This window comes from Heterodontus francisci, chromosome 3, assembly GCF_036365525.1.
Source record: "Heterodontus francisci isolate sHetFra1 chromosome 3, sHetFra1.hap1, whole genome shotgun sequence".
NCBI classification, from domain to species: Eukaryota; Metazoa; Chordata; class Chondrichthyes; order Heterodontiformes; family Heterodontidae; genus Heterodontus; species Heterodontus francisci.
Window position 1 is genome coordinate 149,806,460 of NC_090373.1, and position 1,153,433 is coordinate 150,959,892.

Here is a 1,153,433-nt window from a genome sequence, read left to right on the forward strand (position 1 = left end):
TGAATTCGTTCCTAGGCAAGGAATGCAGTAGGAGTTTGATTCCTGCAGTTCTGTGGCTCGCCTTCCTGTCTCATCCATCTGTTCTAAAAGTCTATCCAAATATTGTATGCGTTGTACAGAGATGGCAATTCTTGCAGCTTTTGCGGTTAGTATTTTGGAGCAAGTTCAAAAAGGGAGTAGATGATATACATTTATTCAGCTGAATACAATTAATAAGGATTGTGATTCTTACGGTTTACATTCTGAATTGTATAATTCCCAAATATTTGATGAGGGTGCAGCTGCAGAGTAAAGCTACCCCACTATACTACTTCAACGATATGACTTAACCACCAAATGGGGAAAGTGCCTCGCAGCTGACATTTTGATTTACTCACATCAGGCACCCTTATGGTTTGAGTGAGCCTGCCAGTTTACTGCTGAGCTACAGGTCCTTAGTGCTGTACTCTTGCCAGTCCACAATAACATGAGAGTGTCCACACTCAGTTCACTTGATCTTTATGAGATCAAGTTGACCTTCAACTCTTTCATTTAGGCTGATTTCAAACCCAGGCTCCAGTGCTGTAACTTTTGGAATCTATCACAACGTGGCAGAGATTGTAAAAACATTTTTTAAAAATGCATGAAGCTTCGGATAGGGGGCTGTAAAAATTATAACACTGAGGCTCTCCTACAAATTGCTGCTGCTTTCAGTTTTCATCCATGTAAATGAGATATTACAGCTGTTTTCAGGCTCAATTACAGACACAAACTGTACTGGTAGGTCCCTTCATGCTTCACTAGCACAAAGGAAGGAAAATTACAGTTCTGTAACTGCAGATCAGCATGACATGGGAATGTGGACTATTAAGAGACTACTAAAATGATTATGGTACAAGGCTGCTGAGATGTTGGGCTGGGGAAATTACTACCAAATGTGGACAAGGCACTAATCTGTGGCACTAAATGATTTACAGATCGGGAAGCCCAAAAGTAAATATATTTCTAAAAGTAAGAGGGGCATGAAATGTTGTCATTCTGGAAAATTACAGTCCATTGGTTTTGATTTTTCAGTCCAGGTGGGGAAATTTTATGGGCCCTGCAAGTGTGGCTTTGATGGCATGCAGGGTGATTTAATTCGGCATGATTTGTTTTTCGGATTTTCGATGGGGTTTTTATCACAATTAAGTCAGTGGTGTATTTGCAGCGATCCAGGATTCCCCCCGCACAATGCTGGATTGCAGTTTTGCATTAATTTCCATGCCATGAATACTCATTACCCGACACGTAGTTCAAATTAAGCCCTACCTGCCACATTAAGTTAGCAGCAAGCGGTATTCCCATGCCACCCGGTTCACACTCGTCTAAATTTGGCATCCACCAGTCCGCTTTGTGCAGTTGTGTCTGAGGTCAGTGGTTTCAAGTCTTGAACTCATTGGCACAAAGAAGGCCAAGATTGGAATGAATATTTGGCTCCAAGCTCGGCACCAGCAAGGGCGATTCTTCTCAGGCGATAGCAGGGAAGGCATGAGGGGTGTGGGGTGCATGGAGGAGCAGAGGAGGGAGAAGGCAGGACAGGGCAGGGTGATTGGCTACATGGAGGAGCAGAGGAGGGAGGAGGGCAGCATCCAGGGTGTGTAGTGGCTGTTTTTGACGATGAGGCTGGCTGTGTGCGGTTGCAGGTGTGGTGGGTTGATATGTTCCTGTCAGTAAACTGATGGTCATGAGGAACCTAAAAGGAGGGAGGATCGCTGTCTATACTGGAGTCCTATGTGTCCACATCAGGGTACTGGTTGGCAGAAGATATGGTCATAGTCAGGGAGGGGTAGAATGAGATGTAGGGCTGGGTATTCGAGGTCATCATAGCGAGGGGATTGGGAATCTGTAACTATATCAAGGTGCATTGTAGGAGGATCAAGGGTGAAAGTCGGCAACTGGTTGGTGGTGGGAGTAGGGACAGTGGGGGGAGGGATGGCATGTATAAATTGATGATGGTCTGGGGCAGGGTAGTGGGGGTAGGTTTTATGATAACAGAGGGGACATTGAAGGTTACATTGGGTGGGTCAAGGATGAAGGGTGCAGGCTGGAAGGTGGCAGGAGGAGGTTGGAAGGTGGGCAAACTTGCCTGGTATCGCACACGCAACATTTTCTTGAAGGATAATGGAAATCATTTGTCCACTCAAGGTTTGCCAGTCGATTAGGAAGAGATCAATGATAGTGGGATTTCCTGCTGCAACCAAATGTAAGGCACATAACATGTACTGGTAGTAGGGGATAGTATAGTGAGGGGGATTGATACTGTTCTGTGCAGGCGAGAGTGTGAGTCCAAAACGCTGTGTTGCCTACCCTGGTGCCAGGGTTTGGAACATCTGCTCAGGGCTGGACAAAAACTTGGAGTGGGAGGGGGAAGATCCAGCTGTGGTCCATGTAGGTACCAACGACATAGGTAGGACTAGGAAAGAGGTTCTGCTTCGACAGTATGAGGAGTTCGGCAACAAATTGAAGAGCAGAACCTCAAGAGTAATAATCTCTGGATTATTACCTGAGCCACGTGCCAATTGGCAAAGGGCACATAAAATTAATGAAATGAATATTTGGCTCAAACACTGGTGTGGGAGAAGTGGGTTTCAGTTTGTGAGTCACTGGCACCAGTACTGGGGAAAATGGGAGCTGTACCGTTGGGACGGTCTGCACCTGAACTGTGCTGGGACCAGTCTTCTAGCAAACCATATAACTAGGGAAGTAGAAAGGGCTTTAAACTAAACAAGTGGGGAGAGGGATCAAGCTTGGGTAGATGTAAAAAATCAAGGGGTAGAGTCAAGGCAGGAGAGCAGAATAGTAATATGGGAAATGAAGGTCAGAGAATGGCAGGAAGGGACAGAGAAAAAAACCTAAGAACACACCAACAGTTAAGGCTAGATGTCACAAAGATAACAAAAAGACAAAGCTAAAGACTCTGTATCTGAACGCACATTGCATTCAGAAGAAAGTTGACGAACTGGTTGCACACATTGAAATAAATAAATACAATCTGATAGCCATTAGGGAGACATAGTTGCAGGATGACAAGGATTGGGTCCTCAAGAAGAATAGGAAGCTAGGTAAAGATGGAGGGGTAGCACTGTTAATCAAGGATGGCATTGGTGCAATAGTGAGAGGTGACCTTGTTTCAGGAGATCAGGATGTAGAATCGATTTGGGTGGAGATGAGGAATAGTGGGGAAAGAAGTCACGAGTGGGAGTGGTCTACAGGCCCCCTAACAGTAACCACAATGTAGGACAAAATATCCAAGAAGAAATATTGTGTGCTTGTGATAAAGGGACAGCAATAATCATGGGTGATTTTAATCTACATATAAACTGGAAAAATCAGATTGGCAATAGTAGCCTGGATGAGGAGTTGATCGAATGCTTTCAAGATAGTTTCTTAGAGCAGCACATTCTGGAACCAACCAGAGAGCAGGTTATATTGGACTAGGCTAAGAGATAGAGAAGCAGTGACAGACATTTAAAAGGATATTTCAGAATACTCAGAATAAGTATATTCCTGCTATAAAGAAAAATTCTAAGGGAACAACCCACCATCCGTGGTTAACTAAAGAAGTTAAGGGAAAAGCATCAAACTTAAGGAAAAAGCATATAATTGCGCAAAGATCTGTGGCAGGTCAGATGATTGGTCAGAATATAAAGAACCGCAGAGAATGACTAAAAGGTTAGTCAGAAGAAAGAAATTAAGAGTATGAGAGGAAGCTAGGTAGAAATGTAAAAATAGATAGCAAGAGTTTCTACAGTTATTTAAAAAGGAAAAGAGTAAGTAAAGTGAGTGTTGGTCCTCTAGAGAGTGAGACTGGGGAGTTAATAGTAGATAATAAGGAAATGGTGGATGAAATAAAGAAATATTTTGCTTCTGTCTTCACTATGGAGGATACAAATAACATAGAAACATAGAAAATAGGAGCAGGAGTAGGTCATTCGGCCCTTCGAGCCTGCTCCGCCATTCATTATGATCATGGCTGATCATCCAACTCAGTAACCTGTTCCCGCTTTCCCCCCGTATCCTTTGATCCATTTAAACCCAAGAGCTATATCTAACTCCTTCTTGAAAACATACAATGTTTTGGCCTCAACTGCGTTCTGTGGTAACGAATTCCACAGGTTCACCACTCTCTGGGTGAAGAAATTTATCCACATCTCAGTCCTGAATGGTTTACCCCGTATCCTTAGACTATGACCCCTGGTTCTGGATTCCCCCACCATCGGGAACATCCTTCCTGCATCTACTCTGTCAAGTCCTGCTAGAATTTTATAAGTTTCTATGAGATCCCCCCTCACTCTTCTGAACTCCAGCGAATATAATCCTAACCGATTCAATCTCTCCTCATACATCAGTCCTGCCATCCCAGCCATCAGTAACAGCTGTAAATCAGGAGGTGGAAGGAAGAGAGGAACTTGGTGAAATTACAATCATCGGGGAAGTGGTACTGACCAAATAGATGGAGCTGCGGGCTAACATGTCCCCGGGTCTTGATGGGCTTCATCCTAGGGTCTTAAAGAAGGTGGCTAATGAGGTAGTAGATGTGTTGGTGTTAATTTTTCAAAATTCACTAGATTCTGGAAAGGTTCCATCAAACTGGAAAGTAGCAAATATAAACCCCTCTATTCAAGAAGTGGGGGAGGCAGAAAACAGATAACTATAGGCCAGTTAGTTTGACGCCTGTCATGGGGAAGGTGTTAGAATCGATCATTAAGGAGGCTATAGCTGGGCACTTAGAAAAACTCAAGGTAATCAGGAATAGTCAGCATGGTTTTGTGAAATGGAAATCATGTTTAATTAATTTATTGCAGTTCTTTGAAGGAGTAACATGCGCCATGGATAAAGGGGAGCCCATTGATTTCCAGAAGGCATTTGAACAGGTGCCACATATAAAATTATTTCACAAAGTAGGAGCTCATGTGTAGAGGGTAACATATTAGCATGGATAGAAGATTGGCTCGCTGGCAGAATACAGAGGGTATGCATAAATGGGTCCTTTTCTGATTGGCAGGATATGACAAGTGGAGTCCCGCAGGGGTCTGTGCTGGGGCCTCAACTTTTTACAATTTATATCAATGACTTAGATGAGGGGAGTGATGGCATGGCAGCTAAATTTGCAGATGACACAAAGATAGGTAGGAAAGTATGTTGTGAAGAGTATGTAAGGGGGTTGCAGAAAGGTTGAGTGAGTGGGCAAAAATCTGGCAGATGGAGTATAATGTGGGAAAATCTGAAGTTGTTCACATTGGCAGGAAGAATAAAAAAGCAGAGTGTTCCTTAAACGGGGAATGACTTCAGAATTCCGAGGTACAGAGGAATCGAGGTGTTCTAGTGCATGAGTCACAAAAGGTTATTATGCAGGTACAGCAAGTCATATAGAAAGCTAATGGAATGCTATCCTTTATTACGAGAAGAATTGAAAATAAAAGTAAGGATGTTATGCTTCAGTTATACAGGGCATTGGTGACACGACATCTCAAATACTGTGTGCAGTTTTGGTCTCCTTATTTAAGGAAGAATGTGAATGCGTTGGAGGCAGTTCAGAGGAGGTTTACTGGATTGATACCTGGAATGAGCGAATTGTCTTATGAGGAAAGACTGGGCTTGTTTTCATTGGAGCTTACAAGAGTGAGGGGAGACTTGATTGAAGTGTATAAGATCCTGAACGATCTTGACAAGGTGGATGTGGAAAGGAAGTTTCCTCTTGTGGGTGAGTCCAGAACTTGGGGGGCACTGTTTGAAAATTAGGGGCCACCCTTTTAGGACAGAGACAAGGAGAAATTTTTTCTTTCAGAGGTTGTGCGACTTTGCAATTCTCTGCTTCAGGAAGTGGTGGAGGCCAGGTCATTGAATATTTTTAACGGAGGTAGATAGATTCTTGTTAGGCAAGGGAATCAAAGATTATCAGGGGTAGATGGGAGTGTGGAATTCGAGACAGTAACAGATCAGCCATGATCTTATTAAATGGCGGAGCAGGCTCGACGGGCTGAATGGCCTACTTCTGCTCCTAATTCATATGGTCATATGGTATGGTATAACAGCGATCTGCTCATGACTTCCATGGTTCAGCAGAAGGCTTTTTTGGAATGCTCTGCTCATTTCAATATTTGGAAAGCTTCAAAGAAATGCGTCTCATAAACCCAATTTTTCTCCTAACACAGAAAGAAGAGCAGAGGGAGCGACTGAGGATGGCTCTTTTCCGTGAATGAATGATGCGTGAACGCCACCAGCAGGCAGGACAAGAAAGTGAGGGTGTTCTGAATGTTGCCAATCAGAAAAGGCATTATTGAAAATGTGCACTTGCGTGTCGTCACTTCCTCAGTGCAAGGTCACCTCACCTTCAGATGTCAGAGATGCAATGCCACAGACACCTAAGGATGTCACATTAAATTTTCACTTACATTTGTAGGATCCTGCAGCCTGACCTGCAACCACGTATGTCTGGTGGGAACTCCATGCCAGTTGCCCTCAAGGGTACTGCTGCACTCAATTTCTTTGCTAGCGCTGCCTTCCAAGGATCAATAGGAGACATATGTGGCATCTCACAGTCTGTGACCCACAGGTGCATCAAAGAGGTGACCAATGCCCTGTTCCATCATGCCAATAATTTCATCTGCTTCCCTGCAGACAAGGACAGCCAGACAGCACGCTCAGCGCCCTTCAGCTCCATCACTAGTTTCCCTTCAGTTCAAGGGGTAATCGAGTGCACTCATGTGGCCATTAGAGCTCCGTGCCAACAGCCTACAGCATTTTGCATTGGCAAAGGCTTCAATTGTTTGAACGTACAATTGCTTTGCGACAACAGGAGAAGAACCATCCATGCTTGCGCATGATCCCCAGGATGGGGTCACGCCTCATACATTTTGCACAATTCACAGCTGAGAGAAAATTTTTGATAAACCAGCAGAATTTGGCAGCTGCACCTGGGTGACAAGGGCTTCCCTCTTTAGACATGGTTAATGAACCAGTGTGGCATCCTCAAAGCGCAGCTGAGGATCAATACAATGCAGCCCACTCATTCACCAGAGCCATCATCAAGCAGACCATTGGCATGTTCAAAATGCAATTCCGGTACCTTGAGCAGCTTGGAGGGGCTCTTGAGTATACGTCACAGAGGGTCTCACGATTAATGTCTCTCTGCTGTGCTTTATATAACCTGTCAATTAGACGCAGTCACAATTTGCATGCAGCAGAACAGGAGGCACAGCAGTCATCCTCAGATGAAGATGATTGTGCAGTCTGAGGAGGAGAACAACAATGCAAATGATGTCGTTACAGATATAACGACCATGGAGAGGTGTACAAAAGACATCAGAGAGAACCTCATATTTTAACGTTTCAGCCAACATTGAGTCACTTGATGAAGTTTATGTGGATGATAGGAAAACACTCTACTTCACGTACACCTGTGTGGTGATTCATAGCTGCAATGTAAAAGGAAGGCTCTTATGACACCATCAAGTTAACCTGCATCGGAGATGTACCTAACGGCCTGTCTGCTATCACCTTTATTGAAAGGGACATGTGTCTCCATGGAAGTGGTGTCCTGCATCGAGGCTGAAATCCCCACACGGAGGAGGCTGCAACTTTGCAGCACTTGATGTGAGAGGCATATGTAATCATTTATGGGCAGCAAGGGACCCGCAACAGCACCTATGTAACTAATGTAAGGTGGTGACCACAGAACTGAACATAGAAGGCACATTGGTTAGGAATCGAGCAACAAATGGTGAAGCAAAAAATAGCCATCGTGCAGACCGAAGTCTCCAATGTCAAGGATTAAATCACATTAAATCCTTTGCAAACATCAATGGGTGCCAGACACAGGCCTGCAAAAAAAATTACCTTCTCATCTACAACTAATGGAATGATTTAGGAAAGTGCATGAAACATTAAAGCAAATAAATATATTTGTAGCATTCCTTCCATTGTGTACAATATTTACATCACCTATTTCACCTTAATGCTCATAATTGCTTCCTCTTTCTCTTCCTACCGCTACATCCAGTTGCAACCCCAACATTAGCAGCTGAGGTGGAGGCAGTCTGCTCAGTGTGCTGCCCCGTTTCTCTGGATGACAGTGGCAGCATCCTCTGGAGGTACAAGACCTTGATGGCTCCATCCTACTGGGGGTCTGCAGTACTGGTGTTTGAGTATCCAGCGTGTGGTCACCTGCTGGCAGTAAGGGGTCAGTCTCAGGGGGGTGTAGGAGGAGACGACACTTAATCTGGCGGTGTGCTGAATGGAAGATGCCAGGGCAGCTGGCACGCGCTCCTCCTCCATCTGCGTACAGGATGTCATATGCCTGTCTCCCTGAGGATAAGGGGCACCCAGAGGGAGGTTTAGGTTTCTCGTCCCTCTCTCGCTTAGGCTCGACTGCATAAAGCCCATGGAAAAAGTGATGGAGTGCAGTTCAGAACGGATATGGCTCGAGTGCTCAACCAGACTCACCAGTGAGCTCACCAGACTCTCTATTGAGGAAGCCATATGTTCAAATGCCTGGTACATGGCAGGTATCATGGCCTGTATGGACTCCTCCATGGCACGCGCAAAGCCATGCATGACCTCAGGCATCTCCGACATGTGTTCCACAGGGCTTTGCTGCACGTCCAGCAGACTTCTCGTAGCAACAAACAGAGGATCATCATGAGTATGGGGCTGAGCGAGCACCTGATCCCCAGCAGTCCTCCAATTGTCAGGGGACCCAGCTGGCACATTGCTCCTTCAGCTGCTGGGCCGTGTCTGTGCAGTGCTCAGCAAACTGTAACCCTGCTTCTAACCTTGAAACCCCCTGTGGACCTTGTGGATATATCGGCACTGGTGGAGGTGGAAGAAGAGGCAGGTGATGGTGCACCCTCTCGGACATCGGCATCTTACATCCCAGAGGCAGATTGCGAGCCCTCATGGTGTTCTGTCGGTTGAGTGCAGGCACCTGCAGCGAAGACAAAGCAGAGGAACATTCAACATCAGTTCTACATGAAGGCAACATTTTCACTCATATTCCTGTGACGTTCACACATGGCTGCTCAAGAACGGTGGATACTTCATCCTTACACCGTGAGGACCCAGCCTCGCCATCAGCAACAGATCTCACTCCCTCCTCTCTCGCTATCTGTGCTGCCTCCCCCACAGCTGCAAAAAGGGCGACAATACGAGGAACACCTCCAATTGCCTTTGCCCGCTCCCATGGTTATGAGTGCATTTATCCTGCAGGAGACAGTGCAGATTTAATCACATTTCAAAAGATGCATCACACCCATTGTATACAGGCATCAACGTCACTCATTCTCTCGAGTGGCTTTCACACTATACATCCAAATACATGCAAAACCAAGACATCAGGATTCTGCAAGATCATTTGCTGTCTGTCACTAAGGTTGATCAAGCATCTTAATGCATGCCTTGTCTGCCCACTGGCAAACACACATGGAGCCAATGTGACATAATTAATAGCAGCTTCGGGAAAAGCTGTTACCCTCGCCGATCTGAGCAGGTCGTTTGCACGTTTCCAAGGCTGAATCCAGGTTCGCCGCATCACCCCACATTTCGAGACATTGTCTGCCACCTCCATCCAGGTCGCCCTGATCTGGAGGGAGGGTCTTCTAATGTCGTCTGCAGTGAAGAGGACCTCCTGCCTTTCCCTGACAGTCTGGAGGAGAGCCTGCAGGGAGGCATCACTAAACAGTGGGGACGGACGCCTAGTGCCTGACATAATGTGGTATATGAATCCCAAAAGAATTAGGCAGGGTGTGGTGCTGGGGTGAAACCTGAAAATTAAGGAGAAACAAGTTCAAAAAACTTTAAGGATTTTCTGTGGCTGCGATCAACAGATAATTGCAGGGGCTGCTGATCCTTGAGGCTTGCAACACAGGAAGATTTATAGACGTGTGGCTCATGGTGCTTCTGGTAGTGACGGCGGGTCCCACCAATGAAATCCATCCCCACTGCATGGTTACTCGTGTCTCCCATGCCCATTGCTGCACCTTTAATTTGCATGTAGAATTGTGTGAGAAACAGCAAAAAAGGCAGAAACGGAAATGCCGCCAACTTCCGGTTCCGCTGTCAGAAATGCCATAGTACTCATGAAATCCTGACTCAGATGTCCAGGTTTTAGTTACAGATCAAGTAAACAAAATTGTCGACATTCAACATTTTTAAAAAACTTTTAAATGTTGTAGAATATATCCCTTAGCTTTCGCCTAGCAGGATTCCTCCTCTGTAATCAAACAACTTTGAATTCCTTCTAATACATTCATTACGTAAAAGAGGTCCTAGAACCAGCAATATGTTTATTCCAACATTAAACAGTTTTTTTCCCTTATGAACTTATATTCACATAGAATTAGACAGTACAGAATGAGGCCATTCGGCCCATCATGCCTGTGCCAGCTCTTTAGAAAAGCTACCAATTTGCCCGACTGTCCTATTCTTTCCCCATAGCCCTGCAATTTTTTCCTTTTTTAAGTAGAGAATTTCCATTTGAAAGTTACTGTTAAATCTGCTTGCACCATTCTTTCAGTCTGAGTGTAGAATTATCATTAAACAGTTCTCTTTGGCCTCCTTATCTCGAGAGACAATGGATACGCGCCTGGAGGTGGTCAGTGGTTTGTGGAGCAGCGCCTGGAGTGGCTATAAAGGGCAATTCTAGAGTGACAGGCTCTTCCACAGGTGCTGCAGAGAAATTTGTTTGTCGGGGCTGTTGCACAGTTGGCTCTCCCCTTGCGCCTCTGTCTTTTTTCCTGCCAACTGCTCAGTCTCTTCGACTCGCCACACTTTAGCCCTGCCTTTATGGCTGTCCGCCAGCCATTAAACAGTAAGACCAACATTAAATGACATTCTCCTTCATATCATGTAAACTATTTATATTTTATATTGAAATCATGAGGAGTGAAATTGCAAAGCAATAATGCAGTATGATTGTGAACTCATTTATATGGAAGTTCTTTGTCTACTATTTTAAGGAAGGGGTTAACTCATTTATTTAATAAATGCCCTTTTAAAGTAACAATAAAGGAATTTATTATGAACATGTTTAATAGTCATATTCTAATGTTGGACAGCACACTTTCATTACAATATATCTTAGGTATATTACAAAAAGAGGAACCATATTTTTAAAGGGCATTAATTTTAAATGGAAATCTGTTGTTGTTATTAAAAGATGCTTGCACACAAGATGTACCAATTTGAAAATGAGTAAATTACCAGGAATAACAGGAAGTTAATTCAGTCAGATACAACACACCTAAAATTCATTAACTCAAGAGTCTGCAGTAATTAATTCCTAGCTGGCACAGATGTATTTTAATGGCACAATTGGACAGGTTTAAAAGTAATAGAAAAAGGAGGCATAATATAAAAGCAAAATACTGCGGATGCTGGAAATCTGAAACAAAAACAAGAAATGCTGGATTCACTCAGCAGGTCTGGCAGCATCTGTGGAAAGAGAAGCAGAGTTAACGTTTCGGGTCAGTGACCCTTCCTCGGAACACCGAAGAAGGGTCACTGACCCGAAACGTTAACTCTGCTTCTCTTTCCACAGAAAAAGGAGGCATATGACTGATGGTAAATAATACAAGTGAGAACCAGGCTGAATATAGAAAATTCAGAGGGGAAGTGAAAAAGGAAAAAAAAGAGCAAAGAGAGTATAAGAAGAGACTAGCAATGAACATAAAAGGGAATCTAAAAGTCTTCTATAAAATAACAAAAGGGCAGTAAGAGAAGGGTGGAGCTGATTAGAGACCAAAAACGGGATTTACAAACAGAGGCAGAGGGAATGGCTGAGGCACTAAATGAGTATTTTGCATTTGTCTTTACTAAGGAAGAAGATGTTGCTAAAGTCAGAGTGAAGGACGATGTAGCTGAGACACTGGATGAGCTAAAATTGATGAAGAGGATGTATTAGAAAGTCTGGCAGTACTTAAAGTTGATAGGTTACCAGGTCCGAATGGGATGCATCCGAGGATATTGAGGGAAGTAAGGAGGTACTGGCCATAATTTTTCAATCCTCCTGGTGCCAGAGGACTGGAGAATTGCAAATGTTACACACTTGTTCAAAAAGGGTATAAGGATAAACCCAGCAACTAAAGGCCAGTCGGTTTAACCTCAGTGGCGGGAAAGTTTTTAGAAATGATAATCTGGGACAAAATTAACAATCATTTGGGCAAGTGTAGATTAATTAAGGAATGCCAACATGAATTTGTTAAAGGTAAATCGTGTTTAACTAATTTGATTGAGTTTTTTAATGAGGTAACAAAGAGATTTGATGAGGGTAATGCGTTTGATGTGATGTATACGGACTTCCAAAAGTGCTACTTAACAGGATTGCTAACAAAGTTGAAGCCCATGGAATAAAAGAGACAGTGATAGCATGGATACGAAGTTGGCTGAGTGAAAGGAAACAGAGAGTAGTGGTGAATGATTGTTTTTCGGACTGGAGGAAGGTATATAGTGGGTTCCCCAGGAGTTGGTACTAGGACCACTGTTTTTCCTGATATATGTTAATGACTTAGACTTGGGTGTACAGGGCACAATTTTAAAATTTGAAAATGACACAAACTTTAGAGTACTGTGAGGAAGATGGTGAGAGACTTCAAAAGGACAGAGACAGACTGGTGGAATGGGCAGTCACGTGGCAGATAAATTTAATGCAGAGAAGTGTGAAGTGATATGTTTTGGTAGGAAGGAGAGGCAATATAAACTAAAGAATGCAATTCTAAAGAGGATGCAGGAACAGAGAGACCTGGGGGTATCTGTGCACAAATTGTTGAAGGTGGCAGGGCAGGTTGAGAAAATGGTTAATAAGGCATACGCAATCCTGGGCTTTAAAAACATTAGCATAGAGTACAAAAACAAGGAAGTTATGACGAACCTTTATAAAACACTAGTTCAACCTTTACTGGCCAATTGTGTGCAATTCTGGGCAATGCTCTTTAGGAAAGATGTGAAGGTTTTAGAGAGGGTGCAGAAAGGATTTACGAGAATGGTTCCAGGGATGAGGGACTTCAGTTATGTGCGTAGATTGGAGAAGGTGAGGTTATTCTCCTTAGAGAAGGTTGAGAGGAGATGTTTTAGAGGTGCTCAAAATCATGAGGGGTCTGGACAGAGTAAATAGAGAGAAACTGTTCCCATTGGCGGAAGGGTGGAGAACCAAAGGACACAGATTTAAGGTGATTGGCAAAAGAATCAAAGGTAACATGAGGAAAAATGTTTTTATGCAGCAAGTGGTTACAATCTGGAATGCCCTGCCTGAGAGTGTATTGGAGGTAGATTCAATCATCGCTTTCAATAGGGAATTGGACAATTACCTGAAGAGAAAAGATTTGCAGGGCTACAGGGAAAGGATGTGGGAGCGGGATTAATCAACTTGCTCTTGATGAGAGTTGGCAAGGACTTGATGGACCAAATGGTCTCCTTCTGTGTTGTAATCATTCTATGATTCTATGATTCTTCATCCTTGTTATATTTATAATTTAGCTTTGCCATAAATACATCCAGTGCATTATGGACATTTAATTGGAAACAGCAAAGTATTGAAGTGTAAAGAGGAGACAATTTGCTCTGAAATTTTTTTCCTATGTGGGCAACACATTTCAGAAAAGAACTGAAGTAATTCATTGATCTAGCAAATTATATGGTGAAACATGCAGCATGGAATCAGTCACCAACCACACATATCCAGAAATCAATAAAAAGGTCAATACTTCCAGTTTGACTTAAAGAAAAAGATAGCAACATTTGGAGATGAAAACTAAAATGAAAAAAAATCTTTATTTTGGAAAAAGAGATAGAATTTTCATAACTTTACTGAATGAGCAGTTGCTGCCCTGCTGTTAAGTGCCTTTTTTAACCAAAGTGCTCATTCCTTTAAGAATTTCTATTCCAGATCTTTTTGTTCTTCAATAAATCTGGATGAGAATTCCAAGCAGCAAAGTGAAGATATGCTACGATTTTTTTTGCTTCGATTGCAAGAAGTAAATTACCACAAATTGGGAAAAAGCATTAAATAAACATTAAGTTTACTTAACCAGTAGGATCTGAAGGATTCAAGGATTGATTGGTGTAGCCTAAAACCGCAGAGTTGAAGAGAGTGAGAATAAAATGCAACTATCCCTTCTCCCCCTCCCCCAGGAACTTTTCTTTTTTTGTGGGTAACAGAGATAACTCTCTTGAAAGATATTTAATAAAAAGAAAGACTTACATTTATATAACGCCTTTCATGATCTCAGGGTGTCCCAAACCACTTTACAGCCAATGAAGTACTTTTGAAGTGTAGACACTGTTGTAATGTAGGAAATGTGGCAGCCAATTTGCTCACAGCAAGCTCTCACAAACAGCAATGTGATAATGACCAGATAATCTGCTTTTGTGATGTTGTTTGAGTGATGAATATTGGCCAGCACACCAGGGATAACTCCCCTGCTTTTGTTTGAAATAGTGCCATGGGATGTTTTATGTTACCTGAGAGGGCAGATGCAGCCTCGGTTTAACATCTCATCCGAAAGACAGCACCACCAACCGGGGATCGGCAACATGTCCGTTCACGGACACCAGTGTCAGTGGTAAAAATGTTGAGGTCCGTGGTAATTTTAAATGTCTTGCTCCAAGCCTTTAGACTTGTGTTTTAAAATTATCAGGAGTGAAAGTGCTTACAAAGGATCGGGTCATCAGGGCATTGGGCTAGTTCCTACAGTCAGCCAAAGTTTTGTATCCAGCCCGCCAATCAAAAGCACGAATGGTTTGCATGCGCACAGACCTCCATCGAATCGGAGAACAGGAGAGGCAGGACTTGCTGGGAAGACTGGAGCTGTCAATCAGGGGGCGTTGACTAATGGGAACGGGGCAGCGGGCAGTGCTCACGCAGCCCAGGGGAGGGGGGGACTCATTAGGAAGACTGGAGCCATCTATCAGCTGCTTCTGGCCCGTGTCTGACCTGTGGAATCAGCCCTGGAGAGTGTTGGTGTGAGTAGAACAGATAAGATAGCACAATGGAAAGCAATGTTAGAACTGGAAAGGGAAGACCTCTTTGAGGCAAAGCAAGCTTTTTTATAATAGGAAGACAGGCTACTTTCTCAGCTCTCTAAATGTTCTGGTTTCTGTCAGAGTGCGGGTCCGGCACTGAACGGCAATGTGTTTCTGCTCCTGGTGTATGGTGGGGGAGTGGGGGTGGTGGTGGGGAAAACAGGGAGAGAGAGGGGGAAGAGGGAGAGAGGGGAGAGAGTGAGGGAGAGAAAGAGGGGAAGAGATGGGGAGGGGGAGAGGGATGGTGGATGGGGAATGGAGAGGGAGAGAGGGGGGCAGGGAGGGGGAGGGGGCAGAGGGAGAGAGGGGAGAGACACAGAGCGGAGAGGGATGGACACAACGAGGAGAGAGGGAGAAGGGAGAGGGTTGGCGAGAGAGAGAGAAAGAGATCAATAGCACTCCTGACAGATGGATATCTATCTGAATTCTCTGCATCGCTTATCAAGTATATCAGCAGACATTGATTACTTGTGCAAACAAAAAACCATGCCAGGTATCTCTTAAAGTGCATACAGGATAGCTTTTTGAGCCAGCACGTAGAAAGTCCAACAAGAGAAGGGGCGGTGCTGAACCTAATTCTAGGGAATGAAGTGGCAGAAGTGTCAGTGGGGGAACATTTCGGCGATAGTGACCATAACGCTGTATGATTTAAAGTAGTTATGGAAAAGCTCAAAGATGGACCAGAAATAAAGGTACTGAATTGGGGGAAAGCCGATTTCAATATGATAAAACAGGATCTGGCCAAAGTGGACTGGGAGCAGCTACTTGTAGGAAAGTCTACATCAGACCAGTGAGAGTCATTCAAAAAGGAAAAAGTGAGAGTTCAGGGCCAACATGATCCCATAAAGGTGAAGGGTAGGACCAACAAGTCCAGGGAACCCTGGATGTCAAGGGATATAGAGGGATTGGATAAGGTAAAAAAAGGAGGCTTAATGCAGATTCAGAGGTTTGAAAACAGCAGAGGCTCTAGAGGAGTAGAGAAAGTGTAGGGGAGTACTAAAAAAAGTAATTAGGAGAGCGAAGAGGGGTCATGAAAAAGCACTGGCGGGCAAGATAAAGGAAAATTCCGAGGCATTTTATAAGTATTAAGGGCAAGAGGATAACCAGGGAAAGAGTGGGGCCATTAAGGACCAAAGTGGCAATCTGTGTGTGGAGCCAGAGGACATAGGTGGGGTTTTAAATGATTACATTTCATCTGTGTTCACTATGGAGAAAGACATTGTAGGTGTAGAGATCAGGGAGTGGGATTGTGATATACTCAAACAAATTCGCTTTGAAAGGGAGGAGGTATTAGCTGTTTTAGCGAACTTAAAAGTGGATAAATCCCCAGGCCTAGATGAGATGTATCCAAGAATGTTATGTGAGGCAAGGGAGGAGATAGCAGGGGCTCTGAAACAAATTTTTAAATCCTCTCTGGCCACAGGAGAGGTGCCAGAGGACTGAAGGACAGCGAATGTATACCATTATTCAAGAAGGACAGCAGGGATAAACCAGAAAATTACAGGCCAGTGAGTCTAACATCAGTGGTAGGGAAACTATTAGAAAAATTTCTGAGGGACAGAATTAATCTCCATTTGGAGAGGCAGGGATTAATCAGGGATAGTCAGCATGGCTTTGTCAGGGGGAGATCATGTCTAACAAACTTGATTGAATTTTTTGAGGAGGTGACTAGATGTGTAGATGAGGGTAAAGTAGTTGATGTCGTCTACATGGACTTCAATAAGACTTTTGATAAGGTCCCACATGGGAGATTGGTTAAGAAGGTAAGAGCCCATGGGATCCAAGGTAATTTGGCAAAGTGGATCCAAAATTGGCTTAGTGGCAGGAGGCAGAGTGACGGTCAATGGTTGTTTTTGCAATTGGAAGCCTGTGACCAGTGGTGTATCGCAGAGATCGGTGCTGGCACCCTTGCTGTTTGTAGTGTACATTAATAATTTAGACGTGAATATAGGAGGTATGATCAGTAAGTTTGCAGATGACACGAAAATTGGTGGTGTCGTAAATAGTGAGGAGGAAAGCCTTAGATTACAGAACGATATAGATGGGCTGGTAAGATGGGCAGAGCAGTGGCAAATGGAATTTAATCATGAGAATTGTGAGGTGATGCATTTTGGGAGGACTAACAAGACAAGGGAATGTACAAAGGATGGTAGGACCCAGGAAGTACAGAGGGTCAGAGGGACCGTGGTGTACTTGTCCATAGATCACTGAAAGCAGCAGCACAGGTAGATAAGGTGATTAGGAAGGCACATGTCTTTATTAGCTGAGGCATAGAATATAAGAGCAGGGAGGTTATGATGGAACTGTATAAAATGCTAGTTAGGCCACAGCTGGAGTACTGTGTACAGTTCTGGTCGCCACACTATAGGAAGGATGTGATTGCACTGAAGAGGGTGCAGCGGAGATTCACCAGGATGTTGCCTGGGCTGGAGCATTTCAGCTATGAAGAGAGACTGGATGGGCTTGGGTTGTTTTCCTTAGAGCAGAGAATGCTGAGAGGCGACCTGATTGAGGTATGCAAAATTATGAGGGGTATAGATGGAGTAGATAGGAAGAAAATTTTCCCCTTGGCGGAGGTGTCAATAACCAGGGAGCATAGATTTAAGGTAAGGGGCAGGAGGATTAGAGGGGATTTGAGGAAAGAAATTTCACCCAGAGAGTGGTTGGAATCTGGAACTCACTGCCTGAAGATGTGGTAAAGGCAGGAACCATCACAACATTTAAGAAGTATTTAGATGAGCACTTGAAATGCCATAGCATACAAGGCTACGGGCCAAGTGCTGGAAAATGGGATTAGAATAGAGAGGTGCTTGATGGCCAGCACAGACACGATGGGCCGAAGGGCCTATTTCTGTGCTGTATAACTCTATGACTCTAATTGTATAGAACCTTGGTTAAACGGCACCTGGAGTATTGTGTGCAGTTTTGGTCACCTTACCGTAGGAAGGATATTATTGCCATAGAGGGAGTGCAATGAAGGTTCACGAGACTTGTTCCCGGGATGGTGAGGATATCCTATGATGAGAGATTGGGGAAACTGGACCTGTATTCTCTAAAGTTTCGAAGAATGAGAGGTGATTTCATTGAAACCTACAAAATACTTAAAGGGATAGACAGGGTAGATGCAGCTAAGATGTTTCCCCTGTTTGCAGAGTCTAGAACCAGGGGACACAATTTCAAAATAAAGGGGATGCCACTTAGGACAAAGTTAAGGAAAAATTTCTTTACTCAGAGGATTATGAATGTTTGGAATTCTCTACCCCAGAGGACTGTGGAAGCTCAGTCATTGAGTATGTTTAAAGCAGAAATTGGCAGATTTCTAAATACCAATGACATAAAGGGATAAGAGGATAGTGTGGGCAAACGGCATTGAAGTGGATGATCAGCCATGATCTTATTGAATGGCGGGGAAGGCTCGATGGGCTGAATAGCCTACTCCTGCTCCTATGTTCCTGAGTTCCTATTGTCATGGACTTGTATTATTTTTTTCTCCCCGTTTTAAAAACTGTGTGTGTGCCTTTAAGATGCTGGTAAAAACAGTGCACCTTTAAGGGAGAGAAGATTCTAGAAATCTGGAGACACGGTGTACCACAGCTGCAGTTTTGGTTACCCTGAGCAACAGCAGTAGAGAGAGAGAGGTCACATGGTATGATGTGTCCATTTGACCGTGTGTGGAGCTGGCAGAAACCAGTCTGAAGCAATTAGTTCTAAGAGACTTTTCCAGCCAGGCGATCTGAAGAAAGGAGCTGTTTTATTCTCTCTCAAGTAAAAATCTACAAAGCTACAAGCAAACTTAATTCCCTGAGTAAGGAAGAAAAGCTTTTCTTTCTCAACATATTATTTGTATTGCTGTGCCCATCATTGAAAGAACTGTTTAATGCTACTGTAGCCGAACTGTTTGAATGCCTATCAAGAACAGAGTATTTTCATCAAATCCGGATGAAGACTTCAAGTGAACTTTGATTATCTTCACATCAGAAGATCTCATTCACCAGAAACATAAAACACAAAAAACTTACTTATTTATTTTATTCTTAAGAGACAGATAATTTTTTAAAACTCTACCTTTAAAACCAGACCACTGTTATTTTTGAAGGTATGTGCGTGAATGCGGGAGTTCGGTTAAATTAAGAAGTTATAAGGTCTTTAGACATAGGTTTATCTTAATAGTGTTGAGGATTTAGTTTTTTTAATAAATAGTTAATTTGTTATTGTCTAAAGATACTTAGTTTAGTCTGCTTCATTCTGGAGTTACTAAAGTGTTTAATTTGGCTGTTTTTTTCCGATTTGGTATGAAAGCTTAATAATATACTGCGACCTGTGGAGTGACAGGACTGAATTAACAGTGCGTTGTTCCCGCTGTGGTCGTAACACTCTGTTCCTATGTTCCTATGACTTACAAGCTGCAGATGGTGTAAACGTGCACCCTTTACTTACCCTGCAATCCCCTTAGCACAATCCTACTCTTGTGCCTTGCCCCTTATAGATACCTGAGCAGTGCAACCTGGCAAGGCAGTGGAGGAACAGCAAGAAGAGAGTGATGATAAAGACACACTGATAATGGATTTTACCTTTGCAGTCACCACTTCAGATTCTGACACTGTGTATAGCTTAGAGGATAGATTAAAGGCAGGATGTGCATGTGTTGAGACACCGGGCACAAGTGCAATGCAGTCAGGCTGAGGAGTGCAAGGATAGAGCCAGCTCACCAGAGGGTGAGGTCACATACAAGTTCGACTGCAGAGGACTTTGATGGGTCACGCTACAAAATAGGGCTGATTGGTGTCTTTGTTATTTGTTCATGCGATGTGAGCTTCGCTGGCAAGGCCAGCGTTTATTGCCCATCCCTAAGTGCCCTTGAGAAGATGGTGGTGAACCAGTTTCTTGAACCGCTGCAGTCCATGAGGTGAAGGTACACCCACAGCAGTGTATGATGGCAAATGTCTCAGCTTCCTTTGTAGCACAAGTAGCTTCCACCAAAAGTCTGAGTCATGCAGTGGAAGCTCAGACTGAAGTTATTGAAGCTCAGATTTCTGCCACCATGGCTGTGGACTGTAGTGTGCAAAGGGGTTTGCAAGGTGCAACAGCAGTCCAGCAATCTGTCCTCCAACAGATTACTAGGATTATTTAGTCACCACCCCAGAGGAATAGCAGTGGCCCCATGGAGCACAAACCTGATGTCCTCTCTCAGGAAAAGGCATTCGTCCTCCCAGCCTGCCATTCCACCAGTGCCCTTGTTGTTGCCTATCAGCTAACCAACCCAGACTGCTGCCACCCCTGCTGAGATGGTGCAGTCCGCTGCCAAACCTTTTAGGCCTAGATCTGCTCGAGTTTGTCCTCCGATGCCATCTGCAGTCTGCTTCACTGAAAGTCAGCAGCCACACTGCGGCCACTGGGGCAGCACTACATGGGAGCACAAGGACAGGTAAAGGCACATGGAGGACAGGCTCCAATGGAATGCAAAAGGGTAGTTTGTTGACTTTTGTATGCAATATTGCATGATTTTATTGATGAATTTGGTTTGGAATGTTTATTTTGTGTTGGCTTTTATTTTAGCATTTTGGCCAAGAGGACAATGTCAGTGATAGTCAGTGACTGAGGGAAGCTGAGTAGTGTGAGACTGTTAGTGAATGAAGAATTGGGGCTGAGGTTACTGGTATCACATTTGAATTAGTTCTTCACTCACAGCCCAGCAGTAATGGTTTGAGTAGATTGCCGCCTCCCTTCCTCTTCCTCCTCTTCCATCTCCTCCTCTGCCACATTCTCCTCTGCCACATTCTCCTCTCCTTTCTCCTCCTTTCTCTCACTTGATAGCTAGTTGCAAAGGCTGTCCCTCCATGACACCAAGGTTGTGCAGCATGTAGCACACCACCTTAATCTTGACATCTGCTTAACCAAGTAGTGCACCCATTTCAGATAGCAACTGGGTTGTGCAGCAGGCTTGAAGTCAGCAAAAAGTACTTCAGCACCTGCCGCACCACTCCCATTAGGCTTTTAACATTTGTAGCAACTATGTAAAGTACAAAAAATGTGTAGAATCAAAGCAACAACCAGAGGAATCAACCAGCAACTGGCCTGTAATTAGCTGATGATCCCTTTAAAACGCACTGGTGGAGGGTCCTTCCCGCTGCTAATGCATGTACAGCCATAAACTCTGTTCCATACCCATCAACTCAATCCCATTTCCCTGATCACTGTCTGAGGCTGAACCAGACTGTTCGCAACATTGGTGTCCTACTTGACTCTGAGCTGAGCCTCCGACTGCATATCCTCTCCATCAAAAGACCACTTTTTATTACTTCCCTAACATTTTCTGTCTCTGCCACACCTCAGCTCATCTGCTGCCGAAGGCCTCATCCGTCTTTGTTACCGTGAGGCTCGACTATTCCAATGCTCTCCTTGCTGGCTTCCCACCTTTTACCCTCCGTAAACTGAAGTTCATGCGACCCTCTGCTGCCCATATTCTAATGCGCATCCAAGTCCCGCTCACCCATCACCACTATGCTTACTGACTTAGCTTGGCTTCCAGTCTGACAACACCTCGATTTAAAAGAATCATCCTTGTTGTCAAATCGCTCCTTCGCTTCGCCTGTTCCTATCTCTGTCACCTGCTATAGCCCTGCAATACTCCGATATCACGGCACTTCTCCAATCTTGGCCCCTTCCGCATCCCTGATTTGTATCACTACACCATTAGCAGCTATGCCTTCAGCTGCTACAACCCTTGCCCTAGAATTCCCTCACTCACCCTCTCCATTTCTATATCTCTTTCTCCTCCTTTAATACACTCCTTAAAACTCTTTGACCAAGCTTTTGGTCACCTGTTTTAATATCTCCTTATATGCCTTGGAACATGTTAAAGGTGTCATATAAATGCAAGCTGTTGTTGCATACAACAACCTGCATAACCTAGTGATAAAGGATAAATTATTCACTCTGAGGCACATTACATCCAATTCACTCTACTTACATTTAGCACAGGAAGGGGGATGCTTATAGAAGCTCACTTTTACTGTTAAGTGTGAGTACAGAGCATTGGGAGATGGCACAAGTCATAACATTTCATATTTCAGCAATCAGTTAATTGTTCTAAGGATTAAGGTTTGTCACGACATTACCAACCTGCATGGAAATATGAACTGAAGTCTGAAAATCCAGAATCCTCCTGCCTGGCACAGTGTCACAAGCTAGTTATGATTCATAGCAGGGCAGGTTTTCTGGTTGTATCATTCTCCTTTTGATGTAATGAGCCTATATTTATAATTTTGCAAATTGAATTAAACACAGCTCTTATTGCACAATGATTAAATACCAATTAAGGAGAGGACCTGATTAAAATAAGCCAAGCTGTCATTTACCACTCTTTCTATGAACTAAATAAATTCACTATAACTCACATTTGAAGTAGGGTTTAATACCTCCCATGCTATTAGACTAATGCTTGGTGTAAATCTTGCATATACAATTCTACTGCATATGAAACTGCTGTAATTTATAGGACTATAAAAATTTGTCAACAGATTATGATGCATTGGCTAGGAATTTTTGGACTTGAAAAAATACATCATATTTAAAAATTGCATTCAGTGATTATATTATCAAGCTGATTTAAAGGTACTGAATCAAAATACATAGCAAATAGAGCTTGCTGTGTTGAATTATATTAATGACTTCAGCATGAATACAGCAAAGACAGGAGGAACCAAACAAAACAGTGCCAACAATGCAGCAAATAGAGCTGGGATACTAAACTAATGAAAAATAAGTTTTAAACAAATCTTCAATAAAAAAATGAATGCATTTTGATTGTTTTTAAGAAACAAGAGGGGAGAAACTGGTTCATGTTACACCCGTTCTTCTGATGAAAAACAGACCAGTTTTGAAGAACTACTTCCCACACCTGAATGATAATAACCTCAGACGACATTCTGTCATCCTGGTTGTCTCTCATAGACAGGCATTAGGCCCCATACAGGGGGAAAAATTGGTCCTCATTGCACCTGTTTTACAGGTGTAAAATAGGAGCAAAAAGAGACTATTTTGTGGAGCTGCGCCCTGTGAACACCTGGACAATATTCAGGCAGATATAAACACGCAAATAAAAACAAAATACTGCGGATGCTGGAAATCTGAAATAAAAACAAGAAATGCTGGAATCACTCAGCAGGTCTGGCAGCATCTGTGGAAAGAGAAGCAGAGTTAACGTTTCGGGCCAGTGACCCTTCATCGGAACTGACAAATATTAGAAAAGTCACAGGTTATAAGCAAGTGAGGCGGGGGTGGGGCAAGAGATAACAAAGGAGGTCTCGATTGGACCAGGCCACATAGCTGACCAAAAGGTTACGGAGCAAAGGCGAGCAATATGTTAATGATGTGTTGAAAGACAAAGCATTAGTACAGATTAGCTGTTAATACACTGAATATTGAACAGCAGCAAGTGCAAACCTGAAAAAAACCAGTGGGTAAGCAAACTGAACAGACTAAGATGAAATGAAAAAAATGCCAAAAAAAAGATTGTAAAAAATGTAAAAAAGAATGTAAAAAAAAAGAGAAAGAAAAAAATAACTAAAAATGAAAGTAAAATGGGGGGCTGTCATGCTCTGAAATTATTGAACTCAATGTTCAGTCCGGCAGGCTGTAGTGTGCCTAATCGGTAGATGAGATGCTGTTCCTCGAGCTTGCGTTGATGTTCACTGGAACACTGCAGCAATCCCAGGACAGCAGGGGGGAGTGTTGAAATGGCAAGCAACCGGAAGCTCAGGGTCCTGCTTGCGGACTGAGCGGAGATGTTCCGCATTAGGCACCCTGTGCATGTTATTGAGCTAACTCTGGAGGTGTGATGGTCGCCAGCAGGCCATCGTGATTATTACAGTGAGGACCGAAGACCAATTTCTCATGATCCTCCAGCCGATGTTTTTGGGCAAAGGTATCATTCCCTATGCCCAATTGGTGGACGAAAACCAGCCAAAATTAATTTCTGATCGTGCATTTAAACTATTTGTTTACTTCACTTCTGATTTATTTGTGCAAAGCACCTGTCCTAATGCTATCAGAAGGACAATGCAAATTCCAGTTCCTGTCAGCCACAGAATTGGCCATTAACACACAGAAGGCCAATCTCGGCAAGTAGCTGTATGATCTACTCAGTTGAATGAAAAATTTTGTCAAGAGTGGGACTCTTCAGCGATTCTCCTCTCTACTCTCAGATATATATATATATATATATATAGAAGCAAGATTTTTTAAAGTATAAAACACTTTCTTTGTGACAGATGTGGAAAAGAGTTCACAAGTGCATACTCCTTAAAACTGCATCATTTCAAGCATAAAGGCAAATTACGTTTCTGATGCCAGATGCAACTTTTACTTCATTTGGGAAATACAAGCACCATGTGCATGTTTTGAAGGAAATAATCTGAAAGCCAAGAATCTATGATTGCAGAACAAGTGCTGCCATGTTTACTAATTCTGGAAGCTTAATTGTACACATGGGGAACCTGAACCATGAAGCATCTGAACTCGTGCCCTACTTCCAGACCACATGAGGTATAACAGTTGTAAGATTGTGCTTAAAAAAGAGAAGTATGGTTGTAATGGGTTAATGTTTCAGGTCATCAGAAGGTTTTTGAACTGAAACTGAGGGCTGGATTTCCTTCCACGGGCTGAAGACAGAGTCAGTACTGCTACCGGGTCCCGAACCCATACTCGGGGGAAAACAGTCACTTGCCTGGGATCTTCACAGGGATGCTCCAAGAATTGGAATGGAGACAGGTTCTCCATCCAATTAAGCATGGTGGGCGGGCTCTGAATCTTAGAGAGCCAATCCGAGGCCTTCCAGCTTGAGAGAAGCAGCAGTCTGTATCGGATGGTCGGTAACAGAGAGGGTGCTTCAACATGGAGGCATTTTCTCTCCAACTCATTTAAATCTTTAAGTAAATAAAAATCAGCCAGGCCACCACTGTGGGTGGGTGGGAATAACTCTACAGGGTGGCCTGTGGCTATTCTCGCACCCAGGCAGGCATTAAAGGCCTCTAGACCTGCCTGGAGTGCTGCTCCCCACCCCCCACACCCTGCCTCTGGCCTGTTGTCGGGTGCCCACCTCCAGCCACCTAAACTGGCCCCTGGCAGTGCCCGTAACTAGAAAATCCCAGTTGGCCTCCTTTAATTGGCCTTAATGAGGCCCTTAACGAGCCTAACTGGATTCCCACTGTGTGGGGGCGAGTAGCCCTGCTGTCCCCAGCACCGCCTCCACAAAAATGGCCGGCGGCGAGAATAGCATCAGGAAACCGGCACGCCAGATGGCAGCCAATGTTTTCAGGCCCCACCTGCCTCGTTCCCGCCCCCAGCGGGGCCCAGAAATTCAGTCCATTAACTCTGTTTCTCTTTCTATAGATGCTGCCAGACCTGCTGAGTATTTCCAACATCCGCAGTTTTATGTTTTTATGTTATAATGGATTAGTATTGGTTAAAACAACAGTAATGCTTATTAATTGTAAGACATCTTTAAGATTATAAAATGCAGTAGATGTTGAGAAAATGTTTCCACTTGTTGGGAAGACCAGAACTAGGGGCCATAAATAAAAGATAGTCACTAATAAATACAATAAGAAATTTAGGAGAAATGTCGTTACTCGGGGATTGGTTCATATGTGGAGCTCATTACCACAAGAAGTTGAAGCGAATAGTATAAATGCATCTAGGTACACAAGGAAGAAAGAAGTAGAAGGGTATGTTGACAGAGGGTTGGGAAGAGGGTCGTGTGAAACAAAAAGGCTGGCATGGAGCAGTGAGGCCAAATGGTGTGTTTCTGTGCCATACATTCTATGTAAATCTACTTAAGAAATGTAATTATACCAACATACAAATTAGGAGCAGGAGTAGGCCGCTCAGCCTGTTGAGCCTGCTCCGCCATTCAATAAGTTCATGGCTGAACTGATTTCTCCACATTACCACCTACCCCCGATAATCTTCCACCCCCTTGCTTATCAAGAATCTATCTACCTCTGCCTTAAGCATATTCAAAGACTCTGCTTCCACCGCCTTTTGAGGAAGAGAGTTCCAAAGACTCACGACCCCCTGAAAGAAAATTTTTTTCCTCATCTCTGTCTCAAATGGGGGACCCCTTATTTTTAAACAGTGACCCCTTGTTCTAGATTCTCCCACAAGGGGAAACATCCTTTCCACATCCACCTTGGCAAGACCCCTTAAGATCTTATATGTTTCAATCAAGTCACCTCTTACTCTTCTAAATTCCAGCGGATACAAGCCTAGCCTGTCCAATCTTTCCTTATAGGATAGCCTGCCCATTCCACATATCAGTCCAGTAAACCTTCTTTGAACTGCTTCCAACGCATTTGCATCCTTCCTTAAATAAGGATACCAATACTGTACACAGTACTCCAGATGTGGTCTCACCAATACCCTGTATAACTGAAGTATAGCCTGCCTTTTGTATTCAATACCCCTCACGATAAACGATAACATTCTATTAGCTTTCCGAATTACATGCTGTACCTGCATGCTAACCTTTTGTGATTCATGCATTAGGACACCCAGACCCCTCTGCATCTCAGAGCTCTGCAATCTCTCACCATTTAGATAATATGCTTCTTCGTTATTCTTCCTCCCAAAATGGACAATTTCGTATTTTCCCACATTATAATCCATCTGCCGTATTTCTGCCCACTCACTTAACCTATCTATCTCCCTTTGTAGCCTCCTTATGTCCTCTTCACAACCTACTTTCTTGCCTATCTTTGTGTCATCAGCAAATTTAGCAACCATACCTTCAGTCCCTTCATCCAAGTCATTTATATAAATTGTAAAAAGTTGAGGCCCCAGCACAGATCCCTGTGGCTCACCACTCATTACATCTTGCCAACCAGAAATGACCCATTTATGCCTACTCTCCATTTCCTATTAGCTAGTCAATCTTCTATCCATGCCAATATATTATCCCCTACACCATCAGCTTTTATTTTCAGCAATAACTTTTTATGTGGCACCTTATTAAATACCTTATGGAAATCTAAGTACAATACATCCACCGATTCCCCTTCATCCACAGCACATGTAATTCCCTCAAAGAACTCCAATGTATTGGTTAAACATGTTTTCCCTTTCACAAAACCATGTTGACTCTGCCTGATTACCTTCATTTTTTCTAAGTGCCCTGCTATAACACCTTTAATAATAGCTTCTAACATTTTCCCTAAGACAGATATTAAGCTAACTGGCCTGTAGTTTCCTGCTTTCTGTCTCCCTCCCTTTTTGAATAAAGGAGTTACATTCACGATTTTCCAGTCTAGCAGAACCTTCCCTGAATCTAGGGAATTTTAGAAAATTAAAACTAACGCATCAACCATCTCACTAGCCACTTCTTTTAAGACCCTAGGATGAAGTCCATCAGGACTCGGTGACTTGTCAGCCTGCAGCTCCAACAATTTGTTCAGTACCACTTCCCTGGTGATTGTAATTTTCTTGCGTTTCTCCGTCCCTTCCATTTCCTGACTTACAGCTAATTCTGGGATGTTACTTGTATCCTCTATAGTGAAAACCAATGCAAAATACCTGTTCAATTCATCTGCCATCTACTTATTATCCATTATTAAGTCCCCAGACTCACTTTCTATAGGACCAACGTTCACTTTGTTAACTCTTTTCTAAATATCTATAGAAACTCTTACTATCTGTCTTTATATTTCTAGCTAGCTTTCTCTCGTACTCTAATTTTACCTTCCTTATCAATCTTTCAGTCAATCTTTGCTGTTTTTTATATTCTGTCCAATCTTCTGACCTGCCCCCAATCTTTGTGCGATTATATGCTTTTTCTTTAAGTTTGATACTATCTTTCACTGTTTTAGTTAAACACGAATGGTAGGTGCCCCCCCCCCCCCACCCTTGGAATTTTTCTGTATCTATTCTGTGTATTCTGAAATATCCCCTTAAATGTCTGCCACTGCCTCTCTATTCTCCTATCCCTTAAACTAATTTGCCAGTTCACTTTAGTTAGCTCTTCTTTCATGCCCTCATAATTGCCCTTATTTAAGTTTAAAATACTGGTCTTGGACCCACTCTTCTCTCCCTCAAACTGAATGTAAATTTCAATCATATTATGATCGCTGCTACCTAGGGGTGCCTTAACTATGAGGTAATTAATTAATCCTATCTCATTACACAATATCAGGTCTAGTATAGCCTGCTCTCCGGCTGGTTCCAGAACATACTGTTCCAGGAAATTATCCCAAAAACATTTTTTGTACTCCTCATCTAGGCTACCTCTGCCCATCTGATTTTTCCAATCTATACGTAGGTTAAAATCCCCCATGATTATCGCCATACCTTTCTGACAGGCTACCATTATTTCTTCCTTTATACCCCATCCTACAGTGTGGTTAACGTTAGGTGGCCTGTACACCACTCCCACAAGTGATTTCTTGCCTTTATAATTTCTCATCTCTACCCAAACTGCTTCTACATCTTGGTTTCCTGAACTTAGGTCATCCCTCTCTATTGCGCTAATACCATCATTAATTAATAGAGCCACCCTCCAACTTTTCCTAGCTTCCTGTCCTTCCTAAATGCCATGTACCTGTCAATATTCAGGTCCTAATCCATGTCATCCTACAGCCATGTCTCTGTAATGGCTATCAGATCGTACTTAATTATTTCTATTTGCCCTCTCAGTTCTTCTGTTTTGTTTCGAATGCTACATGCATTCAGATACAAAGCCTTTAGTTTTGTCCTTTTATTCTTTTTGTAACCTCTAGCCTTATCTGTTGATTTACTCTTAGATTTGTAGATTCTATCCCTTCCTGTCATAGTCTGTTTGTCATTTCCCATATTAATAGCTTCCTCTCTTGCCTGGTCTCTACTCCTTGATTTACCATATCTTCCCAAATTTAATCCCTTGCCCCCACTATTCAGTTTAAAACTCTCTCCACTTCACTAGAATATCAGCCCGAGCATGATTCAGGTGTAGACCATCCCAACAGTAGAGCCACCACTTTCCCCAGTACTGGTGCCAGTGCCCCACGAACCAGAACCCACTTCTACCATACCAGTCTTTGAGTCACATATTAATTTCTCTAATCTTATTTGTCCTATGCCAATTTGCACAGATTATTACCTGAGTCACGTGCAAATTGGCATAATCCAGAGATTATTACCTTTGAGGTTCTGTTTCTTAATTTAGTGCCTAATTCCTCATACTGACTATGCAGAACCTCTTTCCTCATCCTGCCTATGTCATTGGTACCTACATGGACCATGATGACTGGATCCTCCCCCTCCCACTGGTTCCTCTCCAGCCCTGAGCAGATGTCCCGAACCCTGGTACCGGGCAGGCAACACAGCCATCTGGATTCTCACTCTTTGCTGCAGAGAACAGTGTCAATCCCCCGAACTATACTGTCGCCTACTACCACTACATTCCATTTTTCTCCCTCCACTTGAATGACTTCCTGGACCATGCTGCCATGGTCAGGTTGCTCGTCCACCCTGCAGCCCTCACTCTCATCCAAACAAGCTGAAAGAACCTCAAACCTGTTGGACAATCACAAAGGCTGAGACTCCTGCACTCTTGCCCTCTGGGTCCCCTTACCTGCCTCAGCTGCAGCCACACTCTCCTGTACCTGACCACTGACCAAAACAGAAGACCCTGGGAATAAGGGGTGTGACCGCCTCCTGGTACAAAGTGTCCAGGTAACTTTCCCCCTCCCTGATATGTCGCAGTGTCTGCAGCTTGGCCTCCAGGTCAAAGACTCTGAGCTGAAGCTCTTTGAGCCACAAGCACTTACTACAGATGTGTTTGCTCTGGGTCACGCCGGCAATTATGAATGCACAAAATGGTTTTGCAATAATAGATATGCTTGTACTGCTTCAGAGTTGTCACTATGGGATGTCCTGTTTTCACTGAAGTTTGAATTGTCCATTTATCTTAATGTCATAGCAGCCAATAAGGAAAGCTGCTCTTCCTGAAAGTCATGATGATATGTACAACCGATCGATTTCATTACACTTATTCCTTATATTTTTATTAATAAACCAGCTTGTATATTTATAATTATGGTTAAACATATTAATTGTCAACCTGGCAGTGGAAATTTGAATTGTTCCCCATTGTGTCTCTGTGGTTCCAGCACTCAAACTGCACTGGGTCCCAGCCATAACATAAAGGTGAAATATTGCAGAGGACAATACAAAGTAGCTGAATGCAATGGTCATGTGCAGGTGATCAGTTTGTGGAGGAAGTGATACATTACTTGCATGGCAAGCAATTTGTGATTATGAAAAGTGATTGCAACAGATAGATGATCATTCTATTCAGGTTTTTGTGGAACATTGAACGTTCATAGGAATGGCAATGGCATCAAAACTGTCCTGGATCCTTGAAGACTGGGAGTTAGAGGACTCTAATGAAGTCTCGCTGGCAGTGTGCTTGAGCCACAGAATTTTCTTTATAGCCAACAGGTTGGGAACAGGTTATCAGTCTAGGCTGGATGAAACCCAAGAGATGAAAGATTAGTGTTTAACCTATTGCACCACCCAGTCCCCTTTACCTTATTACCAGGAGGAGCAAGAACTCAGCAAAATGGGAGCGGATAGAAAGAGCGGCAGCAGAGCAGGCCCAAGACCAGGAGGGGCAGGAAATCAGCGAGATGGGAGTGGATAGAAAGAGCTCTGCCCTGAGTGGACAGACCGTGTTTGAAAAAATATTTAAGTGTGACATTAGAAGAAAGCAGATAAGTGATTGGTTGGGGAGTATTTCTCCTTTTTTCCTCTCTAAACTAGGGCATTAGTCTAAACCAGGAGCCAGGAAGCTAAAAATTTCAATTTGGGTAATAATAATAGTAAGTGAAGGAATAATGAGAGTATAGCACAGAGCAGGTTTAGAGGCATTAATTAAAATTAATAGTTTAAACAAGGTAATAATTAGATTCAAAAAGAGGGAGTAAAGTTTTTTTTCTTTTTTTAGATTATGGATAGGCAGCTGAGACCTGCTGCTTGCAATTCCCGTGCCATGTGGGAATTTCAGAACACTTCATTTGTCTTGGGGAACCACCTGTGTCGGAAGTGTCTCCATCTGCTTGAAATCAAGCTTAGGGTTTCCAAGCTTGAGGGTCAGCTGAAGTCACTGCACAGCATGAGGGAGAATGGGTTTTCTGTATCGTACATTCCAGGAGGTGATCATCCACAGGCAATAAGAGATCAAGCTAGTAGTTGGGTGGCCATCTGGAAGGGTAGGAAGAGGCAGGAGGTGTGGGAGTCTTCGGGCTATGTGCCACACTCAAGCAAGTACTCAGCTCTGGAGACTGCTGAGAGCGATGACACCTTGCAGGAGTACAGTCCAGACCTTGGCACCAATGGGAAAGGGACTGCACAGGAGGGAATAGCAAAGAGTAGAAATGCAGTAGTTATGGAAGATTCCATAGTAAGGGGGCCAGGCAGACATTTCTGTAACCGTTATCGTGAGTCAATTGCACAAGAAATAGCAGCAGGAGTTGACCATATGGCCCATCAAGCTTTCTCCGCCATTCAATACAATCATGGCTGATCTTAGGCTTCAACTTCACTTTCCCGCCCACTTACCGTATTCTTTTATTCCCTGAGAGACCATAAATCTGTCTATCCTAGCCTTAAATGTATTCAACGAGGGAGCATCCACAATCCTCTGGGGCAGAGAATTCCAAAGATTCACAATGCTTTCAGTGAAGTAATTTCTCCTCATCTCAATCCTATATGATCAGCCCCTTATACTGAGACTGTGCCCCCATGTTTTAGATTCCTCAACCAGCAGAAACAATCTCTCAGTGTCTACCCTATCCAGCCGTTTCTGGATCTTGTATGTTTCAATGCTATCACCTCTCATTCTTCTAAACTCCAGAGAATATAGGCCCAAATTACACAGCCTCTCATCATAGGACCATCCCCTCATCCCAGGGACCAATTTAGCAAACCTTCGCTCTACATCACAGAGAGGGTGCAGGATATTCTGCAGGGGGAAGGGAGTGAGCCAGAAGCTGTGGTGCGCGCCTCTACCAACGACAGAGCAAGGGCAGGTATTAAGGTCCTACCGTCAAACTTTCATGAAGTAGGGAGGAAGTTAAAAAGTTGGACCATAAAGGTACTAATCCCTGGATTACTCCCAGTTCCATGCGCCATCAAAGTAGAAATAGGAAGATAGGGAGAATCAATGTGTGGCTTGAGGAATGATGCAGGAGGAAGGGCTTCAGATTCTTGGTGTATTAGGACTCTTTCTGGGGCAGGATGCACCGATTGAAAAGATACGGATTGTACCTCAACAGTACTAGAACTAATGTCCTCATGGGGAGGTTCACTAGTGTGGCTGGGGACGGGTTAAACTAACTTGGCAAAGGAGTGGGAACCAGCATATAGAAGTAGAAAAAAGGAATAAGGTGTATAAAGGAATGAGAATGTTGGACTGTACTAGAGAAGGAAGTGGTACCATATTATATAGGAGCAGACTAAGAAGGACGGGCGGCACAGTGGCGCAGTGGTTATCACCGCAGCCTCACAGCTCCAGCGACCTGGGTTCAATTCTGGGTACTGCTTGTGTGGAGTTTGCAAGTTCTCCCTGTGTTTGCATGGGTTTCCTCTGGGTGCTCCGGTTTCCTCCCACATGCCAAAGACTTGCAGATTGATAGGTAAATTGACCATTAGCAATTGCCCCTAGTATAAGTAGGTGGTAGGGAAATATAGGGACAGGTGGGGATGTGGTAGGAATATGGAATTAGTGTAAGATTAGTATAAATGGGTGGTTGATGGTCAGCACAGACTCGGTGGGCCGAAGGGCTTGTTTCAGTGCTGTATCTCAAAAACTAAAAAACAAGACTATGAGGGGGCAAGGACAGAATTCATTTGGTTGGACTTGAGAAGCAAAAAGGGAGTATTTTATAGGCCTCAAATAGTGAGAGAAAGATAGTGGAGCAAATCTGCAGGGAAATCACAGAGATGTGCAAGAACTATAGAACGGTGACAGTGGGGGAGTTTAACTACCCGAATATCAATTGGGGTAACGTTAGTGTAAAGGGAAAGGAGGGGGAGAATTTTTGAAATATGTTCAGAACAACTTCCTTGACCAGTATGTTCTCAGTCCAACTAGGAAGGAGGCATTTCTGGAGCTGGTGAATGAGGTGGGCCAAGTAGATGATGAGTCTATGGGGGAAAATTTGTGTAAGAGTGATCATCGTATCATAAGGTTTATTTTAGTAACTTAGCAGAGAAAGGAACGATCTAAAGTAGAACTTCTACATTGGAAGAGGGCTAATGTCAATGCTACAGACTGCGGCATACATTCCGTGCATGTCACCGCACTGTTCCTGCATCATCCACTCTGAGTGATGATGCTTATGGCTCTCCATGGGGTTGGCCACTCTCTCAATGGAGGAGCTCATGCACTAAAAACCCTGAGACATTGTGGAGCACATGAAATGAATGGACCCCTCCATTTTCATCCCATGACTCCGCAGTTGCTCAGGAAACTCGACATCAGGGCATACATCTCATGTTGGTTCTCCAGGTAGAGCCACCTGTTTCATGACTCCTGAGGCTCTGCATCTCCACCCTGCTGAGTAGGGCTGCACCTGTCCTCCATCCTCCGAGGGGAACTGTCCACATCTGACTCTGCATCTCCTGTATCCTCCTGCTCTGATGTGCTGTGCATTTCACCCTGTCCCACCATCTCTAATAATGCGCGAGGACCCACCACCTTGCAAATGTCTGAACTGGTGGAGGGCGCACAGGAAAGTTGTAACAGTGCAGGCTCCGAGGTGTTGTCCTCCTTTAACTGCTCAGGAACTTGTTTTCTTTGCATGCACTCCTGCCCCTCTGCAGCTGGCCCTGGAGACATAAAAGAAGATGGTGATGAGAGAACGGGACAGTTCAACAGATGCTCATGCTGCTAAAAATAATCAAATGACAATTCATGCTTTTACAGCTCGTTGCATAGGGAGCATTGCCATGCATCTCTTGAACCTGAAGACGTTCAGATGCTTTCACCCTGTCTACAACTGGCCCCTGTTTCTCCTTTCCCAGCCTCCCTTTGGCTTGACACTCTGGCCACATCAAGGGCCAACTCCTCAAAGTGCATTAGCAATGCTCTCTGGTTCCCCACCATCCAGGAGTGCTGTCTCAATCTCCTGGACTTCAAATCCCGTTTGGCCTGCAAGGTGAAGAAAGTTGCAGTTAGGACAAAGCCTCTCTCCCTCACCACTCGTAGCTTTTCATTCGCACAAGATGTTGCAGTCTGCACTCCAGCCTCCTGTCCAACATCATTAGGCTTCTGACCTATGCTTATGGATCATCAAGGCTGCTGAGCACACATCTCTTCCATGGTCAAGAGAACTCTATGTGCCCTCAGGATGCCCCTCTCTTACGCACTCTTGTGACTGGTGACCAGGAGGCATGCCATCTGGGTCTATCTTTGGACTCACCTTTCCAGACCTAAGCAGACCCATGAAAACATTTCCTGCACTGCACCCTGTTCTTCCACAGCACTCCTCTGCTGCTGATCTAGTCACCTCCAGCCATGCTCTCTTGGTGAGCCTTGCAAGCTTTCTGTTGCCAATGCCAGGGAACAGGATGTTTCTGCACTCAGGCACCACCTCCAGCAGCACCTCCAGTGAGGCATCAGAAAAATGATGGGAGTTGCCCTGGCACGGAGTAGGGTGGGGGGGGGGGAGGAGTCGGGGGAGTTCCTCCCTTCTGACTTCCCTCTACTCTGTTCCTTCCTCGGTCCCTTAGGTGAACCACTGCCTATGTTCCAAGTCAGCTGCTGCTAATTGGGCAACGAATGTGACTCCAGGCCAATTAGCTTATTTCCATATCGAAATTGCAACGCCTGCATCGAAAGTGATCGCAACATCAAGATCCCAACCCCAGAATGGAAATCCCACCTTTGAGAGAGTAATTAGCAAAACATATGAGATCTTGGGCTTCATTAATAGAGGTATTGAGTTCAAAAGTGGAAAGTTATGCTGGGCCTATTCTGGTCACCACATTTTAGGAAGGATGAAAGGGTCCATGAGAGGGTGCAGAGGAGCCAGAATGGTTCCAGGGATGAGGGATTTTAGTCACACTGTTTGGTTAGAACATAGAACATAGAAAAATACAGCACAGAACAGGCCCTTCGGCCCACGATGTTGTGCCGATCCTTTGTCCTCTGTCAAGGACAATTTAATCTATACCCCATCATTCTCCTTTATCCATATACCTATCTAAAAGCCGTTTGAAAGTCCCTAAAGTTTCTGACTCAACAACTTCCCCAGGCAAGGCATTCCATGCCCCGACCACTCTCTGGGTAAAGAACCTTCCCCTGACATCCCCCTTATATCTCCCACCCTTCACCTTAAATTTATGACTCCTTGTAACGCTTTGCTCCACCCGGGGAAAAAGTTTCTGACTGTCTACCCTATCTATTCCCCTGATCATCTTATAAACCTCTATCATGTCACCCCTCATCCTTCTCCGTTCTAATGAGAAGAGGCCTAGAATGTTCAGCCTTTCCTCGTAAGACTTATTCTCCATTCCAGGCAACATCCTGGTAAATCTCCTCTGCACCCTCTCCAAGGCTTCCACATCCTTCCTAAAATGAGGCGACCAGAACTGCACACAGTACTCCAAATGAGGCCTTACCAAGGTCCTGTACAGCTGCATCATCACCTCACGGCTCTTAAATTCAATCCCTCTGCTAATGAACGCTAACACCCCATATGCCTTCTTCACAGCCCTATCCACTTGAGTTGCAACTTTCAACGATCTATGCACATAGACCCCAAGGTCTCTCTGCTCCTCCACATGCCCAAGAACCCTACCGTTAACCCAGTATTTTGCATTCGTGTTTGTCCTTCCAAAATGGACGACCTCACACTTTTCAGGGTTAAACTCCATCTGCCACTTTTCAGCCCAGCACTGCAACCTATCCAAGTCCCTTTGCAGACGACAATAGCCCTCCTCGGTATCCACAACTCCACCAACCTTTGTATCATCTGCAAATTTACTGACCCACCCTTCGACTTCCTCATCCAAGTCGTTAATAAAAATCACAAACAGGAGAGGACCCAGAACTGATCCCTGCGGCACGCCACTGGTAACTGGGCTCCAGGCTGAGTATTTACCATCTAAGACCACTCTCTGCCTTCTATCAGTTAGCCAATTCTTAATCCAACTGGCCACATTCCCCACTATCCCATGCCTCCTGACTTTCTCCATAAGTCTACCATGGGGGACCTTATCAAATGCCTTACTAAAATCCATGTACACCACATCCACTGGTTTACCCTCATCCACTTGCTTGGTCACCTGCTCAAAGAATTCAATCAGGCTTGTGAGGCAAGACCTACCCCTCACAAAACCGTGCTGACTGTCCCGAATCAAGCAGTGTCTTTCCAGATGCTCAGAAATCCTATCCCTCAGCACCTTTTCCATCAACTTGCCTACCACCGAAGTAAGACTAACTGGCCTGTAATTCCCAGGGTTGTTCCTATTCCCTTTCTTGAACAGGGGAACAACATTTGCCACCCTCCAATCACCTGGTACCACCCCCGTCAGCAGAGAAGATGAAAAGATCATTGCCAGCGGCTCTGCAATTTCATCCCTTGCTTCCCATAACATCCTTGGATATACCCCGTCAGGCCCGGGAGACTTGTCTATCTTCAAGTTATTCAAAAACCCCAACACATCTTCCCTCCTAACGAGCACTTCCTCGAGCTTACCAGTCTGTTTCACACCGTCCTCTTCAGTAATACACCCCTTCTCATTCGTAAATACCGAAGAGAAGTACTCATTCAAAACCTCACTTATCTCTTCCGGCTCAACACACAGTCTCCCGCTATTGTCCTTGACCGGACCTATGGTCCCCCTAGTCATCCTCATATTTCTGACATACGCGTAAAAGGCCTTGGGGTTTTCTTTTATCCTACCCGCCAAGCATTTTTCATGCCCTCTCTTAGCTCTCCTAATCCCTTTCTTCAGATCCTTCCTGGCCATCTTGTATCCCTCCAGAGCTATGCCTGTGCCCTTTTTCCTCAACTTTATATACGCATCCTTCTTCTTCCTAACAAGACTCTCAACCTCTCTTGTCAACCACGGTTCCCTCACATGACCATCCCTTCCCTGTCTGACAGGGACATGCTTATCAATGGCCCCTACTATCTGCTCCTTGAAAAAGTTCCACATTTCGACCGTGCCCTTCCCTGCCAGCATATGCTCCCAACTTATGCTCCTCAGTTCCTGCCTGACAGCATCATATCTACCCTTCCCCCAATTGTAAACCTTGCCCTGTTGCACATACCTATCCCTCTCCATTACCACAGTGAATGCTACAGAATTGTGATCACTATCTCCAAAGTGCTCGCCCACCAACAGCTCTATCACTTGCCCTGGTTCATTACCTAGTACCAAATCCAATATTGCCTCCCCTCTGGTCGGGCAGTCTACATACTGAGTCAGAAAAGCTTCCTGGACATACTGCACAAACACTACCCCATCCAAACTATTTGATCTAAAGAGTTGCCAATCAATATTTGGGAAGTTGAAATCCCCCATAATTACTACCCTGTGACTTCTGCTCCTTTCCAAAATCTGTTTCCCAATCTGCTCTTCCACCTCCCTGCTGCTATTGGGGGGCCTATAGAAAACTCCCATCAAGGTGACTGCTCCTTTCCTGTTCCTGACCTCAACCCACAGTGCCTCAGTCGGCAGATCCTCCTCGAAAATTCTTTCAGCAGTTGTTACACTATTTCTAACTAACAATGCCACCCCCCCACCTCTTTTACCACCATTCCTAATCTTATGAAAACATCTATAACCAGGTACCTCCAAAAACCATTCCTCCCCCTCACCTATCCACGTTTCAGTGATGGCCACAACATCGTAGTCCCAAGTGCCCATCCACGCCTTCAATTCACTCACCTTATTCCTGATGCTTCTTGCGTTGAAGTATACGCACTTTAACCCTTCTCCGTGCCCATCTGTCCTCTGCGACAGTGCTACCTTCCCCAATACCTCACTACACTCTTTGTCTTTCTGAGTGGACCCACTGGTCCCTGGATTACAAGTCCGGTTCCCATCCCCCTCCCAAACTAGTTTAAACCCTCCCGAACAGTACTAGCAAACCTCCCTCCCAGGATATTGGTGCCCCTCTGGTTCAGATGCAGCCCGTCCTGTTTGAACAGGTCCCATCTTCCCCAGAATGCAGTCCAATTATCCAAGAACTGGAAGCCCTCCCTCCTACACCATTCCTGCAGCCACGTGTTCAGCTGTGCTCTCTCCCTATTCCTAGCCTCACTATCACGTGGCGCCGGCAACAAACCAGAGATAACAACTCTGTCCGTCCGAGCTTTCAGCTTCCAGCCTAACTCCCTAAACTCACTTCTAACATCTGTGCCACCCTTCCTTCCTACGTCGTTGGTGCCAATGTGCACCACGACCTCTGGCTGCTCCCCCTCCCCTTTAAGGATCCTGAAGACGCGATCACAAACATCACGGACCCTGGCACCAGGGAGGCAACAAACCATCCGTGCGTCTCGCCTGCGCCCACAGAACCGCCTGTCCGTACTCCTCACCATCGAGTCCCCGATGACTAGTGCTCTCCCATTCTCCCTCCTTCCCTTCTGAGCCACAGTGCAGGACCCCGTGCCAGAGGCCCGGTCACTGCAGCCTGCCCCCGATAGGCCGTCCCCCCCAACAGTATCTAAAACTGTATACTTGTTGTTGAGGGGAACGACCACAGGAGATCCCTGCACTGACCTCTTCCCACCTCTAACTGTTACCCAGCTGCCTTTGTTTTGTGGAGTAACGACATCCCTGTAGCTTCTATCTATCAACCCCTCAGCTTCCCGAATGATCCTCAGTTCATCCAGCTCCAGCTCCAATTCCCTAACACGGTCTGATAGGAGCTGGAGACGGATGCACTTCCAGCAGGTGAAGTCGGCAGGGTCACCGGAGGTTTCCCTCACCTCGAACATTCTGCAGGAGGAGCAATACACTACACTGGCTGCCATTTCTTTTATTCAATTACCCCTTAGTTAAGTACAACTATAGATATTAACAAAAACAGTAAATAGCTTACCTGCTCAGTCCTTTTTGGTTAGAGGAGGAGGGTAAAAAGGGTCTTATTATTAGGTTAGAGGAGGAGGATGGGTGGGAGACACTACATGTGTAGTGGCTCGGGTTTACTCAGCTCCGCACCTTTAAGGAAAATACCTACCCAGGAGTCCTCGCTGCCGACCAGCTTCCGGTTCCTCCGGCGCCAAAAGAAACTCAAAGACAAGGAAAACAGTAAGTAAAACAGTAAGTACTTACTTTCAAAACACAGCTCCTGATGCCTTCACTCACCCACCGAAGAGTCGCTACCTTCTCCTGCTGCTCCGCCGGGAAATGAGGCCGAGTCCACGGAGCTCCGCACCTTTAAGGAAAATACCTACCCAGGAGTCCTCGCTACCGACCAGCTTCCGGTTCCTCCGGCGCCAAAAGAAACTCAAAGACAAGGAAAACAGTAAGTAAAACAGTAAGTACTTACTTTCAAAACACAGCTCCTGATGCCTTCACTCACCCACCGAAGAGTCGCTACCTTCTCCTGCTGCTCCGCCGGGAAATGAGGCCGAGTCCACGGAGCTCCGCACCTTTAAGGAAAATACCTACCCAGGAGTCCTCGCTGCCGACCAGCTTCCGGTTCCTCCGGCGCCAAAAGAAACTCAAAGACAAGGAAAACAGTAAGTAAAACAGTAAGTACTTACTTTCAAAACACAGCTCCTGATGCCTTCACTCACCCACCGAAGAGTCGCTACCTTCTCCTGCTGCTCCGCCGGGAAATGAGGCCGAGTCCACGGAGCTCCGCACCTTTAAGGAAAATACCTACCCAGGAGTCCTCGCTGCCGACCAGCTTCCGGTTCCTCCGGCGCCAAAAGAAACTCAAAGACAAGGAAAACAGTAAGTAAAACAGTAAGTACTTACTTTCAAAACACAGCTCCTGATGCCTTCACTCACCCACCGAAGAGTCGCTACCTTCTCCTGCTGCTCCGCCGGGAAATGAGGCCGAGTCCACGGAGCTCCGCACCTTTAAGGAAAATACCTACCCAGGAGTCCTCGCTGCCGACCAGCTTCCGGTTCCTCCGGCGCCAAAAGAAACTCAAAGACAAGGAAAACAGTAAGTAAAACAGTAAGTACTTACTTTCAAAACACAGCTCCTGATGCCTTCACTCACCCACCGAAGAGTCGCTACCTTCTCCTGCTGCTCCGCCGGGAAATGAGGCCGAGTCCACGGAGCTCCGCACCTTTAAGGAAAATACCTACCCAGGAGTCCTCGCTGCCGACCAGCTTCCGGTTCCTCCGGCGCCAAAAGAAACTCAAAGACAAGGAAAACAGTAAGTAAAACAGTAAGTACTTACTTTCAAAACACAGCTCCTGATGCCTTCACTCACCCACCGAAGAGTCGCTACCTTCTCCTGCTGCTCCGCCGGGAAATGAGGCCGAGTCCACGGAGCTCCGCACCTTTAAGGAAAATACCTACCCAGGAGTCCTCGCTGCCGACCAGCTTCCGGTTCCTCCGGCGCCAAAAGAAACTCAAAGACAAGGAAAACAGTAAGTTGGAGAAGTTGGGGTTGTTCTCCTTGGAGTAAAGGAGGATGAACAGAGATTATGAGAGGTTTAGATAAGGTAGACAAAGAAAAGCTGTTCCCATTAGCTGATGATACAAGGACTAGGGGACACAGAGTCATAGAGTTATACAGCACAGAAACAGGCCCTTCGGCCCATTGTGTCCATGCCAGCCATCAAGCGCCTATCTATTCTAATCCCATTTTCCAGCATTTGGCCCATGACCTTGTATGCTATGGCGTTTCAAGTGCTCGTCTAAATACTTCTTAAATGTTGTGAGGGTTCCTGCCTCTACAACCCCTTCAGGCAATGCGTTCCAGATTCCAACCACCCTCTGAGTGAAAAGATTTTTCCTCAAATTCCCTCTAAACCTCCTGCCCCTTACCTTAAATCTATTCCCCCTGGTTATTTTCCCCACTAGGGGAATACGTTTCTTCCTATCTACCCTATCAACGCCCCTCATAATTTTGTATACCTCGATCAGGTCTCCTCTCAGCCTTCTCTGCTCTAAGGAAAACAACCCTTGCCTATCCAGTCTCTCTTCATAGCTGAAATGCTCCAGCCCAGGCAACATCCTGGTGAATCTCCTCTACACCCTCTCCAGTGCAATCACATCCTTCCTATAGTGTGACAACCAGAACTGTACACAGTACTCCAGCTGTGGCCTAACTAGTGTTTTATACAGCTCCATCATAACCTCCCTGCTCTTATATTCTATGCCTCGGCTAATAAAGGCAAGTATCCCATATGCCTTCCTAACCACCTTATCTACCTGTGCTGCTGCCTTCAGTACACTTAAGGTTTTGTGCAAGAATTGCAGAGGAGATGTGAGGAAGAACTTTTTTTATGCAGCGAGTGCTAAGGACCTGAAACTTGTTGCCTACAAGGGTGGTGGAAGCAGAGACCATGAATGATTTCAAAAGGAAATTGGATAGGCGCTTGAGGGAAATAAGCTTGCAGGGCCACGGGGATAGAGCGGTGGAATAGGACGGACTGGATTGTTGTGCAGAGAGCTCTATGGACTGGATGGGCCAAATGGCCTCCTTCAGTGTCATAATGACTCAGTGGCCAGAATTCTACCAGGCAAGGGATTGGGAGGCAGGAAGGCTGGCAAAATGGCGTGGGAAGGCACCGGGGAGTGGGGGTTTGGAGAGGTGGTGCCAGACGCCTTCCTGCCGCCATGCCATTTTTCTAGCTGTGGCAAAGATGGCAGATCGGCCTCCTGTCAGAAGCACTGAGCCACTTAAGTGGCCAATTAAGGCCCACTTCCTGGCTCTGTGGGCATTCTGCCCTGTTGGGGTGCTCAGTGAAACATGGAGGCCTCCCAGCGCAGTTGGGGTGGGGGTGGGGCCTCCTTTAGGGGCATTCCATGGCCTATGGAGGGGTCCCAGTGGCAACGGCCGCACCTGTGGCGATGGCACTGCCTGCCCTCAGCGATCTCTCCCGGCAGTGGTCACTTAATTAGCCACTGCGGCATTATGACTCCCTGGGTCCCGCTATCCATCTAAGCAGCCCTGGTGATAGGACTTCAGCTGTTCCTGTAAAATTCCAGCTCATATTTTCTATAATTGATGCCATTTTGTGCTGTTAGATGGAATCAATTGCATCAACTGAATTGTTAAGCTTCAATAAACTATTGATTACATATGCATACTGAAAAGGAATATATCTTCATGCAAACTTTATTAAGATCTTTTATTTTGTTTCAGATAAAAGAAATGTCATGCATACTTTTCATCATAATATATCTAGGTGATGCATTTTCCATCAGGTATTTGTAAACACATAAAATTTAACAAATATTTTTTCATGAAGATAGTGCCCATCTAAATAAATGGACTTTTCTGTGTTTTGGATGATTTCATAGTGGGAACTTACACATTTTATTACAGTACTGATTCTTGAAAGACTGTTGAAAAATCAAAAGATTAGTCAGGTAATAAAGCATTTAGCATTGTGAGAGGTCAGTCTTTGTAAGTGGCCAACGTGCTTATTACAGTCCATTCTTGTGGAAAGTGTGAGTGTTTTATTTTAAATTGGCTAGCCAGGTAAATTGAATATACTTCTCACAGACATTGGATGAGTGGAAGGGGAGGGGAGCTGATGGAGTTGACGTTCACTGCTGTCCTACCATTGTCCCTAGGAAGATCTCCTTAAACCACCACAGTGCTTGAAGTCACAGACTAATGAACTCCACCAACACCCCTCTGCAGCAACATTCCCACAGACCTATCAGAAAAACTGGGGATTCTCTGCTCTTCTGCAGGCCTGACAGATTTTCTACAATCTTAAAAATGATCTTCTTTCCCTTTACAGAAATGGTGCTAACAATGTTTAAGCTTCTGTAGGTCTTTAAATCTCACTAGAGCTTGCCATTTCCTACACCTACAGGGATGTGCACCTCATTTAGAGGCATTTATGACCCCAGGAGCTCACTCAAAAAATTCTAAAGAGGCTGAAAATTACTGCCAGGTCAGGAACTTTAACGCCCAAACATGAATTGTTTGTTGTCTTACTTCTAGGCAGGCTCACACCTGATCAGAAAAAGCAGGCAAGTGTGCCTCAATTGTTCACTGACTATTCTTTTCTGTAGATTACTACTTTGTTCAATGTTCAAGAAAGAAAGAAAATAAATTTATATCACGCCTTTGTCAACCTCAAAACATCTCAAAGCACTTCACAGCCAATGAAATACTTTTTGAAGTGTGCTCCCAGTTGTATTTTGGGGAAACATGGCAGCTAATTTGCAGACAGCAGGATCTCACAAACAACAATGAGATACATGCCCAAATATTCTGGTTTTAGTGATACTAGTTAAAGGATAAATGTTGGGCTGGACGTTGATGGAACTCCCTAGATCTTCTTCAAATCATGTCATGGGATCTTTTATGTTTACCAGACTCAACCTCAGTTCAATGTCTTATCTGCAAGACAGAGCCTCTAGCAGTTCAGCAGTTCCTCAGTACTACATGGAAGTGTTAACCAATATTGTATGCTTAAGTTTCTGGAGTGGAGCTTGAACTCATGACATTCTAGCTGAGAGGTCAGTCTGCTACCAATGAACCAAGGCTAATGATAGAAATCAGGCTTCAAGTTGCTTACAACTCCCAGTTAGTTATCCATACATTGTTTTGATGATGTACTTTATCTTCCTTAACTTTGAGAAGGCCACATCATTTCTGCTCTTTCTCCATAATGCACCATCCAGAGGATTCTTAGACCAAGCTAATCAACTATTAAATATTATCTCTTTTTCTAAGAATAATGTTACAGTGAGTAATTTGGCCAAAATCTGAAATTTTACCCATTCTAGTCAATGCTTTTTGGTTTCAATCCACCTATAGTTTGTTGGTTGAGTGTTGGAAAGATCCAAATTGATAAATTTTCTGGCACTTGCATTTAGGAAGTCTAGAGTGGTCTCTTGCTGTTCAATGCATGATTTTGCATTCCTATTTCAGCTTTGATTGATTGACAATTGCAAATCAGTATTACCCTTTTCACTGTGTGACTAGCTGATCCATAATCTCAGCCCTTTGGCATGAGGTGTCAGCTTTTGCCATGTTGATTTGTGCTGCAGTGCTAGATGTCAGTCAGACTTCTCTTGAATTCCAGCCCAGTCTATTGTCTTGGAATTATTTACATTCCTTTGTGAGGTCAAGGCAACAAAATCTGTCATTGAGAAAAACACCCCAAAGAGGTATGAATAAAAACTCTACCTTCGTGAGATCTGGAACAATAAAAAGGGAGGCTAGAGAAGCTATGCAGGAATTGCATTCAATTTGAACCAAAATCACCCAGGCCATTCAGCCCCTCGAGCCCATTCTGCTATTCAATTAGGCCATAGCAGATATAATTGCATGGTGAAATCATAGAATCATAGAAAGTTCATGGCGCAGAAAAAGGCCACTTGGCCCATCGTGTCTGTGCCGGCCAAGCCTAATCCCACCTTCTGACATTTTGTCCATAGCCCTGCAGGTTACAGAACTTGGGGTACATATCTGCATATCCATAGTCCATGGAACTAGCTATAGTAGCCAATTATTTGTTCTTCATTAGCAAGGAATTCTATTGCTATTGCAAATGCTTTATGAGGAAAACACCACTGCTCACGTACAGTAAGTGCTTTGTCAAAGTTCAATGCATTTTGATTGCATCAATGACTCTACCAGATCTGAAGCCATATTTAATGCACACTGATCTTACACTTGTAAGCTGCTTTCTCTACTTCATTCCCTAAAGGAAACCTCACTATATCCCAGCCGGATTGCTTTTCCATTTTCTATTCACTCTTACTACTGTCAACAAAATGTAACATTGCCAGTTTGCTTGAAGAAATCTTCCAAGGAAGTATCAGGCAAGCCACAGGGCTTCATGAGCACAGCTGTTAAGCCAAAGCATCGTTTACCACAAGCTAGAAACATACGATAAATATTCTGCTTGGTGTAACAAACCTGGCACTCTGAGATCAGCAGTTTTCCATTTCCCACAATATTATTCACTTCTTGTTCAGGGCCTCTCTGTCAATCTCCTGACTTCAGCTGGCATGCTACGTGTTGATTGAGGCCCATGGTTGAGCAAAGCTCCAAAAGCTCACAGATGTTGCGGTGGGCAGAGTTGGATAGTAATATGGAAACCACTCCCATAGCATGTTATCAAGTGTATTACTTATGAAACAATTACCAGAAAGAACCCAACGCTGCAAATAACTAGAAAGTTCTTAACTGCACCAATTTTTTTCCCAAATTGCTAACAGAAGTTTCAAAAATATTATAAAATGTCATCAGTCTAAATTTTTCTTCTCAAAGATCCCGTGATGTGGAACTCTGTTGGATTTAGGAAAGCATTAGGATTATTTTAGCTGTTGGCCCACTGCTTGGTTTTATTTTGCTGTGACTCAGTGGGCAGGAGTCTTGACTCTGAGTCAGATTGCCATAGCTTCAAGTACCATTCCAGAGAAATCTAGACTGTCCTCCGGTGCAGTACTGAGGGAGTGCTGCACTGTAGGAGGTGCCATCTTTCAGAGCAGACGTTAAACCAAGGTCTCATCTGCCCTGTCAGGGGGACGGAAAAGACTCCATGGCAGTATTTGGAAAAAGAGCAAGGGAGTTACCCCAGTGTCATGGCCAATAGTTATCCTTCAACTGACATCACAAAAACCACACCAAAGGTGGGCTGCCAATTTACATAATTAAGGCCCAAATTGGGGTGATTTTACAAGCATGTCAGCATTCTGCCAGTAGCAGAGTTGTTCATTGTGTATCTATTGTTTAATTATATGCAGGTGGAGGGTGTTAATTGGGGTCTTACTTGAGCACTTATAAGGAGACTCTTACTGAGATTGGTGGTGGGTTTCAGTGAGGAGCTACATGTTTGTAATCGCCTTCCTCTGAGCAATAAATGTGAAACTGAGTTAAGATAGACTCCAGCATCATCCTTCCACAACAAGCTTTCTGGAATTTAACAGAGTGGCCCCCAGCTGTGTCCAGAGGCCACCAGCTCAATGGAGGCAGCCTCCCTGCATCAGTCAAGAGGGGGTACCATCAGAGCCAAAGGCTCCATCTCCCAAAGAGGGGGCTGATGGCATAAAAGGCTGCCCTCGTAGCCACAGCGAGCCATCCAGAAGTGTTTCCCCTCTGACTGGAGCAGTCTACCAGCATCCGCACCCCCCCCCCCCCCTCCAACCCCAAATTAATATATTTAATTTTACCCCTCCAAGGGTGCCTCCATTTTGAGGTGCACGCGAGGTCTCCTACTTGCGTCACAGCGCCCACCTCTCCCGATGAGGCTGCCGAGGCTTCAAGCTGCATGCCCTCTGTTTGGGCCGGTAGCATCGGGAGCCCTCCCACCCTCTTTAATAGGATGGCGAGCTAGGAGGCGGCCACTGAGGAGGCCACCTCTGGGAATATCGCTGTGTCGGTCTCACTCCTCGCAAGTGCGGATTAGGGACCCCTATTTAGTCCCAATGTTGGAATCCCAAAGCCTGAGAAATTCCTGCCATTTGTACCTTTATGATAAGAAGTTCTATTTTTAATCTTGCAAGAATCACAAAATAACTGAGCTGCCTTTACCTAAATATTCATTTACCATTCCCCCCATAACTACAGTAAATACATCTTAGAACAAAGTTACTTACACTGTCGGGAATGTCTGGCTGACTACAGCACAAACAAACCATTCAGAATCTGACAGCATTAATAATTTCAACAGCATCTTATAATTGCACGCTTAACCTTTGTCTTGCACTGGAACCTCCCATAAAAATACACCTTTTGGTTTATTATCATTCCAGTAATCAGTGTGCTTGTGGGACATTGGACAAGCTCACAACGATCTTTCGCATTCGTCTTCCAGACTGTTCAGCACGAGCTGAGGGCTGTAGTAAAACAGCCAGGAAGGATTGAAAAGATTGATCACCGGAAGAGTAGTTTGTCATTTTCAAGGCTTATTTATTAGTATCAGCTGGCTTCCAAGGCCCTATCGCAGACTGATAATCACTTCAATCAACCTGCCTTTTTCACACACACACAGGCATTTCTTCTCGTCAGTGGTGGATGCAATGAATGCTCAAGTCTTAATATTTAAGAGAAAGGAATTTCTAAAGAAACACCTTGCTAGAATTTCCTTTGTGTGCACGTAAGATAAAATAGTTCTTCTTTTGAAAGAATTAGCTTTCTTGATAATTCAATTGGAATATGCAGCTTTGATTTATCAGGTCTAATCAAAGTGGGAGGTCAGCCACTCAAACTGTTCAGCTGCAAAACACCATGTTGTAATCATTACACATAATACCCGCCCCTTCCCTCCTCCACCCGATCCCTCCCCCCTACCCCATCGCCAACCTAGACTTTCTGCATTGCAGCATTTTAGCACATTCTTTATACAGCACCAATACCTGTAAATAATTATATTCCAAACAGAAGTAACATGTGTTAGCCAGAACTGAGGCACTGTGTTATTCTCCTTTGGAAATGTGCTCAGAATTCAACAGTTTAACCTCTGAAGGTCAGCTGCTCTTGTTTTTTTCTGTGTGTGTGTGTATGAGGAAGGAAAATGTTAGACTGGTGAAACAGGTGTAGGAAAGTTAATTAAAGAGAAACACAATGAAGAAACTGGAAATTAGAAAAGTAGTAATAGGAACTGGACCAAAGAAATAATTGTCTAAAATTAATTAGTTATCACATACATCAATATTTATTTCAAAAATGCATAATGTAGTGCTCTAATTATGATTTGGCTAATATGTTCCATTTTTAATGAATAATTTTAAAACGCATAATGGCCCTCCACCGTCGGGAATGGCGGTGAGGGGGCAATGAAGATCGGTACGGCGGACGCCCACCACCGACCCCGACAGCGACAGGCCCCCATGCCGATCTTGGCAGCAACGGCGAGGTCTCATGGCCTCAGCCCTGCCGCTTGGCGACGGAACCCCCATTTCAATATGTAAACTAATTTACATACCTGACTTAATGAAGGTCCCGTCGCCCGCTTAATCGCCGCAACGATCTTCATTTGGGCAGCCGACAATGCCACGCCTTCGAACCCCCATTTGGGGAAACGTGGCATGACACCTGTGGGGAGGGGGGAGGAGGATTGTTTCCCTGTGCAGGAGAGGGCAGAATGGGTGACAACACTGCAGTTTGGGCAGGGGGAGTGATAAGAAGGGGTAAAGGGCAAAGGTGCCGAACTTTGGGGGGTAAAAGTCAAATTCTCAATATACAAATTCCAGGGGGGAAAAGGGCAGAAATGTTTTGAAAGCCATTGGGGTGGGGGTGGGGGTGGGGGGGGGGGAATGCTTGGAAAAGTAATGGAATTGTGTTTTGTGAGATGTTCACTTACCTGGCCCTTTAAATTTTAAACGTCCATTGAGTGCTGTAAGCCATTTAAAAATGGAGCTGGCACCTGCACACTGGCACCGGATGCCTTTGCCAGCAATGACTTGCCCACCCCCTCCATGTCAACGCTGGGGGCGGGCACCAGCACCATCCAAATGAGTGGTCGCGTTCGAAATTGCGGCAGCTCCGTGACGTGGTGCCCATGCGTGCGGGCCGCATTTGTTTACATCCGCCACCTACCTCAGCGGCGGACTCTTAAAATGCAGCCCATAAAATCAGGAATCATTCCTATTTTAACTATTTTTGTTGAAAGCTCTTTTTAAGAACGTAAGAACATAAGAATGAGGAGCAGGAGTAGACCATACACCCTCTCAAGCCTGCTGCACCACTTAATAGGATCATGGCTGATCCTTCACCTCAACTCCTCTTTCCTGCCCAATCCTTGTATCCCTTGATATCCTTATTATCCAAAAATCTATCAAACAAAGATTCACAACCTTCTGAATGAAGAATTTCTCCTCATTTCAAATGGCCAACCCCTTACCCTGAGACTATGACCCCTAGTTCTAAAGGGTCCTTATCTCTTACTAGACCATATACAGGACAGATTTGTGAATAGATTCCATATCATAAAGGTGTACTTAGCATTTGGGGCACAGGAGGTTGACCCTGTTGTGGGATCACTTTAAGAGACTGTAAATGAAGATTCACTGGAGGAAGTGATGTCGCATGACCAGGGAGTTGTGGATGGTAGCCTGACAGAAGTAAGATGTGTGTGCTCCTGTAGTAGCTGTGTGTATATATGTTCCAGTTTAAATTACAATAAAAAACCCATATTCTTTGGATATTATTTGTATTCATGTGAATCTTACAGTAGTTCACACACCAAAGGATCAAGTAATACTACTGATCCTGCCAGTCCTGCATCTTGTGATGACATGGAGGGAAGTTCTTGTAAGAAGTATCTCTACCAACTTCCAACAGTCTGAAATTGAAATAAAATTTAAATATTTAATAAAATTTATTTTAATTAATGAGAAATTCCTCATAGAACCTCGTACTGATATTCAGAATATTGTTAATTCATTATAAAATAGGAGAACTTGTTGAAGTTAATTAATTTGCTTATCGCAACTATTTTAATGACTTCCTCTGAATCTGTGACTGGAACTTTTAAGCTTTTTTGGCAGGAGATTGAAGGAATGGTGTAAATGAATAAAAATGGCTGTTTGGAGCATTTTTCCAGAGATTCCACCGATCTGCTACCAACATTATAACAGGAGATTGGGAGAACCCTGCAGAAATTCAAGGTCCTAATCTTCATCAAAAACCCTGCAGCTGAAACCCTCATTCCTGCCTTTGTTACCTCCAGACTTAATTATTACAACGCATTCCCAGCTGGTCTCCTACATTCTATCCTGCGTAAACTTACCTTCAGGAGTGGAGAGCAGTCGGACCTGTGTGGAAACAACCAGAACCGGGAGCGGATAAATCCAGCGCGAGGCTCGGGGCCTTCAGGAGCGGAGAGCAGTTGGACCTGTGTGGAAACAACCAGAACTGGGAGCAGATAAATCCAGCACGAGGCTCGGGGCCTTCACTTACCTTTAGGAGCAGAGAGCAGTCGGACCTGTGTGGAAACAACCCGAACTGGGAGCGGATAAATCCAGCGCGAGGCTCGGGGCCTTCACTTACCTTCAGGAGCGGAGAGCAGTTGGACCTGTGTGGAAACAACCAGAACTGGGAGCAGATAAATCCAGCACGAGGCTCGGGGCCTTCACTTACCTTTAGGAGCAGAGAGCAGTCGGACCTGTGTGGAAACAACCCGAACTGGGAGCGGATAAATCCAGCGCGAGGCTCGGGGCCTTCACTTACCTTCAGGAGCGGAGAGCAGTTGGACCTGTGTGGAAACAACCAGAACTGGGAGCAGATAAATCTAGCACGAGGCTCGGGGCCTTCACTTACCTTTAGGAGCGGAGAGCAGTTGGACCTGTGTGGAAACAACCAGGAGCAGGTAAATCCAGCACGAGGCTTGGGGCCTTCACTTACCTTCAGGAGCGGAGAGCAGTTGGACCTGTGTGGAAACAACCAGAACTGGGAGCAGATAAATCCAGCTCGGGGCCTTCACTTACCTTCAGGAGCGGAGAGCAGTCCGACCTGTGTGGAAACAACCAGAACCAGGAGCGGATAAATCCAGCGCAAGGCTCGGAGCCTTCACTTACCTTCAGGAGCGGAGAGCAGTCCGACCTCTTCCAGCGTGCCGGAGTTTTGAAAAAAAGAAAAAAAAAAGCCAACCGTGATGTCACAGGAAAGCTGCAAGGTGATTGGTTGGTGAGTCACTGCTGTTAGGGACTAGCTCTAAATAGCTGGGTAAGTATCTAAGGTAAGAAAGGTTTACAGTTTTCATATATAGTAAGTAGTTTTTTTTAGGGAGTTCTGTAGTAACGAGAACCAGGGAAGAAGGGCCCTAGAGTAATTGATATTATTTGACATTAAGATCTTCCAAAAGGTTAAAGGAGAGCTCAAAGCCGTGGTGTGCTCCTCGTGCTCCACGTCGGAAGCCGGGAACATTTCCAGTGCCCGGGACCGGCATGTGTGCAGAAAGTGTCTCCAGCTGCAGCTCCTGGAAGCTCGGGTTTCAGAGCTGGAGCAGCTGGGGACACTGTGGAGCATCCACGAGGCAGAGAGTATCGTGGATAGCACGTCTAGAGGGGTGGTAACACCGCAGGTTCAGACCCCACAGGCAGGAATGGAATGGGTGACCTACAGGCAGAGTAAGAGGACTAGGCAGGCAGTGCAGGAATCTCCTGTGGCTATTCCCCTGCAAAACAGGTATACTGCTTTGGATACAGTTGGGGGGAATGGCCTCTCAGGGGAAAGCAGCAACAGCCCAATTCATTGCACCACGGCTGGTTCTGCTGCACAGGGGAAGAGTAAAAAGTGTGGGAGTGCAATAGTTATAGGGGATTCAATTATAAGGGGAATAGATTCGGCGTTTCTGTGGCCGCAAAAGAGACTCCAGGATGGTATGTTGCCTCCCTGGTGCTAGGGTCAAGAATGTCTCAGAGCGGTTACAGGACATTCTGAAGGGGGGAGGGTGAACAACCAGTGGTCGTGGTACACATTGGTACAAACGACGTAGGTAAAAAAAAGGATGAGGTTCTAAAAGCAGAATATAGGGAGTTAGGAAGTAAGTTGAAAAGTAGGACCTCAAAGGTAGTGATCTCAGGATTACTACCAGTGCCACATGCTAGTCAGAGTAGAAATAGCAGGATATATCGGATGAATACGTGGCTGAAGAGATGGTGTGAGGGGGGAGGGTTTTAGATTCCTGAGACATTGGGACCTGTTCTGGGGGAGGTGGGACCAGTACAAACTGGACACGTTACACCTGGGCAGGGCCGGAACTGATGTCCTAGGCGGAGTATTTGCTAGAGTGGTTGGGGAGGGTTTAAACTAAAATGGTAGGGGCATGGGAACCTTTGCAAGGAGTCAGAGGAGGGGAGATCAAAGACAAGAACAAAAGACAGTAAAGGGGAATAAGAAAAGTGATAGGCAGAGAAATCAAGGGCCAGAATCAAACAGGGCCACAGTGAAAAATAGTGGGAAAGGGAAAAGTAATGTTAAAAAGACAAGCCTTAAGGCTTTGTGCCTTAACGCGCAGAGCATTCGCAATAAAGTGGATGAATTAATCGCACAAATAGATGTAAATGGGTATGATATAGTCGGGATTGCGGAAACATGGCTGCAAGGTGACAAGGGATGGGAAATGAACATCGGGGGTATTTAGTATTTAGGAAGGACAGACAAAAAGCAAAAGGTGGTGGATTTGCATTCCTGGTTAAAGAGGAAATTAATGCAATAGTAAGGAAAGATATTAGTTCTGATGATGTGGAATCTGTATGGGTAGAGCTGAGAAATACTAAGGGGCAAAAAACATTAGTGGGGGTCGTATATAGACCCCCAAACTGTAGTGGTGATGTTGGAAATGGCATTAAACAGGAAATTAGAGACGCATTTGATAAAGGAACATCTGTAATTATGGGTGACTTCAATCTGCATATAGATTGGGCAAATCAAATTCGTCACAATACCGTAGAGGAGGAATTCTTGAAGTGTATACGGGATAGTTTTCTGGACCAATACGTTGAGGAACCAACTAGAGAACAGGCCATCCTAGACTGGGTATTGCGTAATGAGAAAGGAATAATTGACAATCTAGTTGTGCGAGACCCCTTGGGGATGAGTGACCATAATATGATAGAATTCTTCATCAAGGTGGAGAGTGACGTAGTTGATTCTGAGGCAAGGCTCCTGAACCTTAGTAAAGGAAACTATGAAGGTGTGAGGTGTGAGTTGGTTATGACGGATGGGAAACGTTACTTAAATGGATGACGTTGGATAGGCAATGACCTAGAGATAGCATTAGATCCAAGGAAGAGGCATACAAATTCGCCAGAAAAAACAACAGACCTGAGGATTGGGAGCAGTTCAGAATTCAGCAAAGGAGGGCCAAGGGATTGATTAAGAAGAGGAAAATAGTGTACGGGAGCAAGCTTGCAGGGAACATAAAAACTGACTGTAAAAGTTTCTATAGGTATGTGAAGAGAAAAAGATTAGTGAAGACAAATGTAGGTCACTTACAGTCAGAAACAGGGGAATTTATTATGGGGAACAAAGAAATAGCTGACCAACTAAATGGTTGGTTCTGTCTTCACAAAGGAGGACACAAATATCATACCAGAAATGTTGGGGAACACAGGGCTTAGTGAGGGAGAGGAACTGAAGGAAATCAGTATTTGTAGTGAAATGGTGTTGGGGAAATTGATGGGATTGAAGGCCAATAAATTCCCAGGGCCTGATGGTCTGCATCCCAGAGTACTTAAGGAAGTGGCCCTAGAAATAGTGCATGCATTGGTGGTCATCTTCCAAGATTCTATAGACTCTGGAACAGTTCCTACAGATTGGAGGGTAGCTAATGTAACCCCACTATTTAAAAGGGGAGGTAGAGAGAAAACAGGTATATATAGACCAGTCAGCCTGACGTCAGTGTTGGGGAAAATTCTAGAGTCCATTATCAAAGATTTTATAGCAGAGCACTTAGAGAACAGTGGTAGAATCAGGCAGAGTGAGCATGGATTTATGAAAGGGAAATCATGCTTGACAAACCTACTAGAATTCTTCGAGGATGTAACCAGTAGAGTTGATGAGGGGGAGCCAGTGGATGTGGTTTATTTGGACTTTCAGAAGGCTTTCGACAAAGTCCCACATAAGAGATTAGCGTGTAAAACTAAAGCGCATGGGATTGGGGGTAATGTATTGCGATGGATAGAAAATTGGTTGACAGACAGGAAACAAAGAGTAGGGATAAATGGGTCTTTTTCCGAATGGCAGGCAATGACTGGTGGGGTACCGCAGCAATTGGTGCTAGGACCCCAGCTATTCACAATATATATTAATGATTTAAATGAGGGAACTAAATGTAATATCTCCAAATTTTCAGATGACACAAAACTGGGTGGGAGGGTGAGTTATGAGGAGGATGCAAAAAGGCTTCAGGATGATTTGGACAAGTTGAGTGAGTGGGCAAATGCATGGCAGATGCAGTATAATGTGGATAAATGTGAGTTTATCCACTTTGGAAGAAAAAACAGGAAGGCAGATTATTATCTGAATGGCTATAAACTGAAAGGGGGAATATGCAGCGAGACCCAGGTGTTCTCGTACACCAGTCGCTGAAGGTAAGCATGCAGGTCCAACAGGCGGTTAAAAAGGCAAATGGTATGTTGGCCTTCATAGCGAGAGGATTCGAGTACAGGAGCTGGGATGTCTTGCTGCAATTATACAGGACCTTTGTGAGGCCACACCTGGAATATTATGTGCAGTTTTGGTCTCCTTATCTGAGGGAGTGCAGCGAAGGTTTACTAGATTGATTCCTGGGATGGCAGGACTGACGTATGAGGAGAGATTGAGTCGGTTAGGATTATATTCGCTGGAGTTCAGAAGAGTGAGGGGGGATCTCATAGAAACCAATAAAATTCTAACAGGACTTGACAGGATAGATGCAGGAAGGATGTTCCCAATGGTGGGGGAGTCCAGAACCAGGGGTCATAGTCTAAGGATATGGGGTAAACCTTTCAGGACTGAGATGAGGAGAAATTTCTTCACCCAGAGTGGTGAGCCTGTGGAATTCGCTACCACAGAAAGTAGTTGAGGCCAAAACATTGTATGTTTTCAAGAGGAGTTAGATATAGCTTTTGGGTCTTAAGGGATCAAAGGGTATGGGGAGAAAGCGAAAACAGGTTACTGAGTTAGATGATCAGCCATGATCATAATGAATGGCGGAGCAGGCTCGAAGGGCCGAATGGCCTACTCCTGCTCCTATTTTGTATGTTTCTGTTTCTAACTTGAGGTCATGCAACATACTTCTGCCTTTGGCCTTATTTGGATGAAGTCTCGTTCACCGATCATGCTGTGCCGGCTGACCTACAGTGGCTCCCAGTCAAGCAAAGCGTTGATTTTAAAAGTTTTATTCTTGTTTTCCAATTCCTCACTGCTCCCTATCTCTATAATCTCCTCCATCTCCACAACCCTCTGAGATATTCTGTGCTCCTCTAATTCTGGCCTCTTAAACATCTCCGATTTTATTTGCTCTCATATTGGAAGCCATGCCTTCAGCTGCATAGGCCTAAGCTCTCTAAATTTCTCTACCTCTCTTCCTTTAAGACACGCCTTAAAACCTACCTCTTTGACCAAGCTTTTAGCCATCTGCCCTAATATCGCCTTATGTAGCTTGGTGTCTAATTTTGCTTTATAAAACTCCTGTGAAGCGCCTTTGGTATGTTTTCGACAGTTTCTGAGTAAAGCATGCAGTGAAACAGTGTCGTGTCCGAGATTCCACTCTGTTTGGCATCTTCTTCTCTATGTTCCTGACCTTCACTTTCCCTGCAGATATGGAAGGAGTCTACTCGCACACTAGGTCAGACGGAAAGCTCTACAATCTATCAAGACTGAAAGCGAAGACAAAAACACATCCCATTCTGATCAGATAATTCCTCCGCACTGATGATGCTGCGCTAGTTGCTCACACAGAAAATCAGCTACAAAGACTCATGGACTGTCTCTCCTGTGCCTGTAACTTGTCTCCTTGACTACAAGTGTCAAGAAAACCGTGGTCATGGGACAAGATGTTGCATATCTGTCCCTGATCACACTAAATAACACCCCACTGGAAGTGGTTAGCAAATTTTGTTATCTTGGGTCCATGGTGACCGCACAATCTGTCTCTTGATGCAGAGCTCGATGCACGCATCGGGAAAGCAGCTATTCCCTTTGGCCGACTCGCAAAACGTGCCTGGATAACACCAAGCTGACCCTTAGAACTAAGCTGATGGTTTATAAGGCCTGTGTTCTCAGCACCTTGCTGTATGGCTGTGAAACATAGGCGACTTGCAGCTGCTAGGAAAAGAAGCTCAATAATTTCCATATCCATTCTCTGCAGCACATTATGGATATATCCTGGCAGGACAAAAGCACAAATGTGACAGTCCTCTCAAAGGCAGTCCTCCCAAGTGTGTTGTCACTAATCAAACAGAGGTGGCTTCGGTGGATCGGACACATCTGCAGGATGGAAGACGGTCGCATACCCAAGGACCTTCTGTATGGTGAGGTAGCTAACGCCAGACAACCAGTGGGGCACCCAACGCTCTGCTTCAAGGATGCCTGCAAGCGTGACATGAAGGCCCTAAATGTCGACTACCACACCTGGGAGTCACTAGATGGCGAAAGAGGGAAATGGCAACACATCCTGTGGGCTGGTGTGCACTATCACAGTTGCTACAGCAGCTTGGCAACAGGTGCCAACTTCAAAAACAACAACTCACAGCATCACTTGGCAGCTTCACGTGCAGCACTTGTGGCAGAACCTCCCTCTCAAGACTGGCCGTCACAGCCATCAGCAAAGGTGCACCAAGAGAAGACACCTCCACCTCAATAGATTGTTTGCTGCATGTCCATCATCTTTCATAGATGGAAGGATGCCAACCAGCTAACTTTGCTTTATAATGCTCCTGTGAAGCACCTTGGGATGTTTTATTATGTTAAAGGTGCAATATAAATTGTTGTTGCTGTTGACAACAAATATAGCTGCTTGAGCCTTTCTTCATAATGTAATCCCTAAGACATGAAATTATCCTGGTCCATAATATATCTCTTATTTTTTGAGATAGAGTAACCGCTGCTTGCAGAATGTCGACTTAGTCCAACGTGCGATCCAATAGGTCCCATTACCTGATTTGTTTTATTGATAACTGCTTCACATTGACGAGGTGCTTTCAAATGATTGATGATCATTCTCAAACCCTTTTTTCAGTAGAGACCTTCTCTGTTACACACATCTCTGCTGTTCCCATATGCATTACACCTCATTTATCCATATTAAAATCCATCTGTTTTATTACCTTTCATCCACATAATTGGTCCAAATCTTGCTGAAGATAATCACCTTTTTATTCAGTTACCGCTCACTCATCTTGTGTATTTTAATCACTCCACCTTTGGCACCCATGCTTTTAGCTGCCCAGACCCTAAGCTCTGGTATTCCCTCCTGACCTTTCTACCTCTCCCTCCTCCTTTAAGATGCTTCTTAAAACTTACCTCTTTGATCAAGCATCTGATCATCTGTCCTAATATCACCTTTTTTGGCTCAGTGCCAAGTTTTTATTGTTTATGCACTTGTGAAGTGCCTTGGAACATTTTTGATGTTAAAAGTGCCATATAAACACAAGTTGTTGCTATACATCAATTTAATGATTGCAGATAGCTGGTTCTCTATAATGGACAAATATTGTGAAAGCAGGTCCTGATTTACCAATTAGGCACGCTACAGTCTGCCAGACTGAACATTGAGTTCAATAATTTCGGAGCATGACGGGCCCCCCTATTTTATTTTTAGTTATTTTTTCTTTTTTATTTGTTTATTTTGTTTTTGTTTGTTTACTTTGTTTCTACTGTGCCTACCCACTTTTTTTTCATGTTTGTGCTTGGCTGTTCATTTTACTATCAATTGACACCCTCTCTGTACTAACACTTTGTCTTTCACCACACCATTAACACACCGTTTGCGTTTGTTCCATGACCTTCTCTGTGACCTTGTCCTTTGAACACCTCTTTTGTTATCTCTTGCCCCACCCCCGCTTTACTTGCTTAAAACCTTTTACATTTCTAATATTTGTCAGTTCTGATGAAGGGTCACTGATCTGAAACGTTAACTCTGCTTCTCTCCCCACAGATGCTGCCAGTATTTCCAGCATTTCTTGTTTTTATTATATATTATTATAAGGACTGATCTCTGTTTTTCACTTACCAAGCATTTTTTTAAAATTTATCACCATCTCTTGTCTTCTATTGCTAAACCAATTCTCATTCCATCAATAATTCCTTAAGCTTTAAACATCTCGACTAGTCTAATTAGTGTGACTTTGCCAAATGCCTTTTGAAAATCCTTGCAAATTATATCTACTGGATTCCCTCCTTCACTAACTGCGAAGAGTTCATATTGCTGCCATTGTGGCTCTGAACACCAGCATCATTTCAGCCTTGCAACACCTGAAGATGTGTATGGACAGGAGCTTCCGGAGGATCACCACACTCCTTCAGTCTTCTCACATGCAGGGCAGAGGGAGTATAGAGGCGTAGCGCCATGACAGTGGCGTTGGCTTATGCTGTCCTTTCTCAGGATAACAGCACCCTGCTCTCCTGCCAGCCTCTGGCCCAAAGAGGGCAAATTTCAACTAACTCACTGGATGGCAAACCAATAGGAACAGGTGGTACTCTTCACCTATTGGACAGTAAAATCGGGCAGGATGTTAAACCAGCACTGCACCTGATCCTGTCAATTTCCCAATGAATGGGGTAGTTTAAAATCGCTCCCAGTAACTTAGTTAGTTTTAGACAACCAGCTGGCCCAGACTACCCCAACTGATGTCATGACACAGCAATTTGCAGCTGGGCCCTCAATTGTCAGAACTCCTCAAGGTTTCCCACCACAGCCATCTCAAACACCCTCAGTGGATGATCAGCAGCTTTTGACCTGTCAGAGTCCTGAAACGGAGGAACCATCTCATAGAAAGACTAGAATAGATGAAGAAGCACCGAGGCCAGATATTGGCCTGAAATTTATAGTGCCGCCGCTGATCTCGGCAGTGGGCAAAGACAATGGCAGTCCACCCACGCGGGCCACACGTCACAGCCGGGATGGACCGCCCACCCTGATGACATGGAGGGGGTGGGCTATCCGTCCCTGGCAATGGCGTCAGCTGCCATTGCGCCATTTTTAAAGGGCTTCGAGCCCTCCATTTCAATGTAAGTATTTAAAGATAGGTTGATTTTTTAAAATTAAATAAATTGATCCTGACCCTCTCCCACCCCCAAATAACCATAAATTTAATTACCTGCCCTCTCACCCCCAAAACACTTACCTTGTGTACCTGACTTTCGCCCCCAAAAGTGCATCAACTTAACACTTTCCCCTTCCCACCATCCCATACACCAATGAGATGACTGTGACCCTGCTCCACCACACCGCACCCCCCCCCCCCACCCCAGCACAGAGAAAATTACCTGATCCCCTCTCCCCACCAGTGTTCCACCTCGTATCCACGGATGGGGATCCGAAGGCACGGGAGTGCCAGCCATCGGCACCAATATTGCTCCCGGACAGACAGCGGGAGCAAGAAGGTATTTAATTTTTTTATTTACATGAATTTAAATATTTAAATTGGGCTCCTGTCACCAAGTGGAGGGGGGGGTGCGGAGAGCTGCCATGAGGCCTCTCTGCCACCTGCAATATAGGGCTGTGCCTTGCCAGTGTTGAGGTCCATGGTGGGCCTCTCCAGAAGGCATTTTCCGGCCCTCCCCTGCCATGACCCCCAATGTTGGGGGCTCTGTAAAATTCAGCCCATTATTTCAATATTAAGAGAAGGAAAAGTTGTTAAATCCACAATGAGCAAGATGTTAAGTCGTTATTTTTGCATTGATGTTGTGTTTCATATTCTTAGTTTTGTAAGGGAAGGACCAGTGATATATCAATCTTGAAGGATATTCAGAAGCTGGGTAGAAGGAATGGGTCAAATGGAGGGACATTTGATGTCCTGAAGGGAGGATTTACTTAGGAGAATCTCTCCTCAATCATTGATAGCCTTACAGCTCTGGCAGTCAGAAGCTCCACTCGCCCTTGGTCTTCCTCATTATCCTCTTCCTTCTCATCCCCTTTCCCATCTCCCTCCTTCCCTTCTATCTCTTGTGCGACTGCAAAGCTTGGCCCTTCTGAATGGTATAATTGTGTAGCTTGCTACAAATTTCTACCCATCTGGAGACTCACACATGGCTACACTGCACGACTGCACTGGGCTGGTGCTGGCACCAGAATCTTTACTTTACCTTGCCTATGGTTGCTGAATGAGAGCTCTGGATTGAGTGTGGCTCTCGATGTATAGACACCCAGCCTTGTGTCCATGATCCTGACAGGAGTCATGATCCAGGGATAGAGGAGATACCCATTGTCTCTAAGGAGTCAACCTAACACCCTCTAGTTTGGGCCAAAGAAAGGCCAGGTGGGGATTGGGGGGGAGGGTGGTGTGCAAGGAAACGATTGAGGTTTGGTACAGCATCAAGACATCTTGACTGCCCCTAGGAATATGGGAACTGACCTGTATTATTCACTGCCTGTGTGCCTCAGACCCATTGAACATTCAGGGAGTAGAATCCCTTTTTGTTATAAAGCATGGCTTAAGTCATGAACTCCCAGAAGTGCATCCAATTGGTTTGTTGATACCAGTTGTTTCAATAACCTTCTGTGGTATTGTATTCCATGACTCTATTAGCCCTAAGATTTCAAAAACCCTTTGGTTGAAAATCCACAATTCTAGGACAATTTATAGTTTGAGATACGACATACACAAAATCACAACATTGTCAGTAATGGTAAAAAGTTAAAATTAAATTGCTATTGAAGATTATTCTCACTGTTTTAAAAAATGGTCATGTGATCTTTGACACAAGGAGGATAATTTTCCCCTTTACAAAAATGTTCCATTCCCCAGCAGTATGCTTAGTCACCTCAACAAATGTAAGAAGACAGCTGAGAATTTAATATGTTGTTTTAAATGAACAGTAGAGTCATAGAGTTATACAGCACAGAAACAGGCCCTTTGGCCCCTCGTGTCTGTGCCGGCCATCAAGCACCTAACTATTCTAATCCCATTTTCCAGCATTTGGCCCGTAGCCTTGTATGCGATGGCATTTCAAGTGCTCAGCTGAATACTTCTTAAATGTTGTGATGGTTCCTGCCTCTACCACCTCTTCAGGCAGTGTGTTCCAGATTCCAACCACCTTCTGGGTGAATAGATTTTGCCTCAAATCCCCTCGAAACCTCCTGCCCCTTACCTTAAATCTATGCCCCCTGGTTATTGACCCCTCTGCTAAGGGAAAACGTTTCCTCCTATCTAACCAATCAATGCCCCTCATAATTTTGTATACCTCAATCATGTGCCCCCTCAACCTTCTCTGCTCTAAGGAAAACAATCCTAGCCTTTTCAGTCTCTTCATAGCTGAAATGCTCCAGCCCAGGCAGGATCCTGGTGAATCTCCTCTGCACCCTCTCCAGTGCAATCACATCCTTCCTGTAGTGTGGTGCCCAGAACTGTACACAATACTCCATCTGTGGCCTAACTAGCAATATATACAGCTCCATCATAACCTTCCTGCTCTTAGATTATTTGCCTTGGCTGATAAAGGCAAGTATCCTATATGTCTTCCCAACCACCTTATCTACCTGTGCTGCTGCCTTCAGTGATCTATGGACAAGTACACCAAGATCCCTCTGACCTTCTGTACTTCCTAGGGTCCTACCGTCCATTGTATATTCCCTTGCCTTGTTAGTCCTCCCAAAATGCATCACCTCACACTTCTCAGGATTAAATTCCATTTGCCTCTGCTCTGCCCATCTTAACAGCCCATCAATATCATCCTGTAATCTAAGGCTTTCCTCCTCACCATTTACGACACCACCAATTTTCGTGTCATATGCAAACTTACTTATAATACCTCCTATATTCATGCCTAAATCATTAATGTACACTACAAACAGCAAGAGTCCCAGCACCGATCCCTGTGGTGCACCACTGGTCACAGGCTCCCACTCGCAAAAACAACCCTCTACCATCACCCTCTGCCTCCTGCCACTAAGCCAATTTTGGATCCAATTTGCCAAATTTCCCTGGATCCATGGGCTCTTACCTTCTTAACCAATCTCGCACGCGGGACCTTATCAAAAGCCTTATGAAGTCCATGTAGACTACATCAACTGCTTTACCCTCGTCTGCAAATCTAGTCACCGCCTCGAAAAATTCAATCAAGTTAGTTAGACACAAATTCCCCCCGACAAAACCATGCTGACTATCCCTGATTAATCCCTGCCTCTCCAAGTGGAGATTAATCCTGTCCCTCAGAATTTTTTCCAATATTTTCCCAACCACTGATGTTAGACTCACCGGCATGTAATTACCTGGTTTATCCCTGCTACCCTTCTTGAATAATGGCACCACATTCACTGTCCTCCAGTCCTCTGGTAGCGCTCCTGTGATACATCTCATCTGTGCCTGGGGATTTACCTACTTTTAAGCCCGCTAAAACAGCTAATACATCCTCCCTTTCAATGCTAATATGTTCAAGTATATCACAATCTCCCTCCCTGATCTCTACACCTACATCGCCCTTCTCCATAGTGAGCACAGATGCAAAGTAATCATTTAAAACCTCATCTATGTCCTCCAGCTCCACACACAGATTGCCACTTTGGTCCCTAATGGGCCCCACTCTTTCCCTGGTTATCCTCTTAACCTTTATATACTTATAAAATGCCTTAGGATTTTCCTTTATCTTGCCCGCCTGTGTTTTTTCATGTCCCCTCTTCGCTCTCCTAATTACTTTTTTTAATACCCCCCTACACTTTCTATACTCCTCTAGGGCCTCCGCTGTTTTCAGCACTCTGAATCTGCCATAAGCCTCCTTTTTTTTTTCCTGATCCAATCAACAGCCATTGTCACCTCCTGCTGATTTGATGTGAAATGAAATAAAAATCCGAATGAAAGTTATTAGCTTTGAATTTTTGGTGGTGAATTAGTGTTTGCTGGTAGCACAAAACAGTCAATAGTGAATCAGCAGCCCATGTTACACATGGCCCAATTTTGTTTTCAGGGTGTAAAGCATACGATTGATCATTTTGTGTCATCACCGCAGACCAACTTTACTGTCCCATTGTGATCATCAAGGTGAAGGTTGATAGTGCTGGGAGATGGAACAGTCCCCGTTTCATGCATTAAATACATCCAGGTGCATAGAACAATCCCCTTTACTCTGACCCAACCTCAGAAAAGCACACCCTACTGTATCATTTTGACATTCCTCTATTTCTCACATCAGCCATCTTATGGCCACTCTGTGTAAACTTGGCATAATTTTGCAAATTGTATTCACATCAACAAACTACAAGACTACCATCAACTGTACATTGTTAAGTGGAGGGTGCAGGCAGAATTTAATCAGAACAGTAACACTTAATACCAAACTAGAGACAGTTGTCTACTTTGTGCTGATACATCCTAGGAACTGAATTGAAACTGCTCAAGCTCACTTCATATAGGACCGATAGAGACAGCAGAGGTGACTGTCATCCCATCAATCTGGACTGCATTTGAGCTCGTGTCCACCAAGAGGAAAGATCACTGAGCACCCAGTTCCCCATCATTCTTTACCATGTGCCTTAAGCACATAAACTACAATACAAAACTTCCCATAACTTGATACTAATTTGGCAATCCAGCTCCCACATGCAATGTGAAGTGGATTATGCAGCAAAGGATCCTCTTCTTAAGTTAGGGCCAAAGCATTCCATTGGAGCACAGTAAAAGGACCTTTGTTCATTGTATATCAATTGAGTTTAATTATATACAGATGGAGGGTGTTAATTAGGGTCTTACTTGAGCACACATAAGGAGACACTGCAACTGAGTTGAGATTTGAATGAGGAGTTATAGGTTTGTAATCTGTTTATGCTGTAAAATAAATGTAAAACTGAGTAATGATTGGCTCCAGTATCATTCTTTGACAACAGCTTTTAGGAGTATGTTATAAAAGTACCTTTTTTTTGAATATTTTTACTTTGAGAAGTCATATTTTAGAATTATGCATATTGATTTATTTGGGAAAATGGAAAAGACACCATGGATTTTTTTACAAGGATCGCTGAGAGGTCCTGTTTAAAAACAAACCTTTACTGGCTGTCACATGCCTCAAGCTCAATAAACAACAGAAACCTTGGTGACTTGGGGGAGATGTTTACAGAGAATGACATGTCATGATTTATGATGGTCAGGAGGTCGCTTTTGGGATATTGTTTTGACTTTCTGGTTAGGGTGTGGACTGTGTTGAAAAGCAAAGAACAAAGAACAGTACAGCACAGGAACAGGCCATTCGGTCCTCCAAGCCTGCGCCGATCTTGATGCCTGCCTAAACTAAAACCTTCTACACTTCTGGGGACCATATCCCTCCATTCCCATCCTATTCATGTATTTGTCAAGATGCCTCTTAAACGTCGCTATTGTACCTCCCACGGCAGCAAGTTCCAGGCACTCACCACCCTCTGTGTAAAGAACTTGCCTCGCACATCCCCTCTAAACTTTGCCCCTCTCACCTTAAACCTATGTCCCCTAGTAACTGACTCTTGCACCCTGGGAAAAAGCTTCTGACTATCCACTCTGTCCATGCCGCTCATAACTTTGTAAACCTCGATCATGTCGCCCCTCCACCTCCGTCGTTCCAGTGAAAACAATCCGAGTTTATCCTATCTCTCCTCATAGCTAATGCCCTCCAGACCAGGAAACATCCTGGTAAACCTCTTCTGTACCCTCTCCAAAGCCTCCACGTCCTTCTGGTAGTGTGGCGACCAGAATCGCACGCAATATTCTAAGTGTGGTCTAACTAAAGTTCTGTACAGCTGCAGCATGACTTGCCAATTTTTATACTCTATGCCCTGACCGATGAAGGCAAGCGTGCCGTATGCCTTCTTGACTACCTTATCCACCTGTGTTGCCACTTTCAGTGACCTGTGGACCTGTACGCCCAGATCTCTCTGTCTGTCAATACTCCTAAGGGTTCTGCCATTTACTGTATACTTCCCACCTGCATTAGACCTTCCAAAATGCATTACCTCACATTTGTCCGGATTAAACTCCATCTGCCATTTCTCCGCCCAAGTCTCCAACCGATCTATTTCCTGCTGTATCCTCTGACAATCCTCATCACTATCCGCAACTCCACCAACCTTTGTGTTGTCCGCAAACTTACTAATCAGACCAGCTACATTTTCCTCCAAATCATTTATATATACTACAAACAGCAAAGGTCCCAGCACTGATCCCTGCGGAACACTACTAGTCACATCCCTCCATTCAGAAAAGCACCCTTCCACTGCTACCCTCTGTCTTCTATGACTGAGCCAGTTCTGTATCCATCTTGCCAGCTCACCTCTGATCCCATGTGACTTCATCTTTTGTACCAGTCTGCCACGAGGGACCTTGTCAAAGGCTTTACGTGAAGCAGTTGGAGATCAACCTGTCAAGGGAGAAACACGCAGCTCATTTTTCCTGCACCTCTCTAAGAGACCCAGAGAAATCCGGTGTGTCAGCTCCTCTTTCTCTACCTCTTCGAAAAACCTGTGAATCCAGAGTGGGCTAACTGAAATCCCTGATACCACATTTCTCCTAGAAAGCCTACCAGACAACTTCTCAACAAATCCAGAATGAACTGCTCCTCCTGGGGAGGCAATGGCATAGTGGTAATGTAACTGGGTTAGTAATCCAGAACGCAGGCTAATGGTCTGGGGACATGGGTTTGAATCCCACCACAGTAGATAGTGAAATTTGAGATCAATTAATAAATCTGGAATTAAAAGCTAGGCCAATGGTGACCATTGTCAATTGTTGTAAAAACCCATCTGTTTCACTGATGTCTTTTTGGGAAGGAAATCTGCTGACCTTACCTGGTCTGCCCTACATGTGACTCCAGACCCACAGCAATGTGGTTGACTCTTAAATGCAATCTGAAATGGTCTGGCAAGCCACTCAGTTCAAGGGCAAATAGGGATGGGCAATAAATGCTGGCCTAGTCAGTGATGCCCACATGCCACAAACAGATAAAAAAAAGATCCCAGTGATCCGTTTCCTTATACCAAGACACCAGACCAAAAGGGGCAACTGACATCCTTCCATATCTTCTCTTTTTCTTCAAGAATTAACAAGTATTTGGCCAAAGTATTCCTTTTTTTCATTTTTCTTTGTAAACGAGGTCTGCAGAGAAAATCTACTTATTTTTCAGCTAAGCAGTGTGTGTATTTGGGGGTGGGGGCGAGTGGTATTTAAAAAGGGAATTTTTATATTTCAATCTGTTGATGCTTTGCTTCGTGACTGGATAAGATATCAGTTTGTAATAAACTGATAGTTTTGTTGTTTATTGAAGAAACCTGATTGGTATATTTTATTTGGGGATAGAGTAGAGTATATGATTGACCATATCGGTAACTGTGTAAACATTTAAATATATGTTGTGACCTGTGGAGAAGTAGAACTAGAAGAGATAGTGCGCTCCTTCCACCTCGGTCATAACATATCATTGGCGGCCCTGTATGGGATAACCCAAAATTGACGACATGCAATTGTAAGTGGGGTAATAATAATTGAAAAGAGGAAAAGGAAAAACCAGGTTTCTTGTGCATTAGAGTAAAGTTTAATTGCCAGAATGGTTTTGTCAGTTGCTACAAGCTTTCTGGCTATCCAGATGGTTGTTCAATTGAATTAGCTAGGATACTGTTGCCATTGGAAACGAAAAAACTTGAGCTTGAACAAAGGGAGCAAGCAGAGTGGCAGGAAAAAGAAAGAAAAAAAGAAAGAGAAAGAGAAGGAAGGGAATTCAAATTTTAAAAGCTGGAACTAAGACAAAAGAGTGGCCTTGACTCCAGGGAAAATTTTGGTAATGAAAGATCTGACTCCAGCCCAGGACCCAGTGCGATTTGTGCAAGCCCTCCCAAAGTTTAAAGAAAGGGACGTAGAGGCATTTTTCATTTCTTTTGAAAAAATAGCCAGACAGATGAAGTGACCGAAGGTTGCAAAGCAGGTTGATGGGCAGAGCTCATGAAGTTGATGCTATGCTTTCTGAGGAGGCTTCTGCAGATTATGAGATGGCTAAAAAGGCTATTCTCACAGATTATGAGTTAGTCCCTGAAGTTTACCAGCAGAAATTTTAGAACCTCCAGAGACAATTGGGCAGACTTATATAGAATTTGAGAGAGTAAAGCAAATTAATTTTGATCGTTGAATGCGGGCACTAAGGTTAGGGGCCATGTATGAGAAACTTAGGGAAGTAGTTCTCCTGGAAGAATTTAAAAATTCACTCCCTCCATTAGTAAGAACCCATGTAGAGAACCAGAAGTTTTCAACAGCCAGACAGGCAGCTGAGATTGCTGATGATTACAAGCTTTTTTACAAGCTCAAGATCTTTGTCCATCATCCCCACAAATGCGAGAAGGAGAGAAAGTGGGAGGGTTCAAGGAAGGCAAGTAGCTGGGGACAAGAAGGGACAGCTGGTAACACCCTGGGACCTCCTCCTCAGGCCAGAAAGGAAGATGCTGAGGGTGGCAGTGAGGTCCAGAAGCCTAAGTGTTACCATTGCCACTGAATGCTGGAAGTTGCTGGGAGTTGCTGGGTAAACCCAGGGGACTTATTAGGGTACACAAGGGCAATGTAGAGAAAGGAGCCCTGACCAAGAGTATGGCAGATCAGGCTGTAGCTTTGACTGCAGCTGTAAGGCCAAGTACAAAAACCGCTGAGTGCGGGGGACGTGAACAAGATACCTGAGAGTTATAGGGAATTCTTGAATTCTTGTCAAAAGAAAAAGTAACTCTTTATCCCTCAATTGAGGCAGGTAAACCTATAGTTATGCTTAGGGATATAGGAGCTAGCCAAACTCTTTTTTAGTTTTAGTTTTAGTTTTTAGTTTTAGAGATACAGCACTGAAACAGGCCCTTCGGCCCACCGAGTCTGTGCCGGCCATCAACCACCCATTTATACTAATCCTACACTAATTCCATATTCCTACCACATCCCCACCTGTCCCTATATTTCCCTACCACCTACCTATACTAGGGGCAATTGCTAATGGCCAATTTACCTATCAACCTGCAAGTCTTTGGCTTGTGGGAGGAAACCGGAGCACCCTGTTCCTGTTTCCTCTCTGCTCCTGTTTACACTGAACTCCTGTTTCCTGTGTACCCTTGTTTTCACTGTGCTGCTGTTTCCTCTCTGCTCCTCTATCCTTTCTGCCCCTGATTCCACTGTGCTCCTGTTTCCTCTGTGCTCCTGTTTCCTCTGTGCTCCTGTTTCCTCTTTGCTCCTGTTTCCACTGTGCTCCTGTTTCCTCTGTGCTCCTGTTTCCTCTGTGCTCCTTTTTCCTCTTTGCTCCTGATTTCACGGTACTCCTGTTTCCTCTATGCCCCTGTTTACACTGTATTCCTGCTTCCTCTGTACTCCTGTTTCCTCTGTGCCCGTTTCCACTGTGCTCCTGTTTACTCCCTGCCCGTTTCCACTGTGCTCCTGTTTCCTTGCTGCTCCTGTTTCCACTGTACCCGTGTCCTCTGTACTCCTGTTTCCGCTGTTCTCCTGTTTTAACTGTACTCCTGTTTCGATGGTGCTCCTGTTTCCTCTGTACTCCTGTTTCAACTGTACGGCAGTATCCTCTGTACCCCTGTTTCCTCTTGCTGGGGAAAGGCATAACTTTTCCACCAGAGAGTGCACTGAATGCCAAGGTTTTCGTGAATGGTATCGGCATGGAGTATATACCCGTACCTTTGTATCCGGTGAACCTGGAGTGTGACCTAATGTCTGGAATGGTAACTGTAGGACTTGTCCATAGTTTGCCTGTAGACGGAGTTGGCCTACTCCTGGGAATGATTTGGCCGGAGCAAAGATAGTAGCTTGTCCAGTAGTCACGGAAAGACCAAGTGAAGTCAAAAAGACAGAACAGTTGCAGGAAAAGGTTCCAGGAGTTTTTCCTTCATGTGTAGGTTACCCGAGCAATAGCTAAACAAGTTCCAGTGTCGGTCGGAGGTAAAATTGGCACCGCAGACTGACAGCCAAATATCTGAAACTTTCTTTGGGGATTTGGATAATCTGAAGGAAATGTTTAATTAGTCTTCTCTGATCAAGGCTCAGTAAGCTGATCCAGAGTTACATAAAGTGGCACAATTGGCTCTAACTGATGCTGAGGCAAAGGGAGTTCTGGATGGCTACTATATTAAAAATGGGATTCTGATGAAGAATTGGAGACCTTCTCACAGACCTGTGGACAAAGAATGGGCTGTTGTTCACCAGATAGTGGTAGCACCCAAGTATCATCGGGAAATATTAAGGATAGCTCATGAAATTCCTATGGCAGGACATGTGGGGATCTGGAAAACCCACTCACGTATAGGTCAACATTTTTACTGGCCAGGTCTTTCCAAGGACATGGTGCAGTTTTGTAAAACGTGCCATACTTACCAGATTGTGGGAAAGCCACAACCTGCCATAAAACCTGCACCTCTAATCCCCATAACAGTTTTTGGAGAACCATTTAGGAGGGTGTTGGTAGACTGTGTGGGACCTTTACCAAAAACAAAAGCGGGACACCAATATATACTCACTATCATGGATATTGCTACTCGGTTCCCAGAGGCGATTCCCTTGTGAACAATTTCTGCTGAAGTAGTGTGTTACAACCCAGTGAGAAAGGTGTCTAGGGGTCCCTCTCAGCCTTTACCTGGTCTTACCATAACAGGGTTTAATTTTTAAAACACAGTGTTTTTCGCTCCCCTTTGGTGAATCCTTGTTCACCACTTTCCAATTATAAGACAAAGAAACCAGCACAAGCAGGTTTTCTTAGATTTAAAGAAGAAAAGTTGAAATTTATTAATCTTAAACTTAAACTCTAATTCGGTTGACGCCTACAGATACAAGATGTGGCCATGCTAGCATGCATACGCGATACACATATGCAAATAGAGACAGAAAAGAGCAGAAGAAAAATAAAGTTGGAAAGTTTGAGGCAATATCTGAAGAGTTTTTGTTATGGTTCTTCGAGCTCACTATAGAGTCCTTGATTGTACACATTCTTGCTTTTCGTTGGGGCCCAGTATTTTTATTAAACCTTGTTCGCAGTAGAAGACTTTTCTCTCTTGGGGTTCATGTGCTTGAGTGGATTCCGAGGCTTGTGAGGAAGAGATGGGAGCAGACAGGAGGGAGCTTCTCAGTCAAGGCACAAACAGTCTTTCTGCGTTCAAACTCTGTGGCTAGTTCAAAAGACCGATTGTAACAGCCAGTTAGTCATGCAACCAGCTGGTCCAACCAGTCCTGGCCCCTGTGGATTGCATCACCCCATCAGGCCCTAGAATGCGCTTCCCCACCCCCTCACAGTCTGGTGATCAACATCCATTGTGGGTTGAATGTGTCAGGGAATGGTCCTTTGTCTTCACAAGCACCATGTGTTAATGTGCAAATACATTTTCCAGACATGGCTGATCTGTTTAACAAGTCATTTCCTTGCTCCAGTAACCTGATGGTTCAAATAGATTCTGCATAGACTAAGGAAAGGTTAATGCAGTAATCAAGGGAGACTCCAACCCAATTCCTCACTTGGAAGACTATATTGACAAAGGGGGCAGTGCCACATTTCTTACCATAATGGACTAGTTGAAGGGATACTGGCAGACTCCTTTAACACCCCGAGCTAAAGAAATATCACCCTTTGTCCCACAAGACAGTCTTTTCCAATGCCGAGTGATGCCATTTGGCCTAAAAAATGCCCCAGTCACTTTTCAGAGACGAATTAATCAAGTAAATGAATCTTCCTAACTGTGTGGTTTACCTTGATGATGTGCTAGTATACAGTGTGTTATGATCCTGTAGTTTTTTTGCCAGGAAGAATGCGCTATGCCTTTAAGGTTGGAAAAGGAGCAGTACTGCTTTAAGGCAACAAGCTCCAGAGACTGAGTCAAAGAATGCATTCTCGTTGCCCCGGGATACAGCCACTCAGAGACTAAGGATCAAGAGATACATTGTTGCTGATTGACGTTTGAAACTAGTTGAAAAACTGGCTTTTGAGACACAGTTAACAGAGAGAGACACGGACAGCTGGCCCAGCATACACTGAAGGAAAAGAGAGCTCCTTCTTGGTTTATTTAAACCCTATTTATTATACTCTCAGAATTCTGATATCAAGCCAGATTAATTTCTTTAAAAAAATAACTAATTCCTTTAACTACTGAACTGTAATTGTTGAAATTCATTGCTGGAAAAGAAGAGCATCAATTCAACTGCTGAACTAGACTACGGACTGTTCTACTGTCGAAGAACCTTTTATTCCCATATTGGACAGCTGTGAGGACTTCAAGCAACGTTGGACTATTCCACATGGGAAGATTTCACTTTGGCAGGAGTGTAAATATGCAGGGACACTAATTTATATCTATTTTAAATGTTTATATCTTAGTAGTGTTTAAGAATTTAGTTTTTCTAATTAAACAGTTCATTTTGATCGAAAGACACCGGGTTTGGTTAGCTTCATTTGGGGGTTAATAGATGGTACAATTTGGCTGGGTCTTTCTTTAATTTGGAAAGTTTAGAAATGATATGTTAGGCGATCTGTGGAGGACAGGACTGAATCTCCCACCACAATCAGAATCGTATATTTTGATTGGGGGCTTTGACTTGAGCAGTTGGTCATAACAAGTGACACTTGGAAGAACCACTTGGAACAACTAGAAGCTCTGTTTAGAAAACTACAGTCGGCAGATTTTGTGGTGAACCTTGCCAAAAGTGAATTTGCAAAAGTGAGGGTAACCTACCTAGGGCATATATTAGAGCAAGGATAAGTGTTGCCAAGAACAGTGAAAGTACAAGCATTGGTGGAGTCCCCTACCCCTAAGACAAAGCAAGAAATCATGAAGTTTTTGGCGATGTGTGATTTCTGCATTTGTACCAAATTTTAATACTATATCCACTAACAGATTTGCTACAAAAAGAAAACCAAGGTTGTGTTGTCAGGAGAATGCCAAAAATCTTTTGAGAGGCTGAAAGCCATTTTGATTAATGAACCAGTATTGGCTGCCCCAAATTTCACTAAGCCTTCAAGGTAGCAATTGATGCTAGTGACCTGGTGGTCGGTGCAGTCCTGTTATAAGATGATGAATTGGGCATAGAAAGCAGTGGGACACTTTTCCAAAAAGCTAAATAGACACCAAAAGAAATACTTAATAGTGGAAAAAGAAACCCTGGGCTTATTACTAGCTGTTAAGCATTTTAAAGTCTATGTCCACCACGAATAAAGAGAGACACTGGTTTGTACTAATCATAACTCCCTAGCCTTTGTGGAAAAATTCAAAAACCAGAATGCCAGGCTATTCCGGTGGAGTTTACTGTTGAAACCTTATCACTTAAAGATTGTCCACATTGCAGGGCAACATAATGTAATTGTGTATAAGAGCAAAATGCAGCTGATGCTGGAAATCTGAAATAAAAACAGGAAACACTGGAAATACTCAGCAGGTCTGGCAGCATCTGTGGAGAGAGAAGCAGACTTAATGTTTCAGGTCGGTGACCCTTCTTCAGAGCGTAATTGTGGATGCTTTGTCTAGGATTTATCTTTGCTTTGTGTTATCTGAGTGTAAAGATGGTACAAAGCAGAATTGTATTAGCTACAGGTAAAAAATGAATGAGAATGAGTCTGTGCATGTGTTTTAATACTTTTTCATTTTCTGTTTTTCCAAAGTTTGGAATGAAGCACATTTAAAAATGGCATTTCATTCCTCCAAGGAATGGTGGTGGTGTTATGAAAGAACACTTTTGAAAGAAAGTGCTTTTTAAAATATTTTTACTTTGAGAACTCATATTTTGGAATTTTGGATATTGGTTTATTTGGGAAAATGGAAAAGACTCCATGGTTTTTTTTACAATGATCACTGAGAGATCTCGTTTGATCAGAGACCTTTACTGGCCGTCACATACCTCAAGCTCAATAAACAACAGAAACCTTGGTGAATTGGGGGTGACTTGTCACGATTTATGATGGTCAGGAGGTCACTTTTGGGATATTGTTCTAACTTTCTGGTTGGGGTATGGACTGTGTTGAAAAACAGTTGGAGATCAACCTGCCAAGGGAGAAACATCCAGCTCATCTTTCCTGCACCTCTCTGAGACCTGGAGAAATCCAATGTGTCAGCTCCTCTTTCTCTACCTCTTTGAAAAACCTGTGAATCCAGAGTGGGCTAACTGGAACCCCTGATGCCACATTTATCCTAGAAAGCCTAACAGACTACTTGTCGACACTTCCAGAGCTGCTCCAGAAAAGATCCTAGTGATCCATCTCCATATAACCAGACGCCAGACCAAAAGGGGCAACTGACATCCTTCCGTTTCTTCTCATTTTTCTTCACGAATTAACAAGTATTTGGCGAAAGTATTCACTTTTTTTTTGTTTTTTCTTTGTAAAAGAGCTCTGCAGAGAAAATCTCTTTATTTTTCAGTTTTTTCAGTGTGCGTCTATGTGTGTGTATATGTGTGTGTGCTGGGGGTGGGGGTGGGGGGGGTAAGATGATATTTAAAAAGGGAATTTTCATTTTTCAATCTGTGTGTTAACGCTTTGCTTCATTACTGAATAAGTTCTTGTTTTATAATAAACTGATAGTTTTGTTGTTTATTGAAGAAACCTGGTCGGTATATTTTATTTGGGGATAGAGTAGAGTATATGATTGAGCGTATCGGTAATTGGGTAAACATTTAATTATATGTTGTGACCTGTAGAGAAGTAGAACTAGAAAAAACAGTGCACTTCGCCCACCTTGGTCGTAACAAGTATAACAGTCTACAGCTAATCCATGTGGTTCCTGACCTTGAGAGCATTTTAATACAGGTTGATGAACGTGAAAATAGCATCTCATTCCCCTACACTGACAACCTTCATATTGATGAGCACAAAATTTACCCTTCCAAGAACAAGTTTCAGTCCTTCACAGAAAACTGTCAAGTTTCTACATTGTTAATTCCTGCCCACCCCCATTAATGTATCACCCACAATGCTGCCATCGTCCAGAATAGAATCGTAGAAACAAAAAACCTGTTTAATTGTAACTATATTTCAAAACCCCAAACATTCTTTCTTCACATAATAAATACATTTTATGCACATATACTTCAAATGTTAGAACTATTTACAATATAAATAAATCTAACAGGAAACACTTTACAGAGTCTTAGGGATTAACTATACAAATCATAGTCTGCTATATGAATACACAAAAGGAACTTGGCACCATTTTACAAATTGTATTCACATCAACATGTACTACAAGGCTACCATCAACTGTACATTGTTAAGTGGAGGGTGCAGGCAGAATTTAATCAGAACAGTAACATTTCCAACAGAATATCATCAGTTTTTTTTTAAGTCAGGACATCAAGACAGAGAAAGCAAGGCAGACCCCTATCTATCCAGGTTCACGCACCCCAGCCTCCTGAATAAACAGAAACTCTATCTGGTTCAGAATATCAAATGCCATGACTGGTACTTTAAGGGCTGTTACATGGTCCTTGTCATGTGATTTCTGGTCGTCCTTTGTGTAGTAGTTTGTGACCTGCTGTGGTGTAGGGTTGATAAAGTACATCTTTGTTTAGCTACTGAAGCTAGAAAGAAATTAATTGTGCGCGAAAATTAACTCTCGGTAGGACAATAATTTAATCGCATGCATCTCGTTCTAGTTTCAGTTCAGAGTTCCAGTTTTTTTTGTTATTATTGGCAAGTCAATAAGTCAAGTTTTCTGGGCTTTGACAATAGCTGTAATCTCAAGTCATGCACTCAATTATTTACAGTTTCATCTATTAAAACAATGATGGAACAAATCAGCAACTGTACAGTTTAAAGGCAGAACACCTGCCAAGGCATAGAGGTAGCTGATCAGTGGAAACTGGAAAAAAAATGAAGATGGTCAATAGAATCTTATTTAACTGAAAGGATCATATTCTCAAGTATATTGTTCAAAAGAATATTGGTGGGATGGTCCAACTCATGTGCTTCATAATAGTAACTCGGTATAGCTTCTGCCAGGGACAGAGAAAGAGCTGTTAAGGCAAGGTGTTAAAACTAATCAAAAATACTCCAAAACACTCCTGACTTTTAAGCATAAATGGCTTCATAGTTTATAAAGCCGCTTTTCCTTAAAAATCAGAATACTGTTCCGAAGCATACTGGCCTATTTTAGCCATTTGTTTAAATTCGTTGACTTGTTCCTTTTCAGCCCATTCTTACTTGCTGTTATGTCAAACTGAGTGGAGAGTTATGAAGTAGAGGACTTGATTCCCAAATACAAGCTAATGAGTTCTGTTACCAGCCAGCAGGCAGGCTTGTCAATCAGGCAGTCTGCTCTTACTGGAAGAGTTTTGCAAATTCACCACAAGATTGTTCAAATGCAAGGCAAACAATTTTTTTAATGTTACAAACTGGATTTCTGATACACAGCCAGGTGCAGATCAGAAAACCTGGCAGAAGATTAAGTTTGTGAGTAAACTCCTTTTTCTTTGAAAGGCTAGAAATTCCCTTTTAAACTAACAATTTTATAAATTGCTTGTATACTAGTGGAAAGTAGATAGTTATGGACAGGCACTTGTAATAGGAACAAAAAAGAATAGGATACATTGGTGTAGGTGTTTCAATATCTTGAGTACAACAAACAATACTAACAGAAAAGTTCTTTTTAAAAAAGATATGTAACCTGTTCTTACATGTTTATCTGACGCTTTCCTCTGTTAATTGCTGGAACTTGCTGTGAGAGCAGTCCAGCAAAAGAAAGCATGTTAAATGCCTTGTTAAAAGTCTGCTGTGTGCCATGCATTTTGATTCAATTTGGTTTGCTTAGCTGGTTTACTGCATCTGTATCTCCAATTTGAATCGGGAAGTTTGTTATAAATAAGCATTCTGGTACAGTTGAAAAGTGAAAGGAGGCTATGTATGAATGTCAAACCCAAGCAGCAATCAGTCTTCACTACTAACACAGGCTTTGAAAGCAGCGTTCCAGCTGCTCTTTGATACATTGAAGTTTTCATAAATCTTTTCCCTTCCATGTTAACATGTGGCTGAAACAACATAATTTAGCCTTCTAAGTTCAGCTATGTGACTTATGTGAATTCATTTATTGATACTAGGCATCAACAACCAGCCGGCTATCCGTTGTGATATTGCCTGTAGGCTAGTCAGCTAAATGTAATGCCCACTCTACCAGTTTACCACAAGCAATGTTTTTTTTTGGTCAGGAATTACTCAACTTAAATCTATGCAGCTTAGAAGGTTAAATTGTTCACCCCATTCTTCACATTGCTGCCAGAATTCTTCATGCAAACTGTTCATTAAACAGGCTGAAATACAAACAAAAATAGACACTATATCCTGGTTTATATTTAACTGCTGTAACTGACGAGTCACTTAATGTGGATTATACCATGGGAGTGGGGCGGGGGAGGGAGGGGGAAAACTTGCTTTGTGTGCTACGTGTAGCAAAATTGTAAACAGCTTAACAAAGAACACATTTATGATTTTGCAACAACTAGCAAAGAGGAAAGCTTTCCAACCCACCTAGCCCCATATTGATTAACCTTAAATACTCTGCAGTGCACTCTGTGCATCAGTGTGTACTGCATACACTTTCAAACATGGCAGATTGGTAAACCCAGTTCAGTGCCTATATGTGCAAGCTGGCACTGGGAATACAAGTGCAGCTTCAATGTTTCCTTTAGTTTCAAACTTCTGTGCTCCTTCTGCTTGCTATCTTTCACCAGAACTTCTATTACAATGAACCATCAGCTTCCATTGGTAATTATAACCGAAGTGCCCTTGTGTGCATGGGTTGGGTCCTGTTGCATTCGGAAGTGAGAGGACACATCAATGTGAGTGCCATTGCAGCCCAAAGAGTAGTTTTTAATGGCTTCAGTATCATACAGGTGCTCAAAAGCATAGCCAGTCAGTGCATATGCATGTTTATCAAAGTACTGCCGGTGATGGGTGGAGTAATAGTTGGGAGATGATGCACAGTTTCCCCCTGTTTGATGAGGAGACATGTCAGAAGCTAGGTAGTCCTTACCTAAGGCTACATTTGTCTTTGAAATTCGGTCAGAACTAGGGCTACTTATTCTAGAGAGTGAAACGGGGCTGCCATTGTATTCATTTTCATGAGGGCTCATGATCTTTCCATCTCTTTGTTGAAGGTGATCACAGCGCGAAGTGTTAGTCATTGGTGGAGCACGGCACACAACACTGGTCATTTGTTGTTGCTGGTAGCTCACATTAAAGCACGAGGCATGGAGCTTGCCTATACCGTTCATCGGTTGCAACTGCTCCGAGGTAGTTTTTCTCATTTGCAGCCTGCTCTCCTCTTCTTTGATCATTTGCTGCGTTGCTCTTATCAGAGTCTCAATTTTACTTGGCTCGTGCGGACTGCTCTGGTACCTCTCATTTTGGTACCTGTCCCCTGACTCACTGGCAGAACAAGGGTCTGGTGAACTAACAACACTGTCTTCATCCCAGTGTCCTCTTGCTGCATTGAAAGACAAAAAGAGCAAAATAAATAATTTCTCCAGAATAAACCCAGAAACCATTGTTGGAAATATTAGCAGCAAATGTTTAATGCCATCCGAACATATGGCTTTCCCGTGTGCAGTAATTTAACTGAGACACTGAATTGTTTATTTTAAAACAGTGGATAGAGATAATGGCATAAGAGCACATTTAACGTTTGTCCACTAACATCACCAGCAGCAGTACTCGGTTATATTTTAATGCATTTATTCCAAATGTGGAGCTAATAATCTGTATCATTTCACTTGAAAGATACAACTTAATAAATTAAAGGACTGGACTTCCCTCCTTTATTTGACAATATTGGGCAGCCAGCATGCTGCCAGAGCATGACTCAAGGGGGGAAATCTATGACCCAGAATTTGCTAAAGTGGGAAATTTCCTGGCATGCCCTTTTAGTTAAACTCTTTCCTGCAGTCTTCAGCTCCAAAATTTTTTGCCCACAAAGTTTTTGGAAGTATGGTTGATAACAGCGCAGCAAGGGCAACAGGCCTCGGGGACCTTGGTGAACGACCAACAGTAATCTCCTTAACCATTGAGATTTGAGGGTTGAGAACGAAATAGAGGACTGAGCAGGAGGATGAAATAAAGTGGGCCAACTCAATGTCAAATCAGGCATGGAAAGAAAAATTGAAATAAGAAAAAGAGACAATAAAGAGACAGAAAAGAAAATAAAAAGATTAAATTTAAATGTAAATCTCCTAAAACAATTTACGATCTGAAGGAATGAAACTCTACAGTTTAAATTCTTCACTCTCTAGCAAGAGAGGTTGATTGACAGTCGTTAAAAATTATCACAGTGTTAGAAGGGTACTTAGACTGTTAATTACTAGACTTAAATTTCTGAGCTGGGTTTAATGGACAATTAATGTACAAATGCAGCAACTTCCTGAAAATCACAAGGAGGTTGAGGCCAAGATGTTGCTAAAAGCAGAGTGGCACAAATCAGCCAGCAACTTGTGGCAATTCACAATTCTTAGGGTATCTCTTCCTAGCAGATTTGCATGCGTCCTTCAGACATCGCTATTTTTGGTAGCACTACTGGAGAGTGAGATAATTACATTTTCTTACTCAGCAACACTAAGCTGCTGCCTTCCAACTCCAATAAACGAGTCTGTACTGTTACATAAAAATGACACATCTCACATCATGTAAATTATGTTGATTATCATATTCACGATAGCCGTATCTCATGACAAAATACACTCTAATTGTCTAGTGACTCATTAATTCAACCCATCAACCTCTGAACTGTCTTCTGTATCATTCACTGAAGAAATAGTTCAGAGGCTGATAGGTTCAATTTGCTTTAATGATTCCCCCATAGATCAAGATTTCAAATTGTGGTACATGAAACAAAGAAACTGATAAATAACGGCAGTCACCTCCTGCATAACTGAGTGCATTGCAATGTGGGTGGTGAATGCAAAGAAAGGAGTTGTATGCAAAACTCATTATCATCACTGAAAATGCAAACTTGCCGAAGCAAATTGGAAAATATCTTTAACTATATCTGGTTTCAGCAGCAGGTTTTAAAAAATATTTTTAAGCTCTTTTCAAGACTAAATACAACTTGCTGTTTAATTCCTTTTAGGTATACAAGAGTACAACTGCCTAGATTCCAATCTGTGACCATGTACACTGATACTTAACCTCCCAGTTGTTTAAACAGGCGAACATCTCTGTTAAGGTAGCACAAAGGAATTTTATCTAAATGTATTAAGCATTGCTAAGTGAATATTCACACACCTTAATTTCAGCCCGCAATTAAATGAATAAACAATAAAGACCATTTTTACATTTATTGCTATGGAGAGTCTGTGAGTAAAGTTGGGCTTTGACCATAGCTGTGAACTTATAAATCATGCACTCAATTATTTACAGTTTCACCTATTGAAACAATGAAGGAACAAGCCAGCAACTTTACAGTTTAAAAGCAGAATACCTGCCAAGTCATGGGCTGAGCTAGCATCATAGTTTAGAAGCAACAGCTTACTTTTTTGTACTACCTTCCACATTATGAAACATTTTATGTTGCTTTACAGAGGTGACAGAAGGACAAGAGACAGAAGTTGAGGACAAGGCCAAAGATACTATCAAAGACATGGGTTTTTAGGAGGAGTTTTAAAGTATGGAGAGACATCGCAAAATAAAAGGGTTCAGGAAAATAATTCTATGATGCAAGGTGAGTTACAAAGAATTACATACAATTACAGCACAGAAACAGGGCATTCAGCCCAACCAAATCTGTGTTAGTGTTTATACTCCACATAAGTCTGTTCTCAGTCTAGCTACCTCATTTCAGCCTTTCCACATAGCTTTGTATACATTTTACTCTCATATTTGTTTAGTTTTCCTTTGAAAGCATCTAAGATATTTGCCTCAACCACTTCCGTGACAGTGAATTCCACATTCTACCACTCTCTGAGTAAAGGAATTTCTCCTTATTTCCCTATTGGATTTATTAGTAACTATCTTGTATTTATGGCCCTAGTTTCGGATTCTCCCACATGTGGAAACATTCTAAACAGATCTACCCTCTCCAACAAACTCATGATTTTAAAGACGTCTATCAGGTCACCTCCAAGTCTTTTTTCTAAAAAGAGGAAAAACCCAACCTGTTCAATCTTTTGTGATAGCTGTAATCTCTCAGTTGCAGAGTGTAAATATTTTATGTCCTATCTATAGTTGGAGACCAGAACTATGCACAGTATGCCAAATGTGGCCTGATCAGAATCATAATCAGGAATATTACTTCACTACTTTGGAATTCTATATCCTTAGAAATAAATCCCAGTGTTTTGTTAACACGTTAATTGCTTTGCTGGCCTGCAATGTTGCATTTAATGATTATTTGCCTGTATCCCAAGATCTCTTTGCTCTTCTACCCCATTCAGTTTCTTATTTTATAAGATGTAGGTAATGTTTCTATTTTTCCTACCAAAGTTCATCACCTCACATTTATCTATGCTAAAGTTCATTTTCTACTTAACTGCTCAGTCTGCAAGTTTTCTAATGCCATTCTTCCTCAGTGTTGGCTACACCACTGCACCCCCACCCATTTGGGTATTATCTGCAAATTTCAATGTTGAATTCCTTGTTCCTAAATCAAAATCATTAATGTAAACTATGAATAACAGTTGTCCCAGTACTGATTCTTGTGCAGCACCACTATCTACCTTCCTTCAATCAGAATAACCCTTACACAAAAGCATTATACTGTGAATGCCGCAAGTCTCAAATAAAAACAGAAAGTGCTGGAAATACTCAGCAGGTGTGGCAGCAGGCAGCATCTGTGGAGAAAGAAACAGAGTTAACATGTCAAGTCGATCATCGTCAGAACTAGAAAAAGTTAGAAATATAACAGGTTTTAAGCAAGTACAAAGGCGGGGGGACGGGGTTGGTGGGGAGAAGAACAAAAGGGAAGGTCTGTGATAAGGTGAAAGGCAGGAGAGATTAAAAGACAAAAGGGAGAATGGTGTAAATTTTGCCTTGTATCATCTTCCCTTTTGTCATTTATGATAAAGGGTCATTGACCTGAAACGTTAACTCTGTTTCTCTTTCCACAGATGCTGCCAGACCAGCTGAATATTTCCAGCATTTTCTGTTTTTATTCCAAGTGCCCTAATCTTTGTCATGAGCCTACCGTATGGTACCTTATTGAAGGCCTTTTGAAAATCCAAGTATATGGCATCTACTGCATTACCCTTGTCTACTCTTTTGTTCTATCAGGTTAGTTAAGCATGACTTAGCCTTTTGGAATCCATGCTGAATATTTTTGTTATATTCTCTGTCTCTAGATGCTTTTCTATCACTTTTATTGTAGATTCCAATATCTTTCCTACCAATGACATTAAGCTGATTTGTCTAGAGTTCCCAAATTTTATTCTATCTCCCAATTTGTATATTGGAACAACATTAGCTGTCTGCCAGTCCTCTGGCATTATTCTCTCTTCTGTGGAGCCTCTGCTATCTCCTCCCTAGTTTCCTTGAGTATATGTGGGCACATCCTGACCTGGGGTATTAATCTCTTTCAGTATTGCTAATTTGTCAATTATTTTCTCCCTTTCTATCCCAACTGTATAAATATTCTTTTTAAGCTCATCCTCTAGAGAAGTATCTATTTCACTAGTTTCCTTAGTAAAAACTGAAGTGAAGTAGTTGTTCAATACTTATGCCATTTCTCTGTCATTATCTGTGAGTTTATCTTGCTCATTCTTTCCGTTCCTATCCCTACATTAACTTTTCTTTTGCTGTTTATGTGTCTGTAGGACACTATTTTACTTTTCATATTCATCGATAATTTGTTTTTGTAATTTCTCTTCCCTTTTTTAAAAATTTCTTTCTTAAGTTCTTTGTATTCCCTTTCTTCCTTTTGTTATTTCTTCCTGCCAGTTTATTTGGAGCTAGTTGAAATCTCCCAAACTTATTATTCTATGCCTGCTACTCGCCTTGTAGATTTATCTACATATTTCTTTCTCCAGTTTCTTCCACGATTTGATAGTCTGTAGTATATCTCTATTAGGTTGATGAATCCCTTCTTAGCTTTTAACTCAATCCATATGGATTCTGTATCTATCTTACTGCTAGTTACATCCTTTTTTTTTACTGCCATCATGTTATCTTTAACTAGTACACTTACTCCACCACCACACATTCCTTCCCTTTCTTCCTAAATGTGTTATATCCTGCAATATTTAGTTGCCAATCTGCTCTCTATGTAGCTGTCTTTCAGTAATCCTTACTACATCCCATCCTCACTACAAGTTATTGCGTCCAGTTCATCTATTTTGTTTTGAATACTAAATACATTGCTGTACCAACAGTGTAATTGTTTTTTTTTATTATTCCTCTTTCCTTGTTTTAAGTAGTTATATTAATTTTATGCCCTATGACTTTATCTGATCTCTGGCCATTCATGTTATGCTTATTCCTTTCTTTAGTTTGTCATTAATTGTCTTTTTCTCATTCTTTTACTATTAGGTTTCTGTAATTTCTAGGTGCTCCCTCCCCAAGTTATTAGTTTAAAGTTTTATTTACAGGCCGAGTTATCCTTTCCTCTAGGACCTTCGTCCCAGTCCACTTCAGGTGCAGCCCATCCCAATGATGCAGCTCCTTCCTGTCCCAGTATTGGTGTTGGTGTCCCATGAAAATGGAACCCTCCTTTCCACACCAACTCTTTAGCCACGTGTTGAATTTTGTAATCTGTTTCTCCCTTTGCCAATTTGCAATTGGCTTGGGTAATAATCTTGAGATTCTGTTTTTCAACTTGACTTCTAACTCCTCAAACTACCTTAGCCAGATCTCTTCCCTAATCTTCCTATGTTGTTGGTTCTGAAATGAACCACAGAAACTGGATCATTCTCCTCCCTTCCCACATTCTTTCCCGGCTGTTTTAAGATATCCATTACCCTCATACTGGATAGTCAGCACACCCTTTGGGACTCTTGATCCTGACTGCAAAGAATACTACCAATTCCTCTAATTTTAGAATCCCCTGTAACCAAAACCTTTCTACTCTTGGACAGTCTCATGCTCCATGGGACCTTGTTCAGCATTCTGGCTGTCCTTCCCAGTCTTTCTTCTTATCTTCCTGGGGTTTTTATTTTCTCTTTCATGGTTGCCCATCCCGAATTGTCCTTGACAACTGAATGAGTTGCTAGGCCATTTCAGATGGCAGTTAAAAGTCAACCACATTGTTGTGGTTCTGGAGTCACATGTAGGCCAGACCAGGTAAGAACAGCAGATTTCCTCCCCTAAAGGACATTAGTGAACCAGATGGGTTTTTGTGACAATCAGTGATAGTTTCATGGCACCATTACTGAGACTAGGGCTGGGATTTTACCGTTGGCGGAAGGGAGCCATCCACCGACTGAAAAGTTGGTGGCGAACCCGCTTCCGCCTGGCCTGGGGATCTGACCTGCAGTTTTCGGCTCCCCGGCCTTTAATTGTTCTGAGGCGGGACTTCTACCCGCTTGAGGCAAAAAGTCCCACCAAATAGAGCTGTCAGCCAATCAGCGGGCTAGCAGCTCTTAGTCCCAGCAGCGCCACTGGGAGTGATGGCCACTGCTGGGACTGCAGCCCAGCTTCAAGACGAAGATGTCGGGGAGCCCAGAACCAAGGTAGGTTTTTGTTGCCTCACCGGACGTGATCAATTGGGCCCTAGCGAGGCAAGGATGGTAGATTGGGGGGGACAGAGGGGTGTGTTGGGTGTTGGGGGTAGTTGGGGCAGCGGGGGCGGCCCTCCGTCAGGCACAAAGGTGCCCAATCATGAGGGTCCCCCCTCCAGACCATCAGAAAGCCGCCTGCTTTTGTCAGGCGGTTCCTCTCGGGGCGGGGACACCTGCCTGCCAATGGCAAAATCCCCATGGCAGTGGGTGGAGGCCCTCCAGATTTTTCATTAATCAACTGAATTTGTTACTTGATTGAATTTAAATTTCACCAGCTGCCTTGTTGGAATTTGAACCCATGTTCCTAGGGCATTAGCCTGGGCCTCTGGATTACTAGTTCAGTAACAATACTACTACGCCATTGTCTCCCCAACATATTGAGTACTGTTGGATGTATTTCACTATCTCCCCTACATTCTCCTTATCTGGCTGGCTGAAAATCACACTCTCTCCTTCCTGCACCTGTGCTTTCCTCTAGTCTGTGACTGTACTCTGGAGTGAATTATCTAGTAATTTCTCCTCCTTATGAGTCGGAGTGTCTGTAGCTCAGACTCCAGCTCAGCAACTTTGAGTTGGCAGAAGGCTCTGCCATTGATGGTGAGGCAAAAGAAGGGAGACTACACAACAGCCTAGGGTCAGAAGAATGGACGCTGCGTGCTGCAGAAGATGGAGATTGGAGAAGATATCAAAAATGAGACCCTGAAGACATTTGAAAACAAGGACAATAATTTTAAAGCTGATGGGCAGAATGTAAGAGGTGGATGGAGATTGAAAAGCACAGGGTGACAGAGTGTAGTATTTAGTGTGGGAGAGGTGCAAGTAGCAACATTTGAATGAATTACATTTTATATGAGGTAGGGCTTGGCAGACCGACAAGGAAAGCATTGCAGGGATGTAAGCAAGTCAGAGGCCGGGGTATTCTGCAATGAATTGCCTCCTGACTCCTCATAGCCTTTCCACCATCTACAAGGCACAAGTCAGGAGTGTGATGGAATACTCTCTACTTTCCTGGATGAGTGCAGCTCCAACAACACACAAGCAGCTCAACACCAGGACAAAGCACCCACTTGACGGACACCCCATCCACCACCTTAAACATTCACTCCCTCCACCACTGGCGCACATTGGCAGCAGTGTGTAATATCAACAAGATGCATTGCAGCAGCTCACCAAGGCTTCTTCAACAGCATCTCCCAAACCCACGACCTCTACCACCTGGAAGAGCAATGGCAGCAAGTGCATAGCAGCACAACCACATCCATGTTCCCCTCCAAGTCACATTATCCTGACTTGGAACTATATCACCGTTCCTTCACTGTCACTGGGTCAAAACCTGGAAGTCCATCCCTAACAGCACAGTGGGTATACCCACACCAGATGGACTGCAGCGGTTCAAGAAGGCAGCTCACCAACACCATCTCAAGGGCAGTTAAGGACAGACAACAAATGCTGGCCTTGCCAGCGACGCTCACATCCCATGAATAAGTAAAATAAGTGATGTACTGAAGGTGATCTAGATAATGAACTAGATACAAAGTCTGAGCTCAATTCAGGATCAATCAGGACATTGAGACTGCCTACTGTCATACAGGAGTGGAGGCTGGAATCCAGGAAAATAGTGGGGAGCTGCGTCGAGACGTCTCCCCGACACATTCCCGCTGCCAGGGAGGTTTCCTGGGGTCGTGCAGGCATGTGTGTCCGTTGCCTGCTGCAAGGCCATCTGCATATTTAAGGCCCACACCCAGGGGGGGTTTTTAGAGCGCTCACCGGCATTTTGCCGACACCAAAGCGATCTTCCTCCACCATATGCAGAGGCCACCAGCTTAATGGAGGCAGCCTCCCTGCTGCTGTCTGGTAGGGGGCCATTGGAGCTGGAGGCTCCATTCCCCAAAGAAAGGGTCACTGGCAGCAAATGCCACACCTGCGGTGAAAACGCAGCTGCCAGAGGGGTTTCCCCTCCAATCGGAGGGGCCTACCTTCTTGGCCCCTCTAAAAAAAATTTCAATTATCACACCTGTGAAGGTGCCTCCATTTTGAGGTGCCCTCATGTTCTCCTCGCTGCCGCAGCAGCACCCACCTCTCTCAATGGGGCTGCCAAGGCTCTTGAGCTGCAGGCCCACTCAGAGGGCCAGCAGCCTCAGAATCCTGCCCGCTGTGCTTAATCGTACAGCGAGCTCAGAAGCAGCCAATGTGGGGGCCGCCTCCGAGAAATTAGCTCCCCCGGTCTGGCTGCCGGTAAGTGCAGGCTCACCCATTTGCTCCCAACACTGGGGTCCTGAAGTCCGCAGGAAAATCCTGCTGAATAACCTGAAGAACTCGTACTGCAATATCAGGCCTAGCCACCATTTAGATGAAAATATGAACTCAAGTAAATGACAGGAAAAGATATTAATCATGAATTGTCAAACTCAGATTGATGTTTATGAAAACATCTCATTTCTAATGTCTTGGAAATATCCTCGAGGCCACAGCAACACAGATCTGGAAGAGATCCAGCCTTATTATTAATTAAATAGAAATGAACCAGAAAGTGTTCATTATGTTAGATGGCATCAAACAGGAATAAGTCACATCCAGCTGGTGTGAAAGTCAGCCAAATATTGTGCCAGTTTCAAGGAGCTAGTGCAGATCTGGTACAAATGTATTCCTTGAACTGGACCAGCTTTCTTTTATTGGTCCAAAGACAACAAAAGAAAGATTAGCATTCTCTATTTTCTTTAGGAGGGGCTGTAAACAAAGGCCTGCTCCACTTGTTTTGTAAATTTTATACCCAGTGTTTAATCTAATATCAACATTACACATTTGACAAGTACTACCATGGTTTTTAAAAAGTTGAAATGAAGAAGTTTTGAAGTAATTAAGAATAAAACTGCATTTATGTCGCACTTCTCAAATTCTCAGAAGACCTCAAAGCACTTTGCAGCCACTTCTGAATTGTAGTCCCTTGTGCTTTGTAGGCAAGTGCAGCAGCCACTTTGCAGCCAGTAAGCTTTCTCAGACAGCAATGAGATGAACATAAGAACGAACATAAGAACATAAGAGATAAAAGCAGGAGTAGGCCATTTGGCCCTTCGAACCTGCTCCATCATTCAATAAAATCTTGGCTGATCTTTGACCTCAACTCTACATTCCTGATCCCCATATCCCTTAATTCCCCTCGAACTCAAAAATCTATCGACTTCTGTCTTGAATATACTCAACAACTGAGCATCCACAGCCATCTGGGAAAGAGAATTCCAAAGATTCACAGCCCTTTGAATGAAGAAATTTCTCCTAATCTCAGTCCTAAATGGCCAACCCTTTATTCTGAGACTGTAATCCAGTAGTTCTAGATGCCCCAGCCAGGGGAAATGTCCTCCCAGTATCTAACCTGTCGAGCCCCTTCAGAAATTTATATGTTTCAATGTGATCACCTCTTATTCTTTTAAATTCTAAGGAATATAGGCCTAAGCTACTCAATCTCTCCTCATGGGATAATCCTCTTATTCCAGGAATCAGTCTAGTGAACCTTCCAAGGTAAGCATATCCTTCCAAGGAGATCCAAGGAGACCAAAACTACACAGTACTCCAGATGTGGTCACACCAAGACCCTATATAATTGTAGTCAGACTTCTTTACTCTTTTATTTGAATCACTTTGGAACAAAAGCTAACATGTCATTTGCCTTCCTAGGTGCTTGCTATATCTACATGCTAACTTTCTGTGATTCATGTACAAGGACACCCAGGTCCCTTTGAATACTAACATATCTCAGGTTCTCACCATTTAAAAATATTCTGCTTTTCTATTTTTCCTCTCAAAATGGATAACTTCACACTTCCTCACATTATATTCCAACTGCCATGTTCTTTTCCACTCATTGGGCCAAATTTCATAAGCCGAATTTCATAAGAGGCAACGGGCGAAAAAAATGACGGCCCGCCCATGCAGGCCACATGCCAAAAACCTGCTGCCATTCTAAGCACAGTGGCTCATTTAAATAGCTAGGGTGGGCCGCACCCCCCAATCACGTGAAGAGGGCGGGCTGTCTATTCCCGGCAATGGTGTCAGCTGCCTTTGTGCAGGCACTGATGCCGTTTTTAAAGGGCTGTCAGCCCTACCGGGACATTTAAATATTTAAAGTGAAATTGAAGGAAAATAAATAAATACATTTCTTTCGCCCTCTCCCATTCCCCAATATCAATTAAAGACATTATTTGGCTTCCCGTCCAACACCTTCACTATCTGACCTTCCTCCCGCAAACAGCACAGACTTTAAACTATAACCCTACCCACCATCCCCGACACCCATGATGTTTATTTGACCCCATCCCCCCTCTCGCAATGCGAAACTTACCTCCTCCCTTCCCCCCGCCCACCAGTTTTGTGCCTCATTTCCCCGGACGGGGATCCGAAGGTATGGCAGTGCCAGACGCCAGGATGAAGATCATGACGGGACTTCAGGAGGCGACGGAAGACTCATTAATTCAGGTAATTTAATTTATTTAAATATTTAAATTGTGGTCCCATCGCCGAGCAGCAGGGGGCCGCCATGAGGCCTCGCTGCCACCAGCAATATTGGGCCTGGTCCTGCTGGCGTCAAGGACCGTGGCGGGCCTCATCCAGGGCCATTTTCATATCCCCCCACCCCCACCACGGATCCCGACATTGAGACCTCTATAGAACTCAGCCCATTCAACCTTTCTATGTCCTTTTGTAACCTCTTTGCATTCTCCTCACTGCTTACTTTCCCACCTAGCTTTGTATCCTCAACAAACTTGGATGCATTACAAACACAGAAAGTGCTGGAAATACTCAGCAGGTCAGGCGGCATCTGTGGATCTGCTTTTATTTTGGATGTATCACACTTGGTCAACACATTTAAGTCATTGATATAGATTGTAAATAGCTGAGGCCCAAGTACTGATCCTTGCTGTACGCCACTACTTACAGCTTGCAAACCCAAAAATGTCCCTTTTATTTCTACTCTGTTTTCTGTCCATTAACCAATCCTCAATCCTTGGTAATCTGTTACCCCCACCACCCCCCATCCCATAAGCCCTAATTTTATGTAGTAACCTCTTGTGTGGCAAAATATGAATGCCCAGTTAATCTGATTTTGCGATGCTGGTTGAGGAATGAATCTTGGCCGAAACACCATTTCAATGGAATGAAAAGTAAGCAGGTTTTACAATGGATGGATGACCTGCTCCACTAGATTACTATACAGGCAGTAAAGGCCAGAATTTTCAAACAAGAGAAGCATCTGTTAAGCAATTATCTTTCTTTCCAATGCAGAGAAGCAGCTACTGTTAATTGTAGTGAAGCTCAGATTACTAAGTGTGATTCTTACATGTAATGGAGTTTGCTTTAATTTTCAGAAAAGTATTGTATTGTGGAAGGGCCTGATTTTAACTCACTCAAAACCCATTCGCTTACACAGAGTTAAAATCGGGCCCCTTCAACATTTCTCTACTTAACAGCATGTGGTTTAAAAGCAATTTAGCCCCATGTATCAGGTCTCAGATTACTTAGTTACAGCAAAAAGGCAAATTGCTGATTGAACAATTCATGAAATAAACCTATTTCTTTATCTTGTCAAATTGAATTCAGTCTTCCATAGAATTGATTCCTACATTGCAAATGTTCTAATTACTGGTGTTCCGTCCTTACAATTGTCTTACCGTGAATATTGGGAATAGAAGCTATATGTGGCATGCTGTTTTCATATCCCTCTCTGCTTTCCAGGGATGACTTAGTCAGAGATAGCGTCATACGGGAAGAGCTCCACCAATTCTCTCTTCCAGATTGTGAGCCGCCGAGAAAGTATCTGCCTGCCTCACACCTTCCTCCCTCACATGGCGAGGTGTGTAAGTGGGATTGCCTTTCCTCTGCCGATCTGGAGTGCTCGAGGGCAAAGCCATAGCACAGAGAGTTTCTGTCGGAAAACTGTCCATAGGCACAGGATATAATGTCATGCTGGGAATGTGGCTGCGACCCTTCTGTATGATCCAGCAGTTGTGGGGAAGCATTGTCTGTTAGTGGACTTCCTCCCCACTGGCTCTCATGATCCGATTCGGATCTTTCCGTGTGGAATCCAGAATACTGTAAGAGTGGGGAGGATAAGAGAAGGAGAAAGTTACAGAAAAGGTCACAAATCTGCATTTTGGTTTCATTTAAATTAATCATAAATAAAAAATCATTTTCATTCGTTCTTGGTCCTGCTCAGCTCCAAATACACCATTCTTGACAATCTTCATTCTTCCTGCATTTTCAAGATAATAAAATCAGCCCTAATCACTTGGTTTCACTCTTTCCCAATATCTCAGAGCTGTTACCTATCTAACAATCTAAAGGCTTCTAAACCATGGTGTCACCGAAGCATTATTTCACAACATGTGTCATCTTCCCTCCTCTTTTCTCCAATCTTGCTGGGATTCTACAATATGGGACTTGGTCAAGGCTTCTCAATAGAAAAACACATGTATAATGTTCGCGCCATATACTAATTATAGGCAGTTGTCATTAAGGCAGTGGAATCAACTATACAACCAAATTTGAGCACCTCAGGGCAGGCATGTAAAGCATGGCAAAGAATGTCAGTAGTGTGCATCATGGCACATAATGTAAGTTACTAGTCTCTAAATGTCTTTTAGAGGAGGGAAGATTTGAGCAGATTAATTTTGTAGAAGGAGAAAAGCAATGAGGCAAATCAGAATGCCTGCAAGTTAAATAAGTAACTGAAATAATTTCCATGTGTTCATATGTGCACAAGACAACTATTTGAAATTTTAATGGCTATCCTTATTAGTTCAAAAAGCAGGGTCTTTGTATAAAGACCCAGATTTTTTTGCAATAATAAGGATTGTCTTTATAATTCACTCATAATGTTCTTACTCCAGCACAGGTCAATGCTTTGTGGCTAATGGTCTCACAGTTCATACTGAATCCTGGCGGGGATCTTAAATTACATTTTAGAAGCTATTGCCAATTGCTAAGAGATCATCTGCAAGTGTTAGTTACTGTTGCTAACTGTTCTTCTAGGGAAATATCATCAAGATAGTGGAATCAACTATACAACCAAATTTGAACACCTCAGAGCAGGCATGTAAGGCATGGCAAAGAATGTCAGTAGTGTGCATCATGGCACATAATGGCACAGCAAGACCAGTGGTGACCTGAGAACACAGTGGGCATAAAAGGAGGAGCAGCAACCCAACAACACCGCGAGAATAACAGCAAACCGACAACACCGCGAGAATAACAGCAAACCGACAACACAGCGAGAACAGCAGCAAACCGACAACACAGCGAGAACAGCAGCAAACCGACAACACAGCGAAAATAACAGCAAACCGATAACACAGCGAGAACAGCAGCAAACCGACAACACCGCGAGTATAACAGCAAACCGACAACACAGCGAAAATAACAGCAAACCGATAACACAGCGAGAATAACAGCAAACCGACAACACAGCGAGAACAGCAGCAAACCGACAACACAGCGAGAATAACAGCAAACCGATAACACAGCGAGAACAGCAGCAAACCGATAACACAGCGAGAACAGCAGAAAACCGACAACACAGTGAGAATAACAGCAAACCGACAACACAGCGAGAACAGCAGAAAACCGACAACACAGCGAGAATAGCAGCAAACCAACAACACAGCGAGAATAACAGCAAACCGACAACACAGCGAGAACAGCAGCAAACCGACAGCACCGCGAGAATAACAGCAAACCGATAACACAGCGAGAACAGCAGAAAACCGATAACACAGCGAGAACAGCAGCAAACCGATAACACAGCGAGAACAGCAGAAAACCGACAACACAGCGAGAATAACAGCAAACCGAAAACACAGCGAGAACAGCAGAAAACCGACAACACAGCGAGAATAGCAGCAAACCAACAACACAGCGAGAATAACAGCAAACCGACAACACAGCGAGAACAGCAGCAAACCGACAACACAGCGAGAATAACAGCAAACCGATAACACAGCGAGAACAGCAGAAAACCGATAACACAGCGAGAACAGCAGAAAACCGACAACACAGCGAGAACAGCAGCAAACCGACAACACAGCGAGAATAACAGCAAACCGATAACACAGCGAGAATAACAGCAAACCGATAATACAGCGAGAACAGCAGCAAACCGACAACACAGCGAGAACAGCAGAAAACCGACAACACAGCGAGAAGAGCAGCAAACCGATAACACAGCGAGAACAGCAGAAAACCGACAACACAGCGAGAATAACAGCAAACCGAAAACACAGCGAGAACAGCAGCAAACCGACAACACAGCGAGAACAGCAGAAAACCGACAACACAGTGAGAATAGCAGCAAACCAACAACACAGCGAGAATAACAGCAAACCGACAACACAGCGAGAACAGCAGAAAACCGACAACACCGCGAGAATAACAGCAAACCGACAACACAGCGAGAACAGCAGCAAACCGACAACACCGCGAGAATAACAGCAAACCGACAACACAGCGAAAACAGCAGCAAACCGACAACACAGCGAGAACAACAGCAAACCAACACAGCGAGAACAGCAGCAAACCGACAACACAGCGAGAACAGCAGCAAACCGACAACACAGCGAGAATAGCAGCAAACCGACAACACAGCGAGAACAGCAGCAAACCGAAAACACAGCGAAAATAACAGCAAACCGACAACAAAGCGAGAACAGCAGCAAACCGACAACACAGCGAGAACAGCAGCAAACCGATAACACAGCGAGAATAGCAGCAGCCCGAGAAAACAGCGGGAACAGCAGCAGCCTGAGAACATAGCGGAGAACAATGGTGACCCGAGAACACGGCAAGGATCAAAGGAACAGCAGCAGACCGAGAACGCAGTGGGAATAAAAGGAGCAGTGCTGACCCAAGAGCGCAGCAGGGATAAAAGGAGCAGCAGTATTTACAGTACAGAAAGAAAATGTTGTTGAGGAGAATACTGAGATACAGACTACTAGGCTAGATGGGATTGAGGTTCACAAGGAGGAGGTGTTATCAATTTTGGAAAGTGTGAAAATAGATAAGTCCCCTGGGCCAGATGGGATTTATCCTAGGATTCTCTGGGAAGCTAGGGAGGAGATTGCAGAGCCTTTGTTCTTGATCTTTATGTCGTCATTGTCGACAGGAATAGTGCCGGAAGACTGGAGGATAGCAAATGTTGTCCCCTTGTTCAAGAAGGGGAGTAGAGACAGCCCTGGTAATTATAGACCTGTGAGCCTTACTTCGGTTGTGGGTAAAATGTTGGAAAAGGTTATAAGAGGCAGGATGTATAATCATCTTGAAAAGAATAAGTTCATTAGAGATAGTCAGCACGGTTTTGTGAAGGGTAGATCGTGCCTCACAAACCTTATTGAGTTTTTCAAGAAGGTGACCAAACAGGTGGATGAGGGTAAAGCAGTGGATGTGGTGTATATGGATTTCAGTAAGGCGTTTGATAAGGTTCCCCATGGTAGGCTATTGCAAAAAATACGGAAGTATGGGGTTGAAGGTGATTTAGAGCTTTGGATCAGAAATTGGCTAGCTGAAAGAAGACAGAGGGTGGTGGTTGATGGCAAATGTTCATCCTGGAGTTTAGTTACTAGTGGTGTACCGCAAGGATCTGTTTTGGGGCCACTGCTGTTTGTCATTTTTATAAATGACCTGGAAGAGGGTGTAGAAGGGTGGGTTAGTAAATTTGCGGATGACACTAAGGTCGGTGGAGTTGTGGATAGTGCCGAAGGATGTTGTAGGGTACAGAGGGACATAGATAGGCTGCAGAGCTGGGCTGAGAGATGGCAAATGGAGTTTAATGCGGAAAAGTGCGAGGTGATTCACTTTGGAAGGAGTAACAGGAATGCAGAGTACTGGGCTAATGGGAAGATTCTTGGTAGTGTAGATGAACAGAGTGATCTTGGTGTCCAGGTGCATAAATCCCTGAAGGTTGCTACCCAGGTTAATAGGGCTGTTAAGAAGGCATATGGTGTGTTAGCTTTTATTAGTAGGGGGATCGAGTTTCGGAGCCACGATGTCATGCTGCAGCTGTACAAAACTCTGGTGAGATCGCACCTGGAGTATTGCGTGCAGTTCTGGTCACCGCATTATAGGAAGGATGTGGAAGCTATGGAAAGGGTGCAGAGGAGATTTACTAGGATGTTGCCTGGTATGGAGGGAAGGTCTTACGAGGAAAGGCTGAGGGACTTGAGGTTGTTTTCATTGGAGAGAAGGAGGAGGAGAGGTGACTTAATAGAGACATATAAGATAATCAGAGGGTTAGATAGGGTGGATAGTGAGAGTCTTTTTCCTCGGATGGTGATGGCAAACACGAGGGGACATAGCTTTAAGTTGAGGGGTGATAGATATAGGACAGATGTCAGAGGTAGTTTCTTTACTCAGAGAGTAGTAGGGGCGTGGAACGCCCTGCCTGCAACAGTAGTAGACTCGCCAACTTTAAGGGCATTTAAGTGGTCATTGGATAGACATATGGATGAAAATGGAATAGTGTAGGTCAGATGGTTTCACAGGTCGGCGCAACATCGAGGGCCGAAGGGCCTGTACTGCGCTGTAATGTTCTAATTCTAAAAAAGCAGTGACCGGAGAGCACAGTGGGGACAATAGGAGCAGCAGTGACCTGAGAGCACAGTGGGGACAATAGGAGCAGCAGTGACCTGAGAGCACAGTGGGGACAATAGGAGCAGCAGTGACCTAAGAACACAGTGGGGACAATAGGAGCAGCAGTGACCTGAGAACACAGTGGGGACAATAGGATCAGCTGTGACCTGAGAACACAGTGGGGACAATAGGAGCAGCAGTGACCTGAGAGCACAGTGGGGACAATAGGAGCAGCAGTGACCTGAGAGCACAGTGGGGACAATAGGAGCAGTGCTGACCTGAGAGCACAGTGGGGACAATAGGAGCAGCAGTGACCTGAGAGCACTATGGGGACAATAGGAGCAGCAGTGACCTGAGAGCACAGTGGGGACAATAGGAGCAGCAGTGACCTGAGAGCACTGTGGGGACAATAGGAGCAGCAGTGACCTGAGAGCACAGTGGGGACAATAGGAGCAGCAGTGACCTGAGAGCACTGTGGGGACAATAGGATCAGCGGTGACCTGAGAGCACAGTGGGGACAATAGGAGCAGCAGCAGCCGAGAACACAGTGGGGATAAATTGCAAAGTGACATCACAGCACAAGGAGTCACATGGGATGAGTATACTGCTAAACTTTTAATTTAAATTAATCAACTATAAAGTAAGACTGGATTAATTAATTAGTATAAAAACATCCTAATTTTTCATTTATTATATAATTACAATCAGTTTTCAATTAATTAATCAATCAAGTTTAGGGGCTAAAGTTTAAATTAAATAACAAGGAATAGTAACACTAAAGGGTTCTGATTTTTTAAATAAAATAAAATTCGAGATGTATAGATAACAGGTTAAGTAAAAACATTTGTTAAAAGGAATGGAATGAGGCCTAAGTTAGGTTTACTATGCATTGGTGCGCTGCATGCACAGATAGACAATAGGGAATATGATGTTGTAGCAATAATGGAGACATAAGAAACAGGAGCAGGAATAGACCATACAGCCCATCAAGCCTGCTCTGCCATTCAATAGGATCACAGCTGATCTTGGGCTTCAAGTCCACTTTCCTGCCCACTCCTCATAACCTTTGATTCCCTGAGATCTGTCTATCTCAGCCTTAAATATATTCAACGATGAAGCATCCACAACCCTCTGGGGTAGAGAATTCCAAAGATTCACAACCCTTTGAGTGAAGAAATTTCTGTTCATCTTAGTCCTAAATGATTGTCCCCTTATCCTGAAACTGTGCTCCCTTGTTCTAGATTCCCCAGCCAGGGAAAACAATATCTCAGCATCCACCCTGAGAAGCCTCTTCAGAATCATGTTTCAATGAGATCACCTCTCATTTTTGTAAACTCCAGAGAATATAGACCCAATTTATTCAGCCTCTCATCGTAGGACAACCCTCTAAACCCAGGGACCTAGTGAACCTTTGCTGTACAGCCTCCAATTCAAGTATATCCTTTCTTAAATATGGAGACCAAGATTGCACATAGCATTCCAGGTGTGGTCTCACCAAAACCTTGTACATTTGTACCAAGACTTCTTTATTCTTGTACTTCAATCTGCTTGCAATAAAGGCTAACATACCATTTCCTTTCCTAATTGCTTGCAGTACCTGCATGCTAACCTTCTGTGTTCCTTGTACGAGTACACCCAGGTCTCTCTGAACATCAATATTTACAAGTTTCATGACTTTTAAAAAGTATTCTGCTTTTCTATTCTCACGACCAAAGTGAATAACCTCACACTTTCCCACATTATGCTACATTTTGTGCCCACTTACTTAACCTGTCTATATCTCTTTGCAGCCTCTTTGTGTCCTCCTCACAGCTTGCATTCCCACCTAGCAATATATCATCAGCAAACTTAGATACATTAGTTTCTGTCTCTTCATCTAAGTCATTAATATAGATCGCAAATGGCTGGTCCAGTTAAGTTTCTGATCAGTGGTTACCCCCAGGATGTGAATGGTGGGAGACTCAGCAAAGGTAATGCCATTGAATGTCAAGGGGAGATGATTAGACTCATCCCTTGTTGGAGATGGTCATTGCCTGGCGCTTGTGCGGCACAAATGTTACTTGCCACATATCAGCCCAAGCCTCAATGTTGTCCAGGTCTTGTGCATGTGGGCACAGACTGCTTCATTATCTGAGGAGTTGCAAAAGGTACTGAACACTGTGCAAGCATCAGCGAACATCTCCACTTCTGAGCGTATGATGAAGGGAAGGTCATTGATGAAGCAGCGAAAGATGGTTGGGCCTTAGGACACTACCCTTGAGGAACTCCTTCAGTAATGTCCTGGGGCTGAGATAATTGGCCTCCAACAACCACAACCATCTTCATTTGTGCTGGGTATGACTCCAACCAGTGGAGAGTTTACCCCCTGATTCCTATTGACTTCAATTTTGCTAGGGCTCCTTGAGCCGCATTCAGTCAAATGCTGCCTTGATGTCAAGGGCAGTCACTCACACTTCACCTCTTGAATTCAGCTCTTTTGTCCATGTTTGGACCAAGGCTGTAATGAGGTGTGGAGCTGAAGCAGGTTTCCTGTCAGATTGATAATACAGTGAGCACCAAGCTGAATATAGAAAGCTCAGAGGGAAAGTGGGGAAAAAAATGGAAGCAACGACAGAGTATGAGAAGAGACTGGCAGCAGATACAAAAGGAAATCCAAAAGTCTAGGCACAGTAAAAGGTTAGTAAAAGGAGGGGTGGGGCTAATTAGGGACCAAAAGGGGATTTCCACATGGAGACAGAGGACATGGCTGAGGTACCAAATGAATAGTTTGCATCTGTCTTTACCCAGGAAGAAGATGCTATCAAAGTCCCAGAGAAAGAGGGGGTAGTTGAGACAATGGATGGGCTGAAAAATGATAAAGAGGAGGTATTAGAAAGGCTGCCTGTACTTAAGGTTGATAAGTCACCAGGGCCGAAAGAGATACAACTGAGGATACTGAGGAAAGTAAGGATGAAAATTGCAGAGGCATTGGCCATAGTCTTCCAATCCTCCTTAGATACAGGGGTGGTGACAGAGGACTGGAGAACTGAAAATGTTACAACCTTGTTCAAAAAAGGATGTAAGGATAATCCCAGCAAATACAGGCCGGTCAGTTTAACCTCAGTGATGAGAAAGCTTTTAAAAAGGATAATTTGAGAGAAAATTATCAAGTTCACTTGGACAAATATAAGCTAATTAAAGAAGTCAGCATGATTTTTTTTTAAAGGCAAATTTGAGTTAAATTAACTTGAATTAATTTTTTAAATGAGGTAACAGAGCGGGTTGATGAGGGTCATGCGGTTGATGTGGACTTCCAAACATGGACTTCCAAAAGGTGTTTAATAAAGTGCCACAGAACAGGCTTGTCAGCACAGTCAAAGCCCATGGAATAAAAGGAACAGAGACAGCATGGATATGATGTTGGTTGAGTGACAGGAGGAAGGTGTACAGTCGGGTTCCCCAGGGATCAGTACTAGGACCACTGCTTTTCTTGATCTGTATAGAAGAGCTAAACTTGGGTGTGCAGGACACAATTTCAAAATTTGCTGATGACACAAAATTTGGATGTATTGTGAACTGTGATGAAGGTAAAAGACTTAACAGGAGATAGACAGGCTGGTGGAATGAGCGGACACGTGGCAGAAATTTAATGCATAGAATTGTGAAGTGATACATTTTGGTAGGAAGAACGAGGAGAGGTAATATAAAATAAAGGGTACAATTCTGATTGGGCGCAGGAGTAAAGCGACCTAGGGGTGTATGTGTACAAAACATTGGCAGGGCAGGTTAAGAAAGTGGTTAATAAGGCATACGGGATCCTGAGCTTTATAAATAGAGGCATAGAGTACAAAAGCAAGGAGGTTATGATGAACCTTTATAAAACACTGATTCGGCCTCAACTGGACTATTGTGTCTAATTCTGTACACAGCACTTGAGAAAAGGTGTGAAGGCATTGGAGAGTGTGCAGAAAAGCTTTACGAGAATGGTTCCAGGGATGAGGAACTTCAGTTACATGCAGAGACTGGAGAAGCTGAGGCTGTTCTCCTTAGAGAAGGTTGACAGTAGATTTAGTAAAAGTTGTTCAAAATCTTGACGGGTCTGGACAGAGTATATAGAGAGAATAAAAGCAAAATACTGCAGATGCTGGAAATCTGAAATAAAAGCAAAAAGTGCTGGAAATACTCAGCAGGTCTGGCAGCATCTGTGGAGAGAGAAGCAGAGTTAACATTTCAGGTCAGAACCTTTCATCAGTGATCTTTCATCATTAGATAGTGAGAAACTGTTCCCATTGGTGGAAGGATGGAGAACCAGAGGACACTGATTTAAGGTGATTGGCAAAAGAATGAAAGGCAACATGAGGAAAAACATTTTTTATGCAGTGAGTGGTTAGGATCTGAAATGCGCTGCCTGAGTGTGTGGTGGAGGCAGATTTAGTGGCGGCTTTCAAAAGGGAATTGGATAAGCACCTGAAGAGAAAAAAAAAAGTGCAGGACTATGAGGATAGGGTGGGGGTGTGGGACTAGCTGAGTTGCTGTTGCAGTGAGCTGAAACGGACATGAAGGACCAAATGGCCTCCTTCTCTGCTGTTACCATTCAATGATCCTATGATTCGACTGGAAAAACTTGAATCACAATTTACAGAAGCAAAATAATGGGGTTGATGGAAATCTGAAATAAAAACAGAAAATGCCGACGAAAAGTAATCTACCTGAAACATTAACTCTGTTTCTTTCTCCACAGATGTTGCTGAGTATTTCCAGCATTTTCTGTTTTTTGTCAAAATTTGCAGCTTTCTTTGTGCCATTGGTGTGGCCGATAGGTAAACTTTATTTATTTATTTAGAGATACAGCACTGAAACAGGCCCTTTGGCCCACCAAGTCTGTGCTGACCATCAACCACCCATTTATACTAATCCTACATTAATCCCATATTCCTACCACATCCCCACCTTCTCTCAATTCCCCTACCTATACTAGGGGAAATTTACAATGGCCAATTTACCTATCAAGCTGCAAGTCTTTGGCTGTGGGAGGAAACCAGAGCACCCGGCGAAAACCCACACAGTCACAGGGAGAACTTGCAAAGTCCACACAGGCAGTACCCAGAACTGAACCCGGGTCGCTGGAGCTGCAAGGCTGCAGTGCTAACCACTGTGCCACCCAATGTTTGGGCTAGTGTTACCCTCTGAGGGAGCACACAGCTGAAACTGTGGGAAATAGTATCAGTGTCATAATTGCTTACAGCACCCACTAACTTGAATCTGGTACTGTTTTCAATGTCTTCCAAGAGGGCAGCACAGAGGCATACTGCTTACTTGCACCACTTTCTAGTTAGGCAAGTAACTGTTCACACATACTTAAATGCACACTTATCACTGCTCTCTAAATGCAGGGGAATTTACAAATATTAGGAATATCCTGCTCATTTCTGACATTAGAAACTTAGAGGTGATCTATTTCAAATGTCTGCATCTTAAAACTTCAGTTTTACATTGTTTTTTAAATGAGCTTCACACATTCTTTGCCATAACATCTCAAAATGGAACCACCATCACTCCATTTCCTGTTATTGCTACTTTGGAAATCTGCTATGGCTCTCACACCTCAAAATGAAACAATTTTTAAACCGCTGATCACAGACAAAAATTGGTCAGCTCGAAAGCAGCTCAAATATTTGCCGATCTTGATTAAAATTGATTTGAGTATTTCGCTGCCTAATGCAGTTTTTATTGAACTCAATGCATTTACCAACATCAGTTTGTCTGTCAAAAAGATAAGAGGACTTAAAGTTATGCCACGTGCTTATGCTACACGGTGGGCCCAATAATACAGTAGCTGGACTGTCCACATATTGGCTGCCAGCAGCCGTATCAGTGGAACCGCAAACTGACCTATCTCCATTTTGTGAGATCAGCTAATTTAACCATTTGCAGACTCAGTGCATAGCTATTGATGTCCTGGGACAGCGTGGCGGTCATGTGGACAGCCAACAACTGTTAACAGGCTTCTGGCTATCCAAAAGGTGGGTAAAACAATTGCTTCCACAAGAAATACCTATTGCACTGATTGGGCATTCTGGTTCTTGGGACAAGTCCTGCAGTGATGGGTGGTCTTTTGTGAAGGAGAGGACTAACAGTAGGGCAGAAGAGATTCTTTAAAGGCCTCCATTGAAGTGTCCATTACAAACAGGCACCTGCCATTTGGAATGTTGTTCAGTCACTGTTAGTGTATCTAATTTACATATAAATTGGCAGCGTTAATGATCTTTACTCACTCTATGAGCAGTGCCAGTAGCACATAGGGACCCTTAGTTTGTGTGTTCAGTAAACTTCTATGGCCAATTATGGAAGATGCCTGCACCCAATACATTGCAGTGCTTTGGGGATTGTGTGACAAAATTATGCTTTTACCATTTTGACCCATAATCTTTTACACAAGCTCTCTCAAAGCAGAAAAAGGCTATAAGGAATACTTGATGCATTATTTTATTCACTGACTGAACATCCATAATATGGAGAAAAATGCAGAACTGATTTTCAATCAACATTTTTAAACTAGAAATCCACTTACAAGGAGGGTCACTCAGGGCACCTTATAGTCTTTCTGGCGGAAGGGATGATGTGGTACTCCCCGCCCCAGAACTGGCAAGCTGTGCTGCAATTTTCTGTTTCTTCAGTGGGTGAATGCCCCAGATGCACCTTAAGCAATTCTTCTGTAAAGGGAGAGACCTCTCTCTGACACATTGTGGGGTTGGCTCTGGAAGTTCTGGGCAAATGCATCCTGTCACATCACTAGGAATGTGGACCCCCACCCTCATGGATTGTCAGCATGAATGTATTTTACTGTTAACCAATTTGTCTCAAAACAGCAAGTAGTTAACGCATTATCAAAGAAATTGCTTTGGTGGCATTACTGAGCCTAACAATGTGAGGGAATTAAATTAACATGCACAGTTAAAGCTGAACATTTCTATCTCTATTGCTATTGTAATCAAAAGTGTGAATTCACTATACAAGCATAAGCACAAACCTGGGTCCCAGTCACGTGTCATGAAGTGTTTAGACAGCTGTAATGTGACACACCACTGTGCCCACACTGTTTTCTTAACCTATTTAAAAATAATGGCAATTGGGGTAGTTCACCTGAGGATAAGGTGATGCTCTTGGTTTAGATTTTGTTCGGCTAAGACGGGACTTGCTTGTCTTCCTGGAGTCAGTGATGGTTGGGGTTGAGTTTGCATACGAAAAGGATGGTTTTGTTGCTGTTACTTGATCTAGCGACAGTTGCAATCCCTTGTACTCAGCATCCCTAAAAGCAGTCAAATCATAAATCCTATTAGATTCTGTGCATAAATATCACACATGCAGGTGTATATATATATATATATATATATATATAAACACCTCTAATAACACTCTGCTACATCATGCTTGTAGTCATATTCATTCGCCTCTTAGGACCCTAACCAGTTGACTATAGGTGACCACCTCCCTGCCACTTGTCTCCAACTTTAGTCTGAAAAGAATACAATCAGGAAAGAGTGGAATGAGGCCATCCCATTCATCAAGCTGCGCCTTCAACAGACCATGTCCAATCTACCCGATCATAAAATAAAAACAGAAAATGCAGGTTTGCCAGCATTTGTGAACAGACAAACAGAGTTAACGGGCTGGATTTGTAGTCCCACCACCGGGAGTGGTAGCAGGCGCGGAACATGGCTGCCGTCTCCCACGGGACCCGCGCCGGGCAGCCACTTTATATATTGACGGCAGCCTCCCCACCCCCCCAATCACGTGGTAGGGGTGGCCTCGGCGACGCCATTCACGGCGTCACCTGTTAAAGGAACAGGTGCGGGCGCCATTTTTAAAAGGCTGCCAGCCTTGCAAACAGCACACCACAATACGGAGTTCACGTCTTCTCCCCTTCCCACCCCCATACCCATCAGAGTGCAGAATTCACTCCTTCCCACCCCCATACCCATCAGAGTGCAGAATTCACTCCTTCCCACCCCCATACCCATCAGAGTGCAGAGTTGATCCCTTCCCCACCTTGGTGGCGCCAGCTTTCCTTGGACGAGAAAGTGAAGGGGCGTGAGTGCCACACGTCGCAATGACGATCCGGACCTGAAGGTTTCAAGATCAGCCGTGATCGTATTGAGTGGCAGAGCAGACTCGATCAGTCATATGATCTACTTCTGCTCCTATTTCTTGTGTTCTTGTTTAAGATCGCTGCAGTTTGTAATTTAATTTGTGCAAATATGTAACTTAAATATGCTAACTCAGGTTCTGTCGCAGAGTGGTGGAGGGGCCACCATGGAGCTTCCCCGCTGCTGGGAAGGTCGGGCCCAGCAATCCCAGCGTCAGGTTTCACGGCGACCGCTGTTGCTGTGATTTTCCTGCCCTCCCCCCAACCCCCACCCCACCTCACCACAGAATCCCACGTCAGGCTGGGAACAAAGTCCATCCCAACATTTCTGGTCTGTGACCTTTCATCACAGGGTTCTGACGAAAGGTCACAAACCTGAAAGGTTAACTCTGTTTCTCTCTTCACAGATGCTGCCAGACCTGCCAAGTGTTGCCAGCATTTTCTGTTTTTATTTCAGATTTCCAGCATCCACAGTATTTTGCTTTTATACCCTATCATGAGCTCCATCCCATTTCTAATTTCCTGAGGGAAAGCTCTGCATGATTGTTCCCTGATGCTGTAAGGCTACCGAGAAAAACTGTAGAATTACATACAATTCACAGAACAGGAACAGTCCATTTGGCCCAACTGGTCTATACCGATGTTTATGCTCCTCTCCCACCCTACCACATCAAACTGTATCTGCATACCCTTCTATTCATTACTCTGCCATGTACTTACCTAGCTTCCCCTTAAATGGCACCTATGCTATTCGCCTCAACTATTCCGTGTGGTAGCAAGTCCCACATTCTAACCACTCTCTGGGTAAATATTCATCCATTCTCTCTTTTCCTGATAAAATACACAGACATTACACCAAATTCCTACCCCCAGGCACCACAGAAGTGCAGGAAACATTGAATTTTGTGAATTATATTACCATCCAGAACCATGCTTACATCCTTTAACTTCCAATCCCATTCTCAGCCAGATACTTAGCTGGCTTCTCTCTGAAAAAGTTCATTGAGCCAGTCTCAATTGCCAGCTCATAGAAAAGTCTTAACAGGGCAAAATAGAGTTCTAATAAGTTAAATTAAGTTACAATTCACTGCCATTGGGTAGAGGGGGAGATGGTGGCATCGTGGTACTGTAACTGGATTAGTAATCCAGAGGTCCAGGCTTATGTCATGGGAATACAGGTTCACATCCTACCACAGCAGCTCATGAAGTTTAAATTCAATTAATTAATTAAGTTCTGGAATTGAAAGATAGTCTCAGTAATGGTGTCATGAAATTATCATCAATTGTCATTGAAACCCATCTGGCTCACTGATGTCCTTTAGGGAAGGAAATCTGTCATCCTTACCTGGTCTGGCCTACATGTGACTCCAGCCCCACAACAATGTGGTTGACTCTTAACTGCCCTTTGACATGGCTTCACAAGCCACTCTGATGTCAAGGGCAATTAGGGATGGTCAACAAATGCTGGCTTTGCCAACAACACCTGCATCCCATGACAGAATTAAAAAATGCATAAGCTGCACATAGCATTGAAGTACAATATCACATGCACAAATAAAATATTTGTCATTTTTCTATGTGCAGCTTTATCCATTAAAAAAATCATTAACACTGTTGTGTAAAATATTCATTATTTGTAGATTTTTTTTTAATTGCTGGGATTTGAGTGTCGCTGGCAAGGCCAGCATTTGTTGCCCATCCCTAATTGTCCCTGAGAAGGTGGTGGTGAGCCACCTTCTTGAACTGCTGCAGTCCATCTGGTGTAGGTACACCCACAATGCTGTTAGGAAGGGAATTCCTACTGAAGCAATGAATGATTACATGAACTGTGATACAAAGATTTGCAAATTGCTTATCTTTTATTTCCAACTTGCACAAATCTGTACTTGTGCAGCATCTCTTGTTAAGCTAGGTGTGCATTTATATGATTCAAACAGACTAGGTTGAGTAATAAGTAGCAGAGAGATTTTAATCATTTTAATACCAGACTCATGCAGCTGCCACAGTTACAAAGTCTCAAAGCAGATTAGTGTAGGTTTAACTAGCCCAAGGATCAATGATCCAATAAGCTTGTCTCACTAGTAACCACAAATTTGAGGGACGCTAAAGTAAATATTATGATTCCTTTATGGTTTATAACACTCTGCATTATCATTATTGCATTGCCCAGTGAAAAGATGTGACCATAAATACCTTCATTAAAACAATATTTATATATATACTAGTTGATCTCCCGTGGCCTTGTACATAGCAGTTGGGTGAGCTTGTCATCAGGTGGAACAGGCTTAAAAAGGAGAGCTAGACTGAGGTTTGCACACATAATTCAGTTGCCATTTTATCATCAATCTGTCTTCATTTTTATATTACTTTGATTTTATATGATGATTTGCAGTTAAATAGTGAACCATATTTCAATATGGAAAAAAGAAAAAGATAGACTTGCATTTACATGGCGCTTTTCACAATCACCAACGTCTCAAAGCGCTGAACAGCCAATGAAGTTCTTTTGCAGTCAATGTTGTCTTGTAGGAAACGGGGCAGCAAATTTACACACAGCAAAGTTCCCACAAAGAACAATGTTGTAATGAGTGAGAGATGAATATTGACCAAGACTGCAGGGAGAACTCACCTGCTGTTTTTCCAATAGTGCCATGGAATCTTTTATATCAACCCGAGAGGCCAGACAGAGCCTTAGTTTAACATCTTATCCAAAAGGCAGCACCTCCAACAGTGCAGTATTCCCTCGGTGTGTCAGCCTTGATTTTTGTGTCCAAGTTCTGGAGTGGGATCTGAAGCTAGAATCTCATGCTACCAACTGAGTCATGACTGGCACACATAATGCACCAAAATAAGATGGGAAATTACTCGGATCTGCTCCCACTCCACTGGTGTTTCCTTACTGGAAGTGTGAGCAGAAATGCCTTTAACACACATAAATGGTGTTTCTGCCCCACTTCAGTGAAGTAACTCCAGTGAGACGGGAGCAACCAAAAGAATTTTTTTCTGACAATAGAGTTGGAATATCAGAGCTTCTCTGTAGTGTAGGTTGAGGAGCTGGGAGAGGTGCAGAGTTTGAATCTACTTGAAATAGGTTTAATAAAAGCACACTATGGAACATCAAATAGTAAATATGACATTTGGTTAGAATTGTTGTGGACCTGACTAAGGGGGATGAAAAGGCATCAAGGCAGGACATCTAGTAGTTGTTTACACTGCAGGTCACCCCTTCACAAATCTCTAAGGCAGGGTCATTTAAATATTTGGGAAAATTTCTTGTGCCTATGGAGGTGCAACAGAGGGACACACTTTGCCTGGAAATTCAGCGGGGCAATGCACCATTCGGAAAGGGGGCACCCAAGACACAATCAGGCTGAAGACAATGTTCCAATAAATTTTAAACACTCCAGTCAAGAGATGAAGAGATTGATTGTCACATGCCTTCTTCACTTTAGGCCTCACTTAAACCCCAATGGCATGCTGTAGTAGCATGTACAGCCCCGAACTACAACCAGGAAGGACTCAGGAGTGTAAGCAGAAGAAGCATTCCCTCCCCATCAGTCAGGATTTCAATCTTACCTAAAATGAGGTAGAAACCTGGCATGTCAGAGTTCTACATCAAATTAAGACCTGTTGCATCACAGCAACACTATCCCCATTACAGGGAAACACCCAATCAGAGGAAGATTGATGGAAACCCCATTTACATGTCTAAACAAGATAACCATCGAACCAGCAGAGGCCAATTGGATGAACTCAATGATGTTCATCTCCTTTAACTTCTCCAGTTCATCCTACAAAGCATGTGCTGTTTTGTACAATTTAAGGGGAATTTTAACTCCTGGATGGGAATCTGGCAGGTTTTTTTCTCCAGAAGCCAAATTGCAACAGGTCTTGTGAGTGGGATGGGTGAGATCAGGGTGGCCAGGGCAGCAGAGGTCCAAATTTTCTTTGCAGGGCCCAGAAAAGCATTCCTCATCCTCCTGGTCCCACAATGACAAGTATAAAACTCATCTTTTAGGGTCTTCAGTTTTTAATGAGTGAGGTGCCAATCATGGGTGCTGCACTCAGTATATGGTTACAATATCTTCAGGCTCCTATGTACATCATAGGACCCTTCTGCCATTAACATAAATGAATGTGTTGAGCGGTCGGCTCAGCTTCTTGCGTAAACAGCAGTGTTAAAGCTGCTGCAGGGCACGAATGGTGCGACCAATATAGGGGTACAATTTCAGCTCCCAACTAAGAGGGTTTCTGCCAGGCCAAGGGAGTTAAAATTCCCCCTTCGGTTTTTAAACTGGAAAGTATAGGGAAAAAATGTGAATATCCTTTCAGTTATGCAATTAAATGTTTGAGATTCAGGGGTACGAGACTCCTACTTCAAGTAATGCAGGAATGACTTACTCCTGATGATTTCAGTCCATCTACTCTGGCTTTTATGTGGTAATATATTCATACCTAATGCAAAAAAAGTGTCAGAACTAAAAAGCAATACTCTTAAAAAACAATATACGATACTATTAGTTAAATAAGGTATAAAATATAGCATTGGATCTTTCAAGTAGTTATGGTAGGTCAACTCTGATGCATCAGTGAAAGTAACAACATTGACTTTGGTTACCAGAGAAAGACACACTATTTCATTCGTACTATTTGCTTGAGCTGTCAAGTGTTTTATTCTGTTTCCTACAACAGTGACTACATTTCAAAGGTACTTCATTGTTTGTAAAAAAAACATCCTGAGGTCATGAAAGGTGCTGTTCAATACAGGTCTTTCTTTATTAGGTAATAACATACCAAATTCTGCTGCAAGTACTGTTTGAGCAATGCTGATGCCAAAAGCGCACTGATATATACAAAAGGAAAGGCCGACCCTCAGCACAAGTGAGGAATATGATTCTCTCATAACCAGCACTCATATTTGCTCCCTGTGCCGTATGAGAGGTAACAGACAGGCTGAGATACTTTGTTTACGTGTAATCATTCCCAACGCCAGAGTACTATTGGAAAATAGATAAACATTCTACAGAGCTGTGATTAAATCACAAAAGCAGCTGAGTCAATGAATTTGCTAAACTGAATTAGCCTATAGCCAAAAGAAATGAAACTGGGAGCAGCAGCCTGTGTTTGAGTCTTTCAGACTGTGTGTGTGCACGGTTAATAATTAACAGTTCCCTTACAGCTTCTGTGTAGTTCATTTGTTTTTCTTGGACATCCCATTTCTGTGGCATGCACATTATATGTGTTTATTTTTCCTTAATCTGTTTAAGCTACTATTACACCAGTGCTTGACTAAACATGCATTTTCATCTCTATGATTTCCAGTTCTTGACTGATTGAGTATTTAACCCCATTCTTTTAAGACAGTCTGACTTGTACAAGATACTGCAGTAAAATGTATTCTGCCAGTAACGCAATGCATCACTGCCAGGAAAAGCCTGAACCTTAACCAGCTCCCCTGGCAATGAGTATGTGCGGATCTGGTCAAACAACAAAACAATTTAATTTTAATTTATGATTTTTTTTCAGTGAACATGGTGTTCAAGATGAAGGATGTTTGTGCTGTGGATGGAATATGCTCCATTTCAGGCACTGCCTCAAGCTCAGAAGAACATCCAAGACTGCAGATTAGTTACACTGTGGTTTCTGAGTGAGATTGACAATTTAATGTCAATTGCACCTGAAGTGAGGTTAGTTCTAGTTCTAGCTGCTCTAAAATAAGTTGCATTTTTATAGCTCCTTTCGTAACCTTTGGATGTCTGAAAAGCACTTTACAGCTATGAATTACTTTTTTGATATACAGTCTGTGTTGTGCTATGAACAATTGAGATGATAGGGATGGATCCCCCTTTTCCATCTCTCAACTGACCGCAGACAGTTTTTTTTTAAAGAGTGTGTTTTTTAACCCCTGAATGCTTTAATTATCAAGAACAGACTAATTACAGTTTTTCTCGTAGGTTTAAAAGATCAATGTTTATTATACAACACCTGAAATATATACAGCACCCACTCTCACACTCATGCAGATGCACACACACTCAAGAAAAGATAGAGATTATAAAGATAACATGCGTTAGGTCTGGTGATTTTAAAGAGATCTCTGTTGAACTTGCTTTTCCCCCGCATGAAGACTATCTTTTCCCTTGTTCACTGCAGAAACACTTGGGGTGGAGGGGGTTGTCAGGGGATGGGGGGGTGGGTGCTCAGAAAGATGGATGTGCTGTAGCAGACTGCTCTTGTTATATTCCAGCCAAAGGTCAACAGCAAAATCCTGGTACGATTTCTCAGGTAGGGATTGCTAGGCCAAACTCCATTCGCTGCCTACATGTAGTTCAAAGCTGGTAATCTTAGGCAGGGTCCTTTCTCTTTGATGGCATAGATGGATCTCCTTTATCTGCCCAGAATATATCTTTATTAAAGCTCCTTATCAGAAATCTAGTTTCTGTCATGGAACCTTTGTTTCTCTTTCCGTGGCCCTCATAAATGGTTTCTGATGGTTCAGCCATTATTAGACAGTGGAGTCCAGGTGTCATTCATCCTCATCTCGTCTTGATAAAGTAGAGTTTTTCACACCCATTCTTTGGAATTTGAGTTTGGAGTCAAAAAGTCAGCAACATCATTGTTAACCCGATCATTTGGAGAAAAGCAGCCATTACCACAGAAAGGGTTGTTTGTTTAGTTTAGTTTAGTTTAGAGATACAGCACTGAAACAGGCCCTTCGGCCCACCGAGTCTGTGCCGACCATCAACCACCCATTTATACTAATCCTACACTAATCCCATATTCCTACCACATCCCCACCTGTCCCTATATTTCCCTACCACCTACCTATACTAGGGACAATTTTATAATGACCAATTTACCTACCAACCTGCAAGTCGTTTGGCTTGTGGGAGGAAACCGGAGCACCCGGAGGAAACCCACGCAGACACAGGGAGAACTTGCAAACTCCACACAGGCAGTACCCAAAATTGAACCCGGGTCGCTGGAGCTGTGAGGCTGCAGTGCTAACCACTGTGCCACTGTGCCTTTGCATTTTAATGATTTCTCATTGATGTGTCCAGAAAGGTCATTTGTATTTTAATGACTTCTCCAAGATAAGTCTAGACATGAAAATTAGCTCAGGGTTCTTGTAATTCTACATGCATTAGCAGGAGAGGGAAGGTCGCCTGACCTCTTAGTCCATTTTGTTTTATAAGAAAAGCGTCCATTTCGGGTTTATTTCATAAGTTCATTTTATAGTTTATAAGTTCAGATTGCATGGGCATGACAACTTCCCGCAAAAAGGCAAAAAAAATAAAATTCCTTGAAATTTCATTTTTTTCATAGAAAGAAAGAAAAGTAAAATACACAATAGTAAACATTCACATGCATTCCTTAGTCACTGTCACTCGGCTTTCCACAGCTTGCTGGTGACATGTTGTCTGTTTAAATTCTGGACAGAACATCCACAATGAGATTTTTTTTTCCTGCAATGTGTGTGATTTTTAAGTTAAATGGCTGAAGGAGTAAACTCCATCTGAACAGCCTGGGATTGTTGACTTTGAATTTCGCTAGGAAAGTTAGTGGATTGTGGTCAATGCATATTAATACTTCCCTGTGTCCTTTATTGATATAAACTTCAAAATGTTGAAAGGCTAACTGAAGACCCAAAGCCTCCTATTCAATGGTGGAATATTTCCACTGATGTTTGTTTATTTTTTTGGAAAAAGAGCCAATTGGTCTCTCAATACTGGAGTCATCTTCCTGGAGTAAGACAGTTCCTACTCCCACATCATTCACGTCATTAGCCATCTTGAATGATTTATTAAAGTGTGGGCCTGTTAACACAGGTTCATTTGTTAGAACAGCCTTCAATTTCTCGAAAGCCATCTGGCACATTTCTGACCACACTATCTTAACATATTTCTTTAATAAATCGATCAATAGTGCAGCTAGGATGCTGAAATTAGGGACACATTTTCTATAGAATCTGTACATCCCCAAGAGTCGTATCATCTCTCTCTTGGTCTGGGGAACAGGGAAATCTATCAGGGCTTGTAATTTTTCTGCCTTTGGCAACACCCAACTTTGACCTACAAAATGTCCCAAGTAGGTCACTGGCCTTAGCAAACCCACTTTTGGCTAAATTTTCCATTAGGTTAGCGATTTGTAGACCTTCGAATAACATTTTTAAATGATTTAGGTGGTCTTCCCAGGTGTCGCTATAGACCATCAGGTCATCAAGGTATATGACACAATTGCTTAAGCCAGCCACCACTTGATTCATCAATCTTTGAAAGGTTGCTGAGGCGTTCTTTAAACCGAATGGCATGGCTTTGCATTGGAATAGGCAATCTGGTGTTACAAAAGCCGAGATTTCTTTAACTTGGGTGGTCATGGGGACTTGCCAGTACCCTTTTAATAAATACATTTTCCTGGTATAAGCAGAGTTGCCCACCCAGTCAATACAGTCTTCGACGCAAGGAATCGGTAACAAATCGTTTCGAGTCACTGCATTAACTTTCCAATAGTCAATGCAGAGTCTCTTAGAACCATCTGGTTTAGGAATAAATACTATAGGAGAACTGCAGCTGCTCTAAGTAGCCTTCATTAGGTCATTGTCTAGCATGCACTGAATCTCCTGTCGGACTTGAGCCAATTTATCGGGGCCCAGTCGGTATGGGTTCTGTTTAATACTGGGGTCTCCCCTACATCCACATCATGTGTGACCAAAGAAATGCGACCGGTTTGTCCCTACAAACTTCCCCAAACTCTCTCAGCAGTGTTGCTATGCCTTTCCTCTGTCCGTTATTTAAATAATCAAGTACTGTGTATAGCCTCTCGAAGACTTCTGTGCTAGCTAGTTTCACAGTAGGAGGTTCAATCTGGGAATGTTCCAGGTTCTCTTCCCCTAGCTCCTGCTCATTATTGTTTCCACCCTGAACTGTCCTCACTAACTGGCAGACATTCAGCAGTTTGTCTGGTTCCCTATTATAATATTTAACCTATTTATGTGGCTCAGCCATTGTTTCTTTCTCCAGTCGGGGGTGCTGATCAGGTAATTGACCTCACTGATCTTTCTCCTCATGCAGTATTTACTACTGAACCTAACTTCCAGGGGTTCGCCCAGTAACAGCAACACCACCAGGACCTGATCCCCTCGTTTGAATGTCCAAGCCTCACTATGTATGTCTGTCTGCCTTTTCATGATCTGCTGGGAGGCGTTAGGGTGTTCCTTAGCCACAGCACGGGCTTTAAAGAGTCACTCACTTAAGGCTGATACATAATTCAGCAATGAGATTTCCTCCATTTGATCTAGAAATGTTTCCTTGGTCAGCATCAAGGGGGCCTCTTAGCTCATGTCCATAGACCAATTTGAACGGACTAACGCCCATCGATTCACTGGGTGAATCCCTAGTGGCAAGCAGCAGAAAAGCTAACCCCTTGTCCTAATCATGGGGGTACTCACATCAGGAGGCTCTGATCATGGTTTTCAGGGTTTGGTGATACCGTTCCAGAGCCCCCTGTGACTGTGGGTGGTATGCCAGGGATTTTAGCTGTTCGATGCTGAGGTTATGCATAACCTCTTGGAATACCCAGGACATAAAACTAGATCCTTGATCTGATGGGATCTCTTTAGGCAGTCCATAGGGGTGAGAAACTGGGTAAGCCCCTCAACCACGCCTTTTGCTGTGATTTTTCTTAAGGGTATGGCCTCTGGGAATCGGGTGGTCAGGTCCATAATAGTTAAGATATTTGGAAAATACATCCCAGTTCTAGGTAAGGGTCCCACACAATTTACCAGAACTCTGCTAAAGGGTTCGTCAAAAGCAGGTATAGGTATTAGTGGAGCAGGCCTAACTGCAGCTTGTGGTTTACTAACAACCTGGCAGGTTCTACAGAACTTAACCACATCTTAGTGGAGGTGGGGTTTATCCATGCCTGGGTCTTTCAGATACCCTCATGCCCAGCCATTAGGAATTCACTGGCAATCCTCAAAATTTCCCTACGATAGTTTGGAGGAACTAAAATTTGATGGACCACTGTCCAATCCTCCTCTGCAGGTCGTTGAGCAGGTCTCCACTTTCTCATCATGCCCCGTTTTTTAAGTAATAGCATTCGGGAACTCCTTCTGCCTCTGCCTCTGCCTCAGGACAGGCAATCTGTGCTATTCTTTTCAAGTCTGAGTCTGCCTGCTGAGCCTCAATCAAGGAGGAACTGGTGAGCACCTTCTCATCTCCTAAATTGCTGTAAAAGGTTTCAGCCAGCCAGACCTCTGGGTCATCTGTCCAAATTACTGGCTCAGCTCTCTCTAGCAGAGCTTGCTTAGCCATGGAGCCGGTCACTACACAGTCAGGGAATATTCCAGGGACTTCCTCCTGTAACTGCTACGTCTCCCTGCCCTCATACGTACATACGAGCAGGAGTAGGCCACTCAACCCCGCAAGCCTGCTCCGCCATTCAATAAGTTCATGGCTGAACTGATTACTCCACATTACCACCTACCCCCGATAACCCCCTTGCTTATCAAGAATCTATCTACCTCTGCCTTAAAAATGTTCAAAGACTCTGCTTCCACTGCCTTTTGAGGAAGAGAATACCAAAGACTCACAACCCTCAGAGAGAAAGAAAATCTCCTCATCTCTGTTTTAAATGGGCGACCCCTTATTTTTAAACAGTGACCCCTCGTTCGAGATTCTCCCACAAGGGGAAACATCCTTTCCGCATCCACCCTGTCAAGACCCCTCAGGATCTTAAATGTTTCAATCAAGTTGCCTCTTACTCTTCTAAGTTCCAGCGGATACATGCCTAGCCTGTCCAATCCTTCCTCATAAGACAGTCCACCCATTCCAGGTATTAGTCTAGTAAACCTTCTCTGTACTGCCTCCAATACATTTACATCCTTCCTTAAATAAGGAGACCAGTACTATACACAGCAGTCCAGATGTGGTCTCAACAATGCCCTGTATAGTTGAAGCATACTTTTGTATTCAATTCCCCTCGCAATAAACAATAACATTCTATTAGCTTTCCTAATTATGTGCTGTACCTGCATACTAACCTTTTGCGATTCATGCACTAGGACACCCAGATCCCTCATTTGGTTTGTCTAAGACTACCGGGGAGACTATCACTTTACCCCCCAGCCAAATCATTACCCAACAGCAAATCTACTCCAGCCACAGGCAGGCTAGGGTACAATCCCATCATAACTGGTCCAGAGGTCGCACTGCAAGTGGACCTGATATAGGGGTACGGGCATGTACCTGCCTTCAATGCCATTTACCAGAACCACTGCATTCATCGAGCTCTCTGGTGGGAAGGACATGCCTTTACTCAGCAATAGTGATTTGGTAGCCCCTGTATCCCTGAGCAGGACAATAGACTTGCTTGCCTCATTAGAGGGGTACGGTGACACCTTTCTCTTGAAGAAAATATCCTGGCAACCCTTGGAGATTTTGTCTGTTTCTACCACACCCATGGCAGTATCCCTAGAGAGGTCACTCATTGTGGTTAGGGCCATGGTCTTGTCTGCTGTGCTACCTGTTAAGGCACCCTTTCCTGGACTGGCCTTTTGAAACCCAACGAAACCCACTGGCTTCCCCTTCCATTTCTGGCAGTCAGCTTTTACGTGTCCTGCTTTGCTACAGTGGGAACATACGGGTCTTTGGGAATTATTCCTATCCTCTGTACCTTCCTTTCTGACCTGTGGAGGGCCCCCCGTGTTCTTAGTTCTATTTTCCCTTTTACTACCACCCCATTGCCTGTCGTTCTCCCATGTTCTGTTCTTCCCGGACCTCTGGGGATTACTTGGAAAGGGTTTTCATAATCATCCACAATTACAGCAGCGTGCCTCACCTTTTGGGCCCTTTGTTCCTCAATATGGGTCTTGATATTAATTGGGATACTAATTTTAAATTCCCTAATAGAATCACTTCTCATAAATTCTCATATGAATGTTCTATCTTCAAAGATCTCATCCTGCAATCAACAGGCCATGAGTTTAACTCGTCCAAATTCAATGAAGGTTTGGGCAGGCCTGTTCTGAGTATTCCAAAATTTTTGTCTGTATGCTTTAGGGACTACCTCATAAGTGTTTAAAATAGCAGCCAGTTTTTATTGAAAAAGCACAATGGGTTTCAATCACATGGCACTGCCGCTGCCATTGTTTTCAAAAGCTACATGGGGACAATAATGGACACGAGAGGATCACCAGTACATCTAACAATCCTGCTGATCTGGAAGGAAGCAACAGGGTTAGAAGGGTCAACTTCATTCATTTGCACTTCTAGTGCAGAACTTTGTGCATTGGCAGCATGTATTTGAAATTGAGGTAAGTCAGTGACCCAGTGAGATGTTTTGTCCACAGCGAAGGGAAAGGATGGAAGGAAAGAAAGTAAGAAAATAAGAAAGGCAGAAAAAAGGAAGTAAATTTCAATTATACTTGAAAGGGCTAATGGGAAAAAGCAGCAGAATGGGGCTAACTGGATGGCCCTTTCAAAGAGCCAACACAAGCAGGATGGGCCAAATGGCCTCCTTCTGTGCTGTATCATCTATGGTTCTACCTGTTAGTAGCAGCTGCAATTATAAGGAATTACAACTAAAAGCACACGATAGTAATCAAAGTATCTTTTTAAAAATTGCTTTCTTAACATGAAGCCGAGTAACTGTTTTGCTTAACCTAAGTCTGCTATTTGGGCTTGATCTTGGGGGTTTGGTAGAAGTAGCTCGCCTAGTCCTAATTCATGGTGGAGCCTGTGAGGTGAGCTTCAAAGATGATCAACTCACTGCTATGGCTGGCATTGTTCCTTACATCAGCTATGGGTGTACCATGGTTGAGAGTGCAGCATCTTCAGAACTTTTGTTTCCACTTAAAAATATATACAAAAAGTCATTGAGTCACTCCACTCTATCAGAAAAATTCCCTTTTGCACTTTCCTCTCACTGCCAACCCCCTCAGTCCGCACTTGTTTATAAACTGTTAAACCTCTAACTTCCAGTCCCAATGAATACCTGTGGGTAGGTTGCATCATGGTTATGTTACTGGATTAATAATCCAGAGATCTGGGCTAATACTCCAGGGACATGAGTACAAATTCCACCCTGGCAGCTGTAAAATCAAGTAATTAAATAAATCTGGAATTAAAAAGCTAGTATCAGTAAAGGTGACTGTGAAGTTACAGGATTGTTGTAAAAACATAATAATATCCTTTAGGAAAGGAAAACTGCATTTCTTACCCAATCTATATGTGACTCCAGACCCACAGCAATGTGGTTGACTCTTAACTGCCTACTGAAATGTACTAACAAACCACTCAGTTATCTTCAAGAGGTGGCTGACCAATGTCTTCTTAAGGGCAATTAGGGGTGAGCAATAAATGCTGGCCTTGCCAGTGATAATGCATCCAATGAATGAATTAAAATAAAGACTAAAACATTAACTCTGTTTCTCTCTCCACATAGACTGACGTTGTGACTAAATGGGGACCCGAGCCTGTACTTGACAGCAGCGAGGACAGCATTACAATCTTCTAGGAGGCAGACTCCCAATTGGCCACCTCCAAGCTTGCCATCCTATTAAGGCTCTTGATGCTGCCCGCCCAGTCAGAGGGCTGGCATCTCTGGAGCCGCGGCAGCCCCACTGGGAGAGGTGGGCGCTGCTAAGGCAGGTCAGGGACCACAAGGACACCGCAAAACAGAGACACCCTTTCTGGCCTACACATCAACACTTAAATATTCGGAATATGTATTGGTCGGTGATTCGGGATGGAGGGGAAAACCCTCCGTTGGATCGGCTTTGGCCATGATCACAGCCTTTTGTTAATTCAGCCCTTCTTTGTGGCATGAAGCCTTCGGCAGCATTTTGATTTTATATTATGTTACAAAATGGCTCCGTCAGTTAGAAAAAATATAAGCATTAAAAAAATTAAAAGATTTAATAAATAATTCATACCTGCTCCTAGGTGCAGACACAGTGCAGCCTGATTGTGCCTTCAGACAACACTAATTATGTCATGCAAGACTTGCTTTCAGAAACTCAATGATTAAAAGTAAACTCCATACCTTAAAACTGTGAGAAAATGGTAAGATATTTAAAATTTACCATGATAACTTTAGTACAAGTTCTAGCTATGTAAACTCTCTGCGTTACCTAAGAATGGATTTATGTGATGCAAATGGACTATTCGCGCTCAATAAAAAGTGGAAAAAAGGAATTCTCACTCCACTCCATTTCATTATAACACATGCCATTGGAAGCCTAGTACTGTAGGTATTATGATAGGGTCTATCCTGTCGTAATGGTAGTGAGCCAAGATCCAGTAACCTTTTCAAAGATTTCAACTTGCGGCTTGGATATAAAAATGGCATTGTGGATTGTCTGCAAAATTAATGGAAAGGTCAACTGCACAGGCTCTGTGATGGTGCCAATGCACAACAGTTTTACATTTGTGCCCAGATTCCCAGACCCATCGCTGCAGTATTTTTTAAGAACGGAAACTAAGTCAATGTAACTCAAGCATCCCTGTAATAAAATGTTTTATTTTTATTTCCTTTTTTGGCCATTATACTAAATTGCTTTAAAATAGATTTTAGTCATAGAGATACAGCACTGAAACAGGCCCTTCAGCCCACCGAGTCTGTGCTGACCAACAACCACCCATTTATACTAATCCTACATTCCTTACCACATCCCCACCATTCTCCTACCACCTACCTACACGAGGGGCAATTTACAATGGCCAATTTACCTATCAACCTGCAAGTCTTTGGCTGTGGGAGGAAACCAGAGCACCCGGCGGAAACCCATGCATCCACAGGGAGAACTTGCAAACTCCACACAGGCAGTACCCAGAACCGAACCCAGGTCGCTGGAGCTGTGATGCTAACCACTGCACCACCGTGCCACTATTCTGTTGTCTTCTTTAATTGTTCTGAAATCTAAGACTCTGATTATTCAATTGCAACATTCATGTAGAACCAGCTGCCGATGTGCTAATGTCCATTTTGCGCTCTTCCCAAGACAAATTTCACCCCACCCCACCTCGATCTATCTCAAATACAAATAGGCCAATAATGCAGTAAGCACCATGCTACATGTGCCTGCATACAAAAGGAAAGACTTCTCTGGATAAAACAATATCAGATCATTTGCATAATTTACTGTCACTATCATGATACGCCAGGAATGCCAGGGACACAACGTTGGAGCACCAACAGCCAGGGAAAGACCAACTGTTGCAAGCTGGGCATGATGTGGGGTTTACAAGAGATACCGGGACATGAGACAAAGAAGAGAATGATGTCTGAATTTACCTTTTTTTAAATGCAACGCAATCCTCCCCCTTCAACACCTATTCCAAAATGTGTGCTGGACAGCTGGATCACTGAACTAATGAGCAGTGCACACAGAGGGCTGAATTTTGTCAGGCAGCAGGGGCCCCAATGACAGACCTGAAAGCCGGAGGCAATACAGCCTTGGCCACTTCCAGGATCACCAGACTCATTTTGGGCCTATCCAGCAACTAATTATTTGCTGGCGGGAAGGAGCAGGCACTTGCCTCCAGGAACTGCCAGTCAGTCGGAGGGCTGGCAGCTCTTCAGTCTCAGCAGTGCTGGTAAAATGTCAAAGGAGGTGGGAAGAAGCCCTTGTTGACCCTGCAAAGTCCTCCTTACTAATGTCTGGGGGCTTGTGCCAAGGTTGGGAGAGCTGAGCCACAGACTAGTCAAGAAACAGCCTGACATAGTCATTTTCACCAAATTATACCTTACAGACAATGTCCCAGACACTGCCATCACCATCCACCAGCAGAGGTGGCAGCACAGTGGTATACAGTTGGGAGGGAGTTGCACGGGGTGTCTTCAACATTGACTCTGGACCCCATGAAGTCTAATGGCATCAGGTCAAACATGGGCAAGGAAGCTTCCTACTGATTATCATCTACCACTCACCTCCCCCACCTCCCCCCCACCCCCCACCCCCCCCCCCCACCCCCCTCAGCTGATGAATCAGTGCTTCTCCATGTTGAACACCACTTGGAGAAGGGCTGAGCACACAGAATGTACTCTGGGTGGGGAACTTCATTGTCCATCACTAAGAGTGGTTCAGTAGCACAACTACTGACTGGGCCAGCCAAGTCCTAAAGGACACAGCTGCTAGACTTGGTCTGCAGCAGTGGTCAGGGAACCAACAACAGGGAAAAACATACTTGACTTCACCCTCACCAATCTGCCTGCCGCAGATGCATCTGTCCATGACAGTACTGGTAGGAGTGACCACCACACAGTCCTTATGGAGACGAAGTCCCATCTTCACACTGAAGATACCCTCCATCGTGTTGTGTGGCACTACCACCGTGCTGCGTAGGATAGATTTTGAATACATCTATCAATGCAAAATTGGGCATCCATAAGGCACTGTGGGCCATCAGTAGCAACAGAATTGTACTCAACCACAATCTGTAACCTCATAGCACGGCATATCCCTCACTTTACCATTACCATTAACATCAAGCCAGCGTATCAACCCTGATTCAATTAAGAGTACAGGAGGGCATGCCTGGAGCAGCACGAGGCATATCTCAAAATGAGGGGTCAATCTGGTGAAACTACAACAGAGGATTACTTGTGTGCCAAACAGCATAAACAGCATGTGATAGACAGAGCTAAGTGATCCCACAACCAACAGATCAGATCTAAGCTCTGCAGTCCTGTCATATCAGTCATGAATGATGGTGAACAATTAAACAACTAACTGGAGGAAGTGGCTCTACAACTATCCCCATCCTCAATGCAAATCCATCAGTGCAAAAGATAAGGCTGAAGCATTTGCAACAATCTTCAGCCAAAAGTGCCGAGTGGATGATCCATCTCGGCCTCCTCTTGAAGTCCCCAGTATCACAGATGCCAGACTTCAGCCAATTCAATTCACTCTAGGTGATATCAAGAAACGGCTGAAGGCACTGGATACTGCAAAAGCTATGGGCCCTGACAATATTCCGGCAATAGTACTGAAGACCTGTGCTCCAGAACTTGCCGCGCCCCTAGCCAAGCTATTCCAGTACAGCTACAACACTGGCATCTACCCGGCAATATCGAAAATTGCCCAGGTATGTTCTGTATACAAAAAGCAGGAGAAGTCCAATTACTGCCTCCCCCCCCCACCCCCCCACATCAGTCTACTCTCGACCATCAGTAAAGTCATGGAAGGTGTCGTCAACAGTGCTATCAAGCGGCACTTGCTTAGCAATAACTTGCTCGGTGACGCTCAGTTTGGGTTCTGCCAGGGCCACTCAGCTCCTGACCTTATTACAGCCTTGGTTCAAACATGGCATCAAGACAGCATTTGACCAAGTATGGCATCAAGAAACCCTAGCAAAACTGGAGTTAATGAGGATCAGGGGGAAAACTCTCCGCTGGTTAGAGTCGTACCTGGCACAAAGGAAGATGGTTGTAGTTGTTGGAGGTCAATCATCTCAGCTCCAGGACATCAATGCAGGAGTTCCTCAGGGTAGTGTCCTAGGCCCAACCATCTTCAGCTGCTTTATCAATGACCTACCTTCCTTCAATCATAAGGTCAGAAGTGGAGATGTTTGCTGATGATTGCACAACATTCAGCACCATTTATAACTTCTCAGATACTTAAGTGGTCCATGTCGAAATGCAGCAAAACCTGAACAATATCCAGGCTTGGGCTGATAAGTAGCAGGTAACATTTGCGCTGCACAAGTGCCAGACAATGACCATCTCCAACAAGAGAGGATATAACCATCTCCCATTGACATACAATGGCATTAGGATCACTGAATTCCCACGATCAACATCCTGGGGGTTACCATTGACCAGAATGGAACTGGAGTAGCCACATAAATACCGTGACTACCAGAGCAGGTCAGAGGCTAGCAAACCTGCGGTGAGTAACTCACCTCCTGACTCCCCAAAACCTGTCCACCATCTACAAGGCACAAGTCAGGAGTGTGATGGAATACTCTCCACTTGCCTGGATGGGTGAAGCTCCAACAACATTCAAGAAGCTTGACACCATCCAGGATAAAGCAGCCCGCTTGATTGGCACCCCATCTACAAACATTCACTCCCTCCACCACCGACACACAGTGGCAGCAGTGTGTACCATCTACAAGATGCACTGCAACAACGCACCAAGGCTCCTTAGACAGCACCTTCCAAATCTGCGATCTCTACCACCTAGAAGGACAAGGGCAGCAGATGCATGGGAACATCACCACCTGCAAGTTCCCCTCCAAGTCACAAACCATCCTGACTTGGAACTATATTACCTTTCCTTCACTGTCGCTGAGTTAAAATCCTGGAACTCCCTTCGTAACAGCACTGTGGGTGTACCTACCCCACATGCAATGCAGCAGTTCAAGAAGGCAGCTCACCATCACCTTCTCAAGGGCAATTAGGGATGGGCAATAAATGCTGGCCTAGCCAGTGATGCCCACACCACATGAACAAGTAAATAAAATTTGTCTACTTTCCGTTTGCAAGCATCTATCAGTTGTTACTGTTGCTTCCACAAAACAGTAAAATATGCATGTATAGAAAAACAGAGGCCCCCTACCTGGACATCTTAATATGAATAAAACAACATCAATGATTTCAACATGCAATTAGTGGAACTGGCAAACACTCACTGTAAAGTCTTTCTCCTAAATACTGTATCATTTCAATATCATATTACCCTGGGACACTGTTTATTATCGATGTATGTCTAGATCACTGATGGAGATGTTCATATAGTCAACAATTGTTTAGTTGCTTCACTGCTGCATCCTTAATTTGTGTCCTGCTGAGAACAAGTTTAGTTCAATCTGCTGAAAGTGAGTTATGCTTGTTGAGGCAACCAGATAGAGCAGATTAACCATGCAACAAGTGGCATCACACTGGCAGTGTGAACCAAGTGAGAGTTGCCATAGGGTCACTGGACTTAAATTATAGAGAATAGACAATGCTACCAGCTGAAAAAAAATATTATTTGAGGACAAAATGGATTTGACACCATGAGAGATAATAACACTGAGATGGAAGGAATGAAAAATATTTTTTTTTAATTGAAAAAATACAGGTTAACATTCAAAGCATGCTTGGAAAATTAGAAGCATCAATAACTATGAGTATTAGATAAAGTCATAAGATATAAACTATTGTGGCAAACAGAAATTGAAGATTAGAAAGGCTAAAAGAGCTTGCAGTTAACATAAAAATAAATAGCATGGCTTTTATAGGCATGTAAAAATAAAGAAATAATTGAATAGATGCTAGGATAATTCAGGGATGAAGCAAACAGTCTACTTGTGGAAGGTGAGGTATGGCAGAGATATTAAATAAATATTTTGCTTTTTTTCTTTGCAAGCACTGATAGAAGTGAAAATCTAGGAGTGCTAGAGAAGGATATGGAAACATTGTGAGGGATAATTGTAGAAAAGGAATTGATGGTGTACACTGTGTGCTGTTGATAGAAGTCATAGAGTCATAGATAGAGTTATACAGCACAGAAACAGGCCCTTTGGCCCATCGTGTCCGTGCCAGCCATCAAGCACCTATCTATTCTAATCCCATTTTCCAGCACTTGGCCTGTAGCCTTATCAGAGAGGAGATGGCAGAGGTACTGCCTACAATCTTTCAATCCTCCTTAAATATGAAAATTGTGAACTGGGAATGGAAGATTGCTGATGTAACACCTACATTCAATTAGGGAAGAGTAGGAAAAATGGTATAACTATAGACCAGTTGGCCTAACATCAGTTATGGGTAAACTCTTAGAATCCATTTCTGAGATAAAATTAGTGAGTATTTGGAATATCATTCACTAATCAAGGACAGCCAGCACAGGTTAAAGACAAAATCTGTTTAATCGCGTTTTTTTGAAGAGGTGACTGAATGGAAAGAAAGAACCATGTATTTACATAGTGCCTTTCACAACCTCAGGACATCCTAAAGTCGATAATATGCTTTTACAGTGTAGTCACTGTTATAACGTAGGAAAATGTGGTAGCCCTCTGTTATGGAAAAGTCTTCGCTGAACTTTTTCAGACTTCTGCAAGATTACTTATCTTTCTTTTCAAAGATCTGCACAAACATCAATACAAATACGTGAAATGCCTTTTGACAATAAACTCAGTGTATTATATGCATCAAGGTACCTTTGGCAGCATCACCCTGGGCTGCCTTGCTGGGGTTGCACTCAATTCACAACAGTGCAAGAAAGTTGCTGCAGTCTTAAAGTAGACATGAAATTCATCAACAGTCCAAAAATTTGGGCTTTCATTTGATCTGAAGTTATTAATGTACCACAGTAGTGTTTACAGGCAGCAAAACTGAAAAATATAATTTGCTACATCACACTACAGGCCAAAAAGGGAATCATTTTCACAAAGGTAAAAGTTTTAAAGCTTCAACATCCACAACTTGCATTTATGCAGTGGCTTTAATGCTGTAAAATGTCCCAAGGCACTTCATAGGAACCATATCAGGTAAAATTTTATATTGAGCCACATGAAGAGATATTAGGACAGGTGACCAAAAGCTCAGTTAAAGAGGTAGGTTTAAAGAAACGCATTAAAGGAGGAGAGAGAGGTAGATGGGGAACAGTTCTAGGGAGAAGGATGCAGTTAGTGGCTAGGGAACAGATTTTGTGGTGGGGGTTGAAGACAATGGCTTCAATCTTCTCACTATTTTGTTGAAAAAAAATTCTGCTCATTCAGTACTGAATGTCAGACCAGCAGTCTGACAAATCAGAGACAGAGGTGAGATCAAGAGTTGGGTATTGTCAGCATATGGTGGCACAGTGGCACTAATGGTTAGCACTGCAGCCTCACAGCTCCAGTGACCTGGGTTCAGTACTGCCTGTGCAAAGTTTGCAAGTTCTCCCTGTGACCGTGTGGGTTTCCACCAGGTGTTCTGGTTTCCTCCCACAGCCAAAGACTTGCAGGTTGATAGGTAAATTGGCCACTGTAAATTGCCCCTAGTGTAAGTAGGTGGTAGGAGAATGGTGGGGATGTAGTAGGGAATATGGGATTAATGTAGGATTAGTATAAATGGGTGGTTGTTGGTCAGCACAGACTTGGTGGGCCAAAGGGCCTGTTTCAGTACTGTATCTCTAAACAAAATAAACAATATGTGGAACCCCACCTTGTGTTTTCAGATGAAATCACCAAAGGACAGCATGTGGATAAGAAATTAGAGGAGGTCAATAATAAATCATTGAGGGACACCAGAGGTAATGGTGAGGGAGTGGGAAGAGAAGCCATTGCAGGTGATTCACTGGCTGTAACTGGATAGATAAGAATGTGGCCAGATGAGAGCAATCCCACAAGCAGTGGGCTAGGGGAAGGGTGGTAAGTGCAGAGGCAGCTGAATGGTTGATCTCAATTTTAGTGGCGAAGAATTCCTGAGCTCTTCATATTTTTGTTGGAGGTGAAGGTAGAGGATACAGATGAGAAATGGTTTGTAGCAGAGAAAAAAAGCCTGAGTTTATCTTTACATTCCAGGATGATCCTGGAATAGTGAGCAATTTTGGGAAAGTAATGTAGGACCCAATAGTGCTTTATGTGGTCCAGCCAGATCTGACAATGAGTTGTCAAATCAGTTGTCCATTATAAACATTCAAGTCTGCATCTCTTGGACTTAAAGGAGCAGAGGTGAGGGCCTTGCCAGGGGAATGACCAGAATGGGAGAGAATAATGGTTTTAATGAGGACAAGGGATTTAAGGTGGAGTTGAGGGTGTGGCTGAGCAAGTCAATGGCTGCAGAAATGTTGTGGCGAATGGAGGGCCAGAGGCTAGACAGTTGGGAATTTGAAACGTGTAGTTGCAATTGACTTGGGGGAGGTTTTTTCAGGAATGGATACAGAAGGGAGTAGAGTTGGGAAGGGGAAGGGGGTTCAGAGTAGAAAGCGATACGAGGAAGTGATCAGAGATGGCCTTATTTGTGATTGACACCCTGGGAGTAAGAAAGGCCACCTGAGATGGCAAGGCCAAGGGGGTGGCAACGAATATCGGCTGGGGAGTTTATATGGATGCACAGTATAAGCAAGGATCGGAGGGCAGTGAGCTCAGAGTGAGCACAATGAGATGATATGGAGGCTGAAATCACTGAGGATAAGAAACTGCTCAGTGCAGAGCCTGAGGGAGGAAAGTAGTGAAGATAACTCAGTGAGCTATTTGACATGGTACTTGCATGGGCGGTAAAGAATGAGAATTTCAAATGAAAGGCAAGAGGGGTGTATAAGGGAAGATGCTCAAACTTCCTTGCGCCAAAAAGTGATAGACCATTGCCTCACACCACCCAGCACCTTACGCAATGACAATACCATGACAATACCAATTTGCCAGAAAAAAGTTCTTTTTTTTTAATTGAAGATAGTTGCGCTTCCTAATAATTCAATGGGTAAATGCATGTTCACTATGGAACTTAGCCTGAAGACCACTAAGATTCTTGGTTTGTTTTCTGCTCTGTGTTGAGAATGTTGATTTTAACTACTGTAGCAGTAGGGGCACTTTAATTGGCCTCAGTACCTGTGGGCTCTGGAGAAGGAAGAAAATCAGCCACTATTCCCCACTCCTGATCACTTTCTAGAGGACCCCATTTAAAAGTGCTAATGTGTGGATGTCAGTTGTGGACAGAATCAGGCTCAACACTGAGGGCACCCATGGTAAGATAGCCTGCTGATACTCACACTCGAGGCTCACGCCTTATGAATGGCCACTTGAGCAAGGTACTGGAGGGCAGTTATTGAATGGCATTGCAGGATAAACCAGGTCTTGAAGCATGCAGGGGAGAAAATTGTGGGGGTGGGGGGGGGGGGGGGGGCGGGGGGGGGCGGCAGCGAGTAGGTGGAGGAAGAACAATTGCATGCACATCTCCTGCCACTTGCCACAAAGTGACCTCAGGTCATGGCATCGTGTCCCTGATTTGTTACACAGTGAGTTTCCAATTCAAATGTATCATCAGAACAGAATAGCGGTACGGTGTTCTCTGGAGGGAGGGAAAAACAAAAGGCAGTTACCTCAGACTATTTTCACACACATCCTGATGATCAGATTAAGAAAGTCACTGCTATGTCTACCATTTGTCTTTTCAACCATTGTGTGATGAGAGGTTTAAAATGGAGAAAATAGCCGTCCAATGCCAAAAGAAAACCTAAGTATATAAACAAACTGCTAATCATACAAATGAGGTCAAATTACATCTGAAAATTAAACCCATTGCCAACTCATTTTATGAAATAATAACTATGAAATTTGAGGGTCAGGCATTATTTTCTGTTGTTAATCATCCTTAATGCTGCCTTTGCAAAAAGTAACTTGAGATCTGCAGCATTTTTAAATACTTTTCTGGGACGACAGGACCTTTTGGCAGTGCAGATTTCTAATCATCATTAAAAGCACTTGTGTTGCATTAACTAGGCACTCAGCATTGATCACTCTCTTCACTGGACGTGGCCAAATACATTCTCCAGGGCACTGATCTTCAAACTTTTTTAAGAGAGACCACTTGTAAATACACTTCTGGAAACTAACCTCCAAAAGACAGTGTCTGCCGATCAGAGGGAAATAGTGCAGAAATCATGCTTTGTTAGTATCTAGCAGCACAAATAATATACTGTACTGGTAAGACAACAAATACAGAAAAGTACAGAAATATGATGGCAGTTGGAAAGGGATTTGATGGCCTCTGAGACCCCTGGGATCCTATTTCAGACCCATCAGGGTCAAAGACCCCACTTTGAACACCCACAACATAGCTTATGTGCATTAAGGATGCTTTTGCAACACTTCCTCTGCAGGATCAGCCTGCAGCATTTTTTTTTCATTTTGACGCAAGGCCACAGCGCATGGCAGAAAGCACCAGCTACATTGAAATGAGTAGGAGAGATGGGATAAATCGTGGAAGTAATGCTTAGGTGATGTCAAGCTTCTGTTTTATAAGTGTGCGCACCTCGGGCTGAATGTAATGAACCTGCTGCGGGTCCCATCGGCGGGCTCAGAAATGGGCACCACTCCTGTTTGTTACGTGGTGGCAGCTCTACCGCGATCAGGCAGCGGGCGGTCATTTTGCATAATGGAGGTGTGGGGCCCAGCCAATCCTGCAGCAAGGGAAGGAGGCAAGACGCCAAATATGGTGCCAAATGACTCTGGAGCAGGTCCTGGCGCCATATTTAAAGCCATGCCAGCCCTTCTTGCAATGCTGTCTTGCACTCATTTGCTGCTAGCTGCTCAAAGCTCTGACCCAATTTGCATTGACTCCTGGACGCCCCAACTCTCTCGAGGTGGACTCCGCAGGATGGCAGAGCCAAGGCACAGGCTGGCCCCACAGTTTAGTGCAAGGGAATGGCGGGTGGTTCTCTTTCCTAGTGATGGCAAGAAGAGATCCTCCCGCCTGAGCAAGCAAGCCTATATGGAGATAGCTGAGGAGGTCAGCAGCTGTGGGGTCACCCCCGCAACTGAGTAGAGTGCTGCAAGAGGGTCAATGACCTCCTGCATCTGCCAAGGTCACTGCTCCATACTTCTCTCCTTTTTAGTGATTGCAAGTGGATAACCAGGAGGAAGCAGGACATGGGGAGGGAGGCACTACAATGGCGATGGGAGGTGGGGGGGAGGTGTAAGGAATCACCTCATCCTGACAACTGCACAGCTGCATCTCAGCCAGAGGCCACCTTCTTTCACAACTCATCCCCATTAGCTCCCCTGAGAGAGGGCGGCAGCATGAGCTATATCGGATACCCCAGTAGGGGACGAGGGGCTGACACTAGAGAACTGTCATGTTGATCTCTCTGTGAAGTATGACTATCTCCCTCTTTCCACTTGCAGGACAAGCGGCCCCACAACAGAATGGAGACAGCCCAAATAGGCGAAGGAACACCAGATCTTTGGCCTCTCATCACAGCCAAGGAGGCGGTGTTAGAATTGGCAGGGATCCAGGCCGGCCATGCCATATCCAATGGAGAAACTGGAGTCCCACACAAGAGTGAGGATTGCCTTCCATCGACATATAGTTCCCTTCTGGAGACCGGCATCACATATGATTGGCATGACAAGATCTGCACAGCCTAACCCACACATGTTTTTGTTCTCTCATGCAGGTCGGCTTGTGCAGGAGACAGAAGCTACAGGGTGACAGCCGTCCACCTCTGAGGAGGAGCATCACTCAGAGGTTGCACCGTCCTATCACTCTCCTGCACCTTTCACCAACACAGACACTTTCACCTCAGTGGGTTTCCACTCAGCTATAGAATCAGGGTGACAAGCTGGTGAGAGCACCGCACAAATGCCCGAGCAGCTGGATGAGGCTGAGACAGCCGAGGCGTCCAACAGTCGGAGGACTGTGGGTGGCCAGTTCCATGCTGAGCCCCAGGCTGATGACGAGCCTCTGGTGTTGACAACACAGGGCATGCTGGAGAAGCAGATAGAGGTAAGGCAACATCTGGTGGCGATGCCAGAGGCAAAGTGCAGCCATGAGCAGACAATGGAGGAATCCATCCATGCCATGAGTGCTGCCATGTTTCAGGCATGGTTTCTTCCATAGAGAGGTTGATGACCCTTATGGAGAGCCAAGTCCCACAGATGCACACAGACCTGCACACCATCACCTTGGCCATGAACTTGATGCAGCAGTGGCAAGGCGACAGAAGGAGAAGGCTCTTGGGGTGCTCTCCAGCTCCTCATCCTTCTCTGGTGACCAGGAAGGTTCAAGTGAGCCTTGAAAAGGAGGAGGAGAGGCTGACCTCCACAGCTGGGAGCTCCCCTCAGGGAGCTCTGAATGTGAACACTGGCTCCTCAGCCACTCTGCCAGTGAGCCCAGCTCCAGCAACTGACACCTGAGGAGAGTCCTGCACCAGTGCAGGAAACCCTCAGGCAGCCAGAGGACGGCCGCCGAATTCATCACAAGCCAAGGGGCATCCTGATCAGCAGCCTGCCTCCAGAACAGTTGCTAGCACAGGAGTCACACCTCATAGAAGCACTCGTAAGCATAGAAAGAAAAGCACCTAGAGACACTTGGGGATTCACAGGTGTTTGATATGTGACATGTGATGCTTCATATAAAGTTCTTTTGTTCAAACCATTTACGTTCGTTGTGTAAAAGTGAGTATTCTATCATGCCTTAATTGTGAGCTGCTGACTTCACCCTTCCCCGTTAGCTGAATGCCAATGTAAGCACAGCCCTCATTTAAATATGATCTCCCATGGACACTGGCGTGTGTTTCAGCTGGGTGCTAGGCATGGAACATGAATGGAAAAGAGGCGACAGACAACATGCATTGAGGTCAGTCTTTATTGGTGTCTCTGTGAGTGAACATATCAGGGTGGCTGGAAGCAGGTGATTATGAGATTGTCTCTTGCCTCCTTGGCACGTCGTTCAATCTGCATGGCCTCCGGTGCAAGGGCATCAAAATCCAGTGCTGCTTGCTCATCTCCCTCCTCCGCATCCTCCCCGTCAGTGGAGGAGTGTCACTGAGACATCTTATTGTCATTTAAGGCCTCTTCCTTCTGCAGTGCTGGATTGTACAGACCACCACGATAAACGCGACCCTCATTGGGGCATACTGCCAGGCTCCACTGGATCAATTCAGGCACCAGAAACTCATCTTTAGCAGCCCGATGGCCTGCTCAATGGTTGCTCAAGGGGAGCTGCGGCAATTGTTTTAACTCTCCTCCACTGCAGTGCGAGGGTTCCTCAGAGGCATCAGTAACCATGTCTTCAATGGGTAGCCCTTGTGTCCAAGAATCCACCCCTGAAGATGAACAAGAGGCCTGAAACACTGTGCCACCTGGGACTGTCGAAATATGTAGGCATTGAGGCTGCTTCCCGGGAAGTGGGCACACTCCTGTAGGAAACGATTTCGGTGGGCGCAGACCAGTTGCACATTGATTGAATGGAAGCCCTTCCTGTTGATGAAGGTTGCTGGCTGGTCTGTTGGAGCCTTGATAACCACATGAGTGTAACGTTGCACCTGGTGAAATCCAGCGATGGCCCTCAATCCGATGGCCCTCTCGGCCTGACTGTCAGGGTCGGTCTGGTAGTGCACATTGTTGCCAGCCCTCTTGAACGGGGCATTGGTCACCTCCTTGATGCAGCAATGGGCTGCTGCCTGGGGGACAGATGTCCCCAGTGGATTCTTGGAATAATCCAGATGCATAAAGGTTTAGTGCCACTGTGGTCTTCAGGGCCACTGGCATAGGGTGACTCCCATAGGTCGCAACATGTCCTACAGCACAGCACATAAGTTAGTGACAACTTTCCTGGAAAGGTGCAAATTTCACTGACAATGCCACTCGTACATTTGGAGGTAGCTGATCTGACTTCGGCACACTCTCTGGTGCAGGTGGGCCCTTCTTGGCATGACCGGCTGCTGTTGCTCTTGTTGTGGAGATTCATGGGTAGACACAGCTGCCTCTTGGCCCTTCCTCCATCAGAGGCATCGCATCATGCAACTGAGGTCCAAAAAGACAGGGTGTATGAGACCTATGCAAGATGACCAGTGGGCCTATAGAGTGCTATCGATACAGAGATGATCCTGCCCTGGCAACTGAGCTTTTGCTACTTCTCCCAGCAGAATCCCTGATGGCCCTCAATGCCCACCCTTGCTGATGGCCAACACTCTCCAGCACGATGGACAACTCATCTGATCTCATCCAACTGTTTCTTCACCAAATGCAGCCACCCAAATCCAAGCCCCACCCTCTTGCAGAGCTCCCGAGACCCCGCCCCGCCTTGCAGACCCCCGAGACCCCAAACCCACCTTGCAGAGCCCCCGAGACCCCGATCCCCACCCATAGCAGAGCACACAGCAACACAGTCCGAAAATGGCCTTCCTCTCTTCCCCTATGAAGTGCTGGACATGGCTGCCTACCCATCGCGGCACCGAAGCCTCACCTCATTGCCGCCAGCTTTTAATGGCCATGAGCCTGAAGGCATGTGAGTGCCACCCGCCATCCACTTAATCCCAAAGCACCCATTGAATTGCAAGGAATTAGATGCAAATGCATTGAAATTAACTGCTCAGCAATTTAAAATACATTCCCATTGCGTCAAGACGGCGATTCTGCCTTGATGCTTTCTCGCTGCAGACTAAATCAGGAACCAATGTCATGACGCAGGATTTCCGGGTTGATGGTTCCGATACGATTCTTTGTTACTCCCCAACCCCCTCGCCTCAAGATATCCTTTTTCAAAATTATTAAAATGAAGATACTGTGATATACTTGTCATGATTTCCCATACTTTTCAAGACAACTGCAGCGATTGCATTGTAATTGTGAGTCGCATCAATGACAGAGCACACTCACCAGCTCTGCTGACAGGTGATGTATGCACAATAACACAACAAAAACAGAATCAGACCATCCATTCCTCATAGATTTCATGGTGCATATCCATTCAAATATGTATAAAAGTTCTGAGTTCATCACACTTCAAAGTGTCACTCTTTGTCACATATGCAAAGCAGTCTTTACAAAAGAAAGCCTATCATCTTCTGGGGCTGCCAGTCGACAGGGAAATGGCCACAATCTAACTTATCTCAGGATTGTGTCTTAGAGAAATCACTTCAAAGTAACTGTCTATTTACAGCATTTAGGCATTGTGACCTTAAAGGGACAGGTTAAGTTAAACCCAGATGCACTTTATCAGCAGAAGAATGCATTGTACATTACATGGTATAATGCTCCTGTCATTATAAAACACAGTAATGCTTTGGTTGATATGCTAATTATTTCAAAATAACAGATAAACCAACAGTAATTTCAAGGCAGTCCTAGATACTCTCCAACCTATAAGGATATTTATAGCTCCAATCAGCCCAACATATATTCTATCATATTTTTGTTTGTTTGGGGAATGTAGCTTAACAATACACAAGATTTAAATATGATCATCCTGCCAACATCCTGTAGCATAGGTCCAAATTAGGTCCTTTTTAAGGTACATTTTGTTCTGGTGATGTAGCTTGCTTCATTGCCAGGGCACCTGTGTTTAAATAAATAATGAGGAGGTAAATGGTTACTCACGTGAGGACATAGTTGACACTAACGATGCAGTGCGGCCTGGAGGACCTGCTATTGTGGACTATTGTTGCGTAGCTCTGAACCCACACCCAGCCGCCATGCTTTGCAAGGAAGCGGTAATATTTTGTGGTTACCTGTCCTTTGACAAGCACTGCGTACAGAAAGGAAAGCTAATCAATATTTCATCTGATAATTCCTCCTTTTTCTCTATTCACTATTTATAAAAATAAGAAGCTTGCAATGTTGGAACACAAGGCACCTCTTGTTCTAGTGTTAAAATGTTACACCAAAAATTGCAAGCGTAACCTGTAATATATTTATAATTCTTCCAAGTTACACTCGAACAATCAAGATCCTGGTTTGATTCATGAAGGAAAGAACTTTGGCATCTTGGCCAGACGACTCAGGCCCAATTTGTTTATTCTACCCTGAGGCTGATTTTCTTTTAGCTTCCAAAGGACTGACCCTTTTTGGCACCGATCATTGCCAGCAAATTAGCAGAACATATTTTTGCCTTTGCAATATGCAAAACTGCTGCAACCTCAGATACCCAATTGCTTTGCTAAAAGAAAAAAAATGAATTTAAATTTCTCAGGTATGACCAAACAAGGCAATCCTTGTGCTCACATATTAATCAGTAATAACTTAATACTCTCACACATGAATAAGTACTTACACAAATGATGAGCACAGCGCAAGTGAAATGTATCACACCCATGGACATGGTGATAAAGAGTTTTTTCTATTAAATCCTGAGGTTCATAACCTGTCAGTTCAGCTACCCTGTATGAGAAAAACAGAAGACATGCACCAGCAGATATAAATGAACATGCTAAATCATTGTTAAACGCTTATCCCCTTGTATATATTTTACTGCATCACAAAATTAACTCCAACAACAATGGAAAATAAAGAATAAAGGAAGGTAAATAAATGAAGATAAAGTGCCTTTCACTTTGAACTCATCCATTCAAGTCTTGACTTTTGCAATATAACTCTTCATGATTTGGTGCACTGTTGGCCTACTCGGCAGTAAATATTGATAAATTGCACAAACTCATTTCTAATTCATAATTCCGAGAGTCCTACTTTAAAAAGGTCTACCCAGTATAAATATCATCTGCTGCCAAGAAGGATATGTTCTTGAGATTAGAGGTTCAAGCTGCTGGATGTTCCTAAGTATTTTCTGGTGATCTGCACAAATGCTAACCTACAATCAGTGGTGCATGAGATACCATTCACAAGTGGTCAGGACACATACTGATTTTCAAGATGTTACTGCAGCTAACTCGGCTGTGTTTGGGAGCTTCTACATAACTAAGAGCACTGTGCCCTTTGTAACCCAACTACAGCACTAATTCAGGTAATTTTGTACTTGCAATGGATAAAAAGTGAGTGAAAATCCATTGTTGACTCTCAGTTAAACCAAAAGGTTACTTGACAATATCATGATCTTACCTGGAGTCAAGAAATATAAGTTTCATATCAAGGCTGGCTCGAAACATAAACATATTGCTGTGCAGTTTGATTTCTGTCACAGCACTTGGGGGCAGTGAATGGCCAACTGCCACCAATCCAACATTCTGGTAACAACCATCAAAAGGAGACATGTCTAGGCTGTACTGGCGAATCTTTAGATAGCCACTGCAGTGGATAACCTGCAAGAGACAGATGGACTGTATTTTTATAGTGCGACTCACTGACACAATGGTAAAACACGAGTTGCCCCACCCTTGAGTTCTTGGCTAACTGTTTGTTAAATCAATGACTTTAGTCTGTGAGCCACAGTATGGGGAATTCTAAGTCTCATGTCTGCCTTCTTGGTTGCAAGTATCTCACAATGACCTCCTGAGGCTGTTTCAGTGTGGGAGCCACTCTGACTGTTGACTGCCCATCTAGCTTCATGGACCAGTTTAGTTTTAGGATTACTGAGGAAGCTAACATCCCAAGATAGTACAGCAGAAAGGAATTTAGTGGTATATTGTTGCCCCCTTCATTAATGCCTCCTCTAATTCTTTCACAACTGATCAGCCATCTTTTTCCGGACAGGACAGCTATTCTTTAAGCTTCTCTGTGGGTTCTAACATGTATGCAGTTTGGAGGTGCGAGATATACTTTCATCAAGAAAATAAACATTGTGTCATTTGTTCCCAGTGAGACACCAATACTTGTCAATCTGACTAAGATTTGACAAAACCACCAGAAATATTGCTCAGTGGATCAGAGTTCTGGACACCACTGAGTTTCTCATGTATGACACAAAGGTATAAAGCATATGCTTTCACTGCTATGGAGCTACATTTTATTACCAAGGCAGCTGACTAATCCACAATCAGCTTTGTTGTGGGCTCTTTTAGATACGCAGTGTACTTGTTAGATGACTTCGATATAAATTTCTTTCTGGATTTTACAGTGCGGAAAATATCAATTTATGTGAAATCCTCCAACGTATAACTTGAAGTGACTGAATACATGGGGTATGGTTGTGTAGCAGTTAAGGACTAGCAACCAAGAGATTGCAAATTCAAATCCTACCGTGTTATGTTGTTAAATAACTGTTGTAGCGCAAGAAAAAGTATCATGAAAGTTGCGACATTGTCATTAAAATCCCAACAGGTTTATGAATGTCCTTCAAGGAAGGGAACCTGCCAACCCCACTTGGTCCAGCCTACACATGGCTCCAGTCCCACACTACATTGGTTAACTCAATGCCCTAGGGCAACTAGTAATAGGTGATAAATGCTGTCTTGCCAGTATTACCCACATCCCAAACACAATTAAAGAAATTATTTCCCCAAATAAGTAAAACAAAACCAGCCATTTCACATTAATTCTTTGCTAGGATCGAAGTCCCATGTATGAAAATACAACTTTCTATTTTGTTGGCCTTTTGGGATCAAACAATTACTTTAAAAATTTCTCTATATTAAAGTAGTGCACATAAGTCCAGCCACAGCAATGTTTCCCAGGTGTGATGTATAATCCTTTTGCCGTATACACTCATGACTCTGAATAGCATTACAATATTGGGCATAATAAAAGATTATTTTCAAAATAATGTTCAATGTGTCTTTTTTTTAATTGTTAAAATTACTACCTATATAAAACAGGAAAAGAAAAACAGACACAGTCTTGATGTGATCACGCATTAAATGAGCAGAACTCACCTTGTAGCCACCACAGGTTAAGCCTGCATTCCTCTTTGCCAAGACACATTTCATCCTCACGAAAAAGGACCGTTCAATTTCATATTCTGTTAAAACACACCATAACAGTTTACAGTAGTATGGAGGTGGCAGGGTGGTGGGATTTGGGTGGGGGAGTATTGGTGATAGGGAACAAAAGCCGCCAAAAATGAGAAAGATAAGCATAAGTCAGAATGTAGTAGAATAAATTCGGTGTACCTTGAACAAAGTGAGAGTGATAGGGCTGATGAGCTGTTAGAACTGCAGTCATCTCATCATGGTCAGCTGGGTGGATGTACTCATAAATACTGTTTCCAGTCAGTTCTACCTGTTAACATCATGAACACTTTTAAACTTTGCATGAAAACAGTTCTCTAATGAAATAGATGCGTGTATTCACTCATGCACAATCATTTTGGGAAACTTAACAAGGAGAAATGGAAACCATTTACTTTTACACTACATCTGATAACTTTGAGTAATTTTAAAGAAGTCACTGTAAGTGTGCTGATTTTTTTATTCTTATTTATGATTGCTTGTATAGCCATGAATATTAATTGGCTTGGGGAAAAGAGGGAGACTTTGAAAGATATAGGAGTGGTGCAGTGATTAGCACTGCAGCCTCACAGCTCCAGCGACCTGGGTTCAGTTCTGGGTGGTTTGCAAGTTCTCCCTGTGACTGAGTGGGTTTCCGCCAGGTGCTCCGGTTTCTTCCCACAGCCAAAGACTTGCAGGTTGATAGGTAAATTGCCCCTCGTGTGGGGATGTGGTAGGGAGTATCGAATTAATGTAGGATTAGTATGAATGGGTGGTTGTTGGTCAGCACAGACTCAGTGGGCCGAAGGGCCTGTTTCAGTGCTGTATCTCTCTATGACTCTATATAGATTAACATTTTATTTCACAATGCTTTGTCAAGCTTTTAATAAACAAAAATGAAAAAAGAATCAGTAGAGAAACTTCAAAAATGTTTTAAAAAACGAAGTAAAAATTGAGTGTGTTTGTATATTGGTATGTTCTCCTTGCAATCTCACACAAATTTGCACATTTCATTTGTTTGTTATAATAGTCAAAAATTGCTAGTATTTTTTAGAGCTCACGTTTTGTAATCAACACAGTAAAGGTATTTTCCATATATTTTGACATTTATTCTTCCAGGCATAAAGGCATCCCCATTATAAAACTCTATGATATAAGCCCCTGGTATCCACAAGCAATGTATTACCCACTTGTCACATTAATACAACATTGTTGCCTTGTTCATGATTTTCAGGAACATTATCTGAACGATGATGTGGGCACAATTAATGAGGTCACTACTGAGAGATAGCTCCAGCTTTCTTAAAGTTGTGGTAGTTTTTTAAAAAAAGACTCTAATGATAAATAAGAATTATAATTGCTCAGCAAAAACAATGCACTTATCCTTCCTATCCCACAGTTAGGTGTTTTGATTTGATGTTGACTACCTATTTAGGCTTCATGTAAGCTAAAACATTATAGCAGTTGTGTTTGCGTGTTACTGCTTCAATCTCATCATTGCAATAAGACTATTATTAAGTGAATATTAAAGTGTAAAACAATTGTCCAATTATCTTATGATCTATGAATATTTTATTCGCAGCCTCTGCATATTCTTCCAGAGAGAAAGTTTCATCCATTTTGCAATGTATTTACTGCTTTGCAATAATTAAACAGCACTGAATCTTAAGACTTAAATTGGCATTGATTTTTGAAAACTGGCATATAATTATGTTGAAGTAATATACTGTGCTTTTGACTTACCAAAAATATGATGTATTTTAAGATTAAACTGCACATTTCTGTAGCAGATTTTAAACATATCACAATTTTACAAAACATGGCTAGATCACAGAACCACTGTCAATGCTCTGTTATAGATTAATGTGCATTACTTCACACATAATCCGGAGGAGGAATATTTAAGCCTGACTTGCTCAGATTTACCCCTAAAAACAAACAAGCAAAACATTATTTTGGCAAGCAAACTGTTACAATGGACCTTGTCTGCTTCACAGCAATGCTTTAGTCTTGGGTATATTTTAATGAGATTTTTGACAGTCTTGCCTGTCATTTTATTTTTATGAACTTTTGATTTTGATCGCAAAGAAAAGCAAGGAAGCATCAAAATTGGATATGTTTGAGCTCAGAACACATAACAGCGATCTAGGCCAGTCCTCACTGAATCAAATTTAAGCAGCATGCAATCTGTGGAAATGATTTCGAATGATGTGAGCACCCAATAGAAATACAATTAATATGTTTCATCTGAGAGATCAATCATGACTCCAGAATAGATAGGAGTCAGTGATCGAATGCATCAGTCAATTTCGGTCTTCATTATGTTCAGGCAGACATATTAAATACCTACATGTAAATAATATTGTTAAAAAGCCTACTTAATTTGCACGAGTTCATAGATGTTATTAAATAATCAAATGCAAATGATAAATGGCTGGATACTTTACAAATGCATACGTACACATTACAGGTACATACAGAGAAAAGGGGCAGGAGAGATTCCGTGTCCTACCTGTGACAGGCCCAAATGAACTGACGCTGTTTCAGAGATGTACATAATTTTCCCATCCGGAGCCACCACGAAGATGAAACCATCCAGGGTCTGGATGTTCAGAAACAACAACAACAAAAAATACATCACTGGCTGAACGCGTCGGCTCTGTCGAATACTCTATTTGCTTTGATTTCTACAATAAATATTTGCATCTTTCTTCATTCTTTGTCTATGGTTTTGCCTGTGTTTTATCTAGACAGCGGTGGAAAGTTCTCCGGAGAAACGCGCCCCGTCCCCGCATTATAATTAATTGCAGGGGGGAAAAGCATGAGTTTTACCAAGTCGTAGAACTAATCTGTCTGATTTACTGGGGGATTGTTTACGAAGATTGTTCGAACTTTTCGCCAGATTTTTAACCTCAACAAAGAACACGGGGCAGTGCACAAACCCGTCTTGAAATCTGCATCACTTGTTTCCTAATGGAGCTCATTATCTTGTTCACAGTGTTAAAACAAACAATGGTACTTTTCCTATTCACAATAAATTTATAGTGTTGTATATTTTGCACAAAGAATAATACACAATTGGGGACAGCTAATAGTGATTCGTGCATCTGGCATTGATTTTTTTTAATTGTTACAGTATCGAAGTATTGGAATGCTCACCTGGTTTATAGATGCCATTAGACTGCAAATAGTGAGGGAAACTATTATATTCTGTAGATAATGTGCCCTTGCGGTTCACTATCAGAAGGCCTCACACCCACCTTTTAACACCAGTGTACGTGGTAGTGTTTATATCACATTATTGGAAGTGGGAATCAGATCAGGAAAAAAATCGAAAAGTAATTCATTTAGATTTATTACCGGCTGAGGTTACTATGACTGAAATAGAAATTGTGTTTATTTTAAAGCACTCTTGGAATATAGTATTTAGTCTTCTTCTCGTTTGCGGGCCACAAAGAAAGATAACCAATCACTAACATTCTCTTAAAATCAAACTTGCATGAAATATATTCTAATAATAATAATGCTCGCAGTAGTATTTTTCCTCACTTGAGATATTTATTTTTTAAATCTTAAAGAGTAGCAATAAGCTAGCTTGTCTTTTAAGACAATACCAAGCGGTGTCGCGGGTTTTTCTCCCGCAGCCTGGCTGAAAACCGCGCCCGGTGCGGAGGCTGAAGAGTCCGCTTTCCAACAGAAAACGAACAAAAATTGTCATTGACCATCCGGGAGCAGGGGGCTGGGACATGAAGGCACAATAATGTCGCTAATCTGCGGCTTTTGCCGACATTACGGTGTGACGTCTGGTTTTAGCCTTACACCTGTTATACCTGTAAGGTATAAGTAGAAGGAGGTAGAGTCCCACCTTCCACATTTTTCCAACAATGTTTGTTTTTAGTACGAAGCATCTACAAAAAAAAGTTGCTTGTCGCAGACATGTACGCTTGAAGAGATGAGCAATTGATAAAGTGTGATGAACAATGAATGTTCCTGTGGATTTACCTGTAAAAGGTGAGATCCCAATTCTCGGCTGACATTATCCAAGTGACCAGTGCGACTGGGCTGGCCCCAGGCTTCTCCTAGTCCTAAAATATACGAAAATAGTAAGAAACTGTACAAGGGTTGAGGCAAAGTGGACGCCCCACAAGTTCCGCGCTTACCAGAGTGGGCCCGCAAGAGGCGAGAATCACGCATTACACAACCGCTAAAACTGAGCTAACGTATGAGCAGCTCAGGAGCAGGATTTATCTTGATATAATTCCTTCCATTTTATTTCCAGCAGTATTTTTGTGGGAGTGGGGAACCTCTGAGCTGGAATGTTTTATTGCACATTTGGCAATAATCAGTTAGTTTGAATTAATACGTTGAATGAATGTGGATCAATGGTAAAATGTTTAAACAAAAACTGAACTAGACCAATATTTCAATATAATATGGCGTAAGTATTCAAAATTATAAACAGCAAACCATAACTGTATTTAATATTTAACGTAACTATGTAAAATAGGGATTAGGGGACATCTTCAATGTATGTCTAGAGCTCAGAGTGGTATTTGAATAAATATTTGCTGTATTGTATTGACAGCGATTCCTTTTATTATATTTCATTCATGTTTGATGTGGGTTATCGAGGTCGAATGTGAAGATGTCTGATCAATGAGAAACATCGGCGTGCAATGTACAGATCTTCCCCTTCAGAAGGATCAGGCCTCACAAATACATAGCCACCGTCATTTATCAAGAAATACTCAAAATACTGTGCTGACGAATGAAAAAGCTTGGCATTTCTTACAAACGCGCACTTTAACGTTGGTTTGTGCACCCGTCATTTCTATGTAATAAACTGTCTTCCACACACAATGGTGTAAATAACCACTGGGAAGGTGGGAGAGGAAGTCAATTTTACATACTCTACGCCTTTAACAGATACTCAAATTAAATCAGGCCGTCATACAACGCACGGGCAGAAGAGCAAATTAGCGACTAGTAGCGCAGAGAGTGTCAGTCTGTGAACAGGTGTTGCTTTTCCGTAGACGTACTGCTTCGGGGTTTCTGGATGCTTCGATGCATTAAAATAGATCACGTTGTGATTGGGGCGCGCCCATAGTTAGCAGAGAAGGATTTCATTCGGAATCTGTATTGCAAAAAGAAAATTAGGTGCGAGTCGAAGGACGTCGCCAGGGCGCCTTGTAAATCTAGTTACTCCTGTGCAACTCTGATAAATAGAAGCACCGTGAATCAGTTGATGTGCTTTGTATTAAAGTCCCGTTTATTACCTCAACCGTCATTTTATCAGGCGAAGCTCCAAAAATATGAACAAACTGGAGACATTTCTTTATCGGCCTATTAATCCACGGTCAAGAAAATTCAAACTATTGAACAAAAAGCATGTAGAATCGAAAGACGCTGCAAAACTTGATTATATATATATGATTGGAATTAAACAGCGAACTCTTTATTTTCTCAGTCTTTGAACATTATTGTAGTTTTCACATTTATTCGAAGTAGTTTTCATTTTGTGAATTGAAATCTCGTTTTCAGGGATTAATTTTAGAACAATAAGGTTATATATATATAACTGTTAATACAGCATTCGCCTGTAATTATTTAATGAGAAAGCAGTGAACCAAACAACTGCTTCATCACCGGACTCACCAAACTCGTTTTGTTGCGGATGCGAAGTTCTCAGTTTCGATGTCATCTCTTCGCCATTTGACAAGACTGTCATCGAGGTTATTGCACGAACCTACCATGATTATTGTCTACTCCTCTCCACTGAAATCTTAAATCTGACCGATACTGCATATTGCTTTGCTTCCAACAAAGCATGGGGCAATCGATGTGTGTATTTCCTCGCTGTAATAAATATATTTTCCCTTCCTATCAGCCGAAGTTATTACGCTTTCTCGTGGAAAAGTATATAAGTGGCTTGGTCCCCAATGCGCTATCTCAGGAGACGCGATGCATCAAAACCTCTTTTGTGTGGACGATTCTCCACCCTGCTACCCGTTTATTCTTCAGATCTTCTGCGGGTTTTTTTTTTGCGAGGAAACTTGGCGATAAAGTAATTTTGTGTCCATGAGCTGGTTGTTAGTTGTTAGTTTGAAGATTCAGACCATGCACAAACAAAATGGAGATCTCGAAGTTACTGATCGGATTTTATTTTGAGTATAAACTTAACAGTCGGTGGTTGGAAGGCAAGGTTCAGCATTTCCAACCAGATTGTTTGACTGATGTGATGCAAATTGGACAAAAAAAAAATTCCAGTAAGCACTTGTGCTGCCAAACCCACACGGAGACTGAATTATAGACCCTTGTCTACAAAAGCGCACCCACACACCCATTTGTGAGAGACTGTTTCAGCCACAAAGCGACCATTATGAGTATTGTGCCTGTTCCCAGCGCATTATTTTGCTCGGAGGGTTAAACAAAGTCTATTCTGACTTTAGTAGATCCTGTTGTCCTTGTTTGGGATTATAACGAGATGAATGGGAGAGTTTACTTGCGCGGGTCGGTCAATAATTTCCACTAAAGTGTGAGAAAACCAAGAAACGGCGGTTGTCTTTCATGTGTATGAAATCTCCTTGCTCGCCGAGTGTTCCGGAGAGGGACGTGGTCACTTGTCGAAAACAAATGCTTTTAAAGACATGTGCGCCCCCGCCCCCCCCCCCCCCCCAAACAAAAAAAAGGTTTTCAAATAAATGCCCTTTGTTGTTGGAAAGTTCGTCCCCCCCCCCCCCCCCACCACCCCCCTCTACCTCCCCCCGCCCCCCACCTTCTCCCCCAAATTGCCTCAGAAAGTACAGCAGGTTTTCAAGGGTAAAGTAACTAGTATGATGAAATCAAATTGCGGGCGCATTTTAAAATATTGGTAATTGCCGATAATGGAATCCAAGCGCGCAAAAGGTGTTTTGCAAAACAAATCGTGTTTAAATAATCATTAATGTGAGCCCCATTTGTTTATTGTAGCTCTTTAATGCACTTGCCATTAGACACTATAAATAAAATATGCTTGGCATATTTTCCCAGCTGTGTCCATGGCTATTTGCAGGAGGGTGAGTCAAATTTCAGTTCTTGTCCAGATCAACTTTAAAAAGTGATTCTGCCTTTTTCGATGAGAATGGTGGTTGGCAGTGGGGCAGTGGGGCCCACTACATGAAAAGCCCACCTCCCGTTCATGCACTCACATTATTTTCTCTTTTGACAACCACCACAAAAAGCAAATGCCGTGTAATAAGTTCCCTTGTCCAAGAACATTGAAAAGCGACTCTAAGGAGTTGTTCTGAACAAGTAATCCAATGTAAATCATTTCCTAAACAGAACGAAATCCATTGAAATCACTGGAGGAATTAGTCTTGAGACTGGAGACTAAAGTTGTGATTTTTGCACTTGACCTACCGCCGAGAAGCGGCACGACCATCAGAACTGAGAGATCTTGCTTTTTTGTGAAGCGTTAGAATGGAAACAAGGGGAGGTGGGGGGGGGGGGGGGGGGGCGATGAAGATACTCTTGTAAGGTGAAGAGGCCTGAGATGAAACAAGCTTTTGTGCGTTGAAATATATAGCTGAAGCTTTCGGGAGGCGATTTTCCCAGCGAGAAGAGGCTATCAGCCATGCAGAGATATATAATCTACTTTGGAAGGATTCCTCGACCTCCTTCAAATTAGCCTTTCGGTGCTAAAAGACTTGATTTAATAAAAAATGTTTTAAAGTTATTGTATAGGTGAAAGTGACATTAAGCTATGGGGAACTGGTGGCTAAAATGGCTCCGATTTCAAGTGAAGACTCAGCACACACACGGGAGAGAAGGAAAAAAAAGTTTCTAAGAAACAATTCGCCGGCGGTATTGATGCAATGATGGGACCATTTCCATTTAAATACATCCTGACCCGGATTACCTCAATGGACTGGACGCTTGTGTTTTGTAATTTCCTGAAAATGAGATTTCGATTTATAAAACAAGAAACCAATTAGTAACCAAATGAAGCGAAGTAGATCCAGTAAAATTGACCAAATCCCAGAGGTGCCATTTAAGGCAGTTCTTGGCGAGTTAAAGCAATGGTTTCTAATCAGCCCTCCGCTCGGCTCGTTCTCCAGCGGCGCTTTCTGCTAGCCAAAAATGAAAACAATCGATCCAAGTTTCCCAGAATGAATCTCAAATTCCACATTATTAAAAAAATATATATTAACGTATAATTTAAAGCAGGTCTGAGAAGAATTTAGCAATCACCCATAATTCTAACTATTGTGCATATAATGTGCCTGTGTTTCTGAGGAGAATTAAAATCCATGCAATTGCACTTTCAGTAGTAGGCTTTCAGAATTTGGATGGGACTATTAATATATAGTACGTGCAACTGGTTTTAAAAGTATATGTGTGGTAATTGATATTAAAAGTGTGCATCGCTGCATCCATTTGTTTTTTGTTTCAAGTTAGTCTGGTAGTGATTATCATTAGACATAAGAGGACTATTAAGATCAGATTTCCTAAAGCAATTTCATTTTGTCATTGCTCTTTGTAAAGTTCCCGTCTCTGAACTGTTGGGATATAATTTTTAAAAAATCAATTGATTGTTACTTTTGCTCGCCACTTGATGTAAACTGAACATTCGAGACACCGCCGTTAAGAATAGAACCTGATTTACGGGATCCTGACCACGCTATTTATTGAAGCCTGTTTTGTTTCTGGAGAGCTTTAATTATATATTATTCAGAGACGGATACCCCTGTAGTGCATCACTCCTGTCAGTATAGTTTTAGAACAATACGCATTTTGTAGAAGAAGCTGATCAATTGAGCGTTTTGGATTACAATTTTTCCTTGTCCACTTTTATTGGAGAAAACAGAAAAGGAAGGACGGTGCATCCAACACAGTTTGAGACCAGGAATAGCGTGACTGAGATCAGCTAGCAGCAAAGATCCTCCGATCGCTACCTGGCCTATACCTGGGGACAGATCAATTGATTGGAACAATTCGCATCCGTATAGTTCTTGTGAACAATATTGAAAAAAACACACACGCGCGCTTAAATGTCAGTGATTTCATCGGGGTATAAAATAAAAATTCTAAACTCCTTTATAGAGAATGCGTTTAGGACTTCGCCACATCAATGCACAGAGGAAATCTTGTCCCGTTTTGTTCTTGCGCCTTCTTTGGTGAGATAAAAGCGAGCAGTTAGCACCTGCGTGTCACGGGGTTGGCAGGGGCATGGACAGGGCGAGGAAAGGTGCAGAACCCAATAATTTACTGAGTGCAACCTGCCACAGGTGAATTCTGTTCCTCAGCCCACCAACCCTGTGGTTCTTTGCTACACGCATCAGTCCGCAAATCAGCGAAGGTAAATCCAACTTGAACCTAGCCCCAAACATCAGCATCATGAAGAACAGGACATACCTCACAGACATGAAAATAATTTATTTATTACAAATCACAAAAATGTCATTATATTGAGGATCCCGTTCTCATTTATAAACAGGCAGGATAAAACCTTGTTAAGTGAGACTCTAGCAACCCGCTTCCCCTCCACGTGCACACACATCGATTAGATCAAATGCTTAACGTTAAGAAAATAAGTTAAAAACGAGCAACTGTGTTTGTCATATAGTGTGCATTGAATTGGAACCAGCATATTTTAATTACTTTAGTGTTGAATATCGCTGGTCGAGGTCTCCATTTCATTATATGTTTGTGTGCCTGTGTGAGTTTGTAAGGGGTGGGGGACCTCAGTCTGAGTTTCTCTGACTGTGATATTCAGCAGGTCTGGCAGTATCTGTGTAGAGAGAAACAGAGTTAACGTTTCAGGTCTGTGACCTTTCATCAGAACTGACTCTTGGGTTCTGCGTCTGTCTGTATGAGACCTAAATCTGTGCGGTATATATGGGAGCTGTGCGTGTTTGTGTATGTGGATGGGATCTGATTCGGTGTCTGAGTCTATGTGTACGGGATTTCACTGTCTGAGGCCTATTATGTATATATGGGTTTCCAGCCTGTCGGCCTAGATGCTCGGGGCGTCTGAAGGTCTTTAGGCTTGGAATGGAATCTGATAAAAGTTCCGCTGAAAGGGCATGTTATTTTGTCTCACTCTTCCTGTTTCTTTTTCTCTCATCAACAGAAAGGTTTTACCTTCTGAAGAACCATTCTCTATAGATTCTCCAGAATAACTGGAATCAGTATCCCCGGCTACAGTTTCCATATAGCAATTGCAAAGGTGCTGTTTCCACCTGGCTCTATCATTGGGACACTAATAAACGCCAGGAACGTTGGCATATTAAAAAAAAGTCACTAAGAATTTGAACAGCGTAAAATGTTGCCAGATGGAGATCTGTAAACTAGGTCCTGACAGTCAGTCCCTTTGCAAAAAAGATTCTAACCGCCAAGCTTCGTATTGTGTTTCACTCTAAAGTAATAAAGTTCTAAGGAAAGGTGGTACCGCGCGTTTAGCCTGTCCTCTATATTAATACTCTTTATAAATCACGATGGCATCTGTGGGCCCCACAATCAGCAGTAAACGTCAATTAAATTGTGGATTGATAAACACAATGATCTCTGAAGTCTTAAAGCAGTCGGTGACCCTTTAGCTCTCAGAAGAACGAAGTGTTAAATCAAAGAAAACACACCGGCTGAACGGGGGAGGGTTTCTCATTAATGACAAATGAAAACGGCAACATTTAACTTCGCGAGGGAGTGTGAGATCGGTCTCCCAGAAAGGGGCTGCACCTATCCTCCCACCAGCACCCGCCGCACTGAAAATCTAATGTTATCTTATTTTTCAATTGTTGCTAATGTGCGGTTTATCACTTTTGAAGGTTTAGCACATTCCACTTAGTAATTAGATAATAGAAAATATTGTCCATTTCTCGACTTTTAATCGCAGCAAACTAGGGAACAACACAATCACAGACGCTGTGACTGATTTGTTAGATGTAACAGTGTGACTTGTAAGAGGAGCTACAAGTACTGGCCTGAAACATTCAGGGCTGTCCACACACGACGATGCAAGAATCTTTATGTCATAGCAATGCTAATAGAGAATCGGACATGGTCATTTCAAAATCATTGACACCTTACACCATTTTATTAGGCAGGATTGCTACCAGCTATTGTCTGCTTGCTTTGTGTGTGTGGGAATTCTATCCTTGGCTGTTGGGATCAAGTTTACATTTCAAGCAAAGTGCAACAGCTATTTTGATATAGATTGTCATTCTTCTTAAGCAACATTTCCCGAGGTGCGTTTTGTGTTGAGTAAATCTGACGTAAATCGAAAATTATTCCTAAACATAATCTCCAGCTCCCATGGATTTTCCTGCTTTCACCCAAACTGTCCTTCTCGGTGCTGTCCAGGCTCAAATATGCATCTTTAATTCAATGCGCTTCAGCGAAAAGATCGCTGCTGCCACTTTGATTGACCTTACAAGAGCCTGTACACTGAGCTTATGCGAACTAACAAAACCTTGTTTCAAAAATGTATTTGTTTCACACAAAATATGTTCTGTCTCTGTCTTTATCTCGGTGAAATCATTACGTTTGTTTTCTAACAACTCTTGCACATTCACAATACTGCATTTTACTGATTCAGAACTGAATTATAGTGCAGAAAATAGTGACAGAGATTTCAAAACGGTCAAAGTGCATTTGAAGTACTTTGAAATTTAAATAGGCATATTCCTTCTCTCTGATATGTTAAATCAATGCTCTCTTCGAGCACAAGTTGTAACAGCAGCCTTCAGTTTGAAACTGTTTACAGAGGAACCGAGGTGCTGAGAGTATCTAGATAGCAAACCAATCACAGTCGTCTAATGCAGCACTTCAGGTAACTGCCTTCCAAACCTCAAAGGCTCTCTTTGATTGCTTGGTTACTGAATGCTCCTGTTCTTCAATGAGTCGTAAGGAAATTATATCTCCTACCGTTTTTCGAATATCTTAAACATGCGTTTCAAAATCGTGCAATAGTGCATCAAAAATCTAAAACATGCTTTAAAACGGTGGCGACCATGCCACCGCTTTTCAAAAGTGCTGGGAACATTTAAATCTCGTAGTCATGGCGTTTTGGTTTAAACAGTTTCAGTTGCAAAACTCTTGGCATTTTAACGACATCGAGCGCGATTCACAGTATTTAAATATGAATTAATGCACATAGATCCATTGAAGTGCAAAGATTTATATTTAAATAACACAAGAAACAACCTCATCCAGAATTATTGGTCGAGCACTGTCTTTAATATGTACACACAATGTTATGATTTGTTGCTGTTGTCAGTAATATTGGGCAATATTGATAATAATAGCACTACCCCCCTGTGCTTTTAGATATCAGCTTGGAGATTTGGTATGTACCACCTATCAGTGTACTTTTTTTCAGTTGTATTGGTGAGAAACACACCGCGATAAATCACACCTGGTCACAACGGCGACTCTTGAGTTCAGTGCACCCTCTTGTAGTATGTGACACGAAATTTTACTCGGCGATTAGTGATTCGTTTCTTAAATCGGATTTGGCAGACTCACAAGGACATAATTAAAACGGGGGACGTGACTTATTTTTCAAGAGACATCTGAAAACATCGCAGTAATGATCAGCCCCTTTTCTCGTTGTTTGAGTCGATTATGAAATTTGAGGTGTGGACTAAAATTCTAATTGTTACTTGACACAAGAATGTGTGACATGTACCGAAAAAGGTCAGAAGACATGGATTATGTGTGCATGTGTGTAAAAATCGCAAGAATTATACACACACGCACACACACAATTATATCTACATTTACGCTGTTTCCTAATGGTTAACATGCTCGTTGGCGAACAGTTGTTGCTGTAGTGAACTTTGCTCCAGCTTCCCTGGGGTTTAAAAACAATTTTTTTCAGAGAGAGTTGCTGATGAGTAGATCCGCTCCCTCTCTCTGAAACCCTATAGATTAGTCATCACCTTACAAGCAGTGCCATATACTTCGTTTGATCAAACAACTCGTCAGATATGCAAAAACATAATTGACAAGTCTCTCCTAAAAGCACGCGGAAAAGTAGCCCATTGGGGCTGGTAAATCACCGCACAGAATGGGGCGGGGAGGAGGAATCATGAACATTTTGGCTTTGAAATGTAGAATACTGGGGATGTAAATAAACCGAATGATTAGACAGCGCATGGTGCAACCAAACGAGCTCGGTATACACAAATCATAAGGAACTGTAATCAAAGTAAATGTACGACCGGCCAGTATACTTCCCTTTTCGAACACACTTACACAAAGCGGCGCCCTCAATCTTTAATTGAGCACTCAATGTCAACACTTTGAAAGCTCACTATTTACAGGATTATCCCAATTGTGAACAGCAATGAACACAATCACAAAACGAAGTAAGCAGTAATTGTGTGGAGACACTGTCATGTCTGAACCACAACAGCGGGCTTCAGTCCATAAATCATTCTGTGGTAGAAATGTACTTTTAAATGCAATGCTTGTGCGGCATTAGCTTCACATTTCTGTGATCTATCTACAACAAAATGAAATGTCTTGTAATAGGGCTTTACCACACGAAGTACCTTAGTCCCGTTTGCAGTAGCTTTATACTTGTCCAGAAGCACAGTTTTGTCATGTGTTGTTATACATTACGCCAGTAGTGTTCTTATAAGTATTCTGAATCACGCAGTTATTGTCTTGTAGATTAGCTTAAACTATCCAGTTCACATTGCTTATCTTTTGCCAGTGATCAAATGGAATTGCTTTGTAAAGTGCAGCATAAAACTGTTGGCTTGTCTTTAATAACAACCTGTTCGCTTTCATTGTGTGATAATGATTGAACGGCAGTAGGAACAATTACTGCCTGCCACTATAACCTTTATAAAACAAATTACTCTCTTTCAACAGGCACTTACACGTCGTTTTCAACAGTTTCTTATACGGTCTTTAAATAAAAATTACATTTAAATCGTCATATCAATAAATCAGGACAGTGCGGCACTAAATATAAATGAATAATTCCCATTAAAAAATCTAATGATCGTTATATTTACAGAAATTGTTACAAATCTGTCTGAATAACACTATATTTGGTTTAATCATGCAACATCTAAAATATAAAGTGCTGATTGTAAATATAATTAAATTTGGCCTCAAAGAAAATGAATTATTTGCCAGACTAAACTTATGTATAATTTTCCTTACTGCTGCAATGACCATACATTTATAGTGATATTACTCTATTTTTATATTTTATTTTCCTCCTTATTTGTATTTGATCATATGAATGAGCATCTACCACTCACAATTTTAGTGGATGATCAATTTCAGAACTCTGAAAGCCCAATATAGTCCCAAACCACACTTTGTACAATGTGTACACTGTACTCACTGTGTATATTGACAACTGTCCTAATCGGTGCATTCCATTTAAAAAGTGCATTTCCTACCACACCGGAATTTGTTCTATGTAGGATCTAATTGTGATCTTCATTTCTCCATACAACAGTGTTTTTTATTTCCGACCTTTAACAATTTAGAAAAATTGAATAATGTCACCTACCTTCAGGGAAAACCACTCTCATTTTTAAATAGCTGGTTGTCAGTCTTATGATAGAGGCTTTGTCAAGTTGGGAGGTTATTGCAGATGGCAGTGGCAATAATTTGGCCAGTTCATAAAATTCACTATTTTCCTTCTCCCGTCTAGTCCGGGCAGCATTTTTGGATTTTTCCTTCATTTCGTTTTCCTTTCCCTTTTCTTACAGCGCGGCCGCCATAGGTTCATTCCCCCAAGAAAAGAAACGGTTGTGGTTTTAACACCACGTGTGAAACCAACATATATGTGAAATTAATAGTCTTTTTGCAGGGGGTGGAGAGTAACTCCCCCTCCCTTTCAATTAAACTAAATATGGCAATATTAAATAAGAAAACGTAAACGTCGGTAAATTCAAGAGCATCCAGACTTGTATTAAAATCAGTGGCAAGTGAAAGCCGTGGTGCAATCAGTGTTTTTTATGTATGAAATGTGAGATTTTGAAAGCAATCCAATACAGATCAGAACTCTTGCAGACGGCTTGGCATTACTGTGCTGGTGGCTGCACCGTGCCAAGGGCTCTGTGCTGTGTTTTTATACCTGGAGGGGAACTGCTTTCGCAGCGAATGAGCCATAATCCAGCCAGTCTCAGTCCCAAAGTTCCCTTTCTTATTTCAGCTGCAATCTCCAAAGTGCTTCAGTTTTCATACCCGCAAGTGGCAAGTAGCTGGAGGAAGGCAGAAAGAAACAGGTATTAGAAAAAGAACAGACACCATGTTTCAACTCAGAATCAGAGCAGAAAACGAAAGGTTGACTGTGCCTGGATGACTAAAACTGAGTCAGGTAGTTAACGTTGTTAGAATTAGAATGGCAACTTAATTACATAACAGACTTAATAAAATGTTAATGCAAAATAGGATGAAGATGTTGTTTGCAAGTGTGACTCTTTATGGAGGCCTCTAACATAGCAGCAATTTTACTAGTATTATTTTTCTTCATTTTTTTGGATTAAATTGAACTTTCAATGATTACTATTTACTTGACTTTTATCAAGGCATTTACTGTGATCATATTATTTTGCCCACATTGGTCCTGTTGCTCACCTGAGATTACTCATTAAAAGCCAAGTTTCATTTTCTGGGGTACTTGAGCAATCTTCAGCAAACACTCGGAAAGTGGCCAAGGGCAATAACAGTCCTCAGAGTGTCGAGTTTTATTTTTTTCTCTCTCTCCTCCCCCTCCCCACCCACTTCTTGTTCTCGGTTGTTATGACTGTGGCGGGCCGGCACCGCCGCCGCTGTTGTTGCTGCGATGCGGACCTGTTCACTGCGCTGAACTTTGGCAGCCTGGCGAGCAGTGTGAAGCGCAACTTTCCGCCGCCAGCCTTTTCCCAGTCCAGCTCCAGTGGCGCTCAAGCGCCGCTCCCGCCCAGCTGTCAATCACACGCTTCCAGCCCGACTCTGATTGGCCAGTCCACCGCGAGCAGGTCACGCGCCCGCCGCTGCCGTCTGCGCGAGGCGAAGAGAGGTGGACGCTGATTTTGACCTCTGACCCCCCCAGCATTGAAAAGCATTGCTGCTGTTAGACGCCACTCAGCGCACATCCTCACGTTGGAAACTCTTAAATTTGTTCAAACGATGCATATGGCTAGAAATGTATAGTTCAGATTGCATAGATAAATATATATCACAAAGTATTTTAAATGTGATGATTTGTCGGCAAATATGTGGAGTTAATTTACTATATGCATTGTAGAAGTCACGGAGACCGAGATATTAAACATATTTAATACAACGCACAGAGGGTGGTGACCACGTGTCTTTATTGCAAATTGGTTACGCAGAAAGATCATTAAATAAAGTGCACTTATTAGCGTCATAGCATTATAACTTTTAAAATTGTACTGGCATTACGACCTAAACTTACCATTTTCATAAAGCAATAACTGAGGATAGACAGAAACTGAATTGTCGTATTTAGAAGCTGAGCTGTGTATTTACTGAAAGTTACAGCTGAGAAACGAACCTTAAAGTGCTACTTCGGTACATGTACAGAATGGTAACACAGTTAAACTAAACTTGTTGCTGGTATCTTTATACCGTGCTGCTATAAAATTTATCATATCTAGTCTTCTACGTAGTACATGTGTAACTGTAGGTTTCATAAGCGTCGTAAATACAAGACAGCACATAAAAACGCAATTACAATTTGTCACATTAAGCACAGAATATAACCTGGGTTCTAGTAATAACATTTACAATATTGTGGCAAAAGACCTACCACGCAATTCATAGTCAGTAAAATAGTTAGCTCATGACTCTAATTTGATAATTATTGACAGTGCTTTCGATATGGAAAGATACAAAGATGTGCATATTCTGAAGAATATAGATTTTCATTGTGTACAGTCAGTAGACTCACATAATTCCTGAACCTTAAATTATTCAAAACAGAGATGGAATAATGAAGCCCAGAATCCGTTATTACTCAATTAATTAGATTGCAGAGAGAAAGTATTTCAATTTCCATTGCACAACATGTTCTTAAACATCGCTTCGGTGTTTCAGTGAATGTGAAAATAAACTCCACAGACTGATGCAAAGAAGACTATTTCCGCCCGAGTCGTTGCACAAATAGATTAGAGATTAGATTAGAGATACAGCACTGAAACAGGCCCTTCGGCCCACCGAGTCTGTGCCGACCATCAACCACCCATTTATACTAATCCTACACTAATCCCATATTCCTACCAAACATCCCCACCTGTCCCTATATTTCCCTACCACCTACCACCTACCTATACTAGTGACAATTTATAATGGCCAATTTACCTACCAACCTGCAAGTCTTTTGGCTTGTGGGAGGAAACCAGAGCACCCGGAGAAAACCCACGCAGACACAGGGAGAACTTGCAAACTCCACACAGGCAGTACCCGGAATTGAACCCGTATCACTGCAGCTGTGAGGCTGCGGTGCTAACCACTGCGCCACTGTGCCGCCCTAAAGTTGTTAATATTTTTTTTCTATATTTCACAATCGCCTGTGCCTTAGTTTCACGCATAAAATTTCGTTTTATTTGAATTTCGAATAACAGACAAATGTTATTGGCACAATGTAGCTTGAAGTTGATGCTGAATATGTCTTTAATGCGACCTCATCTAATGAATATTAATCACGCCCTAGCGGTTTTTAATGCGTTTCACGATTAGACAAAAGTTCAGGCATGTTCTATTCATTGATGAAGCCTGTAATAACATGATGTGTAAAATTATTTCTAAAAGCTGAATCCATATAGTAGTCCAAGCAACAAAATTATATGTCCCAGCCCCACTATCCGATTGATTCTATTTTGAATTGATACCCAGAATCTAATTGAAATACAATGAACACATAGCTCGCCATTTTTTTTCACGAACTCATAGTTTTTGCAACATGCGTATAATTGAATTTGTTTTTAAATCCCTTATAAACCTATTTCCTTAACTCATTTTAATGGGATATCTTGATCACCATATAGCTAAGCGTTAATTCTTGCATTAGTGGGATCTCTTGCAGATTTAATTATAATGTTTTTCCCCTCATTGTTGTACAAAACACCAAGGCTGGCAAAAGTGTCTCCCTGCACAAACACTACTGATTGCACAAAATAAAGTTACACCCTTACCACTGTGAAACTTGACATTACCTTCCACCATTACATTGAGAGCACGAGGGACGCACGCTGAGGATGTGCTCGCAATAATATTAACGATTAACATGAATAATTGTCAAGACAGCGCAGAAACACACTTCAAAGCCGGTGTCGATTGAAATGATTATGCAAATAAAATAATTGGAATGGCAAAACTTTCGCGCTGTTTTCTTCAAAAGGATACATAGGCCTTCCGAATTTCTAAACTTTACTCCTCTTGAATTCCCTGTCATTCCTGTGTAAGGATAAACACTGGGTCCAATGGAAAAATTCTAATTCTACTTTCCTTAAAAAATACTTGAATCGAAGAACCCTCAATCTGGTGCCACTGATTCTATCATAATCATAATCGAAGTTAGTTTAAAATATAAATATGTAGGCGGACGAGTCACTTAAAATATTGGATGTGAAATTTTTAAATGCACCCCATAAACTGGCACATGTTTCAACAGGCAACAACTTTTATCAATCACTGCAGCAGTACTATTTCAGAGCTACGGTTGATCATTACTTCTCCACACACATAGTGTCGTGAAGCGTGGGGAAGCAGGTCTTTTTGGTAGTTTTTCAACATCAGGAGTTTTTGAAATGACTTGTGAAATGAAAAATACAAGTGACATCTGTTGGGTAGTTTTCGACAACGCTTGCACATAACACCGAGTAAAACCTTAAAGTTGATGTCAGAAGAGAGGTTCTATTAAAGTGAATGAATGGACTTTTTTCGGGTGAAGTGTCATGCACAATTGTGGAGCCAGGAAACGTCTTCACAGCTATCGATATGCAATACCACTGCTGCTTGTCATAAAATACCAGTATATTTTCTGTATTTCTATAATAAGTGAAATATACATGAATTTATTTACTATATACGCGCCATTTGCTTTTCCAAGCGCTGCAACATTGCTTTTTCATGACTTTTTTAAAACAAGAAGTAATACTTTATGGATGAAATTAGCTTGGCGAGCGAATGGGTGTGAAACGGATTTCCCGTGCGTTCTGTCGTGCAGTCGATCTGAAGTTTTCTAGCTGGCCTTTTACATTTTCATTTTGAGACACCTTTAAAACGGCGGGATGTTGAGAATATCGCTATGCTTTGTACAATGTTGATACAATTCTCCCCACCGCGCTTTAGTAATGCACCTCCCACTTACAATTGTAGCTGATGCTGTAAAAAAATCTTTTAAGCGATAAAGATATTCAAAAAATGTCATTTGTCCATAAATATTAACCGCCCTATGAATCCAAATCTTTCTGCAGCCATTCGAGCGATCTAGCTGAGCGGCCGGTGAGGAAGAGTCACGCCGAGGGATTACAATCATCAGGCAAATATACAATGAAGTGCTAATTTGTGGGAGGGTTTTTGGATTAGGGTAAAACAGATAATGCCTCAAACAGAAACGGATCCCTGAACCAACAGGTTTCTCATCAAAATTAACTATTATCTTCCATAAATTAAGCAGGAACCTGCTGACGTGTAATGGGGAGGGTGTGGAGTTTATATTAAGCTGCCATTCTTTAAGTAGAGTAATGATCGTTGTGACTGTGCTCGGCACATCCACAATTCATTGTCAGTCAGCTCCGTCCCAAGAGCAGTGTTACTCGGCAGTCAGACAAGCGCCACTGCGCCTGCACTATCTCCCAGTGCCTCGTATTTGAAGATTTCTTTAAATCCTTGTACTGCGTGTGGACTCGGCTTCCAAAATATTCTGTGATATAAAATGCCATGAAAAATAGGCGAGTTAAAATACAATCTCAGTATTTCTGTAAAATTTATAGGCAACTGAATTTCGTTATCGTTATTCGACATGTCAGGATGGAGCTAAACCAGAGCCCTGTCTTTGCTCGATCTTGTCGTATTCTTGTTTCATGTTTGCATCCTAATCCGAATACAAAGTGGTTCAATTAATTACAATGTAATCGTTAAGACTAAATGCAGCAGAATAGGAAATGGTTCAAATGAGCCTTGTTTTATGTATGTGAACGCTATATTCCATTTTCCAACTCCGATAATGGCTTCCATATCTCGAGAAAAACACATTTAAAAATGTTTATCATTGCCATAATTCGAAGGAGGAGCAAATAGTTCCAGGGCATCGACGTGAAATCTACAACTACGTTCTATAGGTCCGTACAGCTGACGATTGAATTAGTGTACAAACCCCTCATCGCCGTCCTTAGGCAGCAAGCCCATTACACCAGTCATTCATTACAGACTGATCCTCTTCAATGTATATAAAAGCTGTCTTGGTTAGTCAGGCATTTGCAAATCGAGGAACAATTTAACGTTATATTTCAGAATAACAAATATGAAAGATTTATTTTTGAATGATTCACCACATGGCATAACTTCATTCTTGTTGATTGAACTTTAAGGTTTGAGTGGACGGCAGAACAAATCTGAATTACTGCATTTTAAACAAACTTTACTTAAAAGTAAAATAAAATAAGATCCAGCCGCAACTCTTTTTGCTACTTGGAAGAAGGCATCGTTTGTCGCGTTACGTTTCAAGCGCTCTTTGGAGATAGGACTCGCTGATGGAGATTATCCATATGAAATCAATCTCGCCTTTGTGCAGAAAATGTTTTGCAATTCAGGGGAAAAGTGAAATTTTTTTTCTGTACTTCTTGTGGCTGGGTTCTCTCACACATTTCCACAGAATTGTTTAAACTGAATGATTTAGATTTAGTTAGTGGAGTTTCTTGCACGAAGTCTTACACTCCAATTTAACCTTGAACAATAATTAACCGCTAGCCTACAGCGCTAAAACGGCAAAATATACATTGCATGAATTTGGAAAATCATTATTTATTTGGTTATTTTGACTGACAGGTGAACTGTACTACAAAGCCTCTTGCGGATCCTATGCGTGTATTAATTAAGCGGAATTGTTCTGAAGCACTTGCTAATTTTTTGAGTTGGCTATCATTTTCCGATAACGTAGTTAACCATTAAAATTGTTACATATTAAACGTATACGTATCTATATCAATGTTAGACAGTGTTTTGTTTTGTGTTAAACTATCCCTTTTACTTTCTTTTCTGTTAATAAATGTACAAGCTTCATATCTGCATAAAGAGATGTCTGTCGTAACGATTCAGTGGTTAAATGTATGGTGTGGTACTGAACAATATACATCAATCAGATTCCGGGTTGCGTCTCTGCTCTGCGCTATGTTAACTGAACATATTTGTGAATGTTACAATTAGTATCAGTGTCTCTTGACCAGGGAAGCCAGCGTTCCTGCAGATGTTGCTCGGTGGGTATGCACTATCTGAGGTGACAATGAACCACACGGAGTGGGAAAGTTGCAGGTTGGATTTCTGGCCTTGCCGAGTTGGTTGATCTCAACCGGAGGAGTTGTAAGGGTACTAAAATTAGCTAAAATAGGCTAAAGAAACAATTATCAGCTGGGATTTCAACTCCCCATTTCTATCCAATCAGCTCTGTTGAAAATGTGCATGTGTTGTTCCTCAGGTGTGGACAAGATTGGGTTCACTTATGATGGTTCTTCATTGTCAAACAGCTCGCCCACAATCACTGCCTGAGCTCGTCCGCAAACGCTGCTCAGGATCACACGTGGACAGTGCCTACTTGGGCGAGTTACTAGCTAGCTGTACTGCTGTGGCCCAGAGACTTGGCGCACTCACTCAGTACCTCCATCAAATAGGCATTTTTAATGTATAAGCCAAAACAGTAAAGACATCATGCATTTAAATGGACATAAATTGATGGCTGGAGGAACATTTCATGGAGAGAAGTCCAGCTGTATGGACGCGCGTGAATAGCATCAAGGGTGGCTTTATGTGAGCTCCAGCTACCTGCTCAGGCTCACAGTCTTGGCTCCCCCAGGAAGATTAAACACCTGAATACAACTGCTTATAGAAACATATACTGTGGTAATGGGCGGGGGGGGGGGGGGGGGGGGGGGCGTAGAGGAAATGGAAAAAGTATAAATTATGCATTGGACCATTTAAAATCAATTTTTAAGTTTTCCGTAGAGACATCTTAAAGTGACTGGCAAAAGAAGCAATGGTGACATGAGGAAAAACTTGTTTTCGCAGTGAGTGGTTAGGATCTGGAATGCAGTGCTCGAGAGTGTGGTGGAGGCAGGTTCAATCGAGGCATTCAAAAGAGAACTGGATAATTAAGTGGAGAAAAAAAATTGCAGAGCTACAGGAAAAGGCAGGGGAATGGAACTAGGTGAGCTGCTCTTGCAGACAGCCACCAAAGCAACGACGGGCCGATTGGCCTCTTTCTGTGCTGTAACCATTCTATGATTCTATAACTGAGCAATCAATATTTAAACTATTTATCTAGCTATATTCAAAACATTGCATTTGCACACACTATCAACTTTTTCATTATAAATTTGAGAAAGGAAAATAATCATGGAAGCAGCCTACGTAAATCTGCGATGATGCAATTACACCTTGTCCCCAGTAGAGACATTGGAGTGGCACCACCAGGCAAGAGGGGGTAATTGCAGGGTGACAAGTTTACATGTGGAGTGCCATTGTAAATGTCGACATAGCAATTTATAATAGAAATAAAACATGAAAATAAAAAGTGAATTATGCCTGCGTGCCCTGGTCTAATCATCGCTACCCTCGAACCCAGCACCCCATGAAAACTGAGTTAGCCTGTCATTGCTCCCCATAAACAACGCCACAGATCGACTAGTAAATCAGACCCACGTATTTCCCCTTAGTCCTTGAAGGATAACTCCACACTTATCATTATCAGCATGCAGCATATGGGAGGAGGGGGAGCTTCACAAATATTGGCATAAATGGGGAACATCGTTCCAACCTTTTGCATTTTACCCATTCTCCTAATGCTGCAATTGGTTGACATTTCCCAAATCTATTTCTTTTCTAGAATTGCAGGCTTCACTTTCTGAGGAAACGCTTGTCAACAGTGGCGCGTTTCAGTCCCATAAAACCAAAGTGACAAATCAAATACAAAGGTTGGAGTGGAATGTTCTAACCGAGCTTTCCCCCTTCCCTCGAGCCATCTATTATATTTAATAATTGTGAATAAAGTATATAGGAAAAACAACGCAGTCCCGGTTCATGCTTTAATAGGCATTTAGTAATATTTTCTCAAGGTATGAGTGAACCCACGAAGGAAGTCACATGAGCACATTCCCTCCTCGCCCGCATCATTCTGAGCTGGGATTCGAACCCTATTTCTAGCATCATAGAATGACGCAGCTCAGAAGCAGACCCTTCGGCCCATCGTGCCTGTGCCGACTCGTTGGTAGAGCAATACAATTAATACCACACCCCTGCTCTTTTCCCAGCGCCTTGCACAATTTTCCCTTCAAATGTTTGCAGGCAATTTCTTTTTTGTTCCCTAACTGCCATAAAACACAAAACACTAAACCCGCTCAAGTCAAGAATGAACGGAAAGTAACAAACACTTCTGCAAGGGTTGTTTATTTGCAAAACATACAAAACTTTCCATTCTGTCATTAGCATTGGACCTTTTCTAATATTTCTGGCGATAGAGACAGGATTGGGGAGAGCTATAATGGGGTAAAACTATTCATCCTATCCCAATAGCTGTATACCGTGTTTAATGTCTCTGCCATTCTGCAGTTGCTGCACTCAGACCCCAGCTGAGAACCGGCACAGGCTGGGTGGGGGGAGCAGGGTCTATGAGGATATTAACAGTTGGACTAAGTGCTATACCTTGGTACTTGAGTGAAGGCTTGACATGCATAAGCACCAGATCGTTTCAATCTTTCATTCAGGCAATCCATCTACAATTCTATGGTAAATATTTGATGTAGGCAATTTTTCTCTCAACAAATGTAATCAATTCTCATTGATGACAAGTGCATTCTTCCACACACTTTCTGTTTGTTACAGAATGCTAAAGTGCGGGAACCTGAAATGGACCTGAATAGGAATGCCAGCAGTATCGGGCCGGAGCCTGAAATCTTCCTTTGGGGAAAATCTAATCTTGTTAAAACCAGAAGACCAACAGAGGCAAAACATTTCAATGAAATATGCTCTTTTTTGTCGCTTGAAGTATTCATCGCCAATTTGGAAAACGCCGCTTATTCATCTGTTCTGTTTTGAAAAATAGGTTCGAATGTTTTAGTTTGGAAGGTTCTTGTAATTGATATTATAGGGATATCTAGGTAAAATGAGCAAAACATTTTGGTTTGTTATAGATTCGGCTGCGTTGTTTCATGTGACCTGCTGTGCGGCACACGTATGTATCTGTGAGCTACCAGAACTCCTGCCCCCACCATCCCGCCGCAACCCCCACCTCCCCCACCTCGTCAAGAGCATTTATTCAGCCAAGCGCTGATGGCCTGAGACTGTAATTACCGTAATCCCAAATTACTGTTAATTATGTTGCTCTGATCTTTGTAACAATGATACTATCATTAATAATACGGAAATTAGAACATTCTTAAAATAAAATGCATTTTGCAGGGAGAGCTAGACTGTGACGACCCCACCCACCTGCAGCTTGACACGCTTTTCAGTCACGACATTGTACAACGATGACCCAATGCATCCATTATCCCACTCAGCACTCCAGTTTAATCAGGAGAGGGACACGTTTATTCAGAATAATTGGGTCAATAAACAATAATTAAAAAGAAAGATATCTACATTTTTCTCTGGTACACTATCTTCCACAACCTTTGCCAGCTTCTCAGCAGTGACATTATATTTTCATTTGGAAAATTATACCTGGCATTCCATTGTTTTGAAGCCTCTGGCGCAATCTCTTAATCTCAATATCTTCATGAATATGACACCAGGTTATTCCCCAGAATAAATACCCCATCTTGTGGCTTGGTCAGGAACTAAACATTAAATTTACTGCTTTTGGTACGTGCGTCTAATTGTCATATCTTAATCGCAAGTCAAAGCAATGACCTTAGCAAAGTGAAACAACTAGTCTTTTTTTTGGGAAATTCACTAATATTCTGATATATTCCATTTTTTTTGCTTGCGGGGTTCTGATCTCCTGTCAGTCTTCCACCAAATTGCTCCTGTATAGCGTTAGTCATGAACATTTAAAAGATCAAAAGCTAAACATAGCCTAAAACGCACGGAAACAATTAGGATCATAGGAATAGGAGGAGTAGGCCATTCAGCCCATCGAGCCTGCTCCCCATTCAAACAGATCATGGCTGATTATCTACATCTACACCATTTTTCCCCACTATCCCCATATACCTTGATGTCATTAGTATTCAGAAATCTATCGATTTCTGTCTTAAACATGCTCAATGATTGAGCTTCCACAGCCCTCTGGGGTAGAGAATTCCACCTTCTGAGTAAAGAAATTCCTCATCTCAGTCTTAAATGGTCTTCCCCCTATTGTGAGACTGTGTCCCCTAGTTCTAGATTCACTAGCTGGAGGAAATATCCTATCCACAGCTACCCTGTCAGGCCCTGCAAGAATTTTGTAAGTTTCAATGAGATTACCTCTCATTCTTTGACACTCTAGAGAATACAGGCCCAGTTTCTGCAATCTCTCCTCATAAAACAATCCCGCCATCCCAGGGATTAGTCTGGTGAACCTCTGTTGCACTCCTTCTATGGCAAGTATATCCTTCCTTAGATAAGGAGACCAAAACTGTACACAATACTCCAGAAGTGGTCTCACCAAGGCTTTACACAACTGGTGCAAGACATCTTTACTCCTGTACTCAAATCCCCTTGCGATAAAGGCCAACATACCATTTGCCTTCCTAATTGCTTGCTGCACCTGCATACTAGCTTTCAGTGACTCATGAACAAGGACACCCAGGTCCTTTTGGACATCAACACTTCCCAATCTCTTACCATTTAAGAAATACTCTGCCTTTCTGCTTTTTTCTACCAAAGTGAAACACTTCACTCTTATTCACATTGTTACAACCAGGTGCAAAAGGTGTCTAGGGGTCTCTTTTAGTCTTCACCTGGTCTTATTGTAACAGGGTTCAATTTTAAACACACTGTGCTGTGAGCTCCCCCTTGGTGAATCCTTGTGTACCACTTTCCAATTATAAGGCAAAGAAATGAGCACAAACAGGCTTCCTGAGGTTTAAAGAAGAAAAGAGAAATTTATTAAAACTTAAACTCTAATTCGATTCACTCCTACAGAGACACACCGTGCCCCACGCTAGCATGCATATGCGATATGCACATGCAAATAGAGACAGAAAAGAGAAGAAAAATAAAGTAGAGAGGTTTGAGGCAATATCAGAAGAGTTTCTTGTTACTGTGCTTCAAACTCACTGTACTCCTTTTGTAGGTGGGCTTGCTTTTGGTTGCGTTCCGATGAAGGGTCACTGACCCGAAACGTTAACTCTGCTTCTCTTTTCACAGATGCTGCCAGACCTGCTGAGTGGTTCCAGCATTTCTTGTTTTTATTATATAAAGGATTTGCGTGTCCACAAGTATATCATTCCTTTTGCCATTATAGTTGGTAACATTTAAATATATATTTATACAAAATGTCTGATTACACAAAGTTAAAGCTCATCACGATTCTTTGCAATTTTACTGTGTGGATGCAAACTGAAATTCTATATTTAAATTAAAATTGCGATTTACATAATGTAATTATCAGCTATGTGTTGGACTTGTAAATCAGTCGGAGTTTTTTAAGTGGAGTGAACGCATTATTTTGGCAAACCCGGTGTTTGTGGTTAAAGCTTGGCCGGTAATCTCCTTGTCAACAGCGTTAATAGAGGATAATAGATATTACTCACTAAATCCGAAAACAGCAATCCAATTAAAAGTTTCAGATAGTGACCGCAGCCCAAGTATAATCAGTATCTAATTTTAAGGCTCCCATACTATGTTAGATAGTACGTTAATATTGATTAACGTATTATAATAGTTAACGTTAACTATAACGCCAAATGTTTAAATTCATTCCGATTATCGGATTCCCAAGTAAAAATCTGTCCGAGTGCAAAACGTCGGAATATAAAAAATACGCGGGAGAAGGTCGAGAAGAGAGCAACCAGAATTATACTTGGTCACAGGGGGTCTTAGCTGTGAGGATACAGCCAGGAAACTTCCTTTCTCAAATTGGAGATGTGTAGATTTCGAGGAAATCTGATTGAAGTTTTTAAAATGATAATGAATTAAAAAACAGAGCCAAAGCTAGTACTTTGCAGCTGACACGCATCACTAAACGGCGCAGATTAACCCTTTGAGTACTGAATACCTTTTGGAACTTGCACGTTTGTTAACTCCTTGAAACGATATTTCTTTTATATGAATACATTTCGCTCAGGTTATTTGAACTAGGTAGGAATGGGGAAACTAAGGGCATGAGTTTAAAATACAAAAGCAAAGAGCGGCTTAGAAGCCATTTCTTTTCAGGGAGAATCGTCGACCTCTGGAGCAAATTATCAAAACATATGGTAAGTATAAAAACACTATACCCCCTTGAAAAGAAGCAGGATGCGGTCAAGAGTGGAGGGTCTCCCAAGTTATAAAAGGCGGACAGGGGTAGTGATGTTTATTGATCTGAATTACTGCAGTCACCTGGAGCTTGTTTAAATTAATCAAGGGGGTCACAAAGGATATTTGCCATAGTTTTCCCCCCCTAAATTATCCTATGGTTTTATGTTTTTGTTAAGGTTCACTACCTCTGCCAGGACATTGGTGGGTTGATGGTGTACAGAGGCTGCACTGTGTCCGGATTAAGACAGGTTTGACAGACCACTTGCTGTTATCCTGTCCTTTTAGTATGTTTGTAAATGCTTTCATTGTGAGAGTTGTGCATCTGGGACCTGAAAAACTGAATTTAGGAGCTCACCTCCTTTCCAGTGGCTGTGTGCTTTCTACACATCCTGACCTGGCTACCTACCAGTGGTACCATCCCTTGCATACAATATGAGAACTTTATTTTGAATTCTAATCTGATCTGATCTGCTGTAGCTGAAGGGACTGCAAAAATAAAAAATATAGGTAAGCGCAGAAGCCAAAAAGAAAAGAGATTGCATTCAATTTAGCTGGTCCTGAAAATTAATACCTCTCATCCGCCTGTTCCCTCAAATATCTATCCAATTATCCTGTAAAATGTTCCATAGTGTCTGCTTTCACTGGTCAGTCCAATCGACAAGTTCACCACTCTTTGTGTATGGTAGTTAAATCGAAAGAGCTAGAAACTGGACCTTGTTGCACTCAATTTATGAGCATAAAATGGGTGGAGGGGATAATTTCAGGGAGAAACCCAGTCAACAGAAGAGGTATAGGTACCAGTATATCGGCATAGTTAGCTATGAAACCACTATGGTGTCTGCCTGATACAGGCATTAAGCCCCCGAGTGTATCTCAGTGATAAACCTCTCAGAAATTTTTTGTTCTTTTTGTAGGTCTGCCACCTCTCTCCCAGAAATTCAACTGTGCTGGGAAGGCTACCCATAGACTTCTAATGGAAAATAAGAATTCAATTATCCCTTGATCACTTGATATTACTGAATTCTTACAATCCCCATGCATTACAAATGGGTGCTAAAGGTTGACCACCACATGGCTGCCAGAAGATGAATCCTTAAAGCCGAATTTCTTATTTCTATTTGCTACCATTCCGTTGCAAGCAATGAAGATTGCTTTCAGTGCTCCCCTTCATGCAGGAGAACTACTTTTGTAAGCTCACATTCTGCAGAAAGACTGCTACAGAGCAGTGCTATCTCCTTCAAAGAAACCACAAAGAGGATGGCACTGCCAATGGCAGTTAAGATAGCTTGGAAAGAGCTTCAGTAAGAACTCTATAGTATCAGCCAATTTTATGTTCACAGATGCATTGAATAGGAGAATAATGGATTAGCCATCAGGATCAACATATTCACCTCCTGTCCCTAGCAACAACAGCAGGAGATTGCACTGCATTGCTTGTCAAAGTACAAGACGTTGTTGATAGAGTGAACAGAAAAGCTAATGTTTTGTTGATGGTCACTTCTTTTTCCCCCTCAGTCAAATACAGTACTGGACAGGTTTTTGTTATTCGTTTGTGGGATGTGGGCGGTGCTGGCTAGGCCAGCATTTATTGACCATCCCTTATTGCCCTTGAGAAGGTGGTGGTGAGCAGCCTTTTTGAACCGCTGCAGTCCATGGGGTGTAGGTACACCCACAGTGCTGTTAGGAAGTTCCAGGATTTTTACTCAGTGACAGTGAAGGAACGGTGATATTGTTCCAAGTCAGAATGGTGTGGGACTTGGAGGTGGTGATGTTCCTATGCATCTGCTGCCCTTGTCCTTCTAAGTGGTAAAGGTCACGGGTTTGGAAGGTGCTTTCGAAGGAGCCTTGGTGAGTAGCTGCAGTACATCTTGTAGATGGTATACACTGCTACCACTGTGCGTCGGTGGTGAAGGCAGTGAATGAAGGTGGTGGATGGGGTGCCAACCATGCGCGCTGCTTTGTGCTGGATGGTGTAGAGTTTCTTCAATGTTATTTGAACTGCACCGATCCAGGCAAGTGGAGAATATTCCATCACGCTCCTGACTTGTGCCTTGTAGATGGTGGACCAGCACTGGGGAGTCAGGTAGTGAGTTATTCAGTGTAGAATTCCCAGCCAATGACCTGCTCTTGTAGCCACAGTATTTATGTAGCTGGTACAGCTCAGTTTCTGGTCTATGGTAACCCCCAGGATGTTGATAGTGGGGGATTTAGCGATGGTAATGTCATTGAACGTAAAGGGGAGATGGTTAGACTTTCTCTTGTTTGAGATGGTCATTGCCCGGCGCTTGTGTGGTGTGAATGTTATTATCCACTTATCAGCCCAAGCCTGGATGTTGTCCAGGTCTTGCTGCATCTGGACATGGGCTGCTTCATTATCTGAGGAGTTGCAAATGGTACTGAACATCGTGCGATCATCAACAAACATCCCCACTTCTGACCTTATGATGGAGGGAAGGTCATTAATGAAGCAAATGAAGATGGTTGGGCCTAGGACACTACCTTGAGGAACTCCTGCAGCAATGCCCTGGGGCTCCACAGTGCATCACCCCCTGATCTCTGATTAGAGTAGTCCTGCACTAAGCATGCCTTAGATCTCAGGCTACCCATGTGCAACATGATAGAAGGTCAGATAGTAATGATAATTTTCTTTGTTTTACCTTGCAATGTACTTCTAATGCTATTTTATCTTAGTGCATATTGATCACATCAATGAAGGCAATAGCTAAGATAAGTTATATACAGAGAGAGAGAGACACATTCAATAATATTCAGGAAAACCAAATACTAGAAAAAAGGTAAGCTGGTATAAAATGAATGAACAAAAGTAACATGTGGTAATCTTAAATCAAGCTGAATCACTGGCTAGTACCTACTGCATCCCCAAAGTCAAAACTGGGGCCTAAATGAAACACAATTCATGGTAAAATAAGAGTGTGATAAAGTATGTAGATAGTATGCAGGAAACTCATAAAACAATCACCAATATCTCAACAGGCACTTTACCTCTTTTAAGCCTGGCTAAAAATAATGCTTTTCTCAGAATAAGCCAAAACCAATGGGAGATTTAACTGCATTTAGATTGCTGCTGCTACTGACAGGCTTTCACAAGCAATGGGAATAGTGAATAGAAGGGGAAAGCAGTTCTGCAGGGAAAATTGTGTATTGAGAAGCAAAGCAAAATTTGTAGCTACTGCAACCTATCAGGTGCTGAAAAATGCAATATTTCAGTGTCAAAAAGCACACTGGAACCAACAGATAATTTGCATCACCGTGTAAATTTGAATGATTAAGTTCTGCTTTGTTCTCTTTCTTTACTTCAAATCTCTTGAGCACAATTTTTCTTTAATAGGTTGATGAAGTGGACCTTATAACACAGCCACTCAGAATTTCTATCATACAGCCAACAGTCATTTTGAAAGTCAGGCATATTTAGTAGTTTGTTTCCCATAAGGAACAAACCTTATAAATATGGTTTTACAATTTGAGCTCGTTCCAGATATTTTTTTCTCATATCCAATGCAAAAAAACTTGCACCCACAAGCTAACCTTTATTCCCCGTGAATGAAAATATGACGTTCTCCTTGAAGTAATCTGGAACACTTTCATCATTGGCATGTACACAAGAACCAAAATGGATCTCTCCTCCATAACTCTTGACTGATCCAAAATTGGTGGCCTATGCCTTTCCTAGATACCAGAGGGTTTACACTATGAACTTGATCGAGTTCCTTGATGAAGTAATGGTCTGGTTTGATGAGGTTGTGCAGTTGATGCCGTTGTGTCTGAACTTTCAAAAGGCGTTTGATAACGTACCACATAATAGACATGCTAACAAAATTGATTAAAGCGGATTAAAAGGGCTGTGGCAGTGTGGATTTGAAATTGGCTAAGGGACAGTTGTTTTTCAAACTGGAGAGAAGTGTACAGTGGTATCCCCTAGCCATCAGAATTAGGACCACTGCTGTTTGTGATATGTGGAATCATTTCAAAGTTTGCAGATGACATGAAACTTAGAAATGTTGTAAAAAGTAAGGAGAATAGTAAGACAGGGGGGTTTGGACAGACTGCAGAAATGAGCAGAAAAATGGCAGATGAAATTTAATGCAGAGAAAGTTGCACTTTCAGAGATCTCTGTGTTCCTTCAATTCTGGCCCCTTCTGCATCTCTGACTTTCTTCGTGCAGCTGTGCCTTCAGATGCCTAGGCCTTAAACTCTGAAATTCCCTCCCTAAACATCTCTGCCTCTCTGTCTCTCCTTTAAAATGCTTTTGAAAATCTACCTCTTTGGTCATCTGTGGCTCATTGTCAAACTCGATTTGTTAACACTCCTGTGAAGCAACTTGAGATGTTTTACTACATTAAAGGTGATATATAAATGTAAGTTGTTGCTGTTGAGGCAATATAAACCAAATGCTCCAATTTTAAAGGGAATGCAGGAACATACTGACCTGAGGGTGTACTCACAGAAATATTTTAAGATGGCAGGACAAGTTGAGAAGGCTTTTAGAAAAGCATGCACATTCTTTGGCTTTATAAATAGAGGTATAGTTTACAAAAACATGGAAGTTATGCTAAACCTTTATAAATCACTGGTTATTCCTCAGCTGGAGTATTGCATCTAATTTTGGGGACCATAATTTAGAAAGGATTTTAAGACCTCAGAGAGGGTGCAGAGGAAATTTGCTGGAATGGTACCAGGGATGAGGGACTTCAGTTACGTGGAAAAACTAGAGAAGTTTGGATTGTTCTCCTTAGAGAAGAGAGGTTAAGGGAAGATCTAAGAGGTGTTCAAAATTATGAGGGCTTTTGATGGAGTAAATAAGAAGAAAGTGTTTCCACTGGCAGAAGGGTTGATAACCCGAGGATACAGATTTAAGGTGATTGACGAAAGAGTTAGAGGTTAGATGCGGCAGTGTAGTAGTTATGGTACTGGACTAGCAACAAGCAAATCCCATTTTGAAATTAATCTGGTTTAAAACCTGCTTAACCTACTGTGAAGCACTGGGGGAAAAAGTACTGCAGAAAATCCTGGAAACATTCATTAGAACGCATCACCTGCCTCAGCTAATCTGTTGCTTTGTGACCTCCAGAATTGACTATTTCAATGTTCTCCTAGCAAGCCTCCCATTCTCCACCCTCCATAGACTTCCGCTCATTCAAAACTTTGTTGCCAATTTCCTTTTTTGCTCATCCAGGACCCGCTACTTTTCATTGGCTCTTGGTGCTCCATTACCACAAGTATAAAATTCTCACCCTTGTGTTTAAAACATTTCATAGTCTCACCCCTGCCAATGTCTGTAATCTTCTCTGGCCTTACAATCCCCCGAGATCTCTGCATTTCTCCAACTTTTTTGAATCCCCACTCCCTTCGCCTATCATATAGTGCTTATGCTTTCTACTGTCTGACATGTACGCCTTGGAATTTGCTCCTTAAATCTCTCGGCCTCTCCACTTCCCTTCTCCTTATTTAAGTCTCTCTTTGATTACGCCTTGTCATCCTTGTTAATATTGCCTTCTTTGGTTTCTTTGTCTAATTACGCTTCTGTGAAGTGCTTTGGGACCTTGTCTACCTTAACGGCGCTACAAAAATGCAAGTTGTTTTATTTTTGATTATTTCTACTGTTGGTTGACTTGTCACCTTGTGAATCAATTCACATAAATAGAGTTCAGAATACTCCCTTTGAAATGGATAATATAGTTTTCTCTATTTCTTACCTTCCCTATAAGGAGACAGATGTCCTAGAAGTTACAGACGGCACTTTAAAAATGATAAAACACCCGCTACAATATGAAAATATATATCTAACTAGTCAATGTTTACACACAGGGAGTCTTCAGGTGAAACACAGTTAAAGGACCAGGGATAATTGGAGCAGGGCATGCAGAGGTAATTCGGTCGTGATTTTAAAGTCATATATTCTATCTTTATTTATGGTTAAATAAATCTTTACAGAAATTTGAGAAACTGGATGTAAAGGTACAGTTGGAGTACAGGGCAAGGAATTTTATTGGAATTGCTCCTGTTCTGCCACTCCAACTACACTGGAAGTGGGGCAGAAACCCCATTTATGCATGAAAATGGGCTTTCTGCTGCACTTTTCTTTGGCAAACCTGCCGCACCAGAACTGGAATACCTGAAAGGAAATCTTAGCCCAAGGTTTTCTCTGCAGTACAGGAGGTGCTAGAACAGGGTTGTCCAACTTTTTGTGTTGGTGGTGGGGGGTGGGGGGGGGCACATTACAACTTCTGTCTTACATAGGGGGCCCGTGAGACAATTTCACAAAGATAAAGGCATTAAAAATTTATCTTACAATTAATCAAAACAACAAATGAGAATTTTTGTGAAGCTTTAAATGAGAAGATTCATTTATTTACTTACTTTCTCATCACTATGTTGGGCACTTAATTAGTGAGATACCTGGCATTCTTTTGCTTGCACAAGTAGTCAACGTCTGCCTGCATACTTGTAGCGAGGCGGATAGATGCCCATCTGTCAGGAGTGATCTTGATCACTCTCTCTCTCTGTGTTCCCTCCATCGCTGTGTTGTTTCCCCCCTTTCTGTTCCTATCCCTCTTTCGCTCTCTGCCCACCCCCTCTCTCTCTGTCCCTCACTCTTCCTCTCTCTGAACCCCTTCTCTCTCTTCCTCTCTGAACTCCCCCCACCATTCCCCTCTTGTCCTCTCTCTCTCTGACCCCCCTCTTTCTATCTCTCTGTCTCCCCCCTCTCTCTGCACCCCCCCCCCCCCACCCTCAGTCTCTTTTCCCCCCTCTTGCTGGAACTGCTTATTTTAAATGTTAATGCATATTGCTGAGCCATTAAAGGAAATGCTTGGAGGAAGCAAACACATACAGGCTTGATACCTTACCTCACAATGTATAAAGTCTCTAAAATCAGTGTATTTACATCTAGAAAATGGTGATAAACATGAAAATCAGTCCATGGCATAAATCACAGTTCTGATTCAGCAAGGGGAATATGAATTCAATGGATGAAGTGGGATTTGCATGATACATTCCATGAAACAAATATAGAACTTGTCAGATGCTGAGTAGTAGGTTCAAAAAAAGGGTATGGTAATTCCTTGTGGAATTATTATAGTTTTATTGCTTTTACATACTGCATTGTTCAGTATTTTGTTGTGATTTAGTCTTGATTATTCAACTGAAAAAAAATCGACCAAGTAAATGTTATCCTACATATATTGGCCTATCTGAATGGTAGTGAAGTCTTGCTTCAATTGAATAGAACCTTGGTTAGACCGCACCTGGAGTACTGTGTGCAGTTTTGGTCCCCTTACCTTAGGAAGGATATTATTGCCATAGAAGGAGTGCAACGAAGGTTCACCAGACTTGATCCCGGGATGGTGGGACTGTCCTATGAAGAGAGATTGGGAAAATTAGACCTGTATTCTCTTGAGTTTCGAAGAAGGTAAGATGTTTCTCCTGGTTGGGGAATCTAGAACCGGGTACACAATTTCAAACTAAGGGGAAAGCCACTTAGGACAGAGATGAGGAGAAATTTCTTGACTGAGAGGGTTGTGAATCTTTGGAATTCTCTGAGGTGATTTCTTAAATGCTGTGATTCTGTACCCCAATCCTCTTGCTCTTTCACAACACCAAGAAGCTTACTTCCATTCATAGTATAATAACTTTTTTTTTTAAAAAGCCACACGATTAATCTTACATTTACTGACACTGAATTTGATATTGAGACAGCACAATATGACCAGCCAGGAATCTGCAACCAAATGGAATGAACTGCAATTGCATCCCAGTTTCTGAATTTACCATTTGATGCAAGATTTTTGCAAACACACAATTCCAATCTATATAGACTGGCCTGCCATCGACATTAAGTCAAGATTAGGTAAAAGAGGTGCCCATTCTGCATTGTTCAATTTCAAAATGATAGTTGTAGACATTTTCAAGTAGTTGCCTCCCAGTGTGGACTGAAAGGGCAAGTAACATAAATTTTGGATAATATTTGGATGACAATTTTTATTTATTCTCAATGTTGGTGAGACAAACATTACTGCCCATCCCTAATTGCCCTGAGAAGATGGTGATGAACTTCCTCTTGAACTGTTACAGTCCTTGAAGCCTTGGCATGCCCACAATTATGTTAGTTAGGGAGTTCCAGGTTCCAGGATATTGACTGTGATGACAAGGAAATGGTGATATATGTCCAAGTCAGAATGATGTGTGAGTCTGAGGTGTTGGTGATCCCATGGCATTGCTGCTCTTCCTTCTCAGTGGTACAGGTCACAGGAAAGGGATGATGCAGGGAAGGTCATTATTCATGCTGTTGAAATTGGTTAGGCCAAGACAGTTCCGAGGACCTCACGTAGCAATATCCTGGGGCTGTGATGATTAGCTTCTGATAACCGCAGCCATCTTCCTTTGTGAGGTATGACTCCAGCCACTAGAAGGGGTTCCCTTTAAGCCTTATTCACTTCAGTTTTGCTCAGTATCTTGGGTCAAGTGCTCACTTGATGTCAAGGCAACTACTCCGCTCTGTTTTTGTTCGGTTTCATCTGTGTTTTCTTTTTCCATTCAGTGTTGAAGTGAAGTTATTTCAGAACATTCCTGAAGGTACCACCTGAAGAAAAATTCAATGCGCAAAGAAAGCTTACTCTAGGTACATGGTGAAATATAGACAAATCATTGACATCATCTACAGTGGTCGACATTTATACAAAAAAACTTGCTAAGATCATAAAAATAGAAGAAACAGAATTTGAATCAAACGCCTTCTACATCTTTAGGACCTCCTAATGTGCTTCACAGCCAATGAATTATTTTTTGACGTGTAGTCACCAATCTTATGAAGACAAACAGCAGTCTATTGGCATATAGCCAGATTCCACAAGGGAGGAATGAATGTTGATCAGGACACCAGGAAAACTCACTCATTTTCTTCAAATAGTGCTACGGGATCTTTCATGAACACGTGAACAGGCATACAGAACTTGATTTAGAATCACACCCAAGAGATGGCATCTCTGACAATGCAGCACTCTCTGAGTCTTACATTTAACTGTTGGACTTACAGTAAGTGCTTAAGTTCTAGAATGGAGCTCGATTCAGCCACTACATTAGCATCCCATTTTCGGGTATCCCGACCAGAAAGGAAGGGGGTGCGGGGGGGGGGGGGGGGGGGGTGGGTGGAGGGGGTGTGATGTGCCGAATCTGTCAAAGGATTTCTGATTAAATGGATAGAGGCATGGATCAGAATGTCTGAACTACATATGGATTCCTCTGGGCTCCAGAAATACGAGAAGACCTGTGAAGGCTGCCCCCCTGGATCCCTCACTCTTACCTGGAGGTCCTGCTGTGGAATCTGAGGAACTGGAATGAGCTTATCTTTTCCAAAAATGGGAGAAAGAGGCCAGTCTCTCCAACTAAGCAGGTATGGATAGAAGTGGCCGAGAAAGTCAGCAGCAAGTATGTAGACCCTCCAACCTGGAGACAGTACACCAAGAGGATCCAGGACCTCAGGAGGGTGGGAAAGGTGAGTGGCATGACCCTTTCAGGTGCCAAGCCCATACTGTGACTTTTCCAGCATTCCCCTGCACAATACTCCTCAGGACAACAAACCTTGCAGCTGCACTCATTCCTCTCGCTAGGTACCTCCTCACATCCTCATCTGGACAACCAACACTCACTCACCCTCACCTTTGTGCCATCTCACACCCATGCCTCAAAGTGACCTTCCATGAATATTGTCCTTCCATCCTATCCACACAATCCATTTCGAACACTCAGAACTCTCTCCTTGCTGGAGAAGACATTGCAGACCTCCAGCCACAGGCAGACGGGTGATCGTCCAGTGGTAGCCATTGGCAATGCAAGCCCACCTGGTCCACTGGGAAGGAGGTCTTATTCCAGGAGGCTGCAGATGTCAGCCATGGTCTGGTATAAAAATCTGAGCCTTCTGAGGCAGTGGTGCACACACATAACAGAGAGCTGATCCTCTGCTATAGGCCGTCTTTGGCGGTCTTGCCTCCTAGGTGCTGAATCTCTGTGTCCATCCCCACTGCCCTGTGGAGCGGCATGTGGTTGAGGAGAAGGCAGCTGGCAGTGCTGTTGGTGGTTCTCCTCGTTCCTCATCAGAGGTGCTAGGTAGAGCTGCATAAGCTGCTCCTGGTGCACTGATGGTTGACAGCAGAGAAGTGCAGATCAAGGTGAGTGAAGTCCAAGATAGGTGAAATTACTTCTAAGGGGTTAGAAATCCACTGCCAAGCAGTAAAAGCTCTCTCATCTAGGCAGGGCTGGAGCTCTTCAGTTTCACTGTTCAAAGGCTTCCCAGCCTGTCAGTTTTATTGAAGAAGAACTCCCTATGCTCTCACCTGGTTGACCCTAGTGAGTTGCAGATAGCTCGGGAAATATGTACACTAGCTGTTAAAAGCCAGAATGTTGGGTTAAAAGATGAGTTAATTACCTATTTGCATATGACAATTACTTAGCCACAGATCCAAGGGGGGTTCCCCAATCAGTTGCAAACCTCTGAGGTCAAACCCAGTAGTGGGTGGGATGATGTCGGGGTCCTGACCCAACATAATTTTTAGGGGAGTTAAAACCCTGCATGCACCTGAACCAACCCATCACCACCTCACCATCCTTGCACCATCAGCAGACTCAATGTGGACATTGCAGCACTTCAGGAGACACGCCTCCCTGTGAGCGGATCACTAAGGGAACAAGACTACACCTTCTACTGGCAGGGTAGGGATCCAGAAGAACCAAGACAGCATGGAGTGGGCTTTGCCATCAGAAACTCTTTGCTCAGCATGATAGAGCCACTTACAAATGGCTCGGAATGCATACTGTCCATCCGACTGCTCACCGCCTCTGGTCCAGTACACCTACTCAGCATCTATGCTCCAACACTGCTCCCCACCTGAAGTTAAAGATCAGTTCTACGAGGAACTCCATAATATCATGAGTAGCATTCTTAGTACCGAGCATTTGTTCCTTCTGGGGGACTTTAATGCCAGGGTTGGGGCTGACCATGACTCATGGCCCTCCTGCCTCAGGCGCTATGGCGTTGGAAGGATGAATGAGAATGGACAGAGACTGCTGGAGTTGTGTACCTACCACAACCTCTGCATCACCAACTCGTTCTTTCAAACTAAACCCTGTCACCAGGTTTCATTGGGACACCCAAGATCACGTCGTTGGCACCAGCTGGACCTCATTGTCACAAGGCGAGCCTCTAAAAACAGTGTACAAATCACACGCAGCTTCCACAGTGCGGACTGCAACACCGACCACTCCCTGGTGTGCAGCAAAGTTAGACTCAAACCAAAGAAGTTACATCACTCAAAGCAGAATGGCTGCCCGCGCATCGACACTACCAGAATTTCTTACCCACAGCTGTCACAAAAGTTTCTTAATTCACTTGAAAAAGCCCTTCAAAACACTCCTGCAGGGGATGCAGAGACCAAGTGGGCCCGCATCAGAGACGCCATCTATGACTCAGCAATGACCACCTTTGGCAAAGGTGAGAAGCAGAATGCAGACTGATTTCAATCTCACTTTGAAGAGATGGAACCAGTCATAGCCGCCAAGCATACTGCACTGTTGAACTACAAGAAAGCCCACAGCGAGTTAACATCCATAGCACTTAAAGTCACCAGAAGCACCGCGCAAGGAACAGCCAGGTGCTGTGCAAACGACTACTGGCAACACCTATGCAGTCGAATTCAGTTGGCCTCCGACACCGGAAACATCAGAGGAACGTATGACGGCATTGAGAGCTTTTAGGCCAACCATCAGGAAGATCGGCCCCCCCATGTCTAAATCAGGGGAAATGATTATTGACCCAAGCAAGCAAATGGACCGCTGGATGGAGCACTACCTAGAACTGTACTCCAGGGAAAATGTCGTCACTGATACTGCCCTCAATGCAGCCCAGTCTCTGCCAGTCATGGATGAGCTGGACGAACAGCCAACAAAATTGGAACTCAGTAACGTCATCGATTTTCTAGCCAGCGGAAAAGCCCCTGGAAAGGACAGCATTACCCCTGAAATAATCAAGTGTGCCAAGCCTGCTATACTCTCAGCACTCCATGAACTGCTTTGCCTGTGCTGTGATGAGGGAGCAGTACCACAGGACATGCGCAATGCCAATATCATCACCCTCTATAAGAACAAGGGTGACCAAGGTGACTACAACTACTACCGTGGAATCTCCCTGCTCAGCACAGTAAGGAAAGTCTTCGCTCGAGTTGTTTTAAACAGACTCCAGAAGCTGGCTGAGCATGTTTACCCTGAGGCACAGTGCGGCTTTCGAGCAGAGAGATTCACTTTTGATATGCTGTTCTCCCTTCGCCGGCTACAGGAGAAATGCCGCGAACAACAGATGCCTCTCTACGTTGCTTTCATTGATCTCACCAAAGCCTTTGACCTCATCAGCAGACGTGGTCTCTTCAGACTACTAGCAAAGATCAAATGTCCACCAAAGCTACTAAGTATCATCACCTCGTTCCATGACAATATGAAAGGCACAATTCAGCATAACGGTGCCTCATCAGACCCCTTTCCTATCCTGAGTGGTGTGAAACAGGGCTGTGTTCTTGCACCCACACTGTTTGGGATCTTCTTCTCACTGCTGCTCTCTCATGCATTTAAGTCTTCAGAAGGAGGAATTTTCCTCTACACAAGATCAGATGGCAGGTTGTTCAACCTTGCCTGTCTTAGAGTGAAGACCAAAGTACGGAAAGTCCTCATCAGGGAATTCCACTTTGCTGACGATGCTGCATTAACATCCCACACGGAAGAGTGCCTGCAGAGACTCATCGACAGGCTAGCGGCTGCCTGCAATGAATTTGGCCTAACCATCAGTTTCAAGAAAAGGATCATCATGGGACAGGATGTCAGAAATGCTCCATCCATCAATATTGGTGACCACACTCTGGAAGTGCTTCAAGAGTTCACCTACCTGGACTCAACCATTACCAGTAACCTGTCTCTTGATGCAGAAATGAACAAGCGCATGGGAAAGGCGTCTGCTGCTATGCCCAGACTGGCCAAGAGGGTGCATGAAAAAGGCACACTGACACGGAACACAAAAGTCCAAGTGTTTCAAGCCTGTGTACTCAATACCTTGCACTACGGCAGCGAGGCCTGGACAATGTATGTCAGCCAAGAGCGACGTAAGTATAAACTGAATGGTGGTGGACAATTAAACAACTAACAGGAGGAGGTGGCTCCACAAATATCCCCATCCTCAATGATGGGGCAGCCCAACACATTAGTGCAAAAGACAAGGCTGAGACATTTGCAACCATCTTCAGCCAGAAGTGCCGAGTGGATGATCCATCTTGGCCTCCTCCTGAAGTCCCCAGCATCACAGATGCTAATCTTCAGCCAATTCGATTCACTCCGCATGATATCAAGAAATGACCGAAGGCATTGGATACTGCAAAGGCTATGGCCCTGACAACATTCCGTCAATAGTACTGATGACTTGTGCTCCAGAACTTGCTGCACCCCTAGTCAAGCAGGAAAACTGCCCAGGTATGCCCTGTACACAAAAAGCAGTACAAATCCAACCCGGCCAATTACTGCCCCATCAGTCTACTCTCGGTCATCAGTAAGTGATGGAAGGTGTCATTGACAGTGCTATCATCAGCTCTTGCTTATCAATAATCTGCTCAGTGATGCTCAGTTTGGGTTCCGCCACATAAATACTGTGGCTCAAAGAACAGGTCAGAAGTTGGGAATTCTGAGGTGAGTAATTCACTTCCAGTCTCCCCAAAGCCTGTTCACCATCTACTAGGCACAAGTCAGGAGTGTAATGGAATACTCTCCACTTACCTGAATGGGTGCAACTCCAACAACACTCAAGAAGCTTGACACCATCCAGGACAAAGCAGCTTGCTTGATTGGCAGCCCATTCACAAACATACACTCCCTCCACCACTGACGGGCAGTGGCAGCAGTACCATCTAAAAGATGCACTGCAGCAACTCACCATGGCTCCTTTGACAGTACCTTCCAAATCCACAGCCTCTACCACCTAGAAGGACAAGGGCAGCAGATGCATGGGAACACCACCACCTGAAAGTTCCCCTCCAAGCAACACACCATCCTGACTTGGAACTATATTGCCGTTCTTTCACTGTCACTGGGTCAAAATCCTGGAACTCCCTTCCTAACTGCACTGTGGGCATACCTACACCCCAAGGAGTGCAGCTGTTCAAGGCGGCGGCTCACCACCACCTTCTGAAAGGCAATTAGGGATGGTCAATAAATGCTGGCCTAGCCAGCAACTCCACATCCCATGAATGAATTTAAAAAAACACTAATGGACAATGAGAGCATAGATGGGCTTAATGGTCTTGTCTCACTCACACTTCTTTTCAAAACCTCACCTGAAACATTCCGAATTAGCATCTCTAGTTTCACTGTCATATTCAAGTATATATCTAGATTTTTCAGTGGGAACAGTACATTACATGTTTGAAAGTGCACACAAATGCACAACTACTGCAAACGCTAATTTATTATGCAAGTAAATTAAACATCCTTCAATGTACAAATATATTTTAAAATGAGATGGTCATTGGTAGAAACAGAAAATGGGTTTCTGGTTTTTTTTTTTTTAAGTCTTCTGTTCAGAATGCAGCAAATGATGAGAACAGTGCCAGAAACAGGGAAACAGCTTTCTGTAATGTGAGATCTCAAGTATAAGAGAAAGTACGATTGTGTAGCAAGAATGAATTCTATCTTTTAACTTTTCTAAATCTGGGACTTTTCAGTGTACTAATAGGGTGAATGACATTATCCTTTTGCTTTCCGGATAAAGAATAAGGAATGAAACCTTAACTTCGATTTCAATTTCAAATTTAATTTGTACTACCGACTGTTGGGTCACTCAATGTAATGGAATTAATCAATGTTGTTGAACTGAATGTTACATAAATAATTTCTAGAACTTTGGAATTATCTCCATTTTATGTCTATTACTTTCTGTTAGCTATATAGCTGAATCGTACTAAAGGAAACAGAGGAAAGTCAATCCTACACAGTTTATTCGTAACTCTCACTGATGTACGTAATGAAGTTTAAAGGCATAATTTTGAGCACAAGTGCATCAAATCTCCAAAGAAACTGGCATTTCTTGCTATTTGAGTTTTGCTATAGCTGATGAAGGGCTTGAAATTGTGTACTTTACTAAGATTTTCCATGACTGCTCATTGAGAGTCAGAGATTTTATAAAAACGGGTGTTACACTAACTTCATTATCAGGGACACTTACTTTCGCACTGAGAGTGCCTCTGAGACACGGCACTGAATTTTACGCCGCCCCGACGGGTCGGATGGTGGCATGGGGGTGGTGTAAAATTGAGCGGGAGGCTCCGGGAGGCCTCCCCCTGCTCCTGCCAACTTTACGGCGGTCAAGTGGTGGGGGAATGGCCCAGCCGCCCGAGGCCAATCATTTGGGTATTTTGCCCGTGGAAAGTGGGCATGCTGGGGATGTGAAAGGTCTCCCAGCGATAGCTGCCGGCCTTTCCACGCATTGGGTAGGGGGGTGGGGTGCCATGGCAGTCGAGGACAGGGTGCCAATTGAGGGCCACCCCTGCCTCCCAACCCACCCCCGGGACCCAAGACGCACCCCCCCAAACAACTACCCTTGCCTCACCACCACAACCGATCACCCACCCCCCCCACCCCCGCACCCCCAGCGAGGCAAGCCCAATTTACCTGGTCTCCTGCCTGCATGTCCTTGGTTGGGCTGAAGCCCCAGCAGTGTCCACCACTCCTGGTGGCGCTGCTGGGACTAAGAGCTGCAGGCCCGATGATGCCGGCAGCTCACTGAGGCAGGACCTCCTCCCTCAAGCAGGTGGAAGTCCCGCCTTGGACGATTAAAGCCTGGGGACCCTTAAAATGTGGGTTGGATCCCTGGGCTAGGTGGAAGTGGGCTCGCCACCGACGTAAAAGTTGGTGGCGAAGTCCCGACCGCCTATGGTAAAATCCAGCCCATGGGAACACTGGAAAAAAGAGCTTGGGATCTGGCAGTACTGGGATAAGGTCTCAAGGTTTAGCAAATATTTTGAGGGAGCTCTATGGGGCTGTAAGAAATAAGGGAAATTCAGGAGGAAAGTTGGCTTTGTGAATGCTGGGACTGTTTGTGCTTTCTGCCATCACTGGGAAACAGATTCTGGGGCTTGGGAGAAATGAGGAGAGAGGTCTTGGTTTGCAAACATTGGTTGTGGTTCTGAGACTAAGGAACAATGGAAATATTGTCTTGGGGGGGAGGATTCCAAGAACTTGGGAAGGGAGTCTGACGAAGGGGCTGTTTAGTACAGCATGCATAGGAAAAAGGGATTTGAAGTATTGGGAGGGCAAAGGCTACCACTATTGGAGCTTATTGGATCTGGTAGCATGGGGAGGGGAGACCTTCACCTCTTTAGAACATTAGCCTTCTTTGTGACCTACACACACATTCCTTTTGCACTCTCAGATTCTTCCCCGACACCACTTTCCCTACTATAAGGAGTGTAGAAGTAAAACATTTACCCATTAGTGGATTACAAGCAAGTTTAACATTTTTTCCACAAATTTCCATAAACAAATGTCAAACATTCATTATTTATAGTTTTCAAGATTTATATAAAACATTTCCTTAAACCTGATAGCTCAGATGAGACATTTTTAAACTGAATTTTCTAAAGAAATAAACAGGTGTGTTTGTTATTTTTTAACCAGCAACAAATAAAGTACAATCATTGGTGCTGTTTCTGTGAATAATTCAGAACAGAAAATCATAACTGCATAATCAACAAAAATCAGTCATTTGCTTGAAATAAAACTTTATGAATTCAATCTCCATTTTGATAGAAAGTCATTTTGATTTTAAAAAACCTCTCAAATCCTCACAGAATTAAAGGAGCTCAATTCATACTGATCCATAAATCGTGCGTTGGGAAATTCTGTGCATGCTGAAAATCTACGTGTGTGTTGAGGTAAAGACAACAAGTTAAAGTCCAGTTGTTTGAGATAGGCCGAGATCGTGAGGTAAAAAAGTTAAGGCATTAAAAAGCAGAAAAGATGATTCAATGTGCAAATGTAATATTATTGTGAAATATGCAATATATTTATTTCTTAATTTTGCTTGAAACCTCATTTAGGACTTAAGAAATTTCCGTTACCAAGGGAAAAATGATTGATGAATTCTTTTTTTCAAAATGCATAGTGATTAATACATTTCTATTCTAAACATTCACATATGGATTTTGAGAAAAGTATGACTCCAAATTGGGTCAGAACAGGTATGGTTTGTGGGCAGGAAGCAATTGCCGTATGCAAGATTTTGTGTGTCTGAATACACACATATGTGGAAATTTTCTTCTATGCATTTGAAAGATACTTCAATCTATTTAAAAATGCAGTATTACATGCATTGTCCTAATCCCGAATGAAGTTGGTTAATATGCAAATATAAGGGCCAGAATATGTAAAAACATACAATTCACACATTTGCATTGGAGACTCAGCAGTATTTTCAGTATGTTTTCTGATTTGGATTATTCCAGAGATATTGTGGAATTTATGTTACAGCAACACTTCTACCCAAGTTTTAATGAAACCTTCCAGAGCCAACATTTCATTACACCACTGAAAATCAGTCAGATAATTCGCACAGACTCTGTAGGCTTCATTTTACATAATTGGAGGAATGTACTACCACAATATGACACACAACTATAATTATAGCATTAGCCTCACCTTGTTAGAAGTATGCCGCAGGGGGAGTATCCTGCAGGCCTGTGCCAGGTATGCCTGTGGGTGTGATTGCAATGTGACAATGCACTTCGTTGCGGGTTAACAACAGGCACGATATCTTGTGACTGTGATTAGTGCCAGTTTTATTTAACCTTATCCCTTCTGGGCACAATGGATTTTACATTAAAAGATTTTAGTTTGCTGAAGTAGTACAATCTTAACTCAATCAGTTCCACTCACCTCCAGCTCAGCCAAAGCAACAGACAAGATAGTGAGCCATTGCTTCTGTCACTGGTCTGTACACTGCTTTGAAAATGGAATCACAAAGGAACATATAAACACACTTGCCCCAGCTTGCTTCTGCATTAAGTCTTCTTGTAGCCGCAGTGTTACCACTCTCTTAACTGATATTTGATACTTCAAAAAGATATATTTAATGAATTTTCAATGTTAGATCCATCAGCAATAATTCCAAATTAAAGCACTTCACTCCTTTAGCTTTTCCATCCTGACAGAATCCCTTCTCCGACAATCTGTACTAAGTTGTACTTTACCATGCTTCATCTCGTGAGTTCATGAGCAAATGAAAGGCAGATACTGGGCAAATAACATTTAAAAAAAATACAGAAATAGCAGAATCAGTTCAATGAAAAGTGGTTTGCTTGAATGATTATATTATTCAATTGTTCAATTATTGATAAAAGTAAAATCAGGAAATCAATGTAGCTCTTTTCTATGGCAATGAGTGATACATGATTTAAAACAAAAGATAAATGAAATACCTCTTTCATCAGCAAAAATACAAAACAAAACAAGGATAACTAAAAAGTTTAAAAAGGATAATTTGTTTCATTATACAATACTTCAATTGACAAAAACGACACAAAAGACATGTGTATTGCAATGAAGTTTAATGATTTTGTACATTTGCAAACAGCATTGCAAACTCATATTAAATGCAGGTTTCCCTTTTTGCAATAACTATCAAATTTTTCTTGTGCTATGCAAGTATTTTTGGCACAACTTAATTTTCACAGATATAACTAAATTGATATTGACAAATGAAGTGTTGCAGCACTCACTGCAGAGAAAGGTTACTTGGTTTAACCTGACCCCATGGTTATGAATGTGTCAAGTTTAGCCTCCATGTTACCATGGAAATGAATACCCTCTGCACCCAGTCGATAGGGGAATGAATTTTCAATCACAACTTGCTTTTAAATTACCTTATTTACTTTCCCATCATACTGATAGATTTTTTAAAAAATATACTTTAAATTCAGAACAAAAAATTGTGCTGATTGCAAAGGCATCCATTTTACTCTGCTGATATTACTGCTATGTTCAAAATAATTTACACTTTACAGAATAAGCTTTTAAATACACCAGTTCAAATTACAGGACCTAAATAAAAGTCTTTGCTTTATTAATTATGAAGAAGTAGGTTAATTTCTTTGTCACCTAGGTAATCATATTGACTGACAGCAGTAGAGATAACTTTGTATTCATTGAATGAATGCCATTTTGATTAAAAGTAAAATTCACTAAAAAAAAAGCGTCCAATGACTTTTCTACAACAAATGCATAACCTGTATAAAGTAATATAGAAGGAAGTTATGATTCTTAATGGATAACTTGTAGCTCTTCGCCTGGTGCCCTGATGGACCATATAAAGAGTCTCAAATTATCTGGGTGCAGCTTTAATCTAAAATGCAAATTTACATAAGGCCACCAAGCTGTGCAGATGAGTCGTGTTAGAGGTCACCTCAGCTGTTATTTGTAATTTCCTTTGAGTCTGAGGTTAGAAGTTGCATCTACTAAGGCAAATATCAAGTAATTTTAGTGCACCCCGGCACACAATCTGTACTGTAAGATCACTGCTCCCAGGTTGTTCAGCACTAAGTCTATCATGTCATGCCGCTGCCAGATCACTCTTGGCATCAGAGACCTCGGTGTTAACTATGCTTGCTGGTATCACGTCCGAATAAATGTCATACTGCTGGTCCATCCCCAGATAGCTATCATTCATCAGATAGAGAGTGTAGATATACCTTAAAACATAAGAAAAAAACATTTCTTTTCTTTAAAGCTTTCCCTTTACTCCGAGTGTTTCAAACACTGAATACGCTGATGTACAGAAATACTCTTACTAGAACAAAGAACTTTGAATATAAAGAATTTTTAAACTATCACAATATATCACTGATGTATGGTACAGTTATCTGAAATGGCATTTATAGGATAACATATTTTCTTGCAATGACAACTTCTGTGAAATACATTAAAATACATACCACTGATCAAAGTGCTTTCATTTCTGAGATTAATTCTGTGTCCTTTCTTTAAAGTCATCAAAGTTGTTTCTTTTCTTTTGAAAAACAACTAAGATTCTGTTTGATTACAAATCACTTCCCATTCCAGAATTCAAAAGCATAGATTACCTTAATTCAATTCCAATTTTACCAAGATACTGATTTATTTTTGAATTTTTCCTCAGGTTTTCATGGAAGTATAGAGCAGCTTGTCTTTACAGACAGCTCCGAGGACCAGTGCAAAGAGTAAAGAATTAATGATGAATTCGTACAAGGTGTATGTTAGGCCATAAGATACTGTGTGCAGCTTTGGGTGCCATCTTACAGGTAGGGTATTAAAGCCATACAGAGGGTAGATCATTGATCACCATGAATGACACCAGGGATCCACTGGATGAGAGAATACTGGGAGGAGATTTTATAAATGTTTTTAAAACTATGAAGCATTTTTGAGAGGTTGAATAGGAAAATACTATTTCCTCTGTTGGGAAGTTACGTTATCAGTTTAAACGATCGCTAAGATGAGGGGAGGCATTAGAAGAAATGTCTATTTAAAGGGTTTCTGGAACGTAAAGAACGAATGCCATTTTGATTAAAAGTAAAATTCACTAAAAAAAAAAGCATCCAATGACTTTTCAACCTTGCATTTTTTAAAGGAATTTTTAAAAAATTCATTCTCGGAGGGCTGGAATTTATTGCCTACCCACTAGTAGCCCTCGGGAAGGTGGTGGTGGTCCTTCTGGAACCGCAAGCAGTTTGGCACAACTGAGTGGCTTGCTGGGCCACATCAAAGGGCAGTCAACCACATTAATGTGGAATTGGAGTTACGTGAAGACCAGACCCGACATGTGGACGGCAAGTTTCCTTCCATAACAAAAACTTTAGTGAAACAATTGGGGTTTTACAACAATCTGACAACTCTATGGTCACTTCCATTGATACTAGTTTTTTATTTGAAGATCTTTTAAACTGAATTCAAATTGGCACATTTTCATGGTGGGATCTGAACTCACAACTGGTTTACTCCTTTCCTAACAGCACTGTGGGTGTACCTACCCCACATAGACTGCAGCGGTTCAAGAAGGCAGCTCACCAGCACTTTCTCAAGGGCAATTAGGGATGGGCAATAAATGCTGGCCTAGCCAGCAACACCCACATCCCATGAACGAATAACAAAAAAGTACCACACTACCTACTTGTGATCAAAAAAATTAGATAATTGATTGAAGAGGACAATGCATGGATTTGGGGTAGAGTACAGGGCTCTGGGATAGCTTTGGATTCGCTCTAGCTAAGGTCTCACACAGAAATGATGGGCTGAATAGCCTCCTGTGCTGTAAACTTAGATGGGTTGGTAGATAAGGTGGTTAGGAAGACATATGGAATACTTGCCTTTATTAGCCGAGGCACAGAATATAAGAGCAGGGAGATTATGATGGAGCTGTATAAAATGCTAGTTCGGCCACATCTGGAGTATTGTATCTGTTCTGGTCACACCTTATAGGAAGGATGTGATTGCACTGGAGAGGGTGCAGAGGAGATTCACCAGGATGTTGCCTGGGCTGGAGTATTTCAGCTATGAAAAGACTGGACAGGTTCGGGTTGTTTTCGTTAGAGCAGAGAAGGCTGAGGGGGGACCTGATTGAGGTATACAAAATTATGAGGGGCATTGATAGGATAGATAAAAATAAACTTTTTCCCTTAGTGGAGGGTGAATAACTAGGGGGCATAGATTTAAGGTAAGGGACAGGAGGTTTAGAGGGGATTTGAGGAAAACATTTTTCACCCAGAGGGTGGTTGGAATCTGGAACACACTGCCTGAAGGGGTGGTAGAGGCAGGAACCCTCACAATATTTAAGAAGTATTTAGGTGAGCACTTGAAACGCCATAGCATACAAGGCTACGGGCCAAGTGCTGGAAAATGGGATTTGAATAGATAGGTGCTTGATGGCCGGCACAGTCACGATGGGCCAAAGGCCTGTTTCTGTGCTGTATAGCTCTATGACTCTATGATATGTTATTGGGGCAAAAGCTATGGGGTATTGAAGTGCTTTAATTATTTTGACGGTAATATTTCCATTGGATGGCAAATATATGCAAAGACTCACCTCTTCAGTTGTATTAGGGCTTTGTAATAATAAGCTGTGTATAATACTGTATACAGCAGTGCACAGTGACATAGCACTAGCTTATATCTGCTCGGGCCTGTTAAAACCTTTAATACACAATACTACAAAATGGATATAGATTCATTCCTTCAATTCTTCACAACTGGTCGTAGTGGAGAGGAAGCATTGAAGAGTGAATCACTCCATGATGCACCCTCACATCTCCAAATGGCTGCTTATGAGGCAGCTCTGGGAGCCACAGCCAATTAAAAAAAAAAGTAAAAGCAAAATACTGCGGATGCTGGAAATCTGAAACAAAAACAAGAAATGCTGGAATCACTCAGCAGATCTGGCAACATCTGTGGAAAGAGAAGCAGAGTTAACGTTTCGGGTCAGTGATCCTTCTTCGGAACTGAACTTCAGTTCCGAAGAAGGGTCACTGACCCGAAACGTTAACTCTGCTTCTCTTTCCACAAATGCTGCCAGACCTGCTGAGTGGTTCCAGCATTTCTTGTTTGTGTAAAAAAAAAAGTAATTTGGAGGGAGCCTCGGGCTATTTTCTTCAGCAAAAGTTTGAACACTAGAGCTTTAAATAAATGAAGCCTGCCATGACTGTCATACTGGGGCAGGACATGCAGCATTTCTGCCTTTGGCAAAACCAGATTACAGTGAATTGCATTTTGTACTTTAAAAACATGTCAGTATTTTACTTTATTTAAAAACTGTCCTCTGTGTATCATAAAGGCATACACACCTATTTGCCGAAACTAATAGTTACATCAACTTTGAAATGGGTATTAACCGTTGAGCACCACAGTGACATTACTGCTTGAGGATGGACGGTCAAGTTGAATTAATTCATGTTCATAGTCCCCGCAGAAGTCAATGTTACAGCGATTGACTTTGCCACATCATTATTTTCTTGCTGATAAGATAATGCAATTTACATAAAATACACCATAGCAGATTGCTGAGAATGCCATAATCAATGGTAAGATTATCCAAAACTCAGTACCCTTTCCTGTACCACATCCTGCTCACCCATTACTCCTGTTCTTGCTGAGCTACATTGGCTCTCAGTTGCTCAAATTTAAAATTCTCATCCTTGCATTTAAATCCTTCCACAGTCTCCTTGCGCCTCTCTCTCTCTCTAATCTCTTGCGTACATCCCTCTGAACTCTCTGTTCCTCTGATTCTGTCCTCTTGTGCACCCCCTTGCCCCACCACTGGTGGCTGTGCTTTCAGCAGCTGAGGCTTCGTGATCTAAAATTTCCCCTGAAATTCTCCAGCTCTGCACTTCCCTCGTCTCCTTTAAGACCCTCCTTAAAATCCACCTCTTCGACCAAGCTTTTGGTTACATAGGAACACAGGAGCAGGATTAGGCCGTTCAGCCCTTTGGACCTGCTCCACCATTCTAGATCATGGCTGATTGTCTACCTCAACACCATATTCCCACACTATCCCCATATCCCTTGGCGTCATTAGCAACTCGAAATCTATCGATCTCTGTCTTGAACTTACTCAGTGACTGAAGTTCCACCACCCTCAGGGCAGTGAATTCCAAAGATTCACTACCTTCTGAGTGAAGAAGTTCCTCCTCCTTAATCCTAAATGCTCTTTATTCTGAGATTGTGTCTCCTGGTCCTAGACCCCACAGCCAGGGAAAATATCCTTTCTGCATCTACCCTGTCTATCCCTTTAAGAATTTTGTAAGTTTCTATGAGATTGCCTCTCATTCTTCTGAACTCCAGAGAATATAGGCCCAGTCTCTTCAATCTCTCCTCATAGGACAATCTCATTGTCCCAGGAATCAGTCTGGTGAACCTCCGCTGCACTCCCTCTATAGCAAGTATACCCTTCCTCAGGCAAGAGGACCAGAACTGCACACAATATTCCAGGTGCATCCTCACCAATGCTCTATACAATTGAAGCAAGACTTCTTTGCTCCTGTACTCAAATCCTCTTGCGATAAAGGCCAACATACCATTTGCCTTCCTAACTGCTTGCTGCACCTGCATGTTAGCTTTCAGTGACTTATGAACAAGGACACCGAGGTCCCTAGTATCACCTCCTCTGGTTCATACCCATTTATTTTGTGAAGCACCTAGGGATATTTTCCCATGTTAAAGGTGCTATATAAATACAAGTGGTAGTAAAGGGTATCAGGATCTTACCTTCCAATGGTCTCAGGGGTATAGAAAGCTAGAGAGACTGTGCTTCGATTTCGAATGTATCCCACTCGTTTCAAAGCCACTAATTCCTTCTTGTCCACTTCCCCTAGGATGACAAACCAGCCCTCGTCTTTGGCCTTTGGGAAACGTGGCGTGATGGCTTTGCTGTCATACTTTCCCTAACGATCAATATAATACAACAGATCAGAGCAGGTTTTCTGTTTATTAAGATTAATTATAAAGAGTAATGCTGGCATTTATTCAGTGCAATTCTTTTTATCACATTGAAACAACTTGAATCACTTCACACAAAAAATTACTTTGAGTGTGGTAATCTTGCTTATTTAGAAAAACATGGGAGTCATTCTGCACCAGCATTGTTCTACAAGCAGTGTAGAGATGAATAACTAATTAATCGGACTTTTGGTGTTTTGCTTGTGGGAGGAATGTTGCTTAAGACTTCAGGAAAATGCCCTGCTCTTCTCTGAAAATTGCCACATTCGAATCTTTAAGATCCACCTGTACAACCATGAAACGTGGCAGCCATTTCGCACACATCAATAATTTAAGTAGTCACTTAATCTGTTTTTTGTGGCGTTAGCAGAGGGAGGTTGAAGAGCTCTTTCGACAACACAGCACTCCTTCACCAATGCAATGAAGTGTCTGTCTAGATTATTAGCTTGAACCCACAGCCTTCTGACCCAGAGGCAAGAGTACTACCAAGCTGACACGAGCTGATCTTTACTGGTTAAAAGGTCTGTTAGCTATTACTGGGAAAGGAAGTAAAAGTTAACATGTTGCCAAAAATCCACAATTGGTGCAGCGCTGACTTTTTGCTTCAACAAGTTTATAATGATTTAATATAATGCAGCAGCAGTAAAGCAATGTGCTTCCATCTCTGGCAGCTGGTTTGAATGCAGTGCAGCTGGATAAGACTGCCTGTTCATCTCAGAGGGTAATAAGTGAAATGAACCTTAGAAAATAGGGAAGTCAAATTTGAACATAGCCCAACCAAATATAAGCATCCTTCTTTAGTACACAATTAAACCAATAACTCATAACTGTCACAGTTTTTTAAATAAACAAAAATGTAGTATTTTTCAAATGTCTGACAGAGTATTGATTCTTTGCCAGCCTACCAGTTACAATTAAATACAGCACAAGGAAAATTGTTTTAAAAAGCTACGCAATAACCTTAGAATGTATTGGCCTCCAGCAAAAAAATGTTCCATGACGATCCTTAGAAATGTTAACAGTGAAGTTCATTTATATGCAAATCTGATAAATGGAAAAACCAATTTTTTTACTTTTGTTTAATAAAAAAGCAGCACGTCAGCATGAAAAAACTGGCAAACCTTGTTTAGGGAGGGAGAAAATCTGTTTGATGTTATTGTGACTTTATTTTTCATAAATTCCACAATAATCTGCTTGGATGGAATTTACATTGATGCAATGGTTTGTGAACAAAATTATGTTTCTTTCCCAACCTTTAATTCCTAATTTTCTGTTTAACTTTAATAGTGTCAGCACGGACTTCCAAAATGCAGCTTGTGTTTGGCCAACCGTAGAATTTTTTGAAGAAATAAAAGATAGGAAAAGGAAATACAGTGGGCGTTGCATAATCTGGAATAATAAATGTCAATCCTGATCCAGTCACTACAAAGTTTCAGTTACTGATATTAAATCATGATTTTCTATTTTACAGCTATGATTCTACATCATTATTGCTGAAATGCCATGTATTTTTATATATGCATCTGAGATTTACTTTTTATCGCTTTCCCACATTTAGGGCTGCATTTAGTATTCCCACCACTGGGAGCAGCAGCGGGCGTAGAACATGGCGGCTGCCCCCATGCAACCCGCACTGCTGCAATTATGCGCAGGCAGACACTTAAAATATTGACGGAGGTCACTACCCCCCCACCCCCCCAAATCACATGGCAGGGCAGCCTCCGCGACGCTGTTCACGGCATCATCTGTTGAAGGAACAGGTGTGGGCGCCAATTTTAAAAGGCTGCCAGCTAGCCGATAGCCAGTGTGCCAAGTTCACCCCTCCCCCCCCACCTACCAGAGTACAGAGTTCACCCCTTCCCCCACCAAACTCATCAGAGTGCAGAGTTTGCCTTTTCTCCACCCCCCCCATACCCAGAATGCAGAGTTCACCCCTTCCCCCAGATACCCAGAGTGCAGAGTTCACCCCTTCCCCTCCCCCATCCATCAGAGAGCAGAGATCACCCCTTCCCCTCCCCCCACCCATCAGAAAGCAGAGTTCATCCCTTCCCCCACCAAACTCATCAGAGTGCAGAGTTCGCCTCTTCTCCCCCCAATACCCAGAATGCAGAGTTCACCCCTTCCCCAGATACCCAGAGTGCAGAGTTCACCCCTTACCCCCCACCCATTACAGTAGAGTTCACACCTTCCCCCCATACCCATCAGAGAGCAGAGTTCACCCCTTCCCCTCCCCATCTATCAGAATGCAGAGTTCACCCCTTCCCCTCCCCCATCCATCAGAGAGCAGAGTTCACCCCTTCCCCTCCCCTGAGTGCAGAGTTCACCCCTTACCCCCCCCACCCATTAGAGTTCACCCCTTCCCCCCGATACCCATCAGAATGCAGAGTTCACCTCTTCCCCTCCCCCATCAGAGTGCAGAGTTTACCCCTTCCCCCTCCCATAACAACCAAATAAGTGAAACGCAGTTTCTAAGCTTTCGACCTATTAAAATTAATTTCATGTTCTTGTTCTGAGAGAACAGGATCCATTAATAGAATTGCTTTGTGTACGTACATATTTAGACGTTAGCACGTGTGTCCATCAGAGTTCCCCTCCCCCCACCCATCAGAGTGCAGAGTTCATCCCTTCCCCACCTCGGTGGCACCAGCTTTCCCTGGATGGGAAAGTGAAGGTGCGTGAGTGCCCCATGTCATGCTGAACATGGAGAACTAAAGATAAGATCGCTGTGGTTTACATTTTAATTCATGCAAATATGTAATTTAAGTATGCAAGTCGGGTCCAGTCACAGAGCGACAGAGGGGCAGCCACGGAGCTTCCCTGCCGCTGGGGAGATCGGGCTCAGTAATCCTGGCGCGGGTTCTGTGGCGGCCGCTGCTGTTCCGATTCTCTGGCTCTCACCACCACCACACACCCATCCTCCCCCCCCACCTTCACCATGGGACCTGACGTTGGGCTGGGAACAAAATACAGCCCTTAGAGTCATATATGGCACAGAAGGAGGCCATGCGGCCCATCGAGTCCATTCCAGACTTTTAATATTTTGTGCCTTTTGACCTGTCTACTCTTTACTACCTATACACCTAGAGCTTAATTTCCCTTCCAAGTTGCCTATTCTCTTACTTTTGCGACCCTGTCAAATTAGTTTAAACCCAACTCCACAGATCTAGTAAATTGTGCTGCAAGGATTCTGATACAACTCACATTTGGCCAGAATTGGCCAAGGAATTTGAACTCTTTCTTCCTACACCAAGTCTCTACCACCCTAATGTGAGGCACTGGTAGTAATTGAGATTACTGTCTTTGGGGTCCTACTTTCTGAGCTACTCACTAACTCCTGGAACTTTTTTTTTACAGGCTATGAATCCTCTCATTTCGTATAATTGGCTGTGACTTGGACCACAACTTCTGGCGGATTCCCCTCCTTCTCCACGAGCTTCTGCCCCTGCTTTACGGCCCATATCATAGAACCAGAGAGAAAATACCATTCCGGTCTCATGTTCATAGTTACTAAAGCAACTGCCTACTCCTCTAACAGCTGAATTTCCCAATACCACTACATTCTTGCACTCTTCACTTCTCGCTCTACCTGGGCAATGTAGAATTGTCCAGGCCGCCTCCAAATAATCATCCCTGGAACAAGGAAACTTACTTGCCAAAGCACTTCTCTCAGGGACCTCACCTCTTTCTCCTGATCTTGATGGATTGTCACTCACTTCCAGTCATCATCATCTATTCCTCTGTCTACTTGTGCGGATACCACCTGTTACAATGTGTGATCCAGAAACCCTTCTATTTCCTGTAAGTACTAAGTGCTGTGTTCTCACACCTACACTGTTTGGGATTTTCTTCTCCTTGCTGCTCTCACATGCGTTCAAGTCTTCAGAAGAAGGAATTTTCCTCCACACAAGATCAGATGGCAGGTTGTTCAACTTTGCCCGTCTTAGAGTGAAGACCAAAGTACGGAAAGTTCTCATCAGGGAACTTCTCTTTGCTGACGATGCTGCATTAACATCTCACACTGAAGAGTGTCTGCAGAATCTCATCGACAGGATTGCGGCTGCCTGCAACGAATTTGACCTAACCATCAGCCTCAAGAAAACGAACATCATGGGACAGGACGTCAGAAATGCTCCATCCATCAATATTGGCGACCACGCTCTGGAAGTGGTTCAAGAGTTCACCTACCTAGGCTCAACTATCACCAGTAACCTGTCTTTTGATGCAGAAATCAACAAGCGCATGGGAAAGGCTTCCACTGCTATGTTCAGACTGGCCAAGAGAGTGTGGGAAAATGGCGCACTGACACGCAACACAAAGGTCCGTGTGCATCAAGCCTGTGTCCTCAGTACCTTGCTCTATGGCAGCGAGGCCTGGACAACGTATGTCATCCAAGAGCGACGTCTCAATTCATTCCATCTTCACTGCCTCCGGAGAATCCTTGGCATCAGGTGGCAGGACCGTATCTCCAACACAGAAGTCCTCGAGGCGACCAACATCCCCAGCTTATACACCTTACTGAGTCAGCGGCGCTTGAGATGGCTTGGCCATGTGAGCCGCATGGAAGATGGCAGGATCCCCAAGGACACATTGTACAGCGAGCTCGTCACTGGTATCAGACCCACCGGTCGTCCATGTCTCCGCTTTAAAGACGTCTGCAAATGCGACATGAAATCCTGTGACATTGATCACAAGTCGTGGGAGTCAGTTGCCAGCGATCGCCAGAGCTGGCGGGCAGCCACAAAGGCAGGGCTAAAGTGTGGCGAGTCGAAGGGACTTAGCTGTTTGCAGGAAAAAAGACAGAAGCGCAAGGGGAGAGCCAACTGTGTTACAGCCCCGACAACCAATTTTATTTGCAGCACCTGTGGAAGAGTCTGTCACTCTAGTATTGGCCTTTATAGCCACTCCAGGCGCTGCTCCACAAACCACTGACCACCTCCAGGCGCTTACCCATTGTCTCCCGAGACAAGGAGGCCAAAGAAGAGAAGAAGAAGAAGTCTAAGTGTCTCCCACTGTTTCTCAAGCTAAGTAACATTGTGCTTCAGTGAACGTGGCTGGAAATCCTTCCTGTAAGTGTGTTTGCTCTGGATGCTCATCTATCCAGGAACTGCCACATCCAGTGAAATTTGCACAACACAGGATCTAGCTGTCCTGTTACTGTAACCCTTTTTAACTTGACCCATTTATAGGATTAAACTTGTAACATATGGTGTCAAAGTCCAAGCAATGAGTCATATATGTCATGGCTTATACCCCAATTAAAAGTAAAGGCTGAATGCAATGTCTCCTCTGCTATCATTGGTTCACTGCAATTTTGTACACTCACAGGGACGGATCTTGTCAGTGCAGAAAATGGTGGCCAACCACATGGGACTTGTGCCGCTGCGATTCTGCAGCGGGTGGCCAACTTAACATTCTGACGGCGGCCGCCCCTCCCCCAATCATGTAGTAGGGACGGCATCAGCAACGCTGTGAACCTTATCACGTGATGTGAGAGTAGGTGCTGGCGCCATTTATTAAAGGCTGCCAGCCCTGCAAACAAAATGTAGAGTTGCCCTGTCCCTCCCCATCTACAAAATAATGCAGAGTTGACCCCTCCCCCATCTTTACACAGAATGCAGAGTTGACCCCTTCCCCCCCATACACAGAATGCAGAGCTAACCCCTTCCCCCTCCCCATCTATACACAGAATGCAGAGTTGACCCCTTCCCCCTCCCCATTTATATACAGAATGCAGAGTTGACCCCTTCCACCCCCACCCCTCCCCATCTATACACAATGCAGTGTTGACTCCTTTCCCCTCCTTGGTGGTGCCAGCTTCTTGTGGACGGGAACGTCTTGCTCAAGATCGGGAACAGATGGGAAGATCGTGGTGGAGGACATTAAATTTTATGCAGAGAGGTATTTTAAATATTTAAACTAGGGACCCGGCGCAGAGCTGCCGCCATGGAGCTTCCCCGCCCCCGGGGAGATCGGGCCTAGCAATCTTGGAGTTGGGTTCTATGGTGGCAGCTGCTGCTCTGATTCTCCGGCTGCCACCCCCCACCTCCGCCATGGAGCCTGATGTCGGGCCGAGCATAAGATACAGTCCTCAGACAGCACAGTTTATATATACAGATAGCACCCACACATACACAAAATACATCAAGTACTAATCATAAATATCCTGGGGTCCATCCAGTTGCCAATTTGATGAAAGCAAGGTGGAAGAGTTGGAAATTAGACTGGGACCCAGATACATCAGGGCCTAGCCTTATCTGCTGGACCTTACTTGGGATAGAAAATCTATTTGCACCTCCCCCATCCCTCCATCACAGAGTGGGCAGAATACTGATGGCTGAGATTTTTTAAAATTTGTTCATGGGATGTGAGCATCTCTGGCTAGGCCAGCATTTATTGCCCATCCCTAATTGCCCTTGAACTGAGTGGCTTGCCAGGCCATTTCAGAGTCAACCACATTGCTGTGGGTCTGGAGTCACATGTAGGCCAGACCAGGTAAGGACAGCAGATTTCCTTCCCTATAGGACATTAAGTGAACCAGATGGCTTTTTACAACAATTGGCAATGGTTTCATGGCCATCATTAGACTAGCTTTTTAATTTCAGATTTATTAATTGAATTCAAATTTCACATCTGCCATGGTGGGATTCAAACCCATGTCTCCAGAGCATTAGCCTGGGCTCTGGATTACTAGTCCAGTGACATTACCACTGTGCCACCACCTCCTCTCCTCTGTGGTCACCAGGATTATATAATCACTCCTCATATAGTGCTCCACTGCAGCCAAGATGTTCAGGTCTCTGCCAATGTTAGTCAGCTGCCTGCCCTTCCCTGCAGTGAGATATCCTTTTTCAGTTGGGCACCTCCTCATAATGTCTTGGCTGAGATTAGGAGCTCATTGATACACTATATTATAATTGAGCTTGAGGAGCATGGACTGCTGGTGTAGGCAGTCCCTGCCCCTGGTGAACAGAGGTTATGCCCCTTACATGGCAAACAGAAAATTCTCATATTCTAGCCAAAGGTTTTGAGAGATATAGAGCCAAGGCAGGAAAACGGGGTTAGGATGCAGATTAGCCATGATCTTGTTGAATATTGGAACAGGCTTGAGGGGCTGAATGGCATACACCTGTTCCGACATACCTAAATGGCAGACACCCCTCACAACTGGGTCGCTGCTGTTTTCCTGGAAGGTTTGCTGATCTCCTGCATTCAGCAGGTGGATTGATAGCTAAAGTGGTCGGATAGCATGACTACCTCTCTCAGATGGTCTCGAATCAGAGGGAGTCATTTTAACCATACTGGCCTGGGGAGGGTGGAGTCGGGTGTGGGGAAACTAATAGTATGGAATTGGTCGCTAGACTTATGCTTCCCTGATTTTACCTTTCATTGACGTCAAGACTCCTACCTTGCTGCGCACCAGGCTAATCCTGCGTAGATTGATCTGGAGTACGTATTCCTGATCCGCATGCAGCTGTGTCCAGTTCTTCCCATCTCGGAAGCCAGCGCTCACGTTAGGCAGAGCTCTCTCATTTTCCCCCTTTGTAGCATTTTCCCACCAGCCTTTGATTCTCAGATTAACTTCGATGACTGGTAGGTGGGACAGGAAGTTCCAAGCCTAAGATGATGACAAACAACTTTCAATTCAGTTACATGAAGGATTTAGAGATTCAGAATTAAAATGCATACTGTAAAAGGCAAAGACTTGTCAACACAATCTAAATTTGGACAACACTGAATAGAACACAAGGTTAATGAAATCAGCCTTTAGTCTAGTTTCTCTCCATTTCCCTTCATGCCTTTCTCACCCATGAGATCTCCCTCCCAATCCCTTTAGATTCATAATCACCTAATTTCCCATCCTGCTCCTCCAAACTACGGGATAGTGCAATTGGTTCTCTCTCCAGGCATTTTCCTCCTCCCTTTCAAAACTGCCATCATCATCCTATCCCCTCTGCAAAAACCCACCTTGACTCCTCTGTCCTCACCAATTACAGTTCCATCTCAAACTCCCCTTTCCTCTCCAAGGCCTCTAAACATGTTTCTGTCTTCCAGATTTTTGCCATTTCTTCCACAATTCACTGTTTGATTTCCTCCAATCAGAAGTGCCTCCTATTGCACTGCAGTAGTCCTAACTAATGTCGTGAACAATATCCTCCATGACCATGTATTATCCCTCCTTATCCTTTGTGAGCTCTATGTAGTTTTCAACAAGTTCAACCACATGATCCTCCTGCAACATCTCTCCTCCACTGTCCAATACGTGTAACCATCTGTGCTTAGTTTCATTCTTACCTGACTGTCCGTAAGTAGAGTATCTCGAGATGGCTTTTCTTACCAACTCCTTACATAACCGTGTGAGCCCCAGAAGGATCCATCCTTGGCCTCTCCTCTTACTCAACTACATGCTGTTCTTTAGTGACATCATCCACGGACATAGGGCAGCTGATAAATAAAAAGGTAAGCAGCAGGCAAACATGTGTGCAGGAGGGTTTAAGTTCAAGGCAGACTATGAAAGAAGCAGAAAGGAAGGATAACTCAGGAGTTATTATTAGAGATGTTGGGAATCATGAAGGTAAGAAAGCTAGCATAAAGGCACTTTACCTGAATGCTCGTAGCATTCGTAACAAGGTTGATGAGTTAATGGCACAAATCATCGCGAATAAATATGATTTGGTAGCCATTACGGAGACATGGTTACAGGTTGGTCACGACTGGGAGTTAAATATCCAGGGGTACCAGACTATTCGGAAGGACAGACAGGAAGGTAAGGGAGGTGGTGTAGCTCTGATACTCAAGGACGACATCAGGGCGGTGCTGAGAGATGATATAGGTTCTATGGAGAATGAGGTTGAATCCATTTGGGTGGAAATTAGAAACTCTAAGAAGAAAAAGTCATTGATAGGCGTAGTCTATAGGCCACCAAATAATAACATCACATTGGGGCGGGCAATAAACAAAGAAATAACTAATGCCTGTAAAAATGGTACGGCAATTATCATGGGGGATTTTAATCTACATGTAGATTGGTCGAACCAGCTCAGTCAGGGTAGCCTTGAGGAGGAATTCGTTGAGTGTATCTGTGATAGTTTTCTTGAACAGTATGTAATTGAACCAACGAGGGAGCAAGCTATCCGAGATCTAGTCCTGTGTAATGAGACAGGAATAATTAATGACCTCATAGTTAGGGATCCTCTTGGAAGGAGTGATCACAGTATGGTTGAATTTAGAATACAGATGGAGAGTGTGAAGATAAAATCCAATACCAGGGTCCTGTGCTTGAACAAGGGGGACTACAATAGAATGAGGGAGGAATTGGCTAAAGTAGACTGGAAACAAAGATTTTACGGTGGGACAGTTGACGAGCAGTGGAGGACTTTCAAAGCAATTTTTCAAAGTGCTCAGCAAAAGTATATTCCAGTGAAAAGGAAGGACTGGAAGAAAAGGGGTAATCTGCCATGGGTTTCTAAGGAAATAAGGGAGGCTATCAAATTGAAAGAGAAGGCATACAAAGTGGCCAAAAGCAGCATGAAACTAGAAGATTGGGAAAACTTTAAAGGTCAACAGAAAGCTACAAAAAGAGCTATAAAGAAAAGTAAGATAGAACATGAGAAAAAACTAGCACAGAATATAAAGACAGATAGCAAAAGTTTCTATAAATATATAAAACAAAAAAGAGTGGCGAAAGTAAACGTTGGTCCTTTAGAGGATGAGAAGGGGAATTTAGTTATGGGATATGATGAAATGGCCGAGGCATTGAACAGGTATTTTGTATCGGTCTTCACAGTGGAGGACATTAATAACATGCCAGTAATTGACAAAGAGACGAACGTAGGTGAGGACCTGGAAACAATCATTATTACGGAAGAGGTAGTGTTGGGCAAGCTAATGGAGCTAGGGATTGATAAGTCTCCTGGCCCTGATGGAATGCATCCCAGGGTACTAAAAGAGATGGCGGGAGAAATAGCAGGTGCACTGACGGTAATTTTCCAAAATTCGCTGGACCCTAGGGTAGTCCCAGCAGATTGGAAAACAGCAGATGTGACGCCACTATTTAAAAAGGGAGGTAGACAAAAGATGGGGAATTATAGACCGGTTAGTTTAACCTCTGTAGTGGGGAAGATGCTTGAGTCTATTATCAAGGAAGAAATAGCAGGGCATCTCGATAGAAATTGTCCCGTTGGGCAGATGCAGCAGGGGTTCATGAAGGGCAGGTCATGCTTGACAAATATTTTGGAATTCTATGATGACATTACGAGCAAGGTGGACAATGGGGACCCAGTGGATGTGGTGTACCTAGATTTCCAAAAGGCCTTCGACAAGGTGCCGCACAAGAGGCTGCTGCATAAGATAAGGATGCATGGCGTTAGGGGTAAAGTATTAGCATGGATAGAGGATTGGTTGACTAACAGGAAGCAGAGAGTGGGGATAAATGAGTGCTATTCTGGGTGGCAATCAGTCACTAGTGGTGTGCCTCAGGGATCGGTGTTGGGACCACAATTATTTACAATTTATATAGATGATTTGGAGTTGGGGACCACGTGTAGGGTGTCAAAGTTTGCAGGTGACACTAAGATGAGTGGCAGAGCAAAGTGTGCAGATGACTGTGAAACTTTGCAGAGGAACATAGATACATTGAGTGAGTGGGCAAAGGTCTGGCAGATGGAATACAATGTTAATAAATGTGAAGTCATTCATTTCGGTAGGAGTAACAGTAAAAAGGATTATTACTTGAATGGTAAAAAGTTGCAGCATGCTGCTATGCAGAGGGACCTGGGTGTCCTTGTGCATGAATCGCAGAAGGTTGGTCTGCAGGTAGAGCAAGTAATTAGGAAGGCAAATGGAATTTTGTCCTTCATTGCGAAAGGGATTGAGTTTAAAAGCAGAGAGGTTATGTTGCAGCTGTATAAGGTACTGGTGAGGCCGCACCTGGAGTACTGTGTGCAGTTTTGGTCTCCTTACTTGAGAAAGGATATACTGGCACTGGAGAGGGTGCAGAGGAGGTTCATAGGTTGATTCCGGAGTTGAGGGGGTTGGCTTATGAGGAGAGACTGAGTAGATTGGGATTATATTCATTGGAGTTCAGAAGAATGAGGGGGGATCTTATATAAACATATAAAATCATGAAGGGAATAGATAATATACAAGTAGAGAGGATGTTTTCACTGGCACGTGAAGCTAGGACAAGAGGGCATAGCCTCAAGATTAGAGGGAGCAGATTTAGGACTGAATTAAGAAGGAACTTCTTCACCCAGAGGGTTGTTAATCTATGGAATTCCTTGCCCAGTGAAGTAGTTGACGCTTCTTCAGTAAACGTCTTTAAAGCTAAGGTAGATATCTTTTTGAACAATAAAGGAATTAAGGGATACGGTGGGAGCGCGGGTAAGTGGATCTGAGTCCACGAAAAGATCTTATTGAATGGCGGAGCAGGCTCGAGGGGCCGGACGGCCTACTCCTGCTCCTAGTTCTTATGATCTTATTTCACACATATGCTGATAACATTCAGCTCTATCTCTCTCAATATCTCAAGTACCTCTGTGCTCTTAGACTGCTTTTCTGATCCAGTCTCTAAACCATAATTACTTCCAGTGAAATATCACAAAGACTAAAGCCATTGCCTTTGCCCCCCAACATTGCTATACCTTTGCCACTGACTGCATCAAACCCCACCTCCCACAGCCACTATTTCAGGCGAAACCAGTCTTTTTGCAACCCCAGCATTCCATTCAACCCACGTTGGGTTTATGAGCCTATATATCCTCTCCATCACAAAAATGTCTATTTTCACCTCTGTAACATTGCCCACCGCCCTCCACATCACAGTCCATTGACTGCTGAAATCCTCATTCACGCTTTTGTGACCTCCAGATTTGATTATTTCAATGCTTTCTTGGCAGCCTCCCACCCACTACCCTCCGTACACTTCAGCTCATCCAAAACTCTGCTGCTTGCATCCTATCCCACTTGACAATCATGCCCCCATCCTTCATTGGTTACTGGGCCCCAAAGCCTCAAATTTAAAATTCTCATCCATGTGTTTAAATCCTTCTATCTTCGTGACCTCCTCCAGCCCTACAATTTCCCCTGCCCCCAGCTCTCCATTCTTGACTCCAGCCTGTTGTGCATTCAACCTCTCCTTTTTCTGCATTATAAGTGCCCCCTGCCTACGGTCCAGCTCTGGAATTCCACCCTCCCTCCTCCTAAGCCCCTCTACCTTTCCACTTCCATCTCCTTCTTTAAGGCCTTCCTTTGACCAAGTCTTTGGATACCTATTCTAATCCTTTTTCGTTTGGCTTGACATCCAATAATCCTTACATCGCTAATACACTCTGTTTTTCTATGTTAAATGCATATGTAAATGCAAGCTGTTATTGAAACTGTTGGTGACTATTAGTCTCAAATCTGGTTGTAAGCTTTTCATTTTATTTTACATTGGAAGTGAATAATGATGGCAGTTTTAGCAATATTTAACCTGCATCAAAATTGCAGGAAAACCCAACATACAATTCTCAATTTGAACTTGGATGCGACAATGTGATTTTCTTGAATAATACAAGAATAATTGCTCAATCCTGCATGCTTAAGACATGTCCTACCAGGGTCTTATTCTAACTAATTTTGATGTTTTTGACTTTGGTATGATGAGGATTTCAAGTTTGACTATTTCAATAAAACACCCTTTTTTGTAACATACTCCTTGCTATAAGATGATCCTCAATACTAATGCACATTTTGCAGAGATGAACCAATATACTGATAAAATTGTTAATATTTTAATATATTTGTGAAGTAAGATACGTTACAATAATTTAAACATTTATTCCTTAAATTCCTCTTTTTTTCTTAAAGACAGAAGTTCTTCTTGCCTCCTCAGCGTAGAATAGGGCAGCTGCTTCACCCCACAGTGTAGAAGAAAGCAGCTTCTCCCTGCCCCACCTCTTAGAGAGGAAGACAATTGCTGTCTATGCCCCCTCCTCAATGAAGAGCTGGCAACCCTCCTTAACCTTTCAGCACAGAAGATGGCAGTGTTTGTTGCCAAATTTTACAAAAAAACTTTGATGCAAATACTTCAATACGAAAGAAAACCCTCAACAAACTAAAATCATCTAAACAATATTTTCTTTTCTAAAAAAGAAGCGGTTAAAAAATCCAGGATATGGCAATCACTGTCAATGGCAATTGGGGAGATCAGTTTATAAGTATAGGGGCTTTAAAAAAAAAATCAAATTCACTGCCAAAACATGTGTCTTTCTGGAAGACTCTTAGCTGCCTGTAATACTGAGGCACAACTGGTGTTATTTGTCTGGAGGACAGTCAAGATAACACCTCATTGTTTACCAGTGTGTGTAAGCGTTATTGTCCTAATGCAACTACAGAAGATAATTTATTGCTTAAATATACCATAAAGCTCTTAGATCGTAGCTGCCTTTTGATTAAAAATAAAATCTAGGCTATTGCAGCCGAGGCTGCTAAAACATTTCAATACGGGCAAAACATATTTATCTGAGGATTAATCTTCATCATTTGAATCAGATGAGAACACCTCCCTGCATGCAATTATTTAATTAGCTGCCAAATCTTCTGCCGGTCGCCAGCCGTTCAGAGTATACTGATGGCAGAACAGATGCAAATCTCACAGTGATGACTGCCTTTTCTCATTACGACTGCAATTAGCACTTAAATTGATGCTTTAAACCCACTAATTTCCAGAATTTTTTTTAATATTTTAGCTGTGATTGCCATGCCAAACTGGCAGAGGCAGATTGTAGAATAAATTTCAGATCCAAATAACTTTCATGACGAACAGGCTATAACAGCAATTTTTAAAAAAAAAGAAAACAATCAATCATTTTTTGAAATGAGTACAATCTTTTTCCAAGCAAAATTTATTTTTTCCTGGTTCTGCTTACAGCAAAACATATCATTGTGCTTGGGGATCTTATCTGTGCAGCATATTATTAGATAATTATTTCTGGCACATAATTTTCCCACAACAGAATTGTCCTCGCCTTGCCTGCCATGTGGTGGTGGACCAGCCAAAGGGAGGCTTGAAGCTCTTGTGTGCTGCCTGTTTGGGTAATGAGGTGTTACTTTGTTTTTGAACATTAGTTAATTTAGTTGATGAAAGCCTTACCTGTAAACATTTTACCAACCAGTAATTAGTAATATCTTAAATGCTTACTTTTCAACATTTTTATGACTCCTATAATTATGTTTAGCGCTAAAGTCTGTGATTAGTACTGTGTGCACAAATTTTATTTAAACAGATCTTAAACAAATATGAATGCTTTCTCCAAAATAGAAATTCAATACAGCAGAACATTTTTTTAAATTGATATTTTCTAATAGTCCAATTCATGTGTTATGTTAATTCAACTGACAGTGATTTGTCTTTTTTAGTTCCTCTCATTCCTCCCCAAGCCATATATTTCACATATGATAGTGGTCTAATGTGGACTTCAAATCTGCCAGATTTCGACCTCATGTTACTTATACTGAACACTCACACCAACACAGAATTCACAAAGTTCCATGCACAGGTGCTCACTGCTTTGTCACACACACACAGTGATGCCAAATGTGCTATGTTTATTCTGATGAACTTTGCACTTATAAACTTCAGGCATTTCACAACAATAAAATAGCTGATATTTGAACGCTTGGTGTGTTTTTCCTCATCATAGTGGTCTTACCAAAGACTTAAAAAAAAAAATAAAAGTAGTGCTTGGGGGACTGGGTGATGCAGTAGGTTCCCACTGTCATTTCATCTCAGGGTCCCAAGTTTGAATCCAGTTGAGGCAGATGAACTGGAGTCTCCTCTCACTGACACAAGTGCAAAAAATCTCAGCAGTCTCAAGTCAGCTTCTACAGCATATGACTACCTACACTGAGTAATCCCATTTGGAGTGGGTCAAGGATGGCTGGTGTGGGAACTGAAATGGGATGTACTTCTCAAGTTGATGTTAAGGTATAATGCTGGGACAGAACAGGGAAACTTTACTTTTTTCATCCTATTTTATGGAAAAAGAAAACCACATTCAAACCCTGTCTTCTGCCTTTTTGTATCCACTGTCACTCAGGACTTGGGAGCAGCTTTAAAAAAATAGATTTTGTTTGGCTAGAAACTGCAACAAAGCTGTTTTCCTGAAGCCAATTCCAAGCAGGAGGAGCGAGGATGCCTAATGTATTTTTACAGATCAGAACAGCTGTGAGAGATAATCACATTGGTCAATGGCCCTTAAAAACTAGTGAAAATGTTTGCTTGGAGCTTAACTAAAAAGAAATGAATGAACTAACAAAAGAGAAAAAAAGAGGTGGTTGAAAGTGCCAGTTACCTGGGAAATCTGCACAGGCTGGAGTTCATCAGCAACGATGGAATGAAATATGTCCTCCCTCCATTCACATGCAGCTATCAATTCAGGAAGACATTCAACAGGACCCTTATAACCTTTCGAGCTGCTTCCCCTTCTGCCTGCATTCCATTTCCTAACAAAAGAAATTGCCACATATACTTAATATTAAAAAAAACACACACACACAACTTGGGACTTCTGGTTCAGAAACTACTTTTTCAAGCTTGAAGATCTGGTTAAAATTTAAATAGCAAGAACAAATGGCTAAAACAAAGGAACAGAAGTAGGCCCATTCAGTCCCTCGAGCCTGTTCTGCCATTCATTGAGAGCATGGCTGATCAGTATCCTAACACCATCCACCCAGCTTGGTTCCATATCCCTTTATAACCTCGCCAGCAAAAATCTATTGATTTCAAGATTTAAAATTATTTAGGGTAAGAGTTCCACACTTCTATCATTCTTTGAGTGAAGAAGTATCTCCGAACTTCTCTCCTGAATGACTTGGCTTTGATTTTAAGGATAAGACCCCTTGTCCTAAACTCCTCCACTAGAGCAAGTTGTTTCTATCAAATCTATCAATTCATTTCAAAATCTTAAAAACCTCAATCAAATCACTTCTTAATCTTCAATGTTCCAGGGAATACAGAATCGAATGCTTGGAGCCCTGGAAACATTCTGGTAAATCGGCATTGCACTCCTTCCAAGGCCAATATATCTTTTACATTTGCCTGAAACAAATACAATGTCTCTGAACGGACAGGGGGCATTCTGAAGGGGGAGAGTGAACAGCCAGAGGTTGTGGTACACATCGGTACCAATGACATAGGCAGGAAGAGTGATGAGGTCCTGCAGGGGGAGTTTAGGGAGTTAAGCAGTAAGTTAAAAAACAGGACCTCTAGGATTGTAATCTAGGGATTACTCCCTGTGCCACGTGCCAGTGAGGCTAGAAATAGGAAGATAGTGCAGCTAAACACGTGGCTGAACAGCTGGTGTAGAAGGGAGGGTTTCAGATATCTGGACCATTGGGATCTCTTCAGGGACAGATGGGACCTGTACAAGAAGGACGGGTTGCATCTAAACTGGAGGGGCACTAACATCCTTTTTGATCAGCGATAGTGCGAGCCAGGGGGCAGCTGGGAAGGTAAATTTCAGTATAAAGTACTTACCTCAAGATTCGGCAGACACGGGGACTGCTGGGTAAGTAAACTAAAATATTCGGGCAGTGGCTAAGCCCGAAACACTACACGTGTAGTGTCTCCCACCCATCCTCCTCCTCTAACCAAAAAAAAAGGACTCTTGTGTGGAGGGTTTGGTAAAGTAAGGTTTTTCTTTTTTTTTTTAAATCTCTGTTGTCAATTTAGTGCGGAGGGGATGGAAGCTAGGGCAGTTGCATGCTCCTCTTGCAGGATGTGGGAGGTAAGGGTCACCACTTGTGTCACCGCTGACTTCACCTGCGAGAAGTGCACCCAACTCCAGCTCCTCACAGACCGCGTTAGGGAACTGAAGCTGGAGCTGGATGAACTTCGGATCATTCAGGAGGCTGAGGGGGTGATAGAGAGCAGTTATAGGGAAGTAGTGACACCTAAGTTACAGGATAAAGGTAGCTGGGTGACCGTCAGGGGAGGGAAAGGGAATAGGCGCACAGTGCAGGGATCCCCTGTGACTGTTCCCCTCAATAATAAGTATACCGTTTAGGATATGGTTGGGGGGGACGACCTACCAGGGGAAAGCCACAGCGGCCAGGTCTCTGGCACTGAGCCTGGCTCTGTGGCTCAGAAGGGAATGGGGGAAAATAGAAGAGCGATAGTGATAGGAGATTCATGGTTAGAGGAACAGACAGGAGATTCTGTGGTCGCGAACGAGACTCCCGGATGGTATGTTGCCTCCTGGGTGCCAGGGTCAGGGATGTCTTGGATCGAGTCTACAGGATTCTTAAGGGGGACGGGGAGCAGCCAGAGATCGTGGTACACATCGGTACCAATGACATAGCTTGGAAAAGGGATGAGGACCTGAAAAGCGAATATAGGGAGTTAGGTTGGAAGCTAAAAGGCAGACGAGCAGAGTAGTAATCTCAGGAGTGATACCGGTGCCACGTGATAGTGAGGCAAGAAACAGTGAGCGAGTGCAGCTGAACACGTGGCTACAGAGCTGGTGTTGGAGGGAGGGCTTCAGATATGTGGATCATTGGGATACCTTCTGGGGAAGGTGGGACCTGTACAAGAAGGATGGGTTACATCTGAACTGGAGGGGCACCAATATCCTGGGCGGGAGGTTTGCTAGAGCTCTTCGGGAGGGTTTAAATTAGTTTGGCAGGGGGATGGGAACCAGAGCTACGGATCAGTGGATGGGGTAGCTGTTGAACAGGCAGATACAGAGTGCAGAGAGTCTGAGAGGAAGGTTAGACAGTTGACAGGGAAAAGTTGCAGCCAGTATGATGGGTTGAAGTGTGTCTATTTTAACGCAAGAAGTGTCAGGAATAAGGGTGATGAACTTAGAGCATGGATCAGTACTTGGAGTTACGATGTTGTGGCCATTACGGAGACATGGATATCACAGGGGCAGGAATGGATGTTGGATGTTCCGGGGTTTAGATGTTTCAAAAGGAATAGGGAAAGAGGTAAAAGAGGTGGGGGAGTGGCATTACTAGTCAGGGATAGTATCACAGCTGCAGAAAGGGAGGTCGTCGAGGAGGGTTTGTCTACTGAGTCATTATGGGTGAAAGGAGCAGTCACTTTATTGGGAGTTTTCTATAGACCCCCCAATAGCAACAGAGACACGGAGGAACAGATTGGGAGGCAGATTTTGGAAAGGTGCAGAAGTAACAGGGTTGTCGTCATGGGTGACTTCAACTTCCCTAATATTGATTGGAACCTCCTTAGTGCAAATAGTTTGGATGGAGCAGTTTTTGTTAGGTGTGTCCAGGAAGGTTTCCTGACTCAACATGTAGATAGGCCGACTAGAGGGGAGGCTCTGTTGGACTTGGTGCTTGGCAACGAACCAGGCCAGGTGGCAGATCTCTCGGTGGGAGAGCATTTCGGTGATAGTGATCACAACTCCCTGACCTTTTCTATAGTCTTGGAGAGGAACAGGAGCAGACGGGATGGGAAAATATTTAATTGGGGGAGGGGGAATTACAATGCTATTAGGCAGGAACTGGGGAGCATAAATTGGGAACAGATGTTCTCAGGGAAATGCACGACAGAAATGTGGAGGTTGTTTAGGGAGCACTTGCTGCGACTGCTGGATAGGTTTGTCCCGATGAGGCAAGGAAGGGATGGTAGGGTGAAGGAACCTTGGATGACAAGAGATGTGGAACAGCTGGTCAAGAGGAAGAAGGAAGCTTACTTAAGGTTGAGGAAGCAAGGATCAGACAGGGCTCTAGAGGGTTACAAGGTAGCCAGGAAGGAACTGAAAAATGGACTTAGGTGAGCTAAAAGGGGACATGAAAAAGTCTTGGCGGGTAGGATTAAGGAAAATCCCAAGGCGTTCTACACTTGTGAGGAACAAGAGGATGGCCAGAGTGAGGGTAGGGCCAATCAGGGATAGTGGAGGGAACTTGTGCCTGGAGTCGGAGGAGGTAGGGGAGGTCCTAAATGAATACTTTGCTACAGTATTCACTAGTGAGAGGGACCTGGTCGTTTGTGAGGACAGCGTGGAACAGGCTGATATGCTCGAACAGGTTGAGGTTAAGAGGGAGGATGTGCTGGAAATTTTGAATGATATGAGGACAGATAAGTCCCCGGGGCCAGACGGGATATACCCAAGGATATTACGGGAAGCGAGGGAAGAGATTGCCACGCCTTTGGCGATGATCTTTGTGTCCTCACTGTCCACTGGAGTAGGACCAGATGATTGGAGGGTGGCAAATGTTATTCCCTTGTTCAAGAAAGGGAATAGGGATAACCCTGGGAATTATAGACCAGTCAGTCTTACGTCGGTAGTGGGCAAATTATTGGAGAGGATTCTGAGAGACAGGATTTATGATTTTTTGGAAAAGTTTGATTAGAGACAGTCAGCATGGCTTTGTGAGGGGCAGATCATGCTTCACAAGCCTTATTGAATTCTTTGAAGATGTTACAAAACAAATTGATGAAAGAAGAGCAGTGGATGTGGTGTATATGGATTTTAGCAAGGCGTTTGATAAGGTTCCCCACGGTAGGCTCATTCAGAAAGTAAGGAGGCATGGGATACAGGGAAAGTTGGCTGCCTGGATACAAAACTGGCAGGCCCACAGAAGACAGAGGGTGGTAGTAGATGGAAAGTATTTAGCCTGGAGCTCGGTGACCAGTGGTGTTCCACAAGGATCTGTTCTGGGACCTCTGCTCTTTGTGATTTTTATAAATGACTTGGATGAGGAAGTGGAAGGCTGGGTTCGCAAGTTTGCCGATGACACGAAGGTTGCTGGAGTTGTGGATAGTGTGGAAGGCTGTTGTAGGTTGCAACGGGACATTGACAGGATGCAGAGCTGGGCTGAGAAGTGGCAGATGGAGTTCAACCTGGAAAAGTGTGAAGTGATTCATTTTGGAAGGTCGAATTTGAATGCAGAATACAGGCTTAAAGACAGGATTCTTGGTAGTGTGGAGGAACAGAGGGATCTTGGGGTCCATGTCCATAGATTGCTCAAAGTTGCCACCCAAGTTGATAGGGTTGTTGAGAAGGCGTATGGGGTGTTGGCTTTCATTAACAGGGGGATTGAGTTTAAGAGCCGTGAGGTTATGCTGCAGCTCTATAAGGCCCTGGTTCGACCACACTTGGAATATTGTGTTCAGTTCTGGTCGCCTCATTATAGGAAGGATGTGGAAGCTTTAGAGAGGGTGCAGAGGAGATTTACCAGGATGCTGCCTGGACTGGAGGGCATGTCTTACGAAGAAAGGTTGAGGGAGCTAGGGCTTTTCTCATTGGAGCGAAGAAGGATGAGAGGTGACTTGATAGAGGGGTACAAGATGATGAGAGGCATAGATAGAGTGGATAGCCAGAGACTTTTTCCCAGGGCGGAAAGGGCTATCACCAGGGGGCATAATTTTAAGGTAATTGGAGGAAGGTTTAGGGGAGATGTCAGAGGTAGGTTCTTTACACAGAGAGTGGTGGGTGCATGGAATGCACTGCCAGCGGTGGTAGTAGAAGCAGATACATTAGGGGCATTTAAGCGACTCTTGGATAGGTACATGGATGATAGTAGAATGAAGGGTATGTCGGTAGTTTGATCTTAGAGTAGATTAAAGGTTCGGCACAACATCGTGGGCCGAAGGGCCTGTACTGTGCTGTACTGTTCTATGTTCTGTCCTGGCTGCAAGGTTTGCTAGCGTCAGTCGGGAGGGTTTAAACTAGTGTGGCGGGGGGTGGGAACCAGAGCAGTAGGACAGCTAGTGAAATAAATGAGGAGGACATAGTAAATAAGGCCAGTAGGACTAAGAGGAAGAGCAGGCAGGGAGGTGTTGCTGAGCACAGCTGGTCTGAAGTGCATTTGTTTCAATGCGAGAAGTATAGCAGGTAAGGCAGATGAACTTGGAGCTTGGATTAGTACTTGGAAATATGATGTTGTTGCTATTACAGAGACTTGGTTGAGGGAAGGGCAGGATTGGCAGCTAAATGTTCCAGGCTTTAGAAGCTTCAGGCGGGATAGATGGGGATGTAAAAGGGGTGGGGGAGTTGCATTACTGGTTAGGGAGAATATCACAGCTGTACTGCGGGAGGACACCTCAGAGGGGTCATGCAGCGAGGCAATATGGGTGGAGCTCAGGAATAGGAAGGGTGCAGTCACGATGTTGGGGGTTACTACAGGCCTCCCAACAGCCAGCGGAAGGTAGAGGAGCAGATATGTAGACAGATTTTGGAAAGATGTAAAGGTAACAGGGTTGTAGTGGTGGGTGATTTTAACTTCCCCTATATTGACTGGGACTCACTTAGTGCTAGGGGCTTGGATGGGGCAGAATTTGTGAGGAGCATCCAGGAGGGCTTCTTGAAACAGTATGTAGATAGTCCAACTAGGGATGGGGCCGTACTGGACCTGGTATTGGGGAATGAGCCCGGCCAGGTGGTCGAAGTTTCAGTGGGGGAGCATTTCGGGAGCAGTGACCAGAATTCCATAAGTTTTAAGGTACTTGTGGATAAGGATAAGAGTAGTCCTCGGGTGAAGGTGCTAAATTGAGGGAAGGCTAATTATAACAATATTAGGCAGGAACTGAAGAATTTAGATTGGGGGCGGCTGTTTGAGGGTAAATCAACATCTGACATGTGGGAGTCTTTCAAACGTCAACTGATTAGAATCCAGGACCAGCATGTTCCTGCGAGGAAGAAAGACAAGTTCGGCAAGTTTCGGGAAGCTTGGATAACGCGGGATATTGTGAGCCTAGTCAAAAAGAAAAAGGAAGCATTTGTAAGGGCTGGAAGGCTGGGAACAGACGAAGCACTTGAGGAATATAAAGACAGTAGGAAGGAACTTAAGCAAGGAGTTAGGAGGGCCAAAAGGGGTCATGAAAAGTCATTGGCAAACAGGATTAAGGAAAATCCCAAGGCTTTTTATACATATATAAAGAGCAAGAGGGTAACCAGGGAAAGGGTTGGCCCACTCAAGGGCAGAGATGGGAATCTATGTGTGGAGCCAGAGGAAATGGGCGAGAACAAAGAAGAACAGTACAGCACAGGAACAGGCCATTCGGCCCTCCAAGCCTGTGCCGATCTTGATGCCTGCCTAAACTAACTAAATGGACAGAGTGGATAGTCAGAAGCTTTTTCCCAGGGTGGAAGAGTCAGTTACTAAGGGACATAGGTTTAAGGTGCGAGGGGCAAAGTTTAGAGGGGATGTGCGAGGCAAGTTTTTTTACACAGAGGGTGGTGAGTGCCTGGAACTTGCTGCCTGGGAAGGTGGTGGAAGCAGATACGATAGCGACGTTTAAGAGACATCTTGACAAATAAATGAATAGGAAGGGAATAGAGGGATGTGGGCCCCGGAAGTGCAGAAGGTGTTAGTTTAGGCAGGCATCAAGTTCGGCGCAGGCTTGGAGGGCCGAATGGCCTGTCCCTGTGCTGTTCTTTGTTCTTTGACTACCATGGGCAAATTTCCAGTTAAAATGTAAAATATTCTTGTAAGTATAAACTTTCGGGAGAATAGCTTGACAGGCAGCTTGTAAGGTTTAACAGGCCCAAAGCTTAGCAGAGCCTCCCTAAGAGGCTGACACAATGCGACAATTGATGCACTAAGTCACTACACCCAATTCAATTTAGCTTTATACCTCAGCCTTGTGTTGCTGAAGCCAAAAAGTGCAATGTTGAGCTTTTCTCACCCACTCACCTACATATGAGGCACATTGGAAAAGGAGTAGGCCATTTAACCCTTGAGCCTGTTCCACCACATAATGAGATCATAACTGTTGTGGGACCTAATTCCATATACCCACCGTTGCCCCATATCCCTTAATAACTTTGGTTCACAAAAATCTATCAATCTTAGATTTTAAATTATTAATTAAGCTAGCATCTACTGCTGTTTGCAAAAGTGTTCCAAACTTTTACCACCATTTGCATGTACAAGTGTTTCATAACTTCACTCCTGAAAGACCCGGCTTTAATTTTTAAGCTATGCCTCCTGGTCCTAGATTCCCCCGAGTGGAACTAGGGTAGATGGAGAGAAACAATCTGTTTTGCTTAATATTGATACCCATCACATGTATATATAGAATTTTTGTAAATTCGTTTTTTGCTCCTTTTAAATTGAACCAGTGCACTGTAATTCACCATCGGTGATATTCCATCAACTTGGGAAATTGGAAAAGTTAGTTACCGACTCTGCAATAGTATCAACACAATGGGTAGGATTTTCCCTGCAGGCTTCTGAACCTTGCTGTCAGGCTAAAATGTGGGCTAGAACCCCACACTATGCGGGTAACAGTCACTCTTTGTGATTTTCCTTGGGATGCCCATTTAATAGCCAGAGAGTGGCTTGTTTACCAATTAGTTACAGTGGGTGGGCTCTCAAAGCTGAAGGGCATTCCAGTTAAAAGGGAGAAGCAGCCTGCAATGGATGGTAAGTAAGGAAGAGTGGGCTTTAAAATGGAGGGACCCTCTCTTCAATTTTTAAAAATTTAACTTAAAAAAATGGCTCTTGCAGCCAGGTTGCCACTGTGGTAGTGGTGGTGGGGAGCCCTTCTACAGGGTGGCTTGTGGTTGCTGCAGAACCCATGCAGGCACGAAGGGTCTCTAGGCCTGCCTAGACCAATGTCCCCCCCCAACCCCAATCATCGCTGGAAGGCTGCCTCCAGGCACCTAACTTGGCCCCGCTACCTGTGGGAACCGTGGCCCTTAACGAGCTGTGTTGGCTGTGGCTGTTGCACAACCTCCCCCCACCCAAAACAAATCCCGCCTCCGCAAAAATGACCTGGAGTTGGGATGGAGCCAGGGAATCGGCATGCTGGCTGGCAAGGGTATTTTTAGCTTCCAACTACTTCCATTCCCGGGCCCAACAGGGGTTCAAAATCCTGCTCAATGTATTGCCTGGCAGATTTGATGGTAAAATTGGGATTCCTGAATGAACAGGGATAGATGCAGTATTAAGAAAGTTGAAAATAATCACAATAATAAAATAAACGAGAAAGGCTGAATGACCATATCTCATTCTTTCCTTTTGTCTTAGGACGAGGCAGAGAGGGATCCACCCTAGAACACCACATTTCTAATATATCGCACTATGGAGAGGGAAATAGCAGGTTTTCCTCTGTACTTATTCACATAACGCACTTTCTGATCTCAGCCCTGGGCATAAAGAGCTGGAGCCAAAGGGAGGAAGGGAAGGGAATCATTAAGCAACTCACTCTAGTATCCTACTGAATCACTCTCAACCCTGGCTCCAAGAACAGTATTTGCAAAAACAGGTGAGCAGGTCATCTGTCTGCTCTTGTGATGCATTGGCAGGCCGGAGGTGTAAAGAATTGGAGAGGAGGAGGGGCAGTGATGTACAAGGTATGCAATTCTTCCAAAGACTGGACATGGCTGAACATCTGAATAAGTTATGCATGGCCTAGATGTAAAAAGCATCAATGAGAACAGAAACAGCCCACTCACATCCTCAAGTCTGTTCTGCTGCCATTCAGTTAGACTATGGTTGATCTGTACCTCAATTCCATTGACCTGCCTTTGTTCCAAACCCCTCAATACCTATACTGAATTTTTAAAATAAAATCGCAGCATCCATGAACTTTGGTGGGTGGGGGGAGTTTCAGATTTCTACTACCCTCTGCGTCCTGATTTAACTCCTAAATGGCCGAGTTCTAATTTTAGGATTATACCCCCTTGTTCTGGATTCCCCCACCAGAGGAAATACTTGCTCTGTATCTTCCCTATCAAATCCTTCTATCATTTTAAACACACCAATTAGATTATTCCTCAACCTTCTAAATTTAAAAGAATACGAGACAAGTTTGTGCAATCTGTCCTTATAATTTAACTCTCTAAGCAGCGACATAATTCTGATAATTTGTGCTCTACTCCTTCCAAGGCCAATATATTTTTCCTGAGATAGGATTTAATCCCAAGACTGAATGCAGTACTCCAGATAGGGTCGAACCAGCACTCTGTAGAACTGAAGCATCACTTCCTCACTTCTGAATTCCAACCTCCTTGAGATAAAGGCCAGCATTCCACTGGCCTTTTCAATTACCTGTTGCACCTGTGCACGCGCCGTGAGTGATTTGTATGCATGGACACTTAAATCCCTTTGTTCCTCCACAGCTCCTAGTCCCTCACTGTTAATAAAATACTCTGATTTGTCTTTCTCGGATCCAAAGTAGATGACCTCACACTTGTCCTACATTGAACCCCATCTGCCATAGTTTTGCTCACTCAGATAGCCTCTATACCCCTTTGTAACACTTGTGGGATTTATTATGTAACTTGCATCATTAATAACATTAAAGCAAGTTCATCAAAGAATAGAATTTAGGAATAATGTGTGATCTTCCGCAACATGTTAACGGACAACAGCATGTGAATACGAGACATCACAGTTAAAATCTCTTTTTAAATAACTTTCTCACTACCTATAGTTTTTGCACAGCAGAAGAGGCAATCTGTTTACTTTGCCTGCAATCTGTATCAGTTTTAAATAGCCAGGACAAGACATACACATATGGCTGTGAGAGGTATAAGTGTTTTATACAAATCACAGTTAATCTCTTCAAATCTTGATCCCCAGAGAATTTCTAATAGGATTTCTTAAAAAGTTTTCATTATTAGTGATCACCAGGAATACAGTCACTTAAGAGTCGAAGATACAAATTATATTCCAAGAATCCTTTTAAATTGTCAGCATTTCATTTGTGAGTGGGAACAGTACTTGCTTTCTTATACCTTTATTATACAAAAGCAGATGAGTTAAAAGGCATGGTTATGTTAACCTTGTTGCTTTTAGTTTTTCTGTCATATGCCTCTCCTGCATATACTGCTCTGTCTCCTTTAGTTAGAACACTTACATACAAAAAAAATTGGAAACAGCTACAGGCTTCTTGGCATATTCATGAACCCTATCGCATTCTTAATGCAGATGTCTAATTAATAAAAAGATCAATGGTGCTTTTTATGAGAAGTCTTGTCCCAGATTGTAAGAGTTAAAAGTCCACAATAAGTAGCTGTAGTGATACCTGAAGAGGTAGAGGTGTTGTTGTTCAATGTTTGGCAGGGTAAGCAGACAGCAATCATGTACCCATCTGCCTTGAATCACCATTTGAATCAGGTTGATTACGTTCAGTGCTGTAACGAGCCAGCCATTGTTCGCTGCCACATCCAGCATAGCCTAAATAAAGGTGATAGAGAAGACAGAAAGGAATCAATTAAGTAACAATATGTGATCTCGAACACATTATGCTGGATTTGAGGATAACAAGAGATTGATAACAAGCCAATGGGTGACCTTTTGATTCCATGATTTCTATTAAAGCTGAGCTATTACCTCGAAACACTTAATTTAATAAATAACAGCAAATTTCAGTAGTGAATGGTATCTGAATTTGTTCCACAAATTTTGTTGGTGTTTTGGATTATTTGCCCCTTGGTTGTTGCCTGAATTGTTCCAATGACATCAGCTCTGATACATATATTATGACTTAACCTTTACCATTATGACTGTGGCACTTCCACTGCTCCCACCCCACAACCCCTTCCCTCCAAGTGCCTGAACCTACAGTTCAGAGATAATTTCACACTTATTGGGCTGAATTTCATAAGCCCAAAGTCGGGGTTATGGCGGGGGGGGGCCCAGAAAATACTTTCGGGGGAGGCCCAGCATGGGCCTCAACGTTGGAAGGTTCCGCCCCATTTTACAGGTGGTGGTGAGGCCTCGGGGCGGACCCCCTGCCGCTCGGTGGCAGAGCCTTAATCTAAATATTTAAATAAATGCTAATGCACGCATAAACACTTACTTTGCCTCAACGGCCATCCCATGTGGAAATCCGAAGCTTTTTCCCAGGGTGGAAGTGTCAGTTACTAGGGGACATAGGTTTAAGATGCGAGGCGCAAAGTTTAGAGGGGATGTGCGAGGCAAGTTTTTTTTTTTACAGAGAGGGTAGTGAGTGCCTGGAACTTGCTGCCAGGGGAGGTGGTGGAAGCAGATACGATAGCGACGTTTAAGAGACATCTTGACAAATATATGAATAGGAAGGGAATAGAGGGCTATGGGCCCCGGAAGTGAGGAGGTGTTAGTTTTGGCAGGCATCAAGATCGGCGCAGGCTTAGATGGCCGAATGGCCTGTTCCTGTGCTGTACAGTTCTTTGTTCTTTGTGACACTCGTGGGTGTGGAGGAGTGCATTTTTCAGGATGGGGGCTGGGGAAGCAGGGAAAACTGTTCTTATTGAATGCAGGGATGGTGGGAAGGGGTTGAGGGTCAAAGGTAAAGAAGTTTATTTTTTGGGGGGGGGGGGGGGGGGGGGGAGGGGGAAGGTCCTGATTGAGAACTTACCTTTTTGGCAGGGGGCAGGGGGGTTGCAGGGAGAGAGATAAGACAAATAATGAACGGTTTATTCATTGGGCAGGGGGGGGGGGGGTGCGGCTTGGAGAGGAGATTGGAAGTGTTAATAAAATTTTATTTTGGTCTTTTAATAAACCTATACCTTCAAACAAATAAATGGCCCTGAAGGGCTTGAAGCCCTTTAAAAATGGCGGTGGCACCAGATGCTGTTGCCAGGGATGGTGTGCCCGCCCCCTCTATGTCATCGTGGACGGACAGCCCACCCCCTCGATGCTAATTAGCCACTGCGCAAAATATCATGGCAGCTCTGCAGTGCACGCCTCACCTGTGCGCCGCGCACTTTTTGAAGCTTGCCGCCATAAAATTCAGCTCATTATCTCCATTGGTGGAAGTGATTCTCCATCACTTCTCATGTTTGGTAGCATGCAAATTTCTCCACAATTTAAAAAAATTCTTAGAAGCCAGCACTTTTAATGTGGTAATGTAAGAAAATCACAGGTTATAATAACTTCTTCTACGAGTAAAGGTCTACTTCACATACCATAGATATCTTACCAACAATGAACAAAAGTCAGTCTAAAACATACATTTTCAATTTCAGAGATTGTGTCTTAGTTATTAAGACAAGTTCAGGTAGATTTTATGATTTGTCATTTCTGATTAACGGGTGTGAAGTGGATCCAATCGATTGGAAAATGTCTGCCCAGTTTGTGCTGGGATAATAGTGTGCAAGTCATCTGCCCACCCACATAAAATAGGTGTCCAGGGTTGATAGGGTGAGCTATTTACGATGGTAGATTTAAAGTCCCCTATATTGAGATCTATGACTGCACTCTGAGGCTATTTTAAAAAAAAAATAACTTTTTTGTTTCTTTCTAATTTGGTGAGAAGGTTTTGTGTCAAGTATTTTGGCAGCAATATTTCTTATGTCCAGGACATAATTATGACAGGTTGGGGTCAGTACATTTAATGATTGGGTAATTACCCCAACTAATTGGAGGCCTGATCAGAATGTTTATGTCACAGTTTTCTTCCTGTCACTTATTTAATTGTCTTCCTCCATTACTCGCAGTTTCCATACTTAAATGCAACTCCAAGTCATGGAGTTATAGAATCATTATGGCACAGAAGGAGGCAATTCTGCCCATCATGTCCATGCAGTTCTGTGTAGACCAGTCAGTTGCATTCCCCGACTCTATCCCTGTAGCCCTGCATATTTTTTTCCCTCATGTCCTTTCAATTTCCTTTTGAAATCATTCATCGTCTCTGCTTCCACCACCCTCATAGGCAGCAAGTTCCAGGTCAAAATCATTCACTGCGTAAAAAAGTTCTGCCTCACACCCGCCCTGCATCTCTTTCCCACAAACTTAAATCTGTTTCCCCTAGTACTTGCACCATCAGTTAATGGGACAAGCTTTTTTTTTTCTGCCTTATCTAAACCTGTCATAATCTTGTACACCTCTATCAATTCTCCCCTCAGTCTCCTTTGCTCCAAGGAGAACAACCCCAGCTTCTCCAACCAAACCTTGTAGCTAAAATCCCTGGAACCATTCTGGTAAATCTCCTCTGTATACTCTCAAGGACCTTCACATCCTTCCTAAAGTGTGACCAGAATTGGACACAATACTCTAGTTGTGGCCTCACCAGCGCTTTATAACGGTTCAGCATAACTTCCCTGCTTTTGTACTCAACACTTCTATTTATAAAGCCAAGATCCCACATGCTTTGCTAACTACTCTCTTGATACGTCCTGCCAACTTCAAAGACCTATGCACATCAACCCCTAGAACTGCACATTTTTTATAACTGTGCCATTAAGTCTATGTTGTCTTTCCCTATCCCTTCTACCAAAATGCATCACCTCACACTTCTTTGTATTAAATTCCATCTGCCATTTATCTGCCCATTCTGCTATCCTCTCTATGTCCTGTTGCAGTTGATTGTTATCATCTTCATGGTCGGCTGCACCTCCAAGCTTGGAATCATCAACAAATTTTGAAATTTACTCTGTATTCCAATATCCAATTCATATATATCATAAAGACTGTGGTCCTAGTGATTAAATAGACTGTATAGTTAGGCTTTAGACAGTTTTTGACCTAAAAAGCAAACATATTTATTTGCTGGTGAAAGAAATGTGTAGTAAAAATTTGACCATGACAACTTTTATCACCTCTTCTTGATGCTCCTAAGCTTTTCGCCAATTTCCTTCGAGTCATGTAATCAGATGAAAACAGGATGATTATCTTAGTTTATCAGAACTATTAAACTATTACTATTACTAATAAATGGCATGAATATATGTAACTGAATAAACTGCATGCTGCATTATAAAGACAGAAACATTGATGCTTAATGCTTCTAAAGCTTATAAACAAAACTAAGCTGACCTCACCCTTCAGAGTTATTCATCAGACCAAATACATCATCAGCAACACAGTATTCTTCAATGCATTTGGAAGTGAGCCTTTATGAAGTTTAGTTTGTGGCAAGTGAAGCTTTATTCCAAAGGCAAAATGCAATGTTGCAGGTATTGCAAACAAGCAATGACTGATATGCCCTCTGAATGCATATTTGAATATATTCAACTATGGTTAAGCATCATGACAAATGATGAAAGGTCACAGATCTGAAATGTTAATACTGCGTCTTCTCTCCACAGATGCTGCCAGACCTGCTGAGTATTTCCAGCACTTTCCATTTTTATTTCATATTTTCAGCATTCGCAGTATTTTGCTTTTATTATATTGCATTAGACAGCAGCTTAACAGGAGCTGTTACAGAAAGTGTGTGATTGTGTATAGCAGGCACTATCTGTTTAACACATTATCAGTAAATCACCATCGGCATCACAGTACATTAGAGGATGAGCTATTTTATCAGACTAGCAATATTACACTATGCAAAATAGAATGTAAGGCTAGAATATGCAACTGCTGTACATTCTTGAACTGAATGGTGGGTAGCAGGTAGCAGACAAAAACATTCAGTTTGTTTAATTGATCGTCAATTAACTAGTTTGAGCAAGTGTAGAATTGGTATAATAAAAGCAAAATACTGTGGATGCTGGAAATCTGAAATAAAAACAGAAAGTGCTGGAAATACTCAGCAGGTCTGGCAGCATCTGTGGAGAGAAAAGCAGTAAATGTTTCAGGTCTGTGACCTGGAGCTGAAGCATGCAGCATTTTTATTTGAGGAATGCTTTGCATGCATCAAACAGAAGTTGAAAGTTCAACTTATTAATTGGAACAACCATTGCAAAAAATGTGAAACTTTCTATCTTTATGGTAGGTTTACTCAATTTTTTTTGTTAGTTCCAACTTATTTGTCTGTAGTCTGGTACAATTCTCAAGAATGTGGAAGTCACTCAGTGGGAAGACTGACCTAATCAGATGCGGTAGAATAAACTTGCCTAGTAAACTTGCATAAGAATAAATTTGTTTATGATTCAGAAGTTGGCGTGCACTATATTATCTTTGAGAACTGTGACGTGAAAGACTTCAAGAGGACATTTACAGGTTAGGACAGACAGGTGGCAAGTGCAAAATAATGTGGTCGACTCACCAAACTGTGAAGGAGCAATGTTTTTGAGGAAAAATGGTTGGAAGTGTACACACAAATGGAAGCATGTTGAAGGATATAGATGACCAAGGAGACCCAGGGACTCAAGTAGATAATTACCCTGAAGGTACAAGTGTAGGTAGACCATATCTTAAAAACGTCAATGGCATTTTCAGGTTTATAAATAAGGGCAAGGAGTGCTAGGGTAAAGAAGTAATGATAAATTTGTACACTGGAGTACTGTGTACAGTTTTGGGCTCCCCATTATAAAAAGGATATTAAAGCCATAGACAGCATACACTGTAGATTTGCCAAGAAGACATTAGTTACATAATTTCAATATATTTACAAAATATTAAAAATCTTGTTATTCCTCGACATAAATCGACCTCTACTGTAATTTTTTTTCCACATGCACCAGAAAAAAATTTATGACCAGGCCGAAACCAAGCAACTTTAAACGCTACTCAATGCAATTTCTCTTTTCAATGGAAACAGAAAATAGCAAAGCTGCCTCTTAGAGCAAAGGGGACAGTCCTGAAAATCGTATGTAACTTCAGTTACTAGGGCTATTTAGATTGGAGACGGGAAATTATGTGGACATTTAATAAAATATTTTTTTTTTGAGATGACGGGCTTTTATAGGGTGAATAGCGAAAGCTTTTCCTTCAGTTGAGAAATCAGTGATGAGGGATCATGAAGTTCAAGTTGTCACTCAGAAACTGATGAGCGGGTTCATGCACAAAATCTCTTTATGCAGAGGGTTGTCAGAGCGCAGAATGCTTTACGATGGGGACTGGATGAAGCAGACAGTATTACACATTTTAAGGGAAAAACGCATAAATATTTGAAGGAGTGGAAGATTCGCGGGTATTGAGGGGGCAGGGGAAGAGTAGGGCAGTGGATTTAGTTTTACATTATTCTAGTAAATTGCTGGCATAAATATGATGTGCATAATGGATTCTGTACTGTAAACCTCTATGGTCCTATTACTAGATTTCCCATGATAAATCCGATGCTAAGTTTATAAGCAAAGGAGTGTTTATTATGTAATGCACAATATATTAATCTGCTGCCACAAAATCTAATTGTTATAAGTAAATAGAGTTTTGGGTCATAGTTTAATTGGCTGTTTGCTGCAGAACTGAGCAAGGTGAGGTAAATTAGAGCTTAACTGCTGTTTAGATTTACAGAAAAAATAAAATTGTCAGCTTCACTGGTCCCATAATGTGTCTGTGTGAAATAAACTCATGGCAAAGATGTTCTGATTTAAACACTGATTGAAAAAGGGTTAATGGTTACACTTACAATGGAAGCAGCATTCTTAATATCTACTGAACAGCTTAAGAGATTTTTCTTGTCCTCACAGATTTCTACAATGATGACATGCTTTAGGATAGATCAGAATGGCTCCTCCACCAAACAGTTCTTGAAAATTGTGATCTGGTCAGAATCACGCCACTTATCACTATAAATATTGACTTGAGATGGACTCTAGGTCCTTCTACTGGAGACAGGTTGGGGGAGCCAGTTGACTAACCTGCTGTCGGAGGCTGGTCCTTCATTTAAATATTTTAATGAGGCGGTGTGCTTCGAAGTTTAGCAATTTTACTTTTAATGTTGTGAAAGGTGAGAACAGCTGGATCGATCAGGGTAAGTCCCTTGCAGCACTGTTTGTGGGCTAGGAACAGCAGAAGTGCTTCTCTTTGACCCCCTAGATAACTAAACTTCCTTTCCCGTGATTGGCTGCACTGCCACCCCCCCACTGTGATCTGATCGTCCCCAAAACCTCACAACCTTCAATCTCCACGTCCCACCCCGTCGACCTCCCCAAGGTCTCTAATCTCTGTCTAATCTCATTGATCTCCCTCCTCCCCAGCCTTTCCGATCTCCTCCTCCCTACTCCCTGGCTGAAGCCTGATGTTGCAGGTCTTCCCACATGGCAGCCAGCCAGCCTCTCGATTTTAGGTCCTTCCATTAAATTTGTCAGGTTCTCCAGGTCACCCCTATTTCTGGGTTTCCAGCAGGTATAAACTATACCACCACCCACCCCCCAACCCCTGCAAACATTGGGGCCATAGGGTCTACAGCATGGAAACAGAACTATCATTTGTTCTATGATGGCATTTATTCTCCACGTAAGCCTCCTCCCATCCCTCTTCTAACCCAATCAGCATTTCCTTTCTCTATTAATTGTTGAATTATGTTCAGGTCGTTATTAACTGGGGATTCAGTTGTGCTTCTTACTATAAATGTTGGAGCCGACTAAAACTGGTTGTTGGGTTTTGGAGGAGCATGTGTGCAATGTGTATCTCTTTAAATAAAAGCTAGTAAAGTATGTAAAGATTAAGTTCCAGTTCTATCCTTCACCACCTGGCTTTCTGAATTAGAATAGTGTATTCCTTTCTACCCTCATGTGCTTACCTAGCTTCCCCTTAAATCCTTCCATTATGAGCCATTTTACCAAAAAGTGGATAGACACTCGTACTCATAATGGCCAAATGGCATTTAATGAAAAAATGCTGAGCTCCAGTTACAGAGCTGACTAATTGTAAATCATACTTAGAGCTCACACAATGATCCCATACGGCATGCAGAAAATCAGTCACATTTAGGCTACCATCAGAACAAAGGTCAACCCGCAAACCAAGTTTACAATTTTCACAATGGCTTACCCTCTCCTGGGGTGGCTGTACAAAAAACAGACACTGGTATTTATAGTTCCATGATAAACATGGGCATATGAATACCATATTTGGGAATGGTTGAATTATGGCTAGCTGTAATTGAAACACTTGCATTGAAAGTCATCTTATTACTACTCAAGATTGATAAAGTGGAGAAATTATGCCATTATGTAATCTCCTTCAGCATTCTGTTGTCTGTATCATGTGCACCTTATTTGAAATAAATGTGAAATAAGAATACTGATTACTACAGCATGCAAGAATATAGCTAATATTTAATTTTAAAGAAAATATCACACTTGTCACCAGCTATCAGGAATTGAGGTAGAAACTTCTGGAAGAAAAAAGAAAAAAAAATCTGATCTTGTAGATGGTACACAGTCAGTTAATAAAGTTTTTGTGCTTTTTTTTTTACTTGAGGTGATGGGAAGGAAGTGGCAATGGGGTGGGGGGGGGTGGTGGGTGGAAGAGAAGAGAGAGAGTGATGCAGCCAACTCCCTGATTGGTTGGAGGGCATGACAGAAATCCTCAATGGTGGCAACAGTCTATATTTAAGCTCCATGCCAATAGAGGTTGAGGGGCAGCTTCCTTGGTGGAAGGCCCCATGTTTGAGTTCAACTTCATGATAATAGCGAGAGTGGAGATAAGAACATAGGAGCAGGAGTAGGCTATTCAGCACATCGAAACTGCTCCGACACTCAGTACAATCATAGCTGATCATCCACTTCAATGCCTTTTTTCCATTGGAACATTAAAGTACTCACATACAAAGACTTGGTGATAAATTTATTACATTTGTTTCAAATTTAATATATATTCTTTATATCTAGATAATGCAACCTAAAAGAAATTGTATGTTTTGTGTTAACTGGTGTCTTTATGAAAGCCTGTACCATGCCACCCTCAATACTCTCAATTTCCAATCCCCCTACCTCTAATCTTCAAACCACACACATTTCTGGCCATTCAACTAAAAATGCTGCAATACATTGAATATTCTCCTGCAGCACCTTACTTATCAGTGACTTCAACACAACTTTGTGTTGCACTTTGGTATGTTCACAAACTGGGCAAAGGGGAATTAACGTGTTTCTCGGAAATGACAGCTGGCTGTTGGCATGTGCAGATCAGCGGCATGCAAAGAGCACATTTGAGACACTGCAAGCTCCACTCATTGCTGTGCATATTAACAATTCAGTAGCCCAAGCTATTTAATCAGATCCTGGAGCTTTTGTTAAAGGACCTGTCTGCTAGAAGAGTACCTATTTTAAATTTTAATGAAATACTCAGCTGTCCCCTATAAGCCTTTTATTCTGCACCACCCTGTTTATTTGCAAGACCCAGCTTATAGGTGTAAAGGGTCAGTGATTAGATGAAAGAAGCTATTTTTTTCTCTGCCTAGTGCACCCAGAAAAATTGCCTATGTTTATAAACAGCAGCTCATTCAAAAGACATACAAGGGCTGGTTCAATGTACATTAGTTTATATTAGACTGTATATGTAATCACAACCTGGAGATACATGAGAGTTGCATTTACTTAAGGCAAACAAGCCACCAAAACCCTTTTTAAACAGAGGTATTGTTTACACGTGCCAGAGACATTTCAATTAAATTTAGCTGTTTTTTCCTTTAAAGATACTGGAATGACACCCAACACACACTAGTCATTCCTTGCTCATTGTATGTGTGTTCTGTTACTGGTAACTTAATGCCCTATTTATACTGCAGAACTATTTCAAATGGAAGCAGTTCCACAATATAGTGTGGCTGTCTGTGCTCGGAGTTCACTTGGCTTATTCTACAAGTGGATTTATAGCATCTGCCCTAATACTCGAACAACTCCTATGTTTTATGTATGACTTTACATCCCTGTCTGAGGAGCTTCGTGGATGTTCAGGGAAGGTCCTAAAGACAATCACAAAATGATGTGATGGGAATTCCTCAATGTGTCAATTCGCACCCCCTTTCCATTCTTGGGTAGCCTTCCCCACCATTTTCTCCATCAGTGCTTCTCTTTGTCCTGCCTTAAAGCATGCTTTATCTGATTGTTAAAATTAATGGATGGAAGTACAGGTGCACAGGGCCCAATTTTGAAATTTGCAGATGACACAAAACTTGGAAGTGTAGCAAACAATGAGGAAGATAGTAAAAGACTTCAAGAGGACACAGACTGGTGGAATTGCCAGACACATGGCAGATGAAATTCAAAGCAAAGAGAGGGAGGTGATACATTTTAGTAAGAGGAATGAAGAGAGACAATACAAGTTAAGTGGTACAATTTTAAACAAGGCACAAGAATAGAGAGATCTGGGGGTGTCGTGCACAAATCTTTGAAGGTGGCAGGACAGCTTAATAAAGCAGTTAATAAAGCATATGAAATCTTTATCTTTATAAATACAGGCATAGAATACAAAAGCCAGACCGATATGCCCAGCTGGAATATTGTCCCCAATTATTTTTTTTTTAGGAAGTATGTGAAAGGTTTGGGGATACAGAAGAGATTTACTAGAATGGTTCCAGGGATGAGGACTTACAGTTACGTGGACAGACCGGAGAAGCTGTGGTTGTTCTCTTTAGAGCAGGAAAGGTTAATTAAGAGGGGATTTGATAGAGGTGTTTAAAATCATGAAGGGTTTTGATAGATTAAATAAGGAGAAATTGTTTCTAAGTGGTGGAAGGGTCAGTAACCAAACAATGCAGATTTATGGTGATTAGCAAAACAGCCAGAGGTGACATGAGAAACAAAAAATTTATGCAATAAGTGGTAAGGAATGCAGTGCCGGATACAGAGTCAAGGGATATGGGGACAGTGCAGAAAGGCGGAGTTGAGGTAGAAGATCGGCCATGATCTAATTGAATGGTGGAGCAGGCTTGAGGGCCATTTGGCCTATTCCTGCTCCAATTTCTTCGCTTCTTATAACTCCATTGATGCACAGACTGCATAACGAGAATTTTGTAAACTGCACATGCTCAAAATGCACAGCTGTGGCTGAAAGGTATTTCCAACTGATGTGAGGTAAAAATATTCAACCAAAGTCCAGGCTGCTGAGAGATTAAGGTCTTGATGACAATTCAGTGGAGCAATGTAATCAATTTGTTATGAAGAGTATTTTATTTCAATTTTCTTTTATCCTTAATTCAAACATTAAATATTTCAGGTACTGAGGGAAAAAAAGGCAGATAAAAAGTTTGCAAAAAACATTCTGAGTGATTTATTTAGTTCATCTACAAACTGTGACAGAGAACAAGGTTGTGCAGAGTTTTGGTGGGACCACATCTGGAATACTGTGTGCGGTTTTGGTTTCCATATTTAAGGAAGGATATACTTGCTTTGGAGGTGGTACAGCAAAGGTTCATTAAATTGGTCTCTAGGATGACGGGGTTGTCCAATGATGAGAGGCTGAGTAAATTGGGCATATATTCTCTGGAGTTCAGAAACAGAAAATAGGAGCAGGAGTAGGCCATTCGGCCCTTCGAGCCTGCTCCGCCATTCATTATGATCATGGCTGATCATCCAACTCAGTAGCCTGTTCTGGCTTTCGCCCCATTCCCTTTGATCCCTTCAGACCCAAGAGCTATTTATTTATTTATTGATACAGCACTGAAACAGGCCCTTCGGCCCGAGTCTGTGCCGACCAACAACCACCCATTTATACTAACCCTGCAGTAATCCCATAATCCCTACCACCTACCTACACTAGGGGCAATTTAAAATGGCCAATTTACCTATCAACCTGCAAGTCTTTGGCTGTGGGAGGAAACCGGAGCACCCGGCGAAAGCCCATGCGGTCGCAGAGAGAACTTGCAAACTCCGCACAAGCAGTACCCAGAATCAAACCCGGGTCCCTGGAGCTGTGAGGCTGTGGTGCTAACCATTGCACCACTGTGCCGCCCTATATCTAACTCCTTCTAGAAAACATATAATGTTTTGGCCTCAACTGCTTTCTGTGGTAGCAAATTCCACAGGCTCACCACTCTCCGGGTGAAGAAATTTCTCATCTCAGTCCTGAAAGGTTTACCCCGTATCCATAGACTATGACCCCTGGTTCTGGATTTCCCCACCACCGGGAGCATCCTTCCTGCATCTCCCTGTCAAGTCCTGTTAGAATTTTATAGGTTTCTATGAGATCCCCCCCTCACTCTTCTGAACTCCAGTGAATATAATCCTAACCGACTCAATCTCTCCTCATACGTCAGTCCCGCCATCCCAGGAATCAGTCTGGTAAACCTTCGCTGCACTCCCTCTATAGCAAGAGCATTCTTCCTCAGATAAGGAGACCAAAACTGTACACAATATTCCAGATGTGGCCTCACCAAGGCCCTGTATAATTGCAGCAAGACATCCCTGCTCCTGTACTCGAATCCTCTCGCTATGAAGGCCAACACACCATTTGCCTTTTTTACCGCCTGTTGCACCTGCATGCTTACCTTCAGCGAATGGTGTACGAGAACGCCCAGGTCTCGCTGCATATTCCCCCTCTCAGTTTATAGCCGTTCAGATAATAATCTGCTTTTCTGTTTTTGCTACCAAAGTGGATAACCTCACATTTATCCACATTATACTGCATCTGCCATGCATTAGCCCACACACTCAACTTGTCCAAATCACCCTGAAGCCTCCCTGCATCCTCCTCATAACTCACCCTCCCACCCAGTTTTATGTCATCTGAAAATTTGGAGATATTACATTTAGTTCCCTCATCTAAATCATTTATATATATTGTGAATAGCTGGGGTCCTAGCACCGATCCCTGCGGTACCCCACTAGTCACTGCCTGCCATTCGGAAAAAGACCCATTTATCCTACTCTTTGTTTCCTGTCCACCAACCAATTATCTATCCATCACAATACACTACCCCCAATCCCATGCGCTTTAATTTCACATGCTAATCTCTTATGTGGGACTTTGTCGAAAGCCTTATTAAAGTCCAAATAAACCACATCCACTGGCTCCCCCTCATCAACTCTACTAGTTACATCCTCAAAGAATTCTAGTAGATTTGTCAAACATAATTTCCCTTTCGTAAATCCATGCTGACTCTGCCCAATTCTCCCACTGTTCTCCAAGTGCTCTGCTATAAAATCTTTGATAATGGACTCTAGAATTTTCCCCACTACCGACGACAGGCTGACTGGTCTATAATTCCCTGCTTTCTCTCTACCTCCCTTTTTAAATAGTGGGGTTACATTAGTACCCTCCAATCTGAAGGAACTGTTCCAGAGTCTATAGAATCTTGGAAGATGACCACCAATGCATCCACTATTTTTAGGGCCACTTCCTTAAGTACTCTGGGATGCATACCATCAGGCCCTGGGGATTTATCGGCCTTCAATCCCATCAATTTCCACAAACTATTTCTCTACTAATACTGATTTCTTTCAGTTCCTCTCTCTCACTAAGTCCTGTGTTCCCCAACATTTGATTTAGATTTGATTTAGAGATACAGCACTGAAACAGGCCCTTCGGCTCACCGAGTCTGTGCCGACCATTAACCACCCATTTATACTAATCCTACACTAATCCCATATTCCTACCACATCCTCACCTGTCCCTATATTCCCCTACCACCTACCTATACTAGGGGCAATTTATAATGGCCAATTTACCTATCAACCTGCAAGTCTTTTGGCTGTGGGAGGAAACCGGAGCACCCGGAGAAAACCTGGTATGATATTTATGTCCTCCTTTGTGAAGACAGAACCAAAGTATGCATTTAGTTGGTCAGCCATTTCTTTATTCCCCATAATAAATTCCCGTTTCTACATTTGTAGGGACCTACATTTGTCTTCACCAATCTTTTTCTCTTCACATACCTATAGAAACTTTTACAGTCAGTTTTTATGTTCCCCGCAAGCTTGCTCTCGTACTCTCTCTTCCCCTTCTTAATCAATCCCTTGGTCCTCCTTTGCTGAATTCTAAACTGCTTCAAATCCTCAGGTCTGTTGTTTTTCCTGGCAAATTTATATGCCTCTTCCTTGGATCTAATGCTATCTGTAATTTCCCTTGTAAGCCGTGGCTTGGCTACCTTTCCTGTTTTACTTTTGCGCTAGACAGGGATAAACAATTGTTGCAGTTCATCCATGCGCTCTTTAAATGTTTGCCATTGCCTATCCACCGTCATCCCTTTAAGTAACATTTCCCAATCTGTCATGGCCAACTCGCACCTCATACCTTCGTAGTTTCCTTTACTGAGATTCAGGACCCTAGTCTCAGAATCAACTACGTCACTCTCCATCTTGATCAAGAATTTTATCATATTATGGTCGCTTGTCCCCAAGGGGTGTTGCACCACTAGACTGTCAATTATTCCTCTCATATTACACAATACCCAGTCTAGAATGGCCTATTCTCTAGTTGGCTCCTCAAAGAATTGGTCCAGAAAACCATCCCGTATACACTCCACGAATTTCTCCTCCACGATATTGTGACTAATTTGATTGGCCCAATCTATATGCGGATTAAAGTCACCCATAATTACAGATGTTCCTTTATCGCATGCATCTCTAATTTCCTGTTTAATGCCATTCCCAACATCACCTATATACAACCCCCACTAACGTTTTTGCCCCTTAGTGTTTCTCAGCTCTACCCATACAGATTTCACAGAGTCAGAGCTAATATCTTTCCTCACTATTGTGTTAATTTCCTCTTTAACCAGCAATGTAACTCCACTGCCTTTTGCTTTTTGTCTGTCCTTCCTAAATAATGAATATCCCTGGATGTTCATTTCCCACCCCTTGTCACCTTGCAGCCATGTCTCCGTAATCCCGGCTATATCATACCCGTTTACATCGATTTGCGCGATTAATTCATCCACTTTATAGCAAATGCTCCGCGCGTTAAGACACAAAGCCTTAAGGCTGGTCTTTTTAACATTACTTGTCCTCTTCCCACTATTTTTCACTGTGGCCCTGTTTGATTCTGGTCCTTGATTTCTCTGCTTATCACTTTTCTTATTCCCCTTACTGTCTTTTGTTCTTGTCTTTGATCCCCCCTCCTCTGACTCCTTGCAAAGGTTCCCATCCCCCTGCCATTTTAGTTTAAAAGAATGATAGGTGATCGCATTGAAATATATACGATTCTAAAGGAGCGGATAGGGTATAGAGAGAGAGATTGTTTCTGCTGGTAGAGGAATCTAAAATATGGGGCAAGTCTCAGGGTCAGGGGCCGATCATTTAGGACGGAGATGCGGAGAAATTACTTCACTCAAAGGGTTGTGAATCTTTAGAATTCTCTATCCTAGAGGGTTGTGGATGCTCCATCGTTGGAAGACATTTAAGGCTGGGATAGACAGACTTTTGGTCTCTCAGGGAATCGAGGGTATGGCGAGCGGGCAGGAAAATGGAGTTGAATCCTAAGATCAGCCATAATCGTTTTGAATGGTGGAGCAGGACTATACGGTCTACTCCTGCTCCTATTATTTGTGTTGCTTTTGAGGAGGATATGTTTACATTTTTAGATAGAATTTTCCTATTATAAAGATTTATGCAGTGATTTGCAATGCTAAATTTTGATGTTAAACATGTGACATAAATACTGGAGGTTCATATTCAACCAAGGACAATCACACTTGATTCGGAATAACTTCATAAGAAGTTCTAACAATTTTGTTGGGATGTCAGCAACAAGTTTTATGTTACAATCTTGACCATGGACAAGCATTTTTTGAATAAGGTAAAGAATGGAAAGTGGTTTGAATAGCTACTGAAATTGTAACTACACAGTGATTATGAATATCTAACCTGTATTTGAAGCTGCCAATGCTGTTGGCTTCATTGGAGGAATCTAGCATTGAAAGAGTTTCAGAGTCTGACTGTGTATGTGAGGGAGCTGCATCACCATGAATGCAATATTTGTTGAACTGCAGTTCTGAGCAATTTTATAAGTCAGCTCTGCTCGTGCTGCAATATCCAAGCTATGGCCTCCAGGTTAAATATCCTGCTCAGCTGGCCCATGAAGCCACAGCAACTTGGTTTCTAATTGCACTTACTTCTTTCTCCTTCAAAGCCACAAATATCATCTGAAAGTGCAGGCTTGGAGCACTTTATCATCATCACCTCAATACAAAGATTTGTCAACATCTGCAGCTTGGAGATATATACAGATTAATAGAAACATTAATTTAAATTTTAGATCTGGCCCACATGGATCCATGGCACATTCCTAAGTATTCCACAAAGACAAAAAGTTTGCATACTCCTGTCCTGTTTTAAGAATAAGTACTATGTTACCACTAGTCAACTAGTAGGTGAAAGGCCTGCAACTGAGCAGGTCCTATATAGAGGGAACCTAAATAGGCTGAATGGCTTTTTCTATGTCATATTTCCTCAGGTTAATAATGCCTCTTTGTAATTATTTGATTTTTTAAAACGGTCCTGATGATGACATTTGCACTTTTACAAAAAAATGCAGTGGGCAGTGTACTCTCATTTAACAGTGTTGTCAGAGGATATGCAGTAATTAATAAATGATTAAAAAGCCTTTGGTTGTTGTAACTTGTGCAATTGTCTGTTGTTACTTTATGAATCTACATCCTGAAAGGTTACCAATCAGGAAGCTCAGCTGCTGTCTAACAAACTTAATTAATCAAAAAGTCATTTCCTTGCCGTAACTATGACTAAAAAGCGCTTTAAGTATGCCAGCAAACCTACAAGTTAATCAAAATGCTAATGCTGTACAAATTAAAGTTGTGATTAACATTTCACAGTAGCTGCTTGAGCAAATTGATCACACAAATGGGTTACGCATTACTCATTTCCTCCCAGACTGAAATGGGAAAAGGTTCGTCATGTGCTGAAGATGGATTGCTTGCAAGCATTGTATTGTCATTAAATTGTCACAAGGCTCAGAGAGCATTTTAGACACTGTTAGAGATTCCACTACATTTTTACTCGGTCTCAACAGCTGTTAAGTTTTGATTCTCACAGTAAACAGATCTGTATTCAGCTCTTAATTATGAAAAGCACATTATGATGCTAAGAATCCTTTGGGTTCTTGATCACCATTGTGATCAAATATGCATCCCAGCGCTGGATTTACAAGGACTGCAATCTGCAATTATGTTCAACAAAATGATGATGCCTTTATTAAGCAGTATGCTGAAGTCCTGAACAAAATTATTGCTTAAACCCAGAGATTATTCGAAACAGTGGGACTATTAGCTGAGTGTCAGCAAGTTAAATTGGTAGAAAGAGGAAAGAAAAGCAAATGGCACAATAGATTGGTACTGGAATACAAAATACTGCAGTGTGGTAGGACACGGGTTCACCTCTCCTACTAATCTCCACATGACAAGTCGAAGGCTCACCTCAGGGAGGGAGTGGCCTGTTAAAGAGTAGCATCAGCTCAAGCCTGGGAATGGGTCACCAGTCTGCCCTCTCTATCTGAGGATGGCGTGGGAAGATCCAAGCAGGGAAGGAAACAATACATTAAAAAAAAAAATTTGTCGCTTTTCAATGAAAGAGAAAAACAGGCAACCAGCAAACATAAGAAATATTATAGCAGCTTTCATGAAAAAGAGAGTAAGCATAAACTATTTAACTTTGGTGGTCAGCTATCATCCCAATTATTTCTCCTACATAATAAATATCAATTTTCACTCAATGGCAGCACTCTAGCTACTGAATCAGCAAGTTGTGGATTCAATATGCGTTCCAGAACTTCAACACATAATCTGGACTGATACTTCAAGAGTGACGGAGTCCTGAAAGGTTGTCGACGCTGTCTTTCAGATGAGAGGTTTAACCGAAGGCCCCGAATAGACTGAAAAAGCACATTTGAAGAAGGGAGGCTAACATGCATTTCTCAAATATCACTACCAACACACATATTAATCTCATTTGCTGTCTGTGGAACTTCAAAAGCGATTAATTGGTTATGAAGTGTTTTGGAACAAAATTCAAAAAGCCACTCTACTCCAAACGTAATTTGTTGTATGTGAAGTGCTTTAAGACTTCATATCAACGTAAGAATTACAATTTTTAAAAAATGAGTATTTTAAATTTCTCAATCTACTTTCCTCTGCTCCCTTCACTCTTGTTTCTGCTATGAAACAGTTCAAAACTAGGTTTATTGGTATCTAAACAGAAAGTGCTGGAAATACTCAGCAGGTCTGGCAACATCTGCGGACAGAGAAGCAGAGTTAACGTTTCAGGTCCATTACCTTTCATCAGAACTGTTCTGATGAAAGGTAATGGACCTGAAACATTAACTCTGCTTCTCTCTCCGCAGATGCTGCCAGACCTGCTGAGTATTTCCAGCACTTTCTGTTTTTATTTCAGATTTCCAGCATCTGCAGTATCTTGCTTTTATTTTAGGTTTACTGGTAACTCTATAACTATACAGGGCTTTCTTTCTCAATGGAAATGTATTTTTTGCAACTGAGTTGAAACATATTAGGACTTTGGGGTAGAGTATCACAGTGGTATTCACTGGCCCGTTCTCTTATGCAGTTAAAAATATGACCATTATTGTTGGTGGCATTCAGTCAGCTATATGATCGTGCAGGCTGTAAATGGATGAACTTGGCTGAGGAAAACAACAATTATACAGGTAAATTTAGTGATCCCACACTGCATGCTCTTAAAGTATGCGCCGTTTTGCAGCCTTTTCCTTTCAAATGTGGATCCTATTGAAAGAACAGAATTGCTAAAGTTACTCCACAGCTTCGCTCTTCACTTTAGTAACCAGGATATACGTGGGGAACACAGTGACAACAGTCACCACTAATTGTGTGTCATTAATGGGGGCGGGAATCAACACTTCTGTCAAAATGTTATTAAAATAAAAATGTTCTCAAGATGAACTAGATTACGTGTAGAACAGATTAAAGTACAGCAGCGGGAGTGTTTTGTAACACTCATGTCGACAGAAACGTATGAATTAAAAACTATATTTGATTGAGGTTGATGCCATCTGATAGTTGGAGATGATCTTCCGAAATTCATGTTAGTGGATATTGTTGAGGCAGAGTACAGAGAGCTTTATTCAGCATCTAACTGGGTCATACTGATCTGAGAATGAATAATGTTGGTACTGAATGCAAAAAGTTGCAACATACACTTGCACCAACTTTCTGAAGCTTTACTTGGTTAAAAAAAAGAACTTACAATTATATACATTGTATTGCAAGAAGATGGCCTATTATGCCAATTTTCTGGATGCACGTTGCAACTTTTTGCATTCAGGACCAATATTATTCATTCTCCGATCAGCTATGACCCAGTTAGATGCTGAGTAAAGCTCCCCGTACTCTGCCTCAACAGTATCCACTAACAAATTGTATTGCAAGAAGATGGTCTATTATGCCAATTTTCTGGCTGCAACATCCAGTTAGAAAACTAAATGATCTTAACTCAGAGATGCTTAATGGTCTTATTTTGAAGCAGCTCCCAATTCGAGATTGCAATGGCCTGTTACACAGATATGCAAAAATCACTCTCAAATTGAGTGTGCCTAAGAAAGAAATGTCCTTTACCTTCCACAGCCCATACCCTTTATCCAGTGGCAGCTTCTCTTCCTACAGAGCAGTATTTCCCACTCAATTTATTTTGGCCACTTTGCAGAGATCAGAGGTAGAAATCAGAAGTTTTGAAAATAATACTCAATTATAAAGTCATTTATGGCATAGAAGGAAGCCATTCAGCCCATTGGTCCCTGCCTGCTCTCTATGGAGCAATCCAGTGACTCCGATTCCCCCGCTTGATCCCCATAGCCCTGAAAGTTTATTTTCTTTAAATGCCCATCCCATTTCCTTTTAAAATCATTGATTGTCGCTGCTTCCACCACCCTCGTGGACAGTGAGTTTCAGGTCATTACCACTCACTCTATAAAAAAAGTTCTTCCTCACATTCCCCCTGCATATCTTGCCCAAGTTTTTCAATCCGTGTCCCTTAATCATTGCACCATCAGTTAATGAGAACAGTTTTTCCAGGTCTAACTTATCTAAAGCCGTCACAATTTTGTATATCTCGATCAAATCTCTCCTTAATCTCTTTTGCACCAGGGAGAACATCCCCAGCTTTTCCAATCTAACCTTGTAAATAAAATCCCAATCCCTGGAACCATTTTCCTAGCTGACTGCAGCACAGCAGCCAGACTTAGATAAGAGAAAAACTACAGGTCCGACAGCTAAAATCCCACTGTCCAAAAACCAGCCGTTTTTGAAAATATTAAGTTGCAACAAAAGATTAGTGTCGATTGATCATAATTACTTGAATTAAACTTGAAAAGACTGAAGAGACAACTTTTTACAGTAACCTCCTTAAAGAGTAATGTTAAGTTAATGCTTCTTGAGTTTAATTTTCTCTTTCAGTCCATTTCTATCTGACTTGTTATAAAATTTTGAAATGTCGGTAGCGACTGGCGGATCCTCCCCCGCAACATCCCCGCTCCCTGTCCCAGGGCCGGGTTCGAATAGACTGGGGATGGTACTTGGGTGTGGCTATCCTCAGGCTCTGGCTTACCTGGAGGGCGGCCACCAGCTCCATGGGGTAGTAGCCGCCATGTTAATTAGACAATGTTACACCGCAGGTGGTGATAATTTGGCCCATTGTTCTTGTCCTGGCTCTTTGAAAGAGATTTTCAATAGTCCCACTCCCTGGCTCTTTGAAAGAGATTTTCAATAGTCCCACTCCCTGGCTCTTTGAAAGAGATTTTCAATAGTCCCACTCCCTGGCTCTTTGAAAGAGATTTTCAATAGTCCCACTCCCTGGCTCTTTGAAAGAGATTTTCAATAGTCCCACTCCCTGGCTCTTTGAAAGAGATTTTCAATAGTCCCACTCCCTGGCTCTTTGAAAGAGATTTTCAATAGTCCCACTCCCTGGCTCTTTCTGCACACACTGCAATGTTCTCCCCTTTAAATATTTATCCAATTCCCTCTTGAAAGTTACTACTGAATCTGCTTCCACCACCCTCTCAGGCAGTGCTTTCTAGATCATAACAACTTGCTTTGTTAATGTTTATTCTTTGCGTTTAAAAAATACATACCTACTTGCTCTGAAAACCATCCATAATATAAACCATGCAACGACCAGAATCAGGAGACATTAAAGTGCAACATTCAAAAATGAACTTGAAACTATTTTATTACTAAATAAAATTTAGTCAGCTTAGCTCAATTAATAGCATGATCACCCCAGTTAGAACACTGTGCTTCAATCCCCATCCAAGGACAAAATCTGAGCTGATATTGCAGTTTAACCCTGAAGGAATGCTGCATTACCAGACATATTTTGGACTGAAGCACCATCTACTTGTTTAGGGGGTTCAGATGGCGAGCAAAGATTTCTTGGCACTATTTAAAGATGAGCCGGGGCTTTTTTCCCCAAGTTCTGGCAACATTCTTGCATCCATCTAAAGCTGTTTTTACTGGACTTTCTCCTGCAGGAGATGGCTGCCACATTTGCTTACATAACAATAGTAACTGCAATTCAACTGCAGTGCCTTATACTTGAAGGGTTGTGGATGTTTCTGAGATACATGATGAGACACTGTGTAAATGGAAACATTTTCTTTTTAAAAAAAAGAATGGGTATCTAGTGTATACATATATGGTAGTCATGCTCATGACACAGCATAGTGCAGACTTGCCTGGCTCAGGTATTAGGTTATCAACATTACAAGAGGGTTGACTTATTCCATAACTCAATAACCACATTTGTCATCTTGGAGCCAACTTGATCCTAAAGAGGCCTTGTTGACCAATGCTTTCTTCTGAAGAAGGGCCACATGTGCTCCTGATAGTGAGCATCAACACCTTTCAACAGCTAGTTCCAATCAAGATATTAAAGAAACGATTATGCTTTTTTGTGGCTTGATTAAAATATTTCAAACTTTTAAACTTTTGTAGATTTAGGTAAGAGGCAATGTCAATCAATGCAAGAAGTTAACACAATCATTGTATTCCTATAGAAGAAGTCCAATAGAAATTTTAACCTTTCATCCTGAAAAAAGAAAAATCAATACTGGGGGATTTAAAGAGACATTGGGCTAGATTTTCCACCATTGACTAAGAATGAGTGATTATTGTAGCCCACCTTATTCAGTCAGCACATCAGTTTGTTGGGAAATAAAATAGACAACATTCCTGGTACATAATAATAAACAAGTATTTTTCAGGTGGCATGGGAATATTTTTCCATTATCCATTTTTAAAAGAGAGGTTCAACGTAACTCTGCAGTGCTCAAGAGGATGTGTGGCTGAATCACCAACTTCACCTCTGTATGGTTTCTGATAAAGAGGTTTGAAATGATCAGAATGTCGAGCCATGTGAAAAAGACAAACAAGATCTTAGGGGATGCACATTCAAAAAGGGAGAGGGATAAACTTGGTAACTATAGGCCAACCAGTCTAACTTCAGTGATGGGAAAGCTACTAAAGAGCATTGCTAAGACAAAATTAATTCTCATTTCAAAAAGCATGGGTTAATAAGGGACAGGCAGCATGAATTTGTTAAAGACAAATTGTGTCTGACGAACTGGATGGAGTTCTTTGATGAAGTAACAAAGAGAGTTGATGAAGGTAGTGTACTAGATGCACATTTGGGCTTATGAAAGGTATTTGATAAAGTATCACTGCACCGCAGCCTCACAGCTCCAGTGACCCGGGTTCAATTCTGGGTACTGCCTGTGTGGAGTTTGCAAGTTCTCCCTGTGTCTGCGTGGGTTTCCTCCGGGTGCTCGGGTTTCCTCCCACATGCCAAAGACTTGCAGGTTGATAGGTAAATTGGCCATTATAAATTGCCCCTAGTATAGGTAGGTGGTAGGGAAATATAGGGACAGGTGGGGATGTGGTAGGAATATGGAATTAGTGTAGGATTAGTATAAATGGGTGGTTGATGGTCGGCACAGACTCGGTGGGCCGAAGGGCCTGTTTCAGTGCTGTATCTCTAAACTAAACTAAAAAACACTTCTTTGGAAAATAAAAACGCATGACATTGAAGGGACAGTTACAACTTGGATACATAACTGATTAAGGAAAGGAGGCAGAGTAGTGGTAAACAAAAACAGAAAATGCTGGAAATACTCAGCAGGCCCTGCAGCATCTGTGGAGAGAAAAACAGAGTTAACCTTTCAGTTCTGTATGACCTTTCATCAGAACTGGCAGTAGTTAAAAATGTAATTGGTTTGAGCAAGTGAAAGGGGGGAGGGGAAACAAAAGGGAAGGCCTGTGATAGGGTGGAGGGCAGGAAAGATTAAATGACAAAAGGTTACATGGTACAGAGCCAAAGCGGGTAGAGATGGGACAATTGAAAAAAACAAAAGCTGTGTCTGGATGAGGTGTAAATAACAGGATAGCAGCTGTTTGAACACAAAGGTTATGATCAAAAATTACTGAACCCAATGCTGAGTCTGGAAGGCTGTAAAGTGCACAGCCGAAAGATGGGGTGCTGTTCCTCGAGCTTGCACAACCTCTGCCCCCATTTTTCTTCTTTTTTCGTGGTTTTTTGCTGGTTCATTTTCTTGCCCCACCTTGTTTCTTTCTTAACTCCTTTACTTTGTGTTCGGACAGCTGCTATCCTGTCAGGAAGACGGTGGCATAGTGGTAATGTCACTGTACTAGTAATCCAGAGGCCCAGGCTCATCAATTGTCGCTAAAACCCCATCTGGTTCACTAATGTCCTTTAGTGAAGGAAATCTGATGTCCTGGTCTGACTCCAGACCCACAGCAATGGGGCTGACACTTAACTGTCCTCTGAAATTGCCAAGCCAGCCACTCAGTTGTTAAGGAAAATTAGGGATGGGTAACAAATTTGACCTTGCCAGCGACACCCACATCCCATGAAAGAAGAAAAAAAATTACACCTCACCCAGACACAGCTTTTGTTTCTTCACTTGTCCCATCACTATCCGCTTTGGCTTTGTACCATGAAACCTTTGTCATTTAATCTCTCCTGCCCTCCACCCTATCACAGACCTTCTCTTTTGTTCTTCTCCCCCCCTTCACTTGTTCAAAACCAGGTACATTCATTTCTAACTTTTGCCAATTCTGATGAAAAGTTACACAGACCAGAAATATTAATTCTTTTTTCCTCTCCACTGATGCTGCCTGACCTGCTGAATATTTCCAGCATTTCTGTTTTTGTTTCAGATTTCCAGCATCTGCAGTATTTTGTCTTTGTAATGGTAAGTGGATGTTTTTCTGATTGGAGGGAAGTAAGCAGTGAGGTCCCCAAGGCCATTGCTTTTTTCTTATATTTAAATAATCCCAACTTGGGTTAGGAGTACAATCTCGAAGTTTGCAAATAATACGAAACTTGGCAACATCAAACACTACAAAAGATAATAGCAGATGTCAGGAGGACAGACAGGCTGGTGCAATGGATGGACATATGGCAGATGAAATTTAATGCAGAGAAGTGTAAAGTGATGTATTTTGGTAGGAAAAATGAGGAGAGGCAATATAAAATAAAGGGTATAATTCTAAAAGGGTGCAGGAACAGATATACCTGGGGGTATATGTGCACATATCATTGAAGGCGGCGGGGCAGGTTGAGAAAGTGGTTAAAACGGCTTACGGGATCCTGGGCTTTTTAAATAGAGGCCTAGAGCAAGGATATTATAGTGAATCTTTACAAAACACTGACTTGACCTCAACTGGAGTATTGTGTCCAATTCTGGGCACTGCACTTTTAAGAAGGATGTGAATGCTTTAGAGCGGGTGCAGAAAAGATTCACAAGAATGGTTTCAGGGATGAGGGACTTAGGTGGATCGATAGGACAAGATGGGGATGGTCTCCTTAGAGAAGGTTGAGAGGAGATATGACAGAGGTGTTCAAAATCATGAGGGGTCTGGACAGAGTAGATGGAGAGAAACTGTTCCCATTGGCGGAAGGGTTAAGAACCAGAAAACACAGACATAAGGTGATTGGCAAAAGAACCAAAGGTGACATGAGTAAAAACATTTTTTACGCAGCGAGTGGAATGGATCTGGAATACACTGCTTGAGTGTGCTGGAGGCATATTCAATTGTGGCATTCAAAAGGGAATTGGATTAGCATTTAAAGGAAAAAAAAATGATAGTGCTATGGGGAAAAGGCAGGGGAGTGGGACTAGCTAAATTGCTCTTAGAGAGGTCTTGATGGGCCAAATGGCCTCCTTCTGGGAATAGTTAAGTTGGATCCCAGAAAGATATTCAATGCTAACCAAGCTTCACATCTATGATTCTATGCAGGATTTCAGTTATGTGGAGGGATTGAAGAAGTTGGATTGCTCTCCTTAGACCAGAGAAGGTTAGGAGGAGGCCTAGTAGTGGTTTTCAAAATTATAAGCAGTTTTGATAGAGCAAGTAGGAAGAAACTGTTTCCTCTGGCAAGCGGGTCGATAACTGGAGGTCATAGATTTGAAATAATTGGCAAAAGAACTAGTGGGAAAATGAGAAATTTCTTCATACAGAGGGTTGTTAAAATCTGGAATACATTGCATAAAAGGATGGTAGAACCACATTTTACAGGAACTTTCAAAGGCAATTGGATATAGACTTGAAGATGAATACTTTGCAGGGCTGCAGAGGGCTGGGAATAAATTGGACAGCTCTTTCAAAGTACAGGCACAGGTATAATGGGTCAAATGGCCTTCTTCTGTGCGGTATGATTCCAGCTTATGGAGCACAAGTCTCAGGAAGTGATAATTAGAATCTTTTCCCCCCAGAAACACTGATCTGCCTCCACCTTGAATATTGGGTACAGTTCTGGGCATTCTGAGCATGATGCCAACACTGCAGAAAAACACAACTACAGCCACATGGATTAATGGCACTGGGCACCTGTGCTATGCTGGGAATAGGGATGTTTACATTTGAAAATTGGCAGTTTAGGAGTGTTACTATTGAGGTGTAAGATCTTAAAGGGAATAGTTAAGCTGGATCCCAGAAAGATATTCAATGCTAACGCAAGCTTTACATCTGATGAATTTATTTTGAAGTGCAGTCACTTGTGTTATGTACAAAAATATTTTCACACAGCAAGGTCCAATAAATGTTAAATGAGATGAATGAGTAGCTACTCGGTTTTGATAGCATGGCTTGAGAGAAGATTTCTGGCTACAAGCCAGGAGACATCCCTAATCATCTCTGGGCTAGAAAGTTTTTGATGGCCTGTTTGGGCTGTGTAACTGATGGAGCTTTACCAGCATGCATCTGATGCAGGCACCTTGAAGCTTAATAGAATCGGGTCAAACATGGCTAAGAGAACCTCCTGCTGATTACTACTTACCACACTCCCTCAGCTGATGAATCAGTACTCCTCCATGTTGAACATCACTTGGAAGAAGCATTGAGGGTGGCAAGGGTGCAGAATGTACTCTGGGTGGGGGACTTCAATGTCCATCACCAAGAGTGGCTCGGCAGCACCATTAACTGATCGAGCTGGTTGCATTCTGACGGACACATCTGCCAGATTGGGCCTGCCACAGGTTGTGAAAGAACCAATAAGAGGGAAAAACCTACTTGACCTCGCCCTCACCAATCACCTGTCGCAGATGCATCTGTCCATGACAGTATTGGCAGGAGTGACCACTGCATAGTCCTTGTGGAGACAAAGTCCCATCTTCACATCAAGGATACCCTCCATCGTGTTGTGAGGCCCCACGACTGTGCTAAATGGGACAGATTCAAAACAGATTTAGCAGCTCAAAACTAGGCATCCATGAGCAGCAGAATTGTATTCAACCACAACCTGTAACCTCATGACCCAGCATATCCCCCACTCTACCATTACCATCAAGCCAGGGGATCAACCCTGGTTCAATGTGGAATGCAGGAGTAGCACCAGGCGTACCTAAAAATGAGGAGCCAACTTGCTGAAGCTACAACATAGGACTACATGCAAGCTAAATAGCGGAAGCAGCATGTGATAGACAAAGTAAAATGGATCTGATCAAACCTCTGCAGTCCTGCCATGTATGGTGGTGGACAATTAAACAACTACCTGGAGGAGGAGTCTCCAAAAACATCCCCATCCTCAATGATGGGGGAGCCCAGCAAGGCAGTACAAAAGACAAAGCTGAAGCAGTTGCAACCATCTTTGGCCAAGGTGCTGAGTGGATGATCCATCTTGCCCTCCGCCTCAGGTTCCCAGCATCACAGATGCAAGTCTTCAGCCAATTCGATTCATTCCACACGATATCAAGAAACGGCTGAAGGCACATGATACAGAAAGAAAGGCTTGCATTTATATAGTGCCTTTTATGACCACTGGACATCTCAAAGCGCTTTACAGCCACTTAAGTACTTCTGAAGTGTTGTAATGCACATAGCAAACTCCCACAAATATCAATGTAATAATGACCAGATAATCTGTTTTTGTGATGTTGATTGTGGGATAAATATTGCCCAGGACATTGGGGATAACTGCCCTTCTTCAAAATAGCGCCATGGGATCTTTTACATCCACTCAAGCAGATGGGGCTTCGGTTTAACGTCTCATCCGAAAGATGTCAGCTCAGATAGTGCAGCGCTCCCTCAGTACTGCACTGGAATGTCAGCCTTGGTTTTTTTGCTGAAGCCCTGGAGTGGGACTTGAACCTGGAACTTAGTGATTCAGAGGCAAGAGCGCTTGCCTCTCAACTGAACCACAGCTGACATTACAGCAAAGGCTATGAGCCCGAACAACATCCCAGCTGTCGTACTGAAAACTTGTGCTGCAGAACTAGCTGCACCCCTAGCCAAGCTGTTCCAGTACAGCTACAAAGACTGGCATCTACCTGACAATGTGGAAAATTGTCCAGTATGTTCTGTACACAAAAGGTAGGACAACTCTAATCTGGCCAATTATCACCCTATCAGGCTATTCTCGATCATCAGCAAAGTGATGGAAGGTGTTGTTGACAGTGCTATCAAGTGGCACTTACTCACCAATAACCTGCTCACCAGTGCTCAATTTGGGTTCCACTTGGGCCACTCAGCTCCAGACCTCACTACAGCCTTGGTTCAAACATAGACAAAAGAGCTGAATTCAAGAGGTAAGACAAGTGACTGCCCTTGACATCAAGGCAGCATTTGACCGAATGTGGCATAAAGGAGCCCTAGCAAAACTGAAGTCAATGGGGATCGGGGGAAGTCTCTCCACTGGTTGGAGTCACACTGAGTACAAAGGAAGATGGTTGTGGTTGTTGGAGGTTAATCTTCTCAGCTCCAGGACATCACTGCAGGAGGTCCTCAGGGTAGTGTCCTGGTCCAACCATCTTCAGCTACTTCATCAATGAAATGAAGGAACCAATGGCTCTTACCTCAATGTGGAGGAGCCAGGAGGAGCACTGCTGCTCAAACCAGCTTATGCTTGGGTCCACTTCGAATGCCTCCTTTCCCCACTGGTGTTGCAACCACCCCCCACCCCCCAACACCGTTGTCAGAATTGGGAGTACGTAGAGATATAATAGCTTTTAAGCAAGGCAGGGAAAGAAGGGGGAGGTGAAGGGCAGGAAAGAAAGGTCAGATGGGAGTGGTACTGAGAATTAAAATGACAGGTGACTGAAAGTGTGTCCCTCGGCCTCCTAGACTGTTTCAATGAAGCTCAATGTAAGCGTGAGGACCAGCATCTCATCTTTCGACTAGGCACTTTACAACCTTCTGGACTTGACATTAAGTTTCACAATTTCAGATCATAACCTCTGCCCTCAATTTCTTTGTTTTTTTCTGTTTTTGGACAACATTTGTTGGTGCTGATTCTACTTTTCCTGCTTACACCTTGTCACGCTCAGGCAAGGAAAAATTACGAACTATAGAATGAACTTAGGAAACAAACCTAAGCAAACCTGAAGCTCGCCAAAGTGGCCCGGATTCAAATTGCCCAATCAGGAGCAAGTGAAGTGGTAGCACATTCTGGAATAATCGAAGCGAAATCAGCACTGGTTATTAGTTCAAAATCAAGAATTCCATCTATTCCAGTGAAGAGGAAGGACCCTGCCTAACATCACCATCTTTAAACTACATCTAGGCAGAGATTGGAGTTTGGCCTTGAACTCCCTACCTGGGAAATTGTCCCAGGATTTCACCATTGACCTTTGGGTGAAATATAACAAGTGCAGTCGGCAACAGCACATCTGTTTTCCTGAACCTCCCAAGTCTTTCTTCAGTGAACAAGGGATAAATTGCAGGCCTGCACCGTTTCAAGTCTTCACCCCGGGAAAAAGCAAGTTTAAATTATCACACCAAATGCATGTTATCTTTATAATCTCTATGTTTTCTTGAGTGTGTGCACATGTATCAGCATGAGTGTGAGAGTGGGTGTTGTTGCGTATATTTCATGTCTTGTATAATAAACATTTATCTTTCTTTTAACAATTAAAGTGCTCAGGGGCTAAAAAAACACACTCTTGTTCAATAAAAATGCTGTCTTCAGTCAGTTGAGGGGTGAAAAGGGGAAAACTATCCCTATCATCTCTCACCTGTCGTAACAGCCTGCTCTAGAGCCATCTTCTATTTCTTTACTTGTCCCATTAGCATCTTCTTTTGCCTTGCACCATCATCCCTTTTGTCATTGAAACTCTCCTGCACTTCACCCATCACAGACCTTTCCTTTTGTACTTTCCTTTCCTCCCCCTTTTTCCTGCTTTGCTTAAAAATTGTTACCTCTCTAAATACTCCCAGCTCTGACAAAAGGGTAATCGATCTGAAATGTTAGCCTGTTCCTCTCTCTGCAGATTCTGCCAGACCTGCTGAGTATTTCCAGCATTTTCATTTTTTGTATTATGTCTTTTACCACTATGGGCACAAATGAAGATGATACATGACAGGATCTGGATGCTTAAAATGCTCTTGATAAATGTGAGGCCAGCAGAGCATATCAGAGTCCTCTCTTCAGTCTGGCACAGCTGAAGATTATTTTCATCAGACAAGAGGATGGTGGCTTTTCTTGCAGTAAATGCATATGCTTAAGAGAAATAAATAACTGACAGGAATATAATAGCAAGATATCAATATTATAATCATTTTTAAAAGTTAATGAAATGTAATACATCATTCAGATACTGTGAAATACATTCATTTATTTCTGGAAACAATGACACTTAGAATAAAAAATGAATCATTTTGACCTTGTAACCCACTGCCTGTTCAATTACTGCAATATACTATAGGATTTTTATGAGTTTTATGTACTGTGACTCACCAATATATCGTAATATCAAGCTATAAGCAAATAAGTCCCTCCTTCCTCTAATGGGGCAAATTTTTCTCACCTAAAAGCCCTAGTGTTTGCATTGAGTTCTTCTGACAAATGTTCAGTTAAGAATTTCAAGCATCCGAAAAGCTAATTTGACTAACTTCAAAATGCACTGTACATGCATTTTTAAAATGGCTATTTGTTCAGAGTATAGGAATAAGAAATACAAGGAAATAAATACTATGCACATCTATAAACATTTGAAGCATAAGTGTTGGATAAATGAATGTGAACAGTTTGGATTGTCAAAGGGCTTTGTAGGAATCGAGGATAGTGGGAAGTGAGTTAAAGGCTACATGAATCAACAGTAGCTTGATTTCCACAGTCTGACAGAAAAGAGACATTTATAAGCATAGGACATGCATGGACAATTAGTAGCAGATACATAAGCTTGTACTTCAGTTTTGCTGTGGCGTGATAAACAAGGCAATTCCCTGGACAGCAGTTAAGAAAGCCCTGCACACACATCTTTTATGAGGTAGTTGGTTTCCATGTCACTGCAGCTGGCTGTAAATTATGCTAACTATTCTACACCTTTACCCTTTTCTGTTTCCAAAATATACCTTTTCCTTAGCTTCAAAGATGCTAATTTCTACAGTAACACAACCCAACATTCAACGCTACACATAGTGTAAAAGATTTAAAAGAAAAATGATGCATCATTTCCATCAGCTATTAATGCAACAAAAAGATCTGGAGGTATTATAACATGGGGAAGATGCTTTATACATGTGTTGACTTTTATGTTCTAGTATGCTGAAGCCATTCATTTGGTTTAGAATACCCCCCCCAAGTTAAGCCCATTGCTGAATGTGGGCTACCTATAATTACCTGTGTTTTTTTTTGAGAGTAACGTAAGTAAACTAAACTGATTCCCATTTTTCCCACTTACTTACTTCTGCATCATATGATGTAAAGGCATTGGTTATTAAAATTATTAAAGTTTTCAGTAAATTTTCAGCAACAGCAAAAAAATTAATTGGGGCTCTAGCCATAATGCCAATCCTAAAGTGCTGCCATCTTGCAGTGGCAAAATTGATTTTTGCTTCTGTTCTATTTTTCAACTTGCTCTACTTCCATACTGTGAATAGCAGGGCGTGAGAGTTAAATTCACGTCTCCTAAGGAGAAGGCTCAAGAAGGAAAGGGACATGGTAGTTCACCTCTCAACGTTTCGGCACTGGTACTGCTTAATTATGCAAGGTGCTGGAACTGTGAACAATGAGCAACCTTTGGGGTCAGTTAACTGGAATGGTCACATTCATTGACAAGCTTCTTAGGCCAGCAATAGAGATCATTTCCATTTAACATTAACCAATAGCTATTCTGCCTAAACTAAATCATGAGATGTTGTCTACCCACAATTCTAAGGGCATATTCCAATCTACAGCCTCTGTGATTGGACATATAACTCTGCCATAAAATGGCAGTGCTCTGAAGCAGAAGACCAGTCCCTCTCAGTTAGACTTCACAACCTGTAGTCTGTGCTTTAAAGGCTGAGCCAAATTAGCTTCAAAGGGTTAAGTGACAGAAAGTGTGTTTCTTTATTAGATTTATCATCCCTTCCCCAGGCTTACCCATTTTCTTGAAGTTTCATTATCCTGTACTCAGTTTTTAAAAAAATCTAGCTTTCATTTGGTAGGAAACATAAATCCATTTTTGGCTTTGAGATATTGGAAAGTTGAAAAGTGGCTCAGATCATACAGCAATTTGATGTGAACTACAGCACACAGTGCAAGAAACTAGGGTGGGGATTTTATCCAGGCGACAGGGGTCTTGGCCTCCGGCAAAAGCACCAGCGAGAACCCCACTTCGCTCCTTCTGCAGGAGGCCCGATGATTCAAGTGCCAATTAGGACAGCGGCAGGCCATCCGCAGGATCAAGGACCCGCCCTCTGAGAGCCAATCAGAGGTCAGCAGCTCTTTAACTGAGCAGCACCATTGTGGAGACGGTAGCTGCTGCCAGTGGAGCACACACCTGAGGCCTAGGAGTGGCGCTGGACCCAGGCCACAGGTAGGTCAGGGCGAGAGGGGTTTCGGGTGTAGGGGGGTCAGCAGCAAGGGCGGGGGGGGAGGGGTTTCTCAGCAGGCCCTCCCCCCTTCCCAATGCTGGTTCCTTTGATGAGGCACTGTGCCATTTAACGAGGAACCACCCCCATCCCTGGAGTTGGCAAGCAAACCGCATGGTTTTTCTTGCTGTGCTCTTCGTGTGGTGACAGGCGCGCCTGCTGTTGGGCTAATTGCGGCAGTGGGTGAAGTAGGAAGGTGGCGGGGCTCCCCCCATCACCCTGCCAACATCCCACCTGATTACATGCTCGCCCTGCCTCCAAACCCGACGCTGGGGAGAGTATAAAATTTCCCCCAAGGTGTGCACTTGCAATCTCCAACATGGTGAATCTCAGACAAATTATCATTCTGATGAAAGGTCATCCACCTGAAATATTATCTTTGTTTCTCTCTCCACAGCTACTGCCTGACCTGCTGAGTATTACGAGCATTTTCTATTTGCATTTCAGATTTCTGGCATCCATGGTATTTTGCTTTTGTATCATTTAATGCCTTTTTTTTTTAAAGAAAAAGTGCCATGCACCATATTGCCTCTTGAATACTGTTGCAATAATATTTTATGAAATGAGATTCTTCACTTAGATTTTCAGAATTTCTTTACTACAAAACACAGGTCAATTCATTATAACTTGCACCACGTGGTAAAGTCACTGGCTGTAATTTATATCTTGAATCCATTTTTTTCTGGCTATCTTTCTTTTAAATTCATCTGTTTCACGTCTGGACATATGTGACATTGTTTTTATAATTTACTGAACAATGCGTAATTTGAAGTGTACATTTAGCATACACCACTGGAATGGTAATTAATGCCCCATGTGTTTGTATGTGTGTGCAACACCAAACCAGCCACATCCTCAGCTGTATTTCCTGTTCCAAGTCACCTGCTGGTTGTCAAATCCTTCCCCCCCCCCTCCAAACTCTCCACTGATTTTAGTTCCCTGTTAGAGGCTACCTCTCATGATACATTTCCCCTTTCATAATAACCTTCACTTTCTGCCATTTTCCATCTCCCCTCCATTTAAGAACAAACTTATTCTGAATGCACGAAGCATTCGGAATAAAATAAATGAGTTAACAGCGCAAACACAGATGAATGGCTATGATTTAGTGGCGATTACTGAGACGTGGATGCAGGGAAACCAGGTTTGGGAATTGAATATCCAAGGGTACTCACTATTTCGGAAGGATAGGCAGGAAGGAAAAGGAAGTGGTGTAGCTTTGTTAGTAAAGGAAGAGATCAGTGCTGTAGTGTGAAATGATATAAGCACTGGAGATCAAGATGTAGAATCAGTCTGGGTAGAAATAAATAGCGAGGGAAAGAAGTTCCTGGTGGGAGTAATCTACAGGTCCCCAAACAGTAGTTCCGCAGTGGGGCACAGTATAAACCAGGAAATACTGGGGGCTTGTAAGAAAGGTACGGCAATAATCATGGGTGATTTTGAATATGCATACAGACTGGATTAATCAAATTGGCAAGGGTAGCCTCGAGGGATAGTTCATTGAATGTATTAGAGATTGTTTTTTGGAGCAATAAGTTGTGGAACCAACTATGGAGCATGCTATTCTAGATTTGGTGTTGTGTAATGAGGTGGGATTGATTAATGATCTCATAGTTAAGGATCCTCTCGGGAAGAGTGATCATAGCCTGCTAGAATTTCAAATTCAGTGTGAGGGCGAGAAACTGGAGTCCCAAACTAGCATTCTGGAGTTAAACAAAGGTAATTATATAGGCATGAGGACAGATTGAGCCCTAGTGGACTGGGCAGGAAGACTAAAAGGTAGGACAGTTGATGAGCAGTGGCAGATGTTTAAGGAGATATTCAATTCCCGCCAACTAAAATATATTCCAGAGAGGAAGAAAGATTCTAAGAGGGGGAAAAAACATCCATGGCTAAGCAAAGAAGTTAAGGATAACATAAAGACAAAAACTACGGCATACCATATTGCAAAGGCTAGTTGCAGGCTGGAAGATTGGGAAACTTTTAAAGGTCAACAAAGGGTTACTAAAAAGTAATAAAAAGAGCAAAGGTAAATTATGAAAGAAAACTAGTGCAAAATATAAAAATGGATAGCAAAAGTTTCTTTAAGTATATAAAAGGGAAGAGAGTAGCTAAAGTGAATGTTGGTCCTTTGGAGGATGAGACAGGGGAGTTAATAGAGGGGAACACAGAAATGGCAAAGACACGAAATCAGTATTTTGCCTCAGTTTTCATGGTGGAGGACACTAGTACCATCCCAATAGTAACAGGAAATGCAGATGTTATAGAAAGGGAGGAACTTAGAACAATCACCACCACTAGGGAAAAAGTACTGAACAAACTATTGGGATTGAAGGCAGACAATGTCCCACGGCCTGAGGGCCTACATCATAGGGTCTTAAAGGAAGTGTCAGCGGAGATAGTGGATCACTGGTTATAATATTCCAAAATTCCCTGAATGTAGGAAAGGTTCCAGTGGATTGGAAAAAAGCTAATACAACGCCCTTATTCAAAAAGGGAGGGAGGCAGAAAGTAGGAAACTATAGACCAGTTAGTTTGACATCTGTCGTTGGGAAATTGTTAGAATCCATTATTAAGGAAGTAAAGCAGGGTATTTAGAAAGTCAAAACGCAATCCGTCAGAGTCAGCATGGTTTTATGAAGGGTAAATCATGTTTCACTAATTTGCTAGAGTTCTTCGAAGCTGTAACAAGCAAAGTGGATAATGGGGATCCTGTAGATGTAGTATATCTGGACTTCCAGAAGGCATTTGATAAGGTGCCGCACAAAAGGTTAATACACAAGGTAAGATCACGTGAGGTTAGGGGCAATTTATTAGCTTGGATAGAGGATTGGCTAACCAACAGAAAACAGAGAGTTGGGATAAATGGGTCTTTTTCTGGTTGGCAAGATGTAACTAGTGGGGTGCCACACGGTTCGGTCCTCGGGCCCCAACTATTTACAATCTATATTAATGACTTGGATGCAGGGATAGAAGGTACTATAGCCAAATTTGCAGATGACACTAAAATAGGTGGGATAGTAAGTTGCAATAAAGAAATAAGAAATAAGAAATTTACAAATGGATATGGATAGGTTAGGTGAATGGGCCAAAATTTGGCAGATGGAGTTTAACGTGGATAAGTGTGAGGTTATCCATTTTGCTCGGAAGAATAGAAAGGCAAATTATCATTTAAATGGAGAGAAACCTCAGAGTGCTTTGGTGCAGAGGGATCTGGGTGTCCTCATGCATGATTCGTTGAAAACTAGTATGCAGGTACAGCAGGTAATAAGGAAGGCAAATGGAATTTTGCCATTTATTGCTAAAGGAATAGAGTATAAAAGTAGGTAAGTGTTGCTGCAACTGTACAAGGCATTAGTGAGACTGCACCTGGAGTATTGTGTACAGTTTTGGTCCCCTTACTTGAGGAGGGATATAGTTGCATTGGAGGCAGTTCAGAGAAGGTTCATTAGATTGATTCCAGAGATGAGGGGTTTGTCTTATGAAGAGAGATTGAGAAGTTTAGGCCTTTACTCTCTGGAGTTTAGAAGAATGAGAGGAGATCTAATTGAGGTATATAAGATGATTAAGAGGATTGACAAAGTAGACATAGAGAGGATGTTTTTTCTTGTGGGGCAATCTAGAACAAGGGGTCATAGTTTTAGGATTGGGATAGCAGATTTAAAACAGAGATGAGGAGAAATTACTTCTCCCACAGGGTCATGAGTCTGTGGAATTCACTACCCCAGAGTGCGGTGGATGCCGGGACATTGAGTAAATTTAAGGAGGAGATAAACAGATTTTTAATTAGTAATGGGTTGAAGGGTTATGGAGAACGGGTAGAAAAGTGGAGTTGAGGCTGTGATGAGATAAGCCATGATCGTATTGAATGCCGGAGCAGGCTCGAGGGGCAGAATTGCCTACTCCTGCTCCAAGTTCTTATGTTCTCTCACTCGTTATATTTCCTCATCCCTGAAGGTTGGATGCCCCAAATCAATTTCCTTTCTACCTCTTCCTCACACTTGTCCCTCCCTGGTTGAACTTTATAGTCATTAACACTTCTTTAACCCCTTGCGCTGAGAATTTCCCAGGCAGTCCACTGGACAGCATCTCTTCCTGTGTCCATCCCTCATTTCTCCTCCCCTCCTGTCTCCCCCAGGCATTCTGTCCTCTCTTCTGCTTCCTCATTTCCTCCTTCCTGCCTTTCTCCCTTCCCCACCCGCCCTCCTTTCTTCTCCCCTCCTTCCCCATTTTCTCTCGTATTTGCCTCCTCACTTCCTCCATCAGCTCCCATTCCCTACATTGGTTTCACTATCCCACTCTCTAACCACGCTTGACCTGTGTACAACATCACAAGAGATCAGTTGGTACATACATATATCTATATAAACTTACATCTGAATGCATTTTTCTAAATCTTTTCCGTTATAAATTCTAATGGTCCATATTTACAAGGAACTAAACTTCTCACTTTGTAATTTTCCCTTCTTTCCAGTAGAAATGTGTTGTTGCCACCACTGGCAAGAGGGTGTAATTACAGTTCCAAACAGGTTGTTTCTATTATAAATGTGCATGTCGGAAATTTTCAATGGAAATGTAAAAACAAGATCACAATGTATGACTTTAAAATGATAACTGAATTACATCTGCAGATCCTGGTCCAATTATTTCAAGCCCACAACTCCACGTCACCTGGGGACTGTAGTTGGTCTTGACTTGAGATATACAATGCCATGAGTGATCAAATATATATAAAACAAATTATATCTTCAAGTAATGTATAGAACGCACATCCCAATCACCAAGACCACCTACTACCACGTCTGTAACATTGCCCGTTTCCAACTCTATCTCAGTACACCAGTTACAGTAACCCCCTTCCATGTCTTTATCGTCCTCTCGCACTCCACCCTCCTCACACTTTGTTCATGCAAAACTATACTACATTCATCACACACTGCTGCTCATCTTCTCTGCCTTCTGCAGCCCAGTCCCTCAACACCTCAAAATTTAAATTTGATCCTTGTGTTAAGATCTCTCCGGGCCCTGGCTCTCTCCAGCACTAAAACCTCTCTAACTCTCTGTTCTTCTGACCCTGGTGTCTTGTGCAATCCCCATCCCACCCTGATCCAGCATTGGTAGCAGTGTATTCAGCTGCAGAGACCCCACACTCTGGAATTCCCTCCCAAAATGCTTCCTCTCCTCCATCATCTTCTCTTCCTTTAGACCCTTCCTTAGAACCCACATCTTTGACCCTTCTGATCTCTTCTTTCTTGCTTTTTCCTTATGCCTTTGTGAAGTACTTTGGAACACTTTTCAATGTTAAAGGCACTATATAAATGCAAGTTATCATTTTCAAAACTCATCTTTTCAATCTTAGTTTTGGTCTTCCCTTCTAATCTCTTTCTTCTTGGGTCAGTGGTGGTTTTCATTGAAGGCACAAGTTGCTGTTGAAGCTTTTTGCAACTATGACTAAATTTGTGAAGTATAAACTCACAATATAAACTGAATGAATGAATAAAAAGTTAGAGGCTTACTCCTTTTTACCTGCACATATATAGTTGTTCGACAACATAAATGCAGAATACACAGTTGCATCAGGTGAGGAACATGCTGCAGAACTCTCACTTCAACCTGCATGCTGCCTCAGCACCACCTTATAAATGGCATTTGTTAAACTTACAGCACTTAAAGACAGCATCCTCTTAGCACACTTTCACACTCTTAATCAATGGATAATTGTTGCTTGCTCCACTTATCTAACTTTAATTGAAAGAGCACATATATGATATCCTTCCTGAAACTTTAAAAAGCTACATCCCCCTTGGAGAGTTCGGCTGGAATTTTACGCCCCCCAAAAAAGAGTGGGCTGGTGGCATGTTGTAAAATGGAGTGGGAGGCTGTGGGGGTGGTGTCCCTTCTCGAGCTGCTCCCGCCTCCGCTGCCAATTTAGGCCCGCCTGCCCCAGGCCAATCAAGTCCTTTAAGTGGCCAATTTAGTGCCACTTAAGGGCCTCCGCCCGCCGCCACAGGGAATTTTATGTTTGGCTGGTGGGCGGCTGAGGCCTCAGAAAACCTGTCTGATTAAACTAGGCAGCCTTCTGGCGGAATGGGGGGGGGGCCTCCTGATTGGCCACCCTGAGCCCCATGGAGGACCGCACCACCCACCCCCAACATGCCCTCCCCCGCCCCCCTTCGCCTCGCTGGGACCCAACTGACTGCCCCCGGAAAGGCCCTAAAAATTACCTCTTTTCCGGGGCCATCCATCATCTTCATCCTGCAGCTGGGTGTAGTTCCAGCAGCAGCCACTGTTCCCGGTGGCACTGCTGGGACTGAGAGCTGCTAGTCCGCTGATTGGCCGGCAGTTCTATTAGGCCGGACTTCCTGCCTCAATGAAGTGGAAGTCCCGCCCAAGACCAACTAAGGGCCTGGGCACCCTAAAATCCTGTCTGGATCCCCAGGCCCAGCGGAGGTGGGATCGCCACCAACTTTTTGGCTGGTGGATGGCCCCCCCCCGCTCTAGCCCACCATAAAATCCAGCCCTTTATCTCCAGCTATCTTCAACTGAAAATCCACGTAAAACAAAAGAAGAACAAAGAACAGTACAGCACAGGAACAGGCCATTCGGCCCTCCAAGCCTGCGCCGATCTTGATGCCTGCCTAAACTAAAACCTTCTGCACTTCCGGGGTCCGTATCCCTCTATTCCCATCCTATTCATGTATTTGTCAAGATGCCTCTTAAACGTTTCTATGGTACCTGCTTCCACCACCTCATTTAGCACCTCGCCCATTTCCTCTGGCTCCACACATAGATTCCCTTCTCTGTCCTTGAGTGGGCCAACACTTTCCCTGGTTAAAACATGTGTGTTTCTCTGGAATGTCTGACAGTTTAGTCACCTATTCGTCTGGCTAACTGTACCTTCACCATTCCTAACATTCAAGATGCTTTAACTCTCTGCTCTTCTACACTGAAAGAAAGCAACCAGGCAGTAAACCAAATTTAACATTCTTGCTTTTATATGCTCTCCTGACAAAATAAACATGTGTTGGTCACAGAGATAACTATTTAGTAAACAAGACAAATTGGTAAAATGTGTTTGCATTTCATAGAAAAATGCAAATGTGTAAAATAACACACCACCTTCAAACTTAATGAGCAGAACAGTAAAAAAAATCAATTCTTAAATATATGTAAAACAATACCTTAAACATTTGTTGAAGAAATCTGGACAAGTTTTAGTTTGCATTTATTTTTCTCGCTATGAACATCATCTTGAATAGTTTGGCACTGTTCAGTTTTTTCATACCTGACAGATTCGAATGGCCTGGTCCAGCACAGACTTCGTATCTGTAGCATAATCGGGGCATGGCAAGGCAGCTTGGCAAAAATGTGCTTGGAGCAGTAGGTGGGCTTTAGTGTGTGCACTGTCAAATGAATGTGGGTTTACTTCAATGGGAAGACACTTAGCCAGATCACTATTCAGTTGGTCTTCATTGTGGCGCACTGGAAGGTCTGCATATTCTGTAGCATCCTGGGAAGCATGAAAACAAATTCAAAATTAGATTTGGAAGATTTAGCTAGTACAAATATTAACAATATAGAGATCAAATGGACAAATAAGTTGAGACATACTGGATCACAATGAAGTAAACCAGGATATTTGAAGAAATTGTAGGTTATAATTATGGTTTTACAGTCAACAAAAAAACTCTGAAATGTAATATAGATATTACAGATTGTAAACATATCCATGTTGAGTGAATATTCCTCAGTAAGAACTACTGTTCCACAATAAAGCCACCAGAAAATACTGCCATGAGCCAAATTCTACCACATTTATCCACAGTCTTTGTTTTTAAAATATCATTTATAAATGCATTTAAACGTTCACTTCGATTGCTTAAGCAGAAAAAAAACCTCTTAATACCTTATGGATGCTGTTAACATGGACACAGTTTCATTCATTAACACTTGTTGATCAAAATTCTGACTACTTCTTGTGGCATTTTCTTTTAAAATTACACTAATAATGCCAGTGGAGTAGCTTATTTATTCAGGTGGTTACATGTACTTGTTCATTAGTTAGTGTCTATTTTCCTTTCCAGTTATTTTAAACATCCATTAATAGAACATAGACGTTTCAAACAAAACTCTGAAAAGAGCAGTAAAGTGATGACTTCAAAAATTTTAATGGGCGCTATTCAAAATTGCCCCCGAGGCTAGTTCTAATTTTATTTTCGGGATCAGCTTTCTAAAATTAAATGCAAGGGAGGGAAGACAAAATACAGAAATACGGAAGCTCCTCTGAAATTTTGTAACTGTCAGAACAATCTTAGCTTTGGGCCTGATAGAAATCGATCAAAATCAGCACACCAATGGCTTCTATTTTGCATACCACATGGATAGAAAAACAAATGAGCAAAGGGAGGGACAATGTATATTTGGTTTGGGAAAGTCTTCTCAACAGGGCTTGACTGAACATAGAGAAGCTGACCATGGCACCAAATATTAGGAAGACCATTCTTTTAGTTCTGATACACTGTGATTATATTTCATGCAGGTCTGATCCAATTAGTTATTAATTATGTTTCAATATTTGACAGTTTAGAAAATACTGAGGAACTTATAAAGGCAAAGAAAAATGCAGGTTCCAATTTCTCCAAGTACATTCAGGTTTATCATTCCACAACAGACAATATAAATCAAGCTTAACTTCCCACGTTTCATAAAATATAGCCTTGTTCTGATCCATGCATTTTTACGTGAGGATATTGCCCTATTTGAATACCTCATACAGAAATATGGGGCTGAAAAGGTTATTCACATTATTCAGAATTCTTCTATGGCCAAGTGGGCAAAATAACTGCCCAATGAAGCAAAGATCAGAAGTCTCCAGCATGGATTATTGGTCTGCGCTGAGCTATTTAATCTTAGCAGGCTGACGCTTGACGGTGCTACAATTGGCTTCAGTGGCCTTAAATTCAAGAGTAAATGGAAAAGAATCAGTCAGGATTCCTGCTGCTGATTACTAACGAATGACACTTGCAGCGGGTGCAGGAACAGAGTCCTGGGTTATATATGCACGCATTATTGAAGGTGGCAGGGGAGGTTGAAAAAGTGGTTAAAAAGGCATATGGGATCCTGGGCTTTATATATAAATAGAGGCATAGAATACAATAGCGAGGAAGCTATGATGTACCTTTATAAAACACTGTTTCGGCCTCAACTAAAGTTTTGTGTCCAATTCTGGGCACCGCATCAGGAAGGATTTGAAGGCTTTAGTGAGGGTGCAGAAAAGAAAAGATTTAAGAGAATGGTTCCCGGGATGAGGGAATTCAATTGGATAGATTGGAGAAGATTGGGGTGTTGTCCTCAAAGAAGGTTGAGAGGAGATTTGGTAGCGGTCATCAAAATCATGAGGGAACTAGACAGAGTTTATAGAGAGAAACTGTTCCCGTTGGCGGAAGGGTCGCGAACCAGAGGACATAGATTTAAGATGATTGGCAAAAGAACCAAATGCAACGTGAAGAAAAACCTTTTTATGCTGCGAGTGGTCAGGATCTGGAGTGCACTGCCTGAGAGTGTGGTGGAGGCAGATTCAATCGTGGCTTTCAAAAGGGAATTGGATAAGCGCCTGAAGAAAGAAAAAATGAAAGGGCCAAGGGGAAAGGGACTAGCTAAATTGCTCTTGCAGAGAGCCGACGGACTGAATGCCCTCCTTCTGTGCTGGAACCATTCTAAAATTCTCTGCAAGAATGCGTGTACGGATGTCAACAATAAAAGTGCCCTTCTAGCATGGAAAAATGCCCCAAGATGTATTAGAGAGGGAACAAAGAAAAAGAAACAGATATCAAGGTATGATGAGAGAGTTAAAAATGAATAAAACCTTAGTTGAAAAGGTAGTTTCTAAGAGGGCTTTAGAAGGTGGAGAGAGTAGAGTTTGGTGGTTGGGTTTGAGGGACTGTTGTTGAAACGGCTGAAAGCTCTGCTATTTATGGTGGGAGGAAGAGGGGTGGATTGGGGGGCCAGGGAAACACAGAAGGCCACGGTTGGAGGACCAACGAGGACTTAAAACTTGAGGACAGTGAGCCATGCAAGAATTTGAGGATGAGGATTTTAAATTGATTGCAACCGGAGATCAGGCAGACATTGTAAGTTGGTGCTGGGAGAGAACAGGTTAAGGATAAGATAGAATTATGGAATGTGGTGGATACAGATTGACAAAGAAAGTGACAGTAACAAAGTCTAAAGGTGACAAAAGCATGGATAATGGATTTGATGACGGTGGGGTGGGATGGGAGAGACACACAATATTGCAATATTAGGCTAGGGCAGATTTGGACTAACAAGTGATGCCAACGCTCATTCATGTACAATGGGCACTTGGGTGAGTTTCCGAAGGACTTAATGACTCATGTCACAGAAAACCTCAGTGCCTTAAGGAAAAGGGGGCAGAAAAGGAGAGAAAAGTGGAAACAAAATTAAGAACATTTATATTGTAAGACTATTTTATTTATTTCTCAGAAAGTTCTGCTTAAATTTGGAGAAATCTGAAAAAAATCTCTTCTAATTATAATTCAGAATACTTAACTGCTAACAAAGTGCTTCATCTGTGCAGTCTTCTGCAGCTTTTGAAATGTTTAGACATTCTAATCTTGGAATGTAGTGTCATATTTACTTTGAACCCTTTGGAGGTTTATTTATACTCTGATCTCTTTCTTTGGGACCTGTTTCTCTTTCAGACACTTCAGAGTGCACTAGCTTTTATTTACTAAGGAGCTTTTGACTCTTTCAAATCTCATCAGTCTTATGAGAATGCCATATCTTGGATATTGTTAGGGATGTACTCCTTTTGCCTTTCCACAAATGGTAGACTTCATTTACTTCCTAGTCATTTAAGAACTAATACTTCTGTACTTAAGTTCAGGTCCATCGTTATAGCTGGAACATAACTGAGGTTCATTTTCTTATCTGCATCACGCCACTAATTAAAGTAAATTGACAACAGGGACTGAAGCTTTTTGTGTAAGAGAGAATGGAATTGAATGGAGTGGCAAAAGGTCGCCATAACCCATTATATTCTTATGTGAAGGGCTGGCTTCTATGTCCTGCCCTTGTTTGTTTTGTGCAGTCCAAGCAAATTGCTTACCACTGGTCTGTATCTCTGGTTTGCCCAGCTGTCTTTGAATAAAGACATCTACTCTCACAAATGTTAAGGGACAGTGATTGACAATCCGACGATGAACACTGGCTGTAACCCAGCTACTGTTCTTGGAGTCTGCAACTGAATAGAGTGAAGAAGTAAAAAATGCTTCCTGCTGACACAAGAAAGCCTCCTGCTCCCGCAGCGACTTCCATTTTCTTCTGTATCTCCTTGAATGAAAATCTCAATCTGTGCAGCAAATGGCTTGCTTACACCAAGACACCCTTGGAGCTACTCAGCGGGTCATTTTTAGATTAGTTGGGGACAGAGCAGGATGACCACCACATTTTATGATTTTGAACTCTTATGGTTACTTATCTGAGCGATTTTCTAGTATTAATTATTAATACAAACAAAACAATGGATAACACCATGTATATTAAAATCTGTTTGGTTTAGGTTAGCATAGAATTTTAAGGTAATTAATTCTTTGGTCATTTGCATTTTCAATGAAACACACATAATATTTCTTTCCCATTGCTGCCTTTGTCATATAAACAGTCAAAGCTGTATTAAGGCAAATTAACTACATAGGGAAGCATACAGTTCCTAATGTATACCCCCATGCTGCTGTAGGCACAAATAATTCTATATGCTGTTTGGACAATTATTACACCATACTGATGCTATTTGGGTTTTGAATCAACAAAACAATTTAAGTAATTAGGATCAGTTTCAGTCTCGGCTGAAACATTTACCAATTTTATGTTGAATGCATATATTCTTCGGATATGCAACAGGAAAAAGGTGCTAACACAGTATGTGTCAATGCATGTTTACTACAAAGTACTCAGTTTGGAACATAGACCAGTTTACTGAGTGTTTCAGCTACGATACATTCAAATACTGGCTAACGTGGACAGAAGGTGAGTGTGCATTTTTTATTGGTTCAGAAACTAAAGATAGTTGTTTATTCTGAATTTTGGTTGATTTTGAGCGTCTCAAAAATAATACAATCAGGGTCTTAAAATAGTAAATTAGGAAACATATCACACTGTACAATGAATGCCTATTCAATAGTAGTATTTAAAAATGAATGGACAATGTCTGATTTAACAGAGTGGAACAATTCAGTTGAGTTGAGCACAAAGGTAAGAGATAGGTGGAAATGATCCAAGTGTGGATCAATATCACTTAATGGACTGAATGGACTATTATAAGCAAATTCAGCAAATGTGATATAAAATTTAAAGCTTTCTTCTCCAGAAACACAGGAAGATTCATTCTCATGTTAAAGGTACTGTTATTTGTATTTTCACCACATCATTGGTGTCGATGCCTTCAGCTAGGTTCCGAGCTCTGGAATTTCCTCCCTACACTTTTATGCTTTTCTATCATCTTCTCCTCCTTTAACACACTTCTTAAAACGCACCTCTTTGACCCAGGTTTGAGTCACCCTTCCCAATATCTCCACTGCTGTAGTGTTGAATTTTGTCTCATTATATTTCAGTGAAGTGCTTTGGGATGTTTTTCTAAGTCAAACGCATGACAACTACATTACCTACAGCCTTAATAGAGTCATAGTCATATACGGCATAGGAGGCAGTCATTACGCCTGTCAAATCCAGGCCGGATCTCCGTGGAGCAATCCAGTCAGTCCCACTCCCCTGCTCGATCACCATTGCCCTGAAATTGTATTTCCTTAGCACTAAAATAAACAAGTCTTCAAAGAAATGGACATTTCAAACTGGAAAATGTTATAATTCTTTTCCATCAGCTACATTTCAAAATTTTTAAAATCGCATGCATATTTTGGAGACAATATAATTCAGTAAAAAATTGCAAGTCATTTCAAATTAAACATTACTGCCTCGGAGATGGGGTTAAGAACAGCCTGAAAGTTCTCTTTCAAAATAATTATGAAACAGATTTTTCACTTTTCCACCTGGCCATTAAATAATCTCCTTGCTGGGGAGGACTGCTCCCTGTTTAAGGGAGCCCGTCTGAATTTATGTCCACTAAATTTAAATGGAAGGAAAATCAGGCAGCCTCTGTTACAGCCAATGATGCTCCTTGCCTGAATTTCCAATATGCACTCTGCCTAGGCGATTATTTAATGACAAGGATAAAAATTTGCTCTGAAATTTCCCGTCCAAGAATGTAAAGAAGCCCCCTTTGGAGACCATCACAAAGGATCTCAGGGATGGAAAACATGCACTTCTGGATGTCTGTCATTGATATGAGCAGGGATCGGTATACTTTCCAATCCTGGACACTGACTCCAGCATTCAAATGATAAATTTAAGGTGCATGAGAACAAGCCAAGGGAAGCATTCCTTTAGTCTTCCTTTCTCCAACCTCGCACCACCACCCCCCCACCCCCTTATAGGGGAAGTAGGAGAACACCTTTCCTAGACAGTACAACTAACATGCATATGTGAACCTGGGTTCCGTCACTCTGAACCAACTCTATAATGTTTAAAACTACCGGTTTTAGGCACAGAAGTAGCTACCCAAATGCCACAGGGGAATAGGGTGAGTACCTTACCACTTCATCAACTGCCTTTTGAAAGTGAATAGGACTTAATCTTTAAACTGTTTGCCTGGTAAGAGATGAGCAATGAGTTGTAGTTAATGGACACCAGACTTTTGGATAACCTTGATTAATCTGTAACATACCGAGGTGACAAAACAGGACTACATTATTTCCTCACATTCCAGTGTGTACACTGGTGTGCTAGTCATTTTGTGGTTATAAATGTTGCATTGTTGTTCTTAATTTATGAATGATCTCTACCAAATCATCGACTTTAAGAGGAAAGGTTTTTTTTAATTCAAAAAACTCAGTACTGTTGGTAGAAAAGACTGTTAGTTTAAAAATTAAATAGTTCAGAGAAAGGTAAATCCTCAATATTATTTTAAAACAAAGATATGAAGACTAGAGGTCAACAAACTAGTGAAAAACAAATTTTAATCAGATATCAGGAGGACTTTCTTCATTTAAAGGTTCATAAAGTGTGGAAAATCTGACCAGCAGTACACTTAAGGGTATTCAAACTGCAGCTGATTATGGGGCTGAGTGAGTTAGAAAAATGGAAGGGCAGTCTTCGGTGGAATGAAAGTTCTTGACTTTTATATTAGTTTTAACCCTCCAAAGGCAGCAACAGCATTCCCACATTACAACTGCACAGGATTGTGGCATGCTAACCATATGCCAAGAATAGTTAAGAGACAATCTGACAAGAACATGCTCCTGTCTGTGCAAAGGGTTTTTTGGTGGGGGGGGGGGGGGGGGGGGAGAGGGGGAGGGGGGGTGGGGTCGAGGGGGCAGTCGAAGCAAGACAGAAGGAAGTCTGGAATGGATATTGAGAAATTAGAACCATAGAAACATTAAAGCACAGGAGGCCATTCAGCCCATCGTGTCCGTGCTGGCTGAAAAAAAACTAGCTGTCCAATCTAATCCCACCTTCCAGCACCTGGTCCATAGCCTTGCCTTCAGGTGCATGTCCAGGTACCTTATAAAAGAACTGAGGGTTTCTACCTCCATCACCATTCCTGGCAGTGAATTCCAGACACCCACCACCCTCTGGGTGAAAAAGTTTTTCCTCATGTTCTCTCTAATCCTTCTACCAATCACTTTAAATCTGCCCCTTGGTAATTGACCTCTCCGCTAGGGCAAACAGGTCCTTCTTGTCTACTCTATCTAGGCCGCTCATAATTTTGTACACCTCTATTAAGTCACCCCTCAGCCTCTTCTGTTCCAAGGAAAACAAAATTGGGCTCTAGCTCCACACAATTTTCTACAAAGAACAAAGATAATTACAGCACAGGAACAGGCCCTTCGGCCCTCCAAGCCTGCGCCGATCCAGATCCTCTCTCTAAACATGTCGCCTGTTTTCTAAGGTTCTGTATCTCTTTTCTTCCTGCCCATTCATGTATCTGTCTAGATACATCTTAAAAGACTCCATCGTGCCCGCGTCTACCACCTCCGCTGGCAACGCGTTCCAGGTGCCCACCACCCTCTGCGTAAAGAACTTTCCACGCTTATCCCCCCTAAACATTTCCCCTTTCACCTTGAACTCGTGTCCTCTAGTAATTGAAACCCCTACTCTGGGAAAAAGCCTCTTGCTGTCCACCCTGTCTATACCTCTCATGATTTTGTACACCTCAATCAGGTCCCCCCTCAACCTCCGTCTTTCTAATGAAAATAATCCTAATCTACTCAACCTCTCTTCATAGCTAGCGCCCTCCATACCAGGCAACATCCTGGTGAACCTCCTCTGCACCCTCTCCAAAGCATCCACATCCTTTTGATAATGTGGCGACCAGAACTGCACGCAGTATTCCAAATGTGGCCGAACCAAAGTCCTATACAACTGTAACATGACCTGCCAACTCTTGTACTCAATGCCCCGTCCGATGAAGGAAAGCATGCCGTATGCCTTCTTGACCACTCTATTTACCTGCGTTGCCACCTTCAGGGAACAGTGGACCTGAACACCCAAATCTCTCTGGACATCAATTTTCCCCAGGACTTTTCCATTTACTGTATAGTTCACTCTTGAATTGGATCTTCCAAAATGCATCACCTCGCATTTGCCCTGATTGAACTCCATCTGCCATTTCTCTGCCCAACTCTCTAATCTATCTATATTCTGCTGTATTCTCTGACAGTCCCCTTCACTATCTGCTACTCCACCAATCTTAGTGTCGTCTGCAAACTTGCTAATCAGTCCACCTATACTTTCCTCCAAATCATTAATGTATATCACAAACAACAGTGGTCCCAGCACGGATCCCTGTGGAACACCACTGGTCACACGTCTCCATTTTGAGAAACTCCCCTCTACTGCTACTCTCTGTCTCCTGTTGCCCAGCCAGTTCTTTATCCATCTAGCTAGTACACCTTGGACCCCAAGCGCCTTCACTTTCTCCATCAGCCTGCAATGGGGAACCTTATCAAACGCCTTACTGAAGTCCATGTATATGACATCGACAGCCCTTCCCTCATCAATCAACTTTGTCACTTCCTCAAAGAATTCTATTAAGTTGGTAAGACATGACCTTCCCTGCACAAAACCATGTTGCCTATCACTGATGAGCCCATTTTCTTCCAAATGGGAATAGATCCTATCCCTCAGTATCTTCTCCAGCAGCTTCCCTACCACTGACGTCAGGCTCACCGGTCTATAATTACCTGGATTATCCCTGCTACCCTTCTTAAACAAGGGGACAACATTAGCAATTCTCCAGTCCTCCGGGACCTCACCCGTGTTTAAGGATGCTGCAAAGATATCTGTTAAGGCCCCAGCTATTTCCTCTCTCGCTTCCCTCAGTAACCTGGGATAGATCCCATCCGGACCTGGGGACTTGTCCACCTTAATGCCCTTTAGAATACCCAACACTTCCTCCCTCCTTATGCCGACTTGACCTAGAGTAATCAAACATCTGTTCCTAACCTCAACATCCGTCATGTCCCTCTCCTCGGTGAATACCGATGCAAAGTACTCGTTTAGAATCTCACCCATTTTCTCTGAGTCCAAGCATAACATTCCTCCTTTGTCCTTTAGTGGGCCAATCCTTTCTCTAGTTACCCTCTTTCTCCTTATATATGAATAAAAGGCTTTGGGATTTTCCTTAACCCTGTTTGCTAAAGATATTTCATGACCCCTTTTAGCCCTCTTAATTCCTCGTTTCAGATTGGTCCTACATTCCCGATATTCTTTCAAAGCTTCGTCTTTCATCAGCCGCCTACACCTTATGTATGCTTCCTTTTTCCTCTTAGCTAGTCTCACAATTTCACCTGTCATCCATGGTTCCCTAATCTTTCCATTTCTATCCCTCATTTTCACAGGAACGTGTCTCTCCTGAACGCTAATCAACCTCTCTTTAAAAGCCTCCCACATATCACATGTGGATTTACCTTCAAACAGCTGCTCCCAATCTACATTTCCCAGCTCCTGCCGAATTTTGGTATAGTTGGCCTTCCCCCAATTTAGCACTCTTCCTTTAGGACCACTCTCGTCTTTGTCCATGAGTATTTTAAAGCTTACGGAATTGTGATCACTATTCCCAAAGTAGTCCCCTACTGAAACTTCAACAACCTGGCCGGGCTCATTCCCCAACACCAGGTCCAGTATGGCCCCTTCCCGAGTTGGACTATTTACATACTGCTCTAGAAAACCTTCCTGGATGCTCCTTACAAATTCTGCTCCATCTGGACCTCTAACACTAAGCGAATCCCAGTCAATGTTGGGAAAATTAAAATCTCCTATCACCACCACCCTGTTGCTCCTACATCTTTCCATAATCTGTTTACATATTTGTACCTCTATCTCACGCTCGCTGTTGGGAGGCCTGTAGTACAGCCCCAACATTGTTACCGCACCCTTCCTATTTCTGAGTTCTGCCCATATTGCCTCACTGCTCGAGTCCTCCATAGTGCCCTCCTTCAGCACAGCTGTGATATCCTCTTTGACCAGTAATGCAACTCCTCCACCCCTTTTACCTCCCTCTCTATCCCGCCTGAAGCATCGATATCCTGGGATATTTAGTTGCCAATCATGCCCTTCCCTCAACCAAGTCTCAGTAATAGCAATAACATCATACTCCCAGGTACTAATCCAAGCCCTAAGTTCATCTGCCTTACCTACTACACTTCTTGCATTAAAACAAATGCACCTCAGACCACCAGTCCCTTTATATTCATCATCTGCTCCCTGCCTGTTCTTCCCCTTAGTCACACTGACTTCATTATCTAGTTCCTTACAGGCTTTTGTTACTACCTCCTTACTGTCAACTGACCTCAATTGGTTCCCATCCCCCTGCCACATTAGTTTAAACCCTCCCCAACAGCGTTAGCAAAAGCACCTCCAAGGACATTGGTTCCAGTCCGGCCCAGGTGTAGACCGTCCAATTTGTAATAGTCTCACCTCCCCCAGAACCGGTCCCAATGTCCCAAAAATCTGAACCCCTCCTTCCTGCACCATCTCTCAAGCCACGCATTCATCCTGACTATTCTTTCATTTTTACTCTGACTATCACGTGGCACTGGTAGTAATCCTGAGATTACTACCTCTGAGGTCCTACTTTTTAACTTGGCTCCTAGCTCCCTAAACTCTGCTTGTAGGACCTCATCCCGTTTTTTTACCTATATCATTAGTGCCTATGTGCACAATGACAACTGGCTGTTCACCCTCCCCCTTTAGAATGTTCTGCAGCCGATCTGAGACATCCCTGACCCGTGCACCTGGGAGGCAACATACCATTCGGGAGCCTCGTTTTCGACCACAGAACCGCCTATCTACTCCCCTTACAATCGAATCCCCTACGACTATAGCCCTTCCACTCTTTTTCCCGCCCTTCTGAACAGCAGAGCCAGCCACGGTGCCATGGACCTGGCTACTGCTGCCTTCCCCTGGTGAGCCATCTCCCCCAACAGTATCCAAAACGGTATACTTGTTGTGGAGGGAGATGACCGCAGGGGACTCCTGCGCTGCCTTCCTGCTCTTTCTCTGCCTTTTGGTCACCCATTCCCTTTCTCCCTCAGCAATCCTAATCTGTGGTGTGACCAATTCACTAAACGTGCTAATTAAAATTAAGCAGCAGTAAAAATAATTTCGCCAGCTGTGGAAAAATATGTTTTATTTAAAATACAGTCAGCAGTACTTATTTTAAATAATAATCCAAAATTCCACAGTTACTCCAAGAAAACCTTTCCAACAAATGCTCACCGTCTCTGGCATGAGCACTCTAGCATTCATTGTTGCAGTTTTCCCCACTGTAACTGAATTCTGAGCTACTCTCAAATGTTGGGTGCTGGGTACTGTTCTTAGCACATGGATAGTGGGGGAATCTTCAAGGAGTTTCTGAGCAGTGGCTTATGGAAACCAATAGTATTTAAAATATAACTGCATATTTATTTGCTTACAAAGAAGAAATCATGCATTATTTCAATTAAATACTACTAAATATGCCTTTTAGATATGTAGGTTTTCCCTGCTGGAAAACCATTTCAACAATTCCCTTCCTCCGCCAGGACCTGACTCAACATGACTTTGAATCCCAAAGTTCACTCCACCTTTGCATAGTTAAATATCTAGTTCCCGGCTATTACAATATTGATTTTAAAAGCACTGAAGAATTTCCATATGGTGTTGAGTGTCAAAGGACACAGAGAGAAGAGCCTCTGACCTCAAGGCTCAGGGGAGTTATTTAGTCTGGGAAGGTGTGTGGGTGGGGTTTAGGGAGGCAACAGCAGCAGGACTTGGAATGGGAGGGGGGTGGTGGTGGTGGTGGAGGAAGGATGAGAATAGAGGGGACAGGCACCAGTAAGAGGGGTTCTCAATTTTCCTGACTGTGGTACAAGTTTTGAATTTGCCTGCCATGTTCTCTCAGGTACACTGGTGTTTAACAAAGTAACAAATGAAAGTGTATTTCAGAGAGCGCAGATGCCACCATTGACTGTGACAGTTCAGAACAGAATGTGGACCCACACTGGTCACATTCTCAGAATTCCTGACCTAAGTATTGCCAAGCACACAGGGAAATGGAAGCCATGAGGGAAAAGAGCTAGAGGCCGATCAACAGGAACTCTATGGAACACAATAACTGGATGCTGTTGAATAGTACTTGCACATCAGCCAGAGGAAAAAGCCCAAAACAGAACTGGATGGTGTCAATTAGTTACTGCCTTAATCGCCTCTAAGAAACAGGAAGAATGATGATGATGACAGTAATGTTAGTCATTCCTATCAACAGTCTAAACACCATACATTCAGGAGTGTGCCCCTACAACCAACTATCTCATAATATGGTAACGTAACCCTAGGGTGTAAAACTAGAATCCCTTTTGAGTTCTGAACTTGGTATCACGGCCCCGATATTTATGGTGAGGCAAGGAAGGAGCAGGGGTCAAGAGTTGTAATAGCTGGAGAACTCGGAAATGCTTGAAAATTAACTGCAGGCCCTCATTTGGATTTTTTTTCCCATTTCCTGGCCAGCAGTCTATTTTAGAGGCTGACTTGCTGTTGGATGGGATGGCCTGTTCTGGAAGCCACAGCCAGGAAGTAGGAAGGAAGGAGGGAGAGATCAGGAGAGGGAGGGACAGAAGACATACTGGGGGGTTTCGAGAAGTGGTCGTGGGTCAGGGGTTGAAGTATTCACAGTGGAGGCGGGGGAGGTGGTGTTAAGCTGCTTTATTTCATACACATCGGACGGGATTTTGTTGAGCTCCCAATGTCGGGCTCCGGGGCGGGGATGGGGGGGAGTAGCGGGCCAGAATATCGCAGCGGCAGTGGACCAACACCGGGATTGCCAAAGCTTTATGGCAGACCCCCTCCCCACCAACCCACCGCAGCTTGGCGACGGGACCCAACTTTAAATATTTAAATAAAGGAAATGAATAAATTTAATTACCATTCACTGCCATCTTACTGGCTGTCCGGGATCTACCTGTCCAGGGAAAGCTGCCGTCACCGAGGTAGGGAATGGGGGAAACTTCGGATTCTTAGTGAAGTGGGGCTGGGGTGGTGGATGGGGGGGCGGGGGAGGAGAGGGAAACAGGGTCAACTCTGCATTCCTAGTGTGGGCGGGGGGGGGGGGGGGTGGGGGTGGTGGTGGCGGAGGGGGGAGGGGTGACTTCTGCACTTTCTGCAGTTGGGGGTGGGGGAGAGAAGTGTCAAATCTTCAATGTATTGCAGGGGCATGGGTCAGAAACTTCTTTACAGTGTAGTGGTGGGGGGCTGGGTATGGTGTTCAACTGTGCAAGTCTGGCAGCCCTTTAAAAATGGCGGCAGCACCTGCGCAGAGGCAGCTGACACCCTTCACGGCATCGCAGAGACCGGCCTCGCCACATGATTTTGGTGGGGGGGGGGGGGGGGGAGAGAGGGCTGGACCGCTCTGCATATTTAAATGAGTTGCCGCGCGCTAGATTGCGGCGACATGGTGGCAGGTGGCCCGTGCGTGCGGGCCGCTATTTTCTTCACCTGCTGCCACTCCTGGCAGCGGGAAAAGAAAATTCAGCCCAGCAAGTGAACATACAGATGATCTCATTTCTCTCCCCAAAAAGTAGGAAAAAATAAACCCTGTGCCTCTCCATTTTGTGGGCTGGCTTTTTTCCCCCCAAAAATATACTTTATTCATAAAAATCTGTAAAAAATGCATTACAAAATAGTTCAAAACAGCATCAAGTTGACATTCCAAAAAGTGCAAAGGAAATCAGTTTTCTTCGATACAGGAGTGAGCTGCCTCACAACCCTTCCATTTCATTTTCCATGCCATGTACATTTTACAGCAAACCCATATTTGGTGTATACAGCCTGAGGGGTTTCCCGTGGGTACAGCCCCTCAGTTCACTTTGGTGGGGGGGACCTTACACAGTGGTCTTTCCCCATTGAGGCTTTGCTGCGGCTGCCCCAAACTTTAGTGAGTCCCTCAGCACGTAGTCCTAGACCTTGGAATGTGCCAGTCTGCAACACCCTGTCGTGGACAACTCTTTGTGCTGGAAGACCAAGTTTCAGGCAGACCAAAGAGCGTCTTTCACCGAATTGATAGTCCTCCAGCAGTAGTTGATGTTTATATTGGTGTGCGTCCCTGGGAACAGCCCGTAGAGCACAGACTCCTGTGTTACAGAGCTGCTTGGGATGAACCTCGACAAAAACCACTGCATCTCTTTCCATACCTGCTTTGCAAAGACACATTCCAGAAGGAGGTGGGCAACTGTCTCTTCCCCACCACAGCCACCTCGAGGGCAGCGTGCGGAGGGGGAGAGACTTCGGGCATGCAGAAAGGATCTGACGGGGAGGGCCCTTCTCACCACCAGCCAAGCTACATTTTGGTGCTTGTTTGAAAGTTGTGGTGATGAGGCATTCTGCCAAATAACTTTGGCAGTCTGCTCGGGGAACCATCCGACAGGATCCAGCGTCTCCTTTTCCCGTAGGGCCTTGCGGACATTCCGTGCAGACCACTGCCTGATGGATTGGTGGTCAAAGGTGTTTTCCCGCAGAAACTTTCCCACGAAGGATAGGTGGTACGGCACAGTCCAACTGGATGGAGAGTTCCGCGGCAATGTGACCAGGCCCATCCTTCACAACACCAGGGACAGATAGAACCTCAGCACGTAGTGACACTTGGTGTTTGCGTACTGGGGATCTACGCACAGCTTGATGCAGCTGCACACGAAGGTGGTCATCAGGATGAGGGTGACGTCGGGTGCATTTTTCCCACCCTTATCCAGAGGTTTGAACATCGTGTCTCTCTGGACCTGGTCCATTTTGGATCTCCAGATAAAGCAGAAAATGGCTCCAGTGACCGCCACGGCGCAGGAGTGGGAGTGGGGTCTGCACCAGACCTGCGCCACGTACAGCAAACAGCAGATTTTGGCGCACACCCCGGCCCTTCCGAACCATATCCCCAGCACCTTCAGGTCGTCTGACCTGACAGTGAAGCGACAAAGGATCGGTCGGCCTAGTTCCCAAAGAACATGACCTCACTCCTGCCACAGTTAACTTTGGCTCCCGAGGCCAGTTCGAAATGGTCGCAGATGCTCATCAGTCTGCGAACGGACAGTGGATCCGAGCAGAAGATGGCGACGTCGTCCATGTACAGGGAGGTTTTTATCTGAGTGCCTCTGCTGCCTGGAATTGTCACCCCTCTTATGCCCGCATCCTTCCTAATGGACTCAGCAAAAGGTTTGATACAGCAAACAAACAAGACAGGGGAGAGAGGACAGCCCTGTCTGACTCCAGATTGGATCGGGAAACTTTCTGATTCCCATCCATTGATCGAAACTGCGCGACTGATGTTTGTGTACAGCAGTTTGATCCAATTGCAGATTCCCTCCCCAAACCCCATTTTGGAGAACACGTCCATCATGTAGGTGTGTGATATCCTGTCAAAAGCCTTCTCCTGGACCAAGCTGATGAGGCAGGTGTCCACCCTCCTGTCCCGTACATAGGCGATTGTATCCCCAAGTGCGCAAGACTATCAGAGATCTTCCTGCCAGGTACAGTGCAGGTCTGGTCAGGGCGAATCACTGACTCCAGAGCAGACCTGACCCGACTGGGGATAACTTTGGACAGAGTCTTGTAGTCAACATTGAGCAGGGAGATGGGCCTCCAATTTCTGATTTCCGCCCTCTCCCCCTTCCACTTGTAGATGAGGGTGATGATGCTTTTCCTCATGGATTCTGACATGCTGCTGGCCAGAAGCATACTCTCATATACTTCCAGCAGGTCTGGGCCGACCCAGTCCCACAGAGCTGAATACAACTCAATCGGTAAGCCGCAGCTTCCAGGAGTTTTACTCACCTCGAAGGATCTGACGGTGTTTGTCAGCTCATCCAGAGTTAGCGGTTTGTCCAGTCTCTTCCTCATGCTGTCATCCAAGATCTCCGTGGTAGATGACAGGAAGGACTGGGAAGCCGTGCTGTCCGTGGGCTTCACGTCGTACAGCCCAACACAAAAGGATTTGCTGATCCTTAGTATGTCAGACTGCGAAGAGGGTGACAAAGGCGCAGAATGTACTCTGGATGGGGGACTTCAATGTCCATCACAAAGAGTCGCTCCGTAGCACCGCTACTGAGCGAGCTGTCCGAGTCCTAATGGACATCACTGCTAGACTGGGTCTGCGGCAGGTGGTGACGGAACTAACAAGAGGGAAAAATATACTTGACCTCATCCTCACCAATCTGCCTGCAGCAGATGCATTTTTCCATGACAGTATTGGTAGGAGCGACCACCGCACAGTCCTTGTGGAGACAAAGTCCCGTCTTCACATCAAGGATACCCTCCATTGTGTTGTGTGGCACTTCTTTGGCCTCCTTGTCTCGAGAGACGATGGGTAAGCGCCTGGAGGTGGTCAGTGGTGTGTGGAGCAGCGCCTGGAGTGGCTATAAAGGCCAATTCTAGAGTGACAGGCTCTTCCACAGGTGCTGCAGAAAAATTTGTTTGTCAGGGCTGTCACACAGTTGGCTCTCCCCTTGCACCTCTGTCTTTTTTCCTGCCAACTGCTAAGTCTCTTCGACTCGCCACACTTTAGCCCCGCCTTTATGACTGCCCGCCAGCTCTGGCGAACGCTGGCAACTGACTCCCATGACTTGTGATCAATGTCACAGGACTTCATGTCGCGTTTGCAGACATCTTTGAAGCGGAGACATGGACGGCCGGTGGGTCTGATACCAGTGGCGAGCTCGCTGTACAATGTGTCTTTGGGGATCCTGCCATCTTCCATGCGGCTCACATGGCCAAGCCATCTAAAGCGCCGCTGACTCAGTAGTGTGTATAAGCTGGGGATGTTGGCCGCCTCGAGGACTACTGTGGCACTACCACAGTGCTAAATGGGATAGATTGCGAACAGATCTGGCAATGCAAAACTGGGAATCCATGAGGTGCTGTGGGCCATCAGCAGCAGCAGAATTGTACTCAACTACAATCTGTAACCTCATGTAGTTGGAGTAGGGGATAGCATAGTTAGTTAGGGGAGTAGATACTGTTCTCTGCAGCAAAGATAGAGAGTCCCGAAGGCTGTGTTGCCTACCTGGTGCCAAGGTTAAGGACATCTCTTCTGGGCTGGAGAGGAACTTGGAGTGGAAAGGAAAAGGTCCAGTTGTCGTGGTCCACATAGGTTGGACTAGGAAAGAGGCTCTGGGTTCTACTGAGGGACAGTGAGCAGCTCGGGGCCAAATTAAAAAGCAGAACCACAAAAGTAATTATCTCCGGATTACTACCTGAGCCACATGCAAATTGGCATAGGGTAAATAAGATTAGAGAGGTAAATGTATAGCTCAAAGATTGGTGTGGGAGAAATGGGTTCCGATTCATGGGACACTGGCATCAGTACTGGGAAAAGAGACAGCTGTTCCGTTGGGATGGGCTTCACTTGAACCATGCTGGGACCAGTGTCCTGGTGAATCGTATAACTAGGGTTGTAGATAAAGCTTTAAACTAAATAGTGGGGGGAAGGAGTCAATTGAAAGGAAGTTTAAAAAGTCGTAAAGTAATGAGGGAGCAGAGGTGCAGGATAGTGAAGGAGCATACATTAATCAGAGAGTGACAGGAAGGGACTAGAGAATACAAGCACAAGAGTACAGCAGAAATTAGAACCAGAGTAGGTAAAAATGGTAAAAAGTCAAAGCTAAAGGTTGTTTATCTGAATGCACATAGCATTTGTAACAAGATAGGTGAGCTGACGGCACAGATAGAAATAAATGAATATGATTTGATAACTATCACTGGGACGTGGTTGCAGGATGACTAGGACTGGAATCTTAATGTTCAAGGATATTTGATGTTCTGGAAGAATAGGCAGAAAGGAAAAGGAGGTGGGGTAGCTTTGTTATTAAAGGAAGGGATCAGTGCAGTTGTGAGTGATGATATAGGTGTAATAGATTGTGATGTAGAATCAGTTTGGGTGGAAATAAGGAATAGCAAGGGAAAGAAATCACGGGTGGGAGTGGTCTATAGGCCCCCGAAGAGCAACCTCTCTGCAGGACAAGCTATTAATCAGGAAATAATGGAGGCGTGTAAGAAGGGCACTGCAATTAGCATGGGTGATTTTAATCTGCATATAGACTGGACAAATCAAATTGGCAAGGGTAGCATGGAAGACGAATTTGTAGAGTGCCTCAGGGATTGTTACTTAGAGCAATACGTTGCAGAACTTACCAGGGAACAGGCTATTTTAGATTTGGTATTGTGTAATGAGGTAGGATTAATAAGAGATCTCGTAGTTAAGGATCCTTAAGGAGGAAGCGATCATAACATGGTAGAATTTCAAATTCAGTTTGAGGGTGAGCAACTCAGGTCTCAAACCAGTGTCTTCAACTTAAACAAAGGCAATTACAGAGGTACGAAGAAAGAGTTGTCTAAAGCGGGCTGGGAAGATCGACTACAGGGGAAGTCAGTAGATGAGTAATGGCAGACTTTTAAGCAGATATTTCATAACACTTAGCAAACATTTATTCCAGTCAGAAGGAAGGACTCGAAGAGAATGATGAAGGCCCCGTGGATAACAAAGGAAGTTAGGGAGAGTATCAAATCAAAAACAAAGGCGTACAATGTGGCAAAAATGAGTGGTAGGCCAGAAAATTGGGAATTTTTTTAGAAACAAGCAGCGGATGATGAAAAGAAAATAAAGAGGGAGAAAATTGATTATGAGAGTAAATTGGCGAGAAATATAAAAACAAACAGTAAGAGTTTCTACGGGTATATTAAAAGGAAGAGAGTAGCTAAAGTAAGTGTGGGACCTTTAGAGGATGAGACTGGGGAATTAATAACAGGGAACAGGGAAATGGCAGATAATTTAAACCAATATTTTGCATCGGTCTTCATGGTGGAGGACACTATAAACATCCCAACAATAATAGATGAGCAAGGCGGGCAGCCATAAAGACAGGGCTAAATTGTGGCGAGTCGAAGAGACTTAGTAGTTGGCAGGAAAAAAGACAGAGGCGCAAGGGGAGAGCCAACTGTGCAACAGCCCCAACAAACAAATTTCTCTGCAGCACCTGTGGAAGAGCCTGTCACTCCAGAATTGGCCTTTATAGCCACTCCAGGCGCTGCTTCACAAACCACTGACCACCTCCAGGCGCGTATCCATTGTCTCTCGAGATAAGGAGGCCCAAAAGAAAAAAGGTGTAAATGGGAAGGAGGAACTTGTAAAAATCTCTATCATGAGGGAAAAGGTGCTGGACAAACTGATGGGACTAAAGGCAGACAAGTCGCCAGGACCTGATGGCCTGCATCCAAGGGTTTTAAAAGAAGTGGCTGCAGAGATAGTGGAGGCATTGGTCAGAATATACAAAACTCACTGGATTCCGGTAGGGTATTAGCGATTGGAAAACCGCTAATGCGACACCCCTATTCAAGAAAGGGGGGAGACTGAAAGCAGGAAACGACAGACCAGATAGCTGAACATCAGTCATTGGGAAAATGCTAGAGTCCATTATTAAGGAAGAAATAGCAGGACATTTAGAAAATCAAAATGCAATCAGATAGTCAACATGGTTTTATGAAAGGGAAATCATGTTTGACAAATTTGTTAGAGTTCTTTGAGGATATAACAAGCAGAGTGGATAAAGGGGAACCAGTAGATGTTCTGTATTTGGATTTTCACAAGGCGTTTGACAAGGTGCCACATAAAAGGTTACTGCACAAAATAAGAGCTCAGGGTATTGGGGGTAATGTGTTGGCATAGATTGAGGACTGGCTAACACATAAATGGCAGAGAGTTGGGATTAATGGGTCTTTTTGAGGTTGGAAAGCCGTAACTAGTGGGGTGCCACAAGGATTGGTCCTAGGGCCTCAACTACTTATTATCAAAATGAATGACTTAGAGGAAGAGATAGAGTGTCGTGTATCCAAATTTGCTGACGATACAAAAACATGTTGTGATGAGGACACAAAGAATCTGCAAAGGGATATAGATAGGTTAAGTGAGTGGGCAAAAACTTGGCAGATGGTGTTCAATGTGGGAAAGTGTGAGGTAATCCGCTTTGGTAGGAAGAATAAAAAGGCAGATTATTATTTAGATGGAAAAAGACTACAAAATACTGCAGTACAGAGGGATCTGGGTGTTCCTGTGCATGAAACACAAAAGGTTAGCATGCAGGTGCAGCAAGCAATTAGGAAGGCAAATGTAATTTTGGTCTTTATTGCCAGGGGGTTAGAGTTTAAAAATAGGGAAGTCTTGTTACAACTGTACAGGGTGTTGTTGAGGCCACACCTGGAGTACTGTGTATAGTTTTGGTCCCCGTATTTAAAGAAGGATATACTAGCATTGGAGGCAGTTCAGAAAAGGTTCACTAGGCTGATTCCTGGGATGAAGGGGTTGTCTTATCAAGAACGGCTAAACAGGTTAGGCCTTTATTCACTGGAGTTTAGAAGAATGAGAGGTGATCATATAGAAACATATTTGATTCTGAGGGGGCTCGACAGGGTAGATGTTGAGAAGATGTTTCCACTAGTGGGGGAATCTCGAACTAGGGGACGTAGTTACAGAATAAGGGGGCACACATTTAAAACTGAGATGCAAAGGAATTTCTTCTCTCAGAGGGTAGTGAATCTCAGGAATTCTCGACCCCAGAGAGTTGAGGAGGCTAGGTCACTGAATGTATTTAAGGAGGGGGTAGATAGATTTTTGAAATCTCGGGGAGTCGAGGGTTAGGCGGAGCAGACCCGAAAGAGGAGTTGAGGCCAGGGACAGATCAGCCATGATCTTATTGAATGGCGGGGCAGGCTTGAGGGGCTGAATGGCCTGCTCCTGCTCCTATTTCTTATGTTCTTATATTCATGGCCGGGCATATACCCACTCTACCATTACCATCAAGCCGGGGCACCAACCCTGGTTCAATGAAGAATGCAGGAGGGCATGCCAGGAGCAGCACCAGGCACACCTAAAAATGAGGTGTCAACCTGGTGAAGCTATAACCCAGGACTACTTGCATGCCCAGCAGCATGCGATAGACAGAGCTAAGCAATCCCATAACGAATGGATCAGATCTAAGCTTTGCAATCCTGCTACATCCAGTCGTAAATGGTGGTGGACAATTAAACAACTAACTGGAGGAGGCGGCTCCACAAATATCCCCACCCTCAATGATGGGGGAATCCCAGCACATCAGTACAAAGCATAAGGCTGAAGCATTTGCAATAATCTTCAGCCAGAAGTGCCTAGTGGATGATCCATCACGGCCTCCTCCTGAAGTCCCCAACATCGCAGATGCCAGACTTCAGCCAATTTGATTCACTCTGCGTGATATCAAGAAATGACTGAAAGCATCGGATACTGCAAAGGCTATGGGCCCTGACAACATTCCGCCAATAATACTAAAGAACTGTGCTCCCGACCTTGTCGCGCCCCTAGCCAAGCTGTTCCAGTACAGCTGCAATACTGGCATCTACCCGGTAATGTGGAAAATGGCCCAGGTATGTCCTGTACACAAAAGGTAGGACAAGTCCAACCCAGCCAATTACCGCCGCATGTGTCTACTCTCAACCATCAGTAAAGTGATGGAAGGTGTCGTCGACAGTGCTATCAAGCAGCACTTGCTTAGCAATAACCTGCTCAGTGATGCTCAGTTTGGGTTCCCTCAGGGCTACTCAGCTCCAGACCTCATTACAGCCTTGGTTCAAACATGGACAAAAGAGCTGAGCTCAAGAGGTGAGGTGAGAGAGAATGCCCTCGACACCAAGGCAGCATTTGACCGAGTATGGCATCAAGGAGCCCTAGCAAAACTGGAGTCAATGGGAATCAGGGAAAACTCTCTGCTGGTTGGAGTCGTACCTAGGGCAAAGAAAAATGGTTGTAGTTATTGAAGGTCAATCATCTCAGCTCCAGGAGATCACTGCAGGAGTTCCTCAGGGTAGTGTCCTAGGTGCAACCATCTTCAGCTGCTTCATCAATTACCTTCCTTCAATCATAAAGTCAGAAGTGGGGTTGTTCGCTGATGATTGCACAATGTTCAGCATCATTCGTGACTCCTCAGATACTCAAAACAAGGATGAGAATTTTAAAATTAAGACATTGCTTGACCGGGACTCGATGTAGCTCAGCGAGCACAGGGGGTGATAGTGAATGGGATTTGGTATGAGTTAGGACATGGGCAGCAGAGTTTTGGATGACCTCAAGTTTACGGAGGGGAGAATGTGGGAGACCAGCTCGGAACTTGTTGGAATAGTCAAATCTAGAGGTAGCAAAGGTATGAATGAGAGTTTCAGCAGATGATGAGCTGAGGCAAGGGCCAAGACTGGCAGTTAGACGTAGAAATAGGCGCCAGTAGTGATGGCACGAATATGTCGTCAGAAAATAGTGAAATATGATAACAAGATTACGAACAGTTTGGTTTAGCCTCAGACAGTTGCCAGGGAGCGGGATGGAGTCGGTAGCTGGGGAGCAGTGTTTAGAGCGGGGACCGACAACAATTGCCTCAGTCTTTCGAATGTTTTAATTAGAGGAAATTTCTGCTCATCCAGTACTGGAAGTCAGATAAACAGTCTGATAATTTAGCAACAGTGCAGGAGTTGAGAGGGGTGGTGGTGAGGTAAGGTACCATGGACTATTAGCAGTAAAGCTGCAAAAGGATTTGAAATGCATACATTGCACTTGCAAAGTCACATAAAAGAATCTTGAATGGTTTCCGGAAAATTTGAGCCAATCAGAATCACTTTATTGGCCTGGGACTTTTTAAAAAATGCTCTTTCACCTTTTTACCCCACTGTTTCTCACCACCTCTTTCACAAATTGCTACAATATTTTCTGACTCACGCACAGCAATGTCATGGGAGATCCATTAGTAAATATTGTAAAAAAAAAAGGCTTTTAAATGTCTTAAGTGCCTTTAATTTCTTACAATACTATTTTGGCAGGATTGAGCTTTACTTTTTTTCAAAAAAAGTGTTAATTATTTTCACTTGGAGAAGTGATGCTGGAAAGTGATGGCAAAATGCTGTTAAAAAAATGTACACTGACACAGCATATTAGCTCAGTGTGTCAAATTGTCAGCTTAAGTTGGCTACAGCAATAAAGTGTTTAGATACTTGAAATGAATACATTCTATTCATTGCTAAAACCTTTGAGAGCTATTGGAAGCAGCAGCTCACGCCTTATTCAAGCTTTTGCTACTCTGATAAGCTCGGAGCCAAAGGCTCTTGATGCTATTAGCTGAATTCTACATAAGAACAGCAAGATTGAAGTCTTGTGTTGACAGATTCCACACATCAACTACAAACTCTTGGTGTTTCCTGCTGCAACTATAAGGAACCTTACGGTAAAAGGAAGCAGCAAAAATATTAACAGTTATACCACTACATTAGGTGTGATAATTATTCTTACACCTTAGATCAATGTGAAAAGCTACTGAGAAACGTGGGCCAGGGGTCAGAGTCAAACAGTTCAGTGCCTGTATCCTGAGGGAGTTTCAAGTTGCACATTCACTACGCAGTTTGAGGTATAAAGTACAAATTGCTGATAGCTTTACTGATGACCGGGGTCAGGAGTTTGAATGAGATGGGCCACTATGCAAAGAGCAGCAAGAGGTCAGTGGAAACTGGCGATGGTGGGAACAAGTCACATGAATAATCAGACAGCCAAAGAAGTGTAAAAATGGATGGAGTCCTTTTTTTAAGCTTTAACATCATAATTTCAAAGATTGTAGTATACATCAATTATCAACGTTTGAAAAAAATTGCTGTGGATTATATTGCTTTGAACTTAAAGACAAAATGCACATTAAGTATGCTTTAAGAACTTAGCTTTATCAAACAATAAAAATATTGAAGAATTTATAACCTTTAGTAACTACTATATATCTGGATCTAATATTAAAAATGGCAAGCTTGTTTTTCAAAGTTTTGTCCAAGGATACTACAAATTATGCAGTGTTGTATATTTGAATATATCTAACTCTGTCTTTTACTATTCACAGAGGATCTTTTGGCAGGTGGGAGCAGTTACTTCTCTCTGGCCCCTCATTTGGCAAATGGTGCAGTGTGGAACAAAGGCACAAAATGGTGGAAATACTCAGCTGGTCAAACAGCATTTGTGAAGAGAGAAACAGGACTAATGTTTCAGGTCAATGATTTTACTGGTGAACAGGTGAAAGTTCTGACAAGAGATCACCTATCTGACAAGTTAACGCTGTTTCACCCTCCACAGATGCTGCAAAGCCTGCTGAATATTCCCAGCATTTTCCATTTTTATTTTAGATTTCCAGCATCTGAGATTTACAGCACAGAAGGAAGTTGACATGTTTTGAAATTTTTGACCATTTATCCACAGCAAGGATTTTTGTTAGGTTAGGGTATTAAAGGTTACGGAATCAAGGCAGGTAGATGGAGTTAAGATACAGATTAACCATGATCTAATTGGATGGTAGTACAGGCTTGAGGGGTGGAATAGCTGTTCTTATATTCCTTCCTATGTTCAGATGAAAGAGAGTTCGAGCGAAATGTTGAGTTTCTAAAGCAAAATGAACTCACGCAAGTTTAAAAAAAACTTGTGAGACAAAAGTTGTTTAAAATGGTACTAAACGGTTTCCTTGAAGACCAAAAAGGATAAGCAACTCCGTAAGCTGGTGTTGGGAATTGATTGTCTTGGGAATCTTTGACTCCAGCTTTTCTACTTATTCGGATATCCAATTTTTTTTAATGATAGTGAAAAGTAGGGCCTCTAGTGCTGACTCTGTTTAAATTTGTGTGGCCAGGAAAATTGCAGGTGCCTGTGCCAATAAGGTACTTATAGGGTGCTCACTTTCCCTCAGGCTGAATACTGTGACACAGGTTCTGTCTTGGGTGGGTTCAAAAAATTCTTCCACCTGGATCCACAAAGAATACCTGCATTTGGTATCTGGGGGTCCAATATGTTTGATCTAACTAGGTGTACTGTCTAGTGATTGAGGGTTTATTTTAGCTTATGGACATGGGAATTCTTAGGGGTTAGCAGTCCCTGTCATCGATCCTGCCCATTCTGCATCAGTGGCTTTGTTTGGAGCTGGCAGAGGCTCCTTTCCCACAAGTTCAGAATGAAACACTGGGGTGAGGCTAACATCCAACGTATTCGGTTCCTGATCTCATTTTGTGACCCTCCTACTGAACTCCTACTGGAGTTACAACAGGAGCATGCTGGAAGAGCTATGCTTTTAAGCCCATTATTTATTTGATTACATTCAAGTTTTCAAATGAAGGTTTATACAACTACAACTAATAGACAACAAGTTAATTTACTAGACCAGTTAATAAACCCAATTTTAGCAGTACATATCATTGGCCCAGAATTTACTGGGAAAATAATGTTAAGTTTAATGGGTATATAGCCCAGCAATTTATGCCATGGAAGAGCTATGACAGGGATTGCAAATCACAACAAATTGCTGGACAATCTGCACTGTCAGCCACGCAAAAATGGAAGCTCATCTCCCTACGAGCTTCAGGAAATTGCTGCATTTGTGCTCTTAAAATGTATTAAATTCAATGCAGAAAGTTGAAGCTGGTATTTAATGACACCAGGACCCTTTTAATGACAACATTCATGTTCCTGCAATGCCATCCAATCTCTCCGGCCCAGAAAAAGAACAACTGAAACTGAGCAATCTCATTCCTACAGGTAGTGAATTGTTCTCTGAAGTTTTTCAAATTTTAAATTTAGATTTATTTCTTACTTTTTCTTTGTCTCTTTTTTCTCCCTCCCTTAATCCAATATTTCTTTACCTCTATTTCTCTTTTTGTATCTAACTTGACTTTAATTACCCCAGTTCCTTCTCTGTCCTTCCTCTGTCTCTTTCTCTATCCTTCAACCTCATTGGTTAAGGATATAGACTGTTGGCCCCATCATTCATCAAGGCCCCAGATACTCTGTTGATCTCATCACACTGTTACCAACTCACACTTCCAGCAATTTGCGACACAATTTTTTTCTAGCTGATGGGCGAGGGAAAAATGAGGCACGCCATGAGATACCCTGCTCCAGCAAATTCTGGATCATTGTACTTATTTGTGTTGCAAGTACAGCTCCCCTCCACCTTAAACATTTGTAACTTTTAAAAATACCAAGAGTTTATAATTTTTCAAAATGCAGTCTCCTTCATGTTGCAATGTTCAAATGTCATCAGCTTTTAATAAAAAAATCTGGTCATCAAAAGTGTTATCAGATCAGCACAGGTCTAATAAGCAAAATATTTGTGCTGCTTTGAACTTTATATTACCAATTTAACAGGCATGGTCTTCATTGTGTTATGAATCAAACTTCAATACTGCCACTTCATTTATCAAAAAGTCTAGGCAATCATATGCAGAGGATGAAAAACTCCCTTGGGGAAAAGAGCTCCTTAAATTTGCAATCATGTATTGAGACTTCTAACACAGTCTCTTGTTTTGCTTCGAACCAGAAAATGAACTAGCTGTGTTGCATCTTTCTTGATCTGCCACCATGCCCCAAGGATTAGAGACTCCACCTGAGCTTGTTTTACAAGCGTAACTGAAAAAATTAATCTCTCCTGGCAGTGCTCCCACCGGGATACTTATGAATAATGATTTCACTTTCTTGCTTGCCCTCCCTGTCCAGTGGAGAAGCCACTCTTCACCAACACCATGGGTAAGGTGGAAGATAAAATTCCAGCTGTGGATTAGCAGGCAGTCAGGGATCCATCTGCTCATTCTGACTGAAGCATGAATGCCCAATTACTGAAGCATGAATGTCTGCGACAGTGTTGTCTCTCTGACAACTGGGTATTTTAGCTGTTTATTCACACTGACAGCGTACAGTGAAAGACATTTCTTTGATCACCAATCAGAAAATGCAGATTTTCAACTAAGCAATTAAAATATAAAGATGCAAGGTATTTTGTCACAAAACCCAATTACTGCTGCAAACAATGTTTATTCTCTCTCAGATCAACTGCAACAGGTGTGACTATTGTGATAGGGTTAATTTCAGAAAGCACGGTACGAGAAATTGTAAAAGCAATATTTTTCATAAGCTCACAAAAGACAGTTCTAGCACTACCACAACTAAAAACACAACTGGGAAAGACCCAATTCTGAGCCATTGACTGTTTTCCTATTTCCTTAAAAAATAGCTTCCCATCTCAAGAGAGAAAATATATCCTCCACTGAATGCTTATTTTATTAAAACAAACATGCTCAAATCAAATAGAAAATTACTTCAGAGTGATTACAAAACAGCAATCTATCGATCAGTAGCTTTATCTAGAAAATATTTGAGTAGGATGAGAGGAGGAAAGGAAAAAAGGAAATAAATACGCATATATATAAAATCTCTGCTGAAGAATAACCCATGTCACTGCCCTGAATGCGTTTACTGCACCTAAACAGATTTCTTTAGCAGTCTGCCTTGATTCATTCCAAATGGGTGCCTCTTCTCTGCCCGACCTCCTGCAGCAGCACTTCCACTACTGCAGCCACTAAGTATGAGGGCACAGACTTTTTTTTCCACTAACGAGTTTGTTTGGGCACAGATAATGATGATGATTTGATGTCTGGCCCTATAAGTTGCTACAGGCCATCAAATCCTACAGACAGTCTGTCCCCCGAGGCTAGTCTGCCAACCAGAGCCATTTCTAATGACTGAGGCTTTCCCACAATATCGCGGTGAGTTTGACCCTGAAAAATACAGCCAGGTTAACATTCAGCATGTTAGCTGGGTGTACATCTTACTCTGCCTTACTTCCAACTGGGTTCTAGCCCACTCAGAAAATCCAAGCTCCTATGTTTTTAACAGATCTTGATTGCATGAAAATATATTATTCATTACCACTTAAACAAGTACTGTTTATTCAGTATAGCAGCATAGAATGATACGACCCAGGAGGAGGCCATTTGGCCCATCGTGCCTGTGTTGGATGCTTTGCAACTGTGACTATTGCCCTTTTCTGCTCAGGTAGGAGCAAACTGTCCGTTACATATTATGAACCTGAGGTACTGCATTTGGATGGCAAGTTTATTCAGAACCTGACAGCTATACAGATTAGGAAGGTTTCAGGCTCAACATCCAGTTGAAAATGAGTTTAGTGAACTCAGCCAAAGCGATGGGTTCTTGAAATGGCTTCAGTACTTCCAGTTTAGGGAAGGGAAAAGTGGCCAGGCTTTCTGCTCCAGATCATTGAAGATGTGTGAGTGCATGTCAGGTGTAGGGAGGAGCAGGCCAGCTGTGATCCTCCGTGGTAAAATTGCCTGTCAACACTCAGTGTGCCTAGGCTTCCAAACAAAGCAAGACCAATAGGAGAAGGTAGAGGATGTTACCCACGACTTGTGGATCTGTGCCGAAACAAAGGTGAGAAGCAAAAACAAAATGACGTTTCCAAATAATATCAACTGAGATACAAACGGTGTGAAGGGCACAGAGGACACAAAATTCTTGAACTGCATTCAAGAGAACTTTTTTAGCCAACACGTAACAAGCCCAACAAGAGGGGGTGCAATTCTAGATTTAGTCTTCGGTAATGAAGGGGCAAGTAGATGAAGGAGCAGTGGGTGACCATTTTGGAGATAGTCACCATAATTAAGTTAGTTTGAACATAATCCTGGAAAAGGACAAATTTAAAACAGGAGTAAACGTTCTAAATTGGGGGAAGGCAAATTTTATGAAGCTGAGAGCTGAAAGTGGACTGGATACAGCTACTTGAAGGAAAATCAGCGGCAAACCAGTGGGAGGCATTCAAAAGCAAGATTCTACAGTGACAGTGTAGACGTGTCCCCACAAAGATAAAGGGTGGTACAGCCAAGTCTAGAGCCCCCTGGTTATCGAGAAACATACAGGGTAAGATAAAGCAGAAAAAGAAAGTTTATGACGGTCACAAAAAACGGAATACTTTAGAAGCCCAGAGGAATATCACAAGTGCAGGGGTGTACTAAAAAAGGAAATTAGGAAAGCAAAGAGAGGACATGCAAAATTATTGGCAGGTAAAATCAAGGAAAACCCAAAGATTTTTTATCAGCACATTAAGAGCAAGAGGATAACTAAGGAAAGTGTAAGGCCTATCAGAGAAGTACAAGGGAACTTATGTGTGGATGCAGAAGATGTGGGCAGGGTTCTTAATGAGCTTTTTGTCTATGTCTTCACAAAGGAGACGGATGATACAGACATTGTAGTAAAAGAGGAGGAGTGTGAAATATTAGATACAATCAGCATAATGGGAGAGCAAGTACTAGAAGGTCTGACATCCTCGAAAGTGGATAAATCACCAGGACCGGATTGATTGTATCCCAGGTTGTTAAAAGAAGCCAGGGAGAAAATAGCGGATGCTCTGAGGATCATTTTCAAATCCTCACTAGATACAGGTGAGGTACCAGAGGATTGGAGGCTGCGAACATTGTACCATTGTTTAAAAAGGGGGCGAGGGTTAAGCCAAATAATTATAGGCCGGTCAGTCCGACCTTGGTAGTGGCCAAATTATTAGAATCAATTCTGAGAGATAGGATAAACTGCCACTTAGAAAGGCACGGATTAATCAGGGATAATCAGCATGGATTTAAGGGAAGATCGTGTCTTACTAACTTAATTGAATTTTTTGAGGAAGTAACAAGGAAGATTGATGAGGATAGTGCAGTGGATGTGGACTACATGGATTTTAGTAAGGCATTTGACAAGGTCCGCAATGGCAGAATGGTCAGAAAAATAAAAGCCTCTGGATACAGGGGAATGTGGCAGGTTGGATCCAAAATCGGCTCACTGACAGAAACAAAGGGTAGTAGTCGACGGATGTTTTTGCGAATGGAAAGTGGTTTCCAGTGGCGTTCCACAGGGCTCAATGTTGGATCTCTTGCTGTTTGTGATATATATTAATGATTTGGACTTAATCTGAAATGCATGATTGGGAAATTTGCAGAATGACACAACTGGCCGTGTAGTTGATAGTGAAGAGGGTAGCTGCAGACTCCAGAATGATATCAATGGTTTGGCTGAGTGGGCAGAAAAGCGGCAAATGGAACTCAATCCAGAGAAGTGTGATGTAATGCATCTGGGGAGGGAAAACAAAGCATGGGAATACACAATAAGCAGGAGGATATTGAGAGAGGCAGAAGTAGCGAGAGACCTTGGAGTGCATATCCACAGGTCCCTGAAGGTGGGTAGATAAAGTGGTGAAGAAGGCATATGAAATGATTTCCTTTATTGGCCGAGGTATAGAATACAAAAGCAGGGATATAATGCTGGAACTGTATAAAATGCTAGTTAGGCCACAGCTGGAGTATTGGCTACAGTTTTGGTCACCACATTACAGGAAGAACATAATTGCTCTGGAGAGAGTACAGAGGAGATTTACAAGAATGTTGCCAGGGCTTGAAAGTTGGAGCAATGAGGAAAGATTGGATTGGCTAGGGTTGTTTTCCTTAGAACAGAGGCGCCAGAAGGGTGACTTAATTGAGGTGTACAAAATTATGAGGGGCCTGGATAGAGTAGACAGGAAGCACCTGTTTCCCCTAGTGGAGAAGTCAATTACCAGGGGGCACAGATTTAAGGCGATTGGTAGAAGGATTAGAGGGGATATGAGGAAAACATTTTTCACCCAGAGGGTGGTGGCTGTCTGGAATTCACTGCCTGTGGTGGAGGCAGAAACCCTCAACTCATTTAAAAGGTACCTGGACCTGCACCTGAGGTGCTGTAACCTGCAAGGCTGTGGACCAGGTGCTGCAAGGTGGGATTAGATTGGGTGGCTAGTTTTTTCAGCTAGCGCAGACATGATGGGCTGAACGGCCTCCTTCTGTGCTATAACTTTTCAAAAATTACTTCAGAATTAACTAAATATGATTGGAAATTACTGAATGTGCAAAGGATGATACAAATAGTAATTGGGAGAGTAACAGCAACAGGACGAATATGCAGCTAAGCACATGGGGCTGAATTTTGTATTTGTGCCGGGATGAAAAAAATGGCGGCCTGCATGCAGCCAAGCTGCCGCAATCTTCCGCCCGATGGTTCATTATAATACGCAGGGCGGCCACCCCTCACATTCACGTCAATGGTGTCGCCTGTTTCTGCAAAGCGCTGGTGCCATTTTTAAAGGGCTGCCAGGCCTGCGTTGACAGATCAAAGTTGAACCCTCTCCCCCCACCCCCCCGCCCCCACAACTGCAACAAAAAATAAAGTTTGACCCCCCCCCCACCAACTACACCAGAAAAGCCCAGATTACCCCTTTTCCATCCCAACTGCACTAAGTGTAGATTTGACCCCCCCCCCCCCACCGAACTCACCTAAGTGCAGAGTTCAACCACCAACCACTCCAACCCCCGTGCCACAACTCTGACAGTGCAGAAATGGCCTCTTCACCCCGCTCCCCCCCCACTTCACTACAAATGCAGAGATTCCCCCATTCCCCACCTCGGTGGCACCAGCTTTCCCTGGACGGGAAAACGAAGGCACGGGAATGCCGCATGTCGCTCGGAAGATCCGGAACTGCCGGTAAAATTGCTCCAGCTTCCTTGTAAACATTTTAAAAAGCTGATTTGAATATTGAAATCCAGGTCCCGCCACAGACTGGTGGATGTGCCGCCACGGAGCTTCCCCGCCACTGGGAAGATCAGGCCCGGCATTCCTGGCGTTGGGTTCCGTGGTGGGCCGCTGCCAGTATGATCTTCCGGCCCACCCTGCCACAGAGCCCGATGTTGGGAGCTCAACAAAATCCAGCCCATGGTTTATGATCGCTAACCATTGTGCTCCATATGCTTGGTAGTGAGACTGATTGTGTGTGCTAAAATACGTAATGTGAGCATAGGATTATTAAACTTAATATCAGCCTATATGGCACAGAGACATCAAGGAGGCAACTGAAGCTTTATTTAGGAAAGTCAATGACTTTATCGTTTTCTCCACTGACCCACAACAGCAAAGAGAGAATACAATTCTATTTTTCTACTGAGTTTCCCCAAGGCCATTAATTTAGAAATTCCCGCCCTTGACCACAATACTGTAGCCTTCATGAAGAAAAGCACACACCTGAGTTTGTGTAGCACTTTTCATGACTTCAGAATGTCCCAAAACTCTTTACAGCCAATGAAGTACTTTTGAAACATTGTCATTGCTGTAATGTAGGAAATGTGGCAGCCAATTTGCACATAGCAAGATACCACAAAAGAGATAATGATCAGCAAATTTGACTTTTAGCTATGTTGGTTGAGATAAATATTGGCAAAATCTCCCCTGGTCTTTGAAACAATGCAACAGCATCTTTTACATCCACCTGAGGGGGCAGCTAGGCCTCAGTTTAACATCTCATTCAAAAGACAGAGCCTCTGACAGTGCAGTCAGTACCCTCTCAGTACTGCAGTAGAATATCAGCCTAGACTACGTGCGCAATGGACTTTAACCCACAACCTTATGACACAAAGTCTAGAGTCCTATCACTGATCCACAGCTGAAAAGAGCTATATAAATGCAAGTCCATTTTTTCATTTTAAACCTCCAATCTAAAACGTTAATTAAAAAAAAATTCTGACTAGTGACCAAACCAGCCTCCCAACTGGTCAGAGCCTTTCATTATGTAATTGGGAAGCCTACGTGATTTCAGTGAAGTAACCCCCTACTCTAATATATTTATTACACCATAACTACAGATCCAATGCACAAATTTTAAGGCTCTTTTGTCAATACAATATACATCTCTCAGTACATATTTTCTGAACAGCTCCTATAATTGGGCAGGACTTTGCTGCAACGGATTTGAGATTCCAGCAAATGGAATACATGTATGCAAGTCTTCAGCGTCTCGTACTCACCGTCAAAACAGAGAGCAAGTCCTCCACAGAACAATCTGCTTTCATCTGGCTCTTGAACATTTTCATAGTTTGGTGTTTCAGATAATAATAAGAGGCTATACGGCCTAAATCCAGTGATTGGAGGCTGCGATTGTCCTATGAGATGTAAGTATGCATAATTAGAGAATATAAAAATAAATGCATTCAGAATTAAAAGTGCAAAACATTTTCCAGAAATTTGGGATAAAATTTTGTGTTCCTGCCATGGGCAGTGATCTGTCCATTATAGAATCCACTGATTTTGGGCAGGTTCTTTTACGTGCAAGTGATTTGCTCTGCCACATTACCACCCAGGCAGTAAAGAACAGAAATCTACACCTTGATATCAAATAACAGCTGAAATTATACATTTTGCGACTTATTAGATAAATACTTAATTGAGCCTGGGCAAATTAGAATTTATTACAAATGATTTGTCATTTACTTTCAAGCCTGATTGATGCAGAAAAGCCAAAGAAAATATATTTGATATAGACATACTGATATACTTTGTGTAAAGAATGAAATGGGGGACTCTCCAAATGCATTAAAAAAAATGAGGAGGGCTTCTCCTACCCTTCCTTAGAAACCAATGTCTGCTCACACCTGCAGCCACTGGTTGGGTGAGGTGATCTGAATGTATTCCAGAACATGTACGATCACATGTAGAAGCTGGAAAATAATCAGCACTACCTAAATATCCAACAGCAAAAGAAAAGAAATATTTTTGGACCTGGGGTGTCTTTCTCAACATCAGGCTATCCCAAAGCACTTTATAGCCAATTTGCACACAGTAAGTCCCACAAGAAGTGATAATGACCAGATAATATGCTTTTTATCACGATTTGGTTTGAGAGATAAATATTGGTCAGAACACTGGGAAAAGCTCCCCTGCTATTCTTCTAAGTAGTCTCACAGGATCTTTTATGTTCATCTGAGAGGGGAAACGGGGCCTCGGTTTAACATCTCATCCGATAGAAGGCAACTCTGATAGTGCAGCACTCCCTCAGTACTGCATTGGAGTGTCAAGTTATGTACTCAAGTCTCTGGAGTGGGAATTGAACCCACAACTTTCTGACTCAGAGGCAAGAATGCTGCCACTGAGTCACTCCTGACACAACAGTGGTGGTGGCTGAATATTCAACTCTGCTACTAGGCATCTAATTCTTCTAGAAGTAGTAACCACTTAAAATAGAAATCAAATAAGGAGACTTATGATAAATGTCAGGCTCATAGTATGCTAGAGAACCAAGCTGATGCAAAAAGTACAGAGGAGAAATAAAAAAGTAAATAAGGGGGAAAAAAGTGAGAATAGATTAGTAGGTATTATAAAAGGGAACCCAAATACCTTTAATTAAAAATAAAAACAGCAAAAGGGACCCAAAAAAGATACAAACTAGGAGCAGAAGTAGGCCATTCGGCCTCTCAAGCCTGCTCCGCCATTCAATAAGATCATGGCTGATCTGTTTGTGTTTCGAATTCCACACTCCCATCTGCTCCCGATAATCCTCGATTCCCTTGCCTAACAAGAATCTATCTACCTCCGCCTTAAAAATATTCAATGACCCCACCTCCACCACCTTCAGAGGCAGAGTGTTCCAAAGTCGCACAACCCTGAGAGAAAAAATTTCTCCTCATCTCTGTCCTAAGAGGACGACGCCTAATTTTGAAACAGTGCCCCGTAATTCTGGACACACCCACAAGAGGAAACAGCCTTTCCACATCCACCTTGTCAAGACCGCTCAATCAAGTCTCCCCTCACTCTAGATTCTAAACTCCAGCGAAAACAAGCCCAGTCTGTCCAACCATTCCTCATAAGACAACCCGCTCGTTCCAGATATCAATCGAGTAAACCTCCTCTGAACCACCTCCAACGCATTCACATCCTTCCTTGTGGAGGCAGGGTGCATGACTAAGGTACTAAATGAGTACTAGGCATTGGTCTGTACCAAGGAACAGAATGCTGCCAATATCACAATAAAGGAGTAGTAGTAGAAAAATTGAACAAGACAAAAATAAAGAGGAGGCATTTAAAAGGCTGACAGCGCTCAGAGCTGCAACATCCCCCAACCCAGCCTACATGAGAATCATGGATGCAGGTTAATCATGCATCATGATCCCCACCTCCCAAAGTCTTACAGCACAGAAGGAGGCCATTGTGCCTCTGCTGGCTCGTTGAAAGAGCTATCCAAGTAGTCCCACGCCCCTGCCCTTTCCCCATAGACCTGCAATTTTTTTCCTCCTTCAAGTATTTATCCAGTTCCTTTTGAAAGTTAGCTGGGAGCCAGAGTGAGGGGTGGCTGGCAGCGGCCTACTTTCATTACATACGGGGTGGGAAGAGCACTCCAGCACCTCCCAGTTCCACATTCAGCTAGGTTGCATAATTTCCTTATTGCAGGTGTTCCAGAGGGCTGGTTTCCCTGATTGCAACCTCTGATGGAACTGTCTGTTGATGATGATGATGACTCCCCCTTTAGGGTGAACCAATCTTGGAAGGCGGAACCTCAGAGGTCCCTTATTTACATATGCAAAGTGTTTAACCCCTGCTCAGGTTTGTTTGGGGGTGGGGGGTGGCGGGGGAAGACTGCAGCATAAAAGGATGGTTCTTGTTTGTCCTTACCCAAACGACCAGCAGGAAGCACGTGAATAGCCTTCCAGCCGGATTTCTCTACCTCTAAACTATGAAATGCAGATTTTTAAATATCTATCACTAATAAGCACAAGAGAAAGACTAATGTGGTTAAAAAAATTAGGTTTGTAAAGACAGCTTTACCTCCCCTACTGAAATACAATAGGAACATTCCAGATCTGCAAGAGACTTCTCCACGAGGTTGGAAAGATATTTGTTCATGGTGTCATGGTTAATATCATCTAAGTTGTAATAACTGCAAGAAAGGTGATATTAAAGGAAAACATTAGAAATCAAAAGGCACTGTTTGTTCATGCTCTGCCACGTTCAATATGATCTCCTATGCACATCTTTTAAAGCTGACTTAGAATTTGAATCAGTACTATTCCAACTTTAACCAACCTACAGTATGCCGACCTAGTCTGTCACTGTGCTTATATGAAACTTACTGGACATTGGTTAAATTGCTGGAAATACAGAATACATGACCCAGAATAGTACAGCAAGTGTTTCCTATACCTCAGCTGAACAACAACCAGTTACATACTTATGTTTTCAAGTAGAATTATATTACTGTAAATGGAAACACCATCTTGTGCACTTGCAAATAACAAGAGTACCAAAATATCAATTTTGTGGTAAAGGAGGGCAGCTCCCTTTATTTCTTCAATTTTCACAGTGGTATTTATATGCTGGTTGCATTATCAAGGAAACAGAACCTAAATATCTATTAGCATTGGGTGATAGATCTTTAGCAAGCCTGCAAAAGAGCTGGTGTAAAGTTCATCAAGATCATGTGAAAAATTTTAGTTATCAAAAGATAAAAATTGTGAAGTTGCAATGAGAGTTATAAATAAGAGGAAGGAAGAGGGGAGGAGGAAGAGAGAGAGAATCATAAAATCATAAATAGAATCACAGAATCAACAGACTGCAGCATGTGCTTTCCTACAGCAATTCAGTTATTGGTGTTAGTTTAACTTTAGGCTATGGAACCAATCGCTGCTCATCAATGAAGGACCTTTGCTCTTAGTTACAACAGACAATTCTTTTGTCTGATTTTCACATCTTGGATGTTAATTTTCCCAATGGATGTCCGGAATAAGTAACATTTTCAGTAAAATGTTGCTTTTCTGTACAACAAATTTCCGAAAATTTTATATATTTAATTGCATACTAGTTATGGCAGTTAATTCAAATTCCCACTGAATACCTTCTACCCAGATGGTGATCAGAATTTCGCAACTGAGTATACAAAAGAAACTGTCTTCTCGATACCTATATTACTTTGTTTCTTCCTCAAATTCCTCATCTGAATCAACATAAAAGACACTGGATTTTTGTCATTTCTTCTGCTGATCCCTCACAGTGCTATATGACTTGTGATGTTCTTTTCTTCTCCCTGCCTTCAATTTAGCAGCACCTACTGGTTTCGGCAACACTTACCTAAAATGCCTGCTTTCATGCAATTATGGCAATATAGCCTTCTTAAGCATCTATTTGAATACTTATTTGTTTTACTGCACTTCCAACATGGTTAAGTGACTGTGTTCACTCCAGGGCTGTTGGACCCTGTGGCATTAACTTGCTCGCATGCTCGCATGCCTGGCAGCAGTCTACATCCCATGTGCTATTTCAAGAGCTCTAGCAGGTGAGTCTGGCTTCTACCAACAGCTTTCTCTGTATCAACATTTCCTCCAAACTATAGACATTGTGGCATTGTTGAGAAGCCCGGCAAAGTCATACATGTTGGGCACAGTCCTCAGTTCTGGCATAAATTGAGGAACAATTTCACCATTCCTTTGCCCCTCTGGTTAAACTTGAGCAGTTTCGCAATAACAAGTGGCTCCAGGCTCAGATGTTCTTTGACCACTTCGACCAACTCCTCATACATTTTGTCTTTAGACTGGACAGATTCTTAATCAATTTATAGGCTGCAAGCAATGTTCCCTTTAAGCTGCACAATAACACAAAATTTCCTGAGCAGGCCTGTACATGTTGGCCCTTTAAGTCGCCGCGCATTCGCAGCCGCGCAAAAAAAAGAATCTACGCACTGTAAAAAGAGGACGTGTTGGTGTATGCCTGCAGATAGTAAAAAAAAAATCTCTTTTTGGCATCAATTGTGAGTTCATTTGCCTCAAATTAAAAAATAAGTATTTCTACATAGTTACACCAGCAAAACTCAATTCAATACTGTCCCCTATTTTTCCAACTACTGCCGACTAAAGTTGCTATCGCAGGTTTTGGCACTCTTAGGTTAAGCCCAAGTTAACAGGCGGATAGAATGAGAGGCTAAGGTATGGACTTCCTTGTAAAAGCTGAAAGAATGTTAATATTGTTAATATTGAGCTACAAATTCAGACCCATCCACTATTTGATTTTTCGATAGGTGGTTGGACAATCATAGAATCTATATTGGCAGTGAAGATGACAATTTACATACCCATCAATATACGCATGGAAGCTGACTACATGCAATGGCGAATGCCACTGACAGGGAGTATATAAATAATGAACCTGAGAGAAGCAAAGGATGGAACCTTGGGACAGACCAGAAGTAACAGGTAGGCATGGGAAGAGAAGCCAATGCTGTGCTGTCTCCATTGGAACAGGTAAGAGTGGAATCAGACAAGGACAATGTCATGGGGATGAACCACAGGAAAGCTGATTGGTTGTCCATGTTAAAGGCCACGGAGAGGTTGAGGAATGTGATGAGGAATTGTTGTTTATAGTCAGCGTGGGGACGGTGTCAGAGCTATGGGTGGGACAAAAGTTGGTGAAAAGGATTCAAACAATGAGAGGCAGGGGCGAAATTGAAGAGCAGCGCTGGAATGGAGTGATGACAGCAGTTCTGAAAAGTGGAGTCAGTGAGCACCGAGTATGAGGGAGGGTGGTTGATTGAACAGGAGAGGGGATTAATGGATTAGCTGAAGGCTTTCAGGAAGTATGAGAGTCTGGTATGAAGTTAGGAGAGAAATTACAGATTATAGGGTTAGAGGTTGGAAAGAGAATGAACTACAGTTGGTTCAGGAGGGTAGGGGGGCTGAAGGAGAGTGAGGCAGATGAGTGGATAATGCCAATTAGAGACACAAAGTTATTTATGAAATTTTTGCAATTGGCATCAAAGGTTAGGATGGAGATGCAGGAGGTGAAGATCAAAGGTTGAGTTGGTGGTAGAAAGAAATAATTTGGGATTGTCCTTGCCCTCCAAGATTATTGTCCACCTTCTCAAGGGCAATTAGGGATGGGCAATAAATGCTGGCCTAGCCAGCGACGCCCATATCCTTCAAAGAAAAAAAAATTGTGTGTAATAGTAAAAATTGGCCATAGAAAGATACAGGTCAACTCAGTCATGTTATGCATGCTTGAGCCTGCAAACACTGGATTTACAGACTTCATGGGTGTTGTTGCAAAAGTAACCATAAGTACTGGCTACCTAAGTGAAGAATTGGAGGGTGCCACATGTTGACAGAACGATATTCAAGTAAGGGGTGAATGCCTTCATGAGAAGGCAGTAGGAGAGAAGTGAAAACGAGCAGGGAGAAGTAAATAATTCTGCTAAACAGTTAAATTGTCACTTGCTGAATGATGTTGAAACATTTTTCAGTTAAATGCTGCTTTTCTTCGAATGGTTAAACTTCACATTTGTTTTAGAAAATTGTGGGATGAGGGACACTCTAATGACGAATTATCTGCAGCCTCAACCCGTGAAGATCATTTACCTGTTGTTCTCTAGTTAGCAGTAATCTGTCCAGTCCCTTTGGACAGCTGTTTCATTGTACACCCCAGCAACAGACTAATTGACTTGTCTTATCACTCCCTTTAAATAGACATTTTATTGTACACCCTAGTAACAGGAGTAATTGAGTTGTCAGAAGCTTCAATTTAAAAGGTAGCCTCACAGGGTTCCTCAGCATACGGCTCATAACCTGCATGCAAGCAGGGTTGAATATTTACACTGCTGTTAACAGGTGCTGAGATGTTAAATGATTCTAATAGCTGGGGGTGTACTGAGAGAGCCAGCAGGATCAGAATTATAGCCTGTTTGAACACAACAATTACTTGTCCCATGAGAGGCGTCAAAATCAGAGGCAGTTTTACACTAATAGCTGCTAGCACATGGGGTAGACTGGCTAACTTCCATTAGGAGCCTTCTGGGAAACACAGGAACAACTCCCTCTGGTATCATGAACATGTATAATCAAAATTTCAAACATACCTATAAAATCATTAACTGAGTAGTGTCTGTGGTGCGGAGAAGACTTTTAGATTTAATAGATAGACTTGTAACAAATTCTAAGATTGCAATATGTATTATTTAAAGAAAAACTGCAATGGGAGACATGATGCCAGCTAAACTAGGCAAATCACACTTATAAAACGAACTCCAGCCTTGACGTCTTTCACTTATGCAATGTACACGCATTCAAAGTACCCTGCACAGAGGCAGTGAAAGAAAAGCAACAGTAATGCCTGGGAGAACAGGAGAATTGTGGGAAGCAGAGTGTGGAGGTTGGGTGTACCTTCACAGAAAGTTGTGCAGCTTCAGATAGTCTGTTATATGGCAGCACTGACAGGGGGCTCAAACCAAGATCAACCTGAACTAGAGCATGACAGGAGGACAGTAACAAATAGCGAGCAAAACAAAGATATGAAAAAAAAGAAAACTTTGTATTTTTCTGTTTATTAGGATTTTACTGTTCAACAACACCAGTCCATTACAAATGAAATGGCCATTTGGTAGATAAATGCCTCATGTGGTACTGAGCGAAGAGATCAGGAAAGATTTGAAGTTCAAACACTGAGAGCTCAGTTAGCTGATCATAACTGAGCAGTTTTAGAGGCTCGAGTCGTTTTAAACCAGCTCCAGAAGCTGGCTGAGCGTGTCTATCCAGAGGCACAGTGCGGCTTTCGAGCAGAGAGATCCACCATTGACATGCGGTTCTCCCTTCGCCAGCTACAGGAGAAATGCCGCGAACAACAGATGCCCCTCTACGTTGCTTTCATAGATCTCACCAAAGCCTTTGACCTCGTCAGCAGACGTGGTCTCTTCAGACTACTAGCAAAGATCGGATGTCCACCAAAGCTACGAAGTATCATCACCTCATTCCATGACAATTATGAAAGGCACAATTCAGCATAGCGGTGCCTCATCAGACCCCTTTCCTATCCAGAGTGGCGTAAAACAGGGCTGTGTTCTCGCACCTACACTGTTTGGGATCTTCTTCTCCCTGCTGCTCTCACATGCGTTCAAGTCTTCAGAAGAAGGAATTTTCCTCCACACAAGATCAGGGGGCAGGTTGTTCAACCTTGCCCGTCTAAGAGTGAAGACCAAAGTACGGAAGGTCCTCATCAGGGAACTCCTCTTTGCTGACGATGCTGCATTAACATCTCACACTGAAGAGGGTCTGCAGAGACTCATCGACAGGATTGCGGCTGCCTGCAACGAATTTGGCCTAACCATCAGCCTCAAGCAAATGAACATCATGGGACAGGACGTCAGAAATGTTCCATCCATCAATATCGGCGACCACGCTCTGGAAGTGGTTCAAGTGTTCACCAACCTAGGCTCAACTATCACCAGTAACCTGTCTCTCGATGCAGAAATCAACAAGCGCATGGGAAAGGTGTCCGCTGCTATGTCCAGACTGGCCAAGAGAGTGTGGGAAAATGGCGCACTGACACGGAACACAGAAGTCTGAATGTATCAGGCCTGTGTCCTCAGTACCTTGATCTACGGCAGCGAGGCCTGGACAACATATGTCAGCCAAGAGCGACGTCTCAATACATTCCATCTTCGCTGCCTCCGGAGAATCCTTGGCATCAGGTGGCAGGACTGTACCTCCAATGCAGAAGTCCTCGAGGCAGCCAACATCCCCAGCATATACACCCTACTGAGCCAGCGGCGCTTGAGATGGCTTGGCCATGTGAGCCGCATGGAAGATGGCAGGATCCCCAAGGACACATTGTACAGCAAGCTTGTCACTGGTATCACGCCCATCGGCTGGCCATGTCTCCGCTTTAAAGATGTCTGCAAACGTGACATGAAGTCCTGTGAAATTGACCACAAGTCGTGGGAGTCGGTTGCCAGTGATCGCCAGAGCTGGCGGACAGCCAGAAAGGCAGGGCTAAAGAGTGGCGAGTCGAAGAGACTTAGCTGTTTGCAGGAAAAAAGACAGAAGCACAAGGGGAGAGCCAACTGTGTAACAACCCCAACAACCAATTTTATCTGCAGCGCCTGTGGAAGAGTCTGTCACTCTAGAATTGGCCTGTATAGCCACTCCAGGCGCTGCTTCACAAACCATTGACCACCTCCAGGTGCTCACCCATTGTCTCTTGAGACAAAGAGGCCAAAGAAAGAAGATTAGAGGGATCGCAATTGGGTCAGCAGCTTGGCTTATGGAGATCAAAAATGAAAGACTGATGAGGACTCCAAGCAAGTGTGCATGTGTGAAAGTTGCGTGAGGGCATGAGTTAGCAAGTCTATCATGCCTCCTGGACTTAAACAGCCTGCTGACTTGGAAGTGTGTTGAGGGTAGGGGGTTGAGTGAAGGAGAGGCAGTTAGAGAGGGCTACCATCATGTAACAACTGTGTGAAAGCTTCAGGAAATCTTTCAAGTAACCCTTTATGTGAAACAGCTTTTGAGATGCATTGTTCGGTACTGGCTGCACCAGGAGCACAGTTTTTTTTGTTAGCATGAGAAAGAACTGTTTAGAGAAAATAAAGAAAATGTATGTGCTCATAGGCTTGAGCGCAAGGAAGCAGGAGTTAAACTTCAAAGTTTTTCTTTCAAAACAAAATAACAAAGAAATGGGGAATAAATACAAGGGATAGAGAAGTGAAAGAAACCACTGTTAAACACACCAACTTTCTAACTATTATTAGCATTTTGCAGTTTCTACGTTTGGCATGTCTGTGGAATATTTCAAAATAACATTCAAAACATACTGTTTTAATTAGCGTGTCTGTTCTATGTACAATGCAGTGATGAGATGAATAATTAGGCAATCTCATTAGAATTAGCACATAATTGGTCATAAAACTGCAACACAATGTTAGAGGGGGCTCAACACATCTGCACCAGGTACATAACTCTAAGCAGGGATTTTTTAATAGAACGTTAATATACGGCCCACATGGTGTATACATCATCTCCTTTCTTTTCTTACTTCATTGTGTGAAGCACTTCAAGACATTTTATAAATACAAATGTTATAATTACCAGTGAGGATGTGGACCAAGTCCAATATACCCTCAAAGTTGAATAAAATTAATGTACGTAATTTATAAACTTGGGGAAAAAATTATAATCAGTGAAGTAGGGAATATTTCAAAAAATTGTGCGAGTCCCAAAAGACTGGAATTTAGCATCTCAAAGACATTTGCAAAAAAATAGCTTTGACCAGGTAGTTGTAGCTTCATGTTCTCAATTTAACAGATTACTCAAGTGGTTTCAAAAGCCTAAATAATGGTCTTACTCTGTGGAGACGAGACATTATGAAAAGCTTTTTGTGTGCTTCAAGAGAGACGGCTGCTGTACTTTTGATAGAAAGAAAATAAGATTTGCATTTATATAGTGGCTTATCATTTCTCTCAAAAGTATCTTAAACTGCTTCAGGTACGATAGGCAGATGGGTCCTTGGTTTAATGTCTTACCCAAAGGATAGCACCCTGACAATGCAGCACTCCTTCAGTACTGCATTGGAGTATCAGCATAAATTCTTCAAGTCCTGGAGTGGAGGGATGTGAAGCCACAGCTTTCTGGCTGAGGTGAGAATGCTACCATATATTGCACTTACCAATTTTCATGTGACCTTATTTCTCCTCTTACGAGTCCCTTTGTCTTTCCTTACTTTGCTCTCCTCTCTTTGCTACTCTTCTCTTGCACTTTATCCTTAACGGCTCTTTTTTCTCTTGCTTACTGCTCCTCCTGTTTGACCTCCCCCCGCAACCCCCACTTCTCCATATTTTCAGCAATGTTTCCACCAACCTCACCTTGCTTCAGGCCATTAGCCTTGCTCTCTCACGCCTCTTTCCGTTTCTGACTTTATGTTTGGCAATTTTGATGAAAATTAAAATTAGAGACATTTAAAAAAGGCCATGTAGAACTCTAGGGGTAGACCAAAGGATTTTGCAGATCAGCAATTATGGCAAAGTAAATTTACATCACCATGGCTGTGTCAAAACATCCAGTTACTGGAATGCTCTTTATAATGGAAAGTAGGTGTGGAATTTTTTCCACAAGCTAAATTAAAAAATCCATAGACAGTATACAATACACAGAACACCTAATGATTATAAAGCGTAATTTAATACGGACACACAAATTAGGAGCAGAAGTAGGCCATTTGGCCCCTCGAGCCTGCTGTGCCATTCAATAAAATCTTGCTAATCTGTTTGTGTCTCGAATTCCACACTCCCATCTACCCCCCCGCCCCATAACCTTTGATTCCCTTGCCTAACAAGAATCTATCCACCTCCGCCTTAAAAGTATTCAATGACACCTCCTCCACCACCTTCTGAGGCAGAGTGTTCCAAAGTCGTACAACCCTCAGAGAAAATATTTCTCATCTCTGTCCTAAAAGGGCGACCCCTAATTTTAAAACAGTGCCCCCTCGTTCTGGACACACCCACACGAGGAAACATCCTTTCCACATCCACCTTGTCAAGATCGTTCAGGATCTTATATACTTCAATCAAGTCTCCCCTCACTCTTCTAAACTCCAGTGAAAACAAGCCCAGTCTGTCCAACCTTTCCTCATAAGACAACCCGCTCAATCCAGATATCAGTCTCGTAAACCTTCTCTGACCAGCCTCCAAAGCATTTACATCCTTCCTTAAATGAGACCAAAACAGCACACAGTATTCGAGATGTGGTTTCACCAATGCCCTGTATAACTGAAGCACAACATCCTTACTTTTAGTTTTAATTCCTCTCGTAGTAAATCTTGCAGCATTCCATTAACCTTCTTGATTAGTTGCTGCTCCTGCATACTACCTTTTTGTGACTCATGCACTAGAACACCTAGATCCCTCTGCGCCTCAGAATTCTGCAGTCATTCTTTAAGTAATACTCTGCTTTTTTATTCTTCCTGCAAAAGTGAACAACTTCACATCTTCCCACATTATACTCCATCTGCCAGATTTTTTCCCACTCACTCAACCTATCTATATCCGTCTGCAACCTTATGTCCTCTTCACAACATACTTTCCTACCTATCTTTGTGTCACCAGCAAATTTAGCTACCATGCCATCGCTCGCCTCATCTAAGTCATTGATATAAATTGTAAAGAGGCCCAAGCACAGACCCTGTGGGATTCCACTCGTCACATCCTGCCAATCAGAAAAGGACCCATTTATGCATACTCTGTTTTCTGCCAGCCAGCCAATCTTCTATCCATGCTAATATATTACCCCTACACCATGAGCTCCTACTTTGCGCAACGACCTTTTATGTGACACCCATGTCACATAAAAATCCAAGTCAATGGGCTCCCCTTTATCAACAGCGTATGTTACTCCTTCACAAAACTCCAATAAACTGGTCAAAACTCGACTTCCCTTTTACAAAACCATGCTGACTATTCCCGATTACTTTCCGAGTTTTTCTGTGCCCAGCTATAGCCTCCTTAATGATTGATTCTAACACCTTCCCCACGACAGACGCCAAACTAACTGGCCTATAGTTACCTGTTTTCTGCCTCCCCCACTTCTTGAATAGAGGGGTTATATTTGCTACTTTCTAGTCTGATGGAACCACCAACGCATCTACTACCTCATTAGCCACCTCTTTTAAGACCCTAGAATGAAGCCCATCAGGACCCAGGGACTTGTCAGCCCGCAGCTCCACCGGTTTGCTCAGTGTCAATGTCCAACCAGACCATCTGAAACTTAGAATAAGGACAAAAATATGTCACACTGTTGGGTTTTTTCTATTTTTTGTATTTCAAAATAGACCACGGCTGGGATTTAACCCTAGGCAGACAGGAGCCGTCTACCGACTGAAAAGTCGGTGGCGAACCCGCTTCCGCCTGGCCTGGGGATCCGACCCATATTTTGCAGGTCCCCGGGCTTTAATTGATCTGAGAGCGGTACTTCCACCTGCTTGAGGTACGAAGTCTGCCTAATAGAGCTGCCAACCAAGCAGCAGGCTGGCAGCTCTTTGTCTAGGCGGTGCCACCGGGAGCGGTGGCCACTTCTGGGACTGCACCCAGTATCGCAAAGATGATATCCGGGAACTCCGGAATGCAGTTAAGTTTTGTTGCCTCGCTGGGGCTGATTGGTCAGGCCCCGGCAAACCCCGTGTTGGGTGTGGTTGGGGCCTTGGGGCAGCCCTCCGTCGGGCACAGGGTGCCCAATCATGAGGGTCCCCCCAGGATGTCAGAGAGCTGCCTGCTTTTAACAGGCCGCTTTTCTCAGGCCTGGCCGCCCAGCAGCCACGAGTAAAATCCCCAAGGTGGTGGGCGGATTCCTTTTAGTGGTTACTTAAGGGCCTTGATTGGTCTGGGGCGGGCAGGCCATTTTTGCTGCTGCCGCCCTGCGTAAAGTGGCGGCGGAGGCGGGAGCAGGTCGGGAAGGGCCCCCCAAGCCTCCTGCTCCATTTTACTCCTCCCCCCCACCCAACCCAACTACCTTCCCGCTCTTTGGGGGGTGTAAAATTCCGGCCTAGGTCTGGAAAGAAAACAACACATTTATATGGCGCCCTTACCTAATAAAATGTCCCAAGGAGAATTATGGAACCAAATTTCAGAACTTAGTGCCTAGGTAGCTGAATGCATGGCCACCAGTGATGAAGTGATTAAAATTGGGAATGCTTGAGAGGCCAGAATTGGGGGAGTGCAGAGACCTGGGGGGGATGGTAGGGCTGAAGGAGATTACAGAGATAGGGAGGGGTGAGGCCATGGAGGGATTGAAAACAAGGATGAGAATTTTAAAATCGAGGCAGTGTTTGACCAGGAGCCAGTGTACGTCTGTGAACACAGGGGAGAGGGACGAACGGAACTTGGTGCGAGTTAGGGCATGAGCAGCAGAGTTTTAAATTACCTCAAATTTGCGGAGCGTAGGGTTTCAGTAGCAGATAAGCTGAGGCAAGGGCAGAGTCAGGCAATATTACGGAGGTAGGCAGTTTTAGTAATGGTGTGGATATTAATTGTATATGCAGGCGAGCATTATCTGGGGCTTCACTTAAGCACAAATAAATAGATTAAAACTGTGGTTGTTTGCTTAGGTTATTGTGTAATTCTGTAAAAAAAAATATAAAAGTGTGTAAGACTGGTCCCAGTTCTCTCCTTCACCAATTGTTTTTCTGGAACAGGATAGCAGATGCGTGATCGGAAGCTTATCTTGGGGTCAAATAAAACATCAAGGTTGAGAACCGTCTGGTTCAGCCTCAGTTGCCAGGCAGAGGGATGAAGTCGGTGGCTAGTGAACCAAGTTTATGACTAGGATCGAAGACAATGACTTCTGCCTTCCCAATATTTAATTGGAGGAAATTTCTGCTCATAAATACTGAATGTTAGAGACAGAGGAGGGGTCAAGAGAGGTGGAGGTTAGGTCCAGCTTGGTATCATCAGCGTACATGTGGAAAGTGATGCCATGATTTTGGATGAGGTCGCTAAGGAAGGGCCAAAGAGAGATCTTTGGGGACATCAGAGGTAACGATGCGAGAGCAAGAAGCGAAGTCATTGTAAGTGATTCTCTGGCTACGACAAGATAGAGAAGAATGAAACAGACAAGTGCAGTCCCACCCAGTCGGAGGATGCTGGAGAGGTGTTGGAGCAGAATTTTGTGCTCATCTGTGTCAAAGGTTACAGACAGGTCGAGAAGGACAAGAGGAGAGAGTTTACCTTTGTCGCAGTCAATTAAGATGTCATTTGTGACTTTGGCAAGATCGGTTTTGATACTACGATGGGGACGGAAACCTGACTGCAGCGATTCAAATAATAAGTTCCGAGAAAGAGGGACATGGATTTGGGAAGTGACAACATGGTCAAGGATTTTGGAGAGGAAAGGAAGGTTTGAAATGCGACAGTAGTTTGCCAAGATGGAAGATCAATGGTTGATTTTATAGAGGAGGGGATGATGATGACAGATTTGAAGGAGATGGGAACATTACCTGAGGAGAGAGAACCGTGAGTATTGGCCCACATGGGAGCCAGGAAGAAAAGTTGTCAACAGTTTAGTAGAATATTGTCTACAGACAAAGAGGGGGGTCTCATGGCCAAGATGAGCTTGGAGAGGGCATGTCAAGAAATCGGACAGAAACAAAAGAAAGATGAGAATTCAGGGTTAAAATAGAAACTTTTGTGAACCAGGTATGCTACGTCATGAACAAATATTAAAACTATATGTCAACTCCTGTCAAAGCAAGAAAAGCACCAGTATAAAAGACACACCAGCAAAAAAGTTCAAATACAAAAATCTTACAGGAAAAGTACAGATCCAAAAATTACATTCTTTTGGGCCTCCTTATCTCGAGAGACAATGGATACGCGCCTGGAGGTGGTCAGTGGTTTGTGAAGCAGCGTCTGGAGTGGCTATAAAGGCCAATTCTAGAGTGACAGGCTCTTCCACAGGTGCTGCAGAGAAATTTGTTTGTCGGGGCTGTTGCACAGTTGGCTCTCCCCTTGCGCCTCTGTCTTTTTTCCTGCCAACTACTAAGTCTCTTCGACTCGCCACATTTTAGCCCTGTCTTTATGGCTGCCCGCCAGCTCTGGCGAACGCTGGCAACTGACTCCCACGACTTGTGATCAATGTCACAGGATTTCATGTCGCGTTTGCAGATGTCTTTAAAGCGGAGACGTGGACGGCTGGTAGGTCTGATACCAGTGGCGAGCTCGCTGTACAATGTGTCTTTGGGGATTCTGCCATCTTCCATGCGGCTCACATGGCCAAGCCATCTCAAGTGCCGCTGACTCAGTAGGGTGTAGAAGCTGGGGATGTTGGCCACCTCGAGGACTTCTGTGTTGGAGATACGGTCCTGCCACCTGATGCCAGGTATTCTCCGGAGGCAGCGAAGATGGAATGAATTGAGACGTCGCTCTTGGCTGGCATACGTTGTCCAGGCCTCGCTGCCATAGAGCAAGGTACTGAGGACACAGGCTTGATACACTCGGACTTTTGTGTTCCGTGTCAGTGCGCCATTTTCCCACACTCTCTTGGCCAGTCTGGACATAGCAGAGGAAGCCTTACCCATGCGCTTGTTGATTTCTGCATCGAGATACAGGTTACTGGTGATAGTTGAACCTAGGTAGGTGAACTCTTGAACCACTTCCAGAGCGTGGTCACCAATATTGATGGATGGAGCATTTCTGACGTCCTGCCCCATGATGTTCGTTTTCTTGAGGTTGATGGTTAGGCCAAATTGTGTGGAGGAAAATTCCTTCTTCAGAGGACTTGAATGCATGTGAAAGCAGCAGGGAGAAGAAAATCCCAAAAAGTGTGGGTGCGAGAACACAGCCCTGTTTCACGCCACTCAGGATAGGAAAGGGCTCTGATGAGGAGCCACCATGTTCAATTGTGCCTTTCATATTGCCATGGAATGAGGTGATGATACTTAGTAGCTTTGGTGGACATCCAATCTTTTCTAGTAGTCTGAAGAGACCACGGTACTATAGTAAATAAAATGCATTCATCTTTTCTGATAATTATCAAAAAAAGTAATTTCATGGCACCGGGATATTTTGCAAATCAAGACAAGTGTTTCTTGTTTACTATAAAAGAGGGACAACTTCAAAATTTGGTCAGGATAAGTTCAACTGTTGGAGACCAGTTTATAAACCAAATTCAGGAGTGAAATTAGAAAACAATTCAACATGCAAAGGGTGGTAGAAATTTGGAAACCTTTTCCACAAATTGATGTTAAATATATTGTTTAAACCTGAGATTGATAGATTTTTGTTCACCAAAGGTATTAAGGAATATGGGGCAAAGGCAGGTATATGAAATTAGGCTACAGATCCACCATGATTTAGGGCTAAATGGCTTACTTCTGTTCCTGTGGTCCTAATTCAAGGATTGCTTACATTTCACTCTATTTGTTTTCATAATGCAATTAATAGACTTAGCTGATAGGAATTTCCTTTAAAATAATGAGTAGAATTTTGCTTACAGCAAACAGTATCTCCCACCTGGAATCCATTAATAATGCAACTGCTAACCATATGTAGAAGCACATTACCCCCTCCCCCTCAAAATCCCGAGTATTCTAGTTAGCTTTTATATTGAGCTTTGACTGCTTGGATATCTGCAGCTGAAGTCGCCTGCAATCAGGAGGACAGATGAAGCGAAAACCATACGTTTTGTTAAACCAGTGACGAGGAAGGCTGGTTTGTCCTTTGGGTCTTAGCCCCTGCTGCTGCCTTGGCTGTGCCTTGTAAAAGCACCTGGGTAAGACAACAATAACTTGCAATCCAGGAGCATAATCAGAAAAAAGAAACTGGCCCCGAGCCGAAGGAGGAGACATTAGGACAGGTGACTGAAAGCTTAGTCACGGAGATAGGTTTTTAAGGAGAGTTTTAAAGGAGGAGAGAGGTGTGGAGAGGTGAACAGGGTTAAGGAGGACAAAGCTCAGTGCCGTGATAACTGAAGGCACTGCTGCCAATAGCAGGGCAAAGGAAGTCAGGGATGTGCAACAGGCCAGACTGGGAGGAATATAGATTTCTTGGAGCATTGCAGGGTTGAATAAGATTACCGAGATAGAGAGCAGTGAGGCCATGTAGGGGCAGTGCTCTGTAGGCATGTCTCTCCTTAATGGCATCATCACGTGCATGCCAGTCTCACATAGCTTCCGTGACTTCACCAAGGGCACCAGTTACAATGCACATGCATAGTGGCCAAGTTTAGTTTTTAGTTTTAGAGATACAGCACTGAAACAGGCCCTTCGGCCCACCGAGTCTGTGCCGACCATCAGCCACCCATTTATACTAATCCTACACTAATCCCATATTCCTACCACATGTCCCTACCTATCCCCCCTATATTTCCCTACCACCTACCTATACTAGGGGCAATTTATAATGGCCAATTAACCTATCAACCTGCAAGTCTTTGGCATGTGGGAGGAAACCAGAGCACCCGGAGGAAACCCACGCAGACACAGGGAGAACTTGTAAACTCCACACAGTTGTCATGCTAGTCCATGCATCTGCCGCCATTGGGAGATCAGAGGCATTCTTGGGCTGCCCTTGGTGTTTAATTTATCTGCCGTGACTTTGGTCTTGCTTTAATTTCTGTGAAAGTGCTCAGTTAATTCCACTCCAGGTTAATGTGCATATTGAAGCATATCCAAGCCAGTCGCAAGCCAAGATCCTACATGATACCAAAAGTGCTGGAATTACTCAGCAGATCTGGCAGCATCTGTGGAGAGAGAAGCAAAGTTAATGTTTCAGGTCTGTGACCTTTCATCAGAACTGGCAACGGTTAGAAAAGAATTAAGTTTTAAGCAAGTGAAGGGGAGGGGGTGGGGAAGGGAACAAAGGGGAAGGTGCTTGATAGGGCAGAGGGAGATTAAATAACAAAGCTGTCCTGGGACAAAGGCAAAGATTGTGTTAATGCTTGTGGTGAAAGACAAAGCATTAGTCCAGAGAGACTATTAATAGCGGAATAATGAGCAGCTCTGATTACATAAAAAGCAGGCACATGGTTAAAAAACAAAATATTTTTAAAAAGGCCAATCATGCTCTGACGTTATTGAACTCAATGTTCAGCATTCTGAAGGGATCGTTCCCTCCGCGACCCCTTGGTCCAGTCCTCCATTACCCCCAACACCTCATCCCCTTCCCATGCAATCGCAGGAGGTGTAATACCTGCCCATTTACTTCCTCTCTCCTCACAATCCAAGGTCCCAAAACACTCCTTTCAGGTGAAGCTGCGATTTACTTGTACTTCTTTCAATTTAGCATACTGTATTCACTTGCTCACAATGCGGTCTCCTCTACATTGGGGAGACCAAATGCTGATTGGGTGACTGTTTTACGGAACACCTCTGCTCTGTCCGAAAGCATGACCATGAGCTTCTGATTGCTTGCCATTTCAACACTCCCCCCTGCTCTCATGCCAACATTTCTGTCTTTGGCCTGCTCCAGTGTTACAGTGAACATCAACGCAATCTCGAGGAGCAGCACCTGATCTTTCAATTAGGCACTCTACAGCCTTGCGGACTGAACATTGAGTTCAATAACTCCAGAGCATGACTGGCCTTTTTTAATATTTTATTTTTTAAACCATGTGCCTGCTTTTCATGTAGTCAGAGCTACTCATTATTCTGCTATTAACACTCTCTTTGGACTAATGCTTTGTTTTTCACCACAAGCATTAACACACGTTTTGCCTTTGTCCCAGGACAGCTTTGTTATTTAATCTCCCTCTGCCCTTTGTGCTCTCCCCCACCCCTCTCCCCTTCACTTGCTTAAAACTTAATTCTTTTCTAATCTTTGCCAGTTCTGATGAAAGGTCATAGACCTGAAACGTTAACTTTGCTTCTCTCTGCACAGATACGGCCCGACCTGCTGAGTTATTCCAGCACTTTTTGTTTTTATTTCAGATTTCCAGCATCTACAGTATTTTGCTTTTATCCTATTTAATACCACCTGCCCTCCAAAAATTTGTGCTCATTACTGCTTTACCAGTATGGTTAAGTACCTAAAGTTTAGATTAGCAATGGAAAAGAACAAGGAGCATGCTAGAGTAAAAATACTTAATTGCAGGAGGAGCCAAATTTCAGTGGGTTGAGAACAGACCTGTCCTAGGTAAATTGGAATGAAAAATTGGCAGCCAAAACTCTAAAGGCAGCCCATTGTTCCATTAAAAAGGAGTTGGTTCAGGTACACTCAAGGTACATTCCCACAAGAACAACCAAAGCTGGAGCTCCTTGGATGACGAAAAAGATAGAGAGCAAGATGAAGTAGAAAAAGGATGTCAGGTTGATAATACAGCTGAAAGCTCAGAGAAGAAACGAAAATGGAAATAGGAGAGGCAAAGAGAAAGTATGAGAAGGAGACTGGCAGCTAACATAAAGGGAATTCAAAAGTCCTATAAACAGCAAATGGGTAGAAAGAGGAGGGATGGGACCAATTAGGGACCAAAAAGGGGATCTATGCATGGAGCCAGAGTGTGTGGCTGAGGTACTAAATGAGTACTTTGCATCTGTCTTTACCAAGGAAGATGCTGCCAAAGTCATAGTGAAAGGGGTGATAGTTGAGATACTGGATAGGATAAAAATTAATGAAGAGGAGATATTAGAAAGACTAGGTGTATGTAAAGTTGATATATCACCAGGACCAATTGGGATGCGATCCAGAATGCTGAGGGAAGGAAGGGCTGAAATTGCAGAGACACTGGCCATAATCTTCCAATCCTCCTTAAATACAGGGGCAGTGCCAAAGGACCAGAGAATAGCAAATGTTACACCCCTGTTCAAAAACATGTGTAAGAATAAGCCCAGCAACTACAGGCCAGTCAGTTCAACCTCTGTGGTGGGAAAACCTTTAGAAACAATAATCCTGGTCAAAATTAAGTCACTTGGACAAATGTGGATTAATTAAGGAAATCCAGCACAGATTTGTGAAAGGCAAATAGTGTTTAACTAATTTGATTGAGATTTTTGATGAGGTAACAGAAAGGCTTGATGAGGGTAATGTGATTGATGTGGTGTATATGGACTTCCAAAAGGCATTTGATAAGTCAGGCTTGTTATCAAGCTTGAAGCCCATAGATTAAAAAGGAAAGCAGCAGCATGGTACAAAGCTGGCCGAATGATAGCAAATAGTTTCTCCCTGTGACCGCGTGGGCTTTCGCCGGGTGCTCCGGTTTCCTCCCACAGCCCAAGACTTGCAGGTTGATAGGTAAATTGGCCATTATAAATTGCCCCTAGTATAGGTAGGTGGTAGGGAAATATAGGGACAGGTGGGGATGTGGTCGGAATATGGGATTAGTGTAGGATTAGTATAAATGGGTGGTTGATAGTTGGCACAGACTCGGTGGGCCGAAGGGCCTGTTTCAGTGCTGTATCTCTAAATTAAAAAAATAATATAATAAAAATTGTGACGATGGCGGGATGAGGCCCTTAACTGGCATTAGTTGTTCACTTAAGGGCCTCAATTGGCAGCAGGGCGGGAAGGTTCACAGGCTTTCCTTAATATGGGTGGAGGCGGAAAGGTGGTGGGGTCCCCCACCACCATCCAGCCTGATTATATGCTCTCCCCACCTCCAGACGCGACGCGGGGGAGAGCATAAGATTGCCCTCTTAGAGTACAGAGCAAAGAAGTTATGATAAACACTGGTTCGGCCTCAGCTGGACTATTTTGTCCAAATTCTGGTCTCCCCACCTTAGGATGTGATGGCTTTAGAGAGGGTGCAGAAAATATTTATGAGAATGGTTCCAGGGATGATAGACTTTAGGTGTACAAAATCATGAGAGGTATAGACAGGGTGGATAGCAAGAGGCTTTTTCCCAGAGTGGGGGATTCAATTACTAGAGGACACGAGTTCAAAGTGAAAGGGGAAAAGTTTAGGGGGGATATGCGTGGAAAGTTCTTTACGCAGAGGGTGGTGGGTGCCTGGAACGCGTTGCCAGCGGAGGTGGTAGATGCGGGCACGATGGCGTCTTTTAAGATGTATCTAGACAGATACATGAATGGACAGGAAGAAAAGAGATACAGACCCTTAGAAAATAGGCGCCATGTTTAGATAGAGGATCTGGATCGGCGCAGGCTTGGAGGGCCGAAGGGCCTGTTCCTGTGCTGTAATTTTCTTTGTTCTTTGTACTTCAGTTACGTGGATAGATTGGACAAGGTGAGGCTATTCTCCTTAGAGGAGAGAAGGTTGAGATGAGATTTGCTGGTGGTGTTCAAAATCATGAGGGGTCTAGACAAAGCAGATAGAGAGAAATTGTTGCTATTGGCAGAAGGGCCGAGAACCAGAAGGCACTGAAATAAATTGATTGGAAGAACCAATGGCAACATTAACAAAATCTTTTTTATACAGTAAATGGTTAGGATCCAGAGTGTGTGGTGGAGGCAGATTCAACTGTGGCTTTCAAAGGGGAATTAGATAAGCACCTGAAGAGAAAAAATTGGCAGGGAGTGGGACTAGCTGAGTTGCTTTTGCAGAGAGCTGGCACAGACACGATGGGCTGAATGGCCTCCTTCTGTGCGCTAACCATTCTATGGTTCTATGATAAGTGAATCTCCTCAGAAATGGTTGTGACTCAAATACCTAGCTGCAACACGGAAGTAAATTTGCTAGGTTGCGGTAAATGCATCTGCCAAGCTGCTTGACTTCGAAAATTCGAGCAAGTTTATTTTGGGAATAAAAAGCAAAAACTGCAAAGCCTGGAAATTTGAAAGAGAAACACAGAAAGCTGCAAACACTCAGCAGACCAGTCAACATTTGTGGAAAGGACAGATATTTCTTTGTACTTTTTAGTTGTCAGTGGTCTAAATCCACATCAGTGTATAATGCATGGAATGTGACAGCTGGAGACATATACTACCAGAAAGGGAATGATGATGATAAGATGGATCCAAATTGATGCCACCATGAAAACAAATGAGAGGGTTTGTCGTGAAGAAAAGATGCCAGGCTTAACTTTGCCCTCCAATTTTGGTAGTGTTTGATGTGGTTGTCAGATCTGGTGATGGATGGTTAAAGCAGATGCATGCTAGATATGCTTCACCCCTTTGACTTGAGGGAGCAAAAATGGGGCAATACCAGGGGGAAATTAAGAGATTTCTGGGGACAAGGATATCAAAGGTGAAGGTGAGAGAGTGGTTATGTCCATGCAAACTCCTGCTGCTTTATCATAACTCACACAAAACCCCATTAACCCATCACCTCTGTGCTCACGGACCTACATCGGCTCGTATCCTGACAAAGTCTCGGTTTTAAACTTCTCATTGAGGTTGAGGGAGAAAAGAAGTGAGGCGATTTCAGGAAGAATCTCGGGTGGGGCTTGTGGGCAGGGTGGTAAACAATAAGATTTTAAAGGAGTTGCAAGGGAGACACAAGGTGCGATGCTCAAAGGAGGAAAAGGTACCATTGAATTAGAGGGAGACACCATGATTTGGCTTGACTGCTGCGATAACAGGAACAACTTGTATTTGCAGAGCACCTTCCATGACTTCAGGACCTCGCAAAGAGCTTTACAGTCAAGAAGGTATTTTTGAAATGCAGCCACTGTGTAATGTTAATGATAAGAAAATAAACTGAGTGAATTTAAATACCTAGGACTGTCATACAGCTCTACCACTCACTTCTTTTGAAGTGGAGGGCAACTTCTTTGAAGGACACCCCTGATTTATTCATTCTTTTTTTTATTTGTTTACGGGATGTAAGTGTTGCTGGCAAGGCCAGCAATACTGCCCATCACTAATTGACCTTGAGCAGGTGGTGATTGGTAATTAATATAATTATTTCAAATGCCCAAGAAGATGGCAATGTTGATAACAATTCTCTGGAGTACTTTTTATTAGATCAGACCTGAAACAAAGGCCCTGATTTTAATTTCGCAATGAGTTAGGAATGGAATGTCCGACAGTCTGCGAGGAACCCGGACGTAAGTGCAGTGCGTCGATCAGAGGCTTTTTAACTTAGCCACTTCATTATCATTCCACTTGCAGGGTTTCTTGTGCAATCAGCAGCAGCGGGTGCGATGTGGACCCACATACACAATCTCAACTGCGGTATTTAAAGGGACACTCCAAACACGCAATTTGTAGGAGTATGGAGTTGGGAACCACAGGGAAGGAAGTGTCAGAACGGAGTCCAGATGGACAAAGGCTGCACCTCGTTTCAGTGACACCTCCCTGGAGGGTAGCTGCTGGGGGCAATGAGGTGTCAGAGATACTCTTCCCTACTAACGGCAGGGAGAAACCTGCAGCTGAAACCAACAAAGTGTGGTTGGAGGTTGCGTAGGAGGTCAGTAGCAGCAGAATGGTGCCACGCTCTTGGATAAGCACATCAGGAAAGGTGAGTACAGTGGCACATTAACATATACTCTACTGACCCTACCCCCTCACTCTGCCTTGCCAAGCCTATTCAAGCACATCACTCCTCAAACCCATTTACCTTGGAGGTGCACCCCTCCTTCTCTTTCTGTACACTTCTTTACGTTCCCATCTATTCTTCCACTACTTGCACACATCCTTACGCAATGTTATGTCTCTCCCTTAGTCACCCTCAACCAATGCACCCCATCCATTGGATGAACACATGCCATTATATTCACTCACACGTCTCTTCTTTCCCTTCTTGCAGGAGAAGGAGAGAGAAAGAACCGAGGGGGCCCTCCAATTATCTTGCAAGCGCAAAGGCGGCAGCGGCACTGGAGATCAGTGGTGTTTCAGCATACCTGGACTTTGGAAACAGGGAGATCCCAACTACCTTGTGACACAGTTAATCCTACTATCCTACAGACAGTATTGTCTAATGCTTTTCTCAAGGCAAAGGAAATAATTTCAGAGTGGAGTTCAAAGAGTTATGTTAAAATACACCAGCGTTGCTAAAATGCAGTAGGATATGATGCTGGTGCAAAGTTTCAAATTATGACTTAAAAACTATGCAGTTTCCTATATGGCTTGGATGGTAAAAGCAATAAGCAACTGAGCCATATGGAACAGAATGGCCCAAATCTGAATCACTTCTGCAATATAAAGGCCATATAAATATTCCTGACCTGGGATTCATGATAAGACGTCGGAAAAAGTAGGTCCAGGTAACGTAATCCATGGCATCTTGCTTGGATGAGACAGTTCCAGCAGAAATTTCAGCATTCATGTGATCGGAAAGCACCTCCAACAAACTGCAATGTGCAAAATACATATTAGTAATCCAACAAACGGAAGTAGTGTTAATAATATTGAAGATTTCATTGCTTTTAACTTCACTCAAATAATACAGGTAGGGAAAAGATTTCCTCTGATGGCAGTTTGTATCAAAATCATAAATATGTTCCTTATACTTGAATAAAGAAGAAATCATCCCAAAAATGACATACTTGTGCCAGAAAACACCCTCCTGTTCTTTTCTCAACCTATTCAGTATTATCCTCAGACAACTGTTTCATATTGGCAGGTACTCTGAATATTGCCCTTTTGTTTCTAATACCATAATTGGTTTACAGAGACTGAATGTTTTAATTTCTTGCATTATGGTTAACATTTTTAACCTGTATTTTGTGAACTGCATTCCACAATTCTGTCTATTTTAACGTTAAAACCATAAGACAGTTACCTTGATTATATTTTTTTCTAAAGAAGCAAATGGACTAAACATGTATGTATTTATTCGTAAACAACTATATTTACAGAACTAGACTGTCAGTTATCCAATAACTTCCTTAATGTATTTAATATACTTTGCAAAATCTACTTTTTGTTGGAAGAGAGCAGTGCCCTCCAATTTGACTGGCCATTTGGGCATTCTCCTCGAGGGTTATATTTAACACTAGATATGACAGTCATTGCATTATGTATGCTTCTGTATAAACCATAAAAACATACCTGCAGATCTCTGAATTCCAGTGGAACCAGTCAGCTAATCTGGCTAAATTCCTGGAATGATTACTCAAATTTCATTTTAAAAGAAGTTTTTTTCTATATATGGTAAATAGCAAAATAACTGTCAGTGACCCTACCACCTCCAACAGGATTCTGGGGCTTTATTACTTCCTCAGGATCTAGGTTTTAAATTAAGAACTATGATTCTCTGAACAAACTGATGGGATGGAAATGCCCTCTCTGCTAGATGTAACTTGGTCTGAGTTTTCTGAGTTTTGCCAGTATCGACCCAGTTTTTTGCAGTCAACACTGAAGTGCTCATGAGTTGGCAATCTCCCTCAGAAAGACCATAGCGAATGGTTGATGCAGGCAATAAAACATGAAGTATGCTCTTTTACTTGGGTTTGGAACATATTGTTAGGGTCAAATAGAGAGAGCTTTAGGCTACATCTAGTCTGTTTCACTGGAATGGTTTCAATTGGGGCAGAAAGTGGGAAAGAATTCCATTGCACAGCATTGACATCCCTCACAGAAACAAACAAGTATAAGAAAGAATTATCGGTGAAACAACAGAAAATAAATGTCATGGACTGAATTTAACGAGCATGCTGCATCTTGCACTCAGTGGCCGCCGCTCAGCACCTGGAATATTACACGTGGGGGCTCATTTAAATGGAGTGGGCAGAATGGCCACCCCCGATGACATAGCGGGCCTGGCCGCCGCGTCCCAAGCAACGGCATTGCGTAGGTGCCATTTTTAAAGGGCTTCAGGCCCTTCGGCCTCACTGAAAGTTTTAAACTGACAATGGTTAAAAATGCAGATATACATTTATTCACATTTTAAAATCCCTGTCCAACACCCCCAACGAGTAATAAATGTGTAAATGGTCCTCTACCCCTGAAAAAAGTTTCACTCAGGTTCTGAACCCCCAAACGTAATAACCTTTGACATTCAACCCCTTCCCACCGTTCCAGCAACCAATAGAACAGGTTTTCCCCACTCCCACACGCCCTGATAATTTCACTCCTCCCCCCTCCCCACCAGTGTCTTGCCTTGGAACTCCACACGGAGTTCTGAAGACACGCGAGTTGCGGCCAGCGGCCATAAAATTGGCGTGGAATGGCCGCCGGAACCAAGTGAGTTAATTTGCATTTGATTTTAATGAATTTTGTTATTTAAATGAAGGCCCCACCACTTGGTGGGTGGGGGGGGGGGGGCCCGCACCGAGGCCTCGCTACCGCCAGTAACATATGGCGGGACCTTCTCGGCGTCATGGGTTGTGGCGGGCCTCTCCCGCAAGTGTTTTACGGGCCTCCCTGCCATGATCCACGACGTTGAAGGTTTGGTAAAATCTAGCCCCATGTGTTCATATTGTTATTCTCTTAATATAACTCACCTTGATTCAACAGGAAAGGGTTCATACAGAAATTTCTTGTAGAAATCTTTTTTAATATCATGGACTAATATCACAGCTTTTCCCTGGTCATCAAACTGAGGCCTGCCAGCACGCCCCATCATCTGCAGAACATCTGAAGTTAAGAAAGTGAGAAATTTCATATTTTACTCATTTATAATTTTAAAAAAAATCCTACTTCAGCTGCAGCTAAGCGCCAGATTGAAAGTTAATATCAAATGAGGAAGGTCAATTGGTCCACCCCAATTCATCCATTTAGAAAGATTCGAACATCCCTCAATTGTAGTATTCAATTGCTTCTTAAATTATTCCAGTACTTTCTCCTTGGCTCAGTGGTAGTAGCACTCTTACTTGAGTCAGAAGAATATGGGTTAAAAGCCCCACCTCTGGGATTTTAGCACATAACCTAGCCTGACACAAGAATGATGTAGTCAGGAAATGCTGCAATGTTGGAGGTGCTGACTTTCAGATGAGATATTAAACTAAAGCCCCATTCCTCAGCTCAAACGGACATAAAAGACTCCATAACATCATACAAAGAGTATTAGGGAAATTTTCCTGTCTCCTGGCCAACATTTATCCCTAATTCAACATCATTACAAATAATATAACTAGTCATTTATCTCTTTGATGTCCTGTGCTCACTGACTTACACTGTCTCCCAGTTCAGCAATGCCTTGATTTTAAAATTCTCATTGTTTTCCTTATTTCCTTTTTATTCAAATCCTTTCATGGTCATGCCACTTCCTATCTCTGTAATCTCCTCCAGCCCTATAACTTTCTGAGGTACCCATTCTCCTCAAATTCTATCTTCTTCAGTATCCCTGATTTTAATTGGTGGTCGTGCCTTCAGCTACCAAGGCCCTAAGTTCTGGAATTCCCTCCCTAAACATCTCTTCCTCTCTTTCCTCCTTTAAGACACTCCTTAAAACCTACCTTTTTGACCAAGCTTTTGTTCATCTTCCCCAATATCTCCTTATGCGGCTCTGTGTCAAATTTTGTTTGATAATGCTCCCGTGAAGTGCCTTGATTTTACTAAGTTAAAAGCATTACATAAATACAAATTGTTGTTCCTATTTGTGAGAACTTGCTGCACACAAATTAGCTGCCCTGTTTGCCTACGTGGCTGGGGAATCTAGAACATGGGGTTATAGTCTCAGAATAAGGGGTTGGCGACTTAGGACTGAGATGTGAAGAGATTTCTTCACTCAAAGGGTTGTGAATCTTTGGAATTCTGTACCCTGAAGAGCTGTGGATGCCCAGTCATCGAGTATAATTAAGACAGAGGTCGACAGATTTTTGGGTACTAAGGGAATTAAGAGATATGAGGATACTGCGGGAAGTCGGAGTTGAGGTAGAAGATCGGACATGATCTTACTGAATGCCAGAGCGGGTTTGAAGGCCAAATGGCCTACCCCTACTCCTTTTTCTTATTTTCTATATAACAACAGTGACTGCACTTCAAAAGTAATTCACTGCTGCAAAGTACACTTGGACATGAAAGTTGCTACATAAATGCAGGTTCTTTTTCAATTCATTCTATCTGAAAGTTTATGCCACTCGTTGACAACTCTATGTAACATAGAATTTCATTAAATCCATCCTAAAATTATCTTTTACTAGTTTGAGCCCGTGTCCCTTTGCTCTAGAGTCATAGAGAGACACAGCGCCGAAACAGGCCCTTTGGCCCAACGAGTCCGCGCCCACCATCAACCACCCATTTATACTAATCCTCATTTTTAGGTATGCCTGGTCTGCTCCTGGCATGCCCTCCTACACTCTTCAGAACCAGGCTTTATCCCTTGGCTTGATGGTAATGGTAGAGTGAGAGATATGCCAGGCCATGGGGTTGCAGATTGTGTTTGAATACAATTCTGCTGCTGCTGATGGCTCACAGTGCCTCATGGATGTCTAGCTTTGAGCTGCTAATCTGTTCTGAATCTATCCCATTTAGCACGGTGGTAGTGCCACACAAAACGATGGAGGGTATCCTCAGTGTGAAGACGGGACTTCGTTTTCACAAGGTTTGTGCGGTGGTCATTCCTACCAATACTGTCATGGACAGATGCATCTGCAACAGGTAGATTGGTGAGGACGAGATCTGGTAGATTTTTCCCTCACCACCTGCTGCAGGCCCAGTCTATCAGCTATGTCCTTCAGGACCCGGCCAGCTCGGTCAGTGCCACCGAGCCACTCTTGGTGGTGGACATTGAAGTCCCCCACCGAGAGTACATTCTGTGCACTTGCCACTCTCAGTGCTTCTTCCAAGTGGTGTTCAAAATGGAGGAGTACCGGATTCATCAGCTGAGGGAAAGTGGTAGGTGGTAATCATTGCACATGTTTGACCTGATGCCATGAGACTTCATGGGGTCCAGGGTCAATCTTGAGGATGCCCACGGCAACTCCCTCTTGACTATATACCACTGTGCTGCCACCTCTGGTGGGTCTGTCCTGCTGGTGGGACAAAAGAAAAAGGAATGGTGATGGCGGTGTCTGGGACATCGAATGTTAGTCATGTTTCTGTGAGTATAACTATGTCAGACTGTTGCTCGACTAGTCTGTGGGACGGCTCTCCCATTTTTTGCACAAGCCCCCAGATGTTACTAAGAAGGATGCTACAGAGTCGACAGGGCTGGATTTGCCATTGTTGTTTCTGGTAACTAGGTTGATGCTGGATGTTCCATCCAGTTTTATTCCTTTTCAACTTTTGCTATTAACCTTGTTATTAGTAACCTCCAGCAATACTTGAAGTAGGTGGGTTCGAGGCTGGTTTGAAATTTTTTAATTTTAATTTCTTATCCAACCTAAATCCATCTGTGATTGAGGGTTAAAATTACCGTCAATGGATCGATATTGTTTCCAATGCTTGAACATCTCCCTTGTTTTTTAATCGTTTTTGTTTGCTAAGTGTCTGTGGTGTAAACCGTTGAATGACCAGTCTTAAAGACAGTTGACATGTAATTATCAAAAACTGCAGGCAAATGGGTTAAGGAAACAACTAGAGTATTTCTGGACGAAGCAGAGTTTCAGGGATATGGCATGTAAATAATGTTGATCTAGGAAAAATGGAAAGGTTTGTTGGGCCAACTGATCTGCTGCTGCTCTATGTTTTTTTAAAAATTCTTTCATGGGATGTGAGTGTCACTGGCAAGGCCAGCATTTATCGCCAATCCCTAATTTCCCTTGACAACTGAGTGACTTGCTTGGCCAGTTCAGAGGGTAGTTAAGAGTCAACCACATTGCGGTGGGTCTATAGTGACATGTAGACCAGGTAAGGATGGCAGAGAGGTTTTACAACAATGGTAGTTTCATGGTACCATTACTGAGACTAGCTTTCAATTCCAGATTTTTATTAATTAATTGAATTTAAATTCCATCAACTGCATTAGCCTGGGCCTCTGGATTACTAGTTCAGTGACATTACTGCTACGCCACCATCTCCCCCAATAATTTCTTCAAATTAAACCTTGATTCACGTTGGGGAAAAGTGCACCAGATTCAATAACAAAAAATCCATCAGAGGATGCAAAAGGTGATAAACACCAAATTTGTGCTGCCTACCTGTAATTGCGAAGTCCACATAACGTCTTGTTTTTCCATCATAGTACTCAGTACCTTTAACAATGACTAGATGAGCAGGGAAGTTCACTCCCCAAGCTAAAGTGCTTGTGGCAATAAGAATCTACAACAGTCGTGAGCATAAACAGAATCAAACGCATTAGAAAATTACAAATGAAAAGGCAGGGTCAGATAAAGTATTTTTTTTTTCTTTTCACTTTGCAGAATCTTGAGAAGAAAATAGGGCACTGACCTGGATTTTGCAGTTCACAAAGAGTTCTTCCACGTGTTTCCGGTCACGTTCGTGGAGCCCAGCATGATGTAAACCAATACCAAAGGCTAAGGTCAGTTTTAGATTGGAATCTCTCACCATCTCAATTATATCGCTCATCTGTAAAGATGTAAAAAACAGTAGAAAAGGTTATTTTCGTTCAAAAATCATGTCTCCACGATCATGTCTTCTAGGAACCACATCTTGCCTAAGCCTTCAAGTACACTAATTACAATAGGATTTCAATAGGATGTTGTGATGAGGACATAAGGAATCTGCAGGGGGACATAGATAGGTTGAGTGAGTGGGCAAAAACCTGGCAGATGGAGTATAATGTAGGAAAGTGTGAGGTCATGCACTTTGGTAGGAAGAATCAAAAGGTAGACTATTATTTAAATGGAGAGAGACTTACAAAAAGTGCAGCACAGAGGGGATCTGGGTGTTCTTGTGTATGACACACAAAAAATTAGCATGCAGGTGCAGCAAATAATTAAGGCGGCAAATGGAATTTTGGCCTTAATAGCTAGGGGGTTGGAGTTTAAAAATAGGGAGTCTTGTTACAACTGTACAGGGTGCTGGTAAGGCTGCACCTGGAGTACTGTGTACAGTTTTGGTCTCCGTATTTAAGAAAGGATATACTGGCATTGGAGGTAGTTCAAAAGAGATTCACTAGGCTGATTCTTGGGATGAAGGGGTTGACTTATCAAGAACGGCTAAACAGGTTAGGCCTTTATTCATTAGAGTTTAGAAGAATGTGGGGTGATCTTATTGAAACGTACAAGATTCTGAGGGGGCTTGACAGGGTAGATGTTGAGAAGATGTTTCCACTAGTGGGGAAATCTGAACTAGGGGACATAATTACAGAATAAGGGGACACTCATTTAAAACTGAGATGTGAAGAAATTTCTTCTCTCAGAGGGGAGTGAATGTCTGGAATTCTCTACCCCAGAGAGTTATGGAGGCTAGATCACTGAAAGTATTTAAAAAGGTGGTAGATAGATTTTCAAAATATCAGGGAGTTGAGGGCTATGAGGAGCTGGCACGAAAGAGGAGTTGAGGTCTGGGGCAGATCAGCCATGATCTTATTGAATGGCAGGGCAGGCTTGAGGGGCTGAAAGGCCCACTCCTGCTCCTATTTTCTATGTTATGTTCACAAGGGTATTCGTGACAATCCTTTCTAGGATTGCATGAACTACAATCATGCAAGTGCACTAACTGCAACCCAGTCTTTGACTGCACAAATGCAAAAACTGCAAGCCTGTTTACATTCATGAAATCCTTTCTAGAGTCACCAGATAAATGCACGAACGTCCCTATTGCTGATGCTTTACTCAGCAGAACAATCAATACCCTTGAAAAAAAGAATTTACAAAACAAATATATGTTGGCACTAAATATTCCTCTTCATTAAAATGGGAAATACAATTAGTTTATAATAAGGGCGGCACAGTGGCGCAGTGGTTAGCACCGCAGCCTCACAGCTCAAGCGATTCTGGGTACTGCCTGTGCGGAGTTTGCAAGTTCTTCCTGTGACTGTGTGGGTTTTTGCCGGGTGCTCCGGTTTCCTCCCACAGCCCAAGACTTGCAGGTTGATAGGTAAATTGGCCATTATAAATTGCCCCTAGTATAGGTAGGTGGTAGGGGAATTGAGGGAAGGTGGGGATGTGGTAGGAATATGGGATTAATGTAGGATTAGTATAAATGGGTGGTTGATGGTTGGCACAGACTCGGTGGGCCAAAGGGCCTGTTTCAGTGCTGTATCTCTAAATAAATATAAATAAATAGTGTGAATTGGGTAAACTATAATTGACATTCTTGTAAAATTCTTCTGGCTATTATATGACAATGTAACCCTACAGTCCCTCAACTACAAATGCCTGTTCTGATCTAAAGATGATCAACATGCAGTACTGAAGCTAAGTTAGCTCGCAGCAGCTCCTTGGAAGCTGAAACAGTTCGGTATACTTATTTTGGCTAACTGAATTGCTGGGAACAGTATGCATTAAAAATGTTGACAAATATTTCGGTTGGCGAAAGACTGCAACCCAAATTTAAGGTTTAAAGCATCGTCATAGCCATTATTCAATTCATTTTTTTCCTGTAGTTTGGACTAAAAGTGTTAAGTGACAAAAATAAATTAAATATTTGATAATGACAATCAAAACTAGATATTTAAAAAATGAATTTTTAACATGACTTATTCGGCTACATTAGAGGTTCAAAGAAAATTCTGAAGTATTCTTTGCTTGTTGCTTTATAGCACTTAAAAAATTGAGCATTGGTTAAGAAATAAAATCATGTATAAATAGCAAGTTTTCAGCACAGATGATCCTATTTTCATGTGCAGACATTAGTGGGTGGGTTTCTTTGATTGGGGCAAGCATGTGGCCCTTGTTTCCTGCCTGTAATGTCTACAAGGCTATGTAATGTAAATTGGAAAAGTAAAGGCCCCTGGCAGGGGGGCTGGTACTTGCTTAACGAACCTGCTGGGTTGTTAACAGCAGGAAACCCAGACTGCTGCTCGGAGACTGTCATGTGTTTGCATAAATCGTCCCAACATATGTTTCCAGTCCTACCTAAATTTAACTAACCTGTGCTTAACTATAACCATAAGCAAATGCTGTGCTGCTAAGGTACTTTCACGAATATAGTAATGCTATTGCGATAACATTGTGGTATGGAGTGAAATATAATTATGTACTTAAAAGGAAGAGGTACGTGGATAATTACCATATTGCCAAGGTTAGTTTGAGCATAAGAAAGTGAGAGTGCAAACTTGTAAATGCATCAATTACTGCACAACTTCAGTTTAGCTCCATTAACTAATTGGCTGCATTTGCTGACACTACTGCTAGGTGGCGCTGCAGTGGCACTTGCGCAAATGCAGCACATGCCACTAAAACGTCACAGTCTGCGACTTCAGGCAGCTGCCAGGAGTAAAAATGGCGCTACTCAAATAATCACACGGAGGCAACCTAACCTAAACACATGGCCGCACACAATGGCCGGGAGGGTGAGAGAGAGCGAGAAGGCGGCCCGGGATTGGGGGGGTGGGGGTGGGGGGGAGTGGAGCAGGCCGGGGACAAAGGGGAGTGGAGTGGCCGGAGAGGTGGGGGGGGGGGGGGGGTGGAGGAGGAGTGCGTTTTCCTGCGCATGCGCCAAAAACATGCAACAGCAAAAGACGTTCCGGCCGGTCCCCGCACCCAGCAACACCAAGGTCTTCGGCCGCTTGCTCCCCGCGGCTCTCTCCGGCCTCTAGCTTCCGGCCCCCGCCATCCAGTTGTTCCCTCCAGCTGCAGATCCCCCATCCAGCCGCTCTCTCCCCTACTTCTCAACTGTACTGCAGGCATTGCAGCTGTCTGGTCCCTGCATTTTGCAACCCCCTCTTCAGGCAGTTCTGAATTTAACTCCCTCCCACTACACCCCCACCCCCCCTCCCCCATCACCACCCCTTTCCCCCCACTACCCCCTCGCCCCCCCCTACAGATTGTTCTTGCTCGTATTGAATTTCACACTGATGAAGACCTCACAGCCCAGAGCGAGATACCTGAAAAGTGACACAGACATTCAATGAGCACACCCAAGTTCCTTGTGCCATCACCAAAACGTCAGCCATCCTCAGGTGTGTTGTTGGCAGCAGTTTACATGTGCACCATGACAAGGTCCCAAAAGCTGGTGTGCACCTGTTCGCAGTGCAGAGGAGGTTGCGCAAAGGTGGTCGACCAGCCATTGCTCTATCCAGGAAATCACAACGAAGGCAGTCTGTAGACACTTAAACTGACCCGAGGAGAGGGGGGGTTGGGGCATACTCCATAGAAACTTTACAGAAATGAAAGTGACCATTTGGATGGAAAGCTGTTCGCTGTACTGGAGCACATGTACTGCCTGCACACAGCCCCAGACAATGGAAAGGATTTTAGTGCAGTGCAGTGGACTGGAGCACATGCAAAGCCCCAAACAATGGAAATGTATTCAGAGCAACTTACAACAGCAGAGCAACTTACCTTGGAGCAATCTCCTCTTTCTAATAAAAATGAAGCAGACTGAAATCTCCAAAACGACTAAATAAAAACGATAAAATGCCAGAAAATGCCCGACGAAACCTCTCGCCCTTCCACTTTCAGAAACTCGCGCCGAAGCTTGACGCATGCGTGAATATCCGAAGTTTGACGCATGCGTGAATATCCGAAGGTTGACGCATGCGTGAATACCCGTTGGCGTTGCATTGCTGTATGCGTAAAGTGCATGCGCAGAGACCGACCAGGCGCGTTGCCTGAAGAGGTACACGTCACACGATGACATCATCGACGCATGCATTAACCGGTCCTGGCAAGTCGAAACGCAGCGCATGTGCAGAGAGCAGGAACACGTCTGCGCTTGTGCGCACGGGGGCGCAGCCTGATGACGTCAGTGGCCGGTTGCATTGTCAGGAATCACTTTGTAACTAATTAGTCATTAAGATGTTGTGATGAACAGCAAAACAGTGACTGGATATAAATTGTTATGCATGAAGATTCAAAGAATACTCCTTCAAAGATGAGAGCAGCGCTCCAAGTTAAAAAGCATACTCATTAAGAAAGAAAGAACTTGCACATTTCTAGCATTTTTATAACCTCTGCATATCTCAAAGCGCTTCATAGCCAACAAACTACTTTTTGAATTGTAGTCGCTGTTTAAATGTAGGATACAAGGCAACCAATGTGTAACCAGTTATCGTCATAATCTGTTTTAGTGACATCGGTTGAGGGATACCAGAACCCCTTTGCTCTTCTTCCAATAATTTCATGCAATCTTTTCCGCCCACCTGAAAGGGTAGACAGGGCCTTGGTTTAATGTCTGATCTGAAAGGTGGCACCTCCTATTGTGCAGCACAACACAGAAGAGCATCCTAGATTATGCACTCAAGTCTCTCTAATAAGACTGGAATTCATGACCCTTTGACTCAGCCAATGCCCGTTTAATTCTGAGAGGACTGCAACAATATTTCTGCAGCAAAATTTTAAACATTGCACAGATTTACTTTTTTTAAGGAAACATAATGTGACCCTATTGTTTTTTTTAACAAAAGTGTAAAGCATCATCGTTGGGAGAAACCAGTAACAGATTATAAATCTGACTGTTCTAGAATCAGGCACCTGGCAGTTGTCAGGAAAAATATGAAGTGTTGCAACAAAATGATCCAGTGCAGACAGCCATGAAAACAACGAAGCTGTGATTGGTGTCCTTGACTGCAAATTTATTTTTAAAATGAAGGTGCGATAAAACAAATTTACAAAAAAAAAATCAAAGGCCAAAAGCTTTCCTGACTCCATTTTTCACTAAAATCATAAATGGCTCCTTTCAAAAGCATTAATCACTCCCTTCCTCAAGAATCCCACCATTTACCCATAACCATGCAGTAACAAACCTGCATTTCCTCTCTAAGGTCCTTAGGTATTGCTGCGAATGACCTCCATGCTTAGCTCTTCAATTCTTTACGTCAGAACTGCCCTGGTCAAAGTCACCAACCATGTGACCATGTCCATGCTGAATTATCTCTCCTCCTTCTCATCTGCCTCTCTGTGGCATTCAGCACAGAAAAACATGTCATTCCCCTCCATTACATCTCCTCTGTGGTCCATCTATTCAGGACTGCTCCTGTGTGTTTCCTATTTTCCTCAACTTAGTCAACACATCTACAGCAATGTTTACCTCTCCCACAGTTTTTTTAAATTCATTCACGGGATGTGGGCGTCGCTGGCCAGGCCAGCATTTATTGCCCATCCCTAATTGCCCTTGAGAAGGTGGTGGTGAGCTGCCTTCTTAAACCGCTGCAGTCCATGTGGGATAGGTACACCAACAGTGCTGTTATGAAGGGAGTTCCAGGATTTTGACCCAGCGACAGTGAAGGAACGGCGATATAGTTCCAAGTCAGGATGGTGTGTGACTTGGAGGGGAACTTGCAGGTGGTGGTGTTCCCATGCATTTGCTGCCCTTGTCCTTCTAGTTGGTAGAGGTCGCGGGTTTGGAAGGTGCTGTCGAAGGAGCCTTGGTGCATTGCTGCAGTGCATCTTGTAGATGGTACACATTGCTGCCACTGTGCGTCGGTGGTGGAGGAAGTGAATGTTTGTAGATGGGGTGCCAATCAAGCGGGCCGCTTTGTCCTGGATGGTGTCGAGCTTCTTGAGTGTTGTTGGAGCTGCACCCATCCAGGCAAGTGGAGAGTATTCCATCACACTCCTGACTTGTACCTTGTAGATTGTGGACAGGCTTTGGGGAGTCAGGAGGTGAGTTACTCGCCTCAGGATTCCTAGCCTCTGACCTGCTCTTGTAGCCATGGTATTTATATGGCTACTCCAGTTCAGTTCGCGGTCAATGGTAGCTCCTAGGATGTTGATAGTGGGGGATTCAGCAATGGTAATGCCGTTGAATGTCAAGGGGAGATGGTTAGATTCTCTTTTGTTGGAGATGGTCATTGCCTGGCACTTGTGTGGCGCGAATGTTACTTGCCACTTATCAGCCCAAGCCTGGATATTGTCCAGGTCTTGCTGCATTTCTACACAGACTGCTTCAGTATCTGGGGAGTTGCGAATGGTGCTGAACATTGTGCAATCATCAGCGAACATCCCCACTTCTGACCTTATGATTGAAGGAAGGTCATTGATGAAGCAGCTGAAGATGGTTGGGCCTAGGACAGTACCCTGAGGAACTCCTGCAGTGATGTCCTGGAGCTCAGATGATTGACCTCCAACAACCACAACCATCTTCCTTTGCGCTAGGTATGACTCCAGCCAGCGGAGGGTTTTCCCCCTGATTCCCATTGACCTCAGTTTTGCTAGGGCTCCTTGATGCCATACTCTGTCAAATGCTGCCTTGATGTCAAGGGCAGTCACTCTCACCTCACCTCGAGTAGTGCAGAGTACTCGGAGATCTGCTTGCACTGCTGCATTTTCTGTTTCTATTTTCCCCTCTGCAACGTATTCCATAGGCATGAGGTCTGTTTCCAGCTAGAGCTTCCTCCAACTGAATAAACAGGAAGATCAAAATCATCTGCACCCCTGCCTCATTGAATCTCCATCGTTGGCTGATTCTTCAGACTGAACCAAATAGTGCAAAAGCTCAATATGCTATTTGATTCTGAGCTACTACTTCTTCAGCCTCCTTGTCTCGAAAGACAATGAGTAAGCGCCGAGAGGTGGTCAGTGGTTTGTGAAGCAGCACCGGGAGTGGCTATAAAGGCCAATTCTAGAGTGACAGACTCTTCCACAGGTGCTGCAGATAACATTGGTTGTTGGGGCTGTTAGACAGTAGGCTCTCCCCTTGTGCTTCTATCTTTTTTCCTGCCAACTGCTAAGTCTCTTCGACTCGCCACTCTTTAGCCCCGCCTATATGGCGGTCCGCCAGCTCTGACGATCACTGGCAACTGACTCCCACGACTTGTGGTCAATGTCACAGGACTTCATATCACGTTTGCAGACTTCTTCAAAGCGGAGACATGGACGGCCGGTGAGTCTGATACCAGTGACGAGCTCGCTGTACAATGTGTCCTTAGGGATCCTGCCATTTTCCATGCGGCTCACATGGCCAAGCCATCTCAAGCACCGCTGGCTCAGTAGGGTGTATATGCTGGGGATGTTGGCCGCCTCAAGGACTTCTGTGTTGGAGATACGGTCCTGCCACCTGATGTCAAGGATTCTCCGGAGGCAGCGAAGATGGAATGAGTTGAGACGTCGCTCTCGGCTAACATACATTGTCCAGGCCTCGTTGCCACAGAGCAAGGTACTGAGGACACAGGCTTGATACACTCAGACTTTTGTGTTCCGTGTCAGTGCGCCATTTTCCCACACCCTCTTGGTCAGTCTGGACATAGCAGCAGACGCCATTCCCATGCGCTTGTTAATTTCTGCATCGAGAGACAGGTTACTGGTGATAGTTGAACCTAGGTTGGTGAACTCTTGAACCACTTCCAGAACTTGGTCGCCGATATTGATGGCTGGAGCATTTCTGATGTCCTGTTCCCATGATGTTCGTTTTCTTGAGGCTGATGGTTAGGCCAAATTCGTTGCAGGCAGCCACAATCCTGTCGATGAGTCTCTGCAGATACTCTTCTGTGTGGGATGCTACTGCAGCATCATCAGCAAAGAGGAGTTCCCTGATGAGGACCTTCCGTACTTTGGTCTTTGCTCTTAGACGGGCAAGGTTGAACAACCTGCCATCTGACCTTGTGCGGAGGAAAAAAAACTGAGCATCATCAAAGACCACTTATTTCTGTCTGTGCAACATTGCTTGCATCTGTTCTACACTCACTCCTACTGCTGCTGAAACCCTTGTTCACAATTTTGTTACTTCCAACACTTTTGCTACCAGTCTCACGACCCCAACTATCTGCAAAATGTAACTCGCAACAAAGCTATATCAAACCTTATCCATCAATCCCTATTCTCAGCCATCATCTATTTGAATGAAGGAACCTGTGAGGCTGAATGGCCTACTTCTGTTACTAAGTTTCTCAACATGTTTTTGGTGATCTCCCCTGACCCTTCTACTGGTACTCAGCATCTGCTTCTTCCATGTATAGTACTTTGGAACATAATCTATGTGATATATAGATTATAAGAGATATATACACATCAATGCAAACTTGAGTTACCTAATCGCTGGTGAAGCTATTATTGGCATATTCAGTTCCAGATTCGGGAGGGGGAAACAAAAAAGAAAAGAAGCCATTACCTCCATCTTGATCACCATGTTGAGCGAGAACAGGATGTAAGCACCCTCGCATTGCATAGTCTACCAACACTCAGCATCAGGACATCATCGGGGATGGGTAGTCTGCCCCGGACATGTCAATGAGATGCCGCACTAAATATCGTGGTGGCTCCGCGGGGCAAATCCCACACGTGTGCCCAGAGATCAGTGGCAAGCTTGAAAAATTCCAGCCATTATCTGGTCATTATCACTGCTGTTGGTGGCAATTTGTTCTGCACAAAATGGTCGCTGTGTTTCGTACAATACAACAATTACTACACTTCAAAAATACATAATTGGCTGTAAAGCACTTTGGGATATCTTGAAGACATGAAAAATGCTATATAAATGCAATGAATTAGTTTATTTCTTTCATAATGTTGTGAATGTTCAGGGGATGTGGTCAGGCTCTCTTGTTGGAGACATATTGCCTGACACTTGTGTGGCGCAAAATGTTGTTGTTACAGATCAGACAAGCCTGGATGATCTCTAGGGTTTCCTGCTTGTGGACATGGACTACTTCATTATCTGTGGAATTCTGAATGGAACTGAACACTGCAATCATTATCAAACAGTCCCACCTCTGATTGGTTGATGGAAGGAAGGTCATTGATGAAGCAGCTGAAAAGTCAGGCCTAGAATACTGCCCTGAGGAACTCCTACAGTGATATCCAGGGCTGAGGACATTGACCTCCAGTGACCACAACCATCTTGTTTGTGTCAGTTATGACTTCAGCCACAACCTTTTTCCCCCTTAATCCCCATTAACTTCAGTTTTACTAGCATTCCTGATCTCTCACTTGATCAAATGCAGCCTTGACGTTCAGGGCAGTCACTCTCATTTTTGGCTCCTGTGTCCATGTTTGGATGAAGGCCTGGATGCCTGGAGCTGATTGGGCCTGGTGGAACCAACTTGAGCACTGGTGAGCAGGTTATTGTTGAATAAGTGCTGTTTAACTGCACCGGTGGCGACTTATTTCATTAATTTGCTGATGATTAGCCTGATAAAGCAGCTATTGGTCTGTATGCAGCAAGAGCTGGACAACATCCAGACTTGGACTGATAACTGGCAAATAACATTCACATGTAATGATTATCTCCAACAAGTGAGTCCGATCACCTCCCCATAATATTCAATGGCATCACTATCACTGAATTCTCCACCATCAATTTCCTGCGCTATGCTATAGGTGAGCGTGCTACCACTGAGTTATGGCTGACACCATCACAAAGTTCCCCACTATCAAAGTCCTGGGGGTCAAAATAGTGCAGCAACTCAACTGGTGCAGTCAAATAAATACCATGGCTACCATCGCAGATCAGAACTCGATATTCAGAAGGGCGTGAATCACATCCTAATTCACTAAAAACTCTCCACCATCGTCAAGACACAGGTTAGGAGGGTAATACAATACCCTTTACTTTTCTGGACAGATGCAGCTGCAACAACATTCAAGAACTTTGATATCAGCCAGGACAAAGCAGTCTCCTTTGCGAGCTCAACCACCATCACAAAAATTCACTCCCTCCACCACCTGCAGTGTGCACTATTTATAAGATGAACTGCAGCAACTTAGCAAGGTTTTTCAAGAGCTCCTCCCAAATGCTTGACCTCCACCACCTAGAAGGACAACAACAGCAGGTGCATGGGATCATCATCACTTCCGGGTTCTCTTCCAAGGGACACACCATCCTGATTTCGACACATCAACTTCAAAGCTGGGTCAAAATCCTGGAACTCCCTACCTAATAGCAGTGTGGGAGGACCTTCACCATTTGGACTGCAGTAGTTCTCAAGGGCAACTAGGGATGGGCAAAAAAGTGCTGGCCTGGCTAATGACAGCCACATTCTGAAAAATGATTTTAAAAATGCACCAAGCTCTTATAATAAACTGACAAATACCAAATCATGGTAAGAGTTATTAGTTCGGCACTAAAGTACTCCAGCATTTCCCGAAGATGCAAGGACATAATCTATTTGTTTTAAGCCAGTATATTACCAGCTTTAGAGTCCACATTATATCCAAATCAAGATCCAGTTCTCCTGCATAAACGTGACAATTTTCTTTTATTAGTGATATCACCACAAGTAATAAAGACATTAAGTGTCACTTTTTGGAGACTCATCAAAAGGAATGAACTATTTTGCCCAACGGACACTATTTATTATCAATTTCTGTATGAACAAATTGCGACTTGTTGGACAGCACTGTTTATTTTAATACCGTGGAACATTACAACTGATGGCTACTCTATCCTTCAAGGATCTGCTTAGTAAATCAGATATGTGGCTGCTGTTCTGTGAGTAACATATGGATGCATCCTGTTGAGGGCTTGACAGCATTCCAGCTTTTGTGTATTTTAGGTCCCAATGACAAGACTGGCTTCGGTGGTTGGTGGGGATGGGGGGGGGGGGGGAAAGAGGTGGGGGGAGGGGGTGGTGCTCATGATCAGACTGGATGTAATGATCCGCCGACACCAAAAGTCGCCAGCTTTGTTCAGTTCTTTTGTCCAGGATCATTTATCTTGAGGCTGATGTCTAATGTTTTATTCCCTCCATATTTAACTGTCCAGTGTATGCTTGGTGTGCTGACGCTTACATCACATTAATTAATTGGATTCTGATTTCAAAGCATTTGAGATGAGGGAGCAGATGTCTGGAAATAATGCTAATTTGGCTTCTTACCAACAAGAAGTTCAAATGAGTAATGAAAATGGTTTACTTTTGCACAAAATTAAAAGTTGCGTATATTCAAAATATATGGCAGTTCACATACAACAGAATATTATCTGTTCAGAATAAAAAAGATCACCTATTATCCCTTTGAGCATTAGATACCCTATGGTGCTGTTAATTTACGTATATGATCTCTAACAATAGGACACTGAGAATAAAAATAATACGTTGTACTACAAAAATCTAAGTTACTGGTGCATTTGTGTTACTTCTCGCACAAAGACTTTTTACATATTAAATTTGTTCTCTCTTTATTGCAGAAATTAAGATATTAATGTTGCGTCAATGCTATATAGGTATGTGATGTGCATGCATGAGTCACCAGTTCATACATAATTGCATCAGCTGAGTGGTTTTAAGAATATTTCTGAGACTAACTGACCACAAATCCAACTTGATGTACATTTACATGTTCTGGAAACTATCTTAAACGAACATCTATTCTTATTTAAAGCGTAACCATGAGACTTAAAGAGACAATTAATTCATAGAAAAAAAAGCACCTTGGGTAATTGCTTTTCAAACCCCTAGAGAAATTGCCCCTCCAAGCCCTTCTTTTTGCAAGAAAATGCACTTTAGCTCCAGGGTCTGGTAGCCTAGTGATTATGGTACAAGACTAACAAGCCAGGCGTTGAGTTCAAAATCCCACCATGCAAGTTATAAAATTGAGTACAATAAATCAGTTATGGGATAGCATTAGAAAAGTAACTTCAAAAGCTGCTGGATTGTTCTAAAAACCAAACTAGTTTATTCGTGTCCTTCAGAAAAAGGAATCAGACACTCCCACCTGTTCTGACCTGCACTCTACGCCAATTCCTATGGACGGTATTTTCTGCTGTCCCCTGTGGCGTGGTTGGAGGCAGGGAGGGCATTTAATCAGGCAGGATAGTGCTGAGTGGGGACCCCGCCACCTTCCCGCCTCCACTCCAATTAAGTCTGTGGTAGAAAGGCCCGTGGACAGCCTTCCTACCCCGCTGTCAATTGAGGCCTTTAAGTGGGCAATTAATGCAGAGGCATTCAGAGGCACTTAGTGCCTGATCGAGGGATCCGGCATCAGGAAGAGGGGGCCCACTGAGAGCCAGCCCCCTGCCGTCCCCCATGACACCCTTCCCGCTATCACTACATGAACGTGGGCCTCTGCTGGGTGCTGCTCTGGAGCAGCCACCGCCTCCCCAGTGGCGCCGCCGAGCAAAAGAGCTGCTGGCCTCTGATTGGCTGGCGGTACTTCCTGTTCCCGGGGTCCAGATCCCAGGAAAGGCCCGCTGGTGGCCTCTCAAGTGTCTGATTGGTTCGTGATCCAGCAGGCCTTCCCCAAGGAGGCAACACAAGTCTCTCACTGTCTCTCTAGCCAGTGGCTGAGATCCCCACCGCCTCCATAAAATTCCCCCGTATGTTTCATTCTGAAAGCCCTTAAAACAACATGGAATGGCAATAATTTCTCACTTTGCCAGTATCACCCAAATCCCAAGAACAAATAATAAACAAAACGCTTTGCCCTGTTGTTGAACTACCCAATCCAATCTCTGGAGACAACGACAGGTTAAACTTCCAAATCGATAAAGCAACGTCTCAATTCCCAAATGCAATGTCATCAGAGTATTGCTCCAAGTTTACAAAATAAAACTATTTAACTTTGATCTGCTTAAACGATGATAGATTTATGGTCCCGGGCACACAAGGACATTGTGCTATATACAATATCTGGTTATCTGTATCTCTACTTATTCTTATATTGTTTAATTCCACGTTAAAAGAATTTCATCAGAAGTATATCATCTTTTGCTGCACATCTGTCCATTTACTTATTATTGTTTTATACAGACTTATTTTGGAAAAGCATCAGTCTGTCGCCTTTCTTAATCACAAACCTTTTACTCTTTGGCCTGCTATTTAACAGAGAATTTTGGCTGGTATGTAGTCAGGCATCTGCTTCCCCATATGCCTTGCCAGAACATTTATACCTCTGCTATAGAACCCCGGGGCTGAATTTTCCCTATGGAGGTGGGAAACAGGAGTTGGGATTATTTTTGGGTCACTTACCCGCCTCTGGTGGGAAATTTGATTAAAGTCATAATTTTCAGGTGGTAGAGCCCTTAATTGATATGGAGACGGGTTCCCTGTCTAATTACAACTCGTGGGGTGGGACGGAGGTGGGTCAGATGAAGTGGGAGACTGATTTAGACTCCCCATGGCAGCCATCACTGAGGCTGCTGATGTCCGAGGGGAAAAATCTGCTGATTCTGTCAAAGCCTTCCACAGCACCAGAGGGAAGCGAGATGTCACAGAAGAGCTAGAGGACTGGCACATGAGGTGGGGCTGCCCCTCGCTTCTTCAATGCCAACCTGGATCTAATGTTGGAGGTTCTCCTCCCAGAGGGTGGCAGGAGGAGGCCACCAGCTAAAACAAAAGAGGCTTCGGTGCAGATTGCGTGAGACTAGAAGAACCTCCATTCAGTGCTGTAAAAGGTTCAATGACCTCATAAGCTCTGGCTAAATGCAACCCCAACCCTCCGGACTTGCATTCTCCAGCAGACACATCACATGAGGAGCCATGGGGCGAATGCTGCTCCTGAACATGAGAGGGGTATGTGCCCATGGCACTTATTGATCCCTCAGAATGGCTCAGCCATAGCGCTGCTAAGGACCTGTCACCAGAGACATACAGCTCCTAATGGATCAGGGCAGATGATACTGGACAGTGCTTTATCTCGCTCCTTTTTGCCTTTGCAGGAGAAATGAGCACACAGTGTCCAGCAAAGGGCCCAGGTGGGAGGAAGGGTGCCGTTCTGCTACTCCATCACCCTAAAGGAGCTGACAGCAATGGAGATAGACAAGATAGAGGAAGAGGAGGCAGATTACAGAGGGCAAGCGAAATGGTCCTTAAGGGGGTGCAGTGCACTCCACTACGGCCAATAGTGCGTCTCGCACTGAATAACATTGGGTATCATCAGCAATGCAGAGGTTTATACTCTCCTAGGCGAGCTCTCATCATCTCTTCCACAGGTGCAGATGTCCAAACCATTCGGTCTCCAAGCCCAGGGCAGCAAGGAGATGAAGCACCGCCATCACACCATGCAGCAGGGCAGATACTCTCATCTCAGTGGGTTTTTACACGCATGTAGATAGGGTGGCACAGGATAATAATTATAGTATTAGTGGACAGGAGGCAGAGCGAGCTGTGGTCAGTTCCCCTCTGGGGAGGGAGGAGAGACACAGCCCTGCTCAGCTGAGCACAGGTGCAGGGCCTCAGGAGTCATACGAAAGGACGCTCAACCTTGAACAGCAGTAGGAAATGTGCTCCCACATGTCGGAGGTCCCTGAGGCAGCACGGGGCTTTGGGTAGAGGATGGAGGAGTCCATCCAGCTCACATGCACCACAATGGCTCAGGACTATGAGTTCCTTCATAAACAGTGGCCAACCTCTTGGAGAGCCAAGAGAAACTGCGCACTGACATCCACAGGATGCACGAGATGCTGTGTAGTGTGAACCGGTCAGTGGCACTGGTGACGCAGAGATATTTGGAGGGGGATGCCAGTTGTGCCCCAGCCACTGTCCTCTGCCAGGTATCTGGAGCATCTGGTTAAGGCCGAGGATGTCACTGAGAAGGATGACGGTGCCACCCCTCATGTAGTATCCTTATCATCCTCTGCCTTCTTGGCTCCTTTGACTGAGGGGACCATCTGTGCAGCAGGGCCAAGTGATAGAGGCTGCCCCTGCACTGATGCAGGTGCAACCGCCTCTGGAGATACCCCCACTGTGAGGACACCTGCCACATGCACCTCAGCCACAAGCCAAGACAAGTGAGTGGGCTGCCTCCATCTCCTCCGAGGCTACAAGGGAGCACAGCGTAGGAGTGGCCGAGTGCAGAGTGGGTCACTGAGATATGCTCTTACTATCTATCGCTACTGTTTTCCTCTCTCTGCACTGTGTAAATAATGACACTTTGAGCCACACGTCTAGGACTCCTTTTATTGCTGCTGTGACAGGAAAAGTGGTATGAGATGGTGAAACAGAAACCAAGATCCTCCATGGTGAGGGCAAAGCCTCTGGGCAGATGTGCTTCCATCATTGGTGGCAAGTGATTAGATGTTCCAAGCTGCATCTTCCATGCATGTGTTAGCACAGGTGTCTCAGACTTCCTTCTATGCCATGTCCTTCAACCTGGATGGGAGGAGTTCAATTGAAATGTTCCTGAATCAAGAGATCCCTGACCATCATGGCATCCCCATGAGTCCTTCATGCCCTGAGCCATGTCCAGCCACCTCTGTGCAGCAGGGCCACCTGTCTGTTCGGCATCATTTCCCTCTGCTTCTATTTCCTCCTCCTCTTGCTCATCTCCCAATGAGCTGTCTCCTTCCAGGGCCTCACCATCCTCAAGGTGCACACCTCTCTGGAGGGCTATTTTATGGAGAACGCAGCAGACCACCACAATGACAGAGTCTCTTGCAGGAGGGTACCGGAGGGCACCGCCTGACCAGTCCAGGCACTGGAAGCACATCTTCAGAAGCTCGATGGCCTGCTCAATGGTTGCCCTAGTGAGCAGGTGGCTTTGGTAGTATCGCCTCTGTGCCTCCCGTAGAGAGATGAGCAGTGTAGTCTTCAAGGGATATCCCTTGTCCTTGAGGATCTATCCACACACTTTGGGGGTTGGGGTGAAGAGCTGAGGCAGCCTGGACTGCCACAGAATGAAGAAGTCACAGCAGCTGGCAGGAAAGAGCGTGCACACATGGAGGAAGTTTTTATTGTGGTCACAGGCCAATTGAATATTGAGGGTATGGTAGTCATTCCTGTTGATGAATCTGATTGGGTGGTCGCTGTGTGCTTTGATGGCCACATGGGTGCAATTGATGATGCTCTGCAACCTGGAGGAATCTAGCGATGGTGCTGAAACCCCGCTGCCCTCTGTGCCTGCAAGGCCGCGTCTGTCGTGAAATGAATGTACAGTCCACCTTTGGCAAAGAAGGCATCAGTAACCTGTAAGATGCAGTGGTGTGCTGCCAAATGTGAGAAGCCACTAAGGCTTGCAGCTGATCCTTGGAAGGAGCCAGAAGCAAAGAAGTTTTCGGCCACAGTGACTTTGGTGGCTACTGGCAGGGCATGGTGACCAGTGCTGTGTGGTGCAAGCTCTTCGACGACAAGGACACAGATATCTGACCACCTGCCTGGAGAGTCACAGTCTCCTGCGGCACCGGGTCTCAGTCATCTCCAGGTAGCTCCGTCTTCGACGGTAGATCCTGTGTTGAGGGTTTGGCCTCTGTTGCCTTCCTGCCCCTCTTTCCTCTCCCATGCCAACCTGCTGCTCGGGGTTCTACCCTTCCTACAGACAGTGTTGCCCCTCATCGCCAATGGGCCCAAAATCTGACAGTCCTTCCCCATGCCAGCTGCAGCCTTCCTTTTGGACACGTGGCCGCTCTATTGTGATTGGCAGCCATGCCCCCTGTTCTTCTGCCCTCACTATACCAGGGGGATGATGACCTCTTTCAGTGCTTGAACACTGACTGACCACTCTCCCCACCACTTGTGGAGTGCCAGGGGCACCTATTCCCAAAGGCTGAGTTCCCTTCTGCCCTGTTGACTCTCTTATGGAGCTGGGGTAATTCCCTGGTGCGACCATGACTGGCTCCCCACTCTGTACCCGATTACCTTCAGCTGTTCAGCAATGGACAGGGCGAGTAATCTTTGCACCCCCATCAAAATTTCAAGCTCTTAAGGAGCTATTTAACTATCTTAATTGACCTCAATTGGGAGGCAGGCAATGGGCAGGATTGCTGCCCTGCCCTCCCCCTGCCCGGAACGCCAGCTTGTGCCGGTATTTTCCGGTCCCCACCGCCCAGCTCTATTTCTGACCTTGGCAGGGTGGGGCCATAAATTCAGCCTCTACAGTTTAACAGACTATATTAGCTTTCCCTCACAGGCAGGATGACTGCCTTCTGAGAGTCCGAAGATGGCTGATGAGGCTGATTCGGGATCTACTGACTTTATGGCACGTAGTGCATTTGTTGTCACGTGAGATGTCTGGTCGTGTATTATTAGTTCGGGTCATGGCTTGTTCTTTCCGCCGCTCTCGCTTTTCCTCTTCATTTTGTCGTTGTTGGATCTCAAAATGCTGAGATCCTTCCCACAGACTCTGCCTCCATTTGGTTTGGTCCAGAAGTTGATGTCAATGTTGCATTTCTTCATGTTGGCTTTCAGCATGAAGTGGTTCTTTTGTCCTCCTCTGGTTTGTCTGGCCTGACTGAGCTGGAAGATGACTTGCTTTGGAAGTCTGGTATCTGACATCCGAACTATTTAACCAAACCAACGAAGCTGATGGCGGATAATCATAGCTTCGATGCTTGTGGTTCCTGCTTGTGAGAGGATGTTGGTGTGCCTGTCCTCCCACTTGATATATAGGATATTCTATGTTGTCCATGTTTCAGCCCCGTACTGTAAGGCAGGGATCACGACCGCATGGTAGACCAGAAGCTTGGTTTCAATTTTGATGTCGCGATTTTCACACACTCACTTCCTCAGCTGGCCAAAGGCTGCACCAGCAGATTTCAGGCGATGCTAGATTTCGTCAATGTCAGCCTTCTGTGAAAGACAAATTCCAAGATACTGGAAGTGTTACACATTTTCTAAGCACTCATCATGAATCCTAATCAATGGGGCTGGGCTGTGTGCATTTGGAGCTTACTGATGCAGGACTTTGATCTTCTGAATGTTCAGTGTAATTCACATCTTCTCAGATGTCTCAGTAAATACGCTCACAATTCTCTGAAGCTCCGTTTCCAACACCGCACTTACTTCAGTGTATTGGAGCTCAATGACTGAAGTCGGGGTGGTCTTTGTTTTTGAATGGAGACGCCTGATATTAAGTAGTTTACCGTCCATTCAATAAATAAGCTGCACTCGAGCAGGGAGCTCGTCTCTAATCAGATGGAGCATGGCTGCTAGGACGATCGAAAAAAGAGTTGGGGCGATGATACAACCTTGTTTAACTCCTGTCTTAACCTCAAAGGGGTCTGTAATGGATCCGATGCTAAGGATCACCACTCGCAGATCATCATGAAGCAGGCGAAGGATGGTGACAAATTTTGGAGGACATCCATACTTCAACAGAATCTTCCAGAGTGCATCGGGATTTAGAGTCGAAGGCCTTTGTCAAGTCAAAAGACACCATGTAGAAAGGTTGATGTTGTACGCGACATTTTTCTTGTCGTTGGCGAGCTTGAAAATCATGTCAGCAATGCCTCTTGATGGCCTAAACTCACATTGAGATTCGGGGAGTAACTCTTCAGCATGTGTAATGAGTCGGTTCAGAAGAGTTCTTGTAATGATCTTTCCGGCAATGGAGAGCAGGGAGATGCCTCTGTAATTTCCACAGTTGGATTTGTTCCCTTCCTCCGAAGAGTCTCACAATCATAGCGTCCTTGAGATCATTCGGGACTTCCTCTTCATTCCAGATCTGTAGGATGAGGGCTTGGAGTTGTAATGCTAGTTCTTCTCCTCCATGCTTAAAGATTTCAGCGGGGATTCCATCACCTCCTGCCTCTTTGTTGTTCTTCATTTGTGTGATGGCTTTCATCACCTCCGTAGGCATTGGCAGAGTTTTAGTTTTTAGTTTTAGAGATACAGCACTGAAACAGGCCCTTCGGCCCACCGAGTCTGTGTCGACCATCAACCACCCATTTATACTAATCCTACCCTAATTCCATATTCCTACCACATCCCCACCTGTCCCTATATTTCCCTACCACCTACCTATACTAGGGGCAATTTATAATGGCCAATTAACCTATCACCCTGCAAGTGTTTGGCATGTGGGAGGAAACCGGAGCACCCGGAGGAAACCCACGCAGACACAGGGAGAACTTGCAAACTCCACACAGGCAGTACCCAGATTTGAACCCGGGTCGCTGGAGCTGTGAGGCTGCGGTGCTTACCACTGCGCCACTGTGCCGCCAGTTCTGAGCTGGATGTTGTGGGATGGAGTTGAAAACACTCCAGTCAACAATGGATTCTTGATTGAAAAGGTTTTCAGAATGCTCCCTCCAATGGACATTAACATCTTCCCTTTCCTTGATCAGATCCCCCCAATCCTTAGGCCTCAAAGGAGCTGGTCCTTGGGTACTTGGGCCATAAATGGTCTTTGTGGCAGGGAAGAAGCCATGAATATCATCCATGTCAGCGAGATGTTGAATTTCCTTTGCTTTGTCTGTCCAACACCTGTTCTTCATGTTGTGGATGCTCCTTTGACCTCTGCCATTGCTTGTCAGTAAGCCAGTTTCTTTTGCTTTGAGTTTGGGTCATTCTGCCACGCACAGAAAATCTTGCGCTTGCGATCAATCCTGATCATTTTCATCAAACCAGTCCTGATGGGGCGATAAATTCAGCCTCTACAGTTTAACAGCATGGAAGGAAGACATTTGGCCCATCATGTCTGCACAGGTTCTTTCCTAAAGCAATCCAAAACTAAAACCACTGCATTGCTCTCTCTTCATAGTTCTGTATCTTTCTCACACTTCAAATGTTGAGCTTACAATCCTATTCCTTATTTTGCTAGCAATGCAAAACTGGGCATCCATCAGGCACTGTGGGCCATCAGCAGCAGCAGAACTGTACTCAACTACAATCTGTAACCTCATGGCCTGGCGAGTCTCCTACTCTGTCATTACCATCAAGCCAGGAGACCAACTCTGGTTCAATGAAGAGTGCAGGAGGGCATGCCAGGAGCATCACCAGGCATATCTCAAACTGAGGTGTCAACCTGGTGAAGCTACAACAGTGGACTACTTGCATGCCAAACAGCGGAAGCAGCATGTGATAGACAGAGCTAAGTGATCCCATAACCAATGGATCAGACCTACGCTCTGCAGTCCTGCCACATCCAGCCGTGAATGGTGGTGGACAATCAAACAATTAACTGGCTTCACAAATATCCCCATCCTCAATGATGGGGGAGCCCAGCACATCTGAGCGAAAGATGGCAGAAGCATTTGCAACAATCTTGAACCAGAAGTGCCGAGTTGATGATCCATCTCGGCCTCCTCCTGAAGTCCCCAGCATCACAGATGCCAGACTTTAACCAATTCGATTCACTCTGCGTGATATCAAGAAATGACTGAAGACACTGGATACTGCAAAGGCTATGGGCCCTGACAATATTCCAGCAATAGTATTGAAGACCCGTGCTCCAGAACTTGTCGTGCCCCAAGCCAAGCTGTTCCAGTATAGTTACAACACTGGCATCTACCCGGTAATGTGGCAAATTGCCCAGGTATGTCCTGTACACAAAAAGCAGGACAAGTCCAAACAGGCCAATTACCGCCTACTCTCAATCATCAGTAAGGTGATGGAAGGTGTCATCAACAGTGCCATCAAGCAGCACTTGCTTAGCAATAACCTGCTCAGTGATGCTCAGTTTGGGTTCCGCCAGGGCCACTCAGCTTCTGACCTCATTACAGCCTTGGACAAAAGAGCTGAACTCAAGAGGTGAGGTGAGAGTGACTGCCCTTGACATCAAGGCAGCATTTGACCGAGTATGGCATCAAGGAGCCCTAGTAAACCTGGAGTCAATGGGAATCAGGGGGAAAACTCTCCGCTGGTTGGAGTCATACCTAGCGCAAAGGAATATGGCTGTGGTTGTTGCAGGTCAATCATCTGAGCTCCAGGACATCACTGCAGGGGTTCCTCAGGGTAGTGTCCTAGACCCAACCATCTTCAGCTGCTTCATCAATGACCTTCCTTCAATCATAAGGTCAGAAGTGGGGATGTTCGCTGATGATTGCACAATGTTCAGCACCATTCGCGATTCCTCAAATACTGAAGCAGTCCGTGTCGAAATGCAGCAAGACCTGGACAATATCCAGGCTTGGGCTGATAAGTGGCAAGTAACATTTGCACCACACAACTGCCGGGCAATGACCATCTCCAACGAGAGAGAATCTAACCATCTCCCCTTGACATTCAATGGCATTACCATTGCTGAATCCCCCATTATCAACATCCTAGGGGCTAGCATTGACCAGAAACTGAACTGGTGTAGCCATATAAATACCATGGCTACAAGAGCAGGTCAGAGGCTAGGAATCCTGCGGCAAGTAACTCACCTCCCTGACTCCCCAAAGCCTGTCCACCATCTACAAGGCACAAGTCAGGAGTGTGATGGAATACTCTCCACTTGCCTGGATGGGTGTAGCTCCACAACACTCAAGAAGCTTGACACCATCCAGGACAAAGCAGCCCGCTTGATTGGCACTCATCCACAAACATTCACTTCCTCCACCAACGACGCACAGTAGCAGCAGTGTGTACCATCAACAAGATGCACTGCAGCAACGCACCAAGGCTCCTTAGACAGCACCTCCCAAACCCGCGACCTCTACCAACTAGAAGGAAAAGGGCAGCAAATGCATGGGAACACCATCACCTGCAAGTTCCCCTCCAAGTCACACACCATCCTGACTTGGAACTATATCGCCGTTCCTTCACTGTTGCTGGGTCAAAATCCTGGAACTCACTTCCTTAAAGCACTGTGGGTGTACCTACCTCACATGGACTGCAGCGGTTCAAGAAGGCAGCTCACCACCACCTTCTCAAGTGCAATTAGGGACGGGCAATAAATGCTGGCCTAGCCAGCGATGCCCACATCCCATGAATGAATAAAAAAAATTTCCGATCCGAAAATGCAATATCTCACTCTCTTCTGCGTTAAACTGCAACTGCCACTAGTCTGCCAACCAAAACCCCTGAATGCACTCCCGCTGACTCTCCCTCCATTGAGTATCACACTGAACTGTCAGGTGAAATTTTATGCTTGAATCAATTCTCAGGCGAGAATGCTATCAACTGGGTCAACTTAACCTCAGAGTCGGCCAGTAATCAGAGTAATGCAGCCCTTCAGTGTGGGCAGGGTAAGTTAGTATTTTTATTATATATTTATTCCTTAACTGCTGAAGCAAGCTTGAACCAGTCAGATTGTAACTCATTTCAATGCAATGTCTTCTCTCCTATCAAATTTACAATGCTTTACCTATTTACAAGGGATGATGGATGGTAGGTTCTAAAAATAGTTCAATGTAAACTACTAAACAAGAATTTCTGCGATGATTTTAATAAATACTTCAATTATTTAGGACAACGATTGTTTTTAGCAGCTACAAATTTGCCACCAGTCAATCCACCAGTTTGCAGGCAATAGCAGTAATGAAATGTTTGTAAATAAATGTCAATAAGCTTCATGAAGATTGCACCTGTGCTTTCTCGCCACAATCATAGTTGTGAAATGCAGCATTCCAGCACAAGCTTCTTAATGACCAGGACAGTCTGCCTCTATTTGAAACCAAGAAAGCTGTAACTCAATGCTGCTAAAGTAGCAGGGTGTGATAACACAATTACTGGTGATATTCAATATGACAAGATTGTCCTAAGTAAATCATCCACAGTAAACGTGTGCATGGCTTTGAACATCAAACAGTGGAAATCTAATTATCACCGCACCTCTGCTTCAGAGGGAAAAAATCTTTGCCTCATGACTATTTACACAGAAAGCAGCTTTCTGTCAGTAGCTGCAAAAGTCCTTCATAGAATCCAAATGAAAAGACATAGGCCTGATGTACATTATCTGGAGAAAGATACAAGCTTCAGACAAATATATACAGCATGCAGAATAATTGGAGGAAGCCACTGCCCAGTGACAAACATCTTTTTCTCCCCCATGTTTGCCAATTTCTCGGACGTTGACTTGACTGACAGGAGACATGGGGCCCAATTTTCTTCTGAATGTTTATGTTTAACGGAAAAGTAAATATGATTAAACACCGGAGGAAGACTGGCAGAAAGCAATACCAGATTTTTCTTTCCTTTTTAAACACTACCTTGAGTAAAATGCATTCATGAAAATAAGCCGGAAAAGTGCTTCTTTTGGTTTGTTAAGGCCTCAAAGTGGAACTCTTGCAGAAATCCTATGGGAAGGGGTAAAAGGTCAAACCTGGGGGTTGTTAATCTATTTGTGGTCAAGTTAGTTGAGGGACAATTGATCAAGACAACAATATTGGTAATTAAGATGCATCATCGACTTTTTTTTATTAATTTAAGAAGCATGCAATACTGTACTTATCTCAGATTGTAATTAGTCCGTATTTGAAGAAAACATATAAATCAATTAACTGCACCAATGTATCTCACTATGATAAAATGCACTATTAATATTTAGTGATGGTTGATTGCACCCTATGTGAAGCATTTCTAAATATTTGAAAACCATTACTTCTTGTTAACAAATGTTACATGTCAAACATTACTAAACATTCTAGAAAGCGTTGTAGCTCAACCTTTCGAGTATCTGTGAACTTATTCCCTTATTGTTTTCCTGGAGTAAAGAGCCATCTGGGAGCATACGACAGGGTTTCTTGACTGATTACAACTAGAACAGCCTTTAACACCACTCATAGTTACCTTCTTTAGTGTTTCTTTATGATTTGGTTTCAAACAAATCCTGAGGGGTTACTGCATGAATTCACATATTTGATAGGGCTTTTGCAATATTCCATTGTTATTATGGAATGGTGATTATTCAATGTTTGCATTACGTTTTCTGTTCAGTCCTTGTCTCCAAAGTTCTAAAATGTATCATTGGCTGGTAGCTTCACTCTCACATGTATTTTTTTCAAGATCCTTCAATGGTCTTCCACCCTTCCTAAAGTACTAAGACTTTACTGGTCAAAGTCACCTTTGCAATTGTGACCACAGCTTGTTATCTTTTCTCATTTACTCTGCACTCCCTGCTGCTTTTAACACTACACCCCTCCTACATCTATCCTCTACAGATTATCTCTGTGGCACTGTTTACTATTGGTTCCATTTATAATTATCAGAACAAAAGTATGGCATTTCCTCCAATGGTTCCCTCTGCCATACTTCATCTCCTTCAGCATTTATATGCTACCCCTTTACAAGATAATTCAGAAGTATGGGGTCAGCTTCCACATGTGGAAGTGTTAGGGACAAATGCAAGAGATATTGTAATGATAGAAGAAAAGTTCTTAGCACACTCATTCAGAATGTCACTGGCCTTGTCTTCTCTTGCACAAAATCTGACTCTCCCATTAACCCAACCATGTCAAATTCCTCTGGCACCCAAATTTATTTTAAGATCTTTGTCTGCACTTTTAAACCCAATCCCATTTCAGCAGTACTTTCCTGCTCACACCCATCACTCCTCCAGTACTGGCTTACTTCTCATCCCTTTCTCTCCACCCCACAATCAGCAGCCATTATACCTCTGCTCTCTGGGACTCTGCCTAAATTTCTCTTGCTCGTCTCCTCCCTTCTTGCCTTAAAATGTCTTCTAAAAATCACCCTGGTCTCTCCTCCTAACAGTTATTTTTTAACCCTCTGTTCAGCAACGTGGTGTCTTTTGTGTCATGAACATTATAGAAATATTAGTTGGGTAGTGAAAGGACAACACTTGTTCCAATAAAATTTAAAGAAAAAGCTTAACAGCAGCATCAATTTAGTATTGTGCATTGTTTAATTCTATAGGTTGGTTAGAATATTGCCATTCATTACTTAAAAGATCAATGCTCTTGGATACAGCAGCATAATGGTCCGGTTACTGAACTAGTAACCCAGAGGCCCAGACTAATGCTTCAGAGACATGAGTTCAAATCCCATCATGGCAGGAATTTAAATTAATTTGATTAATAAATCCGGAATAAAAAGCTAGTCTCAGTAATGATGACCATGAAACTGTCTGATTGTCATTAAAAACCCATCTGGTTCAGTAGTGACCTTTAGGGAAGGAAATCTACCGTCCTTACCTGGTCTGGCCTACATGTGACTCCAGACCCACAGCAAAGCGGTTGACTCTTAATTGCCCTCTGAAATGGCCTAGCAATCTGCTCAGTTGTATAAAACTGCTACAGAAAGGTCGAATAAAAATAAAACCTGATGGACATAGGAAATAGGAGCAGGAATAAGCCATACGGTCCCTCGAACCTGCTCCGCCATTCAACCAGATCATGGTTGATCTTCTACCTCTATCATTTTCCCACACGAGCCCCATATCCCTTGATATCTTGAATACTTATTCCACGTTATATTCCATCTGCCATACTCTTGCCCATTCACTTAACCTGTCTAAATCCCCTTTAAGCCCCTTTGCTTCCACCTCACAACTCACATTCCACCTAGTTTTGTGTCACCAGCAAACTAGGAAATATTACATGTGGGCCCCACATCCAAATCATTGATATAGATTGTGAATTGCTGGGACCCAAGCACTGATCCCTGCGGTACCCCACTAATCACAAACTGCCAACCAGAGAATGACCTGTTTATTCCTCCTCTGTTTTCTGTCCGTTAACCAATTCTTAATCCATGCCAGTATATTACCCCCAATCCCATGTGTTCTAATTTTTTTACTAACCTCCTGTGTAGGAACTTATCAAAAGCCTTCTGCAAATCCAAATACACCACATTCGCTGGTTTCCCCTTATCCATTCTGCGAGTTACATCCTCAAAAAACTTGAACAGGTTTGCCAAACATGATTTCCCTTTCATAAATCCATGTTAACTCTGCCCAATCCTACCATTGTTTTCTAAGTATCCAGTTATCACATCTTTTATAATAGATTCTAACATTTTCCCTACTACTTATGTCAGGGTACAGCAAAGGAGGACCAAAAAACTGATAAAGAAAGGGAGAATAGAATATGAATGTAAACTAGCAAAAAACATAACAACAGACTGTAAAAGCCAAGACAAATGTGGGTCCATTACAGGCAGAGTCAGCAGAATTTATAATGGGGAACAGAGAAATGCCAGAGAAGCGAAATGATTACTTTGTGTCTGTCTTCACTGAGGAAGATACAAGAAATCTCCCAGAATCAGAGATCCAAGGGACTAGGGAGAATAAGGAATTGAAGGAAACTAGTTTAGTTTAGTTTAGAGATACAGCACTGAAACAGGCCCTTAGGCCCACCGAATCTGTGCCGACAATCAACCACCCATTTATACTAATCCTACACTAATTCCATATTCCTACCACACCCCCACCTGTCCCTATATTTCCCTACCACCTACCTATACTAGGGGCAATTGCTAAATGGCCAATTTACCTATCAACCTGCAAGTCTTCGGCATGTGGGAGGAAACCGGAGCACCCGGAGGAAACCCACGCAGACACAGGGAGAACTTGCAAACTCCACACAGGCAGTACCCAGAATTGAACCCGGGTCGCTGGAGCTGTGAGGCTGCGGTGCTAACCACTGCGCCACTGTGCCGCCCTTATTAGTAAGAAGGTTGTATTGGAGAAATTAATGGGGCTGAAGGTTGATAAGTCCCCAGGACCTGATATTCTACATCTCAGAGTATTGCAAGAAGTAGGTATGGAGATAGTGGATGCATTGGTGATCATCTTCCAAAATTCTATAGATTCTGGAATGGTTCCTGCAGATTGGAAGGTAGACAATGTCACCCCCACTATTTAGGAAGGGAGAGAGAGAGAAAACAGGGAACTACTGACCTGTTAGTCTTACATTAGTAGGGAAAATGTTAGAATCTGTTCTGAAGGATGTGATAAATGGACACTTGGATAATAATGATCTGATTGGGCATAGTCAACATGGATTTATGAATGGGAAATCGTGTTTGACGAACCTGTTGGAGTTTTTTGAGGATGTTACTACCAGAATTGATAAAGGGGGCTTTTGATTAAGAAGGCTAATGGTATGTTAGCCTTTATTGCAAGAGGATTCGAGTACAGGAGTAGTGAAATCTTGCTTCAATTGTATAGGACCTAGGTTGGACTGCACTTGGAATACTGTGTGCAGTTTTGGTTCCCTTACCTAAGGAAGGATATTATTGCCATAGATGGAGTGCAACGAAGGTTCACCAGACTTGTTCCCGGGATGGCGGGACTATTCTATGCAGAGAGATTGGGGAAACTGGGCCTGTATTCTATAGAGTTTTGAAGAATGAGAGGTGATCTCCCATTGCCCAGGTGTGTGCCTCTGCTTTGGCAGATGCTGCACCTCATCGCTGGTTGGAGCAAGCTCACCTCCATTGGCAATGGAACGTAGACTCTTCCTGAACCGCCCCACCTCCCGTCATGAGCCCATGAGACCTGTTAGCAGAAGGATCCATTTCCCCCATCCACCACACCTCCCCCACAATCCCAGCTCCCCCAAAATGCCCTTGTCGAGAGTGCAGAGATATGAAAGATAATGCTTCTCACTGAGGACAACTGGTTGCCTGTGAATGTGGACCTTCTCTGTGCCTTCCCTTTTCAATGCTGCCTCTTGCTTCTGTCCTGCCATTCCAGCTTGCTCCCTGCTGTGTCACTGCCTCCTCCTCCCTGTCCTGGTTCTGAAGGTGCATCAAACCCACACCTTAGACAGTAAATATAAAATTGGCCCATTAACCAGCTGACAAGAAGCTTGTTAATGGGCTTAAGTGGCTATTTATAAAGAGCAGGTAGGTTTCCTCTTCCTGCTCCTGATGCTGCCTTTTGAAAAAGAGCATGCCGGTTTCGCATTGGGAACTGAGGGACGGATTTAAGCAACCACTTGCCCCCTTTCTCGCCCTCATGAACATAAAAATCCTGCCCAATATGTCAAACACCAATAATATTCCTAGCGCTCTTTCAAATTCACCCTCAGTTATTTCAGTTGTATGTTATCTTATCTTTTTGACTTGATCAATGAATGCAGCCATAGCGTTGATGAATCCTTTGACTTATATTTATATTCATATTATTACTGTGCAGCTGCTATTATCAATCATCTATTGAACCTTAAAGCAGTTGTATCCTGGTAAATGCCCCAAGAGTAGGAACGAAAAAAGAATCAAAAGCTAGGACGGCATAGTGTTGACCACCACCCCGATCCCTTCTTGCTTCCTGCTCGCCATCTTTATAAGTGGGAATCAGCATTGTAAGGAGGTAAGCAACAAGTTTCCTGTTTCCCAGTACACGATACAAAATCAATAAAATAGGTCACATTTGAAAGTGAGCTTTGTTAGGTGCTCTACAGAGAAGATAGCGATATCTGCAGGTGGCGTGACAAAAAGGAACATTTCTTTGTCCCCAATTTATATTATAAAAGCTATAATTATATTACTGTTATATTAAAAAAATAATTCTTATCATTTGACTTTTATATATCGCGCTGTGCTGTTTCACACAGACATACTATCCTGGTGTGGTGCCACAGGACTGGAAGACTGCTAACCTTGTTAAGCTGATAAAAAAGGGAGGAAGGGATAGCCTCAGTAATTACATGCGAGTCACCCTAACCTTGGTTGTGGACAAATTATTGGAAAAAATTCTGAGACACAGTATAAATTGACGTTAAGAGAGGCATAGATTAATCAAGGACACTCAGCATGGATTTCTTAAGGGAAGGCAGTGTTTGATTACCTTGATTGAACTTTTTGAGGAGGTAACAAGGAGAGTTGATGAGGGCAGTGTATTTGATGTAGTCTACGTGGAGTTTAGCAAGGTTTTTAACAATGTCCCACATGGCAGACTGGTCAGAAAATTAAAAGCTCATGGGATTCAAAGGTAAGTGGCAAATTGGATGCAAAATTGGCTCAGTGGTAGGAAGCAAAGGGTTATGGTTGACAGGCATTTTTGTGAATGGAAGGCTGTTTCCAGTGGAGTTCCACAAAGCTCAGTACTAGTGAGTGTGTATCAACGATACAGAATTAAATGTAGAGGTATGATTAAGAAGTTTGCAGGCGATACAATAATTCGCTCTGTGGTTGATAGTGAAGAAGAAAGCTGTAGGTTGCAGGAAGTTATCAATGGACTGGTCAGGTGGGCAGGTGCCTGTGTGGAGTTTGCAAGTTCTCCCCGTGTCTGCATGGGTTTTCTCCGGGTGCTCCGGTTTCCTCCCACAAGCCAAAAGACTTGCAGGTTGATAGGTAAATTGGCCATTATAAATTGTCACTAGTATAGGTAGGTGGTAGGGAAATATAGGGACAGGTGGGGATGTTTGGTAGGAATATGGGATTAGTGTAGGATTAGTATAAATGGGTGGATGATGTTCGGCACAGACTCGGTGGGCCGAAGGGCCTGTTTCAGTGCTGTATCTCTAATCAAATAATCTAATCAACAGTGGCAAATGGAGTTCAATCGGGAGATGTGTGAGCTAATGCATTTGGGGAGGACAAACAAGGTAACGGAACGTACAACAAATGGTAAGATTCTGAAAAGTGTAGAAGAACTGAGGGACCTTGGAGTGTATGCACAGATCCCTGAAGGAAGCAGGAAAGGTATATAAGGTGGTCAAGAAAGCATACGAGATATTTTCCTTTATTGGCTAGAGACTAGATTACAAGCATAGGGAGGTTATGCTGGAACTGTACAAAACCGTAGTTAGACCGCTGCTAAAGTAATGCGTACAGTTCTGGTCAATGTATTACAGGAAGGATGTGATTGCACTCGAGTTGGTACAGAGAGAATTTACAAGGATGTTGCCAGGGATGGAGAATTTTAGCTATGAGGAAAGATTGGATAGGCTGGGATTGTTTTCTTTGGAACCGAGAAGGCTGAGGGGAGATTTAATTGAGGCAGTATAAAATTATAAGGGGCCTAGACAGAGTGGATAGGGAGGGCCTATTTTCCTTAGCAGAGAGATGAATAACCAGCAGGCATAGATTTAAAACAATTGGTAAAAGGACTAGAGGGGTGTTGAGGAGTAACCTTTTCACCCAGAGGATAGTGGCAGAAGCAGAAATCTTCATTGCATTTTAAAAGAACTCGGATATGCATTTGAGATGATGTAACCTACAGGGCTAGGGACCAAGAGCTGGAAGGTGGGATTAGACTGGATAGCTCTTTTTCTGCCAGCATGAACATGATGGGTTGAATGGCTTCTTTCTGTGCCATATACCTTTCTATGTTTCCTATTTGAGGTTTCCTGTAACTTAAGTTAGAACAAAATCCATTTGGCAACTGTTGATTCATCCAACCAGTCTACAATTTTTACAGATGTTCTTTTGTTTTGCACTTTTCTATTGGTACTAAATTCTGTTGCCTGCTAGATTGTGCTGCACAAATTGTAGTGATGTGGTTAGGATAAATTAATAAAAGAAAATATGCGAGAACGGAACTATGATATGAAAGACTTCAAAATTCTAATTGTTAAAACTATTCATCCATGATTTATTAACAAACAAATCCCATCTTTAAATTGATGGGTCTTTTCAGGTTTGGTAATAGAATGTAGATAGTTTAAACGCATAACTTGTACATTGGCCTAATTGCAGAATCTTGGAATAATTTTCCAACTTCACACGGTTGGAGCCTCATCAGGTGGTGCACATTGGGAAATCACGGGTGCACACTCCCTTGAGAGCTACAAGTCTGCAATTTCCCAATTTGTGGAAACTGCAGGCAAAGTCCACGTACCAACTCTCTTGGCAAAGGTGTCTGTAGCCCTCCTGAGGTAGCATCTCCAGGCATAACGATCTATGGCCTGCGCTTCCCACTAGCGATGGTCAGTGAAGCACACAGAGAAGGTCTTCTTCAGGAGTTCTTGGAATGTTTGCACGGAGCCCCTCTGTTCCTTTTACCAGTGGTCAGCTCTCCATACAACATGATCTCAGGCAGGCGACTGTCGTCTATCCGGGCAACGTGATCTGCCCATCGCAGATGGCCTCGATGCTGGTGATGTTGGCTGTTTCCAGGACTTCAATGTTTGTGATGCTGTCCTGCCAGCAGATCTTGAGGATGCTGTGGAGGCAATGCTGATGGAAGCGCTCTAGAAGGCATACACGACGGCGATATCGGACCCATGACTTGGCGTTATACAGAAGGGTGGTGAGGACTACGGTTTTGTACACCGAGTTTGGTCTGTGCTCTGAGGCTGTGCCAATAAATGTTAGAACACGGTTTTGTGCCCATGGTCTTCACATAATGAACTGCTGATCTTGGTTAGTGAGTAGTACCAAGCAATGGCTAGTCACTTCTGCTTTACGAAGTGAGAGATAAAAAACAATGTGGAAGGTGAGGCCACCTTGTGTATTATGGAGCATATTATGAAGCATGGAAAACTGTTTGAGAGAAGGTCACTCATTTATTTTCTTAGTCAATTAATAGTACAAGGTATGGAGGGGGGAAGTATTTAAAAATGCATGTTTTGACAAACTGCCATGTTTTAATATGCAAATAAAACTACCACATGTGATTTGTTGACATTATACTAAAACTTGGGGCTGACTTTCCTCTCTTCAACGCTCCCTTCCACTTCTCCGTATCAGAAAGGAACAGCGTACCCAAAGCTGCATCTGACCAGGGACAGGACCTGTCTTGGGCCATTAACATGGGATGGGGGAGTGGAAGGTTTCAAATTGCTGAAAAGCAACTTCCCTGGTGCAATTTTTGGGATGTCCTATGACCTTCGCAGATCTTCTGGTTCACAAGTGCTTCAGCGCTAGCTACAAAGTCTAGTTTGTTTTGGTGACGAGTGGGCCAATGAAAAGGAAAAGGTTGCCTCATCCTGCCTAATTTGCATTGGCTTGCTTGACAAGCACCTATTGCAAATTCAGGCCCTACTTCGCTCCCTTGTGAAGCCCTAGAAATCTGGGGCAATGTAAAGGAAGTAGAGACCTGACAAAATGGGTCTCTAGCCTCTTTTTCCTTAAAGTTGTGCATGGGAAGTGAGCCTTGCCTAGGGCAAATGTCTGGAAAATTGCCTCCTATAATCCTATCTAATGCATGCATCTTTGCATACATCAATGATAGAAGAAAAAAAAACAGAAGTTACTTTTGTATTGAGGTATTTAACCTGGTCAATTTAGTCTGCCCAAACACAGTTTATACAGTTGCTGAAAGACAGGAGGTATACTTATAGGGAAAATCTGTGCATCCACTCTCCTCACCCTGAAAACATCACTATTAATAATTCAACTTTTTGAAAAGCAGAACAGGGGAAACAATTCACATTTCAAGTTGAGCACTGTACCTCTCTCTCATCCATGTGCAGCCACTGTTTAGGGTCATCCTCTGCTGCCAGAAAAGCTATCAAATCCAAAGCTGTGAGGCGAGTCTGACGTCTGGATGACACAAAGATCAGCACAGGCTTGGATGGGGAATGGTTCCGAATAGCTGTTTAAAAAAAAAAATCTGAACAATTTGTAAAAGCTCGACATCTAATGGCTTGTTGGTGCTTTCGGAACAGGTGTGGTTGAATAGGCTAGGACAGATTTATTGTTCATCAGCGTTTAGTACTTTGCGACTGTCAGGTTGTAATCAATCTGAGCTGGCATGACTGGCCTCCTTCTCACAATCAATATACGCATTTATGTCATACAACTAATTAGCTTGGCCATACAGCTGTAATTAGCCTGACCCAAAATGATCTGCAACTGTCAGCTTGATAACACAGTATTTACAACATCTGAGAATTTATTTTTTCAGCTATTACCTAATCAATAGGAATTGCACTCAATGGAATTAATAAGTACTTGTTGGTGAAATAAGATGCACTTTCACATTTCAGTATTAAAGCTTCAGTTTCTTTAGTTTAACTTTGTGCTCCTTTATTAAGCCAATACATATTCAATCCAGACAGGGCTTTTTTTTTTTAAAAGGCAACAAGAGTTCAAAATTGCAATAGTATGCTTTGTTTACAATTGGCAAAGACCCCAGTCATTGCTGCTAGTTCATGGTGCTGTAACTGGTGACAACCAGGGGTGAAAGTTGGAGGTAAGTGCCATTAGTAAACCACTGTTGTCCACCAGAAAATTTGGTTTGAATTATGATACTTGGCAAGTATCACATGTTGATCTTAAACTTTAAATTGGGCTACTTATTTATTCAACATTAGAGTGAGGGATGACTCTCCCTGACATATGGCAATCACCAGTGCTAATTTCTTTTTAAGTTAAAATACATGACTGAAAGGAAACTGAGTTCCAAAACAGTTATGACACATTGCACTCCTTCAGCACTTAAAGCTTCAAACTAACTATTTTTATTGTTTCAATTACACGATAAAAAGAAGCCTTACCAAGTGCTACCAGCTACGGATTGTGTAGAGATCATTAACTATGACTGGATCATGTTAATTTACTTTGATAGTTGAAACAATTGCATCAATATCCTCAAATTCAATGGGTGCTTTAAATCAACTTTTTCCTTCTTATAATAGGTACCCATTCATGTATAGAAAGCCTGCAAACATCATCTGCTGTTAAAAGGAGAGATCTAATTAAAATATCCCCTATTTGACTTATTTATCCTACTTCATGAAGTGTGCATTATAAACTCATCAGATGTCAATGAACCAGTGCCTAGTCAAATCATGGCACGGTGTAACGTAGCACTTGTAAGTTCACACTGTCATCTAACTTAGTCCCGTAGTAACAGATGGGTTCAAGGATACAAAAAGGACCAAATAAGCAAGGTTAGACATTGTAAAGGTGATATTTCTGCCTTTTAAATTTACCTTGGAATGTTGGCTTGTTCATGCTGGCCATGCGAGGGCAGTAATGCTGGCCCGGGAAGCCATGAATGTGAACTTCAAGAGGTACTGGACGCACAGATGGTCTAAAGTTAAACAATCCATTCTAAATTAAAGAAGAAAAGCACAGTGTATTATTATTTTCAATATACTTTAAAGCATGATTGTTTGATCTGAAAGATGAATGTTTTGGCATTCAATCTAAAATACATAGAACTATAAACTCAATACACAGACTAGCTTTCCTTCAGAGCTGATTCACAAGTAGTAGTGGTGATCTGTATATGGCAGGCCCTCTGCTCATTTTTCTGCGCCTCATGGTTCTGCATTTTCTTTTTCAGTTGCTCATAACAGCCTCGCACTTTTTAACTTCCATGAGAAATGAGCAATATGATCAGGGGAAAGTACATGAGGTGGTTCCCTGTTGCCTTCTTCATGTGTGCTTTAAAAGAAGCACAAGTCCTCTTCCAGAAGCATCCTCTGCCTGTAAGCAAGCATTGTTCATCAAGGGTCTTGCTCCTCCACCATTACCACCGAAAATTCACTGGTTTCACCACTGGCCATGACTCGTAACCCGGAGAATGGGACCCTTATCCGGGCCTGGGGCAACTTGCAAAAGGGCAGGAACAACTACCCCCTAAGGTATTAAATGACCCTGCTACCCTAGGATAAGGACAGAGGATATTAAAATAACCAATCTCCTGTCATACCAGAAGGACCCCTCTGCAGTGCTGAGTTACTAGATTTCATTCAGGGTAGCATCTGAGGTGTTACAGTTGTCCTTAAAGTCCTTGGATTAGGAAAGGAAACACAGGTCTATGACACAGAAGGAGGACATTCGGCCTTTTGTGTCTGTGCTGGCCGAAAAAGAGATCCAGCCTAATCGCACTTTCCAGTTCTTGGCTTTGTAAGGTTATGGTACTTCAAGTACATCTCCAAACACCATGGAATAAAAACTGCTCCTGATTTCTATTTCAGAGATGAGGAGAAAAAGGCCAGAAGACACAAGGAGCAAGTCAAAAACTGTGGTAGTAAATAACCATGCAGAAGGTAAAAGAAACCATGTTTCAATGCACAACTTAATGGTGAGGGCATGTAATTGCGTTTAGGAATGTTTGCAATTACTGTAAACATTATTTGAATTGATTATTCATTTATCAATAAATGTCTGGTAATTTATTGCATGAGCTAGTTTCTGATAGAAATACTTCTCTATCTCAAAATGAGGTGGCAGAAGGGAAACTGAAAAAAACCTAACAAGCTCTCTCCCAATATAATTCCACTTTTTCATTTCATTCAGTCATACAATGCTGAAAGCTCCTGTTCCTAACTGCTTCACTTCATTCAACTGGAAACATAGAGGACATATGCTTACTGCATATATTGCTTGTATGTTTAATAATACAAACATAGCAGGAACAGATCGAACCTGCTCAAACATGTGCAACAAACATCAATTTGATTTATACAGCCCTTTTAAAACAAAAATGACTGAGTGCATCACAGAGAAAGGAAAGGCATGCAGTGAAGTTAACATGGATAACAAAAAGCTTTTGTCAAAAGCAGGGTTTTAGGGAAGGACTAGTAGAAAGTAGGACCAAATAAGCAGAGAGCCCTGCTAGCAATGATGGAGTGGGGGAACAGAATGCATAGGAAGCCCGAGTTAGGGGATAGGCTGGGATGAAGGAGCTGCATGAGGTTACAAAGGTCCATCGTAATGAAATGACAAATGAATGAGTATTCGAAGCTTGATGCATGGGGGGGAATAGGGAGCCAATGTAATTCAGTGAGCAGAGACATGGTGGGTGAGCAAGACAAGATGCAGGCAATAAATACATGAATAGGATGGGAATAGAGGGATACGGTCCCCGGAAGTGCAGAAGGTTTTAGTTTAGGCAGGCATCAAGATTGGCCCAGGCTTGGAGGGCCGAATGGCCTGTTCCTGTGCTGTACTGTTCTTTGTTCGTTCTTTTGTTTTTAGGCAAGTTGGGATTTATGAAAAGTGAAAGTTGGGAGAAAATAAATGCAGAGGTGCTGAAACATTGGGTAAAGATTTTAGTAGATGTAGACATGAGATCAGGGCAGAAGCAGCATTTTTGCCATATGCTATATGCAGATCCCACTTTTGCAGCAATCTCGAGTTTATATAGGTACAATAGTTGCATTTTCGTATCAAAAAGTATTTATTGTAAAAGCTGTGCCTGTTTGCAATTGAATGCAGTACACTATAAACAGCAGGGACCTCGCGTCCTTTGTCTTCATGCCATCAGTTTTCTTTGACGTAATAAAATCAATGCCACAGAAGCTTTAAAATGACAGAAGGCAGTTTAGTGTTAAATGTGAAGTGAGTTATAGAAGTTTCATTTAAGGATACATGTACTTAGTCAAAAAATGCATCTTTATTGTTCACTGAAATGCACCATTCGTGATATAGATGACATGCACATCCTTCCATCACTGTCAGTTGCAGCTTGCAAATTGCTGATTGGATTCTGCAATGTACCATTAAATGATATGTGCTCCCAAAGTGCACAAACACACATAATCCATTTGATATTAGCCTACGATCTGTAATTGCTCCCCATAGTCTAATATTTGCTCTTACCTGTCGGATACCTAACCAGTCAGCCAAGTCCTTGGCATTTGCCAATGCAGTGGACAGCCCCACTATCCTTACAGGGCTCTCTGTGTGAGATGAGATGAAATTAGTTCTGGACACAATTACCTCCAGCACAGGACCTCTTTCATCCCCTGCAAATAAGCACATTTTAAGTTGTTACATTATTTTTAAGCATTAATCTGCTTTACCAGAGACACATCAACCTTTTAAGGTCTGAGATAGAAAGTCCCATACTTTAAACAGGAGCAATTGCAATGTTATAAATCTTCAGTTTATGTGAAGCATATTGTTTACAAACCAACATACTGGGGTAAAAACTGACATGCATTTTACCCGTTTATCAGGTGTACAGCAGACAAAATGCTGATAAATTTAGCAGTGGGACGACTTGCAATCAATCTGCATCTGTGTTCGGGCCACTACTAAATTTATTGGACCCAATTTTTAAATGTCCCTTGCGGCTACCTAAAACAGGTGCCAGTATCCTTGCATTTGTTAATTAAAGGCCCAACGCCTATTTAAGGAACCCTCCAGGAAATTTGTTTCCAATGAACAAAGTAGGTGGTAGTCCTTTCCTGCTTAGGATTCTTCTGCATTTTTGAAACAAAAATTTTCGAGAAGCCTGAAGGAGCAGGAGTGCTCTTTTGACTCTACAGTCATTGCGTCTATGCCCAGTTACCCATTCCAACTGCCCTCCTGGGGTTTACCTTCAGGTTGCTGTCAGTGAGCCAAGTGACATGACATTCATCATCTTTAATGTAAAGCCTAATAGTGGAGGTGCAACAGGTACTGGCAGCTAGCACATATAACATTCATGAAGCCCCATGCCCAATTTGACCTGGCCTCAGGCCTCCTGGCTGGGGTGCATGCTTTGAATGCAGCACCGAGTCTGGGCCCAAATTTTAAACCATCTGTTTGGGTTCTATGTAGTTCTACTTATTCAATATAAGAAGCTTATACAATATAATGACCAGGGTTTTCTGGTTGTGTGCTCATGAACCTATTAATTTCATTGTCCATACATTTTAATGGACAGAAAAAATCAAGAGCTGGTGAATGCAGAAGCAGAAATACAAAACTTTATATTCTGTATTTTGAAATCTCTGGAGAAAATAAACAATTGAAATAAACAATAGCTATCTTAGAGGCACCAACGTGGACAGCATGGTAGCATAGTGTGCTGTGCATCTGCAAGTTCCTTGTTTTTGCAAAATCCCAGGCTGCCAATCTCAAACTACCTGAAAAGATGGCGAGTTACCCAGGATTTCCTCTAGGCTATGTAATGTTGGGCTCACAATAGCACTATCAGAGGCCTATCTGGAGACTGCTTAACTGCTTCCTGAAGCAAAAAATGTAAACATAATATGTTAAAAAGGAGTTTCCTTTAATTTTAAAAAAAGAATGCAAATATAATTGGAATTATTAGATTAGGCCTTTAATTCTTGAAAGATCATTTAACTGGTGCAATGCCCACTCAAACACAATGGACTGAATTTTACCAGTTCAACACCGTGGGTTGCGACGGAGGGGCCAGCAAACTTCTGTGGGGAGAGGCTTGCCTCCATCCGCGACATTGGGAAGGGCCCGCCGCATATTACTGGCGGCAGGGGTCCTCAGTGCAGCAAACCCCCCGCCGCCTGGTGGCGGGCCCTTCATCTTACTATTCAAATTAACGGAGTTCCGAAGCGAGAACCTGGCGGGGAGAGGGGAGGAATAAAATTTTCAGGGCGGGAGGGGTGGGGGAGAAGGGAAAGAGGGAAATTATATTGAATTTATGTTGAATTTAATGTTTTTATTGACATTTAAAGTGCTGGTCCCTTTAAAATTTTAAATCAGCTATCAGGGCTTAAAGTCCTTTAAAAAAGGCGCGGTGGCGCCGGACGCCGTTGCCAAGGATGTGGAGGCCCCTCCCTCTACATCATTGGGGATGGCCGCTCTGCCCCCTCTATTTAAATCAGCCCACACGCGTAATATCGTGTGGGCTGTGCGGTGGCACTTCCATGTCGGAAGGCCGCCGCTCTCAGCGTGCCGCCGTGGAACGCAGCGTGCTAATAAAATTTAGCCCAATATGTGTACAATATGACCATATATTAAAAATTCTGAGTGGTTCACAATGTTCCATCTCACATTACATTGAGAGGCTGTATTAATGGGAAGAAGCACTTGAAAAGTATTAACATATATTTCAGTACTTGATACACTTCCTTCTTTTATCACCAGAAACTTGACTGGACTAGCCATATAAATACCGTGGCTACAAGCGAAGGTCAGAGGCTGGGAATTCTGCAGTGAGCAGCTCACCTCCTTATTCCCCAAAGCCTGTACACCGTCCACCAGGCACAAGTCAGGAGTGTGGTGGAACACTACCACTTGCCTGGATGGCTGCAGCTCCAACAACACTCAAGAAGCTCGACATCATCCAGGACAAAGCACCAGATTGATTGGCACCCCATCCATCACCTTCAACATTCACTCCCTCCACCAACGACGCAGAGCAACAGCAGTGTGTCCCATTCACAAGATGCAACTTGCCAACCCTCCTTTGACAGCATCTTACAAATGTACCCCATCTACAACCTCGAAGGACAAGGGCAAAAGCATGGGAACACCACCAACTGCAAGTTCCCCTCCAAGCCACACACCATCCTGACTTGGAACTATATCACCGTTGCTTCACTGTCGCTGGGTCAAAATCCTGGAACTCCCTTCCTAACAGCACTGTCGGTGTACCTACACCCCAAGGACTGCAGTGGTGCAGGAAGGTAGCTCACCAGCACCTACTCAAGGGCAATTCTTCTTTAATAAAGTTTTGTGGGATGTGGGCGACGATGGCCAGGCCAGCATTTATTGCCCATCCTTAATTGCCCATGAGAAGGCGGCGGTGAGCTGCCTTCTTAAACCACTGCAGTCCATGTGGGGTAGGTACACCCACAGTGCTGTTAGGATGGGCAACAAATGCTGTCCTTGCCAGCAATGCCCACACGCCATTAAAGAAAAAAAAAATAGGCACTGTTAATTTCTTGGGTGCATACTACTCCCTGGATCTGTGTGTGACCTCTCTCAAATATGCTTCTGCCAGCATTGCTCTTGGAGAGTGACTTAGGAGTACGAGAGAGATCGCAGGGAGCGCGCGCGAGAGAGAGAGAGAGATCGATCGCAGGGAGCGCGCGCGAGAGAGAGAGAGAGAGATCGATCGCAGGGAGCGCGCGCGAGAGAGAGAGAGAGATCGATCGCAGGGAGCGCGCGCGAGAGAGAGAGAGAGATCGATCGCAGGGAGCGCGCGCGAGAGAGAGAGAGAGATCGATCGCAGGGAGCGCGCGCGAGAGAGAGAGAGAGAGATCGATCGCAGGGAGCGCGCGCGAGAGAGAGAGAGAGATCGATCGCAGGGAGCGCGCGCGAGAGAGAGAGAGAGATCGATCGCAGGGAGCGCGCGCGAGAGAGAGAGAGAGATCGATCGCAGGGAGCGCGCGCGAGGGAGAGAGATCGATCGCAGGGAGCGCGCGCGAGGGAGAGAGATCGATCGCAGGCAGCGCGCGCGAGGGAGAGAGATCGATCGCAGGGAGCGCGCGCGAGGGAGAGAGATCGATCGCAGGGAGCGCGCGCGAGGGAGAGAGATCGATCGCAGGGAGCGCGCGCGAGGGAGAGAGATCGATCGCAGGGAGCGCGCGCGAGGGAGAGAGATCGATCGCAGGGAGCGCGCGCGAGGGAGAGAGATCGATCGCAGGGAGCGCGCGCGAGGGAGAGAGATCGATCGCAGGGAGCGCGCGCGAGAGAGAGAGATCGATCGCAGGGAGCGCGCGCGAGGGAGAGAGATCGATCGCAGGGAGCGCGCGCGAGGGAGAGAGATCGATCGCAGGGAGCGCGCGCGCGAGAGAAAACGCAGGGAGCGCGCGCGAGAGAGAGATCGCAGGGAGCGCGCGCGAGAGAGAGATCGCAGGGAGCGCGCGCGAGAGAGAGATCGCAGGGAGCGCGCGCGAGAGAGAGATCGCAGGGAGCGCGCGCGAGAGAGAGATCGCAGGGAGCGCGCGCGAGAGAGAGATCGCAGGGAGCGCGCGCGAGAGAGAGATCGCAGGGAGCGCGCGCGAGAGAGAGATCGCAGGGAGCGCGCGCGAGAGAGAGATCGCAGGGAGCGCGCGCGAGAGAGAGATCGCAGGGAGCGCGCGCGAGAGAGAGATCGCAGGGAGCGCGCGCGAGAGAGAGATCGCAGGGAGCGCGCGCGAGAGAGAGATCGCAGGGAGCGCGCGCGAGAGAGAGATCGCAGGGAGCGCGCGCGAGAGAGAGATCGCAGGGAGCGCGCGCGAGAGAGAGATCGCAGGGAGCGCGCGCGAGAGAGAGATCGCAGGGAGCGCGCGCGAGAGAGAGATCGCAGGGAGCGCGCGCGAGAGAGAGATCGCAGGGAGCGCGCGCGAGAGAGAGATCGCAGGGAGCGCGCGCGAGAGAGAGATCGCAGGGAGCGCGCGCGAGAGAGAGATCGCAGGGAGCGCGCGCGAGAGAGAGATCGCAGGGAGCGCGCGCGAGAGAGAGATCGCAGGGAGCGCGCGCGAGAGAGAGATCGCAGGGAGCGCGCGCGAGAGAGAGATCGCAGGGAGCGCGCGCGAGAGAGAGATCGCAGGGAGCGCGCGCGAGAGAGAGATCGCAGGGAGCGCGCGCGAGAGAGAGATCGCAGGGAGCGCGCGCGAGAGAGAGATCGCAGGGAGCGCGCGCGAGAGAGAGATCGCAGGGAGCGCGCGCGAGAGAGAGATCGCAGGGAGCGCGCGCGAGAGAGAGATCGCAGGGAGCGCGCGCGAGAGAGAGATCGCAGGGAGCGCGCGCGAGAGAGAGATCGCAGGGAGCGCGCGCGAGAGAGAGATCGCAGGGAGCGCGCGCGAGAGAGAGATCGCAGGGAGCGCGCGCGAGAGAGAGATCGCAGGGAGCGCGCGCGAGAGAGAGATCGCAGGGAGCGCGCGCGAGAGAGAGATCGCAGGGAGCGCGCGCGAGAGAGAGATCGCAGGGAGCGCGCGCGAGAGAGAGATCGCAGGGAGCGCGCGCGAGAGAGAGATCGCAGGGAGCGCGCGCGAGAGAGAGATCGCAGGGAGCGCGCGCGAGAGAGAGATCGCAGGGAGCGCGCGCGAGAGAGAGATCGCAGGGAGCGCGCGCGAGAGAGAGATCGCAGGGAGCGCGCGCGAGAGAGAGATCGCAGGGAGCGCGCGCGAGAGAGAGATCGCAGGGAGCGCGCGCGAGAGAGAGATCGCAGGGAGCGCGCGCGAGAGAGAGATCGCAGGGAGCGCGCGCGAGAGAGAGATCGCAGGGAGCGCGCGCGAGAGAGAGATCGCAGGGAGCGCGCGCGAGAGAGAGATCGCAGGGAGCGCGCGCGAGAGAGAGATCGCAGGGAGCGCGCGCGAGAGAGAGATCGCAGGGAGCGCGCGCGAGAGAGAGATCGCAGGGAGCGCGCGCGAGAGAGAGATCGCAGGGAGCGCGCGCGAGAGAGAGATCGCAGGGAGCGCGCGCGAGAGAGAGATCGCAGGGAGCGCGCGCGAGAGAGAGATCGCAGGGAGCGCGCGCGAGAGAGAGATCGCAGGGAGCGCGCGCGAGAGAGAGATCGCAGGGAGCGCGCGCGAGAGAGAGATCGCAGGGAGCGCGCGCGAGAGAGAGATCGCAGGGAGCGCGCGCGAGAGAGAGATCGCAGGGAGCGCGCGCGAGAGAGAGATCGCAGGGAGCGCGCGCGAGAGAGAGATCGCAGGGAGCGCGCGCGAGAGAGAGATCGCAGGGAGCGCGCGCGAGAGAGAGATCGCAGGGAGCGCGCGCGAGAGAGAGATCGCAGGGAGCGCGCGCGAGAGAGAGATCGCAGGGAGCGCGCGCGAGAGAGAGATCGCAGGGAGCGCGCGCGAGAGAGAGATCGCAGGGAGCGCGCGCGAGAGAGAGATCGATCGCAGGGAGCGCGCGCGAGAGAGAGATCGATCGCAGGGAGCGCGCGCGAGAGAGAGATCGATCGCAGGGAGCGCGCGCGAGAGAGAGATCGATCGCAGGGAGCGCGCGCGAGAGAGAGATCGATCGCAGGGAGCGCGCGCGAGAGAGAGATCGATCGCAGGGAGCGCGCGCGAGAGAGAGATCGATCGCAGGGAGCGCGCGCGAGAGAGAGATCGATCGCAGGGAGCGCGCGCGAGAGAGAGATCGATCGCAGGGAGCGCGCGCGAGAGAGAGATCGATCGCAGGGAGCGCGCGCGAGAGAGAGATCGATCGCAGGGAGCGCGCGCGAGAGAGAGATCGATCGCAGGGAGCGCGCGCGAGAGAGAGATCGATCGCAGGGAGCGCGCGCGAGAGAGAGATCGCAGGGAGCGCGCGCGAGAGAGAGATCGCAGGGAGCGCGCGCGAGAGAGAGATCGCAGGGAGCGCGCGCGAGAGAGAGATCGCAGGGAGCGCGCGCGAGAGAGAGATCGCAGGGAGCGCGCGCGAGAGAGAGATCGCAGGGAGCGCGCGCGAGAGAGAGATCGCAGGGAGCGCGCGCGAGAGAGAGATCGCAGGGAGCGCGCGCGAGAGAGAGATCGCAGGGAGCGCGCGCGAGAGAGAGATCGCAGGGAGCGCGCGCGAGAGAGAGATCGCAGGGAGCGCGCGCGAGAGAGAGATCGCAGGGAGCGCGCGCGAGAGAGAGATCGCAGGGAGCGCGCGCGAGAGAGAGATCGCAGGGAGCGCGCGCGAGAGAGAGATCGCAGGGAGCGCGCGCGAGAGAGAGATCGCAGGGAGCGCGCGCGAGAGAGAGATCGCAGGGAGCGCGCGCGAGAGAGAGATCGCAGGGAGCGCGCGCGAGAGAGAGATCGCAGGGAGCGCGCGCGAGAGAGAGATCGCAGGGAGCGCGCGCGAGAGAGAGATCGCAGGGAGCGCGCGCGAGAGAGAGATCGCAGGGAGCGCGCGCGAGAGAGAGATCGCAGGGAGCGCGCGCGAGAGAGAGATCGCAGGGAGCGCGCGCGAGAGAGAGATCGCAGGGAGCGCGCGCGAGAGAGAGATCGCAGGGAGCGCGCGCGAGAGAGAGATCGCAGGGAGCGCGCGCGAGAGAGAGATCGCAGGGAGCGCGCGCGAGAGAGAGATCGCAGGGAGCGCGCGCGAGAGAGAGATCGCAGGGAGCGCGCGCGAGAGAGAGATCGCAGGGAGCGCGCGCGAGAGAGAGATCGCAGGGAGCGCGCGCGAGAGAGAGATCGCAGGGAGCGCGCGCGAGAGAGAGATCGCAGGGAGCGCGCGCGAGAGAGAGATCGCAGGGAGCGCGCGCGAGAGAGAGATCGCAGGGAGCGCGCGCGAGAGAGAGATCGCAGGGAGCGCGCGCGAGAGAGAGATCGCAGGGAGCGCGCGCGAGAGAGAGATCGCAGGGAGCGCGCGCGAGAGAGAGATCGCAGGGAGCGCGCGCGAGAGAGAGATCGCAGGGAGCGCGCGCGAGAGAGAGATCGCAGGGAGCGCGCGCGAGAGAGAGATCGCAGGGAGCGCGCGCGAGAGAGAGATCGCAGGGAGCGCGCGCGAGAGAGAGATCGCAGGGAGCGCGCGCGAGAGAGAGATCGCAGGGAGCGCGCGCGAGAGAGAGATCGCAGGGAGCGCGCGCGAGAGAGAGATCGCAGGGAGCGCGCGCGAGAGAGAGATCGCAGGGAGCGCGCGCGAGAGAGAGATCGCAGGGAGCGCGCGCGAGAGAGAGATCGCAGGGAGCGCGCGCGAGAGAGATCGCAGGGAGCGCGCGCGAGAGAGAGATCGCAGGGAGCGCGCGCGAGAGAGAGATCGCAGGGAGCGCGCGCGAGAGAGAGATCGCAGGGAGCGCGCGCGAGAGAGAGATCGCAGGGAGCGCGCGCGAGAGAGAGATCGCAGGGAGCGCGCGCGAGAGAGAGATCGCAGGGAGCGCGCGCGAGAGAGAGATCGCAGGGAGCGCGCGCGAGAGAGAGATCGCAGGGAGCGCGCGCGAGAGAGAGATCGCAGGGAGCGCGCGCGAGAGAGAGATCGCAGGGAGCGCGCGCGAGAGAGAGATCGCAGGGAGCGCGCGCACGAGAGAGATCGCAGGGAGCGCGCGCGAGAGAGAGATCGCAGGGAGCGCGCGCGAGAGAGAGATCGCAGGGAACCCGCGCGAGAGAGAGATCGCAGGGAACGCGCGCGAGAGAGAGATCACAGGGAACGCGCGCGAGGGAGAGATCGTAGGGAGATATCGCAGGGAGCGCGTGCGAGAGAGAGAGATCGCAGGGAGCGCGCGTGGGAGAGATCGCAGGGAGCACGCGCGAGAGAGAGAGATCACAGGGAGCACGCGCGAGAGAGAGAGATCACAGGGAGCGCGTGCGAGAGAGAGAGATTGCAGGGAGCGCGCGCGAGAGAGAGAGATTGCAGGGAGCACGAGAAAGAGAGATCGCAGGGAGCACGCGCGAGAGAGAGAGATCACAGGGAGCACGCGCGAGAGAGAGAGATCACAGGGAGCACGCGCGAGAGAGAGAGATCACAGGGAGCGCGTGCGAGAGAGAGAGATTGCAGGGAGCACGAGAAAGAGAGAGAGAGATTGCAGGGAACGCGCGCGAGAGAGAGAGATTGCAGGGAGCACGAGAAAGAGAGATCGCAGGGAACGCGAGAGAAAGAGAGAAACAGAGACTGGGATGGAAGAGTAAGGCAAGGGAACGAGGGGGGCAGGGTGGGAGGCAGAGGGAGGGATGGTGCGAGGGTGAAACTTTAATGACACAATGATGGCACAAACATTAGATGAGCAGAGGTCTGTAAGATCACAGAAGATCTCCTGGTTTTTATAATATTCCCATGTTTTAATCAAATGGGTTTATTTAGCAAATGTTGAAAATCACATTTTGTGTTCACAAATTTTACCAATTTGTTTATTGACCTACACACCAGAATATCAACTTAAAATAAAGTACAAGTGCTGGCTCATGTTACATAGGGAATCTCCAGGATTACATTAAGTGGCAAAAGTAGCAGCACTAAGAATCTCAACACTTTATCAGAATATCCACAGGTGAACACTACACTCGTAACTAATGTCACATATGATGGTCACCGTCTCTCTGTGACGGATCAACACCACAATATAGTGCTCAGAAACACCAATGTGAGGCACTGGAAGCTGGAGGAAAGGCAATCTAATTTGCTGGGGTAATGTCAGGCTCATAATTCAAAATAATGCTAGGCTAAGGAAAAACAATAAACCCCCCCCCCCCCCCAAGGTTCTCATTCCTGGTTGACCTATGCTAGAAATACTTGCATTTGGAGAGTTGCAATACTCAAACTATTTCTCCTGGAATAGAGAAAGTTAAGAGAGGTTTGTACAATTGTGAAAGGTTTTGGTTGGGTGAATAGACAGAGACTACTCCCTGTGTTTGGGGAGTCACTGACAAAGGAGCATCAATTTAAAGTTGCCACTGAAAGAGTAAGGAGAGAGGTTAAAAAAGAAAATCTTTCGGTAAAATTGTTAGGAATATGGACTTCTTTGCCACAGGACGTAGATGGCACAGAGACCAATAAATCTTTGAAGGGAAGAGTAGATAAACATTTGAAGTACAGGAAGATACAGGCTAGAGGGAGGCAGCATGGCGGTCAAATTAATTTTGGACTGTGCTAGCAAAGGCACTGGAGCACAACCAGCACTTAGAGGAGAGGTATCAGAGGATAAAATGTAAATATATTGCTAATAGGCTGCAGTCACTACGTTAACTTCTTGCTGCATTTTAAATTAAGTTAAAATGTTTAGATACTTTTCTACATGTATTACTATGCGAAATAGATTATACGTTAACATTCTTTGTTTAAGCCTGCAAACAATGAAGAAATCGGAACACATATTGTAAGATACTGAACTGTTAATATTAATAGGGGATTTCTGATGGTTTATCTGCTTAAAGCTGTGAGCAGTTGAGCCATAAAGACTAGGAAATTCCCAGTATCAGTGGTTTTTGCCAAGTAGGCTAAACTCAGTCAGGGTTCAGCAAGGGCCTCCAAACTAATGAGATCAAATGAGAATACTGCTCGCAATGGTTGCTCCAGAAGTACTCACTTGAGAATAGGATCAAGTTTGATTGTGATACTTCTCAACACTCACTGTCTTGGCCCACACAAGATGAAACAACATCTTGGTGAGATACCAGAGAACACTCGTGGAAGAACTATATACCAAAGAGACTTCAGTTTTAGGAAAGGAAGCAGAACTAAAATTGGGAGGAAAAAAAGGAAATATATACAAAATTAAATTTAACACATCTAATATCATTCAATGCTTACCTAGTAAGTGGATCTCATCGATAATGAGGATTGACACCTTCTGAACATAGCTCCTATTTTGCCAACTTCTGCTGATGCCATCCCATTTCTCGGGGGTTGTGACAATGAGGTCTGCCTTTGCAATCGCCTTCATGTCTGGAGTCACATCCCCAGTCAGTTCCACTACACTGGAGATAGACATCTGCAGTTATTTCCCAGAAAGCCAAGTGGTGAAAAACAGAATTGGAGCCAATCTTTACACACTTTTATAAGCATTTATTTACAGAGATACAGATTTCAAACACGCACCTCCAAACCCAACCCCAGTTCCAGTCTGTTCCTATATTTGGGAGCCCAAATAAATCACTAGTTAATGCCCACCACTTGCATCCAATTAAACACAATTAATATATAATTAATTTCCCTTCTTTCTCTTTAAATAATAATTGGACTTGCTGTGTAAAATAAAAGAACAAATTAAATCAAAAGACTTCCATATTCTGTAATTGCAAGGCTCCCCTTCTCTAGGGCCCTAACAATTTTTTTGTACATGCACTTTTTAAGTGAAGCAATCAGAGTTGATGATTTGCATCCACCCATTTAATTCTGGAGATTTCCTTTCTCTCCAGTATTTGTTTCAAGCCAGCAAGATCAATCAAACTTTTCTCACTTATGCTTTTCACAGAGTGTATATTATCCCACGATGAACAATTATCTACATAACATTCAATGGGTAGTCGATCTTCAGTATGCCCATTGTACAGAATGTTAAAACATTTTTGACAAATAGAATCCTATATCCACTGACTCCACAAGAGCCAGTGTTTCGGAAGACAGAGCAGTTTCAACAATCCTTTTTCTTTTCTTGGTTTCCCAAGCTTAAGGGCAACATTTCCCCTTTTCACCCAGAAATATTATGAAACCTAAAATAAAAGCAAAATATTGCAGAAGCTGGAAATCTGAAACAGTAACAAGAAATGCTGGAAATACTCAGCAGGTCTGGCAGCATCTGTGCAGAGAGAAGCAGAGTTAACACTTCAGGTCAGTGACCCTTCATCAGAACTGACAAATGTTAGAAACGTAATAGGTTTTAAGCAAATAAAGCTCGGGTGGGGCAAATGATAACAAAAGGGAAGGTGTTGATAGGACAAGGTCACAGAGAATAACTGACCAAAAGGCCATGGAGCAAAGGCAAACGGTATGTTAATGGTGTGTTGAAAGACAAAATGTTAGTACAGAGAGGGTGTTTATTGACAGAAAAATGAGCAGCCCTAACCCAAAGCACAAACATGAAAAAAACAGTGGGTAGGCACATGATAAAAAATGGATGAAACAAACTAATATAAAATAAACAAATAAAAAAAGAAAAAAACTGAAAATAAAAAGGGGGCCTGTCATGTTCTGAAATTATTGAACTCTGTTCAGTCCGGCAGGCTGTAGCATGCCTAATCGGTAAATGAGATGCTGTTCCTCAAGCTTGCGTTGATGTTCACTGGAACATTGCAGCACGCCCAGGACAGATATGTGGGCATGAGAGCAGGGGTGTGTGTTGAAATGGCAAGCAACCGGAAGCCTGAAGTTATGCTTTCGGACTGAGCGGAGGTGTTCCGCAAAGCGGTCACCCAATCTGCGTTTGGTCTCCCCAATATAGAGGAGACCACATTGTGAGCAGCGAATACAGGATACTAAATTGAAGGAAGTACAAGTAAATCGCTGCTTCACCTGAAAGGAGCGTTTGGGGCCTTGGATAGTGAGAAGAGAGGAGGTAAATGGGCAGGTATTACACCTCCTGTGAAACCAGCTGCACTAGAATATGCATCAGGAAGATTAGCATGTGAAGTATTGCTAAGAATGACTAGCTTCATGTTTTTTGGGTTACCGAAGGATGGGAACTTAAGTGTGGATTTCTTCATATTTAATTTTCTTAATGCTTTACGTGCTCCTAAAACATTCTCGACTTCAGGGTGTTTCATCAGAGCACTTAACTCAACACATCAAAACTAGCATCTAGTCCAGTCTGAGTGCACAACCAGTTCAATTGACCAATCAAGCTTCGCAATTGCTCTGTTTCTTCTTCAGATATATCGTGGTGGGCTGAAGGGCCTGTTTCTATTCTGTACGACTCTATGACTCTATCATCTTTCTGTGATAACTGAACACGATTAACTGGTTGGAAGTAAAGCTGTCTAAACAGAATTGTTGATTTCAAGTTAGTCCGGATCTACCCTGCTTAATCTCTAAACAAATATATTTAAAAGCTCCACAAGCCTGACTCCCAATTTTAAATTCTACTCTAATCTTATTAATAACATATTTGTCAAATTCCGCAGTACCACCCCATAAGAAATCACCAACATGCATCATGAAGATGCAAGTTCTCCTTTATGACACCAATAAAGCACCACAGGATCTGCTTTTCGTTGAACACAACCTATTTTCAGCAAAACAGATCTCACCAAAAAATCATTCAGGCCATAGACACATTTGTTTAGTTTTCAGTTTTTCTTCTGCATTTGCTGCTTCTTTTGGTGGTTTCAGAAACACTTCTCTCTTAAAAGGATTGTCCTGCAGAAATGCAGCTTTTATGATGTATGATCTACACACTCAAGAATATGTGGCCAGAAGAACTAAAAAGATTCTTAAGATTATTTTTTCAGCCGTGAGAGTCCACTTTAACATCTGTATCACCCAGTCCTTCCTTCCTTCCTTGCAGGAACCCTAACAGAAGGCCCCAAACCTTCATCTCTATCCACCTGACAGGCATCCATCTCACAAAATACTTTATTTCTGATTTTACTTCTTGTAGGAAGCGACAATGCCAAGGCCATACCTTGTTTTTCCTTTGGTAACCGTTAGGCAACCATCCTCTACTAGCATGCTATTTCCCAGAAAACCATGTGGTGAAGGATAGAACTGGAACTCATCTTTAAACACTTTTATAAGCATTTATTTATAGAGACAAACATTCTAAACATGCATCTCCCAATCCAACACCAGTTCTTGTCTGTTCCTATTTATAGTAGCCCAACAGAATCTACAGTTAATGCTCACCATTAAACATAATTAATATCTTTTTCTTTTTTTTTTTTCTTTTTGGGCCTCCTTATCTCGAGAGACAATGGATACGCGCCTGGAGGTGGTCAGTGGTTTGTGAAGCAGCGCCTGGAGTGGCTATAAAGGCCAATTCTGGAGTGACAGGCTCTTCCACAGGTGCTGCAGAGAAATTTGTTTGTTGGGGCTGTTGCACAGTTGGCTCTCCCCTTGCGCCTCTGTCTTTTTTCCTGCCAACTACTAAGTCTCTTCGACTCCCCACAATTTAGCCCTGTCTTTATGGCTGCCCGCCAGCTCTGGCGAATGCTGGCAACTGACTCCCACGACTTGTGATCAATGTCACACGATTTCATGTCACGTTTGCAGACGTCTTTATAACGGAGACATGGACGGCCGGTGGGTCTGATACCAGTGGCGAGCTCGCTGTACAATGTGTCTTTGGGGATCCTGCCATCTTCCATGCGGCTCACATGGCCAAGCCATCTCAAGCGCCGCTGACTCAGTAGTGTGTATAAGCTGGGGGTGTTGGCCGCTTCAAGGACTTCTGTGTTGGAGATATAGTCCTGCCACCTGATGCCAAGTATCTTCCGTGTTGTTTTAGTCGCTGTGAGGCAACTATGGAGTGACCTCTCCATGGCGCATGCCTGGGCAAATTTATGGAGGTTGAGAGTTGCCCAGTCGTCAAAACCCCCCTCTCGGCCTTTCTGGTGGGGTCCAAAGGAGTGCAGGACACGACGTTTGGCACCAGTATGGCTGCAGGAACTGCCGGAAACATGCCAAAGGTGACACATGACCGCCTACGGGGTTCCGCTCCGGATTTTCTGTTAGGGTTTACTCCCTTAGCCTTGGTCTCTCCCGAGACGCCCACAAGGCAGTGGGGTTGTTGGGGCCCCTACACAGGTGTAGGATGGTGCCGGTGGGAGGAGGGGATGCAAGGGGGAGGGGTAGAGGGAGGGGGTGGGGGGGGGTGCAGGGGAAGGGGGTGCGGGGTGAAGATGGTGCGAGGGGGGGGCGGGCTGGGACGGGGTTGTGAGGGGGTGAGCTGAGAGGGTGGAGCAGGGAAGGGGACGGGGGTGGGGGTGGGGTGGAAGGGGGGTAAAGGGGGGGGAGGGGGGGTGGAATCTGGTGCAGGTAATAAGTCATTTCCTCAGTGCCCACCATCGACGTCCGGAAAGCTCATCCATGTCCTTCGGGAGGTGAAGCATCATTTGGCAGACTTAGAGGTGATTACATTTGCTAAGGGTTTTTTTTTCTGCAGTGGTTTAAATAAAGGCATGCAGCATTGCCGACAGTGCGCTGCAGATGCTCTCCGAGCCATCTCCCGCGGGCGCTTTGAAGTTGCGGCCGGGGGGGCCGTTCGTGGATGTTTTGGGTGTTCGGGGCACCTTTTCACAGGACTTCTCTCGGGTCCCGCAGCTCCTTCTTCATAATTAATATACAACTAATTTATGTCATGGATAAGTCATTTGTAAGACAAGATTCATAATTTGGTTAATTACTTTTATTTTGTCAATTAACAGCTCTAAGCTTCCCTTCCTAACAGCACTGTTGGTGTACCTACAGCCCAAGGACTGCAGCGGTTCAAGAAGGCAGCTCATCAACACCTTCTCAAGGGCAATTAGGGATGGGCAATAAATGTTGACCTATCCAGCGATGCCTGCATCCCATGAACGAATTAAAAAACAAAGTTGATGCTTTCCTCAGACATGACAAAGTTTCTAAAGTTCCCAGGTAGGGACACTTGCAGCTTGGTATCAGGCTGGAGTTATAATAGAAACTCAGGCTAGGGTGAGCTGAACTTTTGAATTTACACACCCGCTTTTACATCAAGGCAAAAGTAGCAATAAAAGTAGCTTAAAAATCAAAATATAGTTGGTATGTTGAGCAGGTTTTTTTTTAAAAAGATGATAAATTGGAACCTTTATCAAGGATAGTTTGTTTTAGGTTATTCTCTTTATATTTAAAAGATCGAGTGATAGGCCTGAAGAGAGTTACTTCAAAGCCTTTATCATCAATGTGCTATCAGTCATTGTGTGGTTGCTCTGCAGGTTATCGAGTGGAATCGGACATGAAAACAAACTGGAAACAAACCAATATGCATCCAAAAATTTCTCCTTCCTCTATTAAAAAAAAACGTGCTGATACTAATGGTTGTACTAATTATTTGAAGAAAACAGACATGAAAAATGAACATCTGGAAACACATGGGCTGAAACTGTAACATCTGTTAGACAGGCAAACCTATCTCCACACTACCCACAACTACTATACTGTTTCCTGACATTGTTTCGTCTCCACCAAACACATCCCTAGTTAGTTGAGTTTTTTTTTAGCAAAAATAATACTATTAAAAAGTGTGAAAAAACAAAGACATTTACTCCAGTTACTACTTATTCACGCCCCTAAACATTTATTAAGGGAAAATTAAGAGCAGACTGCCATAGAATAGTCCACAAAGGAGATCACAAATGGAAGTATGAAGGGAAATCGTGGAAACAGATCGAAAACAAAAACAATAATCCCATAATCAACGAGGAGAGTGGGAGGGAGATCAGCAAGCTGAAGAATTAAGCAACTGAATTAATATTGGGGTAAATTTGCTGGCTGCCAGCCTGTTATGGAACCTGTCTGATTTCATTCCATTAAAGTCAATAGAAATGAAAATCAGAGGACTTCGATAATCAGCGGGTGATCTGTTCCACTAGATTACTGTCCCTTTGGTGAAGGCAAAAATATACCCCATTCAGGTTGGTGCTTACTTTTTACCCAGCTTCTCGGTAATCCTGATTTTCCAATCCTCAATTCGCTCACGGACAAGTGCCTTGAGAGGAGCAATGTAAACAGCCTAGAAATCATACAAGAGTGTTCAAAGCTCACAAAATTAAGCTTCAGAAGTCAAATTCTCTAATAAACAGTTAGTTAGAATGGGCAAAAAATACCTAGAAACAGAGTTTTAAAGAATAGGAACAAGTTTATCAGTATAGACTTCGGGAGACGAGGACTTTGTGAGACACTTTTATAAAGACAAAGAATATTTAACTTAAATAATTCAACCAAAAGTGTAACAAAATTGAGAGAAAATTAAACCAAAAATAACCTTTGATGTTGGGTATTTGTTGAAAACGCGAAATATTGCCAGCTCAGCTGCGACCGTCTTTCCAGACCCCGTGGGAGCTCCAAGCAGTACATTACAGTCAGTGTGATAAAGGGTGTGAAATATCTGAGTCTGGATAGGGTTGAAGTGGGTGAACTTGTACAGTGCTTCATACTCCCGATTTCCCAGAGCATTGATGGGCAGTGGCTGCAGGTCAAGCAATTCTACAAAGTACAGAGAACTCAAACATGTAATACCTATGAGTATACACACAACCAGCAGAGGTACAAACAAGCACATAGTGTTAACAAATTGAAAGGTCTCTTTGGGTACAAAAGACAAGATTTTTAACTGCAATGTACTTTATCAAAGAGAGACAGATTAAAAAGGGTATTATCCAAATTAGACAATTTTTCATCCTTACTTTGGAGAGAGAGAGAGGGAGAGACAATTCAAAATACAACTAACTCTTTGATTGGGGTAAAACACAAAACGTGTTTTCTTATTTTTATTTATTTTTTTATTTAGAGATACAGCACTGAAACAGGCCCTTCGGCCCACCGAGTCTGTGCCGACCATCAACCACCCATTTATACTAATCCTACATTAATCCCATATTCCTACCACATCCCCACAATTCCCCTACCACCTACCTATACTCGGGGTAATTTACAATGGCCAATTTACCTATCAATCTGCAAATCTTTGGCTGTGGGAGGAAACCGGAGCACCCGGCGAAAAGCCACACAGTCACGGAGAACTTGCAAACTCCGCACAGGCAGTACCCAGAATTGAACCCGGGTCGCTGGAGCTGTGAGGCTGCGGTGCTAACCACTGCGCCACTGTGCCGCCCAATGAAATTATTGAAATTATTAGTACATTATCTTCACAAGAATGAACCATCCTGCATTAATATATTGCTCATGTTTTCAGCACATCGGAAAACTCTTTCCAGCCAATTAGTTACAGTCGAAGTGTAGTCAGTACTGTTTTGTGGGCAAATGCAGCAGCCAACATGTGGACAGCAAGGTGCCACAAACAGCAAATAAATGACTGGATATTCCTCAACTAATGCCACAAGGAAAGACTATCTGGTCATTTCTTTGACCAGATAATGTTAGGAGAGCACCTTGGTGTTTTTTACATCCAATTGCGTGGGTAGAAGGGGCTTCAGTTTAATGTCTCATCTGAAAGGTGGCACTTCTGACAGTGCACCCTCCCTCAGTGTTACAGTGGAATGTTAGCCTAGGTTGTGTGTTCAAGTCCTGGAGTGAGGCTTGAACCACAACCTTCTGACTCGGGTGGCAGTGCTCTCAGAGTCTGGCACTGATAATGGATGTCATTCATGTGCAAACCTGGACAGAGTGTGCTGGCAGCCTACTCCACATTAGGGAGAATCACAACCCACTTTGATCCAATGTGTTTGCACTCCCTGCTGGAGTCAATGGACAGTGATCAGGAGCTGGAAATCTGGCTGATTTTCCTTTGCCTAACTGAGGGTTGCTGAGGCCAGTTGTAAAGGTTTCTATTGCCACCCTAACTGAAATCAGCTAACAGTACAGACTGAATCAAACCTGGGACCTTCTTTACACGGTTCAGTTATGCACCAATTAAACTACTGAGCCACCAAAGGTGGTGAGTGCTATTGATAGTTACCTTCAGTTTACCAATCATATATGAATAGGTGTTTCATAGCTACATTACCAGTGTGAGGGGGATGCCTTTCTGGCAAAATCAGATGCTGAAAGTTAATTATGCACACAGCCTCAGCTCCCAGCCACCGATCAGACACAGCCCGGATGTAGTACTGAGAGGGCAATGGCTCAAAAATAGGAATGGTAAATACCAGCAGCTGCGGCTCTTTGGACAAAACCTACAATTAACATAAAAGAAAACAGAAGATTGAAGCACTTTTTTCTTCTCCCAAAATATTTTTAAATTTGCAACTGGGCATTATGCAACCTTTCAATGCAAAATAAACCACATACGTTAACCATATGAACAATTTGTATCTATTTTCCTCTAGAATAAAGTAATTCTTTTAACCTGACATTGGTCCAGGTAACTCAACCTTGTTCTAATGGAGAACCTCACTATATAGGAACTGTGTGGGTTATTTTGGGTAAAGGGTGAAAACAGGTACAAAATGGATTCTGTCCTAATAAAGACACACTTGTTCCGAAGTCTGGATCTGGCCCACAATTTTGGGGCTAAGTGACGATTACCATGATTCAAATGTGCCTAGAGGCACTAAACCATAGATCTGCATGCTTACCGCTCAGGTGCTGATAAGAGGCAATTCTCTTGAAATGGTATATGTAGCCTACATGCACCCATTTCCATTGAAGGTGTGAACTATACACCGACATTCACACACCTCACACAATTGCATCCTTCATAGGCGCTACTCATACCTCACAGCTCTTCAACTATGTGAGGCATCTTAGACACACACAAACACACCTGTCAATACACTCATTCACAATCACCAGTTTTTCCCTTCCAGAAAAAGCTGCACATAACATTCGACAGCAGGACCTCACTCGGGGGCGGTGGGGAAAGTGGCAGATGCCGTGGCCAGAAGCAGAGCAGGGGCATCTTGCCTACATGTAGCCACTCCAGCTTTTTTACAGATCCATAACTATTCCTGATCCAAAATCCCCCACACCGATTCTCACTCGTGAGCTCCATATGGTCTCATCATACACATCCTCCTATAGTGGCCACATGCACTGCACGCTAACTCCTGTACCAGTCCCCCAACAAAACATACAAACATACAAATCATGCTGTCACGTTGGGGCGCAAGTGCTGCCACAGCACTTCGCCACCTCCAACTAAATCAGGAACTAGCATTACAGCATGGGGCTCGTGGTGGACAGCTCCACGCGGATTCTCCGCACCCAAACCCCGCCCCCCAACCCTACCAAAAATCCCGCCTTCTGGAGGACCATAAAAATCAGTCTGGGGAAAATTGAAATCTGTGAATTTAACTGTTAGTTTCCTTATTAGCACAATTTTTGCCTTTAGATCACCCTCTCACATATCTGTTATTACTAAAATTGATAGGATTAGGCAGGAAAAGTAACAATTTTACTCTGACATCGAGAATCCACTTTCCTCACTGAAGTTAATCAACAAAGGACTGATTGACATCAAGACTGAGAAACTGAACATAAATCCACAAGATTACTTATTTCCAAGAAAGTTCTAAAGGGTTAATTCAACACTCAATTATTAATGCTGTAGGGAGCAATGACATATTGCAGATGATATTAGGCATGGATGAACATATACAATTGACCTTACACATGCATATTTGTCATCAAATCATGGTCACCAGCTTTTCGACGTGACATAGTATATATAGTCTATAGTGCAAATAAAACAACTTTCTATTCTCTTCCTAATATTGTAAACAAAAACAGGTTTCCTGTCAACATATTTTAGGAAACAACCTGCAGTGACTGCAGGAATACGTCAATTCTACTTCACTGTGGTAGCAACCACAGATCACAAACGTGGTAGTCATGGGGAAAATGTCATGACTGTGTCAGCGATGTGGTTACATCTCACCTGCTTCTTTTGGAGGAGGAAGTATTCTGAGTGATATATGTGGTCATTCACAGGATCTTCCACCCAAATCCACCAGGGTTCGCCTACAGATCCGTGAGTCTGTGGAAATAAATGCCATCAATTAAGCCCACTACTGCAAAACTATTTAAAGCAGTTTTAAGAAAATGATACTGGTGTCATAGACTAACACAGCACAGAAGGAGGCCATCTCACCCATCAAGTCTGTGCCAGCTCTTTCAAAGAGCAATCCAGTTCGTCCAACTCCTTGGCTCTATCCCCATATCCCTGCAGTGTGTTCTCTTTTAAGGATTTATCCAATTTTCTTTCAAAAGCTACTACTGGCAGTATCAGACAGTGTGGTCCAAATCCTAAGTATTTGTTGTATAAAAAAGCCTTTCCTCATGTTGCCTCTTATTCTTTTGCCAATCACCTGAAATCTGTGCCCTCTGGTTATCGACCTTCAACCACTGTAAACTTATTCTATTTAAGCACTTTATGATTTTAAACAGCTCTATCAAATCTTCTCTTTGACTTCTCTGCTCTATGGGGAACAATCTTAAATTGTCCAGTCTTTCCACAAAACTGTAATCCCTCATCTCTGGAACCATTCCAGTAAATCTTTAATATACCCTCTACACATCTGTGGTCCTTCCGAAAGTCTGGTGCCCAGAATTGGACACAATATTCCAGCTGGGGCTGAACTAGTGTTTATATCCATTTAACACAACTTCCTGGCTTTTGTATTCCATGCATCTCTTCCTTAAGCCAAGGATCCCGTATACTTCTTTAAAAAAAAAACAGCCTTCTCAACTTGTCCTGGCACCTTCAAAGAGTTGTGTACATACACCACCAGATCTCCGTTCTTACACCCCCTTTAAAATTCAACTATTTAACTGATATTGTCTCTCCTTATTCTTCCCACTAAAATGTATCACCTCACACTTTTCTGTATTGAATTTCAACTGCCATGTGCCCAGCTATTCCACCAACCTCGCAATGACCTCTAAGTCTATTACGACTTTTTTGTCCTGTTACTATCACTTCTGAGTTTCGGGCCATTTGTAAAGTTCGTAATTGTGCTTTGTATCCCCAAGGCAACGTCAATAATGTACATCAAAAAAAGCAGTGGTCCTAGTATTGAACTCTGTGGAACACCACTGTATATATTCATCCTAGGGTCTTAAAAGAAGTGGCTGCTGAGATAGTGGATGCATTGGTTTTAATTTTCCAAAATTCCCTGGATTCTGGAAAGGTCCCATCAGATTGGAAAATAGCGAATGTAACTCCACTATTCAAGAAAAGAGGGAGACAGAAAGCAGGAAACAACAGGCCAGTTAGCTTAACATCTGTCATAGGGAAAATGATGGAATCTATTATTAAGGAGCTTGTAACAGGTCATTTAGAACATCTCAATGCAATCAGGCATCGTCAACATGGTTTTGTGAAAGGGAAATCATGTTTGACTAATTTATTAGAGTTCTTTGAGGAAGTAACAAGCAGCGTGGATAAAGGGGAACCTGTGGATGTAGTGTACTTGGATTTCCAGATGGCATTTGACAAGGTGCTGCATCAAAGGTTACTAAACAAAATAAGAGCCCATGGTATTGGGGGGAGGGTCACATATTAGCATGGATAGAGGATTGGTTAGCTAACAGGAAACAGAGAGTAGGCATAAACAGGTCATTTTCGGGTTGGCAAGCTGTAACTAGTGGAGTGCCTCACTGCTGCGGCCTCAACTATTTACAATCTATATCAGTGATTTGGATGAAGGGGCAGAATGCATAGTTGCTATATTTGCTGATGACTTGAAGATAGGTAGGAGAGTAAGTTGTGAAGAGGACATAAGGAGTCTGCAAAGGGATAAGTTAAGTGAGTGGGCAAAGATTTGGCAGGTGGAGTATATTGTGGGAAAGTGTGAACTTGTCCACTTTGGCCAGAAGAATAGAAAAGCATTATATTATTTAAATGGATATAGACTGCGGAGCTCTGAGATGCAGAGGGATCTGGGTGTCCTAGTGCACGAAACATAAAAGTAGAGATGTTTTGCACAGTTGTACAGGGCATTGATAAGATCACATCTAGAGTATTGTGTACAGTTTTGATCTCCTTACTTAAGGAAGGATATAATTGCTTGGAAGCAGTTCAGAGAAGGTTTACTTGACTGATTCCTATGATGAGATGGATATCTTATAGGATTGAGAGGTGATCTAATTGAAACATATAAGATCCTGAGGGGACTTGACAAGGTGGATGTGGAAAGGATGTGTCCCCTTGTGGGAGAGACTTGAACTAGGGGGCACAGTTTAAAAATAAGGGATCTCCCATTTAGGACAGAGATAAGGAGACATTTTTTGTCTCAGAGGGTCGCGAGTCTGTGGAAGTCTCTTCCCCGGAGAACGGTGGAGGCAGGGTTATTGAATGTTTTTAAGGCAGAGGGAGACAGATTCTTGACAAACAAGGAAGTCATAGGGTAGTATTGGGGGATAGGCAGGAAAGTGGAGTTGAATCTACAAACAGATCAGCCATGATCGTATGAAATGGCAGAGCAGGCTCGAGGGGCCAAATGGTTGACTCCTGCTCCTAGTTCGTATGTATGTGCTTATGTATCTCCCTACAGCCTGAAAAACAACCATTCACCACAACTTTATTTTTTACCCCTTAGCCAATTTTGTATCTATACTGCCACTTCCCTTTTTATCACGTGGGCTTCAATTTTGCTAACAAGCTATTACTTTATCAAATGCCTTTTGAAAGTCCATATAGACAACATCAACTACACTGCCCTCATTCATCCTCTGCTATCTCATTGATCTGCTGAATCAAATTAAGTGAATCATGATTTGACCTTAATAAATCCATGCTGGCTGTTCTTTATTAGTCCATACTTGTCCAAGTTGCTGTTAATTATTGTTTCCAAAAGCGTTTCCAAAAGCTCCTCCACCACCCATGTTAAAATGACTGGCCTGTAATTGTCCTTTGTGCTGTTGTGACTACTCAAGGGAACAGATAAACAAGGTGGTAAAATGGTGCAAAATACAGTGCAGAGGGGTTTAGGAGATATGATTTAGAAAGTCATCTGAACTCTGATGTACTGTTAAGGTAGGGACAGAGAATCCAATGAGATGATAAGTGAAAGCAGTCAGTTAGTTACAGAGGGAGCACACCACACATTGGCTATCACTGTGTAGTGAGGCTTTTACTGCTTGATTCTACAGAAGTATTTACATAATGAAATGCTGCAGCTTGATCTAAATAACATTGCTTTGTAATAATCAGCAGCCTCAAAAAACTCTAACAGATTTGTCAAAACGATTTCCCTTTTATAAAACTATGTTGACACAGCCGTTTTGATCATCTTAGCTACAAGTAAACTTTATTGTGTTGTACTTTCCTGTGGTCTCACCCACTTTTTTAAGTGGTTGATATTTGCTCCTTCTACTAGTTGGAGCAGGATTACTACTTGCTATCAGGCTTGAGTTGTTATTTTATCAAGGGTCAATTTACATTTTACAGTAATCTCTTAGTCTCAGTTCCAATACAATGCGATCTCAAATGATCACATCATGCAGAATGCCATAGGCACAGCATTCAACCAAATAGTATAAGACACAGATGAAGTTTCTACTCATTTTTCCGGATTAAATCTAAATTTCTAAATTCTGGTTTAAGGGATTACAAAATGTTTTTCAAATTGATCTCGTACCGTTTCATAAATATGAACTGATTCAGTTCTTCTTCATTCTTTAAGTCTGAAGAAATTTTAAATCTTTCAAGTGGCTATACTGATCTTGGCTATTCTGCCAGCAAATTGAAATCAAACTTAACCATTTCTCTGTGCTTTTAAATCATTTTTCCCACCTATCTGTAGATCTTGTATTTCCAAATATTTCTCCTGCCTATTCCCCAATAAGTTGTTTTTCCATGATCTCCAGATGATTCTTTGAAGAACAACCATTGCTACCATGATGCATTATGGGTTCTTCCACAATACACTCAGATAAAGATGATCACCAGAATACAACGTAAATGACATTGTTCCAGTTACTTTCAGCTAGGGCATAAAATTTCTACAACTATACATCCCTCCAAACCGGATGAGACCCGTTTCCTTTATCTTTAATTCAGCACTCCCCCTGCTGGCCTTTATTTACATTGCATATTCAGTGGGCTGGGAAGAAGCACACCAAAGGGCTCCAGTATTTGACAAAGCCAGTGCCTCCCTACCCACGTAGATCATGTAGTAGCTAAAGAGCAATCAACAGAAGGGTTATGTTATCACCTGGCCAACTTGTTGGAAGGCAATGCTTAGTGAATGGGCCAAAGAGATTTTTTTTTTGTTTGTTTCATGGGATATGGGCGTTAAAGCACGGCTACCTGACCCGAACCTGACAAACCTGAAGACATGTGTCGGGTTCGGGTCGGGTCTCGTCTCTCTTCCAGGTCCAGCATTTGGGCTCGGGTCGGGTTGGATGTGGGCACAGTGCTGCCTTGCTCAGGGAGGGAACTTCTGCATGACTGAGCAGGAATAGCCTGCTGCCAGAACGGAGCATCATAACATTTGGACAAGATTTGTTTGATATAATTAACTTTAGTACGGTAGTCGGGTCGGGTGCGGGAAAAAAAATCAAAGGACTCGGGCTCGGGTTGGATGTGGTCGGGTCAGGCTTCAGTTTAATATCAGAGCAGGCCTTTAGTGGGCGTTTCTGGCAAGGCCAGCATTTGATGCCCATCCTTAATTGCCCTTGAGGAGGTGGTACTGAACTGCCTTCTTGAACCACTGCAGTCTATCTGGTGCAAGTACACCCATAATGCTGTTAGGGAGTGAGTTCCAGGATTTTGATCTAGTGACAGTGAAGAAACGGCAATATAGTTCCAAGTAAGGATGGTGTGTGGTTTGGAGGGGAACTTGCAGATGGTGGTGTTCCCATGTGCCTGCTGCCCTTGTCCATCTAGGTGGAAGAGGTTTCGTGTTTGGAAGGTGCTGTCGAAGGAGATGTGGTGAGTTGCTGCAGTGCATCTTATATATGGTACACACTGTGCCACAGCGCGTCAGCGGTGGTGGGAGTGAATGTTGAAAGTAGTGGATGGGGTGCCAATCAAGCGCACTGCTTTGTCCTGGATGGTGTCGAGCTTCCAGAGTGTTGTTGGAGCTGCACCCATCCAGGCAAGTGGAGAGTATTCCATTCCATTCCTGAAGCAATTGGACTCTATTGTGAGCAGACCCTAAGTAGGGGCCCCTCTCTCTCTCCATTCCAACTTGAAAGCTTTCAAAGGTTGACTGATCACCTTTACATACTCTGGCTACAATCAGAAACCCCGTTGGAGGAAATCATCCACATCGCTGTCTCCAAGAGACCCACCGAATTAGTCATCTACCTCTTCAAACCAAAAGCCTCAGGACCACTGAATTCAGCTAGAAGCCAGCCGAATCAACAAACTCCAGACTGTATAATCTCTCTTTTTTATGGACTCTAACTCAACCAATCTACCTTTGTGTGTGTGTAAACCTTGAGTGCAAGGGAGTGAAAGTTGGCGCGTTGTTTATATTAGTTCGGTTTAGGTACAATAAAGTTAACCTCTTTCTTTGTTAATTCAAGAAAACCTGTCCAATTAGTTCTTGTTATGATCATAGCAAGTAAGTAACCAAACACCTACTGAATTGGCCAGTACATCCACTTTAAGCAAGAATTAAACCTGTTGTGGTCAAACAAGGAGAGGGAAATGAGGGAAGGCCTTTGACCTCTCCTCACTTGACCGTAACAACATTGTCGGGTAGATGCCAGTGTTTTAGCTATACTGTAACAGCTTGGCTATGGGTGCGGCTAGTTGTGCAGCACAATCCTCAGTACTATAGCTGGGGTGGTGTGAGGACCCATAGCCTTGGCAGTATCCAGTGCCTTCAGCCGATCTTGATATCAGGTGGAGTGAATCGAATTGGCTGAAGACTGGCTTTTGTGATGCTGGGGACCTCAGGAGGAGGCAGAGATCTTTTTTTTTAAGAGATACAGCACTGAAACAGGCCCTTCGGCCCACCGAGTCTGTGCCGACCAACAACCACCCATTTATACTAACCCTACAGTAATCCCATATTCCCTATCACTTACCTACACTAGGGGCAATTTACAACGGCCAATTTACCTATCACCTGCAAGTCTTTGGATCGATCATCCACTCAGCACTTCTGGCTGAAGATGGTCACAAATGCTTCAGCCTTTACTTTTGCACTGATGTGCTGGGCTCCTCCATCATCTGAGGATGGGGATACTTGCAGAGCCTCCTCCTTCGGTTTGTGTTTAATTATCCACCACCATTCACAAATGGACTGCAAAGATTTGATCTGATCCGTTGGTTGTGGGATTGCTTAGCTCTCTGTCTATTGCATGCTGCTTTCATTATTTAGCATGTAAGGAGTCCTGTGTTGTAGCTTCAGCAGGTTGACACCTCATTTTTAGGCATGCCTGGCGCAGCTCCTGACATGCTCTCCTGCACGCTTTATTGAAACGGGGTTAATCACTTGGCTTGATGGTAATGGTAGAGTGGGGGATATTCCGGGTCATGAGGGTACATGTTTGTGGTTGAATGTAATTCTGCTGCTGCTGATGGTCCACAGCGCTTCATGAATGACCAGTTTTGAGCTGCCAGCTCTTCTGAATCTATCCCATTTAGCACAGTGGTAGTGTCACACAACACGATGGAGGGTATCTTCATTGTGAAGACGGGACTTTGTTTTCACAAGGATTGTGCAGTGGTCACTCCTACCAATACTGTCATGGACAGATGCAGCTGCAACAGGTAGATTGGTGAAGACAAGGTCTAGCAGGGTTTTCCCGCACCACGTGCTGTGGGCCTAGTTGGCAGATATATCCTTCAGGCCAGCTCGGTCAGAAGTGGTGCTACTGAGTCACTGTTGGTGATGGACATTGAAGTCCCCCACCCAGAGTACATTCCGTGCTCTTGCCACTCTCAATGCTTCTTCCAAGTGGTGTTCAACATGGAGCAGTACTGATTCATCAGCAGAGGGAGGGCAGTATGTGGTAATCAGCAGGGTGTCCCTTGCCCATGTTTGACCTGATGGGGTTCGAGGAGTTTGGAATCAATGTTGAGGACTCCCAGGGCAACTCCCTTCCGACTATATACCACTGTGCCGCCACCTCTGGAGAGTCTGTCCTGCTGGTGGGACAGGACAAACCCAGGAATGGCGATGTTGGATGTATGATATGTTTCTGTGAGTATAACTAGATCAGGCTGTTGCTTGACTAGTCTGTGGGGCAGCTCTCCCAATTGCGGGCAGTTGATGACCCAAGCTAAGCATTTTAATACAAGTTAACTGAGAAGTTTTTGAAGTTGCTAAAGATGTTGTTAATGGAGTCCTGTTGTACACTTAAATAGCTACTATCATTTACTTGCCCTTTTTTTATTTACACCCAGGAATTTGAGACTTGGAAATTGGAAGTGCTCCGCAACCATTTCCTTTTAAATATTATTTCGATGATCTGTTTTAATTCTAGTTAACTAAAAACCTAAACCCATCAGTGTGGTTGCATCTGCTTCTTTCAACATGCGCACAATATGTAAATCTTGCATGGTGAAGTTCAAAAGGTTAATGATGTACATTAATCTAAATAAATCAAGAGATGACAACATAGTCCCTTGTTCATCCAGTAGTCACTTACGTTGAGGACACCCAGAAAGCTAACTCCAAATTGCTGCCAACTTTTCCATTTTGTGCAGTGACACAAATTTACCCTCACACATTTTCATGGTCGATGACTCAGTGCTCTGATGTTATGCACTGTCACAGAAAGCTACTTTTCTCTACAATTCTCTGATTTCAGGCTATCCAGGAGATGCCAGCAAATAGAAGTGAGGTGCTTCTTCACAGTGGCGCAGTGGTTAGCACTGCAGCCTCACAGCTCCAGGGACCCGGGTTCAATTCAGGGTACTGCCTGTGCACAATTTGCAAGTTCTCCCTGTGACCGCGTGGGTTTTCGCCGGGTACTCCGGTTTCCTCCCACAGCCAAAGACTTGCTGATTGATAGGTAAATTGGCCATTATAAATTGCCCCTAGTATAGGTAGGTGGTCGGGGAATTGAGGGAAGGTGGGGATGTGGTAGGAATGTGGGATTAATGTAGGTTTAGTATAAATGGGTGGTTGATGGTCGGCACAGACTCGGTGGGCCGAAGGGCCTGTTTCAGTGCTGTATCTCTAAATAAAAAATAAAGAGAGAAAAAATGTTTTCAAATTCATCAGGAACCAGTTCAAGAGAAGCATCCAACTGACAGTTCTACAGCTTTCAGTACAATTCTGCAGTTATACTAAAATTACTGGTCTCAGACTCATATCTTGGGATTATGATGCTCTATGGGTAGATTTGAATACATTTGAATTGGGCTTCCTGTGGTTTGCATTGCATTCATTGACAAATGAGTTCTCTGTATGCATTCTTGTTTCCCAGCAGTTAATTTTTAATATTAGCAGAGGTGGCCAACAGTTTTGGTTTCTCCTAGCATTAAATATATTTATTAAGTTTCCATGAGCGCCAATGGACTGTTTGGGTACTACTTAGACATGGCTGCACATTGGTCCAGAGTTGCATTACACTCAGTGCAAAATCAAAGGGGTATAAGACAACTAAATTGTTTTAGTATTGTCACACACATCGGAGGTGTGATGACACAACATCCACGGAGTATGAAAAAACTGACCTTTTCTTATAAAAAATGAACCTCTGTTGTTAAAAAGAGTGAACAATGGTCCAAAATGGCTACTGAAGGAAAGGGGATTAACCTTTTGTATATTCAAATAGTCTGACAAAGAACAAATCTTCAAAAGGTATTAATGAAATCCATCTCACACCTATTCTATAAAAGTTTCAGAATTGAATGTCTTCTTCTAAAACAAAGGAGATGTGAAATAGCCACATCCTGGGCCATTGTGCGATCACCATGGGGAAGAAACCAGTAGGTTTCCTAATAGGAGGCAGTTTAACCTCAAAAAAGATGGTGCAAGAGAGCAGGAGAGGGAGAGAGGGAGACTGACCCAGAAGGTGAAGCTACTTGCAACAGCTGGCATTCCAGAAAGCACATGCCCTGCTGGACAAAACATGACATCTACATCATACAGCAGCGAGAGAGCTAGAAGTGATCCATCATCTTCAACAGAAAAATCTACAATCAGCTCAGCACTGCAACCCTCAATAACTTGAGTCTCAAGAGAATTCAACAAGTTTATCGGAACCTTTCTCCCCCTCCAAAACCCACCTACCTCTTTCCCTTCACTATCTATTTCTTCCTGTGTGTGTGTGTGCGTGCAAGCAAATGCATGAGTAAATGTGTAAGTGACAATTTTGGGATAAGGCATATTGATCAATAAACAATTGACTTTGTTTTTTTAAAAACCTTCAAGAAATCCTGTTGCTGCATGTTCATTTGAAAAAATAAAACACAATGGGGCTAAACTCTTAACACAAATACACTTGCTTTGTTCAGGTGGGGAATTGAACAATGGGAACCACCCACGTCACACCACGTGACCATAAAAAGTATACTTTGGAGTTTGATCAAAAGACCTGGTTGCCAAGTTACGCTGCCACATTCATGAGAGAATGGATCCAAAACTGTTTTGGCATTCCAGGCAAAAGTGGCAATATAACTGTATCCATTGAAAGATACAAGATATTCAAAGATGGGACTGCGGATGAAATAACAATATAATTTTTGCAGGGAGGAGGAGACATGAAGACAGCTATAGAATAGCGTACCCAATAAACATTACTACAAGTAAATAACTGCACAAATTAAACTGGCATTTTGTGGAATAGAGTGAACTGTTAAGACCAGGTGAGCAATGTGTCTAGGGGGTCTCTTGCTATCTTCACCTGGTCTTATTGTAACAGGGTTTAATTTTAAACTTACTGTGTTTTGAACTCCCCTTTTTGTGAATCAGTGTTCACAGTTTCCAATTATCAGGCAAATAACTGAGCACAAACAGGCTTTCTTTGGTTTAAAGCAGAAAGATGAAATTTATTAAATCTTAACTTAATTCTAATATGGTTCATGCCTGCGGATATACAACATGCTCACGCTGGCATGAGCATGATATAAACATACAAGATAGGGACAGAAAAGAGTAGAAGAGATAAGTAGAACAGTTTGAGGCAATATCTGGTTACTGTTTCTTGAGCTCGCTGTAGTCCTTGATTGAAGTTATATTCTTGCGTTTAGTTGGGGCCCAGTAATCTTCTTAAAACTTTGTTCACATGGCAAACCTTTCTCTCTTTCAGTTTCATGTGTCTTCAATGGCTTCAGTTCCTTGAGAGATAGCCAGACAGACAGGCAGAGGAGATGTTCTTAGTTCCAGGAGAGCACAGGGCAGTCTGCCTGGCAATTCCTTTGTTTGGGAGTTCAAATTCAAAAAGCTCCCAGGATGCTCAGCAGGTTAGTCATATGACTAACTAGTTCCTTATATGGAACAGTCTCTTCACATCCCTTGTTGGAGGCTCAAACTTCTCTGCCCCAGCCAGCTAGCCATGTGACCTATACTAGTCTGACCATTTGTGTGTATTGGAGAGCAACTGCAGAGTCTCCATTGTTCCAACATTATCTGTTACCGTGACCTTTCCAGTCAGGGCTTGCAATTATATGTTTTAATGTTCATGTGGCGAAATAATGTGTGCCTCAGTGTTGGCAGGTGGGGGTTTCCCTGACAGAACTTAAAGATGAATTATGCAAGGATCTACTGCTCTAGTGGAGCCTCATTAATAGCAAGCATGTGTCGGAAAATCAGAACAATATTGTTAAAGGCTCACCTCTTACGCTCTCATTTTGCAAAAATCACGCATTTAACATAATCCTCACCTTACAGTTGAAACAGTGAAGTCACTAAATACTGAAATATACGCCTGCTATTTCTTTACAACTCATATTTTGTGTGCGCACATGCACCTTACGGAGAATGGTTTTGTTCTATAAAAAAAAAATCACTGCACTCAAAACACCATTTGTTATGTGAAGCACTTTGAAATATTTTGATGGAGTATTTATATACTATGTATATTTATATAACAAGTATTTCAAGGCACCTACCCAATCAGAACAGTACTCCCCATAAAACAAGTGGCATGGGCACATTCCAATTCCTGCTGAAGCCTGGCTGGCTGTGCTGATCCTCCCGCTACCCCCACTGAACTGGAGACTAATTTCACTTGACAGCTTTTTGTCCCCGCCCCCAACAATCTTTAATGGAAAGATTATGATCTTAATGCTGTCAGCTTGGGCTAGATCTAAATTATAGGTCCCAGAGTAAAAAAACAGCAATTATTTTTAGTATGCAAACATATACTGAAAATATAAAAGCAAAATACTGCGGATGCTGGAAATCTGAAATAAAAACAAGAAATGCTGGAATCACTCAGCAGGTCTGGCAGCATCTGTGGAAAGAGAAGCAGAGTTAACGTTAACTCTGCTTCTCTTTCCACAGATGCTGCCAGACCTGCTGAGTGATTCCAGCATTTCTTGTTTTTATTACTGAAAATATAAAACAGTTGCTAGTCCTTTCCCAAAGCAACACTTTGGATGAACACCCAGTGGAATTTGAATTTGTATTTTGAACTGCTCAGAGTATTAAAATGAAGGCACATGGAAAAGCAAATTCCTTAAGGTTAGATTGCATCAGTTTCTGTTGAGGTGTTAATAGCACCACTATAACTGATCTACAGGGTGTCATAAGGTCTATCACAAAGTTAATGATTAGACACTGTTTCAGTTTTAACTGCTGCCTGAGTTCAAGGGAAATAACCTTAGTTTTGCATTTATAAAAATTAAGCACGCATTTTAATAAAGTGCTCAAACTTTAAATTTTTCCTGGTTTTAGTGTCAGAAACTATTAAAAAAATACACATATATTTTAGAATTTTGATATTCTTAGTTTCCGAGAAAACAAAGTATGAACCCAATCCACTTGTAATTATTTAAATCTATGTATTTTTTGCCCTAACTGGAGATGACCTGTGCACCTTGAATTTCTCCTTGTAGTCACAAATGCTGAATTGCATGGATTGGATTTTCTTTCCAATTCCCAAAGCATTCGATAGAATGAACAGAAAAGTGGCTTTAAAAAGCAACATCCTTTCTGGTGACAAAAATGAAAGTTATCCATTGTATACGCTATTTTCATTGTATAGCTACAGAGGATCCAGCTTAAACAAATAGATGTTTGGCAAAATAACTTACCGTATATACACGCGTAGAAGTCGAATTCTTGACACCAATCTTTGAGGCTAAAATTCTGGGAGCTTGACTTTTACATGAGTCATATTTTTGAACTTTTATTAACAAAATAATAGCCATGGTAGAGACAGGGCATAGAGTTGGATTGATGCTCAGGAAACTATGTATCCATTCTGGACATATTCACTGAACCATTCTGCAACTTTACCATTTAATTGTGGCCACTTGCTAGGCTTTACCTTGATGGCACTTTTATTCTTTGGCATCTTCATGGGCTGTGTGGAAAGCTTTTTCCAATCTCTTACATTCATCTCTGATAGTTTGAATTCTCTTGTTGCTGCACAATTATTCACCTTCTCTGCACACACGACTTTTAGTTTAAACTGTGTTGTGCATTTGTTGTTCTTCTTTGGCGCCATATCGAAAAAATGTGGGGGTCCTTGCTGAATGCGCAGGTATTTATACTAGTGCGCAATCAGAATGTTCTGACCACGCTCGGAAAGTTAAGGTCGACTCTTCCACGAGATATAGGAAAAATTCAAGATTTTTTGGGTAGGAAGCTGGCTGAATGGCAGTAGCAGGTTGAGTAAGTTGGCTGGGAGATGAGACAATGGAGCATAGCTCATGGAGCTGTTGATTGAAATATAACAAGGATTTTCCCTATCTACCCACTGAAAACAGGAGAGATTGTGGAGTGGGGAACATTTGTTATCTATTCAATTTGTTTAATGATTGAGAAATAAAATAAAGGATTTGCACAGTTAAAATTTTCACTTAACAAGCCTATTAAACAGTTATTTAAGTAGGCTTTATTTTTGTGATTTGTTTCAAATGTTGGACAGAGCATTAAACGAGAAATAATTGGAGCTTGTAATAAAGGCAATGTAATAATCATTGAGATCTTTAATCTTCATTTAGACCGGACAAATCAAATTGGCAAAGGTTGTCTGGAAAATGAATTTGCAGAATGCTTTTGTGGTAGTTTCCTGGAGCAATATGTTGTGGAACAAACTAGGGATAAAGCTATTTTAGATCCAGTATTGTGTAATAACATAGATATAATTAGTAATCTCATTTTAACAGATCCTCTGGGAAAAGTAATTAGAATACAATTGAATTCCCTACACAAGCTTGATAGCGACATACGCCAGTCTCAAACAAGAATCTGAAACTTAAATAAAGCCAATTTATAGGTATGAGAGGAGAACGTGCTAAGGTTGATTGGATAAATAGACTAAAAGGTATGGTGGTAAATAAACAATGGGAAACATTTAAAGAAATGTTTCAAAATGTTCAACAAAAGTAGATTCCATTAAAAACAAAAACTCAGCTGGAAAGATCCATCTGTGTCTTACTCGGGAAGTTATGGATAACATTAGATTAGAAGAAGAGACAAAGTGTTACGAAGAATAGCAGTAAGCCTGAGGATTGGGAGTGTTTTTTGAAAACCAATGAAAGCCAACCAAAAAGTTGCTAAAAAGGGGAAAAAAGATATGAGAGTCAATTAGCTAGGAATTTAAAAACAGATTGTAAGAGCTCTTACTAGTATATAAAAAGGAGACAGTAGCTAAAGTAAATGTTGGTCCCTTAGAGGCAGAGACAGGAGAAATTATTGGGAATAAGGAAATGACAAATTTTGTGTCGTACTTCACAGTAGAAGACCCAAATTACATACCAGAAATAGAAGGCAACCAAGGGGCTAATAAAAGTGAGGGACTTAAAGTAATTATTAGAGAAAATGTATTGGAGAAACTTAAGGGACTAAAAGCTGACAAATCCCTAGGACCTGATGGTCTACATCCTGGGGTTCGAAAAGAGGTGGCTGCTGAGATAGTGGATGCACTGGTTATGATTTTCCAAAAATCCCTAGATTCTAGAATGGTCCCAGTGGATTGGAAGTTTGCAAATGTAACACCGTTATTCAAGAAAAAAACGAGACACAAAACAGGGAACTGCCAACCAGAAAGTCTGACATCAGTCATCAGAAAAACGCTGGAATCTATTACTAAGAAAGTCTTAGAAAATTACAGTATGATCAGACAGTTAGCATGGTTTTACAAAAGGGAAATTGTGTTTGACAAATTTATTAGAGTTTTTTGGAAGATCTAACTAAAGGGTAGATAAAGGGGAGCCAATAGATTGGTCAAGGCATTCCCTGAGGAATGAACTAGTGAACAGCTGTCAATTATTTTGTTTAGCTGAAACAGGCACAATGTTTGTACATCCTCTTATTCCTATTCATATGACCAATCAAGCTGCCTGGTTTAAATTTTAAACAAAGCTTGGCAGTTAACTGTCAGTCACCGTAAACTGGTACATTGGCCATGGCAATGCCTCTACCAATCAGAGTTCACTTGCCAACCAATAAGCACTCTCTTCTCATGCAGTATAAGTTGCTGTTTACCCTTACATTGGTTATTCTTGCGATTGTCCTGATGAGTACAAGACAAAAAGCTTCGACAACATGTCTCTATTTTCAGCAATACTCAAAATCTGTACTACTAAACGACTATAGATATAGACAGGTTAAGTGTGTGAGCAACAAGGTGGCAGATGGAGTATAATGTTGGGAAGTGTAAGGTTATTCACCTTGGTAGTAAAAATAGAAAAGCAGAATATTTTTTCAATTTCTAAACGTTGATGTTCAGAGTGATTTGGGTGTTCCCATACCAAGAAAGTTAGCAGCTATGACAAGCAATTCGGAAGGCAAATGGCATGTTGGCCTTTATTGCAATGGGATCGGAGTATAAGAAGTTTTGCTACAATTGTATAGATCTTTGGTGAAACCACACCAGGAGTATTGTGCACAGTTTTGGTCTCCATATCTAAGGAAGGATAAACTTGCACTGAAGGTAGTACAGCGAAGGTTTTTTAGATTGGTTCCTGGGATGAGAGAGTTGTCCTATGATGAGAGGCTGATTAAATTGGGCCTAACCCAACTAGAGTTTAGAAGATTGAGATGTGATCTCATTGAAATATATAAGAATCTGAATGGGCTAGACAGGGTAGACACTGAGAGGTTGTTTTCCCTGATTGGGGAATCTACAACACGGGGGTACAGTATCAGCATAAGGGGTCATTCATTCAGAGATGAGGAGACATTTTTTCACTCAGAGGGTTGTAAATCTTTAGATTTGTTTACCCGAGACAGTTGTGGATGCTCCATTATTGGGTATATTTAAGAGTGAGATATACAGATTTTTGGTCTCTCGGGGAGTCAAGGGATATGGGGAGAGGGCAAGAAAATGGAGTTGAGGCAGAACTGAACGGTGGAGCAGGCTCAAGGTTCATATGGTCTATTCCTGTTCCTATTTCTCATTTTATGTTTTTACATATATTTCTGCTCTTGCATTCCACTCATTAAAGTTATCTGTTTCGTAAGGGATTGCCTGAGTTTCTCTGGATTTCTCCTAAGACTAAAATCACTATGTAATCAGCTGAAATCAGAAAGATAAGAAAGATTGTGGCAGTTCTTACGTGCAGGTTGATAATCACCAGTTTTATCTTTCTGCTGCCACCTTCAGTCTCCTACAATCGCAATGGTGCCCAACACCAAGCTGTGATGAGCCAAATTGTTTTGTGGTTTAATATTGTCAAGACCACAAGCATCCAGTTTGCAGAAACTCCTCACCTTAGTTTTCAATTCTATTCTCCTTCACGGATGCTTGCTTAAATTCATCCAACCCTCTTCAACCTTTATCGTCAGTGTGACCCTTATCCGAGCTTTAAACATTACTAATCTAACATTACCACCTGCTTTCACCTCAAACATTGCCTGCCTGGAGCCCTACTTCTGATAAAACCCTCCTACATACTTTTACTGCTTCCAGACTTGGCTTTTCCAATGCCACCTTCTTGGCCTTCCAAGACTACCAACCAAAAAAACCCCCAAAAAACCCAATCCTTGCCAACCTCAATTGACAACCCTGTTCCCAGTGTACTGACCCCAAAATCTTAACCTCAAATCCTTCTATACCCTGACACCACTTGACCTTTACCATCTCTTCCAGCTGTACATCCTGACCACATACTCTGTTCTACTAATCATTTCCCACCTCCAACCACATTAGTGGAGGATTCTTCAGCCACTGTGGCCCCACTAGAACTCTGTTTGCCTTGCTATATCTCTCCCTCTCTCTCCTTTCAAAGTCCTCTTAAAACTTACATCTTCAGAGATACCTTTGTCCGCTTTTCTTAATTCTCCAATTACTTATGTCTGATCCCCATTTGCAAAGCGCCTTGGACATTTTGCACCGAATACAAGTTGTCGTTATCAAGACAAGGTCACTTTCTTTCTGGCTTTTGCTCCATCTAATTGAGATTAATTAAGCTCATCTGAGTGAGGTAACCTGCAAGAGTAATAAGCTTTCAAAAACTCACCCTGCCCACTCAAAGAAAGCCAACACCTAATAAGTAAAAGTATGAATGAAAGCAGAGCTTCTTTTTATATACTACTGCCTTATTAGTAAACTGAAATGTGTGGTTAAAAAAACTCAGAGTACTTCATATTTCTTGCAATTTTTCTTCAACAACTTCCTTTCTGATACCTTAACCTTTATTTTGAGTGAATGCAATGCTGCAGCTCACTATTAGTGAATTGTAGTTGTCAGTTCTATAACCCTTTAGAAATTGCAAGAAAGCAGGTATTGCTTCTGCAAGTGAATCTTTGCACGTTTCCCATCATTTTCGATTTTTTTTTACCTGATCATGCCACCTGAAGTCTGGATTGATGGTCAGTCGGACTCGAAGGACAGTGCGTGTGATAGGCTGGATGCTCACTTCCATAGCTATGGAAGGAATTTCATGGACGCACTGCTTCACCTTTAACCCAATGTTCACATGATGGAGCATGTGGCCTACACAATCAGATAAAATTTGGATAAACAAATGCACACATCTTAAGAAACAATATGCAGGTTTATACTAGCAAATAACTGAACTGAAATGGCTTTCTTTGAGCTTTTCCAATGTGAATTAAATTTCCTTATGACCTGTCTTCTAATATTACATGGCAAACTGGTCTTCAAATGCAACCTAATCCTGGCCATACTTAAAAATACAAACTGTAGCTCCTCAGCAGACATAGTGATTTCAATATGATTTTTTTTTTTTTACAAACTTTTTTTCTCTGCCCCAAGAAAACTCTCATTCTGAAATTTTCAAATAAATTCTTGTACCATAAAATATTTGCTTAGCTGGAGGGTCAGAGACAAATAAATCCAGCCTCAATGTACTTCCATTAAAAACAAACAAACTACTGCTTGTAAAATCTTAGGTAAATAGACTCATGCCACTACAAAAATAAACTCAGGCACGAAGTTAAAAGCATCTGGTATCTACTAAAACCCCATAGTTTTGAAGCTTCTATGTATTTCTTAAATAGTATTCGGCACATGTTCACGTAACCCCTAGACTGCCAGCAGGTTCAGGTCAGGTTTTCAGCTTGCACACTGTGGCTTTGACAATTATAGTAGATTTAGTACTTATTATTAACACTAAACTGTAATAATAATAAATTCCATACTCTGTGCTCTCCTTTCCCCATTCTCTCTTTATCGTTTTTTTAAAAACCTATTCTGTTTAAAAATAAAGAACTATTTATCCTTATCTGCCTTTTTCCTTCCTTTGGCTCCCATAATATGTTTTGGAGGAAGAAGCACCTGCCAAAAAACTAATTTTCCACTGTCTGTAAATATCTTTAATTGTAAAGATTACCATGAATATGTAAATAGGGGCACTGAACACCAAAACAAGAAAGTCAAATTAAATTTTACAAATCACTGATTGGGCCTCAGCTTATTATTGTGGACAATTCTGAGCACCATTCTTGAGGAAGGATGTCAAGGCCTTGGAGAGGGTATAGAGGTGGTTTAACAGGATGATACAAGGGATGTGGGACTTGTTATGTGGAGAGATTGGAGAAACTGAGACTGCGCTCGTTAGAGCAGAGGTGGTTATGGAAAGGCTTAATAGGGGTATTAAAAATTATGAGGTGTTTTAATAGAGCAAGTAGGGAGAAACTGTTTCCTCTGGCAACTGGGGCAGCGACCAGAAGTCACAGATTTAAAATAATTGGCAAAAGAACCAGAGGGGAAATGAGGAATTTTTTTCACACAGAAGGTTAAGGTCTGAAATGCACAATCTGAGAGGGTGGTGGAATCAGATTCCACTCAAAGTGGAATAATTTTCAGGGTTAAGGGGAACAAAACTGAGGTGTGGGGCTAAATTGGTCAGATCTTTCAAAGCGCCAGTACAGACATGACGGCCGAATGGCCTCCACCTGTGCTGCAAGATTCTATGCTTCCATCTGCTGGTAACACTTTGCATATAGAGAAAATTCTGCCCTTTGACTCCCTGCTTGCAGTCTAGGTCACACACAGGTCAATGTTTTAGTCAATAATAACTGTAGCTAACAAAAAAAACTTGCAGTCAGTCCATCTGCCTTGCCTTTTGGTTATTATAGAATATGCAAACAAATTCAATAAAACCCAACTCCAATAACAAAATTGAGTGGTTCAATGCATCTAGTCATATTTCCCAAATTAATGAGGTACAATTGCTTCAACACGAATTGAAACTTTTGAATGAGCTGTGCTCGACTCTAAAGATTTTTAGATCTAGGACTTCAAATTATGTCATTTGTTCTAGTGAACTCTAAAAGGCATTACTGCCTGTATAACACTAAACTGTGTTCAACTTAATTGTAATTAAAAAAAATTCTGCAAGGAAACAAAACTTTAACTACAGACATGCATTCAATGTCATGGCTAGGGATGGGTTTAAAAAACAAGCCACAACACAACCAAGGGCATCAAGTATCAACTGGTCATATCAAATGGTCGAGTAAAGTGTGTATGCATGTTGGAAAGTCGGGGGTGGGGTGGGGGGGGATCCCATACTTAGTGTCCTCACACAATAAATATATACAGGCTTCAGTGTAAAAAGAGATGTCCTTCATGTCTGATTTGGCCTGTCTAAAGATTGCATTTCAACCTTGTAATTCACCTGACACCTAATAAATTCTGTGGTTTAACAAAACCATTTATTCATATTTTAAAATCACAGACTTATCAGTTGCTGTCAAGGTGTCAATTTGTTACACATGCAAAACAAATCACGTGGTAGCAATGCAACTTGTAAAAATAGCACTCTCAGTGATTCAGCATTGTGTGATAGGAAAATAAAGTATGAGAACATTTTTGCTGTGGGCTGCTGCAAAGTTCACTGCCATATTATACCATGACACCATGAGTGGTTTACCAATGTTCTCATTAGAGGTTCTTTTACAATCATTTTACCTATTTCATCCTTGCGCATGTCCTTCAGCTTATCTATGGTGAGTTTCTTTTCCTCCAGTTTTGCCAGAACATGACCTGGCAAAACTGAGAACTGACGTAGTGGATTGCACCACCCCCATAGTCTCCTGTCAATTATCTTGCACAAATTCAGCAGCCGGTGCGTCATTGCAGGCCATCGCCTTCTCAAGGCAACTTCGAAAAGCGCTCGTACAATCCGAGCTGCATTCTGAAACACAGTAAGGAAAAAGTTTAACTAAATGACTGGAATTATGTTAAAAAACTTTACCTTTAAAAATTAAGTTATTCTTTGCATTTATATTAGCACCAGTGATAAAGTTGAAAAAAATACCAACTGAAATATCTTGTAATCTTAGCAAAACTGACTGCAAACTTAACTAAATTCCTTTTATTAACTGCAAAATCTGCTATGCAATGCTGTTAAAATTATGTCAAAATATATCAATACAGGCAAGTATAAATAAAACCTTGTGATGATAATCTTTGATAAGTATATCAACAGCATTGAATAAAACCTCAGAATGCTTTCAGAGACTAAGCAAGGTCAATGAATCTGAATGGCCTTTGCACATTGCATTTTTGCATTCTTCCAGAAATATGCAGCTCAGTAACTCTAGGGTGGAATATTTGAATTGTATTAAGCCAAGGCTTAAATTCCAGCCAACACTGATGTTTCAAACTTGAGAACACTCTAGTAAAAAGGTTCCATTGGAACAGGTTTGGAAATACACGTCCTGTTTTTGGGCGATATTATTACTTATCTGCTAAACTTTCACTAGTTCCACTAGAAAGGGCAGAAATGAGAGGAGGAAATTTTAAAGAAAAAAATTGATGTAATAAACAAGATAACATTTAGAGTATCAGGGATCTGCATCAGGATCCCTCTAATTATAGATTAGATTAGATTAGAGATACAGCACTGAAACAGGCCCTTCGGCCCACCGAGTCTGTGCCGACCATCAACCACCCATTTATACTAATCCTACACTAATCCCATATTCCTACCAAACATCCCCACCTGTCCCTATATTTCCCTACCACCTACCTACATAAGTGACAATTTATAATGGCCAATTTACCTATCAACAAATTTACCTATAGACAAAGAATGAACTTGCATCTGCATATCAACTTTCAGTTTCTCAATCGGAACGTACATCACAGCCGATGAGGCATTTTTGATGTGAAGGGAATGTATGGCAGCCAATTTGTCCGCAGCAAGCTCTCACAAACAGCAATGAGATAAATGACCAAATAATTGGTTTTATTTAATACAATGTTGGTTGAGGAATATATGTTGGCCTAGAGATCGGGAGAACACCACTAGTCTTCTTTAAGTAACAACAACTTGTACTTATATAGTGCCTTTAACATAGTAAAATGTCCCCAAGTGTGTCACAGAAGCATTATCAAACAAAATCTGACACCAAGCCATATAAGGAGGTATTAGTGCAGATGACCAAAAGCTTGGTCAAAGAGGTAGGTTTTAAGGACTGTCTTAAAGGAGGGAAGAGAAGTAAAGAGATGGAGAGGTTAAGGGAGGGAATTCCTAAGCTCCGGAGCTTGACAGTTGAATCTCAGTCACCAATCGTGCAGCAACCAAAATCGAGATTGCACAAGAGGCCAGAATTGGGGCATCACAGATATCTTGGAGGGTTGTGGGGCTTAGGGAGGTTACTGAGAAAGGGAGGACTGATGAGGTGAGGCAGGGTGGAATCGAAGTTATGGAAATAGATGCAGGCAGTCTTAGTAATGGCATGAACATCTAGGTTGGAAACTCATCCTGGGATCAAATATGGCACAAAACTTGCAAATAGTCGGGTTCAGCTCTCAGACAGTTGTCATAGGATGCTTACTATTCACCTGAGGGGGCAGACAGGACCTTGGTTTAATGTCTCATCCAAAAGGTGTCACCTCTGACAGAGCAGTATTCTTTCAGTTTGTCAATGACCTCAGTGCAAGTTGGAATGAGTTGTACATCATGGGTCTGCTGTCCCCAAATACTGGTCTGATATTTGTGGCTGAAATGTAGCTGCAGCTTTAACTACTTTGAGCATACAAACAAATGAATTAGGAGTAGGCCACTCGGCCGCTCAAGCCTGCTCTGCCATTCAGTAAGATCATGGTTGATCTGATTGTAACTTCGAATCCACATTCCAGCCTACCCCCGATAACCTTTCACCCCTTTTCTTATCAAGAATCCATCTACCTCTGCTTTAAAAATATTTAAAGACTGCTTCCACTGCCTTTTGAGGAAGAGAGTTCCAAAGACTCATGAACCTCGGAGAGAAAATATTTCTTCTCATCTCTATCTTAAATGGATGGCCCCTTATTTTTAAACAGTGACCCCTAGTTCTAGATTCTGCCACAAGAGGAAACATCCTTTCCACATTCACTGTGTCAAGACCCTTCAGGATCTTATATGTTTCAATCAAGTTGCCTCTTACTCTTTTAAACTCCAGCAGATACAAGCCTAGCCTGTCCAATGAAACTATTGTTTCTGCATGTCCTGGCTTATGAATATATGTATTACATTAATTCAATTCTCGATCACTATGAGAACTAGTAACTCTACCCAGCTAGCTCCCCAGTGTTACTATTATTGTTTAAATAAAAATAAATCAAAAGTTCACATTTGAAACATTTTTAAAAAAAGGATAATTGATTCTGAATTAATGTTTCAGGTCGATGACCTGATTATTGAGTTGTGATGAAAGGTCACAGACCTGAAACGTTAACTCTGTTTCTCTCCACAGATGCTGCCAGAGCTGCTGAGAATTTCCAGCACTTTGTTTTTATTTCAGATTTCCAACATCAGCAGTACTTTCCTTTTATGATAGATTCTGAGTTTGTCATGAAAAAGCTTTTGAAGTTAGAGAATGGACCATATCCATACTTTTATATTGCTGTCTTGTGAAGTGTTTTTTTGCATGATGATAGAATTAATCATTGGGGCAAAAGACCTAATCAGTACTCATCGTAAGCAACCTGCACCTTTTGGCAACACAAATCATTACTGTAAGTCAGGAACACTGACACAGCAATTGGCTGAGAAACAAGAGGCAATGCTGCAACTTCAAATCTTGCATTATGGTCTGCTGCTGGCCTCTAACTTGGGGACTCAGCATAAAACCTGCAATCAAAGTTCTAAAGAAATCACCTATATTACACATAAGATCACTTCTGTTCCATTGCCAATGGTGCTGGTCGAACTAATTCTCAAAATGATAGGAAGGAATAAAATCAAGTCTGCCACCCAGAAAGTTGGATACAGTTAGCTTTCTCTGGATATATGAGAAAGCGATTTTGCACTGTACAAACCATGTTGTACTCACATTACTGGCCCTTTTAAGACGAGAAAAATAATCTAGAAAAGCTCAACTTCCTTTGTGTGCGTGAATAAAGTGCAGTACTCTCTAGGAAGAAACTAAATGACAGTATAAAGTCAGAGGAAGTAATAAAGTAGCCATGGTTTGATGAGATTTCGGCAGTGAAAAGAAAATAGAATTATACCATGCTTAATTAAAGTAAAAACAAAATTAAAAAGTATCCAATGTAGTTAGAATGTGCCAATTGTCAGCATGTGGGCTCCACTAACTACCATAGTAGCAATTTGCTCAGAACACAGACATACTAAGTTTGTAGATATGAACTTGATATATTGGTGTACATGGTCAGCATGGACCATACAAGATTTATTCTTTACTGGGTAGCTATCCAGATGTTCAGGGCTGGGTCCAATTACTTCTTACTTTTATGGTTTCCAACAAGTTTCCAACCTTTTTTAATTTCAGGTATATTTGATATGCTATCCTGTGAAAAAGAAAATTACCTCTATAATTTCACATTTATTTCGCCTTAATTAAATGCCTCGTTAACTTATGCAGTAAAAACTTTGTTGAAAACACTTTCTCCTCCGGCAGCTTCATAGATTCAAGAATTTTACAGCATAGAAGATGACTATTATGGCCCATCGCATCTGTGCTGCTTCTCTGAAAGAGGTATCCTATTCCCTAGCTCTTTCCCCATACTTTCAAATATTTATCCATTTCTCTATTAAAAAGTATTACAGAGTCTGTTTCTCTTAGGACATTCCATATCATAACATTAAAAAATTCTAGCTTTTCTATTTGTTCTTTTGGTGATTTATCAAATTTATGCCCTTTAGTTCATTGACCACTAGAATCATTTTCCCCAATTTTCCAAATGAAAAGAGCTCGTTTTTCTGATTAAAGCTCACCGACCTGAAACTTTACCTCTGTTCTCTCTCCACAGATGCTGCCAGACTTGCTGAGTATTTCCAGCACTTTCTGTTTTTAATTCCAAATTTTCAGGGTACCCTGGTATCATTGGTGAATTTCTTTTGCATCAAACCCATGGCTTTGGCACACTTTCTAAAATATGAAACTCAAAACTGAACACGGTGTTCTAACTTTGGCCTAATCAATGATTTGCACAGGTTTAACATCACCTGTTTCCTTGACAGGATAGCTAATTTCTTTTCCATGGATTTTGAATACATTTATTGAAATGAAGATAATATATAAGGAACACATTGTCTTATAGGAGTTACTGTTTTACCCTATTCCTTTTTTCCCTAATTGTGCAAGAAGCTGCAAAGTGTTAACTTGCCTCACTCAGTAACACTCTTGCTTGAGTCAGACGAATGTGGGTTGAAGTCACGACAACATTTTTGCAGATAATCTAAGTTAACAGTACAGTACTGCATTGTTAGAGATGATGTGTTTCAGATCTAATATCAAATGATGGTCCTATCAGCCTGTTTCCATGATTGAGGTGGATGATAAAAGATCCCTTGGCAGCATTAGAAGAAAAGGAGGAAATAGGTCCTTATACAAGGATCTGAATGTGTGCAATATAGTTATATTTCTTCAACCATGCATTGTAGCGTGAAGAGGTTCTAGAGACCTGATCAAGGGCTAGAAGTTTTATTATAGTAATAATAACCCATTTATAACTGGTCTACCAAATTAGCTGAGAACTCTGGCTCAATGCTTCTGAATTTATCAAAAATTGACATGTATGGGGTAATTTTATGAGTTAACTCAAAAATCAAGCCCTGTAGATTATTATAAAACAAACATTTGATAATACTCAACTGCATATGTGCAAGTGAAGATAATGAATATCCAATGAAGAATCAACAATACTGTTTTGAAAACATGCTTACTGTAGAAAGATAGCTTAGTACAATAATATCTTTAATACCAAGTCTTATAAAAGATTCAGAGTGCTGTGCAATCTGCTGAATTTACAGTTTTTGTAGGATTTTGCTTTCAGCTACCCTTATGTGTAATGATTGAGAGGGAGACATGTTTCAGTCGGAGATAATTTTTTCCAAGTCACTAAAGGAGTAATTTCTTTCTTTACTTTTTTTTAAACCTGACTCACTTATAACATTAACACAACTGTATGCACCTTGAGTTTTACAAGCTTGTTTCAACTGCAGCGCATTTTCACACTTCTGCTTTAGTGAAGAACTTAATATAGGTAATGTGCAATCTGCCAATGCAAGATAAATTAACTTTTTTTTTTCCAATGGTAAAAACTTTGGCTTACAATATGTATTCTTGACAATACAGATGATTTATTTTAGCTCTAACAAATTTATATAATGATAATGATCACAGTCAAGTCCAGAGAAAAACTTTTGATCATTGACAGTATCACATTTTAAAAACCACCCGATTTCAATGTTTTCAGTTTAATTACCAAGATTATTTTACAGATATACTTTAATTAAAATGTTGTGCTACAAGTTAGGAATTCAATTTATGATACACTTTAAAAAAAAGTCACAGGATACATGCAAGAAAATTAAGGTTCTTTCCCCAAGTTTACACCGAGGTATATACAGATTAAGCGTACAGATCTACCATAGTTCCACTATAAAAAAGCTGTTTAAATTTGGTCACATTGAAACTACCTTTCAGGCATGTTATATTAAGGGTCATTCCATTCGGCTGTGGTTTACCATCCCAATTCCAAATCTTTCTAAACATGAATGCAATAATTTATATTATCTTGGTTACAACTGGATTTTCGCAGTACATTCACTCCAGTATGACCTTAATCAAGGGTAAGCTGTCAATTCCATAATGCTTCCAACTACACTGATTTCAGCTAAGGTGATTATGTGAAAACAAGCACTGATATGTTGGCTCTAGTGCAACGTGAGAAACTAAGACAATGACTTGTACTTCAGTACATATATCGATCAACGTTACTTCCTTCATGCTTACCTTTCTGCTCTCAGGTTGACAAATAATATGTTTGTAGTTAAGTATCACATGTGCTGACCTGGTCACACTGAACACATTTACTAGATGCTCACTCTTCACCTGAAAGTCTGAACACCTTTGCAGAGATGCAGGAATGCATGGAATACTGACACAGTATTTATGTACCTGGGTACACACAGTAGTTAATTTCTGAAGATTCAGCATGCCTAGGGCAAGTAGCTTGCATAATCTGGTTGGCTAAATAAACTGCACTGAAAAGTGACATTATTAGGAGGCAGTTCTAATGTATGTAGGGAAATGTGGAATATCGAAGTTACACATCCTACATTTCCCTTACATTCCTTGGTACAGTAAAAGAAAACAGAAATGTCTCTGAAGTTAGAGAAGTTTTGTTCATTTTTGTTATACATCCCCCACATAACCGAGCAGGGCGGATTAATGAGGGCTGTTATGATCTCCACGGAGACAGCGAATCAGAAGGTGTGTTTTAAGACATCCTTGCATTAGAAGGTGTGTTTTAAGACATCAATTCTTACCCTTTTCAACAAACTGCCAAGTTCTCTGTGGGAAATCCAAGTGTCTTTCTTATTGACTTCTGTGGTACATCAAAATTGGAAATAAGGCGCAAAGGTCTGAACACTTACCAACGATGTGATCGTGCAGCAGTACAATATGTTTTAATCAGATTATACCTGGTAAATGAGTGAGAGATAAAAGATCTTACCTGTGCAACATAAGCAGTGTCAGAAATGAGCGAGAAGCTATCCAACTCTCCATGGCCAATGTAGGTTTGGAGCAGAATGTTCACTTTCCCATAGGAGTTCTCTACTCCACCTGCGACAGACAGCTCACAGTAATTACATAGCAGCTGATCAAGCTCCTCCATTTCTTCTTCTCTTACCTGTGGCAATACAAAGAAAATACTACATTTAACACCAAATGATTTATGGCAAGCATCCTTCAAAACACTCAAACCTCACTATTCAAAAAAATGACATTAGTCCTACCAAACATTCACAACAAAAAAAAACTGCTATTTTTGACCTGATACACAAAGACAATCCAGTTATTATACATCTGGATTTTTAGAAAATATTTGAAAGATTCCATGATTAATGATTTATGGCCAAATTAAGGAGTCCTGTACTAGGATAAGTACAACGTTAGAAAAAATTAGCTCAAAAAAAGAAAAAGACGATTCAGGCTGGAAAGATAAAGTGAAAGATGTACCAAGGGATTGTTTCTGGTATTTACAATATACATTAGTTGATTGCCAAAATAAAATTGGGATATTTCATCAAGATTTTCTTTCCACTGATTTTGAATGGGTGGAAAATTTATCCCTCTTAGATATTGCTAAAAACACTTTTAAGAATTAAAGGTGAAAAGGGTTTACAGACTGTGCTAAAATTCCCCATTAAAGTATTCAAAATAAAAACCTATTCCATTAAAAAAGTACTTTTAGTCCTTGTAATAAATGATTTAAAAGTAAAAGACTATGCATATGTGTAGGAAAATCAGTTTAATTTTATTTTACTTAACGCAGGACTTTAAAAATACTAACCATGTAGAGTTTCTAACAAAAGATTGTTGTCAGAGTATTAAAGGTGCAGTCAAAGCACTGCAGTTTGATCAAAGCTTCCTTGGACTTGTATTCTAATGTTTTGGCTATACACTTCAACTGATTTTACTGATTGCACCAATAGCAACTCAGGAAACAAGAATTCAATCAGTACCAATCTTCTGCCACTGCAGGCAGCACTGACAACTGAACGATTTAAAAGTAATTATGCAGTTACCATTGCAGGGGGGGAGGTGGTGGCGTAGTGGTAATGTCACTAGACTCGTAACTCAGAGCCCAGGCTAATGCACTGGGGACATCGGTTTGAATCCCACCACGGCAGATGGTGAAATTTGAATTCAATTAATCAATCTGGAATTAAAATCTAGTCTACTGGTGACCAAGAAACTATTGTCGATTATTGTAAAAACCTATCTGGTTCACTAATGTCCTTTAGGGTAGGAAATCTGCCATCCTTACCTGGTCTGGCCTACATGTGACTCCAGACCCACAGCAAAGTGGTTGACTCTTAAATGCCCTCTGAAATGGCCTATCAAGCCACTCAGTAGTCAAGGGCAATTAGGAATGGGCAATAAATGCTGGCCTAGCCAGCGACACCCACATCCCACGAATGAATTTAAAAAAAACATTAATTAATATAGGCTACGAGGGACAAATGAGGTTTGGTAGTCACATGTTTCCCAGGACTCAATCAAATCTTTCAAAAGGAATGGACAAGGACAACTTTTCATAAATTATATACATAATAGATAAATTACCTAATTGGGAATATAGTAAGCTAAATCACCAAATTTGCAGTTAAAACCAAAATAGGAGGCACAGAAAATAGTGTATTTCAAATATTGAAGGTAATTGAACCAACAGTTGGCAGTTATAATTTGACTGGAATAAGTATAAATTTGTGAAGTGGAAGCAAAGGATCATAAGAGGGTATGTCGATCAATGTTCTCGTGCTTATAGTATATACATTGATTCAATCATTAGCAAACGGTTATTTGCAGATTTTTTTTTTTAAATGGCAAATATGTTACGAGGTTTTATGGACAGGGGGATAGCACTTAAATTAAGATAGGTTGTATTTTTGCTGAACAAAGAGTTCATCAAGCTGTATTGGACCACTCTCTGTACTTGTGGTCTAATCAGAAGAGGAATGGTATTATCCTGAAAAGTGCACAGTACAAACAAAGGATGAGAAATTGAGATGATGAGGAAAGGGCAAGGAAGTTCAGCCAGCTTGCTTGGAAAAAGAGGCAATTGTTCGCTACGGTGAAATATTCCAGCGCAAGGGTACAGAAGTTAAAAATGAGCATATTAGGAGTAATTGTGGAAAGCAGGCAAATAGATCGGTTGAATTGTTACCTGGAAAGACAATTGAAAGAGACAGCATAAATGGCTTCAAAATACAATTTATAAGGTTTCTGAAGAAATAACAGATATGCTGAAGATGGATAAGGGGAGTTGATCTGTAAAAATTGGGTGGAGCTTGTTAGGTCTAATGGCTTGAGAACTTTTAATGTTCTTAAAATACATGCAGTAGATAATAATGGTAAGGCTAACAGTGCTCACCACTATAGCAATAAATCGACCACCAACTTCCAACATTCACATATGAGCAGTTAAATGTGGGAATCTGAAAACTGCTGTCACAGATACCTTGCTTTTCCTCAGGCTCTGTTGTAACAGTCCTCACTGATAGACCTCGGCACTGAAATGGTGCAAAGTTGGGGTGTCTTTGCCCACTAATTCCCCCAAAAAAGACACCAAAAAAAGTTAGGGCTGATCCATTTGGGAATATGATTTTAATGTGATAATTCAGAATTAATGCCAATTGACCTCACTAGCTCTGAAAATTTAATTTTACTAGTATGGAGTCTCAGTCCTTCAGAAGTTAAATAGTGTTGGAGATTTAAAATACATTTTTTTAAGTTTCCTGTCTTGACTATCTCCCTCTTAATCCCACCTGTCTTTCTCAACCTTTATTTCGCTTTCTGTACAGCATTTAAATCTAATTTATACTTCCTGCTTTAATTTCTGCAGGCTGAATTTTATAAGCCCCCCTGACGTTGGGGGTTGTGGCGGGGGCCCAGAAAATTCTTCTGGGAGAGGCCCACCACGGGCCTTGATGCCGAGAAGGCCCCGTCCCATTTTACAATTGGTGGCGGAGCCTTTATTTAAATAAATGTAAAACAATGTATAAACACTTAACTTGTCCCGACAGCTGTTCCGTGCAGATATTCCGGCTGGTGGCCAGAACTCCCGCGCTTTCAGATCTCCGTTCAGGGAACCAAGGTGTGTCCTTGGTGGGGATGGGGGGAGGAGTGAATTTTTCAGGGTGGGTGGGGAGCGGCAAAAACAAACGCGATTGGCTGAGGGAATGGTGGGAATGGGTTGAAGGTTAAAGGAAAGAAAGTTTTGGGGGCGGGGGGGGGGGGGGAAGAAGGTCGTGATTGAAAACTTATATTTTTTTTGGGGGGGGGTGGAAATAGGACAAATAATAAGTGGATTATTCATTGGGAAGGTGGGAGAGGAGATTGGAAGTGTTGATAAAATTTTATTTCAATCTTTTGGTAAACCTGTCCCTTTAAACATTTAAATGGCCCTGAAGAGCTTGAAGCCCTTTAAAAAGGCACTGGCACCTAGGCAGTGGTGCTGGCTGCCATTGCCAGGGATGGTGTGCCCGCCCTCTCTATGTCATTGAGGGTGGGCGGTCTGCCCCCTCCATGCTAATGAGCCGCTGCGTGAAATATCGCGGCGGCTCCACGGTGCATGTTTCGCGCATGCACCGCGGACATTTTGAAGCTCGCTGCCGCTCTCCCTGCGTGTCTGCGAGGATTCTTCAATCTGATTGCTAACAGTCTCCACAGGAACAGTAGCATAGTGGCTATGTTACTGGAGTAGTAACCCAGAGGCCAGGACTGATTATCCGGAAACCCAGGTTCAAATTCCACCAGGGCAGCTGGGGAATTTAAATTCATTTAACAAATAAATCTGGAATTAAAAAGCTAGTCTCAGTAATGGTGACCATGCAACCACTGGATTGTCGTAAAAACCCATCTGGTTCACTAATGTCCTTCAGGGAAGTAAATCTGCTGTCCTTATGTGGTCAACCTAAATGTCACTCCAAACCCCCAGCAATATTGTTGATGCTTAACTGCCCTCTGAAATGGCCTTGAAAGCCTCTCAGTTGGGGGCAATTAGGGATGGGCAATAAATTCTGGCCTTGCCAGCAATGCCCACATCCCATGGATGAATACATTAAAAACAAAACTCCACAGATCCCTTGTAGAAAGAACTACACTGAATCCAGATGCTGGATTAGAGCATGTCTCTGATCTAAAGCTGGCAAAAACTTTCAGTGAGGTGAATGGCAAGTGCTGTTCCTTCGCCACTGACCACAAAATCCAGGCCATTAGGTTACATGCTTAGGGATGAACAAAGAATGCAGGCACCTTTTATCAAAGACTTTAACTTAAAGAGTTTTCAAATGCCAGATGAAATTTTGACATGCAAACTTTTTTCCGCCAAAACAGCCTCCAAGCAAATGGGAATGAATTGTACTCTTCTCAGTTAGTAAACTTAAAGCAAATGTTTTTTTTTTCTGGACAAGAAGAAAAGCCAATTTTACAAACGCAACAAAATGCCAATAACAATTTGTTTTTTCTAACACTCAGGTGGCTGGTCAATGGATCAGAGGGCAGCTGACGGTGAGGTGCTGCAAGGTGTCTGGTCCATTTTAATCGTCACGCCTCATTAACATAGATATGGTACGCTGCCCACCCACAATTGCCATGAAGATTCACTTTGTTGGGCTTGACTAATATCAGGGTGCCCAGAGACTCATTCAGGCAAGTCTTGGGGCGGGGGGGGGGGGGGGGGGTGGTGTCGGTGGGAGAGGAGGGATCATTTTGCAAATGCTGAAGGGGGTTGCAGCTGGCTGCCCAAATGTTGTTTGTGGGACCTGGAGTAGTACTCCTGCTTCTCCTGGCCCCATAAAAGTATTTTTTACACTTATCTCTAAAGGTTTTCACTCTGGCCCGCAAAGCCTCCGTGCCAGTTACTTCACCCAGTCGGCAGTTTAAATACCTTTAGGGTTCAATGCATGTCATGGGACCCCGATTTACACGTATTCACTAGGCTCTTGCGCTTCACCTACCCAAGCAAACAGCACTGTTAAAACAGCCATGTGTACCACGCAAGTGTACCATTTAGATTTTAATTCTCCTTCTGCCTGGCTAAAATTCCCCCTTACATCTTATGTTAGATTAATTGTTGAAGGTGTTGTTAAAGCTATTTGTAGGCAGCCTCAAAATCCCTCACATGATATGACAATACTAGGCTTTATTGTTAAGTAAAAAAAATCCTATTGTAGCATGGGGATTTTATCCTTAAGAGGGCTTAATAGCACAAAGTACCTTTAATAAGTTATTAGATGCATATAACTGTTACAGTGTAATTTTTTTGGTCCAGCAATTAATATTCAGCACTGTCAGCTTCTGGGTTCACCAAAAAAAACATTTTGAATCTGCAGTTACTGAAAGATTCATGAAGTTGCTCGGCAACAGAACACAAATCTGACCAGCCTGATGCTCAATTTGTTAAATGTGTCGATTCTGATGCATACCACTGTGATTTAAAACGTCTTGCACTCAAATGATTAGGAGTGCTCATGTGATTTGTAATATTTTTAAATGTAAATTAATAGTATTAGAAAATAATGCTTACATGACAGCATTACATGACCAGCTAGCATGGCACCAGAAAAAAGTCTACACTTTTGCACAGAGTATTGGACAATATAAAGGCCCCAGTTTTGTGGCTCTGGTAAACTCTATGTCAAGAGTGCCAGCCAAAAGTACATTACACAAGTTTCCTCGGTTAAGATATTTGAATAATTAATATGTTTCCAGCACAACTTTAGATTTGTGCTGGCAGCCACTATAATGGGAATTCAGGAAATTTGATCAGAAGTTCAAATTCAAAAGTATGTTCCCACTCAAAATGTAAGTGGCTGCACATAGGGGAAAATATTGTAGATACAGGCGAGGTACCAGACGATTGGAGATCTGCAAACGTTGTACCATTGTTTAAAAAGGGTGCGAGAGATAGGCCAAATAATTATAGGCCGGTCAGTCTGTCCTTGGTGGTGGGTAAATTATTAGAATCAATTCTGAGGGACAGGATAAACTGCCACTTAGAAAGGCATGGATTAATCAGGGATAGCAAAGATTTGTTAGGGGAAGGTCATGTCTTACTATCTTAGAGTCATACAGCATAGAAAAAGACCTTTTCGGCCCATCGTGTCTGTGCTGGCCATCAAGCACCTAACCATTCTAATCCCATTTTCCAGCACTTGGCCCGTAGCCTTGTATGCTATGGCGTTTCAAGTGCTCATCTAAAAACTTCTTAAATGTTGTGATGGTTCCTGCCTCTACCACCTCTTCAGGCAGTGCGTTCCAGATTCCAGTCACCCTCTGGGTGAAATTTTTTTTCCTCAAATCCCCTCTAAACCTCTTGCCCTTACCTTAAATCTATGCCCCCTGGTTATTGACCTCTTCGCTAAGGGAAAGAAAATTCTTCCTATCTAATCTATCAATCCCCTCATAACTTTGTATACCTCAATCATGTCTCCCCTCAGCCTTCTCTGCTCTAAGGAAAACAACCCTAGCCTTTACAGTCTCTCTTCATAGCTGAAACGCTCCAGCCCAAGCACCATCCTGGTGAATCTCCTCTGCACTCTCTCCAGTGCAATCACATCCTTCCTTTAGTGTGGCGACCAGAACTGTACACAGTACTCCAGCTGTGGCCTAACTAATGTTTTATACAGCTGTTTCATAGCCTCCCTGCTCTTATATTCTATGCCCGGCTAATAAAGGCAAATATCCCACATGCCTTCCTAACCACCTTATCTACTGTGCTGCTGCCTTCAGTGATCTATGGACAAGTACACCAAGGTTCCTCTGACCTTCTGGGCAGATGACTGTGATTTAACATGTCCATCCTCAGTCCCCTCCTCTTTCCCATCCACATGCTGTCCCTCAGTGACATCATCCAAACACATGCCATCAGCTTCCACATGATCGCAGATGGCACCCAGCTCTACCCCTCCAGTCTCCCTATGTTGTTAGTCTGCTTATCCAATATCCAGTCTTGGATGACCTGCAGTTTCTTCCTGTTAAAGCTAATGTCTTTGGCCCTTGTAACAAACTTACGCCCAGAGCCTGCCAAGGATCTGTCCTGGCTCTTTTCTCCTCCTTCATTTAAATGCTACCGCTTGGCAACATCATTCTCAGATATGGGGTCACCCATCGGTTTCGTCCACTGACACCAGTCTTTGCCTCCCTGCAACTACCTCCACCACAGAGTACATCCCACACCCCGGCCACTGTCTCAGGATGAACCAGACTGTTTGCAACCTTGCTGTAATTTTTGACCTAAGCTGAACTTACGACCCCTAATCATCTCCATCATAAAAGACATTACTTCCAAATCCTTAACTGCGCTCGTCTCTGCCACTGCCTCAGCCCATCGACTGCTGAAATCCTCATCCATGCCTTGATCACCTCCAGACTACTCCAATATCTCCGTGTCAGCCTCTCATCCTCCACCCTGCACAAACATCAACTCATCCAAAACTCTGCTGCTTATATTCTATCCTGCACCAAATCTTGTTCATCCATCACAGGCTGTTGTTATTGACGTACATTAGTTCCTAGTCCCTCAAAATGCTTCAAATTTAAAATCCTCATCCTCATGTACAAATCCCTTCATGGCCTCATCTCTCCCCATCTCTGTAGCTTTTGACAGACCGCCAAGAAATCTGCATTCCTCTGACTCTAGCATCTTGTGCATTCCCCAGTTCCATCATTGACAACCATGCTATCAACTGACTAGGCAAATGCTCTGATTGCCAGTCCTTCCCTCTCCACCCCCTCTCTTCCTTTGGCCCTCCTTGAAACCTACCTCTGGCCAAGTTTTTAGTCACCGCATCTAATATGTCCTCCTTTAGCTCAGTGTTAAGATTTCGAACCCGCCAAGTTCCTACCTCCACCCAAATTAAGTCCGGGGCGGAAAGGTGTCTGATCGAGGGACCCAGTGTCAGGAAGGGGGAGGCCGCTAACAGCCAGCCCCCTGCCCTTGCTGCTGACACCGCTACACACCCTCCTCTGTGACCCCCACCCCACAAAACCCTTCCCGCCCTGACTCACCTGTGGTCTGGGACCAGCGATGGTGCTGCTCAGTTAAAGAGCTGATGGCCTCTGTTTGGCCGGCAGCTCTCAGCAGGTGGGACTTCCAGAATCACAAAATCGTTACAGCACTGAAGGAGGCTATTTGGCCCATTGTGTCTGCACCGGCTCTCTGAAAGAGCAATTCACTCAGTTCCATTCCCCTGCCTTCTCCCCAGAACCCTGCACATTCTTCCTTTTCATATAACTGTCTAATTCCCTTTTGAATGCTTCAATTGAACCTACCTCCACCACACTCTCAGGCAGCACATTCCAGACCTTAATCACTCGCTGTGTGAAAGTTTTTCCTCATGTCACTTTTGCTTCTCTTACCAAATACTTTAAATCTATGCCCTCTCGTTCTCGATCCTTTCATGAGTGGGAACAGTGTCTCTCTATCCAGACCCCTCATGATTTTGAATACCTTTATCAAATCACCTCACTGCCTTCTCTTCTAGGAAAACAGTCCTAACTCCTCCAATCTATCTTCATGACTGAAATTCCTCATCCCTGGAACCATTCCCGTAAATCTTTTCTGCACTCTCTCCAATGTCCTCACATCTTTCCTCAAAGATGGCGCCCAGAACTGGACGCATAACTCCAGCTGAGCCCGAACTGGTGTCTAATACAAGTTCAACATAACTTCCTTACTCTTGTACTCTATGCCCCTTGTCATGATACTATTTTTTGGGGGGAAATATGCAGTGTGTCTTTAAGATGGCAAAGGATCAGTACTGCTTTAATAACAAGCAAGCCTCAGGAGTTACCGATAAGGTGCGTTCTGGTTGCCGTTGCATACAGCCACTCAGAGATTGAGGATGGATACACAATGTTGCAATAAACTGGCTTTTTATTTGAGGCAGACTGTTCTGACAGACAGACAGACAGCTGGGCCAGCATGAACTGAACAGAGATCTCTGTTAATTTAAGCTGAAGGAAGAAATTAGACTTCGACTTTTATTATCTCTCAAAATACTAAAGCCAGGTTGATTCTATAGAAAGTGGTTGAGAATTGTTGATCTGCTGTGGTCATCACTGGAAGAGAGAGAAGCTTGAAGCTTCAGATATCGGACTGTTTTCCTTTCCTCATCGGACCCTGGAAGATTGCAAGTGGACTTTAATCAGAGGATTGTTCATTGGGAAGCATAAATCTGCAAGGAGACTAATTTTTCCTATTTTTTAAATGTTGTTTTTATCTTAGTAGTGTTTAAGAATTTAGTTTTTCTAATAAACAGTTAATTTGTTGATCTAAAGACACCTGGTTTGGTTTGCCTCATTTGGGGGTTAATAGATGGCTCAATTTGGCTGTGGTTTTCTTTAATTTGGAAAGTTTAAAGTGATATGTTAGGCGATCAGTGGAGTGACGGGACTGAATTGACATTGCATTGCTCCCATCACTATCAGAATCGTATTTTGATTGGGGGCTTTTTCTTGAGCAGTCATGTCGTAACACCTTATTAATAAAGCCCAGGATACTGTATGATTTATTAACTGCACTCTCAACCTGTCCTGCCACCTTCAATGACTTATACACATATACACCCAGGTCCCACTGCTCCTGCACCCCCTTTCGAATTGTACCCTTTATTCTATATTGTCTCTCCATGTTCTTCCTACCAAAATGAATCACTTCACATTTCTCTGCATTGAACTTCATCTGCCACCTGTCTGCCCACCCCACCAACTTGTCTATGTCCTTTTTGAAGTTCTACACTATCCTCCTCGCAGTTCACAATGCTTCCAATTTTTGTTTCATCTGCAAACTTTGAAATCGTGCCCTGTACACCAAAGTTATTAATATATATCAGGAAAAACAAGGGTCCCAACACTGATCCCTGGGGAACTCTACTACAAACCTTCCTCCAGCCTTAAAAACATCCATTAACCACTACTCAGTTTCTGGTCACTCAGCCAATTTTGTATCCATGTTACTACCACCCCTTTTATTCCATGAGCTACAAGTTTGCTCACAGGTCTGTTGTGTGGCACTATATCAAATGCCTTTTGAAAGTCCTTGTGCACCATATCAACAGCATTGCCTTCATCAACCCTCTCTGTTACCTCCTCAAAAAACTCCAACAGGTTAGTTAAACATGATTTTCCCTTTTAAAGCTTTCCTTAATTAACTCGTATTTGTCCATGTGACTATTGACTTTGTCCCGAATTATTTTTTCTAGAAGTTTTTCCACCACTGAAGTTAAACTGACTGGCCTGTAGTTGCTGGGCTTATCTTTACACCTTTTTTGAACAAGGGTGTAAAGTTTGCAATTCTCCAGTCCTCTGGCACAACCCCAGAGTCTAAAGAAGACTGAAAAATTAAGGCTAGTGCCTCTGCAATTTCCACCTTCACTTCCCTCAGCATCTCATCCGGTCCTGGTGCTTTATCCACTTTGAGTACAGACAGCCTATCTAATACTTCCTCTTTATCAATTTTAAACCTCTCTAGTGTCTGACTTACCTCCTCTTTCAACATTGCTTGGGTTGCATCATCTTCCTTGGTAAAGACAGCTGCAAAGTATTCATTTAATATCTCAGCTATGCCCTCTGCCTCCATGTGCAAATCCCCTTTCTGGTCCCTAATCAGCCCCACTCCTCCTTTTACCACCTTTTTACTATTGATATGCCTATAGAAAACTTTGGGATTTCCTTTAATGCTAGCTGCCAGTCTCTTTTCATGATCTTATTTGCTTTTTCACTTCCTGTCTGGACCTTCTATATTCAGCCTGGTTCTCAATAGTATTTTCTACCTGGCATCTGTCAATAAGCACACTTTTTCTTCTTTATCTTAATCTCTACCTCTTTCATCATCCAGGGAGCTCTGGATTTGTTTGCCCTACTTTTCCCCTTCAAGGGAACATATCTCGACTGTGCCCGAAATATGGGTAGCGCAGTGTTCATCCACCGGTTTTCCTGCCAGCTTCCACTACCAGGGTCCTTAATCCTGGGGAAGGCCCGGCACATTACGTGCCAATTGGACACTTAAGTGAACAGTGGCATGCTTTCCCCAGAGGAGGAGATGCGGGGCTCTCCCAGGCACTTTAGCCAGTGGTCGAGATTCCCGTCATCCAGATAAAAGGACTTAAGCACAAAATAAAATCTGACACTTCAATGCAATACTGAGGAAGCAGGTGCCATCTTTTTGATGAGACGTTAAACTGAGGCCCTGTCTGCCCTCTTAGGTGAACATAAGAGATCCCATGGCACTATTGCGAAGAAGAGTAGGGGAGTTATCTCCTGCGTCCTTCCCAACATTTATCCCTCAGTCGACATCACAAAAACAGATTGTTTGGTCAATTATCACATTGTTGATGGTGAAAGTTTGCTGTGCACAAATTGGCTGTCGAGTTTCCTACATTACAACAATGACTACACTTCAAAAGTACTTAATTGGCTGTAAAGTGCTTTGAGATGTCCACCGGTCGTGAAAAGCACTATATAAATACAAGTCTTTCTTTTTCTTGTTCAGGATGTATTCGTATTTAGACACTACATCTTTAACATAGGCCAACTGTGCAACAGCCCCAACAAACAAATTTCTCTGCAGCACCTGTGGAAGAGCCTGTCACTCCAGAATTGGCCTTTATAGCCACTCCAGGCGCTGCTTCACAAACCACTGACCACCTCCAGGCGCGTATCCATTGTCTCTCGAGATAAGGAGGCCCAAAAAAAAAAAAGTTATAGTTGCTACAACATAAAATTGGTTTACATATGAGAACAGCTGCCAATTTTTCTCTTTGTCTTTATTGTCAAGTACCAGACTTCCGATTGGCACTCCCTCCTGATAGCACAACCTAAACTCGAGTTTGTAAGCAACCTGACATATAAAATGCATCCTACCACCCAATACTACAGAGTGCTGGAGGATCATTATGTTGTGTCTCCCTGAACTAGTTGTTGATTTAGTAACACTTGTATTGGTGTTAAAATAAAATCTACTTTGAAAAGTCGAATTGTTGACTTCACAGAGGGAGGAAATAAGGTTTGTTTATAGTTTATAATAAATCTCACCACTATCAGGCAAATAGAATCCAAGAGAAGTGGAATCTGCAGCTTTCAAATAACAAATGGAAAAACCTAACTCCACTGAACCTTGTAACCAGCGATAGCGTTGAAAATAGACATAAGGCAAGAACTGGTACTCCAAGATATTGAGAAATACATCACAAAGATTGAACTTTGGTCATTTTTAAAACAAAACCAGTAGATGATAGGAACACTGTTCTTCCAAACCCCACTTAGGAAACGGTAACCATCTGTTCTCTCCAGAGATACTAACTGGCCTGCTCTGTATTTCTACCATTTTCTGTTTTTGTTTCAGATTTCCAGCATCTGATTTTGCTTTGATCAGTTTTCTTTTTGGTTTTGAATACATTTTAGTGGAGTGATATAGAAATATATATTATTGCACAGCCAGAAACCTAACAGCATCAAGAAATGTAGTACAGGCCTTGGGATGTTTCGCTCACGTGTTTCACATGTAGTTTTAGTAATTTCCTGATATCATTATTCTACAAAGCAGCTACTTCATTAGCAACACATCACAACGGGGCTAAAATCTGCTCTTGACTAATGGGAGATCTAAGCTCAGATAATTTTGCCATTAACTCTAGAACTCTAGGAAATGAGAGTCAATTAAACCATATTCTCTCTAAACCAAAAGGGAAGGCCTTCTGCACTGCTGCTCAGGTGAGGTGAACTCTTGGTCTGTGCTTTTCCAGTTTAATTTATTTGTCACTTATTGTGAGAAAAGTAAAGAAATTGCTGGACAAATAGGCATTCTTCTTTATTTGTTAGTATCCTGCCATTACACAATTAAGTGATTCTCTTTCGCCCTGCATACTTTATGATTTCCCAAAACAATCTTGAACTTAAAGCAAGCATCTATTGAAGGATAATTTATTTAAAAGAAAATATCTGTTCTGGACTACCTTTGTTAATTGAACACAAACTTCCAACAGTTCCTGTAACATCAGTGAAGCGTATGTGCAGTCGTGCTGCTTTAAAACTACCGTGCACCCTGATCATAAAACGTTTTGCTGTGCATTCGTTTAAAGGTCTTGCATAGCATTGAGCTTCTGCACTCAAAGATACATGATATCATATCAGGACACTGCACTGGTTTCATATTTAAAGGAGGACTATAGTATGTAGCTCATATGTAAGCAAATTGAAATATTTATTGTGCTGACTAATACTGCAAGGAATCAGCTGGCAATACAATACAGTTAAACTAATTGCAGCAGACATTAATTTTGGACTAAAAACAAGAAATGCTGGAAATACTCAGCAGGTCTGGCAGCATCTGTGGAGAGAGAAGGTTAACGCTTCAGGTCAGTGACCCTTCATTAGATCTGGACTGTCGTAAAATTCACAATAATTTGCAATTCCTATAAGCTTTAGAGCCAGTGTGGTATGTGGAGCAGCTGTAAAGTTGGAAGAATTCCACAACAAAAAAAGTTGAGACAGGGCTAAAACAAAGTCCAGAAGATTAAACTGAAATTCTCTTCTCTCTGCTGATAATGAAGATTCTACATGAAACCAGTCTGGGCACTCTGAACCAATTTTTCATTGCAACAAACCACACACAAATGGTTTACCAATTGCCATTAACTTGCCTACCGTGGCAAAGCTGTAAAGAAGGTTGGGATGATAAATGCAAGTATCAAGACTGGTGCAGTGGATGGTGCTTTTGTAAGGCAGGGGTTAAGGCACATTGTTGGAAAGAGTAAAGGATCCTCTCATGTGTACCTGGCATGTTATACCTGTTGAGGGAGTGCTTTGTGGTGATAATGAAGCAGAAATGGAAAAGTATTCTGCTTCTCATATTCAACATTTATTTTGAAAAGTACAACAAATATTTTTTAAAATGTAAATTAAAAACACACAAATTACTGAAATCGAATACTGAAATAATTTATAGGTGCACAATGATCGAGGTTTAAGTACATTAATCAGAGTCTGTTGGAACATTTGGCTTTGCCTAATACCAAAATGGCCCCCAGCGTACTCAAGCCCATGATAAATGGATGCTTTCTCATTCATTATTGAATGAGTGTTTTAAATATGCAATTTTTAGTTTCAACTTAATAAATGCTCAGTCTATTAACTCTTTCACTCTCAAAGACAACTGTTGAAGCACAAGGTATTCCCCTGCAGTTCATCTAAAGGGCAGCTTCAAATGTTTCACTCATCCTTCATTAGCTACTCAGTGCTTGAACAAATGCTTCATGGTGAAGCACCTAGCACTTCAATTCTCAAGTCATTTTACCTTGATCTGCTCAAATTCTTCAGCTTTAGATACGAGAGCAAAAATGTCTGCTTCAGTCTTGTGAGCACTGAACAGCTCGTTAAAAGTCTGGAAATGAAAGACAAGAAGTTGTAAATAAATTAAGAAGTCAGGTGCCTCATTTACATTCACAACTTACATACATTTTGGGGTGATTTTAAAAACATGGTCATCACAAAAAGCATGGAAAGGAAATAGTTCAAAAGAAATTCTTTGAAGTGGCCAATAATACTACAGTAGCTGCATGTTGGTACCAAATTATTGCTAAATAGAATGTTAGAAGTTTGCAGAAATTGTATGTGATTGATGACGTATCTCTAGGTGTTCTTTGTGCAATATTACATTCAGTTGCACTCCAAAATTATTCCTTTATATTTCCCACTGAAAAATAGTGCAATGGAAAGCAAGTTCATTTCCCATATAGTAAAGCTTCAGCCTTCGCACCTTTTGTTACCGGGCATATTTAGCACCTTTGTATCGTTGATTGCAAACCAGTAATCTAGCAAAACCTCATCAATACCATTGTCAAGTCAAAAACTTTAAATGCTTGTGTCCTTTGGGGGATCCAGACTTTCAAACTGTTGAATCCCTTTGTTAAATCTTTTCATATGAATTTTTAGCTCAGTTAACTACTACAAATTTAAATTGGAACACTGTTGCTGCTCTCCAAAAGAAAGTATTTTGTCTTGGAGGGTTTGAGCTAAAAAAAAACACAATATTGTCTGCATTCATTAATTATTAATTTCAAGGGAAGGCAATCATCTCAGTTCACATTATTACTTAAAAAAAAAAGTCAGGTTAAGTTTTTAAGGCTACGGTGCTCATGCCTGTGAAAAGACAATGTAAGTAAATTTGGCACTGTGTGGTGAAATGGAACTATGTTGTCTATGATTATGACAAACATTTAATGGGGTTATGTCATGTCAGATGGAAGTTCCAAAAGGTTTTTGTTTCAGGCCAAACTCAGTAAACATCTCCTAAGCAGAGATTTGCTATCCATATCCCCAACCCTTCGGGTGATGGAAAAGATTTCCTTTTATAATTGTTCAGAAAGAACTGGAGCTTCTTCAATTGACAGCTCAATTGGTAAACTTAATTGGTTTAATTGATAGCTCTGTGCACAAAGGCTTCTTGGGAGATATTCAGAAGGCTGTTAACCATTTCTTCAGTTTTGTTTCAGGTTGTGAAGACCAAACAGGACTCAGTGAGAAAGGTAGATAAACAGTTGTTCCCACACACAAATATCGTATCGGGAAATCTTGTAGTTTATTTGACCTTGTAAGAAATGTTCTGGAAATGATGCTCTCAAATTCTGGGGCAGTGTTGTAATTTATTCTTGTTTTTATAAATTTTAGTATTGCCAGTTTCTTACTGGTTCTGCAAATTCTTAAAGAAGTAATAAATTTCCATAGCTTTAGCCTGAATGCAATATTGTGGTATTTCTTTTCCTATCGAAGAAGGTAAAGCATGGTGGACATTCCATGCGACTTCAATTATAAAAAGACGATTGCTGATTTTTAAAATTCTTTCATGGGATGTGAATGTCGCTGGCAACGCTAGCATTTGTTGCCCTTGAGAAGGTGGTGATGAGCCATCTTCTTGAACTCCTTGATCCTGAAGTACACTAATGCCATTTACCCCAACAAGATTGCAAGTTTCAGTTGACAGGTGCTAGTCTACATATGGAAACTGTCTTGTTGCTGTGAGCACCAATAAAACGTGTTGGAAAAGGCTCTCATTGTAATAAAACATTGAAAGACAAAATCAGCAGCCTGGATACTATAGAAAAGAAGTTTTACTTAAAAGGACAATTCTACAGAATCATCACATGTTGAAACAGAAGTACAGTAACAAGGGCAAATGACAGATACTGATAAGGCATTCCTTTAATCTCAATAACAAAATAGTGGAATGTACCCGCTTTTAAATGATGAAAATTGTCACTTGTCTCCCCTATAAAAATGTTGTTTTCTCGTCACCACTCATCATTCTTCCCCAAAAATGTCAGTGGACGAAGCATCTTTTTCCCATGCCTCCACTGAAAACATTCTTAAAATAGTTACTAGATCTGTGCAAATGGAGCTTTAGATAGCTAACATCCAATTTGTTTTCCAATCCTTTTGGTGGGGAAGTGCCTAGCCTCCAACAGCAGCTCTCTGAATTAGCACTGCTGACGACAAGAGCTCTTCATCTGACAAATCAAGCCCAACCATTCTGTCATGCTGTCCTGGCAGGCCTTCCACCTTGGACCCTCCATAAATGTGAGCTCATTCAAAGCTCTGCTGCCCGTATCTAGCCTGGACCAAGTCCTGTTCATCCATCACCCTGTGCTTGTTGACATACGGAGGGCCTCCTATTCAGCGAGCCTTGATTTTTAAATTCTTATCCTTGTTTTCAAATTCCTCCATGGCATCTCACTCCCTACTTCCGTAACTTCCTCCAGCACGACAACCCTGAGAGCGCTCTGCGCTCCTCCAATTTTGGCCTCCCCGATTTCAATCATTTCCCTATTGCCATCCATGCCAACAGCTGCTTAGGTCCCAAGTTCTAGAATTCTCTCCCTAAACTTCACCACCTCTCCTTCCTCCTTTAAGACATTCCTTAAAACCTACTTCTTTGACAAACTTTTGGTCACCTGTCTCAATATTTCCTTACATGGATCAGTGTCAAATTTTATTTGACAATGCTCCGACTAAGGGTTTCGGGACAATTTATTACATTAAAGGTGCTATATAAATGCAATTTCTTGTTGGTGTTGATCCACAGTGCCACTCAAGTAACATTAATCCAAAAACCATCAACTACAACTGGTATCATAAGTCTGTTGTCAATCATCAGCAAAGCGATGGAAGTGTCATTGACAGTGTTATCAAATGGCACTTACTCACCATTAACTCAGTTTGGGTTCCGCAGGGGCTGTCGGTTCCAGACCTCATTCAGCTTTGGTCCAGACATGGACAAAAGAGCTGAATTCCAAAAATGTGGCAAGAGTGACTGCCCTTGACATGGAGTCAAGGAGCCTGAGCAAAACTGGTCAATGAGAATCTGGAGGAAATCTCTCCATTGGCTGGGGTCATACCTAGCTCAAAGGAAAATGACTACAGTTGTTGCAAGCAAATCATCTTAGCATTACTTAACTGGGGATTATTCTAGGCAGTAGGGGTCACGGATTTGGGAGTGCTGTTGAAGTAGTCTTGGTGAGTAGATGCAGTGCGTCTTGTAGAGGGTACACACTGCAGCAACTGTTGGTGCAATGGGTGAATGTTTAAAGTTTAAGAACATTGTTGCAGGAGTTCCTCAGGGCAGTGTCCTGGGCCTAAACATCTTCAGCTGCTTCATCGCTAATGTACCCTCTATCATAAGATGAAGAGTGGGCTATTCGGAATAGGCTAAATACTGTGGCTACAAAAGCAAGTCACAGGTTGGGTATTCTGCACTGTGCAACTCACCTCCTGGCGCCCCAAACCCTGTTCACCATGTACAAGGCACAAATCAGGAGTGTGATGGAATGCTCTCCATTTGCCTGGATGAGTGCAGCTCCAACAACACTCAAGAAGCTCGACACGATCCAGGAAAAAGCAGCCCACTTGATTAACACCCCATCAAAACTTTAAACATTCACCCATTGCACTAACAGTTGCTGCAATGTGTACCATCTACAAGATGCACTGCACCTAATCACCAAGCCTTTTTCAACAGCGCCTGCAAATGTGTGACCCCTACTGCGTAGAAGAATAATCCTCAGTTAACTAACATCAGTGTTTTGACAGGCAGGCATGTTTGCACTGATACACAAGAGAATCACAGCTTGGTTGACATTCAAATTTTAGCAAAATGAAAGCAACTACTATGACAGATCCTCATCAGACAGACTAACATTATAAAATTGGTTATAAAATCTTAGAGACCTGGATTCCTCCTCTTCATGCGTTTGCTGAAAGCTAAACCAGATTTATAGCAAATCACCTACCGTATGCAAGACCCAAAAAAAAGATTGGCCCCAGTCTGTAGAGATGTACCATGTTATCATTTTTACAGTATGACTTGTTAATTATGCATGTGTACAGTGTCACCAGTAAATTAGGTGCAATCAATACTGTATTTATGCTAATTTATTTATTTATATCTGTTTATTTATACTCAATTTATTTTAATTAACTCAGGTAAAGGAAATTTTTTAAATATGAAGTAAGAAGACCAACACAAATTGTTTAACTTTTACTTTTTTGGAAAAGTAACCTGCTGCTCAGTTCTGTTTCTGACGTTGGAACCATGGAGCTGCATTGGACATTGACAGCAGCAATTCTAATTCACCATGATGCTCAATGCAGCATGTTTGAATCAATTTTCCAACAGAGTTTTGTGCAAATTTATCACTGGATGATAAGGGAGTGCAAAAGTCTGACTTAGGGGGTTTGGAGACAAAAACGCTCTTCCGAGAAAATCCAGGCCATTTGTTTCAACAAGCAGTCCAGCAGTTATTGAATTAAGTAACAGTCTATGTAACAGTGACAGGGCACTTTTAATCCTAATGGTTAAATTGCAAACAGAGCCAAATCTGTATCAATGGATTAAATCCGGTCCTCCTTAAAGCAAAATGAAGAAATGGGATCTAAAAGGGGCAATATTACAATTTAAGTCTGTTAATTGGACTGTCATGATGAAAGTATCCTGCTTAATTGATGAATTAATCAAACTCCTTCAACACTGATGTAAGTATTCTACTGGTTTCTGAATAAAATGAGTGATAAACAGAAATATTTCCAAGAACCTGCATTAATTAACGACAAAACAGAATTGCACATTTCATCCTGGATTTCAATGATGGCTAATAAAAAAAATTCCCTTACTAAATATGTATAGGGATTTCTCCAGAACAGGACAGTTTCCAGATTAAAAGTTTTCAAAATTACTGAGTCACATAGGCATGTACATAGTGTAAAGCAGCCTGTTAAGTCCATACCTCAATAGTATTATAATGAATATAGTAGTGGCTGGCAGTTCTACCAAGATCTGTTATTGAAAAATAACCAGTCCTCTCTTGAAAACGAACCATTTTGGCTTTGTCTAGTTTTTGGCCAGCCTCAATGACTTGCTCTCGCCTGTATTTTTCCAGTCCAGGATCCATCTGAATAGGGGATATAAGTGAACACAATTAGGACAAAAGGGTGGGGTCAGACAAAAATAAATACTTAGCAGACAATAAATAAACTTTACCATTATACCTCTATCCTTACAATTTAAACTAACAGAGGAGTTTTTCTTTGCTTCTTTCCTGCACCCACATTGAGGATTAATCACTCCTTCCATTACAATGAAGCAGAATGGGGTTTCATGTCAACTGAAGCATGGCAGCTGTTTTGATGAGACACTGAGCACTGAACCACTAAATGCTAATTCACAGTATTTCCAATACTTCTACTGCCAAACAAACAGAATAAATGCACTGGGTTCAGTCACAATGACAGTATACATACTTGCTTATGCAGGTCTATAATGACAAAAAAAAGTTTTCTTAATGAACTTAAAGGAATGCTGTGATCTATCAAGTAATTCCACAGACAAATATTTGTTTTCAGGTTGTAATTTGTGCTAGATGAAGGAAGAGAAAACACAAGTAGGCTCTAATTTTATCTGCTTTCTACCTGGTAAGCTTTGTAATTGATCCCATAGGCTAATGGGTTTACTCTCGCCCGCACATAAAGGTAGGTGTAGCTCAGCCATTTCACTGCTTCTTCTACATTAGTCACTGTTCCCAAGGCTATCTAGAAAGACAAATCATGAAAGGCAAAATGAACGACAATTTGGGATAAGGCTGCAGAAAAGTACAAGTAATGACACCGATGGCTTTTCAGGATGTATATTTGATAGCACTCTAATTGTGTAACAACAAACATTACATTTCAAAATCATTCATTGCTTTCAGATATTTTGAGTCCAGGAAGCTTAATACTGTGGCAATACAGATTTTCATGCCAATGTTGTAGATGATGTGGAAGTTTCTATTACTTACATGCCATCATAAGTTCAACTACTTACTGGTAGCTTTTAATCATCTCCCTTTAATCAACTCCCATGCTGCTCTCTGGTCTTCCCAACAAGTAAAGGCCAGTTACACACTCCTGTCCAATCACGTATTGTTGTCTAGTTTGCATCAGATTATGCTGCAAAAATTGTAACCACTTATTGCAACTGACCAGGTAAAGGGAGTCGGCATCTTTTGAATGTAGGGGAATTGTCATAAGTATTGTGTCACAGTTCTCAATACATATCTTCTGAGGGTTCCACTGGTGTTGCCATTTGGACTTCTGCTTCTTTTCCTTCCTGCACTGAGACCCTAGTGTTATGAACCATAATATCTTATTCACCTCATTGTACAATCAGTCCACTGGAGCCTTGATTTGACAGGTTCACGCTGCCAGTAGCTCTTTTAGTTTTGGTTACATATATGGCAAAGTCTTTTGCTATCTCAATAACCCTACCCTGAGACTATGCGTTTAGTCAACCAACAAATGCTGTTGTTCAGATTTCAAGGATCATCTCGCCTAAATAAAGCATTTTAATAGGCTGCAAGAAATAGTGAAGCAGAATTTGATATAAATCACAACTAGAATCCAGTATTTTTATGCATTCTTAATTTCAGTTCAAATTCTGCATCATGCTGTCTTTGGGAAAAATTCAGAGGGAACATAACTTCAGCCAAGCACGGGAGAAAAGCAGAAACTGTTGAGTATGGATCTATATGCTGAGTAGCTGAGAAGGAGTAAGTTTTCAGGCCAGGGCTTGGCACTGTGCAGGCAGTGAGAGCCCCAACTTCGGGCCCATCAACATTTTATTAGCGAGATGCCAGCGCCCCTCATGCCTCAACAGGCAGCTGGTACATTTATAGAGTACGGATATTGGGTTGCTTGCTTCAGCAGCAGCAGTCCGAAGATAAGTCGATTGTGACCACTATGCAGTCCTCCTGACTCCACAGGAATGTTCCTGAATTATAAAACTGACCTTGCAGTTGGTGGCTGTTGCTTAGGCCACTGTAGAAACCTGAGTGAAGCAGCCTGCTCCACTTACTGCTGCTTAATTTCTGTGAGGAGGTGGGTATCCTTGTACCAGTAAGTACAAATCCTATGGAGTTGAACGTATGGTGGCATGTATTAAGGACATTGGCCCTCATAATTATGCCCTGTTTCATGCCCATAAGATGGGTGCCGCAAGGTGCAATTTCTACACCCAATGCTTGAGACATTCCAGGGTAAGATGCAAAAAGGCAGTTTTGATTGTTTCTCTTTGTTTTGCTTGTCACAGAAACATTGAAAACAGTGGAGAAACAAGCATTGTTACGTAACATCTGCAAAAAATTGTTTCGGTAAATTACTAAACGTAATACGAGATAGAGTCATGAAATTGCACTGAGTTTATATTTTGTGATGCACGATACATACAGTCTTAATTGTTGGATATGGTGGAAAGATGGCTAGAAGTTTTTACAAAGGGTATTAACCTAAAATGCTAACCTAATTTCACTTTCAGATTCCGATGTGTTTTTCCAGTATTTTTTGCTTTTACTTTAGATTTATAGCAGGTGCAGTTATTTTATATCTCTAGCGCTTAGAAGTTATCTTGGAGCAGAATTGCAACTCAATAAAAGTTTTACACCGTAATTTAAAACCAAATTTATGCCCTATTTTCCACCTCATAAAATGTTGTTACTTTGTTTGGTTCATATCAAGCCCAATACCCAAGTGACTCTAACAACTTTCGTGAGGCAACATAAGTTTTACATCAGCAACAAAAACAAATCTGAACACTCCCTTTGAGACAAAGACTTGAATTCAAAACTGTGGCTTTGTCTCTTATATCTGGAGGTTTGCTGCTCAGAATAGTTTTGGGCAAATAGCTTATAATTTCCTAACATTAAGGAAGTGTTTACATTGTGACTATTACGTCAACACATATCGAATACCTGCTACGTTTATAGTAAATACAGCCAAAAAGCCAGAGTCAGAACCCAAACTGATATCAGAGCAAAGCAAAGTGTAGCTTCCTTGGAGAAGGCTGTCTTGTTCCACTTTGGAATCAGGCTGTGCCATAACTCCACATTTATAGCAAGTGTTGCACTTGGAAGATAAATTTATGGTGCAAATGAACGGAAATTTACTACTTTATTATGGATCACAGGATATTGTGCGATCATAGAACAATTAAACTGACATTGATTTTATTTTTTAAAAAAATTCAGATTGGTTTCCAGATCAGCTATAATCTAACTGAATAACAGAACAGGCTTGAGGGGCTGAATGGGACTGAGCTTGTGGCAGACAGTAAGGATGAACTGTAACAGGACATAGATAGGCTAGCAGAATGGGCAGACAAGTGGCAGATGGAATTTAATACAGACAAGTGTGAGGTGATGCATTTTGGTAGAAGGGATAGGGAGAGGTAATATAGTCTTAATGCCACAGCTCGAAAGAGTGTACAGGAACAGAGGAACCTGGGGAAGAGAGTAGTTAGCAAAGAATATGGGATCTTGGACTTCATAAATAGAGGTATTGAGTACAAAAGCAGGTAAGTTACGCTGAACCTTTATAAAGCTCTGGTTAGGCCACAATGAGTGTATTGCATCCAGTTCTGGTCACCACATTTTAGGAAGAATGGGAGGGTCCTTGAGAAGGGGCAGAGAAGATTTACTAGAATGGTTCCAGGATGAGGGATTTTAGCTGCAAGGTTTGGTTGCAGAAGCTGAGCTTGTTCTCCTTGGAGCAAACGAGGTTGCGGGGAGATTTGATAGAGGTGTATAAGATTATAACAGGTTTAGATATGATAGACAAAGAAAAGGTGTTCCCATTAGCTGATGGTGCAAGGACCAGGGGACAGAGATGTAAGGATTTTGGCAAGAGATACAGGGGGGAATGTGAGGAATTTTTTTTTACACAGCGAGTGGTAATGACCTAGAACTTGCTGCCTATGAGGTTGGTGAAGCAGCGATGATCAATGATACAAAAGGAAATTGAATGGGCAGCTCAGGAAATAAACTTGCAGGGCTACAGGGATAGAGTGAGGGTATGAGACTGACTGATTGCTCTGCGGAGACCTGGTATGGACCCGATGGGCCGAAGAGCTTCCTTATGTGACATTATGAATATATGACAGGAGTCATAGTCTATGGGCTGGATTTTTGGTGTGGACCCCGACATCAGGATCATTTCCAGGTCCTGATCCTGAACAGTGTCGGTGCATGACTTTTGAGTGCTTGGTCAATAGGACGCCCTCCAGCACTAATGGCGCGGTAGGCCCACCAGCAAGATGGAGAAGCCCTAACACCTTTAAAAATTTATGAAATTAAAGCTGGCCATAGGGAAGGGTGGCCTGCAGCTACAATTGCGGCCATTTATTAGTTGCGGCAGGGTTGCGGGGCTGGAGGGTGAGGGTTTAACACACCACAGGGAGCACTCATCCCCCAGTCTGCTGCCAGGAGCCTGCCTCTTTTCTTGGGCCGTGTTTTGTCCACCGTGGGGGCCTGCCAACTAGAAAAATCCAGACTGTGGTGGTGGAGGGGCCTTATTAGGCCCTTTAATAGGCTTTATCGGTTACTCAATGCTTGCGAGCGGACAGCAATTTCATCCCAAAACCTGCAAGTTCCAAAATGGCCTGGAAGTGGGTACATGTCAGCAAACCGGCTGGTGACAGGAAATTGTGGGCCTGCCTGCCTCCATTGCTGTCTTCATCAGGCTTTGAAAATTCAGCCCAATGACGATGACTCCTATGTTCCTTTTCCTATGTTACGCTATTGATAAAAAGGCATTGGGCAACCTACTCTTTTTTTTCTTTCATTAAAAATACATTCAACACAGTATATGCCACGTCCAAATACATTGCTGTGTCAATTGTATACAATAACAGTGTGTTGCATTTTTTTTATTCATTCATGGGATGTGGGCGTCGCTGGCCAGGCCAGCATTTATTGCCCATCCCTAATTGCCCTTGAGAAGGTGATGGTGAGCTGCCTTCCTGACCGCTGCAGTCCATTTGGGGTAGGTACACCCACAGTTCGGAAGGGAGTTTAGGAAAGGACCCAGCGACAGTGAAGGAACGGCGATATAGTTCCAAGTCAGGATGGTGTGCGACTTGGAGGGGAACTTGCAGGTGGTGGTGTTCCCATGCATTTGCTGCCCTTGTCCATCAGGGTGGTCGAGGTCGCGGGTTTGGAAGGTGCTGTCGAAGCAGCCTTGGTGCATTGCTGCAGTGCATCTTGTAGATGGTACACACTGCTGCCACTGTGCGTCGGTGGTGGAGGGAGTGAATGTTTGTAGATGGGGTGCCAATCAAGTGGGCTGCTTTGTGCTGGATGGTGTCGAGCTTCTTGAGTGTTGTTGGAGCTGCACCCATCCAGGCATGTGGAGAGTATTTCATCACACTCCTGACTTGTGCCTTGTAGATGGACAGGCTTTGGGGAGTCAGGAGGTGAGTTACTTGCCTCAGGATTCCTAGCCTCTGACCTGCACTTGTAGCCACGGTATTTATATGGCAACTCCAGTTCAGTTTCTGGTCAATGGTAGGCCCTAGGATGTTGATAGTGGGGGATTCAGCGATGGTAACGCCGTTGAATGTCAAGGGGAGATGGTTAGATTCTCTCTTGTTGGAGATGGACATTGCCTGGCACTTGTGTGGCGCGAATGTTACTTGCCACTTATCAGCCCAAGCCTGGATATTGTCCAGGTCTTGCTGCATTTCTACATGGACTGCTTCAGTATCTGAGGAGTCACGAATGGTGCTGAACATTGTGCAATCATCAGCGAACATCCCCGCTTCTGACCTTGTGATTGAAGGAAGGTCATTGATGAAGCAGCTGAAGATGGTTGGGCCTAGGACACTACCCTGAGGAACTCCTGCAGTGATGTCCTGGAGCTCAGATGATTGACCTCCAACAACCACAACCATCTTCCTTTGCACTAGGTATGACTCCAACCAGCAGAGGGTTTTCCCCTGATTCCCATTGACCTCAGTTTTGCTAAGGCTCCTTGATGCCATACTCGGTCAAATGCTGCCTGATGTCAAGTGCAGTCACTCTCACCTCACCTCGAGTTCAGCTCTTTTGTCCATGTTTGAACCAAGGCTGTAATGAGGTCAGGAGCTGAGTGGCCCAAGCGGAGCCCAAACTGAGCGTCACTGAGCAGGTTATTGCAAAGCAAGTGCCGCTTGATGTCACTGTTGATAACACCTTCCATCACTTTACTGATGACTGAGAGTAGGCTGATGGGGCGGTAATTGGCTGGGTGGGCCTTGTCCTGCTTTTTGTCCACAGGACATACCTAGGCAATTTTCCACATTGCCGGGTAGATGCCAGTGTTGTAGCTGTACTGGAACATCTTGGTTAGAGGCGCGGCAAGTTCTGGAGCACAGGTCTTCAGTACTATTGCCGGAATATTGTCAGGGCCCATAGCTTTTGCAGTATCCAGAGCCTTCAGTCATTTCTTGAGATCACGCGGAGTGAATCGAATTGGCTGAAGTCTGGCATCTGTGATGCTGGGGACTTCAGGAGGAGGCAGAGATGGATCAACAACTCGGCACTTCTGGCTGAAAATTGTTGCAAATGCTTCAGCCTTATCTTTCGCATTGATGTGCTGGGCTCCCCCATCATTGGGGATGGGGATATTTGTGGAGCCACCTCCTCCAGTTAGTTGTTTAATTGTCCACCACCATTCACGGCTGGATGTGGCAGGACGTAAGAGCTTAGATCTGATCCGTTGGTTAAGGGATCGCTTAGCTCTGTCTATCGCATGCTGCTTATGCAGTTTGGCATGCAGATAGTCTTGTGTTGTAGCTTCACCAGGTTGAAACCTCAATTTGAGGTATGCCTGGTGCTGCTCCTGGCATGCCCTCCTGCACTCTTCATTGAACTAAGGTTGGTCTCCTGGCTTGATGGTAGATTGGGGGATATGCCAGGCCATGAGGCTACAGATTGTGGTGGAGTACAATTCTGCTGTTGCTGATGGCCCACAGTGCCTCATGGAGGCCCAGTTTTGCATTGTTAGATCTGTTCGAAATCTATCCCATTTAGCACGGTGGTAGTGCCACACAACATGATGGAAGGTATCCTCAGTGTGAAGGTGGGACGTCGTCTACACAAGGACTGTGCGGTGGTCATTCCTACCAATACTGTCATGGACAGATGCATCTGCGGCAGGCAGATTGGTGAGGACGAGGTCAAGTATGTTTTCCCCTCTTGTTGGTTCCCTCACCACCTGCCGCATACCCAGTCTTGCAGATATGTCCTTTAGGACTCGGCCAGTTCTGTCAGTAGTGGTGCTACCGAGCCACTCTTGGTGATGGACGTTGAAGTCTCCCACCCAGAGTACATTCTGTGCCCTGGCCACCCTCAGTGCTTCTTCCAAGTGCTGTTCAACATGGAGGAGTACTGACTCATCAGCTGAGGGAGGGCGGTAGGTGGTAATCAGTAGGAGGTTTCCTTGTCCATGTTTGACCTGATGCCATGAGACTTCATGGGGTCCACAGTCGATGTTGAGGACTCCCAGGGCAACTCTCTCCCTACTGTATACCACTGTGCCACCCCCTCTGTTGGGTCAGTCCTGCCGGTGGGACAGGACATACCCGGGGATGGTGATGGCAGTGTCTGGGACATTGTCTGTAAGGTATGATTCCGTGAGTATGACAATGTCAGGCTGTTGCTTGACTAGTCTGTGGGACAGCTCTCCCAACTTTGGCACAAGCCCCCAGATGTTAGTAAAGAGGACTTTGCAGAGTCGACAGGGCTGGGTTTGCCGTTGTCGTTTCCGGTGCCTAGGTCGATGCCGGGTGGTCCGTCCGGTTTCATTCTTTTTTATTGACTTTGTAGCGGTTAGATACAATTGAGTGGCTTGCTAGGCCATTTCAGAGGGCACGTAAGAGTCAACCACATTGCTGTGGGTCTGGAGTCACATGTAGGCCAGACCAGGTAAGGACAGCAGATTTCCTTCCCTAAAGAACATTAGTGAACCAGATGGGTTTTTATAACAATTGACAATGGTTTCATGGCCATCATTAGACTAGCTTTTAATTCCAGATTTATTAATTGAATTCAAATTCCACCTTATCATATTATCCACTGCTAATATTAGTTATTCTTTCCCACTCAAAAATATGTCAAAACATTTTTCATAAAGACAGGGCAATTCTTCTCAAGGTAATTAGGGATATGGGATGCTCACATCCTATGAAAGAATAAAAAAAGAGAGCGCCCCTTTCAGGCTATCAACCAAAAACAAAGTACTTTTCAAACATAAAAGTACAAAATTAAAACATTTTCAATGTCACCTGTGGTATAATATAAAAGTCTAATTTCGTGCTGGAACTATTTGCTAATTGATCTAAACTTATTGACATACATCCATTGTGAACTAGTGGCTGCAGTCAAACCTGACATAAAGGAAGATGACTGTGGTTGTCGGAGGCCAGTCGTGATAGCCTCATGGCATCACTGTAAGATGGTCTCAGAGTGTCGTCCTCAGAGTGTCGTCCTGAGTCCCACCTTCTTCATCTGCTTCATTAATGACCTTCCCCAAATCGTAACTTAATTGGACCAACTACATCAACAATGTGGCTACAAGAACAGGTCTGAGTTCTCTGCAACATAGCTCTGCTTCTGACCCATGAATGCCTTTTGATCACTAAAAAGGCTCCAGTCAGGAGTGTAATGAAATGCTCATCCTCACCTGGATGGCTGCAGCTGTGACTCAGCCAAGCAGCTTGACAGGATTCAGGCCAGAGCAATATGTTTAATTGGCACTCCTGCCATAGGCTCACCATCCATTTCATCCTGTTGCTGCGATGTGTACAATCTGCTGGATATGCTGCAGCAACTCACCAAGGTTGCTTTGACAGCGCCTCCCTCCCTTTTGGCCTCCACCATCAAAAAGAATAAGAGTAACATTGGGGGAATGCCATTATCTCCAAATTCCCTACCAAGTCACATCGCATATATTTCTATTTTTTCAATTCTACCAACAACCGAAACTTTTGTGAAAAGATGATCACCACAAGGGCTGCAGTGGCTAAAAACAAGCTTACCAGCTTCTCAGGGCAACTGGAGATAAGCAATAAATGTGACCATGCCAGTGCTGCCAACATCCCAAGAACAAATAGATAAAAAAGTTTCACTTCTTTCTCATTTCTGTACACTAACCATGAGGGGGAGTGCATTATTTTATATGGCAGCAGTTCCTCTCTGTAGCACACATGCTTCTGTTATAGAATACAATGCTTCTGGAATCTCACTGGTACAGAAAATATAATGCTGGGTTTTGAATTCTCTCTGCACAAACACAGCTAATATTGTAACATACTGCATGTAACTTTTAAAAATTCATTCTAGACTATATGCATATATATGGTAGTTTTTGACTTAATTTGAACTCTCAAATTGAACAATGCCAATATAATCAGATAATTTGGATATGTAACACCCTCTCCTCTTGTAACACACTTTTATTATCCCTGCGACAGCATTAGATCCGGTCTAATTACACCAAGAACAATTTTTCCTTGCAATAAAAACAATGCTTGCACTCGAGAGTCAAAATTTAAAATGCATATGTTGGCAAGTTACTTTATCAATTCTGTTAAGTATTTCACGGAGTAACCATTACTGTTTTAATATCTATTGGAAACCATGGCACTGAGCATTAAGTATGCTGTTGCAAACAAAAACAAGCAACAACCTCTGCTGCCCTACTTCAACATAGCATCAGTGCCACCTAGTGGTTTTCCAAAGTTATGCATAGACTATGAATGTTGTTACTTGTATTTCTTAAACGTATATTTTTAGTTAAATTTTGTACACAAAGCTAGAGACTAAAACAGCATCTTCCACAGCAAGAAACAAGTTGGATTAACAAAGAAATACTCTAAAACTTCCTCACCAATTATAATGAGCTCTTTATGTTGTCTGATGCAACATAAATGAGATGTGTGGAGTCCAGTTTGTTGACGATCTCAAACAGGTTTATTAACAGCTAAACTAGTATGTACAGTACACAGCAAACTATTTACAGAACCTTTCTCTAGGTGTTACAGTTGCAGAGTGACTCTGGCTTGTAGTCACATGACTACATCCTGGTACTTAGCTCATTAGCATAATGAGATCTTAAAGAAATATCACTCTTAAGGCAATCATGCAACTTCCCCATTCTTGTGTTACGACCACTCAGAACAAAGCCCCCAATCAAAATATATGATTCTGATTGCGGTGGGAGCAATGCACTGTCAATTCAGTCCCGTTGCTCCACAGGTCGCATCATATATCTTTAAGCTTCACAAATCGAAGAAAGCAGCAGCTGAACTGAAACAATTTAGTAACCCCCGAATGAGGCAAAATAAAACCGGGTATCTTTAGATAACAAATTAAATATTTATTAAAAAACTATAATCTCAAACACTAATATAAACTAATATCTAAAGACCTTATAACTTATTTAAAAAATCTAACTCCTGCATTCACAAACATATACTCAAATTAACAGTAGTTTGCTTTTTAATTAGCTGCCTGGAAAAATAGAAAAAAATAAAGTCTTTGCAGATTATGCTTCCGATGAGTGGTCTTCTGATACAACACAGTCAAAGTTCACCTGCAGTCTTCTAAGGTCCGATGAGAAAAGGGTCCTTCCAGAGATAGAGGTTCAGTTTGGCAGCTGTAATATTAAACTCTTCTTTTTTCCAGTGACGAACACAGAAGATCAACAATTTGTTATTTCTTTAAGGAATTAATTTGGCTTGAAGCTTTAGAGAAGTTTGAGAAACTACCCAGGGTCTAAATTGACAGAGGGAGCTCTCCTATTTCCTTCACGTGCTGGATTAATCTGTCAACTGTGCATCTCTGCCAGCTAGTTTCAAAGTCAAAATGGATACATTGAAACCCTGTCTGTATAGTTATTGCCAGGCAACCAGAATGCACTTTGGCTTACAGTCTTCGGAGCTTGTTGCCTTAAAGAAGTACTGATCTTTTATAGCCTTGAAGGCTCACCGCAATATTTCCCAAGGAGAAAAAAAAAACAGGACTGTGACACTTGCTGTAAGTAAAAACACAAAATTAGATAGCAAAACTAGTTATAAGGGATATAGATTATAAAATTTACACGTGCAGAAGTTTAAAAGTCCATATATCGTTTCAGTGGTTTGACAACTCTTCTAGATCTGGTTATGGTATTACATTTTGGGCTGTGGATTGCACCTTTGTCTGTTTTGGGTTTGCAGTCATGTTGTCGATGTGTAGGTTGTTGTCCTGTTGCTCCATCACATCCTCAACGTCAGAGTGTGTTCTCTCGAGTCCGCTGTGCACAATTAGAGTACTGCAAACTTCTCTTAGTTTGATATGGTTCCTTCTCAACACCGCTCCGCTAGATGTTGTAATCTCGTAGGACCTAGGCTCATTGTATACTTTGGATACCTCTGCTGGTAGCCATGTTCTGATTGTAGGATGTATGATGCTGAACTTTGTCCTACATGTAACTGAGGTAGTTCCGCCCCTGCGTGTCGCGCATGCACCATCTTCATTCTCCCTTGTTTTTTGAGCAGTGTCTCCTGTATCTCGGAGAATTTGGACAGATGATGGCTTGGCAGTCGTTAGCACTTGTCTGCCAAACATGATCTCTGCTGGTGATGGTAAGCCCATATCCATAGGTGTAGCTCTGACATCCCTTCCTCTAGGTGTTACAGTTGCAGTGACACTCTGGCTTGTAGTCACATGACTACATCCTGGTACTTAGCTCATTAGCATACTGAGATCTTAAAGGGACATCACTCAAGGCAATCGTACAACACAAACAATCTTAATAGTACTGAGAAATTGATATTTGCACATTCTAAAAAAAACTTCCCAATTGTCCCTTTCTCTGCTGAAGACACCAGGCCTTATTGGGGTATGGTTCAATGGATGCCAAGCAGCCATCCTCCATTTGAGAATCTAGACAGTGAATGTCTTATCCCAATATTCATGTGTATCTATTTCTAGCAAGAATCACATAACAGTCATCAAGAATAGGACGTTTATGTTCAATTTTCCTCCTCCCCTGCAGAATCACTGAGGTTGCTGCTTCAGTTAAGACTTGCACATTTGTAAATTCAGCTCAGAGCAGCAGGGTTTCCTAATCTGTAACTGCTAACTGAGCCATTACTAAAACCCCTGTACTTTCTGTATGATGTATAAGTAAGCCTTCAGAGTAACTCAACATTGAAGGGAGGTCATTTGCTCTAATAGGAATGTTGCATTGAACCTGTAATACCTGCTATTACACTCAATTTCAATAATTGGCAGGACATTGACAAAATCTAAATTCAAACAAAAATTGCTTTTTGTCCTTGGACGTGAGGTGGTTAGGGACTCAGGAAGAGACAAACATCTTATTAGAAGCTGCTCAAAATAACACACATTAACACAACTGTCAAATTAAAGCAGTAAAATAAGTTCAGTATCTGGAGTTTTTCACAACTTGGGTCCTCTGAAGATACACTGTACAGCATATGGTTTTTTTCAAATTTGCCATCCAGTTGTTTGTTGCCAACACGAAGAACATGGCTGTAGTTACTGTTGTATCATTTGGGGGGAGGGGGTGCGGGTCTGCTGCTTCAGACCAGACGAAAGGCCATCAACCTGAAATGTTAACTCTGTTTCACTCGTCACAGAAACAGCCTGACCTACTGAATTTTTCCAACATTTTCTGTTTTTAGACAAGAATAATGGGTTTCTTTCAAACATAATGTTAAATTGAGGCTCTATTTTCCTATTCATGTGGGCATGAAGAACCCATGATACTATTTGAAGCGCAGGAAGTTCTCCGAATGTTTTGACCAAAATTCATCTCAAACAAAGCCAGACAAAACTGATCAGCTGATCATTCATTCACTTCCAAAAGGGTTAAACATCCTGTACTATGTGAGAACTCCAGGAAACATCTCATGTCCTTGGCAACCAATTGTGCAGTAAGTGTTGTCAGCTCAAGCTCTGGGTTTTGGAGCTTGAGCGGCAGCTGGTGTCACTGTGGTGCATCCAAGAGGTTGAGAGTTTTGTGGATAGCATGTTTCTGGATGTGGTCACCATATAGTTCAAGGATTTACAGGCAGAGGGGAAATGGGTGACTACCAGGCAGTTTTCTTTTTCTAATTTCAAATGCTGTGCTATTACTTCAATTATGTCTGCTTTCTTAGCTCTTGGTTTTAACTCTAACTCCAATTTTGCTGCTAATGCTATTAGCCTAACCTTGGTTAAGTTTTTCAAATCATTCAGGGATAAGTCCTCCTTCTTCAGAAAGGTTGTAGCAACTGACAAATTCATTCCGGCAACGTGAACTTGAATGCACAAGAAACCTCGTTTTCCTTTTTCCTTACTATTACCCTACTTACAATTGCACGTCGTTGGATTTGGGTTATTTTGCACGAGCCCCCAAAATACACGTAGACGGGTCACTGGGATCTTTTCTGGAGCAGTTTTTTTCAAGGGTGTTGAAAAGTAATCTGGCAAGCTTTCCAGGTGCTTCTCAGGAGAAATGAGGCATCAGGGGTTTTAGTTCTCTCATACTAGACTTGCAGGGTTGTTTCAGAGGCAGAGAAAGAGGAGCTGGGTGTTTCTTTTCAGCAGGCTACAAAACCAACTGCTTTCAACACAGTCCGCACCCCAACTGAACCAAAACAATATCGCAAAAGCAAAACCTCCTGACCACCATAAATCTTGACATGTCACTTCTCCGTAAACATCTTTCCCAAGTCACCTAGGTTTCTGTTGTTTATTAAGCTTAAGTCATGTGACATCCAGTAAAGGTTTGTTTTCAAACAAGACCTCTCAATGACACTTGTAAAAAAAAAAACACCATAATTCTAAAGAACAATTCAAGAAAAATGTATAAAAAAAATTACTTTCATAACACCGCCTCCAACAAGAGAGAATCTAATGACGGCCCCTTACATTCAATGGCATTACCATTGCTGAATCCCCCACTATCAACGTTCTGTGGGTGGGGGGTTACAATTGACCAGAAACTTAACTAGACTAGCCATATAAATACTGTGGCTATATGAACAGGTCAGAGACTGGGAATTGTGCGGTGAGTAACTTATCTCCTGATTCAAAGCCTTTCCGCCATCTACAAAGCACAAATCAGGAGTGTGATGGAATACCCTCCACTTGCCTGGATGACTGCAGCTCCAACAACACTCAAGAAACTCGACACCATCCAGGACAAAGCAGCCCGCTTGATCGATATCCCATCCACCACCTTAAAAACCCACTCCCTCCACCACTGATGCACAGTAGCAGCAGTGTGTACCATCTACATGATGCACTGCAGCAATGCTCCAAGGCTCCTTCCACAGCACCTTCCAAACCTGCAACCTCTTCCACCTAAAAGGTCAAAGACGTCAGACACATGGTAACACCACCATCTGCAACTTCTCCTCCAAGCAACACACCATCCAGACTTGGAAATATATTGCCGTTCCTTCACTGTCACTGGATCAAAATCCTGGAACTCCCTTTATAATAGCACAATGGGTATACCCACACCAGATGGACTACAGCGATTCAAGGTGGCACACCACCAGCTTCTCAAAGGCAATTAGAAATGAGCAACAAATGCTAGCCTTGCCAGCGACGCTCACATCCCATGAGAATATTTAAAAAAATTGCGAGAGGTATACAAAATGAGAGGGGGCTGGCCAGAGTAGATAGGAGGAAACTGTCCCTATTGATGGTGGGATTGGGAACCAGAGGACACTGATTTGAGGTGACTGGCAAAAGAACCAGAGGTGACATGAGAAAAAAAGTTTTTATGCAGTGAGTGGAGGCAGATTCAATTGTGGCTTTCAAAAGGGAATTGGATAATTATCTGAACAGAAAAAAATTTGCAGGGCTACGGTGAAAAGGCAAGGCAGTGCGACTGAGTAGTTCTTAGAGAGCCAGCAAGGACACAATGGACCAAATGGCCTCCTTAGTTCTGGACCGAATCCTAGGGAATGAAGCTGGACAAGTGGTAGAAGTATCAGTGGGAGAGCATTTCGGGGATAGTAACCATAATTCTAAGATTTAAGGTAGTTATGGAAAAGGACAAAGACAGGCCAGAAATAAAGGTACTGAATAGGGGGAAGCCCAATTTCAATTTGATAAAACAGGATCTGGCCAAAGTGGACTGGGAGCAGCTACTTGTAGGAAAGTCTACATCACAACAGTGGGAGTCATTCAAAGAGGAAATAGAGAGTGTTCAGGGCCAACATGTACCCATTAAGGTGAAGGGTAGGACCATCAAGTCCAGGGAACCCTGGATGTCAAGGGATATAGAGGATTGGATCAGGAAAAAAAAGGAGGCTTATGGCAGATTCAGAGTGCTGAAAACAGCAGAGGCATTAGAGGAGTATAGAAAGTGTAGGGGGGTACTTAAAAAAGTAATTAGGAGAGCGAAGAAGGGGCATGAAAAAACATTGGCGGTCAATATAAAGGAAAATCCTAAGGCATTTTATAAGTATATTAAGGGCAAGAGGATAACCAGGGAAAGAGTAGGGCCCAAAGTGGCAATGTGTGTGTGGAGCCAGAGGACATAGGTGAGGCTTTAAAAGATTACTTTTCATCTGTTTTCACTGTGGAGAACAAAGTTGTAGATGTAGAGATCAGGGAGGGGAATTGCGATATACTTGAACATATTAACAATGAAAGGGAGGAAGTATTAGATGCTTTAGCAGACTTAAAAGTGGATAAATCCCCAGGCCCAGATGAGATGTATTCCAGGCTGTTGTGTGAGGCAAGGGAGGAGATAGCGGGGGCACTGATAAAAATTTTCAGATCCTCTCCGGCCACGGGAGAGGTGCCAGAGGACTGGAGGACAGCGAATGTGTTACCATTATTCAAGAAGGGTAGCAGGGATAGACCAGGTAATTACAGGCCGGTAAGTCTAACATCAGTGGTTGGGAAACTATTGGAAAAAATTCTATGAGACAGGATTAATCTCTACCTGGAGAGGCAGGGAATAATCAGGGATAGTCAGCACGGCTTTGTCTGGGGGAGATCGTGTCTAACTAACTTGATTGAATTTTTCGAGGAAGTGACTAGATGGGTAGATGAGGGTAAAGCAGTTGATGCAGTCTACATGGACTTCAGTAAGGCTTTTGATAAGGTCCCTCATGCGAGATTGGTTAAGAAGGTAAGAGCCCATGGCATCCAGGGCAATTTGGCAAATTGGATCCAAAATTGGCTTGGTGGCAGGAAACAGAGGGTAATGGTCGAGGGTTGTTTTTGCGAGTGGAAGCCTGTGACCAGTGGTGTACCACAGGGATCGGTGCTGGGACCCTTGCTGTTTGTAGTGTACATTAATGATTTAGATGTGAATATAGGAGGTATGATAAGCAAGTTCACAGATGACACGAAAATTGGTGGTGTCGTAAATAGTGAGGAGGAAAGCCTTAGATTACAGGATGATATAGATGGGCTGGTAAGATGGGCGGAGCAGTGGCAAATGGAATTTAATCCTGAGAAGCGTTAGGTGATGCATTTTGGGATGACTAACAAGGCAAGGGAATATACAATGGATGGAAGGACCCTAGGAAGTACAGAATGTCAGAGGGACCTTGGTGTACTTGTCCATAGATCACTGAAGGCAGCAGCACAGGTAGATAAGGTGGTTAGGAAGGCATATGGGATACTTGCCCTTATTAGCCGAGGCATAGAATACAAGAGCAGGGAGGTTATGATGGAGCTGTATAAAACACTAGTTAGGCCACAGCCTAACTGTGGTGCCCAGAACTGGGCACCACACAATAGGAAGGATGTGATTGCACTGGAGAGGGTGCAGAGGAGATTCACCAGGATGTTGCCTGGGCTGGAGCATTTCAGCTATGAAGAGAGACTGAAAAGGCTAGGGTTGTTTTCCTTAGAACAGAGAAGGATGAGGGGGGACATGATTGAGGTATACAAAATTATGACGGGCATAGATAGGAAGAGACTTTTTCCCTTAGCGGAGGGGTCAATAACCAGGGGGCATAGATTTAAGGTAAGGGGCAGGAGGTTTAGAGGGGATTTGAGGAAAAAAAATTTCATCCAGAGGGTTTTTGGAATCTGGAACACACTGCCTGAAGTGGTGGTAGAGGCAGGAACCCTCACAACATTTAAGAAATATTTAGATGAGCACTCGAAACGCCATAGCATACAAGGCTACGGGCTATGTGCTGGATGGACGGCACAGACACGATGGGCTGAAAAGCCTGTTTCTGTGCTGTATGACTCTATGACTCTAAGTGCCGTAATTTTATTTTTAAAATTTATTTAGAGATACAGCACTGAAACAGCCCCATCGGCCCACTGAGTCTGTGCCGACCAACAACCACCCATTTATACTAACCCTACAGCAATCCCATATTCCCTACCACCTACCTACACGAGGGGCAATTTACAATGGCCAATTTACCTATCACCTGCAAGTCTTTGGCGGTGGGAGGAAACCGGAACACCTGGCGAAAACCCACACGGTCATAGGGAGAACTTGCAAACTCCGCACAGGCAGTACCCAGAATCGAACCCGGGTCCCTGGAGCTGTGATGCTGTGGTGCTTGCCACTGTGCCGCCCAGGCTCTAAGGCTACAGACCAAATCCTGGAAGGTGGGATTAGAATGGTTGGAACGCTTCTCGACTGGCAGAGACACAATGGGCCAAGTGGCTTCTTTCTGTGCTGTAAACTTTCTATGATTTTCTATGATAAATATCACAATTTTTTCATTGTTTACATTCTGGGTAATGTGATCTGTTCTAAAAAAAATAAATGGCTTAATGATGAGGATACCAGCCGAGGACTTGGAAGTTGTGAAATATCCTGGATACTGGACTCTTTAGCTGCTTTACTTTAATAACTGTGCTAATACTATATCAGTATTAGTTTCAGCAGCTTACAATAACATCGTCATCACTCCCTGAATTCATCACTCTTCTCGGTGGAACAAGTTACTTTTTTTTTTAAGAAGTTAGATTTTGTCAGCTCCCTGTCAGGGACCACAGAAGGAGTGTTCACTTCATGGTCACTGTTAGGCTTTGTCTAATTATGAATCCTTCTACGTTACACCCAACTTTCTGCCTGTGTGGAGGACTGGTGAGGGAAGGTGCACTGATGGGACCAGCAGAAGTAATTGTTCCCTGGCAATTTATTCTGGTTTCAATTGTGGCTGATACTGCCTCGATTCACTCCGTATTGAATAGTTGTTTTCATTTTTTTTTTAACATGGAAGACACATTCTCCCTTCTGCCTGCTGAATGGTAGCTGGTATGTGCTCCATCAGTGACCTGGTCTGCTTGGCTTTGATGACATTAATAGAACTCTTGAAACCTGCGGACCTCTTCATTCAACTTCTAAGATATATATAAAAAGATACACAGAAACCCTGTAGATATCAAAGCAGTGAAAGGGGTGCCCCTTATACATAACCCTCTGATAGAATGCTCTCAACACTGAAGGAACTCTGAAATGGCAGACCAGGTGCAACAAACGTCAGAAACTAGGATGCTCCTAGAGGGAAGGATAGTCTCATATGCCTAGTAAAGCAAAATATTTTGGTTTAACTTAAAAAAAAAATGCAATTGTTTCGGACAGAAAATACTGGAGTTGTTGTAATTGCTGGATGCTTACTTTGAGCACAAACACACAGGTATAAATTGTGAAATGAAAGCAGAAAATGGTGGAAACACTGAGTAGATCAGGCAGCATTTGCTGAGAAAGGGAATAGGGCTCAGTACGGTTCATGTTTTAGGTTTACAAACCTTCATCAGAACCAGATGTCATAGATGAATAGCTTATAAGGAGGAATGCAGGTAGGGGAAAGGGATTAAAGAAAAAAGAAAATTAAAAGCTTTGTAAAACTATAAGGTGGAGGACAAGAGATGAATAAATGACAGAATTGTTACACAAATTGAGGCAATCAGAGCAATTTGAGAAATAAAAGATATATCTGAAACCCAAAAGACGTGTGAATGCTTATAGCAGAATAGCAAAGTGGGAGGGAAGCTTGGAAAATGTCGTAAAGGTTCCAGTGGCCCATGATTGTAGTGGAAGTAAAGGGCAGATAAAACCAGGGATACAGACTAACCCACCAGTTCCAAGCACCAGCTTACATTGGACAAATCATTGGGAAAAGGAGGGGAAAGAAAATTAATGTAAAAAAAAGTAACAAGGGGAGAGGAAAAAGTTATTTTATTAAATGTTTGCTAAATTTATCAGCCAGGCTGTTTGCTGCTTGGCAAATCATGTAGTAACTCAGCAGCTAGCAGGATAACATGCCCTCTTTAATTGAAAGTCTCTTCATAATCAAAAAAATCAGAATACCTGAAATGGAAAATTCCAGTTATGCACGCTGTAATGATATACTGAAGCAGGCGTGAAGCATGGATGGGGCCATAAACAGATGGGAAATGTTCATATACAGTGAACATAAGTACTGTGACCCTTTGTAAGGAGAACACATCTTATTTTTCAGAAACAGATGCAGTACAGCTAACATAATTAAGTAGGTTTTGCATAATCTCCTGCTTTTGCAATATAGCACAGCCAGTCCTAAAGAGCTCATACTCTCTCATAATCTATTGCAAACATATAAAAAGGTGGGTTGAAGACTTCAATTCCTGAGCACCAGGTGACTTTTTTTTAATTCTTTATTGTCGGAAACATTTTCTGGAAGTTGAAACTTTTAATATTCTAGTCCATAAAGGAATTAATTATATCCCAACAACAACTTGCATTTATATAGAGCCCTTAAGGTAGTAAAACATCCCAAGGTGCTTAAATCAATTCAAAGTCATAATATGCATGAATATTGTACACAATATTCTTTGAAAAATGTTTTCACCATCATTTAAGGAAGAAAATTACCCACTCGAGTTTGTTTACATTACCCTCAAGTACCATGGATGAGTTTGCTCATAGTTGTGCCTAGGAGTCTCCAAGTTTATTCTGCAGAACTCTTTCAGATAAAACTTTACTCAACTTTTATTTTAGTGAAAACCCAAAATGATGGGCCAAGGCTTATAGTGCCATGATTGAAGACATTTCAGGAATTTGTGATTATGAGAAGCCAAGCTGGAGTTTTAAAATACTGAAAAGTTAGGAAAGACAAAAAGGTGGCAAGGAGTGCCATAGTTTGGAGGTTCGGGAAAAGAATGAGTTACCGTAGATTATGCAATGCGTCTCAATTTCAACATATTTAGGATGTAGGAGGAGAGCATGTCGGATGTCCTTTTTGGAGATTAGAAGGGACAAAACAGTAAAACCAGAAGAGCAAATAAGAACACAAGAAAATCCACAGCAACAAATATTCATCCAGCCTATCAAACTTACTTTGCCTCGAATCCATGTATGATTATGATATAGAAGACTCCCCTTCTGCATCCCCATTAAAAGGAAATTTAATTTCCATGATCTATGGATAAATAAATCAAGCAGTGTTGTTGAAGGTCTTTATAAACCTCAAGCCAACCCCTTTTAGAAGCTCCACATAAATTTAATGGGGAGACAGTGGTATAGCAGTAATGTCACTGAACTAGTACTAGACCCAGGTTAATGTCCTGGGGACATGGGTTCAAATCCCACGTTGGCAGCTGGTGGAATTCAAATATCATTAATATATTCAATTAATTAATAAAAATCTGGAATTGAAAACTACTCTCAGTAATGTTGCTATGAAACTATCATTGTTTGTCAAAAAAATCCATCTGGTTTACTAATGTCATTTAGGGAAGGAAATCTGTTGTCTCACCTGGTCTGGCCTACATGTGACTGAATTTGCATCTTTCTCTAGTTTGTCTCCTAACTCCCTACACGTCCTCACCAAGCACATCTTGTCATGAGACACACCACTTTCTCTTCAAATCCTAGTCCCAATAAACTGTTGACTATCTAACTTCTTTACCTGCCTCGATGTTAGCAGATACTGTTAATGGTTTTCTCATTTCTGGTACTGTCCTCCTCTCCTTCAAATCTGACATCATCTCCCCCTTCAAAATAACCACTCGAACCCTTTACCCTTGCAAACTGCCACCCAATCAACCTCCATTTCCTCTCTGAAGTCCTTGAATGTGTTATTGCCACCCAAATCCATGCTTATCTTGGTCAGAACTTCATGTTTGAATCCCTCCATTCAGGTTTCCGCCACAGTATTGAAACAGCTATTACAAAGTTATAAATAACTCTAGCTTAACATGACAAAGGGAAACAATCACTCTTCGTCCTTCTCGACCTGTCTGCAGCCTTTGACATGGTTGACCATGAGATTCTGCTCCAATGTCTCTCCACCCTGGGCAGGACTGCACTCACCTGGTTCAATTCTCATCGATCCAGTTGTAGACACAGAATCATCTACAATGGCTTTCCTTCCCACTCCCACACCACTACCTCTGGTGTCCCCCATGAATCTTTCCTTGACCCTCTTCTATTTCTCATAAAATTAAAAGAGAACACTGTCATTGCTATTCTGGCAGGAATGTTCTTCTGAGCTGCAGTTCTGTTACATTGTTAGGTCTATATAGAAGGATCCTTACTCTACATCTCGCTTTTCTGTATCTGACTTGGAGTAGCCAACATGGTAGCTTAGTGGTAATGCTGCCGAACTAGTAATCCAGAGGACTGGAATAATGTTGTGGAGACACGAGTTCAAATCCTGCCATAGCAGTGGTTAGAGAATTTTAATTCAATTAATTAAATAAATCTGGAATAAAAAGCTAAGCTCAGTAATGGTGACTATGAAACTACCGGATTGCCATAAAAATACATCTGGGTCACTGATGCCCTTTAGGGAAGGAAATCTGCCATCCTTACCAGGTCTGGCCTACATGCGAATCCAGACCTACAGTATTGTGGTAGACTCTTAATTGTCTGCTAAAATTGCTTAACAAGCCACTCAGTTGCATAAATTCAGTACGGCAAAGACTAATAAGAATAAAACAGGACAGACTATCCGGCATCAACCCAGGCCAATGACAAAGGCACACCCTGCCCAGCTGACACTGTGCCAAAATTGGCAGAGCTGTCACACAGGGCTGAACTTTATGTTCCCATTGAAGGTGGGATCATTGGCGGGAGGCGTCCGAGAATCCCTGTGGAGCTGCCTGCCATGGAACCCAGCGCCGTAATGCTCGTTTCCGATTTTGTTGCAGGCAGCGAAGTACCATGGCAACATTGCCACCCTGGTGCGACGGCATCAGCATTTAAATGTTTTACATACTATTCTACATATATTTGAATGTCGTTCACTGCGATTCAACGAGGTACTCTCAATTTTGTGTTTGACGTCCGGCACTCACGTGCCTTCACTTTCATGTCTTTCAAAAGTTGGCACCACTGAGCCTCGAGAGGGAAGGTAACTTCACTGGAGTTATGTAGAGGAAGTGGGTTTGCAGCGGACATAGTCGCTATGCTGACTCTGCAAGGGCATCAAGGTGGTGGGGAACACTGCAAATGCATTGCATTTGAAGAGGGGTGGTGGACCACTGCAAGTGGATTGTTTGCGAGGGAATTGTGTTTGAAGGTGCGGAACTCTGCGAATGTATACATTCTGTTGTCGGGGTGGGGTGTGCAATACAGGGTTATTTAAATGATGTTGTTATGGTAATGATGGCTCGCACTTGTTAAAAAGTTGTCAGAGCAACATTAATCCATATCAGACAGCTACCACAGGCATCCTGCAGAACCAAAAATTACACACTTCTTTGCTCGACAGGTTTACTTTAGCTTTTGAAGGAAGCAGAAGGTCCAAGGAGAACAGAGATGGTATATGCAGGCAGACAGCCTTTTAAATATGGGAACAGCAATGGCGTCTCCACTGCCACCCCGCCACATGATTCAGGGAGATGGTTCTCTCCATTATGCTAAATGGCTGAACACGGCAGCATGGCTGCTGACAGCTAATGTCCCAGACTCCTCCATCACCATCCCTGGGTACGTCCTGTCCCACCGGCAGGGCAGACCATTCAGAGGTGGTGGGAACAGTGGGTCAAGAGGGAGTGCCCCGGGAGTCCTCAACTTTAACTCTGGACCCCATGAAGTCCTGTGGCATCAGATCAAACAGGGGCAAGGAAACCTTCTGCTGATTAATAAGTATTGCCCTCCCTCAACTGATGAATCAGCATTCCTTTACTTTGAACAACAACTGGAAGAGGGAGTGAGGGTAGCACGGGCAGAGAATGGACTCTGGGTGGGGAATTCGATGCCCATCACAAAGAACAGCTTGGTAGCACCATTGCTGACTGAGCTGGCCGAGTCTTGAAGGACATATCTGCCAGACAGGGCTTGCGGTAGGTAGTGAGAGAGGGAAAAACCTACTTGACTTCCCCTTCAGCAATCTACTTATCACAGGTGCATATATCCCTGACAGAATTGGCAGGAGTGACCACCGCACAGTCCTTGTGGAGACAACGTCCTGTCTTCACACTGAGGACACCCTCCATTGTGTTGTGTGGCATGACCACCATGCTAAATGGGATAGATTCAAAGCAGGTGTAGTAGTTCAAAACTGGACATCCAGGAAGCGCTGAGGACCATTAGCAGTAGCAGAAGTGTACTTCACCACAATCTGCAAACTCATGGCTCGTTCTACCATTACAATTGAGTCAAGGGATCCACCCTGGTCCAATGAGGAGTGCAAGAGAACAAGCCAGAAGCAGCAACAGGCATACCTAAAAATGAGGTGTCAACCTGATGAAGCTACAACACAGGACTACAAACATGTTCAACAGCAGAAGCAGTATGCTATGGACAGAGCTAAGCGATACCACAAAAAATGGATCAGATCAATGCTCTGCAATCCTGGCACAACCAGTCGTGAATGGTGGTAGGGAATTAAATAATGGGAGAAGAAGCCCCCACAACCATCCCCATCCTGAATGATGGCGGAGCTCAGTACGTCAAAAGACAAGGCTGAAGCTTTTGCAACTATCTTCTGCCAGAAATGCGGAGTGGATGACACCTCTCGGCCTCCTCCCGAAGACTCCAGATAGTCTTCAGCCAATTTGATTCACTCCACATGATATCAAGAAATGGTTAGTGCACTGCATACTGCAAAAGCGATGGTACTGAAGGCTTGTGTTGTTAGGGTACAGTTACGACACTGGCATTTACCTGACAATACGGAAAATTGCCCAGGTATGTCCAGTTCATCAAAACAGGACAAATCCAATCTGGCCAATTACTGCCCAATCTCAATCATCAGCAAAGTGATGAAAGCTGCTGTCAACAGTGCTATCAAGCAGCATTACTCATCAATAACCTGCTCAGTGATGCTCAGTTTGGGTTCCGCCAAAACCAATCAGCTCCAGACCTCCTTACAGCCTTGGATCAAACATGGAGAAAACAGCCGAATTTCACAAGTGAGATGAGAGTGATTGCCCTTGACATAAAAACAGCATTTGACCAAGTGTGGCATCAAGGAGGCTTAGCAAAATTAAAGTCAATGAGCATCAGTGAGAAACTCTCCACTGGTTGGAGTCTTACCTAGTACAAAAGAAGATGGTCATGGTTGTTGGAGGCCAATCATCTTAGACCCAGGACATTGCTGGCACGAGCTCCTCAGTGTAGTATCCTAGGTCAAACCATCTATAGCTGCTTCATCAATGACCTTCCCTCCATCATAAGGTCAAAGGTGCGGACATTCACTGATGATTGCACAGTGTTCAGTCCCATTCGTAACTCATCGGTCAATAAAGCAGTCCGTGCCCATTCAACATTTGCCAACATTCAGGCTTGGTTCGATAAGTGGCAAGTAGCATTCGTGCCACACAAGTGCCAGGCAATGACCATCTCCAACAAGAGAGAATCTAACCATTTCCTCTTGACATTCAACAGCATTACCATTGCTGAATTCTTCCACCAACAGCCTGAAGATTACCACTGACCAGAAACTTAACGGAACCAGGTTCAAAAACACTGTTGCTACAAGAGCAGGTCAGAGACTGCGAATTAACTCACCTACTGACTCCCCAAAGCCCTTCCACCATCAACAAAGCCCAAGTTCAGAGTTTGATGGAATACTTCCTACTTGCCTGGATGAGTGCAGCTCCAACAACACTCAAGAAGTCAACACCAATGTATCAGTAGATTTTTAAAATATGAATTAAAATATTAATCTTTAAAATACTGGGTCAAAATCCAGCAACTCCCTTCCTAACAGCACCACAAGGACAGCAGGGGTTCAAAAAGGCAACTCACCACTACCACCTTCTCAAGGGCCGTTAGGGATGAGCAATCAATGCTGGCCTTGCCAGCGATGCCCACATCCCATGTAGGGTTAAAAAAGTGCTTAATGCAATCCTCACTTTTTGGAGCACAGATGTTCATGAAGGAAGCTAAATCACTCTCTATTTCAGGTAGACTGTGTGGAACAGTAAGGCACATAGTCCTCTATCAACTGGCACGACAGAAAGAATCAAAAAGTACTGGTATCTGATTAGCTGACTAGTTTGTGTTGTGACAGAAATCACACCTGCCAAATGGAAACATATTAATTTCGCCATATGGGATACTGCTTGAAGCTTTTTTACTGGACATTGCAAATAACTTGTTTAATAAGGCAGAACTGAACAGCTGAAAACATGGTTGGACATTTGCATTCTGAGAAGACGAGGGTTGGCTGGGAGACAGATGAATAGGGAGACAATGGGGGTGCTCCTTGATTCAGTTAGCAAGATTGGTCTGAGCAACAGTGGTGATCAACACCCTTTGACTTTTTAAGAGCCAAAACTCCAACCCCCACCGAGTATGTCTGGAAAGCTCTGAAATCCAACAACCCTCCAAAAAGTTGCTGCTTTAAACAGAGGTGGTCACATGACCTAACTGCTGGGAAGACTGGGGCTTTTGAATTGTGCCTCACAGACAGGAAACAGACTGCAATTCTGAACCTCAAGAAGAAGACATGTCTCTCTGTCTCTCTCTCTCCAGAAAGTCCCAAGAAAACCACGGGGGCAGCTTCTACGCTTCAAGACTACAGACAAAGCCTCTGTTTGGTCTTCTGGTACCAGAGAAGCAAGCCTGAAATTGTGCACGTGGCCCCTGCAAGGACTCCAAGACCTTAACTTCAATTGAGGACATTACACCAAGGACATTAAGAACCGTATCTATATTCCATTTATTACCAACTCGACTTCAACAACCCCCCCACAACTCTTTCTTCCCCTCTGTATCTATTTGTGTGTGCGTGTGTGTGCCTCTCGTATACCTGTAAGCATGGATGCATCGCGTATTTTAGTACTTTTAACTACGTTAGAGCGATAAGGCTAATAAACTTACATCTTTCTTGTTTAAACCCAAAAAAACCTGTCTGATTAATTGGTTCATTTGCAATTACAGTGCAGTGGGCAAAGGCTCACTGAGGTGGTAAGCTAAAATCACTGTGTTTTAAAAGATAAACCCTGTTACAGCCAATCCAGAGAGGGGGCGAGAAGGGAGCCTGAGACCCCTTACTCACCTGGTCGTAACAGTGTACAATAGCTTTGATAAGGTACTGGTCAGATACACTGCCTACTCAGCTGAAATGATGCTTTCCCTGGGTCAGACAGCTCCAAATCAGTTCTCAGAGAGCTAAAACTGGTTTAAATGAAATAAAAACAAAAAGTGCTGGAAATGCTCAGCACGTCTGGCAACATCTGTGGAGAGAGAAGCAGAATTAACGTTTCAGGTCAGTGACCTTTCATCAGAACTCTGATGAAAGGTCACTGACCTGAAACGTTAATTCTGCTTCTCTCTCCATAGGTGCTGCCAGACTTGCTCAGTATTTCTAGCACTTTTTGTTTTTATTTCAGATTTCCAGCATCTGCAGTATTTTGCTTTTATTCTGGTTTAAGTGAAACTACTCCTAAATATCTCCTTACCTGCAACATCATGAAATAGCCTATCAACAAGGAAAAGTGAATTTGAGAGGTCTCTGTGAAGGTGAGAATTTTAAAAAATGTGTAAGTAGATCTTTAAAATATGAAATTAACAATTTTTAACAAAATGTATCTCCTCAGATTTGGAAATTCCTTAAAAATTCTCAAAAACTATTTGAAAAATTATCTTCTTTGGATTAGAAGCTTATAGCAGGGAATTTGGCAAATGTTATTCCCTCTGGAATGTCTCCCTGAAGTTTCTCAGACAGATTTAGCATCTTCAACTGACACATGTTGATTGCAGTTTTGTCATGATCTGACAACGATATCAAGTCTGTGACAACTTATGCTTTTATTTTACTTAATGGAAGTATTTAAATAGCAACAAGAGATTAGAAAACCTTGGAGGTAAGAATTGCATTGTACATTCTCATACCAGGAACTACAGTAATTCCTGTTAGTTAAACTAGTTATAAGGATCCTGTAGAAGGACTACAGACAGCTGTGAACTGGCCATTTATCCATGGTAAAAGGACAGCTGCTAGGCTATAATATTAATAGGCAAGAGATGTGAGAACAATATTAATGTGTTAAATAATTTGAAGAAAATGGAAGTTACTTTAGTTGACAGATGTCATAGATCATGCAACTCTATATCCCTCAGAAAGATAAACTCAAACACAGAACAGTGGAACAAAGAATGTGGTTATGAATGAGAATATGAAAAAAATACAGATTTCTGAATAATCCAAAAACTCACCAAGGGTCAGAGTGCTTACCTCTGCATTTAGATTGTCTGCCAAACGATCCAGAAACTGGCTTTCGATTGGGTTCTGCTGAGTCAATAGAGTTAAATAATGACTCAGTTTCTCATGAGCAGTGATGATTGTGCCTTCACCAAATATGTCAAACTGTGGTCGTCCAGCTCTGCCAAAAATCTGCATCACATCTAAAATTCCTAGGTCAACAAAGGAGCCTCTTTTTGCATCATATATTTGAGTGCCCTGTGGAAGAACCATGTAAATGCATTACAAATAACAAGATAAATATACACAACTGACAATTTCTTGTCTGCATAAAAGAATTGAGTTCTCCATCAGTACATTTTGAAGAAAATAAGCCTATTACAAAAGATTGTGTTATGACTTGTAACATCCTTTCATTTTTGTTTCCTGCTTGCTTCTGTTTTATTGAATAGTTTCCACTACACAGCAAGTACTTATGGCAACAGTGATTTAAATGGCTGGGAGTAATTTACTGAGGTCAATGGAGATAGGTGAATTAAAATTAGCAGATGCTATATTAGCAACCAAGTGTGCTTCACTTATCATTTCAATTTGTGCATCCATTTAGCTCCATACCACCATTAATCCTTTGGGTTCACCCAGACTCAATCATACCACCAGTATTCACAACAACTTTTTCCATCTCCTACCTCAAAAAGGAGTAAACAATAATAGAAAAATAAACCTTAAAATTAATCATAATTCAAGCAATGGGAGGCGGTGGCGTAGTGGTATTGTCACTGGACTAGTAACCCAGAGACCCAAGCTATTGCTCTGGAGACATGGGTTCAAATTCCACCACAGAATTGAATTTGAATTCAATTAATAAATCTGGAATTAAAAGCTAGTCTAATGATGGCCATGAAACCATTGTCGATCGTTATAAAAACCCATCTGATTCATTAATATCCTTAAAGGAAGGAAATCTGCTGTCCTTACCTGGTCTGGCCTACATGTGACTCCAGACCCACAGCAATGTGGTTGACTCTTACATGCCCTCCGAAATGGCCTAGAAAGCCATTCAATTGTACCTAACGGCTATGAAGTCAATAAAAAAAGAACGAAACCCGACGGACCACCCGGCATCGACCTAGGCACCAGAAACGGCAACGGCAAACCCAGCCCTGTCGACCCTGCAAAGTCCTCCTTACTAACATTTGGGGGATTGTGCGAAAGTTGGGAGAGCTGTCCCACAGACTAGTCAAGTAACAGCCTGACATTGTCATACTCACGAAATCATACCTGACAGACAATGTCCAAGACACTGCCATCACCGTCCCCGACTATGTCCTGTCCTACCGGCAGGACAGACCCACCAGAGGTGGCGGCACAGTGGTAAAAAGTCGGGAGGGAGTTGCCCTGGGAGTGCTCAATATCAACTCTGGACCCCATGAAATCTCATGGCATCAGGTCAAACATGGACAAGGAAACCTCCTGCTGATTACCATCTACCACCCTCCCTCAGCTGAAGAGTTAGTACTCCTCAGTGTTGAACACCACTTGGAGGAAGCACTGAGGGTGGCAAGGGCACAGAATGTACTCTGGGTGGGGGACTTCAACGTCCATCACCAAGAGTGGCTCGGTAGCACTACTACTGACTGAGCTGGCTGAGTCATAAAGGACATAGCTGCTAGACTGGGTATGCGGCAGGTGGTGACCATACATGACCTCGTCCTCACCAATCTGCCTGCTGCAGATGCATCTGTCCCTAACAGTATTGGTAGGAGTGACCATTGCACAGTCCTTGTGGAGACAAAGTCCTGCCTTCACATTGAGGATACCCTCCATCGTGTTGTGTGGCACTACCACCGTGCTAAATGGGATAGATTTTGAACAGATCTAGCAATGCAAAACTGGGCATCCATGAGGCGCAGTGGGCCATCAGCAGCAGTAGAATTGTACTCAACCACAATCTGTAACCTCACTCTACCATTACCATCAAGCCAGGAGACCAACGCTGGTTCAATGAAGACTGCAGGTGGGCATGCCAGGAGCAGCACCAGGCATATCTCAAAATGAGGCGTCAACTTGGTGAAGATACAACACAGGACTACCTGTGTGCCAAACAGCGTAAGCAGCATGCGATAGAGCTAAGTGATTCCATAACCAATGGATCAGATCTAACCTCTACAGTCCTGCAACATCCAGCCGAATGGTAGTGGACAATTAAACAACTAACTGGAGGAAGTGGCTCCGTAAATATCCCCATCCTCAATGATGGGGGAGCCCAGCACATCTGAGCAAAAAGATAAGGCTGAAGCATTTGCAAAAATCTTCAGCCAGAAGTGCCAAGTTGATGATCCATCTCGGCCTCCTCTGGAGGTCCCCAACATCACAAATGCCAGACTTCAGCCAATTCGATTCACTCCACGTGATATCAAGAAACGACTGAAGGCACTGGATACTACAAAGGCTATGGGCCCTGACAATATTCCGGCAATAGTACTGAAGACCGGTGCTCCAGACCTTTCCGCGCCCCTAACCAAGCTGTTCCAGTACAGCTACAACACTGACACCTACCCGGCAATGTGGAATATTGCCTAGGTATGTCCTATACATAAAAAACAGGACAAGTCCCACCCAGCCAATTACCACCCCATCAGCCTACTCTCAATCATCAGTTAAGTAATGGAAGATGTCATGAACAGTGTCATCAAGCAGCACTTGCTTCGCAATAACCTGCTCAGTGACGCTCAGTTTGGGTTCTGCCAGGGCCACTCAGCTCCTGACCTCATTACAACCTTGGTTCAAACATGGACAAAAGAGCTGAACTCCAGAGGTGAGGTGACAGTGACTGCCCTTGACATTAAGGCAGCATTTGACCAAGTATGGCATCAAGGAGCCCTAGCAAAACTGAAGTCAATGGGAATCCGAGGGAAAACCCTCTGCTGGCTGGAGTCATACCTAGCGCAAAGGAAGATGGTTGTGGTTGTTGGAGGTCAATCATCTGAGCTCCAGGACATCACTGCAGGTGTTCCTCGGGGTAGTGTCCTAGGCCCAACCATCTTCAGCTGCTTCATCAATGACCTTCCTTCAATCATAAGTGGGGATGTTCGCTGATGATTGCACAATGTTCAGCATCATTCGCGACTCCTCAGATACTGAAGCAGTCTGTGTCGAAATGCAGCAAGACCTGGACAATATCCAGGCTTGGGCTGGTAAGTGGCAAGTAACATTCGTGCCACACAAGTGCCAGGCAATGGCCATCTCCAACAAGAGAAAATCTAACCATCTCCCCTTGACATTCAATGGCATTACCATCGCTGAATCCCCCACATCCTGGGGGTTATCACTGACCAGAAACTGAACTGGAGTAGCCATATAAATATCGTGGCTACAAGTGCAGGTCAGAGGCTACGAAACCTGCGGTTAATAACTCACCTCCTGACTCCCCAAAGCCTGTCCACAATCTACAAGGCACAAGTCAGGAGTGTGATGGAATACTCTCCACTTGCCTGGATGGGTGCAGCTCCGACAACACTCAAGAAGCTCGACACCATCCAGGACAAAGCAGCCCGTTTGATTGGCACCCCATCCACAAACATGCACTCCCTTCACAACCAATGCACAGTGGCAGCGGTGTGTACCATCTACAAGATACACTGCAGCAATGCACCAAGGCTCCTTAGACAGCAAATTCCTAACCCGTGACCTCTACCAATAAGATGGACAAGGGCAGCAAATGCATGGGAACACCACTACCTGCAAGTTCCTCTCCAAGTCACACACCATCCTGACTTGGAACTATATCACCGTTCCTTCGCTGTTGCTGGGTCAAAATCCTGGAACTCACTTCCTAACAGCACTGTGGGTGTAACTACCTCTCATGGACTGCAGCGGTTCAAAAAGACAGCTCACCATCACCTTCTCAAGGGCAATTAGGGATGGGCAATAAATGCTGGCATAGCCAGCGATGCCCACATCCCATGAATGAATAAAAAACATTGTTTTGTAAGAGGTATTTAGTGGTAAGACACCCTCTAAAATCTGACAAATCACAGAAGAAATTATGTTTTCAGAGTAGGTTACACAACACATACTTATTACTGGATTTTGAAACAATGTAGATTTCCCTTCTGAACAAGGTAAAATAATAATTGCGTCTTTGTGATGTCCTTTTTCTGTTACCAAAAGGTTTCTTTCAGATTCCAAGAGAAATAGATTCACAAGAACAGAAAATAAAAATGTTGAAGTCCAGCAAAAATATTAAAATTTCATTCAATAAGCCAACATTTTAGGAGCTTATTAAAGAACTGAAAAAAAACTGAATCAAGAATTCAAGTGCGGACTATAAAACAATGATACCCATGACCTAAATTTTCTAATTTTATACACTACACAGTTTGAATATATTTAATATTTATGTGAGAGGGTTACACTCTGCTGACCACAGTGAAATGTAATTATCACAGCTGTGTCAGCCTCATGCTGATGCACATTGGTATCATAATACACTGTCTTTAGGAGACCTGTGCACTCTACAATTGCCCATTAAAGTTTTACTAAGTTGAAAAAAAAACACTTGCAAGAAAATGTCCCAAGGCGCTTCAGAGATGTAATCAGACAAAATGGATTGCAAGCTTACGATGAAGCTATTAGGAGGGATGGTCAACTTTTTTGGCAAACAATACAGTTTACAGGAGGACAGGGAGGTGGAAAGGCAGAGGGGTTTGCAGAAGGAGTTTCAGAGCATGAAGTCTAGACAGTTGAAGGCATGACCACCAATGGCATGGTGGTGGGGGATGCAGAAGACCAAAGTTAGAGCAAAAGTGTGCTCTGCGAGGGGTGCAGGGCTGGTTGAGGCGACAGAGATTGTTACAGAGCCGTTAAGGGAATTAAACACAAGGATGACAATTTTAAATTGGAAGACCGAGAGGCATGGAGCCAACAAAGGGCAGCAAGAACAGAAATGATAGGTGAAGAGGACTTGGTTTGGGAATGGATATGGACAGCAGAGTTTTAGATGAGCTGAACTTTACAAAGCATAAAGGATGGGAGTCCAGATTGCTGAGCTTGGATAGCTGGGTCTGCAGGTGACCGAGACACGATAAGGACTGAACTTGATGTGCCCCCTGGGCGTTCCAGCCCAGAGGCCAATTGAGGCTCTTAAGCGGCCTATTAACAGCTACTTAAGGGCCTCTTCCCACCACCGCTGGGATTTAACCAGTAGCGGGGGTGCCTCCGCCACGCAGGAGGGCGCCTTGTAAAATGAGGCGGCGGCGTGACCCACCTTCATGGGCAATCTGTAGCCCATGGAGGCCCCCTGCCGGCAAAACCTGCAACTGGACTTCATGCCCACCTTCTCACACCCCACCCTCCCCTTGCCGGGGCCTTCCGGACTGGTTCCGGTGACCCTGCCTCACTTATCTGAGGTCCAGGTGCCCAGCGCTCGGACTGGGTCCAAGGCCTCTGCAGTACTGGCAGTAGCTACCACTAGCCGTGATGCTGCTGTTACTGCTGAGCTGCCGCTCTTGGAAGCAGGATTCCAGTCTTTAAAAGGACGGGGAAGCTGGCGCAGGACACTGAGGCAGCAAAACAATGGAGGATCACTCTGGGTGGGGGGGGGGTGGGGTGGGGTGCACAAAAAGTCTGAGGTGGGGCTCCCCCGCCTTTTCGGCCCAGAATTGAATGCAAATCCCTTTTAAGAAGAGCAGTCGTCCTCATTACAGCTTTATCAAATGTATCCAGGTCTTTTTAGGTCCTTAAAGTCTTTGCTGGTGTTAAAAATTTGGGACTGATATATTTACCTTCTTGGTTATAATGGCTTCATTTGCTCCCATAAGCATTCTGAGCTTGTTGCTTTAATAAGATTTGACTCACACAGCTGTCTATCTACTTGCAAGATAGTATAATCCAGGTGTACACCAATAATGCTCCCTATGACCTGGACTGGATCTTTACTTTATCTCACACTCCCAGAAGAGGAAGGTCTGCCAGACCTCAAACCCAGCACTCAGGCCATCAACTCTCCAGCACAATAGATGCACTGGAGTGCTGACTTGGGGCTGCATTAGAGTGTGAAAGTGGGAGTTTTGTGACTGAGGGTAATTAAGGGTTAGTTTTATCTAAATTATCTTAACAGTTGCTGTTTAGGTTGGAGAAGGTGAGTTTTAGATCAGCTTTAAACAGAGATCACTCAGGCTTTGCTTGCAGCTGCACCTGGTTAATTAGAGAATTGGCTTAAACCAGTTTTCAGGGGCGAGAGTCAGACAGTATAAAAGTGGGTCATCTTACAGTGCTGACTTCATTTGCACTGGAGTGCTGACTTGGGGCTGCATTAGAGAGCTAAAGTGGGAGTTTTGTGACTGAGGGAGTTAGGTGAGGAGGGAGCGAGGAGCTCCTTTCATTTCCTACCTGTCCTCAAAGAGCGTGAGGTGAGCCGAGAGTTTCCAAAGAGCACAGCTGACTGGTGAGTAAGTCCTGGTGGGTATTTTTCAAACTGGATTGAATTGTAAGTCATTGTTTTAGCAAGACTTAGTTGATTTATTTTTTTTATTATAATAGTCTTCTAAAGTTTTAAATTTAAAGGATTTCGTGATGGCAGAAGAGCTTAAAGCCGTGGTTTGCTCCTCGTGCTGTATGTGGGAATCCGGAAACATTTCCAGTCCCCGGAACCAGCATGTGTGCAGGAAGTGTGTCCAGCTGCAGCTCCTGGAAGCTCAGGTTTCAGAGCTGGAACAGCGGCTGGAAACACTGTGGAGCATCCGCGAGTCTGAGAGCATCGTGGATAGCATGTTTAGAGAGGTGGTCACACCGCAGCTGAAGGGACTTGAGGAAGGAAGGGAATGGGTGACCACCAGGCAGTCCAAGAGAAACAGGCAGGTAGTTCAGGAGTCCCCTGGGGTCCCGCTTGCAAATCGGTATTCCATTTTGGAGGCTGATGAGGCTGGTTCCTCCAGGGAGTGCGGACAGAGCCAAGCTTCTGGCACCACAAGCAGCCTGTCTGCACAGGAAGGGGGAAAGAAAGGAACAGCAATAGTAATAGGGGATTCTATAGTCAGGGGAACAGATAGGCGCTACTGTGGCTGTCAACGTGACTCCAGGATGGTGTGTTGTCTCCCTGGTGCCATGGTCCGGGATGTCACTGAGCGGCTGCAGGACATCCTGAATGGAGAGGGTGATAAGGCAGAGGTCATGGTACATGTTGGTACCAATGACATAGGTAGAAAGAGGGATGAGGTCCTGCATCAAGAATTCAGGGAGTTAGGCAGTAGACTAAAAAGCAGGACCTCTCGGGTTGTAATCTCTGGATTACTCCCAGTGTCACATGCTAGTGAGTATAGAAATAGGAGAATAGCACAGATGAATGCGTGGCTTAAGAGTTGGTGCAGGAGGGAGGGTTTCAGATTCCTGGACCACTGGGACCATTTCTGGGGAAGGTGGGACCTGTACAAGCGGGACGGTCTACATCTGAACCAGAGGGGGACTAACATCCTTGCTGGCGGGTTTGCTAATGCTGTTGGGAGGAGTTTAAACTAATTTGGCAGGGGGAGGGGACGCAGACTCCTAGCAGAATAGGGACACAGCTAAACACAGGAAAGCAACAAGTCAGAGGGAATACAGGGGAAGTAAGTTTCAAGGGAATAAGACCAGGATGGATGGCCTCTACTTTAATGCCAGGAGTATTACAGGTAAAACGGATGAGTTAAGGGCAAGGATTGACACGTGGAATTGTGATATAGTAGCCATCACGGAGACATGGTTGAGGGAGGGGCAGCTCAATATCCCGGGACATAGAATCTTCAGGCGAGACAGAGGAGGGGGTAAAACAGGAGGGGGTATTGCAATATTAGTTAAGGAGTCAGTTACTGCAGTAAGGAGAGATGATATCTTGGAGGGGGCATCAAATGAAGCTTTATGGGTAGAGTTTAGGAATAAAAAAGGGACAGCCACATTGCTAGGTGTTTATTATAGACCCCCAGATAGTCAGCGGGAAATTGAGCAGCAAATATGTGCACAATTCGTAGAGGTGTGTAAAAATAATAGGGTAATTATATTAGGGGATTTCAACTGTCTCAACATTAATTGGGATAGTCATCGTGTTAAGGGCTTAGATGGAGTGGAGTTCTTAAAATATATACAGGAGAACTTTTTAGCTCAATATGTAGAGGATCCAACAAGGGAGGGTGCAGTGCTGGACCTAATTCTGGGGAATGAAGCCGGACAGGTGGTTGATGTGTTGGTGGGGGCGCATTTTGGTGATAGCGACCACAACATGGTACAATTTAAACTTGTTATGGAGAAAGAAATAGACAAGTTGCAAAAAAGGGTTTTGGATTGGGGGAGAACGAATTTTAGTAAAATAAGGGGCGGCACAGTGGCTAGCACTGCAGCCTCACAGCTCCAGGGACCCGGGTTCGATTCTGGGTACTGCCTGTGCGGAGTTTGCAAGTTCTCCCTGTGACCGTGTGGGTTTTTGCCGGGTACTCCGGTTTCCTCCCACCGCCAAAGACTTGCAGGTGATAGGTAAATTGACTGTTGTAAATTGCCCCTAGTGTAGGTAGGTGGTAGGGAATATGGGATTACTGTAGGGTTAGTATAAATGGGTGGTTGTTGGTTGGCACAGACTCGGTGGGCCGAAGGGCCTGTTTCAGTGCTGTATCTCTCAATAAATAAATAAATAAAGGAAGGATCTGGCCAAGGTAGACTGGAAAGAGTTACTTGTCGGGAAATCTACAGAAGAGCGGTGGGGGGCATTCAAAAATGAAATGGGGAGGGTACAGGCCCAACATGTTCCCTCTAGGGTAATAGGTAGGAGCAACAAGCCCAGAGAACCATGGATGACCAGAAACATTCAGGATATGATGAGTAGGAAAAGAGAGGCTTTTAGCAAATACAAAGAAAGCAAATCAACGGAAGCAAATCAACGGAAGCATTAGTGGAGGACAGAAAGTGTAGGATGCAGCTTAAGAAAGCAATTAGGAGAGCAAAGAGGGGTCATGAGAAAGCTCTGGCTGGTAAAAGTAGGGAAAATCCCAAGATATTCTATAAGTATATCAATGGGAAGAGGATAACCAGGGAACGAGTAGGACCGATTAGGAACCAAGGGGGAAATCTGTGGGTGGAGCCAGAGGACATTGGTAGGGTGTTGAACGAATACTTCACATCTGTCTTCACCCAAGAGAATGAGGATGTAGATATGGAACTCAGACTGTGAGGTTCTTGAGCAAATTGTCATAGGGAGTGACAAGGTATTGGAGGTTTTGGCAGGCTTAAAAGTGGACAAATCTCCAGGTCCGGACGATTTGTGTCCCAGGATGCTGTGGGAGGTGAAGGTGGAGATTGCAGGGGCTCTGACCCTAATTTTTAATTCCTCTCTGACCACAGGGGAGGTGCCAGAGGACTAGAGAACAGCTAATGTGGTCCCACTATTTAAGAAAGGTTGTAGAGATAAGCCAGGGAACTATAGACCAGTGAGTCTCACGTCAGTGGTAGGGAAACTATTGGAGAAAATTCTGAAGGAGAGAATCTATCTCCACTTGGAGAGGCAAAATTTGATTAGGAATAGTCAGCATGACTTTGTCAGGGGGAGGTCATGCCTAACAAATTTGATTGAATTTTTTGAGTATGTGACCAGGTGTGTAGATGATGGTAGTGCAGTTGATGTAGTTTACATGGATTTCAGCAAAGCCTTTGACAAGGTCCCACATGGGAGGCTTGTCAAGAAAGCAAATGCACATGGGATACAGGGTAACTTGATAAGGTGGATTCAAATTGGCTTAGCTGTAGGAGACAGAGTGATGACAGACGGCTGTTTTAGTGACTGGAAGTCAGTGTCCACGGCGTACCACAGGGATTTGTGCTGGGTCCCCTATTGTTTGTCATTTATATAAATGACATAGATGACTACGTGGGGGGGTAGGATCAGTAAGTTTGCGGATGACACAAAGATTGGCTGAGTGGTTAACAGTGAGGTGGAGTGTCTTGGATTACAGGAAGATATAGACGGGATGGTCAAATGGGCAGAAAAGTGGCAGATGGAATTTAACCCTGAAAAGTGTGAGGTGATACACTTTGGAAGGAGTAATGTGACACAGAAGTATTCAATGATTGGCCTGACACTGGGAAGTTCCGAGGAACAAAGGGACCTTGGCGTGTTTGTCCATAGATCTGTGAAGGCAGAAGGGCAGGTTAATAGGGTGGTGAAAAAGGCATATGGGACACTTGCCTTTATCAATCGAGGCATAGATTACAAAAGCAGGGAGGTCATATTGGAGTTGTATAGAACTTTGGTAAGGCCACAGCTGGAGTACTGTGTGCAATTCTGGTCGCCACATTATAGGAAGGATGTGATTGCACTGGAGGGGGCTGCAGTGGCAATTCACCAGGATATTGCCTGGGATGGAACAGTTAAGCTATGAAGAGAGGTTGGATAGACTTGGGTTGTTTTCAATGGAGCAGAGAAGACTGAGGGGTGACCTGATCGAGGTGTACAAGATTATGAGGGGCATGGACAGGGTGGATAGGGAGCAGCTGTTCCCCTTAGTTGAAGGGTCAGTTACGAGGGGACACAAGTTTAAGGTGAGGGGCAGGAGGTGTAAGGGGGATTTGAGGAAGAACTTTTTACCCAGAGGGTGGTGACTGTCTGGAATGCACTGCCTGGGAAGGTGGTAGAGGCAGGTTGCCTCACATCCTTTCAAAAGTACCTGGATGAGCACTTGGCACGTCATAACATTCAAGGCTATGGGCCAGGTGCTGGCAAATGGGATTAGATAGACAGGTCAGGTGTCTTTAATGCATCGGTGCAGACTCGATGGGCTGAAGGGCCTCTTCTGCACTGTATTATTCTGTGATTCTGTTATGCTAAGTGTTTATCCACTATAATCACAAATTAACAAATTGATTAGCTATTTACAGTTTTTGAGGATACTTCATGAAAGCTAGTTAATTAAGATGCCAATTAATTATCATCGCAGACCCCCTTTTTAAAGTAACATCTTCCCTCCAAATCCGGTCTGTGGAAAGAATGGTGAAAAGATCCAGAAATCTGACCACTTTCTATTTATGCACTGTGCTCCTGGTCTGTGGACAATTTCTTAATTGGTGGTGGCAATTTCTCATGTGCTGCTCCCCCTGTCCACCATCAGCCAGACCATGGAGAAAATGCTCCACCCTTCTCACTTGTTCAGCTTCCATCATACCCTGTTCCATTCTGCTGATAGCTTATAGTTCTTGGCAGGATTGGCCTGTCATGCAGACTCCCACCTGCCAAGAATGAGGCACATTAATTTTGTCATATGAACATTGATTTTAAACTGTTGCTGGAGTGAGGAAATTACTTGTTAAACAGCTCAGCCGTGGCTGGAAAAAAACATTTACATACTAATAGACAGTGCTTGTGGAGAGAAAGGACCATTCCCTGGCACATTCAACCCCCAATGGGCTTTGATTACCAGACATTGAAATTGAGGAAGCTCACATTCCAGGATGACTGCTAAGATGGCCGAATCCACAAACAGATGTGGTCAAACCAGGTAGTTGCATGACTAACCCGCTGGGCAACCTGAGATTTTTTGAATTGTACAGACAGTTTGAGAGAGAGATTGTTTGCACCTGGACTGTAAAGACCTCTCCTGTCTTCTCCCATCTCTTTCTCACACAACTCCAAATCCACTGAAGACGTGAACCTCAAGAGAAAAAAGTCTCCTACATTGAACAAGGTTTGAGAAGAATACTGGGCCCCAACAAAAAGCAAGATCTACCTACAATCTACAGCGAGCTCAAAGAATAGTAACCAAAACCATCTTCAGATATTGCCTCAAACTTTTCCACTTTATTTCTTCTGCTCTTTTCTGTCTCTATCTGCATGTGTGTTTATCGCGTGTGCATGCTTCAGTGGGAGCATCGTGTAAATATAGGCATTAACAGAATTCGAGTTTAAGTTTAATAAAGTTCAACCTTCTCTCTTTAAACTTAAGGAAACCTGTTTGGCTGGTTTCTTTGCCTTATAATTGGAAAGTAGTGAACAAGGATTCACTAAGGGAGAGCTAAAAAAAAACGGTGTCTTTTAAATAAAACCGTGTTATGCTAAGACCAGGTGAAGGCTGAGAGGGAACTCGAGAGCCCTTTCTCACCTAGCCGTAACAAAGCTCATTTTACAAATAGAGGCATCAGTTTCCTTTCAGTGAACTAGTCCATATTTGACAGCAATTCTTAAAACCAGTGAAATAATCAAATTCCAAATGAAGTGGAGGAGAAGTTCTGCAGTAAGTTTCCATATAAGTTCTACTTTCCAGACCCTAAGACTTTGGGAAATGGACCTGAATCATCACTGGACAATTAAATCAAGTACTGTAAAAGACACCTGGTCAGCATTATTGTGACCATTCCTTTGCTAGATTGTAGATTATATAATTTGATAATTTGAAACTTCACGTGGAGCAATTGGTTAATACATTTTGGAGGAAGATTGAGAAGAAATATATACTCAATAGTAAAACTCAGAGGAGTCAAGGAGCAGGTTCAGATATATAAATGCTTTACGAGAAGTTGTTAAAGATGTTAAGAAAAAGGATCCTAGGTTTTATAAATACAGCAATATAGCACAACAGCAATGAGGTAATGCCAACCCAAAAACAATCTTCATTAACGCCACAGTTAGAACAGTTATTGCATACGATTTTTGTGCCTGACTTTAGGAGATAAGACAAAGCCATAGCGAGACTAAGAGATTCTCTAAAATGTCATGGATGAGAGTCTTTAATTACATCAAGGTATTGGGGGAAACGAAGACTCTTAATTAGAATTAAGGAAGTTAGGATGAGATCTGATAGAACTAGTTTTTCCCAATTTACCTGATCAGTCAGTGAGTTGGTAACTAGAAGGCATAAATTTAAGAACATCACCAAAACAATGAAGGAAGAAGTTAGAAGATTGATTATGTGTTTTAAAACAACTCAGTCCTCATTAAGCCTTGGTCCAAACATGGACAAAATGGCCGAATACCAGAGATGAGGTAAGACTGACTGCCCTTTATCTCAAGGGAACATTTGACTGAGTGTGGCATCAAGGAGTCCTAACAAAACTGAAATCAATGGGAATCAGGGGGAATGCTCACCACTGGTTGGAGTCATACTTAGCACAAAGGAAGATGGTTGTGGTTGTTGGAGGCCAATCATCTCAGTCCCAGGACATCACTGCAGGAGTTCCTCAGGGTAGTATCCTAGGCCCAACCATCTTCAGCTACTTCATCAATGACTTCCCCTCCATTATAAGGTCAGAAGTGGGGATGTTCGCGAATGATTGCACAGTGTTCAGTACCATTCGCATCTCCTCAGATACTGAAGCAGTCTGTTCCTGCATGCAGCAAGACCTGGACAACATTCAGGCTTGATCGGACAAGTGGCAAGCAACATTCATGCCCCACAAGTGCCAGGCAGAACCAGAATCACAGAATTGTTACAGTGCAGGAGGCGGCCATTTGGCACATCGTGTCTGCACCGGCTCTCTGAAAGAGCAATTCACTCAGTTCCATTCCCCTGCCTTCGCCCCCATAACCCTGCACATTCTTCCTTTGCATATAACAGTCTAATTTCCTTTTGAATGCTTCAATGAAATTTGCCTCCATGACACTCTCAGGCAGTGCATTCCAGAACTTAACCACTTGCTGTGTTAAAAAGTTTTTCCTTATGTCACCTTTGCTTTTCTTACCAAATACTTTAAATAAATCTGTGCCCTCTCATTCTTGATCCTTTCACGAGTGGGAACAGTTTCCCCCTATCTACTCTGTTCAGACCCCTCATGATTTTGAATACCTCTATCAAATCACCTCTCAGCCTTCTCTTCTACAATGAAACCAATCCTAACTTCTACAATCCATCTTATAACTGAAGTTCCTCATGCCTGGAACCATTCTCGTGAATCTTTTCTGTACTCTCTCCAATGCCCTCATGTCTTTCCTAAAGTGCGGCGCCCAGAACCAGATGCAAATACTCCTGCTTTAGGTCGGGAAAAAGAACCCGACCCGGCCAGAGTCCCTCCGATTTTGCCCCAAGCCCGACCCGACCCGAACCTGCCCTGACTCGACCCGACCATCCCTTTACTTACCTTCCTGACACCGAACCTGCAAGAAGCTGCAGTGCATGCATGAAGACGCCATAGTGACGTCACTCGCTCACTGCGCAGACTCAGTTTCATCTCAGATTCCCAGCTCAGCTAAGTCTTTTTTTAATTTTTAATACCTACCACTTAGTGTGTGTGTCTAGCCTGATCCAACCCGACCCGAGCCGAGCCGAGCCCAAAAGCCGACCCTGAAGATGGGCCCAACCCGACCCCGACACGTCGTTGGGTCCCGTCAGGTTCGGCTTGGGTAGCAGGCCTCTACTCCTGCTGAGGCCAAACTAGTGTCTTTTACAAGTTCAACAGAACTTCCTTGCTCTTATACTCTATGCCCTTATTAATAAAGCCCAGGATACTGCATGCTTTATTACCTGCTCTCTTAACCTATCCTACCACCTTCAATGACTTATGCACATATACACCCAGGTCCCTCTGCTGCTGCACTCCCTTTAGAATTATACCCTTTATTTTGTATTGTCTCTCCATGTTCTTCCTGTCAAAATGAATCATTTCACAACTTGTCTATATCCTTTTGGAGTTCTACACTATCCCCTCACAGTTTGCAGTGCTTCCAAGTTTCATATCATCTTCAAACTTTGAAATTGTGCCCTGTACACCAACATCTAGGTCATTAATATATGTCAGGAAAAGCAAGGGTCCCAACCATGTCAACAAGAGAAAATCTAACCATCCTCTCTTGATGTTCAACGGCATTACCATTGCTGAATCCCGCACCATAAACATTCTGGGGGTTACCACTGACCAGGTACCTAACTGGACCAGCCATATAAACAAAGTGGCTACAAGAGGACAGTGGGCGGCACAGTGGTGCAGTGGTTAGCACCGCAGCCTCACAGCTCCAGCAACCCGGGTTCAATTCTGGGTACTGCCTGTGTGGAGTTTGCAAGTTCTCCCTGTGTCTGCGAGGGTTTTCGCCGGGTACTCCGGTTTCCTCCCACCGCCAAAAGACTTGCAGGTTGATAGGTAAATTGGCTGTTATAAATTGCCCCTAGTATAGGTAGGTGGTAGGGAAATATAGGGACAGGTGGGGATGTGGTAGGAATATGGGATTAGTGTAGGATTAGTATAAATGGGTGGTTGATGGTCGGCACAGACTCGGTGGGCCGGAGGGCCTGTTTCAGTGCTGTATCTCTAAATAAAAGTAAATAAAATAAGAGGAGGTCAGAGGCTGGGAACTCTGAGGATAATAACTCACCCCTTGACTCCCCAGTGCCTGTCCACCATTTACAAGGCACAAGTCAGGAATGTTATGGAATCCTCTCCACGTGCCTGGATGAGTACAACTCCAACAACACCCAAGAAACTCTATACCATCCAGGACAAAGCACCCACTTAACTAGCACCCCATCCACCACCTTAAACATTCACTCCCGTTACCACCAGCACACAGTGGCAGCAGAGAGTACCATCTACAAGATGCACTGCAGCAACTCCCCAAGTCTCCTTCGATAGCTCCTTCCAAACCTGTGACCTCTATCATCTATAGTGACAACAGCAACAGATGCATTGATACACCACTGATTGCAAGTTCCCCTGCCAGCCATACGTCATCCTGACCTGGAACTATATCACCGTTCCTTCACTATCACTGGGTCAAAATCCTGGAACTACTTTCCTAACAGCTCTGTTGGTGTACCAGCACCAGATGGACTGCAGTGGTTTAAGGCGGCAGCTTACCATTACTTTCTCAAGGGTAATTAGGGATGGGCACCAATTCCTGCCTTGCCAGCGACACCCACATCCCATGAAAGAATAAAAAACAGATGGTTGTTAGGATATGGAATGTGCTCGCAGAAACAGTGGAGGAAGTGGAATGCATGTAGCTTTCGAAAAGGAAGGTAATAAAAATTTGGAAAAGAAAACTGTAAAAGGTATAGAAAAAGGAGAGAGAAATGGGATTATGTGAACTTCTCTTTGAGAACAAACACAGGAACAATGAGATTTTTGTGCTGTAGAATTCTATGATTCTGCCAGGTCTCGCCAGTAGTTACTATTGCTATCTCCACTCTCTATTCAAACTTCTGAGTTACCTGTAACACCGTCGTAAAGCAAATCCTTGGCAGGCGAGATTACAGACCACTAATATCTTTCAGATCACTGGCACCCAGACAGCCACAGAACATCACAGCCAAGTAACCTGTCACCCCTCAACATTCCCAGACCAGGCAACCTAGGACTACCATCAAGCTTCAGGACCATTACCACCAAGCAGGTGTGATCTTCTGGTAATCATGCCCTTTGACCTTAGCACAACTCTGACCTCAAACTACAACCATCAGGCAGGCCAGAACTCTTCTATTATCTAAGCTGGCACAACTTTTCCAATCTACCATTCACAAGGCAAGTTCAGACTCTGAACTGTCAGGCAGACCGTGGACATTTAAGTTATCAAAAAGGCTCTTGAACTTTGAATACTTCCCTTGAACTCCTTCCTAAATGATTTCTTTGAACCAAGTGTAGCTTTTTCCTAAGGTCTGAATACATAAAATCTAAGTTTACTTTGACCTGGAGTTTCTGCATGATTTCCACCCATGTAAAGACTTAATTTGCACCAACCTAGGTCAAACAGTACAAAGGGATGTGAAATTTTAGTGGCAAGTGAGTAATTTGTAATTTATTCAAAATCAGTTTACCGTGTAAAGTTTTTAAAAGTTTGCAGGAGAGAGAGATAAGTGCTGCTTAACTTCTGGTCTCCAGCCTCACTCTGAAGGGGATTTTGTTTTGCCCTTAACTTTTAAACTACCTCACACTTGCACCTTGAGGCTCCATTGGCCCTTTTTCCAGCTACAAATCAATAATAATAGCTTACATAGCTTGATTGTACTAATTCATAGGAGATTTCATGTTAGGGTCTATGTTAATGGATTGACAATATCAATCCATGATACCCAACTTTATCTCTTCACCACCATCCTCTATTCCATTATTGCTGCTGTGTTGCCTATTGCCAGTCCATTCAGCGGATGAATGTGAACTTTCAGCAGAACATCCTGTCTTTTTTTTTAAATTCATTCCTGTGATGTGGGTGTCGCAGGCTAGGATAGCATTTATTGCCCATCCCTAATTGCCCTTGAGGTGGTGGTGGTGAGCTGCCTTCTTGAACCGCTGCAGTCCATGTGGGGTAGATACACCCACAGTGATGTTAGGAAGGGAATTCCAGGATTTTGACCCAACAACAGTAAAGGAACGACGATATAGTTCCAAGTCAGGATGGTGTATGACTTGGAGGGGAGCTTGAGGGTGGTGGTGTTCCCATGTATCTGCTGCCCTTGTCCTTCTAGTTGGTAGAGGTCGCATGTTTGGAAGGTGCTGTCAAAGGAACCTTGGTGAGTTGCCGCAGTGCACCTTGTAGATGGGACACACTGCTGCTACTGTGCGTTGGTGGTGGATGGAGTGAATGTTCGTGTATGGGGTGACAATCAAGCGGGTTGCTTTGTCCTGGATGGTGTCGAGCTTCTTGAGTGTTGTTGGAGCTGCACTCATCCAGGCAAGTGGAGAGTATTCCATCACACTCCTGACTTGTGCCTTGTAGATGGTGGACAGGCCTTGGAGAGTCAGGAGATAACTTACCCACTGCAGGATTCCCAGCCTCAGACCTGCTCTTGCAGCCACGGTATTTATATCGCTATTACAGTTCAGTTTCTAGTCAATGGTAATCCCTGGGATGTTGATAGTGGGGGATTCAGCGATTGTAATGCCATTGAATGTCAAGGGGAGATGGTTAGATTCTCTCTTGTTGGAGATGGTCATTGGCTGGCGCATGTGTGGCAAGTAACATTCGCGCCACACATCAGCCCAAGCCTGGATATTGCCCAGGTCTTGCTGCATTTCTACACGGACTGTTTCAGTATCTGAGGAGTCGCGAATAGTGCTGAACATTGTGCAATCATCAGCGAACATCCCCGCTTCTGACCTTGTGATTGAAGGAAGGTCATTGATGAAGCAGCTGAAGATGGTTGGGCCTAGGACACTACCCTGAGGAACTCCTGCAGTGATGTCATGGGACTCAGATGATTGACCTCCAACAACCACAACCATCTTCCTTTGCGCTAGGTATGACTCTAGCCAGAGGAGAGTTTTCCCCCTGATTCGCATTGTCTCCAGTTTTGCTAGGGCTCCTTGATGCAATACTCGGTCAAACGCTGCCTTGATGTCAAGGGCAGTCACTCTCACCCGTCTGGCTCTACCAAAAACACTATACCCTCACCTATCTTTCTGACCATCATTAAGAACATTGCACTAAATAATGAAAAGATACATTTCAGAAATAAAAATAGAAACTTGTATTGGTCTATGTGCTTAGTGACTTTACCTTGATGATGACAGCATGTGCCGGAAGATTGACACCCCAGGCCAACGTAGCTGTGCAGACCAATACTTTTATATGTCCACGAGAAAAGCAGTTTTCAACCAAATTACGGTCCTGGCGCAGCATTCCAGCATGATGAATGCCAAATCCATCTGGGAACAACTCACGCAGCTGTTTGTTCCGGGATTTCTGAATCTGAGGAGTACCAAAAACAAGTGGTTCAGTACATTAACATAAAAGCAAAATACTGCGGATGCTGGAAATCTGAAACAAAAACAAGAAATGCTGGAATCACTCAGCAGGTCTGGCAGCATCTGTGGAAAGAGAAGCAGAGTTAACGTTTCGGGTCAGTGACCCCAACTCTTTTTCCGGTACATTGATGACTGTATCGGTGCCGTTTCCTGCTCCCGCCCCGAACTAGAAAACTTTATCAACTTTGCTTCCAATTTCCACCCTTCTCTCACCTTTACATGGTCCATCTCTGACACTTCCCTTCCCTTCCTCGACTTCTCTGTCTCCATCTCTGGGGATAGGTTGTCTACTAATATTCATTATAAGCCCACTGACTCCCACAGCTACCTCGACTACACTTCTTCACACCCTACCTTCTGTAAGGACTCCATTCCATTCTCCCAGTTTCTCCGTCTCCGACGCATCTGCTCTGATGATGCTACCTTCCATGACGGTGCTTCTGATATGACCTCCTTTTTCCTCAACCGAGGAATTCCCCCCATTGTGGTTGACAGGGCCCTCAACCGTGTCCGACCCATTCCCCGCACCTCCACCCTCACCCCTTCCCCTCCCTCCCAGAACCGTGACAGGGTTCCCCTTGTCCTCACTTTTCATCCCACCAGCCTCCATATCCAAAGGATCATCCTCCGCCATTTTCGCCACCTCCAGCGTGATGCCACTACCAGTCGCATCTTCCCCTCCCTTCCCCTGTCAGCATTCCGAAGGGATTGTTCCCTCCGCAACACCCTGGTCCACTCCTCCATTACCCCCACCACCTCGTCCCCGTCCCAGGGCACCCTCCCCTGCAATCGCAGGAGGTGTAATACCTGCCCATTTACCTCCTCTCCTCACTATCCCAGGCCCCAAACACTCCTTTCAGGTGAAGCAGCGATTTACTTGTACTTCTTTCAATGTAGTATACTGTATTCGCTGCTCACAGTGTGGTCTCCTCTACACTGGGGAGACCAAGCGCAGACTGGGTGACCGCTTTGCGGAACATCTCCGCTCAGTCCGCAAGCAGGACCCTGAGCTTCCGGTTGCTTGCCATTTCAACACTCCCCCCTGCTCTCATGCTCACATCTCTGTCCTGGGATTGCTGCAGTGTTCCAGTGAACATCAACGCAAGCTTGAGGAACAGCATCTCATCTACCGATTAGGCACACTACAGCCTGCCGGACTGAACATTGAGTTCAATAATTTCAGAGCATGACAGCCCCCCATTTTACTTTCATTTTTAGTTATTTTTTCTTCCTTTTTTTACATTCCTTCTTACATTTTTTACAATCTTTTTTTGCATTTATTTCATTTCATCTTAGTTTGTTCAGTTTGCTTACCCACTGTTTTTTTCAGGTTGTTTTTCTTCAGGTTTGCACTTGCTGCTGTTCAATATTCAGTGTATTCACACCTAATCTGTACTAATGCTTTGTCTTTCAACACACCATTAACATATTGTTTGCCTTTGCTCCGTGACCTTTTGGTCAGCTATGTGGCCTGGTCCAATCTGCACCTTCTCCTTTGTTATCTCTTGCCCCACCCCCACCTCACTTGTTTATAATCTGTGACTTTTCTAATATTTGTCAGTTCCGAAGAAGGGTCACTGACCCGAAACGTTAACTCTGCTTCTCTTTCCACAGATGCTGCCAGACCTGCTGAGTGATTCCAGCATTTCTTGTTTTGGTTCAGTACATTGCCAGCTTCAGCTTTGAATGCAATTAACTTTTTACTATTCATTTGAAGTGCTTTATTAAATATTTTACTGCCACAGCAATATTTCTTAATACATAAATCAGAATATTTTATTGTAATATTTACTGTAATGCCCTGTAATTTACTTTTTGAAAAATGTAAATATACAGCAACATTCTGTGTTACAAGATGCAGGTAATACATCAGCAGACCTTACTTCATAAAATAGATGATATGCTTTAGTCCAGACGGCATTCAACTTGATGTTCATTAGCATATATGGCAACAAACTTGTTTTAGTAAAGGTTATGAACATGCATATGAAAAGGAGAGATAGTAAACATCGTGTGGCATCAGTGCCTCCCAGCCACAATACGATCCACCCTGGGATTTTTCTGGTACTGTCTAATGCACTTGTTAATTCAATAACTACCACAGAAAACCACTGAGACAGATTTATGGAAAATGTTAGATTTTTGGTCTCAGTTTTTGAATCTATATATCTCAGCCTTAAATGTATTCATTGATGGAGCATGCACAATCCTCTGTGGCAGAGAATTCCAAAGATTCATAAGCCTTTGAGCGTAGTAATTTCTCTTCATCTCAGTCCTGAATGATTGGCCCCTTATACGGAGACTGTGACCCCGCCTTCCAGATTTCTCAACCAGCGGAAACAATCTCTCAGCCTCGACTCTATCAAGTCCTTTCAGAATCTTGTATATCTCAATTAGATCACCTCTCATTATTCTAAACTCCAGAGAATATAGGCCCAATTTACTCAGTCTCTTATCATAGGACAACCCTCTCAATCTGGGCACCAATTTAGTAAATCTTCGCTGCACTGCCTCCAGTGCAAGTATATCCTTTCTTAAATGTGGAGACCAAAACGGCACACGGTATTCCAGGTGCGGTCTGACCAAAGTCCTGTACAATTTTAGTAAGACTTCTTTATTCCGGTACTCCAATCCCCTTGCAAATAAAGGCCAACATGCCATTTGCCTTCCTAATAGTCTGCTGCACCTGCATGTTAACTTTGTGCGTTCCTTGTACGAGTACTCCCAAGTCTCTCTGAACATCAACACTTACCAGTTTCACACCTTTTAAAAAATATTCTGCTTTTCTATTCTTACAACCAAAGTGAACAACTTCTCACTTCCCTGCATTATAGTCCATTTGCCATCATGTTGCCTACTCACTTAACCTGTCTATATCTCTTTGCAGCCTCTCTATGTCCTCCCCGCATCTTACCTTTCTACCTAGTTTAGTTTAGAGATACAGCACTGAAACAGGCCCTTCGGCCCACCGAGTCTGTGCCGACCATCAACCACCCATTTATACTAATCCTACACTAATTCCATATTCCTACCACATCCCCACCTGACCCTATATTTCCCTACCACCTACCTATACTAGGGGCAATTTATAATGGCCAATTAACCTATCAACCTGCAAGTCTTTGGCATGTGGGAAGAAACCGGAGCACCCGGAGAAAACCCACGCAGACACAGGGAAAACTTGCAAACTCCACACAGGCAGTACCCAGAATTGAACCCGGGTCGCTGGAGCTGTGAGGCTGCGGTGCTAACCACTGCGCCATCTGTGCCAAGCTTTGCATCATTAGCAAACTTAGATACACTACTCTCTGTCTCTTCATCCAAGTCATTAATATAGAGTGGAAATAGCTGAGGGCCCAGCACTAACCCTTGTGGCACTCCACTATTCACTGCCAACTTGAAAATGCCCCATTTATGCCCACTCTCTGCTTCCTGTCTGTTAACCAATCCTCTATCCACGCTAATATATTACCCCCAACACCATGAGCCCGTATCTTGCCTATTAATATTTTATGCGGCACCTTATCGAATATCTTTTGGAAATCCAGGTATACTACATCTACTGGGTCCCCTTTATCTACCCTTCCAGTTACATCCTCAAGAAACTCAAATAGATTTGTCAAACAGGATCTCCCTTGAGAAAAATCATGCTGACTTGTTCTAATCATACTATGCTTTTCCAAGTGCAATGTTAAGACTTCTTTAAAAATACTTCCCAGCATCTTCCCAATGACTGATGTTAGGCTAACTGGCCTGTAGTTGCCTGTTTTCTCTCTACCTCCTTTCTTGAAAAGCGGTGTTACACTTACCAACTTCCAATCTGACAGGACCATTCCTGAATGTAAGGCATTCTGGAAAATCATAGCCAGCACAGCCACTTCAGCTATCTCTTTTAGAATCCTAGGATGTAGGCCATCTGGTCCCTGGGACTTATCCCTCAAGTTTCTCCAATACTTTTCCTTGGCTAATATCAATATCCTTAATTTTCTCACTCTTTTTAGCCCCTAGCTTACTGCCTATTTCTGGTATGGAACGAGTGTCTTCTTCTATGAAGACAGACACAAATATTTGTTCAATGCCTCTGCCATTTTCTCATTCCCCATGATGATTTCTCCTGTCTCTGCCTCTAAGGGACCAATGTCTACTTCAGCTATTCTCTTCCTTTTTATGTACTTATAAAAGCTCTTACAATCTGTTTTTATATTGCTGTCTAGTTTACTCTCATATTCTACATTTTTCCCCTTTTTATCAAATTTTTGGTGGCCCTTTGGTTTCTAAAACACTTCCAATCCTCAGACTTGCTATGATTTTTCACAACATTGTAAGCCTCTTCTTTTAGTCTAACACTCGCCTTAACTTCCTGAGACACGGATGGGTCTTTCTTGACGAGTTTTAGTTTTTGAACAGAATGTACTTTTGTTGAACCCTTTGAATTGTTTCTTTAAATGTTTCCCACTGTTCATTTACCGCCATACCTTCCAGTCTATTTACCCAATTAACCTTAGCCAATTCTCTCCTCATACCTTCCTAATTGGCTTTAAGTTTCAGATTCTTGTTTGTGATTGAAATGTGTCACTTTCAAAGTTGACATGAAATTCAATGGTATTATGATCACTATTTCCCAATGGATTACATTGCTTATTAAACCTGCTTCATTACACAGTACAACATCTAAGATAGCTTTATCCCTAGTCGGTTCTACTACGTATTGCTCCAAGAAATTGTCACGCAAACATTCTAGAAACTTATTTTCTAGACCACTGTTGCCAATTTGATTGCCCCAGTCTATAAGCAGATTAAAGACCCCAGAATTAATACATTCCCTTTTTTACATTCTCCAATAATTCCCCGTTTAATGCTCTGTCCAATAATATAACTATTGTTAGGGGGCCTGTAAACTACTCCCACCACTTTTTTCTGACTCCTGCTATTTCTAATTCCCACCCAAATTGATTCTACTTCATGATCTTCTGAGGCCAGATCCCTTCTTACTAATGTCCTTATGTCATCCTTCACTATCAGGACTACCTCCTCCTTTGCCATTCTGTCTGTCTCTCTGAAATATTGTGTATCCCGGAATATTCATCTTCCAATCCTGATCTCCTTGTAACCATGTCTCGGTAATGGAAATTAGATTTAGATCATTTTACTCTATTCATGCCACTGGTTCATCTATCATATTAGAGATGCTTCATGCATTCAGATAAAGGAACTTGAATTTAATTTTTTTTTACCTCTATTCCCTGCAATGACCTTATTTGATGTACAATTTTTGTTAAACTCTCTGTCCCCTCCTGCCCAATTCTGTTGGGAGTTACCCACATCACTATCCTGCTCTGATGCCCTGATCTCTCTCTTTGGATTTCTAAATTTCCCTTTACCCAAAACCTCACCCCGCCCCCCGCTAGTTTATACGATTGGCCAAAACACTGGTTCCAGCCTGGTTCAAGCGAAGGCCATTCCAATGGAATAGCTCCCTCTTCCCTGAATATTGATGCCTGTCATTCCCCAGATAAAATATGTTGGGGGGCCACGTGGTCTTCCACCCACACATTAACCAGACACTCGGCTCCGGCCCTGGCAGGGGAGTTCTGGCTGCTGTTGTTCCTTTTGATATTGTTTATAATTATGTTCCCTCTTCAATTCCGAGTTATTTGTATATGGCCCTGAATCATTTCTGACTGACCAGCTGTGAGGGGCAGCTTGGGTGATTTATCAATAGAACCTTCCACATTTAAACATTTCTGTTTGGAAATCTGGGAGTGTTTCAAACAGAGCCATCAAGTCACAAGGATATTTGTTTAATGTCTCCATACTGCACATACACAGGACTAAACCCAGGTGTACATGGTGCTGGGCTGTGCGTTAATCAACAGGGATTAATCATTGCAGTAATTTCCCTTTTCTGCAATCTTATTTTAAATGAATCGTGCACAGACTGAGATTGAGATGGTTCTGTTGGCAGATATAGTTCCAGGATATAGTTCCGCAGGGATCAGTGCTGGGACCTTTGCTGTTTCTAGTATATATAAAGGATTTGCAGGAAAATGTAGCTGGTCTGATTAGTAAGTTTGCGGACAACACAAAGGTTGGTGGAGTTGCAGACAGTGATGAGGATTGTCAGAGGATACAGCAGGATATAGATCGGTTGGAGACTTGGGCGGAGAAATGGCAGATGGACTTTAATTCGGATAAATGTGAGGTAATACATTTTGGAAGGGCTAATGCAGGTGGGAAGTATACAGTAAATGGCAGAACCCTTAGGAGTATTGACAGGCAGAGAGATCTGGGCGTACAGGTCCACAGGTCACTGAAAGTGGCAACACAGGTGGATAAGGTAGTCAAGAAGGCATACGGCACGCTTGCCTTCATCGGTCGGGGCATAGAGTATAAAAATAGGCAAGTCATGCTGCAGCTGTACAGAACTTTAGTTAGGCCACACTTAGAATATTGCGTGCAATTCTGGTCGCCACACCACCAGAAGGACGTGGAGGCTTTGGAGAGGGTACAGAAGAGGTTTACCAAGATGTTGCCTGGTCTGGAGGGCATTAGCTATGAGGAGAGGTTGGATAAACGCGGATTGTTTTCACTGGAACGACGGAGGAGGGGCGACATGATAGAGGTTTACAAAGTTATAAGCGGCATGGACAGAGTGGATAATCAGAAGCTTTTTCCCAGGGTGGAAGAGTTAGTTACTAGGGGACATAGGTTTAAGGTGAGATGGGCAAAGTTTAGAGGGGATGTGCTAGGCAAGTTCTTTACACAGAGGGTGGTGAGTGCCTGGAACTTGTTGCCGGGGGAAGTGATGGAAGCAGATACCATAGAGACGTTTAAGAGGCATCTTGACAAATACATGAATAGGATGGGAATAGAGGGATATGGACCCCTGAAGTGCAGAAGGTTTTAGTTTAGGCAGGCATCAAGATCGGCGCAGGCTTGGAGGGCCGAATGGCCTGTTCCTGTGCTGTACTGTTCTTTGTTCTTTGATGTTGTATCTTCCTACAGTGATGGACTATTTTTGTTTATCCCGGTCATGCTGACCAGAACATTTCATGTTTATGCGAAAAGAGTCAATAGAGAATGGAAAGTGTTGCAGAGCAGAGAGTATTGAAGTTGTTACATGTGAAATCAGGGAGTGATCAGATGTGGGATTATACCTGATCTCTCTCACTGCGTTAGTTCCAGATTGAATTATTTAATTACAATGTTTAAACTGTAAAGATGCAGTGTGTTCACCATATATAAAATATTCATGATTTTTAGTCACACGATCTTGAATGATTTCCTTCCATGTTTAAATTGTTCTGTACTCTGAAATATGATGGAAATGGACTGTAGAATCCTTGGCATCAGATGGCAGGACCGTATCTCCAACACAGAAGTCCTCGAGGCGGCCAACATCCCCAGCATATACACCCTACTGAGCCAGCGGCGCTTGAGATGGCTTGGCCATGTGAGCCGCATGGAAGATGGCAGGATCCCCAAGGACACATTGTACAGCGAGCTCATCACTGGTATCAGACCCACCAGCTGTCTATGTCTCTGCATTAAAGACATCTGCAAACGTGACATGAAGTCCTGTGACACTGACCAGTTGCCAGGGAGTCAGTTGCCAGTGATCGCCAGAGTTGGCGGACAGCCATAAAGGCGGGGCTAGAGTGGCGAGTCGAAGAGACTTAGCAGTTGGCAGGAAAAAGGACAGAAGCGCAAGGAGATAGCCAACTGTGTAACAACCCCGACAACCAATTTTATCTGCAGTGCCTGTGGAAGAGTCTGTCACTCTAGAATTGGCCTTTATAGCCACTCCAGGTGCTGCTCCACAAACCACTGACCACCTCTAGGCGCTTCCCCATTGTCTCTCGAGACAAAGAGGCCAAAGAAGAAGAAGATGCCAGTGCCCCAAGAATCGAAACCCCTTCTTCCCACACCACTTTTTGAGCCACGCATTTAGTTCTCTAATCTGCTTGACCCTGTGCCAATTTGCACGTGGCTCTGTAACAATCCAGAGATGATTACCCTTTGATGTTTTAGTTTGCACCCTAACTCCTAAAATTCTTGAAGCAGAACATAATTTCTGGTTTTCCCTATGCCGTTGATTTCCACATGGACCACGACAACTAGATCCTCCCCCTCCCACTCCAGGTTTCTCTCCAGCCACGAGGAGATGTCCTTAACCCAGGCACCAGGCAGGCAATACAGCCATTGGAGCACCCGGTTGTGGCTGCAGAGAACAGTATCCATCCCCCTGATGATACTGTCTCCTATCGCTGCCACATTCCTCTTCATTCCCCCCACTGGAATGGTATCTTCCACCATGGTCAGTCCGCTCATCCACCTAGCTAGCAGGGACCTCGTACCTGTTGGACAAGGCTGAAGCTCCTCCGTCACTACATGCGAATACCCCCTACCTGTCTCACTCACAGTCACACCCTCCTCTCACCTGACCATGGAGCTGTCAATCCCACTCCCTGGCTCAATCCCCGTGGCCCCTATTTCTCTCAGGTGGCCATCAAACTTCCTCCTGAAGTCATTGATTCCACCATCCTGTGGGCAGCGAGTTCCAGGTCATCACCACCCGCTGCAAAAAGTGCTTCCTCATATTCCCCCTGCATCTTATGCCCGAAACTTTCAATCTGCGTTGTGCTACTGTATGTCACAGTTTCTAAGGTTTTCATTGAGTTGGACTGAATTAAAAGCTGTAACACCTTCTCAGAATTAAGATGGCATTCACAAAGCACCCAACATTCAATATTTGAGCTCAATATATGAGCTACATTTTCAACTATAGTAACTTGCAACATATTACAGCTCAACTGTTACTGTATATGATTATATTTGAAAAGAAAAACATCTGTAAATGCTGGAAACCTCAACTAAAAATATAACTTGAATGAAAATGGGTCAGGCAGTATTTTTTTTTCTATTTGTTCACGGGATGTGGGCGTCGCTGGCTATGCCAGCATTTATTGACTATCCCTAACTGCCCTTAAACTGGGTGGCTTGCTAGGCCATTTCAGAGGGCATTTAAGAGTCAACCACATTTATGTGGATCTGGAGTCACGTGTAGGCTAAACCAGGTAAGGATGACAGATTTGCTTCCCCAAAGGAATTTATGAACCAGATGGGTTTTTACAACAAACAATGGTTTCATGGTCACCATTAGACTAGATTTTAATTCCAGATTTTATTAATTGAATTCAAATTTTACCACCTGCCATGGTGGGATCCGAACCCATGTCCCCAGAGCAGTAGCCTGGGCTATTAGTCCTGTGACATTACCACTATGCCACCACCTCCCCTTATGTCTGTGTGATCATATCAGATGCTGGCTGATCTGTTGCACACTTCTAGAAATTTCTGTTTTGGTACGTTATTGCATATATATTTCCCCGCAGTAAATTTTCTTTTTACAGAAACATTACTAGTGGGGGGGGGGGGGTTAATTTTTGTAAAAATTAACCCTCCTTCACCAGAAATACTCTAACAGAGTTTGGAGTTAACAAAGTTGTATATAAAGGATTGTGTTTCTTAATTCCAGTACTTTGCATCTTAATCTCTGAAACCAAATAATATATTGCCTACAATTGTTTTCATTAATGCATATGTGGCACCAGGTATATGCTAAGTGATGGCCTTGGATGCATTACATAAATACATAGATAGTGGACTGGCATTGGGGAGACAGGAGTTGAGTTACTCGCTGCAGAATTCCCGGCCTCTGACCCGCTCTTATATAGTGCCTTTTGTGACCTCAGAATATCCCAAAGTGGTCCACAGACAGTAATGGAAAGACTTTTTGGGTTCAATTTTATGTTTTGAACGCTGGTCCCGCCATCGGACCTGGAGTCGGGTGCAAGGTACACCAGGGATGGAGCAGCCAGCTGCATGCAATTCAGTGGCAGCTGGCCAATTAAGACTAATGAGCCGTGAACTCCGACCAATGCATGGTTGGAGTCAGGCCCAGGGATGGGGGCGGGGGGGGGGGAGAATGGCATCAGGTGAAGTCTCAGCACGGTCTGGTGTCATTTTTAAAGGGCTGTCAATCCTGCATTGAACTCTGCATTGGGAAGGTCTGGAAAAGGAAGAGATGACATCGGATAATTAGAGATGGCTGAGAGTAGACCCCGTGTGGCCCAACGTTTTCCCGACGCCTCCCTCCAGGTGTTACTACAGGCTGTCAGGGAGAGGAGGGACATCTTGTTCCCAAGGGACAGGAGAAGGAGACCAGCGAGCCAAACCAAGCAGGCCTGGCTCCAGATTGCCGAGCAGGTCAGCAACCGTGGCGTAACCCCGCACACATGGATACAGTGTGTCAAGCAGCTCAGTGACCTCATCTGGGTTGTGAAAGTGAGTATCATTTAATCCCTTTATCCTCTTGGGCCTTGATCTATTGAAGCAGGACGTTGTGTTGGGAGGAGAGGGATCAACCACCCAGACATGAGCAAAGGGACAGGGGATGCAACATGTCTGTCAGGGGCCTGTCACAGTGGCCCTGAAAGCAGGACCCCTATGACAATTGAATCTTGTGAGTTCCCTATAAAGGAACACATGCAAGAGGCGTTTGTGTGCCCCCATCAGTGGCAACTGCACTGCCAGCAGTCTGTTGGGACTGATGTTGCTCGGCGTCCAACATCTCCCCTTCCTCTGTCTGCAGAAAAAGATAGCACATCATCATAGGGAGGGGGTGAAGACCAGAGCTGGGCTGCCATTGCTGCATGTCCTTACTCTGAAAAAGGGTCACTGACCTGAAACGTTAACTCTGCTTCTCTCTCTACAGATGCTGCCAGATCTGCTGAGTGTTTCCAGCATTTCTTGTTTGTATTTCAGATTTCCAGCATCCCCAGTATTTTGCTTTTAATTGGAATTCTTAGGCCTGATCTAATTAAGTTGCAAAAGAGAGAATACACTGGGCCATCATGTGACAGACTCTCCATCTGTGTGAAACTAGCTGAACCTTCTCCCTACATACAGTCAAGCACCTGAGGTGACTAGTGAAGGACCCAAGTGGGGTCGCCTCCTCGCTCTCTCTTTCTCTCTATCCAGGCGACCTTGCTAGTTCAAATGCTGCCTGCTAGCTGCAAACATACAAGACTATCATTGTATATGTGCATAAGTCATTGAAGGTGGCAGGACCGACAGAGAGCTGTTAATAAAGCATACAGTATCCTGGACTTTATTAATAGGGGCATAGAGTACAAGAGCAAGGAAGTTGTCTTGAATTTGTATAAGACACTAGTTTGGCCTCAGCTGGAGTATTGCGTCCAATTCTGGGCGCCGCACTTTATGAAAGATGTGAGGGCATTGGAGAGAGTACAGAAAAGATTCACGAGAATGGTTCCAGGGAGGAGGAAGTTCAGTTATGAAGATAGATTAGAGAAGTCAGGACTGTTTTCCTTGAAGAGAAGGCTGAGAGGTGATTTGATGGAGATACTCAAAATCATGAGGGGTCTGGACAGAGTAGACAGTGAGAAACTGTTCCCACTCATGAAAGGATCGAGAACAAGAGGGCACAGATTTAAAGTACTTGGTAAGAGACTCAAGAGTGACAGGAGGAAAAACCTTTTCATGCAGCGAGTGGTTAAGGTCTGGAATGCGCTGCCTGAGAACGTGGTGGAGGCAGGTTCAATTGAAGCATTCAAAAGGGAATTAGACAGTTATATGAAAAGGAAGAATGTGTAGGGTTGTAGGGAGAAGGCAGGGGAATGGAACCGAGGGAGTTGCTCTTTCAGAGAGCCAGTGCGGACATGATGGGCCGAATGGCCTCCTTCTGCACTGTAACAATTCTGTGATTCTGTGCTGCAGAGACTCTGGGAAGAAAACCATCTGCATCACTGTCTTCAAGAAAACCCTAAACCGGTTGGCCACATCTACCAGCTAGAAATTTCAGGACTACCAAGTTCATCTGGAAGACAGAATTACCAGACTCCATCAGACTGTATATTCTTTTTTTTTCCAGACTCTAATCCAACCAATCTATTCTTTTCCACTCTGGAATCTATTTGCGTGTGTGTGATTCTAGTGTGTGTGTGTGATTCTAGTGTGTGTGTGTGTGTGTGCGTGCGAGAAAGTTGGAGCATAGTTTATTATTTTGCTTAGATCGAGTTTGTGGTTTGAAGTACAATAAACAAACCCCTTTCTTGTTTAAACTCAAGAGAAACCTGTCTGATTGGTTCTTTTATGATCATAGCACATAAAGGGGTAAACACTCACTGAATTGGTAAGCATATCTACTGTTTAAAAGAAACAAACCCTGTCGCGGTCAAACAAGGAGAGGGACAAAAGGGGAGCCATTTGACTCCCAGCTGGAGTACGGTGTCTAATTCTGGACACCACACTAAGGAAGGACATTAAGTACTTGAATAGAGCTTTACCAGAATGGTTCCAGAGATGAGGGATTGCAGTTACGCAGATAGACTCGAGAAGCTGGGGTTGTTCTGCTTGGAGCAAAGAGGCTAAGAGGAGATTTGATAAAAGCTGTTTAAAATCATGAAAGCTTTAGATTGAGTAAATAAAAAGAAACTGTTTTTGGTGGCTGAAGGATCGATAACCAGAGGGTACAGATTTAAGTTTATTGCCAAAAGAACCAAAGGCGACATGAGGAAAAACTGTTTTATGTAATGGTTAAGGATTTGGAATGGACTGCTCTATAGAGTGGTGGAAACAGATTCAATAGTAGTTTTCAAAAGAGAATTGAATGAACACTTGAAAGAAAAAAAATTGCAGGGATATGGGGCAGAGCTGGGATACAGTACAAAGTGGATTACTCTTCGAAAGAGCTAACCCAAATTCGATGGACCTAATGGCTTCCATCTGTGCGGTTCTGTCCTGATTCTAATACATATGGTTTTAAGAAATTTTGAATTCTGAGTTTAAATTACCTTGCTGCCTGCGAAATGTTGGATAATATATTTTAAAACGGAGCTAAGGCTTCAGTCTGACTTGATTTTTACATTTCAGTGAATTAAAAAAAAAGACTGTGACCATTTGCAGCATTAACCAGCATTCTAGTATGATAGAGAGGATGAGGCTCAACTTGAGAATCAAGACATGCATTCGCCCTCATGCTTGGACAACAGAAATTTCTGCACAAAGTCTATTGAAGGAGCTGAATGGCACCATCTTGTGGTGCATTTACATTACTTCTACATTAAATACCATATCTCTATTTTTATTTTCTTTGCCTTTGTTTGTGGGATGTTTAATTTTTAGTTGCTGGATTATTTAATTTGAAATGCAATGTGCTGAGTGTTTTTAAAGGCAGTAACTTTTTTTTTTACTGTAATCCAATTCATTTTTCTATAAATGTAAAAATAGATTTTCCCTTTCTTAGTCTTTTCTTCTCTTGGTACTACCCTCAGGTTTGAGAGAGGAGGTAACTTGCTGCTAGAGTTCCAAGAAAGTACCTCAGGGAAATTGTCAAATTGCTTTCTTTTCTCCTTTTCCCCACCGTATGGTTGCTATTTTCGACATATATCCAGAGGCTACTGTAAACTACCCGATTTTTTCACTTTTCAAAATTATTGCATCATATGTATTTATTGATTTGCTAAATTACATTTTTTTCCCCTCATTTCAGTTATTTTTAAATTATGGTCTTTCTGCATTTCTGTACATACTGTTCTGCAGTTAAATAAACATCAATATCTTTTTCTTCTGAGGTCGGTGACTGATGCTGTGACAACAACAGGGATGGTAGCAAATCTCAAACATTTCCCAAGTGACTGTCTTTGCAAGTAGAAAGTATCACAAGTGAGTCTACTCTTACTCTCACCACATATCCATCCATATATGCTAACATTAATGTCGGGATTACCAGAAAATATCCAGGAGAGGGAAGCCTGATTGATTTTCTTGCCCATCATTTGACTAGGGATCTTGGTCACAATTCAGGATCTTTTGGTCATTTTTTCTTTAACTGAAAGCATCTAGATATGAGTTTTTAATGTTAAAGGTTACTTTAAAGCGATTTGTTTCTCAAGCCAGGTCCAGTTTGAGTTGTGAAGCCAAACTCAGATGAAAGGTTGCTCTCCCCAGAGATCACACAAGTAATTTGTCTCTATAAATGAACCCATTGTATTGGCAGGGTTGTGATCTCTTGCCAAACTTGGCTTTTAAATAATGTGAAAACTTTAGAAGGAAGGAAAAAATGAAGGAAGCACGGAGTTCCAGTTTAAGTCCTAGGAAATTATGCAGCAATACTGAGCAGAAATAGTACAGAAAATATTACAGCAGTGAATGTTAAGGAAAGAATTAATAGATGTGTTCAAAACTATGATGGGTTTGAATAGAGTAGACTGGGAGAAACTATTTCCACTGGCGGGGTCAATAATCAGAAGACACAGATTTAAGATAATTGGCTGTGAGGAAACAGCAGGGAAGTGGGACTATTTGAATAGCTCTTTCAAACTGCCGGCAAAGACATGATGGGCCAAATGGTGTCCTCCTGTGCTGTGTGATTCTCTCAAGGGAAACTCATCATCACTTCATACTTAAGGTTTCTGACAGGACAGAATAGCATGAATTTCCTGCAACATTGTAACAATTTTTACTCAGCAGGATCTTGAATCCAACAGGAAGCCATTATTACTACACAGTATAATTGACCCATAATAGATATTGTACAGTAAAAGCTTTGTTGTCTGGCAAACGGCGGACCTGAGAGGTAATTGAAAAAGTTTCAGTTAATTAAGAGTTGTACTACCAAGACAATACAAGAGAAATGATTAGATACAAACAAGATGTACAATACAGAAATCTTGAGGCACTAAAGATATATAGAATTCTTGAAAAACAGTAAACTTAATGTATAAATTATACTAAATCATTAGACGTAGAAGTTGATGGGGAGACAAATCACAATACTGCATAAGCACAGCGATGCAATGATATCGACTGCCGGCAGTGCCACTATGATTATCGACAGCATCACTAACTATAGTTACTGGTTTCAATCTCATTTCGAAGAGCTGGAACCTGACATAGCCGCGAAGCACATTGCACTGCTGAACTACAAAGAAGCCCCCAGCGAGTTAACATCTGCAGCACTTAAAACAGCCAGTAGCGCTGCACAAAGAACAGCCAGGCGCTGCGCAAATGACTACTGGCAACACCTATGCAGTCATATTCAGCTGGCCTCAGACACCGGAAACATCAGAGGAATGTATGATGGCATTAAGAGAGCTTTTGGGCCAACCATCAAGAAGATCGCCCCCCTCAAATCTAAATCAGGGGACACAATCACTGACCAACGCAAGCAAATGGACCGCTGGGTTGAGCACTACCTAGAACTGTACTCCAGGGAAAATGTTGTCACTGAGACCGCCCTCAATGCAGCCCAGTCTCTACCAGTCATGGATGAGCTGGACGTACAGCCAACAAAATCGGAACTCAGTGATGCCATTGATTCTCTAGCCAGTGGAAAAGCCCCTGGGAAAGACGGCATTACCCCTGAAATAATCAAGAGTGCTAAGCCTGCCATACTCTCAGCACTCTACGAACTGCTTTGCCTGTGCTGGGACAAGGGAGCAGTACCACAGGACATGCGCGATGCCAATATCATCACCCTCTATAAAAACAAAGGTGACCGCGGTGGCTGCAACAACTACCGTGGAATCTCCCTGCTCAGCATAGTGGGGCAAGTCTTCGCTCGAGTCGCTTTAAACAGGCTCCAGAAGCTGGCCGAGCATGTCTACCCTGAGGCACAGTGTGGCTTTCGAGCAGAGAGATCGACCATTGACATGCTGTTCTCCCTTCATCAGCTACAGGAGAAATGCCGCCAACAACAGATGCCCCTCTCTGTTGCTTTCATTGATCTCACCAAAGCCTTTGACCTCGTCAGCAGACATGGTCTCTTCAGACTACTAGAAAAGATCGGATGTCCACCAAAGCTGCTAAGTATCATCACCTCATTCCATGGCAATATGAAAGGCACAATTCAGCATAGCCCTTTCCTATCCCGAGTGGCGTGAAACAGGGCTGTGTTCTCGCACCGACACTGTTTGGGATTTTTTTCTCCCTGCTGCTCTCACACATGTTCAAGTCTTCAGAAGAAAGAATTTTCCTCCACACAAGATCAGGAGGCAGGTTGTTCAACCTTGCCAGCCCAAGAGCAAAGACCAAAGTACGGAAAGTCCTCATCAGGGAACTCCTCTTTGCTGACGATGCTGCATTAACATCTCACACTGAAGAGTGTCTGCAGAGTCTCATCGATAGGTTTGCGGCTGCCTGCAACAAATTTGGCCTCGCCATCAGCCTCAAGAAAACAAACATCATGGGACAGGACATCAGAAATGCTCCATCCATCAATATCGGTGACCACGCTCTGGAAGTGGTTCAAGAGTTCACCTACCTAGGCTCAACTATCACCAGTAACCTGTCTCTTGATGCAGAAATCAACAAGCGCATGGGAAAGGCTTCCACTGCTATGTCCAGACTGGCCAAGAGAGTGTGGGAAAATGGCGCACTGACACGGAACACAAAAGTCCGAGTGTATCAAGCCTGTGTCCTCAGTACCTTGCTCTACGGCAGCGAGGCCTGGACAACGTATGTCAGCCAAGAGCGACGTCTCAATTCATTCCATTTTCGCTGCCTCCGGAGAATCCTTGGCACCAGGTGGCAGGACCGCATCTCCAACACAGAAGCCCTCGAGGCGGCCAACATCCCCAGCTTATACACACTACTGAGTCAGCGGCGCTTGAGATGGCTTGGCCATGTGAGCCGCATGGAAGATGGCAGGATTCCCAAGGACACATTGTACAGCGAGCTCGCCACTGGTATCAGACCTACCGGCCGTCCATGTCTCCGCTTTAAAGACGTCTGCAAACGCGACATGAAGTCCGGTAACGTTGATCACAAGTCGTGGGAGTCAGTTGCCAGCGATCGCCAGAGCTGGCGGGCAGCCACAAAGGCGGGGCTAAAGTGTGGCGAGTCGAAGAGACTTCGCAGTTGGCAGGAAAAAAAACAGAATCGCAAGGGGAGAGCCAACTGTGTAACAGCCCCGACAACCAATTTTTTCTGCAGCATCTGTGTAAGAGTCTGTCACTCTAGTATTGGCCTTTACAGCCACTCCAGGCGCTGCTCCACAAACCACTGACCACCTCCAGGCACTTACCCATTGTCTCCCGAGACAAGGAGGCCAAAGAAAGAAAGAAAGACTAACTATAGTACAGTAATGCCCAGAACAATCGGCTGCACACAGGAAAACTCCGCATTAGGAGACAAGCCTCAAGATTTTGGAAATTCCAGATAACAGAGCTTTCCGGTGTAAAGTGCCGCATAACAAAGCTTTTACTGTACTTACATAAATTGATTACTGTCCTTCAGAGTCCTATTTATCTGCAAATCAAAATAGTAGCTGATTTAATCTGCAATTTTGTAAATACCTATCACTTTGAAGAGAATTTTGTCATGTAAGATTATTCAAAATAGTTAATCATTAGCACTTGGGTCTATGCCTTTGCAAAGCTAAAGTGGTGCAGCTTTTCGATCATAGTAGGACAAGGTCCACTTATGCAGGTAAATTTTTATGAGTTTGAACCCCTGTGCAAAGCTTTGTCTGTGGGAATTTGAGCACAGAGGTCAGCGAGCCTCGCATAATGGATGGAAAATCCTGTGAAGTTTTCTGATTTCCAAGTCCAAATTCCGGATCTGCCCTCTTAGCAATTGAAAGTCTGTGCCAGGAACATGAGCTCATAAAATTTACCCTTGGGAACCACTGTTAAGGCTGCTGAGAGAGAGGATGGTACCAAACAATCAAACTGTTACAGCAAGTTTCAAATTATTGCAAATATAGAATAATAATTCTGATTAGGACAGAACTTAAAGTTCATCACAATTTAGTACAGAAACCATATTCCCATTTATTAAAACTAATTTTGCAAAGTATCAATGCAACAGCATCAAATTACTTCAGTGATCTACGCCAACAGGTCTCAGCTATTCAATTACCTTGCCCTTATATAACAACTGAATATGAAATGCATTAAGGCTGCCTTTTGTAGCCCTTTCACATGGAATCCATTTGCATTTTGAGAAGAGAAATGGGTCATGCTGCTTTTTCATCTGAAATATTACCATTTAATAACCATTAAATTCAGTTCCCATGCCTCCTCAGAATTCAATCAAAAAAAAAGATTCATGGCTTTACCTGGTACATTTTGAAACACATTTACCACAGCATGTAATATCTTTTGTGAAGTATATAATCCCCACTTTGTGAATGCTGTTGCCCATAAGAATGCCAGCAAAATCAAGATCCCATCAGAAACTTCCCATGAACGTCTGAAGGTAAATAATTTTCCAAGAAAAATATTAAAAACAACCACGAAAGAATTTATATTGTGCCTTTCACACATTCCAAAGCTCTTTACAGTCAATGAATTACTGCCGTAATGCTGGAAATATTGCAAGCAATTTGTCCATAGCAAGGTATTACCAAGAGATAATTACAGTGAGATAAAAGATTTGATCAAAACACAGTTCTTCCCATGTTGCACTCAACATCTATAATTACACAGATGTGTTTTGCTAGCAAGTAGCTTCCAAAACACAGATTTTGCAACTCCTTAAGCAACTTAACTTTTCAGATGCACTGTTTAACATAGATTAGAACACAAACCTGTAACCACCTGGACCTGAAGGTGAAGCGTGCCTCAACTGATGGAATGAATGTCTCCTTTTTCAGCTGAGGGCCCCAATATGAAATGTGCCTGAAAAGCAGCAACTCAACTTCTAGGAGAAACTAACCTGAATTCAGCACTAAATTGGCCGTCTCACTTATCAAGACATAAAAGGATGATGGCGTCAGAAATGGGAATGTCACGCTGGTAGAATGGAGGCATCCTTCGAGGTTAGGGGTCAAATTGCAAAGTAGTAGCATGATAGATCAGAGAGAAAACTTTTCCTTGCATTTGGTCCAGGTTCATATGATGTGGATATTCCTGAGACTATGAGCAGGATTTTGTCCTGCCCTCGAAGATGGGAAGTGACGCAGTGGGGCACACAAAATGGCAAGCGGTGGTGTCAGTTGGCGTGCCTGACTTTGTCCTGGCCCCCTGCTGTTTTGTCTGAGGCCAGGAGCCTCACGCCTCCATTCTGATTTTACTGAAATTGGAGGGGCCTGCCGCCACGTGAGACCTGGCAGCCTATGGGGTTTGGGGTGGGGGTGGGGGCACCCTCCTCTGGGGACAGACTTTGGCCCTCAAAGGACCCCCCGGCAGTGATGGTTGCCTCCGTGGCAAGACACCCCCCCCCAACACACCCCTCATTAGGGCCAGCATGACTAGCTCCAGAAACCACGACCCCATTGACTGCAAGCCAGGGTCTCCGACACCTTGTCCTCTGTAGGCCTCCTGCAAAACCGGCAGCGGCTACCACTCCCGGTGGTGCAGCCAATACTGCAGAGCTGCCTGCCCTCTGATTGGCTGGCAGCTCTGGAGGTGGGAGAATGTCCTTTAAAGGGCCGGCGGGCAGTTAATTGGCTGCCCGCTGTGAAATTGCAATGGGGGCCTGAAACAGGACTGAGGTGGGATCTCCCCCAGCTTTCCAGCCAGCCGCCAAGACCTCCGTTGCCAAGATAAAATCTCGGCCTATATGACAAAAGTGGAAAGGCTAATATGCCCCAACACTAACATCTCTGACTTCGATAAGCACAAACTACAGGAGGGGTGAGAATGCAGTGTGTGTGTACGTGGCCACCTACTCACAAATAGTTGTTGTACTACACTGAGGAACAAATACCTTTATTTACATGGAATTGGTTTACAATGCATGAATAATTGTTTCACGACACTGTGAAAATCAAAACTGCTATGGTTGGTCCCTTGTCTGTGCCGAATTACTCAGTTTCAACCAGTATTATGGTGGTAGCCCTACAAATGACCTCAGTATTCTCAGACAATGAAGGGAAGATGTCAGCTGAGTCTGTAGTCTAAGCTCACAAGTTATTGATCTTTCATATGCCGAAGAAGTCCTGCAATCTTAGTAATGGTACGATGAAACTATCGATTGTCATAAAAACCCATATGGTTCACTAATGTTCTTTCGGGAAGGAAATATGCTGTCCTTACCTGGTTTGGCCTACATGTGACTCCAGACTCACAGCAATTTGGTAGACTCTTAACTGCCCTCTGAAATGGCCTAGAAAGCCATTCAGTTGTACCAAACTGCTACAGAAAAGTCAAAAGGAATAAAATCAGATGGACCACCTGGCATAGACTTAGACACCGGAAATGACAACAGTACATCAAGCCCCGTCAACCCTGAAAAGTCCTTCTTACAACATCTGAGGGATTGTGACAAAATTGGGAGAGCTGTCCCACAGACTAGTCAAGCAACAGCCTGACACAATCATACTCTCAGGATCATATCTTACAGCCAATGTCCCAGACACCATCACGCCTGGGTAAGTCCTGTCCCAATGGCACGACAAAACTAGCAGAGGTGGCATGGTAGGACAGTGGTATACAGTTGCCCTGGGAGTCCTCAACATTGATTCCGGAATTCATCAAGTCTCATGGCATCAGGTGAAGCATGGTCAAGAAACCTCCTGCTGAGTAGAACCTACTACTCTCCCTCAGCTGATGAATCAGCATTCCTCCATGTTGAACACCACTTGGAGGAAGCACTGAGGGTGGCAAGGGTGCAGAATGTACTCAGGGTGGGGGCGTCAACGTCCATCACCAGGAGTGGCTCAGTAACGCCACTACTGACTGTGCTGGCCAAGTCCTGAAGGACATATCTGCCAGATTGGGCCTGCGGTAGGTGGTGAGAGAACCAACAAGAGGGAAAAATCTACTTGATCTTGTCTTCACTAATCTATCTGTTGCAGATGCATCTGCCCATGACAGTAATGGTAGGAGTGACCACTGCACAGTCCTTGTGAAGACGAAGTCCCGGCTTCACGTTGAGTATACCCTCTATCCCGTTTATGTGCAAGGGGAGGCGGTGGCAAAGTGGTAACGTCACTGGATTAGTAATCCACAGACCCAGGCTAATGCCCTGGGACATGGGTTCCAATCCCACCACGGCAGCTCGTGGAATTTAAATTCAATTAATTCATAAAAATCAGTAATGGTGCCATGAAACTATCACTGATTATCCTAAAAACCCATCTGGTTCACAAATGTCCCTTATGGAAAGAAAACTGCCAAACTTACCTGAGCTGGCCTCCATGCGACTCCAGACCCACAGCAATGTGTCTGACTCTTAACTGCCATCTGAAATGGCCACTCAGTTCAAGGGCAATTAGGGATGAGCAACAAATGCTGACTTGGTCAGCAATGCCCACATCCCATGAAATAAAAATGCTAAATGGGATAGATTCAGAACAGACCTAGCAGCTTAAAAATGGGCATCCATGAGGTGCTGTGGGCCGTCAGCAGCAGCAGAAATGTTTCAATCACAATCTGTAACCTCATGGCCCAGCATATCCCTCATTCTACCATTACCATCAAGCCAAGGGACCAATGAACAGTGCAGGAGGGCATGCCAGGAGCAGCATATGTCATAACGAAAAATGAGGTGTCAACCTGCTGAAGCTACAACACAGGACTACTAGCATGCCAAACAGTGGAAGCAGCATGCGATAGACAGAACTAAGCGATCCCACAACCAACGGATCAGATCAAAGCTCTGCAGTCCTGCCACATCCAGTTGTGAATGATGGTGGACAATTAAATAACTAACAGGAATAGAAGCGCCACAAACATGCCCATCATTAATGCTGGGGGAACCCAGCACATTAGTGCAAAAGACCAGGCTGAAGCATTTGCAACTATCTTCAGTCAGAAGTGCCAAGTGGATGATCCATCTCGGCTCCTCCTGAGGTCCCCAGCATCACAGATTCCAGTCTTCAGCCAATTCTATTCACTCCACATGATATCAAGAAACAGCTGAAAACACTGGATACAGCAAAAGCTATGGGCCCTAACAACATCCTGAAGAAGTACTGAAGATTTGTGCTCCAGAACTAGCTGCACCCCCTAGCCAAGCTGTTCCAGTATAGTTACAACATTGGCATCTACCCAACAATGTGGAAAGTTGCTCTGGTATGTCCTGTACACAAAAAGCAGGACAAATCTAGTTTGGCCAATCACTGCCCCATGAGCCTTCTCTCGATCATCAAGGAGCCTTGTGCTGTGGATAAAGGGGTACCAGTGGATGTACTGTACTTAGATTTCCAGAAGGCATTTGATTAGGTGCCACATCAAAGGTTATTGCCGAAAATAAAAGCTCATGGTGTAGGGCATGCATAGAAGATTGGTTAGCTAACAGGAAACAGAGAGTAGGTATAAATGGGTCATTTTCTGGTTAGCAAGATGTAATGAGTGGTGTGCCACAGGGATAAGTGCTGGGGCCTCAATTTTTTACCATTTATATAAATGACCTGGATGAAGGGACCCAAAGTATGGTTGCTAAATTTGCTGATGACGCAAAGATAGGTAGGAAAATAAATTATGAAGAGGACATAAGGAGGATACAGAGGGATATAGATAGGTTAAGTGAGTGGGCAAAGATCTGACAAATGGTGTATAATGTGGGAAAATGTGAAACTGACCATTTTGGCAGGAAGATTAAAAAAAGCATATTATCTAAATGGTGAGAGATTGCGGAGCTCTGAGGGATCTGGGTGTCTAAGTGCATGAATCGCAAACGGTAAGTATGCAGGCACAGCAAGTAATTAGGAAAGCTGATAGAATGTTATCGTTTATTGCGAGGGGAACTGAATGCAAGTAATTAGGAAAGCTGATAGAATGTTATCGTTTAGTGCGAGGGGAACTGAATGCAAAAGTAGGGTGGTTATGCTTCAGTTACACAGGGCATTGGTGAGACCACATCTGGAGTACTGTGTACAGTTTTGGTCTCCTTATTTAAGGAAGGATGTAAATGCAATGGAGACAGTTCGGAGAAGGTTTATTAGACTAATACCTGGAATGGACGGGTTGTCTTATGAGGAAAGGTTGGACAGGATTGGCTTGTATCTGCTGGAGTTTAGAAGAGTAAGAGGCGAATTAATTGAAACATATAAGATCCTGAGGGGTTTTGACAGGGTGGATGTGGAAATGATATTTCCCCTTGTAGGAGAAAGTAGAACTAGGTGTCACTGTTTAAAAATGAGGGGTCGCTTATTTAAGACAGAGATGAGGAGAATTTTTTTTCTCTGAGGGTCGTGAGTCTTTGGAAATCTCTTCCTCAAAAAGCAGAGGAAGCAGAGGCTTTGAATATTTTTAGGAACAATGGACCAGAATCACAGAGTAATACAGTGCAGAAGAGGCCCTTCAGCCCATCAGGTCTGCACTGATGCATTAAAACACCTGACCTGTCTACCTAATCCCATTTGCCAGCACTTGGCTCATAGCCATGAATGTTATGACGTGCCAAGTGTTCATCCAGGTACTTTTTAAAGGATGTGAGGCAACCTGCCTCTACCACCCTCCCAGGCAGGGCATTCCAGACCGTCACCACCCTCTGGGTAAAAAAGTTCTTCCTCAAATCCCCCTTAAACCTCCCGCCCCTCACCTTAAACTTGTGACCCCTCGTAACTGACCCTTCAACTAAGGGGAATAGCTTCTCCCTATCCACCCTGTCCATGCCCCTCATAATCTTGTACACCTCAATCACGTCACCCCTCAGTCTTCTCTGCTCCAGTGAAAACAACCCAAGCCTATCCAACCTCTCTTCATAGCTTAACTGTTCCACCCCAGGCAACATCCTGGTGAATCGCCTCTGCACCCCCTCCAATGCAATCACATCCTTTCTATAATGTGGCGACCAGAATTGCACACAGTACTCCAGCTTACCAAAGTTCTGTACAACGCCAACATGACCACCCTGCTTTTGTAATCTATGCATCGATTGATAAAGGCGAGTGTCCCATATGCCTTTTTCACCACCCTATTAACCTGCCCTTCTGCCTTCACAGATCTATGGACAAACATGCCAAGGTCCCTTTGTTCCTCGGAACTTCCCAGTGTCAGGCCATTCATTGAATACTTCCGTGTTACATTACTCTTTCCAAAGTGTATCACCTCACACTTTTCAGGGTTAAATTCCATCTGCCACTTTTCTGCCCATTTGACCATCCCGTCTATATCTCCCTGGAATCCAAGACACTCCACCTCACTGTTAACCAGTCGGCCAATCTTTGTGTCATAGAGTCAGAGAGTTATACAGCACAGAAACAAGCCCTTCGGCCCATCGTGTCTGCGCCGACCATCAAGGACCTAACTATTCTAATCCCAATTTCCAGCACTTGGGCCGTAGCCTTGTATGCTATGACATTTCAAGTGCTCATCTAAATACTTCTTACATGTTGTGAGAGTTCTTGCCTCTACCACCACTTCAGGCAGTGCATTCCAGATTCCAACCACCCTCTGGGTGAAACATTTTTTCCTTAAATCCCCTCTAAACCTCCTGCCCCTTACCTTAAATCTATGCCCACTGGTATCGATTCATCCGCGAACTTACTGATCCTACACCCCACATAGTCATCTATGTCGTTTATATAAATGACAAACAATAGGGGGCCCAGCAGATCCCTAGGGCACGCCACTGGACACTGGCTCCCAGTCACTAAAACAGCCGTCTGTCATCACTCTCTGTCTCCTACAGTTATGCCAATTTTGAATCCACCTTATCAAGTTACCCTGTATCCCATGTGCATTTGCTTTCTTGATAAGTCTCCCATGTGGGACCTTGTCAAAGGCTTTGCTGAAATCCATGTAAACTACATAAACTGCACTACCTTCATCTACACACCTGGTCACATGCTCAGAAAATTCAATCAAATTTGTTAGGCATGACCTCCCTCTGACAAAGCCATGCTGACTATTCCTAATCAAATTTTGCCTCTCCAAGTGGAGATAGATTCTCTCCTTCAGATTTTTCTCCAATAGTTTCCCTACCACTGACATGAGACTCACTGGTCTATAGTTCCCTGGCTTATCTCTACAACCTTTCTTAAATAGTGGGACCACATTAGCTGTTCTCCAGTCCTCTGGCACCTCCCCCGTGGCCAGAGAGGAATTAAAAATTAGGGTCAGAGCCCCTGCAATCTCCACCCTCGCCTCCCACAGCATCCTGGGACACAAATCGTCCGGACCTGGAGATTTGTCCACTTTTAAGCCTGCCAAAAACTCCAATACCTTGTCACTCCTGATGACAATTTGCTCAAGAACCTCACAGTCTCTCTCTCTATGTTCCATATCTGCATCCTCTTTCTCCTGGGTGAAGACAGATGTGAAGCAGGAGTAGGCCATTCAGCCCATTGAGCCTGCTCCACCATTCAACATGATCATGGATGATCTTCCATTTCAATGCCTTTTTCCCACACTATCCTCATATCCCCTTATGTCATTTGTATTTAGAAATCTGTCAATCTCACCATATCCATTTTAAAGCAGAGGTAGATAGATTCCAGATAAGCAAGGGGTGAAAGATTATCAGGGGTAGGCGGGAATGTGGAGTTGAGGTTACAATCATATCAGCCATGATCTTGTTGAATGGCGGAGCAGGCTTGAGGGGCCAAGCGACGTACACCTGCTGCTGAATCATACGTTCGTATGTAAGGTTTGTTTTTTTGAGGAAAGGAGCACGATGGAAGATTTGAAGGATGGGGGACAGTACCTGAGAAAAGAGAACCCTCAACAATATATCAGTTAACATGGGAGACAGGGTAGTTGGATGGTCAGCAGTTTAGTGGCAATAGCATTGAGGGAACAGAAGGTGGGTCCGAAGGACAAGATGAGCTTGGAGAGGGCTTGAGGGGAACTCAAGTAAGATGTAATTTCAGGGTTAGGACAGGGGGGAGCTTTAAAGGAAGTTTGGACCATGCGCTGGGGAAAGGGAGGGAAGTGGCAGAGGCAGCTAATCAGATGATCTCAATCCTAGTGACAAAGAAGTCCATGAGCTCCTCGCACTGTAGTTGAAGGTGAGGGCGGAGGAGACAGGGGAGAGGGTTTAAAAAAGATGGTTTGCAGTAGAAAAAAGTCAAGGTTTATTTCTGCATTCGAGGATGATCCTGCAATAGTAAGTAGTTTTGGCAGATGAGAACAGCACACCAGATAGTGTTTTATGTGCTCCAGCCACATCTGGTGGTGAATGGCTAAACCAGTTGTCCGCCATATCCATCCAAGTCTGCATCCCTTGAGCTTAAGTGGGTGGAGATGAGAGCTGTACCCGGGACAATGGCCAGTGTGATAGAGTGTAATAGTTTTGATGGGAACTAGGGCATCAAAGATGGAGGCGAGGGTCTGGTTGAGAAAATTGGTAGCTGCAGAAAGGTTGTGGTGAATGTAGGGCCAAAGGCTAGAGAGTTGGTATTTTGAAAATGCAGTTACAAGTGAATTGGGAGAGAAATTTTTCCAGGCCTGGACACAGAAGGAAGTAAGGTTGGCAGGTGATGTTGGTTGTGGGTGGATCGCAGTACAAGGAAGTGATCAGAGATGGCCTTATCTTTGATTGACACAAAAGACACGATGGAAATAGCGAAGCCACATGAGATGGCAAAGCCAAGCAGGTGGCCATGAAAATGGGTTGGGAGAGATTAAGAGAGGATATGAGGGCAGTGGACTCAGAAGAGAGAGAGCATGATGAATTGAGATGGAGGTTGAAATCACTGAGAATGAGAAGTCGCTTGAAGAGGCTTGGTGGCATTTGGATGGGCTGCAGAGAATGAGGATTTTAAATGAGAGGTGGGGGTGGGGGGGGGGGGGGGGGGTGCAACATGGTGAAATGCTTCAAGTTTTTGATTTAACCTGCAAATTTAGAAACCATTCCAGGGATGACTGTGGCCACTGCATGAGACTGACACTTTTCTTTGAAGAAGAGTTGCTTTGTCAGTAGAAAAATGCATGTATGCCGACAGCGCTGAGTCCAGAAGGAGAGTCCAGCGAGGTGGTGGCGGTGGGATTGTCACTGGACTAGTAACCTAGAGACCCAGGGTATTGCTCTGGGGGCATGGGTTCAAATCCCACCACAGCAGAAGGTGGAAGTTGAATTTAATTAATAAATCTGGAATTAAAAGCTAGTCTAATGATGGCCATGAAACCATTGTCGATTGTTGTAAAAACCCATCTGGTTCACTAATGCCCTTTAGGGAAGGAAATCTGCTGTCCTTACCTGGTCTGGCCTACATGTGACTCCAGACCCTCAGCAATGTGGTTGACTCTTGCATGCCCTCTGAAATGGCCTAGCAAGCCACTCAGTTGAATCTAATCGCTACGAAGTCAATAAAAAGGAATGAAACTGGATGGACCATCCGGCATCGACCTAGGCACTGGAAACGACAACGGCAAACCCAGCCCCGTCGACCCTGCAAAGTCCTGCTTACTAACATCTGGGGGCTTGTGCCAAAGTTGGGAGAGCTGTCCCACAGACTAGTCAAGCAACAGCCTGACATAGTCATACTCACGGAATCATATCGGACAGATAATGTCCCAGACACTGCCATCACCATCCCCGGGTATGTCCTGTCCCACTGGCAGGACAGATCCACCAGAGGTGGTGGCACAGTGGTCTACAGTAGGGAGGAAGTTGCCCTGGGAGTCCTCAACATCGACTCTGGACCCCATGAAGTCTCATGGCATCAGGTCAAACATGGACAAGGAAACCTGATACTGATTACCACCTACCGCCCTCCCTCAGCTGGTGAGTCAGTACTCCTCCATGTTGAACAGCACTTGGAGAAAGCAGAGGGTCGCAAGGGCACAAAATGTACTTTGGGTGGGGGACTTCAATGTCCATCACCAAGAGTGGCTTGGTACTACCACTACTGACGGAGCTGGCCGAGTCCTAAAGGATATATCTGCTAGACTGCGTATGTGGCAGGTGGTGAGGGAACCAACAAGAGGGGCAAACATACTTGACCTCGTCCTCACCAATCTGCCTGCCGCAGATGCATCTGTCCATGACAGTATTGGTAGGAGTGACCACCGCGCAGTCCTTGTGGAGACGAAGTCCCACCTTCACACTGAGGACACCCTCCAGTGTGGTCTGTGGCACTGCCACCATGCTAAATGGGATAGATTTCGAACAGATCTAGCAATGCAAAACTGGGCGTCCATGAGGCGCTGTGGGCCATCAGCAGCAGCAGAACTGTACTCAAACACAATCTGTAACCTCATGGCCCGGCATATCCCCCACCCTACCATTACCATCAAGCCAGGAGACCAACCCTGTTTCAATGAAGAGTGCAGGAGGGCACGCCAGGAGCAGCACCAGGCATACCTCAGAATGAGGTGTCAACCTGGTGAAGCTACAACACAGGACTATCTGCGTGCCAAACTGCATAAGCAACATGCGATAGACAGAGCGAAGCGATCCCATAACCAATGGACCAGATCTAAGCTCTGCAGTCCTGCCACATCCAGCCGTGAATGGTGGAGGACAATTAAACAACTAACTGGAGGAGGTGGCTCCATAAATATCCCCATCCCCAATGATGGGAGAGCCCAGCACATCAGTACGAAAGATAAGGCTGAAGCAATTGCAACAATCTTCAGCGAGAAGTACCAAGTGGATGATCCATCTCGGCCTCCTCCTGAAGTCTCCAACATCACAGATGCCAGACTTCAGCCAATTCGATTAACTCCACGTGATATCAAGAAACGACTGAAGGCACTGGAGACTGCAAAAGCTATGGGCCCTGACAATATTCCGGCAATAGTACGGAGGACTTGTGCTCCAGAACTTGCCGTGCCCCTAGCCAAGCTGTTCCAGTACAGCTACAACACTGGCATCTACCCTGCAATGTGGAAGATTGCCCAGGTACGTCCTGTACACAAAAAGCAGGACAAGTCCAACACGGCCAATTACCGCCCCATCAGCCAACTCTCAATCATCAATAAAGTGATGGAAGGTGTCATCAACAGTGCCATCAAGCAGCACTTGCTGAGCAATAACCTGCTCAGTGACGCTCATTTTGGGTTCTGCCAGGGCCACTCAGCTCCTGACTTCATTACAGTCTTGGTTCAAACATGGACAAAAGAGCTGGACTCAAGAGGTGAGGTGAGAGTGACTGCCCTTGACATCAGGCAGCATTTGACCGAGTATGGCATCAGGAAGCCCTAGCAAAACTGAGGTCAATGGGAATCAGGGGGAAAACCCTCTACTGGCTGGAGTCATACCTAGCGCAAAGGAAGGTGGTTGTGGTTGTTGCAGGTCAATCATCTGAGCTCCAGGGCAGCATTGCAGGAGTTCCTCAGGGTAGTGTCCTATGCCCAACCATCTTCAGCTGCTTCATTAATGACCTTCCTTCAATCACAAGGTCAGAAGTGGGGATGTTCGCTGATGATTGCACAATGTTCAGCACCATTCGTGACTCCTCAGATACTGAAGCAGTCCATGTAGAAATGCAGCAAGACCTGGACAATATCCAGGCTTGGGCTGATAAGTAGCAAGTAACATTCGCACCACAGAAGTGCCAGGCAATGACCATCTCCAACAAGAGAGAATCTAACCAGCTCCCCTTGACATTCAATGGCATTACCATCGCTGAATCCTCCACTATCAACATTCTAGGGGCTACCATTGACCAGAAACTGAACTGCAGTAGCCACATAAATACCGTGGCTACAAGTGCAGGTCAGAGGCTAGGAATCCTGAGGCGAGTAACTCACCTCCTGACTCCCCAAAGCCTGTCCACCATTTACAAGGCATAAGTTAGGAGTGTGATAGAATACTCTCCACTTGCCTGGACGGGTGCAGCTCCAACAACACTCAGGAAGCTCGACACCGTCCAGGATAAAGCAGCCCGCTTGATTGGCACCCCATCTACAAACATTCACTCTCTCCACCACCGACGCACAGTGGCAGCAGTGTGTACCATCTACAAGATGCACTGCAGCAATGCACCAAGGCTCCTTAGACAGCACCTTCCAAACCCGTTTCCTCTACCAACTAGAAGGACAAGGGCAGCAAATGCATGGGAACACCACCACCTGCAAGTTCCCCTCCAAGTCACACACCATCCTGACTTGGAACTATATCGCCGTTCCTTCACTGTCGCTGGGTCAAAATCCTGGAACTCCCTTCCTCACAGCACTGTGGGTATACTTACCCCAAATGGACTGCAGCGGTTCAAGAAGGCAGCTCACCACCACCTTCTCAAGGGCAATTAGGGATGGGCAATAAATGCTGGCCTGGTCAGCGACGCCCACATCCCATGAATGAATAAAAAAAAAGAAACTCTAGTTGAGTGTTGAGCTGAGCGCTGACTGGAAACAAAATCAGAACAGCGAGAACTTTTGCATTTTCACAAGATAACCTGCCTGATATTAGACTCAATCACTATACCTGATCAGTCCTGACTCTTACTCATCAGTCTCGGTGTCTTCATGAGCTGTCTCAAGGTTGGTAAATGCTCTAGTTTTCATTAAGATCTGCCTCCTGCACCTCTTCACACACTCTGGGAGTGGCGGTGAAAAAATGGCGGCTCGCATGCACAGGTTGCATGCCGCCATTCCGTCATGATCTTGCACGTGGCAGCTCATTTCCATACGGAAGGCGGTCTGACCCCCCCTACCCCCCAATCACGTAGTAGTGGCAGGCTCTGCGACGCCGGCAATGGCGTCAGCTGCCTCTGCGCAGGCGCTGGTGTCATTTTTAAAGGGTTCCCAGACCTGCATAGAGTACACAAAGTTCAACCCTGGAAACAATCCACCTCCCAACTACACTGTACATAAAAGTGTGACCCACCCCCGCCCCCTCCAATTCACAGAAAATAAATGGTAGCCCCATTTGCCCCCTTCAAAAACACTTAAATTGAATAGTTGACCTCTTCACCTACCCCTCCCCCACAACTGCACAAAGTGCAGAGGTCACTCCTTCTGCCCCCACACTAGAAATCCAGTTGTTACCCCCTTTCCCCACCTTAGTGGTGCCAGCTTTCTCTGGTTGGAAGAGTGAAGGTGCGCGAGTGCCAGCCGTCTCTGAAGATCGCGGACAGCCGGTGAGATCATGGGTATGTTAATTTATTCATGTCATTTATTTCAATATTTAAGGTTGGGTCCCTGGCCACGGAGCCTTGCTGCCGCTGGGAACATCAGGCCCAGCAATCCCGGCGTCGGGCTCCATGGTGGGCTGCTGTGATCTTGCAGCGTCCCCCACCCAGCAAGGGGCCCAATGTCAGGAGCTCAACAAAATTCATCCCTCTCTCTCTGATTAACAGGTTGCAAGGTATGTGATTAAATTTAAGTATGCAGCTGTAGTCTTTCGTGTAATGGGCAATTTAAAAAAGGAAATCTTCTGGTATTCTATCTTACAAGACAATACGTTAAATGGACAAAAAAGTGATGTGATGACATAGTTACACCTGATTTAGCATTTTTTTTAAAACAACAAAAACACAAATGAAAGTATCTATTGTGGTGAAAGCTTGCAGTTGTAATTGTTAGAGAAACAGCAGCAGAGTTCTCCCAATCCCTGTTTTGCAAGTCACAGTTGATCGATTTAAACAGAGCGCGAGATTGACTTTTTTTGTAACACATACCCTTCAGGCTAGGAAAAGCTATTCAGCACTTGCTCTGCAGCACTGTCTAGTTTGACCTGTATTATTTTCCCCAAATGAACCTTTACTGCCCTACAGTAGAATTATGTCATTTGGGCACTTGCAGGTCATTTGAACTTGCAACAAGGGCAGGACTGCAAAAATGTGACCATGGAATAACCATGTTAATCTGGCATTCAATCGCCCTTAAAAAAAACCCTTCAAAACTGGTATTGAGCCAAGGTCAATCTGTCCAGTGTGCATTTTCCCCGATACCTCCATCCACTTAAAAAAGTGAAAACCTCACACCCCAGACACAAGTTTTAACTGAAGATTTTTTTTTAAAGGTTAAAAACCCCAGCAAGGTTACAATAAACTCAAGATTAGAAGGGGCGGCACAGTGGCGCAGTGGTTAGCACCGCAGCCTCATAGCTCCAGGGACCCGGGTTCGATTCTGGGTACTGCCTGTGCGGAGTTTGCAAGTTCTCCCTGTGTCTGCGTGGGTTTCCTCCGGGTGCTCCGGTTTCCTCCCACACGCCAACGACTTGCAGGTTGATAGGTTAATTGGCCATTACAAATTGCCCCTAGTATAGGTAGGTGGTAGGGGAAATATATAGGGACAGGTGGGGATGTGGTAGGAATATGGGATTAGTGTAGGATTAGTATAAATGGGTGGTTGATGGTCGGCACAGACTCGGTGGGCCGAAGGGCCTGTTTCAGTGCTGTATCTCTAAACTAAATTATGTAAATAGTTAAATAAGTAAAAATATAAGGGACCAACTAAATACGAAAAAAGGATTGAAGAATGGAACTGGAAGACAGGGTGACAAGTAGTGTTTAAAGTTGATTTTTATTTTATTCTTCGGCTTTTATCTTCATTGGTTATGAACAGTGGTACAGTAAGACACATACTCAAATTTCTGAGTAGTTTTATGATAAGTATTTGTTTTTAGCATCACAGAGTATGAAGGTAAAACCAGGCCCAAGGTGACTAGAGTTTGCTTGTGCCCTGGTAGCAGTCTAAGGGTCAATACCCACCATGAGACAGACACTTTTTTTTTAGTCAGTAGAAAAATGCATGTATGCCGACAGCGCTGAGTCCAGAAACTCTGGTGAATGGAGTGTTGAGCTGAGCACTGACTGGAAACAACATCAGAGCAGCAAGAATTTTTGCATTTTCACAAGATGACCTCCTTGATATTCGACTCAATCACTATACCTGATCAGTCCTGACTCTTACTCATCAGTCTTGGTGTATTCATGAGCTGTCTTTAGATTGGTAAATGCTCTAGCTTTCCAAAAGATCTGCCTCCTGCACCTCTTCACACACTCTGGGAGTGGTGGTGGGTGAAAAAAATGGCAGCCCGCATGCACAGGCTGCATGCCACCATTCCATCATGATCTTGCGTGTGGTGGCTCATTTCCGTACAGAAGGCGGTCCAACCCGCCCAATCACGTGGTGGGGGTGGGCTCTGTGACACCGGCAATGGCGTCAGCTGCCTCTGCGCAGGCACTGGCATCATTTTTAAAGGGCTCCCAGACCTGCATAGAGTGTACGAAGTTCAACCCCGGAAGCCCCCCACCCCTCCAAATACACTGTACATAAAAGTGTGACCCCCACCCCCCCACCCTCCAATTCACAGAAAATAAATGGTAGCCCCATTTTCCCCCTTCAAAAACACAAATTGAATAGTTGACCTCTTCCCCCCCACCCCACAACTGCACAAAGTGCAGAGGTCACCCCTTCCCGCTTCCAACCTGGAGACTCCATTTATAAATATGAGGTAACATTTGATGTCTGGAATCTAATTTAGTAGAACGTTAACAGATAATAATGTCATTCCACAATTTTTATCCATTCCCTTCTAATGATTCTGCTTTCAAGTTCTCTCCTTTCAATGCCCCACATGCCTTTATTTCTCCTTTTGTATGCCCATTGCATCTCATGACAAATATGTCCCCAAGCCATGAAGAGGGAGTCATCATGGCACTCTCTGCACAATCATACAAAAGTTTCATATGTTCCATCTGGGTGTCTGGAGAATTTAGACACTTGCTAATAAGCATGTTCGCCAATCTATTCTTAATTGAAGAGATATAATAGCACAAGGTCAGAACTTAGCTTGATCTTTAGCAAAACTGAAAAAAAAAAACATTTTCTTGACCGGGCTACAACACTTCAGCTTCAGTTTCTGCTTTTATAACTGACTTTTCTCATTAACATCTTAGCAATGACCACTATGCTGTGGTGGCAAACTTTATTTCTCTAACCTTATTTATGCTTTTCTATCTCAGATGAACTAGTGAAGTGTCTAAGGAATAACAATCACTTTCAATCTTTCTGGAACTCATTTGACAGAGTAGGAACACTCATGCAGCAATGCTGAATAAAGTGAAACCAAATGAGACTCAACCTGAATAATATTGAGTGCTGCAGAGCTCATAAGATATCAGATTACATATCGTTGATGAGGCTGGTCTGAATAGGGGCAACTTACAATGTTATTTCAGTCAATCACAATATCTTAAGGAAAATCACAGGTATGTACAGCATAATCCACTCACTTTTTCTGCAAAAGAAATGATGGACATGATTGAATCCATTTATTACCAAATTGGTAGTGCTGAATTCTCATCAGGTTTACAATAATTTACAATCTAATTCCTAAGACGTTAATGATGGTCTTTATTTTAGTTAATTTAATAACGTTCGGTGCAGAAGACCCAGAAACACCAGAGTCCTGATTTATCTTAACTACTTACTTCAAGTGTAAAACAGCAAAAGAGTTGTTGTTCGTCTCTGTCCTTTAAAACTACCCAGTGCCAACAATGCATCTGCATAGAACAGCCAAAGAAGAGGTTTTACCAATTCCTTCAAAACTTCTCCTATTGACATAATATTGTACAGGCAGGTAGGAACATAGGAACAAGAGTAGGCCATTTAGCCCCTCAAGCCTGATCCACCATTCAATGGGATCATGTCTAATCTTTAACCTAACTCCCTATAGCCTTTGCCCCATACCCTGAATAACTTTGGATAATAAAAATCTATTAATCTCAGACTGAAATTTAACAATTGGTCTCGCATCCACTGAAGAGAGTTCTAAACTTCCACCAGCCTTTCTATGTGGAAGTGTTTCCTAATTTCATTCTCAAAAGGTTTCACTCTAATTTTTAGACTCCCCCCGCACCACCCACCCCCCCACCCCCCAGTCCTCGACTCCCTAAACAGCAGAAATAATTTCTATCTATCCTATCTGTTTACTCTGTTATCTTGAAAACTTTGATCAAATCATCTCTTAACCATTTAAAATACAGGGAATTCAACCCTAGTTTGCACGGTCTCTCCTCGTCATTTAACCATTGGAGTCCAGGTATCATTCTGGTAAATCTATGCTGGACTCCCTCCTAGACCAATATATCCTTCCTAAGGTGTGGTACTCCAGATGTGGTCTAACCAGTGTTTTGTATATCTGAAGCATGACTTCTATCTGCTTGTATTCTAGTCTTCTAGATAAAAAGGCCTTTTTGATTACTTTCTGCACCTGTTCATGACATTTTAATTATCTATGTACCTGTACCCTAAGTCTCTTTGGACCTCCACTGGTTTCTAGCTTTTCACCATTTAGAAAGTGTCCTGTTGTCTCCATTTTAGGTCCAAAGTGGATGATTTTATGCTTCCATATACACTTCTGACAATGCTGCCTATCTTTGCGCCAGTGGCAAATTTGGATATGTGGCTTTCTATCCCAACATCTAAGTCGTTAATAAATATGATGAATAGTTGAGGCCCCAACACAGATCATTGAGGGACACCACTGGTCACAGTCTTCCATTTAGAGTGCCTGCCATTAGCCCTATTCTGATCTCCTGCTGCTCAGTCCATTTCCTAACCAGGTCAATAAATTGCCTTCAGAGTGAAGACCTATGCTGAATGTCACAACATGTCGTACAACTGATTGACCAGAACTACAATTTGTGAGGCAGCCAGAGGATCAGTGCCAGTTTACACTCTTCCAGGAGATAAATACTTCATAGTAAAGAACAGGCAAATCGTTTCACTATGAAACTGGTAAGACTCATTTCAATCAAATACACTTTCGATATTCTGATGAAAATCCCACATGCCAAATGGAAATATTAATTTCATGTGGAACTTTGCCTGAGATGTTTCCTGGAAATTATTACAAATAACTTTCGAAACAGAACAGGTAACAGCCAAGATGGCCACGCACAATTTGCATATGAAAAACCCAACCGATCAGGTCGGAGACAGATGTGATTGACTCAGCCTAGCCAGAACAATGGGCTGCTCTCTGATTCACTTATCTGGGATAGCCTCATCAATGTGGTCGTCAAAAGCCATAGACACCCACTGACTTTGAAAGAGTCAAACCCCCCCATCAAGTATGTCTGAACAGCTTGGGGAGAGAGCCTTGAATTTCAAAGACCCTTCCAGAAGATTTCGATTCAAACATAAAGAGGCAGTCATATCACATGACTGCTTGGGCCACTCTGGAGATTCGTGAGTAGTGACTCAGAAGGCAGACTGTAGCTGAAATCCGGTAAGGGAACATCTCTCTCCTCTTGCCAATAAAGTCCCAGAGAAGCCTCGGCTGCAACTATTAAGCCTCAAACCTACAGCCCAGCACAGCCAACAACTAGGGGATACGGATAAAGCCCCTCTTCAGCCTTCCGAACCTGAGAAGCAAGCCCGAACCATGCAAATGGCCCAGCAAGGACTTCTGGACTACAATTTTAACTAAGAACTCTGGAACTGAGAGTCAGTATTTGAATTCCATTTATTACAGACTCTACTCCAACCTCCCAACTCCGTTTATCCCTCTGTAATCTATTTGCATGTGTGCGTGCCTCTTGTGTAAATGTGGGGCATGGATGCATAGCGTATTTTAGTAATTTTAACTGGTTTAGAGTGATAAGGTCAACAAACTTGCCTCTTACTTGTTTAAACTCAAGAAAACCTGTCCGATCGTTTCATTTGCAATTGTATTGGAGGAACAGGAACTAGTGCTCACTGAGGTGCTAAGTTAAATCACCAGTGATAAAAGGACAAACCCTGTTGCGGTCAAACCAGAGAAGGGGCTAAAGGGGAGCCTGAGACCCCTTCCTCAACTTGCCGTAACAATATTCATAATGTAACCTGATAATGCCTCAGATATAACAGATGACAGTAATGTGATAGAAGAAAACTAGAAATTCTCTTACTTCATAATGTAATTGAACAAACAGAACCTAATCCATAAAACAGCACATTCCAAACACTGCAAATAGAGCTATTTTTGTTGAATAAGTATAATATTTTGTCTGCCAGCAGAAAATCTAGCACATTCATTTCAGCTATTATATGGCTGTTGAACATCATATTTGTTGAAAGTCATCTGAAAATTCAAGGTTAAGTTAAATTATTGGACCAACAGGTCCAATAATTTAAATAAGCCAAATTGAAATCAGGGACAGAATGTTGATCGTACCGTTGAAAGGATCAATCCAATAAAGCTGCAGATGTAATAGCTACTCAGGTTCTCAAAGGTCTAATTAAAATAGATGCGATTAAGAGGTGATTTGATAAGAGATGTTTAAAATTATGAAGGGATAAGATAAAATAGATACAGGCCCCTTCCAGTGCTTGAGGTATCTAGAACAAGGGAAGATAGATATAAAATCAAGTGTAAGCAATTTAGGGTGGAGAGAAGGAAAAGCTTTTCTTTTACATAGAGGGTTGTGAGACCGTAAAAACCAACACAAACTAGTTCGGCTGAATGACCTGTTTCTAGGTTATAATTTCGATGTAATTCTAAAAAAAATCAGTTGCTCCCTTCCCTTGCCTATTTCATTTGGCACTGCCAACTAGCATTACTTTATCTGAATGAAGGGAGTGCCACAATATACTTATTCATAAGATAGGATCAGAATGGGATCTAAATAACTACAAAGCTAATCATGTCAAAGTTTGTCGAAATTATAGATTTGTAGTAAATGAGGAGCCTTTGCAACTTCTCAATTAAATTAACTTGCCATTTGTTTGTCAATTTAGTGGAATTGAGCAAAATCAGTTGACCTTTTAATGTTTTCAGTCTAGGAATGGTCTGATTCTTTGGATGGCAAGCATTTAGTTAGAACAAGATCTCTTAATATTCCAAAACCACTGATGTGGCATCCTAAGCCTCCAGTGCTGTATCTTATAATTTAATAAATGAGTTGCACAAATTCTAGAATGCGTAGCCTGAACCATAACAAATTGAACTAGTCCAGCATTAAAATCATTCTGTACTCAGACTGAAAACTGCTCCTACTCCAGCCTATAAACCCTAAACTACCTTGCATTCCTGCCACTGCTGCACATCTCCAACATTTTATATTTTTTTGCATTATGTATTTATTCAGAAGGTAGAATAATTAGATATATTATGATAAAGACCCTTTCATTCCTCACCCAGATTTTTTTTTTTAGAATGGGGAAGTGCAAGGTTATCAAAATACATCACTTCTAACCAGCCCACCTTTTCCAGCAAGTATTTTCATGGCATGGAAGTTGCCAAACAGAAAGGCAATAAAAGGAAGCAGCATTTTAAGTATCGGCCATTAAAATGAAAAGCCACATAGGTCACATCAACAAAATAACGCACAGGAGAGGGGTCAAAAGAACTTGAAGTTATTTTACATAATTCCTTTATAGAATAAAAGACAAAGGTCTTTCTCGTATATCCTTTCCTCAATGCCAACCAACTTTACAACACACTTTTATCCCTTCTAATTTTGAAACCAGCTCTATAATAGACAAAAATCAAAAGTATATTTTCTTGCATATTCTCAATACTGTAAAATCACTTCAGCTCAACTGAACTCTTAGTAATTTTTCAATATTGCCAAGTTCTGTCAATAGTGGAAGTTAGTAGGGCAGGAGCTGGATTGTGGTCAACTCAACAAACATAATGGCAGGGGTTTTTAATTTTATTTTCAATTCTTTAAATATGCAGCATATTCCGATTTTCAAGGGACACTGCAATTTGATGCACCTTTAGAATATTTTAACAGAGATACACAGATGTAGTTTGAATTTGAGCACTACAGTAACAAAAACCTCAGGTGTAATTTGAGTGAGCAACTGCAACCAAAACCTTGCTGTGGTACCAATTGATGCATCCATAGATACTTGACTCACAAGTTTGCAATGCGACAATAAAATATCTCTGGAGAATAAAGAGATTAATCAATTAACATCTGTTCAGCCTTGTTCAGGGTCAATTTCAACAGTACAAGAACTGAATTGTAGCTCTAGGTTTTTCATGTAGAGGACATTTTAAGGTGGTATGCAATTTCCATGTGTGATTTCTCCACAATACAAATTCCCAAACCTTAGTTATGCTTTCATATGTGGGTGCCATGCAGAGAAAGCAAAGAGAAAGAAAAACCACTGCACTTTTTTTCCTTCTCGAGCAACAGCCACTCCTGTAATCTGTGACAGCCAACAGCTGCTTTCTTTTTCTTTGTCAGATTGTATTATCGGTAAGATTATGTCAACTCTAGTACCAAACTATATATCAGATTCAATATAACCATTGCGAGAAAACCAATCTTCCATCTACAATTGGATGCAGAATTTATATTAAAAAGGCAAACTCAGTTGTCAAATTCCATGCACAACAAAATGAAATAAATCAGTCCCTTGGTTTGCAGCTTTTGTAATCTGAGCTGGTTACAGGGACTACAAAAGTTATTCTCAATTTTTACAGAATATTAAGTGATTTGACTCTGTTCCCTTGTGTTGAATACAGGTCCCAAAAGCAAGGGAGACTAAGTATATCACAAGTGCTCAAGTCATTGCATTGCACAGCTGACCCAATTGTAAAATGCTAAACATACACATCTGGAACCGCCTCAAGGGAATAGGTTTGTTTACAGAGTAGTCTTATCTACAGCAATTTTCAAATTAATAGAATCGTTCGTATCTATTTTGCTAATTTTTGTTTAAACAATGTGTGATGATATAATAGAGATCGATATCTATAACAACTAATTAAGTTTGTATATAATCTAAGGAATTACTGAAAAAGGAAAAGCCATTTATCACATCAAACTTGCTCCTTGGACAGCAAACATATGACCATAGCGCAAATAGAATGAACTCAGCCTTTTTTCCTGGAAATTCATGATCATCCAAAAAGAATGTGAATAGTTCAGTTTTCTACAAAAAAAAGAGAAAAAAGTTGCATTTATATAGTGCCTTTCATGACCTCAGGATGTTCCAAGGCACTTTACAGCCAATGAGGTACTTTTTGAAGTATAGTCACTGTTGTAGAGTAGTGTTACGAGCGAGGTTGGAGGAATGCACTGCCTTTCTCTAGTTCCACTTCTTCACTGGTCACAACATATATTTAAATGTTTACCCAGTTACCGATACAGCCAATTATGCACTATATTTTTATTTCAGAATAAAATCCACCAACCAGGTTTCTTTAATAAGCAACAAAATTATCAATTTATTATAAACAAGACATATTCAGTAAAGATTGACACAGATTGAAATATTAAAGTTTCCTTCTAACTTAGCCCATCACACACACACCGGTTAAAGAAAAAATAAAGAAGTTTTCTCTGCAGAGATCTCTTGACAGAAAAAAAAGACAAAAATACTTTGGCCAAATACTTGTTAATTCTTGAAGGAGAAGGAGTATATGGAACGATATCAGTTGTCCCTTGATTCTGGCGGCCCAAATTCTGTCACTGGGATCTTTTTTGGAGAATTTCTCTTCAGGCAAGGTCGCGAATTAGTTCGGGAGGCCTTCGAGGAGAAATGCGGCATCAGGGGTTTCAGTTATTACACTAGATACTCAGGGTTTCTCCCAACTGACTCAAAACAATATCCAAACAAAACCAACTCTTGACCACCATACAACTTGACATGCCACTTCTCTGTAAACAACTCCCCTCGTCACCAAGGCTCTTGCTGTTTATTTAGCTTAAGGCATGTGACATCCAGTAAGGGATTGTTTTTAATCAAAGTTCCCCAAGTCCTTCCAGTGACCTTTTTAAAAAAAAAAAGTCCAGCATCGATGTAATCTTTTCAGTCCTCCAAAAGAATCCATTTCCACAATTTCAAAAGACAAGTCATCACAAAATATTTTAAAAATTGAAGTACTTTCATAACAGTAGGAAATGTTACTTAGGAAATATTAGCAAATTTATCAAATATCCTTACAATGTTTTACAGAGAACTAGCAGGTAGTGATGATTAAAATTTCAACCATGATTGCTTGAAGCAAATGAAATGCGGGTAGGTTTAACATAGAAACCTTGGGTATGAACTGAGAACATGAGGGTCTTACTTTTATCTGATTTGCATAAAAATATTTTACCTGGATTTTGAGACTACTATGTAAATCACAGGAAAAAAGTTCACTCTGATAAATGTACAGCACTCTCTTTGAAATACATACAGCCTATCATATTTTATAGAATCATAAAATGGTGACATCACAGGAGGCCACCATTTGGCCCATCATGTCCATGCCAACTCTCTAAGAGCAACTCAGCTGGTCCCACTCCCCCACTTTTTTCCCGTTTCCCTGCAAATTTTTTTCTCTCCCGATAATTATCCAATTACCCTTTTGAAAGCCACAATTGAATCTACCTCCACCACACTCTCAAGTAGTGCATTCCAGATCCTAATCACTCACTATGTAAAAAAGTTTTTCATGTCACTTTTGGTTCTTTTGTCATTCACTTTAAATTGCTGACCTCTGGTTCTTTGCCAATGGGAACAGTTTCTCTCTATCTACTCTGCCCAGACCCCTCATGATTTTGAACACCTCTATCAAATTTCCTCTCAACCTTCTCTTCTCTAAGGACAACAACCCCAGATTCTCCAATCTATCCACGTAACTGAAGTCCCTCAATCCCGGAACCATTCTCGTGAATCTTTTCTGCACTATCTCGAATGCCTTCATATCCTTCCTAAAATGTAGTGCCCAGAATTGGACACAATACTCCAATTGAGACCAAACCAGTGTTTTATAAAGGTTCACTATAATTTCCTTGCTTTTGTATGTAATGCCTCTATTTATAAAGCTAACTATGCTTGACAGATTCTGATATTTGCTATTCCAAAGAAGTTACTCAAATCCTCATGATAAAGAATCAGACAGACTTCCCACTTATTATCCATGGACCATTATTAAATAACATGCATATGTGTGGAGATCAAGTGATGACAAGGTTGGAGTCACTCCCCATGGAGTATTCACTTCCAGACACAGAATGCCACTTGGGCAAGGTACTGCGGTCCTGACAGAGTCCACAACTGACTATCCAGCATAAACCAGTACCTTCAAAAGAGTTGGGCAGAACATGGGGAGATTCACAAGATTATGGACTATTAACTTTAATGCTTCAGTTTTAATGATCACAGAGTTATTGTCAGTGTTTTGTAATAGTAACTACAACTTCATGAAAATGAAGCATGATCTTTGAGGAGACCCACAAAGTGTTCACTGCGATGGAATGCTTTCTATGCTTTCATTGTTAAAGAAGCAACCACAAACAATGCTTTTGAGGGGTTGTTGTGTATTAGAGCTTATAATGAAGAGACTTATGTTACTGCCTTCCAAGAATATTCATTTAGTTTGAAAAATGGAGAAGTCGGTCAAGTAAAACCTCATTATTGTTTCGAACTATTCCCAATTTATGTAGTATGCTCTTTTATCCCAGCCACATAGTAAGCTATACCTGAGTTCCTGTTATTACCATCTAATGATTGGCCAATACAAGTATGAATGTATCTTAGATAATAAAATCAGAAAATGCTGGAAATACTCAGCAGGTCTGGCAGCATCTGCGGAGAGCGAAGCAGAGTTAATGTCTCAGGTTTGTGACCTTTCATCTGAAATGCTAACTCTGCTTCTCTCTCCACAAATGCTGTCAGACCTGCTGAGTATTTCTAGCACTGTTTTTATTTCAGATTTCCAGGATCCATGGTATTTTGCTTTTATTTATATGAATGTAACTTAGGTTGACTATACCCTCTAAACATTCCCTACTTATCATGAAAGTGGTTCCGTTTCACATGATACCTTCCTCCAACATCCTAAGTGTGATGCAAAAATCAACTTATTTTGATTAAGGTTGGTACCATTGTTAGTTTCCTGCATCTTTTGATTTTCTCCTCACCCGTTCAAGTAATACATGATAGACGTTAGATATACTTCAATTAAATATGAGCCAAGCCGAAACTTCAACTTTCAAGCACTTCAAACAGTTAGGTGAACTACACAACTACCAACATAAAAGCAAAGTCTTGCAGATGCTGGAAATCTGAAGTAAAAACAGAAAATGCTGTCAGACCTGCTCAGTACTTCCAGCTTTTTGTTCTTAATTACACAACTACCAATTCTATTCAACAAATGAGAGTGGTAGAGGCAGACAACATATGGAGGTAGAAATAAGTGTTTTTTGTGATGGAATGATAAGTTTTGGAAACACTGCTGAATATAACATTAGAAAATTAGAGAATTCCTACCAGCCTCATGTAAATACTCTCCAACAGTTGTTTAGAGTTCTAGAAGATCAGCCGTAGCAATCTTGTTTCAAAATCAAAAGTTGTGGGTTCAAGCCCAACTCTAGAAATAGGAGCACACGATCTGCACTCCAGAGCAATACTGAGAAGGTGCTGCACCATCGAATGTACCAAATTTCAGATAAATGGTTAAACTATGGCCCCGTATTCCCTTTCATGTGGGCGTAAAAGATCCTGTGGCAGTTTTTAAAAAGGAGAAAGTAGTTCTGGTGAAAGTTCATAATTTCATCAATATCATTATTTGATCATTTAGCTCACTGTTGTTTGTGGGACCTTGTGTACAAATCGGCTGCCACATTTTCCTACATTATAACAGTGAGTACACTTTAAAAGTACTTTATTGTTGAGAAGTCTTTTGAAATGTCCAGAAGTCATGAAAAGTGCTATCTGAATCAAGTTCTTTCTTCTTTCCTAGTTTGTTCAGTTTTTCATAGGTTTGTGACTCTTCATAACTTCGCCAGGATAACCCCTATTTAAGCAAGAGCCAGAAGAGGCATCGTTCATCATTTCTGTACCTAAATGACAGCAATAGCATTTTGATTTTGGGCCAGGATTCAAAGAGGAGTCTGAATTTACAAGCCAACAAATGCACTTGCAGTTTTATCAAAGTAAACAAGTTGAGAGCAATCACACTACTGACTCCTCCAAAGTCTCTAAATTATCAGGCTGTTTATCCCACATAGAGTACTGGATGAGAAGAAACTTCCTCTAATGTTGGGAAGACTGAAGCCATTGTCTTCTTTCCCCGCTACAAACTCCATTCATTAGCCACCAACTCTGTCCTCTCTGCCAACTATGCCATACTTGATCCTGAGATGAGCTTCTGACCACATATTCACACCATCACTAAGACTGTCCATTTCCACCTCCATAACATTGCCCGACTCTGTCCCTGCCTCAGCTCATCTGCTACTAAAACCCTCATCCATGTCTTTGTTACTTCTAGACTTAACCATTTCAATGCACTCCTGGCCAGCCTCCCACATTCCACCATCCATGAACATGGGGTGAACAAAAACTCTGCTGTCCTTGTCCTTGCTTGCACCAAGTTTCATTCACCTATCACCTCTGTACTTGCTGGTCTACACTGGTTCCCGGTAAAGCAATGCCTCAATTTAAAAATTCTCATTTTTGTTTTTAAATCCTCCATGGCTTCGCCTCCTCCCTATCTCTTTAATCTCCTCCAGCCCCACAGCATGCTTCTAACTGTGGCCTTTTGAGCATCCATGATTTTAATCACTCCACTATAGGTGGCTGTGCCTTCAGTTGCCTAGACCCTAAACCTCTCTATCTCTCTTTCCTCCTTTCAGGCATTCCCTAAAACCCACCTCTTTGACCAAGTTTTTAGCCATTAAACTTTGTTTTATCACTTTCCCTAATATCTCGATGTGGCTTGGTTTCAAACTTAGCATTATAATGCTCCTGTGAAGCATCTTGCGATGCTTATTATGTTGAAGGCACTAAATAAATATATGTTGCTGTTGAATGCTCCCATCTGGAGACTAAAGGGGTCAGATGTAGCAGCAAAGGAAGTGAGACTGGTTCAAAACTACTCTCACTGTAACACATATGAATTAATAGTAATTCTTAAAACAAGATTCAAGTAAACCAGAACAAATTCTCATTTCTGTTTGAAATAACACTACAAATGAACAGATTTCACCTTATGTGCGAAACTTCTTCGCCACTCAACAACTCGTAACTCAAGACTTAAACTATCCCCATTTCTGGAGAGGCTCAATAGCCTTCCTTACCCTACTTGGGGAAGGTGCAAGAAAAAGCTCATCGTCTCACTGGCAACCTCAACCAGTTGCAACCTTTCTTGCTTTTCCCCATTTAATCAATTGTGCTATGGGCAGTGCTCCAAAGAACTTGCCCCTCTTGTTACTTTTAAGTTCCAAATGCTATTTTCCCTTCTTATATCACCAACCATATTGAAATCTAGATTTCATAGTCTCCTACTCCAACTTCTTTCCCCAGGACTTCATTACACTGGACGTCCTTACCTCCCACACTAGATCCTTCCCACCACAAGGTTCAGACTTTGAACATTTAAGCTCAGCATTTCCTAATCATTAGATCTTGATTTGTGTTGCCTTTTCTTTTATTCTTCTTTACACTGGTAGTGTCCTGCACAATAGCTCTTAGCCCTTCACCTGAGTTTTTCAAAAACAAAATGGACAGTACAAATAACCTGACTATAAGTAATAATAAAATGCATCTGCATCATGATAAAATGTTGAAAGTTATGACCCACCAACATCCAAGAGGCAAACATAGGTTATAGTGTGTACACATTTTGTTTAGTTTCTTAAAAAGAAAGATGCGCACACAGAAATCTGACATTCAAAAAGGTTCCAACTTTGCGATATTTTACAAATGCAGCTACTGGACACAAGACTGCACCCAACAGATATTGCAACTGACTTTGATATAATTGCTAATTGAAATACACCAGTGAAAAATGTTTACTTTTTATTTCGTTCTTGGGATGTGAGGGTCGCTGGCAAAGCCAGCATTTATTGCTCATTCCTAATTGCCCTTGAACTGAGTGGCTTGCTAGGCCATTTCAGAGGGCAGTTAAGAGTCAACCACATTGCTGAGGGTCTGGAGTCACATGTAGGTGAGACTGGGTACTGAAGGCAGATTTCCTCCTCTAAAGGACATTCGTGAAGCAAATGGGTTTTTAATGACAATCCTGTAGTTTACATGAGTATGATTGAGACTAGCTTTTCATTCCAGATTTATTAATAAATTGAATTTAATTCCCCCAAGCTGCTGTGGTGGGATTTAAACTCATATCTCCAAAGCATTAGTCCAGGCTTCTGAATTACCAGTCCAGTAACATTGCAACAATGCTACCATCCCCCTTTCATAAAGTAATTTAAATGTGCTTCAAAATGCATCATCCTCCTTATATTTGCGCCTCATTTGGGCTTTATCAGGCTGAGTGGCTGAAAGATAATTACTCCATGTTCTTGGCCTGCTAATGAAATCTGATGTAGCTTCTGTTTCTTCAGGTGAGTTGCTGTTTCCAGCTTTTTGCCGAGGTCAACTAATTTTTGATGAAGATGGCTCAATCTTTCTGCACACTAATGTGTCCCAGACCATTCGCACTTGCAGTCTGCCGCTTTGAAAATTTATCTCCGGTCCTCTCCAACCTATTAACAAGCTCGTCAACAAGCTAATGGGCAGTTAATTGGCAGCGTCTAGGTTGCTGGCTCTCCCCTCTCCCTACTTTGAAAATTTGCAGTGCGCTCCGGAGGCGTTGGAAGACTGACAAGCTATCTGGGAGGCGCCTGCACCCAACCTTGCCCTCACAGGTGTTTGAAAATCCAGCCCCAAGAGTCTGAGCCAAGGAAATACAGCACAACTGGGGCACATGGAATCTTAAAATTTGGCCAACCACTTTTGGGTTGTTCAGTTTAAGAACTGAAGAACAACATAAATCTGAATTATGAAGTGTGTTGTGGGAATCACTGCCATAAGTTTCTTTTTGATTGCTATCTGGATTTAACATTGCTCTATCTTTGAAGGAATAATTTCATCAATGAGTCAACAGATTTGTAGGACCAGTACCATCAACTCACCAGGTTTGTTTTCTCTAAGAGCTGTTCTGAACGATCAAACTTGTAATCTATAAGGGCAAGATGAGCATTCAGAGAATGACACAAGAGCACTTTTTCCCCAATCTGCTCACTGTCACATACGAGTACACTGTTCCATGGAAACTTGCAAACCTCTGGTGCTTTACCCTATGTGGTCATGCTGTTTGATCAAGGCGGGTTGGAAAGTCACAAATAAATCCTATTATATTTCCACTATCACTAGAAAGAGAATAGGTGCAAGCGCCCCGATTGAATCTTTCCTTCTATATCCTGAGGAAACTGAGGCAAATTGTATTCTCCAAGTGCTGACCTTCATAGTTGAATAGCCTGTCATGCAGACCCCCACCTGCCAAGAATGAGGCACATTAATTTCACCACATGGACATTAAATTTCAAGTTGTTGCTGGGAAGAGAAGAAGGCCTGTTACAAGGGGTTGCCTGACATTTTTGCATATTAACAGACAGTAGACAAAGGAGATACTCCCTGCTCCAATTCAAACCACAGACATGGTCAGACCAGTTAGTCACATGACTGACTGGCTGTTGCAGAGTTTGAACTGAGAGCTTTAAATTGGAGAATCTGCAGAAAGCAGAATGCTGCTGGACTGAAGCACACCTCCTCTCCTGTCTGCTCCCATCTCTTTCTCACGGAACTCCAAAAGCTGACTGAAGACACATGAACCCCAAAAGAGAAAAGTCTCCGACAGTGAACAAGATTTAAGAAGAATACTGAGCCCCAATGAAAAGCAAGATCTACCTACAATCAAGGACGCTACAGTGAGCTCGAAGAACCATAACAACAACTCTTCAGATATTGCCTCAAACCTTTCCACTTTATTTTTCATCTGCTCTTTTCTGTCTCTATTTACATGTGTGTATTGAGTATGCATGCTAGCGTGGGTGTGTCTGTAGGCATCAACCAAATTAGAGGTTAAGTTTAAATTTAATAACATTTCACCTTTCTTCTTTAAACCGAAGAAAGCCAGTTTGTGCTCGTTTCTTTGCCTTACAGTTGGTGAACAAGGATTCACCAAGGGGGAGCTAAAAACACAGTGGGATGGATTTTACGTTGGGCGGATGGGAGCTGGCCACCATCGTAAAAGTCAGTGGTGAACCCACTTCTGCCTAGCCCGGGGATCCGGCCTGCATTTTAACGGGTCCCCAGGCTTTAATTGTTCCGAGGCGGGACTTCCACCCGCTTGAGGGAGGAAGTCCCGCCTCATTGAGCTGCTGGTCAATCAACAGGCTGGCAGCTCTTAGTCCCAGCAGCGCCACCGAGAGCGGTGGCCACTGCTGGGACTGCAGCCCAGCCAAGGACATGGAGCCAGGAGTCCAAGTAAGTTTGGGTTGCCTCGCCAGGGGTAATCGGTTGGGCCCCAGCGAGGCAAGGGCAGTCGTTTTGGGGGAAAGGGAGGGCGTCTTGGGTTCTGGGGCTGGTTGGGGAAGCGGGGGCTGCCCTCAATCAGGCACCCTATCCCCGAGTGTCAGGGCTCACCCCCGGCGCACTGACAGCCCACCATCTTTTCCCAACTCCAGGACGCCCACAAGCCACACTTAGAATCCGTGTGGAGGCGGACGAAGGCCGTTAAGTGGCCGTTAATTGGCAACTTAAGGGCCTTGACTGGCCTGGGGTATGCAGCCCATTTTTCGCTTCCACCCTATATAAAGCAGGGCCGAGGCGGGAGCGGGTCAGGAAGGAATCCTGGAGCCTCCCGCTCCATTTTACGCCAACTCCCAGCACGTTGGGGTGGCGTAGAATTCTGGACAGTGTGTTTAAAAAAACACCCTGTTACAGTATGACCAGGTGAAGGCTGAAAGGGAACCCTAGACCTCTTTCTCACCTGGTCGTAACACTACCAATATTCACTTTCTTCTCATTTGCATGAACAAAGATCACTGCTAGTGTTCACGTGAACATAACTCAGCACCATCCACTGATTTTAAGACAGGGAAGAGAATTTGGATGGGGACGGGAAGGGAAGTAATATTTTGAAATCAAAACATAAATTTAACAAAAGTGATCAACACTGAGAATGATCACTGTTAAAGTAGCATTTAAAATGATCACAGGGTGCACTCCTTACCAAATGGAAGGGTACGAAAGAATCACGGAATTTTAAAGAGCGATCAATGCTGTCCCATCTACAAGTAGGAAGCATGTTTGAGTGGGCAAAGTCAGGAAATATAATTTTCCCTGTTGTGTCAAATAACAAACTGTTATCAGAAAAACAAACATCTCTCAGGCACTGTGGCCTTTAAGAAATAAATGATATTGAGGCTCCTCACATGGAGTGGTATGAAGCAAAATTAACAATCTGGGCTCTCATACGCGAGTGAGTGTGTATGAGATTCCAATAAGGTTATCAACATGTGATTTTTCTTAAGGGGAAAAAGGTCTTGGTTTTAGAAAAGGACAGTGAAAAATAATAATTTATAACCTTTTTAAAAAATAGTCTCAGATTCATATTGCCGATATTTATCTTGCTTGAAATTAAAACTTCAGCATACTATATTTTGGAAGAATTACTGCAGCACTAATATCATTTAATAAGCCATTTATTAACGTGCATTTCATATTTTAACAGCCTCTGCTTACTACAGTTTTTCTAAATATTCCAATCAGCGCAGTTGAGAGACTGGATTGATTTTGCTACTTAGACTTAGAGCATATAGAATTTCCCTTAATGCACAATGACACTTGAACAGTTGCTGAAAACAAATAAAACAGATGCACATTTTGAGCCTAATCTAGAAAGAAAAGTGCGATCAATTCTCACGATGCACAAACACAGATCAAATTTGTTTAATGACCACATATAACAATTTCCACAGGCAGAAATGGCAATGGTGCATTAGAGAGAAGACATCAGTTTTGGATCATTATCTAAACTAATAAAACAATGCCATAAATATTGACAGGACAGCTACCAGCAATATTGAAATGCTCATCAAAGCTATTTTTTAGTAGACTGGATTTTATGCTTGAGTCCTGATATCACCATCATCCAGAAATGCATCACTCATCAGAGAGGGCTATATTCTCTATTTTGAAATACACTCTATAAACCTATAGCATGTTTTCAGTCTCGATATAAATGGTTGAATTTTTCTGTTTCCCCTACTTTTGTGTTCTTAAACCTGATCATCTAGAAAATACAATTTGTACTTGCATCTTTTAACCCTGTAGATGTCTGTCATCATAATACATAAGCAACTGAATTAGCCATCAGCATATCTTCAACATGACCATGCAACCCCCAGCAGCTTCCCTCAACTTCAGCTTAAGCATCACACAAAAGTGCTTTTCTGCAGTCCCATGCTACTATTTTGCAGATGTAACAATTGTTGAAGGATTACCAGAACAGAATTTCCCTACAACATGAATGTAACTCCAAACTTAAAAAGAAATTTATTTTCTGCTTTTATTTTCTCTCCCACTCACACCTCTGCAGGCAAGGGAAGTGCAGTTGACCAGCTGGTATAAGGTATTGTACTTCAAATTAGCCTGGATGACTTGTCTCAGAGTTTCCCATATGTTTGCTTTTGGGAAGGTACCTCTGTGTACCAGTTCCAAGTAATAGCCTGGTTGAGAGCGGGAAGTTGGTGGACTGGTAGGAATAAAGCTTTTTTTAATATAAATAAAAAGCAGTTGGTTATTAAGTCAAATTCACTTCCCAGACAAACAGATCCTGTCTTCACAGTTATCAGTAACCTATGGTTTAGAAATAATTATGCTTGTGAAAGGAAAAAAAAAATGCTTTTACATTTGGATTTCACATTTGCACCTATACATACCCAGTAGTCCAACCTTGCATTCCTTACATAGTCCACAATGTTGTAATAACTTGATTAATTAACAGTGCATTTTAACAACTAATTTTTCAGCAGAAAATAATTCCCCAGTGCAAGGATTATTATACGCATGTCAGTAAGAAGCCTTTAAAATCAGTTGGAATTCTTCTTCTTCTTTCTCTTTTTCTTTGGTCTCCTTGTCTTGAGAGACAATGGGTAAGCGTCTAGAGGTGGTCAGTGGTTTGTGGAGCAGCGCCTGAAGTGGCGATAAAGGCCAATTCTAGAGTGACAGACACTTCTACATGCGCTGCTGATAAAATTGTTTGTCAGGGCTGTTTCGCAGTTGGCTCTGTCCTTGCGCTTCAGTCTTTTTTGCTGCCAACAGCTATGTCTCTTCAACTCACCACTCTTTAGCCCCGCCTTTATGGCTGTCCGCCAGCTCTGGCGATCACTGGAAACTGACTCCCATGACTTGTGGTCAATGTCACAGGACTTCATGTCGCGTTTGCAGACGTCTTTAAAGCGGAGACATAGGCAGCCGGTGGGTCTGACACCAGTGACGAGCTTGCTGTACAATGCGTCCTTGGGGATCCTGTCATCTTCCATGCGGCTCACATGGCCAAGCCATCTCAAACGCCGCTGGCTCAGTAGGGTGTATATGCTGGGGATGTCAGCCACCTCGATGACTTCTGGAGATACAGTCCTGCCTAATGCCAAGGATTCTCCGGAGGCAGCGAAGATGGAAGGAATTGATATGTCGCTCTTGGCTGACATACGTTGTCCAGGCCTCGCTGCCGTAGAGCAAGGTACTGAGGACACAGGCTTGATACACTCGGACTTTTGTGTTCCGTGTCAATGCGCCATTTTCCCACATTCTCTTGGCCAGTCTGGACATAGCAGCGGACGCCTTTCCCATGTGCTTGTTGATTTCTACATCGAGAGACAGGTTACTGGTGATAGTTGAGCCTCGGTAGGTGAACTCTTGAACCACTTCCAGAGCGTGGTCGCCGATATTGATGGATTAATATTTGAATTACTATAATTTTCTGCAAGTGCCAAATTGAGAATGGTGGTTCACCCAGTCTCTATATATCAAACCTGTCATGTTGTCTGATAGAATTAAACTTTCCTTCACCTTTAATTGAGAAGTAAAGTAGCTTAAGACTGGCTGTATTTTCTTCGGTTCCATTTTAAGTGTCACTATATTTCAAGAAAGATCTATTGATCAGCACTGAGCAATGTGGTGCAACATATTGCACCAAAAAGTGATGAGGCATGAGCTTACATCCACAGCCTCTCATATGATGATTCATAATATTATTTGATCTACTTTTAGGGAAAAATGACTGGAAACTCATGCTACCTACATGTACATATAAGCCATATAAGTACTGTGGCTACAAGAGCAGGTCAGAGGCTTGGAATTCTGCCATGAGTAACTCACCTCCTGAATCCCCAAAGCCTGTCTACCATCAACAAGGCACAAGCCAAGAGTGGGATGGAATACTCTCCACTTGCCTGGATGGGTGTAGCTCCAACAACACTCAACAAGTTCCACACAATCCAGGACAAAGCAGCCCACTTGATTGGCACCCCATCCACCACTTTCAACATTCTCTCCCTCCACCACTGACTCACAGTGGCAGCAGTGTGTACCATCTACAAGGTGCACTGCAGCAACTCACCAAGGCTCCTTAGACAGCACCTTCCAAACCCGCAACCTCTACAACCTTGAAGGACAAGGGCAGCAAGTGCATGGGAACACCACCAAGTTCCCCTCCAAGCCACACACTATTCTGACTTGGAACTATATCGCCGTTCCTTCACTGTCACTGGGTCAAAATCCTGGAACTCTCTTCCTAATAGCACTGTGGGTGTACCTATACCATGTGGACTGCAGCTGTTCAAGAAGGCAGCTCACCACCACCTTCCCAAGGGCAATGAGGGAGGGGCAATAAATGCTGGGCGAGCCAGCGACACCCACATCCCGTGACAGATTTAAAAAACCTACAGGGAGGGACAGAATTTGACAAAAAGTCACTCTGGACTGCTATTGCACACCAATAACTGGTTTCAAAGCCACAGTGCAAGAAATCGGGGAGCAAATAGTCATTTTTCCCCTCACTTGTAGCATTGAGCAATTTTATTTTAAAAAATTAAAAGGAAAGAAGCCTTAAAAATAACACAAGATAGATTTTGATGAAGATTAGTTTTGTTTATTTGATCTCAGAGAAGCAGGTTTCTTGATCTGAGGAAAACTGGCCAATTCTCCTCCCTTCCCAAAACATCTTCAATGTGCTCATTCTTGGAGTGAATACAATCTAACTACTATACTGGCTGTGACTGAAAATTACGTTAACAAATGAATGTCGAAAACAGAATACCCAGAAGTCTTATTGAACATAGATTGCAACCTGTACAACATGAAAAATTGTTGCCGCTGTAAGATTTCAGAAGTGAAAAAGCCGTCATATTTAGCCCCTTGGCTAAATTCAGTGTGCCATTGGTCTTATGGTGCAGGACCATTTCTCAAGAAAAGAAGTGATGAAAGAAAGACAGAAACTGGTCATACAATGGGACCGATGCGAGCTCAGGTGAAAAATTACAAATGCTTTCATCTACAAGCGGAAAGAAACGACAGAATAAATGCTTAATAGCATGAGATTGGAGCAGTACATATTGCATCTTCAAGAGCAATGATGATACTATTTAGTTCATATTGAGCTAAAAAGAAATACTGTTAAACATATTTCCAGAAGAAAATAGACTTTACAATATTCTGCTGCAGAAGCCTCACTTGTAACTTCAGTCATTTCTTTTTGCATAAGATTTTGAAAAACCTATTAAAATGAATTTCATATTGATTGTGCATGTATCACGATGTGATTCCTCTTCAGAAAGGTGTGTTTAATCTATAATTGACAATGACCAGGAGTGGTAGTGCAATCACTCTTTGTATAATTAAAGTAGAACTAATTTTACAAAGTCAAAAAGGTCCTTCACTAATACTTTGAATACACAAAAGCTCCCACCCAAAACATTAGCTTAGTTGTTCTCGTCACAGATGCTGACTGACCAACTGCGTTTTTCCAGTTATTTCTGTATGTTTCAGGGTTCCAGCATCATCATTTCTTTTGCATTTTTTTGCAATGATTAAAGTCTTTGTTTTTCTTAAGCAGAATAAAATAATCTCGAAGTCTTGAAATGCCTGCTTTTTGAATTTTAAAAGATTTGCATTTATATAGCCTTTCATGATCTCAGGATGTCCTAAAGCGTTTTACAACCAATGAAGTACTTCTGAAGTGTAGTCACTGTTGCGATTTAGGAAATGTGGTGACCAATTTGTGCACAGCAAACTCCCACAAACAGTAATGTGATAATGACCAGATCATCCAGTTAATGTTAATGATGTTGGTTGAGCAATAAATATTGGGGAGGACACCCAGAAGGACTTCCCAGTTCTTCTTTGAATACTGCTATTCCTTTATGTTCACCTGAGGAGGCAGACGGGGGCTTGGTTATCTTCTCATCTGAAAGAATGCAGTACTCCCTCAGTACTATACTACAATGTCAGCCTAGAATTTACACTCAAGTCTTGAGTGGAGTTTGAACCAATGACCTTCTGACTCAGAGCCGAGAATGCTACCACTGAGCTACGGCTGACAATGCCAGACATGTGTTTTAAAAAGCTGCATAAGCAGATCACCCACAGTACTCCAAATCCCAACATTAAACAACACAAGATTTGAATCTGATTCAGCAGAGAAAATATCAGTCAATCCCAGCAATTGTCATTAGACATCGAACCTGTGGAGGGAGACCGCAATGGATTTCTAATCTATCGTCTTAACCACTCGGCCATGACTCCACAGGGATGTATGGAGTGTGTCTGGAAAGGGTAGTATCTCTGAAAGTTGGGGGGGGGGGGGGGCAGGGAAACTTGTTGCACTCTTTGGAGCAGTTCACCTTTTGTTAGTTCTCACCGGCACCCAGCTCTCACCTGTGGCCCCAAGTAGCAGTTTGCCTGCAACAGCAGCCACACCCCGGCAAACCATCTCAACAGGTGAGCAGAACTAGATGAGGATCGCCAATGTATCTCCTCATTGGAAAGTTTGGATTTGCCTATACTTGCGTCCTTTCTCGCAGAGTGGTTGGAAAAGCTCAACACGAACTCAACAGCCATAAGGGTGACTAAGCAAAGCATTGAAGAGTGTTAAGAGCATGGTCAGGTACTCAAGGTACCAAGGTACCTGCATCCAGAATCATCTCTAGCTGTCACAATCTTTACGGGCTATTGGACGCAGATATGGCAGGATGAGGGAATGAAATTGATGCTACACAACTCCCCCTCACTGTAATCTATTTCATGCACAAGTCATGACATCAACCACCAATTCATTCAAATACAGTATTTAAGTCCTGTGGCGTTGTGTGAGTGACGAAGCAGCAGGTGAGGATACACTGGAAGCTGCAGCCACAACCCTGCACACAGGCAGTTCAGCATTGTCTTTCACTGGATGGAAGATTCAGTGGACTTCCACAGCCCCAAGCAACTGAGCAGCCCTTTTTAGGACCGCGCTGCTCACCTCTGTGGCATGAGAAAGGGGTTAGAAAAGGTGCCCTAAACGTAGTCTGATTCACCTACCATGACCAGTTTACTGCGACTGATGGGAATCCCATTGCATCGGTCAAACCACAAGTGTAAAGGAGACAAAGGTAACACTGCTTACCATTGGCACATGCAATGTGTGAACACTCATGGACTAAGCCAAAGCAGACAGACCAGAGAGACAAACAGCCCTGGTTGGGAGAGAACTTGCCAGAAAGAACATCCATATAGCAGCATTAAGTGAGACTTGTCTAGCTAATGAAGGGCAAACTACAGAAGCTGGAGCTGGATACACCTTTTGGAGTGGTTGCAGTAGCGAAGAGCGTCATACAGCAACAGTAGAGTTTGCTATCAAGTCCAACCTAGTCCTCAAACTTGCCAGCCTCCCAAAAAACACAAACGACCGACTTGTTACTTTGCAACTTTCCCTCACAGGAAAAAAATCATGCCACCATTGTCGGTTCTTATGCATCCATGATCACAAATCCTGACGAGGTGAAAGCTAAATTTTATGAAGAACTAGAATCTTTGATGCTGCGGTATCAGATAAACTCATCATCCTTGGTGATTTTAATGATACAGACCATCAGATCTGGCAGAGAGTTATGGGAAGAAACTGAGTTGGTATCAGCAACAGCAATGGCCACCTTCTGCTGAAGACATATGCAGAGAGTGATCTCCTCATTACAGACACTGTATTCCATCTGGCAAACCAGAACAAGACATCCTGATGCACCCTCGTTCAAAACACTGGCATGTAATTGACTACATTATTGCCAGAAGGACAGGTAGGACGTCAAAGTGACCAAAGCATATGTGCAGCAGATTGTTGGACTGACCACAGACTCTGTCGCAAAGCTCAACATCCATATTCAGCTCAAGAGAGGCCCTCAGGGGAAAAAAATCAATAAGAGACTCAACGTGCTGTATTTTACGTCAGGCGGACGAGAGTTGGCCACCGACGTAAAAGTCGGTGGCGAACCCGCTTCTGCCTAGCCCAGGGATCCGTCCCGCATTTTATGGGTCTCTAGGCTTTAATTGTTCCGAGGTGGGACTTCCACCTGCTTGAGGGAGGAAGTTCTGCCTCATTCAGCTGCCGGCCAATCATCGGGCTGGCAGCTCTTAGTCCCAGCAGTGCCACCGGGAGTGGTGGCCACTGTTAGGACTGCAGCCCAGCCGAGGACATGGAGCCACGAGTGCAGGTAAGTTTGGGTTGCCTCGCCGGGGGGTGATCGGTCGGGCCCCGGCGAGGCAAGTGTGTTTGTTTTGGGGGAAGGGGAGCGTCATGGGTCCTGGGGGTGGTTGGGGAAGTGGGGGCGGCCTTCAATCGGGCACTCTGTGTTCGACTGTCAGAGGCACCCCCCCCCCCCCCCCAACCCCAGAGCGCAGAGAGGCTGACAGCTTTCACCGGGCGGCCTTGCCCTGCTCCAGGACGCCCGCTTGCCATGGGTAAAATCCCCGTGGAGGCTGGTGAAGGCCCTTAAGTGGCCGTTAATTGGCAACTTAAGGGCCTTGATTGGCCTGGGCGGGCAGCCCTTTTTTCCCCGCCCCACATAAAGTGAGGCGGAGGCAGGAGCGGGTCGGGAAGGCCTCCTGGAGCCTCCCGCTCCATTTTACCCCCCTGCCACCATCCAGCTCACTGGGGTGGCGATTTGACTAGATTTGATAAAGGTATTCAAAATCATAAAGGGGTCTGGACAGGGTAGATAGGGAGAAACAGTTACCGCTCATGAAAGGATCGAGAACGAGAGGGCACAGAGTTAAAGTAATTGGAAAAAGCAAAAGCAGCATGAGGAAAAACTTTTTCATGTAGTGAGTGGTTAAGGTCTGGAATGCACTGTCTGAGTGTGTGGTGCAGGCAGGTTCAATCGAGGAATTCAAAAAGGAATTAGACTGTTATCTAAAAAGGAAGAATGCGGAGGGTTATGGGAAGAAGGCGGGGAAATGGCAGTAGGTGAATTGCACACTTGGACAGGCACTGCAGACACGATGGGCTGAGTGGCCTCCTTCAGTGCTGAAATAATTCTGTGATTCTGTGATTCAAGCCTTCGATCCAGTAGTTGTGAGGGCCTATGGACTATCATGGCAGAATTTGGCTGTCCAGAAAAATTCATCATTATGGTACAGCATTCCACCACGGCATGCTTGCTCGTGTCCTTGTTGGTGGAGAGTCATTTGACGCCTTGCAATCACAAATGGTGTGAAACAGGGCTTTGTGTTGGCTCCTACCCTGTTCAGCATGATGTTCTCTGCCATGCTTTCTGAAACTTTGTGTTAGTGAAAGTGGCATCCACATTAGATCTTGCACAGATGGCAAAGTCTTCAATTTGAGGAGACAAGCAAAAACAAAAGTGCATGAAGCTGTGGTTTGTGACTTTCTGTTTGATGATGACTGTGCCCTAAATGCTTCTTCAGAACAAGAAATGCAACAAAGCATGGACCGCTTCTCTTCTGCATATGATAACTTTGGTCTCACCATCAGTACCAAAAAGACTGAAGTCATGTACCAACCTGCCACACAAAAGCAGTATGTGAAGCCAACTATTACAGTCAACAATCAAAGCCTTGAAGCAGTCGACAAATTTACCTACCTCAGCAGCACCTCCTCCAGAGCAGTTCACATCGACGACAAAGTCAACGCCAATATAACTAAGCCCAGTGCTGCCTTTGGCAAACTACGAAAAACTGTCTCGGAACAAAGAGGAATTAGTCTCTCAGCAAGAGTGGCTGCTCTTCCCACTCTCTTGTAGGCTTCTAAGATGTGGACAGTTTACTCCAGGCATGCAAAAAAGCTACACCACTTTCACATGACATGCTTGTGGAGACTACTCAAGATCAAATGGCAAGACAAGTTTCCTAATACTGAGATTCTCTCCCTAACCGATAGGATTAACACCCACACTCTGAAGAGAGCTCAGATAAGATGGGCAGGACATATTACCAGAATACCTGATGAGCACTTGCCAAGAAAATCTTTTGCGGCGAGCTAATTGAAGGGAAATGTTCACATGGAGGCCAGAAAAAGGCTCCAAGGCCACCCTGACGGTCTCACTGAAGAGTTTCAACATTGCTCCTGAGACATAGGAGAACCTTGTAAAGGATTGCTCTATATGGCGCAGTCTCACCAGCAAAGGTGCCACCTCCTATGAACAGAACAGTGTCGCACTGGCCAACAGGAAACGTGAGCTTCGCAAGTCCACAGCAGCAAGCACCTCTTCCGCACCAACGATACATGCGTGCCCAACATTCAACAGATCTTTTCATGCTCATTTGGGACTGATTAGTCACCTTTAAAGACATCGCACCTGAAACTTGGTTTCATGATCATCTTCGATTATGAAGGATGAACAAATTAATCGGACATATTCCACTCTAATTAGTTGTGTGCTTATTACAACAAAATATCACATTTTTAAAAAGTGAATGACAAAACTGACAACATTTGATTGAAAACAGTTAAATACAATTTTATGCTAGAATTTCTTCCACAAATGCAAGACTCAAGCAATGTCTCAAAACTACTATTGTTACCTCCTAGCATAATGCCAAATTATTTTTTTAAAACTCTATTGAAATATTTTCACACACAAGAGCACACTCTGGAATATTTAGCGGCAATTTGACGTGCAAATGCCAATTAGGTAGATTACAGCAGGAAGAAACTAGCGAAGTCTGTATTATGTTCAATGTGTCAGACAGTGCAGCAAATTATAAAACTGATTATGCCTTGAAATATTGACTGACCTTTTAGCAGACATATAAACCATTACTGCACAGAAACATCTGACCTTCAACTACAAAATAACAGCTACAAAATGTTTACCATTTCGAAACCCTGTCACACAACCACACTGAACTTACTCCGCAACACCTTTAATTGTTATCTCTCTACAACCTTTACAGAATCAAACTGACCCCGTAACAAAGATGTTTGACTTTTTCACCACAGTTAACACTTCAGAGATTAGACAATAAATATTTCCATAAAGCCATTCATAAACCCTGTAACAGCATTTACAAAAAATTGAAAACTGTCAAACGAAATCAACATATTCCTCTACATTTCTACTGTTCCAGCTACAGAATATTTGCAAAAAGGACACTGCAAAAGTTGAACCAAGTTTGCACTGAAAATGAGAAAGAAAATTAATCCACTAATTTGAGAAGTGACTACCTAAGATATTAGAAATAAAAACAAGAAATGCTGGAACCACTCAGCAGGTCTGGCAGCATCTGTGGAAAGAGAAGCAGAGTTAACGTTTCGGGTCAGTGACCCTTCTTCGGAACCTTCCAGCATCTGCAGTATTTTGCTTTTACCCAAGATATTAGGTTGTGAAATGGAATAATTCTCTAAATAAAAGGGATTTAATTGGGATACACATTTTACCATTTTATAAATACAATCCAAATCCAATTGTTAGATTAATTGTTTTTTAAACTCTGGTTTTCATACAAAATGGATTATGAGGTTACGTATATACTATGGGCGATGTACTGCTGAGAGCATGGAGGGTTACTTTACATAATGTGAGGACAGGGTTCAGTGATGTGGTATATGGGTTGGACTAAGGTCCTTGGGTTTCATCCTATTGATTTTTGGATTAGGGAGAAATTTGCAGATTGATCACTTCTCATATGTCACCTTGCTTAGGTTACAGAATCAGAGACTTTTACAGAAGTACACCATTTGACTCATCATGCCTGGATTTGCCATCCAAAAGTTACTGACTTAGTCCCATTCATTCCCTCTGTCCCCATACCTCTTTATATTTTTATTTTTCAAATATATATCCACTTCCCTCTTAAAAAAACTATTATGGATTCTGCTGCCACTATTTCTGGAAGGGCATTCAATGTGCTACAACCCTCTGTTAAAATCAAATCTCCAAGCCAAAGGAGTGATTAAGATAAGCTCCTGTTTCCTCTCTGATATCCATCAGCATTTCTGGATACACTTTTGAGTTCCACCAATACTTTCAGTATTACTCCCTTATCTATAGTTATCGTATCTGATTGCTCCACTTTCTTTCAGAACCTTTAATTCCCAGATTGTAAAATAAAAGAAAATAACTTATTCAGTACCCCTTATATTCCTTCATCCTCCATAAGATTTCCTTTCTGATCTCTAATTAGCCATAGCCTTTCTTTAATAACAACCATTTGTATTTCCATAGTGTTATGAAAGCGATTCTTTTTTAAATATATTTTTTAAGGAATTTATGATTAAGCTGAAAATGTTGGATCAGTTTTTTTTAAATCAAGAGGACATCGTGGGAGCCAGATTTACAACAGTGTTACTGATTGTCATATGGCTCGAGTTAGGCTTTGAACAGAAACCCTGGTAACAGAGGCAGAAAAGTGACAAGCGCTCCTTTGATTGGACAAGCCCAGTAGTAGCAGAACACACCTGGGACGGGCAGAAAAAAAACCTCACCAAGCTTTTTGGTTGTTAGTCAGTGTGTGTGTGCGCGTTTTACATTCTGGAAGGAGATAAAGTCAAGTCTGAAGAAAAAGTCAAGAAAGAACAGAAGACTACAACCCATCTCACTTTCCTGCAATTCCCTAAAAGATTCTGTGACGTTCATTGTGTCGATTCGTCTTGTTTCCTGTATTTGAAGAAAGCCTGCTAAAAATAATTCTCAACGCTGCCTGAAGAGGACTGCCCCTGGGGATCTCGGTGACTTGTCTGTGTGTTCTCGGAGGTTGGACTGTGTGCCAGATTGGTACAGCATGTCTCATCTGCTATTTTATTCAGAGGTGGGCAAGTGATCTGCCAGGTGTTTGTTTTTGTCTGTAATAGAGTTCTAATCTAAAAATATTTTTTCGGTAAACCGGTAAGTGAAGGAACTAAAAGACTTGTTTTATTATAAACTGTTAATTTTGTTTTTCATTAAAGAAACTTGGTTAGTGTGTTCTATTCTGGGGAAAATAGTATATCTGATTGACTGTTTCAATAAGTAGGAAAATTTAAAAAATATGTTGTGACCTGTGGAGAAGTGGGACTGAATTAACAGTGCACTCCTCCCATCTCAGTTGTAACAATAGCATCTTTAGTATAGTAAATGTCCCAAGGCATTTCACCGGAGCATCAAAAAGGCGTCAAGTCTAAAGGTAATAAAGGCATGGATGACGATTTCAACAGCAGTTGAGCTTAGGCAGGGGTGGACTCAAGTGATATTAGAGGTGGAAATAGGCAGTCTTGGTGACCGAAGTGAAGGATATGTTGTCAGAGCTCATCTCTCATACAACACCATAGTTGTGAATGGTCTGGTTCAGCCTCAGATAATTGCTAGGGAGAGTGATGGAGTCGGTAGCATTGGAATAGAGTTTGTGATGGGGACAGGAAACAATGGCTTCGTTCTTCCCAAAATGTATTTGGAAGAAATTTCTGCACATTCAGTACTGGATGTTAGGAAAGCAATCAGACAATTTAGAATATTCTTTGATGTTCTTATAAGATCCTTCACTATTTTCCTTTATGTTATCTTCCAATTTTTCTTCTTACCTTTGCTCCGGCTTTCTCACCCCTTTTTCTGCTTCCCCATTATTTTTTCTATATTCTACTTGTCTTCTTTTGTATTTAAGATTTGGCATACTTGTTTTAAAAGCTGGGAGATTAAAAGAAGGAAAAGGGTAAGGAGTTTATAGTTTGGAGGCCCTGGAAATGAATAAGTTAAGAGTTGGAGATCATGTGTATTATTTATTTGTATCACTAAGAAAGTCTGTAAATACCATTGTTACAGTGCATTCTTCGCGATTGTACAGATTAGTTTTTAAAGGCATTTAAACTCTTGTGAATCTATGGGTCTTTCATGCTGTGATGAGTTCTTGCACATCATGCAGTTCACCATGTGATATTTCAAAGTTTGTTAGCTTTCGCCCTGCATGAAGGAAACAAATATATAAAAGGGACTTCCAGCTTACCCTTTTCAGTGCTTTTCATGTTTCAATATTCCAACTGCCATCCACAACTGTGTGATATACGTGTTGATTTCTTCTGCTGCGTGAATGCATTAGTCCAGATGCTGAGTTCAGCACCCGCTTCCAATGACATTTTATGTTTTCATGTTTAGTGCCCTCCCAGCAGGCGATGATTTTTTTAGACATTTTGCAGAATGTTGGGTCTCGGAAATTAATTCATGAGATAAATAGCCAAAAAGGATTGTGTGCTGAGACCAGAATACTGTTGAAATTAAACTTTTGCCGCAAGTTAGCACTGAGCGCAGCACTGAATTCAGTTGCTCAGCACAAATCAGCACAGGAATCACAGTAGCTAAGATCCTAATGATTGATAAAGCTGTGCAAATGTTTATACCAGACAAGTGGAAATTAAATTTTACACTTTTGTAGCGGTTAATACTTGAGAAAATTCACTGATTATTTTCAGCTACTTCCCTGGAATATTCCTTTAACGTACAGCCTTCCCTGTTTTTTCAAATGCTATGCTTAAACAGATGTGCATATCATCTAATTGAATCTCAGTAATATAACTAATTTAGTTAATTAAATAGAATTTTTGAGTACTTCAGAATTTTATGTTCGTAATTAATTTTGCACAACTAATTAATCATAATTGAGAATTAATACATGACAAAATTCCAGAACAATACAACTGAGGAGAATCATAGAATGGTTACAGCACCGAAGGAGGCCATATGGCCCATCATGTCCATGCCGGCTCTCTGCAAGAGCAATTCACTTAGTCTCACTCCCCGCCTTTTCCATGCAGTGTTCCTCTTAAGATAATTGTCCAACACTCTTTTGAAAACCAAGATTGAATCTGCCTCCACCACACTCTCAGGCATTCCAGATCCTAACCACGCACTGCGTAGAAAGGTTTTTCCAGATGTCCAGGTTCTTTTGCCAATCACTTCAAATCAGTGTCCTCTGGTTCTCGATCCTTCAGTCAATGGGAACAGTTTCTCTCTATCTACTGTGTCCAGACCCCTCATGATTTTGAACACCAGTATTAAATCTCCTCTTAATCTATTCTTCTCCAAGGAGAACAGTCCCAGGTTCTCCAACCTATCTACATAACTGAAGTTACTGTTCCCTCGAACCATTCTTATGAATTTTTTCTGCACCCTCTCTAATGGCTTCACATCCTTCCTAAAGTGTGGTGCCCAGAACAGGACACAATACCCCAGCTGAGGCTGAACCAGTGTTTTATAAAGGTTTATCATAACTTCCTTGCTTTTGTACTCTATGCCCCTACTTATAAAGCCCAGGATCTGCTATGCTCTATTCATCACTTTTTCAACCTGCCCTGCCACCTTCAATGATTTGTGCACATATACTCCCAAGGTCCACCTGCTCCTGCACACCAATGTCAGCCTATTCCATCAGCCTGTCTATGTCCTCTTGAAGTCTATCACTATCCTCCTCATAGTTCACAATACTTCCAAGTTTTGTGTTATCCGCAAAATTTGCTATAGGACACCCAAGTCTAGGTCATTAATATCGATCAAGAAAAGTGGTGCTCTTACTATTGACCCGAGGAACTATATACCATCCTCCATTCTGAAAGACTAACTGCTCACCACTACTCTCTCTTTCCTATCACTCAGCCAACTTCATATCCATGCTGCCAATGTCCCTTTTATTCCATGGGCTTCAAATTTGCTGACAAGCCTGTTCTGTGGTACTTCATCAAATGGCTTTTGGAAGTCCATCTACACATCAAACGCATTACCTACCTCAACCCTCTCTGCCAGCTCATCAAAAAAACTCAGGCAGTTAGTTAAACACAATTTGCTCTTAACAAATCTGTGCTGGCTTTCCTAATTAATCCACATTTGTCCAAGTGACTGTTAATTTTGTCCCAGATTATCATTTCTAAAAGCATTCCCCCCCCACCCCCACACAGAAGTTAAACTGACTGGCCTGTAGTTGCAGTGCTTATCTTTTCCAGCTTGGACATTTATTGATCTCAACCTCTGAGGCAACCTCTGAAAATGAATGGAAACTTTCTTGGCCTCATGTAAATAGTCCTAAACTTCAGTGGGATAGTTTTGTAATGAATGGAAACTGAAAATATTAGGTCTAAGTGTAGTGTTTGATTGATCTGGGTTTGATTGTATTAGTCTGTCCATTGATCTGTGTTCACCGTGTTTGATTGCTTAAGCCTATGGGTGGAGGTCAAGAGTTTGAAACTGAAACCAAAAGAAACACAAATTGTTCTGAGAAGACATGTGCTGAGATCTAGTAAGAGTTGAGACAGTTTAAAGAGCTGTAAATAAACTAGTTGGTGATTTAATGGAAGTGTGATATCTGCATTGAGATAAATCAGATATACCTAATATATACAGCAACCCGGCGTAAACATAACACTTAGAAGAAGAATGCATGAATAGTTAAATTCAAGAGCTTTCTTACCAAATTATTCCATGCACCCCACACCACACTACCCCTCCCCCCAATTATTCCACAATTTTCTCCCATTTCTCCCTTTCTCTCCTGAAAGTTCCAAATGAAGCCCAAGTATGATTCCATGGAGATCATTCTGCTTAAATTATATTCCTAAAAATGTAAATCAGGACTATTTACTGCCAAGTTTTTTTGATAATAACACACAATGTTCACACATACTTTATAGTAGGATTCACAGGACAACAGTTAGGAGAAGTCCATGAGACTGGACAGTGTCAGGAGAGTTTGCTCTTTCCCACCTCCCCTGAAGCTGCTGACTCCAGCTGGGGTACAGTTCCATGGGTGCTAACAAACCTCTTATACCTCACCCAAATGGACATCTCCATGTATGAATCCAGATAATGTGTGATTTCCACCCCTGCCTCAGCTCAGGGTGACTGAATCAATTGCATTGACTCAATACCAACCTTTTTTCTAATTTTATGCTGAAAGGGAGAACTTTTCATTGAGGGGCTTCTATGAAGACTATCCTTGTTCTTTAGGGTACACTGATGGAACAGAGAGGAGAGAACCTTTCTTTCATCTGACCTGGGTGTAATTAATGGAGATGCAGGGTTACAAAAGTGAAAATGTTTAATATAGCATATAGTAACATAGTAATTAAGTTCTATTTATTGAGATAGTTTTTCTGTTACTTGTGGTCCATCAAATGAAGGAAAAACTAAAAAGTTTTTAAAAAATGATAGTACTTGAGGCCTGAACTATTTCAACCAAACTATACTTATCTTGAATCTTCAGTTTTCTTTCTATACTCTGAAACTGTCTTGCTATAAAGCAGAGGAGAATGTTTAGTAGAATGTAAAATCTTTCTACCTCTGTATAATAGCAACTATTTTTGTTCACCTACACCCCCATGCCACTTGGCACTTTTAACTAAAAATGCTTGCATATACGTCAGCCCATCTCTTGAACTCATGCTGGCCACCAAAATAGTTGAGAATAGAGATGTTCATAGAACTTGGTTGCCTGATGGTCCACCACCATTCTTGACCAGAACTTTGCTTTGATCGACTGGTTGTGGGACCAGTTAGCTGTTGGTAGCATGTTTCACCTCATGTCTAGCAAGCAGATACCCTGTGTTGTAACTTCACTAGGTTGGTGCATCATTCTTAAGTATGTTTGATATTACTCCTGGCATGTCATTTAAACTTCTCACTGTACTGTGGTTGGTCTCATGATTTTATGGTAATGGATGAGAGGGGGTTGTATTCAGCTATTAGTTTATTCATTGTGGTGGTATGAAATTCTTCTAATGATGGCCTACAGCAACTCAATGCATGCCCACTTTTGATCAGTTAGATCCATCCTTCACAAGGACTGCGTGGCGATCATTCCTACCAATGTTATAATGGACAGGTATGTCTGCAACAGGTAGGTTAAAGAGAATGAGATAAAGCAGATTACTCCCTCCAGTCTGGTAGCTATACACTTCAGGAGTCAGCCAGCTCGTTCAGTGGTTGTATTGTGGCACAGTGGCGCAGTGGTTAGCACCGCAGCCTCACATCCCCAGCGACCCTGGTTCAATTCTGGGTACTGCCTGTGCGGAGTTTGCAAGTTCTCCCTGTGACCATGTGGGTTTTCGCCGGGTGCTCCGGTTTCCTCCTGCAACCAAAGACTTGCAGGTTGATAGGTAAATTGGCCATTATAAATTGCCCCTAGTGTAGGTAGGTGGTAGGGGAATTGAGGGAAGGTGGGAATGTGAGAGGGTAATAGGATTAGTGTAAATGGGTGGTTGATGTTCGGCACAGACTCGGTGGGCTGAAGGGCCTGTTTCAGCGCTGTATCTCTAAATAAAATAAATAAAAGATTAAGCTTCTGCTGAAGAGGCTGATGAGACTTGCATGAAGAATATCAGGAAGTGGCATTCTATGCCATCACACATTTGTATACTGTCTTGTTTATTATTACAGAATTGCCTCCAAATTGGGCTGGAAAATAAACAGGCATTCAATTTTTACAACAGAATTACACTAATTCTCCTAACCCCCTAATCCCTCTGGTTGCACACATTAGCCTGGACTTTGCGTTATAAATAATGGTGAGGCCATCAGCACTCACTGTTATTAAGGAGTAAATCAGGCAGCAGCTTCCGGCATCCGCACGTGCAGTTAAACATGGAAATCAGGAAGTTGCTATCCGAGTTGCTCTGCTCCTCCAGAAGCTTCACTATATCAATACCTCGCCGAGAGACTCAGCATTTAAACATTTAAATACATGGAAGGACATATGAGTGAGGTACTTAACATACTAGATACCCATTAAACACATCAGAAAAAGTCCATTCAAGTGTAAATGAATTTTTAATGGCATGATAGGTCTTAATTACTATTAAACAATCTCTCTGGCGCTGAAAAGCGTGGAGTCTATTTTTGTCAGATTTTAATTATTGTTGGAGATCTAAAAAAAAATTACTCATTATTTCCATCTTTTATCTCTCAATCCCATCTTTCCTCCCTCGCTTTATTTTACTTTCGGTACATGATTTTACATTGAATTAAATATTCTAACTTATACTTCTTGGTTTAGACTCTGCCATGAAATTGGTTTGGGCCCAAAAACGGGTGTGGCGATCGCAATGCAGGACTACCCTATACCCACTGCTTCCAATGCAGGCAGCATGCAAACTTTGTGCTGCCTGCTAATTTAAATGATTGTAGCATGCAGCCAGTGTTAAACGTGCTGTTAAATGGCTACATCCACGTAAGAGGCTCGCATGAGTTAAAGTTAGCCTGTACTACTTAAAGCCAGCCTGCAACTCTTTTAAAGGCAGGTGCTGGAAGTCATCTAAGGAAGGATGTATTTGCCATAGAGGGAGTGCAACGGAGGTTCACCAGACTAATCCCTGGGATGGTGGAATTGTCTTATGAGATTGTGGAAACTGGGCCTGTATTCTCTAGAGTTTCGAAGAATGAGAGGTGATCTCATTGAAACGTACAAAATTCTTGCAAGGCTTGACAGGGTGGATGTAGATAGGATGGTTCCCCTGGCTAGTGAGTCTAGAACCAGGGGACTCAGTCTGAGAATAAGGGGGAGGCCATTTAAGACTGAGAGGAGGAGGAATTTATTCACTCTGAGGGTAGAGAATCTTTGGAATTGGTTATGGAAGCTCAATTGTTGAGCATGTTCAAGACAGAAATCGCTAGATATCTAGATACTAATGACATCAAAGGATATGGGGATAGAGCAGGAAATTGGTGTTGAGTTGGATGATCAGTCATGATCTATTTGAATGGTGGAGCAGGCACGATGGGCTGAATGGCCTACTCCTGTTGCTATGTTCCTACAACTGATCCTGTTGGTGAGGACTGTTGGTGAATGGGGAATTGGGGCTACGTTTACAGTCATTGACAGTCCGGCAGACTGGGGCTGTGTTGGTTACCTCCTCATTTCCTCTTCCTTCTACTCCACAGCTGCTCACCACACAGCTGGTGGCGAGGGCTGTGCCTCAGGATCATGAGGTTATGCAGGATGCAGCAGACCACCATAAATTATGACAGGCGCTCTGTTGAATATTGCAGAACTCCTCCAGAGTGGTCCAGGTAGCTGAAGCATTGTTTAAGCACACCAATGGTCTGCTCCATCACTTTTCATCTGGCAGCATGGTTTTCATTATATGCATACTGCTTACATCTGTGCGGGTTGAGCACCAGAGTCATGAGTAAGGCGATCGGCGGATAGCCCTTGTCGTCCAGTAGCGACCCTCTGGTTTGTCATGGTGGCTCAAATGTAGATAGCACAGCAGATCTCTTCGGAATCAACGCATCATGACAGCTGCCAGGATATTGGGCAGTGATCTGCATGATATGCTGCATATGGTCGTACATCAGCTGGGCATCAAGTGAATGGGATGCCTTTCAGTTGTGGTACATCTCAGAGTTGACATGCGGCACATGCAGAGCGACGTGTGTGCAGCCAATGGCACCCTGCACCATGGGGATGCCTGCAATCCTCGCAAAGCCCCATGTTCACTCTACCTGCTTCAGTCTTGAAATACAGAGCCTCAGTGACCTTCTTGCAACAGTAGATGGCAAACTCGGATATGTTGAAAATGTCACTTGTTCCAGCCTGGAAGGAGCCAGATGCATAAAATTTCTTGGTCATCTACACAGCCACTGGCAATACCATACTTGCCCTGCTGCTGTTTTGGCTACTGCAGATGGCAGGTTTCAGTGAGATACGCTTAATGAAGCAGAGATGTCTGACAATAATAAAAACAAAGTGCTGGAAATACTCAGCAGGTTTGGCAGCATCTGTGGAAAGAGAAGCAATTTAACGCTTCAGATCTGTGACCTTTCATCAGAACTGGCAAAGGTTAGAAATGTAATAGATTTTAAGCACCCCCTCATCCCCGCTTCAATTGCTTAAAACTTATTACATTTCTAACCTCCCTCCTCCCTCTTCCAGCAGCTTGTCCTGCTGTGTGTCACTTATGCTCATTCTCTTTCTCATGCTATAGGCCAAGGGGAATACATACTACTGCACTCATGTCTGGGAGCAAATGGTTTATGCAGAAACTTTGAAATCAGACAAAGTCCTTCAGCAGGTGCCACACCAGTTCTTGTAGACTTCAACAACAGTAATCAGTTCTGGAAACCAAACACTTATAAAATTGCAGCATCAGCAAGTAGAAAGCAATCAGCAACTAACCTGAAAGTAATTGATGAAGTTGATGACCTCTTTAATAGTACTGCTGCTGAACACTTGTTCAGCTGTGCAAGGTTAAGAGGGGGCATTAGTTGGAAAATTGAGCTGTAAAATGGCAGGGCTGGCACCAAATCAGTGTTACATGCTGAATGACATCACAATCTACCCAGTCTGCATACTTCCGGTAGAGACTCCCTATGCATGCACTAAAGCCCAAGACTTGCAGGTTGATAGGTAAATTGGCCATTGTAAATTGCCCCTAGTGTAGGTAGGTACAGATTCGGTGGGCCAAAGGGCCTGTTTCAATGCTGTATCTCTAAATTAATAAATAAAATAAATAACAATGGCATCTGGCATGGCCAACACTAGCAATGCGTGCACAGGGCATGGATGCTATTTTGGAGGCAAAACAGTGCTCGTAACGCAAAAACAATGGGCGCTCAGGAGCAAAACTTTGCACTCTGCGTATCTCAGGAACGATTCTTCAATCTGATTTATTGAGGAGACATCATTGCTTACCTGGTGCACTCATGCCCCAGATCCCCTTGAGAGGGCACCATGCGCACTAATAACTGTAAATTGCAGTGTAGAAGCCTACAGAATGTCTGTGGGAAACTGCAATGAACAACGGGCGTCTTTCATTCGCCATTGATTGCAAAATATGGGCCAAAATTAGAGTAGGATATTTCATTAGGGATTTTGTGAACAACTGGGAACCATTGTTGCTGTAAAATATTAGGAAAAATAAGTCTACATTCACATAGTTTTTTTTTGATTATTTAAAGAACATGTTCATATCGCGATCAAAACTGGAGGATACAAAATGCTAACAGCAGAATTTACTAAGCTTTCATTCAAAATGAAAATCAAGGGTCAGATCTTTGGATTTTTGTACACCTCACTGAAACTCTTTAAAGGAAAACCATTTTCACCCAGTGCGGTGCTATTAAAATAATAAAAAATCCTTTGATTTGAAATTCCTTTGCAATCAAAGAATAACAAACTGTTTCTATTAGTAGCAGTTCCTGGAATGCAAGTTCTTTCCAAAAGCCCCTTCTTTTGTATTTTAAATGAAAGTGCCATGTCTAATCTTTTGCACTGAACTGGTGTGGTGTCATTTTGTTCAGAGTTCAATAACCTTCATTTTTTTAACCTTTTATATAGCAAATCGATTGGAAATGAAGGAACACAATTACACCAGCCTATTTCTGAAATTGACTTTTGTGAAAATACATTTAATGTAACAACCAAAAAGCAATGCTTTCTAAATGAGAATGTTTAAGTTTTTTTTTAAATCACTTGCACCATGAAGCAAATAATTTGCTCTTTCACATCAATGGTGGTTGCTGTGATTGGATAGGAAAATGTACTGGAACAACATGTTACCAACCTAACTCTTCTACTACACCTTTTAATGGGATGAAATGTTTCTTAAAAAAAAATCCTTTCTTCAATAAACATATTTTCTCTCCTACCTCACCTCAAGCACCCTATCTCATGTCCAATACCCAAAGGTCAGACAAGTGACATGTTCCCACTGAGGGGAACCCATCATGAGGTGCCCAAGAACACTCCTCAAAGACTCTCTTTCCCCCCAGTTTGCAGTTCATCTTTGTGCAGTTGTATACCTCAACTCAGATGAGCAATTCACCTGATGGGGACACTCTGTGTGGCAGGCAGATTGAGGCATTGCTATCTTACCAACCAGAAAAAGCATGTCTGCAATATTGGAGATCGATATGTTCTTCAGCCTCACCTCTCCATGATTCTTTAACAGTTGTTGTTGTCAGTCCCTCGAAACGAGGATGACGTCTGCCAGGCATTCATGATTTGTGTGTCACACAACAGGCCAATCCTGGAGCCACAGATCTTTGAGCAGAGAGGGCAGGAGTTGCCCTGAGAAAAGGGGGTTCTCAAGCCAGAGTTCTGCTCTCCCTCCTTCTGCTTTAATCACTTCTCTGCAGTAGAGTTTATGTGGCCAGGTTCCGACTGTGTTGCAGCTTGCTGGACGAGGCACTGCCACATGATCCGGTTTGTCACAAGTTCCTCCCACAAACCAAAATCAACTTGTCCCCTTTTCAATGAGGCCTTCAGAGTGTCCTTAAAATGTTTTTTCTGTCCTTGAGATCGGGTGCCATCCTTAAATTGTGAGATGAGGATCTGTTTCAAAAGCTGATTCTTTACCATGCGGATGCAGTGTGCAGACCAGCAGAGCTGATTTTGCATGATCATGGTTGCAATGCTGGAGGAATTAGCTTCAGTGAGGATGCTGAAGTTTGTTCGCCTGTCTTCCTACTTAATTTTGAGTATCTTATGGAGACACCGCTGGTGGAAATTCTCCAGCGCCCAGAGATGCCTTTAGTAGGTGTCTCAAGTCTCACTGCCATTTAAAAAGGTGTTGACAACAACAGCATTGTCCTCTTTTGGAGATCTCTGTTGTCTAAGACCCGGTTGCAGAATCTTTGGAAGACTGCACTAGCACAGCTGTTTCTGTACTGGATCTCCACTTCGATGCTCCTTAACAGTACACTGATTTAAAATCTATGCAATGCCATGTGAATACTTATTGTGAAAATCTTTGAAGATACCACTTGATGGGGACGGTTATCTTGTAAAAATAGATGAGGGTATTCTCCTGCAGAATATTTCTGTTCACTGAACCAGAGGATTATAAAAGGAGGCCATTCATCCCATCATGTCTCTACCAGTTTGTAAGCTATAGAGATCCAATAGTAACCCGATTACCATGTACCATCCACAGATACATATATTTATCTAGACTTCCCTTGAAAGACACAAAGGTCTCTTTCTCAACTCCTCCCTGCAGCAAAATATTCCATACCATAATAATGCCTTGTTTAAAAAAATCCTAACCTCGTTACTCTTAGCAAGAATTTTAAATTGATGGCCTTCATCACTGACTCCCTAACCAGAGGAAATATGTTTTCACTATATACCCCATCAACACTACCTAACCTTCTCTGTTCCAGTGGAAACTCTCCAAGCATCTCAACAATCTTCTCATAACCAGTTTCTCATCTCTGGTATCATTTTGGTCAATCTATACTGCTGGACTTTAATGTAATTTTATTGTAGGGCACCCAGAACTACCCACAGGACTCTGCAGCCTAATCATCACCCTGTACTAATTCTTTGCTCTTGTGCACTCTACCCCTATTTATTAAAGTCAATTTTTAAAAATGGTTTTATTTACTTACACTCACAATCTCCTGGGAGTTCCTGTTCTTCCACGACCAATCTCTTTTCATGAGGTATATATTTTCATACCTTGCTGTTCGTCCCAAAGGGCATTGCCACATTTCTCCATATTAATTAATTTTTCTGCCCTTTCTGCTGATCTGTTTTCTTTCTCGTCTGTGTCACAGGCCCTCTACTATTTACCAAGTTCCCTATTGCTCCCTACCTTCAAATTTCAATATGTCTAAGTAGAAATCTTATTTCTCCCCATCTTGAGAACAAAGCAAACACAGCACTGATTCCTGGGGTCTACCACTTCCAACTCCTTGCTAATCCAACCTATTAACTCAACCCTTTGCTTCCTATCAGTCAACTGACCCCCTATCCATGCTGCTGCATATTCTCTTATCCCATGAGTCCTACATTTTGTATCGAACTTCCTGTGAAACACCTTATTGAATGCTTTTCTATGGTGCTAAAGTCTAATGTTTTCACCAGTGTTGCACACCATTTTAGCAGATAAACAGTAAGCAGAAAAGGAGGTAAAGCATATGCAATGATCAAAAAAACACTTCCACACTCTGTTTTTTTTAATCTCACCACTTTACCAACAATTGCACAAAAAGATTGAAGTGCACATGCCTACATTGTGTAAGTATGAGATCACTTGTCCATTGGTGTCCATTACCACTCCTTTATTTGATTAATCAAGAATAGTAATTAGCCATTCTTTACTAATGGCCAACATATTGGACAATACTGGTGTAAAGAAAAAACTGGGACACTAACTTTTAGCGCAATAAGGCCAAACAGAGAGATTCATCTGCAATGTTTGCAGTTTGCTCACACATTTCTATTATAGGACACCCAGAACTGCCTAGAGGACTCTGCGGCCGAACCATCGATCTGTAAAAATTCTTTGTCCTTGTGCGCTATGCCCCTATTTACTGAAGCCAAAAAAATATATATTTTTTGCTGTTTTTTTAAATTCATTCATGGGATGTGGGCGTCACTGGCTATGCCAGCATTTATTGCCCATCCCTAATTGCCCTTGAGAAGGTGGTGGTGAGCTGCCTTCTTGAACCGCTGCAGTCCATGTGAGGTAGGTACACCCACAGTGCTGTTAGGGAGGGAGTTCCAGAATTTTGACTCAGTGACAGTGAAACAATGGCGATATAGTTCCAAGTCAGGATGGTTTGTGACTTGGACAGCAACTTGCAGGTGGAGATGCTCCCATGCATCTGCTGCTCTTGTCCTTCGAGGTGGTAGAAGTCGCGGGTTTCGAAGGTGCTGTCTAAGGAGCCTTGGTGCGTTGCTGCAGTGCATCTTGTAGATGGTACACACTGCTGCCACTGTGTGTCGGTGGTGGAGGGAGTGAATGTTTGTGGATGGTGTACCAATCAAGCGGGCTGCTTTGTTCTGGATGGTGTCGAGCTTCTTGAGTGTTGCTGGAGCTGCACCCATCCAAGCAAGTGGAGAGTATTCCATCACATTCCTGACTTGTGCCTTGTCGATGTTGGACAGGCTTTGGGGAGTCAGGAGGCGAGTTACTCGCCTCAGGATTCCTAGCCTCTGACCTGCTCTTGTAGCCACGGTATTTATATGGCAACTCCAGTTCAGTTTCTGGTCAATGGTAGGCCCTAGAATGTTGATAGTGGGGGATTCAGCGATGGTAATGTCATTGAATGTCAAGGGGAGATGGTCAGATTCTCTCTTGTTGGAGATGGTCATTGCCTGGCACTTGTGTGGTGCAAATGTTACTTGCCACTTATCAGCCCAAGCCTGGATATTGTCCAGGTTCTGCTGCATTTCTACACGGACTGCTTCAGTATTTGAGGAGTCGCGAATGGTGCTGAACATTGTGCAATCAACAGCGAACATCCCCACTTCTGACCTTATGATTGAAGGAAAGTCATTGATGAAGCAGCTGAAGATGGTTGGGCCTAGGAGACTACCCTGAGGAACTCCTGCAGTGAAGTCCTGGAGCTCAGATGATTGACCTCCAACAACCACAGCCATCTTCCTTTGCGCTAGGTATGACTCCAACCAGCAGAGAGTTTTCCCCGATTCTCATTGACTCCAGTTTTGCTAGGGCTCCTTGATTATGATTAGAGATACAGCACTGAAACAGGCCCTTCGGCCCACCGAGTCTGTGCCGAACATCAACCACCCATTTATACTAATCCTACACTAATCCCATATTCCTACCAAACATCCCCACCTGTCCCTATATTTCCCTACCACCTACCTATACTAGTGACAATTTATAATGGCCAATTTACCTATCAACCTGCAAGTCTTTTGGCTTGTGGGAGGAAACCGGAGCACCCGGAGAAAACCCACGCAGACACAGGGAGAACTTGCAAACTCCACACAGGCAGTACCCGGAATCGAACCCGGGTCCCTGGAGCTGTGAGGCTGCGGTGCTAACCACTGCGCCACTGTGCCGCCCATGCTTGATGCCATACTCGGTCAAATGCTGCCTTGATGTCAAGGGCAGTCACTCTCACTTCACCTCCTGAGTTCAGCTCTTTTGTCTATGTTTGAAGCAAGGCTGCAATGACGTCAGGAGCTGAGTGGCCCTGGCAGAACCCAAAATGAGCGTCACTGAGCAGGTTATTGCTAAGCAGGTGCTGCTTGATGGCACTGTTGATGACACCTTCCATCACTTTATTGATGATTGAGAATAGACTGATGGGGCGGTAATTGGCCAGATTGGACTTGTCCTACTTTTTGTGTACAGGACATACCTGAGCAATTTTCCACATTGCCTGGTAGATGCCAGTGTTGTAGCTATACTGGAATAGCTTGGCTAGGGGTGCAGCAAGTTCTGGAGCACAGGTCTTCAGTACTATTGCTGGAATATTGTCAGGACCCATAGCCTTTGCATTATCCAGTGCCTTCAGTCGTTTATTGATATCACACGGAGTGAATCGAATTGGCTAAAGTCTGGCATCTGTAATGCTGGGGACTTTAGGAGGGGGCCGAGATGGATCATCAGCTTGGCACTTCTGGCTGAAGATTGTTGCAAATGCTTCTGCCTTATCTTTCGCACTGATGTGCTGGGCTCCCCCATCATTGAGGATGGGGATATTTGTGGCGCCACCTCCTCCAGTTAGTTGTTTAATCGTCCACCACCATTCGCGACTGGATGTGGCAGGACTGCAGAGCTTAGATCTGATCCGTTGGTTATGGGATCGCTTAGCTCTGTCGATTGCATGCTGCTTATGCAGTTTGGCATGCAAGTAGTCCTGGGTTGCAGCTTCACCAGGTTGACACCTCATTTTGAGGTATGTATGGTGCTGCTTCTGGCATGCCCTCCTGCACTCTTCATTGAACCAGGGTTGGTCTCCTGGCTTGATGATAATGGTAGAATGGGGAATATGCCGGGCCATGAGGTTACAGATTGTGGTTGAGTATAATTCTGCTACTGCTGATGGCCCACAGCTCGTCATGGATGCCCAGTTTTGCATTGCTAGATCTGTTTGAAATCTATCCCATTTAGCACTGTGATAGTGCCACACAACATGATGGACGGTATCCTCAAAGTGAAGGCGGGACTTCGTCTCCACAAGGACTGTGCGGTGGTCACTCCTACCAATACAATCCAACCAATTTTATCTACTTGCACTCAATTATTCAGGAAACTCTATATTTCAAATCCTGGGAGTTGCTGTTCCTCCACACTCAATTTCTTTCCACAAGGTATATACTTCTTAAGCCAATGAGACAACAGTGAATATTGCATTGTTGTGTAAAACCCGGTAAAAATCTGTGGAAGAGAAAAGCGGTCCTCAATTCAATAAAATCTTTCCGCACAGTGAACGGGCACTGCTCGTAGTTCAAGAGACCTGAAGATCCTCAGTCACAATGGCATACTTCTGCACAAGTTTTAGGAAGTAATTTCACCACTCTTTCTTGAAAAACCCTATTTTTAATAGCCATTAAACTATTTTTCAAAAAATCATATTTTTTTAAAGCCACTATGAATTTCCACCACTTCTGTCAACTATTTAAATATTGAATTCTAATTGAGAAACCATATGAAAGATGAGAAGAAATCTCCCACTAATATACAAAATATTGAAGGTATGGGCTGGGGTTTTCTGTTTCTGCCCTTGCTAGCATGTAATAGTATCTAAGTAAATAAATGCGTGGAAAATCAGGGGCCAGTGAGCATAGCTGAAAATTCCGGGTCCCAGCAAATGTTCAAAACGCAAGGTCATAAAAAGAACTGAGTAAATATTTAAGAATGGAATTAAAGGTTTAGAAGCAGGAGAGCAAACCTTAAGGATGATTGTGTTGCTAGAGCTTTGGACGCATGACCTGTTGAATAGAATTGATCAAACTAGCGGGACTCGAGGTTGAAATGTTCCACTGTAGTTTTACTCGTTTATTGTCAGTGACCATAAAGAAATTTCACAAAGCTTTACTGAGACTTGGTTAAGGGAAGGGCATGATTGGCAACTAAATATCCCAGGATATCGATGCTTCAGGCGGGAGAGAGAGGGAGGTAAAAGGGGTGGAGGAGTTGCATTAAAGGGGGAGGGTGAACAGCCAGTTGTCATTGTGCACATAGGCACGAATGATATAGGTAAAAAACGGGATGAGGTCCTACAAGCAGAGTTTAGGGAGTTAGGAGCCAAGTTAAAAAGTAGGACCTCAGAGGTAGTAATCTCAGGATTACTACCAGTGCCACGTGATAGTCAGAGTAAAAATGAAAGAATAGTCAGGATGAATGCGTGGCTTGAGAGATGGTGCAGGAAGGAGGGGTTCAGATTTTTGGGACATTGGGACAGGTTCTGGGGGAGGTGGGACTATTACAAATTGGACGGTCTACACCTGGGCCGGACTGGAACCAATGTCCTTGGAGGTGCTTTTGCTAACGCTGTTGGGGAGGGTTTAAACTAATGTGGCAGGGGGATGGGAACCAATTGAGGTCAGTTGACAGTGAGGAGGTAGTAACAAAAGCCTGTAAGAAACTAGATAATGAAGTCAGTGTGACTAAGGGGAAGAGCAGGCAGGGAGCAGATGATGAATATAAAGGGACTGGTGGTCTGAGGTGCATTTGTTTTAATGCAAGAAGTGTAGTTGGTAAGGCAGATGAACTTAGGGCTTGGATTAGTACCTGGGAGTATGATGTTATTGCTATTACTGAGACTTGGTTGAGGGAAGGGCATGATTGGCAACTAAATATCCCAGGATATCGATGCTTCAGGCGGGATAGAGAGGGAGGTAAAAGGGGTGGAGGAGTTGCATTACTGGTCAAAGAGGATATCACAGCTGTGCTGAAGGAGGGCACTATGGAGGACTCGAGCAGTGAGGCAATATGGACAGAACTCAGAAATAGGAAGGGTGCGGTAACAATGTTTGGGCTGTACTACAGGCCTGCCAACAGCGAGCGTGAGATAGAGGTACAAATATGTAAACAGATTATGGAAAGATGTAGGAGCAACAGGGTGGTGGTGATAGGAGATTTTAATTTTCCCAACATTGACTGGGATTCGCTTAATGTTAGAGGTCCAGATGGAGCAAAATTTGTAAGGAGCATCCAGGAGGGTTTTCTAGAGCAGTATGTAAATAGTCCAACTCGGGAAGGGGCCATACTGGACCTGGTGTTGGGGAAATGAGCCCGGCCAGGTTGTTGAAGTTTCAGTAGGGGACTACTTTGGGAATAGTGATCACAATTCCGTAAGCTTTAAAATACTCATGGACAAAGACGAGAGTGGTCCAAAAGGAAGAGTGCTAAATTGGGGGAAGGCCAACTATACCAAAATTCGGCAGGAGCTGGGAAATGTAGATTGGGAGCAGCTGTTTGAAGGTAAATCCACATGTGATATGTGGGAGGCTTTTAAAGAGAGGTTGATTAGCGTGCAGGAGAGACATGTTCCTGTGAAAATGAGGGATAGAAATGGCAAGATTAGGGAACCATGGATGACAGGTGAAATTGTGAGACTAGCTAAGAGGAAAAAGGAAGCATACATAAGGTCTAGGCGGCTGATGAAAGACGAAGCTTTGAAAGAATATCGGGAATGTAGGACCAATCTGAAACGAGGAATTAAGAGGGCTAAAAGGGGTCATGAAATATCTTTAGCAAACAGGGTTAAGGAAAATCCCAAAGCCTTTTATTCATATATAAGGAGAAAGAGGGTATCTAGAGAAAGGATTGGCCCACTAAAGGACAAAGGAGGAATGTTATGCTTGGACTCAGAGAAAATGGGTGAGATTCCAAACGAGTACTTTGCATCGGTATTCACCGAGGAGAGGGACATGACGGATGTTGAGGTTAGGAACAGATGTTTGATTACTCTAGGTCAAGTCGGCATAAGGAGGGAGGAAGTGTTGGGTATTCTAAAGGGCATTAAGGTGGACAAGTCCCCAGGTCCGGATGGGATCTATCCCAGGTTACTGAAGGAAGCGAGAGAGGAAATAGCTGGGGCCTTAACAGATATCTTTGCAGCATCCTTAAACACGGGTGAGGTCCCGGAGGACTGGAGAATTGCTAATGTTGTCCCCTTGTTTAAGAAGGGTAGCAGGGATAATCCAGGTAATTATAGACCGGTGAGCCTGACGTCAGTGGTAGGGAAGCTGCTGGAGAAGATACTGAGGGATAGGATCTATTCCCATTTGGAAGAAAATGGGCTCATCAGTGATAGGCAACATGGTTTTGTGCAGGGAAGGTCATGTCTTACCAACTTAATAGAATTCTTTGAGGAAGTGACAAAGTTGATTGATGACGGAAGGGCTGTCGATGTCATATACATGGACTTCAGTAAGGCGTTTGATAAGGTTCCCCATGGCAGGCTGATGGAGAAAGTGAAGGCGCTTGGGGTCCAAGGTGTACTAGCTAGATGGATAAAGAACTGGCTGGGCAACAGGAGACAGAGAGTAGCAGTAGAAGGGAGTTTCTCAAAATGGAGACGTGTGACCAGTGGTGTTCCACAGGGATCCGTGCTGGGACCACTGTTGTTTGTGATATACATTAATGATTTGGAGGAAAGTATAGGTGAACTGATTAGCAAATTTGCAGACGACACTAAGATTGGTGGAGTAGCAGATAGTGAAGGGGACTGTCAGAGAATACAGCAGAATATAGATAGATTGGAGAGTTGGGCAGAGAAATGGCAGATGGAGTTCAATCAGGGCAAATGCGAGGTGATGCATTTTGGAAGATCCAATTCAAGAGTGAACTATACAGTAAATGGAAAAGTCCTGGGGAAAATTGATGTCCAGAGAGATTTGGGTGTTCAGGTCCACTGTTCCCTGAAGGTGGCAACGCAGGTAAATAGAGTGGTCAAGAAGGCATACGGCATGCTTTCCTTCATCGGACGGGGCATTGAGTACAAGAGTTGGCAGGTCATGTTACAGTTGTATAGGACTTTGGTTCGGCCACATTTGGAATACTGCGTACAGTTCTGGTCGCCACATTATCAAAAGGATGTGGATGCTTTGGAGAGGGTGCAGAGGAGGTTCACCAGGATGTTACCTGGTATGGAGGGCGCTAGCTATGAAGAGAGGTTGAGTAGATTAGGATTATTTTCATTAGAAAGACGGAGGTTGAGGGGGGACCTGATTGAGGTGTACAAAATCATGAGAGGTATAGACAGGGTGGATAGCAAGAAGCTTTTTCCCAGAGTGGGGGTTTCAATTACTAGAGGACACGAGTTCAAAGTGAAAGGGGAAAAGTTTAGGGGGGATATGCGTGGAAAGTTCTTTACGCAGAGGGTGGTGGGCACCTGGAATGCATTGCCAGCGGAGGTGGTAGATGCGGGCACGATGGAGTCTTTTAAGATGTATCTGGACAGATACATGAATGGGCAGGAAGAAAAGAGGTACAGAAGCTTAGAAAATAGGCGACATGTTTAGAGAGAGGATCTGGATCGGCGCAGGCTTGGAGGGCCGAAGGGCCTGTTCCTGTGCTGTAAATTATCTTTGTTCTTTGTTTTTGTTCACTCAAGGACAAAGGAGGAAAGTTATGCGTGGAGTCAGAGAAAATGGGTGAGATTCTAAACGAGTACTTTGCATCGGTATTCACCGAGGAGAGGGACATGACGGATGTTGAGGTTAGGGACAGATGTTTGATTACTCTTGGTCAAGTCGGCATAAGGAGGGAGGAAGTGTTGGGTATTCTAAAAGGCATTAAGGTGGACAAGTCCCCAGGTCCGGATGGGATCTATCCCAGGTTACTGAGGGAAGCGAGAGAGGAAATAGCTGGGGCCTTAACAGATATCTTTGCAGCATCCTTAAACACGGGTGAGGTCCCGGAGGACTGGAGAATTGCTAATGTTGTCCCCTTGTTTAAGAAGGGTAGCAGGGATAATCCAGGTAATTATAGACCGGTGAGCCTGACGTCAGTGGTAGGGAAGCTGCTGGAGAAGATACTGAGGGATAGGATCTATTCCCATTTGGACGAAAATGAGCTTATCAGTGATCGGCAACATGGTTTTGTGCAGGGAAGGTCATGTCTTACCAACTTAATAGAATTCTTTGAGGAAGTGACAAAGTTGATTGATGAGGGAAGGGCTGTAGATGTCATATACATGGACTTCAGTAAGGCGTTTGATAAGGTTCCCCATGGTAGGCTGCTGGAGAAAGTGAAGGCGCATGGGATCCAGGGTGTACTAGCTAGATGGATAAAGAACTGGCTGGGCAACAGGAAACAGAGAGTAGCAGTGGAAGGGAGTTTCTCAAAATGGAGACGTGTGACCAGTGGTGTTCCACAGGGATCCGTGCTGGGACCACTGTTGTTTGTGATATACATAAATGATTTGGAGGAAAGTATAGGTGGTCTGATTAGCAAGTTTGCAGACGACACTAAGATTGGTGGAGTAGCAGATAGTGAAGGGGACTGTCAGAGAATACAGCAGAATATCGATAGATTGGAGAGTTGGGCAGAGAAATGGCAGATGGAGTTCAATCAGGGTAAATGCGAGGTGATGCATTTTGGAAGATCCAATTCAAGAGTGAACTATACAGTAAATGGAAAAGTCCTGGGGAAAATTGATGTACAGAGAGATTTGGGTGTTCAGGTCCATTGTTCCCTGAAGGTGGCAACGCAGGTAAATAGAGTGGTCAAGAAGGCATACGGCATGCTTTCCTTCATCGGATGGGGTATTGAGTACAAGAGTTGGCAGGTCATGTTACAGTTGTATAGGACTTTGGTTCGGCCACATTTGGAATACTGCGTGCAGTTCTGGTCGCCACATTACCAAAAGGATGTGGATGCTTTGGAGAGGGTGCAGAGGAGGTTCACCAGTATGTTGCCTGGTATGGAGGGCGCTAGCTATGAAGAGAGGTTGAGTAGATTAGGATTATTTTCATTAGAAAGGCGGAGGTTGAGGGGGGACCTGATTGAGGTGTACAAAATCATGAGAGGTATAGACAGGGTGGATAGCAAGAAGCTTTTTCCCAGAGTGGGGGATTCAAATACTAGGGGTCACGAGTTCAAAGTGAGAGGGGAAAAGTTTAGGGGGGATATGCGTGGAAAGTTCTTTACGCAGAGGGTGGTGGGTGCCTGGAACGCGCTGCCAGCGGAGGTGGTAGATGCGAACACGATAGCGTCTTTTAAGATGTATCTAGACAGATACATGAATGGGCAGGAAGCAAAGAGATACAGACCTTTAGAAAATAGGCGACATGTTTCGGTAGAGGATCTGGATCGGCACAGGCTTGGAGGGCCGAAGGGCCTGTTCCTGTGCTGTAATTTTCTTTGTTCTTTGTCAAGGTTTTAACTGTGATCAGATGCTTCCTTTAAGAGATTGTGTGTCCACTGAGGCAAATGTACATGGTATGTGGTGTAAATAAATGTGATAGCATCCTTAGCCTTTTTTCATTCTATGTCTTCTAATATTCTTAGTACTGGAACAAAGAACTTACCAGTTTTATTCGTGTATAAGGGAAATGAATTAACAGGTGAATCTGACACCAATCATTCTTCTGCTCACGTCACAACTCCATACACCATTCCGGAGCTTAGAAAGCAAAGAAACCTTAATTCCAATTCCTTCCAAGTTTTACTTTTCAAAAGAACCATATTTACTCATTGTCTGAAATTATCAATATGCTTGAAATAGACCAAGGATTTGGTTAGTGCTGTAAATTTTGTTTTACTGGAAACTGCTCTCTGCAAACAAAGCTAGTGGAATAATTATTCTGAGGTGATAACAGCTGTAGCTAGTCCAAAAAGGGGCCATGGCCAGATGAGCCCTCTGCAATAGTGGGAGAGCAATTGGCTAGATACTTAAATCAAATAAACATACTTCAAATAAAAGCAAAATACTGCAGCTGCTGGAAATCTGAAATAAAAACAGAAAGTGCTCGAAATACTCAGCAGATCAGGCAGCATCTGTGGAGTGAGAAGCTGAGTTGATGTTTCAGGTCTGTGACCTTTCATCAGACCTGGCAAAGGTTAGAAAAGAATTAGGTTTTAAGCAAGTAATGTGTGTGTTGGGGGGGGAGGTTATGGGGGCTGTATTAGGATTTCCAGTAAATCTTGCCTAATTACGATGCTTGCTGGAATGTGAAAGTTAATTAGTGTGTGAAAATAGAATAGGTTACTTTAGTGCTTTAGTGAATCACTTCATGGTTCAATAGTCTGATAAGGAATTAGAACAGTTAAACTTGATGAACAGGTTAGCCAGCTTTATGAACAGCTCTAAGCATAAATAACTGATAACAGGCAAATACAAACAATGAAGCCCCTGAAAGTTACTTTGAACGCTGCAGATGGGATGTTTTAAGGGAAATGTGCAAATAGCCATGGGGAACAGAAAGAGATAAGGAAAGCAGTCTTGAACATGCTGTACATGCCATGTCCCTGGAAAGGTGGAAGATAATATGAGTGCACTTTTAGTCCATGGTTTAAATAAAGAACTCAATGCACCATTGGACACTTTACGTTTAGAACTTTTACCGGACAATTAAGTGCTGTCAATATAGCACCCAGGTTCACTCCTGAAAAAGGTTATACAAGGGGTCGCTGTTTAAAAATAAGGGGTCGCCCATTTAAGACAGAGATGAAGAGAATTTTTTTCTCTGAGGGTTGAGTGTCTTTGGAATTCTCTTCCTCAAAATGCAGTGGAAGTAGAGTCTTTGAATATTTTTAAGGCAGAGGTAGATAGATTCTTGATAAGCAAGGGGGTGAAAGGTTATCGGGGGTAGGTGGAAATGTGGAGTAATTAGTCCAGCCATGAACTTATCGAATGGCGGAGCAGGTTCGAGGGGCTGAGTGGCCGACTCCTGCTCCTAATTTGTATGTTTGTATGTATATGTTTTTGAAGGAAGCCATTGCAGTAGGCAGTGGAAAGAAACTCCTAAGGGTAGATCCATGCTGACTTTAGCCTAACACTCTTGGGTAGGTTGAGATGTCATGAAGCCCTGAGGCACAGAGAAGAGAAAAAAAGAAGAAAAAGAGCTGTTTGCACATGCCAGCCGTCCTGCCCGACCTGGACCAGTACTCACCGCTTGTCAAAGTAATATGATTTGCTGTGCAACTAGTGTATTTATAACCATCTTAAACTCTGATTAAACTCAACATACCTACCATTTTGGCTTCAGTCGATCCTGATTTATTAATTAGATTAACAAATTGTGCTTATGCTAAAATATCATTAGAAACAAACATTCCAATAGCAGTCTCTCATTTAACAGATGAACAACATGGAATTGTTTATTGCACCAAATTTAATCGTGCAATTTGCTAAGTGATGAGGAATAGGTTCGCAGATTCCGATCCACCCTTCTGCAGGCTACACAAAATTTTTATTTTGTGCCCTGTCCTGGAAACCTGTTGTCAAAACAGTCATCTGATGCTGGAGCTACTCTCTCGTCTGCATTTTAAAGATAAATATTTTCTGCTGGTTAAGTTGACGGTTGTCATTACTTGCAGATGAAACAGGTCTCCATTTTCCCCCACTCAGTGTCAGCACCAAACCACTCCAAGGACAACATGTTAAGACTAAATGCAGAAGAAATCACCTTCTCTGTTCCAATAATATGCCTTAATCCTAGATGTGAACGGCAATTCCTGCCACACTAATGAGACATATTCTACACTAACCATTCCTTTGTTTCCTTTGAGTGGGACCCTTGGATCTGAATTGATACCAACCAAAATTTTCACTCTCGCCAAATTGAAATGAATTTCCCTTGAATTTCAGGGTAAAAGATGCTAATTCAATGCATCAATGACGGCCTAAACCCCAATTTCAATACCTCATTGAAGGTCTGCTGATGAGAACTGAATTCTATTTTCTAAGTGTGAATTAGATTTACCAACACTATGGGTATAAATTACGTGACGCAGCCAAACATTTTGTTACCCTAGTTTATAATTACCGCACACTGATGAAACATTTTTACAGATTACAATAGCAGTGCAAAAATCCAAACCTTTTTTCTAACCATTGTCTTCAGGATGTAATTAAGAATCTTGTAATTAAGCATACTTTTTACACCTATATATACATATGACTTCGTTTTTATTCAAATGTCATCCATCCATTAGCAGCCCAAAAGATGAACCTTTCCAGATTATTTTATGCAGAATGATTTTCCTCTCCTTATCCAGAGACACAGAGACTAACAATAGTCTCATCAGCACTGTGACAGAGTCCAACTAACTCCCATCTGTACCACACTATGCTATTCATTTACCCACTTAACAACAAAAAAGGCTGCAAATAAGATAGGTTCTATAGCATAACAGCACAGCATATTTCTAGTTCACTTTCAAATGTGAGAGGCTGAAGAATGTAGTGTCAGATTCAATTAAAAAAAGAGTGCAATAGAGAAATTGAAAATGTTCTATAAATGCTAACTTTCTCATGGATAGCCCAAAGTTATTCCAACTTGCAATATTTTTCAAGTGAGAAATCTTCCTCTAGTGAAAAAATATTCCATTTCCCATGTTTTAACAAGGTGGACGTTAATGATTTTTAAAAATTTGTTCATGGGATGTCGGTGTCACTGGCTAGGCCAGCATTTATTGCCCATCCCTAATTGCCCTCGAAGTGAGTGGTCATCTCAGAGGGCATTTAAGAGTCAACTACATTGCTGTGGATCTGGAGTCACATGTAAGCCATCCCAGGTAAGGATGGCAGATTTCTCCTTCCCTAAAGGACATTACTGAATCAGATGGGTTTTTACAACAATCGACAATGGTTTCATGGTCACCATTAGACTAGCTTTTTAATTCCAGATTTATTAATGGAATTCAAATTCCACCATCTGATTTGAACTCATATACCCTGAGCACTAGTCTGGGCATCTGGGATACCAGTCTAGTGACATTACCACTACGCCACCGTCTCCCCATGATGGACAATGATAGGCAGCTATTAATAAAGTAAAGGCATTTTCACAAAATGAGTAAGGCCCAAACTTAATGCAGAGAATTTCTATGAATAAATCAAATATTGTGTTTCCTGAACAGCGTGACGTCAACGTATGTTAAAATCTTCTGCACATATCTGGAGGCTGGTCAGACTTGGGCTATATGTTAACATTAATGTGTCTTGTGTTTTAATTATTGGTAACCCAAATGATATAGAAAATTAAATGCGTGGTTTAGCACCATAATTCCTCCTCTATGTGAATGATTTCCTTATGCTTAGTGAAAAGTACATGTTTAAAGCCTTTATGAAGTGGTGACAGGATTCATTTCAAGTTCATTCACAGCAGGTCTGAATGAACGAAAAACCTTCGAATGATCACCACCTCAAAATAGTAATTGTTAGCTACAATAAACTATCAGTTCGAGGTTTGTAGTTGCATCAGTAGGTTTTAAAATGGGACATCTTCCATTCAACTGCCCTATTACACTAGTTCAAGTGTACAATTCTATACTTTCTCAGGTGCCTTTGAGGCTAACTCCAAAGTTGACAATAACATTCAGGAGTTACAGATAAGGAAGTTATCAAAGCACATGAGGTAACAACACCTTGTGCAGAGTGCATTTTTTAAAAATCAGCAATAAGGAGCTATTCATGTTGCTGCTCTAAGTGCAGTCTATCAGAGAAAAATCAATCACATCACTGCAGAAATAAGGCTCACATACACCTCTCATCAATTTTAAATTTAAATGTGTACATTTTCATTCAGATTGGTTTTAAATAAGCAAACAGCTGTATTTTTGTGAAATGTCTTTTTTCATGTACATATATAAATCAATGTTGAGCATATTTTCCATAATGCTCCTGAATTAGAGTTGTACAGTAATAATCCACTGGGTGGTGCAAGTTATTCACCATACAAACTGTCTTTTGCAGTTTGAAGTAATGAACTGATTAATAAAGATGTAAAAAATATTGGCTTTAAATCTCAGTATTCTCATGTAAATTATGCAGTATTGTCAATAATTAATAGCACTAAGACTTTTTGTTTTGCTGTAAATGAAGCCAAAAACATTGCTTTCACTTTACAACACAGTATGCTGACAGCAAGGTAACTATTCTTAGTTCAGTGCTCTCTTTCATTTGTTGGTTTGTATGCGTTGTAATGTTAGGTACTATTAATCCATTAGCTTCTGTCACATACTTGAGCAACAATGCATGACTATATACTTTGTTGCAAAACTAAGCAATGTAAATATAGTACAGCGCATAGAAAAATTAAACAGTTGGATAGTCTATTTCTTTTCATAAATTCACGCTCCCAAAACAGAAAATCTAAGGAGATTTTAAGCCATCGTGGTTATGTGCTTTCTTCACACTGTGAAAACAGAGATGAACACTCCAAGGGCCTTTTTAACGACAAGCAATTAAGTATGTCAGTAGTCAGACAGGAGGAAATACAGACCCTCTATTCATTATCTCCCACAGAAAAGCAGCACCAAATCAGCTTCTTGAGGGCAAAGGCAATCACTTCATTTTGTCTTTAAAGGCCCCAGTACCAGTATTTTCGTGAATTTTCATTCTTGCAAATGGAAATTCTGCAACAGGATTAAATTTCACTCTAGCGTGCAATAGCTCAAGTTCCATTATGTGTTAGCGATGTATGTTCATGGTACAAGGATTATTTCGACACGACTAAGAACAGAAAATACTAATGGCAATTCAAACACTGAGAACCTGCATGGCAAAACAATACAGCATCTCCATGGTGTTTTAAGTTAAAATAATCTAAGAGAAAAAAACAAATCATGATTTAACTTCCTTTTGATATTGTTCTTCAGCAGTTAACTTGATTATATCTCATTTCAGTGGAAGTGATAGCAATGTCAAATGAACTGGCCAGCAACAGCTACTGAGCTCCATAGCACAATGGAACTGAATTAACCTGCAGTGTCAAGATGACAAAACTACTTAACGATTGTATCCATTGATGTTAATTTATTTCTCTCATGCTGTCAGATTTAGTAACTTTTCTACACTAGCTCTCCCTGCGAGGTCTGCAGCAAATCAATGCATAAATAAAAAGAGAGAAAGAGAAGAAAGTGGAGTAGACTTTTAAGGTCTGCAACCCTTCCTCAAAACACACAGCTCAGAGGAAGGATCTTATATATGAAACATCTGGGATAATTTCAACCCTCAAAGATGGATGAGTAGGGAGTTGGATGGGAAGTTAAAACTTTAATAAATTCAAAACTGAACCCAAGTCACCTCAAACCAGCAGGCCGGTCATTGAAATTTTTTAAGCAGGCTGCGTACCTCCATTCCAGCAAGGTTTCTATTATTAGCTCATGTTGGCTGTTTTTCCCTGACTTCGGGATACCCAACAGGTAAAAATGCGTGGGTTTCCTCCGGGTGCTCCGGTTTCCTCCCACAGCCAAAAGACTTGCAGGTTGATAGGTAAATTGGCCATTACAAATTGTCACTAGTATAGGTAGGTGGTAGGGAAATATAGGGACACATGAGGATGTGATAGGAATATGGGATTAGTGTAGGATTAGTATAAATGGGTGGTTAATGGTCGGCACAGACTCGGTGGGCCGAAGGGCCTGTTTCTGTGCTGTATCTCTAAATCTAAAATCTAAATCTAAATCTCAGGGGAGGGCAGTAACCATAACATAACTACTTTGACAGCACCGCTCATGGGCCAGGGGGAGCAGGAGTGCTTCTCCAGAAGCTAACCCTGTAAACCCCGCCGCAATATCTCCCTACAATCACTGACACCCCTCCCCCACCTCCCATGTAATCCGCCCCCGCCCACACCATCTCTACCCACAGGATCTGTCAACTTCCCTGACCCCACCATGCTAACAGAAAACATGCTCTGTGGTGAAAACCGCAGGGTGATCAGGGAAATGCATACTTCCAGGTTTCCTGTCCATAACTCCTCCCTCCATACCTGCTCCGAAAGCATGGCCCAGTATATACTGGGCCCATTGACTCACCGACTTCTGTTTCTCCACAGATGCAGCCTAATATGAGAGTTTGCAGCTCTTTCGGTTTTTGTTTTCTGATTTCCAGCATTTGCACTTTTTTTTTGTTGGTTGTACTGTTTAATTCATTGCCACTTCCTGGAATGGCTTCATTGGAAAAGTTCTGCGTTATCCTTTGATGTGATTTCTGCTGTTTTATTTTACCCTGTTCACCTTCATTGCGATCTCTTCCCTTACTTACGTTTGATCATATGAACAGGAGTAGGCCATTCAGCCCCTGCAGCCTGTTCCACCAATTACTAGGTTATAGCTGATCTGTATCTTAACTTCATTCATGCACCCTGATTCTATAACGCTGTATACCTTTGCCCAACAAAAATCTAACTATTTTAGTTTTGAAAAACCAATTGGCTCACAGCCTCAACAGCTTCTTGGGTGGGAGAGTTTCAGATCTCCATTACCCTTTGAAGCTGTACTTCCTGACATTACACCTGAGTAGCCTAGGTCTAATTTTATTATGCCCCCTTCTTCTGGACTCCCCGAGCAGAGGAAATAATTTCCCTCTATCTACCCTATCAAACCTTTTCATGATCTTAAACACCTCCAGCATGGACTTGATGGGCCAAATGGCCTCCTTCTTTGTCATTATGACTCTATGACCTCAGTTACACCCCTTTATATACTCAAGGAAAGACAAGCATAGTCAACGCTACCTATCCTCAAAATTAACCCTTTAAGCCCCAGTATAATTATGGTGATTCTGCACTGCAAGGCCAATATGTCTTTCTTGAGAGGCAGTGTCCAGAACAGAACACGGAACTTCAGGCGGGGTCTAACCAGAGTTTTATACAACTGTCCTTGCTTATCTAACTCAAACATGTTATATTTTCCAACTCCGTATTAATAGTGTGTTGGCTCAAAAATATTTTTTTATACAGCACTGTAAATGAATGTTTGGCATATAAAACATCAAGAGCTCTTCCCCAAACAGCTGAAGTTGTCTACCGTCCCACTTCCAATATGGTTCTACCTTGGTGCATTGTTAATATATGTACTCAAGTTAGCTGTGGCTCAGTGGATAGCATCCTCACCTCTAAGTCAGAAGACTGTGGGTTCAAGTGTTACTCCAAAAACTTGAGCATTAAAATCTAGGCTGATACTCCAGTGCAGTACTAAAGAAGTGCTGACTGTCGGAGGAGCTGACTTTTGCATGAGATAGTAAACAAAGGCCCTGTCTGCTTTCTCAGGTGAACGTAAAAGATCCCGTGGCACCATTCTGAAGAAGAGCAGGGGAGTTATTCCCAGTGTGCTGGCCCATATTTACCCCTCAATCAACATCACTAAAATAGATTAGCTTGTCATTACCACATTGCTGTTTGTGGGAACTTGCTCTGCACAAATTGACTGCCATATTTCCTACATTAAAACAGTGACTACACTTCAAAAGTACCTTGGGAAGTCATGAAAGGCACTATATAAATATAAATCTTTCTATGATTCATCCCATGAATAAATCTAGCTTATATTTTGGAACTATAGTAAATTTTGGAGCTCACTACTAGCAATGTAACTTTTCTGCTAAATAAAAGTAGCCACACTTTCTAATGGATGCTTGGCTGCTGTCTAGTAACGAATTATTCAAGTTCTTAATGAAATGGTTCTCTTCAACAACATTTTCAGATTCTGTTTTGTCTTTCTGATCATTTCTATTGTTGACTAAACCAAGACATTGAGGAAAACTTTTTTTTTAAAAGTTGTTTTTTATTTTATGATTTTAATCCTGTGGAAAGTAAGTGTACTAAGTTAACAAGCGTTGCCTTCTCATGTATAAATGATTGTGGCATTAGTGGTTCTGCCTCACTGAGGCAGCTGAACACCACTGTCTGATTGAGCGGGCTGGCATAGAAGCTGTTCATAGACCTGTTTTACGCAATTCCTTAACTATTAAGCTGCTTTAGATTGCTTGAGGGTGATTCAACAACAATAACTTGCATTTATAAAATGTCTTCAACTTAGAAAAATGTCCCAACATGCTTCACAGAGGCATAAGCAATCAATCAAGAATTAACACTGAGCTGAAGATGATATTAGGAAAGGTGATCAAAAGCTTGGTCAAAGAGATAGGTTTTCAGGAAGGCCTTAAAGGAGGTGAGAGAGATGGAAAGACAGAGATGTTTAGGAACAGAATTCCAGAGTGTGGGGCCTATACAATTGAAGGTACAGCAACCAACGATGGGGCAGAGGGGGCCACAGTGGGGGGGAAGTGGGGGCTGATGTATAGAAAGCTAGAGTCAGAAGGAGAGAGAGTTTGGAAGTCAGGAGGGGTGGGGGGGGGGGGGGGTGGAGGGGTGGTGATGTTGTGGGTTTGCTTTTCTGATTAGAAAGGAATCCATTCATCTGCATGCCTAGCCAACAATTATTTGTTGTATGAGGAACTATGGGTACATACTATTGCTCAATGGCATAGAACTTTTGATCAGACAGAACCAATAGTTTGTATTCTGATCCTATGAAAAGCAGCCAATAACAAGGAAAACAGAGTAATTAGGATACTATCCAGAATTCACCATGTTGCATTGTATTATTAATTATACACAAAGGGATATCATCACCCTCTATAAAAACAAAGGTGACCGCGGTGACTGCAACAACTACCGTGGAATCTCCCTGCTCAGCATAGTGGGGAAAGTCTTTGCTCGAGTCGCTCTGAACAGGCTCCAGAAGCTGGCCGAGCGCGTCTACCCTGAGGCACAGTGTGGCTTTCGTGCAGAGAGATCGACCGTTGACATGCTGTTCTCCCTTCGTCAGATACAGGAGAAATGCCGTGAACAACAGATGCCCCTCTATGTTGCTTTCATTGATCTCACCAAAGCCTTTGACCTCGTCAGCAGACGTGGTCTCTTCAGACTACTAGAAAAGATTGGATGCCCACCAAAGCTACTAAGTATCATCACCTCATTCCATGACAATATGAAAGGCACAATTCAACATGGTGGCTCCTCCTCAGAGCCCTTTCCTATCCTGAGTGGCGTGAAACAGGGCTGTGTTCTCGCACCCACACTTTTTGGGATTTTCTTCTCCCTGCTGCTTTCACATGCATTCAAGTCCTCTGAAGAAGGAATTTTCCTCCACACAAGATCAGGGGGCAGGTTGTTCAACCTTGCCCGTCTAAGAGCGAAGTCCAAAGTACGGAAAGTCCTCATCAGGGAACTCCTCTTTGCTGACGATGCTGCTTTAACACCTCACACTGAAGAGTGCCTGCAGAGTCTCATCGACAGGTTTGCGGCTGCCTGCAATGAATTTGGCCTAACCATCAGCCTCAAGAAAACAAACATCATGGAGCAGGATGTCAGAAATGCTCCATCCATCAATATTGGCGACCACGCTCTGGAAGTGGTTCAAGAGTTCACCTACCTAGGCTCAACTATCACCAGTAACCTGTCTCTAGATGCAGAAATCAACAAGCGCATGGGAAAGGCTTCCACTGCTATGTCCAGACTGGCCAAGAGAGTGTGGGAAAATGGCGCACTGACATGGAACACAAAAGTCCGAGTGTATCAGGCCTGTGTCCTCAGTACCTTGCTCTATGGCAGCGAGGCCTGGACAACGTATGTCAGCCAAGAGCGACGTCTAAATTCATTCCATCTTCGCTGCCTCCAGAGAATACTTGGCATCAGGTGGCAGGACCGTATCTCCAACACACAAGTCCTCGAGGCGGCCAACATCCCCAGCTTGTACACACTACTGAGTCAGCGGCGCTTGAGATGGCTTGGCCATGTGAGCCGCATGGAAGATGGCAGGATCCCCAAAGACACATTGTACAGCGAGCTCGCCACTGGTATCAGACCCACCGGTCGTCCATGTCTCCGCTATAAAGACGTCTGCAAACGCGACATGAAATCCTGTGACATTGATCACAAGTCATGGGAGTCAGTTGCCAGCGTTCGCCAGAGCTGGCGGGCAGCCATAAAGACGGGGCTAAAATGTGGCGAGTCGAAGAGACTTAGTAGTTGGCAGGAAAAAAGACAGAGGCGCAAGGGGAGAGCCAACTGTGCAACAGCCCCGACAAACAAATTTCTCTGCAGCACCTGTGGAAAAGCCTGCCACTCTAGAATTGGCCTTTATAGCCACTCCAGGCGCTGCTCCACAAACCACTGACCACCTCCAGGCGCGTATCCATTGTCTCTCGAGATAAGGAGGCCCAAAAGAACACAAAGGGAACACTACTTATGTGACATGGAAACAGGCCTCATCAAAACAAAACAAGGCAATAGCACACATAGAACAGTAGTCAATAAAAATATGTTAGAAATTTGTCATAGCAACAGGGTTTAGATTTCATTAAAATGAACAAAAAGCTTTAATAGTTTGGAACAGCAACACAAAGGTGACTTCTAACTTGCTGTTATTTGTATAATGCATGACCTCACATGCTCTCATTGGAAGGAAGTCTTAGCAGGCCCCTGTAATGTGAAGGGATTCCTACTTAAAATGGGGCCTCAATATCACCTGGATGAAAAAGAAACAGTGACAATGCAGAAAAACATTCACCCTGAAAACTTACATTTTGTAATGCTTTAACCGGCTCAAATTGGCTCCTGTAACCATAGAGTGGTTACAGCACAGCAGGAGGCCACTCAGCCCATCATTTTCATGTCGACTCACTGCAAGAGCATTTCAGCTAGTCCGACTCCCCTGCCTTTTCCCCGTAGTCCTGCAATTTTTTTCTCTTCAGATAATTACCCAATTCCCTTTTGAAAGCCACAATTGAATCGGTCTCCACTACACTCTCAGGTACTGCATTCCAGATACAAACCATTCACTGTGTAAAAGTTTTCCCTCATCTCGCCATTGGTTCTTTTGCCATTCAATTTAAATCGGTGTCCTTTGGCTCTTGACCCTTCTGCCAACGGGAACTGTTTCTGGCTATCTACTCTGTCCAGACCACTCATGACTTTGAACGCCTCAATCAAATCTCCTCTCAACCTTCTCTTCTCTAAGGAGAATAGACCCAGCTATCCACACAACTCAAGTCCCTGATTCCTGGAACCATTCTCATAAATCTTATCTGCATCTTCTCTAATGCCTTCACATCCTTCCTAAAGTATGGTGCCCAGAATTGGACACAATACTCCAGTTGAGGACGAACCAGTGGTTTATAGAGGTTCATCATAATTTCCTTGCTTTTGTACTCTATGCCTCTATTTATAAACCCCAGGATGCCATAGGCCTTATGGTACAGGCATGCCCTGTTCATAACCCTTTAAAGACTGACTATATTCAGCATAGCATCTTCTGGAACTGAATTTTCCTTTTGTTTAAATGATCCACAGTAGACATTAAAAGTGGACATGGACTGCAAAGATGGCCGCAAAAGGTCAGCTGACCTCAGGCTGTGTATTCAAGAACTGACTCACTGCCAGAAAGAACAAAAGAATACCATCCAAACTAAGAGGCATCATCAGCGCTCATCCTGAAACCATAGGGAGACATTCCTGAATTGAATGGGTTTCTCCTGAAACAAAGGCTGGAAGTTTACATTGAGCAGGAGGCCCTGCCCACCGGCAGAAAAGTCGGTGGCGAGCCCACCTCCACTGGCCCTGGGGAGCCAGGCTGGGATTTTTCACTCTCCAGGGCCTTAACTGGTCTTGAGCGGGACTTCCACATCCTTGAGGCAAGCAGACCCAGCTAATGGATTGCAGGCCGGCAGCTCTTAGTCCCAGCAGTGCCATTGTGAGCGGTGGCCACTGCTGGTACTGCACCAAGCCATCATAAAGCAACAGGAAGGACGGCCCTGGAACTATGGTAAGTCTTTGGAGCCTCACTGGGGACAATTGGCTGGGCCCCAGCAAGGCAAAAGGGAGGGGGGGGCAGTTGTGGGGGTAGGGTGGGGGGGGGGGGGGTTGCTGGTGTGCGATGTTGTGCATTGGGGCAGTTGGGGCTTCAGGGACGGCCCTCCGTGGAGCACAGGATGCCCGATCAGGAGGGCCTCCCAGCCCGCAAGAAGGCCACCTGCTTTTACCAGATGGGGTTCTTGAGGCCTTTGCCCTCTGGTCGATGAGGGTAAAATACCCACGGCGGCAGGAGGAGGCCCTTAAGTGCCAGTTAATTGGTCACTTAAGGGTCTTGATTGGCCTGGGGCAAGTGGGCGTTTCTCGCTGCCGCCGCCCCATGTAAAATTGTAGTGGAAGCAGAAGGGGGTTGGGAACAGCCCCCCATGGCCTCCCACTCAATTTTACAAACCCCCACCACAAGCCAGTTCGTTTGGGGGCCGTAAATTTCCCGCCAAAGAAGGTGATTGTCTGAACTCTCCTCAGGATGAACGTCTTAGAACAGTAAACAGGTGAGACTAATAAACCTAGATCCCCACCATATGTGAAAAAGGAACTGTGAAAAGTCACATGGTGGGGCAACAACGTTGGTCTCCTTTTAAAGATCTTTAAAATATAGACTGCAGGAAAAAGCAGTAAGCAGACCAGACAGTTCCATTGCGCCTGAAAAGAACTGGAGACGAAAACATCTTAAGCCTCCAAACCCGTTCCTTTTCAAGTCCACCAGTACAGAAAACTGACCTCCCAGTAATAAGTCTACAAGCAACTAACTTCATGACCTGCTGAAAAATTCACCTCCTTGAGACAATCCTGCAATGACTTCGATATATGACTCCGGCTATCGAATCCACCTAACTACGCTTTGGGAGTGAAAACAGGCCCGCGGCTTGAAATTTGTAAAAGTGCATTGTCCTTTTTAACGGCTTTCTTTCTCAAGTGTGTATGTGAGAGTGATGAGTGAGTGATGTAGCATTAGATTTTCGGGTTGAATGTGTGAATAAAAATAATCCTCTTTATTCAAACTCACGAAAAGTGTGCTGCTGATTATTCAAATTGGCTATACACTCAGCGGTTAAGAAACACACACATCTTCCTTGTCAAAAACACACTGATCATGGACAGTAAAAGGGAAAGGACTGGGGTTTCAGTTCTCTCTCAATTCTGTCCGTAACACTTACTAACTGCTTTCTCAATCTGCCTTGACACCTCCAATGATATGTGCACATATACCCCCAGGTCCCTCTGCTCCTGCACCCCCTTTAGAATTATATCCCTTATTTTATATTGCCTCATCTCATTCTTCATATCAAAATGCATCACTGGACACTTCTCTGCATTAAATTTCATCTGCCATTTGTCTGCCCATTCCACCAACCTGTCTACGTCTTGAAATCTATTACTAACCTCATCCCAGTTCACAATAATTCCAAGTACAGTCAGCTCCAGACCTCATTACAGCCTTGCTCCAAACATGGACGGAAGAGCTGAATTACATAGGTAAGTTGAGAGTGACTGGTACTGCTTTGATGTCAAGGGCAAAGAGTATGGCATCAAAGAAAGAAAAGGGACCTAGGGGTGCATGTGCATAGATCTTTGAAGTTGGCAGGACATATTGAGAGAGTAGTTAGCAAATATATGGGATCTTGAGCTTCATAAATAGAGGTATTGAGTACAAAGGCAGGGAAGTTATGCTGAACCTTTATAAAGCTCTGGCTAGGCCACAACTAGAGTACTGCATCCAGTTCTGGTCATCATACTTTAGAAAGGATGTGAAGATTCTCGAGACGGTGCAGAGATGATTTACCAGAATGGTTCCAGGAATGAGGGATTTTAGCTGCATAGTTAGGTTGGAGAAGCTGGGGTTGTTCTCCTTGGAACAAAGGAGATTTGATAGAGGTTGACAAGATTATAACAGGTTTAGATAAGGTAGACAAAGAAAAGATGTTCCCAATAGCTGATGGTACAAGGACTAGGGGAGAAAAAGGTCTCCCTTGGTCGAGGAAGACATTTTTTTTATGCAGTGAGTGGTAATGAACTGGAACTTGCTACCATGGAGGATGGTGGAAACTGAAACAATGAATGATTTCAAAAAGGGAATTGGATGGGCACTTGAAGGAAATAAACTTGCAGGGCTACGGGGATAAAGTGGGGGAATGTACTGACTGGATTGCTCTACAGAGAGCCTCGATGGGCCTCCTTGTGTCATAATGACTATATGGCTCGAAGGAACCTGAGCAAAATCAAAGTCAATGGGAATCAGGGAGAAAACTCTCCACTGTTTGGAGTCATACCTAGCACAAAGGAAGATGGTTGTGGTTGCTGCTGGCCAATCATCTCAGTCCCAGGACATCACTGCAGGAGTTCCTCAGGATAGTGTCTTAGGCCCAACTATCTTCAGCTGCTTCATCAATGATTTTACCTCCCATATAAGGTCAGAAGTGGGGATGTTTGCTGATGATTGCAGTATTCAGTACCATTTGCAACTCCTCAGATACTGAAACAGTCCGTGTCCGAATGCAGCAAGACCTGGACAAGATTGAGGCTTGGACTGATCGGTGACAAGTAACATTCGAGCCACACAAGTGTCAAGCAATGGCCAATCTCCAATTGAGAGAACCTAACCATCTTGACACTCAATGGTTTTACCATCGCTGAATTCTCCACCATCAACATTCTGGAGGTTTCCTTGACCAGAGACTTAACTGGACCAGCCATATAATACACAGGGCCCTGTTCTTTGCAGACAGAAAGAACATGTACAAACACTGTGCCTGTTTCAGCTGAACAAAATAAGTGACAGCCATTCGCTGGTTCATTCCTCAGGACAATGCCTTGACCAGAGTCAAGCTGCCTGGTTTAAATTTCAAACAAAGCTTGGCAGTTAATTGTCAGTCACCGTAAACTGGTGCATTCTCCATGGCAACGCCTCTACCAATCAGAGTTCAACTGCCAATCAGCAGTCTCTTCTCAAACAGCATGAGGAAGGCGGTGGCGTAGTTGTATTGTCACTGGACGAGTAACCCAGAGACCCAGGGTATTGCTCTGGGGACATGGGTTCAAATCCCACCACAGCAGAAGGTGGAATTTGAATTCAATTAATAAATCTGGAATTAAAAGCTAGTCTAATGATGGCCATGAAACTATTGTCGACTGTTGTAAAAACCCATCTGGTTCTCTAATGTCCTTTAGGGAAGGAAATCTGTTGTCCTTACCTGGTCTGGCCTACATGTGACTCCAGACCCACAGCAATGTGGTTGGCTCTGACATGCCCTCTGAAATGGCCCAGCAAGAAACTCAGTTGTATCCAACCACTACGAAGTCAATAAAAAGGAATGGACCACCCGGAATCGACCTATGCACTGGAAATGCTTACGGCAAACCCAGCCCTGTCAACCCTGCAAAGTCCACCTTACTAACATTTGGGGGCTTGTGCCAAAGTTGGAAGAGCTGTCCCACAGACTAGTCAAGCAACAGCCTGACATAGTCATACTAACGGAATCATACCTTACAGACAATGTCCCAGACACTGCCATCACCATCCCCGGATATGTCCTGTTCCACCGGCAGGACAGACCCAGCAGAGGTGGTGGCACACTGGTATACAGTGGGGAGGGAGTTGCCCTGGGAGTCCTCAACATTGACTCCGGACCCCATGAAGTCTCATGGCATCAGGTCAAACATGGGCAAGGAACCTCCTGCTGATTACCACCTACCGCCCTCCCTCAGCTGATGAATCAGTACTCCTCCATGTTGAACACCACTTGGAGGAAGCACTGAGGGTGGCAAGGGCACAGAATGTACTCTGGGTGGGGGAATTAAATGTCCATCACCAAGAGTGGCTCGGTAGCACTACTACTAACCGAGCTGGCCGAGTCCGAAAGGACATTGCTGCTAAACTGGGTATGCGGCAGGTGGTGAGGGAACTAACAAGAGGGAAAAACCTACTAGACCTCGTCCTCACCAATCTACCTGCCGCAGATGCATCTGTCCATCATGTTGTGTGGCACTACCACTGTGCTAAATGGGACAGATTTTGAACAGATCGAGCAATGCAAAACTGGGCATCCACGAGGCGCTGTGGGCTATCAGCAGCAGCAGAATTGTACTCAACCACAATCTGTAACCTCATGGCCTGGCAGATCACCCACTCTACCATTACCATCAAATCAGGAGACCAACCCTGGTTCAATGAAGAGTGCAGGAGGGTATGCCAGGAGCAGCACCAGGCATATCTAAAAATGAGGTGTCAATCAGGTGAAGCGACAACACAAGACTATCTGTTTGCCAAACTGCGGAAGCAGCATGCGATAGACAGAGCTAAGCGATCCCACAAACAACGGATCAGATCTAAGCTCTGCAGTCCTGCCACATCCAGCCGTGAATGGTGGTGGGCAATTAAACAAATAACTGGAGGAGGTGGCGCCACAAATATCCCCATCCTCAATGATGGGGGAGCCCAGTACATCAGTGCAAAAGATAAGGCTGAAGCATTTGCAACAATCTTCAGCCAGAAGTGCAGAGTTGATGATCCATCTCGGCCTCCAGCTGAAGTCCCCAGCATCATAGATGCCAGACTTCAGCCAATTCGATTCATTCTGCATGATATCAAGAAACGACTGAAGGCACTGGATACTGCAAAGGCTATGGGCCCTGACAACATTCCAACAATAGTACTGAAGACCTGTGCTCCAGAACTTGCCGCGCCCCAGCCAAGCTGTTCCAGTGCAGCTACAACACTAGGATCTAGCCTGCAATGTGGAAAACAGGTATGTCCTGTACACAAAAAGCAGGACAAGTCCAACCCGGCCAATTACCGCCCCATCAGCCTACTCTCAATCATCAGCAAAGTGAAGGAAGGTGTCATCAACAGTGCCATCAAGCGGCCCTTGCTCAGCAATAACCTGCTCAGTGACACAGTTTGGGTTCTGCCAGGGCCACTCAGTACCTGACCTCATTACAGCCTTGGTTCAAACATGGACAAAAGAGCTGAACTCAAGAGGTGAGGTGAGTGTGACTGCCCTTGACACCAAGGCAGCATTTGACCGAGTATGGCATCAAGGAGCCCTAGCAAAACTGAAGTCAATGGGAATCGGGGGAAAACTCTCTGCTGGTTGGAGTCATACCTAGCGCAAAGGAAGATGGTTGTGGTGTTGGAGGTCAATCATCTGAGCTCCAGGACTTCACTGCAGGAGCTCCTCAGGGTAGCGTCCTAGGCCCAACCATCTTCAGCTGCTTCATCAATGACCTTCCTTCAATCATAAGGCCAGAAGTGGGGATATTCGCTGATGATTGCACAATGTTCAGCACCATTCGCAACTCCTCAGATACTGAAGCAGTCCGTGTAGAAATGCAGCAAGACTTGGACAATATCCAGGCTTGGGCTGATAAGTGGCAAGTAACTTTCGTGCCACACAAGTGCCAGGCAATGACCATCTCAAAAAACAAAGAATCTAACTATCTCCCCTTGACATTCAACGGCATTACCATCGCTGAATCCCCCACTATCAACATCCTAGGGGCTACCATTGACCAGAAACTGAACTGGAGTAGCCATATAAATACCGTGGCTACAAGAGCAGGTCAGAGGTTGGAATCCTGTGGCGAGTAACTCACCTCCTGACTCCCCAAAGCCTGTCCACCATCTACAAGGCACAAGTCAGGAGTGTGATGGAATACTCTCCGCTTGCCTGGATGAGTGCAGCTCCAAAAACACTCAAGAAGCTCAAGACCATCCAGGACAAAGCAGCCCGCTTGACTGCCACCCCATCAACAAACATTCACTCCCTCCACCACCGACGCACAGCCGCAGCAGTGTGTACCATCTACAAGATGCACTGCAGCAATGCACCAAGGCTCCTTAGACAGCACCTTCCAAATCCACGACCTCTACCAACTAGAAGGACAAGGGCAGCAGATGCATGGGAACACCACCACCCACAAGTTCCCCTCCAAGTCACAGACATCCTGACTTGGAACTATATTGCCATTCCTTCACTGTCACTAGGTCAAAATCCTGGAACTCCCTTTCTAACAGCACTGTGGGTGTACCTATCTCCCATGGACTGCAGCGGTTCAAGAAGGCAGCTCACCTTCTCAAGGGCAATTAGGGATGGGCAATAAATGCTGGCCTGGCCAGCGAGCCCACATCCCATGAATGAATTAAAAAAATAAAGTTGTTGTTTTGCCTTACATTGGTATTCTTGCAGATTGTCCTGATAAGTGCAACATACAAGCTTCAACAACATGTGTCTATTTTCAGCAATACTCAAGTTCTGTACTACCAAATTACTATTAACTCCTCTTTCATTGTGATTGGGGCAGCAACCTCTTGATAAAGACAGATGCAAAGCACTCATTTAGTACCTCAGCCATGCCCTCTGCCTCTCTGCATAAATCCCATTTTGGGTCCCTTATCAGCCCCACTCCTCCTTGTACCACCCCTTTACTACTTATATGCCTGTAGAAGACTTTTGGATTCCCTAAATCCTTCCCTCTCTTTCATGAATCTCTAATTGTTGTGCAGACAGCTAAACAATTCTATGATATACACACAACAGTATTCCATCTTTTTCTCTTCTGCATTTGACACTCTTGAAGGTGCATTGAAATATTTGAAAAAGTATCACAGTTATAAGCTTCTTGGAATTGGTTACTCATTCTGCTGTCTTATGAAGCTTAGCATTTATTTATAAAATAAAATGCTTGGCTCTTAAGGACTTTTATATCAGAAGTGGAGTACAGGTGTATTCCTCAATTTTGCAAATTACGAGTGCTTCACTTCTTACTTTCTTCCACCAGAAGATGTTTTGCTTTACATACTTTGTCTTTCTTTATTGCTAATTTTTGACATTTGGGCTAATGCTTAGGTGAGCACTCTGGTAACGAGCATTGTGATGAAAGTAAGATATAAAATAACACTGTTACCATATCAAAGTATGTCATACTCATGTTATCTATATTAAAATCAAATAATGGTTTTAAATATCTTTGATTATGGTGCAAATCCAATTAATTTCATTGCAATATGGCAAAAAGGCCTCAAGTCTTTCGAACTGCCTGTTATAACGAATGGTGACCAAGGCACTGAACCCCTGGGGCAGACAGCAATCAGCATTAAAATGTATGATAAAGGAAAGGGTTTAGGGTTGGAATACTGTTCAAAAATGTATCAAGAAACATAGGACTCAATGAAGACTAGAGAACAGTGATGATGTACTAAAATGCTACTTTTGTAACATGATAACCACAATTGTTTGCACAGGTCAAAATAAAAAAGGCAGCTCAACAAATGAGTCAGTTTTTGATTGTTTCAAAAGTCAATTCTGCGCCTCACCATTCTCCCCATCCCCACCCACCCATTTATATTATTCATACAGGATGCTGCTCATTAGAAATCTCTAAAATATAGAAACCATTATCATCAAGATGCATGGAGAATTGCAATGCTATTACAAGCTAATATTGTGGCTCATTCGTTCCTTTTACACAAGCTTAGAATGGGGCTAGGTCGAGGAAAAATAATATAGATAGCCAGCCCATGAGCTTGATGAGCTTCAGCAGATTCCCTACTTCCAAGGAATTTATTTTATCATTTTTTTCTCTCCCCAGGGATAGGCCATCTCAGCACACACATCAGGCTGGATTTTATGGGCCTCTCTGAGGTGGGCAGGCACATAGGATTGTGACGGGTGGGCGGAGGGTCCGTCACCAAACAATTTTCCTGGGGGCGGGATCGCCCAATGACAGCTTTCCCGCCCAGAAGCCAACTGAGGGCCTGAAGTGGCCAATTAAGGACTTCTTCCCGCCGCTGCTGGGATCTTATCAGAGGCAGGGGGTGCCTCCGCCACGTGGGGAGGGCGCCTTGTAAAATGTGGCACCCTCCCTGCAGTCTTGGGGGTGGGGCCCCCTTCAAGGGCAATGTGTGGCCCACAGAAGTCCTCCGCTAGGAACCACTTTACCCACCCCCCCCACCAATCGCGGGGGCCTTCCAGACTGACCCCGGCAACCTCGCTTCACTTAGCTGAAGACTGGGGTTCCAATGCTGGACCTGAGTCTGAGGTCTCTGCAGTACCGGCAGTGGCCATTGCTCCCAGTTGCACTGCCAATAGGGCTGAGCTGCCGGCCCTCTTATTGGCTGGCAGCTCTTGGAGGCGGGATTCCCATCCTTAAAGGGACGGGAATCCCGGCTTGTGAAACTTGAGGTTTAAAGACCAGAGGATCACTCCAGGAGGGTTGTGAAAGGCCGAGGTGGGGTTATCCCCGCCTTTTTGGCCCAGCGCCGGGAGCCCCACCTCCTCCTCAAAATTCAGCCATGTTGTAGGAATGCAGATGTGCATATGAATATATGAATTAGGAGGAGTAGGCCATTTGGCTCCTCGAGCATGCTCCGCCATTTGATAATATCATGGCTGATGTGAGTGTGGCCTCAACTCTACTTTCCTGTCTACCCCCTATACCCTTTGAGTACCTTGTCAATCAAGAATCTATCTAACTCAGCCTTAAAAATATTCAATGACCCTATCTCCACTGCTCTCTGGGGAAGAGAATTACACAGACTAACAAACCTCAGAGGAAAAAATTTCTCCATCTCCGTCTCAAGTGGGAGACCCCTTATTTTTAAACTATGTGCCTCACAAGGGGAAACATCTTCTCAGCATCCACCTTGTCAAGTCCCCTCAGGATCTTATATGTTTCAATAAGATCACCTCTCATTCTTAAAACTCTCATGGATACATGCCCAACTGTCCAACCTTTCCTCAAGATAACCCTTTCATCCCCGGAATCAGTCAAGTGAACTTTCTCTGAACTGCTTGTGATTCCATTATTTCCTTTCTTAAGGAGACCAAAACTGTATACGGCACTCCAGTTGTGGTTTCATCAATGCCTTGTATAACTGTCGCAAAACTTCCCTACTTTTATACTCTATTCCCCTTTCAATAAATAACATCCCATTTGCCTTCCTGATCACTTGCTGTAGCTGCATACTAACTTTTTGTGATTCATGTACCAGGATGCCCAGATCCCACTGTACCACACGCAAGTTCTGCAATCTTGTGCATTTAAATATACTGCTTTTCTATTCTTTCTGCCAAGTTTGTGCCCACTCACTTAATCTATCTGTATCCTTTTGCAGACTCCTTATGTCCTCTTCACAACTTACTCTCTTGCTTATATTTGTGTCAACAGCAAATTTAGCAACAATACATTGTCCCTTCATCTAAGTCATTGATATGCAGAAGTGAGGCAGAATGTTTACTGAGCCAGGAGCAGAGGCCCCAGATCCAAAAGCAGATTGCTACACCAACAGATTTCTGGGTATGAGCTGCTGCAGGAAGTGTGTGCATGTGTGCGGCCCATGGGTCAACTACCTTTTTGAAGTGACTGCTATTGATGTTCCTTTAGTAAAGCATCTCCCATATCTGTTCAGTTAAAATAGCCGTGATAGAAAGTTCAATGAAACAAAGACAAAATAATTTTAAAAAAGAAAACACTGCAATTTTTCGCCCTACAAGAGCAAAAGCTCCAGCAACCAAATGGACAAAGCAAAATCAATACTGAAAGAGCAATGACAGTTGCACACAGACCCTATTCGATCTTAAATCTTTTCTGCCACTAGGTTTTATCCAGTGACAAGGGAAGTACTTTACAGTGACAGCTGTATGAAGCTTTTGGTGCTTAGCAGCTCCTTTCCAGTCACATTAATCAGGCTTAATGAAATTGCTTGCAACTAAAAGTCTACTTTTAAATTCATTCAAAGGATGTGGGCATCACTGGCAAGACCAGCATCTACTGGCCATCCTAACAACTGAGTGGTTTGCTGGGGCAAATCAGAGGGCAGTTAAGCGTCAACCACATCTAGTCACATTGTGGCCAGACTGGACGGCAGGTTTCCTTCCTTAAAGGACATCAATTGAACGAGTTGGGTTTTTACAAAAATCCAACAGCTTTGCGGTCACCCTTACTGATACCAGCTTTTTAAAAAAAACTAAATTCAGATTCATCATGCTATCACTTTTACGTTGATACAAAGTGACTCCAGCCCATGCTGATGCAAAAGTGAAAAGGTAACTCAGGGATCGATCAATATTTAACTGGATTTCAACCTGGAACATCGATATGGGGACGTGTTTCCTGTCCACTTCGAGCCAGTGGGGGTAGGAATGTAGGTGAGTCAGATGAAGTGTGGGACTCATTTAGACACCACACGGCAGCCAACACTGAGGCTGCTGGTTGTCCTGAGGGAGAGATCTGCAGTTTGAGCCAAAGCCTTCCACTGCATCAGAGGGAAGTCAGATATCACGGGGAACCGGAGGCCTGGCACTTGGGGCAGGGCAGATCCTCTTCGCGGAGGGTGGCAGGAGGAGGCCACCTCGTCGTTTAGAATCATCTCCCTCTGCCTTGCTAACCTCCTGCTTCTGCTTCTCCCTTTCTAGGGCCTTACTATCCACAAGGTCCACACCTCTCTACAGGCCCATGTTGTAGAGGGAGCAGCAGACCCCCAGAATGACTGAGGTCCTTGCAGAAGGATATGGGAGGGCAACACACGACCGGTCCAGACACCGGAATCTCATTTATAGAAGCCTGAAGGCCTACTCAATGGCTGCTCTACTGAGCAGGTGGCGTTGATGGTATTATCTCTGTACCACTAGAGCTCTCCTAGAGGGGTCAGTAGTCATCTCTTCAAGGGATTTCTCTTGTCCCCTAGGACCCAGCCGCACACTTTAGGGCTTGGAGTGACGATCTGAGGCAGCCTGGAGTGGCGGAGGACGAAAGAGTCATTGTAGGCATCAGGAAAGTAAGCACACACGTGGGAGGAAGCTCTTGTTGTGGTCACAGACCAGTTGATATTGAGGGAGTGGAAGCCCTTCCTGTTGATAGATCTCACTGGCCACTTACTGGGTGCCTTGATGGCCACATGGGTGCCATGCATGATGCCCTGTCCCTGGGGGAATCCAGCGCTGGAGGCAAAACCCAATGCCCTCTGACTCTGTGAGGTTGTATCTGTTGTTAAATGAATGTGCTGCCCAGCTCTGGCAAAGACGGCATCAGTGAACAATGAGTTGCAGTGGTGTAGCCATTTTTGAGATGCCACTAAGGTCCGCAGCTGTTCTTTGGAAGGAGCCAGAAGCGAAGTTTAAAGGCAACAGTGAATTTGACAGCTACTGGCAGGACACAGCGACCAGTGCTATGAGGTGCAAAATATTCGGCAACGAGAGCACAGAGGTCTGTGACCATCTGCCTAGAGAGTGACAGTCTCCTGCGGCATTGGGGCTAGGTTGTCGCCAGGTAGCTCTGTCTTCAGCAGTCAATCCTCTGTTGAGGGTTTGGCCTCGGTTGTGTGCCTGCCCGTCTTTCCTCTCCCATGCCCTCCTGATGCCTGGAGCTCCGCCTTTCCTGTGAAGGGTGTTGCCTCTCATCGCCACTGCAGTCAAAATCTGGCAGTCATATCCCCATTGCCAGTTGGAGCCTTCTTTCTGGGCAGGTGGCTGCCCAATTTTCCTTGGCAGCCTTGCCCCCCCTCTCTTCGGTTATCGCGATGCTGGCGGGCACTGACCAGTTCAAAGACCGGACGCTAAGTGTCCACTCTCCCCGCCGACTGTGCAGCACCAAGGGAACTCCCTTATCCAGTCCCCATTTGCTGACCCTCCTACAGGGCTCAGGTGATACCCTGGGGAATCCATGGCTGGCTCCCAATTTTTACCCATCTGCCTTCAGATGAACTGTTTCTGAGGTGCAGATAACATGCCCAGCCCTTTAAAAAAACTTAACTTGAACCCGACAAGCTTTTCAACATGTTAATTGGCCTTAATTGGGAGGAGAGCAGGATTCCTGTCCTGCCCTCCCCCCATTCTAGTGATTGCCAGCGACAGGGTTGGCACCTTGAAGTTGACGCGCTGTCCGGTGCCAGTATTTTCAGGGCTCCTGTGCCTCCACTCCTGACTTTGGTGGGCCTCGAAAATTCAGCCCGAGATTTGGAACAAAGCTGTTATGATGTCTGCAACCGTGTGGTCCTGACAGGGCCCAAACTGAGCACTGGTGTTAAGCGGGTGCTGCTTGTTGGTGCTGTTGTCGACAACTTTCATCACTTTGCTGATGATTGAGAGTAGACTGATAGGCCAGTAATTGGTTGGACTGGATTTGTCTGGCATTTAGTGAACAGAATATACCTGGGCAATTTTCTACTCTGTTGGGTAAATGCCAGTGTTGTAGCTGTACTGCAACAGCTTAGCTAGAGGTATGGTCTCCATTTTCTGACATGCTTGAATGGAAAGAGATTTTCCTTCTGATCAAATTTCTTTGCCCCCTATCATCATTGAGACTGGCGTGTCTCTCCCCAAGGAATTCTTGAATTTGGACATTTGTTGGCATTCAAATTATAATAAATCCAAGTTAACATAGTGAAAAGATGAATTAAAATTATGCCAATCCTGGGTACCATAATGTAGGCGGCGATCTGACTTTGTACCTCTTAGTCAGGAGACCAACAATCCAGAGCTGCATCTATTGGTTCACCAGCACACTCTTTAGGAAGACAAGAGGTACATTTATTCACATAATACTGCTGCTTCTTTAGTCAGACTAATCAAAGCATTTAATTCATGTAAATAGATTCCAGGCAGAAATAATGCAATGCTCCAATGAACTGATGAAATTGTCAAGCCTCGTCAAAACATATTGTTATGATGATGCTTCTATATTTTTTGTTAGGGTTCTTTGGAGGACTCATGTATTTTAGAATGATGGACATTATTTTATTGGGAAAAATGAAAAGGATTCCATGGATGTTTTATCATTAAGGTAATGGAAAAGAGGTCATCGGAAGGTCATACATGCCAGATTGTGGGAAAACCGCAATCTGCCATAAAACTGGCACCTCTAACTTCCATACCAGTTTTTGGGGAACCATTTAGTAGGGTATTGGTAGACTGTGTAGGACCTATACCAAAAACAAAAGTGAGACACCAATATATACTCACTATCATGATATGGCTATTCGGTTCCCAGAGGCTATTCCCTTGAGAACACTTTCTGCTAAGGCAGTGATCCGGTTCTTCACTAAATATGGATTACTGATTGAGATCCAGTTGGATCAAGGTTCTAATTTTATGTCTGAAGGTTTTCAGGAAGTTATGGGTAATTTGAGTATTACACAGTTGAAGTCTTCAGCATATCACCCACAGACACAAGGGACTTTAGAACGGTACCATCAGACCCTCAAAACAATGATCAGGACATACTGTCGTGAATATCCTTATGATTGGGATAGAGGGCTAGAATTTCTTTTGTTTGTCACTAGTGATTCACCTAATGAGTCTACCAGTTTTAGTCCTTTTGAATTAGTTTATAGAACAGAGGGGCGAATCTTCTGTGTTTGATCATGTATCCTGTGTTCCGGGATTGGCTCACGAAAGCCTGCAAAGTGGCTCAGGAATACCTTAAAGCTTCCCAAACAACCAAGAATTGGGCAGACAAGCATGCAAAGACCCGAACATTTCAACCAGGGAATGAGGTGTTAGTATTACGGCCTTTACAGCGTGAACTGCACGGTTCAGTGATCCATATAAAGTAGACAAAAGAATTGGTAAATTAAATTATTTGATTGACACCCCAGATTGCCAGAAAAAGAATCGGCTGTGTCATATCAATATGTTGAAATAATATCATCGCTGGGAGGAGGATAAGCAAGCACAGGTATGTCAGGTAATAGGGACAGTGAAGGCTGAAAGGGATAGTGAGGATGAGGGAGAAGGAAGCCTAGACAATTCTCAAATTGAACCTCCTACTAACCGGTTAGCTAATACTGAATTGTCAGGGAGATCAGACACTATGCTTTCATAAAATAAGAACAAGAAACACTCAGCAGGTCTGGCAGCATCTGTGGAGAGAGAAGCAGAGTTAACGTTTCAGGTCAGTGACCCTTCTTCAGAACTGGCAAATATTAGAAATGTAAAAGGTTATAAGCAAGTAAAGTAGGGGTGGGGCAAGAGATAACAAAAGAGAAGGTGTAGATAGGACAAGGTCACAGAATAGCTGACCAGAAGGTCATGGAGCAAAGATATGTTAAAGCATTAGTGCAGAAAGGGTGTTAACGGACTGAAAATTGAACAGCCAGAAGTACAAACATGAAAAAAAAGTGGGTAAGCAAACTGAACTATGCTTTCATATTTAGACGCAGAACAACGAGAAGACCGAATAAGACTACTCACAGAATTTAAAAGCATCTGTAGGAACAAGCCAGGATGTACAATCTTCGCCACACATGATGCTTAAGTCCAGAGAAACAAGCCCAGGTAAAAGCAGCAGAAATCCAATACATGCTGGAGAACCACCTCATTCAACCCAGTCAAAGCAGCTGGAGTTCCCCAGTCATGTTAGTGCCTAAACTGGTGGTTCAACTAGATTCTGCATAGAATATAGAAAGGTTAATGCAGTAACAAAGTCAGACTCCCACCCAATTCCTTGCTTGGAAGACTGTATTGACAAAGTGGGCAGTGCCACATTTCTTACAAAAATAGATTTGTTAAAGGGATACTGACAGGTTCCGTTAACATCCAGAGCTAAAGAAATATTGGCCTTTGTCACACCAGATGGTCTTTTCCAATGCCGAGTGACGCCATTTGGGCTAAAAAATGTCCCAGCCACTTTTCAAAGACTAATGAACCAAGTGGTAGCCAGTGTTCCTAACTGTGTGGTTTAACTTGACAATGTGCTGGTATACAGTGACAATTGGAAGGACCATTTGGAACAACGAGAAGCTCTGATTAGAAAATTACAATCAGCTGATTTAGTGATAAACCTTGCCAAAGGTGAATTTGTAAAAGCCAGAGTAACCTACCTCGGACATATAGTAGGGCAAGGACAAGTGTTGCCAAGAACAGCGAAAGTACAAGCACTGGTGGAGTTCCTCACCCTAGGACTAAGCGAGAAATCATAAGGTTCTTGGGGATGTGTGGTTTCTACCAAATTTTAGTACTGTGGCTGCTCAATTGATGGATTTTCTACAAAGAAAGCCAAGGTAGTGTGGTCAAGGAAGTGCCAAGCATCTTTTGAGAGGCTGAAAGCCATTTTTATTAATGAACCACTTCAAGGTAGCAATCGATACTAGTGAGCTGGGAGTCAGTGCAGTCCTGGTTCAGGACGATGAATCAGGCATAGAAAGGCCAGTGGGATACTTTTCCAAAAAGCTAAATCAATACCAAAGAAGATATTCAACACTGGAAAAAGAAACCCTAAGTTTATTACAGCTTTTAAGCATTTTGAGGTCCATGTTCACCATGATTACCGAGAGACACTGGTATATACTGAGCTTACTTAAAAAATTATCCACATTGCGGGAAAAAAATAATGTAATTGTGGATCCTTTGTCTAGGTTTTAACATGACTATGAGTTATCTGAGTGCAAAGATGGTACAAAGTAGAGCTGTGTTAGCTACAGGTAAAGAGTGAATGAGTAAGTGTGACAATGTGTTTTAAAATATTTTTCATCTTTTTTTCCCCCACTCTTTGTAATGAAATGCATTTGAAAATGGTGCTTCATTCCTCCAAGGATGGAAGTGTTATGATGGTGCTTCTATATTTTTTGTTAGGTTTTTTTGAGGACTCATGTATTTTAGAATTATGGACATTGTTTTATTTGGGAAAACTGAAAAGGATTCCATGGATGTTTTCTCACTGGGGTCATGGAAAAGAGGTCATCAGAATGTCTTTTGGACCTGGTTTGTAAACAACCCTTACTGGAAGTCACCTGTCTTCAGATAAATATCCAGCAGGGGCTTTTTGACTTGGAGATGATTTTTACAGAGAAATGATAGGTGAAGATTTATATGAATCAGAAGGCTTGAGTCTTGAGATATTGTTTTTGGTTTCGCTTTGGACAGTGTGTTGGCATGTGAACTGTTTTGAAGGCAGTTGGAGAAAACCAAGAGCGCAGTCATCATCAGCACCTTCTTCCATCTTTTTGAGAATTTCCTGAGAATCAAGTGTAAGAAATAGAAAAACTAATGCTGCATTTCTTCTGAAAAGCCTGCCAGAAACCCCTGATGCTGCATTTTGTCTAGAAAACCTGCCAAACTGATCTTCAATGTTGCCTGAAAAGAGCTGTTCTTGAAAGATCCCAGTGACAGCCATCTACATGTATTTGGGACATCAAACCAAAAAAGGGACAACCAACATCTTCCCATTTCTTCAAGAATTATCAAGTGTTTGGCCAAAGGGGTGTGTGTGTGTGTGTGTCTGTCTGTGTGTGTGTGTGTAAAAGAGAGAGGGGCTAAGGTAAAAAGGGAACTTTCATATTTCAACCCGTGTGTTAATGCTTTGCATCGTTACTGATTAAGTCTTGTCTTATAATAAATGGATAATTTTGTTGTTTATCAAAGAAACCTGGTTGGTGTATTTTATTCTGAGATAAAAAAAAGTCTATGATTGACCATATCAGTCGGTGGATAAACACTTAAATATATGTTGTGACCTGTGGAGAAGTGGAACTCGAAAAAACAGTGCACTCCTCCCACCTAACAATTCAGTTTCACATACCCTTTAACTTCTCTCTATCTTCTCATGAGAGTGTAAGAGTTCATGTTGTGTTAAGTGTTCGTGGTTTACAGTAAACCTGTTGAATCTTCTCGGAAGGGCAGTCTGTTCTAAAGATGCAAGCCTGGGTGTTTGTAGTCTTAAACTTGTAGAGGTGTTCTAGATTTCTGGTGGTTAAGATTTCAGACCGGAGGTGGTGGTCACTTTCATTTCTCTGCTGCACCAAGCTGAAGTGCAAAACGAGCAGCAGGACTTCTTGTTTAGGCTACATCTTTCAACAGCCGCTCACTGGACTGCTTTTCTGTGATCTCCCCCTCTCTCTCCAGAGGGTTACCTTTTAAGGTCACAATTCATCATATTAGCATTTCTGGTACCTGACACATGGTCTTCTAACATGGTGTGACACACAATGGACCAGGATGTGAAGTCCATGACCATCCATTAAGATCTGGATGAGTGTCATTCTGTTATGATGTGTCTACTTCACACATTCTTTGGGCTGGATTTTGTGCAGGAGGCGGGGCACCAGGCCGAAAAGGCAGAAGGTACCCCGCCTCTGCATTTTTTCAGACCCCCCGGAGTGATTCTTCGGTCTTTTGGGGTTAAATTTTAAGGAGGCGGGATCCCCATCCCTTTAAAGACTTAATAGCGATGGGGATCCCACCAAGAGCTGTTGGCCAATTTCAGGGCTGGCAGCCCAGCAGTATCACCATCGCCACCTGGAGTGGTGGCCACTGCCAGTGCTGCAGAGGCCTTGGACCCAGGCCCACGCTGGAACCTCGAAGAAGTAGGTGAGGCGAGGTCACCAGGGTCAGTTCAGAAGGCCCCAGAGAATCGGGCTGGAAGTGGTAGGGGGAGGGGGTCCCGGGGCTAACAGTTGTTCCCAGTGGGGGTGTCCCGTGGGCCACCAATTGCCCACGAATGAGGGACACCCCCCACCCCCCCAAACCCCTGAAGCCCACACGGAGGGCACCTCATTTTCCAAGGCATCCTCCCCGCTTGGCGTAGCCCACCCCCCGCCACTGTTAAGAACCCAGCAGTGGCAGGAAGAGGCCCTTATTTGGTCTGTGGGGGGGAAGGCTGTTGTTGGCCTATCCCGCCCCTGGGAGAATCACAATCGACATCTGGTTCCATGGTGAGCGTGTAAAAAAGGTAATGTATTGATTGTGGGGGACTTTAATCTGCATATAGATTGGGACAATCAAATTAGCAACAGTGGTCTAGAAGATGAGTTTGTAGAATGTTTTTGTGACAGTTTCTTGGAGCAATACATTGTAGAACCGACTAGGGATAAAGCTATCTTAGATCTCGGACAGTGTAATGAAGCAGGATTATTAAGCAATGTAATCATTCAGGATCCACTGGGAAATAGTGATCATAATATCATTGAATTTCATGTGAAGTTTGAAAGTGACACATTTCAATCACAAACAAGAATCGTAAACTTAAACAAAGCCAATTAGAAAGGTATGAGAGGAAAACTGGCTAAGGTTAATTGGGTAAATAGACTGGAAGGTATGGCGGTAAATGAATAGTGGAACATATAAAGAGACAATGCAAAGGGTTCAAGAAAAGTACATTCCATTCAAAAACAAAGACTTGTCAAGAAAGACTCATCCGTGGCTCACTCAGGAAGTCAAGGAGAGTATTAGACCAAAAGAAGAGGCTCACAATGTTGCAAAAATAGAAGCAAGTCTGGGGATTGGGAATGTTTTAGAAATCGCAAAGGGCCACCAAAATGTTGATAAGGGAAAAAATAGAATGAGAGTAAACTCGCCAGCAATATAAAAAGATTGTAAGAGCTTTTATAAGTACATGAAAAGGAAGAGAGTAGCTAAAGTAGACATTGGTTCCTTCGAGGCACAGACAGGAGAAATCATTATGGGGAATGAGGAAATGACAGAGGCATTGAATAAATATTTTGTGTCTGTCTTCACAGTAGAAAACTAGTTCCAAACCAGAAATAGGCAGTAAGCTAGGGGCTAAAAAGAGTGAGGACATTAAGGATATTGATATCAGCCGAGAAAAAGTATTGGAGAAACTTGAGGGACTAAAATCTGACAAGTGCCCGGAACCAGATGGCCTACATCCTAGGGTTCTAAAAGAGATAGCTGAAGAGATAACGGATGTGCTGACTATTATTTTCCAGAATTCCATGGACTCAGGAATGGTCCTGTCAGATTGTAAGTTGGCAAATGTTATGCTGCTTTTCAAGACAGGAGGTAGAGAGAAGACAGGCAACTACAGACCAGTTAGCCTAACATCAGGCATTGGGAAGATGCTAGAAAGAAGTCTTAACATTGCACTTGGAAAAGCATAGTATGATTAGAACAAGTCAGCATGGTTTTACGAAAGGGAGATCCTGTTTAACAAATTTATTAGTTTTTTGAGGATGTAACTAATTGAGTAGATAAAGGGGACCCAGTAGTTGTAGTATACCTGCATTTCCAAAAGGCATTCGATAAGGTGCCACATAAAAGATTAATAGGCAAGATAAGGGCTCATGGTGTTGGGGGTAATATATTAGCGTGGATAGAGGATTAGTTAACAGACAGGAAACAGAGAGTGGGCATAAATGGGGCATTTCAAGTTGGCAGGCAGTGAATAGCGGGGTGCCACAAGGATCAGTGCTGGGGCCTCAGCTATTTCCACTCTATATTAATGACTTGGATTAAGAGACAGAGAGTAATGTATCTAAGTTTGCCGATGAAACAAAGCTCGGTAGAAAGGTAAAATGTGGGGAGGACATAGAGAGGCTGCAAAGAGATATAGACAGGTTATGTGAGGAGGCAACAAGATGGCAAATGGAGTATAATGTAGGGAAGTGTGAAGTTGTTCACTTTGGTCGTAAAAATAGGAAAGCAGAATATTTTTTTTAAAAAAAGATGTGAAACTGGTAAGTGTTGATGTTCAGAGAGACTTTGGGGTACTGGTACAAGGAATGCACAAAGTTAACATGCAGGTGCAGCAGGCTATTAGGAAGGCAAATGGCATGTTGGACTTTATTGCAAGGGGATTACAGTACAGGAATAAAGAAGTCTTACTAAAATTGTAGAGGGATTTGGTGAGACAGCACCTGGAATACTGTGTGCAGTTTTGGTCTCCACATTTAAGAAAGGATACACTTGCACTGGAGGCAGTGCAGCAAAGCTTTACTAAATTGGTCCCTGGGATGAGGGGGTTGTCCTATGATGAGAGGCTAAGTAAATTGGGCCTATATTCTCTGGGGTTTAGAAAAATGAGAGGTGATCTAATTGAGACATACAAGATTTTGAAAGGGCTTGATAGGGTAGAAACTGAGAGATTGTTTCCGCTGGTTGAGGAATCCAGAATGCGGGGGCACAGTCTCAGAATAAGAGACCAATCATTCAGGACTGAGATGAGGAGAAGTTACTACACTCAAAGGGTTGTGAATCTTTGGAATTCTCTACCCCAGAGGGTTGTGGATGCTCCATCATTGAATACATTTAAGGCTGGGATAGATAGATTTTTGGTCTCACAGGGAATCAAGGGATATGGGGAGCAGGCAGGAAAGTGGAATTGAAGCCCAAAATCAGCCATGATCGCATTGAATGGCGGAGCAGGCTCGATGGATCATATGGTCTAATTCTGCTCCTGTTTCTTGTGTTCTTGTAATAAAGCTGTACTTGACATCTACGAAGTGTTATTACCATTATATTAGGATTTGTTTTAGTATAAGGCTTTGCAGTATGCAAAAGTTAATACAGAATTTTCCCATAGAAGATGATATGTTCTGAAACTGCTGGCAGTCTGAAGATTGAGGTATTCTACAATGTTTCAGCTTCTGCTTTTGGCAGTAGAAAAATGTAAAAATGCTGGCCCTATTCAGTTGGCCCAAATGAATTTGTCCAGTTTTTATGGACAGGACATACATGAGCAATTTTCCACTTTGTCGGGTAGATGCCGATGTTGTGGCTGTAATGGACAGCTTGGCTAAGGGTGTGGCTAATTCTATAGCACAAGTCTTCAGCACTCCAGCTGGAAGATTGGCGTGGACCTATAGCCTTTGCTGTATCTAGGGCACCCAGCCGTTTCTTGATATGTGAGTCTACTGTCAATCATCAGCAAAGTGATGGAAGAAGTCATTAACAGTGCTACCAAGTGGCATTTATTGATCAATAATCTGCTCACTGATGCTCAGTTTGGGTTTCCACCAGGGTCACTAAGTTCCAGACCTCATTACAAGTTACATCCAAAAATAGGCGAAAGAGCTGAATTCCAGAGGTGAGGTGAGGTGAGAGTGACTGACTGTGACAGCAAGGTAGCATTTGACTGTGTATGGCTTCAAGGAGCTTTAGTAAAACTGAAGGCAATGGGAATCGGGGGTGGGGGGGCAGGGGAATAATTCTCCATTGGCTGGAGTCATACTCAGCACAAAGGGAGATGGTTCTGATTGTTGGAGGCCAATCATCTCAACCTTAGGACATTGTTGTAGGAGTTCATCAGGGCAGAATCCTAGGCCCAAACATCCTCTGCTGCTTCATCAATAAATTTCCGACATCATTAGGTCAGAAGTGGGAATGTTCACTGATGATTGCAGTGTTCAGTTCCATTCACAACTCTTAATATAATGAAGCAAACTGTGCCCGCATGCAGCAAGATCTGGACAACATTTCAGACTCAAGTTGATGAGCAGCAAGTAACATTCGCAACATACAAATGTCAGCAATGACCATCTCCAACAGGAGAAAGTCTAACCACCTCCCCTTGACATCAAATATCATTGCCACCATCACCATCCAAAAACTTAACTTGACCAGCCACATAAATAATGTGACTACAAGAGCAGGTCAGAGGATGGAAATGTTTTGGCGAGTAACTCACTTCTTGACTCCCCAAAGCCTTTCCACCACTTACAAGGCACAAATCAGGAGTGTAACAGAATACTCTCCACTTGCCTTTATGAGCGCAGCTTAAACAAGACCAACATCATCCAGAACAAAGTAGCCCACTTGGTTCGCATGCCATCAATCACCTTAGATATTTACTCCCTCCACCAGCAGTGCAACGTGGCTGCAGTGTGTACCATCTCCAAGATCCCATAAATTAATACATTAAAAACATGTATTATACAACAGTAAACTAAGTTCCAGTACAGTGCACAATTTTTTCCCACTATAGTCCACCAGGAAATATTGTTTTAAGCCTATGAATTTGAAAACTTGGGCAGAAAACAATTACTTAAACCTAAATGGTTAATGGTGCTTGGCTTTAAAGCCTGCTCGGGTATAAAATTAAAACCCGACTCGACCACAGCCAACCCGAACCCGACCCGAGCCCTTTAATATATTTTCGCGCCCGACCCAACACGAATCTTCTTCATCTGTTCCATCAGCAGGCTATGCCTGCAGCTGGAGTTGTGGGAATCATGGGTAAGCCTGATCCCGTGACTTCCCGGAAGCAGAGTCCAGCCCGACCCAACCCGAGCCGGAATGCTGGTCTCGGAATTTCAACCCGATCCGACGCGAACCCGACACACATAGTTGGGTCCGGGTTGGGTGGCCAGACTTTACTTGGCTTTTTTATGCAATGACAAGTGACTTGCACATGGGTGAAGACTATTGCTCATTTTAGCTACCTATAACTTGCAAAATGAATGGTTGATATTTTCTCACTATTCTTTCTGATGGAATTAGAATGCTGTGTGTGAATTAACAAATATGTGTGCTGGCCTTATTGGTTACAATTCTACTCAAGCTAAATATCTGTGGAGGTTACGTAGCTGTAAAAGGATGCAAGTCTGAATTAGCAAAAATTTTAAATGACACTTTTTGTTCTCCCACCCAACATAAATATATTGCTTTATATTTGGCTCTATTGAATACATATAGATATGAAAGAGTACTAGAGCCTCATTTTTTTCAAAATTGTTCTATCTAATGGCCCAGAAGTCACTGCAATGGTAATATTGGTGATGAATGCCATAATTGTGATTTCTGATCGTTCAGTGGCAAGCTTTTGCCACAATGTTCTGTAAAAAAATAATTAAAATACACCACAACTAGCATAGAGAGCCATGGAGCAGGAGAATTACAACCATTCGCCAAAGTAAAAACCCATTGACATGTAAGGCTCCTTGGGCCCGGAAGTATTTAAAATTGACGTTTGAAGGTTGAAGTGATGAACAGAAACAAGCACTATACTATAAGAGAGCTGATTCACCTTAAGCATTGTTTTTATATCTATCTTGTTAAATATATTACAGTTCCATCTAATCTATGTAAATAGGCACATTTAAGTACCTCCTCTTTATTTTTATTATAGGATAGAGTCATACAGCACAGAAACAGGCTCTTTGGCCCATCGTGTCTGTGCCGGCCATCAAGCACCTAACTATTCTAATCCCATTTTCCAGCACTTGGCCCATAGCCTTGTATGCTATGCCGTTTCAAGTGCTCATCTAAATACTTCTTAAATGTTGTGAGGGTTTCTGCCTCTACCACCTCTGCAGGCAGTGCATTCCAGATTCCAACCACCATCTGAGTGAAAATGTTTTCCTCAAATCCCCTCTAAACCTCCTGCTCCTTACCTTAAATCTATACCACCTGGTTATTGACACCTTCGCTAACGGAAAAAGTTACTTCCCATCTAACCTATCAATGCCCCTCATAATTTTGTATACCTCAATCATGTCCCCCCTCAGCCTTCTCTGCTCTAAGGAAAACAGCCCTAGCCTTTTCAGTCTCTCTTCAGAGCTGATTGCAATTTCTCTACCACCTCCTTATTTCGAGACATTGGAAGCATCCTCTTCTTCAGTAAAGATAGATAAAACTACTCATTTAGTATCTCAGCCATGCCCTCTGCCTCCATTAGATAATTTTATTTTGGTCCCTAATCAGACCAACCATATTTTTGATCATCCTTTTACTCTTTTATATGTTTATATAATACTTTAGCGTTTTGTTATCAGCTAACTTTTGCTGCGGAGACAATCAATGACTTCCAAAGGAAATTGGTTGACCACTTGAAGGAAATAAACTTGCAGGGCTACGGGAATCGAGAAGGGGAGTGGGACTGACTGGAGAGCTCTGTGGAGAGCTGGAATGGACTCAATGGGTTGCATGGTCTCCTTCTGTGCCATCAATGACTCTGTGACCTGCTCTTTTCCCCTGTTAATTTCCTTTCTCAGTTTTCTCTACTTTCTGTATTCTACTTGATTCTTCAATGTTCTATGAACTTGCCATTTATCATAAGCCTCCTTTTTCTGTTTCATTTTAATGCCAATTTCTTTAGTCACCCAGGGAGCTCCAGCTTTGGATACCCTCTGGATGCCCATCCTTTCCCCCAAATCCCTAGGATGCCTTAGGATTGTGGACAAGCAGTAGAAATAATGTGATGTAAAATGAAGTAATAATTCTATACTTCATTTAGTTCATGCTCACTGATTCCAATCTCGCTTATAGTTTTATTATGGTTGTATTAGAAATGGCATAACAAACCGTTTAAAAAAAAAACTTACAATTTGAATAGTTATAGAAAATCAGCACTGGAGCGTGAAGGAATTTTACCACCTTATATTTCGAAATATATCATACAACATGTGTAATTAATGACAACTGGAGTTAATAACGTATGGTTTAGCATCAATGGAAGGGTGAGGAAAGGAGAAAAATTATATTCTTTAATGCCAAGGTGATAAGGTCTTTAGGATCTCTTAAGTCTTACTGTTTTAAAAAGAAATACAAATACTAAAAAAAAAAATCACATTTTAAAAAAACTGAGCAAGCTATTTTGGGTTATATCTTTTGAATACTTAAAAAATAGAAAACATTCTTTAGGAATAGTCCACAGATGAAATTTTTCACAAATTTTTGACTTTTTGCACTTTCTTTCTTAGCCTTGGTTGCGCAGTTCAATCTCCATCAGCATCTTAATCTCCATTATATTATTCTCTCCATTGTCTCTTGACCCATCAGTTTCTTTAATATCAGGTTTTACCTGTACAACTTGTGTAAATACAACACAATGTTTAGAAAATTTGCAGAACATTACGCCTTTTGTCAACTTGAAATGTAGTTTGTCTCAATTTACTGCACAGAAACAAAATGAATGAAAACAAAAATATTGTACAGTAGCCACCTTGTAGAGAAAGGATGTCATAATGTGAAGGAGCAAATGTCTTCATTTTTGTACATGTAAGTGGTTATAATGTGAACAAGGCACAAGGCCATTTAAATTGCTGTCTGCCAAAGCAAAGCCATTCTCGTCCCATCCCTCAAACTCCTGCCAGAGTACTGTCTTACCAAATCGAAGTTTATGCCAATATTTCAGTTAAATATTTCAGTCTCTGGTGTGAAGTTCACTTACCTTAAAGTTCATGTAAAATATATTGTTTCTGTTGACTTATATTTTCATAGTGTTGCAGCATACATTAAACCTTCATTCAAATGATTATATGGCTTGACGTTGCTGTCACCTTTCTTTGTTATCTCCAAGGAACATAGCATCAGCACATACTTAACATATTCAAACTGTCAATGTTTTTATGAGCCAAATATTTCTCAAGTACATCTACAAGAATATTGTGGTCAATAACTGTATGTTAACCTTTAATATTTCCAGCTCTTTAAACTTAGATTTTTTCAATTATAATTTTGAATGGTCATCAACCTGAAATGTTAACTCTGTTTCTCTCTCCACAGATGATGCCTGACCTACTCGGTATTTCCAGCATTCTGTTTTTAGTTTTAAAATTATGGTTTTGAAATTATAGTTTTGTTGTAACAAAATAATTTCCTTTTAATTACATACAGTAACTTGCTGACTGCAACACATTTGTCATTTTTAAGTAAAGGATCAATTCTTATTCAGTAATGTAGAAAGTGCTGTCCTCAGGCACTTTAAGCAGGTAACACTTTACAGATATGATTCACTATAGCACATTTACCGGTGGGAGGAGGTGGGGGGAAGGGGGTGCGAGGAGGAGGAGTGCGGTGGGAAGGGGTGGAGGGAAGGGGGTGCGGGGGGAGCTGGGCTGCAGGGGGTGGGGGAGAGGGGCGCAGGGGAAGATGGGGTGAGGGGGTGGGGGGAAGGGGGCGAGGGGAAGATGGGGCGAGGGGAAGATGGGGCGAGGGGAAGATGGGGCGAGGGGAAGATGGGGCGAGGGGAAGATGGGGCGAGGGGAAGATGGGGCGAGGGGAAGATGGGGCGAGGCCGCTCTTCCTGCTGATCACCGCCGTGGACGGGCTCCCCGAACACAGCCAAGTGGCCTTCCTGTCCAGTTGGCCAAGCTTGGCCACCACTGGCAGGGTCTTCATCAGTATTCCTTTCCCGGATTGCCAGACGTTCACCCTCTCTCTGCGGTGAATTCCTCTCCCAGCCTTACGCGACTACCGCCCTGGACGCCGCCATCTTTTCCAACCTGTCCTTCGCCAGCTACAAGAGAAATGCTGCGAACAACAGATGCCCCTCTACGTTGCTTTCATCGATCTCACCAAAGCCTTTGACCTTGTCAGCAGACGTGGTCTCTTCAGACTGCTAGCAAAGATCGGATGTCCACCAAAACTACTAAGTATCATCACCTCATTCCATGACAATATGAAAGGCACAATTCAGCATAGCGGCGCCTCATCAGACCCCTTTCCTATCCTGAGTGGCGTGAAACAGGGCTGTGTTCTCGCACCTACATTGTTTGGGATTTTCTTCTCTCTGCTGCTCTCACCTGTGCACAAGTCTTCAGAAGAAGGAATTTTCCTCCAGACACGATCAGGTGGCAGGTTGTTCAACCTTGCCCGTCTAAAAGCGAAGTCCAAAGTACGGAAAGCCCTCATCAGGGAACTCCTCTTTTCTGATGATGCTGCATTAACATCTCACACTGAAGAGTGTCTGCAGAGACACATCGACAGGTTTGCGGCCGCCTGCAATGAATTTGGCCTAACCATCAGCCTCAAGGAAACGAACATCATGGGACAGGACGTCAGAAATGCCCCATCCATCAATATCGGCGACCACACTCTGGAAGTGGTTCAAGAGTTCACCTACCTAGGCTCAACTATCACCAGTAACCTGTCTCTCGATGCAGAAATCAACAAGTGCATGGGAAAGGCTTCCTGTGCTATGTCCAGACTGGCCAAGAGAGTGTGGGAAAATGGAGCACTGACAGAGAACACAAAATTCCGAGTGTATCAAGCCTGTGTCCTCAGTACCTTGCTCTACGGCAGCGAGGCCTGGACAACGTCTGGTACCAGACCCACCGGCCGTCCATGTCTCCGCTTTAAAGACGTCTGCAAACGCGACATGAAGTCCTGTGACATTGATCACAAGTCGTGGGAGTCAGTTGCCAGCGATCGCCAGAGTTGGCGGGCAACCATAAAGGTGTGGCGAGTTGAAGAGACTTAGCAGTTGGCAGGAAAAAAGACAAAAACGCAAGGAGAAAGCCAACTGTGTAACAGCCCCGACAACCAATTTTATCTGCAGCACCTGTGGAAGAGTCTGTCACTCTAGAATTGGTCTTTATAGCCACTCCAGGCGCTGCTTCACAAACCACTGACCACCTCCAGGCGCTTACCCACTGTCTCTCGAGACAAGGAGGCTAAACAAATTTTACCATATATAGGGTATCTTTATAAAATCCACTACAACAGCAACCATTTTACATCAATTTAACTTAAAATATATTTTTATATGTGAAACTAAACATCATCTTCCAATCCTTATTCTAAAGTATTTATCAAAACTACTTTTAAAGTCTAATGGCAATTTTCTTTAATTAATGAGATGGACCTGCAAAACTCCACACTTAGACAACTGAAGGTGAAACTCTACCAACTATTTTAATCATTTACTTAATTTCTAAACTCTGTCAAGCTGGAAGCTAACAAAGAAATATCCTCTGAAGCTGACAATTAAGGAAGCTTTGAGGAAGGGAGACTTCCTTTTACTGGCGATGAATGCAAAAAATCACACGCTAACTCCAGTAACATTTTTCTAATATACATATTGCTAAAATATAATGGAGCTAAAATCCAATCTACTTTCATAGCAAGTTATTAAAATGTATGATTGCTGGAGGTTGACTGCTAAACAATGCTACAAATATTAAATGAGTAGTCAGATACAGATGGAACATGTAAGGCTGAAGGATACTGAAATTCGTGCAAAATAAAGTTTCTGCCACTTGCTCCCACACCATCTCCAATATAAAAGACTATAATTCCCAGAGAGTAATATGCAAAGTTCCTTCCTGCTCTCTGAGCTGCAATGGACTATTTGTATAAGAGTTGGAAGTTGCTGGACACATTTTTTTTTATTCATTCATGGGATGTAGGCGTCACTGGCCAGGCCAGCATTTATTGCCCATCCCTAATTGCCCTTGCAGCATGTTTATGAGCAAGCTGGTGATTTGTCACATGATCATGTACTTCTAGGGTGAATGAGAAACTGTCAAGAGGAGCGTGTCTTCTTCTTGAGTGAACGTAATTCAGGAGAAATTGAAATTGGGAGAAAGTTTTTATTTATAGTATCAACTGTAAACAATGAAAGTCTGATCTCCATATCCCTTGATTCCCCTAAAGTCCAAAAATCTATAGATCTCAGCCTTGAATGTACTCAATGCCTGCGCATCTACAGCCCTCTGAGGTACAGAATTCTAAAGATTCACAACACTCTGAATGAAGAAATTTGTCATTTCAGACCTAAATGGCAGACCCCTTATCCTCAGACTATGAACTCTACTTCTAGACTCTGCAGTCAGGGGAAATAGCCTCTCAGTGTCTACTCTGTCAAGCCCCCTCAGAATCTTATAAGTTTCAATGAGATCACCTCTCATTCTTCGATATATAAAAGCCCATCCTACGCAATCGCTCTTCATAGGACAACCTTCTCATCGCAGGAATCAATCTAGTGAACCTTTGTTGCACCTCCTCGAATGCAAGTATATCCTTCCTGAGATTTAGAGACAAAAACTGTTCAGTACTCCAGGTGTGATCTCACAAAAGCCCTGCACAATTGCAGCAAGGCTTCGTTACTCTTATACTCCAAACCCCTTGCAATAAAAGCCAACATACCATTTGATTTCCTAATTGTACCTTCATGTTAATTTTCTGTGTTTCATGTACAAGGGTATCCAAATCCCCTGAATGCTATTTAATAATTTCTCACCAATTAGAAAATATTGTTTTTTTTATTCTTCTTACCAAAGTGAATAACCTCACATTTCCCCATATAACACTCCACCTGCCACCTTTTTGGTAACTCGCTTTACCTATCCATATATAGCTTTGTAGAGCCTTTGGGCAGAATTTTTACAGGAAATGGGAAGAGAGTTTGGGTGCGTGTGAAAAGTTAAATCCCCTAAACATGACGTCGGGTCAGGATCCAGATATCATCCCGTCTTCTTCTGGGTTTTACCCGGGTGAGTTTGAAGGCAAGCAGGAAACATCCATGCAGCTGTATTTAAACATTCAAATAGATTATTAAGTTCTGTTTTAACCAAGATTTCTGGCTTCAACAACCAGCAGACCTATTTAATGAGCCGTCAGCAACTTGTTAGGGTCATCATGGCAAGTGCACAGTAGGGAGTGCTTCTTCATGAAACTGAAGTGCTCCAGCCATGGCTAGGTGAGAGGCTGCTCACAGCACTCCTTCTCAGAGTGTGCTTTCAGTGCTTGACAGGTGATTGCCAACTTCTTAAAAGTCACTCCATTCACTTTCAGCTGCACTTTGCTGCTGCCAGCCTTCACCATGGGATGGGAACACTTGTGCAGCTCTACCTTGCACCTCTGATGACGAGCAACACCAACAGAACACAAAAGCAAAATACCACAGATGATGGAAATCTGAAATAAAAACAGAAAATACTAGAAATACTCAGCAGGTCAGGCAACATTTGTGCAGTGAGAAACAGAGCTAATGTTTCAGGTCGATGAACTTTCATCAGAACTGGGAAAAGTTAGAAATGTAATAAGTTTTAAGCAAGTGAAAGAAGGGATGGTGGAAAAAGAAAAGGGAGGAGGTCTCTGATTGGTTGGAAGACAGGAGTGATTAAATGACAAAAGGGTTGGCTGTGCAAGGCCAAAGCTGGTGGTAACAGAGCAAATAAAGAAACAAAAAATGTATCTCGAGGAGGTGTGAATAACAGAATGATGACCAACAGCTGCCCAAAATCAAAAAAGAGAAAAACAAAAGTCATACTGAAATCTTCAAAGAAAAAGGAAACAAAATGATCTCTCTGTTCCTCCACCCCCTTCAAAGTTGTACAATTTGTTTAAATTGCCTGTCATTTTTCATTTCAAAATGCATCGCTTCACATTTTGTTGCATTAAATTTCACCTGCCATGTGTCTTACCATTTCATCAGTTAATATCCTCCTTAAATCTGCAATCATTTTCACTGTTTACTACATTTCCAAGTTTTGTGTCATCAACAGGCTTTGAAATTATGTCCTTTATACACAAGTCCAGGCCATTAACAAGTTATCAAAAACAGCAGTGGTCTTAATATCAACCCCTGGAAGATATCATTATTTACATCTTGCCAGTCTGAGAAACAGTCATTTACCACTTACCTTTGCTTTCTGTCCCATAGCCAATTTTACATCCATGCTGCCACTTTAAGTCCATGGGCTTCAATCTTGCTAACAAATCTCTTATGTGACTCTTTATCAAATTCCTTCCGAAAGTCTATGTGTACATCAACTGCACTACCTTCATCAACCCTCTTCAATTATTTCATCAAAAAACTCAATCAAGTTAGTACTTCCATCTACCCCTTACAAAGCAAGTGAGTTCTTTCTTCTGAGGTGCATTGTGTGGTAGGTGACACACCAAGTGAGTGGAGCCGTAATAACCTTCACAAAGGTATGTGGGCCCCAGCAGTGATGTCTAGAGCAGGTAAGCTTCTGTACCAAAAAGCAAGTGAAGGTTGAAATTTCTGTGGATACGGGGCAAGCAGGTGCCAGAGATGAACCCAAAGTGGTGCTTGTACCTGTCTGCCCCATGCTAATGAGGTGCCCATCCACTGATTCCACAAATTGTGGTGGGGTCAGTGCTGGAGGGTACTGCTGGCATTACGATCCAAGGAATTTCAGGAACACGTAGGCACATGTGGACACATGTCTTTGGTTGAAAGTTCTCTTGACAGCGTACCTGTTTTTCAGCAGAGCCATAGTCCGCATTTTGGTTCGGCACGAAGTACATGATATCACCCTTGTTTTTTGCCGCCTCTTGAAGAGCCATGGCTGTTCGTACAGTTGAATTCCTTGCATGCACAAACACCATTACCTAGGAAGAGACAACAATGGAATGGTTAAATATAACAAAAGCATGAACCATAATAAGGAATCATGTTAGCATTCTGCTTTGCTGTAACAAATCTCTGAATTGATTTCCCACTTATTAATGCCTCGCAGGTTTTCCTTTGTTATTTTCTAGGTTTGTTCTTGTGATTGGCAGAATGCATGAGGAAACCCCCAAATAATTATTTGCTCTCGATCTGACAGTCATGAACAAAGGAATTTAGTCATCATTCATTCACCTATGGTGTGAATGTCCCAAGATCAAACCATTCTGGGTAACTGATCTAAATCACATGTACCAAACTGCTGCTTGATGGGATCCCCTTGGACCCAAGACTGACTGGATTCTTATGCTAACTCTGCCAGAAAAAAAACTAATGATCAAACTAGAAGCTTTTGTAACATAAACAAGGAAAAAACAAGGATCCACATTTTTCTCACATGAGCAAAGCTGAACACAACATCAGGGAACAATTTGCAACAATGTGGAGGAAAGGAGGAAAATATTGGTTCACTTTGAACTCTCACATTATAAGACCATAATTAATGATCATGGCATGTTAACTGAAAGCAAATTCCATGCGTAAATTTCAGTCAGCACCTGTGATCAGATGGCAGCTCTAAGAGTCTCATGGCACTACAATGTGCGTTTCACTGAACCTTGACCAAATGCCTACGAGGAGATCTCACTTTACATGGATAATTTTTTTGCCACAGTTATCATAACCATGTCATATTATGCTGCCAGACAAAAAAAAATTATGAAAAATGCTCCAGAGATTCAGGCTGATGCCCTCATTGATATGTGTAGAAAACTGAATTGTCAAGAACAGTGTTTGAATTCAAATATTCCATTCAACATAAATACTTGCAAAGCAATGAAAAACAACATTATATTTTTGCCAACGTTGAGCATATAGATCGATAGGGTACCATGAACGATCTGTTAAAAATAACGCACATTGCTGACTAGCAGTCTGTGTGTGTTTACTGGACATGGTAAAGTGGCAAAAATCAAATGTGAACTCTTTAGTGATTCTTGTGAATATTGAATAAATAGCCTTTTGTAATTTTGTTTTAAAAATACTTTACAAATAATTAATACAGCATTATTCTAATTGTCCAAATAAGAATTAAAAATAGGCAAAAATATCTCAATTCAGCAATAATCTTTCAAGCTGGAATGCTATCTAATGTTTGGCATTCAGAATACGAAAACATACTAACCCAGTAAGTTTTTATTTAAATTCTTTAACTAATAACAGAATTATCTTGACTAAATGCATTGTTTACAAGCTGTTATCTTTTCTGATTAACACTAAATAAAGTTCCAGCTATTAACAATTAGCAGTCCTCAATTTCATGAAAAAAAGTAAATTCCACTTTTACTGTAGCCTTTCTACAAACAAATTTAAATATTGCAGTGATCAGTGGCACTATGCACCCACTTCTGTTTTTTGGCAGGATCTTCCAATGAATTTGCTCGTACGCTAAAGTTCAAAATTCCAGGAGCACAGTACCTTGCTGCTTTTGCTATTAATCTTGTTACTTCTCATTGGTAACTATTTCTGTGTTGTTAGGCAGAGCAGAATTTAAAGGCATCGGCTGCCTGCCTGTCATAGACTCGACAGAACACACATTTCAGACAGAATGCTGGGTGATTGATATCTAATTAAACTTCCCACTTCAACATTGCCTGTAAATGCATCCTTAGATAGTCATATTTAGTTAGCAGTTCTCCTGTGGCATTGGTCAAAACAGATAACAGCCTCCTAATGACAGGTGTTCTACCATGCAACACATAATGGGTGAATTTTACTCACCCTTCGGCATTGGGGGTGGTAGCGGGGTGGCCCGGAAAATTCTTACAGGAAAGGCCCACCATGACCCCTGATGCCGCATTTTACCGGCGGCAGCAAAGCCTCAGTGCGCCACCCCCACCCAAGCGGTGAGGCCTTTATTTGCCTAATAAAATGTATGCTAATCGATGTTAAATAACTTACCTGGACCGGGTGGCCATCCCACACTGACATTCCGGCCAGGGGCCGGAGGTCCCACACCTTCCGATCCCCATTTGGGGATTCAAGGTGAGACATTGGTGAGGAGTTTAATTTTCAGGTTCGGGGTGGGGGGGGGGGGGGGGGGGGGGACTGAGGAAACTTACTCCATTGGTTGAGGGAATAGTGGGAAGGGTTTGAAGGGCAAAGATCATAATGTTTGTGTGTAAATGTTCGGGACCGGCAAAAATGTTTTTTTTTTGTTTGGGGGGGTGGGGTGGGGGGGGGGGGGAGGGGGTGGTGTGGAGGGGAAATACATTTATTTGTTTATGATTAGGGGATGGAAGAGGGCCTTTGATCTGTACTTTAATGTTTTTATATAAATTAAAGGTAATGGTCACTTTAAAAATTAAAATTGCCAGTAAGGGCTTGCAGCAATTTAAAAATGGCAACAGCGTCCGATGCCACTGTGCCCTCTTCGTCATCAGCGGCAGCAGCTCTGCCTCCTCCATTTAAATGAGCCCCCACACGAAATATTGCGGGGGCTCAGTGACGGCGGTTCCACACGGGCAGAGCACCGAGATCAGAGCGCGCTGCCGCAATTTGCGGCACACTCAAAATTCAGCCCAATGTGTTTGTATACAACAGGATAACATGTCTTGCTTGTCCTTTCCTAAAAGGGGCAAAGGAAAGCTCACGGAAAGCTGTCATCTTCCTCAGCCAAAATGCACTTAAGACAACAGGTCAGTTTAAGGCCACAAAGAAAAACTACAGCAAAGCAGAAATCTGGTCTTCTACCTGCTCAATTGTTTCTCACTCACATCCTGAAATAATGCGGAGGCCAACTCCTGATGCCAAGGAAGGTATGCTTATTTTTTTTTTCAAAAAGACTCTGAAGTAGCAATCCCGCTCTTCCATCTTGAAATTTAGCGGAAGGGAATGCTTCAATGGTCTCCTGAAGCTCTAGATTGGCAGATATTTCTTCCCCTTGGACACAGGCTAAACTATTACGTTCAGCAGGAACTAGCAGCAAGTTACTAGTTCTACATTTTGAAAAAAATATTGTTCAGTAGTGATTTATTACTATTTCATGAATATACTTGCCACACTGTCACAAAGAGTAGTTGAAACAAATTGCATAGATGCATTTAAGGGAAAGCAAGATAAACACATGAGGGAGAAAGGAAAAAAATAATTATGCTGATAGGGTTAGATGAACTGGGGTAGGAGACGAGTCATGTGGATCATAAATGCCCGCATAGGCCTGTCGGGGCAAATGACCTGTTCCTGTGCTGAACATTCTACATAAGTGTGAGTGTGATACGCAATTTACACATGTAGTACTATAGTGACACATTGAGGTGAGCTGGAGGTACTTCTTTAATTAGTGGTGCAGGTAAGTGGGGAAAACTGCTAATGAATACTTTGGCTTACAAACGTATACAAGAACTGTTTAATACTAATTGTAACAAAACCACAAGAATTTTATGGTTTTTAATGATATTCATGAAATGAATTATAAAATTAACTCCATGGAAGGCATGCATTCGAAAAAAAAGCCCAGATTTTCTTGCAACAGTGAAATCGGTGAAGTACACCATAAATTTAGCAATCAACCTCACTGTTGATAACTTGCTCTATATTTTCCTGCATTTTTGTTTAAAATATGTCAAACCGAAGATAGAAGCAAATTAGAAGTAGCGCAGCTATAGCCAATGTCAACAGGCTTGTAGCAATCGAGACGGTCCTTGATACCCATCAGAGCTCCTTCTCTGATGATGGCAGCATCAGGGCCACTTGCACAGATCACACACTGACTAGGCTTCAGCCGTCAAATTTTGCTGCAGATATGTAATTAAACGATATCCAGGCTCTTCATATTAACCCACAGAATAAGCCATTACATTCATTGATTTTGGAATGTCATGGATTTCTTTTTTGTTTCGAGATTTTAGAAAGAAATTTCCATGATAACAGAATTCCAATGCACAAGCACTTCTGATTGCTTTGGTTGAAAACAAAGTATTTCTGTAAAGTATCAAATTACATGGTAGTTGCAAAACACATCACTGCTTAATATACTGTATGGTTATTTAAATCTTCACTGAAATGGTTCCATTATAGAATTATTTAATACTCACGCCCAATGGATGCTTTTAAATAAAACTGACATTTTCTAACATACCAGTGGCTAAGCAAAGAAACTCCTGTCAATCACAACAGCTTATATTTATATAGCACCCTTAACAGAATAAAACATCCAAAGGTGCTTCACAGGAGCATTGTAAAACAAAATATGACACCAAGCCACATGGAGAGATATTAGGTCAGATGACCAAAAGTTTGGTCAAAGAGATAGGAGGAAAGCAAGGCAGAAAGGCAAAGAGAGGGTATTCCAGAGCTTCAGGGCTAGGTAGCTGAAGGCATGGTCACCAATGGTGGAGCGATTAAAATAGGGGATGTTCAAGAGGCCAGAATTGGAGGAATACAGATTTCTCTGAGGGTTGTGGGGCTGGAGGAGATTACAGAGATAGGAAGGGGTGAAGCCATGGAGTGATTTGAAAACAAGGATGAGAACTTCAAAATCAAGATGTTTCTTCACCAATGTAGGTCTGCAAGCACAGGGTTGATGGGTGAACTGACTTGGTGCAAGTTAAGACATGGGGAGCAAAGTTTTGGATGACCTCACGTTTATGGAGGGCAGAATGTGGGAGACCAGCCAGGAGTGCTTTGGAATAGTCAAGTCTAGAGTTAACAAAGGTACGAACGAGGGTTTCAGCAGCAGATGATCTGAGACGGGGCAAAGTCGGGCAACATTACAGAGGTGGAAACATTTGGATTTAGTGATGTCTTGAATAGAAGGACAGAATCTCATATCAGGGCAAAATCTGACACCAAAGTTACAAACGGACTGTCTTAATATTAGACTGTTGCCAGGGAGAGGGATGGAGTCAGCAGCTAGGGAACGGAGTTTGCTGCAGGGACCAAAATGAATGGCTTCAGTCTTCCTGATATTTCATTGGAAAAAATTTCTGCTCATCCAGTATTGGATGTTGGATAAACAGTCTGATAATTTAACAAAAGTGGAGGGGTCGAGAAAGGTGGTGGTGAGGTAGAACTGGATATTGTCAGCGTAAATGTAAAAACTAAAGCTGTGCTTTGTCATCAAGGGGCAGCATGTAGATGAGAAATAGCAGGGGGCCAAATATAGATTGGTGGGGGACACCGGAGGTAATGGCGCGGAACAGGAACAGAAGCCATTGCAAGTGATGCTCTGGCTACAAATGGATAGATAAGAATGGAACACAGGTGAGAGCAGTCCTATCCAGCTGGACGACAGTGTTGGAGGAGGATGGTGTAGCTAACTGTGTCAAAGGCTACAGACAGGTCGAGAAGGACAAGGAGGGTAAGTTTACCTTTGTCATAGTCACGTAGTATGCCATTTGTGACTTTGATAAGAGCTGTTTCGGTACTGCGGCAGGGGTGGAAACCTGATAGGAGGGATTCAAACATGGGTTTCTGGGAAAGATGGGAATTGATTTTGGAAGCAACACGCTTAACGATTCTGGAGAGGATTGGTAGTTTAGTGATGGTGGGGTCAAGGATTGTTTTTTTTGAGGAGAGGGGTGATGACGGCAGCTTTAAAGTACAGAAGAACAACACCTGAAGAGAGAGAACCGTCATCAATATCGGCTAACAAGGCGCCAGGAGGGGAAGTTGAGAAAGCAGGAAGGAGGGGCATTGGAAAAAGACCTGCATGTCACAATCACCAGATGTCTCAAAGCGCGTTACAGCCAATGAAGTACTTTTGAAGTGTAGTCACTGTTGTAATGTAGGAAACGTGGCAGCCAATTTGCACACAGCAAGCTCACACAAACAGCAGTGTGATAATGATCAGATAATCTGTTTTTGTGATGCTGATTGGGGAAAAGAATATTGGCCAGGACACCATGGATAACTCCCCTGCCTTTCTTCGAAATAATGCCATAGGATCTTTTACATCCTAAGAGGGAAGATGGGCCTCAGTCTCATCTAAAAGACAACACCTCCGACAGTGTCGAACCCCCTCAGTACTGCACTGAAGTGTCAGCCTTGATTTTTAAGCTCAAGTTATGTAGTGGAAATAGGGAACTTCATGACTAAGAGGCAAAGTGCTACCAACTGAGCCATCAAATAGAACTGTGTTACTTATAAGTGTGATGTGAAGTTTTCAAGTATTTTTAAGTAAACAAAATACTTTGCGTTGTAATTTGGGATATCAGCCACTTACAAAGTACTATTCAGTTAATTGGGAATTTCTTTTAGTTTAGTTGTTATAATAAAAGTCTTAAAATGTTCCCTTGTTCTTCTAGGTGGTAGAGGTCACAGGTTTGAAAGATGCTGTTGCAGAAGCCTTGGTGAGTTGCTGCAGTGCAACTTGTAGATGGTACACACTGTAACCACACTGGTGGTGGCTGAATGTTTAAGGTAATAGATGGGGTGTCAATCAAGCGGGCTACTTTGTCCTGGATGGTGTCGAGATTCTTGAGTGTTGTTGGAGCTGCACTCATCCAGGTAAGTTGAGAGCATTTCATCACACTCCTGACATGTGCCTTGTAGATGGCGGAAAGGCTTTGGGAAATCAAGAAGTGAGTTATTTGCCACAGAAAATCCAGCCTCTGACTTGCTCTTGCAGCCACAGTATTTATATGGCTGGCCCAGGTAAGTTTCTGGTTAATTTTAACCCCCAGGATGTTGATGGTAGAGGACTTAGCAATGCTAATGCTGTTGCATATCAAGGTTATGTTCTCTTTTGTTGGAGATGGTCATTGCCTGGTGTTTGTGTGGAGCAAATGTTACCTGCCACTTATCAACCCAAGCCTAAATGTTGTCCAGGTTTTGCTGCATGCCAGCATGGACTGCTTCATTATGTCAGGAGTTGAGAATGGAACTGAACACGCAATTGTCAGTGAACAATCTCACTTATGATAGAGGGAAGAAGGGAAGGTCACTGATCAAGCAGCTGAAGATGGTTGGGCCTTGGACATTGCCCTGAGGAACTCCTGCAGCAATATCCTGGGCTGAGATGAATGGCCTCCAACAACCACAACCATCTTCCTTAGTACTAAGCATGACTCCAACCAGTGGAGAGCTCCCCCGTTCCAGCCCAGTTCCCACTGACTTCAATTTTACTATGACTCCTTGGTGCCACACTCAGTCAAATGTTGCCTTGATATCAATGGAAGTCACTCTTACCTCACCTTTGGAATTCAGTTCTTTTACCCATGTACGGATCAAGTCTGTAATGAGGTCTGGAGTAGAGTGGTCCTGCCCAAACCCAAACTGAGCATTGGGTGAAGAGGTTATTGGTGAGTAAGTGCTGCTTAATAGCACCGTCAATGACACCTTCCATCACTTTGCTGATGATTGAAAGTAGACTGATGGGGCGGTAACTGGCTGGATTGGATTAGTCCTGCTTTTTAAGGACAGGACATACCTGGGCAATTCGCCACTTTGTCAGTTCTACTGAAACAGCTTAGCCAGGGGCATGGCTAGTTCCAGAGCACAAGTCTTCAGCAGCACCACAGTTGGGACATTGTTGGGGCCCACAGCACTCAGCCATTTCTTGATATCACATGGAATGAAACAAATAGGCTGAAGACTGGCATCTAAGGACTTCAGGAGAAGTTGCTGCAACCAGCAAAGAAGGTTGAAAAAATCTAGGGCAAAAAGTACAGGGTACAGAAAGAATTCATTTTATCAGCACATATTACTGCACAACGAATAACAGGAAAATAGTTAAAAGTGATGTACTACTGTAAGACTTGCTGCGCAGAGGGTTAATTTGATCTAGCCAAGCAATTTGTCATCAATTGTCATATTTCAGTGACCAAATTCTTCACATGAAATTATGCAAATAAGTAAGGAGAAGTAATTTAGAATTCAGAGAAGTGGTTCCACAGTTACAAGCTGTGTAATTAGATCTCTTCTCATCATTTCAAAGCTCAATCCAGCCTGGAGCACAGTGACATATAAATTGTTCCAATTCAAGCAAGAATTCCAAGACTAATGCATTTTAAAAGCACAAGACTACCAAAGGCATTTTAAGATCATGCACTTGATTTTTTAAATATAGAAACCATGCATTTATATAGCACCTTTATTGCAGAAAAATGTCCAAAAGCCCTTCGCATGGTGTCAACAGGCAAAGATTGACACAAAACCAAACCAGAAGATATTAGGACTAATGATTCAAAGCTTGATCAAACAGATAAGCTTTAGGGAGGGTCTAGAAGACGACAGATTGATCAAGGATTCAAAATGACTGTAGCCTCTTAACTGACCTCAGCAATTACTAAAAATAAAACAAAGACATGTTTTCGAACTGAATCCCAAAGAACAATTAAACTACTGGCCTCACCCAGAGTTTACCTAAAATAAATTAAGCTTTGTGACCTTAAAGGAACACAGTTTTACATTAATAGCAGAACAACACATTGTGGATAAAGCTCCTTATGAAAGAGAATCAAATCCTACAGGACTCCAGATATAATTATGTATATAAATTTATATATAAAACACACAGACAGAGCTATTCTTCCGTGATGTTGCTCATAGTGAGTCAGATAGTACATTTTTATAAAATGGATGTGTATGCCATGATGGGGATAACATCAGGGCCACTGAATTACAGTAACTGAATAAGTCAAATTCAATTCATACTAAATGGGATTGAATTCCATGACTTTGTCCAATATTCGGCAAAACCCATAAATGAATTGCATGTACACACATTGTAGATTATTTATAAAATTTTTAATATGACCACCCTTAAAGCAGAGAAATCAAGGTAGTATACAAGATACATCAGGGAGAGTTAGATATCGTATTTATCAGGGGTATAATACTTCAGTTGGGGGAATGGCCCTGCACATTACTAGCACTGGCAGATGGTTCTGAGCTTTTCTAACACTAAGGAATGGCCCATGGCTTTGGCAGAACCGGTTGGAGTCCTGGAGTTTGCAGCTCTGCTGTGGGGTTCTGGTGATGCAGTATGGGGAGGGAATCCTTTGGTCTAAATGTGGAGAGGGCGATTGTGATGTAGCAAAACTGTGATGGGGAACCCTAGGTTTGGCTGGAAGAGAAAGGGCAATGGCCTGACAGCACTGGACAAGAATACTGTCAGCTCAAAGCTGGCAGCACTGATTGGTAACTTTTGACATTTCTGTAAACATTAATTTGGCTCATGGCAGCATATCTGCATCCGACCATGTCTCTCTCTCTGGATCTATTCCTCTCTCTCTGGTCTACCTCGGTGTGAATCTCTTTGCCTGCCTCTCTCTCTCACCACCTTCCTCTGGTATCAGCAACAACGATGTTTAAATTTTCCAACAGCAAAACCCAAGAGAAAGAGGCTTTTTCTTGCTTTCAAAACTCAACTCCTTTGTTTCTCTTAAAATAACCCACGCTGACTTACAAATATAGTAATTAGAATAGTTATATTTTTAACACCAACAAAAAGATATTCGACTTTTTGCGAAAGTTCAAATTATGAGGAAATACACTGTCTCTCTCTCTCTCCATTCTTAATGTGTGTTCTGAAATTTATTTATAACTGAGAAAAAAACAAAAGCTGCAACCAGCATAATCCGGAAAGTTTGTAATTTTTCACACAGATTTTTTTTAAATGAAGGAATAGCATTTTAAATATCTATTTTTCCTTCAAATAATATTAAACATTTTGTTTTGTTGTTTTAAGAGAGCAAGAGACATTCATTTGTGTAACATAAATAATGCTGATGCAAGCTGGAAAATTGTGCAAACTGCACTTGGTTAGACTGCAGGATCTGCCTTTGGCTCATTACATCAACAAGTCAAAGCTTTTGGAAGGGCTGAGCAGGCAAGAAAAAAATCTAGGCATTAAAAGGCACAAGTGACAATTTTGACATTTCCATATAATTCATAAACTGGTTACAGCACAGGAGGCCATTCAGCCCTTTTACTGGCCCCCTGCAAGAGCAACTCAGCTAGTCACACTCCCTCACTTTTTCTCTTCAAATAATTATCCAACTCTTTTTTGAATTTATTTTTTAAAAATTTAATAATGTTATTGTGCATCATGCACATTTTGAATATTTAATGTCAGAAATTTTTAGTTATTGGAAAAAAGTTATTTTTATCTATGATTCAATTGGTTCATCAGAAAACTGTACTGATGAAACAGACATGCTGCTGTCAGGCTTTTTCTTCTCAATGTCAAAATGTTTTCATTTTCATTTCCCACCTTAAACATTTACAGGGCAGTTTTGAATCTGTGTTGATATAAAAAGCATGATTCAAAGTTATGACACATGAAGTTACAATTTGTGGCAGTAAGTGCAAGCCATATTTAAGGTTTTTAAAAATATATACCTGTACACAGCACATCAATAAACCAAATAGTCACCAGTGGTCTTGCACACAGGGAGTCAAGAGCAAGTGCAGTCTTCAGGTAAAGTGGGGTTAGGGAGTGTAAGGGCTAATTGGACAAGGACGCGCAAAGGTTAGAATTTTTATTAGCATAAAGATATAAAGTATACACATATTCAGTCCCTATCTTAGAGTTTTAAAAAAATTATTTCAGAGGATGTGGGCGCCGCTGACAAAGCCAGCATTTGTTGCCCATCCATAATTGCCCTTGAGAAGGTGGTGGTGAGTTGCTTTCTTGAACTGCTGCAGTCCCTCTGGTGTGGGTACACCCACACTGCTGTTAGGGAGGGAGAGCCAGGATTTTGATCCAGCGACAGTGAATGAACTGCAATATACTTCCAAGTCAGGATGGTTTGTGATTTGGAGGGGAACTTGCAGCTGGTGGTGTTCCCATCTGTCCTCGTCCTTCTAGGTGGAAGGGGTTGCGGGTTTGGAATTTGCTGTTGAAGAAGGCTTGGTGAGTTGCTGCAGTGCATCTTGTATATGGCATACACTGCTGCCACTGTGCATTCGTGGTGGAGGGAGTGAATGTTTAAGGTGATGGATAGGGTGCCGGTCAAGCGGGCTGCTTTTTTCTGGATGGTGTCGAGCTTCCTGAGTGTTGTTGGAGCCGCACTCACCAAAGCAAGCAGAGAGTATTCCATCATACTCCTAACTTGTGCCTTGTAGATGGTGGACAGGCTTTGGAGAGTTAATCAAGGTGTCCATAGTTTTATGTAATACTTTTATGTTACACATTATAATTTATAGTTTAATAGCAAAAGTTACTGCAATTTGAGGAACAAAGAAGTAGAGTTTATTAAAGCATTAGAGTTTCTCTGCATGTTGCAGGCTGGAAAACTTTTTTAAAATGGTGGCACTGCAGCAAGGTGCAATGACAGTGTGAAACATGCACATAGACTCATCACTCATGCTTCAAGAATGTGCGAAGAGGAATTTAGAAACAGGCCTTTGTAACTGAGGAGGGGAGAAGGTTCGATAATTTAACCTACTTAGTTGATCTTCACAAGTGGGTTCCTGGAATCAGAAGCATCTGAAAAAAAAGCAATTGCAATCAAATTGCTATTAACAAAGAACATGGTATTGCTGAAAATAGAGATATTTTGTCGAAGCTTTTCATCTTGCACTCATCAGGACAACTCGCAAGCATACCAATGCAAGAGAAACAACAAATTTATAGTATATGAGAAGAGAGTGCTGATTGGTGGAGTCCACTTGCCAACCAATCAGCACTCTCTTTTCATATAGTATAAAATTGTTGTTTTCCTTACATTGTTCTTTGACAATTTGCAAGCATACCAAAGAACAGTACAGCACAGGAACAGGCCATTCGGCCCTCCAAGCCTGCACTGATCATGATGCCTATCTAAACTAAAACGTTCTGCACTTCCGGATTCTCATCCTGTTCATGTATTTGTCAAGATGCCTCTTAAACGTCGCTATTGTACCTGCTTCCACCACCTCACCGGCAGCAAGTTCCAGGCACTCACCACCCTCTGTGTAACGAACTTGCCTCGCACATCCCCTCTAAACTTTGCCCCTCGCATCTTAAACCTATGTCTCCTAGTAACTGACTCTTCCACCCTGGGAAAAAGCTTCTGACTATTCACTCTGTGCATGCCACTCATAACTTTGTAAACCTCTATCGGGTCGCCCCTCCACCTCCGTCGTCCCAGTGAAAACGATTCGAGTTTATCCAACCTCTTCTCATAGCTAATGCCCTCCAGACCAGGCAACATCCTGGCAAACCTCTTCTGTACCCTCCCCAAAGCCTCCACATCCTTCTGGTAGTGAGGCGACCAGAATTGTACACAATATTCCAAGTGTGGCCTAACTAAGGTTCTGTACAGCTGCAGCATGACTTGCCTATTTTTATACTCAATGCCCCAACCGATGAAGGCAAGTATGCCGTATGCCTTCTTGACTACCTTATCCACCTGCGTTGCCACTTTCAGTGACCTGTGGACCGGTACGCCCAGATCTCTCTGCCTGTCAATAATCCTAAGGGTTCTGCCATTTACTGTATACTTCCCACTTGCATTAGACCTTCCAAAATGCATTACCTCACATTTAGTTTAGTTTAGTTTAGTTAATTTGTCCGGATTAAACTCCATCTGCCATTTCTCCGCCCAAGTCTCCAGCCGATCTATATCCTGCTGTATCCTCTGACAATCCTCATCACTATCTGCAACTCCACCAACCTTTGTGTCGTCCGCAAACTTACTAATCAAACCAGCTACATTTTACTCCAAATCATTGATATATACTACAAACAAAGGTCCCAGCACTGATCCCTGCGGAACACCACTAGTCACAGCCCTCCACTCAGAAAAGTACCCTTCCACTGCTACCCTCCATCTTCTATGACCAAGCCAGTTCAGTATCCATCTTACCAGCTCACCTCTGATCCCCCTGTGACTTCCCCTTTTGTACCAGTCTGCCATGTGGGACCTTGTCAAAGGCTTTACTGAAGTCCATGTAGACAACATCCACTGCCCTTCCTTCATTAATCATCTTCGTCACTTTCTCAAAAAACCCGATCAAGTTAGTGAGAAACAACCTCCCCTTCACAAAACCATGCTGCCTCTCGCTAATAAGTCCATTTGTATCCAAATGGGAGTAAATCCTGTCCCGAAGAATCCTCTCCAATAATTTCCCTACCACTGACGTAAGGCTCACCGGCCAGCAATTTCCTAGATTATCCTTGCTACCCTTCTTAAACAAAGTAACAACATTGGCTATTCTCCAGTCCTCTGGGACCTCACCTGTAGCCAATGAGGATACAAAGATTTCTGTCAAGGCCCCAGCAATTTCCTCCCTTGGCTCCCTCATTATTCTGGGGTAGATCCCATCAGGCCCTGGGGACTTAATGCCTTAATGTTTTTCAAGATGCCCAACACCTCCTCCTTTTTGATATCGACATGACCCAGACTATTTATACTCCCTTCCCTAGACTCATCATCCACCAAGTCCTTCTCTTTGGTGAATACTGATGCAAAGTACTCATTTAGTACCTTGCCCATTTCCTCTGGCTCCACGCATAGATTCCCTTCTCTGTCCTTGAGTGGGCCAACCCTTTCTCTTGCTCTTTATATATGTATAAAAAGCCTTGGGATTCTCCTTAATCCTGTTTGCCAATGACTTTTCATGACCCCTTTCAGCCCTCCTGACTCCTTGCTTAAGTTCCTTCCTACTTTCTTTATATTCCTCAAGGGCTTCGTCTGTTCCCAGCCTTCTAGCCCTTATGAATGCTTCCTTTTTCTTTTTGACTAGGCTCACAATATCCTTCGTTATACAAGGTTCCCGAAACTTGCCAAACTTATCCTTCTTCCTCACAGGATTCTAATCAACTGACGTTTGAAAGACTCCCATGTCAGATGTTGATTTACCCTCAAACAGCCGCCCCCAGTCTAAATTCTTCAGTTCCTGCCTAATATTGTTATAATTAGCCTTCCCCCAATTTAGCAAGTTCACCCGATGACTACTCTTATCCTTATCCACAAGTACCTTAAAACTTAGGGAATTATGCTCACTGTTCCCGAAATGCTCCACTACAGAAACTTCGACCACCTGGCTGGGCTAATTCCCCAATACCAGGTCCAGTATGGCCCCTTCCCTAGTTGGACTATCTACATATTGTTTCAAGAAGCCCTCCTGGATGCTCCTTACAAATTCTATCCCATCCAAGCCCCTAGTACTAAGTGAGTCCCAGTCAATATCGGGGATGTTAAAATCACCCACCACTACAACCCTGTTGCTTTTACATCTTTCCAAAATCTGTCTACATATCTGCTCCTCTATCTCCCGCTGGCTGTTGGGAGGCCTGTAGTAAACCCCCAACATTGTGACTGCACCCTTCCTATTCCTGAGCTCTACCCATATTTCCTCGCTGCATGAGCCCTCTGAGGTGTCCTCCCGTAGTGCAGCTGTGATATTCTCCTTAACCAGTAATGCAACTCCCCCACCCCTTTTACATCCCCCTCTATCCCGCCTGAAACATCTCAATCCCGGAACGTTTAGCTGCCAATCCTGTCCTTCCCTCAACCAAGTCTCTTTAATAGCAACAACATCATAGTTCCAAGTACTAATCCAAGCTCTAAGTTCATCTGCCTTACCTGTTATACTTCTTGCATTGAAACAAATGCACTTCAGACCACCAGTCCTGCTGTGCTCAGCAACATCTCCCTGCCCACTCTTCCTCTCAGTCTTACTGGCCTTATTCGCTAGTTCCCCCTCAGTTATTTCACCTGCTGACCTACTGCTCTGGTTCCCACCCCCCTGCCACACTAGTTTAAACCCTTCCGAGTGACGCTAGCAAACCTCGTAGCCGTCCTGATGAGTGCAAGGCGACAGGGCGGTGGACGTTGTCAACATGGATTTTAGCAAGGCCTTTGACAAGGTCCCGCATGGTAGGCTGGTCCACAAGGTTCGAACACATGGCATACAGGGTGAGCTAGCAAATTGGATACAAGGTTGGCTTGGTAATGGAAGGCAGAGGGTGGTAGTGGAGGGTTGTTTTTCAGATTGGAGGCCGGTGACCAGTGGTGTGCCACAGGGATCGGTGCTGGACCCTCTGTTGTTTGTCATATATATTAATGACTTGGATGTGAATGTAAGGGGCATGATTAGTAAGTTTGCAGATGACATCAAAATTGGTGGTATAGTGGACAGTGAAGAAGGTTGTCTAAGGTTACAACAGGATATAGATCAACTGGGAAAGTGGGCAAGGGATTGGCAAATGGAATTTAACGCAGCCAAGTGCGAAGTGATGCATTTTAGGAAGTTAAACCAGGGCAGGACATATACAGTGAATGAAAGGGCCCTGGGGAGTGTTGTTGAGCACAGAGACCTTGGGATGCAAGTACATAGTTTCCTGAAAGTGGCAACACCGGTAGACAGGGTGGTGAAGAAGGCTTCTGGCATGCTTGCCTTCATCAGCCGAGGCATTGAGTACAAGAGTTGGGACGTCATGTTACAGTTGTACATAACGCTGGTTAGGCTGCTTTGGAGTAACGTATGCAGTTCTGGTCGCCGCACTACAGGAAAGGTGTGATTAAGCTCGAGAGGGTGCAGAAAAGATTCACAAGGATGTTGCCTGGTTTGGAGGGCTTGAGTTATAAAGAGAGATTGGATAGGCTGGGTCTGTTTTTCCTGGAGCGAAGAAGGCTGAGAGAGGACATGATAGAGGTATATAAAATTATGAGAGGCATAGATAGGGTAGATAGCCAGAGTCTGTTTCCCATGGTAGGGGTGACTAAAACTAGAGGGCATAGATTTAAGGTGAGAGGGAGGAGATTTAAAGGGGATCAAAGGGGTAAATTTTTCACACAAAGACCAGCTTCCACAACATTCACTGCAGTGCACAAAACTAACTATATTATTGCAGGTATTTTTTTATGGTGGGTATCTTGAATGAGCTGCCTGAGGAGGTGGTGGAGGCAGGAACAGTAGCAACATTTAAGAGGCATCTGGACAGGTACTTGAATGAGCAAGGCATAGAGGGATATGGAATTAACACAGGCAGGTGGGATTAGTATAGATAGGCATTATGGTCGGCATGGACGTGGTGGGCCGAAGGGCCTGTTTCTATGCTGTACAACTCTATGACTCTAAAATGTCTCTATTTTCAGCAATACTCAAGGTCTGTACTTCCAAATGACAATTTAAAGAACATGGTCTTTAAAAATACATTTGGAAACCCATCATAAACTACCAGCTTCCACAACATTCACTGCAGTGCACAAAACTAACTATATTATTGCAGGTATTTTTTTATTTTGGTCTGATAAAAATATTTTGTTTATGCAAACACAATTATTTGGACTTCAATTACAAGAAATTTCAAATCTATTTTTTAAAAAGAGGATTCCTAGTAATCTCCGAATAGGATAAATTCCATTCATTTTTAAGTTGGATGCTATTTGAATTCACTTATTCTTTAGACTTTCTGATCAAATTACACATCAGAAATGCACCATTAGTCCAAGTGAATGAAACATTGATTTACTAATCATTTTGCAACAACAGTTCAGTTTGAATACTCAGAAGTCATTCAGCATTCAGTATTGTATTTACATTTGGAAGAAAATCTGTTATACATACGGCTGCTAGCTATTATGTGCAATTAAGGCTCTGTGCACGAAGAACAGGAACTCCACAACCTCTTCAATAACTTAACTGGTTAGTGCAAAAAAAAAAGTCCTTTTCTAGGCATTTGTAAATTAGTTAGGATAGCCAAAACCAAAACCACCTCTGCATTTTCAGCTCGTGGTTTATTCCACAGCCACAATATTGTCATATATATATAGTTTTTTTAATTGCTTGTCAATAATTCATGGAATCTACCTTGATGCCACTTACTCAATACTGCAATTAATACATTAAGCCCCATTTTAATTTTTTGATAGATTACCATTAGCTTCAAACACATTGAGTAGCTAGAAATATCTACTGCTCATTGCTCATGCTTCAAGAAACACTGTACAGATTATTGGGAAAGTACATCTGCCTTAAGTGGAAAAGCTGATGAATTTTGCCAATAATTGCACACACACAATCAATATTTGTACATTATCCCAATGAACACCTTTCAGAGTCTACTTAACAGCTATTCATCTCATTGCACTGTACAAATATATAACTTTGGAACCCATATTAAAATAACAAGGTTTTGCTCTCCCGATGAAGTGCTGTTGTAGACATATACATTAGCGGCTGAAGGAGAAATCCAGGTCAAAGTACCTTTTGCTGAAATGCAGCAGAGAACATCAGATTAAAAAACTGAAAGCACAATGGCTGGGATTTTGTCGCAGAAGCATAGAAAATTTACTTCATCAGAACTAGTTCTGACAAAAGGTCATCGACCTGAAACCTAAACCCCATTTCTCTGAGTATTTTCTTGCATTTTCTGTTTTTAAATTCTTCACTAACTCAGCCGGGTTCCATTCTTACCTCAGACGTCATTTTTTTCATTCACAGGAAGTGGGCATCACTGGCAAGACAGCATTTGTTGCCCATCCCTAACTGCCCTTGGTGGGGGTGGTGAGCTGCCTTCTTGAACCACTGCAGTCAGTGTGGTGTCAGTTCTCCCACAATGCTATTAGGGAAGGAGTTACAGGATTTTGACCCAGTGACAATGAAGGAATGGCAATATACTTCCAAATCAGGATCGTGAGAGACTTGGAAGTGGTGGTGTTCCCATGTGCCTGCTGTCCTTGTCTTTCTAGGTGGTGGGGTCATGGGTTTACGAGGTGCTATCAAAGGATGCTTGCTGAGTTGCTGCAGTGTATTTTGTAGATGGTACACACTGGTGGAAGAAGTGAATGGCTAAGATGGTGGATGGGTTGATGATCAAGTGAGTTCCTTTGTCCAGGATGGTGTTGAGCTTCGAGTGTTGTTGGGGCTGCACTCATCCAGGCAAGTAGAAAATATTTCATCACATTCCTGACTTGTTCCATGTGGGTGGTGGAAAGGCTCTGGGGAGTCAGCAGAATTTGCCATAGAATACCCAGACTCTGACCTGCTCTTGTAGCCACAGTATTTATATGGCTGGTCCAGTTAGGTTAAGGTCAATGATGACCCCCCACCTCAACCAGCCCCCCCTCCCCAACCCCATGAGGTTGATGGTGGAGGATTTAATAATGCTAATGCTGTTAAACGTCAAAGGGAGATGGTCATTGCCTGGCACTTGTGTGGGCACAATTGTTACTTGACACTTATCAGCCCAAGCCTGAATGCTGTCTACATCTTGCTACATGCAGGCATTATCTGAAGAGATGCTAATCAACACTGCAATCATCAGTGAACATCCCCACTTCTGTCCTTACGGTGGAGGGAAGATCGCTGATGAAGCAGCAAAGGGCCTAGGTCACTTACCTGAGGAACTCCTGCAGCAATGTCCTGGAGCTGAGGTGATTGGCCTTCAACAACCACAATGAAATTCCTCTGTGCTAGGTATGACACCTGCCAGTGGGGAACCATCCCCCGATTACCACTGACTTAAATTTTACTGGGGTTCCTTGATGACATACTCGGCCAAAGGCTGCCTTGAAGGCAAGGGCAGTCACTCTCACCTCACTGCTGGAAAGCAGCTCCTTTGTCCATGTTTGGACCAAGGCTGGAATGAAATCCAGACAGAGTGGTCCTAGTGGAACCCAAACTGAACATCTGTGAGTGAGCGTCGCTTGATAACACTGTCACTGCCGGATAATCTTCTGCAATTTCTTCCCTTCCAGCCCCTTATGCTGTTACCTCTGTAGTCCTCTGAGGATCTGTCCTAAACCCACTTATATTGCTGATCTATATTCTGCTCCTCTGCAACATCATCCAAAGATACAGCCAAATTCCACATATACACTGTTAATACCTCACCACCACCTCTCTCAACCCGTCCACTGCCTCTGTGATGTCAGACTGCTTGTCTGACATCCATTTTTGGATGAGCAAAAATTTCCTTCAATTAAACATTGAGAAGATTGAAGTTATTGTCTTCAGTTCCCATCACAAACTCTGTTCCCTATCCACTGTTGCGTTGTTGGGTTTGCATTACTCGCATTTCAGGGCGTTCTAGAGAAAGTCTTAGGTTCCGGTAAAGGTTAACTAATAACTCTTGATTATTTACCGTTACTATATACACTCTCAGCAAAATACCTAAGCTAGCATTCTACATGCTGCTCCTTCTTCAGCCCATCTCATGTGACCGTTACATCTTTGCTCATACAGCGGGAGAGGTCTCTCTCACTGTCTTTGGTATTAACCGTTTACATTTTTATACTACAGCCACCATGCCCCTCCCTGGGCACTGTCTCAGGCTGAACCTACTATTTACACACTCACCGTTCTACTTGACCCAGAGCTGAGCTTCCAACCTAATTTCCTCTCCATCACAAAGACTGTCTACTTCCACAATATCACACGTCTCAACCCTGCCTTAGCCCATCTGTTGCTGAAACCCTCAATCATTTTCTTAGCTTCATATTTGAATATTCCAATGATCATTTGACTGGCCATCCAACTTTCACCCTCCATAAACTTGAGCTCTTCCAAAACTCTGCTGCCCGTATCTGAACTTACACCAAGTCACGTTCACCCATCACCTTTATGCTTTCATTATGACCTACATTGACTCCCAGTCCATCAACGGGTGAATTTAAAAATTCTCATATTCAAGTTTGAATCTCCCCATCTCTTCTCTGTAAACTGCTCCAGTACTACAACCTTCCCACGAACTCTGTGCTCCTCTAACTCAAGCCCCAGCCATCCTGACTTTCTGCATTCCACCACTGGCAGCCGTGCCTTCAGCCAACTTGGCTCTAAGCTTAAGAATTCCCTCTCCAAACCTTTCTCCCTTCCCACCTCTCGCTCCTCTGTGTTACAGTCAGGTGAGGAGGGGTCGAAGGGCTTCCTTCTTTTCCCTCCTCTTGATGGACCACAACAGATTTAATTATTTTTTTTTTTTTTATAAGTGGATGTATTTGCCAATCCATTATGTGTTTGATTATTGACGTACTATGATCATTAAAAGAACCAATTGGACAGGTTTTGAGTTTAACAAAGAAAGAGGTTAGCTTTATTGTACTTAAACCGATCTAAGTAAAATAATAAACTACGCTCCAACTTTCACACACACACACAAATAGGTTACAGAGTGGGGAAGGATAGATTGGTTGAGTTTTTTTTATTCTTTCATGGGATGTGGGCGTCGCAGGCCAGGCCAGCATTTATTGCCCATCCCTAATTGCCCTCGAACTAAGTGGCTTGCTAGGCCATTTCAAGGGCATGTAAGAGTCAACCACATTGCTGTGGATCTAGAGTCACATGTAGGCCAGACCAGGTAAGGACAGCAGATTTCCTTCCCTAAAGGAAACCAGATGGGTTTTTACAACAATCGACAATGGTTTCATGGCCATCATTAGACTAGCTTTAAATTCCAGATTTATTAATTGAATTCAAATTCCACCTTCTGCTGTGGTGGGATTTGAACCCATGTCCCCAGAGCAATACCTGGGTCTCTGGGTTACTAGTCCAGTGACAATACCAGTACGCCACCGCCTCCCCCTAAGTTAGAGTCTATGGAAGAAAGGAAGGGTACGCAGTTTGTGAAATCTGGTAATTTGGCTGGCTTCTAGCTGAATTCAGTTGTCTTGAGGCTTCCAGTTTAAGAAGATAGATGGCTGATTCAATGGGTCTCTTGGAGACAGCAATGAGGATGATTTCCTTCAAGAGGTCTCGGGTTGCAGCTGGGGTATGCAGAGGTGGTCGCCACCAGCAGGCAGGGTCCAAAGCTTGCAAGCTAGAATAGAAAGAGAGAGAGAGAAAGGAAGGACTCCCCACTTGGGTCTGCACTTGTCAGACTCCAGATGCTTGTCAGCCTGCTTCAGAGAAACATCAGCTTGAAAACACAAATTGGGTGGGTTGGGGGGGGGGGGGGGCTTGTCACATGACAGTCACCCAGTAATTTAAGCATGATAGTTAGCAATGTGTATTTCTTCTTGCAACTAAAACAGCCCATGCCTGGGGATTTCTTTCTCACAACTGGGGTCACATTGTTCAAGTGATAGTCTTGATGCCTTGCTAATTGGAACAGGCAGTTCCCTTAAATTTCCCAGGTCTTGGTTCTTGCTGGGATGGACAAGACTCTTCATCTCCACCTCACAGGCTTTGCAATGTAGCATACATTGTTGTAAATTAGCTGGCCATCTCAAGTGCAAAGTAACCTTTTATATGTTCCTTTTTAATTTCTTCGAAAAAAAATGAATTCAGGTCTCCAGTCGGAATTTTAAAAAAATTCAACATAGCACATTGGCGTGACATCTGTGAAGATGCCTGTTTAAAGCCTACCCCTTTGACCAAGTATTTGGTCACCGGTCTTAGTATCTCCTTTGGCTTGGTCTCAATTTTTATCTGACTATGCTCCTGTGAAGTACCTTGGGACATTTTTCTACATTAAAGGCACTATGTAAGCTGTTGTTGTTGTGTGTATGTTATGCATCCTTTAATATTTCTATAATTTGTATACATTCTTTGTCAAAAATGTGAAGAATCGGTTTAAATAGTCTGTCATTGCCATATCCAGATCATTGAGTAGTTATATTTCTTGTCTTTAATGGGTCCATCTATTCTTTGAACCTCTTCCCCCTGCATTCCCCCCCACCTCTCCCCGCCCCTGCTGCCCCACTTCCTTCTACTACTGACATAGTTGTATCTTGTTGCTACCTTCCGGAATCTACATCTAATATTTTCTTCAGTTAGCCTAAGTTGTCTTTTCAGACTTCACCATGACAAACTGCTGTGGCTGCAAAAAGCAAAGTGAATAGCAGCTAAAACTTTCGTCACTCTTAACTGAACCACCTCCCCTCCTACCATTAGCACAATTGAAGCAGTTCTGAAGAAACTTAAAATAGGAGCTGTTGTGGTTAATTATAACAAGGGTGGGAGAAACTTAAATGAAATAAACTCAATGTAAATGCTGTTCAGTTATTAGATATTATTTCTGAATCTGTGAGTTGCTCCATCAATTCTCACTTGCAATTTATATTTACAAGTCACAGTAAGGTAAAAGAGACTGTCCTCACAAACTCCATCAATGACTGAGCTGTTGTGAGCAGATGAAATGCACAAACCAAACAAGTCCCAGCTTTCATCAATGATTGTGCTAAATTGGCTCATTTAGCTCATTCTTCCATTAAACCAATGATTTCTAACCCACTATCACAACATTCAACTGCCACCACTCCCCTGCCCAGAAGATATTAATCTTTCTGCTCAGACAAGCTTCCTGACATTATTCCTGACTTTGCCATTTACCAGTTTGTGTTTACAAAAGAGATGGATATTGAGCAGGATGTAAATCCTGAACTGGTTGAAAGCAAGATGACAGCTATGATAATAAATGAAAGGAAATTAATGGAATGAAAATCAGGCTGGTTCTTCAAAGGTCGAATGATCTTCTCCGTTAGGCTACTGTCTAGGCAGTAAAGTTGAAAATTATTCCCCTTGTATCTTAATTTTTTAATTTAGCACACCCTTTTAAATATCTTTATTGCATATAATATCTATAAAACTCTCAAGATAATTACAGGGGAGAAATGCCACTTGTCCATCTTAGTTCATCCATCTACAATTACCGTCGTCTTCCCATTGCAGCGCTCAAGCGGTTCTTAAATGATTCCAGAGCTTTTGTCTCCACCTTTATATCTGGGAGCCCATTTCATGTGTTGATCATTATGAGCAAAGTAGCATTTCCTGAGATCAGTCCTAAATTTCCCTTTTACTGGATTGACCTTACGACTGCTTTGTGCTGCTTTCACAACTTAATTTCAAATAATTTTATGGATTTCCTCTTTCCATACCATTTACTATCATCTATATAAGGTCACGCTAGCAATTCTTTTCAAGGCTGAAAAGCCGAGCTTCTCCAGTCTCAAACCTCTATTGCTGGCAATCAGTTTTTTTTTCTACACGAGCTCCAACACTTGAAAATCTAATTTCTTCATGACCAGAACTGAACATAGTGCTTAAGGTGCAGCCTGATTAGAACACTACACAGTTTGTTCACGACTTCTTTTGACTTGGATTCTACTATTTTGACTCAATAGTTCAGCATTTATTGCCTTTGTTGATTGCTACTCTGCATTGGTAGAGCATATTAAGAATTGATTCTACCAAGACTCTTTGGTCTTTTTCAACTTTATTCCCTATTTCCCTTCCTACGTGCAATCATAAATGTATTCTCTCTTGCACCTTTTCAACAAAGTCAGTTTTCTGAACAGATGGAGGTGGTTAGGAAAAGCAAGCTAGTAAATTAGAACATTACAGCGCAGTACAGGCCCTTCGGCCCTCGATGTTGCGCCGACCTGTGAAACCATCTGACCTACACTATTCCATTTTCATCCATATGTCTATCCAATGACCACTTAAATGCCCTTAAAGTTGGCGAGTGTACTACTGTTGCAGGCAGGGCGTTCCACACCCCTACTACTCTCTGAGTAAAGAAACTACCTCTGACATCTGTCCTATATCTATCACCCCTCAACTTAAAGCTATGTCCCCTCGTGTTTGCCATCACCATCCGAGGAAAAGGACTCTCACTATCCACCCTATCCAACCCTCTGATTATCTTATATGTCTCTATTAAGTCACCTCTCCTCCTCCTTCTCTCCAACGAAAACAACCTCAAGTCCCTCAGCCTTTCCTCGTAAGACCTTCCCTCCATACCAGGCAACATCCTAGTAAATCTCCTCTGCACCCTTTCCATAGCTTCCACAGCCTTCCTATAATGCGGTGACCAGAACTGCACGCAATACTCCAGGTGCGGTCTCACCAGAGTTTTGTACAGCTGCAGCATGACCTCGTGGCTCCGAAACTCGATCCCCCTACTAATAAAAGCTAACACACCATATGCCTTCTTAACAGCCCTATTAACCTGGGTAGCAACCTTCAGGGATTTATGCACCTGGACACCAAGATCTCTCTGTTCATCTACACTACCAAGAATCTTCCCATTAGCCCAGTACTCTGCATTCCTGTTACTCCTTCCAAAGTGAATCACCTCGCACTTTTCCGCATTAAACTCCATTTGCCATCTCTCAGCCCAGCTCTGCAGCCTATCTATGTCCCTCTGAAAAGAAAGAGATTATAAACCACCTAAATAATTGTCAGTTCTTCAGTGGAAAAGGCGCTATCCCTATCCTGTTCTTACCTTCCACTCATTAACTTCTATGTCTGTTACAGATGTTACATGCTAATCAAGGTACAGAAAAGGTATCGGCAATTTCGTGCATGTGTCACACTCACAGCAAGTGCAGCAACAGAAATACAACATAAACCTGAAGAGTTATAAAACAAAATTAAAAAGACTGGTCTGGTACACTTGCCCTCAACAAGATGGAGGACAAAGTCGCATGACACATACCTTCTCCTGCACTGAAATACATGTCCACCAGAACTGAAACTTATTAACCCCATCTATGTTGACATTAAACAGCTCATCTCACATGGATGTGAGCTATCCACAAAGTGAGCTAAAACAAAGTGTTACGACCAGGTGCGAAAGGTGTCTCGGGGTCTGTTACCATCTTCACCTGGTCTTATTGTAACAGGGTTTAATTTTAAACACAGTGTTTTGAGCTCCCTCTTGATGAATCCTTGTGTACAACTTTTCAATTATAAGGCAAAGAAATGAGCACAAACAGGCTTTCTTCAGTTTAAAGAAGAAAGATGAAATTTATTAAACCTTAAACTCCAATACGGTTAACACCTACGGATATACAATGCGCCCACGCTAGCATGCACACATGCAAATAGGGACAGAAAAGAGCAGAAGAAAGATGTGTGGAACGGTTTGAGGCAATATCTTGTTACTGTTTCTCGAGCTCGCTGTAGTCCTTGATTGAAGATGTGGTCTTGTGTTTCTTTGGGGCCTAATATTTTTTCTTAAAACCTTGTTCACATAGGAAACTTTTCTCTCTTTGAGTTTCATGTGTTTTCCCAAGATTCAGTTCTATGGGAAGGAGATGAAGCAGGCAGGAGCTTCTTGCTTCAGTTCCAGGAGAGATCTTTACTCCATGAGCACATGGCTTTGTCTCAGTTCAAATTCTGTTTTCTCCAATTTAAAAGTCTCAGTTCAAAACTCTGCAATAGCCAGTTAATCATCTGACTAAAACTGGTCTGACCACCTTTGTGTATTGGGGAAGCAACTACTGGGTCCCCATTGTTTCAACAATGTCTGGTACTATGCAAATGTCCTTCCAGTCAGTACTTGCAATTTTAAGTTTTTGTTCATGCGGCAAAATAATGTGTGCTTCAGTCTTGGCAGGTGGGGGTTTTCCAGACACCTCCACACCCAGGGGAATGAAATACGATTTGAAGAAGAACAGCACATTTCATTACACAGTTTGAGAGAAATATAATATACAGAAAAAAAAACATGCATTTCTCTCATTCATGTCTATTCATTCACCAATCTTAGCTTATTAAAAATGGTCTGTTCAGGGCTGCTTTAATTTCCCCCCTTTTTTTCCTCAGGACAGTTAGTAGGGGGGCAGGTCTATCCTGAACTCCTGCAAAGACTTTTGGCTTCAGGGGATGGGTGGTTCCCTTTTCCTCTGACTGTGGGGGAGCGGGGTGGGGGTGGGGGGAAGGAGTCTTTGTTACTCTCCCCTTTCTTCTCTGGGACACTCCTACCTGCAGGTATTTTTGCAGACTTAACTGCATTCTCTTGTGACACTTCGACTAGGTGAAGTTTCTCTGCTCCCTAGAGGTGGCTCTTTATCTTTGCAGGTTCCTGTAAATGCTATTACAACTCTGGTGGGGTGCTTCTAGAGTCTGCATTTACATAGGAAGTTGTGGGGTCTAACTTTACACATTTTTCTGAGTTGGTTGAACGGGCAGTAGGAGTTTTCATCTGGGATTCTTCCCGGACTTCCTGCCATCTTGGTCACTTTTTCTCGTTCTCTTTCTAAACATTAGAATTAGAATATTACAGCGCAGTACAGGCCCTTCGGCCCTCGATGTTGCGCCGACCTGTGAAACCATCTGACCTACACTATTCCATTTTCATCCATATGTCTATCCAATGACCACTTAAATGCCCTTAAAGTTGGCGAGTCTACTACTGTTGCAGGCAGGGCGTTCCACGCCCCTACTACTCTCTGAGTAAAGAAACTACCTCTAACATCTGTCCTATATCTATCACCCCTCAACTTAAAGCTATGTCCCCTCGTGTTTGCCATCACCATCCGAGGAAAAAGACTCTCACTATCCACCCTATCTAACCCTCTGATTATCTTATATGTCTCTATTAAGTCACCTCTCCTCCTCCTTCTCTCCAACGAAAACAACCTCAAGTCCCTCAGCCTTTCCTCGTAAGACCTTCCCTCCATACCAGGCAACATCCTAGCAAATCTCCTCTGCACCCTTTCCAAAGCTTCCACATCCTTCCTATAATGCGGTGACCAGAACTGCACGCAATACTCCAGGTGCGGTCTCACCAGAGTTTTGTACAGCTGCAGCATGACCTTGTGGCTCCGAAACTCAATCCCCCTACTAATAAAAGCTAACACACCATATGCCTTCTTAACAGCCCTATTAACCTGGGTAGCAAGTTTCAGGGATTTATGTACCTGGACACCAAGATCTCTCTGTTCATCTACACTACCAAGAATCTTCCCATTAGCCCAGTACTCTGCATTCCTGTTACTCCTTCCAAAGTGAATCACCTCACATTTTTCCGCATTAAACTCCATTTGCCATCTCTCAGCCCAGCTCTGCAGCCTATCTATGTCCCTCTGTACCCTACAACATCCTTCGGCACTATCCACAACTCCACCGACCTTAGTGTCATCCGCAAATTTACTAACCCACCCTTCTACACCCTCTTCCAGGTTTGCTGGGGACAAACAGCAGTGGCCCCAAAACAGATCCTTGCGGTACACCACTAGTAACTAAACTCCAGGATGAACATTTGCCATCAACCACCACCCTCTGTCTTCTTTCAGCTAGCCAATTTCTGATCCAAAGTTCTAAATCACCTTCAATCCCATACTTCCGTATTTTCTGCAATAGCCTACCGTGGGGAACCTTATCAAACGCCTTACTGAAATCCATATACACCACATCCACTGCTTTACACTCATCCACCTGTTTGGTCACCTTCTCGAAAAACTCAATAAGGTTTGTGAGGCACGACCTACCCTTCACAAAACCATGCTGGCTATCGCTAATGAACTTATTCTTTTCAAGATGATTATAAATCCTGTCTCTTATAACCTTTTCCAACATTTTACCCACAACCGAAGTAAGGCTCACAGGTCTATAATTACCAGGGCTGTCTCTACTCCCCTTCTTGAACAAGGGGACAACATTTGCTATCCTCCAGTCTTCCGGCACTATTCCTGTCGATAATGACGACATAAAGATCAAGGACAAAGGCTCTGCAATCTCCTCCCTAGCTTCCCAGAGAATCCTAGGATAAATCCCATCTGGCCCAGAGGACTTATCTATTTTCACACTTTCCAAAATTGCTAACACCTCCTCCTTGTGAACCTCAATCCCATCTAGCCTAGTAGCCTGAATCTCAGTATTCTCCTCGACAACATTTTCTTTCTCTACTGTAAATACTGACGAAAAATATTCATTTAACACTTCCCCTATCTCCTCTGATTCCACACACAACTTCCCACTACTATCCTTGATTGGCCCTAATCTAACTCTAGTCATTCTTTTATTCCTGATATACCTATAGAAAGCTTTAGGGTTTTCCCTGATCCTATCCGCCAATGACTTCTCGTGTCCTCTCCTTGCTCTTCTTAGCTCTCCCTTTAGATCCTTCCTGGCTAGCTTGTAACTCTCAAGCACCCTAACTGAGCCTTCACGTCTCATCCTAACATAAGCCTTCTTCTTCCTCTTGACAAGCGCTTCAACTTCTTTAGTAAACCACGGCTCCCTCGCTCGACAACTTCCTCCCTGCCTCACAGGCACATACTTATCAAGGACACGCAGTAGCTGCTCCTTGAATAAGCTCCACATTTCGATTGTTCCCATCCCCTGCAGTTTCCTTCCCCATCCTACGCATCCTAAATCTTGCCTAATCGCATCATAATTTCCTTTCCCCCAGCTATAATTCTCCCAGCTATAATGTGCCTGCCTGTCCCCTTTTGTTCTCGGTGGGGGCCCCTTGCAGTTCACCAGCCCTCTCTGCTGGAAGGTTCTAACAATGGTACAGGACCCAGGGTTGCAGGTTTCACCGTGGGTTGGGGTTTCCCCTCAACCTGGCACATGTGGCAACTCCTGCAGTACTCCACCACATCTTTGTGGAGTTTTGGTCAGTCAAACTGCTGTCTTATGTGAGTTTTGGTCTTTCGTATACCAGCATGCACAGCTACTGTAGTGTTGTGGGCCCTTAATATTTCTCCCCGGTACTGGAACAAAGGAAACTTGAATTAGAAGACAGGGAGAGAGAGACAGGAGAGGGAGAAAGAAAGAACCTTCCAAAAGGAACGTGAAAATGAAAGGCAGGAGAGAGAGAGAGAGAGGGGAAGACGGGAGAAGGAAAAAGAGAGGAGAGAAAGAATATTCCGGAAAGAATGCAAAGAACGAGAGTTGAAGTGGCTTGAGTTAGTTAGGGGGCGACAGAGTAACCCTAGTGAAAACATGGCAAATATAGAGGAGCATAATTCAGGACTGGGTACAAGATCGCTAAAACTCACCCAACTAATTCCAAAATTCAATGAGGAAGATGTGGAAGCATTTTTTGTGTCTTTTGAGAAACTGCCAAGGCAGCAAAAATGGCCTGCTGAGATCCGGTCTCTTATTGCAAAGCAAACTGACCAGAAAAGCCCATGAGGTTTACTCCTTGCTGCCAGATAAGAGTTAATCAAACTATGAACTGACCAAAAATGCTATCCTCGGGGGCATGTGAATTAGTACCCGAAACCTACCGCCAAAAGTTTAGAACCCTCAAAAAGCAAGCCAATCAAACCTATCTGAAGTTTGAAAGAAGTAAACAGCTTGCTTTTGACCAGTGGCTGAGGGCTTTAAAAATACAGCTCAGCTATGAGACTCTCAAAGAAGTAATCCTGTTAGAGGAATTTAAACACTCTCTCCCATTCTCAATAGAAACCCATGTAGAGGAACAGCGGGTTCAGGGAGCCCGGCAAGCAGCTGTTCTGGCCGATGAATTTGCTTTAATTTATAAGTTGGTTTCCCAGGGGAGAACCTTTCCTGATCACCCCGACAAATCCGAAAAGGACAAAGGGTGGGAAGGGAAGAAGCCCAGGCAGTCCTGGAAGAGATGGGAAAGCAGGAGACACGGGGCCCTCTTCAGCCAAAAAGGAAGCTGCTGTGAGCAAGAGTGAGACCCGGAGATCTGTGAGCCTCCATTGTAATAAGGCAGAACATTTAAAAGCTGATTGCTGGAAACTAAAGGGGAAACCGGTAGGATTAATCATGGCACACCTGCTCAGTGTTGACGAGACCCTGACGGCAAACACAGAACAAGCTGTGGCTTTAACTGCAGTAAGAGTGCAACCCAGGAAGCTTCTGGCCAGTGTAGGAAAAGCTAATAGGATTCCTGAAGGTTCTCAGGAAGGTCCTGAACTGTTTAAACTCACGGGAAAACCCGTCACTGTTCATTTGGACAAGAAAATACAGCGGCTGAAACACTAATTTCAACAAAAAACTCTGTGGTCAGGTGACCAGTGGAAACCAGCCAAGCCATTTCCCAACTGTCCATAACACATGCATCTACTCTCAATTCTGCTTAACCTTGAGAGTACTTCCACAGATCTGGCCTCATCTGAAACTCAGTCACTTCTGTATCTACTATAGAGTCATGTAATAGTGCTGCACAAGGAGGCCATTCAGTCCATCGAGACTGTGCTGGCACTTTCAAAGTGCAATCTGGTTAGTCCCACTCCCTGGCTCTTTCCCTACGCCCCTGCAATTTATTCTCCTTCAAGTATTTGTCCAATTCCCTTCGAAAGCTAATACTGAAAGTGCATCCAGCACCCAATTAGGCAGGTATTACACCTCCTGCGATTGCATGGGAAGGTGACGTGGGGAGGGGACGAGGTGTGGGGCATGATCGAGGAGTGGACCAGAGTGCCGCGGATGGAACAATCCCTTCGGAAAACTTGAATCAGTTTTGAAAGTCAAAGTTTGCAGAAAAGTAAATGACCAGCAAGATCACCGGTCTTATTCACAAACGTCCAGGTCAGAAGTGCTCAGAGAAGTGAACGAAGAGAACATTGATTTTTGAAATAGTCTGGGAGATCCAACCCATTGCAACTGGGAGGAGTTTGGGACTTTTAACTGCAAAGGATTTCACCATCAAAAAAGACTGTGTAACGTATAAGTGTGGTTTGAGGTTTTCAAGTGTTTTTAAAAATTACCTTTCTTTGTAATTTGGGTTATCAGCTACTTACTAAGTGCTATTCAGTTAATTGGAGATTTATTTTAGCTTAGTTATTATAATAAAGTCTTAAAATGTGAAATCTTGTGTAATTCTCAAAATTGGTCTGGGGGTTCATGTCTTATATTTTTTACATTTGCAATCTCTCTGATGTCAAACAATAATCAATTGGAAAATGATCAGAATATTGGGATTTAAGTTACAAGCGAAGAGGCAATTCAAAAATAAATCAAGTTTTGTTGTGAACACATCTGGAGTACCGCTTCCAATTTGGCCTTCCTACTTTTAAAAAATGATACAAAGTTTTTGCAGGAAATACAAAGGAGCTCTGCAAAATTAATTCCAGAATTAAGTGACAAAGTTTTAAGGAGAAGTTAGTTACACATGACTTTTCTCTTGTGAAAACAAGAACACTAAGGAAATTTGAGCTGCATTTAAGATTTTAAGAGACTTCAGGAATGTTGATTGAGTTAGGCTTGTTTTTCCTATAAAAAATTCAGGAACAGCACTTCAATACTGCGCTGAAGTAACTGCTGTACAAAATTATAAATCCTTTTCTTCCAACAGTATAAAAGAAATTTCCTTCTACAAGCTTCTCTATTCGCTCAGATAAAATGATTTGCGCCTTTTACCCACACACTATTTGGTATGAATTCATATAGAAAGGAAGCTATTACCTTTGCAATGGTATTCAGTGCTGCTTTGCTACATACCATGCAGATGAACTGCACTTGCTATTGTGCATAACAAGCTATTGATACATAATTCAAGACCAAGGACAAATTAGACTCAAATGCAACATAATCATAATCTGCCCAAGTTCCAAAACAACCTTAAAAAAGCAACTACTAAAGACATCTGCTGTAATGTATGATGCGGTTTCACATGCATCTCAATTTAGTAACCTTTATTAAGAATTTAATTACAGACTTTTCGAAGTAAATACGAACCACTTTCTGTTCCACCAGGACACAATCATGTAAATTCCACAATGTAGTTGCACGAATGGACAGGCCAAGGAAGTTTCAAGCAGGAGCCCATGTAGGTATAGTGTACATATGATTTTAATTACGGTGCTTGGCAATGAAACAGTTAAAACTGAAATACTGAAAGAACCTGTGCTTAGCTTAGCTACTGTACTCCGAGATAATATCTTTAAAAAATTGAGGAAGAATACTTTGTTGAGATAAACTTCTTAATGGTCGACCAACCTTATTTTACTCAATGTAGCTCTGGACAATGTACTATCTCTGAAAGAATGTAGCATGTTGAAATTTTACCCCCTCCAGTCTCCACTCATGAAGCTGACAACCAATCAACCTTATCGTGCCTGAGTTTGTTATGTTGGTAAAACAGTTTACATTTCAAGACAACATACTATGGATGCTACAAATGTGAAATAAAATCAGAAAATACTGGCAATACCCTATCACAGACCTTCCTCTTTTGCTCTTTTCCACCTATCCCCTCCTTTTTCTGCCTCTGTGCTTGCTTAAAAACCTGTTGCAACTCTAACTTCTTCCAGTTCTGACAAAAGAACCTGAAATGTTAACACTGTTTTTCTCTCCACAGATGCTGCCAGACTTGCTGAGCATTGCCTGCATTTTCCACTTTTATTTCATATTTTGAGGCTCCAGATGCAATCGTCTAAATGATACCAATATATCAGTGTTTCTCCATGTGGGGCATCAAAATGGACATGAGCCTTTATTTGCATACACAGGCATCAGAGGTCACATGCGTATGGCAATCCAGAGTGTACAAAAATATTTGTCCAAACATCCCCCTTTTCCTAATAAAAACTGAACACAGAATTGTGTGCAAATTAAGCCACATACATGAGTTACTTTGTCTGAAATTTTGTAATTTCTTGTGTTCCACAAAATCAACTATTTTTTTTTGTGATAAAATGGTTCTTAATCTCATTGCTCATGTTTGGCCAGTAGAACCCTTCTTTTGCCTTCCTCAGTATAGGCTCGATTCCTTGATGGCTTGCGTGGATGCGTTTCAGCATCTTTTTCCTCATTTCATTAGTGATAATGACCCTAGTGCCTTTGTACAAGATGACATAATGGGTGGTCACATCATCTCTGTACATCCAATACTCTTAAGGCATCAAGTGCGTCCTTGATGGTTACAGGCCATCCTTTCATCGCAACTTCCTGTAGCACTTGAAGAGTTGCATGTCGATATGTCATTTGCTCGATCTGAGCAAGACACTTGATTGAAAGAGTTAATGTCTCTGCTGGGTTGATGACTTCTAGAGCATGTTGTGCTGTTGCTTCTTGCTGAATCTAGATGATTTTGCACTCTGTACTAGCATCATCAACTTCCTTCAAGTTCTTGACAGAATGTCGGCGATGTATATTTGCTTCCCTTGCATGTAACTTCACTTCCAAGTGATATCTCTACAAACAAAGTAACAACCTTTGCAAACGTTTTGAAGCAGATTGAAGCAGTTTGAGAAAGATTTGAAGTGGCTTGCTGTCAGACTCGACCATCACTTTCTCTCTCCCAAACAGGTACTGGTTTAAATTCTCGCAAGCTAAGACAATAGTAAAGCACTCTTTCTCTATCTGTTTATAGCGTTGTTCAGTTTGCGTTAACATTCTGGACGCAAACGCAACTGGTTATCCTTGCTGCATGAGGGTCGCTTGTTTCACTGGCATCACACTCCAGGATGACTTCACTGTTGCCATCGTGGTACCTCACGCTGGCGTTGTCGTCACCAGTCGCTTGAAGAGGCTGAAAGCTGCTTCTTGTTGTGCGCCCCAATCCCACAGGAAATCCTTTGCAGTGAGCTTGCACTGAGGTTCACAACTCTTGATGGTAGACTGAGCAAGAACTTAGCTTGGTAGTTTACAAATCCAACAAATCGTTGCACTTCCTTCATATCTATTGGTTACTGCATCTCTGCTCACACCTTATCGAGATCAAGGCGAAGTCCTTTAGCCACCAGTACATGACCTATATACTCGACTTCAGTAATCTTCAGCTGCAACTTTTCCTTGTTCAGCTTCTAGTTCATCTAGCAGACTCTAACAGTCATGGCCTGTGATGGCATCTTCCATTGTATCTCCACATCCATACACTAGATCATCTACGATGGCTTCCACACCCTAGTAAACCATTGACTATCTCATGCTGTCTGCGTTGGCACTCTTCCAGGCAGCAGAAATGCCAAATGGCATACACAACCATCTGTACCTCCCAAAGGGCATCCATAAAGTAGAAAGCTGATGCTTTCATCCAACTTCACTTGCTAGTATCCATCCTTAGCATAGTAAAAACCTTTGTCGTGGCAAGTTGAGGCAGAAATTCTTCAATGTTCGGCATCGGGTAGTGAGATCTCTTCACAGTTTTATTGAGGTCCTTTGGATCTAAACACACTCTCAACTATCCAGATTTTTTTCCATTGCTGCCATGCTGCTAATCCAGTCTGTAGCAGTTGTCACTTTCTTGATTACTCACATCTTTTTAAGCTCCTCTATCTTGCTTTTCAGGCTGGACTCGAGGGCAGCTGGAACTTTTCTCGGAAGATGTTGAGTTCATACGAACATATGAATTAGGAGCCACTCGCGTCTGTTCCGCCATTCAACGAGATTATGGCTGATCTGATTGTAACCTCAACTCTACATTCCCACCTACCCCATTAACCTTTCACCCCCTTGCTTATCAAGAATCTATCTAACTGCCTTAAAAATATTCAAAAACCCTCCTTCCACTACCTTTTGAGGAACAGAGTTCCAAAGATGCACGATCCTCTGAGAAGAAATTTCTCCTCATTTCTGTCTTAAACAGGCAACTCCTTATTTTTGAAGAGTGACCCCTAGTTGTAGATTTTCCCACAAGGGGAAACGTCCTTTCCACATCCACCCTGTCAAGACCCGTCAGAATCTTATATGTTTCAATTAAGTGGCCTCTTACTCTTCTAAACTCCAGCGGATACAAGCCTAGCCTGTCCAATCTTTCCTCATAAGACAGCCTGCCCATTCCAGGTAAAGGTCTGCTCAGGTCAGGGAAAAAAATCCCGACCCGAACCCAAAAGAACCACATCGGACCCGAGCCCGAAACCCTCCATCGTTTCCCACGAGCCCGATCCGACCACCGGAACGTTCCCTTTACCTACCTTGCGACTCCGAATCTGCAGCATGAGCGTGATGACATCATAGAGACTCTCACTCGCTCACTGAACAGACTCAGTTTCCCTCCTTGACGTCCCGGACTCCCAGATCAGGTAGGTTTTTTTTTTTACTTTTAACACTGATCAGCAGAGGAAAATGCAATACTTACTTTGTGTGTCTGACCCAGACCTGGCTCGACCCGACCCGAGCCTGAAAGCCAGACCTGGAGGAACAACCCGACCTGAACCCGCACCCGACACGTCGTCAGGTCCTGTCGGGTTCGGGCCGGGTAGGTAGGCAGGCCTTCAATTCCAAATATTCGTCTGGTAAACCTTCTCTGAACTGCTTCCAATGCATTTACATCTTTCCTTAAATAAGGAGACCAATACTGTACACACAGAACCAGTGTCCATCTGACACCTCACATCAGCTTGAAGCTCTCCTTCTGCAGTCATCGTTCCAACAGTCATAAAGCACTTTCTACCTCGAGACTTGACGGCACCAACATATTCTAGGGTGTACAGTGATTCACCAGAATCATTGCCCGACATCTCTCAAGCAACCGTCTTTACAGGCTTGCTTTTCTTCTTTATAGCAAAACACTTGCGTGCAAAGTGCTTCAGCTTCCTGCAGTTAGAGCACTGTTTTCCCTATGCTGGACATGTTTCCTTTCCCTTCTTGTGACGTCCTCCAGTACTCTGGTCTTGATCTTTCTGCTGGTCCTTCTGAAAGTTGCCCTTGTTTTTCATCACTGACTTGGAAGGCTTGGAATGCCTCTCAGTATAGTGCACAGTCTTGTCGGTTCTCCCATCAATACTCTTCAGCTGTTGATTAGCCACCTTAGAGTTACTACACGTCAATAGCTTTTTTGAGAGAAAGCTTCTCTTCTCAGCAAAAGAGCTCTCACAGCAGGATCTCTTGTTCCTAAGACAATCCTATCTCTGATGAGATCATCCTTCAGTTGACCAAACTCAAGACTCAGCTAGACATTTCAGTACAGTCACATACTGATCAATATTCTCACTCTTCTCCTGCGCTCTCGTGTTAAACACGTAGCATTTATAAATGACATTAGTAGAGGGTTCAAAGTGGGGTTTCAAGGCCTTCAAAATCTCAAGTCTTGCTTTTCTGCTCAAAGTGAAATACAGCTTGGAACACACGTTCCCCATCACTGATAACAGAGTTGTTACTCTTATCTGTTCGGGGTTCTTGTCCAACTCTGGCAATCTCATAATTCTGCCATTGAGACTGCAAGAATTACCAATTCCCTCTCAAATCTCCCACTATGTACATAGGAGCAGCTGCTGGAAAATTCAAAGCCATAATGACTTACCCAGCTGTCGATGTCCTGTGCAAACAGGGGTTTTATGACCTGGTGCCTGTGCACCACCTCGCACAGACTACAATGCATGCTCAAGTCATAGGATCAAACATAAGTCATCCAAGAAGCTCCACTCTACACGTGGGCAGGGAAGGTTTCTGTGACTTCTTAGCAGGTCAAACTTCTGCTCAAAATTGGACTAAAACTGCCCCTGCTAAAACTCCATGGGACACAATTATCCTCTGATGTTTTGCACATATGCTGGCTGTCTTAAAGCTGACATGCCTCAATCCAAAGACTATCAAATTCCTCTCTAATCCTGGTGATTCACTTCTGACAGCTTGTTTCTTGTGGTGCATCAAAATGCTGCAAGCCTTTATTTGCATACATTGGCATCAGAGGTCACATGTGTACAGCAAGCCAGAGTGTACGTAAGTATTCGTCCATACAAGTATAACTACAGGTGATTGTAAGAGGTCAGCAGTAGAGAAGAGTCAGGTTATAACCCTGATCAAGAAGGGAACGGGATAATATTGCCCTGTTCTTATAATTATCACTCAGCATTGTAATTGTCTTAATTTGTGCTTGCTTAATCTCGTCAACTATAAGGTGTCAGGGTCAGATTCATTACACAGCTCCTAAACCTGATAAAATACCATGTCAATCCATTTTACCAGAATGATGTTCCTAAGAGGAGAAACTGCTGCTGGCGGTTTGCATTTCTTATTACCTGTCAGTATACAGTGTTCCATTAAGAGCTTTACATAAAATGGATAAAATATGCAGCTGTGAGCACACAAGTTTAAATAATATTGATGGATCTGATGTCACATTGGTTAAGGAGTTTGAAATTGCTGAGATTAAAAATGTTAAGATTATACTGAAAGCCAAGTAAGTTACAGGTGCTGAACCCTGTAGTTATGCTATACTACTGGTCCGAGAACAGGGCAGAGCTCTGCATTTGTTTTGCCAGTTGGTATTCTGTTCTGGTTTCTTGAAATACTTTTTAAAAAGATTGTGCAGTAAGTTTATAAATAGTAATCAGGTTCAAATGGACCAAAGTATTTTTAAACCTGGCTTTCCATTACACGGGATATAAACTACAAACAGTGCCTAACCCACACATTGTGAGATGGCCTCCCACACCACCTATTAAGTGCATTGCAGAGGCAAATCAGGACCAGGGTTCAAGTTACCCTGCCACTTTTTAATCAAAGCGTAGAAACCACTTCATAGCGACATAGAGTGCAGCTATTTCACTACATTTAAGTTAGAGACACTAATACACCTAGAAAGTTATACAACAGATTTATTTCCTGATGGATTTGCTGCCAAATCTACTCTAGTAGATAACAGTCATTGGCTGAATGACTCAGAACTTATTAAGATGGTCTATCACGATGTGAAATTAGTTGAAGAAACGCCATTAAAAATTTTCTTCTGGATGGCTAGTTTTTGAAGGATCTTGATCAAATCCATAAGATAAGGGAATGATAATTCACATCAGCCATATTTAATGGAATGAGAGATGGTTCGAAAAATGACAGAATTTTTCAATTTCAGCAAGCTGCTTCACAGCAAGTGAATAGGCCTCTATAGTTCTGTCATTTTGATTAAGGGCATCTAGGAAAAAGAAAATGCAGTTTGTATTGTCAGCTCTTCCTGAGGGTAACCTTAATAGTCCTCTATTAGACACACTTTGCTGCTGCATCATTTAAGAGGTTTCCAAACAAAAAAAAACTTATTTTCCTTCTTTTTTGTCGCATTAGTATACAGAAAAATTAGCGAGAAAAAGTTCAATTCCTTTCTGAGTACAAAATATTCTGCAAGCTTTCACAAATATCTATATCTATGAAAATGCTTTTCTGCCTATTTGGCACTTAAAGGTGCGTGAAGATTTGAGAAATGGAAAACTCGAAAACATTTCAAATCTCCCAATTCCCAACTATGTTGCAGTCACACAATACGTTAGTGATCGAATAAAACTACAGCATCCCATCTGAAATGGCCACAATTTTTGACTTCACACATTTTAAGCCATTCACCCAGCTATGGTTTGTATATCTAAAGAACAGTACTGTGCCATATCAAGTTTACACTTCAACACAATCTCACGAGATCAACTCATGTCAACCTGTTACTCACACTGCAACAACTACTTCGACCAAGGCAACAGTCAGACTCCCATACCTCAGCTCTACCTCGCACAGACTACAATGCATGCTCAAGTCATAGAATCAAACATAAGTCATCCAAGAAGCTCCACTCTACAGAGTCATAGGGCTGCATTTTGTAGAAGAGGCAAGGCTCTCGGCACCGGCCTTTTCATGACCTCCACACCCCCCGGAGCGATCCTCCGATATTCTGAAGCCTTAGAATCCCGTGCCAGGATCCCCATCCCTTTAAAGACGGGGATCATGCCTCCAAGAACTGCCAATCACAGGGCCGGCAATTCAGCAGTATCAACAGCTCCAAAAGGGAGCGGTGGCCACTGCCAGTACTGCAGAGGACTAGGACCCAGGCCTGGCGCTGGAATCCCAGACCTCAGTTAAGTGAGGTAGGGTTGCCAGGGGCAGACTGGAAGGCTGTAGGATTTCCCTGGCTCACGGAGGAGGGATCACCACCCCAAGCCCACAGGGAGGGCGCCTTGTGTTACTAGGCGACCTCCCCATGTGGCGGAGGCACCCCCAACTGCTGGTCATATACCATGGCAACGGGAAGAGGCCCTTAAATATCCATTAATAGGCCACTTAAGGGCCTCAATTGGCCGCTGGGTGGGAAGGCCATCGTCAGCCTGTCCCAATCTCAGCAAAGTCGCTTGGCGACGGGCCATAAAATTCAGCCCATAGTCATGTGTGGCACAGATAGAGGCCATTCAGCCCATCTAGTCCATGCTGGTTCTCATGGATCTATCCAGTCAGTCCAACTTTCCTGCTTGATCCCCATAGCCCTGTAGGTCTATTTCCTTAAAATGGCCATCCAACTTCCTCTTGAAGTTATTGTCTCCACTTCCTCTACCCTAGTGGGCAGCGAATTCCAAGCCATTACCACCCGCTGCGTAAAAACGTCCTGCCTCATACTGCCCCAGCTCTTGATCAAAACCTTCAATCTGTTTCCTTGTACCATTAATTCATCGAATCGTTACAGCACAGGAGGAGGCCATTTGGTCCATTGGGTCTGCACCAGCTCGCCAAAAGAGCAATTCACTTAGCGCCATTCCCCCATCTTCTCCCCGTGACCTGCACATTCTTCCTTTTCATATAACAATCTATTACCCTTTTGAATTCTTCAATTGAACCTGCTGTTGTCCTGTTTTGTCTACTCAATTCTTATTCCAAAAAATTCACAGCAGACTGGTATCTCAAATGTTTTATTCACAAATTAAATCATCAAATACAAGCACTCAACTTGCACAATATAATACCCGTCAAGACATGAGGTGATCAGTCTCGGACTTGCGGCTGCCCTTTGTTCTCCGAGTCTCAGACTCAGGGTGCTTCTTGCAAGTGTTGGTCCCTGGTTTTTGTGCCGTCCCACATTTCAGTCACGGGTTAAATCTTGTTTTCAAGACACACTCCTCTTACTTACTCATAGGGGTCTTGCATAATGACAATTCCTTATTCGGTTCAGAAAGAGCCTTGTCAGCACTCCTTATTTCTTATACTGCCTAACCGGAGATCTAATCATATCTCGTGGCATAGCAACTCCTTATTTGGTTTGTGCAAGGAGTCTGCTAGCAATGTGGCTAATCTCATCCTATTTCATTCTGTTTTTCTCAGACTGTCTGCCATTTCTCTGGGCCCCCTTTTACCCATCCCCACGGTTTCGACAATTGTTGCGTAACTGGCCCTGCAGTCTCAACTAAGTTCTCTCTGTTTCTACTGGTTTGACAGTTTTTTTTTTATTTATTCGTTCATGGGATGTGGGCGTTGCTAGCTAGGCCAGCATTTATTGCCCATCCTTACTTGCCCTTGAACTGAGTGGCCATTTCAGAGGGCATTTTGAGTCAACCACATTGCTGTGGATCTGGAGTCACATGTAGGCCAAACCAGGTAAGGATGGCAGATTTCCTTCCCTAAAGGACATTCGTGAACCAGACGGGATTTTGCAACAATTGACAATGGCTTCATGGTCACACTGGACTAGCTTTTTAATTCCAGATTTATTTATTGAATTCAAATTTCACCATCTGCTGTGGTGGGATTTGAACCCATGTCCCCAGAGCATTAGCCTGGGCCTCTGTGATACCAGTCCAGTGATATTACCACTACACCACCGCCTCCCTTGACAGGGTGGATGCTTAAAGGATATTTCCCTTTATGGGAGACACTAGAACTGTTAAACAGAGTTTAAAAATTAGGGGTCTCCCATTTAAGACGGAGATAAGGAGAAATGTTTTCTCTCAGAGCGTTGTAATTATGTGGAATTCTCCTCCCGAGAGCAGCGGAGGCAGGGTCATTGAATATTTTTAAGGCTGGGTTAGATAGATTCTTGATTGACAAGAGAGTCAAAGATTATAGCAGGTAGACAGGAAAGTAGAGTTGAGGTCACAATCAGCTCAGCCATGATCTTAACAAATGGCTGAGCAGGTTCGAAGGGCCAAATGGCCTACTCCTGCCCCTAAATTCGTATGTGACCCTATATGCAGACCCGAAAGGATCAGAGGGCACAATCCCAGCACAATTACCTGAATCATGTATCCTTCAGGGCAACTATTTTCAAGGTAAATGAACGAATAATCATCTGATTCATGAGTCAGCCTCCATAGCCACAACAGGCAATGTTGAACTCAGAAGTGACATACTCCACAGGCGCAGTCTGTCATCTTCCAAGACGGATGGATGTTCAATACTAATCATCTGTTCATATTTATAAGTTAGTTCTCAGGATATAGATCAAGAATTTGCCTAAAATTTCCAATATCCACATCTCTTTCTCTTTCTCTTTTGGGCCTCCTTATCTCGAGAGACAATGGATACGCGCCTGGAGGTGGTCAGTGGTTTGTGAAGCAGCGCCTGGAGTGGCTATAAAGGCCAATTCTGGAGTGACAGGCTCTTCCACAGGTGCTGCAGGGAAATTTGTTTGTCGGGGCTGTTGCACAGTTGGCTCTCCCCTTGCGCCTCTGTCTTTTTTCCTGCCAACTACTAAGTCTCTTCGACTCGCCACAATTTAGCCCTGTCTTTATGGCTGCCCGCCAGCTCTGGCGAATGCTGGCAACTGACTCCCACGACTTGTGATCAATGTCACACGATTTCATGTCGCGTTTGCAGACGTCTTTATAACGGAGACATGGACGGCCGGTGGGTCTGATACCAGTGGCGAGCTCGCTGTACAATGTGTCTTTGGGGATCCTGCCATCTTCCATGCGGCTCACATGGCCAAGCCATCTCAAGCGCCGCTGACTCAGTAGTGTGTATAAGCTGGGGGTGTTGGCCGCTTCAAGGACTTCTGTGTTGGAGATATAGTCCTGCCACCTGATGCCAAGTATTCTCCGAAGGCAGCGAAGATGGAATGAATTGAGACGTCGCTCTTGGCTGGCATACGTTGTCCAGGCCTCGCTGCCGTAGAGCAAGGTACTGAGGACACAGGCCTGATACACTCGGACTTTTGTGTTCCGTGTCAGTGCGCCATTTTCCCACACTCTCTTGGCCAGTCTGGACATAGCAGTGGAAGCCTTACCCATGCGCTTGTTGATTTCTGCATCTAGAGACAGGTTACTGGTGATAGTTGAGCCTAGGTAGGTGAACTCTTGAACCACTTCCAGAGCGTGGTCGCCAATATTGATGGATGGAGCATTTCTGACATCCTGCCCCATGATGTTCGTTTTCTTGAGGCTGATGGTTAGGCCAAATTCATTGCAGGCAGACGCAAACCTGTCGATGAGACTCTGCAGGCATTCTTCAGTGTGAGATGTTAAAGCAGCATCGTCAGCAAAGAGGAGTTCTCTGATGAGGACTTTCCGTACTTTGGACTTCGCTCTTAGACGGGCAAGGTTGAACAACCTGCCCCCTGATCTTGTGTGGAGGAAAATTCCTTCTTCAGAGGATTTGAACGCATGTGAAAGCAGCAGGGAGAAGAAAATCCCAAAAAGTGTGGGTGCGAGAACACAGCCCTGTTTCACACCACTCAGGATAGGAAAGGGCTCTGATGAGGAGCCACCATGTTGAATTGTGCCTTTCATATTGTCATGGAATGAGGTGATGATACTTAGTAGCTTTGGTGGACATCCGATCTTTTCTAGTAGTCTGAAGAGACCACGTCTGCTGACGAGGTCAAAGGCTTTGGTGAGATCAATGAAAGCAATGTAGAGGGGCATCTGTTGTTCACGGCATTTCTCCTGTATCTGACGAAGGGAGAACAGCATGTCAATAGTCGATCTCTCTGCACGAAAGCCACACTGTGCCTCAGGGTAGACGCGCTCGGCCAGCTTCTGGAGCCTGTTCAGAGCGACTCGAGCAAAGACATTCCCCACTATGCTGAGCAGAGAGATTCCACGGTAGTTGTTGCAGTCACCGCGGTCACCTTTGTTTTTATAGAGGGTGATGATGTTGGCATCGCGCATGTCCTGGGGTACTGCTCCCTCGTCCCAGCACAGGCATAGCAGTTCATGTAGTGCTGAGAGTATAGCAGGCTTGGCACTCTTGATTATTTCAGGGGTAATGCTGTCCTTCCCAGGGGCTTTTCCACTGGCTAGAGAATCAATGGCATCACTGAGTTCTGATTTGGTTGGCTGTATGTCCAGCTCATCCATGACTGGTAGAGGCTGGGCTGCATTGAGGGCAGTCTCAGTGACAGCATTCTCCCTGGAGTACAGTTCTAGGTAGTGCTCAACCCAGCGGTCCATCTGTTTGCGTTGGTCAGTGATTATGTCCCCCGATTTAGATTTGAGGGGGGTGATCTTCTTGATGGTTGGCCCAAGAGCTCTCTTCATGCCATCATACATTCCTCTTATTCATAACCTCTGAATAAATCATAAGAACATAAGAAATAGGAGCAGGAGTAGATCATACGGCCCCCCCCAGGAACCTGCTCCACCATTCAATATGATCATGGCTGATCTCATGCCTCAACTCCACTTTCCTGCCCACTCCTGACATGTTGATCTTTGTTTAATGGTAGCACTTTTGCCTCAGAGTCAGAAGTTCATGCATTTAAATCCCACTTCAGAGACTTGAGCATATAACCTAGGATGACACCTGAGTGCAATACTGAGAGAGTACAGTAATGTCGGAGGTGCCCTCGTTCAGATCACATCAAAACAAGGTGTCATCTGCCTCTAGTGACATCTGTCATGTCACTATGCACAGAAGAGTAGGGGTGCTCTTTTGATGTCAAGGCCAACATCACTAAAAACGAAAACTTCATTTCTGTTTGTGGCATCTTGCTGTACATAGCTGCCTGATCAAGTATTTCATTGGCTGTGAAGCACTTTGGGATATCCTGAAGTTGTGCAAGGCACTATAAAAATGTAAGTTACTTTATTACTTTATTATACAAGAACATAACAAATAACATGACAAACTTACTATAAATACTTCAGAATAAGAAGGTAATAATGACTTGTGAAAACTAAACTTATTAATTTATCCATTTACTGATCCTGCTCTCCCTACTTGAGTGAGTGTAGGACAGAAAGAAATCAGATCTATCATAGTCAGGTAAAATTAACATGCCAAATAGAGCTTGAGAATTTAATAGATTTTGCGAGTATAATCATGGCGAACTGTCAGCATTTGCCATCATAACTCTGTGAAACGGACGCCAACCTCTGGAGTCCACACATGCGCAATTCAATGCAGAAATCCAGAAGTTGTCAGCGATTGCCTGCTCCTTCACAAAGTGTGCTACTGAAGTACTCACAAATGGAAATTTTAGAAGTCATTTGAATTGATGTGAACCTCCACTTTTTACACTCCAATCTCACTGTAAATCTCCCACCTCACAAAAGGTTAAGTCTTGATGAATGAGGTGTAGCTGTGTTTTCAACAGGGTACTCAGTCATAATTTCTACTGAACAATCTCTGTGACTCTGAAAGACTAAGTCTATATTTTGTAATGCATTTTGGAATATCTAATACAGGTGGGAAGTATACAGTAAATGGCAGAACCCTTAGGAGTACTGACAGGCAGAGAGATCTGGGCGTACAGGTCCACAGGTCACAAAGTGGCAACGCAGGTGGATAAGGGAGTCAAGAAGGCATACGGCATGCTTGCCTTCATCAGTTGGGGCATAGAGTATAAAAATTGGCAAGTTATGCTGCAGCTGTACAGAACCTTAGTTAGGCCACACTTGGAATATTGTGTGCAATTCTGGTCGCCACACCACCAGAAGGACGTGGAGGCTTCAGAGAGGGTACAGAAGAGGTTTACTAGGATGTTGCTTGGTCTGGAGGGCATTAGCTATGAGGAGAGGTTGGATAAACTCGGATTGTTTTCACTGGAGCGACGGAGGTGGAGAGGCAACATGATAGAGGTTTACAAAGTTATGAGTAGCATGGACAGAGTGGATAGTCAGAAGCTTTTTCCCAGGGTGGAAGAGTCAGTTATTAGGGGACATAGGTTTAAGGTGTGAGGGGCAAAGTTTAGATGGGATGCGTCAGGCAAGTTTTTTACACAGAGGGTGGTGAGTGCCTGGAACTTGCTGCCGGGGGAGGTGGTGGAAGCAGATACAATAGCGACGTTTAAGAGACATCTTGACAATTTCATGAATAGGAAGGGAATAGAGGGATATGGGCCCCGGAAGTGCAGAAGGTTTTAGTTTAGGCAGGCATCAAGATCGGCGCAGGCTTGGAGGGCCGAATGGCCTGTTCCTGTGCTGTGCTGTTATTCTTTATTTGTGGAAAGTCAAATGTCTCCATTATGTTTAAAATTCCACAAACATCCAAAATAATAAACAATGTATTATTTTAAAGTTTATGATATTTCAGCATCTACTTTAATCCCATGTGATGAACCAAATCTTTATTTTGCTTTCTTTAAAATTTATAAAAAGTGAAGGATAATCAGTGCATTTAACTTCCTGGTTTGCTGTCTGAGAGTTCTTAAATATGATTGGCTACTTGATGACATCACTGCTGCTGGATCCTAGAGATACGCTGTAACTGGTGCCAGAATAAAATTAACGCTAGGAAAGGTGAAATCCACACCACAGAGATCGCAAGATCTTTATTTATTTAGAGATACAGTACTGAAACAGGCCCTTCGGCCCACCGAGTTTGTGCCGACCAACAACCATCCATTTATACTAACCCGACAGTAATCCCATATTCCCTACCATCTACCTACACTAGGGGCAATTTACAATGGCCAATTTACCTATCACCTGCAAGTGTTTGGCTGTGGGAGGAAACTGGAGCACCCGGCGAAAACCCACGCAGACACAGGGAGAACTTGCAAACGCCGCACAGGCAGTACCCAGAATCGAACCCAGGTCCCTGGAGCTGTGAGGCTGCAGTGCTAACCACTGCGCCACTGTGCCACCCAATGAACAGTTTACTTCAAGGTCAACGACAAGCATTGTCACATCACTGCTGACTGGAAAATGCAGGCCAGAATTGTAGCACCTCAAGCAGGTTAGCCCAAACCATAATTCTTTTACAAGAATGCTTTAAAAGGGAAGTATTACTTCCTCAATTTATTGGCTATGGATTAAAAATTTTACCAAATAGCATACTAAAAAAAGTCAACAAAGCCAGTTATTCAAGATATCACAAGCTCCAAGTAACAACACAAAAAATGTGTCTACCTTTTAACTCTTGCTTCGGTTAAAGATCTAACCTACCACGATGGATGGCTAAGCAAAGAAGTGCTGCAAGTCCAGGGCTCAAAATTCCAACATGTAAAAGGCGAGTGAAATGGATACATCATGCCATTAAGTGAGCTACGAATATAATTAGATCAACACCTTTAATAAATTAATTTATAAGAGCTAATTAGCATCACTTAATTTATTCAATGTCACTGAGCCACATGGGCTATAGATTCATTACCCACCAATGAGTTAACTGCAGCAAACTCACTGGGTTTTAATTAAGCGTGCAAGCGCTAGTCAAATGGTGCAGTGGTGCTGCAGCCAGTAGAAAGAAGTGATCCTACAGAATCTGGAGTACGAGTAAAAAATGTCATTTTCAAAACTGAACTATTCAGATTCTGAAAGTCAATGGGTCAGATTTTGTTACTCTTGCTTGTTCACATTTAGATTTTTAAATGTTTGTTTACAAAGTTGCTGGAAATGTGAGTTGATAATGGTGCACCAGAGCAATAGGGCATCTGGGACCTTGAAGAGCAACAGAACCAACAGTCCTTAATCAATGAGATTTAAGGATTGAGAAATAAATAGAGGAATGACATAGAAACATAGGAAGTAGGAGGAGTAGGCCATTGGCCCCTCGACCCTGCTCCGCCAAAGGAAAGCTGGGGAGGATGAATTCAATGTCGAATCAGGTATAGAAAGGGAGATGAGAAAGGGGAATAAAGATTCAATTAAGAAAGAGACTGAAAGGAAAAAGGAGAACATAACCTGTAAATTTTAAAATGTGACATTGTTGATATCTCCCTTAACAATTCACAACCTGAAGGAATGAGACTCCACATCGATTATCATTTACTTCTGAGGAAGAGAGGCCAATTGGCAGTCATTTACCATCATCATGCTGTTATAATGGTAATGATGCTGAAAATTATTAGACTTAACTTTCTGTGACAAATTCAAAGGGCAATTAATGTGAAAATGCAGCAACTTCATGAAAATGATGGGGTGGTTAAGTATGAGATGCCATTTTTTCAAAGCTAACAGTGGAACATGCAAATCGGGCAGTGACTTGTGCAGACTTGCAACTCATGGGATAGCTCTTCTGGGCTACGGGTCACCGGATAATGCATGCATTAATAACAGCATGCATCATTCAGACACTTATTTTTTCAACAGAAGTTACTTCTTATCTTTACTTCACCACCACCTCTCTCAACCCCTCCACTGCCTCTAAATTGTCAGATTGCTTATGTGACATCCAGTATTGGGAGAGCAGAAATTTCTTCCAACTAAATATTGGGAAGACCAAAGCCACTGTCTTTGGTCCCCATCACAAGATCCATTCTCTAGCCACTGACTCCATCCTTCTTCCTGGCAACTGTGTGAGGCTGAACCAGACTGTTCACAATCCCGGCATTGCATTTGACCCCAAGATGAGCTGCTGGCCATATATCTGCACCATCATGAAGACCATCTTTTTCACTTCCCCATCATCACCCAACTCCATCTGCTACTGAAACACTCATCCATGTCTTTGTTACCTCCAGATTTAACTATTCTAATACACTGGTCTCCCACGTTCTACCCTCCATAAACTTGAAGTCATCCAAAACTCTGCTGCACATGTCCGAACTTGCACCAAGTCCTATCGTCCTTACATTCATTGACCTACATTGATGCCCAGTCAAGCAACACCTCAATTTGAACATTCTCGTCCTTGTTTTCAAATCCCTCCATAGCCTCCCGCGCTCTATCTCTAATCTCCTCCAGCCCCACAACCCTCCGCGATACCTCGAATTCTGCCTCTTGTGCATCCCCGATTTTAACTGCTCCACTGTTAGCGACCATGCCTTCAGTTGCCTAGGCCCTCACCTTTAAATTCCCACCCTAAACCTATTCAACTCTCTTTCTTCCTTTAAGATGCTCCTTAAAATCTACATCTTTGACCAAACTGTTTGTCATCTGCCCTAATATCTCCTTATGAGGCTCGATTTCAAATTTTGCTGGAGATCATTCTTGTGAAGCACCTTGGGATGTTTTACTAAGGTAAAGGCACTATATAATTGCAAGTTGATGTTGCCTCTGTCTACAAAGAAAAAATACACACTGAAGTAAGTAAATCAAACTTTTAGCATTGCCTATTTTGATATATTTTGGTCGTTACATTGTGGAACAAGAATACTACAAATAATCCATCCTTTTGAACAATACAGTAATACCCTAGCTGCATAAGCGTGCTTTTTTTTTTAGCTCCCATAAATAGATGCTGCAACAAACTGATTTCTAAGTGAACATATGAAGTCTATTTCCATCTTCAAATTGCACAGGGAAAAATAAAGTGGTATGAATGTATTTTCTTTAGCTAATTGATAAGCAACTGGCGTAATTTAAAAACTTTTTGAAGTGTGCTCACATACCTAATACCTTTTAGATTTAAAAAAATACTTCATTCTGGTCAAGTCTTCTAAAAAATACAATTTATACATTTTATAGATCAACAAAGGCAAGTTCCTGATGTTCCAGTATACTCTACGGTTTTTTAAAAACAAAATTAGGTTGCCCATTACCTCCGATTGTGCAATGAGTCGTTTGGGTTTCAATTTGCATCTCAAAAAGAAAAAGTTATAAATTTTAAAAAAGGATGCAACAGTAAGTGAATTACAGGCATTCATAAAAATAAACAAAAGCACAACTAGCAACAAAAAGTTACTTTTTTAAACAAGCGATACATGATTATCGTTCTGTGCTATTTTAGAATATTTTGCTATAGATTGTTCCCTAAAAGAGAATTCAATACCAAAGAGTTCATTCAGACCTCACAATTATGTGTTAACTTTTTACCTTAACTACCCAAAATGTGCAAAGTCAAAGCTTCAAATGTTACTATTAAAACAATTTTCACGTTAGAATTGCTGCCAAATACAACAGATTAAAAAAACACTTTCCTAAAATCAAAACCAGTCAGCATTCTTTGTATTACACGATGGAGCTATTCTCAGCATTTCAGCATCTCAATTTGGGCAATTGTTTGAAGCCGAGTGCTACAAGAGAACTTGAAAATGAAGACTTTGTAGGTCATATCCATATATTATTGTCCTAGGTATCCGCATCCACACTCAGCAAGCAGCTCAGGGGGATAGGGGCAACGCACAGATGAAGAAGCTGCACATGCAACTGTTAATTCAAACTGAAGGCTGAAACAAGCTGTCTCATTAGTTAGAACAGATGGATCAGAATTAATGACTGAATAGCCAAGTTTTAATTTCCCAAAAGCCAAACAGAGCTGAAAATCTTTCACAGTATGACTTGGAAAATCAACAGAAAAAGAGACAATCTCCATCTGTCATCCCAAATAACTACAACTCTTCCACCACTTACCATTCTACATTTTCAATGGAAACACATTGGACCTACTGTAATGTAATGTAATAATGTAATAACCGCCCACAAAGCAAAAGAAAACTGATGTGTCTCAGCATTGATCCCTACAGAAAATTCTAAAAAGCACCACGCTTCACAATATTGTACACATCACAATAACTGCAAAAACAGCAGCACCATAAGTAATACTTTTAGAATGCTGCAATAAGGATCTATAAGGTTATTAGGTTACTAAAAGTTACTAACCAGCGTACTAATTGTTAAAATCCAGCTATTATAAACTAACAAGTGACTTATTATCATAAACTAACATTTACCTTTATTAGAACACTTCTTTGCAGTATGGTTATAGTGGAAAAACTTAGGAAATAGGGCACAGTATAGACAAGACTTCAAGGCAGAGGGATTCAGGAAGGTTGTCAAGTTTTAAAATGCTTACTTGCAGTACAAGGGTGAGACCTTGAGAGCAGACAGTGAAAACAGCTTCTGTGTGGATTTGCCTTGTTATGAGATAAGAAACCTCGAAATGTAAAAGCATTGAGATAAAGTAGTCAACACAAAGGGGTACTACTTGCGCAAGTCCGAAAGGTTAGCAACCATCACAAAATGATCCTTGGTTGGTTAAGAAAGGCATCCTTTAATGCAAGACTAATCACTGATTGGGAGAGGGGAAGGTTAACTGGAAAGCTGCAATAAAAGTAGTCCTGTCTTTGACACTGAATGGCAGAGAATTTTTGAATAACAAGAGACGAGAGAAACCTACAAGGAAAACTTGAAGACCAAAAGCTGCAAGAGAAAGAGTCTTGTGCTCTGCCATCCAGTCTCTAATATGGGTAGTATCCGTGTTAGACTGTTAATTACTGCCCGAGTTTGTGACTATGGTTTATCTGAAAACTTAAACCTTTATCTCAAGAAAGTTGATTCATAACAAGCTTTGTGCTGTCAGTTCTGTTCACATCTTAGAAGGGGGTATAAAACAACCTTAGCTTATCAAATTTTACATTCTGCCATCCCAGATGGAACTTGCTGTGTCGTGAACGCTTTTTGGGAGCAAGGAAGGATCTCGAGTTCACGAGACCGGCCAACACACAACTTGGGAGGAAAATCTCTTTTGGGGAGCGTGGCGACCTTGAAGGACCCACCAGTGATCCAAAGGCACTTATATGCGAATATATAAAGAGAACAATAAAGTCATCTTGTCTAAAGATGTTAAATGGGTCTTCAAGCAGAAATACAAGGAAGGTATAGAGTTCATTCAAGATAAGATAGGCCAGAAGAAGTTAAAAATAGAGAAGGCAAAAAACCTTCTGGCTTACAGCATTCAGTGGATCCAAAGGACCACTACTCAAAGATAAAGAGGTTCAGCGGCTGAACCAGCGTGTTTGAGATTTGGAGCTGTGCCACAAGCGTATGACCGCTCTGTCACAGTAGCGGCACGTCTCTAACCTTAACGCTGGTGCAGCCGTGGTTGACACTCAGGAAGCTAAAAGCCAGTTGAAACAGCAGGAGGAGGAGAATGAGTGTTTAAAAAAAGAGATTTGGCAGACGCTAGGGAGCGCTCAGAGAAGCGATGAGCAGACCTCAACAGGGAGCAGATCTCTCTCAGTGCCGCCTTCAACTTTACGAATTGCAGAGAAAATTGGGGAGACAACAGGCAATTGTATTGGTAACCGTGGGAGGCACTGTCCCGGCCTCCTACGAAGACGGTGGCTGGAACACAGATTGGGGAGAGCTGGAGTGGGAGAGTTATCAGATTGAGGAAAGAGGTTTTTAGTGAAATTTAAAGGGAGTAAAAGAAAGTTACTGTATCTTTTGTTCGAATGTGTGGATGTTGGAAGCTTCCACAAATGAATGTCCTTATCTGTGTAGCTTGTGTTCTGTATAGCCAACAGTCATTAACTTTTTGCAGTCTGGCTTTAATGTTGAAAGCATGAGTCTGTTATTTGTTCTATTTTTACACATGCATATTTTTGTGGGAATGTTGAGCCATATTTTGGTTGTGAACTAGTAGAACCTGTGTGTTCCTTGGGTTCGAGACAGGGAATATAAAACAGATTTTTGATACTTTGAATTCATAACCCATTACAGGTATCAATTTTTCTACGTTGTTTGGAATTTGGAAAGTGTGAATGTGATTGTTGAGTGTGTGCATTTCAATTTGGGATTGTGCACCCAGAAATGGGATACAAAAGCTAAATTACATTTTAAATATGCTGGTGTAATGTTTTATTTTTCATTTTAGAAGTTGGTTTTGCAACTGTGAAAGGCAATGAACAATTTTGTAAGAGATAAGCTTCAGCCTTGAAGGCCTGAAGACGCCTGGCAGAAATCCAACTTGCATTTTAAAACACTGCTTTCATTGGACCAAAGCTTAAAATCTGCTCTTGCTTTTTTTGCAGTTTAAATTAAAGACATGTCTTATTGACTGCTTGTAAGCAGCAAATGTCAGGAATTGGATATTGAATTAGGGGAGAAAATGGATAAATAAAGGGGATATGGGAAATATTCTGTTTACAATTTGTGTAAAAGGCTGGTGTTAAGTCTTTTGTTGTAAGAACATTAAATAACTTTTTCTTTAATTTTTTGGTTTTATTTCGGTCATTTGAAAAGGCGCCTGAAGAAAGAATGAGAAAAATTACATCATTTACCTTTTCTTTAAAAAAAAAATGTGCTATTCTGTTCTATGTGTAGTTAATAAGTCAGAATTACGTTTAAATTATTAAGGTTAACTAACCTGTTAAGTTGGGAAAACTGGAATTTCATGAGTGGCCACAATGAACTTCCAAGTAATCATGTCAAGTTTTGAGGGAGTCTTTAATTCTGGATATAAGGCTCGCTCATATAACATTGGCAGTTTTGAATTTTAAATGTTTATTACTGTGAATTGAAATTTGGAATCATCCTGGTTATATCAAAAAATGCGAGGGTGAGAAACCTCTTACAAAAGATGTTAAAAAGTTTGGAAACATTGGAGTTTAATCTAAAATGCTGTCTTCCCTGATGGAGATGTTTTCCTTTTGAAGTTGATAATGTTACTAATAATTTTGTTGTTTTCAATCCCTAAGGATACCAAAAAGAATTGGAGTTTGGTTCTTTCTCAAATGGGAAAGTTTACTTTCTAAACAAGTTACGTAAAGTGATGCATCTAAGAATGTTTTGCTCCGTCCCCTTGGAGACAAGCAAAGAAATTAACCCCTGCTGCAGCTGTTGTTTTTTCATTTAATTCACCACACAAGCTTTGTATTGTTGAGTGTAAAAATATATATTGGATATTATTAAACTTTAAATTTCTAAAATTGACATATAATTGGACAAATTAACTCATTGAGCTCAGGGGCAGAGCCACAATGAATTCTGTGTTTTTTTTTAAAAGAACAGGTAGCGATGTTTTCCAGGGCTGCATGAGAACTGATGCCACAGCAAGACATCCAGCAGCTTTATGAATTTAAGAACTCAACTGTAGACATCAACTGTCACAGCAAAATCACAATTTGGACTAAAGGCTTTGCCTTTTCAAAAACTTTTTTTGATTTGTTTTCTTCCGAGATAAAGTGCTCGAGAAGGAGAGATAGTTGCAAGCACTTCTGTCTTTAACGTAAAACACCATTCAATGCCACCAAGCCTGGGGATGAGAAATTGGAATCGATAAAGAAAATTAAATTGGTATGAGGGCTATTTCAAGCAAAGGGGAATTTATTTGATATTTAAGGGGATAGTCAAATTTTTATTCAACAAAATACTGATGAAAAAGCAGTCTAGGTGGCCAAGTATAGAAAAACAGAAAGTTTCTTTTGAGGAAAAATGAATGGAACATTAACAAAAGCTGTAACCCCACAGCAACACTGTTATTTGAATTTTAAATAATTTAAGATGCTGAAAATCCAGTGCAATTTAACAAGTTACTTTGAAGAAATTAAAATGTCATCTGAGGTAGAGAACCAACGAACAAAATATGGTAATGCCTGGAATCAAATGGGAATGTTTGATTTCTGTTTTCAAGATATTATGAATATTGGACTGTAAAGTTTCTCCATGGCTCAAAATGAAATAGAATTATAATTAATGGGAATCGGCAATTAGATCTGGTGGATGCAAGAGCTAATAAAGGAATTTTTGGGACAAACAATGGTGAAATTAGAATTCAAACCAATAAATGAATATAGTGTAGAATTTCCAAGAAGTCCAGAACTTTCCAGTGAAAGTCAGGAAAGTGTACACAAGACTGGTAATTTGATAGCTTTTTCTCTTGGAGATATTTGTATCCTTGCCTATGAGTTTTTTTCTTTTAAAGAGAGCTACATTTGATAGTCCGGCCATTACCTGAGACATCGGAACCATGCAGGGGGAGGTAAGCAAAAACTCACACAGACACCACTAACCCCCTTTGATCTTTTGATAAGATTACCTGAGAGTCGAGAATGTGTGGCAAGATATTGGGATACTGCTGTAAGAGTGCAGTTGTGATTTGTTACACGTGAAGCAACTACATGCAAAATGCAAGGTGAAATGCACTGAAGAACGGGTCTCAGACATGTTCACCTACTTGACAATCAGCATGGCATGAAATGGGTAATGTCGCCAGTACAGTGAGACATCATTTTAAATTATCAAGGCACTGTAACATGCTCCATAGAGAAAATGACACTAATCAGGATAAATTAAACACATTGGTAATGATCAGAGGGAGTACAATTCAAGTTGAGAGAGACAGTTGAAGGGCTAGGAAAATACTCAGCAAGGACTATTCACATGATGGAGAGAGGTAAAGAGAGCGCTGGGGAATCTTTTAAGTCCATGCATGGTGGAAATATTGATATTGTAAAACATGCAATATGACACTTTTGTGACCAGTGTGATGGGGCCATGGATCCATGGAAGTTGCCATCATGATTAGGTGGGTTAGAATCAAGGACGGGGAATTGTTGGGTATTGGTACAGCAATCAGCACTGCAGTCTGGAATAGAAAGAACCACCTCACAGAAACACTGAAGAATGGTACAGAACAATGACTGTAGAATGCTGGAAATACAACCTCTAGGCGACCACCAGTGATGGGAGACTGTATATAACGTAGGCCAAAACCCATGGCTCCAGACTCTGTCCATGTTTATGATACTAACCCAGGTCATAGTATTACTAGTACAACTCTTAATTCTTTGCTATTTGCTACTTGTGGGATTGTGTATTATAAAACATGAAGCTTAGAGCTCGCGACTTTTCTCGAAAATAGTAAAATAATTAATGAGGGGTCGATAAGGATATCTTACCCCTCAACCAAGGGAATGTAAGATTATTAGGTTACTAAAAGTTACTAACCAGCATACTAATTTTTAAAATCCAGCTGTTATAAACTAGCAACTAACTTATTATCATAAACTAACATTTAGCCTTATAAGAACCCTTCTTTGTAATATGGTTAAAGTGGAAAAACCTAGGAAATAGGGCACAGTATAGTGTGACAGAAATCACATCTGCCAAATGGAAACATATTAATTTTGTCATATGGGACACTACTTGAAACTTTTTACTGGACATTGCAGTAAATTGTTTTAAAAAAGCAGAGTTGAGTGGCTGAACACATGGTTACACATTTGCATTGTGAGAGACATGAATGGAGAGACAATGGGGGTGCTCCTTGATTCAATTAACAAGATTGGTCTGGACGATAGTTGTGATCAATATCCTTTGACTATGTAAGAGACAGAACTCCACCCCCCCACCGAATGTGCCTGGAAAGCTTTGAAATCCAACAACTCTCCCAGAAGCTGCTGTTTCAAACAAAGAGATGCTCACATGATCGACCTGCTGCTAAGACTGTGGCTTTTTGAATTGTGCCTGACAGAAAGGAACAGACTGCAATTTGAACACCAGAGAAGATCTCTCTCTCCAGCAAAATCCCAAGGAACCCACAGTGGCAGCGTAAACTTCAAGACTACAGACCCCTCTTTGGCCTTCTGGTACCAGAGAAGCAATTCTGAAATTGTGCACCGGGCCCTCACGAGGACTTCAAGACCTTCACTTCGATCAAGGACACTATCACAAGGATACTAATAATCATATCTGTATTCCATTTATTACAAACACTACTTCAACTCCCCCCTGCCCCACCAATTCTTTCTCGCCTTCTGTATCTATTTGTGTGTGTGTGTGTGTGTGTGTGCGCCTCTCGTATGCATGCGAGCATGGTTGTATCGCGTATTTTAACCGGGTTAGAGTGATAAGGCTAATAAATATAAATCTTTCTTGTTTAAACTCAAGAAAACCTGTCTGATTGGTTCATCTGCAATTACAATTAGAGTACAGTGAGCGAGGGGTCACTGAGAGGGTAAGCTAAATCAGTGTCTTAAAAGATAAATCCGGTTGCAGCTAAACCAGGAAAGGGGCAAGAGGGGACGGACCCCTTCCTCACCTGGTCGTAACAATCGACAAGATGTCAAGGCAAAATGATTCTGGGAGGTTATATCAAGTTTTAAAATGCTTATTTGCAGTACAAGGGTGAGACCTCGAGAGCAGACAGTGAAAACAGCTTCTGTGTAGACTTGCCTTGTAATGAGATAAAGAATCTCGAAATATAAAAGCATTGAGATAAAGTAGTCAACACAAAGGGGTACTACTTGCACAAATCCGAAAGGTTTGCAACCATGCAAAATGATCCTCGGTTGGTTAAGAAAGGCATCCTTTAATCCAAGACTAATCACTGATTGGGAGGGGGGAAGGTTAACTGGAAAGCTGCCAGGATAAAAGAAGTCCTGTCTTTGACACTGTATGGCAGAGAATTTTCAAACAACAAGAGACAAGAGAAGAGAGAGAGTGACAAGGAAAACATGAAGACTGAAAGCTGCAAGAAAAACAGTTGCGCGCTCTGCCGTCCAGTATCTAATGCAGGTAGTATGTGTTAATTACTGCCTGGTCTGTGACTATGGTTCATCTGAAAACTTAACAAACTTGTCTTTACCTTTATCTCAATAAAGTCGATTCATAACAAGCTTTCTGCTGCCAAGTCTGTTCCCACCTTAGAAGGGGGTATAAAACACCCTTATCTTATCAAATCTTACAGATCAAATACACAAAAATAATAAAATCATGCAATAGTTGCTGCCACTCAAAATGCCATCCAGTCTGCATGGAAGAAAATTAAAAATAAAACTAGGGCTGTAAAACAATAATATTTTAATTAAAAACTATTACACTTCAGCTTTGAATGACAGTGTGCAGAGAACATGTCAGGCAATATGAAGTGCTGAGTTGAACAGAAATGGGTGAATAATTGTATGTACTAAAACCAAACTCACAAATATGTAGGAAAAAATATCAAGATTTATATTCAGGTTAAAACTCGTGAAACATTGCGTGTTTTGTTTTGTTAGGCTTCAAAATTAGAGGTTTATTTTTAATATTGTTTTATATTATACATAAACTGTATGCAAAATGCATCAAAATCTTCTTCTGTTGTTCCACTGACCCTTTCCCTCCAGGCATTCCAAAATACTTTGCCTCTAAAATTAGTTGAGTTTTATGCATAAAAAAGAAATTTGGAAGTTACTAAGGGTAAAAACATGAATAGTGTTTGCATTTGGAGGTAATCGTAATATGTACTCAGGATTATGATGCCAATTAATGGCCAATTAATGGAGGGGAAGGATGGTATCTTATGAAAGCATAATGATAACAATGCCAGCAAAGAGCAACAAGTTGTCATCTACCTGTATAAATATTACAAAACTAAAAACTGTGTGTTAAATAAGGAGCCTGCGGAGCCCCAACAGCTATGGCATTAAGTGGTGGGGTCCTTCAGAAAAGATGTCAAGGACTTGGATAGGGTACACAGGATATTTGCTAGAATGATACCAAAGATCTGGAGAGACTAGAGAAGCTGGGATTGTTCTCCTTAGAGCAGGAAAGGTTAAAGGGAAATTTAATTGGGTGTTCAAAATTATGAGGCACTTTGATAAGAGCAGATAGCTTCCACTGGCTGGAGGGTTGGTAACCAGACAACACATATTTAAAATAATTGGCAAAATATTCAGAGGGGAGATCAGGAGAAATGTTTTTACCCAATGAACTATGATGATCTGGAATGCATTACATGAAAAGGGTGGTGAATGCTGATTCAATACTAAATTTCAAAAAGGAATTCGATCTCTTAAAAAGAAAAAATGGTCTTTGGTAAAAGAGCAAGGGAGTGGAACTGATTGGTTGTTCTTTCAGAGAGCTGGCACAGGCACAATAGGTCAAATGGCCTCCCTTCTGTGCTGTATGATTTTATTACTCAAGCAACAGTCACAGAAAATACAGTGAGTTCTAATCTCAAATATGTAGACACAAACAAGGGCAGGTAGCACAGAGGGGGAAAACTTGGGTGAGGGGACTTCCACTCCAAGCCCCTCTTGAATCCTACTTCCATATTGCCTGAATATTGCTCTCAGATCGATTTGAACATTTTTGCCATATCTGAGAAGGTTCTTCCAAAATCTCTGATTCCTAGGCAGGATAAGAAATAAAGATTGCTCGCCGCTACCATCTGTCTGTCTCTCTCTCTTTCTCCATAGTAATCTTTGTCGCTTCCTTTGTTATCAATGCTACTATAAATGGTGGTTGGATCAACTTTGCTCCCTTTGAACTAACTGGAAAATGCAAGATCCTGCACATTCTTATCCCTCCTTACCTCCTCTGTGTGCCAAAATCAAACAAATCAGAGTCCCTTACACATTCTTCCTCAGGTCTTCAAAACGGTGAAATTCCTTAAGTTTCTCAGTCTTTCTTTCCTCCGACAACCTACAAGCTTACGAACGTACAAACATGCGTACGAACATATGAATTAGGAGCAGTAGGCCATTTGGTCCCTTCAAGCCTGCTCAGCCATTTAATAAGATCATGACTGATCTGATTGTGGTCTCAACTCCACTTTCCTGCCTACCCCCAATACTCTTTGACTCCCTTGTTGTCAAGAATCTTTCGACCTCTGCCTTAAAAATATTCAATGACCCTGCCTCCACTGCTCTCAGGGGAAGAGAGTTCCAAAGACTAACAAACCTCAGAGAAAAAATTTCTTCTCATCGCTGTCTTAAATGGGCGACCCTTTAATTTTAAACTGTGTCCCCTAGTTCTAGTCTCTCCCACAAGGGGAAAAATCCTTTCAGCATCCACCCTGTCAAGTCCCCTCAGGAGCATATATGTTTCAATAAGATCACCTCTCATTCTTCTAAACTCCAATGGATACAGACCCTTTCAACCTTTCTTCATAAGATAACCCCCCATCTCAAGTATCAGTCGAAAGAACCTTCTCTGAACTGCTTCTAATGCAATTCTATCCTTTCTTAAGATCATCAAAACTGTACACAGTACTTCAGATGTGGTCTCAGCAAGGCCCTGTACAACTAACGTTCTATTCCCCTTGCAATAAACAACAACATTTCATTTGCCTCCTAATCACTTGCTGTATCTGCATACCAACCTTTTGCGATTCATGTACCAGTACACACAGATCCCTCTTTACCTTTCAGTTCTGCAATCTCTCTCCATTTAAATAATATGCTGCTTTACTATTCTTCTTGCCAAAGTGGATAAGCTCACATTCTCCCACATTAAACTCCATTTGCCAAATTTTTGTCCACTTACTTAACCTACCTATATCCATTTGCAGACTCCTTATGTCCTCTTCACAACTTACCCTCCTAAGTCATTGAAATAAATTGCAAATAGTTGCGGTCCCAGCACAGATCCCTGTGGCACTCCACTCTTCATCTTGCCAACCCGAAAATGGCCCATTTATGCCTAACCTCTGTTTCCTGTTAGCTAACCAATCCTCTATCCATGCTAATATGTTATCCCCAACGCTATGAGCTCTTATTTTCCGCAATAATCTTTGATGTGGCACCCTGTCAAATGCCTTCTGGAAATCTAAGTATAGCACATCCACAGGTTCCCCTTTATCCACATTGTTTGTTACTTCCTCAAAGAACGCTAACAAATTAGTTAAACACAATTTCCCTTTCATAAAACCATTTTGACTCTACCTGATTACATTGAGATTTTCTAAGTGCCCCAATATAACCTCCTTAATAATAGATTCCAGCATTTTCCCTATGACAGATGTTAAGCTAACTGGCCTGTCGCTTCCTGCTGTCTGTCTCCCTCCTTTCTTGAATACAGGAGTTACATTTGCTGTTTTCAAATCTGATGGCACCTTTCTAAAAACTAGGGAATTTTGGAAAATTAAAACCAATGCATCTACTATCTCAGCAGCCATTTCTTGTAAGATCCTAGGATGAAATCCATTAGGACCTGGGGACTTGTAAGCTTTTAGTTCTAATAATTTTTCGAGTACCCTTTCCTTGATGATTGTAATTGTTTTCAGTTCCTCCCTCTTTTCCAGTTCCTGATTCACAATTATTTCTGGGATGTTACTTGTATCCTCTACAGTGTAGACAGAAGCTTTTAAAACCCATGGTTGGCATTCAATTGCTCCCTTACCTAGTCTTCTCTCCCAGCTTTTCAACCCTGGCAGCATGCTGCATTATTGAGCTTTGCCCTCCATTTAGATTTCTCATCTTTAAAAAGTTAGGAAAAAATATACACATTTCTTTAAAAGCCAGGAATCAAATGCTATCGAATGAAGCTGGACAGCAGCAATTTGGCCCTGTCCTCTGCCCAGATCATATGCTAAACATGAAAAGATTATCCTCCACAAAAAATGCATTCAACTTTTAAAATGGATTACTCCTTTCTCCTGACCACTGTGTACCTGCCCATCCTTATATATTTGCCCATTTTGGGGGGTGGAGAAGCAGAAAGGAGTAGATTCCAGGCCTCTGCTGTTAACATTACACTTTAATTGGGCAAAATAAGCCACGCAAGGTTAGGATGGATTGATTTATTCTCCAATTTCCACCCTCTTTCCCCATTTCTTCTTCAGAGGGTCCAGCTGAGATCAAGATCCATCTGTGATCTAGGTATCAGCTTTGTGTCAGTCGTAGCACTATCACCTCCAGTTCAAAAGGGTGTAATTTCAAGTTCACTCCAAAGACTTGAGCAGATAACATAGGCTGGCACTTCAAATCAGGAAGTGCTGCACTGTTGGAGGTACCATCTTTCAGATGGAAGGTTAAACCCGCTCTGCCCTCTGAACTCAAAAGATCCCACAGCATGATTCAAACAAGAGCAGGAGAGTTCTCCCAATGCCCTGGACAACATTTATCCTTCTACTCAACAGTTAAAATAGATGTTTACTTGTTCCATTATTGTTTGTGTGACCTTAAGGTATACAAATTGTCTGCTGTTATCAACATTACAACAGTGACTATTACTTCAAAACTATATAATTGGCTGTAAAGCACTTCAGGACATCTTGAGGTCATGAAAGTCACATACGAACATACGAATTAGAAGCAAGAGCAGGTCACTCGGCTCCTCGAGCCTGCTCCGCCATTCAATAAGATCCTGGTTGATCTGATTGTAACCTCAACTCCACATTCCCACCTACCCCTCAATAACCTTTCACCCCCTTGCTTATCAAGAATATATCTACCTCTGTCTTAAAAGTATTCAAAGACTCTGCTTCCACCGCCTTTTGAGGAAGAAAGTTCCAAAGACTCTCAGCCCTCAGAGAAAAAATTTCTCATCTCTTGTCTTAAATGGGCGACCCCTTATTTTTAAACAGTGATCTGTAGTTCTAGATTCTCCCACAAGAGGGAACATCCTTTCCACATCCACCCTGTCAAGACCCCTCAGGATCTTACATGTTTCAAATCAAGTCGCCTCTTACTCTTCTAAACTTCAGCGGATAGTTATTTATTTCTTTAAGGACACAATGTCATTCCAGGTGAAAGCAACAAATAATTAATGCAAAATACATTACCCAGAGACAAATTATGCCAATATTAATTCACTGTTTTCAACAATAGCCCGAGTGCAACACAGTAATGCAGTTGTTGAATACCTCCTGGGTACGCAAACATTTGTGCAGCAGTGCTCGTGCCAATGCCACCTGCTAGTTCCATGCAATTGAGTGATTGTGCATATTCCTTGGGATCAGTGTTGGCAGTAGGCACACTCCCAGCGCAATTGCCTAAATCACATGTTCAAGGACTTTTTTCAGGGCCACTGTTTTCAAGGCAAATGATCTAATAATCACTTAGTCATCATCTTTATAAGTTGCCTGTTCAGTCTAAGATATAGACACATAGAAAAATAGGAGTAGGCCATTTGGCCCTTCGAGCCTGCACCGCCATTCAATACGATCACGGCTGATCATCCAAACTCAGTACCCTGTTCCCACTTTCTCCCCTTATCCCTTGATCCCTTTAGCCCTAAGAACTATATCTAACTCTTTCTTGAATATATTTAATGATTTGGCCTCAACTGCTTTCTGTTGTAGAGAATACCACAGGTTCACCATTCTCTGGGTGAAGAAAACCCTCCTCATCTCAGTCTTAAATGGCTTACCCATTATCCTTAGACTGTGACCCCTGGTCCTGGACTCCCCCGCCATTGGGAACATCCTTCCTGCATCTAGTCTGTGCAGTCCTGTTAGAATTTTGTAGATTTCTATGAGATCCCCTCTCATTCTTCAAAACTCTAGTGAATACAATCCTAATTGACCCAATCTCTCTTCATATGTCAGTCTTGCCACCCCAGGAATCAGTCTGGTGAACCTTCGCTGCACTCCCTCCATAGCAAAACCATCCTTCCTCAGAGGAGATCAAAATTGCACACAATACTACAGATGTGGTCTCACCAAGGCCTTGTGTAATTGCAGCAAGACATCCTTGCTCCTGTACTCAAATCCTCTCGCTATGAAGGCCAACATACCATTTGCTTTCTTAACTGCCTGCTGCGACTGGTGCACAAGAACGCCCAAGTCTCACTGTACCTCCCCCTTTCCCAATCTATCGCCGTTCAGATAATAATCTGCCTTTCTGTTTTTGCCACCAAAGTGGGTAACCTCAAATTTATCCACATTATACTGCATCTGCCATGTATTTGCCCACTCACTCAACCTGTCCAAATCACACAGGAGCTTCTCTGCATCTTCCTCACAGCTCACACTCCCACCCAGCTTTGTGTCGTCTGCAAACTTGGATATATTACATTTAATTCCTTCATCTATATCATTAATATATATTGTGAATAGGTGGGGTCCAAGCACTGATCCCTGCGGTATCCCACTAGTCACTGCCTGCCACTAGGAAAAAGACCCCTTTATTCCCTGCCTGCCAACCAGTTCTCTATACATATCAGTACCTGATCCCCAATTCCATGTGCTTAAATTTTGCACGCTAATCTATGTGGGACCTTATCGAAAGCCTTCTGAAAGTCCAAATACACCGCATCCACTGGTTCTCCATTCTACTAGTTACATCCTCAAAAAATTCCAGCAGATTTGTTAAGCGTGATTTCCCTTTCATAAATCCATGTTGACTTTGTCTGATCCTGTCATTGTTTTCCAAGTGCGCTGCTATTACATCTTTTATAATGGACTCTAGCATTTTCCCCACTACTGATGTCAGGTTAACTGGTCTAGAATTCCCTGTTTTCTCTCTACCTCCTTTTTTCAATAGTTGGGTTACATTATCTACCCTCCAATCCATTGGAACAGTCTATAGAATTTTGAAAAATGACCAGCAATGCATCTACTATTTCTAGGGCCACTTCCTTAAGTACTCTGGGAAACCTGAATACACATTACTTCTGAATAAATCTGTTTTCCTTGGCTCAGTGCATCTCAGTCAGAAGATCATAACTTCAAAACCCACTTCAAGGCTTGAGCACATAATCTAGGTTAATGGCCAATTTACCTATCAACCTGCAAGTCTTTGGCATGTGGGAGGAAACTGGAGCACCCAGAGGAAATCCACGCAGACACAGGGAGAACTTGCAAACTCCACACAGGCAGTACCCAGAATTGAACCCGGGTCGCTGGAGCTGTGAGGCTGCGGTGCTAACCAGTGCGCCACTGTGCCGCCCTGTTGTTTGCTGGACCCTTGTGCAAATGAACTGGCTGTCACATTTACCTGCAAAGTAATGACTGCACTTCATTAAGTACTAAGTCACCAAGAACGTGAAGAGCACTATACAAATGCAAGTTCTACGAAAGTTTAAAACTGAAAAAACTGTAAGGATAGAGATTTGGGAATAAATATTATAAAGGACAGCAGCATAAAGTTAAAAGATAAATAATACATCACCAACTCTCCTCGAAAAGTTGACATCTTTCAAAATTTTTTAAAAACAATTAACTGATTTCTAGTATTGTTAGATTGTCCAGCAAAACCTATTCTCAATTAAAAAAAAAGCACTTCCGCTAACAGTGAAACAAACACCGTGTTTATTAATAAATTCCCGTTAAGCCATTGACTTTTGTACTGTAAATGTAAATTTAAAAGCAGCTGAATCAGGGGCACAGAAATGAACAGGAAAAATCATTATTGCTAATTTTTCATTCATTTTAACACAATGAATTGCAGATTTTTTTTTGAATTAAGTTTTTAACTCTGTAGTGCTACCAAAGTGTTAAAAAATTACAGATGATGGTAACTTTTGTTACTAAAGCATTCTTTGCAATATTCTTTGAATTGACACAGATCACTTCTGGTCTTTACTCCCAAGTTCCCACTAGAAATAAGCGTCAGAGCATAAAGCAGAAATCAGCAGTATGAGTGGGAATGATCAGCCTTCTCAGCAAAAAAAATGAAAACACTTTCAAACAAATGGCACTTCAGCACTATCTTTCCACAAGTGGTTATCTTTATCTCATTATTATATGCCAGAGCAGTTTCATTACAGGTCAACTGTTGGGACTATAGGTTTAACTATTCTCTAGTTGAGAATATTTTACCGATCTTTTAACCTGATGAACCTCTCAGGGCTTAGAAAGAGTTTACATGGTATAATTGGCATACGTCATAAATTTGTGTGTAAAAATAAACACTCGTCAAAATACAGTTTTCATTTATTGTTCGTGGGACGTGGGCATCACTGGCTAGGCCCAGCATTGATGCCCATCCCTAATTGCCCTTGAGAAGGTGGTGCTGCGTTGCCTTCTTGAACCACTGCAGTCCTTGGGGTGTAGGTATACCAACAGTACTGTTATGAAGGAAGTTTCAGGATTTTGAACCAGCGACAGTGAAAGAACGGCGATATACTTCTAAGTCAGGATGGTGTGTGACTTGGAGTGGTCGTACTCCCATGCATCTGCTGCCCTTGTCCTTCTCGATGGCACAGGTTGCAGGTTTGGAAGGTGCTGTTGAATGAGCCTTGGTGAGTTGCTGCAGTGCATTTTATAGATGGTACGCACTGCTGCCTCTGTGCGTTGGTGGTGAAGGGAGTGAATGTTGAAGGTGGTGGATTGGGGGCCAATCAAGCAGGCTGCTTTGTCCTGGATGGTGTCGAGCTTCTTGAGTGTTTTTGGAACCGAACTCATCCAGGCAAGCGCAGAGTATTCCATTACATTCCTGGCTTGTGCCTTGTAGATGGTGGGCAGGCTTTGGGGAGTCAGGTGGTGAGTTACTCAACGCCGAATTCCCAGCTTCTGGAATGCTCTTGTAGCCACAGTATTTATATGGCTACTCCAGTTCAGTTTCTGGTCAATGGTAACCCCTAGGATGTTGATAGTGGAGCAGTGATCATAATGCCATTGAACATCAAGGGGAAATGGTTAGATTCTCTCTTGTTTGAGACGGTCATTGCCTGGCACTTGTGTGGCATGAATGTTACTTGCCACTTATCAGCCCAAGCCTGGATGTTGTCCAGGTCTTGCTGCATATGGACACAGGCTGCTTCAGTATCTGAGGAGTCGCGAATGGTGCCAAACATCGTGCAATCATCAGCGAGCATCCCCACTTCTGACTTTATGATGGAGGAAAGGTCACTGATGAAGTAGCTGAAGATGGTTGGGCCGAGGAGGGACTCCTGCAGTGATGCCCTGGGACTGAGATGATTGACCTCCAACAACCACAACCATCTTCCTGTGTGCTAGGTATGACTCCAACCAGCGGGGAGTTTTCCCCGATTCCCATTGACTCCAGTTTTGCTCGGCTCCTTGATGCCATACTCAGTCAAATGCTGCCCTGATGTCAAGGGCAGTCACTCTCACGTCACCTGTGGAGTTCAGCTCTTTTGTCCATATTTGAACCAAGGCTGTAATGAGGCCAGGAGCTGAGTGGCCCTGGCGGAACCCAAACTGAGCCTCCGTGAACAGGTTATTTCTGAGCAAGTACTGCTTGATAGCACTGTCGATGACCCCCTTCCATCACTTTGCTGATGACCGAAAGTAGACTGATAAGTCAGTAATTGGCCAGATTGGATTTGTCTTGCTTTTTGTGTACACGACATACTTGAACAATCTTCCACATTGCTGGGTAGATGCCAGTGTTGTAGCTGTACTGGAACAGCTTGGCTATGGGCGCAGCTAATTCTGCAACACAAGTCTTCAGTACTATTGGGAAACATTGTCAGGGACCATTGCCTTTGCAGTATCCTGTGCCTTTAGCTAATTCTTGATAACACATCGAATGAAACGGATTGGCTGAAGACTAGCATCTGTGATGCTGGGGATCTCCGGCTGAAAATGGATGCAAATACTTCAGCTTTGTCTTTTGCACTGATGGGCTGGGCTCCCCCATCATTGAGGATGGGGATATTTGTGGAGCCTCCTCCTCCAGTTATTTGTTTAATTGTCCACCACCATTGACGACTGGATGTGGCAGGATTGCAGAGTTTAGTTCTGATCCATTAGTTATGCAATCACTTAGCCCTATCTACTGCAGGCTGCTTCCGCTGTTTGGCATTCAAATAGTCCTGTGTTGTAGCTTCACCAGGATGACACCTCATTTTTAGGTATGCCTGGTGCTGCTCCTGGCATGCCCTCCTGCACTCTTCATTGAGCCAGGGTTGGTTCCTCGGCTTGATGGTAATGGTAGAGTGGGGGATGTGCCGGGCCATGAGGTTAGTTTTAGAATACTCATGGACAAAGACGAGAGTGGTCCTTAAGGAAGAGTGCTCAATTGGGGGAAGGCCAACTATACCAAAATTCGGCAGGAGCTGGGGAATGTAGATTGGGAGCAGCTGTTTGAAGATAAAGCCACATTTGATATGTGGGAGGCTTTTAAAGAGAGGTTGATTAGCGTGCAGGAGAGACATGTTCCTGTGAAAATGAGGGATAGAAATGGCAAGATTAGGGAACCATGGATGACAGGTGAAATTGTGAGACTAGCTAAGAGGAAAAAGGAAGCATACATAAGGTCTAGGCGGCTGAAGAAAGACGAAGCTTTGGAAGAATATCGGGAATGTAGGACCAATCTGAAACGAGGAATTAAGAGGGCTAAAAGGGGTCATGAAATATCTTTAGCAAACAGGGTTAAGGAAAATCCCAAAGCCTTTTATTCATATATAGGGAGCAAGAGGGTAACTAGAGAAAGGATTGGCCCACTCAAGGACAAAGGAGGAAAATTATGCGTGGAGTCAGAGAAAATGGGTGAGATTCTAAACGAGTACTTTGCATCGGCATTCACCGAGGAGAGGGACATGACGGATGTTGAGGTTAGGGACAGATGTTTGATTACTCTAGGTCAAGTCGGCATAAGGAGGGAGGAAGTGTTGGGTATTCTAAAAGGCATTAAGGTGGACAAGTCCCCAGGTTACTGAGGGAAGCGAGAGAGGAAATAGCCGGGGCCTTAACAGATATCTTTGCAGCATCCTTAAACACGGGCGAGGTCCCGGAGGACTGGAGAATTGCTAATGTAGTCCCCGTGTTTAAGAAGGGTAGCAGGGATAATCCAGGTAACTATAGACCGGTGAGCCTGACGTCAGTGGCAGGGAAGCTGCTGGAGAAGATACTGAGGGATAGGATCTATTCTCATTTGGAAGAAAATGGGCTTATCAGTGATAGGCAACATGGTTTTGTGCAGGGAAGGTCATGTCTTACCAACTTAATAGAATTCTTTGAGGAAGTGACAAAGTTGATTGATGAGGGAAGGGCTGTAGATGTCATATACATGGACTTCAGTAAGGCGTTTGATAAGGTTCCCCATGGTAGGTTGATGGAGAAAGTGAAGTTGCATGGGGTCCAAGGTGTACTAGCTAGATGGATAAAGAACTGGCTGGGCAACAGGAGACAGAGAGTAGCAGTGGAAGGGAGTTTCTCAAAATGGAGACGTGTGACCAGTGGTGTTCCACAGGGATCCGTGCTGGGATATACATTAATGATTTGGAGGAAAGTATAGGTGGTCTGATTAGCAAGTTTGCAGAAGACACTAAGATTGGTGGAGTAGCAGATAGTGAAGGGGACTGTCAGAGAATACAGCAGAATATAGATAGATTGGAGAGTTGGGCAGAGAAATGGTAAATGGAGTTCAATCCGGGCAAATGCGAGGTGATGCATTTTGGAAGATCCAATTCAAGAGTGCACTATACAATAAATGGAAAAGTCCTGGGGAAAATTGATGTACAGAGAGATTTGGGTGTTCAGGTCCATTGTTCCCTGAAGGTGGCAACACAGGTCAATAGAGGGGTCAAGAAGGCATACGGCATGCTTTCCTTCATCGGATGGGGTATTGAGTACAAGAGTTGGCAGGTCATGTTACAGTTGTATAGGACTTTGGTTCGGCCACATTTGGAATACTGCGTGCAGTTCTGGTCGCCACATTACCAAAAGGATGTAGATGCTTTGGAGAGGGTGCAGAGGAGGTTCACCAGGATGTTGCCTGGTATGGAGGGCGCTAGCTATGAAGAGAGGTTGAGTAGATTAGGATTATTTTCATTAGAAAGACGGAGGTTGAGGGGGGACCTGATTGAGGTGTACAAAATCATGAGAGGTATAGACAGGGTGGATAGCAAGAAGCTTTTTCCCAGAGTGGGGGATTCAATTACTAGGGGTCACGAGTTCAAAGTGAGAGGGGAAAAGTTTAGGGGGGATATGCATGGAAAGTTCTTTACGCAGAGGGTGGTGGGTGCCTGGAACGCGTTGCCAGCGGAGGTGGTAGACGCGGGCACGATAGCGTCTTTTAAGATGTATCTAGACAGATACATGAATGGGCAGGAAGCAAAGAGATACAGACCCTTAGAAAATAGGCGACAGGTTTAGATAGAGGATCTGGATCGGCGCAGGCTTGGAGGGCTGAAGGGCCTGTTCCTGTGCTGTAATTTTCTTTGTTCTTTGTTACAGATTGTGGTTGAATACAATTCTGCCGTTGCGGATGGCCCACAGCACCTCACGGATGCCCAGTTTTGAGTTGCTCGATCTGTTTGAAATCTATCCCATTTAGCACAGTAGTGGTGCCACACAACACGATGATGAGTATCCTCAATGCAAAGACGGGACTTCGTCTCCACAAGGACTGTGCGGTGGTCACTTCTACCAATACTGGCATGGACAGATACCTCTGCAGCAGGCAGATTGGTAGGGACAAGGTCAAGTAGTTTTGTCCATCTTGTTGGTTCTCTCATCACCTGCCGCAGACCCAGTCTAGCGGCTATGCCCTTTAGGACTGGGCCAGTTCGGTCAATAGTGGTGATACCGAGCCACTCTTGGCGATGGATATTGAAGTCCCCCATCCAGAGTACATTCTGTGCCCTTGCTACCTTTAGTGCTTCTTCCATTAGTGTTCAACATGGAGACGCACTGATTCATCAGTCGAGGTTGGGGGGGGGGGGCGGTGGTGGTGGTAGGTGCTAATCAGCACCCTTTTTCTTTCCCATGTTTGACGTGATGCCAACAGACTTCATGGGGTCTGGAATCAATGCTGAGGATTCCCAAGGAAACTCCCTCCTGACTGTTTACCACTGTTCACCTCTGTCCTGCCGCTGGGAAGGGACATACCCAGGGATGGTAATGGTGGTGTCAGGGACTATGTGAGGTTGTTGCTTGACTAGTCTGTGGGACAGCTCTCCCAATTTTGGCACAAGCCTCTAGATTTTACTAAGGAGGACTTGGAAGGTGGGCAGGGCTGGGTTTGCCATTGTAATTTCCGGTGCCGGGTGAACTGTCCAGTATCATTCTTTGCCTTGAATTTTGTAGCGGTTTGATACAACTGAGTGGTTTGCTCGGTCATTTTAGAGGGCATTTAAGAGTCAACCACATTTCTGTGGGTCTGGACTCAGATGGAGGCCAGACCAGCTAAGGATGGCAGATTTCCTGCCCTAAAGGGCACTAATGAACCAGATGGGTTTTTACAACAATTGACAATGGTCACCACTAGACTAGTATTCAAAAGATAAACAGGGAAAAATAGGAATACTTCTACTCTGTCATATTTCAAGTTATACCATTCCAGTGTATGCAGCTGAACAAATTAAACTGGGGTAATCATGTGATCTAGTGTTTAATAGTGAGTCTAACTTTGTATCAGACCACCATGTGGGAGAACACCCGAGCAACAGAGACCACAATATTATATAATTCCAATCGCTTGATAGAACCAGAGGTACTGGTAATCTACAATTAATTCTACATTTCAGAAAGGTTAACTTTACTAAAATGGCGAGGATTTGGAACAGGTCAATTAGCTAACTCTATTGGATGGGAAGTGGAAACTGATCGAAATACGAGTGGCAAGTTTTTAAAAGAGCAAAATAAAACATGTGGAAATCGTGCATGACCCCCAAATTCAAAAGGGAATGTGGTGAGAAGAAATCAAGATGGTACACTGGGAATGTACAAAGACAAAATAAGACATAAACAAAATTGTCTTGCCAGAGTAATTATAATTCTAACTAATTTTGGATTAACCTTGAGTAATGCTGCAATTGTGAATCACATTCCCATCCTTCCTGTCATGCATAAACCCTCTTCACCAATTTTCATTTTGTATACCGAAATAACCCTTGGCTTGAGAACATGTATGCAAGGCTTGTTATAATGCATTTTAGTCAGAGGAACCAGGCTGACATTTGCACAGACAACTCACCAAACTAACCCTTGTTTTTACTCTGAAGAAAATGCATTTCTTGACGAGACAGGACATAATATATTAACTTAACCAGCAACGCCTCCAGCTATTCATGAATAAGAAATCGTTCACGTGATTCTCTGATGTGTTTTAAGAAATAATTCTCATTAAATCCAAGTGGAACTAAATCGAAAAAGTTATTCCAAAGTTCTATTAAATGTAATTTTAATTTTTTTTTTGTTCATTCATGGGATGTGGGCATCACTGGCCAGGCCAGCATTTATTGCCCATCCCTAATTGTCCTTGAGAAGGTGGTGGTGAGCTGCCTTCTTGAACCGCTGCAGTCCATTTGGGGTAGATATACCCACAGTGCTGTTCGGAAGGGAGTTCCAGGATTTTGACCCAGCGACAGTGAAGGAATGGCGATATAGTTCCAAGTCAGGATGGTGTGTGACTTGGAGGGGAACTTGCAGGTGGTGGTGTTCCCATGCATTTGCTGCCCTTCTCCTTCTCGTTGGTAGAGGTCGCGGGATTGGAAGGTGCTGTCTAAGGAGCCTTGGCGCATTGCTGCAGTGCATCTTGTAGATGGTACACACTGATGCCACTGTGCGTCAGTGGTGGAAGGAGTGAAGGTTTGTAGATGGGGTGCCAATCAAGCGGACTGCTTTGTCCTGGATGGTGTCGAGCTTCTTGAGTGTTGTTGGAGCTGTACCCATCCGGGCAAGTGGAGAGTATTCCATCACACTCCTGACTTGTGCCTTGTCGATGGTGGACAGGCTTTGGGGAGTCAGGAGGTGAGTTACTTGCCTCAGGATTCCTAGCCTCTGACCTGCTCTTGTAGCCATGGTATTTATATGGCTACTCCAGTTCAGTTTCTGGTCAATGGTAGCCCCTAGGATGTTGATAGTGGGGGATTCAGTGATGGTAATGCCGTTGAATGTCAAGGGGAGATGATAAGATTCATTCTTGTTGGAGATGGTCATTGCCTGGCACTAGTATGGTGCGAATGTTACTTGCCACTTATCAGCCCAAGCCTGGAAATTATCCAGGTCTTGCTGCATTTCTACACGGACTGCTTCAGTATCTGAGGAGTCACGAATGGTGCTGAACATTGTGCAATCAGTGAACATCCCCACTTCTGACCTTTTGATTGAAGGAAGGTCATTGATGAAGCAACTAAAGATGGTTGGGCCGAGGACACTACCCTGAGGAACTCCTGCAGTGATGTCCTGGAGCTCAGATGATTGACCTCCAACAACCACAACCATCTTCCTTTACTCCAGCCAGCGGCGGGTTTTCCCCCTGCTTCCCATTGACCTCAGTTTTGCTCAGGCTCCTTGATGCCCTACTCGGTCAAATGCTGCCTTGATGTCAAGGGCAGTCACTCTCGCCTCACCTCTTGAGTTGAGCTCTTTTGTCCATATTTGAACCAAGGCTGTAATGAGGTCAGGAGCTGAGTGGCCCTGATGGAACCCAAACTGAGCGTCACTGAGCAGGTTATTGCTAAGCAAGTGCCGCTTGATGGCACTGTTGATGACACCTTCCATCACTTAACTGATGATTGAGAGTAGGCTGATGGGGCAGTATTGGCCGGGTTGGACTTGTCCTGGTTTTGTGTACAGGACATACCTGGGCAATTTTCCACATTTCAGGGTCGATGCCTGTGTTGCAGCTGGACTGGAACAGCTTGGCTAGGGGCGCGGCAAGTTCTGGAGCACAGGTCTTCAGTACTATTGCCGGAATATTGTCAGGGCCCATAGCTTTTGCAGTATCCAGTGCCTTAAGTCGTTTTCGATATCACGCGGAGTGAATCGAATTGGCTGAGGTCTGGCATCTGTGATGCTGGGGACTTCAGGAGGAGGCAGAGATGGATCATCAACTCAGCACTTCTGGCGGATGATTGTTGCAAAGGCTTCTGCCTTATCTTTCGCACTGATGTGCTGGGCTCTCCCATCATTGAAGATGGGGATATTTGTGAAGCCAACTCCTCCAGTTAGTTGTTTAATTGTCCACCACCTTTCACGGCTGGATGTGGCAGGACTGCAGAGGTTAGATCTGATCCGTTGGTTATGGGATCGTTTAACTCTGTCTATTGCATGCTGCTTACGCAGTTTGGCATGCAGATAGTCCTGGGTTGTAGCTTCACCAGGTTGACACCTCATCTTGAGGTATGCCTGGTGCTGCTCCTGGCATACCCTCCTGCACTCTTCATTGAACCAGGGTTGGTCTCCTGGCTTGATGGTAATGGTAGAGTGGGGAATATGCTGGGCCATGAGGTTAGTTTGTGGTTGAGTACAATTCTGCTGCTGCTGATGGCCCACAGCGCCTCATGGATGCCCAGTTTTGCATTGCTAGATCTGTTCGAAAACACTCCCATTTAGCACGGTGATAGCGCCACACAACACGATGGACGGTATCCTCAATGTGAAGGCGGGACTTCGTCGCCACAAGGACTGTGCGGTGGTCACTCCTACCAATACAGTCATGGACAGAAGCATCTGTCGCAGGCAGATTGGCGAGGACGAGGTCAAGTACGTTTTTCCCTCGTGTTGGTTCTCCCACCACCTGCCACAGACCCAGTCTAGCAGATATGTCCTTTCGGACTTGGCCAGCTCGGTCAGTAGTGGTGCTACCGAGCCACTCTTGGTGATGGATGCTGAGGTCCCCCATCCAGAGTACATTTTGTGCCCTTGCCACCCTCAGTGCTTCCTCCAAGTGGTGTTCAACATGGAGGAGTACTGAGTCATCAGCTGAGGGAGGGCGGTAGGTGGTAATCAGTAGGAGGTTACCTTACCCATGTTTGACCTGATACCATGAGACTTCATGGGGTCCGGAGTCGATGTTGAGGACTCCCAGGGCAACTCCCTCCCTACTGTAGACCACTGTGCCACCACCTCTGGTGTGTCTGTCCTGCCGGTCCGACAGGACATACCCGGGGATGGTGATGGCAGTGTCTGGGACATTATCTGTAAGATATGATTCCGTGAGTATGACTATGTCAGGCTGTTGCTTGACTAGTCTGTGGGACAGCTCTCCCAACTTTGGCACAAGCCCCCAGATTTTAGTAAGCAGGACTTTGCAGGGTCGACAGGGCTGGGTTTGCCATTGTCATTTCCAGTGCCTAGGTCGATGCCGGGTGGTCCGTCCGGTTTCATTCCTTTTTCTTGACTTCGTAGCGGTTAGGTACAAATGAGTGGCTTGCTAGGCCATTTCAGAGGGCATGCAAGAGTTAACCACATTGCTGTGGGTCTGGAGTCACATGTAGGCCAGACCAGGTAAGGACAGCAGATTTCCTTCCCTAAAGGACATTGGTGAACCAGATGGGTTTTTACAACAATCGACAATGGTTTCATGGCCATCATTAGACTAGCTTTTAATTCCAGATTTATTAATTAAATTCAAATTCCACCTTCTGCAGTGGTGGGATTTGAACCCATGTCCCCAGAGAAATACCCTGGGTCTTTGGGTTACTAGTCCAGTGATAATACCACTCCGCCACCGCCTACATTATCTTCTTCTTTGGCCTCCTTGTCTCGAGACAATGGGTAAGCACTTGGAGGTGGTCAGTGGTTTGTGGAGCAGCACCTGGAGTGGCTATAAAGGCCAATATTAGAGTGACAGACTCTTCCACAGGTGCTGCAGAAAAAATTGTTTGTCGGGGCTGTTACACAGTTGGCTCTCCCCTTGCGCTTCTGTCTTTTTTCCTGCCAACTACTCAGTCACTTCGACTCGCCACACTTTAGCCTTGCCTTTACGGCTGCCCGCCAGCTCTGGCGATCGCTGGCAACTGACTCCCACGACTTGTGATCAATGTCACAGGACTTCATGTCGCGTTTGCAGACGTCTTTAAAGCGGAGACATGGATGGCTGGTGGGTCTGATTCCAGTGGCGAGCTCGCTGTGCAACGTGTCTTTGGGGATTCTGCCATCTTCCATGCGGCTCACATGGCCAAGCCATCTCAAGCGCCGCTGACTCAGTAGTGTGTATAAGCTGGGGATGTTGGCCGCCTTGAGGGCTTCTGTGTTGGAGATACGGTCCTGCCACCTGATGCCAAGGATTCTCTGGAGGCAGCGAAGATGGAATGAATTGAGATGTCGCTCTTGGCTGACATACGTTGTCCAGGCCTCGCTGCCATAGAGCAAGGTACTGAGGACACAGGCTTGATACATTCGGACTTTTGTGTTCCGTGTCAGTGCACCATTTTCCCACACTCTCTTGGCCAGTCTGGACATAGCAGCGGAAGCCTTTCCCATGCGCTTGTTGATTTCTGCATCGAAAGACAGGTTACTGGTGATAGTTGAGTCTAGGTAGGTGAACTCTTGAACCAGTTCCAGAGCGTGGTCGCCGATATTGATGGATGGAGCATTTCTGACGTCCTGTCCCATGATGTTTGTTTTCTTGAGGCTGATGGTTAGGCCAAATTCGTTGCAGGCAGCCGCAAACCTGTCGATGAGACTCTGCAGACACTCTTCAGTGTGAGATGTTAAAGCAGCATCGTCAGCAAAGAGGAGTTCCCTGATGAGGACTTTCCGTACTTTGGTCTTCGCTCTTAGACGGGCAAGGTTGAACAACCTGCCCCCTGATCTTGTGTGGAGGAAAATTCCTTCTTCTGAAGACTTGAACGCATGTGAGAGCAGCAGCAAGCTCGTGTTGATGCGCGGGTGGCCCTTCTGCTTGGAGTGATGCAGCTTCTTTGGTTTGAGTCTAACCTTGCTGCACACCAGGGAGTGGTCGGTGTCGCAGTCCGCACTGTGGAAGCTGCGTGTGACTTGAACACTGTTTAAGGAGGCTCGCCTTGTGACGATGAGGTCCAGCTGGTGCCAACGACGTGATCTTGGGTGCCTCCATGAAACCTGGTGACAGGGTTTAGTATGAAAGAACAAGTTGGTGATGCAGAGGTTATGATCGGTACACAACTCAAGCAGTCTCTGTCCATTCTCATTCATCCTTCCAACACCATAGCGCCCAAGGCAGGAACGCCATGAGTCATGGTCGGCCCCAACCCTGGCATTAAAGTCCCCCAGCAGGAACAGGTATTCAGTGTTGGGCATGCTACTAATGATATTATGGAGTTCCTCGTAGAACTGGTCTTTAGCTTCAGGTGGGGAGTAGAGTGTTGGAACATAGATGCTGAGTAGGTGTACTGGACCAGAGGCGGTGAGCAGTTGGATGGACAGTATGCGTTCCGAGCCATTTGAGGGAGGCTCTATCATGCTGAGCAAGGAATTTCTGATGGCGAAGCCCACTCCATGCTGTCTTGGTTCTTCAGGATCCCTACCCTGCCAGAAGAAGGTGCAGTTTTGCTCTCTTAGAGACCCATTTGCAGGGAAGCATGTCTCCTGAAGTGCTGCAATGTATACATTGAGTCTACTGAGCTCGTTGTTAATGATGGCGGTCTTACGAGAATCGTTGATTTGTGTAAGGTCTTCTGACAGGCCAGGACACACAGTTTTGACGTTCCAGCTTGCAAAACGAAGTGCTGGCACCTTCGTTCCTTTTGTCATGCTGTTTGGTGCGGTGTTGCAGTCCACTTTTCGGGCAATGACCCTGAACTCCAAGCACCCATTGAAGCAGGTGGACTGTGGCGGGACAGAACCTTATTGACCGGGGGCTGCCCGGTTTGAGGCGGGCAGTAGCTGTCTAGTGCGGTGCGATGGCGTCTCCCACCGACAAAGGCAACCCATGGCTCCCAATCTCTATGCCAATTGAGCTGGACTTATAACCCGTAACTGCTGCCTTCCGTGTTGTTTCAGTCGCTGTGAGGCGACTATGGAGTGACCTCTCCATGGCGCATGCCTGGGCGAATGTATGGAGGTTGAGAGTTGCCCAAGCGTCAAAACCCTCCTCTCGGCCTTTCTGGTGGGGTCCAAAGGAGTGCAGAGCACGACGTTTGGCACCGGTATGGCTGCAGGAACTGCCGGAAACATGCCAAAGGTGACACATGACCGCCTCCGGGGTTCCGCTCCGGATTTTCTGTTCGGGTTTACTCCCATGGCCTTGGTCTCTCCCGAGACGCCCACAAGGCAGTGGGGTTGTTAGGGCCCCTACACAGGGGTAGGAGGATGCCGGTGGGAGGAGGGGGTGCGAGGGGGAGCTGGGAAGGGGTTGCCAAGGGGTGCGGGGTGAGATGGGAGAGTGGAGCGGGGGTGAGATGGGAGAGTGGAGCTGGGAAGGGGAAGTGGGGGGGGGGGGGGGTGGCGGGAAGGGGGTGCAGGTAATAAACCATTTCATCAGTTCCCACCATCGACGGGAGGTGAGCAACAGCCTCGGGCGCCAGTACCAGCAGGAATTCGCCGACATTGCGCTGCAGATGCGCTACGAGCCTCACATCTCCCGCGGGCGCTTAGAACTTGTGGCCGAGGAGCCGTTTGTGGCTTTTTAAGTGTTCGGGGCACCTTTTTCTCAAGGCTTCCCCTCTGTAATAGTCTTATTACCCGAGGGTTCCGCTGCTCCTTCCTCTCTACAATGGACTTACTGCACGCCGTGGCCGCGGACAATCTGGGCGGTGTAGACAACAGGATAGAAGATCAGAGAATCACCAGCTGTACTTTGCAATTTCGTCCGGATTTCATTCAATTTCATTGAGTGCTCAATGAGGAAAACAAAGAGCAGGTATGGCTGGGGGAGGGCAGTGGGCCCAGGTAACATTAAACTAGCTGTTAACTTGTAGTTAGGGCTAAAATGTACTGAATAAAGAGCCAGGGGAATTTAAACAGTTTAAGAGGGTAGATTGGGGGAGAAAACACTAAGAATGGGAGCAGATGGCCATGGATAGAGTTGCACAGCAAGGGAGCTTCCTCGGGAGCTTATAGCCCAGGAGCCATCTTGAAGACAGTAATACAGTCAACAAACAAATCTATTTTGTCACCAATAAAAATGCACTTGCATAGCTCAAAGAAACGTTAAGAAATAAACTCCAAACATTAGCCTAGCTTTTTAATTCCAGATTTATTAATTGAATTCAAATTTCACATTCTGCTGTGGTGGGATTCGAACCCAGAGGAGTAGCCTAGGCCTCTGGAATTCTAGTCCAGTGACATTACCACTAAACCACTGCCTCTCCCCCAGGTTCAATTAAAGATGGATTTTTTATTTTGCTCTCTGGTTTAGCAATTTGTAATTAATTTTGTAATATTAATAAAAGACCATGTTATGAATATGTAAGGATTGCTATATTTAATCAAAGTCACATGTTGTAATTTAAAGAGCTGACTTTTTTCAGCTGAAGTCTATTTAGACTGTACTAATTCTCGTTGTAAATTGTTGTACAGTAATCACGTAATCACATACTGTTATGCCCCCAGAGTCCTTTTGTCATATAAACACGTAAACAGGTGGAAAATTACAAAAAAAACTTTACCTGGTGTCCTTCCTTCAGTTGCATCAGAACCTTCTCGTAACATACTTGCTCCATATCATGCAGTTGCTGCATCTATTAACCAGAAAATATTTCAGTTGAATAAAAGTGCATGGTTTAAGAAATATCTAATTTATTTCCAAATCTGTATTTGAAGTGAGCGACAAGGTTGGCAAATGAACAGGTCTCCTCACTGTGGCCAGCACAGCATCAATCAGCCATTAATTAACAGAAACACACTTCATAATGAAAAATCTGATATTTTTCATTCAAATGCTCAAAATGGTACTCAACAAGGCTGCTCGCATCTTGGCAACTAGAAATTGCATTTCTCAAGTATAAGCAATGAATGCAGTAAATTTATTGGCTGGTTTGTTTTTAGGCCTTGGTAAGATTTATTAATTGAAATTTAATGAAACGAGCTCGGAGCAAGGAAGAGAGAAGTACACTGTTCCAAAAATCACCCACTGCAAACCATTTCCTTGAACCCCTCTCCTCTGGCGACAACCTCACCTCCAAAGTCTGAGGAACTCATGGACATTTTTACCACTAAGATCGGGAGCTGCTTCTGCTGATTCCACCCGGCAGCAACCACCCCGCCACCACCCCCCAGCCCCCCACCATCTCTCCTTGCCCACCAAGCCAAAGCTCCCTCCAGGCACCTCTTCCCCTAGTCCTAGCCTCATGTTTTTCTTTAGCTTCTCTCCTAGCTCTCTTCATTTGCTCTCCAAGCTTATCATGCCCATGAGACACACTTCGACTTCTTTGACTGCATTTTCCACTGAACAGTTGACAAACTTCCCTTCTTGGCCATTATTCTAGCTGACATCATCAATGGTTCCCACTCCTCCAATACTGTCTCCCTCCCTTTCAAGACAGCTAGCACTGCATCTCTCCTCCTCGATGCCTTTTGCAAACTACTGCCCCATCTCCAATCTTCCTTTAATCTCCAAAGTTCTTGCATGTATTGTCATCTCCCAAAATTGTATCCATCTTTCCAGCATCTCCATGTTTGAACCACTCCACTCAGATTTAACTTCTTGCCACAGCATTGTAGCAGCCCTAACCAAAGACAAAAAAGACATCCTCTGAGACAGTGCCTGTGACGCATTACCCCTCTTTGCCCACCTCTAAAACCTTTGAGATGGTCAACAGTCGGTTCCACCGTTGCTATCTTATTGGAACCAAAGCAACTCATTCATACCCAATATCTTTACTTTCAGAGTCCCCTAAGTATCCATTCTTGGCTCCCTCCTCTTCATCTTCATACTACCCCTTGCTAATATTATCCGCAGACAAGGGGTGACCTTTCACATGCGCTGACGACATCCCAGCTCTATTGCTCCACAGCCACACTCAATCCATTCACTGCCTCTGTGTTGTTAAAGTACTTGTTGGATATCCATTCTTGGACCAGCTACAATTTCCTCCAGATAAACACAAAAGCATTAAATTCAAACGCCTTTGATCCTGTCGCAAATCCTGCCACTGGTTTCATAACACTCTCCAGCCACAGTCTCAGGTTGCAACAGACAATGTTGTAATCTCAGAATTCTATTTGATCCCAAGTTGAGCCTCTGACACCATATACACTCCAAGTTAAGTCCGCCAACTTGCAATTGCATATTACTGCCTGCCTTTGCCTCACCTAACATCCTCTGGCTGTGGCTTTTAATGCAACCAACCGACCTTCACCCCATCACTGACAGTCATGCCCAACACTGGAATTCTTCTGACATCCTCTCTTTTTTTCTCTTTCTCCTCCTCTAAAAGATCCTCCTTAAAAACAGCCATTTTAATCAAGCTTTTGGTCACTCCTCTGAACTTCTCCTTCTTTGTCTCCTGCCATCGTTGCAAAGTAAGGGTTTTAGTAGCACTTGTAAAGTAAAAGAACTACTGCAAAAACAGAGAAAGTTGGACAACACAAACTATAACTCAAGATCGATTTGTCAACTGTTCAGTGGAAAATGCAGTCAAAGAAGCAGAAGTGGGTCTCATAGGATGATATGCTTGGAGAGCAAATGAAGGGAGGTAGGAGAGAAGCTAAAGGAAAACATCTAACCCGCCAGATGAGAAACTGACCAGGTCGAGTGCAGCACTGGATTCACACCCTGGATGATTTCACTCTCCGATGAAGTCAATGGAGAATAATATTGGGCGGGTTGTAAAACCAGCATTCCACCTGATCCTGTGGGTTTCCACACAGTAAGTTAGGCCAAATTTAACCCTTGAAATTCAATGCTTATGCAGCATCCAGTCTGCTAAATTGTCTCAGTGGTAATACTCGTCTCAGAGTCAGACAATCAAGGTTCAAGCCCCAATCCAGAGTCTTGAGCACATTATCTAGACTGGCACATCAGTGCAACAGAGAGGGAATTCTGCATTGTCAGAGATGCCCTCTTCCTAAAGTCAACTCGTTATATGGTAAATGACATACATCTTTTGTGATACCACTTTAAGAGTGAGTGCTTCACTCATCATCACAGGAAGTGGCATCAACCAACAAGCGATAGTTCAGTTAGAGCTGTGTTAATCATCTAGTTACACATGTATTATAGAGCTCTCTTGTAAACCTGTTACATAACAATAAAAAATCCACACCTCGATTACCTTTCAACTCGAGATTGTTTGGTACCATATTGCTGAAGGCAGCAAAAACACAATATGGTGCCACCTTGTGGTTTAGTTTAGTGATACAGCACTGAAACAGGCCCTTCGGCCCACCAAGTCTGTGCCGACCATCAACCACCCATTTATACTAATCCTACACTAATCCCATATTCCTACCACATCCCCATCTGTCCCTATATTTCCCTACCACCTACCTATACTAGGGGCAATTTGTAATGGCCAATTTACCTACCAACCTGCAAGTCTTTTGGCTTGTGGGAGGAAACCGGAGCACCCGGAGAAAACCCACGCAGACACAGGGAGAACTTGCAAACTCCACACAGGCAGTACGCAGAATTGAACCCGGGTCGCTGGAGCTGTGAGGCTGCGGTGCTAACCATTGCCTTTTTCAGTTCTCGGCACACCATCCACATCTGGTAGCATTGAGGTGTAGTAGAAGACCACAGCTTGGAGATAGCAGAAAGCATCCAAGTAGAAGTACATCAGAGAGGCTCAGCAGTGGCATTCATCAGGAACAGCAACTTTTCCAGTTGAAGTCCAATGGAGGTAGTGGCAACTGCCTGACACTGTCAGGTTCGACGGCCATCCACTGAATTCGGTGCTCAAGAAAGAGAGAGTACACGAAAGGGGATTGTTATTTTGATGGTTGTCAGAGAAAAAAAAGCAAGAATTGGGCTCGGGAAAGACAGCGGAGCGGCACTGCCATTGCACGCTGTGTGTTTTCCTGCCATAACTGCTTCGTGAGTGGAGTCTCCCGATCGCAGGCAGAAAGCCTGCGCTACAGGTACTTAATACAGGGCGTGGCTGAAGTCAGATGCTGTGCACACAAGAGACCTCCAATTTTTTTTCCTTCGGGGAAAACCTCAGGAAAAAAAAAAAGAGGGAGTCATTTAAAGGGCAAAGCTCCAGCCAAGGATTCTTGCAGACCAGTAATTTGGCATTGTGACTAACAAATACCCATCAATAAATTGGAAAGCCCAAGACCTTCTCCATGAATTCCAACTTTTCAGATGACATATGGAATTGTATTTCCTGGATCTTATTGTCACTGAGATGGACAAGCAAGCAATCAAAATAAAAATTGTGATCGACAATGAAGGGCTGTACCTTATCAATACCTAGGGATTATCTGAAGCAGTCCAGAGGAAGCCAGCGAGACTCTGGACTACACTGGAGGACCAGCTGAAGGTCAAGATTAATTTTCAAATTCGCTGTCTTGAACCAATAGCACACAAACGAAGGAGACCATTGATCAACTTGTAAACAGATGCCACAAGAAAGGAAAGGTCTGTGATTTTTCCTAAGTGGCGTTATCCGAAAGGATCATGGAATTGGTTATTGCATCTACCTCGATAGAAGCTTTTCAGAAAGACAAAGAAAAAGAGTATGATATAGAAAGTCTCCTGAGAGAAGGCAGGATATTTGAGACCATTGCAGTGTATAAGAGCACTTGAAACAACGACCATGGGCGAGGTAACCAGATCACCTCAGCAAGGCAAGATATATGGCAAGTGCGGACTGGTACACCAAGAAATAGTCCTGTTCACATGGACAACTGCAAGGACACTGGGCAAGGCTGTGCAAGAGGTCTAGAACTGGAAAACTGTCCAGAAGTCACAGCAGACCATGACCTGACAAGAAACAAACACCACCTTGTGAGAGGAACAGGCATACATTCAGAAGAATGCAGACATGTCCATAAGATTGACACGGACATGTGTAACACAGAGACCGCTGATGGTGAGTAATCTTTTCACACAGTAACAATTGCCCACCAGTTGGACTTGGTTACTCAGCAGGAAGCATTCACCACCATTGACATCATCTGCCCAGAGAAAGGTGGACAGCACAAACTATGACTCTAGATCGATCCAGGGACAAGTGCAAATATTTTGCCACTGAGAATACTGAAGAACATGTATCTGGCAAGATGGAAAGTAATGATGCAACTGACAAACGCAAGACTCACTGCATACAATGGTACCCAAACAAATGTTTGGGAACATACCTAACCTAAAGCTGGAATGTAGGTATGGAAACTCTTCGTGGGTACAGCAAATATATGAACAGTCTAGCAGTTGCAGGACTACCGGCATGTAGCAAGCTTTGAATGGTGACAATACGTGAGATCAGCAGTGTGCCAAGGACAGACATCCAAAACAGGTGTGATTCCACTGAATCCGTCCAAGACTTACAACAAATGTACCCGGATCGCTTTGACACAGTGGGAAGTTTCAAAGGAGTAGCCACTTTACATCTGAAGGATGCTATTCCTTCTAAAGATCCACCAAGAAAATGTAGACCCTCGAAGGCTGAATCAGGCATTAAAACAATGACCTTATGAAATCTCTACCTTGGAGGAATTTAATCCAAAGCTTGCAAAGGCTAGATTTTTTCCCAAGCTTGATACAAAATACAGATACTGGTCGATCCATCACTCTGAAAGTTCCTAAGAGTTAACGACTTTCGGGACTCTGGGAGGTACTGTTATTTTGTGCAAACTGTTTGGCTTACCATTAAGCCAGAATTTATTTTAACAACATACGTATCACAACATGCAGAATGTTCCAGGGTATTGTTGAGGATATAGCGGGGATGGGCAAGACAAAAGAGGAGCATGACTGGGAATCTGCACATCTTCCTGCAAACAGCCAGAAGAGAAGGCCTTGTTTTGCTGAAGCAATCACTGTTGACAGAGGCATGTTTACAGTATTATGACCTGAATAAGGAGACCATTCTTGAAATAGATGATTCATTGAAAGGTTTGGAAGTATGCTTCCTCCAAAAGGATCATTCAGTTGCTTCTGGATCAAAGAGCTTGTCACCCACACAGGCAAGTTCAGGGAAACACTAGCTCTGGTATTTGGAATCACCAAGTTTCACACTTAGCTTTTTGGGAAGCATTTCAGTCAAGATGGATCATAAACCACTGGCCATGATATGGCAGAAACTGCTCACCAGTACACTACCCTGTCTACAACTATTGATAAAAGTGCAAAAATATGACTGCAAGGTCAAATATAAGCCTGGAAATTTATGGTGACCTCAGACACCCTCAGCAGACTTCCCAATGCCAGAAAGTGTGAAGACAATCCATTAGACATCCAGGTTGACGAAGTCGATGTAAAACTGAAAGATGTATACCAGATAGATTTGATGCAGTTTGGTCAAAGGAAGCATGAGGAACTACAGGAAGAAACCTTTCGAGACCCTTAATGGAGCTATGGCAACTCATTGTCAAAGGATGGCCTGATATGATACAAGAAGTTCCTGCAGAACTTAGAATGTTTTGGTCATACAGAGATAAGTTGGGGGGTTTCTAGTCACACAATCTTCAAAGGAAGGCAGGTGTTAATTCCACAACTGCTTGGCATTCTTTCACAGTTGCGCCTAGGTCATATGGGTGTTGCAAAATTCAGAAGATTTGCACGCGAAACTTTCTACTGGCTGGGAGTTAACAATAACATCAAGTGAGCAGTACGGTCATGTAATACATGCCAAAAGCATCAATCAAGCCAACATAAAGAGCCACTTATCCCACACGAAGTTCCGTTGCATCCTTGGACATGCGTCGCCACTGATCTCTCTATCAAAGGTGATGACTATCTCTTGCTAACTGATTATTTCTCCAAATTCCCCATAATCTGGTAATTGAGAGACAGGCAAGCCAATCAGTTGCTTACAGTATCAGCGTAATATTCAGCTTATTTGGCCCTCCGGAGAATATTTCAGACAATGGACCGCAATATACCGCCAAACCATTTGAAGATATGTGTAAGAAATGGGCAGTGAGCAATATCACATTACCCCAGGTCGAATGGCCTAGCCGAAAGAATGGTACACACTGATTGTGAAGTGTCGAGAAACAAAGCAAGATCTAAATGTAGCCACGTTACACTTAAGGGCAACACTAATCAGCACAGGATTACCATCACCTGCAGAAATTATATTTGGAAGACAAATTAAGATGAATCTACCAAGTCATCACATCATGAAATCATCATCAATACAGGTCATACTGATAGCAAATGAAGAGATGATAAAGGTGTTCATGACAAACAAGCAGGCATGGAACTTCCACTGTCACAGATAAGACAGAAAGTTTGAGTGATCCATCTGCAGGAGGGTAAGTGGTTTCCTGTGGAGGTGTCCAAAATTTGCACTGAACCAAGAACCTAAATTGTTACCTAATGGAGCTGTACTAAGGAGAAACCGATGCCAGCTTAGAGAACTAGCTAACAACATCGTGCCTGACAAACCTATTACTTTGAGAACACGTTCACTTTCCAACCCACAGAATGCAGCGAAGAAGAGTGACAAATCTGTCAGAACACACAGGCAGATCTTGAGAAAAACGTTGACAAGTGTAGTTCTCAACCAAGCTACGCAGTGATAAGATCAGGTCGAGTCAGTCAACCATCTGTACTTTATACAAATACTTGACTGAATGACTTGAAAGTTAGTGCTTATGTAAATATTGTTCAAAGCTGTTTTCTTTCATCATGTACATAGTTTATCTTTTGTGTATTTCCATTTTAGGAAAGGGGGATATTGTGATACCACTTTAAAGTCTGAGTACTTCACACATCATCACAGGAAGTGACAGCAACCAACACGTGATACTTCAGTTGGAGTTATGTTAGTCATCTAGTCACATGAATTATACAGCTTTCTTGTAAACCTGTTACTTAATAACAAAGAACCCACTCCTTAATTACCTTGCAACTCAAGATTGCTGAAGAAGGCAATAGCACAACAACAACCTGTGCAAGTATGCCAATGCTGACAAAACTAGGATTGTGCAGGTTACAGGAGGAATGGTGATGAGATTTCAGAACATAGTTTTCTCCTATCATAGAGGTTATACCTAATACTCCTAGAATCTAATGAGAAAGCAAATCATTATACTTCCAGAAACAAAATAACTAACTATAAAACAAAACAAAAACATAAGGCCCAATATCCAAAGAATGGTCTGCCAGCTTAGCAGGATTCTACCATAAATCTCTCATCAGATACACAACAAAAGCTAAATGAAACATAGAATTTTAGAAGCACAAAATTGGACTAATGAAAGACTAACAGTTAAGATTCTTGGATGTGTGAAGGAAACTGTAAGTGGCAAAGAAAACAGACAAGATTTCACGTTAAAAATAGATTGAGTGTTTTCATAAATACCCCATGAGAATTTGTTTTTTCATGATTCTGATGCAAGGTTTAAAAAAAAGTCTGAAGTGGCAATGCTGCTGGCATCTGTTATCTAATTCCCCCACCAACAGTGAAAGGGCACAAAGGTACATTCTGTGCTAGAGACAAGAATATCAAAATTCTACCAATTGGTAACAAAATCCTGCGAATAGCAACCTTTTCTTCCAATTCAAAAGCGAAATGGAATTCTGATGAAGGGTCAACGACCTGAAACATTAACTCTGTTTCTCGCTCCATAGATACTGCCAGCCCCGCTGAGTATTTCCAGCACTTTTTGTTTTTATTTTTCTTCTAATCCTTGGAGTTAATCAGAATATGCAAACATATTCATATGCCAAACAATTTGAAGAAATGCGTTGGTATATTTTTCGAAACTGAAATGTAATCAACTATATATTCACAAAAATATACTCATTTTTAGCCTTTAGGAATTTTGATATGTATGAACAGGTATGCAAGGTTATGCATCATGCCACATGTTTTTTGGTTAAAAAAAAGTTGCAGACTTTTACTTGTGCTAAAATATCTCACCAAATACCATTAATAACGGAAATTGATAAACTTTCAATACAACCAAATGAACATCAAGCATCCACCAGAAATCTAGCCCAGTTGCAACAGTACAAATTTGGATGATGAACCAACAACTCTCAAACGCGAACTTGGTCATAGAATCATAGAGAGATACAGCACTGAAGCAGGCCCTTCGGCCCACCGAGTCTGTGCCCGACCATCAACCACCCATTTATACTAATCTTACATTAATCCCATATTCCCTACCACATCCCCACCTTCCCTCAATTCTTCTACCACCTACCTACATTGGGGGCAATTTACAATGGCCAATTTACCTATCAACCCTGCAAGTCTTTGGCTGTGGGAGGAAACCGGAGCACCCGGCGGAAACGCACGCGGTCACAGGGAAAACTTCCAAACTCCGCACAGGCAGTATCCAGAACTGAACCCGGGTCGCTGGAGCTGTGAGGCTGCGGTGCTAACCACTACGCCACTGTGCCACCCCAATATTTATCAAAGCTATAACAATAAAAAACACATTCAACACATAAGAAAAAGTGAAGCCGATGCATTTATGCTGAGGTGAAAATTAGGAAACCAATTTATGTAGAAACTGAGATGGAATGCTAAGTACAACCACCAAGCTATGATTCTTTTTCAACAAACACACTCTAACTCAACATTTTTCTCTTTTGTTCCCTAACCTTGTAACCTCTCAACTAGTTCAGTACCAGACCGATCTGGATTTATCACACTCATGGCTAGTCATAACCAATATTTAATAAAGGTGGGTTGGAAGCCAATCATCAAAGCAACGGGAAAATGCTGCAGAAGCTCAAGGCATTGTCCTCAACCCAGCCATCTTCAGCTGCTTCACCTTCCTTCCACCATAAAGAAAGAGATGAGGCGATTGGCCAATGATTCTACAAATGCTTAGTTCCATTCGCACTCCTCCCACAATGAATCAGTCTATTCCACCCTGCAACAGAAGCTTGGACATCATCCAGGCTTAAGCTAATAATAGGCAGGTTATAATCATGTCCAAATAAATACCAGGCAATGACCACCTCCAACAAGAAAAAGTCAACAGGTCAAAAAAAAAACATCCCCTGTCAATTGTACCACCATAACCAAGTACTGCACCATCAAATTCTTGGGGGCCATTGTTGATCAGAGGCTTCCCTGGACTAGTCATAGCAACAAGGCATAAAGAGATACGAGAACAGGGAAGGCACATGGAATTAGGAGTTCCTGTGGATGATAAACACTAACATGGATTGGCTGTGTCAAACAGCCTTTTTCATTTGTAACGTAATTTGTAACAACAATAGCAGGGAAGTGGCTGCATCCTTTGTGATGAATTGCTTATACTTATATCCTGACCTCTGACCAAAATGCTCACCACTTGCCTGGAGAATGCAGCTCTAAAAATATTACCTAAGATTTGATCAGTGCCTCTGCCACTGAATTGAATATCCACCCCCTCCACTAGCTGCACACTGTGGTTTCAAAATGTACGATCTACATATGTACTGCAGCAACTCACTGAGCTCATTTTTAAAACACCTCTAAGTCCCATCTACGACAGGAAAAGCAAGATTGCAAGAATATAAATACCCCTCCAAGTCACATACCATCCTGACTGGGATATATAATCACCATGCTTTTCTCGTCAGAGTCAAAATCCTGGATTTCCCTACCTAACACTATATGGAACACTATCAACACATGAGCTACAAGAGTTAAAGAAGCTGGTCCACCATCAGTTCCTCATGTCACTTAGAGATGGGCTATTAAAGGCAATCTTGCCAAAAGCAAATTTAAAAAATGGCTTGAAACCATCCCCTTGCTTAGTGAGCCATTGACATAGCCTATAGGTGAACAGTTACTTGTCTGATGACTAAACACTTCAAACAATATCAATGCATTTCTCCTCAAATGTTTGCAATCTTCTATCAATTTTTTCCCCCCCAATTGCATGCGTTCTCTTATTCCCATTGCTCGGTTTTACAGTTGTTGGCAGCCTGGTCAAGCAGCAACAAGATCAACTGACGGTGGAAAAATAGTAAAAAGAGCATTGTTGAAAAGTATGATTTACTACTTTCCTACTGCGTGTGCATTTTGTTTTTGGAGGTGGGGGAGGGGGGGGGGGGGAGGGAAATGAAGAAGTGGACACAATACAACTTTTATGCTTGGCCCTATCATATATATGTATATATGCACAGGTTCCATTTGTCCTCAAATGGAGAAGGGAACATTCAGCCCTAAAGCTGTTTAAGACATCCACAGATGATAGTGAAGTGATTCAGAGAAAACTAATCAGAATATAGTTTAGTCCTCCTGATAACGGGACATTAACATAAGCTACAGGCACTCTATATTATTCATTTTACTTTGGAATATACCTGAAGGGAACTGAATTTTTGCTTTTATGTTTAATTGAGGGTTGATAACTGTAACTGGAATAGAAATTTAATTTTATATGAGACACCTACATAAAAATCAATGGACATCAATTTGAGTGAATAATTTTGCCAAATTATCCTGTGTTATGGTAGCCCTACTGACATTCTCGAAATCACGTAACTTCTAATATAACTTGATTTGTTCATGGCTTTTTCAGTTAAGGAGTGAAAAGCCAGTTAGACTTCTTGTTGACAAAATGTGAAATGATTTATTTTGATAAGAAGATAAAGAAAGGCAATCGAAACTCACTGATACAAGTTGAAAGGGCTGCAGGAAAAGAAACACCTTGGGGTGCATGCACACAAGTCTTTGAAGTTGGCAGAGCAAGTTGAGAAAGCTGTTAAGAAAGGCCAACAGGATTCTTGGCATTTAAATAAAGGCAAGTATAAAAGCAAAAAAGTTATCATAAATTTTATAAATCTATGCTCAGACCTCAGAAATGGAATTGTGGCTAATTCTGGGCACCACATTTTAGGAAGTAAGTCAAGATCTTAGAGAGTGTACAGAGGACATTTACCAGAACGGCACCATGGATAAAGACTTCAGTGAAATGGAAAGACTAGAGAAATCGGGATATTTCATGGAGCAGAGAAGGTTAAAGGGCAATTTGGTAGTCTGTTCAAAGTCATGAAAAATTTTGACAGAGTGGGCTGAATTTTACCTTCGGTGGACAGGAATTTGCCACCGATGTAAAAGTCAGTGGCGAACCCGCTTCCGCCTAGCCTGGGGATCCGTCCTGCATTTTACAGGTCCCTGGGCTTTAATTGTCCCGAGGCGGGACTTCCACCCGCTTGAGGGAGGAAAGTGAGCTGCCGGCCACCGGCAGCTCTTAGCCCCAGCAGCGCTACCGGGAGCGGTGGCCACTGCTGGGACTGCAGTCCAGCCAACCAGATGGTGTCAGGAGTCCAGGTAAGTTGGGCATGCCTCACTAGGGAGATCAGTCTCCTCCTGAAGTCCCCAGGATCACAGATGCCAGTCTTCAGCCAATTCGATTCACTCTGCATGATATCTAGAAATGATTGAAGGCACTGGATACTACAAAGGTTATGGGCCCTGACAACATTCCGGCAACAGTAATGAAGGCCAGTGCTCCAGAACTTGCCGCGCCCCTAGTCAAGCTGTTCCATTACAGCTACAACATTGGCATCTACCCAGCAATGTGGAAAATTGCCCAGGTATGCCCGGTACACAAAAAGCAGGACAAATCCAATCCGGCCAATTACTGCCCCATCAGTCTGCTCTCGATCATCAGTAGAGTGATGGAATGTGTCGTCGACAGTGCTATCAAGCAGCACTTGCTTAACAATAACCTGTTCACTGACGCTCAGTTTGGGTTCCGCCAGGGCCACTCAGCTCCTGATCCCATTACAGTCATAGTTCAAACATGGACAAAAGAGCTCAACTCCAGAGATTAGGTCAGTGACTGCCCTTGGCATCAAGGCAGCATTTGACTGAGTATGGCATCAAGGAGCCCGAGCATAACTGGAGTCAATGGGAATCACGGGGAAAACTCTCAGTTGGTTGGAGTCATACCTAGCGCAAAGGAAGATGGTTGTGGTTGTTGGAGGTCAAACATCGCAACTCCAGGACATCACTGCAGGAGTCCCTCAAAGTAGTGTCATAGGCCCAACCACCTTCAACTGCTTCATCAATGACCATCCCTCCATCATAAGGTCAGAAGTGGGGACGTTTGCTGATGATTGCACCACTCGCAACTCCTCAGATACTGAAGCAGTCCGTGTCACACGCAGCAAGACCTTGACAACATCCAGGCTCGAGCTGATAAGTGGCAACTAACATTCGTACCACACAAGTGCCAGGCAATGACTATCTCAAACAAAAGAGAATCTAACCATCTCCTGTTTACATTCAATGGCATTAAAATTACTGAATCCCCCACTATCAACATCCTGGGGGAGTTACCATTGACCAGAAACTGAACTGGAGTAGCCATATAAATACCATGCTACAAAAGCAGGTCAGAGGCTAGGAATCCTGGGGCGAGTAACTCACCTCCTGATTCCCCAAAGCCGATCCACCATCTACAAAGCACAAGTCAGGAGTGTGATGAAATAGTCTCCACTTGCCTGGATGGGTGCAGCTCCAACAACACTCAAGAAGCTCGATACCATCCAGGACAAATCAGCTCGCTTGATGGGCACGCCATCCACAAATATTCACTCCCTCCATCACCGACACAGTGGCAGCAGTGTGTACCATCTACAAGATGCACTGCAGCAAAGCACCAAGGCTCCTTAGAAAGCACCTTCCAAACCCATGACCTCTACCACCTAGAAGGACAAGGGCAGCAGATGCATGGGAACACCAACACCTGCAAGTTCCCCTCCAAGCCACACACCATCCTAACTTGGAACTATATCGCCGATCCTTCACAGTCACTGGGTCAAAATCCTGGAACTCCCTAACAGCACTGTGGGTGCACCTGCCCCACATGGACTGCAGCAGTTTAAGGAGGCAGCTCACCATCACTTTCTCAAAGGCAATTAGGGATGGGCAATAAATGCTGGCCTAGCCAGTGATGCCCACATCCCATGAATGAATAAAAAAAAAGACTGTGTCAGTAACTGGGGAAAAAAATTAAATATATGTTGTGACCTGTGGAGAAGTGGAACGAGAAAAACAATGCATTCCTTCCGCCTCGGTCGTAACATAATTTAAAAACCAGTTTTTAATCTCTCAGGACTTTTAAGAATGTCTGAGAGACCAAAGCCTTGCCATTGTTTTTGGTCTCTGTTATAAACTCCACTCCCTCATCAGATTCCAGGACCCTCTTTGGACATTCACTTAGACTGAATAAAACCAACCTATGTGACCCACAGTTAGCTTAAAAATCCCACTTCCTAGCCAACACCAAGCCTGCTTTATCTGCCTCCAGACTTATTTGACCAAAATGTCCATGTCTTGCCAAGATTCCAAAATCCTCCTTACTGACCTCTCATCCTTCTCCCGCCAGGAATTATATTTGTTTAAAAATCCCATTTGTCACCAAGTCCTACTCAGCACTCATGCCACCCTCAATGATATATTCTGGTATCCTTATGTTTAAAGTGCTCATTCTCATTTTCATAACTGTCTGTAGCCTTCCTCCACCATACCTTCGCAACCTCTACCAGACTTGCATCTCTTCCTGTACTTTTCAGCCATCTGACTTGGTCCTTCTTTGCATCCCCCCTCAAATCCCAAGTAGCAGATCTTTCAGCAATCTCAGCCTCACTCCCTAGAACCTTTTCCTTAAAACTGTCCTTTTCTTTCCACTTCTAAAAGCCTTCTAAAATCTATCCTTACAGCCAAGCTTCACTCACCTCATTAAAGTCATCAGGCTTGAAATTCAAAATGGTTAAACGGGTTAAAAACATGTGTTAAAATAATATGATAATGTAGTGTTTTTCCTATAGAAACATGTTGCAAGGCAATTCAGGGGCCTAATCAGACAAAAACAGAGGCTGAGTCAATGAAGGAGATATTAGGAAAGGTCAATAAAAGCTTGGTCAAAGAGATAGGTTTTGAAGGATGGTGTCGAAGATGGAGGGGGAGGTAGAGAGGAGGAGATGGTTTAGGAAAATGGTTGCAAAGCTAGGGAAGGGCAAAGCTATGAAGGAATTCAAACACAAAGGTGAGAATTTTAAATTGGAAGTGGCAGCTAATGCCGGTCAGTAAGAACAGGATCAGATGGGTGAGTGGTACAGGATAGGATATGGCAGCAGCATCTTGGATGAGCTAAACTTTATAAAGGGTGGAGGATGTGAGGTTGACAGGAGAGCACTGAAAATGTTACACCGACAAAGGGATGGATGAAGGTTTCAGTAGCAGATGGGCTGAGGCAGGACAGAGACAGGCAACTTTATGGAGGTGGCAGCAAGTTCTTTGGCATGGAATGGATTTGGGTTGAAAGCTCAACTGGTCAATAGGATGTAGAGATCTCAAATAAACTGTTTCAGACCAAGTCAGTAACTAGAAAGCTTTTGGAATCAGCAGCAAGGGTACAGAGTTTGTGCCGGAGGCCAAAGATGATAGTTTCAATCTTGCCAATCTGGAAGAAATTGGGGCTCATTCAAGATTGCCAAGTTCTTCTTCTTCTTTGGCCTCATTATCTCGAGAGACAATGGGTAAGTGCCTGGAGGTGGTCAGTGGTGTGTGGAGCAGCGCCTGGAGTGGCTATAAAGGCCAATTCTAGAGTGACAGGCTCTTCCACAGGTGCTGCAGAAAAATTTGTTTGTCGGGGCTGTTACACAGTTGGCTCTCCCCTTGCACGTCTGTCTTTTTTCCTGCCAACTGCTAAGTCTCTTCGACTCGCCACACTTTAGCCCTGCCTTTATGGCTGACCGCCAGCTCTGGCGAACGCTGGCAACTGACTCCTACGACTTGTGATCAATGTCACAGGACTTCATGTCGCGTTTGCAGACGTCTTTAAAGCGGAGACATGAACGTCCGGTGGGTCTGATACCAGTGGCAAGCTCGCTGTACAATGTGTCTTTGGGGAGTAACACAAGTAATACAAGTTAAAAACAATAGGACTTTTATACAATTCCTTTTTTAAAAATTAATTCATGGGATCTGTGTGTGGGCGTTGCTGTCTAGGCCAGCATTTATTTCCCATCCCTAATTGCCCTCGAGAAGGTGGTGGTGAGCTGCTATTTTAAGTGATTTATTTCATGGGTCAGAAATATTATGTGGTACCACACCTGTAGTCCATTCAAATGTCTGCATACAGCAGATAAAAAAATGCATATTTCCAATGGGTAGATTAATTGGATATCCAATCCCAGATACAACAGGCTCTCATCCATATGGGACAAAAAGACATTGGGACTTTGTTCAAGAAATTTGTGCTATACACAATCAAGTGATCATCCTTACTTCTATCATATAAACATAAGCCTGATTCCAGAAAACATCTGTCAGATCATTTGGAAGCAAGAAGCAAGGATGTTCAGTTGATACAACAAAAATGTTAAAATATTCAGAAAAAGAAAATTCCTGTGTTAAATCCACAGGAAGCAAAGTCCCAATCAGCAATGAACTAAAGCATAAATTGGGACGAAATATTAACATTAGGATATGACCTCTTCGACCTTCTCTGAAAAGTCACATTTAGACCGACTAAATCTATGAAATCATTTATGAAAATTTATGAAAATCATGCGTCTATTATTTGCACTGGTGTATTTATTTTATTGGCACCAGCTTAACTGACTTACTGGTACACCTGTTGTTGCTTCAGGCTATATGAGCTCTCTCTTCTAAGACACAATCTCTCATGATGGAGAGGCAATTTGTCAGGCAACTTGACCCTGCACTTTGGAGAATTAACATTGATGCAAGTTGCCATCAGCTGGGATGCAGTTTTCAGGCATAGTTCAACTAGCACCAGCAAAATAATCAGTATGCCATGTCATTGCCAACAGCCTCTGGGACGAATCTTAGTTCATCGTTGGTCAGATGTTCATCTAATATCAACAGGCAATGAAAAAGCAACTGTAATGGCTGTTCTCCAGCCTTCAGAGTTGAAGGCAACTAGACTGGAAATGCTATTGTGAACAATTCCTTGAAACTAGCCAGATTTTTGCTCAATTCTTAATTCAAACCTTACCCAGTGCTAGAACAGCCCTTCTTCAGCAAGCATAAACTTGAACTCTTACATGCTGAATCTCAGGGACAGTGAGAGCTCTTCCTCTCAACAGCTCAGCAGAGGGCTGACCTTGTTGCTAAGTTTCACACAGCTGCGGAATTGGGAAATTAGTGGGTTGCTGGCCAACAATGAAAGTGTGCTTCATGAGCATCAACTCCTGAGAAGGATCCCTGACAAGAGGTGTGGATCTTGAAACCAGGTGCAGTCCCAGCTGAAGATTAACTTGGACTGAGAAAACATGACAACACATTCTGGGACTAGAAGCCAACAGTGATGACTTCACCAAGTTAGAAATGTACTTAAAACGCCTTAACTTATGATATTAACGACTTTTGCAAAAGAGATAATAAAAATACCTGCAATCAATGTGCATGGATCATGTCTCACATTGATTCACAAACTTTTCCTGCCATCTTGACAACAGCGGGAACAATTCCTTTGGGAACCTCCTTGAAACTCACTTTTTTAACAAGCTTTTAATTATTACCCAATTTCTCCTTTTTTGGCTTGGCATTTGTTTATTCCTTAAATTTGTGAAATGCCTTCAGCTGCTTTTTAACATTAAAGATGTTATATAAATGCTAGTTGTCATTCTGATGCCCTTCACTTCCCAGTCCCACTCATTCTTATTTGAGAGCATAAAAGGATTGCACACTGCTTCCAAATCCATGAAAAAATGGTCAGAAATATCTTCATTTGCACAGGAATCAGTCATTTACCTTGTTTGATGCTTTGATTCCTATGAAAGTCTGCTTCAGAGGCACAGGTCGAAATCGTCCATCAAAGAAAAAAAGCCCAATAAATGGATTTACATGGAGGAATGTGGCTACATCTAGGAAATTGGGAAGAGTGGCTGATAAACCCAGAATTCTGATCATACTTTGTGTGGACTCAACCTGCAAGAAAGCAGAAAGAAAAACACTTTTCTGTAATCAATTCCAGCTGATGCAAACTACTGAGATAACAGCTATATTCAGGATACCTTTGAGTTACACCTTATATCAATTACATAGCATTTTCCCCCAAAATGAGTACTGAAGTGTATTAAATGATTGCATGCACATGTACAGCTATGCAATCAACATAACCTTCTGCAAATTAATGTATATTACTATTGCATCAATATGTAAACCAACGTATAGTGGAGAGAAGTCACATGGTGTACATTGTGATGCAACTTACATCATTGGGTCATGGATCTGTAGCCAACAAAAGTTTTCTAAATACCTTTTCACAAAGGCTGTCTTTGATTACAAGCATAAAATATACTATCGCAAATAAAAATTGGGAAACTGAGACACGTATTTTATGGAAGTATCTAGCATTAAGTACTCTGTTCCGAATAACCAGGCCAAAGAATCCAGTCAATTCCCACTGAAAAGAATGGAAATTCCTGAAACCTTTTAGGGTTAAAGAACTCAAGCACATCGTTGCCAAAGCGATCGGGAAGAGTTGATTTACTTATGAGAGAAGCGTCTTTTAGCACCATCCATAAAGCCACGAATGCAGCAATAGCATCAAGCACAATCAATCAATATGTCCTTCAATTGCAGTTATAAATCAGGCTCAAAAACATTATCTGCACTTATTTTGAAGACACGGAACTATATTTTACATTTGTTACCCAGTGGAAGTAGGACACATGGGCAATCAAATTTCTTAATGCACGTAATTGAGGCTGAAACAATCCTTTTTTTTTATAAATGAAGAACTGCAGTTGCAACCAGAGTTATAACAAATGCAAATCTACAAATTATATTTTTGTTAATTAATAGTGTGTATGATCATTAAGTATGCATGCCACCATCCTCTGCTATCTGTTACAGAAACCCTCATCCATACTTTTGTTGCCTCCAGACTCAACTATTCTAATGCCCTCCTGATCGGCATCCCATTTTGCACCCTCCAATATCCTAATTTTCATCAAGTCCGATACACCCATCATCCCTGTGCTTGCTGCACTGACTCCCAGTCCACCAATGTCTCACATGTAAAATTCTCATCCTTGTGTTCAGATGTTTCCTTGGCCTTGCCTCCCCATATTTCTAACCTTGGTCATGCCCACAACCCTCCAAGAAATCTGCATTCCTCCAACACTTGTGTATCCCAAACTCCAACCATGGGTATTCATGCTTTTAGCTGTCTAGGCTTAAGCTCTGGAATTCCCTCCCTGAAGTTCTCTGCTTCACCAACTCTCTCTCTGCATTTAAGACACTCCTTGAAACCTATTTCTTTGACAAAGATTTTAATTATGCCACCCTTTCCCAACACAACTTTGGGATAGTTGTCTATGTTAAAGGCACCATGAAAATGCAAGTTATTATTGCATTGGTTATCACTGGAACCATTTAAATTCAACTGTGAAGTGTGCACTACAGTCAGTTTTTCTGATTCATTGCAAGCCTCAAAGGTTTTCTAAAAAAAAAATCATCTCGTTATTAAAGTACTGTTGTATTTTGTTTGAGGATTAACATTTAAATTGTGGAAATGGATTCATTTTTTGGAAGATTGAAGATTTCATAGATGCTGGACTTTGTTTTTGTTGAAAAGACTACATGTACATGTTTTTTTTTTTACAAGCGTCACTGAAAGGTCTCGTTTGAAAAAAACCCTTTACTAAAGTAATATGATTTGAGCTCAATAAATAACAGAAACCTTGGTGACCTGGGCAAGATGTTTACAGAGAACTGACATGTCAAGATTTATGAGGGTCAGGAGGTTCTGACTGGCTGCTTGTGGTTTCACTTCTGAGTACTGTTTTGGTTCAGTTGAGGTGTGGAATCAGTTTGAAAAGCAGTTGAAGATTAACCTGCCAAGAAAAAAAACTCAGCTCATTTTTCCTGCATCTCTCCAAGAGACCCTGAGAGGTCCAGTGTGCCTGCTCCTCTTTCCTCCTGTCTTTGAAAAAAACCCCGCAAAACCACAGTGTGAAAGCAGAAGCCCATGATGCTGCATTTCTCCTGGAAAGCCTACCAGACTATTTGTCGACATCTCCAGAACGAACAGCTTCTGAAAAGATCACAGTGACCTGTCACCGTATAATCAGACGTCAGACCAAAAGGGACAACTGACATCCTTCCACATTTCTTTTTTCCTCAAGAATTACCAAGTATTTGGCCAAAGTATTTTTATGGTATCATAGAAAGTTTAAGGCACAGAAAGAGGCCAGTTGGCCCATCGTGTCTGTGCCAGCCGAAAAACGATCCACCTATTCTCATCCAACCTTCCAGCATTTGGTCCGTAGCCTTGCAGCTTACAGCACTTGAGCTGCATATCCAGACTCCTTTTGAATGAGTTGAGGCTCTCTGCCTCAACTACCCTTTCAGGCAATGAGTTCCAGACCATCACCACCCTCTGGATGAAAAGGTTTTCCTCATCTCCCCTCTAATTTTTCTACCAATCACTTCAAATCTATGCCCCCTCATCACTGACCTCTCTGCTAAGGTGAATAGACCCTTCAACTCCACTCTATCCAGGTTCCTCAAAATTTTGTACATTTCAATCAGATCTCCCCTCAGCCTGCTCTGTTCCAAGGAGAACAACCCCAGCCTATCCAATCTTTCCTCATAGCTGCATTTTTCCAGTCCTGGCAACATCCTCTTAAATCTCCTCTGTACCCTCTCTAATGCAATTACATCCTTTCTGTAATGAGGTGACCAGAACTGCTCACAGTACTCAAGTTGTGGCCTAACCAATGAGTTATACAGTTCCAGCATAATCTCCCTGCTCTTGTATTCTACACCTTGGCTAATAAACAAAAGGATTCCATATGCCTTCTTAACTACCTTATTGACTTGTCCTGCTACCTTCAGGGATCTGTGGACATTCACTCCAAGGTCCCTTACTTCCTCTACACTTCTCAATATTTTCCCATTAATTGTGTATTCCTTTGCCTTGTCTGACCTCCCCAAATGCATGACCTCACAATTCTTCAAGTTGAATTCCATTTGCCACTTTTCTGCCCATCAGAACAGACCATCAATATCTTCCTGCAGCCTACAGCTATCCTCCTCGCTATCTACCACACATTTGCCCCCTACATTTACGTCCAAATCGTTAATATACACCATAAAAAGCAGGGGACCCAGTACTGAGCCCTGTGGAATGACACTGGAAATAGCCCTCCAGTCACTAAAACAGCCGTCAACAATTACCCATTGTTCCCTGCCACTGAGTCAATTTTGTGTCCACCTTGCTGCATTTCCCTGGTTCCCATGGGATTTTTTTTTAAACCAGTCTGCCATGTGGGACCTTGTCAAAAGCCTTGCTAAAATCCATGTAGACCACATCAACTGCGCTGCCCTTATCTATCTTCCTTGTTACGTCTTCAAAAAATTCAATCAAGTTGGTCAAACAAAATCTTCCCTGAACAAATCCATGCTGACTATCCTTGATTAACCTGTGCCTTTCTAAATGACAGTTTATCCTATTTCTCAGAATAGATTCCAATAATTTGCCACAATTGAGGTTAGACTGACTGGCCTGTAATTATTTGGTCTATCCCTCGCTCCATTTTTAAACAGAGGTACACCGTTAGCAATCCTCCAATACTCTGGCAGCACACCTGTATCCAGTGAGGACTGGAAAATGATGGTCAGACCTTCTGCTATTTCCTCTCTTGCTTCTTTTAACAGCCTAGGATACATTTAACTTGTTTTTTGTCTTTTTTTGTATCAGAGCACTAGAGAAAGATTTTTTTTTCTTTCAACGTGTGTGTGATTGTATGTGCGGTTAAAAAGGGAACTTTCATATTTCAATCGGTGCGCTAATGCTTTGTTTTGTTACTGGATAAGTCTTGTTTTATAATAAACTGATAATTTTGTTGTTTCTTTATTCTGGGATAAAGAGCAGAGTATATGACTGACCGTATCGGTAACTGGGTAAATATTTTAAAATATATGTTAGGACTTGTAGAGAAGTGAGACTAGAAAAGACAGTGCACTCCTCCCGCCTCATTCGTAACACATTAAACAAAAAATATAAAGCACATGCAGATTGGAGGGCCCTATTTAACTTCTGAATGTGTAACATACTCCTATGAGGAAAGACTAAAATGAAGCTGAACTCAAGTAGATATGATTATATTCATACTACTTTCCCCAAAACAATTACCCTCCATCTATACTGCTGACTCGTTAAATAGCAACAAGATTTGATGTTCTCATTTCAAAAGCCATTCCTAAGGATCCTTTAGAATTCACAAATATTGACAGGTATACTATTGCATATTAGTTACAGATTTTTGTTAACACGAATTCATTCAAATCTTACCATACCTAATCTGTCCATGATAATCAATGTATGGCCTTCACTTCCTTATCCAATGAAAATAAGTCACTTAATTATGCTGCTTGTAAGACTACAAGCCCTTAACAAAATTTCAAGACATGAATTTGTAATATTCGTAGACATGAGGAAGGTGGATACATACAATTACAGCACTTTAAATTCTGATTCAGCTGCATTATTGCCAACTAGAAAACTAAACGCAGAAAGGAAGTGGTCAAAGTGAGCAAACAGAATGGACCTACTCTGCCCATAAATTAAATGCAAAAGCAGCTAATAGTTTTGCCATGTGTGTTGCCTCTCCAGTATTACTTGCTTCATCATAGTTGTTAAGCCAACTTTCTTGAAAGCACTCAACTACTGATGCTGATGGAATAACAGAACATTTCTGAAACTTATTTACATATTATTCATCATTGTAAACAGTCACATCAGTTAATTGTCAGAAGTTCATTTGCACTTAAACTATCTAAGGATATACCCACATGAACAGATTTTCAAATAAATTGTTTTCATATGCTTCTACACACCCAACAAATTGACTTACGCACAGTGGAGATGTCAGGAGGGGAAAACATGCACGAGTACAGAGATTTTCTCTAGAGACTCTCAAAAGTAACCAGAATTGCCCAGAATTGTTTCAGTTCAAAATATAAATTCAGGGGAAGCAAGGCAGAAAAAACAAATTTGCTTTACTAATATGTTTGTGATAGAGACCAGTATGTGGAAAATTTAATTTTTAGAAGTTTTACTTGACTGTTGAAGTCCCACTTCCCAAACATAAAACTTCAGCTATCTTGTGGATTTTATTAAACTATGTTTTCTTCAATATTTGAACTGGACATATGTAAAATTTGTAACATTTTACAGGAAAAGTAATTGATTCCAAGTTGGGCTGGCATTTGTCTTTTGTTAAATTTTAATTTCATTATTCCTCCTTCAATCATAAAAAAACAACTGCTGTTATGTGTTCACATAAATTGTCTGTTTCAGAATTAATGAGTATAAGCTACGCAAGATGCACGTTCAAAAACAGGCAAGTTGTGACATTTTTTCAAATTGTTCTTTTTCTATATTAATAATGAATACCTCCTTGTAATTTTATTGTGTCCCAAAAGTCCTGGAAAACAACAACTTGCATTTAACTAACATCTTTAATCTAACAAAACATCCCGAGGTGCTTTACAAGCAGACATGAGGTCAGATGATGGATTTGGTGTAAGTTAGGACATGAGCAGCAAAGTTTTGAATGACCTCAAGTTTGCAGAGGATAGAGCTGGGGAGGCCATCCAGGAGTGCATTAGAATACTCAAGTCTAGAGGTAACAAAGGCATGCATGACTGTTTCAGTAGTAGATAAGCTGAGGCAGGGGCAGAGTCGGGCAATTTTACAGAGGTGGAAATAGTCAGTCTTAGTGATGGTCCAGATAATGTGGTAGGAAGTTCATCTCAGGGTCAAATATAATATAAATAATAAATATCAAATATAACACCAAGGTTGCGAGCAATTTGGTTCAGACACAGACAGTTGCCAAGGGAATGAAGTTTGTAATGGGGACTGAAGACAGTTGAAAAGATACAAATTGCAGGTGCAATGCTGCCAACACAGCAGGCAGTTTCCTCTACAGCACCTGGGGAAAAAGTACTTAGAGCTTAATGCAAGTCTTCCTTTTACACGGAGGAATTTAGGTAAAATGCGTACATTTAATTTGTCCCAAATCTGTCCTAAAACAGCACTAAACAGAATGTGGAGTTCTAAAGCAAGTTGTGTCTCATGACAATTTACAATTTATGAAAGCTATATTCAATGCAATCAACATTTAGGTGTTTTAAGTCTTTTAGTCTACACATTAAAGCATTATAAATACCAAAATACCAGCTACTCCACCTTAAATCTATCAATGCAAACAAAAAAATTCAGTGAAAAAATATAGATCATGGAAAACAGCATGAGTCGATCATTGATAGGGTGTTTACAAGGACAAATAAATCTATAACTCTGTTCAGCTACACGTTTTCACCGAACTTCAAACAGATCAGATTTTACAACATAAAAAACTGTACATAAGATTTTGTTCAAATACATATGAATATATATATATAGCTTCCCGTTAGGAACCTCCATAGTCTGTGGTACAACCAAGCAACTTAATCTCTGTTCCTGCCGTCTGGGAAAAAACCCAATGATACTGGACAGGCTGGTAGGAACTCCAAAGACTGAAAGGTGACATTTCAGTTTTATGTAAGAGATCAAACTGGAGCAAAATAATATTTTCACAGGAAGGAAAAGCAAAAGCAACTTATTTTGGTTTTAAAACCACAAAGGTGTTCTGGTACTGAAGAGTAAAAGAATGGCAAACAGTTCAAATATTCACCTATGAATGTACAAGTAAATGAAAATGGTGAGGAAATTCCAAAGGTTTCGATAAGACTAGCGTTGTGCAAGTAAGAGACAACCCCTGCTTTTAAAGGTGTTTACTTTGGTCCAGAGTTTGCAGAAGTGAGGCATCTCATTGTGGCCTTGCTAGTTCAAGGTATTTCTGCAAACTCAGCTCAAAATAATTTTGCCCACAAAGTTGCTGGAAGTGCGAGCTAACAATGGCAAAGGCAACAGGGCTTCTGAGGCCTTGGTAAATAATGAGATGAATGGTGTACCACCTTAACCAATGAGATTTAAGGATTGAGAAATAAACAGAGGAAGGACAGAGGAGGTGGGTGAATTCAATGTCAAATCAGGTACATAAAGAGAAATAAAGAGAAGGATAGAAAGTTTGGATTAAGAGAAAGAAAAAAAGAAACAAAGTAAAAATAGGAGAAAAAAAAGTAAATTTAAAATTTGACACTTTTAAAATTTTTAACAATTCACTATCTGAAGGAATGAGACTCCACAGTCTTAACAGTTCACTTTCTGGACAAGAGAGATTGATTGGCAATCCCTGACAATTATCATATTTAAAGGTTACTTGTGCTATTAATTACTAGAGTTAATTTTCTGTGATGTACTTAATGAGCAAGTAAGGTGCAGATGCAGCAACCTCATGAAAATCATGAGGAGGTTCAAGTGCGAGATATCATTTTCACATATCTAACGGTAGGGGTGGTTGGGGGGGGGGGTGGGTGGTGGTGGCAGCGTAAATGAGCGATACACAATTCACAGGGCACCTCTTCCCACTGGATCATCTGTGCATTGTTCACATGCCATTATTTTTTTATGGAATTGTGTAATGTTATGAAAGTGCTTCCATTTTTTGTTAAATACTTTTTGAGAACTCATTTAAATTGTAGAAATGGATTCATTTTGGAATGCTGAAGATGTCATAGATGCTGGACATTGTTTTTGTTGAAAAGACTCCATGGACATGTTTTTTTTTTACAAGGGTCACTGAGAGGTCTTGTTTGAAAACAATCTTTTACTGGAAGTCATATACCTTAATCTCAATAAACAACAGAAACCTAGGTGATTTGGGGAAGACGTTTACAGAGAAGTGACATGTCAAGATTTTATGAGGGTCAGGAATTGGTTTCGCTTATGAGATATTGTTTTAGTTCAGTTGGGATGTGTACAGTGTTGAAAAGCAGTTGGTTCTGTAGCCTGCTGAAAGGAAACCCCCAGCTCATCTTTCCCACACCTCTCTAAGAGACCCTGAGAAATCCAGAGTATCAACTCCTCTTTCTCTATCTCTTTGAAAAAATCCTGTGAATCCAGAATGTGATAACCGAATCCCCTGATGCGACATTTCTCCTGGAAAGCCTACCAAACTAATTCTCGATATCTTCAGAATGAACTGCTTCTAAAAAGATCCCAGTGACCTGTTTCCGTTTACCCAGACACCAGACCAAAAGAGACAACTGACATTCTTACATATCTTCTCTTTTTTCATCAAGAATTAGCAAGTATTTGGCCAAAGTATTTTTTTTGTCCTTTTTTGTAAAAGGCCTCTACAGAGAATTTCTTTTTTTTCCCCCCCCCCAGTGTGTTTGAGCTTGTTTGTGGGGTATTTAAAAAGGGAACTTTCATATTTCAATCTGTGTGTTAATGCTTTGCTTCATTAATGGATAAGTCTTGTTTTTATAATAAACTGATAATTCTGTTGTTATTAAAGAAATCTACTTGGTATATTTTATTCTGGGATACAGAGTAGAGTCTATGATTGATCTGATTGGTAACTGGGTAAACATTTCAAATATATGTTGTGACCTGTGGTGAAGTGGAACTAGAAAAGACAGTGCACTCCTTCCGCCTCAGCTGTAAAAGTAACCTTCAACATTAAAATTACGAAGAATTAAGTCAGACTTAAAATAGAATCAACTAATGCACAATTTTATTCAATGACCATGTACTGCTCATATTCTCATTCTAACTTTTTTTTTACAAGAGAGATCCCTGGCTAACTTACATATCTGTTATCTATATAGTTTTAACTTGTATAGGAATAGAGTTTCTGCAAGGGGCACAATCAACAAAATGCACGCATAAAGTGCCGCACACTGTACCAGTTTTGCCAAGGTCAATGCAGGTGCAGGTGATTAACACTGGACTAATGTGACCATGGGTGCCTGTGCACCTCAGATCTGGGCACAATATTCTAAACACCCCAGAACAGATGCAATCGGCAGTAACGTGCTGTGCCAACCTGGGGGTGTGGCCAGCTTTGTGGCAGGGTTAGGGTTATTCGTGCACAAATGTAGTATTTCCTTAAAACTCACAGGGAGGTTGAGGACGAGCCGCCATTTTACCGAGGCTAACAGCAGAGTGGTGCAAATCATGCAGCAATTTTGTGATGATTCGTAACTCAAGGGGTACCTCTTCCTTAATACAAACCTACAATTCACACATTGTTAACAGTGTTAGCATTGAGCTCACCGTTAATTTAATAGCAAATTCTGTCCCAATCTTATTTGGCATGATAAATACTGGCTCAAGACCAGTGCAGATTATGCAGATCCTATGGGGAAAAACATGGATTTTGTTGTTTTTACCATCATTAAAATATTGTATTGAGCACTCAGAGACAATGTACATAACTTGACATCTGTTAAGGGTCATGAGTTAAATAAGATGGTAGCCTCGCCCTACTCTATTGTGTCTGCAAATTCACAGTATGCACCGACACAGATTCAGCAAGCTAACAACGTTGATCAGCTGAGATTAAACATTTACAATGGAAATGTCACCTGACACAGCAGAGAGTGCTTCTTCACATTACATCTGACCTTCACCATGCCTGATTCGAAAAAGTACTAATTACTGTCAATCGCAAGAAAATCAGGAGATAGAGGGAAGTAATCTTTACGATATTATGAATTTGTTCTCCAATGAGTGTAACAAAAACACAGGCTGGGGGTTTGGGTGGGTAGTACAGGTCACCTTCAGCATAGTGAGGCGAGACAAGTAACTGCATTAAAAAGATTATAAAGTACCACACTTCTTTTGATACCTCCACTGTCTCTAAATTGTCCACAACAGTCTTGGATGAACATAAATATTGGGAATACCTAAGCCATTGCCTTTGGTTCTCATCACAAATTCCGTTCCCCAGCTACCAACTCCATCCCTTTCCGTGGCAATTGTCTGAGGCTGAACCAGACTATTCGCTCCCTTGGTGTCACATTTGACCCCGAGATAAGCTTCCAACCACATATCTGTGCCATCACTAAAACTGCCCATCACCACCTTCACCATGCTTCAGCTCATCTGCTGCTGAAAGCCTCATCCATGCCTTTATTACTTCTAGACTTTATTATGCCAACGCACTCCTAGCCAGCCTCCCACACTTTATGCTCTGTAAACTTGAGGTCATCCAAAACTCTACTGCACATTTCCTTACTTGTACCAAGACCTGATCACCCATCACCCTGTTGCTCGCTGATCTACACTGGCTTCGGGTTAAGCAACGCCTTGATTTTAAAGCTATTATTTACAAATCCCTCCATGATTTCGCTCCTCCCGATCTCTGTAATCTCCTCCAGCCCCACAACCCTCTGAGATATCCACACTCCTCTAATTCTGGCCTCTTGAGCATCCTCAATCTTAACTGTTCTGCTTTTGGTGGCTGTGCCTTCAGCTGCCAAGGCCTTAAGTTCTGGAATTCCTTCCTTCAACCTCTCTCCCTCTCTTTCATCCTTTAAGGCACTCCTTAAAACCTACCTCTTTGACCAAGCTTTTGGTCATTTACCCTATAATATCTCCTTATATGGCTCGGTGTCAAAACTTTTGCTCCATAATGCCCCTGTTAAGCACCTTGTGACATTTTATTACACTGGTGGTGGTTAATGGTCGGCACAGACTCGGTGGGCTGAAGGGCCTGTTTCAGTGCTGTATCTCTAAACTAAACTAAACTAAAGGTGCAATATAAAAACAAGTTGTGGTGGCTGTTATAAATTCAGAGACTTCACAAGAATATAGCCATGTTGTGCTTATAAACATTTTAAGAGTTCAAACAAATCTGATGAATCTCTCATTTTTCTAAATAAGTAGATCTTGCAGAAAAAGGAAAGTCTGGAGGGGAAAATTTCCTTTTGTTCAAACTAGTCCAGATTTCAACTGTGTATGTTCAGTTTTTTTGGGGGACTCAAGACAACTAATCAACTTTCCGATCTGTAGAGTGTAGGCTCACTTATGAACTTTCTGACTGGTTGCTCTGGTTTTGAGTTTCTAAGACAGACAGATACAGGTTAAAAATATGTCTAATCTTTCAGATATTTTGGTTTATTTTAGTTCCTGAGCCAAAGCACAAAAAAGATTATAGCCACCATTCCAGTACCCCATTCCTCTGCCTCAGGCCAGCTGCATCTTCATCTCATTGAAGCATACAAAATTCTTACAGGGCTCAACAGAGTTGATGCAGGAAGGATGTTTCCCCTGGCTGGGGGGTTCTAAAACGAGGGGACAGAGTCTCAGAATAAGAGGTAGGCCATTTAGGACTGAGATGAGGAGGTATTTCTTCAGAGGGTGATGAATCGTGGGAATTCTCTACCCCAGAGGGCTGTGGAGGCTCAGTCATTGAATATGTTCAAGACTAGGTTCGATAGATTTCTAGATATTAAAGATATCAAGGAATATGGGAATAGTGTGGGAAAATGGGCATTAAGGTAGAAGATCAGCCATGATCTAGTTGAATGGCAGAGCAGATTCGAGAGTCCAAATAGCTTACTCCTGCCCTTATTTCCTATGTTCACACCTCTCCTACCACCTCCTCACCCTCTCTCTCGCCCTCTCTCTCTGGGATATTAGCTCCCAGTCAAGTCTCTAGTTTTCTCGCAGCCTGGATCCTCCTGATCTGCTCTTGGCCGTCCTTGGTAGCAGCCAAACTTCTATTATAATCTCCTCTTTCCCTTCCAGAATTGCAAGAGCTCACCCTGACTTCTGCAACTCCCCCTACCCTATCACCTGGTGCCTGTGGTTTTCGATCTTGCTTAGACCCCTATCTTAGTAAATCCTCTAAAAACCTAAACAACTTGTCTCCCCACTGTCCTGGATTCAGACTCATCTACCTATTCAAATTCTTAGTGAAAACAGGATAAGTTTAAATTATTTGATAAAGGTGTGGGGAATTGCATTATGAATCTCGATATTGTTTACAACACTCAGGAGAATTTAAGAGAGGAGATTTGATAGAGGTGTTGAAAATCATGAGGGGTCTGGACAGAGCAGATAGGGAGATACTGTTCCCATTGGAGGAAGAATCCAGAAACTGACAACACTGATTTAAGGTGACTGGCAAAAGAAGCAACAGCAACATGATGAAAAACTTTTTTACGGAGCAAGTGGTTAGGATCTGGAATGCCTGAGTGCATGGTGGAGGCAGGTTCAATCGACGATTTCGAAGGAGAATTGGATATTTATCTGAAGAGAAAAAAATTGCAGGGCTACCGGGGAAAAGGTGAGAGAGTGGGACTAGATGAGTTGCTCTTGCAGAGAGCCGGCACAGACACAATGGGCCGAATGGCCGCTTTCTGTGCTGGAACCATTCTATGATTCTACGATTTATTCTAGTATACAAGTCATGACTTAATGGTCTTGTTTAATTGGTATTGATAAAAGAATAATTTGGAGACTAAATTTAAACTATATTTTTAAAATAACATATCTGATTTAAACATAATTACATCCTCTTTGAGCTTATGTACTCACTACACAAGTTAAATTTTTTACCATATACACCTTCTATGCTGCATGTAATTTGCATACGACTAGCTGTACAATGTTCTATGCAATTTACAATATATTAAGTGCAAAATCATGATACAAACTATAGAAAATAAAACACATACTCTCTCAGCTACATATAGTCGGCAGTCTGCCAAAATTAGCCCGAATTCCTCAGATTCTCTCTCAACCAAATGTTGTTGTTCTTAGAATGCCCTCTCCCACAGACCAGCTCCAATCCACTAGAGGTTGGTTACCACCCTGCTAATGCACACTGAAAATGCAAGAGGGGCATATAAAAGAGAATGGAAAATATCCAGCAAAAAGTAAAGACAAAGGGAAGGGGTAGAAGAGGAAGAGAAATACACACAGGGCGTGAGAGAGAGAGAGAGGGCGAGCGAGAGAGAGAGAGAGAGGGCGAGCGAGAGAGAGAGAGAGAGGGCGAGCGAGAGAGAGAGAGAGAGGGCGAGCGAGAGAGAGAGAGAGAGGGCGAGCGAGAGAGAGAGGGCGAGCGAGCGAGAGAGAGGGCGAGCGAGCGAGAGAGAGGGGGAGCGAGCGAGCGAGAGAGAGGGGGAGCGAGCGAGCGAGAGAGAGGGGGAGGGCGGGCGAGAGAGAGGGGGAGGGCGGGCGAGAGAGAGGGGGAGGGCGGGCGAGAGAGAGGGGGAGGGCGGGCGAGAGAGAGGGGGAGGGCGGGCGAGAGAGAGGGGGAGGGCGGGCGAGAGAGAGGGGGAGGGCGGGCGAGAGAGAGGGGGAGGGCGGGCGAGAGAGAGGGGGAGGGCGGGCGAGAGAGAGGGGGAGGGCGGGCGAGAGAGAGGGGGAGGGCGGGCGAGAGAGAGGGGGAGGGCGGGCGAGAGAGAGGGGGAGGGCGGGCGAGAGAGAGGGGGAGGGCGGGCGAGAGAGAGGGGGAGGGCGGGCGAGAGAGAGGGGGAGGGCGGGCGAGAGAGAGGGGGAGGGCGGGCGAGAGAGAGGGGGAGGGCGGGCGAGAGAGAGGGGGAGGGCGGGCGAGAGAGAGGGGGAGGGCGGGCGAGAGAGAGGGGGAGGGCGGGCGAGAGAGAGGGGGAGGGCGGGCGAGAGAGAGGGGGAGGGCGGGCGAGAGAGAGGGGGAGGGCGGGCGAGAGAGAGGGGGAGGGCGGGCGAGAGAGAGGGGGAGGGCGGGCGAGAGAGAGGGGGAGGGCGGGCGAGAGAGAGGGGGAGGGCGGGCGAGAGAGAGGGGGAGGGCGGGCGAGAGAGAGGGGGAGGGCGGGCGAGAGAGAGGGGGAGGGCGGGCGAGAGAGAGGGGGAGGGCGGGCGAGAGAGAGGGGGAGGGCGGGCGAGAGAGAGGGGGAGGGCGGGCGAGAGAGAGGGGGAGGGCGGGCGAGAGAGAGGGGGAGGGCGGGCGAGAGAGAGGGGGAGGGCGGGCGAGAGAGAGGGGGAGGGCGGGCGAGAGAGAGGGGGAGGGCGGGCGAGAGAGAGGGGGAGGGCGGGCGAGAGAGAGGGGGAGGGCGGGCGAGAGAGAGGGGGAGGGCGGGCGAGAGAGAGGGGGAGGGCGGGCGAGAGAGAGGGGGAGGGCGGGCGAGAGAGAGGGGGAGGGCGGGCGAGAGAGAGGGGGAGGGCGGGCGAGAGAGAGGGGGAGGGCGGGCGAGAGAGAGGGGGAGGGCGGGCGAGAGAGAGGGGGAGGGCGGGCGAGAGAGAGGGGGAGGGCGGGCGAGAGAGAGGGGGAGGGCGGGCGAGAGAGAGGGGGAGGGCGGGCGAGAGAGAGGGGGAGGGCGGGCGAGAGAGAGGGGGAGGGCGGGCGAGAGAGAGGGGGAGGGCGGGCGAGAGAGAGGGGGAGGGCGGGCGAGAGAGAGGGGGAGGGCGGGCGAGAGAGAGGGGGAGGGCGGGCGAGAGAGAGGGGGAGGGCGGGCGAGAGAGAGGGGGACGGCGGGCGAGAGAGAGGGGGAGGGCGGGCGAGAGAGAGGGGGAGGGCGGGCGAGAGAGAGGGGGAGGGCGGGCGAGAGAGAGGGGGAGGGCGGGCGAGAGAGAGGGGGAGGGCGCGCGAGAGAGAGGGGGAGGGCGCGCGAGAGAGAGGGGGAGGGCGCGCGAGAGAGAGGGGGAGGGCGCGCGAGAGAGAGGGGGAGGGCGCGCGAGAGAGAGGGGGAGGGCGCGAGAGAGAGAGGGGGAGGGCGCGAGAGAGAGAGGGGGAGGGCGCGAGAGAGAGAGGGGGAGGGCGCGAGAGAGAGAGGGGGAGGGCGCGAGAGAGAGAGGGGGAGGGCGCGAGAGAGAGAGGGGGAGGGCGCGAGAGAGAGAGGGGGAGGGCGCGAGAGAGAGAGGGGGAGGGCGCGAGAGAGAGAGGGGGAGGGCGCGAGAGAGAGAGGGGGAGGGCGCGAGAGAGAGAGGGGGAGGGCACGAGAGAGAGAGGGGGAGGGCAAGAGAAGCATAGAGGGAGATAGGTACCGAAAGAGTAGACGAATAAAGACGGAAAAGCAGAGTGGATGGCAAACAGAGGCTTTTTAAGGTAATTAATGTCTGAGCTACAGTGGATGCACCAAGGGCTTCTGAATCGTCATTATAGCAAATAACCATGGAAGTGGGTGGGGCGGGAATATTTTTATCGCTCTTTTTCCCATATTGGATTACTTTGAACATTGCATCCCCATTGATTTCTGAATAGAAATAGCTGACAATGTCTCAACCAAAAAAAAATCCTCATAATCTTTAACTCTTTAAACCAAACCAGGTGAATTCTTTTCAGAATTTAAGAATACAATCTTGCCCTGCTAAATAGTGGTGTCTGCAAACCTGTAGAATATGATTATGGGTTAATCAATACAGTGGCGCAGTGGTTAGCAGCGCAGCCTCACAGCTCCAGCGACCCGGGTTCGATTCCGGGTACTGCCTGTGTGGAGTTTGCAAGTTCTCCCTGTGTCTGCGTGGGTTTTCTCCGGGTGCTCCGGTTTCCTCCCACAAGCCAAAAGACTTGCAGGTTGATAGGTAAATTGGCCATTATAAATTGTCACTAGTATAGGTAGGTGGTAGGGAAATATAGGGACAGGTGGGGATGTTTGGTAGGAATATGGGATTAGTGTAGGATTAATATAAATGGGTGGTTGATGGTCGGCACAGACTCGGTGGGCCGAAGGGCCTGTTTCAGTGCTGTATCTCTAATCTAATCTGTAAATAATAGAACAAACCCAGGTTATCTGTATTAATTTAAACATGAATTCATTCCATAAATGAAATAATGTAGAAAAATTACTATAGTTATTAATTACAAGGACAATTCATCAGACATGGAAATTTTTTCAGCTGTTCTTTGGCACCCTTCCCAGCAACAATTAGAGTCAAATTCATGAGATGTCTGTGCTAGTTACACTTGTCTTCAACTGTGATATGTCAAGCACATATACAATTAAATAAAACATACGTTTATAGCCTTTGAGACCGATACAATAGCTTATGAGATAAATAAAAACATGTTGCGGTTGATTAGTAGAATAACCACCTATTAAACAGTCAACGTGGATTCAAAAGAGGAAGATTCTGCCCGAGCAATCTCCTGGACTTCTTTGACAAAGTTAACAACCCAAGAGGACAAGCTTTATGATGCCAAATACTTGGACTTCCAAAAGGTATCCATATCTAAGACTTAAAAAAAAAGTCTTTATTCATTTTCGTGGCGCAGGTGTCGTTGGTAAGCCTGTAGTTTATCGTCCACTCCTAGTTGCCATGAGATGGTGGTGGCTGGCCCTCTTGAACAGCTACAAATGTGTTCCAACTGAGTGGATTGCTGGGCCACTTCACAGGTCAATTAATGGTCATCCTTGTTCGTGGGTACTGGAAGTCATATGTATTACATACACTAGCAAGGACCGGCAAAATACTTTTGTTGAAATTAGTATCTTTATTGCATAGTACTTCTTTAAATTTCCATCCCATGCCATTCCATCCTTCCCATGTGATCGTTCTCATGCCATCCGAATCCATTCATCCCTCTCATATCAGCCCCATCCCATCCCCCCCCCCGTTATCCCTATGTCATCCCAATCCCATTACTCCCAAGCCTCCCAAGTCCCATCCTCCATTCCATACCTCCCACACCACCCCACCCCTATGCCATTCCACCTCACACCCCCATGCCATTCCCACCCCACCTACCCAAGCAACCCCCTACATGCCATCTCACCACCCCCTCCCATGCCAATGCTCCCATCAACCCCCCCCCCCTCAACTCACATGCTGTACCCCTGCCATCTTCACCACTCCCTCCTGCCAGGGTAACTTAGTCATTGGGCTCCCCTTACCTTCCACAGTTTTTCTTTTCCATTAATCCCCCCTACTCTGACGCCACTCTGGAGGACACTCCCAGTTCCACAATCAATGTGGAAAATACCACTTGGGACTTGAGTTTCCAAATTTATTTTTTGGGGGTGGGAAGAGGAGTGCTCAGCTTTGGCTTCACTCCCCAAACCCGCATGTGGGGAGAAGAGGAAACTTTGTGGAGCTGTCGGAGCAGTGAGGGGGGGAAAAATCGGACACCTTGCCTGACTGTTCCCGGCGAGAGGGAGAGAGTCAGCACCTTGCCTGACTGCACCCCAGGGAGAGAGAATGCAAAAGTGAGAGAGCACCTCGCCGGACCTTACCCCGGGGAGAGAGAGTTGGTGCCTCACTTAAACATAACCCAGAGAGAAAAGAGTCTGCACCTGCCTGACCACACCACCGTGACTGAGTTGGCACCATGCCTGACCGCACCCCAGAGAGTGAGTCAGCATCTTGCCTGACCACACCCAAGAGAACGAGTTGGCACCTCACCTGACCGTACCCCAGGGAGCGAGTCGGCACTTTGCCTGACCGATCCCCAGGGAGCTGACCTTCTGCTGTTATTTTCCTCGCAGTTAACAAACACTTCCCTGATACAAAATTTTTACAAACTGTGTCATGGATCTCATCCTGCCCAAAAAAATTTCATTTCCATTGCTCACCTCTATCTTACTTGAAAATGGCACCGGAAAACTAAAGCCAGGCAGTGCCCACCAAATAAGCCTACCAACACGTACCTTATTGTAACATTTTACTGTAACATTAAGGTACTGAGTGCACTGAATGTAACAATTTTTGATCCATTTGATAGAAGCCACCTGGAATAAAGGCCTGCTTGGGTATGAAATTGAAACCCGACCCAAGCACATCCAACCCGAACCCGATCTGGGCCCGAGTCCTTTGATTTTATCCCACACCCGACCCGACTTGTCCACCGGAATAAAGTTAATTTGGAAGATTACTTCCTTCCCTGAGCAAGGCAGCACTGTGTCCACGCCCAGCCCGATGCGACCCGAGCCCGAATGCCGGACCCGGAAGAGAAACCCGACACGTCGTCGGGTCTGGTCAGGTAGCCACGCTTTAACCTGGAATAAAGGGGAAAGATCCTAAACTAACAGATGTACCCCTTAAACTTATCAATCAAAACAGTCAAGACAGACAGAAACTGAATATTATAATAGATTATATGCCAAATCAAATAATGGCAACTGGTTTCCTTCTGTAAAGGACATTAGTGATCAAATCTGATTTCTACAACAATTGATCAGCTTCATGGTCACTTTACTGATAACAGCTTTTTATTTCAAATTAAAATTCGCAAACTGCTGTAGCATGATTTGAACTCGCCTCATCCGAAGTACTAGTCCAGTTACATAACCAGTACAGTGAGAGCAAAGTGAGCTGAGTGAGAACAGAGAGTGTGAGCCTGAGGGGAAACAGTGTGAACAGAAGTGTTTAAACCAGCAGCGGAGTCAGTTACAGCGGAGAGAGCATGCAAGCCTGAAGGGAAATAGTGCAAGAGGATAAAGTCAGAGTGTGAGCTGAACGCAGAAAACAGAGAAAGAAATTCAAAAATGAAGTCATTCCCGTGAAGCGAGTAGATTGATGAATAACAGCTAAGTGTTAGAATATTTTTGTTAAATGCTTCATTTTTTTAAAAAACTGTTGAAGTTCATTTAATAGTGGTTTCTATTGTATTTTGAATTATATATGTAATTTCCAGTGCCTTTAGTTAATTTTTCACTATTTTACTATCTCACTACTTCAGTGTCTCAGTCTTTCAGAGGTCAGTTGCTTCGCATTTCTAGATGCCAGTTTCATAGATTCTTTAGGAGTTTCATGCCAAGTGTTTTAGTGGCCAGGGTCTCATTAATTTAGAGGTCAGTAGATTGACTCCTATGACAGGTCAATGGGGTCCATTGCATGTACATCCTGTTCTATGTGGGAACATTCTGGATAGTCACGTGTGCAGGAAGTAATGCCAGCTGCTCGAGCTCAAGATCGGAGCTTGAGAAGAGGTTGGAATCACAGCAGTGCATCCTGGAGTCCAAGTGTTTCCTCAGACATACATTCTAGGAGGTGGTCAGCCATAATGCGCAGAGCATTTGTAATAAGATAGATGAATTAACAGCGCAAATAGATATAAACGGTTATGATATAGTTGCAATTACGTCGACATGGCTGCAGGGGGACCAAGGATGGGGTATTCAATATTTAGGAAGGGCAGGCAAAAAGGGAAAGGAGGTGGGGTAGCATTGTTAGTAAAGGAATGCAATAGTGAGGAAGGTTATTGGCTCACAAAATCATAATGTTGAATCTATATGGGTGGAGCTAAGAAACACTAAGGGGCAGAAAACGTTGGTGGGGGTTGTCTATATGCCCCCAAACAGTAGTGAAGATGTAAGGGATAGGATTTAACAGGAAATTAGAGACACGTGCAATAAGGGTACAACTGTAATCATGGGTGAATTTAATCTGCATATAGATTGGTCAAACCAAATTAGCAATAATATTATGGAGAAGGATTTCCTGGAGTGTGTACATGGTGGTTTTTTAGACCAATACCTTGAGGAACCAACTAAAGAACAGGCTATCCTGGACTGGGTATTGTGCAATGAGAAAAGATTAATTAACAATCTTGTTCTGTGGGGTCCCTTGGGGAGGAGCGACCATAACATGACAGAATTTTTCATTAAGATGGAGAGTGAAGTAGTTGAATCCAAAACTAAGGTCCTGAATCTAAATAAAGGAAACTATGAAGGTATGAGACGTGAGTTGGCTATGGTAGATTGGGGAACTTTACAAAAAGGGTTGGCGGTGGATAGACAATGGATAATATTTAAAGAATGTGTGCATGAACTGCAACAATTATTCATTCCTGTCTGGCATAAAAATAAAGCAGGAAAGGTGGCTCAACCGTGGCTTACAAAAGAAATTAGGGATAGTATTAGATCCAATGAGGAGGTATATAAAATTGCCAGAAAAAGCAGCAAGTCTGAGGACTGGGAGCCGTTTAGAATTCAGCAAAGGAGGACAAAGAGGTTGATTGAGCGGGGGAAAATAGAGTATGAGAGTAAACTTGAGGTGAACATAAAAACTGACTGTAAAAGCTTCTATAAATATGTGAAGAGACAAAGATAGTGAAGACAAATGTAGATCCATTACAGTCAGAAATGGGGGAAATTATAATGGGGAACAAAGAAATGGCAGAAAAATTAAACACATACTTTGGTTCTGTCTTCACATAGAAGGACACAAATAACTTCCCAGAAATGTTAGGGAACCAAGGGTCCAATAAGAGGGAAGAACTGAAGTAAATCAGTATTAGTAAAAAAATATATAGTGCTAGGAAAATTAATGGGGTTAAAGGCTGACAAAATGTAACATTTCCAAGTTTGCAGACGTCACAAAGGAGGGGTGGGGGTGGGCGGGAGAGAGAATGTGAGCTGTGAAGAGGATGCAAAGAGGCTCCAATGCGATTTGGACAAGTTGGGTGAGTGGGCAAATGCATGGCAGATGCAGTATAACGTGGATAAATGTGAGGTTATCCACTTTGGTTGTAAAAACAGAAAGGCAGATTATCTGAATGGTGATAGATTGGGAAAGGGGGAAGGTGTAACGAGACCTGGGTGTCCTTGTACACCAGTCGCTGAAAGCAAGCATTGAGGTGCAGCAAGCAGTTAGGAAGGCGAATGGTATGTTGGCCTTCATTGCAAGAGGATTTGAATACAGAAGCAAGGATATCTTGCTGCAGTGATACAGGAGTATTGTGTGCAGTTTTGGTCTCCTTATCTGAGGAAGGATGTTGCCGTGGATGGAGTGCAAAGAAGATTTACTAGGCTGATTCCTGGGATGGCAGGATTGACGTACGAGGAGAGATTGGGTCAGCTAGGCCTATATTCACTCGAGTTTAGAGGAATGAGAGGAGATCTCATAGAAACCTCTAAAATTCTAACAGGACTAGACAGACTAGATGCAGGAAGGATGTTCCCGATGCCTGGGGAGTCCAGAACCAGTGGTCACAGTCTCAGGATACAGAGTATGCCATTTAGAACAGAGATGAGGAGAAATTTCTTCAGCCGGAGGGTGGTGAACCTGTGGAATTCTCTACCGCAGAAGGCAGTAGAGGCCAAGTCATTATATATATATATTCAAGAAGGAGATAGATATATTTCTTAATGCCAAAGGGATCAAGAGATATGGGGAGAAAGTGGGAACAGGGTACTGAATTAGATGATCAGCCATGATCTTTTTTGAATGGCGGAGCAGGCCCGAAGGGCTGAATGGCCTACTCCTGCTCTTATTTTCTATGTTTCTGTAGAAGGTGCAGGAAGCGAGGGTATGGACGAGCACCAGACAGGGTAGGAGGAAGACACAGGTAGTACAGGAACACCCCAAGCCGGTGGCACTTACTAACTGATTTTCAGTAGTAAATACCTGGGAAAAATGCAGTGAGGATTAAACTCCAAGCACCTTGGGTGACGTGACTGCACACAGGCGGAAAAGAAAAAGCATCAAAATACAGTAGTCATAGAGGATTCAATAGTTAGGGGCCGAGTTACTGCAAACATATTTCCCAAATGATAAAAGCAAAATAATGCAGATGCTGGAAATCTGATGAAAGGTCACTGACTTGAAACGCTAACTCTGCTTCTCTCTCCACAGATGCTGCTAGACCCGCTGAGTATTTCCAGCATTTTTTGTTTTTATTTCCCAAATGATATGTTGCCTCCCTGGTGTCAAGCTAAAGGACATTACCAAGTGGCTGCGAGGGGGTGAGAAACAGCCAGAAGTCGTGGTCCATGTTGGAACCAATGACGTAGGTACAAAAGAAGTTTCAGGAGCTAGGAAGAAGATTTTAAAATAGGACCTCAAAGATAGTAATCTTAGAATTACTCCCAGTGTGAAATGCTAGTGAGTACAGAAACAGTACCAGTAAATGTGTGGATTCTAGTCCTTAATATCGGTTCTATTCCTATTACTAACTTTTTCCCTTTTCTGAGTTTAACTCTTGCCAGAGGTTCAGAGCCATTTCTAGCACCTTTTTGTAACTAGTCCCTCTCTAACAAATAATGCCACCACAACTCCTGCCTTATCTTCCGAAAACACACAAAATCTTGCAAGTTAACTTACAATCATCAACTGATTTCGAACAGTTTTTAGTCTTGCCAACCTCCATTTCAGTGGTTCTAGCTCACTCATTTTACTGCTTTGTATTCATATAAGCACAATTCAGACGATCCTTTAATATCCTTTCTCCCTCCTTCCTAATTATTCTTAGCCTACAGTCTGTCCCGCTTTCCCCTCTCCTATGCCAGGCTAGATTTTGACAAAAATTTACCTCCAAAAAAGAGCCACTACCTCAGATGTGACTTCTGCCCTCCAGTCACTAGAAAACTGATCAGCCAACATTAAAGAGCACCTGTCAACATTCCGAAAAGATCGTTCCCTCAGTGGCACCCTGGTCCACTCCTCCATTACCCCTAACACCTCGTCCCCTTCTCACGGCACCTTCCCATGCAATCACAGGTGGTGTAATACCTGCCCTTTTACCTCCTCTCCCCTCACTATCCAAGGCCCTAAACACTCCTTTCAGATGAAGCAGTAATTTACTTGTACATCTTTCAATTTAGTATACTGTATTCGCTGCTCACAATGCAGTCTCCTCTACATTGGGGACATCAAATGCAGATTGGGTGAACGCTTTGCTGAACAACTCCGCTCAGTCCGAAAGCATGACCGAGCTTCTGGTTGCTTGCCATTTCAACACTCCCCCCTGCTCTCATGCCAACATTTCTGTCTTCGGCCTGCTCCAGTGTTCCAGTGAACATCAACGCAAGCTCGAAGAGCAGCACCTGATCTTTCAATTAGGCACTCTACAGCCTTGCAGACTGAACATTGAGTTCAATAACTTCAGAGCATGACAGGCCTTTTTTAATATTTTATTTTTTAACCATGTGCCTGATTTTCATGTAGTCAGAACTACTCATTGTTCTGCTATTAACAGTCTCTCTGGACTAATGCTTTGTCTTTCACCACAAGCATTAACACATACTTTGCCTTTGTCCCAGGACAGCTTTGTTATTTAATCTCCCTCTGCCCTATCAAACACCTTCCCCTTTGTTCTCTCCCCCAATCCTCTCCCCTTCACTTCCTTAAAACCGAATTCTTTTCTAACCTTTGCCAGTTCTGATGAAAGGTCACAGACCTGAAACATTAATTTTGCTTCTCTCTCCGCAGATGCTGCCAGACCTAAGTATTTCCAGCATGTTTTGTTTTGTTAAAGAGCACAACATTGCTAATGTCAACTGTGTTACGAAAGTGCTTCCATGATTTTTAATATTTTTATTTTTTGAGGACTTGTGTTAAAACTGAAAAAGATTCCATGGATGTGTTTTTTTTTACCAAGTTCACTATCAGGACAAGATCTGTGCTGGAGGCCACCTGTGATTTGAACTCAGAAAACAGCAGATTCTTTGGTGACATGGGAAAAAATAATTACCCAGAAGCCACATGTCAAGGTTTATGGAGGTCGGCAGGTCGCCTCACTGTTTGGGATTTGAACATTGTTTTCAGTTTTTAGTTGCGGTGTAAACTATTTGAAAACAGTTGATGTTCCTGCCAAGGAGAAAAGAGATCACCCAGCTCACCTCCTTCTCTACCTTTCTGAAGAAATCCTGCCAGGATCCAGTGTCGGAAAAAATCCCTGGTGCCACATAGCTCCAAGAAGCTGGAAAAAATCTTGCGATTCGAGTGTATGCTGGCGGAAAACCCTGATGCCACATTTCTCCTGGAAAGCCTACTAGAATAATTCTCAACATCTCCAAAACAGACTGTTTCTGAAACAATCCCAGTGACCCATCTCCGTATACCCGGACGCCAAACCAAAAAAGGCACAATTGTCTTCCTTCCATATTTTCCTTCTTTTCTCGTCAAGTATTTGGCCAAAGTAGTTTTTCTTTTTGTCTTTTTTTTGTAACAGACCTCTGCAGAGTGAATTTCTGTATTTTTTTCCAGTATGAGAGAGAATGCGGTAGGGGAATTTTTAAAAAGGGAACTTTCATATTTTAATCGGTGTGTTAATGCTTTGCTTCGTTACTGATTAAGTTTTGTTTTATAATAAACTAATAAATTTGTTTATTAAAGAAACCTGGTTGGTCTATTTTGTTCTGGGATTTAAAAAAAAAGAGTATATGATTGACTGTATCAGTAACCGGGTAAACACTTAAGTAGATGTTGTGACCCGTGGAGAAGTGGAACTAGAAAAGACGGTGCACTCCTCCCACCTCGGTCGTAACAACTGTATAACGGATATGGAAAAACTATCAGATTTACTGCCAGGTTATTTTTTTTTTTAAAACAGTACAGTTACCATTCATAAAAAGATTTACATTAAAATACTATTTTTAAGGACAAGACTGCATTAGATGATGTAACCATGCTGCGTGATCACACAACAAAAGTCTGATAAGTCAACTTGAAATACTGATGACTCATATTAAATGATTTATCTTAATCTGCAAAGAATGGTTTTGAAAAAAAAGAATACTTATCTTTCTAAATCATTAACCTAGGAGAGATTTGAATGCTAATTCTAAAAGCCGAAAGCCTGTCGAAAGACGACAGAATGTTCCAGAAGCTCTGCCAATAATTTTTCAATCCTCCTTAAATATGTAGAGCCTGCCATTGAACTGGACAGTAGCCAATATTAACACCATTGTTCAAGAAGCAAGAGAAAAATATACCAAATAACCATGGACCAAGTATTCTAACATTAATTGTGGGCTAACTCATAATCCATAATTTGAGATAAAATTAGTACAAATATAGGAATACCTAGGTTAGTCAAGGACAACCAGCATGGATTCATCAAAGGTAAGTCTTTTTTTAAACTGGATGAATTAAGGGAATGAAGTGTCTCTGGATTTTCAGATGTTCGACAGAGAATCTCACAAGAGGTTCGTTAGAAAAATTCACACAAATGGTATAAGGAAACCGTATCTGCATGGATACAGCATAACTCAAAAGGTGAGGTGAGAACGACTGCCCTTGATAATAAGGTAGCAGTCAACCGAGTGTGGCATCAAGGAGCCCTAGCCAAATTGAAGTCAATGGAAATCAGGGGGAAAACTTTCCACTGGTTGGAGTTAAAACTTGCACAAAGGAAGATGGTTATGGTTGTTGGAGGCCCATCATCTCAGTCCCAGGACATTGCTGCAAGATTTATTCAGGGTAGTGTTCTGAGCCCAACCATCTGCAACTGCTTCATCAATGACCTTCTCTCCATCATAAGGTCAGAAATTATGTTCACTGATGATTGTACTATGTTCAGCACCACTCGCGACTCCTCAGATACTAAAGCAGCCAGTGTCCAGTTGCAGCATAACCCGGACAACATTCAGGCTTGGTCTGATAAGTGGCAAGTAACATTCATGCCATACAAGTGCCAGGCAATGGCCATCTCAAACAAGAGAGAATCTAACCATCTCCTCATGGCATTACCATCACTGAATCCCCCACTATCAACATCCTGGGGTTTACCAGACCAAAAACTGAACTGGAGTAGCCACATAAATACTGCAGCTACAACAGCAGGTCAGAGGCGGGGAATTCTGTGGTGAGTAACCCACATCCTGACTCCCCAAAGCCTGTCACCATCTATAAAGCACAAGTCAGGAGTATGATGGAATACTCTTCACTTGCCTGGGTGAGTGCAGCTCCAACAACACTCAGGAAGCTCGACACCATCCAGGATAAAGCAGCCTGCTGATTGGCACCCCATTCACCATCTTAAATATTCACTCCCTCCACCACTGTTACACAGTGACAGCAGTGTGTACCATATACAAGATGCACTGCAGCAACTCACTATGTTTCCTTTGACAGCACCTTCCAAACCACAATTTCTTCCACCTAGAAGGACAAGGACAGCAGACACAAGGACCACCATCATCTGCAAGTTCCCCTTCAAGCCACACACCATCCTGACTTGGTACCATATCCCTGATCCTTCACTGTCACTGGATCAAACTTAGAACTCCCTCCCTAATATCACTGTTGGTGTACCCACACCAGATGGACTGCAGCGGTTCAAGAAGGCAGCTCACCACCACCTTCTCAAGGGCAATTAGGGATGGGCCACAAATGCTGGCATTGCCAGTGATGCCCAAAACCCATGAAACGAATCTAAAAAATCTACTCCCATTGCCTTATTTACCCTTTCTGCAAAAACATTACTATTTCCTCCTGAACAGCTTCCCTCTGTCCCAGTACTAGTCCTTAATTCTTCATTTTCATTGTCAATTATGTTGACATTTCAGATAGAATCAAAACAATTATGAATATCCCATTGATTTAAACTTATAGATTTGAGAATAAAATATGTAGATTGAATGAGTTGCAGTCGAAATAAAATCGGCAAATATTGCACAATTTATTTCTGACCAAAAAATCTACATCGAAATGTAACTTAACTTTTCTCTTGTTCAAATGTTAATGGACCTGCAGTGTATTTCCAACATTTTCTATGTTCATTATTGATGTCGTATATGTTAACTTAGAAAGTCTTTACTGCCCTTCTGCCTCATTAGCCAAAAAGCACATTCTCCTTGAAATACTGCTGTTGACAGCACTCTCCAATATTCTTTACTGCACAATTTTGTTTTGTGCTTCCTTCATTCATTCCAGTTTTACATTCTTAACGATCATATCAATGGTTTAAATATTGGTGGATTATTTCCAAACCCAATAATGTATTTCCAGATTCACACCATAGTAGATAATTTGTGATTCCTCAATTAGCTTCTTGTTGAAGTCTTTACACATCAGAAAAGGGAGAGCATTCTTTCCTATCATAAATTAAATCAATCCCTGACAACACGGAGGTGCTTCCTATAAGTTGTACACTTAAAAATACTTTTCTTTTTGTGTCCCTCTTCTCCATGCTGTCACCTTCACCCCTGTCTGGCCTTATTTTCAAAACTGTCTTTCTCTCCCCCCAATCACAGTTCCTTTTCAAAATCTTCCATTTTTTCTCCTTCCTGGTAACTGAATAAACAAGATGCATATCTTACTTCATACTTCAAGAAAATATAAAATCAATCTTTGTGGAAAAACCAAGCTATGCATAATTCACTTTCTGGGTTTTTAATGTGACCAATACAGACTATTTGCAGCAAACCACTGAATTTAGTCAGGTTCACAAGTGTCCCTCCTGACTGCATCGGTTTCCAACATTTCATTTTTATTATGATCCAAAGGCCTCAATATTAAAGTCTCATGTGTAAGCAGTCTCAATGTCAAGTACCTTGCATATAACTGATAGTCTTAAATAACTTTCATGTTAAGAATTAGTTCTTTTATTCCTCTATAATATAACTGAATAATTAGTTATATTATAATTTTAAAAATATGTAATTTAAAATCCATCTAAAATTTTTCTGCAGCAATAGTGATTGGAATCACAATTACTGCATCGATCAGACAAGTCAATCGCTGAACAGTCAATTCATTTCACTCATCAGTCTTATGAGTATCAGTCTTTGAGAATCTCCCAATATTACAACCTCCAACATAATTGGCCTTTCTGGAAACATAGCTTTCATACTCGCCACAGAGAAGAAAAAGAAAATGACATCTCAAACAGTGTCACAATGGGATTTGGGAGCACTATCTCGTCTTCCACCTTGCTGAATCAGAGTTCAAATTAACCCAGGTCAATAGGGTTTAAAAAATGGTCACTTTCTCTGGTAACTGCCCAAAATTTGATATAAACAGGCAATCACGTTCAGCAAGGTCATAAAAATGCTGTATGTGGAAATATTACACATAGTCAATAAAGAATATTATACCAGGGGTTTAGATGCAGTGCGGAAGGAAAGTTGAGGGAGGTTTGTTTTTCAGCGAGGTGTGCTAAACATGCAGCTGATTGCTTAATGTCAATACTAAGTGGAAAAGTGAAATTTTGACACATTTTGGCAAAAATTTACCTCCAAAAAAAAACATTACCTCAGCTGTGATTTCTGCACTCCAGTCACTAGAAAACTTATCAGCCAATATTTAAGAGCACAGCATTGCTAATGTTAACTGCATAATGGAAACTGAAAAGAAACAAATCAGATTTACTGCCAGGTTAATTTTTTACATGGCTGTTACCATTCATAAAAAAGATTTACAGTAAAACACTATTTTTAAGACAAGACAGCATTAGATTATGTAACCATGCTGTGTGATAGCAAAACAAATAAGTCTGATAAGTCAACGTGAAATACTGATGATTTAAATTAAATGACTTTTCCTAGTATAAACAAACAGTGCATCAAATCTGCAAAGAATGATTTTTTTTAAATGAATGTTTGTTCCTAAATCATTAACCTCGGCAAGATTTGAATGCTAATTCTAAAAGCTGAAGGCCTGTCGAAAGACACAGAATATGCCAGAAGCACGGCAATATTTTTTCAATCCTCCTTAAATATGGATATGGATCCTTAATACTGGCCACTGGACTGGACAGTAGCCAAATTTATCATTATTCAAGAAGCAAGAGAGAAACATACCAAATAGTTTGGATGGAGCAGTTTTTGTCAGGTGTGTCCCGGAAGGTTTCCTGACTCAATATGTAGATAGGCCGACTAGAGGGGAGGCTATGTTGGATTTGGTCCTTGGCAACGAACCAGGCCAGGTGGCAGATCTCTCGGTGGAAGAGTATTTCGGTGATAGTGATCACAACTCCCTGACCTTTACTATAGTCATGGAGAGGGACAGGAGCAGACGGGATGGGAAAATATTTAATTGGGGGAGGGGGAATTACAATGCTATTAGGCAGGAACTGGGGAGCATAAATTGGGAACAGATGTTCTCAGGGAAATGCACGACAGAAATGTGGAGGTTGTTTAGGGAGCACTTGCTGCGACTGCTGGATAGGTTTGTCCCGATGAGGCAGGGAAGGGATGGTAGGGTGAAGGAACCTTGGATGACAAGAGATGTGGAACAGCTCGTCAAGAGGAAGAAGGAAGCTTACTTAAGGTTGAGGAAGCAAGGATCAGACAGGGCTCGAGAGGGTTACAAGGTAGCCAGGAAGGAACTGAAGAATGGACTTAGGAGAGCTAGAAGGGGACATGAAAAAGTTTTGGTGGGTAGGATTAAGGAAAATCCCAAGGCGTTCTACACTTATGTAAGGAACAAGAGGATGGCCAGAGTGAGGGTAGGGCCGATCAGGGATAGTGGAGGGAACTTGTGCCTGGAGTCGGAGGAGGTAGGGGAGGTCCTAAATGAATACTTTGCTTCCGTATTCACTAGTGAGTGGGAACTGGTCGTTTGTGAGGACAGCGTGAAACAGGCTGATATGCTCGAACAGGTTGATGTTAAGAGGGAGGATGTGCTGGAAATTTTGAAAGACATGAGGACAGATAAGTCCCCGGGGCCAGACGGGATATACCCAAGGATATTACGGGAAGCGAGGGAAGAGATTGCTGCGCCTTTGGTGATGATCTTTGTGCCCTCACTGTCCACTGGAGTAGTACCAGATGATTGGAGGGTGGCAAATGTTATTCCCTTGTTCAAGAAAGGGAATAGGGATAACCCTGGGAATTATAGACCAGTCAGTCTTACGTCGGTAGGTTCTTTACACAGAGAGTGGTGGGTGCGTGGAATGCACTGCCAGCGGTGGTAATAGAAGCAGATACATTAGGGACATTTAAGCGACTCTTGGATAGGTACATGGATGATAGTAGAATGAAGGGTATGTAGGTAGTTTGATCTTAGAGGAGGTTAAAGGTTCGGCACAACATCGTGGGCTGAAGGGCCTGTACTGTGCTGTTCTATGTTCTATGTAACCACAGACCAGTTATTCTAACATTAATTGTGGGCTAACTCTTATAACCCATATTTTGAGATAAAATTAGTACAATGTTCAAACCCCAAATCAAGGACCAACAGCATGGATTTCTAAGGCAAGTCTTTTTTCAAATAATTGTACAGATTAAGGGAATCAAGTGTCTGGATTTTCAGAAGATGGTCAACAAAGAATCTCACAAAACATTTATTAGAAAAATTCACACGAATGGTATAAAAGGAAAGTATCAGCATGGAGAGTATTGGTCGGTAAGATAGGAAAAGTGTTAGGCTGTTCCTCAGACAGGAAACGTGTTGAAAGTAGTGTACCCCAGGGATCAAAGGTGGCTCCACTGATGTATACAGATGATTTGGACTTGGATACAGGGAATAGAATCATGAAATTTAATGACGACATAATAGTAGGAGGTTTGCCAAACAGTGATGAGGATTGTAAAAGACTTTAAGATGATGGACAGGCAGGTGGAAGAAGCAATTCAACGTGGTTAATGAGGTAAAACATTTTGTAAAGGGGATAAAAGCAATCGGAAGATTTAGTGAAAAGATACTCAAGAGTGTGAATGAACAGAGACCCCTTTGAGGGTCAAATACATAATTCTCTGGCAATAAACATGCAGATAAATAACCCATAAAAATGGTCAACAGAGTTTTTGTTCTAAAAAGTGGGGAATAGACTTTGTATAAAAAATGTAATAATGAGATACTCAGACTATTGGGGCAGGGAGGCTAATAGAGGCTGATTTCTGAGCGGTTTATAAGATTATCAATAGTTTTGAAAGATTGAATAGAGAAAAAAAAAGGACTACTTTCTCTGGTTGTAGAATCAGTGATGCGAGGTCAACAATTTAAAATTATAGCTAATACAGTTTCCTGGAACTTTACTTAATTGTGTTTAAGAGTCAAGAGAAATTTCCCAGTTTTTCCACCTCTCCAGGAGGACTGCATGTTTCAAAAGGACGAGGAAATAGTGTACATGGGCTTCACCATGTAGAATAGGGCAGGCTTGATAGACCAAATGGTCTTTTGCTGTCCATTTTGTACGTTGTTACACTTACAGTCAAACCAACCAAGAAATAAATTGGGTAGCAAGAAGGACAGGATGGAATTAGCAGGAATTCAGTTATGATAAAACAGGCAATCTGTTTTCTCCAGAAACTATTACATGGCCTCTAAGTTCTGCTGATTTCTCAATCTAGAAAAGCACATGGGATCCCAGGTTTTATAATTCAGGGTGTGGAATAGAAAAGGACAGAGGCCATATAAATCTGTACAAATCATGAGTGAGGCTGCAGTTAGAATAGTGTCAAGTTTTTGTGATTTTACACCAGGAAGGATGTCAAGACATGGAGGGGGTACAAAAGAGATTCACTGAGATGACACCAAGGAAGGAGGTTTGAATGAAAGGTCACACAGACCTGAAATGTTTACTCTGCTTTTCTCTCCATAGATGCTGCCTGAACTGCCTTAAAATGTAATTAACGTCCTAAAATCAAGTGGAAGAAAATGATGGTATTTTCACAGTCTAAACTAATTCCTCAAATTCAATGTAATTTGATTCACGATTAAAAATGTTAGGTTCAAATTATCCAACTTCAGTCTACATTACCCTATATACAACAAATGTGCTCACTAGAAGTCCCGCAGAATACAATTTCTAGGTATTTCCATTCATTTTAAACTGCACAGTCTAGCTGTGCCCCAACTCATTTGTGATCTGTGCTGCTGAGTTAGCTCTTTATCTTCTGAAAGGCAAGACTTATAGTCTTGGAACAGATACAAAAAGGACAATAATCACTGAGCCATACTACATCCAATTTAATGTGAACATAAGGAATCTTTTGAAGGAGATTTATATTATTGAATTTACTCCAAAACTTTAGAAAGCATTTCTTCCTGGGTGTCAGACATTAGATTTTTGGAGAGCTCTTTTTTAAAAAAAAGCAATTCAGCAATATTACTCTTAATATGACAACTACTACTTGGTAAATAAATATCTGTCACAGAACTCTTCAGCATACATCATCAGGTTCCCAATCTCAAAGTTGGCAACATCAGGAAACTGTTAGGAGTGAGATTTAAGATCAAAGGACCGATTTTAACTTTGGTGAACTGGCTTTAATAAAATGCTAACAGCCTCAAAATAGAGTCAGTAGTCTTACTCATTCACAGGTTGTGGGCATCACTGGCAAGGTCACCATTTATTACCCATCCCGAACTGCCCCTGAGAAGGTGGTGGTGAGCAGCCTTCTTGAACTACTACATACCCACAGCGCTACTGGTGGTTTGGTAAAACCGAGTGGCTTTCTAGGCCACTCCAGAAGACAATTAAGAGTCAACCACATTGCTGTAGGTTTGGACTCACATCTAGGCCAGACCAGGTAAGGACAGCAGATTTCCTTCCCTGAAGGGCATTAGTGAACCAGGTGGATTTTTATGACAATCCAATAGTTTTACAGTCACCATTACTGATATTAAGTTTTTTATTCCAGCTTTATATTATTAAGTGAATTTAAATTCCCCAGCCTCCAAGGATTACTAGTCCTGTAACCTAAACACTATTCTACTGTGCTTTTTGCCAATGCACAGGCTGCTGCCATTTCTGAAGAGATGCATTGCTGGGTGGGATTGCAGTTGCCATTTGGGAAGACCAATTGATGGCATGCGCACCACACGCACATTCCAACCAGTTTCACCTGGCGATACAGTAGAGGAGGCCCCCTCCAAAGATAACTTTTAAATAATCTTTGTGGGGACCGGGTGAGCAGGAATGATCCAAAATAATTAGGGTCACTATCACTCCAGCCTCCAATCAGCACAAAAATTTCAAACCACACCAGCAACTTCAAACCACACCCTACTCTAAAGCTCACCACACTGCCTCCTGTCTGCCCAATACTGCATCAGCCTGAATCCAGTGATCTGCTCCAAGATGCCTATGTGGGGCGGGCAGCTCATTAGTTCTATTTAAATGAGGTGTAAGCCGTGAAATGGCTCCAACCTCTGCACTCCAGCCATGGGTGGATGGCTGGCTATTTGGTTGGCACCCAAAAGTTAAAATCTGCCTCAAACAGTGCAAGACATGTTGCAGACTCCTTTAAATCTATGAGGTTATGTTTAATGTTAGGAGAGCGAAATGACACAAGTGGTGACATCTCAAACCAAAATGAATGAATCCCACTCCAAATAGCAGTTAATTAGCCTATCTATTCTAAGCACAACAGTAAACATGAAAGCAATGACATATGAGTAAGGGTAACAATAAAACTGCTTATTTTCTACAGCTTTGATGTTTCTCTTCTACAAGATAGTTCTGTATTTTCATACCAGATTTTGCTAACCCCAAAATTGATTTATTTCATATAACAGGATATTTTGATCATGAACAACATATCAAGGACTGTACAAAAATGTAAGTTTCTAACACTACCTAAAAGTAGTCCACAAATGTGCAGGACTTGATTTTATGCTCTCATAACTGTTTCAGCAGTCATAGAAACTACAGCAATTGTTTTACATTGTAAATAGTTAGCAAAATATAAAAAAATGAGTGGGATACTGTAAAAAGCCCATCATTCAATAGAAGGGAATTCAAATTTTGATTTGATTGCTGAAAGAGCAATGTTGTGGCATCTAGTTGACCAAATAGAGATATAGCAGGTGATTTTCAATTACTGCCTGTTCATTTCTCATTTGAAACCAGGTGACTGGCTAAGGAAAGCTCGGGTAGGGAACCTCAGCCCCTTGGACACCCCCAGGCCTAGCTTCAGTCAGGCCTTTAAAGAAGACCAATGCCCACCTGTTTCGGGTAGAAGCCTGATTAAACATGCTAATTGGGGTTTGATGCCATTGTAGGGTTGCCAATTGCAATTATGAAGTAACAGTGGGTGAAGGAGACATTGCGCATGTGCCACCTATTTGTGGCCTAACTATCAGTCCTTACCAGGGCATCTGGTAGATGCTCCACAAAAGGACCTCAAGCCTGTTTTTTTTTATTTTTGAGAGCTCAGGAAGAGCTGGAGTATTCCTCCTGGTTCCACAAAAATACAGCATCCTCCTGACAGACCGTGCTCACCTCCCTTCCTCGAGAATTACCCCACTCCCTTCTCCCGCCACAAGCCCAACCTGCTCGTCAGTTCAGATAGGAACTAGATGATCTCTAACTCTCTCCCAATCAGGGAGCTGCAGAAGAATGTATGTTTAGCACCCACTGTTCACCAGCTACACTCAAACAAGGCCAGAACTCAAAATTTGTTCAGGTCTCTCAGCTCTGGCTTCAGGTCCCAAGGTATAGCCACTCCATCAACTCCACACCTGTTTAATCTTAAATTGTTTCACTGTAGCCTGTTTTGTGCAGGGAAGGTCATGTCTTACCAACTTAATAGAATTCTTTGAGGAAGTGACAAAGTTGATTGATGAGGGAAGGGCTGTCGATGTCATATACATGGACTTCAGTAAGGCGTTTGATAAGGTTCCCCATGGCAGGCTGATGGAGAAAGTGAAGGCGCTTGGGGTCCAAGGTGTACTAGCTCGATGGATAAAGAACTGGCTGGGCAACAGGAGACAGAGAGTAGCAGTAGAAGGGAGTTTCTCAAAATGGAGACGTGTGACCAGTGGTGTTCCACAGGGATCCGTGCTGGGACCACTGTTGTTTGTGATATACATTAATGATTTGGAGGAAAGTATAGGTGGACTGATTAGCAAATTTGCAGACGACACTAAGATTGGTGGAGTAGCAGATAGTGAAGGGGACTGTCAGAGAATACAGCAGAATATAGATAGATTGGAGAGTTGGGCAGAGAAATGGCAGATGGAGTTCAATCAGGGCAAATGCGAGGTGATGCATTTTGGAAGATCCAATTCAAGAGTGAACTATACAGTAAATGGAAAAGTCCTGGGGAAAATTGATGTCCAGAGAGATTTGGGTGTTCAGGTCCACTGTTCCCTGAAGGTGGCAACGCAGGTAAATAGAGTGGTCAAGAAGGCATACGGCATGCTTTCCTTCATCGGACGGGGCATTGAGTACAAAAGTTGGCAGGTCATGTTACAGTTGTATAGGACTTTGGTTCGGCCACATTTGGAATACTGCGTACAGTTCTGGTCGCCACATTATCAAAAGGATGTGGATGCTTTGGAGAGGGTGCAGAGGAGGTTCACAAGGATGTTGCCTGGTATGGAGGGCGCTAGCTATGAAGAGAGGTTGAGCAGATTAGGATTATTTTCATTAGAAAGACGGAGGTTGAGGGGGGACCTGATTGAGGTGTACAAAATCATGAGAGGTATAGACAGGGTGGATAGCAAGAGGCTTTTTCCCAGAGTGGGGGTTTCAATTACTAGAGGACACGAGTTCAAAGTGAAAGGGGAAAAGTTTAGGGGGGATATGCGTGGAAAGTTCTTTACGCAGAGGGTGGTGGGCACCTGGAACGCATTGCCAGCGGAGGTGGTAGATGCGGGCACGATGGATTCTTTTAAGATGTATCTAGACAGATACATGAATGGGCAAGAAGAAAAGAGATACAGAACCTTAGAAAATAGGCGACATGTTTAGAGAGAGGATCTGGATCGGCGCAGGCTTGGAGGGCCGAAGGGCCTGTTCCTGTGCTGTAATTATCTTTGTTCTTTGTTCTCTTTGTTCTGTAATGTTCCATAATGGTTGAAACTGTTGAAGAATCAGGGAGTAACAAAATGGAAACATGCATATATTTAGGTAAAATTGTCTATCATGTCACTGACTGGCTGAGCATGGATGATGTCATGGTCATATAGATACTGCATGGTGCAGAACAAAGGATTAGGCAACTTGAAAACACAGTCATCTGCTCTCCAAAGGATTGGGCTAATATCCAACTTTTGCACTTACTATGTGTAACTAGTTGTACTTGATTACTAATACTGCTGATTGCTACCATATTGGTCATCTCTTCAAATCTGTCTATGCCAGCTGCCTTCAAATGAGACCAGAGTCCAAAAATGGTTGGGGCCTCTCAATACTGCTTTGGAACTCAGGTGTAGTCACTCCACCAACTTCATTCCAGTTTGGGCATAAGTTGAAAATTCTTTCCACAGTTCAACAGATTTCATCAACCATGTTATCCTGTTGCATCAAACTTCTTCTAATTACCAGCAGATATTGCTCTAAATAATGGAAGCAGCAATATATATATATAAAAATTAACAAATCCCAACAAAAAATATTTACATCTTATACTGATGACATATTTACATTCAAATTTTCTGGCAAACAATGCAAGGGACACAATGTCAAATACAAAAAAGATTCCTGCACAGAAACACTAATATGTCCAAAGAAAAAGGCCTTACTTTTTCATCATTTTGAAAAGTACAGTATATTATATAAGCATCAATAGGGCTATTGCTTTTAAGCAAACATTCAGTACAGCTCATACATCAAATATTGTACAGTAATTCATGATATGCAAGTAGAAATTATTGAATCAGATTTGTTTACCTGTCGCAGTGTTCGTGCCACTAAGCTTTCAAGAACTGGTCCTCTATCTTCATGTAATAGATGAACCTCATCTAAAATTAACAGTCTGACGATCTGGGATAAGGCAACATCACCAACACTTTTACGTGTCACCACATCCCATTTCTCAGGTGTTGTCACAAGCATCTGAAAAAATATATATATTCAACATTACACAGTATATGAATCAGGAATCTATAAAAATTCATTCATACATTTAATATTTCAAGTACTGGCATTATTTCTAAATTATGTTTATCAAAATAGTCCAAAATACAATATTTCTATACAATAAAGCATGACAGTGAATAACAAATTGCATTGCTCTGAAGCGTAACATTTTGACTAATAAATTTATCTAAAGTTAAATCTTTTAACATTTACATAAGATAATTAATACTGTAAATATCCTGCACCAAGGCCAGACTTTAAGTAGGAGAAACTGAGGTAGGTTTCAGTTATAATGCTAACCTATACACTGTTACAATCATCAGGTTCATATTGATATTTTAGAGGTCACTTCTGGTTTTGGGAAATTAAATGTGTAGTTGTAAGAATTTCAAAAAGTCGCAGATCACCCAAGATTTGAAGTTCAAAGATCTCTCTCTGAGTGTTTAGAGACAGAGTTAGAGGTGAGAGCCATAAACAACAGGTGGGCTCGTTCAGTTGGACAGTTGGAACCAGAAAGTCTAGAAGAGTTTGTTTTGCCATTGTTATCAAAATCAATTATTCCTGTGGGTATCAGGAAGCAAACAGCTGTTTTGGGAGTTGGAAATCATTAGTTTAAATTGTTGTCTGGGATATCTTACGCGTACCACTTGTTATAGAGATAGATGATGCAGGGATTGCCTGTTGGCGTTTTGATCTGTGTGCTTGCTGACAGACAAACAGTTTGCTTTTGAAAAGCTGTTGGCTTCAGACAGGTTGTTGATCAGAGAGAAAGCTGTTGGCTTTGACAGCAGCTAGGCTCAGGAGCAAAGAGGCCATCAGGAACCAAGGATGGTTCAGTTTTAAATAAGGTCCATGCTGAAGCTGAGAAATCCAGACTTGTGAGGTGTTGAAGGGGCACTGGAGGGTTTGCCCAGTCAAAGTTAGAGGAGAATCCCCAGGAGATCTGATACCTCAGAAGATAGCTGAGAAATTAAGGAAATTGATGTGAAGTGGTACACTTTAGATTGGTCCCAGAAGCGAACAAACCATCAAGATCCTATAAAGTATAGGGAAACCCTTGGGGTGGAAGTAAAAGTTAAATGGGAGCGTTCTGTTAAGAGTTTAAGTTTAAAATATAAATGTTTCCAAATTAAAGTGTTAAGTTAGTAGTGTTTTGCTTCAACTCTTGTAAAGATTTTTTGTTTAAAACATGAAATCTTGTGGCATAATTCTTTCAATAAAAACTGGGAATTTGACTTTTTCTTTTTAAAAGGTAACAGTCCCTAACGGGATCGTAACAGATATTGAAAGTCTATGCAGTAGACAGCACATAAATGTTAACACTGGTATGTATTTCAGGTAACAGTTGTGCACTATTTATGTAGGAATTACATGAAGCATATACTGTTCTTGAAATGCTAATCACCACATGTTGCCCTACTTTGAAGTATATGATTTATTACTACAGACATACAACTCACTGTTTTAAATGCAATATATGTGATACACCAGTACTTGGTGTGAGTAAACAATCATTTTTATGCATATTATCAGTGCAAAGGATTGCATCCTCATCTTCTATAGACAAGCCCGAGAAACTTGCCAAGTGGCAAAGTAATACTTTCTAGCTACCTGAAAGGCAAATGGAAAAAGGTTATGGCGAGGGAACTGTGCATTGTACAGAGTTTTTGGCTCACCGATAGAATATAAGGACATGACCCTTGGCCTTGATATGCACAAAAAATTGAAAGTTCAAAATAAAAAAGCTAAGAAATGAACACTCACTTAAATGCTTTCTGAATTCCACATTGAAAAAGAAAAATTAAAATGCAACCAGTTAGCTTTCTTTATTCCCAGAAACACATTGGGTCAAATGAGAAATATCTGTTCTTGCTACCCCTGTCTGGGAACAGATTAAAGATAGGCTAACAGTTTATAAAGAAAACTAACAGGCAGAAACTGACAGGACAGCTGCAGCTAACGGTTCAATGAAGGGGGGGGTGGGGGGAGAAAGAGAATGTGAAACTTGCTGGTACGAGCAGACCAATAAGGCTCTGACACCACAAAAATTGCAGAAGTCTGCAGACCAATTAGGAACGGGGGTGGGGGAGGGGGGGTGGGAGTGGGAGGTGTTACGGACAAGTATAAAGGAGGCTGGTTTTGGCGCGCAAAGGGCAGTTCGTTTTCGGCACGCAAAGTTCGGTCCGTCTTTTCTCCAAGCTTAACACAAAGTTCGCTCCGTTTTTATAACATGGCTGAGCTGTTTGCTGTAGTGAAGAAAACCTACATCAAGGAGAGGAAGTCAAGCTGTAACAATTACTTACCTCAATAAAGTTTTGAAAGTTACCATCGGACTCTGACTGTCTCTGAAATTGATGAGATCTAACCAACTTGGCGTAGTCGGCAGGATCGCTGGAGGATAGAGACCGAAGCCCTGGACATCGGACCTATATCAGCCCCAGAGGTAAGGACTCCTCTTTACTAAAAAAAGAAAGTCCTCGGCCGTTGTCTAGTTTTGGTACTCCACCACGCGATCCCGAACTTTTCCAGCTCGAGACCCCCTTTATACTCGGCGGTGTACGACGGTAACACACCGACCTGGCTGAAAAGCCCCACGGCATCTGCAAAAGAAGCCCCACGGCTGGAGACCCCCTGCACAAAATCGGTACAATGCCTGACGAAGGCAACCGACAGTTACCAACCACCGTAAAAGGCGGGCGGGCCCCGCCAGACGTTCCCGAAGGCGAAATTCTTTGGCAACTAAAAGAATATATAGAGCAACGGTTTAACCTGGCCAAAACCTGCACCGAGATCGAAAAGAAATACGGTGGCTCCAAGGGACAGTGGTCCCTGGAAGATATAAAAAGAGCTTGGGGGAAGGCAACCTGTTTAAAGGATAAAGAACGAACCAGATGGTCCTTAGCTATAATGGGCCAGATCCGACAGCGTAATGAAATTATCCGACAAGCTCAACATGATCGCGACCTGACTAATGCGAAGGACCAACTGAAGGCTGTCTGCGAACAATTAAGAAAGGAAAAGCTTAAATTAGCAAAATTAGAGACTGATAAACAATCTGAAAAGGAAAGGCTGGAGACTGAAATTAAAGAACTTAAAAAAACAATTACAAGATGGACAGGCGACCCAACTGAAGGGACCGGGACCGCCCTGCAGACCCCGCCGACCACACCGTCTCGCCTCCACCCGAATCTGGAATCGTTACTAAAAAAACTACGAAAAACGCAACGGTGCGAAGCCGGTATAGAGGAAGCTGAGTCCTCCAGCGAAGAAAGTGATACTGATGAGGAGTTTCCTTTTGCGTGGCTCGCCCCACTTAAACAGAAATGTGTTAAGGTCAAGCAGGAAAAGAGGACTACAGACGGTAACAAAGAGATCACGTCTGAGCACAACACTCATTGGATGCATGTCCCGGCAGATCCTGAGAAAATTAATAAATGGTCTAAAGAATTGCCTGACCCGTAAAAGGGGGGCCAGAAGACGTGGGAGCAGTTGGAACGTCTGAATGGAATGTACCACCTCCACCCGTGGGACGGGGTACAGATTTTGACTGTGATGGTGCCCGGGCGAGCGGGGCGAAGACTGAACAGAGAGGTCCAAACCGCTTTGGGCGAGGATGAGCAACAACTAGATGCCGGATGGGCCGCGATTAGTCAGTGGCTGCGAGCGTTCTGTCCTGCAAAGACGGATTGGGGTAAAATTGCCGCCTGTCAGCAAAAAGGCATGGAGGAGGTGCGGGAGTATGAAGAGAGGTTTAGATCTGCTTGGTTGGAATACTCGGGGATAATGGACATTGCCCCAGAGGCACTAGACGACACCTGCTTTCCACCTCTGAAGTCGGCTTTTGTCACGGGATTAAAACCAGAACTATCCAAGATGTTGAAGGTAACCCTACCGAATTGGGACAGCACAGATATATCCTTCGCAGCATTGGTTGACCGATGCAGTCAGCTGGACAAGGACATGGGAGCAAAGCTCCGAGCCCTGCAGGCGGGTTGGATGCCCAAAGGCCCTGATAAGCGACCCGGGACATGCCACCACTGCGGGAAGGAAAGCCATTGGGCTAAGACGTGTAGAATAAAGGGACGGGGAAGAGGACGGCAAGGATACAATCCGGCACCAAGACCAGGTCCCTCCCCTGAGGACGACGACCTAGAAAAATTCAAACAGTTGTCACCCCAGCAACGGAAGGAGATACTGGCGTTACTTGGTGCGGCAAAAAACTAGCGGAGCCCTCCTTCGTCCTTTCGGTGCCCCTCCTGGCACTAATAGAACAACAAAGAGATGGATTGTATATAACGGCGAGGGTGGGCGATCAAGATATAGACTTCCTGCTTGATACTGGGGCCGAATTAACGTGTCTACCTCAACGATACGGGAACTCTATACCGATGGATGGTAAAGTTAAGACTGCCCACGGGGCTGGTGGCCATGGGTTGGTGATCAGGAAAACTCAGCCCATACGCATTGATCTTGGTCCACACGAATTGATAACACCAGTCTGGATAGGTCTGGTGGACCAGGCCCTTCTTGGTATGGACGTTCTTACCCAGCTGAACTCCTCGCTGCATTTTGAAGGCGGCCAGGTAACATGGTCTATCAGAAGTCTGAAGGAGGAGGAGCTGAGGGAGCACCCAATATGAGCCCGGGATAAGAACGATTGTGGGCGACTTCAAATGGAACCGGCAACGTTTACAGGATCTGCTCAGCCTTGTACGAAACAATACCCCATTAGTCCAACATCTATTGCAGGAATCTTACACGTAATTAGACAGCTAGAGGAGCGAAGCGTGTTGGTTAAAACACACAGTACCTCCAACAGCCCTGTGTGGCCAGTACGGAAACCAAACGGGACCTGGCGGCTTACTGTTGACTGTAGAAGGGCTAACCAGTGTATTGATCAAAAGGCTCCTCTGGTAGCTGACCCCTCTAGATTATTCAATGCCCTGAGGCCGGAACATGAATGGTTCTCTGTTATCGACATGGCCAATGGATTTTGGTCGGTGTCACTGGCACCCGAGGTCCAACTGTGGTTCGCCTTTACCGTTCAACAACAACAGTACACCTGGATCCGGCTGCCACAGGGTTTCCACAACAGCCCTACGGTATTTCATATGGCCCTACAAAACCATTTGAGGGAGTTACCTCCCATGCACTCCACAGTCATCCAGTACGTAGACGACATCCTGTTAGGCTCTGAAACGGAAGAACAACACAAACAAGATCTGCGTACTCTGCTGGACCGCCTTCATCAGAGAGGACACAAGGACAGTATCGACAAAGCACAAATAGCCCAAGAAGAAGTCGTGTACCTGGGACAAAAGATTTCGAAAGGAAAGAGGGAACTTACCCAGGACAGGACCACAGTCATCCGGGCTGCCAAACAGCCCACCACTATCCAGGAGCTTAGGTCCTTTTTGGGTTTGTGTAACTTCAACAGAAATTGGATCAACTTCTACACCCAACTGGCTCAACCGTGCCCTTCAGAACCAGACGGCCCTAGACTTTATCTTAGCTGAAAAGGGGGGGCACGTGCGCCCTGATTGGGTCCGAATGCTGCACCTACATTCCAGATGGCTGTGAAGAGATCACCAATCTGGCGGAACACATCTTTTTTGTTATAATCATAATTTTGTATTTTACGTTTTTGCTTATTAAGTGTTTCTGCAAACAAATGACCGAAACCCCCGCCAAGCTTATGCCCTTAGAGTTCCCACCGTTCCCTCTTGCAGCACAAGCGGGCAACGTATTAAGCACAACCCCTCCGGGTGTTGAAGGCTAGTAGACCATCAAAGGCACCAAGGCGGGATTGAGGGAGTGATTCTTAAAGAAGTTTGAAGAATCAAAGGGGGGACTGTGGGAACAGATTAAAGATAGGCTAACAGTTTATAAAGAAAACTAACAGGCAGAAACTGACAGGACAGCTGCAGCTAACGGTTCAAGGAAAGGGGGGGGAATGTGAAACTTGCTGGTACGAGCAGACCAATTAGGCTCTGACACCACAAAAATTGCAGAAGTCTGCAGACCAATTAGGAACGGGGGGGGAGGGTGGTGGGAGGTGTTACAGACAAGTATAAAGGAGGCTGGTTTTGGCGCGCAAAGGGCAGTTCGTTTTCGGCACGCAAAGTTCAGTCCGTCTTTTCTCCAAGCTGTAACACAAAGTTCGGTCCGTTTTTATAACATGGCTGAGCTGTTTAGTGTAGTGAAGAAAACCTACATCAAGGAGAGGAAGTCAAGCTGTAACAATTACTTACCTCAATAAAGTTTTGAAAGTTACCATCGGACTCTGACTGTCTCTGAAATTGATGAGATCTAACACCCTGTCCCCAGCTACACCTGGTTATACTATATATGCAGAAATTAGAAAAAACACAGAGCCTCTGAGCATTTCTACTACACCACCACCCCACCACAAAAGAAAATCCTGAATCATTGAGACTGAGATCGATAGATTTCTACATATTAAAAACATCAAGGCATAAGGGGATAGTGCAGCAAAATGGTGTTGAAGCAGATCAGCCATAATCTCTGAGTGGCAGAGCAGGCTTGAAGGGTTGAATGGCCTACTCCTGCTCCTATTTCTTATGCTCTTGTGCTACGTTCAAGTCATTTCTCTGAAAGACTGCACGCTAAATGTTAAACATGACTTCAAACTGGCTTGGCACAACTTACATCGTGACAACCATAGACAGAAAATATACAGAGTGCGATTTGTTTCCATGGTAATAGTAACTAGTCAGTCAGAAAATTTGCTAATACAGGTTTAATAAATCTGCATGGTCACTCTATGCCACTTATATCTATGTGGGATCATAATGAAGAGTACGCTGGTTTTCACGGAAAGGAATGAGTAGTGCATCACCCTGCAGGAGATTGAATGCACATTCCGATCAAAAGCTTAATATCTCTCTCTCACAAGATTAGTGTTTATAAAAATTAATTTAGAATATTTTCAATGGATTACAAACATAATCCAAAGCTAAAAGCATTTTTTTAAAAAAAGCTTCTTGAAGCTTATGCCGAATGCACCTATTTCTCAAATGCATTTGATAAGAAAGAAAACGCAGGAAAACATTTTTTTTAAATTTGTATAACTGTACTTGAATAAGCTTATGTTTTGTAATTTTCAGCCACATTTCTTATGTCTGTCTACATTAACTCCCGCAACAAACAGAGTGCACATACCCAACCTTTATCCTGACTGTGAACGCCCTTCCCCTTATAGCCAACCATTACCTATCCAAACATGAATCCCTCCTCTCCCTGTTTGACAGAGCTCAAATTGCAAACTGTTATGGCACAATTGCTCAGGACAAAGCCCCCAATCAAAATATATGATTCTGATTGCGGTGGGAGCAACGCACTGTCAATTCAGTCCCACTGCCTCACAGCATATATCTGATATAACATATATCTTAAAGCTTTCTCAAATCAAAGAAAGCCACAGCCAAAGTGAACCAATCTAGTAACCCTTGAATGAGGCGAACCAAACCAGGTATCTTTAGATATCAGCAAATTAACTGTTTATTAGTAAAACTAAAAATCTTAAACACTACTAAGATAAACCAATATCTAAAGACCTTATAACTTATTTAAAGAATCTAACTCCCACATTCGCAAACATATACCCAAAAAAAAAAGAATAAAGTCTTTGCAGATTTACAGTCCTGATAAGTGGAACGTTCGAATGTGGAACAGTCCAAGGCTGCTTGAAGTCTTCCAGGCCTGATGAATCCGATGATAGGAGTTCAGCAATTACAGTTCAGTAGTTGAAGCATCAAACTCCTCTTCTTTCCAGCGATAAACACAGTAGATCGACAAATAGCTATTTTTAAAAAATAATTATTCTGGCTTGTCTTTTCAGAATTCTGAGTAAAAATAATAAATAGGGTTTAAATAGACTGAGGGAGAGCTCGCCTATTTCCTTCACGTGCTAGAAAAATCTGTGTCCCAACTGCCTCTGAACAAACAGTTTTCAAAGTTAAACGGCAACATTGTATGTCCTGTTCTCCCTCTCTGTATGGCTGTATCCAGAGCACCAAGATACACTTTCCGGTAACTTCTGAAGGCGGCTGCCTTAAAGAAGTACTGATCTTTTGCTGCCTTAAAGACACACCTCATATTTCCCAAGAAAAAAAAACGATCATGACACCTCCGTCATTCCCGAAATGCTTTTCACTACAATGTAAAAATGGAAATTGAAAAACAGTAACCCTGGGGGGGGGTTGGGGGGGGTGGTCGCTGTCCTTAGCTGGACAACAGCCCTGGCGGCAGCCTGTTAATTGGCCATCGCTGGTAATATGCCGTCCTGGGTCCAGTCGCCCGCTTAAGCGGGGCCGTCTCCCATTTTCGACCCCGGCAGCGGGACTGGCCGGTACGAGGCTTAAGAAAGACAAACCTTCAGGATTTGATGATTTCCACACAGAATATTAAATGTCATAGAAGAAGAAACTGTGGATGCATCTGTCATGATTTTCCAAAGTTCTTTAGCTTTAGGAATTATGTCCTTGGATTGCAAAATTGCAAATGTCATTCCATTGAAGTAGGGAGAGAGAAACCAAATAACTACATACTTGCCAGTTTAACATCAATTGTGTGGAAGTTACTGGACTCTATCGTAGACAGTGACTGAGCACTTGGACAGTATCAGCTGATTAATGAGGATCAGCACAGATTCGTCAAGATAGGTCATGTCTGACTAATCTAGTTGAATGTTTTGAAGAGGTCACTAGCATGGTGGATAGGGGAGTATACCATTTCTACAACTATTTCTGGTAGAGCTCTGCTGGTGCTGAAGAAATTTAGCTTTGGAAAATAGCAGCCAAACTGATATAGGCAAGTTCATTTAGTCATCACCAGTCAAAATTAAACTAAAAGGGCTGGTTGTACTTTCAGCAAAAAATACCCACCTTTCCCTGCTCAAGGAATTTCCTTCTCTAAGTTGATTAGTTACCAAATGTTTAGAACTTTCAAAAGAGACTCTTTATAAAAGAAATATTCCAGAACTTTCTTTTTGTTTCACCAGTTGGCTGCTGAATTTCTCCAACATATTTTCTAGTTTGCTGATTTTACAATTGGGAAAACTGAGAACAACACTTATTCTTTCAAATATAGTGTAAGCTGCTTATAGCAGACTGATCTATGCAGACATCATTTGTTCAGCATGTCTGCCGTCCATTGTAAATGGAAAATCAGGCCAGATAAATTGCGTTTGCCTGAACTCTTCAGTTTGATAATTGTACACAATGTGAGGTCAGAAAACAAAGAGGCAGTAAGCAAGTTTTCATTGACATCACAATATATTGCTATCAGGGAGCCCCTAGATTAAAAAGAATTAGGACCCAAGAAACCGAGATGTGTTAACATGCTTGGCTTAGCCAGGTGTGGTTTCACCAGGCATTGCCAGTTTACCTGACTGCTGTGACAAACTGCATCTGCTGTAAGTGAATACCACTGTTGTGAAAAAAATCCATTCATTGCATGACAACTAAAGAAATACTTTGAAATTGATAGCCACACATGATCTTGATGAAAGTTCTCCAGAAATCATGTTTAATCAATAAATGCTGACATTGCCAAGCACCCACAACCTATAAATACATTCTTCTGCATAACTAAGTGAGCCTAGATATTGAACACAGAAAATTAAAAGAAAAATAAAACAGATCTGTTCCTGCTGCTCTCGCAAGGGAAACATATATACATGGATCAGACACCAAATTCAGACTAATCTCATTAATCATTAAGCATGCTTGGTTGGCTGAGTGCATCATGGGAATACACTTCCACTCATTCAACAATTGAGTGGGACTGTAAGTGGGTCGCGAAGAAGAGACTACAGTAATTTGGACATGTTCAACTGAAATGGGAAAATATTTCAGGGACCTCTATAATATACTGGCAAGGCACCTGAAATCAATGTTGTGCCCTTTGTTAGTGCATAATCAGCTCTTATTATTTAAATTCCAAATAGATAATTAAAAAAAACTGGCAACTACTTTGATAGAGAGGAATATAAACAAATATTTAAACTGCAATCTACAATGACCATAAAAGTTCCCTGTACCCTTCATCTAATCGAGTTTATTCACAAAAGAATGTACTGCAGTCTTGCGTGCTGTTAAATCCAATGGTATGCACTGCAACTTTTGTACCATAGATGTTGCATATTGCTTCAATAACAACCATGAAGGCAGACTAACAATGCAATTTCATACTGATGAAAAAATTCTCTGCACTCACTGTTGATGGGTAGAATATCCAACATTTTCTTCCAGAAAATATGATACTAAAATACCTTCAAATTCTGGAAATCTTAAACAGAAAATGCTGGCAGCACTCAGCAGGCCTATTAACATCTGTGGAGAGAATAGACAATATTTCAGGTGCAACCCTTCATCAAAATTTCATGAATTCTGACAAGGGTTATATCCAAAACATTATCTTGTCTCTTCTCTCCCCAAATGCTGACTGGCATGCTGAGTACTTGCAGCATTTTCTGTTTTTGTACCAGATGGTATGTTGCCTCCCGGGTGCCAGGGTCAGGGATGTCTCGGATCGAGTCCACAGGATTCTTAAGGGGGAGGGGGAGCAGCCAGAGGTCGTGGTACATATCGGTACCAATGACATATCTAGGAAAAGGGATGAGGACCTGAAAAGCGAATACAGGGAGTTAGGTTGGCAGCTGAAAGGCAGGACGAGCAGAGTAGTAATCTCAGGATTGTTACCAGTGCCACGTGCTAGTGAGGCTAGAAACAGGGAGCGAGTGCAGCTGAACACGTGGCTACAGAACTGGTGTAGGAGGGAGGGCTTCAGATATGTGGATCATTGGGATACCTTCTGGGGAAGGTGGGACCTTTACAAGAAGGACGGGTTGCATCTGAACTGGAGGGGCACCAATATCCTGGGCGGGAGGTTTGCTAGAACTCTTTGGGAGGGTTTAAACTAGTTTGACAGGGGGATGGGAACCGGAGCCACGGATCAGTGGATGGGGTAGCTGTTGAACAGGCAGATACCGAGTGCAGAGAGTCTGTGAGGAAGGTTAGACAGTTGACAGGGCAAAGTTGCAGCCAGTATGATGGGTTGAAGTGTGTCTATTTTAACGCAAGAAGTGTCAGGAATAAGGGTGATGAACTTAGAGCATGGATCAGTACTTGGAGCTACGATGTTGTGGCCATTACGGAGACGTGGATATCACAGGGGCAGGAATGGATGTTGGATGTTCCGGGGTTTAGATGTTACAAAAGGAATAGGGAGGGAGGTAAAAGAGGTGGGGGAGTGGCATTGTTAATCAGGGATAGTATCACAGCTGCAGAAAGGGAGGTCGTCGAGGAGGGTTTGTCTACTGAGTCATTATGGGTGGAAGTCAGAAACAGGAAAGGAGCAGTCACTTTGTTGGGAGTTTTCTATAGACCCCCACAATAGCAACAGAGACACGGAGGAACAGATTGGGAGGCAGATTTTGGAAAGGTGCAGAAGTAACAGGGTTGTTGTCATGGGTGACTTCAACTTCCTAATATTGATTGGAACCTCCTTAGTGAAAATAGTTTGGATGGAGCAGTTTTTGTCAGATGTGTCCAGGAAGGTTTCCTGACTCAATATGTAGATAGGCCGACTAGAGGGGAGGCTATGTTGGATTTGGTCCTTGGCAACGAACCAGGCCAGGTGGCAGATCTCTCGGTGGGAGAGCATTTCGGTGATAGTGATCACAACTCCCTGACCTTTACTATAGTCATGGAGAGGGACAGGAGCAGATGGGATGGGAAAATATTTAATTGGGGGAGTGGAAATTACAATGCTATTAGGCAGGAACTGGGGAGCATAAATTGGGAACAGATGTTCTCAGGGAAATGCACGACAGAAATGTGGAGGTTGTTTAGGGAGCACTTGCTGCGACTGCTGGATAGGTTTGTCCCGATGAGTCAGGGAAGGGATGGTAGGGTGAAGGAACCTTGGATGACAAGAGCTGTGGAACAGCTAGTCAAGAGGACGAAGGAAGCTTACTTAAGGTTGAGGAAGCAAGGATCAGACAGGGCTCTAGAGGGTTACAAGGTAGCCAGGAAGGAACTGAAGAATGGACTTAGGAGAGCTAGAAGGGGACATGAAAAAGTCTTGGCGGGCAGGATTAAGGAAAATCCCAAGGCGTTCTACACTTATGTGAGGAACAAGAGGATGGCCAGAGTGAGGGTAGGGCCGATCAGGGAAGGTGGAGGGAACTTGTGCCTGCAGTCGGAGGAGGTAGGGGAGGTCCTAAATGAATACTTTGCTTCAGTATTCACTGGTGAGAGGGACCTGGTCGTTTGTGAGGACAGCGTGAAACAGGCTGATATGCTCGAACAGGTTGAGATTAAGAGGGAGGATGTGCTGGAAATTTTGAAAGACATGAGGACAGATAAGTCCCCGGAGCCAGACGGGATATACCCAAGGATATTACGGGAAGCGAGGGAAGAGATTGCTGCGCCTTTGGCGATGATCTTTACGTCTTCACTGTCCACTGGAGTAGTACCGGATGATTGGAGGGTGGCAAATGTTGTTCCCTTGTTCAAGAAAGGGAATAGGGATGACCCTGGGAATTATAGACCAGTCAGTCTTACGTTGGTAGTGGGCAAATTATTGGAGAGGATTCTGAGAGACAGGATTTATGATTATTTGGAAAAGCATGGTTTGATTAGAGACAGTCAGCATGGCTTTGTGAGGGGCAGGTTATGCCTCACAAGCCTTGTTGAATTCTTTGAAGATGTGACAAAACACATTGATGAAGGAAGAGCAGTGGATGTGGTGTATATGGATTTTAGCAAGGCGTTTGATAAGGTTCCCCATGGTAGGCTCATTCAGAAAGTAAGGAGGCATGGGATTCAGGGAAAGTTGGCTGTCTGGATACAAAATTGGCCGGCCCATAGAAGTCAGAGGGTGGTAGTAGATGGAAAGTATTCAGCATGGAGCTCGGTGACCAGTGGTGTTCCACAAGGATCTGTTCTGGGACCTCTGCTCTTTGTGATTTTTATAAATGACTTGGATGAGGAAGTGGAAGGCAAGTTTGCCGATGACACGAAGGTTGGCGGAGTTGTGGATAGTGTGGAAGGCTGTTGTAGGTTGCAACGGGACATTGACAGGATGCAGAGCTGGGCTGAGAAGTGGCAGATGGAGTTCAACCTGAAAAAGTGTGAAGTGATTCATTTTGGAAGGTCGAATTTGAATGCGGAATACAGGCTTCGAGACAGGATTCTTGGTAGTGTGAAGGAACAGAGGGATCTTGGGGTCCATGTCCACAGATCGCTCAAAGTTGCCACCCAAGTTGATAGGGTTGTTAAGAAGGCGTATGGTGTGTTGGCTTTCATTAACAGGGGGATTGAGTTTAAGAGCCGCGAGGTTATGCTGCAGCTCTATAAGGCCCTGGTTCGACCACACTTGGAATATTGTGTTCAGTTCTGGTCGCCTCATTATCGGAAGGATGTGGAAGCTTTAGAGAGGGTGCAGAGGAGATTTACCAGGATGCTGCCTGAACTGGAGGGCATGTCCTACGAAGAAAGATTGAGGGAGCTAGGGCTTTTCTCATTGGAGCGAAGAAGGATGAGGTGACTTGATAGAGGGGTACAAGATGATGAGAGGCATAGATAGAGTGGATAGTAAGAGACTTTTTCCCAGGGTGGAAAGGGCTATCACCAGGGGGCATAATTTTTAAGGTGATTGGAGGAAGGTTTCGGGGAGATGTCAGAGGTAGGTTCTTTACGCAGAGAGTGGTGGGTGCGTGGAATGCGCTGCCAGAGGTGGTAGTAGAAGCAGATACATTAGGGACATTTAAGCGACTCTTGGATAGATACATGGATGATAGTAGAATGAAGGGTCGGTAGCTAGTTAGATCTTAGAGTAGGTTAAAGGTTCGGCACAACATCGTGGGCCGAAGGGCCTGTACTGTGCTGTACTGTTCTATGTTCTAATATGTCATTTTCATTTCTGTTGAACCTGATTGTGTTGAAATGTCTTTTAAGATATGACTATATTTTTGTGGTATTTGCTGACGGTGACTATTAACCAGAATGCAGAAGAGAACTGTCTGCTCTTCTGCAAATAACGCCATGAAATTCCTAATGTACCCCTAAACTACCTAAATAAGCATTTGGAATCTTGACTTAACATCTCCTCTCAAGGAGACCTCTTCTATCCAATAATTCAATCCTGTAATAGAGTGTCATCCTATATTATACATGCAAGTCCTGGTGTGGAACTGAGGCTACAACCTTCTTATTCAAAATGGAAACCACTATAATAAGGATCAATTTTGTTCTGTACAAGTTATGCACAGTGATTTAGTGCTCATCCTGCACAGCTTTGTGGAACTGGGTCCAAGAACATTTCAGTAAATAAGCACAGTGTATCATTCCTAAACATAGTGTTGATACACCAGTCTTGGATGTTTGTTTGCAAGGGCAAAAACAAGGGGAAAAAAAAGTATGGAGCAAGTGCACGCAAGGCAGACAGATTCAGAAGAAAATTAGGGAGCGATAGACAGGATTCTTCCACTTCCTTTATCCCATGGCAATGAACAATGACATCTAAAGTCTTCCATAGTCTTTTTGAAGGAGTAGTTGCATTTTCAAAAAAATATACATGTTTTTAATAATTTTCTTTGGGTTGTCAACGTATGATTTATAATTGTGCAAAGTACGAATATGCTGTTTTATTTCCCTTCTTAATTGTGTGCAATGTTGTAGAAGGCATGCAGTAATTAAGGTATTGGAGCTCAAAGTGGATTAAACTGGAATGATGGAACCAGTATTGGGATTGGGAATGTTTTGCTGCAAGACCTCATTAACCTTCTAACCTTGTTTTGAAATTGTCTGCTTATTCTAATAGTCATTTTCGCCAGCTTGAAGTTGAGTGCTCAGAACAAGGTGCTAAATAGTGCACTACAATAATCAATGGATCCACTAATTGGCAGTACAAAGTGAAGGCCCAAATCCATGAAAATGGACCTGTTATTGAAATTAAAATGCAGTCTTAAAAAAAAACAGGTTAATGAGGTCTCACCTGACTGACTCCAATTACAATGCTGATTTCTTTCCAATGCTAATTAGATTAGATTAGATTAGAGATACAGCATTGAAACAGGCCCTTCGGCCCACCGAGTCTGTGCCGACCATCAACCACCCATTTATACTAATCCTACACTAATCCCATATTCCTACCAAACATCCCCACCTGTCCCTATATTTCCCTACCACCTACCTATACTAGTGACAATTTATAATGGCCAATTTACCTACCAACCTGCAAGTCTTTTGGCTTGTGGGAGGAAACAGGAGCACCCAGAGAAAACCCACGCAGACACAGGGAGAACTTGCAAACTCCACACAGGCAGTACCCAGAATCGAACCCGGGTCCCTGCAGCTGTGAGGCTGCGGTGCTAACCACTGCTATGTGTCCCATACAACTTATTTTTTAAAAACAAATACTAGAAGTACATTGAGATTAAAACCAGAATTATCAATAACTTTCTGGCGGCCTGAATAAAAGTTGGATAAACATGCAAAATAGGGAAAGTAATATTGTGGATTACTATAAATCACAGCAATGACCTGGATATATGTCACAGTAGTTTGGATCAGGTCAGAACCATGTGCAGTTTCAGAATGCTGAGTGGGCTTTGCAAAAGTCAATGAATAGAAGCTTTTTCGAGAAGAGTCAGTTTGATTTTCAATTACATTCATTTTAGAAATGTAGCTAAGAATCTATAAAATTATTAGCGTTGCCATCATTCTAAAAATGCCAAAAGTATATGCAGGTACAGACTAGTTGTCAGCTTTGGTCCAGTGACAGCACTCCCAACTCAAAGTCCGAAGGTTATTGTTTCATGCCCCACTCCAGTGCTTGAACACATTATTTCAGCTGACACTCAATTTAAGGAGCTCCTCGCACATCATTGGAGGTGAGAGGGGTTTAAGACGATGGTTTGAGTACAGAAAAGAAGCCAGGGGTTATCTTTGCATTCCAGGATGATCCTGGACTAGTAAGCAGTGTTAGCAGACGACAGCGGGACCCAATAATGTTTTAAGTGGTCCAGTCAGATCTGGCGGTGGATGACTAAACCAGTTGACTGCCATATCCTTTCAAGTCTGTGTCCTTTAAACTTAAGGGTGCAGAGATAAAGGCCATACCGGGGGAATGGCCAGGGTGAGAGAGAGTAATGGTTTAATTGGGGACTAGGGCATCAAAGGTGGAGGTGAGGGTGCAGTTGAGAAAATCAGTAGCTGCAGAAATATTGTGGCGAATGGAGGGCCAAAGGCTATAGAGTTGGGATTTTGAAAGTGCTGTTTTAAGTGAATTGTGGGATAGTTTTTTCTTCATGGACGGATACAGATAGGGTTGAGGCATGTGGGTGGTGAGTAATACAAGGAAGTGATCAGGGATAGCCTTGTCTGTATTTGATATGATGGGACTCGCAAGACCATGTGAGGTGGCAAGGTCTGGGGGGGTGGCTGCGAATATGGGTTGAAGAGTTTACCTGGAGGAAGAGATTTAGGGAGGATATGAGGACAGTGACCTCAGAGAAGAGATGATATGATGAGTTGAGATAGAGGTTGAAACCACCGATAATGAGAAGCCGTTCGGTGCAGAGGCTGAGGAAGGAAAATAGCTAACATATCTCAGTGATAAAATGATCATACTTGGGAGGGCGATAAAGAATAATGATTCTGAAAGAGAGGTGAGAAAGTTGGAACAGGGTGAGATGTTCCAAGGAGGGGAAAGTGCCAGAGGAGTAGAGGTTCTGTTCAAGGTGTGATCTAGCGATAAGCGTCACACTGCCACCACAACTACCTTAATGGAGCAAGTGGTGGAAGATGTAGCTAGGCCTGGATTTACCTTTTAATACTTGCGCTACTCTTGCAATTTAATTTTCCAGATTTACCTCACCCATATTGTTCAATATTTTAGGCACCTCTGCAGGACTAGATCTCAGACACTTTCGTTCAAGATGAAAAGGCCAAGCTTCTTCAATCTTTCCCCCATCCCATTTAAAACTCTGTGTTCCAGTCAGACCTTCAAGGGGTCAGAATTATGAGGGTGAAGTACCCTGTTAGACATGTAATATATCGAGGAGTATGTGAAGGGATTGTTATATGCATTGTTAATTGATTTATTTTTAAGCATCAAGAACAGTTTTTTGCTGTGGTAGACATGACTACTGCAGCAACAAGAGCGCAGCACATTAGCAGTGTTTTCACTGCAGTAACATAGCCTGCTAAAAACTTGCTATTGAAGTGATAACATGCTTTTGATCCTTTATTTTACAGGAACAAAATAAGTGCAAAACAGCTGTGGAATGTCACTAAAAAAAATAAAAACAAGAAAAAATAGGCTGCTGCACACAACATTTTTGTTGATCCAGAGCTCTATAAAATTAAAAAATTGCAGATTGTTGGATTTTGTGCAATATTGTTTTGGGGGAGGTGGGCCTCGCTGTCCAGGCCAGCATTTACTGCCCATCCCTAAATGCCCTCGAGAAGGTGGTGGTGAGCTGCCTCCTTGAACCGCCGCAGTCCATATGATGCAGGTACACCCACAGTGCTGTTAGGAAAGGATTTCCAGGATTTTGACTCAGCAGTGAAGGAACAGCAGGATAGTTCCAAGTCAGGGTGGTGTGTGGCTTAAAGGGGAACTTGCAAGTGGTGGTGTTCCCATGCATTTGCTGCCCTTGTCCTTCTAGGTGGTAGAGGTCGTGGGTTTGGAAGGGGCTATCGAAGGAGCCTTGGTGAATTGCTGCAGTGCATCTTGTATACAGTACACACTGCTGCCACTCTGTCGGTGGTGGAGCAAGTGAATGTTGAAGGTAGTGGATGAGGTGCCAGTCAAGCAGGCTGCTTTGTCCTGGATGGTGTTGAGCTTCTTGAGTACTGTTGGAGCTGCACCCATCCAGGCAAGTGGAGAGTATTCCATCATACTCCTGACTTGTGCCTTGTGGATGGTGGACAGGCTTTGGGGAGACAGGAGCTGAGTTACTCGCTGCAGAATTCCGAGCGTCTGACCTGCTCTAGTAGCCAGCGCATTCATGTGGCTGGTCCAGTTCAGCTTCTAGTCACTGCTGACCCCCAGGATGTTGATAGTGGGGGAATTCAACGATGGTTATGCCATTGAACATCAAGGGGAGAAGGTTAGATTCTCTCCTGTTTGAGATGGTCATTGCCTGGCACTTAAGTGGCAAGTATCATTCACACCACACATCAGTCCAAGCCTGGATGTTGTCCAGCTCTTGCTTCATATGGACATGGGCTGTTTCAGTATCTGAAGAGTTGCGAATCGTGCAATCAGCAGCGATCATCCCCACTTCTGACCTTATGATGGAGGGAAGGTCATTGATGAAGCAGCTGAAGATGGTTGGGCCTAGGATACTACCTTGAGGAACTCCTGCAGTGAGGTCCTGGGACTGAGATGATTGACCTCCAACAACCATAACTATCTTCCTTTGTGCTAGGTATGACTCCAACCAGCAGAGGATTTTCCCCCGATTCCCACTGACTGCAGTCTTGCTAGGGCTCCTTGATGCCATACTTGGCAAAATGCTGCTTTAATGTCAAAAGCAGTCACTCTCACCTCACTGTTAAGCACTTTTGTCCATGTTTGGACCAAGGCTGTAATGAGGTCAGGAGCTGAGTGGCGCTGATGGAACCCAAACTGAGCGTCACTGAGCAGGTTATTGCTGAACCAGTGCCATTTGATAGCACTGTCGATGACTCCGTCCATTACTTTGCTGATGATCAAGAGTAGACAGATAGGGCTGTAATTGGCTGGGTTGGATTTGCCCTTCTTTTTGTGTACAGGACATACCTGAGCAATTTTCCACATTGCCAGGGAGATGCTAGCGTTGTCGCTGTACTGGAATAGCTTGGCTCGGAGTACGGCAGGTTCTGGAGCACACATCTTCAGTACCATTGCCGTAATGTTGTCAGGGGCCATAGTCTTCGCTGTATCTAGTGCCTTCAGCTGTTTCTCGATATCCCATGGAGTGAATCAGATTGGCTGAAGGCTGGCATCAGTGATGCTGGGGACCTCAGGAGGAGGCCCAGATGGATCATCCAGTCTGCACTTCTGGCTGAAGATGGATGCAAATGCTTCAGCCTTGTCTTTTGCACTGATGTGCTGGGCTCCCCCATCATTGGGAATGGGAATATTTGTGGAGCTTCCTCCTCCAGTTAGTTCTTTAATTGTCCACCACCATTCACGACTGGATGTGGCAGGATAGCAGAGCTCAGATCTGATCTGTTGGTTGTGAGATCGCTTAGCCCTGTCTACTGCATGCTGCTTTCACTGTTTGGCATGCGTATAGTCCTGTGTTGTAGCTTCAGCAGGTTGACACCTCATTTTGAGATATGCCTGGTGCTGCTCCCGGCATGCCCTCCTGCACTCTTCATTGAAGCAGGATTGGTCCTCCGGCTTAATGGTAATAATAGAGTGGGGGATATGCCGGGCCATAAGGTTACAGATTGTGGTTGAATACAATGCGGCTGCTGCTGATAACCCACAGTGCCTCATGGATGCCCAGTTTTGAATTGATAGATCTGTTCGAAATCTATCCCATTTAGCACGGTGGCAGTGCCGCACCACATGATGGAGGGTACCCTCAGCGTGAAGACGGGACTTGGTCTCCGCAAGGACTGTGCAGTGATCACTTTTTCCAATATGGTCAAGGGCAGATGCATCTATGACAGGTAGATTGGTGAGGATGAGGTCAAGTAGGTTTTTCTCTCGTTGGTTCTCCCACCACCTGCCGAATACCCAGTCTAGCGGCTATGTGGACTCAGCCAGCTCGGTCAGCAGTGGTGCTACCGTGCCTCTCCTGGTGATGTTCATTGAAATCTCCCACCCAGAGTACACTTTGTGCCCTTGCTCCCTCGGTGCTTCTTCCAATTGGTGTTCAACATGAGAAGCATTAATTTATCAGCCAAGGGGGGTGGGGCAGTAGGTGGTAATCAGCAGAAGGTTTTCGTGCCCATGTTTGATCTGATTTCATGGGATCCGGAGTCAATGTTGAGAATTCCCAGGGCAACTCCCTCCCGACTGCATACCACTGTGCCGCCACCTCTGGTCTGTCTGTCCTGCCGGTGGGATGGTGATGGTGGCGTCAGGGACATTGCCAGGTGGTCCATCCAGTTTCATTCCTTTTCTTAAACTCTGTAGCGGTTTGATACAACTGAGTGGCTTGCTAGGCCATTTCAGAGCGAATTTAAGCATCAAACACATTGCTGTGGGTCTGGAGTCACATGCAGGCCAGACTAGGTAAGGACAGCAGATCTCCTTCCCTAAAGGGCACTAGTGAACCAGATGGGTTTTTTACAACAATCGACAATGGTTTAATGGTCACCACTAGACTAGTACTGTGGTGTTCAAATGATAAACAGGGAAAAATAGAATACTTCTACTCTGTTATATTTCAAGTTATCCATTCCAACGAATGCATTTGAACAAATCAAACTGGGGTAATCATGTGATCTAGTGTTTAATAGTGAGCCCAACTTTGTATCAGACCACCATGTGGGAGAACACCTGGGCAACAGATCACAATATTATATAATTCCAATTAGTTGATGGAACCAGAGGTACTGGTAATCTGCAACTAATTCTACATTTCAGAAGGGTTAACTTTACTAAAAGGGTGAGGATTTGGAACAGCTCAATTAGCTAACTCTCGTGAATGGGAAGCGGAAACTGATCGGAATATGAGCGGCAAGTTTTTAAAAGAGCAAAATAAAACATATGGAAATCATGCATGACCCCCAAATTCAAAGGGCAATGTGGTGAGAAGAAATCAAGATGGTTCATTGGTCATGTACAAAGACATAAACAAATTTGTCTTGCCATAGTAATTATAATTCTAACTAATTTTGCATTCACCTTAACTTGAGTAATGTTACAATTGTGAGTCACATTCATAAACCTTCTTAACCAGTTTTCATTTTGTATACCTAAACAACCCTTGGCTTGAGAACATGTATTCAAGGCTTGTTACAATGAAATAATTTGTAGTTTAGCCAGAGGAACCAGGCTGACTTACAGTAATGCTACGAGCAAGTGAGAAAGGTGTCTAGGGGTCCCTCTCATTCTTCACCAGGTCTTACTGTAACAGGGTTTAATTTTAAACACATTGTGTTTTTAGCTCCCCCTTGGTGACTCCTTCTTCACCGCTTTCCAATTATAAGGCAAATAAACCAACACTAACAGGCTTTCTTAGGTTTAAAGAAGAAAAGTTGAAATTTATTAAAGTTAAACTCTAATTCGGTTAACGCCCACGGATACAAGACGCACCCACGCTAGCATGCATGCGCAATACACACATACAAATGGAGACAGAAGAGGGAAGAAAAACTGAAGTGGAAAAGTTTGAGGCAATATCTGAAGAGTCGTTGTGACGGTTCTTCAGGCTCACTGTAGAGTCCTTGAATGGGGCCCAGTATTCTTCTTAAATCTTGTTCGCTGTATAGACTTTTCTCTCCTGTGGTTCATGTGGATTCAGAGGCTTGTGAAAAAGAGATGAGAGCAGACAGGACAGAGATCGTCTCAATCCAGGAGCAAACAGCTTTCTGCCCGAACTGTTTGTACAAATTCAAAAAAACTCAGGTTGCCCAGGTTAGTCACGTGACTAGCTGGTTTGACCATGTCTGCTTGTGTATTCAGCCATCTTAGCAGTCAACCTGGAATGTGAGCTCCTCCACCTTCAACGTCTGGTGATCAAAAGTGGGTTGAATGTCAGGGAATGGCTGCTTTGTCCTTCCAAACACTGTCAGTTGATGTGAAAATGTCTTTTCCAACCACAGCTGATCTGTTTAACAAGTCTTCTTCACTCCAGTAACAGTTTAAAATCAATGTTTATGACAAACTAAACTCGCCTCATTCTTGGCAGGTGGAAGGCTAGCATGACAGTAAAGATAACTCATTAAACTAATGCTCGTTTTTACTCTGAAGAAAATGCATTTCTTGAAGAGACAGGACATAATATATTAACTTGTAATGCCTCCAGCTATTCATGAATAAGAAATCATTCACGTGATTCTCTAATGTGTTTTAAGAAAACACTCTCATTAAATGTAAGTGGAACTAAATTGAGGAAGTTATTCCAAAGTTATGTACTTCTATTAAATGTAATTTTCATACAGCCAATAAACAAACCTAGTTTGTCACCAATAAAAGTGCACTTGCATAGCTCAATGAAACATTAGGAAATAAACTCTACTGATGCAGACAGCTACACATCCAATCGCCCATATTTTGGGTTTCAATGAGGATACAAATTACGCACATTTGTGTATGCTGCATATCTGCTGCTAGTTAAAGATTAGGTTAGATTTTGAACTTTTCACTCAACATTTTTAATTAACACCAATGTAGCAAATGTATACCACATTGTTATTTGTATAGGTTAAGGCCATACATTGAGGGAACAAGGTTATTTCAAATGCAAATAAGAACTTCCAAAAAGTACTTCATTTTAGTTATAACTAGCAGAGACCCACAAAACTTTTGTGGTGAAATGAGTATCTTTATTGCAATAGCACTTCTTTAAATTCCCATCCCATGCCATACCCATCCCATTCCTTTCATCCCTCTCATATATCCCCAGACCACCCCTTCTTTCTTGGCTATTCCCATACCCCATTCCATCCCTACCATGCCATTCCATCCCACTTCCCATGCCGTTTCCCCCACCAGCCCCCCGTCATGCCATCCTGTTCCCCACCTATGTTTACCACCCATATTTACCACCTTCCCCCCCATGCCGTTCCCTCCAGCCAGGGTATACCTTGTGGCCAACTATCCCTCCCATGCCATTCCCCCCCACCCCGCAACCTGCCCCCAATTCCTCCAGCCAGGCTAATGTTGTTATTTGGCTCTCCTTATCTTCACTGTTCTTTTTCTCCACCAACCACCCCCCAACCTACCACACCACCAGCAACTATTGCCTCACGTGCTCCAGTCGACACCACATTAGAGCAGCTGAACCTCAAAGCAGCAACCACTAGAAGCAGTTCACAGAAAATTAAAGATTTTTTTGAGGTGGGAATGTCAAAGAACATGTGGACTGACACAGCTTCAAGCTCTGGGTCCTCACACTTTGACCTCTTGGCCTAATTTCATCAGATGAAGTTGAAATGCCTCCCCTCTGCAGGGTTGGGGGAGGGTGTTGAAAGGGGAAGGAATGGGACAAGGAGAGGGGAAAATCAGATAGGAAAGTTTGTTACACTCCGTGCACATGGCACTTTTGTTCCGCAGTAAAATGTCATCCATTCGGACAACTGTCATCCCACAGCTGCAAAATTTCACTGGTTCAACATCCAACCAAACAAAAGTAAGACAGACCAAAACTGCATATTATTGTTATTTCAGATGAGCTGGCTTCAGTGCCACTGTCAAAAATTTAACCAAGTGCTTGAGATGTTTTACAAATATCTCAAACTTGTTATGCAGCATTTTATTACTGCTAATATTAATAATGCACAGGGATACAATTATGGTTCCTCTCTCCATCAACTGATATTGATCACTGCATTGGGGAAGAATTCATAGTAGTATTTCACAGCCATCTTTAAATTATATAATCACAGAAGTTTGCAGCACAGGAGGAAGCCATTCGGCATGTGTTGTCTGTGTTGGCTCTTTGAAAGAGCTGTCCAATTTAGTCCCACAACCCAGCTTTTTCCCTGTAACCATGAAAATGGGTCCTCTCCTACCACATATCCATTTGCCTTTTAAGAGTTCCTATGGAATCTGATTTCACGACGCTTGTAGTAAGTGTGCTCCAGATCTTAATGACCATTACTCCTCTCGTTCTTTTGCCAATGATTTTAATTCCTGACCTCTAGTTGCCAATCCACTTGCCAGAAAAAGGTTTCTCCCTATTTGTGCTATCAATACCTCTCATAACTTCGAATACCTCTATTAAGTCTCCCCTTAACCTTCTCTGCTCTAAGGAAAACAATCCCAGCTCCTCCAATCTCACCACAAAACAGAAGTTCCTGGTATCATCTCCTCTTTACCTTCTCCAAGGCCTTTACAATCTTCCAAAACCATGGTGCCCAGAATTGTACGCAATATTGCAGCGGATGCCTAACCAGAGATCTATAAATATTTAAAAGCAAGATACTATGGATGCTGGAAGTCTGAAATAAAAACAGAAAATGCTGGAAATACTCAGGAGGTCTGGCAGCATCCTGTGGAGAGAGAAGCAGAGTTAATGTTTCAGGTCTGTGACCTTTCATCAGAAGGGTTCTGCTTTTCTCTCCACAGATGTTGACAGACCTCCTGAGTATTTCCAGCATTTTCTGTTTTTATTTATAAATATTTATCCCGATTTCCTTGTTTTTGTATTCAAATCCTCATTTATAAAGCCAAGTATCCCATAGGCTTTCTTAACCACCTTAGCAACATGCCTTGCCACCTTCAAAGATTTGTGAATAATCAAGCCGAGGTCCTCTGCTCTTGCACCGCTGCAAAAAAAGTTCCTTTTATTATATCCATCCAAATTCAGCAAGTAATTAGCACATAGAAAATTATTCTAATGTTTCATTGCTAAGATAACCTCATTTAATTAAATGTCAATTAAAAACAAATTATATTGAATTTATAGTCTCCTCATATAGTTTGGTCAAAAGCATTAAATAGTTAAGTGCTTTGCTGCTCCCTGATGAAACATCGTTAATGATCGCCCTTAAACTTGTTTTCATTGCAGCCATGCAATTCTACAAGTAAATGAATGTTTAGGCAGTGAAAATTTAATATTTTAATGCAATCAATGTATTATTGTTATATTTATTGCTTGAAACCTGCCTTACAGGCTAACATTTTACATTTTTCATTTACATTTTGTGTACAATATCCATTACTGCAACAAACTACGAAATTACATTTCAGAAGCTAATCATTTGCATTTATTAGACCTGACAGAGTACATCATTTAGTTCTGAATAATGCACACAGTCCCTTATTATGCTACTTATTCACTGTACTAATGTATCAAAAAGGGCCTTTCAGAAATGAAATCTCCTGGATTTCAATTATCCTTAACCTCAAGATATTCCCTTAACTAATGGTTGTATGCATCACCCCAATCCACGTGCCTGTACAGGTATGTACTGTATCACGAGATATTACTTATTTTATTAATAATACCAGCACATGAATTATGCAGGGTCAACTGATAGTGAGAGGAACCATAATTCTATCCCTGTGCATTACTAATATTAACAGCAATAAAATGTAAGGCAACAGCAAATTGCTAGTGGAATTTAAAAACAGGAGATTTTCAACGAATAATTTGAAAACTGCTACAAGTGCATCCTGTCAGAGAGTTGCCTCATTGCAGTAGTTGACCTGATACAGGGACCTACGGCTCACTGCTTGGTGTAATATTTTCAATTCATATCAAAGACTGCTAGGATCGAAACATCACAGGATCTTATTTGGCATTTCCAAAGCCAATAGAGGCAACTTATATATTTGAAATTCACACTAAATAGTGCTTTTCTTTTAATTGAAGCAAATATTCAGCCAGGAAGGATTCCATTTCTGATGGTTAACTGGCGAGTCCTGCTGAAAGTTTACAAGTGACGACGATGACACAGTCAGGCTTGGCTACAGTGCACACCATCGTGAAACAGCCTATTGCCACTCACTGCCAAAGCTCACACTTGAGGAATGGCCACTTAGAATCATAGAATAGAAGGAGGGCATTCAGCCTGTCATGCCCATGCCAGCTCTCTGGAAGAGAAACTCACATAGTCCAACTCCCCCACCTTTTCCCTCTGGTCCTGCAATTATTTTTGCTTCAGATAATTATCCAATTCTCTTTGAAGGCCTTGATTAAATCTGCCTGCAACACACTCTCAGGCAGTGCATTCCAGATCCTAATTGTGAGCTGCGTAAAAAAGTTTTCCTCATGACGGCATTGCTTCATTTGCCAATCACCTTAAATCAGTGTCCTCTGGTTCTCGACCCTTCTGCCAACGGGGACAGTTTCTCCCTATCCATTCTACCCAGACCCTTCATCATTCTGAACACCTCTATCAAACCTCCTCTCAATCTTCTTTCCTCCAAGGAGAACAGCTCTAGCTTCTCCAACCTATCCACGTAACTGAAGTTCCTCATCCCTCAAACCATTCTCATGAATCTTTTTGGCACCCTCTCTAATGCCTCCACATCCTTCCTAAAGTTTGGTGCCCAGAATTGAACACAATATTCTAATTGAGGTCGAACCAGTGTTTTATACAGGTTCATCATAATTGCCTTGTTTTTATACTCTATGCCCCTCTTTATAAAGCCCAGGATATTGCATGCTTTATTGACCGCCTCTTCAACCCACCCTGCCGCCTTTAATGATTTATGCTCATATACCCCTACGTCCCTCAACTCCTGCATCCCCTTTCGAATTGTATCCTGTCACGAAAGCATGCTACGTCGAATGATAATTTTTTTAATCCACTGGTTGGAAACCTGAATTAAACTTAAAAGAAACAGATAAAAGGTGACTTTACTAGCAGCTAGGATGGCCACCCCAATTTGCCTCACTATGCCTCACATTCTAATGCACTGAGGTGGAGACAAGTTGTCTGCACAGTCCCAGCAAGACCAGTGACCTGGGGAATCTGAGTGAACTAGCTATCCTGCTCCCATTAGAAGGACATTAAGGCTATCACTTGGACATTAAATTGGTGGAGATGAACCACTCAAGTATAATCACTTGATCAATGCAACCCTGGTTGAGAGAAGGGAATTCCTAGACATGGGCTGCTAAGTTTTAAGAGGGAATACATACTGGTAACCATCTCGTTGAATCACTGGATGATGGTCATGTGACAGGCTCACCAGCTATGTGCTTAAGCTGGTGTTTTCTCTACAACAGCCAGATAAGCAGCTATAGACAGACAAGGGAAGACCCAAATGGGGTCTCTCATCTCTCTCTCCAGCTAAACAAAATAAGTGAAAGCCATTTGTTGGTTCATTCCTCAGGGCAATGCCTTGACCAGAGTCAAGCTGCTTGGTTTAAATTTCAAACAAAGCTTGGCAGTTAATTGTCAGTCAACATAAATTGGTGCATTCTCCATGACAATGCCCCTAACAATCAGAGTCCACTTGCCAACCAATCAGCACTCTCTTCCCATACAGCATAAATTTGTTGTTTCCCTTACATTGGTATTCTTGAGAATTATCCTAATGAGTGCAAGACGAAAAGCTTCGACATAATGTCTCTATTTTCACTTTTACTTTATATTGCCTCTCCTTGTTCTTCCTACAAAAGTGAATCACTTCACACTTCTCTGCTTTAAATTTCATCTGCCACTTGTTCGCTCATTCCACCAATTTTCAAAGTTCTCTTGAAGTTTATCACTATCCTCCTCACAGTTTACAATACTTCCAAGTTTTGTGTAGGCCACAAATTTTGAAATTGTGCACTGTACACCAAAGTCTAAGTCATTAATATAGATCAAGAAAAGCAGTGGTCCTAAACCTGACTCCTGGGGAACCCCGCTATATACCTTCCTCCAATCCAAAAAACAACCGTTCACCACTACTCTCTCTTTCCTGTCACTCAGCCAACATCGCATCCACGCTGCCGCTATCCCTTTTATTCCATGGGCTTTAACTTTGCCTGTTATGTGGTACTTTAACAAATGCCTTTTGGAAATCCATATATGCCACATTAACTGCATAACCCTCCTCAACCCTCTCTGTTACCTCATCAAAAAACACAAACAATGTAGTTAAACATGATTTTCCCTTATCGAATCCGTGTTAGCTTGCCTTAATTAATCCGCATTTGTCCAAGTGACAGTTAATGTTGTCCTGAACTATCGTTTCAGAAAGCTTTCGCACCACCAAGGTGAAACTAACTGTCCCATAGTTGCTGGGCTTATCCTTCTACCTTTTTTTGATCAAAGGTGTAACATTTGCAATTCTCCAGTCCTCTGGCATCAACCCTGTATCTAAGGCGCATTGGAAAATTATGGGCAATGCCTCCATCCTTACTTCCCTCAGTATCCTTGAATGTATCTCATCTGGCCCTGATGACTTATCAACAGCCAACCTATCCAAATGCCTCTTTTGTGATTTTTAGCCCATCCAGTTTCTCAACTACCTCTTTTTTCACTATGACTTGGGTAGCATCTTCTTCCTTGGTGAAGGCAGATACAATGTACTCATTTAGTATCTCAACCATGCTCCCTGCCTCCATGCACAAATCCCCTTTTTAGGACCCTAATCGGCTGCATTCCTCCTTTGACCACCTTTTAATTATTTATATGCCTATGGAAGACTTTTGGATTCCCTTTTATGTTAGCTACCTGTCTGTTCTCATACTCTCTCTTTTCTTCTCTCATTTCTTTTTTCACTTCCCTCTGAACTTTCTATATTCAACCTGGTTCTCAATTACATTATCCACCTGACATCCGTCATATGCACCCTTTATTTCCTTCATCTTGCTCTCTATCTCTTTAGTCATCCAGGGAGCTCTGGATTTGTTTGTCCTACCTTTTCCCCCTGCGGGAATGTACCTCGACTCTACCTGAATTATCTCCTCTTTCACGGCAACTTATTGTTCCATTACAGTTTTGATGGCCAATCTTCGATTCCAATTTACCTGAGCCAGATCTGTTCTCACTCCATTGAAGTTGTCCTTCCCCCAGTTAATTATTTTTGCTGTGCATTGCTCCTTGTCCTTTTCCATAGCTAACCAAAACCTTATTATACTATGATTACTGTCCCCTAAATGTTCCCCGACGAACACATGATCCACTAAACCCACCTGATTCTCCAGTACCAGATCCAGCAGTGCCTCCTTCCTCAATGGGCCAGAAATATGCTGATCTAGAAAATTCTCCTGAACACACTCCATAAACATTTCCCCCCACTTTGCCCTTTACACTTTTTTTTTTAATTCATTCATGGGATGTGGGCATCGCTGGCTAGGCCAGCATTTATTGCCCATCCCTAATTGCCCTTGAGAAGCTGGTGGTGAGCTGCTTTCTTGAACCGCTGCAGTCCATGTGAGGTAGGTACACCCATAGCGCCGTTAGGAAGGGAGTTCCAAGATCCTGACCAAGTGACAGTGAAGGAACGGCGAAATAGTTCCAAGTCAGGATGGTGAGAGACTTGGAGGGGAACTTGCAGGTGGTGGTGTTCCCATGCATTTGCTGCCCTTGTCCTTCTAATTGGTAGAGGTTGTGGGATTGGAAGGTGCAGTCGAAGGAGCCTTGGCGCATTGCTGCAGTGCATTTTGTAGAGGGTACACACTGCTGCCACTGTGTGTCAGTGATGGAGACAGTGAAGATTTGTGGATGGGGTGCCAATCAAGCAGGCTGCTTTGTCCTGGATGGTGTCAAGCTTCTCGAGTGTTGTTGGAGCTGCACCCATCCAGGCAAGTGGAGACACACTATTACTATCCCAATCTATATTAGGATATTTAAGTCCCCCATTATAACAGCACTATAGTTCTTGCAGCTCTCTACAACGTCCTTGCAAATTTGTTCTTCTCTATCTTTCCTACTAGATGGTGGCCAATAGAATACACCCTGTAGTGTAATGGTACCTCTATTGTTTCTTAGCTCTAAACATTAGATTCTGTCCTTGATCCCTCGTGGACATCCTCTCTTCAACACTGTAATATTATCCCTAATCAATACTGTCACCCCTCCTCCTTTCTTTCCTTCCCTAACATTCCTAAACACTTTGTACCCAGGAATATTTAGTACCCAATCCTGCCCTTTTTTGAGCCAGTTCCCCCATTATCGCCTTGGCATCATATTCCTACATGGCTATCTGCACCTGCAGCTCACCAAACTTATTTACCACACTCTGCACATTCACATACATGGACAGTAAAATTAATTTAGATCTTATTTCATTCCCTCTTTCTTAGTTGAGTTACCACAAGATTATAACTGAAACTATACTCCAGTGAGAATAGAAGTCACCACCTTCACAAGTGGAATAAATTAAAGAAAAAGTGGAAGCGAAAAGAAAAGTTATTCAAAACAACATGAATTTGACTTACTTTCTTGCCACTAGATGGTAACAGGAAACCTTATTCACAGCATCTCTCCAATTCCATGTAGATGGTAATGTTTTGAATATTTACTGATATTTATCTGCAGCATGTATCTTAGTTTGGATACATAAAAGCATATAAATGCTTCAAAAGTTTGAATGGTCACTAAGGAGAGATGTTAGGTCACCTTGCTTTACATTTTGCTACCGGAATACGAAATGCTTTGCTACAAGTGGTTGAGGCACAAACAGTGGGACAATAGGATTTAATACAGATTGGTCCAGCAAAGGACTTGTACAAGCATAATGGGCCAAATATCCTTTCCCTGTACTGTTAATTTGTGCACTTCTATATCATTTCAATAATAACATGTTATTTCTCAGAAATCAATTTCCATTGAAACTTGTTCCTTTTTTCTTTTCACATCCAGGAGATCCACCTCCTGTTCCCTTGACCCTAGTCCCACTAGTCTCCAAGCTAGCTGATATTGTTAACGCTTCTCTCTCTTCAGGTGTGGACCCTCTCTCCTTTAAATCGGCCCTCATACGTCTCATCTCAAAAAAACCTTTGATCCCACTGCCCCTACAAACTTCTGCCCCACCTCGAACCTCCCTTTCCTCTGTAAAGTCTTTGAATGTGCTGTTGCTTCCCAAATCCATGCCCATCTTTCTCGGAATTCCATGTTTGAATCCCTCCAATCAGGTTTTTTCCCCTGCCACAGTACCAAAACAGATCAGTCACAAATAATATCCGACATGACTGGTGTTATGAAAGTGCTTCCATTTTTAAAATTTTTTTTTGAGGACTCGTGCTTAAGAATTGTGGAGAGAGATTCATTTGGGACTGAAGAGATTGCATAGATGTTGGACTTTGTTTTTTTTAAAAAAAAAAGGTCACTGGAAGGACTTTGGGACCTGGTTTAAAAACACACTCAAAGTCGCATGTCTTCAGCTAAGTAAATAGCAAGAGCCTTGGGAGATGTTCACAGAGAAATTACATGTCAAGATTTATAGCGGTCAAGAGTTGGTTTTGTTTTGAATATTGTTTTGAGTCAGTTAGGGTTTGCAGCCTACAGAGAGAAGCACCCAGCTCATCCTTTCTCCAGCTCGCCGAGAATCCAGTGTGTGATAGTTGAAACCCCTGATGTGGCATTTCTCCTGAAACGTCTGCCAGACTAATCCTTGACATCGCCCCAAGAGAACTGCTTCAAAAAGATCCCAGTGACAGCCGTCTACGCGTATTTGGGATGCCAGAAAAGGGACAACTGACATAATTCAATATCTTATCCTTTTCCTTCAAGAATTAACAAGTATTTGGCCCAAGTATTTTTTTTTTTGTCTTTTATTTGTAAAGCGATCTTTGCTGAGAAAATCTCTTTTTTCTTTAACCAGTGTGTGTGTTGGGCTACATTAAAAGGGAACTTTTATATTTCAATCTGTGTGTCAATGCTTTGCATCTTTATTGAATGTCTTGTTTTCGAATAAATTGCTAATTTTGTTGTGTAAAGAAACCTTTACTTTGAAATAAAAAGAGACTATATAATTGGCCGTATCGATAACTGGGTAAATATTTAAATATATGTTGTGACCTGTGGAGATGTGGAACTAGAGAAAGACAGTGTACTCCTCCCACCTCGGTCATAACACTGGGACAAAGTTAAACTATCCCTCTTTGTCTTTCTCGACCTGTCTGCAGCCTTTGACATGGTTGACCACAGTATCCTCCTCTTACGTCACTCCACTGTCATCCAACTGGGTGGGATTGCTCCCACTTGCTTCCACTCTGATCTATCTAATCGTAACGAGAGGATCGCATACAATGGCTTCGCTTGTTGTTCCCACAACGTCAACTCTCATGTTCCCCAAGGATCTATCCTTGGCCCCCTCCTATTTCTCAGCGTCAGAGAGAGCGAGAGAGAGAGCGAGAGAGAGACACACACACAGAAACACACACAGAGACGCAGAGAGAGAGAGAGAGAGAGCGAGCGAAGTGGAGGTTCTAAAAGCACGCCAAACCACAAGTGGAGAGAGGAGCACAGGTTGAGGAGCGAAGGTCCAAAAAGCACGCCAAACCAGAGTCCGAGAGAGCGAGAGCGGGGAGCACAGCAGGAGCGGAGCCAGGAAATAAAAAAAAAATCAAAAATTGACATCAGAGTGACGTCACATTCAACAGTGAGAACAGGGAAACAGAGAGCCATTGGGGTCAGTATTCAGGTAAGCTTTTAATTTAATTGAAATCAAATACAGACTTCATCGATTTATTAGTACATAAACTAAAAACTAAAGCGGATTAAAAAACTAAAGACCAGTTGGAATTTTAAAAAACAAATTAATATCTAATTAAATAAAATAGTGATGCAGAGCCAGGCGATGTGTTGTACCTGCATGATGTGGGAGCTGGCGGATCCCATTGCGGTTCTTAGTGACATCTGTAGCAAGTGTTGGTTGCTCGAGGAACTCCGGCTCAGAGTTGATGAGCTGGAGTCTGAGCTTCGGACATTGCGACACATCAAGGAGGGGGGAGAGTTACCTGGATGCTGTGTTTCAGGAGACAGTCACACCCCTTAGATTAACTACCTTGAATTCGGCCAGTGGTCAGGGACAGGAGGGTGTGACTATGTGTGAGGCAGGTAGAGGGATCCAGGCGGCAGTGTTGCAGGAGCCTCAGCCTTGTCCAACAGGTTCGAGATTCTTGCTCCCTGCGTGGATGAGAGCAGGGACTGTAGGGAGGATGAGAAAACTGACCACAGCACTGTGGTTCAAGGGGGTGGGGGGAGGAAGAAAAAAAGAGAAATGTAATTGCAATCGGGGATAGTATAGTTAGGGGCATAGAAACTGTTCTCTATGGCCAGGATCTAAAGTCCCAAAGGCTGTATTGCCTAAGGGTTCAGGAATCTCATCTGGGCTGGAGAGGAAGTTGGAGTGGGAAGGGAAAGATCCAGTTGTCGTGGTCCACGTAGCTACCAACGATATTGGTAGAACGAGGATAGAGGTCCTGCTGAGGGAATATGAGCAGCTAGGGGCTAAATTAAAAAGCAGAACCAAAAAGGTAATAATCTCTAGATTACCACGTGAGCCACGAGCAAATTGACACAGGGTCAATAAGATTAAAGAGGTAAATGCGTGGCTCAAAGACTGGTGTGGGCAAAATGGGTTCGAATTCATGGGACATTGGCACCAGTACTGGGGAAGGAGGGAACTGTTCCGATGGGACGGGCTCCACCTGAATCATGTTGGGACCAGAGTCCTGGCGAATCGCATTACTAGGGCTGTAGATAGGGTTTTAAACTAAATAGTGGGGGGCTGGGCGGTCCAGTTGCATGGAAAATTAGGAAGTCAAAGTTAAAGGAGAAGGTAGGAGTGCAGGTTAGTGATGAGGCTGATTGTTACCAGAAAATAAAAGGAAGGGACAGAACGTGTGAACGTCATATTGCACCAAGGAATCGTACAAGAGTAGGGAAATTTGATCATAGAATAAACCTAAATCTTTGCATCTGATGCACGAAGCATTAGAAATAAAATAAATGAGTTAACAGCTCAAATAGAGACGAATGGGTATGATTTAGTGGCGATTACTGAGACGTGGTTGCAGGGAAACCAGGTTTGGGAATTGAATATCCAAGGGTACTCAGTATTTCAGAAGGATAGACAGGAAGGAAAAGGAGGTGGTGTAGCTTTGTTAGTAAAGGAAGAGATCAGTGCTGTAGTGAGAAACGATATAGGCACTGAAGATCAAGATGTGGAATCAGTCTGGGTAGAAATAAAAAATAGCAAGGGAAAGTAGTCCCTGTTGGGAGTAATCTACAGGTCCCCAAACAGTAGTTCCGCAGTGGGACACAGCATAAACCAGGAAATACTGGGGGCTTGTAAGAAAGGTATGGAAATAATCATGGATGATTTCAATAAAGACTGGATTAATCAAATTGCCATGGGTAGGCTCGAGGGAGAGTTCATTGAATGTATTAGAGATTGTTTTTTGGAGCAATATGTTGTGGAACCAACCAGGGAGCAGGCTATTCTAGATTTGGTATTGTGTAATGAGGTGGGATTAATTGATGATCTCATAGTTAAGGATCCTCCAGGGAAGAGTGATCATAGCATGCTAGAATTTCAAATTCAGTTTGAGGGCGAGAAACTGGAATCCCACACTAGCGTTCTGGAGTTAAAGGCGGATAAATTTGGCCCGAGTGGTCTGGGCAGGAAGACTAAAAGGTTGATTAGCTGTGGCAGATGTTTAAGGAGATATTCAATTCCTCCCAACTAAAATATATTCCAGAGAGGAAGATAGATTCTAAGGGGGAAAAAACATCCATGGCTAAGCAAGGAAATTAAGGATAACAAAGACAAATACTGAGGCATACCATATTGCAAAGGCCAGTGGCAGGCTGGAAGATTGGGAAACCTTTAAAGATCAACAAAGGGTTACTAAAAAAAATATAAAAAGAGCAAAGGTAAATTATGAAAGAAAACTAGCGCAAAATATCAAAGCTTTTGCTATCCATTTTTATAAGTATATAAAAGGGAAGAGAGTAGCTAAAGCAAATGTTGGCCCTTTGGAGGATGAGACTGGGGAGTTAATAGAGGAGAACACAGAAATGGCAGAGACACTAAATCAGTATTTTGCCTCAGTTTTCATAGTGGAGGACACGAGTACCATCCCAATAGTAACAGGTAATGCAGGCGTTACAGAAAGGGAGGAACTTCGAATAATCACCACCACTAGGGAAAAAATACTGAACAAACTATTGGGATTGAAGGCAGACAAGTCCCCACAGCCTGATGGCCTACATTCTAGGGTCTTAAAGGAAGTGGCAGCGGACATAGTGGATCCATTGGTTATAATATTCCAAAATTCCCTGGATGCGGGGAAGATTCCAGTGGATTGGAAAAGTGCTAATATAACGCCCCTATTCAAAAAGGGAGGGAGGCAGAAAGTAGGAAACTATCGACCAGTTAGTTTAACATCTGTCGTTGGGAAATTGTTAGAATCCATTATTAAGGAAGTAAAGCAGGGTATTTAGAAAGTCAAAACGCAATCCATCAGAGTCAGCATGGTTTTATGAAGAGTAAATCGTGTTTGACTAATTTGCTAAAGGTCTTCAAAGCTGTAACAAGCAAAGTGGATAATGGGGATCCTGTAGATGTAGTATATCTGGACTTCCAGAAGGCATTTGATAAGGTGCTGCACAAAAGGTTAATACACAAGCTAAGATCACATGGGGTTAGGGGCAATTTATTAGCTTGGATAGAGGATTAGCTAACCAACAGAAAACAGAGAGTCAGGATAAATGGGTCTTTTTCTGGTTGGCAAGATGTAACTAGTGGGGTACCACAGGGTCTGGTCCTTGGGCCCCAACTATTTACAATCTATATTAATGACTTGGATACAGGCATAGAAGGTACTATAGCCAGATTTGCAGATGACACTAAAATAGGTGGTATAGTAAGTTGCAATAAAGAAATAAGAAATTTACAAATGGATATGGATAGGTTAGGTGAATGGGCCAAAATCTGGCAGATGGAGTTTAACGTGGATAAGTGTGAGGTTATCCATTTTGGTCGGAAGAATAGAAAGGCAAATTATCTAAATGGAGAGAAACTTCAGAGTGCTTTGGTGCAGAGGGATCTGGGTGTCCTCATGCATGAATCACAGAAAACTAGTATGCAGGTAGAGCAGGTAATGAGGAAGGCAAATGGAATTTTGGCATTTATTGCTAAAGGAATAGAGTATAAAAGTAAGGAAGTGTTGCTGCAAATGTACAAGGATTAGTGAGACTGCACCTGGAGTATTGCGTACAGTTTTGGTCCCCTTACTTGAGGTGGGATTTAGTTGCATTGGAGGCAGTTCAGAGGAGTTCACTAGATTGATTCCAGAGATGAGGGGTTTGTCTTATGAAGAGAGATTGAGCAGTTTAGGCCTTTACTCTCTCGAGTTTAGAAGAATGAGAGGAGATCTAATTGAGGTATATAAGATGATTAAGGGGATTGACAAAGTAGACATAGAGAGGATGTTTCCTCTTGTGGGGCAATCTAGAATGAGAGGTCATAGTTTTAGGATAAGGGGTAGCAGATTTAAAACAGAGATGAGGAGAAATTACTTCTCCCAAAGGGTCGTGAGTCTGTGGAATTCACTACCCCAGAGTGCGGTGGATGCCGGGACATTGAGTAAATCTGAGGAGGAGATAGACAGATTTTTAATTAGTAATGGGATGTAGGGTTATGGAGAACGGGCAGGAAAGTGGAGTTGAGGCCGAGATGAGATCAGCCATTATCGTATTGAATGGCGGAGCAGGCTTGAGGGGCTGAATTGCCTACTCCTGCTCGTAGTTCTTATGTTCTTATGCTGCTTTTCAGTGACATCATCCAAAAGCACAGTGTTAGTTTTCACATGTATGCTGTCGACACCCAGCTCTACCTCACCAACTCCTCCACTGTTGCTAAATTATCAGACTGCTTAGCTGACATTCAGTCCTGGATTAGCAGAAATGTCCTCCAATTAAATATTGGGAAGACTGAAGCTATTGTTTTGGGTCCCTGCTCCAAAATATTATTTCACTGAAACCAAAGAATTTAAAATGAGTACATTTATTTTGTTTAATACATCAAAGGCTAATAAGCCATGGGAACTAGATGAGCTTAGATACTGATCTTTCACTTCTGGAAGTTGAGTTTAAATCCAGTCCAAGTTATTTAGATGAAATTCTCTGCAAAAGATCTGCTGGCTGTAAGGGTTCTAGTTGAAATGAGTATGGCCAGTCTCTGGCACTCAGAGGTTACAGGCTGACAGGTATGGGGAAAAAGACACATTAGTGCAGTAGAAGTGATTTGCTGAGGATGGGGCTGAGGATGGAGGAGAGAGAGTTTTACTCTGTCTAGTTGTTCTATATCTGGAGTGGGAGTGCGTGACGTGGATACTGGAATTCTGCTCCCCAACATCCCTCAGCTTGATGAGCACAAAAGTTAAAAAGGTAAACTGGAAGCAACAGTCTATGAGCTAAAGAGCCGAGTTATAGTTTCCTGCAATTTATGATTGGCAATGGTTGTCCACATTAAAGCAATTACATTATTGTTTATAGGAACAAAGGAACATGAGGCCATTCATCCCCTCGAGCCTGTTCCACCATTCAATGAGATTATGGCTGATCTGTGACCTAACTCCATATACCCACCTTTATCCCCATACCTCTCAACACCTTTGGACAACAAAAATCTATCAATCTCAGATTTAGAATTTATAATTGATCTAGCACCAACGGTCATTTGTGGTAGAGTTCCAACCTTCTACAACCCTTTGTGTGTAGAAGTGTTTTCTAACTTCACTCTTGAAAGGTCTGGCTGTAATTTTCAGACTATATCCCCAAGTCCCAGACTCTCCAACCAGCAGAAATAGTTTCTATCTATCGACCCTAATTTTTTTTTTTATTATTCACTCATGGGATGTGGGTGTCACTGGCTAGGACAGCATTTACCGCCCATCCCTAAAATAGCCTCAGGAAACTGGTAGTGAGCTGCCTTCCTGAACCGCTGCGGTCCTTGGGGTGTAGGTACACCAACAGTGCTGTTAGGAAGGGAGTTCCAGGATATTGACCCAGCGACAGTGAAGGAACGGTGATATAGTTCGAAGTCAGGATGGTGTGCGGCTTGGAGGAGAACTTGCAGCTGGTGGTGTTCCCATGCACTTGCTGCCCATGTCCTTCTTGATGGTAGAGGTCGCAGGTTTGGAAGGTGCTGTCAAAGGCGCTTTGGTGAGCTGGTGCAGTGCATCTTGTAGATGGTACACACTGCTGCCACGTGCATCGGTGAAGGGAGTGAATGTGAAGGTGGTGGATTGGGTGCCAATCAAGCAGCCTGCTTTGTCCTGGATGGTGTCAAGCTTCTTGAGTGTTGTTGGAGCTGCACCCATCCAGGCAAGTAGATTATGTCTTGTAGATGGAGGATAGGCATTGGGGAGTCAGGTGGTGAGCTTTTCACCTGAGGCACTGAGTGAGTCACTCCTGAAAACTATCAAACTACCCCTTAACCTTCTAAATTCTAGGGAATGCAACCGTAGTTTGTATAAAATAAAAGCAAAATACTGCCGATGCTGGAAATCGGAAATAAAAACAGAAAGTGCTGGAAATACTCATCAGGTCTGGCAGCATCTATGGAGAAACAGTGAACGTTTCAGGTGTGCGACCTTTCATCAAAACAGTTTCTGGTGTTTTGATGAAAGGTCACAGAGCTGAAAGGTTAAATCGGTTTCTCTCTCCACCAGAGTATCACCAGCACTTCCTGTTTTTATCCTAGTTTACATAATTTCTGCCCGCAATTTAACACTTGGAATCCAGATATCATTTTGGTAAGCAGATTCTGCACTCCCTCCAAGGCCAACATATCTTTCCTAAGGTGTGGTGCCCAGAACTGCCTACAGTACTCCAAGTGTGGTCTAACCAGGGCTTGGTATACCTGAAGCATGACTTCTACCCCCTTGTATTCTCGTCCTCCAGATATGAAGGGCAGCATTCCATTAGCCTTTTTGATTATTCTCAGTACCCATTCACAGCATTTTATTGATTTATGTACCAGGAAGCCCAAGTCTCTTTGGATCTCTACTGTTTCTAGCTTGTCACCATTTAGAAAGTACCCTGCTCTATCCTTTTTAGGTCCAAAGTTCTCACAATTGCCTACAATGAAATTCATTTGCATAGTTTTGTGCATTCACTTAAACTATCATTGACTCCTTGTAATTTTATGCGTCTATTACACTGCTTACAATGCTGCCCATCTTTGTGTCATTGGTAAATTTGGATTCGTAGCTTTCTATCCTATCATCTAAGTTGTTAATGAATACATTGAATAGTTGAGGCCCCAACACAGATTCTTACAGGACAGCACTTGTCAAGTTTCTGCCAATTAGAGTTCATGCCCAGTATACCTCTTCTCTGTCTCCTACCACTCAAAAAATTTCCTAATAAGGTCAACAATTTGCCTTAAATTCCATGGGTTTCAACTTTAGCTAACAGACTCAAATGAGACATTTTATCAAATGCATTCTGGAAGTCTACAAAATTAACATCCATAGACATTCACCTGCACACTACTTAATCACTTCTTCAAAAAATTCAATTAGGTTCGTCAGGCATGACCTACCCTTTACAAATCCATGCTGGCTCTCCCTGATCAACTAAATATTTTCAAGGTCTTCAGTCACCCTATCCTCAATCATAGTCTCTGTAATTTCCTGACAACAGCAGTCATATTATCTTAAAGATTGCACATTAATTAGCAGAAACATCAAAGATAGTCCTTATGGATCTTCAGAATAGTCTCAGCAGCAAGGTGGCACTGAACAGACTCTCAGTACAACAAAATCAGGATCTTCCTCAGGCAGTTCTTCAAGTTCTGTCCTCCAGGATGCAAATACAGAAGTAATGAGGTCCTGTCGATAGCAAGCAATGCAATCTTCTCTAATGGTTCGGTCTTGTCGCCTCTCAAACCATCTCGGCCTTGCCCACTACCGTCCTGATGGTGTGATATCACTGATAACTTTTCAGTCACCAAAGAAAACTGCCATAAGTTATTCAGCAATGGTCAGTCCTCAGACCAGGCTTCTTTGCCTGCAGTCAAAGTGCTTCAACCAGCTGCTTTGTAGTCTGATTCTCTGGAAGCCCAAAAAGTTACAGTTCTCAGTCTGTTTCGTTAAAACAATCTGGCTGATTTTCTATCCACTGCAGAGTCCTTCACAACTCTCCAAAAGTCTGCTTTTTACAAAACACAATACAAACTTGCAGCTGGCTTTCAACTTTTTCAAAGAACTTCTGGACAAACATCACAGCCAGCTTTCCTTTAGCTGGCTTTAAAAAAAAAAGAGGGTGTACGATGCATGCAAGTGAATTCTTCAAGTGAAAACCAGGCCATATACAATAATATCCTCTTCACCTCCCCTCTCAACTCAAGACTGACAAAGAGAGAATATAATAGAACGGCAGTCATAATAAAAGGAAACCCAAAAATCATCTACCGGCAAGTAAACAGTAAGCAGGTAGTAAGAAGTGGAGTGGGGCCTATTAGGGACAAAAAGGGTATTATATGCTTGGAGGTGCAGGGCAAGGCTAATATACTTAATGAGTATTTTGTATCAGTGCTCACTAAAGAAGTAGAATCTGACAAAATAGTGGGAGAAGTGGAGAAAGTAGAGGCAATGGATAGGGTAAAAATTGAGAGGGGGGAGCTCCTAACAAGGGTGGCTATGCTTAGGATAGATAAGGCACCTGATCTAGATGGTTTGTATCTCAGCTTGCTAAAGGAAGTGGGGATGGAGATAGCAGAAGGGTTTGCTGTAATTTTCCAATCTTCCCTGGATACGGGGGAGGTGCCAGAAGATTGGAGAGCAACAAATGCGACAACCTTATTCAATGAAGGGTATAAAGGACAGTCTTGGCAACTACAAGTCAGTTAGTTTAACATCAGTGGTGGATAAGGTTTTATAAACAGTAATCAGGAAAAAAAAAATCAATACACACTTGGAGAGGTTTGAGTTAATAAAGGATAGCCAGCATAGATTTGTAAAAGGCAGATCATGCTTGAATAATCTAAATGTTTTTGATGAAGTAGCAGAGAAGGTTGATGAAGGGAATGTGGTGGGTGTTGTTTATATGGATTTTAAGAAAATCACATAAAAGGCTGGTTAACAAAATTGAGGCTCATGGAATAGGAGGGTCAGTGTCCAATTGGATAAAAAATTGGTTTAAGGACAAAAAATAGTGAGTCATAGAAAATAGTTGTTTTTCAGACTGGAGGATGGTAGACTGTGGTGTCCCCAAGGGTCAGTGCTGGGACAACTGCTTTTTTTGCTACATATAAATGATGAATCTTGGAATACAGAGTGGAATCTCAAAATCTGCCGATGACACCAAACTTGGAGGTGTGGCAAACAGTGAGGATGATATGAACCGCCTACAATAGGACATAGATAGGCTAGCAGAATGGGCAGACAGGTGGCAGATGGAATTTAATATTGACAAGTGTGAGGTGATGCATTGTGCCAGAGGGAATAGGGAGGGGCGATATATACTTAATGGTAGAGTGTGCAGGAACAGAAGGACCTGGAGGTGCATGTGCATTGATCTTTGAAGGTATCAGGACATGTCAAGAGAGTGGTTGGTAAAGCATATGCTTCTATTTGTACCAATCGCTAATGGGAACAGTTTTTCCTTGTCTAACTTAAGCTATGCTTGTCATAATTTTGTATACCTCTATTAAATCTCTCTTCAATCTCCTTTTGTTCTAAGGAGAACCCCTGTTTTTGCAACTTAACCTTGTAACTAAAATCCCCCATCCCTGGAACCATTTAGAAGCATTACATACAAAGGCAGGAACGTTATGCTGAACCTTTATAAAGCTCTGGTTAGGCCCCAACTGAAGTACTGTATCCAGTTCTGGTCACCACACTTTAGGAAGGATGGGAGGGTCCTTGAAAGGGTGCAGAGGAGATTTACCAAAATGGTTCCAGGGATGGGGGATTTTAGTTACAAGGTTAAGTTGCAAAAACAGGGGTTGCTCTCCTTAGAACAAAAGGAGATTGAAGAGAGATTTAATAGAGGTATACAAAATTATGACAAGCATAGCTTAAGTTAGACAAGGAAAAACTGTTCCCATTAGCGATTGGTACAAGGTCTAGGGGACAGAGATGGAAGGTTTTGAGTAAGAGATGTAGGGAGATTATGGGGAAGAACTTTTTTTACGCAGGGTGGTAATGACCTGCAACTCGCTGCCCACAATGGTGGAGGAAGTGGAGACAATCAGTGACTTCAAAAGGAAACTGGATGTGCACTTGAAGGAAATAAACTTGCAGGGCTACAGTGATTGAACGGGGGAGTGGGACTGACAGGATAGCTCCAGGGAGAGCTGGCATGGATTCAGTGTGCCTGAATGGCCTCCTTCTATGCCGTAAGTGACTATTAGTTTCTAGAGTTTTCTTGACAATCTGAAAATAAACCTCCAGTCAAAGGCCCTTGGCAAAAAAAAAAACAAGCTGTTTTTCCTCAGTCACAAGACTGTTGGTTTGTCTGACCTGGGTTTGACTCCTCAGAAACCTTTAGTTTCAATTTCAAATCAGGGACTGCTAACATGTGAAGACTCTGTAACGAGTGCCATTATTTTCTTCATTACGATTACTTTGCTTATACTAATTTTGGTGAGTCCCTGTTCCTGATTCAATATTAGATTCCTTGGGATTTCCAGCAGGCTGACCTCTTCCTCCACTGTAAATACTGAAGCAAAGTAGTTATTCAATATGTCTGCCATTTCCTCATTTTCATTGGCAATATCAGTTGGCAAGAGGCCCACATTGCTCCTAACCACCCTCTTTTTCCTAATAAAATTTAAAAATAATACACTGATTTTGATATCCCTTGGAAGTTTCTTTTCAGACTCCCTTTTTTGTAGCTTTTACTATCTGTTCTGTCACCCTTTGCTGTTCTTTGTACCTTTGCCATTTGTCAGGGTCTGTGATCTTTTTTGCACTTTTGTCTGTTTTTTCTTTTAGCTTCATGTTGTCTCTTACCTCTTTAGTAGTCCATGGCTGTCTTTTTCGACAAATAGAGCTCTTGCCCCTTTGGGATAAAGCTGGTTCTGTATCACGCTAATTTTTTTTTTTTTTGAAAGCTCACATGTCGTTTTACCCATTAACAAACTTGTTCAGTCTTTGTCTCATCACACTGAGGTCAGCCTTGCCTAAATCTAGAATCTTAGTAGCCATTTCACATTTTTCCCTTCAAACTGTACGTTCAATTCAATCGTATTAAGATCATTATTAGATAAATGTTCGCACACTATTCGGCTGTTAGCTAATCTGGCTCATTGCTAGATCTAATATGACATACCCCCTTGCTGGTTCTTAAAAAAAATGAATTGCATTTATATAGTGCCATTGGACGTCTCAAAGCACTTGAGTCGATGGTGTAGTTTTGAAGCGTAATGTAGGAAACTCGGCAGCCAGAATGTGCACAGCAAACTTCCACAAAGAGCAATGTGATAATGACCAGATAACATGTTTTTTTTTATGATGTTGATTGAGGGATAACTATTGGCCAGGACACCATGGATAACTCCCCTGTTCTTCTATAAAATACTAGCACTGGTTCTTTTCTACCCACCCAGGTAGGCAGATTGGGCCTCAGTTTAAAGTCTCATCTGAAAGACGGTACCTCCGACCATACAGCACTCCCTCAGTACTGCACTGGAGTGTCAGCCCTGACTTTTGTGTTCAAGTCCTGGACTGAGATTTGATCCTGGAATCTTGTGACTCAAGAGGTGAGTGCACTACCAACTGAGCCACAGCTGACACTAGGACATATGGTTGCAGATAACTATACCGGACACACTCAAGAAATTCACTACCTTTCTGACATGTGCTAGTCTGCTTGTCCCAATCTACATGCAAGATAAAATCCCCTTTAAAGCCTTTGCTACATGCTTGCCTAATCTCTGCATTTAAGCAATCGACCACTTCACAGCTACTACCAGGGAATCTATACACAACTCACATGACAGTCTTAAATGGTTTTCCATTTCTTAATTCTATCTATAAAGTCGCCACTGCCCCATCTACCATTTTCCCTATCTCTCCCGTAGACCTTATAACCTGGTATATTCAGTTCCAGTCCCGACGACCTTGCAGTTATGTCTCAGTAATGGCTACCATGTCATACCCTCCAAATTGAATTTGCCCCTGAACTTCAGTTTGTTCCTCATAATCCACGAGTTTCTATGAACAACACTGATTTGGGCCACACACACTAACCTGTCCTTCAGCTTTAATTTTTTACTCACATGTTTCTTATTTCTCTCTCTTGGTTTAATCACTTTACATCTTTTAGTTTTCCCTTTACCTACAATGCCTAAAGCACAATTTATGACAGTTAATCTACTGTCTTCCCTTTGATTTGTTTTTGAACTATAATTAATACTACCTTTTCCACCCGAGCCCTCTATCCCCATTTACTAGTTTAAAGTCCTTATGACTGCCCTATTTATCCTTTGTGCTAGGACCAGGTCCCAGCCTGGTTCAGGTGGAGCCCATCCCAACAGTACAGTTCCTTCCTGTTCCAATACTAGTGCCGGTGCCCCATGAAAAGGAACCCCTCTTTTCCCACACCACTCCTTCATCCACATGTTCACCTCTCTAAACCCTCTCTACCCTTATGGCAATTTTCACACAGCTTGGATCATAATCCAGAGATTACAAAACTTGAGGTCCTATTTATTTTAGCTCCTAGTCCCTGGTACTCTCCAAGCAGGACCTCTTGCCTACTCTTCCCTAAGTTCTTGGTCCCAACATGTACCACAATGATTGGATCCTTCCCTTCCCTCTCCAATATCCTTTCAAGTGTGTTTGAGAAGCACCAGGAAGGCGACATACCATGAGGAACTCTCAATCCTGTTTACAAAGGATTCTATCTATCCCCTACAGCTACCACATATCCCTTCCCGTCCTCCTTTCTTTGGACAGCCTTCTGCCCCAAGGTGCCATTTTCTGCATTCTAGCTGTCTTTTCAGCAGTCTTTATCCTCACAGGTAGAAAGTACATTGTAGCTGTTGAATAGGATCAGTTTCCACACAACCTCGTTCTCTATCCTATCTGGGTTCCCTTCAAATTGTACACTATCAATCACACCAACCCCACTCTGACCCACACCTCTCTACGAGGTGTGACTGAGGTCTGAAGCAAACTGTCCTGACAGCATTTCCCTCCCTTATGTCTCAGCGGTGAGGTGAGACTGACTGCCCTTGACATCAAGGCAGCATTTGACCGAGTATGGAATCAAGGAATCCTTGCAAAATTGGAGTCAATGGGAATCAGGCAGAAAACTGTCTATTGGTTGGAATCATACCTGGTACAAAGGAAGATGGTTGTTGGAGGTCCATCATCTCTGTCCCAGGACATCACTGCAGGAGTTCTTCCGGGTAGTGTCTCAGGCCCAATAATCTTCAGCTGCTTCATCAATGACCTTCCCTCCATCGTAAGTTCAGAAGAAGTGGGGATGCTCGTTGATTGCACAATGTTCAGAACCATTCACGAATCCTCAGATAATGAAGCAGCCCCTGTCCAGAAGCAGCAAGACCAGGACAATATGCAGGCTTGGGCTGATAAGTGGCAAGTAACATCTGCACCACATCAAGTGCTGGGCAATGCCCATCTCCAACAAGAGAGAATCCAACCATCATCCCTTGATGTTCAATGGCATTACCATCACTGACTCCCCCACTATCAACATCCTGGGGGTTTCCATTGACCAGAAACTGAACTGGACCAGCCACATATAGTGTGGTTACAAGAGGTCAGAGGTTGGGAATTCTGTGGCGCGTAACTCACCTACTGAATCCCCAATGCCTGTTCACCATCTACAAGGTACAAGTCAGGAGTGTAATAGAATACTCTCCACTTGCCTGGAAAGGTGCAGCTCCAACAACACTCAAGACATTCGACACCTTTCAGGATAAAGCAGCCTGCTAGACTGGCACCGCATCCACCACCTTCACCACCGACGCACAGTGGCAGCAGTGTGCACCATCTGCAAGATGCACTGCAACAACTCACCAAGGCTCCTTCGACAGTACCTGCCAAACCCGCGACCTCTACCAACTAGAAGGACAAGGGAAGCAGATGCATGGGAACACCACCACCACCTGCAAGTTCCCCTTCCAAGCCACACACCATCCTGACTTCGAACTACATCATCGTTCCTTCACTGTCGCTGGGTCAAAATCCTGGAACTCCCTTCCTAACAGCACTGTAGGCGTACCTACACATCAAGGACTGCAACAGTTCAATAAGGCAGCTCACCACCAGTTTCTCGAGGGCAATTAGGGATGGGCAATAAATGCTGGCCTTGCCAGCAACGCCCGCATCCATGAACGTATAAAAAAAAAACACACCAGCTGCTCTGCCATAGCTCAGTCTAGACAATTTATAACTACTTTTTAGTTTGATCTCAGTTTTTTTTGCTTTTTCTACACACTATCTTGCACTAAGCACTAAAACACTGGACACAATTTTTAAATACTTACTGCTTCAAGCTAACGCAAGCCACTACATGTATTGGAGGCAAAAAGCAGCATCTTCTTCCCTCTCTGCATTGAATTCCCATTTGCATCAAATTCACAACTTTTGCACTCTGTTTACAATGCACTCAGTTCTGTGATGACTGTGCAGAACACTCTAGGTTATTAAAATGATCAAGTTCCTCTGGTACACACCTTACAATTAGTGCTAATGTCATAGAGCTAAAAGACAAGCAATTGCACTTGCTGTTCATGATTGAAAATTTGGTCATCAATGCTGGAAGACGCATTTTCATTTACACCAAAATTTCACCACTTTACTCCTCTCAGCATCGCATCAGTTTGAAAATAAAATGTCATATTTGCTTAATGACTTGGAACTCATGCAAGACATTTCAATCTGTATATGTAATATTCAGGCATGGCTGAGTAGAAATGGGTTAACTGTCAATATTTTTACTGTCAGGTTAAATTTTCCAAAACCATGTAAATGACGTACTTCGGCAGTGACACTTGAATTTTTATAAGCACTGTTACAGTATTAGCATTCCTGTGGGGATTAGAAAATAACAGTGGCACCAAATAAGACAAACCTATCTTCCAAGGACAAAGTTACCCTGCATATAAAGTTGGCAACATTGATATTAAAAATTAGCTTGGGGAAGAGGAGAAAGAAAGGAACACAACTAGTCCTTTGCTAAAGTCATACATCTAGCGTGCAGCTAGAGATTGTCAAAAAATGCTGGCCTTGCCAGTGATACTCATATCCCAGGAACAAATAAAAAAAGTTATATTTGCCTGCCTCATTGATCTCGACTGAATAAAGAATACTAAGTTCAGGATTTTCTTTACAATAACGTTACATAATTCCAACATTTGTACCCTTAATCAACCGTAGGCAGTGCTCATTCAGACAACTGTCCCTGCAAAGGCATTTAAATTTATGCTATCTTTCAATTCATAGGACGACAAAGGATATCCAGCAGAGCAACAGGCCATTCGGCTAAAGCAGTCCATACGGCGTTTCATGCTCCACTCGAGCCACCTCCCATCTTTCCTAATCTAAATTGATCATCAAAACCCTCTATCCCCTTCTCCCTCATATGTTTGTCTAGCTTCCCCTTAAATGCATCTAAATTATTCACTTCAACCACTCCCTGTGGTATCAAGTTCCACATTCTCACTACTCTTTGGGTAAAGAGGTTTCTTCTGAATTCCCTATTGGATTTCTTGGTAATTTTCTTATATTGATGATCTCTAGTTATAGAATCATAGAAGGTTTAAGGCACAGAAAGAGGCCAGTTGGCCCACCGTATCTGTGCTGGCCGAAAAACGATCCACCTATTCTAATCCAACCTTCCAGCATCTGGTCCGTAGCCTTGCAGCTTACGGCACTTGAAGTGCATATTTAGACTCCTTTTGAATGAGTTGAGGGTCTCTGCCTCAACTACCCTTTCAGGCAGTGAGTTCCAGACGATCACCATCCTCTGGGTGAAAAAATTTTTCCTCATCTCCCTTCTAATTTTTCTACCAATCACTTTAAATCTATGCCCCCTCATCACTGATCTCTCTGCTAAGGTGAATAGACCCTTCGACTCGACTCTATCAAGGCCCCTCAAAATTTTGTACATTTCAATCAGATCTCCCCTCAGCCTTCTCTGTTCCAAGGAGAACAACCCCAGCCTATCCAATCTTTCCTCATAGCTGCATTTTTCCAGTCCTGGCAACATCCTCGTAAATCTCCTCTGTACCGTCTCTAGTGCAATTACATCCTTTCTGTAATGAGGTGATGAGAACTGCTCACAGTACTCAAGCTGTGGCCTAACCAATGAGTTATACAGTTCCAGCAAAACCTCCCTGCTCTTGTATTCGATACCTCGGCTAATAAAGGAAAGGACTCCATATGCCTTCTTAACCACCTTATTGACCTGTCCTGCTACCTTCAGGGATCTATGGACATTCACTCCAAGGTCCCTTACTTCCTCTATACTTCTCAGTATTTTCCCATTAATCGTGGAATTCCTTTGTCATGTTTGATCTCCCCAAATGCATCACCTCACACTTCTCCAAGTTGAATTCCAATTGCCACTTTTCTGCCCATCTGACCAGACCATCAATATCTTCCTGCAGCCTACAGCTATCCTCCTCGCTATCTACCACACGGCCAATCTTTGTGTCGTCCGCAAACTTCTTGATTATGCCCCCTACATTTACACCCAAATCGTTAATATACACCACCAAAAGCAGGGGACCCAGTACTGAGCCCTGCGGAACGCCACTGGAAACAGCCCTCCAGTCGCTAAAACAGCCGTCAACAATTACCCTTTGTTACCTCCCACTGAGCCAATTTTGTATCCACCTTGCTGCATTTCCCTGGATCCCATGGGATTTTATTTTTTTAACCAGTCTGCCATGTGGGACTTTTTCAAAAGCCTTGCTAAAATCCATGTAGAACACATCAACTGCACTACCCTCATCTATCTTCCTTGCTACTTCAAAAAATGCAATCAAGTTGGTCAAACAAGATCTTCCTTTAACAAATCCATGCTGACTATCTTTGATTAATCCGTGCCTTTCTAAGTGACAATTTATCCTGTCTCTCAGAATAGATTCCAATAATTTGCCCAATACTGAGGTTAGACTGACTGGCCTGTAATTATCCGGTCTATCCTGCGTTCCCTTTTTAAACAGAGGTACAACGTTAACAATTCTTCAATCCTCCAGCACCACATCTGTATCCACTGAGGACTGGAATATGATGGTCAGGCCCTCTGCTATTTCCTCTCTTGCTTCCTTTCACAGCCTAGGATACATTTCATCTGGCCCTGGTGATTTATCAACTTTCAAGGATACTAATTCCATTAAGACTCCCTCTCTCCCTGTGCTTATCATATCCAATACTTAACATTCTTTTTCCTTAACTACAATACCTGCATTGTCCCCCTCTTTTGTGAAGACAGAAACAAAGGATTCATTAAGAACCATATCAATATCTTCCGCTCCTACACATAGGTTACCTTTTTGGTCTTTTATGGGCCCTACTCTCTCCTCAGTTATCCTCTTACTCTTAATGTATTGATAAAACATCTTTGGGTTCACCTTGATTTTGCTTGCCAATATTCTTTCATGCCCTCTCTTTGCTTTCCCAATTTCCTTTTTGATTTCACCCTTCCACTTTCTATACTCCTCTCAGCATTCTGTAGTATCGAGTTCTCGGTGTCGGAAATGAGCTTTCCTTTTCTGCCTTATCTTACCCTCTAAGCGCCTCATCATCCATGGGGCTCTAGATTTGGCCGCCTCACCCTTTTTCTTTGTGGGAACATGTTTACCCTGAACCCCTTGAATTTCCCTTTTGAATGCCTCCCACTGTTCTGACACTGATTTACCTTCAAGTGGCTGTTTCCAGTCCACTTTCGCTAAAACACTCCTCAGTTTAGTAAAATTAGCCTTGTCCCAATCGAGAACTCGAACTCCTGTTCTATCTCTGTCCTTCTCCATAATTATGTTAAAACTGACTGAATTATGATCACGACCAGCAAAATGCTCTCCCACTGCCACTCCCTCCACCTGCCCATCTTCATTTCCTAAAACTAAATCTAAAACTGCAGCCTCTCTTGTTGGACTTGCTACATACTGGCCAAAAAAGTTCTCCTGGATGCACCTCAAGAATTCTGCTCCCTCAATTCCTTTCACACTAAAACTATCCCAGTTTATCCTGGGGTAATTAAAATTCCCCCATTACTGCCCTATTGTCCTTGCACTTCTCTGAGATTTGCTTATATATCTGCTCTTCTATCTCCCTCTGACTGTTTGGGATTCTATAGTACACTCCCAGCAGTGTGATTGCCCCTTTTTTGTTCCTTAGCTCAAGCCTCATTTGATGAACCTTCCAACATATCATCCCTCCTCGCAGCTGTAATAGTTTCCGTGACAACAACTGCCACTCCCCCTCCTTTCTTATCCCCCTCCCTATTGCGTCTGAAAACCCTGTAATCAGGAACATTGAGCTGCCATTCCTGTCCCTCCTTAAGCCATGTTTCTGTAATAGCTGTGATATCATGCTGCCATGTGTCTATCTGTGCCCTCAGCTCATCTGCTTTATTTGCTACACTCCTTGCATTGAAATAGATACACTTGAGCACTGCCTAACTCTTTTTTTTTTAATTTTCTAACCCTCGTTTCCTGTCTTCCAGACTCATCCATTAATTTTCCGTCTTCCATTTTAATTTCTGATTTTGTCCCAGTTGAGTCTACCCTCAGGGCCCCATCCCCCTCCCAAAATAATTTAAACCCTCCCTACCAGCGCTAGTAAAACGTCCCGCAAGGAACTCAGTCCCAGCTGTGTTCAGGTGCAACCCATCTGGCCTGTACAGGTCCCGTCTCCCCCAGAGCAAGTCCCAATGTCTCAGAAATCTGATGCCCTCCCTCCTGCACCATCTATCCAGCCACGCATTCATCTGTCTTAGCCTTCTATTTCTATACTCACACGTGTGGCACTGGGAGTAATGCTGCGATTTGAGGTCCTGCTTGCTAATTTCTTACCTAGCTCCCTAAATTCTGACTGCAAGACCACATCCCTATTTCTACCTAAGTCGTTGGTTCCGAAGTGGACCACGACTGCTGGCTGTTCACCCTCCCCCTTCAGGATGCTCTGCAGCTGCTCAGTAACATCCTTGACCATGGCACCAGGGAGGCAACACACCATCCTGGATTCACGTCTGCTGCCACAGAAATGCCTGTCTGTTCCCCTGACTATTGAATCACCTATCACTATGGCGCTTCCAGTCTTCTCTGTACCCCACTGTGCAGCTGAACCACCCATGGTGCCATGGGCTCTGGCTGCACTCCTCAGGTGAAGCATCACTTTCCTCAGTATTCAGAACTGAATACCTATTGGATAGTAAGATGCACTCAGGAGTCTCCTGTAATGTCTGTCTGGTGGTCACCCATTCCCTCTCTCTCTGCATATTCTTAAGCTGTGGGGTGACCACATCTATAAATGTGCTATCCATGTAGCTCTCATCCTCATGAATGCACCACAGTGTCGCCAGCTGCTGCTCAAGTTCCAAAACCCGGAGCTCAAGCTGCTTCAATTGACAACACTTCCTGCACAAATGATTCTCCAGGATACGTGAAGCATCCTGGAGCTCCCGCATAGCACAGGAAGTGCACTCTTGAGGTTGAAACAACCCTGCCATTCCTTTATTTATTAGTTAACCCTTTGCTACTGCTAAAAAAGACCTTACCAATACTACAACAGCTTAGAATTATGAATAAAACCTTACTAGTATGGATAAATCCTACTAAAAATCAATACAGTTCACTAGTTAAAATAAACCTTACTCAAAAAGAACCCAGCTATTCACTTGTTCCTTGTTATTAAGCTATTCACACACACCCGAACAGTAGTATACTAACCCAGCTATTTTCTGATACTCCCTAACAGCAGTTACTCACCAACGAATCACCTTGCAGCTTTCCTGTGACGTCACTGCTCACTTTGTTTTTAAACTCCAGTGTGCCTGGACTCCTCTCCGCTGCTGTCTGGAAGGTAAGTTATGCTCATCCCCACAAGTGGAAACACTCTCTCTGTATTCACTCTATCAAAACAGTTCTATTAGGTCACTCCTCAGCCTTCTTTTTTCCAAGAGATACAGCCTGTTCACCCTTTCCTGATATGTATGCCTATGCATTTCTGGTATCATCCTTGTAAATCTTCTCTGTACCCTCTCCAGTGCCTCTATATCCTATTTACAATATAGAAACCAGAACTGCCTGCTGTACTCCAAGTGTGGTCAAACCAGGGTTCAATACAGATTTAGCATGACTTTCCTACTTTTCAATTCTATCCCTCCAGAACTAAAGTCTAGTGCTTTGGTTTTTTTTATGGTTTTACTAACCTGTGGCGCAACATTTAGTGATTGGTGTATTTGTACTCCAAGATCCCTTTGTTCCTTGACCTCACCTAGACTCGCACCTTCCGAACAATGAGTAACCTCCCTATTCTTCAAACCAAAATGTACTACCTCGTATTTATCTATGTTGAACTTCATTTGCCAATTCTCACAATTCAAAGTAACTTATTTGTTATATTGGTCACTGCTAAATACAATCTCCTGTCACTGTTGAGTTTGCATTTATACAATGCTAAGTGACCAGCAACCATCACATGTCCTATCTAAACTATTAAGCAGAATCAGTAGTACATGGAATTAACTGGTGCTCACAGAACTACATAATATAGTCCATTTCTAGAGGGTGATTTTAACTTAGCAACAGCATAAGTCGGACGGCATCAGATCAGCTGCCTGTTATACACCTCTTCCACTTTTTCTTTCCATTGAAATCAGCAGGCGGCCAATCAGATATCACCTGTTTTACACAATTGCCTAGGACACCCCATACAAAAAGGTCCCAAACGTATCCAAGCATATAGTACCAAAACCAGCAGCAGGTTCTCAAAATGGATTAGTGATATTACGACATTAGTGATGAAGCTAACCAAACCAGGTGTCTTTAAATCAACAAATTCCAAAGATCCCTGCTGGAAAATGTGTTTTTATTGACATCAAATAAGATAGGGCTGGTGGAGGCCAAGGGCCTTGCCCCCAATCACCATCTCCTAGTTAAACTGAATGGTACTGGAAGTGAACACTTACGGAAATTAGATGAGCACAAGATATAGTTCAGCTGTGATGCCCACTCTGGTCAAACAACCCACGATACTTACCATATTGTTGTGACCGACCGCTCCTGTCAAAGCCCCCAATCAAAATATTAGATTCGGATTGTGGTGAGAGAAACAAACTGCTAATTCAATCCCGTCCCTCCACAGATCGCCTAACATACCATTTTTAAACTTTCCAAATTAAAGAGAAACTCAGCCAAATTGTACCATCTATTAATGCCTGAATGAGGCTAACCAAACCAGGTGTCTTTAAATCAACAAATTAACTGTTTAACTAGAGAAACTAAATTCTTAAACACTAGGAAGACATAACAACATTAAAAATAGAAAAAAATTAGAGTCCTTGCAAATTTACAGTCCAATGTTGCTTGAAGTCCTCACAGCTGTCCGATGGGGATCAAAGGTTCAACAACAGTAGAACATAGTCTAATTCCAGCAGTAAGTGATGCTTTCCTTCTCCAGTGATGGATTTCAACAACTAACAACTTGCAAACACTTTCAATAGAATCAATTTGACTTGAGTTTTTGAGGGGTAAAAGATTGTCATAGACTAACTTCCCTTCCTTCAGTTTAAATGATCAGAGATCTCTGTTTTGGCTTGACTTTTTTTTTTAGAAATTTGAGAGAGAATAATAAATAAACAGACTAACTTCCCTTCCTTCAGCTTAAACTTTCAGAGATCTCTGTTTTGGCTTGACTTTTTTTTTAGAAATTTGAGAGAGAATAATAAACAGCCTAAATTCTCTTCAGGTTAAATGGCTGAGAGCTGTTCTTTCAGGTGCTAACACCAGCTGTCTGTCTCTGTCCCGTTAGAATAGTCTGTTTGCACTATAAGCTAGTTCAAAATTGAATTGTAACAAATGCATCTCTCGATGCTCAGTCCCAGTGGCTGTATCCAAGACAATGAGAATGCACCCTTTGAATCGCAGTCTCTGAATAGCTGTATCCAAGGCAATGAAAATGCACCTTCTCGGTAACTCTGGAGGCCTGCTTATTACTAAAGCAGTACTGATCCTTTGCTGTCTTAAAGACACACAACAGATTTCCCGAAAAAAAAATACAGGATCATAACAATATAGTTTTATATGCAAAGAATAGCCACTTTGGTGACACGGGCACTATAGAGACTACTCCAAAAAGGAGTCAAAAATTTTGGGGAAGGGGAGAAAAAAAATATTAAAAGCTGCTGTTCTCATTAGCTGAACTTACAAGGGCTAGGGGACAGAGATTGAAGGTTTTGGGCAAGAGATGCAGGGGGAATGTGAGGAAAAACTTTTTTCACGCAGCAAGTGGTAATGACCTGAAACTTGGAGAGAATTTTATGCTCTCCCCCTGACGTGTTTGGAGGCGGGGAGAGCATATAATTGGGTGAGATTGTGGCAGGGGGGTGGGGAACTCTGCCACCTTCACGCCTCCGCCAAAATTAAGTCTGGGGCAGGAAGGCCTGTGAACAGCCTTCCAGCTCCACCGTCAATTAAGGGTCACATCCCACCGCAATTAGCCCTGTTGCCACACGGGAAGCACAGCAGGAAAAACCGTCCAGGCTGCTTGCCGGCTCCAGTGGCGCTGCTCAGTTAAAGAGCTGCCGGTCTCTGATTGGTCGGCAGCTCTAAGGGCGGGACCGTTGTCAGGGTCCTCGATCCTGTGAAAAGCCAGTCGCTGGCCAGTTAAGTGCCTAATTGGCACTTAATTCGGCAGGCCTCCATAGTAGAGGTGACGCGGGGTTCTTGGCGACGCTTTTGCCGGAGGTCAAGACCCCCGTCGCCTGAATAAAATCCCGGCTACTGACTACAAGGGTGTTGGAAGCGGAGATGATCAACGATTCCAAAATGAAATTGGATGGGCACTTGAGTAAAATAAACTTGCAAGGCTACAGGGATAGAGTGGGGGAACGGGACTGACTGGATTGCTCTACAAAGAGCCGGCATGGACTCAACGGGCCAAATGGCCTCCTTCTGTGCCTTAATGATTTTATGAAGGAAAACTTGATATCACTTTTGGTCAATACAAAGGAAATCGTTCACTTGTCATACAATCACAGATAATTACAGCATAGGAGGAGGCTATGTGGCCCATCATGCCCGTGCTGGCTCTTTGAAAGAGCAGTCATACTTAGTCCCAAATCCCCGCAATTTATCCGTAACCCTGTAAGTTCATTCTCAAGTACCTGCGCACTCCCTTTTAAAGTTATTTATGGAATCAGCTTCGACCAACTTTTCAGCTAAAGCATTCCAGATCCCAACACGCTAACTGAAAATATTTCTGATCATTCCTCTATATCTTTTGCCAATGATTTTAAATCTATGACCTTTGGTTATTGCTCCACTAACCAGAGTTGTCCACAATACTCCAGGCCTAACCAGTGTTTTACAAAGTTCTAGCACGATCTCTGCTTCTACATTCTGAATCATAAAACTAAGATCTGTTCATATAACAATTTGAGATATCTGCAAATTAACAGGAGCATTCTTACAACCTTCATATATGACCAGCAAGGTTCAATGCTATGTATCCAAGTGGCACACAAAGCAAAAAGCTTGGATTCTCATAGGCTAAAGAATACTTTGGGTACTTCTTAGTCATAATTATCTTGTAAGATGTTACAAAAATAAACAAGTTTTAGCATCACACATATTGGAGATATTCTATTCAATAAATGCCTGATCTGTGTTCTCCCTATACTGCAACCACAAATATAACGACTTATTTTAAAACTTGTACATCAGCAAGTACATACCAACTCATTAATAATATAGTCTCACATGACATCTGAGGACACATCAAATCAGAATTTTTCATGGCTTAGGTTATTTTATTTGATTGTCACGATTATGCAGAGAGTGTCTTTATTGTTTTGTGCCTTGTGTTCACTGCATTCATTGGTTTCCATGTTATCTTCTCAAGGCATCATTTCCTGTAACTTACTATTTTAGTGAGGGTTAAAAACCAAGTTCCTGCATGCTCTAGTATCAGAATAGCATTAATATAAAAGTCTACATTGTCCTTAAAAGTGTTAGCCTGTGAGATCTTTAGTTTTGTAGGTTTGCAATCACAGTTGTATCAAGAAGTAAAAACAACTTACCTTGATCATGTTCTTTGGGAACTGGGCTGACCGATCCTTTGTCCCCTTCACCGTCAGGTCTGACCACCTGAAGGTGCTGAGGATATGGTTTGGAAGGGCCGGGGCATGCACCAAAACCTGGGAGGAGCGAGCAGCCAAGGTACAACAAACGTTGAGCATGTGGGGGCAGCGATCTCTCTCTATTGTGGGTAAGAACCTGGTCATCAGGTGCGAGGCGCTCACATTGTTGCTGTATGTGGCGCAGGTCTGGCCCATACCCCACTCCTGCGCTGTGGCGGTCACCCGAGCCATTTTCCGCTTCATCTGGGGATCCAAAATGGACCGTGTCCGGAGGGACACGATGTTCAAACCTCTGGATAAGGGCGGGAAAAATGTACCCAACGTCGCCCTCATCCTGATGACTACCTTCGTGTGCGGCTGCATCAAGCTGTGTGTAGACCTCCAGTACGCAAACTCCAAGTGTCACTACGTGCTGAGGTTCCATCTGTCCCCGGTGTTGCGAAGGATGGGCCTGGTCACATTGCCGCGGAACGCTCCGTGCAGTTGGACCGTGCCGTACCACCGATCCTTCGTGGAGCAGTTTCTGCAGGAAAACACCTTTGACCACCGATCCATCAGGCAGTGGTCTGCACGGAATGTCCTCAAGGCCCTAAGGGAAAAGGAGACGGTGGATCCTGTCGGATGGTTCCCCGAGCAGACCGCCAAAGTCATTTGGCGGAATGCCTCATCACCAGAATTTTCAAACAAGCACCAAGATGGAGCTTGGCTGGTGGTGAGAAGAGCCCTCCCCGTCAGATCCTTCCTGCACGCCCGAAGTCTCGCCCCCTCCGCGCAATGCCCCCACGGTGGCTTTGGTGGGGAAGAGACGGTTGCCCACCTCCTCCTGGAATGTGTCTTTGCAAAGCAGATGTGGAAAGAGATGCAGTGGTTTTTGTCGAGGTTCATCCCAAGCAGCTCTGTAACACGGGAGTCTGTGCTCTACGGGCTGTTCCTAGGGACGCACACCGAGATAAGCATCAACTGCTGCTGGAGGACTATCAATTCAGTGAAAGACGCCGTTTGGTCTGCCCGAAACTTGCTGGTCTTCCAGCGCAAAGAGTTGTCCACCACCGAATGTTGCAGACTGGCACATTCCAAGGCCCAGGACTACGTGCTGAGGGACGCACTAAAGCTTGGGGCAGCCGCAGAAAAGGCTCAATGGGGAAAGACCACAGTGTAAGGTCCCCCCACCAAGCTGAACTGAGGGGCTGGATCTATGGGAAACCCCTCGAACTGTATTGGAAATTTTTTTTTCGTTTGCTGTAAAATGTAAAAATGTTAATGACATGACAAATGAAATGGAAGAGTTGTGAGACAACTCATGATTGTATTGAAGGAAACTGATCACCTATGCACTGTTTGTATTTTTTGACTTGGTGCTGTTTGAAACTGGTAATGTATTTTTTTTTTAACAGATTATGAATAAAGTATATTTTGGAAATAAAAAAAAAGCATTGGCAGTTTCAATCACTACCCATGGCATTGTTAATCAGTACTGACAACCACCAATCGTTAGCTGCCTCTGGGGTAGTGCAAGCAACTTGTTGGCTTGAGAGTTTCCCGTGTCACATTAATTCATCCCACATTTAAACTGAAACATCTCACTGCACTTCACCTGGATTGTAATAAGCATAATACTCAAGCCACAAATGAGCTTTTATTGTTCATCATTAGACAATTTAATGCATGATTCAGCAAATTACAGTTGGGTTCGGGATGAAGGCTTTCAATCACCGGAGAGCTGGGGAAAAAGTCTTACCCAGCAAAATTCCAATTTTAAAAAAATGCAACTTCGAATGTGTCATTTACAAAAGCAATTTACCATCCACTGGCAAATAGTGCTGTAAATCTCATTTAAACATACAGAAACCAAGTATGGTTACAAGACAAATTCAAAATCTGTCAGAATCTTCTGATTTTATACCTAGTTATTGGAACATTGTACAAACTCACTAACAGACATTCTGGGAGATTGAGGTGAAGTAAACTTTGCAGAAAAATCAAACATTTCAGCACAAGAGATCACTTAGTCCATGGTCATGTTTTGTCTGAACATGTAACCAATTGTGCAAGGCAGGTTTAAAAGAAGTCTTCAATCTTATATAATTAAATTACTCATCTATACTGTTCATTTGACCTGAAGTTTACTGATACAAAGATTTTAAAATTTTCCAAGCTTTTTTGCTTCCCACCAAAAATTGTTTTTCAGAGAACTGGCATGCTTGCAAATCCATCAAAAAGATTATTTAAACTGAATGGAAAAAGGATTTTAAAATTACAGAAGGAAACGAGACTACAAAACCAATAAGTGAACTATGCTTAAATATTCACATTTTCACTACATTCTTTGTAAAATTGAATTCCCTTACTAATTTTCACCCAGAAAAACATTATTTTTGCCCTTGGATTTTCACCTGACTAACATGTGTGAGTGCAAGAGCCCAATAATTGATACTTCCCGCTGTCAGTTCTACCATCGCACCAGGTGAGGGCACTATTGCAGCAACAACAATAATCAGTTTGTCACAAGCTGACTGCAATAGCAAGTAATCCAGCTGCGGTGATTTACTTGACTATATTAAGTGATTGCTTCAGTCCAAAAGCAGGATCTTTTAGTTACTGCAATAGCTAATCACCACTGTTAAGTCCAAAACCATAAAACTAGAACAACTCTAACCATTATCGATATGATAAATAAGCAGTGAGGAAGTCACAAGTGAATTGTATTAGGTGTAAAAGCAGGACACTAAACACCTCCCAATTAAAGATGCTCATGAAGTCATATCCAATATCCCAGCAGTTATATTTTCTTTCCTCTGGGAGTTCACATCCCACTACACTCCTATTGTAATCATTTTTCCTGTCACACAAGCTTGTTTCCAAAAAGAAACAAACTGAATTGTGGACCACGATCTAAAAACACTAATAAAATCCAGAAACTCAATGCAATAAATCTAACTTAACTTATTCAGTTGCTTTGAAGCAATCACCATGGTCATAGGTTGTTTTTCAATTTAACGCTTTTTTTTCAGCTATATCAGCTTTTCTAAAACTGATCAGCTTTTTGAGTCTTAGAAGTTGCTATCCATGAACAGCAATTCTGAGTTCAAAGTTCACTGATCTGTACCTAAACAATGTTAAGCTTTTACTCTAATTGCAAAATTGAGGAATCACATGCACATATCATGAATGCGCAGCTACACTAATTGATCTGAGGGTGAGGAGAAAGCATACAAAGAAGCAGTCGAAGAGAAAGTTAACTAAGTAAACAAAATGTATACATAACTAAGCCCCATTCAAGTAATTGCAGTTTTAAATTACTCTTTTTTGAAGTAGTTTTCCTGAATCAGATTTGCACCAATTAGCATCAGATCAGTGCAGTGGTTAGCACCGCAGCCTCACAGCTCCAACGACCCGGGTTCAACTCTGGGTACTGCCTGTGTGGAGTTTGCAAGTTCTCCCTGTGTCTGCGTGGGTTTCCTCCGGGTGCTCCGGTTTCCTCCCACATGCCAAAGACTTGCAGGTTGATAGGTAAATTGGCCATTATAAATTGCCCCTAATATAGGTAGGTGGTAGGGAAATATAGGGACAGGTGGGGATGTGGTTGGAATTAGTGTAGGATTAGTATAAATGGGTGGTTGATGGTCGGCACAGACTCGGTGGGCCGAAGGGCCTGTTTCAGTGCTGTATCTCTAAATAAAAAATAAAATAAAATAAAATGGCTATCCTACAGAACAGAATTATTTCATATCACTGTCATAACTGGCCACCTCCCTACAAGCAATAATAACATGATGACCCTGCAAAGTCCTTCTTATGAACATCTGGGGGCATGTGCCAAAGTTGGGAGAGCTGTCCCACAGATTAGTCGAGCAACAGCCCGAAATAGTCATACCCACGGATTCATACCTTACAGACAAGGTCCCAGACACTGCCATCACCATCCCCGGGTATGTCCTGTCCCACCGGCAGCACAGACCCGCCAGAGGTGGCAGGCGGCACAGTGGTATACGGTAGGGAGGGAGTTGCCCTGTGAGTTCTCAACATCGACTCTGGACCCCATGAAGTCTCATGGTATCAGGTCAAACATGGGCAAGGAAACCTCCTGCTGATTACCACCTACCGCCCTCCCTCAGGTAATGAATCAGTACCCCTCCATGTTGATCACCACTTGGAGGAAGTCCTGAGGGTGGCTTCAATGCCCATCACCAAGAGTGGCTCGGTAGCACCACTACTGACCGAGTCCTAAATGACATAGCTGATAGACTGGATCTGCGGCAGGTGGTGAGGGAACAGACAAGAAAAACATACTTGACCTCGTCCTCACCAATTTACCCGTTGCAGATGCATCTGTCCATGACAGTATTGGTCGGAGTGACCACTGCACAGTCCTTGTGGAGACGAAGTCCCGCCTGCACATTGAGGATACCCTCCATCGTGTTGTGTGGCACTATCACCGTGCTAAATGGGATAGATTTCGAACAGATCTAGCAATGCAAAACTGGGCATCCATGAGGCGCTGTGGGCCATCAGCAGCAGAATTATACTCAACCACAATCTGTAAGCTGATGTCCCGGCATATTCCTCACTGTATCGTTACCATCAAGCCAGGAGACAAACTCTGGTTCAATGAAAAGTGCAGGAGGGCATACCAGGACCAGCACCAGGCATATCTAAAAATGAGGCGTCAGCCTGGTGAAGCTACAACATAGGAATACTTGCGTATCAAACTGCGTAAGCAGCATGCGATAGACAGAACTAAGCAATCCCATAACCAACGGATCAGATCCAAGCTCTGCAGTCCTGCCACATCCAGCCGTGAATGGTGGTGGACAATTAAACAACGAACTGGAGGAGGTGGCGCCACAAATATCCCCATCCTCAATGATGGGGGAGCCCAGCACATCAGTGCAAAAGATAAGGCTGAAACATTTGCAACAATCTTCAGCCAGAAGGGCCGAGTTGATGATCCATCTCGGCCACCTCCTAAAGTCCCCAGCATTACGATGCCAGACTTCAGCCAATCCGATTCACTCTGCGTGATATCAAGAAACGACTGAAGGCACTGGATACTGCAAAGGTTATGGACCCTGACAATATTCCAGCAATAGCACTGAAGACCTGTGCTCCAGAACTTGTCGTGCCCCAGCCAAGCTGTTCCAGTACAGCTACAACAGTGGCATCTACCCGGCAATGTGGAAAATTGCCCAGGGATGTCCTGTACACAAAAAGCAGGACACGTCAGACCCAGTCATCAGTCTACTCTCAATTATCAGTACGTGATGGAAGGAGTGCTATCAAGCGGCACTTGTTCAGCAAAAAACCGCTCAGTGACGCTCAGTTTGGGTTCCGTCAGGGCCACTCAGCTCATTACAGCCTTGGTTCAAACATGGACAAAACAGCTCAACTCAAGAGGTGAGGTGACAGTGACTGCCCTTGACATCAAGGCAGCATTCGACCAAGTATGACATCAAGAAGCCCTCGCAAAACTGAAGTCAATGAGAATCAGGGGGAAAACTCTCCGCTGGTTGGAGTCAAACCTCGCGCAAAGGAAGATGGCTGTGGTTGTTGGAGGTCAATCGTCTGAGCTCCAGGACATCACTGATGTGTTCCTCAGGGTAGTGTCCTAGACCCAACCATCTTCAGCTGCTTCATCAATGACCTTCCATCAATCCTAAGGTCAGAAGTGGAGATGTTCGCTGATGATTGCACAATGTTCAGCACCATTCGTGACTCCTCAGATACTGAAGCAGTCCGTGTAGAAATGCAGCAAGACCTGGACAATATCCCGGCTTGGACTGATAAGTGGCAAGTAACATTCGTGCCACACAAGTTCCAGGTAATGACCATCTCCAACAAGAGAGAATCTAACCATCTCCCCACGACATTCGGCAGAGAGTTTCATCTGTTGACCTTTTTTTATTAAAATAAAACTACCCAGTTTGTATATGTTAAAGGCATTTTTTTCTTTGAATCATTACAATCGCTGAATTCCCCACTATCAACATCCTGGGGTTACCATTGACCAGAAACTGGTAAAATAAATACCGTGGCTACAAATGCAGGTCAGAGGCTAGGAATCCTGCAGCGGGTAACTCTCCTCCTGACTCCCCAAAGCCTGTCCACCATCGACAAGGCACAAGTCAGGAGTGTGATGCAATACTCTCCACTCGCCTGGATGGGTGCAGCTCAAAACACTCAAGAAGCTCGACACCCTCCAAGACAAAGCAGCCCACTTGATTGGCACCCCATTCACTCTCTCCACCACCGACACACAGTGGCAGCAATGTGTACTGTCTACAAGATGCACTGCAGCAACTCACCAAGGCCTCTGACCTCATCCTCTCTGATGCTGAGCGTTCTGTACTCAGCAAAGGTCTCAGTTTTATCCCCTTACACCCCCACCTCAATGAATTTCTCGCTCGGCATGACGTTGAGCTCTTCTTCCATCGCCTCCGCCTCCGGGCTCACTTCTTTGACCAGGAGTCCTCCCCCCGACCAGCAGACCCATTCACCCGCCTCCAGCATTCTCCCTCTACCTGGACCCCTCCCCCTGGCCTCTTACCCGCTCTTGATCTCTTCATTGAAAACTGCCGGCGAGACATTGGTCGTCTCAATTTCTCTGCCCCCCCTCACTCACTCTAACCTGTGCCCCTCTGAACTTGAGGCACTCCATTCTCTCAGGTCTAACCCCGACATGGTCATCAAACCTGCAGACAAGGGTGGTGCTGTTGTCGTATGGCGTACCGACCTCTACCTTGCAGAAGCTCAACGCCAACTCACGGACACTTCTTCCTACCTCCCTCTGGACCATGACCCCACCACCGAACATCAAGCCACCATCCAAAGGACTATCACTGACCTCAGCTCCTCTGGAGATCTTCCCTCTACGGTTTCCAACCTCATAGTCCCACAACCCCGGACAGCCCGCTTCTACCTCCTTCCCAAAATCCACAAACGGGACTGTCCCGGCAGACCCATTGTGTCAGCCTGCTCCTGCCCCACTGAACTTATTTCTTCCTATCTTGACTCTACCTTTTCTCCGCTGGTCCAGTCTCTTCCCACCTACATCCGTGACTCTTCGGACGCCCTACGTCATTCTGACAATTTCCAGTTTCCTGGTCCCAACCGCCTCCTCTTCACTATGGACGTCCAATCGCTCTACACCTCCATCCCCCACCAGGATGGTTTGAGGGCTCTCCGCTTCGTCCTGGAACAGAGACCCAACCAGTCCCCATCCACCACCACCCTCCTCCGCCTGGCTGAACTTGTTCTCACATTGAACAACTTCTCCTTCAACTCCATGCACTTCCTTCAAGTAAAAGGTGTCGCTATGGGCACCCGCATGGGTCCTAGTTATGCCTGTCTTTTTGTGGGATATGTCGAGCATTCTTTGTTCCAGTCCTACTCAGGCCCCCTCCCCCAACTCTTTTTCCGGTACATTGATGACTGTATCGGTGCCGTTTCCTGCTCCCGCCCCGAACTGGAAAACTATCAACTTTGCTTCCAATTTCCACCCTTCTCTCACCTTTACATGGTCCATCTCTGACACTTCCCTCCCCTTCCTCGACTTCTCTGTCTCCGTCTCTGGGGATAGGTTGTCTACTAATATCCATTATAAGCCCACCGACTCCCACAGCTATCTCGACTACACTTCTTCACACCCTACCTCCTGTAAGGACTCCATTCCATTCTCCCAGTTTCTCTGTGTCCGACGCATCTGCTCTGATGATGCTACCTTCCATGACGGTGCTTCTGATATGACCTCCTTTTCCCTCTGTGGTTGACAGGGCCCTCAACCATGTCCGACCCATTCCCCGCACCTCTATCCTCACCCCTTCCCCTCCCTCCCAGAACCGTGACAGGGTTCCCCTTGTCCTCACTTTTCACCCCACCAGCCTCCATATCCAAAGGATCATCCTCCGCCATTTCCGCCACCTCCAGCGTGATGCCACTACCAGTCCCATCTTCCCCTCCCTTCCCCTGTCAGCATTCCGAAGGGATCGTTCCCTCCGCGACACCCTGGTCCACTCCTCCATTACCCCCACCACCTCGTCCCCGTCCCAGGGCACCTTCCCCTGCAATCGCAGGAGGTGTAATACCTGCCCATTTACCTCCTCTCTCCTCACTATCCCAGGCCCCAAACACTCCTTTCAGGTGAAGCAGCGATTTACTTGTACTTCTTTCAATGTAGTATACTGTATTCGCTGCTCACAGTGTGGTCTCCTCTACATTGGGGAGGCCAAGCGCAGACTGGGTGACCGCTTTGCGGAACACCTCCGCTCGGTCTGCAAGCAGGACCCTGAGCTTCCGGTTGCTTGCCATTTCAACACTCCCCCCTGCTCTCATGCTCACAGCTCTGTCCTGGGATTGCTGCAGTGTTCCAGTGAACATCAACGCAAGCTCGAGGAACAGCATCTCATTTACCGATTAGGCACACTACAGCCTGCCGGACTGAACATTGAGTTCAATAACTTCAGAGCATGACAGCCCCCCATTTTACTTTCATTTTTAGTTATTTTATCTTCCTTTTTTTTTAAAACTTTCTTTTTTACAATCTTTTTTTTTGCATTTATTTCATTTCATCTTTGTTTGTTCAGTCTGCTTACCCACTGTTTTTTTCAGGTTTGCACTTGCTGCTGTTCAATATTCAGTGTATTTACACCTAATCTGTACTAATGCTTTGTCTTTCAACACACCATTAACATATTGTTTGCCTTTGCTCCGTGACCTTTTGGTCAGCTATGTGGCCTGGTCCAATCTAGACCTCCTTTGTTATCTCTTGCCCCACCCCCACCTCACTTGCTTATAACCTGTGACTTTTCTAATATTTGTCAGTTCCGATGAAGGGTCACTGACTCGAAACGTTAACTCTGCTTCTTTTTCCACAGATGCTGCCAGACCTGCTGAGTGATTCCAGCATTTCTTGTTTTTATTTCAGATTTCCAGCATCCGCAGTATTTTGCTTTTACTTTACTGGAAGTTACCTGTCTTTAAATAATTACCCAGTGGGGCTTTTTGACCTGGGGAGGATGTTCACAGAGAAGTGACAGGTCAAGATTTAAGTCAAGAGGTTGACTCTTGAGATACTGATTTTGGTTTCGCTTTGGACAGTCAGTTGGGGTATGGGCAGGGTTTTGAAGAGAGTTTAAAAATCGACCTGCCAAGGACAAAACCTCAGCTCAGCCTTTTTATCTCTTTGAGAAGCTCTTAGAACAGAGTGTAAGAAATAGAGAAATTGATGTTGCATTCCTCCTGAAAGGCCTGCCAGAAGCCCCTGTTGCCACATTTCTCCTGGAAAGCCTGCCAAACTGATCTTCAACGTTGCCTGAAAAGAACTGTTCTCGGAAGATCCCAGTGACAGCCATCTACGCGTACTTGGGATGCCAAACCAAAAAAGGGATCACTGACAACTTTCCATTTCTTCTCTTTTTCTTCAAGAATTAGCAAGTATTTAGCCAAAGTATTCTTTTTTTATTTCTTTTGTAACAGAGCTCTAAAGAGAAAATCTCTATTTTTTGGTTAACCTGTGTGTGTGTGTGTGTGTGTGTGTGTGTGTGTGTGTGTGTGTGTGTGTGTGTGTGTGTGTGTGTGTGTGTGTGGCTAAGGTAAAAGGGAACTTTCATATTTCAATCTATGTTAATGCTTTGCTTCATTACTGGTTCAATCTTGTTTTGATAATAAATGGATAATTTTGTTGTTTATTAAAGAAGCCGGGTTGGTGTATTTTATTCTGGGATAAAATTAGAGTCTATGATTGACCGTATCGTTAACTGGGTAAACATTTAAATGTATGTTGTGACCTGTCGAAAAGTGGAACGAGATCCAGTACACTACTCCCACCTCGGTCGCAACAATATAAACACAAATCCATATTGTCCTTTCTTTCAACTAAACCATATAACTACAGAACAAATTCAAAACCAATCCAGTTACATCAATGAAGGAATCTGAAATTTTCAGTAATCCTAGAATGTACGAACATGTGGTAGTTTTACATACTACCTTAGTATCTCCAAAACCATAAACAGTCCCCACCAATTATAGTGGGCATGTTCATTTCTTTTTTCTTTCAAGGGATGTGGGCGTTGCTGGGTCGGCCAGCATTTATTACCCATCCCTCACTGCCTTTGAGAAGGTGGTGGTAAGCTGCCTTCTTGAACAACTGCAGTCCTTGGGGTATAAGTAAACCCACAGTGCTGTTAGGAAGGGAGTTCCAGGATTTTGACCCTGTGACAGTGAAGGAACGGCGATATAGTTGCAAGTCAAGATGATGTGTGACTTGAAGAGGAACTTGCAGGTGGTGGTGTTCCCATGCATCTGCTGCCCTTGTCCTTCTACATGGTAGAGGTCGCGGGATTGGAAGGTGCTCTCCAAGGAGGTTTGGTGAGTTGCTGAAATACATCTTGTAGATGGTGCACACTGCTGCCACTGTGCATTAGTGATGAAGGGAGTGAATGTTGAAAGTAATGGGGTGACAATCAAGTGGGTTGCTTTGTCCTGGATGGTGTCGAGCTTCGAGTGTTGTTAGAGCTGCACCCATCCAGGCAAGTGGAGAGTATTCCACACAGTGGAACACTGTGCGGCACAGTGGCGCAGTGGTTAGCACCGCAGCCTCACAGCTCCAGTGACTCGGGTTCAATTCTGGGTACTGCCTGTGTGGAGTTTGCAAGTTCTCCCTGTGTCTGCGTGGGTTTTCGCCGGGTACTCCGGTTTCCTCCCACAAGCCAAAAGACTTGCAGGTTGGTAGGTAAATTGGCTATTATAAATTGCCCCTAGTATAGGTAGGTGGTAGGGAAATATAGGGACAGATGGGGATGTGGTAGGAATATGGGATTAGTGTAGGATTAGTATAAATGGGTGGTTGATGGTCGGCACAGACTCGGTGGGCCGAAGGGCCTGTTTCAGTGCTGTATCTCTAAACTCCTACTTTGTGCCTTGTAGATAGGGTTGGGGAGACAGGTGGTGAGATACTTGATGCAGAATTCCCAGCCTCTGACCTGCTCTTGTAGCCACAGCATTTATGTGACTGGTCCAGTTCAGTTTCTGGTCAATGGTAACCCCCAGGATGTTGATAGTGGGGAATTCAGCAATGGTAATGCCATTGAATATCAAGGGGAGATGGTTAGATTCTCTCTTGTTTGAGATGGTCATTGCCTCGCACTTGTGTGGCGCGAATATTACTTGCCACTTATCAGCCCAAGCCTGGATATTGTCCAGATCTTACTGCATCTGGACATGGGCTGCTTCAGTATCCGAAGAGTCATGAATGGTGCTGAACGTTGTGCAATCATCAGCGAACATCCCCACTTCTGACCTTATGCTTGAAGGAAGGTCATTGATGAAGCAGCTGAAGATGGTTGGGCCTAGGACACTACCCTGAGGGACTCCTGCAATGATGTCCTCAGACAGAGATGACTGACCTCCAACAACCACAACCATCTTCCTTTGCGTGAGGTATGACTCCAACCAGTGGAGAGTTTTCCCCGATTCCTATTGACTCCAGTTTTCCGAGGTTCCTTAATGCCATACTCGGTCAAATGCTGCCTTAATGTCAAGCTAAGTCATTCTCATCTCACCTCTGGAGTTCAACTCTTTTGCCCATGAGTGGCCCTGGTGGAACCCAAACTGAGCGTCACTGAGCAGGTTATTGTTGAGCAAGTGCCGCTCGATAGCACTGTCAATGACACCTTCCATCACTTTGCTGATGATTGAGAGTAGACTGATAGGGCAGTAATAGACTGGGTTGGATTTGTCCTGCTTTGTGTGTACAGGACATACCTGGGCAATTTTCCACATTGCCAGATAGATGCCAGTGTTGTAGCTGTACTGGAACAGCTTGACTAGGGGCTCGGCAGGTTCTGTAGCACAGGTCTTCAGTACTATTGTCAGAATGTTGTCAAGGCCCATGGCCTTTGCAGTATCCAGTGCCTTCAGACATTTCTTGATGTCACGTGGAGTGAATCGGATTGGCTGAAGACTGGCATCTGTGATGCCGAGGACCTCAGGAGGAGGCCGAGGATCACCCACTCAGCACTTCTGGCTGAAAATAGTCACAAATGCTTCAGCCTTGTCTTTTGCACTGATGTACTGGGTTCCCCCATCATTGAGGATGGGGATATTTTTGGAGTCTCCTCCTCCAGTGAGTTGTTTAATTGTCCACCACCATTCGGAACTGGATGTTGCAGGACTGCAGAGCTCAGTTCTGATCCACTGGTTATGGGATCGCTTAACTCTGTCTATTCCATGCTGCTTTCGCTGATGGCCATGCGTGTAAGTTCTGTGTTGTAGCTTCACCGGGTTGACACCTCAGTTTTAGGTATGCCTGGTGCTGCTCCTGGAATGCCCTCCTGCACTCTTCATTACACCAGGGTTGGTCCCTCAGCTTGATGGTAATGATAGAGGGAGGGATATGCTGGGCCATGAGGTTACAGAATGCGGTTGAATGCAATTCTGCTGCTGCTGATGGTCCACAGTGCTTCATGGATGCCCAGTTTTGCATTGCTAGATATGTTTGAAATCTATCCCATTGAGCACGGTGGCAGTGCCACACAACACAATGGAGGGCATCCTCAATGTGAAGGTGGGACTTGGTCTCCACAAGGAGTGTGCAGTGGTCACTCCTACCAATACTGTCATGGACAGATGCATCTGCGACAGGTAGATTGGTGAGGACGAGGTCAAGTATGTTTTTCTCTCTTGTTGGTTCCCTCACCACCTGCTGCAGATCCAGTCTATCAGCTATGTCCTTAAGCACTCAGCAAGCTCGGCCAGTAGTGGTGCTACCGAGCCACTCTTGGTAATGGACTTTGAAGTGTCCCACCCAAGTGCTCTTGCTGTTCTCAGGACTTCTTCCAATTGGTGTTCAACATGGAGAGGCATTGATTCATCAGCCGAGAGGATGGGGAGGTGGTAATCAACAGGAAGTTTCCTTGCCCAGGTGTGACCCGATACCCTAAGACTTCATGGAATCCAGAGTCAATGTTGAGGACTCCCAGGGCAACTCCCTCCATACTGCATACCACTGAGCCACCACCTCTGGTGGGTCTGTCCTGCTGGTGGGACAGGATATACCCAGCGATGGCGATGCTGGTGTCTGGAACATTGTCTGTAAGGTATGATTCTTTAAGTACGACTGCATCAGGTTGTTGCTTGACTAGTCTGTGGGACATTCCAATTTTGGCACAAGCTCCCAGATATTAGTAAAGAGGACTTTGCAGGGTCGACAGGGCTGGGTTTGCCTTGTCGTTTCTAGTGCCTAGGTCGATGCCGGGTGGTCCAGTTCATTCGTTTTCTTAGACGTTGTAGTGGTTTGATACAACATAGTGGTTTGCTAGGCCATTTCAGAAGACATTTTAACAGTCAACCACATTGCTGTGGGGCTGGAGTCACATGCAGGCCAGACCAGATAAGAAAGGCAGATATCCTTCCCTAAAGTGCATTAGGGAACCAGATGAGTTTTTACAACAATTGACAATGGTCACCAGATTTAATTCCAAATTAACTGAATCCAAATGTCATCGGCCATGGTGGGATGCGAACCCACATACCCTGGGCCTCTGGGCTACTAGTCCAGTGACATTACAACTACGCCACCGCCTCCCCATGTTGCTCATGTTGTTACGCCAATGTGCTTGTTGAATGATAATTTTCTTTAATATACTGACTGGAGATCTGAATTTATTTTAAAAAAAGAAAAGCTTAGGATGGTCACCTAACTTGTGACACTGTATTCTACACTGCAATGCTCAGTCTACAGCAAGAATCAAGACCCAGGAAGTTTAAAGGAACTCCCTGTTCTCTCAGCAAGCAGAGAAATACTGCTAACTGCTATGTTTGAATGATTGAGTGACTGTCATGTGACAAGCCCCTCCCCATCGGTGATTTTAAACCGGTGTTTTGTCTGCAGCTGAAAGGAGAACCAACTGGACTCTGACATGTGTAGACCTAAGTGCAAGACCTCTCTCTCTATTCCAGCTTGAAAGTTTTCAGATCTTGCTTGTTGACCGACCACCTTTGCATACTCCAGCTACAATCAGAAACCTCATTGGAAGAAATGATCCGCATCGCTGTGTCCAAGAGACCCACCGAACCGGTCATCTAGCTCTTGAAACTCAAAGCCTCAGGACCACCGAATTCAGCTGGAAGCAAGCCAAATCACCAAACTCCGCAGACTGTATTTTTTTTTTTCCTATGGACTCTAACTCAACTAATATACCTTTTCCCACTCTAACCTTTTTGTTTGTAAACCTCTAGAGCGTGTGTGTGCGTGTGAGAGAGAGTGTGAAAGTTGGTGCGTAGTTCCTTATTTTTATTAGTTCAATTTATATACAATAAAGTTAACCTCTTTCTTTGTGAACTCAAGAGAGCCTGTTCGATTGGTTCTTATGATCATAGTACGTAGGTAATCAGACATCTGCTGAATTGGCCAGTACATCCACTTGATGAAAGAATTAAACCAGTTGTGGTCAAATAAGGAGAGGGAAAGAGGAAAGCCCTTCGATTCCTCCTCATTTGACCCTAACAATGTGATGGTTGGTATAATGTGGTAGCACTATTTCAGTAATCAACAACACTTTCATTTACATAGGTCCTTTAATGTTGTAAAATGCCCAAGGTGCTTCACAGGAGCATTATCAAAAAGAAAGGTAGAAAGGCAGAGGGGTTTAGGGAGGGAATTCCAGACAGCTGAAAGCACGACCTAGCAATGGTGGAGAGATTAAAATCAGGGATCTGCAAGACAACAGAACTGGATAAGCACATAGATTTCAGCGAAAAAGAAAAGACATGCATTTGTATAGTGCCTTTCATGACCACCGGATGTCCCAAAGCGTTTTACAGTCATTACTTTTGAGTGTAATTCATTGTTGCAATGTAGGTAGGTTGTCAGGCTGAAGGAAGTTAGAGACAGGGACAGGCAAGACTTTCAAGGGATCAGAAAACAAGCATGAGAATATTCCTTTTGGGTAGCTCCACTTTGGCCTGCATGGAGTGGGCACCCACTGTATCGAGGCCCTAAGTGTTGCGGGAATGTGTTCAGTGCGTTCTATTCTGGCCAGAGATTCTCTGATTACTGAAAAAATAATCTAGGTCTGGGGTGAGCACGTGTGTCTTGATGGATATTGTTTGTGAACTCCAGCTGAACAGTTATGATGTCTGTCACAATAAAACTGAAAAAAGGCTGCTAAAGTGATTCAGCATTGGTCTCCAATTGACTGTTGGCTGTATTCACTGGTAAGGTGGTGCTAGGGTCCCTTCGCTGAAGGTGTTGGGACCAGAGCTCCCATCTACCTGGTTGCTGTTCTCGAATTCCCCAACCCCTGAGATTGTAGAACTGTGGGCAACGCCGCGCAGCACAAGAATAGGATCAACACCTGCCAGCTGAAGGTCACCTTCTGCAATGGTGAAGAGCTGAATATGTTATTGGGAGGGGCCCTTTCCAACATCCAGGCTGTGATGCTGGCACAGAAAACCAGGCACCTGAGCAAGGTTTACACCAAGACAAAATGAAGTCACACTGACCTGCAGCTTTATTAAAACTGCAGTCAGTTTACAAACTGAAACCCCACGCCACTTAGAAAGGATTAAAAGGGTTTAAATTCACAGAAAGGTAATTGAACATTGAAGAGGTGTTATTTACTTAATCATGTTTGCTTCTGCATTAAGTGCATCTTAACAAGGTAAGAACTAGTAAGTACAGCTGTTTCTGCCCAAAATAAATGGAGCACTTAAGAAGCTATAATTGGCAACTTTGAAATTGGCATTAGTGCAAATGAATAATGCTATCTTTTTTTTAAGCTGACTATCTAATAATATGGTCAGTCAAAACATTAATGGATTGTCCAGAGGTGTCCCCTTACCTTCCCTTATATATTTCAATCTTACTTTGAGGCTCCAGCTTGTCCATAATTGGATTGGCACCAGTGGCAGCCACAGCTGAGATGATCACCCTGCTCTGCCAAATCACAGTCTTCATATACAGGTTTATATTTCATATACAGGTCATTCTCCTTGGTGCTGTAATATACAGTTGATACCACGTACTAGGCGGAGTCCCGTTTTAAATGTGGATGTTTACCTTGTGGGGACTATATATGTAATTAGCATAAATGGGTAATATAGGATTATAAAAACACAAGAAAATTCAAGATCGAGAAAAACCACTCGGCACATTAAAGTTCAAACCCTTCAGTACCCCAGCTCTACCATATTATTAATCAACTTATTTAGTATATCCTAAAGTTTTAGTTTGCATGAGATGATTCGAAGATTTATCACCGTGTAAAGAAATTCCTCCGATCATTTTAAATTTCTATTGATGCACTCTGATTCTATAGCAGAGAGGTCAGTGACTAGAGGGCATAAAGTGATTGGGAGAAAGATTAGAGGGGAAAAACTTTTTCACCCAGAGGGTAGTGGGGCCTGGAACTCACTGTCTGAAAAGGTGGTAGATGCAGTAAACCTCACCTCATTTAAAAGGTGCCTGGATGTGCACCTGAAGTGCCGTAACCTGCAGGGCTAAGGATAAAATGCCAGACAATGGGATAAGGCTAGGTGGCTCACAGACATGATGGGCCAAATGACCTCTTTCTGTGCTCCTATTTACTTTGAAATAATTTCCTCATTTTAACCTAGCTATGCCATTACATACTTTGATAGCCCACTTATTTCTACACTGTAAAGCTTTACATCTTTAATTCTTCCTCACAGCTCATCTATTTTCCAATTATAATCAGTACTCTTCAGTGATCTGTAGCAAAACCACACCTTTGTTTTGTGGTACAGTAACCAAAACTCACCATACTACATTAAGTTTTATCCAGCTCTATTAATGCGTGTGAGAGAGATTATGAGAAATTTATTTGTAGTTATTAAAGCAATAAACGTTTGCTACAGGGACTGCTTGTATTTTTTAAGTAGATATATTTTTGAAGCAAGGAGGATATAGGGCTATGGGGAGAAAGCAGGGCAATTAGATTAGTTTTAGAGTGTTCTAGCAAAGATTAGATACAGAAATGGCAGATCAAATGGCCTTATTCTGTGCAATAAATTTCTTTGGTTCTATGCTAATATCCCTTTCTGCTCTCTCTATGCTACCTCCCCATGCCATTCATTACAATTTTTGGCACCTATTTCAGACCTATGATGTGTATATATACATATCTCTTACATATATAAATCACATTTCAATTTAATTGAAAGATTGTCCAATTGCATAATCAAACTAACTCTTCCTGCACATTTGCTGCTGGACTCAGTCTGTACTGCTCTCTAGTTTTATTTAGTGTGTCATAACAAAATTAACGTTAGTTTGTTCTGGCATTGAGATTATGAATATAGATTAGAAGCAGGGGTCCATGCACTGATTTCTGCGGGTATCCAGTAAATACCTCCCTAACATTACCTTCTCACAAGAAGTGTGTGTTCCCTACTGTTTACCCAACGTATCCAGTCACACTGGATTCCTGTGGCCATTAAGTTGGAGCCTTTCAAGAGGAACTTGTCAAAAGATTTCTGAAAGATTAAATAAATTCTATCACAGGAAGGTTTGTTGTTGTCAAAGTCGTCGAGGTGTGTCAGGCAGAATCTTCCCCTTTTAAACGTATACTGGATGTTTAAATTAAGTTATTAGACAGATACACCTCTAGCCTACCCCTTAAAATAGATTATGCCATCTACTAATCAGCTTAAGACTAATGGGCCTGCAGTTGCCTACTTTAAATTTGGCAACATTTTAAAATATTTAAACTGTTGCCTTCAGAATTTCACGAGTGCCGAGCAGTTCCTCATTGGCCAGATCAAGTTCCCCACAAATTTCCTCCCGGGTAGATTTGGCTCAAGGGATCTGCTACTCTTAAAATCCTCTAACTTATCAACCACCTCTGCCACACTAACTTCTGTTTATTACAAATACAATTATTTTATCACCGTCAAATTTTACTGCTACTTTTAACTTTCAGTTCCCGCTTCATAGCTACCTGCTAGAATACCAGAAAAATGTCTCATGCTGACCCTCGCAATAATCACCTCTCAGTCTATTAAACCATTAATATCCCATAACACTTTAAAGAAAAAAGTATCATCTCCCAAGATTTTCCCCCCTTTTCTCCTGTAGGCTTTGCTTGGCTTGCTTTTCTTCTCTCATCTCGGTTAAATGGGCCTATATGTCCATTTTGAACCCTGCTTGTTTATACTGCATTCTTTTTCTTACACAGACGCTTCTCTTGCATTTTCAATTAACAGTCCAAGTCAATGACAGGGTTTAATTTTCATCAACTAGATATGGTAGCCTCATAGTTATGGTACTAGATTAGCAGCTTAGTGGTCCCAAGTTCAACTTCTACCATTGCAGGTTGTGAAACTGAATTCAATAAATCTGGCAATTTGGATGTGAGCACCAGAAAAATCAACACAATGGTTGGAGGTCTGTCGCAAAACCTTTTGGCTCTCTATTTCAGAGAAAGGAACCTGTCTCCCCGAGCTGATCGGACCTACAAGTGACCCCAGTCCCACATTCTGTGGGCAACTAGAATTGGGGCAATAAATAAACCCTGCCAGTGCTATTCACATCATAAAATAAACAGGAGGTGTCTCAGCAATATAAACCAGATAAAGACAAAGCCAAAATAAAACACGTTCGAGAATCTCATCCCAGAATATTCTGGACGAGAGTTTACACGCGTCAATAAACAACAAAAATAAATTAATCTCTTTGACCACGAATGAATACAAAGGCATACAATGAATTCAAGAAATTCTTTTGCTTAAGTACCACACAGTTATTTATAATGTGGAAAAACATAATTCCACTGGTTTCCTTCAAACAACATCCTCAAAAAGAGCTCCCTTGATTGGGACAACAGTCTCTGGGTACAGTTTATCTTAAGTAACTAAAAAAGTATAACAGTACATTTTGAATGCTGGACAATGAGGATCTCTACATAGCCCTCTGTAGTTCAATGTGAAAGTCTATCTGTTGACAGGGAAGTTTTAGTGGTTCTCACATGGCAGTGGCAGTAGGCAGGAAAGTGCCTGTATGTAGAACAGTTGTGAATTTCAAGACCTGCCAGTTATAGATCAACAGCACAAATGGGATTGGTTGATGGGCAGACTACTTTCTGTTCTCTTGATGCTATTTGCAGAAAATCCGCTACTTGTGGACTGTGTACTTTTTTTGGTGGTTTTTGTGTGTTTTGAAAATAGAAATGCTAGTGAGAAAAAAAATTATTTTGAGCATGCAGTGTTGGCATCAATTACTCTCATGTCAAGCATAGCATGAGTCAAGTGTAGAGTGAGACTCTCTCCACTCAGTCTCATGGGAATGAATGCTGCAAGGTTTTGTTATCCTGCTCATATTCTTGTGTTTGTTACAGCTGTGAAGTAATTGGAAACAGACTACTACTGCAGACATTCAGCAGGGAAAATAGGAACTTGCAATCAAAAGAGAGTTCAAAGTGTCTAGCCAAATCACCATTGATAAGTCCAGAGTGGAACTTGATAGGATTACTGGCAGGCAACAAACTGCAGCAGGATCGGCTGCTTTGGCAGGCCGGATGAAAATGATTCTGACAGTTTGCAATCTTATGAGACATTTGACATTAAAACTAACTATCACAGCACCATCTACTGGTGTAACAGGAATTCACAGAATTCATTGACCCACCTGTCATTTTTTCTGTGATGGATTCTGCATAATATAGGCATGCTATTTTTTTCATCTAAGCTAGGCACACATTCATTTGATTTTTGAATTTAGGGGCTCTAATGAAAAGCATAATATTTCTAAAGTTAAGAAATTAATTGGAGCATTCTTCATCTGACAAACCAGTTGAAAACATAAAATGCTAACTGTAAGGAGGGAGAAGGACAGCAGGCACCTGGGAACACCACCACCCGCAAGTTCGCCTCCAAGTCATACACCATCCTGACTTGGAACCAAATCGCTATTCCTTCAATGTTGCTTGATCAAAATCCTGGAACTCCCTCACTAACAGCTGTGGATGTACCTACATCACAGGACTGCAGTAGTTCAAAAAGGCAGCTCACCACCAGCTTCTCAAGGGCAGTTAGGGATGGGAAATAAATGCTGGCCTTGTCAGCGATGGTCACATCTCATGAACCAATTAAAAAGAAACTGCATTTATGTCTGAGACATGACTGGGGTAATTAAATGCACTCGGGAGGGTTTAAACTAGTTTGGCAGGGGTATGGGAACCGGAGCCACGGATCAGTGGATGGGGTAGCTGTTGAACAGGCAGATACCGAGTGCAGAGAGTCTGTGAGGAAGGTTAGACAGTTGACAGGGCAAAGTTGCAGCCAGTATGATGGGTTGAAGTGTGTCTATTTTAACGCAAGAAGTGTCAGGAATAAGGGTGAAGAACTTAGAGCATGGATCAGTACTTGGAGCTACGATGTTGTGGCCATTACGGAGACGTGGATATCACAGGGGCAGGAATGGATGTTGGATGTTCCAGGGTTTAGATGTTTCAAAAGGAATAGGGAGGGAGGTAAAAGAGGTGGGGGAGTGGCATTGTTAATCAGGGATAGTATCACAGCTGCAGAAAGGGAGGTCGTCGAGGAGGGTTTGTCTACTGAGTCATTATGGGTGGAAGTCAGAAACAGGAAAGGAGCAGTCACTTTGTTGCGAGTTTTCTATAGACCCCCCAATAGCAAGAGAGACATGGAGGAACAGATTGGGAGGCAGATTTTGGAAAGGTGCAGAAGTAACAGGGATGTTGTCTTGGGTGACTTCAACTTCCCTAATATTGATTGGAACCTCCTTAGTGCAAATAGTTTGGATGGAACAGATTTTGTCAGGTGTGTCCAGGAAGGTTTCCTGACTTAATATGTAGATAGGCCGACTAGAGGGGAGGCTATGTTGGACTTGGTGCTTGGCAACGAACCAGGCCAGGTGGCAGATCTCTCGGTGGGAGAGCATTTCGGCGATAGTGATCACAACTCCCTGACCTTTACTATAGTCATGGAGAGGGACAGGAGCAGACGGGATGGGAAAATACTTAATTGGGGGAGGGGGAATTACAATGCTATTAGGCAGGAACTGGGGAGCATAAATTGGGAACAGATGTTCTCAGGGAAATGCACGACAGAAATGTGGAGGTTGTTTAGGGAGCACTTGCTGCGACTGCTGGATAGGTTTGTCCCGATGAGGCAGGGAAGGGATGGTAGGGTGAAGGAACCTTGGATGACAAGAGATGTGGAACAGCTAGTCAAGAGGAAGAAGGAAGTTTACTTAAGGTTCAGGAAGCAAGGATCAGACAGGGCTCTAGAGGGTTACAAGGTAGCCATAGAAGGAACTGAAAAATGGACTTAGGAGAGCTAAAAGGGGACATGAAAAAGTCCTGGCGGGTAGGATTAAGGAAAATCCCAAGGCGTTCTACACTTATGTGAGGAACAAGAGGATGGCCAGAGTGAGGGTAGGGCCGATCAGGGATAGTGGAGGGAACTTGTTCCTGGAGTCGGAGGAGGTAAGGGAGGTCCTAAATGAGTTCCGAAGAAGGGTCACTGACCCGAAACGTTAACTCTGCTTCTCTTTCCACAGATGCTGCCAGACCTGCTGAGTGATTCCAGCATTTTTTGTTTTTGTTTCAGATTTCCAGCATCCGCAGTATTTTGCTTTCATTTTATCCTAAATGAATACTTTGCTTCAGTATTCACTAGTGAGAGGGACCTGGTCGTTTGTGAGGACAGCGTGGAACAGGCTGATATACTCGAACAGATTGAGGTTAAGAGGGAGGATGTGCTGGAAATTTTGAATGATATGAGGACAGATAAGTCCCCGGGGCCAGACGGGATATACCCAAGGATATTACGGGAAGCGAGGGAAGAGATTGCTGCGCCTTTGACGATGATCTTTGCGTCTGCACTGTCCACTGGAGTAGTACCGGATGATCGGAGGGTGGCAAATGTTGTTCCCTTGTTCAAGAAAGGAAATAGGGATAACCCTGGGAATTATAGACCAGTCAGTCTTACGTCGGTAGTGGGCAAATTATTGGAGAGGATTCTGAGAGACAGGATTTATGATTATTTGGAAAAGCATGGTTTGATTAGAGACAGTCAGCATGGCTTTGTGAGGGGCAGGTCATGCCTCACAAGCCTTATTGAATTCTTTGAAGATGTGACAAAACACATTGATGAAGGAAGAGCAGTGGATGTGGTGTATATGGATTTTAGCAAGGCATTTGATAAGGTTCTGCATGGTAGGCTCATTCAGAAAGTAAGGAGGCATGGGATTCAGGGAAAGTTGGCTGTCTGGATACAGAATTGGCTGGCCTACAGAAGTCGGAGGGTGGTAGTAGATGGAAAGTATTCAGCATGGAGCTCGGTGACCAGTGGTGTTCCATAAGGATCTGTTCTGGGACCTCTGCTCTTTGTGATTTTTATAAATGACTTGGATGAGAAAGTGGAAGGCTGGGTTAGCAAGTTTGCCGATGACACAAAGATTGCTGGAGTTGTGGATAGTGTGGAAGGCTGTTGTAGGTTGCAACGGGACATTGACAGGATGCAGAGCTGGGCTGAGAAGTGGCAGATGGAGTTCAACCTGGAAAAGTGTGAAGTGATTCATTTTGGAAGGTCGAATTTGAATGCAGAATACAGGCTTAAAGACAGAATTCTTGGTAGTGTGGAGGAACAGAGGGATCTTGGGGTCCATGTCCATAGATCGCTCAAAGTTGCCACCCAAGTTGATAGGGTTGTTAAGAAGGTGTATGGTGTGTTGGCTTTCATTAACAGGGGGATTGAGTTTAAGAGCCGCGAGGTTATGCTGCAGCTCGATAAGGCCCTGGTTCGACCACACTTGTAATATTGTGTTCAGTTCTGGTCGCCTCATTATAGGAAGGATGTGGAAGCTTTAGAGAGGGTGCAGAGGAGATTTACCAGGATGCTGCCTGGACTGGAGGGCATGTCCTACGAAGAAAGATTGAGGGAGCTAGGGCTTTTCTCATTGGAGCGAAGAAGGATGAGAGGTGACTTGATAGAGGGGTACAAGATGATGAGAGGCATAGATAGAGTGGATAGCAAGAGACTTTTTCCCAGGGTGGAAAGGGCTATCACCAGGGGGCATAATTTTAAGGTGATTGGAGGAAGGTTTCGGGGAGATGTCAGAGGTAGGTTCTTTACGCAGAGAGTGGTGGGTGCGTGCAATGCGCTGCCAGCGGTGGTAGTAGAAGCAGATACATTAGGGGCATTTAAGCGACTCTTGGATAGATACATGGATGATAGTAGAATGAAGGGTAGGTAGTTAGTTAGATCTTAGAGTAGGTTAAAGATTCGGCACAACATTGTGGGCCGAAGGGCCTGTACTGTGCTGTACTGTTCTATGTTCTGATAAAAAGCATTAGCTGGAGCAACTGAAAGTGTTTTTAGGAGGCTGTCCCTGATATAAAATCCAATGCTCATGTCTTGAACTCTGTTCAAAATTGCAAAGCGGCAACATAACTGTAAATCAACTTCCAACTTGGAAGAATCAAAGTAACACTAAAAAGCACTGCATGGACCACAAAAATGACAAACGTTGTGGTAAAAGGTACAGACTATATTTGAAGTGGATAATACTGTAGAACAGCCCTGTTTTTTGAAATTAGAACCTAATTTTCCGAGGCCCCGAAGGACTGGTGAGGCTTCATGGCAGGCAGCTTATTGGAAAATTGCAGGTGTACTGTTAACAATTTTCTATTCATTGAAAGCAGTGAACAGAAAACAGTGGGTAGTGCATCCACAATTTTTCAGTAAGCTGTCTGCTGCATACTAAGCCCCATCCAGCAGCACTGATCTCAGAAAATTGAACTTGGATTAACCTCATTTTTGATGTATTTTGTAGTCTTTCAAGCCAACAGCCAATCCTGAGCAGGTCTAGCTTAAATTGAGGCATAGTTTACTACGTTAATTCGGTAATTTCTTTCTTATTAAACACATCATAGCAACTTTACTGCTTGAAGTAACAATGTTAACAATTGTGAGGCTCAGATTCATGACCCATAGCTTGCTGAAATGTCCAAAAGGCATTTTATTGTACCTTTTAATGAATCATATTATTTATACGATATAGGAACATTGGCAATGAAGTCCTGTGCACACCACAGAACAAGACTAACAACACACAGTAGCAGCTGAAACTACTGCTACCCTCTGGAGATGAAATTAACAGCTACAGTTTAAAAAACATCTAGTTACGCCGGATTCTAGCCTAAAGTTCTGTTAAATGTCAGAGTATCTGGATACTTGAACAAGACTGCTCTTTTTAAATCCTTATTGAACTAAAATTATTCAAATTCAACTTTTTGTAACACAATTAATGCTAGATGATAGGTCAAAAAAGGTTAAAATGACAGTTTCAGCCACTTCTACATAAAATCTGGGAAGAGAAATTCAAGACTAACACTAACATACTTAACAATTCCCAAGGCTCATTGTCATAGTTCAGAATTCTTTGGCCAACTTTTCACAGAACGGACTTGAACACGAGCCATGTTAAGGTGTGTATTTTTATTCGCAAGTTTGCCGAAAAGGGGTTAGTTCCCAAGAGTTATGGATTGGTAAGCAGACAAATTGTAACTATAGTGAGAGATGGGAAGTTCTTTCAGATCTAAACAATAGAAAATGTATTGATAATGGTCTGGAATTTTCCATGTGGGCACAACCCAGAAGTTGGACCTGAAATAATGCCCATTCCCACACCCATTCTGCTGAAGTCAAGTTACAGTGAAATTTCCCACCAGTCTTATTGGCATATGGCCAAATGTAAAATAGCCATAAATCAGCATAATTGCCCAGCATGGTTTGAACAAAACTGAATAAAACCAATGGACTCTCAAGATGTTAGGGTGGAAGACCATAAAAGTGGGAGAAAAAATAAATTTCCATTAGAATGGAGCTGGGAAGTTCAAGATTAAGTAGCACACAGCTCTCGTCATAATTAGTTTTAATTAATTCAATTAAATTGCAATCATACATGAAGGTACAAATGGCTTAGTTAGGTAAGGTTGCAGGTAATTTAGATAGGCATTGTACAAACATTAATATAGTATTAACCTTCTAATTGTAGAAATATCAGGCCCTTGCAAGTTACTAAAGCTCTTGCATAATAATAATAATATTTAAAAGTAATAATACCAAATCCAAACATCTATTTTTCCCTTTTCAGTTTGCTTAAAAAGTGCTGAAAGAAAAGTACTGGTTAAAAATAAATGAAATTCACAGAGACATTAAGGCTGAATTTTACGAGCCCCTTGACATTGGAGGTCATGGTGGGGGGGCCCATAAAATACTTGTGGGAGCGGCCCGCCAAGACCCCCGAAGCAGAGAAAGCCCCGCTGCATTTTACCGGCGGCAGCGAGGCCTCCACTTAAATATTAAAATGAATTAAGATAAGATGCTAATCGACTTACCTGGTCCCGGTGGCCATCCCACCATCAGCCGCAACCCGCGCATCTTGGGAACTCCTGAGACATGACACTGGTGGGGAGGGGGAGGACTGAAATTATCAGAGTGGGGGTGGGGGAGGAAAGCAGGGAAAACCTTTTTTATTGGCTGTGGGGATGGTGTGAAGGGGTTGAAGGGCAAATATTAAGAGGGTGGGGGTGGGGGGCAAGTGTGTGTTGCTAATCAAGTTCCATTTGATCTTAATATGGTATATGGTGTGTTAGCTTTTATTAGTAGGGGGATCGAGTTTCGGAGCCACAAGGTCATGCTGCAGCTGTACAAAACTCTGGTGAGACCGCACCTGGAGTATTGCGTGTAGTTCTGGTCACCGCATTATAGGAAGGATGTGGAAGCTTTGGAAAGGGTGCAGAGGAGATTTACTAGGATGTTGCCTGGTCTGGAGGGAAGGTCTTACGAGGAAAGGCTGAGGGACTTGAGGTTGTTTTCGTTGGAGAGAAGGAGGTGGAGAGGTGACTTAATAGAGACATATAAGATAATCAGTGGGTTAGATAGGGTGGATAGTGAGAGTCTTTTTCCTCGGATGGTGATGGCAATCACGAGGGGACATAGCTTTAAGTTGAGGGGTGATAGATATAGGACAGATGTCAGAGGTAGTTTCTTTACTCAGAGAGTAGTAGGGGCGTGGAACCCCCTGCCTGCAGCAGTAGTAGACTCGCCAACTTTAAGGGCATTTAAGTGGTCATTGGCTAGACATATGGATGAAAATGGAATAGTGTAGGTCAGATGGTTTCACAGGTCGGCGCAACATCGAGGGCCGAAGGGCCTGTACTGCGCTCTAATATTCTAATTCTAATGCGCCGTAAACAAACATTATGGGGATGGGAAAGGGCCTCCAGTATTAATTTATTTTTTTTATACATAATGCTTCACAATATATTTTTAAATATTAAAATTTCTCCATAGGGCTTGCAGCCCTTTAAAAATAGCACCAGCACCTGTGCGGTGGCGCCGGACGCCATTGCCGGGGATGCAGTGGCCGCCCCCTCTATGTCATTGGGGGCGGCTGCTACGCCCTCTCCATTTAAATGAGTCCCTGTGTAAAATATCGCCAAGGCTCAGCGGCAGCGCTTCCTTGTCAGAAGGCCGCCAAGTTCAAAGAGCGCTGGCGCGATGTGCGGTGCGATAATAAAATTCAGCCCTAAATCTCTCAGAATAAAATGCAGCTTTGGACAAATCCAAGTGGCAGACTTGTCAGCAAAATCAATTTAGGCAACATCTGACATCAAATTAACATTTGGATTTAATGGATTCCTAAACATACCTGCGTCCGTAATATTTCCCCTTTGGTCAACTGCATGTCGCCAGTAAGCTCCTTCACGAGGATACCCAATGGCTCCAGACGCTTGCTAAAGTAATTTGTCATCTCAGCAGCCAAGGCCTTCATCGGTGCTACATATATAACCTGTAGTTAAGGAAAATATTGTTGATACACATGTTAAAAATCTGTATTTGTCTCAAAAACTGATATAAAATTATACTTTGTGAAATATCGTTCTGTTCAGTTAAGCTGAAAACATTAATAGTGATGTATGAAAAGTGATTATTATTGACTCAATGTTAAAAGACCATTAATTTATTTATTTAGCTATTAATTTGAACATTGGCTTGGATTCAGAATAGATTCTATTGTTGCATGGAAAATCAGGTCATATTATATACTTTGTATTAATATATAAAGTCAAATGCCAGCATTGTTACATATCTAGTAAGGTTGTGAAAACATATCTATTCCAGAAACACAATCAATAATGATTTTTTTTTAAACTCTACCCAGATAAAAATTTGGCTTTGCTTCATTAAATCCATACCTTGAACTCATCCTTTTTGATAACTCCTTGCTGAATATGCTGGCGGATTTCATGCAGAACAGTAAGCATGGCAATGTTAGTTTTCCCAGCTCCGGTGGGTGCACAGATCAGCATATTCTCATTTGTGTTGTAAGCTGTCTCAAATACAATTGACTGGATGCGGTTCAGTCGCTTCATCCCTTTAAAAACCAACTGTCCAATCTGAAAGGTTAAGCATGAAAATTATAATAAAACAACCATAACTAAAGAGACAAGGAAATCTCAAGTATTTCCATTACTCCTGGTACAATACTATCCTCTCAAAAGAGGATGTTGCAAACAATTACTTTACATGTAGAAAACTGAAATCAAATACAGTTATTACCTTTGACAGTGCAGGAGAATAAAAACAATTTAAATAATATATGTGAACAATTGTGTGCATTATTTACCTGCAGAAAAAATATTTTTCAAATGCACATACATTGTAAACCAAACATTAGGTATAATTCTCCACTTCTCATCACAAAAAGACCATTATATTTTTACTTTAAAACTGATTTGCTAATACCTCTCATAAGGACCTCCCCTGAGTTCATTTAATGCCAATAGTGATGTCGATAATCCAATAATTAAATTGGAATAACTTTAAAAAAAAATATTGGAAGGATCAATAACACAACTATCAAAATAATTGTACAGGATATTTCATTAGATGAAGATAATGTTAAAGGGCAACGAACATCAAGAAACAATGGGCCAGTTCCTTGCTATAAAATTGAGGATGTGTTAACGTGTGCAAATCAACCAGAAAGTGCAGGCGATTAAGTGATATGATGTGAGTAGTGTTTCTCCAGAACTTGCTAGTCGATTTACGCTGCTCCGCCATTTGCTTTGCACTAAGCACCATCTCATCCTGAGCCTCCCTGTTAGTTTCAGGAACTTGCTGGATTTGCACATTAATTTGACTATTAAATTTGCTTGGTGCAGGATAAGATATGGGCAGCAGTGTTTTAGATGACCTCAAATTTAGCGTCTGGAGGGGGAGAGGCCAACCAGGAGAGAAATGAAGGTCAACTCTGGAGATGTGCAGGAGGAAAGGTGGACGTGGCTGATGTTAACAAAGTTGGAAGGAGGCAGTTTTATTGAAGCTCATCTTGGATTCAAAAAGAAGACCAAGATTGCAAACACTGGGCAGAAAGGGAATGGCATTGGTGCCCAGGTACGACAGTTTGTGATGCGGCCAAAGTTAATGATCTTACCAATGTTCAGCTAGAGAAAATTACAATTCATTCATAACTGGATGTCAGACAAGCAGTCTGACCTCACAGGAAACGCAAGGGTCAAGACAGGTGGTGGAGAGGTACATCTGGATGTCCTCAGAACAGGTGGAAGATGACCCCATGGAAGATGTCACCAAAGGGCCACATGTAAATGAAGAAAACAAGGGTCAAGCTTAGGTCCTTGGACGACTCGAGAAGTAACATTGCAGGAGTGAGAACAGAAGCTGAAGATGTTCTGGCTATGTTCAGGTAGGTGTGCACACAACTAAACGAGGGCAGTCCCACTGAGCAGAGCAAAGGAGGAGAGGGATTGGAACAGGATAGTGTAGTCAATCATGTCAAAAGTCTCCAGTGAAGACAAGGAGGGATAATGCACAAAACTGGCACAGTCACAGTGGTGTGGCGTATGACTTGGGGGCTATTTCTGTAACGTGGCATAGTGGAAATCTGATTGGATAGAATCAAAGAGCGAGTTGTGGAAAAGTTGGTTTTGGAGGCAACATTACAGTTAAGAAGAGAAGTTTGAAGGTATGGCTCAAGAGGGAAGTTTTGAGGAAACTTTTGATGGTAGGGAGAGAGATATGAGAAGCTGGATTGAAGAATCGACCACTGAGGAGCCAAATTTAGCAGCACAGTCACCAGGAGCCAGTACAATAACACCAGTTTCCTAAAAGCTTAATTAAAATGGATTTCCTAGAATCTGAATTAAAATGGCAATGTAAAACCAACTGAAGAGAAAAAATTAATATCAAACTCAATACACGGCAGGTGTAATAAGATACATTCCTGGTTAGGATCATTAAAAATATTATGCACGTCAACTTGAACTTAAATTAACAGTGAAGGAATGCATTACAGGAGATCCTGGTACCACACTGTTTTCCTTCTTAGTATGCATCAGTGCATGACGTAATTAATGTGGCTGGTGTACAATAATTTTTTGGGTAATAGAAACACAGTATGACAATTCACTCAACTGCCAGTTATACAGATCTGCATTACCCCCACCACCATTTCAAATTTTCAATATGACAATTGCATAGGGCATTTAAATTGCACATTTAATTCAAAGCACAAATAAAACTTGCCCAAAAAAATGTCTGGCATGCCAGATTATACGATTTTCAATTTTCTTAAAAATTCAAACAATACATGCCCCGAAAAAATCAAAGTCCCATTTCTTAAGCCTGTTAAATAACCTTCAAGGTAACAACTGTTGCAATCACCTTTAACAGTATAACTTAGAAAGTTGAATATTACTCGTATTGGCAAGAGGTTAGCAGTGGTATATAGCTACACCAAGACAGATATAGATATATAAAAAGCATACAAAAAAAACTAGTTATCCAGTAGTAAAAATGAAAATTTAAATAATAGCACAAGATGCATTTTTTGCTCAAAAGTATTAATAGAATTTATATTAAGCAACTTTGAATTAAAGGAGTTAACTAAAAAGCACAGACCATGCCACAATTTTTAAAATAAGTATATAACCTGAAAAATTAATAGAAAAGTCAGCTTACGAATACTCAAATTATTTGTGCAAAATGTTTGACAGTGCTAATGTATTTAATTCATTTACTGTAAATCCAATAAAAGTAGAAAGCAAAAAAATCATATCTGGAGTAAGCATTTTGCCTAACCATTTTCAAAGCTAACACACACACAGAAATGTCTTGTGAGCTTTGTAAAGTGCATGGTAATACATCATACCCTCAGCTTTACTGTCTCTGGAAGAGAGGGATCCTGCAGAGTAGGCAAGCACCTTGCTCATCTAATAGCTTAAATTTTAACTTTGTTGCTTTCTAAGCCATTTTAAACAAAAGCAGACTACATATACGATTCATCAATTTGATCTCTTGAGTACACTTACTGCTGGCTGCAGTGCAAAAACATTCTTGAACGAGGAGGGAAATCCCTCGATAAGAGTAGACTGCTGGAAAATGTAAAGTGAAAGGTGTCGCATTTGTGACAATTTTTTGCAGATCACTCAAATTCTTACACTCTTAAACAGCAACTTAACAGAGATCTGCCCAAAGTGATATTATGGAGCACGTTCAAAACCAATGAATGGGCTGAAGGGCCTGTTTCTGTGCTGTATAACTCGATGACTCTAAAATATGGAAAATCACTGATATAATCACTTTTTTTAGGCCTCAGCAGCAAAACAAGCTGTGTTCCAAAAACTGATTAGAATGGTAGCACCCATTAAACAATTTCCCTGGTTATTACGCAAATTATCCTTCACTTTGAAAGAGTTTTTTTTTATTATTTGTTCATGAGATGTGAGCATCGCTGACAAGATCAGCATTTATTGCCCATCCTTAATTGATCTTGAGAAGTTGGCAGTGAGCTACCTTCTTGAACCTCTGCAGTCCAAGTGGTGTAGGTACACCCACATTGCTGTTAGGATGGGAGTTCCAGGTTTCTGATCCAGCGACGGTAAAGAGAGGGTGGTATATTTCCAAGTCAGGATGGTGTGTGACTTGGAGGGAAACTTGCAGGTGATGGTGCGCCTATGCACCTGTTGCCCATGTTCTTCTACATGGCAGAGGTCACCGGTTTGGAATGCCGTCAAAAGGAGGCCTGGCAGGTTGCTGCACTGCATCTTGAAGATGAAACACACGGCTGACACTGTGCAGCAATTGTGGAGGGAGTGCCAATGAAACGGACTGCTTTGTCCTGGATGGTGCAGAGCCTCTTGAATGTTGTTGGAGCTGCACCCATCCAGGCAAGTGGAGAATATTCAATCACACTCCTGATTTGTGCCTTGTAGATAGTGGAATGGCTTTGAGGAGTCAGGAGATGAGTTACTTGCCACAGAATTCCCCGCTTCTGACCTGTTTTTGTAGACACAGTACTTATGTGGCTGGTCCAGTTTTGATGGTGAGGGACTCAACAATGGTAATGCTGTCAAATGTCAAGGAGTGATGGTTATATTCTTCCTCGTTGGAGATGGTTATTTCCTCACCCTTGTGTGACCCGCATGTTACTTTGAATCTGTATTCAACATGTACTTTGCAACACTCAATTCATTCACCTCATCAACATTTTTACCTCTGAACTATTCCAATCTATTTTACTACTTTTACTAAGTAGTATTCCTTCATGGAAGATCACACAGCTTCAGTACTCAATACAAAGAATGCACTTTTCCTGAAAAAATCCAATGTGGTAACATGGTTGAACCCTAAAAACTCTAGGAGCTAGTCAAAAAGAAAAAGGAAGCATTCGTAAGGGTTAGAAGGCTGGGAACAGATGAAGCCCTTGAGGAATATAAAGACAGTAGGAAGGAACTTAAGCAAGGAGACAGGAGGGCTAAAAGGGGTCATGAAAAGTCATTGGCAAACAGGATTAAGGAGAATCCCAAGGCTTTTTATACAAATATAAAGAGCAAGAGGGTAACCAGGGAAAGGGTTGGCCCACTCAAGGACAGAGAAGGGAATCTATGTGTGGAGCCAGAGGAAATGGGCGAGGTACTAAATGAGTACTTTGCATCAGTATTCAAAGAGAAGGATTTGGTGGATGATGAGTCCAGGGAAGGGAGTGTAGATAGTCTGGGTCATGGCGTTATCAAAAAGGAAGTTGTAAACCATGGAGCGGAGTCAACTCCCCCTTGGCCCCTTTATTCCCTGCACCCACTTGATCCTGGCCGTCACGTGGGACTAAGTCCTCTTAATTCAGGCTCAGGCTGGGTGTTTGGGATATCGGGTTACAGGAGAGCCACCCTCCACCAATCCACCGGCTACAGTTAATGGCTTAGTACAAAGGAGGAAGAAACTCAGTCCTTTCTTTAACTATCAATTTACTTTATTCACGTTGTTGTACAATGTAAGAATAAGGCTTATACACTTGGTTAGACAAAAGCACGCAACTCAAACTGGGTTATACAGTTAATAACAAAGCTAACTAGAATTGATATGCACACCCACTAGGTTCCTCTGACCTTTCCCTGACCTTGTCACAGAAAACAAAGGATAATACCCGAAAAAGGGGAGCGCTGACGCTGGCCAGGCGTTCCGTTCTCTCTCTCTTTTACGTCGTCTCCGCAGGGTCTTCCACTTCCACGATGGTTGATCTCCGGAGTTTCTCGCTGACTCTATGCCCGAGATTCTCTATTCTTATTCTCCTTCTTATCTCTCCAAAACTGAGCTGTCTCTTTCCGGTTGAGTTAAGCCTGCTCACCTCGTTCGTATCTTCTCCTAATTGGCCCAAGCCCAAAGACCCCGGTATCACACAGTGTCCAAATAAGGCTCTATTCCAGTGTCCTCTCCTTTGCCTTGTCATATAAATTAATTAGTTCAAACTGGTTTTACCAGCACAGGCTGAGCTCCAGGTTACTATAGTTCAACAAGCTATTCCAGCAGTTTGTAACTGAGCCTGTATTTCTTGCAGCCCCTTGCCAACAAGGTGGTGCTGGGCGTCTTGCAAAGCATTAAGGTAGATAAGTCCCAGGGCCTGATGGGATCTACCCCAGAATTCTGAGGGAGGCAAGGGAAGAAATCGCTGGGGCCTTGACAGAAATCTTTGCATCCTCATTGGCGACAGGTGAGGTCCCAGAGGACTGGAGAATAGCCAATGTTGTTCCTTTGTTTAAGAAGGGTAGCAAGGATAATCCAGGAAATTATAGGCCGGTGAGCCTTACCTCAGTGGTAGGGAAATTATTAGAGAGGATTCTTCAGGACAGGATTTACTCCCATTTGGAAACAAATGGACTTATTAGCAAGAGGCAGCATGGTTTTGTGAAGGGTAGGTCATGTCTCACTAATTTGATTGAGTTTTTTGAGGAAGTGACAGAGATGATTGATGAAGGAAGGGCAGTGGATGTTATCTATATGGACTTCAGTAAAGCCTTTGACAAGGTCCCTCATGGCAGACTGATAAAAAAGGTGAAGTCACACGGGATCAGAGGTGAGCCGGCAAGATAGATACAGAACTGGTTCGGTCATAGAAGACAGAGGGTAGCAGTGGAAGGGTGCTTTTCTGAATGGAGGGCTGTGACTAGTGGTGTTCCGTAGGGATCAGTACTGGGACCTTTGCTGTTTGTAGTATATATAAATGATTTGGAGGAAAATGTAGCTGGTCTGATTAGTAAGTTTGCGGAAGACACAAAGGTTGGTGGAGTTGCGGATAGTGATGAGGATTGTCAGAGGATACAGCAAGATATAGATCAGTTGGAGACTTGGGCGGAGAACTGGCAGATGGAGTTTAATCCAGACAAATGTGAGGTAATGCATTTTGGAAGATCTAATACAGGTGGGAAGTATACAGTAAATGGCAGAACCCTTAGGAGTATTGACAGGCAGAGAGATCTGGGCGTACAGGCCCACAGGTCACAAAGTGGCAACGCAGGTGGATGAGGTATTCAAGAAGGCATACAGCATGCTTGCCTTCATCGGTTGGGGCATAGAGTATAAAAATTGGCAAGTCATGCTGCAGCTGTACAGAACCTTAGTTAGGCCACACTTGGAATATTGCGTGCAATTCTGGTCCCCACACTACCAGAAGGACGAGGAGGCTTTGGAAAGGATAAAGAGGTTTACCAGGATGTTGCCTGGTCTGGAGGGCATTAGCTATGAGGAGAGGTTGGATAAACACGGATTGTTTTCACTAGAACGACGGAGGTGGAGGGGTGACATGATAGAGGTTTACAAAGTTATGAGCGGCATGGACAGAGTGGATAGTCAGAAGCTTTTTCCCAGGGTGGAAGAGTCAGTTACTAGGGGACATAGGTTTAAGGTGAGATGGGCAAAGTTTAGAGGGGATGTGCGAGTCAAGTTCTTTACACAGAGGGTGGTGAGTGCCTGGAACTTGTTGCCGGGGGAGGTGGTGGAAGCAGGTACCATAGAGACGTTTAAGAGGCATCTTGACAAATACATGAATAGGATGGGAATAGAGGGATACGGTCCCCGGAAGTGCAGAAGGTTTTAGTTTAGACAGGCATCAAGATCGCCGCAGGCTTGGAGGGCTGAATGGCCGGTTCCTGTGCTGTATTGTTCTTTGTCCTTGTTCTTTGAATTTTATCAGCCCCTCGACGCCGTTGGGGGAGGCCCGTAAAATGCCAGAGAAGGCCCCGCCGGATATTAGCGGCGACAGCGAGGCCTCAGTGCGTCCCCACCTCCCCCCACCACCATCCCCCCCCCCCCCCCCCCACCCGCCGCTTGGAGGCAGGGCCTTGATTAAAACATTGAAATGAGTTAAATTAAAATGCAAATTAACCTACCTGCCGCTGGCGGTTGTGCCACACCAATTTTATGGCCAACCGGCCACAACACGCACGCCTTCGGAATTCTACTGGTGTTCCGAGGCGAGGCACTGGTGGGGAAGGGGGAGGAATAAAAGTATTAGGGCAGGAGGGGGTGGAGCGGGGAAAACTATTCCTATTGGTTGTGGGGATGGTGGGAAGGAGTTGAGGGTCAAAGGTCCTGAAGTTCAGAGGCAAAGTTCAGAATTTCATGAAGTGTATTTTTGGGGGGAAATCTGTCAATTTATGTGTTTAGGAATCTGGGGTGGGGGGGGGGGGTGGGAGAGGGGATTCAACGTTAAATTAAACGTTTATTAATTTTTTTAAGCTCACCAGCACCTTTAGATATTTAAATATACCCTGAAGGCCTTGCAGCCCTTTAAAAATGGCACCGGCGCCTGCGCAGTCGCGCTGGACACTGTTGCCAAGGATGTGGCAGCTGCTCCCTCTATGTCATTGGGCGGGGGGTGGGGGGGGTTGGGGCGCTCAGCCCCCTCCATTTAAATCGGCCCCCACGTGTAATATCGGGGGCGTGGCGTGCTGATAACAAGCTAGCTTCTCGGGCTGAATGTTAAGAAGTGTTACACTTGGATCAAGATTGCAATGAAATGCAGACAGTGATAGTCAATTAGCAAGCACTTATACTACATCCCATCTACTCACTCAATAACAACGCAAAAAAAAAATTCTATTTCGACAGGGTCTGTGTATGTTTTGCTCTTTCTCGGTAAACTTTAGCAGTTAACTAATTATATTTCTTCTGTACATTAAATAAATCAGGAAAACTTTTATATGTAGATTAGGGATTAATATAGAAGTCAACAGGAAGCAATTAGTCAAATTAGCACTTGTGTTAGAATTAGAATTGGATTAAATATGTATTGATCTGAAATTGACTCCAATTTATTTTTTGTACAGTTGGTAGTCTGCTGATGCATAAAGGCAATAATTAATTTTCAGTATTGCTGAAAAGAGACTTTTTGTCAAAATTTTTCATCTTGCATTCATCAGGACAATCTGCAAGAATGCCAATGCAAGGGAAAACAACAACTTTTTCCGTATGAGAAGAGGGTGCTGATTGGTTGGCAAGTAGACTCTGAAGCTACATACATTGATGCACAGGGCCCTGTTCTTTGCAGACAGAAAGAACATATACAAACATTGTGCCTGTTTCAGCTAAACAGCCATTTACTGGTTCATTCCAGTAAACCAGAGTCAAGCTGCTTGGTTTAAATTTCAAACAAAACTTGGCAGCTGTCAGTCACCGCAAACTGGTGCATTCTCCATGATAACGCCTCTACCAGAGACTACTTGCCAACCAATCAGCACTCTCTTCTTACACAGCATAAAGTTGTTGTTTTCCCTTACATTGGCATTCTTGCAGATTGTTCTGATGAGTCCAAGGTGAAAAACTTCGACAGTCTGTCTCGATTTTCAGAAATACTCAAGTTATGCACTACCAAACGACTAATTCAGTTTCACTTTGGTTTCAGTTGCCTAAAAGGTGGTGAAGTGCTTATATCTAAAATGAGGTTGCAATGTCAACTATTTCGGTCACCATTAAAGTGACAGGCAATGGCCATCACCAAGAGAGAATCTAAACATCTCCCCTTGACATTCAATGGCATTACCATTACTCAATCCTCCATCAACATAGATAAGTGCAGCTCCAACAACACTCAAGAAACTCGACACCATCCAGGACAAATCAAGCCACTTAATTGTCACCCCATCCACCACCTCAATATTCACTTCCTCCACCACTGGTGCACAGCGACTGCAGCGTGTACCATCTACAAGATACCGTGCAGCAACTCACCAAGGCTTCTTTGACAACACCTCCCAAACCCATGATCTCTACCACCTAGAAGGATAAAGGCAACAGGCGCATGGGAGCATCATCACCTCCAAGATTTCCTCCAAGTCACGCACCATCCTGACTTGGAAATATGTCACCGGCCCCCCATGGTCGCTCGGACAAAATTCTGGAGCTCCTACCCGAACAGCACTGTGGATGTACCTTCACCACAAAGACTGCAGTCGTTCAAGGTGGCGGCTCACCACCACCTTCTCAAGGACAATTAGGGATAGACAATAAATGCTGGCCTGCCAGGAACGCCCACATCTCATCACCAAATAAAATTAAAATACGATTAAGAACCATCAGGTTGTAAATCATATTCTTAGCCTTGTTCTTGTATCCTCAGTTCCTTGATCCCCATTCATATCCCTCGCTCTTTTTTTTAAATCACTTGCAGTACCCCTATTGAACCACATTAATGCCCATCTTAATTCCTGTCAAGTGCCTGCTAGGAGCTCCAAATTTAAATTTATAAACAACTAAAGTTTCTATTTATATAGCACCTTTAGCATAGTAAAATGTTGCAAGGCATTTCACAGAGTTAGGAAATAAATTTAATACCCAACCACATAAGGAGATATAACAAATAACTTGGTTAAAGAGGTAGGGTTGAAACAGCATCTTAAAGGAGGAAAGAGAGCTCGAGAAGAGTAGAGTTTTAGACAGGGAATTCCAGAGCTCAGGGCCTTGCAGCTGAATGCATGGCCACCAATAGTGCAGTGATTAAAATCAGGGATGAGCAAGGGACCAGAATTAGAGAAGGACAGAGATGTCAGGGGTTGTAGGGCTGGAGGATGTAGAGATAGGGAGGTGAGAGGCGATGGCGGGATCTGAAAACAAGGATGAGTATCTTAAAATCAAGGCATTACTTAACCGGGAGTCAATCCAGATCAGCAAGCACAAGGGTGATAGGTGAGCAGGATTTTATGCGGGTTACGATAGAGTTTTGGATGACCTCAAATCTAAGGCTAAGAATATGATTTGCAACCTGATGGTTCTTAATCTTGTTTAACTTTATTCAGTGACGGGATAAGGGCATTGCTTGTCAGCCAGCATTTATTGTCTATCCCTGATAATCCTTGAGAAGGTGATGGTGAGTCGCCTTCTTGAACCACTACAGTCCTTGTGGTGAAGGTACATCCACAGTGCCGTTAGGATGGGAGCTCCAGGATTTTGCCCTATTTCCGGTGGAAGATGGAGGCCAGCGAAGAGTGCTTTGGCATAGTCAAGTCTAGAGGTAACAATGGCAGGAATGACCGTTTCAGTAGCAGATGAGGTGTGGCTGGGCTGAGCTGGGCGAAGTCATGGAGGTGCAACCCGACAGACATAGTGATGGCCCAGATAGGTAGTCAGAAGCTCATCTCGGGGTTGAATTCGACATTAAGGGTGCACACCTTCTCGCTCAGCCTTGGACAGTTGCTGGGGAGCAAGATGTTGTTGGTGGCTAGGGAACAGAACTTCTAGTGGGGTCCAAAGACAATGGCTTCTATCTTACCAATATTTAGTTGGAGGAAATTTCTGCTCATCTGGTTTGGAATGGATTATGAAAGTGCTTCCATTTTTAAAATATTTTTGAGGACACATGTTTAAAAATTGTGGAAATTGATTCACTTGAAAGACCGAAGTGATTCCATGGATGCTGGACTTTGTTTTTTAAAAAAAAACTCACAGGAAGGGCTTGGGTCCTTGTTTAAAAACAAACCGTTACTGGAAATCACATGTCTGAAGCCAAGTAAACAGCAGGTGCCTTGATGACTATGGGAGGTGTTTGTAGAGAAGTGACATATCAAGATTTATGGTGGTCAAAAGTTAGTTCCATTTTTGGTTCAGCTGGGGGTAAGCCCGCCAACAGAGAATCCACCAGCTCATCCTTTTTCCACCTCTTTGAGAAACCCGAGAGTCCTGTGTGATAGTTGAAACCCCTGATGCAGTGATTCTCCTGGAAAGTCTGCCAGACTAATCTTTGCCGTCGCCTGAAAAGAATTGCTTCAAGAAGATCCCAGTGACAGCTATCTACGTGTATTTGGATGCCATAAAAAAAGAGCCATTTGAAAAAATTCCATATTTTATCCTTTTTCCTTCAACAATTTACATGGATTTGGCCAAAGTTGCTTTTGCCTTTTTTGTAAAGAGATCTCTGCAGAGAAAACTTCTTTATTTTTTCTTTAACTGGTGTGTGTGTGCATTGAATTAACTTAGAAGGTAACTTTCATATTTCAACCTGTGTGTTAATAAGCTTTGCATCTTTATTGAATAAGTCTTGTTTTATAATAAATTAATAATGTTGTTGTTCATTAAAGAAACCCAGTTCGTGGATTTTACTCTGAAACTAAAATAAAGTATATAATTGATCGTATCGGTTACTGGGTAAACATTTAAATGTAAGGTGTGACCCGTGGAGAAGCAAAACTAGAGAAAGACACTGCACTCCTCCAGCCTCTGTCGTAACAAATGTCCGACAAGCAGTCAGACAATTTAGAGACAGTAAAGAGGTCATACATTCCCAACTTGCTTTCTTTCTTTTTCGCCTCCTTATCTCGAGAGACAATGGATACGCGCCTGGAGGTGGTCAGTGGTTTGTGAAGCAGCGCCTGGAGTGGCTATAAAGGCCAATTCTGGAGTGACAGGCTCTTCCACAGGTGCTGCAGAGAAATTTGTTTGTCGGGGCTGTAACACAGTTGGCTCTCCCCTTGCACCTCTGTCTTTTTTCCTGCCAACTACTAAGTCTTTTCGACTCGCCACAATTTAGCCCTGTCTTTATGGCTGCCCGCCAGCTCTGGCGAATGCTGGCAACTGACTCCCACGACTTGTGATCAATGTCACACGATTTCATGTCGCGTTTGCAGACGTCTTTATAGCGGAGACATGGACGGCCGGTGGGTCTGATACCAGTGGCGAGCTCGCTGTACAATGTGTCTTTGGGGATCCTGCCATCTTCCATGTGGCTCACATGGCCAAGCCATCTCAAGCGCCGCTGACTCAGTAGTGTGTATAAGCTGGGGGTGTTGGCCGCTTCAAGGACTTCTGTGTTGGAGATATAGTCCTGCCACCTGATGCCAAGTATTCTCCGAAGGCAGCGAAGATGGAATGAATTGAGACGTCGCTCTTGGCTGGCATACGTTGTCCAGGCCTCGCTGCCATAGAGCAAGGTACTGAGGACACAGGCCTGATACACTCGGACTTTTGTGTTCCGTGTCAGTGCGCCATTTTCCCACACTCTCTTGGCCAGTCTGGACATAGCAGTGGAAGCCTTACCCATGCGCTTGTTGATTTCTGCATCTAGAGACAGGTTACTGGTGATAGTTGAGCCTAGGTAGGTGAACTCTTGAACCACTTCCAGAGCGTGGTCGCCAATATTGATGGATGGAGCATTTCTGACGTCCTGCCCCATGATGTTCGTTTTCTTAAGGCTGATGGTTAGGCCAAATTCATTGCAGGCAGCCGCAAACCTGTCGATGAGACTCTGCAGGCACTCTTCAGTGTGAGATGTTAAAGCAGCATCGTCAGCAAAGAAGAGTTCTCTGATGAGGACTTTCCGTACTTTGGACTTCGCTCTTAGACGGGCAAGGTTGAACAACCTGCCCCCTGATCTTGTGTGGAGGAAAATTCCTTCTTCAGAGGATTTGAACGCATTTGAACGCAGCCAGCAAGGAGCCTAATGCAATCATCAGGTAACAGGTCTGCAACTTAGAATCATAGAAAGTTTCTTTTTCTTTTATTTCTTTTTTTCTTTTTCTTTCTTTACTATTTCTTACTATTGCCAAATATCACACAAGTTATCTTCAAATAATCAGGACTAAGATTCAGTATCAAGATGTTCTGGTTTAAAAATAAATTATACAATAGGAAACTAACACTTGTATTCTCTGTAATTGAAGAGGTTTCTCCCACTACGCTGCTGAACCTCAATAGTGCAAACTTGCAAGAACTAAGAAAATAGATCTCATCAGGGAATTAGTACATCAAAATTTGAGCTGCTGTACTAACCATAACAGGCTAACTAACAACTTGGATGGGAACATAAAACGTGCGGGATTGGATCAGCTGCCTGTTACACACTGCGCCCAATTTCCCTTTCCCTTGACAACTATGGGAAGGATAATCAGCCAGGGTGCACAACGAACAGATAACCTAATACAGTCAGGTTTATGCACTGGCACAGTGGCGCAATGGTTAGCACCGCAGCCTCACAGCTCCAGCGACCCGGGTTCAATCCTGGGTACTGCCTGTGTGGAGTTTGCAAGTTCTCCCTGTGTCTGCGTGGGTTTCCTCCGGGTGCTCCGGTTTCCTCCCACAGCCAAAAGACTTGCAGGTTGATAGGTAAATTGGCCATGATAAATTGCCCCTAGTATAGGTAGGTGGTAGGGGAATATAAGGACAGGTGAGGATGTGGTAGGAATATGGGATTAGTGTAGGATTAGTATAAATGGGTGGTTAATGGTCGGCACAGACTCGGTGGGCCGAAGGGCCTGTTTCAGTGCTGTATATCTAAATCTAAAAAAAAATCTAAAGTTGAAAGCTACCCCAAAAATAGGGGTTGTAGTAAGATCAAGGTAAGCCTGTTTACACAAGGCTAAAAATTGGTTACATATACATCTTTTACACTGGGATGAGTAAGTGAAAAGCACTTATTTTTGTAAGTTGGGAATTCTACGCAAATTGCATTTGAGTACACACTTACCAATTCACAAAGAGAAACAGGAGAACCACAAGTGGTCAAAGTTCTATCTAAAATGAAACCTATCTGAACTAAATTTGTTCAGATTCAAATAAGCTGCCATGACTCTAAAACAAGCTAATGTAGAGATAAGATGTTATTGTCAAAGCTCTAACCATTGGTTTTAAAGGAATTTGTAAACTTAACAGTTTGATTACAACCAAGACATCAGAACAAAAACATTAAGGAAACACAAATTTTCACTACAGTTCCAATAACTCAGAAAATTGTGATGAAATCAGCAAATCGAAATTGGTCATTCATAATCTCCACTGACAAGACAAAACATATGCAAACCAAAGAACAAATCCTATCATAAGTAATCACTTGGGCAATAAGAAATCTTAAAACAGATTTCAGAAAGCAGAGCAGTCTGGCCAGGAGCAGAATGAGCAGTCAGCTGAAACCACCATCAAAAAGATAGGTCTTAAAAGTAGGGAACAGAAGTAGCAAGGCAACTAAATTTGTGGAATGGCCCCACACTAGGAGAAAAAGTCAGTGTGCAGAGTGTGTCAACAACTGAAGGATGGCAATTTACCTGAAAACCAATTCAATTTTTTTCCTGAAAAATTATACAGGAATAAAAATTTCTCAAGTTAAAGGCAATACTGAAATATCAAAAGGCATATACAATAAAGCACAGAACATTTTGAATCTTCTGCCTTCACTTATCTGAATTATTTTATTTAAAAAGTCCAGAATCAAGTTCAGTTTACTGCTTTTCCTTTGCACTAATTTTCAAAAATTCTGTTAAAGATAACCACTTAAGAGGTGAAACCAATGACTATGATAAAGTCAACAACATTCCATAAAATGTTTCCCTTATAGCATTAATCACGCTATTAGTTCAATCTGAACTACATAACTCCTGATGTTTTGTCAAAATCATTTCTAAATTAGAAATGGGAAAAGTCAGCCAACAGCAAATTTTGCAACCTTTGAAGCTCATCAACCTTTGTCACTCAAAACTGACATTAATAATGCAAAGTGACAGCAGTTTTTGTTGAATATTGTGTACATAATCTCGTATTGAACACAGACGTCAATCTCGCTTATATCTGTGTTCATGCCGATAGCGTCACCTCTGAAGCATTCAGTCCTCCGAAGTACAAACTACAAAATACAACCAGTAAACTAACACTGCTTAAAAATTACTCAACTCAAAACTGCATTAGGTACTGACATTCTAACATCTAAAACACTTCATACATTATCATTTTCATTATTTTTACCAGTGGTGTCTAAACTCTTGCCCACTTCACAGTTTCTTTAAGCTCCTGATTAAAGAAAAAATTGGCAACTGAAACATGATTTACCAGTGGATAAAAAAAAAAAGACAGTGCTTGTGGCTCTGTGTGAGCTGATGGGCGCTTTTCAGTCCCACTCTCCCTTTCCGATCAAGACTGTCTCAGGTATCCAAAATGCAGCAAATCACAAATGTGTTTTTGGGGATCAAGGAAGAGCAGCTCTGCTGGAAGCAGTAGGTATAAGTTGGTCCTGTTTCACTGAAATTCATTCATCAACTGTGAGGCAGAAGGATTACACTCAGGGCTTGACCAGCTCACCTTGGAGCAATCCAAAGCAGCCTGACACAGGCTACGAAGCCTACCACAACATACCCTGTATGCCCAACTATGTCCACCCAGAGAAAATAAACAAGATTCTCAGACTGCCCTGGATCTTGTCCCATACTAGTGCTGTTTGGTCATCACACAAGTAGCATTGGTCTTCTAATATGCTGAATTCTAAATTCGAAATTTTAGTTATTGTCTACAAATCCCTTCACAACCTCCGTCAACCTCACATGCCACCATATGCCCTCCTCCCTAATGCCTGTTACATTTTTGCTTGCTTACTTACCATTTAGGCTTCTCCCAATACACCTTATTTGATTTCATAACAAAATGAGTAAGTCAATGTTTCGCATGATCTGAAACTTATAATCCTTGTCAACACATTAGTGTGCCTAAAGCCTTTCAAACTAAAAAAGGACAAATGAAACAATAGCTAAGAATTCCGCATTTCTCAAAATGTGCACAGGCTGATCACTCAGGCAGGAAAACCAGATACTGGCAGATCATAAATTTTAGGTTAAACTAAAAATTATATTTATTACAAGATTCCAGTTTGTACAAAACAAGTCAGTAACTAAAACAGCAATACAAAGCGCTGTTACCTGAACACAAAATAAAGTGCTTTTGATTTTGATTTTCTTTTAATTGGATCTTGCATTAAGGAAGCACATATGCTCCAGTTCCATGGAATGGTGCCTCACCACTAAGACATAATTCTAGTTCAGCCAAGTGTCACGCCCACACAATCCGAACTTATGAACTATAAAATGAACTTATGAAGTAAACCCAAAATTGACACTTTTCTCAAACAAAATAGACTAACAGGTCAGTTTTTTCTGCCAATACTCAGAACTACAGGATCTCTGAGCTAATTTTCATGTCTGGACATGTCTTGGAGAAGTCATTAAAATACAAATGACCTTTCTGGGCACATCCCTGAGATATCATTAAAATGCAAACAACATTTTATGTGGGAATAGCTGCTTCTCTCCGACTGATTGAGTTAATAATACTGTCACAAACCTTTTGACTGCAAACTCAAATTCCAAAGAATGGGTGTAAAAAGCCCTACTTTATCAAGATGAGATGTGGATGAATGACATTCAGACTCCATTGTCTAACAATGGCCTCAATATCAGACACCATTTATGAGGACAAGGAAAGGTAAAACTATGGTCACCTGACAGAAACTAGATTTCTGAAAAAGAGCTTTAATAAATGTATATTATGGAAAGAGAAAGGAGATTCATCTATGCCATCAAAGAGAAGTGACCCTGCCTAAGATTACCAGAGACTGGAGTTTGACCTTGAACTCCCGACCTGAGAAATCACACCAGGACTTCGCCATTGACCTTTGGCTGGAATACAACAAAAGCAGTCTGTAACAGGGCATCTGTTTTCCTGAACCTCCCAAGTCTTTCTTCAGTGAATAATGGAAAAGATTACAGACTTTCACCCCAGGGAAAAGCAATTTTCATAGAGGACTCTTTTAAATCATCAGACCTAAAGCATGTTACCTTTATAATCTCTAACTTTTCTTGAGTGGTGTATCTGTATGAGTGTGAGGGTGGATGGTGATGTGTATATTTTGGGTGTTGTATAATATACATTTATCTTTCTTTTAAACTTATGAGAATACCTGATATTTTTCTGTTCTTGACAATTAAAGCATTCAGGGGTTAAAAAACTTTTTTTTTTAAGAACGCTGTCTTCTGTCAGTGGACAGGGGAAAAACGGGGACCCATCCCCATCATCTCTCAACTGTTCATAACACAAATTAACTAAAAATATAGCAAAAAGCTGCACTAATTCCACCTGGACCAGACAGCGTCTGATGTCTCAAGAATAGCAGCAGACCTGTCATAACTAGCAAGAAACCATTTTGAAGGAAACCAAATTCTTCCTCCGTAGCCCCATAATTACTATTTTTATCACAAGGACCTTTTGGCTCAGTGGGAGCACTTCCAACTCTCTCAGAAGGTGCAAGGTTTGAACTCCGCTCCAGACAACAGACAACATGCATTTATCTAGGAAATTTAATGGAACAACACATACTGAAATGCTTCACAGGAGCGTGATCAGAAAAGATTTTCACATCACGTTACATATGAAAATATTAGGCAGGTGACCAAAAACTTGGTTAAAGGACTAGATTGAAATGAGTGCCTTAAAGGAAGAGAGAGATAGAGAGTCAGGGAGGTTTGGTGGCAAGGAATGGAATTCCATAGCTTAGGGCCTAAATATCTGAAGGCTCAGCCAACAACACAGGAGTGAAGGAAACAGAGGATATACAAAAGGCTAGAAATGGAGGAATGTAGAATTATCAGAGGTTTGTAGGGCTGGAGGAGATTACAGAGATGGGAAAGAACAAGGCTTTGGATGGATTAGAACATAAGGATGAAAATTCTAAAATCGAGGTGTAGCCGGACCAGGAGCTAATACAGGTAAGAAGCACAGACGTCATGGAGTCAGACATTTCGGCACAGAAGGAGGCCATTCATTCCATTTAGTCCATGCCAACTCTCTGTAGAGCAACCCAGTCATTCCCATTCCCCTGCTCTATCCCCGTAGCCCTGCAAGTTTATTTCCTTCAAGTGCCCATCCAATTTTCTTTTGGAAATCATGCATTGTCTCCACTTCCACCACCCTTGTAAGCAGTTTGTTCCAAGTCATTACTATTCATGCATAAAATGGTCTTCCTCACAGCCCTCCTCAATCTTGCCCAAAACCTTCAATCTGTGTCCCCCAGCCCTTATACCATCAGCTAATGGGAACAGCTTTTCTTTGTCTACCATATCTAAAGCTGTCATAATCTTGTACACCTCCATCAAATCTGCCTTCAATCTCCTTTGCTCCAAGGCGAACAACCCCAACTTCTCCAACTTAATCACGCAGCTAAAATCCTTCATTTCTGGAACCATTCTGGTAAATCTCCTCTGCACCCTGTCATGAAAACCCCATATACCAAATGAGAAATATTAATTTCATCGGTTGGAATCTTGCATTAGACTTTTACTGGAAATTCTTACAAGTAACTTTTTAAAAATTAAACTGGCAGCCAAGATGGCCACTACAATTTACATTTGAAACACCAAAAGATCAGACTGGAGATCACGGCTGACTCAACCTAGCCAGAACAATGGGGTGCTTTCTGATTGAATTACCTGGAATGACCTTATCAGCATGGTCATCAGGAGCTAATCCCCTCCAAGAGTGACTGGACAGCTTGAGGTGTAGCGCCTTGAATCTCAAAGAAGATTCCAGAAAGACCTCACTGAAACAACAAAGGGGCTTGATAATGTCACATGACTGCCTGCACAGGGCTGGAGAAACTGTAAGCTTTATCACACAGAAAGCAGACTGGAGTAACCGAAAAGACATCAGCGAAACAGGTCTTGCGCTCGCTCTCGCTCCAGTAAATGTCAAGAGAAGACCCGGCTGCAACTAGAAACTGCACCCCCCCCACCACTTCATCAGGTCTACAGACCACCACAGCAACGAGGGGACAAAGATCGAAACCCTCTTCTGCCTTCAGGAGCCCTGAGAAAAGCAAGCCCACCACTGTGCACGTGGCCCAATGAGGACTTCAGGAATACAATTTCAGCTGAGGACTTGAGATTTAAAACTGTATTTAAATCCCATTTATTCCGGACTCCACTCCAACCATCAAAGCTGTTTTCACTCTGTAATCTATTTGTCTGTGTGACTCGTGTAAATGTGTACGTGAAAGTGTAGCGTATTTTTAGTAAGTTTTAACCGGTTTAGAGTGTTAAGAATAATAAACTCACATCTTTCTTGTTTAAACTCAAGAAAACCTATCTAATTAGTTCTTTTGCAATTAAATTAGAGGGTCAGAAGCAAGAGCTCACTGAGGTGGTAAGTTCAATCACTGTTAAAAAAGGATAAACCCTGTTGTGGTCAAACCAAGAAGGGGCAAAAAGGGAGCCCGAGACCCCCTCCTCACCTGGCTGTAACAAACCCTTTCAAAGACTCTCACATTCTTGCTAAAACGTGATCAGAACAGGTAGCAATATTCTAGTTGTGGCTTAACGAGAGTTTTAAAAATGTTCAGCATAACTTCCCTGTTTTTGCTCTCAATACCCCCATGTCTGAAGCCAAGATCACGTATGCTATGTTAACTACTCTCTCAATTTATTTATTTAGAGATACAGCACTGAAACAGGCCCTTCGGCCCGAGTCCGTGCCGACCAAGAATCACCCATTTATACTAACCCTACAGTAATCCCATATTCCCTACCACCTACCTACACTAGGGGAAATTTACAATGGCCAATTTACCTATCCCCTGCAAGTCTTTGACGGTGGGAGGAAACCGGAGCACCCGGTGAAAACCAACGCTGTCACAGGGAGAACTTGCAAACTCCGCACAGGCAGTACCCAGAACTCACCCGGGTCCCTGGAGCTGTGAGGCTGCGGTGCTAACCACTGCGCCGCCCCAATATGTCATGCTAATTTCAAAGATCTATGTACATAAGCCTCCAGGTCCCTCTGTTCCTGCACACTCCTTAGAACTTTGCCATTAAGTCTAGATTGCCCCTCCCCATCCCTTCTGCCAAAATGCAGCACCAAACACTTTGTTTCAAATTCCATTTGCCGCTTGTCTGCCCAATCTGCCAATCTATCTATCTCCTGTTGCAGTTGATTGGTATCATCCTTGTGTTTGCCACACCTCCAAGTTTGGTATCATGACTGAGATTCAGTCGGATCAAGGTTCCAATTTTATGTCGAAAATTTTCCAAGAAGTCATGAATAATTCTGGTATAACAGTTAAAGTCTTCAGCCTACCATGCACAGACACAAGGGGCTTTAGAAAGGTACCATCAGACCCTCAAAACGATGATCAGGGCATACTGTCATGAATAGCCCCATGATTGGGATAAACGGCTAGAATTTCTTTTGCTTGCCACCAGGGAGTCTACCGGTTTTAGTTTTTTTGAATTAGTTTATGGACATGAGATAAGTTCTCTAAAACTCAAAGAAAAGTTTCTAGAACAGAGGGATGCATTTTCTCTGTTAGATTATGTATCTGTGTTCCAGGAGCAGCTCACGAGAGCCTGCAAAGTGGCTCAGGAACACCTGAAAACATCCCAAACAACCATGAAGAAATGGGCAGACAAGCATGCCAAGACCCGAACATTTCAACCAGGGGATGAGGTGTTAGTATTACTGCCTTTACAGGGTGAACCACTGAAAGCACAGTTCAGTGGTCCATATAAAATGGTCAAAAGAATTGGTAAAGTAAATTATCTGACTGACACCCCAGATTGCCGGAAAAAGAATCAGCAGTGTCATATCAATATGTTGAAACAATAACGTCGCCGGGAGGAGGAAAACCAAGCCCAGGTATGTCAGGTAGTAAGGACAGTAAAGGATAAAAGGGATAGTAAGGATGAGGCAGAAGGAGGCTCAGACAATTCTCAAATTGAACCTCCTACTATCCAGTTAGCTAATACTGAATTGTTAGGGAGATTGGACACTATGCTTTCATATTTAGATGCAGAACAACGAGAAGACCTAACAAGGCTACTTACGGCATTTAAAGGGGTCTTTAGGGGCAAACCAGGATGTACAATCTTAGCTATACATGATGTGAATGTAGGGGAATCCTCTGCTATAAAACAGCATCCTTATTGCTTAAGCCCAGAGAAACAGGCCCAGGTAAAAACAGAAATCCAATACATGTTGGAAAACCACCTAATTGAACACAGTCAAAGCAGCTGGACTTCCCCATTTGCGTTAGTGCCTAAACCTGATGGTTCAACTAGATTCTGCATAGACTGCAGAAAGGTTAATGCAGTAACAAAGGCAGACTCCTACCCAATTCCTTGCTTGGAAGACTGTATTGACAGAGTGGTCAGTGCCATATTTCTTATAAAAATAGATTTGTCAAAGGGCATGTTCCTTTAACACCCAAGCTAAAGAAATATCGGCCTTTGTCACCCCAGACGGGCTTTTCCAATGCCGAGTGATGCCATTTGGGTTAATAAATGCCCCAGCCACTTTTCAGAGACTAATGAACCATGTGATAGCCAGTGTTCTTAACTGTGTGGTTTACCTTGATGATGTGCTGGTATGCAGTGACACTTGGAAGGACCACTTGGAACAACTAGAAGCTCTTTTCAGAAAATTACAATTGGCAGAGTTACTGATAAACCTTGCCAAAAATGAACTTGCAAAAGTGAGATCTACCTACCTTGGGAATATTGTAGGGCAAGGACAAGTGTCGCCAAGAACAGCAAAAGTACAAGCGCTGGTAGAGTTCCCTGACCCTAAGACTAAGCGAGAAATCATAAGATTTTTGGGGATGTGTGGTTTCTACCGCACGTTTATACCAAATTTTAGCATGATAGCTGCTCCGCTGATGAATTTGCTTCAAAAATGAAAACCAAGGTAGTGTGATCAGGGGAGTGCCAAACATCTTTTGAGAGGCTGAAAGCCATTTTAATTAATGATCCAATGTTGGCTGCTCCAAATTTTATTAAGCCCTTCAAGGTAGCAATTGATAATAGTGACCTGGGGATTGGTGCAGTCCTGTTACAAGACGATGAATCAGGCATAGAAATGTCAGTGGGATACTTTTCCAAAAAGCTAAATCGACATCAAAAAATATACTGAACAGTGGAAAAAGAAACCCTGGGCTTATTACGATCTCTTAAGCATTTTGAAGTCTATGTCTGCCACGACTACACTGTTATATACTGATCATAACCCCCTAGCCTTTGTGGAAAAATTCAAAAACCAGAATGCCAGACTATTCCAATGAGTTTACTATTGCAAGCTCATCATTTAAAGATTATCCTCATTGTGGGGCAACATAATGTAATTGCGGATGCTTTGTCTATGATCTAACTTTGCTTTGAGTTATCTGAGTGCAAAGATGATATACCACTGAACTGTATTATCTACAGGTAAAGAGCGAGTGAGAATGTGTGTGTAATGTGTTTTAATTTCTTTTCATCTTGTGTTTCCATACCTTATAATGAAACACATTTAAAAATGGTGTTTCATTCCTCCAAGGTTGGAGGTGTTATCAAAGTGCTTCCGTTTTTTGTCAAATTTCTTTTGAGGATTCATATTTAAATTGTGACGATGGATTCATTTTTTTGGAAGCTTGAAGATTTCATAGATGCTGGACTTTGTTTTTGTTGAAAAGACCCCATGGGCATTTTTTGTTTACAGGGGTCACTGAGAGGTCTTGTCTGAAATCAACCTTCTACTGCAAGTCACATGCCTTAAGCTCAACAAACAACAGAAACCTTGGTGACTTGGGAGAAGATGTTTACAGAGAAGTGACATGTCAAGATTTATGAGGGTCAGGAGGTTCTGACAGGCTGTTTGTGGGTTCGCTTCTGAGATATTGCTTTGGTTCAGTTGGGGTGTGGACTGTTGTTGAAAGCAGTTGGAGATAAGCCTACCAGAGAGCAGCCACCCCCAGCCCATCCTTCCATCTCTTCCAGAAGCCCTGAGAATCAAGCATAAGAAATAGAGAAACTAAAGCAGCATTTCTCCTGAGATGCTCCTAGAAGACCTGCCGGTTTAATCCTCGACACACCTGAAAAGAACTGCTCCAGAAAAGATCCCAATGTGTACTGGATGCCAGACCAAAAGGGACAACTGAAACCCTTCCACATCTCCTTTATTTTTTCTTCAAGACTTAGTAAGTATTTGGCCAAAGTATTCTTTCTTTGTCCTTTTTTTTTGTAACAGAGCTCTGCAGAGAGAATTTATTTTTTTAGTGTGTGTGTGAGTTTTATAAGGGAGCTTTCATATTTCAATCTGTGTGTTAATGCATTGCTTCATTACTGGATAAGTCTTGTTTTTATAATAAACTGATAATTTTGCTCTTTATTTAAGAAACCTGGCTGGTATATTTTATTCTGGGATAAAGAGTAGAGTATATGATTGACCATATCGGTAACTGGGTAAACATTTTAAAATATATGTTGTGACCTGTGGAGAAGTGGGACTAGAAAACACAGTGCACTCCTTCCGCCTCGGTCATAACAGTACGCATGGAATCTTATTTGTTTTGAGATGAATTCGTGAGGGGATTTATGTTGATGAGAAATAGGATATCATGGTGAGTGGAGATCAGAAATCAGATTCAGAATCCTATGGTGACATCCAACGAGATACACAGGTCTGTTGGGTGTGGGTGGCGCTGCTCATTATATGGGTTGTGGGAGCCTTTCACCACACACAAATAATCAGTCGACTGGAATAAATTTGGTTATCGCCATGGAAGGAGCTCAAGTTATTTTCTCACTGTTGTAACTGAAATGGCTGAGAACAAAACCACCACCAGTTTAAATACTGTAAGAAATACAGCAAAATGCTCATTGAAGGAAAAAGTGCAGCTGTGTTCTCAAAAAGCACAAAGTAATGTCAATAATTTATTAAAATATCAGGCACATCAATACAGTAATGAAATTAGGAAAACTAATTAAAATCTGAAAGTTATATAAACTATGTTGTGACTGACTGACAAAGATGCCAAAAATCATTTACAGTAATTACGTTGAACTCAAGCTTTTTGCAGTTGGTGAACAATAATGTTCCAATCAATTTATCTGCCCAGTATCAATTTAATTCTTACCTCATCCAAGTTTTTGATATCAATTGGTTTCTCCTGAATACCAAGTGGCATAGGCTGTGTTGCAGGAATGACTACTTGTTCATAGACTTTGTTATTCTCTCGCTCAACATCTTCTGGAAGAAACATCTGTACAATATTAAAGCATATAGTTTAGCATATGAATAGGCTAAGGATCCATAAATGGAACAGATATGAAGAATACTTAGATTCAGCAGAGAACTGCACCACTCAATCATCAAATCTACTTTGTTTTCATTGGCTATTTACTGATTCAAAATCAACACTTTTAACAAGACCATAGTTACAGTGAGCACTTTTGTGTGCAAAGAGGATCAAACATAAAAGACCAAATGCTAAGTAAAGCCACCTCATCAATATGTCAAGTCCATACTGCATGAAATCACATTCCACAGCAGGCACCCTTGCAGCTTCTTAGCATCAACCTGCTAATTTAGTTTAGTTTAGTTTAGTTTAGAAATACAGCACTGAAACAGGCCCTTCGGCCCACCGAGTCTGTGCCGACCATCAACCACCCATTTATACTAATCCTACACTAATCCCATATTCCTACCGCAATCCCCACCTGTCCCTATATTCCCTACCACCTACCTATACTAGGGGCAATTTATAATGGCCAATGTACCTATCAACCTGCAAGTCTTTGGCATGTGGGAGGAAACTGGAGCACCCGGAGGAAACCCACGCAGACACAGGGAGAGCGTGCATTAAAGTATGATCAGGAGGGGGATCAGGCTACGTGAACTCATCTCCCTAATAAACACAAGAGGAGGAAGGCATTAATTTCACCACTCTGGGGTACACTTAACCCATTAAATGACAGATGAAACAACGACTTACTTGTACTTCTTTGAATTTAGTATACTGTATTCGCTGCTCACAATGCGGTCTGCGCTACATCGGGGAAACCAAACGCAAATTGGATGACTGCTTTGCAGAATACTTCCGTTCAGTCCACAAGCATGACCCCAAGCTTCCAGTCACCTGTCATTTTAATTCTTCATCTTGCTGTTACGCTGATCTCTCTGTTCTCAACCTCCTGTAGTGTTCCAATGAAGCTCAATACAAGCTCGAGGAACAGTGCCTCATTTTTCAATTAGGCACTTTACAGCCTTCCAGACTCAAGATTGAGTTCAACAATTTCAGTCGTAACCTTTTCTCATTTTGTTTCCAGGTTTTGATTTTACTCTCATTTTTCTCTTGTTTTTGCTTTCAGGTGGTAGCTGTTAATCATTCTGCCATTCACGCTTCCTCTAGACTCATTTTTTGTTTCTTTTATTCCATTACCACTGCCTTTGGACCTTGCACTATCATTTTGTCATTTAATCTCTCCTGTCTTCTACCCTCTAACAGACCTTCCCTTTTGCTCTTTTTCCACTCTCCCCTTTTACGTGCTTAAAATCTATCACATTTCTAACTTTTCCCAGTTCTAATGAAAGGCCTTCAACCTGAAATGTTAACTCGGTTTCTCGCTCCACAGATGCTGCCTGACCAACTGAGTATTTCCATTATTTTCTGTTTTTATTTAATTTACTAAATGCAGCTTGAACAGGGAAAATCACCAAAAACATACCTTTGCACCAGCAATAAAGGCTGGGGATTGCATTGCTTTACTTTTTGAATCATAAACATGTGGGTAATGGATTCGTTCGTAATCATGCTGCCTTGTAAGAATTGGTGCTGTTCGTGCATTCTGAAGAGCATGCTCCCTAGAAAGTATACAAAACAAAATGTTATTTTAAAATCACACCCACATATATTTCTTCAAACTTCACCAGGCTTTCTTCATATACCCCATTTATTCTCTATTAGGAAAATCCTACTGAAAAATAATGTGTAGCTCATTTTACAACTGACATTTTAATGACTGGGCACCTTAGATATGATAAATCAATCCATTCAGGCTTGAACTTTGCTGTGGATATCAAGAATGAAACATTTCTGCCTTATGACAGAGAACTGTTTCACAGAGCAGGTGATCAGATGTTTGAACTGAACTGTAATCCCATTTACCATTGATGTATCAAGATTTTTTTAAACCGATATCAATGTGTAATTCTAATACTAAAGTACATTTTGATTGTCAAAACAATCCAATAAACTGTTAGCATCTATTTTAAAAAATCACAAATGCAAATGAAGACTACCAGCAAAGCTTCAATAACACATCTTCAGAGACATCCTAAAAAGCACTCTTCCTTTAATCTTTCTTCTTTCCACCTTCAAAGATTTGTAATGACCGTCCATGATATCTGTACCTCTAAAGTAATGTCAGAAACACTCATGGCAATGATGTACTGAATTTTATCAAAGGCAATCACTCTTTTCCTTTTATATATTGTGGAGTGAACCATAGCATGTCAATGCTCAGTAATATTTCCACCCATAAAAAATAAAACATTCAGTTTAGATTAACTGGTTATGATGCATATTCTCTTTAGCTAATAATTAGACATGAATTCCCTAGTGCCTGTCACAAAACCAATTATCTTCTCATTGAAAAGATGGATCAAGAAACAAAATATAGCAGGCTTCCAAACACTTTCATGTTGACCTTAATGAGAAAGATATGGCATTTGTATTGCATTACTGCAAATACTTCCCCACGGCAAGAACAAAAATGAAACCAATGCAGAGAGATAAATATAAATTTTATAAATGGCAGTCAATACATTACATCAGGATAGAACCTCTATCAACATCCTGTGGGTCACCATTAACCAGAAACGGAATTGGACCAGCCATATAAATACTGTGGCTACTAGAGCAGGTCAGAGGCTGGTGTTACGACCAGGTGAGAAGGAGTCTAGTGGTTCCCACTCAGCCTTTGCCTGGTTTAACGATGGTTTATGCGATGCGAACATGCTAGCATGCATAGACAAAAAGCAGGCAGATAGAGACGGAAAAGAATAAAGGGGAAAGACTTGAGGCAATAGATGGGTTTCTATTATACTGTCCCTTGAATTTGCTGTGAGGTCTTTGGTTGCCGGTCAGACTTGCAATTCACTGGGGCCCTGTACATGTTTCAACTTGTTTTGAGGTCGGATCTTTATGTGGTTTATGTGTCTTCCGTGGGTCTGGTGGCTTGGGAGAAAGCGAGAGTGAGACAGAGAGAGAGTGAGACAGAGAGAGAGTGAGACAGAGAGAGAGTGAGACAGAGAGAGAGTGAGACAGAGAGAGAGTGAGACAGAGAGAGAGTGAGACAGAGAGAGAGTGAGACAGAGAGAGAGTGAGACAGAGAGAGAGTGAGACAGAGAGAGAGTGAGACAGAGAGAGAGTGAGACAGAGAGAGAGTGAGACAGAGAGAGAGTGAGACAGAGAGAGAGTGAGACAGAGAGAGAGTGAGACAGAGAGAGAGTGAGACAGAGAGAGAGTGAGACAGAGAGAGAGTGAGACAGAGAGAGAGTGAGACAGAGAGAGAGTGAGACAGAGAGAGAGTGAGACAGAGAGAGAGTGAGACAGAGAGAGAGTGAGACAGAGAGAGAGTGAGACAGAGAGAGAGTGAGACAGAGAGAGAGTGAGACAGAGAGAGAGTGAGACAGAGAGAGAGTGAGACAGAGAGAGAGTGAGACAGAGAGAGAGTGAGACAGAGAGAGAGTGAGAGTGAGAGTGAGAGTGAGAGTGAGAGTGAGAGTGAGAGTGAGAGAGAGAGTGAGAGTGAGAGAGAGAGAGAGAGAGAGAGAGAGAGAGAGAGTGAGAGAGAGAGAGAGTGAGAGAGAGAGAGAGTGAGAAAGAGAGTGAGAAAGAGAGTGAGAGAGAGTGAGAGAGAGAGAGAGAGAGAGAGAGAGAGAGAGAGAGAGTGAGAGTGAGAGTGAGAGTGAGAGTGAGAGTGAGAGTGAGAGGCTTTCTTGCTCCAGGTTCCAGTTCAATCCCCCTTCTGAATTCCAACTGTCCTGTGGCTGGTTCAAAAACCTAGGCCAGCCAGTTAGTCAAACAGCCAGCTGGTTTAACCAGTCCTGGCTCTGTGGATTGTATCATCTTAGCAGGACCTGGAATGCACATCCTTGCCCTCAATGTCTGATCAAAATTCATTTGGGGTTAATGAGAGCATTAACTTTGTCTCTCCAAGCACTGTCGGTTAGTATGCAAATGTTTTTCCAGCCAAGTGTCTGGGGATTTTTTAACAAGTCCTTTCTTCACTCCAGCAACAGTTTAAAATCAATGTTCATATGACAACATTAATATGCCTCATTCTTGGCAGGTGGGGGTCTGCATGACTCTGGGAATTCTGCAGCGAGTAACTCACCTCCTGACTCCCCAATGCCTGTCCACCATCTACAAGTCACAAGTCAGGAGTGTGATGTAATACTCTCCATTTGCCTGGATGAGTGCAGCTCCAACAACACTCAAGAAGCTTGACACCATCCAGGACAAAGCAGCCTGCTTGATTGGCACCCCATCCACCACCTTTAACATTCGCTCCCTTGACCACTGATGCACAGTGACAGCAGTGTACACCATCGACAAGATGCACTGCAGCAACTCAGCAAGGCTCCTTCGGCAGCACCTTCCAAACCCGTGACCTCGACCACCTAGAAGGACAAGGGCAGCAGGTGCATGGGAACACTACCACCTGCAAGTTACCCTCCAAGCCACACAGCATCCTGCTTTGGAACTAAATCGCCGTTCCTTCACTGTCGCCGGGTCAAGATCCTGGAACTCCCTTCCAAACAGCACTGTTGGTGTACGTACACACCAAGGACTGCGGCGGTTCAAAAGGCGGCTCACCACCACCTCCTCAAGGGCAATTAGAGATGGGCAATAAATGCTGGCATAGCCAACGATGTGCACATCCCCAGAATTAATTTTAAAAAAGGAACTCAGGAGAAACTGTATAAACAGGGCTATGCCATTTCTCCAGGGTTTCCAACGTTATGACATTATAGCAGGAGGTAGGAAGAGCCCCCACAAAAATTCTGCCCACCCCCCCACCACTCATTTATATAACTGACATCAATCTGCTTCAATAAATTGAAAACTAATTAATGTTTTCCTGATGCATTACAAGGAAATCAGCTCATGGAAGACCAATTTACAACAGCCGAGTTGAGCATCTCATAGAGCTCATAATTAAGTATCATTGCTGAAGGCCATATGGATTGAACTAAGGAATAAAAAAGGGGCAATCACACTGCTGGGAGTGTACTATACACCCCCAAACAGTCAGAGGGAGATAAAAGAACAGATATGTAGGCAAATCTCTAAGAAGTGCAACAACAATAGGATATTAATAGTAGGGGATTTTAATTAGCCCAATATTAACTGGGATATTTTTTTTAGTGTGAAAGGAATTGAGGGAGCAGAATTCTTGAAGTGCATCCAGGAGAACTTTGTTGGCCAGTATGTAGCAAGTCCAACAAGAGAGGCTGCAGTTTTAGATTTAGTTTTAGGAAATTAAGTTGGGCAGGTGGAGGGAGTGGCAGTGGGAGAGCATTTTGGTGGCCGTGATCATAATTCAGTCAGTTTTAACATAATTATGGAGAAGGACAGAGATAGAACAGGAGTTAGAGTTCACAATTGGGGCAAGGCCAATTTTACTAAACTGAGGAGTGATTTAGCGAGAGTGGACTGGAAACAGCCACTTGAAGGCAAATCAGTGTCAGAACAGTGGGAGGCATTCAAAAGGGGAGATTTAAGGGGTTCAGGGTAAATATGTTCCCACAAAGAAAAGGGTGAGGCGGCCAAATCTAGAGCCCCATGGAGGTCAAGGAGCTTACAGGGTAAGATAAGGCAGAAAAGGAAAACTTATGTCCCACACCGAGAGCTCAATACTACAGAAAACCAAAAGGAGTATAGAAAGTGGAGGGGTGAAATCAAAAATGGGGTATGAAAGAATATTGGGCAAGCAAAATCAAGGTGAATCCAAAGATGTTTTATCAATACATTAAGAGCAAGAGGATAACTAAGGAGAGAGTAGGGCCCATAAAAGACCAAAAAGGTAACCTATGTGTAGGAGCGGAAGATATTGGCATGGTTCTTAATGAATACTTTGCGTCTGTCCTGACAAAAGAGGGGGATGATGCTGATATTGTAGTTAAGGAGGAGGAGTGTAAAATATTGAATGTGGTAAACATAGGGAGAGAGGAAGTGTCAATAGGATTAGCATCCTTGAATGTTGATAAATCACAAGGGCCAGGTGAAATGTATTCCAGGCTGTGAAAAGAAGCGAGAGAGGAAATAACAGAGGGTCGGCCCATCATTTTCCAGTTCTCACTGCATACAGATGTGGTGCTGGAGGATTGGAGAATTGCTGACGTTGTACCTCTGTTTAAAAAGGGAGCGAGGGGTAGACCGAATAATTACAGGCCAGTCAGTCTAACCTCAGCAGTGGGCAAATGATTGTAATCTATTCTGAGAGACAGGATAAATTGTCATTCGAAAGACACAGGTTAGTCAAAGATAGGCAGCATGGATTTGTTAAGGGAAGATCTTGTTTGACCAACTTGATCAAATTTTTTGAAGTAGTAACAAGATAGATAGATGAGGGTAGTGCAGTTGATGTGGTCTGCATGGATTTTAGCAAGGCTTTTGACAAGGTCCCACATGGCACACTGGTTAATAAAATCAAATCTCATGGATCCAGGGAAATGCAGCAGGGCGGATACAAAAATTGTCTCAGTGGCAGGAAACAAAGGGTAATTGTTGACAGCTGTTTTAGTGACTGGAGGGTTGTTTCCAGTGGTGTTCCGCCGGGCTCAGTACTGCTTTTTGTGGTGTATATTAAAGATTTGGACGTAAATGTAGGGGGCATGTCTAAGACGTTTTCAGAAGACACAAAGATTGGCCATGTGGTAGACAGCAAGGAGGATAGCTATAGGCTGCAGAAAGAAACTGATGGTCTGGTCAGATGGGCAGAGAAGTGGCAAATGGAATTCAACTTGGAGAAGTCTGAGGTGAGGCATTTGGGGAGATCAAACAAGGCAAAGGAATACACAATTAATGAGAAAATACTGAGAAGTGTAGAGGAAGTAAGGGACCTTGGAGTGAATGTCCACAGATCCCTGAAGGTAGCAGGGTAGGTCAATAAGGTGGTTAAGAAGACATATGGAATCCTTTCCTTTATTAGCCGAGGTATAGAATACAAGAACAGGGAGATTATGCTGGAACTGTATAAATCATTGGTTAGGCCACAACTTGAGTACTGTGAGCAGTTCTGGTCACCTCATTACAGAAAGGATATAATTGCACTAGAGAGGGTACAGAGGAGATTTATGAGGATGTTGCCAGGACTGGAAAAATGCAGATATGAGGAAATATTGGATAGGCTGGGGTTGTTCTCCTTGGAACAGAGAAGGCTGAGGGGAGATCTGATTGAAATTGTCTGCAAATCCCCCCACCTGCCAAGACTGAGGCACACATTATTTCACCACATGAATAAAAACCTAAAATTGCAAGCCCTAACTGGAAGGACATTTGCACAGTAACAGATGGTGTTGAAACAATGGGGACCCAGAAGTTGCTTCCCCAATACACAGAAGAGATCAGACCAGTTTTCGTCACATGACTAACTGGCTGTTGCAGAGGTTTGAACTGAGTTTTAAGTTGGAGAAAACTGTACTTGAGATCAGAAAGTCATGTGCTCATGGACTGAGAACATCTCTCCTGTCTGCCCTCATCCCGCTCTCACCAGCTGCAGAAACCACTGAAGACATGTAAACTCAGAGAAAATTCTCCTACGTGAACAAGGTTTAATAAGCCCCAATGAAATGCAAGACCATATCTTCAATCAAGGACCACAGCTGTAGTAACTACAGTAACAATATTGCCTCAAACTGTTTAATAAATTTCACTTTTCTTCTTTAAACCTAAAAAGCCTGTTTGTGCTCATTTCTTTGCCTTACAATTGGAAAGTTGTGAACAAGGATTCACAAAGGAGGAGATCAAAACAGTGTCTTTAAAATTAAGCCCTGTTACAATAAGAACAGGTGAAGATAGTAACAGACCCCTAGACACCTTTCTGACCTGGTCGTAGCAAAATGTACAAAATTTTGAGGGGCCTGGATAGAGTGGAGGTAAAGGGTCTATTCACCTTAGCAGAGAGGTCAGTGACGAGGGGGCATAAATTTCAAGTGATTGGTAGAAAAATTAGAGGAGAGATGAGGAAAAACCTTTTCACTCAGAGGGTGGTGATGGTCTGGAACTCACTGCCTGAAAGGGCAGTTGAGGCATAGACTCTCAAACTCATTCAAAATTCAAGTGCCGTAAACTGCAGAGCTACCGACCAAATGCTGGAAGGTGGGATTAGAATAGATGGTTCGTTTTTCAGCCGGCACAGACACGATGGGCCAAGTGGCCTCTTTCTGTGCCTTAAACTTTCTCTGATTCTATGAATAAAGTTGCTATCTAATTCTTGAAATTTTTCTTGCCAGTTTTATTTTAAGAATTTTCTTTTGACAGGGCTTCCCCAGTATGGTAATGTTTGGCAAAAAAAATTCTCTTCGACTCATTTGCAATAGAATGGGAAATACTGTTAGCCAGTTTTTGCAATTTTTTTAAATCCCAAGTTTCTAGGGAAAGGAGCCATAAAAATAATTGTGATGAGGGAGACAGAAACAGAGAAAGAGAGAGACAGAGAGAGGGAAAGAGATGAATTAAAAAGAGGAAACTGAAGCCTGGAAAAATCTCAAGGCAAATTGACCTTGAATCAGGAAGGAACTCCATGATTAAACAGACATCATTAATGTAGTGATGGTACTTGCCTAATTAGCTGCCTGCCCCTTGAGATCATTCATGCGACTATCTTTGGTCCCCAACTTGTCATTGCACACCATTAAATTGAAAGCATTATAGGTACTCAAAGTACTGTTTAATCTTAACATTTGAGGTAACTTCTGTGATTTAATGTTTAGGTGAGACAAACATTGCATGAAAATGACATCGGGTGGAGAAGCTGTCATATTTTAAAAATAAATCTGTCATTTCTTCTGTGGCATTGCTCATCGCCAGTTAAAACTGCTGTATCTGGTATTACCAGGAATGTGATTTATCAGCAGGGGGGCAGCTCTGAGATCTGCGAACATTCGGAAGAAAATCCAGGATCTTGCGTGCGGCAATGGCGTATGCCAACATTTTGAAGGGATCTCAGAAACAATACAGAGGGAGGTTTTCAGAGTGTGGGCCAGATTCTGGGATCAGGGATTACTGGGGGAGGAGCCCTGGGACAAGGGAACATCATCTAGAGGATGGAAAACACCTATAAAATGTCCTGGGAACACAGTGCGGGGAGGGAAGTCAAATGGCAGGAGGACAGTGCCTTGGTTTGACAGTCTTGGATAGTTGTTAAGATCTGGCAGCATTGCAGAGGGAAGTCCAGCAGAACTGAACCCAAACTGCCCTCAACACTGTTCAGACCACCAGGCAATAAACCCTCCTCCTCTAACCGCATTCCTCCCCATCCAGTTCACTAATCTGTTCCCAGATACTTTTGCATCCGCAAGCATTGTTGAGTGCTAAAACAAATTTGTTTTTAAAATTCTATTTCTTGGCTGAAATTTTATGACAATGAAAGTAAAATTCATTTTTCATTTATAATTTTAACAATAATCAAATTAGTTGAGTAAGACTGCAATTGTTGCAAATATATACTTTTGAATCTACTGCCTGACCTTTGTAAACGCAACTCTTTTGGATCAAAGTTTTGAAGTCCATCTCCTGAAAATTCCCCTTCATTTTTCTCTCGCATGGCTCGACGTTTTTCTTCTCTACGATGCTGTTTTAGCAATTGCTTTTCTTGTTCAGAATGGACTGTGACTTGACAGCCATAAATGGGTTGTGCATTTCCCCCTAAACCTTTTTTTGAAGAGTCTGTAAAATTAAAACAGCTTTATTTAACTCACAAAAAACAACTTGCATTTAGAATAGCACCGTTAACGTAGTAAAATGTTCCAAGATGCTTCACAGGAGTGATATCTAACAGGATTTAACACCGAAGCACATAAGACGACATTAGGACAGGTGACCAAAGACTCTGAGAGGTAGGGTTTTAAGGAGCACCTGAAAGGAGGACAGTAAGGTAGAAGGCATGGAAGTTTAGGGAGGAAAGTCCAGAGTCAGCAATTTCTCTGCTTTTATTGGCAACAATTATATGGATGTATAAATGACAAAAAGAAAAAAATCATTTTCATGAAATGATTTCTCAGAAAGGGCTATTGACAATTAAAAATTATTTTGAGTTATTTCAAGCTCAGCTGAGGCTATGCACCCAATGAAGCCAATTTTTAGTGGCTGGTGCAAGTCAGTTCTAAATGTTTCACAACTCGTCTAATTCCTGCCTAATTTTCGAGTATAAGTTCATTTGCATAATTGCTTGCATCATCACGTACAGACTCAGAGAGATGATGAGAGGACAATACTATGTGGTCCATAACTAAAGGATGTATATTGAGGCTTTAGAGAAGGTACAATGCAGGCTCATTAGGATGCTGCCTGGTATGAAGAAATACAAACACAAAGAAGGTTGTGCAAAATTAGAAAAATGATTATGAAACATAGAAGAATTATGAGGGTATGGAATTCATGTACAAGGTTAGTGACTGAGGCAGAAAATATAAATTCTAAATTAGATAGGTGAAGGAAAAGGGATAAAGCGATAAAGGAACAGGTAAATGAGATTAGAACTATGAGCTCACTTGGAGTGTAAATGGCTACTGGACTGATTGAGCCAAATGGCCTGTTTCCATATTGTATTTTCTGGGCAAGCAAAACTTGAAGGGTTGGGGCCACTTAAAGGGGTGTGTCACAACAAAGACACAGAAATTCTGCCAGCTTTGGGAGCTTCATTATGCAATACATGCAATTAATAACCTATGCAAAGGCTATTAAAGCACTTAGTCGACAATATTCAGTGTCAGAGAACAAAAGATGAAGGCATGAGTCTGCAGACAATGGAGCACCCCAGCACCCAATCCACTGTCTGATAGCTGCTTAGATTGAGAGTGTACTAGATGAGGTACTTATGGGGACAATTTTCCTCTATTCCATTCCATGATATCCTCTCCAAAGGTCAGCATTGTAAGTGTCTCTGCAGCAGATGAAACAGCTCTGCAAGTGCTGCTTTACTGACTCAGACCCCAAGAAAATACTGGCATACACAAGCCATTGCGGGTAGGTGAGTATTGGCCTCCAGAAATAGAAGGCAGAAACTTACCCAACCATTAGTTCTTGAATAAAAGCAAAACACTGATGTTGGAAACCTAAAATAAAAACAGAAACTGCTGGAAGTACTCAGCAGGTCTGGCAGTATCAGTGGAGAGAGAAACAGAGTTACGTTGCAGGTCTGTGACCTTTCATCAGAAAGTTCTGATGAAAGGTCACAGACCTGAAACGGTAACACTAGTGCCTTGTCATGCAGTATCACTTATTATATGAGATGTTGTAAATTGGTCTGGCTCTGAAGAAATATCCAGCATAACTGTCTGTCCAATATTCACATACCATCGTAACATGCAACTTCCTTAGCAAAGTGGCGTCTCATCCAGCATCTAGTCACAGAATCACAGAATAATACAGTGCACAAGAGGTCCTTCGGCCCATCGTCTGTCAAAGTGAGATAATTTTACCTCTTTCTGCAGGTACAGATGCCAGCAAGGTACACAGGACACTTCTTGATCTGCCATGTGTACCTTGTTACGTCTGCTTCCTCTTCTAAATAGATTGGCTTGGAGAATTTGATTCATTCCAGTGATTTACCCCAGTTATAAAATCAGGGATAATAATGTAAGCAGGGACAACTGGTACAGAGCACCAGCATGGAAGAAAATGACTGACAAAAGTGATGCAGAAGTTGCCTAAAAATAACTACATTACCATTGTATCCTTTCATTGTTTTCATGCATAGAGTCATAGTCATAGAGTTACTTATGGCATAGAAGGAGGCCATTCAGCCCAACGAGTCCATGCCAGCTAACAATGGAGCTATCCAGTCAGTCTCATTCCCCCGCTCAATCCTCATAGCTCTGCAAGTTTATTTCCTTCAAGTGGCCATCCAATTTCTTTTTGAAATTATTGATTGTCTCCACTTCCACCACCCTTGTGGGCAGCAAGTTCCAGGTCATTACTACCCGCTGTGTAAAAAAATGTGCATCCTCATATTCCCCATGCATCTTTTGCCCAAAGCATTCAGTCTGTGTCCCCTAGTCCTTGTACCATCAGTTAATGGGAACAGTTTTACCTTTTCTAACTTATCTATGCCTGTCATAATCTTGTACACCTCTACTATATCTCCTCTCAATCTCCTTTGCTTCAAGGAGAACAAACCCAGCTTTTCCAACCTAATCTTGTAAATAAAAAACCCCCATCCCTGGAACCATTCTGGTAAATCTCTTCTGCACCATCTCAAAGCCCCTTACATCCTTCCTAAAATGCAGTGACCAGAATTGGATGCAATACTACAGTTGGGCCCTAACCAGAGCTTCATAAAGGTTTAGCATAACTTCCCGACTTTTGTACTCAATTTAGCTAGTTATGAAGCCCAAGACCCCATATCCTTTGCTAACTATTCTCTCAATATGTTCTTCCACCTTCAAAGATCTATGCATGTGCCTGCCCCCAGGTCTCTCTGTTCCTGCACACTTTTTAGAACTGTGCCATTAAATATATTCCTGCTTCCAAAATACATCACCTCACGCTTGTCTGTATTAAATTTAATCTGCCACCCGTCTGCCCGTTCTGCTAGCCTATGTCCTGTTACAAGCGGTTCTGGTCATCCTCACTGTTTGCCAAATCTCCAAGTTCGGTGTCATCAGCAAATGTTGGGATTTTACTCTGTATTCCAAGATCCAAGTCATTTCTATCTAGCAAAAAAAAGTGGTCCTAGCACTGACCCTTGGGGAACACCACAGTTTACTATCCTCCAGTCTGAAAAACAACCATTTACTATGACTCACTACTTTCTGCCCTTTAGCCAATCTTTAATCCAACTTGACACTGACCCTCCTATTCCATGAGCCTTAATTTTGTTAACCTGCCTTTTATGTGGTACTTTATCACATTTTTTCTTAAAATCCATATAAACAACATCCACCACATTCCCTTCATCAATCCTCTCTGTTACTTCTTCAAAAATTCAATTAGGTTAGTCAAGCATGATCTCCATTTTACAAATCCATGCTGGCTATCCTTAATTAACTCAAATCTTTCCAAGTGTCTGTTCATTTCTTTTCCCTGATAATTGTTTCTAAAACCTTACCCACCACTGATGTTACACTAACTGGCCTGTAGTTGCTCGGACTGTCCTTATACACTTTCTTGAATAAGGGTGTCGCATTTGCCCCTCTCCACTCCTCTGGCACCTTCCCCGTATCTAGAGAAGATTGGAAAATTATGGCAAGCCCTTCTGCTATCTGCACCCCACTTCCTTCAGCAAGCTGGGATGCAAGTCATCAGGATCAGGTGACGTAATTAACCTAAGTATAGCCAGCCTTTTCAGTATCGCCCCCCCTCTCAATTTTTACTCTATCCATTGCCTCTACTCTCTCTGCTTCTACCAATATTTTGTCCCATAAATGTGAACGCCAAACGTCTTGGACGTAGGTCAGACTTGGCGATCCAGATGCTAGCAAGTCATGTGTAGAATTGTCCATCTATTTTTGAGTACAGTAATGAAGCTCCTGCCTGCTTCAGACAGCAGCTTACACTTTCTGCCCCAGACCGAACCAGGGGCCGGAATTTTATCGGCACGCTGTGAGTCCCGCAGCTGGGACCAAATGCTGGTCCTGAGCCCACACGAGCAAACAGCAGGACCACAGAGTAGATTTTACCGCTGGTGGCTAATTAAGAGGCTGCTGCCAGGACCACTGTCCAATTAAGGATGGCGACCTGCCTCTCCAAGCTGCTAGCCCAGTCAGAGGGCCAGCAGCTCTGCAGCCATGACAGCACCACTGATAGAGGTGGTGGCTGCTGAGACTGGAGAGAGGAGAGGGCCACTGAGAAATTATTTTTAATGTGCCAGGGCCAGGCAGGCAGGCCCCGGTAATCAGAGGGGTCACCCTCTAGTGGCATCGCTGGAACCACAGGGGTGGCCATTGCCGCCCAGGGGCCCCTCTGCGAGACATGGAATCTCTGGGAAGGAAGTCCCCAAGCACCGCGAGAAGCCACTTGTAGGCCACCTCGATGAAGCTGGCAGTCTCCCCACATGGCGGGGGTGCGGGAACCGTTCTGATGTTGGCAAAATATAGGCTGGGACATAAAATGGCTGTTAATATGCCAGTTAATTGGAATAATTGGCCACCCACCTACAGTTAGTGGACAGCCAAGCCGCTGCCATTCACGCCTTTGGAAATATGCCGTGGTGGCCAGAAAACATTGGGCTTCCTTTCCGCCACCACTTGAAGAACCTAGCCACCTCCCAGCCCACCTCCCCCGGGCTGGTAAAATCCAGGCCCCTGGTTGGGTCTCGGAAGGAAGTGTAAGCTGCTGTCTGAAGCAGGCAGAAGCTTTATTAGTGTACTGATTTCTGTCTGCAATTCATTGTGCTCTAGAGGTATCCTTTTTTGGGAGTGTAATGGGTCCCATTATCACCCCCAATTAATTCAACACCTCAACAAGCTTCAAGCTTTGGGGCCACTGCTGTTTGTCATTTTGATAAATGACCTGGAAGAGGGTGTAGAAGGGTGGGTTAGTAAATTTGCGGATGACACTAAGGTCGGTGGAGTTGTGGATAGTGCCGAAGGATGTTGTCGGGTACAGAGGGACATAGATAGGCTGCAGAGCTGGGCTGAGAGATGGCAAATGAAGTTTAATGCGGAAAAGTGCGAGGTGATTCACTTTGGAAGGAGTAACAGGAATGCAGAGTACTGGGCTAATGGGAAGATTCTTGGTAGTGTAGATGAACAGAGAGATCTTGGTGTCCAGGTACATAAATCCCTGAAGGTTGCTACCCAGGTTAATAGGGCTGTTAAGAAGGCATATGGTGTGTTAGCTTTTATTAGTAGGGGGATCGAGTTTCGGAGCCACGAGGTCATGCTGCAGCTGTACAAAACTCTGGTGAGACCGCACCTGGAGTATTGCGTGCAGTTCTGGTCACCGCATTATAGGAAGGATGTGGAAGCTATGGAAAGGGTGCAGAGGAGATTTACTAGGATGTTGCCTGGTATGGAGGGAAGGTCTTATGAGGAAAGGCTGAGGGACTTGAGGTTGTTTTCGTTGGAGAGAAGGAGGAGGAGAGGTGACTTAATAGAGACATATAAGATAATCAGAGGGTTGGATAGGGTGGATAGTGAGAGTCTTTTTCCTCGGATGGTGATGGCAAACACGAGGGGACATAGCTTTAAGTTGAGGGGTGATAGATATAGGACAGATGTCAGAGGTAGTTTCTTTACTCAGAGAGTAGTAGGGGCGTGGAACGCCCTGCCTGCAACAGTAGTAGACTCGCCAACTTTAAGGGCATTTAAGTGGTCATTGGATAGACATATGGATGAAAATGGAATAGTGTAGGTCAGATGGTTTCACAGGTCGGTGCAACATCGAGGGCCGAAGGGCCTGTACTGCGCTGTAATGTTCTAATTCTAATTCTAATTCAAATGGATAATTTAAGCACACGGTCCTCAGAGCTGTCAATGGAGGGCCCTTGAGTCATACAATATTGTATATTTCCAATTCAATTTAAAGAAATTAGAATATGGAGATTAACTTATTTTCAACTATCAGCCTCAAGAAACTGAGCAAGTTTATGCAATAACATTGCAATACATGATTATCTACCAGTTGGCAACAAAGGCAATCAAATATGAAGTCACAGGTATACTCAGATTTTCAATTATCTCTCTCAAATGATATGTTAAACACAATAAACAGTACCATACCAACAGCAATGTTCTGTTTTATGCTTTGTGTGGTCCATTATGCGCAATTTGCTCATCGGATCCAATCTTTCAACTTGTCAGTGGTTCAGTGTCATTTCAATACAATGGAACCACAATTTTAAATTGTCCCTTCTGTGGCAATTAACAATGCACAAAATTAAGGGATACATGTGGGATATACACTAATATAATTTTAAAATTCAGAATAATTTCTTGCTAAGTGGACTTTGCAATCAACTGAGCCAAACCATTCCCTACCATCTCTTATAGCTACCAGTGCATTACCTTTTACAATTATGGCATCAACAAGTATTGATGTTGCACCTTCAACACAGTAAAACATTCCATGGCGCTTCACAGGTACATTATCAAACAAAATTTGACCCCGAGTCACGTAAGTCAGCATAGGACAGCTTGGTCAAAGAGATAGATTTTTAAAAGTGTCCTAGAGGAGGAGAATGAGGAACAGAGGTGGGGAGGTTTCGGGAGGGTATTCCAGAAGTTAGGACCTAGGCAGCTAAAGACACTACCTTCGGAAAATCAGGAATACACAAGAGGCCCGAATTGCAGGAGTGCAAAGATGTTGATAGGTTGTAGGGCTGGAAGGGGTCAGAGACATGGGGAAGGAAGAGGCCATAGAGGGATTTGAAAACAAGGTTCAGAATTTTAAAATGATAAAACTATACAAGTTTTGGAGATATTGGACCCGATAATAAAGCACAGGTGGGATCTGAGTGGGTTGGGTGGTGAAGTGCGAGTGAGGAAGGTCATGTCAATGTCTGATTTCAACATGATCCCTCATTAGCATTTTACCCCCAGGTTTCGCATCTCTAATGTTCGTTAGCAGGTGTACTGCCCGCTCACGTGATGGGATCTCACCTCGAATATTTAATGAAAAGATGGAATTTGGAAGAGTTGGACGCATTTTAAGAGAGCGAGTGATTCATAGATGGATTTAGAACATTCAACGTCTGCACTCTGCTTCAATGAGGCAACACCACTGTGTGCAGTAAGGACTAGGAAAGATACTTTTCCCAAGCAATGGTTAAAAAAAAATGCTGCTGTAACCAAGATGGCCGTGGTTGGAAGTGGTTGAGGAAGTCAGCAGCAGGAGTATTGTGCCCCATACCTGGATTCAGGAATAGGAAGGAGGTTAATTGCCTAACTGGATCAAGAAAGGCAAGCATGACTGCATATTGACCTACAACTGGAGTGTATGCCCGACCATAGCCCCCACTTTGACTTGTCAAGCATACTCCATCGCATCGCTCCTCACAACCACACATGTTTCAATAGCACCCATCATTCCCCTTCTATGCACTTCCTCACCACACCCATTTCTCTATCCACGACTCCACTTCTGTCAATCTTTATTCAATGCAAACCCACCTCAATCAGCTCTGTCAATTCTCAGCAGAGATCCTCAAATGCATGTCAGCTGCACTCATGATGCATCTGCCAGATAGTTGCCATCATTGAAAACATTGCACACATACCCTACAGAAAGTCACAGGTATGTTCCTTCCCTCTTTCAGGAGAGCCCTAAATATAAGGGAGGACCACCAGAGACGCTCCACTAAAGCGTGCAGTTGACATCAGCAGAGGATGCAACCACAGAGATAAGTTGCAAATCAGCGTCCCTGACCATTGGAGGTGGAGAGACTTGGACTTCACTCCTGCATGGTGACAGCATTAAATACCTCCGATCCACATCTCGTACAAGACTAAGTCATGCTGACTTGATTTCAGCACCCAGTCAAATATGGTCACCTTCATCATTCAGAACTTCATCATTTTTACATTCCCGTAACTAAATCATATCCATCTCTTCTCTCCTTCAAAGCCAACATGCGAAAACCAGTAGCCCGGGACCCTTCTTGACAACATTTCTTCAGTGGAGCTTATTCCATCTGAGGAACAAACTTCACAGGACATGTGTTTACCAGGCACCAGCGCAGACACAATCACTTTGGTAAATCCCATTAGAGAGTTAGGCGAATTCTTACCTGGTGAGCCACAATGGACTAGTGAGCACCAGCAGAAAGTGGTGGTAGGGATAGTTGTGGAAAGTCCAAGCCAGAGCTCGCAGTCCTCTCCGAGCTCTGCTGAGCAGCTCAGAGATTCTAAACGCTGGAAGCCATCAATGAGGAGGAGACTGATAGAGGGTCAAATGAGGTATAACAGCAATTCGGCTAGGCACATTGTTCACAATAGTAGAGAGAATGGAGTACTCTAGCTCATGCATTTGTGGATTGATGTCACATGCATGAATATCTTCCCTGGATACAGTGGGCCTCCGCTGTGGAACTTCAATGGCAGTACTCTAATCAGTCCCTGCAGGCGCTGACCTTGGCTGTGAAACCAATGGATGGCAATATTTCTGCCATCCTAAACAGGATGACAAATACCTTAGCATTAACATTTTCTTGTGGTTGCACACTAGCTGAACATTGATGGAATGAAATCTCTTGCAGCTGACGAATGCTCCTGATTGATCAGGTAGTGCTTGGATTGCCACTTATGTGCAAATCAAAAGTACTCTGCATCTGTGGAAGGCCAGAAAGAGATGGAAAGCCAAGTGCCTGCCCATTCTACCTATTGCCATCACAGGGCAAGGTTAAATATCTCCCAGCTCTGACAAACAATCCACCTGCTGTATGGATCATATGCATTTATGTGCAGCCGTCTGCAAAATGCGTGCTACATCTCCGGTAGCATCCTGGAAGGAACCATAGGTAAAAAGAATTGATGGCAATGGTGGCTTTCACAGCCACTGGTGAGTGTGGTCATCAGGTAGCAGATCTTTGTCTAGGAAGGTGCATATGTCTGTCGACATCTGACGTGTAAATCTCAGCCTTTGGAAGCATTGCTGTTCTGACAGGTCAACAAAGTGGTGCCTCTCTTCATACACCTGGTTACGTGGGTAGTGCCTCCTGCGAATTCGACTCCTCTGTTGCTCCCCTCTCTGTTATCCATCTCCAGTTCCATCTACAACATGCCCTTGCTGCTGTGGATGTTGAATGTGTTCCTCATCTGAAACCATCACAAGCAGCCATGACACCACCTATCCTGCTATTCTCTGAGAAGCACTAAGTGTAGCAAGGGCACAGAATGCACTCTGGTTGGGGGACTACAATGTCCATCGCCAAGAGTGGCTCGGTAGCACCACTACTGAGCGAACTGACTGAGTACTGAAGGGCATATTTGCAAGATTGGACGTGAGGTAGATGGTGAGAAAACCAACAAGAATGAAAAATCTGCTTGACCTGTCCTCACCAACCTACTTGTCCATGACAGCACTGGTAGGAATGACCACAGCTCAATCTTGTGAAGACAAAATCCCATCTTTGCACTGAGCGGTACCTCCATCATGTTGTGTGGCACTATCAACATGCCAAATGGAATAGACTCAGATCAGTTCTGGCAGCTCAAAACGGGGCACCCATGAGGCACTGTGGGCCATCAGCAGCAACAGAATTGTATTCAACCACAATCTGTAACCTATGACCTGGCATATATCTCACTCTCCCATTACAATCAATCCCGGGGACCAACCCTGGTTTAATGAGGAGTGCAGGAGAGCATGCCAGGAGTAGCATCAGGCATACCTAAAAATGAAGTGTTAACCTGGTAAAGCTACAACACAGATATACATGCTAAACTGCGGAAGCAACATGCGATAAGACAGACCTAAGTGATCCTACAACCAAATCAAATATCAGATCTAAGCTCTGCAGTTCTGCCACATCACATTCTGAATGGTGGTGAATAATTAAACAACTAACCAAATGAGGAGGCTCCACAAACATCCCCATCTTCAATGATGGGGGAGCCCAGTACGTCAGTCCAAAAGACAAGGCTGAAACATTTGCAACAATCTTCAGCTGGAAGTGTCGAGTGGATGATCCATCTCGGTTTCCTCCTGAGATCCCCAGCATCACATATGCCAGTCTTCAGCCGGGGAAAATTTCCCAGGTAGGTTCTGTCCACAAAAAGCAGGACAAATCCAATCCTGCCAATTACCACCTCATCAGTCTACTCTCAATCATCAGCAAAGCAATGGAAGATGTCATTGAGCGTGTTATCAAGCGGCACCTATACAGCAAAAACCAAAGCTCAGTTTGGGTTCTACCAGGACCACTCGGATCCAGACGTCATTACAGCTATGGTCCAAACATGGACCAAAGAGCTGAATTCAAGAGGTGAGGTGAGAGTGACTGCCCTTGTTATGACCAGGTGAGGAAGGGGTCTCAGGCTCCCCTCTCACCCCTCTCTGGTTTTGCCATAACAGGGTTTATCTTGTAAAACACAGTGATTTTAGCTTACCACCTCAGTGAGCCCTTGCTCACTGCACTCTAATTGCAATTTCAAATGAACCAAATATAGGTTTCTTGAGTTTAAACAAGAAAAATAAGTTTATTAGCCTTATCACTCTAACCCAGCTAAAATTTCTAAAACACACGGCGCATCCACGCTCACAGGCATACAAGAGGCACATACACACAAATAGATACAGATGGGAAGAAAAAGTTGGGGAGGGGTGGTTGAAGAAGAGTTTGTGATAAATGGAATACAGATACAGTTCTTAATGTCCTTGGTACAATGTCCTCAATTGAAGTTAAGGTCTTGGAATCCTTGCTCGGGCCAGGTGCACAATTCCAGGCTTGCTTCCCTGGTACCAAAAGGCCAAAGATAGAGCTTTGTCTGTAGTCTTGAAGCGTAGAAACTGCCCCCCATGGTTTTCCTGGGACTTTGCTGTAGCGAGAGAGAAGATTCAGAATTGCAGTCCGTTTCCTTTCTGTGAGGCACAATTCAAAAGCGCAGGTAGGTCATGTGGCCATGTCTTTGTTTGAAACAGCAACTTCTTGGAGGGTTACTGGATTTCAGAGCTTTCCAGTGGAATGTGGAGTTTTGGCTCTTACAAAGTCAAAGGGTGCTGATCACCACTATTGCCCAGACCAATCTTGCCAACTGAATCAAGGAGCACCTCCACTGTGTCTCTATTCAACTGTATTCAGCCAGCATTTGTCTTCTCAGAATGTAAATGTGCAACCATGTTTTCAGTTGTTCAGTTCTGTTTTTAAAAAAACAAGTTATTTGTAATGTCCAGTAAAAAAGTTTCAAGGAGTGTCCCATATGATGAAATTAATAGGTTTCCATTTGGCAGGTGTGATTCCCATCACTCCCTTGAAATCAAGGCAGCATTTGACCGTGTGTGGCATCAAGGAGCCCTAGCAAAATTGACATCAATGGAATGCTGGAGGAAAAGTCTCCAGGAGTCGTCCCTAGAACAAACGAAGATGGTTGTGGTTGTTAGAGGCCAATCATCTCAGCCCCAGGAAATCACTGCAGGAGTTCCTCAGGGTAGTGCCCTCGGCACTCCAACATAAGGTCAGAAGTGGGGAGTTCGATGATTGCACAATGTTTAGTCCCGTTCGCAACTCCTCAGATACTGAAGATTGTGCCCACATGCAACAAGACCCGGGCAACATTCAGGCTTGGACTGATAAGTGGCAAGTAGCATTCACCCCACACAAGTGCCAGGCAATAACAATCTCAAGAGAGAATCTAACCATCTCCCCTTAACATTCAACAGCATTACCCTCGCTGAATCTCTCACCATTGGTATCTTCGGGGGTTACCACTGATCAGAAACTGAACTAAACCAGCCATATAAATACTGTGGCTACAAGAGAAGGTCAGAGGCTGGGAATTCTGCAGCAAGTAACTCACCTCTTGACTCCCCAAAGCCTGTCCACCACCTTCAAGGCACAAGTCAGGAGTGTAATGGAATACTCTCCACTTGCCTGGATGAGTGCGGCCCAACAACACTCAAGAAGCTCAATGCCATCCAGCTCAAAGCAGCCTATTTAATGGGCATGCCATCCTCCACCACCAGGACACAGTGGCAGCAATGTGTACCAACTACAAGATGCACTGCAGCAACGCACGAAGCCTCCTTTGACAGCACCTTCCAAATCCGCAACATCTACCACCTAGGTGGTCATAGGCAGCAGATGCATGGGAACACAACACCTGCAAGTTCCCCTTCAAGCCACAAATAATCCTAACTTGGAACTATATCATCGTTCCTTCGCTGTCGCTGGGTTAAAATCCTGGAACTCCCTCCTTAATACCACCGTAGGTGAAATTGCACCACATGGACTGCCGTGGTTCATCTTCTCTAGGGCAATTATGGATAAGGAACAAATGCTGGCCTTGGTATTGACATTCACATCCCATGAACAAATTTTAAAAAAGCAATACTTTAATTGAGTCCAATGCTAATAAAACATTTGTAAACATTCAATCATTAAACTCGATATCTTCAACACAAGGTTCACATCTCCAGGTTCAACTGTGGATGGGGAAATAGAAAAATGGCTGAGAACTCACACTCACCTTCACAGAATATTAAAGGCAGCACCTCAGATTGCTAAGGCTGTGTAAGAGAAAGCTTATAGAATCTAGATTTTATCTCAAGGTCTTGGGTATAAAAGCCAAGTGGCAATGATGAGCCATTATAAAACCTTAACTTGATCTCAAAGGACAGTGAGCAGTATGGACTCCACACTAGAGCAAAGATACTGAGGTTTTAGAGACGGTACAATGCAAATTCACTTGGATGCTGCTTGGTATGTGGAAATATAGATACAAATAAAGATTTGAAAAATTGGGTCTTCTTTGTTGCAACAATGTAGATTATAATGCAGTAGAACAGAAAAGTTTAAAATTATGAAAGAATGAGAAATTAAGAAAGACATTCAAAAACGAAGTAGCAATAGACCAACTAGTTCATGTCATTTTGCAGGCGTATTGGCATTTTCTTACATGCAATAATTCTCAATGAAAAGCCTCAAGATTTTTTTTTGTTAATTTGAAAAGCTTACACACTTGGATAGTACCTAAACCCAATGCTAGCTGACATTAAAAATGGTTTACTATCCTCGGGTACTGTCCCTTTTTAAAACAGCTGCACCCATCAAAACCCATGCTAAAAATCACTGTCCTTGCAAACTACCACCCCATGTTCACCTACCCTTTCCTCTCCAAAATCTTTGAACATGTTGCTGCCTCCCAAATTCATGCTCATCATTCCTCCAATTCTTTGTATGGATCTCTCCAAATTGAGTTATTACCTGTGATAAAGCACCAAAAGTCACGAATGCAATTCTGGATAACTACAACTCTTACGCATTACCCCTCTTCTACCTTCCTTCATCCTTGGACATAATCAACCACACCATCCTCTTTCAACATCTCTTGTTTGGTTCCACTCTTGCCTATTCAACAAATGGTCAGAGTATCTCCACCAATGGATGATCTCCTTCCGCCTGCATACAACTACTTCTGGAGTCTCCCAAAAATTTATCCCTGAGCCTCTCCCTTATCTTGTCTTCATGCTGCCCTTTGGCAACATCACCTGCAGACATGAGGTCAGCTTGCACGTCTTCATAGATGACACCAAGCTCTATCTCTCCACCATCTCTTCTGACCCCTCTGCAGGTTCTCTGTTATCAGACTGTTGAACCGACATCCAAAGAACCATAGAAAAGTTACGGCACAGAAGGACGTCATTCAGCCCATCATGTCTGCGCCGGGAACAAACTAGCCGCCCAATCTAATCCCACCTTCTAGCACCTGGTCTGTAGCCTTGCAGATTACAGCACTTCAGGTGCAAGTCCAGGTATCTTTTAAATGAGTTGAGGGTTTCTGCCTCCACCACCGTTCCTTGGCAGTGAATTCCAGACACCCCCCACCCTCTGGGTGAAAAAGTTTTTCTTCAACTCCCCTCTAATCCTTCTACCAATCACCTGAAATCTGTGCCCCCTGGTAATTGACCTCTCCACTAGGGGAAACAGGATCTTCCTGTCTATTCTATTTAGCCCCCTCATAATTTTGTACACCTCAATTAAGTCAACACCTCAGCCTCCTCTGTTCTAAGGAAAACAACCCTAGCCTATACAATCTTTCTTCATAGATGCAATTTTCAAGCCCTGGCAACATTCTTGTAAATCTCCTCGGTACTCTTTCCAGAGCAATTATATCCTTACTGTAATGTGGCGACCAGAACTGCATGCAATACTCCAGCTGTGGCTTAACCAGCGTTTTTTATTTATATAAACAGTTCCAGCATTACATCCCTGCTTTTGTATTCTATACCTCGGCCAATAAAGGAAAGCATTCCATATGCCTTCTTCACCACTTTATCTACCTGTCCTGTCACTTTCAGAGACCTGTGGACATGCACTCCAAGGTCTCTCACTTCTTCTACCCCTCTCAATATCCTCCCATTTATTGTGTATTCCCTTGCTGTGTTGGCCCTTCCCAATTGCATTACCTCACACTTCTCCAGATTGAATTCCATTTGCCACTTTTCCGCCCACTCAACCAAACCATTGATGTCATTCTGGAGTCTACAGCTATCCTCTTCACTATCAACTACATGGTCAATTTTTGTGTCATCTACCATGCCTCCCACATTTAAGTCCAAATCATTAATATATGCCAAAAACAGTAAGGGACGCAACTCTGAGCCCTGTGGAATGCCACTGGAAACTGCCTTCCATTCGCAAAAATATCTATCGACCATTACCCTTTGTTTCCTGTCACTGAGCCAATTTTGGATCCAACTCACCACATTCCCCTGTATCCCATGGGCTTTTACTTTTCTGACCAGTCTGCCATGTGGGACCTTGTCAAATGCCTTACTAAAATCAATGCAGACAACATCCACTGCACTACCCTCATCAATCCTCCTTGTTACGTCCTCAAAAAATTCTATTAAGTTAGTAAGACACGACTATTCCCGATTAATCCATGCCTTTCTAAGTGACAGTTTATCCTATCTCTCAAAATTGATTCTAATAATTTGCCCACCACCGAGGTCAGACTGACCGGCCTATAATTATTTGGTCTATCCCTCGCACCCTTTTTAAATAATGCTACAACGCTCGCAGACCTCCAATCCTCTGGTACCTCGCCTGTATCTAGCGAGGACTTGAAGAACACCCGCTATTTCCTCTCTGGCTTCCTTTAACAACCTGGGATACAATCCATCTGGCCCTGGTGATTTATGCACTTTCAAGGATGTCAGACTCCCTCGTACTTCCTCTCACATTATGCTCATCATATCGAATACTGCACACTCCTCCTCTTTAACTACAATGTCGGCATCATCCCTCTCCTTTGTGAAGACAGAGACAAAGTATTCATTAAGAACCCTGCCCACATCTTCCACATCCATGCATAAATTCCCTTGTATATCTCTGATAGGCACTACCCTTTCCTTAGTTATCCTCTTCCTCTTAATGTACTGATAAAACATTTTTGGGTTTTCCTTGATTTTACCTGACAATATTTTTTCACGTCCTCTCTTTGCATTCCTAATTTCCTTTTTTACCCCTGCACTTTTATACACCTCTAGGCTTTCCACTTTTGCCAGATCACCTCTCAGTTTTGTAAAATTTGCCTTCCACCAATTTAGAACTTTTGCTCCTATTCTAACTATATCCTTTTCCATAATAATGCTAAATTTGTCAATCTTGAATGACCCACCAATTCTTCTAGCTCAACAATGGGAAGTCTGAAGCCATAGTCTTCAGAACCTGCCATAAAATTCAACATACTCAGCATTCATCTTTTGATTTTGTCTCTATGAAACATTTTGAGACTTTTTTTAAAATGATAAAGGCTCTGTACAAATACAATATATTCTGCTGTGCAGTTCGCACAAATACTGCCTACTGGAATACATGAATTGTCAACAGTTCTGTAATGATTTAAAATTCAGGCTCAGCTCCAAAATCACTTTTTCTCCAAAACGAAATCTCCTTACCCTGAAGATAGCTGGGCTTCAGGTCTGTAGTGTTGGGGAGAGCTTTTTCGACAATTGTACACCTGTGCTGCAGAAGTTTCTCTATTAGCTCCAATCCTTGAGGTCCAAGAAGCTCAAACAACTAAAATGAAATGGAGAGTTTTAAAACAAAAAGGCTTATCAAATGAATTATTTACACAAACGCTCTTAAATATAAAGTTCAGTGCTTTCCTGTCAGAAAGAGGTAACAATATCTGTGCTACAAAATAGAGTCTATTGTTCAGTAAAATGAACACTTTGAACAGTGTGTTCGCGTGACCACAGGATGGCTTATGTAGTTTCTCTGCAGCACTGTTGAGACATTTATTGACCATACCATACATTGACAAATAAGTAAAAAGAAAAATGTCTGAGAAAAGAAAAGCCAAAATGAACGTGAATACAGAAATAACAGCAACTTTTATTTTTATATATGTGTATACATATATATATAGCGCCTTTAACGCAATAAAACATCCCAAGTTGCTTTGCAGGAACATTGTATAACAAAGTATGACACCGAGCCGCAGATGATGATATTGGTCAGATGATCAAAAGCTTGGTCAAAGAGGTAGGTTTTAAGGAGTATCTTAAAAGGAGGAAAACAAGGGAGAGGCGAGGGGTGTAGGGATGGTTTTCCAGAGCTTGGGGCCTAGGCAACTAAAGGCGTGGCCACCAATCATGGAGCAACTGAAATCAGGGATGCACCAGAGGCCATAATTAGAGGAGCACAGATATCTTGGAGGGTTGTGGGACTAGAGGGGATTAGAGAGATAGGGAGGGGCGAGGTCACAAGGGATTTGAAAACAAGGATGAGAATTTCAAAATCAAGACATTGCTTGACCTGGAGCTAATGTCGGTCAGTGAGCACAGGGGTGATAAGCAAACATAACTTGGTGCGAGTTAAGACACGGGCAAGAAAGGTTTGGATGACCTCAAGTTTCTGGAGAGAAGAATGTGGGAGACCAGCGAGGAGTGCATTGGAATAGTCAAGTCTTGAGGTAAGGAAGGCATGAATAAGGCTTTCAGCAGCAGATGAGCTGAGACAGAGGCGAAGTCGGGCAACGTCACGGAGGTGGAAATCGGCGGTCTTAACGATGGCACGAATATGAAGTCAGAAGCTCATCTCGGGGTCAAATGTGACACCAAGGTTGCGAGCAGACTGGGTTAAAGGAGGGAGTGAGAAAACTGGGACTACAGACCTGATAGTCTAACATCACTCAGGGAAAATGTTAAAATCTATCATAAAGAATTTGATAACAGGACACTTAGAAAATAATGGCAGGACTGGGCTGAGTCAACATGGATTTATGAAAGGGAAATCATGTTTTTCTGAGAACTGGTTAACAGACAGAAAACAGAGAGTAGGAATAAATGGGTCATTTTCAGGTTGTCAAGTTGTGATTAGTGGGGTACCACAAGGATAGTGCTTGGGCCCCAGCTATTCACAACCTATATCAATAATTTGGGTGTGGGGATTCAATTTAATATTTTAAAGTTTGTGGATGACATGAAACTAGGTGGAAGTGTGAGTTGTGAGGAGGATTCAAAGACACTTCAAAGGGATTTGGAGAGGCTAAGCGAGTGGGCAAAAATTTGGCAGATGAAATACAATGTGGAGAAATGAGAGATTATTCACTTTGGTAGGAAAAACACAAAGGGTATTTCTTAAATGGAGAGAGGCTTGGAATTACTGAACTTCAAAGGGACTTGAGTGTCCTTGTTCATGAGTCACTGAAAGCTAACATGCAGGTACAGCAAGCAATTAAGGAAAATGATATGTTGGCCTTTATTACAAGAGAATTTCAGTATACGAGTAAAGATGTCTTTATATAGAGCCTTGATGAGACCACACCTGGAACGGTGTATGCAGTTTTGGTCTCATCTAAGGAAAGATATACTTGTCATAGAGGGAGTGCAACGAATGTTCTCCAAATTAATTCCTGGGATGGAGGCATTATCCTATGAGGCAAGATTAAATAGACTGTACCTTTATTCTCTGGAGTTCAGAAGAATGAGAGGTGATCTAATCAAACATACAAAATTTTTACAGGGCTCAACAGGGTAGATGCAGGAAGGATGTTTCCCCTGGCTTGGGAGTCCAGAACCAGGGGACAGTCTCAGAATAAGGGGCCAGCCATTTAGGACTGAGATGAGGAGGAATTTCTTCACTCAGAGGGTGGTGAATCTTTGGAATTCTCAGCCCCAGAGGGCTGTGGAGGCTCAGTCATTGAGTATGTTCAAGACTGCGATCGATAGATTTCTACATACTAAAAACATCAAGGATGCGTGGATAGTGCAGGAAAATAGTGACGATGATCAGCCATAATCTCAGGGAATGGCGGAGCAGGCTCGAAGGGCTGAATGGCTACTGCTGCTCCTATTTCTTACATTCTTAATCTCAGACTGATGCCAGGGAGAGGGATAGAGTCAGTAGCTAGGGAAGGGAGTTTGGAGCAGGGACTGAAAACAATGGCTTCAGTCTTCCCAATATTTAATTGAAGGAAATTTCTGCTCATCCAGTACGGATGGCAGATAAACTAACACGGTGCTTTCGGCTGATGTTACTGAGGGGCAGCATGTAGATGGCAAATTGTATCTCATAGGAGCATTTAATCATCAGTCTATACCGATGCATATAATCTTCAATCCCAAAGCACTTAATTCAAATAATGGAAGTCCACTGTCCATCAAACACCATTTATTGGAAAAAGAACAGAAAATACGATTAAAGCCCCCTCAGTATGACAAGTTCTAAAAGAATATTAAAATCTGTAACACTAGATTTAGTATTGTTCAAGAACAATTCAGCATCACCCCTGGCTTCAAACAACAGGCCAAGAGACTGAAGCCTGACCAGTTTCATAGAGCAGAATTCGAAATTGTCTCGCAACGTTTGTTTTGTATGTATATATTTTGTAACATTTACGCCGCATGGAAGATGGCAGGATCCCCAAAGACACATTGTACAGCGAGCTCGCCACTGGTATCAGACCCACCGGCCGTCCATGTCTCCGTTATAAAGACGTCTGCAAACGTGACATGAAATCGTGTGACATTGATCACAAGTCGTGGGAGTCAGTTGCCAGCATTCGCCAGAGCTGGCGGGCAGCCATAAAGACAGGGCTAAATTGTGGCGAGTCGAAGAGACTTAGTAGTTGGCAGGAAAAAAAGACAGAGGCGCAAGGGGAGAGCCAACTGTGCAACAGCCCCAACAAACAAATTTCTCTGCAGCACCTGTGGAAGAGCCCGTCACTCCAGAATTGGCCTTTATAGCCACTCCAGGCGCTGCTTCACAAACCACTGACCACCTCCAGGCGCGTATCCATTGTCTCTCGAGATAAGGAGGCCCAAAAGAAAAAGAAGAAACACAAACACTATCACATACATGCATGCATACACACTCTCTTTTCAGTTCTTTTTTTTCATAGTAACTGAGGTTGCACTGTTGTAACTGGGCTTGCTAAATTGTTGGACTGGGAAAGAGGTAAATAGTGCTACTGAAATGACTTGGAAAGAAAGCTGTAAAAAAAATTCTTACCAACTGCAGGTAACACGTAAATATCACAGTTGTATCAATGTCTGTATTTTTTTGAATTCATGATCTGGATTTGGGTGCCATTAGCAACGCCATCATTTACTACACATCCCAAGTTGCCCAGACAAGGTGGCAGAGTGTCTTTCTGAACCATGCAGGTTGTTATTCTTTGTTTGTGATGTGATACAAATGAGTGCCTTATTAGGCCACTTCAGACAGCAGTTAAGAGTTAATCACATTAGTGTGGATCTGCAGTCATGTGGGCCAGACCAAGCAAGGATGACAGGATTTCTTCCCTTAAGGACATTAGTGAACCAGCTGGGTGCTTATGACAACTTGACAGCTTTGTGGCCATTTTAATGATAGCAGCATCAATTGGCTATTGGGCTTTTGTGCCTTTACCACACCCCTTTCACCTCAATGACTGCCAATGGAGCTTCAACCACCCTGGAACTACTAAGATTCCTTCCCAAATCCCTCTGGCTTCCTACCTTTGAAAGCATATTGACACCCATCTTTTAACACTGCTTCTAACTATCGCAACATAAAGAATAAGACAAAGACAAAGAGAGAGAAAAAGAAACAGAAACACAAAGAGAGAAAAAAGCAGTACAAGAGATAGAGAGAGAACACAACATAAAAAAAACAGGAGCAGGACTAGGCCATTCAGCCCCTCAAGCCTGCTCCACCATTCAACAAAATCATGGCTGATCTGATTGTGGCCTTAACTCCACTTTCCTGCCTGCACCACTCCCCCACCCCATAACCCTCGCTTCCCTTGTAGATCAAAAATCTGTCCAACCCAGCCTTGAATATATTCAATGACCCGGCCTCTACTGCTCTCTGCGGAAGAGAATTCCAAAGATTAACAATCCTCAGAGAATAAATTCATCCTCATCAACGTCTTAAGAGGGAGAACCTTATTTTTAAACTGTGCCCCAGTTCTAGATTTCCCCACGAGGGGAAACATCCTCTCAGCATCTACCCTGTCAAGCCCCCTCAGAATTTTATATGTTGCAATAAGATCACTTCTCATTCTTCTCAACTGCAAGGAGTATAGGCCCAACCTGCTCAACCTTTCCTCATAAGACAACTCCTTCATCCCAGGAACCAGCCTCATGAACCTTCTCTGAACTGCTTCCAATGTAAGTATATCCCTACTGGGACCTTTCCAGAATCTAGGGGATTTTGGAAGATTACAACCAATGCATCTTCTATCACTGAAGCCACTTCTTTTAAGACCCCAGGATGCAGGCCAGCAGGTCCAGGGGACTTGTCAGCCTTTGGTCCCATTAGATTTCCTAGTGATTTTTCTCTAGTGATAGTGATTGTTTTAAGTTCTTCCCCCCTATTGCCTCTTGATTTTTTGCTATTCATGGGATGCTTTTTGTGTCTTCTACTGTAAGGACAGATACAGAATACTTGTTCAAAGTCTCTGCCATTTTTGATTCCCATTTTTAATTCCCCTGGCTCATCCTCTAAGGGACCAAAACCTACTTTGGCTACTTACTTCCTTTTTATATATTTGTAGAAGCTTTTACTGTCTGTTTTTATATTTCTTGCTAGTTTACTCTCATACTCTAGTTTCTCTTTTTTTAAACCATCCTTTGCTGCTTTCTAAAATTTTCTCAATCTTCTGACCTACCACTCATCTTTGCAGCATTGTACACCTTTTCTCTCAATTTGATACCATCCTTAACATCCTTAGACACAAATGTGCATCCTTCTCCAAGTTTTTCTTTCTCAGTGGAATATATCTTTGTTAAGAGTTATGAAACCACATGAACCACATCTCTGTAACGGCTATCGTATCATTCCTATTTATTTCCATTTGTGTTATCAATTCATCCATCTTGTTACAAATGCTGTGTGCATTCAGATCAAGAGCCTTTAATTCTGTCTTTTTACCATTTTTCCCTACTCTGACCTTATTTGCTGGTGCACTCTTATGCTTGTATGCTCTGTCCCTTCCTGTCACAGTCCGGTTATCATTACCCGTATCGCTACCCTGCTAAATTGCCTTATCCTTTCCCATTAACTTTCTAAATTTCCCCTTATCTGAACCCTCCCCACCACTACTTAGTTTAAAGCTCTCTCTACCACCCTGGTTATATGATTCACCAAGACACTGGTCCTAGCACAGTTCAGGTGAAGGCTGTCCCAAAGGTACAACTCCCTCTTTCCCCAGTACTGGTGCCAGTGCCCCATGAATCAAAACCCATTTCGCCACACCAATCTTGGAGCCACACATTCAACTTTGTGATCTTATTTACCCTATGCCAAGTTGCTCATGGTTCAGCTAGTAATCCAGAGATTAGTACCTTCGTGGTTCTGCTTTTTTAATTTAGCCCCAAATGCTCACATTCCTTCAGCATAACCTCTTTCTTAGTCCTACCTATGTCATTGGACCCACATGGACCACAACAACTGTCCTTCCCCTCCTACTCCAAGTTCCTCTCCACCCCCGAGGAGATGTCCTTAACCAAGGCACGGCCAGGCATCACGCTCACGGCTGCAGAGAACAATATCTATCCCCCTAACTATACTGTCCCCTACTATTACTACTACTACATTCCTTTTTACTCCCCCACTTGAATGGCCCCCTGCACTACAGTACTGTGGTCAGTTTGCTCATCCTTCCTGCAGCCCCTGCTCTTGTCCACACAAACTGCAAGAACCTCGAACCTGCTGAAATGCAAGGACAGGGTCCTCCATTGCTACCTTCTGGATTCCCATACCTGCCTCACTCATTGTCACAGCCACCCGTCCATGAGAACAGACCAAAGCTGAAGTACCTAGCCTAAAGGGTGTGATTGCCCCCTGGAACAAAGTGTCCAGGTAACTTCCCCCTCCCTGGTGCATCGCAGTGTCCAAATCTTGGACTCCAGCTCATCAAATCTGAGCCGAAGTTCCTTGAGCTGCAGAAACTTACTACAGAAGTAACTGCAGTGAGTCACACTGGTGTCCACCAGCTCCCACATGCTGTCCATATGGAGAAAAAGAGGGCCTGTGCAAGAGAATGCATACATATGTGTGAAGGAGAGGAAAAGTAAAGGAAAGCCAAGCATTTGCATCCCATTCATCTGGACAAGATTGAAACCCAGGTATGAAAATGCAGTGTGCTAAGCCAATGCTCTCGGCAGTATTTTTTTAAAAATAAAACTCTTATTTTCATCACTGCATAACAAATAGGTTTAACTACAGTTCTTTTCTACGACTACTACTGAAACATATTTCATATATCACTAAATTGTTTTCAGACATAAACATTGATCAAAACATCTTCCAGAATTTTTTTTAAAACTGGAAAACATGATCCTTTTAGAAACTTGAAACACAATCATAGAATGGTTACAGCACATATGGAGCCCATTCTGCCCTACATGTCTATGCTGGCTCACTGCAAGAGCAACTGGGCTAGTCCAACTTCCCTGCCTTTCCCGATAGTCCTGAAATTTTTTCTCTTCAGATAATTATCCTTTTGAAAGCCATGATTGAATCTGCCTCCACCACACTCTCAGGCAGTGCATTCTAGATTCTAACCACTTGCTGCATTAACACGTTTTTCATGTCAACTTTGGTTCTTTTCCCATTCACCTTAAATCAGTGTCCTTTGGTTCAGGACCTATTCACCAGTGTGAATAGTTATTCCCTATCTACTCTGTCTAGCCCCTCAGATTTTTAATACCTTTATCAAATTTCCTCTCAACCTTCTCTTCTTTAAGGAGAATAGCCCCAGCTTCTCCAATCTATCTATGGAACCCAAGTCCCTCACCTCTCGAAAAATTCTTGTAAATCTTTTCTACATTCTTTCTAATGCCTTCACATCCTCCCTAAAGTGTGGTGCCTGGAATTGGACACAATACTACAGTTGAGAACAAACTAGTGTTTTATAAAGGTTCACCATAACTTCCTTGCTTTTGTAATCTATGCCCTTATTTACAAAGCCTGGGATCCCAAATGCCTTATTAATCACTTTCTCAACCTGCCCTGCCACCTTCAACAATTTTTGCACATACATGCCTCGGTCCCTCTGCTCCTGCACCCCTTTTAAAATTGTATCCTTTATTTTATATTTCCTCTTCTCGTTCTTCCTACCAAAATTTATCACTTCACACTTTTCTGCATTAAATTTCATCTGCCACGTGCCTGCCCATTTCACTTTGTCTAAGTCTCTTCACGGTTCACAATACTTCCAAGATTTCTGTCATCTTCAAATTTTGAAATTGTGCCCTTTACACCCAAGTCTAGGTCATTAATATAGATCAAGAAAAGCAGCTGTCCTAATACCGGCCCCTGGGGAACCGCACTGTATACCTTCCTCCAGTCTGAAGAATAACCATTCGCTCTGTTTCCTGTCACTCAACTTCATATCCACGCTGCCACTTTCCCCTTTATTCCATGGGCTTTGGCTTGCTAACAAGCCAGTTATGTGGCACTTTATCAAATGCCTTTAGGAAGTCTATGTACACATCAACCGCATTACCCTCATTTACCTTCTCTGTTAAGTCATCAAAAATCTTCTTTCAATTATTCAAGTTACGGTGCTATAGGTGGGAAAAACAGCTATATAGCTTACTCCCTAGCAACCCCCAGGCTGCCTTACCTCATTTTGAAGTTCGTCGTCACTTTTAGTAGATGCCAGCATCTCAAACAATGTTTCACACAAGTCATCTGTCATTGGTCTATCTGATGGCTCTTGTAAGGTTTCAATAACATAGCTATCAACTTCTTGCCTTAAAAATGAGCCATCCACTTTGTTTGAAGATTTTAGATCTGGACTGTCAATTGATCCATTTTTTAAACCTCCTTGATGATTGCTTAAATACTTATTATAATCTAGACTGAAATCCTTTTGGTTGTTTAACTCCCAGTTCAACGGCAATTCCTCTGAAGATTCCAAAGCAAATGAATCAAATGAGAAATTAATGTTTTTGCCAAAGTGTACTTGAGAATTTTGGTTTGCAGACTCATTTGCACCAATTAATTTCTGTAGTTCTTCTTCACTAAAATGCGAGGCAATTCTATACACTGCATTGCAGGCAGCAGTAGCAGCTGAAGAAGGGAATGGCCCAAATATTTGCTTAACAGCTATTGTTTCTTCATGTCCAACGTGGTCCTTATCGTGAAAAGTTTTGAAGAGAAAAACAGCGGCACTTTCAACAGTATCCTGTTCATGCTCGATGCCAACTGTGAAGAAAATTCAGATTTTTACTTAAACCATTGAAATTTCAGCTGCTATGCATACATGTAGTAAAACAGTATAGTAGTGGCTACAAATCAACTAAAATATGACAAACTTCCTACAACTTCAATAAATATTCGTAAATGCAACATCAGGATTTACAATGTTTGATGACTTATTAGCTCAAGATTTGTTTGCAAAAATATCAACCTTGCAGTAGCCATTAGTCACTGATTGATCTTAACACATTGGAGATCCCTAAATACAGTGTAATGGGGAAGACATGCCATTGTAAAATGACATGATACAGTGTAGAATAAATTTTTCATAGATGCAACTTTGATACATCAAAAATCTGGCTATGTAACTACAATATGAACACAAGTTTAAAAAAATGATTTTTTAAATATGTAATATTGAAAGCTATATAATTGCCATTTTGGGTGAAAGGATTTGCAAAATTAAATAAGGCAATATTACAGCTAAATGCAGTAACTTTAAATCATGAATACAATTTCGAATGCCAACTTGGTCAACAGCATAATTAAATGTAAGCTTCACCGTTGTGATTTCTCTCTTGAATCCAAGAACCAGATCTAAAGCATAAACAGCAAGCCAGCTCTAATCCCGCCTGTACACTTCCAAGGTTTTCAATGCAAGGATTTGAATAAAGTATTCAATGTCACATTTCTAATCCAGGAAAAATACATTCAAAACAAAATTTACAAAGGATCATGACTACTTATAGCCAAAGTCCAAATGAGAATCGGTGTTAACTATAAATTACTATTTATGAAAGTCTTGATCAATGTGGTGTGTATTTCTGAAATGAGTTTTTTTCCTGTTGCAGGGCAACTAACCTTCACATTTATAAAGCATGGAGTGAAAACATCTATGCATTTTATTGATCAAATTATGAGCATTAAAAATGTTATTTTCTTTTCTGCACTGACCCAATGCCATATTAACTTTAATGGTCGCTATAGAATTTTTTGCATTGAACATGCACTGGCTTTAATGCTCACTTTATGCTGGTGTTGGCTACACCTACCAATATAAAATAGAACATATTAGAAGCAAAAAAAAACACAACCCACAATCCATTAACCCTTGCAAAGCCAAGGGCAGTACTTTCAACATCCTCAAAATTGGTGGAACATTACAAGGTGGGGTCAACCAAGATAATGAATAACAATTTTCCAGGATGAAGAGCCTTAGGATATTTGAAAGAACTAATGTTTATGACATGATCAAACAAAGACAAAAAGAAAAGCCAATCTTTGGTAGCAGACTGTTTGGAAGTGATCCCTTCATCCTTTAGTAGAGCTGAAGATTCTATTACTCATTTCTATAAACATTACAAACAAAAGAAAGCATGTCAGGCTTAATCCACTTCGCAATACCTAAAGCTCCAATCTGTACTTGCTTTTGCCAAAAACTATTATGCATTATAAAATAGCTGCAGCAACTCAACATCAAAGCTCTCAAAATTGTTAATGACCCAAAATGTGGTTCAGCCTAGTTTGCAATGTTCGAATTAATTTTCATTATGCACAGTTCAGCATAGAGGGCACATTGAATACACTTTCTACAACAAACCATTTTCATAAATTCTGTTTCAGAAATACCACAAATCAAATTTGCCTTTTGATAAAGTAGAACGAGAGTAGATTTTATGTTGTAGTACATTTCCAGTTCAAACATAATTACCACTTTCAAATTATAACCTGACTGTAGTAGCCTCAAAACAAAAATTGTCAGACATTGAAAGAAGGTTGATACTAATTAGAAGCAACATATCAACTTTTCCTGTTCAAATCTGTTACATGTAAATTTTTTAAGTCAGTAAATTTTCCCTCACCAAAATACTGCCCACGAGCAAAAATAGTGTGTAAGGGCACAAAACTACCAATTAGGCACAAGGGTGCTAACACAATGTCAGAAGTACACTTACAGTATCAAATCAAAACTAAAATGACAGCTTCATGTTAACATACTGAAAATGAGCCAAAAGAATTTCTAAAATTTAAAGTTAAACTAGACAATCAACAGTCCATCTTTACTAAATGACAGCTGGACAGATTCACTTCCAATGTCAAAACAAAGAAAATTTGTGTTTAAGGGTATGCTAATCCTAGACCAAACGATTCATAAGGATGTTAGGGAAAAATACATTACATTTCATGACACTGCTCCCTGAAAGTGGCAAAAAAATGTTCTTTTGCAAATTATATTTTATTTGTGAACCCAAAATTAAAATTGGCTTATTAACTTAAGAGTCATTGTTATTCAAATGATAGTGTGTGGACAAATCACTGAAAGCAAACCAAAGATAATCAGGGGTTACTTCTGAAGGTGGATGCTCAGGTGAATAATGCTTACAATCTATTACTGTCAACTTAGTCATAGAATTAATAACTGCATTTTTATTATCCAAAATAAAATCCTAAAGCACAACAAATTCACAAACCAATTATCTTGTGTATATTTGTACACATTTTCCACTATATACTTTAATAGGTGATAAGATACAAATGGCTTTTAATAGCATTAACTTTATTGTAATAATATGCTGTTGCAAAGGAAAAACGCCATTCCAGTTTGCTCAGTAGCTAAGTCCTGCTTCAGAATTAAAGACAGTTCTTTCCCTGCCCCAAGCCTTTTCTCTAGTTCCTGCTCAGTCAAGAACCTAATAATATTTTGAACAGTACAACCGACTAGGTATTAAAATATCAGGGTTGGCTCAGTGATAGCACTCTCCATGAGTCAGGTCTTGAGTTCAAGCTCAACTCCAGATACTTGAGCATGTAATCTAGGGTTCCATTTCAGTACATTGCTGATAGAATGTTACACTTTTGATGAAATGTTAATTTGAAGTCCCATGTGCCTTCTCAGGTGAAGATGAAAGGTCCCATGGTACTACTTGAAGAACAGTAGATAGCTCTTCCAGTGTCTTTGCCAAAATTCATCCATCAACATTAGTAACAAATTGTGTGGTAATTTTGCCTGATTAAGCATGAAGCTATTCCTCAAATTAAACCCTGCACATGGCCTCTTCAGTTCTTATCCTAGGTCCCTTGTCCTAGAAATATAATCAATTTCTGTGAGGAAATACTATGCGAGTCCCTTTATATAAAAAAGGTCTCTGATCTTCAGACTCTCTCTGTGATCTATAATCTAGAATCAATTTGCTTACGCTTCTAGTCTTTCTAAGATTCTACAATGAATTCAGCTGATACAAGATTTCACATATGGTGTCACTGATGCTTTAGTGTCTCGCATCACTGAACTCATTTTGTATTGATCTATTTCTAAATCCATTTAATTTACATTTGAAACTTCTGCTCTTCAATACAAGACTCCAATGTGCAGTCAACTATATTAATATTTACCCCCCTAACAACCTAATATACACTTTAAAACCTCATTTGCTATTTTTAGCATAAAATTTGTTTCCCTACATTTCTCAATACTGAATCTCCTTAACCTCTCTAGATTAGCACAAAAAAGCAGGGTGACAAATCTAAGCCACTCCAGATTGTGAACAGGGTAAACTGGCAGAGAATTTTGTATCTGGAGGCTGAACTTGAATCTACAAATTTGATAAATAACTCATAAGAACATAAATTTAGATTAGAGATACAGCACTGAAACAGGCCCTTCGGCCCACCGAGTCTGTGCCGAACATCAACCACCCATTTATACTAATCCTACATTAATCCCATATTCCTACCAAACATCCCCACCTGTCCCTATATTTCCCTACCACCTACCTATACTAGTGACAATTTATAATGGCCAATTTACCTATCAACCTGCAAGTCTTTTGGCTTGTGGGAGGAAACCGGAGCACCCGGAGAAAACCCACGCAGACACAGGGAGAACTTGCAAACTCCACACAGGCAGTACCCCGGAATCGAACCCGAAATAAGAAATAGGAGTAGGCCATTCGGCCCCTCAAGCCTACCCTGCCATTCAATAAGATCATGGCTGACCTGTCCCAGACCTCAACTCTTTAGTGGCAGCTCCTCACAGTCCTCAACTCCCCAATATTTCAAAAATCTAACTACCGCCTCTTTGAATACTTTGAGTGATCTAGCCTCCATAACTCTCTGGGGTAGAGAATTCCAAACATTTCACTACCCTCAGAGAAGAAATTCCTTCGCATCTCAGTTTTATATGAGTGTCACCTTATTCTATAACTATGTCCTCTAGTTCGAGATTCCCCCACTCGTGAAAACATCTTCTCAATATCTACCCTGTCAAGCCCCCTCAGACTCTTATACGTTTCAATAAGATCACCCCTCATTCTTCTAAACTCCAATGAATAAAGGCCTAACCTGTTTAGCCGTTCTTGATAAGTCAACCCCTTCATCCCAGGAATCAGCCTAGTGAATCTCTTTTGAACTGCCTCCAATGCCTTTCTTAAATACGGGAACCAAAACTGTACACAATACTCCAGGTGCAGATCTCGAGTCTTAAGTCCATCATTTCTTCATACAATAGTATATCCATGTCATAGAAGGATTGGAGGTGAGATTTCTGATTTGTATTTTTTGGCCAACTTGAAGCACAAGATATTGAAGCACATGCTCTGATCTACCTGGACTAGGAGAGGACAATGAGGAAGGAACATGCAGAGACCACTATGCAAGAAGTGCTCAAGATTCTACATGAACAGCTTTGCATTCGGCAACATGCAGCAGCCACCTACAGTGTTGTGCCTGGGCAGCATTTCTTCCTATATGGTACTGAACTTGTCTAACAGGAGAGAAATCATTCCTTTCATTTTCAGAAACCAGGCACTTAAGAATAGCAGATAGAAGCTTGCTATCGAGAAAGATACCTTGCTTTCTTAGTTGATCACATTTCAGATACACTAGAGCAGCACCCACCTGTCCTAGAATATTTGTTGCACTGCCAATGACAAGTTCACCCTGATTAATCAGTCATGCAGGTCAAAACAAAGATAACACCACTGATAGACAATGGTAAATATATTGCGGCCCAACATCAAGTCAAATATCAACCTGTGCTGATACTGTACTCAGTCAATACAAATCGTAACAATTTTCCGATAGTCTCCCCTAATCTCAACATGGGAATTCCTGTCAATCAAGCTCACTGAGGCCAGGTGGCTATGCTGCCTGTATGATCTGCTGGAGTGTCTATCACTCAAGACATTGCAGATCTTCAAATCCAAGTTCAGCTTAAGAATCCTGGGATTCACAATTTAACCTGTTTAAAGCTTTCCTAGGCAGACACAACCCTTCCAATTGCTCATCTGAACAAATAGCTGCACCTCCTTGCTCAAATTGCACAATGCCTAAACTCTCCCCAACGTCTAAGGAGGTCTGGTCCATAAATCTCATATGATCTGGCAAATCCTACTTAAGCAAAACTGTGATATCCTAACACCCATATAAATGAAATTTATGGACGATAGTTCAGAGTCCTTTTGCAGTCTGGCTAAGGTAATATTAACCTTGAGCCAATTCTTAATAAAGGCCTAATCAACTTATGCAAACCAACTAAAGTTTGTGTAAAGTCTGCCAGGTAGGTAACCATGCATGACTGAAATGTCTCTTGAGACTAAAGCCCAATCTACTTCAACTCCTTTTTCAGGAAGAACTGGACACTTACCATGCCTTATCTATGCCTAATAGGCTAGAAAGTCAGCAGATACCTGTGAAAATATTACTCTTTCGTTCTCTGGAGCACAAGGTACAGCCTGCATGGTAAGAAAGGAAATGGCAGATGCTCAATAAACCACAGTTAGGGGAAGAGTTAATCAGAGCCATGGAGGGATTTAACGATGAAATTTTAAAGTTGGGGACAGGGAGCTAACAGAGGTCAGAGAGAACAGATCTGATTGGTGCACAGGACATTTTGCAGGTTAGGACATGGGATGGCGAGTTTTAGTTTTTTTTTAGTTTTAGTTTTAGAGATACAGCACTGAAACAGGCCCTTCGGCCCACCGAGTCTGTGCCGACCATCAACCACCCATTTATACTAATCCTACACTAATTCCATATTCCTACCACATCCCCACCTGTCCCTATATTTCCCTACCACCTACCTATACTAGGGGCAATTGCTAATGGCCAATTTACCTATCGACCTGCAAGTCTTTGGCATGTGGGAGGAAACCGGAGCACCCGGAGGAAACCCACGCAGACACAGGGAGAACTTGCAAACTCCACACAGGCAGTACCCAGAATTGAACCCGGGTTGCTGGAGCTGTGAGGCTGCGGTGCTAACCACTGCGCCACTGTGCCGCCCTGAATGAATTTGTATAGGGAAGGCTAGCAAGAGGTGCTGAAAAAAAATCACATGACTGGGTGTTTTGGCACTGAAACAGATGAGGTAGGGGCATATACAGGTGAGGTACGAAAATATGTATGTTCGAATTATGAGAAGACGACCATTCGGCCCCTCTAGCCTGCTCTGCCATTCAATAAGATCATGGCTAATCTGTTTGTATCTCGAAATCCACACTCCCATCTAGCAAATTTTGAAGAATTAACACCAACGCATGTACTACCTCATTAGCCACCTCTTTCAAGCCCCTAGGATGAAACCCACCAGGACCCAGGGACTTGACAGCCCGCAGCTCCATCAGTTTGCTCAGTACCACGTCCCTGGTGATTGTAATTTCGCCAAGTTCCTCTCTTCCTTCCACCTCCTGATTTATAGCTATTACCGGAATGTTTTTTGTATCCTCTATAGTGAAGACAAAAGCAAAATATTTGTTCATTTCGTCTGCCATTTCCTTATTATCTATTAGCTCCCCATTCTAACTTTCTAGAGGACCAACACTCACTTTACTTAATCTTTTCCTTTTTAAATACCTGTAGAAACTTTTGCAATCCGTTTTTACGTTTCCAGCTAGCTTCCTCTCATTTCTTTTTCCTGATTAACCTTTTAGTCATTCTCTGCCGTTCTTTATATCCTGACCAATCATCTGACCTGCTGCTCATCAATGTGCAATTATATGCTTTTTCCTTAAGGCTGATGCTTTCCTTAACTTCTTTAGTTAATAAGGTAGAAATAAGTATCAAAGGACCAGATCCAGGACATGAAGCTCTGTTTTATAGTTTGGGGCATAAAAATGTGATGCAATTTATGCAACTGCAGATTCAAGAGTTAATTTCTCTGACTATTTTATTTAGCTAGCACCAAATAAAGGTATTTATCAAGTCAGGAGATAGGTGTGGACACATAAATCTCAGAGGTGAAATTAATTATAGCCACTCTTTGAAGAGGAATGATATTTTAATTGGCCTTTTTTCAAGAGCTTGGCAAGATCCTGATCTTTTAGGATGTCAAATCTTAGTTGCTCAAGATGCATCACTGTACTGCAAGGGCCACTTATGAAATTTTGATCACATTTTTTCTTTCTCAAACGAATTAAGCTTAGCACAACTTTTCTGGGATTTAATTTATTGTGGAATATACTGGTGAACCTTTAGTTTCTTGAAACCAGATCACAACCAGCAGCAAAATGTTCCGACCTGGATTTTTACCTCGTGTTACCTCTCTTCAATCCTTATTTTATGAATTTAGTCTTCAAATATTACATTGCTGTGATAACATGAAAGTATTAATGAACGGATTACAGCTGAATCATTTCAAGGGCGCCATCTCTTTAGTTGTATTTACTTCTTTAAAAAAAAATGCAGCATGCAAATGCTTTCTGACTTGTTTGGGCAGGGAAGTCAAGGTGTTGGAAATTAAACAGGGCAACTAAGTGGGTGGCACATTTATACTGAAATATCTATATTGGTACCAATGCAATCCAGTCCCAGGTTACTCTAACCCTGTTGTCAAGGAAAAATATTTAAATACTAACTCTTTGTCTAGTTTTAATTTTCTTTTGTTAAGTACACTGTCAAGAAAACATGCTATGCCAAATGAGGATTTTTAATTTAATCAGTTGGAAACCTACAGTAAACTTTTAAAAAGGAAATCTGGGATCCTACATTTAACTTTTAAAAAGCTGGCAGCCAAGATGGCCACCATAATTTGCACTGAAATACCTCACATTCCAAAACATTGAATTGGAGACACATGTCTAACAAGGCTCCCATCCAGTACAATGGCTTGGATAACTGAATAGATATCCGGTATCACCCTTGTTGGGGGACATTCAAAGCCATCTTGGAGCGTTCACTAGTAAAGACATACCTCCAAGGGGTAAACATTGAAATAATGAGACCTGAGAGATTGTGAATTCTGAGACTTGAATCTAATTAAATTGCAAATGAGGACACTGGATATGACCGCCTCCCCATTTGTGAAAAACTAACCATTTTTTGCGACCAAGGGACAAGCTCCTAAGACATTGTCATAGGGGGTGTACCTCCCTCTCTCTCTCTCAAAGGAGGCATTCCAAGCTTGCCTGCGAGCCGGAAAAGATCCAAAACAAAGACCCCCAGAAAGACCACCTGCTCCACTGTCTCCAAGAGCATCTTACAATCACGGACTTCAGGATCACAACCTCAGCCAGAAGACAACTGAATTACCAGACCACACAGACTGTATATTTTTATTTGTTCTGGACTCTAATCCAACCCAAACTATTCCTCATCACTCTGCAATCTATTTGTGTGTGAGAGAGATTCTCGTGTGTGTGAGTGAAAGTGTAGCACAGTTTATTATTTTATTTAGATCAGGTTTTTGATTAAGGACAATAAACTCATCTCTTGTTTACACTCAGTAAAACCTGTCTGATTGGTTATTTTATGATCACAACAAAGATAAAAGGTTAAATACAAACTGAAGTGGTAAGCACACCCATGGTTTAAAAAGAAATAGACCTGTTGCGGTCAAACAGAGAACAAGAGGGGAGCCTTGCAACTCCTCCTCACCGAATCGTGACAACACACATAACCTCTCAAGCTCACCATTTTTAATTCCACAAAAACTATGAACTTTGATCAAAAAAATCTGGGGAAAAAAAACATACAGCACTGTGCAGGTAATCGTAACTGGTCAGGAATGGATTTCTCAATTTAGTAGGTTACACTTCAGTCTGCATATCAGTGAGCCCACCACTTTAATTTTGAAAACAGAAGTACTCTAGTCTTAAGTCTCTGCACCATTCAGCAATGACAACACTCATCAAGCATCATTCAGCAGCACAGGGTATACAAAGCCCTGCACAGAACTATGCATAAGTAGACTACATCAGACAACCAGATATCAAACCATAAACATTAATGCAAATCTCAATTTCAAATGCAGAAACTAACCCATATATATTTAATCACAGGGTTACAGGATGGTGCAACTAATACACAAGACTTAGGCAAGCAGGTTCACGAAAACAAAACAGCCAATAGCATTCGAATGCATAGCCTAATCAATCTAGACATTCAAAGAACAAAGATAATTACAGCACAGGAACAGGCCCTTCGGCCCTCCAAGCCTGCGCCGATCCAGATCCTCTCTCTAAACATGTCGCCTATTTTCTAAGGTTCTGTATCTCTTTTCTTCCTGCCCATTCATGTATCTGTCTAGATACATCTTAAAAGAATCCATCGTGCCCGCATCTACCACCTCCGCTGGCAATGCGTTCCAGGTGCCCACCATCCTCTGCGTAAAGAACTTTCCACGCATATCCCCCCTAAACTTTTCCCCTTTCACTTTGAACTCGTGTCCTCTAGTAATTGAAACCCCCACTCTGGGAAAAAGCCTCTTGCTATCCACCCTGTCTATACCTCTCATGATTTTGTACACCTCAATCAGGTCCCCCCTCAACCTCCGTCTTTCTAATGAAAATAATCCTAATCTGCTCAACCTCTCTTCATAGCTAGCGCCCTCCATACCAGGCAACATCCTTGTGAACCTCCTCTGCACCCTCTCCAAAGCATCCACATCCTTTTGATAATGTGGCGACCAGAACTGTACGCAGTATTCCAAATGTGGCCGAACCAAAGTCCTATACAACTGTAACATGACCTGCCAACTCTTGTACTCAATGCCCCGTCCGATGAAGGAAAGCATGCCGTATGCCTTCTTGACCACTCTATTTACCTGCGTTGCCACCTTCAGGGAACAATGGACCTGAACACCCAAATCTCTCTGGACATCAATTTTCCCCAGGACTTTTCCATTTACTGTATAGTTCACTCTTGAATTGGATCTTCCAAAATGCATCACCTCGCATTTGCCCTGATTGAACTCCATCTGCCATTTCTCTGCCCAACTCTCCAATCTATCTATATTCTGCTGTATTCTCTGACAGTCCCCTTCACTATCTGCTACTCCACCAATCTTAGTGTCGTCTGCAAATTTGCTAATCAGTCCACCTATACTTTCCTCCAAATCATTAATGTATATCACAAACAACAGTGGTCCCAGCACGGATCCCTGTGGAACACCACTGGTCACACGTCTCCATTTTGAGAAACTCCCTTCTACTGCTACTCTCTGTCTCCTGTTGCCCAGCCAGTTCTTTATCCATCGAGCTAGTACACCCTGGACCCCAAGCGCCTTCACTTTCTCCATCAGCCTGCCATGGGGAACCTTATCAAACGCCTTACTGAAGTCCATGTATATGACATCGACAGCCCTTCCCTCATCAATCAACTTTGTCACTTCCTCAAAGAATTCTATTAAGTTGGTAAGACATGACCTTCCCTGCACAAAACCATGTTGCCTATCACTGATGAGCCCATTTTCTTCCAAATGGGAATAGATCCTATCCCTCAGTATCTTCTCCAGCAGCTTCCCTACCACTGACGTCAGGCTCACCGGTCTATAATTACCTGGATTATCCCTACTACCCTTCTTAAACAAGGGGACAACATTAGCAATTCTCCAGTCCTCCGGGACCTCACCCGTGTTTAAGGATGCTGCAAAGATATCTGTTAAGGCCCCAGCTATTTCCTCTCTCGCTTCCCTCAGTAACCTGGGATAGATCCCATCCGGACCTGGGGACTTGTCCACCTTAATGCCCTTTAGAATACCCAACACTTCCTCCCTCCTTATGCCGACTTGACCTAGAGTAATCAAACATCTGTTCCTAACCTCAACATCCGTCATGTCCCTCTCCTCGGTGAATACCGATGCAAAGTACTCGTTTAGAATCTCACCCATTTTCTCTGAGTCCAAGCATAACATTCCTCCTTTGTCCTTTAGTGGGCCAATCCTTTCTCTAGTTACCCTCTTTCTCCTTATATATGAATAAAAGGCTTTGGGATTTTCCTTAACCCTGTTTGCTAAAGATATTTCATGACCCCTTTTAGCCCTCTTAATTCCTCGTTTCAGATTGGTCCTACATTCCCGATATTCTTTCAAAGCTTCGTCTTTCATCAGCCGCCTAGACCTTATGTATGCTTCCTTTTTCCTCTTAGCTAGTCTCACAATTTCACCTGTCATCCATGGTTCCCTAATCTTGCCATTTCTATCCCTCATTTTCACAGGAACATGTCTCTCCTGCACGCTAATCAACCTCTCTTTAAAAGCCTCCCACATATCACATGTGGATTTACCTTCAAACAGCTGCTCCCAATCTACATTTCCCAGCTCCTGCCGAATTTTGGTATAGTTGGCCTTCACATGGGTCCTGCTCTTCCTCCTTCCATACTCAATACAGCCAAAAAATAAATAAACTCACATTCTTTCTGCCATCTAGATAATCTTGATTTTTCGATCTTGCTAACTTTAAGCTTTAGACCACTTGCTGATTCAAGGAAACCCCCTTCTTCCCAAGCCAAATGTTTTTGTTCATTTTCAACACAATCACAATAAAGTGGAACTAAACATTACAGCAATAAAGCTACTGAAAACATCAAAAGTGGCTTTATTACTGTAATTTATCCTTCCCTCTCCTTCTGTTTGTGCAGAGTCTCAATGATGTACCATTCTACAAATAGCAACATCTCTGTCGTAGCTCACTCAGAAGCCATTCTTCATGTGCAAGGCCAGACAAGCAACAGCTGACCAAGATAGACATTAATTTTTACACCAAAAAAATTATGCAATCCATATAAAAATTACAAAATCCATAAAAGTTACATAATCCATACTATTAAACATAGCCACACAGTTGTCCGTACAGTGTTCTAAATTTATTTCCAGAGGCTCCAGTGGTTCAATTTTTCTTCTACACTTTGTTATGCATTTTTGTTTATCTAAGGCAGAGTTGATCATGGTTCACAGCTCTATTCTCTGTGAGCACAATCATTTACACTGTTTTTTTCCCCCAATTGTCCTCATTTTTCGCTGTTCATCTTGTTTAACATTTCATCTTTTTTTTGGTTTCCTCCCCCCCCAATTAAAAGCATGTGCTCAGTGAGCTGAACCTTGTACAGTTTCAGACATATGCAATTCCTTTTTGTATTTTTCTTCAACATTTTCTTCCTTTTTTATTCATAATCACATTCTTTACTGTTGCTTTCTTTCTCTGTTGCGTGTAATTATTGTTTCTTACTAAGTTTTAAATAGTGTATTTTATGTGTTTGTGGTTCACAAACCACTGACCACCTACAGGCGCTTACCCATTGTCTCTCGAGACAAGGACGCCAAAGAAGAAGATTTTGTGTGTATATAAATTTTATAAAGATAAATTACCCATCCACCCTCATTAAGGGTGCTATATAAATGCAATTTATTGAGTTAAGTTCTTTACCTTAACTCAGGTTTCTACATTATATTGTAACTTACTGTGAATGTTTGTGTGCTGAATATTTTCTGTCATAGGTATCATTTATGTTTCAAGAAATAATGTTCCATTTGTTGGAAAAGAAAAGCACATCCTCAAGCTCATTACATATAATATCAGAAAATCAGTTAGGATTGAGGAAATCGTTTTCAAAAAATTCAGGTCATGGACCCGGTAAGTTAAAAGGTAAAATGCCCCTTTGGACAGTTTAAAAGAGCAGCTTTTACATCAGAGCACATTAGTTTCAGCACATGGACTGAGAATTCGATATTTCAATGCTCAAGCTATATAAAAGCTCTCAAGGTAAAATTAGAGAAATTTTAGACAATGTACATCAAGTTCTATACATCTGGGTACAGTGGTTTGCTACTTGACTTTCGAACTGTTATCGATGAAGTAGCTCTGATAGTTATACTGATGCAAAATGCACGGCATCTTGAGCACATGATGATCTCAAATAAAATGTGTAAAAGTAATCATTTTATATAAGCATAAAAATAGCCACCTAATAAGCTTAGCACACTTGCTGCAAAGAACCCAATGCATAATAAGTGAACCTACTAAACATACAAAAATGACAATTTTTAAACTATAAATCTTTAATAAATGGCAAATAACCTTGAATTTTTAAAAAGACACAGTGTATCAAACAAAGTGCATTGATTGCTCATTGCTAGAAGGTTCAGAACTATATCTGACCCATTACTGCATACCATTCATCTGCTTAACAGCTTAAAAGGTCTTCTGTCCTATTGTACAGCATGACATTGACTGGAGAAAAGGGTGTTACGTTAATCATTTAAAGAACGGTAAACTTTAATTTTCAAACTTGTACTTTGCTGCCTACATAACTGTACCACAGCTACACTATTTCATTTCTATATAATTAAAAGACTTGTACGTCTGTTGCATCATACCTGACAGAGGTATCAATGTGCAGGAAAAAAATTGTGATTGGCATCTGAAATAAGGACTTATCTGCTTATTCACAAAATATCTGCTTGACTAAATGAAGGAAATGAAGAGCAGTTTGATTTATTTGTTATCTACCAATAAGGACAGAGCAGACAGGAAAAAAGAGAGAGAAAATTGGGTAATTTTTTCCCTGTCTACTCACTAAGCAGCAAGCATCACAAAACAAAAAGTTGCTCAAATACCTTCTTAATTTTTATATGCCATTTTCTTCTATGCAGCTAGAAATTAAAAATATACACAATTCTGCTAAAATAAAATCCAAAAGTTAGCAATGAAACTAATAGAAATACTTGCTTGAAGTTCTTTGTCTGCAGTTTAAGTCAGAAATTTAATTTGGAATAGTCAGCTGCTGCCGCCGCCGAATTGTGGGTGAGTGAACTGAGCTTCACGCTTGCATCATGAGAATGGCAATTTTTACCCTGCTTCCTGTAGTGTATTGTATTAAACTGGCTGAGCTGGTGTATTGTGATAGCGAAGCATTTTGTTATACTGCCTATCTGCTGCCCTCTCTGTTGAGGAGGTGTAAATAAAGTTCCACAATGGCTACCTACAGTAAGACTCATTTTAGACTAACTCTGTGAATACACAACAGAAAGATGGCAACGAGATGGGATTGAATTCTTTTTTACATTTCATTCAAGCGATTACAGTCTGAGAACATCGTGACACACTTTTTAAGAACTCCCAAAGTCGATTTTGAGGAAGTTTGGGCAATTTGAAAGATTGCTCTGGTTATACGGTAAGTAACTGAAAAAAATGGCACTGAAGACATATTTGAGACAATGGGGGAATTCAACCCTAACAAAGATGACTAGCGTCATCATGAATGAAGGTTACATATTTGGCTGCAAACCAATAAAACAGATGAGGATAAGATGAATGTTTTCCTCACCATGATGGGGCCAGATGTTTTTGATGTGGTGTTTAACCAATGTTGCCCATGAGACCCAGTACTTTGGACTATTCTGAAATTAATGAGATCCTGGACTCATATTATGGCACGACTAAGAATGAAATTGCACTCCAAGTTGCATTTCATGGAAGGAAGCAGTTGCCAAATGAGTCTACTGCAGATTATATTCTTGAATTAAAGAAATTCTCTCATGACTGATTATGGCACAAACTATAAGCTAACCTTTGAGACATGTTCATTGGAGGTTTCAAAATCAGTACAATCCAGGCCAAGCTTTTGAGTAAAGGCAATACGTTGAAGTGGACGGAGGTCTGAGATGAGGCTACAGCCTTGGAAATGGCAGGAAGAGATCGTGGCAGATTGCAAAGAAGTTCTTCTCTTGAGCCAGCAAGGGAGGTCCACCAGATTTCAGCAGGAACCAGGCCACAGCAGCCAGGTTCACAGCCACAGAGACAGAAATTTAAATGCTACTGTTGTCCTGGTAGCCACCAACCATCTAAATGCCTCCATTTCCAGTCAAAGTTCTATGCCTGTTGGAAAGACCGTCATATACCAACATACGCATTAAGAGAAGTAGGCCATTCGGCCCCTCGAGTCTGCTCTGCCATTCAATAAGATCAGGGCTGATCTGTTTGCATTTTGAATTCTACACTCCCATCTACCCCCGATAACCTTTGATTCCCTTGCCTAACAAGAATCAATCTACCTCCGCCTTAAGAATATTCAATGACCCTGCCTCCACCATCTTCTGAAGCAGAGTGTTCCAAAGTCACACAACCCTCAGAGAAAAAATTTCTCGTCTCTAAAAGGGCGATCCCTAATTTTAAAACAGTGCCCCCTCATTCCACTACATTTCTTTTTGCTCTCCCCACTTGAGTGGCTTCCTGTACCACAGTGCCATGGCCAGTCTACTCACTCACCTTGCTGACTTCGTTTTCGTCCACACAGGTTGAGAGCACCTCAAACCTGTTTGACAATTGCAAAGTCTGAGGCTCCTCCACTACAGTCTGCTCAGTCCTATTACCTGCCTTACTCACCGTCACATCTGCGTGTCCCTCACTGCTGACCAAAACAGATGACTCTGTTCTAAGAGGTGTGACCATCTTCCGGCACAGTGTCCTGGTATTTCTCCCCCTTAATTTGTACAGCGTTTGCAGTTCAGCTTCCAGATCAATAATCCTGATCTGGAATTCCTCTAGCTGCTTATACTTTCTGCAGATGCATTTGTCCTGGATCGCCTTGGCAATTAAAATCTCCCACATACCACAGCTGCAACATAACACCTGTCCTGCCATTGTTATTTATGCTATTAGTTGATTTACTTTAATTACTTTCTTAATTAACTTAGAATAATTCCTAGAATAATTATGTACAGTAGAAACTACTGTGCTTATTAAATGCCAGTAACACCTCCAACAAATGTTATACTTTTCTTAATTACACAGATGTGTGTGTTAGGTATTTATTTTAATTGTTTTATTTTATCTTTTATTTATTTTGTTTTAAAGTGTTAGTTCTTTTCATAGATCTACCTTAACTCTGGTGCCCTAAGCTAGCTACTAACACACTGTCCCTACTCATAGTACTTACCCAGCAAAAGCTAGCAAAACATAACATACAAATTAGAAGCTGGAGTAGGCCACTCGGCCCTTCGAGCTTGCTCTGCCATTCAATAAGTTCATGGCTGAACTGATTACTCCACATTTCCACCTACCCCCGATAACTTTCCAGCCCCTTGCTTATCAAGAATCTACTTCTGCCTTAAAAATATTCAGACACTGCTTCCACTGCCTTTTGAGGAAGAGAATTCCAAAGACTCACGACCCTCAGAGAAAAAAATTCTCAGCTCTGTCTTAAATGGGCAACCCCTTATTTTTAAACAATGACCCCTTGTTCTAGATTCTCCCACAAGGGGAAAACATCCTTTCCATACCCACCCTGTCAAGACCCTCAGGATCTTATATGTTTCAATCAAGCCGCGTCTTACTCCTCTAGATTCCAGCGGATACAAGCATCGCCTGTCAAATCTTTCCTCGTAAGACAGCCCGCCCATTCCAGGTATTAGTCTAGTAAACCTTCTTTGTACTGCCTCCAATGCATTTACATCCTTCCTTAAATAAGGAGACCAGTACTGTACACAGTACTCCAGATGTGGTCTCACCAATGCCCTGTGTAACTGAAGCATAACCTCCCTACTTTTGTATTCAATTCCCCTCACGATAAACAATAACATTCTATTAGCTTTCCTAATTACGTCTGTACCTGCATACTAACCTTCTGCGATTCATGCACGAGGACACCCAGATCCCTCTGCATCTCAGAGCTCTGCAATTTTTCACCATTTAGATAATATGCTTTTTTTTGTATTTTTCCTGCCAAAATGGACAATTTCACACTTTCTCACAATATACTCCATTTGCCAGGCCTCTGCCCACTCACTTAACCTATCAACATCCCTTTGTAGCCCCCTTATGTCCTCTTCACAAGTTACTTCCCGACCTATCTTGGTGTCATCAGCAAATTTAGCAACCATATCTTCGGTCTCTTCATCTAAGTCATTTTATATAAATTGTAAAAAGTTGAGGTCCCAGCACAGATCCCTGTGGCACACCACTCGTTACATCTTGTCAACTAGAAATTGACCCATTTATGCCTACTTTGTTTCCTGTTAGCTAGCCAATCTTCTATCCATGCTAATATGTTACCCCCTACACTATGAGCTTTTATTTTCTGCAAGAACCTTTGATGTGGCACCTTATCAAATGCCTTCTCGAAATCTAGGTACAATACATCCCTTTATTCACAGCACATGTACCTCCCTCGAAGAACTCCAATAAATTGGTTAAACATGATTTCCCTTTCAAAAAACCATGTCGTCTCTGCCTGATTACCTTGAATTTTTCTAAGTGGCCTGCTATAACATCTTTAATAACAGCTTCTAGCATTTTCCCTCAGACAGATGTTAAGATAACTGGCCTGTAGTTTCCTGCTTCCTGTCTCCCTCCCTTTTTGAATAAAGGAGTTACATTCGCTATTTTCCAATCTAAAGGAACCTTCCCCAAATCTAGGGAATTTTGGAAAATTAAAACTAACGCATCAACTATCTCACTAGCCACTTCTTTTAACACCCTAGGATGAAGTCCATCAGGACCCGGGGACTTGTCAGCCCGCAGCTCCAACAATTTGTTCAGTACCACTTCCCCGGTGATTGGAATTTTCTTGCGTTCCTCCGTCCCTTCCATTTCCTGACTTACAGCTAATTCTGGGATGTTACTTGTATCCTTATCCGATGCAAAATATCTGTTCAACAGAACAGTAGACTCACCAGCTGTTCCCTTCTGCTTGTAATTGTGCGACTTAATCAATTTTAATGTTAAGGTTTTTTTTCTAATTTGTAGATACTTACACACACCCCCCAACAGTAGTGTACTCACTCAGCTATTTATAGATACACTCTAACAGCAGTTACTCACCAACCAATCACCTTGCAGCTTTCCTGTATTGTCACTGTTCACTTCTTTTTTCAAACTCAGGCGCACCTGGACTCCTGTCCACTGCTCTCCCAGAAGCTAAGTGCTGAAGGTCGCAATCTTCGGCCTTTATTTAACTGCTCCCTGCTCAGTGTTCCTCCCACAAGTCCGCTGTTCTCCCAGAAGGTAAGTGCATCCAGACTGCATGCAGGAGTAAACAGTAAAGCTCCAAGTCACAGCAATGCATCACCTCGAGCTCATGGTAAACCTAAAGCTAGTTCAGGAGCTTGGAAGTCCTTGAATGTGCATTTGATAGATTATGGAAACAGAAATTGATCTCACTGAGCAGGAAGATCAAAAGTTGTACTCAGAGAACAAGAAAAACAGCACATGGAAGATGAGAGAAAAAGGGCTGAAGATGTAATTCCAGTGCCCACAGTTAAATCAAAGTCAGAGATTCACAACTTACTTTCATCGTTGTCAGTTGCAGCATTGTCTGTTATATCAGAAGGAGTATACAAGTCTCTAAGTCACATTCCCTTATGAAAAACTGGTGTGAAACTGACTAGCTATTCCAATAACAGCATTCCAGTGTTAGGTGAAGTTAGTGTTTGGGTGGAATACAATAATGCATCCTATTACTTAGTAGTAGTAGGAGGTAACAAAGCATCTCTGATATGAAGAAATTGGCATAAGAAAATATGTCTAAACTAGGCAGAGTTATTTACAGTAGGGATCAATAAGAGTATGCCTGGCATTAAGGAAGTGCTAAGAGAGCACAAAGTGGTCTTTGAGCAAGAAGGTCTAAATGATCCAACCAACGTTCCTTTTACTCCATGGTCAAACACAAGAAAACTGTGTGAACAATTGCATGTCAATTTCTTTGAAGCGGAAGGTAAAAAGTATTTTGTTTTGGTTGATAGCTATAGCAAGTGGATAAATGTTGAGTCTATGCCCAATACAAGTGTCAAAACTATTGCAATTTTGCGAAGTTGGTTTGCAATTTTTGGGTTGCCAAAGGTGTTGGTGTCAGATACTGGTCTACAGTTTATGTCAGAAGAGTCTGAAATATTTCTGAGCAAGATGGAGTCAAACACACTCTAATACCTCCATATCACCCAGCACTGAATGGTGCTGCAGAAAGAAGAGTACAGATTGTGAAGAAGTCTTTGCAGAAGTATTTGCAATATTTGTCAGTTCCGAAGAAGGGTCACTGACCCGAAACGTTAACTCTGCTTCTCTTTCCACAGATGCTGCCAGACCTGCTGAATGGTTCCAGCATTTCTTGTTTCTATTTCAGATTTCCAGCACCCGCAGTATTTTGCTTTTATATTACTGTAATTTCCAGGTTTGTCTTGGACACAGGCGAGACAAATTTTTGTTCTCTTACAGAATAACGCCATAGTGTACAACAGGTTGCTCACCTTACGAGTTCGTGTTTAAACACACTCCTAAGACTAGGTTTACTTTGCCTAAGCCTGACATCAATAGCAAAGTAAGAGAAAGGCAAGATTGAGTGAAGATGAGAGATGATACGTGAGGCATGAAACTTCGAGAGTTCAGTGCTGGTCAGAAGGCCATGGTGAAAAACCAGGTGATAAGGAGAAGTTTGTGTTTGGAGTTGTGAAAAGATGAGGTGAATTTGCATATCTAGTGAAGATTAGAGAGAGACTCTGTCAGTGTCATGTAGATAATTTGCTTGAAAGAGGAAACCTGGCAAAAAGAGAGCATGAGAGACCTCCTAAAGTCCAAATTCCCACAGTCCCAAGTCATTTCCCGGCGGAGCAGCAGGAGAAGGTAGCGACTCTTCGGTGGGTAAGTGAAGGCACCAGGAGCTGTGTTTTAAAAGTTGTACTTACTGTTTTCCTTGTGTTCAAGTTACTTTTGGCGCGGGAGGAACCGGAAGCTGGACGGCAGCAAGGACTCCTGGGTAGGTATTTTCTTTAAAGGTGCGGAGCAGAGTTAACCCGAGACACTACACATGTAGTCTCTCCCACCCATCCTCCTCCTCTAACCTAATAATAAGACCCTTTTTACCCTCCTCCTCTAACCAAAAAGGACTGAACAGGTAAGCTATTTCACTGTTTTTGTTAATATCTATATTTGTACTTAATTAAGGGGTAATTGAGTAAAAGAAATGGCAGCCAGGGGAGTGCAGTGCTCCTCCTGCAGTATGTTCGAGGTGAGGGGAACCTCCGGTGACCCTGCCGACTTCACCTGCTGGAAGTGCATCCGTCTCCAGCTCCTATCAGACCGTGTTAGGGAACTGGAGCTGGAGCTGGATGAACTGAGGATCATTCGGGAAGCTGAGGGGGTGATAGATAGAAGCTACAGGGATGTCGTTACTCCACAAAACAAAGGCAGCTGGGTAACAGTTAGAGGTGGGAAGAGGTCAGTGCAGGGATCTCCTGTGGTCGTTCCCCTCAGCAACAAGTATACAGTTTTAGATACTGTTGGGGGGGACGGCCTATCGGGGGCAGGCTGCAGTGAACGGGCCTCTGGCACGGGGTCCTGCACTGTGGCTCAGAAGGGAAGGAGGGAGAACGGGAGAGCACTAGTCATCGGGGACTCGATGGTGAGGAGTACCGACAGGCGGTTCTGTGGGCGCAAGCGAGACGCACGGATGATTTGTTGCCTCCCTGGTGCCAGGGTCCGTGATGTTTGTGATCGCGTCTTCAGGATCCTTAAAGGGGAGGGGGAGCAGCCAGAGGTCGTGGTGCACATTGGCACCAACGACGTAGGAAGGAAGGGTGGCACAGATGTTAGAAGTGAGTTTAGGGAGTTAGGCTGGAAGCTGAAAGCTCGGACGGACAGAGTTGTTATCTCTGGTTTGTTGCCGGCGCCACGTGATAGTGAGGCTAGGAATAGGGAGAGAGCACAGCTGAACACGTGGCTGCAGGAATGGTGTAGGAGGGAGGGCTTCCAGTTCTTGGATAATTGGACTGCATTCTGGGGAAGATGGGACCTGTTCAAACAGGACGGGCTGCATCTGAACCAGAGGGGCACCAATATCCTGGGAGGGAGGTTTGCTAGTACTGTTCGGGAGGGTTTAAACTAGTTTGGGAGGGGGATGGGAACCGGACTTGTAGTCCAGGGACCAGTGGGTCCACTCAGAAAGACAAAGAGTGTAGTGAGGTATTGGGGAAGGTAGCACTGTCGCAGAGGACAGATGGGCACGGAGAAGGGTTAAAGTGCGTATACTTCAACGCAAGAAGCATCAGGAATAAGGTGAGTGAATTGAAGGCGTGGATGGGCACTTGGGACTACGATGTTGTGGCCATCACTGAAACGTGGATAGGTGAGGGGGAGGAATGGTTCTTGGAGGTACCTGGTTATAGATGTTTTCATAAGATTAGGAATGGTGGTAAAAGAGGTGGGGGGGTGGCATTGTTAGTTAGAAATAGTGTAACAACTGCTGAAAGAATTTTCGAGGAGGATCTGCCGACTGAGGCACTGTGGGTTGAGGTCAGGAACAGGAAAGGAGCAGTCACCTTGATGGGAGTTTTCTATCGGCCCCCCAATAGCAGCAGGGAGGTGGAAGAGCAGATTGGGAAACAGATTTTGGAAAGGAGCAGAAGTCACAGGGTAGTAATTATGGGGGATTTCAACTTCCCAAATATTGATTGGCAACTCTTTAGATCGAATAGTTTGGATGGGGTAGTGTTTGTGCAGTATGTCCAGGAAGCTTTTCTGACTCAGTATGTAGACTGCCCGACCAGAGGGGAGGCAATATTGGATTTGGTACTAGGTAATGAACCAGGGCAAGTGATAGAGCTGTTGGTGGGCGAGCACTTTGGAGATAGTGATCACAATTCTGTAGCATTCACTGTGGTAATGGAGAGGGATAGGTATGTGCAACAGGGCAAGGTTTACAATTGGGGGAAGGGTAGATATGATGCTGTCAGGCAGGAACTGAGGAGCATAAGTTGGGAGCATATGCTGGCAGGGAAGGGCACGGTCGAAATGTGGAACTTTTTCAAGGAGCAGATAGTAGGGGCCATTGATAAGCATGTCCCTGTCAGACAGGGAAGGGATGGTCATGTGAGGGAACCGTGGTTGACAAGAGAGGTTGAGAGTCTTGTTAGGAAGAAGAAGGATGCGTATATAAGGTTGAGGAAAAAGGGCACAGGCATAGCTCTGGAGGGATACAAGATGGCCAGGAAGGATCTGAAGAAAGGGATTAGGAGAGCTAAGAGAGGGCATGAAAAATGCTTGGCGGGTAGGATAAAAGAAAACCCCAAGGCCTTTTACGCGTATGTCAGAAATATGAGGATGACTAGGGGGACCGTAGGTCCGGTCAAGGACAATAGCGGGAGACTGTGTGTTGAGCCGGAAGAGATAAGTGAGGTTTTGAATGAGTACTTCTCTTCGGTATTTACGAATGAGAAGGGGTGTATTACTGAAGAGGACGGTGTGAAACAGACTGGTAAGCTCGAGGAAGTGCTCGTTAGGAGGGAAGATGTGTTGGGGTTTTTGAATAACTTGAAGATAGACAAGTCTCCCGGGCCTGACGGGGTATATCCAAGGATGTTATGGGAAGCAAGGGATGAAATTGCAGAGCCGCTGGCAATGATCTTTTCATCTTCTCTGTTGACGGGGGTGGTACCAGGTGATTGGAGGGTGGCAAATGTTGTGCCCCTGTTCAAGAAAGGGAATAGGAACAACCCTGGGAATTACAGGCCAGTTAGTCTTACTTCGGTGGTAGGCAAGTTGATGGAAAAGGTGCTGAGGGATAGGATTTCTGAGCATCTGGAAAGACACTGCTTGATTCGGGACAGTCAGCACGGTTTTGTGAGGGGTAGGTCTTGCCTCACAAGCCTGATTGAATTCTTTGAGCAGGTGACCAAGCAAGTGGATGAGGGTAAACCAGTGGATGTGGTGTACATGGATTTTAGTAAGGCATTTGATAAGGTCCCCCATGGTAGACTTATGGAGAAAGTCAGGAGGCATGGGATAGTGGGGAATGTGGCCAGTTGGATTAAGAATTGGCTAACTGATAGAAGGCAGAGAGTGGTCTTAGATGGTAAATACTCAGCCTGGAGCCCAGTTACCAGTGGCGTGCCACAGGGATCAGTTCTGGGTCCTCTCCTGTTTGTGATTTTTATTAACGACTTGGATGAGGAAGTCGAAGGGTGGGTCAGTAAATTTGCAGATGATACAAAGGTTGGTGGAGTTGTGGATACCGAGGAGGGCTATTGTCGTCTGCAAAGGGACTTGGATAGGTTGCAGTGCTGGGCTGAAAAGTGGCAGATGGAGTTTAACCCTGAAAAGTGTGAGGTCGTCCATTTTGGAAGGACAAACACGAATGCAAAATACTGGGTTAACGGTAGGGTTCTTGGGCATGTGGAGGAGCAGAGAGACCTTGGGGTCTATGTGCATAGATCGTTGAAAGTTGCAACTCAAGTGGATAGGGCTGTGAAGAAGGCATATGGGGTGTTAGCGTTCATTGGCAGAGGGATTGAATTTAAGAGCCGTGAGGTGATGATGCAGCTGTACAGGACCTTGGTAAGGCCTCATTTGGAGTACTGTGTGCAGTTCTGGTCGCCTCATTTTAGGAAGGATGTGGAAGCCTTGGAGAGGGTGCAGAGGAGATTTACCAGGATGTTGCCTGGAATGGAGAATAAGTCTTACGAGGAAAGGCTGAACATTCTAGGCCTCTTCTCGTTAGAACGGAGAAGGATGAGGGGTGACATGATAGAGGTTTATAAGATGATCAGGGGAATAGATAGGGTAGACAGTCAGAAACTTTTTCCCCGGGTGGAGCAAAGCGTTACAAGGGGTCATAAATTTAAGGTGAAGGGTGGGAGATATAGGGGGGATGTCAGGGGAAGGTTCTTTACCCAGAGAGTGGTCGGGGCATGGAATGCCTTGCCTGGGGAAGTTGTTGAGTCAGAAACTTTAGGGACTTTCAAACGGCTTTTAGATAGGTATATGGATAAAGGAGAATGATGGGGTATAGATTAAATTGTCCTTGACAGAGGACAAAGGATCGGCACAACATCGTGGGCCGAAGGGCCTGTTCTGTGCTGTATTTTCTATATGTTCTATATATGTTCTATATAAAGTCAGAAAGAAAATGCAAGTCACAAAGAAACTGAAAGTTTGACGGTATCACAGAATCCACTGGTACAGCAGAGAGAGTCAGGGTCTTTGATTAAACCTAATCAATCAATTTCATGATCCAACCATTAGGTGGAGTAGGTAGTCACAGTCAAAATTCAGAGTCAGCACAGTCGGAAATGTTGGGAGAGCAGGGTCAAACTAATGGAAATGGAAGAAGATATCCAGACAGAACAAGAAAGAAGCCAGATTGGTTAGTTGAAAGTATGTAAGACAGAAGAAGAAATAGGGATGCGAGTGGTTCCCAACTGACGACAATCACGTTTTGCTTAAAATGATGAGTTAGCCCTTAAGTGCTTTTCTTTTCAAATAGACAGCAAGAGGTTTTCTTGTAGGTTTAAAACAAAAGATTAACTATTTATTGAACAATATTCATTCTCCGAAATGTTCGCAACACCATTCACTTGCACATGCATTAAGAGACGATAGATAGAAGGTAAAGGTTAAAAGTTCAAGGTGTGGTAGGTGCTCGTGGTTTGTGGTAAACTTGTTGAATCTTCTAAGTAGGACTATCTCTTTAAAAGATGCAGGCTTAGGTTGTTTGTAGTCTTGAACCGGAGGTGTTGCAGATTTCTGGTGGTTAGAATTTCAGACTGGAGGTGGCTGTCAATTTCAGTTCTCTGCTGCACCAAGCTGAAGTGTAGAATTAGCAGCAGGGCTTCTTCTTGTTTAGGCTGGATCTTTCCACAGCCCCTGGCTCAACTGTCTTCTGTGATGTTGCTGTGATCTCTCTCTCTCTCCAAAGGGTTACCTTTTAAGGTCACAATTCATTATATTAGCATTTCTGGTACGTGACACATGTCTTCTCCCCTGGTGTGATCGCACAATGGACCAGGATGTGGAAGCCATAGTCATCTATTAGTGTCTGGTTGACTATCATTCTGTTATGATGTGTCTACATCAAATCTTCTTTGTCTCAGAAGAAATCCATTCAGTTCAGAAATGCCGCCTCATGGTATCAGGATGGCTGTAGTCGACACCTCTCAATCTAGAATGTATTCTTTTGTCCTTTCCAGACAGTGAGGCAACTTTTGAATATGCAGGCCAGGTCATCTGACCGTCAGTGGCCATTTTGCAGCACACTGTCCACTTTTAAAAAGAACATTCAAGTTCAAAGATACCATGTTAAATAAAGTTTGTATCTTAAAACTAGGAATATGATATATCCTATTGGGTATGACAGTAACAAAAAGCATGCAATGCAACCTGTTAAATTTCATGCTATTTTTATTGTATTCCGGGAAATTATGTTCACCTACCAATTTACAATTTACTGCAGAAGTTGTTTGAAGTGGGGAGGGAGTGTATTGTATTGTATTGAACTGGCTGAGCTAGTGTCTTGCGATAGCTAAGCATTTTGTACTGTTATACCGCCTCTCTGTTGGGGAGGTGTAAATAAAGCTCCATAATGGCTGCCTACAGCAAGACTCATTTTAGACTTATTCAGTGAATGCACAGCACTTCCATAAAACTTTAGTACCTACAATGCACCAAGAAAACCAATATTACAAAGACAAAGTGGAAAGGACCAGGAAAGTTTATCTTGAGGAAAGGGGAATGTGCAGTTTTTACCCTGCTCCTACATAACACAAGAACTAGAAGTAGGCCATTTGGCCCTTTGAGCCTGCTCCACCATTCAATACAATCATGGCTGATCCTTGACTTCAATTCCACCTTCCCACACTATCCCCATTTCCCTGAATTCCCTTAGGATCCAAAAATCTATAGCTCTCTGTTTTGAATATACTCAATGATTGAGCATTCACAACCCTTCAAGTGAAGAAATTTCTCATCTCAGTCTTAAATGGCCGACCCTTTATTCTGAAACTATGACCCCTAGTTCTATACTCCCCAGCCAGAAGAAACATCCTCCTAGCATCTACCTTGTCAAGTCCCTTAAGACCTTTATATAGTTCAATGAGAACACCACTCAATCTTCCAAATTTTAGGGACTATAATCCCAGTCTACTCACAGGACAATCCCCTCGTCCCACAAATCACTCTAGTGAACCTTTGTTGCACTCCCCCCAAGGCAAGTATATCCTTCTTTTGGTAAGGAGGTCAAAAATGTACACCGTACCCCTGGTGTGGAAGTGAAATACCCAGAACAAGGTGTAGCGGTGGTAAAAAATTTACAAACAAATAGGAGGGGAAAATGTATTTAAGCTTTATTACTGTTTAAGTCATTGAATAAAAAAATCTACATTAATGGTGTTGGTTTTTTTATGATGCTGAGGAAAACTGCATTGGGACAAGATAATGATGTTGTGAAATACTATGGTGGCAACCTCAAGAATTTTGGACTAAGTCAGGCAGCTACATTCAGATCATGATGAATAACACTGGGGACTACTATACAGTGCCATTTTTTGGTCTTCAAGTGCATGTCAGATCTAAATAGTTCAGAACTATTGCAAATAGCACTCAATTCCCCGTTTTAAGCATATCTGTATTATTACCTGTATTATCTGTGGATTTGTCACAAGACACAGACACAAAAGGCTGAATTTTCAAGTTCCGCCATTGGTGGAGGACGAAAATACCGACTCCAGCTGGCATGCCAGTTTCCCGGTTCTGGCGAGTTTCATCAGGGCAGGGGAACAGTGGCCTTCAGATCTGGCCCAATCCATTAACCACAGCAATTAAGATTGTTAAAGAGCTCATTGAGTGGCATGTTCAAATTTTGACAGGGCTCATTGGGTGCACGCACTGCCTGCGGCAGACCAGGTGCAAGGAGGCGGAAACACAACAGTGAGTCAGTCATGGCTGGCCCAGGGAATTCAGTGGGCCCCACAAAAGGGTAAACGGTGCAGCCAGGCCTCTGCCTCTCCTGAGACATCTTTCCAACAGCAGGTCATACAATGGTCTGCTTAATTTGGGCCCACACACACAGTCTGGCATCCATGCCCATCCCGGAGATCATTAATTGGCCACCAAACCCATCTCCAAGCCAATTATGAGGACACCCCATGAAACTGACTGCTACCTTCCCAGGGCGGGTTCAGGACCCAGGAACAATTCAAAACATCCGTTTCCCATCTCCAAAAGGAAACTCCTGCCCAAAGTATTGTCAAACAGCATCCAACGCACTGTTGTGTGGCTGAAGCCAAAGTGCTGTCATATGAAGAAGGTGCCAGTCACCTGTTGGATTTTTTTGGCATTTTCGACATAAGGAATTTAGGAAAAAAGTTACTTTTCAGATTTATTTTCATGTATAAAAACAAGTAAAGCAAAAAGATAAGATGAAAGCTAGTTAAGATGCAATGAGCTGGCTTTGATGTTGTTTCCAAAGACTAAATAATAAGCAACTTGTTTACTTGTCTCAGCAATCAAAAACCTCACACCCATTGCAATGGAAAATCATTGATTTGCTTTTGAACAAAGAGGAACAAGATAGAGGCAAGTGCAGAGGCTAGGCAGAAAGAAGCTTCAAGAACCTTTGTCAAGTTCAAAAACACTGAAGGAACAGTTAGAAATCATTTACTTCAATCAAGTAAGATGATCAACTGATGTGGGGGAAGCATGACATGTTCTTCATTTTGTATCATTACAGGAAAGCAATTTGTACTGTTTGAATTAAGTGTGTTCAATCATAACTCATTCAACTTACTGTGAAATAAAGGATTATCTCACCAAATGTTTGCATGATCTGCTTTTGGAATAATTGAAGTACTGCATGTGTTACATACATGAATAGCTGATTTAGATCACAATGGTGTGCTATTGTTAGAACACCAGATTATGCTTTATTACAATTAAGGCTGCATTTGCTGACAACGCAACCACACAAATGCAGCCTCTTCCACTGAAACGTCACTGTCTGCGACGCTTCAGGCAGCTGCCAGGATTTAAGATGGTGCTGCTCAATTTATCACAAAAAATAAATTCAACCCAAAAATCCCTTCAATGGCTGCCATCGTCGCCTCCATCCCACCCTCCAACAGTCCTCAGTTCCCTCCTGCCATTGTGCTTCTCTTTGCCGGCCTCCGGCCACTCACTCCCCGCCTCACCTCCACCCTCCAACCTCCCCCCCCACCCCCCCAGCCCACCTCAGCCACTTGCTCCAGACCTCGCCCCTGCTCCCCATCCCTCCCCTCTCCCGATTGTACCTCGCTCCCCGCTTCACCCCCCCCCCACCCTCCAGCCACTAGCTCCAGGCCGCGCCACTTCCCTTTTTGCGGCCATTCACTCCCACATTCAAGCGTCTGTCGCCTCGCAGGAGTGACAGGGCCGAGGGGAGGGAAGCGGCACAGCCTGGAGCTAGCCGCGGGGGGGGGGGGGGGGGGGGGGGGGCACGCGCGGGAAGCGAGCAGCGGGGAACAATTGGGAAAGGGGCGAAGTAGTAGCAAGGTCAGGAGCGAGCGGCTAAGGGGGGGGGGGGGGGAGCGGCCAATGTGGAGGAGGGGGAAGGGGAGAAAGCATTGCGGCCTGGAACAAGTAGCCGAGGGGGGAAAGCAGCCAGTGGGGCAGGTGCGAGTAGCTGAGGGGGGGGGGGGGGGGGGAAGAGTGGGCGGGGGGATCAAGTAGCTAAGTGGGGGGGGGGGGGGTCAAGCAGGTGGGGGGAGCAAGTGGCGATTGAAGCAGGGATGTGGTGGGACGGAGCGGGGTACAGTTCGGATGAATGGAGATGGCTATTGAGGGGTGAGGACGTCATTGCGTGGTGACGTCATGCGCGCATTCATACTGGCAGGCTGGCAAATGCTCACACAGTTTGATGACATCTGCGCATGCTCTACATTGTCAGGAGCTACTTTGTACAATTAAATATAGAATAGCGTGAATCAACTTCCATAAGTGCTCAGGCCACTCACAGGAGCAACTGGCGCCACCCTAGAAACAGATTTTCATAAGTCTCTACAGAAGATCCAAATTTGGAATAGTCTAGTACCATCACGCAGGTCAGTTGTGAATACTTGTCTATTCTTCCCTTCTTACTTATCAGTGGTTTTGTAGTTCTTGCTGAAACGTCAGTGTGTCATTGCCAAGGAATATTTTTCCCATTTGTCGGGAACTATTTCAGCATCCAGCACAATGGTCTAAACTATGTTGTTTTGGAGAGAAAATATTAATTTGCATCTTTAACAAGTTTTGTAAAATAACATCACAAAAATGGATGTGGTGCCTGTATTTTTCTGTATGTCTATTATTTTTATCTTATCCACGATGTATTGCTTAATTGTTTTAATACATTATATTAGTGACCAAACCCCACCATCATGCTTGGACTGAACAGGACTGTAGTAATCCAACATCACTCCGGGTCCCAGACTACTCATGGTCAATGGCACAGAAGATATAGCAGCATAAAAACTTGCTCAGCAGTACGTAGGCCGGGATTTAACGCGGAGATGGTAGTCCCATCCACTGGCTGGAAAGTCGAGAGCGAACCGCCTCTGCTGACCCCGGAAGCCACTATCGTATTTTATGGTCCTCAGGCAATTAACTGCCTGCAGTTGCGGCTTCCAGCCCTGTAAGGCAGGATATCCCACCTCCAAGAGCTGCCATACAGTCAGAAGGCCAGCAGCGCTTCAGTTTCATCAGCATCACTGGGAGCAGTGGCCACTGCTGGGACTGCAGCAGTCCCCAGAGCAGCAGCCATCGAGGAGGCCTGCAGTGCAGCTAAGCTGGGTTGGGGATTGCCAGGGACTGCCTGATATTCACCCCTCACCAGGGCCATTGATCGTGAGGGCAGGGGGTGTCTTTTAGTGGGGGAAGCACATTGCTTGGGGGTGGGGGTGGGGGGGTGTGGTGGGGGTGTCCCCCTCCATGGGCCACAGAGTGCCTGATCAGGAGGGACCCTCCCACCAAGGATGCAGGGAGGCCGCCAGGTTTTACCAGCTGCAGCAGGAAGAGGCCCGTAAGTGCCATTAATTAGCCATTTAAGGGCCTCAATTGACCCAAGGCCAGGCAGTTCGCCCGCACCTCCCCTGCCACTGGAAATATACCAGTGGACGCGCAGAGGAGACAGGCATAAAATTCCAGCCATGATGTGCCGTGTCAAGTCTGATATCGCAAACCTAAAATGTGAAATAATGAAGAGCATCTGTACCTGTTAGAGGTTAGGTATTGAAGCAAAGACCTTCTTGATTTACAAGGCACAACCATTCACTGTAGAAACTTGCTGAGGCAGAAGTGAAGCTGTGGTTTGATGCCTTTTACAAACAAAAACTTTGACCTGCTAGAAAGCACTCAAGGTCACGTCATGTTGCAATTTTATTCATTCTATGACAGCGCCAACGGGGAATTTTCCAAAGCACCCTCGAGTGACTCCAGCCCAAAAGCTGATCCAAAGCCATGGGACCCTGAAACACAATACTGTTGGCCAAAGATTCAGAGTAACTCCTCTTTTTATAAAAAAAAACAAAGTCTAAATCAGATTTCCTCAAGCCTATCTTCTTGCAATGTAAAGTAGGGGGAATACTAATATGAAAATAACTTCCTTTTTTAAGCAGGAGGGGTAGACGGGATTCAGACTTTTGTCACTTTAGAAAAATAGTGGTTTGTTTAAAGTTTTAATATACTTGAGTCTCTTCTTTCTCAATGGGTTATAAAGAGGAACTTGTGTTTATATAGTCCCTTCCATACGTTCAGGATGTCCCAAATACTTCACCACCAATTCAGTATTTTGGAAAAGTAGTCACTGGTGTAGTATCGGCAAGTGCAGTAGAACTAATCTATCCAGAAATCCATTCTGTGCAATCATCAGTCTGTATGAAGAACTTCCTAAAATCAGTCCTAAATTTTCCTTTTACTGGTTTGAACCTATGTCCCCTTCCACTTCTCTCACAAAAGTAATTTTTCAGATTTATCTTTTCCAAAAACTTTTACTATCATCTATAGCTCAAGAAGGTTTTTTTTAATTCATTTAAGGGATCTGGGCATCGCTGGCTAGGCCAGCATTTATTGCCCATCCCTAATTACCATCAAAAGGTCACATCTGATTGGTTTCTTTAAAGGTTAAACAGCCAAATTGTAAGGATCTTCCTCATGGTTCTTTGCTGAAGTCTTTGAACGTCTTTCATGTATCTTGCTAACCAGAAGTGAAAAGTCAAGATGTGGTTAAACTAGAGCACTGTATAGCTTGTAGGGATAATAAAAATCTACTCTAAATTTTTGGAAAAATGTTTAAGTATTTATGAAAAAAAAACATAAAAAGATTAAACCCAGGTATTTGAAGGAATACCAAAATAATTCTAGATACTCCACTGCTAATTGTTCAGGAACTTTACAAACCTTAGGAAAGATTTGCATTGTTCACCGTTTACAATTAAATCAAATGCATTCTTTAGTTTACATGTTTATGACTTTGCTGTTAATACAAACAGCTGAAATCTTTCTCCCGCACAGCACATACTAACGTTATCCATGTTTTTCAAAAACCTAGTTTTGGATGACAAACTGATCTGCACTAAGCTAACTGACCACAATCAGGACAGTATTGAGAGATTGACAAATGGTCTCCGCATCCAGAGTTACAGAGAAGAAAAAAAAAAATCAGATATGGTATAATTCCCTGTAATTATTCACTGATGCTGACTGTAATGTGTGCGCATGCATAAATGGACACTAAGCAAGAACAAAAGCAGCATCGGCGTGATGTTTCCCACTGTCATATAATCTGCTGACATTTGCTGACTATGATAAACGGGTGGTGTACATATTGAAGATGGCCCATCAACACCCTTCGACACAAAGGGTGTGGAAAATGCTAACTTGTGAACTTGGTGAATATTCAAAAAAATTCAACAAGATTTCTGATCAACTCAGAATATAATTAAAGTTTGTAAGATCTTTCATTTACAGAATGAGTTTATTCCTATGCACATTAACATTTGCATTTCACATTATTCACCAGCCTGCAAATTTGGACTCCTTTAGGAATTCGCCAACACCTCCCAGCCCTGCGAACACTACCAGCAAAAAGGTAAAGAGCAACAAGATCATGGGAACACCAAAGCCTCCAAGTCATGCACTATCCTGACCTGAACATATACTGCATGTCCTTCATCGCAGCTGGATCAAAATAACAGAATTCCCTAGCACTATTGTGGTAGCACCGTTACTGCAAACCTGCAGCAGTTCAAAAAGAAAGCCGACTACCAACTATTCAGGGCAACTAAGAATGAACAATAAGATGTCTACCACATTTATTTTTTTTAAACTCATGCTTTACAAGAAGAAGTGGTGATCCAATACGGCCTACAGTTTTAAGTTAGAATTATATAAAGTTTATTAACAAAAAAACTCTCCATATTGACTTACCAAACTGTCTGGCAGCCTTCAATAGATTTTTCAGATTTTCACTGATAATCTGATGTTCATTCTGTGCCATATTCTCAACAAAACGGGTTATATCCTTCCAGGTCAACTCTGTCTTGCAAGAGTGCTCTTTCATCTTTGATCTTTTGGACTGTGAATGGTAATACATGGAAAAACAGATAAAAATTAGATAACATAATTAAATATCCTCTGGCTAGTAAACGAAAAAATGTATCCCAAAAAAGGCAATTAATATTCCATAGTAAAAGAATGAAAATAAACTAATTTGGATTCTGTTCATAAAACCTAAAATTTTAGGATTTCATATTCATGAGGAAAATATAGGGAGGTCGTGTCTCACTAATTTGATTGAGTTTTTTGAGGAAGTGACGAAGATGATTGATGAAGGAAGGGCAGTGGATGTTATCTATATGGACTTCAGTAAAGACTTTGACAAGGTCCCTCATGGCAGACTGATACAAAAGGTGAAGTCACATGGGATCAGAGGGGAGCTGGCAAGATGGATACAGAACTGGCTCGGTCATAGAAGACAGAGGGTAGCAGTGGAAGGGTGCTTTTCTGAATGGAGGGATGTGACTAGTGGTGTTCCGCAGGGATCAGTGCTGGGACCATTGCTGTTTGTAGTATATATAAATGACTTGGAGGAAAATGTAGCTGGTCTGATTAGTAAGTTTGCGGAAGACACAAAGGTTGGTGGAGTTGCAGACAGTGATGAGGATTGTCAGAGGATACAGCAGGATATAGATCGGTTGGAGACTTGGGCGGAGAAATGGCAGATGGAGTTTAATCCAGACAAATGTGAGGTAATGCATTTTGGAAGGTCTAATGCAGGTGGGAAGTATACAGTAAATGGCAGAACCCTTAGGAGTATTGACAGGCAGAGAGATCTGGGTGTACAGGTCCACAGGTCACTGAAAGTGGCAACGCAGGTGGATAAGGTAGTCAAGAAGGCATACGGCATGCTTGCCTTCATCGGTCGGGGCATACAGTATAAAAATTGGCAAGTCATGCTGCAGCTGTACAGAACCTTAGTTAGGCCACACTTGGAATATTGCGTGCAATTCTGGTCACCACATTACCAGAAGGACGTGGAGGCTTTGGAGAGGGTACAGAAGAGGTTTACCAGGATGTTGCCTGGTCTGGAGGGCATTAGCTATGAGGAGAGGTTGGATAAACTCGGATTGTTTTCACTGGAACGATGGAGGTGGAGGGGCGACATGATAGAGGTTTACAAAGTTATAAGCGGCATGGACAGAGTGGATAGTCAGAAGCTTTTTCCCAGGGTGGAAGAGTCAGTTACTAGGGGACATAGGTTTAAGATGAGAGGGGCAAAGTTTAGAGGGGATGTGCGAGGCAAGTTCTTTACACAGAGGGTGGTGAGTGCCTGGAACTTGTTGCCGGGGGAAGTGATGGAAGCAGATACCATAGAGACGTTTAAGAGGCATCTTGACAAATACATGAATAGGATGGGAATAGAGGGATACGGACCCCGGAAGTGCAGAAGGTTTTAGTTTAGGCAGGCATCAAGATCGGCGCAGGCTTGGAGGGCCGAATGGCCTGTTCCTGTGCTGTACTGTTCATTGTTCTTTGTTTGTTAATGTAATAAACTTATGAGTCATTATTTCTGCAATAATTTGAACCTACTGCACAAGAACAGGATTTTAACTGTACTGTTCATGCAATAGTCTATATATTAACTGAGCAGCTGTTTTGTCTTTGCTATTTTAAGGAAATTGCCAAAAGTGTTGCGTGTATGTTTATTCAATTGTAAGAGGATTAATTAAAATTGCAGACTTCAAAAAATGTGCTTCATGTTTTCACTTCATAATACCTCAGGTAAACGAGTTAAAAAGCTCAGAAAAAATTTTGATATTTAATTACAAAAATAGCTGCACTGCTATTCCCAAAGTTTCATAATAATACAAAATCCAAATAGAAGTTAACTTGTGGATAGATTCTTTATGGGAAACACAGTTTCCCATAAAACAGCAAATATGTCCACCCGCTGCTTCAATTTGGCACGGTATTTTGCTATTCTATAGCAAGCATCATGGATCCGAGAATCAGCAGTGCTACTAATTACATCTGTTTACCAAGAAAACAAGGATGCACTTGGGTAAATGCTAATCAAGTTTCAGATATCACTCCATGAATAGCACTCAAATTCAAGGACTATGCATACTCTTGTTATGAATCATAATTTATTAAATTTCCATAAATCACTGTATAATATACACTGATCACATCCAGGCTGCTAGTTCCTTGGCGTTCTTTCACCGAAGTGTTTGTGTAGCTTTAAACCTCCTTTTCTGCTCAGCGCCTAAAGCAAAAATGCAACTAAGATAGTATAGAGGCACTATAACTGTAGTGCAATTTTGGCAAGTAATAAATAGCTGTGAAATACTTAAAAAGGAAAGAACATCTCGGCAAGGATGCACAAACAGTGCCTTGTGAGATATACACAACCCTTCTGCAAGTTAAGTGCAACTGTTCAACCATCGATTCACTCTCTTTTGAACCGAGAAATGCAGGTTAGCAAAAGTAAAATAAAAGCACTATATAAATGCAAGTTAACACAAAAAGCAGCCAAACGTAGCCTACAGAAAATGGAGAAAAATAAATAAAAGGAAAAAGGAAACACTGTATGGTGGGAGAGTTGGGCAAGGTGAGTGAGATCTTGGTTGAAAAAAAATATAAAAGTAGAGTGAGAAGCACAAATGCAGAGGAATTCAGCAAGTAATTGCAGAGAGTGGACCAAGGCAGCTGAAGACGGCCAAGAATGGTGGGCTGAAGTGAACAATATTCACAAAAGGCTACAGTCATAAAATAAAAGATGCAGGATAGGACAACAAGCTGGGGAAGGTCACAGAGATAAAGTGGAACATAGCCACAGTAGGATTTATGTTTGGAGACAGGAAACCATTGGAGGCTAGTAAGGATACGTCTGATGAGCAACTAGGACTTAGTCCAGGACAGGATACAAGCAGCAGTGTGTAGAACAAGTTACGAGACTACGAAGGGCAGATGATGCAAGGCTGGCAACAGACTCCAAAGCTGGAAAAAGAGTCAATGACAGTTTTAATTGCAGTGGTGGTCTGTTAAGAGTGAAAGACTGACATTTCACAGATGGAATTACAGGGGCCTGCAGAACAGCACCGAAACAGGACATTCGGCCAAGTTGATTTATGCTCCACGTGAGCCTCCTTCCATCCTACATCATCTATCAGCACATCCTTCCACTCCTGTCTTCCTCATGGACTTCCCTTTAAAGGCTTCTATGCTATTTGCCTCAACTACTTCTTTCTCTGTAGTAGCCAGTTTCACATTCTGACTACTCTCTGAATAAAGAAATTTTTCTTGAATTCTTTATTGGATTTATCAGTGACTACCTTATCATTTAGGGCCCCTAGTGTTGGACTCCCCAAAAGTCATTGCTGATAGTTATAAGCTCTCAGATCTGGTATCATCCTTATGAATCTTTTTTGCACCTTCTCCACTGCCTCGATATCATTTCTGTAATACGGAGATCAGAACTGTACATAGTATCCTAACAGTGGTCTATCCAGGATTCTATACAAATTTAACATAAATACCCAGTTTACTGATTTGATTTCTCTAGAAATGAATCCCAGTGCTTTGTTTGCATGGATGGGACTTGGTGATGGTCAGGTTTCAAGCTCCGTTCTGCATCAAGCAGGATGCTGCAGCTTGTATGGTCTGATCCATGGCCAGAGAGGAGGATGGAGTCAGTGGTAAGAGCTTGCGGCAGGGACTGAAAATGATGGGGAGAATTTTATGCTCTCCCCGCCTCTAAACCTGCTGCGGGGAGAGCATAAAATTGGGTGGGATGGTGACAGGGGATTCCCTCCACCATCCCGACTCCGCCAAAATATAATCCGGGGCGTGAAGGTCTGCAAATGGCCTTCCCACCCCACTGCCAACTGAGGCCCTTAACTGGGAAATTAACCCCCAATGAGGGGCCTCTTCCCGCAGCAGGTGCAATTAGCCATGCGGTGGGCGACCCTGTCGCTGCACAGGAAGCATGACACAGAAAACCATGGGTCCCTCATTAAAAGGCACAGTGCCTGAGTGAGGGACCTGGCATCAGGAAGGCGGGGCCAGCTGAGAGTCAACCCTGTCCTTGCTACCAACCTCCTGACTCCCACCCTGACCTACACGTAGCCTGGGTCGCTACCTGGACGCTCCTCGGCCTCTAGTAGGTGCTTCTCCAGCAACAACCACTGCCTCCGCCATGACTGGCTGGCAACTCTCCAAGGGCAGGACTTCTGGCGACAAGGTTTTATTAGCTTTTATTAGTAGGGGGGTCGAGTTTCGGAGCCACGAGGTCATGCTGCAGCTGTACAAGACTCTGGTGAGACCGCACCTGGAGTATTGCGTGCAGTTCTGGTCACCGCATTATAGAAAGGATGTGGAAGCTATGGAAAGGGTGCAGAGGAGATTTACTAGGATGTTGCCTGGTATGGAGGGAAGGTCTTACGAGGAAAGGCTGAGGGACTTGAGGTTGTTTTCGTTGGAGAGAAGGAGGAGGAGAGGTGACTTAATAGAGACATATAAGATAATCAGAGGGTTAGATAGGGTGGATAGTGAGAGTCTTTTTCCTCGGATGGTGATGGCAAACACGAGGGGACATAGCTTCAAGTTGAGGGGTGATAGATATAGGACAGATGTGAGAGGTAGTTTCTTTACTCAGAGAGTAGTAAGGGCGTGGAATGCCCTGCCTGCAGCAGTAGCAGATTCGCCAACTTTAAGGGCATTTAAGTGGACATTGGATAGACACATGGATGAAAATGGAATAGTGTAGGTCAGATGGTTTCACAGCTCGGCGCAACATCGAGGGCCGAAGGGCCTGTACTGCGCTGTAATATTCTAATTCTAAGGTTGTTGATCCTTGGAAGATCCACCTCTGTTCACTTAAGTGCCTGATTGATACTAGATTCGGCAGGCCTTCTGGAGAAGAGGCAACGTGGAGATCTCAGCGTCGCTTTTTCCGGACATAGCGACCCCCGCCACAATAGAATCCCCCCCGCAATGTTTTTGATCTTTTCTAGTTGGTGGAAATTAAGACTAACCCACGACACAAGATCACAGACTTTCTGACAGCACATAGATGGTCAATGAGAGGGGTAGAGCTGGCATTGTCAGCGTTCATTTGGAACTGACCCAATACGTATCACTGATGAGTGGTAGGAGGAATAAAAGACCAAGAATAGAACTATTGGGAAACATGAAGAGACAACGCTCGGATACAGGTGGCATCAGGAATGAATCTACTCAATAGCAATGCCATGACGTTGAACTATAAGAGAATGGTATGTTTGATTGTAATGAACACCTCAGAAAAATCACTAAGAAAAAGGAGATATAGTCACTTTGGCCAGGGCAGCTACAGCGCTGTGAGTGCTGAAGGGACAAAGATAGATATTTTTTGGGAGAGATTTTTGAGGACTTTAAGAGGAAAGGAATGGGACAGTAACTGGAGCGGACAGACTGCTTGTCCAAAGCAGAAAAGAAATGCTGTTATTTGGATGCAGTCACTGCTGCTAATTATATGCAACTCAATAATGGTGGTTGGTGGAAGTGGGGAATTAGAAACAGAAAGACAAACAATCAAACACACACATGGGGAAGGAAATATAGAGATAAGGAAAGGGCAGAGAGGAGCATACGCAAATATAATCTTGACTTATAAAGAGTGCAACAAAGTATGTCAAAACTCGCACTGCTTTGTGAGGTGTTAAAAGTTTCTGCATGATATACCTGTACTAGTTACAGCAAGAATATTGGTGAGCACACTGGTAGATATTGTTTAATACATGTGGTTCTTTATGAGGATATAATTTCTTTTTCTGGGTCTGTCACAAATGGCTCACTTTATGGAAAAAAAAATCAAATACCTAACTTCCAGAGACCCATTAGGTCAGGTGGTCTCAGTACTAGACTGCTCAATATGACCATTCGGGAGGCATCTATCAGCACCTCAACTGAAAGTAATGAGGATTGCGACTTCAGATTAGCCTAAGAGCCGATCAGTACAACAGAAGATAGAGGTCTCTGGCCACAAGTTCTCAAGTCTGGCTAAATATGCAACATTTGGCACTAGACTGGAGACGTAGCCTTATTTTAAAAAAGGAGATAAATCAGGTAACAATGAACTAGTTCATCTAACATCAGTTGTGGGCAATTTCTTAGAAGTCATCATTTGAGACAGATTTAGTGGATATTTGAGAAATGCAGTCATGCAGGCCCTCACCTACCAAGAATGAGGCACATTAATTTCACCACATGGACAATAAATTTCAAATTGTTGCTGGGAAGAGGAGAAGGCCTTTGACAAGAGGTTGCCAGGCCCCTGGCTGGAAAGACATTTTTGCATATTAACAGACAGTGCTTGGAACAAAGGAGCTATCCCCTGCTTCAATACAATCCACAAATGGACATGGTCATACCAGTTAGTCACATGACTAACCTACTTGGCAGTCTGGGTTTTTTCTGAATTATACAGTTTGAACTGAGAGTCTGCAGAAAGCTGTTTGCTCCTGGATTGAAAAGACCTCTCCTGGCTGACTCGCCACAGCCTCTTCTGTCTACTCCCATCTCTTTCTCACGGAACTCAAAGCCCATTGAAGACACATGAACCCCAAGAGAGAAAAGTTTCCTAAAGTGAGCAAGGTTTAAGAAGAATACAGGGCCCCAAAGAACAGCAAGATCTACCTACAAGCAAGGACTCTACAGTGAGCTCAGAGAACCGTAACAACTCTTCAGATAGTGCCTCAAACTTTTTCACTTTATTTTTCTTCTGCTCTTTTCTGTCTCTTGCATGTGTGCATCACGTATGCAAGCTAGCATGGGTGCATCGTGTATCAGTAGGCATTAACCGAATTAGAGTTTAAGTTCAATAAATTTCAACTTTTCTTCTTTGAACCTAAGACAGCCTGTTTGTGCTGGTTTACTTGCCTTATATTTGGAAAGTGGTGAATAAGGATTCACCAAAGGGGAGCTAAAAACATGGGGCATAGACTATAAGAGCAGGGAGGTTATGATGGAGCTGTATAAAAGGCTAGTTAGGCCACAGCTGGAGTACTGTGTACAGTTCTGGTTGCCACACTATAGGAAGGATGTGATTGCACTGGAGAGGGTGCAGAGGAGATTCACCAGGATATTGCCTGGGCTGGAGCATTTCAGCTATGAAGAGAGACTGGATAGGCTAGGGTTGTTTTCCTTCGAGCAGAGAAGGCTAAGGGGGACCTGGTTGAGGTATACAAAATTATGAGGGGCATAGATAGGAAGAAACCTTTTCCCTTAGTGGTGGTGTCAATAACCAGGGGGCATAGATTTAAGGTAAGGGGCAGGAGGTTTAGAGGGGATTTGAGGGAAAAAAATTTCATCCAGAGGGTTTTTGGAATCTGGAACACACTGCCTGAAGGGGTGGTAGAGGCAGAAACCCTCACAACATTTAAGAAATATTTAGATGAGCACTTGAAATGACATAGCATATAAGGCTATGGGCCAAGTGCTGGAAAATAGGATTAGAATAGATAGGTGCTTTATGGCCAGCACGGACACAATGGGCCGAAGGGCTTCTTTTTGTGCTGCATAACTCTATGACAGATGCATCAGGATGATGCCTAGAAGGCAAAATATGGTTAAGAGGTGAGACTTGAGATACTGGTACACTTTTAGTATAGATGAGTAAGAAGAGATTTAATAGAGGTTTTTTAATGATAAGAATAATTTTCTCTGTGAAGTCAGTGACAAAGGGTTACCAATTCAAAATTGTCAAGCGTGTAGAGCGAGGTTAGGAGAAATTTCTTGATCTAGAAGGACGTTGAAACAAAGGAATGATTTTCTGCAAGGAGTGGTTAAGGCAGACCAAGGCATTTTTAAGGGAAAACTGGAGAATTTTTTTTTAATTAGAGAAAAATATAGAGTTATAGGGAGAGCATGAGCCAGTGGGATTAGGTTTGGATTGCTCAAATGAAGAAACAGCACAGCTTTGATGAACCAAATGCCTCCTTCCATAATGTAAGCTTCTATGATGTAACTACACACCATCATTGTGCCACTGAGCCATAAAGCCAAGAAATCCAAAGGCATCAAATGAAGAGGACGTGCTTGGACTTAGTTTTGCTGCCCAAAAGGTTGGTGCTACTGCCTCGTCTCATAGATGGAAGAATGGCTATTTAGGTTCCAGTTCCTGAGTATTGCCTGCACCTAGAGAACTGTAACAACTGGAAAGGTCACCTCTTTCAGGAAACAAGAAAACAGGACATAAACTCTCTCTCTCCCCACCATCCCCCCCCCCCCAAACAATGTTTGTGCATTATACAATAAGAGCAATAAGCTGCAGTGTTTACTGGAATGTATTCTCGCCTCAGTTCAAACAACACTTACAAACCACTCAAGTCTGTACTGTCGCAGTCATTCCGGAGGACACTGGTCAGTAAACAAACTATTTACTTCATTCCGTTTCCCAGGAAAAATGACAGGGAACCCATACCCGCAAAAAAATGGAGATCATGTGCATTTCAAGTATACAAGAGTACATTAATTTAGTCCTGACGAAAGGTCACAGACCTGAAACGGTAACTTTGCTTCTCTCCCCATAGACGCTGCCAGACCTGCTGAGTATTTCCATTACTTTTTGTTTTTATTTCATTAATTTAGTGCTTGCAAGATCGAAAAGTAAACACTTTATTAAATATACTGCACTTACAAGTCCCAAAATCATTCTTCAGGAGTTCATATTTTAATTGAAATTGCAGAATGTCTTGTCAGACTTTGCTATAGAAATCTTGCTATAGTCCTCAAACAGTTAAACTATACTTGCACAAAATATTATTGTAATGCAGTCATGGTCTTATCACTGAAACGTCCTCTTGGATGCATTTGTCTTTACTTGATTTTAAACACGATTGGCTTGAAATGGAAAATGCAATTTCAAAAACCCACCATCATCTCTGAAGAATCCTCAATATATTCATCTTTTCTGGTGACATTTGAGAAGGAGCGCAAAGCTCCTGTTAGACGAGGTAGTTCCATTTAATCCCGATTCACTGATCCATAGGAAGAATAATCAAATTGCTGCTGGAATTTGCAAAATCTGCAGGCAGAACAAAAATGGAAAGTGAATGAAACTATTCAACTGACACACAAGTTTCTCAATGAGAAAAATATGAACTCTGGCAGTTATAGTCCGAATGCAATACAGTTGAATTGGCATATCACTGCAAAATGAAAATTATATAGTAAGACACATAGAGGTACATGAAAACCAGAACAAGAACTAATTCCATTCCCTTTTAAAATGGTGCGTGAATGCCACTACTGATTAGGTGTGTGAATGCTACTACCAGAATAGATTTACTAACATGGAACCAAATATTCTCTGTACTTGGGCTGATGTGTTACAGAATTGACGATCAAACTTTCATTTTATTTTTAAAATAATGAATTATGTGGAAGGTGAGGACCTAAAAAAAGCCACCTGCTGCATACATTCACAAGACTTTGACTTTCAGTGTAGTTAAGTTGAACTGCACACACCCTCAACCTCTGTTTTCGCACATTGTTGGTGTTGACTATTATGGCTGCCAAACCCAATTCTGAAGGGACTGGCACCGACTGACTTACAGATATAAAAAAGCAACTGTACTCAATTTTAAAACAAAACAAAAAAATCCACCTGTACAAAGATACCTTCGCTGCAAAAATGAAGATGTGCATCCAGCCTCTTTGCAGCATGTGTTGCTCTGCATTACCATCATCAAATATGTCTATGCAGTCACCTTAACAGTACTGTACCTTTTAACATTGAACATTTTTAAATAATTTACATTACATTTATAAAGATGCTCTTTCACTTTCCAGAGGGCAGAATGCAGAAAGGCACTCAGTCAATTATTAAACCAGACAATCCAGAAGGTCCCAGGTTCAATTCCCAGTCTGTGCCAAGTTTGCTAATTATAGATGAGTAGCAGAATGTTACAAATGGTCTTTGTACCCTCAGGAAGGAAGAAAACCAAAATCAGCCGCAATTCCCACCCTGATAGTTTTCAGAGGCCCCTGCCGGAAATTATGCTTGTGATTCCCTCCATGAGACACCAAGGGGAGAATTTTGTGGACTTAGTCCCTGCCGGAATGGGAACCCGATTTACTGGTTGGCAAGCTCTCCCTGAGTCACATCTCCACCTCCAGGCATTCCACCTCCAGGTTCCCTGACCAATCAGGGAGGTCAGGCGGGATGACACGCCTGTGCTAATTTAAGGGGCCCTGGCATGAGTTGCAAGGGCTCACCAGCACTTGGATTTTCAGGCTGCAACAACCACAGGAATGGAGAGGAGACCTAAGAAGGCTGCCTCCCAGGTCTCTCACCTGGAGGTCTTGCTGCAGGATCTGAGGAGCTGCAGTGAGATGAGCTCTCCCAAAGACAGGAGGAAGCGGACAACTTCTCTAACCAAGCAGGCAAGGATGAAAGTGATCGAGGAAGTGAGTAGCAAAAGCATGCTCCCTCCAGCCTGGATACAGTGCACAAAGAGAATCCAGCACGTCAGGATGGCAGGAAAGGTGAGTGGCATAACTTTAGGTGCCGAGCACCACACTCTGACCTTCCTGGCATTCTCCTGCACAGCACGCCTCAGGACAACACACGTTGCAACTGCATTCATTTCTCTCTCTCCAAGCACCTCACATCCCATCTGAGCAGCCTATACTCACACTGACCCTCAGCATATTGCCCTCTCACACCCATACCTCACAGTCACCCTCCACAAATGCTGTCCTTCCCTCCTCTGCACAAAAGCCATTACGAACACCCTCACCTCCTTGCTTTCTCTCCTTGCAAAAGAAAGCACACAACTTAGTAAGTGGCAGAGACCCATGATGTAGCCTACCACTGAAAGGTACCTCATCAACCCCTGGCGATGCGTGCCCACCTGACCCACTGGGAAGCGTCTTGTTCCAATAGGCTGCATTTATCAGCAGTGACCTCCCATAAGAGTCTGTGCCGCTTGAGGCACTGGTGCTCAGCTAGGTCAGGAGAGCTCATCCTCTACCTGTAGGCTCAGTGTTGGAGGTATCACTTCCTTCCAGCTGGATCTCTGTGTCCATCCCCTCTGCCCTTTGGAGAGGCATGTGGCTGAGGAGAAAACAGTTGGTGCTGCTGCCAGTGTTGCTCCTGCTCCTGAAGCCGTTGGTCTTTCCCCACATCAGAGACTCGAGGTGCAGCTGCATAAGCTGCTCCCATTGCTGTGGTGAAGGCTGACAGCAGGGAAGTACAGCTGAAGGGGAGTGAAGTGCTAGCCAGGCAATTACCTGTCAGACAGCGATAGCACTCTGAGAGAAGAAGTGCTTTGAGAAGCAGCCTCTCACCTGACCATGGCTGGGGCTCTTCAGTTTCACTGATCAAAACCTTCCCAGCTTGTCAGTTTCACTGAAGACGCTCTCCCCACTGTGCACTCACCTCGGTGACCCTGGTAAGTTGCTGACAGGTCACAAGAGGTGCCCTTGTCAAGAAATGCAGAATTGAGAGCTAAAACAGTTCTTAATTGGCATCTTAAGTATCTTAATTGGTTATCCAACAGATCCAAGAGGGTTCCCCGATCCCCTTCAATCCCACCCCAGCGAAACCCAGAACTAGGCAGGATGATGTTGGGATTCCAACCTGGCATCACTTTAAGGGGTTTAACTCCCCGCATGCACGCAAACCTGCTTCCCCCTGCTTGGGAAAACTCTCCTCTGAGTGTAAAGAGTGACTACCACATGTGGCGGGAAAAATGTACCCAACGTGGCCCTCATCCTGATGACCACCTTCGTGTGCGGCTGCATCAAGCTGTGTGTAGATCCCCAGTACGCAAACTCCAAGTGTCACTACGTGCTGAGGTTCTATCTGTCCCCGGTGTTGCGAAGGATGGGCCTGGTCACATTGCCGCGGAACGCTCCGTGCAGTTGGGCGGTGCCGTACCACCTATCCTTCGTGGAGCAGTTTCTGCGGGAAAACACCTTTGACCACCGGTCCATCGGGCAGTGGTCTGCACGGAATGTCCTCAAGGCCCTACGGGAAAAGGAAATGGTGGATCCTGTCGGATGGTTCCCCGAGCAGACCGTCAAAGTCATTTGGCGGAATGCCTCATCACCAGAACTTTCAAACAAGCACCAAGACGTAGCTTGGCTGGTGGTGAGGAGGGCCCTCCCCGTCAGATCCTTCATGCACACCCGAAGTCTCGCCCCCTCCGCACAGTGCCCCCGCGTTGGCTGTGGTGGGGAAGAGACGGCCGCCCACCTCCTCCTGGAATGTGCCTTTGCAAAGCAGGTGTGGAAAGAGATGCAGTGGTTTTTGTCAAGGTTCATCCCAAGCAGCTCTGTAACACAGGAGTCTGTGCTCTACGGGCTGTTCCCAGGGACGCACACCGAGACAAACATCAACTGCTGCTGGAGGACTATCAATTCGGTGAAAGACGCCCTTTGGTCTGCCCGAAACTTGCTGGTCTTCCAGCGCAAAGAGTTGTCCACCACCGAATGTTGCAGACTGGCACATTCCAAGGTCCAGGACTACGTGCTGAGGGACGCACTAAAGCTTGGGGCAGCCGCAGCAAAGGCTCAATGGGGAAAGACCACAGTGTAAGGTTCCCCCACCAAGCTGGACTGAGGGGCTGAATCCATGGGAAACCCCTCGAACTGTATCGTTAATATTCTCAATTGCTGTAAATGTAAAACTGTAATTGACATGACAATTGTGAAACGGAAGGTTTGGGAAGAAACTCATGACAGTTTTGAAGGAAACTGATCTCCCTTGCAATGTTTGTATTTTTTGGTGCTGTTTGGAAACTGTTTGGCAATGTAATTTTTACAGATTTTTATGAATAAAGTATATTTTGGAAATAAAAAAAAAAATGTGGAATAGAATGAAAAACCAGGAGGGGTTTCTGAGCCCAACTATTGTGAAACAGCTTGCTCACACGATGGGTATGCAGGAACATCCCGAAGGACTGGGACTAGCAAGGACAAATGGTATGGGAAGCAACAACTAACTTTTTAAAAATGGGTGTAAAGATTGCTTCCATTAATGTGCGTAGCATTAAATCTACTACGCGATGTGTTTCAACCTTGGATTACCTCGCCAAGGTCAAAGCTGACCCACTGTTTCTGCAGGAGTGTGGAATACCACACCTCAGCACCTACAGGCAGTGGTCGCAATGGTGGTCCCACAGGCCATCAATCTGGTCGGGGGGTAATGATTGCCGTTCCTCCGGCCTGGGTATTCTGCTGCGGGGAGGTAACTTCACCATCTCTGAAGTTAAGGAGGTGGTGGGCGGTCGCCTCCTCGTAGCAGACGTGATGTACAACAACGCTCCGCTCCGGTTGATCAACGTGTACACCCCGGTACAACGCGAGTGGCTGACCGTCTTCCAGCATCTCCCACTGCTGCTGGCGACGTCCAGGCCGGTCATCCTAGGCGGTGATTTCAACTGCATCATCGATGCGGCTGGACGATCCGGCAGCGACGAGAGCAAACTGGACGCTACGTCCAGATTCCTAATAGAAACAGTTAAAGATGCCAAACTGCACGACGTCTTCAGCAAACCTGCAGACGGAGCGCAGCGCAGATACACATGGTCAAGATCGGATGAGTCTGCCCATTCCAGGATTGACTTCCTGTTTGTGTTCCGTCCCGTCACGGTCGGATCCACCAACGTCAAGCCGGTGTTCTTCTCCGACCACTGCCTCTTACTGGCCGACTGTCACTTACAGGACGACCAGCGGGTTGGCAGAGGGACGTGGAAGCTCAATGCTACACTGCTGACCCCAGAGAACGTTGAGGAACTCAAAAGGGATTACAAAGGTTGGAGGACCGTGAAACCCCTCTTTGAGTCTCCAGTTCACTGGTGGGAAGCGATTGAGAACATCAAGAGGTTCTTCATCCACAAAGGTATTCAGAGGGCGAGAGAGAGACAGAGGGAAATGTCCCGACTCCAGAAAAGTATGCAAAATCTGCTCCGGTTGCAGTCAATGGGGGTCGAGGTCAAGGAGGACCTCCAAGATCATCTCCCGGTCCAGAGTCCGCTCCATCGAGCAGGATGAGACGTGCTCGCGTTACTTCTTCCAAAAGGTACACAGAGAGAGCTCTGTTATCAGCAGCCTGAAGGAAGATGATGGCTCGGTAATGTCTTCGCAGTCCGACATACTAAGGATCAGCAAATCCTTTTATGCTGGGCTGTATGACGCGAAGCCCACAGACAGCAGAGCCGCCCAGTCCTTCCTGTCATCTATCACAGAGGTCTTAGATGACAGCAGGAGGGAGAGACTGGACAAGCCGCTAACTCTGGACGAGCTGACAAAGGCCGTCGAGTCCTTCGAGACATGTAAAACTCCCGGAAGCGACGGCTTACCGGTCGAGTTGTACTCGGCCCTGTGGGACTGGGTCGGCCTGGACCTGCTGGACGTATACGAGAGTGTGCTCCTGGCCGGCAGCATGTCAGAATCCATGAGGAAAGGCATCATCACCCTCATTTACAAGCGGAAGGGGGAGGGCAGAAATCAGAAATTGGCGGCCCATCTCACTGCTTAATGTTGACTACAAGATTCTGTCCAAAGTCATAGCCAGTCGAGTCAAATCTGCTCTGGAGTTGGTGATCCACCCTGATCAGACCTGTACTGTACCCGGCAGAAAGATCTCTGATAGTCCCGCGCTACTCAGGGATACGATCGCCTACGTACGGGACAGGAGGGTGGACACCTGCCTCATCAGCCTGGACCAGGAGAAGGCTTTTGACAGGATATCGCACACCTACATGATGGACATGCTCTCCAAAATGGGGTTTGGAGAGGGAATCTGCAATTGGATCAAACTGCTCTACACATACATCAGTAGCGCAGTCTCAATCAATGGGTGGGAATCGGAAAGTTTCCCGATCAAATCTGGAGTCAGACAGGGCTGTCCTCTCTCCCCGGTCTTGTTTGTTTGCTGTATTGAATCCTTTGCTGAATCTATTAGGAAAGATGTGAGCATAAGAGGGGTGACAATCCCAGGCAGCGGAGGCACTCAGGTTAAAACCTCCCTGTATATGGATGACGTCGCCGTCTTCTGCTCGGATCCGCTGTCCGTGCGCAGACTGATGAGCATCTGCGACCAGTTCGAACTGGCCTCGGGAGCCAAAGTTAACCACGGCAAGAGCGAGGTCATGTTCTTTGGGAACTGGGCTGACCGATCCTTAAGAGACGGTTGCCCACCTACTCCTGGAATGTGTCTTCGCAAAGCAGGTGTGGAAAGAGATGCAGTGGTTTTTGTCGAGGTTCATCCCAAGCAGCTCTGTAACACAGGAGTCTGTGCTCTACGGGCTGGTCCCAGGGACGCACACCGAGACAAACATCAACTGCTGCTGGAGGACTATCAATTCGGTGAAAGACGCCTTTTGGTCTGCCCGAAACTTGCTGGTCTTCCAGCGCAAAGAGTTGTCCACCACCGAATGTTGCAGACTGGCACATTCCAAGGTCCAGGACTACGTGCTGAGGGACGCACTAAAGCTTGGGGCAGCCGCAGCAAGGGCTCAATGAGGAAAGACCACAGTGTAAGGTCCCCCCACCAAGCTGAACTGAGGGGCTGCATCCACGGGAAACCCCTCGAACTGTATCGGGAAAATTTTGTGTGCTGTAAATGTAAAAATGTATATGGCATGACAATGAAATGGAAGGGTTGTGAGGCAACTCATGATTGTACAGAAGGAAACTGATCACCTTTGCACTGTTTGTATTTTTTGACTTGATGCTGTTTTTAACTGTTTGGGAATGTAATTTTTACAGATTTTTATGAATAAAGTATATTTTGGAAATAAAAAAAAAATGTGGAATAGAATACCTTCAAAAAAAGGGGAAGGAAAAACACACCAAAAATATTCTCTCTTCCACCTTAAAAATGACAAATAAGGTTACAAATTTAAGTTATCCCACTTGAAGTTTCATCTTTTTGAAATATAACTTAAAAATTAAATATATGTAACGTGAAAAAATGTCTTAGATCCATTAACCATTTCTAAACTCCAACAAAAATTCTTTCTGGCCCCTACAGCAGTTAGAGGACCACTGACTTCAAATTCGATGAGGCCAGTACTGAAAAAGATACCTTGAGATGAAACAGAAGAGGAGAATGTGACACCAGAGGTAACTGTGCGGGAGCAGGAAGAAAAAGCCATTGCAGATGATTCTCTGGCTATGACTGGATAGATGTTTATGGAACCAGATGAATGCAGTCCCACTGCGTTGGATAACAGAGGATAGGCACTGAAGGAGGATGGTGTGGTCAACAGTCAAAGCGCAGGAATACTGCATATGCCCCACACATCTCTAAAACTGCCCCTCCAAAATGCTGCTACTCATTGCAAGTAGCCCAAAAAGAATACTTCCAAAATCACAAGTTTCACAATGAAACTGTCAACAAAGAGAACTTGTAGGCCTCTTTGTGTAATTGTTTACTCCAGTGTTTTATAGTTTTAAGCCCACTGCTTTGAAATTCCTGTGCTCATCTTTCCCGCAACTCCACGTTTGAATCCCTGACACAGCACTGAAAATGATCCTTATTAAATTCACAAAACACATCCTATGTGACGGTGGTAAACTATCCCTCCTCATCCTTCTCAACCTGTCTGCAGACTTTGGAACAGTTGGTCACACCATCCTCCTCCAGTGCCTGTGTTATCTCGCTGGGTGGGACTGCACGCTTCTGGTTCCATTTGTGTCTATCTAGTCACAGCCAATCACCTGAAATGGCTTCTCTTTCAGCTCCCGCACCTTTATCTCTGGTGTCCCCCAAGGATCTATCCCTGATCCACTGACCCAATTTCTTATCTACATGCTGCCTCATGCTGATATCATCCAAGAAAAAAACCATGGTCACTTTCCACACATTTGCCAACAACACCCAGCTCTACCTCTGTCAATCCCTCCACTGTCCCTAAGTTATCAGACTGCTTCTCCGACATCCAGTAATGATTAGAGTTATACAGCACAGAAAAAGGCCCTTCGGCCCACCGTGTCCGCTCTGGCCATCAAGCACCTATCGATTATAATCCCATTTTCCAGCACTTGGCCCGTATCCTTGTATGCTATGTCATTTCAAGTGCTCATCTAAATACTTCTTAAATGTTGTGAGGGTTCCTGCCTCTACGACCCCTTCAGGCAGTATGTTCCAGATTCCAACCACCCTCTGGGTGAAAACATTTTTCCTCAAATCCCCTCTAAACCTCCTGCCCCTTACCTTAAATCTATGCCCCCTGGTTATTGACACCTTCGCTAACGGAAAAAGTTTCTTCCCATCTACGCCCCTCATAATTTTGTATACCTCAATCATGTCCCCCCTCAGCCTTCTCTGCTCTAAGGAAAACAACCCTTGCCTATCCAGTCTCTCTTCACAGCTGAAATACTCCAGTCCAGGCAACATCCTGGCGAATCTCCTCTGCACCCACTCCAGTGCAATCACACCCTTCCTATAGTGTGGCGACCAGAACTGTACACAGTACTCCAGCTGTGGCCTAACTAGCCTTTTATACAGCTCCATCATAACCTCCCTGCTCTTATATTCTATGCCTCGGCTAATAAAGGCAAGTATCCCATATGCCTTCCTAACCACCTTATCTACCTGTGCTGCTGCCTTCAGGTGATCTATGGACAAGTACACCAAGGTCCCTCTGACCTTCCAAGGGTCCTACCATCCATTTTATATTCTCTTGCCTTGTTAGTCCTCCCAAAATGCATCACCTCACACTTCTCAGGATTAAATTCCATTTGCCACTGCTCTGCCCATCTTACCGGCTCATCTATATAGTCCTGTAATCAAAGGCTTTCATCCTCACAATTTACAACACCACCAATTTTCATGTCATCTGTGAGCTTACTGATCATACCTCCTACGTTCACGCCTAAATCATTAATGTACACTACCAACAGCAAGGCTCCCAGCACCGATCCCTACAGTACACCACTGGTCACAGGCTTCCAATCGCAAAAACAACCCTCGACCATCACCCTCTGCCTCCTGCCTTTAAGCCAATTTTGGATCCAATTTGCCAAATTGCCCTGGATCCCATGGGCTCTTACCTTCTTGACCAATCTCCCATGCAGGACCTTACCAAAAACCTTACTGAAGTCCATGTAGACTATATCAACTGCTTTACCCTCATCTACATACCTAGTCACATCCTCGAAAAATTCAATGAAGTTTGTTAAACATGATCCCCCCCGACAAAGCCATGCTGACTATCCCTGATTAATCCCTGCCTCTCCAAGTGGAGATTAATCCTGTCGCTCAGAATTTTTTCCAATAGTTTCCCTACCACTGTTGTTAGACTCACTGGCCTGTAATTGCCTGGTTTATCCCTACTACCCTTCTGGAATAATGGTACCACATTCGCAGCCCTCCAAACCTCTGGCACTTCTCCTGTGGCCAGAGAGGATTTGAAAATTTGTGTCAGAGCCCCTGCAATCTCCTCTCTTGCCTCACATAGCAACATGGGCTACATCTCCTCTGGGCCTGGGGATTTATCCACTTGTAAACCCGATAAAATCGCTAATACCTGCTCCCTTTCAATAGATGAACAGAAAATTTCCCAAACTAAATATTGGGAAGACCGAGGCCATTGTCTTTGGCCCTGCCACAAACTCCATTCCCTAGCCACTGACTCCATTTCTCTCCCTAGCAACTGTCTGAGACTGAAACAGACTGTTCACAACCTTGGTGTCATGTTTGACCAAGAGGTGAGCTTCCAACGATATGTGTGCACCATCACGGAGACCGAGTATTTCCACCTCCACAACATTGCTCTACTCCACCTCTGCTTCAGCTCACCTATTGCTGAAACTATCATCCATGTCTTTGTTACCTCTGGACTTGAATATTCCAATGTTCTTCCTGGCCAGTCTCCCACCTGCATCCTTCATAAACTTGAGCTTATCCAAAACTCTGCTGTCCATATTCTAACTCATTCCAAATTCCATTCAGCATTCAACTCTCTGCTCGCTGATCTACATTGGCACCCCCTATTTGACAACATCTTAATTTTAGAATTCTCATCCTTGTTTTCAAATCTCTCCATAGCCTCACTCCTTCCTATATCTGTAACCTCCTCCATCCCGACAACCCTCCAGGAACTCTGCGTTCCTCCAATTTTGGCATTTTACATATTCCCGATTTTCATCGCTCCAACATTAGCAGCCATGCCTTCAACTACCTAGGCCCCATGCTCTGGAATACCCACCCTAAAGCACTTTGCCTCTCTACCTCCTTTAGGATTCTAAAACCTACCTCTCTGACCAAGCTTTTGGTAACCTATTCTCATGTCTCCATGTCAAATGTTGTTTGATTAAGTTCCTGTGAAGTGCCTTGGGACATTTTACTATATTAAAGATGCTATATAGTGAAGGAGAAAATATTAAGGTGTTTAACATTTTTGAAAGTGGATAAACCACCAGACCCCAACGAAATCTATCCCAGGCTGTTCAGGGAAGCAAGGGAATAAATAGCAGAGGCTCTGAGCAACATTGACCAGTCCTCACTCGATAAAGGTGTGGTGCTGGAGAAATGCTAACATTGCACCATTGGTTAAAAAGGGAGGATGGGATAGCTCGAGTAATTACAGGCCAGTCATGCTAACCTTGTTGGTAGACAAATTATTGGAAAAAATTCTGAAAAACAGTATAAATCGTCATTTAGAGAGTCATGGACTAATCAAGGACAGTCAGCATGGATTTATTAAGGGAACATCACATCTGACTACCTTGATTGGATTTTTTAAGGAAGTAACAAGGAGGGTCGATGATGTAGTCTACGTGGATTTTAGCAAGGCTTTTGGCAAGTTCCCAGATAGTAGAGTGAGCAGTAAATTAAAAGCTCATGGGATCCAAAGGAAAGTGTCATGTTGGATCCAAAACTGGCTCAGTGGCATGAAGCAAAAGGTTATGGTCAGCAGGTATTTTTGTGACTAGAAGGCTGTTTCCAGTGGGGTTCCGTAGGGCTCAGAACTGGGTTTCTTGCTGTCCGTAGTATATATATCAAATATTTAGACTTAAATGTAAGGGGCATGATTAAGGAGTTTGCAAATGGTATGAAAATTGGCTGTGTGGTTGACAGTGCTCCCTCGACACTATTCCCACTAAACTGCTGACCAGCAAACTTCCTCTCCTCGTCCCCATGTTAGCGATACTGTTAATTGTTCTCCCTCTCTCCTTTAAATCACTCATCACCCCTCTCCTGAAAAAAAAATCAACCCTTGACCCCACTATCCTTGCAAACTACCATCCCATCTCCAATCTCCCTTTCCTCTCCAAAGTCCTTAAATGTGTTGTTGCCTCCCAAATCCATTCCCATCTTTTCCGCAACTCCATGTTTGAATCCTTCTAATCAGGTCTCCGCCCCGCCACACTACTGAAACAACTCAAAGTTACAAATGACATCCGATAAGACTGTGACAAAAGTAAGCCATCTTTCCTCATTCTTCTTGACCTGTCTGCAGCCTTTGAAATGATTGATCACACCATCCTTCTCCAACATCTCTCCAATGTCTTCCAACTGGATGGGACTGCTCTCACCTGGTTCCATTCTTAGCTATCTAATTGTAGACAGAGAATCACTTGTAACAGCCTCTCTTCCTGCTCCCCCCACAGTTATCTCTGGTGTCCCCCAAGGATCTATCTTTGGACCAGTCCTATTTCTCATCTACTTGTTACACCTCGGTGACATTAGAGCACAGCTAACTGACCTGAACCAGACATGTGTCGGTTTCGGGTCGGGTCGCTCTTCCGGGTCAGACAGTGACAGCCAGGACATCAAGGCGGTAACACGCCGCACTAGCCTGCAGTGAGAGATTCCATCCAAAGTAGAGCACAACCTCTTTAATATAATCAACTTTATTCTGGTGGTCGGGTCGGGTGCGGGAAAAAAATTAAAGGACTCAGGCCAGGTCGGGCTCGGGTCAGGTTTCATTTGCAGACCCGAGCAGGCCTTTAGGCGACATCATCTGTAAGCATCACAATAGTTTTCACATGTACGACACTCATCTCTACCTCACCACCACCTCTCTTGACTCCTCCGCTTTTGCTAAATTATCAGACTGCTTATTCAACATCCAGTACTGGATGAGCAGAAATTACCTCCAATTAAATATTGGGAAGACTGAAAATATTGTTTCCAGTCCCCACTCCAAACTCCATTCCTTAGCTACCGACTCCATCCCTCTCCCTGGCTACAGTCTGAGATTAAACCAGTCCGTTTGCAATCTCGGTGTCACATTTGACCCCAAGAAGAGCATAAACCTCCTATTTGTGCCGTCACTAAGAGCAGCTATTTCCACCTCCGTAACATCGCCCATCTCAGTTCATCTGCTGCTGAAACCCTCATTCATGCCTTTGTTACCTCTAGACTTGACTATTCTAATGTGCTCCTGGCTGATCACCCACATTCAGCCCTCCATAAACTTGAGGTCAACCAAAACTCTTCTGCCATTTCTTAACTCGCATCAAGTCCCTTTCCCATCTCTCAAGCAATGTCTTGATTTAAAATTCTCAGTTGTTTACAAAACTCTTCATGGCCTCGCCCCTCCCTAGCTTTGTAATCTCCTCCAGCCCCACAACCCTCCAAGGTAGCTGCACTCCTCTAATTCTGGCCCCTTGAGCATCACCAATTTTAATCGCTCCACCAGTGGAGGCCACACATTCAGTTACCTAGTCTCTAAGGAAAGGAATTCCCTCCCTACGCCTCTCCATTTGTCTACCTCACTCAGGAACAAATATGTAGGCAAATTCCAAGTGCAAAAACTATAGGGCAATAATAGTTGGGGATTTCAACTACCCTAATATCAACTGGGATACAGTGTGAAGGGCACAGAGGGTACAAAATTCTTGAACTGCATTTAAGAGAACTTTTTTAGCCAGCACGTAACAAGCCCAATGAGAGAGAGTGCAATTCTAGATTTAGGCTTCGGTAATAAAGCTGGGCAAGTGGATGAAGTAGCAGCGGGTGACCATTTTGGAGTTAGTGACCACAATAGAGTTAGTTTTAGCATAATCATGGAAAAGGATAAAGATAAAACAAGAATAAAAGTTCTAAGTTGGGGAAGGCAAATTTTACAAAACTGAGAGGTGATCTGGCAAAAGTGGACTGGATACAGGTACTTGAAGGAAAATCAGTGGCAAACCAGTGGGAGGCACTCAAAAGTGAGACAGGCACAGTGTAGGCATGTCCCCACAAAGATAAAGGGTGGTACAGCCAAATCTAGAGCCCCCTGGTTATCTAGAAGCATAAAGAGTAAGTTAAAGCAAAAAAAAAGTTATGACAGTCACAAAAAATGTAACACTTTTGAAAGTCTAGATGAGTATAAAACGTGCAGGGGTGAAGTAAAAAAGGAAATTAGAAAAGCAAAGAGAGGACATGAAAAATTATTGGCAGGTAAAATCAAGGAAAACCCAAAGATGTTTTATCAGTACATTAAGAGCAAGAGGATAACTAAGGAAAGGGTAGGGCCTATCAGAGATGTACAAGAAAACTTATGCATGGATGTAGAAGATCTGTGCAGGGTTCTGAATGAGTTTTTTGTCTCTGCCTTCACAAAGAAGAGGGTCGATACAGACATTGTAGTGAAAGAGGAGTGTGAAATATTAGATACGATAAGCACAATGGGAGAGGAAGTACTAGAGGGTCTGACATCCTTGAAAGTGGATAAAACACCAGGGCCGGATGGATTGTATCCCGGCAGCCAGGGAGGAAATAGTGGATGCACTGAGGACCACCTTCAAATCCTCACTGGATACAGGCGAAGTACCAGAGGATTGCAGGTCTGCGAACGTTGTACTATTATTTAAAAAGGGTGCGAGGGTTAGGCCAAATAATTATAGGCCGATTAGTCTGACCTCAGTGGAGGGCAAGTTATTAGAATCAATTCTGAGTGACAGGATAAACTGCCACTTGGAAAGGCACGGATTAATCAGGGATAGTCAGTATGGATTTGTTCAGGGAAGGTCATGTCTCACTAACTTGTTTGAGTTTTTTGAGGAAGTAACAAGGAGGATTGATGAGGGTAATGCAGTGGATGTGGTCTACATGGATTTTAGTAAGGCATTTGACAAGGTCCCACATGGCAGACTGGTTAGAAAAATGAAAGCCCACCGGATTCAGAGGAATGTGGCAGGTTGGATCCAAAATTGGCCCAGTGACAGGAAACAAAGGGTAATGGTCGATAGATTTTTTTTCGAATGGAAAGCGGTTTCCAGTGGCGTTCCACAGGGCTCAGTGTTGGGTCCCTTGCTGTTTGTGGTGCACATTAATGATTTGGACTTAAATGTAGGAGGCATGATTGGGAAATCTGATGATACAAAAATTGTCCATGTAGTTGATAGTGAAAAGGATAGCTGTAGACCCCAGAATGATATCAGTGGGCGGAAAAGTGGCAAATAGAATTCAATCCGGAGAAGGGTGAGGTAATGCATTTGGGGAAGGCAAACAAAGCAAGGGAATATGCAATAAACGGGAAGATATTGAGAGGGATAGAAGTGAGAGACCTTGGAGCGCACGTCCACAGGTCCCTGAAGGTGGCAGGACAGGTACATAAAGTGATGAAGGCGGCATATGGAATGCTTTCCTTTATTGGCCAAGGTATAAAATACAAAAGCAGGGATGTAATGCTGGAACTGTATAAAATGCTGGTTAGGCAACAGCTGGAGTATTTCATAGTTCTGACCACCACATTACAGGAAGGACGTAATTGCTCCGGAGGACAGAGGAGATTTACAAGAAGGTTGCCAGGGCTTGAAACTTGCAGCTACGAGGAAAGATTGGATAGGCTAGGGTTGTTTTCCTTAGAACAGAGGAGGCTGAGGGGTGACTTAATTGAGGTGTACAAAATTATGAGGGGCCTAGATAGAGTAGACAAGAACCACTTGTTTCCCCTAGCAAAGAGGTCAATTACCAGGGAGCACAGACTTAAGGTGATCAGTAGAAGGATGAAAGGGGACATGAGGAAAAACCTTTTCACCCAGAGGGTGGTGGGTATCTGGAATTCACTGCCAGGAACAGTGCTGGAGGCAGAAACCCTCAATTCTTTTAAAAGGTAACTGGACTGCACCTGAAGTGCTGTAACCTGCAAGGCTACGGACCAGGTGCTGGAAGGTGGGATTAGATTGGGCGGCTAGTTTTTTCGGCTGGCGCAGACACGGTGGGCTGAATGGCCTCCTTCTCTGCCATAATTTTTCTATGGTCCTCCTTTAAGGCACTCCTTAAAACCTACCTCTTTGGCCAATCTTTTGTGACTTTCATCTGACTTAATATCTCCTTATGTAGCTCGGTGTTATATTTTGCTTTATAATGCTGCTGTGATGTGCTTTTGGATGTTTTATTACGTTAAAGGCATTCTATAAGTTGTTGTTGAAAGCTGTAGACTACAGGAAGATATCAATGGACTGGTCACATGGGTGGAAAAGTGGCAGATGGAGTTCAATCCAGAGTAGTGTGAGCTGATGCATTTGGGGAGGACAAACAGTGAAAAGGAATGCACCATGAATGGTCAGCTTCTGAAAAGTATAGAGCAACAAACGGACCTTGGAATGCATGTCGACAGATCCCTGGAAAGTAGGTCAGGTAGATAAGGTGGTCAACAAGGCATATGGGATAGTTTCCTTTCTTGGCAGAGGTCTCGAGTATAAGAGCAGGGAGGTTATGCTAGAACTGTAAAAGAACACTAGTTAGACCAGAGATAGAGTACTGCATACCATTCTGGTCACCACATTACAGGAAGAACGTGATCACACGAGGGGGTACAGAAGAGATTCACAAGCATTTTGCCAGGAATTGGAGAATTTTAGCTAAAGACTGGATAGGCTTAATTTGTTTTCATTGAACAGAGGTGGCTAAGGGGAAATTTAATTGAGGTAGTATACAATTATGAGGTGTCTAGATAGAGTGGATAGGAAGAACCTATTTCTGCAAGCAGAGAGGTCAATAACCAAGGGTACAGATTTAAAGTAAAGTAATCGGTGGAAGGATTAGAGGGGAGTTGAGGAGGAATTTTCACCCAGAGGGTGGTGGGGGTCTGGAATTCACAGCCTGAAAATAGAGTGGAAGATGCAGAAACACTCATCTCATTTCAAAAACACATGGATATGCAGTTGAGGTGACTTAACCTACAGACCAAGAGTTGAAAAAAGGGATTAGCTCTTTTTTGGCTGGCATAGGCCTTCACCTTATGTGTGGTAAATCTTTCTAGGTTTCTATAATTGCTAGTTGTTATTGTTTTGGATCAAGCCAGCCTACCACCCAAGAAGGTATTTAACAATTCCTTCTGTAATGCCTTTGGATGGCTCAGTTTCAATAACATGACCAGGGATTTGACTAAGGGCAGTGTTCCCCAATAAGGATGTCAGGAGGTCTTTCTGATCACTGTGTTTTCCATGCTGCATCTATTCGTAGTTTTTCTCTCAACCTCTCAGTAAAAACTGGCAGTTCCCTGTGATTAAACTAGCTTATGCTCATATAGTGCAAAGTTTTCTGTTCAGTCAAATATTTCAAAGATTACATAAAACCAGCTACAAAAATCTCAAATTCCACTCAAAGTAACTATTCAAGGGCTCAAATCACAGAAAAGTCATTAATGAAATTTACAACCATTAAAATGTATATAATTGTTTATTTTTAAATGAATACATTCAAAACAGCTCACAAATAAACAAACTTGGTGCATTTCACTCTGTGTTTATTGTAAAACTGACTGCTCCCCAATACGATTGCGGGATTTCCTGGGACAGTAAAAGTCACTTTACAACTAAGCGAAATGTTCAGGATGTTTTCCCAGGTGAAACCACAGTTTTATAAGCAGTGTTGTGTGTCAATGTGGTAATACACAGAGAAAGGCAGGGAGGATGAGGAAGAACTTTTTTTATCCAGCAAGTGGTAATAACATATGAAAAAGGAGCAGGAGTAGGCCATTTGGCCCCTCAAGCCTGCTCCGCCATTCAACTAGAACATGACTGATCTACCTCAATGCCATTTTCCCACACTATCCTCCTATCCCTTGATGCTTTTAACATCTAGAAATCTATCCATCTCCGTTTTTAAGATACTCAATGACTGAGCCTCCACCTCCCTCTGGGGTGGAGAATTCCAAAGATTCACCATCTGCTGAAATTCCTCCTCACCTCAGTCCTAAATGGCCTACCCCTTATTCTGAGATTGTGTACCCTGGTTCTGGAGCACCCCAGCCAGGGGAAACATTCTTCCTGCATCTACCCTGTCCAGCCCTGTAAGAATTTTGAATGTTTCATTGAGATCATCTCATTCTTCTAAACTCTGGAGAATACAGGTCCAGCCTCAATCTCTCCTCATAGGACAATCCTGCTATCCGAGGAATTATGCTGGTGAACCTTCACTGCACTCCCTCTGTGGCAAATATATCCGACCTGGGAACTCGCTGCCTACAAGGTTGGTGGAAGCAGAGATAATCAATGGCTTCAAAAGGAAATTATATAGACACTTGAAGGAAATAAATGTGCAAAGGTAAGGGGATAGAGTGGGGGAATGGGATTGACTGGATTGCTCTAGAGAGAGTCAGCCATTGACTCTGTGTCGTAAATAACTCTAAAAGGATTTCTATTTTGTTTCCAAAAAGCCACGTCCATACACCGCCTCACGTGTCAGTTTCAGCCACAATCCAGGAAGTGTGGCTGGGAGCATGCGCGCTTTGGTACACCGGCCGCACCACCCTCCGGGACATGTAGTTTTTCCGCCCGGCACATCAAACTCAGTTTCTATTTAGGCCACACAGGCTAAACACTTTCCTCTGACTGTTCCACGCCAGGCAAAACTCTTCCACTCTGCTGTCCTCCCACCCCAGTGACTAAACCTATCCAGAGCTGGCGTGTCAGCTTTCGTCGCAAATCCCTGCCCACTGTTCCCCGTTCAGAGTCGATACACCTACCGCTATAAATTCCTCGCACCACACACACACCCGGGCCGACTGGTCCTGCAGCCACCGCCGCAACTGGGTAACTTTGCGTGACGCGCGCGACTCTACGTGCGTACATGAGCGGCCGGTGGAGGAATCCTGATCCTTCTCGCGAGACCGTCCAACTGACGCTGCGCTATCAGCGCCAGGGAGTTTAGCAGGTGGAGGAGGCGGCCTGCCCTTTTCTGTGATGACAGCAGCGTTCTTCGGACCAGCCGTTTGGAGCGCGAGAGGCGATTGTGCTGTGGGCGTCAACTGAGTGCGCGCGTGGAACGGAACGTCCCCTCTGAAACTGAAAGCGAATGTGTGGGAACTGTGTATGTGTAGTCCAGTTAGATCTCAATTAAATAGGTGGTAAATGCAGCCCCTTAACTTAGCTCTCACACAATCTGGAAGGAGGATGTCCACACCAATAATTGTGCTCTGGTCAGAGGGGTGGATTAACAGTCATCGGCTATCAGCACCTTGCTGGGTACTTACACTATTAATTCTTCTTTGGCCTCCTTGTCTCGAGAGACAATGGGTAAGCGCCTGGAGGTGGTCAGTGGTTTGTGAAGCAGCGCCTGGAGTGGCTGTAAAGGCCAATTCTAGAGTGACAGACTCTTCCACAGGCGCTGGAGATAAAATTGGTTGTCGGGGTTGTTACACAGTTGGCTCCCTCCTTGCACTTCTGTCTTTTTTCCTGCCAACTACTAAGTCTGTTCGACTCGCCAGGCTTTAGCCGCGCCTTTATGGTTTCCCGCCAGCTCTGGCGATCGCTGGCAACTGACTCCCACGACTTGTGATCAATGTCACAGGACTTCATGTCACGTTTGCAGACGTCTTTAAAGTGGAGACATGGACGGCCGGTGGGTCTGATACCAGTGACGAGCTCGCTGTACAATGCGTCCTTGGGGATCCTGCCATCTTCCATGCGGCCACATGGCTGTGTTCGGGGATCCCGTCCATGGCGGCGATCAGGAGGAAGAGCGGCCACATGGTCCCGGCAGCGGCTCCCGCTCACTCGGCGACTCCGCGCTATTTTCACATAAACTTTCCCCACAACTCCGGCTCGGCTCCCGGATCCCGATCCCAGTAGCAGTACATCATTGTAAAAGGGACAATGGTGGGAGCTGATGAAATGTTTTATTACCTGCACCCCCTCCCCCCCCCCTCCGCTCCCAGCTCACCCCCCTCGCACCCCCTTCCCCCCACCCCCCTCGCACCCCTTCCCAGCTCTCCCCTCGCACCATCTTCCCCTCGCACCACCTTCCCTCCACCCCCTCCCACCGCACCCCTCCTCTTCGCACCCTCTCCCCCCCTGCACCCTCTTCCCCCCCACCTCATCCCACCGGCATCCACCTACCCCTGTGTAGGGGCCCTAACAACCACACTGCCTTGTGGGCATCTCAGGAGAGACCAAGGCTAAAGGAGTAAACCCTAACAGAAAATCCGGAGCGGAATCCCGAAGGCGGTCATGTGTCACCTTTGGCATGTTTCCGGCAGTACCTGCAGCCATACCGGTGCCAAACGTCGTGCTCTGCACCCCTTTGGACCCCACCAAGAAGGCCGAGGGGGGGGTTTTTGATGCTTGGGCAACTCACAACCTCCATACATCTGCCCAGGCATGCGCCATGGAGAGGTCACTCCATAGTCGCCTCACAGTGACCAAATCAACTATTAATTACTAGACCTGATTTGCTGTACTTTTTAAAATCTTTTTTTCTGAGTTTTATTGGTCGATTAGTGTGCAAGTGCAGCAACCTCATGAAAATCACAGGGCGGTTGAAGGCGAGATTCTGCTTTTGTAAAAGTATCGATCGAGCAGTGCAAATCGGTCAGAACATGTGGCGATTTGCAATTCACAGGTTATCTCTTCCTTGCTACAAGTTGTTGGTGGATCTGTGGATTAATATGGGTTTCAGCAAAATTTGGCCCATAATGTCTGCATCACTGTCTTCAGATTAAGTTATCCAAATGATGTCGATAGTGGTTTATGAAGGCAGCACAAAACTGTAGATGTTGACACAATATGCAGCGTTGAAGATTTCAGACAGGTTGTATTGCTTCAATGATTAACCCCTGGAGCTATGTCTCCACCAATGAATACTCCAAGATGACTTTGAATGTCCTGCTAACAAGGGTGATCCTAGATAATTTACTCAACTGTTCAAGCCATTGTCTGGGATGGGAGCATTTTAGACATGCGTCTCCACTTCAATGTCCTGGAATGTGAGGTATTTCAATGCAAATTGTGGTGGCCATCTTGGTTGCCAGCTTTTTAAAAGTTAAATGTAGGATTCCAGCTTTCCTTTTTAAAAGGTTAATGTAGGTTTCCAACTGATGAATTAAAAATCCTCATTCAGCATAGCTTTACCCCATTTCAGTGGACTACCTCTGCTTAAACGTAGAATGTTTCATACGTTACAACAGTGACTGAATTTCAAAAGTACTTCATTGGCTGTAAAGCATTTAGAACGTGCTAAGGTCATAAAACGTGCTATATAAATGCAAACCTTTCTTCTGTAAGGATTACTGAATTAGTCTCCAACATTGTGGAGAGAATGCAGAAGATTTTTTAAAATCCATCTTGCACAGTCTGCATCATAGTTCAATATTACGCATCCTCCACATGCAGTACTCCATCCGAGCTCTGCCCTCAGTTGTTAGTTACTTCTAGGTATACATCAAAATAAACTGACAAGCTTGGCACATGGAACAGGTGTTATATTCCAGAAAGCCAGTTCGTGAAAGATAGAACTGGAGACGATCTTTACTGACTTTTATTTACAGAGTTGCACATTACACGCATACACCTCCGAATGCACCAACCCAACAGTTTCAGTCTGTGTCAATTTATAGTGTGCACAAGTGAATCTCCATTTAATACCCACAACCTGCATACAATTAAACACAATTAATGTACAATTAACAACAGGAATGGAGGTGCCATGTGGTTCAATGTCACACTACATTGAGGCACACTATTGTTGAAAACATCACGAAAGGGTGCCACAGTCCAGATAGTTTACCCTTAACTTTGAATCCTGCCTGGATCAACTCTGGCAGTGATTCATTAAACAAAGAATGAAAAAGGCCAAAAATGAAAATGCATTTTGTTGATGTACATATAAGCAGTGGTTGGCATCCTTCTATCTCTGAAAGATGATGGACACGCAGCAAACAGTCCATTTAGGTGAGGTGCCTTCTCTTGGCACAACTTTGCTGATGGCTTTGAAGACCAATTCTTGAAAGGCAGGTTCTTCTACAAGTGCCACACGTGAAGCTGCCAAGTGATGCTGTGAGTTGTTGTTTTCAGCATTGGCACCTGTTGCCAAGCTTCTCCAACCACTAATCCAGTGGATTGGAAGGTTGTAAATGTAATATTGCTATTGAAGAAAGGAGGGAGAGACAAAATAGGGAACACAAGGCCAGTTAGCCTGACATAAGTCATTGGAAAGGTGCTGGAATTCATATTTAAGGAAGCGATAACAGAACCCTTCGAGACCCCACCCAGCGTCCTTCATTGGACAGCAAATCTGCCTTAACCTGGTCTTACCCTAACAGGGTTTAGTTTTAAACACATCGTGTTTTTAGCTCCACCTTGTTCACCACTTTCCAATTATAAGGCAAAACAACCAGGTTTTCTTAGGTTTAAAGAAGAAAGCTCTAAAACTAAAAAAAAAACTAAAGATTGAAATTTATTAAACATAGAAAGTAGGCCATTCAGCCCTTCGAGCCTGCTCCGCCATTCATTATGATCATGGCTGATCATCCAACTCAGTAACCTGTTCCTGCTTTCGCCCCATATCCTTTGATTCCTTTAAAACCAAGAGCCAAATTTAACTCCTTAAAAATATACAATGTTTTGGCCTTAACTGCTTTCTGTGATAGCGAATTCCACAGGTTCACCACTCTCTGGATGAAGAAATTTCTCCTCATCTCAGTCCTGAAAGGTTTATCCTTATACTATGACCCCTGGTTCTGGACTCCCCCACCATTGGGAACATCCTTCCTGCATCTACCCTGTCAAGTCCTGTTAGAATTTTATAGGTTTCTATGAGATCCCCCCCCCTCACTCTTCTGAACTCCAGTGAATATAATCCTAACCGACTCAATCTCTCCTCATACGTCAGTCCCACCATCTCAGGAATCAGTCTGGTAAACCTTCGCTGCACTTCCTCTATAGCAAGAACATCCGTCCTCAGATAAGGAGACCAAAACTGCACACAATATTCCAGGTGTGGCCTCACCAAGGGCCCGTATAATTGCAGCAAGACATCCCTGCTCCTGTACGTGAATCCTCTCGCTATGAAGGCCAACATATCATTTGCCTTTTTTGCCGCCTGTTGTACCTATATGCTTACCTTCAGCGACTGGTGTACGAGAACACCCAGGTCTCGTTGCATATTCCCCTCTCTCAGTTTCTAGCCGTTCAGATAATAATCTGCCTTCTTGTTTTTGCTACCAAAGTGGATAACTTCACATTTGTCCACATTATACTGCATCTGCCATGCATTGCCCACTCACTCAACTTGTCCAAATCACCCTGAAGCCTCTCTGCATCCTCCTCACAACTCACCCTCCCACCCAGTTTTGTGTCATCTGCAAATTTGGAGATATTACATTTAGTTCCCTCATCTAAATCATTAATATATATTGTGAATAGCTGAGATCCTAGCACCAATCCCTGCGGTACCCCACTAGTCACTGCCTGCCATTCGGAAAGAGACCCATTTATCCCTACTCTTTGTTTCCTGTCTGCCAACTAGTTTTCTATCCATCACAATACACTACCCCCAATCCCATGCACTTTAATTTTACATGCTAATCTCTTATGTGGGACTTTGTCGAAAGCCTTCCGAACGTCCAAATAAACCACATCCACTGGTTCCCCTTCATCAACTCTATTAGTTACATCCTCAAAGAATTCTAGTAAATTTGTCAAGCATGATTTCCCTTTCATAAATCCATGCTGACTCTGTCCGATTCTACCACTGTTCTCCAAATGCTCTGCTATAAAATCTTTGATAATGGACTCTAGAATTAAACTTAACCTCTAATTCCGTTGACATCTACGGATACACAACGTGCCCACGCTTGCATGCATATGCGATACACATGCAAATAGAGACAGAAAAGAGCAGAAGAAAAAGTGGAAACATTTGAGGCAATATCTGAAGAGTTTTTGTTACGGTTCTTAGAGCTTTGCATCGGTATTCACCGAGGAGAGGGACATGACGGATGTTGAGGTTAGGAACAGATGTTTGATTACTCTAGGTCAAGTCGGCATAAGGAGGGAGGAAGTGTTGGGTATTCTAAAGGGCATTAAGGTGGACAAGTCCCCAGGTCCGGATGGGATCTATCCCAGGTTACTGAGGGAAGCGAGAGAGGAAATAGCTGGGGCCTTAACAGATATCTTTGCAGCATCCTTAAACACGGGTGAGGTCCCGGAGGACTGGAGAATTGCTAATGTTGTCCCCTTGTTTAAGAAGGGTAGCAGGGATAATCCAGGTAATTATAGACCGGTGAGCCTGACGTCAGTGGTAGGGAAGCTGCTGGAGAAGATACTGAGGGATAGGATCTATTCCCATTTGGAAGAAAATGGGCTCATCAGTGATAGGCAACATGGTTTTGTGCAGGGAAGGTCATGTCTTACCAACTTAATAGAATTCTTTGAGGAAGTGACAAAGTTGATTGATGAGGGAAGGGCTGTCGATGTCATATACATGGACTTCAGTAAGGCGTTTGATAAGGTTCCCCATGGCAGGCTGATGGAGAAAGTGAAGGCGCTTGGGGTCCAAGGTGTACTAGCTAGATGGATAAAGAACTGGCTGGGCAACAGGAGACAGAGAGTAGCAGTAGAGGGGAGTTTCTCAAAATGGAGACGTGTGACCAGTGGTGTTCCACAGGGATCCGTGCTGGGACCACTGTTGTTTGTGATATACATTAATGATTTGGAGGAAAGTATAGGTGGACTGATTAGCAAGTTTGCAGACGACACTAAGATTGGTGGAGTAGCAGATAGTGAAGGGGACTGTCAGAGAATACAGCAGAATATAGATATATTAGAGAGTTGGGCAGAGAAATGGCAGATGGAGTTCAATCAGGGCAAATGCGAGGTGATGCATTTTGGAAGATCCAATTCAAGAGTGAACTATACAGTAAATGGAAAAGTCCTGGGGAAAATTGATGTCCAGAGAGATTTGGGTGTTCAGGTCCACTGTTCCCTGAAGGTGGCAATGCAGGTAAATAGAGTGGTCAAGAAGGCATACGGCATGCTTTCCTTCATCGGACGGGGCATTGAGTACAAGAGTTGGCAGGTCATGTTACAGTTGTATAGGACTTTGGTTCGGCCACATTTGGAATACTGCGTACAGTTCTGGTCGCCACATTATCAAAAGGATGTGGATGCTTTGGAGAGGGTGCAGAGGAGGTTCACCAGGATGTTGCCTGGTATGGAGGGCGCTAGCTATGAAGAGAGGTTGAGTAGATTAGGATTATTTTCATTAGAAAGACGGAGGTTGAGGGGGGACCTGATAGAGGTGTACAAAATCATGAGAGGTATAGACAGGGTGGACAGCAAGAGGCTTTTTCCCAGAGTAGGGGTTTCAATTACTAGAGGACATGAGTTCAAAGTGAAAGGGGAAATGTTTAGGGGGGATATGCGTGGAAAGTTCTTTACGCAGAGGGTGGTGGGCACCTGGAACGCGTTGCCAGCGGAGGTGGTAGACGCGGGCACGATGGAGTCTTTTAAGATGTATCTAGACAGATACATGAATGGGCAGGAAGAAAAGAGATACAGAAGCTTAGAAAATAGGCGACATGTTTAGAGAGAGGATCTGGATCGGCGCAGGCTTGGAGGGCCGAAGGGCCTGTTCCTGTGCTGTAATTATCTTTGTTCTTTGTTCTTTGTTCTAGCTCACTGTAGAGTCCTTGATTGTAGGTTGATCTTGCTTTTTGTTGGGGTTCAGTATTCTTCCTAAGCCTTGTTTGCTGTCGGAGAATTTTCTCTCTTGGGGTTCATGTGTCTTCAGTGGATTTGGAGTTCTGCAAAAAAGAGATGGGAGCAGACAGGAGAGATGTTCTCAATCCAATTTTCAATTCTTAGTTCAAACTCTCTGTGGCCAGTTCAAAAGAAAACCCTGGAACAGCCAGTTAGTCATGTGACCAACTTGTCTAACTAGTCCTGGCCCTTGTGGATTGTATTCTCTTTAGTAGGAAAGCGCTTCCTCACCTTCGATATATGTTAGTTTGTAAATGTTTTTTTTTCCAGCCACGGCTGATCTATTTAACAAGTCATTTCCTCACTCCAACAACAGTTTAAAAAAAAAATCAATATTTCTGACAAAATTAATGTGCCTCATTCTTGGCAGGTGGGGGCCTAGCATGATATTGGCCCTCCAGCTTTGAGAGCCCGCCGGCTTCCCTTATTTGGACAGGGAACCTAGTTGCTTGCCAATTAAGGGATACCTGGTCAAAATCCCAATTTCGCCGGGGCAGGTTCAGGTCTGAAAATTCAGCTTAAAATATTTATGAAATATGATGGACCCAATTGCAGAATCGTTAATGGATAGACTGCCTAACTAAAGTGGAGGAAAGAGAAAACTATTTGGAATCCTTTTCAGTTCATTTTGCTGTTCATTGCAAACTTATTTTGCAGCTGTTTTCTATGGACTCAAATGGCTTGCTTCAACTTCCTGAAGTACAGGGGTCTGATATTTTCAGTGAGAATTAGGAGACTATATGTTGATCAGTTTGTAAAATCAATATGCAGAAGAGGTGACTGGAAAACTTATTTAGAGCATACCAAATGCCTATATTGTTTTGTAATTGCCAAACTGAAGTAATAAATATAGTGATAGTACTCTATGATTTTTTGTAAATATTTGTGTAATGTTTGAATAAGTATTTTTACAGAAAGAATCGGATCTCAGACATTAACTATACAGGGTATGCTATTTCTCTGTGATGTACAGTTCAATTCTTTTGTGGAACCTCAATTCAAATATGTGATGATGCCCACAGAAGTCTACCTTTGTCTGTCGTGACAATAATACCAAGCTCTCTGAAAATGATAAAAAAAACAACTTGGACTTACCTAGCGCCTTTAAAGCAGTAAAACATTTTGAGGTATTTCACAGGTGCGTTTTCAAGCAAAATTTGACACCAAGTCACAGAAGGAAATATTATGACAGATGACCAAAAGCTCGGTCAAAGAGACATGTTTTAAGAAGCGTCTTGAAGGACGAAAGAGAGGTACAGAGGCAGCAAGGTTTAGGGAGGGAATTCCAGAGATTAGGGCCTTAGCAGTTGAAGGCCCAGCCGTGAATTGTGGAGCGATTAAAATCAGGGACACTCAAGAAGCCAGAATGAAAGGACCATAGATATCTCAGCAAATTGTATGGTTGGAGGAGATTACAGGCATAGGACCAAGGCCATTGAGGGATTTGAAAAAAAGGATGAGAATTTTAATATCAAGTTGTCACTTAATTGGGAGCCAGTGTAAGTCAGTGAGCATCGGGGTGATGGGTGAATGGGACTTGGTGGCACAGCAGAGATTTGGATGAGCTCACCAGTACAAAGAGTAAAATGTGGCAGACTGCGTAGGAGTTCATTGGAATAATCAAGTCTGGAGATAACAAAGGGTTGAGGGTTTCAGCAGGAGATGAGCTGAGGCAGGGGCAGAGTTGGGTGATGTTACAGAGGTGGAAATAGGTAGTCTTCGTGGTTGTGCAGCTATGTGGTCGGAAGCTCAATTCGGGGTCAAATATGACACCAAGGTTGTGAACAGTCTGGTTCAGCCTCAGACAGTTGCCAAGGAGAGGGACGACATCAGTGGCTTGGGAATGGAGTTTGTGGCAGGGACCAAAGACAACGACTTCAGTGTTCCCAATATTTAGTTGGAGGAAATATCTGCTCATCCAGGGCTGGATATTGGACAAGCAGTCTGATAATTTAGAGACAGTGGCAGGGGTTGAGAAAGGGGGTGGTGAGGTCAAGCTGGGTGTCATCAGTGTACATTTGGAAATTGACTGTGTTTTGAGATGATTGCACCTAGGGGCAGAATGTAGATGAGAAATAGGGGGCTAAGGTTAGATCTTTGGGGTCACCAGAGGTAATGGTGCAGGAGCAGGAAAAGAAACCATTGCAGGTGATTTTTTGGCTATGACAGGATAGATAAGAATGCAGTCCCACCCAGCTGGACTACCGTGGAGTGACTTTGGAACAAGATGGTGTGGTCAACCATGTCAAAGACTGCAGACAGGTTGAGAAGGACGAGGAGGGATAAAGGCAACCCTACAATCTGGTCATTTATATATCATATGGGATGGCACAGTCAAGAGTATTACAGTAAGCCTAATTTGCTTTGTTCTTTTAACTTTCATACAAAAGATCCTTAAAGTGCAGCATTTTGTCTTTTGTCTTAACGTGCAGTGATTGTTTTAAGAAGTAGTGGTGGTTCTGCCTGATATTATCTTATTGAGATGTAAACATTTTGCAGAGTTGTAACTGCACCACCAGTTGTAATTCCAGTTTAAGAATATGTGTCTGAGGTAACTTCCAGAAGCAACTTAACTAAAATTTTCATGATTTATTACAATTGATTACATTAATTGAAGTAGTGCATGTGAAGATTGAGATGACATTGATAAATGCCGGAGGTTTAGTCTTATGGTTTATGATGTCATTTGAACCACTCAAAGCATTACTTACTTGTAGCAAACTCCATTCAGCTTGTGTATTGCACTATGTTTAATTATCTGTTATAAGTGTCATAAATTACATTTTCCTAACAAAGGTTTTATGGTGTCAGCCTCGGCTCATTGGTAGCACTCTTAACTTTGAGTCAGAAGGTCATGGGTTCAAGCCCCACTCCAAGGACTTCAAAATAGAATCAAGGGGCTAGATTTAGTTGCGCCGGTGGGGCTCCTGGTGCCAGGCTGAAAAAGCAAGGGGAACCCTGCCTCGGCCTTTCAGAGTCCCTCGGTGCGATTCAATGGCACTCAGGCACTTAAGCGCCCAGCACCAGGATCCTTGTCCCTTTAAAGACGGGGCTCCCACCTCCAAGAGCAGCTGGCCAATCAGAGGGCCAGCAGCTCAGTAGTATGAGCAGTGCCACCAGGAGCAGTGGCTACTGCTGGTATTACAGGAGGCCTGGGAGCAGGCCAGCACTGGAGACAGGGAGAGAAGGTACGTGAAGTGGGGTTGTTGGGGAGGAGGGTGGACAATGAGTGCAGGGGAGGTGTTGCAGGAAGTGGGTTGTTGTTCCATGGGACACAGATTGCGCATAGAGGAGGACCCCGTCCCTCAAGCCTGCAGGGAGGCCACCTTGTTTTACCGGGTGACCTCCCCGCATTGGGGAGGCCCCCCTCCGCTGCTTGCTTAATTCTAGCGGCAGTGGGAAGAAGACCTTAAGTGGCTAATAATAGGCCACTTAAGGGCCTTCCTTTTATTCGTTCGGGGGATGTGGACGTCGCTGGCTAGGCCAACATTTATTGCCCATCCCTAATTGCCCTTGAGAAGGTGCCTTCTTGAACCGCTACAGTCCTTGGGGTGTAGGTACACCCACAGTGCTGTGAGGGAGGTAGTTCCAGGCTCTTGACCCGGTGACAGTGAAGGAACGGCGATATAGTTCCAAGTCAGGATGGTGTGTGGCTTGGAGGGGAACGCAGGTGGTGGTGTTCCCATGCATCTGCTGCCCTTGTCCTTCTAAGTGGTAGAGGCTGTGGGTTTGGAAGGAGCTGTTGAAGAGCTTGGTGAGTTGCTGCAGTACACACTGCTGCCACTGTGCATCTGTGGTGGAGGGAGTGAATGTTGAAGGTTGTGGATGGGGTGCCAATCAAGCGGGCTGCTTCGTCCTGGATGGTGTCGAGCTTCTTGAGTGTTGTTGGAGCTGTACCTATCCAGGCAAGTGGAGAGTATTCCATCACACTCCTGACTTGTGCCTTGTAGATGGTGGACAGGCATTGGGGAGACAGGAGGTAGGTTACTCGCCACAGAATTCACAGCCTCAGACCTGCTGTTGTAGCCACAACATTTATGTGGCTTGTCCAGTTCAGTTTCTGGTCAATGGTGACCTCCAGGATGTTGATAGTGGGGGATTCAGCAATGGTAATGCCATTGAATGTCAAGGGGAGATGCTTAGATTCTCTCTTGTTTGAGATGGTCATTGCCTGGCACGTGTGGGTGCGAATGTTACTTGCCACTTATCAGTCCAAGCCTGAATGTTGTCCAGGTTTTGCTGCCTCTGGACATGAGCTGCTTCAGTATCTGAGGGGTCGCGAATGGTGCTGACCATTGTGCACTCATCAACAAACATCCCCACTTCTGACCTTATGATGGAGGGAAGGTCATTGATGAAACAGCTGAAGATGGTTGGGCCTGGGACACTACCCTGAGGAACTTATGCAGTGATGTCCTGGGACTGAGATGATTGACCTCCAACAACCACAACCATCTTCCTTTGTGCTAGGTATGACTCCAACCAGCAGAGAGTTTTCCCCCTGATTCCCATTGACTCCAGTTTTGCTAGGGTTCCTTGATGCCATACTCGGTCAAATGCTGCCTTGATGTCAGGAGTGATGTCAGCTCACCTCTTGAGTTCAGCTCTTTTGTCCATGTTTGGACCAAGGCTTTAGGGAATTAAATCTGCCGTCCTTACCTGGTCTGGCCTATATGTGACTCCAGACTACAGCAGTGTGGTTGACTCTTGAATGCCCTCTGAAATGGTCTAGCAAGCCATTCAGTTGTAACAAACCGCTATAATGTCTAAGAGAAAGAATGAAACTGGACAGACCACCGAGCATTGACCCAGGCACTGGAAACAACAGTGGCAAACATAGCCCCGTCGACCCTGCAAAGTCCTCCTTAGTAACATTTGGGAGAGCTGTCCCACAGACTAGTTAAGCAATTGGCCTCTGTGAGAATGCTATCCTCGGCCTTTCCCGCCCCCGACTTCATCACAGTGCAACGGGAAGGCGGCGAGCCCTCCGCCCCCACCTTCTGTCACAATTCTATGGGCCCCCTCGTCTCTTAGCCCATCTCTGCCCATTAAATCCAGCCCTAGGTTTGCATTTCATTGCACTATTGAGGGAATGCTGCACTGTCAGAGGTGCTGTTTTTCAGACTTTAAACCAAGGCCTCACCTGCCCCCTCAAATCCCACATCACTATTTCAGGAGAGCAAGGGAATTCTCCCTGTGCCCTGACCAATATTTATTCCTCACCCATCATCTAAAATATTTTTTATTGTGGGACTGTGTTGTGCAGAAATTGGCTACATCATCGTCGTGACCGTACTTCAAAACTACTTCATTTACTGTGAAGCACATTGAGATGTTCATGTTATATAAATGCAAGTTTTAAAAAAGTTTTTCTGTTGAAGATAATATTAGTTGGAATGTAAGTTTATAAACTTGAATTACAGCTGTTTGACTATGAGAGTCTCACACTAAAACTGTTCTCATATCTTATACATTTGTCAATGTTGTAACTGAAATTATTTATGGCAGATAATTTGACTGAAAGGAAACAAGAAAAATTTAATTTCTGGGAGGAATATGTCATTGACATATGCTATTACTTGAATTCTTATTAAATTAAATAAACATATTTATATTTATAGATTGATTAAACTTATTAGCAAATAGTCAATGAAATGAATTGTTTTCAGAACATTTTGCTTTGTGGTAAATTTTGACACAGTTAAATTTATTTTAAAACAGCTATTTTTATTGAATTTAGTGTAATTATATTGTGATGGAATCCGGGGTTTGCTGGATCAGTGGGGGGACATGTGCAAGCTGTTGTCTGAACAGATGTCTTGTCGAATATTCTGTTCAGTGCACTGACCCTGGTTTCAAAGCTTGTTTTTTTTGGAGACACACCCTAAGTGAAAGGGAAACGAAAACTGGAACAGGAACAAACTAAAACGTCAGGTTTCTGGGGAAACAGAAAATGGTTGGAATCAGATAAAAGGACACAGAGCCATCCAAGCTCAGATCATGCAGGCGTGGAGTGCCGTAAGGCTGAAGAAGGTGAAGGCTGGTCATATCCGATAATTGATGTGAAATTTGTAATATATGTAGACTGAGTTTTCTGTTAATTCATATTTTTTATGTTGATTTTGGTTTGATTGTTAAAGTAAAACTTCAAGTGGCCATTTGTTTTTCTATTTGGGATCGTAAATTTAGTTCTTTTAGTTTGTTGATGTCCACGAGGATAATAACATTATTAATTTAGAAAAACTAGTTATTTCAGAATTGTCATTTTTGGATGAACCATTTTAATAGTGCATAAAGTGTTCTCTATTCTAATATGAAATATAAAAAAATATATGCTCAAGGGAGTCCTTTTTTTTTTCAAATTAGTTCCCAGCATCTATGTAATTATTCTCAATATTTTTTTTTTGAAACTTGCTGTAGTGATGCCACTGACTGGGATTCAATTTTAGAGAGCTAGAACGTCAAACTAGAGCTAATCTGGAATCAACCAACCCTACAGAAACACTGGGTACTCTTCCGAAGGATGGTTGCATTGTCAGAGGTGTCAGAAATTGTCAGACAAGATATTAAAGGCTTAATAGAATATCTTTCTTCCCCTTTAATATTGCACTTAATGGAAAATGTTGTGAATTTATGATCCCAGTGCAGAGGTACACCTACTAGGAATACATTGTGGAAGTTTTTTTTCAAAAAATATACTTTATTCATAAAATTTGTAAAAAAAACATACATGCCATAACAGTTCAAATTTAACATTACATGAAGTGCCATATAGATCAGTTTCTTTCAATACAGTACATGAGGCGACTCACTGCACTTACCTTTACAGGTTATGTACATATTGAACATTCTGTGGTACATATAGCCTGAGGAGTTTTACATGGGCTTCAGCCGTCAGTATACTATGGTGGGACGGCCTTGCACAGTGGCTTTTCCCCATTCCTGGGAGACCCTTTTTTTACAATATGTATTTGTATTTCATGTCAAACATTCTCTGGTGTATACAGCCTGAGGGGTTTTACATGGGTTCCAGGCCCTCGGTATACTATGGCGGGAAGGCCTTACACAGTGGCCTTTTCTCATTGAGCCTTTGCGGCAGCTGCCCCAAGCTTTAGTGTGTCCCTCAGCACATAGTCCTGGACCTTGGAATATGCCACTTGTTACGAACAGATGAGAGATGATAGGGATGGTTCCACCTTTTTCACCTCCCAACTGACTGAAGACAGCGTTTTTTAATAAAAGGTGGGGGGATTTTAGCCACTGGGTGCTTTAATTATCAAGAACAGACAAATGACAGGTTTTCTCGTAAGTTTTAAAAGGAAGATAAATGTTTATTATACAAGACCTGAAATACACGCAACAATACTCACTCCCACACTCATACAAATACACACACACACACTCAAGAAAAGAGAGATCATAATGATAGCATGCGTTAGGTCTGATGATTTATAAAGAGATCTCTGTTAAACTTGTTTTTTTCCCTAGGGCGAACACTTGAAATGGTGCAGGCCTGTCTTTACCCTTGTTCACTGAAGAAAGACTTGGGAAGTTTGGGTGGCACAGTGGCGCAGTGTTTAGCACTGCAGCCTCACAGCTCCAGCGACCCGCGTTCAATTCTGGGTACTGCCTGTGTGGAGTTTGCAAGTTCTCCCTGTGTCTGCGTGGGTTTCCTCCGGGTGCTCCGGTTTCCTCCCACATGCCAAAGACTTGCAGGTTGATAGGAAAGTTGGCCATTATAAAGTGCCCCTAGTATAGGTAGGTGGTAGGGAAATATAGGGACAGGTGGGGATGTGGTAGGAATATGGAATTAATGTAGGATTAGTATAAATGGGTGGTTGATGGTTGACACAGACTCGGTGGGCAAATGGCCTGTTTCAGTGCTGTATTTCTAAAAAACATTCAGGAAGATGGATGTGCTGTTGCAGACTGCTCTTGTTATATTCCAGCTGAAGATCAATGGCGAAGTCCTGGTACGATTTCTAAGGTAGGGAGTTCAAGGCCAAACTCCAGTCTCTGCCGACATGTAGTTTAAAGATTGGACAGGGTCCAATTGGACAGCCCTTCAGTTCAATTTACATTTTTAAAGTTGTAGGATATGAAAAATTAAATTGACAACTTTATGAACAGTTTCAATCCCCTCTCCCACCTACCCTCATGAATAAAAACTTCTTTAATTGCCCTCTCCCCCAAAAAACTGACATTCCGATCCCAACTCCCCCCCCTTTATTCATTTTCACCTTCAACCCCTTCCCATCATCCCCTCCACCAATCACAAGAAATTTCCCTGCTCCTCCCCTGCTCTGAAAACTTAACTCCTCCCCTCTCCCCACCAGTGTTCCTCCTCGGATCTCTGAACGGAGATCTGAAGTCTTGGGAGTTCCGGCAACTGGCCGGAATATTGGAGCGGGACAGCCACCTTGACGAGGTAAATATTTATTCATTAATTAACATTTATTTCCATATTTAAATGATGTTCCATCACCGAGCAGCAGGGGGGCTGCCACGAGGACTTGTCGCCACTGATAATATGGGACAGGGCCTTCCTGGTGTCAAGGCCCATGGCGGGCCTCTCCCAGAGGTATTTTCCTGCTCCTCCCACCCACCGCCACGGCCCCCGACGTTGGGGGGCTGGTAAAATCCAGCCCTGCATCTCTGACAGTGCAGCATTCTCTCAGTCCTGTTTTAATTATGTGCTTAAGTCCAGGGTGAGGTTTGCAAATACAATCTTCTGATTTGGAGGTGCAAAACTACCAAAGGATCCAGAGGTGAAAGCACTACCAACTGAACCAAGTTAACGTTACCAAACACTGTATCAGTATCAGTAATGAGCAGTCCAAAGTTAGTTCGACACTGGATGAAAGCGCTCTGTATGCAAACAATGTTTTTTATAGAGTGTCTTGTGCATCTCACGCCAAATTAGCTAACTAGTTAACACAAAAGCCTGTGATGGAGGCATTGCCTTGTGCAGTTCCAGGGGTTCCACTGCTGTTCAATAATTCACAACCACAGAGGTAAAGCTTTCAACAACTGGTCAGGTAGCTAGGTATAAGGAAAAGAGACAAGTCGAAGGTATATGACCTGATTAAGTGCAGAGATGATGGAATGGCATAAGCAGCTTAATGTTGATGAATGCAATATTATTTTGTGAAACATGGATACAAAATAAAGGGCTGTCTATCAGCAATAACAGCAAAACCAGAAAGGAAAATAACCAAGAGTGGAATTATTGTCGAAAATAAAAAATATCCAGTCATTGTGGTTTATTATTAACAAGGCATAATAAGGGCTGAAATGTCTGTGAAGGACATTTGATGATAAGTCATTTGCAATATTGTGTGCAATTTTGGCCACCCTGCCTTCAAAATGACATTGATGTGTTGGAGAGAGTTCAGAGAAGAGCAACAAAAATAACTCAAAAATTTAAGTCTGTAATTTATGAGAAGCTCAAGTTGAATTTGTTTTCATTAGAGAAAAGATTGAAATGGTACATGACCCAGGTTTTAACAATAAGAGCCGTAGATAATGTTGCTGAAATTTGGTGAGCTAATGTGGGCTATGAGTATAGAGCTGGAGGACATAAGTACAAAATATTTAGGCTAGATAATGTATTGGTAAGATTTTTACTTAACAGCATAGTGAATGTGGTAACTGGGATCCCAGCAAATGTAGCTAATGGAATTTAATAACGTTAAAAAAAATGTTGGATAGTTAGCTGGTTAGAAATGGGATCACAGGTTATATGGAAGTGTGTTAATAGAAATGATCAAATAAAAGGTGACTATGATGGTCCCTGAAATGATGAAAGTGTCACGCAACGAAAGAAACTGGTTAACATTTCAGGTGTTAATGCAAATAGCAGACTCATAACCATCAGCTGCTATCCAAAAAAATGGGGGCAGCTTCCTGGGAACCAGGTACACATCTGCAAGAAATGCTTTCAGTGGTCGCAGACCAGTTGAACATTGATGGAATGAAATCCTTTCCTGTTGGTGAAGGTGACTGGCTGGTCTGTTGAAGCCTTCATGGCCACTTGCGCACAATCTATCACACCTTGCACCTGGGAAATCCAGTGATGGCCCTCTCTGCCTGACTGTCAAGGTCGGTCCAGTAGCACACATCGCCGCCAACTCTGTTGAACAGGGCATTGGTCACCTCCTTGATGCAGCAGTGGGCTACTGCCTGGGAGACCCCACATATGTCCCCAGTGGATGCCTGGAAAGATCCAAATGTGTAAAAGTGAAGTGCCACTGTGATCTTCAGGCCCGCTTTATTGGTGCCCCATCCATCACCTTCAACATTCACTTCCTCCACTGCCGACACCCAGTAGCATTAGTGTGGACCACATATATGATACACTGCAGCACCTTACCACACCTCCTTTGACATACAAGGGCAGCAGATGCATGGGAATACCACCACCTGCGAGTTCCCCTCCAAGCCACACACCATCTTGACTTGGAAATACATTGTCGTTCCTTTACTGTTACTGGATCAAAATCCTGGAATTCCCTCCCTAACAGCTCTGTGAGTGTATCAACACCAAATGACTGCAGCAATTCAAGAAGGCAGCTCACCACCACCTTCTCAAGAGTAATTAGGGATGGGCAACAAATGTTCGCATTGCCAGCAACACCAACATCCCATGAAATGAACAAAAAAAATAGGGTGACCACCAAATCCCAAAGGTTGCAACTTGTCCTGCAGCATAGTAGATAAGTTGGTGATGGCCTTCCTGGAGAGATGCAGTCTTCGCTGACAATGCCGCTCAGACAATTGGATATGGCTCCGGTACACTCTCTGGTGCAGGTGGGCCCTTCTTGGCATGGCCGGTTGCTGTTACTTGTCGTGGAGCTTCACAGGCAGGTGCAGCTGCCTCCTGGCCCTCCCTCCATCATAGCTGCTGCATCATGCCAAGGGGGTCCACAAGGATAGGGTGTATGAGACCCATGCCAGCTAATCAGTAGGTCTCTAGAGCGCTGTCCTTGCAGAGACTAAGCTGCCTTGGCATCTTTGCCTCTGATACTCCTCTCGGCTTACATGCTAATGGCCCTCAGTGCTGATAGCCAACCCTCTCACCCAGCAGTATAGCCACCCACTACCGAGCATCCCCCCTCCCCCACCTGTGCAGACCACCTGAGACCAAGCCCACCCGGTACTGCCACCCAAGACCAAGCCCACCCGGTACTGACACCTGAGACCAAACCCCACCGTGTGCAGACCACCCGAGACCAAGCCCACTGGGTACTGCCACCTGAGACCAAGCCCACCCAGTACTGCCACCTGAGATCAAGCCCACTCATGCAGACCACCCGAGATCAAGCCCCACCCGGTACTGCCACCCGAAACCAAACCCACCCGGTACTGCTACCTGAGACCAAGCCCACTCGTGCAGACCACTCGGGACCAAGCCCATCCGCTACTGTCACTCAAGACCAAGCCCACTCATGTAGACCACCTGAGACCAAGCCCACTCGTGCAGGCCACCCAAGGCCAAACCCACCCGATAGTGCCGCCCAAGACCAAGCACCCCCTCCACACCATGCAGACCACCCGTGTGGACCTCCCAAGACCAGGTCCACCCAGTACTCCCATCCAAGACCAAGCACCCCCCCCATCCCATGCAGACCACCCGAGTCCAAGTCCACCCAGTACTGCCACCTGAGACCAAGCCCACCCAGTACTGCCACCCAAGACCAAGCACCCCCCCATCCCATGCAGACCACCCGAGACCAAGCCCACCCAGTACTGCCACCTGAGTCCAAGCCCAACCATGCAGACCACCTGAGACTAAGCCCACCTGTGCAGACCACCTGAGACCAAGCCCTGTACTGTGACCCGAGACCAAGCCCATCCGGTACTCCCACCTGAGACCAAACCAACTTGGTACTGCCACCTGAGACCAAGCCCACTTGGCACTGCCACCTGAGACCAAGCCCACTCGTGCAGACCACCTGAGACCAAGCCCACCTGGTACTGCCACCTGAAAACAAGCCCACTTGGTGCTGCCACCCAAGACCAAGTCCGCCCAGTACTGCCACCTGAGACCAAGCCCACTCATTGCCACCTGGGACCAAGTCCACTTGGTCCTGCTACCTGAGACCAAGCCCACCCAGTACTGCCACCTGAGACTAAGCCCACCAATGCAGACCACCTGAGACCAAGCCCACCTATGCAGAGTGCACAACATTGCATGCCGACAATAGTCTTCATTCCCTCCATCCTTCCCCTATGCAGTCTTGGTCATGGCTACCTACTCACCTCGCCTCCGTGCCGCCACCATTCAACGGCCGGGGATCCGAAGGCAAATGAGGATCATCCATCGTCCACTTAATCCAATCCTCTCATCAAATTGCGATCAATTGCATGCTAATGTATTATAAGTAACTGTTTTGCAATTTAAATTGCACACCCCTCACAATACCGCCTTGGTGCTTTCCCGCCACTGACTAAATTTAGAACCGATTTCTGATTTCCAGGCAGACACATCAGATGCTATTCTCCAGCCCCCTATGCCTCCATTCCTGCTCCAAGCAGGCTCACTACATCCAGTGCATTGTGTGCAGATTTCTCCTCACTAAAATAAGCTGACAGCATCCTTGATGTAGTTTCTTCCGAGTTGACTTTGCCCCTTTAAAAATTTAATTTTTGAAAAGCTAACATTTTTGTATCTTTACCTTACTTGAAGTTTGCACTGTTCTGTGTATGGCAATGCTTTTTCATGTAAGAATACAGCTTTGCAATCATACTGACATTTTAATTCTCCACCCCATTCCCACTTTGATCTCTGTCTGTTACCTCCTGCATTGTTCCAATGAAACTTATTGTAAGCTCGAGGAATAACACCTGATCTTTCGATTAGCCATTTTCCAGCCTTCTGGACTCAACAATGAGTTCAACAATTTCAAATCATAACCTCTGCCCCCATTTTTTTGGATAGCAGCTAATGGTGAGGATTCTGCTATTCGCATTAACACCTCCTCTGGACCTAACTTTTGCTTCTTTACTTGGCTCATTACCATCTCCTTTTGCCTTGCACCATTATTCCTGTTGTTAGTTAATCTCTCCTGACATCCACCCTACCACAGACCTTTCCTTTTGTTCTTCACTGTCCTCCCTTTCCCTGCCTCTGCACTTGCTTAAAACCTGTTACATCTCTAACTTTTTCCCGTTCTGCTCACCTTCAGTGATGGATTCCCGGGACAAGGGCTACCCATTGACGACATGGATACTCACGCCTGTGAGGAACCCTCACACTGCAGAAGACGTGAGTGTGAGGGTTCCTCACAGGCATGGGGCCTTGCAGAATGCCCCAGCAAGAGTCTTGCTTATCATGGTGGTCTGCTGTACTCTGCATAATCTAGCCTTGCAGAGGGAGGGGGCCTTGCGTGAAGAGGACAAGATTGATTGCCACTCCTCAACCAACAAGGTGGATGCAGTGGAGGCTAATGAGCAGGCAGCACTGGATGTTGAACCCCTTGCCCCAGAGGCCAGGCATATTGAATGATGGGCCAAGGATGCAAGAGACAGTCTCATACTTACCCACATCAAGCCACCATGATGGCCTCTCATAGTGAAAGCAATAAAAAACTCACCTCAATGCATTCAGTCTGTCACCTTATTTCTATTTGGGTTCCATGCCTAACGCCCAGCTTATCCATGCGCTCTGGCCCATATGAGATGCTTACTAAAGGAGGGCTGTGCCTGCACTGGCAGTCCACTATGGGAGAAGGGTGTAGTCAGCACCTCAATTAAGGTATGACAGGATAAGCATTTTCCACAATGAATGTGAACTTTATAACACAAATGTCACACTCATGCAAGGAGCAATTATTAACCAAAAAAATGAACTGATGAATTAACGTCCCAAAATGGACACACTTTTGCTACAAGACAAAATGGAATAAGAAGTCAGGTGACCTCTGTACTGTAAATATACATAGTGAGTGCTGGAGACTGAACCCATCACCATGTCTTGATCAGCCTTAAAGAAAGCATTAGAAATTATATTCAATGTTAATGGCTACTGTCATGAAGATCCCCACCTGCCAAGAATGAGGCATATTAATTTTGTCATATGAACTTTAAACAGTTGCTGGAGTGAAGAAATGGAAATGGAGTTCTCCTCACAGACCTGAGAGCAAGCAGTGGACAGTGGTTCGCCAGTTAGTGGTGCCACAAAGGTAGCGGAGAAAAATAGTAAGAATGGCTTATGAGATTATCGGCCTGCTACCCGACCCGAACCCGACGAGACCCAACGACATGTGTCGGGTTCAGCTCGGGTTGGGCCGCTCTTCCGGGTCCGGCTTTTGGGCTCGGGTTGGGTCGGGCTGGGTCTGGGGTTGGGCCGGGTTCGGGTCGGACATACACAGTAAGTATTACATTTTGCTCTGCTGGGAAGTTGAGTTTAGTAAGTGTCAAAAGTTGAAAAGCCTACCTGAGCTGGGAGTCCAGGACGTCAAGGAGGGAAACTCTGAGTCTGCGCAGTGAGTGAGTGAGCGTCTCTATGAGCGTCTCAAAGACGCTCATGCTGCAGCTTCTTGCAGATTGGGAATCGGAAGGTAGGTAAAGTGAATATTCCGGTGGTCGTGTCGGGTCGGGTCAGGTTGGGCTCGGGTCGGGTCAGACGCTGGAAAAAATGGAGGGATTCGGGCCAGATCGGGCTCGGGTCCGATGTGGTTCTGTTGGGTTAAGGTCAGGTTTTTCTTTCCTGACCTGAGCAGGCCTTTACGTGAGATAACAGTGGTTGTACGTGATGGTATACCCAAAACCAAAGCCCGCATAAGACAGCAGTTTGACTGGCCAAAACTCCACAAAGATGTGGTGGAGTACTGTAGGAGTTGTCACATGTGCTAGTTTGAGGGGAAACCCCAACCTACAGTGAAATCTGCACCCCTAAGTCCTGTATCGATGTTTGGAGGACCCTTCAGCAGAGGGCTGGTGTACTGTAAGGGACCCTTGCCGAGAACAAAAGGGGACAGGCAGGCACAAGGCTGGCAAAAGTTTAGAAAAGAAAGGGGAAAAAGGGGCCAAGAGGGCAGATTTAAGGAAGTCCGGGAGGAATCCAAAATGGAAGCCCCTATTGTCCAGTCAGCCAACCCCGAAATATTTGAAAAGTTAGACCCCACATCCTCCTATGTAAATGCAGACAGTAGAAGCACCCCACCAGAGATGCTAACAGCATTTACAGGAACCAGCAGAGAAACCGTGAGGGTGATGCCTCACCTAATCGAAATGCCACAGGGGAGTGCAGCAGAACCTGGACAAATACCTGCAAGAAGGAGTGTCCCAGAGGACAAAGGATAGATTAGCAAAGAATCCACCCCCACAGTCAGGAAAAAAGGAACCAGCCATCCCCTAAGGTGAAAGCCCTTGCATGACTCATCAGGGCACTGAGAGTTCAGTGTGGAACCGCCCCCTGCTGCCGCCCTTGAGCAGAACTCGAACCTAGGGCTAACTAATTCTAACCCTCCCCCTGCAGACCTCAGCAAGAACAAAGAGACCCTAGTCAGTCATGGAAATGTGCAAACTGAAAAACTTCCCCCCAAAAAAACACATGATTATTGGGATGCCAAAAAGGGTCGTTTAAAGCAGCACTGCTACCAAGAAAAGACAGGCTGTAACAATTGTTAGGGTTTCTGAATGAATGAGAGAGATGCATGTGTGTTTTCCTGTTCTTATCTTCTCTCTAGTCCCTTTTAATGTAATGCTTTTTAAAAATAATCGCATTTCATTCTACTGGGTGTGGAGATGCGATGAAGACCCCCACCTGTCAAGAAAGAGGCATATTAATTTCATCATATGAACATTAATTTTAAACTTTTGCGGGAATGAAGAAATGACTTGTTAAAGAGATCACCAGACCTTTGATTGGAGGACATTTGCATACTAAGAGACGGAGCTTGTGGAGACAAAGAACTACTCCCTGGTCCAATTAATGCAAATGGATTTTGATTAAGACATTGAAGGTGTAAGGAAGCTCGCATTCCAGGGTCTGCTAAGATAATACAATCCACAAAGCAGGACTGGTTAAACCAGCTGGTCACATGATTGACTGGCTGATCCAGGCTTTTGAAGTAGACACAGGACAGTTTGAATTCAGATTTCAGAGTTTGCAACTGAAGCTGGAACAAGAAAGCCTCTCCCCTGGCTGTCTCTCTCGCTTTCTCCCAAGCCACCAGACCCACGGAAGATATGTAAACCTCAAGAGAGAAAAGACTCCCGCATCAAAACAAGTTGAAGCGTGCACTGGGCCCCAATGAACAGCTGGACTCACCGGCAACCAAAGATTCCACATTGAACTTAAAGGACTGTAACTATAATCCAGATATTGCCTCAAACTTTTCCCCTTTATTCTTTTCTACTTTTCCTGTCTCTGTCTGCATGTGTGTTTATTGCGTATACATGCGAGCATGGTCGCGTTGCATATTCGTAGTCGTTAACCAAATTAGCGTTTAAGATCAATAAACTTCCACCTTTCTTATTTAAATCTAAGAAAATCTATCTAATTTCTTTGCCTTACAATTGGAAGGCAGTGAACAAGGATTCACTGAGGGGGAGCTAAAACACACTGTTTTAAAATTAAACCCCCATTACAGTTAAACCAGGCAAGGCTGAGAGGAAACCCCTTGACCCCTTATCACCTGGTCGTAACACTACCTTTTTCAACCAGTTGGATTAACAATGACCTTTGTAGACATCACAGCTTTGAAGTTGGCGTCCGCCTGCGTGGACCGCCGTTGCTGAGCCCCTGCTATATTATGCGCTGGGGGGGTCATTCGCATCATGGCAATGCACCACCACCCCCCCATATTACATAGAGGGAGGTGGGATATCTGGCGCCATGATGGATATTGGCTCAGCTGTTAAAGGATCTAGGGATGTATTTAAAGCGCCCCAGCACCTGCATCCTGATAGCTGCCAAATAAATATTTACCTCACGATTGAAGAGTGGGGATGCTATCAATCTGGCAGCAAAGCAGAAAGTTCTGGAGAAACTCAGCAGGTATGGAGAGAGAAGCAAAGTTAACTTTCAGGTCAGTGTTTCCAAAAACCACTGTGACACAAATGGATCTGCACGGGTGACACAACACTGTGAAATGTTCAATCTCTAAATCTTCTTCATGAACATATATTGCTTTTACTGTGTGAATGAAGTATACCAGCATGTACTGATCGTGTCTCCTCCCATTACACTATTGGCCTTTCAGAACTGCCAATTTATGGAACAACATCATTGCGATGCCTGCATTACTCATGTGCATTTCCACGATGCAGTAACATGCACAATGGCTCATTCTGCCGCTGTTTCTAATGGTTCAAAGATATTGCAGATGTGGACTGCTGCACAGCAGGTGATTGAGGGTGCTGTGTGGCTTGTAGAGGTCATGGTAGTTCCTATGGAGCAACGACCCTTTGTCTGATAAACCGCTCTCGTGCACCCTTAGCTCTCTGCTCGCCCTGAAAGCGGAGCCTGGGTGCCCTCTACCCTCCCATGCGCCTTTCCTGTCATAAGTCCTCATAGTCTGAGGAGGATTCCTGCTGATGTCTCTCCTCATCATGACAGGCCTGCCCCCTATTGGTTGCGTTGTTGTGCAAAGGACAGTGAGCAGCAAAGAAAGGAGCTGCCCTTTGAGGCGCATAGTACAGGGCTCACCTGATCTATCCAGGCAGTGGAAGCGCATTTTCAACATGCCGATCACTTGCTCAATGGTGGCTCTTGTAACTCCATGGTTGGCATTGCATCTCTCCTCTGCAGCAGTGGTGGGGACTCTCACTGGTGTCAGAAGCCGTGTCTGCAAGGGGTATCCTTTATCTCCAACAAGCCACCCCTCCATCTGAGCCAGTTCAGTGAACAGCAGTGGTAGCTGGGACTGGCACAGGATCCAGGCATCATGGCAGCTGCCTGAGAAGTGGGCACAGATTTACATGAAGTGTCTCCGGTGATCACATACCAGCTGTACCTAGATTGAGAGGAATCCCTTAATGGTAATGTCTGCAGCTGGTAGCCTGGTGGGAGCCCTGATGGCCACATGGGTGCAGTCTATGACCCCTTGCACCTTTGGTTATCCGGCGATGGTATTGTTAGGAGTGACCACTGGACAGTCCTTGTGGAAACAAACTCCCATCTTCACATTGAGGATACTCTCCATCGTGTTGTGTGGCACTACCACCATGCTAAATTGGGTAGATTTTGAACAGATCTAGCAATGCAAAACTGGGCATCATAAGGCGCTGTGGACCATCAGCAGCAGCAGAATTGTACTCAACTGCAATCTGTAACCTCATGGCCCAGCATATCCCACACTCTACCATTACCATCAAGCCAGGAGATTAAGCCTGGTTCAGTGAAGAGTGCAGGAGGGCATGCCAGGAGCAGCACCAGGCATACTTCAAAATGAGGTGTCAACCTGGTGAAGCTACAACCCAGGACGACTTGCGTGCCAAACAGCGTAAGCAGCATGTGATAGACAGAGCTAAGCAATCCCACAACCAACGGATCAGATCTAAGCTCTGTAATCCTGCCACATCCAGTCGTGAATGGTGGTGGACAACTAAACAACTAACAGGAGGAGGAGGCTCCACAAATATCCCCATCCTCAATGATGAGGGAGCCCAGCAGATCAATACAAAAGTCAAGGCTGAAGCATTTGCAACAATTTTCAGCCAGAAGTGCCGAGTTGTTGATCCATCTCGGCCTCCTCCTGAAGTCCCCAGCATCACAGATGCCTAACCTCAGCCAATTCGATTCACTCGGTGTGATATCAAGAAACGACGGAAGGTACTGGATACTGCAAGGGCTACGGGCCCTGACAGCATTCCAGCAATAGCACTGACGACTTGTGCTCCAGAATTTGCAGCGCCCCTAGGCAAGCTGTTCCAGTACAGCTACAACACTGGCATCTACCCGGCAATGTGGATAATTGCCCAGGTATGTCCTGTACACAAAAAACAGGACTAATCCAACCCGGCCAATTACCGTCACATCAGTTTACACTTGATTATCGGCAAAGTGATGGAAGATGTCATTGACAGTGCTATCAAGCGGCCCTTGCTTGTCAATAATCTTCTCAGTGATGCTCAGTTTGGGTTCTGCCAGGGCCACTCAGCGACTGACCTCATTACAGCCTTGGTTCAAACATGGACAAAGGAGCTGTACTCCAGAGGTGAGGTGAGAGTGACTGTCCTTGACATCAAAGCAGCATTTGACCGTGTATGGCATCAAGGAGCCCTAGCAAAATTGGAGTCAATGGGAATCAGGGAGAAAGCTCTCCGCTGGTTGGAGTTGTACCTAGCGCAAAGGAAGATGGTTGTTGTTGTTGGAGGTGAATCATCTGAGCTCCAGGACATCACTGCAGGAGTTCCTCAGGGTAATGTCCTGGGCCCAACCATCTTCAGCTGCTTCATCAATGACCTTCCTTCAATCATAAGGTCCGAAATGGGGATGTTCGCTGATGATTGCACAATGTTCAACACCATTCGCGACTCCTCAGATACTGAAACAGTCCGTGTAGAAATGCAGCAATATCCAGGCTTGGGTTGATAAGTAGCAAGTAACATTCACGCAACATAAGTGCTCGGCAAAGACAATCTCCAACAAGAGAGAATCTAACCATCTCCACTTGACGTTCAATGGCATTCCGATCGCTGAATCCCCCACTGTCAACATACTGGGGGTTACAAGAAACTGAACTGGAATAGCCATATAAATACTGTGGCTACAAGAGCAGGTCAGAGCCTAGGAATCCTGCGGTGAGTAACTCACCTCCTCACTTCCCAATGCCTGTCCACTATCTACAAGGCACAAGTCAGGAGTTGATGGAATACTCTCCACTTGCCTAAATGGGTGCAGCTCCAACAACACTCAAGAAGCTCGACACCATCCAGGACAAAGCAGCCCGCTTGATTGGCACCCTGTTCACAAACATTCACTTCCTCCACCACTGACACACCGTGGCAGCTTTGTGTACCATCTACACGATGCACTGCAGCAACGCACCAAGGCTACTCAGGCAGCACCTTCCAAACCCGCAGCCTCTACCACCTGGAAGGACAAGGGCAGCAGATGCATGGGAACACCACCACCTGCAAGTTCCCCTCCAAGCCACACACCATCCTGACTTGCAACTGCATCGCCGTTCTTCACTGTCGCTGGGTCAAAATCTTGGAACTCCCTTCCTAACAGCACTGTGGGTGTACTTACCCCACATGGACAGCAGTGGTTCAAGAAGGCAGCTCACCACCACCTTCTCCTGGGCAATTAGGGATGGGTAATAAATGCTGGCCTGGCCAGCGATGCCCACATTCCATGAAACGAATGAAAAAAAAACGATGGCCCTCTGGGCCTGGGTTTTAGGGTCCGTCCTGAAGCAGACATACTCACCAACCCTCCCGTACAAGGCATCGGTGACCTCCCTGATGCTACGGAGCACTGCTGACTCTATGACCCCACAAAGGTCTCCGGTGGACCCCTGAAATGATGCATAGGCGTAAAGGTTAAGAGCCACTATCACTATGAGGGCCAGAGGCATAGCATGTCCACCAAAGCCCATGGGCTGCAGGTCACCATTGAGTAGGGCACAGAGATGTGTCACCACCTCTCTCTGCATCCAGAGCCATCTCTGACACTGGCGCTCTGACTTCCGCTGGTTTGTCATGCGGGACCTGTAGATGCACGGCGTCCTATAGTTGGGAACTGCCCTTGGGGGCTGCTGCTCATGCCTCTATGTGGACTGCACCTGCCTGTTGGTCTTGCCTGCGGCACATATGGATCCTCAGGAGAAGCGGATCACACAATCTAGGATCAGCCATACCCATCTCCATGTGACAACTAAAGTTGTATCCTTCACTTATTCGGAGGTTCCTAACAGGGCAGGCATTGTTGTTGACCCTCCCCACACAGAGGGTGACTGGAGTGCTATTCTCCTTCACACACACAAACAAACAATGGTGCAGAGCGGACACTGTTTATGGAGGGAGTGTGTGCATTACCTGCCTTCATGCCTGCAAAGCTGTGCCTCCAGTAATCCCATCCCCCCTCCCACCTCCCTTCATGCCTGCAGAGTTGAGACCCCAATGACAGCATCCCCCCTTCCACCTCCCTTCAACTATGCAGAGTTGAGATTCCTGTAATTCCACCCCCCCTCCCCGGTTTACAGAGACTTACTTGCACTGTCTGCGATTGCTCCCTCTTCTGCTGTCCCATCAGTTTCACTCATTCGTGAATGGGACGGCACGTGACAGCCGCCCGTTCAGCGAAAAATGTGGAACTGAGGAACGACAAGCACTGGAAGCATAATCAGGCAAGGTAAGTAGCGCTTAACATATTTAAATTGAGGTTCCGCCGCCAAGTGATTGGTGGGGGGGCGCCACACTGAGGTCCTGCCGCTGCTGGTAAAATGGGGCAGGACATATACGGCATCGAGAGTGGGCCTCTCCCACTAGAATATTCCCGTCCCCCACCCGCCCCCGCCCCCGACGTTGGATGCCTGGTAAAATTCAGCCCAGAATCTCGAGACTGAAACTCGGGATAATAGTTGTGACCAAACACCACTTTAACATTCAAACACCATTGTCTGACAGTGGCCACACATTCTATGAAAACACCAGAAGAGAGCAACTTTGCTTACCTGACAGAAACCAAGCCTGACGAGCCACAACAGAGACAGAAAGCCAGCAGGCAGGAGGCTAAGAGAGATCTATTCCAGCCAAGAAGAAGACCCTGCTGGATACCATCTTGAAAACCTACCTAGAGTCAGAGACGGAAAGATGACCTTTGAAAACTTCCCATCTGAGAGATTGAAACAGGTCTTTGCCATCGAACTGTAACTGAGATTTAACCAAAGAAGTCTGCAGCAAAGCATCCATCCACCTGAAACTCTCCAAAGTTTGACTCCAGGGAACCAGAAAAAAAGGCCTGCATCATTTAAATTTTCCTCCTGGGAAAACAAACATGGTTTCATAACAAACACTTCGTAAAAACACCAGACCTAAATGCATGCTGTCTTGTAATCTCTATCCTTTTAGTGTGTGCGTGGGAGAAGTTGTAAATTTTCAGGTTTTTGTGTAATAAACATTTATCTTTCTTTAAAGCTACAAGAAAACCTATAATTTGTCTGTTTATTGTCCATTAAAACCCTCAAAGGTTAAAACACCATTCTAATAAATAACAATGTCTGCTGTCAGTTGAGAGGTGAAAAGAGAAACCACCCTTATCATTTCCTATCTTTCCATGACACAAAACAATTAGCAACATCAAACACCTGTGAAACCCCAAGTGTCGAGGTGCTTTTCTTTATATGTTTCTGTGTGCTTTTATGAGGTGTGCCCCCCGAAATAGCAGCTGGGCTGGAGGCAGGCTGCTGATCCGGCTGTCCCTTGACCTGGGATGACTTCGGCGGCCTTCCTCTGGCTGCCTGAGGCCTGGAGGGTCCCGGCTGCCTCAGGGTTTCTTGCACAGGTTCAGGACTCTCTTTAGTTGTCAGAGCTTCTGGAACTGGGCTCACTGGCAGAGGGGCTGAGGAGCCACCATCCACACAGAGCGCCCTGATGGGAGCCCCCATCTGAGGAGGTGAGTCTCTCCTTCCTTGAACCTCCTTGCTAACCAGGGAAGGACGATGACCTGGAGAGGATTCCAGGCACCTGGTCCTTCTCTCGCCATGGCACTGCAACGTTGAGCTCATGGCCAAGGCGATGGTGTGCAGGTCTGCGCGCATTTGTGGGATCTGTCACTCCATGAGGTCACAAACCTCTTGATAGGAAGCCATGTGCTCACACGCCTGAGACATGGCAGCACACATGGCATGGATGGATTCCCCCATCGTCCGCTCATGGCTGCGCATGGCCTCTGGCTGCTCCACCAGATGTTGCACTCCCTCTCTCTCCAACTCCTGTGCTGTCGAGACCAGAGGCTCATCATCAGTCTGGTGCTCAGCATAGCCTGGCCACCCCCAGTCAGTGGCTTCAGCTGTTGCAGCCTCAGCTAGCTGCTTGTCAAGTGTGCGGTGCTGTCACCAGCTTGTGATGCTGATTCTAAGGCCACTGAGATGAAAGTATCTGCCCTGGTGGAAGGTGCAGGAGATTCATGTGATGGTGCAACCTCTGACTGCTGCTCATCCTCAGAGGTTGATGGCTGCCCCACCCCCTTTCACCTGGAGCCTCCTGTGGATGCATGAGAGAACACAAACATCTGTTGCTTAGGCTGTGCAGATCTTGTTGTGTCAATCAAGTGTGTTGTGGATCTCCAGGAGTGTGCATGTCAAATGAAGACAATCCTCACTCTCTTGTGTGGAGGCTTGAATCTCAACATCACTATTGAGCAGATGCCTTGGGTCCCCACTAGCTCCACTGCCTCCTCCTCAGCTGTGGAAAGAGGCCAGATATCGGCTATTCCTCTGCCAGTCCTTGAGTTCTCCCTGAAGTTATGGGCCTGCTAATCCTGCAAGTAGAAAGAGGGACATAGTAAGACTTCACAGGATGAACAAGAGAACAGTTCTGCTACTGGCAGTGTCTCATCCCTGCTAATGATTCCTACATGGCTCCTCCCCACGTCCGCTTTCAGGAGATGTCATTGGGCTGAGCTGTGAAAGAAGGTGGCCTGTGGCCAAGATGAATCTATGCATCTGCAAGGATGTGGTGATACTTAACCCCCTTGCCATCACCTTTGTGGTAACTCCCTCCTCATGTTGTGCTGACTCCCTCGTAGCCACATGCAGGCCCCAAAGAGGAGAGAGGTATGGAGCACTCACCTTGACAGAACAAAGTAGCTCATTGACTCTGTTTCTGCACTGGACCCTGTTGTATTGGAAGACCCCACAGATGCTGACCTGCTCTGCGATCTCCATCCAGACTTGTTTGGTCAGGTAGGAGAATGTCTTCTTGTCATCCCTTGGAAGGAGGACTTCTGACCTTTCCCTTACAGCCTGGAGGAGAATCTCCAGGGAGGCATCACTGAACCGTGGGCCGCCTGATGTCTTCGACTTGACATGGTCCATTTTGGCTTCCAGAGAGCTCCTGGCCTTTTGAGGCCTTGGTCAGCATTACAACAGCAGAGGGTCTCCAGGCAAGGGGGCAGTTAGCAGTACAGCAGCAGAGGGTCTCCGCGCAAGGGGGTGTCAGCAGTACAGCAGCAGAGGATCCCCAGGCAGGAGGGTTGGTCAGCAGTACAGCAGGAGAGGGACTCTAGGCAAGGTGAGGAGAGGCGCAGTACAGCAGCAGAGGGTCTCCAGGCAAGGGGGCAGTTAGCAGTACAGCAGCAGAGGGTCTCCGCGCAAGGGGGTGTCAGCAGTACAGCAGCAGAGGATCCCCAGGCAGGAGGGTTGGTCAGCAGTACAGCAGGAGAGGGACTCTAGGCAAGGTGAGGAGAGGCGCAGTACAGCAGCAGAGGGACTCCAGGCAAAGAGCTGGGAGGTTAACGGCAGCAGAGGGACTCCAGGCAGGGATAGAGGTGGGGGGAGGTGGGGGGGGGTGGGGTGGTGCGCACGGTCAGCAGTTCAGTAGCACAGCAGCAGCAAAGGCAAAGCAGCATTGAAGGAAAATCAGCAGCAAAGTCAGTAAGTGAACCAGCAGTTTAAGCAGGGCTGGCAGCGCTTTAAAAATGGCACCAGCACCTGCGTCATCTCCGCTGACACACCTCACCACCCATCCCATTGCGTAATTGGACAGGCCCCATGACTCCATTATGATATTTGGCCGCCTGCCGCATGATCGCACTGGCCTTACACATGACGAGTGGCAATGCCGCCCATTTCCAGGTCTGCCGCCGGGACCCATGATGGGTTCACTAAATTCAGCCCAATGTTGGCAACCTGGCATTGAAAACGCAAGTATTAATGAAGGAGTTTATCCTTTTATTTTTTGTGCATACCATATATTTTATCACCTCCCTCCACGTCCCCCGACCCTAGAGGAAAGTCTGTGAATGATGGCATTGACATTATTGCTGTATTGTTAAAAGCATGTTAACAACCATCATTACAGCCATAAAGACAGGGCTAAAGATAGGCGAATCAAAGAGACTTAGCAGTTGGCAGGAAAAGAGACAGAAGCGCAAGGAGAGAGCCAACTGTGTAACAGCCCCGACAACCAGTTTTATCTGCAGCGCCTGCGGAACAGTCTCTCACTCTAGAATTGACCTTTATAGCCACTCCAGGCGCTGCTCCACAAACCACTGACCACCTCTGAGCGCTTACCCATTGTCTATTGAGACAAGGAGACCAAAGAAGAACAACCATCAGCATTTTATTATAAAGTAGAAAAAAATTACTCTTTAAAAATCAGTGAGCATTTCCTGTCTTGCACAGGAGTACAAGATGTTTACAATTGTCGTCACAGAAGCAAAATATCAAACTTATAATTTTGGCCAGGTGTAGGTTCATTGTGCCACATTGTTTTTATGGGGTTAATAAAATTAAAAACAATGTGGCATGTTAATTACCCTATATGTGATGTTTTAGATTTCATGAATACTATTAAAAATGTTCTTTAAAAAAAATCAGTGCAATTACTAAACTTCCAACAATTGGCCTTACTTCACTCCTTCTAAGATACATAGTAATGATATTGTTATGCCTTAATACACATTTTTGTGAATATGTTTAAGATACAATTGCTGAAATTATAGTATAAAATATAGAAAAGGACTGAAGGATTGCAAATGTTCACAAAAGGGGAGAGGGATAAACCCAGCAATTCCAGGCCAGTCAGCCTAATGTCAGTGGTTGGGATACTTTTACGGACAATAATCTGGGGAAAAAAATTAATTGCCACTAGGAAAATCATGGGCTAATTAATGAAAGTCAGCACGGATTTGTTAACGGCATATCATGATTGACTAACAAATGCTGCCAGACCTGCTGAGTATTTCCAACACTTTCTGTTTTTATTTCAGGATTGACTAAGTTGATTCAGTTAAAATCATAGAATGGTTACAACTCAGAAGGATGCCATTTGGACCCTTGTGCCCATGCTGGCTCTCTGCAAGAGCAACTCAACTAGTCCCATTTTCCTTCAGTTCTTTGAAGTAATGGCAAGGGATGGTGAGGGTAGTGCGGTTGATGTTGTGTGCATGAACTTTCAAAGGTGTTTGACGAAGTACCACATAATAGACTTGTAAGCAAAATTAAAGCCCATGGGTTTAAAAGGACATTATACTACAGAATAGAGTACAAAATCAAGGCGGTTATACTGAACCTTTATAAAACACTGGTTAGGCCTCAGCTGAAGTATTGTGTTCAAGTCTGGGCACCATATTTTAGGAAGGATGTCAAGCCCTTGGGGAGGGTTACAAAAAAAGGGGCTGTTCATGCACTAACGCTGAAATCCAAAATAATAGGATATGGATATATCATGCAGCAGTTTCGTAATTTTGGATTGATTTTTAGGGCCAACAATGTATAAAGGAAAGAAGCTGCATCTGAAGCAAGGACCAGATATTAGAAGCAAAGACCATATTGCATGATTCTTGATGGCTGGTTTAAAGAGCATTGGGAGAAGCTTCAGATGATGTTTCAGTCATTACAGAAGGAAAACAGGAAAAAATATAAGAACTCAAACATTATTGTACCTGGAAAGGTGCATCCTGGACCCCACAGAACAAACGTAGGATCTATCTACTATTCTAGGCTGTGGTGGGATGGGAGGGAACCTAGGTCTCAGCTAAGTTCTGCCACCCCATGATCATTGCATCCAACAATTAGCCTAAGTTCCATCCTATTGATTTCACCAATGAATTCAATTCAGTCAATGTGTTCTCATTTTTTCTACGTACCAACAGTCACTACATTGAAAATAATTCATTTCATAAAGTGCTTTCAAATGTTTTGAGATGAGACTGTGTCATATAAATGAAAGCATTATTCATTATTACATAATATGCTCTCGAACATCATCACCAGCAATCTTGCATTAACTGGATAAATTTACTGAAGTATGCCGAAATAATTTTCCTGTTCAACTTTTAGATATGTCCATTGTGTTCCTGCTTCAACTTTCTTGCACCAATATCTATGACATTAAATGTCACCAGATATTTCACAGTCCATTTCATTTATCTGTGCCTCTTTGCTCAATTTCTCCTGGATTGATCATGGGTTAGCCACGTGGATATTATTGGCAAATTTAATAATAATATTGAATGTCATTTTGTTAATATCATTAACGTTAAAACACTAGAGGACCAATAATAGATGTTTGCTCCTCTTCACTAATCATGGCTTTCCTTCCCCTCACAGCCTTTTTTCATTTATCACCACCTTTGCTTGATTTGAAACATCTCAGTATCCCCAAAATTAAGCTGCAGAATACACAGTTGTACCCTTTTTTCCAGTGACTTACATTTCTGAACTTAAGTGATGAGCAAGATTTTATATGGCATCAGAAGCCTTAAATAGCCTATTTAAGAACTTTGGAAGAAAAACTCATAGAAGCTTTAAACATGTCCATCTCAAAAACATTTTTTCTTGACAAGTCGAACTTTCTTGGAAAAATGTCAGAATCATACAGCACAGAAGGAGGCTTTTATATATATAAGGGGAGTTATAATTTTAAAAAATGAAGTGCTAATTGTTCACATTTACAGAGTTAAAACTGTTGGTTCAATATTAAATATGTTGAATTTAATTATTGATAGTATTCAATACAAATGTAATTGAACTGTCTCGAAGACTGGCAGTAGTAAAAACCCATGTAAGCAATTTGGAAGATCAAATGCACAATAACCCCCATATAAAATGTAAGTACCAGTTCAAATCAGTAAATTGGAAGTAAATGTTTTGGATCACATTGGTTAAAATCTACAATACGCAAAAGGTTTACAATCATTCTGAAACTTGAGATGTTTGGCATTTGGGAATTATTTAAAATTTTAATGGTGAACTTGCAATATTAATTATCCAATATGACTATACTCATGAGGTATGTTCTCTGTATTTTGCTTCCCCTTTTTTTAAGTCTTCTATTTACAACTACTAACTGAAATAGATTTGGGCAATTTCAATCTATTCCCTTGAAATGTGAGTTCACATAACTCCCCAGGTTACTATTGCTACAGGATTCAATAGAAATTTTAAATGCCAGCAGATCTCCTGTGACATTACTCAGTCGGAAGGTACACTGTCTTACAACAGGAGCATTATACCATCAGACAATGTTATTCTGCTACTAAGGCAGAGTTTTGTTTCATTTGGTTTGTCTCCTTAAAGCCATTAAATCCAATTGCCATTCAACGCCAGGTCAGAAGAAAACAACATGAATCAACTTTGTCGAGGTTTACTTTTCAAACTTTGAAGTTTGATAGATATGCACTGGAGGCAAGCATTTTACTTTTTAAATATTGTTCTTGTTTTACTTTTTTCTGTGTTTAGAAAGAATGCAGAAGAATAATTTTAATCCTTCCTTGAAGGAATTACACAGAATTAAAAAGGTATTATTTGTAATTTGTATTTTAAAACCTAACATATAATGGAAGGAATTTGCATTTATATAGCACCTAGGACAACAGAAGCCCTTCACAGCTGATACAGTATTCTTGAAGTGTTGTTACTGTTACCTCTCAGGTGCGTGTAAAAGATCCCATGGCACTATTTCGAAGAAGAGCAGGGATCCCTGCTCTCCTGGCCAATATTTATCCCTCAATCAACATCACACAAATAGATTATCTGGTCATTATCACATTGCTGTTTGTGGGAGCTTGCTGTGCACAATTGACTGCCATGTTTCCTACATTTTGGCTACACTTCAAAAAAGTACTTCATTAGCTGTAAAGCATTTTGAGACATATGGTGGTCGTGAAAAGTGCTGTATAAATGCAAGTCTTTTTTTAAATGTGGCAGTTTGTACACAGCATGGTTCCACAAACAACAATCAGATAAGTAACCTGTTGGTGTTGTAGGTTAGGACATTAGGAGAACATGCTGGGGTTTTTTCAGTTAGTGCCATGGGATCTTCCTCATCAACCTGAAAGGGTCTTGGTTTGTTCTTTCATCTGAAAGGTGACATCTTTACCTCCACTACACTGAGAAAGCTGAGATAATGCAGATGGGTCTTCTGACACAGAGGTGAAAGTGTTGATACTGAGCCAAGGCTGACATTTAGAGAACTTTTATGTCTCGTGAAATGTATTTCCTGCCTTTCTTATTAGTTAAAAGAGTTTGTGGTCTGTGATTTTCCGCTTTCTAATCAGTCATTTTCTGCTTTGTTGTCTCATCAATCATACATTGTACAAAATGTCTCCCAAACATGGCAGCAAAAAAATCATTGTCCAATCACACTGACAAAAAAATTCTGTCAGGTACAGCTAGCATGACTTCACAGTCTGCATTATATAACTTGAATAATAAACTCACTAAAAAATTCAGCAGGGGGAAAAAACCTAAAAACATAACTATTGTTATGACTAGGTGATAAGGGGTCTCGGGTTTCCCTCTCACCCTTTGCCTGGTTTAACCGTAACAGGGTTTAATTTTTAAACAGCACGTTTTTAGCTCCTCCTTAGTGAATCCTTGTTCACTGCTCCAATTGTAAGGCAAAGAAATCAAACAGGTTTCCTTAGATTTAAACAAGAAAGGTAGAAGTTTATTAATCGTCAACTCTAATCCAGTTAACGACTACAAATATGTGACGCGACCAAGCTACCATGCATACGCGATAAATACACACACAGATAGGGACAGAAAAAGTAGAAGGAATAAAGGGGAAAGGTTTGAGGCAATATCTGGTAGTTACAGTCCTTTAAATTCAACATAGAGTCTTTGGTTGCCGGTCAGTCTTGCAATTCATTGGGGTTCACGCTTCAACTTGTTTCGATGTAGGAGTCTTTTCTCTCTTGAGGTTTACGTGTCTTCTGCGGGTGTGGTGACTTGGGAGAAAGCGAGAGAGAGAGACAGCCAGGCGAGAGACTTGCTTGTTTCAGCTTCAGTTGCATACTGCCTTCTGAATTCAAACTGTCCTGTGGCTAGTTCAAAAATCCTGGACCAGCCAGTTAATTATGTAAACCAGCTGGTTTGACCAGCCCTGGCTCTGTGGATTGTATCATCTTAGTGGGGCCTGGATTACGCTTCCTTACACCTTCAATGTCATGATCAAAATCCATTTGGGTTAATTGGAGCAGGGAATAGCCCTTTGTCTCCACAAGCAGCATGTCTTAGTATGAAAATGTCCTTCCAGCCCAGTGCCTGGTGATCTTCAAGTAAGTCATCTCTTCACTCCAGCAACAGTTTAAAATCAATGTTCATATGACAAAATTCATATGCCTCACTCTTGGCAGGTGGGAGTCTGCATGACATTATAAACACTCTTTCTGCAATCTTCCTATGCATGCTCAACATAACATGATCTCATTAACAAACTTGACCCTTGTACACACTCATCCATTAAGAGAAATGCAGATTTCCAATGTCTTTATATTTCATGGTACTGTCCATTGTGGCCTGATATAAAGAATGCAACAGAGCAGAGGCATAACCCAGGACCAGACTGATTGGTCCCCAGCTTCAGGTGCATCTCAAATGCTTCCTGCTCTGCCTTGGGTCCACTGCACTCTGCTTCACCTATTCATTGCCATCCTCCAGCTGCTCTCTCTCACTATTGAACTCCTCCAAAAGTTTAGCACCATGTCTGTTTTTAAAACAAATGTTCCAGAGCGGCCTTTCAGGGCACTGCCCTTTCTCACAGCTGGGAGTTTCTAACTTGATTCATTAACTTGCTCTCCCTCCCCCACCACACCTCCTCATTGCTATTTTGACAGTGTTCTTCATGGCATGGGATGATTACAATAAAAGAAATAAAGACACTGTAAATGAAACATAGAAAATAGGAGCAGGAGAAGGCCATTCGGCCCTTCGGGCCTGCTCCTCCATTCAAAATGATCATGGCTGATCGTCTAATTCAGTACCCTGTTCTCGCTTTCTCCCTATAGCCCTTGATCCCTTTGATATTAAGAAATATACCTATCTCCTTCTTGAATATATTTAATGGCTTTGCCTCCACTGCCTTCTGCGGTAGAGAATTCCATAGGTTCACCACCCTTGAGTGAAGAAATTTCCCCTCACCACGGTTCTAAATGGCATAACCCTGTGACCCCTGGTTCTGGACTCCCCAGCCATCAGGAACATCCTCCCTGCATCTAGTCTGTCCAGTCCTGTTAGAATTTTGTAGGTTTCTATGAGATCCCCGCTCATTCTTCTAAACTCTCGTGAATATAGGCCTGGTCGACCCAATCTCTCCTCATATGTCAATCTTGCCATCCCAGGAATCAGCCTAGTAAATCTTCTTTGCACTCCCTCCCTGGCAAGAACATCCTTCCTCAGATAAGGAGACCAAAACTGCACACAATACACCAGATGTGGTCTTACCAAGGCCCTGTATAATTGCAGTAAGACATCCTTGCTTCTGTACTCAAATCCTCTTGCAACGTCGGTGGTGAATTCCCGTCCGCCTAAGGTAAAATCCAGCCCAACTACTTCACTCTCCATATTAATGAAGAATTCTATCATGTTATGGTGGCTGCTCCCCTAGGGACCTCCACACAACAAGATTGTTAATTAATCCTTTCTCATTGCACAATACCCAGTGTAGGATATCCTGTTCTCTAGTTGGTCAACATATAGGTCTAAAAAAGCGTTGCGTACACAATCCAGAAAATTCTCCTCCACCTAATCATTGCTAATTTGGTTTGACTGGGCAGAAAAAGCTTCCTTCTATTTTTGACATTTCTCTCCTACAGCTTCGTGTCTTAAGGACTCAAACCTGTGCGTAGTATTCCTGATTTGTGAACGCCAGTTGTCCCAGTCAGCAACTTCCTGCTCCCATGTCTGTTGTTCAAGGTCAGCCAAGGAGAGTTGTTTCTTCAGCTGGTCCTTGAACCAATTCTGGTTCCCCAGGCAAATCTCTTCCTGCATTGGATCCAGGCTCTTGCAATGACCCCTCGGCTGCTTATGATATCTGCCAACTCCAGCCAGGCCTTCTTGGTGAGGCTTGCTTGCCTCCTCCTCTCGTCTGCTGGAAACAGGACCTGCCTCCTTTCTCTGACTGCTTGCAAAAATGCCTCCATGGAGGCCTTGCTGACTCGTGATGTGACCTTTCCTCATTCTGGCACCTATTGCTTTGCTGCTTTATTTGCTGTTGACCCCCTCCTTCTTGCCTCTGTCTTCAAACTGCCTGACTGCTGCACATGTGCTTTTAAAAATGGCAGCTGAGTTAGAGCTGCCGGCACTAGGACCCACCCACCAGTTTTAATTGGCAGGCTCCCCCGCCTGCAGGCCCTTAATTGGCTGTTGCAGGTAAAATGCCATAGGAAGTCCCATCAGTCCACATTTCCACCTGACGACAGGCCATCCACCCAATCGGTAAAATTCATGCTAATGTATATGCATAGGAGAATTCACTGAACTTCAAGAAGCTTATTTTTAAACAGGTGACGGAACCAATGAGGAAAAAGGCAATATTGGATTTGCTTCGAACTATTGAGGAAATAGTTTATTCCACAAAAAATTTGAGGACAAAACAGACATTGATGAAAAGGGAATTCATGAAAGGGAAATGAAAAATTCTGAGAAGCACAGGAAAGGAATAGAATAAGGACAACTATAAAATCAAGCAGAGGATGCAAAGTGAGAGGGTTTTGGCAAAAAATATAATGCACAATAACAAAACGTTTTTTAAATACGTGGGGGTAGAAATTCAGGTGCACCCATATGTAGGAGATAGGAGGCTGGGGTTTTGAGGAAAGGTTACCATCTTGAGAAGAGGACCATGAGAGGGGACTTGAGGTTTTTTAAGATCTTTACTGGTATCAAGAAATGAGATGCAGGAAAATTCTTCCGTCAGGCATGGAATTTGTCGAGAAGACATAATTCAAAGGCTGTCAAATGGATATAGGTAACTTAGGCAACTTTTTATTTGGTTGGATTGTGGAACAGATTACCAGCGGGCTGGTGAAATAGAAAAGCATGACAGGTTTCAGCTAGGAATTGGATGAATTATTAACTAAAAACAGAAAATGCTGGAAATACACAAGATAAGGCACCTGATAAGGTGGCCTAGATAGACCAGGGGTCTTCTGCCCAAAGCATTACAACACTGCTGTGCACTATGTATGTTACAATGTCCATAGAGTAAGACTTGCAGATGTACTCGAGCATTGTGTGGACTGAACCAGTTGAGTCACTTTTTATAACACTTATTCTAGACTGTGCTAGATCTCTGACAATGTTCTGCTGTTTTATGCCTGCCTTTATGGTGGATGAATATCTTTAAAAGCCAGAACAAAGACCCAATTTTCGCAACAGTAATGATGGCGAAACTGTCAGCGTTCGCTGTCATTATTCCCTTGAAACTGATATCAAATTCTGCAGTCTGCACATGCACAGATTTTGTTGTCAGTGATTCGACATATCCCCGTAGGTAATTGTTGAAGTTCCCCCAGACTGCAATGAAGTAGAGATTGAATCGACTGCATTGAATCGACAAGAACTTTCCTTTACGCTCTTGGTCTTACCATAAAAACCCTTGAAAAAGTTACAACTTGTTGAATGAGGTCAAACTGGGTTTTTAATGGTGCACTAAGTTCACAATTACTGCTTAAAAATCCTTCTGGCCCTGGAAAACTAATATATTTCTGGAATGTCATTTTTCCCATTATGATAAATATCACAATTGCAATTTTTTTAAAGTTTGTTTGTGATATTTCAGTTTCTACCTTAATCCCATATGTATGTCCCAATAATTTATTTCACTCTCTGTAAAATATAATTAAAAGTGAAGGATAATCAGTGTATTTTACTACTTAGTTTGCTGTCTGAGAGAATACTTTAATATGATTGGCTGCTTACCCTGCTTTGTGACATCACTGTTGCTGGGCATCAGGAGATCCCCTTGATTTGGCACCAGATTTAAACTAGCTTTGGGAAAGGGGAAATCCACGCCACTAAGATCGGCAGATCTTTGTGGGTAACTTTCTCCAAGGTTAGATTTTCCCCAGCAAAAGAGTTTGTGTGGCTCCTGTATCCCTAAGTATAACTATATGTTTGCCTGCCTCACTTGAAGGATAAGGAGTTACTTTTCCTTTTGGCAAGAATTCCCTATAACTCACAGGTACCTAATTAATGACCGCTGCACTCGGCGGTTTTTGTACTTGGCCTTACAGCTTTAGGGCTACAGCCTGATCTGTCGTATTCTCGGTCAGGGCCCCTTTCTCTGCATTGGCCTTGTGCACCCCAATAAGTCCCATGGGTTTACCCCGCATCCTTCAGCATTCTGCATGAGGATGTCCCACCATGTGGCAATGGTAACACTTAGGCTTTCGGATCTCACTTCCCCCCTCAGCATATTCCTTTTTGGCCTCAGGAGGAGATCCCAGGGTATTCCAACTGTCCCTTCTTGTCCCCAGCTACTTGCCTTCCTTTCATGCCCCCCCCCCACCTTCTATCCTTCTCAGGTTTGTGAGGCTAACGGACAAAGGGTTTGGGCTTGTCAACAAGCTCAAAATCATCAGCGATCTTAGCTGCCTGTCTGGCTGTTGAAACCTTCTGGCTCTCTACATGGGATATTGCTAATGGAGGGAGTGCATTTTTAAATTCTTCCAGGAGAATTAATTCCCTCAGATTCTCATGCCTCTACCTTGAGTGCCTGCATCCAATGATCAAAGTTAATTTGGTTTCCCCTCTCAAATTCTATATGTCTTAAATAAAAGCAAAATACTGCAGATGCTTGAAATACTCGGCAAGTGTGGCAGCATCTGTGGCAAGAGAAGCAGAGTTAACATTTCAGGTCAGTGACCCTTCATCAGAACTGGCAATAATTGGAAATGTAATAGGTTTTAAGCAAGTAAAGCGGGGGTGGGGCAAGAGATAACCAAAGAGAAGGTGTTGATAGGACAGGGTCACAGAGAATAACTGACCAGAAGGTCATGGAGCAAAGGCAAATGGTATGTTAATGGTGTGGTGAAAGAAAAAGCATTAGTGCAGAGAGGGTGTTAATTGACAGAAAAATGAACAGCCTGGCCCCAAGCACAAACATAAAAAAAAAGCGGGTAGGCACAGTAGAAACAAACTAAACAAATTAAAACAAAATAAACAAAGAAAAAAGAAAAAAAATCACTAAAAAATATAAAGGAGGGGCCGTCATGCTGTGAAATGATTGAAGTCAATGTTCAGTCCGGCAGGCTGTAGCATGCCTAATTGGTAAATGAGGTGCTGTTTCTCGAGCTTTTTTTTTAGATTAGAGATACAGCACTGAAACAGGCCCTTCGGCCCACCGAGTCTGTGCCGAACATCAACCACCCATTTATACTAATCCTATATTCCTATCAAACATTCCCACCTGTTCCTATATTTCCCTATCACCTACCTATACTAGTGACAATTCATAATGGCCAATTTACCTATCAACCTGCAGTCTTTTGGCTTGTGGGAGGAAACCGGAGAAAACCCACGCAGACACAGGGAGAACTTGCAAACTCCACACAGGCAGTACCCGGAATCGAACCCGGGCCCCTGGAGCTGGGAGGCTGCAGTGCTAACCACTGCGCCACTGTGCCGTACATGTTCACTGGAACACTGCGGCAATGCAGTCTCCCCAATGTAGTGAGGAGAGAGGAGATAAATGGGCAGATATTACACCTTCTGTGATTGCAAGGGATTCCCCTGCCCATTTACCTCCTCTCTCCTCACTATCCAAGGCCCCAAACACTCCTTTCAGGTGAAGCAGTGATTTACTTGTACTTCTTTTAATTTAGTATACTGTATTTGCTGCTCACAATGTGGTCTCCTCTACACTGGGGAGACCAAATGCAGATTGGGTGACCACTTTGCGGAACATCTCCACTCAGTCCGAAAGCATGACCCCGAGCTTCCGGTTGCTGGTCATTTCAGTACACACTCCTGCTCCTATGCCCACATCTCTGTCCTGGGATTGCTGCAGTGTTCCAGTGAACATCAACGCAAGCTCGAGGAACATTGCCTCATTTACTGATTAGGCATGCTACAGCCTGCCGGACTGAACATTGAGTTCAATAATTTCAGAGCATGACGGGCCCCCTTTTTTATTTTTATTTTTAGTTATATATTTCTTTTTTATTTGTTTATTTTATTTTAGTTTGTTTAGTTTGCTTCTACTGTGCCTACCCGCTGTTTTCTCATGTTTGTGCTTGGGGCCAGGCTGTTCATTTTTCTGTCAATTAACACCCTCTGCACTAACGCTTTGTCTTCCAGTTATGGTCAGTTATTCTCTGTGACCCTGTCCTATCAACACCTCTTTGATTATCTCTTGCCCCACCCCCACTTTACGTGCTTAAAACTTATTACATTTCTATTATTTACCAGTTCTGATGAAAGGTCGCTGACGTCAAACATTAACTCTGCTTCTCTCTCCACAGACGCTGCCAGACCTGCTGAGTATTTCTAGCATTTCTTGTTTTTATTTTATTCTTCCCAAGCTGTCTCCAGAGGTTCCAAAATTTCTGCCTGTATGCTTCAGGGACCAACTCATAAGCAGCGAGAATAGCCTTTTTTGCCACCTCATAATCTGCAGAAGCCTCTTCAGAAAGAAAGGCATGAACTTCATGAGCTCTACCCATCAACCTGCTTTGCATAAGCAGTGTCCAGCTTTCCTTCAACCACTTCATCTGTCTGGCTATCTTTTCAGAAGAAATGAAAAATGCCTCTACTTCCCTTTCCTCAAACTTTGGGAGGGCTTGCACAAATTTAAAAAGTTCTCCGTTGGGTCCTGGGATGGAGTAAGATCTTTCCTCACCAGAACTTGCACTGAAGTCAAGGCCACCCCTTTGTCTTAGTTGCATCTTTTTAAATTTGAATTCCCTTCCTTCTCTTTCAACACACCACATTCAGAATCACACAACCAATTAGAACAAAATGTATTTCAGTGCAGAGAATTGTACTTAAAACATATGAGTACGATTTATGGAAATCATTATCACCTACAGATACAAGTAATGAATGATAACTTAAGAATCTATTTGAAAGAGAATGTTTCATATTTTAATGCTATTGAGGAAGTCAAGTTTTGCATTCATTATAACAGGTTGTCAAATTCATTCATTGGAAAGACCACCAGCCCCAATTTCTGGAAAATATATTACAATCAAACAATTGCCTATGTCCCTAATAAATATGTGCAAACTATCTGGTTCATGTGCTCCAAAGTGCAGGAGTCTGTTTCATTTGGTTTATTATACTGCCAGTAATTATCTAATCTACTCAGATAGAACAGAGATTTAGTACTGATAAAAAGTCATTTTTCAGTGACATTTACAAGATCTTACCTAAATTCAATTCCAGTTAAATTGTGTTGTATTACTTACACCTTTAAACAATTTGTAGTACTATTAAGTCCTTTGTACTTTTTGTTAATAACAGAATACAATAAATGTTAAAACTGAAGTGAAAGAGGAATTGAGTAATGACGATAAGGGAAGATTAGTAGCTGACATCTTGAGTATTATACGTCTTTATTTTAAATTTTAAATGAAGTTTGGGTGACACAGTGGCGCAGTGGTTAGCACCGCAGCCTCACAGCTCCAGCGACCCGCGTTCAATTCTGGGTACTGCCTGTGTGGTGTTTGCAAGTTCTCCCTGTGTCTGCGTGGGTTTTCTCCGGGTGCTCCGGTTTCCTCCCACAGCCAAAAGACTTGCAGGTTGGTAGGCAAATTGGCCATTATAAATTGCCCCTAGTATAGGTCGGTGGTAGGAATATGGGATTAGTGTAGGATTAGTATAAATGGGTGGTTGATGGTCGGCACAGACTTGGTGGGCCGAAGGGCCTGTTTCAGTGCTGTATCTCTAAAAAACTAAAAAAAACTAAAACTAAAGTAAACTAGTGTATGTGTGAGTGTGCCACAGTTTGTCAGGTTTAATAATTAAATGATCATTTAACATCAACAATGAAAAGCAAAATAAAAGACTCAACACAAATACAATTATCACATCAACTGACATTTTATTCTCATTCATGGAATGTGGACATCGCTGGCAGGACCAGCATTTATAGTGTCATGAAAACCCCACCTGCCAAGAATGAGGCATATTAATTTTGTCATATGAAACATTAATTTTAAACTGCTGCTGGACTGAAAAAGATGGCTTGTTGAAAGAGATCACAGCTGTGGCTGGAAGCATTTGCATTCTAAGGGACAGCTGTCTGGAGAAGACAATGGAACTGCTCCCTGATCCAATTAACCCAAATGGATTTTGATCACCAGAAATCGAATGCATAAAAAACCAGCATTTCATTCCCCCACCCCACCACTGAGGGTAAGTGCTAAGATGGAGAATCCACAAAAACGCAGGGGAGTTTGTTTAAAAAAAAGAGCTGTTTACATGACTAACCTGCTGGCCCAGGTTTGGTTTTAAATTGTGTTCACAGAACAGTTTGAGTGGGACTGCAATTTGCAGACAACAGAGAAGGAAGGTCTCGCTCTCCCTCTCACACAAAGACAGGGATCCATGGAAGGAAACTAAGACTCAAGACAGAAAACCATCGAAACAAGTTTGAAAGTGCACTGGGCCCCAACGAGATGGCAAGATTGAACTACAATCAAAGACTTTACATCAAACTCAAAAGACAGTAAATGAACTCCAGCTATTGCTTCAAACCTTTTCCCTTGATTCTTTTCCCTTTTCCGTATCGATCTGGATGTGTGTTTATTGCGTATGCGTGATAGCACAGTCGCGTCGCATGTTCGTAGTAGTTTTAACTGAATTAGGGTTTTAAAGTCAGTAAACGTACACCTTTCTTGTTTAAATCTAAAGAAAACCTGTCTGGTTGATTTCTTTGCTTACAATTGGAGAGTGGTGAACAAGGATTCACTGAGGGGAAACTAAAAACACAGTGTTTTAAAAATTAAACGCTGTTACAGTCAAACCAGTGAAAGGCTGAGAGGGAACCCCAGACCCCTTTCTCACCTGGTTGTAGCAATCGCCAATCCCTAATTACCCTAAAGAAGGTAGTGGGGAGCCTCCATCTTAAACCGCTGCAGTCCATGCGGTGTTGGTACACTCACATTGCTGTTTGGTAGGGAGTTCCGGGATTGTGATCCAGTGGTGATGAAGAAACTGTGATAAAAGCAAAATACTGCGGATGCTGGAAATCTGAAACAAAAACAAGAAATGCTGGATTCACTCAGCAGGTCTGGCAGCATCTGTGGAAAGAGAAGCAGAGTTAACGTTTCGGGTCAGTGACCCTTCTTCGGAACTGACAAATATTAGAAAAGTCACAGATTATAAACAAGTGAGGTGGGGGTGGGGCAAGAGATAACAAAGGAGAAGGTGCAGATTGGACCAGGCCACATAGCTGACCAAAAGGTCACGGAGCAAAGGCAAACAATATGTTAATGGTGTGTTGAAAGACAAAGCATTAGTACAGATTAGGTGTGAATACACTGAATATTGAACAGCAGCAAGTGCAAACCTGAAGAAAAACAACCTGAAAAAAACAGTGGGTAAGCAAACTGAACAAACTAAGATGAAATGAAATAAATGCAAAAAAAGATTGTAAAAAATGTAAAAAGGAATGTAAAAAAAAGGAAGAAAAAATAACTAAAAATGAAAGTAAAATGGGGGGCTGTCATGCTCTGAAATTATTGAACTCAATGTTCAGTCCGGCAGGCTGTAGTGTGCCTAATCGGTAGATGAGATGCTGTTCCTCGAGCTTGCGTTGATGTTCACTGGAACACTGCAGCAATCCCAGGACAGAGATGTGAGCATGAGAGCAGGGGGGAGTGTTGAAATGGCAAGCAACCGGAAGCTCAGGGTCCTGCTTGCGGACTGAATGGAGATGTTCCGCAAAGCGGTCACCCAGTCTGCGCTTGGTCTCCCCAATGTAGAGGAGACCACATTGTGAGCAGCGAATACAGTATACTACATTGAAAGAAGTACAAGTAAATCGCTGTTTCACCTGAAAGGAGTGTTTGGGGCCTGGGATAGTGAGGAGAGAGGAGGTAAATGGGCAGGTATTACACCTCCTGCGATTGCAGGGGAAGGTGCCCTGGGACGGGGACGAGGTGGTGGGGGTAATGGAGGAGTGGACCAGGGTGTTGCGGAGGGAACGATCCCTTCGGAATGCTGACAGGGGAAGGGAGGGGAAGATGCGACTGGTAGTGGCATCACGCTGGAGGTGGCGAAAATGGCGGAGGATGATCCTTTGGATATGGAGGCTGGTGGGATGAAAAGTGAGGACAAGGGGAACCCTGTCATGGTCCTGGGAGGGAGGGGAAGGGGTGAGGGTAGAGGTGCGGGGAATGGGTCGGACACGGCTGAGGGCCCTGTCAACCACAGTGGGGGTAATCCTCGGTTGAGGAAAAAGGAGGTCATATCAGAAGCACCGTCATGGAAGGTAGCATCATCAGAGCAGATGCGTCGGAGACGCAGAAACTGGGAGAATGGAATGGAGTCCTTACAGGAGGTAGGGTGTGAAGAAGTGTAGTCGAGGTAGCTGTGGGAGTCAGTGGGCTTATAATGGATATTGGTAGACAACCTATCCCCAGAGATGGAGACAGAGAAGTCGAGGAAGGGAAGGGAAGTGTCAGAGATGGACTATGTAAAGGTGAGAGAAGGGTGGAAATTGGAAGCAAAGTTGATAAAGTTTTCTAGTTCGGGGCGGGAGCAGGAAACGGCACCGATACAGTCATCAATGTACCGGAAAAAGAGTTGGGGAAGGGGGCCTGAGTAGGACTGGAACAAAGAATGCTCGACATATCCCACAAAAAGACAGGCATAACTAGGACCCATGCGGGTACCCATAGCGACACCTTTTACTTGAAGGAAGTGCATGGAGTTGAAGGAGGAGTTGTTCAATGTGAGAACAAGTTCAGCCAGGCGGAGGAGGGTGGTGGTGGATGGGGACTGGTTGGGCCTCTGTTCCAGGAAGAAGCGGAGAGCCCTCAAACCATCCTGGTGGGGGATGGAGGTGTAGAGCGATTGGACATCCATAGTGAAGAGGAGGCGGTTGGGACCAGGAAACTGGAAATTGTCAAAATGACGTAGGGCGTCAGAAGAGTCACGGATGTAGGTGGGAAGAGACTGGACCAGCGGAGAAAAGATAGAGTCTAGATAGGAAGAAATAAGTTCAGTGGGGCAGGAGCAGGCTGACACAATGGGTCTGCCGGGACAGTCCCGTTTGTGGATTTTGGGAAGGAGGTAGAAGCGGGCTGTCCGGGGTTGTGGGACTATGAGGTTGGAAACCGTAGAGGGAAGATCTCCAGAGGAGATGAGGTCAGTGACAGTCCTTTGGACGGTGGCTTGATGTTCGGTGGCGGGGTCATGGTCCAGAGGGAGGGAGGAAGAGGTGTCTGTGAGTTGGCGTTGAGCTTCTGCAAGGTAGAGGTCGGTACGCCATACAACAACAGCACCACCCTTGTCTGCAGGTTTGATGACCATGTCGGGGTTAGACCTGAGAGAACGGAGTGCCTCAAGTTCAGAGGGGGACAGGTTAGAGTGAGTGAGGGGGGCAGAGAAATTGAGACGACCAATGTCACGCCGACAGTTTTCAATGAAGAGATCAAGAGCGGGTAAGAGGCCAGGGGGAGGGGTCCAGGTAGAGGGAGAATGCTGGAGGCGGGTGAATGGGTCTGCTGGTCGGGGGGAGGACTTCTGGTCGAAGAGGTGAGCCCGGAGGTGGAGGCGACGGAAGAAGAGCTCAACGTCATGCCGAGCACGAAATTCATTGAGGTGGGGGTGTAAGGGGATAAAACTGAGACCTTTGCTGAGTACAGAACGCTCAGCATCAGAGAGGGGGAGGTCAGAGGGTATAGTGAATACACGGCAAGGGGTCAGATCAGAAGGGGTGGGGTCAGAGGGAAGTGAAGCGGAAGGAGGATCTGGAGGGGCATTAGTCCCCATCAGCTGCTGGAGCTTGCGTTCCTTAACACCTGAAAGGAAGAAAAAAAGTTTTTTGTTAATGCGTCGGATGAGACGTAAGATGAGATGAAACTGCGGAGTAGAACAGCTTTGAGATAAGGTGAGACGGTGCTGCTGGAGAGAGAGGTCCAGTGTGTGCATGTGGCGGCGCATAGCACTGAGTGTGGATCTCAGGATGCGGCGAGAGTAGCAGTCCGAGGAAACGTTGTATTTCTCGGAGATACCTGTGATCCTGGGTGGTTTCAAAGCATGATGGGTGAAACTGCAGTTGGAATCCACGTGGAATAAGTCGGAGCCGGAGACAGTCACTGAGGAAGGAGATGTGGCTGTGAAAACGAGTTTTGGTAGATACCTTATCAAACACCAGGAGGGAAATAGAAAGCAATGAAGGTGAACAAGGTAAAAGAGACAAACGAAAATACTGTCGGAGAGAAGAGCAGAACTTCTTCAAGGTAGGCATTCCTGGAAGAGAAGTGGCAGTGAATTAAACACTAAAATAAAAGCAAAATACTGCGGATGCTGGAAATCTGAAACAAAAACAAGAAATGCTGGAATCACTCAGCAGGTCTGGCAGCATCTGTGGAAAGAGAAGCAGAGTTAACGTTTCGGGTCAGTGACCCTTCTTCGGAACTGACAAATATTAGAAAAGTCACAGATTATAAACAAGTGAGGTGGGGGTGGGGCAAGAGATAACAAAGGAGAAGGTGCAGATTGGACCAGGCCACATAGCTGACCAAAAGGTCACGGAGCAAAGGCAAACAATATGTTAACGGTGTGTTGAAAGACAAAGCATTAGTACAGATTAGGTGTGAGTGGCAAGTAACATTCGTGGCCAGGCAAAGACAATCCCCAATAAGAAAGAATTTAACTATCTCCCCTTGACATTCAACAGCATTACCATCACTGAATCCCCCACCATCCACATCCTTGTGGTTACCATTGACCAGAAAATTAACTTGACCAGTCACATAAATAGTGCAGCTATAAGTGCAGATAAGGAACTGTGATATATTTCCAAGTCAGGATGGGTGTGACTTTGAGAAAAACTTTCAGGTGGTGGTGTTCCCATGTACTTGCTGCTCTTGTTCTTCTTGTTGGTAGAGGTTGCAAATTTGGAAGGTGCTGTTGAAGGAGTCTTGGTGAGTTGCTGCAGTGCATCTTTTAGATGGGACACACTGCAGCCACAGTGCACCGGTGGTGGAGGGAGTAAATGTTTAATGTGGTGGATGGGGTGGCAATCAAGCAGGTTTCTTTGTTCTGGATGGTGTCGAGCCTCTTGAGTGTTGGAGCTGCATTCACCTTGGCAAGTGGCGAGTACTCTGTCACATTCCTGACTTGTGCATTTTCGATGGTGGAAAGGCTTTGGCAAGACAGGAGATGAGTTACTCGCTGCAAAATACCCAGCCTCTGACTTGCACTTATAGCTGCACTATTTATGTGACTGGTCAAGTTAATTTTCTGGTCAATGGTAACCACAAGGATGTGGATGGTGGGGGATTCAGTGATGGTAATGCTGTTGAATGTCAAGGGGAGATAGTTAAATTCTTTCTTATTGGGGATTGTCTTTGCCTGGCCACGAATGTTACTTGCCACTTATCCTTTTAAGCCTGAATGTTGTCTAGGTCTTGCTGTGTGCAAGCATGGACTGCTTCATTATCTAAGGAGTTGTGAGTGAAACTGAACACTGCAAACAACAACGAACATCCCCACTTCTGACTTTATAATGGAGAGAAGGTCATTGATGAAGCAGCTGATGATGGTTTGACCGAGGACTCTTGCAGCGATGTCCTGCTGCTGAGATGGTTGGCCTTCAACAACGACAACTATTTTCCTTTGTGCAGCCAGTGGAGATTCATTCCCTCCTTGATTGCCATTGATTTCAATTTTACTAGAGCTGCTCAATGGCATAATCAGTTAAATGTTGCCTTGATGTCAAGGGCAATCAATATCACCTCACCACTAGAATTCATCTCTTTTGTCCATGTTTAGCCCAAGGCTGGAATGAGACCTGGAGCTGAGTGGTCCTGATGGAACTCAAACTGAGCATCTGTGAGCAGGTTATTGGTGAGTAGAGTAGGTGCCACTTGATAGCACTGCCACAGTCACCTTTTGCTGATGATTGAAAGTCAACTAATGTGCCAATATTTGGCTGGATTGGATTTGTCCTGCTTTTCATGGACAAGACATACCTGGGCAATCTTCCACTTTGTCAGGCAGATGCCAGTGTTGTAGCGGTTATGAAAACGGCTCAGTTCAGAACATGGGTAGCGCTGGAGCAGAAGACTTGAGTGCTGCAGCCAGGATGTTGTCAGGGCCCATAGCTTTTGCTGTATCAAGTGTGCTCAGCTATTTCTTGATATGCGGAGTGAAACAAATTGGCTGAAGACTGGCATCTGTGATGCTGGGGACCTCAGGAAGAGTCTGCACTTCCAGCTGAAGATGTTTGTAAATGCTTTAGTCTTGTCTTTTGCACTGACAGCTGGGATCCCTATCATTGAGGATGGGGATGTTCGTGGAGCATCCTCCTCTGTTAGCTGTTTAATTGTCCACCACCATTTATGAATGGATGTGTCAGGACTACAGATCTTTAATCTAATCTGTTGGTTGTGTGATTGCTGAGCTCTGTCCATAACATGCTGCTTCTGCTGTTTAATATCCATGTAGTCTTGTGTTATGGCTTCACCAGGTTTGCCGCATCATTTTTAGGAATGCCTGATGCTGCTCCTGGAATGCACTATGGCTTGATGGTAATGGTAGAGTGAGGGATATGATGGTCCATGAGGTTATAGAACATAGAACATAGAACAGTACAGCACAGTACAGGCCCTTCGGCCCACGATGTTGTGCCGAACCTTTGACCTACTCTTCTTTTCTTTTCTTTTGGGCCTCCTTATCTCGAGAGACAATGGATACGCGCCTGGAGGTGGTCAGTGGTTTGTGAAGCAGCGCCTGGAGTGGCTATAAAGGCCAATTCTGGAGTGACAGGCTCTTCCACAGGTGCTGCAGAGAAATTTGTTTGTTGGGGCTGTTGCACAGTTGGCTCTCCCCTTGCGCCTCTGTCTTTTTTCCTGCCAACTACTAAGTCTCTTCGACTCGCCACAATTTAGCCCTGTCTTTATGGCTGCCCGCCAGCTCTGGCGAATGCTGGCAACTGACTCCCACGACTTGTGATCAATGTCACACGATTTCATGTCACGTTTGCAGACGTCTTTATAACGGAGACATGGACGGCCGGTGGGTCTGATACCAGTGGCGAGCTCGCTGTACAATGTGTCTTTGGGGATCCTGCCATCTTCCATGCGGCTCACATGGCCAAGCCATCTCAAGCGCCGCTGACTCAGTAGTGTGTATAAGCTGGGGGTGTTGGCCGCTTCAAGGACTTCTGTGTTGGAGATATAGTCCTGCCACCTGATGCCAAGTATTCTCCGAAGGCAGCGAAGATGGAATGAATTGAGACGTCGCTCTTGGCTGGCATACGTTGTCCAGGCCTCGCTGCCGTAGAGCAAGGTACTGAGGACACAGGCCTGATACACTCGGACTTTTGTGTTCCGTGTCAGTGCGCCATTTTCCCACACTCTCTTGGCCAGTCTGGACATAGCAGTGGAAGCCTTACCCATGCGCTTGTTGATTTCTGCATCTAGAGACAGGTTACTGGTGATAGTTGAGCCTAGGTAGGTGAACTCTTGAACCACTTCCAGAGCGTGGTCGCCAATATTGATGGATGGAGCATTTCTGACATCCTGCCCCATGATGTTCGTTTTCTTGAGGCTGATGGTTAGGCCAAATTCATTGCAGGCAGACGCAAACCTGTCGATGAGACTCTGCAGGCATTCTTCAGTGTGAGATGTTAAAGCAGCATCGTCAGCAAAGAGGAGTTCTCTGATGAGGACTTTCCGTACTTTGGACTTCGCTCTTAGACGGGCAAGGTTGAACAACCTGCCCCCTGATCTTGTGTGGAGGAAAATTCCTTCTTCAGAGGATTTGAACGCATGTGAAAGCAGCAGGGAGAAGAAAATCCCAAAAAGTGTGGGTGCGAGAACACAGCCCTGTTTCACACCACTCAGGATAGGAAAGGGCTCTGATGAGGAGCCACCATGTTGAATTGTGCCTTTCATATTGTCATGGAATGAGGTGATGATACTTAGTAGCTTTGGTGGACATCCGATCTTTTCTAGTAGTCTGAAGAGACCACGTCTGCTGACGAGGTCAAAGGCTTTGGTGAGATCAATGAAAGCAATGTAGAGGGGCATCTGTTGTTCACGGCATTTCTCCTGTATCTGACGAAGGGAGAACAGCATGTCAATAGTCGATCTCTCTGCACGAAAGCCACACTGTGCCTCAGGGTAGACGCGCTCGGCCAGCTTCTGGAGCCTGTTCAGAGCGACTCGAGCAAAGACTTTCCCCACTATGCTGAGCAGGGAGATTCCACGGTAGTTGTTGCAGTCACCGCGGTCACCTTTGTTTTTATAGAGGGTGATGATGTTGGCATCGCGCATGTCCTGGGGTACTGCTCCCTCGTCCCAGCACAGGCATAGCAGTTCATGTAGTGCTGAGAGTATAGCAGGCTTGGCACTCTTGATTATTTCAGGGGTAATGCTGTCCTTCCCAGGGGCTTTTCCGCTGGCTAGGGAATCAATGGCATCACTGAGTTCCGATTTGGTTGGCTGTATGTCCAGCTCATCCATGACTGGTAGAGGCTGGGCTGCATTGAGGGCAGTCTCAGTGACAGCATTCTCCCTGGAGTACAGTTCTAGGTAGTGCTCAACCCAGCGGTCCATCTGTTTGCGTTGGTCAGTGATTATGTCCCCCGATTTAGATTTGAGGGGGGTGATCTTCTTGATGGTTGGCCCAAGAGCTCTCTTCATGCCATCATACATTCCTCTGATGTTTCCAGTGTCTGAGGCCAGCTGAATATGACTGCATAGGTGTTGCCAGTAGTCGTTTGCGCAACGCCTAGCTGTTCTTTGTGCAGTACTTCTGGCTGCTTTAAGTGCTGCGGATGTTAAATCGCTGGGGGCTTTCTTGTAGTTCAAAAGTGCAATGCGCTTAGCGGCTATGACAGGTTCCAGCTCTTCATTATGAGATTGATACCAGTCTGCATTTCTCTTCGCACTTTTGCCGTAGGTGGTCAAAGCTGACTCATAGATGGCGTCTCTGATGTGGGCCCACTTGGTCTCAGCATCCCCTGTGGGAGTGTTTTGAAGGGCTGTTACAAGTGAATTTAGAAATTTTTGTAACAGCTGTGGGTGAGAAATTCTGCTCGTGTTGATGCGCGGGTGGCCCTTCTGCTTGGAATGATGCAACTTCTTTGGTCTGAGTCTAACCTTGCTGCACACCAGGGAGTGGTCGGTGTCGCAGTCCGCACTGTGGAAGCTGCGTGTGATTTGAACACTGTTTAAGGCGGCTCGCCTTGTGACAATGAGGTCTAGCTGGTGCCAACGACGTGATCTTGGGTGCCTCCATGAAACCTGGTGACAGGGTTTAGTGTGAAAGAACGAGTTGGTGATGCAGAGGTTATGATAGGTACACAACTCAAGCAGTCTCTGCCCGTTCTCATTCATCCTTCCAACGCCATAGCGCCCAAGGCAGGAGGGCCATGAGTCATGGTCGGCCCCAACCCTGGCATTAAAGTCCCCCAGCAGGAATAGGTGTTCGGTGTTGGGGATGCTGCTAATGATGTTATGGAGTTGTTCATAGAACTGGTCTTTAGCTTCAGGTGCGGAGCAGAGTGTTGGAGCATAGATGCTGAGTAGGTGTACTGGACCAGAGGTGGTGAGCAGTCGGATGGACAGTATGCGTTCCGAGCCATTTGAGGGAGGCTCTATCATGCTGAGCAAGGAGTTTCTGATGGCGAAGCCCACTCCATGCTGTCTTGGTTCTTCAGGATCCCTGCCCTGCCAGAAGAAGGTGTAGTCTTGCTCTGCTAGAGAGCCACTCGCGGGGAGGCGAGTCTCCTGAAGTGCTGCAATGTCCACATTGAATCTACTGAGCTCGTTGTTAATGATGGCGGTCTTCCGAGAATCGTTGATTTGTGTAAGGTCTTCCGACAGGCCAGGACACATAGTTCTGACGTTCCAGCTTGCAAAGCGAAGGGCTGGTACCTTCTTTCCTTTTTTCATGTTGTTTGGTGCGGTGTATCAGTCCACCTTTCGGGCAATGACCCTGAGCTCCAAGCACCCATTGAAGCAGGCAGACTGTGGCGGGACAGAACCTTATTGACCGGGGGCTGCCCGGTTTGAGGCGGGCGGTAGCTGTCCAGTGAGGTGCAATGACCTCTCCCACCGACAAAGGCAACCCGTGGCGCCCAGTTTCTACGCCAATTTATCTGGACTTATAACCCGTAACTGCTGCCTTCCGTGTTGTTTCAGTCGCTGTGAGGCAACTATGGAGTGACCTCTCCATGGCGCATGCCTGGGCAAATTTATGGAGGTTGAGAGTTGCCCAGTCGTCAAAACCCCCCTCTCGGCCTTTCTGGTGGGGTCCAAAGGAGTGCAGGACACGACGTTTGGCAGTATGGCTGCAGGAACTGCCGGAAACATGCCAAAGGTGACACATGACCGCCTACGGGGTTCCGCTCCGGATTTTCTGTTAGGGTTTACTCCCTTAGCCTTGGTCTCTCCCGAGACGCCCACAAGGCAGTGGGGTTGTTGGGGCCCCTACACAGGTGTAGGATGGTGCCGGTGGGAGGAGGGGATGCAAGGGGGAGGGGTAGAGGGAGGGGGTGGGGGGGGTGCAGGGGAAGGGGGTGCGGGGTGAAGATGGTGCGAGGGGGGGGCGGGCTGGGACGGGGTTGTGAGGGGGTGAGCTGAGAGGGTGGAGCAGGGAAGGGGACGGGGGTGGGGGGGGGGTGGAAGGGGGGTAAAGGGGGGGGGGGAGGGGGGGGTGGAATCTGGTGCAGGTAATAAGCCATTTCCTCAGTGCCCACCATCGACGTCCGGAAAGCTCATCCACGTCCTTCGGGAGGTGAAGCATCATTTGGCAGACTTAGAGGTGATTACATTTGCTAAGGGTTTTTTTTTTCTGCAGTGGTTTAAATAAAGGCATGCAGCATTGCCGACAGTGCGCTGCAGATGCTCTCCGAGCCATCTCCCGCGGGCGCTTTGAAGTTGCGGCCGGGGGTGCCGTTCGTGGATGTTTTGGGTGTTCGGGGCACCTTTTCACAGGACTTCTCTCGGGTCCCGCAGCTCCTTCTTCACCTCAATGGACTTACCGCATGCCGTGGCTGCAGACACTCTGGACTGTGAAGACAGCAGGATCGGAGATTGAAGTATCGGCAGCTCTAAGATCTAAGTAACTACCTACCCTTCATTCTACTACCATCCATGTACCTATCCAAGAGTCGCTTAAATGCCCCTAATGTATCTGCTTCTACTACCACCGCTGGCAGCGCATTCCACGCACCCACCACTCTCTGTGTAAAGAACCTACCTCTAACATCTCCCCGAAACCTTCCTCCAATCACCCTAAAATTATGCCCCCTGGTGATAGCCCTTTCCACCCTGGGAAAAAGTCTCTGACTATCCACTCTATCTATGCCTCTCATCATCTTGTACCCCTCTATCAAGTCACCTCTCATCCTTCTTCGCTCCAATGAGAAAAGCCCTAGCTCCCTCAATCTTTCTTCGTAGGACATGCCCTCCAGTCCAGGCAGCATCCTGGTAAATCTCCTCTGCACCCTCTCTAAAGCTTCCATGTCCTTCCTATAATGAGGCGACCAGAACTGAACACAATATTCCAAGTGTGGTCGAACCAGGGCCTTATAGAGCTGCAGCATAACCTCGCGGCTCTTAAACTCAATCCCCCTGTTAATGAAAGCCAACACCCCATACGCCTTCTCAACAACCCTATCAACTTGGGTGGCAACTTTGAGCAATCTATGGACATGGACCCCAAGATCCCTCTGTTCCTCCACACTACCAAGAATCCTGTCTTTAAGCCTGTATTCCGCATTCAAATTCAACCTTCCAAAATGAATCACTTCACACTTTTTCAGGTTGAACTCCATCTGCCACTTCTCAGCCCAGCTCTGCATCCTGTCAATGTCCCGTTGCAACCTACAACAGCCTTCCACACTATCCACAACTCCAGCAACCTTCGTGTCATCGGCAAACTTGCTAACCCAGCCTTCCACTTCCTCATCCAAGTCATTTATAAAAATCACAAAGAGCAGAGGTCCCAGAACAGATCCTTGTGGAACACCACTGGTCACCGAGCTCCATGCTGAATACTTTCCATCTACTACCACCCTCTGACTTCTATGGGCCAGCCAATTTTGTATCCAGACAGCCAACTTTCCCTGTATCCCATGCCTCCTTACTTTCTGAATGAGCCTACCATGGGGAACCTTATCAAACGCCTTGCTAAAATCCATATCCACCACATCCACTGCTCTTCCTTCATCAATGTGTTTTGTCACATCTTCAAAGAATTCAATAAGGCTTGTGAGGCATGACCTGCCCCTCACAAAGCCATGCTGACTGTCTCTAATCAAACCATGCTTTTCCAAGTAATCATAAATCCTGTCTCTCAGAATCCTCTCCAATAATTTGCCCACTACCGACGCAAGACTGACTGGTCTATAATTCCCAGGGTCATCCCTATTCCCTTTCTTGAACAAGGGAACAACATTTGCCACCCTCCAATCATCTGGTACTACTCCAGTGGACAGTGAAGACACAAAGATCATCGCCAAAGGCGCGGCAATCTCTTCCCTCGCTTCCCGTAATATCCTTGGGTATATCCCGTCTGGCCCCGGGGACTTATCTGTCCTCATATCATTCAAAATTTCCAGCACATCCTCCCTCTTAACCTCAACCTGTTCAAGCATATCAGCCTGTTCCACGCTGTCCTCACAAACGACCAGGTTCCTCTCACTAGTGAATACTGAAGCAAAGTATTCATTTAGGACCTCCCCTACCTCCTCCGACTCCAGGCACAAATTCCCACCACTATCCCTGATCGGCCCTACCCTCACTCTGGCCATCCTCTTGTTCCTCACATAAGTGTAGAACGCCTTGGGATTTTCCTTAATCCTACCCGCCAAGACTTTTTCATGTCCCCTTCTAGCTCTCCTAAGTCCATTCTTCAGTTCCTTCCTGGCTACCTTGTAACCCTCTAGAGCCCTGTCTGATCCTTGCTTCCTCAACCTTAAGTAAGCTTCCTTCTTCCTCTTGACGAGCTGTTCCACATCTCTTGTCATCCAAGGTTCCTTCACCCTACCATCCCTTCCCTGCCTCATCGGGACAAACCTATCCAGCAGTCGCAGCAAGTGCTCCCTAAACAACCTCCACATTTCTGTCGTGCATTTCCCTGAGAACATCTGTTCCCAATTTATGCTCCCCAGTTCCTGCCTAATAGCATTGTAATTACCCCTCCCCCAATTAAATATTTTCCCATCCCATCTGCTCCTGTCCCTCTCCATGACTATAGTAAAGGTCAGGGAGTTGTGATCACTATCACCGAAATGCTCTCCCACCGAGAGATCTGCCACCTGGCCTGGTTCGTTGCCTAGCACCAAATCCAACATAGTCTCCCCTCTAGTCGGCCTATCTACATATTGAGTCAGAAAACCTTCCTGGACACACCTGACAAAAACTGCTCCATCCAAACTATTTGCACTAAGGAGGTTCCAATCAATATTAGGGAAGTTGAAGTCACCCATGACAACAACCCTGTTACTTCTGCACCTTTCCAAAATCTGCCTCCCAATCTGTTCCTCTGTGTCTCTGCTGCTATTGGGGGGTCGATAGAAAACTCCCAACAAAATGACTGCGCCTTTCCTGTTTCTGACTTCCACCCATAATGACTCAGTAGACAAACCCTCCTCGACGACCTCCCTTTCTGCAGCTGTGATACTATCCCTGATTAGCAATGCCACGCCCCCACCTCTTTTACCTCCTTCCCTATTCCTTTTGAAACATCTAAACCCTGGAACATCCAACATCCAACATCCATTCCTGCCCTTGTGATATCCACGTCTCCGTAATGGCCACAACATCGTAGCTCCAAGTACTGATCCATGCTCTAAGTTCATCACCCTTATTCCTGACACTTCTTGCGTTAAAATAGACACACTTCAACCCATCATACTGGCTGCAACTTTGCCCTGTCAACTGTCTAACCTTCCTCTCAGACTCTCTGCACTCTGTATCTGCCTGTTCAACAGCTACCCCATCCACTGATCCGTGGCTCCGGTTCCCATCCTCCTGCCAAACTAGTTTAAACCCTCCCAAAGAGCTCTAGCAAACCTCCCGTCCAGGATATTGGTGCCCCTCCAGTTCAGATGCAACCCATCCTTCTTGTACCGGTCCCACCTTCCCCAGAAGGTATCCCAATGATCCACATATCTGAATCCCTCCCTCCTACACCCGTTCTGTAGCCACGTGTTCAGCTGCACTCACTCCCTGTTTCTAGCCTCACTAGCACGTGGCACCGGTAACAACTCTGCTCGTCCTGCCTTTCAGCTTCCAACCTAACTCCCTATATTTGCTTTTCAGGTCTTCATCCCTTTTCCGAGCTATGTCATTGGTACCGATATGTACCACGACCTCTGGCTGCTCCCCTTCCCCTTTAAGAATCCTATCGACTCGATCCGAGACATCCCTGACCCCGGCACCCGAGAGGAAACATACCATCCGGGAGTCTCGTTCGCGACCACAGAATCTCCTGTCTGTTCCTCTAACCATTGAATCTCCTATCACTATCGCTCTCCTATTCTCCCCCCTTCCCTTCTGAGCCACTGAGCCAGGCTCAGTGCCAGAGACCTGGCCAATGTGGTTTTCCTCTGGTAGGTCGTCCCCCGCAACCATATCCAAAACGGTATACGTATTATTGAGGGGAACGGCCACAGGGGATCCCTGCACTGTGCGCCTATTCCCTTTCCCTCCCCTGACGGTCACCCGGCTACCTTTATCCTGTAACTTAGGTGTCACTACTTCCCTATAACTGCTCTCTATCACCCCCTCAGCCTCCTGAATGATCCGAAGTTCATCCAGCTCCAGCTCCAGTTCCCTAACGCGGTCTGCGAGGTGAGAGGAGGAGGATGGGTGGGAGACACTACACTTGTAGTGTTTCGGGTTTAGCCACTGCCCGAATATCCCTTTCCACCCTTCTCTCACCTTTACATGGTCCATCTCTGACACTTCCCTTCCCTTCCTCGACTTCTCTGTCTCCATCTCTGGGGATAGGTTGTCTACCAATATCCATTATAAGCCCACTGACTCCCACAGCTACCTCGACTACACTTCTTCACACCCTACCTCCTGTAAGGACTCCATTCCATTCTCCCAGTTTCTCCGTCTCCGACGCATCTGCTCTGATGATGCTACCTTCCATGACGGTGCTTCTGATATGACCTCCTTTTTCCTCAACCGAGGATTTCCCCCCACTGTGGTTGACAGGGCCCTCAACCGTGTCCGACCCATTCCCCGCACCTCTACCCTCACCCCTTCCCCTCCCTCCCAGAACCGTGACAGGGTTCCCCTTGTCCTCACTTTTCATCCCACCAGCCTCCATATCCAAAGGATCATCCTCCGCCATTTTCGCCACCTCCAGCGTGATGCCACTACCAGTCGCATCTTCCCCTCCCTTCCCCTGTCAGCATTCCGAAGGGATCGTTCCCTCCGCGACACCCTGGTCCACTCCTCCATTACCCCCACCACCTCGTCCCCGTCCCAGGGCACCTTCCCTTGCAATCGCAGGAGGTGTAATACCTGCCCATTTACCTCCTCTCTCCTCACTATCCCAGGCCCCAAACACTCCTTTCAGGTGAAGCAGCGATTTACTTGTACTTCTTTCAATGTAGTATATTGTATTCGCTGCTCACAGTGTGGTCTCCTCTACATTGGGGAGACCAAGCGCAGACTGGGTGACCGCTTTGCGGAACATCTCCGCTCAGTCCGCAAGCAGGACCCTGAGCTTCCGGTTGCTTGCCATTTCAACACTCCCCCCTGCTCTCATGCTCACATCTCTGTCCTGGGATTGCTGCAGTGTTCCAGTGAACATCAACGCAAGCTCGAGGAACAGCATCTCATCTACCGATTAGGCACACTACAGCCTGCCGGACTGAACATTGAGTTCAATAATTTCAGAGCATGACAGCCCCCCACTTTACTTTCATTTTTAGTTATTTTTTCTTCCTTTTTTTTTTGCATTCCTTTTTACATTTTTTGCATTTATTTCATTTCATCTTAGTTTGTTCAGTTTGCTTACCCACTGTTTTTTTCAGGTTGTTTTTCTTCAGGTTTGCACTTGCTGATGTTCTATATTCAGTGTATTCACACCTAATCTGTACTAATGCTTTGTCTTTCAAAACACCATTAACATATTGTTTGCCTTTGCTCTGTGACCTTTTGGTCAGCTATGTGGCCTGGTCCAATCTGCACCTTCTCCTTTGTTATCTCTTGCCCAACCCCCACCTCACTTGTTTATAATCTGTGACTTTTCTAATATTTGTCAGTTCCGAAGAAGGGTCACTGACCCGAAACGTTAACTCTGCTTCTCTTTCCACAGATGCTGCCAGACCTGCTGAGTGAATCCAGCATTTCTTGTTTTTGTTTCAGATTTCCAGCATCCGCAGTATTTTGCTTTTATTATATAGGTTTACTTACCCAGCAGTCCCCTGGTCTGCCGAAACAATAGGTAATTTGCTTTAAGCTGAAACTCACCTTCCCAGCTGATACCTCGCTCGCACTATCACTGCTTCAGAAAAAGCTGCTGCAACAAAAGGTAAGTTATTTTAAACTGCCCAAATATATAGGTTTACTTACCCAGCAGATTGTAGTGGAATACAATTCTGCTGCTGATGATTGCTCAGTTTTGAGCTTTTAGATCTGTTCTGAACCTATCCCATTTAGCACAGTGCTAATTTTCATGTCATCTGCGAACTTACTGATCATACCTCCTATATTCACATCTAAATCATTAATGTGCACTACAAACAGCAAGGGTCCCAGCACAGATCCCTGTTGTACACCACTGGTCCCAGGCTTCCAATGGCAAAAACGACCCTCAACCATCACCTTCTGCCTCCTGCCACGAAGCCAATTTGAGATCCAATTTGCCAAATTGCCTTGGATCCTTATCAAAAGCCTTACTGCTGTGCCCTCATCTACTCACCTAGTCACCTCCTCGAAAAAATTCAATCAAATTTGTTGGACATAATCTTCCCCTGACAAAGCTATGCTGACTATCCTTGATTAATCCCTGCCTCTCCAAGTGGAGATTAATCCTGTCCCTCAGAATTGTTTCCGATAGTTTCCCAACCACTGATGTGAGACTCACTGGCCTGTAATTACCTGGTTTATCACTACTACCCTTCTTGAATAATGGTACCACATTCACTGTCCTCCAGTCCTCTGGCACCTCTCCTGTGGCCAGAGAGGATTTGAAAATTTGTGTCAGAGCCCCTGCAATCTCCTCCCTTGCCTCACATAGCAGCCTGGGATACATCTCATCTTGGTCTGGGGATTTATCCATGTTTAAGCCCGCTAAAACTGCTAATACTTCCTCCCTTTCAATGCTAATTTCTTCAAGCATATCACAATTAGCTGGAGCTCCCGGTGCCACTGGCTCCGAACGATGGTGGCGACAGCCTGCGGAGATCCAGCAGCGCGACCATGATCATCGCCTTGAGTTCCAACGCTCAGATTTTTCAGCCAGATGCCCTGCGCAATCGGAGGAACAGCACCACTGTTATGAACTGCCACAGTCAGGGGATCAGCATCAAGGGAGGCAGGGAAATCAAGCTGCCAATCCTGATCTCAAAGATCTTCAAAGGTCTGGCAGCCGACAAGACCGAGGCTCTATATGTGGGGGACGCCATCGTAACACCCTAGATACCCCTTCCCAGCTCCCCCCTCGCTCCCTCCTCCCCTGCACCCCCTCCCCTTCGTACCCCCTTCCACTGCACACCCTCCCCTACCCCCCTGCAGCCCCCCTCGCACCCCCTTCCCTCCACCCCACACCCCCCTCCCTCGCACCCCCTCCCCTCCGCACCCCTTTCCCCCCCACCTCCTCCCACCAGCATCCTCCTATCCCTGAGCAGGGGCCCTAACAACCCTCGGGAGTCTCGGGAGAGACCAAGGCCAAGGGAGTAAACCCTAACAGAAAATCCGGAGTGGAACCCCGAAGGCGGTCATTTGTCATCTTTGGCATGTTTCCGGCAGTTCGTGCAGCCATACCGGTGCCAAACGTCATGTTCTGCACTCCTTTGGACCCCACCAGGAAGGTCGAGAGGGGGGCTTTGACGCATGGGCAACTCTCAACCTCCATACATCTGCCCAGCTATGCGCCATGGAGAGGTCACTCCATAGTCACCTCACAGCGACCAAAACAACACGGAGGGCAGCAGTTCCGGGTTATAAGCCCAGCTCAATTGGCGTAGAGATTGGGCGCCATGGGTTGCCTTTGTCAGTGGGAGAGGTCATCGCATTTCACTGGACAGCTACCACCCGCCTCAAACCGGGCAGCCCCCGGTCAGTAAGGTTCTGTCCCGCCACAGTCCACCTGCTTCAATAGGTACTTGGAGCTCAGGGTCATTGCCCGACAAGTGCACTGTAACACCGCACCAAACAGCACGACAAAAAAAGGAAAGAAGGTACCAGCCCTTCGTTTTGCAAGCTGGAACGTCCGAACTATGTGTCCTGGCCTGTCGGAAGACCCGACACAAATCAACAATTCTCAGAAGACCGCCATCATTAACAACGAGTTCAGTAGACTCAATGTGGACATTGCAGCACTTCAGGAGACATGCCTCCCTGCGAGCAGATCTCTAAGAGAGCAAGACTACACCTTCTTCTGGCAGGGTAGGGATCCTGAAGAACCAAGACAGCATGGAGTGGGCTTCGCCATCAGAATCTCCTTGCTCAGTATGATAGAGCCACCTTCAAATGGCTCGGAACGCATACTGTCCATCCGACTGCTCACCGCCTCTGGTCCAGTACACCTACTCAGCATCTATGCTCCAACACTCTGCTCCGCACATGAAGCTAAAGACCAGTTCTATGAGGAACTCCATAATATCATTAGTAGCATCCCCAATACCAAACATCTGTTCCTGCTGGGGAACTTTAATGCCAGGGTTGGGGCCGACCATGACTCATGGCTCTCCTGCCTTGGGCGCTATGGCATTGGAAGGATGAATGAGAATGGACAGAGACTGCTTGAGTTGTGTACCTATCACAACCTCTGCATCATCAACTTGTTCTTTCATACTAAACCCTGTCACCAGGTTTCTTGGAGGCACCCAAGATCACTTCGTTGGCACCAGCTGGACCTCATCGTCACAAGGCGAGCCTCTTTAAACAGCGTTCAAATCACACGCAGCTTCCACAGTGTAGACTGTGACACCGACCACTCCCTTGTGTGTGCAGCAAGGTTAGACTCAAACCAAAGAAGCTGCATCACTGCAAGCAGAAGGGCCACCCGCGCATCAACACTAGCAGAATTTCCTATCCACAGCTGTTACATAAGTTTCTAAATTCACTTCAAAAAGCCCTTCAAAACACTCCTACAGGGGATGCAGAGACTAAGTGGGCCCACATCAGAGACACCATCTATGACTCAGCAATGACCACCTTTGGCAAACGTGTGAAGCAGAACGCAGATTGGTTTCAATCTCACTTTGAAAAGCTGAAACCTGTCATAGCCGCTAAGCGCATTGCACTGTTGAACTACAAGAAAGCCCCCAGCGAGTTAACATCTGAAGCACTTAAAGCAGCCAGAAGCACTGCACAAAGAACAGCCAGGCGCTGCACAAATGACTACTGGCAACACCTATGCAGTCGTATTCAGCTGGCCTCCGACCCTGGAAACATCAGACGAATGTGTGATGGCATTAAGAGAGCTTTTGGGCCAACCATCAGGAAGATTGCCCCCCTCAAGTCTAAATCAGGCGACACAATCACTGACCAACTCAAGCAAATGGACCACTTGGTGGAGCACTACCTAGAACTGTACTCCAGGGAAAATGTTGTCAGTGAGACTGCCCTCAATGCAGTCCAGTCTCTGCCAGTCATGGATGAGCTCGACGAACAGCCAACAAAATCAAAACTCAGTGATGCCATTGATTCTCTAGCCAGTGGAAAAGCCCCTGGGAAGGACGGCATTACCCCTGAAATAATCAAGAGTGCCAAGCCTGCTATACTTTCAGCACTCTACGAACTGCTTTGCCTGTGCTGGGATGACGGAGCAGTACCTCAGGACATGCGCGATGCCAATATCATCACCCTCTATAAGAACAAGGGTGACCACGGTGACTGCAACTATCTTGGAATCTCCCTGCTCAGCATAGTGGGGAAAGTCTTCGCTCGAGTCGCTTTAAACAGGCTCCAGAAGCTGGCTGAGTGTGTCTACCCTGAGGCACAGTGTGGCTTTCGAGCAGAGAGATCCACCATTGACATGCTGTTCTCCCTTTGCCAGCTACAGGAGAAATGCCGCGAACAACGGATGCCCCTCTACGTTCCTTTCATTGATCTTACCAAAGCCTTTGATCTCGTCAGCAGACGTGGTCTCTTCAGACTGCTAGCAAAGATCGGATGTCCACCAAAACTACTAAGTATCATCACCTCATTCCATGACAATATGAAAGGCACAATTCAACATCGCGGTGCCTTATCAGACCCCTTTCCTATCCTGAGTGGCATGAAACAGGGCTGTGTTCTCGCACCTACACTGTTTGGGATCTTCTTCTCCCTGCTGCTCTCACATGCGTTCAAGTCTTCAGAAGGAGGAGTTTTCCTCCACACAAGATCAGGTGGCAGGTTGTTCAACCTTGCCCGTCTAAGAGCGAAGTCCAAAGTACGGAAAGTCCTCATCAGGGACCTCCTCTTTGCTGACGATGCTGCATTAACATCCCACACTGAAGAATGTCTGCAGAGACTCATCGACAGGATTGCGGCTGCCTGCAATGAATTTGGCCTAACCATCCGCCTCAAGAAAACAAACATCATGGGACAGGATGCCAGAAATACTCCATCCATCAAGATCAGCGACCACGCTCTGGAAGTGGTTCAAGAGTTCACCTACCTCGGCTCAACTATCACCAGTAACCTGTCTCGATGCAGAAATCAGCAAGCGCATGGGAAAGGTATCCGCTGCGATGTCCAGACTGGCCAAGAAGGTGTGGGAAAATGGCACACTGACACGGAACACAAAAGTGCGAGTGTATCAAGCCTGCGTCCTCAGTACCTTGCTCTATGGCAGCGAGGCCTGGCCAACGTATTTCAGCCAAGAGCGACGTCTCAATTCATTCCATCTTCGCTGCCTCCGGAGAATCCTTGGCATCAGGTGGCAGGACCGTATCTCCAACACAGAAGTCCTCGAGGCGGCCAACATCCCCAGCTTATACACACTACTGAGTCAGCGGCGCTTGAGATGGCTTGGCCATGTGAGCCGCATGGCAGATGGCAGGATCCCCAAGGACACATTGTACAGCTAGCTCGTCACTGGTATCAGACCCACCGGCCGTCCATGTCTCCGCTTTAAAGATGTCTGCAAACGCGACATGAAGTCCTGTGACATTGATCACAAGTTGTGGGAGTCAGTTGCCAGTGATTGCCAGAGCTGGCGGACAGCCATAAAGGTGGGACTAAAGTGTGATAAGTCGAAGAGACTTAGCAGTTGGCAGGAAAAAAGACAGATGCGCACGGCGAGAGCCAACTGTGTAACAGCTCCGGCAACCAATTTTATCTGCAGCGCCTGTGGAAGAATCTGTCACTCTAGAATTGGACTTTATAGCCACTCCAGGCGCTGCTTCACAAACCGCTGACCACCTCCAGGCGCGTATCCATTGTCTCTAGAGACAAGGAGGCCAAAGAAGAAGATCTGTACAGCTACATCGTCCTTCTCCATAGTAAACACAGATGAAAAGTAATCATTTAAAACCTCACCTTTGTCCTCCGGCTCCACACACAGATTACCACTTTGGTCCCTCATGGACCCTATTCTTTCCCTGGTTTTCCCCTTGCCCTTAATATACTTATAAAATGCCTTAGGATTTTCCTTTATCTTGCCTGCCAATGTTTTTTCATGCCCCCTCTTCGCTCTCCTAATTTCTTTTTTAAGTACCCCCCCTACACTTTCTTTATTCCTCTAGGACCTCCACTGTTTTCCGTACTTTGAATCTGCCATAACCCTCCTTTTTTATCCTTATCCAATCCTCTATATCCCTTGACATCCATGGTTCCTTGGACTTGTTGGTCCTTCCCTTCACCTTTACGGGAACATGTTGGCCCTGAACTCTCACTATTTCCTTTTTGAAGGACTCCCACTGGTCTGATGTAGACTTTCCTACAAATAGCTGTTCCCAGTCCACTTTGGCCAGATCCTGTTTTAACATATTGAAATCGGCCTTCCCCCAATTCAGTACCTTTATTTCCGGTCCATCTTTGTCCTTTTCCATAACTACAATAAATCTTACAGACTTATGGTCACTATCCCCAAAATGCTCCCCCACTGATAATTCTACCACTTGTCCGGCCTCATTCCCTAAGATTAGGTCCAGTACCACCCCTTCTCTTGTAGAATTTTCCACGTGCTGGCTCAAAAAACTCTCCTGTATGCACTTTAAGAATTGCGCCCGATTTAAGCCTTTTGCACGAAGGCTATCCCAGTTAATATTGGGGAAGTTGTAATCCCCTGCTATTATTACCCTATTATTTTTACACCTCTCTGAGATTTGCCTACATATCTGCTCCTCTATCTCTCCCTGACTGTTTGGAGGCCTATCGCACACTCCCAGCAAAATGATTGCCCCCTTTTTAAGTTCTACTCATATGGCCTCATTTGAGGAACCTTCTAAGATATCATCCCTCGTTACTGCAGTAATTGACTCCTTGATCAATAGTGCAATGCCACCTCCTCTTTTACACCCCACCCCCTCCCCATCATGCCTGAAGATTCTATATCCTGGAATATTGAGCTGCCAATCCTGCCCTTCCTTCAATCATGTCTCTGTGGTAGCAATAATATCATATTCCCATGTGTTAATCAACACCCTCAATTCATCTGCCTCAGACTCCTTGCATTAAAATAGATGCAATCCAGCCTTACATTATTCGCTTGTGCCTTAACAGGTCTACATTTGCTCTGCCTTCCAGACTGACTTAGTTTCTCTTCTATATTTGACTGTGCATCACCCCCTACTGTACCTCCACTTTGTATCCCATCCCCCTGCCAAATTAGTTTAAATCCCCCAACAGCACTAGCAAACCTTCCTCCAAGGATGTTGGTCCCATTCCGGTTCAGGTGCACGTCTGACTTGTGCAGGTCCCACCTTTGCCAGAAACAGTCCCAGTGATCCAGGAAACTAAAGCCCTCCCTCCTGCACCATCTATTCAGCCAGGAGGAGTGCTGATTCATCAGCTTCATAAGCTGAGGGAGGGCCATAGGTATCCTTGCCCATCTTTGACCTGATACTTCACAGGGTTCGTAGTCAATGATGAGGACTCCCAGGGCCACTCCTTCCTGACTATACACCATTGTCACCCTACCCCTGGTGGGTCTGTTCTGTCAGTGGGACAGGGTATTCCTCGGGATGTTAATGATGGAGTCTGGGACATTGCTGTAAGGTATAATTTGGTGAGTGAGTATGTCTATGTCAGGCTGCTGCTTGAATAGTCGGTGGGACAGCTCTCCCAATTTCGGCACCAAGCCCCCAGTGTTAGTGAGGAGGACTTTACAGGATCAACTGGGCTGGTGTGCCTTTGTCATGTCCTAAGTCAAAATACATTTGTTTCCAATTTGTATAATATTTGTTGGTGTTCCACAAAAGTTTGATATTTGGAGTGCAATGGATACTCTCAAAAACCTTTCTCGATTTGCATACAATTACCTAAAGGTAATTTACAGCTTGTCATCCGACTTCTGGATTCCAGTAATAGTAATAAATCATTGAAACTTTCTGCATGCTGTACATGTCATTTTGCATTCAACATCCTCCTTACAGCACAGGTCAGGTATGGCTGAGTAATAATGATTCACTCCCCAGTTCTGTTTCATATTGCAGGCCACAAGATGCATCAGAACTGCAGTCCATTTCCCCCACCAAGAATTAATATCCTCCATTCCTGTGCTCTTGAAATGAGTGTTGAAAGTTTTCACATGCCAATAGTTTCTTGGTACTTGTTGGTGTTAAATATATATTTTAATGATATTAATTTATAGTATGTTAATAGTTCAAAAATTTTTTAAAAGTTCATTTGGATTTTCATTGTTCGATTATATACTTGATTTAACTAAAAGCAGGAGAGACTCTGTTGTTGATATAAACTGATGCCAATGTCTACATCAGCCAATATTGAACAAAAGAAGCCTTCAAGCTGCCATTCAAAATCAGTGAGTCTTTCACCAGCTTGTTCCATCTCGATTGAGAAGCTCATAACTGGGCTTGAGTGCTTGTCCTCTTTAGTATGGGGAAAGCTTCCTCAGGGGGCTTGGAATCTCAGTCTGAGTTTTACTTTATCATGCCAAAACATGTCAAAGTGCTTCACCTGAAATTACTTAATTTAGATCTCCAGTAATGTTTTGTTATGTGGACAAATTCTGGTGTAGCAATGGCCCACAGGAGCAGTGAGATGAATGACCAGCTAACTTGTTTCTTGGTGACATTGGTTGTGGAAAGAATGTTGATTAGAATGATGCCATTGAAACTACTATAATTTTCAGAGTACCATGGTATCTTTAACATTCACCAGAGCATGGAAGTATAATTTAGCTTATGACTATATGTTAAAGAAGAACAGTCCATGGAGCCATTCCTGTATTAACACGGTGTCACCTCTGTACACCATCGCCCTCATCTGTTCCTCATTCTGTGTAAAATTTTCATTGTTTCATAAGAAACAGAGGAAAACAGTTTTATGCATTTCTATTTTTTCAAATATTGCAGTTTATATTCTTCCTAATTAGAGCAATAGTGTCCAGGAGATAATGTGTTTGCAGAGAGCAGCCTGTAATATAATCCACCAACACAATTAAAGACCAGGCCAATATTTAATCACCAGTCAAAAAGAAAAAGGAAGCATTTGTAAGGGTTGGAAGGCTAGGAACAGATGAAGCACTTGAGGAATATAAAAACAGTAGGAAGGAACTTAAGCAAGGAGTTAGGAGGGCTAAAAGGGGTCATGAAAAGTCATTGGCAAACAGGATTAAGGAAAATCCCAAGGCTTTTTATACATATATGAAGAGCAAGAGGGTAACCAGGGAAAGGGTTGGCCCACTCAAGGACAGAGATGGGAATCTATGCGTGGAGCCAGAGGAAATGGGCGAGGTGCTAAATGAGTACTTTGCATCAGTATTCACCAAGGAGAAGGACTTGGTGGATGATGAGTCGAGGGAAGGGAGTGTAGATAGTCTCAGTCATCTCATTATCAAAACGGAGGATGTGTTGGGTGTCTTGCAAAGCATTAAGGTAGATAAGTCCCCAGGGCCTGATGGGATCTACCCTAGAATCCTGAGGGAGGCAAGGGAGAAATTGCTGGGGCCTTGACAGAAATCTTTGCATTCTCATTGGCTACAAGTGAGGTCCCAGAGGACTGGAGAATAGCCAATGTTGTTCCTTTGTTTAAGAAGGGTGGCAAGGATAATCCAGGAAATTATAGGCCGGTGAGCCTTACGTCAGTGGTAGGGAAACTATTGGAGAGGATTCTTCGGGACAGGATTTACTCCCATTTGGAAACAAACGAACTTATTAGCGAGAGACAGCATGGTTCTGTGAAGGGGATGTCGTGTCTTACTAATTTGATTGAGTTTTTTGAGAAAGTGATGAAGATGATTGATGAGGAAAGGGCGGTGGATGTTGTCTATACGGACTTTAGTAAAGCCTTTGACAAGGTCCCTCATGGCAGACTGGTGCAAAAGGTGAAGTCATATGGGATCAGAGGTGAGCTGGCAAGATGGATACAGAACTGGCTCGGTCACAGAAGACAGTGGATGGGTGTTTTTCTGAATGGAGGGATGTGACTAGTGATGTTCCGCAGGGATCAGTGCTGGGACCTTTGCTATTTGTAGTATATATAAATGATTTGGAGGAAAATGTAGCTGGTCTGATTAGTAAGTTTGCGGACGACACAAAGGTTGGTGGAGTTGCGGATAATGATGAGGATTGTCAGAGGATACAGCAGGATATAGATCGGTTGGAGACTTGGGCGGAGAAATGGCAGATGGAGTTTAATCCGGACAAATGTGAGGTAATGCATTTTGGAAGGTATAATGCAGGTGGGAGGTATACAGTAAATGGCAGAACCCTTAGGAGGATTGACAGGCAGAGAGATCTGGGCGTACAGGTCCACAGGTCACTGAAAGTGGCAACACAGGTGGATAAGGTAGTCAAGAAGGCATACGGCATGCTTGCCTTCATTGGTCGGGGCATAGAGTATAAAAATTGGCAAATCATGTTGCAGCTGTACAGAACCTTAGTTAGTCCACACTTAGAATATTGCGTGCAATTCTGGCCGCCACACTACCAGAAGGACGTGGAGGCTTTGGAGAGGGTACAGAGGAGGTTTACCAGGATGATGCCTGGTCTGGAGGGCATTAGCTATGAGGAGAGACTGGAAAAACCCGGATTGTTTTCACTGGAACGACGGAGGTGGAGGGGCGACATGATAGAGGTTTACAACGTTATGAGCGGCATGGACAGAGTGGATAGTCAGAAGTTTTTTCCCAGGGTGGAAGAGTCAGTTACTAGGGGATATAGGTTTAAGGTGCGAGGGGCAAAGTTTAGAGGGGATGTGCGAGGCAAGTTTTTTACACAGAGGGTGGTGAGTGCCTGGAACTTGCTGCCAGGGGAGGTGGTGGAAGCAGATACGATAGCGACGTTTAAGAGACATCTTGACAAATATATGAATAGGAAGGGAATAGAGGGATATGGGCCCCGGAAGTGCAGAAGGTTTTAGTTTCGGCAGGCATCAAGATCGGCGCAGGCTTGGAGGGCCGAATGGCCTGTTCCTGTGCTGTACTGTTCTTTGTTCTTTGTTCTTGTTCTTTGTTAGAACACTTTAATGAAATATCATTATTCCTGGGCTTTTTTAAGTGGCTTCGGAATTCATTCTATAATTCGACTACCCTTATACTATAAAATTCAAAAATACTAGAAAACTTTGGCCAATGTATCAGTGGTTGAGAGTACTTTAGATTAAGAGAGCAGTGTCTAAGGTTTTGTTGTGTCAATGATTGTGGAAGGGGACCAAGCGTTCCTTCTTAACAAATTGTACTTTAACGACTCATCCAATTCTGATCTAACAGGTCCTCAGGCTGTCACTTATGGAACAACATTCTGGCCTTTTCAGAAAGTAAGCATGATGTTAGAAACATATGATCATCTGAGAATAACGTTAAGACCGAGGATAGGTGGATCTTTACTCTAGATCTGGTAAAATTAGCCAATATGAGCAAACATTGGCCAAAGTAACACCAGTTGGAACATAAGAACATAAGAAATAGGAGTAGGAGTAGATCATTCAGCCCTTTGAGCCCGCTCCACCATTCCATGAGATCATGGCCGATCTTCTACTTCAACACCATTTTCCTGCTCTATCCCCATAATCCTTTATGTTTTTAATATGTAAAAATGTATCGATCTCAGTTTGAACATATTCAACAATTGAGCCTCCACAGCCCTCTGCGGCAGGGAATTCCAAAGATTCACCACCCTCTGAGTGAAGAAATTCCTCCTCATCTCAGTCCAAAATGTCCTGCCCCTTATTCTGAGACTGTGTCCCCTGGTTCCGGACTCACCAGCTGGGGGGAGCATCCTTCCTGCATCAACCCTATCAAGCCCTGTAAGAATTTTGTATTATATATAAAAGCAAAATACTGCAGATGCTGGAAATTTGAAATAAAAACAAGAAATGCTGGAAATACTCAGCAGTTCTAGCAGCATCTGTGGAGAGAGAAGCAGAGTTAACGTTTCTGGCCAGTGACCCTTCATCAGAGCGTCATCAAGAATTTTGTTTGTTTGAATGTGATCACTTCTCATTCTTCTAAATGCCAGAGAATAAAGGCCCAGTCTATTTAATCTTTCCTCATAGGACAATCCCTTCATCCCAGGAATTAGTTTGGTGAATCTTTGTTGCACTCTCTCTATGGCAAGTATATCTTTCTTTCGGTAAGGAGGCCAAAACTGCACACAGTACTCCAGATGCAGTCTCACCGAGGCTTTATATAATTGCAGTAAGACATCTTTCCTCCTATACTCAAATCCTCTTGTAATGAAGGCCAACATACCATTTGCCTTCTTAATTGCTTGCTGTACCTGCATGTTAGCTTTCAGTGACTCATGAACAAGGACACCCAAGTTCCTTTGAAATTCAACACTTCCCAGCCCTCACCATTTAAGAAACACTCTGTATTTCTGTTTTCCCTACCAAAGTGGATAACCTCATATTTCTCCACATTCCATCTGCCAAAATTTTGCCCACTCGCTTAGCCTCTCCAAATCCCCTTGAAGCATCTTTGCATTCTCCTCACAACTCACATTTCCGCCTAGCTTTGTGTCATCTGCAAACTTGGAAATATTACATTTAATCTGCACATCCAAATCACTGACATAAATTGTGAATAGCTGGGACTCAAGCACCGATTCTTGTGATACCCCACCAGTCGCAGCCTGCCAATCTGAAAATGACCCATGTATTCCTACTCTCTCTTTTCTGTCTGTTAACCAGTAATCCATATCAGTATATTCCCCCAATCCCATGCGCTCTAATTTTGTTTACTAACCTCTTGGGCTGAATTTTACCAGCCCCCTGACATCGGGGCTCATGGCAAGAGGGCCCAGAAACTACTTTTGGGAGAGGCCCGCCATGGGCCTTGACACCAGGAAGGCTCCACTGCATTTTACCAGTGGCGGCAAGGCCTTGGGCGGTCCTCCCGCTGCTCGGCGGCAGAGCCTGAATTTTAATATTTAAATAAATGTTAATGCATGCAAAAGCACCTGCCTTGTCCTGACAGCTATCCCTTGCTGATCCGGGCAGTGGCTGGAACTCCCGTGCCTTCGGATCTACGGATTGTGGAGAACCGCGGTTGTGGGGATGGTGGGATGGGGTTAAGGTCAAAGGTGCTGAAGTTCAGTGGGGAAAGTTCGGAATAGCAAAAAATGTTTTTATGGGGTAATAGAGCAATTTATTTATTGACTACTCAATGGCGGGGGTGGGAGGGTGAGGTGAGAGAGGGGATTCAAAGGTAAATCAAGATTTTATTGCAATTTTTAAAACAACTGGACCTTTAAAAATTTAAATTAAATGAAGGGCTTGAAGCCCTTTAAAAATGGCTCCAGCGCGACGGCTCAGTGGCACACATCCCAAGCATGCGCCACGCACTTTTTGAAGCCCATTGTGTGGGATCTTATCAAATGCTCTCTGAAAATCTAAATATAGCACATCCACTGGTTCCCCCTTATCTCTTCTGCCACGTACATTCTCAAAAAATTCCAGCAGGTTTGTTAAATATGGTTTCTCTTTTATAAATCCATGTTGATTCTGCCCAACACTACCATTATTTTCTAAGTGTCCTATTATCACATCCTTTATTATAGATTCTAGCATTTTCCCTATCACTGATGTTAGGCTAATGGCTTTGTAGTTCCCCATTTTCTCTTTCCCTTCTTTCTTAAACAGTGGGATGACAATTGCCACCTTCCAATCTGCAGGAACCATTCCAGAGTCTATAGAATTTTGAAAGATGACCATCAATGCATCTACGAAATTAACAGCCATCTCTTACAACACTCTGGGATATACATCATCAGGTCCAGGGGATTTATCTACTTTTAGCCCCATTCACTTCTCTAATACTTTTATTTTACTAATATTAATATCTTGCAGTCCCTTGATTCGCCATTATTTCTGGGAGATTTTAGTATTTCCCTCCGTGAAGACAGACGCAAAGTATTTGTTAAGTTTCTCTGCCATTTCCTTATTTCCCACTATAGATTCTCCTGATGCTGCTTGCAATGGACCCACATTTGTCTTTGCTATTTTTTTTTTTCATTTTTACATACCTATAGAAGCATTTACAGTCCATTTTTATGTTTCTCGCTCATTTACTGTCATTCTATTTACCCTTTCTTAATCTTTTTCTTGATCCTCTTTTGCAGAATTCTGAAATGCTCCCAATCCTCAGGCTGACTTTTTTTTCTGACAACTCTATATGCCTCTTCCTTTGCTGTAATACAATCCTTGATCTTTTTCATTAGCCATGGTTGGAGCAGTTTCCCTGCTGGGTTTTTGTGCATTAATGAAATGTATTTTTGTTGTAAACTATCTACTAGTTCTTTAAATCTTAGCCATTGCCTGTCGACCATCATACCTTTTAACGTAGTTTCCCAATCCACCATAGCCAATTTGCCCCTCATACCTTCATAGTTTCTTTTGCTTAGATTTTAGACCCTAGTTTCTGATTGAACAACTTCACTTTCAAACTTAACATAAAATTCTATCCTACTATGGTCACTCTTTCCTAAAGGGTCCTTCACAACAAGATTATTAATTAACCCTTTTTTTATTTCACAATACTAGATCAAAAATAGCCTGTTCCTCAACGTTCTGTTCTAGAAAGCCATATTGTATACATTCTAAGAATTCGTCCTCCACAACATTAGCATGAATAAAGTTTACCCAGTCTATATCTAGATTGAAATCCCCCATGATTACTGTGTTACCCTTGTTACATGCACATCTAATTTCCTGATTTATACTGTGATTTACATTACCACTGCTGTTTGGTGGCCTATAAACAACTCCAACCAATGTTTTCTGCCCCTTGCTGTTTCTCAATTCTACCCAAACTGATTCTACATCTTGATCTTTAGAACTAAGGTCATTTCTCACTGCAATACTAATGCCCTCTTTAATTAACAGAGCTACCCCACCACCTTTTCCTAGCTTCCTGTCCTTCATGAATATCAAAATATTCAGGTGACAGCTTTGGTTTCCTTGTAGCCACATCTATGTAATGGCTATCAGATCATACATATGAATTTCTATTTGAGCTAACAATTCAATTGTTTTATTGCGAATGCAGCTGGCATTCAGATACAGAGCCCTTAATTCAGTTTTCTGCTGGCACACTCTCAAATTTGCAATCACTGTCCTTTCCTGCCATACTCTGATCATCATTACCTTTGCTGCTACCTTGATCGATTGCCTTGTCATTTCCCTTTAATTTACTCAATCTTCCCTTACATGATCCCTTCCCCCCTCTATTTAGTTTAAAGCCCTCTCTACTTCCCTAGTTATATGACTCGCTCGAACACTGGTCCCAGCACGGTTCAGGTGATGTTCATCCCAATGGTCCAGCCCTCACTTACCCAGTACTGGTGCCAGTGCCCCACGAACTGGAACCCACTTCTCCCACACCAGTCTTTGAGCCAATTTAAGATTAAGAGAACAGAGTCCAAGGTTACAAAGTGGGATTAATAATTGTGAAAGGGTACTAAGTATTTCTTCTTAAGTACTTGACCTGAGCTTGATACTGGCTCTTGAGATTAAAATTCATTTTCCAGCTGTAAGATTCCTTTCTTCAATAATATTACTGAAAATGAAACTGGATTTACTCTATAGAATTGGATCCAATTTAGGTGAAATAAAAAAATACGAATTCTTTCAATGAGCAGCTCAGTTTTGTTTCTTATCTTTGAAGTTCAAAGCTCAGCTTTCACATCATATTGTCTATTGGCAAGTACAATCGAAGAGTTAAAATTTAAAGCCAAAATTCACCCAGTGATTCTGTAATCATAAGAAGTAGGAGCAGGAGTAGGCCGTCCGGCCCCTTGAGCCTGCTCCGTCATTCAATAAGATCATGGCTGATCTTTTCGTGGACTCAGATCCACTTACCCGTGTTCTCACCGTATCCCTTAATTCCTTTATTATTCAAAAAGATATCTACCTTAGCTTTAAAAACGTTTACTGAAGAAGCGTCAACTACTTCACTGGGCAAGGAATTCCATAGATTAACAACCCTCTGGGTGAAGAAGTTCCTTCTTAATTCAGTCCTAAATCTGCTCCCTCTAATCTTGAGGCTATGCCTTCTTGTCCTAGCTTCACCTGCCAGTGGAAACATACTCTCCACTTGTATCTTATCTATTCCCTTCATGATTTTATATGTTTCTATAAGATCCCCCCTCATTCTTCTGAATTCCAATGAATATAATCCCAATCTACTCAGTCTCTCCTCATAAGCCAACCCCCTCAACTCCGGAATCAACCTAGTGAACCTCCTCTGCACCCTCTCCAGTGCAAGTACATCCTTTCTCAAGTAAGGAGACCAAAACTGCACACAGTACTCCAGGTGCGGCCTCACCAGTACCTTATACAGCTGCAACATAACCTCTCTGCTTTTAAACTCAATCCCTTTAGCAATGAAGGACAAAATTCCATTTGCCTTCCTAATTACTTGCTGTACCTGCAGACCAACCTTCTGCGATTCATGCACAAGGACACCCAGGTCCCTCTGCATAGCAGCATGCTGCAACTTTTTACCATTCAAGTAATAATCCTTTTTACTGTTACTCCTACCGAAATGAATGACTTCACATTTATTAACATTGTATTCCATCTGCCAGTCCTTTGCCCACTCACTCAATGTATCTATGTTCCTCTGCAAAGTTTCACAGTCATCTGCACACTTTGCTCTGTCACTCATCTTCGTGTCATCTGCAAACTTTGACACCCTACAAGTGGTCCCCAACTCCAAATCATCTATATAAATTGTAAATAATTGCGGACCCAACACCGATCCCTGAGGCACACCACTAGTGACTGATTGCCAACCAGAATAGCACTCATTTATCCCCACTCTCTGTTTCCTGTCAGTCAACCAATCCTCAATACATGCTAATACTTTACCCCTAACGCCATGCATCCTTATTTTATACAGCAGCCTCTTGTGCGGCACCTTGTCGAAGGCTTTTTGGAAATCTAGGTACACCACATCCACTGGGTCCTCATTGTCCACCTTGCTCGTAATGTCATCATAGAATTCCAAAAGATTTGTCAAGCATGACCTGCCCTTCATGAACCCCTGCTGCGTCTGCCCAAAGGGACAATTTCTATCGAGATGCCCTGCTATTTCTTCCTTGATAATAGACTCAAGCATCTTCCCCACTACAGAGGTTAAGCTAACCGGTCTATAATTCCCCATCCTTTGTCTACCTCCCTTTTTAAACAGTGGCATCACATCTGCAGTTTTCCAATCTGCTGGGACTACCCCAGAGTCCAGCGAATTATGGAAAATTACCGCCAGTGCACCTGCTATTTCTCCCGCCATCTCTTTTAGTACCCTGGGATGCATTCCATCAGGGCCAGGAGACTTATCAATCCTTAGCTCCATTAGCTTGCCCAACACTACCTCTTCCGTAATAATGATTGTTTCCAGGTCCTCACCTACGTTCGTCTCTGTGTCAATTACTGGCATGTTATTAATGTCCTCCACTGTGAAGACCGATACAAAATACCTGTTCAATGCCTCGGCCATTTCATCATATCCCATAACTAAATTCCCCTTCTCATCCTCTAAAGGACCAACGTAATGGTGTAACAACCTTCTTTTTCATAATTCTAAAAATAATGATCCATGTAACTATAGCAGTTACAGGAGGTATATATTCATTAGTTATCTAGACACTTGATGCAATGAAGTGTAGAAAGAGATGCAGACAATAAGGTTACAACTGCATATTATTGATTGAGTCATGAGTTAACTCTGCCAAAGCAACATTAAATCTAGTTTGATTATACCTCTGATCAGTCAGTGATATAATCTGATAAGTATTCATCCCTACACTAATAGCTTTACTGCATGGAATTTATTACACTTCAGTGAAAATATTAATGTTAAGAGTTTCACTGAAGCACAGATCATTTCTATAAGACTGAATAAAGGTTTTAGACTTCAATTTCATTGGAAACATTAATCCAATCTATTCTGACATCCCATGTGCATTTACCAATTCTGGGACCACACTTTAAAAAAAAAATCACATGCACTGTAAAGCAGAAAAAAATTCTAGGTAAGTTGAAGTCTGAGTTATTCTTCACATTTCTTCCACAGGTGACGGCCAAACTACATCAATTCTGGTTAAATTGAGCCTATTGCTTTTTTGAGAAATGTTTGGAGCTCCAGGCCTTGCTGGTGGAAGAGTTCCTCTGTACACTAGGTTTGTCAAAGCTGTAAATTCATTTATAAAGAACACAGTGTGAGTTTTCATTAATTTAACAGTGCCTCTTTTAGATCGATTCATTTTGCAGGGCCTTTTTGATTCCATGCAATCCATCCCAGGCAGACTATGGAACAATACTGGAATTCATTCAGACTTGCCGCAGGTGCTGATTCCACCTCCTTTCCCATTACTCACTCAGACTAAACCCACAGATGTGCACCCCTGGTGTTCACCTAAGGTAATCCTCAAGACCCATAACGACTCAGGTGTCAAGGCCACTTATTCAATTTCAAGAACACGTTTCCTCACCAGCACATTACCTGCCAAATCCCATACCTCACCTCCTTACCATCAAAGCCAATATTGAAGCTTTCAAAACCTTGAAGCTAGATTACCCCAAACCTCTCCTGTCAAGGCTGCCCAGGTCTAACCTGTAGAACATACATTGCATACAAAACACTGCAGCCTGTATTGAAGTCTGCACAAAATGACCCATAATCATCACCACTGTCCTTGACAACTTCCAGTTGTTCCTTGGCTCACAGTGACTAGCCAAATAAGGAATCCACTCATTCTCCCTTATCTATTCTACTAGTTACATCCTCAAAAAATTCCAGTATGTTGTCAAGCATGATTTTCCTTTCGTAAAGCCATGTTGACTTTGCCCGATCATGTCATTGTTTTCAAAGTGCTTTGCTATTACATCTTTTATCATTTTCCCCACTACTGAACAAAGGACTCCTTCCTGATCTGGTTGCCTTGAGTTCTCCTGTTTCTGCAGCCTTGGGTTGTCCTGTTCCTGCTGCCCTGTTTTGTACCTGTTAATGTTGCCTTGTGTTCTCCTGCGACTTCTGCCCTGAGTTGTCCTGTTCCTGCTGCTTTGATTTATGCTTCTACTACTGCCTTGTATTCTCCTGCTACTGCTGCCCTGAGTTGTCCTGCTACTGCTGCTTTGTGTTCTTCTACTGCTGCTGTCTTGAACTATCCTGCTGCTGCTGCTGCTCCTCTCACTGAAGACTCAAAGCAACCAGAAAGCACCATCAATAATGGCAGAAGGAAGACCCTGGGTAGCCCCACAGTTCAATGATGCCTCCCTACAGGTTCTCCTCCAGGTTTCAAGGGAAAGGTGGAAGGTTGTCTTCCCAAGGGATGGGAGAAGGAGGTGGTCAAGAGATGTGGGGTCACCCCCAGAACCTGGATCCTGTGTTGAAAGCACGTCAATGACCTCATTCAGTCTGCCAAAGTGAGTGCTCCATACCTCTCTTCCCTTTGGACCTTATATATGAACGCGAGAGGATTGGCTTGGTGCCGAGGGAGTGACCACCGAGTCAGTGGTAAGGGGGTGAGGCAGCAGCATATTCTATCAGAGGAATGGCTGCCTCTTGGTTGGAGGCACTCGTCTGATGTGTGCAAGCAGCCAACGCAGATTGTGACAGCCGAGGCCACTGACAGCGGGACTTTGGGAGGCCAGGCCCATGCTGATCCCCAGGCTGATGACATGCCTTTGGAGTTGGCCATGGCCCATGCAACTGTTGCAGCTGCAGTAGAAGGTAATGGAACGTCCGGCGGAGCTTCCAGAGGCTATATGCACCCATGTGTGGATGAAGGAGGAGCCCACCCATGCCATGAATGCTGCCGTGTCTGTGATAGGTATGTCTTTGGCATCCTCCATCAACAGATTGGCGAGCATCATAGAGAACCAATTCCAGCAGACCACTCAGAGGATGTCAGAGATGCACGCAGACCTGCATGCCATTGCCTTGGCCATGAGCTCAATGTCGCAGTGGCAAGGTGAGCGGGGAATGAAGCTCCTAGATTTTCCACCAGGCTCTTGTCTTGCTGAGGTGAGCAGGGAGGTACAAGTGTGCCTTGCTAGGGAAGAGGAGCAGCTGCCTTCCACTTCTGAGGACTCGTCTCAGGATCTCCTGGAGTGGACAGTGGCTCCACAGCTCCTCTACCAACGGCTCCATCATCGCAAAAAGCCGCAATGATAGAGAAGGGTCCTGCACCTGTGCAGGAGCTTCTGAGCATATCGGGTCCCTCCAGGCCTCAGTTAGCCAGAAAACCGCCACCAAAGTCATCCCAAGCCACGGGGCAGCATGATCAGCAGTCTACCTTCACCTCAGTTGCCAGCGGATGGGTGGGAGCACCCGTGAGAGGGTTAAGAGGAGCAGCTAGCTGCACTTGGGAGTCACGGCTGATTTAAATATTTAGATGTTGTTTCCATTCTGGTCTGCACCTCAATAAATTTTTAATTCAATCTTCATGCTACTTATTTTAATTCTTGGTGCCTTGTGAGATTCCTCCCTCAATGGACTTGAAATGGTGGATTAAGGTGCATTCGTTCAGCTCCTCAGCCTTGCCACTGTGCACCTGGGCACTGGGTGATGGAATGCCAAATAAAGAAGGTGACAACAGGACTGATTGTTTCTGAAAGGGCACAAGGGTCATGGGAAATGGCTTTGTATTAGGGCGTCCCGAACCTCCCTTCCATGTATCTCATTTCGCCTTGCCTGTGGTCCAAGGGGTTTCTCATCTTGCATTGCCTTGTCAGCTGGCTTCTCCACATCGTCATCGTCGCAGGAGGCATCACTATCAGTAATGTCCTCATTGTTCAACGCCTCCCCCCCTCTGCAAGGCTAGGTTGTGCAGTACACAACAGACCACCAAAATACACAAGACCCTTGCTGGGGCATACTGAAATGCTCCACCGGATCGATCAAGGCACCTGAATTGCATCTTCAAAAGTCTTGCTCGATGGCCACTGTTGTTGGCCCACGGCAGGTGTTGAACCTCTCCTTTGCATACGTACTTAGTTTCCTCACAGGCATGAGTAGCCATATCTGTAGTGGGTAGCCCTTGTCTCCAAGTATCCATTGTGGAAGGCACGTGGGGGTCCAGAAAGGTTGTGGCACCTGGGACTGCCGATGTATGTAGGCATTGTAGCTGTTTCCCAGGAACTCTGCACACACTTGAAGGGTCCGCTTTCAACAGTTGCAGACCAGTTACACATTGAGCGAGTGGAATCCCTTCCTGTTGATGAAGGCCACTGTCTAGTCCAGGGGAAGCCTTGATGGTCACATGCGTGCAGTCAATGACACCTTGCACCTGGGGGAGTACAGAGATGGCCCCGAACCCAATGGACCTCTCCTCCTGACTTTCTGGATTAGTATAGCATCACACATAGTCGTTGGTCCTCTTGAACATGGCATTGGTCACCTGCTTGATGCATTGATGGACTGTCGACTGGGAGATCCCACACATGTCCCCAGTGGATCCCTGGAAAGAGCCAGAGGCTTAGAAGTTGAGAGCCACGGTGATCTTCAGGGACACTGGCATTGGATGTCCACTAACCCCCATTGGTCTCAGCTCGCCCTGCAGCTTGGCGCAGAGAACAGTGATAGCCTCCCTGGGGAGCTACAGTCTTTGCTGACACTGCTGCTTGGACATTTGGAGGAAGTTCAGCCTCAGGCGGTACACTCTCTTCTGGGGATAGCTTCTTCTGAACGTGGCTGTTGGCATGCTCCTCTATGCCCTTCTGCACCATGCCCACTCCGAGCTGGCCCTCTGATGGTTGTGAGATTAGTGATTTGCCCTTGCTGGTGCATGGATCTCCCTCCCTCTGAACTGCCCCTCCTCCTCAACAAGGACCACGAGGCCAGTGTGAATGAGGCCCATGGAAGGTGACATCTCTCTGATTCCTAGGCCTTCTATCAGGAGGCACCTTCCCAACCCCTCAAACCGTTCTGTGAGTCTATCCTTGGGGCAAGTGCCACTGTTCTGTGTGACCCTGGCCACATGGCCTCACACTCCTGGCACCTTCTCACCCCTTCTGCTGACATCTGCCAGTATCTTTGTGCACCATCCTTCCTTCCATCATATACTGGCTCCCCCGATAGCTTTGTTGGAAAGCCAGAACTTAACCCCTGCTTCCTTTCCATGCCCCACTTCACTGTTACCTCGTTTCACCAGGCAGGGCTCTGAAGCCTTGTGGTCCCCATACGTCACTGATAAAATTCAAATGGCACCATAAAATTTCAGTTAATTAGCCTTTTAAATACCCCACTTGGTGTCCCGCCGCCTTGATGTCAGAAGTCCATCCTCCATGGTTCCTGCTGTAGGTATAACCCCACTTTTCCAAATTTACAGACCTCCCCGCCTCCGACTTCACTCGAAGTGGCCTGGAAAAATTCCAGCTTTTATCTTCAATTCGCCAATTGTCTATATTCCATCAGACCTCAAGAATCTTCTCCAATCTTACATCTTGGATTGGGCCTTCTACTCCTTCAACTCAGTTTAACTTTTCATTGCCCACCTGCCACCACCGTGCCACACCACCACCTGGCTATCTGTAGCAGACAGGGATCCAATAGACTGATCAGAAGTTGATATGTATCTGTTATTATTAATTGTACTTGTGCATTAAGTATTTGATGCATTGTCATAATCTCCCAAATGATCAGTAAGCTCCATAATATATTCGACTTGATTTGACAGAAAACACCTGAGATTGTCCAGATATGTTGGATTTGGTGTGTAAGAACTTAAAGCAGGTTTTTTTGGAAGAGAACAGACGTTCTTTCAAAAAGTATTGGCCAGAACAAATTGTGAAATTCTCAAGTTTTAGGCTTTGACATGGAGCAAAGGAAAATGGTAGCAGCAGTGCAATATCTAGAACTTTATTCATCAAATTGGGAGAAACATTTAACCACAAAACCTTTAGTCTTTGAAATAAGAAGACCCCAATCCTTCAAGGTATAATTCACCCATTATGATTCTTTGCCTTACACTTAAGTCAAATGTATATTGTACCTTTTAGAATTTGCTATTTTCTACACTTCAAATGTCAAAGAATGCATTCTCAAAACATAAAGAATCGCTTCGTGTAGGAATGAGTAGCGATCTTAACAAAAGGAATTAGCAAGACTGTGATTTGGAGTGTCTTATTGTAGGGGGCTAAAACATGGAATTTGAGAAATGCGGACATACAAAGACTAGAAAATTGTGAAAAGTCATTCTGGAGAAGGATGAAGTATGTCACTTTGAGAGAGCATGAGAAATGAAGAGGGTCTCAGGATGGTGAATGAGGATAGATCTTTAGTGAAGACCAACAAGAAGAGGAAACAATGTTGAATTGGCCATATTCTAAGGCATCAAAACGTGCTGAAGGTGATTGAAGGAAGATTAGAGGGATGTAGACCAAGAGGGAGAAAGAGAATGACGATGTTAGACAACTTGAAATTGAAAATAGGAGGCTCCTACGAGCAAATGAAGGGAAAAGCACAAGACCATGAGGTGTGGAGAAATGAGCGGAGGATCTGCCCTTGGGTAGATCTCCATAACACGTCCCATTATCATTCCCTTTGGCCTTGCAACATGAACCTCTCTATCATTTAATCTCTCTTGCCCGATCACAGACCTTACCTTTGGTTCTTCCAACCCTCCTCACTTTCATTTGCTCAAAACCTATTATTTTATTTATTTTCTATTTAGAGATACAACACTGAAACAGGCCCTTCGGCCCACCGGGTCTGTGCTGACCATCAACCACCCATTTATACTAATCCTACATTAATCCCATATTCGTACCACATCCCCACCTTCGCTCAATTCCCCGACCACTTAGCTATACTAGGGGCAATTTACAATGGCCAATTTACCTATCAATCTGCAAGTCTTTGGCTGTGGGAGGAAACCGGAGCACCCGGTGGAAACCCATGCGGTCACAGGGAGAACTTGCAAACTCCGCACAGGCAGTACCCAGAATTGAACCCAGGTCGCTGGAGCTGTGAGGAGTATATAGGACTACACTTAACAAAGAACAGTACAGCACAGGAACAGGCCATTCGGCCCTCCAAGCCTGCACCGATCTTGATGCCTGTCGAAACTAAAACCTTCTGCATTTCCGGGGACCGTATCCCTCTATTCCCATCCTATTCATGTATTTGTCAAGATGCCTCTTAAACATTGCTATCGTACCTGCTTCCACCACCTCCCCCGGCAGCAAGTTCCAGGCACTCACCACCCTCTGTGTGAAGAACTTGCCTCGCACATCCCTTCTAAACTTTGCCCCTCGCACCTTAAACCTATGTCCCCTAGTAACTGACTCTTCCACCCTGGGAAAAAGCTTCTAACTATCCACTCTGTCCATGCCACTCATAACTTTGTAAACGTCTATCATGTCGCCGCTCCACCTCCATCGTTCCAGTGAAAACAATCCGAGTTTATCCAACCTCTCCTCATAGCTAATGCCCTCCAGACCAGGCAACATCCTGGTAAACCTCTTCTGTACCCTCTCCAAAGCGTTCACGTCCTTCTGGTTGTGTGGCGACCAGAATTGCACGCAATATTCTAAGTGTGGCCTAACTAAGGTTCTGTACAGCTGCAGCATGACTTGCCAATTTTTATACTCTATGCCCCGACCGATGAAGGCAAGCATGCCTTATGCCTTCTTGACTACCTTATCCACCTGCGTTGCCACTTTCAGTGACCTGTGGACCTTTACGCCCAGATCTCTCTGCCTGTCAATACTCCTAAGGGTTCTGCCATTTACTGTATACTTCTCACCTGTATTAGACCTTCCAAAATGCATTACCTCACATTTGTCTGGATTAAATTCCATCTGCCATTCTCCGCCCTAGTCTCCAACCGATCTATATCCTGCTGTATCCTCTGACAATCCTCATCACTATCCGCAACTCCACCAATCTTTGTGTCGTCCGCAAACTTACTAATCAGACCAGCTACATTTTCCTCCAAATCATTTATATATACTACAAACTGCAAAGGTCCCAGCACCGATCCCTGCGGAACACCACTAGTCACATCCCTCCATTCAGAAAAGCACCCTTCTACTGCTACCCTCTGTCTTCTATGACCAAGCCAGTTCTGTATCCATCTTGCCACCTCTGATCCAGTGTGACTTCACCTTTTGTACCAGTCTGCCATGAGGAACCTTGTCAAAGTCTTTACTGAAGTCCATATAGACAACATCCACTGCCCTTCCTTCATCAATCATCTTCGTCACTTCCTCAAAAAACTCAATCAAGTTAGTGAGACAAGACCTCCCCTTCACAAAACCATGCTGCCTCTCGCTAATAAGTTCATTTGTTTCCAAATGGGAGTAAATCCTGTCCCGAAGAATCCTCTCTCATAATTTCCCTACCACTGGCCTATAATTTCCTGGATTATCCTTGTTACCCTTCTGAAACAAAGGAACAAAATTGGCTATTCTCCAGTCCTCTGGGACCTCACCTGTAGCCAATGAAGATACAAAGATTTCTGTCAAGGCCCCAGCAATTTCTTCCCTTGCCTCCCTCAGTATTCTGGGGTAGATCCCATCAGGCCCTGGTGACTTATCGACCTTAATGCTTCGCAGGATGCCCAACACCTCCTCCTTTTTGATAACGACATGACCCAGACTATCTACACACCCTTCCCTCGGCTCATCTTCCACCAAGTCCTTCTCTTTGGTGAATACGGATGCAAAGTATTCATTTTGTACCTCGCCCATTTCCTCTGGCTCCACACATAGATTCCCTCCTCTGTCCTTGAGTGGGCCAACCCTTTCCCTGGTTACCCTCTTGCTCTTTATATATGTATAAAAAGCCTTGGGATTCTCCTTAATCCTGTTTGCAAATGACTTTTCATGACCCCTATTAGCCCTTCTGACTCCTTGCTTAAGTTCCTTCCTACTGTCTTTATATTCCTCAAGTGCTTTGTCTGTTCCCAGCCTTCTAGCCCTTACGAACGTTTCCTTTTTCTTTTTGACTAGGCACACAATATCCCTCGTTATCCAAGGTTCCTGAAACTTGCCAAACTTATCCTTCTTCCTCACAGGAACATGCTGGTCCTGGATTCTAATCAACTGACGTTTGAAAGACTCCCACATGTCAGATGTTGATTTACCCTCAAACAGCCGCCCCCAATCTAAATTCTTCAGTACCTGCCTAATATTGTTGTAATTAGCCTTCCCCCAATTTAGCACCTTCACCTGAGGACTACTCTTATCCTTATCCCCAAGTACCTTACAACTTACGGAATTATGGTCACTGTTCCCGAAATGCACCCCTACCGAAACTTCGACCACCTGGCCGGGCTCATTCCCCAATACCAGGTCCAGTACGGCCCCATCCCTAGTTGGACTATCTACATATTGTTTCAAGAAGCCCTCCTGGATGCTCCTTACAAATTCTGCCCCATCTAAGCCCCTAGCACTAAGTGAGTCCCAGTCAATATAGGGGAAGTTGAAATCACCCACCACTACAACCCTCTTACCTTTACATCTTTCAAAAATCTGTCTACATATCTGCTCCTCTACTTCCCGCTGGCTGTTGGGAGGCCTGTAGTAAACCCCCAACATCGTGACTGCACCCTTCCTATTCCTGAGCTCCACCCATATTGCCTCGCTGCATGACCCCTCCAAGGTGACCTCCCGCCGTACAGCTGTGATATTCTCCTTAACCAGTAATGCAACTCCCCGACCCCTTTTACAGCCCCCTCTATCCCACCTGAAGCTCCTAATACCTGGAACATTTAGCTGCCAATCCTGCCCTTCCCTCAACCAAGTCCCTCACAGTGGCGCAGTGGTTAGCACCGCAGCCTCACAGCTCCAGGGACCCGGGTTCGATTCCGGGTACTGCCTGTGTGGAGTTTGCAAGTTCTCCCTGTGTCTGCGTGGGTTTTCTCCGGGTGCTCCGGTTTCCTCCCACAAGCCAAAAGACTTGCAGGTTGATAGGTAAATTGGCCATTATAAATTGTCACTAGTATAGGTAGGTGGTAGGGAAATATAGGGACAGGTGGGGATGTTTGGTAGGAATATGGGATTAGTGTAGGATTAGTATAAATGGGTGGTTGATGTTCGGCACAGACTCGGTGGGCCGAAGGGCCTGTTTCAGTGCTGTATATCTAATCTAAAAAAAAGTCTCTGTAATAGCAACAGCATCATAGTTCCAAGTACTAATCCAAGCTCTAAGTTCATCTGCCTTACCTGTTATACTTCTCGCATTGAAGCGAATGCACTTCAGACCACCAGTCCTGCTGTGCTCAGCAACATCTCCCTGCCTGCTCTTCCTCTTAGTCTTACTGGCCTTATTTACTAGTTCCCCCTCATTTATTTCACTTGCTGTCCTGCTGCTCTGGTTCCAACCCCCCTGCCACACGAGTTTAAACCTTCCCGAGTGACGCTAGCAAACCTCGCAGCCAGGATATTATATTTTCCTCCAGTTTAGATGCAACCCGTCCTTCTTGTACAGGTCCCACCTGTCCCTGAAGAGATCCCAATGATCCAGATATCTGAAGCCCTCCCTCCTACACCAGCTGTTCAGCCACGTGTTTAGCTGCACTATCTTCCTATTTCTTGCCTCACTGGCACGTGGCACAGGGAGTAATTCCGAGATTGCAACCCTAGAGGTCCTGTCTTTTAACTTTCTACCTAACTCCCTCAACTCCCCCTGCAGGACCTCGTCACTCTTCCTGCCTATGTCGTTGGTACCGATGTGTACCACAATCTCTGGCTGTTCACCCTCCCCCTTCAGAATGTCCCCTGTCCGTTCAGAGACATCCTTGACCCTGGCACCAGGGAGGCAACATACTATCCTGGAGTCTCTTTCACGTCCACAGAAGCGCCTATCTGTGCCCCTGACTATAGAGTCCCCTATAACTATTGCTCTTCTGCGCTTAGTCCTTCCCTGTTGAACAACAGTGCCAGGTGTGGTGCCACTGCTCTGGCTGCTGCTGTTGTTTTCCCCTGATAGGCCATCCCCCCAACAGTATCCAAAACCGTATACTTGTTGGAGAGTGGCTGAGCCACAGGGGATTCCTACACTGACTGCCTGCCCCTTCCCGCGGTCACCCATCTATCTGCCTGCACCTTGGATGTAACCACTTCTCTAAAACTCCTGTCTATGATGCTTTCCGCCACCTGCATGCTCCTAAGTGCATCCAGTTGCTGCTCCAACCGATCCATGCGGTCTGTGAGGAGCTGCAACTGGTACACTTCCTGCAGATGTAGTCGTCCAGAACGCTGGAAGCGTCACGGACGTCCCACATCTCACAGGTGAAGCACTTTACCCCTCTAACTGACATTTCGAGCAATAATTAATAAACTGATTTTAAATAAATAATTAAATACTTATTAAACCCTTACTAAATTATGTTACTATTAAGTATATGGTCCCTAGTGCTAGATTTCTACTGTAAATGATGGAAATTAAGAAGGAAATTAGGTGAAAAGGGGCCATGAGATTTCCCTGGCAGATAATATAAAGGAGAATCCTAAAAGATTCTATAAGTGTATTAAGAGTAAAAGGATATTTCTGTCTTCTCCCAGTTCTGATGAAAAGACACAGATCGAAAACGTTTACTCTGTTTCTCTCTCCACAGATGCTGCCTGATCTGCTGAGTGTTTTCAGCAATTTCTGCTTTTATTTCAAATTTCCAGCATTTGCAGTATTTTGTTCTTTATGAAACAAAATGGGATAGATTCAGAACAGATCTAGCAGCTCATAGTGGGCATCCATGAGGTGCTATTGGCCATCAGCAAATGACATGTATTAAACTACTATTTTGAACCTCATGCATATCCCTTACTCTACCACCAATATCAAGCCAGGGGACCAACTGTGGTTCAATGAGGAGCGTAGAAGAGCATGCCTGGAGCAGCACCAGGCATACATAAAAATGAGATGCCAACTTGGTGAAGCTACAATACCGGACTACATGCATGCTAAACTGCAGAAGGAGCATGCTATAAACAGAGCCAAGCAATACCACAACCAATGAATCAGATCAAAGCTCTTCAGTTCAGCCACATCCAGTCATGAATGGTGGTGGACAATTAATCAGCCAACAAGAGGAGGAGGCTCCACAAAGATCCCCATCATAGAACATAGAACATAGAACATTACAGCGCAGTACAGGCCCTTCGGCCCTCGATGTTGCGCCGACCTGTGAAACCATCTGACCTACACTATTCCATTTTCATCCATATGTCTATCCAATGGCCACTTAAATGCCCTTAAAGTTGGCGAGTCCACTACTGTTGCAGGCAGGGCGTTCCACACCCCTACTACTCTCTGAGTAAAGAAACTACCTCTAACATCTGTCCTATATCTATCACCCCTCAACTTAAAGCTATGTCCCCTCGTGTTTGTCATCACCATCCGGGGATATAGACTCTCACTATCCACCCTATCTAACCCTCTGATTATCTTATATGTCTCTATTAAGTCACCTCTCCTCCTCCTTCTCTCTAACGAAAACAACCTCAAGTCCCTCAGCCTTTCCTCGAAAGATCTTCCCTCCATACCAGGCAACATCCTAGTAAATCTCCTCTGCACCCTTTCCAAAGCTTCCACATCCTTCCTATAATGCGGTGACCAGAACTGCACGCAATACTCCAGGTGCGGCCTCACCAGAGTTTTGTACAGCTGCAGCATGACCTCGTGGCTCCGAAACCCGATCCCCCTACTAATAAAAGCTAACACACCATATGCCTTCTTAACAGCCCTATTAACCTGGGTAGCAACTTTCAAGGATTTATGTACCTGGACACCAAGATCTCTCTGCTCATCTACACTACCAAGAATCTTCCCATTAGCCCAGTACTCTGCATTCCTGTTACTCCTTCCAAAGTGAATCACCTCACACGTTTCCGCATTAAACTCCATTTGCCATCTCTCAGCCCAGCTCTGCAGCCTATCTATGTCCCTCTGTAACCTACAACATCCTTCGGCACTATCCACAACTCCACCGACCTTCGTGTCATCCGCAAATTTACTAACCCACCCTTCTACACCCTCATCCAGGTCATTTATAAAAATGACAAACAGCAGTGGCCCCAAAACAGATCCTTGCGGTACACCACTAGTAACTAAACTCCAGGATGAACATTTGCCATCAATCACCACCCTCTGTCTTCTTTCAGCTCGCCAATTTCTGATCCAAAGCTCTAAATCACCTTCAATCCCATACTTCCGTATTTTCTGCAATAGCCTACCGTGGGGAACCTTATCAAACGCCTTACTGAAATCCATATACACCACATCCATGGCTTTACCCTCATCCATCTGTCTGGTCACCTTCTCGAAAAACTCAATAAGGTTCGTGAGGCACGACCCGCCCTTCACAAAACCGTGCTGACTATCGCTAATGAACTTATTCTTTTCAAGATGATGATAAATCCTATCTCTTATAACCTTTTCCAACATTTTACCCACAACCGAAGTAAGGCTCACAGGTCTATAATTACCAGGGCTGTCTCTACTCCCCTTCTTGAACAAGGGGACAACATTTGCTATCCTCCAGTCTTCTGGCACTATTCCTGTCGACAATGACAACATAAAGATCAAGGACAAAGGCTCTGCAATCTCCTCCCTGGCTTCCCAGAGAATCCTAGGATAAATCCCATCTGGCCCAGGGGACTTATCTATTTTCACACTTTCCAAAATTGCTAACACCTCCTCCTTGTGAACCTCAATCCCATCTCGCCCAGTAGTCTGAATCTCAGTATTCTCCTCGACAACATTTTCTTTCTCTACTGTAAATACTGACGCAAAATATTCATTTAACGCTTCCCCTATCTCCTCTGATTCCACACACAACTTCCCACTACTATCCTTGATTGGCCCTAATCTAACTGTAGTCATTCTTTTATTCCTGATATGCCTATAGAAAGCCTTACGGTTTTCCTTGATCCTATCCGCCAATGACTTCTCGTGTCCTCTCCTCGCTCTTCTTAGTTCTCCCTTTCGATCCTTCCTGGCTAGCTTGTAACTCTCAAGCGCCCTAACTGAGCCTTCACGTCTCATCCTAACATAAGCCTTTTTCTTGCTCTTGACAAGCGCTTCAACTTCTTTAGTAAACCACGGCTCCCTTGCTCGACAACTTCCTCCCTGCCTGACAGGTACATACTTATCAAGGACACGCAGTAGCTGCTCCTTGAATAAGCTCCACATTTCTATTGTGCCCATCCCCTGCAGTTTCCTTCCCCATCCTACACATCCTAAATCTTGCCTAATTGCATCATAATTTCCTTTCCCCCAGCTATAATTCTTGCCCTGCGGTATATACCTGTCCCTGCCCATCGCTAAGGTAAACCTAACCGAATTGTGATCACTATCACCAAAGTGCTCACCTACATCTAAATCTAACACCTGGCCGGGTTCATTACCCAGTACCAAATCCAATGTGGCATCGCCCCTGGTTGGCTTGTTTACATACTGTGTCAGAAAACCCTCCTGCACACACTGGACAAAAACTGACCCATCTAAAGTACTCGAACTATAGTATTTCCAGTCAATATTTAGAAAGTTAAAGTCCCCCATAACAACTACCTTGTTACTCTCGCTCCTGTCGAGAATCATCTTCGCTATCCTTTCTTCTACATCTCTGGAACTATTCGGAGGTCTATGGAAAACTCCCAACAGGGTGACCTCTCCTCTCCTGTTTCTAACCTCGGCCCATACTACCTCAGTCGACGAGTCCTCAAACGTCCTTTCTGCCGCTGTAATACCCTCCTTGATTAACAAAGCCACACCCCCCCCCTTTTACCATCTTCTCTGTTCTTACTGAAACATCTAAATCCCGGAACCTGCAACCTCCATTCCTGCCCCTGCTCTACCCATGTCTCCGAAATGGCCACAACATCGAGATCCCAGGTACCAACCCATGCTGCAAGCTCACCCACCTTATTCCGGATGCTCCTGGCGTTGAAGTAGACACACTTTAAACCAAGTTCTTGCTTGCCAGTGCCCTCTTGCGTCCTTGTAACCTTATCCCTGACCTCACTACTCTCAACATCCTGTACACTGGAACTACAATTTAGGTTCCCATTCCCCTACTGAATTAGTTTAAACCCCCCCGAAGAGCACTAGCAAGTCTCCCCCCAGGATATTGGTACCCCCCTGGTTCAGGTGAAGACCATTCTGTTTGTAGAGGTCCCACCTACCCCAGAAAGAGCCCCAATTATCCAGGAAACCAAAACCCTCCCTCCTACACCATCCCTGCAGCCACGTGTTCAACTCCTCTCTCTCCCTATTCCTCGCTTCGCTAGCACGTGGCACAGGCAACAACCCAGAGATAACAACTCTGTTTGTTCTCGCTCTAAACTTCCACCCTAGCTCCCTGAATTTCTGCCTTAAATCCCCATCTCTCTTCCTACCTATGTCATTGGTGCCTATGTGGACCACGACCTGGGGCTGCTCCCCCTCCCTCTTAAGGATCCCAAAAACACGATCCGAGACATCACGAACCTCGGGCGGCACAGTGGCGCAGTGGTTAGCACTGCAGCCTCACAGCTCCAGTGACCCGGGTTCAATTCCGGGTACTGCCTGTGTGGAGTTTGCAAGTTCTCCCTGTGTCTGCGTGGGTTTCCTCCGGGTGCTCCGGTTTCCTCCCACAAGCCAAAAGACTTGCAGGTTGGTAGGTAAATTGGCCATTATAAATTGTCCCTAGTATAGGTAGGTGGTAGGGAAATTTCAGGACAGGTGGGGATGTGGTAGGAATATGGGATTAGTGTAGGATTAGTATAAATGGGTGGTTGATGGTCGGCACAGACTCGGTGGGCTGAAGGGCCTGTTTCAGTGCTGTATCTCTAAACTAAACTAAAGAACCCTGGCACCTGGGAGGCAACACACCAACCGTGAGTCTCTCTCGTTCCCACAGAACCTCCTATTTGTGCCCCTAACTATGGAGTCCCCAATGACTAATGCTCTGCTCCTCTTCCCCTTTCCCTTCTGAGCAACAGGGACAGACTCTGTGCCAGAGACCTGTACCCCATTGCTTACCCCTGGTAAGTCGTCCCCCGCAACTGTATCCAAAACGGTATATCTGTTGTTGAAGGAAACGGCCACAGGGGATCCCTGCACTGCCTGCTGGTTCCCTCTCCTTCCCCTGACGGTAACCCATCCACCTACTTCTTTTACCTGAGGTGTGACTACCTCCCTATAACTCCTCTCAATAACCCCCTCCGCCTCCGAATGATCCGAAGTTCATCCAGCTCCAGCTCCAGTTCCCTAACGCGGTCTGCGAGGAGCTGGAGTTGGGTGCACTTCCCGCAGATGCAGTCAGCAGGGACACTATTGGTGACCCTTACCTCCCACATTCTGCAGGAGGAACATTCAACTGCCTTAACCTCCATTCCCTCTATTCTAAATTCCCAACAAATCTACCAGCAGTCCCCTGGTCCGCCGAAACAAAAGGTAATTAACTTTAACTTTAAACTGAAACTGACCTCTCAGCTGTTAGCTCGCTCGCACTATCAGCTCCCGAAAAAAGCTGCTGTACCCTCAATGATGGGGGAGCGCAGCATATGCACCATCTTCAGCCAGAAGTGCCGAGTGGATGATCCATCACGGACTCCTCCTGAGGTCCCCAGCATCACAGATGCCAGTCTTCAGCCTATTCGATTCACTAAATGTCATAGCAAGAAATGGCTTAATGCACCGGTTATGGCAGACTATGGCCCTGACAACATCCCAGACGTAGTACTGAATACTTGTGCCCCAGAACTAGCCGGATTCCGAGCCATGTTGTTCCAGTACAGCTGCAACACTGGTATCTATCTGACAATATGAAAAATTGCCCAGGTATGTCCTGTACACAAAAAGCAGGATGAATTCGATCAGGCCAATTACTGTACCATCAGTCTACCCTCGATCATCAGCAAAGTAAATGGAAGGTGTCGTCGACAGTGCGATCAAGTCGCATTTACTCAGCAACTGCTCACTACCAGTGCTCAGTTTGGGTCTGACCAGGGCCACTGAACTCCAGACCTCATTATAGCCTTGGTCCAAACATGGACAAAAGAGCTGAACTCCAGAGGTGAAGTTAGAGTGACTGCCCTTGACATCAAGGCAGCATTTGACCTTGTCAGGCATCAAGCAGCCCTAGCAAAATTGAAGTCAATCGGAATCTAGGGAAAAGCTCTCCAGAGGTTGGAGTCATACCTATGTTGCGACCGGGTGAGAAAGGTGTCTTGGGATCCCTTTTAGCCTTCACCTGGTCTTATTGTAACAAGGTTTATGTTTTAAACACACTGTGTTTTGAGCTCCCCCTTTGTGAATCCTTGTTCACAGCTTTCCAATTATAAGGCAAAGAAATGAGCATTCACAGGCTTTCTTAGGTTTAAAGAAGAAAAGTGAAATTTATTAAAATTTAAACTCTAATTCAGTTAAGGCCTACGGATACACGTGGCACTCCACGCTAGCATGCATGCGCGATACACATGCAAATAAGGACAGAAGAGAGCAGAAGAAAAATAGAGAGGTTTGAGGCAATATCAGAAGAGGGGTTTTTACTGTGCTTCGAGCTCACTGCAGTACTTTTGCAAGTAGTCTTGCTTTTCGTTGGGGCCCAGTATTCTTCTTAAACCTTGTTCACTGTAGGAGACTTTTCTCCTTTTGGGGTTTCTGTGTCTTCAATGGGTCTTCAGTTCCTTGACAGAGAAATGGGAGCAGACAGGAGAGAGGTGTTCTCAGTCCAGGAGAAAAGAGCTTTCTGAGTTTCAAACACTCTGTGCCAAGTTCAAATTCAAACAGCCAGTTAGTCGTGTGACTAAACTGGTCTGACCAGGTCTTCTGTGTATTGAAAAAGCAGGGACTGGGTCCTTTGTTCCAACACTTTGCTAGCATGCAAAAAAGGTCTTTCCGGTGAGGGCTTGGCAATTCCTTGTGATAGGCCCTCTTTTCTTCCCAGCAGCAGTTTTAAGTTTTAATGTTCATGTGGCAAAATAATGTGTGCCTCATTCTTGGCAGGTGGGGGCCTGCATGACACCTATCACAAAGTAAAATGGTTGTGGTTGGTAGAGGTCAATCATCTCAGCCGTAGGACATCACTGCAGGAGTGCTTCAGGGCAGTGTCCTAGGCCCAACCATCTTCGGCTTCTTCATCAATGACCTTCCCTCCATCATAAGGTCAGAAGTGGGGATGTTCGCTGATGTTTGCAGTGTTTAGTACCATTCGCAACTCCTCAGATACTGAAGCAGTTTGTGCCCACATGCAGCAAGCCTTGGACAACATTCAGGCTTGGGCTGATAAGAGGCAAGTACCATTTGTCCCAAACAAGTGTCAGACAATGGCCATCTCCAATCAGAGAGAATTAACCATCTTTCCTTGACATTCGATGGCTTTACCATTGCTGTATCCCCCACTATCAACATCTTGGAGATTTACCATTGACCAGAAACTGAACTGGACCAGCCATATAAACACTGTGGCTACAAGAACAGGTCAGAGGCTGGGAATTCTGCAGCCGGTAACTCATCTCTTGATTCACCTCAGCCTGTCCACAATCTACAAGGCCCAAGTCAGGAGTATGAAGAAAACTCTTTCCTTGCCTGGAAGAGTGCAGCTCCAAGAACACTAAAAATGCTCGACACCATCCAGGACAAAGCAGCCCCTTAATCGGCACCCCATCTACTACCGTAACCATTCACTTCCTCCACCATCAGCACACAGTGACATCAATGTGTACCATCTACAAGATGCACCGCTGCAACTCATCAAAGGTCCTTAAACAGCACCTTCCAAACCTGCAACCTCTATCACCTAGAAGGACAAGGGCAGCTGATACATGGGAACACCACTTCCAAGTTCCCCTCCAAGTCACACACCATCCTGACTTGGAATTACACCGCCATTCCTTCACAGTCGCTGGATCAAAACCTGGAACTCCCTCTCTAACAGCACTGTGGGTGTACCTACAACACATGGACTGCAGCAGTTCAAGAAGGTGGCTCACTACCACCTTCTCAAGGGCAATTAGGGGTGGACAATAAATGCTGGTCCAGCCAGTGAAGCCCACATTCCAAATGAATACAAAACAAATAAGGAACGTTAGCCATCATAGGCCAAGTGCTACCTGTTGAATCTTCTGAGCAAATATTCAACACCATTTCTCCAATTACTACTCTACACTCTCCCCAGTAAGTCAAGCAAAACTTAAGAAATCCTATCCAATCTGTTGTTATGCATTACACCTTGTATCTCTGTTACCTGACTGCAGGCGGGATCTCAATATTATTTGATTATAAATTTAAACAAGTTATCTTCACCATATATAGTTCATGGCTGAGGTAAATGGCTCGATTCACTTCTTTGGGGCAGAGTTCCAGCTGGGTAGGACTTCTGCTGGCCCTTCTGAAGATATTTCCCTGGGTCTAGAGTCATTAATGATGTGCAACAAGCTTCTAGTAGGATTCCTGCCACCAAGAGGAAGTGCAGCACTGTCCAGTCTCAAAATACCAATGGGATGAGAGGGCTCAGCAATGACCACCTATGGCAAACGTGTGAAGCGGAATGCCGACTGGTTTCAATCTCACTTCAAAGAGCTGGAACCTGTCATAGCCGTTAAGCACATTGTATTGCTTAACTACAAGAAAGCTCCCAGCGAGTTAACATCCGTAGCACTTAAAGCAGCCAGAAGCGCTACACAAAGAACAGACAGGCGCTATGCAAATCACGACTGGCAACACCTATGCAGTCATATTCAGCTGGCCTCTGTCACCGGAAACATCAGAGGAATGTATGATGGCATTAAGAGAGCTTTTGGGCCAACCATCAAGATGATCCCCCCTCAAATCTAAATCAGGGGACACAATCACTGACCAACGCAAGCAAATGGACCGCTGGGTGGAGCACTACTTAGAACTGTACTCCAGGGAAAATGTTGTCACTGAGACCGCCCTCAATGCAGTCCAGTCTCTGCCAGTCATGGATGAGCTGGACGTACAGCCAACAAAATTGGAACTCAGTGATGCCATTGATTCTCTAGCCAGCGGTAAAGCCACTGGGAAGGACAGCATTACCCCTGAAATAATCAAGAGTGCCAAGCCTGCTATACTTTCAGTACTGTACAAACAGCTTTGCCTGTGCTGGGATGAAGGAGCAGTACCTCAGGACATGCGCGATGCCAATATCATCACCCTCTATAAAAACAAGGGTGACTGCGATGACTGCAACAACTACCGTGGAATCTCCCTGCTCAGCATTGTGGGGAAAGTCGTCGCTCGAGTCGCTTTAAACAAGCTCCAGAAGCTGGCTGAGCGTGTCTACCCTGAGGCACAGTGTGGCTTTCGAGCAGAGAGATCCACCATTGACATGCTGTTCTCCCTTCGCCAGCTACAGGAGAAATGTCGTGAACAACAGATGCCCCTCTACGATGCTTTCATTGATCTCACCAAAGCCTTTGACCTTGTCAGCAGATGCGGCCTCTTCAGACTACTAGAAAAAATAGATGTCCACCAAAGCTTTAGTTCAGAGATACAGCACTGAAACAGGCCCTTCGGCCCACCGAGTCTGTGCCGACCATCAACCACCCACTTATACTAACCCTACACTAATCCCATATTCCTACCACATCCCCACCTGTCCCTATATATTTCCCTACCACCTACCTATACTAGGGGCAATTTATAATGGCCAATTAACCTGTCAACCTGCAAGTCTTTGGCATGTGGGAGGAAACCGGAGCACCCGGAGGAAACCCACGCAGACACAGGGAGAACTTGCAAACTCCGCACAGGCAGCACCCAGAATCGAACCCGGGTCCCTGGAGCTGTGAGGCTGCGGTGCTAACCACTGCGCCACTGTGCCGCACTCTTAGACGAGCAAGGTTGAACAACCTGCCACCTGATCTTGTGTGGAGGAAAATTCCTTCTTCTGAAGACTTGAACGCATGTGAGAGCAGCAAGGAGAAGAAGATCCCAAACAGTGTAGGTGCGAGAACACAGCCCTGTTTCACGCCACTCAGGATGGGAAAGGGGTCTGATGAGGCGCTACTAAGTATCATCACCTCATTCCATGACAATATGAAAGGCACAATTCAACATAGCAGCGCCTCATCAGACCCCTTTCCCATCCTGAGTGGCGTGAAACAGGGCTGTGTTCTCGCACCTACACTGTTTGGGATCTTCTTCTCCCTGCTGCTCTCACATGCGTTCAAGTCTTCAGAAGAAGGAATTTTCCTCCACACAAGATCAGGTGGCAGGTTGTTCAACCTTGCTCGTCTAAGAGCGAAGACCAAAGAACGGAAAGTCCTCATCAGGGAACACCTCTTTGCTGACGATGCTGCATTAACATCTCACACTGAAGAGTGTCTGCAGAGACTCATCGACAGGATTGCGGCTGCCTGCAACAAATTTGGCCTAAACATCAGCCTCAAGAAAACGGACATCATGGGACAGGACGTCAGAAATGCTCCATCCGTCAATATCGGTGACCATGCTCTGGAAGTGGTTCAAGAGTTCACTTACCTAAGCTCAACTATCACCAGTAACCTGTCTCTCGATGCAGAAATCAACAAGCGCATGGGAAAGGCTTCCACTGCTATGTCCAGACTGGCCAGGAGAGTGTGGGAAAATGGCGCACTGACACGGAACACAAAAGTCCGAGTGTATCAAGCCTGTGTCCTCAGTACCTTGCTCTATGGCAGTGAGGCCTGGACAACGTATGTCAGCCAAGAGCGACGTCTCAATTCATTCCATCTTCGCTGCCTCCGGAGAATACTTGGCATCAGGTGGCAGGACCGTATCTCCAACACAGAAGTCCTTGAGGCGGCCAACGTCCCCAGCATATACACCCTACTGAGCCAGCGGCGCTTGAGATGGCTTGGCCATGTGAGCCGCATGGAAGATGGCAGGATCCCCAAGGACATATTGTACAGCGAGCTCGCCACTGGTATCAGACCCACCGGCCGTCCATGTCTCCGCTTTTAAGACATCTGCAAATGCGACATGAAGTGTGGCGAGTCGAAGAGACTTAGCAGTTGTCAGGAAAAAAGACAGAATTGCAAGGGGAGAGCCAACTGTGTAACAGCCCCAACAACCAATCTTATCTGCAGCACCTGTGGAAGAGTCTGTCACTCTAGAATTGGCATTTATAGCCACTCCAGGCGCGGCTTCACAAACCACTGATCACCTCCAGGCGCTTACCCAGTCTCCTGAGACAAGGAGGCCAAAGAAGAAGAAGAAGAATAGCCCTCAGGATTAGTGCATTAAAAGCAGAATTTGGTGGAAATACACAGGAAGTCTGACAGCATCATTTCAAGTTGGATATGACTCTTCTGAAGAAGTCATATTCAACTTGAAACCTAAACTCTGTTTCTCTCTCCACCGATGCTGCCAGACCTGCTGAGCTTTTTTAAATTCATTTCATGGGTTGTGGGAATCACTGGCAAGGCCAGTGTTTTTGCCCATCCCTAAGCAGCCTTGAGAAGGTGGTGGTGAGCTGCCTTCTTGAACCGCTGCAGTCCATCTGGTGTGGGTACACCCACAGTTCTGTTCGGGAGGGAGTTCCAGGATTTTGATCCAACGACAGTGAAGAAAAGGCAATCTATTTCCAAGTCAGGATAGTGTGTGGCTTGGAGAGGAATTTACAGATGGTAGTGTTCCCATGCGTCTGCTGCCCTTGTCCTTCTATGTGGAAGAGGTCGCAGGTTTGGATGGTGCTGACGATGGAGACACGGTGAGATGCTGCAGTGCATCTTGAATGTGGTACACATTGCTGCCACTGTGCGTCAGTGGTAGAGGGAGTGAATGTTTCAGGTGGTGAATGGGGTGCCGATCAAGTGGGCTACTTTATCCTGGATAGTGTTAAGCTTCCTGAGTGTTGTTGGAGTCACACTCATCCAGGCAAGTGGAGAGTATTCCATTACACTCCTGACTTGTGCCTTGTAGATGGTGGACAGGCTTTGGGAGCTAGGAGGTGGGTTATGCACTGCAGAATTCCCAGCCTCTAATTTGTTCTTTTAGCCTCAGTATTTATATGGCTGGTGCAGTTCAGCTTCTGGTCAATGGTAACCCCCAGGATGTTGATAGTGAGGGATTCGGCGCTGGTAAAGCTATATTGCATTCCTATCCTGAGTGGCGTGAAACAGGGCTGTGTTCTCGCACCTACACTGTTTGGGATCTTCTTCTCCCTGCTGCTCTCACATGCGTTCAAGTCTTCAGAAGAAGGAATTTTCCTCCACACAAGATCAGGTGGCAGGTTGTTCAACCTTGCCCTTCTATGAGTGAAGACCAAAGTGCGGAAAGTCCTCATCAGGGAACTTCTCTTTGCTGGAGATGCTGCATTAACATCTCACACTGAAGAGTGTCTGCAGAGACTCATCAACAGGATTGCGGCTGCCTGCAACGAATTTGGCCTAACCATCAGCCTCAAGAAAACAGACATCATGGGACAGGATGTCAGAAATGCGCCATCCATCAATATCGGTGACCATGCTCTGGAAGTGGTTCAAGAGTTCACTTACCGAGGCTCAACTATCACCAGTAACCTGTCTCTCGATGCAGAAATCAACAAGCACATGGGAAAGGTTTCCACTGTTATGTCCAGACTGGCTAAGAGAGTGTGGGAAAATGGCGCACTGACACGGAACACAAAAGTCCGAGTGTATCAAGCCTGTGTCCTCAGTACCTTGCTCTATGGCAGCGAGACCTGGACAACATATTTCAGCCAAGAGTGACGTCTCAATTCATTCCATCTTCGCTGCCTCCAGAGTATCCTTGGCATCAGGTGGCAGGACCGTATCTCCAACACAGAAGTCCTTGAGGCGGCCAACATCCCCAGCATATACACCCGAATGAGCCAGCGGCGCTTGAGATGGCTTGGCCATGTGAGCCGCATGGAAGATGGCAGAATCCCCAAGGACACATTGTACAGCGAGCTCGTCACTGGTATCAGACCCACCGGCCGTCCATGGCTCCACTTTAAAGACGTCTGCAAACATGACATGAGGTTCTGTGACATTGATCACAAGTCGTGGAAGTCAGTTGCCAGTGATTGCCAGAGCTGGCGGGCAGCCATAAAGGCGGGGCTAAGGTGTGGCGAGTCAAAGAGACTTAGCAGTTGGCAGGAAAAAAGACAGAAGTGTAAGGGGAGAGCCAACTGTGTAACAGCCCCGACAACCAACTTTATCTGCAGCACCTGTGGAAGAGTCTGTCACTCTAGAATTGGCATTTATAGCCACTCCAGGCATTGCTTCACAAACCACTGACCACTTCCAGGCGCTTACCCATTGTCTCTCGAGACAAAGAGGCCAAAGAAGAAGAAGATTTATGTGGCTGGTGCAGTTCAGTTTCTGGTCAATGGTAACCCCCAGGATGTTGATAGTGAGGGATTCAGTGCTGGTAAAGCTATTGAATGTCAAGGGGAGATGGTGAGATTCTCTCTTGTTGGAAATCATCATTGCCTGGCAACTGTGTGGTGCAAATGTTACTTGCCACTTATCAGCCCAATCCAGAATGTTTTTCAGGTCTTGTTGCATATGGACATGTACTGCCTCAGTATCTGAGAAGTTGCGAATGGTGCTGAACATCGTACAATCATCAGCGAGTATCCCCAATTCTGACCTTATGATGGAAGGAAGGTCATTGATGAAGAAGTTGAAGATGGTTGGGCACAGGACACTACCCTGAGGAACCCCTGCAGCAATGTCCTGGTGTTGAGATGATTGGCCTCCAACAACCACAACCATCTGCACTTGTGTTAGGTAAGACTCAACCAGCAGAGATTTTTCCCCTATTTCTCATTGACATCAATTTCAGTATTTCCAGCACTTTCTGCTTTTATTTCAGATTTCCAGCATTTGCAGTATTTTGCTTTTATTTCTGCTTTGTAGACCTTGGCATAGATAGAGGACAACAAAAGAAGGTAACTGTGTCAAGAATGGCTGCCCTTCCCTCCATCATAAGGTCAGAAGTGGGACTGTTTGTTGATGATTCGTGTGTTCAGTTACATTTGCAATTCCTCAGATAATGAAGCAGTTCATGCCCACATTCAACAACACCAGGACAATATTCAGTCTTGGGGTCATCAATAGCAAGCAATGTATGTGCCACACAGGTGCGAGGGAATGACCATCTCCTAGGAGAGAGGGTCTAACCACCTCCCCTTGACATCCAATAGCATTACTATTGTCAAGTTTCCCACCATCAAAATCCTTGGGGTTGCCGTTGACCAGAAAATGAACTGGATCAGCCACATAAATACTGTTGCCAATAAAACAGATCAGCGGCTGTGTATTCTGTGGTAGGTGGCTCACCTGCTGATTCTCCAATGCCTCTCCACCACCTACTAGTTACAAGTAAGGAGTGTGATAGAATACTTTCCACTTACCTGGATAGGTGCAGCTGCAACATCACTCAAGAAGCTCAATAATATCCAGAATAAATCAGTCCGCTTGATCAGCAGCCCATCCATCACCTTAAGCATTCAGTCCTTCCAGAACTGTGACTGCAGTGTGTACTAACCACTATATGCACTGCAACAACTTTCCAAGGATTCTTTGACAGCTTCTTCCAAACCCGTGACCTCTACCACCTGGAAGGACAAGGGCAATAGGTGCATGGGAACATCAATACATGCAAGTTCCCTTCCAAGTCACACATCATCCCAAAGTGGACATATATTGCCATTTCTTCATTGTCATTGGGTCAACGTCCTGGAAGTCCCTCCCTAACATGGTGAAGTACCTTCACCACATGAATTGCAGTGGTTCAAGAAGGTGGCTCACCATGAGCTTCTTGAGGACAACATGGAATGCATAATAAATGCTAACCTTTCCAGTAAAGCCCATATCCTGAGAATTTGTTTTTCAAAATTGGGGGCCTAAGGGCCATTACAGCTACTTCCTCTGTGCTTTCCTCCAGCTTCTGTGTCATAAAACCAGAAAGCATCAGTATGCCAGGAAAATCCACCAGAAACGTGGTACCACAACCCCCCCACTGTCATCAATATATGACGGGTGTGAAAGGAGTGACCAGCGGGGATGGTGGGGGGAGAGATGCGAGACAAATTGAATTTGCGGTGGTGTTAGACCTCATTCTTGGAATTGTCCCTCATTCTCCACCTCTACCCAGTCTGATTTAAAGCAAATTTTATCTTCAAAAGAAATTTGGAGCTCAGAAAACAGCAACAAGTTTGACTCCGGAAGCTGGGGCTCTATGCTAAGAGAGAGAGATATACTTTGAGCTCAGCTTATTTCCAGAGGGGAAAAGAAGATTGAAAAGGGATGTATCTTGTACTTAAAAATGATAAGAGGTTTGCATTAAGATATAGAGGTAAATAGACTTGAACTGTGACCAGAGAATGGAGGAAAAGTACGAAAATAATGTACTTATATTCATTCATGGGATGTTGACGTTGCTGGTAAGTCCATCATTTTTGCCCATCCCTAATTGCCCTTGAGAAGGTGGTGGTGAGCTGCCTTCTTGAACCGCTGCAGTCCGTGTGGTGTAAATACACCCACAGTGCTGTTATGTAGGATTTTGACCGAGCGATCATGAAGGAACTTTGATATATTTCCAAGTCAGAACGACTTGGAGGGAAACTTGCAGGTGGTGGTGTTTCTGTGCACCAGCTGGCCCTGTCCTTCTAGGTGCTGGATATTGCAGGTTTGGAAGATGCTTTCGCAGGTGCTTACACCACATGGATTGCAGAGGTTCAAGAAGGCAGCTCACCGCCACTTTCTCAAGGACAATTAGAGATGGGCAACAAATGCTAGCCTTGCCAGTTGATGCCCAGATCCCATGAAACAAATAAAAATATATATTATTTTTGTACTTGTCCTCTATTCTCTGGTCACAGTTCAAGTTAATGGTCTAGTTACCTTGACATCTTAATGCATAAACCTTAATGCATAATCCTTATCATTTTTTTAAGTACATGATCACATCCCCTTTCAATCTTCTTTTCTCTTCTGGAAATAAGCTGAGCTCCAAGTGTATCTCTTTCTTTATAACACAGAGCTCCAAGTTCCAGAGTCAAACTTCTTGCTGTTCTCTGAACTCCAAATTCCTTTTGAACATAGCGTGCCCAAAAGTACACCAGAGGCTGAATTCTCCTTTGTGGACCTGCCCTAAATCAGTATGGGTAGTGGTGCAGAATGGGGGAGAATTCCAGGAGTGCAGTCTAACACTGCCGCAAATCCAATTTATCTCCCATCCCTCCTCCACCAGTCCTGTTGGTCACTCAAGCAAGGTGAGAGAGAAGATATTTTTCCTCACAGACTGACTTATTTTCCCACATAGTGAGTAGGTAGAATAGACAGCCAGCCAAAGCAGTTAAAGTAGTGCCAATTAACTCCACGAAAAAGAAGAATGGATGGGTTGACAGATGCAGAAATGTTCTATTTCTCCAGTGGGAAACAGTGGTCTGGATTTTGTGGTCAACAGCAAAGCAAAGGCACTTGCCACTGATCTCTAAGAAAGGTGGCCACAATGATGTGGTGAACTCTGCGGCATGGATTTCCCCTTTCCCAATGTTAGTTTCAATCTGGCACCAAGTCAAGGCAATCTCCAGGTGTCCAGTGATAGCGATGGCATCAAGCAACAAAAGCAGCTAATTACTTTGAAGTATTCCCACAGACAATCAAGTCATAGAATTTTTTAAAATTTGTTTGTTCATGGGAAGTGGGTGTCGCTGGCAAGGCCAGCATTTATTGCCCATCCCGAATTGCCCTTGAGAAGGAGGTGGTGAGCTGCCTTCTTGAACTGCTGCAGTCCTTGGGGTGTAGGTACACTAACAGTGATGTTAGGAAGGGAGTTCCAGGATTTTGAACCAGTGACAATGAAGGACTGACTTTACAGTTCCAAGTCAGGATGGTGTGTTGCTTGGAGGGGAACGCAGGTGGTAGTGTTGCCATGCATCTGCTGCCCTTGTTTTTCCAGGTGGTAGAGGTTGCGGGTTTGGAAAGTGCTGTTGAAGGAGCCTTGGTCAGTTGTTGCAGTGCATCTTGTAGCTGGTACACATTGTTGCCACTGTGCATCGGTGGTAAAGGGAGTGAACGTTGAACGTGCTGGATGGGGTGCCAATCAAGCGGGTTGCTTTGTCCTGGATGGTGTTGAGCTTCTTGAGTGTTGTTGCAGCTGTACCCATCCAGGCAGGTGGAGAATATGCCATCACACTCCTGACTTGTGTCTTGTAGATAGTGGACAGGCATTGGGGAGATAGGAGGTGAGTTACTCACCACAGAATTCCCAGCCTCAGATCTGCTCTTGTAGCTACAGCATTTATGTAGCTGGTCCAGTTCAGTTTCTGGTCAATGGTAAACCCTAGATGTTGATAGTGGGGGAATTCAGCAATGGTAAGGCCATTGAACATTAAGAGGAGATGATTAGATTCTCCCTTGTTTGAGATGATCATTGCCTGGCACTGTGGTGTGAATGTTTCTTGCCGCTTGTCAGCCCAAGCTGTTGTCCAAGTTTGCTGCATCTGGACATGGGCTGCTTCAGTATCTGAGGGTTTATGAATGGTGCTGAACATTGTGCAATCATCAGCCAACATCCCTACCTCTGACCTTATGATGGTGGGTAGGTCATTGATGAAGCGGCTGAAGATGGTTTGGCCGAGGACACTACCCTAAGGAACACATTCAGTGATGTCCTGGGACTGAGATGATTGACCTCCAGCAACCACAACCATCTTCCTTTGTGCTAGGTATGACCCCCACCAGTGGAGAGTTTTCCCCTGATTCCCATTCCCTCCAGTTTTGCTCAGGCTCCCATGTACTGATTGTCCTTCACTTTTAATTCAGTTTTACAGAGATTGAAATAAATGATTGGATATACACATGGGATTAAGGTAAAAGCTGAAATGTCAAACAAACTTAAAAAAAAGTGAATTATTTTATCATAATGGAGAAATTTGACATTCCACAAATATAGAATTAATTTTTCAAGGCCAGTGAGGCTGTTCAGCAGCAGTTATGTACTTAATACACCATTAAAAACCCCAGTTACATCTCATGTGACGAGGTCTAACTTTTTCAAAGGTTTTTGCAGCAAGACTAATAGCATAAAAAGGTATTAAAATAAAAGCAAAACACTGCAGATGCTGGAAATCTGAAATAAAAACAAGAAATGCTGGAAATACTCAGCAGGTCTGGAAGCATCTGTGGAGAGAGAAGCAGAGTTAACGTTTTAGGTCAGTGACCTTTCATCAGACTGCTTCTCTTTCCACAGATGCTGCCAGACCTGCTGAGTATTTCCAGCATTTCTTGTTTTTATTATAGCATAAAAGGGCATGTTTTCATTAGCTCAGTGATTTCTAATTGATTGCACACTGGGGTACTTCAACAGAGCACCCTATAGAGAAGTACAGAATCTGTGACACCAATTTCTGGATTTCCATTCTTAACTGCACAAATGCAGACTCCAAAAGCTGCTGCCAGTTTCAGAGGAGTAATGACAGTGAACACTAACAGTTTCACCATCATTGATACTGCAAATTTTGGGCTGTTATATCTATTGGGAGCACTGTCTGACAGAATGCAGGTTCAGGAATGTGATTACAAACAACAATGCTGAGTTGTTCCCTGTTCTCAATCCTGACGTTTTAGACAGAGATCCAATTGAATCCAAATGCTATGTCACAATAAGGGAGGCATAAATCAGAGGAAGAGAGTTACCCCACATTACTTTTACATACACTTGCCCCTTGCGACTGTATTCAAGCAGAGTTCTGCTACTCTTCTTTTCCTGACTATGGACAATGGTTGTTTGGGGTTAATTAAAAAAAAATAAGATAAAGTATTATTAAACATTTAGCGAGTCACAGAATATATCAGCTTGTATAAACCAGTAGATTTAACGTGCATTGCGGTCTCACAATTGCACTAAAAAGGTGCGTTTTAATGAACTACACGGTTCTAACTGTGGAGCAGTAGAAGGAAATCCCACATGTAAAAATGAACATGTAAAAATCATCTGTACAGGCTTCAGTATCACAATAGTTATGAATTATTCATGCTATTTTATTTTCTGATACTACTAATTTAAACAGATGATTAAAATTAATCCACATTTGTAGAGTTAGGCACCAGACAATTAGACTTTGATGGATTTGTGTTAAGCTCTGCAGTTTTGCAGATATTTTCTGATCATGAATTTTGAATGTTATCACTTTCAAAACAAGCAGAGATGAAGTCACAGCACGCAAAAACATAAAGTCATAATCAGAAAGGCATTGTCTGTGCAACGTATCGTGTAGATACTTTACTATTTTGACTGAGATCAAGTTGGGAAATAAATATTCCAGGGTACACAATATTTCAGAGAGACAGACAGAATGGCAAAGGAGGAGGGGGAGCCCTGATACATAAGGACATTAGTAAGAAGGGATCTGGCCTCAGAAGATCATGAAGTAGAATCAGTTTGGGTGGAAATTAGGAATAGCAGGAGTCAGAAAACACTGGTGGGAGTAGTTCACAGGTTCCCAGTAGTTATATTATTGCACAGAACATTAAACAGGAAATTATTGGAGCTTGTAACAAAGGTAATGTATTAATTGTGGGGGTCTTTAATTTGCATATAGATTGGGATAATCAAATTGGCAACAGTGGTCAAGAAGATGAATTTGTAGAATGTTTTCATGACAGTTTCTTGGAGCAATACATTGTAGAACTGACTACGGATAAAGCTATCTTAGATCCCGTATTGTGTAATTAAACAGGGTTAATTAGCAATGTCATAGTAAAAGATCCATTGGGAAATAGTGATCATAATACAAATGAATTTCATGTTAAATTTGAAAGTGACAAATTTCAATCACAAACAAGAATCTTAAACTTAAAGCCAATTAGGAAGGTATGAAGAGAGAACTAGCTAAGGGTAATTGGGTAAATCGACCAAAAGGTCTGGTGGTAAATGAACAGTGGGGAATATTTAAAGAAACAGTTCAAAGAGTTCAAGAAAAGTACATTCCGTTCAAAAACAAAAACACATAAAGAAAGCTCCATCCGTGGCTCACTCAGGAAGTTAAGGAAAAGAAGAGGCTTACAATGTTGCTCAAAAAAGTAGCAAGTCTAAAGATTGTGAATATTTTAGAAACCAGCAAAGGGCCCCCAAAATGGTGATAAAAAGGGAAAAAATAGAACAAAGAACAAAGAACAGTACAGCACAGGAACAGGCCATTCGGCCCTCCAAGCCTGCGCCGATCTTGCTGCCTGCCTAAACTAACACCTTCTGCACTTCTGGGGCCCATATCCCTCTATTCCCTTCCTATTCATGTATTTGTCAAGATGTCTGTTAAACGTCGCTATCGTATCTGCTTCCACCACCTCCCCTGGCAGCAAGTTCCAGGCACTCACCACCCTCTGTGTAAAAAACTTGCCTCGCACATCCCCTCTAAACTTTGCCCCTCGCACCTTAAACCTATGTCCCCTAGTAACTGACTCTTCCACCCTGGGAAAAAGCTTCTGACTATCCACTCTGTCCATGCCGCTCATAACTTTGTAAACCTCTATCATGTCGCCCCTCCACCTCCGTCGTTCCAGTGAAAACAATCCGAGTTTTTCCAACCTCTCCTCACAGCTAATGCCCTCCAGACCAGGCAACATCCTGGTAAACCTCCTCTGTACCCTCTCCAAAGGCTCCACATTCTTCTGGTAGTGTGGCGACCAGAATTGCACGCAATATTCTAAGTGTGGCCGAACTAAGGTTCTGTACAGCTGCAACATGGCTTGCCAATTTTTATACTCTGTGCCCCGACCGATGAAGGCAAGCATGCCGTATGCCTTCTTGACTACCTTATCCACCTGCGTTGCCACTTTCAGTGACCTGTGGACCTGTACGCCCAGATCTCTCTGTCAATACTCCTAAGGGTTCTGCCATTTAATGTATACCTCCCACCTGCATTAGACCTTCCAAAATGCATTACCTCACATTTGTCCAGATTAAACTCCATCTGCCATTTCTCCGCCCTAGTCTCCAACTTGGCACAGTGGCGCAGTGGTTAGCACCGCAGCCTCACAGCTCCAGCGACCCGGGTTCAATTCCGGGTACTGCCTGTGTGGAGTTTGCAAGTTCTCCCTGTGTCTGCGTGGGTTTCCTCCGGGTGCTCCGGTTTCCTCCCACATGCCAAAGATTTGCAGGTCGATAGGTAAATTGGCCATTAGAAATTGCCCCAAGTATAGGTAGGTGGTAGGGAAATATATAGGGATAGGTGGGGATGTGATAGGAATATGGGATTAGTGTAGGATTAGTGTAAACGGGTGGTTGATGGTCGGCACAGACTCGGTGGGCCGAAGGGCCTGTTTCAGCGCTGTATCTCTAAAAAAAAAACTATCTATATCCTGCTGTATCCTCTGACAATCCTCATCATTATCCGCAACTCCACCAACTTTTGTGTTGTCCGCAAACTTACAAATCAGACCAACTACATTTTCCTCCAAATCATTTATATATACTACAAACAGCAAAGGTCCCAGCACTGATCCCTGTGGAACATCACTAGTCACATCCCTCCATTCAGAAAAACACCCATCCACTGATACCCTCTGTCTTCTATGACCGAGCCAGTTCTGCATCCATCTTGCCAGCTCACCTCTGATCCCGTGTGACTTCACCTTTTGTACCAGTCTGCCATGCGGGACCTTGTCAAAGGCTTCACTGAAGTCCATATAGATAACATCCACTGCCCTTCCTTCATCAATCATCTTCGTCACTTCCTCAAAAAACTCAATCAAATTAGTAAGACATGACCTCCCCTTCACAAATCCATGCTGTCTCTCGCTAATAAGTTCATTTGTTTCCTAATGGGAGTAAATCCTGTCCCGAATAATCCTCTCCAATAGTTTCCCTACCACTGACGTAAGGCTCACCGGCCTATAATTTCTTGGATTATCCTTGCCACCCTTCATAAACAAAGGAACAACATTGGCTCTTCTCCAGTCCTCTGGGACCTCACCTGTAGCCAATGAGGATGCAAAGATTTCTGTCAAGGCCCCAGCAATTTCTTCCCTTGCCTCCCTCAGTATTCTAGGGTAGATCCCATCAGGCCCTGGGGACTTATCTACCTTAATGCTCTGCAAGACACCCAACACCTCCTCCTTTTTGATAATGAGATGACTGAGACTATCTGCACTCCCTTCCCTAGGCTCATCATCCACCAAGTCCTTCTCTTTGGTGAATACTGATGCAAAGTACTCATTTAGCACCTCGCCCATTTCCTCTGGCTCCACACATAGATTCCCATCTCTGTCCTTGAGTGGGCCAACCCTTTCCCTGGTTTCCCTCTTGCTCTTTATATATGTATAAAAAGCCTTGGGATTTTCCTTAATCCTGTTTGCCAATGACTTTTCATGACCCCTCATAGCCCTCCTAACTGCTTGCTTAAGTTCCTTCCTACTGTTTTTATATTCCTCAAGTGCTCGTATGTTCCTAGCCTTCCAGCCCTTACGAATGCTTCCTTTTTCTTTTTGACTAGGCTCACAATATCCCGTGTTATCCAAGCTTCCCGAAACTTGCCAAACTTGTCTTTCTTCCTCACAGGAACATGCTGGTTTTGGATTCTAATCAGCTGACGTTTGAAAGACTCCCACATGTCAGATGTTGATTTACCCTCAAACAGCCACCCTCAATCTAAATTCTTCAGTTCCTGCCTAATATTGTTATAATTTGCCTTCCCCCAATTTAGCACCTTCACCCGAGGACTACTCTTTTCCTTATCCACAAGTACCTTAAAACTTATGGAATTATGATCACTGTTCCCGAAATGTTCCCCCACTGAAACTTCAACCACCTGGCTGGGCTCATTCCCCAATACCAGGTCCAGAATGGCCCCATCCCTAGTTGGACTATCTACATACTGTTTCAAGAAGCCCTCCTGGATGCTCCTCACAAATTCTGCCCCATCCAAGTCCCTAGCACTAAGTGAGTCCGAGTCAATATATGGGAAGTTAAAATCACCCACCACTACAACCCTGTTACCTTTACATCTTTCCAAAATCTGTCTGCATATCTGCTCCTCTACCTCCCGCTGGCTCTTGGGAGGCCTGTAGTAAACCCCCAACATCGTGACTGCACCCTTCCTATTCCTGAGCTCCACCCATATTGCCTCGCTGCATGACCCCTCTGAGGTGTCCTCCCGCAGTACAGCTGTGATATTCTCCTTAACCAGTAATGCAACTCCCCCACCCCTTTTACATCCCCCTCTATCCCGCCTGAAGCTTCTAAATCCTGGAACATTTAGCTGCCAATCCTGCCCTTCCCTCAACCAAGTCTCTGTAATAGCAACAGCATCACATTTCCAAGTACTAATCCAAGCTCTAAGTTCATCTGCCTTACCTGTGATACTTCTCGCATTGAAACAAATGCACTTCAGACCACCAGTCCCGCTGTGCTCAGCAACATCGCCCTGCCCCAGAATGAGAGTAAACTAGCCAGCAATATAAAAACAGATTATAGGAGCTTTTATAAATACATAAAAAGGAAGAGAGTAGAGCTCGCCACTGGTATCAGACCCACCGGCCGTCCATGTCTCCGCTATAAAGACGTCTGCAAACGCGACATGAAATCCTGTGACATTGATCGCAAGTCGTGGGAGTCAGTTGCCAGCGTTCGCCAGAGCTGGCGGGTCGCCATAAAGACGGGGCTAAAATGTGGCGAGTCGAAGAGACTTAGTAGTTGGCAGGAAAAAAGACAGAGGCGCAAGGGGAGAGCCAACTGTGCAACAGCCCCGACAAACAAATTTCTCTGCAGCACCTGTGGAAGAGCCTGTCACTCTAGAATTGGCCTTTATAGCCACTCCAGGCGCTGCTTCACAAACCACTGACCACCTCCAAGCACGTATCCATTGTCACACGAGATAAGGAGGCCCAAAGAAAGTCCCTTAGAGGCAGAGACAGGAGAAATCATCATGGGAAAGAGGAAATGGCAGAGGCATTGAACAAATATTTTGTGTCTGTTTTTACAGTAGAAGTTCCATATCAGAAATAGGCAGTAACCTCGGGGCTAAAAAGAGTGAGGAAATTGATATCAGCCAAGAAAAAGTATTGGAGAAACTTGAGGGACTAGAATCTGATGTCCCCAAGACCAGATGGCCTACACCCTAGGGTTCTAAAAGAGATTGCTGCGGAGATAGTGGATGCGCTAACTATGATTTTCCAGAATTCCTTAGATTCAGGAATGGTCCCGTCAGATTGTAAGTTGGTAAATGTTACACCACTTTTCAAGAAAGGAGGTAGAGAGAAAACAGGGAACTACAGGCCAGTTAGCCTAACATCAATTGTTGGGAAGGTGCTGAAAACTATTATTAAAGAAGTCTTAACAATACACTTGGAAAAGCATTGTATGATTAGAACAAGTCAGCATGGTTTTACTAAAGGGAAGTCCTGTTTGACAAATTTATTAGAATCTTTTGAGGATGTAACCAGCAGGCAGCAGGGTAAAAGGGGAACCAGTAGATGTATATATACCTGGATTTCCAAAAGGCATTCGATAAGGTGCCTTATAAAAGATAAATAGGCAAGGTAAGGGCTCCTGATGTTGGTTGGGGATAATATATTAGCATGGATAGAGGATTGGTTAACAGACAGGAAGCAGAGAGTGTGCATCAAGGGCCATTTTCAAGTTGGCAGGCAGTGAATAGTGGGGTGCCGCAAGGATCAGTGCTGGGGCCTCAGCTATTTACACTCTATATTAATGACTTGGATGAAGAGACAGAGAGTAATGTATCTACGTTTGCTGATGATACAAAGCTCAAGATAAGCTGCAGGGAGGACATAGAAAGGCTGTAAAGAGATATAGACAGGTTAAGTCTACTCTCAATCATCCGTAAAGTGATGGAAGGTGTCATCGACAGTGCAATCTGCAGCACTTGCTTAGCAATAGCCTGCTCACTGATGCTCAATATGGGTTCCGCCAGGGCTACTCAGCTCCTGACCTCATTACAGCTTTGTTTCCAACATGGACAAAAGAGCTGAACTCAAGAGGTGAGGTGAGAGTGACTTCCCTTGACATCAAGGCAGCATTTGACCGAATATAGCATCAAGGAGCCCTAGCAAAACTGGAGTCAATGAGAATCAGGGGGAAAACTCTCCACCAGTTGGTGTCATACCCAGCACAAAGGAAGATGATTGTGGTTGTTGGAGGTGAATCATCTCAGCTCCAGGACATCACTGCAGGAGTTTCTCAGGGTAGTATTATCGGCCCAACCATCTTCAGCTGCTTCATCAATGACCTTCCTTCAATCATAAACTCAGAAGTGGGGATGTTCTCTGATGATTGCACAATGTTCAGCACCATTCGCGACTCCTCAGATACTGAAGCAGAGTCCGTGTAGAAATGCAGCAAGACCTGGTCAATATCCAGGCTTGGGCTGATAAGTGGCAAGTAACATTCACGCCACACAAGTGCAAGGCAACGACCATCTCCAACAAGAGAGAATCTAACAATTTCCCCTTGTCATTCAATGGCATTACCATCACTGAATTCCCCCACTATCAACCTTCTTGGGGTTACCATTGACCAGAAACTGAACTGGAGTAGCCATATAAATACCGTGGCTACAAGAACAGGTCAGAAGCTAGGAATCTTGCAGCGAGTAATTCACCTCCTGACTCCCCAAATCCTATCCACCAACTACAAAGCATAAGTCAGGAGTGTGATGGAATACTCTCCACTTGCCTGGATGGGTGCAGCTCCAACAACACTCAAGAAGCTCAACATCAACCAGGACAAAGCAGCCCGCTTGATTGGTACCTCATCCACAAACATTCACGCCCTCCACCACTGACGCAGAGTGACAGCAGTGTGTACCATCTCCAAGATACACTGCAGAAATGCACCAAGGCTCCTTAGACAGCACCTTCTAAACCCACGACCTCTACCACCTAGAAGGACAAGGGCAGCAAATGCATGGGAACATCACCCCCTGCAAGTTCCCTTCCAAGCCACACACCTTCCTGACTTGGAACTACATTGCCGTTCCTTCACTGTCACTAGGTCAAAATCCTGGAACTCCCTTCCTAACAGCACTGTGGCTGTACCAACCCCACACAGACTGCAGCAATTCAAGAAGGCAGCTCACCACCACTTTCTCAAGGGCAATTAGGGAATGGGCAATAAATGCTGGCCTAGCCAGCGCCACCCACATCCCATGAATGAATAAAAAAAAGGTTAAGTGAGTGGACAAGAAGATGGCAAATGGAGCATAATGTACGGAAGTGTGAAGTTGTTCACTTTGGTAATAAAAATAGAAAAACAGAATATTTTTTAAAAGGTGTGAAACTGGTAAGTGTTGATGTTCAGAGAGACTTGGGGGTACTCGTACAAGGAATGCACAATGTTAACATGCAGGTGCAGCAGACTATTAGGAAGGCAAATGGCCTTTATTGTAAAGGGATTGGTGTACAGGAATAAAGAAGTCTTACTAAAATTGTACAGGACTTTGGTGAGACCACACCTGGAATACTGTGTGCAGTTCTGGTCTCCACATTTAAGAAACGATGTACTTGCACTGGAGGCGGTGCAGCGAAGATTTACTAAATTGGTCCCTGGGATGAGGGGGTTCTCCTACGATGAGAGGCTGAGTAAATTAGGCCTATATTCTCTGGAGTTTAGAAGAGTGAGAGGTGATCTAATTGAGACATGCAAGATTCTGAAAGGCCTTGATTGGGTAGATGCTGAGAGATTGTTTCCGTGGTTGGGCAATGGAGAATGCGGGGGCACAGTCTCAGGATAAGGGGCCAATCATTCAGGACTGAGATGAGGAGAAATTAATACACTCAAAGGCTTATGAATCTTTGAAATTCTCTACCCCAGAGGGTTGTGGCTGCTCCCTCGTTGAATACATTTAAGGCTGGGATAGATGGAATTTTGCTCTTGCAGGAAATCAAGGGATATGGGGAGTGGGCAGGAAAGTGGAATTGAAGCCCAAGATCAGCTATGATTGTATTGAATGGTGGAGCACGCTTGATGTGTCATGTAGTCTACTTCTGCTCCTATTTCTCGTGTTCTTGTGACTGTGCTGTGCACAATGGAATTCTCACACTGCTAATGGAAGGATGGTTTTGAGATTTCCCACAACATAAAATAATCACATTGATGGCCACTGATTTATGGTGACTGAGTAAGTTATTACATGGAGTTTTGAGCATCACTTTCCACAATTCCATCCGCTCATAATGAGAGCTATTGCTTTTTCGGAAATAAGTAACATTTTCTTTTCCATTCTACAGCTCTTGGAAGACTGAATTTCACCAATTTTTCCGTGATCATCGTCAACTTGGTTATCTTTTATTCTGTGAAAATCACCATGAAGAAGTTTAACCTGCAATAAAGCTACTCTCGCCGACCAAATCATCTGAGTGACCAGGATGACGCTTAGTTAAACAGGCAGGATGGTTCAGAAAGAGGCTATCTATCTAGATGACAAGACTTGCCTGAGTTCCACCTTAAATCTCGACACCTTCTGCTGCAAATCTGCCATTTGTTTGTAAATAAAAAAGTAAAATTTCTAGCTTCTTGTGTTTCCATATTGTTTTTCCTAAGTTGTAAAACTATTCAGTTCCTTTGTGCTCTATTGAGCACTGGTACAATTTGAAATCCAACTGCGTTACGGAGCAGCTGCAATAAATGAACAACCATTTTTATTTTCCAAACCACTGCACAAATATAATCCAACTCTATAAACACTGGTATTCGATGCAATTTATTTCAAGGCAGTTCCTATCATTGGGAATGCGCCACCAATTTGGAAAGGGTCTTCATGGTCCTCCAGTTCAGACGATATTTCATGTATTTTCTATGTGTTGTTACAACCTGAATCATCAGCCTGTGAGCGCAAATGCAGTGGAGCAGCAACATTTGGAAAGCTTCTCAAAAGAGCTCTGCATAAAAAGGACAGATACCTTTGATGCTCAGAGTATTTGCTCAATTGACTCCTGAGTGTGCGCTGATGGGCCCTTGTAAAGTTCTGAATATGTTACTGCAGGAAGTATGACCTCCTGATATGGGTGTAAGCTGAAACTAGGAAAGAATAGGCATTTTAATCCTGTTTGGTTTCTTAGTAGAGCACATTGGCACAGTGGTTAGCACTGCAGCCTCACAGCTCCAGCGACCCAGGTTCAGTTCTGGGTACTGCCTGTGTGGACTTTGCAAGCTCTCCCTGTGTCTGCGTGGATTTCTGCCAGGTGCTCTGGTTTCCTCCCACAGCCAAAGACTTGCAGGTTGATTGGTAGATTGGCCATTGTAAATTGCCCCTAGTGTAGGTAGATGGTAGGAGAATGGTGGGGATGTGGTAGAGATTAATATAAATGGGTGGTTGTTGGTCGGCACAGACTTGGTGGGCCATAGGGCCTATTTCAGTACTGTATCTCTAAATATAAAAAAATATATAATTTTTGATTTTATGACTACATTAACGAAGGTACATGCTGTATTAACAAAGATCTCATTCGCCGCTGGATTATTTGTATTGTCACAGTGACCTACTACTTTGCATGGAAAAAAATTGGTCATTCTTGGAAACACAGACAAGTTATATCGCATTTTTCTGCTTTATTAGGTCTTGTTTCTTAGAACATCTCTTCCCCATCACTTTGGTCAGGACCCCTTTTACCAACACAGCAGGGAATTTCACCATGAAGATTATTGAGCTGTTACTATGTAATGGTACAAAACAATTACACTCTGAATAATTCAGACAAATATAGTAACTGTTTTGAGGCAAAATAGTTACAATACAATCATGAAATACTCAGAAGTTCCAGCAGCATCTTTGGAGAGAGAAACAGAGTTAACGTTTTAGTTCGTTGACCTTCCATCAGAACAGTTCTGTATAAAAAGTCAGATTCCTTCGATGTTCCAAGTATTGGTTCATTTGATTCCTGAACTTGCACTGAAGGGTCCTTGTAAAATTCTGTGGATGTTACTGCAGCAAGTATGACCCTCTTATATGGACAAAATTTAACAAAATACAGTTGTTCTGATAAAAGGTCATCTACCTGAAACGTTAACTCTGTTTCTCTCTCCACAGATGCTGCCAGACCTATTGAGTATTTCATGATTGTATTGTAATTATTTTGCCTCAAAACAGTAACAATATTTGTCTGAATTATTCAGAGTGTAATTGTTTTCTACTATTACATAGTAACAGCTCGATAAACTTCATGGTGAAATTCCCTGCTGTAGTTAAAATATAATATTTGATATGGCTAGAATTTCAGTGTTTTGTAATTTTCACGGAGGTTCTCCAATCTCATGGCATAATGTCAGCCTCAGAGAAATCACATAAATGATTGCTGTAAGATTTCTGCTGAGGTGACGGTGGGACAGGTTGATCGCCCCTCACTGCAGAAATTCTATACCTTGCGATCCAGGGGCTGCGCTGTTTCTGTACGGCTCTGCTCTTTTTCAGAGTTTTGTGACCTGAGGACTAATACTTACTGTATTGGCAGTAATTTGCTTGAATTTAACCTAGTCTCAATACTACATGACCAATCTTGTTTCAGTCTGTTGGGTATTAAACACAGGTCAGATTGTCAGATTAAAGCACTTAACATACTTATAATTAAATGAAAATATGAGGCTTCACCAAATGCTAAAAGTACAATGTAAACAAATGAAAAAAAAAACATGAAAAAGTACAAATAAGCCTCATACCCATTGAAAGATTGTTTTTGCATATACAAGGTTGTTTCTGAATGACAAATTTCACAAGTCATCATCATCCTGTACGACTTTTAGTGTACCTTATCATGCCTTATCCCTCAAATAGGAAAGCTCAGTCACTGCTTATCTCAGGCCATATCAAAGAACGACTCATGTTTTTGAATAGCAATTGTGCATGCGAGTAAATGGTTCTCTGAACTGACAAAGGCGTCCTACTTAAATTCAATCAAATGCTGTCTGTACAAGATCAGATTACCTTGAATACATTTTGTCTACATGACCTACTCCTTTTACAGGTACCCAGATATATGCATTTTTAATAAGATATTCATAATGAATAAGAAAGTATCTTATGCAGATTACAGAGAACCTATTTGCATTGATACAGTCATTAGCAATTTAAAACAGTGAACCAAACTGAGCTAGTTCCAAAAGACATGACTTAAGTCTTTAATTAAAAACAAAACCAAATTTCAAATTCTTTATAGGTACCAAGAATGATTATCATCAAAGTACAGCCTCCCTTCAAAGCAGTCTCAACAGCAATACTGTACATGAGTCTAGATTCACTATGACAGCCCTGTGAAATAGTCGGATTCAGGCAGTTCTCATAGGCCAGGTATGACCTTGAATTATTGCAGACAGACAACAAAAGAACAAGCTAAAACATAGATTGTATGGATACTGGAGATGCGTCACACTGCCTGGCTTTACATGTAGTAGTCCATGTAATAGTTGGTACATGCAGTATTTGGGTTACCAGTGTATCCAGCTGAAGCTATTTTGATTCCTTCTCTGTACTGACCAAGTATAAGGTGATCAAATTTTAATTTGCCACCCAGGCATAAAACTTGCAATGCTGATCAACCACCTACCATAGAAACTGCTTGATTTTTATTTCCACTGATATTGGGTGGAAAGGTGGATGTTTACCCCATGTTACCTGAAATAAGACATAATGACAAAGTTACAAATACATTTGAAGATAGTTTTGAGTTTTTTTTTTGTTTACATCCTCATTTGTGTTATTTTACTTGCAGTTTTTTTCCCCTCTCATCTCCTGGCTCAGTTTGCTTCATCCTTAATTCAAAGCTGCTAGAGTTAGTGATTGAAGCAGAAGCCGTGGGGTCACTTTGGAACAGAGGAAAGAACATAGGAATAGGAGTAAGCCATTCAGCTCCTCAAGCCTGTTCTGTTATTCAATGACTAATCTGTAATCTGCGCATGGGTAAGGCTTCCACTGCTATGTTCAGACTGGCCAAGAGAGTGTGGGAAAATGGCGCACTGACACGGAACACAAAAGTCCGAGTGTATCAGGCCTGTGTCCTCAGTACCTTGCTCTACGGCAGCGAGGCCTGGACAACGTATGCCAGCCAAGAGCGACGTCTCAATTCATTCCATCTTCGCTGCCTTCGGAGAATACTTGGCATCAGGTGGCAGGACTATATCTCCAACACAGAAGTCCTTGAAGCGGCCAACATCCCCAGCTTATACACACTACTGAGTCAGCGGCGCTTGAGATGGCTTGGCCATGTGAGCCGCATGGAAGATGGCAGGATCCCCAAAGACACATTGTACAGTGAGCTCGCCACTGGTATCAGACCCACCGGCCGTCCATGTCTCCGTTATAAAGACGTCTGCAAACGCGACATGAAATCGTGTGACATTGATCACAAGTCGTGGGAGTCAGTTGCCAGCATTCGCCAGAGCTGGTGGGCAGCCATAAAGACAGGGCTAAATTGTGGCGAGTCGAAGAGACTTAGTAGTTGGCAGGAAAAAAGACAGAGGCGCAAGGGGAGAGCCAACTGTGCAACAGCCCCAACAAACAAATTTCTCTGCAGCACCTGTGGAAGAGCCTGTCACTCCAGAATTGGCCTTTATAGCCACTCCAGGCGCTGCTTCACAAACCACTGACCACCTCCAGGCGCGTATCCATTGTCTCTCGAGATAAGGAGGCCCAAAAGAAATCTGTATCTTAACTATACCGACCTGTCTGACTTAACTCGACCACTCCCTACTCATCAGAGACCAGGTGCTTGGGCAGTTAAACCCAAGCAGATTAGTTGCCTTCCCTTTTCCCTCCATCTGCAATCTTAACCTGCAGGATACTGCAGGAGGCTGAGGTATGCCTCATGGATTTATGCAAATTTGGGTCCTATTATATCAACAGGATCACAATTGTATCTTAAGCCAAGTCTGAGGTGGGAAGCAGTTGAAGATTTCTCTCCAGGTGAAAGCAGATTGGCAACCATAAGGTAAAACAAAAAAAAGGCCTAAAATGTGGGGCTTGGAAGAGCAGAATTTCTACTACATTTATCAGCAGGAAGAATTTCACTCCCGAAGTTTTAAAAACCCAGCAGTAGAGGCCTGGGCATTTCTTTGCACGCTCTCTGAATCAGACTTGCAACATTATTAATGGACTTGGCACAGGACGGTGTGCACATTTTAAGTGAATAATCAAGTGCCGGTTTAGCTTTGATTTGTTATGCTCAAAGCAAATTTGGCAAGTAGCACTCATTATAATTGTAAATTTTCATCTCAGTCACTGCCTACATAATTGAAGTGGTCACACATTGGTGACTAAATTTAACATTGTAGCATCGATTTTTATGGGCCTAAAATGGGCACAATAATAGTCAGTTTAGTACTATAGGGGCCTGTGCCTAAACAGCATGGGTGTTTGGGCCATTACCAATTTGGGTGGGGCCTTATTTTAGGCGGCCTTGGTGGATGCCTGAAATAAATAAATATTGGCCTTGTTTCAACATTGAAATGAGGCTCCTGAACTCATCTTAGACCTGGACACCTAAATTAGTCTACCCTAGTCAGAGCTTGCCATTGCTATGACCAGGTGAGAAAGGTGTCTAGGGGTCCCTTTCAGCCTTTACCTGGTCTTGCTGTAACACACTGTTTTTTAACACACTGTGTTTTTAGCTCTCCCTTGGTAAATCCTTGTTCACCGCTTTCCAATTATAAGGCAAAGAAACAAACACAAACAGGCTTTCTTAGGTTTAAAGAAGAAAAGTGAAATTTCTTTAAACTTAAACTTAAATTCTAATTCAGTTAACGCCTATGGATACACGATGCGCCCACGCTAGCATGCAGATAGGGACAGAAAAGAGCAGAAGAAAAATAAAGTGGAGAGGTTTGAGGCAATATCTGAAGAGTTTGTTACAGTTCTTCGAGCTCACTGTAGAGTCCTTTTGTAGGTTGATCTTGTTTTATGTTGGGGCCCAGTGTTCTTCTTAAACCTTGTTCACTGTAGGAGACTTTTCTCTCTTGGGGTTCATGTGTCTTCAGTGGGTTTCAGTTCCGTGAGAAAGAGATGGGAGCGGAGAGGAGGTCTGCTTCATTCCAGGAGCCAAGAGCTTTCTGAATTCAAATTCTCTGTGGCAAGTTCAAAAAAACCTGCATCAACCAGTTGGTCATGTGACCAGCCCACCTAATCAGTCCTGGCCCTTGTGGATTGTCTTCTCCTAGCAGACCTTGGAATGTCTCCTCTCCACACAATGCCTGATGATCAAAGGTCCATTGTGGGTTAAATTTGAGCAGGGAATAGCCCCTTTGTCCTTTCAAGTACTGTCTGTTAATATGCAAAAATGTCTTTCCAGCCAGTCTGGCAGCCCTTGTAATAGGCCTTCTCTTCTTCCCAGCAACAATTTGAAGTTTTATTGTCCATGTGGTGAAATTAATGTGTCTGATTCTTGGCAGATGGGGGCCTGCGTGATACCATGCTTAACCTCAAAGTGACATTTCTGGGTCATGAGCAACTGAACCAGAGGTCCTTAAAAGGATTGCCGGAGGCTGCTCAAAAATAGGCCCCAAAACTTCCATGGAGCAGGAGTGCTCCCTCTGGTTCCATAAGACAACTGTGGGCTGCTACCAGTCCACATTCCCAATTGTCTCCCCTCCCCAACCTTCCTGACTTACTTTTGGGCCTTGATGTGGTCCAAAATTAAGGTGCTGACAGGCAAGCTCAACTGGGTAGCCTGATTGCTGGTGCCTGCAACTTACCTGCATTGAGCATAAACCAGGGCACTGAAATCACACAATGGGAAGCGACCATCTGAAAACTGAATGCATTGTCTGAAACTTCTCTCAGTTATTTTAGTGCAGGTGTTGACCTATTTTAAGTAAATGAGTTAATGCCTTTACCAAAGTAACAGAAGAAGGAATTTCAGTTGTTATTGTGATTGGGCAAGAGGATGAATTTGCTTCTATCTCTCCATTCCAGCATGCTGTTGTTGCACATTGTCTGAGTCAGGCTTGGTTTGGGGATTAAGAAATTTTGTCTTAAAAGTGTGGGTAGTAATAAAGTCATTTAACTGTGTTATTATAGCCTAGACATTATCTTGATGCAAAATAGCATTTCTTAGTTGGAATAGTGTATTTAAACAATGAAATAGAGTTATGTTATTTTTTGGGGTTGAGAAGCCTCTTTTTAAGTAATTTTCTGTTCTTCCATGTTTTTGTAAATGCAATGCACCAAAGCTGCTCTGAAACTTGTCATTAAGAGAGGCACAAAGATCATCCCTCGGCACCATCCTTGTAGGAAGACACCAGGCCAGTGGGATGCTAAAGTGTGGATGTTCAATGCATTCAGCTGAAATTCCTTATTCTGCTACTTTTGTAAAGGCATGAACTCATTTACTTAAAATAGGTTAACAAATGCACTAAAATAACTGCGAGGAGTTTCAGACAAACATATTCAGTTTTCAGATGGTCCTTTCCCTTTGTGTGATTTCACACATCATTGTGTGGTTTCTGCTCAGTGCCTCCCAGTTGTACCATGGCTGATGTCGAGGCAAAGATTTTAACATGTGAAGGATTGCAGAACCAACTTTTATCAAAGTAGTGTAACCAAGAATAGAAAGGGCTGATTTTAATTTTTAGCAGTGATGGAATTGGGGATGGGGTCGATTATGGCAGCAGATTTGCTACCACCCATTTTGCACCACCATTGAAAGTCTGAATTGAACCATTTACTGCTGAAGGCAAGAATTTTCCCTTTTCTCCCTCCTAAATTTTTAATGACCATTTTAATATTCTTTAATCTCACCGCAGTGCTAAGGTGTTTCCAATTGATTTTTTCATAAACCAGTGCAACACTGGGGAAAATTTTACCATGGGTGACTGAGCTCGTGGATTTGGGTGTGGGTGAGGGGTGAAATCCAGGAAAAATGTGAGTGCATCGGGAAGCCAACTCCAACCCACTTTCACATTTTCACTCCAGTTGGCTAGTATGCATTTGTGCAACCCCCTCAGGAGAGGCAAGTTGTCAATTTCAATATGTTAACTGCTCAATTCGAGCAATAATAACCTGGCTTTTACAGTTCAACTTTGGTTCTATGGGTTTCCTGGAACTCGCCAGTGAAAGCTAGGCAAGAAGACATGAGCAATTGAGGGGGTTGAAACCATGACAAGGAAATATGTCAATAAGTACTCAGTACTCCCAACTACTTTCTTACCTGCTTGTGTCAAAGGGTTTGTTCATAGTATTGCACTAAGAGGTTACTTTACAGACCTTGGAGGTTATCTTACACATTGGAGGTGCCAAGTACACTTTGAAGATTACTTTACACATTTTAGAGGCATCATCTGCATTTTGGAGGTTTGGAGCTCTGATCTGCACTTTGGAGTTCTTCTCTATCAGTTCAGCATGGGTGCCACTTACTCTGTGTTACTTTGAACCTGAGATGAGAACACCATCAACAGCAGCAGTGGCAGGACCTACATCAGCATCATGGTGCTCACAGACCTGCAACTCCATAGGAGGGGGGGGGGGTTCAGCAGAGAGGTGCAGCTCACAGGAGGCCATACCCAGCACACAGGGTCTATAGACAGAGGATAAGCTTCTCGCCATATCAGAACACCAGTGTCTAAGGGGGCTCAGGGTGGTGTCAGGTGGTGGAAGACATTTGCAGTCTGTTGGAACAAGACCTGCTGTCAACTGGACCTGTTGCTAAAATAACTAGGAGGAGTTTCAGGCAATTGCATTCAGTTTTGAGATGATCATTTCCCATTTATTTTTATTTATTTTTATTTAGAGATACAGCACTGAAACAGGCCCTTTGGCCCACCGAGTCTGTGCCGACCAACAACCACCCATTTATACTAACCCTGCAGTAATCCCATATTCCCTACCACCTACCTACACTAGGGGCAATTTACAATGGCCAATTTACCTACCAACCTGCAAGTCTTTGGCTGTGGGAGGAAACCGGAGCACCTGGCGAAAACCCACGCGGTCACAGGGAGAACTTGCAAATTCCGCAAAGGCAGTACCCAGAATCGAACCCGGGTCCCTGGAGCTGTGAGGCTGCGGTGCATTTGTGATTTCAGTGCCCTGGTTTCTGCCCAATGCCTTCCGATTGTGCCATGACTGAGGTCAAAGTTGAGACTTGGACACATGGAAGATTGTCGAGTCAACTTATATCAAAGCAGTGCAGCGTAGAATAGAAAGGGCTGATTTTAACTTTTGGCAGTGGTAGAATAGGGGATGGGGTCTATCATGGCAGCCAATCTGCTACTGCCGGAGACATTTGCAGGATCTCACAATTGGGGGCACAAAAATGCCCAAGACAAGTGACTGATGGCTTCTTTGTCAGAGCTAGCAATTATGTAAACTTCCCCTGTGATGACCTCAGTCAGAGTAAGCGGGCGCTTGGGTTTGTGGCTCTGGCTGGCTTCCCACAGGTGCAGGCTGTCATCGGCTACATAGATGTGGCAATTAAGGCTCCCCCAGATCACTGAGGAGTGTGTGTCAACCACAAGGGCTTCTATTTCATAAATGTACTGCTGGTGTGCAACCACAATAAGATCTTTATGCAGATGTGCGCAAGACTCCTGAGTAGCTGATGCTTTCATCTTGTGGCAGTCCATATTCCTTGATCTCTTCGCACCTTGAAGAAGAGTTAATAGCTGGCTGCTGAGAGACAAGGAATATCCACTGAAGCCGTGGTTGATGACTTCTCTTAGAAACCTGAGGAATGAGGGCCAGGAGCGATATAATCAATGCCATATAACCACCAGATGTGTCATCAAACAAACTTATCAGCATGCTGCAGTTGTGCTTGAGGTGCCTGGACAGATCTGGAGGTGCCCTTCAGTACACACCAGCCAGGACCTGCAGAATGATTGTGGTGTGCTGTGCTCTGCACAACATTGCTCCGTAGTGAGGTTTGGACCTGCAGGAGGAAAAAGGCACAGCGCACAGAGCCTCTTTGGATGATTCTGAGGAGGAGGAGGAAGCAGAATGTGATGGGAACAATCCACCACCAGAGGATGTCCATGATACCCTCACTATTGTGAAGTTCATATAGGTTCTACCAGTGCACAGATCTAACAACCACATGCAAAAGTCATTTTTGCATCCCCTCTCTCCAATGTCACGAACACAAAACAGTCCTGCAAACAACCCAGTCTCCCTTTCACAGCCCCACATTGCCCAGCACCAATTCATGTCTTCACATTCTTCAAATGAAAAGCTCACTTGCCTGCCAGCAACTAAGAATGTGCAAGAGGTGAAAAAGAATAATATTTATACAGCTCACAAATAAAACAGAAACTTAACAATCTAACAATGTCTAACACACCCAAGTGCATAGCCTTGTGCATCTACAAATCTTTACACTTCCTTTTCCTTGACCTCTAAATTGTACAACTGCTGTGCTTCAGCAGAAGTAGAGGCAGGCTGCTCAGATCCCTGTTCTGACTTTTGAGATACTCTTGGCCAACATTCCTTGGGTTTTTGAAGCCTGTGAGGGCCCAGCTAAAGAATGCAACACCTGCAGACACGAGGCAGCATGTGGAGTACTAACTGGGGGGATGGGGGCAATGGGCGAGAAGTGGAAGCACTTTGAACCGAGTCCCAACTTCTAGCTCCCTTTTCACCATCATCCATCTCATAGCCTAGCTGCACTGTGTCTGACTAACACGATTGAATTTTTTGAGGAGGTAACAAGGAGGATTGATGAGGGTAGTGCATTTGTTGTCGTCTATATGGATTTTAGCAAGGCTTTTGATGAGGTCCCACATGGCAGACTGTTCATGAAAGTAAATGCCCATGGGATACGAAGCAAAGTGGCAAGTTGGATCCAAAATTAGCTCAGAGGCAGGAAGCAAATGGTCGAGAGGTGTTATTTGTGACTGGAGGGCTGTTTCCTGTGGGGTTCCACAGGGCTCAGTACTAGGTCCCTTGCTTTTTGTGGTATATATCAGTGATTTGGACTTGAATGTAGTGGGTATGATTAGGAAGTTTTTATAATGAAGAAGAAAGTGACAGACTGCAGGAAGATATCAATGGACTAGTTCGGTAGGTGGAACAGTGGCAAATGGATTTCAATCCAGTGAAGTGTGAGGTAATGCATTTGGGGAAAGTTAACAAGGCAAGGGAATACACAATAATTGGTAGGATACTGAGAAGTGGAGATGAACAGAGGGAAACTGGAGTGCACGTCCTCCGATCCCAGAAGGTGGCTGGACAGGTAGATAAGGTGGTCAAGAAGACATATGTGATACTTGCCTTTATTAGTCGCAGCATAGAATATACGAGCTGGGAGGTTTTGCTGGAATTGTATAAATCACTAGTTAGTCCACAACTGGAGTACTGCATGCAATTCTGGTCACCACACTATAAGAAAGATGTGGACGTCCAATCATCTCTACACCTCCATCCCCCACCAGGATGGTTTGAGGGCTCTCCACTTCTTCCTTGAAAAGAGGCCCAACCAGTCCCCATCCACCATCACCCTCCTCCACCTGGCTGAACTTGTTCTCACATTGAACCACTTCTCCTTCAACTCCACTCACTTCCTTCAAGTAAAAGGTGTTGCTATGGGTACCCGCATGGGTCCTAGTTATGCCTGCCTTTTTGTGGGATATGTCGAACATTCCTTGTTCCAGTCCTACTCAGGCCCCCTTCCCTAACTCATTCCCGTGCATTGATGACTGTATTGGTGATGTTTCCTGCCCACCCTCCGAACTGGAAAACCTTATCAACTTTGCTTCTAATTTCTACCCTTCTCTCACCTTCACATGGTCCATCTCCGACACTTCCCTTCCTCGACTTCTCTGCCTCCATCTCTGGGGATAGGCTGTCTACTAATATTCATCATAAGACCACCGACTCCCACAGCTACCTTGACTGCACTTCTTCACATCCTGCCTTCTGTAAGGACTCCATTCCATTCTCCCAGTTTCTCCGTCTCTGACGCATCTTCTCTGATGATGCAACCTTCCACGACAACGCTTCTGATATGTCTTCCTTTTTCCTCAACCGAGGATTGCCCTCCCTCCCCCACTGTGGTTGACAGGGCCCTCAACCGTGTCTGGCCCATTTCCCGCACCTCTACCCTAACCCCTTCCCTTCCCTCCCAGAACCACGACAGGGTTCCCCTTGTCCTCACTTAACACCCCACCAGCCTCCACATCCAAAGGCTCATCCTCCTCCATTTCTGCCACGTCCAGCGTGATGCCACTACCAAATGCATCTTCCCCTCCCCTCCCCTGTCAGCATTCTGAAGGGATTAATCCCACTGTGACACCCTGGCCCACTCCTCCATTACCCCCACCACCTCGACCCTGTCCAACGGCACCTTCCCCTGCAATCGCAGGAGGTGTAATACCTGCCCATTTACCTCCTCTCTCCTCACTATTTAAGACCCCAAACACTCCTTTCAGGTGAAGTAGCGATTTACTTGTACTTCTTTCAATTTAGTATACTGTATTTGCTGCTCACAATGTGGTCTCCTCTACATTGAGACCAAACGCAAATTGGGTGACCACTTTGCGGAACACCTCCGCTCAGTCCGAAAGCATGACCCCAAACTTCCAGTTGCCTGCCATTTCAACACACACCCCTGCTGTCATGCCCACATCTCTGTCCTGGGCTTACTGCAGTGTTCCAGTGAACACCAATGCAAGCTCGAGGAACAGCATCTCATTTACCGATTAGGCACTCTACAGCCTGCCGGACTGAACATTGAGTTCAATCATTTCAGAGCATGACGGTCCCCCTTTTTATTTTTCGTTATTTTTTCTTTTTTCTTTGTTTATTTTATTTTAGTTTGTTACTACTGTGCCTACCCACTGTTTTTTTCATGTTTGTGCTTTGGACCAGGGCTGTTCACTTTTCTGTCAATTAATACCCTCTCTGCACTAATGCTTTGTCTTTCAGCACACCATTAACATACCGTTTACCTTTGCTCCATGACCTTCTGGTCAGTTATTCTTTGTGACCTTGTCCTATCTCTTGCCCCAACCCCGCTTTATTTGCTTAAAACCTATTACATTTCGAATATTTGCCAGTTCTGATGAAGGGTTACTGACCTCAATTGTTAACTCTGCTTCTCTCTCCACAGATGCTAACCAGACCTGCTGAGTATTTGCAGCATTTCTTTTTTTTATTTCAGATTTCCAGCATCTGCAGTATTTTGTTTTTATTATATAAGAAAGATGTGATTACACTGGGGAGGGTACAGAGGCGATTTATGAGGATGTTGCCTCGACTGGAGAATTTTAGTTGTGAGGAAAGATTGGACAGGCTAGGAATGTTTTCTTTGGAACAGAGAAGGCTGAGGGGAGACCTAAATGAAGTGTAAAAAATTATGAGGGGTCTAGATAGTGTGGATAGGATGGACCATATTCCCCTTGCTTGAGGGGTCCATAACCAGGGGACATAGAGTTAGGATAAGAGGTAGAGGGGACTCGAGGGGAAATTTTTTTCACGGAGAGGATGGTGTGGATCTGGAATTCACTGGCCGAAAGGATGTTAGAAGCAGAAACCCTTATAACATTTAAACAATCCTTGGATATGCAATTGGAGTGCCATAACCTACAAGGTTACAGACCAAGAGCTGGAAAGTGGGATTAGGTTGGTTGGCTACTTGTCAGCCAGTGAGGCCATGATGGGCTGAATGGCCTCTTTCTGTGCTGTAAGTTTCTGTGATTCTATGATTCACTTCCTTACTCGCATTGAGCTGGAGAGAATTTTGCAGCAGATCAATGGGACAGTGAATGGCCAAGTCTAGGGTGTCATTCATCCTACTTAAGGTGCCATCCAAAGTTTGCAAGCCATTGGTGAAGGCCTGGATGCACTCGTGTAGTTGCTGTATTTGATGCTCCATGCAGATGGCTAATCTTTCCCAGGAAAAAGACATCATTGTAATGGCCTGTGACATCATGCCACTCATGCTTGAGATGGACCTTCAATCTCTCTGCAAGCATGCACAGTGTGGATGGAATGCCTGCCAGTACTTTGCATATTCTCTGCTGCTACTTCACAAGTATGCTGCTTATTGACAGCTCTCAGGATACACCATCTGCATCCAACTAAGAGGAGTTCCCAGCATCCTGTGTCCTCCGATGTGAACTATCCACTATCTTCACCATCTGCTTTTGCTCACTTGTGATGTGTGAGTCACCAGGTGAAAATGCAACTATTTGCCTTACTGATACTACCAAAATGTGAGCTGATGCATGGTGTGCGTGAGTCCTGTGACAGTGCACCCTCAGAGGGAGATAGCTCTTCTGAAGTGTCAACAGTAGTGTTGGCAACCTGGACCATCGCCAGCAGAATGTGTGAAGGTCCTGTGGGAGATAAAAGATATGAATGAGTACTGTCAAGGTAGAGTCATAGAATCGTAGAAAGTTTAAGGCACAGAAAGAGGCCACTTGGCCCATCGTGACTGTGCCAGCCGAAAAACGATCCACCTATTCTAATTCCACCTTCCAAATTTGGTCTGTAGCCCTGCAGCTTATGGCACTTGAGCTGCATATCCAGACTCTTTTTGAATGAGTTGAGGGTCTCTGCCTCAACTACCCTTTCAGGTAGTGAGTTCCAGACCATCACCACCCTCTGGGTGAAAATGTTTTTCCTCATCTCCCCTTTAATTTTTCTACCAATCACTTTAAATCTATGTCCCCTTGTCACTGACCTCTCTGCTAAAGTGAATAGACCCTTCACTTCCACTCCATCCAGGCCCCTCAACATTTTGTACATTTCAATCAGATCTCCCCTCAGCCTTCTCTGTTCCAGGGAGAACAACCCCAGCGTATCCAATCTTACCTCATAGCTACATTTTTCCAGTTCTGGCAACATCCTCGTAAATCTCCTCTGTACCCGCTCTAGTGCAATTACATCCTTTCTGCAATGAGATGACCAGAACTGCACACAGTACTCAAGTTGTGGCCTAACCAATGATTTATGCAGTTCCAGCATAATCTCCCTGATCTTGTCTTCTATACCTTGGCTAATAAAGGAAAGGGTTCCATATGCCTTCTTAACCTTTTAATGTTTTATGTTATCATTATACATGTGATCATATTTCATTTGCTATTGATATCATAAGAACATAAGAATTAGGAGCAGAAGTAGATCATACAGTTCCTCGAGTCTGCCATTCATATGATCATAGCTGAACTTCTGCTTCAACAGCACTTGCCTGCCTGATCTCCATACCCTTTGATTCTCTGAGAGACCAAAACTCTCTCTATTTCAGCCTTAAGTATACTCAATGGTGGAACATCCACGATCTTCTGGGATAGACAATTCCCTGAGTGAACAAATTTCTCCTCATTTCAGTTCTAAATGATTGACCCCTTATCCTGAGACTGTGCCCCCATGTTCTAGTTTCCTCAGCTAGGGGAAACAACCTCTCAGTATCTACCCAGCCAAGCCCCTTCAGAATCTTCTATTTTTTAAGCCCACATGAGTGAATACAAAAGCAAAATACAGCAGATGCTGGAAATCTGAAATAAAAAACAGAAAATGATGGAAATAATCAGGTCGGGCAGCATCTGTGGAGAGAAAAACAGAGTTAACATTCTAGGTTTCTGTGATCATTCTGCATGTTTCACAGAGATCTGAAATGTAACTCTGTTTTTCTCTCCATAGATGCTGCCTGACCTGCTGAGTATTTCCAGCATTTTCTGTTTTTGCAACATGAGTGACTGTTGTATGCCATGTGGTTTTCCGATATTTAATTATAAATTTGATTGGGATAATGTTAGAGTAAAGGGAAAGGATGAGGAGGAATTTCTGAAGTGTGTTCAGGAGAACTTCCTTGACCAGTATGTTCTTAGTCCAACTAGGAAGGAGGTATTGCTGGATCTGGTGCTGGGTGCTTTTTATATTCATTTCATGGGATGTGGGTGATGCAGACAAGGCCAAGGTGGGCCAAGTGGACCAAGTCGGGGAACATTTGGATAAGAGTGATGATCATATCATAAGGTTTAGAATAGAAATGGAGAAGAGCAAGGAACAATCTGAAGTAGAACTTCTAAATTGGAAGAGGGCTAACTTCAACGGGATGAGAGGGGATCTAGCCCGGGTGTAATGGAGCCAAAGACTGACAGGAAAAACTGTAACAGAACAGTGGATGATCTTTGAGGAAGAGATATTTCAGGTACAGGCTAGGTACATTCCAACAAGGGTGAAAGGCAGGGCTTCTTAGATCACGGGGAATGTAGAGAATATGATGAAACAGAAGAGGATAATATGATGCATGTCAGATGAATTCTTCAAGTGAAAACCAGGCCAAATACAGTAAGTTGAGAGGGGAGGTGAAGAGGAAAATAAAACCGACAGTGAGAGAATATGAGAATACAATGGCAGTTAACATAAAAGGGAACCCAAAAATCTTTTACCGGCATTTAAATAGTAAGCAGGTAGTAAGAGGCAAGGTGGGTCCTATTACGGACAAAGAGGGTGATATATGCTTAGAGGCACAGGGCAAGGCTAGAATACATAATGAAGACTTTGTATCAGTGTTTGCTAAGGAAGAGAGTACTGACAAAATATCAGTAGAAGCAGAGATAGTAGAGTTAATGGACAGAGTGATAATTGATAAACACGATGCACTAGTAAGACTGGCTATGCTTACAGTGGATAAGTGGCCTGGTCTGGATGGCTTGCATCCCAGGTTGCTAAGGCAGATAGGGCTCGAGATAGCAGAAGGGCTTGCCATAATCTTCCAATCTTCCCTAGATATGGGGGAGGTGCCAGAGGATTGGAGAGTGACAAATGTGATACCTTATTCAAGAAAGGGCGGAAGGACATTCCTAGAAATCAAAGGCCTCCTTTTTTCGATGAAGTAACAAAAGGTTTGAAGGGAATGCAATGGATGGTGTCTGTATAGATTTTAAGAAAGTGGTGGATGGATAGATGGGGATATGAGGTAGTGCATAGACAGGGAGGGATGGATGTACCTTAAAGGTAAGTTGGTGTTAGGAGTGATGTTTTGGATTAGGCTTGAGATGGCAGAATGAGGTGGTTGGGATGATACGCACATCAGGCTGTGGGTGAACGTGCCATTACTCTCACCTTTCCTGTCCTGCTTAGGTCATTGAATACTGTATTTAGGAGAGTGGTACCACACTCCTGCTGCTGACCTTTTATGGTATCTCCAAACACCCCTTCTGGGTATCCCCAGCCAGCTTCTACCTACCATTGCTAGGGAACAGTATATTCCTTCGGATCCTCACAGCTTCCAGCAGCACATCCAGGGAGGTGTTGCTGAAGCATGGTGCAATTTTAACTTTCTACCTTTCATGACAACTTCTTTCTCCTTCCCTCCTCCAACTGCTTCAACTTGCATGTCTGGAACGTCACTTTAAATAGCGGAGTTGAAATCGCGTCACGTAGGTCATCATGATGCTCACTGACACTAACTGGATGGAAGCCTGGAAATCATATCTTAATGCAGTGGCTGTGTTAAAAAGCCACTAATAGTTGAACTGTTCTTACCCCCAGGTTTCCTGTGCGCTGTCGGACCCCTTCCCCACCCCCACCGTTCTCAATGTGCTGTAAATTTAAAATACGGACGACTAAGGACATTATTAATTAACAAAGTTATATGTCAACTCAAGGTGTCACATAATTTTGAGTGTAATGAAACATTGGAAACATGAGCCTAGAAATTACGATGCATAATATTAACAAATGGATGCCTAATATATTTCTATGACATTATTTTCTGCAATTTTTAAATATTAATTGATGCATCAGTTCATCATATGAATGTTCTAAACATCCAATATTAATATTGCACACCATAATTTCCAGGCAATGTTCTCGTATTATAATTGGGTCAATTTCGTAATTTAAGTTGACTTTTAACCTCCCTAATTTGATATGTTGGATTTAATTTTTAAGCTGTCAGCTGTTCTAGGAAATTCTAGTCTTCCTGGATCAGCCATGTTTTAATTTGTCAGCTCACACACTGCAGTGAATTTTCTTTGATTTGATTCCATAGGGTGGGAGGCGGGCATTGCTGATGGAACTGATATGAGGCACAAACCATTTTCATGATCGGGCCTTATTTGAATATACTTGGTGAGCTGCCAATGTAAACGGATGCGCACCAAGACAATCTGGCAGGGGGTCGGGCTGATGGGGGGAGGGCACGATGCCTAAGGGGACTGGACAGAGTAATCTGCAGCATTCATGCTCCCCCTGCATCCACAAACATAGTTCCAAAAACTTTTAGTTAGCTCTTTTTTGAGCAACCTGGAGTGTTCCTTTTAAAAACAGCTAGTTAGGCTGCTCTTTGCCAAGTATGGCACATTTTGTGCGGCGAACGCTCCACTCATTGGCTATTGAAAATTGGGTCGGGAGGCTATGTATGTTTACAGGAGTTAGAGTTGCATGCTGTAATGAAGTGTCTGCCTGAAACAGGAGGATGCTCAGGATGGTGAATAGTGTACTGCCATTATCCCTGCACTATTGCAATGTTCCTGGCAAGAACAGATCACTGAGCTGAAACGTTAACTCTGTTTCTCTCTCCACAGATGCTGCCCGACCTGCTGAGTATTTCCAGCATTTTTTGTAATTATGATTGAAAATCGGTCCCACTCAATGTCCCCTCTAAATTTTTTCCATTGTACGCAGCCAGTTCATTTCAGTGTTCAGTACCTTTAATTTCTTTTGTGCAACTGCGCATGCATGGTATCTTAAAGGGGACAGCTTGTGAGCATCCTGCACTGTACCTTCCAGGTTACTGTTGGCTATGCTCATGTGTATTGCTTGCAGGGAACATTGGTCACACTAATCTAAAGTAAGCACTAATTTTACAATAACCACTCAGGCATCAGGGATAACTTTATTGTAATTCAACAAATTTTCTGCTACTGTCTCCCTGAAAACATTGGGGTCAATTGTTCAACTGAAGCATTCAAAAAGGAATTAGATAGTTATATGAGAAGGAAGAATGTACAAGGTTATAGGGAGAAGGCAGGGGAATGAAACTGAGGGAGTTGCTCTTTCAGATAGTTGGTGCGGACATGATGGGCCAAATGGCCTCCTTCTGCACTGCAACAATTCTGTGATTCTGTGAATTTAAACTGCCTTCATTGGGCATAATGGGGCAATAGCACTCTGAAAACCATACTGCTGTGTTTTCCGGTGCATCTCCCACCTGAGCTGCCCACCGACATTTTGTTGGGGGCCTTCAGAGGGATGGCCCAGACTTCTACCAGAAGCAGGCGCCAACTTCATTACAATATTCAAATTGGGGTCCTACGATGTCAGTAGGTTCGCAATGTCATTTGTGAGAGAAGCAGAAGTAACATGCATTGCTGGATTTGTCTCTTAGTACCAGGTAGTACAGGCTAAAATTGTCATTTGTTAGCACTACTCACCTACAAGTATTCAGATCTTCGGAATCTATTTTCAATTCAACTCACTGGATTTTCTTCAGAAGTTTATGTCTTAGAAATCACTGTATGATAGTTTTATTCTGCTCAAGAAGCTCCAAAACGGCACAGTGCTCAACATGGGAGTCATCCTGACCACTCTTCTAAGGTATGAAAAGGAGGTAGAGGAGCAGCAGCAAAAGTGGTAGGCTGGGAGTTTTATTTTATTTTATTTTGTAACCATGTGCCTGCCTTAAACTTAGTTTTTCATGTTCTGCTTATGAGAGAGTTGCTCATTATTCTGCCATTAACACTCTCTCTCGACTAATGTTTTGTCCTTCACCGCAACCATTAACACTCCTTGTCCCGTGCTATATTTGTCATTTAATCTCTTCTGCCCTATCACGCACCTTCCCTTTTGTTCTTCCACCCCCCCTTCACTTGCTTAAAAACGAATACATTTCTAACCTTTGCCAGCTCTGATCATAGGTCACAGAACCTATGCTTAACTCTGCTTCTCTCTCCACAGATGCTGCCAGACCTGCTGAGTATTTCCAGCACTTTATGTTTTATTTCAGATTTCTAACATCTGTAGTATTTTGCTTTTATTTGAGCTCTCCCCAGTGTTGGCATGGCTGAATTTACCCTTCATTATGTGTTAAAGTACCATTGAGTGAATTAGAATGGCCATCTTTTATCAGAGTGTTATCCCAGTGTGATATTGGAGTGTTTGTTTTAATGGCAGTATTACGTTAGACTGTATGTGTTAATGATATTGGAGTGCCAGTATTAGTGACAGTCTGATGTTGAGTGTCTTTGTTAATAACAGTGTGATATTCAAGTATCTGTGTTCATCATAGTGGGATGTTGAGGATCCTTTTTGATAATTATCTGGAAGTTGGACTGTCTATGTTTTTAACTTTTAAAAAAACTGATAACCAAGATGGCTACCGCAATCTGCATCTGAAATACCAGGAGATTGAATTGCAGGCACAAGTCGTACAAGAAGCCCAGCCAGGACAATGTTTTGGCTAACTGAGTAGATTATCCAGATTACCCTTGTTAGCAGGATATTTAAAGCCATCTTGAGGCATTCATGAGTGGACATGTCCCTCCATGGAGCAAACACTGACAATACCACCTCAAAGAGGTTTTGGGTTTTAGACAGCAAATGTTAAATAACTTTTTCTTTAGTTTTTGGTTTTATTACAGTCATTTGAAAAGGCGCCTGAAGAACAAGAAAAATTACGTAATTTACCTATCTTTTAAAATAAGCACGTGCTATTCTGTTCTGTGTGTAGTTAATAAGTATTATAAGTTAATAAGTCTGATACGAGTGGTTATTTAAAGCACTCAAAGGGAAATTTATCTGATATTTAAGAGGACAGTCCCAAAGTTTTAGAAAGTAAAAAAAAAACAGTCTAAGTGGTTTACTGTGTTGGAAATTAGCATTGGGTTCTTTAAGTTTACGTTCCAGGGACAACAGTTCACCTGGACGTGTCTCTCCCAGGGATTTTATAATAATTGATCGATATTCCACCTTCCGCCAGAAGGTCAGAGTGAAAGTTAAGCTGAAAAAGGCACAGAAAATGAAGGAAAAGGTTTCTTATTTGGGAATAGTAGTAACACAGGGAAAGCATGAGATAGAGCAAAAGTGAGTGCAGACAATCCTCGAACTCCCCCTAGCGCAAGATATTAAAGCTCTAAGAAAAAAAAAAGGACAGTTCCTATTCCAGGTTGTGAGATTAAACAGACAAAAGCACCAACCCCCACGGTTACCCCACATCCAAATTACCGACGAGTAAGGATACGACCCAGCAGTCACATGTGACTGGTCTCCCTTGCCCTGCCTTAACTGCAGGACCAGAAAATGGACTTGCGATAATAAAAACTAATAAAATTGTATATGATAAAATTACCAGGTGCCAACTCAGAAAACTTAAAGTATGGAAAGGTCAGGAATTTTAAATACAGGATCTATGAGTATTGGAGTAGTGTTGGGAATACCTGTAATTCTGAGAGATAAGTTAGGGATGCAATTATACAAAGTAGAAAATATAGGGGTGATAAGGGGAAAAGATTACATAAAATACTATGATATATTGTCCATTGTCTGAGTGTAGTCTGGAAAACCAGGTGGTCATATGTCCTCACCCTATAGATAAAATGGCAGAATCAAAATGTGGATTTAATGCCACTGTAAATTGCACCATGGAGACTAGGAAAGCATTGTCAGGGTTAACCCATGTGGCCTATATGGGAAAGGGGAGATATTGCTTAACCACCACAGCGAAGGAATACCAGTATGGACATAAACGGACTTGGCCGGTGAGCAACAGTACATTTTGGTTCAACCCACAAATACCAACCCGAGTAGGGAAGATGGAGTTGGTAGAGATACATAAACAAAAGACAGAAACAATAACTGTGACAGAAAGTTTTAAGGAGGATTTGACAAATTACCTGTGGGAATATGAATATACTATTCAGCCATTGCCCACACGCTTGGGTAAAGATAGACAGCAGCGAGAAGTCATTGCTGTAGTGTACTACAATTTGGAACAACAGTCAAAGATGCTACAAGATGAGATTGATGAGATAAATGATTCTACCTGGCAGGAGGACTTATGGAACTGGGGGTCAGACGTGCAGATACACCCCTGGTTTAGAATTATCTCCCATGTCCTGATAGTGGTTCTGGGTATCATGGTGTTATATGTGACCTACTTAATTTGGCAACTTTAGAAATTAATTAGGCGATGTAAGAGGATGTATGAACACAGGTCGGACAGTTACCCGAAAAAGCAGTTAGTGTTCGAACTTGCTCTGTCAAAGGAGGGACAATTAGTTATGCCATAAAAGGGTAATTGTATAACCTTTTCATATATACTTAAAATGAATTAATGAATGATCAATGTACTCTAAGAATGGAATTGTATTATGTTTGTACAATCGATTATGTAACAGTGATGCTTAAATGAAATTGTAATTGTACAAGTGTACCACTTTTTATGTTGTAAACAAGTAATTGAAGCCCCTGCAAAACTTATGTCTTTACAGAGTTCCCACAGGCCCCTCTTGTGGCACAAGCAGGCAATGTATTGAGTGCGACCCCTCCGGGTGTTGAAGGCTGTTTCTAGACAAATAGAGACCATCAAAGGCACCTAGGTGGGATCAAGGGAAGGATTCTTAAAAGTGTTTTGAAGAATAAAAGGGGGGACTGTGAGAACAGAATTTTAAGAACAGAATTTTATGGGGACATTTAAGATGAAATAATTAATCAATCATCAAAGGCACCTAGGCTAGCTTCAGTGCTACAGGGAGGGACAGCTTATCAGAAATGACTTCATAACTTCAGGGCTGCAGAGGCAACTTGGCCTTGCAGCTGGTACAGCTGAGGTGTACAAAATCATGAGAGGTATAGACAGGGTGGATAGCAAGAAGCTTTTTCCCAGAGTGGGGGATTCAATTACAAGGGGACACGAGTTCAAAGTGAAAGGGGAAAAGTTTAGGGGGGATATGCGTGGAAAGTTCTTTACGCAGAGGGTGGTGGGTGCATGGAACGCATTACCAGTGGAGGTGGTAGACGCGGGACACGATAGCGTCTTTTAAGATGTATCTAGACAGATACATGAATGGGCAGGAAGTAAAGAGATACAGACCCTTAGAAAATAGGCGACAGGTTTAGATAGAGGATTTGGATCGGCATAGGCTTGGAGGGCCGAAGGGCCTGTTCCTGTGATGTAATTTTCTTTGTTCTTTGTTCTAATAGCAGAGGGAGACTGACCCATGCACTTCCAGAGATCGATCCGGGTGCCCCAGCTTGATGGTGCTGAGGGAGATATGGCTTAGCCAGTCCTGTCGCCTCCGTTGGGACATAATGGAGCAGACTCCTTTTCACAAGTACTGGGTGGACTGGTGCCACAATTCTACTCGCTGGCACCCAACCATTGTTCGCAATGGCTCCTATTGGCTATGCGGGAACAGGGCATACAAGACCCTCCCCGTCGACTGGGCTGGGACCTGTCCCATTGGCAATATTGTTCCTGAGGCCTTTGTAGTTAAGCACCTCACCATCCACTCCCGTCATAATCACCTAGGAGTTGCGCAGCGTCATGAACGATCGATCCGAAACCCCTTAGTTACCCGCAATACCAGATTCCACCAATTTGTCCGGGCCCTAGTCCCGGGAATAGGGGTGTCAGAACTCGAAAAGGCCATTATTAATATCTCCGTTACCATGGAAATTATTGAAAATACAACTGTGGATGCCATCCTGGGTCTGCAGTCGGAAATTACCTCTCTGTCCAAGGTAGTGATCCAAAAGCGAATGGCACTTGATTTTATATTAGCAGCCCAGGGAGGGGTGTGTGCAGCCATAAATGAGACATGTTGCTTCTACGTCAATAAGAATAAGAGAATTGAGATGGACGTGCATGCTATCCAAGACCAGGTGCATGTTCTTGACTTGGTGTCTCAAGAAAAACCCTTTGACTGGTGGGGGTGGCTTCCCGATGTCGGCAGGTGGTTTGGGAGCCTTTTAAACACTATCCTCAAATATCTTGTCCTGGGTCTCGCCTTACTCCTCTTTCTATATATAGTGGTCCGAGCTATTTCTTTTTGCTGTGCGCGCTTTGGGTCGCAGTTTTTACCCTCCGTCCCATTCACTTCCCAGTTGGTCAAGCTCCCCCTCGTTGAAAGCCCTTATCCCGACACAGAACCCCAGGATCCGGAATCTGCTGGTTCCGACATATCAGACCCTGAGGATTACCCTTCTGATTCCGAGCCTCCACCGCCGGATAATCCCCCAGGCTCCGGCTACATTCCCCCCTTTTGCAGGGGATCCTGACCTGTTCCTTTGATCTTATGATCAAAAAGGAGGGATTGTGGTAGCAGTTTTGCTGAGCTGTTGCTTCTATAACTGTTATTTAAGTAAGTAGATTAATATAATCCTAGTGAATATATATATATACACTTACATACAAGTTGAAAGTATAGCCACATATTGTTACAAAATGGAGTATTTACCCAAGGCATTGTGGGACAAGTTAGTTAGCTTGCAGTCTTGAGCATGGTACGGCTCAGCACAAACACCAAGCAGGGCCCCTCTTATCAGACTGCACGAAGCACTCAGGAATGCAAGCTTGATAACGGTGAAAGGAAGACTCAAGGATAATTAATGGGGTCTGAGAAACATCACAAGATGATCAGGGAGCTTGCACGAGCTGATCACGTAGCCACATGATGCCTAATGAGTAATCTAATTGGTAATATGTGTAATGTATGTAATCAATAACCGTTATGATTGGATTATGTCCAGCCAGGATGGGCTGAGTAACTGTATATCCGTTGTGGATTTTCCTTTGTTCGGTGGAGTGGCACTGGACCGCCTTTAGGTAAGGTTTCCACCCCATGATATCATGCAATAAAGTGTTTATTCTCAAAGTCTGAGTCCGGAGAATTTGTTCAACAATTTGGCATAATATGGATTTCTCCAACAAATTCGTTCTGAATTGGGCGGCACAGTGGTTAGCACCGCAGCCTCACAGCTCCAGCGACTCGGGTTCAGTTCTGGGTACTGTCTGTGTGCAGTTTGCAAGTTCTCCCTGTGTCTGCGTGGGTTTCTGCCGGGCACTCTGGTTTCCTCCCACAGCCAAAGACTTGCAGGTTGATAGGTAAATTGGCCATTGCAAATTGCCACTAGTGTAGGTAGGAGAATGGTGGGGATGTGGTAGAGAATATGGGGCTAATGTAGGATTAGTATAAAAGGGTGGCTGTTGGACGGCACAGACTCGGTGGGCCGAAGGGCCCGTTTCAGTGCTGTATCTCTAAATAAAAATAACAAAGAACAGTACAGCACAGAAACAGGTCATTCGGCCCTCCAAGCCTGCGCTGATCTTGATGCCTGCCTAAACTAAAACCTTCTGCACTTCCGGGGTCCCTATCCCTCTATTCCCATCCTATTCATGTATTTGTCAAGATGCCTCTTAAACGTCTCGATGGTATCTGCTTCTACCACCTCCCCTGGCAACAAGTTCCAGGCACTCACCACACTCTGTGTAAAGAACTTGCCTCGCACATCCCCTCCAAACTTGCCCCTCTCACCTTAAACCTATGTCCCCTAGTAACTGACTCTTCCACCCTGGGAAAAAGCTTCTGACTATCCACTCTGTCCTTGCCGCTTATAACTTTGTACACCTCTATCATGTCGCCCCTCCACCTCCGTCGTTCCAGTGAAAACAATCCGACTTTATCCAACCTCTCCTCATAGCTAATGCCCTCCAGACCAGGCAACATCCTTGAGTTCCGAAGAAGGGTCACTGACCCGAAACGTTAACTCTGCTTCTCTTTCCACAGATGCCGCCAGACCTGCTGAGTGATTCCAGCATTTCTTGTTTTTGTTTCAGATTTCCAGCATCCGCAGTATTTTGCTTTTATCCTGGTAAACCTCTTCTGTATCCTCTCCAAAGCCTCCACATCCTTCTGGTAGTGTGGCGACCAGAATTGCACGCAATATTCTAAGTGTGGCCCAACTAAAGTTCTGTACAGCTGCAGCATGACTTGCCTATTTTTATACTCTATGCCCCGACCGATGAAGGCAAGCATGCCGTATGCCTTCTTGACTACCTTATCCACCTGCATTGCCACTTTCAGTGACCTGTGGATCTGTACGCCCAGATCTCTCTGCCTGTCAATACTCCTAAGGGTTCTGCCATTTACCGTATACTTCCCACCTACATTAGACCTTCCAAAATGCATTACCTCACATTTGTCCGGATTAAACTCCATCTGCCATTTCTCCGTCCAAGTCTCCAACCGATCTATATCCTGCTGTATCCTCTGACAATCCTCATCACTGTCCGCAACTCCACCAACCTTTGTGTCATCTGCAAACTTACTAATCAGACCAGTTACATTTTCCTCCATATCATTTATATATACTACAAACAGCAAAGGTCCGAGCACTGATCCCTGCGGAACACCACGAGTCAATCCCTCCATTCAGAAAAGCACCCTTCCACTGCTACCCTCTGCCTTCTATGACCGAGCCAGTCCTGTATCCATCTTGCCAGCTCCCCTCTGACCCCATGTGACTTCACCGCTCCACGCATAGATTCCCTTCTCTGTCCTTGAGTGGGCCAACCCTTTCCCTGGTTACCCTCTTGCTCTTTATTTACGTATAAAAAGCCTTGGGATTTTCCTTAATCCTGTTTGCCAATGATTTTTCATGACCCCTTTTAGCCCTCCTGACTCCTTGCTTAAGTTCCTTCCTACTGTCTTTCTCTTCCTCAAGGGATTCGTCTGTTCCTAGCCTTCCAGCCCTTACGAATGCTTCCTTTTTCTTTTTGACTAGGCTCGCAATATCCCGCGTTATCCAAGGTTCCCGAAACTTGCCAAACTTATCCTTCTTCCTCACAGGAACTTGCTGGTCCTGGATTCTAATCAACTGACGTTTGAAAGACTCCCACATGCCAGATGTTGATTTACTCTCAAACAGCTGCCCCCAATCTAAATTCTTCAGTTCCTGCCTAATATTGTTATAATTAGCCTTCCCCCAATTTAGCACCTTCACCCGAGGACTACTCTTATCCTTATCCACAAGTACCTTAAAACTTATGGACTTATGGTCACTGTTCCCGAAATGCTCCCCTACTGAAACTTCGACCACCTGGCCGGGCTCATTCCCCAATACCAGGTCCAGTACGGCCCCATCCCTAGTTGGACTATCTACGTATTGTTTCAAGAAGCCCTCCTGGATGCTCCTTACAAATTCTGCCCCATCTAAGCCCTAGCACTAAGTGAGTCCCAGTCAATAGAGGGTAAGTTAAAATCACCCACCACTACAACCCTGTTACCTTTACATCTTTCCAAAATCTGTCTACATATCTGCTCCTCTAACTCCCGCTGGCTGTTGGGAGGCCTGTAGTAAACCCCCAACATCGTGACTGCACCCTTCCTATTCCTGAGCTCCACCCATATTGCCTCGCTTCATAACCCCTCCGAGGTGTCCTCCCGCAGTACAGCTGTGATATTTTCCTGAACAAGTAATGCAACACCCTCACCCCTTTTACATCCCCCTCTATCCCGCCTGAAGCTTCTAAATCCTGGAACATTTGGCTGCCAATCCTGTCCTTCCCTCAACCAAGTCTCTGTAATAGCAACAACATCATAGTTCCAAGTACTAATCCAAGCTCTAAGTTCATCTGCCTTACCTGTGATACTTCTTGCTTTGAAACAAATGCACTTCAGACCACCAGTCCCGCTGTGCTCCGCAACATCTCCCTGCCTGCTCTTCCTCTTAGTCTTACTGGCCTTATTTACTAGTTCCCCCTCATTTATTTCACTTGCTGTCCTACTGCTCTGGTTCCCACCCCCCTGCCACACTAGTTTAAACCCTCCTGAGTGACACTAGCAAACCTCGCAGCCAGGATATTTGTGCCCCTCCAGTTTAGATGCAACCCGTCCTTCTTGTACAGGTCCCATCTGTCCCTGAAGAGATCCCAATGGTTCAGATATCTGAAATCCTCCCTTCTACACCAGCTGTTCAGCCACGTGTTTAGCTGCACTATCTTCCTATTTCTAGCCTCACTGGCACGTGGCACAGGGAGTAATCCCGAGATTATAACCCTAGAGGTCCTGTTTTTTAACTTTCTACCTAACTCCCTAAACTCCCCCTGCAGGACCTCATCACTCTACCTGCCTATGTTGTTGGTACCGATATGTACCACAACCTCTGGCTGTTCACCCTCCCCCTTCAGAATGCCCCCTGTCCGTTCAGAGACATCCTTGACTCTGGCACCAGGGAGGCAACATACATTACGAGGAGATCGCAGAGCCTCTGAGGAAGCTACTCTGTAAAGAGGCTCACTGGGAATGGACTGTTGTACATCAATCAGCATTTGAATCGTTAAAGGCAAAGATAGCATCTCCACCAGTCCTCGTGGATTTCAGCCCACAGGCAGAAACGTATGTCATGACAGATGCGTCGGGAACTGCAATTGGTACAGTACTCTCGCAGTCCATTGATGGATGCGAATAGTTTATGCGTCACACCCATTGTTGGACACTGAACGTAAATATTCTACTGGAGAGCGGGAAGCACTAGCCTGTATCTATGCATGCGAACATTAGCACATGTATCTTTTTGGTAGAAAGTTTACTCTTCGTGCCGATCACCAAGCGTTGACTACATGATTAGTTATTTCGGAATCTGGTCATCGACCTCTACGCATCTACAGATGGTCAGATTGTCTGCATCAGTATAACTTCGAGGTCGAGTACCTTGTGGGTTCACGCAACCGAGTAGTGGATATGCTTAACCATAATAATGTCACAGATCGTGTTAGCGACAGCAAAGCAACCTGCAACGTTGAAGACTACATGATCACAGTGATTTTGTGCATGACCGCTAATCTGGTTACACGAGAGGAGTTGAAGACAGAGTCAGCAGCAGACGACATACTACAGCTAGTAAGTCAATACCTCAAATCTCATGATACAGGGGAAGAACTGATTCTGTTTTACAGAGTATGCGATTACTGTATTGCAAGTGGCCCTTAGGCAGTTATCCCAAAGGCACTACAGCAACATGTATTGCATCTTGCCCATGAAGGATATCTGGGCATTGTTAAGATGAAACAACGATCCCGTGAAGCAGTCTGGTGGCCAGGAATAGATCACTGTATAGGGGAGTTCATTCGGGACTGCGTAGCTTGTGCACTCAGTGAAAAATCTGTTAAACCTTGTCCTTCACCTCGAAAACCGACCCCATGACCAACGAAAACATGGCAACAACTTCAAGTTGATATTTTTGAAGACGTGCAAGCAGTCCCTAGGAATCAACGTTTTCTGCTTGTTGTCCACAATCTGCACAGTAAATGGCCAGAATTTGCTACAAGTTCCATTACAACCACTTTAGTCATCGACATTGTGATGGAAACCACACCTGCCAAAATGAGACATGTTAATTTTTTCATATGGAACATTATTTTTGAACTGCTTACTGGACTTGAAATAACTTGTTTAACAAAGACCACAACAGTGGCTGAAAACATGGCTGCACATTTGCATTCTAAAAGACAGTTGCATGAAGACGACAATGGGAGTTCTCCCTGATTCAATCAGCCAGATGGATTTTATCCATAGTGATGATCAAGAGACATTGAGAAACATTGAACCAGCATTCCACACCAACCAGCACCCGCCACCGCACCCACCCCCCCTACCTCTACCCCCCCCACCTCCACTGAGATTGGCTGGAGCTTGAAGGAATCCACAAACCTCGCAGGAGAGGCTGTTCCAAATAAGGAGCTCATCACATAACTAACCTGCTGGCCAATCTGAGTTTTTTTTTTAATTGTGCCTGACTCAGAACAGTTTGGGAAGAGACTGTAACTGAACTTCAAGAAGAGAGCATCTTTCTCTTTCACACACACACACAAAGTTCCAGGGACCCACAGAAGTAGCTGAGCCTCAAGTCTGAAGACCAGTGAAACAAGTTTGAAAGTGTGCACTGGGCCCCAATGAGAACTGCAAGACTCAACTTCAATCAAAGACTTTATATACAATCCAAAACCAGTAACTGAACTCCATCTACTTCAAACCTTCCCCCCTTTTAATTCTTTCTTCTTTGTTACTATTTGCATGTGTGTTTATCGGGTATGCATGCTAGCGTGATCTTGTCACGTATATTTAGTAATTTTAACTGAATTAGAGTTTTTTTAAGGTGAATAAACTTACATCTTTCTTGTTTAAATCTGAGAAAACCTGTCTGGTTGATTTCTTTGCCATTATAATTAGAGAGCAGTGAGCAAGGATTCACTTAGGAGAAGCTAAAAACACGGTGTTTTAAAAGTTAAATCCTGTTACGGCCAGACCAGGAAAAGGCCGAGAGGGGAGCCCGAGACCCCTGCCTCACCTGGTCGTAACAGGAAATTGGGGGCTCATCTGGGATTGAACTCACAGACAAATGAGAAATTTGAAGTGGGAAGTCAAATTGATCCCAATCAAAAAGAGAAAAGATTTCAATACAGGTTTTCTTGTGGTTGTGTGTGCAAGAATACTAACATGTCTGTGACTGAAGACAGTAACTCCCCAAGTCTGGGTGAAATAACTTGGGATAAGTTAAAAACATTGTCTATGGAAGAGTTGAGGAATATGGTTGAGCAGTGTGGGATCACTGTGCATGCCAAGGCTAGGAAATCTGAACTCCTAAGAGTAGCGGCCAACCACTTTTCCCTTGAACCTGAAGAATCAGAAACAGGGTTAGAAATGGACTCCGACAGGATATTACTCGCAAAGATACAATTGGAACAGAGGAAACCTGAATTAGAAGACAGTGTCATGTTCCTATAGTTTTCTTTTTTCGGGAATGTGCGGTTTGCCTTTAAGGCTTACAAAGGATCAGTATTACTTTAAGAACCAGTAAGCCTCAGGAGTTATAGGAAGGTGCATTTTTGTCGCCTTAGAAACAGCCATTTGGAGACTGCGATTCAAAGGGTGCATTCTCGTTACCATAGATACAGCCAGTGGGAGTGAGTATTAAGTGATACAATTCAATTTTGAAATGGCTTTTTAGTTGAAGACAGTTTGTTCTAACAGAACAAGACACAGAGGACACAGACAGACAGCTGTGGTGTTTCGCACCTGAAAAAAGAGCTCTCAACCATTTAAACTGAAGGAATAGGATTTTAGTCTGTTTAATTATTATCTCTCAAAATTCTAAACAAAAATCAAGCCAAAAAAGGAGATCTCTGGTAATTTGAACTGAAGGAAGGGAAGTTAGACTGTGACCATCTTTTATCCCTCAAAAACTCTAAAGTCAGATTGATTCTATTGAAAGTGTTTGCAAGTCATTAATTGTTGAAATTCGCTTGAGGAGGAAAGCATTACCTACTGTTGGAGTTAGACTATGGACTGTTCGACAGTGGAAAAAACTTTTTTTTCTGCATTGGACGGCTGTGAGGTTTTCAAGCAACATTCTGTGAGGACTTCAAGCAACATTGGACTGTAAATTTGTAAGGAGTCTATTTTTTTCTATTTTAAATGTTGTTTATATCTTCAAAGTGTTTAAGAATTTAGCTCTTCTAATTAAAGAGTTAATTTATTGATTTAAAGACACCTGGTTTGCCTCATTCGGGGGTTAATAGATGGTACAATTTGTCTGGGTCTTTCTTTAATTTGGAAAGTTTTAAATGATATGTTAGGCGATCTGTGGAGTGACGGGATTGATTTTACAGTGTGTTCCTCCCACCACAATCAGAATCGTATATTTTGATTGGGGGCTTTGACTGGAGTGGTCGGTGGTAACGACGGGAAAGAGAATGAGAAAGGGAGAGACAGGAGAAAGAAAAAGAGAGAGAAAGAGAAAGAAATTTCCAAAAGGAACAGGAGCAAAGAGAGCTGACATGGCTTGAATTAACAAGGGGACAATAGAGTATCCCAGTGAAAGCATGGAAAGTACAAGTGCGGGGCTGTGTATGGAATTGTTAAAATTTTCCCAATTGATTCCAAAATTCAATGAGGGAGACATGGAAGCATTTTTTGTCGCTTTTGAGAAACTTGCAAGGCAGTTAAAGTAGCCAGATGAGACTTGGACTCTTCTGTTGCAAAGTAAGCTAACAGGAAAAACCCATGAGGTTTATTCCCTGTTGCCAGATGAGAGTTCATCAAATTATGAACTGACAAAAAATGCTATCCTCGGGGCATATGAGATAGTACCGGAAGCCTACCGCCAGAAAGTTCGAACCCTCAGGAAGCAAGCTGATCAAACTTACTTGGAGTTTGAAAGAAATAAGCAGCTGGCTTTTGACCAGTACTTGAGGGCTCTTAAAGTGTAGCCCAGCTATGAAAACCTCAGAGAAGTGATTTTGCTAGATGAATTTAAAAACTCTCTCCCCCTCTCTATAAAGACTCATGTAGAGGAACAAAAACTTCATAGACCAATCAAGCCGTAGTTCTGGCTGATGAGTTTGCTCTAATATACAAGTTGGTTCCCCAGGTGAAAGCCTTTCCTAGTCACCCCCACAAATCTGAAAAGGACAAAGGGTGGGAAGGTGATAGGAGCCCAAGCAGTCCTGGGAGAGAAAGAAAAGCAGGACACACAGGGGACCCACCACCAGCCAAAAAGGGAAGTGCTGTAAGTAGGAGTGAGACCCAGAGACCTGTGTGCTTCCATTGTAATAAAGCAGGTCATCTCGGAGCTGACTGCTGGAAACTATGGGGAAAGCCTGTAGGGTTAATTAGGGCGTACCCGCTCAGTGAAGGAGAAGGGACCCTGACGGGAAGCACAGTTGAACAAGCTGTGGCTTTAACTGCAGCAGTAGTAAGGCCCAGAAAACATACTGCTGTAGGTGCAGGAAAATTTAATAGGATTCCTGAAGATTATCAGGGTTTTGTGTCTAAACGGTGAGTAACCCCACATCCCTCGAGTGGGGCAAGCAAGCCCATAGTAATCCTCAGGGATACGGGGCCACTAGATCCCTTTTACTGGGATAAGGCCTGACCTTTCCTCCAGGGAGTGCAGGAAATACCAGAATGGTGGTAAATGGTATTGGACGGCAGTGTACCTTTACATCGGGTGCACTTGGAGTGCGACCTAGTTTTGGGACCGGTGACCGTAGGGATTGTCCATAGTTTACCTGTGAACAGGGTTGACCTGCTGCTAGGTAATGATCTGGCAGGGGCGAAGGTGGGACCTTCCCCAGTGGTGAAAGAGAGACCGCAAGAGGTCAGAGAGATGGGGCAGTGGCAGCAGACGGTCCCCTGATTGTGTAGTGAATCGGGCCATAATCAAACCAGCTCCCCCAGAGGAAACTGAATTGGCACTGCAGGCAGATGACCATGAGGTTTGTCTGTCTGAGACTTTCTTTGGAAAGTTAGAGAACTCAGGGAATGGATTCAATGAATCTTCCCTAGCTGAGGCTCAGCGAGCCGACCCAGTACTGAGAAAGTTAGCACAGGCTGCCCAGTCTGAAACTGAAGCAGAGGGAGTCCCTGATTAGTACCTTATTCTTTAAATAGTAGCAATAAGGAAGTGGAGTTCTGCTCACAGACCTGAGAGCAACGAGTGGACAGTGGTTCACCTGTTAGTGGTGCTGCAGAGATACTGGAGAGAAATATTAAGAACAGCCCATGAGATTACAATGGCTGTACATGTCCGTATACAGAAAAACCAGAGCCCACATAAGACAGCAGTTTGACTGGCCAAAACTCCACAAAGATGTGGTAGAGTACTGTAGGAGTTGCCACCATGTGCCAGGGTGAGGGGAAACCCCAACAGACAGAAATGTGCACCCCTAATTCCTATATCAGTTTTTGGGACATCCTCCAGCAGCTGGTGAATTTTAAGGGACCACTGCCGAGAACAAAAGGGGACAGACAGGCACAGGGCTAGCAAGAAGTTAGAGAGGAAAGGGGAAACAGGGACAAAGAGAACAGGTTAAAAGGAGACCCGAGAGGATTCCCAAATGGAAACCCCTACTGTCCGGTCAACTAACCCCAAAATGTTTGAAAAATTAGACTCCACATCCTCTTATGTAAATGCAGACACCAGAAGCACCCCACCAGAGTTGCTACCTGCATTTACAGAAACCTGCAAGAACAAAGAAAGTCCTCAAGAGGGCAGAGAAACTGAGAGGTTGAGGCCTCATCTAGTCGAAATAGCGCAGAAGTATGCAGTAGAATCTTGACAAATACATCAAGCAGGAGTGTCCCAGAGGACAAAGGGAAGATTAGCAAAGAATCCTCCCCCACAGTCAGGAGAAAAGGGAACCAACCATCCCCTAAGGTGAAAGGCACTTGCCTGACTCATCAGGGCACTGAAAGAGAAATCAGAGTGGATCCACCCAGGGATCATTCACTGGTCCACTCCTCCATTACCCCCACCACCTCGTCCCCGTCCCATGGCACCTTCCCCTGCAATCGCAGGAGGTGTAATACCCGCCCATTTACCTCCTCTCTCACACTCCTTTCAGGTGAAGCAGCAATTTACTTGTACTTCTTTCAATGTAATATACTGTATTCGCTGCTCACAATGTGGTCTCCTCTACATTGGGGAGACCAAGCGCAGACTGGGTGACCGCTTTGCGGAACACCTCCGCTCAGTCCGCAAGCAGGACCCTGAGCTTCCGGTTGCTTGCCATTTCAACACTCCCCCCTGCTCTCATGCTCACATCTCTGTCCTGGGATTGCTGCAGTGTTCCAGTGAACATCAACACAAGCTCGAGGAACAGCATCTCATCTACCGATTAGGCACGCTACAGCCTGCCGGACTGAACATTGCATTCAATAAATTCAGAGCATGACAGCCCCCCATTTTACTTTCATTTTTAATTGTTTTTTACATTTTTTACAACCTTTTTTTTGCATTTATTTCATTTCATCTTAGTTTGTCCAGTTTGCTTACCCACTGTTTTTTTCATGTTTGCACTTGCTGCTGGTCAATATTCAGTCCGTTAACACCTTTTCTGTACTAATGCTTTGTCTTTCAACACACCATTAACATATTGTTTGCCTTTGCTCCATGACCTTTTGGTCAGCTATGTGGCCTTGTCCAATCTACACCTTCTCCTTTGTTATCTCTTGCCCCACCCCCACCTCACTTGCTTATAACCTGTGACATTTTTAATATTTGTCAGTTCCGAAGAAGGGTCACGGACCCGAAATGTTAACTCTGCTTCTCTTTCCACAGATGCAGCCAGACCTGCTGAGTGGTTCCAGCATTTCTTGTTTTTATTTGGATCCACCCACTGCTGAGTCTCATGAGCAGAATTCCAAACCAGGGCAATTTAAATCTAACCCTCCCCCTGCAGATCTCAACAGGAACAAAAGCACCCTCAGCATTCATGGAAATGTGCAAACTGCAAACCTTCCCAAAAATCACATGTTTATTGGGATGCCCATTCCCAACATATTGCTGGATGGTAGTGAAGAAACTTCAAACCCCTTTGGACAACATACCTATCTCAGACCCACCTCAAAGGAAAAGTGGCAGTTTAAAGCAACACTGCTGCAAAGGAGACAGGCTGTAACAATTTTTCGGATTTCCAAATAAGTGAGAATGAATGAGAGAAATTCCTGTATTTTCTCTTCTTTCTATTTTTGTAATGAATGCCCTCCTAATATCGCATCTTATTCCGCTGGATGTGAAGGTGTGACGGAAACCACACCTGCCAAAATGAGACATATTAATTTCGTCATATAGAACATTATTTTTGAACTGTTACTGGACTTGAAATAACTTGTTTAACAAAGGCCACAACAGTGGCTGAAAACATGGGTACACATGTGCATTCCAAAAGACAGTTGCGTGAAGACGACACTGGGAGTACTCCCTGATTCAATTCACCAGATGAATTATATCCATAGTCAAGAGACATTGAGAGTCGTTGAGCCAGCATCCGCACACCCCCCCCCAACCTCCACTGAGAATGTCTGAAGATTGAAGGAATCCACAAACCTCGCAGGAAAGGCTGTTCCAAATAAGGAGCTAGTCACATGACAGAACAGTTTGAGAAGAGACTGCAACTGAACTTCAAGAAGAGAGCATCTCTCTCTCTCTCTCTCTCTCACACAAATTTCCAGGGACCCATGGAAGTAACTAAGCCTCAAGACTGAAGACCAGTGAAACAAGTTTGAAAGTGTGCACTGGGCCCCAATGAGAACTGAAAGACTGAACTTCAATCAAAGATTTTACATCCAATCCAAAACAAGTAACTGAACTCCATCTATTACTTCAAACCTCCCTTCCTTTAATTCTATCTCCTCCTCTTTCTGTATTTGCATGTGTGTTTATCGGGTATACATGCTAGTATGATTGCGTCACGTATTTTTAGTAGTTTTAACTGAATTAGAGTTTTACAGTTAATAAACTTATACGTTTATTGTTTAAATCTGAGAAAATCTGTCTGGTTGATTTCTTTGCCAATACAATTAGAGAGCAGTGAGCAAAGATTCACTGAGGGGAAGCTAAAAACACAGTGTTTTAAAAATTAAACCCTGTTATGGCCAAACCAGGAAAAGGCTGAGAGGGGAGCCCTAGACCCCTGCCTCACCTGGTCGGAACAACTTCCTGGACAAAGTATTTACAAAATGGGGTTTGCCAGAGACCATCACAACAGACAATGGAACGCAGTTTGTCTCATCAATTCACGGAATTCCTGGCCAGTTACAAAATCCATCACCAGCTGATGTCACACCACAGCCTACAATTGAATGGTGGCATTGAACAGTTCAACAGGGTGATAAAGGAAAGCCTGAAAGCTACTATGGTGGACGGAAGAACGTTCGAATAGTGCATTCACATCCTACTCCGCACATACCAATCCACCCCACAACTCTCTAACCAGCAAAACTCCAGCTGAACTTATCACAGCTTGTAACTTTCGCATGCCACTGACCATTCTCAAACTGACCATGAAGTCGCATGGCCACAAGAAAAAACAAAAACATAATTTGACAAACGTGCAGGCGCCAGGGAACCACAGTTTAAATTTGGAGATTGGGTTTGAATCAACCAGCCAAATTGCGACCACAAACCTGCTTCATCAGTATCATGTCCAAAGCAGATTAAATGTTTGCTTGGTGCAAATGCTTATCTGTTGGTTGAAAATAGCAGGTAGAATGTAAAACATTTAATAGGGAGCAGACCAGGATATTCTGAGGATAGTGGTTATGAGGATAAATTTCCTTTTCTTCTGAATGATATTGATAATCTACCTCATCAAGCTGACCAAACAGATCCAGAACCTCAAATTCGTACATCTAATCGAAGACCTAAGAGACCTTCCTAACTCAAAAACTATCTCTGTACTTCGAGAAAACCGACAAGTTGAATGCTAAAAAATAACCTAATGTACATATGTTTGTTGCTGAGAATACGTGAACATAAAAATAAGGTCTTTAGTCAAAAGGGGGGAAAATGTAGTGTTTGACTCATCAGTTTTGATTGCTTAAACCTCCAGGTGGACCTCGAGAGCAGAAGCGGTATTGTGGGAGATTTCTGGAAGCTTCCGGGAAGCATTTGAAATCCGTCTCACAGACACAGGCTGCTGTTAAGACTTGTGCTCCAATCTGTAAGATCTTTTATAGTTAATGTTATTGTGCTTTAAATAAACCAGTTGGTTATTTAACATAGTGTGATATCTGCATTGCTCAGAGTTAAATTGGATATCGAAATTAAACCCAGCATAAACATAACAGCAGCCTTACCTGTCTCCTTTTCGTTACTGTGGTTGCTGAAGCCTCAGGAATCAATGTACAGTTCAACCATTCTGACACCTGTCAGGTTCATAGAAACATAGAAAATAGGAGCAGGAGTAGGCCATTTGGCCCTTCGAGCCTGCTCTGCCATTCATTATGATCATGGTTGATCATCCAACTCAGTAACCTCTTCCCACTTTCCCCCCATACCCTTTGATCCCTTTCGCCCCAAGAGCTATATCTAACTCCTTCTTGAAAACATACAATGTTTGGCCTCAACTGCTTTCTGTGGTAGCGAATTCCACAGGTTCACCACTCTCTGGGTGAAGAAATTTCTCCTCATCTCAGTCCTGAAAGGTTTATCCCATATCCTTAGACTATGACCCCTGTTTCTGGACTCCCCCACCATCGGGAACATCTTTCCTGCATCTACCCTGTCAAGTCCTGTCAGAATTTTATAGGTTTCTATGAGATCCCCCCTCACTTTTCTGAACTCCAGTGAATATAATCCAAACCGACTCAATCTCTCCTCATAAGTCAGTCCCGCCATCCCAGGAATCAGTCTGGTAAACCTTCGCTGCACTCCCTCTATAGCAAGAACATCCTTCCTGGGATAAGGAGACCAAAACTGCACACAATATTCCAGGTGTGGCCTCACCAAGGCCCTGTATAATTGCAGCAAGACATCCCTGCTCCTGTACTCGAATCCTCTCGCTATGAAGGCAAACATCCATTTGCCTTTTGTACCGCCTGTTGCACCTGCATGCTTACATTCAGCGACTGGTGTACAAGAACGCCCAGATCTCTTTGCATATTCCCCTCTCTCAGTTTGTAGCCACTCAGATAATAATCTGCCTTCCTGTTTTTGCTACCAAAGTGGATAACCTCACATTTATCCACATTATACTGCATCTGCCATGCATTTTCCCACTCAGTTAACTTATCCAAATCACCCTGAAGCCTCTCTGCATCCTCCTCACAATTCACCCTCCCACCCAGTTTTCCTTTTAACTAGAAATCTTTCCTTTGACAGATGCAGCACATCATCCCGCCTGCCCTCTCTGATTGACCGGGAAACCCAGAAGCAGGATGCTAATGCCATGGCTGCATTAAAGAGCCACAGCAAAGCCTACTTCAATTACAAATGGGTTCTCAACCTATTACCGACCCCCTTGCTGCATGCAGGTCTATTCTGTTAAGATTCCATTCAATGTCTTTCAATTAAACAAAGAAATATCAAGGGACTACTCACACTACTAGGGCGGCACAGTGGCGCAGTGGTTAGCACCGCAGCCTCACAGCTCCAGCGACCCGGGTTCAATTCTGGGTACTGCCTGTGTGGAGTTTGCAAGTTCTCCCTGTGTCTGCGTGGGTTTCCTCCGGGTGCTCCGGTTTCCTCCCACATGCCAAAGACTTGCTAGTTGATAGGTTAATTGGCCATTATAAATTGCCCCTAGTATAGGTAGGTGGTAGGAAATATAGGGGGGACAGGTGGGGATGTGGTAGGAATATGGGATTAGTATAGGATTAGTATAAATGGGTGGTTGATGGTCGGCACAGACTCGGTGGGCCGAAGGGCCTGTTTCAGTGCTGTATCTCTAAACTAAACTAAACTAAATATATTAAGAACCATGAACAGGGAAAAGGAAATTGGGAATAACATTTGGCAACAAATTACAGAGTTATAATTGTTATACTTATTATCAAAAAATGGGTTAGAAAAGTGTTTTTGCCGATGAAGGGGAGTTCATTTTTTTCAATGTGCTCTGGCATGTTTTGTTGGTCAATACATTGCTATTCGAACTGAAAATAAGTATTACTTGACCCAATTCTGGGAGCAAGTAAGTAACCAAATGGTAGAGGAGCATTTGGGAAACAGTGGCGGTGATATGATTCGACTCAGTGTAAAAACAATAAAGGAAAAAGAATAGACAAGGATAATTGATTGGCAAGAAAAATAAATTCTAGCAAAATGAAAAGGAACCTTGAACAAATTAAACGGAAGAAAAAATTGGCTAGAGAACCATAGATTAACGGGGTGAAAGAAGAAATAATAGTGTCTTTCACTTCCTCAAACTGCTTCATTGCAAATGAAAAAGACAGAACTTTCATTTATGTCATGCCTTTTCTGGCCTCAGCACATCCAAAAACATTGAAACCAATGAAGTATTTTTGAAGTGCTGTAACTGTTTTAATTTCGGAAAATGGGGTAACCAATTGTGCATTGCAAGGACCCACAAACAGCAATGAGATAAATAATCAGATAATCTGTTATGGAGATGTTGGTTGAGCAATAAATATTGGTCAGGATACCAGCAGAACTCTGCTACAAACGGATCTTTTATGTTCACCTATGAAGCCTTGATTTGACAGCTCATCCAAACGACGACACCTCTGATGGTGCTGCACTCCTTCAGTGCTGCATGAAATGCCAGCATCATTTATGTACTCACTTCTCTAATGCGGGGCTTGAACCCATGACCTTCTCACACAGAGGCAAGTGCTACCACTGAGCCACAGCTGACCCCTAATGAATTACTTTTGCAGTGTAGTCACTGTTATTTTATGTGCAGCCACGACAGCTGACTTGTTAATAGCAAATTATTACATACAGCAGTGAAATAAATTAAATACAATACAAATCAAATATATTCCAAAAGGAAAAATATGGTTTCCAGAAAATACGAAAGCTACATAAAAGGAAATTAAAAAGGCTGAGGAGCAGGAGTGGAAATTAGCAAAACCATAAAGGGTAATAAAGGGCTTTTTATAGGCACATTTGTCATAAGAAAATAGCTAAGGGAGGGGTAGGGCCACCGATAAGTAATCAAAACAGTCTCATAGTGGAGATTAATGGAAAAGCAGAGATAGTAACTAAGCACATTGCCCACTTCCTCAGTGAAAATTAAGGCACTGTTCCCGCTACATTTTCTTTGTACTAGGTGGGCTGCAAACTCTCGGAGCACTATTTTTTATCCATGGGAAGCTTACTTTTTAAAAGTCATGACTTATGTTATGCTGGTAGGTTCTCGCGACAAACTGACAAAGTTGTGAGCAGCCAGTTTATTTCAACACACGACACTTTCCAGATTGCTGTGCAACTGTGCTCATGTGCATCTTGGAAGGAACATTGGAAGTGGATATTGGAACTGTAGGGCTATCAAAAGTGTGTCTAAAACAATGAGTGGAAGTTATTATTCAAAGAGAAATGATACTGAAGACATTACTCAAAGTTAAGGCAGAAAATTCACCAAGGCCTAATAATTTACAGATGAGAAAAGCTAGGAAAGATACAGCAGAGTCTTTGACTATAATTTTGCCAGAGATCTGAAGAGTGACAATTGTGATTCTGCCCTTGAGAATTAAAGACAGGGACAAATCAAGAAATTATAGGTCAGTTATCTTACTTCAGATGTTGGTAAACTGCTAGACAAAACCATTGTTGAAGCAGAGTCCATAAACACTTTCAAAAGGAAATTAGCCAGTTACCTAACTGGGAGGAATGTAAGAAAATACAGAAACACATTAAAAGGGTCATCAAATGGCAAAGAGAGAATTGGAGAAACACACAGCAGCTGAGGCTTAACATCTAAAAAAAAATTTCGGTACATCAGAACGAGGGCAGTCAGAAGGGAAATGGAAATCATACAGGCCTCGTGCTTGAAAGATATGCAAAAAATAGTAAATATTCTGAATGACTACTTCCTCCAGGTATTTACAAGGGAAAACATGAAAAACATGCTGTCTCTAAGAAAAGCCATCCAGACTATAATTAATGAGATGAAAGTCTGAGATAGGCTTGTTTCCATCAGCACTATGCGATAAATAACATCTCTCCACAGGGCTTTTTATAGGCACATTTGTCATAAGAAAATAGTTCAGGAAGGGGTAGGGCCACTCTGAAATGAAGGAAACAGTCTCGTGGAGGAGAGTAATGGAAAAGCAGAGATATTAAGTAAGTACTTTGTTTTACGGAGGAAGTGGATATTGGTACTGCAGCACTAGCAAAGAAAAAGTGACAAGAGGATAGAAATAGTGAAGTACTGACAATGATTATGACAGAGGTTTTTTGTTATTCTTTCATGGGATATGGGCATCACTGGCAAGCTCAGCATTTGATGCCCATCCCTAATTGCCCGGAGTGACCTGCTAGGCCATTTCGGAAGACAGTTAAAAGTCAACCACATTGCTGTGGGTCTGGAGTCACATGTAGGCCAGACCAGCTAAGGACAGCAGATTTCCTTCCCTGATAGACATCAGTGATCCAAATGGTTTTCACAACAATTGATGATAGTTTCATGGCACCATTACTGAGACCAGCTTTCAATTCCAGATATTATTAATTAATTTAATTTATTAGGTAATGGACACTGAGGAAATAGCGGCAGGTTGGAAACAGGCTACTGTGGTTGTTTATTCAAAAAGAGTGACTAAATAGACACAGGCAACTACAGACTGATTAATTTCATTTCCATGCTATATAAAATAATGGAATTGATTATCAAGGGTAAAGAATCTGGGCAACAATAATATAGTTAATAACAGCAATGGATTCAATAGGGTGAGATCCTACTTGATCAACCTCTATAACTTTTTCGAGGAAGTGACAATTCTATTGGACTAAGTGAAACCTTCTAAATGTCATACCTCAACCTCCAACAGGCTTTGAATCAAGTTCTATATGAGGGGCTAACAATTAAAATCAAATCTGTGGTGATTCAGAGTGTTATACATTGTTATATTATTTGTAAAGAGCTAGATATTAATTGTTATGGGTAAGTGTGCTCCAGGCAGCCATATTCACTGCTGCACTGGAGTCATGTGATGTGTAACACTACACTGCTCTGGGGCAGTTCCTTACCAGGCAGCATTGCAGCTGAATGAAATAAACAAAGAGCTGCAGTATTTCTAAGTCTAAACTGTGCTTATTTCTACCTTATGGTAATGTAAGCATTATCCCAGGAGGGGTCGCCGCACCCACTCTCAACACATGTCCTCCAGTAATCAATCTTTTCCAATTTAAAGGAGCCTCCATAAGGCCAGTTGCCGTGGGATCACCCGTATAGATCGGAGGTGAAAGGAATAACATATCTACTGTCACCTGTCTCCCTCCAAACAATATCGGCCGGTGACCCTGGCGGAACCAGGGGATCTCCTACCTTTGTCTTACATTGAACGATTTTTACCATGGCGTTTCTGCGTCCCTTTTGAGGGGGCAAACGGTCGTGGGTCGCCTTTCTCCAGAGGACATGGATTACTTGTCCCCGGGGGCGACTCTTCCTTCTTGGAAGCCGTGGAGCCCATTCCTCCTTTTACTTTCTTTTCTATGAGGTAAGCAGCATTAACACAAACAAAAGACAAACCGCACACCAGGAGACGAACAGGCGCAGTTAATGTTATATTCTCGAGTTCACCGAACCGGCTCACCCCTGTTTCTCAGGTCAACGGTCTTTCTTTCTCCGTTTTGTCACAGCGATTTTTCCCCAGGGCCAGATCAGCTCGTGTACTCAGGAGCAACGATCACGTGCCTGTCGGGTCAATTGATATAATTTATTGCCCTAGTCGTTCCTGTCCCACCATCCTTGTCACAGCATTTTTCTCCACCCTGTGCGAGATCAGCTCGTGTATTCAGGTTAGGATCATTACTCGGCCCAGCCGACTACGCCAATTCACTAAATTTACTGGATTTTCTACTTCGGTTCGTTTAGGATCCCGTACAAAAGGGATCCTGCCGACTACGCCAAACTGTTGGAGAAATCCATATTCTGCCAAATTGTTGAACAAATTCTCCGGACTCAGACGTTGAGAATAAACACTTTATTGCATGATATCATGGGAAAAAACCTTACCTAAAGGCGGTCCAGTGCCACTCCACCGAACAAAGGAAAATCCACAACGGATATACAGTTACTCAGCCCATCCTGGCTGGACATAATCCAATCATAACGGTTATTGATTACATACATTACACATATTACCAATTAGATTACTCATTAGGCATCATGTGGCTACGTGATCAGCTCGTGCAAGCTCCCTGATCATCTTGTGATGTTTCTCAGACCCCATTAATTATCCTTGAGTCTTCCTTTCACCGTTATCAAGCTTGCATTCCTGAGTGCTTCGTGCAGTCTGATAAGAGGGGCCCTGCTTGGTGTTTGTGCTAAGCCATACCATGCTCAAGGCTGCAAGCTAACTAACTTGTCCCACAATGCCTTGGGTAAATACACCATTTTGTAACAATATGTGGCTATACTTTCAACTTGTATATGAGTGTATATATATATTCACTAGGATTATATTAATCTACTTACTCAAATAACAGTTATAGAAGCAACAGCTCAGCAAAACTTATTTATGATAGAAGTTGGTAGTACCTAGAAATGATGCCAATTCTTTAACATTAGCCAGTGTTGGCAGTGCATGAAGGGCTTTGACGTTGTGTGTAGGCTTTACTTCAGCTGCTGTCACTCTGTAACCTAGAAAGTCAATCTCAGGTGCCACAAATATGCATTTGAACATGCTGAGTGTGAAATTGTGTTTTACAAGTTGAGTGAGCACTGCTGATAATTGTTGATCATGTTCAGCTTTGACCCTTGTGTGGACAATGACGTCATCAAGTAGGTTGAGCATCCCCTCAATATCTGACAAGAATGAAGAAACTATCTTCTGGAATGCTTTCGGTTCTGAACTTAGTCCATTTGGCATTCTGCGGTACTGCAACACACCTTCATGAGTAACAAAAGCTGTAAGATATCGGCTTTGTTCTGTTAGATGTATCTGAAGATAACTCCTTTGCATATCAATCTTGAGTCATGAAGTGAGGCTGACAGTTCTTGAATTGGAGGAAGTGGATACTTGTCCGGTATGATAGCTTTATTGACTGCCTTCAGGTCAATGCATAGTTGGAGTTCACCATTTTTCCATCATGCAATGACTAAATTTGTTCACCACGGTGATGAGTTGATTCGTTCAATGATACCGTCTGCTTCTAGTCATTTCAACTTCTGTGACACTTCAGCACAGTTTGCAAACGGCAACTATCTCAAACTCTGTGAAACTGGTTGAATTGATGTGTCCACGCGAGAAGCATGACATTACTCTTTGATCTCCCCAAATCTGGTAAATAAGGAAGGATACTGGCATGTATAATCTGCATTATCAATCCTATTAATGTGTGCTCTGGTGGGATCTTCAAGTTTGAATCCAAGCCTATCGAAAAGATTTACCCTCCTCAGGCTTTGGCTTTTAGCTACAGAGAACGTGAAGCTGTCCAGGGTGACATTTGTGTAGTGCACTGGAACTGTGATCATCCCCGAAACTGGAATAATAGTGTTGTTATAAGCTTGAAGAGTGTCTGTTGCAGGAGTGAGAGAATTGCGAAAAATACTGATGGTAGAGTTTGTCACTCAAAATAGAAACCTTTGCGCCAACATCGATAAGAAGTGACACTGAGATGCCTGTGATGTCGACTGAGCACTCCTTAAAGTGACCTGGTGCTTTACTTTTGGTGATGGAATATACCTGTTGTACCTCACTCTCAGGAAGAGACTCCCCTACATGTCAAACCGATGAAGTCTTTTCCTTCGATGACCTGCACATCTTTGCAAAGTGGTTCCATTTTGAACATGAGTTACACTTTTGCCCTCGAGCTAGATACAGCATTGTAGCTTGATGAGGATTTCTGCAATTTGGGAACAGTTTTGCAGGGAACTGACCATGATGCAGCACATTTTTATGAGGTTGCTGAGGTTTTCTTGACCTTAACCCTTGCGCTGAAGCCAGTTGGGCTTGCTGTGTCTGTAACCCTGAGTCTAAGGGTGCTTGTGCATGTAACCACTTTGAATCCAGCATGGCAGATTCAATCTGGACTGCTAGGGTTATGGATTTTTCCAATGTTAAATCATTATCCTCCACAAGGAGACGTTCCCTAATTCATGGTATTGACGTTTTTTCAATTAATTGGTCATGAATTAGTTTGTTTGTTAGTGTGCCAAATTTACATGTAGATGCCAATTGCTGCAATGCTGTCACATATTGTTTAATGGACTTACCATATCCCTGGGATCTCTGACGGAATGTGTATCACTCTATCACCACACTTTTCTTTGGCCTGAAGTATTTTCCGAGAGCACTCACTGCTGCATTGAACATGGGCTTATCTTTTGAGAGCTGCTCGAAGGCATTCTTCTGCCCTTAAGCAAATACGAATATTGCTTTCTTAAGGTTTGCTGCTATATCTGGGCTGTCCATTCCCATAGCGAGCAAGTAGGTCTTGAACCCTGAAATCCATCACTCCTAACTCAAAGGAGGATTTGCTGGCATCAGCAGAAAAGGTTCTGGAACTGCTAACACTAGATATCGTTCACTCATCTTCGTTGCTGAGTTTTTGTTATGTTTACACTGGGTTTAATTTCGATATCCGATTTAACTCTGAGCAATGCAGATATCACACTGTGTTAAATAACCAACTGGTTTATTTAAAGCACAATAACATTAATTATAAAAGATCTTAGAGATTGGAGCACATGTCCTAACAGCAGCCTGTGTTTGTGAGACGGATTCAAAATGTCTCCCAGAAGCTTCCAGAAATCTCTCTCAATTCCACTTCTGCTCTCTTGCTCCAACCAGAGGTTTAAGCAATTAAAACTGATGAGTCAAATACTATAGCTGCCCTGCAACCACCACCGCAGCACTCCCCCACAGCCCCCTCCCCCCCGCACCCCCGCCACCCCTCGCATCCCTTTCCCAGGTCTCTGACTTTTAGCTGGAGGTCCTACTGTGAGATCTGAGCAACTGAAATAAGGTGATGCTTACCAAGGATGAGACGAAGAGGCCAGCCTGTCAAACTAAGCAGGCATGAATGAAAGTGGCCGAGAAAGTGAGCAGCAGAAAAAAATGACTCTAGAGATTCTAGGAAATCAAGAGACCAGGAAAGGAGAGTATTGAGTTTCCCTCACGGTCCCGATCTGCCACAGCAGTGCCCACCTCTCCCAACGGGGCTGCTAATGCTTCAGAGTTGCTGGCACTCTGGGCCAGAAGCATCAGAAGCTTGCTCACCGTCCTTAATGGAGCATAGAGGCTCCGCTTCCAACAAGTGTGGGCTCAGTACCTTCATTTGGTCCCGCCTTCGGTGCCAAAGCCCATGGTAAAATCCAGCTGAATGCTTCTAGTCCTTAATTTTGTTAATCTGCATCAATACATTAGAACATTAGAACATTACAGCGCAGTACAGGCCCTTCGGCCCTCGATGTTGCGCCGACCTGTGAAACCATTTGACCTACACTATTCCATCTTCATCCATATGTCTATCCAATGACCACTTAAATGCCCTTAAAGTTGGCGAGTCTACTAATGTTGCAGGCAGGGGGTTCCACGCCCCTACTGCTCTCTGAGTAAAGAGAATACACATATTTTAGTTTAGATTCCCTTGATTTGCAAATTTCCCTTTGTTTTACTGCTGTACATCCTCACGTTCTTTTTTTTTTTAACCTTGTCCTATTGAATCTCTTTTCAAACTTTGCTTCTTATTTACGAATCCTTATGATGGGCCATCTTCAACCTGTCATCCATTTGTGGTTATTAAGGCAAATGTGACATTTTTGAGGGTGAAATTCTGTGCATACATTTACACCCAGTATGAATCAAACATTCCCTGGTCAGATATTGCAGGGTGGAATGCAGAGTAACACTCCCTCTATTCTGCTCAAAACCAACAGAACTATCCTGCTGCTGCAACATCTATCCCTGTGGCCTCTCCAAGTGAAATTGTCAATTTGAATGCTAATTAGTACTGAATACCAGGTGATTTTATGATGTTGATTCATGCCCTCTATGAAGAAGATTGAGTTAGGCAAAACTCATTTGAGATAGAATGCCTGGAGAGAACTTATATCTCATTAATTTGGGCTGGATTTTAACCTGGGTTACAGAGATAAAAGGCATTGTCTGATCCACTCTCCACTGGCCACTTTTATCCACTTGCCTTCTGTAGTGTAGCGCCTCTTTACTGGAAATTTTATTTCTAATGGATCCTCAGCGAAATCTTGGAAAAATGTCTTGAATCTCTGCAGCAAAATAATATGTGCCTAATACAATATGAAACTCTTCACTTGCAGCTTGCTTATGTGATATGCACATATGACCAAAACTTCAAAGCCAATTGACTATGACAGTTTAAATTGCAAACAATAACATACACAAGAGATTGAGAAAGAAACTAATAATTGAATGTTTTTTTACTTTACAGCGCGTTAAAATAAAATGGTTTCCTCTTACAAAGGGTATAACAAACTATATATATATATAGTATTTACATCGAGGAGCTTGAATGTAACTTAATTTATGTACAAAATGACCTTGCGCTTGATAACTTTGACCTTGGCTGTGCAATGTCCTACGACCACTACAAGCAAAAGTTTTGACAGTGCTCTAATTTCAATGGTTTTCAATGGCTTTATTTTTAAATTCTGGTTCTCTCACAGATTCTTACATTACAACTTCAAAAAGATCTCTTCAAAAGTACTTTATTTACTGTAAAGTGCTTTGGGATGTCCTGAGGTTGTGAAAGGCACAATATAAACACTATAAACAATATAAAGTCTTTTTTTCTTTCAGATCCAGACACTCTACATGTAAAAGGTTCCTAGCAATATGTAACACTTGAGCAATTTCAGAAATGACGTTCCAGAGAAAACTTCTTCATTATACATGGTAAGATCTGCTATTGTAATAGATTAATCACTATCCTGAATAGCTGTGATAGCCAAACATTCTATATTTTAACACTCTACCTGAACTGACTACACTTAAATGAAAGCATGAAAATGAATAAGCATTCTTAGTGTCACAGCCAGTTGGGAATTGATAGGGATGGTTTCCCTTTTTTCTCCTCTCACCTGACCGAAGACAGTGCTTTTTAAAAAATATGTTTTATTCCCTGAGCTTTCTAATGATCAACAGCCAAATGATAGGTTTTTTTATAAGTTTAAAAGAAAGATAAATGTTTATGATACAACACCTGAAAATGTATGCAACTTCACCCACTCTCACATGCATATGGATACACACACAGATGAGAAAAGATAGAGATTAAAAGATAACATGCTTTTAAGTTCGGTGGTTTAAAAGTGTCCTCTGTTTAACTTGCGTTTCCCCGGGGTGAAAACTTGAAACGGTGCAGGCCTTTATTTTTTTCCCTTGTTCACTGAAGAAAGACTTGGGAGGTTTTGGAAGATGGATGCGCTGCTGCAGACTGCTTTTGTTACATTCCAGCCAAAGGTCAAGGGCGAAGTCCTGGTATGATGTCTCAGGTAGGCAGGTCAAAGTCAAACTACAGTCGCTGCCAACATGCAGTCCAAAGCTGGTGATCTTAAGAACATAAGAAATAGGAGCAGGAGTAGACCTGTTTAGCCGTTCTTGATAAGCCAACCCCTTCATCCCAGGAATCAGGTAGTGAACCTTTTTTGAACTGTCTCCAATGCTAGTATATCCTTCCTTAAATACGGGGACCAAAATTGTATGTAATATTCCAGGTGTGGCCTCACCAACACCCTGTACAGTTGTAACAAGACTTCCCTATTTTTAAATTCTAACCCCCTAGCAATAAAGGCCAAAATTCCAATAGCCTTCCTAATTACTTGCTGCACCTGCATGCTAACTTTTAGTGTTTCATGTACAAGAACACCCAGATCCCTCTGTACTGCAGTATTTTGTAGTCTTTCTCCATCTAAATAATAATCTGCCTTTTTATTCTTCCTACCAAAGTGGATGACCTCACATTTTCCCACATTAAACTCCATCTGCCAAATTTTTGCCCACTCACTTAACCAATCTATATCCCTTTGCAGATTCTCTGTGTCCTCATCACAACATGCTTTCCCACCTACTTTTGTATCGTCAGCAAATTTGGGTACGCTACACTCTGTCCCTTCCTCCAAGTCATTAATATAGATAGTAAATAGTTGAGGCCCTAGGACCGATCCTTGTGGCCCCCCACTAGTTACGGTTTTTCAACCTGAAAAACACCCTTTGATCCCGACCCACTGCCTTCTGTGTGTTAGCCAGTCCTCAATCCATGCCAACACATTACGCCCCAATACCCTGAGCTCTTATTTTGTGCAATAACCTTTTATGTGGCACCTTATGGAAAATCCTTCTGAAAATCCAAATACACTACATCTACCAGTTTCCCTATATCCACTCTGCTTGTTATCCTCAAAGAACTCTAACAAATTTGTCAAACATGATTTCCCTTTCATAAAACGCAGGGTCTCTTCTCTTCGATGGCATAGATGGATCTCTTTCTTCTCTTCTTTGTTCTGGCTTTGTCTGCACACGGAATGTCTCAAATCCCCTTATCAGAAACCTGGTTTCTGTCATGTGACCAGAGTTTCTCTCTTATTGTTCTCATAAATGGTGTTTGATGGAGAGGCCATTGTTAGACAATGGGGTCTGAGTGTCACTCATCTTCACTCCATTTTGATAAATTAGAGTTTTTGCACATCCATTCTCTTGAGTTTGAATTTGGAGTCACCAAGTCTGCAATGCCATTGGTAACCCAATTCATTGGTGAGAAGTAGCCATTAACATGTTGATGTATTAATGTGTTGATGTCTCATGCAGTATAAGTTGTTGTTTTCCATTACATTGGTTATTCTTGCAATTGTCCTGATGAGTGCAGGACGAAAAGCTTCGACAACATGTCTCTATTTTCAGCAATACTCAAGTTCTGTACTACTAAACGACTATAAAGTTAAAGAACATGAATTTAAAAAGATGGTTAAAAATAAAGTGAAAGGAGCTACTATTAAAAATGAACTGAACTGTCTTTACAGCAATGTACACAGTATCCATAATAAACAGGGAAATCGGAGGCAATAATCCACTGTGAGGAGCCAGATAAAATAGGGATTACTGAGACATTAAGCATGATATGTCTCTAGAAAAATCAGGACTGAAATTAAACATTGTAAGGTACAACATATTTAGAAGAGCTGGAGAGGGAAAAGGGGAAGGTGGAGTAGCTGTAATCAGAGATAGCATAAAATGGTAGTAGAAAAAAGTGATGCGGCCATTAGTAAGAAAGAAATAGAATCCATGTAGAGATAAAAATATAATTAATAAAAATATCAATTAATACAGACCACCTAATAGTGGAATGGAGGTGGAGGAATAAATATACAAACAAATTAGGGTAATGAGTATGATAATCATGGGGGATTTCAATTACTCAAAATTAATTGGACAGCAGAAATAGGTTAAGGGAATAAGGGAATGGACTTCCTACAATGTGTACATGAGTCCTTTCTCACCCAATACGTAAGAAGCCTGACAAGGGAAGATTTGCTACTGGATCTAGTGATGTGAAATGAGCCAAAGCAGATAAGGGAAGTAACGAACATCTAGGCAATAGTGACCATAATATAATATATTTTAGGATAATAATTGAGAAGGTCATAGGGAGGACCAAGACCAGGGTAATACATTGGAGAAAAGCAGATTTTGGGGCGAATAGCTTGTTAATGTGCGGTCTTAGTTTTTTTAGTTTTAGTTTTAGAGATACAAGACTGAAACAGGCCCTTTGGCCCACCGAGTCTGTGCCGACCATCAACCACCCATTTATACTAATTCTACACTAATCCCATATTCCTACCACATCCCCACCTGTCCCTATATATTTTCCTACCACCGACCTATACTAGGGGCAATTTATAATGGCCAATTTACCTACCAACCTGCAAGTCTTTTGGCTTGTGGGAGGAAACCAGAGAACCCGGAGAAAACCCACGCAGACACAGGGAGAACTTGCACTAGTTTAACTGCCCTCAATTGGGAGGAGAGCCAGATTCTTATCCTGCCCTCTCACCGCCTTGGTGATTATTGCCGGCTCTGGAAATGAGCATCTTGAAATTGACATGCTGCCCAGCGCCGGCGATTTCAGGGCGCACTCCCCCCACCACCCCCCTTCATTTCTGATTTCGTGTGGCCCCAACAATTCAGCCCCAAATTCGGGTATGTAGTTAACACAGAGGAAGACTGTGAAAAAATACAGGAAATATGAATGAATTTGCAGAATGGGTGATTAATTGGCAAATAAACTTCTATATAGATAATGTTAGATAGTACATTTTGACAGGAAGAATAAGAAGGCCATAAACTCCTTGGAAAATAAGGATCTAAATGTGGTAGAGGAACAGAGGGATCTGGGAGTACAGATACACAAATTACTAAAACTGGCAATGCAGGTTAATAAGACAATAAAAATAGGGAACAAAATACTTGGGTTCATTTATTGAACAGAATTGAAAAGCAGAGAAGTTATGTTCAACTTATATGGAATTACATAGAGTAGACCTGCACAGTGGCTAGCACCGCAGCCTCACAGCTCCAGCGACCCGGGTTCAATTCTGGGTACTGACTGTGTGGAGTTTGCAAGTTCTCCCTGTGTCTGCGTGGGTTTTCGTCGGGTGCTCCGGTTTCCTCCCACCGCCAAAGACTTGCAGGTGATAGGTAAATTGGCCATTGTAAATTGCCCTTAGTGTAGGGAATATGGGATTACTGTAGGGTTAGTATAAATGGTGGTTCTTGGTCGGCACAGACTCGGTGGGCCGAAGGGCCTCTTTCAGTGCTGTATCTCTAAATAAATAAATAAAAAGGCGGACTCAAAATTTGGTAGTAGGTGCTCTTGGTGCTCGCAGGTGTCATTGAACGGGGTTGTCACCTCCTTGGCATCATGTGGTCAAGGCTGCCAGTCATAATAGGATGGCCACCTGTCTGAAACTAACAGCTAAAATTGAGGGTACAACTGTCAGAATTAGTGCTCAGTGGTGATGAGGGGCAACACCCTCCACAGAAAGGGCAGAACCCTTAGCAGCAGGAGGGAACGGGAGAGGAAATAGGGGCAAGAAGGCAATGAAGGCAATACCCACAACACAGGATCTACAGCTGAAGACAGAGATACCTGTAGATAACTGAGGCCACACTGACATCTATCCCCTTGTTGCCTAAGACCTCACATCTCGCAGCACTGGTCACCATGCCCTGTTGGTAACCATCAAAGTCACTGTGGCCTTGAACTTCTTTGCTCTGGCTCCTTCCAAAGATCAACTATGGAGCTTGGTGGCATCTCGGAAATGGCCACACAGCACTGCATCGCACTGGACAGCACATTCACTTGCCGGCGGACATGGCGTCGCAGGGAAAGTAGGCATTGGGTTTCACCTTCATTGCCTGATTCCCCAAGGTGCAGGGCATCATCAATTGCACCCATGTGGCACCCAGTGACTCACCAGTGAGAGACATCAACAGGAAGAGACTCCTCCAATGTCCAACTGGTCTGCAACTACAACAAGAGCTTCCTCCATGTGTGTGCTCATTTTCCTGGCAGCTGCCATGACTTCTTCATCCTCCGCCAGTTCCATGCAGCCTCAGAGCTTCGATCCAACCCATAAAGTGTGTGGATGGATCCTAAGGGACAAAGGAAATCCCTTGGAGACATGGCTACTGACTCCTCTACGGGAACCCCAGACAGAGGCACAGAAGCAATACAACTAAAGCCACTTGCTCAGCAAGACAACCATTGTGTAATTGGGTGATGCCCTCCAATACCCTGTTGCAAGGGTTTTGGTCATTGTGATGGTCTGCTGCACTCTCCATAACATGGCCCTTCAGAGAGATGTGGTCTTTGAGGATGGTGAGGCTCTGGAAGGAGACAGCTCATCAGGGGAGGAGCAGAAGTTCAGAGAGGAGGAAGAATTGGAGGCAGAGAGAGATGTCGCTGAAGAGAGAGGTGCCCCTCTTGTCCGACTATGTGGACTCCTTCTACCACCCTTCGGGAAGAAAGCCTCCCTCCTCTCCCTCCTGGCCACCAGCATTAAATCTATTTGGCATCGATGAAGCGAGGGGCTGTCCTGCCCTGGGTGCCAGGCCTCCGTCTCCCCTGTGACATCTCGCTTCCCTCTGGTGCAGTGGAAGGCTTTTGCGCAAACTACAAATCTCTTACCTCAGGACAACCAGCAGCCTCAGTGATGGCTGACCTGACATGGGGTATCTAAGTGAATCCTACTTCATCTGACCCAACTTCCATTCCCATCTCCACTGGCTCTAAGTTGGCAGGAAACCCATCTCCATATTGAATAAAGTCTCACCAATGTGAAAATTTGAACAATAATCAGTTTCCTATGGGAGGCAGGCTTTTGATCCATAAACAGACCTGGTTCCTGTTCTCTGCCTCCATGGCAAAAATTCAGCCCTTGATGTCATCTATAAATTTTGAAATTGTACTTATGATTCCCATTTATTACCTTCAAGAATAAAATAAATGCAGTTAACATCACATTTGTCCTGTGCAAAATCAGTATTATCGATATGGATTAAACAGTCAAATAAAAGAATTAAAAATTTACAAAACCAACACTTGACCCCACCGCTCTTAAAAATTTCAGCCCCATCTCCACCTCCCTTTCCTCTCCAAAGTCCTTGAATGTGTTGTTGCTTTCCAAAACAATTCCCATCTTCCCAGGACTCCATGTTGGAATCCCTCCAATCAGGTTTCCACCCCTGGCACAGTATCTTCCTCTTCTTCTTCATTGGTCTCCTTGTCTCGAGAGACAATGGGTTAGCGCATGGAGGTGGTCAGTGGTTTGTGGAGCAGCGCCTGGAGTCGCTATAAAGGCCAATTCTAGAGTGACAGACTCTTCTACAGGTGCTGCAGATAAAATTGGTTGTCGGGGCTGTTACACAGTTGGCTCTCCCCTTGCGCTTCTGTCTTTTTTCCTGCCAACTGCTAAGTCTCTTCGACTCGCCACACTTTAGCCCCGCCTTTATGGCTGCCCACCAGCTCTGGCGATCGCTGGCAACTGACTCCCACGACTTGTGATCAATGTCACGGGACTTCATGTCGCGTTTGCAGACGTCTTTAAAGCGGAGACATGGACAGCCGGTGGGTCTGATACCAGTGACGAGCTTGCAGTACAATGTGTCCTTGGGGATCCTGCCATCTTCCATGTGGCTCACATGGCCAAGCCATCTCAAGCGCTGCTGGCTCAGTAGGGTGTATATGCTGGGCATGTTGGCGGCTTTGAGGACTTCTTTGTTGGAGATACAGTCCTGCCACCTGATGCCAAGGATTCTCTGGAGGTGATAGTTGAACCTAGGTAGGTGAACTCTTGAACCACTTCCAGAGCGTGGTCGCCGATATTGATGGATGGAGCATTTCTGACGTCCTGTCCCATGATGTTCGTTTTCTTGAGGCTGATGGTTAGGCCAAATTCATTGCAGGCAGCCGCAATCCTGTCAATGAGTCTCTGCAAACACTCTTCTGTGTGAGATGTTAATGCAGCATCGTCAGCAAAGAGGAGTTCCCTGATGAGGACTTTCCGTACTTTGGTCTTCGTTCTTAGACCGACAAGGTTGAACAGCCTGCCACCTGATCCTGTGTGGTACCAAAACCCCTCTTATCCTATGTGACTGTGACAAAGGTAAGCTTTCCTTCCTCGTCCTTCTCAACTTGTCTGCAGCCTTTGACATGGTTTGCCACACCATCCTCCTCCAATGTCTCTCCACTGTTGTCCAGCTGGATGGGATTGCTCTCATCTGGTTTCATTTTTATCTATCTAATTGTAGCCAGAAAATCACTTGAAATGTCTTCTCTTTCTGCTCCCGCACCATTACCTCTGGTGTCCCCCAAGGATCTATCCCTCGCCCCTGCTATTTCTCGTCTACATGCTGCCCCTTGGCGACATCATCTGAAAGCACAGCGTTAGTTCTCACATGAATGTTCATGACACTCAGCTCACACACGCCACCACTTCTCTTGACTCCTCCACTGTTGCTAAATTATCAGACTGCTTATCCAACACCCAGTACTGGATGTGCAGAAATTTCCTCCAATTAAATATTGGGAAGGCTGAAGCCATTGTTTTCTTTCCCTATTCCAAATTCCATTCCCTAGCTACAGACTCTATCCCTCTCCTTGGCAACAGTCTGAGATTAAGCTCGTCAGTTTGCAACCTTGGTGTTCAATTTGACCCTGAGCTATGCTTCTGACCTCATATTCATGCCATCATTAAGACCACCAATTTCCACCTCCGTAACCTCTCCCAACTTCACTCCTGTCTCTATTTCAATGCATTCCTGGCTGGTCTCCCACATTCTACTCTCCGTAATCTTGGGGTCATCCAAAACTCTGCTGCCTGTGTCTATCGCACGCCAAGTCCTGTTACCTTATCACCCCTGTACCCTGTCTTACCAACTTCCTTTGTTGAATGATAATTTTCTTTAATCCACTGACTGTAGATCTGAATTTATATTTTTTGAAGAAATTTAAAAAAGAACAGATAAAAATATCTGGTAGCTTAGGATGGCCACCTACATTGCAAGGCCTGTGCGGAGGGGGACAAAATGTCTTCTCATTTCCCAGCAAGGACAAAAACCCTGGAAGTTTAAGTGAACTACCTGTTCTTTTAGTAAGAAGAAATACTGCTAACTGCTTTGTTTGAATCACTGAGTGACTATTATGTGACAAGCCCCTCTTCATCTGTGGTTTTAGGCTTGTGTTTCTCTGCAGCTGAAGGAGAAGCTTTGGGGCTCTGACAGGAGCAGATCTAAGTGGGGGTCCCTCTCTCTCCATTTCAGCTTACAAGCTTTAAGCTCTGCCAGTTATCTGACCACCTTTGCATACTCCGGCTACAATCAGAAACCCCGTTGGAGGAAATCATCCGCATTGTAAAGTAAAGTGGAAAAGGTAGCCAAACCATGGTTTACAAGGGAAATTAAAGATAGCATTAGATCCAAGGACGAGGCATATAAATTCGCCAGAAAAAACAACAGACCTGAGGATTGGGAGCAGTTTAGAATTCAGCAAAGGAAGACCAAGGGATTGATTAGAAGGGGAAAATAGACGATGAGAGCAAGCTTGCGGGGAACATAAAAACGGACTGTAAAAGTTTCTATAGGTATGTGAAGAGAAGAAGATTAGTGAAGACAAATGTAGGTCCCTTACAGTCAGAAACAGGTGAATTTATTATGGGGAACAAAGAAATGGCTGACCAACTAAATGCATACTTTAGTTCTGTCTTCACAAAGGAGGACACAAATATCATATCAGAAATGTTGGGGAACACAGGGCTTAGTGAGAGGGAGGAACTGAAGGAAATCAGTATTAGTAGAGAAATGATGTTGGGGAAATTGATGGGATTGAAGGCAGATAAATCCCCAGGGCCTGATGGTCTGCATCCCAGAGTACTTAAGGAAGTGGCCCTAGAAATAGTGGATGCATTGACGGTCATCTTCCAAGATTCTATAGACTCTGGAACAGTTCCTACAGATTGGAGGGTAGCTAATGTAAGCCCACTATTTAAAAAGGGAAGTAGAGAGAAAGCAGGGAATTATAGACCAGTCAACCCGACGTTGGTATTGGGGAAAATTCTAGAGTCCATTATCAAAGATTTTATAGCAGAGCACTTGGAGAACAGCGGTAGAATTGGGCAGAGTCAGCATGGATTTATGAAAGGGAAATCATGCTTGACAAATCTACTAGAATTCTTTGAGGATGTAACGAGTAGCATTGATGAGGGGGAAATAGTAGATGTGGTTTATATGGACTTTCGGAAGGCTTTCGACAAAGTCCCACATAAGAGATTAGCGTGCAAAATTAAAGCGTATGGGATTGGGGATAGTGTATTGCGTTGGATAGAAATTGGTTGGCAGACAGGAAACAAAGAGTAGGGATAAATGGGTCTTTTTCTGAATGGCAGGCAGTGACTAGTGGGGTACCGCAGGGATCGGTGCTGGGACCCCAGCTATTCACAATATATATAAATGATTTAGATGACGGAACTAAATGTAATATCTCCAAATTTGCAGATGACACAAAACTGGGTGTGAGAGTGAGTTGTGAGGAGGATGCAGAGAGGCTTCGGGGTGATTTGGACAAGTTGAGTGAGTGGGCAAATGCATGGCAGATGCAGTATAATGTGGATAAATGTGAGGTTATCCACTTTGGTAGCAAAAACAGAAGGCAGATTATTATCTGAACGGCTATAAACTGAGAGAGGGGAATATGCAGCGAGACCTGGGTGTTCTCGTACACCAGTTGCTGAAGGTAAGCACGCAGATCCAACAGGTGGTAAAAAAGGCAAATGGTATGTTGGCCTTCATAGCGAGAGGATTTGAGTACAGGAGCAGGGATGTCTTGCTACAATTATACAGGGCCTTGGTGAGGCCACACCTGGAATATTCTGTCAGTTTTGGTCTCCTTATCGGAGGACGGATGTTCTTGCTATAGAGGGAGTGCAGTGAAGGTTTCCCAGACTGATTCCTGGGATGGCGGGACTGACGTATGAAGACAGATTCAGTTGGTTCGGATTATATTTGCTGGAATTCAGAAAAGTGTGGGGGGATCTCATAGAAACTTATAAAATTCTAACAGGACTTGACAGGGTAGATGCAGGAAGGATGTTCCGGATGGTGGGGGAGTCCAGAACCAGATGTCATTGTCTAAAGATACGGGGTAAACCATTCAGGACTGAGATGAGGAGAAATTTCTTCACCCAGGGAGTGGTAAACCTGTGAAATTCGCTACCACAGAAAGGAGTTGAGGCCAAAACATTGTATGTTTTCAAGAAGAAGTTAGATATAGCTCTTGGGTTTGAAGGGATCAAAGGATATGGGGGGAAAGCGGGAACAGGTTCCTGAGTTACATAGAACATAGAACATAGAAAAATACAGCACAGAACAGGCCCTTCGGCCCACGATGTTGTGCCGATCCTTTGTCCTCTGTCAAGGACAATTTAATCTATACCCCATCATTCTCCTTTATCCATATACCTATCTAAAAGCCGTTTGAAAGTCCCTAAAGTTTCTGACTCAACAACTTCCCCAGGCAAGGCATTCCATGCCCCGACCACTCTCTGGGTAAAGAACCTTCCCCTGACATCCCCCTTATATCTCCCACCCTTCACCTTAAATTTATGACCCCTTGTAACGCTTTGCTCCACCCGGGGAAAAAGTTTCTGACTGTCTACCCTATCTATTCCCCTGATCATCTTATAAACCTCTATCATGTCACCCCTCATCCTTCTCCGTTCTAATGAGAAGAGGCCTAGAATGTTCAGCCTTTCCTCGTAAGACTTATTCTCCATTCCAGGCAACATCCTGGTAAATCTCCTCTGCACCCTCTCCAAGGCTTCCACATCCTTCCTAAAATGAGGCGACCAGAACTGCACACAGTACTCCAAATGAGGCCTTACCAAGGTCCTGTACAGCTGCATCATCACCTCACGGCTCTTAAATTCAATCCCTCTGCTAATGAACGCTAACACCCCATATGCCTTCTTCACAGCCCTATCCACTTGAGTTGCAACTTTCAACGATCTATGCACATAGACCCCAAGGTCTCTCTGCTCCTCCACATGCCCAAGAACCCTACCGTTAACCCAGTATTTTGCATTCGTGTTTGTCCTTCCAAAATGGACGACCTCACACTTTTCAGGGTTAAACTCCATCTGCCACTTTTCAGCCCAGCACTGCAACCTATCCAAGTCCCTTTGCAGACGACAATAGCCCTCCTCGGTATCCACAACTCCACCAACCTTTGTATCATCTGCAAATTTACTGACCCACCCTTCGACTTCCTCATCCAAGTCGTTAATAAAAATCACAAACAGGAGAGGACCCAGAACTGATCCCTGTGGCACGCCACTGGTAACTGGGCTCCAGGCTGAGTATTTACCATCTAAGACCACTCTCTGCCTTCTATCAGTTAGCCAATTCTTAATCCAACTGGCCACATTCCCCACTATCCCATGCCTCCTGACTTTCTCCATAAGTCTACCATGGGGGACCTTATCAAATGCCTTACTAAAATCCATGTACACCACATCCACTGGTTTACCCTCATCCACTTGCTTGGTCACCTGCTCAAAGAATTCAATCAGGCTTGTGAGGCAAGACCTACCCCTCACAAAACCGTGCTGACTGTCCCGAATCAAGCAGTGTCTTTCCAGATGCTCAGAAATCCTATCCCTCAGCACCTTTTCCATCAACTTGCCTACCACCGAAGTAAGACTAACTGGCCTGTAATTCCCAGGGTTGTTCCTATTTCCTTTCTTGAACAGGGGCACAACATTTGCCACCCTCCAATCACCTGGTACCACCCCCGTCAACAGAGAAGATGAAAAGATCATTGCCAGCGGCTCTGCAATTTCATCCCTTGCTTCCCATAACATCCTTGGATATACCCCGTCAGGCCCGGGAGACTTGTCTATCTTCAAGTTATTCAAAAACCCCAACACATCTTCCCTCCTAACGAGCACTTCCTCGAGCTTACCAGTCTGTTTCACACCGTCCTCTTCAGTAATACACCCCTTCTCATTCGTAAATACCGAAGAGAAGTACTCATTCAAAACCTCACTTATCTCTTCCGGCTCAACACACAGTCTCCCGCTATTGTCCTTGACCGGACCTACGGTCCCCCTAGTCATCCTCATATTTCTGACATACGCGTAAAAGGCCTTGGGGTTTTCTTTTATCCTACCCGCCAAGCATTTTTCATGCCCTCTCTTAGCTCTCCTAATCCCTTTCTTCAGATCCTTCCTGGCCATCTTGTATCCCTCCAGAGCTATGCCTGTGCCCTTTTTCCTCAACCTTATATACGCATCCTTCTTCTTCCTAACAAGACTCTCAACCTCTCTTGTCAACCACGGTTCCCTCATATGACCATCCCTTCCCTGTCTGACAGGGACATGCTTATCAATGGCCCCTACTATCTGCTCCTTGAAAAAGTTCCACATTTCGACCGTGCCCTTCCCTGCCAGCATATGCTCCCAACTTATGCTCCTCAGTTCCTGCCTGACAGCATCATATCTACCCTTCCCCCAATTGTAAACCTTGCCCTGTTGCACATACCTATCCCTCTCCATTACCACAGTGAATGCTACAGAATTGTGATCACTATCTCCAAAGTGCTCGCCCACCAACAGCTCTATCAATTGCCCTGGTTCATTACCTAGTACCAAATCCAATATTGCCTCCCCTCTGGTCGGGCAGTCTACATACTGAGTCAGAAAAGCTTCCTGGACATACTGCACAAACACTACCCCATCCAAACTATTCGATCTAAAGAGTTGCCAATCAATATTTGGGAAGTTGAAATCCCCCATAATTACTACCCTGTGACTTCTGCTCCTTTCCAAAATCTGTTTCCCAATCTGCTCTTCCACCTCCCTGCTGCTATTGGGGGGCCGATAGAAAACTCCCATCAAGGTGACTGCTCCTTTCCTGTTCCTGACCTCAACCCACAGTGCCTCAGTCGGCAGATCCTCCTCGAAAATTCTTTCAGCAGTTGTTACACTATTTCTAACTAACAATGCCACCCCCCCACCTCTTTTACCACCATTCCTAATCTTATGAAAACATCTATAACCAGGTACCTCCAAGAACCATTCCTCCCCCTCACCTATCCACGTTTCAGTGATGGCCACAACATCGTAGTCCCAAGTGCCCATCCACGCCTTCAATTCACTCACCTTATTCCTGATGCTTCTTGCGTTGAAGTATACGCACTTTAACCCTTCTCCGTGCCCATCTGTCCTCTGCGACAGTGCTACCTTCCCCAATACCTCACTACACTCTTTGTCTTTCTGAGTGGACCCACTGGTCCCTGGACTACAAGTCCGGTTCCCATCCCCCTCCCAAACTAGTTTAAACCCTCCCGAACAGTACTAGCAAACCTCCCTCCCAGGATATTGGTGCCCCTCTGGTTCAGATGCAGCCCGTCCTGTTTGAACAGGTCCCATCTTCCCCAGAATGCAGTCCAATTATCCAAGAACTGGAAGCCCTCCCTCCTACACCATTCCTGCAGCCACGTGTTCAGCTGTGCTCTCTCCCTATTCCTAGCCTCACTATCACGTGGCGCCGGCAACAAACCAGAGATAACAACTCTGTCCGTCCGAGCTTTCAGCTTCCAGCCTAACTCCCTAAACTCACTTCTAACATCTGTGCCACCCTTCCTTCCTACGTCGTTGGTGCCAATGTGCACCACGACCTCTGGCTGCTCCCCCTCCCCTTTAAGGATCCTGAAGACGCGATCACAAACATCACGGACCCTGGCACCAGGGAGGCAGCAAACCATCCGTGCGTCTCGCTTGCGCCCACAGAACCGCCTGTCGGTACTCCTCACCATCGAGTCCCCGATGACTAGTGCTCTCCCGTTCTCCCTCCTTCCCTTCTGAGCCACAGTGCAGGACCCCGTGCCAGAGGCCCGTTCACTGCAGCCTGCCCCCGATAGGCCGTCCCCCCCAACAGTATCTAAAACTGTATACTTGTTGCTGAGGGGAACGACCACAGGAGATCCCTGCACTGACCTCTTCCCACCTCTAACTGTTACCCAGCTGCCTTTGTTTTGTGGAGTAACGACATCCCTGTAGCTTCTATCTATCACCCCCTCAGCTTCCCGAATGATCCTCAGTTCATCCAGCTCCAGCTCCAGTTCCCTAACACGGTCTGATAGGAGCTGGAGACGGATGCACTTCCAGCAGGTGAAGTCGGCAGGGTCACCGGAGGTTCCCCTTACCTCGAACATACTGCAGGAGGAGCACTGCACTCCCCTGGCTGCCATTTCTTTTACTCAATTACCCCTTAATTAAGTACAAATATAGATATTAACAAAAACAGTGAAATAGCTTACCTGTTCAGTCCTTTTTGGTTAGAGGAGGAGGGTAAAAAGGGTCTTATTATTAGGTTAGAGGAGGAGGATGGGTGGGAGACACTACATGTGTAGTGTCTCGGGTTAACTCTGCTCCGCACCTTTAAAGAAAATACCTACCCAGGAGTCCTTGCTGCCGTCCAGCTTCCGGTTCCTCCCGCGCCAAAAGTAGCTTGAACACAAGGAAAACAGTAAGTACAACTTTCAAAACACAGTTCCTGGTGCCTTCACTTACCCACCGAAGAGTTGCTACCTTCTCCTGCTGCTCCGCCGGGAAATGAGGCCGAGTCCACGGAGCTCCGCACCTTTAAAGAAAATACCTACCCAGGAGTCCTTGCTGCCGTCCAGCTTCCGGTTCCTCCCGCGCCAAAAGTAGCTTGAACACAAGGAAAACAGTAAGTACAACTTTCAAAACACAGTTCCTGGTGCCTTCACTTACCCACCGAAGAGTCGCTACCTTCTCCTGCTGCTCCGCCGGGAAATGAGCAAGCTATGATCATAATGAATGGCAGACCAGGCTCGAAGGGCCGTATGGCCTACTCCTGCTCCTATTTTCTATGTTTCTATTGCTGTCTCCAAGAGACCCACCAAACCAGTTATTTACCTCTTCAAACTAAAAGCCTCAGGACCACCAAATTCAGCTAGAAGCCAGCTGAATCACCAAATGCCACAGACTGTATACCCCTTTTTTCTATGGACTCTAACATAACCAATCTACCTTTCCCCACTCGATAACTTATTTGTGTGTGTGTGAACCTCTAGAGTGTGTGTGTGTAGTTTATTATTTTTTAGTTCGGTTTACGTGCAATAAAGTAAACCTCTTTCTTTGTTAAACTCAAGAAAACCTGTCTGATTGGTTCCTGTTATGATCATAGCAGGCAAGTAATCAAACATCTACTGAATTGGTCAGTACATCCACTTTAAAAAAAGAATTAAACCTGTTGTTAAAGCGTGGCTACCCGACCCGAACCTGACCGGCCCCGACGACAAGTGTTGGGTTCGGGTCGGATCGGGCTGGACGTGGACAGTGCTACCTTGCTCCGGGAAGTAATCTTCAAATGAACATTCAGGACGCCAAGGCAGGAAATGTGCAGTCTGGACTCTGCACTCTGCAGCAAAGCCTGACTACCCGACCCGAACCCGACTACATGTGTTGGGTTTGGGTCAGGTTGGGCATTTAAAAAAGTTAAAGGACTCGGGCCTGGGTCGGGTTCGGGTTGCCTGTTGTCGGGTTTGGCCCGGGTCCAGTTTTAATTTTATACCCGAGCCAGGCTTTACCTGTTATGGTCAAACAAGGAGAGGGAAAAAAGAGAAGCCCTTTGACCCCTCCTCACCTGTCCATAACAGGTCAAGCAACATCTTGATTTTAAAATTCTCGTCCTTGTCTTCAAATCCATCCATGGCCTTGCCCCTACCTATCTCTGTATTCTCTTCCAGGTCGACAACCTCCAAGATATCTGTGCTCCTTTTAATTCTTCCTTCTTGAGCTGCCCTGATTTTAATCGCTCCCCACCATTGATGGTTGCATCTTCAGTTGCCTGGGCCCCAAACTCTGTAATACCCTCCCTGCATGTCTGTCTCTCCACTTGGCTTTCAGCCTTTGAGACACTCCTTAAAACCTATCTCTTTGACCAAGCTTTTGGTCATCTGATCTAATACCTCCTTTTGTGGCTTGGTATCATACTTTGTTTTATAAAGTTCCTGTGAAGCGCCTTGGGATGTTTTATTACGTTAAAGGTGCTATATACATACAAGTTGTTGTACAAGATATTTTGCCTGTATAATTCAAAAGTTGGTATATTCTCCACCAATTTTCTATCAGGTAAAAATTTATGTGCAGTGCATAAATCTACTTTTAGACAACTTTCTTACAGTTTAGTTAGGTGTGTTTTAAACATGGGCATACTTTCCTTTTATGCAGAAAATCTATTGATTTTATTGACAACAATTCCATAAAATATAAATTAGGCACAACCATAATCCCTCCATTCAGGATGTATCTGTAATAATACTCTTACTGCATTCTCAAGTAGCTGACAAGCATCTCAAGTGGTAGAAAATTCAGAAAAATCACTTGTAGATAATAATTCTGTGCATGGCAAGAATTCCATTTTTCTTTTTAGCCAAAACTGCTTCAAAGGTCTTCAAATATTTATTCAAGATAGTTATTTATGAAATCAAATACACATTAGAACATTAGAACATTACAGCGCAGTACAGGCCCTTCAGCCCTCGATGTTGCGCCGACCTGTGAAACCATCTGACCTACACTATTCCATTTTCATCCATATGTCTATCCAATGGCCACTTAAATGCCCTTAAAAGTTGGCGAGTCTACTACTGTTGCAGGCAGGGCGTTCCACGCCCCTACTACTCTCTGAGTAAAGAAACTACCTCCAACATCTGTCCTATATCTATCACCCCTCAACTTAAAGCTATGTCCCCTCGTGTTTGTCATTACCATCCGAGGAAAAAGACTCTCACTATCCACCCTATCTAACCCTCTGATTATCCTATATATCTCTATTAAGTCACCTCTCCTCCTCCTCCTCTCCAACGAAAACAACCTCAAGTCCCTCAGCCTTTCCTCGAAAGATCTTCCCTCCATACCAGGCAACATCCGAGTAAATCTCCTCTGCACCCTTTCCAAAGCTTCCACATCCTTCCTATAATGCGGTGACCAGAACTGCACGCAATACTCCAGGTGCGGCCTCACCAGAGTTTTGTACAGCTGCAGCATGACCTCGTGGCTCCGAAACTTGATCCCCCTACTAATAAAAGCTAACACACCATATGCCTTCTTAACAGCCCTATTAACCTGGGTAGCAACTTTCAGGGATTTATGTACCTGGACACCAAGATCTCTCTGCTCATCTACACTACCAAGAATCTTCCCATTAGCCCAGTACTCTGCATTCCTGTTACTCCTTCCAAAGTGAATCACCTCACACTTTTCCGCATTAAACTCCATTTGCCATCTCTCAGCCCAGCTCTGCAGCCTATCTATGTCCCTCTGTACCCTACAACATCCTTCGGCAGTATCCACAACTCCACCGACCTTCGTGTCATCCGCAAATTTACTAACCCACCCTTCTACACCCTCATCCAGGTCATTTATAAAAATGACAAACAGCAGTGGCCCCAAAACAGATCCTTGCGGTACACCACTAGTAACTAAACTCCAGGATGAACATTTGCCATCAACCACCACCCTCTGTCTTCTTTCAGCTAGCCAATTTCTGATCCAAAGCTCTAAATCACCTTCAACCCCATACTTCCGTATTTTCTGCAATAGCCGACCGTGGGGAACCTTATCAAATGCCTTACTGAAATCCATATACACCACATCCACTACCTTACCCTCATCCACCTGTTTGGTCACCTTCTCGAAAAACTCAATAATGTTTGTGAGGCACGACCTACCCTTCACAAAACCGTGCTGACTATCGCTAATGAACTTATTCTTTTCAAGATGATTATAAATCCTATCTCTTATAACCTTTTCCAACATTTTACCCACAACCGAAGTAAGGCTCACAGGTCTATAATTACCAGGGCTGTCTCTACTCCCCTTCTTGAACAAGGGGACAACATTTGCTATCCTCCAGTCTTCTGGCACTATTCCTGTCGACAATGACGACATAAAGATCAAGGACAAAGGCTCCGCAATCTCCTCCCTGACTTCCCAGAGAATCCTAGGATAAATCCCATCTGGCCCAGGGGACTTATCTATTTTCACACTTTCCAAAATTGCTAACACCTTCTCCTTGTGAACCTCAATCCCATCTAGCCTAGTAGCCTGAATCTCAGTATTCTCCTCGACACCATTTTCTTTCTCTACTGTAAATACTGATGAAAAATATTCATTTAACGCTTCCCCTATCTCCTCTGATTCCACACACAACTTCCCACTACTATCCTTGATTGGCCCTAATCTAACTCTAGTCATTCTTTTATTCCTGATATACCTATAGAAAGCCTTAGGGTTTTCCTTGATCCTATCCGCCAATGACTTCTCGTGTCCTCTCCTTGCTCTTCTTAGCTCTCCCTTTAGATCCTTCCTGGCTGGCTTGTAACTCTCAAGCGCCCTAACTGAGCCTTCACGTCTCATCCTAACATAAGCCTTCTTCTTCCTCTTGACAAGCGCTTCAACTTCTTGAGTAAACCACGGCTCCCTCGCTCGACAACTTCCTCCTTGCCTGACTGGTACATACTTATCAAGGACACGCAGTAGCTGCTCCTTGAATAAGCTCCACATTTCGATTGTGCCCATCCCCTGCAGTTTCCTTCCCCATCCTACGCATCCTAAATCATGCCTAATCGCATCATAATTTCCTTTCCCCCAGCTATAATTCTTGTCCTGCGGTATATACCTGTCCCTGCCCATCGCTAAGGTAAACCTAACCGAATTGTGATCACTATCACCAAAGTGCTCACCTACATCTAAATCTAACACCTGGCCGGGTTCATTACCCAGTACCAAATCCAATGTGGCATTGCCCCTGGTTGGCCTGTCTACATACTGTGTCAGAAAACCCTCCTGCACACACTGGACAAAAACTGACCCATCTAAAGTATTCGAACTATAGTATTTCCAGTCAATATTTGGAAAGTTAAAGTCCCCCATAACAACTACCCTGTTACTCTCGCTCCTGTCGAGAATCATCTTTGCTATCCTTTCCTCTACATCTCTGGAACTATTCGCAGGTCTATAGAAAACTCCCAACAGGGTGACCTCTCCTCTCCTGTTTCTAACCTCGGCCCATACTACCTCAGTAGACGAGTCCTCAAACGTCCTTTCTGCCGCCGTAATACTCTCCTTGATTAACAATGCCACACCCCCCCCCTTTTACCATCTTCTCTGTTCTTACTGAAACATCTAAATCCCAGAACCTGCAACATCCATTCCTGCCCCTGCTCTCCCCATGTCTCCGAAATGGCCACAACATCGAGATCCCAGGTACCAACCCATGCTGCAAGCTCACCCACCTTATTCCGGATGCTCCTGGCGTTGAAGTAGACACACTTTAAACCAAGTTCTTGCTTGCCAGTGCCCTCTTGCGTCCTTGTAACCTTATCCCTGACCTCACTACTCTCAAAATCCTGTACACTGGAACTACAATTTAGGTTCCCATTCCCCTGCTGAATTAGTTTAAACCCCCCCGAAAAGCACTAGCAAATCTCCCCCCCCAGGATATTGGTACCCCTCTGGTTCAGGTGAAGACCATCCTGTTTGTAGAGGTCCCACCTACCCCAGAAAGAGCCCCAATTATCCAGGAAACCAAAACCCTCCCTCCTACGCCATCCCTGCAGCCACGTGTTCAACTCCTCTCTCTCCCCATTCCTCGCTTCGCTAGCACGTGGCACGGACAACAACCCAGAGATAACAACTCTGTTTGTTCTCTCTCTAAGCTTCCACCCTAGCTCCCTGAATTTCTGCCTTAAATCCCCATCTCTCTTCCTACCTATGTCGTTGGTGCCTATGTGGACCACGACTTGGGGCTGCTCCCCCTCCCCCTTAAGTATCCCAAAAACACGATCCGAGACATCACGAACCCTGGCACCTGGGAGGCAACACACCAACCATGAGTCTCTCTCGTTCCCACAGAACCTCCTATCTGTTCCCCTAACTATGGAGTCCCCAATGACTAATGCTCTGCTCCTCTTCCCCCTTCCCTTCTGAGCAACAGGGACAGACTCTGTGCCAGAGACCTGTACCCCATTGCTTACCCCTGGTCAGTCGTCCCCCGCAACAGCATCCAAAACGGTATACCTGTTGTTGAGGGAAACGGCCACAGGGGATCCCTGCACTACCTGCTGGTTCCCTCTCCTTCCCCTGACGGTAACTCATCTACCTACTTCTTTTACCTGAAGTGTGACTCCCTCCCCATAACTCCTCTCAATTACCCCCTCCGCCTCCCGAATAATCTGAAGTTCATCCATCTCCAGCTCCAGTTCCCTAACGCGATTCTCGAGGAGTTGGAGTTGGGTGCACTTCCCGCAGATGCAGTCAGCAGGAACACTCTTGGCGACCCTTACCTCCCACATTCTGTAGGAGGAGCATACAACTGCCTTAACTTCCATTCCCACTATTCTAAATTCCCAACAAATCTACTGAAAAACAAAAAAAAAAAGTCAAAACTTGTCAGCTTCGCAAGCCGACGGACAGAACTATTTAAATAAAAAGCTTACCTCATCAACACACCAGAGTCCTTTTTTTTGGTTAGAGGAGGAGGGCGGGTGGGAGACACTACACGTGTAGTGTAGTTTTTCTCTTTCTTTTCTACAATTCTGACTTTAGAACTTTAAAAAATCAAATCATTATGTTGTAATTTGTTATTTGGGGACATTTTAAATATAGGGGTATGCTTACCATTTTTGCAGAGAATTTATTGATTTATATGCTCAGATCATGTTAATATAGCTTTTGACAGCCTCCTAAACTAGATCATTTGACAAGTTGAATTAGTTGTATGAGACTGAATCCATTTTCCAAATTAAGTGTAAGTTCAAACTCAGTGCATGCCACTGAGTCAACAGAAGTGTGATTGCTGGAAGCCTTCACTTCAGAAAGTTTATATACAGCACAAGTTCAGTTGTCCGATGTTGCTAGCTCCATATGTTGTTTGTGCAACATTATTTAGTATATAATCTTTTGTTGATGCTTTAAAGTTACTTTAACTAATTAAAAGCTCAGATAAATGTGGACACTTTGTTGAGTTACACATGCTGTATTAAAATCATCCAAATGAAAACTTCCCCAATCTATTTTATGAATAGTGCAAGAAATATGGGTTTTCCGCATGTTTCCTTGTACTTTGAACTTTAGGTACTGTACTTTATATATGTGCTGTGGGTTCTTTTAGTAAGCAAAGAGTTAACTGCTGGTATGTGGAAAGTTGCATTGATTAGGTTAGGTACAAATAAAGGACGTCACACAATGAATAGGAGTAACATGTTGGATGAAACTGGATGCTTATAGAAAGAAAGGGTGGGATATTAGAACAATTCAGGAAGATTAAATAGAAATGAGTATAGTTTAAAATAATTGAGTCTGTCTGAGGAATGTATAATAAGAGATAACAATAAGAGACAGTCGAATGGTTATACTGTTGAAAGATCCCAATAGTGAAGGAGGTGTCTGCATGCTAACTTCATCCATTGTAATACAGGAGATGGCCACGATTATGTGTGATGGTCTACTGATGTAACTGTAAATCGGCTATTGATTATATTAATAATTGGAATAGAGGGAGTTGGTTACTTTTACCAAATATGGTAGGAGAAATCATGAATCAGGTGGGTCTTGTTTAAACTAAAGCATCTATTGAAATGCTTGCAGACCTCGTACTCCCTCTCTATTATACTGTGGGTAAACCTTCTGCTTTTGTATGTTTAAATGTGTTTTAGCCTTCAGGAACTACAGAGTTAGCATTAAGACATTTGCAACTATTGGGAAAATGCAGCTTGCTTAAAGCAGGGGTCGTCAGTGTTATATAATCAGACAGTATGAATAAACAGAGAAGCCCGATGGCGCGGGTTAGGAGAAGGTGTAAATGAAGAGTGGAATGTGTTCCCTGTGATTCTGTGTACAAATAATATGATGAATAATGTCATTAACCAGATTGCTGGGCCTGACTGAAAATGTAGTTTGGGGAAGGGGCTCCATTATTAACAAGAAAATGAGTAATTAGTAACCAATGAGAAAGCAACTAACAAACCTAATATCAATAAAGGAATGTATGCGCCCAGAGACTGAACCACCAGAATATGCAATTAGAACTGTATAAAAACCCCTGGAGTCTGTACAAGGTTCTCTAGTTACTAATGAAGACCAGAAGAAGAGGAACAGAGAGGAGAACAGTTTCGGGAATGCCAAGACCCCTGGCTCATTGCCTATTGTTAAGTATACCTTAATAAATCCTGGTTGATTGACTATAATTTGGCTGTTATCCTGTCTCACCAAACTCATTGTCTTGTTCGAACTAAAGTAAAATAAAGGGATATTTTTCCCACAATAGGCTGTTCTTAAAGGGTAGCCATGAGTGTTGCCATGGTTACAAGTGTGACAATTGCATTTTTCACAGCAGATGTTCCTCATGGATCTACAATTAGGGCTTGTTATATATCCTTATAATGGTCTAGGCGATTCACATGAAGTAATTATTACAGATTTTTTAAGAAATGCTTATTCAGTTGCATTTTGTGGTATCTAGATTTATGATATCTGTGTACACATGTATATATATTTAATACAAGTTATCTGATAAGTTTTCCAATATTATAAGAGTATTAAAAGCATGCAGCAATCTATCTGAGTTAGAATGGGAGATAAAACGCATCCAAAACAAGGATCAACATGAAATAGTGAAATAAAGTTAGTGTATTAAGGTTTGCTGTTTGTTTTATATGAAGAGTCAGGATTAAGTTAGCTGAGGAAAAGACAATCAGGATTCTAATCACCTTTGCATTTCTTCAGGTGCAAATAATCTAAATACAAAGAAATATTTGCAGCATTGTCAACCAGATATCTGTGTTTAAATCATTGTTTTGAGTTTCTACTTCTGTGCACAACCTTAAAATAGAAGGTTTGATTACAAAGTGGGGGAAATTATGTTATATTTTTACAGTGTTCTGGTTAGACCCCATCAGAAGTACTGCATTCAGTTCTGGGCACTGGGCACCACATGTCAGAAAAGATATATTGCCTTGGAGTGGGTGCCGCACAGGATCACCAACCAGAATGATACTGGGATTAAAAGGGTTAAATTTTGAGAACAGGTAGCATAGAATAGGCTTCAGTCTCTTCAAAACAGAAGATTAATACATGATCTATTTGAAGTGCTTAAATATTTAAAGAATTTGACAGGGGAGATAAATTGAAACTATTTCCTCTGGTGGGAGTCTCCAGAGCAAGGTGGCATAAACTTAAATTTAGGCCATTCAGGGATGTTGTCAGGAGACATTTTTTCACACAAAGGGTAATGAAAATCTGAAACCTTCTCCCCCAATAAGCTGTTGAGACTAAGTTAATCAAAAGTTTAAAAACTGAGATTGATAGATTTTTTTTTGTTAGGGAAGGATATTATGAGCTACGGAACCCAGGTGGGTAGATGGAGTTAAGATGCAGATCAGCCATGATCAAATTGAATGGTGGAACAGGATTGAAGGGTTGAATGACCTACTCCTGTTCCTATGTCCCTATATTAAACTGCCATTAAATTTTTGCTCACCATTCGTGTTTTCACATTGCACATGAAAAACGCTTTTAAAATGGATCAAAAGTGAAGGATTTAGAGCAATCGATCCATTGCCAAATGATATCGCAGTATTTTATCATAAATGTAACATATCAGTACAATTCATTACTTTACAGATTTCCATCAATTTATAGTTGAACTTTTACAATACATCAGGCACATAGCAAATCTCTAGTTGGCAGCAGATTGGAGAAACATTGTGGCCATAATGTTTTATTGCATCTCAGAGAAATGTCTCAAAGCACTTCACACAAATTGCTTTTGAAATGTAGTAACTGTTCTGCAGCAAATGAAGTGGCCATAGCACGATCCTACCAAAAGCAGTGAAAGGAATATCAATTAGCGGTGCAGAATTTCCAGATATGTCACAACCTGCGACATAACTTGTGCCATTTCTTCCAATTGTGAATTGACTTCAAGACTTCTTGGAAAAGTAATTTGAATGCACTGCAACAAACACAGTGGCAAATCAGGGACTTGATAAGCAGTGCAGCCAATGGAAAACCTTAACATGCCACGATGAAAGCTTGTTGAATAAAAGTCTTTCTGATATTGTTTGTTGAATGCAAGGTTAATAGAGCTGTTATTTTGGAATATAATTGTCATGAATATTGTTTGCTGACGATAAGTTCTATTCCAATTTTGTACTCAGCATGGCTTCAGGGCACTGGCCTGGTTGCCCCAGGATTGACTGACTTCCTTGTCGCTCCCTGTCAAATAATTTGACGATGGTGAGAAGGATAAAAGATCATGACAGATTTCCTGATTCTCAAAGTTTACTCAGATCCTTTACTGGGCATTGCAGACAATTTGCATATTGAGCGAGTAGAACTGTTTCCTGTTGATAAATGTGACTAGTTCCTAGGTACAATTTTCAGCACCATGTGAGCCATTGATAGCCCCTTGCAGAATCCAGCAGGCCTGGAGAATTTGATAGCCCTGTTTCTTTGCTCCTCAAGGGCCACGTCTTCTTTGATTAAATTGTATGACCTGTGGAAGAGGGCATTTGTTTCCTTTCGAATGCAGGCCCTCATAGCTCCCTGCTTGATATTGCAGAGAAATTCAGTGGATGACTGGAAGGAACTGGAGCTGTAGAAATTGAGGGCCATGGTCACCTTCATTTCTGCTGCAGTATTTCATGGATTTGGCCTATTGCTTCCCTGGTAAAGCTCTTCTGCCAGCTCCTGGTATGACATTTGTTCCTTGTACGCTCTTTGGGTGGGATGGGGGTTCGTAGCAAGTTCAATGCAGCCTCCAGTCAGAGTTCCCCACAAACTGTGACTCCTGCCTCTGCTTCTCCTCTTCCTTATTGGTATTGCAGAATAGGGGGAGCCCAGAGTAACCATGAACCTTTTAAGACAGGATTAAGAGGCTGAGCATGTTACCTATCAAGTTTTCCTGTCTGATAGTAAATATCATATTGTCAGAATGTATGTTCACCCATTATCCCTGTGCTTGCTGACTTACATTGGCTCCTAGCTGGGCAACACCTTGATGTTAAATTTGCATCCTTGAGTTGAAATCCCTCCATGGCCTTGCTCCTTCCAATTACTGTCAACCCTTGTAGCCCCACAACCCTCCGAGATCTCTACACTCTTCCAATTCTGGCCTCTTGCGCATCCCCGATTTACTTTGCTCGACCATAGCTGGCCATGCCTTCAGCTGCCAAAACTCTAAGCTCTAGAATTTCCTCCCTAAATCTCTCCACCTGTCTATCTCACTGCCCTTCTTTAAATCATTCCTTAAAAGCTAACTCTTTGACCAAGCTTTTCGTCACCTAACTTAATAACTCCTTATATGAGTTGGTGTCAAATTTTGTCTGATTTACGCTTCCAGTGAAATGCCTTGGGATGATTTACTGTTAAAGGTGCTATATAAATGCAAGTTCTTGTTATTTACAAGTAAGATAAATTGCACAGAGGCAGAAATACACAGCAAGGTATGTTAGTACAAATACTTACAGAATAATAAAGATTGAATCAGCCTTGAAGAATTTAAATAGCTTCTTCACTCTGCATTTTTATACAGTTCAATTATATGCAAAACATTTAAAGGTCACAGATGTTTGTAAACTTTTTGATATAAACAATGTATGTGGATAAAGCAATATTCCTGTCTACTGCACAAAGTGCAGCAATCAACTTTAGACGCAGTTGAAACCTAATTAAAATATTGCAGCAAAGGCTGAGGTATACATTTCCAAGTCAATAGATTGCTTTATAAAGCATCAAGTCAGTTCAAAGACAGAATGATAGAAGATCATTGCATTCCACAGAGCGTCTGCTTTACCCCGGCCAATACTTTAAATGACGTTTTACTGTGAACAGTAGCATAGTGGTAATGTTACTAAACTGGTAATCCTGAAGCCTGGACTAATGCTTCTGAGACAAGAGTTCAAATCCCACCATAACAGCTACTGGAATTTAAATTCAATTAATTAATAAATCTGGAATAAAGAGCTAGACTCAGTAGTGGTGACTATGAAACTACCAGAATGTTGTAAAAACTCATCTGGTTCACTTTGGGGAAGGAAATCTGCTGTTCTAATCTGGTCTGGCCTACATATGACTCTAGACGCTCAGCAATGTGGTTGACTCTTAACTGCCCTCTGAAGTGGCCTAGTAAGCTACTCAGTTGTAACAAGCTGCTAAGAAAAGTTGAATAAGAACAAAGGCCACCCGGCATGGAAGTGACAAAGTCACACCCTGCCGAGTCGACCCAGCAAAGTCCTCCTCACTAACATCTGGGCACTTGTGCCAAAGTTGGGAGAGCTGACCCACAGACTAGTCAAGCAACAGCCTGCATAGTGATACTCACCAAATCATACCTTACAGCCAATGTCCCAGACTCCTCCATCACACATCCCTGGACAGATTGGCCAAAGGTGGCAGCACAGTGGTGTATAATTGAAAGGGAGTGACCCGAGTAGTCCTCAACATTGACACTGGACCACATGAAGTTTCATGGCATCAGATCAAACAAGGGCAAGGAAGCCTCCTGCTGATTACTACCTACTTCCCTCCCTCAGCTGTTGAATAAGTACTCCTCCATTTTGAACACCTCTTGGAAGAAGCACTGTGGGTAGCAAGACCACAGAAGGTACTCTGAGTGGGGGACTTCAATGTCCATCACGAAGAGTGACACAGTAGCATCATTGCAGGCCAAATCCTGAAAGATATATCTGAAGGATGGTGTGTGGCTTGGAGGGGAACTTGAGGTGGTGGTGTTCCCATGCCTTTGTCCTGCTAGGTGGTAGAGATCGCGGGTTTAGAAGGTGCTGTCCAAGGAGCCTTGATGAGTTGCTGCAGTGCATCTTGTAGATGGTACACACTGCTGCAAATGTGCGTCTATCGTGGAGGGTGTGGATGTGGAAGGCAGTGAATGGCGTGCCAATCAAGTGGGCTGCTTTGTCCTGGATGGTGTCAAGCTTCTTGAGTGTTGTTAGAGCTGTACCCATCCAGGTAAGTGGAGAGTATGCCATCACACTCCTGACTTGTGCCTTGTAGATGGTGGGCAGGAAGTGAGTTACTCGCCACAGAATTCCCAGCCTCTGACCTGCTCTTGTAGCCACAGTATTTATGTGGCTGGTCCAGTTCAATTTCTGGTCGATGGATGTTGATAGTGGGGGATTCAGTAATGGTAATGCCATCGAACATCAAGGGGAGCTGGTTAGATTCTCTCTTGTTTTAGATGGTCATTCCCTGGCACTTGTGTGGCACGAATGTCACTTGCCACATATCAGCCCAAGCCTGGATGTTGTCCAGGTCTTGCTGCATATGGGCATGGGGTGTTTCAGTATTTGAGAAGTCGCGAATGGTGCTAAACATTGTGCAATCATCAGCAAACAACTCCACTTCTGATCTTATGATGGAGGGGAGGTCATTGATGAAGCAGCTGAAGATGGTTGGGCCTAGGACACTATCCTGAGGTAATCCTGCAGTGATGTCCTGGGGCTGAGATGATTGACCTCCAACAACCACAACCATCTTCCTTTGTACTAGGTATGACTCCAACCAGCGGAGAGTTTTCCCCCTGATTTCCATTGACTCCAGTTTGCTAGGGTTCCTTGATGCCATACTCGGTCAAATGCTGCCGTGATGTCAAGCGCAGTCACGCTCACCTCACCTTTGGAGTTCAGCTCTTTTGTCCATGCTTAAACAGCAGTGGTCCTGACACTGACTCCTAAGAATACCTCCAGTCTGAAGAACACGTATTAACCATCACTTTCTATTCTCTGACCTTTAGCCAATTTTCTATCCATGCTGACTTATTCCCTTTAATAATTTGTTCCTTAACTTTATCTAATGAGCATCCTATGTAGCACTTAATCAAATGACTTTTGGAAATCCATGTACACAACATTCCCTTCATTTCCCCTATCAATACACTCCATTATTTCCTCAAAGAAATCTATTTAATTTGCCAAACATTACTCACCTTTTCCTCTTACGAACGTACAAATTAGGAACACGAGTCGGCCACTCGACCATTCAAAAAGACCATGGCTGATCTGATTGTAACCTTGGGCTGGATTTCATAAGCTAGCCGCTTTCAAAAATGGCGGCCCGCCTGTGTGGGCAGCATGTCAAAGAGCTGCTGCGATTTCAAGTGCTGCGGCTCATTTAAATAGCTGGGGCAGGCTGTCCCCAGTCCCCTGATCATGAGGAGGGGGCAAACTGGCTTATTTTAATATTTAAAGAAATATTCAATAAATACATTAATATATTTCTTTTGCCCCTCTCCCACCCCACCTCCAACAACAATTAAATTAGCTATTTGCCTTTCCCCCCCCCCCAAAACACTTACCTTTACCATCTGACCGTAAACCCACAAACTGCACAAAGTTTAAACTACAGCCCCACCATCCCCTACACCCATGATGTTAATTTGACCCCGTTTCTCCCCCTCCACACTGATAAACGTACCTCCTCCCCCCTCCCCACCAGTGTTGCACCTCGTTTCCCTGGATGGGGATCCGAAGGCGCAGGAGTGCCAGCCACTAGGCTGAAGATCGCAGCGGGACATCAAGATTAAAGGTAAGTACGTGTAAATATAATAATTTTATTCATTTGCATATGCTCATGTTGGTCCCGTTGTCAAGTGGTGGGGTGCCACCATGGTGCCTCGCCACCACCGGGAGGCTCAGGCCGTGCCCTGCCAATGCCAAGATCCATGGCGGGCCTCATCCGGGGACATCTTCAGGCCCTCCCTCGCCACGGATCCAGATGTCGAGGGCTCCTTAAAATCCAGCCCCTTGGCTCCACATTCCCACCTAGCTCCGATAGCCTTTCACTCCCTTGCTTATCAGGAATCTATCTGCCTCTGCCTTAAAAATATTCAAAGACTCTGCTTCCATTTCCTTTTGAAGAAGAGAGTTCCAAAGACTCACGACCCTCTGAGAGAAAAAATTTCTTCTCATCTCTGTCTTAAATGGGCGACCCCTTACTTTTAAACAGTGACCCCTAGTTCTAGATTCTCCCACAAGGGGAAACATCCTTTCCACATCCACCCAGTCAAGACCCCGCAGAATCTTACATGGTTCAATCAAGTCGCCTCTAAATCTTCGAAACTCCAGCAGGTAAAAGCCTAGCCTGTCCAACCTTTCTTCATAAGACAACCTACTCTTGCACCTTTTTATTTGCACTATTATATTATTTTGTAAAAACTGAGGCAAGGTACTCTTTTAGTACGAGAGCAAAATACTGCACACGTTGGAAATCTGAAATAAAACAGAAAATGCTGGAAATACTCAGCTGGTCTGGCAGCTTCTGTGGATGTGACCAGACTTGCAGAATATGTCCAGCATTTTCTGTTTTTGTTATCCTTTTAGTATGTCTGTTTTACTTAACTAATCATTCAACTATTCTTTCACAATTTATATGTCTATAAAATCCTTTATTGTTTCTCTTTATATTCTATTCCAGTCTTTCCTCATTTCCCCATAATTTTCCAACTTTGCTTTCCTTCCCCTTCATCGTTTCTACACTCTTCTTGATTTTGTTTTGCATTATTAGTTCTATGTATGTACTATATTTCTTATAAATTTCATTTTAACTTTACGTTCTTTACTCATAAGGAATTCCAGCTTTTCCTGCGTTCCATTTATTTCTCATGGGAAGATATTCACTCTGCACTTTAATCATCCACTGTTTTAAAGTTTACAGTTGTATTTCTATTGTTTTATCTGCCAGAATTTCTTTCCAATTTATCTGAGCTAATTGGCTTTTTTAAATCTCCTTGAAACTGGTTCATTTCCAGTCTAGTACCTTTATCCTATTAATTTGTCTTATTGTACCTAATTATGTCACTGTTTCTGAGATATTCCTCTCTCTTTGAATTGCTTACTTGCCCCACTTTAGTTTCTAGCACGAGATACTGCAATATATTCGGTCATATTGGTTCTAGAAATCAGTTCTGGACACATTATAGAATGCCTTCCCTTCATCAACCTTGTGCGCTGTTTCCTATTTATTTGTAAAAGCAAAATACTGCAGATGCTGGAAATCTGAAATAAAAGCAAGAAATACTGGAAATACTCAGCAGGTCTGGCAGCATCTGTGGAGAGAGAAGCAGAGTTAACCTTTCAGGTCAGTGACTCTTCATCAGAACCTTCTGAACAGATGCTGCCAGATCTGCTGAATATTTCCAGCATTTCTTGTTTTTATTCCAATTTATTTGGTTGTTTTCAGTCAGTTGGATGCTGGAACTGTGAGAATGATCCACTCAGATGACCAGTGGAAATGTTACGATGTTGCCTATGATTAGAACTTCAGTTCATTACCCACAATTGCCAATTAAGTGAACTGCTGATCATGGCTATGCCTTGAGAGTTAAGTGTTTCCCCATAAGAAAGACAAATTGGACTGCATGGGTGAATGAAAAAAAAAGAAGCAAAGAATTAAAAAAATTGAATGTGTAGTTCAGTCATGTCCTCTTTTGAACTCAATATTTAGGAACAAAAGAAACAAATGTGGGAACATTTATTTCAGTACCAAATCTCAATTTACAATGATAGCAAAATTGTTCATGTGAATAATTTTTGGCATACTGCTGAATATTGACAGTACTTTGTTTGCTGTGCAGCAAAATCAGTATGTGCAGTTCTAGAGTGCTTTTCAATTTTGGGAAAAAAAATAACAATCTGACATTACAACGTTATACCTATCAGAAAAGGATGAATAGGATGGGTCTCTTTTCTCTTGATAAGAGAAGGCTAAGGGCTGACCGAATAGAGACCTCTAAAATTATGAATAGTGCAGTCACAGATGGCTAAAAATTGGTTTGCTCCCATTTTCAGGCACAGGGATTGCAACACGCGATCTGAATGCGCCAGTTCCATTGAGGCAGGAGGCACGCAAACTTTGTGCTGCCTTCTCATTTCCATGATTGTCGTGTTCAGCTGAGTGTGTCGCACTGCTGGCTGGCTGGACGCTCAACAGGGGGTCCAGTGCTGTGGGTGACTAGCACATGTTCCAGCTATCCTGCAACTCTCAGTGGGGAACTTCACTCATTTGAAGGAAGATGCTGCTAACTGTCTCTGCAGAATTGGGTGGAAGGAAAAGCACCCCAGATGGAGCAACAGGGAAGAGAAAGGCTTTCCAGCTGCTCGGATGTGGCACTGGAGGCCTTATTCCAGGAGGGCGACGAGGAGAGAGGTCAGGTTTCTGCAGGGGGTCAGGAGGTCCTAAAGGAACACACTGAGAAAGAAATAGGCCAGATGGCCAGGGAAGTCAAATCACTGAATCGTGCCCCAAGAACCTGGTGGCAGTGCCACAAGACGTTCAATGATGTCACACGAGTGATCAAGGTCAGAGAATGCATCTTCTAATGACACCTCTGCCTATAACTCACCCAACAGCAGTCCATAGCAGACAGTACTCAGGCTTAACATGCACACACTCCACCGAACCCTCACACCTTCCAATGATGCCAGCCTCGCTCCCACTTCTAGTGGCTTCTACATGCATCCAGCTATTCAGTTGTGGCAGGTACATCACCCAAACACAGTGCAACACAATCACTGCCATTCTTCCCTCTTTCTTGCAGAACAAGCTGGGCCATAACCACAGGGAGCAGACCAGGACCAAAGGGGAGCAGGTATGCCTGCATCACTTAAGTCCGCTGGAGGAGACAGTGCTCCGCATCATGGCTGTGGCACAGGCCGTTGCATCCGCACTGCTGATATCATTCAGGATGATGGTATGTTTATGACTTACGGCCCTTCTTAAATCTCACCTCAGCCTCATCCTGCTATCTGGCATGAAGTGTAAGCTACAGATGGTATGACCATGGACCTCATTCTTTCCATCTCACTCCCCTTTTCTTCACCCCAACCCGCCTCTTCTGACGTTCTGTTTTCAGTTACCCAAGAGCTGCCACCTGGCCAGCCACTGCAGCCTCAGGAGGAAGGGTTGCACCATCATTTGGCCTGATATTTGCAGCCACCGGCTCAGATATTGGCACTGTGCGTAACTTAAAAGGTTGGAAAGAGTCAGGATTTACATGTGATGAGTCACCGGGCACAAGTGGGCTGCAGCCAGGCCAAGGGAAAAGGCCAGTTCATTTGCCAGCTCCAGGGAGGGCAAGGTTGGTGAGGAGTTCTGGTACATGGGAATCAAATGAGGACTTTGATGGGGTGGCCTACAGGAGAACACTGATGGTCATATACATTGGGATTTTAGTGCATTGGCAGGTCTGGCAGACAGCCTCTTGTCAATATCAAGGAGCATGGAGGAGTCTGGTTCCACCATGGCACAGGGCTAAGCACAGAGCTTGGAGCCCATCCTTTCCAGCATGAAAGTGGTGAACAACTCCATGACAGCACTTGCAGATCCAGCTGTCATGCAGCATCTGATGGCTGAAGTCTCAGCTTCCACTGCAGCACAGGTGGGATCCACCCAACATCTCAGTGCTGCAGTGGAACTTCAGATTGAAGTAATGAGATCCATCCTTTCTGCCATGCAGGCTCAGACTGCTGCCACCATAGCCGTGGAACTCAGTGCTCAAAGGCGCATGAAGGCTTTTGCGACACTCCAGCAATCTTTCCTCCAACAGATTACTAGGATTGCTGAGGCGTTGCCCCAGGGGAGTGACTGTGGCACTGTGGAGCATAGAGTTGTACAGCACAGAAACAGGCCCTTCGGCCCTTCGTGTCAGTGCCGGCCATCAAGCTCCTAACCATTCTAATCTCATTTTCCAGCACTTGGCCCGTAGCCTTGTATGCTGTAGCATTTCAAGTGCTCATCTAAATATTTCTTAAATGTTGTGAGGGTTCCTGCCTCTACCACCTCTTCAGGCAGTGTATTTCAGATTCCAACCACCCTCTGGGTGAAAAAGAATTTCCTCAAATCCCGTCTAAATCTCCTGCCCCTTACCTTAAATCTATGTCCCCTGGTTATTGGCACCTCCGCTAAGGGAAAAAGTTTCTTCCTATCTAACCTCTCAATGCCCCTCATAATTTTGTACACCTCAATTATGTCCCCCCTCAGCCTTCTCTGCTCTAAGGAAAACAACCCTAGCCTTTTCAGTCTCTCTTCATAGCTGAAATGCTCCAGCCCAGGCAACATCCTGGTGAATCTCCTCTGCACCCTCTCCAGTGCAATCACATCCTTCTTATAGTGTGGTGCCCAGAACTGTACACAGTACTCCAGTTGTGGCCTAACTAGCGTTTTATACAGCTCCATCATAACCTCCCTGCTCTTATATTCTATGCCTCGGCTAATAAAGGAAAGTATCCCAAGTGCTTTCCTAACCACCTTATCTACCTATATTGCTGCCTTCAGTGATCTATGGACAAGTACACCAGGGTCCCTCTAACCCTCAGTACTTTCTAGGCTCCTACCATTCATTGTATATTCCCTTGCCTTGTTAGTCCTCCCAAAATGCATCACCTCACACTTCTCAGTATGAAATTCCATTTGCCCATGTTAGCAGCCCATCTATATCGTCCTGTAATCTAAGGCTTTTCTCCTCACTATTCACGACACTACCAATTTTCGTGTCATATGCAAACTTACTGATCATACCTCCTATATTCATGTCTAAATCATTAACATACACTACAAACAGCAAAGGTCCCAGCACTAATTACTTTTTAAAGTACCCCCCTACACTTTCTATACTTCTCCAGGGCCTCCGCTGTTTTCAGCACTCTTTCAGGTTGACACCATTTGTGCTCCCACCAGTGCCACTCTGCCAGTGCCCTGCTGTTGGCTCTCATCCAGCCAGCCCAGACTGCTGTCACCCATACAGAGGTGATGATTTCCAAAGCTTTCTAGGCCCAGAGATGCTTGAGAGCATCCTGCAACGCCATCTGCAGTCTCTCCCAGTGAAAGTCAGCAGCCTTCCAATAGCCATGCTGCAGCCACTGGGGTAGCATTGCAGAGGAGCACAAGGACAGACAAAGGCACCCACAAGATAGGCACTAACAGAATGCGCAAGAGTGAATAATTCAGTTTTATATGTATTATTGGATGTGTTGTTTTTAAAGATGTTATGGAAAGGTTTTTGTTGGTGGCTTTTATTGCAGGATTTTGGCTCCGAGGACACTGTATTGGGGGCCACTGATGGTCAGGAAGGTGGGGAATAGTGGAGCAATAGCGATGGAGGGATGATGTCCTACAGGATGCAGAGTCTGGAGTGAAGGAGTCCCGGATACCTCCGTGCTGCCTCCTTCTCTTACTCCTCTTCCATTTCCTCTTTTTCCTCCTCCTCTTCCTCTTCCTGAGGAAGTCCAAATATGCATGATGGCAATGGCTGCGCCCTCATGATAGCAAGGTTGTGGAGGATGCAGCAGATCATAATGAACTTGGTGACATGCTCCGGCAAGTATTGTAGGGCTCCCCTCGAGTTGTCCAGGCAGTGGAACTGTTGCTTAAGAATGCTGACGATCTGCTCCATGATGTTTCTGGTAGCAGCATGGCTTTTGTATGCCCACTGAACTTGCATGATTGGGTGACGGAGGGGGTTCATCAGCCATGTGTACTGGAGATATCTTTTGTCTCCAAGCAGCTAGCCTCTGGCTCTTTGTGGTGGCCTGAAGACAATGGGAATGGCAGACTGTCTCAGGCTGAAGGTGCCATGGCTGCTGCCAGGTTTGTGGGCATTCACTAACATGATGGTTTTGGCATGATCACACACCAACTGCACATTGGTAGAGTGGAACCCAGTACATTTCGGTACATTGGGTACATTCCCGGTATGTGCAGTCGATGACTTCCTGCACCATTAGGAATCCCGCTTCCCTGGCAAAGCCACATTCCCACTCATTCTGTTTCTCCCTCCTTACAGAGAACATTAATTTATTTTTATTTATTCGTTCATTCATGGGATGTGGGTGTCACTGTCTCGGCCAGCATTTACTGCCCATCCCTAATTGCCCTTGAGAAGGTGGTGGTGAGCTGCCTTCTTGAACCGCTGCAGTCCTTGGGGTGTTGGTACATCAACAGTGCTGCTAGGAAGGGAGTTGCAGGATTTTGAACCAGTGACAGTGAAGGAACGGCGATATAGTTCCAAGTCAGGATGGTGTGTGCCTTGCAGAGGGACTTGCAGGTGGTGGTGTTCCCATGCATCTGCTCTCTTGTCCTTCTAGATGATAGAGGTCGCGGGTTTGGAAGGTGCCGTTGAAGGAGCCTGGGTGAGTTGCTGCAATGCATCTTGTATATGGTACACACTGCTGCCTCTGAGCATCAGTGGTGGAGGGAGTGAATGTTGAGGATGGTGGATGGGGTAGCTGAATGCTTTGTCCTGGATGGTGTCGAGCTTCTTGAGTGTTGTTGGAACTGCACCCATCCAGGTAAGTGGAGAGTATTCCAGCACACTCCTGACTTGTGCCTTATAGATGCTGGACAGGCATTGGGGAGACAGGAGGTGACTTACACGCTGCAGAATTCCCAGCCTCTGACCCTGCTTTTGTAGCCACAGCATTTATGTAGTTGGTCCAGTTGATTTCTGGTCAATGGTAGCCCCCAGGCTGTTTATAGTGGGGGTTCAGCGATGGTAATGCCATTGAACGTCAAGGGGAGATGGCCATTCAATCTCCTCTTGAAGTCAGTGATTGTCTTCACTTCCACCACCCTTGTGGGCATCAAATTCCAGGTCATTACCACCCGCTGTGTAAAAAGTACTTCCTCACATACCCCCTGCATCTTTTGCCCAAAACCTTCAATCTGTGTCCCCTAATCCTTGTACCATTTGTTAATGGGAACAGCTTTTCCTTGTCTAACTTATCTAAGTCTATCATAATTTTGTACACTTCTATTAAATCTTCCCTCAATCTCCTTTGTTCTAAGGAGAACAAACCCAGCTTTTCCAACCTAACCTTGTAACTAAATTCCTCTGTCCCTGGAATCATTCTGGTAAATCTCCTCTGCACCCTCTCAAGGAACCTCACATCCTTCCTGAAGGATGGTGACCAGAACTCCTGCTCGCTCTTTAGAACAGTGCTATGAAGTATATTTTGCCTCTCTCTATCCCTTCTGCCAAAATGCATCACCTCACATTTTTCAGTATTCAATTCCATCTGCCACCTCTCTGCCCATTCTGCTATATCTATGTCCTGTTGCCGCACCTCCAAGTTTGGTATCATCAGCAAATTTTGATATTCTACTCTGTATTCCAAGATCCAAGTCATTTATATATATATCAAAAAAGCACTAGTCCCAGCACTGACCCTTGGGGAACATTACAGTCTACCATCCTCCAGTCTGAAAAGCAACCATTTACGACAACTCACTGTTTTCTGTCCATAAGCCAATTTTTTTTATCCAGTTGGACACTGCCCCTCCTATTCCATGAGCTTCAACTTTTTACCAGCATTTAATGTGGTATCTAGGACCAACTATCTTCTGCTGCTTCCTCAATGACTTTCCTTCACTCATAAGGTCAGAAGTGGGGATGTTCGCTGATGATTGCACAATGTTCAGCACCATTCGCGACTCCTCTGATACAGAAGCAATCCGTGTAAAAATGCAGCAAGACCTGGACAATATCCAGGCTTGGGCTGAGAAGTGGCATTCGTGCCACACAAGTGCCAGGCATCTCCAACAAGAGAGAATCTAACCATCTCCCCTTGCCATTCAATGGCAATACGATCATTGAATCCCCCATTATCAACATCCTGGGGGTTACCATTGACCAGAAACTGAACTGGAGTAGCCATATAAATACCGTGGCTACAAGAGCAGGTCAGAGGCTAGGAATCCTGTGGTAACTCACCTCCTGACTCCCCAAAGCCTATCCACCATGTACAGGGCACAAATCAGGAGTCTGATGGAATACTCTCCACTTGCCTGGATGAGTGCAGCTCCAACAACATTCAAGAAGCTCAAACATCATCCAGGACAAAGCAGCCACTTGATTGGCACCCCAGCCAGAAACATTCACTCCCTTCACCACCGACGCACAGTGGCATCAGTGTGTACCATCTACAAGATGCACTACAGCAATGCACCAAGGCTCCTTCAACAGCACCTTCCAAACCCGCGACCTCTACCAGCTGGAAGGACAAGGGCAGCAGTTGCTTGGGAACATCACCACTTGTAAGTTCCCCTCCAAGCTACACACCATCCTCATTTGGAACTATATTGCTGTTCCTTCACTGTCACTGGATCAAAATCCTGGATTCCCTTCTTAACAGCACCACATGGACTGCAGCAGTTCAAGATGGCAGCTCACCACCACCTTCTCAAGGGCAATTAGGGATGGGCAATAAATGCTGGCCTTGTCAGTGACGCCCATATCCCATGACTGAATAAAAAACACCCTTTCAAATGCTTTCTTAAAATCCATATAAACAACATCCACCACATTCCCTTAATTGACCTTCTCTGTTACTTCATCAAAAAGTTCAACTAGATTTGCAAAGCATGATCTGCCTTTTACATGGTCAGCCATAATTGTTCTGTTTAAGTCCTGGAGTGGGACTTAAACTCACAACCTTATAACTCAGAGGTATGAGTGCAATCTATTGAGCCACAGCTGACACTTTAGCAGGTTTGTTATGATTCTTTATGTCATACTGTCATTTAACTAGATAGCAGGTAGCAAAAATGTACTCGCAATCACAGGGGATCATGAACTCCTGTTATTGCAGTGACTGTTGACACCAAGCCCAAGAAAATAACTTGGAAATTTGCAACATAATGAGATTTGGACTTTGGGTAGAGTCAGAGAGCACACTGGTGGAAGTAAAAAATTATTTGCAAGTTAAATTTAAAGGGCTGGAGAACAATTAAAGGGATGCAATGAGAGACCAAAAATCACAAAGCTTTCAGAAAGGCTCAAAAAGAACCTCAATCCATTAGTCATCTTTGAAATATTAACTGCTGCAATCTTATAACTGCTGGGAAAGTTCTACCTCTCCGCTTGTGCTCTTGTGGCAGGATCCTCCATATATCAAACAGGACAGCCATCGGTAAGATCTGAATTCAGCCTTTCTTGAGGATTTGTTACTGAATCCCAAAGCATTAACTCTGTGGCAGGACAATAGACCAAAATGAATGAGACAAAGCGGGACTATCTTAAATCTTCCCAGATTCTGGGGACTGCCATGTATTTTATATCACAAAGTCCAGGCACCGAACTTACTGAATACTAAGTTCAGTTAAGATTCTGGAGATATTTGAATGTGGCACTAATCAAAATGATTAATGACTATATTACCTTTCTCCTTCAGATGGTGATCTACCTATTAAGCACGACCCAAATTCATTTTATTTTGACAGCAAACACAGTTTTACTTTTCTATCATTAATGAAAAATGAAGTTTTATCATTGACTCACACTTAGTTTATATTTGCAAATAAGAACTGATCAATCAGAAAGATTTGACAGTTTAAGTCTGATTTCCCACCATAAATATAGATCAACTAAAATGCAGAGTATCACCTTTTTTATTATTGTTTCATAAATTATGAATTTTGTAAAGCCAATGCTCTCACTTGTCAAGAGCCCGACATGCAAATTCACAAGGGTCACTCAACAGTCGCTGGCTGTTCTTCTCCTCCCGCAATTGCCCTTCAAGCAGCTCAACAGGACTTAATTTTATAAATGATTCCTGTCAAAATGGGGAGCATAAAAAAATGGAATAGGAAAATGCTGCAGACAGGTAAAGTGTGAAGCCAAGTGGTGCAAGTCTTATTTACCCTTTTCCTTCTTATTTGAATCCACTTAAAAGGGGCCACACACAAGCCAGGTTCTGTTGAAATCACTCAAAGGGCTATGTTGCTGTAACGCAAGTTGGGAGTAATTTTGACTTCTGATGATGGTGTAAAGCAGGGGGCCACATTACAATTTTTGTCTTCGAAAAGCGGCTGGTGAGACAATTTTGGAAGAATAAAGGCTTTAAAATTTATCTTGATATTAATTTAAACAACAACAAATGTACATTTTTGTGAAGGCGTTTTAAATGAGAAGATTAATTTATTGACTTACTTTTTCGTCACTGTTGGATTTAGTGAGATACCTGGCATTGTTTTGCTTGCACACTTGTTGTAGCAATGCAGAGTATTCCAGATAGATGTCCATCTGTCAGGAGTAATCTTGATCACTCTCTCACCCTCTCTGTGTCCTCCTCTCTGTGTCCCACCCTTCTGTTCTCCCTCCTTTGAGTTGTTCTCTCCTTTCTGTGACTTCTGTGTGCTGTGTCATCCTTGCTCTCTCTGTCCCCCTCTCTCTCTGTCCCCTTTTTATCTCTGTCCCCCCCTCTGTCTCTCTCTGTCCCCCTCTCTCTGTCCCCCTCTCTCTCTGTCCCCCTTTTTATCTGTCCCCCCCTCTGTCTCTCTCTGTCCCCCTCTCTCTGTTCCCCCTCTCTCTCCCTCTTTCTCCCCTCTCTCCCCCTGTCTCTTTCTCTATTCACCTCTCTCTTTCTATCCCCCTCTCTCTGTCCCCCTCCCTCTCTGTTCCCCATCTCTGTCTCTCTCCCCCTCTCTCACCCCCTCTGTCTCTCACTCCCCTCTCTCTCCCCTCTCTCTCGCTCCCTCTCCCCCACTCTCTCCCCTCTCTCCTTCCTTTCTCTCTCCCCCCCCCTCTCTCTCTCCCTTTTTCTCTCTCTCTCCCCCTCTCTCTCACTCACTCTCTCTCTCCCCTTTCTCTCACTCTCTCTCTCTATCACTCTCTCCCCTCTCTCTCTGCCCCCCTCCCCCTCTCTCTATCCCCCCCCTCTTGCTCTCTCCTCCTGTTTCTCTCTCTCTCTCTGACAGTTGCAGGGAGCAGAAACACTCAGCACAGCAGCTCTGTGGTTGGTCAGTTTTTTTTGAAATCGCAATTCAGTTTTGCAGCTAACAGGTGCTGACATTGGGAACAGTGGTTTCCCAATTTTGGACAGATTCGGGGTTTTCCAGCAGGTTCTAACTTTTTTTAAAAACCCCGAGGAAAACCCCATATTTGTCTGACTTTCAGAAGTTGCTGTTCCTGCTCCCAGCACCTGTATGCTGTGAAACTGACTTGTGATATTTTTTAAAAAGCCAGTCTGAAAGAAGACAATGGGAAATTTCTCATCTCTGAAATACATCCGCGGGCCGATGGAAACCTTTGGCGGGCCGGATCCTGGCCCTCGAGCCGTATGTTGGACAACCCAGGTGTAAAGGATGCGAAATTGGCTCAGTCATCTGTTAAACACCTCTCCAGATTTTTGTTTCCAATGAAGTAAATTGGGAGAAGTGTTTAATGGTAGCACTTGTGATAGCACTTGTTTTACACTATTGTCGAAAAGTAAAAGTACCCCCATTGTGGTCAGTTGGTATGGCAACTGTACTTTTTCCTGACTGCCTCTGAAAGCTCCTTGGAGTATAAATACAATGGATTTACCAGCAGAAGGGACAAATCCTCGGTCCTCAGACCTGCATTCTAATGGAGCTGGATTTTAATGCCGTCTGCAGCACCAACAGAACGCTATGTTGACTTAACACACCAGCAGATTCAAAATGAGCTTTAATTATATCATTAGTTTAGCAACAATGCATAATCTCCAAATGACAGCAGCAGACTTTGCTTTAGACTGGCGGTGGACCAACTTATTTAAATTCCCCTTTCGTCTACGTAGGCTAATGTTATAAATGAATTGAATAACTTGCCAATTATAAATCAATCTGCGATGGAGAAATTTCTGTTTGTTACTCAGCATTTTCAAGACCTTTTCTCTTTTCTAACAGTTCTAACATTGGAAACGGTGTGCATATTGCAAGGTGAGTGTGGAGATTTGAGTTTAGTGAGTGGTGAGTTTGGTGACGGGGAAAGGAGGTGCTCCATTTTTCTACTTTTATTGTCTACTTTTTTAACCCTCCAGTATTTGGTTCTTGCTTCAGTACAGTGGAAGATCTGTTTGGTGAGTACCCGGTAAGCTATTCTATTTATAATAAATAGTCTGTAAAGTTAAGATATGGCAGGGCAGCTCTGCCAAGTGAATGTACAGCCTGTGGCATGTGGGAAGTCATGGACGCACCATGTGTCCTAGACAAACACATCTGTAGGAAGTGTCACTGGCTGCAGTAGATTGACCTCCGGGTTTCAGAACTTGAGCGGCAACTGGAGTCACTGTTGTGCATCTGCGAGGCAGAGGTCTACGTAAATAGCACATTTAGGGAGGTGGTCACACTGCAGGTTAGGAGTATGCAGGCAGAGAGGGAATGGGCAACCGCCAGGCAGTCTAAGAGAAGAAGGCAGGTAGTGCAGGAGTCCCCTGATATGATCTCACTCGTTAATCGGTTTTCCATTTTGGATATTGGTGAGGGTGATGATTCCTCAGAGGAATGCAGTCAGAGCCAAGTTTGTGGCACCACAGGTGGCTCAGCTGCACAGGAGGGGGGGAAGAAGAGTGGAAGATCAGTAGTGATAGGGGACTCATTAGTTAGGGGAACAGACAGGCATTTCTGCGGCAGTAAACGTGACTCCAGGATGGTGTGTTGCCTACCTGGTGCCAGGGTCAAGGATGTCATGGAAAGGCTGCAGGTCATTCTTCTGGGGAAGAGTGAACAGCCAGAGGTCAAGGTCCACATTGGTACCAATGACATAGGTAAGAAGTGGGATGAGGTCCTTAAAATAGATTTTAGTGAGCTAGGAAGGAGAATAAAAAGCAGGATGTCAAAAGCAGTAATCTCAGGATTACTCCCAGTCCCACGTACGAGTGAGCATAGGAATAGGAGTACTGAGCGAATGAACATGTGGCTAGAGATCTGGTCAGGAGGGCACAGATTTCTGAGACATTGGGACCGGTTCTGGGGCAGGTGGGATCTGTACAAGATGGATGGGTTGCATCTTAGCAGGACTGGGACAAATATCCTCGCAGGGAGATTTGATGGTGCTGTTGCAGAAGGTTTAAACTAAATTGTCAGGGGGATGGGAAGCTGAGAGGGAGCTCAGATTGGAGGAAAGCCAAACTGGAAACTTGTCAGGGGTGTGGGAACCAGGATCAAGTGTCAGAGAGGAATACCAAGGTGCACAGAATACTGGGGGAGATAGATAGCACGAAAGTAGGGTTAATGTGCATGTATGTGAATGCACGGAGTGTGGTTAATAAGACTGGTGAGGTACAGGCGCAGAATGCCATGTGGAAATATGATGTGGCTACAACAGAAACCTGGCTCAAAGAAGGGCAGGACTGGGTGTTAAATATTCCTGGATTTCAGGAAAGTTAGGAGAGGGGAGAAAAGGGAAAAGGGTGGCAGTATTGATTAAGGGGAGCATCGCAGTGCTGGAGAGAAAGGATGTCCCACAGGGGTCAAGAACAGAATCAATTTGGCTACAGCTAAGGAACAAAAAAGGTGCGGTGTAGTTTATAGGCCACCAGATAGTGGGAAGGACGTGGAGGAACAAATTTGCAAGGAAATTACAGAGAGATGCAAAAATTATAAGGCCGTTATCATGGGGGACATTAATTATCCAAACATATCCAACTGTGTACAGTTCTAGTCACCACACTATAGGAAGGATGTGGTTGCACTGGAAAGGGTACAGAGGAGATTCACCAAGATGTTGCCTGGGCTGGAGCATTTCAGCTATGAAGAAAGACTGAAAAGGCTAGGGTTGTTTTCCTTGAAGCAGGGAAGGCTGAGGGGGGACATGATTGAGGTGTACAAGATTATGAGGGGCATTGATAGGTTAGATAGGAAGAAACTTTTTCCCTTAGCACAGGGGTCAAGAACCAGGGGGCATAGATTTAGGGTAAGGGGCAGGAGGTTTAGGGGGGATTTGAGGAAAATTCTTTTCACCCAGAGGGTGGTTGGAATCTGGAACACACTGCCTGAAGAGGTGGTGGAGGCAGGAACCCTCACAACATTTAAGAAGTATTCAGCTGAGCACTTGAAACACCATAGCATACAAGGCTACGGGCCAAGTGCAGGAATATGGGATTAGAATAGTTGGGTGCTGGATGGCCGGCACAGACACGATGGGCCGAAGGGCCTGTTTCTGTGCTGTATAACTCTATGACTCTATAGACTGTGATAATAGTAGTGCATAGGGCAGTGAGGGGCAAGAGTTCCTAGAGTACATTCAGGAAAATTTTCTACGACAGTATGTTGCTGGTGCAATGAGAAAGGAGGCACTGCTAGACCTGGTTCATGGGAATGAGGTGGGCCAAGTGGATCAAGTATCTACTGAAGAGCATTTAGGGGATAGTGATCATTATATCATAAGGTTTTGGCCGACTATGGAAAAGGACAAAGAGCAATCCAGAGTGGGAATAATTAACTGGGGGAAGGTCAACTTCAATGGGGTGAGAATGGAGCTGGGGTGAATAAATTGGAGTCAAAAGCTGGCAGGAAGAGATAGTTTGGGCACAGTCAAGGTATGTTCCCTTGAAGGGGAACAGTCGGGCAAACAAATCCAGAGCTCCCTGGATGACAAAAGAGGTAGAGATTAAGATAAAGAAGAAAACGTGTGCTTATGACAAATGCCAGGTGGAAAATACTATTGAGAACCTGGCTGAATATAGAAGAGGAAGTGAAAAAGCAAATAAGAGAACCAAAGTGAGAGCATGAAAAGAGACTGGCAGCTAGCTATAAAGGAAATCCCGAAGTTTTCTATCGGCATATAAATAGTAAAAGGGTGGTAAAAGGAGGAGTGGTGCTGGTTATGGACCAGAAAGGGGATTTACACATGGAGGCAGAGGCCATAGCTGCCGTATTAAATGAATTCTTTGCATCTGTCTTTACCAAGGAAGAAAATGCAACCCAGGCAATGTTGAAAGAGGAGGTAAGTCAGACAATAGAGGGATTTAAAATTGATAAAGAGGAAGTATTAGCTAGGCTGTCTGTACTCAAAGTAGATAAAACAGCAGGACCAGATGAGATGCATCCAAGGATACTAAGGAAAGTGAGGGTGGAAATCACGGAGGCACTGGACATAATTTTTCAGTCTTCCTTAGACTCGGGGGTGGTGCCGGAGGACTGGAGAATTGAAACGTTACACCCTTGTTCAAAAAAGGGTGTAAAGATAAGCCCAGCAACTACAGGCCAGTCAGTTTAACTTCAGTAGTGGGAAAACTTGTAGAAAAAATGTTTCAGGACAAAATCAATAGTCACATGGACAAATGTGAGTTAATTAAGGAAAGCCAGCATGGATTTCTTAAGGGAAAATCATGCTTAACTTTCTGGAGTTTTTTGAGGAGGTAATAGAGAGGGTTGATGAGGGCAATGCTGTTGATGTGGTGTACATGGACTTTCAAAAGGCATTTGATACAGTGCCACACAACAGACTTGTGAGCAAACCTGTAGTTCATGGAATAAAAGGGACAGTAACAGGAAAGGAAAGAGTAGTGATTAATGGATGTTTTTTGGGCTGGAGCAAGGTTTGTAGTGAAGTTCCCTAGGGATCAGTGTTGGGACCCTTGCTTTTCCTGATATATATTAATGACCTAGACCTTGGTGTACAGGGCACAATTTCAAGGTTTGCAGACAATACGAAACTTGGAAGCATTGTGAACTGTGAGGATAGTGTAGAACTTCAAAAGGACATAGACAAGTTGGTGGAATGGGCAGACAGGTGGCAGATGACGTTCAATGCAAAGAAATGTGAAGTGATTCATTTTGGTAGGAAGAACATGGAGAGACAATATAAAATAAAGGGTACAATTCGAATGGGGGTGCAGGAGCAGAGGGACATAGGTGCATATGTGCATTAGTCATTGAAGGTGGCAGGACAGGTTGAGAGAGCGGTTAATAAAGCATAGAGTATCCTGGGCTTTATTAATAGGGACATAGAGTACAAGAACAAGAAAGTTATGTTGAACTTGTATAAGACACTAATTCAGCCTCAGCTGAAGTATTGCATCCAGTTCTGGGCGCCGCACTTTAGAAAAGACATGAGAGGCATTGGAGAGAGTACAGAAAAGATTCACGAGATTGGTTCCAGGGAGGAGGAATTTCAGTTATTTTTATTTAGAGATACAGCACTGAAACAGGCCCTTCGGCCCACAAAGTCTGTGCCGACCAACAACCACGCATTTATACTAATCCTACATTAATCCCACATTCCCTACCACATCCCCACCTTCTCTCAATTCTCCTACTGCCTACCTACACTAGGGGCAATTTACCTATCAACCTGTAAGTCTTTGGCTGTGGGAGGAAACCAGACCACCTGGTGGAAATCCACCCAGTCACAGGGAGAGCTTGCAAACTCCGCACAGGCAGAACCCAGAACTGAACGCGGGTCGCTGGAGCTGTGAGGCTGCGGTGCTAACCGCTGCACCACTGTGCCGCCCAATGACGATAGATTGGAGAAGTTAGGACTGTTTTCCTTGGAGAAGAGAAGGCTGAGAGGTGATTTGATGGAGGTATTCAAAATCATGAGGGGTCTGGACAGAGTTGATAGAGAGAAATTTTTCCCACTCGTGAAAGGAATGAGAACGAGAGGGCACAGATTTAAAATATTTGGTAAGAGAAGCAAAAGTGAAGTGAGGAAAAACTTTTTCATGCAGCGAGTGGTTAAGGTCTGGAATGCATTTCCTGAGAACATGGTGGAGGCAGGTTCAATTGAAGCACTCAGAAGGGAATTAGACAGTTATATGAAAAGGAAGAATGTGCAGAGTTATGGGGATAAGGCAGGGGATTGGGACTGAGGGAATTGCTCTTTCAGTGAGCCAGTGGGGCCACAATGGGCAGAATGGCGTCCTTCTGCACCGTGACTCTGTGACATTTTTACAGGACCATTGAAAATAGGTTGTTGGGAGTGGTTGTAATGTGGAGTAATCAGTTCAGTCATGAACTTATTGAATGGTGGAGCAGGCTTGAGGGGCCGAGTGGCCCACTCCTGCTCCTAATTAGTATGTTTGTAACTTTATGGCACAGAAAGAGGTCATTCAGCCCATTGTGTCTGCGCCGGCTGAAAAAACTAGCTGCCCAAAGTAATCCCACCTTCCGGCACCTGGTTTGTAGCCTTGCAGGTAGGAGCAGTTCAGGTGCAGGTGCAGGTACCTTTTAAATGAGTTGAGGGTTTCTACCTTCACCACCAATCCTGGCAATGAATTCCAGACACCACCACTCTCTGGGTGAAAAAGCTTTTCTTCATATCCCCTCTAATCCTTCGACCAATCCACTTAAATCTGTGCCCCCTGGTAATTGCCTTTCTGCTAGGGGAAACAGGTCCTTCCTGTCTTCTCTATCTAGGCCCTTCATAATTTCGTACACCTCAATTAAGTCACCCCTCAGTCACCTCTGTTTTAAGGGAAAAAAACCTAGCTTATCCAATCTTTCCTCATAGCTGCAACTTTCCAGCCCTGGCAACATTCTTGTAAATTGCGTCTGTCCTCTCTCCAGAGCAATTATATCCTTTCTGTAATATAGTGACCAGAACTATAAGCAATACTCCAGCTGTGGCCTAGACAGCATTTTATACAGTTCCAGCATTACATCCCTGCTTTTGTATTCTATACCTCGGCCAATAAAGGAAAGCATTCCATATGCCTTCTTCACCACTTTATCTACCTGTCCTGCCACATTCAGGGACCTGTGGACATGCACTCCAAGGTCTCTCACTTCCTCTACCACTCTCAAATACCCTCCCATTTATTGTGCATGCCCTTGTTTTGTTTGCCCTCCTCAAATGCATTACTTCACACCTCTCTGGATTGAATTCCATTTGCCACTGTTCCACCCACTCAACCAAACCATTGATATCATTCTGGGGTCTACAGCTATCCTCTTCACAATCAACTACATGGCCAATTTTTGTGTCACCTGCAAATTTCCCTATCACGCCTCCCACATTTAAGTCCAAATCATTAATATATACCACAAGCAGCAAGGGGCCCAACACTGAGCCCTGTGGAATGCCACTGGAAATTGCTTTCCATTTACAAAAACATCTGTCAACCATTACCCTTTGTTTTCTGTCACTGAGGCAATTTTGGATCCAACTCACCACATTCCCCTATATCATGGGCTTTTATTTTTCTGACCAGTCTGCCATGTGGGACCTTGTCAAATGCCTTACTAAAATCGATGTAGACCACATCCACTGCACTACCCTCATCAACCCTCCTTGTTACTTCCTCAAAAAATTCGATTCAGCTGGTATGACATGACCTTCCCTTAACAAATCCATGCTGACTATCCTGATTTATCTGTGTCTTTCTAATTGACAGTTTATCCTCTCACTCAGAATTGATTCTAATAATTTGCCCACCACCGAGGTCAGACTGTCCGGCCTATAATTACTTGGCCTATCCCTGGCACCCTTTTTAAAGAATGGTACAGTTTTCACAGACCTCCAGTCCTCTGTTACCTTGCCTGCATCTAGTGAAGATTTGAAAATGATCCTCAGAGCATCTGTTATTACCTCACTGGCTTCCTTTAACAACCTGGGATACAAACCATCCAGCCTTGTTGATTTATCCACTTTCAAGGGTATCAGACGCTCTAGTACTTCCTCTCTCATTATGTTTATTGTATCTAATATTTCACATCCTCCTCTTTAACTACAATGTGTGCATCAACCCTCTCCTTTGTGAAGACAGAGACAAAGTACTCGTTAAGATCCCTGCCCACATCTTCTGCATCCATGCATAAGTTTCTTTGTACATCTCCGATATTCCCTACCCTTTCCTTAGTTATCCTCTTGCTCTTAATGTACTGATAAAATATCTTTGGGTTTTTCTTGATTTTACCTGCCACTATTTTTTCATGTCCTCTCTTTGCTTTCTTAATTTTCTTTTTTACTTCACCCCAGCACTTTCTATACTCCTCTATGCTTTCTAAAGTATTCTGTTTTTTGTGACTGTCAGAGGCTTTCTTTTTCTGCTTTAATTTACTCTGTAAGCTTCTAGATAACTAGGGGGCTCTAGATTTGGCAGTACAACCCTTTATCTTTGTGGGGACATGCCTGCACTTGTGCCCATGGAATCTCACTTTTGAATGCCTCCCATGGGTTTGCAGCTGATTTTCCTTCAAGTAGCTGTAGCCAGTCCACTTTCGCCAGATCACCTCTCAGTTTCGTAAAATTTGCCTTCCCCCAATTTGAAACTTTTACTCCTGTTCCATCTTTGTCTTTTGCCATTATAATGCTAAATCTGACAGTATTATGGTCACTCTGTCCAAAATGGTCACTCACTGCTACTTCATCCACTTGCCCAGCTTCATTTCCTAAGACTAAATCTAGAATTGTGCCCCCTCTCATTGGGCTTGTTAAGTGCTGGCTAAAAAAGTTCTCTTGAATGCAGTTGAAGAATTTTGTGCCCTCTATCCCCCTTCACACTGTTTGTATCCCAGTTGATATTAGGGTACATATTAACATATGAGGGTAGTTGAAATCCCCAACTATTACTGCCCTATTGTTTTTGCACTTAGAATTTTGCCTACATATTTGTTGATCTATTTCTTTCTCACTATTTGGGGGTCTATCGTACACTCCTCGTAGTGTGGCTGCCCTTTTTTATTTCTGAGCTCAACCCATATGGCCCCATTTGATGATTCATTTAGCATAGCATCCCTCCTCACAGCAGTAATTGATTCTCTAACCAATAATGCTACATCCCCTCCTTTTCTATCCCCCTCTCTATCCTGCCTGAAAACTCTATATCCAGGGATGTCAAGCTACCATTTTTGCGCCTCTTTAAGCCAAGTTTCCATTGTAGCAATGATATCATGCTGCCATGTGTCTATCTGTGCCCTCAGTTCATCAGCTTTATTTGCTATACTCCTTGCATTTAAATCAATACCTTTTAACACTGCCAAATTCCTGTGCTGTACACTTTTTAACCTTTCCTTCTTCTGTCTTTCAGAGTCACTCACTAATTTTCTGCCTCCCATTCCCTGCTCTGAATTTGTCTTATCTGAAACTGCCCTCAGCTTCCCATCGCCCCTGCCAATCTAATTTAAACCATCCCTAACAGCACTAGCAAATCTTCCTGCAAGGATGTTCATCCCGGTCCTGTACAGGTGTAGACCGTCAGGCTTGTACAGGTCCCACCTTCCCCATAACCGGTCCCGACGCCCCAGAAATCTGAAGCCCTGTCTCCTGCACCATCTCTCCAGCCATGCATTCATCTGGTGTATTCTCATATTTCTATTCCCACTAGCACGTGGCCTTGGAAGTAATTCAGAGATTACTACCTTTGAGGTCCTGCTTGCTAATCTCTTTCCTTACTCCCTAAACTCAGCCTGCAGGACCTCATTCCTTTTTCTACCTATCGTTGGTACCAATGTGGACCATGACCTCTGGCTGTGCACCCTCGTCCTCTAGAATGTTCTGTAGCCGTTCAGTGATATCCATGACCCTTGTATCAGGGGGGCAACATACCATCCTGGAATCATGTCTGCGACTACAGAAACACCTGTCTGTTCCCCAACTATAGAATCCACTACCATTATTTCTCTCCTATCTTTTCTGCTCCCTCCCTTCACAGCTGAGCCACCCATGGTGTTCTGGTCATGACTCTCGCTGCACTCTCCAGAGGAACCCTCTCTCCCATCGGTACTCAGTACTGAATACAGGTTAGAAAGTGGGATGCCCTCCGGGGACTCCTGCACTACCTGCCTTGTTCTTCTTGTCTGTCTGGCAGCCACCCAGACACTCTCTACCTGTGCTGTCCTAAGCTGCAGGGTGACCACCTTCTGAAACGTGTTATCCATGTCTCTCTCATCCTCACAAATGCATCTCAGTGACTCCAACTGCTCCTCGAGTTCCAAGATTTGGCACTCAAGTTTTTGCATTTGGTGGCATTTTCTGCACGTGTAGTTGTCCAGGACATGGGTAGGGTCCTGGAGGCCCCACCTGGCACAGGATGTGCATTTGACAGGTGTGAGCAGTCCTACCATGCCTTGAATTATTTATTTACTGCACTAAAATTGGAAGTTAAATAAACACAATAAAATGGTTATAAACAGGACAAACAAACGAGTAACCACCTACCGGCTACTGGTATTTTAACTTCTACTCAGTCGACAGATTTAAATGTTAGGAAAAAAATAAAAATCAACACAATAAAGAAACTAAGAAAGTAAGAAAATACCCACCAGATACTTACCAACTAGCTCCCTGTGCCTCGCCGCTTTCTCTCCCCTCCCGCACTGTTTGTAGCTCCGAAGTCTCACCCAGCCAATCACCTATCTGCTTCCCTGTGATGTCACACCTCGATTTTTCTTTCTGATCACGTGCTCTGCTGTTGGAGATGTGGAGATGTGCTCTGCTGCTGTATCTCTGCTGGTGGTTCCAGCGCTCTTTTTAAACTCCTCTCTCCCGATGTGCTCTGCTGCTGTATCTCTGCCGGTAGTTCTTCGTGCTCTTTTTAAATTCTTCCCTCCCAATGTGCTCTGCTGCTGTGTCTCTGCCGGTGGTCTTTACGCTCTTTTTAAACTCCTCTCTCCTGATGTGTTCTGCTTAGCATTCAATACAATTACTCAAATTGGACTGTGTTATTTTTCAGATGTGTCGGTCCAGTTACTTTTTGAGGGCCTGGTAGTATCTGGAGAAAACTGAAACATCCTGTCTCTTCACTCCAGAGATGCTGCCTGACCAGCTGATTGTTTCCAGCTCTTGTTGTTTCTGTTTCAGATTTCCAGCACTTTGCTTTCAATTTACCTTCATACTTTCATAGTGGGCGGCACAGTGGTGCAATGGTTAGCACCACAGCTCCAGCGACCTGGGTTCAGTTCTGGGTACTGCCTGTGCGGAGTTTGCAAGTTCTCCCTGTGACCGCATGAGTTTTCGCCGGGTGCTCCAGTTTCCTCCCACCGCCAAAGACTTGCAGGTTGATAGGTAAATTGGCCATTGTAAATTGCCCGTAGTGTAGGTAGGTGGTAGGAGAATGGTAGGGAATATGGGATTAATGTAGGAGAGGATGTGGTAGGGAATATGGGATTAATGTAGGATTAATATAAATGGGTGGCTGATGGTCAGCACAGACCCGGTGGGCCGAAGGGCCTGTTTCAATGCTGTATCTCTCTATGACTCTATGTAACAAGAAAACAAAACTGCCAAGAAGGAGAAGCCTCAATAAGGGCAGCTGGGAAATTATTCACAATATTGCCTTTGTTGGCAAACAACTCATACCCTGTATGTTTCTCCTTCGGTATTTAGTTTGGCTAAGTCAGAGGAATCTGTTCCCTGTTTTAAAAGAAATTTTGTGTGACATGTTTTGCAGAAATCCATTAATTTACAAATTGCAGTGATAACATACCTATTTCTGACATTCTTTGTTGTTATGCCAGACTCTACGGTGTGCTTTGTAAGTTTCTATTTGTTCTCAGGATGTGGGAAAAAGCTGATAGAACTTCCTCTTGAGCAATTTGTTTTTTTTTGACAACTGAGTAGCTTGCTTGGACATTAAGAGCCAATCATGCAATGTGGGATTGGGGTCACATGTAGATCAGGCCAGGTAGAGGTGCCAGGAACCCTTCCCTGAAGGTAATGAGTGAACCAGTTGGGTTTTTACAGCAATCTAGTAGCTTATGCTTTTATATCTTTGGTGCCATCACAGGTGGGACATGATCTCTGGTCTGTGCTGAGTTGACTTGACTCAATTCGAATAGCAATAAAAATATTGCAACTAGTCTCAGTATTTCAATGTCGGAAAAATCACACTCCTAATTACAGTCCAGTCAACTCAGTTGGAAGTGCACATTTGCACATTCTAGCATTGCAAAAGTTCTGCCTAGGTTGTGAAGTCTCCTATTGCTGAACAGTCCACTAATACCATTTCACTATTTGAGCAATACAGGAGGTTATCATTGTCATCCATTGGAAACATGCCTCCCATGAGTTCTTCAGGAAAGGAGTGGCAAAAGGAGGAAATCATAAGGAACATTAAACAAAAGAAGTGAAGCTTGTAACAAAAAAGTCTCTTTTATAATCATTAACGCTCAAATTTACCATCTGCAATCATAAAAGTCCCCCATATCTACTATCAATACATTCTGTATATTGAATCAAGGTCAAAAGACTGAAAGATAACTAATGGAAACATACTTGGGGCAAAAACACTTAAGTCATTGCTATGGTAAGGTCTGTTAGAACCAGTCTGTTAGAACCAGACTGTTTTTACAAATATTATTAATTCTATGGGGAATAATGCCATTGTGAACATGTAGTGAGATGCACTGGTAATGTGTCAAATGATCTGAAAGATGTGGAGGTTTCATCAGAACACTGTCAGTAGGATGACTGGCACAAAGGAGGTTATGTGGGGGATCTTCTTTTTCATTCTTTCATGGGATGTGGGCATTGCTGGCAACGCCAGCATTTATCACCCATCCCTAATTGCCCTTGACAACTGAGTGGGTTGCTAGGTCATTTCAGAGGGCAGGTCAGAGTCAACCATATTGTTGTGGATCTGGAGTCACATGTAGGCCAAACCAGGTAAGGACAGCAGATTTCCTTCCCTAAAGGAAGGAAACTATCATATTAATGATAGTTTCATGGCACCATTACTGAGACTAGGGTCGGGATTTTATGCCCCCCCCCCCTCAAAGAGCGGGCTGGTTTGACGGGGCTGTGTAAAATGGAGTGGGAGGCTCGGAGGGCCCTTCCCAATCTGCTCCCACCTCTGCCGCCAATTTATGCAGGGCGGTGGCAGTGAGAAATGGTCCGATGCCCCAGGCCAATCAAAGCCCATAAGTGGCCAGTTAATGGCCACTTAAGGGCCTCCGCCTGCCGCCAGGGGGATTTTACCGTTGACAGGCGGGCAGCCCAGGCCTCAGAAAAGCCGCCTAATAAAAGTATGATGGCCTGAGGAAGGCCTCCTGATTGGACACCCTGTGCCTGAAGGAGGGTCGGCCCCAATGCTCCAACCTCCCCCAACATCCAACACACCCCCTGCCAGACCCAAACGATCCCCCTTGCATTGCCGGGGCCTGACCGATCACCCTGCCAAGGCTCAAAAAACTTAGCCGTTCTCCGTTGCTCCCTGACATCTTCATTCTTCAGCTGGATGGCAGCCCCAGCAGTGACCACTGTTCCCGGTCCCACTGATTGGCCGGCAGCTCCATTAGGAGGGTCTTCCTGCCTCGATGATGTGGAAGTCCTGCCCAAGACCAACTGAGGGCCTGGGGACCGTAAAATGCGGTCTTGATCCCTAGGCCCAGCGGAGTTGGGATTGCCACCGGCTTTTCGGCTGGTGGATAGTTCCCCTCTGCCCACCGTAAAATTCCGGCCTAGCTGTCAATTCCAGATTTTTATTAATTAAATTTAAATTCCACCACCTGGTGTGGTGGGATTTGAACCCATGTCCCCAGGAAAGTAGCACAGGCCTCTAGATTACTGGTTCAGCAACATCACCACGATGCCACCATCTCATATCAATGCCATTTCCACCTGAACCAACTGAATATGAATCATATCAGGTACAGCTGCATTCAGTAGTCCAAATGAGCACTGGAAAGCCTACAGTAAAAATTCAATATTACTGTGCAGTGATGATACATGACGGACAATCCACCAGTTGACAATTAACCCACCCTCAAATATTTCCCCTGAAGAAATCGGTATTAGATATGGCTGAGATTGAGATCTCAATGCATGCAAAATCATGGGTGGGTGGCTAAAATTGTCAGGTTGGTGGTGTAATATGCTAATACACTATCTCAGGCTCACTGAAATAGTGCTTGAAGACACATTACCAGTAACCAGCCTATCTGAAGTTACAGAAACAATAACTATGTACTTCCTCTTCCAACATATGATGCAATATATTCACATGAGTTGAATTCATATAGGTCATGGTGTAGTCAGGGGATGATGATTATAGTATAATGAAAAGGGTATAATGTGCTGACAGACAATGGCAGTCTGCTTAAATAGTGAAGAACATTTCTGGACACAGTGAAAATTCTACTGCGATTGGTCCTTGGTTGGTATATTTTTGCAAATGCTTTGAAAGAAAAATCAGCACCCCTCTAAGATTGGATAGATCTGTGGTGTCCAAACTAAGACCAGTAGACCATAAATAGAGAGGAAGAAAGCCTTAGATTACAGGACAATATAGATGGTAAAATGGGCAGAACAGTGACAAATGGAATGTAATCCTAAGAAGTGTGAGTTGATGTATTTTGGGAGGACAAGGCAAGGGAATATGCAATGGATGGTAGAACCTTAGGAAGTACAGAGGGTCAGAGGGTCCTTGGTGTACTTGTCAACAGATCACTGAAGGCAGCAGCGCAGGTAGATAAGGTGGTTAGGAAGGCATATGGGATACTTGCCTTTATTAGCCAAGGCATAGAATATAAGAGCAGGGAAGTTATGATAGAGCTGTATAAAACGCTGGTTCGGCCACAGCTGGAGTATTGTGTACAATTCTGGTCGTCACACTATAGGAAGGATGTGATTGTACTGGAGAGGGTGCAGAGGAGATTCACCAGCATGTTGTCTGGGTTGGAGCATTTCAGCTATGGAGAAAGACTGGATAGGCTAGGGTTGTTTTCCTTAGAGCAGAGAAGGCTGAGTGAGGACCTGATTGAGGTATACAAAATTATGAGGGGCATTGATAGGGTAGATAGGAAGAAATGTTTTCCCTTCGCAGAGATGTCAATAACCAGGACGCATAGGTTTAGGGTAAAGGGCAGGAGGTATAGAGGGGATTTGAGGACATTTTTTTTCCACCCAGAGGATGGTTGGAATCTGGAAGGGATGGCAGAGGCAGGAACCCTCACAACATTTAAGAAGTATTTAGATGAGCACTTGAAACGCCATAGCCAAGTGCTGGAAAATGGGATTAGGATAGATAAGTGCTTGATGGCCGGCATGGACATGATGGGCCAAAGGGCCTGTTTCAATGCTGTATAACTCTATGACTCTATAAACCCTAGGCACGGGCTTAAACATCCAGTAACATATTTTCTATTAAGCTTTGCTTGTATGCCATTTGGCACACCTATTTGAATTTCACAGGCTTAGTAATTTACGAAGGTTTATTTTCAGTGCAGCTGCCTTATTAGTGGCAAAATCTCAAATTTGCCAATGTGGAAACCCTGATAAAAATGAATCTTTCCAAGAAACCAAGGCCATGCAATTCTAAAAAGTGAACCTATTGTCATCGAGGATATGATCAGCAGACATCAGGGAGAGTCAGGCAGAGGCTGATTGTTCAAGAGAGCAGGATCAGTCAGACTGAACATTAGAGAGAATCATGGAATAATAGATGTTTTTGGCACAGAAAGAGACCACTTGGTCCATCGTGTCTGTGCTGGCCGAAAAACGATCCACCCAGTCTAATCCCACCTTGGAAAACAGCACAGCTAAACAATGAGGAGAATGAGGACAGCTGAACATTGGTAACAGTGAGACTGTCTGTCGGTGAGACTTTGGATAATCAGACTGTCTTCCAGTGAGATTGCGGACAGTCAGACTCTCTGCCAGTGAGACTGGAGACAGTGAGACTGTCTGCTGATGAGACTGGAGACAGTATGAGGACAATCAGACTGTCTGCTGGTGAGACCGGGGACATTGACACTGACTACCAGTGAGACTGGGACAATCAGACTGTCTGCCAGTGAGACTGGGGACAGTTAGACTGTTTGCTGATGACACTGGGGATAGTGAGACTGCAGATGGTGAGAGTGTCTGCTGGTGAGACTGCAGCGAGACGAGTGACAATGAGATGTTCTGCTGGTGAAACTGAAGCTATCTACCAGGGAGAGCAGATTTAGACAGCACATCATTTTGAAAAAGTTCTGATATCCTTTGAATAGATTGGCAAATAACGATGGCAAACTGTATAATGCTGTTAAAATCTTCTGTGTCACATTATGAGACAAAACAGACCACAATTTTAAATGAAGTGCTGAACATCTAAGGGGTAATTATGTGACTTTGCATTCTTTGGGGATTCCAAGCTCATGCTGTACACAATATCCCAAACATTATTTTAAAATGTTTGGAAAATCATGCATATCAACTCAAATTTCTGATTTGTGTTCCATGCAGGCAGCTCGCTGTGACCATAGTCAGTGCTCGAAAGCAAATAGACTGGCTTAACATTATAATAGTAGATATTGTCTTCCAAAGAACTTAAATTCACATCCCAATTAATTACTATACTGCAGATAACGTACCATTCTTTATTTCTGAACAAACATCATTGCTGATAAAGGTACCACACATGAAAATATTTTTAATCGAATATATCTGATCTACCTGGAATTTTAATAACATAGGAACATAGGAGCAGGAGTAGGTTATGCATCCCTTCAAGCCTACTCTGCCATTCTGGATCATGGCTGATCATCTACCTCAATGCCATATTCCTGCACTATCCCCATATCCCTTGATGTCATTAGCAACTAGAAATCTATCGATCTCTGTCTTGAACTAACTCAGTGACTGAGCTTCCACCACTCTCGTGGGCAGAGAATTCCAAAGATTCACCACCCTCTGAGTGAAGAAGTTCCTCCTCATCTCAGTCCTAAATGCCTTGCCCTTTATTCTGAGATTGTGTCCCCTGGTCCAGGATCCCCCCACCCAGGGGAAACATCCTTTCGGCATCTATCCTGTCTATCCCTTTAAGAATTTTGTAAGTTACTATGAGATTGCCTCTCATTTGTCTAAACTCCAGGGAATACAGACCCAGTCTCCTGAATTTCTCCTCATAGGACAATGCCACCAAGTATAGCCTTCCTCAGGCAAGGTGACCAGAACTGCACGCAATATTCCAGGTGCTACCTCACCAATTCTCTATACAATGGAAGCAAGACTTCTTTGCTCCTGTATGCAAATCCTCTTGCGATAAAGGTTAACATACCGTTTGCCTTCCTAACTGCTTGCTGCACCTGCATGCTAGCTTTCAGTGACATGTCATGCTAGGCCCTCACCTGCCAAGAAAGAGGCACATTAATTTTGTCATGAACATTGATTTTAAACTGTTACTGGAGTGAAGAAAGGACATGTTAAACAGATCAGCCGTGGCTGGCAAAGATATTTGCATATTAACAGACGGTGATTGGAAGGACAAAGGACCATTCCTTGACACATTCAATCCACAAAGGACCTTGATCACCAGGTATTGTGTGTAAGAGGAACATTCCAGAGACTATGAAGGTAATACAATCCAAGACATGGTCAGACCAGTTAGTCACACGACTAACCTACTTGGCAACCTGGGTTTATCTGAATTGTACAAACAGCTGGAACTCAGAAAGCCTGTTCACTCCTGGACTGAGAAGATCTCTCTCCTGTCTGCTCCCATCTCTTTCTCACAAACCTCTGAATCCACTGAAGACACATGAACCACAAAAGAGAAAAGTGTCCTCCAGCGAACAAGGTTTAAGAAGAATACTGGGCCCCAACGAAAAGCAAGATCTACCTACAATCAAGGACTCTACAGTGAGCTCAGAGAACTATAACAAAAACTCTTCAGATATTGCTTCAAACTTTTCCACTTTATTTTTCTTCTGCTCTTTTCTGTCTCTATTTGCATGTGTGTATCGCGTATGCATGCTAGCATGGGCACACTGTGTATCTGTAGGCGTCAACCGAGTTAGAGCTTAAGTTTAATAAATTTCTACTTTTCTTCTTTAAACCTGAGAAAGCCTATTTGTGCTGGTTTCTTTGCCTTATAATTGGAAAGCAGTGAACAAGGATTCACCAAAGGGGAGCTAAAGCACGGTGTGTTTAAAATTAAACCCTGTTACAGTAAGACCAGGTGAAGGCTGAGAGGGAACCCCAGACCTCTTTCTCACTGGGTCGTAACACTTATGAACAATATGCCTAGGTTGCTTTGCACATCAACACTTTCCAGTCTCTCATCATTTAAGAAATCCTCTGCACCTCCTTTCCTCCTATCAAAGGGGATAACCTCACACTTATTCACATTATATTCCATCTACCATGTTCTTGCCCACTCACCCAGCCTGTCTAAATCCCTTTGAAGCCTCTTTGTATCCTCCTTACGACTCACAAAGTTTTGTGTCATCCACAAACTTGGAAATATTACAACTGTTCCCCACATCCAAATCATTGATATAGATTGTGAACAGCTGGGGCCCAAGATATGATCCTTGCAGTGCACCACTGGTTATAGCCAGCCAACCTGAGAATGACCCATTTATTCCTACTCTCTGTTTTCTCCCTGTTACCCAATCCTCAATCCATGCTCGTATATTACTCCCAATCACATGCGCTTTCATTTTGCTTAGTAAACTCCTATGTGGGACTTTATCAAAAGCCTTCTGAAAGTCCATATACACCACATTCACTGGTTCCCCCTTATCCATTCTGCTAGTAACATCCTCAAAAAACTCCAACAAGTTTGTCAAACAAGATTTCCCCTTCATAAATCCATGCTGACTCTGCCCAATCAGACTATTATTTTCTAAGTGTCCAGTAATCAGACCCTTTATAATAAGTTCTAGCATTTTCCCTACTACCGATGTCAGGCTAACATGCATAACCTAAACACCCCACATTGATCACCAATGCATCCATTATCTCTGTAGCCATCTCTTTCAACACTCTAGGATGAAGAGCACATTATGATAAGCCTAAAATTTTGATACACGGCATTCAATTCCATCCATCATGAAACAAGTATATTAAATAACAGTACTAAAACACAGTTAGAGGATATTTACAAATGCACACAAATATGGCTAAATTTAATAGTAGCTATCATGTTAGATAAGAATAATATAAAATGGAATGAGTCAGTGTCAGTTGAATTCATATATTTTGATGTCTAAATATATGCATAAGAGAAGCAATTTAATATAAATTACTCAGAAATTCTTCTGGTAAGATGAGAATAATAGATAAAGTGCATTAAGTAATTTAAAAAGATTGAATTCAGCTTTTTTAAACTGTTTTCCAGTAATTGACAGTTATGTTCTAAATTCCAGGCATATTATGTATCTTTTAATTGATTTTGAGCTTTACTCTGCAGTTGACTTGTACAATGGCTGACGTAGAAATCTTTGGTACAGGCACTGGATTTCAAAAGTGATATTGCATAACTTAAATACCCCAAAAATAAGTCGTGGTGATCATGTGGGCGTTGTTGATGTCTTTGTGGTGATTGCTATTATCTTTATGGCTAGTGTAGGGAATTTGTGAGCAAGGGTCACACTTTTGGGTCGCAGGACCTTTTCATTAGAAATTGATATACATTGCTCCTATTCTACGCGTGAAAAACTGTCCCAGTTTTCTACCTGCTCTGGCTGAGTCCTTCCTTCCAGGATGGGACAGTCAGAATCAGTCAATTGGGTTAGAGGCCTGCACCAAGTTTAGGCAGATCGAATCACATGGACATTAGTTATTTCCACTGTTGATTGAAGTTGACGCAAACAGTTTTCAGATGAGCTGACATTTTTTAAGAATTGCTGCGACAGGTCTGTTTTTTTAACCCCATTCTATATAACAACTAAGCTGCTAAAATACACCTTTTGAAACCTATACTTACCTCTTCTGGCTGTTGTTCTTCAAAACTAGTTGCAACAGATTGGAAGTAATCTGGGTTTAGAGTAGCGATGAATTTGAGTTAATCAAAAAAAAACATAAACTGAGGTTCCCATGTTTAGGATTTTACAATTATATGTCATACATGTATCAGTGTTTGGCATGCACTTATTGTCTTTACATTTTAACCTTACATCCTATGTCACAATACAACACCTTCCAAACCCGTGACCACTACTATCTAGAAGGACAAGGGCAGCAGATGCGTGAGAACACCACACATGCAAGTTCCCCTTCAAGCCACACACCATTCTGACTTGGAACTATATCACTGTCCCTTTACTGTTGCAGGGTCAAAATCCTGGAACTCCCTTCCTAATAACACTGTTGGTGTACCTACACCCCAAGGACTGCAGCAGTTCAAGAAGGCAGCTCACCACGACCTTCTGAAGGGCAATTAGGGATGGGCAATAAATGCTGGCATAGCCAGCGATGCCCACATCCCCTGAAAGAATAAAAAAAACAATTTTTGAATAAAGCTTTCCAAGGTTGTTTTTGTGATTGTGTTTGCACAGAGCACTGGTTGGGAAATTGCAGAGTGAGCTCCTAATAGGATTCCCATTGCCAAGAGTGAGTTTACTACTGCGAGGCTGCAAAATGCTAGTGGTGCTGCAGTGGGGGCTGACATTAAATCGGTCTACATGTGGGTGAACTGTAGAGTTCAGTTACACCACAGCTTGGAATTTCCTCAGTGTTGCTCCTGCTTCGATGCTCTAACCTTGCCGAAAACTGGGTTTCCCCTTTACTTCTGCTGAAGTTACAATGGCGGAGCAGAAGGAAATTCCAAGCTTATGTAACTTTGAAAGCTGTTTATGATTTGTTTATGCATTGATGGTGAAATTTTTTTGTTAATGTGCAGCAGCCAAGGAGAGACATTAATAAGTCCATAATGGAGCATCAGTGGACAATTTAAAGGGCAATGTTTTGTGTAATTTTATGCTTTTTCCTTGCAATAAAAATGATTGAATGGTGGGTTATGTCCACAGAATAAGTTATGACAAGCCTGTCTCCCATTACACTTCCAGTTTAATTTCTTGTCCTTGTGTCTCATTAGGCTGTTTTCATTCAGGGCTGTTATTGCGAGCTAAGTTTTTTTTACTGGTCAGTATTATGTACCATAATATTCTTCTTGTTATAAAGCAGTGTATCCTCCAAACAGCCATGATCCACAATACAATATATATTGTATTAGCATATATATAGGTATATTATACATATATATTATATTAGCAGATATATATTATATTAGCAGACCTCCCATATTGCTGCTTACTACAAGTTGGAGGTGACACTGTTTATGCTGCCAAAGGTATTCTGCCATACAAAATGTATTACTTTACATTACACACTTATAATATATTTAACATATCAAATTACTGTAATTCAGTGGATTCAATGTTATGCCACGCATGATAAAACACACTCATTGCTGTAAGACAGTGCATCCTTCAACTCACTGTAAATAACACCATGGAAGATCCAGTATTATATATGTGTCCTGTGTGGGATGCACTTAATTTGTAAGCTTACGTCCTATGTCACAATTTTTGAATAAAGCTATACAAGGTTTGCTTTCCCGATTGGGCTCCTGGCCCTTAGAGAGTGGTATTTGGACAGAGCACTGATTGGGAAAATGCAGGCTGGGATACTAATGAGATTCCCATTGCCAAGAGGGAGCACACTGCTACAAGGCTGCAAAATCCCAGTGGTGCTGCAATGGAGCCTCACATCATATGGACAAAAGTGCTTCAATGATTTGATCAGATGTCACAATGAATTCCTCAGCCAAGACTGAGACCTTGAGCAGGTAAGTGTTGGGTGCGGAATGGAGGGAGAGCAGGCTGCCTCAAGGCCTCTGTCTCTGCGGGCACCACCCACATTTTCTGACATTCTCTGTTACTTTCCTATGTGATTTTGGACAGGATTATGGAGAACCCAGTTGACATATCATTTGTAAGTTTCAGACAAAGACATTTCATGTTCTGTCCATTGAAATTAATTCAAGGGGAGGCGGTGGCCTAGTGGTATTATCACTGGACTTATAACCCAGATCCCCAGGTATTGCTCTGGGGACATGGGTTCGAATCCCACCACAGCAGAAGGTGGAATTTGAATTTAATTAATAAATCTGGAACTTAAAGCTAGTCTAATGATGGCCATGAAACCATTGTCGATTGTTGTAAAAACCTATCTGGTTCACTAATGTCCTTTAGGGAAGGAAATCTGCTGTCCTTACCTGGTCTGGCCTACATGTGACTCCAGATCTACAGCAATATGGTTGACTCTTACATGCCCTTGAAATGGCCTAACAAGCCACTCAGTTCAAGGGCAATTAGGGATGGGCAATAAATGCTGGCCTGGCCTGCGACGCCCACATCCCATGAAAGAAAAAAAAAGAACAATTTTCAAATGTTTATTTTCTATGAATCATAGCTGAATATAGTGTCAGACATATGTCTCATTTGGTCATTGAGTAACTGTTCTCTGTTTGACCCATATTTTCAAAATAACTTTTTACATAGAATATACAGCACAGAAATAGGCAAGTTGGCCCAACCAGTCCATGCTAGCAACATTTACTTTAGCTGATTTTAAGAGAATTATTTCATATCATCAATTGCTAAAAGTATTTTCTAAGATAGATATTTTCTTAAACTTAAAAGTCCCAAGCAGAAAATTAAAGATATAGAGCACAGAGCCATTCCCTCCATGCACTAAGAGCTCAAGTCTGCCCTCTATAGCTTTTATACTTCATTGCATAACTGCTCTTGCCATGTTTCATTACAGACTGGATTTTAACTTAGCTGCCCGGCCAAGTCTGAGGAGGCCAGCAGAGTGGGGAAACGTGGTAATCAGGACTTCCCCCCCCACACGCTGTTGAGTTTTAACTCCATAGCATGTGTGTCATGACGGCAAGTCGTTCTCTGTCCGGAAGCCAGCCTCTTGACAGGATTGGTTTCCAATTTGGACAGGGAACCAGGCGGTTGAGACCTCAGGACCAGGTAAGTCTGTGCCAGGGATGGTGAATGGGGTTTATCCCGGGGGGGGGGAGTTTGACCCTGGGGCAGAGGGCGTGTGGTAGGAATGAAGCTGCCCATCCTGGGTATCAGTCCCAGAATCCCGGGATTTGGGGGTTGGGGTGATATTGGGGATCTCAGTGGGAGAGAGATGTTGGAGGCCTTGGTTTTGGGGATGGTGGGGGGAAGGCCAAGGCCTCAGTTGGCAGAGCTTAGGGGAGAGATTGGACTTTGGGGAGAGTCAGAGGCCTTGTAGGGGGGCTCAGAGGTCTGGTGGGGTAGATCAAAGGCCCGAAGGGAGGAATCGAGGGTGTGGAGCAGGAATGAGAGGCCTGGGGAAGGGGTTGAAGTGCTACGTGGGAGAATCGGGGGCCTATGGGGGGGTGGGAATTGGCTTGGGAGAGGGGGTCAGAGGCCTGTGGGGAGGAGGTCAGAGGCCTCAGTGGGGAGGTTTGGAAGCCTTGTGGGGGGGAGGGCAGAGACCTCAGTGGGGGGGATCGTAAGCCTTGTGGGGGAGGTCGGAGGCCTCGTGGGGAAGGTAGGTTTTATAGGACTCGTGTTTAAAAGATTGTGAAAATTGGTTCATTTGAAAGACCAAGGAGATGCCTGGATTTGTTTTTTTTAAAGGGTTATTGGAAGGACACTTCGCATTTTCTAAAAGAAAACACTTACTGAAGGGATAATTGTCATGCAGACCCCCACCTGCCAAGCATGAGGCATAATAATTTCACCACATGGACATTAAATTTCAAACTGTTGTTGAAGTGAAGAAAGGACTTGCTTTAAAAAAATTCCAGATCTTGGCTGGAAAGCCATTGGCATATTATAACAGACAAGTGCTTGGAAGGACAAAGCAGCCATTCCCTGACACAGTCAACCCACAATGGACTTTTGATCATCAGATGTTGAAGGTAGGGGAGCTCGCATTCCAGGTTGACTGCTAAGATGGTCGAATACACAAACAGACATGGTTAAACCAGCTAGTCACATGACTAACCTGCTGGGCAACCTGAGTTTTTTGAATTTTTGTACAAGCAGTTTGAGCAGAAAGCAGAATGCTTCTGGACTGAGAAGATCTCTCCTGGCTGGCTCGCCACAGCCTCTCCTGTCTGCCTGCCCCCATCTCTTCCTCACAAGCCTCTAAATCAACTGAAGATACATGAACCCCAAGAGAGAAAAGTCTCCTACAGCGACAAGGTTTAAAAAGAATACTGGGCCCCAATGAAAAGCAAGATCTACCTACAATCAAGAACTCTACAGTGAGCTCGAGCAACCGTAACACAAAAACTCTTCAGATATTGCCTCAAAGTTTTCCACTTTATTTCTCTTCTGATCTTTTCTGTCTCTTTTTGCATGTGTGTATCACATATGCCTACTAGCATGGATGTGTCATGTATCCGTAGGCGTTAACCGAATTAGAGTTTAAGTTCAAATTTAATAAATTACAACTTTTCTTCTTTAAACCTAAGAAAGCCTGTTTGTGCTGGTTTCTTTGCCTTATAATTGGAAAGCAGTGATCAAGGATTCTCCCAGGGGGAGCTAAAAACACAGTGTGTTTAAAATTAAACCCTGTTACGGTAAGACCAGGTGAAGGCTGAAAGGAACTCTAGACCTCTTTCTCACCTGGTCGTAACACAATGAAATGGTAAAATAAACATAAGAAGCCTTGCTGGCTATTGGAGTTGTTTACAGCGATGCCACATTTCTAGATTTATGGTTGTCGGGAGTCTTGGCTTTTTGATTTGGCTTGGACTGTTTGAATGCTCAGTTGGTGTGTGGCCTGTTAAGAGAGAAGACACCCAACTTATGCTTTTCCACCTGTTTTGGAAAAACTTCTGAGAATCCAGTGTGATAGCTGAAACTACTGATGTAGTATTTCTCCTGAAAAGCCTGCAAGACTACTCCTTGATGTCTCCTGAACAGAACTGCTCCAGAAAGATCCCAGTGACAGCCGTCTATGTGTACCCGGATGCCAGACCAAAGGCCATCTAGAACATTCCATATCTTATCCTTTTTCTTCAAGAATTGACAATAACTTGGCCCAAGTATTTTTTAAAAGTTGATCGCTGCAGAGCCAGTTTTTTATTGTTCTTTATTTTTTTTCTTTAACCGGTGTGTGTGCATGTGCACGTGTGCGTTAGGTTATTTTAGAAGGTTATTTATAGTTTCATATTTCAAACTGTGTGCTAATAAGCTTTGCATCGTTATTGAATAAGTCTTGTTTTATAATAAATCAATAATTTTGTTGTTTATTAAAGAAACCTGGTTGGTGGATTTTTTTTATTCTGAAACTAATATAAAGTATTTAATTGGCCATATCGGTAACTGAGTAAAACATTTAAACCTATGTTGCGACCAGTGGAGTAGTGGAATGAGAGAAAGACAATGCATTCCTCCAACCACGGTCGTAATGACAGTTAAATTCAAAAAGTCGAAGTACAATGACAATTACAGCCAGATTATAACATTTTAAAATGCAAACCCGTCTCCCTGGAGTGGGCTGATTGCAGATCACCATGCCACCTCTGTTAAAACCGTAAGTGGGTGGGCTGCAGGCGGGTTGGTGTAGGAATTCTGATTTTTAAGACTTTAACCCGCACCCCCGCACCCCCCCCCCCGCCCACCAAACTGACCCAAATCAGCCCATTTTTGTGGTTAAAATTTCCCCCTATGAGACTTCATGCACCTGATCATTTTGCCATAAGCAATCTCTTCTTCAACATGAATGGTGAGGTAAACTCAAATTTGGTTCAAATCCACCGAACATTATTTCAATTATTAAAACCATAAAAGTTGAAGATGCAACATTTGCTTGCTCGCTATCTTAAATTTCACTAGAGCTATCTTTATTTGTTTTTCTTTCTGTTTTTCTCCAGTTCTTTCCCCTTGCCTTTCATTCATTAAAACAGGAACTCATTGTGAGATGCCGATTCAGAGACAGCATCGCCTGCCTATTACCCATTTTCCTATGTGAACCCAGATTGAGAATGAGAGTGGGCTTATTGAATAATAGTCTGCAATAGAAACCTTTGTGAATTTCCCCCCTCCCTAGTCTGGCAGTGTGAATTCAAATATAGCGCTGTTTTCCCCACCCTAGAATTCCAGCTGCTGCCCTGGTTCAGGACAGTTAATTCCCATAGGGATCAAACCAGAGAACCAGGCCAGTATGGATCAATGTCACACCATGCGGTGCATTTATTTATTGACCTACTGATGGGGAAAGGAGTGGTGGTAGGATCTCAGCAGAGAATTCTGCATTGATAAAATGTGACACAATCATAAGGCTAAAAAGTGAGATATCACTGAAAACAAATATCATTTCTATCGCAGCATTATATTTCCCTAATAGGTCAACTGATGTGACAAATGTACAAGATTATTATGTTATTGTGTTGAAAGACAGATGGACAGCTGCAAGAGCAGAATGTTAACATCTCCAATACTTCTGGAGAGGTAGCTAAATATTTTGATTTCTATGACTATGTAGAAAATACCTTTAAAAAATCTTAAAACAAACAAAAATTTAAGATGAGATTTGTCTCCAGCATCCCAGGATTAAGGAAGGAGAAACAATCAGGTGGCCTGCTGGCTGCCGACTGCTGTTGGTGACCATGCTAGACAGTATCCATATGTGGATGCTGGGAAGAAAAGGTGATTACCCCCTGCCCATTGCTATGTGCAACCAAACAGTGTACAAACAACAAAGAAACGTGGGAATATTTTAACTATCCAAAGTTTCTAGAGAAATACTAAACGTTATTTAGTACGGCACAGTGGCGCAGTGGTTAGCACCGCAACCTCACACCCCCAGCGAAACTGGGTACTGCCTGTGCGGAGTTTGCAAGTTCTCCCTGTGATCGCGTGGGTTTCTGCCGGGTGCTCCGGTTACCTCCCACAGCCAAAGACTTGCAGGTTGATAGGTAAATTGGCCATTGTAAATTGTCCCTAGTGTAGGGTAGGTGGTAGGAGAATGGTGGGGATGTGGTAGGGAATATGGGATTAATGTAGGATTAGTATAAATGGGTGGTTGTTGGTCGGCACAGACTCGGTGGGCCGAAGGGCCTGTTTCAGTGCTGTATCTCTAAATAAAAAAAAATATATTTTGGGAATTTTTCTAGATACACAAGTCAGAGGAGTCCTCTCAATTTTATTTATGATATTGCAGCATGTGAGGGGGAAATCAGCTCCACGGCAGAGTGCAAAGTTGCGCTTGTTCCCTCTCCAACTGGGACACGTAGGAGTAGATTATTCCACCGTGCGATTTTTGGGCAGCAGGTCAGTGAATTGTGCTAGGTGGCCATCTGATAGTGCAGGTGACTGGAAGGCCTGGTCCATTTTGATTGCTGAGCTTTGTTAATGTAAGGCTGGTGGGTGGGAAACCTATGCCACAGGGCAGCTCATGAGCTCCAGTAGGTGGGAGTCTCCATGCAGCAGCATCCCAGGTTGTTTTTGTGGAGCATGACAAGCATTCCTGCTTTTTCTAGCCCAACAAAAGTAAATTAAAATTTACCTTTTGGCCCTTCTTTGACAGGACTACCCGCTTCAACTGGGCATGTTGAGTCCTAAAATGGAAATCATGGTCTATGTATTTCATTGGGCTCTGATTTGTATTTTAAAAGGCCTACCACATGACTCAGGCAGATGCTCCAGCTTCCGAATGGTAGGCCCTTGAAAAGGTAGCACTCAGCACACTGTCGGCAGGAAGGGGATGGCAGGTCCTATGCCACCATTTCTGGGACACTATTTCCAGCAGACAGCCTGAAAATCTCTCCCTTACGCCCCCAAATTTTGATGTCTGCCATCTGCCGTTGGATGTGAGGCAGTTCAGGATTCAAGTGTGTCCTTATGGGCAGACGTTGACCCCATGGGCGGCACAGTGGCGCAGTGGTTAGCACCGCAGCCTCACAGCTCCAGCGACCCGGGTTCAATTCTGGGTACTGCCTGTGTGGAGTTTGCAAGTTCTCCCTGTGTCTGCGTGGGTTTCCTCCGGGTGCTCCGGTTTCCTCCCACAGCCAAAAGACTTGCAGGTTGATAGGTAAATTGGCCATTACAAATTGTCACTAGTATAGGTAGGTGGTAGGGAAATATAGGGACAGATGAGGATGTGATAGGAATATGGGATTAGTGTAGGATTAGTATAAATGGGTGGTTAATAGTCGGCACAGACTCGGTGGGCCGAAGGGCCTGTTTCAGTGCTGTATCTCAAAATCTAAAATCATTGAAAATCCCACTCTCAGCTGATTAGCACAATTCTGGACAGTACATTGTTATGATTCCATCAGAAATCGGCTTGAAATGTTTTAGGAGGCCCAAGTAATTAGGAACTAGAAATGCCAGCAGCAAGCAGGATGGTAAAGAAGAGCAGATAATTTTATGTAGAGTCAATTAGATCATCTGTTTGGTGAGATAAAGCAGAGGAGGAATGCACTTTTTTTTTCGTTTTTGAGGCAAATGGCTTACAAATAGTGTGCAAAAGCTATTTGGAAGTAAGTGGTAATGGCTTAAGTGAAACATCTCCAATCAAGAGGACATCCCTGCAGTCACAAAAAGGTTTAATGAGCTGACAAGGAGAGCAAAGTTAAGTGCTGTGGCAGCTCTACCTCTGGATTTTGTCGGGGCAGTAAGGACACTGATGGCAGGCCTGAATAATGGGGGCAACCCCACCTCGGCCATTTGAGGGACTCCCAGCTGCATTTTAAACCCAGCCAGAAGCCAATTAGATGCCGTTGTGGCTTCTGTCCCTTTAAAAGCATGGATCTGCCTCCAAGAGCTGCCAACCAATTGGAGAGCCGGCAGCTCTTCACTCTTAGCAGCACCACCGGGAGCGGTGGCCACTGCTGGGACTGCACCCAGCCAAGAGGACACATCAATGAATGCTGCTCTGGGAACAAGGTACGTGGGGATGGGGGTCACCGGGGCCGGTGATGGGAGGGTAGGTTTTGGTGAGGGCAGGGGTGGGGTGTTTCTGTGGGGTGATCATTACTTCTGGAGGCCCCTCCATGGGCCTCAGAGTGCCCAATCTTTCTTTCTTTCTTTCTTCTACCTTTTTTCAGCCTCCAGTAGCTGCCTCTCTCTTCGGTACAGGGGAAGAAGTTTATTGGTGAGTAACTGGTAAGTTATTTTACTTCTCATTGTAATAAAAGGTTTTTAAAGTTATGTTATGGCAGATCAGCTTGGCCAAGTGGAATGTACATCCTGCGGTATGTGGGAAGTCATGGACGTACCACGTGTCCTAGACGAGCACATCTGCAGGAAGTGTCACCAGCTGCAGAAGCT

The 1,153,433-nt window shown here is 43.4% G+C and overlaps 2 protein-coding genes across 7 annotated transcripts; both read right to left on the reverse strand.

Annotated features, from left to right (window-relative positions):
* Window positions 1–73,422: 73,422 nt before the first annotated feature.
* sim1a (SIM bHLH transcription factor 1a) lies at window positions 73,423–179,799 on the reverse strand. 4 transcript variants are annotated; one of them, XM_068026918.1, is made up of 13 exons: window positions 179,728–179,799; window positions 169,290–169,366; window positions 148,895–149,591; window positions 138,382–138,464; window positions 136,892–136,981; window positions 134,563–134,671; window positions 134,326–134,411; window positions 132,617–132,816; window positions 131,835–131,941; window positions 131,162–131,309; window positions 101,150–101,315; window positions 89,080–89,500; window positions 73,425–77,205 (listed from the first exon to the last, which is right to left on the reverse strand). In XM_068026918.1, the coding sequence occupies exons 3-13, from the start codon at window positions 149,067–149,069 to the stop codon at window positions 76,472–76,474; spliced, it is 2,319 nt and encodes a 772-aa protein (XP_067883019.1). In that variant the 5' UTR covers window positions 149,070–149,591; window positions 169,290–169,366; window positions 179,728–179,799; the 3' UTR covers window positions 73,425–76,471. The 4 variants fall into 4 exon arrangements, with proteins under 4 accessions (XP_067883028.1, XP_067883019.1, XP_067883024.1 ...); XM_068026923.1 differs by lacking the exons at window positions 169,290–169,366; window positions 179,728–179,799 and adding an exon at window positions 153,707–154,162; XM_068026909.1 differs by lacking the exons at window positions 169,290–169,366; window positions 179,728–179,799 and adding an exon at window positions 149,968–150,269.
* Window positions 179,800–180,618: 819 nt separating this feature from the next.
* On the reverse strand, window positions 180,619–921,288 carry ascc3 (activating signal cointegrator 1 complex subunit 3). 3 transcript variants are annotated; one of them, XM_068026887.1, is made up of 42 exons: window positions 921,046–921,281; window positions 903,053–903,203; window positions 894,065–894,212; window positions 861,076–861,659; window positions 852,914–853,034; window positions 836,881–837,079; window positions 828,849–828,984; window positions 827,258–827,383; window positions 802,983–803,183; window positions 802,436–802,576; window positions 719,654–719,818; window positions 683,346–683,522; window positions 666,159–666,230; window positions 588,834–588,968; window positions 463,443–463,634; window positions 445,046–445,270; window positions 418,057–418,176; window positions 417,375–417,539; window positions 412,394–412,480; window positions 398,045–398,221; window positions 391,040–391,265; window positions 388,443–388,597; window positions 371,514–371,612; window positions 369,642–369,810; window positions 367,941–368,161; window positions 367,603–367,688; window positions 361,814–361,980; window positions 351,581–351,726; window positions 348,961–349,081; window positions 347,476–347,618; window positions 315,043–315,180; window positions 314,793–314,913; window positions 311,214–311,346; window positions 308,994–309,119; window positions 287,466–287,577; window positions 284,675–284,809; window positions 251,616–251,840; window positions 212,531–212,682; window positions 201,882–202,032; window positions 193,955–194,164; window positions 186,319–186,494; window positions 180,619–181,775 (listed from the first exon to the last, which is right to left on the reverse strand). In XM_068026887.1, the coding sequence occupies exons 2-42, from the start codon at window positions 903,140–903,142 to the stop codon at window positions 181,637–181,639; spliced, it is 6,612 nt and encodes a 2,203-aa protein (XP_067882988.1). In that variant the 5' UTR covers window positions 903,143–903,203; window positions 921,046–921,281; the 3' UTR covers window positions 180,619–181,636. The 3 variants fall into 3 exon arrangements, with proteins under 3 accessions (XP_067882988.1, XP_067882992.1, XP_067883001.1); XM_068026891.1 differs by lacking the exons at window positions 180,619–181,775; window positions 186,319–186,494; window positions 193,955–194,164; ... (23 more) ...; window positions 445,046–445,270; window positions 463,443–463,634 and adding an exon at window positions 582,466–582,695 and having other exon boundaries at window positions 921,046–921,287; XM_068026900.1 differs by lacking the exons at window positions 180,619–181,775; window positions 186,319–186,494; window positions 193,955–194,164; ... (24 more) ...; window positions 463,443–463,634; window positions 588,834–588,968 and adding an exon at window positions 609,590–609,718 and having other exon boundaries at window positions 921,046–921,288.
* Between the last annotated feature and the right edge of the window lie 232,145 nt (window positions 921,289–1,153,433).

Bases quoted from the DNA above. Each gene is read 5' to 3' on its own strand.
- ascc3 (XM_068026887.1), bottom strand. From the start codon at position 903,142: ATGGAACTACCTCGTCTAACAGGAGCTTTGCGCTCCTTCTCAAATGTC. The intron at 802,577-802,982 runs GTATGGATTTAA...CCTTAACTACAG, and splicing joins TCAAAAAGGATGAGTTCAAG to GTTATATATGTAGCACCGAT. The intron at 368,162-369,641 runs GTAATGTAGCTA...TGTACTTTGTAG, and splicing joins AAGGCATCCCCCTCACACTG to AATTGCTTGACCTGCAGCCA.
- sim1a (XM_068026918.1), bottom strand. From the start codon at position 149,069: ATGAAGGAAAAATCCAAAAATGCTGCCCGGACTAGACGGGAGAAGGAA. The intron at 134,672-136,891 runs GTAGGACACGGA...TGATGTTAACAG, and splicing joins TTCATTTGGGCCTGTCACAG to GTAGAACTGACTGGAAACAG. The intron at 101,316-131,161 runs GTGAGTAACCAT...GACTGCTTTTAG, and splicing joins AGTGTCAACTATGTCCTCAC to GGATGCTGAGTACAAGGGAT.